The sequence below is a fragment of the Ambystoma mexicanum genome, chromosome 3p (genome assembly GCF_040938575.1).
Source record: "Ambystoma mexicanum isolate Mex_15411 chromosome 3p, UKY_AmexF1_1, whole genome shotgun sequence".
NCBI classification, from domain to species: Eukaryota; Metazoa; Chordata; class Amphibia; order Caudata; family Ambystomatidae; genus Ambystoma; species Ambystoma mexicanum.
The window spans coordinates 223,023,585-224,177,017 of record NC_090925.1 but is presented as its reverse complement, the minus strand read 5'-3'; the positions used below and the strand labels follow the sequence as shown (position 1 = coordinate 224,177,017).

At 45.7% G+C, this 1,153,433-nt stretch overlaps 1 protein-coding gene and 1 long non-coding RNA gene across 2 annotated transcripts; one reads left to right on the top strand and one right to left on the bottom strand.

Moving 5' to 3' along the window:
* Positions 1–261,876: 261,876 nt before the first annotated feature.
* Positions 261,877–813,524, bottom strand: CDH26 (cadherin 26). Its single transcript, XM_069650706.1, has 19 exons — positions 812,918–813,524; positions 581,571–581,693; positions 556,958–557,116; positions 540,264–540,411; positions 515,038–515,201; positions 513,506–513,634; positions 498,655–498,840; positions 432,768–433,039; positions 412,511–412,653; positions 398,229–398,462; positions 370,687–370,908; positions 369,281–369,408; positions 353,483–353,551; positions 351,848–351,907; positions 346,964–347,032; positions 328,852–328,896; positions 326,069–326,122; positions 308,738–308,821; positions 261,877–263,859 (listed from the first exon to the last, which is right to left on the bottom strand). The coding sequence occupies exons 1-19, from the start codon at positions 812,954–812,956 to the stop codon at positions 263,671–263,673; spliced, it is 2,517 nt and encodes an 838-aa protein (XP_069506807.1). The 5' UTR covers positions 812,957–813,524; the 3' UTR covers positions 261,877–263,670.
* Positions 813,525–959,525: 146,001 nt separating this feature from the next.
* Positions 959,526–960,711, top strand: LOC138579524 (uncharacterized). Its single transcript, XR_011304037.1, has 3 exons — positions 959,526–959,612; positions 959,897–960,011; positions 960,364–960,711. It is a non-coding gene; the product is annotated as an uncharacterized lncRNA (long non-coding RNA).
* The last annotated feature ends 192,722 nt before the right edge of the window (positions 960,712–1,153,433 follow it).

Genomic DNA, 1,153,433 nt, shown 5'->3' with positions numbered 1-1,153,433 from the left:
TAAACAGCGAGCTGTTGGCCAAACTCTTTCCTCAGCAGGCTCCCTCCTATGGAACAGTCTCCCCCTTCCTCAGTGTCTTGAGCCCGATCTCCTCAAATTCCAGGAGCTCCTCAAGACTTTCCTTTTCAGATCCTTCTTCCTTTCATTCCTCCTCTGCTAAACCCCACAATTGCTGAGATTAGTGCCAGGGACCTTATGTGTCCTCCTGGGCCCTGGCCTCCCACACCCAATCGCCTTCAGCCTCCGCCCGCTCCCCGCACTTGCCTCAGCACCCACTGGCTTATGCCACCACAGGATTGCACATATTTACTGTCAGCTGAGTACTCATCTAGGCACTTACAGCGCTCACTCCCTAGCACTTCCCTCCTGGTACAACTTGCACATAACCCCCGACCCTCATCCCTTCTCTCTCTCTCTGCAGATGCACATTCTGAATACTCACAAGGCCTAGTAGGTCCGCCACTAACTTTCATTATTTTATTTGACTTTCATTCCCATGTACCCTTCCTGCTGCACTGTGGGCGCTTTGAAACACAATTTACCTGTTGTGTAAGTGCCTTACAAATGCAAAAGAAATATACATTGGTCAGTATTAGGCATCAGCACAGGATGCCCATTCTTCAACTTTGAACAGTGACCCTGAACTTCAGAGTTGAATGAATTATTTTGTTTTTGCATCTGTAACATGTGGGGTGAAATAGCCCCGGAGGCCATAAATAAAAGGACAGTTGGTGGGGGACATGCCCCTAAGTAAAAGACCTCCAATGAAATAATGTGGAAAATGAAGCTAGGAAATCAAAGCAAGGAGTGAAATTAGGCCTCAAAACTTAAAGACATTTAAGGATGCCAACTGCCTGGCATAAGGGAAAGACATGTGGCAAGGTTTGCCAAATTATTGGAGAGCTGAAGTAACTTTCTCAGAAACAGCAGTGCCTAGAAAATTAAATGAAAATGCTGGGATTGGTTTCAAGCCTTCGCAGCAAAATGAAACATTTTTACTGTGAATGAAACAAATGCATGAATATTTGTTTTCCCTTGAACTAAAGTAATGCTCATCAAAGTGTCTTATGAACTTGGTTTCCGTCATACTCAGATGCTGAACTGGGTTCAAACTGCTGCAGTAAAATGAAGGCCTTTCCTGGCTGAATCAACCAAAATGACATTTCGGTTTGCCTCCAAAGTGACAAGCTGCAAAGCCAGATGTGCACCAAAGCCTTGAACAATGTAATTATGTTGCCCTCATGAAACCCCTGCATGCAAGGAACAACTTTGTAGTGACACTTCTACATGCTAAAATTGTGTACTTTTCAAGAGTTCATTTTAAAGTGGAAATGGAAGTTAAAGGGGAATTTTGGCTAAGTGGGGGAAAGCCATGGGGTTTCTTTGCTTGTGATGTCTTCAAATGGGAAACATAATTATTTCCCTGGGTGTCCTGGAAACATAGACAGGCCTGTAACTTAAATATACAAAGAATAGGTGCTCTTGGTATGTGCAAGCTAATCTCAGCACAGGACCCCTCTTGATGTCACAGCCAGGAACAAGGGATTTGCAAGGGTGGGTGCCCAGACCATGGACTGGTTTTGGCTGTCCATTGTGTAAAATGGGATAAATGGCTTTCATTGTGTAAAATCAATCATATTTACCCCCACACTAGCTTTTGTGGGATTTCTGGAAGGGTATCCACTCACCCCTTCTAGGCATCCCAAAATTGTTTTTGTGGGACCTACACATCTCAGGTTATTTAGGAAAACATAATGTGGCCCTCCTTGCAAATGTGCGAGAGATGCAAAGTTGACTAGAACATGCAAAATATGATTCAGATGCCGACCACTTAGGGCCATAATTTTCACTTATATAATTCTGCAGTAAAAGAGGAAAAACTCTAGCTCCGCACCGGAATAACCTACTAACACCTGATGAGGCTTGTGGGAGTCAGAGCAAAATATAAGTTTAAAAAATGCATTCATATTTGTGAAAATGTGGGGATAAAGGATATTTGCATGGTAGTGAGATTTTTAAGTGCACAAACTTAACCAAGCCACCCGTCAAAGTGAGATGATGAAGTGGTCTCCTCCTCTGGTGTCCCAAAGCACTTTCACATTTTCTGGACCTATCAGCACACAGGTGGGAGTGGGGTTCAGGAGCAGTGAGTGACCAATCCCTTCCCCAGGAAGTATGACGCATCGGTAATGTCATTTTCCCTATAAATATGTCACCCCACCTCAAATCAGGACACTTGCCACTAACTCATGAGGTGAGCTGCTACTGAAATCTGGAGAAACATCCCAGCACTAGCAGTGAGGCTTAATCTTGTATAGGAGCCCGGAGACGTTGTAGCTGACTGGGGAAACCTTGGAGGAGAGAGGAAATCCTTTACTGACCCTATTGGCTGTCACAGCAGTGGTGCTCTGAAGATCCCTCATGTCCAGACCTATTCTGTAAGTAGAAATATCCCAAGCCATAGATTGCATAAGCCCTATATTATTGTAGCATTGCATTGCCGGTGGCATTGGCTTCCCACACATAGCTCCTAAGCACTGGAATGCCCTCCCTAACTCACTCAGAACAGAACCTTCTCTGTATTCCTTTCGCAAATCTCTCAAAACCACTCTATTCAACTAACTCCATCCTTCCTTCACCCACACCAGCTCGCATACGTCTGATACGAAATGTGTCTGATACGAAATGTGTCTTGTAATGAAAATTGCTTTGTAACCATCTTCCTTCCACGGTAACCAGATTATGTATGTCTTCATGTAACAGCGCCACGATGCCCCCGGGCTGACGGGCGCTTTAAATAAATCCGAATAAATAAATAAATAAATAAATTAGCTAATTCCCCCTTTAAAAATTCCCATTTGCCTGCATTTCAGTCATTGCCCCATTGAAGAATCCCCATTTGCCTGTGTAAATCCTTAGTGTATTTTTCTAAGCAAATCAATTAATTTCCCCATTTATTTCACAGGATTTGCATTGTTGGAATTGAAAACCAACTATCTTTTCCCAGTGTATTGTGAACTGATATAGTGATAAAGTGTTGCCCAAAAGAATGAATCCCATTGTGATCTGAGAAACTAGTTTATCCTTGTGTTGCAATGATGCCCTGCTAAATGAAGTTCCATCTGCAGCTGTATTTTCCCATTGCATCTGTCATCCTAACCAAAACTGGTTTTCCGCATGTGAGCCCCCCTTTCCCAGAGTTTGCCTGTCATTTAAGCAGCAGTAAAAACAAATACCCAAATAAGGCACGCACTCCAGTTCCCAGCCAATATACTACCTGAAACAAAAACTACTGGGTTAAATCCCAAAAGTGTCCAGTACATTCACAGGGTTAAATGCCAACTGCTGCCTCCCTGAAGAGTGTTGGAACACGAAAGCGCTAGGAGGAGGTGAACAGCAGTACAAATGCAGCAGAAGGGATCCAACCCTGTGAAAATATTTGCAACACATGGGATCTAACCCAGTGAATTGGACACTTTGGGATTTAACCCAGTTATTCTTTTTCTTTCTTCAGGTAGTATATTGTCCAGGATTTGGAATGCGCGTCGCACCCACCTTTTGTTTTTACACGTAAAATGTAGAATTATATTGCATTTCTCTAAGGTGCAACTGGTGATTACATCATTGTTTAACAATTCAAGACAGAACTGACCACTGAGCAGATAAAAAAAGAAAATTAAAAATAAATTCAGATACATTAATTTGTCTCGTCAATAAAGGAAACAGGTTTTCTCTACATTATTCTACTGAACTGATTACACTGTTCATTCTATTAATAGCTCAGCATTTATTCATCAGTTTGATTGAAATAGTAGAAGTCATGGGCCTAGGGGCTAAACTGAGCAAGATCACACAGACAATTCTCTCTTTGAGCAACCAGTAAAGGATATTAAAGAGTAGACATGGGAGAGTGTGATTCGGGTATTACATTTTCTTTCCCATTGAAATCGTGCCCACACCCTAAAAAACAATTTTTCCCTTCTGTTCCACTTTTCCCATTTTGAGGTAAAAACACATTTCCATTTGCCTTTTCTTCCTCATTGCCCATGTGTTGAATATGCTAAAACTGATTTCCCCCTTGTGTGCTGACTAATATTCTCTAAAAGCCCTGCCTATCTATTATTTCCCATAAGCAGATGTGATAAATAATTAAAAACCCATTACTCCATTGTGCTCTAAAAACAAATCCTCCCATTATTTGCTTGCTATCCAAATTGTTTCTGTGAAGTATATCCCAAATCCAATGTTTCCCTTGTGTTTCCACTCCTTGCCACTGCCTTCCATCTAAAACTAACAAGCCTAGCAGATGTTTCGGGGAAGAGGGTGAGGGTTACTGGGACTCAAGCATCAGTTTGTGCGCATGCTCTTTCCTGTTTGTTTGCATTAGTTTTCTTGGTGGGTTTTGAACTGTTCTTTGATTGTAGATGTGAACGACGTAAAAGGAAATCCTTGTCACTGTATATTTTGAGTTATCTCAGTGTACTGCTTCATAAAAAGGGATATTTTGTTTTTATGTTGCCACAACATTGGTGGTTAATGGAAGCTGTTTATTCTCATTTGATATAAAATAATACATTAATGAAGATCTGATTGATACACACCGGCCTGGTTCCTAGTCCATTGTGACACGGGGTGTTTGTGGAGGTTGGGTCCAAGACGGGTTGGAGGCCTTCTCAAAAGAATCTGACGTATAAAAATCAAAGCGTTTGTATTGTGCGCCACATTGTAGGGGAAGGAGATCCCTGGCTTGCATGTGCCATGTAATAAACCACGACAAATATGTCCCATACATACTGAAAGGGCTTCAATATGTATTGAGTTTTGTGAAAATTTAATAATAAAGAGTTAAATTGGAAACAAAATGTAGAATTACATGAAAATCAAGAGGGGGTGAGGCACGCACTCCAGTTCCCAGCCAAAATACTACCTGAAACAAACATTACTGGGTTAAATCCCAAAGGTGTCCAGTGCATTCAATACCTTCAGCTGCATTTGTAATGCTGTTCTCCATGTTCACAGGGTTGAATCGCTTCAGCTATATTTGCACTGCTGTTCTCATCATAGCGCTTTCGTGTCTCCAACACTCATCAGGGAGGCTGTGTTGCCTATCTTTCCAGGTGATTATAATATAATTGCTATTGCAGTCTCTAAGGATTATGGTAGCTGTAGTGAAACCATTTTACCAATTCAGGTGACCAGGAAATGACTCCCCTCCACAAGCGCACATCTTACCCTTAATAGGGGGTTGGGGGAAAACCATAATTATGGCTCTCCAATGTGGGGCATAATAACCCCGGTGCTGCAGCCTCTGGAGTGCTTATCTCCACAAAAATGCATGAAAAACAAGAGGGGGCGAGGCACGCACTCCAGTTCCCAGCCAATATACTACCTGAAACAAAAACTACTGGGTTAAATCCCAAAAGTGTCCAGTACATTCACAGGGTTAAATGCCAACTGCTGCCTCCCTGAAGAGTGTTGGAACACGAAAGCGCTAGGAGGAGGTGAACAGCAGTACAAATGCAGCAGAAGGGATCAAACCCTGTGAAAATATGTGCAACACATGGGATCTAACCCAGTGAATTGGACACTTTGGGATTTAACCCAGTTATTCTTTTTCTTTCTTCAGGTAGTATATTGGCCAGGATTTGGAATGCGCGTCGCACCCACCTTTTGTTTTTACATGTAAAATGTAGAATTATATTGCATTTCTCTAAGGTGCAACTGGTGATTACATCATTGTTTAACAATTCAAGATGGAACTGACCACTGAGCAGATAAAAAAGAACATTAAAAATAAATTCAGATACATTAATTTGTCTCGTCAATAAATGAAACAGGTTTTCTCTACATTATTCTACTGAACTGATTACATTGGTCATTCTATTAATAGCTCAGCATTTATTCATCAGTTTGATTGAAATAGTAGAAGTCATGGGCCTAGGGGCTAAACTGAGCAAGATCACACAGACAATTCTCTCTTTGAGCAACCAGTAAAGGATATTAAAGAGTAGACATGGGAGAGTGCGATTCGGGTATTTTTGCAGGTTTTGGAAAATATTTTACACAGCCGAATATACTAGAACCTCCTTTAAGAGTCATACATCTTCAAGAAAGTTTGCCATTTTGGGCAAGTTCGAGCTGATATCTGGAGAAAAAATCGTACACAAAATAATGGGGAGAGGAAGTGTAGCTCAGAGGCAATGAGTTTGTCTTAGGTGCAAGACAACGTGGCGCAACACAGGTTCAAACTCGTTCCCATGCTTAGAAACCACTCGCTGGTATTAAACGCGCTATAAATGAACAATCAAATACATCAAATAATGTCAAAGGCTGCATGAAGGGAGAGGAAGGTGTTACAATCATGGATCTTCCAGACATCAGGTGTGTTGGTACAAGTTCCTTTAGTAAGATGTTACAAGTGTAGGAGCTTAGAAAAGGGGAAGGGCCCCAGAGGGGACTCACTGGCATCCACCACCCAGGCTTACAATCTCCAACTGCCAGGATTTGAACCAGTAGAACCAGCTTCACAAGTATACATTCTTCCCATACACTCAACATTCTCTCAGTGCCCTCATTCACTCATACATACAGAGAAAGAGGATTTAACAGAAGGTTAGGAGAAATTAAGGGATGGGTGTGCGGGGCTAGCCAGAAAACCCATCCCTGTGCATCTATGAATTCTACCCAGAGGGCATTTAACTCCGCCATAAGCTAGTTTAATAGGTACAGGCGCCGTGTTGCAGAGATGTAAGTGTAACCTGCTAGTGCCAATTGAATCTGGGTATGAACAACCCAGCCTTTTATACTTCTAAATGTGTTTAAATTAGAAAAGCTGAAGTGGGCAATTGTAAGATTCCATGTCAGCCCAGCACAGCCAGTCACATGACAAACATGCTTGGGCCTTCTATTGATTGTTGGAAGATCAACATACTATTGAGATTATAGTATAACAGTATAGGAAATTTGTAAAACACACGAATATCTGAAAAGCAAACATGGCTGGGGAAGAGTCAAGCATGAATTAGATTTGCATTAAGTTTCATACTGCTGAGTTTGTTTTCATGAGGACCATTGACATTGATCATGTTTTTATTGGTAGATATCATGGCTGCAAGTCAATAAACAAGGAATGCCGATTAGGCTTAAGCAGTGTTAGTCACATTCTTTCATCCCTCTGACATTGATTAAAAGAAAACCATTTATTTTGGTAGTATTGCAATGCTATGTACCTATGGAAATGTTTATAACATATCTGTACAGTAGGTGATATTTAAAGATTGTTTTTCATCAGCTGAAAACAAAGAGTTACTTTTGTTTTAAAAGCCAGGTGCAAACTATTAATCAATTGGACACTTTGTTTTCTTTGGGAATGCCTATTAGGAAAGGTTCTGACATTTTCCATTACATTTGTACTTTGTTTTCCATTGAACATGTGCTGGCGGGAAAGGGTTCTGACCTCCTGAACCCCACTGGCCACCTCAAAATTTCATATCAGCACAATGAACTTTATAAGAATATGTCACACAGATCTCTTAAAATTCAGTGATCCGTTTAAATCCTGAATACAGAGAAAATGCGGGTCACTTGAGTCCTACTGGATTGATTCACTCAATCGTATTGATGAACATCCCTTTGAGGTAGTTGGGGCATATGGATCATATGTTCTGGGAATGTTGCAAGGTTAGAGACTTTTGGAGAGGGATTAAAGGCTTGATGAACAGAGTGATGAAGGAATAGTTGGATTATGCTTTTGAGACATTAATTCTAGGACAAGACAGATTATTGGAGGATTTAAGTCATCATCAAGTGACCTGGATTTTAAAAGGAGCTTTAGCAGCTAAAAATGAATCCTGTTGAATTGGAAGTCGACAGGTTTTTCAACATGGAACACTTGGGTGAGAAAATGTATTTGATTTGTAATATTTAGAATTTTATCCCTGCTCGACACTATGAGTGAGATAGTTTCTGCGATCGTACTTCACCACTTGCAGAGTTGGATTGATGCTAATAACATTCTGCATCCATTTCAGTCCGGGTTCCGTGCCGGGTCTATTACCAAATATAACATCAGAATATTGGATACACTCGTGACTAGGGCTAAACAACACAGTAGTCCATCAGTGCATGTCACCTCTGTCAATTTTAGATCTGCGTTTGACAGGGTCAACTGCAATATTTTGTGGGAGACCATGACCCGTTACGGATATCCATCATGGTTAATTGAAATTCTTATCAAGTTCCACATTAACAACACAGCCCGTTTTTGATAATAATGGTAGACTCACCGGTTTCATCAAAATAAACAAGGGTGTTAAACAGGGCTGCATATTGGCAACCCTATTATTTAATTTGTATATCGCTGACTCAATGCGGCGCCTTGAAAAGCAAGCCCTTTTCCCCATTAGATTTAAAACCACTAAGTTCTCGGCATTATTATACGCTGATGATCTGGTGAGAATAGATCATATGATCATGGGCATGAAAGCAATACTTGAAGAACTTGGCCGGTTTATCTCTGAACATGATATGACCATCAACCTCAGTAAGGCAAAAGCTATGTTTGTATCAGATAGAAAATTCAATAGACCGGAAATGAGAATGAGTTGGGGTGTTATTGATTATAGGGTTTGTTATAAATATCTTGGGGTTGAGATGGACAGTAAACCAGGATATACAACTCTAAAAGAGAGGAAAATCCAGCGTGCTAGACATATTACTAATTTAGTTTGTAAGTTTGTCTCGCAATATGCTAGGCATACCTATAAGGGCATCATGCTGCTCTACAGGCAATGGTTCATACCAGTGCTTGTGTGTGGCCTTGAAGCCCTTACTCTTAACAATTTATCCTGGCTAGATAAAGTCGAAGACCACTTCTGGCAGTCGATACTTAACCTTCCTTTGTCATGCCCCATTCAGTACATCAGAGTGGAATGCGGATTAACATCCATCAAAGCAATTTTACAGTATCAAGAGACTTGCTCCCTTTGAAAGCTAGCTGTCACAAGTCTAGTGATATGCTAAGGATCAAGGGAAAAGGAATCTTTGATTTTGAACATGGTAAGACCCTGGAAAAATATGACCAGCTTTGTATGGAGTCATACTCAATCCTGAATTGGTCACTAGAGTGTTCCAAATGCGGGAAATATGGTGGCATCAAAAGAGCTTTTATACATAAGGCTTGGTTGAAAGACTGGACCGACAATTTCGAACGTATGGGTAAATTGCATAATTAACTTTACTTGGAAGGTATTACCTATATGTATTGCTGCCCTCAACAATATCTGATAAGTTGCCCGTCTCCAGCTGTACTAAGATTCAGGTCTTTTATGCAACTTAATCAATTGTCAGTGAGAGCCACGCATGGCACTCAATGGCAATCGGCTCCAACTCAAAGGAACTGTAGCATATTCAATATTGACAGTGAACTCAAAACCACTAGACATATATTAACTGCGTGCCCTAACCTCATAATTCTGTATAGATGTAGGTATGGCCGTTATGTGCATAATTATGAGCACATCACGTCCATGCACTTTTGGCATCTATGTCTAAACAACTCATCTGAAATTCTGGTTATAGCTCTGTATCGTGTATGGAAAACAGCTATGCATTTCATTAATTTCGACTTAGGTGTCTAAGATTTGTTCATTATACATATTGCATGACTGATACAAACTATTTTAATGTTAGCACATTCACCTACTAACATGAATTTTATTTGTAATAGCTAGATATGTAGAGAGGGTTGTTGAATATTGCTGCTGGTGTTATAAAAAAGACATGTGATGTTTTGTTCTCTGTGAGAACTAGTAATGACAATAAGAAGTATTGTAGAAATGAATGAACGTATTTTCCCTCCATACAATGGACTTATTTATTGCTTTTGTTATAACTAATGTTTTGTATAATGTAAATATTATATTGAATTGCTAAATGTTGTTGTTGATAAAGTATGTGACTATCTATATGTGAATGTATGAATTTTTGTAAAAGTTCTTTATGAACTATAAACAACAAAAATAAATAAATAAATATGTACATAAATAAATAAATATTGAGAAGTTGGTTTTTAAAATGCAGAAAAAAGAAGCCCTGTTTCAGAACATTTGGGGGGGCTTTTCTGAGCTTGGCTATGGACTGAGATTTTTCCCCAAGATGACACTGACAGATAAGTACATTTCTGTTTTCTATTTAATTGTTGAAATGTATATGCATGTATATTTATTATTGTACTATTGAAGATTGATATGTTGCTTGTATGAATATACCTTTTTTTCTCTCTTCTTTGTCCTCCCTCTCAGCCTTTTTACTCAAGTTTGTAGGACTGGACTTTGAATTTTGATTTGATGGTTGGAAAGGAGGGAGGGGGTTAGGGTTCTTATAATATGCAAATTTTAAGATTCTTCCAGTTACATATTTAGAAATTATAGTTATTATTGTTGTTATTGTTTGAAATTTGAGTAAAATAGTTTTTGTAAAAAAGAGGTAGTGGGCCAAGAACTCTCTGCAAAGAGGGTCCACCTCTCATGGAAGTGTGTCAGTCTAGATGGATGTGACATGCATAACCAGCTGGACAGTGCTGTATATATTATTTACCTGTTTACATATTTTAGTCAGACACTCATGGCAGCTTGTGCTTTAAGCAAGCGTTAAACCATACTGAAATGTGTTCCTCTCCTCAAAGACAGTGGCTTCAGAGTGGGGGCCGGGACACTCCTCTGAAATCCTGGAACCCCTTGTGCCCATTTACCGCAGCTGGGCTATTTTCTCTGCACTGTCAGCAGTGATGTGTCCGTCAGCACAGCACACACACAGGGTTGCAATGATTGCTGCCACACAACAATGAAGAGTTGTAAAGTTCCCCTTGCAGCCAAAAGCAGCCCCTCCAATCAGAATGTAGCACACGAAACCGCTAATGGTGGGTCATTAGTGACTTAAGGGTTTAGTGCCTTCATTCTGATGGGAGGGGAGGTGCAGAGTGGTGTGATATTGGTATGCACCAAAGATTCTCTTCAGGAGTACTTATGACATCACACATTGCCCTTTTACAGGCGGCCCCCTACATTTTTCTGTGGCCCCCTCTGTGCCCCTGCTAAATTTGATTCCTGATGACATCACTGCTCACAGACACAATTCTACAGAGAGTTGAAGCTTAAACGAAAGGTTCATTTTTACGACATTGATGAGGGAATTGTTGCCTGAATTTTGTGCTTCAATACAGGTGGTTGTCCGGGTGAACAGGGGTTCACCGTTGGTGCTCAGAGTTCTGTGCCTGGGGTTTCAAGCTTTACCTCTGTGATGAGAATGAAGCATCTTTCAATGTCCTTATGTTCAGATTTCGACAGGGTTGCCAGGGAGGGCACACAGTGGCTGACACAAGGGTAGTTTTCAGTAATAGAAGGATCTTTTCATCACCACAACAACAAAGTAGTGCTAAAAAAATGTCTTTGTCATCAATTATATAGATAGTCTCTTACAGCAATTCCAGAAAAGGGATCCACATACCTCTGCCTGAGAGTCTGATTCATCAGCCTGGTTTTGGCTCCAGGTTGCAGGTTTGAGGGTTTCCTGAATCTTCCTTGGTTGAATATGAAGGTAGGCCTTACAGAGCTAGTCCACTACAGAATTTCACAGGTCAGCCGGGCTCCTCCATCAGAACCAAAAAAGGAGGTAGAACTGCTACTACCAAAGTTCACACCAATTTTTGTCAATAAATGAAACAAAACATGTAGATTAAATTGGGGAACCTTGTATGCTTGTACTAATGGATTGAATCCCTAAGTTCATAGCCCGTGCAATTGTCCAGAAGGGAACAAGAAACTCACAACCATCAGGGGCTGTAGATATACATGTTTTGTATTAAGACAAAACAACAAAAAACAATTGTCAAAACTTACATATAGCAGAATTCAATATTATAAAAAAAGACAAATGGTGAAGTCAAAATTTAAAATAGTCTTCAGTGCATAATTAACTTGAAGTACAAAACATAACCCATGAGGGAAACATGTGAAGATCATGAGCGTCAGCAACTCGGCGCTCTTGTGGACCTGTAACCATCTCGGTCCTGAACCAAGTGTACAGATAAATAAAGTATCTTATATGTGAAAAGCATCTATTCTTTCGGGTGCCTAAAACAGATATACAGAATAGTGGATTATCTGGTGTATTGATTGATTGATTGATTTATTTATAGAGCGCTTTGCACCCAAGCGCTGATGGAAAGCATCTAATCTTTCAGGTGCCAACGTGGCAGGGGGAACGTGGCTAGGGTAAATTATTGAATTTTAGCCAGCAAAAGTTGTTGAAATTATATAGACAATATATAATAACAGAACCCTAGAGGAATGTGTTTACACATCCCCTTGCATTTAATACACGTTGCGGCAGCAAAGTCATCCATCTTGAGAATGCATCAGAGGGATATGTATTTTTATACGAAAACCGCCTTCATCAGGGCGAATAGGAGGCCCCTGTAACAAAAAACCAGGAGAAAGAGAAGAGAAAAGGAAAGATAAGTATAGAATTCTTCTTGGTCAAAAACTTTTTCCTTTCTGGACATATCTGGGATAATTAGTAACGACAAACATATTGTTCAAAAGATACAATGTTATCGGGGCGTCTAAAATAGACCAATTTGATAGAGGGCTGGAGGAAAGCAAAGTGTGGAAATTATTGCTGCTATAAGTTTAAAGTGGTGGTGGTAAAAAATGCCTTACTCACCACATGGCCTTGTAATGAATCTCACTGTGGGGCAGGCTCCCCGGTCGGGCCTAATCAGTCAAGCTGGACTGTTGTTCCAGAAGAAGGGAATGTACGGCCGTGCCGAACCCCCAAGTGGGCGGCACGGGAATAAAGTGCTCTGGAAATAAGCCAAAAAATCAACATGGTGAGAATGCGTGCTGCAATAATGAAGAAGTAGTGCATGTCAAACGCAGGGGCCATTTTGGACTTGCTTGAGAGCATGCACACTCCATAGCTGTGTGAGGAGCTAAGGGTGTGTGCCAATGCATGATGTACACATTGGGCATGCTAAAGAAAAGGGCGAGGAGGGAGAAAAGGGTTTTAATGAGACACATAAAATGTGCAGAGGCAGCGAGGTACCTGGATTTAGCTTGAGTAGCTCCCTGAGTCTTGAAGCTGGTGACAAGCTTGGAGGTCTGAGCGTGCCTCGGCTGGTATCATCACAATGAATGAAATGAACCTCTGAAGTGTAGAGGACTGGTGTCTGGATGCTCCTATAAGTATGGGAGAGGGTAAAGGAGACGTGTCCATCGCTGAAGGACATGAAAAAGTCTAAGGTGAGAATGTCGCAATTAGAGGACTAGTTGCATTACCTGTGGGGTAGTTGGGTGGCACGTACAAGATCGTGCCGTCCAAAAGTTGGGTCAGAGAGGACATCACGCTGCTCGTGTTTAGTCGTAGACGAGCGTTTGTTCGTCTGGGCCAGGGGAAATTAATCGGGGCTCTGACATGAGTCCCAGACAGACGCGCTGCTGCAGGCTGAGGGCGTGTGCAGTGCTGGCGTCTGCAATAAGGAGGTTGTGTGTGTATCTGGGCCTATGGGGATGCAGAGAGCATTGTGGCCTGATTGGTTCTCGCATCGGGAATGCGCAACCAACTCAGTGCAACGAGGGGAGACTGTGGGGGCGGAGTCAGCGCTCCGAACGACGCTAGTCAGAGAGAGTAAGTTGTGTGAATTGGTCACGGGACGGAAAGGTCTGAATTTGATGTGCCATAGGGAAGGCGACCTAAGTAATGAATAAGCTCCGGAAAAGGAGACTGTGTTATCGGGCATCAACCCAGTATCGAGGCTGAAAAATGAGTGTGTGATGGCTGTCCAATCAGGGCAGAACAGGAGCTGTGCCCTGATTGGAGGCCGTACAACAGACCCGGAAAAAAGTGCTATGTCTGTCGGCACTGTGTTAGTTGGTTGCAGGCAGGAATGCCTTAGGTAAAGTGCACATGAATGTGCTGGTCCTGAGTAGTGGATCGCCCATGTATACTCGTTTAGCAGCTTGTGGCTGGAGGGCTGGTCAAAGGGAATTGGCCAAGCTGGATAAATATGTTTGGGCTCCACACTCGTAAAAAATGTACGTGTCTATTGAAATCCTGGCTCAAAAATGTCTCCTGAATGAAGGTACCTCACTCCAGGGCTGTAACAAGTTCAGAGCAGGATGTGAACGCACTGACTAACTAATGTCTGTGAGGTCAGATACAATGAGTAAAACATGCCTGTGCCTGCCAGGAAACTGGAAAGAGATATATTTTCTTCATGAGAAAAAAAAGAAAAAATATATATTATTATCCCCCCTGGCGCGGCCGTTAGGGAAAGGGTGTCGGCAAAGGCTCTCAGATAGGTTTGGCTGAGTACCCAAAAGTTCGTCCGGGTGGTCCCAGGTTTACCGGAACGGACCCACTAATGTGGGAAGATTTGTTGTTCGTTGAGTCCCTGTTCTATTGAGTCCAATCTGTGTATCCACCTGCATTCAAGGTCCAAAAGTCGACCTTGAATGTTGGGACCGTTGCGGACTCTTTCAATAATCCACCATCTGATACCTTGTGTGGTGTGTTTTTTCTCCATGTAATGTTGTACAAGGGCGGTTGTGAGATTTTTGCACCTGATCCGTGATCGGTGTTCAGAGATCCGTGTCCCAATGTTGCGCATAGTTTGCCCAACATATCATAAATTGCAAGGGCACTCTATGCAGTAGACCACTTGGTTGGTTTTGCAATTGGAAATGTCTTTCAGTATCCAAGTTTTTTGTCCAAATTGGAATTGCTGTATTTTGCTGGTAAATTGGCAGACCGAGCAGGACCCACACGGGTAATGTCCTTTCAGCGGTCGTAAATTCCAAAGGTTGCTTTGCGGGGATTTTTTGAAATACATAGAATGCACTAAGGGTTCTCTAATATTGTGTGCCCTTTTGTATGCAAACCTAGGTTTTTGTTGGTCCGGGAGGCAAAGTCTGACAATAGGCCAGTACTTATGGACAATTTGTTTGATTTGGAAGGCATGTTGGCCATGAGTGATCACACATGTGATTTGATCTTGGGGTCCCTCTCGGGTTTTGGGAGTAAGGAGTGAGTCACGACATGTGAATCATGCCCTTTTCAAAGATCTGGACACCAATTTCTTCGGGTAACCTCTTTCATGCAATCTATTGCTTAGTAGGCTGGCGTCATGGCAGAAGTCATCTAGAGAGGTGCAATTTCTGCATACCCGCAGAAATTGCCCATACGGTAAATTCTCTTTGATGTGTTTCGGGTGATCATTCTGGAAATGTAATAGGGTATTCCGGTTGGTAGGTTTGCGGAACATATTGCAAACTAATTTGCCCTGATTATGTCCAATTGTCAAATCCAAAAAATGTATAGTGGTATTACTGTGTTCCATTGTGAATTGTATATCTGTACTGCAAGTGTTCAGCCAGCCAAAAAAGTTTTGCAATATGTCTTCTGATCCTTCCCATAGGCATATGATGTCATCGATGTACCGACACCATTGTTTGATGTTGTCCTTCCACATATTAATTTGATTGAATATGAGCTTCTGATCAAATTTGGCCATAAATAGAATTGCCAAGCTCGGGGCAAATGTAGCCCCCTTAGCAGTTCCCTTAATCTGCAGATAAAACTGTTTATTGAATTTGAAAAAATTCTTGCAAAGGGCTAGTGTCATTACTTCAATGATAAATTCAGGTGGAGCTTTGGTCCTTGTGTTGGTTGCAATACGGTATTCATATACACAGTCAATAGCGGCTTGTTGAGGAATACTAGATTATAGTGACTTGATGTCTAAAGTCACTAATAAATGTTTTTGTGGATCAAAGTCGACGTTTTCAAACACCTGAATTGTATGCATCGTATCCCTGATGTATGATTCCGTAGTAATGCTGATGGGCTTAAGAAAATAGTCCACAAACTTGCATATAGGTTCCAATATGGAACCGCACCCTGAAACAATGGGTCTTCCGGGGGGATTGGTGGAGTTTTTGTGGATCTTGGGTAGAGCGTATAGGCAGGGAGTTATGCCTCCTGTGGTGACGAGAAATTCAGATTCTTTCTCTGTAATCCAGTCTCTTTCCAGGGCGAAGGAGACCATGGCAGCAATTTCAATAGTAAGGTCTTTGGTTGGATCTTTTTTTAGTGGTTTGTAACTATCTGCATCATTAAGAAGTTCCATGACCATGCGAAAATAGTGTTCTGAGCTCATTATGACAATTCTGCCACCTTTGTCGGCGGGTTTTATAACTAACTTAGATTTCTTCGCTAGTTCCGAAAGGGCTTCCCTTTCTGCTCGTGTGATGTTTTGTTGTCTATTAGTGCCATTTCTCTTACTCAAATTTCTGAGATCTCGCAGGACACATCTTTCAAAAGTCAAAAGATACCAGGGACTTGGTTATCAGAGGGTAAAAAAGTAGATTTTGGATGTAGTCCTGTGTCATTGGGATCGTCAATGGCTTTGTGTTCATTGAAAAAAGTACGTAGTCTGACGGTCCGTATGAACCGTCGTATTTCCATCTCGGTACTGTACCTATCGGTATTTCCAGATGATACAAATGATAAACCCTTCGCTAGAACTGAAATTTGTTTGGCTGGAGTTATCCAGACCGAGTGTGGCAGCGTTAGGCCTGAGGGGAATGCCAAGCTGGGGATGTGAAGCCAGCAATGTTTACTTAGAGTGATGGGGAGTGAGCGGCAGATGTTGATATGAGAACAGTTATGCCAAATGGTGTCATAGTATCTCTGTGTTCTAGTTGAGTGGTGGTGTAAGGAGAGAGTAAGCATGGGGTGTGATATGAAGTAAAAATTCCCTGCATTCTAAGGCATATTATGTACGACACGCAATTCTGAGCGGTCAGGTCAGTTCTATGCATTTTTGTTCATTTCAGGCGTTCAAGATTGCACTACACACTCACGCACTCTGGTTGACCTTGCGTGCTCTAGTCTATCCTTCATTCTCTAGTGAGCCCCATGCATGCTCTCAAGTATACCATATGCATGCACTCCTGTCCTCCTCGCGCATGCACTTCAGTTGACCCCGCGCATGTGCTCCTGACTGCCTACACACTCATCTGCTCTGTATACCCTCTGTCTCGTCTGCTCTGTATGCAAATCCATCCTGTACGCCCATCCGCTCAGCATGCTCATCTGATCTACACATTCATTCGGTCTGCACACTCATCTGGTCTACATACTTATCCGCTTTATGTACTATTCATCCGCTCTATGTAATTATTTGTTCAGCATGCTCGTCCGGCATACTCGTCCGTTCTATGTACTCAGTCGGTTCTACGTACTCAACCGCTCTCCACACTCAGATGCTCTCCACACTCAGCCGCTCACCACACTCAGCCACTCTCCACACTCAGCTGCTCTCCACACTCAGCCGCTCTCTATAATCAGCCGCTCTCTGCACTCAGCCGCTCTCCACACTCAACCGCTCTCCACACTCAACCGGCTCTCCACATTCAACCGGCTCTCCACACTCTACCGCTCTCCATACTCTACCGGCTCTCCACACTCAACCGCTCTCCACACTCAACCGCTCTCCACACTCAACCGCTCTCCACACTCAGCCACTCTCCACACTCAGCCGCTCTCCACACTCAGCTGCTCCCCCACGCTCCTCTGCTCTCCACGCTCTTCCGCTCTCCACGCTCCTCTGCATTCAACCACTCTCCGCACTTAACCGCTCTCCACATTCAACTGCTCTCCACACTCATCCGTCCCCCGCCCTCATCCCTCCTCCACACTCATCAACACTCATTCGCTCTCCATACTCATCCGCTCTCTATACTCATCCGCTCTCCACAATCATCCGCCCTCCACACTCATCCATCAACGGCATTCATCCTCCACACTCATCCACAATTGCCCTTCGCTCTCCAGACTCATCCGATCATCCGTTCTCCACCCTCATCCGCTCTCCACGCTCATCCGCTCCTTACACTCATCCTCTCTACATGCTCGTTCGCTCTCCACACTCATCCGCTCTGCACACTCATCCGATCTCCACATTCATGTGCTCTCTAGACTCATCAGGTCTACAGACTCATCCGCTCTCCAGACTCATGCGCTCTCCAGACTCATCCGCTTATCCGTTCTCCACCCTCATCCGCTCTCCACGCTCATCCGCTCCACACACTCATCCTCTCTACATGCTCGTTCGTTATTACATGTTCATCTAGCCAAACGTTCATCCAGTGCATACGTGTTCGTTCATCCTCTCTCCACACTCATCCACCCTCCATACTCACCCGCTCTCCACACTCTTCCGCTCTCCACACTCATCCGCTCTCCGCATTTATCCGCTCTCCACACTTATCCGCTCATTCGCTCTTCACGCTCTTCAGCTCCCCACGCTCATCTTCATTACATACTCGTTCGCTCTTACGCGTTCGTCTGGCCAGGCGCTCATCCAGTCTTTATGTTCGTCCATTTAGTCTCGACGACGGTTCTACGCCCTCTTGCATTCTGTTCACTTCTCAGTTTTCGCGTACTCGTCAACTCTACACGTACTCATCGTGCTCTACATACACTAACCATTCTGCACACTCATTGGTTTTAGTATGTTCATCTATTTCGTCCGATCTCTATACACAATTCATCTTTCCAGACGTCTGTTCTTCCACTTATGCACCTTTCGACTTAGTGTATTCACCCGTTCTATACGCTTCATCCAATCTAGTTATTTCATCTATGTCATTCACTGCGTTCCCTCCTGATTCATTATGTGCATTTCGTCGGTTCAGATCTCCTATTTTCCCAATGATTTATTCCTATTATCCACTTCACTGTTTCGATCTACATTACTCAGTTTTTTGTTTGACTTTCTAGTTTACATTTGAGTTTATTTAGCTGTCAATTTCTTGTTCTAGGTAGTTTGCTGGGTCGGTGTTATTGTGATGATGCTAATTTGGAACCGGTTGGATTTAGGGGAAGAGCCAGGTTTTCAGTAGTTTAGTTAAGTCCTCAGTTAGGCGGATGTGGGGTGGGAGCGAGTTCCACAGGGTTGGGGCCAGGGCTGAGAATGATGATCCGCCTAACCTGACTGAGTTTGTCTTTGGAATTACTAGGAGGCCGGCTGAGCTTGATCTTAGGGTGCGAGTGGGATGATATAGACAATATATAATAACAGAACCCTAGAGGAATGGGTTTACACATCCCCTTGCATTTAATACACGTTTCGGCAGCAAAGTCATCCATCTTGAGAATGCATCAGAGGGATATGTATTTTTATATGAAAACCGCCTTCATCAGGGTGAATAGGAGGCCCCTGTAACAAAAAACCAGGAGAAAGAGAAGAGAAAAGGAAAGATAAGTATAAAATTCTTCTTGGTCAAAACCTTTTTCCTTTCTGGACATATCTGGGATAATTAGTAACGACAAACATATTGTTCAAAAGATACAATGTTATCGGGGCGTCTAAAAAAGACCAATTTGGTGAGGGCTGGAGGAAAGAAAAGTGGCTGCTCTCCATCAGAACAAGCCACTGGGTGAGATGTTGCAGTATGCATGCCAACAGCCAAGCTCTTGGGGAGGGGCCTGAGACACGTTATCAGTTAAACACCTCACTGCGCTAGCTCCTGGTCCCGGAAAACACCTCTTACTGACCCACCTAGGATAAGCTCCCTGCCCACTGGTGAGGTGACACCATCTTGGATGTCCTCCCACATCTTCTAATTTCTTCCATGGACCAACCTATTGCAGCGGAACCCTCCCTGCACTCTTTCGTTCAGAGAACAAAGATGGCTGCTCTTCTTCCACCTTTGCAGGTGTAGCAGTGGTATCGCCTGCTTTATGTGTTTAGAGCTTCCAACTACTCCCCCCTCCCAGACTGATGGTGTGCCTCCTCCAACCTCCAACATTATCTCTCTCTCTCTCTCTGTCTCTCTGTCTCTCTGTCTCTCTCTCTCTCTCTCTCTCTCTCTTTTCTCTCTTTCTCTCTCTCTTTCTTGGTGCATCACAGCCCATTATGGCAACCGCCTATCGGGACTTTTGCGGCAGATGGGGATGGCGACAGGGGAGACAGGCATAGCCCAGAGCCATTTCCATAACTTGTTGTTTGGAAGTTCCGAGAGCTGCAGAGACATTGCAACCATGTGAGTTGCAGCATCCCTTCATACTTCCGACTGGCAGTGGGACAAGCAAAAACAGCACCGGAACTGACTAATACACCATGACTCCCCTGAAAGAAACACATGCGCCATTATTCCCCATACTTGCCTTTGCTGTTAGAAAACCCAACTGAAGCAGAGCGCCGGCCGGTGCCTCCCAATCCTGCGTGCCTTGATGCCACCTTAAGCCAGGATCCAGGAATTCACTCCTGTATTAGACCCCATAGAAAAGAGATACAAGTCCCCTACACCTCCTGGCACTTCACAACATAAATAATTGGTATGATGCAGACTTGGCACTTATGAAAAGAAATAAAGTGGGCACTGGATCCCATTTGGTAGAACACCCATCTCCAAGAACACAAGCCAGACTGTCTGAGGCCTGCCAAAGTCTACTTGTGCACAATTTACATTGAAGAAGAATATTTACCTACACAATTGAATCATGCAGAAGCCAAAGTGCTTCTCCATTGCACTCTCCGCCAGAGTCTGCCTAACAATCTATCTTCCTTCTTCCATGAGCAAGTACTGGCGATCCAATCTAATGGCGCCTGCCACTCTCACCTGACCTGCAACTCGGCAGCTCCTGGCTTGGCTATCTTAGTCACTCCGCTTTGGCTACTTTGCTCAGGACTCTACAGACTGCATTACTTATTTCCTGAAGGAGCCATCCGATGGCGCAGATACTCTATGCTTTCCCCCTGTTTGCCATTTGCCAGCACTACCTTTCTGTCAAATACCGTACCGAAAATGGCTACCCAATAGCTGTCGTGCTACAGTGAGGCTATCATTTATTGCATGGCTATCAAGCATGTAGGAAATATGCTTTACTGTTCATGGGGGAAGAGCTGCTGCACTCCCAGAACCATGGCACCCCCGCGTCATCCCCAACCTGGCCGCAGCTTTTGATATTGTGAGCCATACACCCATATTGAAATGACTGAGGAACGTTCTACTCATCAGAGGTTGGGCTCTTCATGTTATTGAAATGACTGAAGAACTTTCTACTCATCAGAGGTTGGGCTCTTCATTTTATTGAAATGACTGAGGAACTTTCTACTCATCAGAGGTTGGGCTCTTCATGTTTTTTGTCAAGGCTCGACCGTTGCAAGAGATGTTGCAACAATTTCTTTGTAGCCCAATTGTCTTGACTTTCCTGGTTACACCGAGGCTCTGTCCTTTCAATGTGTCAGCCGCCATTTTGTTTTCAAATTGAACCATCTCTCTCAATGTGCCTGTTTACTGGTTCCATGGGATTTTAACAAAAAAGTATTAACTAAAATGTTTTTAAATTAACTTAAAATACAATTTATTGTATTTTTAAATATGGTGGTGTCCCCCAAACCCTTCGTTTTTCCAGGTTCAAAATCCCACCCAACCTCCAACCCTAACCATTATAATACTTTACCCCACCCCCAAACATATTTTTACCAAAAAAGTGTTTTTCGATAGTGTGGATTCATTAAAAATGCTATTCGTTATTACTTTTTCATTAACATCACTGGGTACACTGCTTGCTTAGTATCAATGACTGTATAGATGACAAGTGATTGTGCCGGAACCCCTCGAAATCACAGATGATCAACATTGCCACTCACATCTCTCCTGCCTTGGCTTGTACTTGGACCATCAACATGGGCTCTACTCTCTCCATTGGTTGTCAGCCAAAAGCCTGGATATTACCTTTGAAGGCTTGCTCAACTGTGCCTTTCTGACACATGATAGCGTAGGAAATCACACTATCGTCTCCATATACTGAAAGACATCCTACTATATTTAAATGTCACTGGAAGTGGAGGTGTAAAATGCTACTGTCTTCTCTCACACAACCTACTTCAACAGTTTGTATTTGGGGCTCCCTCGAGTCCTTGATTAAAATCAAGGCTACTGGGCTGCTCCTGGGCCTGACACCCAGAGATGATATTACAGCAGTTCTCCAGTCTCTGCACTGGTTTCCTGTGGCGAGGCAGATTCACATTAAAACTCTGTACAACATCCATCGAGCCTACAGTGGAACACGACCAGGTTGGCTTCATCAGACGTTCCTCAGGCACTTGGGTCTTGCTAACTGCTTTACCCTCTCACAGGACTGTTCTGAGGAAAACTAATATTTGCACAGGTTGTTGAACCCCCCCAGAACTATAGTTGGAATAACCTCACAGCCACCTTGAGATTGATGAACCAGCATTTCCGGTTCAGGAAACAGCTGAAGAAATTCCTTGTTAAGCTCTCCTTTGACTCATGATGTTGATATTGACCAAAGATCTTTGTAAGCTGAAGACTCTAATTACTCTGATGGTCTTGCACTCTCTCCACTAAGATGTAAACCCCTCCTTCCCTTCTTTTTTTCCCCATTCTTCCACTGGAAGTGTTAGGAAGTGACTGCATTCACAGCTGGTAGCCAATAAAACAAGTATACATTAAATAAACAAATAAATAAATAAATAAATAAATACATAAATACAGGTGAAACTTACAGTCACTACCCAGGGGGTAGCATACACAACTGTGTCAATTTAATTTGAGATGTGGTAGGTCATGTCAGTAGAAATGACCCCAGGCTTTCCCTTGTCTCTGTGACCCTGGGAATTATGAGGTGTCGTGCGGCCCTGGTTACTGGTACAGGAGGACGTGTTCAACACAAGCAGTTCCAGAGTGGCCTATAGTGAAACAGGTCAGTTCCCAAATGTCAGCCCCACACGCCAGCATGAGTCCGTTTTCTGTGTCAATGTGTTGATGCGTCTGGCTTCGTGCACTGAGCAGCTACTTCAAAATTGGCAATTCCATTTACATTTTCACAATAAATATGCTTCCGGGTGTTACTTGAGCATTTTCTTGTGAAAAGTCCCAAACAGCGATTGACTCAGAATACAGCCTTTTTAATATTATTTTTTTTTTTGGGTGCTTGGGTCTGTATTTAGTCCCACTCCGACCTTGATCATAAGGGGTTAACACACATTGGTTCTCCGATGTGAGGTGTGGCCAGGTGTGTATCCAGAGGCAAAAAACCGAGAGTAAGCCGCTACTTCCCGCCACTCTTCGGCCTCGCCCCTCCATCAACCATGTGTTAGGTCAATGCATTGCCTTTAGACACTGCAGTCCAGGCTCCCTACCGCCTTTCAGGGCGAGGAAGGGCTACAAGAGAAACAGCGAGGGCCACTATTACGACTCAGGCGGTAAGGGTTTTACGGCGGCGTAAACAGCGCCGACCCTTACCGCCTGAGTACGAGGTCCCTTAGCGCCATGGCGGACTTAACACCTGCTTTTAGCAGGTGTTAAAATCCATGGCACTAAGGGACCATGGAGTTAATTACGCCACCGTAATTTACGGTGGCGTAATTAACGCCTTCCCCACTCCCATTATGCCCTATGGGGCAAAAATGGGAATGGGGAAGGGTAAATGGGGATTGGGGACTTACCGCCCCGCCAAGGTCGGAATGGGGCGGTAAGTCCGCCAACCACCATGGCGTAAACGTAGTTTACGCCATGGTGGTAAAGTCACGGCCCAGGCGGTAACTTACCGCCTGGGTCGTAATGAGGCCCAGCGTGTACACCCTCATAGGCTCTGAGGGAGGCCCTCATGGGAAAAAAGACTGTGTCAGCTATCGAATATGTCCAACGAATTGTAGGGCAGAAGTATTGCAATACCAATCTGATTACTACAGATTACATCTGAGACGTTCTTCTTTTTAAAAACACGAACAACATAGGTTTCAGTCCTTAGCAGTGCTTTAAGTGGGCCGGGGCCAGCCGGGCTTGGCCCCGTTAGTCTCCAAAAAGTGAATCTGAGCCGGAGCCCTGCGGGGGCCCTCCGGTCCCACCACAACATTGGCGGGACACATTATCCCACCTTGACGGGAGATGCACCCGCCACTAAGTCAGGCAATCTGACAGAAGTGCCAGACGGCCACAGCAACACTGTGACTGGCTAGCACTTCTGTCAGTCACAGTAAATTCCTCTGGTGACCCCTCATGCGAGGGGTCACCAGAGGAAGTTATTGTCCATGTGTTTCCCCAGGTCGCTGAGGCATCTTTAACCCTCAGCAAACCTGGGGATTCCTTGACATATTTCGAGGTTTATAAAAGATGGCTTGAAAAGTACACAATTCAAGCCATCCTTTATAAAGCTTTGCCGACGGACAAAGTCACCTCAGGCTTTTGTCCGTCATCAGGGATGTCATTTAGGCATCACCAGGGGTTACACTTCCGACCCCTGAGGTCTCTCTTGCTACCCCTGTGGTCTCCCTTCCTACCCCTAAAAAAAAAAATATTTTTTTTTTCGCAAGATGCAGTTATATTATGTTTTTTTTTGCCAATACATATGGTGATAAATTCTTACAGCTACAGTAATATTCTAACGATAGTTTTCATAGTGTACTTAGAAACAATGCTATGTGATGTCACATTCTGTTTAGTCAAGGGGTAAACAGTCGTGTTCCACTGCTTCCTGTGCAGTCACTTCGGGTAGGGGTCAAATTACATCACTTCCTGTGATGTCATTAGAGCTCAAGGGTCATGTGATGTCACTTATGTTACCCTGGCATTCTGGTGAAATGATGTACCTGTCCGTCGTCAAAGCTTTATAAAAGATGATTGATTTGTGTACTTTTCAAGCCATCTTTTATAAACCTCGAAATATTGAAAAGTATGCAAACCATAAGGTATGAACACAAATATATAAATGTTATATATTTGTGTGCGTACCTTACTATGGTTTGTGTACTTTTCAAGCCATCTTTTATAAACATAGAAATATATTTCTCTGGTTATAAAAGATGACTTGAATACTACACAAACCATAGTAAGGTACGCACACAAATATATAAATGCTTACATACATTTATTTATTTGTTTACGTACCTTACTATGGTTTGTGCACGTTTTTAGGCCACGCCCACCCCACAAGCCACAGCCCCAAATGCAGGCCCCTCACACACCTCCCAGCCTTAAGTTCTTACTCCACTTAAAGCCTTGGTCCTTAGTCAAGTTTTATTTACACATCAAAAGAAGACATGGACTTTCCTTTATTACGCTAATGCATTCTGGGATTTGTAGTCGTGGTTAACTTGCATTTAACAAGTCTGGTTTAATAACTTGATACTAGTGATTTGTCAAAATTAACCCCAAGATGGAGACCTCGTTTTCTGGGGTCTAATAAACAAAACATGTTCCCCTGCACCAACAGCACATTGGGCCGTTCATCCAGCAGGGGATTGGTATTACCAGAGCTGGTTGAAAATGTTTCAGGGTTTGTGGTGTCCCATTTCAAAATGATGTTTGCCCCCCCCTCTCCCCTTGTCTACAGCTGGAAGCTGGATCAGCCTGAGCCACTGGGGGTATGGGGGAGGCATTCATTGCAATGGAGAGACAAAGGAAGGTAGGGCGGGGGAATGATAACCACAGTTTATCACTAGCAGGCAGCCAGCGGACAGATGAAACAGTAAATGTCCACTGAAAAGCTATTAAGCTCTTTGGCGGCAAGATGCTAAAGTAGTAAAAACCAGAGTAAAGAGGCAATGAGGTGATAAGCATTCTGCTGGATACTGCAAGAGGCCTGTAGTCTGTGCACTGCAAAGCACTCATTTAATGTACTAAATTAAAGTAATACATTTGTGATAAGACTGTCAACATGAGGTCAGCTTCTCGGGAACCCCTGAGGCTGAAAGCCTAGTTCAACTGAAAAAGATAAAAATAACTGCTGCCCTCCCTGGAGATTCCAGAAGGGGCATACCTGAACTGATGGAATGCCAAATGAGCACCCTCTATTTTCATGGGTGTGCATAATAATCCCTCAATTCAAATGAGGCAATATAATTGCCCATGTACATGCTCTTTTTGATCAAAGTATGTGCACCGGCAATCAGGACGTGTCCATGCACTCTGCAGGAAAAATGGCACACATTCACTCGAAGAGTGCTGATTTGAATGGAGACCTTGAAACAAGCGCTCCCTTCTTGACCTTTGCTAAAGGTGTCAGCATGGCGACATGTAGACAGCCTAAATGAGGGTATAATTAGAGCAGCACAGTTGACATGCTGCTCAGGGGTTGCTTGTTTCTTTGAGCAATGGGCTCGAAACCCTGGACTGCTCCATGCATAACGTGTGCTGTGCTTGATTAATCTGGTATTAGTTGACACGCACTCATTTACTAAAGCGAGAATGAGCAGTCAGCCAATTCATGAATCTATAATTTTTGTATCATTGTAAAGGAGCAGATTGAGTAGGGAATGGTGTGGAAAAGGTACTCTCTTTGTCAAGTCCAAATGTTCTGGGGAGACATCTATTTGTTTTTGTGAAAGCAGTTTCCTGCTCAGAGTCTGAATTTTAACTTTAGAGCTGACACTAGTGTGATATCAAATTTTTGTGGTTGTATATTTGTGTGATCTTAGTACTCACCATGTCACAACCAGGCATGGCTTATAGTTAGAGTTGTATGTGTCTCCGGAATAAGGCATACAATTATTATAACTAAGATCAGAGGATAGACGAAAAAGCCACCTCTGTCTGCTAGAACCTTGGGTTCCCGCAGCAGTCATGAATGCTCATGGGATGTTTGAATCTGCCCTGAGCCACTTCAGGGCTGGTGGTGAGGGTGCCAGGAGGCTGTATCCACCAAGGCACATGTGTGAACTCTAATTTCTACATGACACATTCATGAAAGGGAGGTCTGATTAGCAGACCTCCCTTTCAGAAACAGATTTACCTGCATAATTGAATGTAATACAAATCAAACAAGCTATGGCATTTACACACTTGCAGATGGCAAGCCATCATAATGAGCATGACGCAAGGGCAGCAATCTCCATGAATCGATCATTAGAGCAGAGAGCCTCTGAAAGACAATTACAGGTTATGACATTAATAGTTTGGCATGTTGTGGCTTGGCATGCTCAAACCGAAGATAAATTGACCATCAGAATGATGGACATTTTGGGGGGGTTGTTGACCCACTATGTGGCATACCCAGGAGTTTTACCAAGAGTCAAATCTCACCTCGGCTCTTAAGGAGGGTGTTGACTCCCAGCGTCCTATCCTAAGGCTTGAGATTCGAGAGGGAGTACGACCAGACAGCCAAAGGTCTTGAATCATTCTAAAACAGTTTCCCGGGCCTTTATAATGCCCAGCTTGCTCATATACGCAGCTTGCTCCTTCTGCCCTTTGTCGGTTTTGACAACATAGACAATCAGAGTTTTTTTGGGGGGGTCTAGTGGATTGCGCAAAAGTGCAATATTAAAGGTAATCAAGGCATTATTAAAGTGTAATATTGATATTTAGCCAATGTTTGAATATAGCCACGAACATTGCAGGAGCTAATTTACGCTCCAGATTATGTTCCCAACTTTACCCATCCTGACGATGGCCTTCCAGATATTAAATAAGGCTATGCGCATGGTTTGGTGCCCAGAACCTAAGCAATAAAGCTAGAAGGAATCCATTTTTATGTTGTTACTATCGGACACAAAAGTACCAAGCATCTTTATGTATAGAACTCCATGCTCTCTACATTCGGTCAGAATGTGTTGTGATGTCTCGACTTTATCCATAAAACAACAGGATCAGCAGATTCTCTTTTCTTTCTGAAAACCTAGTTCTGTTCTGGTCTATCATATTATATCTATTTTCATGTTTAGGTCGCTCTGTAATCTTCCCTTTTGACCCTGAGTCCATTACAAATTAAAAAATTGTAACAAACATAAAGGGGTCGATTCATGGAACAAACGTGCGCCGAAAATCCCAGCGCAAGCAGGCGCAAGGAGGCACAAGTGTGAGAAAGCAAGCACACGTGCACGCGTGTGATTCAAAGAAGGCGCTGCGCAACTTTCCCACTGGTTGTGCGCCAAATCCGTACATGGCGCACGCAGGCACATACGTCATCAAACGGCGTGCGCTTCGCACATAGCAAAAGTGCACATAGCGCAGCGCACACAACAAAAGTGGCGGAACAGTGGGCGTAACACGTGGAATGGGGAACAACGCGTGAAAAAGAAGGCGTAACTGGGGAAGTACTGCAGAGAACTACACGGAACGCCCACACGCACGCGAACAACCCGTATTCATGGATTCGAATACGGGAAACCCGTGCATGGCAAAAGACGCACACAGGCGTCAACGCGTCCGCCACACGAAGGCAGGTGGAAGCGTCCCCGCGCACAGCATAAAAGTGCGCACAAAAAACAAACACGTATATACAGCTATGATGAATGCCCCATTTATCGCAGCACTGATCCTGATAGTGGGACACAGCAGGAGGAAGAGAATAGCCAGGGGACACATTTTCTCACCACGGACAAGCCTTTTTGGGATGCCTGACGACCTGGTCTATGGCAGCTATAGGTTTCCACCCCATATCATCCTAGACCTGGTCAGGGAGTGGGAAGATGACCTAACATCCCCCACCCTCTGCTGCCAAGAATTGAGCCCCTTGGAGAAGGTGCTCAATGTCCTGCATTTTTTGGCCACTTGGTCTTTTCAGCGGACTACTGCCCACAGGCCACGCAGTCACGCTGCCTACACCAGGTATTGGCAATCATGACAGCGCGCCCCTCAGTCCGCAGGCACATATACATGCCCAGAACACCCGCAGAAAGGCAGGCCGTTGTCCAGGACTTTTACAGGGTGGCACACTTCCCCAACGTGCTCGGTGCCATAGATTGCACCCATGTGGACCTACATCCACCTAGGGCCACTGAGCACCTCTACCGAAACCGCAAGCACTGGCATTCCATCAACGTACAGGTGGTATGCAATGCAAAGGGAATCATCACCTCTGTCTATGCAAACTACCCTGGCTTGACCCATGACAGTTTCATATACAGAATGTCCGCGGAGCCGGGCCCTGGAAGCTGGGCAACATGGCGACACATGGCTCCTAGGTGAATACACATGCCCGTGCACATGCATGTCACACACACACACAAATACACAAACCTCAATAATCACAACCATTATCACCTCTCCAGGGGACAGTGCCTACCCTCTGAGCAACCACATGATGACGCCAATCCGGAACCCCACCTCACCACCCCAGGTAAAATACAACGCGGCCCATATTGCAACCAGGGCCATAGTGGAGCGCACATTCGGAGTGCTCAAGTCACGCTTCTGCTCCCTTGACTGCTCTGGCGGGCAGCTACTCTATGCACCCCCAGTAGTGTGCAGGATAATTGTGGCAGCATGTGTCCTGCACAATGTTGCAACACGGCAGGGCGTACCGGTGGACATGGTGGTGCCCCGACATCCCCAACCACAGGCACAGGCGCTGCCCATGGGAGGGGATAGGGCACATGGCGAGGAATCCTGGTCCCAGCTTGTGGCCAGATTTTTCACCTAAACTCCCAACCCTGCGGAGTGCACACAGGCCTGGCACATACCAGGTGACAATCGATGATGAAAAAGAGACAGTCAACTGTCACAACCTTACCACCCAGAGATTGTTGGCGTGGAATTGCCACATTGTGTGCATCCCTAGCTACTTAAACACAAGCAATCCTGTGTGACCAAAAGGCACACAAGCAAGGTGTGCCTTGCCTGAAACAGACCTGAAAAACAGGCCATGACTATCACTGGTATGTCACTCAAACCTTCCCAAACCACAACATGACATGGCAAGCAATAGCCATACACCAACACAGTACCAATACGGTGCACATTGCCATGTGAAAAATGTAAATGGGCATCAGACAATGATGCCTGACATGGAATCAGATGAAATGACTGACAAACAACCTCCCACCCAAAATAAGTCATACCCAAATGCATTCCAAAAGTCATATTTGAAACATAACAATGAAAGCCTGTCCACATGCACAATGTACATTGCATAATCAACACTGCAGCTACTGTGTGCCATGTCCACCTCCTACAACAAACTGCTCAGCGCACAGCACAGTGAACAGCCATTGTGTGTGATGCACACCCTAAGTATCACATCTAAGCAACAAACTACATAAAATAATAAAATTAGGCATGTACAGGATCCACAAATGGTCATAGAACATTCGCTGCAGGGACACAGTGGGCACCAGAAGGCAAATAGAGTGTACACGTGGACATGTAAGGGTGATTGTACATGCATTGGATCATAGTGCAAGTGTGTGGGTCAGTAGGGACATGCACTCAACATATGCATGTGAAATCAAGTGACCATCACTGTACTCTACAAATCACATGTGAACATACACCATGTGTACACCCCAGCATGTCAAACCACAACTATCCCCTCACACCTGAAAGGTAAACACAACACATGAACAGGCAATGATCAGCAGAACACATCATGTACATAGGATACCACAATTACAATGTCAGGGTGCCCATCACACTGCAGGGCAAGGCAACTATCACCAACAAAGCACCCCTCCTCCCTCACAAATCACCATGACCCACTGAACATCTGCACCGGGGTTATGGAGCCTTCATCCTTGAATTTCACCTGGCCACAGGATCACCCTTCCCCTTTGTCACCATCTCCCACCTTGTGTGTAAAAGGTTGGCTGCACCCTCAGAGTCCACCTTGATTTGCAAAAACACTACATCCAAGAAAACTCAAAGCAGGCCAACACAGCAGCCAAGCAAAAAGCCTGCAGGCAGAAAAACTAACCAGAACAGCCTCCAGTAGATGACTTCAAGTAGCAGTACACCACAAAGGCCAAGTACTACCACAATGATGTTAACAAACAAGGTAGCACAGTAAAACAATGTCACAACAGGATCTGAACAATGTGTGGTACATAACATAGAATGATGCAACACGAACGGATGTCTACTGTCACAGCTCCCGTGTACAGGCGCAGGAGTGGCACAAAACAACCACCCCCACCGTGGTTTGGATGTCTGCAAGGTCTAACTCACACAAGCCTCAGAGACCCTGGTGGGGAAAGAGGGTCAGGGATATGCAGTCGGCAAAGGCATTGGCATGCTGGATAACCGGAATGAGGGGCAGGAGAGGGGAGTATGATTGACACGGGAAAGTAGGGAATGCACCAAAATGTAGTACACACATTAACACATACACAAATAGACCAAACTTGTTCACATGCACATAGCAGCAAATTACTCAAATGGAAGTCAAAGAGAAACTTATCTCTGGGGTGAGTGCTGGCCTCCTGCCTGTGCACTCTCCGGTCCGGTAACAGGAGCAGTTCAATGCTGCAAAGAGAGCCACAGTTAATAATCTGTGTATGCCCAAAACACACAAACACACCACCAAATATGCCCCAAAGTAACAAAATACTCTACAATCAGATAATCTTGTGTGGATGCTTCATACCCATACGTAATATTACCCCTGTGATGGTTCTTACACAGTCAATGCATTAAGTCAGGCACCGGTGGGTGCGTGGCAAATGGAACACCAATGTGTCACGATTCACACAACATGCAATGTTCCCTGGGTAAGCAGACAAACGCATATAGCAAGGTCTGACTTCAGAACAAGTCCTGTACCACCATGATCAAAATAAAGTTGCCAGTGCATGTATCAAATTCTACTTGGAAATGAAATGCACTGCACCCAAGTCTGTCCCTTGCTGTCTGTCCCTGTGAGCTGCTTCATTCCATGTCTTGCAACGCTACATGGCTAATACAAGTGCCTCAATGGACCATGGTGGAACAGAGGGTATGTGCCACTGCCCATGCAGGTGCCCCAGACAACTTTCTCATCAACTAGCCATCAGTCCACCAACACATCTGAGCTGTATTCTGCGCTTCAACACCAATATTTGTCCAAGCTCACCTTCAGTGCTGCTACTAAGCATGCATGTTCAACTGGCCAGGTCGAAGGTTTGCTGTGTTGTGACCCCCCTGTGCTGCTCACCTTGCCTGGAGTCCCTTGAAACACGTCATCGTTTATTGGAAGTATGATCGCAATCCCTGTGCCTCTGCTTGCGCACACATGCTCATGTCGGCACCACCAAACGTGTCCAGATTCCAGACGTCCAATGGCCCATGTCTGCTGGCAAAGGTGGTCTTGAGGCTCATCCCCCTGCAGAAAGTCCATGAAACACATGATTAATGCTTAATATTCTTCTGTGTGTGTCTCTTCAGGCATTACATGAGTGGACCATGTCAGAGACGTACTTTAGAAATCACACCATCAGTCCATCTTTCACAGCAACAGTGTGGAACACACTATCTACGGCATGATTTTCAACAAGCACATGTTCATTAAATATAAGAAACATACTACACAATGCATAGCAAAGAATGTACACATGAATCATTAAACACCCCATTTAGCAAAAGAAGAACAGTGGTCAATTACACCCCAATCATCCCCTCTAGGGGTGTAAACACAAGTTCCACAGCAGCAGACATGCCACAGATATGACAGTCCATTGCCCTTGTGTAATAGGCTGTTACACTGAACCATCCTTGTGAGCCCATAGATAAGGGAAGCAGGAGTGGCATATGTGAGTCAAGGACCCCAAGCAGCAAACACATACACAAGAAAAGCTTGAAGGGCCCAGCTGGAACAGACTGTGGATGCTTTCAAAAGCCACAAAGCACCACACCTCACATGAAAGCACAATAGACTAGCATTTTTAAACTATATTAACTAATTACACTAACTATGAAAAACCTACTTTACCTATTTAAACTAACTATCAAACAGAAACTTAACTAACTAAACTAAAAGAAAAATCAAAAATGGCCACATACGACCCAGGGAGGGGAGGCACCCAGGAGGGGGGAGGTACAGGGTGCTGCTCAACACCCACATGCGATGATGCTGAGGAAAAAAAAAACTCCATGGGCTCAACGCCTGCACAGCCCGACCTATGTTTGAGATAGATTGTTGTCCGAGTCTGGCTCTTCCTGGAAAGGAGGACGTAGCACAGGACCATGACCACGCCTAGCCGCAGCTTGCCCCTCGTCGGCAGCAGGTCTTCCGGACGGGTGAGCCTGGTTCTGTGTGGCGATGACATGTAGGTCTTCATGCAGAACCTCCCGTGATACACGTGCTTCCTCTTGCAAGGTAGCACGTGTAACACAGAGTTTCTCCTGCAAGGCCTGGCTGGAAAACTGCTGCACCTCCCGGCAAGCATGTAGCTCAGCCGAGATGGTACGCTCAAGCTGTGAAAACCTCTCCTCTGCCCGCTCCCTCTGGGACATCAGAAGGACACCCAGAGTGGATCTGAGGGAAGCATGCTCCTCCCTTAGGGCCTTCATGTGTGCCTCTGCGTGAGCAGCAATTGCTTGATGCAGAGATGACATTTCAGCCTGGCGTGCCCTGTCTGAGACTGCCATGCCCAGCCTGAGCGAGCGGGCCGTGGAACGTGCCGCCTGCTGCTGGAGAAGCACCTACCTAGCAGGGGGGAGCACAGATTGGGCTACACGCTCCATGTTCTCAGCGATGTTCTCCATTGCTGCCCCCTGCCTTTCAGAATTGGCAGTCATGTCTTGCTCCCACTCAGTATACTGTGGTTGCGCGCGGCGACCACATTGCTGGGCTTGACCCCTGCGGGACCCAAGGACCGTGTGTCCTCGTTGTGTTGGCACCACCCGTGTTTGTACGACTACATGCCCCTGTCGACGTGATGTCCCAGGCACATCAGTGACTGGTGCGGAGGGAGACCCTGTGTCCCAATCCACCACGGGCAGAGGTTCCAAGACTGTCTGACCCCTCAGTGCAGGTGTCGTGGACAGAGGAGTGTCCACATCAGAATCACTCACCCCTGACATATGGACCTGATGCTCATCCAACTCGACATGGTTGTCAGAGTGTTCTTCAGGGCTGGACTCATAGGCAGCCAGAGTCAAGATGGACTGTAGCACTTGGGGGGTTTTGTGGCCTACCACCCCACTACCCCAACTTGTGCTGGGTTGATGTAGTGATAACAACCCCGTGCCTGGCATGACAACACCATCCTCCGGCTCCATTGCATCATCATCTGAAAAATATAGAGAAAAAAGGTCACTACACATGTTCGAAGCACACACCACACACCGACAACACACACATCAGGCAGACATGTGACACACAAAAGAGAACCTGGCATGCATGCTTGGTCAACTTGGAATTGCTTCTGTGATCAGACCTGTTGAAAGGTCGCAGTCTGCATTGAAGTGGGTCTATGCAGTGCAGCAAATATGTATGTTACTCACTACCTACATGTACAAGGACTCCCTGGTGTGTGTCAGAAAATGGGAAGGAAGTGCAAGGTCAACTTCAGGCTTCACGTGCAATGTGCATGCAATGTGTAGTATATGTACAAGCAAAGCACCCCTCCACCCAAGTGCAAAAGCAGGGATGCCTAGCATGGTATCAAAAGGCTGACCATAGACCTGTGTTTTGACAGACAGTGTTGACTAGACTACACCAGTTGGACAGAGTCATTGGCCATTAAACAGGCTGAGGACTGTGACCCTCACAGATTGTCAGACCCTAAACATGTGTGCAACGCAGTACTGAGCCACAGTTGACACGGGAAGGCAGATGAAATGCCATGCAATTTGGGTCATCATGGACTTGTGTAACAGTGATCATCCAGTCATGGACACATATGGGCATGCGTGGAATGCACATGGAGCATGAATGGGCGCTCATGTCCCTGCGGGGCATCTGACCTCTGCACAGTCCAAGTGAGACACCCTGCATCAAGTACTAAGGATGTACCACAATGTATATGTCTGGCAGATTGGCTGCTGGATGTTAGAATGTACACAGGAGGCAAGACCAGGGAAGTAACCAACGGCAATATTGTAGCAGACCAGTGCTAAAATGGAATTGGGGTGCAGAGCAGGGGGTGGAGGGGCAAGGGAGCATGCCTACATTGGCTACCCCCTTGCAGGCAGAGGACACATTCACGTCAGTCATGCTCTGCATAGTTCCTGGGCTGAGAGGAATCTCACCCCACGCTACATGCAGAAGTGTCAGTAAGCTGGAACATGGACTGGAGGGACATTCTGGTAACCAGCATGTGACTACGGTGCAAAAGTAGTGATGTGGACAGTCCCTGTCTGCTCCACATGTCCACCATCCAGCAGAGTAGACATGCATCAGGGAAGCATTGCATTACTCACACATCATAACCATGTACACCTGACATGTAGTGGCAGTCATGCACAACACATCACACAAGTAAAACACACACGTCCTCGACAAACACGCATCAACACTCACCGGACTGGGCATAAAAGTCCGGCATCTCTCCCACTCCTTCGACCAATTCAGATGGTATGAACTCTGCAACGAGTGACTCATGCCGAGTGAGGTCTTCCTCCTCCGGTGCAGGCCCACCACCAGTCACCAGAGTCAAGTTGTAATTTGAGGCACGCTTAGCGCTGCATTTGAGGTCATTTTAACGCTTTTTGCACTCTTGCGGCGTGCGCACCTCATGGCCGAATGCACTTCCATGTTCCGCAACTTGCTTCCAGCCCACACCACAGGGGACTACCCTGCACCCCTGGTCATGTCCCGCAGGCAGCCCATCCACCATGGGAATGCCTCCCAGCCAAGCCACATGTCAGCTTGCACTACTGATCACCAACTCATGTCCCCCTGCAACCCACCCCCCAGCAGTGCGGGGCACCTGCAAGCAGGCCCCCACTCATGTCCCCCTGCACCTCCACCCCTAGCAGTGCAGGGCACCTGCCAGCAGGCCCCCACTCATGTCCCACACATGTCCCCCTGTACCCCCACCCCCCAGCAGTGCGGGTCACCTGCCAGCAGGCCCCCACTCATGTCCCCCTGCACCCCCACCACCCAGCATTGCGGGGCACCTGCCAGAAGGCCCCCACTCATGTCCCACTCAAGTCCCCCTGCACCCCCACCCCCCAGCAGTGCGGGGCACCTGCCAGCAGGCCCCCACTCATGTCCCACACATGTCCCCCTGCACCCCCACCCCCCAGCAGTGCGGGGCACCAACCAGCAGGCCCGCACTCATGTCCCACACATTTCCCCCTGCACCCCACCCCCCAGCAGTGCGGGGCTCCTGCCAGCAGGCCCCCACTCATGTCCCCCTGCACCCCCAACCCCAGCAGTGCGGGGTACCTGCCGGCAGGCCCCCACTCATGTCCCACTCATGTCCCCCTGCACCCCCACCCCCCAGCAGTGCGGGGCACCTGCCAGCAGGCCCCCACTCATGTCCCCCTGCACCCCCACCCACCAGCAGTGAGGGGCACCTGCCAGCAGGCCCCCACTCATGTCCCACTCATGTCCCCCTGCACCCCCACCCCTCAGCTGTGCGAGGAACCTGCCAGCAGGCCCCTACTCATGTCCCACACATGTCCCCCTGCAGCCCCACCACCCAGCAGTGCGGGGCACCTGCCAGAAGGCCCTCACTCATGACCCACACATGTCCCCCTGCACCCCCACCACTCAGCAGTGCGGGGCACCTGCCAGCAGGCCCCCACTCATGTCCCACTCATGTCCCCCTGCACCCCCCACCGCCAAGCAGTGCGGGGCACCTGCCAGCAGGCCCCCACTCAAGTCCCACTCATGTCCCCCTGCACACCCACCCCCCAGCAGTGCGGGGCACCTGCCAGCAGGCCCCCACTCATGTCCCACACATATCCCCCTGCACCCCCACCCCCCAGCAGTGCGGGGCACCAACCAGCAGGCCCCCACTCATGCCCCACACATGTCCCCCTGCACCCCACCCCCCAGCAGTGCGGGGCAACTGCCAGCAGGCCCCCACTCATGTCCCCCTGCACCCCCAACCCCAGCAGTGCGGGGTACCTGCCAGCAGGCCCCCACTCATGTCCCACTCATGTCTCCCTGCACCCCCACCCCCCAGCAGTGCGGGGCACCTGCCAGCATGCCCCCACTCATGTCCCACTCATGTCCCCCTGCAGCCCCACCCCCCAGCAGTGCGAGGCACCTGCTAGCAGGCCCCCACTCATGTCCCACACATGTCCCCCTGCACCCACACCCCTCATCAGTGCGGGGCACCTGCCAGCAGGCCCCCACTCATGTCCCCCTGAACCCCCACCACCCAGCAGTGCGGGGCACCTGCCAGCAGGCCCCCACTCATGTCCCACACATGTCCTGCTGCACCCCCACCCCCCAGCAGTGTGGAGCACCTGCCAGCAGTCCCCCACTCATGTCCCACTCATGTCGCCCTGCACCCCCCACCCCCCAGCAGTGCGGGGCACCTGCCAGCAGGCCCCCACTCATGTCCCACTCATGTCCCCCTGCACCCCCCATCAGTGCGGGGCACCTGCCAGCAGGCCCCCACTCATGTCCCACACATGTCCCCCTGCACCCCCACCCCCCAGCAGTGCGGGGCACCTGCCAGCAGGCCCCCACTCATGTCCCACACATGTCCCCCTGCACCCCCAGCAGTGCGGGGCACCTGCCAACAGGCCCCCACTCATGTCCCCCTGCACTCCCACCCCCCAGCAGTGTGGGGCACCTGCCAGCAGGCCCCAACTCATGTCCCACTCATGTCCCCCTGCACCCCCACCCCCCAGTAGTGCGGGGCACCTGCCAGCAGGCCCCCACTCATGTCCCCCTGCACCCCCACCCCCCAGAAGTGCGGGGCACCTGCCTGCAGGCCCCCACTCATGTGCCCCTGCACCCCCACCCCTCAGCAGTGTGGGGCACCTACCAGCAGGCCCCCACTCATGTCCCACACATGTCCCCTGGCACCCACACCCCCCAGCAGTGCGGGGCACCTGCCAGCAGGCCCCCACTCATGTCCCACACATGTCCCCATGCACCGCACCCCCCAGCAGTGTGGGGCACCTGCCAGCAGGCCCCCACTCATGTCCCCCCTGCACCCCCAGCCCCCAGCAGTGCGGGGCACCTGCCAGCAGGCCCCCATTCATATCCCACACATGTCCCTTGCACCCCCACCCCCCAGCAGTGCGGGGCACCTGCCATAAGGCCCCCACTCATGTCCCACTCATGTGCCCCTGCACCCCCACCCCCCAGCAGTGCGGGGCACCTGCCAGCAGTCCCCCACTCATGTCCCACACATGTCCCCCTGCACGCCAACCCCCCAGCAGTGCGGGGCACCTGCCAGCAGGCACCCACTCATGTCCCCCTGCACCCCCACCCCCCAGCAGTGTGGGGCACCTGCCAGCAGGCCCCCACTCATGTCCCACACATGTCCGCCTGCACCCCCACCCCCCAGCAGTGCGGGGCACCTGCCAGCAGGCCCCCACTCATGTCCCCCTGCACCCCCACCCCCCAGCAGTGCAGGGCACCTGCCAGCAGGCCCCCACTCATGTCCCCCTGCACCCCCACCCCCCAGCAGTGCGGGGCACCTGCCAGTAGGCCCCCACTCATGTCCCACTGATGTCCCCCTGCCCCCACGTCATGACGATCCACAATCATGGCCCTTATGGCCAGCCTCCCCAGCCCAAAGACCCAACCAAGTATTGCATCCACCCACATAGAAAAGGCATTTACATGATACAACCCCAAAGGCAAGTATTTAAATGAGCAGATGTCTGTCACTCACAAACACAATGGGTGCAAGTGAATGTGAAAACCCATATCATGACATGCATGAAACCAATGAGATAATACCACACATCGAAGTATAAAGAAAAAAATGTATTAAACACAACATAAATGTAATTAAAAAAACACACACAACAATGGGAATAATTAAAGAAATGCTGCATGTCCTTAAAAGAATAAAACACAAGAAATCATAATCCAAAGAAATCCAAAAGAAATTGTGTCCAAAATCACAGTCCAACAAAGCAAATCCAAAAAGAAAGTGAAATCCATTGCTCCATGGTGAAAATAAAAAAAAATGTGAAAAATCCAATGGTGAACTATGTACAAATGAACAATCCAGAGTCCATGAGCCCAACTGATTAACAAAAACGTGGTGCATTGTCCAAGCGCAAACAAAATAAAAAAAGAAAAGGAAAGGAAACCTAACACTGTCTAACTATATACAATGGCGGCTGGCAAGTCCTGCGCCTCACTCTGTGGTGTCCCGGGCCAGGGCATCATTGAACTCCATGTCAATGTCCCGGAGGTGGGAATCTGCCCTGGCCCCGAGGTCCGCAGGCAGGCACTCATGGCCTGTTCCAACTCCCTGCGAGTTGCCTCGAGGCACTCTGCCCGCCTCAACGCCCGACGCATGGAGAACTCCTCCCTGACCATGGTGAGCCGCTCCTCTTCCGCCCGCCACTACTCCGCATCTATAGCATGGCCTAACCACTGCCACACGGAAGACCCCCAGCCCCCTCCTGCTCTCTGGCCGATGCCTGCCCCTCCGATGTTGAAGGCCCGAGCCATCATGGCTCCTACCTTGTTGCTGCTGCTGCTGTGCCTCTGCCTGTGCCCTGGCTGTTGCTGCCTGCACATCCTCCTCCGGCTGGGGTGCAGTTGTTGATGTGGCCACCCCTGCTGGACATCCGGTTCCCGACTGTGGCAGGGATGTGTCCTCCACCAGCCTGGCCGCAGGGTCAGAGGCAGCTCCACAGGGTACCCAGGTGATACATGGGTGGGAAGATGGCATGGAGGACGACTGGCGCATAGGGGGTTCAGGTGAGGAGGGGGTCGGAACAAGGTCCAGCAAACGGAGGAATCCGGCCCTGGTGAGCTGTCCCAGTAGGTCTACACGGTCAACGAGGCATTCGAGATGACGTGCAGTGTCCTCACGAAAACACTGCAGGTCACCTCGCATGCCCCGTTAAAGCAACGCCATCCCACTCAGGACAGGCTCAACCCGGTCCCGGATAGCCACGTCCGCAGGGAGAGGAAGGCCAGTTGTTGCAAGTGGATCCCCTCCCTGAAAACGGGTCTGGACTTAGGCATCCCTGCTGGTGCAGGATGATGCAGTCACAGGATCGGGGACAGGATTACACACAGGCACCTCCGCGGTGGCCTGTGCTGCCTCCTGTCCCTGCCCCTGCACTGCACTGCACCACTATCACCAGTGGAATCCCCACCTCCAGACCCTGTGTTTGTCCCTTGCACGGCCTCCTCCTCCACCAAACCCCCCACCAATCTGGATGACTCTGTGCCATCTTCCTCCGTCGGACCCTGTGGGGTCTCAGCTGCCCCTTCTGCTGCCGAGGAGTCCAACTCCGGCCTCTTCCTCTTGGACCTACTCTCGGCAACTGCGGCCTGGGATGCGGCAACGGACTCCTCACTCCCTGACGAGATGACAACCTGGGAGAGGAGCCGGGCCTTGCGTCTCCACTGGCTGTGCAATCCCTGCCGCTGTGCTCCACAGCACCCTCTCCGACCTCTTCATCAGTTGACGCTGCAGACAGGGAGAGATAGGACACAGGCATCAGGGCATTGTACAATGGACTGAAACACACATGACAGTTGCACATGAGTGGCAGTGTCAAACTTCAGACATGGCATCACAATCCCCAACACACATGTCATTTCAACTCACACACATGAGCAATTCCACAGCCATATCACAACAGCCAGCACCATCCATACACATACAACAGCATGAGCATCCAAAGGTGAACCAGACATCACATGAAACACAGGGAGTGCAGTAGACATGAACACATGCCACCACACTTACATGCATGTCTACATCTCCTCCAACTGTTGCAGTGATGAGATCGCCATACATGTCAGATCTGCCATTCATCCTTGTACATATCAGTGTCACATGCAACCATGTTGCATCACAGTTGCACACTTGTCAAGTACACACACATACACATGTACACAGTGCAGATACATGCATTAGGAACCACCATCCATGCCACAACCATGCCAATGTACATACACAGAAATTCAAACATGTGTGCTCCTACACCTGCATTTGTCCTGCATGCTTACCAACACATACACCATTAATGTGTCTCACACATGAGAGGACACACATGTGGCAGCCTCATGCCCATGTTCATACACATCCCTACATGGCCCTACAAAAACATATGTGCAATCTGCACACTACTGGCACACCACGACACGCACAGCGTCCAATCACTCTGCATGTACACTTACCGCTCAACTCCAGACGGGTCTGCCTCTCAAGGATCTGGATGTAGAGCGCTGGGCATATGCGTTCCAGGACCCTCAATTGGTGGTCAGACAGCTGGCGCCGGCGCCCCTCGGCATCTGCTGCCTTTGCGAGGCACCGGGCCTTGTTGAGGGTCCTGGACCTGAAGTCCTCTCAGGGCTTCTTGACATGTTGTAAGTCATGGACTGCCACCCCCTCCGTGTTGATGGGAGTCACGATGTCCATCCAGATCCTGGTCCATCCTTCATTGTCAGCGCGCGAACTTCCAAACAGGGCATCATACTGCCTCAGGACTTGCTCCACCAGGACACCAACTTCCCTGGCACTGAAGCTGGTGGCCCTCTGCCTCTCTGGCTGGGGGTTGCCAGTGCTGCCCGATGGTGTTCTGCTGGACATGGCAACCCCAGAGGCAGGAGTGGGTGGGCAACTGGGTCCTGGGGCTGTGCTGTGGAGCGATGGAATCCCAGTCGGGAGTCTTCAGTTCCAGCAGGGGTGGTCACAGCAACTGCACCCCTGGCTGATGTGCAGGCAGCAAATGGCAGGGCACGTGGGCAGCAGGCAGTCAGGCATCAGCAGATTTCAGGTGGGAGCGTGCTCAGGGTTCTGGGGGGCAGTAATTCGGCCTTCTGGGCAGGAGCGTGGTCTTCCGTGTGTTTTCACGTGGCCAGCTTGATACGGAGTGATTTGGTACGTGAAAAAATGGCACGTCAGTGTGTAATTGGAGGAAAGGCATTTAGCGCGTAAGCGCGTCAGCACACGTACGCGTTTTCATTGGACCAAAGGCCCTTAGCGCATAAGCGCGTACACGCGCGGCCGTTTCCCTCGTGACGTGGGCATAGTGGTTCAGCGCGCGTGAAAAAACTGCACGTCCGCGTGTGAATGCGTGTAATCCGAGGAAAGGGCCTACGCGCGTAAGTGATATGACGTGCGCGGGCGTTTCTCTCAGCACAGGTTAAAGGTGTACGTGCCTTTCGTGGAGACCGACGTGTGTAGCTGCTTCATGTTGTTTCGCGCACCATCGCATCTTCACAGCGATCGAGGACGTATCTCTTCTTTTGGTGGGGGTATTGGCTACGCGTGTTTATCTGCATCGCGCTAGTCAGACGGTGAGTCGCGCATGCTATTTTTCCCACTGCAAGTGCTTCTGTGTATTGCACCCGTTTTCGAGGTCATAGTTGCCTGCGTGTCCCATGCGTGTATGTTTTTCGTGTTACTGGGTACCACCGCGTACTGTGGGAGGTTGATTCCACGCACGTAGGCTGCAGGGTTGCGTGCACGGTTTTACTGCATTTTTGGGGTGCCTGAGCGTAGCGTGACCCGTCACTAAATCACTGGGGTCACATACAGCCTTGCAGGTGCAGGGGGGCTGTTAACATCTTGCATCCCACCCCCTTCGCCCCAATTGCCCAGGTCAATCGTGGTGTACACCTCCCATTGGCACTACTCCATCTGTGCCGGCACTACTCCATCTGTGCCATGGTTGGGAGTCCACCAAATGTAAGGGGCGCCTCAGCTGGGCATACTCCTCGTGGCGGGTGTGGTCAGGGACGTGGCTGGGGTGACCAGGGAGTAGGGGGACACCAGGGTGTCAAGGGTGGCCGCAGAGGGGGAAGAGGCAGGGGTGCGCCACTTGAGCACGATGTTGTGCCATGTGTCGGTGCAGTCATGCCACCACCCCCTGTGGTTCTGGGAGATGCAGCTTCTGCATCTGGCACTGGCGCCCATGTGAGCCGGCAGTCCGTTTCATCGACTGCCACGGGCCCAGGGGTAGTGGTAGCTGCAGGTGCAGCTGTGGACACCACCACCCAGGTTCAGGGTCTGCCAGCACAGGCTGCGTTGGCAATTGAAGAGCCCTTGGAAGATTTCCAACAGACCAAGACACATGTCCCTGGGACACTAATGTCATCTGCTGCCCCGAACAGCCGGGTGTTGGCAAGTGCAGGGGCAGATGCACCTAACAACACCCCGGTTGTGAGTCTGCCAACCAGGACAGTTGCTGTCAATGACCCTGCTACAGCGGATGTTGCTACGCAGGGTCCATTAGCGGGCACCCAGCTGCCACTGACGCAAGTCAGGCCTTTGGTCGTCTCTACACCTGCCACTCCCTTGGCTCAATCCACTGGTCCCACTGGCCATGCTGATCAGGGCAGCATAAGCCAGCCAGGGTCTGCGCCACAATCCAAGAGGAGGAAGATTGCACCTGCAGCACAGGCTGGGACCCCACACACAGCCACAACCTCCTGCACGTCGAGGAAGAAGCCTTTCTGCAACCAGGAACTGGACTACCTTGTCTACTATATGAGGGACCACAGCCGTGACATGCTAGTGGGTGCCAATTGTCAGACTACGGCTGCCCACCATGATACCCACTGGAAGCAAGTTTCGGAACATGTGAGTGCATTCGGCCATGAGGTGCCCACGGCGCAAGAGTGCAAAAAGCGTTGGCATGACCTCAAACGCAGCACCAAGGCTAAGCGTGCCTCAAATTACAACTTGACTCTGGTGACTGGCGGTGGGCCTGCACCGGAGGAGGAAGACCTCACTCCGCATGAGTTACTCGTTGCAGAGTTCATACCATCAGAATCGGTCGAAGGAGTGGGAGGGATGCCGGACTTTGATGCACAGTCTGGTGAGTGTTTATGCGTGTTTGTGGAGGACGTGTGCGTTTTACTTGTGTGATGTGATGTGCATGACTGCCACTACATGTCACGTGTACATGGTTATGATGTGTGAGTAATGCAATGCTTCCCTGATGCATGTCTACTCTGCTGGATGGTGGACATGTGGAGCAGACGGGGACTGTCCACATCACCACTTTTGCATCCTACGCACATGCTGGTTAGCAGTTTGCCCCTCCGGTCCATGGTCCAGCTCACTGGCACTTCTGCATGTAGCGTGGGGTGAGCTTCCTATCAGCCCAGGAACTATGCATAGCATGACTGCCGTGCATGTGTACTCTGCCTGCAATGGGGTACCCAATGTGGGCATGCTCCCTTGCCCGTCAACCCCCCTGCTCTGCACCCCAATTCCACCTTAGCACTGGTCTGCTACAATATTGCCGTTGGGTACTTCCCTGTTCATGCCTCCTGTGTACATGCTAACATCCAGCGGCCAATCTGCCAGACATATCCATTGTGGTACAACATACTTGATGCAGGGTGTCTCACTTGGACTGTGCAGAGGTCAGATGCCCCGCAGGGACATGAGTGCCCATTTGTGCTCCATGTGCATTCCACGCATGCCCATATGTGTCCATGACTGGATGATGACTGTAATACAAGTGCAGGATGACCTAAATTGCATGGCATTTCATCTGCCTTCCCATGTCAACGGTGGCTCAGTACTGTGTTGCACACATGTTTAGGGTCTGACAATCTGTGAGAGTCACAGGCCTCAGCCTGTTTAAAGGCCAATGACTCTGTCCATCTGGTGTAGTGTCTTCTTCACACATGTGTGGACTCCAGAGATTTTATCATGTGTCCTGCTTACTGTCCCATTATCATTTGCAGTGTTGTCACTTGACTCACATGAAGCTGTTGATGCTAGTCAACACTGTCTGTCAATACACAGGTCTATGCTCAGCCTTTTGAGACCATGCTAGGCATCCCTGCTTTTGCACTTGGGTGGATGGGTCCTTTGCTTGTAGATATGCTACCCATTGAATGCACATTGCATGTGATGCCTGAAGTTGACCTTGCACTGCCTTCTCATTTTCTGACACACACCATGGAGTCCGTGTACATGTAGGTAGTGAGTAACATACATATTCGCTGCACTGCATAAACCCACTTCAGTGCAAGCTGCCACCTTTCAACAGGTCTAATCACAGAAGCAAATTCAAGTTGACCCAGCATGCATGCCAGGTTCTATTTTGTGTGACACATGGCTGCCTGATGTGTGTTTGTTGTCGGTGTGTGTGTGTGTGTTGTGTGCTTCTAACATGTGTAGTGATCTTTTTTCTCTCTATTTTTCAGATGATGACGCAATGGAGCCGGAGGATGGCGTTGTCATGCCAGGCACAGGGTTGTTCTCGCTACAACATCCCGGCACAAGTGGGGGTCGTGGGGTGGTAGGCCACGAAAACCCCTAAGTGCTACAGTCCATCTTCTCTCTGGCTGCCTATGAGTCCAGCCCTGAAGAACACTCTGACGACCATGTCGAGTTGGATGAGCATCAGGTCCATATGTCAGGGGTGAGTGATTCTGATGTGGACACTCCTCTGTCCACGACACCTGCACTGAGGGGTAAGACAGTCTTGGTACCTCCGCCCGTGGTGGATTGAGACACAGGGTCACCCTCCACACCAGTCACTGATGTGCCTGGGACATCACGTCGATGGGGGCATGTAGTCGTGCAGCCGCGGGCGGTGCCAACACAACAAGGACACGTGGTCCTTGGGTCCCGCAGGGGTCAAGCCCAGCAATGTGTTCGCCGCGCGCAACCACAGTATACTGAGTGGGAGCAAGACATGACTGCCAATTCTGAAAGGCAGGAGGCAGCAATGGAGAACATCGCTGAGAACATGGAGCGTGTGGCCCAATCTGTGCTCCCCCCTGCTAGGTAGGTGCTTCTCCAGCAGCAGGCGGCACGTTCCACGGCCCGCTCGCTCAGGCTGGGCATGGCAGTCTCAGACAGGGCACGCCAGGCTGAAATGTCATCTCTCCATCAAGCAATTGCTGCTCACGCAGAGGCACACATGAAGGCCCTAAGGGAGGAGCATGCTTCCCTCAGACCCACTCTGGGTGTCCTTCTGATGTCCCAGAGGGAGCGGGCAGAGGAGAGGTTTGCACAGCTTGAGCGTACCATCTCGGCTGAGCTACATGCTTGCCGGGAGGTGCAGCAGTTTTCCAGCCAGGCCTTGCAGGAGAAACTCTGTGTTACACGTGCTACCTTGCAAGAGGAAGCACGTGTATCACGGGAGGTTCTGCATGCAGACCTACATGTCATCGCCACACAGAACCAGGCTCACCCGTCCGGAAGACCTGCTGCCGACGAGGGGCAAGCTGCGGCTAGGCATGGTCATGGTCCTGTGCTACGTCCTCCTTTTCAGGAAGAGCCAGACTCGGACAACAATCTATCTCAAACATAGGTCGGAGGTCGGGCTGTGCAGGCGTTGAGCCCATGGAGTTTTTTTTTTCCTCAGCATCATCGCATGTGGGTGTTGAGCAGCACCCTGTACCTCCCCCCTCCTGGGTGCCTCCCCCCCTGGGTCGTATGTGGCCATTTTTGATTTTTCTTTTAGTTTTATTAGTTAAGTTTCTGTTTGATAGTTAGTTTAAATAGGTAAAGTAGGTTTTTCATAGTTAATGTAATTAGTTAATATACTTTAAAATTGCTAGTCTATTGTGCTTTCATGTGACGGTGTGGTGCTTTGTGGCTTTTGAAAGCATCCACTGTCTGTTCCAGCTGGGTCCTTCAAGCTTGTCTTGTGTATGTGTTTGCTGCTTGGGATCCTTGACTCACATATGCCACTCCTGCTTCCCTTATCCATGGGCTCGCAAGGATGGTTCAGTGTAACAGCCTATTACACAAGGGCAATGGACTGTCATATCTATGGCATGTCTGCTGCTGTTGAACTTGTGTTAACACCCCTAGTGGGGATGATTGGAGTGTAATTGTCCACTGTTCTTCTTTTGCTAGATGGGGTGTTTAATGATTCATGTGTAAATTCATTGCTATGCATTGTGTAATATGTTTCTTATCTTTAATGAACAACTGCTTCTTGACAATCATGCCATAGATATTGTGTTCCACACTGTTGCTGTGAAAGACGGACTGATGGTGTGATTTCTGATGTACGTCTCTGACATGGTCCAGTCATGTAATGCTTGAAGAGACACACACAGATAAATATTAAGCATTAATCATGTGTTTCATGCACTTTCTGCAGGGGGATGAGCCTCAAGAACACCTTTACCAGCAGACATGGGCCATTGGATGTCTGGAATCAGGCCACATTTGGTGCTGTCGACATGCGCATGTGTGTGCAGGCAGAGGCATAGGGAATGCGATCATACATCCGAAAATCGATGACGTGTATCAAGAGACTCCAGGCAAGGTGAGCAGCACAGGGGGGTCACAACACAGCAAACCTTCCACCTGGCCAGTTGAACATGCATACTTAGTAGCAGCGCTGACGGTGAACTTGGACAAATATTGGTGTAGAAGCGCACAATACAGCTCAGATGTGTTAATGGACTGATGGCTAGTTGATGTGAAAGTTGTTTGGGGCACCTGCAGGGGCAGTGGCACATACCCTCCGGTCAACTATGGTCCATTGAGGCACTTGTATTAGTCATGTAGCATTCCGAGACATGGAATGAAGCAGCTCACAGGGACAGACAGCAAGGGACAGACTCGGGTGCAGTGCATTTCATTTCCAAGTAGAAATTGATACATGCACTGGCTACTTTATTTTGCTCATGGTGGTACAGGACTTGTTCTGAAGTAAGACCTTGCTATATGCGTCTGTCTGCTTACACAGGGAACATTGCATGTTGTGTGAATTGTGACACATTGGTGTTCCATTTGCCACAAACCCAACGGTGCCTGACTTACTGCATTGACTGTGTATGAACCATCAGAGGGGTAATGTTACGTATGGGTATGAAGCATCCACACAAGTTTGTCTGTTTGTGTCAATCTTACTCCCCACTCCTGCCCCTCATTTCCGTTATCCAGTATGCCAATGCCTGTGCCGACTGCATATCCCTGACCCTCCTTCCCCTCCAGGGTCTCAGAGGCCTGTATGAGTTAGATCTTGCAGGCACCCAGACCACGGTCGGGGTGGTTGTTTTGTGCCACTCCTGCACCTGTACAAGTGAGCTGTAACAGTAGACATCCGTTCGTGTTGCATCATTCTATGTTATGTACCACACATGGTTCAGATCCTGTAATGACATTATTTTACTGTGCTATCTTGGTTGTTGACATCATTGTGGTCGTACTTGACCTTTGTGGTGTACTGCTACTTGAGGTCATCTACTGGAGGCTGTTCTGGTTTATTTTACTGCCCGCAGGGTATTTGCTTGGCTTCTGTGTTGTCCTGCTTTGAGTTCTCTTGGATTTTGTGCTTTTGCAAATCTAGGTGGACTCTGAGGGTGCTGGCAACTTTTTACACATAAGGTGGGTGATGGTAACAAAGGGGAAGGGTGATCCTGTGGCCAGGTCGAATTCAAGGATGTACGATGAATGACCCAGATGCAGTTGTTCAGTGGGCCGTGGTGATTTGTGAGGGAGGGGGGTGTTTTGTTGTTGATAGTTGCCTTGCCCTGCAGTGTGATGGGCACCCTGAAATTGTAATTGTGCTTTCCTATGTACATGATGTATTCTGCTGATCAATGCCTGTTCTTGTGTTGTCTTTACCTTTTAGGTGTGAGGGGATAGTTGTGGTTTGACATGCTGGGGTGTACACATGGTGAATGTTCACATGTGATGTGTGGAGGACAGTGATGGTCACTTCATTTCACATGCATATGTTGAGTGCATGTCCCTACTGACCCACACACTCGCACTATGATCCACTACATGTGCAACCACCCTTCCATGTCCACGTGTACACTCTGTTTGCCTTCTGGTGCCCACTGTGGTGTCCCTGCAGCACATGTTCTCTGACCATTTGTGGATCCTGTACATGCCTAATTTGGTTTTTTATGTAGTTTGTCACTTAGATGTCATGCTCAGGGTGTGCATCACACACAATGGTTGTTCACTGTGCAGTGCGCTGAGCAGTGTGTTGCAGGAGGTGGGCACGGCACACAGTAGCTGCAGTGTTGATTTTGCAATGCACATTGTGCATGTAGACAGGCATTCATTGTTATGTGTCAACTACAACTTTTGGAATGCATTTGGGTATGACTTATTTTGGGTGGGAGGTTGTTGGTCAGTCATTTCATATGATTCCATGTCAGGCATCATTGTCTGATGCCAATTTACATTTTTCACATGGCAATGTGTACCTTATTGTTACTGTGTTGGTGTATGGCTATTGCTTGCCATGTCATGTTGTGGTTTTGGAGGGTTTGAGTGACATACCAGTGATAGTCATGGCCTGTTTGACAGGTCTGTGTGATTCACACCTTGCATGTGTGCCTTTTGGTCACACAGGATTGCTTGTGTTTAAGTAGCTAGGGATGCACACAATGGGGGTCATTCCAAGGTTGGAGGTAAGGAATTACCGGCACCGGTAATGGTGCCGATGCCGGTAATCCCTTACCTCCGTATTCCAAGGTCCCTTTGCGGATCCTTCCTTACCTCCTGCTTTTAGCAGGAGTAAAGTACGGGACCCGCAAAGGTACTTTCGAGGTATTACGGTACCGTAATTTACGGTGCCGTAATTACCTCCTTCCCCATTCCCATTGAGCCTTATGGGGGAGAAATGGGAATGGGGAAGGGCAAAAGGTGAATGGGGAATTACCAGCCCCTCCAACCCTGGAATGGACCGGTAATTACTCCATTCACCATGCCGGATTTGGGACGGTTTCGGAGGCAACCATGGAGCTAATTACTCCATGATTAGCTCCAAACCCGGAATGAGGCCCAATGTGGCAATTCAATTGCAACAATCTCAGGGTGGTAAGGTTGTGACATTTGTCATTATTGATTGTCACCTGGTATGTGCCAGGCCTGTGTGGACTCCGCAGGGTGGGGAGTTTGCTGAAAAATCTGTCCACAAGCTGGGTCCGTGCTTCCTCGCCACGTGCCCTATCCCCTCCCATGGGCAGTGCCTGTGCCTGTGGTTGGGGATGTGGGGGCACCACCATGTCCACCGGGACGCCCTGCCGTGTTGCAACATTGTGCAGGACACATGCTGCCACAATGATCCTGCACACTACTGGGGGTGCATAGAGTAGCTGTCCACCAGAGCGGTCAAGGGAGTGGAAGCGTGACTTGAACACTCCGAATGTGCGCTCCACTATGGCCCTGGTTGCAATATGGGCCGCGTTGTATCTTACCTGGGGTGGTGTGGTGGGGTTCCGGATTGGCGTCATCATGTGGTTGCTCAGAGGGTAGGCACTGTCCACTGTAGAGTTGATAAAGGTTTTGATTATTGGGGTTTGTATTTGTGTGTGTGTGTGTGACATGCATGCATGTGCACGGGCATTTGTACTCACCTAGGAGCCATGAGTCGCCATGCTGGCCAGCTTCCAGGGCCCGGCTCAGGGCGGACATTCTGTATATGAAACTGTCATGGGTGGAGCCAGGGTAGTTTGCATAGACAGAGGTGATGATTCCCTTTGCATCGCATACCACTAGTACATTGATGGAATGCCAGTGCTTGCGGTTTCGGTAGATGTGCTCAGTGGCCCTAGGTGGACGTAGGGACGCATAGGTGCAATCCATGGCACCGAGCACTATGGGGAAGTGTGCCACCCTATAAAAGTCCTGGACAATGGCCTGCCTTTCTGCGGGTGTTCTGGGCATGTATATGTGTCTGCGGACTGAGGGGCGTGCAGTCATGATTGCCAAGACCAGGTGTAGGCAGCGTGACTGCGTGGCCTGTGAGACTCCCCCCACTATGGCAGTAGTCTGCTGAAAAGACCCAGTGGCCAAAAAATGCAGGACATTGAGCACCTTCTCCATGGGGCTCAATGCTTGGGAGCAGAGGGTGGGGGATGTTAGGTCATCTTCCCACTCCCTGACCAGGTCTAGGATGATATGGGGTGGAAACCTATACCTGCCATAGACCTGGTCATCAGGCATCCCAAAAAGGCTTGTCCGTGGTGAATAAATGCGTTCCGTGGCTATTCTCCTCCTCCTGCGGTGTCCCACGATCAGTGCTGCGACAAATGGGGCATTCATCGTAGCTGTATATATGTGTTTGTTGTTTGCGCGCACTTTTATACTGTGCGCGGGGACGCTTCCGCCTGCCTTCGTGTGGCGGACGCGTTGACGCCCGTGCGCGTCTTTTCCTTTGCGCGAATTCCCGTATTCGAATCCATGAATACGGGTTGTTCACGTGCGTGTGGGCGTTCTGTGTAGTTCCCTGCAGTACTTCCCCAGTTACGCCTTCTTTTTCACGCGTTATTCCCCATTCCGCGTGTTACGCCCTCTGTTCCGCCTACTTTTGTTGTGTGCGTCGCGCTATGTGCGCTTTCGCTGTGCGCTTAGCGCACGCTGTTTGGAGACATGTGCGCCAGCGTGCGCCATGCACGGATTTGGCGCACAATCAGTGGGAAAGTAGCGTAGCGCCTTCCTGGAATCGCACGCGTGCGCGTGCGCTTGCTTTCTTACGCTTGCGCCTCCTTGCGTCTGCTGGCACTGGGATTTTTGGCGCACGTTTGTTCCATGAATCGGCCCCTAAGTATCATGCCGCAAAATATAGAATCAGCCTTATAGACACAAAATGGAATACCATCTGGTCCTGCTGCACGAGAATTTGATAATTTATTAATAGCTCACATGATATCAGAAACGGTCCAACCAAATTGCTTTGACAAAGGATACTGTACTTCAAAGAATTGTATTTGAGCAAAACGTATGGGTAGTGCATATTTATTCTTAATATAAGCTATCCATATTTCTGCCCTAATCATATTCTTAGATTGTTGTCAAGTGGTTTGCCCTTCTTAATTGCAGACCAGATAGCACGAGTATTATAACTGCAGATTGATTTGATCATTTCACAGTTTTGTATGTTATATTGCTCAATGTGTACGCCTTTTATTTTATACTTATATGATTGAATAATTCATTTTTTTGGGTACATATATTGAGCAATATTTAGATGCTCTAAGGCAAGCTTTCTTATGTCCCTATTGTTTTGATATATTTGATTTTAGAATCAAATACAGGCTTATAATCAGTAATCATTGTTTTTTGCTTAAACTGGAAATAATCAAGAGCATCGGTAGTTAGAACAGGAACAATCTGATCAAGATAGTATACCGAATATAGTTCTAGGGTACTAAAGTCAATGCTACGTTTAAGATTTGCAGATACTCGTTCAGCTAGCCGCTTGCAAAGCACCGGGTTCCATCTCAAGGATATATTACCCCTTTTATTCTCAATTTCATACAAACGATGGTCTGTATTCAATGTGGTTAGATCGATAAACATCGAAATATGGATCGGTGCATGATCGCTATACATTATTTCCCCAATTTTAGCAATCTCAATGATCGGTAGCAATGAATTGGAAATACAAAAAAAAGTCAATCCTAGATCTAGCATTACCTCTTTTCCAAGTATGAGTTGGGGATAGGTCGCAAAATTTTACAAAAGACATCTCCCAATCATTAAAATAAGCATGCAGTTCACCACCCTTCTTGATACTAGTCATTCTGGCGTTCTTAGAGAGGTTAGGGTAAGCATAACTTTCCAGGCATTGTGAATTAAAATCCCCACCCACTATGACTTCAGAGTTGGGATTAACAATAAAAGCACGGTCCAAGCATAAATCGATGTCATCAAATAACTCAGAAGTTTTGTATTTCAAGGGATTCCAGTACAAGCTAATCACTAAAATAGGTTTCACACCTCTCGTATTCATAGTCACAAGAACAGCCAACACATGAACAGACGAGTGTACCAGCATAAGATTACGATCCAGAGCATTTTTAGTAGAAATTGCAAGCCCTCCATATGGCCTTCCCTCAGCACGTTCAGTAGCAAATGAGCAATAGGTACAATAGTCAGGAATAATCAGTGGATCTAATTTCATAGTTTCCTGGAAGAGAATAATGGATGGAAGATCATTCTCATCAAAAGTTGTTAACCATATTGGAATATTAAAAAAAACACATGAATTCCATGAGTATATGGTAAGTACAGACTTCACATTGATTTATGAGGTGGATAAATTAGGGTTTGCCGCAAAAATTGTTTTCAGTAATGGTTCAATCCGTGCCATTTCATTATTATTACGTGCAATTGACAATTATTGGGAAATACAGAATTTTTCATTCTTTGCATAAGCAGTCACATCGTCCTTGTTGACATTCCTTGGGAACTGAGTACTCTGATTAGAATATAGAAACTCCTCAGCTATATTTACATCATTAAAGGTAAATAATGAAAATCCTATGTCAGCTAGTTCCTTTCTATAAGACCATATAAGCTTCAATACTTGTTCAGAAATTAAGTGACATGTCATACAATAATTATTCGTTGGAGCAAGTGAAATCTTGTCAAAGTCATTAGAAGACAGAATTCTTAAGGGAGGAATTGCATACAGGAGATCAAGTAAGTACCTGCAATTTTTTCTCGAGTTTGCTAAAATGTTCCTTTGGCCCTCCAAGCCCATCATATTAATACCTTTCTTATGAGTTTTATTTACCTGATTGTATGGACGCTAGCAATATTATTAGATTCCTCCATTCTTCTGGTGCCTTCAGAATGCATTGCCTAATTATTAACACTAGTAGTTGTCTCATCCAGTTTTAAAACATTCTTCAGATTGGCTAACGCCTCGTTGTGGCATTCAACTAGAGGTTGAGCAGCTCTTTGCTGGTCAGATATCACAGTCCCTATTGTTACGGGGTTTAATAGTTGGTTAACAATTTCCAGCTATAGAGTACCATCTTCTAGAGCCTTCTCTAGAGACTCTTGGTCATAACTCTTTGATTGTGTCACATTATGTTCCATATTTGGGACTGGTATCTCAGTCCTATGCTATATTTGTTAAACTTTTTGTAACATAATTTGAGTTCTGCATTCCCAATTTCCCTGAGATTTGAGCAGATGGAACCAGACAATTAGCCTCCAAGCATAGGAGGGGAATATGAGTTACATTTGGCATCTCATGAGCAAGTGTTTACATTTCCCACCTCCTGTCAGCACAATAGTATTGTTAGCAATGTTCTCGTGTATTTTTGTGGATCAGTTCTTATTGGGAGACTTCAAGTTTCAAAATATAGCAATAGTAAGCCCTTTTTGGTGTTAATTAAAACAGAGCAAGGAGCACCTAACTTGATTGTATCAGCCATTAGATTAGAAGACAGTAAGGACCTGTTAGAGGTACATTTCAACCCATCACTCTGGAAATAATTTGGTAGGATTTTGGGGATTTTCGCTACATCCACTTTCAATTCATTCAGAGTAATGGGAGCCCTTTTAGGTCCGCACTTAGCTTGTGTGTTGCTACACTCTACGTGTATTTCTGCCATAGCTACATTATCGTCACTGCGATTTATTAGCTTTAATTTACCATCATTTGACGCTGTCCTCCCATTGCCTTTTGTTCCAAGATGCACCTGACTTTCCATAGAGAGTTGGGCAACGTCAATCACATCCTCCACACCACTGTCAGAAGCTGTTGAAATCTCTTTTATTGATTTTTTCTTTTTTTCATTGGCAGATCTCCTTTTTTTTCTGCACGTTTTATAGCACGTTGTTGTTTTTTTCAATATCGTTTTGAGATGTATCCTGAATAGTTCATGAAATAATCCTCAGACAGTTCCCCATTCATTTATTGTTCGATAATGTTAGTTAGTACTGCAGGGCTATCTGCAAGAACCTCCCTCTTTGGGGTCAACTCATTTACGGTGGAATATCATAGGTCTTTCCTAAGATCGGCTACAGTAGAGTTGATCGTCCCAATCTTATTAAGCAAAGTATCCATCACTTTGCATGGTATAGTCCCTTGTTCACACAGATTGGTGATACATACCTCATTCGATTGGGTAGCTTGCTCATGAGTAAATTTTGATTTTACAACTTCTGCAATATTTAACCCATACTGTGCCCCTTCACGTGTAATTATAAAGCCTTCTAATCTATTTAGCTTAAACGTAATATCAGTCATGGTATGTTTTATGTCACGTAATTCAAGATGGGTAATATCATGTCCTTTATCGAGTAAATCCAAAATCCTAACTATTACAGGAATGGTATATGGTTCCTGATCTTTCGGCATAGATGGCGATAATACATTCCTGCTATTGACCTGTAGAGAAAGGAATCCTACCTCTAGCTCATGTGAAAAGCAATCAACAGGTTCAGTGCTCTTCATTGTTTTATTTACATCATAATCGGGCTGAGTTGCATTGGGCCGGTTAAAAAAAACATTCCCATAATCAGATTCACTAGTGTCACTTACCTTAGGTATCAGTGGGGTTAGTAAGCCAATAGATAGTCTAATACGAGAATCAAGGTCAGCCATAGCATTAATATCGAAATCAACAACTGAAGAAGTAGATTCATTTGATATAGGCGGGACAGATTTATTTAATCCAAATCCATACCTACGTTTGGTATGGTACCAATCATATCCTGATAAATTGCTGGGCCACTACTGGTCTGGAGAATTTGAACAACAGACTTTTCATCTGTTATGCGATTGTCTACCTTTCGTCCGCAAATCTTCAGAATCACAAATACGGCTACCAGTAACATTGTCTGGCACACTCTGGGAGGTCGCCATACTAGTGCACTTCCCGCTTCTTAGGCCACTTGCCATAGCAACAGGGTAAATTCATACACTGTTTCTTCCTCTCCAGTAAAACAGTGTTGTTAGAACCACAAAGAGGTAATCACCTACAGCAATCACACACACCGTTAGTCGGCACTGAGATTACAGTAAATTTTGGGAAGGCAGTAGTCGGAATAGAATGTCGCGATATATCAAGGTCAAAAGAGAAAAGATGAGGGTGTTGTTAACAGTCAATGTTTATCTAGATATTCTAAGAGGCTGCCTACTATTCATTAAAAAACCAACCTAGTACATTAAGGCTTTGTTATAGCATATAACTATCAAGTCGATAAACCACTATAGAGGCAACCCACTAAATCAACGGCTAGATGGATAGGGTAAATAATGAGCTATATTAGTACAAGGTTACTGTTCTTACCGTCGTATTGTGTACCTATTTCCCAGTAATCTTACAGTAGAAATAGTAATTTAAGCCAGGGACCTTTGCATGTGTTCACCCGCACTGCCGCCCTCCAACACTAACAGCCAAACAGCCACTTGCTGACACTTCCTGAGTGCGTGCGCGGGTGCGTGAACCTTGGGCGTTTCAAACAAACACAGCAGTTCGTCAATCGTAAGGAGGGGGAGTGGCTTAGAGATCAGATTTGTAGATTACAAAAGTAACTCCCAAAGAGTTACGCTGTGTGACGGACAGCAAGCTCTTCTTCTTGCCAACACAACATTCTCAAAGTCCAGGCATCCAACAGAGCCCACAGCACAGCCAGCCAAATACCCACTTGCTGGCACTTCCTGGGTGCACGAAATTGGGAAAGTACATTATCATTTGGTACCCCAGCAGGGAGAGGTAGCCAAAGGAAAGTGGAGGGATGATTATCAGAGGCGAGAGCAGCAATTGGTGCTGGAGCTGCAAGAGACTGATCCACACCAACAGGAGAAGTGAAGCTGGTGCATCACAATGTAACTCAGGAGGAAACTGGGGCCACGGCACAATTTTCTGCCAATGCAAACGGAGCAGGACAGACTGAGGATAACCTTAAGAGGCTGAATACATCTCCATCATTGCCATAACACCCCATCATGGGTATGTGAATGTTTTAGCTAACCGGTGGGTGTGACTGTCAGGCAGGAGTGGACTGGCCAGTAGGAAACTCTGGAGATTTCCTGGTAGGCCTCTGCATCCTGGGCCTCGTTTGTGTGGTATCCCCAAATGTTCCAATTGGAAAAAGGTTTGGATTGCTGAAAATGTGTAATATGGAGCCACTTTGAACATTATTTTCAGGGCCTATTTTGGTTCTTAGTCCACCCCTGCTGTCAGGGGAGAGGCAGGCAGTGTAATATGCAATCTCTTCAAGAAGACAGTACATCATGATAACTTAATCACCTCCTCAATGATCAAGCACAGCTACCTCTGGCACAAGGATGTCTATGAGAAGTGTGCATTATGTGACACAGGTGGGGCTACCCCAGAACTCTCCTCCATCTGTGATTGTGAAGATAAGGTGGGTGCTGGATTGCACACCAGTTCATCACTGGTTAAGCTCCAGCAAGCAACCCCCAATCCCCTAACTTTGGCCCAGCTTGACTCCGAGTGTCTAGCTCAACAAAGTATTACCCACTGGCACCAACACTTGGAATGGCTTCTTTGCCGCACCAAGCAGTACATCCTCCTGATGGTGGTGGTAGATTTCAGGGTGTGGAGACATTGGTGCAGGAAAAGGAGAGAGAGAGAGAGAGAGAGAGAGAGAGAGAGAAAGAGAGAGAGAGAGAGAGAGAGAGAGAGAGAGAGAGAGAGAGAGAGAGAGAGAGAGAGAGAGAGAGAGAAAGAAAGAAAGAAAGAAAGAAATGCAGGCATATACTACCTGCATTGCCATGTTCGGTCAGTCAGTGGGTGCTGGCTGGATCCCAGGGCAGTGATGGCTGCCATGGAAAAGCACATGTCACAACTCTACCCTTTTTTATGTGACTGGGCAAGAGGGTATTAAAAGGGGATTGCTCAGTTAAAATGCTGTAATAGGTCTTCTGGTAGGTAGAGCTAAATACATTGAAGCAGAACCTGCAGTGTTTGAACATTGGTACTAGGACTTTAACAGTGGCTTCGCTGGTTGGCAAACAGAACTTTGTTTATACTCGAATAGGAATTAGGCATTGATCAAGAATCAGCATACACAATTTATCCCTACCCACTGCTGTGTATGTACCATGCGTACTTTGATTCAATCTGTATGCTACTTCTGGTAGAGCCAAATACATTGGAGCAGACCATGCTAGGATATGGACAGTGACCTACTGGTTGGTGGAGCCAAATAGTTTGGGAGTCTGGTAATAGAACTAAGAAAGTGACTCCATAAGTTGATAGTACCAAAACCACACCTTACAAGCTGATAAAACATTGTCCTAATATGAGAACAGTGATCATCATACTGTCCAGAGTTGCTTTGTAGTATATGTCACATGTCTAAATGTAAATGTTTTAATCGTTTGGTAGTGTCAAATACATTAAAGAGGAACTTCCACTTTCTGAGGCACAGTACTAGGCCTTAGACAGTGGCTCTGTTGATTGGTATTTTGTGGCACCCAACAGAATGGGGAATGAATGGAAAACGAACAAACTACTGGTACAATAGACGTGAGTGCCTCAGAGTATTTGGCAATGCTGAGTGTTGCATGATCATGGACATTTACATTTCAGCCCCTAAAGTCAGAGTAGAAGTCACCACCACCTTTTTTGATACACCCTGCACATGCGATTGTAAATAGCTTTCACACAAAGCATCTTCATTTCAAGAATTCTCCAAGTGATGGGTCTGCTGTTGCTTCCTGCTGTAGCCTTCAGCGATTTGATGCACAATCCATCTTCATGAAAGTAAGAACACTCATGTGTATCATTAAGGCCATGCCTGTGTTTTCATAAAAGAGGCACACCCACAGCTAATACTTGTTCACACTGCATGCTAGCCGGGGAAGCAGCTTAAGCTTTACGCAGCTAATATAACAAGTACAGATGGCCACATTGGCCACTGGCCAGGACATGGATTGACATCACTACCCATTGTGCATGTTTGAAGAACATCAACATCAGCCAATTGTCTGGAGAGGCGCCTCTTTTTTCTAATGGTAACCCCAATCCATACACCAAGCCAGACTGGAGGATGAATCTGTCCCACAGCCTTTTATGCCTTTCCATTATACAAAAGCTCATTGGGCTATCCCCTGAACTAGTGTCAGAAGTTGAGGAAAACAAGCCAACATTATCCCATCACCTTCTTTTCATCAGTCGAGTCATGCAGTGAGTTGATGATCTTTGAACTTTGGCTATCTCGTTTTGCTTCATCCTGGCTCTTATACAGCTCTTTAGTTCCTCCTTACATATGGATAGCATGATTTATTGTTAATGAAAACACCCAATGTTTTCCTCATCCTCCTCTCGAACACTGTTTTTGAAAATTGCCACATTGACTTCAAACTGCAAGTCAAGAAAAGATGCCAAACATGCATGGATATTTCCTGAAGGTCGAGAGCCGTTTCACCACCATTTTCTCAGCTTCTGCATCACGAGACATGTTCATGCATTATGTGACGTGGTTCTAATTCCAACAGCTACTCCAGTGGCAGTACTTTGCCATGTGACGTTCTGCATAAGCTAACCTGCGGGGAGGCCTCTTTGTATTTGAATTTTGTATTTATTTGGGACTTATATAGTGCCTTAATCCAAATTGCTAAACATAGCAACATATAATAAACGGTAGAATAGTAAACGATGAGAGCTTGACAAATGGAGCCTGAGATCAAACCTGCTGTATGATGACATAACAACGATTTGTGGAAATAAGGAATAGGTAGTGATAGAGCATAGAGAAATCGGAAGAGCATTCTAATGCATAGGGGCAAGGTGAGCAAATGTGCAAAAGCGTGACTGGGCAAAGGTGGGGCTGGTACAACAAGATGAAACTGAAAGCTAGAGTGAAGAGCGCGAGGGGGAGCATAGAATAAGACCAGTGAGGAGAGGTAATCCGGGGTTAGACCATAAAGAGATTTAAAGACAAGGGATAGAAAGTTGAATTTGAGTTGTGCATGGAAGAGAACCTAACCAAGAGTGAAAAGAGCAGAGGATATAGAGACACGTAAGGTCAAACAGAAGAGTGCACAAATAGAGGCATTGAAAACAGATTTTAAGGGAGCAAGTCGAGAGTTTGGGAGACCGAAAAGTGTACTGGAACAATAGAATAGACGTGAAACAATTAGTGAAGATATAAGTAGCTTAGATGCATCAAGAGTTAAGAAAGAGCAAACGTTGGAAATATTGAATAGATGATAGCGGCAGGCACGAGAACAGGTAGAAATTTGATATTTAAATGATAGGGCAGAGTCAAAGTAGAGTCCTAGATTTCGGGCAGTAGATACGATGGTAAGTTGAGAAGGGGGAAATGAAATAAATGAAGGAGGGATAGGGGAGGGAATGGTAGTACAAGGGAATAAAAGTACTTCAGCTTTTGCAGTGTTAAGTGTGAGGTAGCGGGAGAACATTCATAATTTTATGGTCGATAAGTATCAAGACAGTTATGTATGAATGTCAGGTGAGAATGAAGAGAAAGAAACGACAAGCTGGGTTTCATCAGCATTGAAATGGTGGGATAGACTAAAAGAAGAAATTACTTTAGAAAGAGGAGAAGTATAGAGAGAAAGGGAAAAGGTCTCAAAACCGATCCTTGTGGGACACCATGAGCAAAGAGATGGGGGTCCGAAGTTGTCCCACCCCAAGAAATGGAGAATGTCCGTTGGGACAACAAAGATTTGCACCAGGAAAGAACAGAACCGGAAAAAACAAAGGATGAAAGGGAAGCTAGAAAGATTGAGTGATCAATAGTGTCAAAGGCAGCAGAAAGGTATAATAGAATAAGAATGGAGGAGTGGTTAGAGTGACGTTTCATGAGGAACGAGTTTAGGATTGAGAGAAGAGTGATTTCCGTTGAGTGCATAGGACAGAAACCAAATTGAAAGCGAGGGAGAATTGAGTTATTAGACACAAATGAGGAAACATATAGGTAGACAAGATGTTCAAGTAGTTTAGAGAGATAGAGAAGAAGAGAAAAAGGACAAAAGTTAGAAACAAGAGAGAGCAGAAGGTTTCTTTAGAATAGGAATGGTGGAAGCATGTTTGAAGTAGGAGGGGAAAGTTGAGGTTAAGAAGCAAATATTGAAGAAGGAGGTGAGATAAGATTGAAGAGAGGGATAGACCTTAGAGATGAGAACAGATGGAATGGGATCAGTAGGTGCAGCAGTGGGATGAGCACGAGTCATCAGACGAGTGATGTCTTCATTTGTGATGGTAGAGAAATGAGAAATAGAGGTAGTCAGAGGCAAAGCAGGAGGAGAAGGTGATGTTGGTGTGGGAGAGGAAGAGGGGTCAATAGCAAGGCGAAGAGAGTCTACCTTGGAGGAGAAAAAAGAAGCTATGTCAGAGGCAGTTAGGGAAAAGTTAAGCGAGTGATCCAAATTTGGAGGTGAGAGAAGAGAAAGGGTTTGAAAAAGGCATTGTGGGTGAGATGACAGAGCATGAAGGATATCAGAGAAATACGATTGTTTAGCAGCAAGAAGACAATCATCATATAATATCTGATATGATGAGTATGAATTGAAGTCACCCACAAATTTGGAATGAAGCCATTGCCTTTGCAGTTGGTGTAGAACACGTCACATCGACTGGAGGTGGGCAGAAAGCCAAGGTTGAGAGGGTTTATGAGATGCATGGAAAAGAGAAGCAGGACAAAGAGTGTTGAGAGATGAATAAAGTGAAGAGAAAAGAATGGGAGCTGCATTGTCAGCTGACAAGGCAGAGAAAGTAGAGTGCAATGGTAAGGCAGAGATACATGTGGAGACAAATAATGGGGTATTGAAGCTGTGCAAATTTGTGCCAGAAGAATGAGTGGGGGGGAGGAGAGACAGTTTATGTAGGGTGTATGGGAAAAATAGAGGCAAGAAGAAGATTATGATCAGAAAGATAAACAGGGAGAGACGATGCATCAGAAACAGACAGGGAGGAGGAAAAAGAAAATCAGATCAAGATGGGAAGGATGAATGGGAAGGAAAGTAAGTTATAGTCCAAAATGGCAAGAAGTGGAAGTGAGGAGTGAGTAGAAGCAAGATGAAGATTACAATCTCCTAGGAGTACAAGAGGACTAGTCATTGGAGAAATAGTGGAAGGCAGATAGTCAATGTCATCTCAGATTAAGTTGATAGCTGCCGGACGGCTGTAGATAAGCTGGAATGAAATAGGAGAAGGTTTAGAAAAGGTAGTGAGAGAATGTTCAAAGGAGGAACATGTAGGAAGTCGAGTTGAAGAGGGTGAAACAATTACATTTTTGCATGGTATACTATTCCAGTTCCTCCGCCACAACCAGAGGTACATAGAGTATGACAAAAGGAGGTATCAGCAGTGGTTAAAGAAGCAGTTACTGTGGGTGAAGGGAGGGATCCATGTCTCAGTGACACAGCGGAAGTGTAGGTTGAGTCTCAGAAATAGTTCCAGTACAGATGAGGATTTATTACAAAGTGATCTAGCATTCCATAAACCAAAGTCAATTAGAAGAGGATTAGCAGTGCAAGGGGGGTGTAAATTATATTTGAGCAGTTTCGGGGAGTAGCAGATCGTGAGGCATCCAGGCAGACTGTTGGTGGCATCAAAATTATTGGCAATGAACATGTAAATGTTACCAGCATAAGACAGGGGCAGCCAAAGGATCCAGAAAAATAAGCTGTCCGTTATGGTGAAGTAAAAGCAGGAAGGACTGTCATGAACTGCATTGGGAAGAAGGAATTGTGGGAGGATGTCTCAGTCAAGGTAGATGGAATTGCATGTCTTGCCATGGACAATCGCAGACAGTGAGGTCCAACTCTTCCCAACTTCGCCCGGCTTCACCTGAAGTGGATGATTTAAGGCTGGTGAGCGGGATGAGAGCGAGGCAAGGGGGCATGTCCTTCAATGTTTTCTAACATTCCTAAGCAATGGAACGCTGATCTTTCCTTTCCTGAGGATCTGGCAGGCACTGCAGGTGGTAGCTGTACTCGTGTACAGCAGATGATCCGAGCGCTGCCGTGTGTTCCCTCACAACCGGACTGATGTTGAAGCCTACAATCTTTGGTGCTACGGACTCTGCCGACAGCGAGGTCCAACTTATCCCGACTTCGCCAGGCTTCATCTGAAGCGGATGTTTGAAAGACTTTAGTAAAGAATAGCCAACATCTGCCACTGTGCATGCTATAGGGCACCATTCAGTTGTTGGATCTGGCTATTCAATTATTTGGTTACTGCATTGTACTGTTCTCATAACGATCCAACATACATCTAGCCCATGACCCAAATAGGGCTTGACGAGTAAGGGCTATCTGCTTGCCACATAAGGGATAACCTAGAAATAAAGGTGCATGCACCAGGGGTCATACAAATACTTTAATGTGTATGTCTATGTGTGGGTTTGTTTTAATTTGGAATAGTCCTTCCAGCCCACCACAGGGCCGGATGGAATGCTGAAGAAAGAAAAGAAAGGAGAACAAGGAAACAGAACTCCCCTGGCCAAGAATAGGCTGGACAGGGAAGCATAACATCCAAATGAGATTTTGAAAGAAGAGTGACAGTTGAATTGGACAGTTAGAAAAAGTAGAAAGAAAGAAGAAGCCACAGGAGAAAGGGAGGGTACAAAAGAACAGAGGAGGAGAAATCAAAAAGAAAATTCCCTGAGGAGACACTGCCACAAGTGGCCCCCAGCATGCAAAGACATTGAGGAGCCCGTCCACAAGTTTGGGAGCCCCCCACAGAGTGATCCGTGGGGCCGAGCTGCTTGGCATGATCAGCTAGACCAGCCATGGGGCCGTGGTGGTAGTTGGCCTGGACAGCAAAGGGCTTGGGCAGCATGTGTGGGGCTGCCTGGGCCGATAGCCCAGGAGGTGGAGTTTGGTAAATTCCAGGGTGGAGCGGTGAATGGAAGTCCCTGGGCTGCCTTTCAAGGCATGCTGACAATCTATTACACTCGCATAGCATAGTTCAGGGAATATTATATGGTTTCGCAGTACTTCCTGAGTCTAAAATCACCTGGCTGGAAAGGTTTGAGGGAAAGCTCTTGCGCTCTATATTAGGCACCTCGCACCATTCCAGTTGAGGCTTTGAGGTGCGAACTTGGTCTCTCCTTGATTTGTTCCTACTGGTTAGCGCAGCACTGTAAACTGTATCTCACCCTCTCTGCCTCCCTGGTAACCCCGAAAACTCTCATGGTCCTCTGAGCTAGTCAATATGAGCAAGCATGTCTGAATCCATTGTTAGTTTAACTAGGTAATACAGCTGTTAACATTTTTGCATGAATAGATAGATACCTCGGTAGCACTTTGATTGAAACTCCAAACACTTTAATATTAAAAAATAAAGCTCGGGACAATGACATAATTTCTAACATAGCTAAACTCTCCCTGAAAAAGATGTACCAGAGATATTTTACCCAGAGTTTCCGTGTGATGACTCTGGTTGTATGTTCCTTGCAAGTTCAAAGATGTATTACTTATTGAACTTTAATATTCTACCCACAGAACACACAGTAGATGGACCGAGTTGCTCCATGGGGACAGGCTATGTCGACTCTGGAAATTCACAGTAGAAACAACACAACTTATTTTAACTTGTGCCCGAAATTCAGAACACAGTATTTAAAACGCCATCTCCATCCTACAACTAATGCTGAGTTCATTGGGCCTCATTACGACACAGGCGGTAATCTGCCGTCATTACCGCCATGGCGTAATGAGCGTTAACGCCGTGGGCCGATTGCGTAAAGAGCGCCACATTACGACCCATCGCGCACGAGCATTACGCCATGGCGGTAATGCAATTAATGCCATGGCGGAAAAGGCCCCTACCGGCATCGTAAGTCGAGCAAGGTGCACTTCCGCCACCGTAAGTAGCGGCCACCGTAATTAGCGGCCACCGTAATTAGCGGTGGCCGCAATTAGCGGTGACCGTAAAAAGCAGAACCGGAAATAGCATCATCGCGGCGGAACGGGAAACAGCACGTCGGCCATCTTTAAAAACACAATCCATTGCCATCGTACCGAACAACACCAGATCCAACCCAGACACCTGTCCCAAACAATCACCCACCCATCCAACTACCCAAAAATGCCTAAAGTTGTTAAGAAGGCATGTGACCGCCAGCGCCAGGAAAGATTTAGCCGGGAGGAACTCTGCATGCTTGCGGAGACCCTGCAAGACAACGCAGCTGTCGTTTTCTCCCCAGAAATGACCAGGACAGCGATAGCGAAAAAGAAGGCCATCTGGGCCCTGGTGGCCGAGCGCGTCAGCGCGGTGGGGACCATACCCCGCACCCCACAGCAGTGCAGGAAGCGCTGGGATGACCTTCGCATACGGGTCAGAGCCGTCATCTCTGCGAACCGCAACCTTGCCCTGGGTACCGGTGGAGGTTCGGAATCCCCACTAAAACTCCAACCGTGGGAGGAGACTTGTGCAACCACGATTGGCATGGAAGGCATTGAAGGTGTCGGAGGGATGGAAAGGGGAGCTCCGACATCAGGCGATGAAGGTAGGTGCCTCAAACAATACATGCCATAGTCACTGCAGTCCATTCATGTGTAGCACAAGGTTGCCCTAGAGTGTAAATGCAACACATTAGCTCCACACTGCCCATAGCCACATGCGAGCACCACCCTGTATACACTGCTGGCACCCACATACCTGCATCCACATTCCACACAAAAAGGAGACAACCTGCATGGCCCTGCCTGAAATCTGCCTCATCTACTGACCAGAATCATGTCAATCATTGTCATTCCAAAGTCCGCAGACCCATCAATAACGCACTCCCTCCTTTGCTCCACCACAGGCACAGATTCGCACCCCGAGGACCAGGACACCCCTGCGACAAAGAGAGCCAAGAAGGCCAATAATACCATCCCCGCACCCTCAACCTCAGCTGCAGTGAGGCAGACCCCACAACAAGCAGAATCCACTGCAAGCAAACCGGACGGGCCACCGGCAAGCACCCCTGTAGGCAGCAGGCCAGCAGCAGCAGCTCCACCTGTACCAACATTGCCTGCCACAGAAGGCACCGGGTCTGCGGCCAGCAGCAACATGGGAGAAACAGCTGCAATTGCTGCATGTTCAGACTCTGACATTGAGGAGCACGAAGTCAGAAGCCCCACTGACCTACTACATTCCCCCTGTTTGTCAGACGCCAGCCCTCATGAGGATCACACACGGGCACACAGAGGTAGAGGAGTGGCCTTCTACCCCATGCCCAGTCCTCAGTCCACAGGAGGGGAACAGCCCCTCCATCACACCACCAGCACTGGGCATGGCCCAGCAGGGGCAGCAGTCCCTCGAGGACATCATAGAACGGCAGCAACAACTGTCCGCGATGCTGACTGAGCATGCCGCGGAATGTGTGGGGGCTAGGGCAACCATTGAACAGGCCACGGAGACCCTAAGGGCCGAAGTAGCGCAGAGCACTGCCACCCTGAGGGATGCCATGCAGCCCATGTCCAGGGCCATCTGTGGTGAACTTGCCGGCTTGCGTCGTGCTCTCACTGAGCTCACCCACACCCTACAGGACGTGCATGCACGGGGGCAGGCAGGGACATCCTCCGCTGCCAGTTCTGCACAGAGCAGCCCCGTCCGACGTTCCGGACGTAACCTGCGCTCCACAGCCAGGGGTGCCCCGGGGGCCGGGAGAGGGGGCTTGTAACAGCCTGTGGCCACTGTCACAAGCATCTGTTGACACCTACATGGGGTGTGTTGGGGTGTGCAGGTGGTAGGTGGGAGGGGGTGTGTTGGGGTGTGCAGGGGGGAGGGGGGAGGGGGTGTGTTGGGGTGTGCAGGGGGGAGGGGGGAGGGGGTCTGTTGGGGGGTGTGCAGGGGGAGGGGGTGTGTTGGGGTGTGCAGGGGGGAGGGGGTGGGGGTGTGTTGGGGTGTGCAGGGGGGAGGGGGGAGGGGGAGTGGTTGTGTCACGATGTTTTATGATTGAAATACACTTTTTGCTTTCCCGAAATGAAATGTGTGGACATTTTCATTGCATATGTGTGCTTTATTGGTGTACAGTCCACAGTGTGCATGTCCCAGAGACACACAGTGCCCCAAGTGCAGTCTCCATGTGATACACACCAGCCGTGTGTGCTAGAAGCAGTGGTTGATGATACTTTGGCGCATTGCACGCCCCTCCTGTGCATCGCCTCCTCCATGGGGTGCCGCCCCATCTGCACCCTTCTCATCCTCATCGTCAGGTGGTTGCAGTTCTGCGTCAGGGGGCAGGGGCACATTCCGTCTGACGCACATATTGTGTAGCATGACACATGCCATGACGATCTTTGCCACCTTCTCATGGCGGTACAGGAGTGCCCCACCAGACCTGCTGAGGCTTCGGAACCGTGCCTTCAATAGGCCGAATGTCTGCTCTATGACCACACGAGTACGTGTATGTGCACGGTTGAAGTCCTCCTCGTGCTGGTTCTGCGAGTTCCGGACTGGTGTAAGGAGCCACCTCTTCAGGGGATAGCCTGCATCACCTGTATGTAGGCGAGAATGTATGTGTCAGTCATGTCGTCTGATCAAGAACATGATGTGCCACCATGGCTTGCATCCAACTGTTACTTTGGCTCACTTCTACATGCACTAATTGATTCACGCAATGCAACCAGTATATGCTCATGGCTCCCATGGCCTGTTTTGCATGCCATCACCCAATGTATGCAGAGGGGTTGAGTGCATTGTGAGTGCCCATCCACTGTGTCCATTCATGCCATTTGGTTAGTTGGCCTGGCACATGTCCTGTGATGGCAATGCGCACATCATTGCAACATTGCTGTGGGCCTCATCATGACCCCAGTGAGCAATGCTGATGTAGACAGGGACATTGTGGGGGCCCTGCTGTCTGTGTAATGGTGTGTTGATGTTTCTGTCCGTCATGTGCCTCCTTCGTGGGCAGTTATGGGGGACAGGCCTATCGGTTGATGGTGTTTGGTGACGTGCATGTAGGTGCTTTTCATTGTTGACAATGTGGTCTGATTTGGTAGAATGCACTTGCAGATGGTTGTGTCATGGTTGGGACACAACCTCATTCACATGGTAGGGCTGCATGCATTGGCTATTGGCTTTACTGGTGTTGGGTGGAGTATGGGTTGCTTCAGGGTATCCTCTGTCTCCGTTCTCTCTGCTACTCACAGCCAGGTGGAGTATGCATCACCCCCCCCTTTCAGCCAGGTGGAGTATGCATCATTCCCCCCTCCCTTTCAGCCAGGTGGAGTATGCATCATTCCCCCCCTTTCAGCCAGGTGGAGAATGCATCACCCCCCCCCCTTCAGCCAGGTGGAGTATGCATCATTCCCCCCCCCTTTCAGCCAGGTGGAGTATGCATCATTCCCCCCCCCCATTTCAGCCAGGTGGAGTATGCATCATTCCCCCCCCTTTCAGCCAGGTGGAGTATGCATCATTCCCCCCCCCTCAGCCAGGTGGAGTATGCATTGGTACGTCATTCACCTGCCCACTTCCATGACATTGGACTCACCGAGTAGCCAGGATCTTGGGCCTGCATGTCGCTCCATGTAGCGTGGTATTATGGAGTTCCTCAGGACCATGGAATCATGGGTTGATCCGGGGAATCGGGCACAACAATGTGTGATGATCTTGTTGGAGTCACAGACCATTTGCACGTTGATTGAGTGGAACTGTTTCCGGTTGCGGTACGGTACCTCCATGGCACGTGCAACCACCAATTCCACATGGGTGCAGTCGATGGCACCGATGCAACCGGGTATTCCGGCTAGTGCATGGAAACCCACTTTGGTGTTTGCAATCTCCTGGGCAGTCCGTGGTAATGAGATGTGGTCGTCTGTGTGCTTGAGGAGGGCATCGAGCACTTGGATGAGTGTTCATGAGAATAATGGTTGTGAAATGCCATGCAAGTGCCCCACTGTGTGCTGGTAGGTGCCTGTGGCCAGGAAGTGTAGTACAGACACTACCTTCAGTAGGGATGGGATGGCGGTTGGAGTTTCTATCATGCTGACGATGTCGTTGTGAGTCATGTCTATGATGGCGGTGATGGTGTCCCGGTCCAAACGGTACAGGGTGTGGATCTGCTCAGCAGTGAGGTTGAATGGATTGGCTCTGATGCGTGGGATTGGGGGCTGCCTGCGTGGTGGCACTGGCTGTGCTGGTGGGGCTTGCTGGGCCTGCCTTGCCCTCCTTCTCCTCCTGCGTCTCCTCTGTGCTGCCTGTTGTTGTTGTTGCTGTTGTAGCACTTGCATTGCTATCAGGTCCTCCAGCCCCAACATTGCTAGTCGTATTGGTATCATTGTGGAGTGTGACTGGGTGTGGGAAGGGGTGGGGTGTGCTCTTTTTGTACTTCCTGAGTCTGTATTGCCTTCACCTGTGCTGTTTCTGTGCACCTGTGGCAGCTGCATTCACTTTACATGGCCCTTTACAGTTGGTTCGCGATGGCGTAATTAGCACCATGGCGGTAAGGTACTTAACGGGCTGGGTGATGGCGTTAGGTGCATGTCCGCTTGGGTCGGCATTCGTGTACCTTTCCGCCATGGCGCTAAGTACGGTGTGGGAGGTCGCGTGCGCGCGCCCTTGGCGCAGCTAGCGGCAGCGTTAACTGCGATGCCGCTAATGGCATCGTAGTTAACGGTCACGGGTCATGATCGGACCTGGCGGAAAACGATGGCGGTAACCATTTACCGCCATCGTTTTTCACTTAGCGCCAGGGTCGTAATGAGGCCCATTGAGTCTAACCAATTTTGGAATAACCTCTATAGCATTGAGTCACTTGTGGCCACTGCTGCCACCTTCCATGTTTGGAAGGAGGTGCTGTCTCTTTTTCTTGGAGCATGCAACCCTGCTGCAGAAGATTAGGCATGTAGGTAAATTGTATCGCTCATATATACTATTTATCCTGAGTTCTCTTTTATTTATTGGTATTATTAACAGGCTAGGGAACGATATGAATGGCTAATTGTATATTACGTGCATGACACTTTGAAATCTTTAGCTGCTATTCTGGCTTAATTTTTAGGCTACGGCATATTTCAGATTGTATTTAGTGGATATTTTGTTTTGTATTGTTTTAACAAACTAAAAAAATTACTTGTATTTTATTGATGGATTTCTATATATTTGTAATATTGTGTATGGTGCTACTTTAATTTGATCGTCTTGCAATGATATGTTGTTCAAATGTATACTAAATGTGTAATTATTGAGTAAATCTATGTTTGACTGTATTATTAAATTATGTGCTTAAGGTTTGTTAAATAACCAAACCCAAAATAAAAAAAGAACACAATTACACATGTATCCTATCCCCTTTTTGTTATATAATAAGACGCATTATATGTTGTTTCTCACAATGAAAATTGGAGCAAGCTACTGATAAGAAATGTATACAAATACTTTTTTTTTTACATACGAATGCACTGTATCTTTGGTAATTTTACCACAAGCTGGAAAAGTTTATTCTTGAACTACGCTCCCCTATTGTTGTATACAAAGAAGTACCAGGTCAACATGTCACAACAGGGATCAACCAGGCCTAGGAGCCATCTCAAGTCCTGTAACGGTTTCATGACACGGCACACTCCAGCCAGTGACCTCTTCCACTGACAATGAATGTAGCGCACAATAAAAACACTTTTTATTTTTGTATGATCCCTGGGTTCTATATTGAGAAGGCTCCAATCTATCTCACACCCACCTTGACAAATATCCCGTGTCGCAATGGACCATGAACAAGGCTGGTGTGTAACAATGAAATATTAATTTATTTTTAGAATTCAATGAAAAATCAGAGCACAATCAAATAATAGGGGTGTATCCACCACTATTTTGGCAATACAAATGCACAATCATATAACACAGTTAATTCATCTTCCTAACATAATCTACATAAACCTTTCATGGAAAACAGAAGCAAAATCGTTTTTCAGAATGACAGATGACACACAAGTTAAGCACTCCCCCTACAACGATTCTCCCAACCACCTGCCAATTAAATTCTTTGGAGATGGAAAGCAGCGACAAGGAGTCAAATAGAAGAGGGAAAAATCAGATTGTAAATTCAGCCCTCCACCCCAAGATGGGAGGCCAGAAACGAAACTTAAAACCTTCAAACGGAGCAACATGGCATACTCGGATTTTACTTGTTACTTTTATATTAGTTTACAATTGCAGTGGAAGAGGTTGGACAGCAATTTGTGTGGCTGCACTTAAATGTTAAGGAAGCTTACAGACTACCAAACAGGGCACCAAGGCAATGTGAACACAGGTAAGAAAATCAATTTTACAAAGAAAACAATGCCAAAAAAAAACACACAGCAGAATTGCAATTTATTTTTCACACAGGCTTTAAAGTGACAAGCAGCTAAGGAAAGGGGCTTAGCTGTTAAAATCGGGAATCGTTTTTTAGGATCAGAAATGCAGGCACAGAACAAATAGGATTCTGAGGGGAAGGGATCACTCTTAATGGGATTATGTATGGGTTTTTCTATGGGAATGCACATTGGAATTGGTAGAAAAGAGCAATACACGGGTAATATTGGTTTTGTTAGCACAATGACTAGTTCTACTGAGGCAACATTTTAATGGCTTTATTGTTAAAGAAAGACATTGCGCGCAAGGGGGTTAATTTTGAATTTTAACCAGCTCACACCGTGAAAATCCTTAAAGGGAAATTAATTAATTAACTTCAAACGGTACTAAGGACTTACACAGACAACTGGAGAAATTATAAAAGGACTATGCTAACAGGTTTAGGCTAACACAGACTCTTCTATGGAAAAGTTAAACAGAGGATACTGTCAATTTGAGATTTGACTGGGATTTTAATGAGATACAAATAGGATGCAAGGATCAAAAGAGCAGGATATGCAGTTTTTGGGGACTGGGTGATTTGATACTTACAAGGTAAGCTTGAGTTTGGTAATATGGACAGCCAGCAAGGACTCTGGACAGCGGATGCAAGGAATCTGCTCACTGGGACAGTGGGCCAAGAGATCTGGTCACTGGGACAGCTGGGCTCTCCTGAATGGGATCAGCTGTGCACGGTCTGGTCACTGTGGACAGCTAGATGGGTCAGCTGGGCAAGTTCTGGTCACTGGGTTCTCCCTAATGGGTTCTGCTGCCTCTCCTCCTTTCTCCATGGATTCTTGGGTATGCCTGTATCTGGATGGGTGGCTCTGCCTGGATGGATGGATGGTTCTGCTTTTCTGTATCTTGAGGTCTGGATTTCAGTGGCGTTTCCCCTGTGTTTCTCTGTCTCCTGCTTATATAGCCAAAGTGACATCATAGAATTTTACAATCTGGGGAAGTACCCTGAAGTTACCCCTCTGCTGGGATAGGGCAGTCTCTCAGTGCCCCTTCCTTTCCCTGGGCTGATTGGTTCAGGGAAAATGACATCATTTATATGTGTGCATTTATGACTTCCTTTGTCTCACAAAGCCTCTTTATTGACAAAAATCGGTTATGGAGCAAAACTTCAAATCTGTACTAATCACCATCATAAAAAGCAGATATGCAGATTCCATATTTCAAAATGAATTGTACAGTCCGATCGCCAACTCTGTGTGATGTTGCATTGCCCTTTGGCACAATTTCATCATTTTCAAACAAGCATAATATTTAAAATTTTGCAAATAGCTACACACATGCCCACTAGTATTTGGCATTTTTTCACCAAGTTTCATGCCTGTGCCATTTATAATTCACCCCAAAATGCATTTTTCCTGCCATTCCAGTTCACCAAGTGCCAGAAACATGCACTGGGTCTCTTTATGCCTGTCCAAAAATCCCATGAAATACTGGAATAATATCAAATTATTGCTTATTTAGGGTGCTGGGCAAAATGTCTTAATGTACAGCAGTTTTTAAAATCAATGGCCTGGATGAGTCATTGTTTGGGCAGTCCGCAAACCCCCACAGCCAAATTGTCTCTGCCAGGGTTGGGCAGCAACAAAGAACTTTATGGGAGAGCAGTGCTGAAGGAAATTGCACCTCTTTGTCAACAATGGGCTTCACTCCCTTCCTTTGTCTTTTTGGGCAGTCCGTCCTGCTAGTGTAGCAGAACCAGCAATTATCACACTTGAGTCCCTGCACATGTTCTCACAGTATCGATTCACTGGTAGGTGCAAAAGTGGGAGGCAAGACTTCCTGCCAAACAGGTTTGACTGGAATTCCTGGGCCTCAGTCAGGCTGATTGAAATCTTTTTGGGGGAAATAGCATAATGTAAATGGCTTTGCAGCCTCTCCACCCACATATGCAATCATGTTTCTGTGCATGCACAGGATGTATTTTAATATTTCGTTTTCAAATGGCATCATGCCGACCTACACAAAAGCACATCTACATGTGTATTTATTTCCTTTTCATGTCAAGTTCACAAATGCGGTTTCTGCCGCACACAGTTTCTTTTTATTTAACCTTCTGGAGGGCTTTTACAGATACAGTCTTTTTCTTGACACAGAGAAATGCTGCCAAGAATTTCTTTGATCCTGACAGGGAAAACAAAACTCCATGTCATTTCTTTTGCTTCATGCAATTCGAGCGCGATGGTTCACCGCAAAAGAAAACAAAAAGCTGTGTTGAATTAAAACACTGAATTCTTCGCTCTTGAAGCATTTTATCTGCAACATGACACAGTTCTGGCGATGTATTGTCTGACTTCTAGGCATTCAGATGAAATACACGAGGAGGGCTATGTTTCAATGAAGCGCATAACTTTGTATTGTTTAAAATGAAAGAAAGAGCAAATTGTAATGTCATCTTGACTGCTGGGCACAACTTTAGCCTTCACATGGCAGAACAGCAAATGTAGCAGTTCTGAATGCAGGTCACTTTTCTTATGGTTTAAATGAAATGAAACAAATACAGCCATTCATTGGGTGGCAGTGTTTGAATATTGCCACCCATGTGCTAAGCAGAAAAAAGGCAGAGCCGTCGTTGTGGTCTGTTTTTGGTGAAGGGAATTTCTGTTAGGCCTTAAAGTATACCCCACAGATCCCCCCCCCGCTCTGCCTTGACTTTTTGTTGAGGGAAAGTAGGGCAGAGTGGGGTGATTTTGGCAGAATCCTCCTTCATCAGGGAGCGGCACTCCAGGATTTCCTTCCCTCTTTTGGTTGGTATGTATGGAGTGGCACCCTCTTTCCTTCCTTCCCTTTCAAGATCCCGGGGGAGGTCCTTACGAGGCTAGGAGGTAATGGAGCTAATGATCTAATAGAAGATAGATAAAAACAAGTTTTAGGATTTTTCATTGACAGCATTCCCGGAATATTTTACAACAGCGGAACAATGATTGCAGTTACAAATTTCTGTTATCTCTTCCTCACATTTTGACAATCACATCAAGCAAATGACTCAACCGAACAAGGACACCACTTAACTTTCAAACATTTATTTTTTGGGGTTTCCATTTTTATTTTACAGTAACACAAAATTAAAATACTCCCTTTTATATCAAGGTACCTATACATCTAAATACTTCCTTCTGCTTTTTCTTTTCCGTTCTTCTCATTCTTCAGATGGTTCATCTGTTTGATTTTCATTTGGCTCATCAATCAGCTGCAAAGTGTGTTTGGGGAGACACTTTTTTAACTGATTGTTGTGGACCCATTTCTTTTCTGCCAGCTCTCCTTTGGAGATTCAGATCTTGTAAGCAGCAGGTGAAATTTTGTCTACAATTTCAAAGGGACCGCGCCAGGAGGGGAGGACTTTCCTCTCCTTAGTCTGGTTTCCCTGAAAATTGTACAAGTACCCTGTCTCCTACTTGGTATTCCTTTTTAGTTGTTTTTAATTCGTAGTGGGTTTTCATCCCCTCTGCCGATTTCTCCAGATTCCACTGAGCGTAAGCAAAAGCATGCTGAAGATGTTTTCATAGATACTGAACATATTTATATGTTGTGGAGGCGTTAATCAGTGTCTGTTCTTGCGTTCTAAAGAGCAGATGTTGGGGTAGCACCATTCTTCGTCCTGTCATTAGCTCAAATGGAGACATTTTGGTTGCAGAAGATGGTGTGGATCTGATGGCCATTAGGACAAACGGTAATCAGATGTCCCAACTAGGCCCAGAGTCTGCCACAAACTTCTTAAGAATGCTCTGAATGGTTTTATTTTATTGTACCTCTCAACTCCCCCACTAGAGAATTGGCGGTATTCAAAATGGAGTTTTCTCTTCACCCCAAGTATCTCCCACATCTTTGTCATCACTTCGGTGGTGAAGTGACTTTCTCGGTCTGACTCAATCCTTTGGGGAAGGCCAAAATGCAAGAAGATCTGGTTGATCATCAGGGCAACGGCTGTTTCTGCCTTGCAATTTGGGGCCAGGAGACATTCCACCCATTTGATAAAGAAGCATGTTACTGTTAACATGTACTTGTTCCCCTTAGAGGAGTGAATCACAGGCCAGATGAAATCTAGCTGTAAATCTGAACAAGGCTGTGTCAACCCCCTCTTTGGAGGGGAGCTCGGTGTGTGAGTAAACTTGCATGAAATAAGGCACACACAGGACACCCCTTCAAATATTGGTCGAAGTCCTGCCCCATATGTGGCCAGTATACAACCTCCTGCAAGATTTCTAAAGTAGTGTGAAACCCCTGCTGACCGGCTGTGGCTGTGTCATGGGCGTGACTTAGCATCAGGCTTCGGAATGAGGTAGTTACCACCCACTGGTCACATCCGGATATGGATCTCCTTACCAAAAAACCGTCTTGGATTCAGAACATATTGGGAAACTTCATCAATACACAGATCCTCTTTCCCAATGTAATCGGTTTCTGTCAGAGGAAAGTTCACAGGGTCCTCAACGTGTTGGTAGAATTTCCCAATAATTGGATCCCCCTTTTGTGCCCTCATGAAATCAGCATCTGGGTTGTCCTTACTCAGCTGGGCAATTGAAAGTTCTTTGTAGGCAAGTGTCTGGGACCTGGTGACAGCAGTGACCTGGATTTCCCCCCAACAGGGATGCAATCCAAAGGAGATCCCCCTGGATGGCTCTGTTTTGGCCAACTGATCAGCCAGGTCGTTTGCAGTTTTGTCTGGTCCCTCTTTTCTGGAATGACCCTTAATATTTTTCCAATAGATGGTCATTTCATTAGAGGTGACCAGATCATCAATGTTTCGTATTAGTCTGCCATGCTTGAGTGGTTTATTATTTGTACACAGCATGCATGCCTCCAGTTTTCCAATTAATCAGGTGCTCCATAAACCCGTTCCGGACATCAGTGATTATGACCAGTTTTTGGAGTCGTTGTTGCACTGCACTGAGGATAGCCTGGTGAAATGCCATCAACTCCGCCACCTGACTACTGTGGGGACAATCTTGTTCTCAGCAAAGGGTTACGGGGTATCACCCACCCAGGCATTCCCAACGCCAGCCACCAGTTCATTTTCCCCGTTGTTGTCAACATGGTAGGAGCACCCGACAACATAAACTGTGGGCATCCCCTGGCACGTGTCTTCTTCATAAACTTTGTGCAGGGAATTCAGGTGCTCCTCCATGTTGTCTTGGGATTTGAGACTTTCATGCTCAAGACCGTTTTGTCGGGCACAATCATGCAAGTCAGCCAAACCTTGCGCGAGGGACCTCTTCCACAGGAAAGCCTTGCATGGACAGAATCCAGGAAGTAATTCTGGAATTACTTACATTTCCTGTCTGGATTCTGTCTCTTGGGAGGTATTGCAAAGGCTGGTGCAGAGCCTCCACGATGATGTGCTACCTCTGGATGAACGTGTGGTAATTTTTCAATGTCCACTCTGTTGGCAGGAATGCCTTCTCACAATCGTTGAATTTTACCTCTACCGAGAATAAAATCTTACTTGCATAGGAGATGACTTTATTGACCGTGTCATGCTTTTGATATAATACTGCTGTTCAGCATGTGTTCGAGAACCCTGTCTCGAAGAAGAATTCCTTGTTTTTGATGGGGTAAGCTAGACAAGGTGCTTGTGAGAGGCTTCTTTTGAGTTGTTTCACTGCCTCAGCTTTTTCTGGACCCCACTCCTATGTTAGTTCAGAAACGACCCCATAGTATGTATAGTACGTATATTATGTTGGCCTGAAACCAATCGCATCATGCACGATACATTGCCAGCACGGAATCGTCAACGTATTGAGAATAACTAGAGGGCATCCATTTTGTGAAATATCCGCCATTTGCTTTTTCTTTCCTGTAAAACCGCTTTGCAAAATGTATTCTATACTTCGAGCTCATGCACGGTGCGAGGCCAGAGCCTGAATGTTGAAAGATTAACACAGACAGGAATGTCAGACGATACAGAAATACATTGTTTTCCTCCCTCACAACGTCCTTGGAGGCAATCAGAAAACTGCATTTAATCAGCGGCCCAGGTGCCGGCCTGTCTCACAAACTCCGTAGCAATGGGCAATGAAAGCATGAATTATATTCTTTCTAGTGGTACTCCTTCGCGGAGAATGGTATTTTCTCCCTCAGAACTGTCTGACCCTTGGTACATGAATAGAAATGCACAGATAATGTGCTAAAGAATGTCACTCTCCTACGAACACGATATCCTTGCTGTACTAAGAGCTCTATGTTCTCCATAACAAAGAACTGTCTCTGCTACTGTTGCTAGAATAAGTATATTTAGACTGAATAAGAACTTGTCATAACGTGTCATAATTGTCATGATTGTCAATCATCGAACCCTAGCCTAAAAGATACATTATGGGCAGTTTGTATTGCCTTCTAAAGATTGCATGTCATGTATACATATTGCTGATCGAGCGTTGCTCGCTCTCTTGCGTCTCACAAGGTCTGGGTACACACATTACGAGACGTTAGACCCCAGTCCTCTGATTGACAATACTTTGAAATAAACCAGACTTGTTTGGAAAAGCGAACCTTGTGTCTGTCGTGTCACTAGCATATGGTGATTGTGCCTTGGTTTCCATATGAGGGGTCTTTATGGCCTAGTACCCACTTGACTCACCCCTTTAACAAATGGACTAGGGGTCTTGTGACCTCTTCGTAATCCACAATGAACTTCTTACTGTAATTATTCAATCCAAGAAGATTCCTTAGTTCACACAGATTTGTCTTCTTTGTTTAGTTTTAGTATTGCTTCCACTTTCCTCTCCTGGGGACAGAGACCCTCAGGGGTTATTTCAAGTTCCAAGAAGTTTACACAGGTCCTACACCACTTTGCCTTCTGTGCCTTCTGAAAGGGCAGTTTTGCTCCAGCAACCTTCAACTGGGTCAGAACATAGCAGATTTTCCTCTATGTATTCTTCCACAGTTGAGCTTTCAATCAGGACATCATCCACAAAGGGCAGGTTACCCCTTTCACCCAAGTCGGGCTTGGCCTTATCTAGAAAGATGTTGAATTAATGCCAGAGTTTATGTATCCGAAGGGAATCTGGGACCATGTGTACTGCTGCCCCCCGAAGGTGAAGGCCAGCTTGTACAAGTCTGTCCTACTGACAGCTACTGTCCAGTCTCCATTGGTCAGGTCAATGGCGGTGTACACCTTTGACCCCTGGATCTGGGCCAGTCCCTGGTCAATGTAGGGAAGAAGCCATCGGGACATGTGGACCCATTTGTTCAGCTCCCTAAGGTCTGTGGAAAGTCTCCATTGGCTATTTGTTTTTAAAATCTGCAGTACCAGATTATTAAAGGTACTGTGGACTGGAAAACTTATCCCATGGGACTCTAGGTTTTTTATGATTTTGGTAAGGGACTCCATAGATGCGAGAGGCAAGCAATATAGCTTCACAAATATGTGAGACATCCCAGGGTCCATGGGAATTGAGGTAGAATGTATCTCAGTGCGACCACAGTCACACGCGTCCACAGCAAGGATATCCTGAAATTCTAAAAACACCTGTTTCAACTTTTTTTTTTGTTCCTCTGTCTCAAAGGCATCAGCGAGGTTTACCCATTCTTCAGCCATCTTTCTGAAGCCTGGAAACATCTAGGGTTTTGCAATCTCAGCAGTCTCCTCCAGCTCTGTGGAGAGATCTCTGGTGAGGGTGTTGACCTGGACAGAGGGTTTCAGGTAGGAGAGGCAGTCTCCAGTGGACCTGGAATATCACCTCATCCTTCCTGATGTCACAGGTCACCTCTGCCCCCCTGTAAGGGCAGGAAGAGTACACCAGGAAATTCCCCCCTTGTCAGGTGAAGATCTTTTCTGGCGGGATGCCATCGTCACAGTCATAGCAGTCATTGGGGATTGGTCCTATGATTTCATTCCCTAAGTCCATGGAAAAATGTTGGTCATCAACTGCCATTCCAATAAAGGTGCCTGCACCCAGAGTGATACTCCTAGGGTTGCTGATATCCATCAATATTGGAATGGTGTTGTGTCGGATTCAACCCCAACCCCTGCTTTTGGAGATGGGAACTGAGGTGAAAATAAGCATCTGGATTTAGGAGTTTCTGTCATCTCTTCATTTTTAAGTAAAATCGGAATTGTTAGGTCAGTCCTGGGATGGTGACCTCCTCTCCAATTTGAATTTCAACTACATACGGTAGCAATTGAGCTGACCAAAAGGCATTTTCAGAATCCTCAAAGTCCATAGGGTTGCCACCCAGTTGGGACCAAGCCTTGTAACTTATGAGGTCCAACTGAATTGCGAACCTATTGATAATGTCACTGCCTACATAGAATGCAGAGGGCACATCTTGCACGACCCAACAATTATGCTCTATACTTTTATTATCTATGGACATTTTTATCATGCGCCTGCTAGGCAGGAGATGTTTGGAATTTGGAGTTTCCATGCCCATTTCCCACTCATCAAACAATTTAAATGTGGGAATGGTCGGATCTTTTGGGAATTTCCTGAATAACGCTTCGCTGATAAAGCTTTTTCATTATTCACGCATACTCTGTCGAGAACAGGCTCCCTCTCCTCATTTAACTGAATAGGGAGGAACAGCTGTTCACCCATTTTCTGAATATCACCCAGGCTTGGAGCTGGTTTTTCATCACTTTATACTACAGGACTTGGATTTTCAAATTGAGGATCAGTATAAAATTTCAAGGTATTTCCTTCCAATGTGGAATGCCACTTGAAACTGGAAGGGAGGTTGATTTTCAGGAATGGAGAGGAGTTCCAATCACCAGTTTGTTGTTCTACAGCATTTTAGTAATGTCAGGTACTTGATTGTTCTGAAAATTGAACTCAATTTGGTCAGATTGTCATTCAACCATGTGGCATGTGCCATTTAAACTGACATAGTTGATGCTTTGTTTTAATTTTATTGGCCGGTTAGCCTGAGTCCAGAGTACCTTGTACACACAGTCTATAACGGGTGACAACCTCCAAAGGAGGTAATTCCCTAATAGACAAGGGGTCCCCTCTGGAGTCACAACTATAACCGGGTGTTTAACCTTGTGTTGTGGCTGTTGCCCAATTGTAATCTCCAGATCCGCAATCCCCTCAATGGGAATTTCATTCCTATCGAAGTTTTGGAGTTGTCCAGAAGGAGGGGTGAGAGGAATTTGGTGTCTGTCCCCCCTTCCTAAGCTCAATGGCCTTTTTGGACAGAAGAGTGGCTTGGGAGCCGGTGTACACCAGTGACAAAAATGCACATTGCCCCTGCACTCAGACGAGGCCTATAACCTACCTTCTTTCTCCTCCAAGGGGCGAAGGAAATTGGCATTTTGGGCAAGCTGGGTGGTTAGTTTCTTTATTTTGGACTCCGACACTGTGGGGTTTTGGACAGTTTTTTGTGTTGGAGTTTGGAATCTGTAAACAAAATGTGGCATCCTGAAATAGGTGGGATTTCAGAATCCCCTTTTTCCCTTATCTCTGTGCTGACCCCCTTTACCTGGAGACAGTCACTAGAACCGGTTTGTGGGGAGGAACGCTCAGTGGTCCGTATGTTGTCTGGATGACATTTCTGGGGTTCAGGGATGGGCAATTCTGAATCAGTTTCCACCTCTACCTAGTCTGGGTTATGGTGTTTTGGGACCCTTTTTTCTTTGGGAAGAATTCCCCCATCCTTGAAGTAGAAGGCTTTCTTCCCAGAATCCTCCAAGGATTCTTCCCCTTCAAACTGGAGGACACTAACCTCCTCCACAAAATGGGTCTTCTTGGTCTGTTTGTTTCTCCTACCCACACTTGGTTCCCTGGCAGGAGATTTAAGTTCCGGTTCTGGGGTGTCTAGGGGCTTTTCACAGGTGAGGAAGGAATCTTGCTCTAGGGCTTTGCATCCCCCTTCCTCCCGTGCCTCCATCTCTGGAACTGGTTGGTTGTCGGGGTTCTCTCCTTATCATTGTTCCCGGGGCACCAGACCCTTTGAGTTATTTGGGGCCACCATGTTCATCTGAGGGTTCTGCTGCACCCTCAACATGCGACTCAGATTTTGAGTTAGGTACTGACCTGGCGCTCCAGTGTAGACACCCTCTATGGCTGAAACGGGGGTCTTGAATCAACTCTGTGTTGCTCTCAGGAAGGGTAACTATCCCTTCTCCCGGAGTAACATGGATACTGGGGGTTTTCCTGATAGCCCTCCACCCTTGGCCTCTCCTGTCCCAGATTTAATGGTCTGGACTCCTGAAAACAGGGAGAGTAAGAAGGGTTGTCCTGGATGTTAGGATTTTGAGGGTACCTGGGAAAGAAACTTAAACCAGAATTTGGGAGATTACTGCCCTCCTGAAGGAAGTTTGGAGGGAGGTTTCCTTGGGCCGTACTCACCTGATTGTATCACCCCCGGGCCAGGGGAGTCCACACGTACCCCAAGATGGGTCTGTTGCCCTTGTACCTAGGGCTGATGTAATTGGCAGAGTTAGGGGCACATTTGTGGGGTACCCTACCTGAATCCTACCTGTTTGTGATTGGTCAGAGGGTCTTCTCTTCCTCTGATTTGGTTGGTTTTGGGAAGGTCTATTTTTAGGACCCTGCATTTCTAGGTCCAACATGGGCAACCTTCACCTCCGCTACCTTGGCAGCAGCAGAGGTGTTGGTTAGTTTGGGGTTTTTGGTTGGATTTTTGTTTTCTACAGGCTTTTGGACCTCGTAGATCCAGGTAGCTTGCTCTATTACTCAGTCCAGAGTCCTGTCATCATGGAAATCCCTTACCAACTGGGTCATGATCTACTTTGGGAGTGCATGAAAATAGGTGATTTATAAATTCCCTACTATTCGTGCGCACCCGCCTAGTGAAAATTCTCTTGAGGCCTGATCCTCTCCACACTGCAGATTGTAGGCCACCTTGCAGGCCTCATGGGGGTTTCTGAGCGTGGAGCAGTGCTTCAAGATGGCCGCCTTAAAGGTGGACCACCTTGAATGGTTCTGATCTTCCAGCCCAGCAAAGAAGCTGGAGTACTCTGGAGAGAACGTCCATTCGCCCTCAGACTCAGAGCTGCTGCTATTTGAGGTCCCATTCCTATCCTCTAGGCTCTCCCTAATTCTTTGAGCTTGGGAGTTTCTCCCGGAATGATGGGTCCTAGTCTCTTCTTCCTGGTTGTGCCTTGGGCTCTCTGGGTCACTCCACTTGGACTCTTCTTTTGCACAGGAAAGTAGCCTTCTGACACCTCCTGCTTCCAGGGTTGGTGGAGAACTCCCCTCACTTCCCCAATTGGGTGGAGGTTTTCAAAATACTCTTTTGGGGCCTCGACTCAGACACCTTTTTCACTGCAAAGCAAACCATGTGCCTCCTTTGTATCTGATGCTTCTGCAAGTCTAGCTCCCTGATTTTCTCGTCATAGGAGCTTTCCTGGCCAGATCCATCAGCCATGACATTTTTTAACCTGAACAGGGACGCATGCCCAACAGTTGCTGATGGACGCTGACCTGTCAGCTCAATTATGCTAGGCCTATTTAAGTCGGGCTACCACATGGTTTCTGACTCATGTGAACCTGTGGAAGTGAAGTCAGCAGTGCCTTGTGCATATGTTACCCTGCCACTTTCTACTTGTTCGGGGTGCCTCCAGTCTTGATTCAACATAGCACACTCTTTTTCTAACTTCCCAAGTTTTTCCTTCTCAGCCCCTACCTCTTTATAATAGGCAAAGGCCTGGGCCTTTTGTTCTGCTATCAGGGCTTGACTGACCTCTGTTACCTTCTCTTGTGCTGCTACCTGGCTCTGGAGTCCGCTGTTCTCATCACAGAGGGCCTCATTTCTTCTCTGGGCCTCTTCTTTTAGCTGGGGATACTCAGACCATTTTTGTTGCAGGAGATACATCTCCTCATTCTGAACATCTTCGGCCTCTATGGCCTGCTCTAGATCAAGTTCCATTTGTCTGCAATGTCCCATTAATGTTTTGTACTCTGCTTTTAGGTCAGTCGGTTCCTGAAGATCTGACTTCCTTCTCTCGAGGTCTGTCTTTAACTTGCACACTTCCTGGCCTACGACATCTCTTTCCTGATACAGACTGCCCATCTGTTCAGTCAGGTCATTCCATAGCACCTAACCTCTGGTGTTCTTGGTCAAGTTCTGAATTGACTCCTTTAATGATTGACTCATTATTCTCCTTGTCCAACTATTTCAATCTGTTTTTGTAGAGCGTCCATGTCCTCTAAGCAGATTCTGTTGTAGGTTTAATTTTTGTTGAGTCTCTTTCAGCCTTTTCCTGACACTCCTCTTTTAATGTAGCTAATTGGGCCTCCTGTTCTGAATTAGTTAGTTGCTGTACTGCCAACTCCTCTTTTAACTGTTGAATGAGATTTCTCAACTGTGACTCAGAATTTTGTCTCTCTTGCATTGTTTTCTTCTACCTGCTTTAATGCACTCTGTGTTTGATTTAAGAGGCCTGACTGGTTTTGTGCAAAGCTTCCTTGGTATTTTTCTTCCATAACCACCATGTGGAGGTATATGTAGGCAGTGAGTTTTTCCATTTTAAGCTGCTCCTCTTTAATATTCTGAATCATGTAAAACTCACTCAAGGCTTGATGTAACAGACCACTGTCCTGCCACACATCCATTTTCTTGGAGGTGACTGGTTGCATCATGCTGGATAGCCAGGCTCCCTGCTCTGCCCATTCCCATCTAATTAATAATTTGGACAGAAGTTGCTGCCTATCAATTTTAATCTCAACAGTGATCATTATGAAAAGTGTTCTCCCTTTATTTAATGATTTATGCAGGGACACATCTGTACCGTGCTCTTGCATAGTTTAGGGTTAACTTTACTTTATTTTTACACACATTCCTGATACCTAGGGTATTATTTTTGGGATGGCACGTTTACAGTGTAACACAGTTTCCTAACCACCAAAAGTATCACTGCTTTAACTTAATTAGCCTGCTGTGTTAAGCTGTTAAGGGTGGAAACACTGAGCTCAATCACGGCACGAGCCCCCACTGTGTAATGATTTTATGACACAGCACACTCCAGCCAGGGACGTTCTACAGTGACAATCAATGTGGTGCACAATAAAAATGCTTTTTATTTTTATTTGAACCCTGCGTTCTTTATTGAGAAGGCCCCGACCCGTCTCACACCCACTTTGACAAATATCCTGTGTCGCAATGGACCATGAACCAGGTCGGTGTGGAACAATGACATATTTATTTATTTTTAGAATTCAATGAAATATCATAGCACAATCAAATAACAGGACAGCAGCCGCCACAGTTGTGGCAGAATCCTATAACACAGTTAATTCAATGTCCTAACATAATCTACATAAACCTTTAATGGAAAACAGAAGCAAAATCGTTTTTCAGAATGACAGATGGCACACAAGTTAAGCACTCCCTCTGCAACACTTCCCCCAACCACCTGCCTACAAAATTCTTTGTGGATGGGAAGCTGTGGCAAAGAGTCAGAAAGATGAGGGAAAAATCAGATTGTAAATTCAGCCTCTGCACCTCCTGAAGGGAGTCCAAAAATGAAATTGAAACCCTTCAAATGGAGCAAAATGGCATACTCTGATTTTACTTCTTACTTGAATATCAGTTTACAATTGCAGTAGAAGAGCTAGGACATAAATTCATGTGGCTGCACTTAAATGATAAGGAAGCTGTCATGCACCAGCCCTGGAGATTGGTTTACCATTGGAAGTACTACTAACATGGCTTCCGGTTTCCCAACTTAACAGTCTAGCTTATTTCAAGATGGCCGACGGAACCTATAACTGGCAAATCAGACCAGCGCACTGCGCGTTGTATCATTCCTTGTTACTTGCGCTGCCAGTCTCTCATAGCGACTAGCCTAACTCCTCTTTCCTGTGTTTTCCCTTTTGTTCAAGACTTACCTGACCTTCTTATACTGCCACTCGCTGTGTTTCTAAACTTTCAGGTAAGGTGACTGGGTTCTATCTAACTGTGCTTGCAGTCATGACGCGTACTTCCAATCACTACGCGTATTCCGTGTGTGTGTCTCTTTCGGCGACTTTTCTTAGCCTCTGCAATAAGTTTCCGCTTTCGCGGGTTGTTCATCTCTCTTTCTCTATTTACCTGTCTGGTTCTGTCAGCTCCGTTTCCTTTTCCGTGCAACTTTGTATCCTGTTCGGAACGCCTCTTCTACGTTCCGTCAGTCAGGAGTTCTTCCCGGAAGACTGTGTGACCGCACTTACTCTACCGTCTCACTACCCACCGGTTTACCTCAATCTGAGCGAGTGTATTCAGTTACTTGGTTCCTCCTAAATCATCGGAGTTCGGTATCCGGAAGGTTGGCTGACCAGATCCTCTACAAGCAGCAAGACTTCTTGTTAGTTATTGCCAACTCTTTGAATACAGACCGGATTCCGACTGGGGTTTTTTCTGCCAATCGGCTTTTTCCCCGTTTTAGGGCGTGCTCCTCGGGTCACCTCCGGATCTGTAGCATATTCAGACCACGGAGGCTGCCGAGGGAGCGTGACCCTACCTACGACAAAAAAAAGAGAAAAAGCCTGGTAAAGAGGCAAGGATTAAGACGAAGAAGAAGAGTACAGTCAGCATGGAGGAGATTCCAGAAGAGACAGGTGAGGAGGAGTCAGGGGAGGAGGAGGTCCAGCCTGACAGAAGCTTACAGACTACTGAACAGGGCACCAAGGCAATGTGAACACAGGTAAGAAAATTGATTTTGGGAAGAAAGCAATGCAGAAAAAAACACACGCACCAGAATTCCAATTTGTTATTCACACAGACTTTAAAGTGACAAACAGCTAAGGAAAGAGGCTTAGCTGTGAAAATCGGAAATCGGTTTATAGCATCAGAAATGCAGGCACAGAACATAGGATTATATGGGGAAGGGATTGCTTCTAATGGGATTATGTATGGGTTTTTGTATAGGAAATGCAAATCGGAATAAGTCAAAAAGTGCAATACATGGGTCATTTTGGTTTTGTTAGCACAATGATTAGTTCTACTGAGGCTATATTTTAATGGCTATATTATTAAAGAAAGACACTGCATCAAAGGAGGTTAAATTCAAATTTGAACCAGTGTGCACTGTGAACTTCCTTAAAGGGGAATTAATTAATTTACTTCAAAACGGTACTAAGGATCTACACAGACAACTGGAGAAATTATAAAAGGAATATACTAACAGATATAGGCTAACACATACTCTTCTATTGAAAAGGTCAACAGAGGATACTGGCAATTTGGGATTTGACTGGGATTTTAATGGGATATGAAAAAGATGCAAGGGTCAAATGAGCATGATATGCAGTTTTGGGGACTGGCTGATGTGATACTTACAAGGTAAGCTTGAGTTTGGTAATTTGGACAGCCAGCAAGGTCTCTGGATAGCGGGGCCAAGGAATCTGGTCACTGGAACAGCGGGCAAAGAGATCTGGTCACTGGGACAGCTGGGCTCTCCTGAATGAGATCAGCTGGGCATGGTCTTGTCACTGGGCTCTCCTAAATGGGTTCTGCTGCCTTTCCTCCTTTCTCCCTCGATTCTTGGGTATACCTGGACCTGGATGGATGGTTCTGCCTGGATGGATGGTTCTGCTTTCGTGGCTCTTGAGGTCTGGATTTCAGTGGCTTGTCGCCTGTCTTTCTCTGTCATCCGCTTATATATCCACAGTGACATCATGGAATATTACAATCTGGGGGAAGTACTCTGGAGTTACCCCTCTGCTGGGATAGGGCAGTCTCCCAGCGTCCATTCCTTTCCCTGGGCTGATTGGTTCAGGGGAAATGACATCATTTTATGTGTGTGCATTTATGACTTCCTTTGTCTCACATAGCCTATTTCTTGACAAAAATGAGTTATGGAGCAACACTTCAAATCTGTACTAGTCACCATCAGATATGCAGATTCCATATGTCACAAGAAATTGGGCAGTCCGATTGCCAACTCTGTGTGATGTTGCATCGCCCTTTGGCACAATTTCATCATTTTCAAGAAAAGCATAATATTCAAAATTCTGCAAATAGCTACACAGATGCCCACTAGTTTTTGGTATCTTTTCACCAGGTTTCATATCTGTGCCATCTATAATTAACCCCGAAATGCATTTGTCCTGACATTCCAGTTCACCAAGTGCCAGAAACATGCACTGGGTCTCTTTATGCTTGTCCAAACATCCCATGAAATACTGGCATAAATCAAATTATTGCTTATTAAGGGTGCTGGGCAACATGTCTTAACGTACAACAGTTTTTTAAAATGAATGGGCTGGATGAGTCACTGTGTGGGCGGTCCAGCAAACTCCCACAGCCAGGCTTGGGTTGCAACAAAGAGATTCCTGGTAGAGGGGGACTGAAGGAAATCGCTTCTCTGGGTCAACACTGGTCTTCACTCCCTTCCTTTGTGTTTTTTGGGAAGTCCTGCCTGTTAGTCTACCAGAACAAGCAATTATCACACTTTCATTCCCAGCACATGTCCTTGCAGCATGAGTACACTTGTAGGTGGGAAAGTGGGAGGCAAGTCTTCCTGGCAAACTGGTTTGGCTGGAATTCCTGGGCCTCAGCCAGGCTGATTGAATTCTTTTTTGGGGAAAGAGCATAATGTACATGGCTTTGCAGCCCCTACACCCATTTACAATCATGTCTCTGTGCACACACAGGGTATCATTTAACATTTAGTTTTCAAACAGCATCTTCCTGACCTGCACAAAAGCAGATCTACCCATGTATTTATTTCCTTTTCATGTCAAGTTCACAAATGCGTTTTCTACTGCACACTTTCTTTTTAATTAACCTTCTGGAGGGCTTTTACAGATACGGTCAGTTTCTGAACACAGATAGATGCTGGCAAGACTTTCGTTGATCCTGACGGGGAAAACAAAACTCCATGTCATTTCTTTTGCTTCATGCAATTCGAGCGCAATGGTTCACCGCAAAAGAAAACAAAAAGCTGTGTTGAATGAAAACACATAATTCTTCGCTGTTCAAGTTGTTTATCAGTAACATAACGCTGTTCTGGAGATGAATTGCCTGACTTGTAGGCAATCAGATAAAATACACGAGGTGGGCTATGTTTCAATGGAGCACATAACTTTGGAGTGTTAAAATGAAAGAACGAAAGAAAGTACAAATTGTAATGCTGTCTTGCCTGCTGGGCACAGCTTTTAGTCTTCACATGGCAGAACAGCAAATGAAGCCATTCTGAGTACAGGTCACTTTTCATAAGGTTTCAAATGAAATAAAACACATGCTGCCATTGTTTGGGTGGCAGTGTTTGAATCGTGCCACCCATGTACCAAGCAGACAAAAAGCATAGCCGTCATTGTGGCTTTGTTTGATTTGGTTTTTGGCGAAGGGAATTTCTGTTAGACCTTAGAATGTACCCCACAGTCATGGTTTTCAAAAAAGGAGTAGGGCAGTACGTTTAAAGCCAAGATGACACAAAGATTGTGATGCAAATTTGCTCATTACCATCTGTTGAGGGATGGGCACATGACCTGTCACCTTTTCCTTCTAATAAGCATGTTGAATATGTCATTTCATTTGGGACCACTGGGAAGTGGTGCCAAACAAGTTGCTTCCCAAATTCCCAAGCAAGACATTGTTTTTGCATACATTACACATGGCAATATGCGTTTGTTGCTTTTATATTGTAGAATGGCTCCAAATTACTGCTTTATTGTTGATAGCTGCGACAGACCATAAATATGCCTCCTTGTTGGGGTCTGATTGGTGTACATTGCATGCTTTGCTGTATGAGTGTAGTAGAATAAGAAGCCAGCGGTGTTGATGTCACTGACTGCAAAGTTGCATTTTCAATAGCAAGTGTTTGTAATCCTACATTCACTACCAAAGTAGTGCATTCTCAATGCTAATCCTCCCCAATGCACCACATTCACAATGTCCCTGTTATATACAGAGTGAGAGATCTGCAGCTACTGAATGATTAATGAGGTTGGTGAACAGACCTACATACTGTCTGGCCTTCTCTAATAGGAACAGCTGCCTCTGTAGTATGTGAAAAATGCCCAACAAATATGTTCCTCCCCAGCCAATACCCTGCCCCCTAACACATTTGGATATTGCAACCGACCCAGGCATGTTTGTATTAGTCAATGGCACACTCAAATAAGTAGCCCGCCCAACCAAGTTGTTGTGTATCCATCCATCTACAGAATTTACATCCCCCCAAGACTGCTCTGGTGCCCTCCCACATCTAAAAAATGTATGTTGATTCTCCCTCATTTGGTGTACTTCCCCTTCACCCACAAAACATGTGCCCCCAAACTCTCTACAACTTTTGATTCTGATGCCCAAACTCTACCTATGACCTATGATTGATTTAGTACTACTCCAACCTACAATATAACTAATCCTAACTACCCCTAACTAAATTCCCTCCCCTATCAAGTGCTCCAGAGTTTTGCTCTTGCTTCTTCAAACACCAACCATTACCGTTTACCACATGTCTACACACCCTGCTTTATATGATATGATAGTTTATTTTTATAGCGCCTATACACAATGTGTTTAAAAGCGCTTCAAGGCAAGGGAGGGAACAAGGGAAAATAAAATTTCATTCTTACAGGCCATGAACAGTAAGGATGTGAAATTAACTATCGTACTCGGCCTGATGACATTTCAGATAGTGCAAGAGCTAAGACATATATAAGGAAGGGAGGGGGAGAGTGGGAAGGAAATGGAAACAGACAGGCGACTACCGTACTAGGCCCGACAACATTTCTGGTAGACCCAGAGAAAACAGAAGTTGAGGGAGATGGGTGCAGAAAGGTAGAGGAGGAACAAAACAAGCGACTATTGTACTAGGCCTGACGACATTTCAGAGAGTGCTGGGGGGTAGAGAAGTAAGGGGAGTGGGTAGGAGACAGACAAGGTTGCTATCATACTAGGTCCAGGGACAATTCTGATAGAGTAAGTGCATAGAAGAAAGTAAGGGGAGGAGGGGAGGAGATAGAGAAAGGGAGAGGAGGACAGAACAAACAGTAAGCAGTCTGAAAAAGTGCAGAAGCAAGAGGGGAGAGCGAATACAATTTCAAAAGTCAGTAGCAACACATAATGTTGCAAGCCTGGATACAAGATGAAGATGGGAACAGCATGATTCAGGGCCACCATGAGAAAGGGTGACGCACCGTGAATCAATGAAGTCCATAAAAGTCAAATCCAGCACTGGCCACAAGACAGTGATGGTGAAACCAGAATGTATCAGGACAGACTCCTGCAGAAGTAGGCTCGAGGTGGGGGGGCAGGGTAGGAGAATCAAGCAAATCAGGCAACACCTGTGTGGGAGAATGGGGGTGCACAAGGGAACATAACAGGGGAACCAGAAGGACCACAGAGCCATGAGATCAAACCCAGCCGAACCTCTTATTTCAAATCTTGGGGAAAAGCTCTATCTAGTTAAACCTGGGGGGATTCTAAAGGTTTAAAATTTTTGCAGAAACCGTCCGCCCATGCTTAGTTGTTGCAACACTGCTCTTACAATCACCTCTAGCAAAGAGGGGGGATGATTTCATTCGCCACCAAAGTCAGCCCGTCTTGCGGGACTCCAATGACCCAAACCTGACCTATGGCCCTCCCAAGCCCTAACCTAAGGGCTAGGAGTTTGAGTGTGGGGCTAGTGAAAAACTGCTGGACAAGTGGGCGAATCTGTGTTTAATATGTGTATCAAACAAACAGGAGTATTCGAAGCCTATACCTAAATTCCTTTCACTTAGGAAGGGAAAGTTTAAACTAGAGCCTTGTTACTCAAGCATCGACACAGCAATGTGGTTCAACTGGACGGAGGAAGCTTTACAAAAACATTCAGACGATTTGTGGCAATTATGTTAGGTACATATACCCCAAGAGCTTGTAAATTATGCAATGGGATGATTGTTTTTGACAGGTTGATTTTGCCGCATGTATATGCAGGGGGAGACCTCGCAGCCACCCCTCTAGCCCCTTGACAATAATTAGCTCCCTAAACCCACCCCCACATATATATGCAGCAACAGTTGTCAAACAAACTGCAACACATTCTCCTTCGATTAAATGTGCTGTGCAGTAATCTGCCAATCCCATGTAATCATTGGGCATGAGTGTCAAGCAGTCCAGCGATATCGCATTCACAGTCAATGTTATGCCCAAATCACATAGCTGTGCAACAGTGTAGTGCACTGTTGCACCGGCATTCGCAACAAGCCAAATATGAAACTGTTCAAAAAACTATTGCTGCACAGCATCATTTCACCAGGCAATATGGTTTCCTCAATGCAAATGCTGTTGCAAAATTGCACTCCATCCGTGAAACGCTGATGTAATCCATCCCAGTGGGTGTATTTGCAATGAAAAAGGACGTGGACGCTGAACACAAGGGAGACATCATGGCATAGGATAATAATATTATCGGTCTTGAGGTATATACGTTACCTGCGCGCTTTCTAGAAAACCAATACTTTTAGGCTCAGAAGAGTATCGCTTTGAGAGGTTACCCTGAGTGTAGATATGCAAAGGTTTAGGCGGCTCCTGCATAGCAACCACAGGCAACTTAGTATATCCATTAGGAGTGACGGAAATGCCAACACATAGGCGATAGTGGGGCACCACCAAAATGTGGTTATAATACAATGCATACTCTGAGAAAACATCGACAATCCCACTTGTGAAAACTGACACCATTTAGGAAGAAACAAAGTGTGCTCACACTTATGACTTCCTTCCATTCATTGGAGGGAATGGAACTGTGGCAATGGAAACTGGCATCATCCATATCGGTGGACTCAGAAATCGTGACAAAACATTGCACGTTTGCCAGATAAAGGACAGTTCCCCACCATGATGTAATATGATAGGTTATTTATAACGTGCTTAATACCCAGAGATTTCTAAGCACAGACTCGGGGATCGAAACTGTGGTGCTCCGTGTCGTCTTGCTTTCAAGCTACCCTCCCGATACCATGGGGCCTCACCACGAATCTGGCGGTAACCCTTAAATGCGGCAGTAGCGCTATTGCCGCTGCATTTAAGGGTCCGCCATGACTTTGGTGGATTTCCCCCCCCAGCTCTGAGCAAATCTACCGCAAATCTGATGATTTTTCACACTATTACTGCCGGCGGGAAATCCGCCAGCGGTAATAGCGCAAAAATTACCCATTGGGCCGAATGGGGAATGAGGGATTCCCGAATGGGCCCAATGGGGAAAGGGAAATAACCGCTCCGCCAAACCTGTGATCCGGCGTTAATAGCGCCGGGGGTTTGGCGGTAGCGCTAATAGCCCCGGTGCTAACAGCGCAGGGGCTACGACCCAACTCGTGATGAGGCCCACGTCTGCATAATCCTCCACCTGAGCCTAACCTACTGACTGTCTTCAGGCACTGACACTCAGCCAGCATCTGATCCCACATCCAACATGGAAGTAAGAACTGAGGATCAAGGGACACACCATCAGCATATATGCCAGCCATGAAAGATGGAAGTTGAGAAGGATGAGGCGGGAATCTATAGTGGTGATCCTCATGGTCGAGGCTAGTGGAAGATGTGTACTGATTGCACGACTGGAAGCAAGACCACAACATCTTCTCTATCTTCTCTTTCCTCTCAGTTAAATTCCTGATCCTCAGGTGCTTCGAGTTATATTAACTGTTAGGCTGTTCGCTTGTCAGGGTGGGTGTTAAAAGGTATGGACAAGAAAGTATGCCCTGCCACCTCAAGGTCAGCTTTTTACTTATTGAAACCATGTGTATGCATGCTGTTGGTTGAAAGACATGCAGCTGAACAAGCGCAGGTGATGTTTTCAGTTTGGCTGAGCCAGTTGTGCGCCAGTGTGTGCATACTGGAATGGTAGGTCTCTTTGTCACTTGGTGTATGATCGTACTTCTTGTCGCTCATCCAGCCTCCCACCTCCCAGACCTTGCCTGGTTTATCATGACATGACGTTATTTCAATACCAGTGCCTCGGCCATACTGATGCAAAATAAGATGTGTTTTACAGGAGAGACAGGGAGGCAGGGCAAGTCAGGCGACAGGCGGATTGTTATTGCATTTTCTCTGCATATTGGTAAAGTCTTGCTTTCTGGTGATATGCTTTGTGTAATTCTTTGGTTTGTAATTTGCCAATTTCCAGAAATCTGTTTTACTGTTGGACCACCTGAGATGCTACGTTTGTCAGTGAGGTAATGAGAGGTATTTATGATTAATGCATTGCATGTAATGTGGGTTGTCTTGAAGGTGATGCTGGCTTGGAAGGGCGGCCAGTGTAGTCCCCTTAAAGCGGGGGTGGCCTGGTTGTACTTCTTCAGTTCTCTCATGAGGCAGACTTCTGCATGCAGTATTCTCTTCGGGAAGGCTAGGGTCGTGCCGTTGACATCACCGTGGAGGGCTACCATTGGATAGAGAGTTGCACAGTCTTTCAAAGATGGTGGTCCTGAGGAGGGAGAGCTGGTGCCATGATTATTACTCTTAGGATGGCGTGAATCTTGAAGTAGAGGCTGCAGTCAACGTACAATTACAGTGAGCTTGCTTGATGGTTGGTGAAACGTTTGAGTTTCATGTCATTGATTTAGGTCTGGATCTATAATTATTTCATTGTGTTGCTGAGGAAGATGTTTTTTTGTCTTTGTTGTGTTGATTTTCAAATATAGTGTACACGTCTAATCTCGGACGAGGGCAAGGCATTGTCTGTTAGTGTGTCATTGCACCTGATGAGATCATCATATTCAGTTGGGTGTTGTCAGTGCATGGATGCATCTTGACATGCTGGTTGGGTGTTGTCAGTGCATGGATGCATCTTGACATGCTGGTTGGGTGTTGTCAGTGCATGGATGCATCTTGACATGCTGGTTGGGTGATGTCAGTGCATGGATGCATCTTGACATGCTGGTTGGGTGTTGTCAGTGCATGGATGCATCTTGACATGCTGGTTGGGTGTTGTAAGTGCATGGATGCATCTTGACATGCTGGTTGGGTGTTGTCAGTGCATGGATGCATCTTGACATGCTGGTTGGGTGTTGTCAGTGCATGGATGCATCTTGACATGCTGGTTGGGTGATGTCAGTGCATGGATGCATCTTGACATGCTGGTTGGGTGTTGTCAGTGCATGGATGCATCTTGACATGCTGGTTGGGTGTTGTCAGTGCATGGATGCATCTTGACATGCTGGTTGGGTGTTGTCAGTGCATGGATGCATCTTGACATGCTGGTTGGTGAGGAGTTCTTCCAGGTTTTGTGCAGAGATTGATGATGACTGGTGAGAGGGTGGATGTCTAGGTGACTCGACATATCACTGGATATTCTGGGTTCTCTATGTGCTCATCTGGACCAGCCAAACAGTGAGGTATGATGTTAGCCAATTCAGATTGTTATGGTAAACACATGCATGATTGTAGGATGTTGATCATAATGTGTGCTCCACTGTGTCAAATGCTACAGAGTGGTTGAGCAGGATAGGCAGGCAGGGGACCTCCCCTTTTCAAGCTGATGAGGGCATCAGCAATTGTTGGTCACTGTCTTGGTGCTGCAACACTCTGCAAAGCTGGATTGATGGTCATGTAGAATTATTTGCCAAGTAAGGAGGTGTCTCTGGATAATCAATTGTCCAGTTGCCACTGCGCCATGGAGATTTTGAGAAAGAAAATGTCATGAACTGACACTGGATTCCAAATCCCTACATTGGTGAAAAGTTAGTTGGCATCAGATATATAGTCGGTCAAGTGGCACAGCGAGTTGAGCGCTCGCTTTGGTTCGAATCCCGGCGGGGCCAAACTCAGCCTTTCATCCTTCCGAGCTCGATAAATAAGCACCACACACCGTGGGTAATAATAAGCAGCGCTCAGATACCTGAGGGTTCGTAGCGCTATATAAATGCCAAACTATTATTATTATTATTATATGTGTGTGCATTGTGTGGTTCTGAAAGTGGATGGTGATGGTGGGGTGGGGTCATAGTAGGTGTGTGAGCCAAATGTAAATTCTGCTAGCAAAATTGGCAACATTTCAAATCTATTTCTTCGTGAAACTGCACAATTTTGAATATATGTGAATATATATATTATTCTGAAAACAGTTTAAAAAAAGGGATTCAAATGTGTAGAGAAATAGAACATATTCAAATATTTTAAGATCTGTTTTAGAAACTGTCACAGAGCTACCTGGAACTTAGAAACACCAATGCCATAGATTCATATCACATTTTTATCAAGGGCAATAGTTAGAAAAAGAAAGGTCAATTTAAATAGAAACAAGATTTTGACAAACCCATCATTTAAGGATAATTCTTCTTCTGGGCTTAACTGGGCCTCTCCACTATGCCAGGCTCTTAGACCATCCCAGACTTGGGAATATTCTTCCTACTCTTTATAGTTCGTAAAGGGGTTCCAGCACCCCCTTCCCAATTTCCTGGCATTTTCAGGTCTTTGGGGTTCTCAAAGCCTTTTCCAGTAGATGTAGTTGTTATGGGATTTCTGGCGTCCCATACTCCGAGATTTGCTTTAGAAAATAGTCCGGCCGGTAGATCAGTTTGCAGGTAGAGCTGGAGTGGTATTGTTTTAGATCTTCCCTAACTGGGATACTTCCTGCTTCTTCCTTTTTGATCTTTCTGATCCTATGATTTCCTGTCTGGGCCCCTCTCGTTTTACCTCATACATTCTAGTCCTGGCTAGGGTCAACTTGACCCTGAGAACCTTCCTATTCTGGATGGGTAAATGAATTCTTTCTTGCTTCTCTTGGCTGTCATTATCTCTATAGATTATCTCCTTCTTTTGTTCATCAGCTTCTCCTAATATCACTTGTATTTATTATTTTGTATTTATTTATTGATTATGTGTGCAGTGCCTATACAACAAAATAGTGTTTCCAAGCCCCACAAGACAAAAGTGGGGAGGGAAGAAGATGAGTAAATAAACCATATCAAAAACAGAGAACAAACATTTGTGCTTCTACTAGGCCTTGTGACATTCGGACGTGCAAGTGCAGTGAAGGGAAGTGCACTCGAGAGGGAGGGAAGGAGGGAACAAGGTAAGGCAAGTGCTAATGGGGGCCCAGGCAGGGAAATGCTGCAGGTTTGCTAGGGGAAGAGGCCACTGGCTAAGAGGTACGGTGAAGGTGTTGCAAGGGGGGATTCACAGCTGCCTGGCTGGGGGTCCAGAGAGCAGTGCTGAGGGGGTGGGAGCTGGTGTCAACTGGGCAGAGGTCCTGGAAACCTTTAAGACTCAAGAGGACCAGGACGCCAGTCTCAGCGGCAGTGGTGAAAATAGTAGGGGAGGGAGGGAAAGAGGTAAAGAAGAGTTATGAGAAGTTTCTAGAATTTAAGAAGGTCCGCCTCAAGTCTGAGAGGGGCAGGGAGTCTGTTCTAAAGGGAGGCACCAGCCGAAGCTGAGACCTACCCCGACTCTCTGCTTGGAGAAGCGTTTAATCAGCTAGAGTTAGAAGATCGAAGGGCTCTAGCAGGGAGGCATTTAGGGAGAGAAAGTTGCAGATAACGTGTTCCCGGGCCCCGGAAAGCCTTGTTGATGATGTAGAGGCTAAAGGCTATGTGGCTACAGGGTACGATTCAGATGGTATTAGTCAATCCACACATTACAAATAATCTTTCTTCATGGGCTACCAATGTGTGCCCTCTGTTGATGCTCTGCCCCAGATGTCTGGTGGCAGATAACAGGACAGCCTGGTTGAGATATTTCACATTTGTCATCTGTGACCTGCAAACACCCAGAGGCCATTGAACGGTGGGTGGTAGTGAAATGTACAAGTGGTGATATGCCCCCCTCGCTCCTGTGGGACTGTGAGCCATGTGTTAGGGAGAATTCTCTGTTTAGGCTGAATTTCCTAACCTAGTGAGTCCCCCAGCAGCTTTGCTGGATTTCTGGAGTTTGTTTTTTCCATCCTGCCAAGAGTGAGACTCTTTTTCTTCCACTCTTGGACATGATTTGTGGTATTTCTTTGAATGTTAATGTGTTCTATGGGCTATGGGGTCTTTTACTCCGTAAGGTCTCATGTGTTTTGCTATGTGTGTTACACAGCACCTTCGTGCCGTAACACTGGTGTGTCCTAGGTGGCCCCCACCATAGACTCCATACCCTGGGACTGACTACTGTCTCCCAGGGCATGTAAAGTTACCATTGGCTTTACTAGACCTAAATTTACTAACAGAACCAGTACAAACCATCCTATTGTGGACGTACTGGTAGGGGCAATTTGATTACCCCTGGGTCTGTTGTTCGAGGGGGCACTGTCCCGTCCCCCCTCGTCGAGTTTTGGCTGGTGGCAGTGGATACTACTTTTTATATTCGACCGCGAATATATTCCTATGGGATTTTCCCATTGTTCGAGGCTAATACTTTTTCTATGTAGCCTGGGTCATACCGCCGGTTTATTAAATTAAAATGAATTCACCGGTTGGTATTTTCTGCCAGAACTCGATTTTTAAAATGGCGTATGTGTTCGCCTCTGTAACTCCAAACCAAAGGTTGAGCCCTTTGTTCCACTTTTGGCGGGCTTCTGCACAGAAGCCCTCCAGAGTGGTGCCATTCTGTCTGGGTACCACAGGGGGTGCGGGAGGGGGTTTAGGCACCCTGGACTGAGTTGCCTTGCCAACTCAAGTCGCACTCTGGTGTGATTGGCCCAAGTGGTGAGCCGCCCCGCTCACCACTTAGCATGTTTGATTGACAGCTAGGCTGAATGAATGGGGGTTTTCTGCATAAAAGCAGGGCTTTGGGGACTGGAATTTGAGAAGTCACCACAGGACCTAAGAATCCGACGAGGGAGAAGCTGAGCTGACCTGCAACGACGACACCACCGGTGGAGCCCTGCTGAACCGACTCACCACTTCCCAATGACAGAGGAGATCTCCCTATGGAGAGTCTTCTTCCCTTTGACTGGTGGGAACAACCAGTCCCTTGCTTTTTCTTCGCTTCCAGGACGTCTAGTGGTCGAATTGCCCGTGCTGAGCACCCCAGCAACCGGATAGCCACTAACCACTGTACCGCGATCAAAAGGTGGTGCCTTGTGACTGAGCACTCCGCGGCTTGTCTCTTCCCTGGTGGTGCAACGATCTTCAACTTTCCCCTACGACAAGATCATCTCTTCTTCTGGCAAAGCCCCGACTTGCATCCACCACCAGGAACAACTGCCCCCGCCGGAGCTGTCTCTTCACTTTCAAGGTACTGTGTCCGCCTGGCTTCCCTTGTGACGGTTAGCGTGAGGTGTCTTAAATCCTTACCTTTCCACTGGGTCGCCTACAGACCTTCTTAACTTTTGTTCTAAAACTGGTCCAACCTTTCTGTGACATTTTGCTACAAAGACTTGAAGTGCATTTCCACTGTGGTAGTTTTGGGACATACCGCCTTGCCTCTCTCCGAGTGGGCCTGGCCTCTGAACTTTGTGATATACAGTAGACCCTGCCTTGCTTGCCTTGCATTTGCTTCGTAAGAGTGTTGGTACTGAGTTGGTTTCATACCCTGCCTTTTTCTCTCCCTCTCTAACGAATACTAGAGTGCCATCTAGGTTAAGCACTCACCTCTGTCTGCAAATAAGTGGTGTCTTTGAACCTAGACTTGTCGAAATGTTGTTATGGGATTGATATATACTTATAGTAACTGTGATTGAAGTTGTTTGCCATATTAGTGCCAGTGTGTTTTTCATAGATGTGTTTTTAAATAAATAATTATATATCTTTATACCCAAGCTCTGATCCATGTCTGCTTGTTCTACTGTGTAAATTGCCCTATCTTGTATACTCCACATACTGCCTAACTCGTCTTGCGAGAAGTCTGACTGCTCAGCCACAGCTACCAGGTAAATCTGGGTGGCGCAGACTGCTAGCAATTGGGTTTACTGCTAACTCCTGTAGTCTTAAACTTTTTGCAGTGGTCCCAGAGGGAACTGCACAGGTTTCTGCCTAACACCATGTACTCCTGGATTTCGTCTAATGTACCCCATTGCACAACCCATTCAGGTATTTAACCCTCACCCATTGGATCCTATGTGGGATACCCCTCTTGGAGTCATGCACCCTGGTCCTCCACACTACAAACTATGTGTCTGACATTCCTTGAGTGTTTGGCATTAAAACATAATGTACAAAGCAAGTATCAGCAATGCCGTTGATTAGACATATATTTAGGAGCAGGCCACTGCTGCTCTTAATTCAGCCTCAATTACCACTGATTGCATGGGGAAGATTTGCTTAGTTGGAGAGACTGGCAGTACTTCATTTACCACAAATGACACTGACTACTCGAACAGTGGCGATCAGTCCGAGCAGTCATTTCTGCCACTGATTTACTATTGGATATTGGCAGTAAGGTGCCCTTCTCTAAAGATGGGAGAGCACTGAAGCAAGACGTATTAGTCCTCACATATGAACAACTCCCAGGCCAGCCAACATAAATTACAAAAGGTAAGAGATTAATTGAATGTGATCTGGAGCGTGCTGCCACAGTTCAGTGGCAGCCCCACGATGGGAGCACAGCCCTGGCCCCCCACTCAGCACACCATCAGACTTAACCCACATAGGTTTTTTTTTTACATCAAGAGCTGTTTTCATGGCGGGAAATGCAACATTAGTACATGCACATGCTGTACAGTCCCCTCCATGCAATTGTCTTCATAAGCAAAACATAATGCAATGGCAAAGAATAACAAGCATTGGCAATCCCAATAGTTTGGGCTTTTGCGTAAGGCACTTGCCAGGCACTGCTGTAGTGGTATTAACTGCCCATTGATGGTAGAAGGTGCAAAATGGTGTGAGCACCTGGGAATTTAATGGGGTGCCCGCCAAATGACTAATACTTATAAATTAGCCAAAACGGTTGGCTTTGCCAGTGTTTGTTTTTAACAAGACTTCATTGAAGAACATGCATACTTTTTAATCCAGTGGCTCAAGGAAGACCTGGTTAAGACATTTGTATTACACCAGTGGCCGGTTTACAGCTCCAATTAAGTAATTAACTCTCAGAAGAGTGCTTTAAAAAACACTTGTAGGCACTTTGATGCAATAGTTTTGTCATTGAGGTGGTGAAAGCGCCACCTACTAGCCCAAACTAATAATAGGGCAAAACACATTTAGTTCTTGATTTTACTCCTAATTATGGTTATTAGGCAGAAATTACAATGAATTCCTAAATAATCTGTGTCCGTTCAGAAGGTTCTAAATGCAGGGAGATGAGGGAGGAATCAATTTATTTTACACCTGCATGAAAATCCGCTGCAGGCATGAAATGAATGGCACTTTGAAGATGGAGAAGTAAAGCACAGCGGAAACATTAATTCAGCTTTGTGCTCCCCATTACACCTTCAAAGGGACAGCACACGCCCAGGAGCAGACGATCAAGGCATCACAATGTACGCCCTGCTTTTACCCTTGTTTCACTACTCTAGGGCTTGCAAAATGAGACAGAAAGGACCCCATCTTCCATTGCACGTACCCATCCGTGGTTTAGCCCCAGAATGCGCAGAAGGGCCCAACCTGGGCATCCGTGTTTCTACCTCTAAGGCATCAAACGTCTCTGCACACTAGCGCCTGCAAAGGGTCCAGCTTCTGCTGTACAACACCACGCACGGTGCACAGCCCATGCCTCGATACGCTAGGGTCTACAAAGCTAAAACAAACTCCACCAGCAAACACCACACATGGTGCACAGCTCCTGCCTCCATACACCAAATATATCTGCACACTAGCAACTGCAAAAGATCCAGATTCTCTGTACAACACCACACACGGTGTACAGCTCATGCCTCCATACACTAAACGTCTCTCCACTCTAGCGCCTGCAAATGTTCCAGCTTCTTCTCTACAACACCACACACGGTGCACAGTTCATGCCTTCAAACACCAAACGTCTCTGCAAACTAGCATCTGCAAATGTTCCAGCTTCTTCTGTACAACACCACACACGGTACACAGTGCATGCCTTCATTCACCAAACGTCTCTCCACACTAGCACCTGAAAAGGTTCCAGCTTGTGTACAACAACACACGTGGTGCACAGCTCATGCCTCCATACACCAAATGGCTCTGCACACTAGCACCTGCAAAGGATCCAGCTTCTTCCATACAACACAAAACACGGTGCACAGCTCATGCCTCGATACACCAAATAGCTCTGCACACTAGCACCTGCAAAGGATCCAGCTTCTTCCATACAACACAACACACGGTGCACAGCTCATGCCTCCATACACCAAATATATCTGCACACTAGCAACTGCAAAAGATCCAGATTCTTCTGTACAACACCACACACGGTGAACAGCTCATGCCTCCATACACTAAACGTCTCTCCACTCTAGCGCCTGCAAATGTTCCAGCTTCTTCTGTACAACACCACACACGGTGCACAGTTTATGACTTTAAACACCAAACGTCTCTGCAAACTAGCATCTGCAAATGTTCCAGCTTCTTCTGTACAACACCACACACGGTACACAGTGCATGCCTTCATACACCAAACGTCTCTCTACACTAGCACCTGAAAAGGTTCCAGCTTCTTCTGTACAACACCACACACGGTACACAGTGCATGCCTTCATACACCAAACGTCTCTCCACACTAGCACCTGAAAAGGTTCCAGCTTGTGTACAACAACACACGTGGTGCACAGCTCATGCCTCCATACACCAAATGGCTCTGCACACTAGCACCTGCAAATGATCCAGCTTCTTCCATACAACACAACACACAGTACACAACTCAAGCCTCGATACACCAAACATCTCTGCTCACTAGCACCTGCAAAGGGCCCAGCTTCTTCTGTACAACACCACGCACAATGCACAGCTCATGCCTCCATACACCAAACGTCTCTGCACACTAGCGCCTGCAAAGGATCCAGCTTCTTCCATACAACACACCACACGGTGCACAGCTCATGCCTCGATACACCAAACGTCTCTGCACACTAGCACCTGCAAAGGGCCCAGCTTCTTTTGTACAACAGTGCATTCCTCCATACACCAAACGTATCTGCACACACCACACATGGTGCACAGCTCATTCCTCCATACACCAAATGTCTCTACTCACTAGCTCCTGCAAAGGTTCCAGCTTCATCTGTAGAACACCACACATGGTGCTCATCTCATGCCTCCATACACTAGGGTCTACACAGCTAAGACAAATTCTATCAGCAAACAACACACACGGTCCACAGCTCTAGGGTCTAAACAGCTAAAACAAACTCCATTAGCAAATGCCACGCACGGTGCACAGCTCATGCCACCATACACCAAACGTCTCTGCACACCAGCGCCTGCAAATAATCCAGCTTCTTCTGTACAACGCCACACACGGTGCACAGCTCATGCCCCCATACACCAAACGTCTCTGCACTCTACCACCTGCAAAGGTTCCAGCTTCTGTACAACACCACACGCGGTGCACAGCTCATGCCCCCATACACCAAACGTCTCTGCACTAAGCTGAGCATTTCTCCGAACACCTGCCACTAGGCACACATATGAACAATGCTAACATTAATGGATGAGGGGAGCACATAGAAGAAGAAAAAAACACGAGTTACACACCCATGGAAAGAGCAGGACCGTTTCCTGTACCCCCAAATTATGCTACTGATGAGGCAGCTGCAACAACAGCATCCAGCCATGCAGTTTGCATGCCATCACTCCCCAAGGCAGCTCACTAGCCTCTACCCCTTAAGCAGCTCATCTGCATGTGCTCCATGACTCCTGCAGGCAGCACAACAGCCTGAGCCCTAACCCCCATTGGGAAGCTCATCAGACTGTGCTTCACTACCACCCAGTCAGCTGCACCGAGGCAGCCCTTTAGACAGCTCATCAGCCTGTGCCACAGCCCCCATCAGGAAGTTCATCAGCCTGTGCTCCAGCTTCCCCCTGGCAGCTCATCAGTCTGTGCCACCGCTCACATCAGGCAGTTCATCGGCTTGTGCCCCAGCCTCCCCGTGGCAGTTCATCAGCCTGTGCCACAGCCCCCATCAGGCAGTTCATCGGCCGTGCCACAGCACCCATCAGGCAGCTCATCAGGCTGTGCCACTGCCTCCCCCTGGCAGCTCATCAGCCTGCACCCAAGGTCTCTCTTCATACAGCTCATCAGCCTGTGCCACAGACCCCATCAGGCAGCTCATCAGACTTTGCCACAGCCTGCCCCAGCAGCTCATCACCCTGCACCCAAGGCCTCCCTTCAGACAGCTCATCAGCCTGTGCCACAGCCCACAACAGGCAATTCAGCCTGTGCTCCAGCCTCCCCCTGGCAGCTCATCGGCCTGTGCCACAACCCCCATCAGGCAGCTCATCAGGCTGTGCCACTGCCTCCCCCTGGCAGCTCATCAGCCTGCACCCAAGGCCTCTCTTCATATAGCTCATCAGCCTGTGCCACAGACCCCATCAGGCAGCTCATCAGACTTTGCCACAGCCTGCCCCAGCAGCTCATCACCCTGCACCCAAGGCCTCCCTTCAGACAGCTCATCAGCCTGTGCCACAGCCCACAACAGGCAATTCAGCCTGTGCTCCAGCCTCCCCCTGGCAGCTCATCAGCCTGTGCCACAGCCCCCATCAGGCAGCTCATCAGGCTGTGCCACTGCCTCCCCCTGGCAGCTCATCAGCCTGCAGCCAAGGCCTCTCTTCATACAGCTCATCAGCCTGTGCCACAGACCCCATCAGGCAGCTCATCAGACTTTGCCACAGCCTGCCCCAGCAGCTCATCACCCTGCACCCAAGGCCTCCCTTCAGACAGCTCATCAGCCTGTGCCAAAGCCCACAACAGGCAATTCAGCCTGTGCTCCAGCCTCCCCCTGGCAGCTCATCGGCCTGTGCCACAGCCCCCATCAGGCAGTTCATCAGCCTGTGCTCCAGCCTCTCCCTGGGAGCCCATCAGTCTGTGCCACAGCCTCCATCAGACAGCTCATCAGCCTGTGCTCCAGCCTCCCCCTGGCAGTTCATCAGCTTGTGCTGCAGCTAAACAGCCTGCCCCTGAGGCCTCCCTTCAGACAGCTCATCAACCTGTGAAACAGACCCCATCAGGCAGCTCCTCAGCCTGTGCCACATCCCCCATCAGGCAGTTAATCAGCCTGTGCTCTATTCGCCCCATGGCAGCTCATCAGCCTGTGCCACAGCCTCCCCCTGGCATCGCATCAGCCTGCACCCTAGGCCTCCTTTCCGACAGCTCATAAACCTGTGCTACAGCCCCCATCAGGCAGCTCATCAGCCTATGCCACAGCCTCCCCCTGCAGCTCATCAGCCTGCACCCGAAGCCTCCCTTCAGACAACTCCTCAGGATGTGCAACAAACCCCATCAGACAGCTCATCAGCCTGTTCTCCAACCTCCCTTTCGCAGCTCTTCAGCCTGTGCCAAAGCGCCCATCAGGCAGCTCATCAGCCTGTGCTCCAGCCTCCCCCTGGCAGCTCATCAGCCTGCACCCAGGGCATCCCTTCAGGCAGCTCATCAGCTTGCACCTGCGGCATCACTTCAGACAGCTCATCAGTCTGTGCCACAGCCCCCATCAGGCAGCTCATCAGCCTGTGGTCCAGCCCCCCCCCACAGCTCATCGGCCTGTGCCGCAGCCTCCCCCTGGCAGTTCATCACCCTTTACCCAAGGCCTGCCTTCAGACAGCTTATCAGCCTGTGCCACAGGCCCCATCAGGCAGCTCATCATCCTGTGCCACTGCCTCCCCCTGGCAGCTCATCAGCCTGTACCCAAGGCCTCTCTTCAGACAGCTCCTCAGACTGTGCAACAGACCCCATCAGGCAGCTCATCAGTCTGTTTTCCAGCCTCCCCCTGGCAGCTCATCAGCCCGTGCCACCGTCCCCATCAGGCAAGCTCATCAGCCTGTGTTCCAGCTCCCCCCCCAGAAGCTCATCAGCATGTGCCACAGCCTACCCCTGGCAAGTCACCAGCCTGTGCCACTGCCTCCTACTGGCAGCTCATCAGCCTGCACCCAAGGCCTCCCTTTAAACAGCTCATCAGCCTGTGCCACAGCCCCATCAGGCAGTTCACCCACATGTGCTCCACCCTGCCCCTGGCAGCTCATCAGGCAGTTCATCAGCCTATGCTTTTGCCCATACTTACATAGCTTATCAGCCGGTGTGCCCTGGTAGGTCATCTGCATGCAGGCCTACGCTGCCTTAGGTAGCTCCACAGCCTTTGCACCAGCCTCCCTGAGGCAGCTCATCAGAAAGTGCTCTACCACCACTCATAAAGCCCATCATCCTGTGGCCTAGCCCCACTCAGCCAACCCATCATCCAATGCCCAGTCCCCACCCCAGCAGTGCCAGTCCAGGAGTAGCATAGGAGTGCCTGAAGGCCCAACGCACCAAGGATGCACACGGCTAGGCTGTCCTACCATGACCTCACAGATCAGCATGTCCTCACCAACTACTACCTGAACATGCCCACCATATGCAGCATCCTGGCAGAAATTGAGTGCAATGTCTAACCCCATGTTGAAGCTCCTAACAGTGCACCATTTCTGTGCCACGGCCATATGCCAACACATTGAAACCCTGCCACATGGCATTACCTAGCCATGCTTCTCCCACATCCTCTCACAGTTCTGAATGCTATGATGAGATGGCTGCAACAACACATATCTTTCCACATTGACCCAGCCCCTTAATCAACATAAGAGAAGTCCTGTGCCAGGGCAGGTTTCCCCAATGAAGAAGGGCCCTCAGACTGAGCACCTGCGGCCCTATACCACCCAGTGCAAGAGAGCAGGTTTTCAGAAACATATGCCTTTCTTTCAGGATATGAAATGTGCGCTTTCCAGCGTGCACATTGCAATCTGCATATGGTAGAGACCTTCAGGGCGTCACCACCCTCAGGCCTTTCAGTGGTGGTTTAGTGTTTCAGCTGCCTGCTGGCTGGCCGTCTCGTGATAATTGGTGGCAATTAACTCCCTGGCTGTATTTCTTCGTCTCTATTATAATGTATGCACCACACCGGTACCTAGACTGTTGTTCTCCACTTGAAGCGAGAGGTCCCCCAATCACTATGTTGAAATCAGCCTACGAAACAACCAACATCATTCAGCCTGTCCTTCGGGCATTGCATAGCCCTGGTGCCCTATTGCATTGCAAACCTGGCTTTGCATTTTCGAAGCTCATACCTACACTCAGATGTGTTGCTGAGCATTGGATGTGTGTGTGATAACTCAAAGGAACTCATTTATGAAAGGCCGATGTGTAAGTAGACTCCATGCAAGATTCCTCCTGCTTCTAAGCTCTGTAATAATTGTGCCACGCCTGTACTGTGCCCATGATAACCCTAATAGCGTTCCATGAAGAGCATCTCTGTGTGCGGCTGCACAGAATGCTTCCAGGGCACGCAGAAACAGCATACCGGTGGGTTAGGGTGAGGCAATGAAAGTACGATGCTTCCTGAAGAAGGAGACGAGCAGGAAGATGCGAGCAAGGTGACCCCAAAAAATACCATCCAAAGAATGATGGAGACAGAGACGTTTTTATGGGAGGGCAAAATGGGCACTTTCCCTGGACCCCCAACTTGGTGGAGTAACCCAAAAGGCTGCCTGATCTAAAGAAGTAAGATTCCATTTGTCACCAGACTTCAGCACTGGTCAGGATATTTGATGGCGTGCTGCTGAGGTTTTACACCTTAGTCCTGTCAGTTGTTCAGCCTTGATCAATTCATCATGTAATGCTTTTTGTGTTCACTGCGAGGTCTGTGTGCTCACTACTGCACAACTCCTGTAGCATTATTTTCTTCCTGTGGGAATGATGTTGATCATGTGCAATAGCCAAAGCTGAAATGCATATTGATGGTTCAGAGATTAGCTCAGTCTGTCAAGCACTCATTGCAGAGGCATCTGTTTATATGCAAGATTAGAATAGCACCTTCCAGCAAGGCTTGCTGAGCCTTCCCTATGACTGCCGTTCATACACCTGCCTGCATATGGTCTTGGTTTTGAAGCACAAAAGGTTCTATCATCAGCAATGTAGCTGTGCCAGATGGGTGTTGCTGAACAAAATAACATGTCATCCATATAGTGAAGGTCTAGAAATTGGCTTGTTCAGAAGGGGTATTGTAAAACCTAGGCAATCACCTCTAACGATGTAGATAAACCCTTAGTCCAAGAGGTGAATAAGTATTCAAATTCTAGACTGTGGAACCAAAGCGTTCATGTTTGTATCATGGATTTGCCAGCAGACGGTACAGTGTTCCTGGTCAAATTATCTGATATGTCTTACATACTGTGCTGTCTTTGGTGAGGTTTGCCTTCTCGCCTGGTGGTGGCATTGTTTAGCCCATTACTTGATCTTTTTTCTTATATAGGTCATTTGAGTGGAAGGAGAGGTAGACAGAAGAGAGCGGACCAGATGTTGTAGTCCTCGGGCAAGCAAGTTTTAAGGTCTGCTCATTTGACACAAAAAACTGTTAGCTTTTTTGTAAAAGTCACGCATTTTTCTGGAAGTTTATAAATGGGAATTTCACAAGCCAGTCTTTTGTTATGTTATTTTGCATTTATATGGCTCCTTATATACCATTGGTATGGTCTGAAGGCGCTGGTAGGTTGAACGCCCTTGGGAACCGAAGTTCATGTCAGTAGAGCGAGTCAAAGTTGCGTGTGAGCACCGGATATGTGTGCAGCTGGTGTGATATTCGTGTAATAGCTGCTTCTTAGCGGTAGGTGTGGTGGTTGAGAGATCAAGAGTATGTGTTCGTTCTGGCAGGATTTATCCAGATCGATTGTGGCTGCGTTAGGCATGAGGAGAACGCTTGGCTGGGGGGGTGTAACCAGCAGTGTGTAGTTAGAGTGATGGGGAGTATGAGGCAGATGTTGGTATGAGAACAGTTATACCAAATGGTGTCATAGTATCTCTGTGTTCCAGTTGAATGGTGGTGTAAAGAAGAGAGTAAGAGTGGTGATGTGATATGGTGGGTTACATGCTCTTCAAACGTTCCATGCATCCCAAATCATTTCATGTAAGTCACTCAGTTCTATGCGCTCCAGTCCGCTCCATGCACTCCAGTCCGCTCCACGCACTACGATCCGTCCACACATTGCAATCCGTTCGATGTACTCCGATCCGTTCAGTGTATTTCTATGTTGTTTTATGCACTTGATCCACGTATTTCATCCGTACCTTCTACATACTTCCGGTACCTTTCACATATTACACTAGTACCTTCTACTTACTTAATCCGTTCCATCCACATATGTCCCTTTCCATCCATATATTTCATCCGTTTCATCCGCATACCTCACTCGTTCCATCAACATATGTCATCCGTTCCATCCACATACGTCATCCATTCCATCCACATACATCCTCCGTTCCGTCAACCTATGTCACCCGTTCCATCCACCTACATCACTCGTTCTATCGACATATGTCACCCATTCCATCCATAAACTTCATCCGTTCCATCCGCTCTAGGCACTCAACGGCACTATGTAGTCATCCGCTCAACGCACTAATCCACTCTACCCATTCATCCGCTCTAAGCACTCATCCGTTCTAAGCACTCATGTGCTCTAGGCACTCATCCGCTCTAGGCACTCATCCGCTCTGCATGCTCTACGGACTCATCTGCTCTATGCACTCGTCGGCTCTACGCACTCATCTGCTCTATGCACTCATCCGCCTTACGCAGTCATCCATCCTGCGCACTCGTCTGCTCATTGCACACGTCCGCTCACGGCACTCGTCCGCTTTATGCTCTCTCGTGCTCTACGCATTCACCCGCACTACGCACTCACCCGCTCTATGCACTCACCCGCTCTACACACTCACCCGCTCTAAGCACTCACCCGGTCTACGCACTCACATGCTCTCATGCACCCTTCTGCTCTCACGCACCCCTCCGCACACACGCACTCATTCGCTCTTATGCAGTCGTCTGTTCCATACACTCGTTTGTTCTACCCACTAGTCTGTTCTATGCATTTATTAACTGTACTCACTCCACCGTTCATACACACTCCTCTGTTCTATACACACCTCCACTCTGCGCACTCTTCTGCTCTGCGCACTCTTCTGCTCTGCGCATCTTCTGCTCTGCACACTCTTCCGCTCTGCACACTCTTCCGCTCTGCGCACCTATCACGCTCTGCACACCTATCATGCTCTGCGCACCTGTCACATTCTGCGCATTCATCCGTTCACAACACTCATTCGCTTTATGCACTCATTCTTTTCACGCATTCATCTGCTATTTGCACTCATCTGGTCTACAATGTCGTTCACTCATACGCACTCATCTGCTCTATACATACATCCACTCAAAACACTTGTCTGCTCTATACATTCATCTGCTCTATACACTCATCCGCTTATACGCACTGATCCGCTCTATACACACATCCGCTCAAAACACTTATCCGCCCTATACATTCATCTGCTCTATACACTCATCCGCTCTATACACTCATCCACTCATACACTCATCTGCTCATACACTCCTCCGCTCAACATTCATCCGGTCATACACTCATCCCCTCAATATACTCATCCCCTCAATACACTCATCTGCTCAATACACTCATCTGCTCAATACACTCATTCGCTCTGCACATTCATCTGTTCTGTGCAAACCTGCGTTCTACACACTCCTCCGCATTCACGCTCTCATCTGCCCTATACACTCGTCCGCGCTACACACTCATCCGCTCTACACTCGTCCCCTCTGCACATTCATCTGCTCTATGCACTCCTGCGTTCTACACACTCTTGTGCACTTACTCACCCATCCGCTCTACGCACTCGCCTGCTCTACAGATTCATCCGTTCTACACCCCATCCAATTAACACACTCATCCTCACAACATACTCATGCGTTCTACATACTCATCCGGTCAACACACTCAATTGCTCAACGCATTTATCTGCTGAGCACACTCATATCTTCCATGTGCTTCATTCATTCTAACGATTTGGTCCGCTCCATTCACTTTGTTCATTCATCGTGCATTATCGATTTCAGGTCATGTCACTCGTCATACACACTGGATCGGTTCCGTGCTCTCTATCTGTTTCAAGTACTACACTCGTCTCATGTTCTTGAATCGTCTATTCTGTATTTACCATTTATGCCATGCACTCATTCTACGCGCTTCATTCATTCTAACGATTTCGTCCGCTCCATTCACTTCGTTCATTCATCGTGCATTATCGATTTCAGGCCATGTCGCTCGTCATACTCACTGGATCCGTTCCGTGCTCTCTATCTGTTTCATGTACTACATCCGTCTCATGTGCTTGAATCGTCTATTCTGTATTTTCCATTTATGCCATGCACTCATACAGTCGGTGTCATCTGTCTGTGTATTCATTAGTCTCTTGTATTCATCTTTCCGTCCTCTTCTCTTCATTCCTTTCACCCATTTAGTTCATTTTATTCATTGCACTCTCTTGTATTCGTCTTTTCATCCTCTTCTCTTTATTCATTTCGTCCATTCTGTTCATTTTGTCTGTTGCACTCATTACATCCATTTCATTAATTTAAACCTCATTACTGTTTTCGTACGATTTATTCTTTTTATCTACTTCACTTCTTCGATCTACTTCACTCGTTCTATTCTGTTTGTCATTTTAGTGTACATTAGCGGTTCTTAGTTGTCGCTTTCCTGTATGGATCTTGATGTAGTATTGTTATTTGTCTTATTGTTATTCAAGATCTAGTGGTTTGTTGGGTTGGTGTCATTGCTATGCTGTTATTCAGTTTGAGTTAGTTTGCGCACGGGTTGGTTTTAGGGGAAGAGGCAAGTTTTCAGTAGTTTGCGGAAAGACATTAACTCTTTAGTTAGGCGGATGTGGGTTGGAGTGCGTTCCACAGCGTGGGGGCCAAGGCTGAGAATGATGATCCGCCTAACTTGACTGAGTTTGTTTTAGGTATGACTAGGAGGCCGGCTGAGCTTAATCTTAGAGTACGTGGTGGATGATAGGGTTTTAGTTTGTCTTGAAGATATTGAGGTCCGGTTTTATGCACTGCTCGATGAGAAATGCATAAGGTTTTGAAAGTCACCCTTCGGGCCACTGGAAGCCAGTGCAGCATTTTAAGGGCTGGGGAGATGTGGTCTCTCGGGCCGAGCGCTAGTAGCAGTTTGGCTGCAGAGTTTTTTGCTCTTTGAAGTTTACTCAGTTGGTAAGCGTGGACTCCGAGGTAGAGGGGGTTAGCGTAGTCCAGTCTTGATATAACAATTGATTGCACTGCTGAGAGTCTGTTGGGAAAGGAGAGATATGGAAAGATGCGCCTAAGAGTTTTAAGGTGGAAGTGTCAGGTCTTTGAGACGTTGTTGACTTGACGTGAGAGTGTTAGGTCAGAGTCAAGAGTGCATCCAAGGTTTTTTACTGAGTGAGAGGGAGTCGGTGAGTTGCCCATGGCAGATGGCCAGGGTAGTGGGTGTGGAAGAAGTTCGGAGTTGCCACATACCATGATTTCGGTTTTGGAGAGGTTTAACAAGAGGTGGCTTTGGGTCATCCAGAGCTCTATGTCGAGGAGGCAGGAAGCGAGGTCAGGTCGGCGGTTGGGTTTTGAGTTCAAGAGTTTTAGAATTAGTTGAGTGTCATCAGCATAGTTGGAACATAGGATGTTGTGTAAATTAATTATTGGTGGGAGGGTGATCAAGTAAAGATTGAACAGGAGGGCAGATAGGCATGCCCCTTGTAGAACTCCGTGTCGACTGGTCTGGCTGAGAGGAATAGGTGGAGAGTATCGTTATTTGGTGCCTGTCTTTGAGAAATGAGACTATCCATTTGAGAGCGGTTGATGAATTCCGAGGGAGTGGAGGCGGTCGAGGAGGATTGAGTGATTGATTGTGTCGAAGGCGGCGGATAGGTCGACAAGGATTAATGCAGCGCATCCCGCGGAGTCTGCCGTGATTTTAAGGTCATCCCAGATTGAGGTTAGGGTGGTTTCAGTTCCGTGCCGGGCTCTGAAACCTGATTGTGCGGGGTCAAGGAGATTGTTGGCTTCGACAAAGGCATTTAGTTGGGTGTAGGCAGTTCGGTCAATGAAGAACCTGGTGTTTGAGATGGAGCAGTAGTTTTTGGGCTCGAGAGGGTCGAGGGAAGGTTTTTTTATTAGATGTTTGACATGAACCGTTTTGTATACATCGGGAAAAATACCTGAGGAAAGGGAGTCATTTATGATGGCTCTTGCGTGTTCTCCTGTGCAGGTAGAAGCAAATATTTCTTTGAGGGTTGTGGCCGGGCAAGGGTCTAGCGGAGAGCCGGATGGTTTGCGGGCAGAGAGAAGTTTGCGAAATTGGTCAGGTGTTATTGGACTAAAGGAGTCGGACGTTGGTTGCGCAGTGGTCGCAGGCGGTGGGTTGGCCGGTATGGCGGGAGGGTTGCCTGGTAGATTTAAGAGAGCCAGTTTGGTGGTTAGCGTATTTGTTCTTTCGAGAGCTGTGCAATAAAAGTGGAGAGAGAGTGAGTCGCACAGAGATTGTGAGGGGGTCGGGACGGTGGTAGTGCATGCCGGTTTGGTCAACTCGTTGATGATTTTGTGGAGTTCTTTGCTGGGGTTTTTGCAGTATGGATTCGGGAGTTGTAGTGGGATTTTTTTGTTTTCCGGATTTCGGCCTTGTACTGATGAAGGTGTCGGGCCAAGGTGGCACTACTCTCTTAGGATTTGTCTTTCTTCCATTTTCGTTGTAGGTATTTATGTAGTTGTTTAGTGTTCTTCAAATCAGGTGTGAACCATCTAGGGAAGAGGCCATGGCGGGCTGATGGTTTGCAGGAGGGTCTGAGCCGCATGAGTGAGGCATTGAGCCATGAGTTGATGGCGTCAGGGGTTAGTTTATTGAGTTGGCAGATAGGTGGGGGAGACTGGAGGAGTGCGTCGGCTAGGTCAGGGACGATTATTAGTTTTTTCCAGCATTTGCGTAGATTCAGAGGTTCAGGTTTGAGTACAGGAAGTGGGTCGGGTGAGCGAATGGCAAAAGAAACAATGAAGTGATCAGACCAGATGATAGGGGTGGGGGGTTTAGATGTATCAGTTTGTGGGAGCTAAAAATGGCATCGGGAGTATGTCCTTTATAGTGAGTCGGGCCATTTATGTGGGGTTGGAAGTTAATAGCGTCTAGACCGTCAACCAGAGAGTGAGTCATAGGGTTGCTGGGGATGTCGAACCATATGTTGAAGTCTCCAAGAAGGTTGAGGTTGGGATGGTTTAGTTGTAGGGTGGCAATAGAGTCACAGATGTTGTTTGAGCATTGTCTATCGTAGCCAGGGGGTCTGTAGATTATTAGGAAACTGTGTGAGAACAACAGGGAGAGGGATAGTTTAACGAGGAGTGATTCGCAGGAAGGAATGGAAGGTTGATTGTCGATGATTGAGGCGTGGAAGTGAGACTTGAAGACGAATGCTATTCTTCCTCCTCTAGATGGTCGGTTCAGTGGGATGAGGGAGTAGTCAGGGGGAAAGGCTTCATTGGCGATTGGGTCGAAGTCGTCAGCGAGCCAAGTTTTGGTGATGAAAACCAGGTCTGGTTTGTCAGAGGCGAGGAGGTCAAAGATGCTGTTTCCGTATTCTGCTACGGATCGGGCATTGAATAGGATGCAAGTGACTTCGGTAGGTGCAGTTGGTGTCGGAGCTGCAGCAGTGGGGGGTTTGGGGGAGATGGTGGAAACTGGAGAGGGGTGGGGTGGTTGATGATTGGTGGGAAAAGTGGGCAAGCAGAAAGGTTGGCAGGTTTCGGGAGGGAGTGGATGGATGCGTGTGTTAGGGTGATTGGGTTTGGCATGGGGGATTTGTAGGTGGGGTGTGGGCGGTTAGGAATTTCAGTTGCGGTCGGTGAGAAGATGAGGGAGAGGGGTTTCAGGAAGGGTGAAGGTGGGGATGGTGGTGATTGGGGGAGTGAGGTGGTGGATCGAGACAGGGGCGTTGATGAGTGCTGAGAGATTGAGGGGGACCAGGTACGTTTCCTCTTTAGTGTCTTTGTTGTGATTGGTGTGTGCAAGAGGGTAGAGGGGTCGGCGGGGGAGAGGGATGAGGCTTCTGTTCTTGCTAGGCCTAGGCGTGCGGTTTTCAGGGAGGGGAAGGGGTGTGGTTGGGGGGATGATGGTGGGGTTTGGTGGGAAAAGCGGGAGGTTTTTGATTGCAGGGCAGGGAGCGCCCGGTATGAAAGTGAGGGGAGCGGACATGATCAACATAGGTTGGTCGTTGGTGGAGTTCGGGGGAGCAGTGGTCTTAGGGTGGTTGGCTCGCCATCATGCCCCTCTGGCTTGGTGTTTGGAAAGGGGATGGGTAGGGGATGTGAAGGAGGGTTGGATGATTTGGGAAGGGGGGACAAGCGACAAGGCTGACCGGAGAGTGGACACGGTCCACGGTTTCCGGCCAACCTTGGTGGATTGGTTCCATTCATGGTTAGTACGTGCTATTAGGTTTAGTTTCAGGTGTAACTTACGCTTTATGTTGGACTTTATAAATTTGGCTATATCACTGGGTGTGATTGGTCATGGTTTCTGGGTTCCACAGAGCAGGGTGATATTATTCACTTATTCTAGGTTTTAGTGTACTAATTGTGACTAGGATGCAGTAATTGTGACTAGGGGCCTATTTAGTTGCAGCTACAGCACAGTTACGCTGTTGGGTAGGCTTTGTTCTAGCAAGCTGGAATACAGGTAAGCTATTAGGGAGAGATTGAATGTAGCGAAGGAATGTTTTTAGGAGGACCTTTAAGTGCAGTTTAGGAGGACTTTCTAATTGTAGTTCTAAATCCAATCAGGGCACGCTATTAGGCACACTTCAAGATTCAAGCAAGGGGCGCTATTGGTCCCACTTCTAAATTTGAGTTTTGTACAGATAGGATATTAGGGATGCTTCTATATTCAACTAATAACTCAACGCTAATGGGCCCACTTTTGCACAGAGAGGGATATTGTGTACACAGAGAGGCTAATAGGTACACTTCCAAGTTCAATTTGCACAGAGAGGGTATTAGGGACACTTCTGAATTCAACTAGGGCACGTTATTAGGCACACTTCTAAGTTTCTGCAAGGTGCGCTATTAGGTCTATTTTCTAGATTTTAGCTTTGCGCAGTGAGGATATTAGGGACACTTCTAAATTCAACTTTGGACAGAGGGGATATTTAGGCACAATTCTAAATTATTTTTTTTCCAGAGAGGGGCTATTAGGCAATTAGGCACACTTTTAAATTCTACATTACGCAGAGATGATATTAGGCACACTTCTAAATTCAACCCGGGTACGCTTTTAAGCACAACTCAAAATTAAACTATGTATAGAGAGACTGTTAGGGACACTTTGTCAGTTCAATTAGGTCACGTTATTATGCACACTTCTAAATTTAACTTTACACAGAGAGGAAATCAGGCACACTTCTAAATTCAACTTTGCACAGTGAGGCTATCAGGGACACTTCTAAATTAAACTTTGCGTGAAGCCCTGGTTCTCTCGAAGCTGGACTACTGTAACAGCCTCTATCTAAATCTTTCTGCCTCTACTCTCTCTCCGCCCTTTCCAACTCATCCAGAACAGGACTGCGAGACTTGTCCTTGGCCTCAAGCCCAGGGACCGTATCTCTCCAGGACTGAAATCACTACACTGGCTCCCAGTGGCTGCGAGGATTAAGTTCAAAACCCTCTGCATTGTCCACAAGGCCTTCTGGGGCCTTGGGCCAAAATACCTTCAATTCTCTCTTCCTAAATATCTTCCTCCTTGAGCTCTTCACTCATCCACCTCCAACTACCTCAGGGTCAGCCACTTCTCCAAGCAACGTGCTGGGGGTAGATCTCTCTCTGCAGCAGGGGCCTCCCTCTGGAACAGCCTTCCTGCCTCCCTGAAACTTGAGGAGAACCATCCCTGGTTCCAGAAGCACCTCAAAACCTTCCTCTTTGCCTCTGCTTTCTCTCCCTCTCTCCCCTGCTAAAATCACTGAACCTGCACTGAATCTGCAACTGGGCCACTCACCGATCTTGGTACTTGGCCCAGCCACTCTTCCCTGCACTGCCTACCTGCGCTACGGAACTGTCTCTGTATCCTACAGCCCCTTCTCCCGGCACTTACCTGCACTTGCCACGAGCTGGCCCTATTATTTATCTTGTATTCTACTAACCATGTACTGCACTCTCCTTGCACTTGCCACCAGCTGGCCCTATTATTTATCTTGTATTCTACTAACCATGTATTGCACTTTCCCCTCTCCCCTTCCCCTTGTACTTTTCCCAGTCCCCCTACCCTTGCACTTGCGTGATCTGAATTATAACTGGCCTACTAGGATCGTTGTCTGTCTCCCTTTATTCCCCCCCTTGCCTCGTCGCGCCTTGAAACACGTCTATATGCCATATCATATCATATCATATAAAGAGGATACTTGGCACACTTCTAAATTCAACCCGGGCACGCTATTAGGTACACCTCTAAATTAAACTATGTATAGAGAAACTATTAGGGACACTTTGTCAGTTTAACTAGGGCGCGTTTTTAGGCACACTTCTAAATTAGACTATGCACAGAGAAACTATTTAAGGACACTTTGTCAGTTCAACTAAGGCACGCTATTAGGCACACTTCTAAATTCAACTTTACACAGACGGGATATCAGGCACACTTCTAAAATCAACTTTGCACAGAGGGACTATTAGGGACACTTTGTCAGTTTAACTAGGGCGCGCTATTAGGCACACTTCTAAATTAGACTATGCACAGAGAGACTATTTAGGGACACTTTGTCAGTTCAACTAGGGCACGCTATTAGGCACACTTCTAAATGAGACTATGCACAGAGAGAATATTTAGGGACACGTTGTCAGTTCAACTAGGGCACACTATTAGGCACACTTCTAAATTCAACTTTACACAGACGGGATATCAGACACACTTCTAAATTCGACTTTGCACAGAGAGGCTATCAGGGACACTTCTAAATTCAACTAGGACACGCTATTAGGCACACTTCTAATTTCAACTTTGCACAGAGATGATAGTTGGCACACTTCTAGATTCAACTTTGCACAGGGTGGCTATTAGGCATACTTCTAAATTCAAGTAGGGCACGCTATCAGGCACACTTCTAAATTAAAACTGGGAACAGAGAGACTATTAGGGATACTAGTCAGTTCAACAAGGGCACCCTATTAGGCACACTTCTAAATTCAACTTTACACAGAGGCGATATCAGGGACACTTCTAAATTCAACTTTGCACAGAGAGGCTATCACGGACACCTCTAAATTCAACTTTGCACAGAGAGGCTATCAGGGACATTTCTAAATTCAACTAGGACACGCTATTAGGCACAATTTTAAATTCAACCAGGGCACGCTATTAGGCGCACTTCGAATTAAAACTATGCACAGAGAGACTATTATGGACACTTTGTCAGTTCAACTAGGGCACACTATTAGGCACACTTCTAAATGCAACATTACACAGAGGGGATATCAGGGACACTTCTAAATTCAACTTTGCGTGGAGAGGATACTTGACACACTTCTTAATTCAACTTTAAGTAGAGAGGCTATCAGGCACACTTCTAAATTCAACTTTACACAGAGAGTCTATCAGGGACACTTCTAAATTCAACTTTGCATGGAGAGGATACCTGGCACACTTCTAAATTCAACTTTACACAGAGAGGCTATCAGGGACACTTCTAAATTCAACTTTCCATGTGGAGAGGATACTTTGGCACACTTCTTAATTCAACTTTACGTAGAGAGGCTATCAGGCACACTTCTAAATTCAACTTTACACAGAGAGTCTATCAGGGACACTTCTAAATTCAACTTTGCCTGGAGAGGATACCTGGCACACTTCTAAATTCAACTTTACACTGTGAGGCTATCAGGCACACTTCCAAATTCAACTTTACACAGAGAGGCTATCAGGGACACTTCTAAATTCAACTTTGCCTGGAGAGGATACCTGGCACACTTCTAAATTCAACTTTACACTGTGAGGCTATCAGGCACACTTCCAAATTCAACTTTACACAGAGAGGCTATCAGGGACACTTCTAAATTCAACTTTCCATGTGGAGAGGATACTTTGGCACACTTCTTAATTCAACTTTACGTAGAGAGGCTATCAGGCACACTTCTAAATTCAACTTTACACAGAGAGTCTATCAGGGACACTTCTAAATTCAACTTTGCCTGGAGAGGATACCTGGCACACTTCCAAATTCAACTTTACACAGAGAGGCTATCAGGGACACTTCTAAATTCAACTTTGCGTGGAGAGGATACTTGACACACTTCTAAATTCAACTTTGCGTAGAGAGGCTATCTGGCACACTTCTAAATTCAACTTTACACAGAGAGGCTATCAGGGACACTTCTAAATTCAACTTTCCATGTGGAGAGGATACTTTGGCACACTTCTTAATTCAACTTTGCGTGGTGAGGCTATCAGGCACACTTCCAAATTCAACTTTACACAGAGAGTCTATCAGGGACACTTCTAAATCCAACTTTGCGTGGAGAGGATACCTGGCACACTTCTAAATTCAACTTTACACAGAAAGGCTATCAGGGACACTTCTAAGTTCAACTTTCCATGTGGAGAGGATACTTTGGCACACTACTAAATTCAACTTTGCATGGAGAGGCTATCAGGCACACTTCCAAATACAACTTTACACAAAGAGGCTATTAGGGACACTTCTAAATTCAACTTTACACAGAGAGGCTATCAGGGACACTTCTAAATTCAACTTTACACAGAGAGGCTATCAGGGACACTTCTAAATTCAACTTTGCGTGGAGAGGATACTTGACACACTTCTAAATTCAACTTTGCGTAGAGAGGCTATCTGGCACACTTCTAAATTCAACTTTACACAGAGAGGCTATCAGGGACACTTCTAAATTCAACTTTCCATGTGGAGAGGATACTTTGGCACACTTCTTAATTCAACTTTGCGTGGTGAGGCTATCAGGCACACTTCCAAATTCAACTTTACACAGAGAGTCTATCAGGGACACTTCTAAATCCAACTTTGCGTGGAGAGGATACCTGGCACACTTCTAAATTCAACTTTACACAGAGAGGCTATCAGGGACACTTCTAAATTCAACTTTCCATGTGGAGAGGATACTTTGGCACACTACTAAATTCAACTTTGCATGGAGAGGCTATCAGGCACACTTCCAAATTCAACTTTACACAAAGAGGCTATTAGGGACACTTCTAAATTCAACTTTACACAGAGAGGCTATCAGGGACACTTCTAAATTCAACTTTACACAGAGAGGCTATCAGGGACACTTCTAAATTCAACTTTGCATGTGGAGAGGATACTTTGGCACACTTCTAAATTCAACTTTGCGTGGAGAGGCTATCAGGCACACTTCCAAATTCAACTTTGCGTGGAGAGGATACTTGGCACACTTCTAAATTCAACTTTACACAGAGGGGATATCAGGGACATTTCTAAATTCAACAGAGAATTCATACTTCATAAATGCAACTATGCCACAGACATGCTGTAATGCGTAATTCTAAATGCTAGGCTACAATAGTATGGAGATTTTTACAATGGTTTAGGTTCTAAGGTTGAATGGTAGGGTAGTATGGCGTGAAGTAGTTGCTTCAGTACCTGCCCTTGCCACACTTACTTATTGCTGTCTTCTTGCTTCTCCTGTGGATACCTGCAGGTACAACCTGGCGCCGTCTCAGTGGGAGCCATCCTTTGCCTCAGGTGCTTAGCCGATGGGATGCCGGGCAGAGGACTGCTCTGGGAGGTCTGGAAATGAAAGGGGGATCCTCCTGCCAGGACCAATCAGGGGCGGTGGGCGGACAGGCAGAGGGGAGGGCAGGAGGGAATCAGGAGAATGGCGAGGGGATGCAGGCTAAGGGAGCACAGGGAGGATTTAACACGGTCCTGGCCAAATTTAAAATGAGAGAGCAGCTTAGGGGCACTCACTGAAATGGGGCCTCACAACTGCAGCGAGACGTTGCCTACAACACACACAGCCTATGGGCCAATCAGGGCACGGTGGGCGAGTCGGGAGGCGGGAAGTGGAGGACCAGGAAGCAGGGATGGAGCGTGGGATGCGGGGGGAATCGGGGCTCAAAACACCGAGTCGGGTATTGAAATAGAGTAAAGGCAGCTGATTTTTAACAACAACACGCCAGCTAGATTATGGATTACTCACCACGAGGGGCTTTTGGAAGAATTTAAAGCTTTAAAATACAAAAAACAATTCCAGATTAAATATTTTAAAGCACATCAATTGGTATGCTGCTACTTATATACTTCCCTTGTTGACGGAGCGAACAAAGCTGGAATCATTCCCATTTTGCATAACACCCTTCTATAACATTTTGTTTTAAAAAGGGTCATGTTTCGAAATGAGATTTGTGTACTTTCCAAGCCAGTTTTATAAAATGAGATTATTTTAGTTTATGGCAAGAACTGGAAAAGAAATTGTTTAAATGCAAAAATGTCAGAGTTGGCACAAATCCCAGATGCACCACATAACCAGGGTGTGATCCTGGGCATCTCATTTAATCTTGTATTACCAAACCTCTGAAAATTGCCATTCTGTAAACCTTTCAAAACTGTCAGTCCATCAGAGTGATATCCTTCTCAGGGTATGATCTTCAAAAAAGCCTCACTCCTGGTTTCACTGGCTACTGTGTTTCTTTCACTATAATATTGAGCATTGATATATTGCACACCACAGGCACATGTTCCTTTGATCTCTAATGGCAGCACTATTTGAAAACCATGTCCCACTTCTAATCTCAGCCTGTCTGAATACAGACACATTCCTGGTAGCTTCTAGTCTGCATCGAATATCCATGCTATGGTATGTGTAGCATTCTCCTTCCTTCCAATTGGTCTCCTCTATCCATGCTGGAGCACTTTTGCATTCTGTGCGGCAGCTAATGTGAGGGTGCTCTCGGTTCTGGGTTGCATGTACCTTTGACACACATTCCTGCATTAATAGTACAGGTTGAATACCTCCCTGGATGCTATTGCTAAAAAGTGCCCTGTATATATACTAGAACAGAAGTAACCGTTTTGTAGACTGGAAATGTTGGCCTTCAAATGCTACATGTTTATCATTCTGATTAGAGCAAGAATGAAGAGGGAGAGAGGACTTAAAGGGAGTAAACATGCTTACTTATTCTTGCTGTGAGGCAGTATATCAACCTGTAGGTTGTGATCACAACAGGGGTGGTGGGGGCAAAGGGTGCTACCAGATATGCTTGATCACTTAATTCCTTTGGTGTGGTGGAGGGGGGCCCCAAAGATGTCCGTGTCCAAGGCCCCAAAAGTGCTTAAAATGGCCCTGGATGGAGAGCCATTGGAATACAGAAGAGTGAGACATTATATGGGTCAGGATCAGAGTGTCTTGACTTGCAGGAGGGATGCATTATAGGAAGGATGTCGAGGCGGTGTTCTGGCCAACAGTAAAGGGGAGAGCAAGGTTTTTGCACTAAACTCTAATAATACTAAGTTTAATTATATTCATTTTTGCGCCTTCGAAAGGATGAAAGTTTGAGTCTTCCTTGCTGGGTTTTGAACTTGCCAAGTGCTGGCTTGCACATGGCAGGGATGAGCGTTTCACCCATGAGCTTTCCACCCACCATGTAGAGTAATGTAAACTGTTTTTCAAATGGCTCAATAGTTCCAAATTTTTCAAGTGCAAGGAAGTGTTGACTGGGGACGAATACAATGATTCAAAACGTAACTTTGAAACAACCGTAATGCAAAATAATGTTGAGTCATGCTCAGCGTTTCAGACTTTTGGGTGCTGACAGAAACTTCAGATGTAAATGGGATTCAATCAAACCCTGAAATTGAGGCAGACGAAATGTGGAGCAGTGCTGCCATCTAGTAGTCTTAGATAGAACTACACTGGTCTATATTCTTTGGGAACATTGTAGCAGAAAGACAATAGTGAACAGCAGCCCCAAGCAAGAACCGATCAGTTGTTAAAGTGTAACACGCTGTTATGGGTCTATACACAGAAATACGGGCGTGCCGGGTTGTAAATGATGCTTAAGACCTATTTTTTCGCTGAAACAAAAGGCTCAGGAGCCACTAAAGCCATGTAGCAAAGTTCAAATTAAGTTAGAAATAAGTATGTAATCATCGTATACCGCTGTATGGGTTAGGATGTAAAGGGGGTTAGGGAGTTGAGGGATGGGGTGGTAGTGGCGGGAACGAGGGGCGTGGGAGACCCCCACTATTCAAAAAGTGTTCAAAGAAATTTGAAGTAAAGTTTCATTATTACTCCACAATGCAGTATTGTTTTAAAACCACTATAATGGGATTAACAACAAGCGTATTGTGTGTCTCTGTTGGCCTAAGGACCAAATCTCTGCCTCAGAATGAAATCTTTTTTGAAAAACGTTTACAGCAGTAAACAGCAAAAATACATTGTGTTGCCATTTAGCTGTGATTTGCTGATGGAAGAGCCTGTCTTTTTCCCTATTGGAAGAAAGACATATTTACAAGGGGGACGGACATTCATTCAAACCTTACAGACCTAGCAGTTCACTGTGCATCCCAGTGTAAAGCACCGGTTGCAAAGTGTCATTGGGGCTCATTACGAGGTTGGTGGTAACCCATTGGTGCGACCAGCGGGTTGCCGCTGAAACCGTAACACTGGATCTGCCGCCTGGCTTCCAGGTGCCACCGAGACATTACAAGTCCCGGCGGATCAGGAAGTCAGGCGGCAGATCTTGTAAGTCCCAATTCCCATGGAGTCCTATAGGAATGGGGACTCAGAATGGGGACTCGGAATGGAGACTCAGAAACACTGGCACCATCGCTGATGGTGCCAGTGCTTCCGTGGCAACTCTGCCTTCCGGGGCTGCTGCATTTTTCCATCTCAGGATATTATTGAAGTTAGTCCAACAAAAGGTATGGCAATTGGAACTTTTGTGATGACTCAATCGATACATATTGATCGCAAACATACAAATGACGTTCTTGTTCATGTGTTTTGTATATTTGTGCTGTACGTTTTCATATGGAAAATGTGAAAATTGAGTTTGCTAATGAGAAGACTTGCAAAGTGCCTTGAGGCCCTTGCAAGCTGAAACAATTGGGATCCATCCTACCCCACAGTTCCTCTTGGGGATATACAGGGTGAGCATTTCCTGATGCCACTATGGCACATTTGAAACATAGGAGATCAATTGCTTCCATGGGCAGGACGCCGAACTTGAAAAATAACTCACCAGGCAGGGAAAAATCAACTGCAACCCAAAAGATTCCAACAGTTCACATGTAATGGACTGAACCAGTGATTTCCAGGCACGAAGCTACAGCACATGAATAATATATGTCAGAGATACATGAAGAGTTGCATGCTGGTTTTCTTCCCTTCCGCCGGCCTTAAACAAAGCTTTAAAACCACCTGACAAGAAGGAAATATGCCAAAGCCGTGATGGCACGGGAAAACTCTGAGCGAGCCATCTACCCACAACCAATGCAAGGGCTATAAAGCAACAGGCATCTTGGAATGTTCCACCCACCTTTAACATATCCCAAGCGTAATTGTGCACACCAGGTAACATCAAACCCAGAAAAGCACAAGACAAATTCACAGATGCACAGATGCAAACTGAAAAAAAGAAGGTTGCAAATTCACCAACATGCTCTGCCATCCTGCCACTGAAACAAAGATGATATGGAAGCACAGTCATGAGAAAGAGCGCCCAGCAGGAAATGTATGCTGGCCAAGTTACAGGCATAGTTTAAAAAGGCACAAGTCTTCAACAGCCAAGTCCCAACCGTACACTCAAAAGGAAGCCATCCATTCAAGAAATACATCTGACACACTGATTTGATTGTGCATGCACAAGACTTCACACAAACGAATACATGTTCAAAAGCATTTTTTTGTTTTAAAACATCAACAAAAATGTAAAACTTAGAACATTCAACAATAAACATGTCTTGATGAAAGCAAACATTAAAGACATTTGGAACGTGTTTTTGGAATGCCAAGTTGTGTTTATGTTTCTAAGTACATATGCTTGCTTTTCATAACAGTGGCAAATGGGGATTCAATCGAGTTGTAATGAGCATAACATTATTTGTCCATCCTCGAAGTGCACTGGGATTATCAAGAAAATATTACTGAAAACAGCATACTAACATCTGTGTGGTAAACAGGATGATTGATTTTAAAGGGGGTATAGCATGCTGGTCCCATGTTAATGAAAAATTGAAAGCAAGATAGAGAGTGGCAGACTCAGAGCTCGGAATGGTGCTTTGCTGTGTTTATATTTGGTGTATATTTTCTCCAATTATGAACAGAAAGTATGGTACTGTTCTGCATTAATAATGGAGAGGAGGGTTGCACCAGGTTTGGCCATGCCTCCACCCATTCCTGAGTATGTACAAAGAAACAAGCTGAGAACTGTTCCATAAACATTTAGTAAAATACTAAGGGTCGTGTAGCCACCACTAAGAGTAGAATAAGTTCTGCGACACAATTACAGTGACAGGTAGTTGCATTTATATAAGTAGGAGGCTCCTACATACACAGGTATCCACGAAGAACACTTGTAGTAGAGCCAAAGAACACCAACATGAAAGACACGAAGAAAACAGCATGGCGGAGAATGAACAGAAGTACCGCCATTACTCACACCAAACTCTTCTAGGCCTCAATGCTGAAATGTTGCAGCTTGACATAAAATACAATTTTCCAGGCCTCACGATGCTTAGATGAGTCCCAGACACCAGGGTCACTGTGCCAAAGAGAGGTCTGCTTAGCAAGCTGAAACCACACCAGATAAAATGTCCCAGAGCATGAAGCATACAATTAATAAAGTTAATTAGTTTTGCTTGGTAGCAATGAGAAATACACATATCTGACAAAAATACACAAGAGACTGACACAATATGGAACCTGGCTACTTAAGTGCATTAAAGCCAGACAAATCTTCGGAAATGGAAGATCTTTTTCAACACCGGCACCTGAAGCTTTGAACATGTTACCACTGGCCCTTAGGCAGTAAACTCGTCTTTTATGTTTCTGTAAATAATTAATGACACTATTGCTTATATAGATATCACTAGCCTAGTCTACCACGTATTTCCAATCCTGTTCTTTGCTTCATGTTTTGTCTTCTGTCTCCATTTGCACCCTGATACCTGTGGGCTGCGGTGCGGTATAAATAAATAAATAAATAAAATCCTAGAATGCCAGGTGCGAATGGCTACTGTGCCAACTAATCCTATAATGAATGACTATACAGCGCCCTGAGTGGCTGCTGACGGAAAGCAAAAACATGTTAGGGTAACAGAAAATCCAATGAATACATGGAATTGAGCTTTGAACAGGGGTCTTCTACCAAGTGATCCATACACTTGTCATTTAATCCAGGCCAAATTAGATAATGCAACTACTATTTTCTTAGTACATCCACACATAGAGACGACATGTCAAGGCCATGAACATACTGGCAGATAAGACCTCATGCCTGAGAACAGAAGGTAGGAGATTCTTTAAACTTGATCATAACAGTTTGGACATCTCTCAATCCTCACCATGTAATTTTGCACTGCATAAAAGTGTGCATGGTTGGCTGAGCAAACGACTGACCAATCAAAGTCTGTTCTCTTATCGACAAATATAGTAGAATGCCAAACAATATCACATTAGATTGAAATGGATTATCTGTAGAAGGTTGACCCTGAGAGGGGTTATTAGTTTGAGAAGTACCAATTATAAATGTTCTCACTTGGAGACTTATATGTTCTATACTATACCAACAAATCAAGTAGGAGAATAGACATGTGTTGTGATTGTAGTAACAATGATGTCAGCAATGACAATTTCTTCCTTTGAAAAGTTGTTGTTTCTGATGCCATTTTGAGATTGTCCTTTGTAAGCTCTGCCAGCGCTGTCTGTATCAGAATAAAGTTGGGTGTTTTCATGCACTTGGAGTTACTCTGTTTATTGGTATATTTGGGCCTATATTCACATTTGGAGGCACTTCTAAGATATCCTGTGTCTAGCGGATGGTAGAAAACTCCTTGGCATGGCTCCCTTGGACAGTGCAGTCCACCTGCAGGCAGCGGTTTGAGTGCTCCCCTGAGAAGAGGTTGGCAGGAGATAGAGTAACAGATACTTCCGAGATTATTTGGGGGACTGCTGTGTAGCATGGCTTAAAGCCCAGTCTCCCTCGGGGGGCAGTAAGAAACAAGAGAACAAATACTACGTATAAAGGGAAGACAGCTGTGTAGAATAGATTTTATTTGATGTTAATTGTTGTTGATGTTGTTTTGGTATACAATAGGACAGTAGAGTGTGTTTTATATGTTGGTAGAGAAGGTAGCTATGATTATTTGGAGTTAATTATGAAATAGATGGAGATTGTGTATTGTTGGTGTGAGGTAGGAGGGATATTGTGTTGATATTCTGGGGTATTGTGAGGGAGGAGGGTGAGAAAGGAGAAGAGACGGCAGGAGTGTTTTGAAATGGTGATTGACGAGTATAGTTGGTAAATTGAGCTTTATATCATTATAATGGCGGACACCCTATTGTTAATTTGTGCAAGTCCTTCCCCAATAAAGATGAAAGATTCTTAAGTACCACATACAATGGGTCATAGACACGGCTGGCAAAATGGTCCAGCCAAGGCGTCAAAATGGGAAACACATGAAGCATCTATTGTAACATATTCACACATATGTACATGCCACACATAAGGGAAGGAAATTACGGCGTGGACTAAGCATATTCGACTTATGGAAGATATGTGAGGCAGAGGAGCAGGTAAAAAAAAGAAAGTACAAGTAGGGCCAGTGCACGTAAGAAAGTTACAAAACCCAATGGTGTGTTTCAGAAATAAGGGCATGATGCAGATAGGAAACAACATGGGATGTAAACAGACCACTATTATGCCTGTGGACCACTATTAAGCCTATGTTTCATGCGCTTATATGCAGCTCCCATCAAATTGGGTGGCATCTGCTCACTAGCAGTATCACACGCACCAGCACTGGTGGTGCCACAGGGTGACGTGGTACAAATAGTAGATTAACCCATGATAAAAAGGGCTTGAAAGGAGAAAGGATACAAAAGTTCACAATGCACCAAAAGAGACAATTATCTGTCAATGGCATCCAACGATGCATTGGACAATACCTGATCTGAGCACAGGCTGTTTAGCAAAGCATTGATGTTTAATACGTCTCTCCTCGCTCCTAGCATACAAATGGCAGCAACTATCAAATGGTTGCAGATAACAAGATGGGAGTTACTGCAAGTAATAAATGCCACTGAAAAGGGGTTCAACGCCATTAGGGAAGAGCTGAGAGCCATCAGATTGATGGCTCTCCAAAACAGGTATGATCTCCACATCCTCGCTGCCATGGAGGGAGGCGTGTGCACAAACATTGTCTCAAACTACTGCACATTTTACCTGCTGCACATGATGTGCAGAATGCGAGATTGGCAGAAGCAAAAGGTTTATTTTAAAAAAAAAAAATGTCACCCCAAAATGGTCCAGGAACTATTGAAGCAGGAAATGAGTACTGGCTTACGGCTCTGTACACATGGGTGCCTACCTGGCTAGGTAATACATTCAAATTATTAATAGCAATACCTGTGTTGGTACTAACAGATATTTGCATCCTGCTAACAAATCTAGCACAATGTAGCATAACTGGGAAGAAGGTTGTAGAGCAGCACTTGATGATGGTGATATTGGGTAAAGTGAATATGTATAGACATCTACACCTGGAGAGATGAACCACATTAAATGCATGTCATTGAAAGACTGATAGGACCCCAGGGTACTTTGTTTGAGCCCCCTCTTGACTATGATGACTATACTGAGCAGTGGGTCTATTGTGAAGGTGATGGGGAGTGTTGCTTAATGACATGGGGGCCAGAAGAGTATGTAGATCAAGGAGGCAGCCTGGTGGGGGGTGCGGAGTGTAAAATATGGATAGCCAAAGATGGGTGTAACTGGATGAAGGAAAATATATGTGTGGTCAATAAATTTACCAGAAGGGAGAGTGTAATAAAGGAGATGTTGGTTGCACAAGGTCTGGTGATGCCTCCCCCCGATCCTGAGTATGCATGAAGATAAAATCCGAGAACTGGCGTATAAAGGGTTTGTAAAACACTGAGAGTTATGTAGCAACCACTAATTGTAGAAAAGATTGTGCAACACAAATAAGGTGACATGTAGTAGAATTCACATAAGTAGGATGCTGCTGCACACATAGGTAGGGAATAATTAAATGGCAACATGCAGTAGACATGAAGAACACTTGTGGTAGACATAAAGAACACTTGAAGTAGAAACAAAGAATACTAACATGCAAGATACAAAGGAAACAACATGGCAGATAATAAACAGAAGTACCGCCATTACTCAGACCAAGCCCTGCTAGGCCTCAATTCAGAAACGCTGCAGCCTGACATAAGATTGCTTAAAACAAGTTTCCAGGTCTCACAATGCTCAAATGAGCCCGAGACACCAAGGTCAGTGTGGCAAGGGGAGTTGCGCTTATCAAGCTGAAACTGCACCAAATAATGTTTCCCTGGGCATACTGCATACAATTATTAAAGTTAATTCTTGTTAGTTGGTAGCAGTGGGAAAAACACATATCCTTTAATGCCAGGTGCAAGTAGCTACCGTCCCACTGATCCTATAATGAATGAATATACTGTGCCTGAGTGGCTGCCGAAGCAAAGCACACACACGTTAGTATAAGAGAAAATCCAATAAATAAATGGAATTGAACTCTGAACAGTGGTCCTCTACCACGTGATCCACACAAAGGTAATTTATTACAGGCCAAATTAGATAGTGCACCTGCTATTATCTTAGTACATCCAGACATAGAGACAACACACCAAAGCCATGAGTGGACTGGCAGATAACACCTCATGCCCGGGAACAGAGTAGCTTTATTTAACTAGATCATAGTGGTTTGCCCATCCCTCCTTCCTCACCACTTAAATTGGCACTGCATGAAGTTGTTTGAGGTCCGATGAGCAAACGACCGACCAATCAAACTCTGTTCTTCTTATCGACTAATGTAGTAGAATGCCACCAAATACCACATTCAATTGAAATGTAGAAGAATGACTTGGGGAGGAGTTATTAGTTATAGAAGTACCAATTATAAAGGGGTTCACATACAGAGAACTATATGTTCTATACTCTATAAATGAATCAGGTATGAGAATAGAAGCTTGATGTGATTGTACTAACAATGACTTCAGCGATGATGATTTCTTCCTTTAAAAGGTTTGTGTCTAATGCCATTTTGAGATTGTCTTTTTTACGCTCCTCCAGTGACTGTCTATATTAGCATAAATCTGGGATTTCTCGTGCACTTTGAGCTACTCCATTTATTTTTTTTTTCTCTTATAGATATATTTTTCTGCCTATCCTAACAAAGCTTTACAAACAGGAAATATGAAGCCTGTGAAATGCAGAGCAACGCTCTAGAGGCAAATTATAATAACATTCTGTACACATAGTTTGGAGAAAGCCAAATGTTCAGCAAATGTTTCTACATCACCTGGAAAATGCAGCTAAGTATATAAAGAGAGCCTACATTGTATCATAGTAATGTCTAGCATTCTACAGCCTCTGTATTCATGTGTGATTTCATAAACCAACGTGGCATGTGTTTTCAAATGGAGCACAGCTTCAGATGTACATGAAGAAAATGGCTCCTCCTCTGAATATAATGTGTGCTACAAAGATCAGAATTCACCATTTTGTTTTTAATTCCGCAATGTATTTCAATTAAAGCATGTGCAATCATGTTGAATGTAAAAAGGGCTTCTTTTAAAAAAACAATGAGATTTGCACCATGTCAAGAATATATGTCAAAAGAATCATTGTGATCCAACTATAAATGGGGAGAAGCATGTTTTAAATGTATCACATTTTCATAAAAACATGTTGGACTGTTATAACATATTCATGGAATACATTACTGTTTAATGATTGATCATGGCCATGTAGCAGCATGTGTTCTTTAGTGAGTCTGATACAAGCTTAACTTCAGTTCAGGCTACATGAGAACCCATTTCATATGTGGGAGGACAAGGGGCCACAGGGGATTAGCTTTTCCATTTCGAGACAAAATATCCATTTATTGTTCCGAAAAGATATGCTTTGGGTCCTGCATTAGAAAGAAATCCCATGTTCAGTGACTCTTATTGAAAGGCTGCATCCAGCCACATGGGCTCATTGTAAGATGCCTGCTCCTACAAATACATTCCAGTAATGCCAGGAAGTGGTCATCCAAGCTTATAAAGATTTGAGTTGGTCACACGATGACCAGAATTGCTTTCACACCTCAGGCTTCAAGGAAAATGATTGCACTTAACATTTGAACTCTGTCTCTCCATAAAATTCATCATCCGGGGTTAATGGAAAATCAAACAAAGGGAGCTGTCAGCCACTCATATTGATTATTAGCTTCTTAAAGGGCACCTGAAAGCTTCTCACATGATTTATTATTTTAGCATAGGTTTTCATGGGCACAGTTCAACAGAAATAGAATTGACAATTTAAGACAGAATTATGTGGTGCATTAAAATGATTGTGACTATATCTGTACAAGGCATTGAACCTTTTTTCAAAAAAGGACAACTGTTCTGACATTGTAAGAGTTACCTCTACAATATGTGACTGCTCATGATATATCAATAACATTGATTAATTCAAGAAGCATTAACAATCTGATCAAATGCCATCGCACAAATTCATGCCACATATGTATGAATATGACTTGATCATGCAAATATAAAAATCCATATTTCTTTGATGGGAACAATTCCTACCTGAAGATATGGAAGACAGATCAAATTGTCCAGCTCTTCCCCTGCCATGTGTACAGAATATGACGAACCTAGGACATTAAGGGGAGTATACTGGGAGTGTCAGTCTCTCAAGACAGCCAATGACAAGATCTGACCAATCAGAAATTGTGAGGTTTATATGATATGATGGAGGAATAATAGAGCCTATTCAAGTTAAAACCCATATGAAGTAGAGAGAGAGAGGTCTGGAAGTGTTAATGCTGCAGAAAGGGGAACCTCTGTGCAACTGGATGAGTGCTGAGGTGGGATGAAATCTTGAGGGATGAGAGAGATATTGGGCCTTGTTCAGGAGGAAGCATGGAAATGATGTGACCTGGACAGACCTGATTTCCAGTAGTGGATTGCATAGAGAACAGAGGGGTCTGGCTGAGTGGTGAGATTTCCTGGAAGCTGTGAGGGTCCATGCTAGCCCTGTGCTTTAAAAGAATAATTCCAAATGAGTATATATAACGCTCCTTGACCTCTAGAATATGTTCTGTGCCAAGTCACTGGAGTGAGTGGAACCTGGGCGGAAAGGCACTAGAGAGAACTGATTCCAAGTAGATTGTGCTTGCATTTTAGTGTGAAATGCACCTTGCCTTCTCACTATATTCAAACCCATATGAGATTTGATTAAGTGTAGAACAAATAGCATTTTCGCCTGTGAATAGTGCACCGTGTCTAATAAACTATAACCAATTGAATGTAAGTGGAAAGTTGTAGCATGTTAATGTGAAATGTATCCTGCTTCCTGAGCATATTTAAAGCCAAGGGAAGATGCATTTAAACTGGAACTCAATAGCATTTATGCATAGGGTGTCATGTCCCTTGCAACCAAACCCAAGTCAAATGAACCTGAGTGTTTTCAGAGGTATAGTCACTAACTGCAGCTATGGAATAGTGGCTAACACTCCGTACGCAACCAGAGAATTTATAAATCAAAACCTGTGAATGACTAGTCATTTAAAAAGAGATATTGGTATGAAAGTGAGCTTAGCTAAAGCATTTCCATTCCCATAGAGATTGATGGAATTTTAAATGAACAGTAAAATCTGGTAAATGACTTTGGGCCTCATTACGACCCAGGCGGTAAGTTACCGCCTGGGCCGTGACTTTACCACCATGGCGTAAACTACGTTTACGCCATGGTGGTTGGCGGACTTACCGCCCCATTCTGACCTAGGCGGGGCGGTAAGTCCCCAATCCCCATTTACCCTTCCCCATTCCCATTTTTGCCCCATAGGGCATAATGGGAGTGGGGAAGGCGTTAATTACGCCACCGTAAATTACGGTGGCGTAATTAACTCCATGGTCCCTTAGCGCCATGGATTTTAACACCTGCTAAAAGCAGGTGTTAAAAGCACCATGGCGCTAGGGGACCTCGTAATCAGGCGGTAAGGGTCGGCGCTGTTAACGCTGCCGTAAACCCCTTACCGCCTGAGTTGTAATGAGGCCCTTTGTGTTGAATGAGAGGACACTAAAGTAGATACACCCAAATCATCCAAGTGAATTATGGGCAGAGGTGTCGTCCTTCCACAAGATCATACCTTTAGGTCTAGGCATGGTAAAGAGAAATACATATTCTGTGCATTCTAAGTGACAGCACAGCTTCACTAAACTCCAAACTGCAGATTGCTTTCAACCCACCAGTATTTGTATTTCTTTCACATGTATATGCCAAAAATAAACACTCCACATTGCACATGGGAAAACAGTGTTAAGGGGAATTATATATGAAATGCAAGATATGTCGATGAATTTTACAGTGCAACATGTCTCTGATATCAATGCTTGTTACTGATATTAGAGAAAATAAAGACTTGTTCGAGATAGATAATTACCAGTGTATGAACATATCAGCAAGCTCCTGCCACTGCAATGAAAGCTTGGCACATTAGCCAACACTATCCTCTGGGTCTTCTGCTGCTCCAGTAAACTCTTTGTACCTGGTTTCCAATGCATTGTCTCATCAACAGGCTTCATATGAAAACTGAAATCATAATGACTACTCAAGCACTCCACTTAATACACAGAGGAGAAAAGGAGTTGTAATAAAGTGAATTGAGAAAATCTACTTAAATCTACCTGCAAGGTCAATGTTGACCCCAGAGGTCAATGATTGTTGTGTTGAGGGTGTGCACCCCAAACCAGTGATAGTTAAACAGTTTTAGTCAGGGGAGTTGCTAGGTCTGGAAAAGACCTGGGGATACGCTGATGTCGGAACTGTTGGGACTGGGGGCTAGCTAGTCTTTTGGCTGTAGCTCCTGAGATTCTATCCGGGGCTACAACCAAAAGATCCGGGGCTATAGCCCCGTAGCCCCCCCCCAGCAACGCCCCTGGTTTTAGGCACACATGGTTTTGTCAGGAGAAGACAAGCTCAATGCAGTGAGAACCCCATGCACATTGTGTAGGTAGGAGAGAACACCAATGAATGTGACAGCCATGCCGATCCACCAGTAGCAACATAACTCATCCTTTGCAAAGAACACGTGCATCTTTCTCAAGTGAATCGGGTGCACTGTAATTCATTGTAAGTGTGTATGCACTACTGCTGCACTTGGCACAGGCAATAGAGAATGAAGTTGTGAAGGAGAAGAGGAGGAATTTGAGTTCACACAAACTGATGCATAACAGATAGAAGAGGTTACATCACCTCAGCAACAAAGACAGCATTCCAAAGATAATGAACACGTGCTGTTTCCTGAAACGTATCCATCTATCATGTTTCTTTCTCGAAATTGACAACAATAAAGAAGATGGCAAATGTTGACCCCTGATTCAAGGTTGAGGCCCATGCACCTATTCATTGCATGGGCACGATTTTAGTGGAGGCAAGGGTGTTTGTCCACCCCAACTGTTGTGGCACACCGTTTGGTCCCACTCATTTGGCAGGGGCCCCTTTCATTTAGATGACTTGTCCCCTTCAGAATGGTGAGAAAAGTTACTCCACTGCTTCTTTGACATTTCCACTGATAGTGATGGAGGCGACGAGACAAAACAAGAGGCTGCAGGCACTGTTGAAAGCATGCAATTGTAAAGGGAACATCTATGCATGGGCCACAAGCTTCAGATGCTGTTGGAGTGGCAGCATACAGTCTATTCTAAAACAATTAAAACAAAGACATGCCTGTTGCATTACAGCATTGCAGTCAGTCACATCACCACAGCCACACCCATACAGCATCCTGTAGTAATATGTATAGTGCTTTATAAGAATATATAGCGCTTTACTAAATGTGATGGCATTTTTATGTTGTTGCCAGCAGTAATGTGGCACACACATATAGTTATGTTTTGTTTTGCCAATATAACAGGTGAATATGTTGCTGGTCGCATGCAAGGTACAGAATTCATAACACAGCAAAAGCCCAATGTGAAACTGCAGAGAATAAAGTGCACCATTTTTTTTCTTGAATACCTCATACATAGAAGACTACATTATTTATATAACTGACTAACTTTAATTAACATTTACTAAACACTAACTCTAACTTCCTTAACATTATAATGTAGTCTCATGTGCAAAATGAGGTGAAAATACATATTTTAGAATTCGTTTTTTAAATGTGCACTGGCATTTTTTTTTCTTCTCTCTTTCTGTGTTGGGTTGCAGAAAGCAGAAAGTATGTACGGAAGGAAATAAAATTGTAACAGTTGCCCTGTGAGCAAGGATCCCATTGTGTAGAAGTGAAGGGTGGTTCTGAAAACATGCTTTCAACCTGATTGGAGGAAAGTGTCTGCAGACCTATCACGTAGACAAGATAGGGAGGTCCCGAGTTCATGTTGACTGGGCTCTGAAGACAGAAGTTCATGGTGTCACTGAGCGCTGGCTTGAGAGTTTCTCGCCGTGCTTCCCAGACACCCAAGATTACAGGAGCAGGTTGTGCGGACTGGGCATGTCTTTCTGAGACGAGCGAAGCAAGGTCGTGTGGGGGAACTTCAAACAAACACTTTTGGTAAGGAGATAAATTAAGTGAGGTCACTGTGTGCGGTCGCATGGATGACTGAATTATAACACCGTTTAGGCAGGATAGGAAATCCCGTGCATTGTTACTTCGTCATGTTCAGAGTGTTAAAAATTAACTCATGTTTTAAAAGGCTTGCTTGCTCTGTTTTTTTTTTTTTTTGTATTTCAGATGATGGTGCAATGTTTATGGTAAGAACTGATAATTGTGAATTGTATTTGTATATAATATAATGAGAATATAAAAACAATTGGTTTAGTGTTCATTTTGCAACTATGAATTTATATGAGTACACAGGGGAGATTCATGCTCTTTAGTAGCGCATTTGTCAATTTGCCCATGCAGATAGAATAATACTCCAGAATAAGCTGATCATATTCAGTGATAAATCAGGTTTGTGTGTGTATGTGCACCTTCCTTGCATGTTGTTTCGAAGGAATCTGATATAATATATAGATCGCTGGGTGTAGATAAACCAGTGATGCCCAAGGGCGCATAGATCGCTGGATGTAGATAAGCTAGTGATACCAGCCACAACCTATAGGTGGCACTCTATATAAAATTGTTGGGTTTCCATCACTTGCATAGGTCCAGGGCTCTCTATAGATCACTGGGAAGTACTCTAATAGAAAGAAAGGTTTTGTTCACATTGGGGTTATAATATAGGGAAGAAAAATATGTTCACCACTAAATACTGCAAACAATATATCACCACTAAATACCACAAGTAATATATCACTAAATTCCCCAATATAATATAACAAGGTATGGTCACTAGAATGATATGAGGCCAAACCCAATCTAAATGCAAGGACAATTTACCTCCAAACTACTGCTCATAGTTTGACGGTAAGAAAATACAGCCAAACCCAAAATTTACACACAATATCCTACAATCCACTGTAAAGTAAAACAGAGCAGACCCCATGATGATGGAGGGGCTAAGGCCCATCTCAGCCATCAATACAAATCAGAAAATCAACAAGCACATCTTGCCCCCTTCTACATATGAAAAAAGGTATCCTGTTAAGCCAGGAACCAACTTGGCCACCACCTCTCTGTGGGCCCACGTGGTACAGCATCGTTCACATGCTTGGCAAAATGTACAAGATGTCAGGTCATCCTACCACCCATCCACTAGTCCTTGGGCACGTTTGCTTCATCTTTCTCCACTATTCTTCACCATTACACCAGACAATCCTGCTGATTCACAGCGTTTATGAAGCCCTGTCAGGGCTCCAGCTTTACATGTAGACAATGTGTTTCCCCGCTCCATGTGTTAGCCATGTGTTAGCCACCAGCCCACCCCCATTGTATATGTTTTTGAGTGTGAAGCAAAACATTACAGCAGACACAAAAGCCATTGGCTTATCAATTAAAATCTTAGTGTAACATTGGTAAAAAGGTTTACTGCCTTTTTCCTTGGTTGAAAAACATTGCTTTACAACACTCCTTGCCCTTGAAGATCCCTACTGGAAAATTCAGAGTTAGCACTATGTCACAGTAACTACAGTAACACACCTCTGGTTGCGGAAGCAGTGGTAATGTCACTGAGCCACTGTGAGGGCCTGTACACATTTACGAGTGCTCAAGGCAAGGATGTCTACCCTGACGATAGTCCAAACCATTCACATGCCTCTCTTTGCCAACGTCCTCCATCTTGTTGTAACCCACTTCATAAGCAAGTATACTCCACATGATAATATGTACTTGTGGTTCTGAAGACCTGCTCCTCTTTACTCTCTGCTAGAGTGCCCAAGATATGCTAGGAAATCTCCAAGTACAGCATCAACTTTTTCACAGCCAGCTCCAAAACCGCAATACCAACTCAGTGGAATTCAAACACCAATATTCGGAACTATCTGCAATGCACTTACTTGAGTGGTACTAACAAAGAAGTATTATGGTCCTTCTTCTTCCACTTGCTTGAGTGGTACCATCATAGAAGTATTAAGGTCCTTCTTCTTACACTTGCTTGAGTGGTAGTAAAATAGAAGTGGTATGGTCCATCTTCTTCCACTTGCTTGAGTGGTACTAACAAAGAAGTATTATAGTCCTTCTTCTTCCACTTGCTTGAGTGGTACTAACATAGAAGTGTTATGGTCCATCTTCTTCCACTTGCTTGAGTGGTACTAACATAGAAGTATTATGTTCCTTCTTCTTCCACTTACTTTTAGTGGTACTAACATATAAGTATCATGGGCCTTCTTCTTCCACTTGGTTGAGTGGTACTAACATAGAAGTATGATTGTCCTCTTCCACTTACTTTGAGTGGTACTAACATAGAAGTATCATGGGCCTTCTTCTTCCACTTGGTTGAGTGGTACTAACATAGAAGTATGATTGTCCTCTTCCACTTGCTTGTGTGAGTGTGGTACTAACATAGAAGTATCATGGGCCTTCTTCTTCCACTTGGTTGAGTGGCACTAACATAAAAATATGATTGTCCTTATTCCACTTGCGTGTGTGGTACTAACATAGAAGTATTATGGGCCTTCTTCTTCCACTTGCTCGCGTGGTACTAATATAGAAGTATTCTTTTTGTTTTGTATTTGGTTTGGGGGCATTTAAACCTTTACATAAATGTTCTTCATTAAGTTCCTTTCTATATAAAAACAAAAACTGAAAAAATGAAAGCAAAAATAAGATAGAAAATTAAAACAGAATAGACAGAATAACATTTCCATGTACCACGATTCTGAACAGCTGTCTTCTGTCAGGTCACAGTCTCATGAAATTTTCTCACATTTTAGCTTCTGGATTACATTTGTGAGGTCTCCCTTCTTCATTATCAACAAATCACTTTAAGAGATTGAGAGCTCTCATTACTTCTACTACTGCCGATGTGAGAAGGATTTCCTGGCCTGATATCATCCTACTCCATAAATGCTCAGACGTGAATCTGTCCATCTCCCTAGTGAATCTTCCAAGTTTGTTTCTCCTCAGGGCCAGAGTCCCTTCACATTCCATTAGGATATGGTGAAGGGTCTGTTCCGTTGGGATGACACAGGTTTGACAGAAAGCAACCAGTTTGATGGACTGGTGTCGAATTGTGAGTATCTCACCTGTGGGCAATAGATTCAGCCTGATACTTAGGAAGCTGTTCCTAACTTTGTGGTTGGGCTATGTCATCAAGTATCTCAGCAGGTGACCTAGTTTTTTATCAACTACCAAGAAGGAGTTTCTTGGAACCGTGTTCTGGAGTTTTGATGTTGTTTCTATCCAGTCTAGTAGTTCCAACTCTCTCTTCGCCTTTAAAGGGTTGGTGACAAGAATATCTCAATCTAATATTGTTCTTGCCATAATGGATTCTTTTTCTTTTAGTCTTCTCAAGTGTCTGGATTTTGATTTGTCAAGCATATCCTGTAGATCCTTGTATAGAGTCTTTTTTCTTGGGGTTTATGATTTCTCTGTATAGTGAGGCTAACTTCCATTCTGCCAAACATTCTAATGATTTGAGCCCTAGTTCAAAATGCAGATTCCACTCTGGGGTGATTGATGGTAGATTCAAGGTCTCTTTCCATAATATCCCTTCAATTTTGGACCAGTTTTGATCCCAGAGGTGAGGTTTGACTTCTAGGTCATAAGGTAGAATGGGGACCACTTTCATTGTATAATATTTGATCAATAGCAAAATGGAAAATTTACAGTATTTGTTATTGATTTTTTTTCATTTGTGGAACAGATTTCTGCATTTTATTTAGGATATCCAGCTCCAGTTTGGTAGCCGTCGGGTTAGCAAAGATATTATACCCCAAAAACGTTAGGTCCTCTACTTGGGGGATGCTCTGCCCATTCAGTTGCCAGTTCTTAAATTAGCTTTTCTTTAATGGGTGTTTGAAGGTCAAGATTTTAGATTTCCAAGGATGTATTACCAACCCGTTCAAAGTGGCATACTTTCCTAGTTTTGACAGCAGTCTTTGCAGACCTATGGGCGCCTTATCCAGTACGACAATATCACCTGCATAGGCCAGCCAGAATATTTTCCTCCCGTTTATGAGTGGACTGGCCAAAGCTGATGCACCCAGAAAGTCTCCCACGTCTGAAAGAAATAGATTGAAAATTAGTGGTGCTCTTAGGCACCCCTGCCTTACACCCCTTCTGACCTATATTGAATCTGAGAATGACCCTGTTCATCTAGGTGAACCCTTACGGTAGTACCATTGTGTAGATCCATCAACATTGATAGAAAGTTTTCTGGTATTCCCTTTATTCTGAGTTTGGCCCAGAGTTTCGCTCTATCGATTGGATCGAAGACCTTGGAGAAATCTATCCATGCGCCATAAACTGGTGCTCCCCTTTTTCTGCAGCTGTTTCACTTGCCAGGCTCATGACTAGACCATTTAAAGATGTTGAAAGGCCTCTCCTGAAGCCTGTTTGGAACCATGACAAGACCGCCTCATGATCCACCCAGGTGTTTAGCTCAGTTAGCAGCAGCTTCATAAACATTTTGCTCTCACTATCCAAGAGGGTGATAGGTCGATAGTTCTCTGGCTTTGTCCTATCACCCATTAAAGAGTGGAATAAGGAGAGCTGTTTTCCATGATCTCCTCGTACAAATCTTTTAGGAGTTTAGACCACAACACTACTTCATTTCTGAAGACTTGATATGTAAGGCCTTTCGTGCCGGCAGCTTTGGAAGATGATGAGTTAGAGATTATTTCTGCAAAGTGATCTTCTTCAATCAACAACTTCCAGTCCCCAATTCATGATTGTGGCGCTTCTGTGCCTTGTGGTTTCTGGAACGTTTCTGAGAGATAATGTAGCCAGATCTCCTCCGGAACCAGATTACACAAAGTGCTATGTGACTGTGAGTCTAAATCTCCCATTACTGACCAAAAGTTTCTTCTGTTGGTTTCTGCTAGGAGTTTTAGCATTAGTTCCCCATCATTCTGAAGTCGTATCATTTTATGGTTTGTTGACCAATGCTTATGATTGTTTTTTACTTTTTGAACATCTTTTATGTATGTTTCATCGTTTTCATTTGCTGCCTTTATCCTGGGTATATGTCTTCTTAGCTCCCACATTTTTGATCTATGTACTTTCATCATAATCATGAATGTGTTTATGTTTAGTATATGTTTTCAGTGTTTTTGGTGGGCCCATGAACCAAACAAAGTTGACAAATTTCTCTAGGTGGCAACACTCCTGGAACCCAAAAGGTGTGATTTCTTTTAGTTTTTTGTTTAGGTCCGTTCCTCCATGTCCATATTTTACTAGTTTGATTCGTCCCCTTTGTCCTTTGTCTTTCTGATTGTGCAGCATCTTAGGCGCAACTGTAAGATTTGGGAATAACAATTCCAGACGAGAATGATCGCTTCCTTGATATTGTCTGACCAGAAAATTAGAGGCGAGCTGGAGAAGGCCCCGGCTAACAAATGCATAGTCTATGGTTGAGGAGGAATTGCCTCTATGCCATGTCTTGCTAGGGCCCTCATTACCACTTTTGTTTTCAGTTAACATTTTTAGGTCCCAATCATCCATGAATTCTAGCCAATGCTGTTCTTTTTTGGAGATCTTCTATACCGTTGCCGGTCATGACCCATGGTTTGATTGAGTACAGTCGGCGTTAAAACCTCCAGCCATTACAATGTAGGCTGCACCCAGAGCGGGTCCAGCGAGGGGTACTCATAATATTGCAGAATGGGTTTAACGGCGCTGCCACCATTAGCAGCGTCCGTTAACCCAATCCGCAATAGCCGTAATGAGGCCCAATATCTCAGCTATCACTTTTTCATGAGTGGTACCTTCTCTCTCTTTTTTGTTTTCTTCATTTCATTGACTAGTGGGTCCTCTTCCATTTCTCTCCATGCGAACCCCTCCATCATCCAGAGTTGTTCCTTGGGTATTTCAAATGGGTCCTTTGCTACTTTAAGACCTTGATGTTCTATATTTTTCATGGCCATTAGAATGGCTGAATAGGCATTCGTTGAACTTAATCCTATCTCCGCCGTGAACCGATCTTTAGGATTTGGGAATTTTACATATTCTATGTCTATGGTGCAGAATAGAAAAAGACTTTTAATTTATTTGAACATAGATAGAATCACTTTTCTACTTAGTGATGACTGGTTTATGTTTTTTTTTTTAAATATATTTTAAACAAAGTCTTGGTATTTCAAAACCAGTAGTAGCATCTTCTTTGGGGCGATCTATCTCTGTCAGCTCTTCTGCAAAATGCTGCAGCCCTGTCCATGCGCAACCGCTTTTGATTTCCCTACTCTGTTTTCTTCGCCTGGGAGAGTTTCACATTTCCCTGCCCTCAGCTTCATGGAGATCTCACTATATGCTATTAGCTGCTCCTCTTCTACAGTTGTCTTTCCCAAACTGTTCTTCTTCAAAAATATTGGTGCTATTTTTATATGTGAATTGAGAGATCTAGGGCCTCATTATGAGATGGGCGGTAAGGGATTACCGGCACCAGTAAGGGCACCGGTGCCGGTAATCCCTTACCGCCCTACTATGAGTTCCCTTTGCAGGTCCTTCCTTAACGCCTGGTTTTTTCAGGCGTTAAGGACGGGACCCGCAAGGGGACTCTAGAGCTAATAACGGCACCGCAATTTGCAGTACCGTTATTAGCGCCTTCCCCATTCCCATTGAGCCCTACGGGGGCTCAATGGGAATGGGGAATGGCCCTGGTGAATGGGGAATTACCGGTCCCGCCAACCTTGGAATGGAACGGTAATTGCTCCATTCACCAGGGCAGAGTCGTAACGAGTTTGGAGGCAGCCATGGCGCTACTAGCGCCATGGCTGCCTCCAAACTCGTAATGAGGCCCCTAGTGTCGGCTTCTGTGCCTTCAACATTAGGTTTATTTTGTACTTGTTTGATTTTCCTGAATTTTGGTGCCAGTTGTAAGGTTTGTCCATGGGGGACACTGAGTGATCCAGGTGTAGTGAGAAAAGGAATACTAAGGGCTACGGGCAGTTGTTTTACTGCTCTGGATACTACCTTTCCTCTCGGAGTTGCATGGTCTCTGGGCATGTTCTCTTGTGATTCTGTCTGGAGACCAACGCTCACTCTCACAATCTCCGAATTGTCATCAATTACTTTTGTGTGTTTTGGTTTTGTTTTACTATGTTCCTGCCTGACATTATTTAATTTGGTCTCTTTTAGACTTTTGTTCTGGTTCTTATGTTTCCTTTCGTTTTGCTTATCTAGAGCAGGTATTGCAATATTGTCCTGGAACTTATGTGCCCCAGTATTTCTCTGTTTACTGACTTTCCGATTTTTCAGTTTTTTCTCTTTCTTTGCAGCTGTCTGCCGGGGAATGCTTCCTGGTTTCTTATTCTCTTCTGTTTTCCTTTTTTTTTAGTTTTTCTTCTTCTTTTATGGTTTTGATTACTTGCTGCATTCCAGCTTTGATCCTCTTTTTCCCTGGCCGTTGCTTGCTCTTCTGGAGACACCGCCACCCATTCCAACTCCAGTTGTTCTTCACATGGGCTAGTCTCCTGAACTCTTCCAGACAGATTCTGAGAGTGGCTTGTCATAAAAGGATTGTGATCCTTCATTGGTCTCTTGCACGAGGAGCTCTTGACGCAGTAAGAGTATCTCAACATCCCTCAATATATCCTGCAACTGTTGTCTAGTTTTTTCCTTCTCCATTTTATTGTCCCTAAGTGGCTGAGGATCGCTGAGATGGCAAGGCCCTGTTTTGTCACTTCCAATCTATGTCATTTAATGTTGCAATGATTGTAGTGTTAATTATATTATTCAAGGCCACCAATGATGAATCGTTTCTGGCCATTTCATTTGATACTCAAGGAGGATGCTTGTGATTGCACTTCACCTTTTAGCATTTCAAAAACCAGGACGAAGTTCAGTGCCTTCAAGGTGGTGTCATTTGGTTGGTGATTTTGGGTGGTCTGGCAACCCAATGGTGGTGTGTTTTTTTCCGGTTGTGGCTCTTGTAATGTTTCTGAACCCCTCAGTGGAGTCATCACATTCAGCTGATCTTTGTCTTTTGTGTTCTGTCCATTTAGGAAGGTAGCCTGCAGTAGCTCTTCCCTTGGGTGGAAGTGGCATTCTTCCTCCCTTGGTGATCTTTGCAAGCAGCATGTTGGTTCTAATTTGCTGCTTACGTCATTCAGGCTTTTATTCTTTTTCTTCCAAAGTGCTCATTGATTTTTTTATGGATGTTTTTCGTGGTAACTGTGTATTCCAAACCTTGTCTCCACTGATTTACCACTTCATTACGAATGTCACTTCCTTCTTGATCCTCTAAGTCCTGGGTACTAGTTCTATGAACTTGTGCCATGGTAATCTGAGGAGTTACATTTGGTACAGTTCCACTCTCGGTGTTCCAGTTACGGTTGATTGTGGTAGGGGTTCCAGATATGATCCATCCCATGCTGATGCTTTTCCTGTATCCGTGTGCGCTGTACTGTGTAGTTTCATTTTGGATACAATGTTCAGGACACTGGCTATGTGAAATTTGAATATAGTTGGTAGTAAAATCTTAAATAATAACGTTTCTTATTTTGAAATGGATGCCAAACCAGCACACTGCTTGGCGGATGTGGGCTTATTGTGATGATTCTGAGTCCCTCGGGAGGTAAATGGGGTGTGCTTTCTTTATTCCCTCCAGATATATTTATTATTTGTTATTTTTGTCCTTTTTTTATTTTTGTGTTAAATTATTTATTTTATTAAGCACATTATGCTTAGGGCAATTTCGGATTTATAGCTCTTGACCAAAAGGGTCCCCTGATTGTCTACAATGCTCGAGATGAAAGTTCTGAATTTGTGCATCACTTATGTTTGCTTTCCATCCACTGATAGAAAAGGATCAGCCTAATCTCACTTTTTGTGCCAGAACGGCCAGCAGCAAACAATCTACAATCCCTGTGTAAACTTGAGCAAATAGACAATAGATATATGGGCATTTCAGGAGTTAGTCCATGGCCCTTTTTACTGGGGTTCTGCCTTCACAGGGTGCTTTTACAAAGTACGAAGCCCGCCGCACTCTGGCGTCCATTTTCAGCTTTGCTCTTACCTTCAGCTTGAAGCCATATGGCGTTTTGGCTCAGCTCGCGGTTTGTAGCACAGTCAGCTGCTCGGTAGACCCAGTGATGTAATTTGCGTTGTGGGTAATTTCAGTTCTGCATCCCCAATCCTCTGACTCAGGGACCAATGTTGGCAGTATGTATGTTCCCGGCTTGCAGATGCCCTCCAGCCAAACAGCAAAACAGTATTACAGCCCTTTGCTCCACAGGGTTTAGCGCCGCAAGGGCGGATTTGTGTCAAATATATACAAGCACGTTGACGTGCTCTTTCCAGGCAGTCTGGAAAGCCTTAAAGAGACCGCTTGCAGGTCGCTGTTTCTCTCCTGGTGCTGCCAAGATTTTTCCTTCACTTTCACAGCAAAACAGTGGCGTGCTGGCAATCGGCCTGCACTTTGTTCAATAGGGTGGGTTGTAGTGAATTGCATGTGTGGGTCTGTGAGCTCCGGTCTGGAATTGCAGCTACTGGAATGTGGTAGCAGGTGGTCTTGGTAGCCCCGCATCCTGCGCCCCACCTAGTGTAATTGCTAGGTCATGGGGAGCCTAATGACCTATCAACTTACATCTGCTTAAATAATGGGCTCCTCGTCACCAGCAAGGTTGTTGTGCTCTAGCCACATGTTGGCCGGGGTCTCTAAGAATATCACCTTCCCTTTGTAGAGCACCTTGAGACGTGATAGATAGAACAACATGTACTTGAGATTGAGTTTCCAGAGCCTTGCCTTCACTGGTACAAAAGAGTTCCTTGCATGCTGCACTGTAGGGGTGTAGTCCGGACACATGACGATCCTGGAGTCGTTTTGTTTGATCTCTTCTCCTTCCCTTGAGAATTTAAGTATTGTTTCCCTGTCGCGGTTGTTTAACATCTTTGCGATCATCGGGCGTGGATATGATCCTGGTAGCAGCCATTTTTGCAGAGATCTGTGGTGCACGCTCCACCGAGAACCCTTGTGAGAGTTTACCAGCCCCAATTTCTTGCTGTAGCATGGTCTCCAGGAATTTGCTCTGATTCGATCCCTCCATGTCCTCAAGAATTCCTAGTATGCTTTTATTGTTGCGGTGGGCACGTCCCTCCGCATCCTCTGATCGTGCCTCGAGTCATGCCACCTTCATTTCTATTTCTTGAACCCTCGCTTTCAGATCTGAGGTAGTCTCGACGGTGTTTTGTAGGCCTGCTTCCACCGTGGTCACCCTCTCAGTCAAGTTGCAGGTGTCTATGCGCATTAACTGCATGTCCGATTTGACCTCATCTATTTTGGTGTCAATAAATGATCTGAGTGCTGCAATAGCCTGCAGTACCTGTGTGTCCTTGAGATTGTCATCGGAGGTGGATGGTTCCTTATCTATGACTGCCTCGTGTTGTGGTTGCTGTTTAGGTCTGACTGGTACAGTGTAGCCGCTGTGTGTTTTGTGTGAAGCTGTGTAATGGGCTCCTGATTCATCTGGCCTCAAATATGGGTAAGCGAGAGAACCACACTGTTTCAATCGGGGTGCAAGTCTGATGGGCCTGTACCTTCTTGTCATCTGGTCTTGGTATCAAACTAGGTGTGCAGTGTGCGGCGCAGATTTGTTGTTCCAGATTGGGCAGTAGGAGTATGTAAGGGTGTCAACCCCAGTCAGCGACACTCTAGTGATTGATGGGATGGGTGGATTCCGTGAGAATACGTGGTCTTCCAACTCAACTCTGGTTATGTTGGCAGTGTGTCACAGTGCTATGGAAGAATTGTGGTTGGAGTGTCTGGGCACCCACAAGGTGGAGATTAACTGTCGTAGATGTGGTTGGGTCAAGCAGGTGGTCCAATGCCGTGGATTTGGGTGGTTTCCAGGCACGCCTCGGTGTCCAGAGTAGCTCACTCCTGCAGGGGGGAGTGGACCAATGCACCAGCAGCATCCCAGCTGCAGGCGGGCACTACCAGAAGCTGCGTCCCCCCGGGGTCCCCTACCTCACCCCCTGTGGCTCTATCAAGAGCTCCTAGACCCAGGGCAGTGGCACGCAGGTCGTTGGTAATGGATGGCCACACCTGGTGGCTTCTATTAAGTTCGGCACAGTGTCAGGGAGGAGAGGTGCTCACCAGAGCGCCGGCAGGCTCAGGGGGTCGGATGTCCCAGTGCCACTGGGGCTCAGTGAAAGAGGGGCAAGACCGCCGAGCGATTGGAGTCCATCCTCCAAAGTCCAGAAGTTGCGGCTCACCAGGGTAAACAGGACAAGCAACCGTGCTGGGTGGCAGCACGGCATGTCAGGACATGTAATCAGGGCCCCACGTACCTCAACGTGGACCCTGGCTTCCAGCACTCTGCTGCTCAATGCCTCAGTTGATGTTGAGTGCCCTGTAGAAAGCCGGGCCTCCGCTGACTATCCCGGGCACACGGGCTTGTGGGTTGATGCCCGATTTGATTATCTGCCTGTTGCAGGTTCCGATGGAGTACAGTTCACCAAGCGGCGACCATCTCTCAAGGTAAGATGGTCGCGGGTGGGTTCTGGCGTCCCATAGCAGTGCGGGCACCGATGGAGGTAAATTGTCGGAACTTGCAATCTGATTCAGGGAGCCTCGGGGGTCAGAGTATGGGACAACGTTCAAGCAGTTCTCCAGTGCGAGCGTGTGTGGGGAACGCCGCACAACTCCCCGACTTCAAAAATTCGGCCAGCTCCAACAGGACAGCTCGTCCTTTAGTGTTCGCAGGGCTCCGGCGACGCCATTTTGTGGAACGCAGGGGGGTTCCGCAGAGCGTCCGTTTCGGCGGAGCTCCGTGTCCGATTCGCCACCAAGAGCACTCTGGGTGGTGGGGAAGGGGTTCTCCCACCAAATGCCGCGTTCAGATGTCTATATTTCTCACTTCCACCGCTGAAATAGGATCATACGAAATTCTCAGATGAAAGCTCAGCGGAACAAAGTCCTCAAGCCATGCGCGCTAGCCACGCCCCCATATTGGGTTTTTATTATTTCTCACAACTGCTAGGGGACATAATAGAAGAACATTCATGCTGTTTACACTTTGGAGACTGGCATAGTTTGAGAGAATAGTAATGAGCACACCAGGGAAAATAGAAATAGAGTCAGAAAATCATTTTTTGGGAGATAGCAAATGCAAAGGGAAATTACAGTGGCAAATGGAAATGTGTTTACACTGAGACTTATGACAGGTAGACCCTGGGAAAGGGGTTTAGCTCACAAAACTAAAATCGGATTTGGTTCAAGCTGACAGATGCAAAGAGAAATGACACTGGCAAATGAAAATTCGCTTAGCAGGGCATAATTTAAACACAGGGACAAATTATTTTTAAATTCACCAGGGGATTGATTATTTTGGGAAACACTTTAATGAATATAACAATTTTTAAAAAAACACTGGGAAAAAAGATTATTGGTTTGAAACTACACCAACCCCAATCCTGTGAAATTCAATGGGGAATTCATTGATTTAATTACAAAAATATCAAGGATTTACACTGAAAAATGAGGGGTTTGTCAATGGGAATATGCTAACTTACAGAGGCAAACAAGAGATTCTTCTATGGGGAGATGAATGAACTACACTGGCAATTGGGGTTTTCAATGGGGAAATATTGGATACACTGCTACAAAAATGAAGAGCTTATGCCATTTAGGGCTGGGGTTATTGCTACTTACATAGCAAGCCTTTGTTTAAGTTTCAGGAAAGCCAGCTGCATCTCAGGGCACTCTGAAAAGATGGGCAGGGGGCCTGATCACTACACACTCAAAGATGGTAAGATTCAGGAGCCTTCTCTCTGTCCTCCTTTTTCTGTCTTCCCCGGTTGTTGTTTCCTGTCCTGAGTCCTTGTACAGTCCCCCTTATAGCAGAAATGACATCACTAATTTTACAATCTAGAGGAAGTACCCTGCAATAATCCTTGCTGCTAGGATTGGACAGTTACCCTCTCTCTAACTCCAGCCCCAGTCAGGTTTCGTTTTGGGGTTTGGAGCACCATCTGTCTTTTTTGCATTTGTCACTCTCCTTTGTTCTTTTCATTTTTTGGCAAAAACGAGTTATGTATCATAGCTTCAAAATTGTAGTAGCAACTGCCATACAACACATATATTCTGTTTTAGTTGAGTATGGGGAGTTAGATAAGCCGGCCGCCAAATCCATATGATGTAGCATGGCCATGTGTCACATTTTTGTCGTTTTCATAAAATGTACAACAGTTGTGAATATGTAAGTTATCAAGCATATTCCTAATTTCACTTTCCACCTTTTCACCCATTCTCACATTTGTAACGTGTTCAGATCAGCCAGAAACCTAGTCTAACTGGCCATTACAGTTCCCAGAGTCACAGGTAGATGCATTTTATACCCCCAAATCTGCCTGGAAATTACATGAAAAATGGCATACAAATGAAATGAATCCTGTGCAAAATGCCTATGAATGAAAGAGACTTTTATATTAATGATGAGTGTTTCTGTCAGAACATGGGATGGCTGCTTCATCCCCCCACAGCCATCTGTTCCCCTGGGTCAGCCTTTGACCAGAGATTTTTATGAGTCTCTTTCAAGTTAGTGTGGGCTCTTTGAATTGGGTGCAGCAAGGACTCACACATTTTAGACATGCTTCAGCCAAGGATGGCCTTCTCTTGAAGTCCCTGGTTTCCTGCCAGCAAGTCTGCAAAATAGGGAATTTTGACACCTTCCGCAGCATCCAATTTTATTGTGGGACTATTAAATGGGAGCTGTGACATCCAGCTGGAGTGGGGCTTTTCATTGTGAAGTTTTGCACCCAGCCTGAACAGGTTTTTCCTGAAGTAAGTGTCTCTTCAACTATCACTGGAGTTTTGTGGGGGAACCATAATATACATTGCTTTGGTCAACCCACACATCCTGGTCTGCTTTCCTGACATTTTTTTGTGAGTAGTGATATCTTTTTGCATTGTGGCTTTTTAAAGCCGTTTTTATTTGCAAATATATGTGCAGGCTATTTTTTCTTCCCATGTTTAAAAATCCTGTTTTCCATGTCACATGATTCTGTAATTCCTTCTTGTTTTGTAAATTAAACTGCTGCTTGTCTATTGATAATGCTAGGTAAGCCCCTTTCCCCGTGGTTTTTTAATTTGACATGCATAACAAAAGAAAAAGCCAGGCCATTTTTGTTGCAGTGTTTAAATTCCTGCCATTCTGTTTGTGTCTTTAAATGCACCCCACATGACACTCCCTGTTCGTCCATAACTCTTTGTTGGGGAAGAGCAGGGCAGAGTAGGGTTTCCTTCTGCGTAATTTTCCTTCATCAGGGAGTGGGCACTTGAGTATCCTTTTTCGTAGCTGGGTTGGTGGGTATGGCATGGCACCCCCTTTTCTTTCTTGTTTTGGGAGTCGGCACTCCAGCCTCCCCTTCCATCTTTGGGTTGGAGGGTGTGGCACTGCACCCACTTTCTTCCTTCCCTTCCAGGTCCCTGGGGTTCTCATTAGGGTTCTCATCGGGCTCATCGGGCTCCGCTCTCATTTCCAGGCTCGAACAAGTTTCAGTACTTTCTACACACATTTTTCCCACAAGATTTACAAGAATTTACAACAAGCTAGTTAGAATACATTTCTTGTTTCAGAAACAATTTTTATTTTTTACTTTCTTCATTTGTACACTAACTTCAAATAAATTACTCCCTGTTATATATATTTCCATCTGATTTTTCATCCTTCCTTTTCATCCTTCAGAGGGTTCCTCTGCTTGACCTTCATTTGGCTTATCAATCAGTCGTAAAGCATGTCTGGGATGACCGCTTTTCAACTGATTGATGTGGCCCCACATTTCTTCTGTCAGTTCTTCTTTAGGGGTGCAGATCTTATAGGCGACAGGTGAGATTTTATCTACAATTTCAAAGGGGCCGCTCCAGGAGGGAAGGAATGTTCGCTCCTTGGTCTGGTTCCTTTCAAAATTGTACAAGTAGACCCAGTCTCCGACTTGGTATTCTTTTTTAGTGGTCTTTAAATCGTAGCGGGTTTTCATCCCCTCTGTTGATTTTTCCAGATTCCGTTGAGCATACACAAAAGCATGCTGAAGGTGTTTTCTCAGATTCTCAATATATTTATGTGTCGAGGACGAGTTGATCAGGGTCTGCTCTTGCGTTTGGTAGAGCAGATGCTGCAGTAGCATAATTTTTTGTCCAGTCATTAGCTCGAATGGAGACATTTTTGCCACAGAAGATGGTTTAGACCTGATGGCCATCAGAACAAGCGGTAGGCGGATGTCACAACTAGGCCTAGAGTCCGCCACAAACTTCTTTAGAATGCCCACAATCATTATATTGTACTTCTCAACTCCCCCACTAGAGGCTATGCAGTAGGCAATATGGGGTTTCTCTTTAACCCAAGAAACTCACACATCTTTGTCATCACCTCCCTGGTGAAGTGACTTCCTCGGTCTGACTCAATCCTTTGGGGAGGCAGAAACGCAAGAAGATATAGTTTATCATCAGAGCAGCTGATGTTTCTGACTTGCAATTTGGGGCTGGGAGACATTCCACCCATTTGGTAAACAAGCATGTTACTGTTAATTTGTACTTGTTTCCTCAAGATTAGCGAATCACGGGCCAATAAAATCTACTTGTAAATCTGACCAAGGCAGCACATCCCACTTTCCTGTAGGGGAGCTCGGTATATTAGAGAGATTGGCTGAAATTGCGCACACACAAGATACCCCTTCAAGTATTGGTGAAGGTCATGTCCCATGTTTGGCCAGTATGCAGCATCTCGCAAGATTTCCTAAGTAGTATGAAATCCCAGATGACCGGCTGTGGCCAAGTCATGGGTCGTGACTTAACATCAGGCTTCAGAATGAGGTAGGTACCACCAACTGTGCACATTCAGAGATGGATCTCCGTGCCAGCAAACTGTTTTGGATTCTGAACATTTTGGAAAACTTCATCAACACCCGGAGATTCTCTTTCCCAATGTAATTGGTTTCAGTTAGAGGAATTTTCATGGGATCTTCAATGTGTTGATACAATGTCCCAATTATCGGTTCCCCTGTTTGTGCCGTGATCAAATCAGTATATGGGGTCTCCTTACTCCACTGGGCAGTTGAGAGTTCATGTTGGGCAATGGTGTGGGACCTGATGACAGCAGTGACCTGAGTTTCCCCCAAAAGCAACACAATCTCCAGGAGATGCCCATGGATGGCTCTGGTTTTAGCCAACTGGTCAGCCAGATCATTTCTGGTTTTGTCTGGTCCCTCTATTCTGGAATGACCCTTGATCTTCTTCCAGTAGATGGTCATCTCATTAAAGTTGACCAGATTGTCAATGGATTGCATTAGTTTACCATGCTTGAGTGGTTTATTGTTTGCACACACCATACTTCTGGTTTTCCAATTGATCAGGTGCTCCACAAACTCATTCCTGACATAATCTGAATCCGCGATTATGACCATTTTGTGGATTTGGTGTTGCACAGCAGTGAGGATGGTCTGGATGAACCGTCATCAGCTCTGGGGCATCATCCACCCAAACATTCCCAACGCCAGCGACCAATTCCTTTTCCCAATTGTTATCAACATGGTAGGAGCACCCATCCACTTAAATTGTGGGCATCCCCTGGAATGTGTCTTCCTCATAGACTTTCTGCGGGGAAGTAAGGTACGCCTCCATGTTGTCTTGTGTTTTTAGACTGTCGCCCTCAAGACAGTTTTACCGAGCACAATCATGCAAGTCAGCCAAAACCTTGCGCGAGGGGACACTTCTTATTTTGGTCATATCTGACATCCACAGGTAAGCCTTGCATGGACAGAATCCAGGAAGTAATTCTGGAATTACTCACATTCCCCGCCCAGATTCTGTCAATTTGGGTGTATTGCAAAGGCTGGTGAGGAGTCTCGACGATGATGTGCTGCCCCTGGATGAACAGGCAGTCATTTTTCAATGCCCACACCATTGCTAGGAGTGCCTTCTCACAAATATTGAATTTTTCCTCCATAGAGCACAAAGTCTTCATCACATAGGAGATGACTTTGTTGAACTTATCATGCTTTTGGTATAATACTGCGGTCAAGCATGTATTTGAGAACCCAGTCTCCAAGAAGAACTCCTTGTGTTTGATGGGGTAGGCTAAACAAGATGCTTGTGGGAGGCTTCTCTTCAGTTGTTTCACTGCCTCAGCTTGCTCTCGACCCCACTCCCACTTGACCCCGGCCTTTAGTAAATGGACCAGTGGTCTTGTCACCTCTGCGTAGTCTTCTATGAACTTTCTACTATAATTTGTAATTACAAGAAGGCTTCTTAGTTCATGCAGAGTTGTGGGGTCTTTCAATTTTAGTAAGGCTTCCACATTTTTCACCTGAGGACAGAGACCCTCAGGGGTGATTTCATGCCCTAGGAAGTTCATGTAGGTGTTACACCACTGCACCTTCTAGAAGGCAAGTTTCACTCCGGTGTCCTTCAACTGGGTCAGAACATAGTGAATTTCCACTATATGTTCCACCACAGTTGAGCTTTTAATTAGAACATCATCCACATAGACCAGGTTTCCCTTTTCACCCAAGTCTGGCATGGTCTTGTGCATAAAAAAGTTAAATTCATTGCCAGAGTTTATATATCCAAAGGGGGTTTGGATCCACGTGTACTACTGCTGCCCGAAGGTAAAGGCCAGCTTGTACTGGTCTTCCTTACTCACGGGTACTGTCCAGTATCCATTGGTCAGGTCGATGGTGGTATACACTTTTGACCCTTGGATCTGGGCCAGTCCCTGATCAATGTAGGGAAGATGCTATCTGACATGAGGACCCATTTATTTAACTCCCTAATGTCTAAGCACAGTCTCCATTGGCCAATGGGTTTTTAGTATCACCAGTACCGGATTATTAAAGTTACTGTGGACTGGACAAATTATCCCATGTGACTCTAAGTTCTTGATGATCTCTGTAAGTGACTCCATAGACGTGAGAGGCAACAGGTATTTCTTCACAAATACGGAAGCCATCCCAGGGTCCGTGGGTATTGATGTAGAATGTATCTCGGTGCGACCACAGTCGTACAAGTTCATGGCAAAGATTTCTTGAAAATCCAGAAACACCTGTTTCAGCTTCTGCTTTTGCTCTTCAGTCTCACGCGCATCAGCGAGGTTTATTTGTTCCTCAAACATCTGCCTGAAGCCTGAAAATACCTCTGGTTTTGCAATCTCTACGACATCCTCCAGTTGTGTGGAGAGCTCTCTGGTTATGTTGTTGGCCTGGACAGGAGATTTTCAGGTAGGAGAGGCAGTCACTGTTGACCTGAAATACCACCTCACCCTTCCTGATGTTGCAGGCAACCCCCATCCCCTGCAAGGGCAGGAAGAGTACATCAGGAAATTCCCACCTTGCCGGGTAAAAATCTATTCTGGGGGTAAGCCCTCATCACAGTCGTAGTAGACATTGGGGATCTGTACCATGATTTAATTCCCTAAATCAACGGAGAAATGTTGGGCATCAACCGGCATCCTAGAGTGACACTGCTAGGGTTGCTGTTATCCACCAATATTTGAATGGTGTTGTGTTCTAAGTCAACTAGTGGGGACGGGTTCAAATACAACCACTGCTGTTGGAGATGATGATTTAAATTTACATAAGCGTCTGGGTTTTGGAGTTCTTGTCCTCTCTGAATTTTTTGGGGATGACGAATTGGGTACGACATCCTTTCATCATGGGATTTTTTTTGCAGGGTTTTTTACTGCGATTTGTTTGCCAAAACTACTTGTCACATTTTTTGGGGGGGGTTGCAAATATATATATATTGGGAGTGGGTGTTTGGAGATATATAAAAAAATAAAGGGGTTGGGGGGTTTGGGAGAGACCCCCCAAAAATAAAAAAATAAAAAAGTTTGATGAGTTTGTTTGTAAAAAAATCTGCAGTAAAAAAACCTGCGAAAAAACATCTCACGATGAAATGACATGAAACCATAAATTGTTGGGCCGGTCCTGTGATGGTGACCGCTTCTCCAGTTTGAACTTCAACTGCATACAGTAGCAATTGAGCTGACCAAAGTGTTTTTCAGGATTGTCAAATCCCATGGGGTTACCCCCCAGTCGGGACCAGACTTTGTAATTATTTAGGTCCAAATTAATTGTGAAATGATTGAGGATGTCACTGCCTAAGTAGAAGGCAGAGGGGACATCTTGCACAACCCAACAAATATGATCTATGCTTTTTTCACCAATGCAGATTTTTAGCATGCACCTGCTAGGCAGGAGATGTTTGGAATTGAGAGTTTCCAGGTGCATTTCCCACTTATCAATCAACTTAAATGTGGGAATGGTCTGATCTTATGGGAGACTCCTGAATAACGCTTCGCTGATAAAGCTTTTCCCATTATCCAGGCATACTCTGGTGAGAACAGGCCTCCCACCCTCATTTACCTGAATGGGGAGGAACAGCTGTACACACTCTTTCTGAATATCAGCCAAGCTTTGAGCTGGTTTTCATCATCTTTTTTTTTTAAAAAAATTTTTTAAAAATATTTTTTATTTTCAAAATAAAACAATACAAACCAAACTTGCAGGATTATACAATACAGCCGTAAGCATCAATTAATCCCATGTTACTGCACTTCAAACCCCCCCCCAAGAGCTTATCAACCTTACAGTTCTGTGTACACTTGGTGTGGCCGGGCGTCGCCTCCCTCAGAAGCAGCAGGGTCCATTTCCGTGCCAAACAGTCCCGTGATTAATTCCAAGCCGCTAGGTTGCCCACATCTTCTTCCCCACAATTGCCACACGCTTCCTGCCATACCACTGTTTCAGCCTCCGCCCACTTCTGCAGGTCCCGCCACCATATCTCTATTCTTGGCCCATGGCGTTGCTTCCAACTCATGGCTATCCTTCTCTTAGCAAGTACATACGCCAGGTCTCTCAGTTTCCCGAGATGTTTGGTGTTCCGTGGTCTGGGGAACCCTCCCAGGAGGCAGGCCCAGGCCGTGTCAATGTGTAGCAGGACCCCCTTATCTGCTAATTTCTGTGCCACTTCCCCCCAAAAGCCTTCAATCACTGGGCAGGACCAGAACATATGTGTCATGTCTGCGTCTTCTTCATCGCATTTCGGGCATGCTTGTCTACCTGCGTTTGCAAACTTGGCTATTTTCTTCGGGGTCATATATGCTCTGTGCGTGACGTATAGCTGTATTTGCTGCAATCTAGCATTCCTGGACACTTTCTTATGGTATCCCATGGCCCGTTCCCACATCCCATCAGTCATCTGTGCCCCCACTTCCGCTTCCCAATCCAGCCTCAAATCCATCAAATCCTTCCCCACCCGGGTCATCACCACCTCATATAATCTAGAGATCTCATGCCCGCCCTCTGATATATCATATATCGTTCTGATCAGTGCGTCCGGATCTTCCGCTAGCACCGTCTCCGGCCAAGTCTTACGGATGATCTGTACCAACCTTAGGTACGTAACATATTGGCCCCCGTGCAGCCCTGTTTCTTCTCCCAGGTCTATGAATTCCTTAATGGCCCCATCCTGCCATATGTCTCCCAATGTGGCCAGCCCAACGGATTCCCAGTATGTCCTGATAATTTTCCTAAGCTGGCTGTCCCCCATAGTTAAGGCGACCAGTGGCACCTGTGGGGAACACGGGCACGGGCTCTCAATCAACTGGCACGCTCTGCGCCAAATTCTCCACCCAAGCAGCAACATACTTGGGCGTCCATGCAAGTCCGATCTAGGGACCCAGACGAACTCTTTTAGATAAAACGGGGCGCAGTCCCGCCCAACCAGCCTAGACTCAGGAGTTTCCTCATCAGAGAGCCATTTAGTCACGTATTGCAACTGGCTGGCCACATAATAGGCCTCAAAGTTCGGCAGCTTGATGCCTCCCCTATCGTGGAAATTTTGCAGTTTCCACAGGGCCACCCTGTTGCGGATGCCGTGCCACAGGAAGTCCCTGCATACACTATCAAGTTTGACAAAGAACTTCCTGGGTATCAGGTATGGTATGTTACTGAAAAAGTGCAAAAGCCTGGGCAGGACCACCATTTTAAGCATCGCCCCCCGGCCCACCATTGCCAGCGGCAGCTTCTCCCAAAACCGCATACTCTCGCAGATTTTCTTCACAGCCGCCTCGGTATTGTGCAAGTGTTCTTCCTTCACAGTATGGTATACATCAATTCCGAGGTAGCGGAAAGACTCAGTTGCCCAGGGCACGGGCAACACCGGCAATCGTTCCAGAGGGACTCCAGCGAAGCTCCCCAGCGGGAACATGCTCGATTTACCGGGATTAACCGCTATGCCGGACAGCTCCGCATACTTTTCCATGACCTCTAAAATGTACTGGAGGTTTTCCTCCGGATACTTCAGGTACAATAACAGATCATCAGCATATAGGGATATCAAATGGTTCTCTCCTCCCACCTCGATGCCAACCAAGTTATACTGTTGTCTGAGGTACACCGCTAGGGGCTCTAGAGCCAATATGTACAACATCGGAGACCAGGGGCATCCCTGTCTGGTGCCTCTACTAAGTCGCCACCTTTTGGATATCACTGATCCCGTGCGCACCCTGGCCAGTGGCTCGCTGTACAGCAGTTTCGCCCACCCCACGTAGCCAGGCCCAAACCCATACCCCTCCAAGGCCGCCAGCAACCACGGCCACCTCACTGAATCAAATGCCTTAACTGCATCTAGGGACACCACCACCATCTCTTCATCACTTCTGTTCCCCTCTTCAATCACCCGGTGGAGTCGCCTGTGATTATGAGTTATGTTTCTATTGGGGACATAGCCTGTCTGATCCGGGTGTATCAGTTTACTGATGACCCTTCGTAGCCTATTGGCCAGGACCGCCGTCAGGATCTTGCTGTCCTGGTTCAACATCGACAGCGGCCTATACGATCCACAGCTTTGTCTCGGTTTATTAGGCTTGGGGAGTGGCACTATCAGCGCTTCTCTGAGCGTTTCCGGTAACCGACCCTTCTCGAAAGATTCATTGAACATCTCTAGCATCGGGGGGAGTATCTCTGCCCTATACACTTTATAAAACTCACTCGGGAGTCCGTCTGTGCCCGGGGTCTTACAGGTGGGCAATCTTTTCACTACCTCCTCCAGTTCCTCCAGTGTAATAGGTGTGTCCAGCTCCTCCCTTTCTTCATCACTAATCCTGGGCAGCTCTATGTCTTCCAATGTGTTTCTGATCTCTGCCTGATTTTCTCCCCCTTTGTCCTCATACAGTGCTCTATAATAATCAAGAAAGGCTGCATTAGCTCCTTCTTGGGTGTCTACCTCCTCCCCGTCCTCTCTAACTATCATCCTGATCGGGGGCCTAGGGGTTTCTCTCTTATATAGCCATGCCAGTAGGCGGCCAGTTTTGTCTCCACCCGCATGCTGCCTCTCAACATATTTTCTATAGTTAAGGTTACAGAGCCTCTCCCAAAGCTCTGAACACCACTGCTGCAGCTCAAGTACTAAATCTGCGTCCCCTCCTGCCTTGCTGCATTCGCACTCCAGTTGTCTCTCCGCCTTCTCTAGCTCTATCAGAACCCCACCCTGCAGGCCCCTTGACTTGGAAATGGCGTCCCCTCGCAACACAACCTTGAATGCCTCCCAAAGTGTACCAGCCGAATCTACACTGCCCGTGTTAACCTCAAAGTACCGCTGGATCGCTTCCCTGATGTCCTCCCTGAAGACCGAGTCCCTAAGCGCCTCCGCACGGAGGCGCCATGTAGGTATCCGCGCACGAGGGCGGCCATACTGCCAGGTCAACACCAAGGGCGAGTGGTCCGACAGGACCCTCGCTCTATATTCAATTTGAGTGGTCGCCATCACCACCTCTGACGTGGCAAAGAAGTAATCCAATCTCGTGTGTAGGTGCTGTGGGGCAGAGTAGTGAGAATACTGCGAGGTATCAGGGTATTTCAGTCTCCAAACATCCACCAGCCCAAAGTCGCCCAGCAATGTCTGTAATACTCTGGCCGCCGGGGTGGGCCGATCAATCCTATCGTCGGACCTATCCGCCCTTGGGTCGAGAACACAGTTAAAGTCCCCTCCCCAAATGATCGCTCCCCCCACACATGTGCCCAGACGGGTACATAGGGTCCTGAAGTATGCAGCAGCATTCTGGTTGGGAGCGTATGTGTTAATAATGCAAACCTCTCTGTCCTCTACCAGGGCTCTGAGCATGACCAGCCTGCCCTCCATGTCCACCTCCTCCCACGTGACTCTGAGCGGAACGTGCGGTGCTACCCAGATTAGCACTCCCCTGGCATAGGCAGAGTACGGGGAGCCCACCACCGTGCCACTCCACTTTTTCCCAACCAGTTCCAGCTTGTGCCGGGTCAGGTGTGTTTCTTGCAGTAGTGCAATGTCAATCCTCTGTCTTTTGAGGTACAACATGACTTTGTTCCTTTTTAAATAACTATTAAGTCCCCTGACATTCCAGGTGACAATCTTAAGGTCTCCCCTGACAAGTACGTTTCTCTCTGCCTCCCATGTAGCGATTCCCAACTGCCCACGTGACACAGATAGCGTCTCGGTCCAGTAACTCCTCATATAAGCTCAAACTCCCTTTAACTATACGCACAACAAAACCCCAACTTCCCTCCCCTCCCCCCACCCGTGCCTTCCCCAACATCACACACCCCAACTGCTGCCCAGCTCCAGCCTCAGAGCTCAGGCACCCCCACATCTAGCTCCGCAAGCACCGGTCGGTGCACGGAGCCCAGTAGGGTGAGGTCACCCTAATGGCCACCCAACTAAAACTATTGTGGGGTAAAGAGTATCGCCCTGTAAGGCTCCCGGTCAAATAAACATTAATCACAGTGTCTTGACAAATAGTGCAATCATCTGACCTTCTTTACCGAAGGTGTCACACCGACTATATTCAAGTCCCACGAACCACGCCATCTTGCGATGCCATTTTACGCTTCCCGTATCTCTTCCGAGCCCTTTCTGGGCCGAACTTCTGATTCCTGGGGGCATCCTTGCGCATCGAGCCATCCCATAGCATCCTCCGGGTTCTCAAAAAACAAAGTTTTATGTGCATGAATGACCTTCAATTTTGCAGGATAAAGTAACATGTATTTGTGGCCCGCTTCTCTCAGCCTCCGCTTTACAGACCCAAAATTCATGCGACTACGCTGTACAGTCAAAGTATAATCTGGATAAGCCGTGATGTTTGCCGCTCCTCTCGTGATCGTCCCTCCTTTACGGAAGTATTCCAGTATCCTCTCCCGGTCGCGGTAGTTGAGGATTTTGGCGATCATAGGCCTAGGCGGGTTCCCCGGAGGCGGCCTCCTCGTTAGGGCTCTGTGTGCTCTTTCTACTGCAAATCCTTGAGATAGGGCCCCTCCAGGTATCTCTTGTAAGAACATGGATTCGATGAAATCCGTAGGGTCACGGCCCTCCATCCCCTCCGGTAGGCCCACAATGCGGATGTTGTTGCGACGGGCTCGTCCCTCTGCCTCCTCCGCTCTGCTCTCCAGGTTGCCCACCCTTTGTGTCAGGGCGTGCAAATCGGCCTTATGGGTGGCGCAATCTGCTGTATTCGGGCCAACTTCTTTTTCGAGGGACTCCGTGCGCTCCGCCAGGGCCCTGACATCCTGTCGTAGCAGATTAACGTCCTCTTGGACCTCTCCAACCTTGCGGTCCAGCGCAGTTTTAAGTTCAGTGACGGCCTGGTTTTCATCATCTTTTATCATGGGGTTTGGGTTTTCTTCAAATTGTGAATCAGTATAAAATGTTAGGGTATTTCCTTCCAGTGTGGAATGCCACTTAAAACTGAGAGTAGGATTGATTTTCAAGAATGGAGAAGGGTCCCCATCACCAGTTTGTTCTCCTATAGCAATTACAGTTATTTTGGGGACTTGATTGTTCCTAAAATGGAACTAAATTTTGTCAGACCATTGCTCAACCATATGGCACGTGCCATTTAAGCTTACCTAGTTTGTGCTCTGTTTTAATTTTATTGGCCGATAAGTCTATGTCCAGAGGACCTTGTTCACACAGTCTATTAGGGGTGAAAACCTCCAAAGGAGTTAATTCCCTAGGAGACAGGGTGTGCCCTCTGGAGTGATGACTAGGACCAGATGTTTCACCTTGTGTCACCCAATTTTGACATTTCCATCGAAGTTCTGGAGTTGGCCAGGAAGAGGTGTGAGGGGAATTAGGTGACTCTCCCCCCTTCCTAAATTGATTTGATCAAATGTCTTTTTTGTATACGAGGGTGGCTTGGGATCCTGTGTCCACCAGCGCTGAAAATGCACATTGGACTTGTACCTTGGCGGGTGCATAAAACCTGCCTTCTTTCTCCTCAACGGGTGCAAAGGAAATGTGCATTTTGGGCCAGCTGGGCAGTTAATTTCTTTATTTTGAACTCTGACACTGTTGGATCTTGGGCAGTTGTCTGTGTCAGAGTTCGGGAATCTGTAAACAAAATTTGTCATCCTGAAGTTTGGGGGATTTGGGAATCCCCTTTTTCCCCTGATTCCGTGCTGTTCCCCTTTACCTGGAGACAGTCTGTTGAACTGGTTTGGTGGGAAGATCTCGCATGGATTTCAGAGTCCTCTGGGATTTGTGGTTCTGGGTCAGTCCCCATACTTACTCAGTATAAGTTAGGGTCTTCTGGGACCCATTTTTATTTGGGAGGATTCCCCCTATCCTTGAAAAAGAAGATTTTCACCCCCAAATCCTCCAGGGATTCTTCCCCATCAAACTGGAGGATGCCAACTTCCTCCACCAAATGGGTTTTCTTTGTCCCTTGCTTTTTCCTACTTAAACTCTGTTTCCTAGGTTGCAGTTTTTCTGGGGTAGGAGATTCATGTTCAGGTTCAGAGGTTTCTAGTGGCTTTTCACGGGAGCAGAAGGAAGTTTCCTTTCCTCTAGGGCTTTACATCGCCCTTCCTCCTGAGCCTCCTCCTCTTCAACCTGTTGGTTGTGTCAGGGTGATTTCCCAGGGGCCGGCAGAGCTGTCCGCGGACCTCCAGGGCTGGGGAGGCCCCAACTCCTCCCGTGTCCCAAAAGGAGTATGAGGCACACAAAAGAGCAAAGTAATTACTGCTGTTTATTAGAATAACGACAGGGATTGTTCTCAGCCCGTATGCATCCGGGGAGACGCTCTCATCGTTAGTGGGGCTCGAAGGCCCTTTTTACCGTAGTATGACGCGCTACTCGCGTCACCTGTAAAAATCGTCACAAAACCTCCACTTCGGGTTGGCTCCCCGAGTGGTAGGGTTAGTATCGCTACCTATATGAAGGAATATTGGTGGATAAGGACGGGTCAGGTGGTACACTTGTGTTGTCCCTAAAAAGTTGCTACAACAAATTGGTTACAAGGGAACACTTGGTGATTGGCTAGCTGAAATGGCGTCAGTGAGTTGCCCCTTGCACTCTGATCGGTTCTCTCGCGAGCCCCCAAGCCTGGGACCATCGCCGTTCCCAGCTCGCCATGTACCTGATGCTGGCAACAATGTGCAACTATGTGTTAATGGTGGAAAATGGACAGGTCTTGCTAGTGGCTGATGATCACGCCTTTCCCCTCGGTGTAGGTGTCCAACTTGTCACTTCGTTGTTGCAACCTGTATCCCAGACGTGGGACCCTGACGACTTTCTGTCTCATGAGCTTGGCATTTTGTCAGTTCAGCTTGGTCACGTGTGGAGAGACTGTAGCTGGAGCAGAATTATGAGCATTTGGTTTGTATTTCGGCTCAGAGGGGCGCTTGGTGGTGTCAGGTGTAACCTTGGCACTGAGAGCGCGGCATGTGGGTTGCAGCATTGAAGCCTTGGCGATGAGCTCTCGCTAGGGCTCGTTCTGCATGGTCAGCGCTTTGCTTTTCGTCTTGGAAGGATTTTCGTCTGAGAGGCTCCTGCCTGGGGACTCTTGCTTGCAGCCTACTCGGGCCTAGCTTCTGGGTAGTGGTACATAATCCATAAAGTGGGTGTCGCAGGGTGACAGAGTGTCACATGCAGCAGTAGGCATATATGATGGCATCTCTATGGGAATGGGGTGGCAAAGCATCTGTAAGCGTATACACAAGCTCTTCAGGCATCTTGCGTTTCTGCAGTGCGGTAGGAGGCCTATGTGAAAAATAACAATGATGCATGTCCGTGGGTGTGCCAGTCCGCTACGTCATAGCACTGAGTATGTTCTTCGTGTAGATTGGTGTGTGAGTGACCAGTGTGCATGGTGGCACGTGTGTTCTTGTCAGTTGGCTATGCCGTCATGGTATCTCTAATGATGTTGGGTTTCGTGGTTGTTGCGTTAGTCGAGCTGGTCCATGCTGCAGACATCGGCTTGACCAGGGCATGCTATTGGGCATGCTCCTCATTTGTGGGGACCGTGGACACATGGTACCTTGTCATCAGGTGAAGAAGTGAATGGGTCAAACTCCTCTCGTGGGGGGTGCTTGGGCTGTGATCCTCTAGGCCAGGGTCTGGATGAAAATGGGGGAGGGTGTTTTCCCATTTTCCCACTCCAGTCCCCCCTCTAGTCGACTTGTTGACCACAAAATGATCTCCTCTCTCGTCTCCGTGTGGTCTCCAAACCTTTGTTATTCCAGCTAGGTGTCCATACTGGTTCACATGGTCTTCAAATGACCAGTACATATACACATCCTCCACAAGGTTTGAAGTAGACCCACTTCCCAACATAATTCTTCGGGTTTCTCGGGTTTTCCACCTTCACTGATGGCGGCTGCAAGTCTGCTTCCAATATTTGCTTGCGCAATCTCTCTCTTTCTTTTATGATGATATCTGTGTTTTTGTCGTCTTCCATGGGGATCAGGGCGTGCATGCCGATCATTTGCATCATTTCATCAGTTGTACGTGCTGTCCTTGCTTTCCACAACCTCAGACCTAATAGGGCGGTCATGCCCAATATTATGCATCCAGCTATTATCTTAAGCCCATCTGACAGCCAAGATGGCATCCAGGACCACAGGTAGGAGAACCAGCTACTATCTCTCTTCACACCCTTTGCTTCCTCTTCCATATTTGCGTGCATCTTGGCCAATTGTGATACCGCCTCAGACAGCGTATCATTGTCTGCGTTGTTTGCAGGGTTAAATGTTCAACACATTCTTCCAATTTTTGCACAAACTCCTCCTTCCATTGCTGTAAGGAGATCCAGCACATACCTATTATGCAGTGCTACTATTCGTACTGCTCTCAATTCTTCTTTTATCGCATTGAACCCATTGACGGTTGAGTTTATTGTCATCATTATCTCCCATCTTTTTATCTGGAGCCACATCACATTTGCATACGCCTGCAGTCATGGATGTATTATCGATGAAAAGAACATTGCTTCCCTGTTAAATAGTCTGTGCCCCGGTGGAATGTCACTAAGTGCAGTTTCCAATCTTCCCCACAGGTAGTTCCCCGTCAGTAGTTCTCCTTGTCTTTTTACTCTTGACAATATTGTCGTGTTGTTTTTCCCCTGTCCTCCTCCAATCTTCACTGATCTTTTCTTCCTCTTATGCCCTTCGTCCATTTTAGGGAAGGCCCCCAGGTTGACATGTTTCTATGGCACTACTAGGGATTGTACATTTATGTGTACCATGGTGCATATTCCATCCCATGATGGCGGCAAGCTGTGGTATGCCTTTTCTCTGCAGGCCCAATAGTGGTCCATTGATACTGCTGTACCGGCACCCACCTCATTTATCATTACTATTCTTTTGCAGTTGCTGTTCCTTCCAACATGAACGTCTCTGTTATGTTGATAACAAAGTGTAGGTGCAGTTAGTGGGAGTATGGTTACTGGATCCTCGTCCTTCTCTAGCCATGTTACCAGTCTTGTGCTCTTAATCCATCCATCGTAACACTTGTTGTTTACTTCATCCATCTTTGCCACCGTTGCCTTTGTAAATGTAACCATATTACTCCCCACAACCCCATCTGTCCATCCTTTCTTTGTGTACACCTTTCCATATATTGCTAGCAGTGGTCTCTCCGCTGTCCAGTCATTTGGTCGAAAGACATTTGGTCGAAAGCCAAATGGTCAAATTTTTTTTAAAATTTATATATATATATTTTTTAGGTTTTCGTTTAGGGAAAAAAAGGGTTTTTTAGAAAAGAGGGGGTTGGGGGTGGGACTCCCCCAAAAAAAACAAAAAAAAAGTGAAAATGCAAAAAAAAAGAAAATTCGACCATTTGACTTTTGACCAAATGGTGTCGACCATTTGTCCTGTCGACCTTTTTTTTTTACCAAATGACTGGTAACCGGTCTCTCCCAGCACCCTAGTACTACAGGAACTTCTTTTGCAAGCCATTCACATGGTAGGTAATTCAATGTTACTTCCTTTGTTTCCCCCTTTTCTTGTCCATCCGTCACACACTGGAGCCCTTGCGTTAGTTGCCAATAGTGATTGTACATAGGGAGTGTCTTGATGAAGTTATTTTCATACGGGTATGTGCCCCTCGTCTTCCACTGTTTTATTGCCATTCTGCCTTGAAATCGTCCTATTGTTTGGAATAGGGCCAGGTATATCAGGCACTCTACTGATGTTGCAGGTACTTCAGTAGCCACAAATGTACTGGATGCGCTCATGGCGTATGGGATCAGTGAGCACACATAGCAGTTGTCCTTAGTTGTCCCTCTACCAATGATGGACATGTGCTGGTACCACATGTTGTTTGAGATGTGTGCAGACTCTGTAAGATATGTGTCAACTCCATTATTGTCAATAGATGTACTACGTTTAACACTCTTCCTGGTTACTCTTGTGTTACTTGTACCACCTGACACCGTACCTGTTGCAGCCGTGGTGGGGGTTTCATTAGTGGGAGATGCAGCCATGACATCGGAAGCAAAGTGTGCCTGCCAGACAGTGGCAGCAAGTAGACCAGTGATAAACAACAGACCTATAATTTTTATTACAATAGCTAATATCACCGGCATTTTCCTCTTACCTTCGCTGCGGTCCTGCAGCTTGTTACTTTTGATAATATAGACGCCCAACGGGAAGTTTCTAAAAATAAGTATTAATCTTGTTAGTTTTGTTTATTTAAGCCCTCCCTATCATGTAATCGTTTAATGCCCAGGTGAAAAGCTGTTCCCACGCGTACCTTAGCGTTCTATCTCTCAGGGCTGGTAAGTGCTCGTGGAGATGTGGGAATGATTGCTCTATGGCCAAAATGAACGTGTTGTAATACACACATATTTTTCTTTTCTTTAGATATTTTGGTCTTTTTATAGCGTATACAAATTGATGTGACAGGGCTTCAGGGGTATCGTCATCTGTGGGCAGCATTTACCCTTGGGCAAAATGTAAGCGTTTAATTATTGCACTTTTCTTTATGCATGAACAGTACTTTGCGATACCTGTATGTGCGAGACAAAAGGAAAAAGAGAACATGCACGTGTTTACAAGTGTGGTGTAATTTGGCAGTTTGTTAGGCAATGTCCTTTATATGGGTGGCGGCAGGGGCGGGGCTTGTTTGAACGGGGCTTATTGGGGCAGTGTTCTTCTTACTTTGGGATCTCGTCACCATGGAGAGGGCTATGGGCAATAGTTCACTTGAGTCCTTGGAGGTGTTTGGTGTTTGGGCGGGGTCAGGGGTTGTGTTGCCATTGTCGCTTGTTGCTGTTGCTGCTGCGTTCTGTCGTTGACGCAAGGGCGGGTCTGATCTTTGTAGGGGTTGATGTCGTGCAAATGCGTCCACACGCTTTTTTCTCGTAGTTTGAGTGCTCTAGGAGCTGTCCTTTCCACCAGGTGGGGCCCAGTAAACCTGGGCTGTTCACTGGCGGTTGTAATTTCGCAGGAGCACTCTGTCCCCTTTACTCACTGTGCACTGTGTTGCTTGTTCCTGTTCTGCATTTGTTCCTTCTTCTTGCTGGGTGTTCTTCGACCCACCCAGCATCCGCTCGAGCTGTTAAGAGATAAAGATGACACTAGTAATCAAGGAAGAGACGTATTTGTACATTTCATCACCAAAAACAGTTTGAGACGAATGACAATCTGTTATAGCCCTTGATGGAGGTGTCAGTGGGAGGTGCATTTGGCGTCCGATCACCACCTCATGGGGTGTTATGTGGTGATCCGACCCTGGATTGTTTCTTAACTCAAATAGGGCCAAGGGGAGGCAGTAGAGCCAACTTTTCTTTGTTGATTGCTGAATTTGTGCTATTTCTTCTTTTAGGAGGCCATTGAGGCGTTCACAAACGCCATTCGCTTGTGGGTGTTATGCACATGCAAACTTGTGCTTTATACTAAGGAGAGCAGTGATGTGTTGGAACATTTCATTGGCAAAGTGTGGGCCATTGTCAGACCGCAACACTTCGCATACCCCTATGTTGGGAAAACCTCCCTCACTAGGAACTTCGCAGCTCTGAAGGCATCAGCATGGGAGCATGGACCAGCCTCGATCCACCTTGAAAATGGGCATACTACCACAATCATGTACCTGTACCCTTGACATACATTGATCATGTCAACGTAGTCAATGTGGAGGTGTAGGAAGGGACCTTCCGGCCAGGGTATAACACGTTTTATCACTTGCAGCGTGTGACCGGCTGTAAATTGTTGACACATGAGACAATTGCTAATGAAGTTTGCAACATGTGAATTTAGCTCGGGACAGAACCACCCCTCCTTTATTCTTGCTGCAATCACCTCTTTTCCTGTGTGTGCGGGATGATGTAATTGGGCCAGGGCTGTTTTCAATTGGGCCAAGGGCATCACTATTTTGTCTGGATTGTTTTGTCGCCATAATGCATCTGTGGGGGACATTGTGCATCCTCTTTTCCCCCATAGCTCCTTCTCTGCCATTGGAGCTGCTGCCTGCAATTCCATTATCTCATTTTCAGGGATATGGGTGTACCCATCCTTCAACAACATCTGTCTTGCCCCCGCCCTCCCCTTATCTTTTTCTTTCTCTGGAGTGGTCCAAATCTCACTGAAATACGCAGCATGTTTAGCATGTGTGTCTGCTGTTTTGTTACCTTTGGAAATAGGGTCATCCCCGTTTGTATGGGCCTGACACTTCACCAAGGCTACTTCTTCGGGATCTTCAATTACTTCATTTAATTCAGCAAGTAGTAGGGCATGTTGTACTGGTGTGCTGTCTGCTCTTCTGAACCCTCTTCGCTGCCACTTAATTAATTCAGAATGTACAGTTTATGTGACCTACGCGCTATCGGAATATATGGCTACTCTTTTGTTAATGCTTTCTTTTAGTGCTAAAATTAGGGCCACTAATTCTGCTGCTTGGGCAGAGTAGTGTTGTGGCAACTGAACGCATTTCACTGGGACATATGTTAAATCCTCTGTCAGTCTCACCACTGCCGCTCCAGTTCTGCGTATCCCATCACCCTGGTCAATTGTGGAGGACCCGTGAATGTACAGTATCTCTCCCCCCTCTATGGCGTTTTCCTCAACCTTTCTTGTGCTGGAGTAAGTGTCAATGGCCTGTGTGCAATCATGAGCGTATTTGTCATCTTCCACTACCTCTGCTATGAACCTTGCTGGGTTCACGTTATTGCATCTTACAATTGTTAATTCTGGCCTGGACAAAATTACTTCATGCCCTGATGCCCTCTGAGTAGTCAAGGTTGATTTTGGTGTGTTCAGTATTGCAAAGAGGGCATGCTCCACGTACAGTGTGGTTGGACAGCCCATTGTTATTGATGATGATTTTTCTACCGCAAAGGCGGTAGCAGCCAGGCTCTGTTCACACGGGAAGTGGCCTAACATTACGGGGTCCAAGTGTCCGCTGTAGAATGCCACTCGTTTGTGTCCCATGCTAGTTTTCTGTGTCAGCACTGCCCTCATTACTGCTGAGCTACAATGTGAAAAGATGAAAAATTGTGCTTCGTAATTTGGGGTGGCCAGTACTGGTGCTGTGGATATGGCATGTTTTAGTTCCTGAAATGCCTCTGTCATTTGTGTTGTCCACTTCAACTTCTTCTCCCCCCTCTGCATTTCTTTGAGGGCCTCAAGCAGTGGTCCTGTGTACGAGCTGTAGTCAAAAACCCAAGCCCTGCAGTAGTTGCATAGGCCCAAGAACTGCTGCAGTTCTCTCATTGTCTGTGGCTGTGGTGTGTTGGTTATGGCCTGTGCCCTTTGTGGTGCAATGTTCCTTCCATTTTGCAAAATGAGCTGGCCTATGTACAGCACTTGTTCTTGGCAGTACTGCAGCTCCTCCTTGTCTACCTTGCACCCATTTTCTGCTAACACTGTGAGCATTTTGATGGAGTCCCTCCTGCACTTCTCTTCTGTGGTGCTGCAGATTATTATGTCATCTACATATTGCAGCACCGTGCTTTCCATCTCAATGTTACCCAAGTCTATTTGTATCACCTTGTTGAAGATAGATGGTGACTCGCAGTACCCTTGGGGCAACCTGGTGTGTTTCCATTTTGTGTTGCGGTATGTGAAACTTGTCAAGTCTTGTGAATCAGGGTGCAAAGGTATTGAGAAGAATGCGTTTTTGAGGTCAATCATGGTAAACCGTGACGCCTCTGCTGGTATCCCACATAGTATGGTGGCCGGGTTAGCCGCTATGGGGTATTCTGCTTCCACAATGTGGTTTAGAGGTCTTAAATCTTGGATGAAACGCCAGGACCCTCCCTTAGCCTTGCGCACAGGGTACACAGCAGTGTTGCATGGAGACTCTGATGGTACTAATATACCTCTGTTTATTAGTGCTGTTATTGTTTCATATATCCCCTCATCTGCCTCTTTTGATAGGGGGTATTGCTTTACTCTTGGCATTATAGCTCCTCTCTTCAACTTTATTTTCACCCCTCCAATGCTCTTGATGCAGCCCACGTCATATGGACTAGTGGTCCATAGAGATGCAGGTACTGCTGCCAAATCCTCTTCCAGAAATGGTACAGAGGTAGTAGCTGGTGCCTCTAGCACCAGTGCCATCTTCTGGACTATGTCTCTGTATGTCACTGTCACCCATATGTGGACGCTCATCTCAAACACCATCTCCCCCTCACCATTATCGTCCGAGAAGAGCTCCTCATCAGATACCTGCGTTAGTCGGCATCCCTCTGCTAGTGCTATTACTGCTCTCCATGCTCTCCCTTCCCTGTCTTGTGCGTGTACTGCAATGTAGTCTTGTGTTGCTGCAATGCCCTCAATGCTCAGTGATATCCTTGTCCCTTCCTTTTCGCTTGCTGGTGTCTCGGGTCTAAAAAGGTAGGCAGCTGGCCTCCTCCAAGTTTTCCCTTCAATTCCTGGTAGCCACGCTATTGCCATGTCTGTCCCATATTGGAAGCATGTTTATGCCTAGTGTGAAGCATATTATCTCCTTGTCAGTAAAGGAGATAGTCATATTCAATCGGCTCATGATGTCCCTACCCAGTTTGTTTACTGGTGACTGCTTTGAGTATAGTAACGGGAGGGACATATCGTGATCACCTACAGATAAGGCGGTGTTATCAGTGAAGGGAACCAACCCTCAAGCCCCAGAGAATCCTTGAGTGTTCATAGCTTCGCCTGACAGTTGAAACTTTCCCTCCCTTATGCATGACCTAGTGGCCTCCGTGTCAAATAAGAAGGAAAATTGTTGTCACCTATCGTCACCTGTATGTGTGGTTCCTCCACAGGTTTAGGTGTTACTGGTAGGATGGGACACATCAAAGACATCTGTGGGCTGTCCTATTGCGGGTACAGTGACTGTCCATTTCCTGTGCATGGGTTGTGACCCAGTATTATCACCTTCGCTAGCTGTGTCTGTACTACAGGTGTGTCGGTGGATGTTCTTGCATTGTCCTGTATTTCTGTGAGCTGCTGCACTGTTTGGACCTGCTGTTGCTGTTTTGCAGTGGGCTGCTGTTTGCGTTTGCGTGTATGTTTGTATGTGTGGTTTTTGTTGCTGTTGTGATTGCAGTGCCTGTTGTTGTTGTTGTTGTTGTTGCATCTGTGCTTGTTGTGGTGGTAATTGTTGCTGTGTCCCCTGTGTTTGGTAAACTTGCTGTTCCCCCATGGGCCCTTGCTGTCCTTGCTCCCCCCAAACTGTCTGTGTCGGTCTCATTCTGCATGTGCATGACATGTGTCCCACCAACCCACATATCCAGCATGTCGGTGGTTCCCGTGCTTGCCATTGAAGTCCCCCCATATTGGCCTGGTACCCCTGTTGTCCTGGTTGACTGTAACCCCGGAACCCTCCCCCTTGTTGTTGTGTGGGTGGGCCATACCCTCTCCCTCTCATCTGTCCGCCCCTCCCTCTGTAGTTATTCGAGTACCCATTTCCCATTTGCATATAGCCCCCTCCTGTGTATGGTGTGGGTGGAGGCATTTGTTGTGTCATTACTTGTGCGTGCTGCATTGGTGATACCTGTGTTAGTGCTGTGTTTTGCATCACTGTGGCCTGTGTGGGGGCAGGTGCTGTTATCAGTGCTCCCTCCATGGCATATTTTGACAACTTCTTTTGCACCAATTTCACTTCTTCTACCTTCCTATCTTCCTCCTTCTGTTTCATCTTTTCCTGCTACATCCTGCAGTAGTGCACTATGGTCAGTTGTATTTCTGGCCATGCTTTAGCTTCCATCCTCACCAACTTCTTCAACTGTCTTTGTACCTGCTCCGGGTGCCCTTGTACTAGTATGTGATAGAAAATTGCTAATGTTTTATCCCACGGTTCCCACGTTTCCAAGCGCCACTTCTCCTGAATCTCCTGGATGTAATCAACAGGATCTTCATTCTCACGCATCTTGCGTGATGTTATTGCTCCTATGTCTGATTTGTCTGGATATTGAACACTCAATGCCTGCCAGAGTGCATGTCTGCAGTTGGCAAATGGAGCCCGTCATGTGCCGTGTCGTGTATTGTCACCCCTGGGAATCCCGCCCTTTTCCAAATGTCATCCGCAGCATACCCTAGTATGGAGATTAGGAGGCCCTTCACGTCTCCCACCGCTAACGTTTACCCCGCAGTTTGCTTTTCCATCTCATACATCCACTTACCTATATCCACTTACCAGCTCCAGCACTCAGAGGCGGAAGCCTGCATTTTATATTTCCCTTATCGGCATGTTTCCAGGGGATATATTGTGGTCTGGATCCTCCCCTCTCTAATAGTGGCATTAAATTGTACTCCCTCTCTTCTCCCCTCAACCGCCTATGTGTGGTTATGTTAGTATATTCATCATCTTCCTCCATATCTGGTAATTCTTGAATACTGTCAATGTTACAGGAGCTTATCCTTTCGCCTCCTATATCCTTTCTTCCCCTCTTATTACCTTCTTGTCCTGTCATTGGTGTGTTTGCTCGTTCTTCCTGCCTACGTCCTGGGAGGTCCCTTAGTCTGCCGACATATGGTGTGTGTACAGGGGTTGGTGTCAGCAGACGTGGTGTTGGTGCAGGTGTGGCTGTTAATGGGCACAGCGTTTTCTTTGTTTCCTCCCCCATCTTTGTTTCTCCTGCTTTTTGTTGTCCCCGCTTCTCACATGACCATGGTAACTCGCAGTTAGTGCGCGTTATGTACAGTTTGTCTAAACTTTCCCTATTGCCATCTCTTCCACTGGTGCTCGAACCGTCCTCTTCCTCGCTGCAAAATCCATCTGGAAATGTCAATCCCCATTCTGTGCTCTTCCCTCCTACGGTCACTGTTCGTAAATCTATCAAATCCACATCTGTGTATTCACCTTCTTCAACCTCAGCCCCCTGCGTTGATGTAGATGCCACCTCCTTGTCCTGGTGCACGTACTTCCTGCTCCATCCTATCTCCTCTCTCCTCTTTCTTCTTCTCCACTACTTTGCCACCTATTTCCACTTGTTTCCTGTGGAGCGCTTCCAATACCTCCGCATTCACCTTTGCTATTATTCGTTCCTCGTCTTCCTTTCTCCCCATGTTCTCCCTTTGCTTTTTAATATGCTTTCTATGACCTTACCTTCTTCATACTTTCGTGCGCTTTCACATATAATCTTCTTTTTCCACAGTCCCATTTCCCTATCATTCTCTTCCCTCTCCTCCTCCTTCCTTCTCATTTCCCCGTTCTCTGCGCGTGCCATTCTCTCTGCTATTGCTCTTATGCGCTCTTCTTCCTTCTTCCTTTCCTCCGCCTGTTCCTTCGTTCTCGCCACCTCTTGCTTATGTGTCATCTTTTCCTACTGTCTCTTCCGTGCTTCCTTCTCGAACTGTCTGATCAGTGCGCTTCGTACGTTCCTCAATTCCGCCAACCTGTCCTCCAATATCTCTTCCTCCTCCTGTGAAAGTCGCCCTTCTCCCACTTTACTTACCTCGTTCCCTGTTTGTGTGTCATCCCTCCCTTCCTTATTTACCTTTCTCACTTTACCCTCCTCTTCCCTTGTTAGTGTTCCCCGGAGCTTCAGAAGTACCTGTGCCGCTACCCACTCATCGTGTCCTACATTTGCAAACTTCCCCAGGGCGCTCTTGTCGCCCCAGTTCTTACTGGTATCGTGGTGGAATATACCCTACCTGCGTCCTTTTTTGACAATCGTCTGGGGGTGCGTATGGTGGGGGGCTGTACGCAGGGTTGGAGTATCCCTCAGCAGCCGTTAGTTGTTGCCGCGCTGCTTCTCGAAGTTCTGTTATTGGGTACAACCCCCCCTTCCTCCTTCTTCACTACCTTAGCCATTGGCATGTCCTCTGCTCTTTCTTTTTTAAGTTTTACCTCTGCTACCGCAAATGATCTTTCTGTCTCCTCCTCACTTTCTTCAGCAATGGGTGTGTTCTTTGCTTCCTTACCCCATCCCCTGCTTTCACCTTCTCTTCTTTTACCATTTTTTCCTCCCTTATCCCCTTCTCCTCCTTTACCCCCTGTACTGTGAACATACCCGGGTCTCCTGGTCTAGTTCATCTTCCAAAGGTTAAAAACTTCTAAGTGGTTTGCCAATTTCTTCCCCTTGTATGTATTGTGAAGATATGTTAGCAGATAGCGTTGGGTAAATGTATCGAAGCTGCCGTTGGGCGGCCACGGTACCCCTACTTTGTTGTCCGTTCCTTGTGTCCATTCTATACTGTACTTTATCATTTCCTCTTGTGTGGTGACAATGTCGCGCAAATGTGCTGGAGTGGTGTAGTTAAAGCGTTTGCTCTGAACCCCAAACCTGATCCTGCCCCGACCCATAATACGTTGCCATGTTACACTTTTATTTTTCTCAACGTTAACCTTTTACCTGGCCCCGTAAGGTGGGGACTTCCGACTGTCCGCTGAAAAGGGAAAACACTTCTAAAGTTACACTAGTATGGTTTTGTTATTCCTATCTTTTCAGACATTACACTATGGCCCCCTGCGGCCGTGGCGCACAAAGCCCCCTGCGGCTCTGTGCCCTGTGTGGCATGCCTCTAGGCTGCCCCACCTTTCTGTGTCTCCTGTACTCGACACCCCTTCAACTTAGCTCCTCCTTCTCCCATCCCTGCTGTCTGCTCATGCCACTCCCCCTTCTTGTGCAACCCCTTGTCGAGCGCGGCCAGCGTTCTCTATGCACGGCCGCCTCTCCCACTTTGACCTTCCTCCTTCGGATGCGGCCGGCGTTCTCTGTGCACGGCCGCCTTTCCCCCTTCTTTTTCCCTTACCCCTTTTATGTCCCTTATCCTCAACCACCCCGGTAATGGATGCAAGACAGTCGCGGTGTCCTAAACAAGCCTTATGGGCGATGTCACCAACCTCTACAAGATCCTGTGAGTACGTACAATTTCCAAACCTTACAATGCGTGCTATTTCTCACACTTTCATCCCCCACTAACCCCACAGCTGTCTTCCCGCCTCAACTGGAGCAAGGTAATCAACAATAAACGTTTATATCGGACTGCGCACACTGCATCACCTCCTTTGTGATACGCCCACTCTCCAGAGGAGCTTAACCAGCCAATTATCTTCCACACTCGGTAAACAACCTAGCTACCCCGTGTGGGAAAACGTCATCTACTTAACGAGCTTCAACAATCAATTACTAGGGATCATCAACTATTCTTTGATCTACAACGTCAACTCATAGGAAAGCCACACCCCTCCCCCTTACACAGGTGTCCGCGATCTCAAACCAATCCACGCCCTCCAACAGTCATACGTGGGTGCCTAGGCCCCACCCAACTCCCTTTGTGACACTGTAGGGGACGGCCCTCATGCCTGTCCCGCTATGCCTCACACCTCAGTCGCCGCTTATTAGTCAAAATCAATTTCCACACACTGCTACAACCACCCGCTTCCCTCTATACAATTCCTCCCCCTCCCGCTCAATATTACCTTGCTAGTTGGGTGTGCCATACTCACCAAGTCCTCGTGAGTCGGGGCTGCTTGACCGCAGGCACCCCTCCAAAGTGGCTCTCCACCTCCCCTCGTCTGGACCACATCTAGACTCTCGCCAACCGTGAGATACTTCTCAAGTCGGCTCCTGAGGGCCAATGTCCGGATTGCACTTTCCGGTCTTCTTGCAGTTCTGCGATGGTCCTGTAGTCCTCAAAAAGGGGCAACGGCAGAGGGGGCAGCGCTGCTGGTTGCCTCGCTGCAAGTGGCCTGGTAGTTATGATATGATGATGATGATGATATGGCATTTGTAACAAGCCTATACACAAGTGTTTCAAGGCGTTCAAGTGATACCCTTAGGTTAGGTAGACCTCAAATAGATCTTAGCAGTGCCTCCAACTTGTCGGGGTGATTTCCCAGAGGCCGGCAGAGCCGTCCGTGGACCTCCGGGGCTGGGGAGGCCCCCACTCCTCCCATGTCCCAAAAGGAGTATGAGGCACACACAAGAGCAAAGTAATTACTGCTGTTTATTAGAATAAAGGCAGGGATTCTTCTCAGCCCATATGCATCCGGGGAGACGCTCTCATCGTTAGTCGGGCTCGCAGGCCTTTTTTAACGTAGTATGACGTGCTACTCGCGTCACCTGGGAAAATCGTCACAAAACCTATCACCACTTCGGGTTGGCTCCGCGAGTGGTAGGGTTAGTATAGCTACCTATATAAAGAAATATTAGTGGATAAGGACGGGTCAGATGGTACACTTGCGGTGTCCCTAAAAAGTTGCTACAACAAATTGGTTACAAGGGTGATTGGCTAGCTGAAATGGCGTCAGTGAGGTGCCCCTTGTACTCTGATTGGTTCTCTCGCGAGCCCCCAAGCCTGGGACCATCGCCATTCCCAGCTCGCAATGTACCTGATGCTAGCAACAATGTGAAACTATGTGTTAATGGTGGACAATGGACAGGTCTTGCTAGTGGCTGATGATCGCTCCTTTCCCATCGGTGTAGGTGTCCAATTTGTTGCTTCGTTGTTGCAACCTGGCGACTTTCTGCCTCATCAGCTTTGCATTTTGTCAGTTTGGCTTGGTCACGTGTGGAGAGACTGTAGCTGGAGCAGAATTATGAGCATTTGATTTGTATTTCGGCTCAGAGGGGCGCTTGGCGGTGACAGGTGTAACCTTGGAACTGAGAGCGCGGCATGTGGGTTGCAACATTTCGGCCTTGGCAGTGAGCACTCGTTAGGGCTCGTTCTGCTTGGTCAGCGCTTTGCTTTTTCGTCTTGGAAGGATTTTCGTCTGAGAGGCTCCTGCCTGGGGACTCTTGCTTGCAGCCTACTCGGGCCTAGCTTCTGGGTAGTGGTACATAATCCATAAAGTGGGTGTCGCAGGGTGACAGAGTGTCACATGCAGCAGTAGGCATATATGATGGCGTCTCTGTGGGAATGGGGTGGCAAAGCATCTGTAAGCGTATACACAAGCTCTTCAGGCATCTTGCGTTTCTGCAGTGCGGTAGGAGGCCTATGTAAAAAATAACAATGATGCATGTCCATGTGTGTGCCAGTCCGCTACGTCATAGCACTGAGTATGTTCTTCATGTAGGTTGGTGTGTGAGTGACCAGTATGCATGGTGGCACGTGTGTTCTTGTCAGTTGGCTATGTCGTCATGGCATCTCTAACAATGTTGGGTTTCGTGGTTGTTGCGTTAGTCGAGCTGGTCCATGCCGCTGACGTCGGCTTGACCAGGGCATGCTCCTCGTTTGTGGGGACCGTGGACACATGGTACCTTGGCATCAGGTGAAGAAGTGAATGGGTCAAACTCCTCTTGCGGGGGTGCTTGGGCCGTGATCCTCTAGGCCAGGGTCTGGATGAGTATGGGGGGAGGGTGTTTTCCCATTTTCCCAATTCAGTTGTCTGGGTTTTCTCCCCGTCATTGTTCCGGGGTGCCAGACAGTGGGTTTGAGCTGTTATGGGCAGCCATGTTCATTTGAGTCCTCTGCTGAGCCCCCAACATGTGACTCAGGTCTTTGGTCAAGCTCTGGACCTGGTGCTCAAGTTGTGATACCCTATCTAGTTGATATCGGGGTCTAGGATCAAGTCTTTGTGGCTCCTGGGAAGTTTAACTGTCCCTTCTCCCAGAGAAGCTTGGGTATTGAGTGTTTCCCTGTTAGCCCTCCATTCTTGGTCTCCCTTCTCCCTTATTTGGTGGTACAGAATCCTTAAAGTTATGAGAGAGAGGGGGATTATTCTGGAAGTTGGGATTTGGAGGGTACCTAGGGAACACACTTAAACACACTTTGTGGCTCCTGGGAAGTTTAACTGTCCCTTCTCCCAGAGAAGCTTGGGTATTGAGTGTTTCCCTGTTAGCCCTCCATTCTTGGTCTCCCTTCTCCCTTATTTGGTGGTACAGAATGCTTAAAGTTATGAGAGAGAGGGGGATTATTCTGGAAGTTGGGATTTGGAGGGTACCTAGGGAACACACTTAAATTAGAGGGTGTAATATTAGTGCCCTCCTGAGGGAAGTTTTGTGAGAAATTTGGAAGGAAGTTGGGTGGAAAATTTCCTGGGGCCGTACTTACCTGGTTGGATCCCCCCCCTTGAGCCGCGGAGTCCACACATACCCCAAGATGGGTTGTTCCTCTTGTACCTCGGGTTAATGTAGTTGGCAGTGTCAGAGGAGCTGGGGTGTTGGATGGTTTTTGATTTTTGGGGGAATTTGTATTTTCCACAGGGTTTTGGACCTCATAAATCTGGGTAGCTTGCTCCATTACCCAGCCCAGGGTCCTTCTATCGTGGAAGTCCCTAACCAGTTCTGTCAATATGTACTTAGGGAGGGCATGAAAATAGGTATTAATGAACTCTCTACTGTTTGTGTGCACCCGTCCAGAGGTTTTGGCAAATGCCTGTTTCAATTATTGCACAAACTCTCTTGGTGCCTGATCCTCTTTTCGCTGCACGATATAGGCTGCCTTGCTAGCCTCCTGGGGGTTCTGGTGCACGGAGAAGTGCTTCAAGATGTCCACCTTGTAGGTAGACCACCTTGAATGATTCTGATCCTCCAGCTCAGCAAAGAAGCTGGAGTATTCTGGGGAGAATGTCCATGGTCAGGTTTTATGCAAAATGATGTAATCATCTGGTCATACAGCTCCAGATGCTCCCAGACTGAGTATTTTGCATTTTTATGGTAAAGGGTCATGAAACTTCTAATTACTTTTATTTGTCGAATGGGGTCTCTTACCAGAGTTATCTTTTGTTTGGCAGTCTTCTTTTTCCGCTGCACCTGAGTCCATTCGCCCTCAGAGCTGCTACTATTTGTGGTCCTGTCCCTCTCCTCTAGGCGCTTCCTGATTCTTTGAGACTGGGAACCTCTCCCAGAATGACAGGGCCTAATCTCATCTCCCCTGCCGTATTGTGGGCTCTCTGTTACTTCCCTTTGACTCCCTTTTACACACAGGGGAGTACTTATCTGACTGCTCCCTTCTTCCGGGGTTGGTGGAGAACTCCCCCACCTCCCTGAAATGGTGAAGGTTTTAAGGATGCTCTTTTGGGGCCTAAAATCGGACTCATCTTTATCTGCAAAGTGGACCAGATGGACTTTGTGTTACCTATGTCACTGCCTGTCTAGCTCCCTGATCTTCCCTTCATAGGAGTCCTACTGGTCAGATGTGTGTTCCAAAATATTTTTGAACCTAAGCAATGATGCACGTCCATCAATCTCTGATGGGGGCTGGCCTTCCAGCTCATTCATGCTACGCCTATGTAAGTCCAACTGCTTCATATTCCCTTGTGCTTGTGAACCCATAGGCATGAAGTTATCAGCACCTTGCACATGCCAGGTGGTGAGTGGCTTGAGGCCCCTAGGACAGAGGACGTCACACCGTGATCAGAGATTGTCCTTCCATCCCCTAACAGTTTGGGAGTCCTCAATGCCTGATTAAACCTAGGCCGCTCTTTTTCTAATCTCTTTAATTTCTCTTTCTCAGCCCTTATTTCTGTGTAGTATGCGGAGGTCAGAGCGTTGTACTCTGCTACTAGGGCTGGCTTCTATGACCTTACCTTGTGTTACTACTTGGGCCCGGAGTCCAGGGTTTTCCTCACAAAGGGCCTAATTTTCTTTCTGTGCATCTTGTATTGTCTGGGAATACTCAGTCAATTTCTGTTGCAGAAGACTAATCTCCTCACTCTGTGCATTTTTGGTCTGTATTGTCTGTTCTAGGTCACATTCTATCTGTCTCATATGTCCCATTAATTTTCATTCTCTACTTTTAGGTCAATCAGTTCCTGAAAACATGACTCACCTTTCTCCAGGTCTACCTTCAGCTGTCATATTTCCTGGCATAGGGCATCGTTTTCTTGGGAATAGACCTCTTTGTTAATTAACTGGTTATTTTCCTCTTTCAATTGCTTAATCTGATTTTTCAAAACGCACATGTTCTCTAAGCAGATTCTATTGTACGCCACTTGTTGACTCCATTTTAGCTGACTCTCTTTGAGGTTGTAAACCCCTTCTTGGAATTCCTCTTTCAGTGCAGAAAATTGGGACTTTTGCTCTGTATTCATGTGTTGCTGTGCTGCCAACTCATCCATTAGCTGTTGAATGATGTCACTTAATTCTAACTCAATATTGTGGCTCTGTAGCTCTTTCTCCTCTACCTGTCTTAACTCATTCTGTGTATGATCTAAAAGCTCAAATTGATTTTGCACAGAGGCTACACTCAACTGGTACCTTTCTTCCATAACTATCATGTGGAAATACATACATGCAGTGAGCTGGACCATTTCAATTTGCTCATTTATGTTCTTCTGCGTCATATAGAACACTGTCAGGGCTTGATGTAACAGGCCGCTGTCCAGCCACACATCCATATTTATAGAGGTCACCTCTTGCATCATTCTAGATTGCCAGGCTTCACGTTTTTGTTCTGCTCATTCACCTTTAATGAACAATTTTGATAGCAGGTGTTGCCTAGACATTTTAATTTACAGGGTGCTCATTATGAAGAGTGTTCTGTACCTGCTGGGTTATCTATGCACGGGCTAAATCTCCACCCTGCTCCTGCCTAGTTTATGCGTACAATAATTTATTTTGCGACACAGCCCTTACACCTAGGATACACATTTTTAAATGGCACCTTTACAATGCAACCCAGCTTTCTATTGACTAAAAGTAACAATACCTTCAATGGGTTAGCCTGCTGTGTTGCATTGTCATGGGTGAAAACTCTTCCACAATCCCGGGCGAGCCCCCACTTTGTCACGGTTTATTACACGGCACAAGCCAGCCATGGGACTCCTTCCCCTACAACGATTGTGGCGCACAATAAAACACGTTTTATTTTTAGTTTACTATGGATTCTTTTTGAGTAGGCCTCCAACACGTCTCGCACCCAAACTCCACCAGCACCCTGTGGCGCAATGGACTAGGAACCTGGCCGGTGTGTATTAATAATATATTTTATTAATTTATTATTCAATGTAAATGAGGATAATCAAAATACAACAGCTACCAAAATGGTGGCAACACAAATGCAACATCCTATCTAGAGCTACCAAGTTGAAATAGGCTGTTACACTCAATTTTGTTTTAATGACAAAACAGGAAAATAACAATTCAACACAAAGTGATAGCACCTACAGTTAAGCACTCCCCCCTGCAACACTCACCCCAAACATCAATTGGACTTGATTCCTTTGAATGAAAGGCAGTGGCAAGGAGTAGGAATATTGGGGGAAATGGGTTTTGGGGTGAAGCCCACCCCCACAATATGGGAAGCTAGCAAAGAAAGGGAAAATCTGTTTTGGGAGCAAAATGGAAGAAATGGGTTTATATTATTTCTCACAACTGCTAGGAGACAGAATAGAAGCAAATGTGTACTGTTTACACTTAGGAGACCGGCAGAGTTTTAGAGAATACTAATCAGCACACCAGGGAAAATAGAAATAAAGCAGTAAAATTGGTTTTTGGGAGATAGCAAATGCAAAGGGAAAAAAGCTTTGGCAAATCGAAATTTGTTTTACACTGAGACATATTATGACAGGTAGGTTCTGGGAAAGGGGTTTAGCTCACAAAACTAAAATAGGTTTTACTTCAGGCTGACAGATGCAAAGAGGAATGACACTGGCAAATGAAAATTCGCTTAGCAGGGCATAATTTCCACACAGGGACATTTTTCAGCTCTCCAGGGGAATGATTTTTTTGGGCAACACTTTAATGACTACAACAATTAACACAAAGACTGGGGAAAGAGATTGTTGTTTTCAAACTCCATCAATCACGATCCTGTGAAATTCAACGGGGGAATTAATTGATTTACTTACAAAAATACTAAGGATGTACACAGACAAATGAGCGGATTCTCAATGGGGATATGCTAACATAAACAAGCAAAGAACAGGAGAAGACTGAACTCCACTGGCAATTGGGGTTTTCAATGTAGAAATATTGGATCTACTGCTACAAAAATGATGGGCTTATACAATTTAGGGCTGGGGTTATTGCTACTTACATAGCAAGCCTTTGTTTAAGTTTCAGGGAAGCCAGCTGCATCTCAGGAAAGACAGGGCAGGGGTTGTGGCCACTATACTCTCATAGGTGGTAAGATTCTGCAGCCTTCTCTCCACCCTCCTTTTTTAGTCTTCCCCAGTTGTTGTGTCCTGTTCTGAGTCCTAGTACAGTCACCCTTATAGCAGAAATGACATCACTAATTTTACAATCTAGAGGAAATATCCTGCAATAATCCCTGCTGCTAGGATTGTAGTTACCCTCTCTCTCTCCGCCCCCAGTCAGGATTCGTTTTGGGGTTGGGAGAACCATCTGTCTTTTTCCATTTGTCACTCTCCTTTTTTCTTTTCATTTTTTGGCAAACACTAGTTATGTGTTATAGCTTCAAAATTGTAGTAGCAGCTGCCATACAAAACATATATTCTGTTTAAGCTGATTATGGGGAATTAGATAAGCCGACTGCCAAATCCATATGATGTAGCATGGCCATGTGTAACATTTTTGTCGTTTTCATAAAATGTACAACAGTTATGAATATGTAAATTATCAAGCAAGCATATTCCTAATTTCACTTTCGCCAGAAACCTAGTCTAACTGGACATTACAGTTCCCAGAGTCACAGGTAGATGCATTTTATGCCCCCAAATCTGCCTGGAAATTCCATAAAAAATGGCATACAAATGAAATTAATCCTCAGTCTGATTGCGGAACAAAATGTCTATACATGATTGTCTTTTATATTAATGATGAGTGTTTCTGTCAGAAAATGGGATGGCTGCTTCATCCCTCACAGCCATCTGTTCCCCTGGGTCAGCCTGTGACCAGAGATTTTTATGAGTCTATTTCAAGTTAGTGTGGGCTCTTTGAAGTGGGTGCAACAAGGACTCACACCTTTTAGTCATGCTTCAGCCAAAGATGGCCTTCCCTGCTTTCCTGCCAGCAAGTCTGCAAAGTATGGACTTTTGACGCCTTCAGCAGCATCACATGTTATTGTGTGGTTATTCGATAGGAGCTGTGACATCCAGCTGGAGTGGGGGTTTTCATTGTGAAGTTTTGCACCCAGAAAGAAGAGGTTTTTCCTGAAGTAAGTGTCTTTTCAACTGTCACTGGATTTTTGTGGGGGAACCATAATATACATTGCTTTGGTAAACCTACCCATACTGTTCTGCTTTCCTGAAATTTTTCTGTGAGCAGTGATATCTTTTTCCATTGTGGCTTTTTAAAGCTGTTTTTATTTGCAAACACTTGGGCAGTCTGTGTTTGCTTCTAATGTTTAAAAAGCCTTCTTTACATGTCACAGGATTCTTTGATTCCTCCTTCTTTTTAAACTGCTGCTTGTCCATTGATAATGCTAGGTAGGCCTCTTTCCCCAAGCTTTGTTAACTTGACATGACCAACAAAAGAAAAAGCTAGGCCGTTTGTGTTGCAATGTTTAAATTCCTGCCATTCATGTGACAGGGAAAGCAAAAGCCAGGCAGTTTTCGGTTGCAGTGTTTAAATGGCTGCTATTCATGTAAAAGGGACTTCTGTTTGGGGCCATCAAATGCACCCCACAATCTTTTCTCTCTCCAACTGTACAAGCCTTCTTGAAATCTCTGCTCTGTCTCCTCGACTACCTTTGTGACTCCCTGCCCTCCCTGTGCTTCCTCTCACTTCTGCTCTTTCTCTCTTCTTGTTGAACTTGCATGGAATTCCCTTCCCCCTGACATCCGAGAAACAGTACACTCTGATTTGGTCAAAACCAAATAAAAGCCCACATCCTCACCTCTGAGTTGCCCTCTTAACCTACCTTTCATCTGCCTTATAGCTAACATTTTTCCCTCCGCTCTACCCTGCCTATGTCCCTGACTTCCTACTGCCTCCAATCTACCACTGCACCCATCATGGTCACATCCCTAACATTACTGGTCGTACTGCCCACCGGCACTTAAAAATGTCTAATGTTGGATGTCTTTAATCTGTGTATATCTACCCATGCATTGTCCCAGGTGACTATTCCATTTACTCACCCGCATCACCTGGTCAAAATGTCACTCTAACTCTTTCCATTGTAAGAAGCTCACTGCTTCCTTTCAAATCTGATTTCTTATTTACTGTACGTTCTTTTATGAACTAAAGCGCATTGCTCCTCCCTGCATAAAAAAATAAATAAATACATAGTGGTGCACCACCTATTAGTTTATAATACGGAACCCATTGGGAGCAAAGCAGATGATGTAGACTCTAACATTAAGAGGCCAGTGGGGCGTAGAAAGTCTGGCTCTGATGCTCTCATTTGTGGGCGTGCGTTCGTCATGCAGACTCCAGGAGATGAAGACTGGCGTCAGAGGTGAGCCGAGGGTATGAGAAGATAAGTGTCAGAACACTTTTTATTATGTGCACATTTATGTATACACACATGTGGCTGTCTGCGAGTGTGCATATGTGAATCTTGTATAAGTGTGTACACATGTACTGTATGAGTGGGTGACTTGCGATGAAAGGAGGGCCTGTATTGCTGCGTGGGTGGGATAGATGAGACAACAGCATGAGTGTGTAAACTTAGCAGCCAACAGGGATCTGTATTTTTATTGTGGTTGCATTTTACAGGCAAAACCAACCTGATTGAGTGCACCTTAGATGGGACACCTGGCACATAGTTACACAGCCATCCTGGACATGTTTGTTAAACTGGCATTATTGCTGAATTATAAGCAAATATGGGCATTTGTTCTTAATGGGCATAAAGCCAAAACAAATCTGCCACTGTCTAACATAAGCAGCACATCAGCCGAAGCCTCAGCTCCATGAATACTCCCTCTCCCAATGTGTATGTATGTCTTGTGATTTCCAGAGATGTTTTTCTCTAAGGGTGATTCTTATGACTAATGAAATGAGCAAAGCCCAGTTTGCATTACTTGCTCAGAAGAGCTTCATGCTTGAATCACTATCACAGACATGTTTAAAATATATAATCCTTTGGCCATTCTTATGTTCCTAATTTTCTAATGCAACTGGCCGGTACTCTTTTTGTATTCTACAGGTGCTCCCGAACTGCACTTCATATGATTGGGCGTTCAACCTGAGCTCGGGCGCTGCCTCCCAGCCCCGCCCACATCACTCTCACCCTCCGCCCAAAGAAGGGGGTGGTGGTCCCATGGTACACTTTGTCCACTCCCAGGACTGCAGAAAAAACGAGATACGGCTGCTTGCAGCTATAAATGATGTTATTCCGTACCTGTTTCTAGAAACAGTTTTAGATTCTACCACATTAAGCCGTGCACACAAAGTGTAGCGAATTGCTTTTCCTGAAAAGTTGTCGGTCCGTATCTACATGTAACCAGCCTCTAATGGCCACTGAGATAATGTCATGCGTCATCTGTGTGATAGCATAATGCACTGTACCATTAGGAGTCTATGACGGAGCAGAGGGCCAAGTCTGCCTGATGGCTCTAGGCAAATGTTGGGTTTTACCTATTCTGGCTATGAGGCTGTTTCGTGTATGTGTGTGTATGAGCCTGGAATGTTGGTCTGGAATGTTGGCTGACTAGAATGTGATGAGGTAGGTGCTGTGTTCCAGAAAAGTCAGTTGGGAACTTATGCTTGGCACAGGGGGACCGGTGGATGTTTCTCTCCCTTAGACTTGTCTTATGTTTTACCTTACTTATCCCTGTGCACTTACCTGTAACCCAAAGAACCTAGTAAAGACCACCTATACTATATATGACTCTTGAGTATCTGTACAACCCCAACTTCTTAAATTTAACACTGGCGACGAGGATTTGTGGAGTCAGAAGGTACCAGGAAAGGTGCTGAGCAAAGGGAAGAAAGCTGTTGCAAGAAAGGACCTGACTGCCAGGAAGACAAAGGTACCAAGGAAGCCCACCAGTAAGCAGCCAGGGATCAGAAACATCCACCACCTCCTCCCCCCCGGCCCCAAGGTGAGCGCACCCCTGTCCTGTATGGCTGTTTGAGCAGGGACACCTGGAGATTTGGGGAGTTGCACTGCACACTTGGTTCTGTCACCAAGCCATTAATTAATCTCCTTTCGCCATGTATAGTGCCTGAAGGAGCTGCAGGAGTGTTGGAGCTGTGTCCCAGTAGACACTTCGCGCTAGAGAAGGGAGTGGTGGTTTATTTTGGCAGTGGATGGGGCCGGGGGAAAAAGTGAGTGATTTTGTGGTTGCATCCTGGTAGAGCGACTGACACGAGATGCAGCTGATTGTCAGTACACTGGAGTAATCAACCTACCTTGGTCTTGTGAAGCAGGGGTTACGGTTGGTGCCCGGAGCTCTGAGCATGTCAGCGTTCAGTTCAGCAGTGATGATGTCATCGGTCATTGTGGGGTATCGGCGGGGCCCGCTGAGGGAGAACGTTGGTACAAAAGTTCCCAAAGCCTGTATTTAGAGGAATAAAGGCAGAGCGTTGTGTCTTACCATCGGGTCTTCAATATCGAATGAAGAGTTGCGGAGCGTGCTGAATGAGATATATATTTTTTTTCTTGTGCCACTCTCCACGGATTCTACAACGGTTCCATGGATGCAGGAGTAGTGCTGAGTTCATCACAGAGAGCAATGTTGTTCATTTTTGGGAACAATGAGAGGCACGCATTGCTGTGTCGTAAGGACGGTGCCGTGGCAAAAGGAGCTTCAACAGCAGGTTTGGAGTATGGTGAAATGGAGCATGCCACATCTTCAGAGAGTATTGACAATGTGATCTCAAGTACTGGAAACATTTTTTTTTATGTCGCTGTGTGCAGTGGATACTGAACTGAAATGTGTAGGCATAATGTGGTATCTGCATTATTAACACAATGTTGCTGTGGGGATCACTGTTGTCTTGTCTGCTGTTTTCAGGTATTGATACTGAGTTCTACAGTGGTTACTGTGTTGTTTGGCACAACTGGTTTTACTGGTAATTGCTGTTTTGAGGTACTCCTGATCTTGTTGGTGTGGCGTTGTCACAGTGATGGTGCTGTGTGAGCAAAAACACAGTTTTGGGAAGTTAATATGCAGGTTTTGCTATTGGTTGTGGGAAGTGGTTCCCGGTTTAGGTAGTGCTTTATTATTTGGCATGTGATGGCTCTATGGTGGGCAGTTCTTGGGTTGGAGCCATATGGGGATATGGTGCCGAGTTAAGTGGCATTTTTTTAGTGCCAATTTGTTTTTGGTGTTTCATGGTGGCAATTTGTTTTTGGCAAGTGTTTGAGAATTGTTTGGACCTAATGCAACTAGAAGAAATGTCCAGTAATGAAAGGTTCAGTAATGTTTCAATTTGTACTAACCTGACCATTTTTCCACAGATACTTTCCAAAATGGACTCTGCAAGCATAGAATTTGTGGGACTTTTGTGTGGCACAACCTAAATTCCATTTACCATATTTTTTGTTGCTGAATTCGTCTAGTTGGCTTGGGTGGAGAATGTATATGGGTGATGATGTGAGGGTGAGAACCTTGGTAATTTTGGTAATATTCTTGTGTTTTTGGACCTACTGCATTTCGAGGACATTTCCAGTCATGCTATGCTTTGCATTAACCTAACAATTCCCCCACAGGCACGTTCCAAGTTGGACTCTGCAAGCATTACATTTTTGGGACTCTTCTTGGTGTAACTCAAATTCTATTTTCCAAGTTTTAATGTTAAAGGCGGTAGCAGCCAGGCTCTGTTCACACGGGATGTGGCCTAACATTACGGGGTCCAAGTGTCCGCTGTAGAATGCCACTCGTTTGTGTCCCATGCTAGTGTTCTGTGTCAGCACTGCCCTCATTACTGCTGAGCTACAATGTGAAAAGATGAAAAATTGTGCTTCGTAATTTGGGGTGGCCAGTACTGGTGCTGTGGATATGGCATGTTTTAGTTCCTGAAATGCCTCTGTCATTTGTGTTGTCCACTTCAACTTCTTCTCCCCCCTCTGCGTTTCTTTGAGGGCCTCAAGCAGTGGTCCTGTGTACGAGCTGTAGTCAAAAACCCAAGCCCTGCAGTAGTTGCATAGGCCCAAGAACTACTGCAGTTCTCTCATTGTCTGTGGCTGTGGTGTGTTGGTTATGGCCTGTGCCCTTTGTGGTGCAATGTTCCTTCCATTTTGCAAAATGAGCTGGCCTATGTACAGCACTTGTTCTTGGCAGTACTGCAGCTTCTCCTTGTCTATCTTGTACCCTTTTTCTGCTAACACTGTGAGCATTTTGATGGAGTCCCTCATGCACTTCTTTTCTGTGGTGCTGCAGATTATTATGTCATCTATATATTGCAGCACCGTGCTTTCCATCTCAATGTTACCCAAGTCTATTTGTATCACCTTGTTGAAGATAGATGGTGACTCGCAGTACCCTTGGGGCAACCTGGTGTGTTTCCATTTTGTGTTGCGGTATGTGAAACTTGTCAAGTCTTGTGAATCAGGGTGCAAAGGTATTGAGAAGAATGCTTTTTTGAGGTCAATCATGGTAAACCGTGACGCCTCTGCTGGTATCCCACATAGTATGGTGGCCGGGTTAGCCGCTATGGGGTATTCTGCTTCCACAATGTGGTTTAGAGGTCTTAAATCTTGGATGAAACGCCAGGACCCTCCCTTAGCCTTGCGCACAGGGTACACAGCAGTGTTGCATGGAGACTCTGATGGTACTAATATACCTCTTTTTATTAGTGCTGTTATTGTTTCATATATCCCCTCATCTGCCTCTTTTGATAGGGGGTATTGCTTTACTCTTGGCATTATAGCTCCTTTCTTCAACTTTATCTTCACCCCTCCAATGCTCTTGATGCAGCCCACGTCATATGGACTAGTGGTCCATAGAGATGCAGGTACTGCTGCCAAATCCTCTTCCAGAAATGGTACAGAGGTAGTAGCTGGTGCCTCTAGCACCAGTGCCATCTTCTGCACTACGTCTCTGTATGTCACTGTCACCCATATGTGGACGCTCATCTCAAACACCATCTCCCCCTCACCATTATCGTCCGAGAAGAGCTCCTCATCAGATACCTGCGTTAGTCGGCATCCCTCTGCTAGTGCTATTACTGCTCTCCATGCTCTCCCTTCCCTGTCTTGTGCGTGTACTGCAATGTAGTCTTGTGTTGCTGCAATGCCCTCAATGCTCAGTGATATCCTTGTCCCTTCCTTTTCGCTTGCTGGTGTCTCGGGTCTAAAAAGGTAGGCAGCTGGCCTCCTCCAAGTTTTCCCTTCAATTCCTGGTAGCCATGCTATTGCCATGTCTGTCCCATATTGGAAGCATGTTTATGCCTGGTGTGAAGCATGTTATCTCCTTGTCAGTAAAGGAGATAGTCATATTCAATCGGCTCATGATGTCCCTACCCAGTATGTTTACTGGTGACTGCTTTGAGTATAGTAACGGGAGGGACATATCGTGATCACCTACAGATAAGGCGATGTTATCAGTGAAGGGAACCAACCCTCGAGCCCCAGAGAATCCTTGAGTGTTCATAGCTTCGCCTGACAGTTGAAACTTTCCCTTCCTTATGCATGACCTAGTGGCCTCCGTGTCAACTAAGAAGGAAAATTGTTGTCACCTATCGTCACCTGTATGCGTGGTTCCTTCACAGGTTTAGGTGTTACTGGTAGGATGGGACACATCAAAGACATCTGTGGGCTGTCCTATTGCGGGTACAGTGACTGTCCATTTCCTGTGCATGAGTTGTGACCCAGTATTATCACCTTCGCTAGCTGTGTCTGTACTACAGGTGTGTCGGTGGATGTTCTTGCATTGTCCTGTATTTCTGTGAGCTGCTGCACTGTTTGGAACTGCTGTTGCTGTTTTGCAGTGGGCTGCTGTTTGCATTTGCGTGTATGTTTGTATGTGTGGTTTTTGTTGCTGTTGTGATTGCAGTGCCTGTTGTTGTTGTTGTTGTTGCATCTGTGCTTGTTGTAGTGGTAATTGTTGCTGTGTCCCCTGTGTTTGGTAAACTTGCTGTTCCCCCATGGGCCCTTGCTGTCCTTGCTCCCCCCAAACTGTCTGTGTCGGTCTCATTCTGCATGTGCATGACATGTCCCACCAACCCACATATCCAGCATGTCAGTGGTTCCCGTGCTTGCCATTGAAGTCCCCCCATATTGGCCTGGTACCCCTGTTGTCCTGGTTGACTGTAACCCCGGAACCCTCCCCCTTGTTGTTGTGTGGGTGGGCCATACCCTCTCCCTCTAATCTGTCCGCCCCTCCCTCTGTAGTTATTCGAGTACCCATTTCCCATTTGCATATAGCCCCCTCCTGTGTATGGTGTGGGTGGAGGCATTTGTTGTGTCATTACTTGTGCATGCTGCATTGGTGATACCTGTGTTAGTGTTGTGTTTTGCATCACTGTGGCCTGTGTGGGGGCAGGTGCTGTTATCAGTGCTCCCTCCATGGCATATTTTGACAACTTCTTTTGCACCAATTTCACTTCTTCTGCCTTCCTATCTTCCTCCTTCTGTTTCATCTTTTCCTGCCACATCCTGCAGTAGTGCACTATGGTCAGTTGTATTTCTGGCCATGCTTTAGCTTCCATCCTCACCAACTTCTTCAACTGTCTTTGTACCTGCTCCGGGTGCCCTTGTACTAGTATGTGATAGAAAATTGCTAATGTTTTATCCCACGGTTCCCACGTTTCCAAGCGCCACTTCTCCTGAATCTCCTGGATGTAATCAACAGGATCTTCATTCTCACGCATCTTGCGTGATGTTATTGCTCCTATGTCTGATTTGTCTGGATATTGAACACTCAATGCCTGCCAGAGTGCATGTCTGCAGTTGGCAAATGGAGCCCGTCATGTGTCGTGTCGTGTATTGTCACCCCTGGGAATCCCGCCCTTTTCCAAATGTCATCCGCAGCATACCCTAGTATGGAGATTAGGAGGCCCTTCACGTCTCCCACCGCTAACGTTTACCCCACAGTTTGCTTTTCCATCTCATGTATCCACTTACCTATATCCACTTACCAGCTCCAGCACTCAGAGGCGGAAGCCTGTATTTTATATTTCCCTTATCGGCATGTTTCCAGGGGATATATTGTGGTCTGGATCCTCCCCTCTCTAATAGTGGCATTAAATTGTACTCCCTCTCTTCTCCCCTCAACCGCCTATGTGTGGTTGTGTTAGTATATTCATCATCTTCCTCCATATCTGGTAATTCTTGAATACTGTCAATGTTACAGGAGCTTATCCTTTCGCCTCCTACATCCTTTCTTCCCCTCTTATTACCTTCTTGTCCTGTCATTGGTGTGTTTGCTCGTTCTTCCTGCCTACGTCCTGGGAGGTCCCTTAGTCTGCCGACATATGGTGTGTGTACAGGGGTTGGTGTCAGCAGACGTGGTGTTGGTGCAGGTGTGGCTGTTAATGGGCGCAGCGTTTTCTTTGTTTCCTCCCCCATCTTTGTTTCTCCTGCTTTTTGTTGTCCCCGCCTCTCACATGCCCATGGTGACTCGCAGTTAGTGCGCGTTATGTACAGTTTGTCTAAACTTTCCCTATTGCCATCTCTTCCACTGGTGCTCGAACCGTCCTCTTCCTCGCTGCAAAATCCATCTGGAAATGTCAATCCCCATTCTGTGCTCTTCCCTCCTACGGTCACTGTTCGTAAATCTATCAAATCCACATCTGTGTATTCACCTTCTTCAACCTCAGCCCCCTGCGTTGATGTAGATGCCACCTCCTTGTCCTGGTGCACGTACTTCCTTGCTCCATCCTATCTCCTCTCTCCTCTTTCTTCTTCTCCACTACTTTGCCACCTATTTCCACTTGTTTCCTGTGGAACGCTTCCAATACCTCCGCATTCACCTTTGCTATTATTCGTTCCTCGTCTTCCTTTCTCCCCATGTTCTCCTTCCCTTTTTAATATGCTTTCTATGACCTTACCTTCTTCCTACTTTTGTGCGCTTTCACATATAATCTTCTTTTTCCACAGTCCCATTTCCCTATCATTCTCTTCCCTCTCCTCCTCCTTCCTTCTCATTTCTCCGTTCTCTGCGCGTGCCATTCTCTCTGCTATTGCTCTTATGCGCTCTTCTTCCTTCTTCCTTTCCTCCGCCTGTTCCTTCGTTCTCGCCACCTCTTGCTTATGTGTCATCTTTTCCTACTGTCTCTTCCGTGTTTCCTTCTCGAACTGTCTGATCAGTGCGCTTCGTACGTTCCTCAATTCCGCCAACCTGTCCTCCAATATCTCTTCCTCCTCCTGTGAAAGTCGCCCTTCTCCCACTTTACTTACCTCGTTCCTTGTTTGTGTGTCATCCCTCTCTACCTTATTTACCTTTCTCACTTTATCCTCCTCTTCCCTTGTTAGTGTTAGAGCTTCAGAAGTACCTGTGCCGCTGCCCACTCATCTTGTCCTACATTGCAAACTTCCCCAGGGCGCTCTTGTCGCACCAGTTCTTACTGGTATCATGGTGGAATCTACCGTACCTGCCGCCCCGTCCTTTTTTGACAATCGTCTGGGGGTGCGTATGGTGGGGGGCTGTACGCAGGGTTGGAGTATCCCTCAGCAGCCGTTAGTTGTTGCCGCGCTGCTTCTCTAAGTTCTGTTATTGGGTACAACCCCCCCTTCCTCCTTCTTCACTACCTTAGCCATTGGCATGTCCTCTGCTCTTTCTTTTTTAAGTTTTACCTCTGCTACCGCAAATGATCTTTCTGTCTCCTCCTCACTTTCTTCAGCAATGGGTGTGTTCTTTGCTTCCTTACCCCATCCCCTGCTTTCACCTTCTCTTCTTTTACCATTTTTTCCTCCCTTATCCCCTTCTCCTCCTTTACCCCCTGTACTGTGAACATACCCGGGTCTCCTGGTCTAGTTCATCTTCCAAAGGTTAAAAACTTCTAAGTGGTTTGCCAATTTCTTCCCCTTGTATGTATTGTGAAGATATGTTAGCAGATAGCGTTGGGTAAATGTATCGAAGCTGCCGTTGGGCGGCCATGGTACCCCTACTTTGTTGTCCGTTCCTTGTGTCCATTCTATACTGTACTTTATCATTTCCTCTTGTGTGGTGACAATGTCGCGCAAATGTCCGGGAGAGGTGTAGTTAAAGCGTTTGCTCTGAACCCCAAACCTGATCCTGCCCCGACCCATAATACGTTGCCATGTTACACTTTTATTTTTCTCAACGTTAACCTTTTACCTGGCCCCGTAAGGTGGGGACTTCCGACTGTCCGCTGAAAAGGGAAAACACTTCTAAAGTTACACTAGTATGGTTTTGTTATTCCTATCTTTTCAGACATTACACTATGGCCCCCTGCGGCCGTGGCGCACAAAGCCCCCTGCGGCTCTGTGCCCTGTGCGGCATGCCTCTAGGCGGCCCCACCTTTCTGTGTCTCCTGTACTCGACACCCCTTCAACTTAGCTCCTCCTTCTCCCATCCCTGCTGTCTGCTCATGCCACTCCCCCTTCTTGTGCAACCCCTTGTCGAGCGCGGCCAGCGTTCTCTGTGCACGGCCGCCTCTCCCCCTTTGACCTTCCTCCTTCGGATGCAGCTGGCGTTCTCTGTGCACGGCCGCCTTTCCCCCTTCTTTTTCCCTTACCCCTTTTATGTCCCTTATCCTCAACCACCCCCGTAATGGATGCAAGACAGTCGCGGTGTCCTAAACAAGCCTTATGGGCGATGTCACCAACCTCTGCAAGATCCTGTGAGTACGTACAATTTCCAAACCTTACAATGGGTGCTATTTCTCAAACTTTCATCCCCCACTAACCCCACAGCTGTCTTCCTGCCTCAACTGGAGCAAGGTAATCAACAATAAACATTTATAATCGGACTGCGCACACTGCATCGCCTCCTGTGTGATACGCCCACTCTCCAGCCAAATATCTTCCACACTCGGTAAACAACCTAGCTACCCCGTGTGGGAAAACGTCATCTACTTAACGAGCTTCAACAATCAATTACTAGGGATCATCAACTATTCTTTGATCTACAACGTCAACTCATAGGAAAGCCACACCCCTCCCCCTTACACAGGTGTCCGCGATCTCAAACCAATCCACGCCCTCCAACAGTCATACGTGGGTGCCTAGGCCCCACCCAACTCCCTTTGTGACACTGTAGGGGACGGCCCTCATGCCTGTCCCGCTATGCCTCACACCTCAGACGCCGCTTATTAGTCAAAATCAATTTCCACACACTGCTACAACCACCCGCTTCCCTCTTTACAATTCCTCCCCCCTCCCGCTCAATATTACCTTGCTAGTTGGGTGTGCCATACTCACCAAGTCCTCGTGAGTCGGAGCTGCTCGACCGCGGGCACCCCTCCAAAGTGGCTCCCCACCTCCCCTCGTCTGGACCACATCTGGACTCTCGCCAACCGTGAGATACTTCTCAAGTCAGCTCCTGAGGGCCAATGTCCGGATTGCACTTTCCGGTCTTCTTGCAGTTCTGCGATGGTCCTGTAGTCCTCAAAAAGGGGCAACGGCAGAGGGGGCCGCGCTGCTGGTTGCCTCGCTGCAAGTGGCCTGGTAGTTATGATATGATGATGATGATATGGCATTTGTAACAAGCCTATACACAAGTGTTTCAAGGCGTTCAAGTGATACCCTTAGGTTAGGTAGACCTCAAACAGATCTTAGCAGTGCCTCCAACTTGTCAAGGTGATTTCCCAGGGGCCGGCAGAGCCGTCCGTGGACCTCTGGGGCTGGGGAGGCCCCCACTCCTCCCGTGTCCCAAAAGGAGTATGAGGCACACACAAGAGCAAAGTAATTACTGCTGTTTATTAGAATAAAGGCAGGGATTGTTCTCAGCCCGTATGCATCCGGGGAGACGCTCTCATCGTTAGTCGGGCTCGCAGGCCTTTTTTACCGTAGTATGACGTGCTACTCGCGTCACCTGGGAAAATCGTCACAAAACCTATCACCACTTCGGGTTGGCTCCGCGAGTGGTAGGGTTAGTATAGCTACCTATATGAAGAAATATTAGTGGATAAGGACGGGTCAGATGGTACACTTGCGGTGTCCCTAAAAAGTTGCTACAACAAATTGGTTACAAGGGTGATTGGCTAGCTGAAATGGCGTCAGTGAGGTGCCCCTTGTACTCTGATTGGTTCTCTCGCGAGCCCCCAAGCCTGGGACCATCGCCATTCCCAGCTCGCAATGTACCTGATGCTGGCAACAATGTGAAACTATGTGTTAATGGTGGACAATGGACAGGTCTTGCTAGTGGCTGATGATCGCGCCTTTCCCATCGGTGTAGGTGTCCAATTTGTTGCTTCGTTGTTGCAAGCTGGTGACTTTCTGCCTCATCAGCTTGGCATTTTGTCAGTTTGGCTTGGTCATGTGTGGAGAGACTGTAGCTGGAGCAGAATTATGAGCATTTGATTTGTATTTCGGCTCAGAGGGGGGCTTGGCGGTGACAGGTGTAACCTTGGCACTGAGAGCGCGGCATGTGGGTTGCAACATTTCGGCCTTGGCGGTGAGCACTCGTTAGGGCTCGTTCTGCGTGGTCAGCGCTTTGCTTTTCGTCTTGGAAGGATTTTCGTCTGAGAGGCTCCTGCCTGGGGACTCTTGCTTGTGGCCTACTTGGGCCTAGCTTCTGGGTAGTGGTATATAATCCATAATGTGGGTGTCGCAGGGTGTCACAAGCAGCAATAGGCATATATGATGGTGTCTCTATGGGAATGGGGTGGCAAAGCATCTGCAAGCGTATACACAAGCTTTTCAGGCATCTTGCATTTCTGTGGTGCAGTAGGAGGCCTATGTAAAAAATAACAATGATGCATGTCCATGTGTGTGCCAGTCCGCTACGTCATAGCACTGAGTATGTTCTTCGTGTAGGTTGGTGTGTGAGTGACCAATGTGCATGGTGGCACGTGTGTTCTTGTCAGTTGGCTATGTCGTCATGGCATCTCTAACGATGTTGGGTTTCGTGGTTGTTGCGTTAGTCGAGCTGGTCCATGCCGCTGACGTCGGCTTGACCAGGGCATGCTATTGGGCATGCTCCTCGTTTGTGGGGACCGTGGACACATGGTACCTTGGCATCAGGTGAAGAAGTGAATGGGTCAAACTCCTCTCGCGGGGGGTGCTTGGGCCATGATCCTCTAGGCTAGGGTCTCGATGAGAATGGGGGGAGGGTGTTTTCCCATTTTCCCACTTCAGTTGTCTGGGTTTTCTCCCCGTCATTGTTCCGGGGTGCCAGACAGTGGGTTTGAGCTGTTATGGGCAGCCATGTTCATTTGAGTCCTCTGCTGAGCCCCCAACATGTGACTCAGGTCTTGGGTCAAGCTCTGGACCTGGTGCTCAAGTTGTGATACCCTATCTAGTTGATATCGGGGTCTAGGATCAAGTCTTTGTGGCTCCTGGGAAGTTTAACTGTCCCTTCTCCCAGAGAAGCTTGGGTATTGAGTGTTTCCCTGTTAGCCCTCCATTCTTGGTCTCCCTTCTCCCTTATTTGGTGGTATAGAATCCTTAAAGTTATGAGAGAGAGGGGGATTATTCTGGAAGTTGGGATTTGGAGGGTACCTAGGGAACACACTTAAATTAGAGGGTGTAATATTAGTGCCCTCCTGAGGGAAGTTTTGTGAGAAATTTGGAAGGAAGTTGGGTGGAAAATTTCCTGGGGCCGTACTTACCTGGTTGGATCCCCCCCCTTGAGCCGCGGAGTCCACACATACCCCAAGATGGGTTGTTTCTCTTGTACCTCGGGTTAATGTAGTTGGCAGTGTCAGAGGAGCTGGGGTGTTGGATGGTTTTTGATTTTTGGGGGAATTTGTATTTTCCACAGGGTTTTGGACCTCATAAATCTGGGTAGCTTTCTCCATTACCCAGCCAGGGTCCTTCTATCGTGGAAGTCCCTAACCAGTTCTGTCAATATTTACTTAGGGAGGGCATGAAAATAGGTATTAATGAACTCTCTACTGTTTGTGTGCACCCGTCCAGAGGTTTTGGCAAATGCCTGTTTCAATTATTGCACAAACTCTCTTGGTGCCTGATCCTCTTTTCGCTGCACGTTATAGGCCGCCTTGCTAGCCTCCTGGGGGTTCTGGTGCACGGAGAAGTGCTTCAAGATGTCCACCTTGTAGGTAGACCACCTTGAATGATTCTGATCCTCCAGCTCAGCAAAGAAGCTGGAGTATTCTGGGGAGAATGTCCATGGTCAGGTTTTATGCAAAATGATGTAATCATCTGGTCATACAGCTCCAGATGCTCCCAGACTGAGTATTTTGCATTTTTATGGTAAAGGGTCATGAAACTTCTAATTACTTTTATTTGTCGGATGGGGTCTCTTACCAGAGTTATCTTTTGTTTGGCAGTCTTCTTTTTCCGCTGCACCTGAGTCCATTCGCCCTCAGAACTGCTACTATTTGTGGTCCTGTCCCTCTCCTCTAGGCGCTTCCTGATTCTTTGAGACTGGGAACCTCTCCCAGAATGACAGGGCCTAATCTCATCTCCCCTGCCGTATTGTGGGCTCTCTGTTACTTCCCTTTGACTCCCTTTTACACACAGGGGAGTACTTATCTGACTGCTCCCTTCTTCCGGGGTTGGTGGAGAACTCCCCCACCTCCCTGAAATGGTGAAGGTTTTAAGGATGCTCTTTTGGGGCCTAAAATCGGACTCATCTTTATCTGCAAAGTGGACCAGATGGACTTTGTGTTACCTATGTCACTGCCTGTCTAGCTCCCTGATCTTCCCTTCATAGGAGTCCTACTGGTCAGATGTGTGTTCCAAAATATTTTTGAACCTAAGCAATGATGCACGTCCATCAATCTCTGATGGGGGCTGGCCTTCCAGCTCATTCATGCTATGCCTATGTAAGTCCAACTGCTTCATATTCCCTTGTGCTTGTGAACCTATAGGCATGAAGTTATCAGCGCCTTGCACATGCCAGGTGGTGAGTTGGCTTGAGGCCCCTAGGACAGAGGACGTCACACCGTGATCAGAGATTGCCCTTCCAACCCCTAACAGTTTGGGAGTCCTCAATGCCTGATTAAACCTAGGCCGCTCTTTTTCTAATCTCTTTAATTTCTCTTTCTCAGCCCTTATTTCTGTGTAGTATGCGGAGGTCAGAGCTTTGTACTCTGCTACTATGGCGTGGCTGGCTTCTATGACCTTACCTTGTGTTACTACTTGGGCCCGGAGTCCAGGGTTTTCCTCACAAAGGGCCTAATTTTCTTTCTGTGCATCTTGTATTGTCTGGGAATACTCAGTCCATTTCTGTTGCAGAAGACTAATCTCCTCACTCTGTGCATTTTTGGTCTGTATTGTCTGTTCTAGGTCACATTCTATCTGTCTCATATGTCCCATTAATTTTCATTCTCTACTTTTAGGTCAATCAGTTCCTGAAAACATGACTCACCTTTCTCCAGGTCTACCTTCAGCTGTCAAATTTCCTGGCATATGGCATCTTTTTCTTGGGAATAGACCTCTTTGTTAATTAACTGGTTATTTTCCTCTTTCAATTGCTTAATCTGATTTTTCAAAACGCACATGTTCTCTAAGCAGATTCTATTGTACGCCACTTGTTGACTCCATTTTAGCTGACTCTCTTTGAGGTTGTAAACCCCTTCTTGGAATTCCTCTTTCAGTGCAGAAAATTGGGACTTTCGCTCTGTATTCATGTGTTGCTGTGCTGCCAACTCATCCTTTAGCTGTTGAATGATGTCACTTAATTCTAACTCAATATTGTGGCTCTGTAGCTCTTTCTCCTCTACCTGCCTTAACTCATTCTGTGTATGATTTAAAAGCTCAAATTGATTTTGCATAGAGGCTACACTCTCCTGGTACCTTTCTTCCATAACTATCATGTGGAAATACATACATGCAGTGAGCTGGACCATTTTAATTTGCTCATTTATGTTCTTCTGCGTCATATAGAACTCTGTCAGGGCTTGATGTAACAGGCCGCTGTCCAGCCACACATCCATATTTATAGAGGTCACCTCTTGCATCATTCTAGATTGCCAGGCTTCATGTTTTTGTTCTGCTCATTCACCTTTAATGAACAATTTTGATAGGAGGTGTTGCCTAGACATTTTAATTTACAGGGTGCTCATTATGAAGAGTGTTCTGTACCTGCTGGGTTATCTATGCAAGGGCACAATCTCCACCCTGCTCCTGCCTAGTTTATGCGTACAATAATTTATTTTGCGACACAGCCCTTACACCTAGGATACACATTTTTAGATGGCACCTTTACAATGCAACCCAGCTTTCTATTGACTAAAAGTAACAATACCTTCAATGGGTTAGCCTGCTGTGTTGCATTGTCATGGGTGAAAACTCTTCCACAATCCCGGACGAGCCCCCACTTTGTCACGGTTTATTACACGGCACAAGCCAGCCATGGGACACCTTCCCCTACAATGATTGTGGCGCACAATAAAACACTTTTTATTTTTAGTTTACTATGGATTCTTTTTGAGTAGGCCTCCAACACGTCTCGCACCCAAACTCCACCAGCACCCTGTGTCGCAATGGACTAGGAACCTGGCCGGTGTGTATTAATAATATATTTTATTAATTTATTATTCAATGTAAATAAGGATAATCAAAATACAACAGCTACCAAAATGGTGGCAACACAAATGCAACATCCTATCTAGAGCTACCAAGTTGAAATAGGCTGTTACACTCAATTTTGTTTTAATGACAAAACAGGAAAATAACAATTCAACACAAAGTGATAGCAACTACAGTTAAGCACTCCCCCTGCAACACTCACCCCAAACATCAATTGGACTTGATTCCTTTGAATGAAAGGCAGTGGCAAGGAGTAGGAATATTGGGGGAAATGGGTTTTGGGGTGAAGCCCACCCCCACAATATGGGAAGCCAGCAAAGAAAGGGAAAATCTGTTTTGGGAGCAAAATGGAAGAAATGGGTTTATATTATTTCTCACAACTGCTAGGAGACAGAATAGAAGAAAATGTGTACTGTTTACACTTAGGAGACCGGCAGAGTTTTAGAGAATACTAATCAGCACACCAGGGAAAATACAAATAAAGCAGTAAAATTGTTTTTTGGGAGATAGCAAATGCAAAGGGAAAAAAGCTTTGGCAAATCGAAATTTGTTTTACACTGAGACATATTATGACAGGTAGGTTCTGGGAAAGGGGTTTAGCTCACAAAACTAAAATAGGTTTTACTTCAGGCTGACAGATGCAAAGAGGAATGACACTGGCAAATGAAAATTTGCTTAGCAGGACATAATTTCCACACAGGGATATTTTTCAGCTCTCCAGGGGATTGATTTTTTTGGGCAACACTTTAATGACTGCAACAATTAACACAAAGACTGGGGAAAGAGATTGTTGTTTTCAAACTCCATCAATCACGATCCTGTGAAATTCAACGGGGGAATTAATTGATTTACTTACAAAAATACTAAGGATGTACACAGACAAATGAGCGGATTCTCAATGGGGATATGCTAACATAAATAGGCAAACAACAGGAGATGACTGAACTCCACTGGCAATTGGGGTTTTCAATGGGGAAATATTGGATCTACTGCTACAAAAATGATGGGCTTATACAATTTAGGGCTGGGGTTATTGCTACTTACATAGCAAGCCTTTGTTTAAGTTTCAGGAAAGCCAGCTGCATCTCAGGAAAGACAGGGCAGGGGTTGTGGCCACTATACTCTCATAGGTGGTAAGATTCTGCAGCCTTCTCTCCACCCTCCTTTTTTAGTCTTCCCCAGTTGTTGTGTCCTGTTCTGAGTCCTAGTACAGTCACCCTTATAGCAGAAATGACATCACTAATTTTACAATCTAGAGGAAATATCCTGCAATAATCCCTGCTGCTAGGATTGTACAGTTACCCTCTCTCTCTCCGCCCCCAGTCAGGATTCGTTTTGGGGTTGGGAGAACCATCTGTCTTTTTCCATTTGTCACTCTCCTTTTTTCTTTTCATTTTTTGGCAAACACTAGTTATGTATTATAGCTTCAAAATTGTAGTAGCAGCTGTCATACAAAACATATATTCTGTTTAAGCTGATTATGGGGAATTAGATAAGACGACTGCCAAATCCATATGATGTAGCATGGCCATGTGTAACATTTTTGTCGTTTTCATAAAATGTACAACAGTTATGAATATGTAAGTTATCAAGCAAGCATATTCCTAATTTCACTTTCACCTTTTCACCCATTCTCACATTTGTAACGTCTTCAGATCAGCCAGAAACCTAGTCTAACTGGCCATTACAGTTCCCAGAGTCACAGGTAGATGCATTTTATGCCCCCAAATCTGCCTGGAAATTCCATAAAACATGGCATACAAATGAAATTAATCCTCAGTGTGATTGCTGAACAAAATGTCTATACATGATTGTCTTTTATATTAATGATGAGTGTTTCTGTCAGAAAATGGGATGGCTGCTTCATCCCTCACAGCCATCTGTTCCCCTGGGTCAGCCTGTGACCAGAGATTTTTATGAGTCTCTTTCAAGTTAGTGTGGGCTCTTTGAAGTGGGTGCAACAAGGACTCACACCTTTTAGTCATGCTTCAGCCAAAGATGGCCTTCCCTGCTTTCCTGCCAGCAAGTCTGCAGAGTATGGACTTTTGACACCTTCAGCAGCATCACATGTTATTGTGTGGTTATTAGATAGGAGCTGTGACATCCAGCTGGAGTGGGGGTTTTCATTGTGAAGTTTTGCACCCAGAAAGAACAGGTTTTTCCTGAAGTAAGTGTCTCTTCAACTGTCACTGGATTTTTGTGGGGGAACCATAATATACATTGCTTTGGTCAACCTACCCATACTGTTCTGCTTTCCTGAAATTTTTCTGTGAGCAGTGATATCTTTTTCCATTGTGGCTTTTTAAAGCTGTTTTTATTTGCAAACACTTGGGCAGGCTGTGTTTGCTTCTAATGTTTAAAAAGCCTTCTATACATGTCACAGGATTCTTTGATTCCTCCTTCTTTTTAAACTGCTGCTTGTCCATTGATAATGCTAGGTAGGCCTCTTTCCCCAAGCTTCGTTAACTTGACATGACCAACAAAAGAAAAAGCCAGGCCGTTTGTGTTGCAATGTTTAAATTCCTGCCATTCATGTGACAGGGAAAGCAAAAGCCAGGCAGTTTTCGGTTGCAGTGTTTAAATGGCTGCTATTCATGTAAAAGGGACTTCTGTTTGGGGCCATCAAATGCACCCCACAATCTTTTCTCTCTCCAACTGTACAAGCCTTCTTGCAATCTCTGCTCTGTCTCCTCGACTACCTTTGTGACTCCCTGCCCTCCCTGTGCTTCCTCTCACTTCTGCTCTTTCTCTCTTCTTGTTGAACTTGCATGGAATTCCCTTCCCCCTGACATCCGAGAAACAGTACACTCTGATTTGGTCAAAACCAAATAAAAGCCCACATCCTCACCTCTGAGTTGCCCTCTTAACCTACCTTTCATCTGCCTTATAGCTAACATTTTTCCCTCCGCTCTACCCTGCCTATGTCCCTGACTTCCTACTGCCTCCAATCTACCACTGCACCCATCATGGTCACATCCCTAACATTACTGGTCGTACTGCCCACCGGCACTTAAAAATGTCTATGTCTAATGTTGGATGTCTTTAATCTGTGAATATCCACCCATGCATTGTCCCAGGTGACTATTCCATTTACTCACCCGCATCACCTGGTCAAAATGTCACTCTAACTCTTTCCATTGTAAGAAGCTCACTGCTTCCTTTCAAATCTGATTTCTTATTTACTGTACGTTCTTTTATGAACTAAAGCGCATTGCTCCTCCCTGCATAAAAAAATAAATAAATACATAGTGGTGCACCACCTATTAGTTTATAATACGGAACCCATTGGGCGCAAAGCAGATGATGTAGACTCTAACATTAAGAGGCCAGTGGGGCGTAGAAAGTCTGGCTCTGATGCTCTCATTTGTGGGCGTGCGTTCGTCATGCAGACTCCAGGAGATGAAGACTGGCGTCAGAGGTGAGCCGAGGGTATGAGAAGGTAAGTGTCGGAACACTTTTTATTATGTGCACATTTATGTATACACACATATGGCTGTCTGCGAGTGTGCATATGTGAATCTTGTATAAGTGTGTACACATGTACTGTATGAGTGGGTGACTTGCGATGAAAGGAGGGCCTGCATTGCTGCGTGGGTGGGATAGATGAGACAACAGCATGAGTGTGTAAACTTAGCAGCCAACAGGGATTTGTATTCTTATTGTGATTGCATTTTACAGGCAAAACCAACCTGATTGAGTGCACCTTAGATGGGACACCTGGCACATAGTTACACAGCCATCCTGGACATGTTTGTTAAACTGGCATTATTGCTGAATTATAATCAAATATGGGCATTTGTTCTTAATGGGCATAAAGCCAAGACAAATCTGCCACTGTCTAACATAAGCAGCACATCAGCCGAAGCCTCAGCTCCATGAATACTCCCTCTCCCAATGTGTATGTATGTCTTGTGATTTCCAGAGATGTTTTTCTCTAAGGGTGACTCTTATGACTAATGAAATGAGCAAAGCCCAGTTTGCATTACTTGCTCAGAAGAGCTTCATGCTTGAATCACTATCACAGACATGTTTAAAATATACAATCCTTTGGCCATTCTTATGTTCCTAATTTTCTAATGCAACTGGCCGGTACTCTTTTTGTATTCTACAGGTGCTCCCGAACTGCACTTCATATGATTGGGCGTTCAACCTGAGCTCGGGTGCTGCCTCCCAACCCCGCCCACATCACTCTCACCCTTCGCCCAAAGAAGGGGGTGGGGGTCCCATGGTACATTTTGTCCACTCCCAGGACTGCAGAAAAAACGAGATACGGCTGCTTGCAGCTATAAATCATGTTATTCAGTACCTGTTTCTAGAAACAGTTTTAGATTCTACCACATTAAGCCGTGCACACAAAGTGTAGCGAATTGCTTTTCCTGAAAAGTTGTCGGTCCGTATCTACATGTAACCAGCCTCTAATGGCCACTGAGCTAATGTCATGCGTCATCTGTGTGATAGCATAATGCACTGTACCATTAGGAGTCTATGACGGAGCAGAGGGCCAAGTCTGCCTGATGGCTCTAGGCAAATGTTGGGTTTTACCTATTCTGGCTATGAGGCTGTTTCCTGTATGTGTGAGTGTATGAGCCTGGAATGTTGGTATGGAATGTTGGCTGACTAGAATGTGATGAGGTAGATGTTGTGTTCCAGAAAAGTCAGTTGGGAACTTATGCTTGGCACAGGGGGACCGGTGGATGTTTCTCTCCCTTAGACTTGTCTTATGTTTTACCTTACTTATCCCTGTGCACTTACCTGTAACCCAAAGAACCTAGTAAAGACCACCTATACTATATATGACTCTTGAGTATCTGTACAACCCCAACTTCTTAAATTTAACACTGGCGACGAGGATTTGTGGAGTCAGAAGGTACCAGTAAAGGTGCTGAGCAAAGGGAAGAAAGCTGTTGCAAGAAAGGACCTGACTGCCAGGAAGACAAAGGTACCAAGGAAGCCCACCAGTAAGCAGCCAGGGATCAGAAACATCCACCACCTCCTCCCCCCCCCCTTCCCCAAGGTGAGCGCACCCCTGTCCTGTATGGCTGTTTGAGCAGGGACACCTGGAGATTTGGGGAGTTGCACTGCACACTTGGTTCTGTCACCAAGCCATTAATTAATCTCCTTTCGCCATGTATAGTGCCTGAAGGAGCTGCAGGAGTGTTGGAGCTGTGTCCCAGTAGACACTTGGCGCTAGAGAAGGGAGTGGTGGTTTATTTTGGCAGTGGATGGGGCCGGGGGAACAAGTGAGTGATTTTGTGGTTGCATCCTGCTAGAGCGACTGACACGAGATGCAGCTGATTGTCAGTACACTGGAGTAATCAACCTACCTTGGTCTTGTGAAGCAGGGGTTACAGTTGGTGCCCGGAGCTCTGAGCATGTCAGCGTTCAGTTCAGCAGTGATGATGTCATCGGTCATTGTGGGGTATCGGCGGGGCCCGCTGAGGGAGAACGTTGGTACAAAAGTTCCCAAAGCCTGTATTTAGAGGAATAAAGGCAGAGCCTTGTGTCTTACCATCGGGTCTTCAATATCGAATGAAGAGTTGCGGAGTGTGCTGAATGAGATATATATTTTTTTTCTTGTGCCACTCTCCACGGATTCTACAACGGTTCCATGGATGCAGGAGTAGTGCTGAGTTCATCACAGAGACCAATGTTGTTCATTTTTGGGAACAATGAGAGGCACGCATTGCTGTGTCGTAAGGACGGTGCCGTGGCAAAAGGAGCTTCAACAGCAGGTTTGGAGTATGGTGAAATGGAGCATGCCACATCTTCAGAGAGTATTGACAATGTGATCTCAAGTACTGGAAACATTTTTTTTTATGTCGCTGGGTGCAGTGGATACTGAACTGAAACGTGTAGGCATAATGTGGTATCTGCATTATTAACACAATGTTGCTGTGGGGATCACTGTTGTCTTGTCTGCTGTTTTCAGGTATTGATACTGAGTTCTACAGTGGTTACTGTGTTGTTTGGCACAACTGGTTTTACTGGTAATTGCTGTTTTGAGGTACTGCTGATCTTGTTGGTGTGGCGTTGTCACAGTGATGGTGCTGTGTGAGCAAAAACACAGTTTTGGGAAGTTAATATGCATGTTTTGCTATTGGTTGTGGGAAGTGGTTCCCGGTTTAGGTAGTGCTTTATTATTTGGCATGTGATGGCTCTATGGTGGGCAGTTCTTGGGTTGGAGCCATATGGGGATATGGTGCCGAGTTAAGTGGCATTTTTTTAGTGCCAATTTGTTTTTGGTGTTTCATGGTGGCAATGTGTTTTTGGCAAGTGTTTGAGAATTGTTTGGACCTAATGCAACGAGAAGAAATGTCCAGTAATGAAAGGTTCAGTAATGTTTCAATTTGTACTAACCTGACCATTTTTCCACAGATACTTTCCAAAATGGACTCTGCAAGCATAGAATGTGTGGGACTTTTGTGTGGCACAACCTAAATTCCATTTACCATATTTTTTGTTGCTGAATTCGTCTAGTTGGCTTGGGTGGAGAATGTATATGGGTGATGATGTGAGGGTGAGAACCTTGGTAATTTTGGTAATATTCTTGTGTTTTTGGACCTACTGCATTTCGAGGACATTTCCAGTCATGCTATGCTTTGCATTAACCTAACAATTCCCCCACAGGCACGTTCCAAGTTGGACTCTGCAAGCATTACATTTTTGGGACTCTTCATGGTGTAACTCAAATTCTATTTTCCAAGTTTTAATGCTGAATTTGTTCATTTGGTTTGGTTAGGGGAATGTGTGTGGGTGATGATGTAAGGTCAGTTGTGAGCATTTGGTCGCTCAGGTTTGGTGCCTTGAGTGGACTAGAATGTGATGAGGTAGGTGCTGTGTTCCAGAGAATCAGTTGGGAACTTATGCTTGGCACAGGGGGACCAGTGGATGTTTCTCTCCCATAGACTTGTCTTATGTTTTACCTTACTTATCCCTGTGCGCTTACCTGTAACCCAAAGAACCTAGTAAAGACCACCTATACTATATATGACTTTTCAGTATCTGTACAACCCCAACTTCTTAAATTTAACAGCAAACAGTGTTTTCCCTTCTCCCACACCCTCAGGCCATGAAAGTGACTTCATTCCCCATTCAAAACCGGTCCAGACTGAATCTTAAGGAGGAAAGGATACACATATAAGAGTAAATGTCTCTTCGTCAAGTCAACTCGTTTAGTAACATAGTAGTTAAGGAGCTACAGGTGAGGGCTACTGGGAAAGTAGGCAGGGAAACATGAAACTGAGGAGTAATGTTATGCATAATAACCCTTAGGAGACTCGCTGTACCTGCGAGGAAAGGTAACGAGGAATAGAAATGGCTTGCTGCTACACCTCTTTTCTCAAATACAATTGCAAAACTGTAGTGCAATAAAGCAAACTATTACAATTCATTGCCACTCTACCTTTGGCTCTCCAAATGTTTTGGACTACAACTGCCATCGGCCCTAGCCAGCATATTCAATGGTGATAGATAGTGGGAGTTGTAGTCCAAAACATCTGGCGAACCGAAGGTTGCAATCCTCTTCTATTGGGATTGCCCTCTTTTGCTCTTTGCTGGTCTTGGGGAGCTGCCTACAGCGCCTTGGTCATATTTGAAGGAATGGGTGTCCAAAACACCCCCTGGAACTTTGTGTCACTTTCTCCCAAAAAACTCCAAACGGCCTATAACGGAAGGAACTGAATAGAGCGGCGCAATAGAATTTGATAGCAGCACCTAAGCATCTAAAGCAGTACCTAGACTTGGACATGGAAGTACTTGGAAATATGACTGTTCCTGGGAATTTGAGGCAACACTGGCACATCATAGGCATACCTAGGCACATCGGGCTGTGCGAGGCATAAAGGTGAAGCTTGACATTAGAGATCAATATCTGGGCATATGATGGCGACACCTGAGTATGCGAGTCTGGCCATAGTTATGTGTAGCTCTGCTTGGCTCGGAAAGGGTGTACCTAGGCATAGTTGGCTGTCTCAGAGCACGTGAGGCTGTTTCTGTGAATAATGGGCCATACCTAGGCATACGATGAGTTGACGTTCCTCCACTGAAACAGCTCTGTTAGCTATCTTTGATCGGCTATCCTATGCAATGTTTGATGTGTAAACACAACTATATGCGCATTACTTGCCCAGCATTCTAGAGTGAGAATAGTATCGTACCTTGCACAAAAGACAACTGAGACAAACCTCTTCATCAATATGAATAACAGTAGCTGCACCCAGCAAATCATATGCTGATCAAGCACTCTCCCGCTCACCCTCTCTCCCTCTCTCTCTCTCTCTCTCTCTCACCCTCTCTATCACTCTCTCTCTCTGTATCTCTCTCTCTCTCTTTATGTCTCTCTCTCTTTCTCACTCTCTCTATATTTCTCTCTCTCTCTCTCTCTGTGTCTCTCTCTCCCCCTCTCTCTCTCTCTCTCTCTCTCACCCTCTCTCTCTCTGTATCTCTCTCTCTCTTTATGTCTCTCTCTCTTTCTCACTCTCTCTATATTCTCTCTCTCTCTCTCTCTCTCTCTCTCTCCCCCTCTCTCTCTCTATCTCTTTTCTCTCTTTCTTACTCTCTATCTTTCTCTCTCTCTCTCTCTCTCTCTCTGTATATTTCACTCTCTCTCTCTCTTCTGTCTCTCTCTTTACCCCATCTCTCTCTCTCTCTCTCTCTCTCTCTCTCTCTCTCTCTCTCTCTCTCTCTCTCTATCTTTCTGTATCTCTGTCTATGTCTCTCTCTCTCTCTCTCTCTCTCTCTCTCTCTCTCTCTCTCCCCCCTACGCCCCTTGGGAACCAGAGTTGCATTGTTAGGCGAGTGATTGCGAGAGCCACCAACCCATTGCTGACTGCAGCCGAATAGAGAAAAAAACACAAATATCTTGAAGAGGATGTTGTTGTGTTTTATTTTATGGTTAAATGTACAATAAAAGCTGCACCAATCAGGTGATGGTAGACATACATTCTCCTCATGTGTGTCAAGCTGGAATATTGTCATCACACTGAGGGTGCCTTGTCTTTATGGCGGAAAATGAGAGGGTGGTGATAGGCTCTGCAGGGGTTCTGAAGGATCTTGTAAGGGATCTGAGGTCCAGGTGCAGGGACTACAACTGTGTTTGTAATGTTCTATTTTTGTTAATTATTAATGTCTGTCTATAATGTCAAGAAATGCTTGACACTGCAAACCAATCTGTAGCCAGTTCACAACATTAAACATTTTCCTGGTGTTCAGAGAAGAAACAGATCATTGATGTAACCCTTTCCAAGAAGAAAGGACATACTGGCAGATGCAATGGTGTGCATTAGCAGCCAAGGAAGCTATTAGAAAAGGACATTGTTTCATTTTACTAACTTTGTGAACTGGCTCCTATTAGATTATTAGAAAGCTCATTTCTAATGATCGCTTCCAATACATAGAGATGGCCATAATGAGAACTTCACTTGTCTTACTAAACAAAACACATTATGATATGATATGGCATTTGATATGGCATTTGTAACCTCAAAACCTAGAACAACCATAGCCATTAATCACTGTTGTGCATTTTAGAAATACCCTTAAGAGAAAAGGTAATGGGGACAAACAGCCCCAATGAAGGTTCCTGGCAGAAGAATGGCCACAGATCTTAAAATGTGATAAATATGTAGATGATTTATCTACATGTCTGGGGCCAGGGACCATGCTATCTGCCACTTTCTCTTACTAAATACTCTCCCTCTAGACCTCTGCGGTCCTCTGGCACCAACTCTCTATGTGTAAAGCGTTTCGCTAAACAGAGGGTCGGAGGCTGATTACTTTCTTCAGCTGTCTCCCTCTTATGGAACAGCCTCCACGTCCCTCTTCGTCCCGCCTCACAATTCCAGAAACTCCTCAAGACTTTCCTCTTCACCTCCTCCTCTGCTAATCTCACAGTCGCTGTGATTGGTGGCCAAGGCCTTTATGTTTCCCTCGGGGACCTGGCCTCCCATACCAATCGCCCCAACCTACCTCTCAACACTTGCCTCGGCACCGACCGGCCTGATTTCTGTAGGCTTGCACTTTCTACCCAATAGCACTTACCATACTATGCACTTCATCTGCTGCTCAACCACGGGCATTCTAGCACTTACCCCACTCCCCATTTCCTCTCTTCTTGCTGCATTTGAATGTTCTGATTATTCACAAGTCATAATAAGTGCGTCTTTTTCTTCCACTGTAGCCATTGTTTTTTTTTCAATCCCATGTTCCCTCCCTGCTGCCTTTGGGCACTTTGAAACAGCATTGACTTACTGTATAAACACCTAACAAATGCACAATCAAAAAAATGATAAAAGAGTTGTGGTTATTCTTGAACCACTAAGTATGTAATGCTCACTGGGCTAGAAATGTTATTTAATGTGTTAAAACATTCACACTAAAGTGTCACCATGAACCATACCTACACCTTTGTATAACCTCAGCATTTGGGTGTGAGAATAAAATGGCTGTGAAATCTGTCACTTCATGGGAGTGTGAAGGTTTTCCTCTCTCATATGAGAAATGCTTTACTGGATTCAGGAGGCTTGCAGAATTTTGGAAGAGGAAAGGCGGGATCTGAGGGTAAAAATGACTGTGCTTAAACATACATATCTTCATAGAATTATATATTCAGGGCTGACGCCAGCTAATTGTAAACAAAGCAAACATTAATACATAGAGACATTTGAAAGGGATAGATATGCTGTAGTCTAAAACTGAAATCGACACAATGATTCCACTGAGACGGAAAAGAATAAAAAACGTCACAATTCAGATACTTATTTATCTTTTTGTATGCTGATGCTGCCCTCTTGAGGCTAACGGCCAAAACTCCAGCAGTCAAACAGAATAGAGAGCTCAGTTGGTAGCACAAAGGTCCATCCCTCTTCGACGTCATCACTCTGGGTCTTTCATGCAACATTCGATCAATTTATATTAAGTTCTGTGGGGCACAACGATAGCGCTACGCAAGAGATGGGTATATTAAAGACAAACAGGAAATGCCTAAGAGATGAAGGGATTTCCAAAGGCAGGGACACATTTCAAGTTTCCATGAAATGTAGGGATGGCCTCATTATGAGTATGCCAGTGTGGAATTACTGTGCAAATAATTTCGTTTACCAGCACGTTTCCGTTATGGCATGCTCCGAGTTTGCCGGTGGGGGGCCTGATCTACCTACAGCGAAGAGCTGGAGGTAAGTTTGTGCATCCCACTAGCAAAAAACAGCTGGTAATGCCAGCAATCCCCCTATGGGATGCCATGGAATGGGGATTAACCAGCCTTGCCGGCCCTTGTGATCTGCCTCTAATTCCAGCAGACCCAGTGCCAGTAATAGTAATTCTGCTTGGTTGTATTGCGCCAGATTTACCAATGCAAAACCACAAGCATGTTTTGAGGCCATTATTCACATGGCATAGCACAACATTATGTTCACTTGTGTCCGCCTAAGCGGTATATATATATATTAATTTCTCATTGTTGCCACTATCATCACTGCTTTTGGATGCTGGTTTTACAGTCATAAATATGTCTATTGTTCTTGAGCCTCGCCCCACCCTTTTCATATCATAATGTGTAACTCAAAACCACCTCCAGCAATGCTTGTTTACTGCAACAAAAGCACGGGTCCTTTCAGACCCCTCCTCCTCTTTTTCTACACTTATTAACTGTGTAGCTGTATGTCTTCCATTCTACTAATCAATCCAACCATATACCATTATGGTGGTCATTCTATGTGTTGCCTCTAAATGGTGATGTTTGGGAAGGGGGAGCAGCCAAAGTGTAGGCTGAATGATTTTGCAGGTTTCTATAGGGGCAATAACTCAAATCGGGTATCAAAGCGCTATCCCAGGAGGATAGCTCAGCAGCAACGTGCTTGCCTTGGAAACAAGAGGAAACGAAGCAACACAGGTTCGATCCCCGGGTCCGCCCTTAGAAACCTCTGGGTTTTAAGCGCAGTTATAAATATGCAACTAAGTCATATTCCTGTAACAGCGCCTCGATGCCCTGGGCTGTGTGAGTGCTTTAGAAAATGCAAAAAAAATAAAAATCCCAAAAGATTTTATCTGCGCTGCAAAGGGAAGAAGTGAAACTTGACTCCGTCTGAAAAGAACTGTTTTCAAGCGTGTCAGAACATAAGTAGATTCTACACAGTTCCTCATAATGTGCATTCCAAAAAACACCCACTTGAAATTGAAATATTCATCCTATGGCTCTATATGGAGATACGAGAGTCCTGTTTGGCAAATACCAACCCCCCCTCCTTCCCCTTATCTTTCAGGTAAGATGGTCCAGATCCACATAGAGCCTTGGGTGCCAAAATTAGGTCTTTGAAGATTAGACACCCTCTTAATAGAAGCCAATTAATTATTTTCAAGATGGCCGCAATATGGTCACGATGACCCATGTTTTCGCCTATTCTTGCAGCCATGTTTTGAGGGATCTGTGGAGGATAGACTGATTTTCTGCAAGAAGCAACCCGTTGGCATAGTCCATTTCCGTTCTGTCGATTGCTTTGGCTATCACTGCACGAGGTGCTTCTGATAGAAACAAACACGTGTGGAGCATGAACATTAAGTGATAGCTCGAGGAGCAGATGATGGAGATAGCTCTTGGAAGTCCTGTAGCCATGGTTCAAGAGGAAACACAAATGATCCTTAAAGATTTGACCTTTTCCTGAACTTTTATGTTGAAGTGAGAGAGGAGAAGCTCTGGGTACTATTTACGCAGATTAGTTCTGGAGTTCTGGCTGGCCAGTAGAAGCAGTGCCATCTTTGAGTTATGGACGAATAATGCCTGCTGCAGGCACTATTTACGCTTCCGTCAGAGAACTAACTAAGGGCGATAGTGGGGAAAGTTATGAAGTCCCGGAGGGAGTTTGTGAGCCTGCATTTAGCAACACTTTTGTTTGCACAAGGACAAGGACTGAGAAGGAGAGGGTTACTGCTCAGTAGTATTAACCGACTTGTGGATGCCTGGAATCCCAGGGAAGATGAGAAAGAGAGGGACGGGCTAGGTCCCACAAAATAAACCAATAAAAATAATTGAACTGTCCTTGAGGCTTGAAGTGGTTTATATGCTCACTGTGACAAAGGGAAGGACAATATTCCATCCATAAAGAAGGACTGACCTAACCGCACCTCAAAATGGCCAATCGTGACCTCCATTAGTTGTGCAGGAACCAGCATTTCTTGTAACAATCGATTTCTTTGTTTCATGTTCGTATACCTGAGGGACTGAAAGGTGTGGCAGCTATGGGGGCGGGCCTGGCAGGTTGGGCTTTCTTTTTTCCCTCTTCATTCTCATCAGGTCACTGCGGACTACCGTCTCCTCAGGTACAGTCAGGGCTTTAAGTGGGGTAAGAAATCGAGAAGGGGCCCTCATTTGGGGGCGTGGCTTCTGGGAGGGGCGTGGCCTAAAAAGCACGCAAATCGTAAGGTTTGCACACAAATATATATACATGTTATATATCTGTGTGCGTACCTTACTATGGTTTGTGTACTTTGCAGGCCATCTTTTCTAAACATAGAAATATGTAACATATGTTACATATTTCTATGTTTAGAAAAGATGGCCTGTAAAGTACACAAACCATAGGAAGGTACGCACACAGATATATAACATGTATATATATTTGTGTGCAAACCTTACGGTTTGCCTAGTTTTCAGGTTTATAAAAGATGGCTTTGAAAGTACACAATTCAAGCCATCTTTTATAAAGCTTTGACTACGGACAAAATTGTCCGTCTGCAAAGCTTTATAAAAGATGGCTTGAAATGTGTACTTTCAAAGCCATCTTTTATAAACCTCGAAATATGTCGAGGAATCCTCAGGTTCGCCGAGGGTTAAAGACGCCTCGGCGACCTGGGGAAACAAAGGAACAGTAACTGCCTCTGGTGACCTCTCGCGCGAGGGGTCACCAGATGCAGTTACTATGACTGACAGAAGTGGCAGCCAGTCACAGCGTCGCTGTGGTTGGCTGCCACTTCTGTCAGATCGCCTGACTTCATGGCAGGCGCATGCATTATCCCGTCGCGGCTGCGGCCGCGACGGGATAATGCCTCCTGCCAATGTTGCGGGCGGTGGGACGGGGCCCCCGCGGGGCCCCGGCTCAGCCGCACTTTTTGGAGGCTGCCGGGGCCCGGCCCCGGTAGGCCCCGGCCCACTTAAAGCACTGGGTACAGTTCCAGCACCAGTGCAGACTGTGTCTGCTGCAGTGATTTCCCTGCATTGCTGGAAATTGCCAGCTGTGGCTGCTTCTGATTTGAAAAAAGGAAACAGGTCTACTGTAGTTTAGTATAGTTTAAAATAAAGTAGAACATGGTGTAGTTTACAATTTGGAGGTTGTATAATACAATTTATAATTTAGAATGTAGCATTTTAGAAAGTGAGGTAAAAGAAAATAATGCCGAGATTTCACAATTCACTTGTTTGCATATACCGCCACCTGCTGCTTCCATTGCAGGCCTGCAATATTGTTAGGGAGATGTTCCTTGAGCCTGTGGTCAGGGAATGTAGGTGTTGCTTCCAGGCGTATTTCTTGCTATTGATTCCCACAAGCTCAACTGTCTCTCTAAGTGGTAGTCATGACAGAGCAGCCCAGGTCTAACTCTCAGGAAGTGGAGTAGATAGTTCACAGGTGCACTACACACGTTTCAATATGAATAAGTAAGAGAATAACCACACACTACACTGCATTTTTTTCAATATAATGATTCTATTATATAAACAAAGAGGAAAAGCCTTACACACAGAGGTATGTTTATTTGTAAAACATAAGGGGGCTGATTCATGGCATTATTTGTGCCAGAAAACCGTTTTTCGGCGCAAATAATTCCATGAATCAGCCCCAAGATGTCATAATATATCTATTCAGATTTAAATAAGAATATTTTGGAGCCAATTGAGAGTCCCACCAGAAAGAAAAAGCCAGAAATAGGTATCCAAAGACTTTTGTATCTAAGATGGCAAGTTCAAGTAGAAACTAAGGGATACCAGTAGTGTGAATAGAAGCAGTATTTGTGTATTTGGTGGGAAAGAGTTATTTTTGGGCAAACATGCTCTAAAGATCAATTCCTGGACTTCCATCCGAGGGAAGAACTCACAAGTCCCTTGAAGATGAAGAAGAGGCTCAGGGATAAAGTTATGAAGAAATGTGCCAAGAAGAGACTCACCAACAGCGCTGGAGAGTCAGGGCAATAACCGGGGACCAAGAAAACACTTCTGCAGGATGTGATTGCAAATTTCTAGTGGCGGTTGCTGCGCACATTGTTCAGTGACCACCACAGACTTTCGCAATGCAGTGGTGCAAGATAGATCCAAGACTCTTTGAAAGTGCACAATTAATTCTCCAATTAGTATTTCCAAGTCAGTGCAAGAGCAGTGGAAAGGCGAGCCAGCTGCGGTCAGCAGTTGCCAGTGATGCAGGGTTTTCATATTGTCCTCAAACACAGGATTTGGCTTCTGAGTATGGAGATTTATTTCAGAAAGACTGTGAACAAGAACAGATGTTGAGGGAGATTTGAAGAGGTTGCACTGAACAGGAGCTAGCCAAAGGAAAAAGATTGGGAAGGTGAGTTAGTCAGTATGGTTTCAGAAACAAAGGCAGCACAGTTATGTGCATCTTTCCTGGTTAGAGAGGTGGAACCAGAATGCTTGCCTGATTTCCTGGGATGAAAAGGACATGGTTGGGATGGCATGGAACGTCTTTGAAGTCCGGTCAGAGGAAGGCACCTGCTTTTGGTTCCGGCGATGCAGCCGCAGTCTGGAGCTGCAACGAAACAAGACATTTGAGCCGGAGTTCGGACCCAGTTCACGGGAAAGGAGCACAGCTGTTGGTTCCTTCTGATCATTCTGCAGAGGCAGATCTTTGCCAATCAGATTCTTCAGCACGTCACTGGATGCTGGTGCACAGCATCAGACCTTCTTCGAGCAGTAGACCTTCCAGAGTGCAGGTTCAGACATCCAGCTTCTGTCTAGGTGAGGGGGAAGGGATTCTGCTTTAGATCCCCCTTGAAAGGCAATGAGTGTGAGTGAACACAGGGCCAGTCACACATCAAGCATCATTTAAACAGAGTAGTGGTTAGCAATGTCCAAGGTCATCCTTTAAAGCACACCCATGCAAACAGTAAGGGCTTTACACACAGGAGGGGATATATACTACTCAGGTCAGGCATCACCATATTCTAGTCAGAAGTGTTTTCAGACTGACTGCAGCCCCCAGTCCTGGGGCTGACACATCCAGTGGCCAAAGATGGCCACATATTCCCTCATACACAAAGAGGGACATGGCTGGTGAAATGACCACTCAGGTCTTTGAAACAAAGACAACCTCCATTTTGGTTAACGGAGGAGGGGGCAAAAAGGATACAGACAGATGCATTGTATTTCACCATGAGGAACCAGGCGATTAAGCCACCACCAGCCTATGCACATGACTAACAGAGAGAGGGTCATCTCTCTGGGAGAGTAAGGGGCACCTTTGTGGTGCCCCTGCCTGAAGAGTTGTATTGACTCTTAAGGCAGAACACATCAAAAACAGAGCCACACTTTCAGTCAGGTTCAGTAAGGCTTTGATGTACAGCTGGCTGGGAGAAAGCCAAAATGAGGTAGAACATGGAATGTCCCCTAAAATATAGAAGCAGGGTTTCACAGCCTCCTGTACCTGCATGCCAGGTTCACAAGCAGGTCTTGCCTATGGTACATCACATCATTCCGACGCATCTGTTTTGGGGATTGTTGTATGCCAGTCATTAACCCCATTTCTCTGACCACCTCCCACATGGTCTTTCTTACGAGGTGAGGGCACTCCCTTCAACCCCACCCCACTCCAGCATTCTAGGCATGTATCAGATACCACATAAGGCAAGCCGCGGCCACCTTACTGAACATACTGTCCCTAGAGGACATTTCACAAAAAGAAAATCAAAACCACAATGGCCAGTCATTAAGAGAATGTTGCAAAGCACTTCACGCAATGCATGTACATGTGAGCAAGGATTTGTAGCTGCACAGATACTGGTGGGAAATGCTAACCAGTAAATGGATACTGTAGGCAAACATGCTGCTGTTGGAAGTAGACAAGAAAAGCGCACCTTCACATTGCTGGGAAGTCCAGAACTTCACAAAAGCATGCCAACAGCAACACACCATCACTTACTCCTATCACACACCCCGACAGGTAGCCAAATGTGTGTGCCTTAGTTGTATGTTCTTCCTTGTTTGCTTGTGTTAACCTCTAGCCAATCATGTCATGTCTTCAGGACCCTCTCCCTTATGTCCCTCTTGTGTGCTACCCTCTCTTCATCTGTGAACAACTGGTTCCTTCTCCAGTCTCTTGGCGGCTACTGGGAATGCCAATGATCTGTAACACGCCCATGTTGTTCAGTCGGTTCTTGACAGGTGGGCATGCAGCGGACACGGATGTTACACTAGGAGAAAGATAAAGCAGTATACACTGGACTACCTACTGGAGTGGCATGCCAATGTGTTGAGTGTTAGAGAAAGTATTAAAGGTTCCCAAACCAATGCCGAACCATTCATTATTATTATTATTTTTTTATTACTTGAATTTAATCAAAAAGATGTTTTTGATTTTTACAAGGGTCTTTTACTCTGAGGATCAGTTCAACCCTGTGTGACTTATTACAATTCATGTTATCTAGTCTTTTGTTCACTGGCTCGCTCTTCAAGTGGCATATTGGTGTCAGAGTTTGGTCCGTTCTAGGATCTGCCTTTGAATGTGTCAGTCTCCCCCCTTTGGGGTTTTTGTTAGTTCCGCCACATCTGTCGGTAAGTGGGTAATCATTTTAAAGGCTAATTCTATTAACTTCACCATTGCTAGTGTCCACCTTGTTGTCTCTCCTGAAATTAGCCTGTTTCACACTGCCTCATCATCTAGTGTTACTGCCCCTTGCAAGCAGGATTATTATTATAGAATCCTATGATAGAATGAGTGATGTTTTCCACCCTTTTGTTACAAAACATTACAGCCATGGACTTGATGGCTCTTAATAAAACATGTAGGTGGTATGATGCAGAGTGCATTGGAGCTAAAAAGGCCTCATAAAATATGTCACAAAATAGAGATAGTCTAGACAGTGGCCACGTTCTCATTGAAAGGAGTTCATATAAAGAGTTGACAGAAAGAAAGAAGCAGGCATATATAGACGAGAAATTGGAGGCCATCTAAAGAGTTGACAGGAAGAAGCAGGCATACGCAGATGAGAAATTGGAGGACATATAAAAAATTGACAGTAAGAGCAGGCATACAGAGATGAGCAATTGGAGGATATCTAAAGAGTTGACAGGAAGAAGCAGGTATACGCAGATGAGAAATTGGAAGCTCTCATAAAAACAATAAAAAGTAAGCCTACCATGGATTTCTGGAAAGTAGTGGAATGTAAAGTGGTTTGAATGTAGGCTGCATCAATGAGGAAGCATAGTTTAATCCCTTTAAAGGAATATATGTGGATGGCAGGGCCTTCTTCTGCTTAATCTTGGATTGTAGTGCCATGACTTGGGGGCAAAAGGTTGAACTTAACCTAATCCAATTCAGGCTGGAAAAGTGACATTAGCCATGGAACACCAGAAGTCAGGGAAGGCCCAGATAACATCACAATTGTCCTTTTAGATAAGACACCTTATGTCTTTGTCTATTTAATGTGATTTTAGTCCTGTGTGAGCTGCCTTCTTTATGGACTGAAACTGAAATTGTTCCGCTCTAAAAGAAAGGAGGAGACAGAGAAAATGCAGTCCATTGCAGGCCTAATTTCCTGAGGAATGGATATGGGAGATTATATGGACTGGTAATGCAGGCTCACCTGGAGGACTGGAAAGAAGAAGGCAATATCATCCTCCATTTTCAGGTTGACACCTGAAGGGTGGTCACCAGTGAGGACCAGGGCAGTAGAGTCAACTTGTAAATGCTAAATCAGGTTTTGCTAATCAGAGAATGCTTCTACACTGTTTTCATAAAGTAACCAACTGCATTTGATACGGCCCCTGGAATAGAGTGGTGGCAATCCCTTGCAACCTTGGGTATTTTGTTCCTGAGCACCATCCGAAATTTGTATACCATTAACTCGGAAACAGTAATGGGGGCTTGGGATTAGAAATAACAGAAGCATTCAATGTCCACGATTTTGACAGGCAGCGTTGCATCCTGATCCCTTCTCTGTTCTGCCTCCATGCAATAATTTGAATGATCAGATTACACTTATACCAGCCCATAACCCTAGTTTGGTGATGATAAAATCGGCTTGTTCCGTTTCACAGATCATGCTGTGCTTGTGTTAAAGGCAAATAGTGTTGTGAGGAAGACATTGTGTATGTTTAATGAATTTCGTCACAACAAAGGGATTGAAATAAATGGTGACAATCCAAAACGTATGATTTATTGGTTTCGGCCAAAATGACTGAATATAAAATGCTGAATGCGTGATTTGGCCGAATTTCAGCCGTTCGAAAAAACCGACGGCCGAGAAGTTCGAACAAATCACGCATTTGGTGCTGGTGGTTGCAGGGTTGTCCCCTGCACCCTTGCTCACTATATTGTGAGTGAGGGTTGCCGGGATGTCCCCCACAGCCATGCCAAAGAAAAAGGATCCGGGGGTGTCCCACGTGACCCCTGCTCATTATACTGTGAGTGGGGGTTGCGGGGAAAACCTCTGCAGCTGACCCAATCAAAACAAAAGAAAGAAAAAAGGAAAGGACCCTGCAGCGCCGGTTCCCAATCACAGAAGTGAAAGGGCACAGGGGTTGCAGGGACAGAGCGAGATGGAATGCAATGTAAGTAGGGAGTGAGGGTGGCGGTGTGGATAGGGGTGTGTTCGGGCTGTGGGTAGGGGTTTGGGTAACTCGGTAATGTTCAGGAGAGAAAGGACTGAAGATTATTTCGAAAAAATAATCTTTGCTCTTTTCTTCCTTCGAACATTTCCGCTTCGGTAAATCAACCCCAAATTGATTTATTGCCCAGCAAGAAGGCAGAACATAAAAAAGTCACACTTATTGATTGAAGAGTGTGGCAGAGAAGAAGTGGATCTGTATGACGATTCAGAATTCAGGTTCACAATAAGCAAGTAAAGACGCGTTTGTTAGATTTGACACAATATCATTTTGACATTCTTGGGTCCTAAGTACAGTTTATGTCAGTACTTACTATCTTACTAACAAAGATGGTTTGCAGCACACACCAATTTAAAAATATTGTACTTATGGTTTTAGTCAAATATAATATGTAATCTTTACTGGTTATGTATGAAACTTAAGGTGCACTGGATAATAACTGGTTCTGGCACATGGACTGTATAAATATGCAATACAAAACAAAGTTTCCATGGTGTGGGATCTCCCGTCCTCTGCACGCTTTATATATAATGGTGGCCAACTTGTTTTACCATGAGTTACTCAGAGGCTGTCAATCACGAGCGAACTACATCTAAGCAGGTAAGAGACATTGGATTCTCCCTTTGGGACATCTTGCAAGCTGCTGTAGGGTGCTATTTTCTAAAACAAAAGACATGACCATTAACCCAATGGCTAAACTCATCTATAACCCTTAGGTCGTAAATATGGGACCGCTCCAAGCACATAACAGCAACACCTCCTTTCACTGCTTTTTGACCACTGCAAGATATCCAGGTGAGAGTTTTTTTCTGCCTGTAGCAATTACAGAATGATAATTTCTGGTGATTCAACATTGCTTTATCGACATATCCGCGAACAATACTATGTATCTTTACCGTTAGACGTATTCCTTGTGGAATTAAAGGATCACTACACATTTATGGATTGAGAAGAGTTGCCAATTATCGGATAAACCAGAGATGGTCTCCACACATCAGTACAAGATCATAAGGGTAAGATAGATTACGTTTAGTGATTCTTTATTTCCATCTTTGAATCTAAGATTCTAAATAGATTTTCTTCTTACGACTTAAAGGATACTGTTTTTCCTTCCAGAACTTTACCCAACAGGAATGAAGCGTTGTGAAAGATAGAGTCGCCCAGCCCTCCTATCATGGACACTACTGGTATAGTGGTAAGATATATACAATTTACTCATCTTTACTTTCCAATTCCTCCGACAGATAGGCTTCTTGTTTTCACTGGGACCTGTTTGTTTGATTGAAATAGAGGTCTAAATAGACTTTACCTTGGTGTCTTCGAGATAATTGTCGACAACAGATGGAATCGATTTGGACATAGTCCATGTATTATGTACACGACCAGAGAAATTCTGGAGTTTTTTACCCAAAAGATGATTAATCAAGCTTATGGTGATCTTGACTTAATCAAAAATGTGTATGCTAAGAGTACCGTGTTCAAAAATATACATTTATGTTTTCTTTCTGATAAATTGCAGCAAACTTCAAAGTAGAGTACCCCTGATGAGAGTATTGAAGCTCGAAACATGTTGGGTTTCCCAGTAAAGCGACAACTTTGAAGAAAAAAGGACACAATTTGAAATTCATTTACTTGTGTCATGGTTTTTGAACACTCGTATTGTATAAACAACTTGGGAGTTGTTTCATTATACACACTTAATACCAAATCTAGCAATTGTTTGGCTGATTTTTGGCCCTTGAGAGTGTACAGGGAACGGGACTTACCACACCCTGGGAACTTCGTTTTGTAGTGTTTATCATCATGCATACCAGTGACATGTGCTGCTACTGGGAGAGGGGCAGACGTGGTCCCACTTAACATTGCAGCCTTTTTACACAAACTGGATCCTTCTCCTATTCCCTCCTGCTCCACCTAACGTGCTTGGCCCTGCCATTACCATCATTGGCCCAGCTGACGTCTGGGCCACGTTTCGGATCACATAACCCCAGAACCTTTTCAAATTCCTTCGGTTCGGCATAGGCTGACTTTGTGTCAGTGCTTACCATCTTACCTGCCAGTGACAACGCTGCTGCTGGGAAGGGGCAGATGTTCTCCCACTTACCATTGCGGTCTTGCACTGCAAACTGGTTCCTTTTGCTACTCTCTCCCACTAAGCCTGACCTGCCTGGTCCTGCCATCACCATCATTGACCCAGCTGAATTCCGGATGACGTGAAGGATCACTTGCCTTGACATATATCTCCACCAGTCTAGGGCATCCTAAGCACTTAGGCATCCCATTTTAGAGGGCAGCCTTCTAAGGGCTTTGAATACTCCTGTTTTCCCTGGTTCCTGCCTGATTGTGCGCCGACCTGCTATCCATCTGATCTTCTATCTATTTTTTATATTTTCTGTTGTTTCTATGCCTTGTCCCATTCCAACTAGGATAACCCACCATACTTTTCCCCAGTTATCTTCTGCTCGCACTGACGATCACACTAATCTTCTCTGTCCTCTAATTACTTCTGATATTTTGCCAATGTTTAACTTTGGCCTCCCAATGCACGATCAGTTTGTAGCAAATCCCACTCAATCTTTGATTTATTATTTAATTGTAACCTACACTCTCTCTTTTTAACCGAAACCTGGATTACTGCTGATAATTCTTTTACACCAGCCTCATTTCATTCTGCCTCTGCTTCGTTTTCCCACAGTTCTCACCCTTCTAGGCATGGTAGGGGAACAGGGGTTCTTTAAACCTCTTCCTGGTTTGTTTTATCTCCCCCTTCTGGTCTCCCAACCTTTCCCTCCTTTGAATACCATTTGTATTCCTTTTCTAAACCCTTTCCCGTCTTGCTTCTTGTTATCTATTGCCCTCCTGGTCTAGCTACTGATTTTCTTGACATCTTGATCTTCTTTTATCTTCTCTTCTTCCGTCTTCTTCACGTCTTTTTATTCTTGGTGACTTTAATCTCCCCTTCTCTAATTTCTATTAGCCCTTGTTGCTTTCACTCACTGATTCCTATGATCTGCATTTCCTTCCATTTCCCCCCTCCCATCAGTCTGTTTCCTGTCTTGATCTACTTTTCTCATCACTTATGTCTTCTTTTCCTGTGTCTTTCTGACCCATTCATACTTCTGATCATTTTCTACTTTCCTTTATTTTCCCATCCTGCTCTGTTTACTTCTTTCTCTTCTTCAACTATCTTATCTCATTTTAAACTTTCTTCCTTTGACTCTGTATATTTTCTTTCTTCTTTGCATTTTTCTCTTCCATCAATTTCCATTTTCTCTTCTATTTCTGCTTACACGGCTAAAGGTACTCTGCGCTCTACTTTTCTATCAGTACTCGACTCAGTCTCTACTCTGTGCACCCTTTCTCCTACTCATAAATCTCCTCAGCCGTGGCTCTCTTCTGACCTTAATACTCTCTTACGCTGTCTACATAAAGCTGAACGGCATTGGAAACATTCTCGTTCTGCTTCTGATCTTGCTGTACTTTCAAATTTACATTCTTCTTTTGACTCTGCTTTACTTCCTGCAAAGAAATTGTACTTTTGGGTCCTCACACTTTCCCTCTTCCATCACCCGTGTCGTCTTTATCAACTTCTCTGCCATATCTTGTCTTCTAAACATCCGGATCCAACTGCTTTCTCGTCTCTTTCTTCATCTGATTTTGCCAACTACTTTTCATATTCGCTCAGCCAACACTCTTCTCCCTTCTTGTTCTGCTAGTCTATCTTCACACTCTTTTTCCACATTTTCTCCTCTTGCTGATTCTGCTACTTCCGTTCTTCTTGCCCGTGCTCTTCCTAGTGCTTCTTATTCTGATCCTCTTCCCTCATCTCCTTCCTTATCTTAATTCTCATATTAATTCTTCCTTTGCAAATCCCATTTTCCTGAGGTTTTTGAGCATGAACGTATTGTTCATATTCTGAAAACACCTACTCTTGACTCATATATTCGTGCTAATTTTTAGCTTCTTCCATTCTTTTCTAAAATCAATAAGCAGGCAACTAACGCTCAGGTAAGTCATTATTTAAACCTTCATTCTCTTTCTCCACTTTTTCAATTCGGCTTTCATCCATCTCACTCCACATAGACTGCTCTCCTACATGTCTCTAACCCTCTTCTGTCTGCTCGTCATTCTAAGCTTTATTCTATTCTCATTGTTCTTGATCTTTCTGCGGCATTCGATACTGTTGCTCACTCTCTTCTTGTATCTTCTCTTTCTACCTTGAGTATTTCTGGGTCTGTTCTTGAATGGTTCTGCTACTATCTTTCAAAGGCAGTCCCACTCTGTAACTTGGGCTGGACACTGCTCTTCTTCATTTCCTCTTCTCTATGTTGTCCCTCAAGGCTCTGTACATGGGCCTCTCCTCTTTTCTTTCTATAATGCCCCTCTCTCTGCTCTTATTTCTTCATTCAATATTTCTTTTCATCTGTACACAGATACTACTCAGATATTTTCTTCTGTTGATTCTGCTTTGCACTCCGCTGTATCAAAATGTCTTTCCGCTGTTCAAAACGTGATGTCTTCTTATTTTCTTCACCTCAACCCTTCTAAGACTGAGGTTCTATTTTTCCCTGCTTCAACTATTACTTTAAATGTGTCTCCTTTGTCTCTCTCCTTTCCTCCATCTTCTCTACCTTTTTCTTCATTTGTGTTTTGCTTGGGCATTATTTTTTATCCTTCGCACTCTTTTCACTGCACGTCGCTTCTATTGCTCTTTCCTGTTGTTATGCACTCTTCAATATCCGTTGTGCTTACCCCTATATTTCCTTTCATGTTAATAAACGTATGCTCTTCTCTCTGGATTTCTCTCCCATTGATTACTGTTCATCATATTGCTTGGTCTCGCTGCCTCATATCTTCTGCCCCTTCGTTCTGTTGATAACTCTTTGATTTGTCTTCTTTTTGCTTTACCATATCGTTCTTCTATTACATCTTCCTTACCCTCCATTTCATTGCTTCCCTTGAAAGGGGCCCCTGAAGGACCCTCGGATGTGGAAACAAGACACAGTCACCACACTCGAATAGATATGGCAGACACGAGGTTCCGTCCCAAAATCTAGGGTTTATTGCAATACAAAGAACTCCCAGTCGGCCAAATGGTCCCATGCCCTGCGACGTGTGTCTAACAGACCTCGGGGGACGCAAGAGAGAATGAAACGTACATCAGTTACATATATACAAACCAAGCACCTTACAATCAGCAATGACACAGTATGACACATTTGATGCTGCCCTCAATTCATTTCTCTTTGAATTAGAGGCGATGATTGACCAGTATGACAAATATGACACCTTAGACCACCATATTTAGTAACGGTTTGCAATCTTCAATTTTACAGACACCATTCTTTATTTGCGAGAACACAGCGTTTCTGTTTTTCATGGGCAAGCTGTGCGTAGGAGACGGCACATACCAGACCTCACTATCTCTTAGTTTCAATTCTCACTCTAGAGGTCAGCCCGCTCTCCGGGGCCTCACTGGGCTCAGAAAGGGGGGCCGTAAAGAAAATCATAATTCAAGTCTTTAAATGCTAGTTTCGTACATTGCTATTCTTTCAGGAGACTCGCTGGCATTCGTGTACTGATTAAATACCTTGCTCCCTGTCTTCAAGGATATGTGAGGGAGGGAATCAGGCATTTCTCTCTGGCTCGCCAGTGTCATGTTTCAACATGTTTCTTAGCCTTGGACCATTGAAGCGAAATAATATCTACAGCAAAGCAGTTTTACATGAGGCAAAGTGGCAACGTCAGGGAGAGCAGAGAGAGAAAACAGAATGGCGATTCTGGTCATCTTAAAATTGCCTCACTCTAGTTGAACTAGTTGAACTAATAGCTACGTAATAACTAATGAATATATATTCTTAACACTGTAAATGAGGCGGTTGGTCTTTGGCCAACCAATTATCATTAATTTCCGGGCCCTCAAGGGGTGTTTGGTTTTTCTGGACTGACAAACCCTCCTCTTGGCCGTATGCCAAATGTCTCATCCATACATTGCATCCTCCTCCGACCAAGTATTTGGATTAGATTCAGAATATGATTCAAATTTGGACTCATGTACACTTGTTGTCTCCTCGTTATTATTATCAATATCAATTGCCATGAATTCTTTAACGGTTTCAGATTCGTTACTATGGCGAGTGCTTGATTTAGTAATGTTTTTTCGTTTCATCATTTGTACACACTCTTTGCTGATTTCAGTACATATTATGGGGAGACAATGTATGCAACAAAAACATGTCACAAATATTCCTAGGATTGCTACTAGGATTGCAAATAGCTTCCATCCCCAGGATCACAACACTTCCCAGAACCAGGAGCTTATGTTCAATTCCCAGCCACCTTCAGGGGGGTGTTTATCAGAGCTTAACACATGCAATTTTCTTATCACCTCAAAAATCGTGGGGGAGGAGTCACTTACAAATACGCAACACGCTGATCCCACGATTTTGCAAACACCGCAGTTTTCCTCGAGAGTCATATTATATAATATATCAGTGGTTCCATTTATTGTTTCTTCCAATATCCTAGACAGTCATCTTATGTTATAAGAGTTTATCGCCTGGCCCAAAATGGTACGAATGATTTTGCTATGTCCCCTACAATCAACCCATCTTCAATATTACGGCGAGGTTGTGACCTGGTCAATTTGGTTATGTCTGATGTTCTTAAAAGAAACACCCCAGGAAACAGAAATCCCAAATAACATGTACCTCCCCAGTTCCTAGGTAACCAAGGATATGCTTTTTCTCCACATATGAAATACACAGGCTCTCCCACATATATTGGTTCCACTTCTTTATCAAGGAATGCTATATTCCTGCATCTGGTAAATTTTCTTACCTGGAAAGAACCCTTTGTCTTCAAACAGAATGGGACAGAATGAGGGTTATAATTCACTGTATATGAAGGGGGTTCCGCATCCTTATTCCCCTGTGGGTTCATGTGGAACGTGATCACAGAAGTTTTATAAGGTACAGACAATCTATCCTGTGGCATTATTGCTGGTGTAATTAATCGTCTTTTGTGGAACATGGAGCAACCCACCGGTTTCATAATCACTTCCTCGAATTCATTCATATTTGTTTTATCTAGTTGACCAGTTTCACTTTCGTTCCATTTCCCATAATATAGGGCACTCAGAGAAGCATAACATGCAGAAGTTAAGGGCAGGGGCTGTACATACCATACTATTCCCTGACCACCATGCTGCGGCAGGTGGGCACAAACCCAACAATTGTTTTTTCTTAGGATTGAGTGTTTCATATTCATTATTAACAGCAATGTGTTGTTCCCATATCCTTCCCTATGTTTCTCTTCCATTGGGGACAAGGTATAGGAAGTCACATGGACTGGGCTTTCCGTTGTGGAAATGTTCATAATAAGCAAAAGTACTTCAAGAGGGTGTGTTTCTTCTAGGTACCATAATACTGATATGGTCAATATTGGGGCTAATATACTCATTATACACATTATTATGGTTAGACCCAACATACAATTCTTTCGCCCATGTCCTTTTTATTTTACCATACTACGTACTGCCTTTAATTCTCTATCAGCATTGGTGCAAGAGGGGGCATTTGCTGGTTCTGACATTTCTTCTCTTCCCTCTTCTTCTGCTGTGCTCGTCGTGACTATCTCTTGTTCATGTGTTTCCCAGGATGTTGACAGAGTTCAATCAATGTCTACAATCTTTTTGCCAGTTTGAAATCTGCTGCATTGTTTTTTCATTTGGCAAGGCCTTTGTGCATTTTCACATTGCCCTATAGTTTCAGAGCAGCTGCCTTTGTACCACGTGCGCCCCGCTTGTTCACTCGGGTTCCTGACACATGGATTTAGCACCGAGGAGTTGCGTTTCGTGAGCTGTCTTACTTGCACAACTCTTACGCCACCCTCCTCTAGGCGTCCGGTTCCCACTTCATCCGAAAATAGGAAACAGAGGCAAGAAATTCACCAAGAGATGAAAATGTGATCACTCCTTCTTTCTGCTGCGCAGGTTGTACCAATTTGCCGCTGGTACCGTGTGATCAACAAATAGTGCAGGTGCACTTCCGGTCTCGAGCTTGGAGTCAGCCTGGGGCACAATGGCAGATGATGATGGTTGCCCAGGTGACAATGCAGGCTGTAGCGCAACAGAAGATGGTGGGTGCCACAGAGGTATGCGCTTGATGTTGGCCAGCAGAGATGCAGAATCTGCTGGACAATGTTGAGGCACTCCTTGCTCTTCCGTTTTTATGGCAATCTCATTAGGCTTTGTTTCAGGATCAGGCAGTTTCTGTGGCAAGGGACTGGCAATGGCATTTTTCGTTTCTGGAACCGCTGCTATCTCTTTCTGGTCTTTGTCCCAATCAGTTGACGTGTCAAATGGCAATGGGACTTTCTTGGCATGTGTGGCATTAATCCACGCCTTGCGTCCATCCACGCGTATCGCTGTCTGCGTGGTCAGGCGTATTTGATACGGCCCACGCCACCTGGTTGCCAGTGATGTTTTCCGTTCGTAATTTTGGATTAATACCCAGTTGCCTGGCTCCAATGCATGTCCTGGGCCAGTATACCTCACTGGTAATGCCTCCTGCACCTGCTGATGAATCAAACGCAGTTTTTTTACTAACAAATTACAATAAATGCTGAGTACAGTGTATTCTACCTCTCTCATTCTCCTAGGCTGGGGTGCACACCACACATTCGCCCCATTATGATTTCATAGGGGGAGAGCCCAGTTCTGGCCTGCACTGACGTTTGCATACACAGTAACGCTATTGGTAATGCATCTACCCAACTTAGTTTGCTGCCTGCACAGATCTTACTGATTTTGGACTTCAAGATTCCGTTATGCCGTTCAATAAGACCGGCCGAACTCAGATGTCTCGAACAATGGAATCTTTTATCGATTTGCAATCCTGCACAAATCTGCAGTATCACTGCACCTACAAAGTGCGGACCATTGTCCGACCATATGACACGGGCCGACCAAAGTGAGAGAAATACTCTTTTAGCATTACTTTCGCCGTGCTCATAGCTGTGCAATCTTTGAAGGGATATGCTTCCACCCATTTGCTGAATGCACATATGATCACCAAAACATACTTCAGATTTTGGCATCTCTCCATTTCTATGAAGTCAAAGTGAATCACTTCGAATGGCATAGAGGGAGGTCCAAAACTTCCTGTTGGAGTCACTGTTTCCTTTTCCACATTTTGCTGTAGGCATGTAATGCAGTTTGTACCAGCCTTTCAGCATTCTTTTTTATAAGTGGATTTTCCCAGACTGTGGCTAAATGTTGGACTATTTTCTTCGCACAGATGTGTGTGGGACTGTGAGCCATTGTAACCATTGTGTTTACATACGCATTTGGCAACATTCAATTCCCGCTTTTCTTGTCCACCCAACAACCCTCCAAATCCAGTTCTGCAGATCGCTTGGCCCATCCCTGTATTTCGTCTGCTGTAGCTTCCACATGCATTTCTTTAACAGTCACAATTCCATTTTCTATCATGCAGGGCACTTCCTCCGATTGTACTGTCAACATTTTTGTATTGAAATCAGTGGCAGTCTGTATCGCAATCTTGTCTGCAAATGTTTTTCCTTCTCCCACTTTACATGTCACTTTTATATGCGCCTCGCATTTCACTATTGCCAGGTGCTTTGGACACGTAAGTGCAGACAGCAATCGCACAATCAGAGGGCCATGTTGAATTCTAGCCCCATGGGATGTTAAGAAACCTCTCTCTGCCCATAATTGGCCAAAATTATGAACTACGCCAAAGGCGTACTGGCTATCAGTATAGATATTTACGCTCAAGTTCTCCGAAATTTCACAAGCTCTTGCTAAGGCAATTATCTCTGCTGCCTGGGCAGAGGTATAAGGATTTCTTTTACTTTTTAATGTCGTAACAGCATATGCGGCAGTTGATGTGCCGTCAGGTAGTTTGAAACAGGAGCCGTCACAAAACAGTTCCCCTTCTGGTTCTTTTAGTGGTGTGTCACTCAAATCGATCTCCCTTTTGTTTCTTCCTCAGTAACCATTAGGCAATCATGGGGAGGCAATTCAGTGCCACCACTATTTTCCCCGGGCATTGGCATTAATTCTGCTGGATTCAAAGTGCTACACCTCATAATTTGGATGTGGGGCGCGAACAATACAATTTTATATCTAGTCAATCTAGCAGAGGTGAGGTGTTGCGTCTGCGCTCTATTGAGTAGAACGTCTATGGCATGTGGCACCATCAAAATTAAGGTGTGCCCCAAAACCATCTCTTCTGTTTGTTTCACTGACGCAGCAGCCGCTGCAACAGCTCGCAAACATTGTGGTAGTGCGCACGTTACAGGGTCCAGCGCAGAAGAAAAATAGCTGCACGGCCTATTTCTTCCACCTTGTTCTTGTGTTAAGACAGACAACGCGCATCCTTCGTTCTCATGCACAAATAGCCTAAAAACCTTTTCATAATTCGGTGTGCCCAAAACTGGAGCAGAACTCAAAATGGTTTTTAGCGAATCAAATGCTTTCTGACATTCTTTATTCCACTGCAAAGGCATCACAGCATCCTTTTTTGTTAATTCCACCATTGGTTTCACAATTAAAGCAAAGTTTATAATGCATTGATGGCAATAAGAAGCCATCCCTATTATCGCTCTCACACCTTTCTGTGTTGTTGGAATAGGCATACCAGAATTACTCTTTATCCTCTCTGGCGTTAATCTTCTCCCTTCCTTTGAAAGTAGGTAACCCAAATAAGCTACTTCTTTCTGACAGTACTGGAATTTCTTTAAGCTCGCTTTATGGCCATGCGTAGCTAGATGAGTCAATAATAGAACACCTTCTTTACATATCTCCTCCGTGTCAGCAGCGATTAGTAAATCGTCAATGTATTGTAGCAACACACAGTCTGCTGGTAATTCTAACATTTCTAGCTGTTCTTTCAATGCTCTACTGTGTATACTTGGACTTTCAGTATAGCCCTGTGGAATGCATGTAAATGTGAATGATCGTCCTCCTAGAGTGAGAGCAAATAAATACCTGCTTTCTTTGTGTACTGGAATGCTGAAGAAAGCATTTTTTAAATCAATCACACTAAAGTATTCTGCTGACGCAGGAATCATTGTCAAAATCGTTGTGACATCTGCCACTAACAGGAATTGGGGGTCTACCACTTTGTTCAGAGCACGGAGATCAATTATGAAATGGTACGGTACTTCATTACCCCCTTTCTTGTACACAGGAAGAATGGGACTGTTAAATACACTACCTGTAATTTCTTCAATCACTCCCAATTTCACCAAATTAGAAACAATGCTTTTCAATCCTTTCTCTCCTTCTGCTGAAATTTTATACTGCGGAATACGTGGTAGCGTTATTCCTTCTTTTAATGTAATTTTCACTGGCTCTATTTTCAAACATCCCACATCATTGTCATTCACGGCCCAAATGCAAGCTGGTACCTTACTCAATTCCTCTGATAACGGTTCTGTCACAAATTCAGAAGTCGGCATAGTCTGGGGAGAAATAGTCAAAAATACCCCATCTGGTGTACAACGAATAACTGCGCTTAGTTTTTTTCATAGATTCAATCCTAAAAGATTTTCCCCACAATGCTCTGTTAATAGAAATGGGCAATGTTCAGTAAAAGGCCCTATTGTCACAGCTACTGATTTGGACTCGGGGTTTATTACTGGGGTACCTGCAAACCGTACTGAAATATTCTGTCACCCTGACAGAGGTATGTCTGGAACCAAGTGATGATCTATCGAGCACTTTTGTGCCCCCGTGTCTACGAGGAATCTATGCTCTTCATTCCCAATTTTCATCTCTACGTAGGGTCCTTTCTGATTCACGGGAATTGACACTGGCTCCGACGCGTGTCCTGGGCTGTCCTATTGGGGTAAGAACACATCATCCGGTGTGTAGTCTCCACTGTTATTATAATATGCACCTGTCTGGTTATCAAAAATGTTCCCCCCTCTCCCTCTACTTCCCGTTTGTACACCCTACTGATTTTGACTTTGAGTAGTTTGATTCGGAGCCTGGCCGTGATTCTGTGCACCATTCCCATAATTATTTTGGTGCTGCTGCATATGATTTCTGTTGTGACCATTTGTTCCCATGTGCCCTTTGTGAGGCCTTCTCTGACTATATCCGCCTCTATTTTGCAAATGCGGACATTGTGCCCGCCTGTGTCCTTCCTCTCTGCAGTATGCACATTGGTTTAATCCCAAAGGCCCTCCATGCATATTCAAATGTCCCCTACTCTGTGCATTTCCCCTTCCCCTGTTGTGTCCTGCTACCTGCTGGAGTAACACTCGTGTTTTCAAGTTTGTTCTATCCTTTGCTTCTCTTTCCTTCTCGGTATTTACCCGGTTCTCATTATATTGGGCCATGTGTAATACTTCTACTAGCGTTTTTGCTTGCCATGCACTTTCTGAAGTCATTATCAAATTTTGAATCGGAAGTATTAATACCCTCACATATTTATCCACAAATAAACTTTTCCCTGCTTCCGTACTCACATCCTGTCCACTGAAATCTGTAAATACTTCTTCGAATCTGTTGAAATAATCTGTGGACAACTCATCTTTACCTTGAACACACGCCGTCATCTTGTCCCATTGGATTCTTTTCTCTGGGACCAATTCTTTTAACTTCTGTACTATTTGAGTCGGTAATGCTAACATATTTGGCCCTGGCTGTGCACCCACTGCATTATTCCTATCTTCCAGTATTAAATTTGCCCACGTGGCACCATAAGCCGTCTCGTCATCTACCTTTCTTATTCGTTTCCATATGTCCGCTGGCAAAATTACGGGGAATATTAGATCTATGTCACCCATAGTGAACACCGAGGATTGTAATAAAGACTCCACTTCTTTATAAAAAAAACGATAGATTTTTCCGTATGTCAGGGATTGTTTGTTTTATATTATTCACTTCCTGTCTAGAGAAGGGAACATGCACATATTGGGCTGTGTAATGTGCTGGGATCACCACAGGTGGCGTATTGCCTACTGCGGGAGTCTCTACCTTCAGTACAAAAGTAGGGGGCACTTCTCTCATGGGGAAAGCCACACTCAATATTCCTCCCTCTTCCCTCATATGCAAAAATATTCCCAGGTCGAGGGATAAGGCTGTCTCTCCCGTTCCCCGTTCCATTGCTCTCTTATATACTGCCAACAATTCAGGAGGGCTCACCTTTTCCTTGCGCATATCTTTGTTTATCAAATATTCAACCATCATTTGTAATGCTCTCCTTTTCATTGATAAAGTGTATTCATCAAATAGTCCATGTATTTCCATTGTGGGAATACTGGGATCTGAAATCCATTTTAGTGCCTCCCGCAAACATACTTTTCATCTCTGCACTAATTTGCGCTGCTCGTGACAAAAATCGCTGATGTCTACCCCAGTCAATATTCTTTCTCTTATTTCCAGGTATGGCGAATACTTCAGAATACTCTTCATCCAATTCATTCTTTATTTCAAACAATCGCTTCACATGCTCTTTTATTTCCTCATCTCTCCCTCTACAATGGGCTAATGCATTCAAATCCAACAATCGTTGCGGTGGTAACTTCCCAATTAACTTTTTCCATTGACCCGAAAAATATTCCCCCGTGCATTCCAACAATACCTGTCTTTCGTTGTTCCTTCTGAAGTCATATAGGGACGCTAGCGTGGATACCCCATCATTATCGTCTATATACATTTCCGCCTGTTCTTGCAGCTCATACTTTCTCTCCTTACTAATCGCGCTGCGAGTTACTCTCGTACATTCATTCTGCTCAATACCACTCATGGGAGGGGCGGTCGGAACAGTGGCACCCTCTTGATCGGGAGGTGCGGAGGGGGCAGTGAGAGTGGGATCCGTCTGCTGGGGCTGTGGTAATTGTGAGACACTCAGGGCTGGCTGGCTAGTGGGCAGTGCAGTGTCTGATGCAGCCTGTGGCTGTGCTGGCGTTGGGAGGGGCTGAGCAATGGGAGGAGGTTGAGCAGCAGCTACTGATGTAGTCTTTTTAGTTTCACTCCTCGGGCCCTATTTTGTTTCAGTTAAGATTCTGTTTATTAATTCGTCCGATGAGTGTAGTGGATATATTTTTTCTATGCTTAATTCATTGCGCTGTCTTGTCTTTCTCAAGCTATTACTCCACTCCTCCTCCTCCTTCTCTTCAGCTTTCTCCGCCTTTGACTTATGCCTGTGCGCATGTTTCTCTCTACTTATAAATCGGAGAATTCCTTCCCTCCTCCAGTCCCTAAGGATATCAAGTGCCCCAGGGCGTGCTCTCTTACTTATCAACACCTTTTCCAGATTATCTATATGTTCCATCTCAAAACTCCCATCCCTCGGCCACTGAAGATTTTCCTGTTTTCTGGTTTGCTTATGCCAAGTTTCATAAAACATTACCGCTCCCATACCATGCTTTATGTACATATCATAAGACGGCGTTCCTCCCGGTGGTGCTTTCTGGACAGTTTCCAAAGGTTGTTCGCCGCAGCGGAAAAATCCCGCTAAGGTGGATAATACCACATGCATGTTTTAACCTTACCCTTGGCTAATCAAACTTACTCTGGGTGTTTGATTTTGCAAAATCAACTCTCAACCAATATCAGGATCACTTACGAATCGGGGCACGACTCACCTGATTAGTCAATTTGCCTTTTCAAGACACAATTCGTCCATATAATGACGCAACCAATGATGTTGTGTCTGCGTATCTCGGCTCTGCCTCGTTTTGGGACCCTTGCCTCCTTGTTCGCTGGCCAGGGACGTCGATCAGGGATCAGCGGTGTGCAGATCTGCAATGGAATCTCCCATCGCTTTCGCAGGGGCGCCCCGAACACCTCTTGATCCCGGCTTGATCGCTCCCGTCCTCGCCGTTCTTACCGCCTTCCTTATTCTGCAACGTACATGATGGAACAAGTGGGGGAGGGTCCCTATTCGGGCGCCATCTTGAAAGGGGCCCCTGAGGGACCCTCGGACGTGGAAACAAGGCACAGTCACCACACTCTAATAGATACGCCAGACACGAGGTTCCGTTCCCAAAATCTAGGGTTTATTGCAATACAAAGAAGTCCCAGTTGGCCAAATGGTCCCATGCCCCGCGACGTGTGTCTAACAGACCTCGGGGGATGCAAGAGAGAATGACACGTACATCAGTTACATATATACAAACCGAGCACCTTACAATCAGCAATGACACAGTATGACACATTTGATGCCACCCTCAATTCATTTCCCTTTGAAATAGAGGCGATGATTGACCAGTATGACAAATATGACACCTTAGACCACCATATTTAGTAACGGTTTGCAATCTTCAATTTTACAGACACCATTCTTTCTTTGCGAGAACACAGCGTTTCTGTTTTTCATGGGCAAGCTGCGCGTAGGAGACTGGCACATACCAGACCTCACTATCTCTTAGTTTCGATTCTCGCTCTAGAGGTTAGCCCGCTCTCCGGGGCCTCACTGGGCTCAGAAAGGGGGAGCCATAAAGAAGATCATAATTCAACTCTTTAAATGCTAGTTTCATACATTGCTATTCTTTCAGGAGACTCGCTGGCATTCGTGTACTGATTAAATGCCTTGCTCCCTGTCTTCAAGGATATGTGAGGGAGGGAATCGGGCATTTCTTTCTGGCTTTCCAGTGTAATGTTTCAACATGTTTCTTAGCCTTGGACCATTGAAGCTAAATAATATCTACAGCAAAGCAGTTTTACATGAGGCAAAGTGGCAACGTTAGAGAGAGCAGAGAGAGAAAACAGAATGGCGATTCTGGTCATCTTAAAATGGCCTCACTGTAGTTGAACTAGTTGAACTAATAGCTACGTAATAACTAATGAATATATATTTTTACCACTGTAAATGAGGCGGTTGGTCTTCGGCCAACCAATTATCATTCATTTCCGAGCCCTCAAGGGGTGTTTGGTTTTTCTGGACTGACACCCTTTGAATCACATCTCCTTTTTAATTTCCTTTGAATTGGCTTAAAATGTAACTAGTGTCTGGCTCTTCCTTATTGTTCTTCGTAAGTCTCATTCTATGTTTCGTCTCGCTCTCTTAGATCACAGAACCTATTCCTTCACACTGTTCCTAAATCCATCTGTAACTCTTCCTGTGTCTGTTCCTTTGCCCTGTTAATTCCCAAACACTGGAATTCTCTTTCTCTTTCTCTTCGCTCCGCTACATCTCTTTGTATTTTTCAATCAAATCTAAAAGCTCATCTTCTATCTTCCCTTGCTACTTAATCCTGTCTGCTTTTTCCCTCTTCTGTGAGAACTCATGTTGCATTATCATGTGATTGTAATGCTTTTTGATAAAAAAATATGTCAGCGCTTCTGGCAAAAAGTGCTTTATAGATTTAATAAAAAGAAATTAATTAATAGCCATGTCTACAAACTAAAGCTTGACATATCAAAATGTCTTGGGACCTCCAACAGTGCTTCAACAAAAATATTGCTCATGTAGTTTGAGTTGGAAGGCGCTGATTCTATGAGTGCTTTAAAAGCTGTTCTATATTGGGTTAATATTTGTTTGAATTCTAGTTAACTAAATACAAATAATTGCTCAATGATGAGCTAAATCAGAATGGAAGAAGGTTACTCTGCTGGTTTAAGTACATTCAAGAAACAATTGTCTTTAAAATTTCCGGTTCCAGATGCATGCGGCTTCAATACCAGGATGCAGGCACCAGCAAGCCTACTCTGAGACCACCGGAGCCGAGATACAGGAGGTCAGCCCTGCTGGGTTTCCACACCTCAATATGGAGCATCTGTTCCATTTACAAATGGCCGCCGGAATTCCGACGACCAAACTGGGCTTGCCCTGCCCATCGTCCTGCCTCCCACAGCCAATGAGTGGCACTGCAGGCCTTCTCATGGTGGTTCCGGAGAGAGCCAGCAGACAAAGCCGGCCCCCCTCCAAGGGCACCCTTTAAGCATAGTGTACCCTGCCGGCAATGGCTGCTTGGCCTGCCCCACAGTTATTCACTGTTCCTTTGATGGTGGCACTAGAAAAAATAGCCTCCATCCACATGCAACAAAGACAACGTTGCCAACCCTATCAATGCCTATGAAGGTAAAAAGAAAATGGTCTCTTCCTGTTTTCATTTCAGTGTTACTAACATTACCCTGGCTAACCCTGTACCAGCTATCCTCCCAACCCCAACTGAAACTACCCTGACTAAATTCCCTCTGACCCTGATGTGGCCCCAGCCACCTTGGCATGGCCTTTCCTGGGTATGGCACTATTACCGATGTTTATTTTGCCTTTCACCTTTTGTAAGACGTGGTTTGTTATCACTGCCGAACTTTGTTGCTTTTATCTCTGCTACCATATGTTTACCTCGCATATTGCTATCACTTGCTGCATGTGTCTACTGTATCCTGCCACTACACCGTGCCGGGCCCAGTATGTTAGGTTGTGCTCATTTTCTTTTTACCCAGAACAACTAACTTGCAAACATCACACACTGTCCATTTTACCCGGTGCCAGGTGCCCATTAAGTAAAGTACCTTTTCCACTTCATTACTTGTACCTCGTTTTGAACTTCATTTGTTCCGCAGTCTTGTGCTGTATATGTACTTGAATCTGCCTACTACTTTACCGATTTGACCTACAGCCTTGCACTGGATTATTTAACATAACCTGGAACATTCTGGATTTTTCCTACAGACTTGCACTGCTCAAGTATTCTGAATTTGCATCTAACATACCTGACTTGCCGTGCAGCATCGTGCTGGAGACTTAATTTAGCCTACCGGTGATATACTGGTTTTGACTTTCAGCCCTGTACCTGTAACATACCTGCAATGACTATGCCACACTTCCGTGTTTGCTTACACACCTGATGTAGCCCCCCACACCTTGAGGGGAGGCTTTGCCATATTGTGTGCTCACCCCTATTTTTGTTCATTCTTGTGGGATATTATGAGAAACTAAAGAGTTTCTCACTGACTAGTCCCTTGGGATCTGTTGTCCAGGTGACCGGGCATGACCATCACCATTGGATTCAGACCCCGGGGTGGACCAGTGCGGGAGGATCACCTGGATGGGGGGGCCCCTAAGGAGTGGGAGTGGCACAAAGAAGAGAGATGGGGTATCCCTACACCCATTTCCCTGTAGAACACCCTCATTCTTTCTACTATCTAGGAACCTTATCCCCCATCCCTTTCCTACACACAATCTGCTACATGGACAAAGCGCTTCAGAGTAAGACAGACTCACACACAACCGGTCCGTTTGTCATGTTCCAATATAAGGGTCAGGCAGAGTCAGGCACTACATCTTGATGACTTGCACCTGAATCCTGTGTCCTCTCCCCACTGGGATAAATGGCGGAGCATGAGAGCACCTGTGACGCAAGATGAGACAGGTGAGCCGAACCAGCAAAGCGGCAGGAAAACAGATCCTGTGAAATTGGAGCAACTATAAAAGCAGGGCAGAAGGGGTCAATACGCGAGAGAAGGACTGTGGTCTGGTCAGCTGCAGATTGAAGGTTGCACAGACTTTTCAGAGGCAATCTCCCTGCTAATGCACAAGGTAAAGGCAGGCCCTCCTTCTGGTGAAACACAAAGTTTGGAGGAGGAAAGTCGTGCTGTGCCGATAGCCTTAGCTTCAAGGAAACGCTGGAGGAATGGTATTGAGCTCTATCGGTGAGTTAACTATGAGATGGGCTGGCATTATAAAGTGAAAGATACCAAAGCATTTGAAGTGGCTCGCAAGGTTTGGTGAAACCACGAGCGAAAGTACATTGTAACCAGAATGATGAATGCAGAAGCTGTGCATGTCATAGGCAACCATAAGGGAAGCCTGCAACATTGCAAATGTGTTTAAGACTGAAGTATGCTAAGAATAACGGAGTGGTCCGGTAATAGAATATTATCTTCTCGAAAGGGTTCTGCACCCGGAGTGAAACTGTTAGTTTGAAAGTAAGATAATTGTTAAGACTGCGAATAACAGAAGGCTTTAGGAGAGGACAGTCAAAGTAGTCATTTGAAGGTGCAAGCAAAATCGAAAGTCTTTGACAAGTGGGAAATGAAGCGAACAATTGTAAAGTAAAGCTAAATTAACTATGTTATAAAGGCAAGTGTGAACTCGATGGAGGGATGCCAAGAAAGCTATTGGGAGTGAATCCTGCATTGTGATCAAGTTGCAAAGGCAAGAATGAACCTTATGGAGGGATGACAAGAAAGCTAAGGGGAGCAAATCCCGCATTGTGAGAAAGTTGCAAAGGCAAGTGTGAATCCAATGGAGGGATGATAAGAAAGCTAAGGGGGGTGAATCCTGCTTTGTGATCAAGTTGCGAAGGCAAGTGTGAACCTGATGGAGGGATGCCAAGAGAAAGCTAAGCGGAGCAAACCCCACATTGTGATGAAGCTGTAAAGGCAATTGTGAATCTGACGGAGGTATGCCAAACCAAATAACTTTTTAAAAATACATTAAGGGGGTCATTCATAGAATATTGCGCACAAGTGGCACACGTGGCTGGCACACAGTGTGCACGTGCATATCACAGTGTATTAATGGAGTTTAGCTACCAAAACCAGCCGTGGCGCACAGTGGCACAGCAGCCCTGCAGCAGCACCAGTTACGCCCCCAAGAACGCCCCTAGCGCAAGGAAAAGCCATCAAAATCCCCAATCCAGCGCAAAGGGCTGCGCTAACCCTGGGCCACTTTACAGGGCTGCCAAACAGCAAACGCCAAGCGGGGAACGTGTATTACTGGGGTTCACGTGAAGTTTCACACGCGATAGGCCCTGTGCGAGCGGGGTACGTGTATTACTGGGGTTCGCGTGAAGTCTGACACGCGATTGCATCTGTGTACATGTACTTCGGGGGTGCGCGGGAAGTTTCACACGCGATTGGCCCAGTGCGAGAGGGGTACGTGTATAACTGGGGTTCGCGTGAAGTCTCACACGAGATTGGATCCGTGTACGTGTATTTTGGGGGTGCGCAGGAACTTCCACACGCGATTGGCCCTGTGCGAGTGGGGTACGTGTATAACTGGGGTGCGCTGGAAGTCTCACATGCGATTTGAGCATGGTACGTGTATTTCGGGGGTGCGTGGGAAGTTTCACACGCCAATGGCCCTGTGCGAGTGGGTTACGTGTATAACTGGGTTTTGCGGGAAGTTTCACACGCGATTGTCCCTGTGCGAGTGGGGTATGTATATAACTGGGGTTTGCGGGAAGTTTCACGTGTGATTGGCCCTGTGCGAGTGGGGTATGTGTATAACTGGGGTTCGCGTGAAGTCTCACACGCGATTTGAGCATGGTATGTGTATTTCGGGGGTGCACGGGAAGTTTCACATGCGAATGGCCCTGTGCGAGCGGGATACGTGTATAACTGGGGTTTGTGTGAAGTCTCACACGCGATTTGAGCAGGGTACGTGTATTTCTGGGGTGCGCGGGAAGTTTCACACGTGAATGGCCCTGTGCGAGTGGGGTACGTGTATAACTGGGGTTCGCGTGAAATCTCACATGCAATTTGAGCAGGGTACGTGTATTTCTGGGGTGCGCGGGGAGTCCTACACGTGAATTGGCAGTGTGGGTCCTCCCAGGTGTTCCCTCTACACCCTCCACGGCCCCTGCAGGCAGCCCACACCACAGGTGACTACCCTGCACCCCTGGTCATGTTCTGCAGTCAGCCCATCCACCATGGGCATGCCCCCCAGCCAAGCCTCATGTCAGGTTGCACTACTGATCGCCAACTCATATCCCCCTGCACTCCCACCCCCCAGCAGTGCGGGGCACCTGCCAGCAGGCCCCCACTCATGTCCCCCTGCACCCCCACCCCCCCAGCAGTGTGGGGCACCTGCCAGCAGGCCCCCACTCATGTCCCCCTGCACCCCCACCCCCCAGAAGTGCGGTGCACCTGGCAGCAGGCCCCCAATCATGTCCCCCTGCACCCCCACCCCCCAGCAGTATGGGGCATCTGCCAGCAGGCCCCCACTCATGTCCCCCTGCAACCCACCCCCCAGCAGTGCGGGGCACCTGCCAGCAGGCCCCCACTCATGTCCCCCTGCACCCCCACCCCCCAGCAGTGCAGGGAGCCTGCCAGCAGGCCCCCACTCATGTCCCACTCATGTCCCCCAGCACCCCCACCCCCCAGCAGTGCGGGGCACCTGCCAGCAGGCCCCCACTCATGTCCCACTCATGTCCCCCTGCACCCCCACCCCCCAGCAGTGCGGGGCACCTGCCAGCAGGCCCCCAGTCATGTCCCACTCATGTCCCCCAGCACCCCCACCCCCCAGCAGTCCGGGGCACCTGCCAGCAGGCCCCCACTCATAGTCCACATATGTCCCCCTGCACCCCCACCCCCCAGCAGTGCGGGGCACCTGCCAGCAGGCCCCCACTCATGTCTCACTCATGTCCCCCAGCACCCCACCCCCCAGCAGTCCGGTGCACCTGCCAGCAAGCCCCCACTCATGTCCCTCTGCACCCCCACCCCCCAGCAGGGCGGGACACCTGCCAGCAGGCCCCCACTCATGTCCCCCAGCACCCCCATCCCCCAGCAGTCCGGGGCACCTGCCAGCAGGCCCCCACTCATGTCCCATTCATGTCCCCCCCTACATGAAATAAAGATGCACAATCATGGCCCACATCTACACCAAAAAACCATATGCCGCCACCCCATTCTTGAGACGCAATGATTTCCCAATCCACCCCACACTGACATGCCCATCTGAAGACACAAACCAAAACTCAACTATGTACATCAACACATGTCCATCACACACATACACTGGTTGGCATTGCTTGTGTAAACCTACATGTTCACATGCATCAACCCAATGAGTGAATCCCACACATGGAACTAACATATGAAAATGTATTATGTACATAAATAAATAAATGAAATGAAAGCATACCAAAATGTCAAACATGAAATGAAAAGCATGTGAAAAAGATGAGTGAATGAAAATGATAACCAATCCAAAAAAAATTGAAAGAAAAACAGTCCTAACTCTCCCTCCACCAACGCAAATCAAAGGAAAGGTAAAAAAATGATATCCATTGTTTCATGTTCAAAATGAAAACTAAAAAAGATAAATCAATCCATAGTCCAACCATTTACAATACATTGTCCGGAAAAAAAAATCCATTTCTCCATGTCCATAATGAAAAAAAAAATCCAAATGAATCCATGATCAAACTATATACAATCCATTGTCCAAAATAAAAATCCATTAACCCATGTGCAAAATTCCAAAAAAGATATCAAATGAATCCAGTGTACAACGATGTAAAGGGTCCATGAGCCCAACCAAACAATTGAAACCTACCTAAGAAACTACCTAAAAATAAAACTATATATAAATGTGTGTGGCATTGTCCATTGACCACAAATAAAAGGAAAATGAAAAGGAAACCTAACTCTAAAAACTATTTACAATGGCAGCGGGCTAGTCCGACGGCTCACTTTTGGATGTCCCGGGCCAGGGCATCATCGAACTCCCGCTCAATGTCCTGGAGGTGGTCCTCTTCCATGGCCCGAGGGTTCGCAGGGACGACGACATGTTCTCCACCAACTCCCTGCGAATTGCCTCAATGCACTCGGCCCACCTCAGGGCCCTCCGCACGGAGTTCTCCGCCCTGACCATTGTGAGCTGTGCCTCTTCCGCCCACTGCCGCTCTGCATCTATGGTGTGGCCCAACCACTGTCACATGGAAGACACTTGAAATCCAGCATCCTCCTGCCCTATGGCCGATGCCTGCCCCTCCGATGTTGAAGGCCCCGAGCCCTCATGGCTCCCACCTTGTTGCTGCTGCTGTGCCTCTGCCTGTGCCCTGGCTCTTGCTGCCTGCACATCCTCCTCCGGCTTGGGTGCAGTTGTTGAGGTGGCCACCCCTGCTGGACGTCCGACTCCCGACTGTGGCAGGGATGTGTCCTCCACCAGCCTGGCCGCAGGGTCAGAGGCAGCTCCACAGGGTACCCAGGTGATACATGGGTGGGAAGATGGCATGGCGGATGACTGGCGCATAGGGGGTTCAGGTGAGGAGGGGGTTGGAACAAGGTCCAGCAAACGGAGGAATCCGGCCCTGGTGAGCTGTCCTAGTAGGTCATCGCGGTCCACGAGCCATTCGAGATGACATGCAGTGTCCACATGAAAAGACTGCAGGTCACCTCGCATGGCCCGTTGACGCAACGCCACCCCACCCAGGACAGGCTCAACCCGGTCCCGGATAGCCACGTCTGCAGGGAGAGGAAGGCCAGTTGTTGTGCGCTCATCCCCTCCCTGAAAACGGGTCTGGACGTAGGCATCCCTGCTGGAGCCAGATGATTCAGTGACAGGATCAGGGACAGGATTGCACACAGGCACCTCCGGGGTGGCCTGTGCTGCCTCCTGTCCCTGGTCCTTCACTGCACCACTAGCACCAGTGGAATCCCCACCTCCAGACCCTGTGTGTGTCCCTTCCATGGCCTCCTCCTCCACCAAACCCCCCACCAACCTGGATGACTCCATGCCATCTTCCTCCGTCGGACCCTGTGGGGTCTCAGCTACCCCTTCTGCTGCCGAGGAGTCCACCTCCAACCTCCGCCTCTTGGACCTACCCTCGGCAGCTACAGCCTGGGACGTGGCATCAGACTCCTCACTCCCCGATGAGATGACAATCTGGGAGGGGAGCCAGGCCTTGCTTCTCCGGCTGGTGGTGCGATCCCTGCCGCTGTGCTCCACAGCACCCTCTCCGCCCTCTTCATCAGTCGATGCTGCAGACAGGGAGAGATAAAACATAGGCATCAGGACACAGTACATTGGACTGATACACACATGACAGTTGTGCATGAGTGGCATAGTCAAAATTCAGACACGGCATCACACTCCACGACACACATGTCATTTTAACTCACACACATGAGCATTTCCACAGCAATATTGCACCAGGCAGCAGCATCCATACACATTCAACAGTATGTACAGCCAAAGGTGAGCCGGACATCACATGAAACAATGGGAGTGCACTAGCCATGCACACACGCGACCACACATACATGCATGTGTACATATCCAACTGTCACAGTGATGAGATCGCCATACATGTCACATCTGACATTCAGCCTTCTACATATCAGTGTCACGTGCATCCATGTTGCATCACAGTTGCACACTTGTCAAATACACATACATGCACATGTACACAGTGCAGATACATGCATAATGAACCAACATCCATGCCACAACCATGCCAATGTACATACACAGAAATTCAAACATGTGTGGTCCCACACCTGCATTTGCCCAGCATGCTTACCAACACATACACCATCGATGTGTCTCACACCTGAGAGGACTCACATGTGGCAGCCTCACGCCCATGTTCATACACATCCCTACATGGCCCTACAAAAACACATGTGCAACCTGCACACTACAGGCGCACCACGACACGCACATCGTCCAATCACCATGCATGTACACTTACCGCTCAACTCCAGATGGGTCTGCCTCTCAAGGATCTGGACGTAGAGCGCTGGGCATATGCGTTCCAGGACCCTCATTTGGTGGTCCGACAGTTGGACCCGGCGCCCCTTGGCATCCGCTGCCTTAGCGAGGCGCCGGGCCTTGTTGAGGGTCCTGGACCTGAAGTCCTCCCAGCGCTTCTTGACATGATGCAATTCGCGGACTGCCACCCCCTCCGCGTTGATGGCAGTCACGATGTCCATCCAGATCCTTGTCCGTCCTTCCTTGTTGGCGCGCGAACTTCCAAAGAGGGCATCATACTGCCCCAGGACTTGCTCCACCAGGACACCAACTTCCCTGGCACTGAAGCTGGTGGCCCTCTGCCTCTCTGGATGGGGGTTTCCAGTGGTGCCAGATGGTGTTGTGGCCGACATGGCAACCCCAGAGGCAGGAGTGGGTGGGCAACTGGGTCCTAGGGCTGGGCTGTGGAGCGATGGTATCCCAGTCGGGAGTCTTCGGTCCAGCAGGAGTGGTCACAGCAACTGCACCCCTGGCTGACGTGCAGGCAGCAAATAGCAGGGCACGTGGGCAGCAGGCAGTCAGGCAGCAGCAGATGGCAGGTGGGAGCTTGCTCGGGGCTCTGGGGGCAGAAATTCGGCCTTCTGGGCAGGAGCATGGTCATCCGTGTGTTGTTGCGTGGCCAGCTTGATACGGAGTGATTTGGCACGTGAAAATTGACGTGCAAGATTTTCACGTGCCAAATCACTCCGTGTAATTCGAGGAAAGGCCCTTCGCGCGTAAGCGCGTCAGCTCACATATGCGGTTTCATTGGACCAAAGGCCCTTAGCGCGTAAGAGCTTCTGTGACGTGACCCACACGGGTGTTTCCCTTGTGACGTGGCATCGCGCATGGAAAAACTGCACGTCCACATGTGGATGCGTGTATTCTGAGGAAAGGGCCTACGCGCATAAGTGACGTGACGCACACGGGCGTTTCCATCAACACGGGTGCATGTTCATCGGACACGTCCAAAAAATGCACGTCCCAGTGTCAGCTCATGTAATTGGAGGAAAGGGCCTTTGCGTGTACACGCGTATGTGAGGTGTACATGTGGGCTGGTTTAAAAGCTATGTGTCGGATGCCATTTCCTTGTACGTGCTTTTCGTGGAGAGCGAGTGGGTGAATTCTGTACTTCTTGTCGGTTCAAATGCAATTACTTCACAGCGTTTCAAGTTCGTACTCCCTGTTACCTCTGACAGCTTTTTTCTGATTTTTTGTTGGGCCTGTTTCCTCAAAAAGCGTTCACTTCTTCTTTTGTCCTGTCTCCTCAGACAGCGTACAATTCTTCTTTTGGCGGGGGTGCAGCCAACGCGCACACGTGCGTATTTTTCACGTTCTTTTTCCAGGCAGACAGTGAGTCGCACACGTATTTACCAACTGTGCTTGCCCCGTGTGTCGCGTACCCCTTCAGAGGTCATTGTAGGCTGTGTGTATTACACGTATGCTTATTTTTGTGTTTCTGGGTGCCACAGCGTAGTGCGGGTACATTTTTTCACGCACGTGGTCTACGAGCGGTTGGTGCACGTTATTTTTTGATTTTGGGCTGCCTGTGCATTGCGTGACCCGTCATCTTCCCCCTGGGGTCACAGACAGCCTTGTTAGAGCACTAGGGTACGAATTCCATCTAGTAACTTACCCCTTTGACCCCCAATTGCCCAGGACAATTGTTTACTGCAACTCCCATACGCACAACAACATCAGTGCCATGGTTTGGAGGCGACCAAGCGGTAAGGGAGGCAAAGGTGGCCGACCTACAAAAGGTTGTCGTGGTGGGCACGGAAGGGGACGTTGCCAGGATTTGCTGGGTGCCCCTATACCCCCATGTATGGAGGACCAATCAGAGACACCCATGCCCCCCCCATGGTTGAGGGAAACATGGCTGACCCCATCCCAGCTCAGTCCTTGTTGGACCAGCCCATTGTGGCACCTGACCTGGCAAAGAATGACTCCCAGGCTGACTTCCAGGTCAGCAAGTCTAGGCCACGTGTGACGGTGCAAGTTGTTGTCACCAAGCCACTTGGATCTGGGGCAGCTATGTCATCTGCTGCCCCGAGTAGGCAGGGTGGGGAGGCTGCAGGGGCAGCTGCAGCTCCATCCGCCCCAGCTCTGACTCTCCCAGCCAGGACAGTGTCGGTCCAGGTCCATCAAACTGACGTTCCCCCTGCCAACATTACCCTGCAACCAATGCCTGCAACAAGACCTATGGTCATTGTGCATTCCCACACTCCTACTAACCAGTCCACCGGTGCTTCTGCACCTACTGACCAGAGCGGCTTAAGCCACTCTGGCTCTGCTCCACCTTTAAAGAAAAGGAAGAAGGGTGCTCTGGCACGACAGGCTGAGACCCCAGACATGGCTACACACTCCGGCACTTCAAGGAAGCCTTGCTTTAATGACGCAGAACTTGATGCACTTGTGTCCTATGTGTCGGCACATAGCCACGAAATGCTGGTGACTGCAGGGTCCAAGACCACAATTGGTCAACGTAAGGCACACTGGCAGATCATCGCCAACCGCATAAGTGCCCTTGGATTTGTGGGGCGCACAGCTGATGATTGCTACAAGCGGTGGAATGACCTGAAATGCAGAGCAAAGAACAAGCTAGCCTCAAATCATGCCGCTACTCTGGTGACTGGCGGTGGGTCTCCACCAGAGGACAACAAACTCACTGAACATGAGTCTGTTGCTGGGGCCTTCGTCACAGAGGAACAGATCCCAGGCGTGGGAGAACTACCTGATTACGATGCATTGTCCTGTTGAGTGCCCATGCATGTGTGTGTAATCCATGTGTATGTTGTTTGGGTGACGGGTTCAGATTGAGTGCCAGGTGAGGGTGTGTGCACCTGAGTGGTATGGGTCACCCATGTGCTTCCTCCCATACATTCACGTGCCTTGGATTTGGGTATGACTGTATCCCTTCTGGCCACAGTTCCCAATTAAGCCCACATTTGTGCACTTTACCTTTAACTGTTGTCTTGCAACTACATTGGTGTGATTTAGTAAGTTTTCATTCATGCTGATTGTTTACACTCTCCCCTTTTTGCTAGACAATTTTATGCCCTATTGCGACATATGTGATATGCTTCGGTCATTGTTTACAGGCCACACTGGGGCACTATTATTACCTGGTTGTGTTAATGATTACACCATTCAGGCTGATGGAGTATTGGCCTGCATAAACATTATTATAAGGGGCTGTTTCCATGTGGAACATGACAGATGTTTCCTGTGATGTCAAAGTGACCAACCTTTGATCAGCCCACAATGGCAGTATTTTTGGACACTGGATGTGTTTCAGTGTGTGGCACACGCATATTTTGAAACACTATTCAGCATTCATCTTCTCATCATGTTGATGTCACATGGATGTGTGACAGTACTCAATCACTGACATATTGCTGTAGTTTTGTACTTTACCGTGGATATGCTACATGACATCTGTGTGGTGGCATGTGTCATGTATGTGAATTGGACATGCCACTCACAGCCTGATGTGTAATGCCTGTGCTACCCAACATGCTACAAATGTGTTGCTTTTCCATCTTGCTCTCCCCAGTGTCTGCCTTTTTGACTCCACTTCCAACTCTTTGACAGTGCATGCGTGGCAGGGTTATAGTCATGTGGGACATGTGTTGATCATGTACTGGATCTGTGGCTTGTCACGGCCTATGTGTGTGCTATGGTGCTCATGCCTGTTTCCATTTGTTGTCTTTCATGTTTTTGCAGGTGATGACGCACTTGATGCTGTTGAGGTTCAGGAGATGGTGCAGACCCAGGAGGAATCTCTGGCACGACCGGGCACCAGTGGGGGACGTGGTGTGGTGGTGGGTGAGAACCCAATGTTACTGCAGGCCATACTCTCCAGGGGTGTCTCTGGGTGCACCTCGCCAGACCTCTAATCGGGTGCTGAATCGGATGATGAGACTTATGTGCTGTCGCAGGTAAGTGTTTCTGGCAGGGATTCTGTTCTGTCCAACCCACCTGCACCAGGGGGAGAACCCTCTATGGGGATGTCAGTGTTGGTAGGTCCCCCTTTGGCGGTTATGGATGCAGGGTCACACTCCACAGCATCTGATCCTGTTCCTGGGCCAGCAGATCAGAGGGGGGATGCAGTCCTGCAGCCTCAGGCAGTGCCAGCACAGCAAGGTGCAGATTGCTTTGCCCCAAACAGGTGTGGTGCCCGTCGACGCGGTGGCCGTGCGCCACCAGACAATACTGTATGGGAAAACTCCATGTACAGTATTGCAACCCAACAGGCAGCATCAGTAGAAAGGATGGCTCAGGCAATGGAGAGGGTGGCCACTTCCATTATCCCCCCTGAAAGGCAGATGCAGCAACAACAGCAGGCAACAGACTCCATTTGCCAATCACACAGGGAAGACATGTTGGCGTCCAACAGGGACCGACGGGCGGCACTGGAGACTCTGCGCCAATCAATATCAATAGAGTCCCAGGCCCACAGGGAAGCCCTGAGGGAAGAACTACATACCCTCAGGCAGACTCTGGTTGACCATGGGGCTTCCACTAATCTTAGGGCAGAACAGCAGCTGGAGCAGCTCACACGTTCGCTCTCAGCTGAGATGCAGGCAACACGTGAGGAGATCCGGGCATCACGCGAGGCCATGCATGCAGAAATGCAGGCAACCCGTGAGGTGCTGCATGGGGATCTCCGCACATTAATCCTCCAGAATCAGACCTTCCAGACCTGCATGCTTGCTGCCATGGAGGACCATACCTGAGCTTTGTGTGAGCTGCCTCCCATAGTGCCACCACCTTCTGATGCAGCAGCAGAGGGTGATGAGAGCGACAGCAGTTCTCCCACAATGGCATAGCCGTGCAGGCCATGAGCCCAAGGAGGTATTTTTTTTTCACAACATCCACGCAGGTGGGTGTTGGTGTGCACCCTGTCCTCAAACCTCCTCGTTGGCCTCCCCCACCCCCGTTGGCCCCCACATGGCCATTTTTTTTTTACAGTGTGTTGCCTTGAGTGGCTCCCGTGGGCATCCACTGTGTGTATTCCGGCTGGGCACATGCAGGCTTGTCCTGAGTTTGGGTTAGATGCTTGGGTTCGTGAGACACACACCCCTCCTGCTTCCCGTTGCCATGGGCTTGCAAAGGTTGTGACCAAGTGACAGTGAATTACACAGTGACGTTGGGCTCCCATGAGCTGTGTGGGCAGTCTGTAGTCAATCCTGTGTAGACATTCCTAGTGGATATTGTTGTTGTTTTCTACACTGCATGGTGTATTGATATGTGCTTGTGCATCCTTGTCTTCCTCCTAATTTGCAGGTTCCTTCCTCATGTCTTCACAAGGCCGTCTACTTTGCAGATGGAGTTCATGTTGTATGCAGTACACTGAGACATTTGTGTGGCAGTAACACTGTACAGATGGAAGGGGTCAATGTGCTGGCGTATTCAGGTTGTAAGACTTGCACTACTTTGAATTTTTACTGTCATATGTTGCCACTGTTTCATCCTGTGTTTCTGTATTGTGTTGCTGTTAAGTATTTGTTCATGTGTGCTGTTTCTTATTGATTACTGGGAGCATATTGTCTGTAGCCTTTTTCCATTTCGGACAGTGCACTTTGTGACACTTGTGTCATGTGTTGTGCATTCATTTGGTTGCTTTCACATTGCATGGCATTCCATGGTGTGTTAGCTAAGATGGGGAGGGGTTGGGTGACATGGCACTATTTTCATGTTGTATTTTGCAAGGGGGTAGTCATTCATGCAGCATGAATGTGTGTCTTTTTATCACACATCATTGGTGTGTTTAAGTAGGTAGGGATGTAGCACTTCCAGGTGACCAATCTCAGGCTGGTATGGTAGTGACAGTTGACTGTCTCTTATGTCATCATCATTGATTGTCAGCTGGTATGTGCCAGGGCTGTGTGCACTCCACAGGGGTGTTATTTTAGGTGAAGTAATTGGCAACCAGCTGTGTACGGGCTGCCTCACCACATGCCCTTTCCCCTCCCATGCGCAGTGGGCGTGCATGTGGTTGGGGATGTGGGGCCCCACCATGTCCACCGGCAGGCACCGGCGTGTTGCAACGTTGTGCAGGACACATACTGTCACTATGATCCTGCACACTACTGGGGGAGCGTATAGTAGCTGCCCAACAGAGCGGTCAAGGGAGCGAAAGCGTGACTTGAGCACTCCGAATGTGCGCTCCACTATGCCCCGGGTTGCAATATGGGCTGTATTGTATCTTACCTCGGGTGGCGTGGTGGGTTTTGGAATTGGCATCATCATGTGGGTGCTCAGAGGGTAGGCACTGTCCCCTGGGGAGGTGATGATGGGTATCATTAGTGGGGTTGTGACATTACTCAGTATCTGACATGCATGCATGTGTAGAGGCATTTATACTCACCGAGCAGCCATGTATCACCATGCCGCCCAGCTTCTAGGTTCCGGTTTAGGGTTGACATTCTGTAAATGAAACTGTCGTGGGTGGACCCTGGATAGTGTGCATATACTGAGGTGATGATTCCCTTGGCATGCCAATGCTTGTGGTTTCTGTAGATGTGCTCTGATGCCCTAGGGGGACGTAGAGCCACATGGGTGCAATCAATGGCACCTAGCACTTTTGGGAATTGTGCCACCCCATAAAAATCCTGGACGGCAGCCTACCTTTCTGCAGGTGTTCTGGGCAGATATATGTGCCTGCGGACTGATGGGCGTGCAGTCATGATGACCAACACCTGGTGTAGGCAGCGTCACTGCGTGGCCTGTGATACACCCCACTATAGCAGTTGTCCGCTGAAATGATCCAGTGGCCAAGAAGTGCAGTACATTGAGGACCTTCTCCAGGGGGCTGAGTGCTTGGGAGCACAGGGTGGGTGATGTGAGGTCATCCTCCCACTCACTGACCAGGCCGAGTATTATGTGAGGTGGAAACCTGTACCTCCCATACACCTGGTCATCAGGCATCCCAAAAAGGCTGGTTCTGGGTGTAAAATTTCTCAGCCTGACTATCCTCCTCCTCCTCTTACGGTATCCCATGACCACTGCTGCTAGGAACGGTATATTCATCCTGGCGTCTGAGCTTGTTTGTTTACGCGCACTTTTATGCTTCCAGATTAGCGCGTCTTTTTTGGTGCATGCGTTAGCCCTGTTCGATTCCATGAATACGTGTTTTGAACGTGCGTGTGGGCGTTCCGCGCATTTGCCTCCTGTCCTTCCCCCGTGATGTCCACATTTTCATGCGTTGTTCCCCATTCCGCGTGTCACGCCCCCTGTTCCGCCTACTTTTGTTGTGTGCGCCGCGCTATGTGCAATTTCGCTGTGCACGTAGCGCACGCTGTTTGGAGACGTGTGCGCCAGCGTGCGCCAAGCAGAATTTTGGCGCACATCCTGGGATTTACACGCGCACGGACTTCCATGAATCGCTGTGTGCGGGTTTCGCTGTGATTTTCGCACTTGCACTGCGATTCGCACGCTTTCGCATGCTTTCGCACGCTTTTGCACACTTGCGCCGAAGATTTCAGCGCACATTAATTTCATGAATCGGCCTGTAAAACTTCTGAAGTGTTCTAAGCTAGCAGAACTTATGAAGTTAACAAACTGTGATTCGAAGGCAATTATGAACCCAACAGAGGGAGGTCAAATGAAAGCAAGGGAAAGTGAATCCTGTGTTTTCTTAAATTGACTGAACAGTGGTGAACAGTGGTGAAAAAACAAAGGTAAACCCAACGAAGGGGGGCATAAGAGGAAGCCAAGGAAGAGTAGAATCCCGCATGGTGAAAGCTTGAGAAGTTTTGTGACACGAAGAAAATTACATTTGATTCGCATGATCTTGCTTTTTCTGAAGAAACTGCTTCTTGATGCCTATAGACACAAGAGGTGCTCACAGTCATGCCACTGTTCCACTTTGTCCCCCGATATAACGTGGGGAAGGGAGTACACTAGTTCCGCAGTCCTAAACTATCAAAGCCCTTTTGGACATTTTAGTTTGTACTACACTCTTTTGTTATATATATCATTGTCGCACACCCTTGTGTTATATAGAGGAGGATTGTTGTAGCTTGCTGGCATCTTAGATTAAGGTTTAGATTAGGCATTTTTACTTCTTGTGTCTGTCATGCTTCTGATAACCATGCCTTCCTTACATGCCTTCCTGATGTAGCCCGCCACATCATGTGGTGAGGCTATGCCAGATTGTGTGCTCCCACTATTCTTGTTTGCTCACACACCTGATGTAGCCCCTACACCATGAGGCGAGGCTTTGCCAGATTATGTGTACATCCCTATTTTCTCATTCTTGTTTGCTTAGACACCTGATGTAACCCCCACACCATGAGGCGAGGCTTTGCCAGATTGTGCATTCACCCCTATTTTTTCCATTCTTGTTTGCTTACACACCTGATGTAGCCCCCCACACCCACACACCATGAGGTTTGGCTTTGGCATATTCTGCTCCCACCCTATGTGTGCGTTCCTGTTTGCGTACACACCTGATGTAGCCCACCCGTACCATGAGGTTAGGCTTTGCCAGATTGTGCACTTCCACCTAGGTTACCCTTCTTGTTTGCTTACATACCTGAATCAGACCTCATACCAAGATACAGGACTTCACTGGAGTGTGTTCTCTAGATAAACCCTATATGTCTAAGACTTTGCTTGGTCTTGCACCTGTGGACTATTATTTTTCATTAACTCAATGTATGTATTCATTGCTATCTAATGTTTTGTTACAGCTAAATCTCAATTCCTGTACAAGCACAGTGATACCTCTGTGTCTGGGTGCTATACAAACAAATAAATGATTGGGAGAATCCAGGAAAAAGGTACGCAACCATCACATTAAGGGTTAAATGTGCATATTCGTCCATGGTAATGGAAAATATCATGGCAATATTTAATGTGATCAAATTAGCCCAAGAGTATTGTATAACACAATAAGAGTTGGGCTATGAGATTTACCTCGACCTTGTGTAACCTCCTGTCGTGATTTATTGGGTGGTCACTCTCAACTCAGGGAGTCCGCCCCCTCAAGCCAGGTGACACACAACAAAGCATTTTGCAGATTTAACTTTAGTGAGGCCTCCAACCTATATAGAACCATTCAGCAATAAGCTAAAAAGCAGGCCGGTGTATAGTAAGAATATATGTATTTACATTTTTACAAAGAATAATAGAACAGTCATGAAAACATCAGCCACCAATGCTGTGGCACTACACAATATGACAATTCAAAATACTTGCACTCATATTTCTAATGGACTTCCGATACTACAACAGACAGGTAACATTTAGGGATGGGCAGTCATCACTCTACATCAGATTTCTTGCAATTGAACCCATAGAAAAATATAACACGCACCACACAGAGTGATTGCTTAGTTTGTTACCATGGTCTTTTCTCTCAGCAACCCACATCCCCCTTTCAGGCATCAAGTAGATATGACCACTTTGGTGTGAAGGCAAGGTACAGGTAGGGGTGGTGCAATGGGAAAATTGTTCTTGCTTTTATTCAAAAAGGTATGGTTTGGGAATGCACTTTCTGAGAACAATCATTTTACAGCACAACATAAAGTGAAAACAAGGCTTTGAGGATTCTGATTCGAGAATAAATGGGAATAAATGGGGAATTTCTTAGTGCACCACTCATACAAGGGAAATGCAATGCTTTGGAATTCTTGTTTAAAAGGAATGGGCACATTCATTTTACACACTTTACATTCACTTGAAAGGCAGACTCTTAGGGTTACTTTGTTTGGGATTAAGGGCACCCTCTTCTGTACAGAAGTCAGGGATTTCAGCAAAATAGTCACCCAAGTACTTATTGTCTATAACGGCTCTAACACACTGGGCATGCACTTTGTTGGTTTCAAACGCTAACAACACTCATCCAATGTTTTTCTATATGGGAATTAATTGATTTAACCTTACTTAAATGTGCCACGGGTCTACACAGTTTCAACCCGTTCCCCCACAATTTAACGGAAAGGATTAAAGCAGGCAGTTCACAAAACAATTCAGTTTAAATGGATATGGTGGATTTCTATGGGAGAATTAATTTGTGTTATATTTAATAAAAGGTGCCAAGAGTCTCCCCAGTTCCACCCCCTCTACCCAGTATGTGAGATGGTGATTAAGGCTGGCAGATCCCCTCCACACTGTTTTGGGCATTTGAATTAATCTACTTAAATTAGAGGCATTAATTATGGGGCATACAGGGGAACAGCGGGGCTCCTCCGACGATAGCACAGATCTGGTCAAAGGCTTTGGTCAAGGATAGCCCCAGTACCCAGTCGTCCTCTGGCATCTCAAATAATAGGCCGAGCTAGCTTCTAGATTTCCCAGTCTTTGTCTCCCAGTGCAAGGTTTAAGGCCTTTCCAGGTAAACCACTTTTCTCCTGGCAATGTTTACCCTGATGGCCTTGGTAGCTCTCCTTGCCTCTCTACTAGTAGTTCCTCACAAGAGCCTAGAAGTAGACTACCTGCAGGAATAGAGTGGAGAAGTCAAAACTCCAAAATGTCCCCTGTCAGATTGAAAAGTGATCTCTTATAGCGCTGATGAAACTCACATAGTATGATAATTCCCACAAGACTGATTGGTTAGCTCTATCCCTCCCCCACCCACCACATATGCCCACTGCCTGCTGGTAGGACAAGGAGTTGGGAGGTGTGGATGATGGAGGCTGAGGGAGGATAAAGATTCATCATCCCAAAACGACAGGTGGGTTTCCCTTTTCAGTGTCTTTAAAATCTAACCACATGGAAGCTACCTTAATGTTTTAGATAACTGTAGGCACATATATATTTTTGAGTTTTATATTTAATGTCGAGTCGGAAAATAATAATCTGATTTTGGCACTCCTTTCCTGGGAGGAGCTATAATTCTTTTCCGATTTGCTCCTGAGCCGAAGTAGTTAAAAATCAGACACTTCAAGATTCAAACATTCATTTCACAATGTGTCACCACAACAACTTTCCGTTTCCTCTGAATTATGAGAAGGCCAGAATCATCATTTTCTTCATAACTCAAATTGTATACATCACACATAATTTGTATGTACATGGTACTGACAGGCTTCTTATACCCTTTGATATGAGTCTGGGATGAGATCACTGGAACAAAGAAAAGGTGGCCCAATGTTAATATATGGCAGGGCATCACCTGGGAGTTCATAGTTTTATATGTAGCCCCCACCTTTTTCTAAGTTTCATTTCTCTTCTTTGACCTGACACGAACATCTGTTTATCAGCAGGGTCTGTTCCTACACAGTGTTTGAAGATCCATTAGTGGCTATGAAGGCCATTACTTGAGGTTGAGTAAGCCCTAAAAAGTAATTTCTGTTGGCCACTAATGCACAGTTAATGGGGAGTCCTGACCGTAAAGGTCATTTCTGCTGACCGGCTTATCTGAACTCTCCACAATTCCAATCTAATGTTGGCATTTCTTTTACATTTAACTGAAACTCAGGCCTGTTTTTTCCTAGAGTGCCCCAGCCAAAGGCCTTTAGGTCGCAGTTTCATTTCAGTGGAAAGGCACAAGCTGCATCCCTACTTCTGAAAGTACAGCTTTTAAAATGACAAGATGTGTTCACATGTAATATTTATTGCATCTGGGCATGTTGTTTATAATTCAATCTTTCTTTACATACTGTATGAACAGATATAAGTTAACTTTTTGTATTATTCACACATAGGCCACAGTTAGCTAGAAACCAGTGTTAGCTTTTACACAAAAAACAAAATAGTAATTTCCCTTTAAATGTTGTCATTTTATATGATGAAAAAAAGTATTTTTTTATTATGAACAAATGCAAAATGCTTGGCATCACTTGGGGTTTCTGGATCAACGTCTTGTGCTGTATAGAAAATAATGTCACATGCTGTTATCTGTTGCTTTAAGTTAAAATTGTAACTTTTCATATCTTAGGAAAAAACAGTATTTCCAGCCACACATGTCTCTTTCCATCCTTTCGGCATATCCAGCAGTTTTAAGCTCTCAGGTAGATTCCCTTTCACTTGACTGCTTCACCATTTTAGTAGAGTTGAAATATGCCCATTTCTTTTCATTTCACTAGTCCCTAGGTCAGAAATCACTGTTTTGTACTGGCTTTTATATTCCAATGGGACTCTACATTAGCCAGCTTCACTCTCACAATTGGGGCTTAGCATGGCCTCTCAATCTCTGTCGCTCTTTGCTGTATTTTCACCCCACACTCCTTCCAATCTGACTTTTTTTGTCAAATTAAAGTAAGACATACTTCCACTGGCCACAATCCTGAGAAACTGGAAACAAGCCCTATCAAGGATTTTCCCATGGTGTAAAGACGAACCATTGCAGCATTTTCTGTTTAGATGCCCCTTGTATGATGATTTAAGAAGACTGCAACTTGTAGTTATTTTTAATCTTGTTTGGGATTCTGAACGTTGCTAAACATCCATGTAAATCCACTAAATATCCTGTGTCCAGCATTGTGGTGGCTAAATAAGTGCATAAAGCATGGTTCCATAGTGATAAATGTATTACTAATATGACGCTTTGGCCCCTTGACATGTATGTTGGTCCTGTAATTTTAATTCTGACTGTTCTTATTAATTTGAACTTTTATATTGCATTTCAATGGTATTTTTACATTAACTTTAGTTTATTAAATATGTTCTTATAGTTCTTAATAAACGTGGTTTTTATTGTACTGCACTATCCTACAAGCACCTTAGCACTCAGACCGTAGCTGTGACACTTTATTGTCATGCCTGCTCAAAGCTATCCTGACTAGCAGATCAAAGAGGTGCATGGTCATTGCCTCCTGGACCAAGGAAAACACCATTTTCAAGCTTAATTAGCTGTTACCCAGAGACCTTCAGATGGTCTCCTTGCTTTAAGAACTGAAACAAATCTACCTTCTTCAGGAAGTCCCAGTCTGATGCTGGTTTCAACTGCTTATCTAACAGGACACCCCAAAACCTTCTAGAGCCTTTGTTCGATCGACCCACTCTCTGATTTAGTTTTTATTGAAGGGTAGGATACATTTCCAACCTAGATCCCTTATCTGAATTCTAAAGGGGGGGAGGGATTAATTAGTCCCCTCTGCTCTTGCATTACCCATTTGTGCAATGAAAGTTGAGTTCAGAATATACACAGTAATAATAGTTGAACAATGAAGGACCCCATTACAACTTTGGAGGGATCAGCTGTGCAAATTACTCCATAGCGGGATTTCAGTTATTACCAATGGTAATTGTGGTGTCGCTTAATAATTATAAATTGGTGTTAGTCCCTATTCTGAAATTCCATTTCTTTGGAGATATCAGCACCCCGCCGGGACAGGCAGTTTTACCTTTGTATGCATTAAATACCTCATACTCAAGCAGGCTGTCAGGCACAGGCAGTACAATACCATTATCTCCTGTTTTTTTTCTGTGACTGCCAAACTCTTAACAACACCCCAACGTGTGCTCAATATGTCATGCATGCCGTGTGGCCACTAGGCAGGGCAGCTCTCTGGAAAGCCCCCTTCTCCTTGTAGTGAGCTGTTATTCTGTATCAGTGGAGAAAAGGTAAGACTGCAATTGCACCAAAAGAACGATGCACCTGTCAACAACAAACTAAATAGCACATCCGACCTGAGTGACAATTCCTTGTCACTGAGATTTTTATACATGACATTAATTAATATCAAAATCAATAACACTCCTATACTTAATATGGTGTGTTTGTATTGATTCTGGAGTTGAGCAGCACTTCCTCCTGCCCTGCAGTAGACTCAGAGTTCTTTACAGGGCGTGAGCCGAAGGGAATCATACAATTTGAGCGGAAAAAGAAGTTTGCATTTATTTATTTATTTATTGCATTTATGTGACGCCTAGACCCAGGGGTATCACTGGATTTGTACAGTAGACATGAGTGTGAAAAGGGAACCGAGAAACATTACCTTAACAATGACTCATCTTTGTTAAACAGCTAGGTTTTCACAAGTTTTCTAAACGTCAGGTACGAATGCACATTTCTGATATTGAGTTTTAGGGAGTTCCAAAGGGAGGGTGCGGTGACGCGGAAAGACAGCCAAACTAGGTAAGACTGTTATTACAATCGGTATTCCCTTAAGATATAAATACATATTTCAAACAATAAAACATCTATATTTCAATTACAATGATATAAGTGCTCCTACCCCTCTATCCCAATGACACATACATATTTTCTTTCGTTTTAGGTACTCACTGTACACTTTAACATACTATAGCCCATGAACAAAATCCCAGCAAACATAGGAGGGATTGAAACATGTCGAGCAGCTTTATAAGAATCTCGATCATACTTACCAGTGCTGGAACAATACAACACAGATCTTGAAAAAAAATTAAGAATTAAGATTTATGTGTACAGGAATGTTGTATTTTTGATTTTTTGGTTCTAGGTTTACACAGGTTTTTCATGTGTGTAATTTTTTCAAATTTTGATAATTTATTGTTGACTCTCCATTTATGACTTGTTGCTGTGTGCATATAACAAGTAACTATTTGTCAGATGTTACATATTTACATGTATGCATTAAAGTAATGTTTCAAATAAGTAATATTGGGTAGCTTTCCAATACTTATAGTCCTAAGGTATATTTGTTTTTTTCCCCAGGACATTTCTGAAAAGTAAGGGTAACCAAAAGCAGGAGCACTGCGATTACTTGGGGCATTCCTTCATGTTTAAGCCCATCCTTCTGGTGTGTATCGCACATATGAAGTACATGGAAGGAGCCAATGGAGAATCCAACAGTAGTGGGGAAGTGTGGCACGCACTCGGGTACCTGCTGGTAGGAACATGCCCAATATGTGAAGTACTCAGTATGCCGAGTACCACCAGAACCCATGCATCCGGTCAGGCAAATGTAATGTAGATATGAGTCAGCTGATCGCAGGCGTCTGGGTGGTTGACAGTATGGGAACATAAGAAGGGGCATGACCTTTGACCAATGTTGTGGGCCAAGCAAAGTCATAAAGTGAGCCTAATCAGGAGCCGGTGTAGAGTTAACAGTGCTAGCATGTATGAGGTGCTCATTGCTTGCAGTGAGAACAACAAACAGATCAACAGCGTCGTTTACTGGACCAAAATTGGACGAATTTGAATTCCGACCCCACCAATATAAGGTTTGTAGTGAAAGGCAAGTTACGTTTGGGGAAACAGGGAAAAACAGGGGAAAAAAGGATTAGGGTGAAGGGAAGCATACAAAGGGATACTGTGGACGGAATGCTTTACCCCCATTAAGGATAATCATAACACCTCAAACAATTGTCAAACAAATTCTGAACATTGTGCTCATTTCCAGGCAGTTGTGAAGGAGAACATTGTGTACTTCTGATGTACCAGCATTCGAATTCGCAAGTGAAGAAAAACAACTTGGGGAGCACACTGCATCAGAATTTTTTACAAATTATTTTGAAATTCAATTACATGTTGTTTCCAAAAGTCAAATAAATAAAATGACATGTAATTTCATAATAATTAAAACAGTTTGCTCTGCAAAATGCTGTCCTGTTTCTATTACCACGAAACTGACCGGTTGCAGTTATTGAGAACGAACACACAACTCTTCAACTCAATAGGAGCAAGCTATAAGGGAAGCACTTCAGAATCGGGATAATAAATAACGGCATCTATGTATACAATTTGCAGTCGAATATGAGGTAATCTACTATTTTATTGTTTTATGGAAATGCAGTATAAATGCTATTCCAGTAGTTGGTCAGCATCGTTACACTGCAAGAACTAGTATGCTCCTGTGCAGGAGGTGCACATACGGACTAACCGTATTCCCTTGAAAGTCAGATGGGAGGTCACTGTTGAACAACGCACCCGGGTTGCAGAACTTCCGGGTCGGCGTCCCCCGTCACATCATATGCCTTCAAATATCATAAACTCAACACAAATACAATGATACGACACCTCTGAGCAGCCCTATTTTAGAACAAAACATATTTATTTAAACAAAGTTAACACACAGAGAGCAAAGCAGGAACAAAATACAATGTATGACTATAATATACAAACATGTTCTTTGTGTGAAACCTGCAGTAACCACCATCAGGACCATCAATGCTTAATTTCAAATCAAAAAGCAGTCCCCCGTGGAACGAAATGACAGACTTCCTGAAGTCTAGCAATGACCATGTATGTGTTCCAGCATGCATCCCATCAGGGCCTGATTCAGAGGTCCATGTTAAAATAGAAATGTGTTGTTCCAAGGCGGGAGAACACCTTTCTTTCAGGAACCATATTCTGACAGGGAAAGGGATACAGGGACATGAAAGCCTCGGCTTCTGCATGAGCCCGATTTACAGCTTGACAACAGCCCTACCAACCACGAGGAATGCAGGCAGCCACACGGGGGGGGGGGGGTCGGGGGGATTCTCCTCCCAGCAGCACTGCTTTAGCAGGACAAAAAAAGGAGTACAAATATGGTATCTTTGAGGTGCTGTTAAACTGCACTGCACACGTTTTCCCTTTGCATTTCGTAGCTGTAGGACCACTTTTCTAGTTTAAGGAAAGTCTAAGAAAGTGTCTTAAACTAGAAAAGTGGCAGTCTATCAAGAAATTCTCGCAATGTCCCTGGAGCACATGTTTCCCCCACAACGTGTGATTTTAGCAGCTTTTGCTGCTGGAAAGCAGCACATCTCCCCTCCAATATTTCCACAGAATAATGGTGCTGGAAATGGAGGGGAGAATGTCGTATTTCCACCTCAGAATGATGGTGCTGGAAACTGGAGGGGAGAATGTCGTATTTCCACCTCAGAATGATGGTGCTGGAAACTGGAGGGGAGAATGTCGTATTTCCACCTCAGAATGATGGTGCTGGAAACTGGAGGGGAGAATGTCGTATTTCCACCTCAGAATGATGGTGCTGGAAACTGGAGGGGAGAATGTCGTATTTCCACCTCAGAAATATGGGGCTGGAAACTGGAGGGGAGAATGTCGTATTTCCACCTCAGAATGATGGTGCTGGAAACTGGAGGGGAGAATGTTGTAGGTCCACACACTTTTTATCATGAGCTCAGAATAAGCCCCACAGTTAACAAAAGAGGTTACCATGGTAATTACGAACCCAGTGTGAGCACGAGGAAGAAAGAGGAATTTCACCAGGGCGGTTACTCTTTATTTTCGTTTAACTGTCACTCGCTTTTTCTCTTTTACTAAAAATCCCTTGCATCTACTCTGTGGCATGGCTTGGTGTCCTGGTAAGCTAGATGAAAGGGTCCGGCACATGAGGGGACTGCACCCTGTGGTCTGTGCAAGGGCGTCAGCGTGTCAGTGGGGCGCCCGTGATGTTGCTGTGTGCTGCAATTCGCCGTTTCCTGCAAAGCTGACGTCATTTCACCTTCCTGCTGGTTAAGATGCCTTTTCTGCCAGATGCATGACAGTCTTCTCGCCAGCTGTCGCCCAACGAGATGGTCCAGCCTGTTATCTTTTTTTTTTTTTAATTGAAGTAAACTGTTCTTCTCTTGTCATGTAAGGCCCATCTGTGCTGTCCATCGGTCTATTCGGATTGGTTCATTTTGCCGATGCCCACTACAGTGCCCTAACAAGGGATGCCAAGAACGTGAGTGAACTCACATACTGATAACTCCTTTCCCCAACATGTGTTGTATTCCATTGAGCTGTTGCAGACATGCCACGGTGTCATGCCTGTTTCTTTACCCAGTCATACGTGAATGTGCTGAGCGCTGAAATGGGGAGCAATTGCACCCTCGGGATGTGATTATAAGCTATACATCGATCTGTGCATTGAGATCAGTCACGTGTACATGATGCAGAAGGTAGCTGAGCCACACCGCCCCCTGCGGGCTTTCTCTAGGACCCTGGAAGAGGCCACGTCCATGTACTGGACTCTGAAAAGCAGGTCTTTCCTCATCATTACTGGACGCGCCATTATATTATTGCGTGACGACATACGCAAGCTTGGCCTCTTGACTCTGGTATTGGCTGAGATGGGTTTAGCTTGCGATGAGCACGAGTGTGGGTGCCCAGTTACCACCCCGCATCTGTGGCGTGGTGGCAGAGCGGGCAGCAGCAGAAACTGAACCTGTCGGACACTCGTGCGCCGCCACTTTCTGTCTGTCTGCGTATCTGCTGCTGTATCGCTACAGCCCTTCATATCTGCCACCCTTGCACTCCTATACACGCTGAGCTGTGCAGCTCCACTCCGCTCTCCCTGACCCGAGCTGCACACCCATTTCTCTGCACCTGATTCTCGAAATCTCTAGGCAACTGTCTCGGTTTCTTGTGGCTGCCTTCCATGTCACTGCACGCCACCTACTCCAATTCTGCCCCTGCTTATCCGAAGACGGCTTGATCTCTCGCTCTCTCCCTCACTCCATCGAGCCACCATCTCTCATATTGCCTCATTCTCTTCCTGTCTCTCCATTTCTCCCAAACGCCCCTCACTCAGCCTATGTCTGTTTCCCTCGCTCTTTAACTCTTTTCTCGTTCGCTTTCCTTCATCTATATACTCTCTCTCTCCTGTTCTCTATCTCTCTCTGCCTCACTCTCTCTCGCTCTCTCTCCCCCCTCTCTCTCTCTCCTGTTCTCTCTCTCTCTCCCCCCCTCTCTCTCATGTTCTCTCTCTCTCCTGTTCTCTCTCTCTCGCTCTCTCTCTCTCTCTCCTGTTCTCTATCTCTCTCTGCCTCTCTCTTGCTCTGTACCTCATTGTTTCTCTTGCTCCCTACCTCTCTATTTTTCACTGTTGCTCTCTTTTTGATCTCTCGCCCTTTCTTCTCCTACCTCTATCAGTGCGTGGCTCCATACATTCTCGCCCCCCTATCTCTTCCTGTTTTTTGCTCTCCTATCGCCTCTCTTCCTTCTATCTACATGCTTGCTCTGCACTGCCTTACTTCTCACACTATCTCCGCCAGGCTAATGCTCAGCTACCCCCTATCCACATTGTCCTCCATGCATCCCAGCCTTCAGCTCTCGTTTTTCTCCGTCTATCTGTTTTCCGCTGTTTCTCCGATTCTCAATGGATGAATAGATGGATGGATGGATGGATGGATGGATAATGCATGGATAGATGGAAGATGGATGATGGAGGATGGACGGATGGATAATGCATGGATGGATGGATGATGGATGGATGTTGGATGAATGGATGTTGACCTGCTGCTGGTGTTCCGAGGGGATGGCTAAAGTGACTTGACTAAGAGGTTACTTTTTAACCCTTCACTTAAGTTAAGGTTTCCGAATTCTTGACAAAGGGCGTATCAGAAGGGCCGGTTTACTGTGAAGAGAGGGCATTTCTACCCCTAGTCTCAATCCTGCCATCTCGCTAGCAATACATCACCATGTCACGTGAGTTGGGAGATGCAGGTTCACTGCAGCTGCATTATCAGCAGTCTTCGAGAGCCAGGTGGTATGCCCCTCCTCATTGCACAAATACAAAGGAAAATGGCACTTCCAGGAGGAATAGAAACCCATGTGGCAGCTGCTCCCTCGTATAAGTGGCAGCAAGAACATGGATACCACCAAACCTTCTAAATTGCATTAAATGGTCAGTAGCCAATCAGAATGCAGCATTCTAAGAAGGCACTATGAGCTGGTTTATTGTTAAATCAAAAAATATTGGCAGCCTATTTATAAAAAAAAATCTTATTTACAAAATAGTCTTTATGGTGCTTGAATATACGAGCATTGATAGCAAGAAAACTGCTTGAAGATCTTTTCTCTAATTGTTACCCCAGATTGTGGGCAGAAACCCCCAACATCCACCCACTGCCCACCAATATGGCCTGACCCCAACCCACCATCTCCATATTGGTGGTAAAATTAGAGGACAAAAAAAAGTTTGTGGTTGCGCAATAGACCCACTGTGGTTACTTTTGAGGCTGTTATCTTGTGTTTCAAAGTGTGAATGTCTTACACTGATGTGTGATGCACACCCATTTAAAGCAGCTGGCGGTGCACTTACATTTGCAAATAATGTGATAGGTTGTAGGACGAGCTTTAAGTAGATCAACGTTTTCATATATTATTTGACTAGCAGTGTTTATCTGCTTATTTTCGCTGGTAGACAGTGAGACATCAGTGACTTTTTGCCGGTGCAACTGATAACTATAACAACAATTTCTTTTACATTGAAATTCTAACTTCACAAAAAGACAAGATATATCACATGCACCTCGTTTTAACACGCTTCGGAGCCCCGATGAAGGTACTCTTGTCCCGAAACACACGTTGATTCTTTAATGCACAGAATACATTCATTCTGCCTATGTCTAGATTGGATAATTCTATTGAAATAGATTCACAGATTTGAAGCAAATACAACATACAGTGTTACAAAGTGTTTTTGTTTAATCCCTGAGACGGCTGAGTGGCTGCGGTAGCCAACACACAAAATGATCACCATACAATGAATGCAAAACTTTAGCTACTCGGAGCCTATGGCTGGGTGTTACTGCTAAATCTACTGTGATATACATTACGTCAGTGCAGGTGTTGCATATGTTATGTAGCACCTTAATGTTGCGTGTTACAAATATATTTAAACAAGCATACATCTTATTTGCATTTTAACAAAGCTACCCTCTGAACTGATCAAGCCTACTGTTTCCTGCTGAAAAGACACAAAGGGTCCACCTTTGGAGACTTTGGCTACTAATGCAAAACATTATCCCAAATTCAAAAGGGAGGATCCATGCATTATGCCAGCATGTATCTATGTTTGCACTTTTCGCCACAATTTCAATTAAAGAACTGTACAGAGCAGGGACATACCACAATGGCACATTAATTGATTGCAAATGTAAGGTTTCAGAGAAACCATGAGAAGAAAGGTTTCAAGGCGTTGATCAAATTCTTTAAGGGAACTTGGACGTGTGGTCGAAGTGGGCAGGAGTGGTTGGGAGAAGTGTGCCTCTACTTTTTTTGCCATTAAGTTTTACTATTCCTATACTTTTATTTGAAAAAGAAAGCATTCTGGAATGGCTTAGTTTCAAATTAAAGTTCAGAAAGAGGTTGAAACTTGCACTTCAGTGCACTGCACTATCCCTTGAACAGCAGGCGCATATGTTTTGGGGTTTGGATTGCACGTGGTAGGGGTGTGGCAACGCGGATTTTGGGGAGCGGGGGCAGGAGCATAGTTCGGCTACTTCTTTTCATACACTCCGACCACTAACTTGGACCATGGACAGAAGGGAGAGGACGCTAATGTAATGCAGGGGCAACAGGGAAATGAATCAGGATCGAAGAGAAGGAGGAGACCGACAAAGGGAGATTGGGAAGGCAAGCAGAAAGGGGCACAAATATAGCAATTCCTACACACAATGAACACAACAAAAGATGGAAGAGACAGAGAGTGGGGTTAGAATGCTACAGGAAAGAAGCAGCACAAGAGGCAGAGTGTAACCTGCATGAACCAGCTGATCACCAGACCCTACCATATCGGGTCTGGGTGACATCACTTGTAACAGACTCGTGGGGGGGGGCACATTTCCTCTTTGTTTCTAATAGTCACCAGAGCAGTGTTTCTGCCTCATGTCAACGTGGGTGAACGGACTGTAAATTGAATGAGCGGCATTGAACATGAATGACATTTGGAGAACTGTAAGATCAGCCACACAGCTTATTGTGACTGGTGCTCGCACCGGAGTAGAAGAAGCAACAAAAAAACATTGTGCAGTATTCCCTGGCTCCAAAATGGGGCGAAAGTGACCAAAACAAAGATGTCCAATTCGCTGGTGGGATTAGATGCGTTTGGCAGATGTCAGCTTTGATCAAAGGTGGACTGAATGCAACATATATACTGTTTAACTAAATTAGAAGATTGAAGATCCAGCCCTGAGGAATTATAGCCAGCTGCACCATTAGAAAAAAATTACCTGTTTCGCTTATCTCCTGGAAACCCCACCCCCTACACCATATTTACAGACAATGTGAGCTTGGATAGCTCTGTGCCCCTAAGCCAATTTCTGCTCTATTGTGTAACAAACACCCAGACTAAATGTGTAATCTTCACAACAATTATTGCTGTTGCCTACGGTGTCCTCTCCCATTCTGTTGTTTTGTTGTGCGCACATTACAATTACAAACTGGAGCAGAGTAGTCCTAAGAGGGAATCCTGGTCACTTCTGAATGAGTTCTCCAAGAGTGGCAAACTTTGGCCCTAAAGAATCCAAGAAGTCTTGTTCCGGCTCATCGAGAAAGGTGAAGGAGTCGACCGAATCGATTCTTTCCAGTTCCCCCTCGTAGGCATAAATGCGAGGCTTGTAGCTGGCCAGGCCGTCTTCGAGTTCTCGTAACCCGTGCAGCCTCTGGAGAGAAAGAAAGCAACAAGGGACATTACTCACATGCAAGCCTTTCAAGACTGCCCACCTGCAACAGCGTTGCACACAATAACCCACGCAGACACACCATCTGTGGGTTTGTACCTAGGGCGACTTGTGTCACTTTCCAAAAGCCTTCAGGAAAAGCTCTAAAATGCTGACCACCATCTGAATGGAGAGTTCTCTGAGATGATACCATGAAGGCCTCGCTCAAGATAGAGCCAAGCCTGAGGGACACATTGAGGTTCCGGATTAGGTAAAATAATAACTAACAGTCAGTCTATGGGTTATAAAGGAGCTCATTTTTGAGTCTGCTGTAATTTGGCTGCAGGAACCTGTCACGTGTGCACATTCACATACCAGAGTCCCCGCCACGGAATCTTCATCATTTGTACGCCACATTTTGCCCTCCCCTTTTGCACTCCGCCGTGCAAATTGAGTAAATGCTGCCGTTTATGTATGCATGGCCGGCAGCGTTTACAATGGATTCCTAGGGAGTTTGCCTGGTGCAAAGAGCAGGCGGACTCCATAGGAATCCACAGCATTTGCGCGGGCATGACATTTTCAAGGAAAGCGCCAGAAATGATATACGTAAAACCCTTAGTGCTCAAAGTCAGTTCCATAGGGTTTTTGGAGGGAAACAAAGCAGGTCTTTCATTCTTCCCATTGGAATAATAGTTCTTTGAGAGATAGCTGCTGCCAGAATAGGAATCCTACAAGTAACAAAATGTAGCAGGAGTTTGGATGGAGGGTGGGACTGGAGGTGATTTAACATTATCCTACAGGATCATTCAAATCTTGGAAAGAACAGGTGTATCTAAAAGGTGTGAGTGCCTGGGGAGAATTCAAATTGAAAGAATTGTTAAAACCCTCTAAGGAAGGCATGTAATAGGGTAATTTGCATTTGCTTTTTTCTCTCTGGTACAAGTACAGCTGTCCAGAAGAAGCACTCCAATTGACCTCCTTTTAGTTTCTACACAGGGGGCTGCATTACAACTATGGCAGTAGCCGTGCCAGTAAAACCGGCACGCTGCTGCCGGGATTGCCATTTTTTTCAGCGCCTGACTTCACGGAATCAATAGGGCATTACAGTCCCGGCAGTCCGTGAAGTCAGGCGCCGGAAAATGTTACTCCCCATTCCCTTTGAGTCCCATAGGACTCAAAGGGAATGGGGAGGACGGAAGCACCGGCACCGTGTGCAACAGTGCCGGTGCTTCCGTCAACGTCTGGGGGCGGATCCATTCGATATGGTGGGCGGGATGGCAGCCGCCCACAGAACTCGGAGTATGCCGGTCCGGTAACAATGGTGCTGGTACGCTTATCGGCACCATTGTTACCGGACCGTCACACTTGTAATGAGGCCCACTCAGGGCTCCATCTTGTCACCCACGATTCTGTACTTGGAGCTTATGAAGATAGGCTGTCCTTATGCACCAGAGAGTGATGTCCGCCGCCTGGGGAGCTGCCTCCCTGTGCTGAGGCGTGGAGGGCCGCTGTCTGTGTTCTTAAATATAATAGGACAGATTTCTTTTACTTTTGTTGGGGGGAGGGGCATATAAATGATCCCATCTGATGCAGTAGTGGCTGTGTGTGCACTTTGACTGTAAATGGCGTAACACTTACCTTGGCTCGGTCAGATGTACAGTACACGCACTTATACGGGCGCAGGTTGAAAGGAGGACTGCATTATTGGCTGGAGTTTCACAAGCACCCCTCAGGCCTGTGCCATCAGCCTTCCACGCTGCATCGACGCTCGCGCTAGATGCCAGATAATGCAACCACGGAACCCCTCCCCCCTCCCCGGTTGCCTTGCATTGCACCCCTGTGAGGCAGCACACCTGTTTAAGTGTGGGAGCCTGACTGACAACGCAGTTCATCTTCCACAGCCTCCGTGCGTTGCCCCCAGGCTACAGCCTGTGGGGGGCAGCATGGCACCTCCTATCGAATCGAGCTCACTGTTTAAGAAGGGGTTAGAGCTCGGGATATCAGCACTCTAGCAGATAGACAGCTCAGGATATCAGCACCGTACTCTAAATTCAATTACATTCTACAAGCAACAATGCTGCCCCTTTGAGATGTCCTTGCCGGGCTCTGCGACCACATCAGGCATGATTCAAGCTCAGGCTCTGCTTACACTACTATGGGCCATGTGGACAATTAGTTATTTGCCAATTGGATAACACCAGGCAGATAATTAATTCTCAGGTAAATTAATCGGATAGAACCATGCAGACAATGCTTTGCCGCTCGGGTAACATAGTCCGTTTTTTAAACACTTTTGGCAGACATTCTCATCCCTCATTCGGCAACAGCAGACACTCCCATCCATAAAGTCCCTCACAGATGATCTGGGAGCCAGAAATATAATAATAATTATAATTGGTTATTTATAACACACTTAATACTCAGAGGTTTCAAAGCACGAACCCGAGGATCTAACCTGTGCTGCTCTGCATCGTCTTGCTTCCAAGGCGAGCATGTTGCCCCTGAGCTATCCTTCTGGACTATGACCCTTCTAGTCATTGATTCAGACACGGTGAGAAGGGCACTACAGCTCCTATAGCTGATGATAGGAGGCATGCCATAAGGGACCCACACATACCCCCGTACCTCCCTAGAGTAGCAGAACAGGTATGTACTGCTGTGTCCCCCATGAACCCTCTGCCAGGAGGTGTGCAGAGCAGGTGGCTCATTCACAATCTCTTGGCACATGCCTGCAGCAGGATCCAGCACTGTAATTAACCGGGGCGTGCTGTCTTGTGTCTGTCTGTCAAAGACTGGTTTGGATCAGGTCCAAAACCACAAATCTCCTTATCCACTCACCAGTGTAATTTGTTAGTGCATTCATAAAACCGCCCGAATGTCATAGGTATCACTGCATGGCCACGCGAGTGCCATAACTTGCACACGCTGTACTTGGAAATTAAGGTCCTGTTACTCGCTGCCGGCAGGGTTGCTGCTAGGTGTGGAAAAGATCCGGGGCTACGCCAATGTCGGGAGTGTCGGGACTCGGGCTAGCTAGTCTTTTGGTTGTAGACCCTGAGTTTCTATCTGGGGCTACAACCAAAAGAACTGGGGCTATAGCCATCTCAACCCCACCCCCCACAACGCCTCTGGTTGCAAGTCATTTATACTCTATATATTTGGTTTGTTTTATTGTGTTTTTAATACTACAGATTTACCCCATTCATCCCCTGTTACGTTACGTAATGCACACATTTACTTCATGCAGTCACCATTTACTTTGCTTTAGGTCTCCAGCTGTAATCCTTCATGCTGTTCGTCCCTCCATACATTGGGCCTCATTACGACCCTGGCGCTAATGGGTTAACGGCGCTGTAAAAGGCTGCGGCGCCGTTAACCCATTAGCACCTAATTTCAAGGTCCCTTTGCGGGACCCGACCTTAACGGCTGGTCTAGACCAGCCTTTAAAGTAGGGACCCGCAAAGGGACCTTCGCGGTAAGTATGGTACCGCAATTTGCGGTACCGTACTTAGCGCCTTCGCCATTCCCATTATGCCCTATGGGGCAAAAATGGGAATGGAGAAGGGCCATGTGGAAATACCGCCCCGCCAACCTTGTAATGGGGCGGTATTTCCCCATTTCACCATGGCGGACACGTTACGATACCGGCACCAACCATGGTGCTAATAGCGCCATGGTTTAGCGCCAGTATCGTAATGAGGGCCATTATTTTAGCTTTCTGCTGTCCAAATCTACTCTAGTCATTCACCATGTGCACCTTACTTTAGGTTTTTGTCTTTACTTGTTTGCAACATTCATCCCTGAGTGCATTATATCAGCTCTCCTGAGGTACCCATTTCCTCTTTTCATTCCCTCGGGGTATTTGCTCTAGGTCACTATCTGTACTCCTTCTCTGCATTCATCCCTTTGTGCATTATATCAGCTCCCCTGTTTTATCCATTTTCTCTAGTTATTCACCCATCATTTTACTTTAGGGCTCTATCTGTATTCCTTCACGTCATTCATCCCTTTATGCATTATATCAGCTCTCCTGTTTTATCTATGTCCTCTAGTCATTCACCCATTTTACTTTAGGGCTCTATCTGTACTCCTTCACTGCATTCATCCCTTTGTGCATTATATCAGCTCTCCTGTTTTATCCATGTCCTCTAATCATTCCCCCATTGTACTTTAGGGCCCTATCTGTACTCCTTCACTGCATTCATCCCTTTGTGCATTATATCAGCTCTCCTGTTTTATCCATGTCCTCTAATCATTCCCCCATTGTACTTTAGGGCCCTATCTGTACTCCTTCACTGCATTCATCCCTTTGTGCATTATATCAGCTCTCCTGTTTTATCCATGTCCTCTAGTCATTCACCCATTTTACTTTAGGGCTCTATCTGTACTCCTTCACTGCATTCATCCCTTTGTGCATTATATCAGCTCTCCTGTTTTATCCATGTCCTCTAGTCATTCCCCCATTGTACTTTAGGGCCCTATCTGTACTCCTTCACTGCATTCATCCCTTTGTGCATTATATCAGCTCTCCTGTTTTATCCATGTCCTCTAGTCATTCCCCCATTGTACTTTAGGGCCCTATCTGGACTCCTTCACTGCATTCATTCCTGTGTGCATTATAATAGCTCTCCTTTTCTTACATATTAAATCTATTCTTTCAGCCAGTGAACTTTACATTAGGTCCCTCGCTATGCGCCCTTAATCTATTCATCCCTCTGTGAGTTACATTAGTTTTCCTGCTGTGCACATTTAATCTAGTAATTCACCTCATGACCTTTAGCTCTTTAGCTGTGCACCCTTAATCCATACATCTTCATGTACATTTTGTTAACTCTCATGCTGCACATATTTACTCTAGTGTACCGCTGGTGTACTTTACTTTGGGTGAGTTTCTGTCCCTGCATTCATCCCACCCCCTTAATATGATCTCTCCTGTTGTATACATGTAATCTATTTACTCACCCTCTGTACATTACATTTGGTTTTAAGCTGTACTCCTGTACTCCATTCACCCCAAAGTACATTATATTAGCTCTCCTGACATACACATTCGCTCAAATAATTATCCACGCAAAAGTTACGTTATATCCGTAGCTGTAAATCCTTCATCCCACCCACATTACATCATCTCTTCGGTGTTGCAAATTTACGTTATACGTAGATCTTTCTATACATGATACTGTATATTTATCCGAACGTTTTCTCAATCCATCCTCTCATACCTTATCTAGTTGTGCAGATGTACTCCATTCATCACTCATACATTATATTGTGTTCCTAGACGTACACAGCTATCCCATCCATCTGTACTTTACATGAGGTCTTTAGCTGTACACATTAGTCCTTTTTGAATTTGGAAAACGTTTTCATTATGAATAACAATCTGTGAAACACAATGGCGTTTGCCATTATAAAATGCTCTGTGAATTAGGCCCTAAGTGCTGAAAATGTTGAACATTTTTATTGTTTATTATTTACTTTGCTTCTCCTTGTATTGTTCCCGGACTGCCTTTGTCCTTCTTTTGTACTCAAAGTGATATGTTTTCTGTATGGACTGTCTCTCTTTTTCCTTCTTATTTTATCATCTAGCCATTATTTAATTTGATGAGATACTGCTTCCCTTTCGAAGCCAATACACATGTAACACCTCATCCTGTACAATTTACTTGCATCTAATTGAGTCTGTTGTTTTTCTCCAGTTTTGAGATTGTGATTTTCTTTTTTCCTTTGAATTTTTACAATGTTTTTGTGCTTTCTTGTGAAATCCCTGTACATTAAATTAGTGCTTCATCTCTAGACACTACCTGGGCACATCTCCCACTTACTATACTTTGGAGTATGTATCCATGCCCCTGAAAACATGGAAAAAACTATTTATTTTACTGTAAAGTATGGAGTTGTCTCTCTGCGATTTCCTAATCACAGTTAACTTTTTTTGTTTGCTCCACGGTGGCCCTGATCAATGGCTTTGATAGAATTAAATAAAGGTAGTGTCCGAGAAGGACTATATGAGCTGCAGGTCCTTTTTCCCCCAATTCTCTTTATTTATTTTTTTAAACAGCACATTTGACATTTCTTTCATTAACAGGTGGCAGCAGTGTGAAATGGAGTGGGAGGGGGATGGCCAGTTTCTTCAATTGGATGATCCCATTAGCATTTCTAAAGTGTCTATATCTGTTCCTACTGCTAAATAAATACCTTCACGACATAAACCTCTTTTTTAAACTTAACAATGCTGACTAGTTTGTGATATGTCTGCTTCGCTGCGATGAAAACAATGGACCTGATTTACAAAAAGCATTTTGTAATGGCGCAATCCCATTGAAACCATCTTTGTAAATCAGGCCCAATGTGTCCACCATGTTTGTTGGCTTGCACATTTCATACACATCATGCATAACGACAAGAGGCACGCCCAGGGACTTAATTTCAACAAAATGCCAGGGGTAGCGGAAATGACATCATAATATCAAGCCCCCAAGAATTAAATCACAGGAAGAGATGTCATTTGGCCACGCCCCCATGTGACATCACATGTGTGATGTCATTTGTCCACGCCTCCGCGTGATATCACAGGAAGTGGCATCATACAGCATTATCCCTCAGTACACTAAGAAAAATATGCTTACGATATCACAGTATTGTGACATTTCATACAAGAATGGATCATCATATGTAGCAGTGTGTCAAGGTCCATGTTGCCATGGGAAGTGTATGAACCCAAATCCCCTCTTTATGTGGATCTGCCCTGTTATTTCAACAGGACTACAGAGCAAAATCACATTCTGGGGGCACAGGGCCGATTTGTTTTAGATGTGTGGTCCATTATTCTTTTACCATTATTTATGAGCATAAAACATTGCAGTCCTGGTCTTTTATGCAATTATGTTTCCGCGTGATGCTGACCCCTTCCTCGTCTGCCCGCAAATGACACACCTCGAGGTAGAAGCATTTTATCTCCAGGAAACAATTAGATAAAAGCATGCTATTCATTATCCAGCAACGTTCCAGTTATACTATTAGGGCCCAATTCATGTAATGATTTTTGCACGGTTCAAGGTGACTTTGCACTGGCGGCACAAACCCTGATTTAAGGAGCTGTGCAAAGTGTATTTTTACAGTTCAAAGTCTGTGCAAAGTCATTTTTTACTGCAAAAAATGACTATTCACTGACTTTGCATAGCACAAATACACTTTGTACAGTTCCATGAATCAGGGTTTGTGTCGGCAGTGCAAAGTCACTTTTCAGCAGTGCAAAGTCACTTTGAACCATGCAAAACATTCCATGAATCGGGCCCCTTTGTTGAAATGATGAGATAATATATCTATAGCAGGTGATAGAGGCAACTTTTATTAAATCAGTCCTATGTACAGTGGTAAAGGAAATGGCAAAATGACCATGCAGCAGTGACTCAGATGCTGTTACTAGATGAGGATTTGCAGAACATTCAAACGCCTGCTTGAAATGGGGCTTAATCTTGTGGGATGTATTGACCCACCCACGCTATGCTATGCGGCATCACCCTGCCAGTTATGGGGAAAGAAACAGCAACAATGGCGGCAAAAACCCTTGTGCGCGCAAAAAACCTACAAAAAATGAAAAAACGGTGTGCTTCGGCACACAAAAAGAGGGATTCACAACCTGCCACCCATGGTGCATGTGCGGTGGAATACAGCACACCCTGCAGAAATGTGCCAGTGTCTGCATAACCAGCAAACAGAGTGCAGAGAGAAAAGCAGCACTTTGCAAGGGAAACCCAACAATGTGCCTACAAATGACATTTGCTTTGTTGCTTAAAAACTCCAAAAACACAACACTTTTCAACATTCACAATCTTGTCTGGTGCTAAAATCAATGTATCAAATGAAACATGGTGAAACATACAAAGTCTGAAAACTGACAGCCTCTAAGCCAAATCCAGGTGCAGTACCTGGGGCGACCTGAATGACAGCTGTCAGAGGAATACTAAGTCAGCTTTAAAATGACCTAAAACTCAAAAGTCTGCTGAATTAGCACATATAAACAGGATTGTTGCCAAAAAGGAATACAGATTTTAGTTGTGTTTTGATTCCACAAATTTTAAGGCCAAGAAACAAATGTATTTGCATGTGATGCAACAAATATGGGTTTTGTTAGGTTTAAGAAGTAATTAGCTTGGCTGAAGTTGAAAAAAACTGGGAAAGCAGGTTTTTGACCCAGAAGGATGGCCTTCCCCTCAGCAAAAACTCACAGGGAGGTGTTAATTGCAGGGTAGGAGAGAATCTGGTCTACAGAGAGCAAAGGAACAATGACATGGCTGCAATCCAGGAAGCGGAGGTGTGAAGGTAGTCGTAAACCCTCCTGGAAGGAGCTTCCCCCAAGGAGGGGGATGCACTGGACTGCAGGGAGACAAAATAGGCGAAGCCAAGCAACCATCTGTTGCTAAACATGAACAAAGAACACATTTTAAAAGACTCATAACTTGCTATTCAAAATTTCTGGCTGCACGGGTGAAGAGGCGGCAGAACTGTGTGACATGTTCTGGACAGGAATGGCAAGATATGTGATTTTATGCAAAATGGATTACTGTTAGAATTGTGAAAATCTACACGCATATCCCTATGTTAAACACGCACACTTGTGGAAATTTGCAGAAAAATTGGAAAGTGGGTTCATAGTGAAAAGGGCAAAATTCTGTAGAAAGCGGAGACAAGATTCCACAGCTTTGGGGTTTTGAGGAATAGCTGTAATGTAAAATATGCAATCTGTGTATGCAATTTCTATAGAGGTTGCACATGTGTAAATAATAATTTTGCCAAAATTAGACTTTGTGTTCCAGTGGCTAGGGGTGGATTCTCAGGATCATAAAATCGTACCATAAAAATGGCACTCGGTTTCTCTCCTCCTATCAAAGCACAGGGTCTACTCTGACCCAATCACCTTTCACAGGGGCAAGCTTACCTAAGCCTGCCCATACACCCCTTTGTGATGTCATCTTTAAGGCATAAATAGAGACAGCTGACAGCACATGCACACTCACTGATCCAGCCACCTTCCGGATTCCGGCGAAGCACTCTGATCCAGCTTTAAATATTCTTCCAGAGCCAGATGCCAAATCTCTTGCCATCCATAGAGACTATTGATTTCCAGCAAGGCCCCAATCCTCAAATTTATTCTCCCCACTCAGCAAATCACTTTGTGGTGTGAGAAGGCCTTTTGAACCAGTATCCAGAAATTCTCTGGCTTGCCACCACTAGGCTTGGCTGAGGAATTCGCCATCCAGCTGATCCAAATACCCACAGACTAGGAGAGCAGATCCCGTGCCGTCTTGTGCCGTGCTGTGACCAGAGCGCCTTGCTGACACTGTCCAGTCCGATGTGCCCAGCTGTCCATTCCTGATAGATCTGATTCAATGGTCCAGAATTCTGACGGTCCAAAATCTTAAATCCATTGTTTTGTAAGTATTAACAGGAAGCTAGAAACTGTTGATTTCCGTGCATTATCTTGTCCCCTCCTAACCTCTGAACTATCTTTACTTCCATAAACAGTAATATTGTTTAAATCCGTAGTGAAATCTTGTTCTGTCTATCTGTAAAACCATCCTTTTCCAAGTCATTTGTGAACTTTGATCTATTAACTTCATTTGAGTGACCAGCCTAGCACTCCAAGATGGACAGCGAGGAACCAGGATTGAGTCGCAAATCACTCCTGACTCTTACGTTGTGCTGTCCTGGTGGCTTAGCTTGGATGCTTTAGTCCTAGTCAATATTTTTCTGATTTTAAAACTGAAGCCTCTTTCCATTCTCGCGCCTATCTCGCAAAAACAACATTTACTAAAACCTCTATAATTCCCTATGTTTTGGTGATAGAAACAGAATGTCAACTCCTATTTGTACCCAACATCCATAGCTATCCATATATCCTCCCGTAATGTTTGCTGCCAATTTTCATTTGAGAAATATTTGCATGTGTAAAATAGCTCTAAACAGCTTCCGACTTGGACCTTAAGATTTCCATTGTTTTCTGCTGACCAAATCATTGCTTGTGCTTGTGTGCAACTGTTCGAAGCGGCTCCCATAAGAATGTATAACCATTTCAGTATTTTTGACTATATTTGCTGTTTTTGCCCAGTCCATTCTAAAGACAATCTTAAAAGCCACTCTGACAGCTGGACAGTCAATTCCGTTTTCTTTTGTGTTTGAAAGAGGGAAAGTGGGACTGATATTCTGGTTGATTTGTGCCATTCCTGAATACCTGCTCTCTCCTCCTTTCTCTTTACATTGCCTATTGGGGGGCTGAGGGGTGGTGCAGGGGGAACTGATAACCACAGTGCTATCTGATCTGAACCAACACGAATGTATTATTTTCTGTGCTGCATTTGTTTAGCTTATTACCTATTCCTAGTGTACTAAAGATATCATTCAGTGTTCTGTCACCCCATTGGTTATTGTTGTGTACCTATTAAAACATATTGTGATTACATTTTAAATACATAAATAAATATTTACCTTTGCAAACCAGCCTGATTTCTGGTTCAGTGTGACCGGGGGAGGGGCGGTATTCCAGGAGAAGGTGTGATATGAGTGGTATATCGTTCAGAATATTGAACTTTTAGACAAAAATAAATAAGGATTTCAGTTGTGCGCTACATGCTGAGCTTTGACTTGGGTGTTTGCCGGATTGAAATCACTTACAATCTCCATGTAGCATTGTGTGTTTCGCTGCCCTTTGCGCATGATTTGGAAAGACTCTAGTCTTCTTCAGGAGGCATGAGCCTTCTCCAAAGTCATCACCACGAAGGACAACCTGCCATATAATGCAGAGCAAGTTGTGACTTGTCGCAGAAAAGAGCTGTAACCTACCTATCTACACTCTACATATTGTGCTCCACGTGCACATTACACTGCATCTGATTTACAACCTATATGCACATACTGCTCCTGCTGTGCAATGCGTGTGCTGTGCTACAGCACTCCATATACATACAGAAATGCACCCCATCTCTGCACCATACACAATGTTTTCTGCACATTGCAGTGTATACATTGCACCCACTGTAAACGTTTCATGCAGTTTCCATAACCACAGCATTGTCAACCCTACTATCGCTGCACACTTGGTAAATACTGCACGCGTTTCAGTGCATATGTAACCAAGCCTGTTAAAAACGGTTCATGTTTTACTGCACGCTTATCCCAATGTATGAATCCACTGCACAGACTAAACACACTGCACACTGTACGCCATCGAGGCATCCCAAACTGCTTCTACTGTGTATGCTGCACCAATACACAGATTGCACCATATTAAATATACACAGTAGGCTGTATACAGGGCACCCTTGCACACTGTATAATGTGCGTGATATATGCATACGTGGGTGCAGGACGTACAATGAACTCAATGTTTACACTGTACCTAGTTTCCACAGTACACAACACTTTATATACTGCACTCCATCCTCGACATAGCACACAAAATACTTGTTTTTCAATGCACTAATATACACTACGCTCACTCTCTTTAACTCAATGTACTGCACTTCCAAAACGTGCTATAGTGTTGTGGCTGCCGAGAGGTCATGGAGGGCTCCCTCATTGTCCAGATATACTGAGACAGTGTTCTAGTTCATCAGCAATGTTTGGAGAATGGTGTCATGGCTACTCTAATATTCCGGAGACGCTCAGACCAACCAGAGCACCACCAGATATCTGGAAACCCAGAGTCTGGGCAGAGTTCTATGGCTGCCCATGTATGCTGACAGGCTTCACCGTGAATTGAGCAAACCCCTTTAGAATGAATGCATGGGCAAAGAGGGCACGACCACGGCACGGCACGTCCGAGTGCGCACAGGCACTGTGGCACAGTTGGAATGGGTGGGGTCGGGGTAGAGTTCAGAAGGGGAGGTGTGCAGTAGTCAGCCCAGCCGCAGGCGAGTTCAACTCGCCTGCGGCTGCGGCAGGCTCAGGCTGAGCTGTGTACTTAAACTGAACTCGCTCAGTTGAAGCGGCTGACTTTGTGACTGGCTTGGAACTGTCAGCGGTGGGCCAGGCCTGCAGGCCCAGGGTCTGCGGTAGTAACCTACTGTGGCGGCCGCAGGCGAATTCCATGGGTCAAGTAACTAAGCACAGATACACACACACCCGCACCCGACCTGTCCTCAGCCTGGCCTTGAGGCTGCGGCAGCGTCGCGGCCACTGGCAAGGACACCTAGCACCACGGCCACAGCATCCGACCAGACACACGCCAGAGGCCCGCAGCAGCAATTTACCCACCCAGTAGCACAAGCGGTACACAGCTGCCCGGCCCTCCACCTGAGTCAGACACAGTCCCCGGCAACCCTAGATCACTACTAGTACTCACATGTTTTAGAAGCTGGCGTTCTGGACACAGGGGAGCGTGGACGTCTTCTTCTTCTTGCAAAACCACATGGACCAAAAGCATGCAGCACGGCATGAGCATAGATGTGGCTACGCCCCCTCCTCTGATTGGACAAATGCCAGAGGTCGCAAGAGATTGACAGAGGCCACTGGCCAATCGGCAGCGGTCGCTCTTGCGACCCCTGGCTACACCTAAATGACGTCCCCTGGCACGCCTGTGTCAAATAACCAATATGCGACTCCTCTTGTGTGCTTTTACATTTTGAAAGCAGAGGACAAGTTGTCTCTTGTGAGGAATGAAATAATCAGCCAGTCCTGGCTTTTACGCTCACATCATATTCTACATTTATTATGTGAACACACTACAAATTATATACAGGAATGCAAAATGGCATCCACTAAAGATATGACTTACAAAACAGGTGTTAAGAGCTTTGTGTCTGTTTTTCAGAACTGAGAGTGTGACTGAAATACTGTTAAGTGGCTTTGCTGCATTATTGGCATAAGTGGGCTTTAGAAAGTTTGAAAAGGCGGATGGAGGAGCCCTTTTTGCACCTTGTATCAAAACGATTTCTCATTTTTTCATCGTCATTAGACCTGTCACCAATCTACTCTCTCCCACTGCTTTTTCTTTTTGCAAGGGCCAGGGGCCACGCTGCTAAATCCACCGGCAATGATGAGGGACAAGCCCAAAAGAAAAACAGACCCGCTCATTCACGTGCGATTCTGTGCATCGACCACACAGCAAGGAGCAGACTGACCAGCAACATGCTATGACCTTCATCCCACTGTGTTGTGCCTGAGGCTGCGGGTGTCAGGACAGTGAAGAGCTGGGAAGTCAGACAGATAGGTTCCTTTCCATGCATAGGAATCAAAGAAAGGAAACATGGATGCCAAAGAACAAACGTTTCAAAAGAAAGGAGAAGGATCCTTGGAGACAGAGGGTTGGCAATTTGTATGTTCGAGCTTCTAGGAGGTGTTATGGACATTAATTTATTTATTTATTTATTTATTGTGTTTCAGCATAATACTTTACACAGAAAGATTGCAAATCGATTACAATATATCAATATATATCAAAATATATCACATATCATATATGTTTCATAAAATCTGATACAATTATCAACAAGGCATACATAAAATCACTGTAAAATCACTACACCTTATGGACTATATGTTTATGGACTTTAACGACTCCTTTGTTTTAATTACAAGGGTGTGGTGTAAAATGAGTGTTTGAAAAAAGGAAGGGGTGCGCTTTAAAAACATTAGGATATGCTTTTTTTTACCAAGTTAGAGAGTGCTTGTGTGACGAAAAAATGACTTCTCCGCACAGGCATGAGGGTGAGTAGTGTGTAGCCGCCTCGCTCAGCCTCACACTACTACAAATCAAATGATATCCCAATCATAAAGGTAAAACAGATGCAGTTAAGAGATATTATGTATCTGCTTTTTGTGGTAACATGGGCCCAGGGAAGGTTATACTGTCAAGAGGGTTGTGGATGTGATTCATTAGCACTCAAACAGCAACGTATAGCAGCTCAACATAGAGGAAATGTCCAATCAAGGTTTTATAACAAAGTATGCAAAACACAGCATCTGCAAAGTAACTGAATAGAAAAACACTGTCCAAAATCCACCAATGTGGAAAGAAATGAGAAGTTGCAGAGAAAGAAAGATGCAGCACTCTGGTTAAGAATACCGGGGTGAAAGGCGATTTAACAACTACAATGTTCTTTGAAAAAGATATCTCGAGTGGGGGGGTGCTAAAGAGTGGTGCGAGGATTGGAGTTGCACTCTGTTGGTGGTCCATTTGAATTTTAATATTATCCTGATTGAACCCTACTTTTCAGCTGTTTTGCAACCTCTGCGACTGCATGCTTTCACCCATCTAACGACCCTGCATGGTAGAATGCCTAAAATTTGAGGGTCGTCCCACGGTGAGTTCCTGGCATCGTGCGGCCCTTGAGTGACAGTGACTTGGGAGGCCCTTAGGCAAATGGCAGAGGCCTAGTGGCGAGTGGAGGGGGGTTTAAAATGTCCTGCTGTGGTAGCTACATTGCGTGACTGCAGGCATGCCCTGGTGCTGCGCACAGCCCCGCACGCCTCTAGCCCTCTTTTTCAATGAACGGAGGGGGCAGGCGGTGGGCGGTGGAAGACTGGTGGAAGGTGTAGTGGGCCGCAACGTCCTGCAATGGCAGCAGCGGGCATGGCTGAGACTCACCTACCGTGGCGGATGGTGGGCCAGGCTACTCCAGAGCCATCATGTTGAGAGTGGCAACGTGGCTGGGGGATAACTGCAATGGATTTGGAATGGAGTGCCATGACTTGCAGCTGTCTCCCAGTCGCTGATGGACTGGTTCCTTTTGGCTCCTCCCTGACCTGCTTCTTCTGTTGGCCCACCTGCAGTCTCTAAGGGATTTTAAGAGTGGACGTACATTAAAGCCATCTCCCCACCCTTTCTTTCTTTTTTTTTTTAAACCTGTTTACTCATAAGGTAGAAGCAGATTAATCATTAAGGGTGGGCAAGTGAAGAGTCTGCCTGCTGCTTTTGTATCCTCATCAAAGTGCTGCATGTCTGATTCGTGCCTGTTTGGACTTGTGTCACAGTGGAGGGTCATTTGACATCGGCTGGTCTTTTGGTCACCCTTCCACCTTCTATAATGTCTAAATATAAGTCCAAAAAACATGGCCAAGAGAGCAAGATTGGTACGTTTGCTATTGCATTGGCTCCACTTCCCACTGACATAATATCTGAGCAGGGGTGAGGCAAGCCCACTGTCCAGACCGACTGCATCCAACTGCTGAACGTAATGGCTGCGATCAAACACTCGCGAGAGGCGCTGGAACTCCAAATTGACGCAATTGGTATTGATGTGAACATTCTGCATCAAGACAGGCATAAGAGATCTTCAGGGTGGGCAAGGCGGAAAAAAGAATCGCTACGACAGAGGACACTGTTTCCCAATGGCAAGAACATGCCTCTGACCTCTGAGGAAAGACCAAATTACTTGAATCTTGTGCGGAGGATACAGAGGGGAGATCACCATGAAACAAAAGGCTGAAGGACAATGTATTGACGTCTACCCGGAGAAGGGGTTTCAAACTATTATGGGATCATCTGGTCTATCCAGCTTCATTTTGAATGAACAAGCATATAGCATTACGGCCCGATACCCCCAACGCTCCTCCGGGAGCCCCAACACATATAATTGTGGTCCAGCTTCTAGATTTTAGGGGCTGTGATGCTATCCTGCAAGGAGCCCGTAGGAGGAGCACCTTGGAGTGGTGGGCTCCAAGGTGGCAATTTTCTGAGACGTTGCAAAGGCAGTTCAGAAGTCAAGGATCGCAGGGCTTCAATGTTGAGAGATATCTCTTCAAGATGGGTGTTTCTGTTATCTGACATGTGTGTTTTAGAGATATCCATGGATCATGTATCCTTTTTTACATCATATACATGTGGTCATGATCATATATGCAGTGAGTATGAGTCAGCTGATGGGTTGTCTGTTACAGTGAATTCTTGGATCTCCTTAACATAGGACTAGCGATATACCCCAAGGCCTGTTGCCACCACAGTTACTAGTTCATTTAGGTATGTTTGGAAGCAGATACACCAAGTTGCATCGATGCATGCAGAGGGGGAGGTTTTTGGGATGTTGTTGAATCTTGTTTTCAGCATGATGACCTCATTCTGTGCCCTCGTTGCAAATTGCAGCTTGTACTTCATTGTATTTCATTGCCCTGTGTACACATACCGGACTGGACCCCATGAGTGCAAATGTTGACCCCCCATCTCACCTGTCTCTCGTGCAATGTCAATCGACTCTGTTATACAATTAAAAAGGGGTTGGTACTACAGCTCCTTAATAGACACAAACCGTCTATTGTCTTCTTGCAAGAGATGCATCTTGCGGGTGATGTTTGCAATTGTTTTCACAGGTATAACTATGCATTGGTGTTCCATGAGGGATTTGCAATGGGCTCCAGCTGGTCATGATATTGCATGATATAGTAATATGCTATTACGCACGCCTTTTATATTGAATACTGTGACCACTGATAAGGGGGGAAGATATGTACTACTCACTGGTTATCTGAAGGGTAAACTGGTGGGTTTACTAAGGTTTACGCTTCCCCACCCTCAGGCTCTGCCTTATTTATATGTTTATTTATGTATGTATTTATTTATTTATTTATTGATTGATTTTGCCACTTGTATAGCACACCAAGCCCTTGGGCATCAAGGCGCTGTTAGATAAACCAGTTACACATAGGGAAGAACCAGAGCATATAAATCACAAGATAATTCTGAATACTTCAAACAGGCTGCATGTTTGGTTGACATTCATTGTTTGTAACCCAGCCTCGGAGGGGGGAGCAATGGGAGATAACATTAGGTGAATAGCATCGTTTCTAGTGCTTTCCTGAAGGTCCAGTAGAACTATTCGGCCTGGAGGGTGGGCGGGAGTGAGTTCCACTGTTTGGTGGCAAATGTTGGGAAGCTAAATCCCCCTGCTTTCTGCTGCTTGAATATCATTTGGGTGATGCAGTTGTGTAGGCTGCTCTTACTGGTCTGGCCCAGGTTGCTTTGGTGATTTTTTGGAATAGGTATGGCAGGGGGTGGGGAACTTTGGACAGGCATCTTTGCATGATGGGAAAGGTCATGAAGATGATCCATTCATAAATCGAGAGCCAGTGGGCAAGTTTTCTTGAGGCAGTGATGTGGTCAGCTTTGGGCATGTTGAGTGCAGCTCAAAGAGCGTTATTTTGCATGACGTGAATCTTATAAATATTGGCATCCGTGGTACCTGCAAACAGGGCATTGCAGTAGTCAAGTATGGATCCTATGGTGGAGCGAGCTATGGTCAGGCAAATATCGGTGGAGAGGAAAGGTCTAGCTGCATTGATTAGTTTGGGTGTGTAGGCAGCGCTGGAGGCGATGGCATTCACTTGTTGTGTTAGCGAAACCTTTCACTACCGGGGAGACCGGGATTGTTACTTTATCCATGTTGAATGATGAGTATTGGGGGCATATTCTTTTTTATCACTGAGGGGGAGTCTGATATGAGAATATCTGTCTTCTCATCATTAAGGCATAGTTGGTGTGGGGCCATCCAGGATTGGATTGTCAGGTATACTCAGATGAGAGAGGCAGAATCTTCTTGGTAGTTTCCAGAAATGGAGAGTAAGATCTGCGTGTCATCTGCATAATTTGTGTAGGATATGCAACTGGTATTGAGGAGATTCCTTGTTGCTGGAATTACAGGATCTACTGGTTACTCATATGGTTGATTGTTGGGGATGGGAGGGGATTTCAATGATTTTATGGACTGAACACAGGACCGATGTACACCCTAGGTTGGGGGGGGACACAGTCCCCTATCAACCTTTACAATTTTGCAAGTGCTACAGGCCTTGTAGATGCATGGCATGCACTTCACCCTAAAGGTCAGGGTTATTCCTCCCTTTCAAAGCCTGCACTCTTCTCTCTCACAAATGTACAATTTCTTTATGCATAACGTTCATATGGGTCAGGTCTCGGATGCATATTATCTCCCACGTGGCATATCTAACCAGTCTCTGCTTCTCTTGACCCTGAGCCATTACGTTTATCTGCTCGGACACCGTGGCATCTGAATGCATATTATTTGGGGTTTCCTGTTTTTATGGATCATCTAATGTCTACAATTTTTGTGTACTTTGAGAGTAATCGGCCATCAATAAATGATCCCGTCAAACTATGGGAATGGTACAAACAGGTGAAATATGGGGAGACCATCTCTGCCCTAGCGACACAGAAAAGAGACAGATTGCAACACCTGGTGGATTTTGAGCTTGAGGTGACAAGTTCGGAATCTTACTGTATTGCTGATAAGTCTTTTGAGACACAGATATTGCTTCTCCAGGCTAGTGATTTATATCACAAGTGTGCAACAGATATGGCTCGACAGTCTCATGTGGCATCCCAAGATCGAGTATACCAAACTGGGGAGAGGGCAGGGAGCTTGGTGCTTGGTTGGAGGGACAGGATTCCTCCATGAGTATTGTACAGTCCATCAAGGTTGATGGGTAAGATGGGATATTTGGAGATAAAGAAACCTACAATGCCTTTGCAGACTATTATAGTGTACTTTATGCTGCGTCTGCCTAATCATTGGGACCAGAACATATGGACATTTTGGAAGAGATTCCATTGATGACAATCTCAGCCCTTCAAAGGGATGCTCTTGATACAGACACTACTTGTGAGGAATTGCTGGGTGCTCTCGTATCCCTTCAATCCAGTAAATGCCCCGGCCCTTACATCTTTCCAGCTGAGATGTGGAAACAAATGTGTGAGGAAGTTGCTGCACCCATGCTCTCGATACCCACCGATCTACCGCAAGATACTATAATAGTTATCCTTAAGAAAGATAAACCACTGGATTGTTGTGCATCTCATTGGCCAATCACCTTGATTAAGGTTGAGGTGAAGGTGTTGGCAAAGATTCTACCAGCCCAGCTTCTGCTAGTCTAACCCTCATTTGTGCATCCAGATCAGTGTGTTTTACTGCCGGATAGAGCCATCCATATGAATATTTGTAGATTACATCTTGCTCTAAATAAGGCTGACTTCATCGGAAACCCGCTCTCTGTTGTGGCACTTGATTTTGAGAAGGTGTTTGACTCAGTTGGCTGCCACTTCTTTAAATCGGTGTTGGTGAGGATGGAGTTTGGGGAATCCTTTGCACCGTGGATTAGGCTGCTGTATAGTGGTCCTCAGGCATCAGTTACAGTAAATGGGCTTCTTTCCCACTAATTCCCTATAGAGCGAGGGACGCGTCAGGGTTGTTCCCTCTTTCCGTTACTGTTCCTTCCTGTTATTGAGCTGCTGGTAATATAGTTAAGGGGGGACCCCTTGCAGAAGGGTGTTCTCTGGCCATCAGGCTGGGAGGATCGGGTGTCGCTATATGCGGATGACCTCCTTTTTTTGGGGAAACCACATAATTCCTATCTCAGAGTTTTGGAAGTATTGTGGATAGTCAAACAACAATGCGGTCTCTGTGTTAATTGGGATAAGTCTATCCCATTCACAGTTGAGGGTGGCCCAAAGCAATCCCACCAGACTGCACTTTGTAAGTGGCCTCTGACTCCTTCCTTTATCTTGGTACTTACATATATTGTGCACCTGGATCCTTGCTGTGCGTCAACCTGACTCAGAATATTGCTGCAGATGTCAAGTTCTGGGAGGCTCTTCCCCAGGTGCTGCTGGGTTTGTCAGCCTTGTTTAAGATGATGATCGCTCACAAATATTTATATGTTCTCCAGAATACCCCAATTTAGCCAATGCCAAATGTTTGAAGATTGTACCACTCCTGATACAGTTACTGTGGAAAGGATTGCAGCCCAGAATTGCACTCAATACCCTGTATTGGTCAGTTTGGGAAAGCGGGATTGTCCTCCCAAATGTACATTTTTAGTATTGGGCTTCCAAATTAACTATCGCCAATGAATGACTACATCAGGATGACTCCCTCCCTCACATAGGTCATGAAAGCTCGTGGTTTATTGATGGAAATCTACCTCAAATGTTATACTGCTTTGGCCTGATTACCCACCTGCAACTTGTCTGCTCTCAATGTGCAGCCGCCGGGGTTCTGGAATGGCGACGAGTGGTAACTTTGAGTGCCCCCATATGGGGCAATCAAGAATTCATAAGCAGAGCTTTTCCAGGACACTCAAACACATTTGTTTGCTGAACAATGTCCTTTTTGAGAAAGGCTTAATGTCCTTTGAACTGCTCCAACAACAGTCTTCACTCTCAACATATGATTGGTTCTCGTGTACACAGTCCAAACATGCTCGGGTAGTGAAATTCCGGGGTGGGTTTGATCTCCCTGCACAGTCCCTGATAGAAGCCAACAGCAACAATGAGCTGATCCCTAAGAGGGCTATCTCATCACTCTGTCTGGTTATCCTCACCTTCAGCCTCATTCTGTCTTACAAATTAAGCAGAAATGGGAAGAATATGTGGGTCCACTGGAACTGGAAGATTGGCAGGAAGCCTGGATGTTCCCTTGTGAGATAGCAATCCCAGCTCAGGTGGCTGGGACATAAAGCCAGGCTGGTTACGCTGTCGAGCCTCCACGGCTGTTTTTACCATTTATTTTGGCAGTGGCCAGTGCCTGTTATCTCCTCTTTTGGCATTTCTGACCACTTCTACGCAGATGACATCCAACTCTTTCTCTCCTTCTCCTCATTCACTCCTGATCTCCATCACTCCTTATCTTCCTGCCTTATGGCTATTAAAAACTGGATGTCATCTCACTTTCTCTCCCTCAATACTGACAAGACGGAAGTTCTTTTCTTTCCTTCTAACACACTTTCCCCTCCCCCCTCATTCAATCCACTTTCCCCCCTTCTAATCTTCCCATCTCTGCCCATGCTCGCAATCTTGGTCTCCACTTCGACTCCTCCCTTTCCTTCTCCCAGCACATTTCTCTCACCTCTCGTGCATGCCGTCACATCTCTACAACATTGGTAAAATCCGATCCTCCCTCACCTTCTACGCTTCTAAACTCTTAATCTCCTCCCTCATCTTCTCCAGTCTCTTCTACTGCTCTTCTCTCCTCTTTGGACTCCCTGTCTCTTATCTGACCCCCCTCAAATCCATCTACCACTCCTCTATCCTTACTCTCTGTCTCCTCTGTCCTCGCGACTCTATTTCCTCCTTGCTTTCCCACCTTGGCTGGCTTCCTGTCCTCTCCCAACTTAAGTTTCCATTACTCTGTCTGGCTTTCAAATCTCTCCATGACCTTGCTCCCCCCTACCTCTCCTCTCTCCTCTCATTCTACACTCACTGCCGCTCTCTCCGCTTTGCTGATCTCTTCTTACTCACTGTACCCCCTTCACCATGTTCCTCTTCACGCTTCCGTTCCTTTCAGCTCTTGGCCCCCCGACATTGGAACTCCTTCCTCACCGCCTTGAAAGCCCTCCTTCTTCACTCCCCCCTTGACTATCCTTCTTTCTCCCCTGTCCCCCCTAACCCCTTCATACCTCCCTCTCCCCCCCTTTTTCACACCCTCTGGAATTTAAATCAGACAACTAAATTTTTGTTCCCCCTCCCCGGCTATCCCCCTCCCTTACTCCTCACCCTTTCCTCGCCTCCTCCATCTAAGGAAACTGTTCTACGTATTGTTACACTGGTTTGTATCATGTTTGTATATATGCTTCTCCCATTATTGTACTTGTTGTTAGATTGTAAAGAGCTTTGGATTAAAGCGCTATATAAACCTAATAAACATAAACATAAACATGAACATAATCCAAAACCTCTGGTGTTTTTAATAATTTATCAATGATATTCGGGCAGGAACTGCCCATTGATCAAAACATTTCTCTTTCGGGTATGTGGGGAGTCTCTGAGCAATATTGTTATGACAAGTTACTCCTGTCTACTGAACTAACCCTAACAAAGCACAATATCGCAATGTCATGAGGAGCACGTGCACCCACCAATATGTGGAAATAGGTGAGACATATGGATAAATGTATGTTAATAGAGGAGCAGGTTTATAGATCATGGGGTTGTCCCCAGAAATTTGGGGAAATGTGGGACAAGTGGGTTGCTAACGGATGAATTGTGGAAGCATCTAGATTGGGTCCTGTCACAGTTTTTTTTTTTTAGGAACAAGGCACAATTTTGTTTAGGATGTTACTTTGGGACTATTCTGGATGTTTTGTCTTACCTATGTTATTATTGTTGTTACTTTGTTTTGTATTCAAAATTAAAAAAAAAAAATGTAAAAAAAAGGATATGTTTCTGAGGAAAAAGGTGCACAAGTGACCTAGCCAGTCTCCGAGGGCCTAGATGGACCTGAGGGCAGTTATTGATCAATAGTACCTTCTTGATGGTTTGACAGTGTCCAGCCAGGCTTCAAGCTGTTGTGTGAGTGGATCAAACCCAGTTCAGTTGCAGCAAGCCATTTTAGCACAAGCAACAGTTTGTGGGTGGTGTTCGGTGATGCAGGTCTAAGTGCTCACCAGGATCAGTTCGGCATCAAGCCAGTTTGAGATCTGTGGTAACCGCTGGGCAGGGTGATGCATGACACTCCAGCATTTTGAGTTGAAGGTCATCAATTGTTCAAAGCAGTGATCCTGATATTCCTGTAAACAGATCGACAAAGCATTGAACTGGGGTTGAGCCAGGTCTAGTCATTCGGTAACTGCTGGTTTGAGTCGATGGCTGACCCTCATGTGGTTCGAGTTTGTTCCAGTGAAGAGCAGTTGATTCAAGCTGAGCAGGTGACAGAATCTGGGAGGACACCGTGCAGCATCAAGCACATAGGCTTAACGGTTCAGTTGAGTGCACAATGCAGGTCCTGATGTTTGGAATGTGGTGATCCCCATTCAAAGAAAGTTCGATCAGTTTGAGAAGATGAAAAATAGGGATCCTGGCTGACTTGATTCTAAGGTTGCTACGAGTCCCTTCCTGCAGTCTCAGGCACAAGTTAATTCCTTATTCCTGGCCTCCCTAGCAAGGGAGTCTGGCCCACACATTCAGGAGTCCTTCACCATGATAAGGTCCTGTGCAGCAATGTGGCTAGCAGAAATTCAGAGCATGTTCCAGCAGCAGCTCACACGCAATGTTGCCTGGGGACAGTTAGAGAAGATATCTTGCCTCTGCTATAGACACACAGTCTTCTCCTCACTGGTGAAGGGATTGGGAAAGTCCACTCTCCCGGCAAAGGTCCAATAAATACTTTCTCAGGTGTTTGCTCCAAAGTGAAGTGGTGACATAATTAGAGACCACTACTTTTAAAGGCAAAAATATCCAGGTGATTGGACTAAAGCAAAGCACCTTTAGGGGCTCAATCCCTGCCCTTGGAACAAGTGGACTTTGCCTTCTGACGTCATGCCCAAAGACCTTTGTGTTAAAGGAAGTGAAGGGAACGGGAAGAGAGATAAAGAGAAAACACAAGAATATTCCACTAGCTGGTCAGCGCTCCCCCTTTCTACACTAACTCCACCCCGCTCCCTGGTCAATAGCATCAAAAGGCCCTTTTCGTATGCAGCACCCTGATGTGAGGCTAGTCCTTCTGGGATGTGTGTGCCCTTCGATTCCTCTTTCCAAGGCCAGCTCCTGCTGGAAGGCTGTGCACTGGGTAGAGGTGTTACCCAACCTCACATAAGAAGAATAGGAGAGGCATAGCCATCCAGCTGTCTGCCCTGTCACTTGGCAGGGCCAGGCTGTCTCACCTGAGCAAACATAATCCTCCCACATTTGAGCTGGGCTCACAGTGCTGACAAAGATTTGATAATTAATTAGTGTGGCTCTGCAAAGCATGAGAAATGCTTTCGACCATTCTCTATCTCAGGAATAGCTCATAATTAAAGTTTACAACTACCACCAGGATAGAAACTCTTGTAGTTATGTGGTTTTGGGAACAGGGGTGCATAGCTTAAATGGAGCCCATGCGGCGCGATGGATTGGCTGCTAGTACAGTGGTTAGAGGGCACCTGTGCTCACCAAACCTGCTCTGTGCCATAGGGGAGCAGACACTGCAGATCAGGGTACAGGTGTACACTATGCTTTTGGGATGGAGTTTGTGAAGTGGGGTGCCTCTTCAGCACACCACAGTCTCTGAGGTACAATTGCATACATCATTGTATATGTAATCAAAATCAAAGAAGCCAGGGCTTCTACACCCTTGGCAGATGGCAATCCTTGACAGGATGCCACCACCTTGGCACACCTACAATAGTTATTTATCATTCTGCTTAATATAGTATGTCTCTTGTTGTACCTACTATGAGGAGTGCAAGCCTGAGTGCAGTTTGTCCAGGGTACAAGCCTACATATGCTCATCGATTACACACTATTCATCAAACTTGTCAACCTCAGAAAGTGTGTCTGGTTACATGCATGATCACTTTGAAGGGCCAGCTGTCACTTCTAAAAGAAGGAATCTCATTGGTTGGCAAAGGCCTTTGATACACTGTACATGTGCATTACTCAGCTCCAACAAATTCACCTTATGTGTGAAATTGTTGGATGTTCACAATACCCTACTGCATGTGCCTCATTCATAACCTTGTTCCAGATTCTGCAGCATAATATCATCACGGTGTTATATTGTGTTCCATGCCACATTTCTATGGTTTCTAAACGCTGTATAAGTGGGTGCTATCATTACCCACTTGCTGTCAATTAATGTGAATGATCATTGGCAGGATGAAGGGCTCTGTTAACCTATTTGGAATCAAACGTGTGTCTTGCATGCTGATCACATGGGTCCGAGACTGGAACTTGACTATCTTATAAGGCGCTTCTTCTTTGATCGCTTCGGTTTTCAAATATTGCTTTCCTGCGTGATGTTACATCAATGATAATTGTGTCAAGAGTAAGGTCCTATGGTTTGCACCCTTTCAAACGTGCTCTGTTCTACCTCTCCAGCAACTAAATGCCAGATGTTCGACCTCACCGTGCCACAGGTCAGCTCTTGCAGTCTGCAGCACAGGATCACAGGCAGAAATGGCCATTTACCCAATATCGGAATCAAGTGCAGGTAAACTGAGCTCTGTGCACTAACGGGGTATGTGGACTGGTAGGTTGTGTTATGTTAACAGACCAGTGTATAGCTCCTTTCAACACTGGTATGGTCTCAACGTGCTGTAGGTTGAACACCCTGGGGAACGGAGTGCAGGTCAGTGGACATGGTGCAGATAGAGCAGTAAATAGCGTGTGTGTGCACTCTGTATGTGTGCAGCTACACACATATTTGTTAGTTGTGTTTCTGGGCGTATGTATCGCATTGTGAAATTCAGTGAATGCATAGCTCTCAACAATTTGTGTTGCAAAGGTGGGTGAAATCACCCAATTTTGTTTTTGGCGGGTGAGACGCCCATTGCAATGAATGGGTGTGCAGGAGGCTTGGCGGGTGAGTCAGCCCTTTACAAGGCGGGTGACACCCGCCAAAAGCGTTTGTGTTGAGAGCTATGGTGAATACATGGATGGAGTCCTGCAAGGGACAGCCGGTTTCTATCTCTGAATTTGCGTTTGCAATATGACCACTAAAATAGGCACAGGTTTCAGTGCAAAACATGTGGCTTGAAATTGAAACTGTGGAGGAACAGGCAGCAGTAACGGAGAACGATTCGTGCACATCCAAGTCCGGTGTCAGGCCATACACAATGTGGCAGCAATCTACCATCGACCGCTTCCAATTTCAGAAGGCACTGGGAAGAGGGTAGCCAGCTCTTGAGAGTAACGGAAGCAGGAGCCCGAGTTCTGTCGCTTCCTCTAGCGACTCAGGGACTGATTCTGAACTCCATCTAAAAAAAGAAAAGTGTCATGCCGTGATGGAGAGACACTTTTCTTATTTGCTCTACATCTTGTACCTATTACATGGCCACGGTAGTTGCCATGTAGTTATGGTTAAGTTGCTGTTTCCATAGGAAGAGCACTTTTTGGGTGGCTTATAACTTCGCTCTCCCTGGACGGATCCTCACCAAACATTGCAAAAAAAGTATTTGGGTCACTCTGAATTTTTTTTGAAAAGTTTGGTGAGGATTCGTCCAGGGGCTGGCAAAGGTATAGGGGGGGTCCCAAAACTATTTTTTTCCCGTAGACTGAATGGGAAAAAAATTTTGCTCGCGCCTACAGCCCAAACCGCTGGACAGATTTCCACCAAATTTGGACCAGGAGCAGTGGCTTTGTCCCGAAAGCGTGCTTTTGCAAATTTGGTGAAAATCCGTCCAGTAGTTCTTTTTAAAATGACCAAAAAGTAGGTAAAAAAAATTAGTGATATCTGTGTTCGGTTCGCGGACACACTTCCCTGTTCGCTCCGCGGACAGTGTCCTGATTGGCCAATCGTCTTGCATGATGTTCGCGGACATGCAACGTGTTCGCTGATTGGACGGCGTGGAGCGTGAAGTGCGTCAGATTTTTCGGTAGCGGCCGCCATCTTGGATTCGCGGACGTCCGCGGACAGCGGGGTGAAACTTTGTTCAAAATGTGTATTTTGTAGAGTGTGTTGGTGTGTAGGAGTGTTTGGGGATGGTGGGAGTGTATGAAATAGGATGAAAGTTGTGTTTTTTATGTGTTAGACATTCTTTTTGTGTTCGATTTGTTTGCGGACATCACGGGTGTTCTGAAATGTTCTAAATAAACTGACTAGGGGGTGTTCTAAGGACTCAATATGTGTCCGTTTTGTTCGCAAGCAAAGTGAAACTGTTCTAAGAACACTCGCGGTGTCCGGGGAGTGTTTGTAGGGGGTGTCCTGAGGACGCTGTCCGTATTGTTCTCTGTCAAGTTGAATGTGTTCTAAGAACACCCGCGGTGTCCTGAAATGTTCGCAAATAAACAAAATGGGGGTGTTCTGAAGACGTTTTTGAGAACACTCCCGGTGTCCTGAAATATTCGTAGGGGGTGTCCTGAGGACCCTGTCTGTATTGTTCTCTGTCAAGTTGAATGTGTTCTAAGAACACCTGCGGTGCCCTGAAATGTTCGCAAATAAACAAAATGGGGATGTTCTGAAGACGCTTCTAAGAACACTCGCGGTGTCTGGGAAGTGTTTTTAGGGTGTGTCCTGAGGACGCTGTCCGTATTGTTCTCTGTCAAGTTGAATGTGTCCTAAGAACACTCGCGGTGTCCTGAAATGTTCGCAAATAAACAAAATGGGGGTGTTTTGAAGACGCTTCTAAGAACACTCGCGGTGCCCGGGGAGTGTTCGTAGGGGGTGTCCTGAGGACGCTGTCCGTATTGTTCTCTGTCAAGTTGAATGTGTCCTAAGAACACTCGCGGTGTCCTGAAATGTTCGCAAATAAACAAGATGGTGGTGTTCTGAAGCCGCTTCTAAGAACACTCCCGGTGTCCTGGAATGTTCGTAGGGGGTGTCCTGAGGACGCTGTCCGTATTGTTCTCTGTCAAGTTGAATGTGTTCTAAGAACACCCGTGGTGTCCTGAAATGTTCGCAAATAAACAAAATGGGGTGTTCTGAAGACGCTTCTAAGTACACTCGCGGTGTCCGGGAGTGTTCGTAGGGGGTGTCCTGAGGACGCTGTCCGTATTGTTCTCTGTCAAGTTGAATGTGTCCTAAGAACCCTTGCGGTGTCCTGAAATGTTCGCAAATAAACAAGATGGTGGTGTTCTGAAGACACTTCTAAGAACACTCGCGGTGTCCGGGGAGTGTTCGTAGGGGGTGTCCTGAGGACGCTGTCCGTATTGTTCTCTGTCAAGTTGAATGTGTCCTAAGAACACTCGCACTGTCCTGAAATGTTCGCAAATAAACAAGATGCTGGTGTTCTGAAGAAGCTTCTAAGAACACTCCCGGTGTCCTGGAATGTTCGAAGGGGGTGTCCTGAGGACGCTGTCCGTATTGTTCTCTGTCAAGTTGAATGTGTCCTAAGAACACTCACGGTGTCCTGAAATGTTCGCAAATAAACAAGATGGTGGTGTTCTGAAGACGCTTCTAAGAACATTCGGGGTGTCTGGGGAGTGTTTGTAGGGGGTGTCCTTAGGACGCTGTCCGTATTGTTCTCTGTCAAGTTGAATGTGTCCTAAGAACACTCGCGGTGTCCTCAAATGTTCGCAAATAAACAAGATGGTGGTGTTCTGAAGAAGCTTCTAAGAACACTCCCGGTGTCCTGGAATGTTCGTAGGGGGTGTCCTGAGGACGCTGTCCGTATTGTTCTCTGTCAAGTTGAATGTGTCCTAAGAACACTCGCGGTGTCTTGAAATGTTCGCAAATAAACAAGATGGTGGTGTTCTGAAGACGCTTCTAAGAACACTCACGGTGTCCGGGGAGTGTTCGTAGGGGGTGTCCTGAGGACGCTGGCCGTATTGTTCTCTGTCAAGTTGAATGTGTTCTAAGAACACCCGCGGTGTCCTGAAATGTTCGCAAATAAACAAAATGGGGGTGTTCTGAAGACATTTTTGAGAACACTCCCGGTGTCCTGGAATGTTCGTAGAGGGTGTCCTTAGGACGCTGTCCGTATTGTTCGTTGTTAAGTTGAAAGTGTTCTAAGAACTATCGCGTTGTTCTGAAATGTTCGTAGGGGGTGTCCTGAAAACGGTGTCCGTATTGTTCGATGGCAAGTTCAAAGTGTTCTAAGAACACTCACATTGTTCGCGGACATTAAAAGTTTCCCATAGATCATAGTTGAAATGTTTGACTCTATGGATGTGATATGCTGCGGTGGTTGTTGCCAGGGCATAGACTCTTGGGTGCATGGCCATTTGGCCATGCACCCAAGAGTCTATGCCCTGGCAACAACCACCGCAGCATATCACATTCATATTTGCTTATAACTTTGGGTGAAAAACAAATGTATAAGGAACAAAGGTATTAGATACTATGGATGTGATATGCTGCTATGGTTGTCCTTATTATTGTATACTTACTGTTTGGTCTAGTAATGGGAGTCCATGTTTTTCTTCTTCATTTCTGTGATAAAAGAAAATAGCATGTTAGTATTAGTATTTTGTAATGACTTATTACATTGTATAAGCAATATACTTTTATTTTTTTTCGACCCTCATATTTAGTAGAGTACAAATCAGAGTACTGTGCAATTTGCTCAGTTTCTGTATTTGTTGCTAAAATCATTGGGTCTGTGGGAGAAAAAAAAATCCATGTTGGATTAAAAAAAATAACTTTTTCTGTTATGCTACAGTTTATTTGTTTGTTTGTTTTCAGTGTTCACTTGTTGTTTCTGGCTAATGCTTTATACTTTGCTTTGTTGTATTTTTTTTGGAGCAGTAACAAATTCTTCATTTGTTTTGATATTATAAAATTTTGGAGCATTTAGATACCAATTGGCGTATTCTAACTGTCTATTTTTTTAATATATTTTAGTGGTTTTGATTTATCTATTTGGATATTGCTAAATTTTGGGACAGTTAGATACCAATTGGCGTATTCTAACTGTGTATTTTTTGGCCTAATTTAGTGGTATTCATTTATCTGATTAGTTGTTGTAGAATCTTTGAGCTGTTAGATAGCTTTTGGAGTATTCTAACAGTTTATATTATTTTAACACAAATTTATAATTTTGGGACAGTTAGATACCAATTGGCGTATTCTAACTGTGTATTTTTTAGTCTAATTTAGTGGCATTCATTTATCTGATTAGTTGTTGTAGAATCTTTGAGCAGTTAGATAGCTTTTGGAGTATTCTAACAGTTTATATTTTTTAACACAAATTTACTTAAAGGTTTAAATACAGTTTATTTATCAAATTTTGGTTTTAAGAACATCAAATAAGCGTTTGTAAGATTTGCTGGCAATCTCTGCTTTAGAGTAATGGTACTATCATTACATTCAAACCATCCACATTTCTTTTTTTATATATGCAGTGTAGTGCCCTGAATTGGTTGTGGCTCCTGCGTGGTAGATTATACCTATTGTTGTGAAGGTTTTCTTACCAAGTGATATTTGACCATGTGTGAATCCAGTCAGCTTGCAGTTGTTTTTGGTACCATCTGCATTGTAACGTAGAAGCATTAGTATTACGTATTTATTATGTGTTTGTATTAATAACGTGAATTGCAGGTAGAGCATAATCTACCATGGTTTGCATTTTGTACAAGTTGCTGAAATGGAATGGATTCACAATTTGGTATTGATATATATATATGAAGCGTTCATTGGGGATTTCTTCTTGTGTCACATTGTTGCAGAGAGTGCATGTATGTTTCCACATGTATGAAATCTGAAAGATTTCATTTATAGGTATGTTTTTGTTTTCCAGTACTGTAGTAAGTACATTAGAAATTCTTGTGGATCTTCCTGTGAGTTTATAGTGAATTTCACCATTCCAGCACAGTAGTCCAATTGTTGTCTTACTCCAAAAACACTATATGTGTTGTCAGGATTGTTTGCTGCATTTCTGTGAAGTACTAACATTTGCAAACACAATGGGTCTGTACTGTGTAAGTAAATGTTGTCAACAATAGGTGGTAATTGAAATAGAATATTCATTGCTACATTTGCATAGCAACTTACACCAACTATATTTGAGAATTTAAATGGTCCAGGTAGTTCTGTATCTAACTGCTTTTTTTGGAGTTCGTCTTCCTTCTTTAAAGAAGTACCTGGTTTACTTTCTCTAATTGATTATTTTTTGTTTGTGGTACTTGATGAAGTATTAGTTTCTTTTACTCTCTTTGGAGGATTTGCAGTGACGTCCTGTTGCATTTTTGTTTGATTTAGTTTTCTTTTACAACGTTTTAGTTTTTGTGGAACAGAATATGTGTTTAGATGGGGAGTGTATAGTGAGCAAAGTCTATTATATTCTAAAATGCAAGGAATATCAGCGTTTACTTTACTTGCATCAAAGTTGATTAGAAATAGACCGTCAAGTGCTACGTAGCTCATGCCTTCTTTAAAGACTGTGTTACCAATATCTATCATTGCTTTGTCTAGGGTAAGACCTTGTGATTTATGAATCGTGACTGCGTATGCCAGAGAAAATTGTTCTCTGCGTACATACATATGTTTGAAGAGAAGGAATCTAGCTGTTGAGCGTCCTATCCGTTTTACTTCTGAAAGTATGTCAAAGAGTATATTGACAAACTGAATTTTGTTGTCACTTGGGTATGTTTGAAAGACAACAACTGTACCCAGTGCTCCATTAACTAGTCCTTGGTCCACGTCAAGGTTACGTGTAAGCATTACTCTGCAATTTAAGGATAATTTTAACATCTTTTCTAAGCCTGCTGTGTTTGAGATTGATTTTTCTAAATTATTTAGTCTTGTTGTGGCTTGGTCACACATGGGTAGTGTCATACCATGTACATCTAGTTTGTCTGTGGCGCTAATTTCCATTATTGGTTGCATTTCTTTACTTAACATTATTTCATTGAATTTGAGACAGCTTGCAAGAGTTGGCATTAAGGCCATACAATTGACATTTTTGAGGGCTAATTGTTCCATAACATCTGTAGCACATGCATTATCGCCATAAGGTGCATTAATGTGCCGGGTTTTCAATGTTGCTTCTGCTTCTTTAGAAAGTATACCAACTCTCAAACTTTTTAAAATGTTGGCATAAGTTAGATCTGCAGATTGGCGCATGTTTTCTGTTAATTCTCTGTATTGGAAATGTTGCCAAAGGTTGACATTTCCAATGCTGCCAACAGTTTTACGGCAGAGTTTGTGCCCTAATGTTTTAAAAATAGGTTCACCTTTTACTGGTGTTAATTGAAGCAGATCTCCAAAAACAATAATGTGTTTTCCTGCAAAGAGCTCTTTATAGTCTGTTTTGAGTACTTCTTGTAATCTGAGGTGAATCAAAGCTAACATCAGTTTGGAGACCATGCTCACTTCATCTATTAGTAGCATTTTCATTTGTTTCACTACTCTGCGTAATTCCATTGCAGCTTCTGCAGAACGTTTGTAATAGTCTAATTTGTTCTGGTGTTCTACTGATAATAGTAGTAATCGGTGTAATGTAACACCACCTATGTTGTAGGCAGCTAAACCTGTGGGGGCAGTGACAACAGCTGACAGTTTGTTGTTTGTCAATTGTTGAAGGAACTTACTAATGATTTTGATTAGGAATGTTTTGCCAGAACCAGCTTCACCACTGACGTACAGTAGTATAGGTTTATAATTATGGCAGGAACATTATTTATTTTCATGTTTTACACCATGTGCAATTTGTTTTGTTACTTCTTGAAAAATGCTACTTTGCTCATTGTTTAGTTTTGATTGTAGTATAGTTAAGTCTTCCTTATCTTCATACTGACACATGGTGTTTTCTACTTCTATCATAGCTAATTCTGCCTCATTTGTTATTAGTGGTTCTCCCAGTGGTTCTTGGCTTCCTGTTACAGAAGGTTGACTACTGCCAGGAGTATCCTTATCTAGTTGGGCTTGGAGTTCTTCTTCATGTTGCTGTTCATTGTGCAACATTGTTTTGTACTGTGTAAAGTTTACATCAGTTATAGTGCTTTCATTTGCTTTGAAAGCATCCTCATATGAGTCATAGTTATCTAGTAATTGTTCTTCTTTACTCCATGGTTTGAAGAGTTGTAGCAGGGACATGTAATATACTTCTTTATGTTGAGGAGTCTTCAATGACAATTTGATATGATTAATTAAATGTGGTTTAGTGAGTTTAACTAAGCTGCCTTCACAGTCTGTCACTCTATATTTACCTTTTTTCATCAGGTTTCATATTATTTTTGTATGTGTAGTTTTGGGCTATTTGGTATAGACACATGTTTTCCAAAATATTACTTCTGTTTGGGTAGTATGTGTCCAATACATTTTTTTTAAATGTTTTGGCTGTTGGGATCATGTTTGGCTATTGTTTCTATATCTTCATATGATTTGAGAACTCTTTTTCTAGATTTAGCTGGACCAAGACTTAGCCATACTATATTTTCAGATTTACCATACAATGAAATACCAGTTAAACGATCAACTGCTTCATAAGATCCACATTCTCTATGGGTGAGCATTTTTATGCCCAAGCTGTATAATTTCTGAGATACTGTTTTATGTGATGACAGGTCATTCCATAGGTCTTGGAGCTCTGTCTTTTCTGCTTTAGTTAAGTATGCTGTGACATATCGTGCAACTGCAGTAGAATTGTCTGCAATGTACTGCACATCTATGTTTGCATTCCATAAGTGGGCAATGATTGCATTATAGTCATTGATATATTTTTCTTCTTCTTTTCTTTTTATGTAATATGTATTTTTAGGTGACTTACCTTTAACACTATGTCTAACTGAAGACATGAGGTTGTTTACTTTACCTGTATTTGTAACTGGTCTAGGGAAACCAAATCAGCATTTGGTGTAGTATTTGCCTTTGTTTTTGTATTTGCGACGACAATATTTTCCACATTTGTGTCTTTGAAATTGTAAAATTTGTGCACGAAGATCACTATTTGTGGCTTCTGATGGAATTTCACAAGTGACATATTTTTCAATAAACTGTAAAACAGTGGCATCTCTGTCTTGGCCAAATTTAGGAGCATCTTTAATCCATAAAAGCATGCGGATATGTGGTGCTCCTCTGGCTTGGTATTCTTTTCTCCAAAAGAAGTGTTGCACTTCTCCAAGGGGAGGAACAGTTTTATTACAAATAAAATGTAGCATAGCAATGAAGCGATGGTGAAAATATCTTGAAAAATTAACAGGATCCAAAGAACAAAGTTCTCCAGGTGTTAGAATATCTATGTTTGTTTTGTTTTTATTTGATATGCGTAGGAAATCATGTAAATCTTCCCATGCATATTCTGCACAACTTAATGTAACAAACCAAGTGGGTGGGCCAAGGTTTCTGATCATACAACGTACATCTCCATGACGTCGAAACCAGTACTCTTTAGTACCACGCATATTTGCTAATAGATTTGTAATATTTGATTGTAAAACCTCATCCTTTTGTTGCACTTTCTCTAATAATTGTCATATTTTGAAAGTGTGATCCTGATTTTAATATGTGTGCAACTCCGTAACATAAAGTTGCTAGTTCACTTTCAAAGAGTAGGTGGAATATGTATTCCACATTTTGTCTAAATCTGGGATCTTCAGAATACATCCGTAATGAGCGGTATTCTGAAGCTGATATTTGAATAGGTCTATCATCATACCTTCCTCCTTTGCCAGTAAGAAAGAGTAGAGGAAAAGCACGTGCTTCTATACTTTTTTTCCCATATACTGATTGGCGATCCTTTTGTTTGACGCATTTGGTAAGTTTCCAGTACATCTTGTACGGTGTCATTACAGTGCAAAGGATGAATTGTATAATGGTCTAAAGTATTTGATATTGTAGCAGAATCTAGTAGCTCAAATTGACAAGCTTCTTGTGTTTCTTGAATTATTTCAGTTGTATCTTTCAAGTTTTCTTCAATATTAATTTCTTTGTAATATTCATGATTCTCTTTAAGATATTGGAAGGCTTGTCTAACTTTATATAAATCTACCAGCTGTTGCCATATTTTTTTGCCTTTTGTAGGTACTCCATTTACTAATATAATTAAATATTGCTGCATTGGACGTTGCACTCCTAGAGTATGCACATTTTCTTTTAGATTTAATGGTAAATAAACTACTTTTCCACGAATGCCTTTTACCAATTCAGAGGGAGGTGATTTTGCTGTTTTTGGTTGAAGGCGTATTATTGCTTGAAATGGGTGTACTGTTTGAATTATGATGCTCTCATATAAATTAAGTTGTTGTAGAGGTTTTGGTACTGGGTATAATTCCAAATTATTTGTGATAGAACGTGAAGGAGTTTGGTTGATATCAAGTTTTGTAGTGCAATAACTGCAAAGTATTAAGGGCTCAGTTATTTCATATTTGTTTTCTGCTACAAGGTAGAGAGCTAATTCAAACCATTTATAATCTTCATTGTCTTCTATTTTGTATGATAGGTCCACAGTTTTTGTGTTACTTTTATAAAAAATTCTACGGCAACATACACATACATGGTTTGGTACTTCAGCTGATGTACTTTTAAATTTTAGTATTTCTTTTTTATATGTGTTTAGCAAAAGGTTGCCATGTGTAGAATTGTTGCTTAATTGGTTTAAAGCTATTTCATTCTGTAAATGGCTTTCACTTCCAAAATATTTTTTCTGGATATAGTGAATTTCTTCAAGTAGGTCTTTTGCTGTACCATGTAGAAGGATGTTATTTAACTTTGCTAGTGCTAAAGCAGGACTTTTAGCATAGTACCGTTTATAGACTAGATTTCTTATAGTTGAATGATGTGTTGATATTCTTTTGATATCATGGAAAGTGGTTTTACAAGTACGTCCTGTAATGCAGGCCAATGAATGTCCTTGTAGTCCTGTGTACTTGCGCACTGGACAGGTATCTATATTTTGCAGTAATTTAATTTTGATTTTGTCTTTGCTTTTTACATATTTATTGAGGAATTGGTGTAAAGATTTGAAACATTGTTTGGGAATGTTACACGTTGACGTGCATGGCCATTTGTACACTAGACGTTCTGATTCAGTTGAATGGAGGAGTAATTCTAAGTTTCCAGGGCATATTTTTGTAAGAAGTACTTCTTGTTCCATTATGGTATTATTCACTTTTTCATAACCTTGGCCACTGCTATGTATGCCAATTGTATTAGTTTGCTTTTGTTTGTATGCTTCTTCATTAAAATATGGTTCTGTGCTTGTAGTGTGATTCCTATCACCTCTGCTGATACTTAATAAGTTCTTTCTGTTGATATTTCGCTTATTGAGAAGTCTTTTTTGTAATTTAGTTATTAGTTTTGTTAGTGGTTTCATTTTGTTTAACAGTAAAATAAATAAATTTCTTTTCAGAAGAATTGCACTGTCCATCAATGCTTCTAAGATTAATTTCCTACGATAGGTTTTAAGCTTTGAACCTGATTTCTCTCCTGTTTTTATAAGATTTTGAAGGACTTTGTGACAGTATATTTTGGCTAAAATACTTTTCATGGTATGCTTACTTTGCACTATATTAAAGTTTGAAGAAGTAGTTTATCTGTACTGATAGCTGATTTTCTGTTAATTGTTTTTTGGTTTGTTTTACATTTTGATAGAGGAAGCGAAGTTGTTGTACTTGAAACTTCTTGTGTTTCACTAAATGATTGTATTAGCTGTTTTGTTTCAACTTTTTTACAAATTCCGCTAGAGATGGATGCTTATGTTGGACACCTTTATTTTCATGTGCTCTACTTTTGTGTTGCTTTCTACGGACTTGACTTTTGGTAGGCATTCTTTAGGGTCTGTTGAAAAAAATAAAGAAGATATGGGTTGGGGTGTTCTGGAATGTATGTGTGCTGTGTGCATGAGTGTTTGAGTAAGATGATAAAGATGTATGTAATTGTGTGTGATTGTGCATTGGGAACTAAAACTAATAAGGATAGGTATTCTTGAGTGTATGTGTTACTAAACTGGGGTTCAGATGACAAAAAAAAGAAAGCTAGTGGTATGGAAAAGTACAAATAGTAAATCTAATGTATACAATTAAAACAGTTGTTTGTTCTATAATATGAAAATTGTAGTGGTTCAGTTGGGTAATTTGTGTGTCCAAAAATAGAAATTTGTGGGCCATTCTGGCTGTAAATCGCTGTTTAAAACATGGACATTTTTGGACAAAATCTCTATTTTTAGAAACCGAAATAGCTCGTATTAATGTTATAGTATATTTGATTAATAATACAAATATTATGGTGATATTTTACTTCTTAGTTTTTCTTTCTTCTTCGAGTTCGGCTGCTTCTTTTCAGAAATCTGGTCTTCACTGCAATTTTAAAAGCTTCAAATTAGTAACTTTGTTTGTATATAGCACTGTTTTTAATTCAGATATTGTTTTTTTAATTGAAATCCTCAGTGCCTTCTGTAAAACCATTAAACTAATTTATTTACATAAGATACATTGCATCAGTTCAGTACATATGATATGTTCTTAATGAACAAATTGTATTGAATGACTAACTGTAGCAAAAAACAAACATCTTTACTATGTCTTGTGAAATTTACAATATATTAGTGAATACCACTATTTCTGTAAGTAAACTGTTCTAGGTAATAGCGCCTCAATGTCATGTCTAATTTAAAGTAATTAAGTAAATAAATAAATAAAAACAAAAAATATGAAATTGTATAAGTATTTTTATAAAGGTTTAAACATAGATTGTGTTTGCATGCAATTTTGTTTGAATATATGTAGGCTATATATTTCATTTCAAAAATGTTAGTTTAACATGATTTGAGTGTGTGTGAATAAAGAAAGTAAAAAGTATAAAGGTTTATAAGTGATAGTTGATTTTAGGAAATTGAAAAAAGTACAGTAAATTCATTTTACAGATTTTACAAGGTAAAAGTCTGTTTGAAAATGTGTTCATCTTCTATACAGAAAATATGCATACCTGAAGTTTGTGTTCATGCATATGGATATGCATGGAGCTGCAAGTAGAAATCTTGAAGACTTGTACAGTATTTCTGGTAGATGCTGCTTGCCAATGATATGACACTTGTACTCAGAGAGATTCAGAGTACATTTGCAGTGCTGATCTATGATGATGCAGTTAGATGTAGAGGTCTTGAATGTGATTGGTGCATGGTCATGTGATTTTTGAGGTACATCCAATGAGGGAATGGCAGAGAGAGTGTAGTGGAAATGGTAGAAGGGCTGTTCATGTTACGATATGTCCACGGACATGGCGGTAGTTCGCGGACATCGGGAGTTACATCCGGGGATTTCTGGGTTCAGAAGTCATGCAAATGAGAATAAGCACTGAAAGGGATTGGTCAGGAAAGTTTGGTGGGTGTGTTGTGCCAGGAGAGATTTTCTCAGATACTCTTTTTGCTGAGAGAACAAAAGATAGCTATGGCTGTGTGTTTCAGAAAACAGATTGTTTGGATTTTAGGAGATTCGTGGATACATTGGTTGAAGGTGCATGCAGAAAGCTGTGGAGTAGCTGTAGATCTTGGATTCCTACATGTGGAAGTACACTGGCATGGAGTACGTGGAATGAAGTGGTTGGACTTGCTACCTCTCTGTGCTACTTTGGAGACAGAGCAACATCCAGACATAATTGTAATTCATTGTGGAGGGAACAGTTTAGGACATGTGACCGGAATTTTATTTGCAATTTGCTATGAAAGAAGGACTTAGGAAGGTTATGAACATGTTTCCTAATTCTCAAGTGATATTTTCACAGATTGCGCAGAGACAAATGTGGCTTTGTTCTTCTTCATTTGGTCCACAAATGGAAAAAGCAAGGCGCAATGTTAATAAGGCTATTTGTGGCTTTCTAAGAGATTTTGGCATGTCTTCTTTTCACAATGAAAATATTATGTTTTGTAGTACATACATTTTTCGCAGAGATGGAGTCCATCTTACTTATGCTGGCAATCAGATTTTTCTGAGAAATGTACAAAATGCATTGCAACCTTTTTTGGAATTACAACAACGATTTTGAAGTAGATGTTAAGCATTTACAATTTTTGACTTACAAACACCACCCAAAGGCTCTTTTCAGAGCCACCACTTTGTTCCAGAGAAAAGTACAATGTTTGTGATGGAGTAGCAACCCAATTTTTTTAATGTTCGCGAACTGTCCGCGAACTTCTAAAAAATACAAAGAGCCCTGCCTCATTTATTTTCACTTCTATTTTTTAACTGGGAAAGGCGGCTCTGAATAGAGCCATATTTTTTTATGATTTTTGTAATTTTGTATTTTTTTTGGTTTTTCACACACGAAACACTAGGAGAGGAGGGTAAAGGAGAGTAAAGGCGGGGACACCAACCACAGGGATAAGAAAGGGCGAGCTGAGGGAGGAAGATGTAGAGTGGGTTTTATTTGGGTAGTGAGCAGGTCTTCTCGTGCTCTGAGACGATAGTCTCAAAAGCACTCCGAAGTCACTCCCCCCTGCAGAGTACTGTGTCACAGTACATACATACAACTGTGACCCTCGAAAGGTAAGGGTCATCAGCATTCTGTATGGCCTGTGAGGCAGCTTGAGAAAGACGCTGTCCCACAGAGGTGGTCCTTGTGGTGACAGGATCAGAAACAGAGGATGAAGTAGAGGAAATCAACCTGCTACGTTCTTCGCAAGGTACAACCCTGCGAATAGCCCCAGAGTGAAATGACCTCAGGTGTCGCTTCATAGTAGTGGTCCCAAAGCTGTACTTACCATGCTTCCCGCGACTGAGTATCATTTTGCACTCATTGCAGCTAACACGGTTCGCACAAGCCTTAGGACCATTCCCATGAATGGTAAATAACCGCCACACCCAAGACTCACGCCTAGTGCGGGTAGTAGGGATTTCCTCTACCTCATTTTCATCATCCTCTTCTTCCTCTTCCGCATCCTCACTCCTGTTCCCCTCTTCAGGCCCTTGGGGAGGTGGTGGAGGTGGAGGGGGTAGGGGTGGTGCTGAAGCAGGTGCAGCACCAAGTGGCAGTTCAGCAGCCAAGGATGCCATCTCGATGATGGTGTAGTCTGCAGGTGGCAGCAAAAATCACTGTGTTCTGAAGAATAGCCAGAAACACAATGGGAATAAGCTCTTGGGCGTGGTCTTTTATAGGGGTGCTTGTGCGCTGTCCGCGGACATGACCACTGTCCACGGACAGATCGAACACAAAAAAAGGATCGGAAAGTTTCAAAAGGTATATAGAAACTCAAGATTGCTATGTGGGACTTGTGCCATTGTGAGATTTTATTGAAAAATATTATGGATTAACTGAAAATGTACTTTTAAATTGTTCGGGGACACGAACAGCGTCCGCATTTCAGGACACACGATGAGCGTGGGCGCGGTCATATGATCCGTTTGCGAACTAGTCTGCGAAGGAAGCGCCTGCCCGCAGGACACTAAGTGCACGGAGATTGGTTAGCGCATACGCATTGATGTCCTACGGACACTGTTCGGGTTCTGAAGTAATTAAAAGTGCGTCACATGTGAAACGAACATTTCAGGACACCGCGTGTGTTCTTAGAACAGTTTAAACTTGGTAGCGAACAGTAAGGACAGATATAGTGTTCTTCAGGACATGTGTTATTTCGTTTATGTACGAACATTTCAGGACACCAATTGTGTTCTTAGAACAGTTTCAATTGGGTAGCGAACACTACGAATAGGTATAGTGTTCTTCAGGACACCTCCATTTTCGTTTACGTACAAACATTTCAGGACACCAATAGCGTTCTTAGAACAGTTTGAACTTGCTAGCGAACAGTACCGGACAGGTATAGTGTTCTTTAGGACACTTTAATTTGTGTTTGTTTACGAACAATTCAGGACACCGCGTGTGTTCTTAGTACAGTTTCATGTTGCTAGCGAACACTACGCACAGTTGTACTGTTGTTCAGGACACATCATTTTCGTTTATTTACGAACATTTCAGGACACCAATTGTGTTCTTAGGACAGTTTTAAGTTGATAGCGAACATTACGGACAGATATAGTGTTCTTTAGAACACTTTAATTTTTGTTTCTTTACGAACATTTCAGGACACCACGTGTGTTCTTAGAACAGTTTCAACTTGCTAGCGAACAGTACGAACAGGTGCGGTGTTCTTCAGGACACCTCCATTTTCGTTTATGTACGAACTTTTCAGAACAGTCGCACTGTCCGCGGACACTTTTATTGTTTTTAAAAAAAAAAACAGAAACTATTCACAATACAATATAAAAATTAAACTTTATTTAACATATATTAATAATTTATGACAGAGAAGGTGAGGCAGAACCAGAAACAAAAACAGGAGAATTTGGGGTTTCACCATGATTGGTATTAGGTGAAGAAGGGATGGAAATCTCATCAAAACGTTTTGGATTATGGAGAGGGTTTGGGGATAATTGACTGGGATATGGTGAGGAAGGACAAGTACATGTGGGGCAATGGTACAAGGTTTTTGGTTTGAAATGATTTTCTACAAAAGTTTTTAAATTATTAAAATTAGCCAACAATACATCCATTTTTTCTTCTATATTGTGAAGACTGTTATCCATAACAGGGTTTTCTGACGTTTTTTCTATTCTGGTATGCTCTGTACAAAAAAATAATATATATGTTAAATGTATATAAAAAAAATAATAAATAAATGGTTTATATTATAAAGTGTTTACCATTAGTTTCCCTATCTGTGACATTTCTTCATGTGGGAAATTGTCCTCTAGCCATTCCAGAGTACTAGACATTTCTGTGAGAAAAAAAAAAGATAATATATTTTTTAATCTAATACAGAAAGTTTATAAATATATGAGTAAAATGAAGTACACTTACTATTTCTGGTAAGATAAGTCCTATGTATTCAGTGGGTCTGGTCTTGTTCTCAGTTCTGTTGTGTCTGTGAGGTAATTATGTTGGAAGCCAATTTATCTTCTTGTGGTATATTCCATTTCAGAACATTTTGTATTTAAATGAATGGTTAGTGTGTTACATATATGGGTTACATTTCTTATGTATTACTATGTATAATGTGTCTGTGTGCTGCTTTTTGAATTTGTTAATTGTTCCTATATTATGATATAACAATCAAACATACCCCACCAGCCCCTGCCCACAGTTTTTAGGTAGTGGTACTGTTCTCCGAACATGTCCGCGAACATTAAATAAGTTCGCGGACATCAAATTCATAAGAAGAGATCTAGTCAGTTCCATATGACATGTATATAAAGTCAAAGTCATTATTGTTAAGTTGTGCTACTAAAAAACTATGAAATTCAGTGAAAAAACTTTGTTAAAGGGACGTTATGGTTAAGTTGTGCTACTAAAAACCTATGAAATTCAGTGAAAAAACTTTGTTAAAGGGACGTTATGGTTCCAAGTAAAACCGAAAAACCCTTGAAATTCGCCAGTTATGGTAAGCTAAGCAACCATAACTCGCGCCACCACCGTGCACTGCTAAGACTAACACCGAGGACATCAAAGATGACATCACAAATGTCATTGATGACATCACTGAAGACATCACATGTGCATGTACTTCTCATGAAATATGTGTAGAAGGGATTCTTATTATGTTGCGAAAAAAGTGTCAAGAATCACTGCATGAAATATACCCTAATAAGTGCATTGAACGATGCATTGACATAAATAGCATTCTATTATGGGGTTCTATCTAGTATACTAAGCTACTCATACAGAAACATAACATTGGGTGCAGCGTACAAGATGAAGGTATGATATTCGTAATGTTAATATGTTGAATAATGAAATGATAATTGTTTTCTTAATAGATTTTTGTGTACTGTGAAATATGTAATAAGTAGCTAATAAACCCGACGTATTACATAATTGCATTACTATAGACAAAACACGAAGACACAAGAACACATACCAATATGGGTATACACAGGGAAAGTGAAGTTAGCAAAAAAGCACAAGTAGTAGCAGAAACAATTCATAACTTAACTGATTAGATTCATGCAAATAAATGATTGATCTGTTTCAAAGCTGCTATTTACCCTATGTATATGTATCACTTGATGTGATTGGACCCTAAGGAAAGTAGTGTGAGTACAATGTATACAAATATGACCATATACAGGGAAAGTACAGCCATAAAAAAAAACAACAGAACTATCAGAAAGTGCTCATAAGTCTAGTGATTATCTTTATGCACAAAAAGGATTGCTGTCTTTCAAGCTTGTGTTTTCCCATATGTATATGTTTCATATGATGTGACTGTACTCTAAGGGAATTACTGTAAGAACTTACTAGAAGGATATGTCTACAAATAAAATAAAATTCTTAGTTTCTGACTGTTACTGAAGAAAACCATGTGGCCTAGATATGTCAGCAAAAGAAAAAATAGTGGGCCAGACATGTGATGTCATCAGTGATGTCATCAATGACATTTGTGATGTCATCTTTGATGTCCTGGGTGTTAGTCTTAGCAGTGCACGGTGGTGGCACGAGTTATGGTTGCTTAGCTTACCACAACTGGCGAATTTCAAGGGTTTTTCGGTTTTACTTGGAACCATAACGTCCCTTTAACAAAGTGTTTTCACTGAATTTCATAGGTTTTTAGTAGCGCAACTTAACCATAACGTCCCTTTAACAAAGTTTCTTTCACTGATATAAATATAGGCACATCAGCAAATGCACGTTTCTTTTTTTACATCGATCTGAAGGTCAGGCCCTCAAAAGCGGTTGCAATGCAGACATTACAATTTTCAATGTTAAGTGCACATTTCAGCACCACTTTAGTTCATTGAAAAAGTTGCCTTTCCGTTCGTAAAGTCAGCGTTGTGCTATATAGCCTTTGATCTCAAAGAGAGGTGCTTCTTTCAAAAAAAAATTCACAGTAATCGCCCCCCTTCTCACCATCACCTAGGGCAGTGGTATTCAAACTGTGGGTCACGACCCCCCAGGGGTCCGCGGGTGCATCCCTGGGGGGCCCTGTGAGCTCAGCAAGAAATATATATATATTTTTTTTTTTTTAAGATTGGAAGAAATGGGCAGTGGTGGCTCACATGGTCAGGCTGAAGTATGAAACTGTCTCAGGCAACAATGACAAAGTGGCCCGCAGTTGTAAATGGATATTCATTCCTTTAGTCACAGACTGGGCCTCATTACAACTATGACGGTACGGTAACAATGGTGCTGGTAAGCTACCGGCACCGTTGCTACCGTACCGCCCTAGTACAAGTTGTGCTCTCAGGTGCCTGACAGCCCGCCAGGTCTGACCTGGCAGGCCGTGCGGCACCCGCGAGCACAGCTCATCGGATGCACCGGCACCATTATTAACGGCGCTGGTGCATCCGAGCTCCACATTCCTATGGGGCTCAGATGGGAATGGGGATCTACCGGTACCGGCACCCGCGAAAGGGCAATTATCAGGTCTGCCTAACTCAGCATGACCCAGTAATTGCACATTCACAGGTGGCGGACCCGGATACAACTCGGCGGCAGCCGTGCCTGTTTTACTGGCACAGCTACCACCAGGGTTGTAGCTGTGCCACTGTTTCAATAGTACCCAAGGGGGTGCTTTGTGTTAAAATGTAAGTACATTGTGATATATTCAGCAACAATGGTCAAAATTACTAATTGCATAGTTAAGTAACTCATTAACATGGTCCACATTGGCCAAAATGGTGGCCCATTTTGACTGGCCCACACTAGCATTTTACATGTCCAGTAAAAAATGTCATGCCTGCCCCCTGTGACCCACAGCACCAATTGCAAACTGTTTGGCTATTTACCCATTTTTTTGTTAAAAGTATGCGCTACAATGCAACATTTCAACCCATTATTTAACAAAAATTCACAGGGAGAAACCCCCCCCCGAACCCCTCTTTATTGGTTCGGGCTCCCTCACTATGCTCGGTCGCTATGGCATTTTTGGGGGAAATAGATATGCCCCTCCACTTAAAAAAATCACCAACTGCCACTGGCCCTCAGACTGTGTTGGGAACGGGATGGGGGGGAACCCAGGGACTATGGTGGGAGCACAATGGGCGGGAACCATGGGATAGTGGTGGGAGCAGAGTGGGGAGAGCCCAGGATGTGTGATGGGGTGAGGAGAGACCAGGGACTGGGTAGGAGTGGGATGAGGGAGCCCAGCGACTGTGATGGGAGCAGGTGACGGCGCACAATACATATTGTCCATTTGGCATTTCTGGGGGGTCCCGACCTGCCCAAATTTTGCTCAGGGGGGCCTTGGCCAAAAAAGTTTAAAGACCACTGACGTAGGGGGACCAGATTTAAAAAAAAAAAAATGGGACAGGCCACTGACATAGAAGTAGGACTACAGCTTCAGATATGAAACTAGTCCTACTTCTATGTGGGTGGCCTGTCCCATGTCATGTTGATTGAGTGAGGAGAGTGCCTGGGGTCCTGAGACTAATACGTTTTAAAAACCCATCTGGGATTTGCAAATACCCGGACAGTCCCGGCAAAACTGGGAAGTCTGATCACCCCACCATCACCATGCTGCATTCTTTTAAGTGTATCCCCGTTCCCCTTGAAAGACCATCATTAACGTGCAAAGCCTCCGTGTCAAAGCATGGTAAAAAAAACAAATGTATAAGCACAGGAGCCACACCCACAATACAGCAGTAAAAACTTACTTTCGCCACCATTTCTCCCACTTGCTCGGTGAATGCATCTGGAGGGGGATTCTGGTGGTGGGTCTTTCGCACAAATGTTCCATTCTAAGTGAGGAAAAAATGTGTACAAATCGGTTAAGATCTGATGCACAAGCTGTACGCCTATCAGTATATTCAATGCACGCAGCATATCATTTTCAAGAGTTTTCAAAGGTCATGCTCTTTAAAAATATATGGAGGCATTGCATGATGGGTATCTCTTTTTCAGCTCCCTAGGACACACCTAATTCTCGAGACGGGTTTAATAGGTGGGTGTTGTTTCTCTTGGGAGCTGTCTCATGTTATCCAGCTGGAATTAGCATGCAAGGGATTCTGGGCGTGCATGGGATGCCCATGGGACCCAGAGGTGGGATTTCCCGCTCATGCATTGCATTCCACTCTGACCTAAGCATGAACTGCTGCTACCTATTGGTTCACTTCTCACAGCGCAACGTTGACGCCAATGAGGGGATGAAGCCATGTGACCTTCTGCACATATCTCAGTCGTGCACATGATCACTTTATGCTCAGCACCCTTGTCCATCGCACTTTGCGACATTTACAGGCGTGCTCTTATAGTTACCCTTTGCTGGGGGCCATTTTAAATGAAAAGGTAATTACGTGCAGGCAGCGCTGGTGATTAGGCTGGCTCTCGCTGGATCCGAGATCCGGCACCAGATGAGAAACAGGTTCTCCAGATCCAGCCAGAGTCAGCCACCCCAAACACCAAACCCATGCTCAGCGCTGGGTTGTTTTGAGCACGGAGTAGGGGGGCGGAGCAGCTCATTGCCGCCATGAGCGCTGAGCACTCTTCTGGCTCCGCCCCCTACGTGCACACAGCAGAACAACAGGACAGCAGGCCTTCTTATGGATGGCTGGCCGGCACTCAGCCAACGACATCTTGAGAAGCCGGAGCCGCCACGTCGCCATCAGCCAGCTGTGGAGCTGCCATCGTCTGGATTCTGGAGCCGCCGACCTCGCTGACGCTGTCACTACTGGTAAGTGGTAAGCACTCTTCTATGATGCCTCATGCCTGCATCGCACCGACACAGACTAAACTACCGAGCCCACGAAGGTGGGGGTTCGGCTGCTCAGTGATCTAATCTGCCATGTGCAAGCGCATCACACACAGAGAAGATTACTCGTTGTGCACAGTGCTCGCACAGGGCAGAGAGGTGTACTTCCTCTTAACAATGCAATAGAATAAAACCTACTGCTTAACTTTCTGGAAAACAAGTATGGGAATTGCTGGCTAATTTACTTCGATTATATAGTGCAACTGAGAAATTGCTCTCATCCAGCGCATTCATAAGTTAAATGCAAAAAAAGGCCTTTGGTAAGTATGATAGGTGGATGTTTATGCTGCAATACATCTTACTTTGCTAAAGCTGCCCTCAGTTATTCTTTCTTTTGGAGAGGGCACACTAGGGCAAGGGTGCACCTAGGCCAATTCGCCAGTGGTCGTTGCAATGTGAGTACAATAACGTTGTTCTAAAACATGCTGGATGCATCAGTTAAGCATTGCTGGCAGTGGTCGAAGTGGTCGGGAGCAGTGCTCCTCTACTTCATTTAATTCTGTTTTACTGTTCCTATGCTTTTATTTTAAAGAAGAAACCACTCTGGAATGGTTTCCTTTTAAAATAAAAGTGTAGGAAGAAGTTGAAACTTGCACTTTCAGTGCACTGCACGTTTATTAAACAGCAGGCACATGTCTTTTGGAGTTTGTATTGTGTGCGGGAGGATGGGGGGGTGACGATGGGGTTTGTGGTAGCAGTGCAGGCCAGTAGGGAACATAATTCCACTACTTCTTTTCGTACACTTTGGCCACTGATTGCTGGATGTTTTATGTTCGACAATACAAATAATGTTAGCCAAGCAGTCCGACTGGATGGAATAAAAGGAGCACTATTGAGTAGTTTGGTTTATTAACTTCTGCAAAACTTTCAGTAAACAATTTTGGTAAAACATCTTCTGCATATAGAAAGTGTTTTCTGTCTTCCCAGGTATTGTCATCAAATGCCCAGGTGCTCACAGCACACGAGATGTGCACAGTGTATGCTATGCTAAGTACTCAAATCATAATCCCCACCCCACTCTGCCACACACACAAAACCACAATCTCTCTGGTGGATCAGGAACAGAATTTTGCCTTTGGTTCCACCTGGAGTTGTGGTGTGGCCCGACTCCGGAGGGCACAGGCATGAATGCCCCCTTTCATGTATTACACCCATGCACACATTATGGCAAACAAGACCAATTTTTAGAGGCTGTGTACACACCTCCTGATGAGAGACTAGGTATGTAAAGAATGTAAATGAAAGTACACATTAGTGCTGTGCAAACACTTAAAGAAATTCTCAGTGTGGCTCCTTCTTTAATCCTGACTGCACGCCTTACCGCAGCACTTGCTGCTTGCCTTCACACCTCATCACGTGGTGGGACTCCAAAGCAGTTTTAAAGTAGTAACGATACCGTATTGTGTGTGTACCAGTGCCATGGAAGTGGTTTAAAGTGGAAATGATATATAGTTTGAAGAAGAAGCAGCATGAAAGAAATTGTGCTGTTTTAAACAATTATTTTTGACATTTCCTTTGATCAGAGATCAACTGCCAGCTGCTCCCCCTCTAAACACAACCTCCTCGGACACCCCCCAAACTCCACCCCCACCCCAGCCCTTGTGGGATCCCCCACGATTTTTATTTTCCATTTCCACCACTGCGTGCAGGGGATCATCAACGCTTGCACTTACGTGTTGCTGGTCCCTTGCATGCAATGCTAAACACACCCAAAGCTGAGTGTAAAAGCAAAGTGTTGTCAAAGATGAAATCGCCTTTACTCTCCAGTTTTCTCTCTCCTCATTGGGAGAAATGAAACACCACACAAATGCGCTTTGCCGTGTTGGAACTCTTTGGTTTTACGCCTCCAAGAAAATGTCATGCAGGCATAAAACCAAATGCACCCCCGAGACAGAGGAGGAAAGCAAAGAGAGAATGCTTTCTCTGATTTGCTGACTTTTTACGCCTCAGGACAGATGTAAAATGAAGTGGAGCATAAAAGGAAAGCGTAAACGGCCTTCATGATTGCCGTTTACGCACCATTTCAATAGAAAATGACCCCCACCGTGTGGTACCCGCGGCCATGTTGGTGCAGGGACATGATGCCATGTGCGTCTCAGGCACAACTCACATGCTTGCAGCTGCATTTCTCAGCAGTGCCCGCTCCTGTTTTTATTGATATTTTGCAGGAAGTAACATAGCATCGTTAGTACCCACTCCTATGAGAATGGGTGCGCGTGCCAGTCAGTCAATCAGTGTAATACTTACATAGACCTCACATAGCAATGAACTACGCACTTCTCACAGTAGAACCCACTTCTACAGGAGTGAATGAGTATTTGAGTGTGTGAGTGAGCTTCACCATTCACACACTCAGCTTATAAACGTGGACATTATGCAATGTGCCTTTCACAACCCAACCAACTCCTATGTCAGTAGGTGAGTGCGTGATTGCGATGTGCTTCTTGCATAGAGTTCACATTTTTGCTGGCATCATAAGATGTTCTTTTCACAGCAGAACCTTTCAATGTCCTCGGCTGCCAGCTAGTCTTAGAATGTGAGGGTTTGTGGAAGGTGGAGTGTGTGTGTGTGTCATCTGTGAGGTGGATAGGTTCCAGAATAAGTGGTAGGCGGTATGTGCTAAAAAAAAACTGGACGACTGGAGGCTGCATCAGACTAACCCTCAGTCAATAAGTAATATGAGGGCCATACGCCACTGGTGTGAGGCATCTTCATTTCACTGGCGACGATCTTCAACCATTGCTGCAGCCCCCAGCAGCTGCCGGCGTGCATCCGTGCAGTGTGGTACGTCCAGAAGACCGGGCGTGAGTGCAAGTGTGTCTTGGCACAGTGAGCCAGTCTCGTTTGCTTGGGCCCTGTGAATTTGGAGATATAGCTTGCGACCATGTGCCGGAGACACTACTGGCTGTTGCTGAGCAACGAGAGCCGTGTTGATGTGGCTGGAGATCACGTCTCTGTGACAAGGAAGGCGGCTTGCCACAGAGAAGGCTCGGTTTCCCAGACAACAAGACGCGCATCTTTTGCCGAGCGGCTGGTGATCGTCTATATGAGGGCTACCATTTGTGCGTCAGAGTGAACCGTTCATCTTCGGTAAGGTACTGCATTCAGTAATGGCATTGCATGAGTGAGAGGTTCATTCATTGTCAATTCCATGTGTTGCTGACTGCACTTAAAGTGAAGCAATTACATTCTGAATGCATTGTTCAGATAGCGTGGTGGCGTGCATGATGGCCATGCAAAGTGTACCTGACCAAGCTATTATTATGGCGTCGCCTGGCCCTACAAAATTCAAGTGGTATCAATGGAAAAAGAGATTTTTACAACATTGTTATGGCAATATGTGGGCGTGGATTTGATGTCGACAGGAACGTTTTGCTGTTGATGCACTTTCTTGGATATGAGGGCCAGCAAACCTTTGAGGCATTACCAGATTTAGGCGATAGTGTGGGTACAGACAACATAAACGAGCAGGAGATTTGCATTTTTGAAATTGGATGCTCACTTCAATCCCTAAACTAGTACAATTTTTGGGGTACGTTCTCATGAAAATGGCTAAAGCGTGGAAGAATATATCACAGTGCTTCATCATTTGACCTTTGACTTGCAATTTTGGAAATCCTTTGGATGTACACACCCGTGATCATTTTATGATCCATGGCCGCAATAACAGAATTTGTGAAGAATTGTGGCTGAAAGGCGATCCCAAAACACCTTTTTTTACCTATACTAAAGCAACAACAAAAAAAAAACATTTTATAAAGAAATTCGACCTTTTTGTTTTCGGTCAAATTGACTCGACCCTTTGATCATTCAATCATTTTGGTGTTGAACATTTGACCGGACGCCGCGGCAGTGCTCAAGTCGGTTCTGATGAGTGTTAGGTATGATTTCTATTCATGTGATAAATCGTCCTCACCTGCGTCACCCCCAAACGTTTTGCTGGACTTGGTGATTATGTTTCCTTGTTCCTGGGTGAGTGGGAATCTTTTTCGCCTCTCACACTTTCTTTTACTCTTTTTATGGGTGACCTTTTTATATCCCTCCACAGTGTATGGTTGCATGTATATTTCCCTAGAACTTGTGGGCTGTATGCATTTCCCTATGGCAGCACACAGCACCTTATGGGCATTGTTGCTGGGTTGCCCTTGAGCTTCCCTTTATTATTTTCTATTAATGTACTTTGGGTGAAACTGTTGCCAAGGGTAGAGACGGATTCCATCGCCATTACATTTTATATGTGAGACCAGCAAACCCCACCTTATGTGGAGTGCTGGGGAGATACATGGTATCCTCTTTCTCACTGATCTGGTAAACCTTGTATTACTAGGACAAGATAACATGTATGGCTGGTGGCAGTGAATCTACTTTAATTACTTTTTAATTAATATTACACGCAGGCTCTAATGCACAGAAAGGTCACCATTCTGATAATATGGTGGCTTCTATCTTTTTTTATCCATTTGTAGAGTGCTTGTTGTTTCTTTGGTCTTCCTCTGCTTTTTAGGTGAGGGAGATCCTGTTGAAGTTTTGTCTTCGAAGAGAACCCTTTGTGTTTTCCGCCAATGCGTCAGTGTGTCTGTGAAGGAAGGAATCGAGGGAGTCTGAAACTCTGCAGCCCTTTGTCTTCTGGTGTACCTGAAAGGAACCAGTTCCTAATGGGAAGCTGGTTGTCCTGTTTGGACTGCAACCCACTCCTTTCTGTAAACGTTATGGAGAGTTTGCAGAAGTTGTGCGTGGATCCCTGGATAAAAGTCAGATCTGGAAGCTGAAGGCCAGACGACCATTGCAGCTGAATCTGAAGAGGAAGATCAAGAAAAGACAGCTGTAACTGATTCCAGTAACAGGAGACGCCTCCTGAGGATCCAGAGCCTGTTCTGACCCTTTCTTCCATCCAACCTAGGAGTCCCAAGACAATGTTTCCAGCATTTGGGCTAGTGTGACTCAATAAACTTGAGAAGACCTGCAAAATGAGCCATCCCTCGATATGCTGCGACCTTGCTGGGCTACAAACCACCAATACTATGGGACCTCAAGCCACATTGTGGTGCATAGTCTTCTGAAGTCAGATTTTCACTGCAACTGTGGTGGACTCCTGCTGTACCTCAAGAGACATGATTGGAATACCAGATGTCCCCTCACCAAAGTGCTGGACCGAGAGAGTGAAGAGAATCCGACTGTCAATATTCGTTCTTCATCTGGTTCTTTAAAAGGGTGGCAAATCCACAGAACCATGAAAAGCATTGAAGATTCCTTTGTTGGTAGCCTCTTCTGTCAACTGCTGCTGCAGGTTCCCATCTAGTCTGCGTTTCTTTCGTCACCAGACCAAGAATCCAGAAACCAGGTTCTGTGCTGCTGCTTCGTCAAGCATCCATCCAGAACATCTTCTTCTTTGCTGACATACTGTGTTGGCTTGGGTAATACTTACATTAAGTATGTTTTCCATCCTGTGTGGCTGAGTGAGTGATATGTATGTTTGGGAGTTCGCCCATACTGTTTGCCCAGTTCTAACGCTGGAACGCATCTAGGGAGCCTTCCACAAAGTCCCTGAACACTTTTTTCTAACTTTGAAGTCTGTATTTTTATTTTACTTTATTTTTATTTTGCATTTATGCATTTATGTAGCACCCAAGCCTAACAGTGATGCCTGCTATATGGTGGCCATCTTATGCTGTCCTGTATAGTGTTTGATCGAGCAATAGTAGCGAAATGTAATTATAGTACATTGCTATTCAATGCAATACAATGCAGATGCTATATGCTGTGCAAATATATGAAGTGAGAATATGCTCAGAAAAACACACCTATTATGTCGATAGCGGGCAACTTTTTACAACCAGTCAGCCGCAAATTATAGGTTTATTAAAGTGCAAAGTGCTGTGCAGATATATGCTTTGCAAAGAAATACAATGCACATTTACTGGACACCTATCTGTTATTAACAACCTATGCAGCATGAATCACAGATTTAAAAAGGTGTAGAGTGCTGTGCAAATCTACACTGAGTAAAGAGATGCTTTGTGTGTATACCTGCCATTTGTCAGACCTATAAAAGATAACACACACTTGTGAACAAATGCATAAAGTGATTCATAGGCAAAGTCTCTAAAGGAGATATAGCTGATAGTGATAAAGTGCATAGTGCTAGGCATCAAGTCATATAATATGACTGAAATGGGTATGTAAACTAGTATTGTTGGTACTGTGCAAATAATGCTGCACACCTAGATCTGCCAGCTGTACTCCAAGTGTTGGATGTACCGTATATTGCAATGTGCAGATGCAAAGTTAAATGGAGTCATTATATTGCTCAAACTAATGTATAGTGATATAAGGTCAATACCTAATGTAGAATCTGGCAGATAATTGCAAGGTGCAGTGTACCTGGAGCCTGGCTGGAAATTATGTTCAGGCTAGTATGTAGGAGTGGGTGCCCCATGCCTAGAGAAAATACTGTAGGACTCAGAGTAGAGTGTGTCTAAGGCCATGGTAAGGGGAAGTAAGGAGTGTAACCAACCAATAGTCAAAGATTAGATGACAAGAAAAATGGTAAGGGCAGGTTATGGGAGTAGCGCATTCAGGTCTGGGATAAGACATGTAAGTAAAGGGCAGCATGGCCTGTGTCTATAGTTAAAGGCACATCATTCTCTGAAACTGAATGTACTGTAGGACTAGTGCATACAAACAGACAATCATGAAATGAGATAAATGGAGATTAAGAAATGAACAAAGAGACACCAGGCTGTGCTAATAACCAGAGGAGTGGCAACATATGAGATTACAAATGAGAAGATAGATGGTTAGGGAGATAGAAATAATGAGTAGGATATCTCCAAACATGTACCTGTTAACATACTCAGTAGGAGTCATGCTAAAATTGTGTGGGAATATTAAAGGAGTATGTTTCATTATCTGAACTAAATTGAATTAGAAATAGGTGAAAGGAAAGGACAAAGAAAAATGAATATAAAAATAAAAATGGAGGAGAGATTAGTCTTGTGCAAAATACAAGCTTAGGATACATTTAAAAAAATGTTAATTCATCTAAATAGCTATCCATACGCCCAAAAAGTCTAAAGCTCTTGGTCTATATCATGTCCCATGGGATCTTTGGTTTCAAAATCGATGATGTATCTTGTCTCTTGTTGGCAGAACAGCCGTTCCCTGTCGCCTCCTCTGGGTCCATTGATGACCCTATGTATCCCAAAGAAATGTTTTGCCATTGGGTATGCTGCATCATGATTCTTGATGGCTCTGACATGTTGTAAAATGTGTACCTTTAATTTGCATTTGGTATTGCGAATGTACCACTTATTGCAAGCACACCTAATGCATAGACCATGTAATCTGAATCACAGCTGATCTTGCTATTGATTCTGATGATGTTATTGAGTATAGGATGTTGATATGTTTCAAAATTATAGGCAAACATGCAAACTTTACATCTGGTGCATTTATGAAAGCCTTTAGTAGCTTCGCCAAGCCATGTACCACCTATCTTCTTCTTTTCGTTCTCCATAAAACTGTTGAGTGTCTCTGAAGGATGTGCATTTACAAAAAGTAATGCCAGGATGTGTTTGTAGTGCATAGATCAAATCAGTATCCGCCATCAGAATCTTCCAATGTCTCTTTAGAATATTGCGAACAGGGGAAGCATGTGTTCCATAGGATAGAAGAAAACATGTCACCTCTTTCTTCTTGTCAATACTCTTAGCATGCTGATTGTTTGACAGAAGCATGGCACAGCCACAAAGGAGTGCCTTTTTATAAGCACGTTCAATAACTCTTTTGGTATAGGCCTGTTGTTGGAAACCCCATGCACTAATTTTGCGTTCTCTATCGTAGGCCTTGATGTCTGAACAGTTCCTCCGGAGTCTGATAAACCCTCCATAGGGGATGCTCCAGATCAGATTACTAGGGTGACCACTTGTGCCATGTACAGGAGTATTGGCACTTGTTGGTTTGCAGTACAATTCGCTTTTGAGGCGATCACCTTCTACTATGATCGTAACATCTAAAAAGATGATCTATTTCTGGCTGTGTGTTTCTGTAAGCTTGAGTTTATGATTATTTTGATTGAGTGTTTGACAAAGTCCATCCACTCGTCCTGGTTCCCTCTCCATATGATGAATAGGTCATCAATATAGCAGAGCCATATTACAATTTTGTCCGCAAGGGTTTTGTTTGCTTCATGCCAGACCTCAAACTTCTCCCAGTTGCCCATTGTCAGATTGGCGTAGTAGTGGGGAAAATGTCGTGCACATAGCTGTGCCTTGGATTTGTCTAAAGTATTAATTATTGAACAAGAATACATTGTTCGTTAGGCATAGCATAATCATTGCCAAAATCATTTCTGAATGAAGGAACCGGGTATTGAGGAAATATTCACAGACTTTGACCCTGAATTGGTGTTGTATAAATGTGTACAAATATACAACATCCATCGTGGATGTATTCGGGTTCCCAGGGTAAATCATCTATTTTAGACAGAAAGTCCTTTGTGACGGTAGGGAAGAGATAAAAGGAAACAATACCTCGTTGATATACTTAGACATATTCTTTAATAGTGACCCCCATCAGGGTCACGATAGGTCTGCCTGGAGGCTTATTCATGTTTTTGTGTAGTTTTATATATGGAGTTGTCCTGGCAGCCTTGCAAATGTCTGTCTTCGGTTGATTAAGCTATGTATACAGTAGCAATGCCCTCTTAGACAGCCGTCAGAAAAGAAAAGCAGCACCGTAGTCCATGAGATAAAGTATTGAAATATTCACTCTTTATACAAATAAACAAATGTAAAAAAATCCTGTTCAGCTCCAAACAATGAAAGGAGGCAATAGCAAAAGCTGACGAGTTTCGCGACACCTAGTCACTTGATCACATGATTTAGCCTTAGTGTGCCCACCTATGTACTTGTCATTACATAAATATTTGAAAGAGAAGTAGGTCTTTCCTTTCCGACAGTACAAGCATAGTCCCATCTTGATGTCCATTAGTGCCATGTAAACCGCTGACCGTAATTGTGTCCATATGAAGGCATACATTGTGTGATTGATCTTGCGGGTCAGTGAACTCTGCCCATCTCCTTAGAAATATACCAAGCAATTGCTATAATATTCAATGTACCATACATCACACTTCATCAGTGTGTGTATCCCCCAATTATACACGCACAGTAAATATACTGGGGGGATTATTCTATTGGACGAGTCATATCATTTAATGCGCATAGGGTAACATCTGATGTAACCACACATTTAAGCATTTTCATGAAAAAAGCCCTTCACATATTGGCATGAGAACACTCTTTTACCGGTAACATAATAGTGTCATCTGCAAGGTTAGGAAGCAAGTGCATATGGAAGAATGAAGCATTACAAAAGCATGCTATCCATTAACATTGTACCTCATATGCTCAAGTCTATTCTGCGATACTCTTGAAATTCAGTATTTTGGGCCTGAAAATGTTTACATCCTTTATTTTGGTATGAGATTCTGATAAGAGTGTGCAGGCTATTGCCTAACCTTTGATCAAGGTGAAGGTGCCAAAAGGTGTATGGGATGAGTTAGCAATGGATGTGTTAGGTTCAGCAAATCTTGGAGGCGGTCATGGGTAGTTTATTGTGGTGGTTTTATTGTCAAGGTGCATTGAGTTTAAAAATTGTGTGGAAAGCATGTGCATCAAAGGTGATTGAGGTTTTTGGAGAGATTTTTTGAAAGGGAAGGATACCTGGGGAGCCTCCTCACTGATAATGTGAGCCAATTTATGGGAAGTGTTTTGACAGAGTATTTGAAATAGTGTGGAATTGTGCACAATAGGATGGCTCTATATGATCCATAAAGTATTGGAGCTGTTGAAAGGGTAAACAGGTGTGTACTGGGTGCAATAAGATTGGCTGGTGTTTGTGGCATTAGTAGGAAGGAGGTGGTGAAGGAAGAAAGGTGTGCTCTCAGGATGTCGCCTAATGCAATGAGAGGAGTGAGTCCATTTGAGATGATGATGAGGTGCAAGGAAGATCCATGAATCTGTCCCCCGTGGCTAGAAACGTCAAAAGCATCTGAGGTTGATGTTGAAGATGTGAGGAGGAGAGTGGACCAGAGGAAAGAGGAGTTACTGAGGAGTACCAATAAAAAGAAAGGGTGCAATGTTACCAGTACAAGTGTTGATGATTTGGTATGGATAAAGAAAGGGGTTGTGATGAGGAAAGGTGATCCTTTTTATTGTCAGCCTCTACAAGTAGACAAAAGTAATGGGAGGTACTGTGAGAATCAGGGGTGCTTAAGTTTTAAACTTAGGAAGGCTGGAGAAGGTGAGAGGTCACAGATGATGAGTGGTGAGGAGTGAGGAAGGGTGTTGCGTAATATCTTGGACTGCCAGCAAGTGTAAAACTCTATGGGTGAGTGGAATGTGGAGTGTGTCTATGTAATTTACACACTCAGCTCTATGTATGTAGACATTAAACAATGTGATTTTCACAACTAAACCCACTCCTATTTCAGTATGTGAGTATGTGATTGAGATGTGCAACTTGCACAGAGCTCACATCTTTGCTGGCATTATATCATATGCTTGTAGAGGAGTAAGTGGATGCATTCTCCCTAGTCAACATCCTCCCATTCCCACCCTATTGGAATGCCCGACGAGGAGCCACAATTGGGAACCCATGGACAGGTTTATACGACATGTGCCATACCATGTCGACTATATGAAAAGCGATGTGCACTAAGGCAGCCATTTAGAAGATCCCCTAACGTTGAAACAGTGGAGGAAACCTATCAAGAAGGATGTCCCTTGCCGAGCTGTCAGAAAGCAACCATGAATAAAATGTTGCGCGACATGGATGTACGTTAAGAAAAGTCTAATAATAGCAAAATAATGTCCCAATGAAGATATATGACTCTTTGCTGAAACAATATGAAAATAATTAAGAATGACGATGTAACTGAAGCATTCAGCGAAACATGTACTCCATGATGCAGTATTTACGAATACAAAGAAGAATGAAATGTTCATGGGCCAATAACTGTAAATACCCTGAAATGCAAGGTAGAAAGAATACATAGAACCTTGCTTATGAGAGGTAAATATTCAACGTTTAGGACTATCATCAGAACAAGATGGATGACGGCTCATGTCAATCAACCCAACTACCTCAAAAGTGAGCCCAGAGTGTTAATATGGCAATATGATAAAGAAGCTATTTTCCTTGTAAAATAGCGGAGTACATTATCTTCAAATCAAGCATGCTATTTTGAGATATGAAGGAAGAGCACAAAGGGAGTCTACGAGTAGAACATTTGCAAGGACATATTTTCCAAAGATAAGGAGGAACAAGAATATTTACTGATGCCAAATATTGAATGATGAAAAGGCATAGAGTGAATATGGGATGGAGTGAGCAAGTCTCTAAAGGTTAAAAAGAGAACCGCACCCAGCAAAATTTGAACCAAATAAGGTTAAATACACCATTGATATGGATTTTTTGACGGTTTTGTAACACGTGATGAAGAGCTCGCAAACAAAGGCTATTCATTAGGTCTGGAGCTAAGATAGCGGTGTACCTGCACTCCCTCGAATGTCCAAAGACAGTGCACACTGGCAAGGTCAGTCTTGAAACAGAAGACAATAGCATGAGGTCTACTCATGAGAGAGGGTGGCCTAATTGGCGAAAAAAGTACAGCTGACTTATATCCAACCACCTAGGTTTCGTTTCTATGTACATGCTGCTAACAAGCGAATGTACATGGTTGGATTTGGATTGCCAACCAATTAGAATAGCCTGCCATGCACTTTTACATACAATGTTGCAGAATATTATTCCACTGCCACTCTATGATATGACAAATACCTTAAACCATGTGATTTGAAGTAGCTCAGGGTGTGTCTTACAGAACAGAGACCACCAATTAGGGACTAATGCGTGTATTTCCTATATGTAGACATGATCCCCTAATCCAATCCCTCCTCAATAATTTTTGAAGTTTACCACATAGGATGACATCATAGATGACGCATCTAAAATTGTATAAGCTACACATAAATGATAAGACAGTGTGATCTTTCATGAGTTGAATTGATGAGTGTTTATTCACACTGCTTTAGTTCTTGAGATTAAAGCACTATTTTACCATCTCCTTTGAGTCGGTCCGGTTATTGAGTCCAAAGTATTTGTATTGGTAATTCCATCTAACACAACACATGCTTCAAGGTGCTAGGTCACATGATTCTTACATCAGAACCTTGTAGCATCCTTGGCTGCCAGCTAGTGTAGGAATATGAGGTGGAAGGTGGAGTGTGTGTATGGCATCTGCGAGGTGGGTGGATTCCAGGAGAAGTGGTTGGTGGCATGCACTGACGGATACTGGATGTCTTGGGGTTGCATCAGACTAACCTCTAATCAATAAATAATAAGATTACCACATACCGCTGGTGTGAGGGGTCTTCATTTGAAACCCACTCCTGTGAGAGTGAGTCATGAGAGCGAGAGAAAGAGAGAGTGAGTGCTTGAGCTTGTGATTCTCACACAGCAGCCATATGTATTATTAGGGAGAATTCTCAGTGCTAATTCCCTTCTACCTTAGAGACCCCCAGCACTTTCGCAGAACTTTAGGACTTTACATTTTTATCCTGGAGAGAGTGAGAGATTTTTCCCACCCTGTCAGTCCAGAAAAACCAAACACCCCTTGAGGGTGCGGAAATGAATGATAATTGGTTGACCGAAGACCAACCGCCTCATTTACAGTGTTAAGAATATATATTCATTAGTTATTACGTAGCTATTAGTTCAACTAGAGTGAGGCCATTTTAAGATGACCAGAATCGCCATTTTGTTTTCTCTCTCTGCTCTCTCTGATGTTGCCACTTTGCCTCATGTAAAACTGCTTTGCTGTAGATATTATTTTGCTTCAATGGTCCATGGTTAAGAAACATGTTGAAACATTACACTGGAGAGCCAGACAGAAATGTCCGATTCCCTCCCTCACATATCCTTGAAGAGAGGGAGCAAGGCATTTAATCAGTACACGAATGCCAGCGAGTCTCCTGAAAGAATAGCAATGTACGAAACTAGCATTTAAAGAGTTGAATTATGCTCTTCTTTACTGCCCCCCTTTCTGAGCCCAGTGAGGCCCCGGAGAGCGGGCTGACATCTAGAGCAAGAATCAAAACTAAGAGATAGTGAGGTCTGGTATGTGCCAGTCTCCTACGCGCAGCTTGCCCATGAAAAACAGAAACACTTTGTTCTCGCAAATAAAGAATGGTGGCTGTAAAATTGAAGATTGCAAACCGTTACTAAATATGGTGGTCTAAGGTGTCATATTTGTCACACTGGTCAATCATCGCCTCTAATTCAAAGGGAAATGAATTGGGGGCGGCGTCAAATGTGTCATACTGTGTCATTGCTGATTGTAAGGTGCTCGGTTTGTATATATGTAACTGATATACATTTCATTCTCTCTTGCGCCCCCTGAGGTCTGTTAGACACACATTGCGGGGCGTGGGACCATTTGGCGAACTGGGACTTCTTTGTATTGCAATAAACCCTAGATTTTGGGAACGGAACCTCGTGTCTGGCGTATCTATTAGAGTGTGGTGACTGTGCCTTGTTTTCACATCCGAGGGTCCCTCAGGGGCCCCTTCAACCCTCTCATGTATTTTTATTTGATTTGAACCCTGCATATCTTTTGGTTTTGGATTCTGACAAACTCCATAGGCATCATTGTTTTACATTGGGACACACAGCACCCTCAGTGCAGTGTCACAAAGAAATCATTTGGATTTCTGCCAAGGTTTAAATACCTTCTCTTGGATAAACTACTGTTTCCAAGAGTAGTAAAGTGAAATTGACTTTACTTACCCTTTGTAGACCCAGCATACACTATCTTACATAGAGTGCTGCAGGGGTTACTTAGTATGCCCTTTGACTACCTTCTCATGTAACATTTTTATGTTACCCTTTCTACAATTAATGGCTGGTGGCAGTGGTTTACTTTTTCCTACCATTGTGCGTTTTTACCGCAGGTTGAATCCTCAGCTCCTGTATTGCACCCATGGGTGCCCATTCTGTCGAAATGGACATGGTCTTCTTTTGCCATTTCGTGTTGGAATTGTCCTTCTTGTGATTTGCTCTGCATGCCAAACCAGGTTTGGTCCCTTTGTTCGCTTTGTCTTTGGCAGGTTTCACTGCTGAAGCCCGCCTCTGGCTCCAGCGTATCTGGCAGGGCAGGAAGTGAGGGAGGTTCCCGAAACTCCCTGTGCTTAGTCTCCTTGGTTACAAAAATGCACCCAAAGGTGATTGGCTGGTGGGTTGTCCTTTGAGGACAGCCACCCTGCTGTGTGAATGACAGTAGACTGTGATGAATGGGAGAAACTTGTATAAAAGGCAAGGGGCCTCATTACGAGGAATGTGGTAGGTGGTTAACGGCGCCGGTAGAGCTGCCGGCGCCGTTAACCCCCTACCGCCCCATAAGGAGGTCTGCTCACGGGTCCCTCCAAGGTCAGAATGGCCCGGTATTTCCCCATTCCAGGAACCCGGTACCCGGTACGGGGGTAGCCATGGCGCTAAAAGCGGCATGGCTACCTACATACTCGTAATGAGGCCCAAGGTTTTTTGCAAGGAAGGCAGAGTCAACCACTGGACGAAGGAACTGAAGAAGAAACTGAAGAAGACGCTTGCTGTAACCTCCTGCACCGTTTGTTTGCCCGGTGAAGCCCACTGAGCTATTTTAACGGCTATAGCTATCTTACCGCTATAATAAAATGGGCAATTACATGTCTGAATGTTCTCAAAGTCAGAAAGCAAATTGCACTCTGTAGTGGATACCATTAAACTGAGATTTAACAGCAGGCCAGTTCATCTGCAGGTCTGGTGCAAAGTTGACCACATGTCAAGCCAGCATGGATCAACTTTTCAGGCTTCAGAGTTTGGCAAATTACATACCATTGGAAGGGTTCATAACTGCACATTAAAGCATTTAGAGTAGCGCAGGAAAATCAGTGCACTCACACTAGATACCGTACTCTGGGCACTCATTACCTCATACGTGCAAACACCCTGAACAGCATGCCAGGGATATAGGAAAGATAGAAAACATTGCAAGAAAGCATTAATTGTGGCACAATGAAATCAAGGGCCACGTTATGTGCTATGGCCAAACATTTCTACACTGTACACAAGCTTTTAGGCACAAGGATTTTGTCAAGTGACCGACGACACCGAGATGGAATGTCTTGTTATGATCGTAACAGAGACAACGGCAGAAGAAAACATGCTATGACTGCAACCTGCGAAAAGCAAAATACATAGTCCGAAATGGATGTTTATTCTACTCTAAATGCTTTTTGGATGTTTTTGTCTGCATTGTGATTTTAGGTGTTTAAGGACAGACTACTGACTCACCCCCTGAAGTGTGCCTTAAATAAACCTTTAATGAGTCTAGCAATCATTGTATAGAATTTCAGAAAGACAAATTATGTGTTATTCCTATTCGTTCTTATTCACGGTCACTGCTAAAGTGTTACACTAGTGGAACCCCCCTTTTTTAGGGATAGCAAGGGAGACCATAGGGGTAGCAAGGGAGACCATTTGCACTGCAACACAACCTGAGGATATGCACTAGACAATTTTGTGGATAGGGCAACCAGCACATTTAAAAAAATCAGGCATCTCAATAAAGTGCACCCTCTTCTCTATTTGAAGAACTCTGATATTTTGAGAAACATGCTCATGGTTTCTGTCTTGTAAGATAAGAATCAGCTGTTCTGCAGCATCTTGGACTAAAGAGAGGCAGTGAATAAGGCAAGCCAAAACATCCTATAATAGGGCAGTCAACAATGTAAGGAAGGCCATCGTTGTTTCATTGTATATAGATGGCTGCAAGGCGTTATTCCCTACTGCACTTACATGAGAGGCAAACAGTGCCTCTGCGTCCATGTTGTCACCCAGGTTCCTCATATGATGTATACACAAACAACCATTGACATCTGCCTGCAGAATGACACACATGACAAGATATGATATGATAGGTTATTTATAACGTGCTTAATACCCAGAGGTTTCTAATCGCGGACCCAGGGATCGGACCTGCGGTGCTCCGTGTCGTCTTGCTTCCAAGGCGAGCAGGTTGCCCCTGAGCTATCCTCCCGAGACGATGCAAATCATCTAAGATTCTGTGCCCCTCACTGGGATTTCACCTCTATATGCACATACTATGCGCCCCTCCGAACTGAGAGATTGCACTTACTTCATATAGTTTCTCCTTTTGCGATTGTCTTGGTGATGACAATCCTGTTGATCTCTGTAAAAACATAAAATTGTTAGAATTATTTTTAAATAATTATTAAATAAGAGATCCATTAAAAAAGCACCGGGGAGGTGTGCACTGTGCAAAAAGGAGACTAGTCTATCTGTGATGTGTGGCACCTTAGAGCATTTTCTTCAGGGGAGGGCATGTGGACTAGGGAAAAGATATGATGTAAGCAAAGAGGAAATAAGATGGGGAGGCCAATGCACCGGTCAGTTGGTGTAGCTTAAGTTAGATGTGGTATATAGGGGACGGCAAGCTTTGAGTGCAGGAATGGCTCCTCTGAACAGTTGTAGTGTGGGTAGGGGGTATGTCACCAGTAGGCAGATGCCATGCCTTACGGTGGATATGTGGTCAAGGGAGGAGGTTGGAACATGTTCAGCAGCATGGTCTGTGCAGGAATTGTGGACTAGAGTGTTGATGAGGAATGGAGGTAAGTTCTTTGTCAAAGTTGTGGCATGAGTGAAATATAGTCTGGGGGTGATGGTGCAGTCCATATTTAAGTTGTGGGCTAGGGGGGCAATGTGAGGTAGGGAGAAGACTGGCACCTGGTGGGATAGGGAACCTATGGAGATGAGATGTTGCATAGAGTTGAAGTAATGTATAGAGAGGAGGGATGGCATTTGGCTGTGTGCTATTTATGCGCTCCACGCCTGAGGTGTGATACAGGAATTACGCATGGATTTGAGAGGCGGGATGACACCAGGGACAAGTTGTATTCTGCAGAGGAGGATTTTGAGAGGTGGAGGTGTGGACCAGAGAAGATGCATGGCACAAGGTGAGATGTGTGGCCTGTTTTTTTTGGAGGTCTGGTCTAAGAAGAAATGATGGTTTAAAACTAGGTGCAGCTGTGGGTCTAGCTATATGCCCTAAGGAGCAGGCACGCCCTGAACAGCAAGTGTTATCTAATGAGAATAGTTGCGCATGGGGCTGAGACAACTGGACATATGGTTCAAATATTTACTTTTTGATGCACATTGCGATGCGTCTTGCGATGCGCCTTGCTTTCTGAGTGTGCTGTATTAAATCATATCTCATCATTTAACGTTGCCTTGACAATGAACATGACCAGCTTATAAAATAACCTAAACACAAAAAGTTCTGCACCGAGTTGGACATATACATACTACTTCAATCTGCACCACAAAACATTCATGTTTTAAAATATCAATTACTCCAGATCAAAGCCATTTATTTTGATTTTGTTCAAAATGAACAGAAACATGGGGCCTCATTACGACCCGTGTGGTTTCGGAATGAAGGGGGCCGGTACGGGACCGGCCCCCTTCATTCCGACAGGGCTGATTCCAAGCTTCCCATCGCTGGACCCGGATCGCACGCCTGGTAAATCCAGGCGTGGTTTCCGGGTCCCGCGTGGGGAAGAAGGAGGTAACAACGGGGCACTCATAATGTACCGTTGTTATCTTCATCTCCATCCCCATTCCCATTGAGCCCCATGGGGGCTCAATGGGAATGGTGAATGGTTCCTGCAAGCAGGAATGACCGGGTCCTCCACCTGGTAAAGGAGCCCGGTTTGGCGGCAGCCATGGAGCTAATAGCTCCATGGCTGCCGCCAAACTCGTAATGAGGCCCATGATCTCCAAAACCATAGAACAAAGAACCTGTGCAATGTCTCTGGGCACAGCCCTGGAAGCTTTCTGCTGGATGGTTGAACTCTTTCACTGGCAATCATTCAAATTGCTATCGAAATCCAAAAACTAAAACAATATTATACCTATGGTGCAATTTTATTTTCTTTATAAAGGTCCATAAAAATTCCACAGGGCTGAGAACTTTCTGGCCCGCACCAATACCGGTACCGCCACCGACGTGGTGGTATGGGGACTTACCGGTCCATTCCGCCCTTTGTGGGACCGGTAAGTCCCCATTTGAAATGCCATTCCCTATTCCCATTTGAGCCCCCATAGGGCGGCAATAACGGTACTGCAAATTGCGGTATCGTTATTGACCCCGGTGTCCCTTTGTGGGTCCCGTCCTTAACGCCTGTTAAAACCCCGAAAAGGGACTCGGAATAGGACGCAAAGGGATCATCCCTTTGCGCCCAGGTCGTAATGAACACCTCTATGTATTTAAACTGTTTCAATTTCTGCCTGGTAATCAGGAAAGGTCTGAAACATAGTCATGTGCCCCGGAATGTTGACTGCCTTCTGGACTCAGTAATTGATAAAAGCTGCTAGGGGTCTCTGGAGAACTCACTCTTTCTTATTCGATTTCACTCACTTGGGTTGCAGTGGTCATCGCCATCAAGCCTGACGCTAGATTCCATCGACGCTGCCCAGAGCCAAGTTAATCGCTACACAACGTCTGTGAGGCTTTTCACAGGCAAGTTGGGTATGGCGTAGCACTGTACTATCGTAGTGAGTGACCCAGTACTATTGTCAGGGGAAACCCTGTGCTGTTGCTTTCATTATGAATTGAGACTCTTTTGTGACTAACATTTTGCTCATTATCTCTGTGCGCATCTTCTGATGAAGCGGTCTATAGCTTTGAATGCTAATGCCTTGTGCCACGTCAGCATACTGTTTACAGTTAGACTAGTAAAAGGTATCTAAACTTAAATTGTGTGTAATTTATTGCTAAAAGAAAGAGTGCTGCCAAGGTCTGATAAAATGTCAGTGCCCCACATCCTGCCATTACACAATGGTGCCTGGCGCCTCTTGCTTGACGAGGATTGTACTACTACAACTATAGACAAAACATACCCATTTCTCGCTCTTTGTGTTCCGTGTGATCCAACCTGGTGATGCCTAAAAAAAGGAAGGAAATAGTGATATGAATGAATTTTCATTAACGTGATGAAAATATACAATAACAAACAGTATAACAGGAATCAAGGCAGGTAGATGCAATGTAGGAAAAGGCTGTGGTTCGCTTTATATTGTGAACCTGCCACACGAAGGCTTCCAGCTCAACATTTATTCAATGTTTATTGCCAATAATGCAAGTCTTTGGATCGAAAATGATTCCCGCCAACAGCCCTCCTTGCTCTGCAATATTTTTCAAGTTTTCCTTACTTTTTGCCTAAAATGGTATATGCACCACTTCCAGAGCAAAAGACAAGAGGTACAAAATCCCCCTCTTTCCTATGGCAAAATATCTCATATATACTGAAACGTGCTGTCTTGTATGTTATTCATGTATATTCCACTGATATTTAAACGTTAAGTGTTGATTTTAGATTTTCAATAGCATACAATGAAGAATGTAAAGTTTGTGATATCATATGCATATAGCTTATTGATTTGATTTCCGAAGCTTACAGCATTTTGTCAAAAATCCTGAGCCACGCTTCAAAACCAAAATTCCTTTTGTCTTCAAATGAGTTTTATATCTTCAAAATAAGCATGTATCGCCAGTCACTCTTAAACACATTGCCACAACAATATTGTTACTAATTGAAGTTAAATTCATTCTTAACATTCAATCTATTTAATCAGATGTCAAACACCTACATGTTTACAATAAAAAGTCTGCGTCCCGGCCAATATTGTTACTAATTGCGTTCATCAGTATTTGCAACATCCAATCCTTTTATGCAGAAGACAAACACCTCAGCTTTAGCAAGAAGAAATATTTAGCCTAGCCAACATGTGTTTCGACCAAAAAGGTCTTTTCAATGCTAATTTTCACTAAATTGATTACAATGTGTATATTATGTGTGCATTAGATGCCTCAAAGGCTGCGTTCATAGAACCTACTGTGAGCATCATTATATTAAGTCATAATTCTACATTAATCATATAGTAAGAAGAATCCAAAAGTGGGACAAAGAAAGAAGGATGGGAAAGTAAAAGGAGAAAATAATGTTGGTACTGATTCATTTTCTAACTTTCTATAATTATTCTCAAATTGTAAGAAGTACATTGCATCTTTCCCAATTGTTGAAAAAAGGCGAATCAACATTGGTAAGGCCTGTAAAGTATCCCTAATCATGAATAAAGGCTCACTTTAGGAATTATAACCCCACAAGTTGACAACTCCAAATGTAAAACCATCAAGCGTCACAAGGAATACAGGGAAGATAAAATCAAATGAAAATACATAAGACAATGGGCCTCATTACAAGTTTGGTGGTATCTCAGCTGTAAATCCACAGAGACACCACCAAATGGAATTACTGTTACCACCACTTGGTTTGGTGGTTTTACCGCCAGATTACAAGTGGTGGTGGCGGTGTTAGGCCCAATGCATAATCCAGTGATTAATGCTTTGGATGATATAAAATAGTATTTGCAGACCTGGAAGGAATTTATGATGAGGAGGTTTCTCCATTTACAAAACAATTGTTTTACAAATCGTTTTACCGAATTCCTCTTTGATGGAGTTGATCAGGTAGAATTGTGTAATCATGACTTTCTATCCAGCCTAAAATTACATTTTAGGTTCCCTTCAATTAATAAGATGGATCTTGCTGAGACCAAATCATTGACAGCAATGGGTTATGACATGTAGTACCCATGTAAACAGTTACTATCTCATATTGAGTACATGTCTACCACTAAGAGAGCCTGCACATCCATTTTGAAAGTCAAAAATGTTAGCACAGTCCATAGTTTAATGACAGCCAATGATATTATTGTTAATCCAGATTGTGTGTGCTGGTAAAGGTAGCGTAGAAAGGACTGTCAGATTTGATAATCCTAGTCATATAGATCATGTCAGGAACAGATATTCGACTTGGTTACTTCAAAACCTTCTCCCGACTCATATTTTTCGCATAAATAGATGGATACAAATGTTTTCTTTTTTTTTAAATCACAAAGGGGAAGAGAGGATGTCTTACAGAGACCTCCTTTACATTATAAAGGATACATTGCCCCAGACTCTGGCGGGGCTGCAATAGCATAATAAAAATGTTTTGACAATTTCATTAAATTTGCATCTACCTAGCAACACTGAAGCACGGTTATTATTCAACATTTACAAAATAAGGTCAGGCTTTTTCAGCATTTGTTGCACCTTTCTGACATCTTAAGGTCATTTTATATTAATAAAATTGTAAATAATGTTTTTTATCACAGGAGAATTCATTGAGCTCGCCGTGATCTGTGTGGCATCGGAGAAGAAGCATGTCTCTTGATCAAGCAGCAAGAATGGGTAAAACTAAGCCTACAGAGCAAGGTCTGCTGATGGTGACATGTGGTCTGGTCATGCTAGGGGTAGCATTCCTGGCAAACATCATTGGTTGGTATGCAAGGTTAGGTAAGTCCACTCAGGCCTATATCTTTGATTTGAACAACTTATTTAGTACATTCATTAGCTTGAATGTTTGTTAGACAATGGCTATTGATCATGCTTATTTAATTGCCACTCTGTTAAAGGATGTTCAAAGATCAGAATCAGTTGTAAAGCCAACAATGGCGAAATAGATGTCATTTGCCTGCCAGCAATGGTGTGGTTATGACACACTGCTTCAAGTCCAAATTGACATAGTTTAGCATCAATTCACCAATCATTTAGCATTGGTTATCCACCATATGTTGACAGAGCTTACATTGCTCTGGCCAAATGCAAGTGTATCAACCCACAGATCTCTAAATATTGAACCTTCTAAGTCCTGTTCATCAATTTTAGATTAGGAGATATCCAAGTGCACACATCAGCTTTCTCATGATTTTAGATAGCTTTGACTGGATAAAGTGTTTCCCTGGGAAAAATATAACACATTGAAACACAAATTAAGGAAACATTGCAAGCATTGGTTAACTGCACATTCAAATTAGGAAAACAGGGAGATGGCACCAAATATTCTTAACCTTAAAATAATGATGGATCTAAATTGTGGGCTTTGCTGCCTGGTAATACTCAATCTCAAGCTCTCTTGCAAGCTATCCCTAGTCTACATTATCCCTATTTAAAAAAAAGCGGTCCTGGTGGGATCCTTTATATTATCACTATTTAGCCTTAATAGATGCGGCTAGTAAGGCCTGCAGCCCTTTGCTTCTTAAAGAATTGGAAACATGAATATGGGAGAAAAACATTCTGCTCATCTGGTTTCTCAAAGAACGCTAACATTACAGTGAATGCCCTTCTACCAAATACTATCAAACATGAGCCCCTGAAGGGCATGAATAACTCTACATGTGTTGCCTTTTTGTATTATACTGCCACTCTTGACAGTGTAACAAGAAGTTGACATTTACTTTGGGGCAAATGTTGATCTCAGTATTGCTACAGGCAGCATATTACAGCCTACTCACACTCATTCGGATTTAAGCAGTGGTGTGTTGACCCCCTGTCTTATTAATTTATATCTTTGTCTCCTAAACCAGTCATTGCAGAAACGTAAAAATTAGCGAAGTTAGAGAAATATATATATATATATTTTCTTGATAAAACACAGAATGGTATATAATGAAATCAAGACCAAATTTGGAAACATTTGATGGGAAATGGTCTAACGGTAAATATGTCTACAGCTCACATTATGCAATTTCGAAGAAGTAGAATTGGTAGTTGGAGTGAAATGTTAGTTGTTATTTAACTGGACAGGAGCAGACGGAGAAGGAGAAAATCGTCGATGTAGATTTTAACATTATAAATTCCATTTTAGATTTTAGAAATTGGTTATTATGAAGATACATCCAACACAATTACTCCAATGGTTGCCAAGTAAAAATTAAGTTCCACTTTCAATATCGACATTTCTCTTTTCATTCCCTTTATGTTATTTAAATATTTAAATTATTGAACATTTCTATGGTGCCTATACATCAAAAAGTGTTTCCAGGCACCACAAGACAAAGGGTGGTTTGGGGGAGCACAGGAGAAAATAACACTAACGGTCTTACTAGGCCTTGTGACATTTGCATCGTGCAAGTGCAATAACAGAAAGAGCTGGGACGAGGGGGAAGTGCAGAGTGGGAGGAGCCAAGGGGATGGGCAAGTGTTAAGGGGGGCACAGGAGGGAAAGTGCCCAGGGAAAAAAAGATAGGTTTTAACTAGTCCTAGGGAGGAGGGAGGAACCGACTCAGTAGGCTAGTCTTGGAATGGTGCCCAAGGGCATGTGCTGGTAAAGGGAGACTGGTTGAAGGAGGGACTGGCCCCAGTAAGTATCATGAGGTTTACAGGCAACTAGACATAGAGGCAGGTTGAACTAGCAGGGGAGGGGGAAGGAGGAGGAGAAAGGGAAGGTTGTGAGAAGCTTCTGGAATTTAAGGAGATCCGGCACAAGATGTAGAGGGGAAGGAAGGCCATTCCAGAGGGAGGCTCCTGCCAAAGAAAGAGATCTAAACCCACTCTCTGCTTGGAGAAGAATGTGACTTACATAGAGTTAGACCTAGAGGACTGAAGAACTCTATCAGGGAAGTATTCAAGGAGAGAGAGTTGATGTGGTGAGGTTGCAGGCCCAAGAAAGCCTTGTGGATTATTCTGAGGGTCTTGCATTGGATCCTTTCAGCCACAGGGAACATATGGAGAGAATCTGGGGCAGGAGAGATGCAGAACCTTGGCTTGAGGCCAAGGGATAAGTCTTGCAGCCTTATTCGGGATTAGTTGAAAAGGGCAAAGGGAGGAAAGAAGCAGATTAGGGAGAAGGCTCTCACAGTAGTCAAGCCTGGAGAGAGCCAGAGCGCTGGAGACATTGAGTTTCTAGGAGAAGGTGAGGAAAGGAAGATTGCCTCTGAGGAGGTGAAGTAGATGTGAGATTTCTTGACAAGGTCAGCAATGTGAGGTGAGAGGAGAGAGAGGAGTCGAAGCTGACACCCTGTTTTTTTGCCTCACAAGAGGATGACGGGAGGTGGCCCAAGGAGGGAGTAGGAGGGAAGAGGGGGCAGGAGTCCCGATGAGAATGATCTTGGACTTACTGGCATTAAGGCAGATATCATTAGAAGCACACCATGCCAGAATAACAGTCAGCCAGTCGTGAATCAGAGAGGAAGGAGAGGAGGCAGAGGAGGGAAGCTTAAACGACAATGAGAAGAGAAGGTAGAGATCAGGTGGACGAAAAGGGTAAGGTAAATGTTGAAGAGTCACAGCGAGAGGATGGAGCCTTGCAGGATGCCGCAGGTGGAGAGTGAGATAGAGGAGAGAAATGGGGCCAGTTGCACTTGGGAGGGACGATTCAAGAGGAAGGAGTTCAGCCTATCCAGTGCCTGGTCAGTGATGCCTAGAGTATCAAGCAGCTGATTTATGAGGGTGGAATCCTTGACCGTATCAATGGTGGAGGACAGATTGAGGAGGATGAGAACAGAATGAGAGTTGGAATCAAGGATTGAGAGCAGGTTGTCACGGGTGTTTGGGCGAGCAGTTTCCATGCCTTTGGCTGCTCTGAAGCCAGACTGGTGGTCGTGAAGACAGCCAACAGATTCAGTGTGATGGATTAGTTGGGAGATGACCAACTTCTCCAAGAGTTTGCCCAAAAAGCGGGTAGTTGAGATATGGTGGTAGTCATCCGGGCAGGAAGGGTTTACAGATGGCTTTTTTGGGAAACGGCGTATCAGAGAGTGCTTGAGGGGTGATGGAAAGGAGCCAGGGGTGGTAGAAGACAGAGAGGACAGGATGTCCTGAGATTTGGTAGTGAAGTGGATGAACAAGGCCGTGCAGAGGACCTGGAAAGGAAAAGGAGATGTAGAGACAGAAGTAGGGTTGTCATGTTCCTTGCAGACTATGAAAAGTTCAGCTGTTTTGTTTGTGGCCCTGAGATGTGGGCTTGGATGCGGGCCTGTTTATTGGAGTGGATGGAGAGTCTGTATTACCTTCTGTGATGCTAGCAATGCATGGAGGGACATGTTCTCCATGTCCTTGTACTGTACTCCTTTTATCATGTGTGTTCTGTGTTGTTTTCTTCTGCACAGGAGTTCATGTGGAACTCCTGGCAGTGCAGCTCTTCCTCTTTTTAGTTGTGGTGAACAGAGACCCTTGAGATACCCTTATGGCACCCATGGGTCGGGGTACAACCCTGCTCCCTAGTGTATTTTTATGGTCACCTGTTTGTGACCCACAGAACAGGGTATGGGCTGGTGGCAGCTCCATGCTGAATTTGACAGGTGCTCTGAGTATCCTCCATTTTGGGATACCCAGGTGCTGCCATTGTTATCAGTTGATTCCTGGTAGGAGACAAGATGGCCCCTTTGGCCTCTTGCTTTCTATTGCCTGTTATCTCATTTTCCCAAAGTTCTGGGAAGCCCTGACTGTGTCCCTTAACCTGACTCACTGTAGGGTGGAAGTTCATTGTATTGTATTGTGGGGAAGTACAGACCAGTCTGGCTGGAGTTTTCCCAATGACTGTACGTTGTGGATAAAAGATGTAAAGTGGGATTCTCACCCCCTTTACATTGATTTTAGTGAGCCAGCACATCCCACCTTATGTGGAGTGCTGGGGGATACAAGGTATTCCCTTTCTTACTTAACATTGTTCTTACAATTGCAAGTTTACTTGAATAGATGGTGGCAGTGATAGTACCTTAATTAGTTGTAATCATTATTACTTGAAGGCTCTCAAATCAGCCTCAGTAATCCACAAGAATGGTAGAACACTAGAATGGTGACCTCCTTCTATTTTCATCATTTCTCATTTGCTTGTTGTTTCTGCCATTCTAAGTGAGAAAGACCCTGGTTGAGGTTTAGTCTTTGGCAAGAAACCTTTGTATTATCTGCAGAGGCTCTAGAGTCTCTGAGAAGGCAGGAAGTGAGGGAGGAGTCCAAAACCCTGCATCCCTTTGTCTTTCACCTTGCCTGAAAAGAAACAGTTCCCACTAGTGGGCTGGCTCTCCTGATTGGACAGCCAGACCGCCTCTTTCTGTAAACTGCAGGGAGAATTTACAGAATGTGGCTGTACTTCCTGATAAAAAGTCCAATTCGAGAAGCTGCTGACAAGTGTACCACTGGAGCTGAATCTGAAGAGGAAATGAAGAAAAGACATCTGTAGCATTTTCCAGTGACCAAAGAGCCTGCTGTGTAACCAGAGCCTGATGTCACCCTTCCTTCCAATTGACCTGGGGGTTCCAAAAGCAAGACTCCTACCCAAAAGCTGGTGAGAACCACTAGAGGCAAGAGGACCTACACAACAAGCCATCCCTTAATGTGCTGTGACCTTCCTGGGCTGCAAACCACCAATACCAGGGGACCTCAGGCCTCAGTGCAGTGCATGGTATTACAAAGTCCAAATCTCACTGAAACTTTGGTGGATTCCTGCTGGACCTTCAGAGAAATTAGACCAATGCCTGAAGACCCCTCATCAGAGTGCAGGACTGAGAGAGCGAAGAGAATCCGACTGGCAATATACATCCATCATCAGGTTCCTGTAAAAAGGTGCCAAATCCACAAAGCTGTGAGATACTGGGAAGCATCCTTTGCTGGAAGCCTCCTCTGGTAACTGCTGCTACAAGTTCCCACCCAGTGTCCATTTCTTCAGTCTCCAGACCAAGAATCTGAGGATTGGGTCTGGTCCTGCTGCATCCTGAAGGCATCTCTTAAGGTACTGTGCTGGCTTGGGAAATACTTACCTTAAGCCTTGTGTGAATCCTGTGAGGCTGAGTGATTGATTCATTTGGTTGGGAGTTTGCTCATACCATTCAACCAGGCCTGATACTGGAACGCATATAGGGAGCCTTCTGTGAAGTCCCTGAATGCTTTTAATACATTCTAAAGTGAATACTTACTTGTTGAAAATGGTATCCACTGGAACTCTAACTTCCCTGTATCTGAACCATATGCTGACCTGCCTACAGCTGGCTCCTAGACCACCAGGGTCTCTCTTCTGCCTCTGAGAAAACTCATGCTATAGACTAGGGAAGGACTAAGCAAGATAAGGCTTCTGTCTTGAAAACTGTAAGAAGATTAAACATACTTACCTGTAAATGAGTTAGTGTTGTAACATTATCTCTGAAATAGAATATGTTACAAAGTGTTACAGAAGTTATTACTTACCTTTAATTTGCTGGTTGTTACTTTAACAAGTATATAAGTTGTTTCCTTACTTTGAATAGTGTCCCACTCTTCTTAACTGAATGAATGTAAAAGCTTACCAATAGGTTTACCTACCTTAAATGACAGATTGTCATTCTTAAACTGTACCATTGTTTATTGCTTTCCCTGATCTGCTTAGTGCATTTATAAAACAGTCTTGAAGTTAATACTTGTCTTGGAGTTGCTTATAGCCTCTCTGAAAAGTGTAAATGCCCTTACCTACCTTGAACTGCTGATTGCCTTTCTTAAAAGTCTGCTAGCGTTCTTATTTAACTTAGAATTGTATAAATACACTTCTGAAAAGTAGCATTGTCCAACTATCTATTCCTGGATTAGTAATAGTGTAAAGGTTATGCAGCAATAGGTTATACCGACATTGAATAGCTGTTGCTCCTCTAAACTTGTAACACTGCATTGTGCCTTCCCTGAATTGTTCCAGGGCACTGCTAAAATAGTTTTACTGTGTGTATATCTAGCCCTGAGCAGCTGTGGGCCTCTAGGTAATATACAAGTTAAGTTACTCCCTCTAAACTGTGTTCTAAAAAGTAGCATTGGTGTGTAACTGTATCCATTCTTGAAAGAACCAAGTTATACATGTTGCAAGATAGACTTGTCACAGTGTTGGTCTAATTAAGTGATCATTTAACTGAGTAATACTTTATATTCTGACCAATAGGGTATGCTGCCCTTGAGTTACTAATGGCATTATAAATGTCTTACTATTGTGGTTTTACAACCCAAGAGTAGCTTAATGCCATTCTGAATTTGTTTTAGGTGTGACTCACCTTGATTGCTTATGGTAATATAAATAATGTCATACTTCAGTTTGTATACCATAAGTATTGAGTTTTTTATATATATATATATATATATATATATATATATATATATATATATATATATATATATATATATATATATATGTGTTTATATAATATGTTACAGTACTTACTTGCCTAAGAATTATGTTGGCTAACTTGTATTTTAAATAAACCATTCATTTTTACAATACATAGTTTTGCATTGCTTCTTTGGACCATAGGTATGCTACAATGTCTTTGTACCAAGCTACAGCCCTCTCTCCCTCCTTTTTTTTTAATAACTTTATTTATTCAACTTGACAACACACAGAACAACAGATGAGCGAGAGGCACAACAAAGCATCAATCTACAGATGTGCCAAGAGACATCACAATAGCATACAGGATTATAGTACAGGATACCAGGCTTCGATGGTTCACGATGCTGTGTGAGCAAAGCTAGAGTGAGGGGTCAACACCGAGGAGGGGCTATCGAGGGGATTGGGAGGGGGGAGAGGTCTCAGAGCCTGAATTAGAGGACAGGGAAGACAAGTAGCTGCGAAAGGGGCCCCACATGTCCCTGGGCCTTGAATGTGAATGTTGTAAGGCTCCCCAGCTTTCCTCAGTGTCATTTGCCCATGTGACCGCCCTGAGCCGCTGTACGGCCGTGGGGGTATTGGGGCGAAGCCAGCACAGTAGTATACAGCGTACTGCCAGTACCAAACATAGACCTGCCAATTTCCTAGTGTCCCGATTCAGCCCAGGCAGATCATGGAAGAGGCAGCGCATGGGGGAGGGGTCAAAGGCATGGTCCAGTATTTCAGAAATTGTGGAGCATATTTCGCGCCAGTATTGCGTCAGGCTTGAGCAGTGCCAGACCATGTGGATATAGGTAGCTTGGTCAGCGCCACATCAGGGGCAATTAGGCAAGTTTTCATAGAACATGTGATGTAATTTAGTGGGTGTGTGGTGGAATCTATGCAGAACCTTAAATTGCAGTAACTTAAACCTAGAATTGTAGGACACCTCCTGGATGCGGGCATACATTCGGGACCTGCACTCGTTAGTGATCTTGATTCCAAGATCCACCTCCCATTTAAGTCTAAGTTTAGCTATTGCAAAAATTAGCGGTGAGAATGGGCATCCATGGCGTGTCCCCCTAGCTATCTGAAATATGGCAGAGCATCTGTCCTCGGTGCCGACCCTGGATACTGGGTTGGTGTAGAGGAGCCTGATCCAAGCGAGGAAGTTGGGGCCAAATTTACATCTTTCAAGGACTCTCCACAAATATTCCCAAGACACTGAGTCAAATGCCTTCTGCATGTCTAAGGTGGCTGCCACCGCCTGCGTACCGGGATTTATCCTACTCATTACATTAAAAAGTCTTCAAAGGTTTAGAGATGTGGACCTACCAGGGACAAAACCTGCCTGATCAGGGTGGATGATATTCGGCATAAGTCGAGCTAGACAATTAGCCAGTAGTTTAGCATATATTTTAACATCACAGTTTATTAATGAGAGGGGGCGGTAGGAGCCACACTAGGTGGGGGGTTTACCTGGTTTTAGGAGGACTGTTACCACAGCTTCACGAAGGGATGGGGGAAGTATACCCGTGTTGCATGCCTCCTCCCAGAGAGCCAACAATTGTGGAGCCAGGATAGATTTGTAGCATTTATAGAAGTCCATGGGGAGGCCATCAAGGCTAGGAGCCTTCCCAGACGCAAGTGAATCGATGGCCTCTTTAAGCTCCTCAATGGTGAAGGGGCTCTCTAGAGAAGCGGACGCGTCAGCAGACAGAACCGAGAGGGGAAGAGCATCCAGATAAGAATCGATCTCTGAAACCGGGGGGCCAATGGCTTTAGAGTATAGGGAGGTATAAAAAGCTAGGAACTCTGCGTTGATATCCTGAGATGAGGTAGCAAATGTGCCGTCAGTTCTTTCTATTGCTGGGATATTGGGGGCACCACACTCATGACCTATCACCCTGGCCAGCATTCGACCCGGTCGCTCACCCTCCCCATATCGTCTAGCGGCTTGAGGGCTATCTAGGAATTTTACTTCTCATTCCGCAAGACTGCAGAATTTATCAAGCTCTGAGCTCAATGAAGCAAGTATGTCGGGGGACTGGCCGTGGGCATATTGGGATTCCAAGGTAGCGAGGGACGACTCACATTCTGCAATATCCCTCCGAATGTTTTTCAAGATGCCACACCCCTTAGCCATAGCCATATCCCTAGTGAAGTCCTTAAATGACTCCCAGAGAGTAGCACGTGAGGGTACCGAGCCTGTATTGAGCTCAAAGAACTCCTCAATGGAGGCTTCAAGTTCGGAAGCGAAGACATAGTCAAGGAGGGAATGGGGGTTCATTCTCCACTGTCTCATTTCTTCAAGGTCGGGTCCCCAATTCAGAGATACGACCACCGGGGAGTGATCCGAAAGTGTTCTGGGGAGGATGGCTAAATGGGATAGGCACCTGATCAGAACGTCTGATAGGAGCTATCTGTCTATCCTTGAATGCAAGTCATGGACAGAGAAGTAGAAGGAACACGTGCGTGAATCTGGGTACATTAAGCGCCAGGCGTCCACCACTGCCAGTTGAGGGAGAGTTCTAAGAATCGTGTAAGCTGCTTTTGAGAGCTGGCGAGGCCTGGAGCCAGATCTGTCTAGGTCAACATCAAAGATTGTGTTAAAATCGCCTCCCCATATGATCGGGATCTGGGGGTAACTCTCTAGGACCGAGGCCAAATGAAGGTAGAATTCGGGGTCGTCAATATTAGGGCCATAAATATTCATGATAGCTACCTCTTGGTTCTGCAGTTTACCAATGACAAGTATATATCTCCCGAGGGGGTCTATTTGTGAATGGGAACAGCAGAACTTAAGGCTCCTGTGAATCAGGGTGAGTGTACCCTGACTTTGGGTGGAGTAATTTGTGTAGTACCTCTGGGGTCCCCATTGTGTGGCAAATCTCTCACAATGCTCAGAGCGGGCATGGGTTTCCTGGAGGCACAAGACCTGGACGCCATGGAGTTGTATCTGGCGCATTTTTCTGTAGTGACCCAGACACCTCACATTCCAGCTCATGAAGGTTACACCGCTATCCGCCATTGGCGTGGAGGGAAAGTTTGCGTGTTATCGTATGTGTGCGAGTTGACCCATGCTCTTTCAGGCAGGGTACGTTAGTGCTCTTGTTGCAAATTCTGTGTTGTGTCAGTGTGTCATGTGCGGTCTCTCTGGTGGTTGTCAAGTCTCTTTTAACATTATCGCCCACCTCCCCCACCCCCACCCACGTCCCTCCCCCAACTTGAGGAATGAAACCCAAACCTAACAAAAGTAACCACAAACTTTTTGGCATCTGCGCCTGGGGGACTGTTAGCTGCCTAGCAGAGGCGCAGCGGATCGGAGGGCATATAAAACAATCAACACCGCAGCTGGACTGCTCAATGTGTATATCATAGGTACGCCTCAAGGATTGGTGGGTGAGTCAAAAAAAAAACAGTTGAACCAACCGGGGAATGCATTCCTGTAAGGGCTAGAGGGGATCCTGAATGGATGAGGTTCCGGCCAGGGCCCCGGTATCACGTCCAGGATCTGATGAGACAATACCATGTGCACAAAGAGCTAGGGCAGCATTGAGGTGGCAGAATTTGTCAAGCACAATAGAAACATTAACATAGGAGGACCAGTAAGTAGAAGAATAGGTCAACAATGAGCAACAAACTGCAAAGAACCAAAGTCGCTCTAGACGGCACCGTCAGTATTGCGATCAAGGCTAATTTTGGTCCATCGCCTGCACAGACCGACCCAATATATATTAGCAACAAACGGAACTTCCAGCGTGGTATCAAGAAATCAGCCAGGGAAATGTTCATCGAGAAACTTGGAGGCCTCATCAGGGATCGTGAAAAAGAAAGTTTTGTTAGAGTGTTCGATCCTTAACTTCGCGGGGAATGGCATGGAGTATTGGACTCCCAAGTCTCGGCGCCTCTTCTTCACGGCTAAGAAACTCTGCCGCTCACGTTGTACCGCTACAGAGTAGTCAGGGTAGAGGTGGATCCTCACCGACCCCAGAAGGAGATCTCCCTTGATTCTAGCCGTGCGTAGCAGGGCATCACGGTCCCGGAAGTTTAGAATCCTGGCTATAATGGGCCATGGCGGGGCACCCGGCCTGGGTTTTGCAGACAAGGAACGATGTGCTCTTTCTATTGCAAATTGTGGAGAGAGTTTAGGATTATCCAAGAGTAGCATGAGGATGCGCTCCACGTAGTTCTCCATGGGCTCTGTAATATTGTCCTCGGATACTCCGACTATGCGTAGGTTGTTTCATCTCGAACGGGATTCGAGATCATCATTCTTCTTCTCGACCGCAGACACCCTGTTGGTAAGTGTGGAGACCGCAGCACGGAGAGAGCCCAGGTCATCCTCGGTGGCACCCACTCTGGTTTCAATTTCGGCGACTCGACCATCAGTTTTCTCGATGTGGGCTTTTATAGAAGAGATAGTCCCATTCATATCGCCCAATTTGGAGTGTAGTGAACCCATCTCGGATGTACTCCAGCATCTTCTGTGAGTCGTCCGAGGGTGAGGGGGCCGAAGTGGAGGCCGTCTCCTCAGGGGCATCAGGTGCCGATCTGGACGGCGTTTTAGTAAACATATTTATAGAACTTTGCTTTTTCCCAGAGCCGGATCCTTTAGTCAGGGTGAGGAGTGGTGCGGGGTCCCCGGAAGTAGGGAGAGAGCGAGTGATCAGCGGTGGAGCAATGGCAGTAGGGCCAGGGATATCAGGGCCAGAGGCTGCGCAGGCCCTCGGGTTGTTAAGTCTTTTTCCCACTCAAGTCACACTGACAGGACTCACTCAACCGGTATGCACGTGGCGCAGTAGTAGGTCTTCACAGGTGCGGCGCAGGAGGGGGTAATTCACCAGTGGACCTGCACATCAGTCACAACTGCCGAGGCGATATATCCCTTGGGGCAAGACTGTGGTAGCAGACAGTAATCAGGGTGGGAGGCACTTCCTCAGCGGTGCACATAGAGCTCCCAGTCATGCGTCATCAGGAGCACACCTACCCAGACAAGAGGGTGCAAAGCGGTGCTGAATGTGTTCACTCTCCAGCACCTGGGCATTGCTCCCACCAACAACAGTCAAAGCACCTCAGTGGTGAGCTCCAGGTATAGTAGGCCACCCGTGATCAGCGGCTATGGTCCAGCGGGGTCCAGTAACCAGTCGCTACAGCAGTAGAAATGTGCGAGGGGGGTCCGCCTCCCCGGGCGCTACAAAGTTAATATGCACCCACAAGTCCGGGTCCACCGGACGGTGGGTGGCAGATGGAGGTGTGCTCAACTGGTGCCTCTTCTGTGGTCCGGAGCGGCCACAGGGAACGTAGCAGGGAGGGGCTGCAGCACTCAGGCCTGGGAGAACAGCGGCTCCAGCACTGCGGCACCAAGGCGCCCGCCGCAGCTCCCAACAGGCGGTGGGGAGCAGGTCTTCATTGATGCCCATCAGGGGAGGGAACAGGAGCGGGTGGTGCAGTGCAAGCCGCAGCCTACACGCAGAACGCCGGAGCAACGAAGGTCAGCAGCGGTGGGCACCAGGATCAATGAGAAAAAAAAAAGGGCCCCCGTTCAGGTGGGGCAGCTCGGATCAGGCCACGGGGGCAGCGTTCAAGTGGCTTGTGTCCTCAGGGGAGGGGAAGCGCAGATGTGCACAGGCGCTCGCACAGTCAAGATGCCCCTCCCCCACCAGGCCGTCCGCGCCGGGGAGCCAAGTAGCAAGGAGCCGCCGCACTCGCCAGTGCCGCGGCAGGGGGCGGGTCAGGAGTCCACTGCCTATGCTTCTGGCGGCCACAGCGGGGCTCCCAGGGGGTCCCCCAGTTTGGGAGTCGGCACACACGTCGCGGGTAGGCTCAGTCAACCGCCACAGCTCTGTGCAGACAATCTGCTGCATATGCAAGGTTTTAGGAAAGGATTTGCACCCTCGGGGTCCGGAGCCCTACACACAGGTGGCCATCTTGCTTCAGCGCAACAGCGTCCCCCCGTTGCCCTCTCTCCCTCATAAGAGGAGCCTGGATGTGTTGTCTACACTACCAAATGTTCTCATGTGGTACAGCCTTATACTAAGAGTGGAGTCGTTGTACCACCTCAGATATGCTTTTATGAAGCCCTTAGTTGGACTTTGGAAAAACTGTCCTAACAAGGGCTGAATTGTTTTTAGACTTACTGAATGATCTTCCTATATGTGCTATCCATGTGAAATTGGGTTTAACCCCTCTCTATGCTACAGCTATGTTAAGACAATTGTAACAGGTTAGCTTAGGATGAAATCTTGCTTGACCAAATTAAGGTCCTAGGTCTAGAAATTACGTTTTATGTACTATGTTATTTCATGAGTGAATGTGAGCATTTTATTAATCAAATAGATGTAATTCTTGAGGAAAACTTAGATTTTAATTTTATAAAATTAAAGCATAATGCTCAATTATGGGATTGCGGATCCAATTACTCACTTTTGGACAATAACAATGATATGGCTGAATGCATCAAGCATTTGTTTAAGTCCTTTACCATCCAGCCCTAAGTTTTACCCTACGCAAGCAATGCTTTTTTATTTTCAATTGATTACAAACCTATGAAATCATGGGTGCCTAATAAGGAATTGCTACACGCCAAGCTACATGCCATCTGTGCCATGGTTTGATAAGATTAACTTAGATTAACACATCTATGTTTGCCTGTCCTAGGCTAACTGTGATGAATCTGATGATGTCATCACTCCTTTCCAGGCAGTCATCTCTCACCATGTGGACAGGGGACGGCAGCCACTACCTGTTCCTGACCCTGGGGCAGCTATGTGAGGGAGGATCACAAGGATACAACCTCTGGGAGAATATCAGGGCACCTTTGGTTGAGACATGGTATTACCCTTCTTCTTTTGAGGATACCCCATCCTTGCCTAATGTCTTAATGGCATACTGTAACACCTCCCCTGTATGTAAGTCGTCACAATTTGACTTACCCTCTAAAATTAATGAAAATACCTTCTCATCTATAACTGGCTTACTTTTAAAGAACAATTACCCAGAATTTCCAGACTTTACCTTTAGAAATTCAAGAATGGCCTTCCATTCCCATAACTGCCAAAGAACTACAATGAGGAAGATGAACAGAGGAATGCAGATCAAGAAAGGCCAGGAACACAGGCTATGCTCCAGTCATTGCAGGTGCATACCTGTGCCCATGAGATTTAAACCAGTGGCAAAGCTGACAGGAGCGGGCTGCTGGAGAGGGAAAGCTGCTTCTCTCAGAATGAGCAGAGAGACTGTGAGGCTGTAGAGTGGGCTGTGGAACTGAGCAGCTTGAAAACAGAAAACAGGGAAGCTGAATGCATGAAGAAACATACTGCAGGAGCACCATAAGCTAACAGATAGCTTGCCAGCATTTGCAGGTGTTTTGAGGCAGCCTTCGCCTTATTGGAGCCTCAAGACACAAAGCAGAAGGGCCCAGTAGGGAATGCAGGACATAGAGAAGCCAAAACAGATATGACAACTGTAGAGGAGACGCCGAACAAACTCTGCCGGCTTACCGCAGAAGAAGGAGAATATGCCAGCCAAAGACGGGTAGTCCACCCAGGGGAATCGGAGATGCTGTGGTGTATTTGCAGCCATCCCAAATCCAAGTAACCAATACTGAAGCACATGAGAGACAGAGAGAGAGAGAGAAAGAGAGGAATAGAAAGAGAGAGATAGAGAGAGAGAGAGAGAGAGAGAGAGAGAGAGGAAGAGAAAGAGAGAGAAAGAGAGAGAGAGAGAGAGAGAGAGAGAGAGAGAGAGAGAGAGAGAGAGAGAGAGAGAAAGAGTATCTCTTTGAACTTTCAAGTTTGTGAGTGTATGAGACACATGTAAACGTAAAGCCCTGGTAGGATAACATATCAGGCAAATCATTTTGAAAAAGCAGAAACAAGAGACTATCTACTTTGGTTTGTAGAGGTGCAGAGGGCCCACCTGAGAGTTAATAATGTAAAAAGGATATATCAGAAAGCCATGGCAGGAGAGTATACCAGGCAGTGCAAGTGTGTGCCTCCAAGAAAGCCCTAGCGGGAGAGAATACCAGGCAGTTTCAAATGAGTGTATAAAAGGAAGCCCTAGTAAGAAAAGTACATCAAGCAAGAACAAGTTGAACATTGCATAGGGAAAACATTAATCAAAGAAGTCCTGAGAAAATTATATCAGGAATATGCAATATTCCTCAAGAACCTACTTGCACTTACAGAGAAACACAGGTTCATTGACTTTGCCTTGATGACGACCTTGGGTTTAAATACGTGTCGGCTGCAAGCAATCACTAATGCCCAGATTAGAATAAACTATGTATATAACAAATTGTGAAAATATTGGATGATTTCTGAATATTTTCTGACGAGCAGTAGATACTTTGCTGGCCAAGATCGATCCACCAACCTAATCTGATAACCTCATGACACAATAGATAAATAAATAAATACATAAATAAATAAACAAATAAGCAGCAATGCTTTTTTTTTTTTAACCAACTTTATTCAAAATTCATCATGTACAGATACTGACCCTCATTACGAGGTTGGAGGCAACCATGCCACAATTAGCGGCATGGTTACCTCCTTACCGCATACCGGGTCTGGGTTCCTCAAATGAGGATTTACTGGGCCATCCCAACCTTGGAGGACCTGGTAATTTCTCGTTCGAGGAACCCGGACCCAGTACATCCACATTCCCATTCAAGCCCCCATAGGGCTCAATGGGAATGGGGAAGGAGCAAACAACGGCCCGTTAATAATGGGCCCGTTGTTAGCTCCCTGGTTTCCTCGCGGGACCCGGTAAGGATGCCTGGTTTTACCAGGCACCCTATGCGGGTCCCGCGAGGAGACCTCGTAATAGGGTGGAATGGGTTTATCGGCACCATTACCGGTGCCGGTAAACCCATTTCGCCAACCTCATAATGAGGCCCACTGTATTGGCCCAAGATTCAAGTAATTTTAACACATATCATTTGATACGGCCACATGTTACCTTTGGTTTTACAAAAGCAGTGAGGCTTTTTACAAACAATTCATTTATATAATCTGAAATCGTACCTGTGTGATAAACCCAGCATTCTTCTCTTGACCTTTTATAGCCACGAAGGGCATTGTTCCAACAATATTCTTCAATTAAAACACAGAAGGAAAATGGTGAGAGCATTGTCATAATTACAACCCTACAGAACCACAGATACTTGAAAGATTTGTTAAGGAGGAGGGAGCCCAGCTAGTTATGAGTTGGAATGTCAATATCAAATTGTCTGATGATCTATATTTGTCCAAATGTCATGTGTCCCTGGGTCAATTTTTGGGGGGAGGACAAAAAGGAATAGTGTCTTTCTTGCAGTTGTGCAACAAACGGTAATTCAAGATCAGACCAAAAAATGACATAAATAACTGCCCTGCACTAGCCGTGCAGGACAGGGCAGGACAGGGATGAAACCCAGAATGCTCAAATATATGAACATGCAAGGCTGCAAATTAACACTCTGAAAGGGAGTCACTAAGAAATTCCTGAAAATCTGAGTACATGGTCCTAAAATCTGCCAACTTTGCCCAATGTATGCTAGGAGAAAGTAGAAAGTGAGAACCCACAACAAAAGAGCTGGCCAACATTCGTCCTCTAAACTGCAAGGCATTATACAAGAAAATTGCTTGTATTACCGTAATCTATATTTATAAAAGTGAAAAGTGGGTTTGTGGCTTGGTGAAGCATGTTCCTTATACAATTCCACACCGTTTCACCCACCTGCACCAAATGTTGCATAGTTACCTGTTAGGACCCTTTTGACAATAATGGCTACATGACATTTTTACACCCCACCACTTTCCCTGGATTTCAGCACAAGTCAAAATGTGTGTTTATGGCTTGACGAAGCGTTGTTCCTTATACAATTCCACACCGTTTCACCCACCTGCACCAAATGTTGCATAGTTACCTGTTAGGACCCTACAGGCATTACTGGTTACATGATATTTGGACACCCCACCACTTTCCCTGGATTTCAGCAAAAGTCAACATTTGTTTGTGGGTTTGTGGCTTGACGAAGCGTTGTTCCTTATACAATTCCACACTGTTTCACCCACCTGCACCAAATGTTGCATAGTTACCTGGGAGCAACCTATGGACATTACTGACTACATGGCATGTGATCAACTCACCCCTTTACCCTGTTTATAGCACCTTCACACATGAGATGGTTCCCTGAAATCGGCGAAACATCAAATGGTCATAGAAGGACCGGGCCTCAACCCCAGAATTCACGGTTTCTATTACATTTTCACCACAATGCACCTCAAAGAATTGCACCTTGCCAGGGTGACGCAACAGGTGGGGAGGGAGCACAGTAGGTCCCGGGAGGATAGGCCAGCGGCAGCGTGCGCGTCTTGGAAACAAGACGACACAAAGCAACAACAGGTTCGATCCCCGGGTCCGCGCTTAGAAACCTCTGGGTGTTAAAGCGCGTTATAAATACGTAACTAAAACAAAAAAAAAACACAATTACGCAACTAAGAAAAACAAACAATTCCTGTAACAGCGCCTCGATGCCTGTGGGCTGTGTGAGCGCTTTATAAATGTAAATAAATAAAAATAAATAAATAAACATGCAGCAGCACACTAACTCTCGCCTGCCCCCAACATCTGCTCCGGAGTATGTCAGCCAGCCACACACACCCATTCTCAGTGCAGTTCACTTCAGAGTACAAAGCACATCAAGCGATAAGCGAATCGGAACAGCGACCTACATGATCATTGATGTTCAACAATTGATGAGAGTTTTGTCATGTCTGTCCAAGGAACCCGTTCAGAGACTGGATACTTATTGCTAGTGTGATATACAAACCTACCAAGGACAACCTTGACCTCCTCATCCTTACTGAAACATGGCTCAATGAGAGCTCAGACCCAGCATTTTTGTTGGCTATTCCATCTGGATACTCCATCCTCAGGAAAGACCGAACCTCCCACAGAGGTGGAGGAGTCGCCCTTATCTCTAGGGAAACTCTTGCCATCAGAGTAATTGATGGACTACTTGACGACAACAGCAACTACCACCCACTAAAAATCAACGCCTCCCCCAACTGCACTATAACTATGCACATCATGTATAGACCCCGAGGCCCATGTCTCAACTTCCACGACACCCTCATGCCTGCACTCTCCAACAACATCAAAAAGACATCACAGGTTATACTTTTAGGAGATCTCAACCTAGGACTCAATGACCCTAAGGACTCCCCTGTCAAATCCCTCAAGAAGGCACTATCTAATCTCGGCTTCACACAATCTATATCTGACCCCACACATATCAAAGGTCGCACCCTTGACTGGATCAGCCACCACAAATGCTCCCTTCTCATCACCGCAAACATCCCCATCCCTTGGTCTGACCACCACTACATCCAATTCAACCTTGGAACAAAAAAGGTTGCCCTCTCACCGCCCCCACCCGTGCCCGGCCATCTACACAAGGAGCTCACGTCTACTCACAGCAGAGAATCTAGCACCCTACCTTCTTCACTCTGCCCTACAGGCCCCATCCTCCAATAACCCTGAAACTTTAGCCAACACTTTCAGGGAAGTCATCACGTCAGCCGTGGACTCCATCGCCCCTTTGACCCTCAAAAAAGCCAAAAAGGCCAAACATGCCAGTGCTTAGTTCACCAAAGAACTCCTTGACCAAAGTACCCTAAAGAGGACTGCCCTCTCCGCATGGAAAGCCAACCCCTCTGAAGCCACCAAAAAAAAGTTCAAAGCCATCTCTAAATCCTATAAAACAAACATTACCACAGCCAAAGCTGCCTCCTTTAACGCCAGGATCACCGATGCCAATTCGGGATCCAAAGAACTTTTCACCATCTTTAGGAAATTGGAAAAACCACCTGCTCCCCCTTCCTCAGTCCTCAAGGACGCCAAGTGGTGTAATAGCATCCATTCTGCCATGTTAGAGAAGCTCAACACTCTCCAAATCAAAATTCGTGGACACCAAAAAGCCCTCTCCAACCTTATAGCGAATCTGGGTGCCAAACCACCCAACAAGACTACCCCCTCCCCACTATTTGACTTCAAAGATGACTCGGAGTTAGAGGTCATTGCCCTGCTCAACTCCATTAAACCTTCCAATTGTAAGGGTGATGCCTGCCCAGCTAGTCTCATCAAAGATTCGGCACGCATCCTGGCCCCATTTCTCAATGCATTTATTAACTCCTCCTTCAAGTCAGGACATGTCCCGTCTGACTTAAGGAAGCCTGGGTACGCCCACTCCTTAAAAAACCCTCACTCGACCCAACGGTCCCTGGGAACTACAGGCCCATCACCATTGTTCCGTTCCTGCTCAAAATACTGGACAAAGCAGCCTACCTGCAAGTCCAAAAATTCCTGGAAGACAACCGTGTCCTCAGCCTGTGGCAATCTGGGTTCCGCCCACGCCATGGCACCGAGACGGCCCTCCTTGATCTAAAGAACCAAATTTGAGATCTCAGAGACAAAGGCAAACCTGCTCTCCTATTGCTCCTGGATCTTTCCTCCGCCTTTGATTTGGTGGACCACAAATCCCTGTGCCACCATCTAGCCATCCAAGCCAATTTCTCCACCAAAGCATGTCAATGGATCACCTCCTTTCTCCAAGAAAGAGTCATGAAGGTCTTCTCTGACTCAGCAGCCGCCTCTCCCAGCCTCATCACCTGCGGTGTCCCTAAGGGCTCCTGTATCGCGCCCACACTTTACAACCTCTTCACAAGGCCCTTGTTCAACATCCACGACTCCCTTGGCATCTCATATACCAACTACGCGGATGACACACAGGTCCTTATCCCACTTACAGAAGATTACTTAGCTTACACCAAAACCCTCACCTCCATCTACTCCACCATCCAATCCTGGGTGGCAGAGAATTGGCTCTGCCTTAACAGCGATAAACACTGAACTCCTCCTCATAGGCTCCCCACTGACGCTGGGCAACCTTGGAGATCAATACACCTCCTTCACCATCGATAACATCCCCATTAAGGTCTCCAACTACGTGAAGACCTTGGAGTCTACTTGGATTCCAACCTATCCATGGACAGACAGGTGAATGCTATCGCCGCCTCCTCAACGTACTATTCTAAAGTCCTCAATGCCGCCAGGCCCTTCTTGTCCCCCCATAACTGCCTCACCATTGCTAGGGCAATTATCGGGTCAAGGCTAGATTATTGTATCAGCGCTTTGGCGTAAGGCGCTTTATAAATCAATAAAATATATATATAAAATATAATTCCGTCCTCGTTGGGACCTCCAACAAAAACATTGCCAAATTGCAGCTAGTCCAGAACAACGCTCTGAGAGCAGCCACAGGTACCGCCAGAAGAGACCATATCTCTGAAATCAGGAGGCAGGCTCACTGGCTCCCAGTCAAACAGAGAATTGTCTTTAAGACCCTCGCTATCACCCACAAATGCCTGCATGAACTTGCACCCCTACCTAACACACAGAATCACCAAGCACAGGGCCACAAGACCCTTAAGGTCACACTATGTCAACACAATTGTCACGCCCACCACGTGAAAAGTGCACGCTGGTGGCTCCAGCTTCCCTACACAAGCTGCCACGCACTGGAACGCACTGCCACCTCATCTCAGACTGATTGAGTCACACCTAGATTTTCGTAAGGCTATCAAAACCAGGCTCTTTGTCTAAAAGGCCTCCCAATGTGATTCTCCTCATGCACTTTTCCTGCCTCTCCATACCACGGTATATCTATGCTTATATCACTATATACCACTCTATATCTATGTGTATATCACTGTATATCTATGTGTAACTATGAGACCTATGGTCATCCACTCTGCTAATCACAAGTTCCTCTCACATTCTGTAACAGCGCCTCGATGCCTTTTGGCTGCAAGTCCGCTTAACAAATGCAAATAAATAAATAAATACATAAATAAAATAAATACCTGTGTCATATACCCATCATTCTTATCTTGACCTTTAATGGGTGATGCTCCAGCCGTATTCTTTAAAAGAAACACAGAAGGAAAAAGGTGAGAGCGATGTCAGAATTACAACCGAATGCAATTATAAGGAGAAGAGAGCACCTATAGTTATGAGGTGGGGTGTTAATATGAGGAGAGCAAATAGTTTAGGGCTATGTTGTTGCACATGTAAAGTTTATTTCAGGACATGGGATATTAATGTTCGATTGGAGTTCTGTTCCAAATCAAATTGGTCAGAAAGCAGGCTTCATCTGCTTGTGAAAGCCCACAGTGTGGACAATCTGACAACTGTTCCTTCCACACCATGCAATCCCCGTCGACTTAACATCCAGCATCAAGTATATGTATACTCTTCTGTTCCATCCCCTCCCCTTTGTACCTGAGCCTCATATGTACAGAGAGCGGGTTCTTTCAGCTGTGCAGGTCTCTCTTTTTTTTTGTTGCTCATATTTTAAAATTTTTGGGAAAAATGTCACCTTCTTTTCTAAGAGCGTTTTGCTTTCAGAGCAAATTAGTTTTCCAGAAATGTGGAACTCATTCGCCATCAAGCTCCTGGGAGTTTTGGCCCAAGGTGCATATAGCAATAAACATTAGGTAAGAACGCCATACAGGCTTGCAATGGCAGCATAGCCATGGTGCCTCCAGCCAGTGACCCACTTCCGGCCGGAACAGCTGTCAGCCTGCTGTTTATGGCTTGCTAAAAGCTAACACCTGCAGTCCAAAAAATGAAATTCATATTGTGACATAACTATAACAGAATCTATGCAGAGTGGATGTGTTGATGTCTGGCTTGCACACATCAATGTAAGCTTGCACTGATGAGCCAGTACACATCAAAGGCACTGTACTTGGAATGTGCTTGAAACCAGGAGTGCTCCAGCCCCCTACTGATGGTCTGCCACAGCCTCGAGAATGAAAACCTGTAGCCACTTTTTCTGAGCTTGGGCCAAACGTGGTCACCTTTGCATCAGAATGCTGCTTAAGTCAACTTTGAGCCTCTGTCTGGACAGTCGGAGCACAATTGTGATGTATGTCCCAAATTCAATGATCTCATTGGCTGGAGAGGGATATTTGAGGTGTGAAATATTGGGCCTCATAACGGGTCCAGCGGTAACTGTGCCGATGCTACCGGAAGGTTGCCGCCAGACCTGTAATGATTTACCTGCACCTGACTTCCTGGTAACACCAGGGGATTACTACCCTAGCTGTCCAGGAAGTCAGGCACTTGCACATTCTATCCCCCATTCCCATAGAGTTCAAATGGACTCTATGGGAATGGGGACCACGGAAGCACCGGCACCGTTAATAACGGTGCTGGTGCTTCCTTGAAAACTCTGCGGGCGGGTGCTGTTCTGCCCAGCAGGTCTGTCCTGCCAGGAGGGACGGCACCCGCCCGCAGAGTTGTAATATGCCAGTCCGGAAAAAACAGTGACTTACTGCCACTGTTGTTTCCGGACCGGCATAGTTGTAATGAGGCCCACTGTCCAGAGCCTGATCGTCCTAGTAGAGATGTGTATATTTCACAGTGTTCCCACATACGGACACTATTGGCAGCAAATGTTAATTGGGAAAAGCAGCAATAAGAATGAGACCTACCCGATTTCTGTAGTATATATCCGGTTCATTTCCCACCTTCGGTGCAGAATCAAGCACACTCGGAGAAGCCTAAATCAAAGAAAAGATATATCACTAGACAAATACAGATTGACAACTGTGCTGGGCAGATGGCAAGACTAAGGTTCAAGAGATCTGACACAGCTTAAAAGGGTAGCATTTTATATCACATTTTAAAATCAGATACTACAGTGCTCAGCAGATCTACCTGCAATAAAACTAGATGGAGCATGTGACTGAGGTGCTGCAGTAAATGCAAGGTACAAGTCCAAATTGCGGGTAGCGGTGCTATCATTGCCCACAGTCGATCATGATCACAAAATAAATCCTTTCTAGATCGGACAAAGAGTGAAATGAATAGTTGGTGATTCCGACAGCTTCAAACACAATTATGACACGATTCCAATGATCGAGATACTCCTAGATACCGAGGATCTGACCACATCAACCATTTTGCACAGTGTTTTTCTTATTTGGATGGTGGTAAATAGAAAGGGATTTAAAGTGGGCAATGTCTCACACAACATGTTTGTTTCACTGCTCTGGCTGTCTTTCTCCACCCACTCCCCCATTCACTCAGACGGACCTAGGCTTTATGCTTTCCCCTTTATTCAATTGGCGCTCATGAATATCTTTGCCATGTACCAACCTTGGACTAACCACTCCCTCCTCACCATGCATATTGCCCAACCTATGAGGGTAATCCTCTTTGAGATACTGAGATAGAATTCCTCTACCTTCGGCTGATGAAGAGGAAATAGCTAGGGGAGATCCTGCCCATTCCTCAATTCAGCTTGTTTCTCCTTAGATTTACCTACCCGCGGGAAGATTTCTTCCATCTTGAAGACATTGCTGCTTTTTTCGGACCAGATCTGACCATAGTGGATGTTCCCTCACCCGGTTTGCCTCTTTTCTGGGAGGCTGGGATACCTATGCTGGAAATGTTTTGGGGCCATTTTCCCTCTGCTTCTCAGAATTACTGCCTTGGTCATGTACTTTGGTTAGGAAAATGCCATTGTACAGGTGGGTGGTTGCTTCTGCTGTTCATCTGTGCCATCCGGAGTCTCCTCCCAAAATTCACTTGGCTGACTGCCCCATCTTGCATCTCAGAGCCTCCCGGAAGTCCTTGGTCAGGGGTCCAGCGCCATATGGGTCCCATTTCCCTCATTGTATTTGCTACTGGCTGGCAGGACACACTCCAGTGAAGGCTGTTTGTTCCTCCCTGGGTGCCTGGAGTTTATCCCAAAGAGCTAGAACTGTAGCTGATACACCTGATTTACTAGGAAATTAATTGTCAATCAATACATTACCTTCCTGCCTATGGCGATTTAAACTGAGATACCACCATGGTTATCCTGTAGTGACGCCACTGAGGACCGCAAGTCACAAATAGACTGTGTGATTCACCTTGGTGCAAGGAAATGGTTTGTTTTACATAGGCTCATTGAAGTGAGAATAATGGATGGTGAGGTCATTGAAGGCTTGCAATGTGAGTTTGAAACTATGCGTGAAAAAATTGTTACAGTTGGAAGCAAGTTCAGAAAAGGGAGATCTTAGTGCATAATTGCAAGCCAAATGTGACACTTTAAATTTGGAAATTGCGCAAAAACACCCTTTTTGGGAAGATAGGGATTTTACTTTGTCGGAGATGCAGTCACTGTATGAACATAATAAGCAGTCCTCTGGAGATATACAATCACTAGAAGTCGAAGTGTTTAATTTGTTGTCTGAACATAATAGGAAGATGGACGTGATCAGTGACTACAAAATACAGATTGCAAACATTAATAAATGAATAGTTACGCTTAGGAAAGAAAGCACTGCATTCTATGAAGAACCACAAGAATTACATACACAACTGAGAGAAATGAAAGAACAAAAGTTGGATTTTAGAAATTCTGAACTGTCCTCAATATCTCGTGGACAGCACGGCATGACTTTCACTCAGGCTGTGCCAAGCCACTGTCTAGGAAATTTGCCAGCTGATGTGCACTTAGAGAGAGCTGGCTAGGACTCAAAACGAAGTACTGTTTAATGCACTTAAAATCATTAAAAATATTAAGAGCTTAATTAAACCATTTAGGAAAAAGTCTGGTGTTCATATTGAGGAACATTTGGAATCGGTCATCAAACTATTTAGTATTTTGGGCATTCCGAAAACCCAGTATGTCAGATGTTTCCATCTCACAATGGAACAGAGTGCTGCTAGCTTTATACAGAGTTTAAAGGAGCAGGGCGATTTGCAATGGGATGATATTGAGAAGGATATTAGAAAGCACTTCTCTCCATTTCGGTTCATTGAGGATGGAAAAAAGGCAACATATACTATGACAGCTCAACCAGATGAATCTGCACATTTCTTGTAAAATCTAAAATGAGCTTTCTCCCAATTTGACATCAGCTCTGATGTAAACTCAGTAGAATTCAAAACCATGATCTATTAGGGCTGCAGTGTGTGCTGGTCTCTGAGCTAGCCCGTGTAATTCACTAGAGACAGAAGTTTGCAGTGGGTTCTTAAATAATCTAAAATGTATGAGGTAATCTCACATAAAGAGAGTGGAATGTAAGGAATCAAAGCAGCAGAAGGCAAAGGAGACTGCCCCTGCAGTGTTAGAAGTTATATCAGGGAGATTCCATTGGAAACTGCGCAAAGAAATAATGACACACCACATAAAGAGAAGGCTGTGGGCATGCAGGGAAACGCAGCACCACCCCGGGCTACTGCATTTCAATATGCAGCTCCCAGCCAGAGAGACACGTACATTAGACCCAGGTAGCTTGGCAACTCACCAAAGTGGGGGTTTCCCCTTGATATGGTAGGGCCTCGTAACACACAAAGTCAAATGCCTAATGCACCCTACCAGGCACTGGGGACACAGAGTAGGTTTAACCCTCCTACAATGATGTATTGAAATCAAACATGGGCTAGATATGTGGATAGGTTCATGGACAATAAAAATCAGCAAAGGGAACAGTATCAATCAAATGAGAGACAACATGTAACCTTTGTCCTCGCCCATATGATCAGGCCTCCCCAAAGGGAGACACCAGGCAGAGGATGGTCACCCCACATTCCCCACCTCCTCATTCTGGGAGTTCAGGGGAAACACTAACAGGAATCAGTCTCCTGATAGAAACCAAAATAGGCCTGACCAATATGAATCCAACCAGTACCGGCCTAGAGCACGGTGGGATGAATATAGGGATCTGGTAGATTCCAGTGCTTAAAGGCACAAGTGAAAATGTTAGCTTAGAATATAGCAAAACTGTGTGCAGGGCAGAAACAGCAGCTGGGTGATAATGCAGAGTGTCACATGAGTGACATTGCACAAGGTGGTAGCAAATGACTAAATAGTCAGGCTTCCCACACTGAAAGCACAAATGACACACCATTGACTGAACAAACTGAATTGCTCAGTGATTTAAAATTAACAATCGAATGATGATAACATAGGAACTAACAATACACACAAGAGAGGAGTGTGGTTTAATTTAGAAGTAAATCGAACCATTCAGGTGTGTGACAATGAGAAAGGAGAAAAGAGAAATGCACAGGAGCAACCCAAAGATCAAATGGTTAAAAAGCAATCTAAGAGGAACATGCAGGATGAAAATGATGAGGCACATACTTTGGAACAAATGATACCCAGTAATTAGATAGACCATCACAGGATTAATGGTGCACTGAATGCCTCAGCAATTCAGCAATAGAGGAAACACAAATGAATGACATGATAGGTGAAAACAGAAAAACAAATTATAGGGTTTCATTGCCAGATAATTCTAATAGTGCTCATATCTCCACATAAATGAGAACTTCACAATGGACATGTGCAGGTGAGTCCCCTGGGGAGAATCTCAAGCCACAGATATCCCAAGAGGCAGAGCTGAAGGGTATGGTACAAGAGCCAGGTAAGTTTCAGACACAAAATGCTGATGTTCTGCCATGTGATGCTAATGAAAACACAAAACAGTTGTGTGCAAGAGTGGAGGTAGGGGAAGGAAATCAAAATAATGTGGAAAAAGTAGAAAAGGAATGGGGTGAGAACACAGGTGGCTCCGCTATATAAGTGGGGCAATCAGTGGCAAATCTCCAAATGAATTCTCAGGACAGAAAAATAAACAGACAAATTGAAAATTAGATGGACAGAAAGTGGGCGTAAAATGTCATTTCATATGCTCCTTTGCTTAGCACAAAGCCAGGCAGGCCTAAAGAAAATGAGCCCTGAGATTAGCAACAATTCACATTTCATTTGCATACTTGAAGAATGTGAAGACAAGTACTATACACCTGTTATAATTGAAGAGCAGTACAGTGTATTTGCAATAGTGGATACTGGTGCACAGGCAATTGTAATGTCAAGGAATTTATTGGACAGCATAAACCAAAGTCGACTCCCACAAGACATGTTGAAGTTGAGACAGATTGAAGGCCCCATGCCCAATTTCAGTGGGTGCGAAACACCGGTGAAACGTGACACTGAAGTTCACAGTAAGGTAGGCAAACATAGAATGAGGCAAGAAGTGGTGGGCACGTCCATTGAGGAGACCCCATTCCTATTAGGGACACATTGTCTGAAGACCCTGTCACCCCTCATTGATGGGGAAATGGGTTACTGTTGCTAAAAAGTCCTGAAACCTACAAAAGTGATGAGTCAAATTAGCAATGCAAAAGAATGCCACACCATTGCCAGATCAGAGAGAGCAGTGGAGGTGTATCTTCAGAATGGCTATGTACCTAGTGTCACTGTCATTCTCATGTGCCAGGCTGAAATGCAAGAAGAAAAATAAAAGCAGTCATTAGAGATTAACTTGGATCCCAATGAAAACTGGCAGACACAGATAGATGAACACACATTGCTATGTTATCTAAGTGATGAGGACTGTGAACAAAGTGAGGCCTCAGAGTCAGATCAGGTAAGGCATATTTCAACAAGTTCAGAAACACACATGGAGGGGGTCAGGCCTGCATGCCTTTGAATGTGAATGGGCAATCAGAAATGATTGAGGCGTCGGCCCTGGAACAGGAAAATAGTTTCATTAATGAGAAAGTGTTCAAACAAATGCTTGACAGGGAAGAGCCATCGAGTTTTAAAATGCCAAATCAGCAAATATTTGGTTTAGATTGTCTTGAATTGGGACCAAGAATTGTAGGAAGATGCATGTTGCAAATCACAGTAAGGTCCAGAAACATTCATCACAATATACGGATTGTAATTGGAACCAAAGCCTCATTCTATTTGGGAAATTGAATCATGCACAAATGTAGGTCCAAACTGGGTGGGGCAGCACCTGCATTTGAGGATAGAAGGTAAGCATACCATTGTGCCCAAATAATGCCATATGCAGTTGAGCTTCAAGTAAAGATGGATTTTACCATTCCTGCATTCACAAGGCAATTCACAGTGGCATTGAAGTAGAGGAAGGTACGACAATTGAAGGAGCCCGATGCATATGTGTTTCTTAATGAATCCATGAGACAGCAGGGGCTAGAATGTGAATACACACCTTTAGTAGAAGTTGGGGATGGTCCCAATTCGAATACTGGTGAATAACAAAGGATGTCAGGACATTTACCTGGAAGAAGGTACACCATTAGAGATGACAACGGAAGATTCACACTACATAGCAGATTTAAACAACCCAGTCATTGGGAATATTCCTGAAAGTTATGTGTCTTTAGATTCTAAATCAAAAGGGATTTTCAGGATTCTAACAGTGTACCATTATGAACCAAAGGATGTGATTTATTGTCATGAGAATGATCACATCCTATTTCAGGTGGATGAACTTGAGGAGGAAAAACGGCAAATTGAGGTAGAGGCTGAAATGCCAAGATAATTGAGGGTGGCGACTCCCCAAAGAGATACTGCCATGCAATTAGAAGAAAGTACAGATGTTCCTCAGTTGGAGGAATTTCAAGAATTTTCTAAAATGGTAGAGAAGAAAATTTAAGCAGCAAATCCATGCACCAATGAGGAAGAGAAAGACCAATTGAGAAAAATATTAATTGAATTCAAGGAGGTATTTGCCAAAGACACCTATGATTGTGGGCATACTGATGTGCATGTTGCTACACTGCCAGAGGGCTATACTAGGGAATCTGTATTTGTGTGACAATATAGGCTAATCTTTACCTGTTTAGAGTCCTTGACAGATATAATAACAATGTAGTGTCCAGAGGAATCATTAGACCCATTCACAGTACTTCAAACGTGCCTATATTAGGTGTGCTGAAGCCCAATGGTCAGTGGCGTTTGTGTGCAGATTTGAGAGAACTAAATGAGAGGGTGACTGTGTCAAGGTGGCCTCTTCCATTTATTTACCAGGGCCTTGCACAGATCCAAGGGTTGAAGGTCTTTTCCACCATCGATCTTAAAGCAGAATATTGGTGCGTGCCCCTAGCTAAAGAAATACAAATCTATTTGACTTTTCGTTTAATGGACAACAAATGCATGAAATCCTACCCCGTTTGGCTTTATCAATAGTGAAATTGAGTTTAGGAACTTCCTGAACAAAGCACTCCCAGATGCAGCCGTAAGAAAACTGTGATCTATGTGGATGATGTCCTGATAAGAATGAAGACATAAAAAGCTAAACATGTGTTCATCCAGTTTCAAAAGGTTGGGACAAAAGTGTCATTACATAAGGTGCAGTGGTGTAGTGAAGCGGTAAATCTCTTGGGAGATGACGTGACAGAGCAAGGGTGAAACCCACAAAAGAGAAATGTTAAAACCATCCAATAGCTAAAAGACCCCAAAAATCTGATGGGCTTGAAGAGTTTGTTAGGGATGACAAGTTACCACGGGAAATTCATTGAAAAATATGCAGAAATCACACAACCATTCTATAAATTTCTGAAGCAGGGAGTGCCATGGGACTGGGGAAAGGAATAATATGAAGCAGTAGCCAAATTGAAAGATTGTCTGATAAAGGCCCCATGTTTAGCTTATCCAAAGAAGAACCAAGATTACTTTCTGGAGACAAAGTCCCCAGATCGGTGTATGTCAGCAGTTTTATATCAAAAACATGATTCAGATAACAAAACCATTGTGTATGCTAGCAAAGTATTGTCACAGATGGACACAAAATGGAATACATGTGAAAAGGCACTGTTAACTACTGTGTAGGCATTACAACATTTCAACCACATTATTCTGTGGGAGCGGGTGATTGTTGAAACTAAGTAAAAGATCAGATCAGGGAACTTAGTCCAGTCAAATATCACATCAGGGACATTGTGATTGCAGCGATCCCCAATGGAAGTGACATATGGGCAGAATAAAAAGTGTCCAGTAGCTCAGGGGCTGACATTCTTACATGACTGTGCAGCTGTGGGTGCTACAAATGGTATAGAATTTGAAAGAAGTTTCACTGAATTCAAACAATCACCACACAAAGCCTTTGATAAGGGAAGCATACAGGGATCTCCCAGCTGTTTATGTAGATGCAGATGCATACCATGTAGGGGTGATCCTGATAAAGATTTAGTAGCAGGATTTGGGAATGTGTGGGTCAGATGTGATGGTATCCCAAGAGTGAGCATGAGGATAGGTCCCAAAAGTAGTCATGTGGCAGAGTTGGCTGCGATTTACAAAGTGATATCCACAGCAGTGGAAAATAAATTAAAAGAAATAGTTTTGGTTATTTATTCTGATTATGCTCGGAATAGTTTTGCAGAGGAATGGTCACATGTAACAAAAAAACACTCAAACATGGAAAACTGGTTCAGGCCATTGACAATATTGTTTCAGTGAAAGACACGGGAAGAAGATTTGAGATTACTCCAGAATACCAGGGGAAGACAAGGAAGGAAATGACAAAACTGATCAATTGGCCACAGTGGGAGCGATAATGGGCGAATAATTTCCCATTGAGCATGTGATCAGCGAGATCCAAGTGGATGTGGTGACACGTTCCAAATCTCAGGGAGCAAGTGATCAGCGTGTTGTGCAATGGGCCTTTGATACGCCTGACCAGTATTTGATCAAGGCACAGAAAGAAGAACCAATTATATGTCTTTTATATAATCATTTGGCAGATGAAGAGCAAAATCATTTAACACAGAAGGACTGCAAAGGAAGAGAAGAATTGAGAGTGTTATGAAATGTTAAAAAGGGATTTCAACTACACGAAGGACTGCTGGTCCAAGAATCCATTTCAGGTGAGATCCAATGGGTCATCCCCTTGTCATTTCAGGGGTTGATGCTAGCTCATGCCCATGGTGTGGTAACAGTGGGACACAGAGGTTTGCAGAAAACATTGCAAATATTGAAAGAATATGTTTATTGCCCACATATGTCCCAAGATGTAGAGGTGTATAGCCAGGGGTCTTTGGTGTGTGCCCAGGTTCATCCTGCCTCCCCAACACATGGAGCGCCATTAATGAAAAGAGGTCTGACATTAGCCTGTTTGGATTTGCAAATAGATTTCATTGGCCCAGTCCAAAGATCCTCACGAGGGAACAAGTACATGTTACCAGTTACCTGTTTTATGTCTAAATGTTTAGAGTATATACCAGCACCTGACTGTAGCGCACATACAGCGACTACTCTGCTGGTGAATCCCATATTTTCTAGGTTTGGTTTACCTCAAAGAATAGAATCAGACAGTGGAAATCATTTTACTAGGACATTGATAACTAAAATGTGGCAGGTTCTGGGAGTAAAGAGGATGTTTTATATTGCCTACCAGCCATCTTCTAGTGGTGGTATGGAATGGTGCAACTGATCAATAATTGATATTTTTAAAACATTTGTGGCTGAAGTAGGGTCTAGTTGGGATTTGCTTTGGTATTAATGGCCATTAGGGCAACTCCATAAAACTCTAAAAAAAATGGCTTGCAACCTTGATTGTCGTCACATTACATGTCCCTGCTTTGTACCTTAAACACTTGCAAACAGTGATGTCTCATCCTCCAACACAGGAGATTTAGAGAATGCAAATGTTAAAATTAAATCTTCAAGTATTGTTTATATGATTTTATATACCCATGTACTATATCATGTACACGTTTAAAGTTGAATTTCCTATGACCTAATTTGTATATGTACCACTACATTCACTGCAGACTAATTAAATAGCAATAGCAGTGTCTAAATTAACAAATAGTGTCAGTCCAGATTCTGTTTTTTCTGTCAGAAGTAGCAAGTTTGAGTCACTAGTTTGACCACCATGACCTTGCTCAATTGTGTTATTATATAGTATATATACCTGGGTAGAGCAAGACATTAACCAGGCGCCCCTTATAAACCTGAATATGTGTATTAACATCCACATGTGCTACACCAGTAAAAAGTCAAGTTCTGGTAGAATCAGGGCCAGCATCAGGAATTGTAGTGGAAGAGGTCCCAGGTTTTATTTAAGGGAACAGGAGACTGTTACATCATAAAATGTATACCAGTGTGAATCCAGATCTGATCCTGGAGAGGTGTTTTAATGTCACAGAAGTTACATCTACCCAGGTGAAAGTGTGTGTGCAAATGCATAGGGAAGAGACTCAAAGAGCAGTTAGAGAGATACTGTTGCAGTTGGAAAAGACTTTTATAAACTCATCACGTTCTAAAAAGAAGAGGGGGTGAAGAATTGCCACTTTTGTGATTGCAGCAATTATCATTGCTATAATTGTAGCTATTGTTGAGACAACTGTTTGCACTGATAATCTACTTTCAGTGAACACGTTAGATGGCAAAACCCTACAATTAGGGCAAGATTTGAAAATAATTCAACAAAAGCAGGATGAACTTTTAACAAAAAGAGATGGTTCAGTATATAAATAAAACCATTCTGACCCTTAATGAGCAATCGACAATACTTGCTCGTAGCATCAATGTCAGGGTTAAACATGACAGGGTATTAGAAGACATTTTGAATGTGGTGAATCCAGTGGAAAATCTTTTGAACCCAGTTTTTGTGGGAAGTTCAAAGCGGGGTGTCTAGGCTGGTACAGGGTCACATTTGTTTGTATTTTGTGTCATCTGATATCATCAGTCATTTAGTGGCATGGATCACACAAAGAGATGTGGAAACAATTCAAGAGAAAATTGCATTTAAAATGGGGAGTGCAATTCCCCTGTATATAGATGTGGATTGGTGGAGATAGGTTTTCTGTTTAGTACGCCGTATATTACTCCAGAGTTAATCTAAGCAACAAGTCGGTGGTAGATCTTTTTCTTCAGCTCGGGCCTCCCTCTGGAACAGCCTCTCTGCCTCCCTTAAACTTGAGGAGAACCATCACCGGTTCCGGAAGCACCTCACAACCTTCCTCTTTGCTTCTGCTTTTTCTCCTCCTCTCCCCTGTTGACCTCCGACTGTAACCGGAACCGTACTGGTTACCTGGACACCCCCTGATCTCAGTCCCAGGTCCCTCCCCCGCCAGTCAGACACACCTGTACTGCCTGCCTGCCAACCCCCGCAATTGGGGACTGTTTCTGTATCCCTACAGTCCCACTACCAGCACTTGACACCTGATGTCTGCACTTACCTTTGCACTTGTCACTTGCTGGCCGTTACTTTTACTAATTGTTATTATTCTATTCCCATGTACTGCACTGTCCCTTCCCCCATCCCATGCACTTGTGCGATCTGAATGACACCTGGCATAGTAGGATCGTTGTCTGTCCTCCCTTTGTTCCCCCTCCCTTGCCTTGTCGCGCCTTGAAACACTTGTGTATAGGTGCGTTATAAAAGCCATATCATATATCATATCAGACTAAGTTGGTGCACAATGTGGGTTTCTGGCAGTGGGACCAATATATCAAAATTGTAACTACTGTGAGCCTGATTTGCATCTAGTCCCACAATTAGATACCTGTGTAAAACTCAATGAGCATAACTACATATGCCCTGGGAAGCCATTTGTACCTGATCCAAGAAGTGCAATTTGTGGGTTGCGGGTTGAAAGGTGTGCAGCTATAAGAAACCCAAAACCTGAACAGTTAGCGTATGCCAAATTAATTAAACTCACCTGGCTGATCAGTACTTGTGCCACGAATTTCACGGTCTCCCATCTTAATCATGTTCATTTGGTGTCAAGCCATTACAATACACTGTTTTTAATATATCTGTTACCAAAGATACGGGGGTGACAGTAGAGGATTCACATTGTTTCATATTGATGGGGACTTGTGGGAAGGTAAAGTAGAAAATATCAAAATGTTCCAAAGGAATAGGTTTCCCATAGATCCTGATATTGAGTATGTATTGAATCACAAAAACTGGCATGCAATCAAACTGAATATACATCAAAACAATATCACTATGAGTGACTTGGGCTTGACAGATGGAGGCGTTTACACATGAGGAACTTGGACGGAAAAGGGTTTGGCGATCATAAGCATGTCCATAGTATCCTTCCTTGTGTGGTTGGTAGTGCTAACGATCAGGTTACACATCATGATGTTTGCCTTGTTGGCTGTTGAAAGAGGGTAAATTCAATTGAGTGGAGCACATGTCTTACCTGCTTCCATGGCACTTCCCCTCTAACCTCCCGCTTAACTCCTTAATTCCCCTTCCCTGTGTTCACCTGCCTCTTGATTGCATGTGCCCTTCGGCCTCGCCGTAATTAGTGCACTTCACCCCTTCGCCTTCCAGTTACATCCATAGCACTTCATTGGTCACTGACCTACACTTCCCCACTCCCTTTTTCCCTTTCTCTTCTTGTTCTGCACTTGTAATGCCACAAGGCCTAGTAGGACTGTTATTGTACCTTTCTCCCTTGCCTCTCCCCCTTTTTTGTCTTGTGGGACCTTGAAACACCACTTGTTGTATAGGTGCCTTACTAATGTCCAATACATAAATAAATAAACAAATAAATAAATAAACTATGTTCTCCTTGGTAAAATTCCCTGTGTTTCTATCTGCACCCATCACCGTCTGTGAAGTGCACTAGAGACAATTTGTGTCTCTATAACTTTGTTTTGAGTGAATTTGTGGCTACTTGCATGACGTGTCAAGGATTGGCTGGTGGCAGCCGTTGCTTTTGGAGTGTTTTGTAGTGTTTTCTTTTTTGTAGGCATGTGCACATTTGCATTTTACCACTTATTTCCTTGGAGTACCATTAACTCTAAAATGGCCAAGGCACAAGATTTTGACATGTCTTTTGGCCATCTTGTAGTTAAACCTTCTTACTGCGCTATGGGGGCTGGAATTTCCATATATAGTACACCCTTTAGCGGGAAAAGCTCCTGCTTTCATAGGCAAAGTGGTGTTTGTGTGTGTGAGTGGATGTCATGGCTGGGTCTGTCTGGACCCAGTCAACATTCATGCCAAATTGTGTATGTTGCTGGGAAGATGCATTGGCCAGAGGATATCCATGATTGAACAGCCTCTGCCAAGTTTGAATGGTGTGGATCATTCCCATTGGTGTTTGTCGGACAACTACAGTTCAGATTCTGGATAAAAGACGTACTCCTCCAGCTATTCTTCAGATCCTTGTTGGAGCCAAGACCTCTAATAGGGAAAGCAGCCCACTGAAAACATCGACCTCATTGTTGGTAGCTTGCCAGCAGCACTTTCTTCATTTTCCTGGTGAAACCCTGTCTTTCTGTAGATTTCTTGAAGACCTTCATCGGTGTTTCGAACCCTGGACCAGTGGGAACTACCAGTCCCGACCTCCGGCCAAATATCCAGCCATTGGAAGTGCTCAGAAGGGATTCATGTAATAATGTCCTCTCAAAAATAAAGCCATGCAAAGAAATCGCTGAAAAATTGCAGTTTTTTGTGGGGACATTATTTGATGGAACATGCGGGGGATACCCCTGCAGCCCCCAACACCCTTTTTTTTCAAAGGGAGGTGGGGACACCCCCACAACCCCTGCTCCCCCTGTTTCTAAAAATATAGTGTAACCTATATAATGTCGCCACAACCTTTGCCCGGCGACATTATATATGGTGACCATACATATATATAAGGATATTATTACCCAATACCCTCAGAAGAGACCGGAAGTTTCCTTTGGGCTAGCCAAACATCTTCCTGGGCTACTTTGATGCATCAACAACCATCCTGAGTTCAACCTTCGGACTTCACAGATCCACAGCTTTTGGAATAACAAGCATTAATTACCCTGACGCTGTAGCTCCCCACTACAAAAAAGGGCTTTTCAGGAAAACATTTTTTTGTTTCCACCACAAGAGTTGCCTTATGCCATTTTCTTCAATTGGCCATCACTGTTTGCCACCTCCATCATTGCCTGGTGTACCCTGAGGTCATCGACAGAGTGGTGGACCAGGAGACACTGAGTTCTGAAAGTGCAGCTCTCCAGTGTCCAGTACATGTGCAACGGAGCCTGAAACAGGTAAACCAGCCAGACCCACAAACCTGACACCTGAGGTGGCTCCTGTCGCTGAGGACTTCCTCCAAAGAAAGCAAGGCATGAATCAAAAAAGCCCCAGCAATTTCAAAAACTCCTACCGTGGTGCCTGAGTGAATCCGAGTACAGGGTGTTTTGCCCCTCTGGTCTCCAAAGGCTTATATGGCCGTGTAGTCCTGGCCCTACCTTTCCCTTGACTAGGCTTAAATGGTAGGGATCTTGTCAGGTATCCTCCCCTAGGTCTCCACTAATGTGGTTGGATTGGGAGAGGATCTTTTAAAGATTCTCCTCTTGTTTTATTGACCTTTGAAACACTTACAAGCTACCTATTCCCTCATGCCAAAACTTGTTCAACTTCCTACAAAGACTCCTAGCCTCCTGAAAATACATGCTTTGTGACCTTTTATTACAAGGGCACTAGGCCCATGCCTTTTTAGCTAGGGAAACACGACTTAAGGATAGTACCTAAGGTTTGTATGATATTTGCTAATTTTCAGCCCATTAGCCTTGGTATTGCTTAACAGGTTCTATGTCTTTCTTCACTTGCTTTACTACAGTTACAGTTGTATTTATAAGTCAGGTGTTAGTGCACCAAGGTGAATGTGTATATATTAGTAGTGAATTATTTAGTGAGTTACTTGTGGTTTTCCATCGAAAAGAGTTTGTCTAAGCCCTAAATAAATAACTGCATGTTTATACATCCTGCATAACTTTTATTATTCAAAGGTTCACTATGTGTTTAGCTGAACACTATACCCTCCTAGGTCTAAGCCTTCCTGCTCATCCACACTACCCAGATAGAGTCTGGCTAGTCAATAGTGTTTGCCTCTGTTCATCGGAACGGGGGGGGGCTCTCAGAATCTATCTATCAACAGGGCTCATTCTGAAAATCCAATTTAACAAATTAAATGTACAGTAGTACATTTTAACACTGCCCAAACCAGTGAGTGCATACATTTAAAAACAGCGCACTGGTGGAGTGGTTTCGAATCCAAAACACAAGGGTGATCTTTTTTGGGCATCTGATCCTCTACTCTACCAATGCGCTGGTTACTTTGTGCACGCAGGCATTTATAAGCGTAGGTAGAGCACAGTGAGTCACTATTCTCTGTTTGGTCAATGCACTTTCTTTATTTTGTGCAAATCAGCCAATCAGTTAAAAAACAGCACAGAACATATAAGAAACCACTGGCAGCTGGTGTGGTTGGAAAAAGGGATGCCTGCTCCTATTTTCAAGTTGAATGCTTAAACCTCTTCACTGCCAGTGCCCTGGATAGGAAGCATGTGCAAATATTGGCAAGGTTAAGAACAGAACAATGTCAACATGTGCTGGGTGCCACCTTGGGGTGGCATTCATTGTATGTACTGTATTACAGTACTTATACTAAGAAAGACTAATGACTACCCCTCTCATCGTCCAGGCAGGTTGGGTAAAGTGATATATCTGTTAGTCACATTTGTTTATAATGCAAATCTCCTATTGCTAAACCAGCGTACATAACCGTCTTACTTATACACTTTCACAAAATACAAAACATTACAAATCAATAGTCATAAATGTGTCTACATCAATTTATTGTCAAAGGCACATTTAGAAAATTAAAAAGAGAAAAGAACGATATATAGATATCAATCAATAAGTGCATAATCAGCTGAGTCTAATCTTAAAAACATGATAGGGGTTAGAAAATACAATGAGAACTGGCTGGTATTGGTGCAGCCGTATTCTAGATATTAGACTTTAGGAATTAATAAGTCTTGTCTTGTGTCGACATGTTTCGGCCTTGTTGGAGATTGAGACACTATCTCTAGTGTCTTAACACCTGTGGTTTTTCGGCCTTCTTCAGGACAGACAATTTCTTTTATTCAAAATGGAAATCTCTTTCATATACCCCGGTCAATTTGAATAGTATCCTGAATGGACGTGAGAAAAACGGCTACAAATAGCTGTGATAGTGTAGAACTTCTTATCACCGGGGGTGCATAGATCGCCTGTTCGTTTATTCACCCGACCCGACAATTAATGGGACCTCACTGGGGGAACATAGTTCTGCGAGCATTACAATCTACTATGCGTTGGGACATTCAGGCGGTTCTGCCTATTTTCTTATCCAGTGTCTGGAGCAGCTTACTACGTGGGTCAAACCGAAAAGTATCCTCCCGAAAGTATCCTCCCGTGAATGGTGGGAGGATACTTTCGGTTTGACCCACGTAGTAAGCTGCTCCAGACAAACAACTGTTCGAGTTGCTTTGAAGATTCTTTGTAAACTTTGACACTGGTCATCTGCTCTGTCAAAGCTTGACCTGAATGCAGAGAGAGTGCGCATGCGCACACACGCGCTCCCACACCCATACACACATACCTTTTTTTACAGGCATATAAAAACACTCCTACTCACCTACCCCATAATAGTTGTCAACTTACTGTGAACAGCACCAGCCACCAATCACTCGTTCGCTTCCTCACCTGTGACAAGGAGCTTCCACCTTCCTCGTTGTATTTAATTAAAGTTTGGTTCCCATCATCAAACGGTGGTAGTCCGCCATGTTTCTTTGATGATCCACAGACAAGGCATGTCAGGAGAAGCAGTGCCACTATGATGGGAGGGAAGAGAAGGTGGACAAACATGAGGGTTTGATATTCTCCATATCTATTCTCGGCTTCTAGAAATATTCAGCCCAATTTTGGAAACACTGCGCAGACATCCACAATGACGAATATGCAGACAGTATCCAATAAAGTGCCCTGCCCGTTTACCCTTTCATCACTTCTAGACCATAACTAGCACAAGTACGCAGGTGCCAGCAATAGCAGGAAGGACATACACTAGGGGATGCATTGCCCAAAACCAGCATTCATCCCTCAGGCACCCCACCACGCCTCTCCTTAATGAATTAACCTGTTGACTGATATTTCTGTGAGGAGATCAGGATGACTCCATGGTCCTCATTACGAGTTTGCTGTTACAGTAACAACGGTATCGTTAAGCTTGCCAGTACCGTTGGTACTGTGCCGGCAAACTACGAGTTCTGCTCGTGGGTGCCTTTGCACCCACCAGGTCTGACCGGGTGGGCGAACCGGCACCGATACCGCTATTAACGGTACCGGTGCTATCACCTTTCCCATGGGGATGGGGAAGATTTTTTTCTGCCGCCCCGAAAAGGACAATTTCCGGGTCCGGCAAGGCCGTAATGACCTGGTAATTGCCCTTTTCTGGGCTCCGGAAAAAAGTGAATACCGGCGGCAGCCGGTTACCGCCAGCCTCGTGATGAGGCCCATGTCTTTTCAAACAGTGCAGGTATCCCTGCTGGCTTTCCTCTTTTGTTGCATCACCCTGGCAGCACAGTATCTCCACATTCCAGTAGTACTAATATACAGCCTCTCTGAAAGTTACAAAATATGCCTGAGAGGTTTGATCAGAAAACATGTCAGTGGATGTGTTCATTAAATACATTAATGCTAAGTTCATATCTGGTGTGCTCCACTTTCTAAAAGAGGGTTTTGCCGATAAGTCACTATCCAATTGCTCTGTGCACAGCATTTGCTAGGGGTCTCCTTTCTGGTGTCATCCTCATTAGGGTGTGGCGAGCACTCCTGCTATTCAATGTCTAATGCTGGGTGCCATCTTTGTTGGAGAAAGCTGTGAATTTCTGCTTGTTTAGGCCTGATCCCTGGTGCCATGGGTTCTAGGAACCAAGTTCTTTGCTGTTTTGTTGCAATTGAATTATCAACACAAAAGCTGGTCCAGACAGGTTTTTGTGGCTGATAAGTAAATTGTCCTCTGGATTAGAGGTGATAACAACGAATGTATGAATGATTTACTTTCAGAATTAGTCAACTGAGAATCCATTGTCATGTCAATATCCACTTACACAGAAACAGGAGTAGAGCAGCGAGCATCACTGCAATGCTGCCGCCTCCCAGGAAGTGTGCTGCTGGTTCCAGCTTCTCACAGATTCGGCCGTCAGGGCAGGAGCAGATGCGGACAACCAGGTTCTCGGTCCCTGAATGTCCTTGTCGGTCATAGATGTTCAACGCCACAGAGTGGTTACCTTTGGGCATGTTTTCCCGTAGCAGAAGTTCCGCTGAATCTTCTGTAGGTGGAAAATAAACACTCTGTTATGATATGATGTGATATGATGTGTTATGATATGGCATTTACAACGCGCCTGTACGCAAATGTTTCTATGTGCGACAAGACAAGGAGGGGGAAACCGAGGGAGGAAAAAACAACGATCGTACCAGGCCTTGTGTCATTCAGATCGCGCAAGTGCAGAGAAGGGAAGGGGAGAGGTGCAAAGAGGGGTGGTAGGGCAGTAGAGGCCAAGAACTGGCCAATGGCATATTTGCATCACGCAGAAATGCTTCTTTCTTGGGCATTGCTCCAGATGAACCAGAGCAAACGGAGAGGCTATGTTACCTTACTGGGCCTCAAACCTTGCTCGGCAGCCATTTGCATGGTGCTTGGTGCTCTGCCGGAGCTGAAACAGAGAGAGAGGATGCATATGGCTAGTGGGGAAAGAGGGACCCTCCAAGTACGCTTTGCTGTCGTGTTGATGCATGCACCAGGTTTAGGTTGCTTATATATTTATGATGGCCAGAGGGACTTTTTTCTGACACCCCTGGCATTACAAACTTTGTGACCTAATAAGCTTTGATGTGGCTCTATATTCTTTCAGTATATCAGTGCGGTCTATTTTCTAGAGATATATTTGTGGACCAATTGCACCTTTAGTACTGACCTACAACTCGGACCTAAAAGTCAAACCAGGCTCTTGCACTCTGGCAACATTACACATCTTAAAGCGAGGTGTGGCATTTCTTCAATGCTGCCTGTCTGAGCACCCATGAAGGTCAGTGGTGACAGCTCGGAATGTGGTACAAAAGCTGCCCTAACACATAGCAAGGCAAACCATAGCACTACACAGCATACACGTTACAGCAAATCAGTAAACGTCACAGCAAGGCATGAACATGCCAGGCAGATCAAAATAGCCCGGTCTCCTCCCTGCACTCCGACGCTGGGGCATTGCAGATAGCACCTAGTTCACTTCCTCACTTGTTCAATATCAAACTCTAACTCTCGCTCTCTTTTCTTCTCTCCCTCGGTCGCTCGTTCTTACTCCCTTTCTCCCTCTCTTTCTGTCTCACACACACACACACTGTCTATCTCCTTTACGCTTTCTCAGTTAGATACATTGTGCATTGTGTGTAACAAGGATATGGGAAGTGGGCCCACTTGATTCATAAATTCGTCCCTGGCCACTGCTTGCCTTTGCTTCCACCTGGTGATATATTATAAACACATGTACTAAACAAAATAAATAAACAGCACATGCAGTTCTAACTTGATATATTCTTAGAATGAAAATTAAGTCTTCATCTCAAATACACTAATTGTGTTGAGTGCAAAAAATGAAAGAATGCAAATTTAGAGTCATTTTAATACAAATCATAAATTCTGTTCATCGTACATTTTAGAACACAACAAATATACGCATATCTGACATATCATTGGGTAGCAGAGAATAAATATAATAGATTATATACGCACAAAAAACAAAGAACTACAAAAATTCATCAACATTTTACTACCTCGAAGGAAAACGAATTATGGGGACATGAAGGTCCATTGACGGACATAGATTTCAGCTGAAATGTTTCAGAACACCTGCTCTTTGCACCGCCGGAGACCGGTCACGGGTCATACTAGCGTCCCCCTGGTTGTGCCATAATGAAGTGACGGAAGACTGCACAAACACCTGCTGGTGTTAGTCACATTTGGAACTGAACAAGTGTCCAGAAATGTTTTTTATTGTGTACCACTATTTACTAAATGTGTAGCATATCTTACACTATTATTTTCCACTGGCAAAAGTGCATGTGTGAGACATTTTTCAAATGGCACTAGTCCATGAGCAAGTACCCAGCTCAGCACTTTAACCTGGGGCGTTTCTTTCTGTTTACAGGCATTTAGTTGCACAAATTGCACATTGAACAAATTGACCATTATGCACAGTCAGAGCTTCTTGATTTGCAAAGTGCATGGATTGTTAGCATGCCCATAGGCACTCCCCCTGCTTGCTGGTCCTGTAAAGAATCATTGACCCTTTTTCTGGCCCCACCCCCCTGTTTATGAATAGCAGTTTTTTTTTGCTTCTTCCATTTCCCTTTCCCTGCTACCTTTCACATGAGGGTTCACTCCATACTCCATTGCCCAACCACCTCTGTGCCCTTTAAACCTCATCCCCCACGCACCTGTACTAGCTTCCCTATCCTAGCTTCAAAACTCTGGAACTCACTGCCTACCTCCATCAGAACTGAGCCTTTGTTCCTAACTTTCAAGAATATTACCAAATTCTGGCTGTTCACGCAGAATCTATGAAGCTCCTTTCACTTAAGAGTTGCTATGGACTGGTAATATTTCTAGTGTATATTTCGATTGGGAAGAGGTGAGCGGCAGTCCCTTTGGCGAACCTCCTGGGCCACGCTCCACCTGTTTTAAAGGCCTCCATGTGCCCCAGTGCCCATGTGCAGCCCATCTCACAGCCCCCTCGCCTGCCTCCATTTCCCCGTTCGTCTGCTTCTTCCCGCCTCCCCAACCCTCCCCCCTCCCCTGATTGGACCATCTGAGGACCAGTCCCTGGGAGATACACAGCGAGAGCACTGTGCTGGTGCCCATTTCCATTGGGAAGAGGTGAGCTGCAGTCCCTTTAGCGACCCTCCTGGGCCACGCTGCACCTGTTTTAAAGGCCTCCATGTGCCCCAGTGCCCGTCTCTCCCCTGCCTCCATTTCCCTGTTTGTGTGCTTCTTCCCACCTCCCCAACCCTCCACCCTCCCCTGATTGGAACATCTGGCTGTCATAAGCGACCCTTCCAGGGCAGGCCTCTGTCCGGCAGCCCCCGCGGCTAAGGGCCCAAGGCAAAGGGCGGCAGCGACAGAGGCGGATCCAAGAAGTGTCTGCAGGTGTCGGCAGGGGAAGCCAGTGAAGCCAGCGGTCAACAGACACCAACAAAAACTGTAAGTGTGGCAGGGGTGGGGTCTAGAGCAATTACTCTACTCCAGAAAGCCCCCGCCACTCTACCTTACCTCCATAACATAATCTGCCATAGACTTAAACCATGCATACTTAGAAAGATTTGTGAACATCAGCTTTAATCTGTTAAGGACAGAATTGTAAATGTTGCCTTGCATTGCATACTAACATACTTGTCAATGTCAACAAGTGCCACACCTAGAGAGAACTGTGAACATTGGCCTGCGCCGCATCTAGATAGGTCTCTGAATTTTAGCATGTGCCACCTTAAATGGAAATTCTGAACTCTAGCCTGTGCCATATATAGATAGGATTGCGAATGCTAGCATGTGCCAAACTTAGATGAAACTGAAATGTTAGCATCTGCCACACTTAGATAAAACTGAAATGTTAGCATCTGCCACACTTACATGGAACTGAAATGTTAGCATGTGCCACACTTAGATAAAACTGAAATGTTAGCATGTGCCACACTTAGATGAAACTGAAATGTTAGCATCTGCCACACTTAGAATTGAGAACATTGGCCTGCGCCGCATCTAGATAGGTCTCTGAATTTTAGCATGTGCCACCTTAAATGGGAATTTTGAACTCTAACCTGTGCCGCATCTAGATAGGATTGTGAATGTGAGCATGTGCCACACTTAGATGGAACTGAAATGTTAGCATCTGCCACACTTAGATGGAACTGAAATGTTAGCATGTGCCACACTTAGAATTGAGAACATTAGCCTGCGCCGTATCTAGATAGAATTGTGAGTGTTAGCATCTGCCACCTAGAATTGAGAACATTGGTCTGCGCCGCATCTAGACAGAATTGTGAATGTTAGCATCTGCCACACTTAGATGGAACTGAAATGTTAGCATCTGCCACACTTAGATGGAACTGAAATGTTAGCATGTGCAACACTTAGATGGAACTGAAATGTTAGCATCTGCAACACTTAGATGGAACCTGAAAGTTAGCATGTGCCACACTTAGAATTCAGAACATTGGCCTGTGCCGTATTTAGATAGAATTGTGAGTGTTAACATCTGCCACCTATAATTGAGAACATTAGCCTGCGCCGTATCTAGAGAGAATTGTGAACTCACAAATGTTAGCATGTGCCACATTTAGACGGAACTATGTAGGTCAGCATGTTAAATGTCATATAACCCACTAACCAATATAAGCTCAAACTCTCTGCATACTTATATCACTGAAGAACTCACACAACCATCTCTCGCACAACAAGCCGCACGCACTTCACAACACTGCAACAACACATAAGCCGCACCAACAGCATACGCGGACTGACACCAATCCAATACTTGCACCAAAGCTCAGCACCCGGTGTCCACCGAGTTGAAGCTGCCAACAGTATACCATCCCTCTCTCTATCCTACTCCCTCTTCACCTTAATAACTCATCCCACCTTCCCTTTTGCAGATCCACCGGAGCGCCTGGGGACCAATTAGTTGGTGACGGTATGCTATATAAATACCGTTAACATAACATATATACACTTTAATGTACTTGTATTATAATCTGTAAATTGCAATTTGCTTTATTGTATGTATGTAATTTGTTTATATTGTATATATCGTAACCTGTATCTAAGAATATGCGCCCGGTTACCCAGGGGCCTGGCTGCGCTTTACAAATAAACTAAACTTCAAACTTCAAATTATGTGGCTGGTGGTAATCAGAATTCGGTAAGGTCAAACTCTTTTTTGGATGCTTTAAAAACATTTTCTGCAAAACCTTCTAGCATATGCACAGCTGTGTACCTACTCTTGCTTGAAATGTGAATGGGCAGCATGTGTTCTGATTTAACACTGTAAACAGGCCACCAAGCTGAAAAAACCCAAATCAACCCTTCTCCTTCAGTGCACACATACTATGAAACAACATCCCCACACACACATCAGCACGGCTCCCTCTCTGTGGTGGGAAAGGTTTCATCCTCGAAAGAACACATCAGCCACTGATCATGGGACCCCGTAGCACTCTTCTATCACTAAATCTACCAATTCCCTACTTTCTATGTTTCCTCCGGCACTAGAACATATCACTGAAGATTCACAGCTAGATGTGTGCCCTACAGACCCTTATGCATACATAAAAGTACAATTTCCCTCGTGGAGACTGCTTGAATGCAACTGTGGCACACCCGGGCGTGCTGCACACAGGGGTGGCCTTTAGCCATCTGACTATTCTGCTATTCAAATGTAAACACATATAGACATTAAACGACTTGGTAAAAAGGCATTTAGTGCCATGAACAGTATGGGCTTTACTAATGACTGATAACATTGGCAATGCTTGGGAGAAGGTTAGCATAGTTTAGAAAAGCATTTTCCTAAACTAATGACTGAAAAAGTCAGAACTTTGTGCTGCTTAAGAAACCCACACAGTGAGATGCGTGCTCATGGAAAACCATAAAGGGTTAACCGCAGAAATAACTAATAAGCCATACAACGGTGCAGGGTTTGAACTGTCTGCAGAAGAAGGGACGTTTGATATTGTGAGGATGTAGCACATTGATGCAACATGCAGCGATACATGTTGCAGCTGAAAACAGAACGGTTAGCAAAGGAGATTATTTGAGGTGTGTGCTATTCTTTGGACTGACTAGGAAAAATGTATGTTTTGCAAAGGCCTACTGTAAGAGAATGGAACATGGTCTCACACTACGTAATGTGATCAGTGACCCCTGGAGGCAGGTGGTCTAGATGTCATGTGAGCAAGGAATGTTCATCATGTTTCAGCAGCAAATCTCTGATTGGATGAAGGCCTATAGAATCCATAGAAGGGTATGTACATTGTGTGTGTACATTATGATATGAAAATGAGTTTGCGAGGGAAGCACGTGTTCTGATTCTTGATGCTGGGCTTTCTCATCCCCTTGTTGGAAAAACAGACGCTTGCATTCCTTCTGGAATGATCTGGCTCCCGAGGCCCTCCCCGTGCACTTTGCACATTAGACTGGAGTTGCCAATTGTTGTCCCTCATACAGGGAAGAGCATTTGACAGAATCTCATCCTTACTTGGTTTCCGCACAGGTGGTGTCAGTTCTGATTGCCGGTCAGAATTACAAAAATGATACTTGAGTGCCAGTGGGCACCATTGTTCGAAATAGAAAAAAGGTCAGAGCTAGAAAATGCACCATATGACTGAAAAGTGCCCTGTTGCTTCCCTGAGCTAGCTCCACACTCAATAAATACCTAATAATAATAATAATAATAATAATAATAATAATAATAATACATACATTTTCTATTTTTTCGCATGAGAAGACTCTGGACAAATGGAGAATAATGTATTTCTAGTGGAAGCATCCCACATGCGTTAAAAAGTCTAGCAGATTTCTTGTTGGAATATCTCACAATCACACCCCCTGAAGAGTAAGCTATGCCCCCGAGTACATTTCTAAACATTTCTACATGTCCTGTTAACACTGTTTGAATGTGCAGATAGGAGAGGCGCAGCTAACAGCAAGATGATGCCTTGTTTTAGATAGATTCATTGGGGACAGAGAGCAGCCACAAGATAAAGTAACCCGGTTGCAGGCTGAGCTGATTCTATATTGCAATGGCAGGTCTAATGAGGCAGACACAGATACTGCAAATAGCATTTCAGTAGCCCAGAAGACACACAGCAAAAGTGAAGGGATAACAGGAGATTCACAAAATGAGGCACAGATCACCTCAAAATGAAAAGCTCTTAAGCATGACCACGTGGAATGCGTTCCCCAACAAGGGAAAATCCAAAGAGCAGCAGACAAACAAGAAACAGAAACAGAGGCATACATAGACCGGATTATTGAAATAATGCACAAAACAATCAATGCATTGTAAATTAAGAAGAACTAGTTACAAACAGAAAAAGACATTTGGCGGAAAGATTGCCAACAGTTACTGGAGAAGAAGGAAAAGATTGATAACAAGTGCACAGAACCATCCATTGAGGCTCAACAAAACCAAAGATATATAGATCAATTAAATTCCAATATCAAGACGATTAAGAGAGACAATGATCATTTTACCAAAGAGATTAATATGCTGTAGAATGCATATGACTCGCTTCGGGCACATTACTCAGAGGTCCAATATACAATTAAACCTACTTGCATAACAGACTAAACTGCAACGAATTCCAGTATGTTTAAAAGCAGGATGAAAGGGGTTCCATTTCATTTAGTGAACAGGACAAGGATAATGTCGGCACCCCAGTACAGTGAATGGGACATAGTCCAGCGTTACCAATTGACATATTTTCTTCTGAGGATGAACATGTATCACTAGAAGTTTAGAATGTGGCATCACAAGAGTTATTTGAGAAAATAAAATGTCATTTCAACACAGAAAAAAAGGTGGTGCACATGATGTCCAATTTGCAGGTACACTCTTCCCCCTAGTGAAAAGAAGTGGTACTGCACCCTCCACTAGTTTCAAAAAATTCATCAATACTTACCTATGTCAAAACAAAGTGATTATTATGGCAACATACACACGAACTCAATGCGTTGAGATGGCTATGTCAAAGTCAATAGGCCTGCCCCTGAATTAGTGGCAGAATATAATAAGCACCATTTTACTAGTAGCCCTAACATGAACAAATGTAGTCAGGATAGCGCCAGTAGAGATCATGATGTAATCAAAAGGCGCAATAATAAAAAGAAGGCTCGACATTATCCTGAATCAGAAGAGGAAGTTGATGATGAGGAATAATGACTAAGAGTAGGAAGTAAGCACTCAAATAAAATAGAACAAAAAAAAACGAGCATTGTCCCAAAAAAGATAATTAAATCTTTGGAAAGTTTGATGAAGATCTTTTCAAAATGTGGAAAAGGCGCAAGTATTGAAAAACCTATTCATTTTCAAATAGGACACTAGACACCATTACAGACAAAAAGTATTAAAGGCCTGATTCACAGAATTGTTTTATAATGGCACAATCCCATTGAAAAAATCTGTGAAACAGGCCCTAAGTATGTTAGCTGCACTGTCGAAGATCATGAAGCATTTTTCTCAAGTCTGTCAGAGAAAAACACAAAAACATGGAATTATTTTAAAAATGATTCACATAGGCATTTTAATCTAGACCGTGCAGTCAGGAATGTGAATCGCAATGAATATGCCATGCTTTGTGAGTGAAATGAGTACCCTTGTGTGTTCCTGCAGTGACTCTGTGCTGCAATTGTATGAATTAATTCCAAATCTGGAAAAAAGATTCACTCAACTTTCCTAATTCAGACTTCTATTCTCTTCGAGAGGAGGTAATAGCACAGGTAACAGGTGACCACCATGACAACCATCCTATCAGGTGGATCACTGAATAGGTGACACACATTTGAGGAGTGATTGTGAAACCTCAAATAAACCTAGTCCCTTCTACCTTTCCATGGCAGTCATTAAAAAGTGATTGACAAAAATGAAAACACAGGGAATGGCCACAAGGGAGCAGGGAGAATGCACTACACGTAGTTCTTCTCCCTTTCCATGATGGCCAGTTGCAGAAAACAAGAGCAGGTAAGATTGACCCTCGCCAGGTACTAATTGCATATAAGCATATGGCAGTAGCAGAATCTGTAAATCCAATTTGTGCCTCTGCTCTGCAATTAAATGGATACAAAAAGAAGTGGTTCATTAAAAAAAAAATGCTTAAAAGTGCAACACTTTTTACATGTGTTTATTATTAACCGCTTTGAGGAAAATGGGCCCCCACCATGTTCTAACCTAATTCTGTATCTTGCATAGATGGAAATGGAGCCTGAGCACAGGATTAAACCCACATCTGATCTAGGCAGAATTTCCTGTCTCTAGCTCTTCATTTGCAATTTAACACTGCGCACAGATGTGGCACATCGTATTAAGTGCTGTTTCTCACATGTGGCCTTCTTATATAAGGCAACGCACTGCAAGCCATTGCAGAAAGACACCACTGCAAAAATATATGCAAATAAAGCCCAGTATTTACTGTGAACATTTCCTGCTCAGACTCCAGCAGGAGACCTTAACTGGGCACCAACTGATAGGGTTTTTAATAACATTAGTTCTGGCTTTTTACAAACGTTATGCCATTATGCATATTAACAAGATACTTGCATGTCCCAAACATGACCCACAAACAGGCAACTGTCACACGGACTTGTCTGCGTGGTGTACATTATCAGAGATCTCTAATTTGTGCCAATTCAGGTTTGAAGTAATCAATCAGTCAGGGACCTCATTTCACCAAAATGCCTGAGGTAGTAAAAGTGACATCACACAAACCCTTGACCTCAGATGACAGCAAAGGAAATGATGCCATTTGACCCCACCCCGAAGTGACATCACAGGAAGCGATGGAACACAACCTTTCAACCCTTGATAAAACAGGAAGTGGCATTACATAGCATTTTTTCTAAGTACACTACCAAAAATATGGTTACGATATCACTGTAAAGTGATATATATTTCATACAAGAATGGATCACCATATGTATTGTTATTATCAGCACGTATAGGCTTTTTTGTACCAAATTACTGTGAAGGCAAGCAGAAGGCCAAGGCCAAACGATAATGATGTGTTATTATATAGCACTAAGCGCTTCATGTAGAACAGATATACATAGAATATCAACCAACCTGTATTGGTATTCATTTATCAAACTCAGCAGGATGAAAGGCTGAGTTTACCTTGCCGGGAGCCAAAACTGCAACCTGCAGATCACACGCACATTGCAGCAGTGAGCGCTGAACCCACTGAGCTATCTTGATGGCTATAGCTATCAGCAAACCAGCCACTCCAGAAACAAAGAGCCACATGTTGCTGGCCCAAAGGGCCATATGCTGCTGGCCACAGCCCAGAAGCCTCAATAAAAAAAATATATATATATATATATATATATAGCAAGGGAGACCACGAGGGTCGCAGTTGCGACCCCGGGCGACCCCTAAATGACATCCCTGCAACCAGTCCTGGCTTCTATGCCCTCTGGTGTATGTAGTACTGCATATATAATATGTACAGGAATGTAAATGCCACAATTTATAGACCACGGTTTGAGAGCTCTTCTTCAGCATAGTTTAAAGAAAGTGTGTATGAAGAAATTATGTTATGGGAGAAAAGTGGCAATCGTCTTTTTCTGCATTACAACATGCAATCTGAATAGCATTAATTGGGTAATATTAGCATATATTATTTCAAATGCTGTAAATCTACAGGTCGTCGGAGTGATGGAACGATGTTTACTTCTATGCACGGGACAGTTCCTCCTAGTAAGTGTGAATGTCAGTGACTTGAACTGCAGGGGGTGCATTGAGACTCGTAGAGACAAGGAAACACACTTTTATAGAAAGTAGGACTCCTTTCATTTTCAAACTGCTTAGTTTCTTTGCATTCGGTCTGCGTGTGAGGCATGCAAAAACAATTTTCGTTTTTGTATCACTTCACGCATTTTGCCATACTACACACAACCTGCATGCTCTTGTCTAGCAATGATTAGACACAAACATGTACTTATCACAAAGTTAATCTGGTGTGTCTCCTGAAAGTGCAGTAGAAAAACTGTTTTTTTTTTTTAGCTGACATAACTGTGATCTGAGTGAATGCAAGGGGTAGGTTGGTTGAATCGTATATTTTAGCTATTTAGTTAACAGCATTCAGTAGCCTATACAAGATATAATGTTGGCATTACCCACATGAGCAAACTTAACAAAGCTCTTAAATGAAATTAATATATCTTCTCTATATATATCTTCTTTCAACCACATGTCTACTGTATACACACAGCACACTGTGCAGGCCCACCATATCTGGAAATCCTGGCGGCACCACTGACCAACCACATATGCGTTTCACCCACGCTGGGGAGCATCAGTGTAGATTAGTTGCCATCCATGTGATTGAAGCACTGGGACAGTATACTAAACACTGTCAATATTGTTGTGGGTTTAAAGAAATCGCAAGAAAAAAATGATCATGAAATATGAAACTAAACTACTTAATGCCATTAAACTTTCAAAGCATATCACAGAAACACCAAATAGATGTCCTTGGGTGATCCCCTCTTGGTAAGATTCAATGAGCAAGGCTGTATGGATATGGGCCATTAAATGAAATGCTTGGATTTATTCAGCGTATGAGATTAACGTTATTGTCTTATAGGACAGTCGTTGTTTATATTATGTTGTCTTTCAATTGTATAGCACCTCCTGCCATAGTTTATGGCATTGTAGCGCTTTGCATGTCAGAGAGGGAAAGGATGAGTATGATAGAACATTCAGTAGTGGTAGGGAAAAGCAAAGTCGGGTAGATCGGTGGGATGAGCCTGAGGGATTGATGCACAGGAAGGCCTGAGAAGGAAAAGGTGGAGAGCTATGTCTGCAATTGGGGCACATTTAAGATGTCACTCAACTGTATTCTATGGGGCACAGCACGGAAAAGAGAGATAACTGGAGAAGATGTTTTCGCTGCACTATGTGGGCATGTCTGAAATCTATTATCTGCATGGAGAGTCTGGGCATGTTGACGCCATGCCCAAGAAAACACAGATGACAAAGCCCTTGTGCTTACTTCCTTAGGCCCCCAACGACATTTGTGAGGGGTTGGATGCCAGAATCCGAATTTGCCAAGTTTGTAAATGTTCCCATAAAAGCGATCAAGAAACCCCATCTTTATTGGTCTCCTCATTTATGTAATGGTTACCAAATCCCTAGACTTGTATGTAAAGTGCCTAAGGACACAATGGCTGTCTATTGCCAGACCCTTGGGCCTTCCACAGGTTCATGACAAGCTAAAGCAGGTAGAAACTATGCCCAATAAAACACAGTATGCAAAGCCCCTCCACTTGCTCCCCTATGCCCTTAACGGCCATGAAAGGCCAGGCTCATTAGATGGCAAAGCCGGAAGATAACATGGTAAGATTTAACTGAGGGTGTGATGGTATCACCAGTATAAAGTGTTTATATCAAATCCGTTGTATAGAATGCCTATATATCGAATATTTTATACCAAAAATGTTTATAGTGAATGCATTTAGGGGTCAGGTAAAGGGTTAAATATTTTTGGAAACGGTCAGGGTGGGTTTTTAGGGGTGGGAAACAGGGGATTGGGGCACCCTGCATCCCCCATAAAAGTGCATTCTCTATTTAGTTTTTCATTATAAAATATTCAATATATGGTCTTTCAATATAACAGGTTTCAGAATAAAGACATATGATTTAGACCAGGGCTTGCTTGGGGCATAAACCCCAGTCAGGCCTTCCTGGAGGTTCCCTGAGTCATGCTCAGGACTTTCATGTAATTGTTATATTGGTGTATGAGGCAGGAATACTCGAAGGCGGTATCCCGTTGTTTTGCCAAAAGGAATTCTGCCGAAGTATATACTTTGCAAAAATTCCACTGACAAAACTCAATGAAAAATAAAGGGGGCTGGGAGTAAGGGGTTAAAAAGGATGGGGGGAGTTTTAGGGAAGATGAACTAGCCTAGGGAAAGGTGGTGGGCGTTGGGGAGGAATACCCTAAATTAAATTAAATTAATACAATTATAAAAAATCGAGATTTTTCTGCCGAATTCGGCAAAGGAAAATACTTTGTTAGAAAACTGTCGAAAAAACAACATAGAACCCTCTTAGACTCAGGCTGGGCACTTATGGGAGTCAATTTACACAATCCAGCCTTTGACTAGTCTTTTCACCCTGGGCTGCATAGCTTTAACTGCCCAAGTCCGACAGTTCTCAAGGGCAAAACAACCACACACCCTGTATATCCTTTTGGTGATCATTAGTGCGTTGTAGTTGACATCGCTGGAATTCGAGCAAGTGGTCATGTTTGGCAAATGCCATTGATTGTCTTAGAGGGAATCACTATTTTATACACACATTTATCAGCCCACGATCGACAACTCTCAAGGGTGAATAAACAACATATGCCTCTGTTAGGCAAGATTGTATGCAGTACCCTTTACGTGCACCACAGCAACTCTGACCTCCTGGCAATAGGAACCCAACCGTGGGTATAAGTCTGTACTACACAGGTTGGTAGTGTGGACGAGTAGCCCAGCTTATCTCAAGAGGGGTCAATGTGAGCTGTAGGGGAGTTACACAGAGATTGACAGTGACAAGTATTCAAATAAACTCTTACACACAGGGTTTCTTGAGTAAAAAATGATTCATTTATTTACCAGTCAGTTATAGTAAGCCTTCTTCAGAAGAGAGCAATGTGAATAAGCAAAACACAAATACACTTCAAAAATAATACACACTCTTAGTTTTCTGAATCAGCAGATACCCATTGAGGATGGCTCACAGACACTACCTACACATCAATTGCTAGGGTGTTGTGGACATTTTTATATATCACTGTTTGCATTCAGACTTTTTTAGGAGAGTTTCAAAGAAAAGGGGGATCAGAATGAAACAAGGATTCACACAAGGATTCTTACGCAGGTAAGTACTTTCAATAACCCCCCAATGCAAAGTCAGTTAAAGAAGGTAAAAAAACTTAAACATAGGAGAGAAGAGTCTTTCAGGGAGCCAGGCCAGCCAATGTTTAATTTAGTAAAAATCAAGGAGAACTGAAGCACTTCTTGCATGTAAGTAGAAAGTCTTTCACAATGTTTTAAAAGTCTTGGTAGAATAGAAGAAATCGAAGTAGGACCACAAGCTGATTAGACTTGTGAGGTAAAGAAGCTGATAGCAACTCTACACATGCAACCAAGCAAATTTCCAACGAGGACAAGTTCTCTTAGACTTTACAGTGTCTTTAGGTTGAAGAAAAAGTGCAGCAGATGACTTCTGTTCCTGTACAGCTCTGCAGATCTCGCTGTTCCTGGGCCTCAGTCATGGGGACAAGAGGGGGGATGTCTGGGGACTTCTGCACTGCCATGGGACTGTCACTGCTCGCAACCGGCAAACTTCAAACAAGTGGTACTTCGGTGTTTCAGCTCCTCGCGTCTACCGCAAATAGCAACACCACAGTTCCTGGCTGTCGAGATAGGCTTTCCTTGCATCTGTGGTCCTGCACTCTGTTGAGGGGGCTCAGGCTCGGTCAGTCCTGCTTCCTGGGAGTCCGGAGGATCTTCCTGGAGCTCTGGGCCCTTTTTAAACACAATGCACAAAAACTGTTGTTCCATTTCCTGGCTATCCGGTTCCAGCAGCGACTGCAGTGGAAACTCGACCAGCTTCGAGAGGATGTCCAGATGGCTTACTTTGGGGTTGATTGGTCCCACCAATTCAAAGGGAGAAGTCGTCCTTGCAGGGGCTTGTCTGTTGATACGAATTTGGTGTTTCAGCACAGCAGCAGGGCTTCACCGGGCAAACCAACAGTCCAGGAGTTGCATCAGGCATCCACTTCGAGTTCTTCTTCGGATTCCTTCATCCAGTGGTCGACTCTGCCTTCCAAGCAAAAAGCCTCGCCTTTTATGCAGCTTGATCCCATTCATTCTATCCTAGCTGTCACTCAACCAGCAGGGTGGCTGTCCTTTCCAGACAGACAGCTGGCTAATCACCTAAGAGTGCCTCCTCCCTCCCTTCCTTCCCCCACCAGACACCTTGGAGCCAGAGGTGGGCTTCACTTGTAAATTCCGCCAAAGGCAAAATGAACAAAGGGACCAAACCTGGTTTGGCGTGCAGAGTAAATCTCACGAAGGACCTTTCCACAAAGAAATGGTGAAAAAAGACCAGGGACATTTTGACAAAAATGGCACCCATGGGTGGTTTACCGTGGCTGCAATGCTGTAAAATCCCATAATGGTAGTAAAAAGTAAACCACTGCCACCAGCAATTCAGTGTGGAAAGGGTAACATAAACATGTTACATGAGAAGCTAGACAAAGGGGATACTAAGTAACCCCTGCAGCACCCTATTGCAAGATAGTGTGTGCTGGGTCTAGAAAGTTACAAATGTAAGTGAAGTCAATTTCACTCCACTGTTCTGGGAAACAGTGGTTTATCCCAGAGAAGGTATTTAAACCTTTGGGAAATCTGAAAGACTTCCCTGTGTCACTGCACTGAAGGTGCTGTGTGACACAATGTAAAAGCTCATGCCTATGGAGTTTGTCAGACTCTACAACCAAAAAGAAACACAGTGTGCAAAATCACATTTAAATGCATGAGAGAGTGGAAAAAAGGGTCTCACTCTCTCCAGGTTAAAACAACCAGGTCCTCAAAATCCCGCAAAGTTGCTGGGGGTCTCTAAGGGAATTAGCCCATTTCAGAGAATTCTCCCTAACAGCCTTTGAACCTCATTGGGGATCGTGTGATTGAAGCATTGGAGCATGTTTGCCAAACGCAATTAATATTATAGTGGGTTTAATAAATGCGAAGAAACACCTTCTTTCATGAATTATGAAAGTCAAATATGTAATTTCAGTCGTTTTCTTCCTTTAGATCATTGCAATGTTGTGTTCCTTTGCTTTTTTGTTTTAATGTATTGTTAAATTCCTTTTTGAGATTCTTTTCTAGGTCGGTTTTGGAATTGTGTGTATTATTTAGCCTTTTGATGATTTGTCCCCCTTTGTATTCATGTACACTGTCCTGCTGTGGTAAATGCTTGTGCATACTGTAAATGCTTTCACACTTGATTGAAATTAAATTGAAATTAATGAATTCAATATGTTAACGAATATGTGGTCCCAGATTCAGTTTTTTCTCCATGTAATTCCTTGTGTCCCCAGTCTGGACTTTGGGACTCCTGTTCTCCACACATCTATTTCAGTAAACAAGTCGCACATGACACAGTACCGCCTAATACCCATCCTGGAAAGTTATCCTCCTGACCTCTAAAGCACTATGTATGTGTGTGCAGTCACTAGATTAAATGCTTGCATCTTAGCACCATATGAGGTCAATGTCACTGTCCATAGGGAATTATGCTGTGCACATATGATATAGCACGAGCCCTATGTCTCTTTATTTTCACTGTTTCCTATGCATTGGATTTAATGCCATACTGCCATCTGAGATTCCCTAACTTCTTACAGGCTAGTTATGAACAGGGTTGGACTGCGGCATAAAATTGGCTTGGGCACCAACGAAGAAATGGCCCATAGTTATAAATGGGAATTCATTCCTTTTGTGACACTGTTTGAATAGTACCCAAGGGGAAGGTTTTTGATAAAAATGTGATGCAAATTGTACATTTTAAAGAAAGTTTATTCAGCATCATTGGTGAAAACTATTAGCCGCATAGTAAAGTAACTCATCAAACTGGCCCACATTGGCCACATTGGTCAAAGAAGTGGCCCACTTTGACCCAACAAACTGCTCCATGCAAGCTTTTTTGGTTTGGCCATGGGCTTATTGCCTTATAGGCCAGTCCGAGCCTGGTTAGGAAGTCTGAGAAGCAACAGTGTTCTGTTTACTCATGGCTCATCAGATTCCAGCTGCTGCCAAAATATAAGCGCAGGAGCTATGAGTACTAAACTATGTATCCCAGTAGGTAAAGGGACTGGGAGTAGTGGTAGTATTCATAGGCTGTCAGAAGGATGGAGTGGAGGGGGGGTGCTAAGCTAAAATCAAACAGCTTGAAACGCTGATCTAAATTCATTCTGGCCAAAATGTGAGCTTAAATGAACTACCAGTGTGAAGTGACAACATCACAGTTAAAACCCAGAGCACACAACAAACCTAGAAACCAAGTGAAGACAAACTAAAATGCCTTCAAAACAGAGCAAAAACAAACTTAGCTGCTTGCAGATGCAGACCATTAATGAACACTGTTATATGTAGACAGAAACCCACACCTAAGCACTTCCAGAAACAGTCACCCAACACATCTAAATGGCTAGAAAAAAGATAACACTAGCTTGCCTGCAGAAAAAGTTTAAACAAGCATAATTCTGAGTTCAGGTGCAATGGCATGAAAACAGCTCCCTTCACAATTCTGAAATTCTGTTTTGGACTAGCATCGTCATGTTGTCTTAATGTAGCTATGTTCTTTTAATTACTGTAGTTTATGGTCTGCACTGATATGCATTGTGATACCGTGTATGGCCTTGATAAACAAAATCAATAATCTCACTATATAATAAAAGGCCATATGTATGTTTGGCCGATGCCATCATGCACTGTAGAGACTGTCCGAGTGCACAGAATGCTCCGCTAGAGGGAGCTGTTGTTTTTTACGATTGACTGATGCAGTCATGCACAGTAGGGACTGTCTGAATGCACAGAATTCTCTTCCAGAGGGAGCTGTTGCCTTAGGATTGACCGATGAAGTCATACGCAGTAGAGACTGCATGAACAAATAGAATGCTAGAGGCAGCTGTTGCCATAGGATATTCAGTGTTCCAATTTGCATAGTTTCGCCTGTTGTCACCGCTAGAGGGAGCTGTAGGCTTAGGATCTTTAGTAGTCCTAAAGTGCTAATAAAAAGCTACACTGTACACTAGTTAATTAATAATTACCTTTACAAGCAGCCCACAAAAAAAAACATAACTCTTTTACAAAATGGACAGGGCCAAAACAAACTAAATCGTTTGCAGAAGAAATAGACTTGAAATCATTCCAACTGCCTGCATTAGCAGGCCAAGATATACACAAGCAGGAACAAGACAAAAACAAACATTATAGCCAAACTACCTCCAGTCACTGCCTTAAAAGGGGCAACGCAATCTAAAGAAAAGGACCAAAGCGCACCAGATGCAGGATTTGTCACCCATTGATATAGATGACAACACCAGGTGTTTGGAGTAATAGTTAGAAAAATGTCTACCAAATTCCTTAAGAAACAGAAAGCAATGAAAAGTGAATTTATATATTTATAACTCAATACACAATAAAATATTTAAAAAAAGGACCTTGTGGCCACAGCAGGTTTTGGTAGGCATATAAAACAACTCAATTTAGCAAATTAGCTATAGCTATTTTTTAGTTTTTTGGATTGGAAGGTGTAGTGTAATATGTATTTTTTATGTTTTTACAGAAATCTAAAATGCTTGGGTTATAACTGGATCTTAATAGTTCCCATCAAATATACAGTGCGCACATGCCGACATGAGCAAGATTCACAAATAGTGTACACCCATGCCCATCAAGTCACGTGTATGCCACTTCAAGGACGTGCATATGTGGCACAGTCACATATGGGGCAAAGTTTCCCCCGCATTTTTCCCCTTCCCCCTTCCCATGCACTTGCGTGATCTGAATGACACCTGGCCTAGTAAGATCGTTGTTTCTGTCTCCCTCTGTTCCCCCTCCCTTGCCTCGTCGCGCCTTGAAACACTTGTGTATAGGCGCGTTATAAATGCCATATCATATCATATCATATCACCCCTTGCAATGGCATAAGATTTGCTATTTGTAGGCAGCTCCGGCAGTTCCCTGTGTTTGATGTGCACTAGGTAACTGCTTAAAAAAAGAGTGTTGGTACCACGTCTGTTGGCTTGTGTCCATTGAGGAGTTGTTAATATGTCCTCGTTTAGTTATTTGAATGAGGAGTGATGGGTGAGGTCGTCTGGTTCAGAACACCTCCTGAATTTGGCAGGTTGCCTTTGATAAATGATATGGTACATACGTCATTGGTTGTGTGACCTGTTATTTTGATTTGTGGAATTGTATTTGCCTGTATAATACACAATCTACAATGTATGCAACACTTTCACATTAATTAAAGTGATAAAAGGAGTTTTGGATTCCAAGATGGCCGCCGACACCAGGTAGATGTGTGTCGACGGCGCTCCTGTCCCTTCAATCTATCGAAGCGGTTCCACCACCCCTTCCTTGTTGAAGAGCGGAGAGCTTTGACGGTCTGCATATTCCCACGCCTGGGTGCAGCAGTGGAGGAGACAGCGGCTGGCAAAAGAAGAGGTAGTTAACGCGGCGAACATTGGAGGCCTGCGGGCTTGAGGGGGCCTGTGGATAAAGTTGGGACAGGATCAGAGTCCCCGCTCCCATTCCCCCGAGGCAGAGAGGAAGGAGCTGAGCGGTACCGGGAGGGTGGTCAGAGCCTCTGCTGTATTGAGAGCCACCTCGCCGACCAACGGAGCTGCGGCGGTTGGACCCGACCGGGAGGAGGAGGAGAACCGGCGGCTGGCCCCGGTGCGGGGGGTGGCCCTTGGGAGTGATTTGGCGAGACTGGCGCCCCGGTCTGCGGGGCCTCGAATCTTGGCGTCGCCCAGCAGCAGAGCATAGGGCGGGCGCCGACCTCGGATCGGGCCGGGAGAGGCCCCCCCAGCACCCTCGCTGAGGCTGTGGAGCAGCCTGATTCAGCGGCAGCTGGGGGCACAGAGGTGGGAGCCCGCAGCGAGAAGGCAGCCCGGCAGCAGAAAGGCCCAGCAGCGGAAAGGCAGCACCAGCAAAGGACAGTAAGCGGTGGGGGAGCGGAGCCCGGATTGCATTGGCCCCGTGGGGGGTCTGGAGAGGGGACTCCTCGGGTCCGTTGGAGCTGTGGAGGGACCCCTTCACTGGGCGCAGGGGGCCCCACCCCCGCTGCATTGTTTGGGTGCCGGGGTGTCCGGGACTGACGCCTGCTCCCCCCTCGATGTGGTGCGGAGCCCGGCCATACGCTGAGGCACCGGTGTGCCCAGGTTTGACGCCTGCTCCCCCAAGTGTTGTACGGAGCCTGGCTCTGCGCTGAGGCGCTGGAGCGTCCAGGACTGACACCTGCTCCCCCCCAGTGTAATACGGACCCCGTCCACACGCAGAGGCACCGGCGTGCACAGTTCTAATGCCTGCTTCCCCCAGCATATTACAGAGCCCAGCTACGCGCCGAGGCGCTGGAGTGTTCAGGACTGATACCTGCTCCCCCCAGCATAATAAGGAGCCCGGCCACACACGTCGGGCGAGCACAGCACAGACTCACGCACTCCCGCTGACTGGGAGGACGCACCTCCATTACACCCAAAAGGAGTACCAAGAACTGCAGTAATAGGGGGCTGTGACCCAGCCTGGTCAGTAACAGCTTCTTGGGGCGGCCCAAACCAGGCCCTTGTCCCGCAACTATGGCGACCAAATATAAAAGCAAGGGGAACAAAAGCGGACAGTCCCAGGTGGAGGCCCCCGGCCCCATCATAGCCCTGTGGGCAAACAAAGATGCATCTGAGGAACGCAGGGCCGCACAGGGGAGAAGCATGGAGCAGGAGCATACTGAGACCTCAGAAGCGTCTGGACCAATCTGAGGTCAGGATCTGCGTGGGGAGCTGCTCTCACTTCAAGCGTCTTTGGGGAAAACCTTCCAAGAACAATTTCAACTAATGCGGTCGGACATCAATCAGGCAATGGCGGAAATCAAACAGAAAGTGAGTCAGCTGGGGGAGAGAACGGATATAGTGGAATAAAGCCTGCAGGAGGTAGGCAGGGAGGCTATGGAGAACAGCGAAGTTTTTGAGAGGCTTGACACAGCAACGCAGAACTTGGAAATTAGAATGGAAGACATGGAAAACAGGTCTCGAAGGATCAACATCAGGCTGAATTTTCTGCAGAGACGATACAAGACAGGGACCTGAAGGAGACAGTTCATGGGATATATGCAGAGCTGCTGGGGGAGCCCTCAACTGATCGGATCAAGTTGGACAGGGTCCACAGGGTGGGATTCCTCAACAAGAACCCTAAGTCCAGGCCGCGGGACATATTAGCCGCATTCACAAGATATGCTCAAAAAGAAGCAGTTCTCAGGGCCGCTAGACAAAAAGAGCTGATTACCTTTAACGACCAACGTATTGAGTTATACCAGGACCTGGCCAGCAGCACCCTGCTCAAAAGACGACAATGGGGCCCACTCACCTCGAAACTTAAGGAAAAGGGGATCCGATATAAATGGACCTTCCCTTTTGGGCTCGTCTTCGGGTGGGCCGGCTCTCAGAAGCGGATAGCCACGATGCAGGAGGGGGCGGACATACTCCAAATTGACTGGATCGGGACTTGCACGAGGGCCGGAGTGCGGCGGGCCCGAGTGGCTCGCCTGAGGTGGGAGGTAGAGTGCGATCCAGGCCATGGGAATGGTCGGTGGTAGGCGGGAGGAGACCCGCACGGTGGAGGCCCCCCAGCAAGGGGGGGAAATGGAGCCAGCAGAGGAGGAGAGTCTCAGGGGCAAGGAGAACTGACTTGATGTCTGATTAGTTTTAGGGGGTGGTGGCCAAAAAGGCTGTTTTGGATCACGAGGAGCAGAGAAGGAGCTACGAGCAAACATCATGTGATCACTAAGAGCGAGGAAGCCTAGAGGGGGAGGGAGGGAGGCGGGAAGACCTAGTGTTAAGGTCCTCAGGGGGTGGGAGGGCGATGGGGGGAAGGTGGTTGGGTGGTCATTCTCAGCTGCTGCCCGAGGGACAAATTAAAAGTGGTTCATGTACCCGGGTAACTGGATGGGTGCAAATGGGTGGAGGTGAGGATTGGATGAAGAGACATGATAGGCGGGAGCAGGAGTTTACTCATAATTCAAATGGGTAACGCATAACGTCAGGGGCCTCAACACTCCGCTGAAAAGGAAAAAGCTGGAGCAATTCATGAAGCGGGGAAAACCAGACTTTCTAGGGCTGCAAGAAACAGATCTGTTCCGTAAGGATCGGTGCCACTTGAGGTTGAGATGGTTCAACCAGGTATTTCAGGCGTCTGGTCCCACGAAAGCGGGGGGGCGGTGGCGCTGGCCATCAGAGGCACTGTGAATTTCCGCATGGAGGATACCCTAAAAGATAAAGAGGGTAGGTTTTTGCTGGTGAGAGGCAAAATCGCAGAAGAGATGTTCACAATAGGGGTTATTTACATGCCTAACACGGGGCAATACTCCTTCCTCTGCGACCTTGTGGGGAGAATAGGTGACTGGGCAAGGGGCCAGATAATTGTAATGGGTGACCTAAATATTGCATGGGACAAGGCTAAGGATAGATCAGGGGCATCTAGGAATCGGGGTGGAGGTGTGGTGGTCTCGGCGGAACTAAAGGATAAAGTCGTGAGCATGGGGTTGAGGGATGTCTGGAGGGAACTGAAAGGGGACGCAGAGGGTTACACCTTTCTTTCCGAAGTCCACGGGACACAATCTAGAATTGACTATATCTGGGTCTTGGCTAACCTGGTGGGTAGAGTTAAGGAGATAGAGGTCGGGCCCGTGGGAATAGCTGATCACAAAATACTGTCAATGCAGTTGGAACTGGGAGACAGGAGAAAGGGATTGTTGGGCTGGAAATATCCGGAATATTTGCTGAGAGATCCTTTGGTAAGGGAGGAGATAGAGGGCAAGATGGGAGAGTTCTTTGATAACAACAAGAGAAGGGACACGGGAGAAGATATAAGATGGCACGCATTTAAGGCTATGATGAGGGGAGAAATCATAGCAGCCAAAGCACAAAGACAGAAACAGCTACAGGCCCTTGAGTCCCGGCTGGAGGCAGAGGTCGAGGTGGCGAGAGGCAGGGTGGCAGCGAATCTCAGTAGGTCTAATCAGAAGGACTATAGGAGGGCGGTGGGACAACTGGGGGTCCTTTCGTACTAAAAAAGCGGAGGGGGCTCTGCTCTTCGTGCGGCAAAAATTCTATTTTAAGGGGACAAGGTGGATGCCCTGCTGGCCCGCCTCCTTCGGAGAGCTGTCTCGAAGAACACAATCACGGCGCTGAACTCAGATATGGGGGATAGGGTTACTCGAACAGAAGACGTTCGAGAAGCCATGGCTGAATTTTACGAGACCTTATATTCATCACAACACCCCAGTGACCAGGCGCAGGAGAAATTCCTGGAAGGCGTTAACTTGTGCAAACTTGAGGGGGAGGCCCAGATTAGTCTTCAGCAAGACATAACAGAGGAGGAAGTGAGGGGGTTATCCGGAAGCTACCCACAGGTAAGGCCCCGGGCCCTGATGGGTACTCAGCGTCTTTCTACAAGACCTTTGCCGGGGTGCTGGTACCACAGCTGACCTACCTCTTCAACTCCTTTAAAAGGTAGTGGGCAAACAACTTCATCTATGAAAGAAGCTAAGATTTCCCTGATTCTAAAGGCAGGCAAGGACCCTCTCGAGAGAACCTCCTATAGGCCAATAGCGCTTATTAATGTAGACGCAAAAATATACACTAAAATCCTAGAGAATAGGCTTGAGGGGCTTCTCCTGGATCTGATCCATCAGGACCTGGTGGGATTTGTGAAGGGGAGGCAGACTGCGGATAATATCAGAAGGGTGGCCCACCTACTGGAAAAGGCGGAAAAGACTAGTACCCCGGCAACACTTCTATTCTTAGACACTGAAAAAGCGTTTGACCGGGTGGAATGGTCCTTCCTCTTCAAGGTCATGGCAAAAATGGGGCTGGGAGGTACTTATCTACAGACGGTCAAGGCGAACTATGAGGACCCTCGAGCGAGGGTGGTGGTAAATGGAACCTTATCTAGATCGTTCCAACTCCAACGGGGTACAAAGCTTATCGCCCCTGCTTTATGCAATCTACTTAGAGCCCCTCCTGCAGGCAATTCAGGAATCGGAAGGGATACAGGGGATACCGTTTGGGTGGTGACAGCACAAAGTGGCGGCCTTCGCGGACGATATGTTACTCGCCCTGACCAACCCCATAGAGTAGAGTAGGCAATGCAGGCTATTATTAGAAGACTTTGGTGAAGCATCTGGTCTGCGCATTAATATGCATAAGTCTGAATTCATGGATCTGACGCTGGCAAGGAAGGAAAGGGAGGAATTAGGAGAGTCAACGCCCTTTGCCTGGCGCCCGGGGGGAATCACGTACCTGGGGGTGAGAATCACTCCGGCCCTTAAAGGGTGGTATGTGGCAAACTACCCCACTCTTTTGCAAAGAATCAAAAATGATCTCCTTAAGTGGTGGAATCTCTGGATTTCCTGCTGGGGAGGCTGGAGGCAATAAAAATGTTCACCCTCCTGAGGTTGCTCTACCTCTTCCAGGCTATCCCGCAGGCAGTCCCGGCCAGCTTTTTTAGGGAGCTCCAGGCGATAACAAATGAGTTTATGTGAGAGGGGAAAAGAGCAAGGGTCAGCAGACAGTTTATTATGGCTCCGAGGAGGGGCGGCGGACTAGCACTTTCCAACTTGGCTTCGGGAGGGGGAGGGAAAGCACTTGGTTATGATGGACAGAGCGGTCACGCAGCATGCATTGGGGGAGGTCCTGTGGCTACCCAGACACCATCAGCCAGGCCATATGTATCTGAGCTCTATCACCAAGTTGTTCGCGGACAACTGGGACAGACTGGTCCAATGCAAGGAAATCACAACCTATCCATCCCCATTCACCCCTATCTTCAATAATAAAGACTTTACCCCCAAGCTGGAGGGAGGGGCATTCAGGAACTGGCGGGAGGGAGGCTGCCGGTGGATGCGAGACATGTTTATAGGAGGGGAGATCAGCACTTTTGTAGAGTGTAAAAGGGACTTTGCATTGGGCGAGGGCGAAAGGCTGAGATACTCTCAACTGTGGCATTGGCTCCTACATCCCACGAACAGGGAAGCGGCCACCAGACCGCCAACCCCTTTTGAGAAATTCTTGATGACCAATGATGGTTCGAAGGGCCTCATTTCGCAGCTTTATAAGATCCTGGATGACGCTTCCCCGAGGCCACAATGGGCATATATGGGAAGGTGGGAAAGCATTTTGGGCAGGGAAATAGAGAAGACGGAATGGGAAAGGCTATGGAGGAAAATCCCCAAACTGGCAAGAGCCTCGCAAACCTGGGAAGCTTGGTATAAGATACTGTATGGGTGGCACTATACTCCAGCTCGTCTGCATAGGATTTACCCAGGGTCATCGGGAACTTGCTGGATGGGATGTGGTCAGGAGGGCACTGCGGAGCATATCTGGTGGGGATGCCCGAAAATAGCCTCATTCTGGGAAGACATTAAACAGGCGATGGAACAAGCGTTTGGGTCAGAGGGAGGCATATCCCCGGAAGGGTCCTTATTAGGTCTGAGGCCAGCAATAGCGACAGGCAATGACAATCATCGCTCAAAGATGGAAAGGCACAAACGTACCGATGTTCCAGGACTGGTTGCGTAAAGTTTGGGAGATAGTAGCGATGGAATGGGCCTCCTATGCCATGAACAATGCAATACAGTACTTTGCAAGTGAGTGGGGGGAGGTCCTCACCTTCCTCAGGGATGACTTCAGGATTGGCTGGCGCCCACAGCGTTTGAAACTCCTGGATCTGGAATGATCCCGAATGAACACTTAGAAGGGACGATAAGCCACGCAAACCTTGCAGCAGCACCCAGGGGGAAAGGGAAGGATAGGGAGGTGGGAGTTTTCGGGTTTTGTTGCATTTGTTGAAAAATTTAATAAAGAGAATTTAAAAAAACAAAAAAGTGATAAAAGGAGTTTTGGAGAGCCTGCCTTGTTCCTCACGCTGATCACCCTCATGCCTCCTGCACACACACACACACACACGCACCTCTGCAGCTTGCTTGCTTGAACTCTAGAGACAACCAAAGAGAGATGCGAGTTGTCAACCCAATAATCAGAAGACAGAGGACCCGATTAATGGAATGTTTTCCTGGTTCAATGTTAATTTGCACTTCTGAAAAGTGACTTTGCACTGCCGCCGCAAACCCTGATTCATGGAACCGAGGAAAGTGTATTTATGCAGTGCAAAGCCTGGGCAAAGTCAGTGCATAGTCATTTTTGCAGTTCAAAATGAATTTGCCCGGACTTTGCACAACAAAAATACACTGTGCACAGTTCCATGAATCAGGATTTTTGCCGGCAATGCAAAGTCACTTTTCAGCAGTGCAAAGTCACTTTGAACCAGGCAAATATTCCATGAATCGGGTCCTTTGTCTTTCCAGCCGCGACTGCAATTGACAATGCTTTAGTTGACCCAAATGCATTTCTCCATTGGTTCTCGACGAAATAACATATTGCTTTAAGACGCCCTTCTTGACCCAGAAAGCCATCTATGCTCTGACACTTCACTTCCCATCCACAGTGTTTGCACCCTTAGCAGAAGACCAACCACCAAAGGGTGCTTTCTAACAGCTTGCTGGATTCCACACTGTGGCGCTAGAGCACTTCAACAGCAAGTTACTTTCATGGGAAATTCACTACAACAGCATCTGCACCTCAAATCCAGCCGTCCACAATTCAGACGAACAACCAGGCGCCACTTCTGGATTACAGCAGACAGTTCTTAACCTCTTCATCTCCTATCGCCCACTCTCCCGCTTCTCCACTCATCCTCTGATCTTTCCTGTGGCACTTAACACCACAAGCACATCATGTAATGCGGCTGAGGGCTACAAAAGACCACAAATAAAATTCATAATAGTGGTCTGATGCATTGGGCTGGGCAGGTGAGTAATTAAAACCTAGACGAAAGGGCTTCTTTTGCTCTGCTTAAGGCCACTTTGGGGATTAGAATTATGATTGTTTTTTTATAGCACGTTTAAAACCGAAGAGGTTTTTAAGCGTGGACCCGGGATTTGAACCTTTGTTGCTCTGTCGGCTTCCTAAGACGAGCACTTTGCCACTGAGCTATACTACCCATGCAATGTTGTAGGCATGTTGTAAGCACTAAAGTGTGCTTATGGACCAGCCCTTGTCTATGTGCTGACTAAAGAGGAGAAGAGAAACAAAAGGGCGCATGGAAAAACATGTGACTAGCACCAGCAATGGCTCATTGTAATAACGGGTAATATATGCTTGAACCCCGTTTTCACTGTGTCTAAATTGCATGTGGCTATGCTGTTTGCCGATTTTCTTTCTTAACACATACATGTGCTGTATTTTGGGTGGTGGGTGGACGTCAGGATGAGGTGGCTGGAGTGGATTAGAAAAGGGGCCTGGGGGAGACCCTCTCATTTAAGCACACCCTTCCACTTCGCCTTGTGCCGGATCAACTCAAATTCCAGAAGCTCCTCAAGACTTTCCTTTTCACCTCTTCCTTCCTTCATCCCTCCTCTGGTAAAGCCCCCAGTTGCTGAGAGCGGTGGCCAGGACCCCTATGCGTCCGCCTGGGCCTTGGCCTCCCAATCGCCTTCAGCCTCCGCCAGCTCCCAGCACTTGCCTTGTTGCCCACTGACCTATGCCACCTAAGGCTTGCACTTATTTATTTATAGGCAGCTTCCCACTCACCCTGGCCCTTACAGCTGCTCACTCCCTAGCATTTCCCTCCTGGTACACCTTGCACTTATCCCCCAACCCATCATCCCTTCCCTGCCTCTCTGCACTTGCACGTTCGGAATGCTAATAAGTCCTAGTAGGTCTGTCTCTGTCCCATTGTTATATTTGTTTGTTTTTTTCATTCCCATAGTCCGTCCCTGTTGGCCTGTGGGCCCGTTGAAACACAATTTACTTGCTATATAAGCGCCTTACAAATGCACAATAAATAAACAAACATGTCCACGTGTGAAACAACCGCAGAGAAAACACATGAAACCAAAAGATGAATGGTAACTTATTGTTTTATGGCATCTCAATGTGAGTGACAGCGGCTCAGTGCTGCCTCGGTACGAATGTAGCTGCTACTCAAACTTACCAGTGATTTTTCCAAATTTCCAAGTCTCTTTCACCTTTTTGCTTTCATCGGCCATTTCAAAAGAAAATGGCCCCGCGAAAGGCTCAATGTCCCTGTCGGCAGCCTGGACGGTCACCGATGGCTTCCGCACCTGATCGCACACTTCCATGTACCGTGAAAGCAGGTATGGCATGTTGTCATTGATGTCCGACACGTAGAGCACAACCGTTCCTGTCCCCGTCTGTGGAGGTTCTCCTGAGAGGGCAAAAGAGGACAGTGATCATCAGCTTGTGTGACATCTACATGACGTCACTAGCAAAAGGTAATGCAATGGAGAGAGTCAATGACAGAGAGAGATAGACGGGGGTGGTTTGATTGACAGTTTGATGATATTACCAAGCACTTACCCCCTGTGTCCTATGCCTTGCTGCACTTGCACGTTATGAATACTCACAAGGCATAGTAGATTTGTCCTTTCTTCCCTTTCCCCCCCACTGCTCTTATTGCATTTTGTGTTTGTAATATATTTCTCTCCCTTGTTCCCTACCCTCACCCTGTGGTTTACTTGCTGTATAAGCGCCTAACAAGCATGCAATAAATACATAAATTATTATGAATTGATCACCTCTTGCAGGACTTTGATCAAAACCCCACCCCACCGTAAAATATGTGCATGTTAACAACTTAGAAACTACAGAATGCAAATGAAAGATGAAATAACCGAGAGAAAGAGATGGATAGTGAAGAGGTAGGTTGAGAACTGCCATCTGGGAATATATCAGCGGCTGTATATTGCACTAGAATGTGCAACCCATTCACTGTTAGGGTGACATCATCTAATATAATCAGATCTTCCAGCATGAGCTGTCATACTACACCAGGAACCTCATTGTAGAATCTTTGCCCCAGTATCACTGCAATTATGCATGCTACTAGGTCTAAGGCAAAACAGTGCCCTACTGGAAAGCAGAAAGCATGCACCTTTTCAATTTTAATATTCTGATTGTCAGTGAATAAAACCCCCTGGTCTAGATTTGTCAGTGAACCAAAATAAGTGAGCCAGATATGTGATGCAATCAGTGATGTCATCAATGACATTTGTGATGTCATCTTTGATGTCCTTGGTGTTAGTCTTAGCAGTGCACAGTGGTGGCGCGAGTTATGGTTGCTTAGCTAACCATAACTGGTGAATTTCTGAGGTTTTTCGGATTTATCTATAACAATAATGTCCCTGTAACAATGTTTTTCCATTGAATTTCATAGGTTTTTATTAGTGCGACTTAACCATAACGTCCCCTTAACTACATTTTTTCATTGAATTCCATAGGTTTTTATTAATGCAACTTAACCATAACGTCCCTTTCACAAAGTTTTTTCATTGAATTTTATAGTTTTTTTATTAGTGCAACTTAACCATAATGTCCCCTTAACTATGTTTTTTAATTGAATTACAGAGGTTTTTATTAATGCAACTTAACCATAACGTCCCTTTAACAAAGTTTTTTCATTGAATTTCATGGGTTTTTACCAGTGCATGCTAGTTTCCTACAACTTACTAATATCATACTTAGCCAATAAGCAATATTGTTGTCCAATTTACAAAGTTCACCTTAAAACTCTGCCATTTCCCACCTTGTAGCATAATTTTTAACATGTCTATACACTTTTTGCAACTTTTTGAAATAATTATGCATCCGTAGATGTCCGGGACCGTCTGACTTAATCGCAGACCTTCTTGACAGTGCCACGTGACCATACGCTTAAGCGTGGCATGGAGACGTGTTTGTGAAGTCGTCTGCCCTTCGTGATCGGATATGTGCTTCGAAGACAGTTCGGAACTGCATTTTCTACTGATCTAGGAACTTTCAACTTCAAAGTTTCCCTTGCACACCTCCTACACCTTTTCGTACTCATTATCCATTACCAATCTCGTACACAGTACAAACTTGGAAGAATTTTATCAAAACTGCTATTTATCTGAAAAATGGCATCAGTTATTGCCATCCCTTCTCCCCAAGAGCCACCACCACCACCAGCTGGAGGAATCTTCACAACAAAAAAAGTGCAGTATTTTCAAAGACAATGAAGAGGACCAAGAAGATGGGGTAGAGGAAGTGCCTACTTCTCGCGCCAAGATCGTATCATGGGTGTGCCAGTTATTTGATACTGTTGGGAGTGTACCAAAGGCTAAAGCTACCAAAGTGAAATGTTGGTAGTACTGGACAGTACTCCTGCGGGACCACCGCCATGCACCGCCACACCAAATCCAATGACCGCAATGCTCTCAGAAAGGATGTTCCTTTCTCAGCAAGTAGTCCTCAACAAATACTGTAACCGCACAGCCTGATGTCTGCGGGCTTTGGTGTGTTATAAATAAATAAATGAATACATGAATAATTAAATAAGGAGGGCTATGGATCATTATCGTCCATTGCAGCCCCTGAAATGGGGGATAAAGGCCATTAGCACCCCTGGTTCCCAAAACGGGGACCCATGGTGCTAAAACATAGATTTGTCTTCCTATAGCGGGACGCCTGCTGCGTCCCACTGTAAGAAGGAAGGATTATCCTTCCTACAGAGGGACGCCTTTGGCGTCCCGCTGTAAGAAGGAAACTCCTTTTCCAAGACAGCCAACATGGAAAGAGAAAGTGGCGCTCCGTACACAGCCCCTCTTCCATTGCCATGGCAGCCTATGAACATATTACCACAAGCACTTTTTTTCCCTTTCAAACCTATCCAACCTTCGAATAACTTTACCACATAGCCGGTCCCAGGTAGACATAGCCACTTTAACACCATTTTACGTCCCTAGCTGTCATGACCAGTAGCCAAATTGTCTGCGTTATGACCTTATGCCATGACCCACACAATCTGGCAACTGCCCACGGCCAGAAGCTATACTGCAGTCACCAAAGGTATATGACTATTTTTTGTACCTACATTATGAAATTTGTCAAAAATAAAACATGGGCACATTTGCAAAAACATGCTTTAATTGCCTTACCAGGGCTCCTCATGAGTTTGCTTGAAATCCACCCATGAGTTTTTTTTAAAGTATCAAAATGTATGTACATACAATAGTCACATAACTGATCCCCCACTTGACAAAATCCATTCAGTCTTTAAACAAGCATTGAAGGTTGGGTCTATAATCTTTCTCAAAACTTGTGTCCACATTCGTCAAATAGCAACAAAGTTATAAGCCATCTAAAAATGTGGAGACCCCCCTCTAATTTCGCCATCTCTTGAGAAAATCCCATCAAACTTTAGAAAACCATTTATATCTAGATCCAAAATCGTGTGGTCAAACGTTGTGCAAATTCGTCAAATGACACCACATTTATATGCCTTTACAATATTTTGGGACCCCCCCTCTAATTTTGCCCCCGCTTGACAGAATCCCACAAAACTTTGCAAAACCATACAGGTATTAGTTGTAGAATCAAATTGCAAAATTACATGCAGTTTCATTGAGTGGTGCAAAGGTTATAAGCCATCCAAAAACTTCTTTTCCCCAACCATGTAATGCAGAAATAGGTACAGATGTCCTAGGACATCTGAAGTGTCCGCGAACACCTCAGGACTGCCCCAGGAAATCTGGAGTGTTTGCGGACTTTGGGGGGTGAAACAACCCGTTTTTTGCCTTCTTATGGCCATATCCAGTCCAATCCTCATCCGCCCCCACATCCTCAGAGATTGTTGAGTTTGACAAGTGCAATGCTGCTTCTTTTAATGTTTTCAATGCTGTCCACGGACCCCAAAAATGTCTGCGAATCCAAGATGGCAAGCATTTCACGAAAACCAACGCTTTTCACGTTTTCTCACCACCCAATCAGCGGCTGTGTCCCGATGTCTGCGGACCACGCAAAAGTCTGCAAATTTTTCTGCCCATTTGGAGGCCAGTCTGCGGTCCGAACAGGGAAGTGCGTCTACGGAGCAGACATAGATATCACTAATTGTTTTGCCCTATGATTTGGTCATTTAAAAAAAACCTACTGGACGGATTTACAGCAAATTAACAAAACCACGCTTTCGGGACCAAGCCGCCTCACCTGCCGCATATTTGGTGAAAATCCATCCAGCGGTTTGGGAAATGTTTTCCCATTATGTCTATGGGAATAAAATACATTTTGGGACCCCCCCTATAAGTTTACCCCCACTTGACCAAACCTCCCCAAACTTTGCAAGGTAATTCAGAGTGGGCCATATACTTTTTTTGCAAAGTTTGGTGTGGATTCGTCAAGGGGGAGCAAAGTTATAAGCCACCCAAAAAGTGCTCTTCCTATGGGTTTAACAGCTTAACCATAACGACATGGCCGCTACTGCAGGCCATATAATATATATACCTTCTTAATGAATGACACATTGTCCACCCAAAGAATCCACATGCATCCACACTATTACAAGCACTTTCTCTTGCTGCATTCCCCTCCTATTGTCCATCGTTGTTCACCCTTTTTCACCATGCACTAATCTTGCCCAGTTCTTCCTTTTCCTTCCACAGACTATGGTCTGGATAACATAGAGTAAATATTCCCATATTTACCCCACATAGGCCAGGTGCTGTGAGACTGGTATGATGGTGTTTTGGAGCAACAGGCACACTCTTTAACCAGCCCTACAGATAAGGGGTGTAGCCGCCACCTTTACTCTCTAAAAATGGGCAAATACTCGCCAAAAATAAAAATAGGGAGCACAAATACTCCAAATAAAATAATAGACATGCAAGAACTTGGGGCCTGCTTTCACCCAAACACTCCATAGATATGTTTGGACAAATAGTGCATGTAGGGCCACAGGAAGACACTGCTATTATGACTGCCTGCTCGAAAGAAGTAAACATGTATCTTTTCAATGAATAGATGCAATGAAATCATTATTACAAAAATATTTCAATTTTTCAGTAAGAATATATTACTCGCTTATAAAAAGACTCGCAATGGATCTTATCTGGAGCACTGCCTTTGAGATAACATAACATAACATTAGATAACATGACATATGGGAATGATTTACCTGGATGAATGGTGCCCCAAGCAATGTGACATGTTAGCATCTGCCCTACTAATAATTAGGCCACATTTCACAATTTTAGGGTGAAATGGCTCCCCCAGTGCCTCCCAGGGAAGCTGCTTGCAATTGTTTTATTGTAGTACTCGGCTTGCACTGCGGGTGATCTATGATCTGGTGGATTTTCTATATTGATTTGTATGAACGGTGCACATTAAGTTGTTTGACTTTTGGCGAAGGCTTAGCAATAAAGAAGTACTAACACTAAAATGACATATGGTGATAACAGCTACCTCAGAACACAGACACTGGCTGTACAGTTGTGATGCTGGAAATGCATCGGAGGGACAGGGCCTCCGTATCCTTGTCCTTTACTGCCTTTTTATCATGTGTTCTGTCATGTTTTCTGTACAGGAGTTCATGTGGGACTCCTGGCGGTGCAGCTCTCTCTCTTTTGGTTTGGTGAACAGACCCATGGGATACCCTTACGGCACCCATGGGTGGGGGTACAACCCTGTGCCCCGAGTGTATATTTTTGGGCACCTGTGGGTGGCATGCAGAGCAGGGTATGGACTGGTGGCAGATCCATGCTGAATTGATGGGTTCTCCCAGTATCCTCCATTTTGGGATACCCACGCCCTGCCATTGGAATCAGTTGATTCCTGGGAGGAAACAAGATGGCCCCTGTGGCCTCTTGCTTTCTATTGCCTGTTACCTTGTTTTCCCAAAGTCCTGGGAAGCCCTGACTTTGTTCTTTCCCCCTATAATGGAAGTTCCGTATATGGTGTTGTCGTGAAGTCCAGTCCAGACTGGCTGGAGCCTTCCCAGTGACTGTATGTTGTGGATACACCCTGTGGGTGGGACGTGGGTGAATGGAGTGTGTGACCAATATGCACTTCTTGTTGTGGCTGTCTGGTTTCTGGTATGAGAGACAAAGACTGAGACAGCCCTGCCCGAAACTGGCTTGAATGCAGTGTGTAGCGTTGAATGGCTGGGTACTTGTCCCAATCCACATTCCTTGTTGTGAGTGTCTGAGAGGGAGGAGGATGGCCTGGATGCAGTGTGTGCCTGATTGGCTGATTGACTGCTTGAATGCCCTTCTGTATGATTGGCTGCTGAGAGTGACCCAGCAGTGTGGATGAGAGACAGAATAGTATATCTGGGGACCTCTCACCACTGGAAATTGTTCAGAAGCTGTGTCTACACTTGAAGAGTAACTGGAACTGCTGATCCTCGATGCCCAGCTGGAAGAAGAAGACTTGCTGTTGCATTTGCTTCAACCCAATCTGAAAGCTGCTGAATTTGTCGAAGACTGATCCGAGAGAGGACCTGGTAAGGCACCCTCTTCCCATGCTCCTAGGGACCATCGAGCACCACTAACCTTCGCTGAAGCTCCCTGGAAGTCAGACCCTCGAAAGGCTGCCGACCCGAGACGGGACCGCTGAGGAGAACAAAGTGAAGCACCAGGTCTCCGCCACTGTCGAGGTCCATTGCCGTCGACCAGGGTTTGCAGGTTTGTGTAACCGCTGGAGGCCTGTCGAAGTTGTGTTGCCCCAGAAGAGGGGACCGCTTCACGCTGTGCCGCCGACAACCGGAGCCGTCCGCTCCTTTGCCTAAGTACATTTGAATCGAAGGACTCCCTTTGTCGCAACGCCAACCGCTTTGTCCCGCCGGAGAAAGTCAAGGCCGCCGACGCGCCGAGGAGAATCCGCTGGTGGGTTTCCTGCCACCCAGAGACCACAAAGACTTCGATGACTCAACGTCCTTGCCGGGCCACAGTTCTTCTGAAACTCTTTGCGGTCCTGAACAATCAATCGCCAAGGTGCCCCATACACCTCATCCTTGCAGGACGTTGCCGACGAGTACCGCCTGGATCGACGCCATGGTCTCGGCACCCTTGAACTTCCCATCGACGTCGTCGACGCCAAGTTCACCTTCATCGCCGCCTCTCAACGATCCTTGACTCCTGCTTTAAAAGGAGTCGCTCAAGAAGGATCCGTCAACGCTTCTTTGAAGAACTCTACTCCACCAGGTACATTGGGGGGGTAAAAACATTATAGGAGAGAACAAGACTATTGAGCAATATATGGACTGGGCTTGTGCTATATCTTTATTTTACAGGTTGCCCAGGTGGGGGGGATCTTCACACAGAACTGTGTCTAGGTAGCTGGGCAAGTACTCTGCCTATTGTTTCAACCATCTTGCTTTCCCTTCTATCTCTATTGCTGGTTTCCTTGTTATTGATCTGTGTGACAGTCTAACCGTATAGTTGATGCACTTTAATGAGATCTGATAATATTGGTGGTACCACTTTAGAACTGTATATATTTGCCATTGTTGATTTCCGAGTACAACGTGCGTTATTGTGATAGTGTACATACCTTTGAATATTAATTATATAAAGACTGTGTTTTCAGTAATACAGTGTGTGGACATTCCTTTGTTGGGGTTCAGGGACTACACTGTACTTAAGAACCAGCCTGCATGACCTCATGAGAAGCTAGGCCTTGATTGCTCGTCCATTGCTACCTTATATAGAATCCTCTACCATATAGAGAGCAGAAGTACAGACACCCCCACCGGTATCTTTACAACAGTGCACCCATCTCTGATGGTATCATTTCCATTATTCACACCTATCTCTTACTTGAACCAACCATGGGGGAACAAGGGCTGTTGCATGAAGAATGGCAAAAGAGGATATTAAAATGAGTTCATCTTTCAGTGATCTACTTCCCGCTGAAATAATGGTGTTATATTTGTGCAAATCTGCCACGTTTTCAATACACTATTATTGATTTTTGGCTATTAGGTGGCTCTCAGGTGATGCCTATAAACTGAAATAATTGCATTGGAGTATAGATAGGAGGGAGATGGGAAGTGATGAAGCATAAATACCTTATGGCCGTTGTTTGGTTATTGACACACCCATTGATAGCTGGAGGCAATGTTATTATGTATTGCCATTCCCAACCCTGCCTGCCCCTCTCTGCCTAAAATACATGTAAAAATGCATTTATTCAGATTAACCTTAATCTCCTGTTTAGAGCTGAAAGGAATATGTTTGTGCACAAGAGCTGAGCTAGATAGAAATGTTGTTGCAAAGAAATGATCTCATTGTTTATACAGCCTTGGATCTTGCACAGGTCGGGCCAAGCGCGACAAAGATATTCTCGTCTGCAGCTGTTAATTGCTTGGGTCTCACAAATGAATGTACTCATAATAAGAATAGTTTATGACACAGGAAATGTTCTGTTCTGTGTGTGCCAGTATATGATATGATATGATATGATATATGATATGGCATTTATAACGCACCTATACTACTAGGCCAGGTAACATTGAGATCGAGCAAGTGCTGGAAAGGTTATCCTGAAGAAACTGTAAAACATGCCACTGCACAGTAACCCTCAATCATGAAAACAAAAAGTAATGTTGGTAGGAATGTCTCCTTTCAGTGAGAACAGTCTGTTGTCTTGTAAGGTCAGATAGCTAGAATGTACAAGCATGAAATCACTGACGAATGTAGGTTTTTCACAGAAAACTCTATGCGTAGAAGGGAGCTGTAAACTATCTATGACATCTATGACATCGCACTCACAGCAGAACTCATGTAAACTGGGGTGCATATAAGGATGTGATTTTTTTTCTGTAAATTGCTTACTTCTGCACAGCTATTGTGTAAGAACATGGGTCCACTTGAAGGGAATAAACTCGTGTTTATACTCATCTCTGTGTCTGTTGGTCTTATCTTGTTTGCAGTACAGTTACCAGATGTTGGTTTTACTCACACCCTCCTGGGATTTCTTTCAGCTAGCTATATCACTCAGTAACATAACGTTTTGTGCTGTAACGGTCCTGCCTGTTTTATTTCTAAGCAGTCGTCTGAGAGTAATTGGCTTAATTGCAGCTGTAAATATGCCACCTGTACAATAAAAATGTTTTTACCAAGTGTGCTTTTATCACTTGATTTAGAAGGAGTATGTGTGCCCAAAATCACAAAACTGTAAAAGGAAGTAGTTGAGAAGAGGGAAGTTGAACAGAAACATTGTACTGCATTATTTTGAACAGGGTCATGTCACCACCTAATCCTGATGTTGCCCTCCACCTTCACCCTCTGCCCTCCTCCTACTGGCTCCTTCTCCCACTCTCACTTCCAATACCCTGTGGGGTTATTGTGATAGTTACAGCGTGGGTAAGTGTTCTGTCTTTCCTAATTTACTTGTACAGTTGGGTAACCTGCAGTGGGATATTGTGTTTCCGCAATATGAGATTCTTAGCCAGGCAATAGCAGACTGCTTTCCTGCCAGTTTCACCACGTTCAAGACGTCTCTGGCTTGATACATCGTATCCACAGAAGAGAAACAGTTTTGCAGGTCTGGCAGAACTTCAAAACATACATCCTCTGATGGGCAGGGTGAACTGATAGCAGTAGCAATTTACACGCTACCTTTGTCATTTACACAAGAATGGTTTATCTTAAAGGGAAAGCCTTCCATTTCAGTCTGCAGATGTGGATTTGGCTAAGGTGAGCTGTATACTTCCTTAATTGGGGCAGAGGGGAGTTCATCACCTGGCATATTATTACCAGGCTTCAGATCAGGGATTAAGCCACTTAGTTTGGTCTTGTGGTTGTGTGTCGAAGGATAACACCATTCAGACTGGCATGTGTTGTGGCAATGGGACCGTCCCCTGCCATGTGACTGTGCAGCGCCCACAGTGCAGGTGGCACCGCCACATCATGTCCTGGGATGGGCCTGACAATCTTCAGAAGAACATTTCTTTTCTTTCTGGAGTCAGAGTGCATGCACTATGACCTCAGAATGAAATTACGTATTTCTGAAGTCAAATAATTTCCTTGCGAAGTCGGAGTGCAAATGTTCTGACTTCAGAAATAAATCATTTAATTTCTTTGTGAAGTTGGGGTGCACACACTCCCACTTCAGAAGGAAATTAAATGGTTTCTTTGTGAACTTGAAAAACAATGCACTCTGACTTTAAAAAAGTTCCAGTTGCGGCGACCTGCGTTCCGATCACACTGGACATGACTGGAACCAGTAGCCTCTCTCTGCTTCCTGGTCTGGTTCCTGTCTGAATGGTGGACGCTGGAGTGTGGAAACTGGCTGCACCAGCAGAGTGGAGGCCTTTCTCAGGAAAGAAAGATTAGGGGTGGGTTTGGAGCAGGTAAGAAAACAATATGTTTTAAGTGGGTGTGTGCATGCATGCTGCATGTTTGATGTATGTATGTGTGTATGTATGTGTGAGTACATGCAAGGGTTTGGTATGTATCATGTAATGTGTAATGAGAATGTCATGTATGATTGGCTGGGTTCAGGCAGAAAGGAGTATGTGAATGGTGTGAATGGTGTGAATGGGTGCATATGTGTGTGCTTGGTGCAGATGAGCTGACTTTGATGGGTAGGGCAAAGGGTGAGGTGCACTACTACAACAGTTTTAAGGGCCATTGTAAGGAATCAGGAGTAAGACTTGGACACAAGGGGTGTCATTACAAGTAGGGCGCAAAGGGATACCGGGCACCGGTAATGACACCGGTGCCGGTAATCCCTTTGTACCCTACTACGAGTTCCCTTTGCAGGTCCTTCCGTAATGCCTGCTTTTAGCAGGCGTTAAGGACAGGGCCCGCAAAGGGACACCGGGGTCAATAATGGTACCGTAATTTACGGTACCGTTATTGCCGCCTTCCCCCTTCCCATTGAGCCCTATGGGGGCTGAAATGGGAATGGGGAATGGCCCTGGTGAATAGGGAATTACCAGTCCCTCCGACCTCGGAATGGACCGGTAATTACTCCATTCACCAGGCCGGAGCCGGAACAATTTTGGAGGCAGCCATGCCGCAAATAGCGGCGTGGTTACCTCCAAAGTCGGAATGAGGGCCAAGGTCAATGTGTTGATTGTTATAAACCTTTATTAACAGAAAAGAGGGTTGGAGAAATACCTAACTCGCCCTATCACTATGAGGGGTTTCTCTGCCTCAACAAAACTAAAGGAAGTCAATGTCAGAATGTCCAAAATCAAAACAGTTCTACGTCCTCTGTCTGAAATCCTAACCTGACCCTTACATTCTAAACCTAAGATAATGTGAAAAAGGGGTAAAGTCTCTGAATTGGTTGAAGGTGGTTCCTTTCACAGTTCCAACAGAAAGATCCAAAATGATGCAAAAAGAAACATAATAATCACAGTTTCACAAGTCTCGGGAAGGGGGCTCTGTGCCCCTGAGTTTCACAGCCTTTGAAATATATAGTTCTACAATCTCCGGGGGGTATGGCTCACTTCCCCTAGATTCCACAAACACAAAGGATTCTCTGTCACTCCTTGATTAAACTATTTACTCATGTTTCTTGCTCATGTGGTATGCTTCCCTTCTCCTTGAGTTTCCACAACCTAAAAAGGTCACTCTCCCTCTTCCCAACTCTTACATTACATTCAGATTGCCTGGTGTACTCTCCTGTCAGGCTTTCACAACTTTCACTTTGTACTTTTCACTTTTCTCCTATGCCTGGTATACTCTCCTGTCAGGGTGTCTTTGTATATCTGAACCAAAGGGAACTTAGTCTTCCCATGTGTTCTCACACTTCTCCCGTGCCTGACATACTCTTACCAGGGCTTTCACAGTAGGTTGCACCAAAGGGGCATGAGTCTTCCCTTATGCCTTTGCAATGTTCACTTTGTATGTGGGTGCCGGTCCCAGACTCGCAATCTTATTGCCTGGTGTACTCTCCTGCCAGGGCTTTTACAACATACACTTGTGGGTGAGAGTTGCAGACTCACCACACGTTGCCTGATATACTCACCTGCCAGGCCTTCTTCAACATATGTCCATTTCACTTAATTATCTTTGGGGTCAAACCCACTGAACTGGTTTCCCTTCTTAATACGTTCAGCGTTCCCAGACCCTTGCACGGGATCACTTTCACACCGCTTTTGTGTGCTGTGCAGTCTATACTATGAAGCGCCCTGGTGTCTCACTTCCCTTGCTTAGGGTCACTGGTCTCTTGTGGCGGCTTTTCCTTCCTCTGTGGTGCTTGCTTCCTATGCCGTTGAGCCTCGTCTTGCTGATGGCATCCTGTAAGCTCTTCGTAACCAGCTTCGCTGTGCCCTCCTTCTCGCAGCATCTCATGCTTCAGGCTCTTGGATGGCGTACCATCCTTCCAACCTCTTACCAGCGCGTTGACAGCCTCTGGCCTACTCCCTTCTCCAGCTATCATCTGCTTCGTTCCGTGATCCGCATCAGGTAAAGTGGTTCTTCTTCTCCTTGATCTCCATCTTATTTATGGTGCGGGGCTTTAGAATGTCCCAGCACCTATTGGATACTTCCAACAACTAGAGCGCTTCTCTAGGTCAGTGCTCTGCATTACTCCTGCAATGTTCTCATCTCAGTCTTTGCATAAGGAGAATGGAAGAAAGCCTCATAGTCAGTACTCAGTAGAGTACGGGTTCTATGTCACAATATGCAATACAGGTTGGGGGATTCAAAGAGTGAATGTCATAGTCTGAGGGGAAAGAGGGATACAAGGTTCCTGTCAGTGAGTCTCCTTCCCTCCCATGAGGGTAGATTGAAAAAAACAGGAATCTCTAAAGAAATGTAATTACAGAGATGTGTCAAGGTGCTCCCCAAAATGCGGAAGCTAGGTCACTCTAACATGTTAATCTTTAAAGTACTGCAGTTAGGGGCAGAAAATAGACAGTTGAAGAAAGAGATCCATTAAAGTATTGTGGGAACATTGCAATATTTCAGTAATCTCGAAAATATTATATATAGAGATATGCAGGCAGTCCATCTTTAAAGTACTCACACCTAGCTTAATTGCTATATCAAGGGAATCTCTAATGTACTGTAATTAAAGAGCTGAGCTACATGAAGGGACCTTAAAATGCCCACTGGATAGATTATGGCCCTCATTACAGCCATGGCGGTCTGGAGAAAAAGGCCATTAACAACTGTTACTGGCACCTTTTCCGGACCGACATACTCTGAGCCTGCTGATAGGGGCAGTGAACTACCGGCAGGCCTGACCTGTCAGTAATTCAGGTCTCTTATGGCAAAGAATTCACTGAAGCACTGGCACTGGTGCTTCCGTGTTTCCATTCCTGCAGAGTCCATGGGATGGGAACGTACCCTTCCGCTGCCGCCCGTAATATCCCGGTATTAGCAGGACATCGAATGGTGGAAATGGTAAACTGAGGTTGCCGGTAGATCGCTGGTACAACCGGTGGCCTACCGGCAACCTTGTAATGAGGCCCTATGTCTTGTCCAGTATCCAGATTTGTGTACAGGTATATTTCACTTTTGTTTACTTTGCAAAAACTTTGTACACTATTTCATGATTTTGAATGTCCAGGAGAATGTTGCATTGTGGATGCGCCCATTAACCTGCTAATGTTCTAATAGAGAGGTCTTCGGACCTGGTCCTTGAGAGACCCCACCACATCAGTTGTCAGGATGTTCTGTGTGAATAGCACCTATATGAATTCACTGTATTCAAATGGATTGTGTGTGGATATCCTGAAAATATACATTGGATCTTGCTCTTCAAGATACAATGTGGATATGTGTGGTCTAATACATGACATGGATCCATAGGTGCCTGTATGGAGACTGGGATTCCTTAATGATACAGCGAACAGTGCAATGTGCATAGTACTGTCAATTGGTCTCTTACATCTGTTTGACTCAGTGTGAGTCATATTCTGTGGCACTGCTGGCGCTGTCCATTTTCTGAAGCAGGTATGTTCATTCAAAGTGAGTCAGCAATGTAATAGTTCTTTCTCTTTTTTGTGCTTGTGCAATGATTTATTTTGGGCACTCTTGGTTTTTCAGATTCAAATGCTTCTTGTTTCTATTGCCCAAGGTTCTATTTGTTTATTACCTTTTCAGTATGTTATTTATGTCTATTGACTGTTGCACTATGGGGAAGATATCGCATGCATGTTTACATCACATGTCCAGGACAAAGCCGATGCTGCATGAAACATGTTGACTGAGAATTATTGACCATTAAACAAACACGTCTTCTTTTTTTGCAGTTTGCAACGTTATACTTTTTGTGTTTTGTTCTGACCCTGCTTTGTTAAGCATTGGAGTGCCTGTACCAGCAATACCCTCCCCTACCCGTCACCAGTCCCAGCAGCAACTCCACCTTAGCCTGAGGTTTCTCTTCCCCCATCTGGTTTTCTTACCAGCTCCAAACCATGATCCTCGTGCACACATGAACCAGTGTGCTTCTAGCCTCGAAGAAGAGGCGCGTGCGTGTGTGCATCACGTCACTACTCACCATCATCGACAGCATGGATAATTATGTTGTAGATGGAGTTGTTCACGTAGGGCGACTCGCGATCAAGTTCTTTGACAGTCGTGACAACACCCGTGTTTTCATCAACAGTGACCCAGCCCTCGGGATCGTAGGCCAATTTGTACCTTATAAGACACAAAAATAAAGATGCTGTTATATCGTTCTCTGACGCAAACAAGGACATGAAAGGTTAACAAAGTTTGTGGAAATAAATTAAGACTCGATAAGAGCACCCAATCCTATACAAATAGCAGTAGCTGAGGCAGCTTTTGGTGATGGGGGGATGGGAAGGAGCTGATAGGGTACCAGTGGGAGGCTGGGGGGGCGCACTTGGCACCAGAGACGATCCAGGAGTGGCAGCTGGCCCCCTGCCCCTTCCCTATCTCCACCACTGTCAAAGAGGGGGTCAAAGCTGTTAAGCTATACAAGACATGTGTGGGTTTTATAATTAATGTAATATGTCATAACAGTGGGCCTTTGACTCACCAACATGGCACACAGCCTAGTCATCATTTCATGATCAAACAGCAAGGGTCAGGTCAGGCTTACGGTGGTGACCGGCTTGGAAGCTCTTAACAATGTGTGGCTTAGCCACAAAGGAAAGGCTGCAGCGTTTGTTTACCAGCCCAGAAAGGGAATCTGTAGCCTGAGTGGCCATCATTTCTTCCCCGAGCCTTAACATTCAAGGACGCAGTCTCAACTGCACAGGAGAGATACATGGACTCCTCTGTAGCCAACGTTGCCACATTAACCCTAAGCCACACAAACTTGTTTTAAAATACCCACAACATGTAGCCATTCCTGAGTCATACAGAAACATCTAAATACACATCTATTACAACAATCAATGGTTATAATTGAATGCTAAAATCAAAACTCCCCAAGCACCAAGAACCTTACAGTTACTGGTAAACTGTAAGTAGCCAAAAGAAAGTAAGACACCAATGAGCCTTATGCAAAAAATAATATATGGGTGTTCTGTGATTTGTAAGTGACTGGAAGGGGGAGGACAGGGAATACTGCATGAATCACCAAGCCCCCCCCCCCAATAATCAAACTCCACTCCGTGTTTGTTGAGGATACCCATACAACATACATTTGAATAGTTGATTTAAATGGGAGTTATTTGCATGTCATAGTCAAAGGTTACTCTGAATACTCGCTGTGGTCCAGATCCAAACTCGGAGACAGGATGATAGGTGGGATTCAATTGTTTTAGATAATGAAGGAGGCTGCAGGGGGGACATTCCGATGACAAAGAGTTGCTTGGCAAAGAGAGAAGGTTTGGTGGCAAACAAGAACGTTTGAAGAGATGGAAGCTTGTACCAAGGCATGGAAGTAATGGCACGTCTGACCGAGGCGCCAAACCTTCTTAAATATTGTCTTTCTGAGACAAGTAGGAGAAACTCCAAAAACAGGAGTAAGAAACTGGGAACGTCACTGTGCATCTCAGGTAATCAATTCCTCAGGGTGATGGAAACGGATAAAGAGACATTTTATTTTGCTTTCATAATAAATAGCATTCTTAATGTGCGTCGTGCCAATTGACTTCAAGGTGTGAGGGAGTCGGAGGGAGAGCAGAGATGGATGGAGGGAGTAGGATGCACTATCCCGAGGGAGCCACAAAGATGAAGGAAAGTGGGTGTTGCCGCTTTCTTGATCAAGGGAAGACCAATGTCTACATTGCTGAGATTGGTTGCAAAAAAGCTAATTTGATATTTGGAGACAGGGCGAGTTAGACCGTGAGGATAGCAGAGTTCCGTCGATCGTGTGGATTACTCGGAGAAGACGGTGTCTTCCAGGAGTTTCCGGGGGTTTCTCCTTGGGTTGTTTCTGGAATTTGTCTGGGTCGTCAACTTTCCTACTGTCCCTCAGGTATTCACATATCTGGTTATGCAGGTATTTAGATGTGCAGCTGCTCTAAGAGACTGATAAATGGTCCTTTTACGGTGCTGCAGTTGTTCCCTTCTGCAAGCAGCCAAAAACAAAAGAACTAGTGAGCTAACGTACACAAATCACATCAAGGAAGTGGGTGCAGAGAAATACTCCCTTAAAACAACACTATTTATGTAATTATCTCTTGCAAATCAATTACTTCCAGGTAACAGAAAGGATTATAGAGACGAGCAGAGAGCAGGATACACATGAAACTACTTCCACCTCTGGTTGGTCTCTCGTGGCTGCCCGGAGAGTTAAATTTGACTATATCCTTGTGACTGGAAGAATGTGGATGCATCCTGATTTCTGCTCTGTGATCTCTAAATGTCTTCCTACTAAGACAGAGGTAACAACTATTTAAAGTTATTAGAAGTAATTACTTAGTTTTTGTGAACCCTGTTATCATTTTGTTAGGGGAGTGATGCAATTATGCAAATGACACTCAAATGTTGTGCATGTGTTGTTTTTGTCTTTAGTAAATGCACTGCAGCAGTAATAAACATCAGCAAATGCTGTGTTTTGTATATCGTTTTCACTAAATGTACGTTAGCATGTAACCGACATCACAAGTGTGGTTATGCATCTCAGAACAACAGTAGTTCTGTGAACGTCATGCACATGTGTTAGGAGGGTTTTTCAAGTCTTACTTCTTACAACTCCAGTTGAGCAAAGTTACTCATTGTAGTAGCATGAACATGCAGCAATGGTGAACTAGGCAGGAAGGAGGCACTATTGGGTAGTACAATGAACACTTATCAGACCAAGTAAGTAAAAGACCCACACATGTAAGTTATCAAATAACCCTTGTGTATTATATTATTACACCAAGGTCCACTTTCAATATCATAGGTAGGTAAAAATATGTTAGTACATATATGCAACAGTTGGTCACCCATATGGGTTACACACTGATATTAAAGTACTTTAGCATAGAACATAGACAGTGAATGCAAACTTTCAAAGTTGGGAGCAAGTGATGTTATCTCACAGGTAGGCCCAGTAGCATATCATAAACATTAGAAGTCCAGCCCTAGTCTGCCCCAAGTCTCTGAAGATGTTTTACTTGTCCCAAAAGGTTCTGGAGGATGGCAGTGAGTAGTCAGGGACACACACACAGTTCGGGCAGGTACAGTACAATATTTAGTCAAGGCATGTCATAGAAATTAGAAATAGGGACTTAAGGAACATAAAGACCAGTTCTGATTTGAAGAGGAGCAATTACCATCCCTGGGAGTCTTGAGGAGGACCTACAGAAGTAGTGACCCAGACACCACCTCCCTGGGTCAGCCACGGATCGCACTAAGGCAAGCAGGACTTTGTGCCCAATGCCAATAGACAATTGCAGGGAGAAGCAAGGCTCACAGTTGGAAGTAGTCAGGCAGGGTCATTTGGTCACTGGTTCGAGGTTGGTAAAGCCCTTGGTTGTCTTTAGAAGCCTCAATGGCCTCAGAAGGTCGGCCGGATACATGTAATCAGTTCCATGACAAAGAGGGACCTATGTAGAGATATTCACTGGTGCACTCCTTACATTGACACCGGACACGGTCAGGGGCAAATCAGCGGTCGAACTCTGGTTGTCATACAGGCACTTCTCCGGGTGCAGGGTCCCAGCAGAGACTTGAATGTCCATGTCGAGTTCCAGCTGTTTGGGCAGCCGGAGGTTCATGCAACAGAAGCTGGATAATTTCCGGCCTTGCAGTTCTAGTGCAGCGGTGCACACACCATTGGTGGAAAACTGGTGTTCAACCTCATGTAGGACAGGTGACTAGTTTGTCCCACCAGTCATAGGGAGGAAAGCACCTCACAAAGGTCTTCCCTGTCAATCAGAAGGTTGAGCTGTGTGATACAGTTGTTTCTACTTGTCCAGTCTTCCGGTGTCACCCAGTCATCTTCTTCAGGTCTCTTCTGGTCCAGTGGTGGACATGTGCTCCTGAGTCCAGACCATCTCCTTATATGCAAAACAGGGGTTGTAGGTGACCCCAGCCCTCCAATAGGAGCACAGGGAACATTCAAACTTAAAGGTGCCTGTCCAATTGGGGACAGCCAGCCTTCTAGAATCTTCCACAGCAACAGACAGTCTCCTGGAGGAATGTGTATTGGGGTCTGGGCGATCGATCCCCACCTCCTGCCAGCACACACACAAAGTGGAACCATTGCAGGCTTTTGGCAAGAAAAACCTGCAAAGGTGCATAAAAGGAAAGGGCGGTCACCACCTGGGAAGGAAGAAAGACAAAACGACAGAACACATTTAACAGGACTTAAAATGCCAAGGGGAACCATTTTGAGTGCATGGTGCCATATAGGGCATTATCACGGCTGCAGCAACAGCCTTGATCAATGCATTCACAAAAAAAGAAAAAAGTAACAACTGCTACCAGCCTGTCAGGGGATGCCTGGGAAATGGCTCGTTTTGCAAAGGGTAAAGAATACCAGTCACAAAATGGAGGTGACTACTCCTGCACTGGGGATCCTGGGGCACCCCATTGAACCCCAAAACAAACATTGTAATAGGTACCATAGGGTTCACTGGCAGCATAAGATCAATGATGGGGGTGCTGCTAAAGAAAGGCACAAGGCTCAACAAGACTAGGGGTGTCAACTTCCCCTCACTGGGTACCTTTAAGAGGGGTCCAGTGACCCAAAACCAAAGTACATATAATAGGTGGGTGAGACACAAACGTCTCACTGACCTCTGGAGTCAGAAAAGGTCACATGTTTGCATAGTGTTGTTTGCACACCGCCAGTCACCAGTAACAACAAAAGTGAGAGAGCGATGACAGGCAGAAATAAATCAAGCAGAGACTGATGACCATAGTGAACCACAGAATGACATTCATCAATGTAATGTAATGTAAACTGTTCATGTACAGTGCAACTTCTGCAATTTTGGTGGCTACTTGGCACAATCACCAATGATGGTTACAAAATTGCCCACTAAACCTGAGAGGTTTGCAAGCAGTACAGCTTGTCCAGAAAACAACAAAGCATGGGAGGCCTAGGATCCACCAGAAGTAAGGACGTGTGCAGACTTGAACTCCACTGGTGCAAGAAGGAAAGAACCAGAAGACAGAAGACAGACCTTCTCCGCCTACATACTAAGACTCTGGAACCCCCTCCCAGTCAACATCAGACACTCCCCGTCGCTGCGGCAGTTCAGGAAGAAGCGGAAGATCTTCTTCTTCAAGGAACAGCTCCTCCCAAACGCAACGCTTCACACATACTCTACTCCTAAACTCTATCTGAGACTGGGAGATCTGCTGCCCACTGTGTCCTCGACTGATTGCTTGCGCCACATTATCCCTCCCGCTCCCTGTTGTTAGCTCTACATTGTCTTGTTTATCTGCTTCTCTCACCGGGTTCTTCCCCCTAGGATTGCAAAGCGTCCTGTTGCTTGCCGCTCGGTTCATGCTAGATAAATAACCTAATAATAATAATAATATAATAATAACATGCCTGTTCCATTCAGCTACTTCTAAATACAGCCAATAATAAACTGTGTATGTATTGCTTTTATTTGGGGTCTTGTGTACAGTTTGCAGCACTGTGGTGGAAGGAATGATGGAGGTGTCACTTATTGAGCTAGCCCCCCATGATGGCACATGGAATCCTGATGCGGTGGACAGAAGAAATACCTGTGTCAGAAAGTGAGAAATAAACCAAAATGACTGTAACTCACAAACTACACATCCAAATTAGCCAAACTACCACAGCAACCTAAATCACACAACTATTTGCACACAAGAAACGACCACTGCACCAATGTCCACTCAGCCACATCTAAAGATAAAACCACCACAGTCCCTCAAGCACTCAACCATGTATACAGACAAAATGACTTAGGCACTCAAACATGCAGCCCCTTTAAAAACTGCAAACTCTCATCTGAGTAAAAGAGTCCTTCTACAGCATTACAACCATGCACCCACAGCCAGAGAGCCATTGATAAAGCACAAAGCACCAGAGTGCAGCTGCAGACAATGTCAATTGGGTTCTATGAAATCAATTCAACTTCACAAAGCAGGTATAATCTTGTAAAAACTGGTAAAACACAGTTAAATCAAGTATAATAAAAAAAGAAATGAATTTAAAAAAAACAGGTATGATATGATATGATATGGCATTTATAACGCGCCTAAACACAAGTGTTTCAAGGCACGACAAGGCAAGGGAGGGGGAACAGAGGGAAGACAGACAGCGATCATACTAGGCCAGGTGTCATTCAGATCGCACAAGTGCATGGGAAGGGGGAAGGGGGAAGGGGAAAAGTATGAGGGGGAAGGGTGAGGGGAAAGTGCAGTACATGGGATAATAGAATAAATAAGATAATGGATGGATGGCATTGCATGCAACTGCTTAATAACTATATAACAGAACCCTGCAAAGAAAAATATGTTCGTTTTACAAGTTATAAAGTCTAGACCTTTAAAACCTACTAACAAAAATATAGGGCGACCATCACAATCATTATGCAGAATTATAATTTAACTAAATTAAAGTGCAGCAAGAAGAAAACCGCAACTATGTTCTATGCTTCTATGCTTTTGTATTGTGCCAAATCACCAAATGACTAGTATCAATGTGTCTAGGCTTGTGCAGGGACTGGCATACTAATCACACCAAATTAGCTGGCTTTATTGAACTGTACTTCATTTATATTGAATCTTTCAACATTTTGTTAAATAATTCATTAGTTTACTCCCATTTTCAAAGTAGTTCAACAGTGTTTGCATTTATTTTACTTTCTTTTTAAATACAGTGAAGTCAGGAGAAATATATGTTTTGCCCGTAATATCTTGGGTACTGGACCATGTGGTGCCCACTGCTGACTGCAGGAACACTAACAATAATGCTGACAAACATGCATATTGTATTGTATTGTATTGTATTGTTTATTTATATTGTATTGCTTATTTGCATAGTGCACCACACCCTCGAAGAATCTGGGTGGATTATTCAAGTTGCATTTGTACAAGATATAGTTATAGGTTACATGTTACTTATATAAAAACATTGAGATACTATTTACAACATTGGCATTTACATGAGCAGGAAATAATACAGGACATTCTGTACAAGCAGGAGGAAAATGACAAGCAGAGCTCTTATAGGTTAGTTGCTTTCAAGGGTGGCAAGCCATTTTTTAGTGCTTGTCCTTAATTGGGAGAGAGCAGGTACAGTTCTTATGGCTCCAGGTATAGAGTTCCAAAGTTTGGACGATAATACGGGGAAGCTGATGCCTCCAGATTTCTGACGGTTATACTTCGGGACTTTGTGGCAGTGCAGTTGGGCTGATCTAATGGGTCTGGACGACTGGTTTTGGTGAATTTACAGACCAGGTAATTGGGTGCTGAGTTTGTTAGGCACTAATGAGTAAGGGTAAGTGTTTTCAGAGAGATTCTGTTATTGATGGAAAGCCAGATTCTGTTATTGATAGGACAGGGATGAAATTTCAACAAAATGTAGCGGAAGTGACATCACACGACCCTTGACCGCCCTGATAAAACAGGAAGTGATGTTATTTGACCCTGCCCCAAGTGACATCACAGGAAGTGATGACATACAACCTTTCACTCCTTGACATCACAGGAAGTGGCATCACATAGTATTGTCCTTCAGTATACTAAGAAAAATATGGTTTTGAAATCACTGTAATATGATGTGCACTTCATACAAGGATGGGTCATCAAATGTAGTATTATTATCAGTGTGGCAAGGCCCATATTACCACGGGAAGTGTATGAACCCACATTTCCTCTTTACACCAAATGTGTACTGAGTTATTTGCATGTGACAGTATTTGACACGAGCTCATTGGTAGAGGGCTCAGCAAGCAATAACAAAGAATGGGCAATTTAAGGGGTTTGATGCAAGTCTGTAGTGAGACGTCTGATGCAATATTCCCTTTTTAGTTTGGGCTACTAGGTGTCACTTGGAACATCTATAGGCCGAAACTAAACACCTATAGGCCGAAACTATTGCATTAGAGTACAGATAGGGAGAAATGGGATATGCGGAGGGACACACAGCTTGTAGGTCTTGATTGGTCATTTGTTCACCCTTTAACTGCCCATGGCCATTCAAATTCCTCTGGCCATTTCCACCTAGTTCCTATCCCTCTCCACCCAAAACAACTCCTCCGCTGAACTCTTTGAGATCCCTTTCATCAAGCCTTACCATCAAACATTGCACTCAAGTTTCTGCCAGTGTTCTTTCAAAGCAGTCTTAGAGTTAATGACTTACCCACTCCTGGGGTAATACAAATGTCAACAAGGCATCTCTTCTGCCACTGGATTTATGAGCCTTACGCCTGTCGTTCATTGAAGTCATGTTAAAAACAAGCATTGGCAAAGCCAGTCGTTTGGCTTCTGTATAGGTATTAGGCATTTGCCAGGCACTGATATTAGATGCCCAGGTACCCATACCATTTTGCACCTGCTACCACCAATGGCCAGGTAATGCCAATATGGCTTTGCCTGGCAAGTGCCTTCCCAAGTCTACACAAAAGCCCAAACTGTTGGCATTGCCAATGCTTGTTACATATCTGGTATGGTGCATCTGTAGCATCATTTGACCTGCATGGGGTTATAACTTGACTTGTCAGGCTTATACTGTTGCTGTCACAACACAGAACATTTGACTATATCAATCAGTATGCCTCAGGCAGCCAGCAGCCTCCTAACTGACGCGCAGCAGCACTGACCCCTGCAGACTGCACAATTTGCCCTACCCCAGGCACAAAGCTCTCCCCCAACCAATCTTCCATGTTCATCGACGTTAATAAATAGCAATGTTTCTAGGCACCATTTATAGCTTTCCTGAACCTAATGCTTCCTTTCTTCTCAAGGAGAAAAAAATGAAAGCTGAATTTATGCTTTTCATAACATTACAAAGATCCCAGCAGCAAGTGCCTAACGGACTGAGCTTTCTTTGGCATGGCGATGCGACTAGAATCTCCCAACTGCACTCCATGAAACAGGTTAGGGGTAATTTTTTCTCAACTATACACTGAGTTATATAATTCATAATGGTTCCCCAGTAGCGAAAAAAAGTATAAACACTGCACAGGGTAAACAAGGGCATTAGAGCAATACCAGTGGCGCAACGACCATTGGGCAGATTGGGTTTTAGCCCCACCCAACCTTTGGGTTATGTTGATTTAACTTGGCTGACCTACAGAGCCATTGCAGGACAGGACAGAACACAGACATTAAACAGTGCCTGCGGCTGCACAGTTAATGAAGTCCCGGCAATTACTAAACGTATTAATGTAAAGCATTGCAAAGTTATCAACTGCATTCGTATGCATAACTTTTATGTAATTGAAATCATGATGGGGTGTAATTACTTGCATGACAGAGGAGTGATTGGAAGGGTCACGTACCAGTGTGTGAAACAGATCAGGAGAGAGCTGAAGACCAGTTGTACTTAATACACGGCTAGCAAGCGTGCAGGGCTGATTAATAAACCACAGAACCTTTCCCACATCTGTCACGCTAATGCATTGACGTGTGTCCATCCGGCAATCAGAATATAGTGTTCACGTGTGTCTGCTTTAATTGCAGGCTGTCCAGCAGTAGAGGCACCAACCATGATTACAGGATTGTACCCAGGGATTAATGGTGGTCTAGCACTATGTCATCTCATTGTTTCTCATGCCATCACTACAAGGCCCTGGCTCAGTTTGCACCACCATCAGACTGAGCGCCTCAAATGGTGGGCGGCAACACCTTTGGAAGCTTAGTGATTTACATTGTGGGGGCTCTTGCCAAACTATACTGACAGAAAGACATCTATTCTATTTTAAGTTAATAAAAAAAATGTTTATGTCACACAAACAACTAAAATGGCTTTGAGTAGTAACATTATATTGTACTCTCGTCCCAATTTGTTCCACGAAACAGACACCTCCTCTGCCAGCGCTTCTGCGCACTCACACAAGGGCAGATTTACTTGCACACCTGCCTTCCCCCTCCCGAGCCTGCATGCCTGACACAGACCCCATCCTCACATTCTCTTGCTTATAGCCATCTACACAGTCACCACCCCTCTCCCAGAACCCTTACACTACCTCATACACACACCCTCTCCCTCACACATCTGCCTATCGCTCATAGGGCCTTACGCGCATGGGCAAGCCACACTCAAACCCCTCGCACTCTCCCAGAGATCCTCTCCCTCACACAAACACGCTTTCCCCTCACACAACAACCGAGTCTCACACACAGCCCCTTCCTAACACAGGCACTCCCTCTTTCCTAGAACCCCTCGCATTCCCTCAAAAACAAACCCTCTCCCTCACAAACCTTACAAACCTTATTTTTTGTACATAGCTCCTTTCTGAGACAGACACAGCCCCACTCGTATCCCTCGCACCCTGACATGGAGATCCTCTCCCTCACACACAAACTGTCCCTCACACAGCAGATGAGGCTCGCACATGGCCCCTTCGCCTGGTTGACAGACTGAAGATGGGCATTCCGGGGCAGCTGTGTCGACAGGGGGTGGGGAGGCTTTGCCTCTGGCACTGGCCTGTGCTGATATTTACTGAGGTAGGATGCAAATCCGAAGACTGCCAGTCTGCCACACAAACACTCCCAGCTAGTGGCCAGCAGGTCTCAGGCCAGAATAGAAGCGCTGTGTTAAGGGGGCTTAAGGGGCCACATCACATCCCCTTGGTCATGACTCCAGTAGAGCAGCAACCTCGCTGCCAGTTGCCTAGTGTTGTAACGCGGCACCAACCCACTAGGTCAGCCCAGGCCTGATACAGGGCCAGGGTGTAAGTGCTGCCCAGCCTCAATGATGTGACACACCTCTTTTACAGGAGACCCACCCATGGCCAAACTAGCACAACACCGACCTGACCCAGCAGGGACCCTCCCTCTCAAAACTTTAAACATAGATGATTTGCTGGACAGCGCGTCCCACTCACGCCGAGTCTCTTCTTCACATGTGGTGCTCCGGGCCCTGCTAGGATAGAATGGAGATGAGACAGTCGCTCCATGCCGCGTGCCAGACAGCAGCATTCTTATTGGAGGATGGAATGGCCAGGGGTCGCAACTGACTGGCTAGGGGGTCACAAAATAATGGGCAGAGGTCGCAGCTGTGACCCCTAGCAACACCCGAATGATGTCCCTGGCGTAGGAACTGCCAAGAGGTTGATTAAACCGCACAAGAATACAATGAACCTATCACAAGATTTCTAAATAGGAAAATGGCTACAAAGCAGCACACACACTTTCACAAGGGTGCACTAGAAAACCTGCAATTCCCCTGTTCAATTTCTCTTCCAAAATCAAATGTGCGCCTAAAATGGTGGGCGCAGGGCCGGACTGGGAACCAAAAGTGGCCCTGGAAAATGTTTTTCAAAGTGGCTCATATTTCGTTGAACGAGCGACCACAGGGCATGAGCCCAACCCTTCCATGAGGGAATTCGGAGTAACCCCAAGAAAATGTTTAAGTCAAAATGAGTGCATTTAAAGCATGCTTTAAACATATAAGGATTAAAAAGTGATATTTGCAATAAGTTCATGCTCTCTCAAAGTAGAGCTTTAATGATAGAGGGTCCTGGGACATTACACATTTTGCAGATGAGAAAAACGAGTACATCCGGTATTAAAGGTGCCAGGCAACATGCATCCCTAATCCATTTCATCCTATTCTTGTGCTGAGAAGAGCATGCAGATAAAAGGCATTCTTAAACAATCATTGGCAATGCCAACAGTTTTGTCTTTTGTGTAGGCATGGGAAAGGCATTTCCCAGGCATGGACGTAGTGGTATTAACTGGAATGTAGCAGCTGGAAAGTGGTGAGAGTAGCTGGGCATATAATCGCAGGGCTTTTCAATGCCTAATATTGATACACAAGCTTAAACTTTTGGCTTTGCAAATGCTTGATTGTAACATGATTTTGTTGAAGGACGGGCATACGGCTTATAAATGGAGTGGCTGAAAGCAGACGTGGTTGACATTTTTATTACACCAGTAGCGCTTTTACCGTTCCAATCAAGTCATTAACTCTCAGAAGACTGATTTGGGAAAACACTGACAGGCACTTTGAACACAAAGTTTGATGGGAAGGCTTGATAAAGTTAGCTCAAATAGATCCCAAGAAGACGTGTTTTGGATGCAGAGGGGCAAAACACAGGTGGAAATGGCAATAGGGATTAGCATGGCCATGGGCAGTCAATGGGTCAGTAAATAACCAATACAAGCTTTGTTTCCCACCTTATATTTAAAAACCATATATTTTTCCCTAGCTGCACTCTAATGCAAGATTTTCATCTTATAGGTGGCACTTTAGCCACAACTAACAAAAACGTTGACTTGGTATAAGATCAGTGAGTCATGCCAACGTAGTGCTAGCAGTGTCCCGACAATGTGGCACAGCACCTGTGCGTTCAACCATAGTGGAACGCTTATCAGTGGATCCCCTTCGCCAATGACAACGTGTTTGCAGGTTGCACTTTTTGTTAAGGTGAAATCCATATTGAGAGTTTGAGGCCTTCTTCAGAAGCATACATCCAAAATGTCAAAACATCAGGTGGGTGTGTAGTCACAGTACATGATGACATTGTTGTTGGGGCATTAAGTAATACATGCTTTCTTCTAAAATACGAAACACATTTTTAAACTGTCAATAAGCACAAATGTATAGTGTGGATGTTAATTATGACTTGTGCAAGGACTGCTGACTGATGGCGAGAGTGGGTGAGGATGAGCACAGGAATTCAGTGAGGAAAGTCATGGTGACATATTGGAAGTGTGTGCATGTGGATGAGAGGCCCTTCTGGATATGCAAGCGGTGGGCTGTTACAAAACACTCTATAACTGTCTCGGAGTGCATGAGCCGAACGAGTGACAAAACAGTGAATGAGTGAAAATGGGTCACTGAGCGTGTGTAAGTGGCAAGGGGCAGGGGTAGTGATATATGCATGCATGAGGAGGGCAGCAACCGTCACTGTGGGTTGGATAGGGGAACAGTTATCATTGTGTGGAGCGATTGTCCTGAGTGACGTGGTAACAGCCTCAATGAGGGCACGAGCGTGGATGAGTGAGTGGATTTAGTAAAGGTGCACCAAGCGTAGCTGAATGATAGCTTTTGGCAACAGAGCATGGCTGAGGGAGCGTATTCAGTATATGTGTAGAGCTGGAGGTGAAGAAGTTAGGGGTGCGTGCCCCAAATGTGAAGGCCAAGTAGTGGCGAGAGGCAGAGCGTAGCTTTAAAAAGTAACCTTTGTTATGGGCCAGCGCCAACACTAAGAAAAGTCCAAGTGCAGAACCACAACCTTATTTCCTAAGTCTCTTCACTCACCAATCCCAAGAGAAAGTAGCCTTGTAGTTTAAACCTATGCGTGTGGCCTGCAACTGTAAATCCAGATGCACAAGACCACAGTGCTTAATACAAGACAGCAGGATCTTTCCTAAAGAAGACACATCACATTGTAGAATAATTACTAAAATGTTGCACCTGTGCAAGTGCAATTAGCACAAGGCCAAAAATTGGCCTAGTGCCTAGAAGTTCTACCATACATCACCCTAGCACTCCAGGCAAAATAATATTTTCAGAAAACAGATTCTGCCGGCGGTAATAACGCCAAAAAAACCCATATAGTCCTGTGGACTCATAACAAATGGGAAGTAACAGCGCCACCGCAACTAGGGATCCGGCGCAGCACCGGAACGAGTCGAGGTAACGCTAATATGGTCTCGGAAGGATAGATCATAATATACATTTATAGCCACACAAAACAGCCAACAGCTGCTGTTTATAATGTGTATAATATATTAAGCACAAACATTCCTCGATAATAAGCATCTTGGTGCTACTGAGTGCTTCACCTAGGAACATATTCTTTCAAGGTATGTTTTGCACCAGGGTAACGTTTGCCCTAGTCGCAGTCATTTGCCCTCGGGCAAAAAAGCCTTGAAAGAATATTTCTCCCCACCAGCCCAAGGCTAATTTTGACTGAGTGCTCAGTATATTGAGCATGTGTTTGTTTGTTATGTTTTTTAGTAAAGAGAGTTTTGCGAATGATTAATTTTACTCTGACTATTCTCCCGTTTGTTTCCTGAAGTGATAACTCTGGCTGCACCGTCACCACTGCACCTATTGGAAGGCGCCTGCCTCAAAGACTTGCTAAAAGAAGGCCTGACTACGAAGATAAGTCCAGGATATTGTGTGGCCACATGTTTAAGGACGAGCAAATGGCCTGTAATAAGGTGCCATTATTGCAGTGAGGTTTTTTCCCCATCACTTTCTCCTGTTTGCTAAAATGAGAGGCTGTACAAGGCGCACTCTATGGCTCATACATTTCAGCTGCAGCACCCGTGGCAAAGTCAAATTATTGCGGTCTGAGTCGAACTCGGAAGGAGCTTCTCAGTAATTACGCACGAGCCTGCAAAGTCACGGCACTGCTGTCTGATGCCTTATTCCTAAGGCAGTCACTCACACAACATTGCACAGTGCAATATGTCCATACCTAAAGTTACTGCTTACCTTTCTGTGTAAGGAAACCTGCGGTCTGCAGTCAGTGCCATGGGCAGAATCATGCAGGCAGAGATTAGCGAACCACACCCAGGGGAGTTCAGGCTGGCATGGGTGGATCATGTCATGACATGATTATGTATCCTTCCACCAAGAAAAGAGGCCCTATGTCCCGAGGCCTACCGGGGAAAGTCCCGGTGGGCCAGTCCAGGCCTGGGTGGGCGGCAATACCTTTGGAAGCTTAGAGATTTACATTGTGGGGGCTCTTGCCAAACTATTCTAACAGAAAGACATCTATTTTAAGTTAATAGAAATGTGTATGGTCACACAAACATCTAAAACGGCTTCAGTAGTAACATTATACTGTACTCGTCCCATTTGCTCCACGAAACAGACACCTCCTCTCCCACACACTTCTGCACACTCACACAATAGCACATTTACTTGCACACCTGTTTGAAGTCCTCAAGTGATGGCATTAGAAAGAATGAGGTGACAATTATCCTGTTATAACAGAGTATTCTAGGACAATACATTTGTTGAGCTCCCGTGCCTTTTGTTTGTATTGTACTTTTTGTGATTTCTAATGTGTAAAACGTTCACATTCAACACCATGTTATATTTATATTTTGTATTTATTTGAAAAACATGCATGTCAATTTCGAAAAACAAATGATTTACAATAAAACATTAACAGATGGCAAAGGCATTCCCTGGAAGCCTGACTTTAGAATCTTTAGAATAGCACATGAGAACAAGTGTGGAGCCAGTTTTGAGGTTGTGAAAAAAAGTGGGAAATACAACAGGGACAACACCAAACAAAAAAATAAGAAACAGATGATTTACAAAAATAAGATTAACTTAAAGAGAAAAATGCTTCATACTAAAGAGGACTACTGTACAGACATACAGAATGACAGTATTATGCAGCACTTAAGAGCCTGGTTGGGACAGGTGGGGAGGGTGGGGGAGAAGATAGGAGAGAACCCTCTTTGGCAAGTAAGTGAAGTTTAAGCAGAGGTTTAAAGAGATCCACTTTCAGGATGGCTTTGATTGGCAGCAGGTTCCATGCCGTGGGAGTATGGAGAAAGAGTGGAAGTGTGAAGAGTTATTATGGGAGAGTGAGCGTGAGTACAGAGGATAAGGAGAGGGAACAAGATGATTAGTAGACAGAGATATAGTCAGACAGGTACTGAGGTAAAAGTCCATTGATAACTTCAGAGTTTGAGAAGAAACTTGAAAGGGAGTGTTTATGCATGGAGATCCAACCAGCATAGTGTCAGAAGGTAGAAGTGGGAGACTATGAAGGATGCTCTCTGGCATCTCATTTGCTAGAGTGCGCACCTCGATGAATGAAACTATTAGTGTATATAATGTCATGTGAATCTGCTTATATACTGTGATAAATCACCACTGCCGTAGTTTCAGAGTACCTAGGCTCATCCATGTATGGTTTTGTGATATTTCTTGGAGTTGAGTGCTGTGAATCCATTTCATTCCATGTGCGTTTCATGCAGTCCCTGAGCTCCCTCTCTGAACTTTTTTTTTGGGACCAGCAGAGACATGTTGTGGTATTGGCAAAGGGGACATACCGGCCACTCGTTGACCCATTGAGAACTGCCAGCAGCCTCTGTCAACATTTTCATTTAACTGAATAGCAACCTCTCTTAAGGGAAAAAAGGTTTAATATCATGTGCCAAGTTCTTTTCCATCGGTAACTATCTCTGAGGGAGAGATGGTGTTGCATTTATTTTACCATGTTCATCTGATTATGTAAATAATCTATGACTGCAACTATTGTCTGACTAACATTGCACCCAAAATGACGCCTTGGTAGCATTTCCTGTGCAATGAGTTGACAATTAACAAACATGATTAATATTTAGTACCTCATTCTCAAAGGCTGTGTATGTGGATTTGCATGTCAGATGCATAAATGTCTATTTTCTCAAAAGCCAGAGAGCGCAATCTGTAGTTTGCAAAGTTGTGTGCTGTACACTATTCCCAAAACAAGCTCTGTGTAAATATAAACGTTTCAACCTTTCAATGAGAATTTGTATGCATTGAAAAGCTTGATCAGCTTGAATTTGAAAAGCCTTGGGAAGGAGCATTATTTTTGAAGGTGACTGTAGAAAAGGGGTATATTTTACGTCTGGCTGGTGCATGGCTTGCTCACTGCTAGGGCTAATAAAGACCTTTAAAGGAGGCAACATGCTTCACGTTGCTACCCTCAATTCTCACTCTGCTGTCAAACACTCTTCTGACATCTGTCACCTCCTTGAAGACTTTGAACTTGATGTCCCTGCTCTCACCGAGACGTGGTTCAATGCCAGCTCTGTCACTTCTTTTGACACTCTCCATCCAGAGAGCTACAATATCCTCTCCAAACCCACTTCCAACCGGTCTGGAGGTGGAGTGGCCCTTGTCTTCCCTAAAGGGGTCCCTGCTTCTGTCATATCCACTCAATCCTAATCCTCCTTTGAATGTCTTGTTTGTAAGCTCTGCACCTCTCCTTTCCCCTACGTCACTCTCAACACCATATACAGGACTCCTTGCCCGATCTCCCTCTTCCGCTCAGAGTTTGCCGACCTTGCCTCTTCTAACCTCTACCTCTAAGCTTCTACTTCTTGGACACGTTAATATTCACTTAAACTCCTCTGATGCAGTCACTCTTTCCTTCTACAATCTTTGTTACTCTCTTTCCCTCAACACTCTTCCATCTGGTCCAACCCACTCAGCCAGGCATACCCTGGATGCGCTCATCACTGCTGCTATCTCCCTGTCTAATCCTCTCACTACCCCTCTCTCCTGGTCTGGCCATACTCTACACTCCCCACATTTGGAGCTCCCTGACTCCCTGGCTAAGCCTCTGCCTTCACTGCAAGCATCCTTCGCCTTCATTCGACCAATGAAGCAAGTGTCAGTAGCTGCTTTTGCCTCCTCCTTCATTCCTCCCCCACTCCTGCTATGGACTGCCACACTGACTCTTCCCTTGCTAACCTTCAGCTCATTATCTCCAACTCTCTTGATATCCTTGCTCCTGCCACAAGGATCCACATGAAGCCTGCCTCCAAGTGCAACAGTTGGTACGATTCTGACCTAGCCCGCTTAAATGAAAGTACAAAGTCAAAAATGGTTGGCTTGGTTCCATGTGTTAATAGCCCCGCAAAAGTATCGCCATACAAAAATATTGTCATATTTTTGCGGCAATATTAAGGCATGGAACCAACTGACCTGTCACCTCCTCCAAAGTCAATACCAACTCTCCATTCACTCGAGGAAATAAGCCAACATCCAAGCCTGCATCTCTGGGGCCATAAACAATACAGCCAAACTGCAAGGAACTTGCCAGTCCTACTTCTGTCTCCACTTCTCCTCTTCCTTCCCAGGCTCTCTGCACAGACTTGGCCACATATTTCCCTACCAAAACTCAGGACATCCTGTCCATTCTCTCTTCTACCCCCTCACTCCTCCCCCTGTGCCTATGCACCCCTTTCCCCCCTCTCTCCTTCCCCTCTACTCTCCTTCATCGTCCCCATCGCACCGGGTGAGGTCGCCAAGACAGTCTGCTCTAAGGAAAGTCTCATCCAAACAGGTGCTCCCCTGCTCCTATAGAACTATCAAGGGCAATATTGCCTCTCCCACTCCATCCTTGGTTAAGGTATGTAACAACTCTTTTGCCACTGGCTACTTCCCTTCTCCCCTCAAGCACTCCCTTGTGCATCCCCTCCTAAAAAAGCCATCTGCAGACCCTTCCTGCCCGGCTAACTACCCCCTTATCTACACTGCCCTCTTCTTGGGCAAACACTTGGAGAAGTTTGTCATCTCCCAATTAATCCACCACACAGAATCTGTTGGTTGTCTCCACGACCACCAGTCTATCTTTAGAGCAGCCACAGGCACAGAAACTGCTCTCCTGAACACCTGTGATGACTTGCTCTCAAACCTCGATTTCAACTATCCTTCCATTCTCATCATCCTCAATCTGTCCTCTGCCTTTGACACAGTCAATCATTCCATCCTTATAAATTGCTTTGTGATACCCTGGGCATCACGGACTGGGCACTGGATTGGCTGACCTTCTTCCTTTCGAATAGGCCCTCTGAAGTGCAACTGGGCTCATTTCTCTCCTCTATCTCATTCTCCACCTGCTGTGTCCCTCAGGGCTCTAGCCTCTCACCATGGCTCTTCAACATTTACCTTGCCCCTCTCACCCACATGATCTTCACTTTCTCTCCTTATTTTCAGTGCTATGCTGACGACACACAACTCTCATATAAGCTTCTGTCATCCTCCTACTCTCCCTCCTCAGTCATTCCCGACTGTCTGACCGCTATTCAGGCATGATGTTCTTTTAATGATCTCTGCCTTAATGCCAGTAAGACCAAGATGCTTCTCATTGGGACACCTGCCCCCTCATTCCCTCCTACTGTCTGGATGTCCTACTTGGGCCCCATCCCCTCACCCTCATGTGAGGAAAAAAACATGGGTGTAATCTTCGACTCCTCACTCTCCTTCTCACCCCATATCGCAGACAAGAAATCTCACTTTCAGCTTCACCTTCTCAGAGGCGTACTCCCTTTTCCTCAGCTTCCCCCAGAAACTCAATGTCTCCAGAGCTCTGGTTCTCTCCAGGCTGGACTACTGTAACACCCTCCTCCTCAACCTGCCTCTTTTCTCCCTCTCCCCTCCCCCCTCTTTAACGAATCCAGAATAGGGCAGCAAGACTTATCCTTGGCCTCAAGCCCAGGGACTGCATCTCTCCAGCCTAAAATCTCTCCCCTGGCCCCCTGTGGTTGCACGGATCAAATTAAAGACCATCTGCATCATCCTCAAGGCTTGCGGAGGCCTGGGTCCTCATTACATCTTTTTTTCTATCCCAAAATAGCCTCCTGCTAGAGTTGTTCAGTCTTCTAGCTCTAACTCTCCGAAGGTCAGACACTTAGATGTCTTTCTTCAGCAGGAGCCTCCCTCTGTAATGGCCTCCCTGCCTCTTAAGACAGATCTCCTTAAATCCCGGAAGCTTCTCAAGACCTTCATTTTCTCCTCCTCCTTCCCCCTCCACCTCCCCTGCTAATTCCACCTGCCTCTATGTCTGGTTGTCTGGATCCCTCAGGAGCCTGACCGGGGCCAGGCCCTCCTTCACCCACTCCCCCCTTACCCCTTTCCCAGCACTTGCCCCCGGGCACCCTTCCCCGACTAGCCTACTGAGCTTGGTTACAACCCCCTCCCTTGCACTAGTTGACCCTCTTCCCTTCTTCCATGAGCACATGCCCTCTTGGGCATCCCTTAGCACTTGCCCAGCCCCTTGCGCCTTCCCTTCTGCACTTCTCCCTCCTCCCTTCTCCTGCACTTTTTCTTATTGCACTTGAACAATCTGAATGTCACAAGGCCTAGTAGGACTGGGCTTTCTAAACTAAAGGGCTTATCATGGGGTTATCATTGTAGTGTCTCCAAACATCCCTGCCGCAGTGTAGGCCCATGATTATTTTAGAGCAGGTTTTGGACACACTCAGATTGTTGGCCTAAAACCAGAGTTACACAAATGAGGAGTGATATTTGTGGGAAATCAGCAGATAAATCTTGGTTTCTCTCTACATTTACTGATAGAAATGGAATGCAGAATTGGCTAAGGTTCTTTTGGTTATTACTTCAATCTTCTACCATAAGAGAGCAAATCTCAAAGGGTTATTGCCTCTTGTTCAATAATTGATATCCCTATGATCCCAAATAACTTACCAAACTAAGGGGGCAGATCAGCGCAGTATGAAGGACATGTAAAATCAGCAGATCCTGATTGCCCTGTCGAGGAACCTACCTTATTTTATTGGGGATCAAGTCAGTATCAGTGGCATTGCATCTGGCCAGGACGGTGCCTGGCTTAAGGCCCTCTTTTTCTCGGACGATCAGTTTGGCTGGGGTGAAGTATGGTGCGTCATTTATGTCCACAACGTTGACCTTCATTCCTACGGTGATGGGCGAACTTTTGTCCTGCATCGTCATCTTGCCCTTCTCGCAGATAAAGAAAGGTTCTTCATTTTCCACAGAAATGACGAGGTTCCTCTCTGGACCTCCCTCGAAGTCTAATGGCTGCAAAACATAACCAGCGTTCATTAAAGGGGCCGCTCTTCTGCCTCACCAACACCAACACCTGACGCCCCACATCCCAATTATACAGCCGTTTAGCAGGCAGCAATGGCCAAACAGTGGGTTAGAAGGAAAAGCAGATGGAGCGAGAGGGATGGGCATGCTCATCATGTCAGGGAGCAAATGTGTGTGCATGTGTGTGCTCTGGTCACAAAACCTTAATGTTCCTAATATTTCATTCACACAACATCCAGTATCTTTCACTCTGTGAGGGCCATACCACTCGTCTCTTCTGAACTAGCCCAACAGTGACCATCATATGTTGGCTGGGCCACTTAGTAAAACTGGTGTGGCCCAAAAATATCAACTTAAATCTCTCGTCTCACACCAATTACCTGCTGTGGGATTTGAGAACCTGCCCACCTACCTCCACCATGATTCTTCTTTTTATTAAGGATAGGTCTGGTGGGAGGGTTTAAACAAAGGAGGATAGCTGTGCATACTTCTGCGCCCAGATGGGGCAGCCTGGGGATGCGATCATGGTGGAGGGTCTCCCACATGCCCCTAAATAATAAACCAAAATGTGTTCACAATTGTTCCTAATTGACCAGAGGTTAAGATGAGTGTAAGTTAAAGCCGACGGCGTTATCAAATAACAGAGATGTTTATTTAAGTAAGAAACAACGCAAGCAGCAGACGCACCTCCAGCATTTCATGCCAGAGTCAACTGCTGCCTGTTTTCAAAACTCCACAACTATGTACACATTCTGAAGGGATTGTGCTGTTCGGGGATTCTCAGAATGTGTACGCATCATTGCAACAATGTTATACATAACGTCATAAACAATAAAACTAACAACCTAACAAACCTCCCTCCTTCCACATGAGCAAGCATTATGCTAAATTACTCAAGATAATAGTCTTTAAAACGATCAGGCAATCTCTTTGCCCTTTTGCAGTGCACTCCACTCTCGGGTTCACCATCTTCTTGATTATCACTGCGAAATTGTGATTGTGATGTTTTTCCTTCTGCCCCCTGTTCTTCTTGATTTTCGTCATTGAACTTGTCTCCCAATGTGTTTTCACTATTCACATTTGGTGTATACTTGACTAGTCTGGACTTCGACCAGCACTCGCCTCCTTCGAGAATGACCACACTACCTCTTATAGTTTCCACGCTCTTTGGGCCTATAAATTTGCTTTCTGTACACTTAGCACCAAAACGTGGATTCTTAATCAACACTGAATCCCCTACAGACAACATTACATCTTTAACTTTGAAATTTGAATTGGACCTTTGTTTGTACACATCCTGAGCATCATGAATCAAGTTCATTATATTTTGTCTATTTACTTCTACACAGCCAGATGCTCCCAGCCATCCTGGGCACAGTCTGGAAGCTGGTTGCCTACCTTTTAAAGAAAGACATGTTGACACTTTAGTTATAGAATGAGGAGTGATTCGATAATTCCATACCATTTCATTCAGGATCTCTGACCAATCAAGACCTGAATTGAGTGCCAGTTGAATACCTCCCTTGATAAATATATAAGCCCTCTCCACTAATCCATTCGCTCTGGGATGGTACAAAGCAGTTCTCAAGTGTTTGATCCCGTATCGGACCAGAAATCCATTCATTTTTTGTGAGCAAAACTGCATCCCATTGTCTGCTATGCTCTCTGTGGGAAATCCTTCTCTATGGAACACTTCCTCAAAAAAACATGATCATTTCATTTGTGGTGGCCTCTCTTAGAGCGTTCCACTCTCACCATTTTGTGTGATATTCTATTAATACAACCATAAACCTAAAACCATCACCCAAACCTTGTATAGGTCCGATTATATCAACGGCTAGTTTTTTCCAGGGTTCACATGGAACCTGAACCGGACTGAGAGGTACTTCTCTAACAGCTTTCCCTTTGTCCCCTCTTTCACATTCATTGCACCCACGCACCTTCTTCTCCACCATGCTGTCCATGCCTGGCCAGCAATATGGACCCCCTTCTGAGTTTCATTCCGTCTTCAGATAAACGTAATTCTTGCTTGACCTCATACATACGTTCAAAGTTTCTATCCAATGCATCCCTACTAGGCCAGCCATTAATTGTCCACTCTTTCACCCTGGTAAGTGAGGTGTCACATGCATCCGCCTCAAGCCATTCTTCCTTTCCGCCAGCAACTGCAGTCATATCTGAAATAGTCATATCTTCTTCCATGACTAATCCTGATTTGTCCTCAGCATGTTCAATTGGCATTCTAGACAGGCAATCAGCCACCACATTCTCCTTGCCTGGAATGTGAATGATCTAGAAATTATAACCTTGCAACCCCACCATCCATCTGGCTATCCTGGGAGAGACTTTCGTCCAGTCACAGCTACTCAAAAGCTGTACTGGCGGTTTATGATCAGACTTTATCATAAACTCTTGCCCCAAATAAAAAACTTGAAATGTATAATGGCCCAATATATCCCGCCAATGCTTCCCTATCTATGACAGAGTAATTGCGTTCAGCTCCTCTTAGGGGCCTGGAAGCAAAAGCAATCACATGAGATTCCTTCCCTGAGTCCACTTGATACAGTGAGGCTCCTAGACCAATCAAACTGGCATCTACGGCAAGAACTGTTTTTCTACCACCCACAAAACCACCCAGTGATGGTGCCTCTGAGACACCTTCTTTTATCGCAGAAAATGCTTTCTGGCACTCGGGAGACCATTTGAAGCGTACCCCCTTTTTTAACAAATTTCTAAGAGGCGCTGAGATTGTGGCAAACTTTTTAACAAACTCATGGTAGAACTCCGCCATACCCATAAACGATCTAAGTTGGTCTTTATCGGTAGGCGATGGTACTCCACAAATATTTTTCACCAGATTGGTTTTAGGTGATATCCCATGACCTGACACCTTGTGTCCTAAGTACTCGACTTCTCTAAGGCCAATGCAACACTTTACTCTTTGCACTGGAAGCCCTGACAACTTCAGCCTATGTGATACATTTCTCAATACTACATCATGTTCACAATCCGAACTTGCAAAAATCAAAATATCATCCTGGAACACTGTGACATTTTTGAGACCATTGATACTTCTTCCATGATACGCTGAAAGACTGAGGCAGCTGATGCCAATCCAAAAGGCATGTGCAAATACTTAAAGGTGCCTTCTGGTGTGACAAAAGCAGTTACATGTTGCCACTTGTTCGATAGTGGCACTTGGGTGGTAAGCTGCAAAGTGGTCTATTACAGAGAACCAACTGGGTTCCCCCAGGGTAGTTAGAGTCTCAGAGATATTGGGTAGTGGGTGCCTTTCGATGAAAATGTTCTTATTGAGGTCCCTAAGGTCAACACAAAATCTCAAATTTCCATTGCTCTTTGTGACCAGAACAACAGGGGAGAACCATTCAGTACCATCAATCCGCTCAATTACTCCTTTTTGAATAAGATTTTCAAGTTCTTCACAAAGTTGTTCTCGAAGCTTGAGTGGAACGGGTCTCACTTTGTGCACAACCAGTTGTGTATTGGGCTTCAGTTTTATGTTGTGCTCAAAGCCCTTCAACCTCCCCAGATTGGAAGTGAAAACCTCAGGAAACTCCTTGGACCACTTATCCTCAATATCCGCAATAGTTACAGGTTCTGCTGCACTGGCTTGAATACGGACCCTAATTCTCTTTTTTCCTCCCACCCTAGGAGTGACGCTCCTTTCTTTGCAACCAGTATTTTTGCAGAGCACTCTCTTCCTTTGTATGACACTGTGCCATGGAATTCACCAGTCAAAGCAATGTCCGAGTCACCATAGCCACAGGGTTGTACTCCAGCGGGAGTCAGAAGATCAGAAGTCTTTCCCAGGACGTTTCTAAAGGTGTCCTCTGATATAATAGTCCAAGGCGAACACGAATCCACCTTCATCTTGATATCTTGATATGACACCCGTCAATCAGGAAATGATCAATCGGCCCTCTGGATTCACCGGACACAGCATCGATTTGAAAAACATGTCTCACATTCTTCTCCTGAACAGGTGGCTCATTTGGCATTCTTTGTAACAGCTGCATGTTAACTTGGTATTCAGTGTCTCTCTGTTCCAAAGAATTCACGGACAAATCCTTACACACATTTGCAAAATGGCCTTTGTGTTTGCATCTGTAGCATTCTGTGACTCTTGCGGGGCAGGTGGGAAAGTTTGCCGAGTGTCTGGAGCTCCCACATCTTGAGCACTTCTGATTCCACCACTCCTGACTGGATGTCATCCTCCTCTTTGGCACGACTGTACACACACCCTGTGCTGCACTGTGCGATGATTGTTTATCAATCTTCATTGCTTTCATGTACTGAGAGGATTGCTCAATACTGCGAGTCAATTCCACCGCCTCCTCCAAAGATACATCATTGGCCAGTAACTTCTCCTGCACCCTGGGACTGTTGGTGCAACACACTAACTGATCCCTAATAAGAGAATCAGTGAGATTTCCAAAGTCACATGTGTGGCTCAGTGTTCTCAGAGATGCCACATACGATTCCACAGACTCTGCGCAGTCTTGTGCTCATTGAAAGAACAAGTGCCTCTCGAATGTTACATTCTTCCTGGGTTCAAAGTGATCCTCAATCTTTCTCAAAGCCAATACATATTGATCCGCGTCTCCAGACCCCTCCTCCTCACCATGGGAGAGACCGTCGAAGACTATGCGCCCTTGAGGCCCCAAATTGTGTAACAGCAGCGCCTTTTTCCTGGCAGAACTGTACCTGTCCCCCCAATGGCGACAATGTAGTTTTCAAACATTTTGACCCATCTGTCCCATCTCACAGGAGGCCTGTCTGGCTCCGAAAGGAATGGCGAGGGTGGGGGAATTGCTGCTGCCATGATGTCAAAGTCAGAGAGGAATTCTTGGCTATGCAGTTTCCACAAGGTTATGGCGACAATGGGTGGGTTGGGGAGCTCAATAATGTTCCATCTGTACAATGCAAGAGACTTAGAAACTTTCTTGGCATCACAAAGTTCAAGTACTATGACATCACAATGAGGTGTCAGAATTGAAGGGAGCTCCTTTGCAGATTATGAATAGAGTACGTCACAAATATGCTCTCTATTACATCACAATGGCCTGTAAATGAAGCCGGTGACATGCCTTGAGGAGCCAACAGAGAGGGTTGCTAGGCGACTGATTGTGTTCTTTGAAACTCAGCTACACGTTCCAAGAGCAATGGGCGGGGCCTGCCCTTGACAGCGTTATGAAATTTAGTCCAGAACTTCCCAAAAACAATTGGATATCTGATCCTGTGTGCGCTTATTGCGCATGCGCGGGTTGTGGCTTCCACCCACCCAATTACAGTCCCCAGCTCTGACCTGATAAATGAGCACGGTGCCTGCTGCCTGCAATGCCCACGGGCTGGCTGTGGCCGCCGGAAGCACACCGCTCTGAACTCCCAGGCAGGGAGGAGCGGCGCTTGTGACGCGCATAGAAAATCCTCTTGGATAGCTGACAGGGCCGCCGTTGGATCCTGACAGGCACGGATGTCCTGATCGGCGAGTGGTCACGGCACGTAGAGTGGCTTGACAGGCGCGGCTCGTCTCGTCGCCAATGTTAAGTTAAAGCCGACGCCGTTATCAAGTAACAGAGATGTTTATTTAAGTAAGAAACAACGCAAGCAGCAGACGCACCTCCAGCATTTGATGCCCGAGATAACTGCTGTCTGTTTTCAAAACTCCACAACTACGTACACATTCTGAAGGAATCTTGCTGTTCGGGGATTCTCAGAATGTGTACGCATCATTGCAACATTGTAATACATAACTTCATAAACAATAAAACTAACAACCTAACAATGAGGCACCTCAATGACTGTGGGGCAATCATCTACTCTGTGGCCTACACAAAAACGTTTTCATGTAAAGAATGTTTAAAAACGCCATGGACAAACATATTTCTTTTGAACCACCAGAAGAAAAACCAGAATCATTCGAAACCTCTAGAGCATCGAAAGCAATCTCATCTCCTTCCCATCCAAATCCGTTCTTCCTTCCACACCAGCCTCCAAATTGGGAAATCTTGTCTGGAATAGACCCCATCTTGTCTCATCACCTTGATCCCCTTGATCCCCTTCTTGGTTGACTACCCCCTCCCCAAGATATGGAACATCTGTGAACATTTCACATTCCACTTAAAAAGACATTCTGAGTGACTTGCAAGCCACAACAAGCAAAGTGCCTGCAGCAGCATCCTACAAGGCCAAACCTGCTTCTCACACACCTACTTGAAAAGCTACTACATGTTGCCAATTTCACAATGATCATCCCTCTAGGAAGCACCTCCACACCCACATGCAAGCGGCTGGCATACTGGTGCAGTGTACAGGAGGTCCTTTTGCAAGCTCTATGTTCATGGGTTAAATCAGTTCATGGCCGTGCATGCCCTTATCTGACAATGGCCACCTGCCTCTGCACCCTAGCCAACCACCCATCTCACACAGTTGACTCGGCCTAAGCACTTCGTCTCCACAAGCTGCCGTACATTTCCCGCCTGACTCCTCTCTTCTTGTATGCTCTTCCTCTTGACCAAAGATCAACCACCTCCATGAACACCTTCAATACAGATCTTGAGCACCCCCCCCACCCCCTGCAAATAGATGGGTGCTGCTTCTCCACCTCAGGCATGTGCACAGAACACACCGTGATTACCAACTGGACCACAAGATAGAAGGCTCACTGCTGATGCAATTCTTGTTTTATCACTCATTCAGGCCCACCTCTCTCATCCACTTAAAAAAAATAATCTAAACTGTATTTAATTACTTGTTTTAAAATCCATAACAAGTATGAGAGAAGCCCTTCCAATATAGATGCAAAGTTACTGCAAGGGAAAAATCCCAGCACAATGCATAGCTCAGTCAATCTGTCTGCCTATGCTAAAAACAGTGGCACTCATTAATAGTACAGCAGTGCCACCAAAAATGGTGGTAAAGTGGTCCACATTACCTCACCACCACACTACGAGTGTTGGCTATGCATTGGGTGGCATGCCTTTAGCAAAAAGCTGGAGTTATGTCATTGACTTTAGAGCCAAAAATCATCACATTCCTGCAGTTGAAATAACAATAATGGCAATTGGAGAAAAAATCCCCTATGCGGTTCTGTAGACTCCAAAAAATTGAGACTCCTGGACATATATGATGGCATTTTCAATGTACCATCTATTGTTGTTATAATAATATTTTATTTATTTATTTTATTTTTTGGATTTGTAGCGCGCACTACAGCCCACAGGCATCGAGGTGCTTTAAGGAAACTTAAGGATGCTTGCTTGAGGGTTACAATAAGCGACCCAGGAAAGAATGCTTAGATACAGTTTGTTAGGTTACAGTTGTTCACAGTTTGATACATTGCAGTTGTTCACAGGATTCTTATACATAGCGACATATGCAGTACAGAGCTCATGGTGATATGCTCTTTAGATAAAGAGTCTGGTTTTTAGGGCCTTGCGGAAGGCTGTGTGAGAGTCGATGGATCTGATCTGTGCTGGGAGGTTGTTCCACAGGGATGCTGCCATTGTAGGGAAACTAGTGCCTTCTGCACGCACTCTGCGCGTGTGAGGAACCGTGATGCGGTTGGCATAGGCTGACCTTGAAGGTCTGTATGCTGTTTGTTTGGTGATCCTTTGTGCTAGATACAAAGGTGCCTGCACATGAAGACATTTATGTGTTAGGGCCAGGGTTTTGAAGACCACCCTTTCCTTGATGGGAAGCCAGTGTACCTGCCTTCTGACCCCAGAGATGTGTTCCCTATGTGAGATGCCTGTTGCGGCCCTTAAGGCATTGTTTTGGGCAATCTGGAGTTTGGCCAGGTTTTTTTGAGATGTTCCAATGAAGAGGGCATTGCAGTAGTCCAATCTGGATCCAATGATGGCTCTGGCTATGGTGATGCAGTTCTGTTGGGAAAAGAAAGGCCTAACGGCATTGATCAGTTTGGAGTGGTATGCTGCAGAGGAGGCGATGGCATTGACCTGCCTGTCCATGGTGAGGTTGGGTCTGAGGTACACGCCCAGTGTCTTGATCGTTTGAGAAACTGTGATGGGGATGTTGTCAACGGTGAAGGAGTGGAACATTTTGCCAAGTTTGCCCAGTGTGGAGGAAGACCCGACCAGTACACGTTTTTTTTTTCTCACTATTTAGGCAGAGCCAATTGTCTGCCATCCATGAATCAATGGTGGAGTAAATGAAGTTCAGGGTGTTCAAGTCAGTAGGATAGTCACCCGAGAGAGGGATGAGTACCTGGATATCATCTGCATAATTGGTATATGAGATGCCCAGTGAGTCAAGTATCCTGAACAGAGGTCTTGTGAAGAGGTTATATAATGTAGGGGCTATCCAAGAGCCCTGTGGGATGCTTTTCTGGAGAAATTGGCTGAGGCGGAGAGATGGTGGCATAGTGTTTTATGCTCTACCAAATCAAAGGCCACAGAGAGGTCTAGGAGTACGAGGAGTGCCGGTTTTCCTATGTCTCTTTGGTCATCTATTTGATTTTTTAGGTCAAGTAGTGCTGTCTCAGTGCCATGACGAGGGCGAAAACCGGCCTGGCATAGTCCAAGAAGGTGGTTATCCTCAATAAATTTTTGAACCTGAAGGTAAGCTGTCTTGTCCAAAATCTTTAGCAGGAAAGGGACCGTTGTGATGGGTCTGTAGTTCCCAGGGATTGAAGGGTCGAGAGAGGTTTTTTTAGGAGTGGTCGGACCCATGCTTCTTTTAGGGAAGTTGGTACATGAGACGATTGGAAGGACGAGTTGATGAAGGCATTGATGATGGGGAGCAGGGCTGGTGCGCAGTCTTTGATGATGTGGGCATAATAATTTATATTATTGGTATTGTTGATATTATTCATATTATCATTACTTTGAAGTAACTGTGTTCACTTCCCTTTAGCAATAAAAGGTGTTTTGATATGAAAATAATGATAATAATATCGATAATGATAGAGTAATAATACTAATAATAACAATAACAATCATACTAATGTAAAGTATTATTATGATCTAGTACCTGAATTTAGAAAATTATAATCATAATGATAATAATAATAGAGTGATAATAATAACAATAATAACAACAGACATAATATACATAATACTAATTATTATTATAATCAATATTATTTTCAAAATTCAGAATTGGCAGCACACCAAGCTATTATTTTTAATATTATTAGAACTATTATTAGACAAGGGGGCGTGGGTGATGTGCGCCCGCAGGGAAGTTCTTGGGCCATATTTCCTATTTGGACCCCACTCACCTGGCCACGCCCCCTTGGAGTTAAATATCGCCAGCACTTCCCTCAGGGTGAACCCTCAGGGACAAGGGCGCCGGGGTGTTGTGCGCCCGCGAGGTGTACAGTGGCTTCGGGAAAAGAGTATATACTGCAACTCATCACTTACTGGAAGAAGCCTGGTGCTGCACCTGAACCTGCCTCTTCATCTGTCTGAGAAGGTGAGGAGCCGTGACAAGGGAGGGGGGTTCATCATTTGAATTACACCCGAACTGTGAGCCTTCCCCGGTTGACCCTTGCCCTATTTTACTTGCACTAGTGGCGGCCACAACTAAAGACATGGAGGACATGGAGGTTGCTGGCCCTTCTTCTTCATTATCAGAAAGCCCCCTCATGCTGGCTAACCCGAAGAGGAAAATCCTAACTCTCAAATGGAAACTGGGGGAATTGCCTGCATTGGTCCGAACCAAGGCATGACCAAGGTACAAACTCAAAGCCCTATTAAGATCACAGGCAACGCTTATAATTTAGTGAAGGAGATCAACCATTATTTTGGAAGCTCCTTGGACATCAGGGGCAGTAAAAGTATTTGCTGTACTATTGAGGGCAATTCACTTTCCAGCAGTCTACCTCCCAGCGATATTGAAAGTGGGGATCGTGGAGTATTGGCATATACCGCAGGGAATGTTAGGTTGGTTTGCACCACCGCCAGTTTGGTTACCTATGGAGCCATCACTACAGACCTGTCTTGCAGAGGAGGGGTTAATTTAGGTAAAGTCAATGAAGGGGCTCATGACCTAATTGCCCCCCTATTTGCATTTCCAGCTGTCTCCCTCTCTACCCCTCCTACTCCTAAATTCAAATCCATGTAGAATTTTTGAGAAAACATGCTCCCAGTTCTGAAGATCCTGACATTGATATAGATCCAGAGCTTGTGAGACCTAATCTGATGGGTATTAAAGATGTCGGTCTCCTGATTGTTGTGCCCACTCACCCAATGAAGGGCTGCATGGATTGATCCTTTATCCCCCAGGACCAGCTGTGCATTATGTGTGCATTAACTGCTCCAGCACCATAGCCCCTCCAGGATTTCTCCCTATATCCGCCCTTTCCAAAGTTGAAGAGACATTTCCATCGGGATGTAAATGGACTGCTGTTCTGACTGAACTGATGGCCCTGAAAAAAATGCTAATGATTGTGTTGCAAGATCATAGAAGCCCAGGTTGAGGTGCTGGGGGGGAAAACATGCCGAGGGTGGAGGCCAATATCGAGGACATTTACCCAGCTGCCAACAAACAAGACACTACCCCAATGGTGTTTGCAACTCAGCCTGACATAACTGCTATTAGCACCAACTAAACTGGTTATGCCGACGAGATATTAAAAAAGGGGACTCGGAAGCAAGCTGTTCTTGATATTTGTCCTGTTAACAACGGTTCCATGTCATTTCATCGCGGGATGTTTTTTCGCAGGGTTTTTTATCGCGATTTTTTTTGCGAAAAAACCCATCAAATTATTTTTACATTATTTTTGGGGGTGGGGGTTGCCCCCCGCAAAGCCTCCATTTTCTAAAAAAATCGATAAGTTCGCGGTAAAAAACCCCACGAAATAAAACATCCCACGATAAAAGAACGTTGTACCGTTAACAACACCCCACAGCAAAGATCTGCATATATGCCATGGTGGGTTGACGGTGGCAGGTTCAGGATCATGCCCCAGGATGGAAGGCTGGGTGACGGGGCTAAAAACGGAAACATAGACTGGCCTCAGATGCCGGTAGCTATAAAGCTTCTAGAATCCAAAAAGAGCTAGGTCCTGTCATAGAGGAAAAGGACCCGTGGGGGCGGGGAGGTGGTATTCTTGAGGAGTGTCCCGAAAAGCACTGGTGACCAGCCTGAAACTAGGAAATCCTTAACAAACAAGTGTATCCACTGGTTTCTAATGCTCTATGGGTGATGTTCCCTAATCAGAGGGGACATCACATGTTGCAGAAGAACCTGTCATGGGTCAGCGACATTTAAGACTCCATTCGAATAGAACTGAGGGAACAAAGAATGGCCATTGGCATTCTAGTGATTGGAATAAGATGCTGACAATTCTCTAGTAGCGCTATCAAAATTACTTCATCCCCTTACCACACTAATACCCCCTCATAGGAACCAAGTCCCAGCGTCCTCCGCTCTCTGGAGCCAATGCAGTCCCATTGGGGGAAAGACTAGAGGGAGTCGCTGAGGGGGTGGGATGGCTGCACATTAGGCCACTCTAGTAGCACCAAATTGATCACCAATTTCATATCGTGTTTAGAGCTGCAATTATGGTATGCGTTACTGTATGGCTTAGGGGTCTGGTGGGTAGTGTGAGCCAAAGCTGTTGTATATAAGAAATGTCTTATGTTTATGATGTATTTGTGTACTTTGGTGGCCTCTGGGTTGAATAAAGTTATGATGATTATCCGATTATTTTCATTATCATCAATGTTATATCAAAAACCATTTTATTGGAAAAGGGATGTGAGAACAGTTGTTCCAAGAGAGCATAGACGGAGAGGGGGTGCTTGTTCTGAGACCCTAAGCGAGCGGCGACTCTGCTGGGCATTGCATTGGTGGGTAAATCAGAGGGGGAATAAGACACAAGAGTGGCATGTTGGTGTTTTAGTGTCTTTCTCCCGTTCAATTATAGTATTTTGAACGATAAGCTTCCACAGCGAACTTGTGTTAGAAGCTCTGTACTGCATTCCTGTTGGATATGGTAAGCAAATAGCCACTTACAACAATACATGCACAATATACATACCAAAGCTAAATTTGAGTAGGCCGTAACGTAATTGCTAAAACTGACAGGCTTTGCCTGGCATTAAAGACTTTTAGGAATTGCTGTGTGTTTGCCAAGGGCTATTTATATCTGCTTCTGATGAATGTGAAATAGCAAACGGATGCCCCATGTTTGCCTCTTATTGAGAACTCAAGTGCTATCTCTGGAAAGTAGCCACAATCTGAAGCTGCCAGAAATAGTAAGGCAATCGTGGGTATCTCATTATGCTATGATAATTGTTTTCCATATCCAAATTCTTTCTTGACTTGTTAATTTTAGTGTTCAGTATGTTATGTTATTGGGCATTTGTATAGTGCCTTTTGTGCCATGGTATGATCTCGAAGCACTGTGAATTGAATGTCCTTAGGGACCGTAGTACAGGTCAGTGGAGAGAGTAGGGTAGTGAGTAGTGCGTGTGTGCATTCGGTATGTGTGCAGCCAGGCTGACTTCTCTTGGTGGGTAGCTGCCTTCTAATGCTAGGTGTGATGTTGAAGTTGTGTGAGATAAGTAGTATGTGTGCAGCAAGGCTGATTTGAATGGGGGTAGCTGCATTCTAGCGGAGGTAGTGCTTCTATATGTGATTATGTGTGCAGCTAGTCCGAATTTCGTGGGGGATAGCTGTGCTCTAAAGATTGTTGAGGTGTACATGGTGGGGTATAGTTATGTGTGCAGCAAGGCGGAATTAATCAAGGGCTATAGCTGCATCCAATGGTTTGTTGGTGCAGAAGAGAGAATCAGCATATTGGTATGTGTATTTGTTCAATTGGAGGAGATCTCTTGTTCCTGTTTACCTTCCAGTGCCTGCCGCTTTAATTATTTTTCCCTATTTTAGAGGTTCGGTGCTGTAGTACTCCTGGAAACATTCTCGGTCTAGTGTGGAGTTAGTTCTGTTTATCAAGCTTGGCCGAATCTTTCCAGGTTTAGCAGTATCATTGGGGTTGAGAAGCTGATTCCCCACCTTTGCTGGGCCAAGCAATTGCAGCTCTGTGGTAATCCTTGTGTCTTATTGAATCTGTAATTGCTTATTGGTTAACACTTTCTCGATGTGCTGTTACTTCCAATTATGTTCTATCAGAAATACGAGTACATCCACGAGGACTGGTAAAAATATCCAGCGAGACCTCAATGGCAGAAAGGCCCAATGGAGAATGCTCCAATACAGAACAGCAGAGATTCTGGTGAACCAGGGGAAGAGGCAGATCAAGAGATGACCAGCAAGTGAAGACCGAGAGTGAGGTCTTGGAAAAGCGAAGAGGACATCTGCGAAAGACCAGTCTGAGTAGCTGCTCCAAAAGTCTGCCATGAAGAGTAGTTTATTTTATTAGATATTGGTTGATCCTATAAAGTATAGGTTTGTGAACTGCCTCGCTTGGCCTAGCATCGGATCTTATCTGTCTTGGAGAATAGAGTAGCCACGCGGGTAAGGACTGATTAAGGGCAGGTTTTGCACTTTAAATTGGTCATCCTTTCCAGAGAAACACTTGTGTACAGGCACTTTATAAATGCCATATCAGCTCAAATCCAGACAGAGCATATCAGCAACTCCAGAAGGGAGCTTCACTGGCTGCAAATTGAAGATAGGGTGCACTTTAAGACCTTAACCATTGTGCATAGATGCATTCACGGAAAGGCACCAACGTACCTAAAAATGAGGATCAAACCATACGTCCCAAATAGAACACTGAGATCGTCGCAATTCGGCAAAATTGCCATAGCCCTGCACAAACTTAAAAGCGGCCTAGGCAGAGCCTTTCCGACCCTAGCTGCCAGTCTCTGGAACAACCTCCCGGCCCACCTAAGACTGGAACCCAACTACACTCGCTTTCGCAAAATGGTAAAAACCCACATATTCAAATAATCTGCCACCCTTCTAACTCCCATGTTAGAGTAATTTCTTGTGTTCGTCCTGTCCTATCCGTCCCATTACCTGTTTGTTCTGTCTTTTCGTGTTCTTGTTTCGGCGCCCCAAGGCTCGCGAGCTACCGGCGCGATATAAATATTAAAATAAATAAATAAATAAAATCATATCAAAGATGTTCTATTGTAGAATAAGGCACCTCAGGAAGAGACAGGCGCATAAAAATAAGGCTTAATTCATATTCCTTGAAAAGGAAACTGTGCTCGGCGCCTGTAAGAACACCACATTGTATTGTTCCAAGTTATTCAGCACTTGGAATAAAGATCACTCAGATTGAAACCACCCATCTGTATCTGGGGTATCACTGCTCGTTCTACCACACCAAGCTGCATTGCATGAGCCGAAGTCAATGATTGCTCGCCTCAAAGGCTTGGGAGTGAACTGTGTCGAGTACACATCATCTGCGCAAAGAGAATATAAACCCCGCTAGGCATAGAGACAAGGAGGGAAATAGACGAAAAGGAAATAGTAATCAGAGACTATTAGAGAATATTCCGCATCCTGGGATACATTGGTTCTGCTGACATCACAAACGGGATTCTTACACAATAATGCGGAGGACTGAAATAAAACCCATTCCAAACAACCAACTAGAGTTTGTAGGCCCAATTGGACCAATTGCCACTATACAGCGCGATGTATTAAGATGGTATGGCTTGGCGATATGTGTAAAATTGTACTGCACCTGAAAATGTCATATTCCAGCAAGATCCAGATTACTGTGACAATAACCGGAATTTTTAGGAGATGTCATTCCACCAGCAGTTTAACAAATGTGCTACACACTGGGTTCATGTGTTAGATGGTCCCGAATATTGGTCAATCTGGGAGGCCGTACTATAGTTATAGCTACTCCTGTGATGACATTTCTTTTTTTATTGATTTTGAAAATATCATGCAATACTGAATCAATTTGCCTCATTACGAGGTTGGTGGAATGGGTTTAACGGCGCTGGTAATGGTGCAGGTAAACCCATTCTGCCCTATTACGAGGTTCCCTTGCGGACCCGCTCAGAACGTTTGGTCAGACCAGACGTCCTTTGCGGGTCCCGCAAGGGGACCAGCGAGCTAATAACGGGCCCGTTATTAACAGGACCGTTATTAGCTCCCTCCCCATTCCCATTGAGCCCTATTGGGGCTGAAATGGGAATGGGGATGGGTTCCTTCAATGAGGAATTATCAGGTCCTCCAAGGTTGGAATGGCTCAGTAATTTCTCATTGAAGTAACCCGGACCTGGGTCCCCGGTATGTAGGCAGCCATGCCCTGATTGAGGGCATGGCTGCCTCCATACTCGTAATGAGGCCCAATGACTTGTTTGTAAGCTTATTTATAATTGAACGAGTTCAAAAGTGTCCCATTACACAGCAAGATCGCACACAACTCCTAATTCATAAAAACATGAACATAGAGTTGGCAAGTCTACTGTATAATGACCCCCAATTGATATGATGCTGAAAGCGTTAGGCAGCACAACAATAAACACAGTAGTCAAGAATAGAGACAAAACATCAAGCAGCAGAGGGCAAACTCCAGCTACTCTTTGCTAACAACACTTCTCTTTAAAGGTGGGCCGCGCTTCCTCAAACGCTGGTGTCCCTTCCTCCAGTGGAGTAACTTTGATGAAAATGTTGGGGGAGGGACATGACATCTAAAAGAAAGGGACCCCTGCCAAATGAGTGGGACAAAATGGTGTGCTACTGAAAATTGGGGGAGAAACACCCTTGCCCCCCTAAAATTGATCTCAACTACGCCCACACTAGTCAAAAATTAGACAACAGCATTCCTGTCTGCTACCTTGTCCAGTGCACGGAGGGTGATATTTTAGGGGGCAAGTGGGGGGGGTGGTTGTAAAAAGCCCCTCCCACCCTGTTGCACCAGATCCACTCTTTCCGATACTTTGTGCAATATTCTTTTAACCCTGATGAAGACCCAGGTCATATGTGGGAGAGGCAACCTCAGGCTCCAGTTCCAGCACTCATCACTTCCCCAAAGCCCGTTCTATATCTGGTCGGATATAGTCCAGAAATATTTGCTGTTGACTGGTTGTCCAAGAGAGAACAATCTTATTCACTTGGCCAGGTTTATACATTATTGTCCAATCCTCTTTTAAGAGGTTTGACCAGAGTTTGCTTGACCAATCTGCTTTGGTCTTGTTTAGCTCTTCTCGTTTCCCATGGTTTATATGCTTGTATATTAAAGGAGGTGAGAGGCCTGCAATACGTTGTAGGGTTTAGGCTCATCTTGATGTCTGTTTGCCTCTCTAAATCCAAATCTCTTGATGTCTTCCCTGTTTGGGGATATTACATTTAGAAACATGTGCTCAAATAGGACACTAGAATTTTATTCTTGCAATTCTGGGTCTTGTAGTCCTGCATCGATAAAGGTAAAAGCATAGCTAAATGTCCCACAATGCAGAGTCTAGATGAACTACAACCTGAATCAATGGCAACATGAGAGCTGAGCTACCATGATGGGAAACGTCCACACAAAGAGGTATTTAATGTGGCCCTCCCTCACCCTACCCCATCCCATGAAAATCCATGCATTTCCCTCTCTACTTAGCTCCTGCCTGTCTATTTTCACATGGACCACTGCGAACCAGGGGCTAAGCGAGCCAGGGTGGGCAAGAGGGAGCAATCAACTCACAATTTCCTGCTACACCTCTCCTGCTGCCCACTGGGCTGCCTCTTTCTATAATTATATGGCATCTGCGGCGATGTGAGGATCACCCATCATCAAAGGAGGCATCTGTGCATTGGTTGCCTGGCAATCAAGCTCTGGGCCATGTTCCTGGATGACATTACATCACCGCCTGTCTAGATTTGGGGTGCCCGAGTCTTCCTGATAAAACCCATGGATCTTCAGACAACCAAGAAGAGAGTGAGGTACCTCTAAAAGTGCACGCAGGCATGGATGTTTTTCAATATTGGCCAGAATGCATTCACACGCGCGTGAGTGTGCGTGCGTGCGTGTGTGTGTGTGTGTGCGCGTGCGCATGCATAAGAGGTTTTTAATGAGTGTACACACATGTAAGTAAATGTTAGAGTGTGTGAGTTTGTCCATGTATCTATAAGTGAGTGACTGAGTGTGTGTGGTTAGGGGTCGGGGGTGCGTGTATGTGTTTGTTTGGGTAGGGTGGCATGATGAATGTGTCTTTCAGTGCCAGGCTAGCTTATATTTGGTCGCATTGTATATGAATGAGACAATACTTCCCATTAGTCCCTGGTGAGAGACAATCAGAATGCAACAAGCATTCTGATTGGCTCTCGCCGGGTCATTACCCGGCCGAGAATCCTTCGATTCTCGTCCGGGATTCCAGCCGCCTTGTCCTCGGCAGGGGCGTGGCAGCCCCTCAGCCAATGAGGAGGCTCGAAGCGGGGCCATCCCTGCTCCGTGCCTCCCCACGACTGAGAAGCTGCCTTCGCCGCCTGCCGGGGACTCGGGTAAGCTTTTTCTTTTTCCTTCCTTCCCTCCCTCCCTCCTCCCTACCCCACTTACCTTTTTGCTCCTGCGTCCCCGCTGGGCAACGATACCAGGCTCCAGCAGTGTGGAGACTCGGAGCGGGCCATCCCCGCTCCGCGCCTCCACACGGCTGGAGGCTTCCATCGTCCCCCAGCGGGAACGCAGGTATGTTTTTTTTTTCTTCTCCTCCCTCCCTTCGACCCTCCCAATCCCACTTACCTTCTCCTTCTTTTTTTTTTCGGGAGCGGACACACTGGGAACACTTGTGTTCCCAGCGCGTCCGCTCCCGATGGCCGCCATGGAAAGGGAGAACAGACTCCGTTTTCCCTTTCCCGGCGGCCATTTTTTTCATTATTATTTTTTTTTTTGTTTTTCTGTTTCGAAACGCGGCGAAACAGAAAAAAAATGCCATTAGCACCCCAATCCAACGGGCCGGGGTGCTAATGGCAATAAAACCCTCCGTGGCGGGCCAATACCGTCCCAGGTAATGCCCGGGGGCTTCGTTAACTACTAAAACTACGGCCCATGCATTACCTGGGGCGGTATTGGCCTGCCGCCACGGGTCTTATTGCCACATTATGTTGAGTGCTAGGGCATATGCAACTGAGGACCGGTTTAATTGTAGCAAAGGAATAAACCTCTGCATGTCCTGTTGTCTGTCTGGTGGCAAGCTGTTCATTTAGAGTGACATTTTTCACAGTGAGATTGGATATTTTAATTACTACTATTCCGCTGAAACCCTGACAGAAGGCTCCATAATTGGTGGCCTTGACGATGTGCAGTGTTGAATATTTGTTGAATGTAATCTGCTGACACTTAATAAAAATGCATTCTTTTGTCAATACCAAAAAGGTATTCAACAAATCTTTGATTTGAATGGATGTGGATAGGTGACTGGGAAGCTTGGCATTAGTGTTAGTCCTAAAATCAATAAAGTTCATTAATGTTTTCTGCAGCTAAATATGTGTGTGTGTCAAACACAGCAAGATCACACAAGTTCGGACAACAACAAAAAAACAACAGCAAACATGAGCAAGTGTTGACACATGCTGTGACAAACGCATCATAAAAGTTCTTCCCATCGGTATGCTGGCATATCTGGGCACGGTCAGCAAGAGCAAGTGCTTTTCAGGGATATCTTGAACATTTTCTTTACAGTGGCATGTTGCACATATAGGCACAGCCAGCATTAGCAAGTGATTTTCAGCCCATGCTGCCATATTTGTTTGCACAGAGGTATCGTTAACTTGTACATTTAAACGGCATGCTGACATATAATGTGGGCCCCACCATGAAAGTATTTTACAGTGACAATGTTGGCATATATCTTGAGTAGAGGCATCATGAAAATGTTGTACAGTGCTTTTGGCATTCGCCCATTGGGTTTTGTTTGTCATGTGTTACTCCATACAACAAAATGTAAACAACATTGCTCTGCAAAATACATAATTTCCACACATTATTTAAAATAATTTCACAGGGGAACCCCTGGAATGTAGACTGGGTAGATACTTAGTACATGGGCAAGTCCCACCCAAAATCTGTAGATGCCCACTCCGCAGCTCTGATTTAACATTTACGGACAAGTGGGTGACTGCTAGCAGCTGAGCATCATGGGCTGATCTTCCGGTCTGCCACGCATGCCAGGGACAGGAAGCACTCCCTGCTTACTGGTTCCTGTCTGCATGGAGCGGGGGAGCCAGAGGCCCGGAGAGCAGCTGTGGATGCAGCTAGTGAAGGCTAGATAGTGAAGCCAGCAGACCAAGGGTTGGATCATCCCCAAGTGCCTCTCTCCCTTTCAGAGGTTTCAAAGTGCCAAACGATGCAAAGCAGAACTAACGGAGCAGTGGCTGTGATGCGAGGTCAGAGTAAATGCCTACCACGAATGGCAAGCCAAGAGAGCATGCTGCACCAATCCTGGCCTTGCTAAGGCTGCGATGGCTAGGACGGATGCACACGGGGAGGGCCTCCACTGACTGGTGAATAGATTCGTTTCTGTGACTAATTCATGCAGGTGTGGGCACTTAGTGCATGCCATTTTGCGGGACAGAAGATGCCAGGGAAGTGTGTCCAGGTGCCCTCTGTGCCAGTCCTTTTTGTCAGCTACATTTGAAGCCCATCCGCCATTGCCTCCTACTGCAGCCGCTGCTGATAGTATGTGTTGCCCAGCTTCAGCGTTGCCCTGCTGTCTACAGCTTGATAAATGGTTGCACCAGGGACAGTAAGGCGCAGATTCCCATTGCTCCCCTGTAGGTTTAACAGGCCCTGAGTTGATATCCAAGGCCTTCCTCGAGAGACAGTAGCACCACAAAGGGGGACAGGTGGAAGTGCAGACATCTGATCAGCTAAGAAACGAATGCCCAAGGGGTTGATCCTGTTGGTTATGGGTTGGTCACAGTATGTCCTCTGTAGAGATGGATCAGAGATTGTTTTATTAAAGTTTGAAAATGAGACTAGGTTTCCACTAAGCAGCCACCTGAGCCTTGAGGAATGCCCTGTGTGTGAGATGTGCATGCTAGCCTACAAGCCCCTGGCATACATTGGTGAACCCTAAACCTATCTAGGTTATCTTGCTCCTTTGACCAAAGCCCCGCCAGGACACAAGTCTTGTGACTTCTGCTATCGACAAGATAATTATGGAACCATGCCAGCTGTCCTCTAGCTACTTGATGATGGGAGACGCTGGGCCCCAAGGCTCTTTGCATTATCTCACACCAGAAGGAGTGGCACAAAAAGCAGATGTCATGCATAAAGGCCAACTCTCCTGATTATTGCAGGGCAGTCACAATTCAAATTCTTCAGCCCAAAATGGAACTCCTTCCACTGACCCTGTACATTGTTTGAACCACCACAGGTGGCAATGAGCCCCACAAATGAACACGCTGTGGCATTGCCTGAAAGTGGGAGGATTAAGGTACCATTTACTGGTGTTCCTCAGGTGTGCAATGATGTACATAGATGTGAATTTGCTGAGACCTTCATCCTCTTTAAGGGGCACCTAGTACATATCTTTCGCTGTTAGTATTCCTGTTGCACGTGCTGATGTTTTGCAGTACATTCAGTGTTTTACCGCTGGTTTGTGTGAGAGGATCCGGTGTGTTGTAACTTCCAGATCCTGTCCTGTTGTACCAGCCTTGTGCATCTTCTCAGGACCTCTGGATTCCCAGGTGATGCACGGGACATTTGCCTACATGATTACACACCATGGAATTTAGGCCGTTCGGCGTGATTCACGTTACAAGAACAAATTAAATAAATACATTCATAAAAATAAATGGTGGAACCGCGGCACCATCTCCTCCAGTGATAACCTCCTCCCCCCCTCCTTTCCCTTACATGCTACATCTCTCAGGATGCTTAGCCCTCTCTGGGTCCACCCTCCCCAACCCCCCCACGTCCCTTCACAAAATGAGGCAAGAAACTGAAAAAGTTACTCTTTCTCCTGAGTTTATTGTTAATGCAGGGATTCCTTCAGTCTGGAATAAAAATTGGAGATTTGGTTATCTTGAGATAGGATCCGTCTCAGTAAGGAAACAGATCCCACGAACCTCTGCTAGATTGTGTGGGCCAAGAATGGGTTGTGATCTCAAGTGGAGCCAAACACATTTCACACCCATGTTGGCAGAGATTTATGTCTATTTGTTTTTTAGCTTATATAGCGCGACCCTGTCTAGGGAACAATGAAGAACTGTACATTAATTGCTTTAGAATTGCAACACAAATGTAAGCAGGACCCAGAGCTTCAATAAGGATCTACCGTGAGTAAAAGAAGAGCTTGGCTGTTGTAAGGCTTGGGATAAGTCAAAGACACCCAGAAATTACAAGGAATACTGGTGTATGATGACTTGCAAAGGTGGAGGTCAGTTGTAGAAGGTCACGGGTGTTTCATAAAACTATGAGGGCTTTGCAGGTGATGATTACTCCACATTTCAAAAATGGCATCTGTTATTTTTTTCTTTAACCAGAGTTTGAGTCACATACCTCTGGTACAAAATGCATACTTTCAAACATGCATCTATTTTTGTGTCGAAAGAGCGACTACATACATGAGCTAACAAGACAATTGGCATAATTTATGAAAACATGTTGATATGTCACGTTTTGCCTTGTTCGTGGAAGTATACCAGATTTTATTGACGAGTACTTCTGATGGACTAGCTGTCGCTTCTTTTCTTAAAAGCCTTAATTTATACACAGATGTTGGTCATGAAATTAGATTTGTTCTTTACTTGTTTTCTAATGTTTTCTAATGTTGGTCGAGATGTGTGAGCTAGGGTTTTATTGTCTTCAAAGGTGTTGATTTTAGCTATTTTAAATTGAGGCTCAGTTGTGGACTCCACCTTGTATAAAAATCAATTCATGGTTTTAATATTTTGGTAACACTTGTAATGTATTTTGAAATGAATTTTTGTAAAGGTTTGTAATAAACCATACCCAAATAATTTTTATATATATTTTTTTTAAAGCCAGATTTAACAAAAACCTAGTCTGGTCACACCTGCACACAACTGCTACATTTGTGTTAAAAAGGAAAGTGTTTGAAAATGTGTCATTATCCATGGGATTTTCCATAGGCCTCCACAAAAGCACTCTCAAATTCGAATTTTGAGATTGTTGGCATACAACTAGGCTTTACCTGGAAAGTATGTATGCTGAAACGATTCTAAAAAAAATAATCAAGCAAACTCAAAGTAATCACTTTTTAAGATGTTCAACATGTATCTATATATTTTGGGTAAATGTATGGTATACACAAATAAACATAAGTACCTGCAGATAGGAATAAGTAGACTGTCAGAACATTCATCTTCAGTACATGTGGATAGGAGTAACAGAGCAAATGAAACAGAAGAAGGACAGAAAACACACACAGCCATAGCCAGCTGAATCGTATCCACATGTGTTACTGTGGAGAGGCGGAAAGCTGAGGAGGAGTGAGAGGTGATGGGTCTCCAGACCCTGACCATGACTTATCAGAGAAGATGGACAAAAAGCTGGTGCTATTGAAAGATCAACAGGGATGAGACAGAGTCAGTCACATGCCAAGGAACTCTTTAAAATCTGCAAGGAGCTGGCCAATCCTTCTGCAGTTTCCACCTCTCCTGCTCCCTCACAGGTCCTCTGTATTGCTCTGGCTTCTCACTTCAGCGCTAAAATGCAGGACATCCTGTCCTCTCCCTCCTCTTCCACTCTCTCTACCTCTCTCAGCCCCCTTCTGGCAGCCTCTCACTCTCCTCCTTCCTTCTCCTCTTTCTCTGTGATTACACCTGATGAGGTTTCTAGACATGTCTGATCTATGAAAGTGTCATCCAAACAGGTGCTCTCCTGCTCCTCCAGAACCATCAAGGACCATATTGACACCCTTCCTCCAGCCTTGACCGATTTCTGCAGTCACCCTTTTGCCACTGGCACTCTCTCATTCCTGACTGTCTATCTTCGATTCAGGATTGGTGCACATCTAACGATCTCTGTCTCAATGCCAGTAAGACTGAGATCCTTCTCATTGGGACCCCCGCTCCCGCTTTCCCTCTTGCACTGTCTGCCGCTCTCCTTGGGTCCACTTCCTTTGCCTTCCTGTGAGGCAAAAAAACTTGGTGTCATCTTCGACTCCACTCTCTCCTGCTCTCCTCACATCACAGACCTTGCCAAGAAGGCCCACTACCAGCTGCACCTCCTCAGAGATATTCTTCTTTTTATCACTTTCACCCAGAAACTCACTGTCTCCAGAGCCCCGGTTCTCTCTAGGCTGGACTTCTGAAACAACCTCTTTCACAATATGCCTTCCTCTACTCTATGCCCTCTGCAACTAATCCAGAACAGGAATGCATGACTTATCCTTGGCTTAAAGCCCAAGGACTGTATCTCCCCAGCCCTGAAATCCCTCCACTGGCTCCCGGTGGTTGCAAGGATCAAGTTCAAGACCCTCTGCATCGTCCACAAGGCTTTCTGGGGCTGGGGCCTGCACTACATCCAACTCTTTCTTCCTAATTACCTTCCTTCTCTGGCCCTTCGCTCAGCCACCTCTAACTCTAATGCAGAGAGTGGGCAGTAGATATCTCTCCTCGGCAGGTGCCTCCCTCTGGAATGGCCTCCCTGCTCTTCTCAAAGTTTAGCCAGACCACTTGAAGTTCCGGAAGCAGCTCAAGACCCTCCTTTCACCTCTGCTTTCTCTGTCTCTCTCCCCTGCTGTCCTAACCTGTCTGCTGTGCTGACTGGTGGCCTGGCTGCCCTTAGAGTCTCACTGGGTACCAGGCTCCTCCACGACCAGTCGCCCCTGCACTGCCTCTGGGCCTACCGCACACTGTAACCCTACAGTCCCCTGCCTCCTGGCACTTACCCAGAGCCGTGCTGCCCTGGCTGTGCCGATACAGAGCATTTCTGCCCCGATTGCACTTCCCCTTTCCTTCTCCCTGGCACTACCCCATTTCCTCTCCCCCCTGCACTTTGCGTTTTCGCACTTGCACGATTTGAATGACACAAGGCCTAGTAAGATTGTTGTTTTTGTCCTCCCTCTGTCTCCCCTCCCTTGTCTTGTCACGCCTAGAAACATTTCTGTACAAGCGCGTTATAAATGGCTTCTCATATCATATCATGTGACTGAGCCTGTCCCAGACCCTCATGCATTTCAAAAGCACTGGGGGTTGTCAGACATTATAATATGTTTTATAGCCCACAAACAGTGAACATAAAATGTGTAAAATGCAGCAGAAGAATAAGAGACAAGTTAAAAGACACACAAAGACCTACCATATATTTTCCAAAATATGTACAGATACACATACACAACATATGCACAGACACAAACACATGTCGAGGTCCAGGCACTCTGATTTAATTGTAACCCATAAGGCTCAACAGTGAACTTCACTGAATTTCATTTTTTTGGTTTTCTTGACCTTAAAGTCCAGGCACTCTAACTGGATTGGAACCCTAAAGTCTCTTCAGTGAACAAAACTGAATTGTATGTAGGATGTCATCTTTAGAATTGTGCTCTAAATGGTTTTGGTCCCTAACAGTGTCTACCAATCTTAAATGCAATGTAACTCAAATGTGCACATTTTAATGAACCCTGCCAGGCTGCAGAGAGGGTGACCTCCTGCAGCCCGGGATATTGAATTGCCGCCCCAGGGCCAGACCCAGGGGGCATGCCGCTTTCGACTCCTGGGTCTGGCTGAGGGAAGGCGAGCTGGACGCAGGGGGCCAGAGGGGTGGCCTGCTATGCCAGCTGTCCCTCTAGCGCCCCCTGCAAAGCCTGGAACATCCGCTCAGCACCTGTTTTGCATTATTAAAAAATTTACCTAGACAAGACAAAAATGTGGGTCTCAGGGGATGTTAAACATAAATATAGAAGGAATTTTATATGGAAGCTCAGCAATATCCCTATACAACGAGTTGATGAATATTCTTATTTAGGTTTACACATGAATAATTCTCATTCGGATTTTCAATATCACCTGGAACTGAAAAGATTAATAAACAATACATACAGCAATCTCCCAGGCTAAATTGATCCATAAAAAGTATGGCAAATTCACATATAATCCACTTATCACCTACTACAGGCAGAAAGTGGTCCCCATGGTAACATATGGAACTGAATCTGGGCCTTACTTGGGAATAAACCTCTGGTGTAGACTCAAGGGTTTGTTTTGGAAGAATGTACTATCTCTTCCCTGGAGTCAACCGATGGGAATTATTAGACATGAGTCGGGTCTACTATCTCTGTATATTTTGCTACTGTGGAAATTGATATCATTGTACAGGAAATGTTTGATAAAGCCTCTCTCCCAGAATGTGTTGTCTTTCCTGACTAAACGTATGACTCCGTCTTTGGATAACTTAATAAGACCTTGGATGACAGCCCCGCTTCAAGTTATGGAAGAGGCTGGAATAACGAAAGATGTTGACTGTGAACCCCACTCGAGCCAAATATAAATGATGGTGTTACCACTGGCAAGAGACAAGACACATATGCAAGCAATATCAAAGGTTTAGTGAAAATAATTTTGCTTTAAAGTCTCTAAACCAAACTTAACAATATTTGATCAAATTTCCAGCCCTAAACATAAAAATATGTTTTTAAAGACTAATTTGAATCAACATCATACGAAAGATTTACTCGGAATAAGAGCAAAGGCTCCTTTTGTGTATTGGACTTGAAGACATTGTAATGACCTTACAAGTTTGGAATCAATAAAACACATTATGGTAGCGGCAATTACATTTTTAGAATTACCTGTTTTGTGCTTAATTTTAGATTGAAAACTGTCTAAGACAAATCTCATTTGTTTTTACTCTTTATATCAGTTACGTGCGTTCACTAACTAATGAGTTTTTTAACTTGTAATATATAAATGCATTTTGTATACGTTGAACGTTTGAATTCTATACAACCGTATCAATAAAAAAAATATGTTAAACTGTGGCACTTCGTGTGATGCAGTTAATCAACAAAAGAGGCAGCTTCCTTCTGAAGAGTTAACTTCTGTGCTGGGTCCTATGTGGCAATGGTGAAATCTAGAAGGAGGGTGAACAAAAGTATGGAGAGGTTTATGCACAGGGAAGGACTGGGTTTCATCAGGCACAGGATGTTGTGTGAGAAGGACCAAGTAAATTCTCCTAGCTACGGGCTTCACCTGTCGGATAAGGGGCACTATGTTTTCCTCTTGGATGTTTTTGCAGCGCTAAAAAGGGCACGATGTGCGTAAGGAGCTGAAGTGGGAAAATGGAACACAAGGCTCCCACCAATCCCCTCACCCCCCTGGCCTAGAGGATCACGGCCCAGGCACCCGCCACGAGAGGAGTTTGCCCATCTACCAGATGATCAAATACCCTGGTACAAGAACATACGGATGTGCCTACCAGCCTGTCCTGCCCATGCCAACACCTGCAGCATGGATGAACTCGACTGAACCATGCAGCAGTAAATGAACACATCGTTAGAGATGCCATGACGACTTAGCCACAGGTCAGCACACCCGTGCAAACATGCACACTGGACACTCCCACACCAATCCACACGAAGAACATATTCAGTGCTACGACGTAGATGACGGACACACTCACTGACGCGCACCTTTATTATTTTTCACATAGTCTTTTCAAAATGCTGAAACGCAAGACGCATAATGAACTCATCTATAACGCTTGCTCGCGCTTCTCCTAAACCCATGCATTGCAATAAGAAATATCACGAAGTCACGATACTGGGGATAAAACTATATGATACCATAACCTAAAGCGCGGTGTATCAAACGTTTCCACTATTGCACCAGGCCCAAGTAGGCCGCAAGCAAGAGCTTCCATCAAGCAAGAGCTTCCATGAACATTGAATGAGCAAGAGCACAGTTGCTGACCCTGCAGAATGAGCCCGGCAATGACTGACAGTCAAGGGCGCAATGTTGCAATCTCGTATGCCGTAAGCCGACGCCAAGGTCACACCTGCAATTAAAACCAGGCACATAGTGGAAAATACAATATTAATTGTGCAGAATTCTGCCTCAACCACGGTCCCACCTCACGTGACCAAGCCAAATCTGACAGGATGCCAGGCCCAGGAGGAGGGAGGCACCGAAACCCCCCGTTTCAAGACACCGGCAGATACAATGAAATGATCCAATGGACATCTGCGGCGGTGGGAGTAGTCGGCCTTCAGGCATACCAATAAATCTTCACGTTGTCTGCACATAATCATAGTGAAACATTGTTGCAAATGACAGGTGCACCGCGAGCTGGGAACAACGATGGTCCCAGACTGGGGGGCTCGTGCGTGGACCAATCAGAACATGAGGCTCTTATCACTGACGCCATTAGCATTGACCAATCCCCAGGGATTCCCATGTAACAATTTTCGTGTATCAATTTGAAGGGACAACCCAATTATACCACCTGACTAACCCTTAACCACTAACAATGCTCTCTATATGTATGCTATACTAACCCTACCACTCGAGGAGCCAATCCAGAGTAGCGATAGGTTTTTTGCTAACTTTCCCAGGTGATGCAAGTAGCGTGTCATACTGAGGTAAAAAGGGCCTGCGAGCCACACGAATTTCGAGAGTGTCAGGACGGACGCGTACGCTCCTTGACCCATCCCTGCCGTTTTGTCTAATAAACAGCAGAATCACCTTGCTTCTTGCGTGTGTCTCATACTCAATTTTTGGGATATACGGGAGGAGTTGGGGCCTCCCTGCCCGGAGGTCCACGGACGGCCCAGCCGACCCCGGCAGAATTTCCCCCCGACAAGTTGGAGGCACTGCTGAGATCTGTTTGAGGTCTGCTTTTATTTTATTTTTCCGAGTACTCCCGTTGCGAGGAGGCCCGGCGGCGGGGCCCCCTCTGCCGCTGCCCCCTTTTGAGGACTACAGGACCATCGCGGAACTGCGAGAAGACCGGACAGCGCAATCCGGATATTGGCCTTCGGGAGCCGGTTGAGAAGTATCCCGCCCGCGGTTGGCGAGTGTCCGGACGTGGTCCAGACGAGGGGAGGTGGCGAGCCGCTTGGAGGGGTGCACGCAGTCGAGCGGCCCCGCATCAAGAGAACTTGGTGAGTATACCACGCACAACAAGCAATGTGAAATTGTGAGGGAGGGGGGAGGAATTGAATACGGGAGGCAGGAGGTGTTACACAGGTGCGCGGCGAAGGTTTTGATAACTTAGTGTTGTCGGTGCAATGAATGGTAATTGGACATGTGCGAGAGCAGTCCACTACGTTACGGAAGAGAAGGGGGCAGAGCACGAAAACATCACGTGCGGCTGCTCGTAGACACTGATTGGCCTAGGTCGCGACCGTGTGTAAGGGTGTGTGTGAGTGCGGTTTCCTACGATTTGGTGATTATTGATCAATGAGTAGATGAGGATCCCTATTGGTCGAGCAGGAAACTCGATAGATAGATGACGTTTCCCTGTAGGAGGTAGCTAGCTGGTTGCCTAATACGGAAGATAATTGGCTGGTTAAGCCCTCCTGTCGAGGGGCGTATCACACGTGAGGCGACGCAGTGTGCGCAGTCCGATTATATTGTTGATTACCTTGTTCCAGGCGTGACAGGAAGACAGCTGTGGGGTTAACGGGGGTAGATTGCAAGCATACTTTAAACTTTTAAAAACATATGAGGAACTTACCGGTAGTTTGAAGAGATCAGTGACGTCACCAGTAGGGCTTTTTTTATATATAGGTATATTTTATGAGAGTGGTGGGGAAGAGAATTATGGTAAAGGTGTGGAAACGGAGGTAAATGGTAACGAGTTGATCGAGGGGAAGGTGAAAAAGGGGGCGTGGCTACGCACGGAGAACGCCGGCATGGCAAGCGAAGAAAGGGGAGGAGGAGTAAGAGAAAGCGGGACGGCTGTATAAGAACGTCACAAAAGGGCACGGAGCCGCAGGGGGCTATGTGCGCTTCGGCCGTAGGGTGTTCGGTAAAGAAAAAAAAAAAAAAAGAAAGAAAAGAATATACAAATGCCAATGTTATATTTTACTAATTTTTCTTAGCGGACTATCGCAAGTCCCCAAACTTACAGGGCCAGGTAAAGATCTAAGGCTGTATAGTGTAAAGTGTTAGTAAGACAACCACTACCAAATAAGGGAAGGACAACAAGTAAAGCACTACTATGTCATACGGGGCAGGATCGGGAGGGTGGGGGAACACCCTCACTACCCCGCTACAGTACATATGTAGAACACTGTTACCCCATAGAGAGAAACTGATCAAGTATAGCATAGAATGGACACAGGGGACGGACAACAAAATGACGACACCATGGCCGCCTAATGGCAGTTTCGATCCATATAACCAACATTCACTATTAAACCATCTGCATAACACATACAAGGGGAAGAAGTTAATGCACCACGTGGAGGTGTTTAACTTATGGAGGATGTTCCAAGGGTCCCGACCAGGACCAAACGGAATGTTTATTATGGGGGAACCAACGGAAGAAGAGAAGATTAAGGAGGAAAGAGAGAATGGGGAAAAAGAGAGTGAAAGCACACGGAACACGGGGAACGGAGAAGAGGGAGGAGAAAAGAGTAACAACAAACAAAAAGGAAGTAAAAAGGGAACAGAGCGACGATATACCTCTAGCAAAGGTAGTGAAAAAGGAGGGAGGGGGGTTATATCCTCTAACAGAACTTCGAGACATGGTCCAACTTAAGGCGGCTGAGGGGTACTCGAACCCGGCATACAGCCCACCACCATATACAGTAACAGGTAGCCACACCGTAAGGGAGCAGAGTAGCACGACGGGACCAGCTCGCACAAAAATGCCCGCAGGGGAAGGGGGCATTGGCGAAGAACAGATCGCAGGGATAGGACGGGATGAGTGGGTAGCTGCGAAGGTATTATTAAAATTACGAGGTTCATTAACAGAAGAAGAAGAGAAGGTAGTAATGAAAATGGACGAGGAATGGAAAGGGGAAGAGGGGCAAAGGAAGGAGGAGTTGTTAAGACAGAAGGAAGAGATTTTGGAAGAACGATTAGCAGAATTAAGGGATGAGCAGAATACACTGATCAGGCAGCTTGAGAGAGAGGAAAGGGAGAGAGCACGGGAAAAGAAAGAAAGCAAGAATGAATTGGACAAAATGAGGGAACAAAGTGAGGAGAAAAGGAGAGAAGCAGACAGGGTGAAGGCAGTTGCAGAAAGGGAATCGAGAGCAGCACTGCGTGAGAAGAAGAGGGAGGAAGAAGAGAAAGAAAAGGAAATAGAAATATGTAGAAGGAGATTATTATTAGAAAACAAAAGGAAATATGAAGAAGGGAGGATGATAGAGGGTATATTAGAGAAGGAAAGAGCGAGATGGGAAAGGGAGAAAGAAGAAGAAAGGTTAATGAAAAGAATGAGTATTGAAGTAATGGAGGAATCGAAAAAGAAAAGAGAAGAAATTGATAGAGAAATAGCGGAGGAAAATGAAGGGAAAAGAGAAGAAAGGAGAGGGGGGATTGAAGGAAGGAGATATATATACGGAGACACAGGAGTAACAACAACTTCAACACAAAGGGGGGCAATTGGAAAGAATGACAGGGGAGGAACGGACCTAATAGACTTGGAATCAGTAACGATTATGGGAAAAAAGACAGACTGGGGGCTGGAATTAATGGAGGATTTTTGCAGTGAAGAAGGAGAAGGAATAGAGAAGGAAGGGAGAGAGAGTGAAAGGGAAAGCCTAGATAAATTATACATCACCCGGACAAATAGAGGATCACCATGGATCTGCAGGAGAAAGGAAGAACTAGAGGGAAGTGAGGAGGAGGAGCAAGGAATAGCGGAAAGGCACACACGTACAGCCACACCGTCACCATCCCTTCCCACATGCTCCAATACCTTGCACTCATTACGTGCAACATGCCCATCTAAACCCGCGCTCTTCCCACATGAACTGACACCCTACGCAGGTAGGCTTAGAGACCTCCCTGGAAGCAGGCAGGGAGAACGAATGCACACGCCCACAGTAAATGATAAAAGAAAGGGAAGAGATGGAGGAGAAACAGTTACGGGCAGAAAAAATATGGACCCCATTGACGTTGAGGAAGACAGGTCGATGAGGAGGGGTGTACGGATTCGATTGTGTGGGACCCAAAGGGCCTACCGAAACACAACCTAATGCCACTTCTGGAGAGGGGAGGGGTTAGACCACAATACGTCCCCTGGAAGCACGCAGACAAGGAAAATATAAAGTGCAGGCTCCCATCATTAAGCGGAGGTGCTGGGAAATGGATATATGAAATGGAAAAACACACTGCAGGGCAGAAATTGGCAGTGGGGGATGTAAAGGGCCTTTTAATATCAATACTAGGGGATGCAGCAGATGACATTTGGAAGAGAGCAGGCTTCCCCGGGGTCACAATAACAAACACCTCGCACGATGGCGCACCATTCGCAAACTGCAGATATGCATTATGGCAGGCACTGAGGGTACAGTACCCGGACACGTCAGACATAGGAGCAATTACCTCACGCAAGATGCATGAGAACAAAGATCCTGTTGATTATATCCAGGAAATTCAAGAGAAGTGGCGCATGGAAACTAGAGAACAATGGGACAAGACACCAGCAATATTCTATCATATACTAGTACAAGGGCTCCCAGAAGCAGTTCAGAAACAATTGAAGAAAGTGGTGGGGATGGAAGCAAAAGCCTGGCCAGAGATACAACTGACACTAGTACATCATTGTAGGACATGGCAAGAGAAAATGAAACAGAAGGAAGAGGATAGAAAAACGGAAGAGGCTAAATTAGTACAGAAAAAACTTACTAAATACACGATGGAAGGTGCACTTATAACGACACCTGCAACATTGACTCAAAGCCCCACGCAAGTAGTGGCTGCGCAAGATCCCTCACAAATACAACCATCACAGACTGTAACACAACAGCTTCCGCCGCCCCAACCATACACGGCCAACATGGGAGGAGGATACTCAACGCCAGAGGCGGGGTATTATAATTATAACAGGGTAAGGGGAGGAATGATGAGGGGGAGAGGGTACGGATATAACTCTCAACAGCAGGGGGGAGGACTTAGAAATTTCTACCCCACGGGACAACCAGCATACCAGGACAACCCAGGAAGCTTTCCATGGCAGAACAGGGAACCACCGGTGTGTTGGATTTGTGGATTGGTAGGGCACATGTCACGCACGTGTAGAGTAAGACCAGGCACACCGTCATGGAATGAACAGGGACAACAAGGGCCCGCACAGGACCAGCAGAACACTTGGCAACAACAGAACTTGCAACAAGGAAATGGGCAGCAACGACTAGTAACACAACAACCCCAAGTACAGCAAGAACAGCAACCTGCCCAAACCCAAGACCATAACATAACCTCTACCAATACACAACTACAGCAAACACAACTGGGAAGGGTGACGGTCCTGGGACACAACCCTTACACAGGAAGTGGTCAATCATTGTACCCTCAATAGGACAGCCCACAGACGGCCTTGGTGTGTCCCATCCTGTCGGTAACACCTAATAGTGCGGAGGAACCACGCATAGAGGTAACGATAGGTGACAAAAAATTATCATTTCTTGTTGACACCGGGGCGACCCGGTCCTGCATAAAGGAAGGTAAATTTAAAATGTCAGGTGAAGCCATGAACACCCAAGGATTCTCTGGGGCTAGGGGGTTGGTTCCCTTTACTGATAACGTTCCCTTATCAATAGGAGATTATGACATGTCAGTGCCACTTTTGTATCATAGGGCCTCACCAGTGAATATACTGGGGAGAGACATAATGAGTAGGTTGAATATGACGATCTCCTTTACGGAGGACGGCATAGTTTGCTCCACTCCAGGAATTAACATGCTCACTGCACGACAAATTATGCAAGCATACTGCGGACAGACTGTGATCAGGGCTGAGCCAGTAGATGGTGAACTGTTCCAGTACGGGACAGACATGGCATTTGCATGGATGCCTGGAATAGAAGGAAAGATCTGGAGAAGGCCAGCAGCCTATTTTTTTAGACCAGAAACACCAGCCAATGAACCAGAAGGAAAGGTGATTTCAGTGGACATAGATAGCATTATAGCAACTGCTGATTACATTGCAGTACATGCCCAAGACAGAGAAGGAAGAGCATGGAGGGCAGTGATAGCACTAGCAGAGGGATGTAGACTCACCCAGGTGTCAGACGAGGAGCTCTTCTCCGAAGGAAAGGAAGAAGGTGAAATGGTGTTTATGATGAGTGTAGAAATATGGCTAAGAGTGTCATACAAACAAGTGGCACAGAAAATTGCAATGGCACTTGAAACACCCACATCCACCCCAGTTCCCTTCTTTGAGGAGGATATGGCAAAGGTACCAACATCATTATGGACTACTAGTCCCTATGACGTGGGGTGCATAAAAAGTATAGGGGGAGTAAGAATAAAATTGAAAAAAGGTGCAATACTCCCCAGAGTGAAGCAGTACCCACTATCAAAAGAGGCAGATGAAGGCATATATGAAACAATAACGGCCCTTATAAATAATGGCATACTGGTACCATCAGAATCACCATGTAACACAGCCGTATACCCAGTGCGCAAGGCTAGAGGGGGGTCTTGGCGCTTCATACAGGACCTCAGGCCCTTGAACAATATAGTAGAAGCAGAACATCCAATAGCAGCAAACCCGGCAACAAAATTGTGCGGTATTCCAGCAGAAGCATCACGATTTACAGTGATAGACCTCAAAAATGCCTTTTTCTCAATACCCCTGCACCCAGACTCACAAGATTTGACAAGCTTCACATACAGAAACACAAAGTGGAAACACACCAGATTGCCACAAGGGTACTGCGAGTCACCCTCAATATTCAACAGAGTAATACAGATGGACTTGGGCAACATTGAAGTGGAAAGCACAGTTTTGCAGTATGTTGATGACATAATAATTTGCAGCACAAACGAACTAAGATGCAGAGAGGACTCATTGAAGATGTTGACAGTATTGGCTGAAAAGGGTTACAAGGTAGACAAGGAAAGGTTACAGTACTGTCAGGAACAGGTACTTTACATTGGTCAGCTCATATCCCAACACGGAAGAAAGATCGCACCACAACGAGCACAGGCCATTTCAAAAACGCCACTGCCCCAAACAGTGCGGGAACTACAACAGTTCCTGGGACTGTGCAACTACTGTAGAGCCTGGGTGTTTGATTACAGCTCGTACATAGGTCCCCTACTTGAAGGGTTAAAAGAAGCTAACAAAGGGGAGAAAAAGTTGGGGTGGACAATGGAAATGAAAGAGGCTTTTGATGAACTGAAAGATGCCATATCAACTGCTCCAGTACTGGCCACCCCAGATTATGAACGGCAATTTTTTATATTTTCACATTGCGACTCAGCAGTAATGAAAGCAGTGTTGGCTCAAAAAACAAGCATGGGCTACAAACCAGTAGCGTTCTACAGCGGCCACCTGGACCCTGTGATGTTAGGACATTTCCCTTGCGAACAAGGTCTCGCCGCAGCTGCCTTTGCGGTAGAGAAAGCATCAGCAATAACCATGGGGTGCCCAACCACACTATTTGTAGAACATGCACTATTTGCAATATTGAACAAGCCTAAGTCCACACTGACCACACAGAGGGCGTCAGGTTATGAGATCATCTTATCTAGGCCAGAACTATCAATTGTTAGATGCAGCATGGTTAACCCTGCAAGGTTCATGGCAGAAGTAATTGAGGAAGGGGACTATGCACACGATTGTACGCAGACTACTGAAATGTACGCATGTACTAGAAAAGTTGAAGAGAACGCACTAGATGGAGGCGAGATCTTGTTCATTGATGGGTCATCAACAATTGACCAAAGTGATGGGATAAGGAGAACTGGGGCAGCAGTGGTAAAAATGACATAGGTACCGGTGTGTGTGGCGATGAAATGTGTACAATTACCACAGCATTACTCTGCTCAAGCAGCTGAACTAGCTGCACTGATCTTGGCGTTACAGGAAAGCTTTGACAAACGAGTGACCATATATTCTGACAGCGCATATGTCACGTCTACTGTCCACTCAGGATTGTCCAAATGGAGGAGGAGAGGGTTTAGGAGAGCTGACGGCACCCCAGTGCAACATGCTCTCTTGTTGGCTGAACTAATTGAAGTCATAAATAACCCCCAAGAATTAGCATTGGTCAAATGCACCGCACACACTAATGGAGAAGATCATATCTCAAAAGGAAACGCAGCAGCAGACGCACATGCGAAGTATGCTGCATATTTTGATGAGACATGGAACCCCCCAGAGTCAGAGAGAGGGAGAGGGAGGGGAATAGCTAAAGAGATGTTGATAAGAGAAGGGTACACCCATCTCCCAGCCACACAGATAATGGAGCTACAAGCAGCTGCACCAATGGCAGAGAAAGAAATATGGGTTAAAAGAGGATGTACAATGTCACCAACTGACGCACTATGGCACCAGGGTAACACTGGAAAGATGGTAATGCCATTGGCACTATTGAACACCGCCCTGAGCCAATTACACCACCCAGCCCATACAGGCAAGGAGGTCATTGCAGCACGAATTAGGGAAGACTGGTTCTGCCCCGAGTTAAATTCCCATGTGACAAATTTTATAAGCAACTGCCTCACATGTCAACAATTCACGGCCGGTCACACGCTGAAGGTGATAAAAGGTACTATACCCCGGCCAGAGGGACCCTTCCTACATATCCATATTGACTATGTTGATATGATCAACGTATGTCAAGGAAATAGGTATATGATTGTAGTAGTATGCCCATTCTCCAGGTGGATTGAAGCAGGACCCTGCTCACACCCAGATGCATTCAGAGCAGCTAAATTTCTAGTGAGGGAGGTCTTCCCCAGGTGGGGAGTGTGCAAGGTACTGCGGTCAGACAATGGCCCACACTTTGCCAATGAAATGTTCCAGCACATCACATCCTTACTGAGCATCAAACATAAATTTGCATGTGCATATCACCCACAGGCCAATGGTATTTGCGAACGCCTGAATGGCCTACTAAAGGAGGCAATTGCAAAAATACAGCAAACAACAAAGAAGAGTTGGTTGTATTGCCTCCCGCTAGCCCTATTTGAGTTGAGGAATAGGCCAGGCTCCGACCACCACCTCACTCCTCACGAGGTAGTGACCGGCCGTCAAATGCGCCTCCCCCTAACGCCAACATCAAGAGCATTCACTGACCACGAAAATACTGCAACTGTTCTCGGTGATGAAATGTACCAATATGTGTCTTCTTTGATTACTAGTGTAGTGTTTGTGTCTCAACAGCTCGAGCACATGCGGGGCGGGTCTAAGAGTGAGCAACAAGAAGACACGGATAAAGAATTTGGAAAAGAAAAACTGTGCAAAATTGCTAAAGGGGACCATGTGCTACTCCGCAATTTCAACAGAAAGTGGAACAGCCCACGTTTCTCTGGCCCCCATCTGGTAGAGGAAGTATCAACGAGAGCAGTAAAGCTACAGGACAAACGCGCTTGGAACCACCTACACGACGTAAAGATCTGCAAACTCCAGACCCGCCCTAGCGTCACCGACAGGGCCATTGGGAGAACAGCGACGGCATTTCCAACGGAGAAAGAGACTTCTACCACAGCAAATGACCTAAGTGTCCCCTACCATACCAGCCCCCAGACTCCTCAGAGACAACTACTGAAATAGAGAAAGACAACCCCATACCGCCCACCCCATGGTCACACGATCAAAGAGTAAAATGACCTCCACCAGTTGAGCCCTAAATACTCTGCCTATCGATGTCCTACCTACTGCAGTAACTATCGGACTGAAGGACACTATCTTGCACATTTACACATGGTGTAAACACTTGAATGTTCTCTTTTTCTTTCCCGCACATGTAGGTATCGCATATTATTGTACTGTTTAGAAAAGAGATTACTAACGAAGTTCACTGCCCAGGAGTAGATGCTACCCTCAGACGATAACCACCCTGAAGAGCTATCACACCAATTTGTCTATCACATAAAAAGGCCAAAATACCCTAAAAGAAGAAGGGTACGTGTCTACTACACAGCATTTCTCCTGGCCATAGAACAATCCATGCCCCACCTCCACCCATACTTGCCTGTCCTAAGAGATAGATCGCTTAGATTGGCGTGGGAACAGCTCTTCGCCTGGGCACTGAACGACTACTTGATAGGGAGAGCTTGAAACCAATAACTAACACTAATAACAAGCATATTGAGTATTTTCAGGCGGGCAACTTTAACGTCGCAAGAATTAGCTGCTGGACTGCAGCAAGGTAAGAGCAAAATGCCGGTGAGACTAGCATCTGTAATACAAATGATAGGGATTATGATGATCACCGGGTTCTTGGCTGCCTCTATATGGCAGAACAGTTATGCTATCAATATTTTGGCTGTTCCCAAACCTAATATACCCCCACCCCCGGCTGCAACAGGTGTAACGTCAGGTGGTACTAGCAAAATTCCACACAAGGGAAATAGAGTTAAACGCAGCACATACTCAGATAATAAAGGTATCGACAACTACATACAAGATTCAGCACACGTCTCGAACAACATGTGGTACAAACACATGACTCAAATAGGCAAGCAGACAACTGAAGATAGCTACTGCGTCTGCTCATTGATCCCATACGCCATGAGCGCCTCCCGAACTTTCGTTGCCACAGAAATAGATGAAAAGACAACACGATGTATAATATACTTGCCACTGTTCCAAACGAAAGGGAGATTTCAAGGGAGCACGGTGCACCTGGTATGGAAGACGCGATACACATATCCATACGAAAACAACTTCCTCAAGATTTATTTGAGTTACCACAAGACCAGTTTACATGCTGAAGCATTCAGATACATAACAAGCGGCCTTGAAAAAGGAGAGACAAAGAAAGTAACACTACAATACCTACCATGTGATTGGTATGCCACTGAAGTTCCTGGTTAACAAGGATGTTGGGAAAGGCCACTGATAACAATAATAGGGAAGGTGTACCTGGACAACAAATGGGACCTAGGAGTGGTTGGCAGCAACATGTTAACGAGAGAGGATACTACAACTATTGCTGAACACAACAACAGATGCTGGACAATTTGGATCAAGTACGCACCCATGCTAACATGGATAGAGAAAGATGAAGACCCAATAACAATACTGCCGCTATCTGCACCTAAGGTATGCTATCAACATAAAGGAGAAATGAAGGTGGGGTACAACACCAACTGAGCAAGCGTGACGGAGTTACCTGAGGGGGGAGTGGGAACAGCGGTATTAATGGACCATTACTGGGCCTGCGGAGACAAGGCATACCACACACTGCCCCCTCTGTGGAATGGTAAATGCACGATGGTACACGTTAATGTACCATCACTAGTGGTACCCCAGAAACATGTGAACATGGCAAGCTTACCTAAAATGGATGAAGGAAACAAGAGGGATAAGAGATCCGTGCAATCCCAGAAGGGGCCAGAGGACCAAAACAACAGCGACGACACTGTCCTGAATAGAAAGAAAAGACAAGGAGAACCTCTGACAGGAAATTACCTATGGGGAAGGTCAGAAACAGCACTCACTTCAATTCCACCAGAACACAGACTATTCAGCAGAGCAGCAATGTTTTTCTCCTCCATAATACATCCAGGACTACAGGCCTACGCAAACGCAAAATGGCTCCAGATAACTCGATGGGAATTGATGATGACAATTAATTCCACAGTAAATGGATTCAACGCAATAAAAGAGGAACTGCGAGCAGTGAGGATGGTAGCACTACAGAACAGATATGTACTGGACCTCCTCACAGCAATGGTAGAGGAGTTTGCGCAAGGATAGGACAATCATGCTGCACATTCATTCCTGCTAACGATGCTGACAATGGTACACTGACAGAAGCAGTATCACAATTGGCCCAGATGCACTCCAACATGATGAATGAAAGTAAAGGTGTGAAGAAGGATGACAGCTGGTTTTCGCTACTATGGTCATGGATGCCATTGTGGCTGTCGGACGGACTGAAGATTATAGTGGGATGTACTATTTTGGCTGGAGCTGCACTGATCATAATAAGATTTTGGAAGGCCCGGAAGGCACGCACCACAGACGAAATGATCGAAATGGTTGGTATGCACCCCTTGATGCCAGCAGATGACGGCCAACACACAGGCACAATAATAAAAGAGAGAGAGAAACTGCGCAACCAGATCATCACCAACCACCTGGACCCGCCGTCTGTGAAACTCGAAAACCCAAGAAACCCAAGGAGCTACGTAGGGAAATGGGTATACTGCACACCTGGAGGAACATGTGCATACATGTATTGGTCATTTGAAGACCATGTCAACCACTATGGACATTTGGGAGGAGTAACTAAAATATGGAGAGTGAGAGGAGATAAGGAAAAGGATATGTTTGTGGTCGACAAGTCGACCAGAGGGGGGACTGAAGTGGGAAAATGGAACAGAAGGCTCCCACCAATCCCCTCACGCCCCTGGCCTAGAGGATCACGGCCCAGGCACCCGCCACGAGAGGAGTTTGCCCATCTACCAGACGATCAAATAGCCTGGTACAAGAACATACGGATGTGCCCACCAGCCTGTCCTGCCCATGCCAACACCTGCGGCATGGATGAACTCGACTGAACCATGCAGCAGTAAATGAACACATCGTTAGAGATGCCATGACGACTTAGCCACAGGTCAGCACACCCGTGCAAGCATGCTCACTGGACACTCCCACACCAATCCACACGAAGAACATATTCAGTGCTACGACGTAGATGACGGACACACTCACTGACGCGCACCTTTATTATTTTTCACATAGGCTTTTCAAAATGCTGAAACGCAAGACGCATAATGAACTCATCTATAACGCTTGCTCGCGCTTCTCCTAAACCCATGCATTGCAATAAGAAATATAACGAAGACGCGATACTGGGGATAAAACTATATGATACCATAACCTAAAGCGCGGTGTATCAAACGTTTCCACCTATGCACCAGGCCCAAGTAGGCCGCAAGCAAGAGCTTCCATCAAGCAAGAGCTTCCATGAACATTGAATGAGCAAGAGCACAGTTGCTGACCCTGCAGAATGAGCCCGGCAATGACTGACAGTCAAGGGCGCAATGTTGCAATCTCGTACGCCGTAAGCCGACGCCAAGGTCACACCTGCAATTAAAACCAGGCACATAGTGGAAAATACAATATTAATTGTGCAGAATTCTGCCTCAACCACGGTCCCACCTCACGTGACCAAGCCAAATCTGACAGGATGCCAGGCCCAGGAGGAGGGAGGCACCGAAACCCCCCGTTTCAAGACACCGGCAGATACAATGAAATGATCCAATGGACATCTGCGGCAGTGGGAGTAGTCGGCCTTCAGGCATACCAATAAATCTTCACGTTGTCTGCACATAATCATAGTGAAACATTGTTGCAAATGACAGGTGCACCGTGAGCTGGGAACAACGATGGTCCCAGACTGGGGGGCTCGTGCGTGGACCAATCAGAACATGAGGCTCTTATCACTGACGCCATTAGCATTGACCAATCCCCAGGGATCCCCATGTAACAATTTTCGTGTATCAATTTGAAGGGACAACCCAATTATACCACCTGACTAACCCTTAACCACTAACAATGCTCTCTATACGTATGCTATACTAACCCTACCATTCGAGGAGCCAATCCAGAGTAGCGATAGGTTTTTTGCTAACTTTCCCAGGTGACGCAAGTAGCGCGTCATACTGAGGTAAAAAGGGCCTGCGAGCCACACGAATTTCGAGAGAGTGTCAGGACGGACGCGTACGCTCCTTGACCCATCCCTGCCGTTTTGTCTAATAAAAAGCAGAATCACCTTGCTTCTTGCGTGTGTCTCATACTCAATTTTTGGGATATACGGGAGGAGTTGGGGCCTCCCTGCCCGGAGGTCCGCGGATGGCCCAGCCGACCCCGGCAGAATTTCCCCCCGACAGAGCTATGGTGGTTATATGTGCATGAGTATATGGGTGGAAGTAGATGGAGGCATTGTGGCTCACGTAGGTTGACTCTAATGAAGTGATCATGTTTCTTCCAATCTAAGAATTGTTGTCTGTATACATTATTTGGGTTGTAAAACATATAATGAACGTCAAGGATTTTGAGGACTTCAGTAGGGGATAGCCCTTCTAAGCGGATGTCCCAGCTCACGTAGGGGGACCTAGATGGACAGCCAGCATAGCAGGCAGCCCCCCTGGCCATGTGCGTCTGGCCTGTCTCCCCTATCATGAGGGGGGTCGAAGGTGCGTGCTCCCAGGGATGGCTGGAACCAGCAGGCCGTGGGGAGACACTTAAATATCCCAGGCTGCAGGAGGTCTCCCTCTTTGCAGTCTGGGAGCATTAGCCACCTTCCCTCCGTGCTGAGTGTTGGTGCAAGAGGGCTTGCGGGTTGTGGGGGTAGCGCGGTTTTTGGGCCCAGATGGATTGGGGGGCATGGTTTTACAGGTAAAGACGGTTGAGCAGGAGTGTTGCATGAATTAACACATTTATATTTCAAATAGGCGATGTTTGCTGTGTTTCTGATGTGTTTATTTCTGTCACAGGAGGAGTTATAGGGGCGGTCCTAGCAGAAAAAGAGTCAAACTGCAGATGCTGCCACAAACATTACACACTTGCTGCTCGAGCCAGGACGGGGTTTGACTGGCACTGACCCCATTAGGGACAGTTGTGACTCCTCAGCAACTGATTGCAGTGGCCCGGGGTTATTTGCTCCATACAAGGACATGGGAGTGGATCTGCCTGGCAGTCTTTCAACCAGAGGCAGACATACTCGCTAAAACTGAGACCGGACGTGACTGTGTCACCCAGAAATATGCCAAACCAAAGTGAAGGCTCACCAGTTTATGAAACCCGGGGAATGGCAAGGGGCCACCCGGGGAAGTGTTTGTATGCCAGGTACACTTGGGGCCTGGGTAAGGCTAGGACCACCCGTTAGGTTGCCTCTAGTGAAGTAATCATGTTTCTTCCAATCTAACAATTGTTGTCTGTGTACATTATTTGGTGGTAAAACATGTGATGAATGTCAAGGGTGTTGGGGGCTTCAGTAGGGGTTAGTCCTGCTGTGCCTTGAGAAACAACTTGCACTAAAGGCTCTGCTGCAGTCACTAGGACCATTGCCACGCCATAAGGGGAGGGCTCTGTTCAGTAAATAGAAGTTGTGGATCAGACTGCCCTTTTCGGTTTGCTGCAGAATATGGTGATGTTCAGAAAAGTGTTGTTCTTTCACAGAAGGACCCTTTTCTAAATCTGCACCATCTTTAGAATCGTGTTCTAATTGGCTTTGGTCACGTACAGTGTTTACCAATGTTCTCTGTGTGTTCTTTCACAGAATGACACTTTTCTAAATCTGCACCATCTTTAGAACCGTGTTCTAATTGACTTTGGTCACTTACAGTGTTTACCAATGTTCTCAATGCAATGGAACTAAATTGTGCACATATCTTTGCCCCAAACCAGCTCAAGGAGCGCTCTCACTGTCTGCTCACTGACATGTTCTTCTCGATTCCAATTGATTAGACTCTGATTTGAGAGAGTTATCATTAGTACAACACATATTAATTGCATGCACAATTTCTTTCCTGTTTGTGTCAAGTGACCCTTATATTACCTTTAATCAGTGAGTTATCACTGATGATCTTCGAGGGCAAATTCCAAAATAGATATTTAAGATTTCCATAATTAATATTCATGAGCTAAGTGTAAATTCACTTGCTCTGGTAGGCGGTAATTGGCATATTCAACAGATATACTGAAAACCCGACACGGTGCAGGCCTGGAGGACGATCAGTGAAATCTCAGTGATCTAATTCTAGCAGTCACCATTGCACAAATGGCTCTCTCAGTTGGTGCAGTGTTCCCATTGTTTTAACATCTTCTACAAATGGAGTAATTCTCCACTGGCTTAAGATGTTAAGTTTAACTTGCCTTTTATATGCATAATATTTAAATATTTCTCATGCAAATTTCAGCTGGCTCTTTTATCAGAATGGTGAATACACAGACGAGATGGACTCTTTCACTGAGCAGAGCTGGCCTAAGCTGTTGGCCATTTAAAGGGTAGCAGCAAAGAAAGAGGACTGGTGCGATTCTTATGGGAATGGATTTTTGGCGGGGAAGAACAAACCGGTTTGAGCTAGGGGTGTGAAAGTTGCAGGTCTTTACTTTTGCACGCTTCATGCGATCACGTTGATCTTTGGGACAGTAGTTTGATGTAGGGAAGTAGGCAGGTGTGCAACGCCATTGAGCAAGATGGGCTTCAGACCGCCGACCCCCATAAGGGGGGCAGAGGGGCAGGGCTTTTTGCTAGTCAGAGAGGTGAGAGAAGTTTTTACTGTAACCGGCAGCTTTAAAGCGTTAATGTGTTTGTGCACAACAATGTATTTGCACAAACGCACCAAAGCGTTAACAAAAATCAAATGCACAAACCATCCTCCACCCCATGGATGCTAGCAAACATATAACAACGTTATGAGTTATTTCGCATTAGAGGGAAAGGGACTTTTCTGAAACCAGCAGTGTTAATGGTGTTGCATCTAAGCTCATTATGTGTGCATGCATGTGTGCAAGGGGTGTGTATGTAATGTATGTGTGAAGGAGTGAGTGTGAGTGTGATTGAGTGTATGATGTATGGGGGCTGGGTGCGCATGTACATGAGAGAGTGTATGGTGAATGGGATGTTTAAATGATGAGTGGAGGTGCAATTGTGTGTGTGCATAGGTGCAATGCTGAGCCGCTACCAGTTGAGTTGATACTTGGGCCTCATGCCAGACAACCCTGGGGGTAGAACAGAGGAGGGGTGGAGCCCCCACACTTGCCACGCCAACTTTCTAAAGTGGCACCTCCAATCACCAGTTACACCCCCCCCCCACAAATGTATTTTTCGTTGCTCCCCTGGAAGTAGGCATGTGGGATCAGAGGTTTCATCCTCCACAAAACTATATTCAGGCAGGAAGCGTCTGCCAACCGGACACCGCGTGCGTCATTCTCTGCACATAAAAACAAATACGCAAATCAACCTTCAGTGAAGCCGAGCATGCAAGTTGAGAAAACGTGATCTGGTAAACGTATGCGATGGCGGGTGCCAAGTTTATACCTGGCCCTGGGCCCACATGGATGAATGGCTAGGGCCTCTGTTTACAGAAGTTCTGCTCTGGGCGTGGGTGACTCCTTTCTCCTGGAAGGAGAGCGCGGGGGCATGGCTGATTGCTAGGGGTGTCATTATGTCTCATTTACACTTTATGTGATTATAATTGAGATATCACTCTGCTCAGAGGGTTTGGCTGGGCGGAGAGAGAAGACATATAAAGGAGAGAGAGATGTCATTACTGTGAAGCTTCAGACTTTACAGTGACAGATTCTCTGAGCAGCTGCACAAGTCCCCCGGGGCAGAATGTACTTATGCAAACTTAACTTGCTTAGCCCTACCCGAGGAATGGAAGAGTAAACAATTAAATGCACAACAATATCTTCGGTACATGTGAAAAGTGTGTGACGGTAAGAAAATGCACTTGACTGAGTCACTGCTGGGGATCAAATGAAGACAAATATTGGAAAGGTTGAAAAGATGCTCCATTAAGTGCAGACCTGTGCGAGCCAAGGTTATCCCTGCTCAGGGCTGAGTGTCTCTTCCAGGGCTGCTTTTACACCTCCCATTCTTTTAGCCTCCTCCCCTATCCTAGCTTCCTGTAACTCTGATACGACTGTCTGTCTGCTATCCAGGAGTGGTGTAGCGTCAATGATCTCTGCCTTAATGTCAATAAGACTTAGATTCTCCTCATCGGCACACCTGCTCCCTCCTTTCCTGTCTCTCTCTGGCCGGCCTCTGTTTGCCCTCTTCCTGCTTCCACCTGTGAGGCTAAAATCCTCGGGGTTATCCACACTCTCTTTCTCTCCTCAAATCTCTGATGTCTCTAAGAAGTTGCACTACCAGCTGCACCTCCTCAGAGGTATTCTTCCGTTCCTCTCCTTCCCCCAGAAGTTCACTGTCTCCAGAGGTCTGGTTCTCTCTAGGCTGGACTACTGCAACAGCCTCTTTCTAAATCTGCCTGCCTCTACTCTCCGCCCTCTGCTACTCATCCAAAACAGGACTGCGAGACTTGTCCTTGGCCTCAAGCCCAGGGATCGTATCTCTCCAGGACTGAAATCGAAATCTCTGCACTGGCTTCCAGTGGCTGGGAGGATTAAGTTCAAAACCATCTGCAGTGTCCACAAGGCCTTCTGGGGGCAGAGGCTTGAATACCTTCAACTCTCCCTTCCTAAATATATTCCTTCTCAAGCTCTTCGCTCATCCGCCTCCAACTCCCTCAAGGTCAGTCGCTTCTCCAAGCAACGAGTTGGTGGTAGATCTCTTTCTTCGGCTGGGGCCTCCCTCTGGAACAGCCTCCCTGCCTCTCTGAAAAATTAGGAGAACCATCTCCGGTTTTGGAAGGACCTCAAGACCTTCCTCTTTGCCTCTGCTTTCTCTTTTCCTCTCCCCTGCTGAACTCCTGGCTTAAACTCTACTGGTCACCTGGCTACCCTCTGATCTCGGGCCCAGATCCCCTCCCCACCAGTTGCACTCCTGAACTGCCCCCCTGGCAACCCTACACTTTGGGGCTGTTTCTGTGTCCCTACAGCCCCTTACAAGCACCTGATGCCTGAACTTACCCTTGCACCTGCCACCAGCTGACCGCACTTATTTATTGTCCCTATTTATTGTTGTTATTTATTTACTGTTATCCTATGTACTGCACTTCCCCTCACACTTTTCCCCTTTATCGCTCCCTTGCACTTGCGCGATATCAATGTCATCTGGACTACTAAGATCGTTGTCTCTGTCTTCCCTCTGTTCCCTCCCTTGCCTTGTCACGCTTTGAACCACTTGTGTATAGGCACGTTATAAATGCCATATCATATCATATCATATGCAGATGACATCCACAAAAATGCACACCCTTGACCTATCCAGGAAAAAGCTATTTCATTGAGGATGAAGTTACCAGAAGTAACTCTGACTTACAACATACTTCCTTTTCTCTTTCTGGGAATAAGTCTGGAGTACACATATGGGCCTCATTACGACCCAGGCGGTAAGTTACCGCCTGGGTCGTACCCTTACCACCATGGTGTAAACTACGTTTACACCATGGTGGATGGCGGATTTACCGCCCCAATCCAAGGTGAGTGGGGCGGTAAATCCCCATTTCCCATTTACCCTTCCCCATTCTCATTTTTGCCCCATCGGGCATAATGGGAGTGGGGAAGGCGCTAATTACGCCACCGTAAATTACGGTGGCGTAATTAGCACCATGGTTCCTTAGCGCCATGGATTTTAACGCCTGCAAAAAGCAGGCGTTAAACTCACCATGGCGCAAAGGGACCTCGGAATCAGGCGTTAAGGGTCGGCGCCGTTTACGGCACCATTAACCCCTTAACGCCTGACTCGTAATGAGGCCATTTCTTTATGAACGAGCCAGCGGATTTACTTCGCTCCAAGCTCACTCTTCTCTCATGTCAAGAGGCACAGGTGCAACTAACTGCTGGATGCACTAGGCTGAGTCATTCATAGGTCGGCCAAAATCAAGTGTGCAAACTTTCTCTTGTCCCCTCCACCTATTTGTATCCCGGCCTCTCCCTCATTTGCTCCGGATACCACCCCCCCCATCTTCCCCACTGACTGAATCACTGATGTCATATGTCTCTGCTTCCTCATCTCATCCCTCCACTCCTATCCACAAACATGTGTTCAATTTAAAGAAAATCTGAACACTACTTTTAATCCACACTGAAAAAAATGTCTGCCCTGCTCTCTGGCAAAATGAACAAAAGCAATAGTCTCACACTCACGCTCTATCATTCCACATGCATCCCCCCGACAGGCTCATACCGGATATTGGAGAACCACTCAAAATCTTTTTCCAGTCCCTGTTTTATTGGGATTGGGAACGATGCACCCCTCCCAAACATTAGTAACCAAAATGATCTCACTCTCTGCTCCCAGCTGCACCCTCCTCTATGTATCCCAGATCTGCTTACTCCCAGTCATCTTCTTCACTTTTTCTCTATTTTGGCTATGATGCTCTGCTCCTCAAATTCCCTTCTCGCGTTCAAAATGGCACAGCCAGCCACCTGTGCACACCATGCCTTCACCCACACCAATGGTGAAGCCCCTCTGGACTGGCACAAACTACTGCCATCTTATATCTATGGTCTGCCTCAAGTATAATATGATACTACCTGTGTTCAATTGTAGCACCTCCCTCCATCCTATTTCTGCCCACTGTGGTTTAGGAAATCGGTCACTTAAGACAGGAGGTGGCGATCAAAGGGACCAGAGTGTGTAGCAAGCAGAGGAAAGTTACCTTGTCTTTTTCCCGGGGTTAGCATGGTTCCCAAACAGTTCTGGAGATACTCAGTACACGTAAACCTAATCCCAGGTCAGTTACCCCAGGATGGAATGGGGAATTACTAAGTACAGGAGCTTGGTTATTTAATCGTCTGTGCATTTAAGGACTTCTGCTTGGATTTGTGCCACCACAGAAGTTAATTCTCCACTCACCCATCCTTGGGTGGGTTCTTAGACATTGTTGGGTTGAGGAAAAAAGCACAAATCTTATTCTTTCACCTGCAAATGTTGGCCACGTAGTGTCAAGGGTTTTGACCCATGTTGAATCCTTAGACTGGGTAGATGTGGGGATGAGCTGTCGCCGCCCATTATTCTATCCCAGAACAAACTAAATGAATAGACTGGGTGGATGTGGGGATGAGCTATCGCCGCCCACATTCACGCCAGAATCCAGGAGAACTGCGCAGTTGGCACAAGACCACTCCAAAGACACAACCTTCTTGTGGGGGGTTCCACATCACCACTCTACTGTAAGGATGCCATCAAAACAATGTTAAGTAAGGGTCCAATACTATCAAGCAAAAGACCACTCTATTGAAATGCAGTAATTCAAGACAGATCCCAAAAATGGATGCAATACCGGTACTCACCACTATCAGAAAACCGGCGTTTTAAAACCACCAGACTTTTGTGTACAACTGAACAGAGGAACCCAAACCAGGCCAAGGAAAGACTTGCTAAGAGGTGGACACCTCTATATTCTGAAATGACTTGAAGGAAGTAATTATTTAATGTATATGTAAAAATTGTAAGTTTGATTTAAACTGGGAACTAAAGTGACATTTAGCTGAATTCGGCCTGACAACTACCCCCGACAGGAGAAACCTGCTCTGCCACTCTTCCCAGGCTTAGCTGCATCCTGCTTCCCCACCAAAAAGAGTTGACACCTCTCTGATTAGATTAGGGGAGGGGCACCTGCAGGAGGTTGAACAAAGCCTTGCCCTGAACTCAGGCAAATGTTATATTGGGGGGGCCGTAAAGTGGCTTCCTCTTGGGAGAAGTGGGAGGAGAAGTGCCTCTGGGAGCCACTCGAGCTGGAGGCGGGGGCAGAAGCTTCCCCCATGTGCTTTGGAACCTAAACCACACCCATCTGGGCCAGAGCATAATTTTAAAAAAGATGGATAATTCATAGTACGGACTTGTCAGAATTATATAAGTAATATCATTATTCTTGTGATTTGCAACATCATTATTCTTGTGATTTGCAACAATTTGTGCACGTTTTAAGAGGTGTTAGGACCCTGTGGTGCATGCTCGGGGGTTGCTAGCGGAAAATAGAGTCTTACTCCTAATGTCTGCATGTTAAAAATCTGACACTTCATCAATTAATGTCCATACTCCTTGCGCACATGTGTGTAATTTTTGGTAAATGTCCGATACTGGTAAACCAGTCAAAAAGCGCAAAATGTTGTCATTTTTGAATGCAAGCCCCCAGGAAGATCAGAGGCGGACAAGCATGGACCATAAGGAAAATATAATGTGTACATGTAATTTCAACAAATTGTGTATCTGGGAAATATGTATTTGAATCAAATATAGATTTGTGGGCAAATTGACCAGGGGAGGATCCTCTGACCCATAAACAGACCTCATCATGATGACAATCCATTTCCTTCCCCCAATCATGGGAGAGGGGAGAATTAGGCCAATGACAAGTAGAGAGGGGCAGGCTCAGTTATGCCACGCACACACCCACTTCCAAAACACATAAAAAGAGACTGCTGGGACAGGTAAAGACATTCAATTCCATTTGCTGCGGAGCATGCTGACCGACGACTTCACATTCAGAGATCCAACACTTAGACTTCCAAGCTAAAAAGAGACTACAGAACTTTGAACCAAGAAGGCCCACTGCCAGCAAAAGTATTTGTCAGCAGGCCTCAAAATCTTTTGCAAACTATTCAACAGCCGGGCGAGCTGTTTGAATTCTTTGCCAAGAACTTTTGCCGGAACCGCAGACCAGACCCAGACCGTTGTGAGCAGAACCAGAGATCCGGATCGCTGTGAGCAGAACCGGTGTCTGATTGACCCGCCGAGCAGAGAGAACCGCCGCTGGACGTGTTGACCAGATCCGTGACGAGGCCCATTAATTTCAAAATTAGGAGTGAGTATCCGCCAGAACTGTGCAGAACCCAATCTCTTAGTTAAAATAATCTAATCCAAACTATTTTAACCTAATTAGAACCGCCTCCTAGAAATCGTGTCATCTGTCATTTTTAAAGCTGCACAAGTGTCACCTGTCGATTCTGCAGCTGCAAGCTGTCACCTGTCATTTTGAGTTTTACTTTAAATCCGAAAATCTACCTTTATTAAATCGTCCGTGTCCCTGGAACCGTTTGTCCTAGTAACAAGATTTAACTTTCCTCTGAAAGCTTAGAATCTAAGCTTTCCATTACGTCCTTTGTTAAAATCTGTTTGCAACCTGGTAATAACTCATAGAGCATTGCTAAAGTGAGCCTGAACTAATACCAACAAGCATCTCTCACTCACCCTGAATCTCTGAGGGAATTAAAATCAGTTAGCACATTTTCCCATCCATTGCCATCACATTTAAAAGCATTTTGGGCCTGTGTTTCAAACTTCTACCTGTTTCCTCTAAGCTTGCTGGGGGGGAACTGAATTCCGTATTGTATTTGATTGTATTCCTGAAGACTGTGTGTGTTACTTCCATCTCCTTGCATTGCATATAGGGGGGGGGTGAATTGCCACCAGGGGAAAAGTGAACATATTATCTCTTGTTAAACCATATCAGTTTATTTTCTGTACTGCATTTATTCCACCTTGCATTTCCTTGAAACCATAAAGCATTTCAGCTACCTCATCCTCTATACTACTTCTAAGTAAACAAATCAGTTTACCAGTAGAACATTATCCATTGTTGATCACTGTCATACTTTAAGTGTGATATCCAATATTAATTTATTATAAAAGTGTGATAGATATATATTGTTATATTTCTCAAATAAACCATTTAAATTTGCAAAACAGACCTACTTCTTGGCTCAGTGGGGTCAGGGGGATTCTAAGAAAGGGGTGTTATATAAGGGTTGTCATCCAGAGTACATGAACTGGACCTAAAAATATATCAATAAGGGTTTCCCTCAGCATCCCAGACTAGGCATTGACTTAGCTGTAGTGTTGAAGTGAAGCCGCTTAACAGTAGAGCAATCATGTGTTGCGTTGGTTGTAGATTTCCTGTGTCAGCACATGGGTTTGTCCAGTTTGGAGGCTAGAGCTGGGCCCTAGCTTTGCAATCTCTATCCCAGAGTTGAGGGCCTTGTGCTTCCTCAAATAAGGTTGACTGTCATTGCCAGTAGTAAGGACTATGGATTATGCAAATGTTTTGTGGTGGTCCTAGTGTGCTCCAGTTTCTTGGCATGGCTGCCAAAAATATTGCTCTTATTTAGTTATTGTTTTAGTTTTACTCTGTGAATGAAATGCAGCCCAAAATATCTAATCTTATGTGAGACTGGGTTTATTTGATCTTTAAGTTATGCTATATCTCTGTGTCCTCCTGATATTTAATTATTAAATTTGGACATACCCCTAAAATAGTGATCCAGAAATTATTACGGTTCACATCTTGGTGAGGTGAAAATATTTGTAGGTCACCCTTGATGGATCACATAGAACCCAACGCAGCTCTGTTAGCCCTCTCACCTTCTGACCCATGGCGTTACTTTTTCTAAAGCGATGAAAACATTCACTGGAAAAGGATTACTTTATTTAATCAAAATATCGCTAATGACATATGCTCTATGTAAAACAGAAATGAAAAAAAGTAGCGCTAATGCTTGGAGATTAATGACAAATTGCACAAAGAATTCTGACAGTTGGACACGTTATCAGGATAAGGATAGGATGACTTATAGAGGGGAATAAGGACAAGGCAAGTTATACTATAGATTTATATGGGTTAATGAAAAACACACAATCCACTTTCAGTTTTGGCTTTTTGGACAGTCAACCGGGTCTGGTCACTACACAGCCGGGCACTTGGCAAACAGCTGTGCAGTTCTGGTCGCCAGCTGGCAAGGACGGGACAGGCAATTCGGGTCACTGGATACTAAAGGTCATCAGGGTAGCAGGATGGCAGCAGCATGCAGTGAGTTGCAGCAAGCCAGGCTGGATTAGGAAACCAAAATGTATCACAGCTTTCCCCTTGTTAATGGGAGATTTAGTGGTTTTTTTTACATTTGAGGCCTTGCTGGGAATGGGACCAGCACTCTTGGGTTTTGCAGTGGACCCTGGAGCAGGATTAGCAATGCTTTGGCCTTGTAGTTGGAGTCTGGATCTGGAAGATGACGGCAACAGGAACGCAGCGCAGGAAATCAGGAAGAGTGTGTGTCTAGGGTCTTGTCAGGGATAGTGCATAATGACAACATCAAATAATAGGCTGGGCAGGGTTATCTAAGCACACCTCTAAACTACTTGGATTGGACAGGGGTACTATTCTCCACCTCGCTCTCAACTGGTTGGATTTCCAAGGGAATTATGTCAGATTTATGATGGGAGTTTTACAATGTCCAAAAACTCCCAGATTAACTTTACTTAAGATCTGATTTTGCCAAAAACATACATTTATACCATTGCAATCTCTTAGCATATTATATAGGAAGGTTACATATTTTGTGCAGCACATATCAGTCAATCCTCCAGTCTGGGGGGCCTTGTTCCGCCCTTCTGTTACATTTTGGTAATTTTGAGCATGAAAGATTTGGCCTAACATCCCATAACTTTATACACAGATGCGAATTACCCCAAGGGATGTATGTACAAAAATATATGTTTGCAACATTGATACTTATCATTTTATCCTCAATACTTTGCTCTTTTTGTCCCCAAGGTGTCAGTGACTTCTATCACGTCTAAAAAAAAAAAACACAAATATCACTTTTAAACTGCAGAATTTTTACAATTTTCAAAGTCTTGCTCCAGAGATGGAAGTCTTTAAAGTTTATTCCTAAAATAGTCTTTGGGAACAGATGGCAGTCCCTTTGTTCTTGGGTCATTATTTCTTTTCTTTCCTTCAACTGCTGCCAACTGCTATTTCCTTCAGTGCATGGTGGGGGTTTCTTCCTTGATTGAAGTTATATTGCCCCATCACACTTCAGACTTCCTTCCCTGGGAACTTCATTGTCGGGGTCCCAGCAAAGACGAAAGTCTGTTCAACCCCGTAATTATCAGGGGGCTGTTAGTATCTGCTGAGACAGAGCCCTCCTTTTGGTGCCACCCCTCCAAACAGAAAACCTGTTTTTGAACTTGCAGCTCCAGCCACCATAGTTTTCACCTTTATTTTCTGATCTTAGATCCAGAATAAAAACAGGCCGGTTGCACAAAACAACCCATGTTATATGGTCTCACCAGCAACAAACCTCTTCATATTGCTAAAGACTGGCAGGCTTTTCATTCACCAGTGGACTGTTCCAAAACACTGGAATTTGTTTTTCTTTACTTTGCGAAGGCCCTTTTTTTTACATGTGGTGCAGCTGGCCTTCCTTCTTAAATTCAACTTTCCATCTCCAGCAAATTCACACATTATCTTGCAGCTATAGTTATTCTCTCGAAATGCTGGAGTTGGTCTTAAGCATGGGTACATTGAAACAGGGATCGCTCAGCTAGTTAGAGTCTCTCTCTGAACAGCTGAGTTTTGAATGCTTTTTCAAGGAAAATTAATGCATTTCCCGTGTCAGTAAAAGTAAAGTTCCTGGTTGATTTTTTTTTGTTCTTTAGAGTTGGTTTGACAGGGCTTGTCAATTCAGAATCATGCCTGGTTTTGCTAAGGCACAGTACGACACACAGGGCTTGGTAGGGCTTATTAATCACAGTGGCTTCAAGGAACAGAGCAAATCAGCGTCACAGCAGCACTTTCTTTCTTTTGTTTACGTCGGAACCCACTGCAATTTCCTTCAATGGGCCCCCTTGTTCCATCCTGCCCGATGTGTGGTTTGACAGGACAGTACAGCCATTTTTGGTTGTTGTTGCAAAATGCAGGTTGGAGTCATGGTGCACACAGGAGCCAGCACAGCCATTTGGCTGTTTCTGTGCAAATGCAGCTTGGTGATGTGAAAAAAAGCTGTTGAATGGGTCAATATATCCCACAGTGCCGTGCTGTGTCTAACCGTGTAAGAATATTGGAGATGTTCTCTTGGTCTCTACCTTGACTCTAATCTTACTTTTAGTCACCATATCTCTCACACTTCTCGCACCTACCATTTTTATCTTTACAAGTCCGGCCTTTCCTTACATTTCAAGCCACCAAACTACTAATTTCTTCACTCATTTTCTCACGTCTCTTCTACTGTTCTACTACTCTCTTTGGTCTTCCGTCTTCCCTTCTGTTAGGAAAAATTTCATAATTGTATGTAAATTTCCCTCCATGTTTCAAACCCCCAAACTTATTGCTGCTGTTTAGCCACCATTGACTGACTTTGCCAGAGAAGCACAGCCTTCAGCTGCACTCATCTGGGCTTTCCCTCACTTTCTATGGGGAAACTGACATGCCCTTAAGACAGTCAGTACTGGGAGACTTTGTTTTCCTTAGTCCTTTCCTCATATTGCAACTTTTGTGCAACATGTAACAAGTGTGCAATGTATCTTACAATACAGCACACTTGGGTCTATAGTCATTTCCAAATGCCCTAGATACGCTCACTGGACTTTTTATGAACTGTGCAGAGGTGTCATGGATAGGACTGTGGCAGCTATCTTTTTGCATTATTTTTAACCCTTACCTGCCATGTTAACCGCGTTAACTGCGTTCGGCACAAATAGGTGGCCTGGCTCCAAAATTTCCATGCCACGAGGTTCTATGTCCTGCCCTTTGGCCATCTTGCCCCTTCAGTTTCCCCAGGTCAAGTCGACCTGGGTCAGTCCTTATTTGGTCATGTACTTTCCCGCGAATCGCAATGCTTTCGCGGGATTCTGCATGCCTTGTGTGTGCGCCTCAAGGATGTGGGCCGGAACGTCTCGTTCCAATACACATCCTGGGTGCCAGAGAGTCTGGAGTGCCATGATTGACTGGGACCACTGTGGTCCATGATTGGTCCATGTATGGAGTGTGTGTTTGTGAGCAGATCTCCCATTGGGTCCTTTCTGTTTTGGCGCAAAGGGAACTTTGGATAAGAGGAGGCTGAAAACACCACTACCTTGTTGATCTCCTGAGTTCACACCGAACAAAGGATAGGATTCAAGTATCCTGCAAGACGAAGCTGAGTCGAGAAACCGCTGGTGACCCACTGGAAGGTTTGGCACCCTCAGCCCGCTGTTGTCCCATGGGATCCCTCTGCATCTCGTCATCCTAGAAGGTCTGCACCTTCATCAAACCCTGCAAGTAAGCTTTCTCGGAAGTGTCCCTAGGCCATCCAGTGGACTGACCAGCTTACCCGATTGCTTTACTCTGTCACCGCCGCCGTTTTGAAGAGGCCCTCAAAACTTGGTATGCTGCTAGCTCTGTGTGCCCGGCACCCCCACACCAAATTTCATACACTTGGCGTTCCCAGGTCTGAAGTGAGACGAGTGCGCCAGGACTGGAGTAAACGCGGTTACCGTGTTACCCTGCCGCGGCAACATACTTTGCAAGTTTGCTGCATTTGTGACCCTCTTGCCACTGAAGCCTGCTGCAGTGAAACTGGGTCGATTCATCCACCCGGAGCAGAGGAATCGCTGCTGTCCTGTTTGGGAATCATCGCTGTATCTCAGGAACTGAAAGGTGCTGAGATGTCCTTTTTGCCACATTCGAACCTGCCAGCGAAGTGGACTAAACTTGTGAAGTTTGGGTATGCTTGCGTCAGGGACTGGTGAGTACTCCATACCCCAACTAGTGGCCCCTAGCGTAAGAGCCCATTTTTACACACAAGTGGCCCCTGAGGGTCCCTCTCCTTTCCACAGGTATTGCGAAATAGCGACTCCATCCGCACTCTCGAACTGCCTCTGCCCTCAAGTGGTGGTCCTTCTTGAATAGTGGGAACTTGTTCTACATCGCCTCATCCACCTTCCCGAGCTGCTAGAGGCCCTTGAAGAGATCCTATTCTGCCCATTGGCACAAGCGTGTGCACCTGCATTGCATGTACTTTTGAGCACAAGGCTCCTCTCTTCGTAGGGCTTGGACTGCCTCTTAGTTAGGTGTATTGTCGATGTTGAACTGGGCCTAAAGACTATCTGCACTGCCTGTTTCCTTACCCTCTAGTTTGTCGACATATTTCATGCATTTAACCCTTTAGACCCCAATGGTCTTGTATATATATTGTAATGATTGTGATGTGTTGGTTTAATCTGGTGTTAGTGTGATTCTTTTGCTGTGGTCGATGTTACAAAGGCCTTGTAATAAATGTGTCTATATGTTTGATATAACACCTGTCTGGAGTAATTTGTGTCCTTGCTATGTGTGCTCATTGAGGTCTTACAGTCACCCTCACCTCTCCTGAGACTTAGTCTTGACCATCTGCCAAAGCTACCTTGATTGGTCTGGCTTGTCCAGAGGTTACCCTGTTCCAAGAAACTAGGCTGGCCTTCTGAACCTCTGCCCACCAGGTCAGAGTTTAGAAATCCTTCTTAAGACAGTCTTGCTCCCTTGAAATCTTCTATGTCTTCTCTCCTTTAGAGACTGAATTTCTTCCTCCCTGGTTTCACTTGGCTGGCATCCCTTTCACTCTCAACTTAAATTTCATGTTCTCTGTCTTGTCTTTAAATCCCTCTATCATCTGGCACCTGCCTATCTTGCTGTACTTCTATCTTTTTATCTTTTTATTCTCCTGCTCGTTCTTTCCATTCTTCTTCTCTTTTTAGGCTAGATGTTCCTTGTCCCCCATGTGCTCAGGCCGGTTTTGATCTTTTCAGCTTCCCGCCACTCTTCATTGGAATCTTCTCTCAGTCTCTATCCGTTCTATTACTGACGATTCTCTTTTACATTCTTCCTTAAAAACCCATCTTCTTCAAAGTCTCTGATTGCCTGCTACCAGTAAGATTATGTTTCAATGTTCTGACTATTTTTCATTATTTTTGTACCGTGTTCTGTAACTTTGTGACACGCTTTGGTTAAAAGCGCCATATAAAATACAAATACAAATGCTCATTAAGGAATCACATAAGCACATTTGTAGTCCATGTTTTAGAATAGTAAAGATCAAAACTACATAGATGTCATGGGACAACTCCAGGTGGCTGAGATTTGAATCAATGAATGACCCACAGTTATCTGCATGAACTCTGAGTGTCACAGACAAGTATACTGAAAACACATGAAAGAATGAAGCACCTTTAGCCAAATAAGTAATGTTTAGCCAATTTCTCAGGATGCCAGTGTCTTCCTGGATAAAAGAGCAGACAAACTACTTTCTACAAATTGTCTGGGTTGTGTAAATTCAGTGGACAATACACACTCTATCAATGCATGCAGCAACCTATTCTAAACACTTATGTGAGTGCTGACATAAGTAAAATCACCCAACCAGCAAATCTCTCATCAAAGTAATGTTTTAATCTCGAGAATTATGTTAGGAAATGGTGAATGTTTGAATTAGAGAAAGGATTTATGGAAAAGCACAATAATCACCTAATTAAAATGCACTTCTGGTTGAAAGGTCAGACTTAAGCATAGCTAGAATGCTTTACAAAAGGAAAACATTACATACACCCATTGTAGATGTGAAACATGCACATCAGCAAACTTCACACAAATCACAACCAAAATAAGTAGACCAAATTGCATAAGCCTTTCTGAAGTAACCCTACCTGGTTGCATCACAAGTATATCATCAATACTCAGAGAATTAATAGGCCTTATTACAGGTTTTGCAGGAAATGCACAATTTATGTTATTCAGTTACCACCAAACTCAACATTACTGCCAGTCTGTCTGGTGGAATTGTGCAAGATTACGAGCGGTGGTTAAGCAGACTTAATCCCCATTTCTGGAGTCCATAGGGTTCATGGGGATTTGATCGCACTTAACACGGGTAGTAATTCTGCTGCGGCAAATCTGTCAATATTTAAGTGAAGCTTTTACCTCGAGCACTTAAATGGAGGCCAATCCTCCACCGCAGCGCCAGTCTCAGAATTCGGCTCTGTAGTAAAATGATCAATAATTCTGCCGATGCCAACAAAATGGCAGTTACAGAATTACTGCCAAATATTCAATGCACTCCAAAAGTGCAACAAGAGACTTTTCCAGGAGTATGTTTGACTAACTCCTAGATAGGTAGTAACTTACCCGTGAATAATTTACTACAAATGCATAAACTAGCTCATGGATTATTCAAAGAGGGATTTATGGTGTTTCTATTGGCATGCCCTTTGGTGTTAGTTACACACAGTTGCATGTGTAAATGTACTCCAGAATCAGCAGATGAGGGCACTCACAGAGGGTCCTTTTGTGAATTGGGTGCATTTTAGTTGTGTATAAATTACCCGTCTAAAATATATAAGTCTCTGGGCCTCATTACACGGATGGCGGAGAACCATGGCGCTATTAGCGCCATTGTTCATGCCGGTAAAATACCGGCACCGGCTTGGCGGAAAGGGGAATTACCGCCCCATTCCAAGGTTGGCGGGGCGGCCCTCTGTATCCATCAATCGGATGCCATATCACAGAAAATGGGCATGCCCATTCATGGGTTTTGACCATAAAGGAGATATGTGTGTAGTGCATTGAAATTAAGAAAATGAAATACATACAATGATACTGGCATGTGTCTTCATTCTGCAGAACAATGCGGAGAGTATGATGCCAAATGCTTTAATAAACAGCAAAATAATGGAAATAAAAAGTGTGCCTTTAAAGAAACTGAAAACTCTCTTGCTAATTTGTTGACAACATAAAGGGAAGGCGATCAAATGGAACTGGGAATCTGAACATGTATTATAAATCACATCAGAAGTAAGTTTATTTGTTCATATACTCACATATTGTCATATTACTGTTATAAGTAAAAACAATTAAAATTGCACATTGTTCAGTTGCATGGGACAGAATATTCCTATCATAATGCATTGACATACTGTGAGCTCGAATTCATTTGAAATAATGAGTACATGCAGAAATAATAATTAGGTAAGTTCTGTTTTCAAGAATCTCCATATGCCATTAACATACCACTTGCATCAATGCATCTATATAAGGAAATCAGCTGTGTTCATCAAAAACAAAAGAACCTATTTTTTTAAGCATCAAAATTAACATTGGATGCAAGCTTGATATTGGAATTTTAGGCCAAACCACGGTCTTGTTTTGTAGCCGATCTGTAAGACCACTGTGCCATTGATTGATGGATGCCTGGGCAACCATTCAGAGCATTCACATACACAGATGCCTTGGAGAGGTCCAATAACCCATGACCTTGAAATGCATTAACCATACAGTAATGGGAAATAGCCTAGTAAAATGGTCCTTTGTTCAACAGAATGTCTTTCCCAAAAAGACAGATGGCTGTCATGGATAGTAAACAGACCACACATACAAAATGTAACCACATATGTTTTTATATATAACAAAAACCTGTTTAAAGTGTGCACAGCACGCATGACAATTGGAAATCCATTATCAGTTGTAATTTCTCAAATTATTTGCTCCCTAAAACACCAAAAAAACACATCTGAATTCAGGTTTAATTTTAAAATGCATATTTTATGCACAATTTGATTATTTTAATAATTCTCACATGCTTCAGTGGCAGAACTATACAGGATATATCGGGAGGATGGATTTAGTATAGTCTTACCAATAATTATATGTTATTTTCCCAATAACACACCACTGTGCAAAGAAGTATTCAAAACATGAATATGTCTGTTTAATATTGGTTTCATGCCAAAGGAGTGTATTAGACTGGACATTTCACCTTACGACACACCACAATTCAATGGAAAAATTAAAACAAAGAGGAAGGCTATATGGGTGTGAAAAGGCGAATGGAACCTACCACAGGGTCTGTCAAATCCAAAACACTGTGGCAAATGAGGTTGCATGAGAGGAGTATGCTGTGTATTTAAGTTCACACACATAAGAACAAATGATAGTTTTTGGGGAAAATAGGAGCAAGAGAGCCCATCCTCCAGGAGTGAAACAGATTTGAATTCCATACGCATGAAGCAGATGGGGGTCATCTCTTTAAAGTAGACTTATCCAGATTGGGCACGGAGGGCTTTCTCAAAAGTAGGACCAGGTTACCACACAGGGATTTTGGAAGCAGGTGGACAGACGGGAGGGAACCTTTACCTGATGGTTCTGCCTGAGGTCAGTCAGTGTTCCTAGCTAATACCAGATATTATTGTAAGTATTTTTGGAAAACCTGTTAAAAGTTATAACACTAAAAAGTGAATACAGTGCCAGGGGTAGTGGCTTTGTGACTTGTGATTACAATTTAAATCATATGTGCAATAATCATTATAGGTCTTTAACCTCCAATTTGAGCTATCTGGGAGCTTTAGGCATCTCATATTGAAATGTGAAATAACAAGTAATGTGATTGGTGTCTGCCATAGTCAATAAGATAATGAACATTAAATATATTCATACATGAACTGCAATATTGTATTGTAGGGGTTAGGCATTGAAACGTAATAGAAATCTTGATTGATAAACACAAGCCTTTACAATTATCTGCAACAACTCCAACATCAAAAAATACAAAAACAAGTAGTGACTATGCTAAGCTAAGAACCAATAGATTTTCATGGACAGTGTCCAACAATTTAGATGTAAATCAGTGCAATAATTGGGGTGAATATGCTCAAGTTCTCGTAGTTCTCTGATGCCAATCATTGTTAATGGTTTCGGAGAAAAGCAAGTATATTGCTTAGTTTTTTGGGTTTTTTTTAGGATATAGGGTGAGATGTGTTTAAGGTACAAATGATGATCTACTGTACAGTGTGTACTTTGGTTTGTGTTTAACCATCAGTATCAATATGTGTGTATAATCATGGTAAAGTAACAGACCAATCTGTCCAGAATAGTCATTCTTATTTGTTTTTTCTGTGTGTGGATGTTTCACAAACTTCCAAAGTAGACTCAATGTTTTATGTTAAATGAAAATGTTAGTAAGAAAAAAGTAGGTAAATTGCAGAGTAGTCAATGTAATTGCAGTCAGAAGTTATTTGTAGTGTTTCGAAGTGCCCGGTGCAGAACCGGAAGTTAGAACACCACCTGTATGGTCTCGATTTGCTATTCAAATAAACAAAATATTATGATTAAAAACAGGCTGTTTCTTGTTGCATATTGTGGGGTGGGAATATTGCAGTGTTGGTGTATTAGATCGGGATATTGCTCCATTCAAAAAGTGATTATACATTCCATAAACAGACGTCTTTACAAACAAGATCAGGAGAGTTCAGGCATCATGGAGAGAGCGTACGAATCGTTTGCCCTATGGCTCTACATTGTTGTGTTAGCAGAACATTGTGTATTGCCTAAAATCAGTTTCATTTGGAGGGGGAGGACATCACATGCAGATGAATCCAAAATAACACATTCTTAATACATCCTGCAAAACTCTTGTCACTTGACTATCCTTACACACACAAACGCACGCACACACGCACACACACACACACTCATGCACAGAAAAGCTCTGTCATTTGTATGATAGGTTTAGCAAGACAGGCAATGGCATGGCAGGGTGAGTCCTGACACCACTCTCAGCCTGCCTTGTGTAATCACTAGGAAAAAGAAACAGTGGCATGTTCTTTCATATCCCTGGAGGCATAGCTCTCAATCTGAAGGTTTCATGACTACCAGAACCCAAACCAAGTTGAAAAAAGGAGTGTAATTCCTGTGCAGTCCCCCCCCCTGCCTGCCACCCGCCCCAGGTAGAGAGCGAGGAGAGAGACATGGGGACAGGGGAGAAAGAGCGAAAGAGAGAGAGAGGGAGAGTGGAAAAAGAGGGAAAGAGGGTATCAGGTAATATTACCCCCATCAAAAATATCGCAGTATATATGGTCATCGGGAACGGCCATAAGTGATATTTTTTTTGTGGGGATAATATTGGGGTTGTTTGGGAGAGGGGTTTGTGGGGGTGCCCCTCAATCCTTTTAAAATAATACGGGAGTTGCAGGGGTGTCCCCCGCAGGTTCGAGGCCTTAATATTGCCGCAAAAATATGGCAATATTTTTGTATGGCGATATATTTGTGGGGATATTAACACATGGAACTGGAAAGAGAGAGTGAGGCAGATTAACAGAGAGACAAAGGAATAGAAAACTGGAAGACTCAGAGAAACTGAACATGACAGCTGTCAGATGAGGCTATTCGGAAGACGAGTGGGGAGCGAGAGCAGAGGGAGTTGACGTGAGGTATCTAAAGAGGGAAGAAGAGCAAGGGATCTCAGTCATCCTGCTCCCCTCCATATGGTTCTGATGCAGCAATTGAGCCAATACGAATAACATACTCTCGGGATTCCATGCTACCACCGGCCATGTTCCTCTGTACTAGCACCCTGCAAAGACTATTTATTTCTGTCACCTGTCTTCCGACTCACAATGATGTACACTTAAAAAAATAGAAAGTTTCCACTCACACCCATTATCCTAAACTTCATTCCAGACACTGACTAACACGCCTCCTGCGTCATACCAAATACTTCACTTGTGCCGAACAGATGCTCAGGATGCCATCCGACTAGAAGCAACTTGACAATCTGTAAATATCACCCCCATAAACACCCATCACCACATGTTTCCTAATTAATAAATTGTTAACATCACCAGAAAGTAGTTCATCTAATTTCACTCGTACCGCCATTCTAGCGTTGTTCTTCTCCTACTACCCTACTAGCCACCATACCCACACCGTTTGCAGGTCCCAAAGCACCAAGAGGCCATATAAAAGGAATAAGGCCCTCTATCTACATACATTACATGCCCTTCTGTGAATCAGCTCCGCTGCTCTCTTGCCAACATGCGTCATGTGTTGAAATACCCTTGTCCAAAGTAGATCAAGATTCCATGGGTTTCTCATGAGGGATACGCCCTGTGTTTATGCCCAGCTCATCCACCATTACAGAGAGTAAAGTAGATGCTATCATCTTGGCCCAGAGGTGAAATAAGAGCGCCTGGAGACCATGGCAATGGCAGTGGAGTGCTGTATAAATCACAATAACATTACAGAACCATTCCCCTCCCTGACCAGGTGCCTCAAACCCTTAAGCCCCCGGTCACCAGCTTACTCTGTCCCCGCTGACACACGGCAGCACACTGCTTTCAGGAGCTGGATCTCCTTATACATGGCACTAACTCACAACAACGCACACACAGCATGAAATGGAAGGGGATGGGGAGGAGTTTCTTTCAACATAAAATAAGAAAAATCACAAAAGAAATAGTACAGGACAGTAGAGAGTTGGACATACCAGCACTCCAATACAGCTGCAGTCTTAGTAAAATATAGTTTAACAGCTTGGTTGAACACATCAATAAAATAGCCCGAAGATGGATAAAAACATGTAAAAATGTTTTAAACAAAATCTATAATAACGACTTCGTTTCACTTAAGCTGGTAAATCTGGCTGAGTGGTCATGAACTACCCGGGTAGGGATCCGTGCTAAGAAACCCCTTTCTTACTATGTGCATATAAAAAACAATTATAATATTTATATTTAGTTCAAACAAGATCAACCCTTTAATAAGTAACTAAGGAAATTAATACATTTTCCATATCCCATCCTTGATAAAATGATCTCCCGGAATAAAGTGAAAAATGAATTACATAACCATTTCACATGCATTTTATGAGACAAGAAAGATATGAGATGTGTGGATACATAGTAAGGATACTCTACGTTAAAAGATATTAGAACATTTACAATCGCAATTCTGATGGATGTCTGTTGGCAATTAAATAGTCTGAAATTTAGCCGGAATCTCAAAATCAAATTTGAACCATAAATGTACCATACCTGCAACCACTTCAGCAGTCTACTCATTTGAATATTCCTTATTTTCTGCCCGGAAATGCACTGCAATCACCCCAGTATGTTTGTGTGTGCATGCAGCGACAAAATGTAATGCCAGCTGCCTACATAGGGATTCCTATGGACTCTACCAACTTTGTTCTGATGTAAAATGCTGGGAGGAGTCCAAAGTGATCCTGGACTCTGCACTGGGTTGTGGGCGTAGATGCAGAGGAAGCGGAGAAACGCACAGAGCAGAGTTCCTTGTATGTGGTTCCACCGACCGCTATTGCAAAGTAGACGTCTCCTGCATCCCTCTTTTTGTGTTGCCCATTTCTTAGACCCCCGCCCCTCCCATTGCATGCACGCTGCTCCCAGTTGCTGTGTTTGCAATGCAGTTATCCTCGGTAGCCTCTGGCCCCTGGTCCCCCGTGCATGCCATAATATGCTGTGCCCCCTTCCAGGCTCCTTTGTCCCACTCCCATGCCATTCAGGGATACCAGCCTAGCCGCCTTGCTGTGGGCGGAGATTCTGGGGTAGATATCACACTGAGTAGATTACCCACTCATGCCAATACTATGTGGTTTCAATGACCACAATTGTCACGTAGACCTTTCCTTCATCCTCATTTCTGCACTTTCTGCGTGCTTGCTACTCCCAGTTGCCATCTTTGCACAGATGGTTCCCCCATGCTCCTTTCCTCGTGTGTAATGAGTTGTGACCTCTCCCAGCCACCCACCTCCACACTGGCTACTCATCCCACCTTCACCACCATCCACTATCTTCCCACCTATCCACTCCACCAGTCCCAGGAGCACTCCTGCATGGACCTGGCAAACTGCTGGCCATTAACAAAAACAACGGACTAAAAGTGGGCGGCAGATCCAGTGAGCACAAAAAGGCCTCGAAGTGATCATGGTCAGGGAATTCACGCACTAACTCCATGTCCCACTCGGCCAGTGGAATTTGCATAAAATGGCACGAGGCAGTAAACATGTGGAGAGCTTGTATTCATGTGTTGCACGTACAAAATGCCCTGGAGTCTAAAGAAAATGAGGACATAAGTGGCATTCCTCACATATGGCTGTTTTGTTGTTCGGAGTGGCAGGATAATCTCTTAACACGCAGGCATAGTTTGTGAGCCATTAAAATGGGGTTGGGCTCAAGTTATTTACTAGCGTTATCGTCTATGCAGGTATTCTGTATTTTGTTAAAAGAAATCCTAAACCTGTTTCTTCTAGATCGGCCTACTTAAGAACCTGGGATTACCGGCTCAAGAGCTGGAGCTAAGTACACCAGAGAGCAGATCCCTGGTCCTGCATGCCCCAGTTGTCTTTGCCATAAGCTTGGCATTTGCTGTACGGAGCAACTCAACGAGTGCAGAAGCACTCTTGAGTGCTTGCCAGTCTGGCTCTATAGACTGTTAATGCCCTGAGCGGCAAGCGCTTATTTGTAATAGGCAGGGCTCTTTCAAGGTAAAGTGCTAATTGCATTTCAGCAATAATGTCGGGGAGGGTGATCAGACAGAAAAACCGGATACAGCTACTGGAAATGCCTTTATTATGTAAGAGACCGAGGCAGGAGTGCCCCCTGTTTAAAAATAAATCGCCAAGGCTTGAGGTTTGATACGAACTTAGTCTATACTGAGATGGAGCAATGCATCAGCTGTAAACATGAGGGGAAGGAAACAGTGATAACGAGTTTTACATCCAGGATTGCCAGCCTGTGATTTTTTATGTAAGAGAAAATGGATGTCTTTGCACATTGCAGTCAGACTAATATGATATGATATGATATGATATGATATGATATGATAATACCACTTCAAAAGACTGTCGATACCACCATAAACTGCTGCATAGAGTGAACTTGTTCCATCAAGCATAAGGGTGGAGCATTACGACATTGACCATATTATTACCCATGTTAGTTGGGGCAATCGCCTTTATCTGTGCTATGCTGTGCATGTATGCCATGCCTTTGGCACACTCTTAGCACTGCACCATGCCCTCTAGTTTGACCCAAAAAGGATGCAAAGCTTCACTCGCCTGTAAAATGTCTATTGGAGCCCTGTGGTAGGTGTCTTCAAGTTTGCAGCACATTGCCATGTAGAACAGGGCCTGGCACTGAACCGAGTTATATGCCATCAGATATTCTTGTTTCAAAATGTAATCTGCTTGCTCCATCTGAGCCTTCCTCTTCTGCTCCACTTATGGTGCCCATGCCAGCTGCCCTGCCCCTCCGCCTTTGCCCATTGATCCTCGGTCACCCTCTCAGAATCACCCACTCCTTTATTACCGCCTGCTCACGTTTGCATTACGAATCAACCACTTTTCAAATAAGTACCAGCAATCACAGTAATAGTTATATTTTCCCTCTAAAACCTGGAGTAATCCAACATTACAAACACCTGCATGGACATGTTACCTTGATGATGCTCAGAAGGCCTTCATTGGTTTCGGGGTCGGTTGTGATGTTATAGTTGCCCTTCTCGTTGCCTGACAATATTTTGAACTTTGCCCGCCAGGCTGGTGTCTTCCGGATATCTTTGTCCCCCACGCGTATCCTTGATACGTTTGTGCTGGTTTGACCTTCAAGGATTTTACCTTCATACTGCAAGAGAAGGAATGCCGTCAGCAGCCTGTGTGCCAGAATCAGGAATGTAACTTACGGAGAAAGGAACCCAAGACATTAGTCAGGGTTTGAAACCACGCTGTGAAGATTTCAACCAATGCTTACTTGTATTCTCTCATTATTAAAGAGCAAAGATGTATACAACTAGAATCTTAGTTTTGGACCTCTCAGGAGATACAGTGATCTTGGAAATGTGCTCCCTTCTAATTCTTACTGAAGCCTCCGGTCTGCTATGTTGAAGCCTTAGAGCCCGCACCAGAGGGCTCTCTTGTGTGAGAGATGGTTACAGGCAGTAAAAGTGAGGACCTCTACCAAGTCTGAAGGTCTCCTAGCACACAATAATGGACACAGTAATGGCCTTAATGCCATTTGAGCATGTATAAGGGGGATACACCTTGTCCATGCATCCTTGACCAGTCCCAGTGTGTACACATCACAACGGCAAGCACTGAATGCAACCTTTATGGGCCTAGTACCACGTGTTGGCACCTAGAAATACTTGTGTACAGCTGGGTTATAAATGACTTTTCATATCAATTAGAGCCTCCGTTCCAAGATCGCTGATTGGCTTGAAGTTTTGAGCAGACCAACGGAAAAGCATAGAATGCCAGCTTCTAGGGTGGTTAGAACCTGCTTTCCAAACGTTCTGATTATGTAGCATTCTTTAATAAAGTCGTACAGCCGGCTGCTCTGGGTTAGTTCTCACAAATACGAGTTAAACAGACCAAGCACAGTGAGTTTCCTTTACAAGGAGAAAATATGTTTACAAGTTAGTGGAGCCCACATTTGCCGTCTGTAAGACTACCAGTAACCAGGCCAACTGCTGCGTGCCATGTTCAGAAACCACACAAAATGTTACCACAGCAATCCCAATAAATTCCATGCACAAAGGTCTTTCCGGGTCTGGGAACAAACACAGAGAAAAGAAAGGAGATGCCACCACAACCTCAAGCCCTGCACAATGTTTACATGACTGCATGGGGAAAGGCTGCCACATTACAACAGACTTCCATTGACTTCAATGTTGTTTTTCAAAAGTGCATTTCAGGACAGTTTCCTGCTTTCTGTTTAAGATAAACAAAGACGTCCCAATTAGGAAAAACAGAAAAGAGACAAGTAGAAAATGGCACAGTTCATGAAATGATGCAAAGAACACCACAGGTAATGGTGACTGGAAGCCAACGTGAGAGGCTGCAGATCAAAGCGGACAAAGAGCCATTGTAACAATGATGGTGTATGTGAGCGAGAGCAGAAGGAAGCAGATCAGGCCAGTAAGGAGGAAAGGAGAGGAACAAACCAAGTCTGAGGAAGAGGCGTAGCCAAGATTGTCTAACAAGTGGGGCTTGAAGCTAATGTAGTTGGTCCCACCGCATTGACATTGACATCTGTGAATGCCCACATAGCGCTGCAGCCCAATCTAGCCACATTACAACACTTATCAAGCTTACCTGCCAAGTGATGTTACATGGCTAGACTGCACTGCATTGCTGCAGCCGTCTGGATATATTTTTTGCCTCTGGCATGGTATTTTGTGCTGGGGATTTATGATCAAGCAAGCATGGTACAGCCAGTCTAGCCATTTTTACTGTGGCACAGAATTGTGCATCAATGAAAAGATGAGCATGATAAGTGTTATTATGTGGCTATACTGGCATGTAGGTCCAGCCAGTCTGGCGATTTCTTACTGTCTCATGGCATTTTTTGCCTGGTGTCTATGATAAAGCAAACACAAGTATTATTACGTGTTGGGGATGTTGTTTTTATTGCATCATGGCAGTTTTAACGGCAAAGCCAACTGCAGTATGTTCTTATGTGCCGGTACTGGCATATAATGGCAGAACCAGTTTGGACATGTTTTTTTATATTATCATTAATGGCATTATGCACAAGGCAAATATAAGCATGTTCTTGTAGGTGGACACTGGCAGGTATAGATGCAGCATGCAAGGAAATGTATGCAAACAGACACCATAAACATGTTTTGTTAATTTTTTTTATACTGGCATATATTGGGGGGAAATGCATCATGAAAATGCCTTCTGAAATGCCCCTGTGCAATGTTGGTGACCTGCAGCTACTGGATTCCTTCATGTATTACCTTATGAAACCGATTGAAAACTGTCTGCCTTTTTACCCAACTTCTCACAGAAAGTGTACTGTATAATGGACGATTTAAACAAATTATTCCAAAAACCTTCTTGGGGAGAAATCCACCGCTGAATTGCCCATGGTTAGTTTGGGCACATGAGCGTATGTGTCCCTAATATTTACGCCCCTCCAATTAAAAATTCATCATCCAACACTGCATCCTTGCCACTGAGCATGCTGAGACAAACATCTGAACTCCCCAACCATGAAGGGAGAAGTTATTAAATCAAGCCATGTATAAAGGCCAGCTCCCAGGATATCAAAGACAGGGTGATTTGGAGTGCAGCACTGGCAATTCATGTAAGCGAGTTGGGGAATTATGAAAGAAAGTGGCGAGAAAGAGAAAACCCAGAAAGTTTAGGAAGCTGTTGAGAAGAGAAAACCTGTAAAATGGAGGAAGGGAGAAGCAGATACAAGATTGAGAGGGGAATAATGTGGATAGAATGTGAAAGCACAAAGAGTGATGGAAGGCAGAGAGAAAAATACAAATTGGAGAGTAAGCAAAGATGGACGGAAAGAGAAAATGGGGAGAGATGGAGGAAGTTAGAAGAGGAGAGCACCAAAGAGGAGAATGGTGTGAGAGAGACAATGGGCCTCATTACAAGTGAAGCGGTAAGGGGTTAACGGCGCTGGTAAAGGTGCCGGCACGGTTAACCCTGTACCGCCTCATTAAGAGGTTCCCTCGCGGTACCCGCTCTGGATGTCTGGTCACACCAGACATCCTTTGCAGGTCCCGCGAGGGGACCAGCATGTTAACAATGGGCCCGTCATTAACGGGCCAGTTGTTAGCATGCGCCCCATTCCCATTGAGCCATATGGGGGCTCAAATGGGAATGGGGATGGTCCGGGTTCCCTGAATGGGGAAATTCCGGACCCTCCAAAGTCAGAATGGCCCGGTATTTCCCCATTCAGGGACCACAGACCCGGACCCGAGTTTGGAGGCACCAAGCCCTTATTAAGGCCATGGCTGCTTCCAAACGCGTAATGAGACCCAATATACCCTTAAACAAGAAGGTGAGTAAAAGAGATCAGTGGGCCAGCTTCCCCAAAAAGGAAAGAGAGGCTGGCATGTGAACAGCCATGGTCAGTGAACAAGAAGAGTTTGTGGCTCATGAAAAGGCAGCAGAAGTGGAAGCCAGAGGTTCTGAGTGAGGTGAAAGTGGAGAGAGAACAGGCTGAAGCTCTGTCCCAAATGAGAGAAGCAAGAAGAGGCTGAGATCCTTGCCACAGAGGAAGTGGAGAGAGAAACGGCCAAGGAGGCTGCCATGGGAAAGGCACACAGAGAAAAAGCTCATGCTTTGGCCAAGTAAAAGGAGGAGAAAGTAAAAGTTAAGGTATTATGGCAGAGAAAGAGATGGTAGAAGGACAGGCCAGGGAAAGGAAGAGAACGAAAGGTGTGAGGCTTCGGTCAAGGAAAAGGGAGAAGGGATACCAATCACGAACACCCTAATGAGGCGATATGCCCAGAGGTGGCGGGCCCACCCTGTAGGCAACGACCCGCCACCCAAGTTAAAGGCCTGAGCGCAGCAAGAGTCCCTTAACGAGGTTGGTGGTTCATTATCTACAGGGTGGGCCCAGTCACTGATGGGCATATCACCATTAGCACCCGAATAGGGATCACTATACAGGTGCTGTATGGGTCCGACGCAGCACAGTACTTTCAGCCAGAAAGTCCGTCTTCAATGTTGATGATTGATGTCATCAACACTGAAGAGGGGACAGTCTGGCTGAAGGCACTGTGTGGTGCCGTGCAGCGAGATAAAGTTATGTTTTCTTTTTTTAACAAAATTTAAAAAATCACACCATTAGGACCCGTGTAGTGATCTACACGAGTGCTAATGCGAAGGGGGAGCGGAAGCAGGGAAGGGAAGCGCCCGACGCTAATGGAAGTGCTTGGAACGCCAGCTTTCCATTGTGAATACAGCACGCAGTCCGTGCATTGGGCACCTCGCAGGGTGCTAATACACGGTCTCGCTCAGCACTATCTCGGGGAAACGATAAGTAAGAAGAGTGACTGGGGATATAACCCCGAATTGGCTATTTGATGGCCTGGAGACACTCCAAAACACCAGAGAAACTAAGAACCATCTTGACAGAGCAAGTACAACACCTCAAAGCAGAATTATTTGTATGTGTACTTTCTAATGAATTGTCACAGTATACATCTATGAACAGCAGACAAAACCATACACATCTGCTAATTCAACCATGAGCAAGACACAGGCAGTTGAGGGAGATTGTATATTAAATATTGATTCTAAAATCAGTCGATCACAACATTGACTAGATGTTGTCATAACGTGATTCATTTTTAGCAGCCTTCTGGCAAAACTGTTTGATGACCACCGGAAGTGCTTTGTGTCCGGTGGTCAGACATTTGTCCATTCTACTTTATTGTGCAAAGTATTTTTCAAGTTAGCTACATTAATTAAAGAGATTGTTAGACGGCCAATGAAACCACTGACTTCTTGAGTCTCCTTCTTCTCTTTCTGAGCTCAGAATTATTCAGCTCGAAGCACTGGTAATATGCCACAGAGAAGGGACCAGGCGTACATGTCATTACTGGCTAAGCCTTAAGAACCTACAAGGCATCAGTCACTGTGCCATGCACTGCATGATCTGGAATGCTTTATGTCATTGCCTGCAAGCTCTACATAATCTAATCATTTATTTTCTTAAACACCAGTTCTCAACAAGCGGTTCTTTATGTAAATGTAAATAATATAGTTAGTTGGACATGCACGCTGTGGTGTGCTTCCTCTTGAAGCTGCATGTGAGGCAGATGGACATGCCCTGCAGGGCCCATCCTGAAGACAGTGCCCCTGCGAGGCAACGCTGTCCACCTGCAATAGAAGAGCCCCTGCAGGGCAACTCTGCATGTGTGTGCCAGTGATGCAGTGTTGGCAAGGGTGCCCCTAGGCCATGATGCCACTGTGTGCTCAGAGTCCCACAGGGTGATTGATCCCTGCTAGGAAGACTGTCGGCTGGGTGCCCCTAGCTACTGCATGGGTCCATGCACAACACACACTACATGTTATTTTCACCAACCTACGGACAATACTTTGACATGTGTGTTTGTAAAACTGTTTTTAAATAATTATATTACTACTCGTTTTACCTCATGACCTCCTGGGCTGCATACTGGATCCTAGCCAGTCCTCTTAAGTGCTAATCTCGGCCAAATGCACACATGCTTCTAAAGGCTACTCATGCAACGTTTCCCATACCTGGACTTCGATCCCCGAGGGCGTTCCCACCACAAAGTGCTTTGAGGACATACACATGGGGAAAGGCGCTATGTATATGACGGCTTCAATACAATACAATAAAATGCTCCACTGAAAAGTAGGATATTTAAGTGAAAAGTCTGCAGCGCTCAGTTACATGTAATGCACCGAGTGGCAGAGGCGTTACTAGGGGGGGCTAAGGGGGCTATAGCCCCTGGTCTATTGGTTGTAGCCCCAGATAGAATCTCAAGAGCTACAGCCAAAAGGCTAGCTAGCCCCCAGCCCCCACAGTTCCAACATCAGCATAGCCCCGGGTCTTTTCCAGACTTAGCAACACCCCTGCCAAGTCGGTAAATCGACATGTGCCCAGGGGAGATTATGGAAAGGGCTGCATCTCGGTGAAGCTTCCCAGTCAAGTTCTCTCTCTATGCCAAGAGCAAGGCATTCCTCACACCTGGTCAGTGCAGGTCGGAAGGAGCACGTGCTTAAGGATCTCTGACCAGATCCAACCCCTCTGTTCCACCCGGGAAGCAGCCGTTCCCACCTTCCCCATCATGTGAGTCTAGCCTGTGTGTACTAGGGATATGGGTACAATGCTTAATGTGTCTGTAGCTTTCCCTTGGCCCATTTTCTCACCTCCAGCAGGATGAAGTCTGGATACCACTGGCGAGGGAACAGTACACGAGTACACAGAAAGGCTAGGTGCCCGGAAACTACTGCAATGGTGATTCAGGGTTTTATAAAAGCAGACTCACGTGACAAGGTGGGACTGCATGGCGATCAGGCATGTCAGGGACAGCTGTTGCAAAGCCAGTGGAATGCAGCTGCAATAACTTATCCCTTGTGGCAAGGGCCCTGGGATGGAAGAGATGGTCCTCTGGCCATCCTGAACATCTAAAAACCCTGAACAATTGCAGAGGCGCATGGCAGTATTATTGCACTTGCCTGAAGGAACTAGCATCCATAATTGCGCACCAAGGACCCAAATCCGACTGTGCAGAAGTGTCTATGTCACCCGAAATGACTGGATGAGAACCCATTATCGTTCTACCGGTCACGTGGCCTACCTTGTTCTAAATGAGTAATCTGTGAGACCTCAGCCATTCCAAACCTGTGAGATGGTGACACTCCGAAGGTTCATCTGGTATACTTGAAGCAAGGACTCTATGGGCTCAGAAATGGTGCGGTTCCGACAATTACCAATGTCAAGTGTTAGCTAAACACTCAACCAAATCCCAAGAGGACAACCAGGCTTAATTGCTGCACCCAATCCACTAAGGACTTCGTTCTCCTGCTTCTTATTCGCCCATTCACTAGCACTGGGTGACCGTGTCAGGAAATCCATGATGGCTTTGAACGAAATGGTCAACCAGAGGTCTTAGAAGCTTTCAGTGACTTATTTGACCTTCAGTGAGTTTGGCTTCTATGAACATCTTGTTTCAAAGTCGGGACAGGCAAGTGACCCTGTATGTACATGTCGTACTAAGTACCAAGATCACCTGCTCAATGACAAAAGCCACCAGGGACAGAGAGTCCTGACAGTAAAAATGAAATAGAGTAATAAGCGCCAGACGATACTCTTCGAGGCCCAGCACGTAGACAGTGATGAAGAGCAGAAGCGGTCATGCCTAGAACAGAGCTTGCAGCCATAACCTTAGCATATCAAAGTCTTGAGGTGGCATCATTTCTCTCATGAATTAGCACCTGTGTGGCACCTAGGTACTGATCACCTGCAGCCAGCCTCTACTCTGGAAAAAGTATGCAAAACAAATTGGAGTGCCACTGTCCTCTAAGATCTGATGGGTGAGTAGTAGTAGTGGAGGAGGAGGAGAGGGGCCAGATGCAGGGGGGGAGAGATAACAAGTGAAAGTATGAAACAAGAACTACAAAGCGAAAAAAGAGACGGTTGAACGTTGAGAGAAACAGTGGTTAACGAGAATTATAGGAGCAGAAAGGAGGCGGTAGCAACAAAACAGAAAAGAACACGAGTGGGTGAAAGAAAAAGAATGAGATTGCAAGAAAAGAATCAAAGAAAAATGAATAAGAAACAATACGAACGGAACATACACCAAGGAGAAAAACAATGTTAGAAAAAACATGATACATTTCTGCATTGATAAGAACAACGGAAGTGAAAGATTAAAAAGAAACATCAGAAGGTAGAGGGGAGAAAGAAAAAGAAACACAGAAAAACGAAATGTAGTAAAGGAATATACATACAAAACAAAGCTATACAAAAGACAGAAAGACAAGAACCACAAAAGCAGATTGGGAAAGAGCAGAGAGATGATAAAGAACGAAAGAGACAGATAATGGAGGGAAGAAGATATTGAAAACCAAGGCAAGGGGGTGTAAGGGTAGACTGAGACCGAAGAAGGACAGAAGGGATGTGAATAAGAGATGTGATGCAATCTGAAGAAGGAAATGCAGGAAGATAAGAAAAGCTACAGGGATTGTGCGAGTTGTAAAACGCATACAAAGAAGTTGCGAGTTAAAAGAAAATACTCACGATAGCTAAGAGACAAACGGAGATACATGAGTGTGGGCGCAAATCAAGAATAATGGAGGCACATTGGTAACGGGGGACCAATGTGAGTGAATAAGAAATGAGTGGAAAATAGGAATACATGTGAACACAGGTTGGAAGTGGAGGTGAGAATTTCCTGAGAAAGTTCTTAACCACCATGCAAGACTCGATGAAGCACAAAAACCTATCCCAAAATGGGGTCATATAGCTTCTTCTTTGGAAAAGACCTCTGTAAAAGTCTCCTATTCTCTGGACCATGTACCCGGGGCCCCCAACCACACCTCCCTGAGAAGCAATCAAGGAACCCAGGGAAGATCTTTGAATCCAGTCTCACCCTCAACCCTCAGATCAATGACGTCAGCCAGAAGTAGCATTCCCAGCATCACTTCCTCAGGTGCATATTAACTAACGAGGTAGACTTGGGGGGAGCAGTCATGCGAGCTGCCCTGGCCTCTTCCTGGAGCTACTAAAGAAATAGATTCCACAGATCCATCTTATATGGAACAGGAAACAAGAACCAGGATATCAAGGGCTGAGTTTCGGTTGATCCCCAACTTGACTATTTTGGTTTCGATTTTGTTTTATCATTTTTTACCACTAAAAGGTGGATAGTGTTTTGGGTCAGGCAATAATGTGCTGCATGTGTGGGGAGTGCAATCGAGTCTCCCCGGGTATGGAAAAGAAAACCAATAAAAAGCAAAACATGACAGGTTAAATTTGCTGAATAAACATAGACCCTGAGGGCTAGAAAGAGGTTTCAGATCCCTATAAAACAGATTCTGTGCCATGGTGGAAATATCAGTGTGGCCCAGAACTCCGGAAGCGCTTTCCCAGTAATTTCAGAAAGATGGGAAAACAACAATACATTCAGTAGACTACGCAAGAGCAAACTATTCAAATGTTCATTCAATGTTAAATCCAGCAGCAATAATGTGATCGATAGGATGCATTTACCTGTCACTTTTTGTCTAAATTATACCAGGGCTCCACACCACCTTTCCCCCTCCCCCATTGCATGTCTTCCCTTGAACTCTGAAACCACGCGTTCTGCTTTAAGTGGCTAACACATCGCAAATAAGTAAATCCATAAATTGGGGCAGATGTGAGAGTGTGGCAATGGTATATTTCAGAACATCTGGGGATGGTCATAGTTAAAGACTGGTAAGAGTAAGAGTCAGTTTGGGCAAACATAAGGTGAGATAAGGACAGATGAGAAGGTGAGAGGGTCATTGGGAGGAAAGGGGCCAAATGGTGCTAGAGAATGAGAGTTTGAGGGAAGTGCAAGCTAGCATAGACACGGGGCATTGTGAACAGAGGAAGAAAGGCCAACAGTGCACTTTAAATGAGGGTATGTGAGGGTATGTGTGTGCAATCTAGGTGAGAGAAATGCTGTGTGTGCAAGTATCTGAGAAGCATCTGCGATGTTTACGCAAAGTAAAGTAAAGCAGAAATGTGCATGTTAGGAGAAGAAACAGAGAGGAGGACAGAAAGAGAGACAGAGAGAGAGGGAGAGAGAGAGAGAGAAAAAGAGAGAACGAGAGGGAGAGAGAGGGAGAGAATATACTGGTTGTTGAGAATTAAGTATCCACTGAACAGAGCTTGGTGAGACTATCAATTACTGCTAATGCCTTGGTCATTTTCTCTACCAGTATCCTCAGTTTCTAGATGCATTTCACAGACCTATTGATCAGGCACTGCCTCTACATTGGGTGTACAATGACGTGCTTATAACTGAGGCAGGTTCTCTGGTTCCATTAAAAAGCCAGTACCATTTACCTGGTAATGAGAAGGAAACGGTTAAGTAGTATTTACCGGAGAACTTCAGAAATGGATTTATTGTGTCATCATAACCCCATCTGTGCATTCACTATCTTATGTGCCCATGAAGACACTAGAGTTGCACCCCAGGGTGGCTTTTAGGTTTTTTTTTGTTTTAGTTACGTATTTATAACGCGCTTAAACACCCAGAGGTTTTTAAGCGCGGACCCGGGGATCGAACCTGTTGTTGCTTCGTGTCGTCTTGCTTCCAAGACGCGCACGCTGCCACTGAGCTATCCACCCGGGACAAGTCTCTTCTCAGAGACTTCTGGGAACCTGGGCTTCAGTTCCCTCTGTGCAATCTTAAACTGTACTGTCTCTTTGCATAGAGTTCTAGGACTACTGACATCAGTTCCATGTAGGCAGTCATAACAGTGCTAGACTATTTTCCAAAGAATACTCAGATGTTGACATTTATTTTCCAGTGTTCAGTCTTGAAGGGTGCCATCTCCCTGGCAAATAATTGGGAGATCCTTAACTTCAATTCCCACTGTACAGTCTACAGGGGTTATGTCTCGTTCTTAGATAGTTCTGGTAGTATGGACCTCCGAAACCCAGCAGTCAATGTTTCCCCATTTGAATGACTCGCCATCAAACCTCTCCCTCAGAGGTACTGGAAAGATGGACTTTTCCCACAATGCAATATTTTTCTGTTTACTTTCTCTGTTTACTTACTTAATGCTGCATACCATCTCTCCATATTTACTTAAATATTGATTTCAGTACACACAATGAAATATTGATACACTTGAAATATTTCACAAATCGACTTTTTTCTACAAGTGACTAAATAAATAAATAGTGACTAATATTCGTGCAATGCAATATCGTATCTCTTGATTGTTTCTACAATCAGCCGTAAGGTCAATGGTAGTGGGATTGTGGACTTGAATTCACACAGTGCAATCGGAATTCATTTGAATGGTTGGGCCTTACAATCCTCTCAATGGACTCACTATTGTGGTCACTGTTCCTTTCTCTCTGGTTTAATTCTCCAGCCCTTCTCTCCCAGCACGACTCACTCCTTCTACTCCTGTTTGCTGGGCCTGGTCTTTTGGGTGATTTAACACGTCCTCAGTACATGAGCATGGGGTCTTTGGCCTTGTTCTCTCATCTATGGAAGATCAAGTCACCATGGCATTACATTGCTTCAGCACCCGTTTCACCTCTGAGGTCATGAGGATCAGTGTGGTGCTTGGGTTGAGGGGTTCCTTCAAACTACTTGGGGGTATCAGAACTAGTTTGGAGGTGCTGCATTACAGCACCTATGTTACAAGGTAAGTCTCACATTTCACACTACTGTGCAATTAAAGAGAACGTGTTGCAGGTTTCATTGCGTTTCCTTACATTTGAAACAATGTTAAGATGGCGAGGCAAATGAGCTCCTGTTACATTACCTGCTCTAGTGTGTATGTGATATTGTGAACCCCTGCCTCTTTTTAAAATGTCACCATTTTTATTTCTACTGATCACTTCTGGCATATATTAATCATACTAAGAATGTTGCACTTGTCTTACTAAGCAAAGCACATTATCACTATGGTGAATAATCATGTACATTATATTCTGATTGAAAGCAATATGGTGTAACCTAACGCCGATTCCTATTTTAACACACATGCCAAAGAAACGCAGGTGTATTATTGCAACCCTTTGGGGGAAAGCCAGCTCCTCTATTGTTTTTGGAATTGTTCCCAGAAATTGGCAGATTCTGATGCTCCCTAAGCTTGCTACCATGGCAACCTCTGTTATGGATGGCAGGACTAGACGGGGCATTAGGCTGGGTGCCCAGTGGGGCACTGAGGTAGTCTTCAAGGTGTATTCAGCTGCGACTGTCATGGTGCAGGGAATCACCTATGATTCCCCTATGAGACTGGGAAAGATGTAGGGAGGGTTCCGGCCTATTTTCCATTAAATCAAAGAACATTTTGGGAACATAAAAATCACGGTAGATCCTTATATTTGATGAATATGTGTATTAGAAAATGGCTGTTGGTCTGAATATATAATAAACACAGGCCTTGGTGCTCATTTAATTTTTCAAAACACTCAGACTAAAAATGAAAATGTTTGTAACAGTGTATCATGTCTAGTGATTTGGACGGTTTATAGTTATAGTTTCGAATCAAAAGTTTCAAAAACAAAAGTTTTGACACAAAAGTTTCGAAAACAAAAGCTATGACATGCTATATTTAAGATGCAAATTGCATTTCTTTCAAAACCAATTCGTCGATAATAGTTGTGGATTGGTTTCAATTGAAATGCACTTTTACATGTTAAAAGTAGCATTTCAAAGGTTTTTTTTTTGTGACATTGAAACGTTAGATGGAGCTGTCCAGTGCTGTAATTTCAGCATTGGACAGTTCCATGTAACGTTTCAAAATTTTTGGGCCTCATTACAAACCAGGCGTTCCGGAAATAACGGTGGCGGTAAACCTGTCGCTACCGTTTTTGCCGGACCGCCTTATCCCGACTCCCACAGGCGGGAGGTGATGTTCCCGCCAGGTTTGACCTGGCGGGTTTAACACCGCCCACCTGCAGGCGGACGAGGAAACACCGGCAGCATTACAAGATGCTGCCAGTGTTTTCCATGATCCCCATTCCCATTGAGTCCGATAGGACTCAATGGGAATGGGGATTAACACCATTCCGCCTCCGTGATTCCTGGACAACCGGGGTTGTAATGCCCCAGTAATTCCGGGAATCACGGAGGCGGAATGGTAATACGAGTCTGGCGGTAACCAGGCGGTTTAACCGCCTTGGTTACCGCCGGACTCGTAATGAGGCCCTTTGTGTATATTAGCATTTAAATGCCCTTTTTCGAAGTTTGAAACTTTACATGGAGCTGTCCAGTGCTGTAATTTCAGCACTGGACAGCTCCATGTAAGGTTTCAAGGTGTTAGTGTATATTGGGGGGGATCCCCCCTGCCCTCCAACCCCCATGCCACCCTCCCACCCCCACCCATAACCCAAGCCCCAACCCTAACCCATGTCAACGGCACTTTCACATTTTTTCAAAGAGATTGTCATTCGAAAGAATAGCATTTCGAAGAAGAAAAAATTGAAAGTTTGCCTTTCTAAACTTTTACATTCGATAAAATGACAGGACACTATTCGGACAGCATCAAGGGTTGGTTGTGAGGATAGAATTGGCTGCATGATTAGCCAGACCATAGTGGTTAAATAGTCATGATGGTTGTGCATATGCTGGGTTCCCAATGAGCCAGCTGTAAATATGGTACAATATGTTTGGCTTCCGCCAGCTGACCATGGCACTTGGCCTGTAGTGTTTGCTAGATGTATTTCTGATACTTGTGTTAGTCCTTGATTTATGTCGCATTATCCCCGCCTCTCGCCAAACAGTTATTCAAATTCAGATCTAAGCACCCTGTTGAGCAGCTGCCTCTGCTTCCTGTTTTGCTATTTCTGCTCGAGATGACACTCATTAAATAGAGATAGAAAACGGACGCCCTTGGAGAGTTATATAGAAAGGATGGATCTGCAGGCCACGGATGCATTACGCAACCCAAATTGAGCCCAGGTGGTGGCTAGGAAACTGCATAAAAGGCCAGTGTGACAGCAGACAATAGTTACATGAGTAACGCTGCTGAGAAGACCATTTGAAACGGCTTGCTACTGAAGCATACATTTCCCAATAACAGCGCTACATATGGTTACCAAATTATGATACTTTTCTTAATAAAACATTCTGAAATTATGTAAATGTCTGCACACTGTCAAACTCTTTTTTTTTATTCCATGCATTTGTTCAGCAACATTTTTTGCCTATTGTGTTTTGCTTTTTTAACGATTAAGAAGAATACATGCTAGTTTGGCTGATCGTGTGTTATATGTGCTTATGTTTTTTTGTTGTTGTTGCCAGTTGCATAATTTGCATGCAATAAACTAGCATGCTGCTGTGTCTTATAGAAAAATAGACAACATAAGCCTTACAAGAATGGACAGATTCCCACAAGGAAAAGAATGCAGGTACATTCTGTGATGGAAGTGGGCGGGAACGGTCGGAGCGGTGTTCCACTACTTTTATTTTTGTCTGTTTACCATTCCTCTACTTTTTGCGACCATATTCACCATTCAATATAGAGGATTTGTTCATTCATGTCCCTGTGCAAGTGTAAAGTTGCAATAGGAGCCTTAGTTACTAGTCGCTTAGACTGTTGCAATGCTCCGGCCGCAACACCTTGCCACATGTTGCACTATGCTTCCCCCTGCCGAGAACACAGTTCCACTACTTTTTTCAGTACACTTCGACCACTGGCCGTAAATCCGCAGCCGCTGCCATACAGAGATAGAAAGAGGAGTATGAGGGCGATCCAAGAGCAAGAAAGAGAGGGGCAGCGTCGCACTTAGATGAAGGATGCAACTGTAATGTACAGCGAGGGTCAAGAAGTGGGAAACGCAGAATGAAAGCAACTTCGGAAAAACACGTTTCAAGTCATTGGCTTTGGTGCATTGTATTCACATTTCACAAAAAATGTTTACACACGAGAATGTAAAGTGACATTAATTTTCGTGCAGAAATTAGGCGCCATGTTCTGTTGCGGTTTCACGAGGACAGTACACAGCGTGTCTTACTGTCCATGAAGCAAGGACAGTGCAGACAATGTTGCAGCTTGTACACGAGAGATTACCGTGAAAGAATAACTGTTGGCAACAGGCAAAGTGGGGGAGACAATGGTGAGCTTTCTCCGGCACCTTAAGTTCCTGTGGGGTCCGCTGCGGAAGTTGTTATGTGCGCGAGGACAGTGTGATCATGGGAACAAGGGGGCTAAGTACAAACCTATCAGACGCACGCTGAGCCTCGGATCAGTGTTCGCTACATTCAGCTGAAAACACACATTGGAGCCATGAAGGTGTACGCTTCCTGTTAACATTGGTCCAGAATACCATTAGAACGCCTTACTTGTTTGCCAATGATGACTGGAGAATGGGTGTTCCCAGATTCCACGATGACGTTGACAGTCGCTGTGGATGACATAGGCGGGGATCCGTCATCTCTTGCCCTGACGATTATACGCACCATTTTAACTGTCTACGATTGAGAAGAGCACAGATTCATTTTAAAGGCAATCTTTCATATTTGACAGGATAAGCAAAAAAATAGTATCTTCTGCTGTACACTTACACTTTTTCTTTAGTACTTTTCTATTAGTACATTTCTTTAAATGTTCATTACGGTTAATTATTTGGCATTTTCAAAACAGATTAGGGCCCTTGCAAGCCACATATATGCTGGCCTGCTCCACAGTACAGAATTCAGACAAAACCTCCTAAGAGGGGTCCATGTCATTCCGATGGGTGTTTGCCGCAGGAGTTTTGCCGAAAAAAAGTTCATCGAATTTAATGTTTTTATTATTTTGGGCGGGGGGTTACCCCCTCAATCCCCCCTTCGTTTATTTATTTTAATTTTTATTTCACTTCATCCCCAACCATTTATTTACCCCCCCCCCCAAAAATGTAGAGAGACATTTTCGGCCAAACTCCCGCAGCAAAACACCCGTTGAAAAAACAGGTGTCGGCAAAAGGACGCAATACCCCTAAGAGTTGAGGGAGAACGGCAATGTAGTTGACTCCTGCAAAATCAACCCCCTGTGCAGTTTGCAACACTAACTGATCGTCGTGCAGCTAGACTGCACCAACACGGCACAATTAATGGCGAGTACTGTTGGGTGGGCAGAAATATTGGCACAAAGAGTCTTTACCAGCCTAATGACCCCTAATCCTCTGATCCAGCCATTATGTAGCTGGTAGCCATGATGTTATGCAGTGCAGATTACGTGCAGCACGCAGGTGGGAACGCGATGGCCAGCGACTCACCTCTGGAATATGTAACTTAGGAAGCAGACTTGTGCCCTTCCAAAAGTCTCTGGTAACTGGCAAACTGAACTCAGTGGAGCTATTCCCCATGCCCTCAATGCAGTATTCACTGTTAAGCCCTTGGCCTTAGCCATTGATTGCAAAACATTGTGTCTCACAAGCTTAAAAGGGGACTAAGTGAGGTACTCTAAGTGATCAACTGATACAAGACACACGCCCATCAAGTTCAGTTTTAAGCTAGTGGGAAGAGAGGGGCAGAAGGATAACTAGCTGAAGTAGCTATGAGAAATGAAAGTGGATGTCTTTAAGATGGTCATGTAGTGTGAGAAGGACCGACCTCCAATGAGATGCTGCAATACATGATAAGACGACTTAGTGTTAAGAGCCGTAACCTTGTGATGCCGCTGTGTAGGCCATTGGTCAAATATCATATATTGTACTATGATGTCTAGTTCAATACACCTGCATGTTCGGACGGAGGTGAACAATGCCTGATTAGTGCTTATGAAAAAATTATATGGGTACCCACCCCCACCTTTTGACATCCTACACAAAGTACAAAGCTATCTAATAACTCGGAGACACCTCTCAATGAGCCATCCAGACTAATGCACCAACCTCGTAATTCAGGCATCCTTTGCCCCGTATCAGTCCATTTTTGGCATCAATGGTGAATGTGACAGGGGAATCTGGAGTTTGCGAAACAAGAGAATATATGACCACTGAATTCAACGTGTCCTCTTTATCCTTGTCCTGGGCTATCATCTGTAAAACTGGATTCTCTGTGGAAAACAAATGGTTATTTTCACTGCCATTCACCAGACAAGCCTATTTCTTATTTACATAGACAGATGCGATGGGAAAACTGGTAATCTTAAGAATATAACACAGCAGTATGGCTCAGTTACTACCATGCATTACTGGAGTGTGACAAATCAACTTCCGGGGTACCGGTGGTCCAGGGATGAATATCGGTTTCTAAACCATCAATCAGCCCTTCACCTCTAATGTACCAGAAGGGATCCAAACAGATTGGAATAACAAGCACATTATAAACCTCCTGGTTCAATTTTGGCAACGTGGACAGAACAGCAGGCTTATCTCCAAAAGGTCCCGGATTGTTGGTTAGTGGAAACAAAGTGAAAATACAATTATTACCCAATGATAAAAGGGACTGTCCAGTCAATATTTTATCAAAAAATATCTACTTAATTTATATCACAACAGTCTAACAGCACTACGAAATACACCCCACCCTGTAAGGGAAAGCAGTGGAAAGACAGTCTGAAAGAAGGAAATGGGATGCACTATGGATACTGACAGGAGGATAGTCGGTCTTGTTAGGTAAGATTTTCATTTACATGATAAATCTTCCTGACCTGCGTCAACACCAGAACGGTTTGCTTTGACTATGTAACTATTTGACCTTGTTCTTAGGTGAAAGGGAATATTTTACCCCTCTCACCTAGTCCTATACTCTTTTATGTATGACCTTTTATGTCTCTCCAGAGTGTATGGTTGAAGTTATAGTTTCCGACAACGTTTGGATTTAGGTTGGATTGCCCCTAGGGGCTCCCCTGTTAATTTCTCTTTGATGTACTTGGGTGAACTACAGTTCCCAAATAGTAATGGGGCTTTTTCATCCCCCTTTACACTTTATATAGTGAGACACCACAGCCCACCTCATGTTGAGTGATGAGGGGATACAATGTATCCCCTTTCTTACTTACCTCGTAACATTTTGTTACAATTGTGAGTTTGCATGAATGGCTGGTGGCAGTGGTTTTACCTTTATGACTTTTAGTCTTTATTACTCAGAGGATGTTAATTTGTCTTGGTAATGCACACTGTGTGTTGCCTTTATTAATTATTTATTGTTATTTATCCGTTTCCCCACTAATTCGCACTTTCCACTTCTCCCTCCTTCCGTGCACTTTTCCCCTTTCCCTCTCCCACGCACTTGCGCATTCTCTATGTCACTGGGCCTAGAAAGATCGCTGTTTTGTTCTCCCCTGTTCCCCTCCCTTGCCTTGTCGCACTCTGAAACACTTGTGTACGAGCGCGATAGAAATAAAATATCAATCAATCAATCAATCAATCAATCAGATGGGTCACACTTTTTCCAAAATGGTGGGCTCCTTCATTATTTGCCATTTCTTGTATGCATACTGTTTCTGAGGTCTCCCCCTGCCATTCTGGGTGGGAACAACCTCAGTGACTGTTTTGTCTTTGGCGGGAAAACTGTGGATTCCCCGCCCAGGCTCCAAAGTGGCTGGAAAAGCAACAAGTGAGGGAGGAGTCTAAAACTCTTCAGCCCTTTGTCTTCCATCCCGCCTGAAAGGGAATAACTCCCAGGGGTTTGGGGGGGGGACTGGCTGTCCTGATTGGACAGCCAGGACACCCAGGTTTGTGAAATACGGGGAGAGAATGCAGAGATTGTGCTGTAGTTCCTGATAAGAACTCTGAACCTGGAAGCTGCTGACAAGTCGACCACTGGAGCTGATACCAAAGAGGATGATGAAGAAATGAAGGCCATGGCGATTTCCAGGGACCAGAGAGTCTGCTGTGTAACCGGAGCCTGCTGTTACCCTTCTTTCCAATCAACCTGGGGATCCCAAATCGGATGACCCTAACCCACAGCCCAGTGAGACCCACTAAACACCAGAATGCCTGCATTTTGAGCCATCCCACATCATGCTGTGACCTTGCAGGGATACAATATCCCAATCACCTGGGACCTCAAGCCATTGTTCGGTGCACAGTCTTCCGAATTCCAAATCTTGCTGAAACTTTGTGGGCATCCTGCTGTACCTCCACATATGGGAATCAAGTCCAAAAGGTTCCATCATCAGAGTACTGGACCTTGCAAATTATGAGAAACCGATGGACAATATTCTGCTGTCTTCTGTTCTCCTGAAAAAGGCGCCAAATCCACAGAGCCACATCCAGCTGTGAGGAAAATATTGCCTGGAGCCTTTTCCTGTGATACCTGCTGCAAAAGCCCCTTTTAAAGTCCTGTCTTCCAGACAAAGAAATTAATCGACCAGGTTTTTGGCTGCAGATCCTGAAGTCGTCCTGCTGCAACACTTCTTCTGTGCTGAGGCACTGTGTTGGCTGGAGTATGTACTTACCTTCATTCTCTTGTTATTCATGTGTATCCTTGGGTTGCTACTGTGATTGGGAGGTATCGTGTCCAGTTCACACAGGCCCACTATTGGAATCCTCCTATGGTGTCTTCTCTCAAGTCCCTGGACCCTCAACTAACTCTAAAGTAAAATACGTACTTGTTTGAACAGTCTTCCTCTGGAACTCTGACATTTCCTGCAGTGGAACCCTATCTCACCCTGCCTACTACTGGCTCCTAGACTTCGAGGGTCCCACTTCTGCCTCTGAGAGAACTCATGTACTAGAATTGGGAAGGGCTAGATAATGTAAATGGTCTGCCTTGAACAGTAGAACAAGTTTTGAAAAGTGTACTTGCTTGTAAAATAGTTAGCTGGTAACTTTAAACTCTCAGAGTGAATAGTTACATGAAGTTATTACCTACCTTAGATATGTTCTGCCATTATGAAAAGTAAATATATGATTTACTTACCATGAATAAGCTAAGTGACTTTTTAAATAGGTATTCTCAAAGTCTTACTTTCACAGGAAACTGCCTTGCCATTCTAACATAAAGTAGATTGAAGGTTAACGTATTCACCTGTGAATTAGGCCCCCCTCTTCCCAAAAATAATGCTGCTGGTTTCCCTTTATGATTCCTGTTAGGATAATTGTATATGAGTGTCCCCAATTGGGTCTTGCTTCCCCTGACGTGCTGTTAGCCTGTCCAGAATAAGTCTGCCTTGGTCATACTTACCTTTTAGGTTGCTGTTAGCTCCTTACAAAAGTATGTCGAGGTTTTACTTACCTTGCCTAGCTGTGTGCCATCCAAAATAAGTTACAAGTTCTTGCTTCCCTTAGTCTGCGAACTGAAAGGTAACTGTAATTGAATATTACACCTCAAGGTCCAACTCCCCTAGAATAACTGTGTTATCCTGAATCAGAGCTATAGGTTTATACTGTTCCTGAAATAAGTGTTCCACTATTCTGAAAAGTATATTGTCCACTTACCTTACTATGTGAATTCTTGCTGAGCATTACAGTACAACTGTCAGGGTATACTACCCTTGCATTACTGTAAAGTAATCTGAAAGTAAAGTATGGTTTTACTCCCAAAGAATAGGTGTGCCCTATATTTGTATACAAAGGGTGACTTACCTTGAAATATTGTTTGATTTCTAAATAAGGTCTATGTTTTGGTCTGTTAACCTTAATGCATAGTGCTGTGTGTTTATATGATCTGTGATAGTACCTATTTACCCAACATGTACCTAGGTCTTCTTGGATTTAAATACACCCTTTATTTTTACAATCCATAGTGTGTCAGTGTTTCTTTGCACCACTTTTGTATTACAATTTCTTTGACTGATTCTACAGTCCTCTCTCCCTCCTAATATAAGCCTGGCTGCTCTGTCTATGCTACCCTCAACTCTGGTGGTAGAGTCGTATAGTAAGAGTGGAGTCTTGTACTGCCTCAGTTGAATGGTTTTACTAAGCCCTTAGTTGGACTTCAGAAAAAAACTGTCCTAACAGGTATGGGTGTTAACCACAACAGTTTAACTTGGCTTCAGCACAAAGGGAACAATAGGTCTTAATTTGTCTCTAGCGGCCTTCTGGGAAGGACCGCAGGGACAGAACCATAATGTACTTTGTGCTGTAGGTACTCCTGGTGCTCAACAGTGTTGGGAGTCAGATGTGGGTATCAAGCAGCAAGACGGTTCACCAAGCAAAGCTGGACAAACGACTGCAGGCTGGCCTACACAGCAGCTCTGGGTCAGGAATCATTGTCTCAGTGCTGTTCGGTGGTTCTGAAGCACTGGCCGAGATGTCTCAGATGTCTTTAAGCGACTGCAGCTTGACAGCAGCCAGCGCTGCAGTAGGTTGCAGCTTGATGAACACGACTGGCTCGAAAATGTCCTTTAAGGCGGGCATAGGTACATGCTTGTGGAGGCACTTCTCCCAGCTTCTTAAATGGGCTTGTGCTGTCCATTAAAGTGGGTGGCCCACTACTGAGGAGTGTGTTGCAGGCAGCCTTGTTCCTGGTTGTATGGGCAGAGACCTTGTGGCACTCCCTCTCCAGCAAGCTTGCTGCAGAGCCTAGCAGGGAATGCTGTGTGCTGGCTGGGTATCGGTACTGGAGCGGATGGAGGGTCCTCTAAGTTTTGTTTCTCCCTCTATTACCTGGCAGAAGTTTGGGTGAATCTTGCATCCCTCTTTGGATATCCTGGCCTTCCTTCACTGGCTGAAGATGTAAGGCAGACTGTACCTTCAGTAAGGGTCCAAGGTTGAGTTCTTCTTTGTTACTTCAAGTGAAGTCTTCAGATGATTTTCCAAAAGAGGGGCTGCAGCCCTCTTTTAAAGCCAAGTGGGCCACAGTGATTGGTGTAGGCTAAGCCTACCATAATGATCCATTCCTGGGGTCTCTACCAACAATCTCCTGTATGCATGAGGTTATAACCAGAGTGCTTTTCAACAGGAAGGGTAATGGGGTAAAAACAGGAACAAGGTGTGTCCCTGTCTGTTGTTGATCAAAGACTCTCTCTGGTTAATGGTGATATCTATGTGGTCCCTGTTAAAGCGGTAGGTCTCCCTTGAAGCTGCAGCGAGATCAGAATCTTTGGGTACTGCAAACCCCATTCTCGTACCCTATGAATGGGTCCCCCTGGGAAGGTGGCTTACTTTTATAGAGCAGTCCCAAACATGGGTTATAGGTTAAATGTTCGAAAAACAAAAGGCTCGAATGCCTTTTTTTTCGACAGTAAAAAGACTGAAAAAAAGCATCGATTTCTTTTTTTTCATTATTTTTTCTAAATGGTGGGCTTCACCCCAGCCCCCTGTTTCCGTTTTATAACTTGTTTTTATACATGCTAAACTAAACAATATATATAAATAAATACATTTTAAAAAATCGATCCTTTTTTTCGGTCATTTTACTGTCGATCAAAAAGTCATCCGATCCTTCTGATTCGAACATTTGACTGGACACCCCATACATGACAGCTAACTGTCCTTGATACTGAGAGTGGGAGCTGGCATCCGGTTGACAGAGGTACATATGAAAGGTTGTTGGGTTTCCTGTCTCCTTTGTTAAGCTCTGCAGCCAGGCCCCATGTTGCTACTTTGAAGTACCACTATTTGTATGGTAATTGCTGCCATCAGCTGCAGGGCCTAACCAAAGAGCAGGGGGGTCCATAGGGCCTTTGTTAGTTAATCAGGCTGGCAGTGGCAGGGGAAAGCTTGGTCCTCCCCCTTCATGGAGATGACATAGCTGTCACATTCTAACTAAATATGACATGCCTGTAGGCTATGTCCACCTAGAGTACACATGTATATGCATTTGTCGTGGTGTGAGTATAGAAACATGTGTGGATTAGTCCCACACATTTTTCTGAGGTCGGTCTACCATCATTGCTCTTAATTAAAAATGTGAAAAAGCCCAGGTGAGCAACCTACCACCATGTGGATGGTCGAATTCCTCACGTGGAGAGTCTGCAGAACTGGCAAAGTGCTATGTCTGACATAGGACAACATGTGGGCTTCGTTTTGTAAGCACATATCCAGCAGGGTATTCACTGCATGATGAAAGACTTGATGGGCATTCAATCAAGCTCAGCTTCAGGTCTAATCCACATGGGAAAAGTACATTCACACATTTTCCAAATATGAAGAACAACATATTTGAAAGCAACACCTCCAAATCTGAGTTATTCACATAATGGTTTTGCTGAAAAACTGCTGTGGTTGGGCCTCCCGAGGATCAGACTCAGATACCCTAGATCTAAATCGCACAACAAAGTTGTATCTGCTGGCAAGACATGATCCACGTCATTTTCTATAAAAGACCTATCCAGCAGACGGGGAGATTACTGGCAATGCAAATCAAGCAGGTCAATGAACCTGAACAGGCTAAGGCAGAGCATTCTACCAATGGTGCCTGCTATCACATAGTTACACCTCAAACATGTCACAACAAAGTGTCAGAATTCTTTCAACTCCTGTCAAAGAAATGCTAGAAACACTTTGTTGGGGACAAACTCCCAGCGTTTGTTCGAGGCCTCTAGGAGTGTGTGGACTCTCGCAAGGCCCAACACCTTCCCCCTAAAGGAACCTAGACCCAGCCAGGCAGCAATTTCAACTGCAGTTTATTATATCCAAAACCAACAGGGATCAGTACAAAGATAGAAGAAATCCAATGACAAGTCAACGTTCCCTGGCTCACAGACAAGTTTTGTACCCAAATTATGTCGGAGTGACACTACAACCTGGGCCCCTCTCCAGAAAACCTATTGTACTACTGCATTGGGTATTCAGTAAAAGTCCACCTATAGTGGACAGTATACATGTTAGTCTACTGGCTTTCGTTTGTCAGGTGGCTTGCCTGGCCCATCCCCGAATTACCAACTCTAAATAATATTGCAGTTTGAGTGTCTTACCACTGGTTCTTGCCCGTTGCTACCTACCCCTAGGAGACTACTGTGATTGGCTAGAGCTGACCTCCCCAGGTCTGGGATCCGCAAAGGTTCTCAGCTTGACGTGTACCTTCTCAAGATAATAAGAATGACTATGGGCCTCATTACAGGTCAGGCGGTCTGGAATTAAAAGTGGCGATAAACCCGCCGCCACTGTTAATTCCGGACCGTCCGATCCGAGTCCTGCAGGCGGACGTGGAAACACTGGCACCATCACGAGATGGTGCCGGTGTTTCCACTTCCCCATTCCCATTGAGTCCTATAGTCCTATAGGACTCAATGGGAATGGGGATTAACACATTTCTGACTCTCGGGACACCGGGGCTGTAATGCCCTGGTAATTCCGGGAGTCGTGGAGGCGGAATGGTAATACGAGTCCGGCGGTAACCAGGTGGTTTTACCGCCGCTGTTACCACCGGACTCGTAATGAGGCCCTATGTGTCTGCATTGTAACTTGTTGTACCACCTTAGACTATGAGAGTGCTCGTTCATCTCGTGCAACACTCATCTTACAGTGTAACATCTTTGTTGCAGCTTCTGTCTGGCACCATGAGATCGCCTCCCTTTCCCAGCTCTGGTTTCGATTCATCATCTGGGTCGGCCAGGTCACATGTTCAGAGACAGTGATTTGGGGCTCCAGCAGCTCTGAATTATGAGGAATTATTTGCATTTATTGCAGCTGGTGTTACTGCTGTTCAGGGAGTAGAATGTCATTCATATCGAGTGGCCCTGGCAGTGGGCCCTGTCTCACATGTTTGCTCTTGTCCAGTCTGTATTTACCGCAGCTGCGCTCTTGCTGAGAAGCTTGTGGCCTGCTGTAATTCTCCTGAGCCATAACATGGCTTCTACATGTTCGTGCTATACTTTCCATATGTTAGTCACACATGGCTCTGTCAGGTCCCATAGGTGCTCCTGCAGTTTCATAAGGTTAATTGCATATAAGCATCTGCAAGCTTTATCAGGATCTCTTGCTTCTTGTGGTTTCTGCGTTACTGCATTAACCGAATGACAAAATAATAAAAGCAATGACAGTGTGTATATGTATCTGTCCTCTAACTTATAGAATTGTACGCTTGTGTTCTTTGTGTATTCGAGTGTGTGTTTGTGTCCTAATGTGTGGATGGCATGTGCGCTTCATGTCTAACACTGCTATGTCGCGGTTTCTCTAACAGCGTCAGTAACGTGGCTTCTCAGCGCTTCAGTTGACACTGTCAATTGCAGTCTCTTTAGTTGCAGCCTGAGGTTCTTCATCCACTCTGGGTAAGGTTTGTACCCCACCGGGTCTGTAGGGCTGGCTGAGTGGGTACCTCTCGACATAATTATCAATCGTTGGAGCACTAGGAATTGGTCCAATATAGTATGGGTGTTCACGGTATCTCCAGGACTTCTTCCCTTTCATAACTCATCAGGAAATTGGGGGAAAGAAAGGTAGCTTTCGGTGGTCACTTAATTGATCCACAAACTCAACAATGCAATCATGGGTTTGAGTACTGGGTTGAGTTTGCGATTCCGAGAATTTACATTGTGCAACAGCCTTCTGAGTCCCACCCTTCTGCCTTCAGCAAGGGCATGTTTGATTGGATCTGACTGGTGAAGCTGGAGTGGTAAGGAATTGGCTAATGTCCAAATACATTTCGCCAGTGGGACATCCAAATGCAAACATTGATGGCAGCTGTCATTTTGTATTTCAGCAGATCACTGTGACCAACTACGCTGAACCCATAAACCAGAATTGTTTTCTGAAATGTTAGCATCACCACAGAATTTGGATCTTCTATACAATTTCAGAGATGGACAGATGCATAGTGCTCATCGTGGGTGATACATTTGTGCAAGATCTGCACAAGTATGCCGTGGAAAGGGGGCGTGGCTTGGACAGCCATGGAATAGGCTGTGAGCCCTGTGTGCTCCATGATCCGACATCCTGATCCGTTCAACAAACGCATATATTCCACTTGAATCGGGAAGCAAAACACACATAATCGTGTGGGAAGGTGCTGGGAAAAGCATGAGCATGTAAGCAGCTCACGGGAGACTGGAGAACTGCCGAACTGACACATTGTATCCTGGGGAGCGGCCGCGGATGAAAATACCAAAATGGCGGCGCCCCCAGAGAACAAAGGGATCTAGCAGGACGTGGCGGCGAAACGAAACTGCCGGCCCCCTGATGCAGTTACTGTATCGGGTGACGGCCATGGATTAAAGTAAAGATATTTGCAGCCGCGCCCAGCTGCTGACAGCGAGCCCCTTCGCGGACAACGCTGCATCGGAGGAGTTTGCCGGGTGCGTGTGCCCGACCTTGTGTTCCAAAATAGAAGGGCAGCGCCCGCTGTGCGCAGGGCCCGAGGTGGACAGTAGAAGCGGCGACTGCCTCAGCACGGCAATGGGAAGCCGCTGCTTTAAGAATCCCTGAAGAGCACCGGAGGGTGGCCCTGGATGGATCACGCGCCAAAGTGCAACGAAGCATCCTATACATATGCACAGGGCCATGGCATAGTGTTGTGTGCTGTGCAAGGAGCTGGTAGGCCCCGTGCCACATTACATTTGGGCACCACGACCCAGGGAGGTCCTGCACTGGGAAAGTACTACGACGCATCCCCATACGAGTGATCCTGTTGGTTGATGGGGATTGGAGCAACGCTGTACCTCTCGAAGAGAAAAAATGAGGGCAATGTGCATGAACTTGTGGCTGAGACATGTGAGTGTGTAACACACTATTACCAGGACATACCCCAGTCTGGCAAAACCTACATGTGACTACGCCATTGCAAAGGAGATGAGAAGCTGTTGTGTTCTGTGCGGCGCCTCGAAGCACGTTGATGGCGCATGGATAATTGTGTGCAGCGGGAATACATGGGAGAAGACAGCCCATTTGAATACTTTGCCGTGCTCCATAGCACAACGCAACCCGCCGTAACTAGCGCCCTAGCGTTTGGAGGCCCTGAGCACGACACAACGGCATCGCAGTGTGGGGACCAGATACGAAAGGGAATCATGAGATGTCTGTGAAGGGACTGAGAGCCAAATCCAAACAATCCACAATGGAGGTCTTTGCGAAAACGCAGCGGACCCCCACAACAGCGTCACAAAGCACGGGTGCGGCCTCCGCAGATGGTGCCACAGAAGGAGATAACCGTCAGGTCCAGGCGGCCATAACGGATATGAGCACCAAATGGGGCACAGCGATGGCAGACTTGCGGACGGCTTGGAGAAAAAAATTGACGCTGTGGGAATCGAAGTTACCCTGCTGCGTCAAGATGTCTGTGCATTGGCGGAGAAAACAAGTGGCCTGGAAAGCGCAGTGAAAGTTAACACGGAGGTCAGCACGAGCAATGCAAAGGAGGTCCACGTGCTAAAACAGCAGGTCGCCAACCTTGAAAATCGAGTGGAGGAGGCAGAGGGAGGAGCGAGGAGGAAAAACATATGTGTGGTTGGCCTGCCCGAGGGGGAGGAAGGCCATGACCCCACGGACTATGTAGAGAACATGATCCTCCAGGGGATAGGAGCAGAAAAACTCTCACAGGGGTTTACTGTTGAGCGTGCACATCAGGCCTTGATGAGGAAGCCACCACCTGGAGCTCCGCCAAGGCCAATAATCGCAAGGATCCTGAATTACAAAGACAGGGAGAAGATCCTGGAGTATTTCCGTAAGGGCGGGATAATTGAGAGAGCATCCACCAATATCACGGCGTACCCGGATTATACAATGCTGGTGCAGAGGCAAAGGTATAATTACGTGGCCGTCAAGAGGAGGCTACGTGCAGCGGGCATATGTGCTTCTGTACCCGGCGAGACTAAAGGTGCTGCATAAGAGCAAGGTGCTTTTTTTTGACACTCTGGAGGAGGCGGCGGCGTGGCTGGACCTGCAGGGCTGCCCGGAACAGGAGGCTAACCGAGATCGCCTCGAGCGTGACAAGTGAGGAGTTGGTGTCATGGACATTAAGGGGATAAGTGGGAAGGTGGACTTGTTTCGGGAACATGGGAGATTTGAGTGAATTTGTGCAGCCTTTGGACCTTGTGCTCTGGCTGGACTTGAATATAGAGTATCAACTGCATGCTGGAGCTGAATAGCATTAACATCATGCGTGATAGTATGGGTAATAGGAGCAATGGGATGGTAGCAACCTACCCCCGAGAATTGGTAGTTAAGTAGCCATTAGGGCGACTTTACCCTGCTGAGCCCTGAGTATAGACTTGCTAGGCAGGGCTAGATGTGGGGGTGCCTGAGATCCAGGGATGGAGCTGGGCAACGGTTGGGGAGGGTGTTGTTGGGTGTGGGTGGGGAGGTGAGTGGGGGTAGGAGGGGAAGTTTGTGGTGTACATAGTTTTGGGGGGTTTTAGTTTTAGTTTGTGTATGAGCCTACATGGAAATGTCGAACAAATCAATGGCATTGGGCAATGTCAGAATTGTGACCTGGAATGTGCAGGGCCTTAATAGCTATCTAAAACGTAACAAGGTGATGATGTACCTAAAGAGGATGCGGATTGACATAGCTCTGCTACAGGAAACCCACCTCACCAAGGAGAAGTTGGAGGTGATTAGGAGAAAATGGAGGGGTAATGTCATAGGGGCCACATACTCGGCATATGCAAGAGGGGTGATTACATGGGTGGCACCGCATGTGCCATTTCAGCTGCTTAGCTCGACAGTAGACCCAGATGGCAGAATGGTGGTGGTGGCGGGACTCCTGGAGAACAGAGAAGTGAATATCATAAATGTGTATGCCCCTAACCATGATACAGTGGTATATATTAGGTCTTTATATAGTAAAATTAGACCCCTGTCGGGTGGCGCAATGGTGTGGGGAGGGGACTTTAATTGCACTCTGAACCCCAGGATAGATAGGTCAGATGACAAATCAGAAAAGCTGGGGCCAGCAGCTAAAGCGCTGAGGACACTGTTGATGGACCTCGGCCTAGAGGATGTGTGGAGAAGGCTACACACAATAGATAGGCAATACTCGCATTATGCAGCGCCACATGACCTGCACACAAGGCTGGATTACGTGTTTGCATCTGCCGGGATAGTGGGAGAAATGTTGAGGGCGGAATACAAGGCCGGGGTACTCTCTGACCTTTCGCATTTGGTCATAGAGTGGCGACATCAACCCCCCAGAATGTGGATCCCGACGTGGAGGCTCAGAACTGAGGCTCTACAGGATGCAGGCTTTCGAGAGGATCTGAGGGAGGCCATCGAGGAATACTTTGAAATTAATACGGGCAGTGTACGTTCTGTGGGGACAGTATGGGAGGCATTCAAGTTGGTGGTGCGGGGAGTAGCAATATCTAAATCCAAAGGGCTACAAGGGGGTATTGAGCGGGAACTGCAAGAGACAGAAAGAGAACTAGAAGGCCTGATACGAAAAGACGGGACCACCTGTGCGAACAGGGTTAAAATAAAGGACTTACAGTTAGCTTGTAGTGAACTTTGGGACAGATTATGCAAACTAAACTATAAGAAATACACGGAGAGGCTGCATGCAGGGGGGGATAAGCCGGGTAGGTTATTGGCTTGGTTATACAAGAATGAGACCCCCCTTTCGGTGATCAGAGAGGTCAGGGACGCGGAAGGTCAAATCCATAATACCCAGGAAAGGGTAAATGAGGAGTTCCTCAAGTATTACAAACGATTATATGAGGACACAGGAGAGGACATGAGTCAAGAAATACTAGATACGATAGAGGATATAGGGCTGCCCACCTTAGATGACCTAGAACGAGCAGACCTAGACGCCCATGTTATACATCCTGGCATTAGAGCCGCTGGCAATATGCCTGCGGCAACAATACGAGGAGGTGGGGATCCGCATGACAGGGGGCACACACCTGATATCATTGTATGCAGATGATGTGCTCCTCTACTTGCGCTACCTGGAGGAGAACCTGCAATATGTGTGGAGGTGATGGGTCATTATGCCACCCTCTCGGGCATATCGGTGAACCCCGGGAAGTCTAGTTTGTTCACCATGGGAAGGTATAAGAGTACCCCATTGGAGAGGCTGCCTGTCTTGCAGATACCCTGGCAGACCGTGACATTCAGGTATCTGCGCGTAAATGTTCACCACAAAATAGAGACAGAGCACAAACATAACACAGAGAAAGCGATAGAGGGAGTTAAGAATAGCATGGTGTTCTGGTCTAGATTACCCCTAGCCATGATGGGGAGAGCAGCTCTACTCAAAATGGTGGTCTTGCCCAGACTCTTGCACTTTTTTGTGAATGTCCCATACTTGATCCCCAGACGCTTTTTTGTGAAACTTCATGGCATGTGCAGGGGCTCCATATGGGGTAACTCCAGGAATAGGGTGGCCCTGTGGAAACTACAGAACACATGTGATAAGGGGGGGCATAAACCTACCAAATTTTGAGCTGTATTACATGGCGGGACAGTTGTTGTATGTGGCTAGGTGGTTGTCTGCAGAAGACTCGGCAGAAATTAGGCTTTTGCAGGGTGATTCAGCTCCATACATTTTGAGGGAGACAGTGTGGCTGCATAAGACTAAAATGGCGAGGATGGAGAGACTATTGAAGCTGGGCTGGGAAGTCTGGCGCAGGACATGGAGAACGGTGGGTGACCCAGATCCGCTTTCCCAGCAGGCTCCACTGGCGGTGCTATGCGGGGACGACTCCCAATTGTTTGAAGCGGTCCGTTGATACTGGGAACCTGCGGGATTGGCCACCCTTGGAGACATATGGCAGGAAGGGGAGGCGTTGGGATTCCAGAGGCTGCAGGAGACAGGGGTGCATAGAGGCCAATTTATTACTTATACCAGGCTCATGAAACGGGTGAGAGAGAGGTGGCCCGAGACAGTGCTAGTGGAAGAACCCGATGCCTCCCTAGAAACGATGTGTGATGTCTCGGAGGGTGGGCACAAAATATCTAGGATATATGAGCTCCTGAGGGTGAAGGCAGGGAAGGAGCTGCTCCAATTGAGGCATGACTGCGAGGAGGAGGTGGGGGAACCCATGACAGAGGGACAGTGGGATAGAGCCCAAAAGTACCATAAAAGGTGTCCCGGACTCCAGCAGATTCAGTTGTATGTCACCCATAGAGCTTACCTGACTCCCAGTAGGATAGCTAGGTTTGGAGGCTCGGCTGTACAAAAATGCCCCAGGTGCGGGGAGGAGGAGGCGGGACTACTGAACATGTTCTGGGCCTGCCCTGAGGTGCACAGATTCTGGGAGGAAATAAAGATGAAAATGGCTGATGGGGGAGTGGTACTGGACGTAGGGTCTGCTTGGGCTTGCATGCTTGGGAATTTTCCCAGGCCACGTCATTCAAAGCATATCAGTAAAATGAAGGACCTGCCCTATATTTTGGCTAAACGCAGAATCGTAATGTGTTGGAAAGCGGCCCACAGGCCCAGAGTGGAGATATGGTGGGCGGATCTCTTGAGATGGGCCGAAGCAGAAACTATGGTATGGTTTGAAGCTGTCACCAAGGGGGTAGAGGAGGAAGTGGCCCCCTGATAGCTGGAGGCAGCTGGTGACCTCAATGGCAAGCCCCACCAGGTCAATCATGATACAGAAGACTCAGATGAGTCAACAAACACAGAGATTCCCGAAAATGCTCATGTAGATGATGTGGCTGAGATGGCTCGAGTTTGTGGGGAGGGAGCGGGGAGGATGGAAAACGACACTGTATAATGTAATGTTTTGATATTGATTATGTATGTCCTAAAAAGTTACCATGGTTGATGTGTTTGTTGTAAAATAATAAAAATTGTTTAAAAAAAAAGGATGCCGTGTAAAGAGGCTTTGGTACTACCTTTCAGTAGGAAGGAGTGGAGGCTTTTTGGGGCACAGTGTATGAGTGGGCTTTCGGTGCCATGGTTCTCCTTTGTAGATGTGTGGCCTCTGTCAGCAGTGTGGATGTTGTGGTCATGCATTATGGAGCACTACATTTGGGGTACAAGTTCTGCTCACGTTTGCTCCGTCACCTCAACAAGTTGATGACAGCAGTGGTGCAGATTTATCCCAATGCCAAGGTGATTTTCTCCTCCATAACACCAATACCACCAAGAGGTGCATGGTACCAAGCCGGTGTAATTTTCCCACAGCCAGAGGTTTGGAGATGTTTCATAAACAGAAGCATGTGTGACTTTATGTGCAGTGATGGGATGTTCCGCATCAACTATGACGGCATTAAGGAGCAAGATTTGCAGTGGTTCCAAGGAAATGGCATTTATTTGACGTCCATTGGCAATGCTGTTTTTTTTGCCACTCTGCACACAGTGTTACAGACAATCCTGTAGAACTGTAAGAGAAGTGCTGACATTCGGTCCATACAAATGTGAGGAGGAGAAGCAAACAGAAACTCATCAAAAGAGATAAAAAAATATTGTATGCAATCACATACATAACAAAAATAGGACTAAAAAAATTAAATAAAATAAAAACCTTTTGTTTTCTGAGACAGTACTGCAGACCCAAACCCCGACCCTGTTTTACATTTACCCCCCAATGCCCTCATGGCCCTTCCTCCCTAGCACGAAACCTCTGCGATTACACTGTACTTTCACGCTTCCGCGTTCCACATCCAGCCATTTTCTGGATGGGAGCCAAGTAAAGGAAATTGTGGAGCGAAAGACGCTGCTCTAGAAGGTTGGTGGGTCTGGTGTGTAAACAACACTATGCCAGAAGGTTTCTTTGCACAAACAAGTGCAGAAGGATATGGTGGAAGTGTGCAAGGTAAGGGACAGGCATCCTGGGTGTATGCATGAACTGTATGTATTTATTTGCAGTAGCATGGAAGCTGTGCTGCATGTGTGCAATCTTTTTTGAAAAGTGTGCAGTAAGTTGGGTACTGCAGAAAAAAAGAACCAACTTTGCAGTGTACACAGTAAGTTTCAGGCTTCCTACTTTTGTGCATTCATTGTGTGTATGATATCATATGATGTGCAATTGTATGGTATGGCATTCGTAATGCGCATACAAACACGTCTAGCAAAGCGCAACAGTGAGAGGGAGGGGAAACAGAGGGTAGACACAGACAATGACCCTACTAGGCCAGGTGTGACTTAGATCGCCCAAGTGCATAAGTGGAGGGAGAGTAAGGTACAGTACATGGGAAGAACAAATGACAATAAGTAAAAAATAAGGGCCAATTGTGCCAAGTGCACGGATAAGTTCACACAACAGGTGGTGGATGCACTGTTAGGCATACAGAAAACAGTCCTCAAGTGCAGAGTTTGCTACAAAGCCAGTGCAGGGGTTCACCTGGCAGGGGGAGGTGACATGGGACCAACATCACAGAGTCGCCAGGTAAGTAGTGCAGAATCAGATTACGTCAGGCAGTTAGCCGGCAGAGGAGCTGAAACAACAGACGCTAAGAGCAAGGCTTTGAGGTGCTTCCGGAACCGGCGATGGTTCCCGTCAAGTGTCAGAGAGCAAGAGAGGATGTTGCAGAGAAAGGCACCAGGCAAGAAAGCACAACTACCACCAACTGTTTTTTTGCAGAAGCGCCTGACCCTGAGGGAGTCAGAGGTGGATGAGGGAAGAGCTTGCGCAAGCAAATATATAGCGAGTTACAGTTGAATGTATTGAGGTCCCAGGGGACAGAAGGCCTTCTGCATAATGCAGAGTCTTCTCACTTTATTCCTCGCAGCCACTGGGAGCTATTGGTGGCATTTCAGTGCAGGAGAGATACCATCCAAAGTTGCGCACTCCTCTTCTGGATGCGTTCCAGAGGGTGGAGAGTAGAAGGGGGCAGATTTAAAAAGAGCCTGTTGCAATAGTGCAGCCTAGACAGAAGTACAGCTGTGCATACAGTGATCTTTTGAAACATTCCTTTTGCTTGGTACAACAGATACAATGATGCTATTGGTAGATTTTTTTTACGATTTATGTAGGAGGTGTGTTAGTGTGGAAAACATTTTGTAGCATTGTCGGAAGGAAAGCAGACAGTTCCTGTTTAGATATTACACTGTATGATATGGGTAAATGAGAACATTGCAAGCATATATCACTCAAGTGCCACTTCATGGTAGGCGATGGTAAAAAAAACATTATGCTTTTAAAGAACGTAATGGCCGCTCAGTGGCAGATACCATGCACAGAGGCATTTATAACACAGTCATACACATAGTGCAGAAAACATTTCCGTACCTCCATTTTGTGGTGATGGGTGCGCAAGTGGATGAATGTGGATGCACAAATCTTGCAATCTTTTACTGAACTTTCAACTGGGCATGCTGCCCAGTGACAATACACTAGCAGACTGAATTTGTAATGGGAACTATGAAGTGTTGTGCAGAACTGACAGTGTTAGATAGTAATATCTTGGATGACATTGGTGGACTCGTGTGTGCCCATTTACCCGTACCCAATGAGGTCTTGTTGGACAAAAGGTAGTGGAAAAGGAAGAAGGACTGCTCCTGCTTTACTGGGAGTGCAGCCCTCGCGGTACTTTGAGCACCGCACAAGCCACAATCTGTGCTTCTTACCTTGCTGGCCAATGGACATGGGACTTTTGGGATTATCCAATCAGGTACTGTGGGTGTGGTTCACAGGAAGGGGCGGTCAAACTGCTGTATATTACACTCTGCGTAGTGAGGCTGCTGACATGGTGAAATGCATTGTGTTGCCTATAGGTGGTGCTTTTCTACTAGATCTGCACAACTACGCCCTGGAAAGAAACTTTGAGGAGAATTTTGGGTTGGAAGGAGTGGTTGCATTGTGGAACCGTGTCTACGAGTCCAGTTTTGCCAGCATGCATGCACTTTGCAAAGACCTAGCTACTTTTGCTAGAGCCGATGTTACCATCATCCACTATGGCGGCATGCATATGGGTTACATGTCTTGTTTAGGCTTGTTCTGATGACGGAAGTGGTTGCTAAATCTAGTGAAGATGCTTTTGTCTCACTGCCAAGATGGTTTTCTCATTCATAACTCCACAAAGAGTATGGGACATTGCTCCTGGAAGTTGTTCTGAGCAAGAGGCAGGAAGGTATCTCATCAAAAGAAGCATGAATACTTTTTTGTCCGCTGCAGCGATGTTCTTCTGTAACAATGACCTCATTAGTTGTGGAAATGTGGAATTTATCGACACAAGTGGCATTTCTTTGTCGCCCATTGGTAATGCTGTTTTGTTTGCCCGTCTATACGATGCGGTGAAGAGTTTACTATAACAATGTCCGCACAAGAAAACACAAAATCAAATAATTAGTGAAAAAAGGTGTTTCTCTAGAAGCATCTAAAAGAAAAAAAAAGAAAAAAAACTCTTTGCAGAGTCGCCCCTTACAATGAACTCCCCCTACCTCAGTTGCAAGCTATTCCAATACGCTTGCATGCAGCACGAAAGCCACGTCCAGAGATTTTCAGGTAGTGGCCATAGAAATGGGACTGTGGAGCCAAAGGGATTGCGCAACAACATTTCTGGGCATGGTGTGTACGCAGAGGACTGTTGTACAGAACTGATACTGTTACATGGAGAGCTCTTCAATGTCATTGGTGGAAGCGTGTGGAACTTTGTAACAGTACGCAAAGACGGTGTGCTGCAAAGAAGAAACTGGAAAGGGAAGAAGGAATGTTTCTGCTTCATTGGGATACGGCCCTAGTGTTACTTGCGGAAACACACGTGCGCGTACTCCACTTTGCTGCTAGCTACCCATGTGATTGGGACAATGATGACTATCGCAGCTTCGAGTGTGGGTGACAGCAAGGCCTGTTCATAATTTTCTCCATTACTGTGCGTGCTCAGCCAGACTGACATGGTTGCTATTAGTTGCAGACGCACTGTAGCACAGCAGATTTGGTGCACCATTACTTAGAGGGCAAACCTATGTGGCCTGCTACTCTGTTCTGAAAAACTGCAAACAGATTGCACATCACCTGTGGGGTGTGCGCTTTTGTAGGGTTGCTGTGGACAACGTTATCCGGGAATCAGGCCTACATTGTTCCAAAACATACATATATGTGCAACGGCACATTGTGGTGTGTTTGTAAGCGTGTACTTTCCGAAAAACACTCCGTACATTGCTCAACCCTGCACTTTGCTGTTGTTCGAGGGCACGGCTCCTGTCCCCGAAATAAGGGCCCACACACAGCATGGGTGCAGTCGCATGGTGACGGCCCCACTGTTCTCCTTTGGGATGGCTGTTCGCTGGATGCGTTTTGGGAAGAATGCGTTGTGTGCACGTCCATGAGTGTCCTATGCACACTGTTGCCTCTTCTCTACTGACTAAAAGTGTGCCACACATGTGCCAACCATTTTGGGAGATGCTGGCTATTTATAGAGTATAGCAGGTGGGATGTTCATGTGTATAGCTACCTGTAGGACGTGGGTGGACGCCCCAACCTAATTAACGTGCCTTTGCATATGCTGCACAGTGGTGATGTTACCAGGACAAAGAGGAACAGATACACACGCGTGTACTTGCACTACGCACAAATGCCTGCCCCCACATGCATTTCTTGCGGTCATTGCAATGAGGACTGTGTGCCGTTGAGTCTGAACCCATTTCAGGTAAAAAAGGATACCACACACGCACTCAGCAACATTCTCATTATTACCGTTTACTTGTACACATGCATAAACCCCATTTGGAAAGGGAAGGGGTAGCATAAGTGGATACTTTTTGTGGGGAAATGGGGATTTGCACAACTTGGTTGTGAGGGGAGGAAGAAATTAATGTATTACCATAACATCTCCCATGAAATGGTTTTTGAGGGAATGGCGGGCTCTGAGATGGGGAAGAAGTACACAGGCAGGTGCGCCGGTGCTGATTCATTTTGTCCAACATATATCCTTGTACGCAACCTTTAAAGTGGCACAATTGTTCAACAATTTCTCCACTTTGACTTCCACGCTGTCCATTTCCCTATGCACAGAGTTTCTTTCTTTTCCTAAGCCCATATGCTGCTGTGGAAGGGTGGCCGCTTGTACTTCCTCGCTTTCCTTTCCAATATGTTCTCTTACTGAAAAGAGAATGTGTTTGGTGTACATGCAGCAATACATATTAATTAATTTACGGTTCACAGCACTGTGCGTACCAATGGGGTTACTATAGAAAGTATTAGCGTCATGAGGGAAATGTTCATCCTGCCACTCTGTGGTGCTTGCCATTGCTGTGTTATAAAAAGGCACGTTATGCTTCTGTACAATTGCATACTGCAGCACCTGTGCAATTATTAGACAAACTTTAGGATCTTTATTACATTGTAGTGACATTCAGGTTTTAGCACTTTCCAGTCATTACTCTGCCTGTTCGTTCTTTGTTCCCCTTTACAGTAGCAGTGCTGTAAGATTAGGCAGACGTCACTTCTGTTGTTAATGCATTCCGTTATGGTGCACTCCCTAATACTTTGTCCTGTTTGCTTCATAAGTACACCATTTGCAAACCTACTCTATTTTCGTTGTCACTTCTTGCACATGGTGCTGTTTGTCTATAGTCTTTGAGTTTGGTGATTGGTACCACTATGTAAGAGAGCACCTGCCTTCCTCAGCAGGTTGGATGCCACATGATCTCCGCAAACAGACGCATAATCCGCGACTGCTGTCCGCATTAACAAGATTGCAGAAGTTGCACTATGTTGCACATTTCTTCTTTACAAACTAAGGTTATCTTGCTAAAAATCAATGAAATTCACTGACAAAAACCTATGCAATTCAATGGCCAAACGTTGTTTTCAGGGACGTTATGGTTACAGGTAAAACCAAAAAACCCCAGAAATTTGCCAGTTATGGTAAGCTAAGCAACCATAACTTGCGCTACCCCTGAGCACTGCAAGAACTAACACCCATGACATGACATGTCATGACATGACTGATGACATTAAATGTGTATATAGTTTTTTTTTCACAAACACCCTCCACAAGGGATTGTCATTGTAATGTCGGCAGAAAACTATTAGAAATCATTGGTAGAGTTCTTTAAGGAATGCATTGCTATAAAATATACATTTCATGGCTCTGTTTCGCCGATGACATTGTGTTATTTGATCGAACCCCATATGGGCTCCAAAACAAGTTGAATCAATTCTATGAATATGCTCTAGTGCAAAACCTTGTACCAAACTCAGTTAAATCGCTAACTTTTTCGAAATAACGAAAGAATTAAATCCTACAGTTGGCACTTGGCAGGAATCAAAATTGAGTGTGCAAAGTCAATCTGTTATCTTGGTTATCCTTTAGCGGAGCATTACTCAAAGAAATCATGGGAATTATACCTGAAAAACAAAGCGTGTACATTGGCATCAATAATGAAGGTGATATTTGACAAGTATTGTCACTTTTCAATTTTACCACTTATCGACTTTTATTTACTAAAAGTTGAACCAATCTTACTATTTGGCTTGGACATGTGTCTATTTGACATGGATGAGATGTTGAATAGAATACAGGGCAACCTATGGAAAAGTACTCTGGGTTTGTCCTCATTGGTGCCGAATTCCATTGTACGGCACGAAATGGGGCTGTCATCTTTAGTAGCTAAATGGGCATGGTGAAAGTTATCCAGATATGCAAGCCTTATGTCTCCACATCACAACTCACTCTTTTTTGATCTAAACATGCTACTCATTAATGGAAGCCTTAAATCCTTGGCAAAATTTGAAAACCAAAATGAAGATTCTCTTAGATAACATTGATTCTTCTACTGAAGATCTTATCTTAGGTTTACCAAAGATAAAGCACAACCTATATGACCGAGATTGGTCTGCAACTCTAGATCGCAAAAAACATTATAAAACATATTATGAATACGCACAACAACCAAGGAGGAGAGAGTTGAGGTCCGTCTATTTAACTAAATGTCCATCCAGTAAAGTACGAAATGTATACTTGCGTTTCAAACTGAATCAGTTTCACACATTAGAATGCATTCAATGTTGGCACTTGCCCATTATGGTCAATCACAATTTAAGTTGTCACTTCTGTGATTATAGATGACAGCCTGAAACCTTGAAACACCTTGTGGTCGACTGTACATAATTTGAAGAGGATAGAAAGAACCTAATGGGGATATATGCACCCCAAGATACTGATTTATCAAGGTCCTCTTTTTGGGAGAGATGTATGTGCGGGAGCAGTACGTGTTTTCTTTTGGCACTAGCATGCATTTTATGGAAAATTGATCTAGAAATATTAAAGAAAAATTAACATATGTTTGCACAAATGGGTAGTGCTGAGCAGGATAAATCTGTTAACTAGTGCAATCTTGGAAACGGTATAATTGAATTGATTTAGTAGTTTGAGCAATCAAATGAACTTAATATTGGATACGTTCCGAAAACTCAAAAGAGGAATATTGAATAATCAAAAAACTATAATGTGATTGATTCAAATGTATTGCAACAACTTCCATTGATTTTTCTTTTCTCTCTTAAGTGATGTTGTAAAAGTTTAAAATGTATGATTAAACTGTAAACAAATTTTAATTAAAAAAAAAAAAGTGCAGTGATTTCTAATGCCAGTATTGTTTTCACTAATGGGGCCCAATTTGTAAAAAGAGCAAACTAAAGTAAAATCGTGGTTTTCTCATTTCACAAAATTTTTAAATGCACGACTTGTTTTTGTACTTTTACATCGATTGCAGAGTAAAAGACTCCCATTTTAGACCAGGTACACAAACCTCACATAATTTTGCAAAAGTACCCATTCAAAATGATGTCTAAAGTTGCGTGAACTCCAAAAGAAGTGATAAGAGGAGGTACAATTGAATACATAGATTATTGTGAAATATAAAAACTAAAAACACAAGTGCTTATAGCAGTAAGGTCATTTTGCAATTGAGATGCAACAAGAACAGTGATGGACAACCTACAGCACACCAGATATGTTGGCCTACTACTGCCATGAGCCCTACAAAGCACAGCCAAAGGTGAGGTTTCATGGGAATTGTAGGCCCTAACATCTGAATAGCCACAGGTTGCCCACCAATGAGGTAGGCAAAGGGAACTAAGGCAGGCAGGAGGGAGAGGTAAATATTACAGTCATAGAGCGAGAGAGGTAGCATTATTGGAGAAAGAGGAGAGAAAGCAAATGTAGACGATGGTCTGGAGGGGGACTGGAATGGGTGGTGTGTGGAAAGATGGATACATTGGGTTTCCACTCAGTGTCCGGGAGGAAGGGAAGAGTACAGCTGATGGGATGTTAACAACATTAAAAAGCATAGTAGTAAAGTAAGGGATGAGAAACAATGAATAGCAATTTCCAATTGGACAAAGAAAATGTTGCGTTTAAAGGAGTTAACATTAAGGATTTATGAATACATTTTAGCAGTCTCAAATAAGACAGTGGGCCTCATTACGACCCTGGCGGTAAGGGGTTAACGCCAGCGTTAGCTGCGCCGACCCCTTACCGCCAATTACGAGGTCCCTTAGCGCCATGGCGCTTTTAACACCTGCTTTTAGCAGGTGTTAAAATCCATGGCGCTAAGGGACCATGGAGTTAATTACGCCACCGTAATTTACGGTGGCGTAATTAACGCCTTCCCCACTCCCATCATGCCCTATGGGGCAAAAATGGGAATGGGGAAGGGTAAATGGGGATTGGGGACTTACCGCCCCGCCTAGGTCGGAATGGGGTGGTAAGTCCGCCTACCACCATGGCGTAAACGGAGTTTACGCCATGGTGGTAAAGTCACGGCCCAGGCGGTAACTTACCGCCTGGGTCGTAATGAGGCCCAGTATCAAATATGGGGGATGAAATGTGGATATGAAACAATGCATCGCCCATCTGTTTATGGCAGCATGTGGCAACCGAAGGACCTAGATAATCTCTGCAGCCGGGCCCTCCTAACCCCCACGCAGTGGATGCGGAGAAAGGTGGAAGAGAGAGAGAAAAAGAGAGCGATAGAGAAGAAAGAGAGGACATGTTTGATAAGTCTCTTGAATGCACAGGTGGCATGTCTGTCTTGCCCTACATGCCAGCCCTTCCACCTAACCCAGATGTGTGTTCTGAAAGGTCAGGGTGCACAGCTGAGAAGTGGTGTGCCACCCACAGAAAACAGGGTACACCACCACTTGAACCTTTTTTTGGAGGTATGAAGGCTGAATCCTTGCAGTTTTCTGAGCCACTTGCTGCATTCTGTTTTCCGTTTAGGTACTTTTAGTAGTGGTGTTATTTTGTAACCAAAGTCTGAGTTTGGATCAATTTCCAACTTTTCCCTTAGAGCAACCTTTCCTGATTTGGCCAAGTATTCATTTTTAGAACCAAAATGGTCAGGAACTTGAATGGCTCTAAAAACAAATTGCTCCTCTGGAAAAAATGAGTTTTGTGTTTATGTGCTGTGTTCCTTCTAACTCAATCTAACACTAGACTTGCCCACTCACTGAGTAGTCAAATCGCTTCAAGAATTCAGTATCTGTATGAGAACAATGCACACATATACATGCAAGGAATGTCAATGGAAAAGAGATTACTTTTTAGTATTCATCAGGCTAACAACCTCAGCCCCGCTATCAAATTTTCCCAGTGAGTGATGGTGTTTGTTCTCATATTGGAAGAGTGAATTTCTCAAATTTAGACCGGTCCATTCTTCCTGCCCTGTAGGAATGGTAGTGAGCAAACAATGAATCTTCCTAACTAGGTAAGATGAACTGCACAAGACCTGGTACAAATCCATGACATGAGCATCACCAAGTTAGAGTGTTGAGATATAGGGAAAATATTACAGAATCCATGAGTGTCATACTTCGGAAAGCACATGGGAAGCAGAGGTGAAGTTCTGAGAGCTGTCTGAACTACACAGTTTCAAAAGTATTTTCTAAACTACATGGGAACCTTGAGTAGAGATCTGAAATCATTGCTTTTGTGATCCAGTTTTACTTTCCATCACAAGGAACCATATTTCCTATATTTCTCTGTTCAGACAACTTCAGGGATAACTAAATAGCACTTCAACCATCTAGGCAGTGGAGGATTTCTTGGGTATGCTTTAGCTCCTTTAGAAAGGTGTGTTGACCTGTGTATGGTTAGAGAAGGTACAATATGTTTTCGAATGCTAAAGACAGCATCAATTCAAACCTGAATAGATCAAGAAAGGTTTGGTGGGAGGCACAAGTACCACCCCTATTTTGAGAAAAGTGAGTACTGTATCTGTTCCTTTTTGAATGTCATATTATTGATGAAATATTGACCAAGTCAACTGAATTTGCACACAGTTCGGTTCCGATCGCAATAGCTGGCCTTGCGCTTGCTGACCCCCTCCAATCCTCACAAGCAAAACATATTTAGGTTTATTTAAGTACACTCAATGAATATTACATATATAAAGGTTGTAGTGTTGTCAATCTTCTGCTGAATAATGATCGGGGCAGGACCTCACTCACCTAAAGCAGAGGTCTCTTTGATGGTGACATTGTATTCATTTTGCAAGAAGATGGGTGCGTTGTCATTTTTGTCCTTCACCTCCACGTTGAAGATTAAGGACTTGTCCACTATCCTCCCTGATGCCCTGTCCGCAACATCAAAGCACACCTGTAAAAAGCAGACATCGTGATTTACCATATGGCTAGTTGTCAAGACTCCAGTTTTCAGTTGTCTGCAATCACGATATCTAGAGGTTTGAGACCAGTTTTAATATCTCAGCATTACTCCTGTTAGAGCTATCAGATTTTCATGATATCCATGACAAATACATATGAGGAAAAATGTAAGTTTAAGGAATTTCAGTGCAGATTGTTTGCATCATGTTTTTGGTAAAATAATATTTGTTCATGACATTTGTGATTGTATAATACGAAAATAACATACAGATGTTGATAGAGATATGACAAATACACAATATCAACTGATTGGAAGCATTCTTCAATTTAATTAGATTGTTGTTCAAGTACAAAAGAACATCTAACAAGCAAATTATATAACACAGCAGAACAATTAGTTAAAACATATTTGCCTAAACTCGAGGGTCTTCTTTTCAGATACACAGAATAGTAGTGATTTCAGTGCTATCAAAATAAATCATGAACTGTCCTCACTCTTTAAACCCTATTGTAAACATAGTTGGTGTACAAATTATCTTCTTTTGTTCTTTTTTCGAATATACTAATGCACAGATCCCTTGAAAGTTGTTTGTTCACATCTGTTGTTTCAATAAACTATCTAATAACTGTCCTAGGGAAGCACGACTTATTATGTTATGTTATCAGGTTTGAGCAGAAGTTTGGAAGGTTTTTGGTGGATCTACGCTTGTTTCTATATAAATATAGAATATGTCCATCAGGTGGTACACCAATGTTTGCAACATTCTTCAATCATTGAAGTGATTAGATATTGTAGTTTGAAGTCTGAAATTCCCCCATATTTCTAGGAATGTGGCCTTTTCATCGTGAAATCTAGATCAATCTTTCATATGACAGCTATTTCTGATAGCACTGCCAGTCATGTTTGAGGTCTGATAGTGTTGTTCTACCTCATAGTATTGGGATGCATATCTTTACTACTATAAATGTTTGCTGCCCATCTGGTCCAGTGTTCCGAAAAGGTTTCTAGATCTGTGAAGTCATGTATCAAAATCATCAACATTGTGTTGGGAAGTGAGAAGCCCAATGTTCTTTTAATGATTAGCCAAACCTTAGAATGTTAAGAGTGTAAATGACATTTCCATAGTATATTACTATGGATTTCCTTGCATCTAATGGCATGGCTAGCAGGGTAACCATCTAGTTATGCTTCCAAGGTATAGGCAGTACCTCCATTAGATTAAAGCTATGAGTTTTGCCTGGAATATAGCCTACCTCGGAGGAATGAACTAAGGGTGGGAAGAATTGTTATAGAGTCATGGATAACACGTTTCCTAGTATTTTGATATCCACAGTGATCAATAAATTAGCTCTAAAATTACAACATTTGGTAGTGTCTCTGCTTCGATTGGGCAGAACAGATATTTACCTTGTATTTATTTCAGTAAGAAGTTATCCTGTAAAAGTATCTTCATTGTACATACATGTTAAGCGAAGTATTAAGATTCACAGATTTTATAACATTTCAGGGGGAAGCCATCATCCCCAGGTGATCTGCCCAGGGATAGGTTCTTTATAGCAGTTCTCACTTCCGGTTTGTATATGGATGCTCCTAAGAAGCTTTTGTTAGAGTAATTGGGAGTTGGGAATGTTACAGTATTCATGGAATTATTTCTTTACAGATATCTGAAGCTCCATCTAGCTTATATAATATGTCACATAAAGTCACAAATGCATTGGAAATGTCTGTTAATTCGTAAATAACTGAACCACTGTGCATGGCAAGAAAGGGATTTGCACAGTTGTATGTCTAAAAGTCTGCCTGCATTTACATGTGCATAATACTTCTGTTTAATTTGAACAGTGCAAATTCTGCTTCTCTAGTGATGTGAATGTTAAGGTTATATTTCACTTTAGTTTACAATGTGAAATATCAGAAGTTGGTGTTGCGTATACAAAATAGGTGTTTCACTTCAGTGCTTAAATGTAAAGAACCTTTCCTTCATAAGTGATAAGCATCACTATTCGCTTTATAATACATGGCAGGCTGCAATCACTGTCTTGTCCAAGATGGGCTACATAATTGTCTAATTACAGGCTAGTTGTGCCATCACCATTGACCCATAATAGCAAAATTACATCACTACCACTCTGTAATCAGTTATTACGCTTCAGTTGTGGTGTCAAAATGCTGGTTGCTTACGTCAGCACAGAGCAGAATTCCATCTGTCATTGCAGCACTTAATCAACAAGCTTTCCAAATTCCTTCCTTGTGAAATAGATTTATGTGCCACTTTACAAGCGTCAGCTGACAAGGAACTGTTTAGGTCAATATCTTTATTGTGTGCACTGCTGGAGCTTAACACATGAGAGCAAGAAACTGCAGCTTTTTGCTTAAAAGAACAAAATGAAAACATGCATTGTATTAAACTTCGTAAATAATTTTCTGCAACACATTAGAAGCTGCGTGTAACTTTACAGCCTTCTTGCCAGGGCTATATGTTTCTTGTACAAATGCTGTAGCCACCCTTTTCATTTTTGTTAAGTTGTAATGTCGTTTTCCTTTTGACAAAGCTAGCATGGCCATTAATGCTCATAGATATATGATACTATGACTAATCTGTTACTTGTGGGAAAGATGGTCCTGCTTGCATCTGTACTGTGATAGGAGGTGTCTTCTACAGGAATAGCATGGTGCAGTTCTCAATAAAGCTACTAATTTAATCTCCTGGAATTCGCTTGCCATTATGATCCTATGCACGCCCATTAATGCTTTCAAAAGTTTCAAACAATTAAAAGTTCATTAATGAATCCATATTGCATATGTAATGAAATGAAAAATGTTGTAAGTAAATTGGATCTGGTTGTTCCTACAGAATGAATTCAAATAGGCAAACACGACAACAAATGGCCCTGATGTTAAAAGTCCCATGTGTGCTATGCTCCTGATCAGAGGTAAGTAAGCTCTTCAGTAGCTGGAAATTATGCATTTATCGGCTTCTCTGCATATATATTTATATTTATAGTTAAAATGTATAAAGCACTACTAAGGCCCAGCAGGGGCTCTAGGCGTATATTTAGGGCAATCGTGTCAATGTCACTTCACTTCAATATATAGAGTGACTTTTTATCAATCTATTCCAATGGTCTTGATACATCAGCAGATCAGTCTTTTCTGCTGTGGCCTGCGCCAAATGCACTCTGAACGAGGTTCATTCTCTGGGGCTGGTGTTATTTTCGTTGAGATATTTTTTTACTTAAAAGGGCCATAACATCCATTGCATCATGGTTTAGTGTTTCCAGGAAAGCTTTAAGTTGTTCAGGAGCAGAAAACTCTGTTATTTTGCCATCTCTAGTAACAATAATTTTCGTCGATTCAAGAAGACCAGATTTTTAAGTCCCATTTCCTTAGTGTGTACCTAAAGTCCGGAAGCTCTTTTTCTTGGCCATTGTAGATTCGTGCTGGTAGGAAGCTGTTGTTACCCTGAAAACTAAAGGCAGTGTTCTGCCCCACATGTTGCAGTAGCTGATGTGTCTGTGCATGCTGCAGCAAGCAGATTATGAAGGTTCATGGCATGTCAGGTTTCTGCCCGCCAGTTTTTCAAGGATCCCAATGATGCACACATTATTACGTCAGCTACGTTCCTTCATCTATGTGATATCAGCCGCATGCTATACTATCGAGTACTTCAATGGCTCTAGGCTTTCAATCCTTTCTTCTGACCTCAATAATCAGGTCGGAAGGATAGATCAGGGCAACGTGTTTGTCTTGGAAACGAGACAAACGCAGAAGAACAAAGGTTTAAATCCCTGTGCCCGGTATTAAGCGGGTTCTAAAAGATTAATTCATTATGCATTTCAGTTATTCTTCTTTATTGCACTCTCAGGTCCTCTTGTCATTGTATGAGGTGTAGCACGTGTTGTTTTGCCATTATCAATTGCTTCCACTGTCATCCTAAGGGCTTTGCTTTAACAGTTGCTCTAAAACAGGAAGTCATGTGTACCTTGCAAATTTAGGTACATCTTTCAATTTTTCAGACCCATTTTTATTTTAGTTTGCATAGTGGTTATTGGATCCATGATGTGTTATTAGGAGTGAAGATACATTCTTTACTGGATCACACGCAGTGGAAGTTGAGTTTGAAGCAATTTGCAAAGTAGAAAGAATCAACCCAAGCTCTGTTTTTACTTCTCCAATGTAGCTAATGACCACTTGCTACAATTATATTTTCCTAATCATTTCAGTAAGTCCACTCATGAACCCCCTTGTTACAGTTAAACAATAGAAGAAATTGCCTTATAAACAATATTGAATTAAATGTTTTGACTTCAAAATGCAACACTACTTGGCAATTGTTTTAATGTTCATACATTGTCATTACAGCTTCCAGTATTATATTTTGCAGAAAGCAGGTAGATTATATAACATTAGGAACGCAGGCTTGTATTGCGGGTAAAAACCCACGTTCCATCCCACCTGACGGCCGGCTTCCCCGCTGTAATCTTCCCCACCCTCTGTTCTGTTATTTTGTTATCCCTTCCCACCCCCCACTTACCTTATGTCTGTGGTGGTTGCACTCCCCATAGCAGCCGGTCCTTCCCCTCTCCTCCTGTAGGCCGCCATGGAAAGAGTAGAGGGGCTCTGTATGAAACCCTGCTTCCCTTTCCATGGAGGCCATCTTGGATAAGTATTTTCCTTTGTACAATGGGATGCAGTGGGCGCCCCGCTGTATAAGGAAAATACTTTTTTTTTTAGCACCCGGTTTACCGCTTTGGTAATCCGTTGTGCAAATGGCCCTTAGCCCCCATTCCAAGGGCTGGAACGTCTTTAACGGCCCAGAACCCTTGTTTTCTGCCCTCACTTCACTCTGGCCGATAACCTGGGCAGCTGGGTCATTAACCACCCATTCCAGTCCGTGGAACGTTGGCTTAACGCTACAGAACATGATAAAAAGAAACCTTTCCAACATGGCCGCCATGAGGCAGTCCCCCATATATATTACTTATTTATTCTCCATCACTTGTGAAATGTATACGTTTATTAAGGTCTTGAGCTTATGAATTCGGGCAGACGCACAATGTGTTCCAATCCTTCTCTGGATTGAGAGCTCTGCAACTTCAGTCCTACACGTCTCCCCAGTCACAACATCTAACCAGAAGCACTGATTTACTGCTGCCACCTCTCATCTTCCACATGATGTGCACCAAGTCTCCATCTGTGGTCTTCCTCTTCACCCGCAAGCCATCACCATCGGTCCTCTTCTTACCAATGTGACCTTTCCTTCCTCAGATAAGCATACTGCTCTGCTCCAGATTGTATTAGGTATAAATTGCCATTGAAATGCATGTATGCTGTCCACTAGGTGACTTATAATGTAGCCTTTTAAGGGGAAGTGAGAGGAGGAGTTCAGGAACTAGGCAAACTTTTTTAACAGGCATTTGCCATGTCCCCTTCCAACTGGATTTTAACAATCAATGCTCCAAGAAGCCCACTCCCTGTTTTTGTGGATGCTTTAAGAGTTCTAGACATAAGGAAGCAGACCAGATAACACAAGCCTCTCCTAAGCATAGTGGAAGATCTGCTTATTCAACACAAAAACCGGTTTGCATTTTTGTAAAATTCAATTGTTTTTCTGCACGTTTATAAATATTTCACAAGCCTGTGTTTTGAGCATAGTTAAGCATTAAAATGCAAAAGAGAATCCCAGGTGGAACACTTTAAGAGCCCTAGAATTAGCACACTGGTACTTATATACTTCCCTTGATGCTGGATACAGTGAAGCTAGAATCATTCCCATTTTAGATAATACACTTACAACATGTTATACTTACACATTGTCATGTTAGGTTCTGTGATTTGTGTATTTTCTAAGGCAGTTCTAGCCAGTTCTAGTTAGTTAGTTTATGGACAGAAGGGAAAAAGAAAGTGGTAAAGTGCATGCATTGGAGAGTTAGAAGAACTACTTATTCGAAATGTGATCCTGGGCATCTCATTTAATCTTTTATTGCCTAACCTGTCAAAATTGCAGGCCCCCAATTGGACTACACGTCCCATCAACCCTAACCATTATAGGCAATAGTGAACAATCATGGGAGTCCAGGTCAAAACATTTGGAGAGCCACAGGTTGCAGACCCCTTCCGTAAACCTTACAAAATTGTCACAGCTTCAGAGCAGTTTCGTTGGGGTGGACGAGGTGAAGGATCTGAAGACGAAGGGGTCATCAACATGTGAGTGGTGGGAAAAACCGAAGGAGCTAGTGAGTGTCTGTAGGTGACATTTGCAGATCAGTAGGTGGGGTCCAGGAGTGTTTCTAGATCTGGAAAAGATCTGGGGCTATGCTTATTTCGGGACTGTCATGACTGGGGGCTAGCTAGCCTTTTCGGTTGTAACCCCTAATATTGTATCCAGGACTACAACCAAAAGACCTGGGGCTATAGCCACATCAGCCCCCACACCCTAGTAACACCCCTGGTGGGGTCAAGCAAGTGCAGAGCCCTGAGGGACGCCAACCGTGGGGGTTAGTCACGGAGCGAATATACGGTCCAAAAGGCAGCATGTGACCGGTTGCAACATGTTATGCAACACATGAAAGAACATACCAAAGACACCTAGCTCAGAAATTGAGTTAAGCAGGATCGGACTGGACAGTGGAACGATTACTAGTGGTCGATGGCTCCCTTACTCCCGAGTGGTTTTACGTTTTTCCTGGGACAGTAGTGTCCATCTAATGTATCCCCTCCTCCTGCATGAAAAGTGGAGATACCCGGGATTATCAATCCATGAACTGTACCATCCAATCAGGGTCTCCCCAGTGAATATGTGCGAGTAACATTTACCAAAAATGTGTGGAAAGTATTTGCACAGTTCATGATCTTTTATGAACCACCCCTGGCAATAAGTGGATGAGCGAATAAGGATGCTCCCTGCGACAATGTACTGCCATATGTGTTCTCACTGTATGGACAATAATGGAATTCAATTGTAAATGCCTTTCTCCAGCTGAAGTCATAGGTTCCTAATCAAAGTCTGTTAATGGTAAAGTCACATTATGCTGAACCCAGTCCAGGCCTCCTCATGACTAGGGACCTTTTACTTATGTTGTAATGCTTACATGTGTAAGGCTGCTGGAGTGGGAGTAGGCAATGGGAAAACATATGGAAATACCCTAAATAGAACGTTTTGGATGCCCCTAGATGGAAGCTTTGAGCTTGTGGCAGACTCAGTTAGACGTGCACAAGGCTTTGCCCACTGGACTCCCGTATCTGTAGCCCTTGAATAATCTGGGGCATAGTCTCCAAACTGTGTCTCCAGTACTCCACATACCACTATCATCCAAGAGGGCCACCACTATCATCAAAGAGGTCCACCACTATCATCCAAGAGGGCCACCACTATCATCAGAGAGGGCCATCACTATCATCAAAGAGGGCCATCACTATCATCCAAGAGGACCACCACTATCATCCAAGAGGGCCAATGCTATCATCAAAGAGGGCCACCACTATCATCCAAGAGGGCCACTACTATCATCAAAGAGGGCCACCACTATCATCGAAGAGGACCACCACTATCATCCAAGAGGGTTACCACTATCATCCAAGAAGGCCACCACTATCATCAAAGAGGGCCACCACTATCACCCGACAGGGCCACCACTATCATTAAAGAGGGCCACCACTATCATCAAAGAGTGCCATCACTATCATCCAAGAGGGCCACCATTATCATCAAAGAAGGCCACCACTATCATCCAAGAGGGCCACCACTATCATCAAAGAGGGCCATCTCTATCATCAAAGAGGGCCACCACTATCATCCAAGAGGACCACCATTATCATCTGACAGGGCCACCACTATCATCAAAGAGGGCCAGCACTATCATCGAAGAGTGCCACAGCATCTCTCATGAACTTTAAATGGCAATAAGTGGATGAGCGAGTAAGGATGCTCCCTGTGACAATGTACTGCCATAGGTGTTCTCACTGTATGGACAATAATGGAATTCAATTGTAAATGCCTTTCTCCAGCTGGAGTCATAGGTTCCTAATCAAAGTCTGTTAATGGTAAAGTCACATTATGCTGAACCCAATCCAGGCCTCCTCATGACTAGGGACCTTTTACTTATGTTGTAATGCTTACATGTGTAAAGCTGCTGGAGTGGGAGTAGGCAATGGGAAAATATATGGAAATACCCTAAATAGAAGGTTTTGGATGCCCCTAGATGGAAGCTTTGAGCTTGTGGCACACTCAGTTAGAGGTGCACAAGGCTTTGCCCACTGGACTCCCGTATCTGTAGCCCTTGAATAATCTGGGGCATAGTCTCCAAACTGTGTCTCCAGTACTCCACATACCACTATCATCCAAGAGGGCCACCACTATCATCAAAGAGGTCCACCACTATCATCCAAGAGGGCCACCACTATCATCAGATAGGGCCATCACTATCATCAAAGAGGGCCATCACTATCATCCAAGAGGACCACCACTATCATCAAAGAGGGCCATCACTATCATCAAAGAGGGCCACCACTATCATCCAAGAGGGCCACTGCTATCATCAAAGAGGGCCACCACTATCATCCAAGAGGGCCACTACTATCATCAAAGAGGGCCACCACTATCATCGAAGAGGACCACCACTATCATCCAAGCGGGTTACCACTATCATCCAAGAAGGCCACCACTATCATCAAAGAGGGCCACCACTATCATCCGACAGGGCCACCACTATCATTAAAGAGGGCCACCACTATCATCAAAGAGTGCCATCACTATCATCCAAGAGGGCCACCATTATCATCAAAGAAGGCCACCACTATCATCCAAGAGGGCCACCACTATCATCAAAGACGGCCATCTCTATCATCAAAGAGGGCCACCACAATCATCCAAGAGGGCCACCACAATCATCCAAGAGGGCCACCACTATCATCAAAGAGGACCACCACTATCATCCAAGAGGGCTACCACTATCATCCAAGAAGGCCACCACTATCATCAAAGAGGGCTACCACTATCATCAAAGAGGACCACCACTATCATCTGACAGGGCCACCACTATCATCAAAGAGGGCCATCACTATCATCAAAGAGGGTATGATATGATATGATATGATATGATATGGTATTTGTAACGCGCCTATACACAGGTGTTTCAAGGCGCGATGAGGCAGGGAGGGGAGGAACAAGGGGAGACAGACAACGATCCTACTAGGCCAGGTGTCATTCAGATCGCGCAAGTGCAGGGGTGGGGGAGGGGGAAAAGTGCAAGGGGAAGGGGAGGGGGGGAAGTGCAGTACAAGGTAAGTGGCGTAAAGTAATAATTAAATAGGGCCAGCTGGTGGCAAGTGCAAGGTAAGTGCAGAACAAGTGCTGGGGAAGGGGGGGGCTGTAGGGATACAGAGACAGTCCCGCAGTGCAGAGGGGTTCCAGGGCATCAGTGCAAGTGGAGAGTGGCTGGGCCCAGGGCCGAGGCCGTTTAGAGAGGTCCAGTTGCAGGATCAGTGCAGTTTTAGTGAAGAATATTAGCTGTTCAGCAGGGGAGAGGGAGAGAGAAAGCAGAAGCAAAAAGGAAGGTTTTGAGGTGCTTCCGGAACCGGAGATGGTTCTCCTCGAGTTTCAGGGAGGCAGGAAGGCTGTTCCAGAGGGAGGCCCCTGCCGCGGGGAGAGATCTACCCCCAGCTCGTTGCTTCGAGAAGCGGCTGACCCTGAGGGAGTTGGAGGCGGATGAGCGAAGGGCTCGGGAAGGAAGATATTTGGGAAGAGATAGTTGAAGGTATTTAGGACCCAGGCCCCAGAAGGCCTTGTGGACAATGCAGAGGGTTTTGAACTTTATCCTCGCAGCCACTGGGAGCCAGTGTAGAGATTTCAGTCCTGGAGAGATACGATCCCTGGGCTTGAGGCCAAGGACAAGTCTCGCAGTTCTGTTCTGGATGAGTTGCAGAGGGCGGAGAGTTGAGGCAGGCAGATTAAGAAAGAGGCTGTTACAGTAATCCAGCTTCGAGAGAACCAGGGCTCGGGAGACAGTGAGCTTCTGGGGGAAGGAGAGGAAGGGAAGAATACCTCTGAGGAGGTGCAGCTGGTAGTGTGACCTCTTGGCGACGTCAGAAATATGAGGAGAGAAGGAGAGTGTGGAGTCGAAGATGACCCCAAGGTTTTTTGCCTTGCAGGTAGGAGCAGGTAGGGGGCCAAGGGAGGCAGGCCAGAGAGCTGCAGGGAAGGAGGGAGTGGGAGTACCGATGAGTAGAATCTCAGTCTTACTGGCATTAAGGCAGAGGTCATTGGCGGCACACCATTCTTGGATAGCAGACAGACAGTCAGTGATGAGGGAAGGAGAGGGGGAGGCTGAGGGTAGCCTGAAAATGAGCTGGGTATCGTCCTCATAGCACTGGAAATTAGGGCAGAGAGTGGCGATGCGGTGGGCAAGGAGTGCCAGATACTGGTTGAACAGCCAGGGAGAGAGATTAGATCCCTGGGGGACACCACAGGTGGAGAAAAAGATGTCGGAGAGGAGGGACCCCAGTTGGACCTGGGAGGGTCGATTTGAAAGGAAAGAGGTCAGCCACGCCAGAGCCTGACCAGTGATACCCAGGTATTCCCGGAGACGGTTGAGCAGGATGGCATGGTTGACAGTGTCAAAGGCAGAGGAGAGATCGAGCAGAATGAGAACACACGGAGTGTTGGAGTCGAGGTTCAAGAGCAGGTCTTCACGGATGTTCAGGAGAGCAGTTTCCGTGCCTCTGGCAGCTCTGAAGCCAGATTGATGGTCATGAAGACTACCAACAGATTCAGCATGGAGGTTAAGCTGGGAGATGGCCAGTTTCTCCAGGAGCTTGCCCAGGAAGGGAGTGATGGAGATAGGGCGATAGTTAGCAGGGCAGGAGGGGTCAGAAGAGGGTTTCTTGAGAAGAGGGTGCACAAGGGAGTGCTTGAGGGGGGAAGGGAAGACTCCAGAGGCGAAGGAGTGGTTGCAAAAGTCAGCCAGGGAGGGAGCCAGGGAGTCGATGTGGTCCTTGATAGTTTTGGAGGAACAGGGGTGAACCTGTTTAGAAGAGACTTTCATTGATCGGACTTGTCTGGAAACCTCGTCAGCAGAGAAAGGTGGAAAGGCAGAGAAAGAGGGAGGAGGGGTGACTGCAGAAGGGCCAGAGGAAGAGCCGGGAAGGGAGGGAGGGAGGTGAAAGGAGGAGAGCGAGGACAGGATGTCCTGAGTTTTTGAGATGAAGTGAGAGGCCAGTGCAGTGCAGAGGGCCTGGGAGGGGGCAGGAGAGGTAGAGACTGCAACAGGGTTGGCCAGCTCCTTGCAGATTTTAAAGAGTTCGGCGGAGTTGTTTGATACCGCAGAGATGCGGGCTTGGATAAGGGCTCTCTTCTTGGTGAGAACGGAGAGCCGGTACTGCCTTTGGAGCAGGCGGCAGGCCAGTTTGTCAGAGGATGAACATGATGCACGCCATTTCCTCTCGGCAACCCTGCACTTGCGTTTTAGGGTGACGAGATCCGAGTCATACCAGGAGTTACATTTGGCTTTGGGCTTCAGGCGGATTCTCATGACGGGGGCAAGGATATCAAGAGTAACAGATATAGCAAGTGGAGCATGGAGAGGGCTGTGTCAGGGTGGGAGTCAGCCGAAGGGGCAGGGGGGGCGAGAAGGTAGCAGCGAAAGCCTCAACTGACACACGCTTCATGGGTCGGATGACCGAGAAGGTGGGTGGCAGTGCCTGTGGGGTAGGGAGGGTGAGGTGGGAGGATAGGAGAAAGTGATCACTCCAGGAGAGAGGAGTGGAGAGAGGGACGGAGAGGGGAAGGTCAGAAGAGATCAGAGCATCAAGAGTGTGCCCAGCAGAGTGAGTAGGCCCAGACGGGAGAATAGAGAGTGAGAGAGAGTCGCAGAGGTCACGAAAGAGACCAGTGGGGGGACTGGAGGCATCAAGGTGGATGTTGAAGTCGCCAAGAAAGAGGAGTTTAGTGGTTGAGGACAGGAGTGAGGAGAGGTCAGCCCACTCAGAGAGGAAGGAGGAAATCTGACCAGGTGGCCGATAGATAGTAGCCACGGTAAGGGAATGGCTAGGAGAGAGAGAGAGTCGGCAGACAAGACATTCAAAAGAGGAGTAGGTCTGCGTAGGAGTGACAGTGGCAGGAATCCACTCAGGGAAGATAAGGGCAACACCACCCCCTGCACGGTTAGGCCTGGGCATGGAGAGGATCTTGTAACCGTCAGGTAGGAGTGTGTCAAAGCTGGTGGCAGAGCTGGCTGTGAACCATGTCTCAGTGAGACAAAGGACGTCGAGGTCCAGTTCCTCAAGAAGGTGACAGATATCGGAGGAGTGCTTGATGGCAGAGCGAGTGTTTAGAGTGGCAATGTGGAGAAGGCTGCCATCCTTGAAGAACTTCCGGGGAGGGGTACAGATCAGAGGTACACCCTGCGGAGATATTGAAGAAGGAGGTGAAGAAGGAGCACGAGAGGCGGCAGGGAGGGAGGGTAGAGGCAAGGTAGCCAAGGATAGAGGAGGGGGGACAGCAGGAGAGGAGAGGAAGTTGATGAGGTGTGGGAAGCGTCTATCGAAGAGGTGAAGGTTGGCCTGAGGGCCTTGGACCAAGACGGTCCCATTAGCGTAGACATTAATGATGGCCTTAGAGGAGCGGAAGGGGGCCAAGAGGACATCCCAACGGGTGCCACCATTAATGGGAGAGGAGGAGAAAGGAGAGAGCACAGAGACCATATGAAGGGTCCATAGGTCAGGCGAAGGCACGAAAAAGAGGATGTCAGTGAGAGTTTCCTTAGAGCAGGCATTAGTGTAGGTGTCAGCGATAGGGAGGCCTGGGTTGGAGACCAGGATGTCCTTTTTAAACTTTTTCCTACCAGATTTAGTGAGGAGAGCAGGATAGTCAATGGAGAAGCAGTTAGAGAAGATAGGCGAGACAGAGAGCACCATGGGGTAGAAGGGAGGGGAGGGGGGGGAGACAGACGAAACGAGAGCACGCAGACAGGAAGTGAGCGGCAAGCACAAGTTACCACAATTAGAGCAAACAAACAGTAAAGCGTATTAGGTACCGGGCCACCTAAGTTTGAGAATCCTGCGAGGGGAGAAAAGCACCCTAGTTTACCACAGTTCAGAGCAAACAGTAAAGCGTATTAGGAACCGGGCCACCTAAGTTTGAGAATCCTGCGAGGGGAGAAAAGCACCCTAGTTTACCACAGTTCAGAGCAAACAGTAAAGCGTATTAGGTACCGGGCCACCTAAGTTTGAGAATCCTGCGAGGGGAGAAAAACACCCTAGTTTACCTCAACTGTGAATACAGTGAGGCAAGGCCCCATGTAACCAGGCGTAGGACGGGTGGGCCAGGGAACGGAGAACAGGTGGAACTGGCGCCTGGCGTCCCCTGCGGACACCTGCAGACACACAGGGAGCCGCACTGTAGGAGTCGCCCTTGGCCTGGGGCCCTTAGCCGCGGGGGCTGCCGGGCAGAGGGCTGCCCAGGAGGGGGAGGTTATAGGCAGAGGGAGAGGAAGGGGGGTGTGGGCGGGCAGGGAGGCGGGGAGGGAGAGGAAGACCAGGAGGTGGGAGGGGGGAGCAGGAGCAGGCCAAACACTGCGCTAGGAGCGCGAAGAAACAAACTTTTTTTATACAATAAAAATAAACACTCACGGAGGCCCAGGCAGGGCTTCCCAGGCCTGCTGTTCCCCTCAGGCCACCGGCGACCGCTCTCCACGCTCAGCTGGAGAAAGAAGCGAGCGGGGGGAACGGCCGTCGAGTAGGCCAGAGGGGAGGCAGGCACACAGCCAATCAGAGGGGAGGATGGGCGGGCAGGGAGGCGGGGAGGGAGAGGAAGACCAGGAAGTGGGAGGGGGGAGCAGGAGCAGGCCAAACACTGCGCTAGGAGCGCGAAGAAACAAACTTTTTTTATACAATAAAAATAAACACTCACGGAGGCCCAGGCAGGGCTTCCCAGGCCTGCTGTTCCCCTCAGGCCACCGGCGACCGCTCTCCACGCTCAGCTGGAGAAAGAAGCGAGCGGGGGGGAACGGCCGTCGAGTAGGCCAGAGGGGAGGCAGGCACACAGCCAATCAGAGGGGGGGGTGGGCGGGCAGGGAGGCGGGGAGGGAGAGGAAGACCAGGAAGTGGGAGGGGGGAGCAGGAGCAGGCCAAACACCGCGCTAGGAGCGAGAAGAAACAAACTTTTTTTATACAATAAAAATAAACACTCACGGAGGCCCAGGCAGGGCTTCCCAGGCCTGCTGTTCCCCTCAGGCCACCGGCGACCGCTCTCCACGCTCAGCTGGAGAAAGAAGCGAGCGGGGGGAACGGCCGTCGAGTAGGCCAGAGGGGAGGCAGGCACACAGCCAATCAGAGGGGGGGAGGGCGGGCAGGGAGGCGGGGAGGGAGAGGAAGACCAGGAAGTGGGAGGGGGGAGCAGGAGCAGGCCAAACACCGTGCTAGGAGCGCGAAGAAACAAACTTTTTTTATACAATAAAAATAAACACTCACGGAGGCCCAGGCAGGGCTTCCCAGGCCTGCTGTTCCCCTCAGGCCACCGGCGACCGCTCTCCACGCTCAGCTGGTTAAAGAAGCGAGCGGGGGGAACGGCCGTCGAGTAGGCCAGAGGGGAGGCAGGCACACAGCCAATCAGAGGGGGGGGGTGGGCGGGCAGGGAGGCGGGGAGGGAGAGGAAGACCAGGAAGTGGGAGGGGGGAGCAGGAGCAGGCCAAACACCGCGCTAGGAGCGCGAAGAAACAAACTTTTTTTATACAATAAAAATAAACACTCACGGAGGCCCAGGCACGGCTTCCCAGGCCTGCTGTTCCCCTCAGGCCACCGGCGACCGCTCTCCACGCTCAGCTGGAGAAAGAAGCGAGCGGGGGGAACGGCCGTCGAGTAGGCCAGAGGGGAGGCAGGCACACAGCCAATCAGAGGGGGGGGTGGGCGGGCAGGGAGGCGGGGAGGGAGAGGAAGACCAGGAAGTGGGAGGGGGGAGCAGGAGCAGGCCAAACACTGCGCTAGGAGCGCGAAGAAACAAACTTTTTTTATAAAATAAAAATAAACACTCACAGAGGCCCAGGCAGGGCTTCACAGGCCTGCTGTTCCCCTCAGGCCACCGGCGACCGCTCTCCACGCTCAGCTGTAGAAAGAAGCGAGCGGGGGGAACGGCCGTCAAGTAGGCCAGAGGGGAGGCAGGCACACAGCCAATCAGAGGGGGGGTGGGCGGGCAGAGAGGCGGGGAGGGAGAGGAAGACCAGGAAGTGGGAGGGGGGAGCAGGAGCAGGCCAAACACTGTGCTAGGAGCGCGAAGAAACAAACTTTTTTTATACAATAAAAATAAACACTCACGGAGGCCCAGGCAGGGCTTTCCAGGCCTGCTGTTCCCCTCAGGCCACCGGCGACCACTCTCCACGCTCAGCCACGCTCCACTATCATCCAAGAGGGCCACCACTATCATCAAAGAGGGCCACCACTATCATCGAAGAGGACCACCACCATCATCCAAGAGGGCTACCACTATCATCCAAGAAGGCCACCACTATCATCGAAGAGGGCTACCACTATCATCAAAGAGGACCACCACTATCATCTGACAGGGCCACCACTATCATCAAAGAGGGCCACCACTATCATCGAAGAGTGCCAGAGCATCTCTCATGAACTTTAAATGTGCGCACAAGGAAAGCCATTGATTTCTACCTGTATCTGCAGCAGTTATGATGGGGAATTGGAGCTAAGGCACACATGCATTTGAAAGCAGCACACCAATTCATAATTATAATCTTTCAAGATATTATTTAAAATATCGTCCAATTTTATTGTTTTTGGAATGCAATTAATCATTTTTATACAACTGACACTCTCTTGCATTCAAAAATCCAGCAGTCACATGTGTTCGCCAAAGGTATTGAGGAAGGGATGAAAAAGTCATGGTCGCCATAGTAATGTTATACCAGTGGCGTCTTGCAAAGGCAACCTGTCACTTGGTCTAGTAAGATCGTTGTTTCGGTCCACCCTCTGTTCCCCCTCCCTTGCCTTGTTGCGCCTTAAATCACTTGTATATAGGCGCGTTATAAATGCCATATCATATTATCATATCATATCAAAGAAACTGGATATCAGTGACCAACTCAAAAGAAGGATGCAGTCCTCCAATAATGTCGGGCAAAGCATCTTGGGAAGATCCCCTGTACGTAGATATAGGGGTACTGTTCTTCAATCGTTGGGAGCTTAGTTAGGATTTACAGAGTAACATGTGAATGATGTAGTACGCTTGTTAGCATTACACAGGAGCTCGTCCAAGAATGCTAACTGTTTCAAATTCCGATCATAAAGTTGCATGATGAAGCTTCATGTTCAAGTATGAGCTCCCAATATGGAGGGTCCGGGCACCCTGTTTATTAGAGGTGGGGCAGCCTATACAATTATTTAGTAGATATGAGTCATAGTCCAACAAAGGGATCTGAATTGGACCTAAAAGCCAAACAAGAGTAATCATACAATGCACTGAAAGTGTCATGTTTCATGTGAATATCTCAGTGAGAGGTGGGTACACAATCTTCGACATTTTCAGACTTACCGTGAACATCGGTGTCACCTCGCGGTCGATGGTGCGATGGACGTAGACTACGCCGGTGGCGTCATCGACAGAGAACAATCCAGGTTCAGGAAACTCATCCACACCAGGCCCGCTGATCAGATATTTTATGGTCATGTTAATTGCCCGGTCGTTGAAGAGCTGAAAGTGTGACAGCAACTTGGTTAGGGCAGGTTCTTCAATGACATAGAGCACTGATTGCACATCCATGTCTCAAGAAACCAAAGTGAACTCAACTTTTTTAAATTGTCTTACGAGAACTAGAAATGCATAGTTAAAGGGCTGTGAAGACAACTTAGTTGGAGCAACAACGTTTGCATGCAACATTGAGGCAGAGTTTGAATAAGAATGACTAGTATCTGAAAAAGTATGTTCATTTTGTTGTGGTGTTTAAGCATTCTGTGGTCCCAAAATGAGTTCAGCTGAAATAATGAGCAGAACATATGCCCGACACTAAACAACAGATGCAACTCCGACATGGGTTGGTTCAGTTGCCAGTCATACAACCAAGAGTTATTCTCACCTCTAAGAGACTGAAAAAGGACTACACTGTCTGCACAAATGATGCATTTCTGGAGCAGAGCTGGTTATGTGCCACAAGGGTTTATAGTGAAAATGTCGACTGCAAAAATGTCGGGAAAAAAAATGTAGAAAAAGACATTTCGAATGTGTTTTTTTTTTTTAAATGTAGTTTCCCTCCTAACCCCCTGTTTATTTTTACCAACTAGACCCCACAAAAACATACAAATAAAAAAAACACATTTGCATTTGTTTAAACATTTTTCTTTTCCACATTTTTGCATTCGACTTTTTGCAGTCAACATTATAACTGGACACCGCCACAAGTTATCAGGATGGCATTAGCAGTGACAGCATCTTGCTGGAAGGACTGTGGCCAGTTGCTGGCAGTTTGGGAGCTTATATTCACCCGTGACAGGCTCCAAACCTCTTACAGCATCACACTCAAACTGCCAATTGCCCAGGAGACGATTTTATTCTAAGTGTTATTGAAGTTGCCGAATAGCTTGTTTTTAGCTTCTTTCAGAGAAAATGTTTGAGTTGAGAACACATTTTTTAGGAGTTCAGGGAAAATATTGGGGGACAATGTTTGCAATGAATAATACAACCATTCAATTTGGGGGGTTAGGTGATTGTAACGTGCATCCCTTTGCTATAACATAGAGTTTACGTAACAGGTCAGTGGTTTTTCCTGTTGAAATAATGTGCATTCAAGTTTGATAGCTCTGAGCTCAGGGTCGCTGGTTTCTTGGGGCGGTGCGCCATGGGCAAGCTGGCTTGTGTGTTTGGATGTGGCAGTCCCCATGGTTCTCCTGGTAGTGTGTTTCATGCAACAGGCATTTCTATTTGTGTTTCGGTGTAATTCTATTTTTACTGATAATGAATGTATGTATTCATGTATTTTCAATTCATAAGGAGCACCCGGTGCAAACTTTGGATTCTAACACCTTCAAGGGGACATGGGGACAAGGAGGCTCTTAACAAGGCGGAAGGGGGTAAACAAGGTCTGATCAGCTGCAGTCCTTGGTGCTTTCCAGAGCAGTACATTGTAATGGGGAGGGCAAAAGTTTATTTGCAAAGAGTACACATAAATATTGAGGCAACTGCAAAAGAGTACTAAACCATCCAGTCACCGGAGACATTCATCTGGCAACAGGTAAGTGCAAACTCAGCTGCCTTGACCCAAAGGTCCCTAGTGTCATATCATGACGGATTCAGACCTGAATAAGAGTTGAACAGCTTGAAATGTGGGCCAGTACATGAACATACTAGAGGAATCAAGCTTGAGGTTGTTTGTTTTCATTCTAGGTGGGAAGAGGGGCTAATCCGACCTATGTATGCCTAATAGTGACACATTATCTTCCGGGGCACCAGTAGTCCACGGATGAATATCAGATTCTAAACCATCAATCAGCCCCACACCAGAAGGCATCCAAAAAGATTGGAAACACAAGCAAATTATAAACCTCCTTGTCCAATTTTGGTGACGTGGATGGAACGTCAGGCTTATCTCCAAAAGGTCGTGGATTGTTGGAACACAGCGAAAATACAATTATTACCCAATGATAAAAGGGACTGTCTAGGTGAGGTTGTGTAAAAATATCTACTTTATTATTATCACAACAGACAGTTCAAGCACACTATGAAATACAAGACATCCTGCAAAGGAATGCAGAGGACAGACAGTTTCAAAGAAGGAAAAGGGATGCACTCTGGATACTGACAGGAGAGTAGTCGGTATAGTAAATAATGAAAACAGTTCAAGGATACAGGCATTTTTGCAAGCAAAGCTGGATGGACAGCTGCAGGCTAGCGTACACAGTGGCTCAGAGTCAGTAATAGTTGTCTCAGTGCTGGTTGGCATTTCTGAAGCACTGGTTGAGGCCTCGCAGATGGCTTTAGCGACTGCGGCGTAACAACAGTTTCATCTCGAGGGTCTCGACTGGCTCGGAAAAGTAATTTAAGGCGAACGTCGGTAGATGTTTGTTGAGGCACTTCTAGCTTATTCACTGGGCATGTGTCGTCCTTTAAGGTGGACGGCCCAATGCTGAGGAGAGTGTTTCGGGCATCTGCCTTGTCTTTGGTTTGGTTCAGAGACTCTCTAGCACTACCTCGTTAGGAAGCTTGCTGCAGAGCCTAGCATGCCACACTGTGTGCATACTGGGTACTGGGTCTGGAGCTGCTGGAGAGTCCTCTAAATTTGGTATCTCCCTCTGTTCCCTGGGAGATGTGTAGGGGAGGGATCTTGCTTCCCTCTTGGAGGTTCTGGCCTTCCTTCACTGCCGGAAGATGTAAGGCAGACTGTACCTTCAGTCAGGGTACAATGATGAGCTCTTCTTTCTGCTTCTGGTGAAGCCATCAGATCATCTTCCAAACGAAGGGCTCAGCCCTCGTTTAAAGCCAAATGGGCCACATGAATTTGTGTAGACTAACACTACCTTAATGAACCAATCATGGGTCCTGTAAGGAACTCATGGTGGCAACAGTAACGACTGACACAAATGTTCACAGTTCAAGGGTTTCTAATGAACTTTATAGTGGGTGATAAAATGCCTATTCTAAACCTAAATCTAAGATGGGAGCAAGCTACGACCATCAAATAATAATAAGGCAGTCTAGTGGCTATTGTCAAATAAAAAGGGCCTATTCTAAAATAACCCCTATTGCCAATCCTTCTAAATTACAAGCAAGAGTGTGGGATAAAGTTCACCAGAAAAGAAAGGAGTGTTCATAAAATGATTAGTCAGGATGGTAGGGCTGGGTCTCCCTTCCCCATGTTTTAAGCACGGGACATGGTGGGACTTCTGAGCACAGCACACTCCTGGGCCTCGTCAGGCGGAGGTTCACAGTTCCAGTGCATCGATATCAAAAACTTTCTGAGGCTAAGTCTCTTTCCTGCAAACGTCTCTTGCCTTAGAAGGAGTGCTGATTCAAAGTAATAAACAAACCAGCAAAAGTCCTCTCTGTGATCTTGCACCTCAGGCGATTGTTCTTCGCCGCTAGGATCTCCCTCTACCACCTCGAATCCTCCTTGCAACTCAGGCTTCCCTCCGTCGGGTTCACTAAGGCCTTTCAAGTGCATTATACAGTTTTTTAGAGTCTCAATATCCTTTTGAACCCTCGGCCCGGTTCACTTGTGTCAGATACACAGTTCAACTTGCTTTATTACGGTGCAGGATTCACTTTCGTTTGGTACCACTCCTTTGGGGTCATATAGACGCTGTCACACACTGTTCAGAGTTCACTCTGTTTTATCACAATTCTCTCATCTTGGACCTCCCTTCGTCGGGTTCACTACAGCCTTTCTTTAACACAGTTCATGGAATTTTAAACACAGTTCATGTCTTGGACGTTTTCATCAGAAAGCAGGGTTTTCCATCTCCCAGCTTTCTTTCGGCATCCCTCTGTTGGATACACACTTGTCTTATTCTGCAGTTCACAATCTTATTGGAAAGCAGGGTTCCCTTCCACTGGATTACTTCTGGCAACAGGTCCGAGACTTTTGTTTGTGCTAAGAATTTGGCGTGACCCTTGTAGGACCACTCTGATGTTTCACGCCACCCTTTCCTAGGGCCTTGTGGTTGTTGTAGTTTCAAAACAGGTCCCGTTCAGAGTCTTTTTGAATGAGCACCCACATGGTGCCGTACCCCTCTGCACCTGGACCTTAAACTTGGCTTTCTTTAAAGTTTAAACACCAACTACAATGTCTGTCTCTTGCAAATTCTTTGCGTTCAAAAAGTTGCTACTTGCAACCTTGGGCTCAACACAGTTCGGATTGATATCAGGTTCCTCTGAATCAATGGCTGTGCTGAACCAGTTGGCTTCTTTGATTTCTGGAGTCAAGGATAGTACCACAGTAGTCAGCGTGCCTGTCTGCCTGTGTTATCAATGCAGGAGGCCTCTGTGTACGATTGTCATCTGTTTCTTCTCACACCAGCTGCAACTCCCAGTCTTACGATTTCCTTTTCAGAGTATTCACAGGCGTGAGTTGAAAAAGGCAAGGGTAACTCCCCATTTGTCGTTCTTTAAGGCCTCACTGCCTTTCTTCTCCTTTTGAACTGCTGGTTTGGTGTAGCTGTCTCCTCGTATGGTTTGGCCCTTGCTCAAATTGTGCTTTCATGCTCTGCCTTTTATCCATGCGGGGAAGGTAAAGGGCTGTCAGGTGTGTGTGCTTATTGTTAATTTGCCTGACTTTGCCTGATCCATGTGTTGGGACAGATCAGGTAAACGGCTTTGGTTTTAGTCCGCTGTCTTTCACGGTGTGAGAAAGTGTTTGTATTAAAAGAGGGGTGGTAGACTTTCCGGATATCCTAAGGGGTAGGATTTGTGGAAAAAGCAGGAATGACCGGGATTATTATCTTGAAATGAACAAGATGGATTGTGGGAACAGTGATGTTTGGTTAAAACAGACTGGGAGTTCGGGAAATAATAATCAGAAGGACGGTGAGGAGAATGACTGGGAGTGCTCAAGTAGACAACATGACAGCTGGGATTCTGGGAGATGAAGTTTCCCATGGGCGTAAGGTGTGGATACCTAATAGGTTTACCAGATGTGGAGGGGTTGTTGGATACAGGGAAGGGAGATTCATTGCATGGAAGGGGGGTTGATCTAGAGTTACCTATAAAAACATCAGAGACTTGGTCCTCCTCATATTCTTCCCCTATGTCATACCACACCTCACGTGGGGTGTTTTCCCGAGCATGACCCCAGTTTCCCCTACCCAAGTGATCCTCCCCCATTGGTCCACCCAAGGGAACTGGATCCAAAAGCGATGGCTGTGTCCTGGCCACCTGGATAAGGAATTCCTGGCTCCTACTCAGGAGAGCACCCTTATGTTTCTCACAGTCCGCACCAACAATCTCCTGTATGCGTAAGGTCATAACCAGAGTGCTTTGCAATAGAAAAGATAAAGGGGTGAAAACATGTACTACTAAGTCCCATCCATCGTCCTGCCTGTTGTGAATCAAAGAGTCTCTGTGGTTAATGGAGCTCTCTGTAGTTCCTGATTAAAGTGCCCGGTCTCCCTTAAAGGTGCAGTGAGATCAGCCTCTCTGGCTCCACCAAACTACACTCTCGTACCTTCTGAATGGTGTCACCCAGCAGGGATGACTACGGTAAACACGCAGTCCCAGATATTACATTTCACTGTCAATCAATACTGAGTGCAGGAGCTGGTTTCAGGTTGACACAGTGTATATGAAAAGGTGTTGGGGTTTCCTGTCTCATATGTATCCCTATTTGAATGAAACTCTGATTAGTATGTGAGTGTTGCCACCAGCTACAGGGATCAACAATAGGACAGAGTGGATCATGGAGCCTTTTATTAGTTAATTAGGCTGGCCCTGATAGGGGGAATGTTTAGCCCTCCCCTTTCTGGAGATGCATTGTCTACTCCACCTGTCAGATCCCAACTAAATATGATAGGGTGTCTGCGCCTGTAGGCTGTGTCCACTCAGAGTACACAGGTCAACGTGTATGTCATGCAGTGAGCATAGGAAAATGTGTACGGATTAGCCCCACGCATTTTCCAGAGGTTGATCATCCATCATTCAATTTCATTTAAAAGTTCTGAAGAAGCCCAGGTGTGTGCACCCCCACCGTGCGGATGGAAGAATTCCTCACATGCCCCCCAGCCTCAACATGTGAACCATCACCCTACTGAAGGTCTGGTTTATCATCAGCACCATGATGCCTTAGGGCAACCGTGCACTTTACAAGATATGGTAACATAACATAACATAACATAACATCAACGCAAAGGTACCGGCTGAGGCATCTGTATTTCTATTCCTGGAGCCTGGCTTGTGCTGGATGTCCATATCTAATCCATGTAGGGAAATGGCCCAACGCAAAAGCTTAGGGTGCTCCCCTTGCATGGCCATTAACCATCAAAGAAGTCAGTGGTCTGTCTAGATCATTAAGTCTGACCCAAAGATGTAGGGTTTCTGCTTCGTTATGGCCCATATGACCGTGAAAGCCTCTTTTTCAGTGATGGCCCAGTTCCTTTGCCTTTTCATCAATCGCCTGCTAATGTAGTTGACAGGCTGCTGTACCCCGCTAACACTGCCCCAATCCCAAAATCAGAGGTATCATTCTGGATAATGAACTCCTGACCATAGTTTGTTACTTTCAGAACTGGGGCCCTGCACAATCCATTCTTCAAATCCGGATAGGAGGTTTGACAGGCGAGGATCCAAGTTACCTTCTTTGCCATTTCTCTGAAGATACATCATTCAGGGGCATGGCAATTGTACCATGCCCCTTGATGAACGACTGTAGTACCCAGTGAGCGCTCTCCTGTGTCTGTGTGGTGGGGATGTCCCAAGACTTCACAGCCTGTACATTCACTTAGAGAGGTTGTTTCTTACCTCCACCAACCAGATGGCCTATGTAAGTCACTGTCCCCTGCACTAGTTTCTGGCCTTGATAGTGAGACCCAATGTGGTCTAAATAGGAAACACTAAAGTTCACTCGAAATCACTCATAGTGACAGCATCTTGGAAACGACCTTCGTGATGGTGTCCCTGACCTCATCGGACATCCAGTGAATCCTACTGTTCACCGGCTTACTGTCTCCAGTGTTCACATCATGGGTGCACCAATCTGCGTGACCTGGAGTCCGTGAAAACAGACTGGCAAACGTTCCCAGTAAACGGCAACAGCCTTTCAATTGCAGTTCTGACAGGTCTGTTGCAAGGTTCACACCTTCAACTGACCCCTCTGTGGCTTCAGTTGCCAGAGGTCTGGGAAGGGATCGGTCTCCTGCTCAGTCTCTCCATCCGTCACTAATACCATGACCTTGTACAGGGTGTCCAAACAGAAGCTCAAAGAGGCTAAACACTACTCCATTCTGTGGCTCCTCCCTGTCGGCGAAGAGAAGGCAAGGCAGGAGAATATCCCATTTACTACCCATGTGCTCTTCAAAGCCATCCATCATGCCTTTCAGGGTCTTCTTTAACCACTCAACTAGCCCATTTGTTTGTGGATGGAAGCCTTTAGAGAACCGTCAGGTGACTCCACACTCTTCCCACATAACCTTCATATACACTGATATGAAGTTTGATCCTGTCAGAAACGACTTCCCTGGGGAATCCAAAAAGGCAGAATATCCCAATCACAGCTTTCACAACCACGCAGGCTTTGATGCTCCTCAGAGGGACAGCCTCAGGTTATCTTGTGGTGTGGTCCACCGCCAACAAGATGTTTCTGTTTCATGAGCTGATTTGAGGATCTAAAGGACCCACAATATCCATGCTTTTTCTCTCAAATGGCTGCCCACCCATGAGTAGTAGAATTAAGGGGGCCTTTGTGGCACCACCTCACTTGATAGAAGTCTGACAAGTTGTGCCGTACCAGAAAAATTCCTTAACTTTTACGCCGAACTGCGGCCAGTAAATGTTTGCTGACAACCGGTCCAATGTCTTAGTGACTCCCAAGTGACCCGCTAAAGGAATTTGTTTAGCCAAATCCAAAAGGAACTTTCTGTGGTATTGGGGAATCACCAACCTTCTTTCTGGTGCCCTCATCCTCAGAGTCTTTTAGCTCACTGTAAAGGAGTTCATCCTCCCAGTCCACGGGCCTCGCTCTTAGCCTGCTCCTCTGCCTACTTCCACAGACCTGTCAGAGTGGGACAATCTTTCTGGGCTTTGAAGAAGTCAGTCTGATCTGGGCCCCCAGCTGATGCAAACTCATCCAGCTTGGGCAGACCCTTCAAATCTGCACTCACCTGGTCCTCCACCTCAGGTTCCTGGGCAGCGCCAGGCAACTCTGAAGTCAGTGAATCCCTAGAACCTAAAGTAGGATCCGAGCTCTCTGAAGCTCTTGAGATATTGGTCAGGGGTTTTAGAAGAACTTCCTAAAGAGAGCCGCTTTCATGCTCCCATAAACACTTTCATGCTCCCATAAACGGGCCTTTCCTCTGAGATTTACTGAAGAATTGCATAAGTCATTGGTGTCGTTAAGCAACTAATTAGGACTGCACCCCACAGTACCTCTTCCAACTCCTGCAGCTGAAAAGCAAACCTGAGCAGTTCAAACCAGTCCAAAATATTCTTCCCCACCTCGTAAACCTGCACTAAGCCTTTGGGGATGTGGCACCAAGGTTTATCCCAGGCACCCTGGCTTGAGCCACTACCGCTGCTTTTGCTAGACGTGGATCTGTTGGCCTGCTTCTTCTCATTGAGTGCCAGTCTGCACTGCTCTACGGTGATCCTATCCCACTCCATTACAACCTAGTTAGTTAATTAGGCTGACCCTGGCAGAGGGAAGGTTTGGCCCGCCCTTTCTGGAGAGAAGAAATCCTGATAAATATGACAGGGGTGTAGGCTTTTTCAACCCAGAGTACACGGGTCTATGTGTATGTAGTGAGGTGGCATAGGAAAATGTGTGCAGATTAGCCCCACAGATTTTCCAGAGGATTATCTACCAACATTCAATTTCATTTAAAATTTCAAAAAAAGCCCATGTGTCACGACCTTATCTCCACCAAGGGCTCACAGGGACCTAAGGACCTTATTCGGATCCCCTTGGATGCCTTGGAGCCAGTCCTGGCGCTGTTGCCATAGGAGATGCTTGCTGGGACGGGGTTTCTATGAACAAAGGACAAGCATGGCCGCCCCCATGCGGAATACTGGAGAACTGCATTCTGCGTTTTAGCCTTCAGGGTGGGGCCTGCCCCAAAGATACCTGGGATACTGCCTTGCTATTTAAACCACACCCGATCAAGGGCACGCGCTTCGCGTTGTTCTGCCGAGCAGCGTGACGCTCATCTGATCCTGCCCTTACCTGCTCTGCAGCATCCATTGGTGTCGAACTCTTCCAAGGCAAGAACCATTGCCATCCTTACCTGTTCTGCAGCTTCCATCGGTTCTGAACTTATCCAAGGCAAGAACCATCGGCATCCTTACCTGCTCTGCAGCATCCATCGGTTTCGAACTTATCCAAGGCAAGAACCATCGCCATCCTTACCTGCTCTGCAGCATCCATCGGTTTCAAACTCTTCCAAGGCAGAACCATCGCCATCCTTACCTGCTTAGCAGCACTCATCGGGTTCAACATCATCCGAGGCAAGATTCATCGCCATCCTTACCAGCTCCACTGGTCGCCCGGAAGGCCAACATCTTCAAGACATCTTCATCTCATTGGACTCTTGGGAAACATCCTCCTCCAGGTCCTCGCGACCTACAGAACAAAACCAAAATCACAGGTTAGCCACTTGCTAGGACGCTCCTAGCACCGCTTGGCGTTCTTCTTACCTGTCTTAACCGGGCTTCGACTTCTACCGCAGCGCTTGCCACCTGCAACAAGAAGCGAGAAGACAATATTGCAAATTCAACTAAGTACTTCCTTGCATCTAAAAGACATTGCTTCGCCAGAAACACTTACCTGAAAGAAGGAGTTGCAACCGGTCTGAACTCTGGCCCTCGCCAGTGAAGAAACTCGGTGGAACGGTTCCACCTTTCGACGCGCCCCTGCTCAGCGTGGCAGGGCAGACAGCGCACCTTTATAGAGAACCAGGTAAGAGACATTCCCTGGGGAACTGCAAGGGGATCCGGGGAGGTGGGTTGCAAGGAAAGGACCGAAGCTTATCTCCCCCTCCTGTCTTCCAGAGTTGTCCCTCGATTATCCAGGTCCCAGGATAGGCAAAGGGTTCCCGAGAGCATTCCAGCTATTCGACAGGCGCCCCCGTGGACCAACAAGGTGAGCGTTACAGAACGTGAAGCCCTAACTAAATCATCCACCTGGGCGTCTACCATGGAAACTTCGGAAACAGACCAGTTAGCCCAGTTATTGGGGCAGTTGCGCGCGGAGGTTCATTCTGCGCGGCATGAAACCAATGCGTTATGAAGGGAGTTGATTGTTGCCAAGGAGAGGACGGAGGATCTCGGGAGGCAACTTCTTCAGTCACAAGCAGGACAAGCCCTGTTGCCTGGAGTTGGCCAGTCCACCCCGGCTACCGCAAGCAATCCGGTTCAGATTAACCTCCCAGGGGCTGTGCCACTGGCCCCTCCGGAACGGTTTGCGGGAGATCCCCGGTGATACGCCACCTTCATGAACCAATGTCACCTCCACTTTCTGTGCAGGCCTGGGGCCTTCCCTACGGATCAGGCACGTGTGGCTTTTGTGTTATCCTACCTTAGCGGGAGTGCAGCTGACTGGTCAGTCCTATTCATTAGCCGGAATGACCCTCTGCTTCAAGACTTTGATGGATTTCAGCGGGAGCTGGAAAAACTTTATGCCTGACGCCACCATGGGCAGGCCCTAGATAACAAACTCTTGTCTCTTCGTCAAGGGAACCAGGACCTGCTGACCTACATAGCGACGTTAAATCGACTGGTGGTTGAGGCAGATTGGCCTGAGGATAAACAGACTACGTTATTCCACCGGGGTCTTCGTGGGGAGTCAAAGGATATCTTAGCCCAAGTGGTGGACCCACCCCGGGATTGTGCCGAGTTCATTAGTGTGGTAGTCCAGTTGGATCGTCGACTAAAAGATAGGAAGAGCGAACGGGGAAAATCAGACTTGTGCCCCCTATTCGTACGCCTCAAGGATCACGCTCCACGGGGCTCCGACAGAACCAGTGAACCCATGCAGATAGGAGGGGTCAGACCCCCGTTAACCAAAGCCGAACGGGACAAAAGGAGGGAGATGCAATTGTGCTTGTATTGTGGGAAAGCAGGCCATTTCTTAAAGGAATGCCCGGTCAAGCCCACCAGACGAACCGTCGGTGCCACGGACAAGGAAAACCCCGAAGAGGAATCAGGAAATGGCCGAGCCCGGCAATTGTAGGGGTCCAATTGTCGAGCGAAGAAATCCAGCTTCAGAGCTCCCATTTTGCGCTACCAGTGATTTTCCACACCAACAGTTGTCGAATATACATTCGTTGGGAGCCTACCTCGACAGCGGAGCGGTGGGGAACTATATCGATCGAGACCTTTCAGCAAAGATGGGCCTTGTCCTGTGCTCCAAGCCAACCGCAGAAACCGTAACCACAGTTGATGGTACCGAAATTGCTTCGGGTCCTGTGTCAGAGTGCACCACTGAATTTACCCTCCTGTGCGAAGATGGGCATTACGAAACTATAGTGTTTGACCTGATCAAAGATCCCCAGTTCCGGCTGATTCTGGGAATGCCATGGCTGGTTGCCCATAACCCTCGAATCAACTGGCGAACGCGCAAACTGGTTTTTGCCCAAAGCTGTACGCATACTTGTTAGGCGAAAGGGCGGAAAACAAAGCTTGCAAGTTCCCCGGTGCGGGAGGGATTGGCCCATGCCCTCAGAGGGGTAGCAACCCTGCCAGTTTACTACCAAGATTTCCAAGACGTTTTCCAGAAGGAGCAGGCAAACATGTTGCCTCCCCACAGACCTTACGACTGTCAAATCGACCTGCTACCTGTAGCCCAGATTCCATGTGGGCGCATTTACGCGCTCACAGAGCCCGAAAATCAGCACCTGAAGGCGTACCTGAAGCAGTACCTGGCCAATGGGTACATCCCTCCGTCCAAGTCATCGGCCGTAGTTCCGTTATTCTTCGTTCCGAAAAAAGAAGGTGATTTAAGAACGTGCATAGTCTATCGTGCTTTAAACCAGGTGACCATTAAAAACCGCTATCCACTACCCTTGATTCAGGAGTTACTGGACCAGGTCAAGGAGGCCAAAATCTACACCAAACTGGACCTGAGAGGGGCGTTCCACCTGGTGCGCATTAAAGAAGGGGACGAGTGGAAGACGGCCTTCCGTACCAAATACGGCCCGTTTGAGTATCAAGTAATGCCATTCGGCCTATGCAACGCCCCTGCTGCGTTCCAGTACTTTATGAACAACGTCCTCCGAGAACTTATCGACACCTGTGCTCTTGTGTACATCGACGACATTCTGGTGTACTCTACGTATAAACAAGAACACATTAAGCATGTGCGGGCGGTCCTGGCTAAACCTCACGAACACCATCTGTACTCGAAACTCGAGAAATGCTCGTTCCATGTTACTGAGGTGGAATTCCTGGGTTTTGTTCTTTCCCCCCAAGACATACGAATGGACGCTCACAAGGTGGACGCAGTCCTCAATTGGCCAGCCCCCACTTCGGTTAAGGGAGTCCAAAGCATGTTGGGGTTTGTGAATTTCTACCACCGTTCATCCCGGGCTTCTCCCAAATTGTGCACCCAATTACTTTGTTGCTCAGAAAATGCAACAAGACCTTTAACTGGACCGAAGAAGCAGAAAAAGCCTTTCAAGAACTCAAGACCAGGTTCACCTCGGCCCCAATTTTGCAACATCCGCGTCCAGAACTTCCCTACATTGTGGAAACCGATGCATCCAGCCTGGCCATTGGAGCGGTTTTGTCCCAAAAAGACCCTTTCACAGGCCAATTGCACCCGGTGGCCTTTTGGCCTCGGAAGTTCACGCCTGCGGAGCTCAACTACGCCATCACCGATAAGGAGTTATTGGCCATTAAGGCAGCCTTTAAAGCCTGGCGACACTAACTGCTGGGGGCCTGGCACACCGTCACTGTAATAACTGACCACAGGAGGCTCCAGTACCTGAAAGGAGCGAAGGCTCAATCATCTCGGCAGCTACGCTGGGCCCTTTTCTTCGCAGAATATAACTTTGTGATCATGTACTGACCCGGGGCCAAAAACGGCAAGGCTGACGCTCTTTCCCGCATGGGTACAGATGACATGGCACACATGCCACCATACCGGAGAATAGAGTACAAGGTATTACTACCAACGTGACCCAGAGTGAACTATTATACGAAATTCAACAGGTCTTCACCCAGGAGCAGCTACAAGAGTGGGCCTCTACGGGAGAGCACTATAGTGTCAGGAATCAACTGCCGTACTACTGAAATCGGCTATTCGTTCCCGTGAAGGAACTACAAGGACAGGTCATCTCCAAGCACCATGACTCCCTAATGGAGGGCTATCCAGGAATCGCCAAAACCTTAGCAAAGATACAACGGAACTACAGGGGGCCAACTTGGCGCAAGGATGTAACCGAGTTTGTGTCTTCATGTGGTGTCTGTGTCCAAAACAAGTCTAGCAAGCAGAGCCCTGTCGGGCTTCTCCAGCCGTTGGACATTCCCCCAGCCCCATGGCACACTTTCTCACTCGATTTCACCACCGACCTCCCTCCATATCAGGGCTTCAATACCATCCTGGGGATTGTGGACTTATTTTCTAAAATGGCCCATTTCTTCCCCTTCAAGGGTCTTCTGACTGCTTCTGTCCTCGCCAAAGTCTTCCTGGAACACATAATACACCTACACAAATTCCTGTCAGCCCTAATATCAGATCGGGGGTCCCAGTTCGTGTCTAGCTTCTGGAGGAAATGCTGCTCTTTGGCCCAGATAGACATCCGGCTGTCCACTAGCCATCACCCACAGACTGACGCCCAAACAGAGAGAACGAATCAAACTCTCGAACAATACTTAAGCTGCATGCTGCACCAGGGTGAAGGGGACTGGAAGGAACTTCTATGGTTCACAGAGTACGCGTATACTAATTCTCTACATAGCAGCACAGGGCAAACACCATTCTTCACGATCTATGGACAACATCTGCGCACTTCCGAACTCCACATCCCTACAACCCTGGAAATGCCTGCAATCGAGACTCCACACACCACCATCACTCAAGCCTTTGCCAAAGCTCAGGAGCACCTACGACATGCTAAGGCACGCCAGAAAAGATGCGCGGATCAGCATCGCTCTGAAGCCCCTAGTTATCAGGTGGGAGATTTAGTGTGGCTTGCTTCCAAGCATGTACCAATCAAAGGAACACGAACATTTAATCCCCGGTTCTTGGGACCATACCCGGTTGAGGCCATCATTAATCCAGCAGCCGCGAAACTGACTCTACCAGACCATATGAGGATACACACAGTGTTCCATGTATCTCTCCTGAAACCAGTTAGGGCGGGGACCCGTGTAACTGCTCCCCCCGAACCAGTTGTCATTCAGGGGGAACCGGAGTAAGAGGTGAAGGACATTCTGGACTCCAAGTGGGTGAGATCAAGACTCTACTATCTAGTAGATTGGAAAGGATATGGACCTCAGGAAAGGACGTGGGAACCTAGTGAGTATGTTCATGCCCTGTGCTTGCTCCAGCGTTTCCATCGGACGTTTCCCTCCAAGCCAGGACCTGGCCAGAGAACCACCTTGAGGGGGGCCTTAGGGGGGAGTACTGTCATGACCTTATCCCCACCAAGGGCTCACGGGGCCCTAAGGACCTTATTTCGGATCCCCTCGGATGCCTTAGAGCCAGTCCTTGCGCTGTTGTCATAGGAGACGCTTGCTGGGACGGGTTTCTCTGAACAAAATACAAGCCTGGCCGCCCCCATGCGGAATACTGGAGAACTGCACTCTGCAGTCTAGCCTTTAGGGTGGGGCCCGCCCCAAAGACACCTGGGATACTGCCTTGCTATTTAAACCACGCCCGATCAAGGGCACGCGCTTCACGTTATTCTGCCTAGCAGCGTGACGCTCATCTGATCCTGCCCTTACCTGCTCTGCAGCATCCATCGGTGTTGAACTCTTCCAAGGCAAGAACCATCACCATCCTTACCTACTTAGCAGCACTCATCGGTTTCAACATCATACGAGGCAAGATTCATCGCCATCCTTACCAGCTCCACTGGTCGCCCGGAAGGCCAACATCTTCAAGACATCTTCTTCTCGTTGGACTCTTGGGAAACATCCTCCTCCAGGTCCTCGCGACCTACAGAACAAAACCAAAATCACAGGTTAGCCATTTGCTAGGACACTCCCAGCGCCGCTTGGTGTTCTTCTTACCTGTCTTAACCAGGCTTCGACTTCTACCGCAGCGCTTGCCACCTGCAACAAGAAGCGAGAAGACAATATTGCAAATTCAACTAAGGACTTGCTTGCATCTAACAGACATTGCTTTCGCCAGAAAGACTTACCTGAAAGAAGGAGTTGCAGCCGGTCTGAACTCTGGCCCTCACCAGTGAAGAAACTCGGCGGAACGGTGCCATTTTTTGACGCGCCCCTGCCCAGCATGGCAGGACGGAGAGCGCACCTTTATAGAGAACCAGGTGAGAGACATTCCCTGGGGAACTGCGAGGGGATCCCGGGAGGTGGGTTGCAAGGAAAGGACCGAAGCTTATCTCCCCCCCCCCCCTGTCTTCCAGAGTCATCCCTCGATTATCCAGGTCCCAGGACAGGCAAAGGGTTCCCGAGAGCATTCCAGCTATTCGAGAGGCACCCCCGTGGACCAACAAGGTGAGCGTTACACCAGGTGAGCGTGCACCCACTGTGAGGATGGTCAAACACCTCACATTAGGTTTGGCAGTAGCAAGAGGAGATCAAGGGCAAGAGATAGAGAGGAGGAGGGTAAAAAGACAACCAGGAATAAAAGCTCTTCAGAAAAGGGATGTTTTAATTGCTTCCTGTATCTCAAAAAGGTGCCCTCAGCTCTGAGGGTAACTGGCAGGGTATTCCAGAGGGTGACAACAGCAGCTTGATTAACCTACCACCTTAAATCTTCATATTTTTGTTGTTGTTCCTGAAGCAGTACTGAGTATATTTGAACTGGGGGATCTGAGGAATTTAGAAAAATTAAGAAGGTTTCATGTTGCATTTTCTGTTGGTTGTTAAGAGTGTGTTAATGGTTATAGAGTAGGTTTTCCAACCATTAACATCTGGGGAGCAGGTGCAAGTGGATTTAGGTCACCTAGCCTAAGCCCCACCCACCTGGTGCGTTCCTGGTTGCCGCTTTTTTCCCCACTTAGCAAGCCCCGCCCAACGGGTGCCTTCCTGGTTGCCACTATTTTTCCCTACTTAAGGAGCCCTCCAGCCTCTTTTTCTTTGCAGCTCGGGAGCAGGTGCAAGTGGATCTAGGTCATCTGGCCTAAGCCCCACCCACCTTCTTAGCCCTGCCTCTTCCTTCCTGCTCTTAACTCTAAGATCAAGGGCATTTCTTACTGTTGTCCGAAGTGAAGGGCAGACAAAGAAAAGGGCAATTCTTGTTTGAACCTGTTTGGACTAGGAGGATCCAGGGCCTGAACCCCTCCCCACACAGCAGGCAATCATGCACCAACATGTTTTTATTCCATCTGTCCCCACAGGCTATCCCCACCATCATCAGGCAACACCAACTTCTCCGATGCTGGGGTGTGGATAGGTGCTCCGTGGCACAGTAAATTGTGCAAGTTGTCTAACGCAGCCTGGCTCGCGTAATTTGCTTCCCCCCTGCTCGGTACATGGGATGCTTGTATGATTAAATCCTTCATCTTGCTGCCCCCCAAGTCAGCCCTCTCCTGCTAACCCCCCCTGCATCAACAATACCTCCCTACCCATTGTGGGAGTTTGTATTGACACATTATGGTGACACCATCACGGCCTTGTTGCTGATGCTTTGATTTGACCTTTAGACTCACATGACTCATGTTGGTTCACCCATCTCGAATCTCATTGTTCTCTTGCTGGACTTCCGTAAGCATCACGTAATCATAGTGTCCATGAGTCATGTTGTGCCCATCTATGACTTGAATCCTGGCTTGCACTTGCAACATTATGTATTCAGTGTTGACCTCTGCAACTTGATGTGCTCTCTCCACTTGCTTATGTGCTCTATAGCACTATATTTCGCTGGCTATTCTTCTTCCTCTCTTTCACCACACTCACTGCTTCTCAGTCTTCTCTTCCTCTCCCTGTATTTTCCCTCCCCTCACTATATTCAATGCACTTACCCTATCAGAATTGTCGCCAGACCTAGTATGACAATGGCTTGTTTGTTGCTCCTGCCCCTCTCCTTCATCTTTTGTCAATCTCCAGCACTACCAGAATTTTCATCAGGCCTAGTACGATAGTCGCTTGTTTGTCCCCCCCACCTTTTGTCAATCTCCAGCACTACTACAAATGTCGTCAGGCCTAGTACGATAGTCGCTTGTTTGTTCCTCTCCCCGCCTCTCCCTCACCTTTTGTCAATCTCCTGCACTACCAGAAATGTCATCAGGCCTAGTACGATAGTCGCAAGTTTGTTCCTCTCCCACCAACTCCCTCACCTTTTGTAAATCTCCTGCACTACCAGAATTTTCATCAGGCCTAGTACGATAGTCGCTTGTTTGTCCCCCCCACCTTTTGTCAATCTCCAGCACTACTACAAATGTCGTCAGGCCTAGTACGATAGTCGCTTGTTTGTTCCTCTCCCCGCCTCTCCCTCACCTTTTGTCAATCTCCAGCACTACCAGAAATGTCATCAGGCCTAGTACAATAGTCGCTTCTTTTGTTCCTCTCCTCCCCCCCTCCACCTTTTGTTAATCTCCAGCACTACCAGAAATGTTGTCAGACTTAGTACAATAGTCCCTAGTTTTGTTCCTCTCCTTCCTTCCACCCTCCCTTCCCTCACCTTTTGTCATTCCCTTGCACTACCTAGTATGATAGTCGTCGTCTGTCTCATCTCCTACTTCCCCCTCCGTCCTTCCCCTCCTTATCATTGTCAAAGCTCTTGCACTATCTGAAATGTCATCAGGCCTAGTACGATAGTTAATTTCACATTCTTAATGTCTCAAGGCCTTTTAAGAATGTCATTGTATTTTCACTTGCTCCCTCTCTTGCCTTGAAGCGCTTTGAAACACATGCGTGTATAGGCGCTATACAAATAAACTATCAATAGCAATATCAATATCAATATATAATTGTCTTTAGCAACAATAGTGTGAATTTCAGACATTATGACTGTCTCGTGTTTACAGGGCAGTTGGAGACTATTGTGTTCTTGTTATTTATATTCCTCCACCACTCCACCACTCTTAGGCTTGATGCGTTTGTAGATGGAATATATTCTAATAAAAGAAGGAGATAAAGGGATAAAGAGCACTCGCATACCCTCAGCATCAAGGGATTAACCCTTCACAAAATGTGACAACACAGCTAGTGCTACTGGTAGCTGCTCACTCTAGGTGGTTCCTATTCCTGTCTCATAACCACTGTTCGGCACATGAGTAAGAACTACTTCGGTACAAGTTTATGTATAAAAATAAACATATTTTATTATTAAATTGTACAAGCAATTTTTTAAGAACACCAATGGTGTAAACTCACTGTCCTTTTATCAAACATTACTTACAGTGAATCTCTAAGAAACAAATCACAAGATTGGATGCACCAGCTTCAGTCTTTCATGTGGTAAGCTACGTGATTTAAATTCCTAAGCTTTTAAAGTGTACTGTGCTGTGTTGTTTCTTACACACGGACATACCTCACTTCGCACAATTCACTTATCCTCATTTCATTCATCCTCAAATACAAGCATTTTTACCATTTTCGTTCAACACACACACACCAGTTGCCCAACATGTTTCTTTCCATATAGTATGTAACTGTCATGAGTGTTAGGAAATTCTTCAGGGGCTTTCTTGAAGGATTGAAGTGACATGCAAATTCAATCTCGCAACAATATAATATCCCACAATAGAATCAATGGCTAAAAACAACAATCTTCAAACAACATTTCAAATTGTAGTTCAAGTTATCTCTTCTCGTTAAGGGTTTGTAGTCCCCTTACCGTGCGTCTATCAGGAAAAAGGGCTCACCACCTATCGAGGAGCAACAAAACAAACAAAGAAAGAACAGGCATATTAGTGGCCCATTCCGCTACTGCGCTCAAATAACTGCCATTGTTAAATCATAGCAGTCATTAGTCAAAATAAAGCTATGGTTAGGGGGGCAAGGATGCACATTTGTAGGGGGTTCAGCTGTTATTACGGCACGATTTCGATTGTAACCATCTATCTGTAACTAGTCCTATGATTACAAAAAAGAGAGAGGGGCAAAGGGGTGTAAGGGTGGGGAGAAACATCATTCAATCCCTATCTACCCTTGTTTGCACAAGAATTGAACGCTCACCCTTATTTTTAACGGGAGTCTGTCCACTAATATATAGGCTGCGAATGCAACTACAGGATCCTCTGGTTTCTGGAGGTCGAGTGGTCACAAAGAACTAGAGTGAGTTATAGTGAGAAAAAAGGGGGGAGGGGAGAGAGAGTGTCCCATTACAAACTGTGGAGAAGCCAGTCCGTGGATAAAGGCTTAACAGATCTTGCCTTATAATTACCCATTGGGAGAAAGCTACGTGTTCGCTCTGTGTTTCAAGTTCCACAGGTACCACTCCGTAAAGTCACGGTTTTATCATCCCTGACGTCTTCGACTTAGTTCCGCACTGGCCGATTCAAAATTTCTAAGCGTAAAAAACAGAAAGAATTCCATATGAGTCACCCACTAGTTAAACCTTTGTAATTTGGGTCATTTGTTCTCGCAGTGAAGAATGTGCCCAACCATGTTGTGTGTTCTCGCTCATTGTAATCTGTAAAAGCGTTGTCCAAACAACTTCCAGCTGTCAAGCCGTTCTTACATGTTAAACGATATGCACATTAGGCAGTATGTAACCGGTCTATCAAGTAAACGAAGCTGCGCCTACCCGAGTCATTCAAACCCCTCCTAGAGTCGTGTTTACAGTCAATCTTACCTTTCGCTTTTATATTGAATCCCGCGTCCATTCGTTTTCACTCTGACCGCGTCTTCACATTGATTGAGTCTTTCCGGGGTTATTGGCCAGGTCCCGCGTACGTTCGTCGTGGGTTCAACCACGTCCTGTCAAGCGTCACGTACTTCCGGGGTGGTTTCCGGTCATTGACGGCAATCCCGTGTTTCTTATAGTGCAGTGTTCCTGGCACACGCATGTGCAGCGGAGTAGTTACGTTCCAGCTCGTAAGTGTTTGGACGGGCTGTAACTCGCTCTATGGCCCAGTCTGCAAAGGATCCGAGCGATTTCCATGGTTGAGGCAAATTCCATAGTTAAAGCGCGGGCATCAGTAGTTCCCAAGGGGAAGTGAGGAAGCACTGTCTTGCCCGTTGAGTAAACGATGTCAGTAATGTGCAACACCGGTAAGTTTCGCATGCGCTCATTCATGTCAAGCGGGCTAGAACCCGCTCAAAACCCTGGTTAGATGGAATATAAACAGAGGTGTAGCCAGGATTGTTTAACAAGTGGGGCCTGAAGCTAATGTCATTGGGCCTACAGCATTAACATTAACATCTGTAAATGCCATATTTTGGGTAGGACTTGCCCGCTCAGTCCCCACCCTGTCTATGCCTCTGGATATACATATTAAAACATCAGAGAGAGCGGAGGCCAGAGGTCAGAGTAACAAAACTGAAGAAAATCAACCTTTTGCTTAATCCTTACCATGCTCTTATCCTGTTGTGATGCTAGGAAGATGATAGTGTTGTCTACATCCTTTTTCCAAACCACTAATATATATTTCATATTTTAATTCCCAGAAATATCTGTCTCTGGCAAAGATGATAAAGAGAAAATCTTTGGGAAGAGGGAAAAATAGGATTCGCGGTACTATCCAATTTGCATAAACAGAGTGTTCTCTTAACACCTCTTTCTAGTTTCACCCTGCTATCTGCCAGCCACTAGTTCAGGTAGGGCATTGTCTAACATGATTAACCAGATGGCTATTTTACGGGCATGGCACATGAACCCCAGCTTGGGCTGCAAACTATCGCTTGCAAGAGGCAATTGGCAAGGCCTTGGACTTTAGAAGGTTACATCAGTTTTTTGTGGGGTTTTTTAACCAAATAAATTACTTCTCAAATGTTTATTTCTGCCTTTAGTTGTAATAGTGCATGTCCTACTGCCCTAAACACCCTTTGGTAAAGTTCTGCATACACAAGTACGACCGTCCTCTGCCACCTCTGGATCACAGATCTTTGTGATTCAATTGAAAAGCCTGTTTAATCAACATACGGTTCACATACAGGGAGTTAACCTCTTTGTTGGATAATAGATGGGTGTGTGACTCGTCATGTAGTAATTTAACTCATAAACTGGTTGAAGTTTATAGGTAAATTGCCTGTACATTTGTATATGTATTACCAGTCAATCTGTGTGAAAAAGAGAACCGTGGATCATTAATATTTTAATGTCAAGCTACTCTTTGATCCTACAGTTTTCTCATTTTTAAAGCACAGATCATGGAGTTTTTTGTGCTGTTCTGAAATGCCCCGGTTTCTTTATCGGAAGTTTTGAAATGTACACATTGGCCCTCATTACGAGTTCGGCCGGTAGCCATGCCTCTATTGGCGGCATGGCTGCTGCCGAAATCGCATCTGTGTCTGGGTCCTCGGAATGAGGACTTACCGGGCCATTCCGAGTTAGGATGGCCCGGTAATTCCTCCCTCAAGGACCCGGACACGGTCCTTCCCCATTCCCATTTCAGCCCCCATACGGCTGAATGGGAATGGGAGAGGGAGCAAACAACGGGCCATAACGAGATGGCCCGTTGTTTGCTCCCTCTTCCCCTCGCGGGACCCGGTAAGCACGCCTGGTTTTCCCAGGCATGCTTAACGTGTCCCGCGAGGGGACCTTGTAATGTGGCGGAACGGGATCAACGGCGCCGTCACCTTTTACGGCGCCATTTAACCCGTTCGGCCAGGGTCGTAATGAGGCCCATTGTCATTCGAACAGACTTCAGGCGCAATTCTCCAACAGATTAGAAAACAGTGCTTCTTATACTTTACCCATGAGCAAACATTTCAATTTTCTGAATATATTTGTAAAATACTTACTTTTTGCTTCTTACCTTTGATTTTCTGTAGTAAACTACCTACCTTAAAGTGACAACCAGTTAGTTGACTACTTTTAACTTATATTTTATACTTTTAAATGCTCCCAAATCTTCATAAACAGTTCATTTAAGTATGGGGTAATTAACATAGGATAATTGCCACCCAGTATCCCAGGTGATAATGACCCCTACAGAGATCTATAGGGCTATTAATACATAGTGGTAGTAGCAATACAAGTTTGGGAATGTTGGTGGTGAAGGTAATGTTTACCTTAGTAGTGAGTAAACTAAATAGACAAACTGAGTTAATAAATTAACAGTGGTTTTATTTTGTAGGTTTTAAATAACATGGTTGTCTTCATAGGTTAAGCATTTTAATTGCCAACTTGGTTGAATTTAAACAGGTTTAACATGAGCATGCATCAGGTGTCAAGTAAAAGTAAACAGTGAACGTGAAAGCCTTCCCCCTATTTGAGCTTTCTATTTCGTGTATTAAATAGAATATTCTAACAAAAGAAAGATTTCCTCCCAGAGAGGAACTTTCTTGCTGAAATAAATTGTGCCTGGAAATCACATTGCTGTTTCCCTGTCTGCTTTGAAGTCTGAATGTTCCGAATGAAGGCAGCGCCAGTAGTTATTGACTGCTCTATGAACATTCTGATTGGCTGATAAGAGGTCAATAACTATCTCCTTGTGCTAATATTAAATATGTTGTTGAGAAAGCTCTGAAAGTGAAAACAAAAAGTCTGTACTGTTCATATTGCTCATCTTGCCATAAACATATGTAAAGAGAAAACATATCTTTTGTTATCTCTCAAAGCAAGTGGCAAATTGTACAAGTAGTCTAAACTTTGTATTGAGCACCCACAAATGCTCAGGGTCTGGCAATGTTATATCCTTTTCTAAATCATTTATTTTTTCACGAGGAAGCTGTTTGGGTCTTAGAAATTTGAATGTCTTCTTGTTGTAAAATATTCCGTACCGTTCGGTTTCTGAGATTTTGAAATTTTCTTCCTCTGATGCATAAGTTAAATATCTTAGTGAGAAGATATAAGAGCAACAGAAGCAAGACACCATTAACGAGCAGGGTCTGAGCAGTCAAAAATCAACACTTTGCAGGTGTAACATGGATGTATTGTATGAACGTTTGCATGAGCATAGACATTAAAGTTGCTCCGAAGCAAAGGAATAATCAAATCCTAGAAAGTAAGGAATTGAGGAAAGGAAGCCCAGCTCTTCCACAATTGCAAACACTTGTTTCAATAATCATGCTATCACTTTGTTTTTATATGTGGCTCTTTAATAAAAAAACAGTATTGTTAAATGTATGTACCTTATCAGAAATAGATACGTTTGAATGTATCTATATGTTTCATTTTCTATAAATGATCAATACAAACATTAATAGGAGCATATCTTTGTTTTGTAAAATTGTTAGATGTCTCTTCATCAGTACAAATTATTTGTTTTGCTTTAATGAAATACTTAAAAAGTAAATATAAAAAAACAGCAAATGACAAAGAATATTTCTAGCCGCACACACTGTAACATTATGTTACGTGGATTAGTTCATCAAACATGGAATGTAGTCCCATCGAAGCAAATTGGGGTTGTGTTCACGCTTTCCATAAGGCCACTGAAAGTGTGGAGAGGCTGCACTGTGTCTGTCTTTGCTACACTGATCCACCATGTGCCTCCAGAACACAATGTGTTTGTGCTATAAGGATACAACCCTCTGTCCTATTATTATTTGGCAAGACAGGTACGTGCTTAATGGACCTGCTGCAGACAGCTGTGTGCAACTGATTGGTAAACAATTCTTGAATGCAGCCAGGAAGTATTCAGCCTTCCATGCTCCTGAGGTCGATCCAATAAATATCACTGAATAGGGAAATATTTCCTAATATTGTACCAACAAACAGTTCCATTTGCGGTTTGTGCAGAATGGAAACGGGCCTGTTTCTTTTTGCACCAACGGTAGTTATTTCCCAATTCACTGATACTCAGTTCATCAACTTCAGAAGAGCTCCAGGCTGAGCCTCCCTGCCCAGTGACAACCCTGCAATGGATCTATTGCACAGGGATGACTGCGGCAGGTCTGTTGACTGACTGAGTTATCTTTATGGGCAATTTGGCCCTGTACAGTACCCCAAACATCCCTTTGTGATATGCTTGATTCTTATTGTGTCTCTCTGGTTGCCTTGAACTTGCCTTAAATGTGTAGAATGCAAGAAGATTCATGGTGAGTCAAGGGTGATCACAAAAAAACACCAAAGAGCTCAAACCTCTTTTATGTTAATTAGAGGGGACTGTGGTCTTCTTTACATGAAGTTCTTCCTTGCTTAGTATGTATTGAAGCCAGAATCCTTCTTGGGGACATGTAATACTACAAAATGTATAATGACTGAAATGTCATTGACTCTGCCCATGTCTAGTACTTAAAACTATCAATGCACCATCATGACAAAGAATCTTACCTCTCCAGCAATCTTTGGGAATGGCCCTGTGTCTCCCTCTTCAAGTACAATGGTTGTGAGAACCCATCTCCTTTTCGAGCGTCGCAGTGGCTTCAAGCTTTCCGACTGAACCAGCAACACGCCCTGCACAACACAAAGACATCTGTTATTCCGAAGCACTGCACTGATCAGTGGTTTTCTTTGATCTATATTGAGATGTCATACATAGTTTGTCTTTTAAATGTCTTCCATTTACACATTACGATGCATTTTTGCGAGGGTGAGCAGATTTTCAACCAAAAACGGCATGGCGAACAACAGGGGAGTTGCTAGGTCTGGAAAAGACCCGGGGCTATGCTGATGTCAGAACTGTTGGGGTTGGGGGCTAGCTAGTCTTTTGGCTGTAGCTCCTGAGATTCTATCGGGGGCTACAACCAAAAGATCAGGGGCTATAGCCCCTTTAGCCCCCCCCCTAGCAACGCCCCTGGCGAAATACATAAAGGAAGGACTAACCCACTCCCACTCTTCCCAATTTACCCGACCGTCGCAACCCCTCAAACCCCCCCCCACCGTTCCACAGTACCTGCATAGAAAGTTTGCGGTTTTGACTTCTGATAAAAGCATGGAAATAACAAGCATGATACATTTTAATTAATAGTGATTGTATGATGTATTTTAATGTTATATGAATCGAATTTACTTGATTGTTATTAGAATTTACTTTGAAAAGTTCAGCAGCTCAACTATAACGCACTTTAATTTTTGTTTTAAGCCACTTAAATAACAAAGGAGCTGTTGCTCTGTTTGACATGACATGCCTTGCTATTTATTCTCAGCCTGCCTCTGTGGCACAAGACGTTAATGCATAGAGCTGCTTCTTGGATGCCAACATTCTGAAAATCTAGTAATGTTAATTTAAAAACGGGGACTATTACCCTCCGTTTCCCCAAAAGCATGATGGGGTGTTTAATTTAAAAATACTCCTGGGACAGAGGGGCCAATTCCAGGATCGTCGGCAAAACAGGAACATCTGGTCACCCTACACTTAGCAGACAGGTCACCTTGCAAACATACACTGCTTGCAATCACCTTAACAGTGGAATGTGTCTCAGCAGCCATGTTGGAGAAACCACACTGCCAAGGCTCGGACTGGCCTATAAGGTAACAGGGCAGTGACTGAATTCCAACGTGCTCATGTGGGCCAGTTTAATGAGTTACTTCAGTTTGAAACTATAGTTTTGATCAGTGTTACGGACACAGGAAGCATCTTCTTTAAAATGCACAAATTGCAGCTCACTTGACTAAATAACACCCCGTAGGTACTAGAATAGTCTGTCACAGAAGGAAATAATTACTGTGCCTAACTGTGGGCCCGATTTTCATTTGTTCCAGGGTAAATTTTACGCCCCAGTCTGACCCTGACACTGCATACCGAGGACCAGAGGAAGAGAAGATGGAAGGTTCAAGTACAACATTTGTTACATTATATTACTTCCTTACAAGTCCACCCTGTCCTTTCATATCGAGGCAAACTGAGCTGGTAAGGTGTTGAGCTGGCGTTGTCAAATGACTAAAGCATAAAAAACACTCCGTTTTTTTTATATAAACCAATGAAGAAAGGTATGGACACTATCTCCACTGAAATTCACTGTGTGTATATTTCACCTTACATAGTTCCAGGTAATTATTATGTTTTTCCAAGCCTCATGTGCCGTTGTCTGGGGGCTGACTGGAACCCTAGAATCAAAAATAATTCAGATGCCAATGTGGCTTCAGACACAAACGTATATCTTATCTGAAGTAATCAATTTGCAAGTGATTTGTACAGAACTACATGAACCAGAATTCCTCGGTGTAACCTAGCCAATCTCTGTCCACGATCCCATACAGCAGATGGGTGCAGAACTGCATATATCATAATCCTATTAAGGGCCTGATTCATAGAATGTTTTGCATGGTTCCAAGTGACTTTGCACTGCCGACACAAACCCTGATTCATGGAATTGTGCAAAGTGTGTTTTTGCAGTGCAGTCTTGTTGTACGGCAAAAAATACTTTGTACTGACATTGCACTGCAAAAATACACTCTGCAGAATTCCATGAATCAGGGTTTGTGTCAGCAGTGCTAAGAATTCCCACTGAGTACCCATTCCCTGCGCTATCCCAAATCTAGGCCACGTTCTTATTGACCACACCTGAAGTTGAAGAGTGTTGGCACCCATTAATTACGGTCTCATTATTCCTACCCAAACCTCAGCTCCAGCTTTCTGTGCTCCCTTGGGAACTGGTTCCTGAGAGTTTTAGAGCTGCCCTGTGGCTAACAATGTCTCAGCTCCTTTGCCAGCCTGTCTGTGCCTTTTCTTTTGCCTTCAGCGCCTCTGCCTGATTCAATCTGCTCATCGTGCCATGAGGAAGGATATTGACTTGTTCTGCCTGTTCTCTGTGATGTATGGCTTCTGCGACTGCTGCTGCCCTCTCCCGGTGTCATCAGAACACGGCCAGTTATTGCCTGCTTACGCTGTATCGTAAGGACACTGCCTGTTTCTGTCTATTCTCTATATTGTGCCATTGAGGTACAGGGATGTCATTTCACCAAAATGCCAGGTGTAGCAGAAGTGACATCACGTGACCCTTGACTCCTGATGACATCACAGGAAATTATATCATTTGACCTCACCCCAAAGTGATATCGTGGGTAGCGATGGAACACAACCTTTCACCGGTTGTAGGTCATTTGGTAGAAAACCAAATGATCGAATGCCATTTGATCGACAGTCAAATGGTCGAAAAAATGGTCACATTTTTTTAAAAAAAAATGTATGGGGATTTCCCCCCCGAACCCCCTGTTTTCTTTATTAAAAACATTTTTTTACCAACCTAAACTAAATATATATATATATATAAATAAATAAAAAAAAATCAACCTTTTTATTTCGACCATTTGACTTTCGATCAAATGGTCATTCGATCCTTTGTTTTCGACCATTTGACTAGACAGCCCTTTCACCTATTGATAAAACAGGAATTGGCATCACATAGCATTGTACACTACGAAAAATATGGTTACGATATCACTATAATGTGATGAACATTTCATACAAGAATGGATCGCTATATGTATCGTTAAGATCAGTGTGTATAGGCCCATATTACCAAATAACTGTGAATGCAAGCAGATGCCCATGACCAAATGATAATGACGTGTTATTATATAGCACTTATGCTGAAGCACTTTATATAGAAAAACTATACACCCAATATCACCCAACTTGTGTTGGTACTCAATTATTGACCTTAGAAGGATGAAAGGCTGAGTTGAGGCATTTAAGAACAGACTAAATCAGTGACTCACCCCTGAAGTGTGCCTGAAATAAAACTTTAAAGAGTCTAGCAATTATTGTATAGAATTCACATTATTTGGTATTCCCATTCTTTCTTATTTAGGGTCAGTGCTGAAAGTGTTAGACTCGTGGCCCTCCTGTTCTTGTTGTTCTTATTTTTTTTAAGGGGCCTAAACAAGAAAGCCAGCCACTCCAAAAGTTAAGAGCCACATGGTGCTGGCCACAGCCCAGGAGCTTGAAATACTAAATAAAAAAAAAATATATATATTTTTTTTTTATAGAGGTCGCAAGGGAGACCACAGAGGTCGCATGGGAGACCACAGAGGTCGCAGTTGCGACTGGCGACCCCTAAATGACGTCCCTGTTAAGGTACTGGCAGTTTCTCTCTGTTTCATTTGCCAAAAGGGATCAGCCTGCGTCTGAGTGTTTCGACTTAATCCTCCCTGGCTTCAGCGTGTTCCCTCCAGCATTGTCCTTCATTCTCCTTTAAACCAACCTTGCCCCCAATCAGTGCTTCTTTTCACCTGCTGTTCACTTAACTTGACTCATTGTGCTTCCTCTAAATCAGCTATGCGATTTCACCAAAATGCCAGGGGTATCAGAAGTGGCATCACACGACCCTTGACCTCTGATGACATCACAAGAAGTTATGTCATTTGACCACAGCACCGACTGACATCACGGGAAGGGAGGGCACACAACCTTTCACCCCGTGACAAAACTGGAAGTGGCATCACATAGCATTGTTCCTCAGTACACTAAGAAATATATGGTTACGAGATCACGTAATATGACACACATTTCATTCAGGAATGGATCACCATATGTAGCGTTAATATCAGTGTGTATAGGCCCATTTCACCAAAATAATTATGAATGTAAGCAGGTGTCCAAGGCCAAAAGATGCCATGCAATGGAAAGAAAAAACATATGACGGTGGCATGAAATGAATTCAACCCTTAGAAACTGAGCCAGAACAGAATGGTGATCTCAATCAAGGATTGCATGCAGTCCTTAATTTGTAAACAAAATAAGTGGCAGGACCTAAATACTTTCAAGCATCCCAGTGACCCATCAGGCGGGCATCTCGTCACCACTGTTGCCATCAAACGTGGCCGCAGCCCACAGTTTCAACATATTTGGGATGAAAGCTGCAACTTGCACTGGCTCATTGGGGATGATAGATACCTGACTATAGCAGATATGTGATTTACAAATACCAATCAACATAACATAAAACAAAATAACATACTGGTTTTGTCCTGCAACAAAACACGTTTAAGTACTACTTTAAACACATAGGGCCTCATTACAACTCCGGCGGTAGCCGTGCCGGTAAAACCGGCAGGCTGCCGCCAGAGATGTCATTTTTTCTGGCGCCTGACTTCACAGAATCACTGGGGCATTATAGCCCTGGAGGTCCGTGAAGTCAGGCGCTGGAAAATGTTACTCCCCATTCCCATTTGAGTCCCATAGGACTCAATGGGAATGGGGAGGACGGAAGCACCGGCACCATGTGCAACAGTGCCGGTGCTTCCGTCAAAGTCTGGCGGCGGCTGCCATCCCGCCCCCAGGTCTGACCTGGCGTGCAGGATGGCAGCCGCTCACAGAACTCGGAGTGTGCCGGTCCGGTAACAACAGTGCCAGTACGCTTACCGGCACCATTGTTACCGGACCGGCACACTCGTAATGAGGCCCATAATCATTGTTTATTTTATTTTATTTTATTGAGCATTAGTAAGGCGCTTTACTGGAGAACTGTGTTTCAAAGCACCATCATTAACATTTTGCAATGATTCTATAAATATTCCTTTTTTTTAACAATATTTATTAATTTTATTCAAACCAAACAACAATACAAACCAAACACGCAGTGCAATTTACAACAGTTCCATTATTCACTAATTAGTCTTGATCACTGCTCCCCCAATCCCACCCCCCTTTATGAGCCTACTTTTTCCTCACATTCAGTATCCGCTACACGTGGCAGGGTCTCGCCACCCTCGGATTCTGTTGGGTCCGATACTGCTCCAAACAGTTCCGCTATTAATAGTTTCCAAGCCATCAGGGTATTCTATAAATATTACTTATAGAAATCCACTTAAAATAAGGCAAACATGATATCCTCCTATGGTAAATTCATAGCTAAATCTTTAAACTGGTAAACTTTCCTAGCAAGCATTGCAGCACAATTCTCTTATATGGATTGGCACTCAGAACAGGCCCTCCTTGGCAATGGGCACATCCCTAGGATTATCCCTGTGTTGGTGCTGCGGTGCCTGTTGTTGTCAATGCACCCTGCTCTGGAACTGCTGACAGTTATGACACTATTGGCGCGTCAGCAATGTCATGAAGACTGACTGCAGCAGTGTGCTGACATGACCAGCATGAGCAACCAGCATTGTCACCTTCCACCCTATTGGTATTCTTTAACATGGATAACTAGTACTGCCTAGCCACAGGGGGTCACTGGCTTCAGGAATGACAGTGAGCTGGCCCAGGAAGCAGAGATTGTGAACAGTGCACACTCTTGCCTGTTAATGACTATTACAGACTGACAGTTAAAAAAATAAAGTTGCCAAAACTCCACATCAAAATCAAAATAAGGCATAGGCAATAAGTGCTGGGGCTCAACAATAATTGCCCTGGCAAACACCCCCACAAATCAAGCACTGACGCATGAAAGAATTTGAAAGCTCCTTGGATTTGAGAATGATTCACAGAACGGAGAAACTCATTGCAAAGAGTACACAGTGTTTGCCGTTTTCGAGCCATATTGGTACCGCCTGTAGGGCGGGAGAGAAGTACATTAGCTTTTAAGACCATAGAGGTCCTAAGAACCAGCCTATATGGTCTGAATGGATTGCAAAGATGCTTAGTACAGTAGTTTTCAGCACACTGTATAAAACTGATATGCATGTTGCAAAGAAGCACAAAGTCACTACTTAAATCAGCAATCAAAGCTTACATCCATATAGGTCCGGTATGTAAGATGCAAATATTACAAACAAACTTATGACAGTGGATTTCAGATTCATGCAAAGTAAATGTGCTTCACTCTGCATCAGAGCTCAGTAATTCAGGCACATCCCTTCAACACAGCAATAAAAAGCTATACCTTTGCTACAATATATTGACTTTCAGGGCCCCATATATCACAACTATATGACAGGAAAGATGTGAATAAGCGAGGGAGGGGAAATAATTGTCTAGCGCCCTCTGAGGCGTTAGCGACTTGGAGGAGCTGCACATGAACAAGGGTGCTATAGTGCATATGCTTTTTTACAGCAATATTACGCCTAGAAATGTCCATTTGTTTCAGATGGGTCTAACACCCGTGTTTCCGCGCTCTCATTTCAGACAGATATAGCAACCGAGGCACAGAGGAAGGCGTGATGTGTCCACAATCACACATTTGGGGAAAGCAAACATTAGAAATGCTCTCATGGCCCCATGTCCCACACCTTAACGACTGGTGTTGGTCTGTCTTTCTCGCCGCATTGTACCCTCTTTTCAGCCGAACTGCCCATGTGGCGAAAAGCATTTAGTGTGCAAATGTCATATTTCCCATTTCAGAAAATAAGTCACATGGTCCATTAAAGATTCTAACTTCAGCCTGGCTTGGGTGAAAGGGCACCCAAATTGAGTTTAAATGCAACTTCCTATTAAACCCACTCCCACCCATCCTCCCTGTCCGCAGCAGCCTCATGCAAAGACGGCCAGGTGAAATGAACCCCAAACAGGGGGCAGGGGGTGACAGAGCCATTCAGAGTCTCGCCTTGATGCTTCCAGCTGCCTCTCTGCACTCTTAGGCTGGGATAAACTTCCTTGCAAGAATCTTGATGCCCCTCTGCCAGCTGCTACGCGTCCTGCACAGGGAAGGGACGGCTGTGCCTGGAGTCTGAAGGCTGCAGGCCTTCTGGGGGGGTGAGTGATAGGAGAAGAAGTATGGGATCCAGCATAATGCAGTGCTCTGGCCATCCTGCTCCCAGGTCCAGGCCCTAGAACGAGTCAGGCTAGTTCTAAGCATGAACTCGTTCTTTCATGAGTTATGTAACTTTTTGTGGTTGCTAAGCAACCCATTGAAAAGTTACAACATGCGACTCAGTGGTGCCTGCAACCCTGGGAGCCATAAAGCTTCCATTTTGTATGTTTTACTTTTATTTTATACTTTTAGGCAGACACTGGCTTTGTAAAACATTCATACAACAGTGCCTCAGAATTCTCAAATCCAAACATCATATTCAATAATAGTAAATGTTTAAAAAATGAAAGATTAAATTAAATGTATTTCAATGGGGTCATAATGGCCATGCTAGGGGTCACAGGGGAGACAGCGGGATAGCAGCTGTGACCGCTAAAACTCTTCAAATGATGTCCCTGCTCTAAATGGATTCCTTTTGTTTGTAGAGGTCAGAAATCCGGTGTTTCAGTCAGTGAGTTTCTAGTGGGTCCAGTGGGTTTCCTGTGTTCCATACCAGCAGGCAGTTATAGCATGCACTGCTGTTTCCCCCAGGGAGACTTTTGTGTTTGCCATTGTCCCTTTTCATCTGTGCCCAAATGTAGCACTGAAGGGCTCCAGGTTCTTTTCTTTCTGAGAGTGTTTACTTTACCTTCCATTGTAGTTGTGTGAGCCCCTCACTGTACATCTCTAGTGTTATCTCAGAATCTGTCACATGGTCAGTTCCATGTCCTCAATTGCACCTCTGACCTCCTGCAACTGTCCACATCCCATCTTTGTTTTTCCCTCCATCGCTTCGAGCTACACAAACCTTGCTCCTAGTCCTACATCTTTCCAGCAAACGGTTTGTTTGGCTTTGCTATCGAATTGAAGCACCAGGTGCAATTCTCTTTCCTTGAATTAAAGTCGGGCAGGCCCCTGAACGATTGCAAGATCCCATTTGCCTCCTGAGTAGAATGTCTGCTAGACAAACTGCTAGGACTAAACACCTGAAAATAAGTTTGCATCACTTAAAATAAACAGAGAGCATAGGAACAATATACTTAAAATGTGTACTATAATACTAGCATTCCACTACTGAAGAAAACACCTAAAACAAGCCCAATAAGTTATCCACAAATTATATCTAAAAGCGCGCCACTGGTGCAACCGCAGTGAAAACGTAAAACTCATTTGCAAATTAAGGTCACTCACCTGTAGGCACCATTAGTGCCTGTCTATTTTTCTTACACGGAATAGCGAAGAACGTGTGCATAAGAAAAATAGTCAAGTAAACCAGTCACTGCCCATAGAATTCCCTGTTACACCTGAGAAAGGCTTGAGTCAGCAGCATGTTCCCTTTGTTCTCTTTTGTAAGCCAGTCACTAGAGCAGCACTTTGTGATACATAGCTGGTCAAGTGGCACAGGGAGTAGAGCGCTCGCTTTGACATCTGTGCAGAGCCTGCTAACGCAGGTTCGAATCCCGGCGGGGCCACACTCAGCCTTTCATTCTTCCCAGATCGATAAATGAGCACCACACACCGTGGGTAATAATAAGAAGCACTCAGATACCAGGAGGGTTCGTAGCGCTATATAAATGCCAAATTATTATTATTATTTATACTTATCCAGCTGTTCCAGCATCTGAAGCACATGCATTTGGGTTTCCAAGAAACCATACCCATCAGCCAATCCTCCCTGTCCCAAGCAAGCCTCCCAGGGATATTCAGGTGCACTAATAGTTCAGGCTAATGGGAATGGTAGAGTTTGTATTACCATGGCAGGAATCAGACCTAGGGCCTCATTACACGGTAGGCGGTGAGCCATGGCGCTATTAGCGCCATGGCTCATGCCGGTAAAATACCGGCACCGCCTTGGCGGAAAGGGGATTTACCGCCCCATCCCAAGGTTGGAGGGGCGGTAAATCCCCCTTCCGCCATTGCCCTTCCCCATTCCCATTTCTGCCCCATAGGGCTCTATGGGAATGGGGAAGGCGCTAATTACGGCACCGCAATTTTGCGGTGCCGTAATTAGCTCCGAGGTCCCTTAGCGGGTTGGTTTTTAACGCCTGCAAAAAGCAGGCGTTAAAGCTCCAACCCGCTAAGAGACCTCGTAGTAAGGCGGCAGGGATTTACCGGTACCGGTATTTTACCGGTACCGGTAAATCCCTACCGTGTAATGAGGCCCCTAGACAGTTTCTCTCCTCATTCCTTCTGGCTGAGATCACTAACCTGCTGGGGGACGCCATTCCAGGCAATAGCCCTATTAATGATTGCTTGGTGATTGTTTTGCTCCTGACATCAGCATGACATATTAGGCCCAGACTCAAGCTAAGGGTTATATTGACACTGATTTGTCAATTACATGAGTGAGACTACTTCTCCCAGTTTGATCAAGTACCCTATACCCTTCCGATTCCATCCATGGAAATCCTAGTTCTGCACATCAAATTGGTGTCGGTAAGCCTGTGGCAACAGCCACTAACATCTCATGCACTGAGTCTAAAGACAGGACATGTTTTGATCCTCAGCTTTCTCGAAGACATATCAAGTGAAAGGTCCTGCAAATCCTTCTTTATCAATAGACGTGCCCTTAGTGGCAAAACACAGACATGGGTTATATTTCAACATCCTGTGACCAGTTTTGTCCTGTTCCTACTATCGTATTAAAGTGATTATTAAACATGAAAGTCTGTACCTTAGTTAAAAGCAGAAACTGAAACATTCACAAAGCAGTTAACCTTAACAAGAACAAACCTCAGCAGATCAGATAAATGTGCCCCAGTTGCCCCAAAAACTGGTTTTGCCAACCGAGATATGGTCAGCTAAAATGTGCACCAGTGCTAAAATTGAGCAAATGCATTAAGCACTGTTTTTGTTGCTGAGGTGGTACAGCATGGGGCACACAGGTTTTGTCCCAATCATATTATCTAAACATGTTTGCACAAAGGCATCTTTTGTACTATGTTTGTAGACTAGCATAACAAGGACTGAAGTGGTAATGTTGCTGTTTTTGCCCCAAATTCTACTTTAATTGTTGCCTCTGAATGTATCAATTCATGGTGAAAACCCACTGTCAACACATGTTCCAGAACTAGAACCAATGAAGACTCAGAATAAAGCTACTGAAATTCACCAAATGCCCATTAATGAAATCTAATAGTTGCTGCTTGAAGCCTTTTTTATTTTGTGCAATATGTTTAATCATATTGATATGTTGTGGGGTAAATTCAGCCCCAAGATAAAAGGAAACGGTGTCTGGCTGACTCAAGCCTTAAAGTGCAGAACATTGAAGGCGCACTGCCGGCTGACAGACAAAAAGGGAGCATTTCACTCACAACTGCCAAACATCAAAATGCTGTTTTCAGAGAAAGAAAAATAAAAACACTAAAATGAGCCTTGTATTCAAGTGACTAGGCCAAAGGCCTGAAACTAATTTCCATTACATGGGACTGATGCCTAAAGTGCAGCTTTGCTAACACAAAGAGCTACCATTGAAATGTGTGCATTCTGCAACTTGGAAGCAAAGAACATTTTAAATAGGACCATTGACAGGAGTAATTTGAGAGCCGACTTTAATGAACGTGGTGACTTTTTAACCTATGGAAAAATACTGACATGTGCAGCACAAAGAAAAATGTAGAGATGTTTTGTATTTTCTGCAAGCTGTAAAGTAGATTTAATGTATGCAAATGCAAAATGTAAAAGCATCATTATTTTGCTGTTCCTAGGAATTTATATAAAAGTTGGAATTGGCACAAAGATCTTTACCCATGAGATTCAAACGCCACAAATTATTGCCCTTCCTCTTACATTTACCAAGCTCTGCCTGCCCTATCTGGAAAATCTCTTTGAAGCTTCTGCCAGCCAGGAAATGGATGGACCTTGTGCCTGGCCAATGTTTATCAGGGGGATGGAATAACATAACTGAATAAACAATGATCCAGCTAGTAGATGGGAACTCTGAATAATCCCCCCCCCTCCGAATTCAAGTATATTAAGGTTCCCTCCCTGGACTGATTGACAGATGACATGCAACAGAAGTCCACCACATGATGACAGGGGGGTGGAATTATCCTCTCTGCTCTCAAAGGTAAGGCAACAGATGTCCCATTAGTCCAGGGAGAAAGAATGTAAATTACTTTATAGCAGGCAGGGTAAACAAAGAAACAGATGCCTGGACCTACATCTAAGTGGACAAAAGGAATTGTATGTTTCATTGAAGTCTCAATTATGCATATGACTTGAAATTATAATAGGTGCTATGAGGAAATAATAATTGTTGATTATTGTCGGAACCATACTTCTTACCAAAATAATTTACATATTTCCAAATAGTTTATGAAACGACCTTTACAATGACATTGGGACCCAGAGTTCGAAGCTAAACTATGATTCTAGTATAAACAAAAAAAAACAAAAATACATAAATTAGTGCACTCCTAATCTGTTTGATTATTTACGAGGATAATCAAGAACAAATGTCAATTGAATTTTAGGTGCGGGGGAGGAACTAAGGTCCTGGCACAAGACCTCAATGTATAACAAAACAAAAGAAGGAGAAGGCTCAAACGTAGAACCCTCCCATCCCCTGCACACTGTGATGTGTTGGAAAAACCAACTACTGAGAACTCGAGACAGTTAATTCAATTTGTAGATAACAATAATAGACCAAAAACAAATTTTGTAGAACACAAGAATGTGTATATTTTGTTTGAGGTTACCAAACAACAGAAGTTTTTTTTTCCAAAAGAAAACACAACATGTGAAAACAATCACAATCTTCTTGCAAACAAACAACAATATGAAGAAATGTTGTTAGTAGTCTGTTTTTCAGTTGGCGACGCGTTTCGAGGATAAGAACCTCTTCTTCTGAGGCCTAAACAGACTTTAAAAAAAATGTGTATAAATAGACATGTAAACAAATAGTATGTAAACACATTATATTTGCACATTCATGCTAAAGGATTGAAAACTTGCAGGTTTTAAGAAACTAGTTCGATTGTGACACTATTTCCAGACCATAGATACTTAATCATGCAAAAGTATTTACATTCACTTAGAATGGTATTGCATACATTCCCAATGACCACGGTACAACTTGAAATGGTAGATTTCCTCAATATCATAAATAACCAATGGTGGCTCCCAGGATGGGCTCAAGTACTGTGTGGATGGAGGTCCCAAAATCGCCACCAATCATAAAACCCCAATGGTAGGATGTAAGTGAGGAAAAAAGTAGAGATGGAAATCTGGTTTACCTGATAGTTTACAGGGAGTGATGAAGAAAGTACAATGCCGACCAATCCAAAATGAAGGGGCTGCGGGTGCGTAAATCGAGATGCGAGAGACTGCTATACATTAGTCATGGTGTCGATTGACCAAGTCAATAGTTCATGATAGCTCAATCTGAAACAATTGCAAATATAGTATAAAGCGGCTGAAAGGCCATAGTGGCGTACACCCTATTAGTCGCGTATCGATAGATATATTCTAATTTTCCTTTTTCTTTATTTTATTTATATCTTTATAAAATCTGGTTTCTATGTCTTTCCTTTAAGTTACTGTGGAAATTCGTTTTTTTTAACAGGCATTATGGCCACTCTTTTAAGCTCCATGTGGAGTGACAATTGAAAATTAGAATATATCTATCGATACGCGACTAATAGGGTGTACGCCACTATGGCCTTTCAGTCCGGTGGCTAGCAGATTCCATTCCAAAACCCTTTTGCCAGATCCTGACGGGCCTATTCCAAAGCCATAGTTGTGAGTATTTATCATAGAATTGTCCATAGCCAATCTCTTATCTTTAAGTAATCCCATCCAACCCATTCTATCATATCCAGAACTGCATTACAGAATCTCGTTTGCCTATCCTGAATCCTTCTCTCATCCATATAATCCTGTGGTAATTGTAGTGATAAATCATCTTTGCACTAATATATTTCTGCTGAAGAAGGCAAGTGTCTCAGCGGACTGGTGGCTGTACCGTTGGTATCTCGCATCTTCATAGCCCCTTAGTGTAAGGCCAATCCTTGTTTGTCATCTTCAAAAGCGCATCTTTCATTTGAAATCTTGACTCTTTTTGAGAAAAATCGACCTTTACTAAAACCTTCATAACTTCTGAACCGTGCATGCTAGGAACGAAATTTAAGTGTCAAATTGAAGCTAATATCCTCAGTTTTCAAACGAATCCAAAGCATTTCAACTTCCTTATAGTTTTTCCGCAATTGCGCTTCACGCGCGCAGAAAAGTTTGCCGCGATTCTGCATTTGGCTCAATTTCACCACATGTAAAATAGCTATTTCTTTGCATTCAACCTCTGAATTCAGTTTCCTATCTGCTAGTTATTCAACCATCATGGCTAGTGTTTATTGAAGCTATCCAAAGCGGCTCCCACTAGTTCTGAATCCAATTTAGAGAATTAAAATCATTTTTAGTGTTTTTCCCATTCATTAAAAGCCACATTCAAAAGCATCTGACCTGTTTAAAACCAGTCCTGTTTCTCTCTAAGCTTGCTGGGGGTAATTGGGATTGAAACTGCATTTGTAGAGTGTTTATTCCTGAAACCTGCTTTCTCTCCATCCATCTCTATATTGCATAGTAGGGGGGATTGTGTAGTATCAGGGGGAAAGAGTGATTACATTGCATTTGATTGAACACACAAATGTATTATTTCTGTGCTGCATTAATTTCCTATCCTTGCATTTCATTGAACCCACACAAAGTTTTATTCTATGCTACATTATTCTTCTCGTCCATGCTCCTATTGATTAAAGAGATTGTTGATTATTGTAATATCACCCAAAAATGATCATTGTATAAATATTAATAGTGTGATATCTAGATATTGTTCAAATTCATAAAAGTGTGATATGTATTGTTCAATTCATAAAATAAAACTTTTAACTTTGCAAAACAACCTACTTCTTGGTTCAGTGAGACCGGGGGGGATTCAAAGAGAGGGGCGTGATATAAGGGTACATCATAAAAATATACAATTAAGGGTTCCAGCTGGGCATCACACGCTAGGCATTGACTTGGGTGGTGTGCTGGGTTGAAACCACTTACAGGTGATGGCAGTAGTAGTCCTAAAAGTCTCGAGAGCCAAATGTTGTGCACCTGCCTGCAGAAATGCTTGCACAATTGTACAGCTGTCATAGCGTCATAGCGTCAGCCACACAACCTTCACAAGAATGTCTGCAATCCACACTAAATATTCACTGACACCACAACTAGAGCATTATAGCATAACTGGCCAGCTCCAACATCACACATTGAGAAATGTAATATAACGAGCCAGCTGGGATGAATGGGATAGGATCCTAAATAAGGATACACCACTTCACTTACCATTCTCATAGTGAGAAACAATGACTAATGCTGAGTTCCTTCACACATAGTCACCAAGTAGCCTCATCTCTAGAGAGTAGCCTGAGCCAGTACTGTTTTTCCCGTTGCCTGATGGGAGCTAGTTTATTTTTTTCCCATCATAGTTATGGACATAAAAATCCCAGTATGCAAAGTGAATAGCCAGGGCTGGCTCATGGTGTCAGCCATGAGTGGGGCCGCTTGGCAGCTATGTTCATCCGTTCATAGAACTCTGCATTGACTTGCAAGATTCTTCTTACATATTTTGGGCAGGCATTTTGCCCGTAGCGTTCTGAAAGCAGATGTCCATTAATGTTTTTTTTATATAGCGCTTGCTTCAGCAGGTAGTCGCTTTGTGCCACAGTACCTACATAAGAATGTGAACAGTCATCACATCTCCAGGGAGTGAAACTGTACTGAGCCAGCACTGCTAGAGTTTCAACTGGTGACCCACACGGTACACTTACACGCTAGCACTGCGTGATTAACATGCAGGGCTGTCTGGACAGTGAAGAGAAGTCAGAGAAAGCTTTGAAGCTTTGCTTTGCACTCTACACAAGGTAAAACGTTGCCCAAGCTGCTTTTGCCAGGAACAAGTACTTTGTATACCCTCAAAGCTTGGTACTGCACTGTCTATATAATTGTACTCTTAGAGAGTAAGTGATGATCAATGTTCTCTGCACTATTATGTTGGAGCTGCATGGGCCATCTGCAATGACAGCGGATGTGAGGTGCCACTTAAACCACATTTCATCTGTGCATGAGTAGCCATTGCGTCACTTCCACCTGTAATAAATTATTGCAGGCAAGTACTGATATCATTTTCTTACTATAAGCGAGTTCTAACCTCAGAACTTGCTTGCAATTTACGAGATAAAGTAGTCCCAACTCTATGTTATAAAGTGCTTACAAGTCACCAAAGACTTCTGTGACCATGTGGTGGAACTAGGTCGCAGACTGAGTTGCTATATAAGGTGCAGAATTAAGAGGTTACTTGCAAAATCCATTGTGCATGCAGTCAATGATATTTTATTAATTATAATACATGGATATCACACTTCCTGCTCCCAACTCCTGTTATGATGTTATTGGCCCCATCACATTAACATTTCATAACACCCATTTCTTCAAGCATGTCATATTTTTGTGATTTCTTTCTTTTACATTTTAGCTCATTCCATCTCACTTTCTCTCCATGTGCCAAAACGGAAATGAGACTCTTGTGGGAATACGTGAGCTTCTGCTGGGTCTGTGGCCAACAAGCATACTTGCACCTCCCACCATCATGCAGGTGCTGTTGATCGCTGACCACGCTGCACTCAGCACTAGTAGTAATCCCAGAAGAACACCTAAAGGGGGAGCACTGCCTGTCAAGAAGCCAACTAGTCCTCCTGTATTCAAAGAAGAAGAGAAAAACCTTTTGTCCACACAGGAGGTCCACATCCTGCCAGGGAAAGGACAGTTCCAACAATCAAAGAGGGCAAAAAGATTGAATTACATTTCCAAAGACTCCTTTGCATTGCTCACTGAAATACCAGAGGAATACAGGCTCTTCAGCTCAGCAGAATCCTTTTTTGTATCTCTACTGTTGCCGTGAGTGCAGGCCGCAGTAAGTGCCAAATGGTTGCAGATCGTGTGCTGAGAGCTGGTTCAGCTCGCGAACGATACAGAGAACATGTCCAACATGATCAAGGTTGGGTTGCGTGCATTGAGACTTATGAGGTTGCAAAACCGATATGTGTTGGACATGTTAACAGCAATGGAAGGCAGGGTTTCCTAAAGGTTTGGCGATTCCTGTTGCACGTTTGTGCCTTCAGAGGATGCAGAGAATGCGTTGTTATCCCACATCATTACAGGAGAGTGGCAAGTTCACCATGGCATTTGACGGGCCCTGTTTGCTTGTTTGTTTATTTGTTTATTTATTTGTATGGCGCACCTTACCCAGGGGCAACAGGGCGCAGGCAAAAGATAATTCGAAGCTTACAATGTTGCAAAAATATGGCTCAGAGCGATCATGAGATGTTGATGCCCATCATCGTGTTCATCCTTGTTATTTTCTGCACCTGTCAACTGGACCTTAGGTGTTGTGCCAATGTGGCACCCAGTAGAGCAAGAATGATGGTATCAATTGGGGTTTCAAATGCACCTCGCGAGACAAAAGATATTGATGTCAAGACTGATCTCTCACAATGTGGCCCTAAGTATGAAATGCCCCCCATCCCGTATGGAAATGAAGTTGATCACGTATACCATACTATCATTACTCATTATGGGGGATGCATATATATGACTTGTTCACCTAAGGAATATGTGCATAGTTTAGTTTAGTTTAGTTAGTTTATTCATAGAGCGCGACCGAACCCTCGGGTAGCTGGGCGCATAATCATATGGACAACATAGTTACATATCGTTGCGCACAGCAGGAAAAGTACATACATTCAATGGTGCAGACAAATGGTGAAGTAAAAAATAAGCAAAGAATACAATACAAAATAGCGGATCGGGTTACATGGTGATCTGTTTCACGGTATAGTTAAGACCTAGGGTGCGTGAGTAAGTACCACCGTGTTTAGGCAGAGAGCCATGATTTCACCATGGCTCTGAATGGCCAAAAGGAGGCTTCCGATCTGATTGCAAGAGGGAGGGTGTTCCAACATTGAGCTGCAAAAACCGGGAAACTGGAACCTCCTGCTGTTTTTAGGTTGAATTTAGGGACCCTGAGTTGGTGCAAGTAGGGAGTTCTGGTGGGTCTAGAAGTACTGTGTCTAGCGAATTTGTCGGATAGGTATTGCAGGGCAGTCAGGGAGAGGCACTTGTGTGTAATGACAAGAGTTCGTAGCTTGATTCTGTCTCGTATTGGGAGCCAGTGGACATCTTTGCTAGCCTTGGAGATGTGTGCCTTGCGCGGGAGGTTAAGAACACATCTTAGAGGGGAGAGTCTGCGGTCAGTATGCAGGGCATGGGTACCAATTAAGGGGACACAGCCATATGTGGAAGCAGAAAAGAGACAGCGGGAGCGGAGGGGTATTAAAGAATGTGTTACTGCAGAAGTATCAAAAAGGGGAATGACCACTCCCACCAGCCTAATAGCTTTAGAGTGAGGCGAGCAGCATTCAAAACACTATGATGGGCTAAAGGGAATGGGGGACAGTGGTAGGACCCCACCATAATATAATCAACCCACATAGTGTAGCCCAAGGTGCTAGCAAGACTGCCAATTTTTATAAATGCTATTGCATTCTCTGTAGATGTTAGTAACCATAGTGTGAAGACAAGGCCTGTGCAGCGAATGCAGCATTTCTTGCATTAGGCCCTAATTGCAAGACGAGGGAAATCTCCAGCCATGCCCAAACTCCCAAGAGGACAACCCACACCCCTGACCTTTATGAAGCTCATTCACTGTTCTAACAGTGTTGCAAAAATGTTTCCCTATCTGCAAGGAATGTGCCCTACAAGGCTGTGATCATAGACCCGGCACCTGGTGTGCATGTTATCTCACACTGGCCAAAGCATGACCCGGCTCATCTCCAGGCAACCACGAGTTATAGCCCATATAACTAACTAAACCTCAAGATCTGTAAATTCCATGGCACTAGGTGCCTTTTGACCACCAAGCCCAAAGTAACAAGCCCTGAAATGTTCAAAGAGAATAAAGAGTGCAAGACTTTGAGCAAACATTGTATGATTTGTATTGTGAGGTGCTGGCAGTGATACATTATAGTTCAAAATGAGGGTGGAGACCATGGAGCTGGATGGCACGAAAGGGAGGGAGTGGAATGTGTGTGTGAAAGTTAAAGTACCCCAGAACCTCCTGTGTGCCAGTCTTAATGCCTGCCAGTTGCACTGTACAATGACAAAGTATCATTGTGTACGGAGTATAGGTAATTTGTTCTTTAGCCTTCGTCAGTGAGAACAAGATGATCTCTGCAGCACCCACTTATGGAAGACTGACAGACCAAAGACCTGGCATCCCTTATGGGCAGGCCGATCCTGTATAGGGGCACACCAACCAGCCGCTCAGGCTTTTACTGTATATGTTTACGTAAATGACGATGATGTGTTTCTTTATAACATTCTGTTTGTACCCGCTCATCAGAAAGCTCTTAGAAGCAGAGTTCTTTGCTGTTGCCCTCATCTGAGTGTGAGATTAAACCTTGTTATTCTTACAATATTGACTTGGGCCTTTCTTGCCTAGTGGGTTGTATTCTCTCTGGTGTGAGCTTTCAGGGACTTGCCTTCACTACCTATGTTCCACCTTTATTCCTCTATTGTGCTCAGCCGTGATTTCTTCGAAGATGTTTGTGTGGTGCAGGCTCATGCAGATTATAAAAAAGGGCTTATCTGCATCATCATGCACCAAGCTCGCATCCTGTGGCAGGAAGGAGTTCAACCGTGGGGCCCTTCTTGGCTCCGTAGTCAACTTCCACGCCGGCAGATCCGAGGAGTAATGAGTCGCCACAGCAACAGGTGGGTCCTATGGTACTAGGGTGGGAGTCTTGTCTTGTGCTGGGATTTTGAAATCTAAAATCTATCCCCACTATATTATTTCATTCCTATGCCAAACTGTGTGCTCTTTGAACAGGGAAGCCACAATTTATATGCCTCTCTTCCCACTGCAGCGCTGTGTGGATATTTACAGATGTTAATGTCAATGCGGAGGACTCAACTACATCAGCTTCAAGCCCCACTTGTTAGATAATCCTGGCTCTGCTTCTGCTTCTTGGTGGGTCAGGAGAATGTGTACCTTCTCCTGATATCTGGTTTCAGATAGCCTAGAGGAATGATTCCCTTCGCCAGGCCCTTTTAGAACCATACTGTTGGTCCGGGTTACCAGGTGAATGACTCTTCTCCTGGCATCTTGCTCTCAGTTCATTATTTTCCATAAGCTTCACACCTTCAACACCCAATTCTAGTTTGAACTCTTCTTTGAACTGGCCCACTTGGTTCACTTCCCTGCGAAGTATTGGCACGAGGGAGATGACTTGTGTCGCTTTCTGCCTTTGGGTTCCAGAGCCCTTTCTGGTGGTTAATGAGTTTCTTCACTATTACTGTGCTGAGGAAGATTCCTTCTGATGCTTCTCCCTTTAGGCTCTGGGTCCATGACCCTTCTCTGGTGGTTTCTTTGTGACCACTGTGCCGAGGAAGATCCTCTCTAATCCTTCCCCGTTTATGCTGTGGGTCTCCGACCCTTCTCCGGTGTCTAGTGGTTTTTACATGAGCACTGTACCGGGGAACACTCCCTGTGATGAATTCCCCCATCTGTTGTGGGTCCAAAGCCCTATTGGGTCTTTAGCCCATGCAGTGTTTTGAAGGTGTGAAGGAGAGCTTGGTGTGTCCCACTATCCCTGCCGTCCCACCCGTACTTCCCTTTGCGCTCAGGGACATTCTTGCATGGTGATGGCTCTTCCCGGGACTCGGGCCTGCCTGATATATTCAGTCGGCAATCACCTGCCTCTTCTGCTTCACTTCAGTGACTCTGCAGATGCTGGTGCTCTGCAGTATCGGCACGGCTTAAGGACCGCACGGTCCATTTCCTCTTGAAGGTCTTGCTCCTATCTTGCCACGGTCTGCCTGGGCTCACCAGTCGTGGAGCAGCAGGGTTCGCCTCCAGCTTCTTGCTTGCTTCTCCGGTCACTTGGTTTCCACTTCTTCTAATATCCTGCATCTGACAGCTTCCTCGATTGCTGCTCGGGGGCTGGTTCGACCAATCTCTTGGTCCCTTCTCTTTTTTTATATGTACATCTTTCACTGGAGTCTCAAGAAAGTACTTTGTTGGCTTCTACGAAGCGCTCTTCATGCTTCCACGCATCTTACACGTGGCAGTACTAAGGTCAGGCATGATCTTCTTGTACTACAACCAAGAAAGTGATGGGTGGAAGGTTTTGAATAAATCTGAACCATGGGCACTGCTCTGGGCAACCTTCCACACCACTGTTGTTTAGCCAGTCTACACCATTGCAAAAGGGGTCCAGCCATAAGCAAATCAGTCAGATACTGCCACCAATGGTAGCAACGCAGCCCGAACTGCTAGGCCAGGTCCCCTTTGCACGGAAACACAAGCAACCATAGCAGCGGTGTTGTTAGGTCTGGAAAAGATCTGGGACTACGCTAATGTCTCACATAGGGAGACAAATTAGAACCTCTTTCACCACATAATCTTCTTCATCTCGGTATTTCCCAGTACACTAAAATCTTCTGTCTGACAACAATAGATGGACCTACGGTCTACAAAGAGGTCAGCAGAAGAAAGAGTGTCCAGAGCGTGTGGGGGTGTGATGTGTTTAATTCTACCCAGGTGTTCGTCCTTCGTATCAGTGGGGGGAGTCCCTCCCCATGAGACCCTCCCACATTATACCACTGCCAGGGGGACTATGGGTTAGCAGCCGCACCTCCCTGGCCTCATGGAAAGGGGATACCCCATAGGACACCAACCAGAGGATCATCACATCATGATCAGTCGAACCCTAGAAGAACTCCATCCACAGATGGGGTTAATTTATTCCCCCTTCACCCAGATCTGCTTCCTAAAATGCATCAAAAATATGTTTTCCCAAAGAGAGTGATGGCACCCCATCCTGATGGAAATAAGTGGATGGTTAAAACAGGATTCCGCACACCCTAGCCAACCGATCCACATCACTTTCCTCCGAGGTGATGCCCTTCTAAGTCCCATCGACTGCCACCAGGTACATTGTTCCCCTACAATCATTTAAGGCAAGGCATGAAATCCACCATATGCCCATATTTAGCTTGTTCATCAGCTGCATTGGATCCAGACTCTTTACTTGCATCAAGCCTGTTCACACTTGGCTGAAAATGTAGCTGTTCTGCATATTAGCCAACATGCCTCATCGTCCCAACCTCCATATCCTCACTGCTTCATACAGGTACCTCAATCCCCTCCAATGTCCTCCTTCCTACCGATTATCTAAACAATTAATTATTGAGTTACTGCATATCCAAACCAAGTTTTCCACAACGTTTTGTCACTGGTTCCAGGTGAACCCCACTGACCCCTGCCACGTCCTGGAAAACCTGCCACCCACACTCCCAGAAGAATCTCTTTCCAATTAAAAAAAGAAATTGCCCCGACATAAGCTGCCTGGACCACTTTCAAAGGGTCACATAAAGAATTTGCATCATGTAGAGCGCCTCTCCAATGTCCGCCCATGCTTGCTATGTATTCCCTACTGGGCCCACCTAGACACCTCTGGGACCTACACATGAATACTCTGCAGCATCTAAGCCACTCATTGACACAAAGCTTAGCCCCCCGCGCAGAGCCTGCACGCCAGTCCTGAGTCAGCCAGTGGGGGAGTGAGAGGCCTGTGGTGTACTGTTCTGTTCTCTGCCTCACCCACCACAGTGACTCTGCAGGAAGGAGAAGGCTAGCTCCCAGCTAACACGCCCCCTTCACACACATTGAAAGCATTCGAGGCACACAGCCATGCTTACGAGGGTGTGACCTTAACTGTGTGTGGAATTTCAACAAAACAACAAACTGTTTCATTGTTGTTCAGAAACATTTACTAGTGAGTCACACCCAAAACGCACAGATTTGTTTTTAAAGAACCTTCTTGAATTTCGAGTAACAGAAAAATGCATTGGAAGTTAAGAGCTGTTTCTCTAGTTCCGTCCCCCGCCCTCCCACCGGAGATCTTGCAGGTAGTGTCACTTAGCAGAGGATGGGAAGAGAGTATATTGTGGGTGTGTATAAGGAGAGATGCATTCAACAGGGAAAGGGAAGTTATGCTTCCAAAGCAGACATGAACAGTGAGAAGACCTCGTGTGCATAATTGTGTCCAGCTCTGTAGGCCGCGACTCCATAAGGATATACGGAGATTCCATTTCAGAGGTGGCTGGCCAAAAGCCACACACATACATCCAATGAATAAATGTAGTAACATAATTTTATTTCTCCGACATTTCCCCATATTTCACACCTAGCTATGAGGATTGCCTTAGTTGACAAAAGTGCTACATCAAATATATAATTAAATATATAAATGATACTCATCTTGCCATGATCGTTTATGACCTTCATTTTGTCATGATAGAGTTTATGTCCCACATCCTGTCTCCTTCAGTAATGATAGTTCACATGACCATCATTATGTCATGACAGAGGTTATTCCACACAGGGACGTCATTTCACCAAAATGCCAGGTTCAGCAGAAGTGACATCACACGACCCGTGTCCACTGATGACATCACAGGAAGTGATGTAATTTGACCCCACCTGACCCCATCTCCAAGTGAAATTACCAGAAGCGATGGCACACAACCGTTCACCTCTTGACAAAACAGAAAGCAACACCTTCATGTTTACACAGTGTCACACTCCAGCAACTTAAGTCTCCAGCATTCTCCAACACCATCAACCTCAAGCAAACTATCAACTTAAGCCTCCAGTACCCTCCTTCAACAATGCAACAGTGTGAATCTGAATTGCCCGCCTCAAATATCTTATATCTGCATTCAATGCATTTCAACTCTCTTACAACACAAAATGTCTCAAACACTGTCTCCCAAAATCTGTAAGTCACTAGTTTAACATTGTAAGTCTCCATCACCAGCCTCCATAACATTAAATAGAGGGGATGGATGTGTTGCCGGTCATAGTAATTGCAGGTTTTAAAAAAAAAAATTAAAATATAAACAGCAGTAGCAGCTCCATGACATCACCCCTAGAAAAGGCCCTTTTATAATTTGTGTTGGACCTTTATATCTTGTTTACTGCCAGCCTCCTCCAGCTTCTAAGCACTGGAACATGAACTAAACCCATGTTGCACTGCATCCTCTTGTTCCCAAAGCAAGTGTGTTGTCCCTGAGCTATCCTTCCAAATATATATATCATTTTGCTTGAGTTAACAACAGATGGTTTACTTCAAACGCAGAGGGCAACTTTGTGTAAATTAATGATCTCACCTTGTGTCTATCTTAAGTGTGCATGAGGTGCAGGTCTGGCAATCTGAGTCATGTCACATGGTGCCCAGGGAGGATTGGCGGCAGGAGCCACTGGGGCACACCCCTCTCATCACAGGCCAGTGGCTCACTGGATGTGCAAAGCAGACAAAAAACACTGATGGAAGTTGTGTTCATGCTGTGCTATCACTGAGTACTGCAGGCTGTTCTTACCCATTCCTAGCTAGCTCGACCTAGCCCCTATACCCGCCCTGTTGCTACAGTATTGGGTATGATCTGCACAGACAGCCATGCCTCTGACCCCAACCATTCAGGCATTCATCACTAATGAACTGCCAACCTCTTAGTCATAGTGGTTTTGTGGTTTTTCCAGGATCCCTGTTATTTATCCAGTTTACAAAAAAGCTGTTGCATATTTAGCAGCATTTACAACTCCTTTTCAGGTGCAGCAAAGATATCTACTCTTGGCACTGCCTCTTTGTCCAATGGCCCAGGGGACGCAAGGACAGGACAGGTCTAGGGGTAGCAGAGTGGGAGCTAGGGGTAGCAGCTGCTGCCCCTGGCAACCTCCAAATGATGTCCCTGTGCCCACGTCCTCTTTCATCCATTCAAGTTTATGACTTTCACCTTGTGGTAGAGGTTATGGCCTTCCTTTATAGATGTTTTCTCTCTCCTACCACCCCATTTAGTTGTGCTAGAGGTTATGACCCGTATTCAGTCATGATGGAGTCTATGGACTCCATTCCGTCACAAGATAGCGTATGACCTCATACGTCATCACTGACTCAATGTGTCTCATTCACAAGGGTAGAAATTCTGATGCAAATCCTGTCATTGCCTTATCTAAACATAGTTTTTTTTAGATTGGTAGCCTTTATGTTAAATATTCATGACCTGCATTATGTCATGGTAGTTCTCACAGCATAGTAATATCATGATAAGAGTCACTGAGTAATGTTTTCCAATTCAGGGAGATGGTCACATGTTTAATGTAGCAGGAATATCTGAAACATATGTTGCTGCACATAGAGAAGTATGGAGTCAAGTTAAGAGCATACAATCAGTGGCGGCTGGTCCTTAATGGGCAAGGGGGCGTTGACCTGCCGGGTCTTGGCCCCTTTCGCCCATTATGGAGGAGCTGAAGAGCCAGCCCATTGAAACACTGAAAGCTCCCTCAGTTGATTTTTCCAGCTGAGGGAGCACTCCTGGCTGAACTATCAATGGGAAACATTGCTTCTCTTTGACAAAGTAGTTCTCCAGCCGCACACACTCAATGCACCATGCAATGATGGGGGCGTTTTGCTTCCCCAGCCTTGCATAGCTCATTGGAAATGCTAGCTAGGGAACTGCATGTCTGTATGTAGGGGTGGTGCTCCTGCGCCTCCTTGCACATACAGACTGAGCAGGCTGGAGTGGGGCATCTTTTCACCCATGCTCAGTCCCCTGCATGCATGTGCAGGAACCAGGAAGCTTCCTGATTCCTGTTCATGCTAGCAAGGGTTGGACCTCTGGCGAGGAAACTTCAGGACCAGCGGCAGAAGGCACGTTTGTGTTCATGTATTTATAATTTATATATGCTTATGGATGTGTGCATACTTGTGTTCTTATGAGTGACTGTATGAGGATGGATGCTGGTGTGAATGAGAGAGTGCTTGCTGTGTGCATGTTGTGTAAATGTGTGTGTTTGAATGGTCATCATTTATTTATTATTTAAATGTATAAGAAAGCGTGTATGCTTGTGTTATGAGTGAGTACATGATGACGGGTGCTTGTGTGAATATGAGGGTGCTTCCTGGATGAAAGCTTTGTGAATGTGTGTGTGTTTGTGCTGGTGCATGGAGCTGATTTTGGCGAGAGGGGTGAGGAGGGTTGTACAACAACTGGATTTTAAAAATGCTGTTGTCGCACCATCCCCTTCCCCACCAACCAAAATCATCTCTCCCTCTGAGGCGCTTTGGGGCCCAGGGGACAGGGAAGATATTTTTACTGGACATCAACGATAGATGTCCAGTAAATAATACCATGCCCAACCACACCTGAAAACCCACTGCCTGGCATAGACACATAATGACATGAGTGTGTATGTGTGTGTGTGTTTCTGAGGAGCTGGGACCCAGGGTACAGGCATGTCATGTTTTTACTAGTCATCTATGAGAGATGTCCAGTAAAACATACGTGACCCCTTTGCCCCCAGTGCCTCGCATGCACATTATCACATTCAGTGTGTGTGTGTGTGTTTGTGTGTGTGTGGCACTAGCTATGCTCAGTAAAGAATGCCAGCCCAGTCCACTGGGATTCCTAGCACCTCAAATGAAATGTCATGCCTGGACCCTAAACCCCACAGCACCTCACATGAACACATAATTGATTGTCTCTGCATGTGAGGCGGTGGAGGGCCCAGGAGAAGGCATGTCATTTGTTAATGCGCATCTATGACAGATGCCAAGTAAAAAATGACATGCCTGGGCAGCCCAGCACCTCACATGCACACAATTGATGTGTGCATATGAGAGGCTCTGGACCACAGGGGGTGGATATGGCAGTTTTTACTGGGCATCTTTGCCCAATAAAAAATGCCATGGCTGTAGCCTGGGACCCCAGCGCCTGATATGCATCTGCCGCCTGGGTCCCCCTGTGCCTCACACTCACACATAATCACATTCATAATTAATATGATCATGTCCGAGTGCAAGGTGCTGGTGCACCACACGGCAGACGTGACCTTTTTTACTGGGCATGGTTGATACAGCAAGCATGATTAGTGTTATTATTTTAATGCAACGGTACAGTCATTTTGTATTATTGTATGCCATTTTATATTGGGCAGATTCGATAAAGCAAGCACAATGAGTGTTATTACGAAGCAAGACTGGCATTTATATGCAACCAGTCGAGCTATTTCACACCGTGGCATGACATTTTGTATTGGGCATCTTTGATAACGCAATCATGTTCAGTGTTATTCTTTTTTCTGTGGCATGACATTTTGTATTGGGCATCATTGATAAAAACAAGCATGATAAGTGTTACTATGTAGATAGACTGGCATTTCAATACAGCCAGCCTAGTCATTTCTTATAGTGGTATGACATTTTGTTTTGGGCATCTTTGGTAAAGCAAGCATGATATGTGCTATTACACAGCATGATTGGCATTTTTATGCAACCAATCTAGCCATTTATGTTTGTGTTATGCCATTATGTATTGGGCATCTTTGATAAAGCACTCATGATAAGTGTTGTTATGTAGCTTGAAAAATTAAAAGGGGATCCTGTGGCGTCGGATCCGACCAAGGTTAGAGAGACAGAACTGACGCTGCAGGGTCGGGAGAGGTGGAGGACAGACAAAAGGTAAGTAGGGCAGTGTACTGGGGAATTGGTGGGACATGGGTTTGGTGTGTTTGAGCGCAGTAAAATCGAATTCACTGTAAAATTGACAACGGTCAATTCCACCGCCAACAATTCTACCACGGTCAAACAACCCAAATTCCTTTTAGTAACTTGGCTACAAAATCAAGAAAGTTATATGTAACAGCTGGAAGAAACTGCTCCACAAATCCCTGCCCTTATCCATGACGGCCTTTAAAAAAAAGTACAAACATCAGCAACATCATAATGAGAAATTATATTACAGGACAAGTGACAGGTTTGAAACAGGGTACTCTATGGGGCCTGCCGCCTGTGGTAGGTCATCATCCTTGCAGTACTTGTATTATGTGCCCTTTGGATCTGGATCTTTGGATCTGGATCTGTAAACATTGTGTTACCTAGAGAATGGGAAATGAAGGAACACACAAACCGTAACTCAGTGAATGTCGTATAGCTCATCACTTGTCCATGTAAACAGAATTATATTGGAAATACTAACAGGAAGTGAAAACGAAACTAATAGAGCATAGAAGTTGTATTAAAAATAGAATTGAACAGGCTCCCCTCGTTAAGCATTATGTAGAATTTAGCCATTCGTTCACAGATGTGCAATGGGTGATCCGGAATATGGTCAGAGGAGGCTCACAGGATGCCATCAATATCATAACTCCTCAATTTGGAACAAAATAGATTTTCTTGACTGAAAGTCATCCACATAGTCAATGATTACGTGGAGTGGCACAATGTGACTTAAGTGATGAGCCACACCAAGCAGGTTTCCATTCTCCTTAGTATCATCCCCTCTGTAAGAGCAATGAAGTAAGATATTATTAATTAGAAGATGGGATCCTTTCTGCGTGCAATTTGCTACACAACTACGAACCTTTAGCTATTGATAATAGCCTGGTGTTGTCAGCATGATTACCATTGTAACAATAATTATGGTGGGCTCTTTTCTGTCTTCATGTATGTGAAATGGGTATAGCATTTGAATAATTATGGAGAAGGTAGAACTATATGGAAAAGAGCATGTACCATTATCAGATAATACACATCGTAGGGTTTTGCCTTATAGGTATATTCACCCCCCCCCTTTACTCAATATTGGATGTGGGCCTTTAAGCCAAGTTATTTGCATGGGCCAGTCTAACAAGCCATTGCGGTGCTGCGCAGTCACGCAATGACGCAGTACCGTCATCACATCCTGCGATGTGTATGTTAATGGCGGCAGCCATTTTTGTTTGGTGCACGCGAACGGGAGACGAGATGGCAATTACTGAGACTCGTTGTTGATGTTTGTTTAGTATGTGGATGTCCTTGCAGGCACCCTTTATTTTATGGAAAACAGTATTGTTGTGGATTAAGGGGTTAAAAAGGGATCTGAGAAATAGTTCTTTTTCGCCCCCCTTTTTTTGTAGAAACTCTTTGAGAAACTCTTTGAGTTGTTTTTAATAGAAGGACACACCCCACTACTTTCAAGCAGCCTTGGGTGAAAATGTCCTAGCTCTGGGACCGTTTGGTAGACGTAGGCCCTGGTGAACACTATCAAAACGGGATGACTAAGATTAAGCAGATCATGAACATTTGAGTAACTAAGATTGAGGTTGTCTTTTGTTTTTTGCAGGATGGCCAGTGGGTGTATGAATTTGACGCACCAAAAATAATGGTGGTAGCGTGATCAGCATTGAAGTTGAAGGTGGTCTTAAGGATTGGTCTAAGGCACACTGGTAAGATATAGAGTAATGATTTCCCATATTCAAACACTAGGGGGATCTTTGAGTGTTTAAGAATAAAGTCAATCACAGACCTTTTTAATGAAGTTCATACGGTTTATGCATGTAAGATTATGATGCACTTATCAGTCAAATATATTACTATGTTTATCAGCCCCTCATGAATGTCCAGAGCCATCAAGCCTTGAGGACAGAAACCTCGACAAGTTGGACTAGTGGTGGAGCACGGAATTGCACATTGTCTGTACATTGCTCCAAACAGTTCAGAACAAAGCAGTGCAAAGTTGCACTCTCTTGGTTTTAATGCATGTGTAATGTTTAGAGATTAACTATGTTTCTATTGTATGTTTGTATCTATATTTTTTCGCTGCGTTTATGATTGTGTGTACATATATGTTTAATCAAATCTATTTATGATATTGCATATGCGGTTCTAAAATGTAATGATGGAGTAATATTGTTCAGATCCCTTTATGTGATTTAATTGTTTATCTTTCTTTTTCTTAACAGTAAATTGCATACCCCATAAGGTAGGAAGGCTTAATGTCCCTAGTTGGGGCAGCTGTAATTTCTTTTGTTCATACTGTGGCATGCATTTTTAATTGTAAAGCCAACTGGAGTATGTTCTTATGTGGGGATACTGCCATACATTGGCAGAACAAACATGGACATGTTTTCTTATAGTATCATTACTGGCATTAAGCACAAAGCCAACATGAGTATGTTCTTATATGGGAATCCTAGTTTATAATGATGCAGTCAGCATGGAATTCTATGGGCATGGCCAATGTCAACATGTTTTATACTGGCACATATATGTGGGTAAAGGCATCAGGAAAATGCGCTGGAGAAATGCTTGTGTGCACAGTTGGTGACTTGCATATATTGATTTTTCTCATGAGTTTCCCTACGAAACCAATTGCAAACTGTTTGGCTTTTTACCCAGTTTTTCCAAAAAGTGTGCTGTAAAATGCCCCATTTTAACCCATTATTATTTTGTTTTTAAACCACACCCTGAAACCCTCCTTGATTAGTTTGGGCTCCAGTGCTATGCTCTGTCGATATGTCATATCTGGGTGGAATATTTACGCCCCTCCAGTAAAATAATTCACCAGCCGCCACTGCATACAATTCAATTGAGGATGCGATGGTGAGGGGTAAAGTGGGAGAGACGTCACTAGACATGGTCCTCACACTACACATAGTTACATTTTGAGGCACTGGGAGATAAAGTGATTTACTTAGAACCCCATGATGTTTTGGTCAAGTGCCATAGCAGAGATTAGAGACCAGTCTCAATGTTCCAATGACAGCCATTTACGTGTCCCCTGAAGAATGGATTCATAACAGTGTGACTAAGCAGCTTTTGCCGAGGCCCATCAATCTTCGCTTCATGAGCATCTACTTTCCAGGGTGCACCCTGAATCCAGAGGGTGCAGTGACGGGTCTGGAAGAGGGCGACACCTGGGGCTTCCCACCTGCCCTGTTCCCCCTCAGTCCCTGTCAGGAGGGGTGGGTGTGGTGACACCTGCTTTCAGGTTCTTTATATCGCGGTGTCTCTGTTTTCAGTTTTATGAGAGTAATAATTTGGAAAGCAAGGAAAAAAAAAAGATGTACTACTTCAGAGAGATTTTTCAAGGGTGAATCACAATAATATTCGCAGGTGCGTCTCCCCGTGAATACTCCAGGCGCATCTCCCAGCACTGGTGATTCAGAGGAAAGGAGTGTGGGCGGGGGGGGGGGGGGGCGCTGTAAAGATATTCAGCCATAACGTTGACCTTAAACTTCTAGTTCCCCAGGCTCGCGCTGAGTCAGCTCCAAAAAATCACCTCTCGCGGTTCTTCCGAAATGCAAGAGGTCAGCATTTTACAACATTGATCAGAAGCATTGCTCGTCACAGCTGCACCATCATTCCCCAGGAAATCTTGTGCTATATATGGTGATTACTCCGTCCAACTTCTGCTTTTTAGTGAGAGTGAAATTGGGGTCGCGATGTGTGAATATATAGGGCGCAAAAGGGGTTTGGCTTTATGAGTGAACAGTCCTGTATGTGGTCCTTGCCGACAAATTATAGATTTGCTAGTCTTATATTTATATGAATCAGGCCAGTCCATTGGGTGGCCTTTGGCGAGGGCCGAAGGGCTTGTCTTGGTCAAATTAGCCGCTCGGCCATCAGAAGATTCATGTGTTTCTGGCCAGTGACAACAATCCTGCCACCCTCAAAGTCAGCAAACTGTGAGATGTGTGCCCCTAACCCCAAAAGTTGCCGACTGGCTATTTGCACAGGGCAAGCCCAGTGAGCCATTGGGTGGCTGATGAGGCCTACGCCAGGTCTGAACTGCCTGGGTTGGCTTGGTGGTGCCTGGACCATAGCAGACGGCCATGCTACAGAAAAGTGCCCATTGAGCCCAATGTGCTCTGATGGCATGATGCATTATATTATAAAATAAAAAAAAACGGGACAAAATTACATGTTTTTTCTGGAAGTTCATTGTTCAGTTTCCCTTAAAAAAAACATAAACATTCAGTGAAGAAACGTTCTTTGTAGGGTGTTATTGCTGCAATGCAAAACAACAAAGGAACAATAACTATGCCGCTGCCATTGTAAAACAACCATAACTCGGCCACTGCCATGCACTGTTCATGACTCGACATGTGGCAACACAAACAACATGCACAGAAATCCCCTTCCAGCAGGATTTGAACAATGAACCACAAACACGTGAGGTACTCCACAAACATCACTCATCGGCATAGACATGCGTGGAGAGACGAAAGCAACCCAAAAAAAGAAAAACTCCTATGCCACAATAAGGTGAATTCACTTTCGTGTCAATAAAGACCATCCCATACTTAATTACAAATATGTTTATTTATTCATTATCATGGTTAGTTAGTCAAAAAGGACACACTTTACGGCATATTATCAAAAATGGCCACCATGTCTAAATTCATAAAGCTTAGAATTGCATATCATCATTCAAAAATGCATAATCTCTCAATCACACTCATCCAGTCAATCAATCTGTCAGACAATCAAACTACATCACTTGCAAGAACAACAACCGTAAGGCCAAGGAAGGAGCATGAACGGCTGTGTGTAGCAAGGCAATGCAACGCACATGTAAATAATTCTAGAGCAACAATAAAAACAAGTGTACTGCAAACAATGGTTATAGGGTGCTGCAATCAGATGGCAGCATGTAATCAATCTGCCATAGGAAAGTGCAAGGAATGCCTATTAAACTTCAGAAGCTGGATCATTCTGGCTGGATATGGATAATGGATAGTCTTGTGTAAACTACCAATTGGTAAATGGCCAACTAGAGTTTTGGCTGAAATGGCTCTGTCTTTGTCAACGAGCCCAGCCTTCTCAGGGCAGGAAAAGACTGTTTGTAGTAGAAGTGATGCAAACAGCCTGGTTAAACTTGCAGAAGTCCCAAGGGTGGTCACATCCATGGGAAAGGCCTCAAAGTGCCTGAGGTGGGCCAGAGACCAACAGGAAGGAGAGCAGGTGCAGGAAAATGCCTATCGGCAAGGGGTGATAAGAAACAACATTGCATATTATATATATATTTATATATATATAATATGCAATGTTGTTTCTATATATATATATATATTCACTAAAATAAACTTTGTTAAGGGGACGTTATGGTTAAGTTGCCCCACTGAAAACCTGTGAAATTCACTAAACACACTTTACAAACGTGCCACAATACAAATGTGCCATTATGGTTCAAAGTAAAACCGAAAAACCCCTGAAATTAGCCAGTTATGGTAAGCTAAGCAACCATAACTCACGCCACCACCGTGCACTGCTAAGACTAACACCCAGAACATCAAAGATGACATCACAAATATCATTGATGACTTCACTGATGACATCACATGTGCATTTACTTTTCATACAAGGGGTTGTGAATGTAATGTTGGCAAAAAAGTATCAGGGATTATCGGGAGATGAGTAATAAACTACATACTTCATCACGCAATGTAGTGTTTTAAAGAACATTCCACTGCAATGTTCTTTCTATTACAGGAAACTACTCATATAGAAATGTAGGTATTGTCTACAGCATACACCACAGAGGTGCTATATTTGTAATTTTCCAAAGTTATATAATAAAACGGTGAATGCTTCTGTATCAGACTTTTCTGTACTCTGAAACATGTACCAAGTAGCTAATAATGCATCACTTAGTACATATTTCTACTAATACACACAAAACATAAATAGACTACAATGCATACACATATGGGGCTTATATGGAGAGTAAAGGAAGCAAAAAAGAGGCAGTGTCATTAACAACTATGTATAATCTACATGATTGTATTCACATACAAAAATGATAGCTGTGTTTCAGGCCTGCTTCTGCCCCTATATATGTACATCGTAAGATGTGATTAAATTCTAAGGAAAGTAGTGTAAGAACATGATAGAATTGCAATATCTACAAATATAATACCTTTTGAAAATAAATGTTCTGACTGTCAGTAAATAAACCCACCTCGCCTAGATATGGCAGTGAACAAAAAAGAAGGGGCTAGACATGTGATGCCATCAGTGATGTCATCAATGATATTTGTGATGTCATCTTTGATGTTCTGGGTGTTAGTCTTAACAGTGCCCAGTGGTGGCGTGATTTTATAATCATGTAGTAACATCCACCTTCAACATTTACCGTACACAACGCCAACATGTATTGGTATGCAGCGATTAGCAATGCACTACACATTATATATCGGTAGCAAAAGTTGTAGTTATCTGAAAAACACATCAGCTAAAGGCATCTTTCCTCCCTAAGAAACAGCAGCAGTGGTGTAATGTGAAAGCATAAGAAACAGTGGAGCTACCTTGCACATAACAAACTGGAAAATGTTGTCGTCGTACATCTACCGACCCATATTACCGTTTGTTGCCTTTTTGCTAATTGCCGTTCACAAATTGCCTTATTGCTTGCCATGTCAAAAAATGAAGGCACCCGTAAACAAAACAAATAATAGTAATGGTCTAAATTAAGAAAGGAAAGCAGTAACGTGAGCTACTGAAAAGTACGATAACTTTTTGTGATCCGGGGCGGCTTTGGCAGTTTGGATTACAAAACAAAATCCTCTTTCAAGATAGCCGCCATAGAAAGGGAAGGCAGTTATTGCATACATAGCCCCTCTTCCCTTTCCATGGTAGGCTGCTCAAAGCACAAGTACGTGACGTGACACAAAACTTGTAAATAAACATACAGCGACGTACAATCTAATAACTTACATTTGGAAGTAATATAGTGGAAGGTGAAAGAAAACATGAACAGTATAGAGTTTGCAAAGTAGGTTTATTTAACAACAAACTGGCAGAGTCCATTGGAGAAAGCCCATTTTCAATACGATAATAACAATGCTTGTAAGGGCGGCATAAGAAATTGTGAAGATGAGGAGCACGTCGTTTTTTTGGCATACAAACATTTTTGAGTCTTCGTTGAAGCAGTTGCTTTTTTCCACAGTGATTTCCCAGAAGTCGTCATGACCTAGAGTCTACAGCACCATAAATGATGTAACGTTGCTCCGAATAGCGAGTTCAGCGTACGGACAAATCGGGTTTACGGTCTCATTCCACATAACTATTATGGACAGGCAACCGCTCACCAGCAGTTGCATTTGCCATCCAAAGAAGCCCTCAATCGGTATTTGAAATCCATGGCAGGCACAGTATGGCATGATATACCTAAGAGGGAAAAGTTACAGAAAGTACGTGTGAATAACCAACCTCTACCAAAAAATTTCAAAAAAAGACACAAAAAATGTGCAACGTACAACACAAATGTACGTGTTCAAACATGACATGTTAGTAAAATGTTAGTAATGTCCATGAGAACATATAGTAGCAGGGTACAAACGGCGAAATTTTGCATGTGCCGTAAGAGTAAAAAAAATACCAACTACACAGGAAGAGGATAAATCGTTTATGAAATTAAATATAAAGGACAATTAAAAAAAAATTATGTCTCCTGATTTCAAAGAATACCAAAAAAACATGCAAAGTTATTCCCAAAGCTATGTGGACAAAGGTACCGTTTCAAATTATAAATGGTAATACTAAAAAAGAATGAGTGCACTCATATGCTACAAACGTACTACCTGTACACTCTGCAATCTTACCGGAAAAATGTAACAGTGCATAAAGATAATACGGCAATTATATTAGCACAAGTAGATGTGCGGTAATGCAACAATAAAGCGTGGGTCACTGTACAGTGGGCAAAATTAACTTGCAAAATATTTACTGCCTCCATTCTGTTTGTGCAAGTCAGACACCAATGTATTCGCAGTGAAGAGTCATCGTATACTGATATTGAATGTCTCTTACAAACTAAAACATAACCTTATCAATTGCTATTTTTTTCCGACCCTTTCATTCCGTGAATTGCTAGTAACTTTCCCTTTCGGTCAAGATCAAAAAACAATTGCCCCTTACACATTCACTCAGATGCGTGGCCGTATTGAGCGGTCAACTGAAAAAACAACTCATGTGGCCTTCACTGAGAAACCAAATACAATCTTTCTTTGCAGCAACATATTGCAATCCAATTATGAGAACTGCTACTCCCATACACCTCCAGAAGCACTGTTTCCAGCAAACACTGCAGATGGTTGCCTTAGTTGTCAAAACTTACGACGCCAGTCTGACCGCAATTTAATTTCAAAAACATTGTAACTCACACGCCGTAATTGGTACAGTGAGAAGAAACTTCCATTTAAACCTATCACGTTGGTGACAAGAAAAGTCCACTTGTTCAGTTTTACTTCCACATCCCATTCCACCCCCCTCAAAGGTCACCTTCTTAAATACTATTACATTAGTGTGACAAGTCCAATGCTGTCTTGTTTTGGATGTGTTTCTGGCGATATGCGCGTACACTGAAACATAAATTAAAGATAGGGGGGCCACAGAAAAAAGCTGACGTACTTCACGCTGTTCTACAACCAATCAGGGAAAGAGGAACATGTTTGTGGTCACAAACATTTCCCCCATTCAATCTAAGGGGAAAAGAGACGTTTTGAGAAGAAAGTCAGAGTGTCAGATTTTTTTTTTTTTGTGCAAACTTTGGTAACGAACCGTCCAACGGTACCACAGCTATAAGGCTGCCAAAAAGTGTTCTTCCTATGGAAACAGCAACTACACCATAACAATACAGCCACTAACGTGCCTGTCTAATATGCTGCAGTGATTGTGGGCTGGACCTAGAGATTTGGGTATGTGCGCACAAACATTTGAATGTATACATGTGCATTGCCTTATAACGCCACTGCTTATAAGGTCGTTTCTAGGTGCATGGCCTGTGACCATGCATCCAACATTGTACACCCTCCCCAGAACCATCTAACTTGCTAACCTACACTATGGGTGTATGCATTTTTGTAATATGATGTGGTGGTTCTGGACAGGGCCAAGGGTTTTTACAAGTATTGTGTATGGGCTACAGCCTGTAGCCATGCAGCCAAAACTCTATATCCTGCCCACAACCACATCAGTGAAGTGCACTGGTACGGGTGCATTGATAGGAGTTGGATGCTTCACTTTATCTCGCCAGAGACTGCATGCCTAGCTGTATGTCCATAGATATTACAATGTGTTGGTGTGCAGTAGCTTATACCTCCAGCCCTTATAACTTTGTGTTTGGGTGCATGGCATTCACCTACGGCCCATGGCCATCGATCCAAGACTCTAGGGCCTGGCCACAACCACCGCAGCATGTCACAACCATGGTGGCGTACTAATCAATAAGAGACCCATAGGAAAATGTAATGTAATAACGACATGTACTCAATTTCAATGGTTACTAACACCACATGTGTCCGTCGATCATTTTCAAGGTGCCTGGACACAGCACGTACTGAAATACTACCCTTATTACACCCCTCATTTTCTACACGTACAAATATCCTGAACAAGGCGGCAATGAAGAATACATCATTAACAGTTGCCGCCCAAACAAGCACAGTATTTCGTCCATCTCTTACTCTCTGAACCTCCCCAATCACTATAGGAGATCAAAATAATTTCCCAAACACCATTTCGCATGGCAAATACATCATTAACACCTACCGCCCAAACAAGTACAGTATTTTACCCATCTCTGACTCTGAAATCCTCCCCACACACTGTAGCAGAGCAAAACAGTTTCTGAAACAGCATTTCACCTCTGGCAGCGACCGTGCTGTCTTCGGATCCAAGATGTCAGGCGCATCCACACATTCACATCACGGCCCGCTGTAGCCAATCGTTGCGTGCCCGCGGTCATGACGCCACCCCCCTGGCCAAACGGTATCTTGTCCGCGGAGCGAACAGGGAAGTGTGACTGCGGAGCGGACATAGATATCACTAATTTTTTTAGACCTACTTTTTGGTCGTTTTAAAGGAAACTACTGGATGGATTGGCACCAAAATTACAACATCAAACTTTCGGGAACAAGCCCCTGCTGCAAATTTGGTGAAAATTCGTCCAACGGTTTCACCTGTAGGCGTGCACAAAGTTTTTCCCCCATTCAGTCTATGGGACTAAAGACATTTTGGGACCCCCTCTATAACTTTTCCCCCCCTGGACCAAACATCACCAAACTTTGCAAAGAATATCAGAGTGGCCCGTATACTTTATTTTGCAAAGTTTGGTGAAGATTCGTCCAGGGGGAGTGGAGTTAATAACCTTTGATTTGAGTAACGGATTTGGCCGTAATTACGAATATGATTAATAGTCAGCGCCCCCTCCCCCCAGACTGCAAAGTTTCGTAAAGATTTGTTAAGAAATCAAAAAGTTATAAAGCGTCAAAAACATTTTTTCCCCAAAAAAAGTGTAGCATACTTCCGATTAATTTTCCCATTCACAAAAAAGGTCAATGTTTGCCAAAGTGCATAGCCCAAACCGATTTGGATCAGGTCCAAAGGAACTTGCGCATGACGTTTTGACTCACACGCCATGTGTGCTTTGGGGTTTTTCCGTGCTGTGGTTATGTTAAATTTGACGGAGAAGGTGGTGCCCCTTTCTCCAAAAATGATAATTACATCACCCATGGTGCATTGCAGGATCATGGTTTTCAGAAATGAAATGACCGCCATCTTGTTTTTCTCTCGATTCAAGAGATATTCGAGGATATAGCCGAGGTTATGGGAAAATGAAACACAGTAATACGCTATTTTCAGGTCAAAAACATACAAATGCCATCAGGGTAGAGGTGGGGGGATAGCTAGAAAGCGCTGAGTGAAAAGTGGTAGTTGGAGGAGGTCCAGGGACTGAGTTTGCAACACAAAGCTTTCTATAGCCTCAGCTATAGCTGACATCTAAAAGCAAACTGCTTCACAGAAGCAGCATGTGCTCTGGGGTGAAAGGCAGAGGGCAGGGAAGATGAGGAAGCCGTCTTGGGAGTAGGTGGTGTGGGCACTTGGTGATGACCTGCGGAGCAGGCAAAGCATTTTATTTTGGGCTGTGATATTTGCAGCTATATCCAAGGTTACAAACAACCATGGGTATGTGAAGTTTGGTAACCTCAATTACATTTTAAACATTTTGAAAAACGTCAGGGGTGAAAAATCCCTGGCTATGGCTGAAGTGACTCAATTGCCATTTGGGTCTCCCATTCATGCAGTCACCAGGACAGACTCTGCTTAGCTTCAAAGTGAGGTAGGTGCCAGCCTCCTCAGGCCATGCTGCCGGATAATGAGTCAAACTTACAAGTCCAATTAGAGGAATCGGCCATTCCTTTTTTCGTGATTTGAAGCTAAGCAGGGTCAGCCACGCTTTGAAGTTAAGCAGGGTCAGTCCCGGTTACTGCATGGATGGGAGACCAAATTGGCATCTGAATTCTACATTTATTTGAAACCGTGCACCTGTCAGTCCTTGAAGGTTTTGCACTCAGAGACAATGTTTTGCCTTTTGCTGAATTGCATTCTGGTATTTGTAGTCTCCCAGTCAATAATAAAAACTAAAAAACAGGTATTTATACAGCAACAGTGGGTTTCCCATCCCTACAGTAACTGGGACAAACCCTGTTTAACTTCTAAGTAAGGAAGGGGTCAACCCACTAAGGCTTTGAAACTAAGCAGGGTCGTTCCCAGTTACTGCATGGATGGCAGACAGTCCATGGTCCTGAATGCTGTGTGTTTTCTTAGTTTTTAAATATCTCATAACACATGGCATCTGTATTTTTATAAAACAGAAAAAATGAAATGAACAAATCACATTTACGCTGCTATCAGTGAACCCTGGCATTAATGAGTTCGATACACAGCACTTAACCATTATGCTACAATGATGTTATTGTTTGAAGTTTCATACCTAGACTTTTATCATTGAACATATTAAATGATAGCCTAAGTGTGAAATGTATGCCCCTGAAGCACCAAGCAAATGCTGGGCCTCGAGCTCTGGCAGACTTGAAGGTTTTGCACTCAGAGACAATTATATTGCTTTTTGCTGAATTGCATTCTGGTATTTGTAGTCTCAAAGACAAGATGGGGGGATGCCACAATTGTACACTTTTTGCCAAACATCGTTCTATAAGGATTTATATATTTGAGGCAAGAGAGTTTACAAGAGAGTTTGCAATCCTGGACACTGGTGTAGTTATTCTCCCCTGATTGTAGCTGCTTTTCAGGGCACAATTAAAGGACACATGTGGGTGAAGAGCGTAACTTTTTTTTCAGAGGGCGGACGCATTTTTTTTTTAGTTTGGCAAGCTTGCTCAAGTATTTGGCTACCAGGATTTTATTCAGGTTGTCATGTTCCCAGTGCAGACACTCACTCACAAGACCACAAGCAATTGTTTGGCATTGGGATTTCGTTTTCCAGGGAATATTTCGTGACAGATCGCTGGGTTTTAAAGGTGAGCACCTTTTATACTTTGTCACCATATTTTTTTTCTCTCAGTTTATTTGTATGGTGTTCATTACTTTTTTCATCTAAGGAGTAGGTCTGTATTAGTAATGTTAATTATGAATGGAATAACAAAAACTTTAGTTGCAGGGATATTAAGGTGAGCAAAACATTGTAACAACACCTTTGAAATTCAAGGAAACATCTTTAGTTGCAGGGATGTTAAGGTGAGAACTTAATGCAACAAAACCCCTGAAATTCAGCTAAAGCCACCTCAAATTTGCGCCCCCTGTTGTGCAGCCTATGATGACATCACAGATCACATCACTGATGACATTACAAATTACATGGTGTATGAGAACACTGAAGGGACTCCATATATGGAAGGATATCATCAAAAGTGCGTGTTGGTGGAAATGTTGCAGTTGTTTTACGACAGTGGTCATGCAGTTATTCTTCCTTTAGAAACACTCACTGGAAAATTATTGGGGTTATATTGTTTTGTTGTGCAACTATAATGCCACTTTGGGAATGCTTTTTCAAGGAATGGTAGGTAACTCACATCCATACTATAGTTAAAGTGAGGAAAGGTTAAGGTCTACCAACAGTGGGAATAATATAGTTAAGGTACAAACACTCACTCCATACCACTACAAATCCAATCTTAAACCACACATCAACTATGGCATTACCTGCCTTGTACTTCAAGTGAGTGTTAAGGTTGGATTTGCAGTAGCATGGCATGTGTGTTTATACTTCCGAGTTGTATAGCTGAATTTGTAATTTTACTTTCATTATGTTATTCTGGCTCTTTCTAGAGTTTTTGTGAGACTATTCTTAACTTTTGATAACATGTTCCATATATATTTAATTTCAGTGTTTTTTGTGGGCAGTACAGCATATAGGGTATGAGTGTACGTTGTATAAATAGAAGTAGTGTTAGCGTATAAGTCACATGATTTACATGTTATACATGTATACAATTTACATATTGTATACACCTTCTGAACATATGAAAATTAACATGAAAGTTAAACCTGACTTTGATGTACGATTTATGGGTACAGTAAGATACAGGTATGTAATGTACATGTCACACACATTCATGGTGAGCTTGTGTAGAACATATGCACTAATTTTCTGCTTGCTTTCAGCCCTTCTATACAGAGGTGACTAGGTGGCATAGGATTGTGTTGTAAGTACATATGTCATTACAGCTTGTGTCTTAAGCATGTATGGTGTTACGTGTATAGGTGTTGGGTGTCTACGTATCTGGCATACAACAGTTTTAAAGTTCGTACATGTACACAAAAATTCCAATATGTTACATTTGCATATGAAAATTTGTGTTGAGTGCTTGTTTCATAAGTGTGTGTCATAATACCATGTGTTATACGTGTCTGCATAGTAAGTGTGTGTCTGTGGAAAGAGTGTTTGTTGTAAGAGTGTGTGTGTTGTAAAAACATGTGCCATAGGAGACTGTGTCATAAGAGTGTGTGTTGTAAGAACATGTGGCATATGTTTGGGTGTCACAAGTGTGAGTGTAGTAAGTGCTTCTGTCATCGGAAAGTGGGATGTAAAGTGTATGATTGATTAGTGTGTAAGTGTCTTGCATGTGAGTGGATGGCATCTAAGTAGCATATTTGTGTTTTGGTATAAAGTCATGAACTTCACATGTCCTATATACCTGTTCTACATAGGAAAACGCTAATTTATATCTGGTTTGAATTAGATGTGGGTTTCTATATATTCAGGAGTATAAGAGTTGTCTAATTTGTACATGTACCAATTTGTATCTCCTAAAAATGCTGACATTTTTATCTCCTAAAACGCTGACTTTGATGTGAGTTTTCAGACATTTATTTGTATCGATGTACAAAATGTACATATCCCACACATACGTGTGCAGTTCATATATAAAATGTACATGAATTCTGTTGTTGTATATGCCTCCTTTGTGTATAACAGCTCATATTAAAGAGAGCTCTAATTTTATTGTGAATTTCAGTACGTTTCTTTTACGTTGTTCACACAAACGCAATTTATATCTCCTATGCAACTAATATACATATGGAAAATGACATCAATGTCAGTCCTTACTTTAATGTGAGGTTTCATACATGTAATAGCATAACGTACAAAATGTACATCTGCTACGTGTAAAATTTGTATAACAGATGCACAGTCATTCTGCGCAGGCGTCTTGTATAGATAAATATTAAAAAGTGAATATATTGCTATTGGATAGCTCGATTTTCAAAATGTGTTCTCAGTGCACAAACTACTTATAATATGTAGGTTCTTCCCCAAATTTGCGATGTTTTTTTCTGAGATTCGTTTTTTACTCCATAATAAAACTCCATGTAAAAAGCTGCTCTCAACGCAATCAAAACAACATATTTAAAAAATATGAATACATCCATGAAACATTCTGGAATTGTGCACTCATTGGTTGCACAATGAGTGTCTCAGAGGTAAGGTTACCCAGCTTCCAACCATTACTGAATTTCAAGGGTGTTGTTGATTTATACCATCACCTTAACATCAATTCAACTAAAACATTGTTATGCTGTCTCTCACATCACGTGTACCCAGGTGTGTTTCCTTAATTTCATCACAGATGTCATATTCATTATAATCATCATGTTTCGAAGCTACAGTCCATGAGATGGTCTGTGAACCAGTGGTTATGGCCAGATGTGATGGTCTATGGCCATCATTGCAGTAATGAGGGACTGGGGTAAGAATGGATGGAATATTTGGTATGTGATAGCATACCTTGTGGGATCCCACCCTTGTTCTCTCATGAGATTTTCTCTTGAAAATGTGACAAGGCCAATAAACTGGCCTTGTCACTGTGGGGCAGGAATCTCTCTCAGGCTGGGATAGGAGGCCTACCAGGGAGGAATCCAAAGATGGCCTACCCCCGAGATGGACGGTGGCAGCAGAGAGGGACCACATTCATGTCCACCCATCCCTTTTGCCCGTGTGTTTTTGGAGATCCTTATTTCCAGCCTTGCCTCTTAGTACAGATTCTGCCCAGTGTTGTTTCTTGTTTTCCAAAACATATAAACTACAGAAAGGAGAGAACGAAGAAAAACCATCAAGGAAAGCCGTCTGTGCACCACAAATACCGAAAGACCAGAAAGGAGCACAGCAAACAGCCGCAGATACTTGAGCAGCACCCCGCTGTTCACAAGCGAGAGAGAGAGAGGTCCGACATGAATCCTACAGAGTTCAGAGTCAGACTGGAACAAGAAATAGACCCAGGCACACCAAAAGGAAGTAGCCCCCATTTGCCAATCGTGCCAATTGACGACTTTACAGAATAGTTACTTTTGGAGATTGTGGAGAGTTAATGGTGTGAATTGCAGGTAATGCTTGTAAAAACATTTGGGAAAACCAGAGCTAACAGTCCTTTTGTTCTTTGAAACAAAGCCAATAACATGGTATGGTATGGTAATGTTTGCTTATATAGCGCTTATACAAAAGCAAGTGTTTCAAAGCGCTCAAGGAGGGAAGGAACACGGGGGAAAAAACAACAGTCGCTCAGAGCCCTTGAATTTCTGAGACAATGAACGGTCTGCACAGACAGATTAAGTGAATATTATACAGTTAACAGTTTATATACAGCAAATAATCCTGCCGGCGATTCTGTGGTTTTTTCAAGTACACATTAAGGGGTGAACACAAGGGAGAACATACAGAACGATCTTCAGGCAGGGCTGTTAACATCATCACAAAACCCGTTACATACTTTTCCAACAAAGTCTTAAAGCAGGTCGACTAGTTGCTACTGTTAGACAAACCTCACTTTCTTCAATTTGACTAGTCTAGTGACTCCAGGCACCCTCTAACTAAACTACAATCAGGGCTGGCCCATGGCTTGGCCAGTCTGTGCCTGTGCCCAGACCTTTGTGCTCATGTGGGCCTCACAGGCAGAGATGCCACTGCCAGCCTACCACGTGAATACCAGTACACAGAAACAAGTAATTTGAGAAGCAATGCAATGTTTCTGGCATGGGGATCCTTCTGCTGTCATGGACGAGGTCGTGCTGTAATAAACAACCTCCCCAATAGATCACCCCATTGGCAATGCACACACAGCAGTCCTCAAATGAAGCCTGCAAATACTAGTACTTAACACTATGTTATGGCATTAAACGTGGCGGAGCATTTACATAGGAAACTGCATCGTAAGTGATGCTTCTTGTATCAGCAGACACAAAGCATTATCTACCCAAATGTATGCTTTCCTTCAAAACAAGTTAAATATGTCACACAAAAACAACATTGTAAAATACTGCCTTGTTTTCCTATATGCTTATTAGACACGAACAAGCATTGCATTTTTTAGAACATCACATGTTATTCCTCACATCATGTGAAGCGGGAGGCCTATGTCGAGTAATGAAAACCAACCAGGTTAGCATGTGTTGAGAGTCTTGAAAGTATATTGACATGCTGGTTTTTGTAGCCTTCCATTGGGATGGGGAACATCACAGTCATTATTTAACATATTTCTGGAAGGATTTATATCAGTGGCCTATGTATGAAAGCCAAGCCTGGTGGGTCACAGATAACAGGAAGCAGAATTAAATAGAGAGAGAGAAAGAGGGAGAGCAAGAGAGAGAATCAATAGGAGATAGAATGGAAAGGCCAATGCGTTGGAGAGATGAAGAGTTAAAGAAGGAGAGTTGACATAAAGGAGGGGGGGTACTAGGGACTGGGCAGAAACAGGGGTTGGACTTGAGACAAGGGGAGTGATGGAACTGGAACTGAAGCAAAGGAGAGTGAGCTGAGCCCTCCCCCACCCCCATTGCAGGGAGCCGGCTGGCCGTAAAAGATGATGAAGGTGTCCAGACCACGCATTAATAAGGCACCCTTTGGACATGGTGGATGCAGTAGAACTAGACATGTTGGGCCATTGTAGCTATGAGAAGAATGTGCGGTTTGTCCTGCACTTTGTGTGCCTTTCCTGCTGCCACACGAAGATGCTGTGGTGCTGGTGAGGGAAGGTTGTCAAATTAGCCCTTGGACGGAATGTTCCTATGACTTGAAATGCCTCTCTCTGCAAAGCAATTACCGAGAGTCAGTTCATTATCTCACTCCTCAACCAAAAGGCGTTTGCCCTGAGGAAGGCTGGCTTTATTGAAAAAGAGCAAGCCCCAGAGCCGAAACTCGGGTAGGTATGTGGAAAGCGAACATCAGACCAAATGTACCTTTTTACTATGGCTGTGTAATCATTATCAGTAGCTGTTAAATTAACTTTAGTGGCACGTTCTGTATACTAATGCACATGGTTACTTTAGATGTATGGTGCCAGGTGGAATTAGGTACCAGTTGTTTTTCCGAATTATATAAACCATCTGTCTAGCCAAAGGTTTTTGTATACAAAAAAGCAACTTTGCACATGTATCGATGTTGACTCTGTGAGTACATCTGCGTTATTATGTGAGTGAGTATGGATGCTATTTTGCACATGCATTATTGATACTTGTTTTCACATTGCACTTTACAGGGTTCTGATTGATTCTGTTTGTGAAACTAATAAATTGCATTTATCTTTTTTGTGCAAATTCTTTTTGGAATTTTGATGGTCAGAGTGTGGCATAAGCACTTCTACTTGTGTGGACAAAGGAGAATGAGGCCAGGGCAGAAGTAGGGAAAGAGTAGAAGCCATGAGGTGAATTGAGAGGAAGATCAAAGGGTGGGTGTGGGACAAGTGAGGGGTGGTACTCCAGAAAAAAGGCACTGTAGAGAGAGCAGAGGGAAGAAGAGGATTAGAAAGAGGGAAGAGGGAATGGGAAAGAATATGTGAGGAACCGTACAGGGTAGGAGGAAAAGAAAAAGTAAGCAGACAAAGAGTTGTGAGAGAGAAGTTTGAATAAAGGGGCGATCGGAAAATGGGAAACCAAGGTAGCGGCCGGAGGCGAGGTATAACAAGCAACGAGCCGAGCATCACTGACTGTCTCCGCATGGCTGACTCAAGTGTCATTATGCTTTTTGCAATGCAGGTGGTTTTCGGTTTAGATTTCCCTTACTGTCATGTCAGGCAGGGCTCACTGACTGTACTGGGCTCAGGAAGCAGCATGGCATGGGCTCGCCATCGGCAGCGGTGGACTGCACAGAGAGCAGCATTGGAAGTGCGTGCCTACCTGCTCTACTGCTGCACTCCCTCGCCTCGCCACCTCTCTAACTGACCCATTTCTGAAATCTGCTGCCAGTGCCCTCCAGCAGCATGCATATGCATGTACTTGAGCAGTCACTCAGGTGGGAGGCAGCCATGCTCTCGTCTGAACAGTTATCGTGCTCTGAAACACTTGTGTATGTGCGCGATAGAAATAAAATTCGAATTCAATTCAATTCCAGGCATAGAGCTAGGTGGGATACGTCCGGCTGATGATCCGATCACGGCACAATAGTGGCGGGCCTTTTAAATGTAATGCATTGAAATTGTCGAAGTCACAGAGCAAGAGTAGCAGTGCAATGGCTGAAATGAACAGCTGCAGCAGGCAGGTGTGGATGTTAATCAAAGTATGAAATAAAATTGACCCAATCAATGTGAATTCATTGCAGCCCAGGGCGAAAGCCTGATGGCCCAGTCCAACGCTGGCAGAGTCCCATGGGAGGGAGTGGTTGGTGGCTTGTAGAGAAGAGTTGTTGAGCAGGTTCGACATTGGAGTAGGAGTGATAGTGGTTCTGCAGTGTGAGCGAGTGTCTGTGAGACACGTGTTTAGGGAAGATTGTGCAAGGTCTGAATGTGAGAAGCCTGGCACATGGTAAAAGAAGGGTGACTCAGCAGTAGTGTGGGAGTCAAAGGAGTAGTAGTGTGGGAGGAGTAGTAGTTTGGGAGGAGGAGGAATAGCAGTGTGGGTGGAGGAGGAGTTAGCCCGAGAGAAGGTTGCATAGTAATGTTGAGGAAGAGGGCATAGTTGCAGTTTGAGAGAGAGGGGGTAGTGGTACAGAGGAGAGAGCAGCAGTGTGGAGGAATGAGCAGCAGTGTGGAGGAGGGAGTAGTAGTGAGACAGAGGAGGAGATAAACATCAAAGGGTGGAGGGAAGAGAGAGGAGGAGTCAAACATCTGAGGGGCACAGGATTGGTGGGAGGAGTCAGGGGAGAAGAGATAGATGGAGTAAAAGTGAAAGGTGACTGTGGGTGTGACTGAAATCAGCTGGTTTCCACAGGGCAAGTGCAAGGCACCATCCCAATTCTAATTAGAACTCTAACATGTGGTGAGAGTAGCGACAGATAGGGAGTCCCTTGGGGATTCAGTGAGCCTGCATTTTAGGGAATCCTCAGCAGTCTTAGGCAATCCTTACTATGCGTCAACAATCGGTAGCACTATCTGGGGCTCCAGATGCCTGGGTTAGGGAGGAACGTAAAGGCAAGACGAGAGAGAGCAGGACGTCCATGGGCCCCACACAGATCGCAATAAAAACCCTTGAGACCGGGAGTGTTTTCTGTGCCATCTGTGACAGAATGCAATATATATTTTCCTGATTATTGTGACAATACCTCTCAGTAGAAATAACGTGTGAAAACACCTCACGCCCCTCATGAACAAGAGTCTCATGAATACTTCATAGATACTGGTGAGAGAAAGATTTATTAAAACATATTATCCCAATTCAGAAAGGTCAACAGATCATAGGTTTCTCCTTAACTATACATGTACACCATATGACATCACTTACCCAGGAACAGTCTATCTGGTGCTTGTAACTGTTAAGAATTACATGTTTTTATATGCTTCCATCTAGTGGTTAACCCAGAGTATAACCAAGTGCTTTTCCTCGAAAGTAAAGGAAGGCATTGACAAGGGCTTTCTTTTTTATACTATCCCTATACTATGTGTGCCGGCTTCCCCATTGCCACTTGGTGCCTATACCCTCAGATTTATTGTTCTCCCAACTTGTATTGAATCGAGAGCAGGTTGTGTCATTGAAAAAATGTGTGTGGAAAATATCAGCCCTAAATCATGTAAAAACATTAGATACATGCCCACATCTCAAGGAGGGCAATCTTCAGGATTGACCGGTTTTCCACACAAAATAACGAATATGTTCCAATATGTTCCAATATGCTTGGGTATTAGGGGTGCATGCCTCCCATAGAATTGTCATTGATATTTGGGGTAGGTTTCAGTGGACACATTCTATGACCTCAGTGGCCAAGCTGCTAAGTTTAATGTGTGTAGATTTCGATGAATATTGTGTGTTGCTCCTCAGCATGATGTCTGTTTGTGGATTGAGCTGCCATATATAGTGGATGCAGATACCCCACCTGCCTCGCTCACATTGGTGCAATTAGTATCAGAGGCATGCTCACCGGTTCTAGACTTTCTACTTTACAGCAAATTAGGGGAGTTGGATGAAAAGCATAAACAAATACTCCTAACCAAGGGATCCACAGGGCAATGCCTAAGGACATGTTTTATGGGTACCTGGAGGCCAAGTTGCGGCATTGTTGTTTGCATTTGCTACAAATAGATCTATAGTTCGAGTTCCCCACTTTGCAGACATGTATGTGGTCCTTGTATGATGAGCTCCCATGCATGTACCTGCAGAAGGTTTCTGTCCACTACAGGGGCAGCTGGGCTCGGATTGAATTATCCTTGGGTGTGCCTCGTTTCCAAATCTGCGGTGCTCATTTGGAACATATTTCTGAATGTGTGCCCCCTTGCTCTGCTTAAATAAAACATCACTGTTCTGTTCTCCATTCTTATGTGGAGCCTTTTGTGTTGAATTTGAGTCTGGAAGCAAAGCAAAGCTTTATGTACTTACTGCCTTTAGTTCTAAGATGTTGATGTGCAACTGTGTCTCCCTCCAAGTTCCCCCATTCCCTTTTGCAGAGACATCTGCAGAAATGGTGAGCTGCATGGGAGAGCTCACAAATAGTCCACCTTTTAAAATGATGTGTGTATTCCATCATTGCAGAGCCCTTACAAACCTTGTGTTATCATCAATACATAATCGTGGTCCCTGATTTCTGAGACCATTGTGTGTTGAGCTATTCATGAAATGGTCGTATGTGTAGCCTTCAGTGATGAAGTAAGTAAATGCATGAAGCCAGTATGCCCAGCTTCACCATGTTCTTGCAGTAAGGCACAATGATTAAGAAATACTACTAGAGCAGGGGGAGAATTATGGGGCAAAATAATGCCCCGGGCCAGGTAGAAGCCTGAGCGAAGCAAGAGCTTTACAGATAGCCTGAGGCATTACCAGGCCCAGAAATGTCCCCCCTGCAAGGGTAATATTGCTATTAGTATCCAGGCCCGTTGTACCGGGAAACAAATAGTGTTTATCTTTAGTTGAGAAAGGACGTGTAATCTGTTTCTCAACTTAATACAAATACAAAAAAATATGGCCGCCATGAATCGGGGAGAAGGGACTAAACGTGGTCCCTTCTCCCATTCCATGGTGGCAAGTCACAAGTCGGGATGCGCCGGGAACACTACTCTTCCCAGCGCCGACGAGGAACATGAAAGCAGAAGGTAAGTGTGCTGGGTATGGGAAGGGGCGAAATGTGTGGAAAAGGGAGCAGCGGGGAGATTGGATCACGGGGCACGGTGGAGCACTTACACCATTATCCAGCAAGAAAAGATGGCGGCCTCCAGCTCTGAGGAGGCTCAGAGCTGGAGCTTTACCGTGTCATAAAGCCCTATTTCTAAGCATCCTCATTGGCTTGGAGGCCAAGACCACACCCCCGCCAGGTACTAATAGTGGAAGAAGAGGATAAAGTGTAAAGTTTGCTTAAAATGCTTGTACTCTTTGTTAAGATGGGACAGCTATATCCTTCTCGGTGTATAGCTGTGCTGGGTGTATGCTTGATTTTGTTTTGTTTAGAGGGAAACACAATTGATGAAGCAGAGCAATCACTTCCTGTGTGTTTTTGAAATGTTGCTGTGCACTGTTTCCCGTTATTAGCCAATCTAGACAAGGGTAAACAGGTATGTCCTGTCTTCACAAAGGTCTGGCTGCCACCACTAAAACCATGGGAATACATAAGGAGCTGATATTGTGCAAAAAGGAAGAAACCTGAACTAATAATGCTTTTGGCCTTCCTTGAGTGGATGGAACTTTAGATGACCCTGGAACATGACATCTTGTACTATGTATCTTTCATGTCCAGGGTGCCCAGGTAATTGTCCTTCTTTACTCGGGGTATAACTTCCTGTAGTCTTGTCATTTTGAAATATTGAGGCTTTTAAAGAATTTGCTTGCAGCCCACAAGTCTAAGAAAGGTCTTATCTGACCATCCTTCTTAAAGTAAGTGACGCATATTCCCTGACTTCCCTCTCGAAGAGGAACCACCCCTATGAACCTTTAACAGAAATGCTATTTCTTCTATTAAAACCTTTTGATGATCTGGTCTTTTGCAGTCATTTCTTAGTGCTATGCTGCAACTTCTACATTGTATCCTCATATTTCTGTATGTGTCGCCCATGTCTACCATGCGTGGAAAAGGCCAGAGTTATTTCGAAAAAAACATCTTGACATTTTTTTGTTTGTATTTGTTTTGAATATTTTTACTGAAATGTTAATACAGAAGGTGAGAGGAGACCCCCTGAACACTCCCACTGCCCCACAGGAAACCCCCACCAAAACTGTCTGACACCCAAACATGGTGTTGATAGAATTTGAGCAAAATAACAAGAGCAAAGAGAATTTGAGCAATTTTTACTCACACAATAGAGACAATAATGTGAAGTCTTAAATATATTTGCCTTCTGGAGTGGAATGGGAGTGTATATGATATCAGTTGTCACTGTTTGTGGACCATCATATGTACCAACATTAGACTTGCACTTACCCTCATGCAATTTAGAAAGGCGCATCAGACCCTCCTCTTCATGCAGTACCTTCTTCACACATCATAACATCCCCTAACCCATGCTCAGCTGACCCCACCTCACCTCACTCCTAATGACTGCCCCTGCCTAACAGTGATATAACACAGCTCTGTTGCAACTCTGTCCCCTAATGTGGCATCCTTTTAACCTTTGATGTACAACACTTCTTTTCACAAAGCTGGGTGTGTGTTTAATAAACACCCAAACTATGTAGGAGTACTTCCCCTTCTGGGGGCAGAAGGCTTTCTGCCACATCATCTATGATTGATGTGTATTATATTTGATATGTTATTTGACAATTGGCTTGGTGTGTGCTCAAGGCGAAGTTGGGACCGCCCACCTTGATTTGTGGTTTGATCCTCTGTGAGATGAACAATGACCTGAGAAATGTCCCAGGACTTTGTGTTCTGACCCCTGCATGCTTTCTCTATGCTATCATCTACTTCCTTTTCAAGTTTGCTCTCAAGTGGGTTGTGTCCAAGAACTGCTTGTGCTTCTGGCTTGAATCCTGCAACTCTTAGCCAGGAGTAACCTTTCAAGACCGAGGCATGAGCCCTCTGATGCCAGTGTTCCTCCACCACGTCCAGAATTCTCTCGATGACAGCACGGGCAACCATCTGCCATTCCTTGACTAATGTCCTATGGATATTCCATAGAAGCCTTGAACTGCTTCTTATCTGGAAGAATGATCGATATGTGCTGTGAGATTGGCTTGGAGCAATCGAGTGTATCTTTAATTGCTGCTGCATGCCTATTTTGAAATAAGCTGCCACACTTTTAAGTAGGGTACTACATGTTATTTGATCCTCGGTAGAAGTGGGGAGTCGCTATGTCCTCAGGAGAATCGATGGCGTAATGTCCTCGGCATCCTGTGTTAATCCCTGGGGGGAATTGTGGGTGTCAGAGGCAGTATCATCAATGTGCTCCATCTTAGCCACAGAGTGTTCACATATTCTTGTCCTGGATGGTAGCGCGCCCTCTTCCACGTGCAAGCCCTGTTTCCTTCTTCTGGATTCTCTCTTCTGCATCAGCAGATTAATGTTGGCAAAGACCTCAAGCCTGTTCTTTCCAAGATGGCACATCGGCTTCAGAATGCGATGTGTTGAAACTGTCTTGACTTTGTTTGTCTTCCTTGCCCTCTTCCTCCATATCAACCTCGTCTTCCTCCCACGCCTCCTGTTAAGAAGTGTCTCTTGGACAGAGTGTGCTGATTAGCATACCCCTTGCAGAGGTATTGGTAATATCCTGTGTGCTCCATAGTGAGGCTTTCAGAGAATTCAAGAACGGGTTTTTAACCAGCTCTTCTTATGTTGTTGCAATGTAATCGTCTCCTGAACTGGCTCTTGGGGTATTTCCCCAATCATTGGACAACTGCACACTTTTCAGTGTTCATACTCTCGTTGTTGGTGCAGACATTTGGTGTTTTCACATTTCCCTTAGACGCTTATGTATGAAGAGTCTTTTGGGCACCCTAAATGTTGGTGCCTACTTTGAGGTCTTGGCACCCCCCCCCTTTCAGTGCCTCCTTCCACCATGGATGAATCCCCTTCTTGTTGCTGCCTAGGCCCTACAGCCGGCCTTGGGATAAGCATTCCCCATTATTCGTTCCCACATGAGCTGACTACCACCTCACCAAATGACTCCTGATAACTTCCTCCTAGCAGTTCCTGATGTCCTCCCCCTGCCACCACCTGATGTCAACCTACTACCACCTTGTAATGTCTTTCTCCAATCACTTTGTGATATCCCCATCCTGTCACATCCTAATGTCTTCCACCTAAGACCTTCTAAATTCTTCCTTCTACCACCTTGTGATGTCTTCCTCCAACCATTTCTTGATGTCTTCTTCCTTGCATCATCTGATGCAATGGACTCATACAGCCTGATTTGACAGGAGGGTTGAGCCTAAACGTAACCTTAATTTGCTGAGGTCAGATGCAGAATTTCACACTAATGGTGAGAACAAACATTTACCTTAAAAGACCAAGCCACATCCAAATGGACTTAATGTTTCCTTTACTGCTTAACTGCAGCTGAAATCACTGGAGAAATGTGGTCCCACAATTATGAAGAGTTCTACAAGGACGTGTACTTCAGCATCTTTCAAAATACATGGGTTTTGTTGAGGGCATGGCTTTCCAAGTTCTCCTCAGATAGGACATTAACGCAGTCAAGTTTGTCTTTGGTCAAATATTTCCTTACAATACACCAATCTTCAAAGTCCAACTGTTCCTCTAATCCAGTGGTCTACAGCCTTTGGCTTTTCGATGTTTTGTTCTACATTTCACATCAGCCCTAGCCAGGATAGTCAGAAGTGAGGGTTTCAGGGAGTCCAATTCCAAAACATCTCGAGAGATGCACGTTGGAAAAAACTGCTCTAATCAAATGCAGGTCTGCTTTCCAATTGCCCACATGATTTGGTGCCCATCTGACAATGTCTACCATTTGTTTTGTATGATGTATTCTTCAACAGTGTCAATCGTTTCTAGATTTTAAAGGTATTACTATAAACCATCCGTCTGATGGTCACTACGTTATGAGATATGGCAACGGTTTAAACCGTGCCCCATCCTGGTGCCTATTTAAAGGGAGAGGATTCATCATTCTTGATTAAGTTTAGAATCATGAGGTCATGGAATGGACCAGCTGTTGATCATTGGTACAAATCCCTAAAGGTTTTGGATTTCTGGAGGGAATAATTTACTAGTTATGCCATCCATTATCTGGTCTAAATGCAACCCGTCAGTACGTGTTAACGTTATTTCACCGGGGAATCTTGTGACGCTGTTTGAGTAGCCTGCTGCTGCTTCCAAACTCTTTCCACAGGAGGTCCATTATCCCCGTTTGTCGAAGCAGCAGCACTCTAAAATCTGAATTCTTTATTTACAATGATTGTTCCATTAAACAATGTGTTCAAATTGAATTTTCTATTTTTGGATACATTTATATAGAGTAATACATTTGGTTTGAAGTAAATGTAATTCTTAGAATGAACAAGTAGGTATTTTCCAACCCAGTTTTCTTTTCCTTCTTATGTTGATCGGACGTGTCTGTGTTTCTGCTCCCGATCACTCTACATTACCACTCCCTTCATTTCTGTGTATTTTCAGAACCTATTTCTATGAATGTTCACTGCCTGTCTCCATGCATTGACATCCTCCTCTAATCAAGTAATTACTACTCCTCTCTTCCCTATGCATGTTTTAATCATAGTCTCTCTGCATTCTTCCCTTCTTCAGTGTATATTAACAATGTCTATTTCAATGCAATACCACTCTGTTCTCATCTGTGCATTTTTATGCACAGTCCCTATGGATTATCAGTCTCTTCCCTCGATGTATTATAACTTCTATACTGTCTCTATGCATTACCCTCATCTGTTCTTCATGCATTATCACTCCTGCTCTCTCTGCATTATCACTCCTGGTCTCTCTGCATTATCACTCCTGGTCTCTCTGCATTTTCACTCCCTCCTTTTTACTTCCACATTATTAGCCTTCACTTGAACATCTCTGCTAAAAATGTTGTTTGTTCTCTGTAAAGCACTCTATTGTCTTATAATAATAGCAATAATAATAACAATAATAATAATAATAATGAAACTAATAATAATAATTTCAATAATAATAATAATAATAATAATAATAATAATGGCACTAATAATAATAATTCCAATAATAATAATAATAATAATAATAATAATAATAATAATAATAATAATAATAAAAAGTGTACCACTAAGGTGGAACAAAAGACCATTTGGTATTTACAATAAAACAAACTGGCAAATGAACTCAGCTAGCAAGTGCTTTCTAAAAAAAAAAGAAGGGTATTGATATGCATCCTTATTACTCATAAATATTCATAGCAATACAAACACTAACACTACAATTAGTTGTATTTGTAGTAGTAATATTAAGAATATTACCACTACTACTATAAATCATGATGATGTTAATATTAGTAATGGGAAGAATTACATTGTCTTATGATTTGGAATATCTTATTACAGTTAGACATATTTGCACAGACCATGCATTATTTGTGTGGCACGGATGGAACCCGGAAATGCAAGTCTATGTTTTATAATAGAATAGTGTGTGGAAAGGGGGAAGCAGCACACCCTCCCTACTGTCCTGTTTTTACAGAATGAGGTAACAGCAGCACAGGTCGAGAAGGCAAGCGAAGGCCGGATTATACAAATGGAGAAGGCAAGCGAAGGCCGGATTATGCAAATGGAGAAGGCAAGCGAAGGCCGGATTATGCAAATGGAGAAGGCAAGCGAAGGCCGGATTATACAAATGGAGAAGGCAAGCGAAGGCCGGATTATGCAAATGGAGAAGGCAAGCGAAGGCCGGATTATACAAATGGAGAAGGCAAGCGAAGGCCGGATTATGCAAATGTTATGCCAGAAGAGCCCAGCCTCAGCTCAAGAGGAATCCAGCCTCTCATGCTACGTTACCATCCCTATGAAGTATCCAGAACTCCCAGGCAGCCCAGTACTGGGCACAGTTCAAAGGCAACGCTCATTTGACAGTACTCGTAGCTCCTCCCAGCTTTTCTATCTATAGATCCGGAATGTTCTGTGGTTTGGCCTTAAGTAGAAGGTCTTTTGTTCACCCACTACCGCACTCATGCTAAGAATGGCCCCCAGGCATTGCAGATGGCTACAAAGCCTAACGACCTCTGAGCCAAGGAAACACTCATGTCATTAGAACATTTCACACAAAAGGGTGCCTTTTGTCATACAGAAGGACAGATATCTGGCAAATCCCTGACTACTTACCGTGTGTCTCCATCCACATTTGCATTTCACACGCTCTGTTGTTGACTTGAAATTACTATTCTGGAGTTTATCTTTTGGCAGAAGCTAAACGTACTCCCGGGCTACAAAAGACGAAATGTGACGAAATGTGTTAAGGGTCCACTTGAGCAGCGTTTTCACACAGCCACACACCAGTTGTAGGACCCCCTTATTTTCTGAAACTGTCCCCACAGAAATATTAACTTCTCCTCCGACACCTTAGAATGTACCCCTTAATTTCTATGATCCTGATCTATGGTATAACTTATCTGGATCGTAGCTACCACAAGCAGTATCCTGCATCTTTAACCTGGCCTACCTCTGTTTAACCCCCCCCCCCCCACGGCTGTTTTATCTGTACCCTCCTTCATTCACCAATCACCCCCCTTCCCTCGTTCACACCTGGGGACCACTATTCCAATATGCTGATGGTCTGAGACTACTACAGACGTGAATTGCACAATATAAGCCTTTCTAACAAAATGACATCCCATGTCACTTATAGCATACAAAAAGAGCAGCTAGGTGCAGTGATGGCTTGAGCTAGCCCTGCATTACAATTAGACTACTAGAGCCATATGCTTGGTATTAGGCCCAACTTCTCAATAGGTCAATAGGTCAAAAGTCAACAATTTCTACTTCAATGCATAAGTCAAACTTCGATCACCCAAAAAGTGCATGCAGGAATTTTACAAACCTAGGCTGTACTTAAGTCTAAGCAGATTTCGCCATTCAGTTGGCAGGCAGATGCCAAACATTTAAGCTACTGAGCTGGCCATAAAAGGTGGCTTTCTAATGTGATGAATTGATCTTTGTTTACATATTCTATTGGTGGTATTTATAGTAAAACACTGAGTTCAGGGTACATTTGCTGAGCTGGATAATGAAGTGGGTGCCTTTCAATGTAGTGTCATCTTCTCCTTTGCAACGTTAGTGGCATCATCTAGGCGCTCCGCTGGGCAGTGCCAGGACAGTCACTGAATCAGAACAGCAAGAGGTCATTGCAAGTTCCAAGGCAAAGGTAAGATGGCAGGTTGTCTATTTGTACAGTCCATCATTTAGACGTGCTTAAGAGAGCATTTGCATTTTTATGTATTCAAAGCCAGGATGTCGTTTCAAATAGAAATGGTTTAAAGAGTGTACATCATCCAGGGTGGAGGAAGTCCCTGGGTGAAGGCAGTTCCATGGTGGAGGAAGTCCCTGGGTGGAGGAAGTCCCGGGGTGGAGGAGGTCCCTGGGTGGAGGAATTCCCTGGGTGGAGACAGTCCCTGCATAGAAGAAGTCCCTGGGTGGAGGAAGTCAATGGGTGGAGGAAGTCCCTGGGTCAAGGAATTCCCTGGGTGGAGGAAGTCCCTGGGTGGAGGAAGTACTGGGTGGAGGAAGTCCCTGGGTTGAGGCAGTCCCTGGGTGGAGGCAGTTCTTTGGTGGAGGAAGTCTCTGGTTGGAGGACGGTTCTTTGGTGGATGAAGTCCCTGTGTGGAGGCAGTCCCTGTGTGGAGGCAGTCCCTGGGTGGAGGAAGTTCCTGGGTGGAGGAAGTGCCTGGGTGGAGGCAGTCCATGGCTAGAGGACGTCCGTTGGTAGAGGAAGTCCCTGCGTGGAGGCAGTACCTGAATGGAGGCAGTCCCTGGGTGGAGGCAGTCCCTTCATTGAGGCAGTCCTTGGGTGGAGGCAGTCCCTGGGTGGAGGCAGTCGCTGGGTGGAGGCACTCCCTGGGTGGAGGCAGTCCCAGCATTGAAGAAGTCCTTGGGTGGAGGAAGTACTTTGGTGGAGGAAGTCACTTGGTGGAGGCATTTCCTGGGTGGAGGCAGTCCCTGGGAGGAGGACGTCCCTGGGTGGAGGAAGTTATTTTGTGGAGGCAGTCCCTGGGTGGAGGCAGTCCCTATGTGGAGGCAGTCCCTGGGTGGAGGAAGTTCCTGGGTGGAGGAAGTCCCTGCATGGAGGCAGTCCTTGGGTAGAAACTGTCCCCACAGAAATATTAACTTCTCCTCCGACACCTTAGAATGTACCCCTTAATTTTTATGATCCTGATCTATGCTATAACTTATCTGGATCGTAGCTACCAGAAGCAATATCCTGCATCTTGGTCCGTGGGCGAAGGCAGTTCCATGGTGGAGAAAGTCCCGTGGTGGAGGAGGTCCCTGGGTGGAGGAATTCCCTGTGTGGAGACAGTCCCTGCATAGAAGAAGTCCCTGGGTGGAGGAAGTCCCTGGGTCAAGGAATTCCCTGGGTGAAGGAAGTCCCTGGGTGGAGGAAGTACTGGGTGGAGGAAGTCCCTGGGTTGAGGCAGTCCCTGGGTGGAAGCAGTTTTTTGGTGGAGGAAGTCTCTGGTTGGAGGACGGTTCTTTGGTGGATGAAGTCCCTGGGTGGAGGCAGTCCCTGTGGGGAGGCAGTCCCTGGGTGGAGGAAGTTCCTGGGTGGAGGAAGTGCCTGGGTGGAGGCACTCCTTGGCTAGAGGAAGTCCCTGGGTAGAGGAAGTCCCTGCGTGGAGGCAGTCCCTGAATGGAGGCAGTCCCTGAATGGAGGCAGTCCCTGGGTGGAGGCAGTCCCTTGATTGAGGCAGTCCTTGGGTGGAGGCAGTCCCTGGGTGGAGGCAGTCCTAGCATTGAAGAAGTCCTTGGGTGGAGGAATTACTTTGGTGGAGGAAGTCACTTGGTGGAGGCATTTCCTGGGTGGAGGCAGTCCCTGGCAGGAGGACATCCCTGGGTGGAGGCAGTTCTTTTGTGGAGGAAGTCCCTGGGTGGAGGCAGTCCCTATGTGGAGGCAGTCCCTGGGTGGAGAAAGTTCCTGGGTGGAGGAAGTTCCTGGGTGGAGGCAGTCCTTGGGTAGAGGAAGTCCCTGCGTGGAGGCAGTCCCAGGGTAGAGGAAGTAACTGGGATGAGGCAGTCCCTTGGTTGAGGCAGTCCTTGGGTGGAGGAAGTCCCTGGGTGGAGGAAGTCCCTGGGTGGAGGCAGTCCCAGCATGGAGGAAGTCCTTGGGTGGAGGAAGTCACTCGGTGGAGGCATTTCCGGGGGTGGAGGCAGTCCCTGGGCAGAGGACGTCCCTTGGTGGAGGCAGTTCTTTTGTGGAGGAAGTCCCTGGGTGGAGGCAGTCCCTGGGTGGAGGCAGTCCCAGGGTAGAGGAAGTCCCTGGGTGGAGGCAGTCCCTGGGTGGAGGCAGTCCCAGGGTAGAGGAAGTAACTGGGTGGAGGCAGTCCCTGGGTGGAGGCAATCCCTGGGTAGGTAAAATCCCTGGGTGGAGGAAGTCTCTATATAGGATGTCTTTACAATTTGTATTAGTTGAATGGATGAAGCAGACAGGGTAAACAATGGGACACGGATGCCAACAGAGACTAGGGATCAATACATACATAATAGGCCCTGATTTATATAGGTACTATTGATATTTACTCTTACCTGTGAGATAACCAAGAAAGAGGGGGGTAGCATGGAGGTTGGGGGTGCCCCTTCAGTCTCTAGGAACTGGAGCCTGAGCATGGTCTTGGATCATTCTTCTGATGGAGTGGCTTTGATGGCTGGGAGATGCGCTTTCCAGTGAAGTGGAACACGTAAAGAGAAGGAGCGAAACAGGAGGAGGCGCAGGGGAGGCGAGGACAGGGAAAGGATAGGTTGGTGAGAGCAGGGGAGTTCAGAGCTCCAGAGAGGGAGAGTACATTGAGATGATGTTGGCAAGGTAATGGCGGGTAGGAGCGAGTACGATTTGAAAGAGGGAGTGATTTTTGAGCATCACTGCTGCCAACATGTACACAATCAAACATATGCACAGACACTGCAGGAGTCATCATTCCTTGTATTTCCTAACAATGTTCCCTAAGTATTATATGAAGAGCATGGAGGCTACCACCGCTCGGGGGTCTCAGAATCACTCTCCCCAAGTGTTCCAAAATGTACAAAATGTACAGGACCCATTATTATTATTATTATTATTATTATTATTATTATTATTATTATTACTAACAGTAGTTAAATAACAGTGATAGAATAAGTAATAGTACCAATACTACAATAGTAACAATGATTATGAGTATCTGGCAAATTCTTTGGATTAGTATGTTTTTTATAAAGCAACTCAAGCTGGATTTCTCCCACTTCTAACTGCTGTAATACTAGGTGTTATTACCCAATTGAAAGGAACTCAAATTATCAACCTGAGAAAGACGACCTAGTGAATGGGCTCATCCAGATTTGACAGACAGGCCCGCCCCATGTGTGAGGTCAGCGTTTATCGCATGACCTAGCTACTCTAAATAGTTTTAAGGCAATAACTCTCTACCTGTTAATTTTGTGCTCGATTTGCTCTATGAAGGAACATCTGTAAACTCTATTAACACATGGGGACCGTTATTGACCTCCATTCAGTCAATCAAAATGTTTAGAGGGCTGTCAACAACTAGTGGTATTGACTGCGCTCTGAACATTCTGTCTTCAAAAAACAGACAGGGAAACATTAATGCAATTTTCATTAAATATGTCTTTCAATGAGACCCTTTATCTCTGGGAGGACATTTTTGCAGCAACATCCAATTTAAATCAAGAAAGCTAAATCTAAAACAGGGTAGAATGCTTTTTGTTTCTTATAGAGAAACCGATTCCTTTTACATGACATCAAATGAACGCTCATGTTAAACCTGTTTCGGTTCAACCAAGTTTACAGTTAAAATGCTTAATTTAAGAGGAAAACTATATTATTTCAATATTACAAATATTACAAAATAAATCCACCACACTCAGCATACTGTCTACCAACAGTTATGCCCACAGTCACATTTCACTCACAGTCAAATTTAACCTGGAACTAGTCACGCAAGCCCCAACTGTTCTGCAATATGAGATTACCTTTCTTTTTTTGGAAATGACTGCCTTTGTTGACTCATTTGGGCCAAAACACATCAATTTCGTAGTCAAAATCTTGACTTTATGTCAAGCAAAACAATAACATGTCAAGCAGTGAGATTGCACACCTCACTGTCATGAAAAGGTGCATTTGTCCTGGTAGGATTAAGGGATTTAGAGGTTCGGGTGACATTTGTGTTATAGGAAAGATTCCACTGAGGGTTCGGGGCTTAAATGAGTCACCATCTCGTCTCTAGTTGCAATCCCTCTCTTTTGTCTTCATGTGTACTTGCCAGTTCTTGTCCCTCTCTACTTCCCTCACAGCTCTGAAAATCTCTTCTGTTACCATGTTATCTTTTTCACAGAAAATCCTCAGAGTTGCATTGATGTATTTATTTATTTACATAGCGCACCAAGCCCTGGGGCATTCAGATTCTTCAAAATGCCACAGTGGACCTTCAGGCATACCCCCTGGCATTAAATAGCACTAAAACTCAACCTGGCGTGGTAATGGCCTGGGGCTCTTAATGTTGGAATCCATATTTGTTTTTTTGTTATTAGCACCGCGCGTTTTCAATCCGACAACCCAAGGTGCTGACAGCAATGTAATTTGGATAGAATGAACAGGATGTACTTACTAAAGATGGCTACCATGGAGAGGGAAGGCGGGACTCCAATGCAGAAGAGTGGATACAAGAAGGTTGGGTGGGAGAGCAGCCTTCATATTGCTCAGAATGATGGCTTTTATTTAGATTGAGTGATTCAGGCCACAATCTGAGCAACATCATTGACTGGGCTCCCCTATCCCAGGTGCTAATTTGTTAAATGCCATTTTATGTCATGCTCATTTCTCCAGCATGCCACACCATCCTGGAATATACCTGGAAATATGTATTCCACTAGGACTAAAGGGATGGATGAAACGTCACATGTCTTGCCTGCACATCCTGGAATATACCAGTAAATATTTCTGCTACTAGGAGTACAGCCGTGAATGTGAATGGACACTCAACTGGCGCTGTGGACCAACCTGGAATATACCTGTTATTATTTATTCTACTAGGAGAACAGGGATGAATGGAATCTCACCTGGCATTCCAGACCATCCTGAAATATATCTGTAAATAATTCTTCTACCGGGAGTAGTGGGATGAATAAAAACTCACCTGTTATGCCAGATCATCTTGGAATGTACTAGTAAATACTTATATTACTAGAAGTAGAGAGATGATTGGAAACTCACCTGTTATGCCAGACCGTCCTTGAATGTACTAGCAAATACTTCTACTACTAGAAGTAGAGAAATGACTGGAAACTAACCTGTTCTTCCAGACCGGCCATGAATGTAATGTAAAATACTTCTACTACTAGAAGTAGTTAGATGAATGGAAAATCACATGTTATGCTGGACCATCCTTGAATGAACTGGTAAATACTTCTACTACTTGAAGCAGAGAGATGATTGGAAACTCACCTGTTATGCCAGACCGTCCTTGAATGTACTAGCAAATACTTCTACTACTAGAAGTAGAGAGATGACTGGAAACTAACCTGTTCTTCCAGTCCGGCCATGAATGTAATTTAAAATACGTCTACTACTAGAAGTAGATAGATGAATTGAAAATCACCTGTTATGCTGGTCCATCCTTGAATGTACTAGTAAATACTTCTACTACTAGAAGTAAAGAGAGGAATGGAAACTCACCTGTTCTGCCAGACCATCCTTGAATGTACTAGTAAATACTTCTACTACTAGAAGTTGAGAGATTAATGGAAACCCACCCGTCCTGGGATATACCTGTAAATAGTTATTCTGCTAGGGTTACAGTGATGAACTGGAACCTGCCTTGCAAGCCAGATGCTTCTGGCCATTACCCATGCATTTTTCTACTGCTAGGGTTCCATGGCTGAACAGAAACTGGCACAAAACATCAATGCATGTCAGCGGCAGAGGTACCCTAAGCGTTGAAATCATATCACATTTTCTAATGACTCACTTGGAGCATTATAGCTGAAAGAAGATGATTCGAGAGATATTCCAAAAACACAATGCTGCATCATGGATCCATCCCCGGTCAACGCATATGACCACCATCGTCCATAACTAGTGTGAGCAGAGGATTTGCAAGCTCCAATGGTACCTTCTTACCAGTGCCAAATTTAGTGATGTAGCGCCCTGCTCACCACTTGGCAATCTCAGTCCCAGGGATAGAGAGCCATGTTCGCTTCTTCATGATTGTACAGCAGAAAGTATGCCCCACCGGCCCCTGTTGCTTGGGATTATTTTAAGGCCTAGATATTCTCACCTTCTAGCCACGGCGTACCCTCCTGACTGACAGGCCCTTTAAAAGGGCTCCTGCCAGCAAGCATTACTTCAACTTTTCTTAGGCCTTTTGTTAGACTGTTCTATTACCACCCTCTAGTCAGGGGGTGCACTCCAGAGTCTGTTGTATCCTTCAGAATTTCCGTAACCATATTGTCTGACCTTCTGGCATATTCAACCACCTGGGTTAGTTGGGAAGTTGCCACTTGATAGGCTTCCAGGGCTTGGTGGAGCCTTGCTGGAGCCAATGGCATGAGTGACCAATTACAATGACGGTTGGTCTGGTCTAGGCTATCAGTTCAGCAACTCTCTCAGCCAGTGTCTCCACTTCCTGTTTCCCAGCTTGTACTCCTTCTTTTCCCAGTGATTACGGCAGTCTTTGCCAGAGTCTGTGCCTCTCCCTGCACAGCACAGATCTCTTTTATAGTTCTCTTGATTAACTTGAGTTCTGATTGTTTATTTCCTAGTCCCGCTTGTCTCTCAGAACATTATGGGTTATTGCCTTTTCCGTTTGGCTGCCCTTTGCGTGTTTTGCCTGTTCTTCGAAGGCTTATCAACACAGTCGTTCGATGTAACAGTTAAATACCTCATGTCTTTGAAATAAATAACACTGGTCTGAAGAGCTTCTTAAATTGTGTTTGCGGAGCATCCAATTAAGAAGATTGCCAGCTCATTTTGTATTCTTGCCATCTTCTCCTAAACAAGGCACAAGTGACGTGCATTCTTTGCTGTCTTATTAGAAAAAGAAAAAGAAAAAGGAACAGGGGCTCTAGGACATAAAATGAAAATCAGAAAGGTGGTGCTGACCAGCATCTTTTATCTTGAGATGTTTATGCTTAAGAGTGGACAGGATTTGGTCCTTTGCCTTTGCGTCCATCAGCAGTCCTTCATCAAGGGACTCTGCTTCATAACACAGTTCACAGGCTCAACTTCTGAAGATCAATGATGGGCCACGGATCTTCCAACATTCATTCTCCCAGATCTGGACTGATGTGTCCACTCGGCTATCTGAGGTGGACACTCCAAAAGCATCTCCTACGATCTAGCAAATGCCAGAAAAGTAAAGCCCATCTCACATTCTTGAAACTGAGTCAGGCTCCATGTGATGCTGAAACAACATTTCCAGAGAGGACATCGACTTTAAGGCAGAGCCTACACGTGCCGCAAAGTCATCAGAATGAACAGCCATCTATTTTGAACTCGGGAGGATAGTTCAGGGTCAACGTGCTCGCCTTGGAAACAAGACAACGGTCACTGGGTCCTCGCATAAAAACCTCTGGGTATTAAGCGGGTCATGAATAACCAATTACGATAATAATAGTATAAAAATAATTATAATATAAGAGGCTTTGAGAGGGCTTCAAAAGTCGAAAAGAATTTCAGTTGTGTAAGATTTTCAATTTCAGGATCATTGCTCACCCAGTAATAGAAAGATGGTGCAACGGGCAAAACCTTATGATTTTTTTCACTATTTAATAAAGAACTGTATAGTGGCCATTGCTTCGGTCACGTATAATCTGTACCACATGTTTTAGCTGAGCCACTTACAGTTAATATGTCCCTGTAGATTTCACACCATCGCCATAGTCTTTTCTGGGTTCCAAGAGTAGTTCGAAACCATAAGTTAGACATCAACTTTAAGGCAGACCCTACACCTGCGACGTCATCAGACGTAACAGACATCTATTTCGTAATACCACCACAGTCAAGATGAGGAATACTAAGGACATCTGTCATCATACAGGACAGCAGCTCAACTAATAAATCAAATAGTGCAACCATGATTAGTTCATCTCAGCACCAATATCTCCCTGGTAAAGAAAACCCTGTTCATTCTTATAGCATCTTTCTTTTTAACTGTACAAAGCATTCATAGCAACCAGGCCCCTATGGCCACTCCCTATGTAATCTGTCATACAAACTCCCAATCAACCCTATAGGACAAGTTGTCTGCATCAGTCCCTAGTATACTGCTTGTTTGTGACTTTAATTGTGCAAAGAACAAAACTTATAACAGAAATGGAGGATGCTGAGGGGTTGTGTTTAACACCTACATGAATTTAGCGTCCTGCTGGAATTCTGCTAGTAAGCAACGTAAGCCTTTCCTCTGGGATTCTACAAGAATGCAAGGTAAGCCTTTCCTCTGGGATCCTACAAGAATGCAAGGTAAGCCTTTCCTCTGGGATCCTACAAGAATGCAAGGTAAGCCTTTCCTCTGGGATCCTACAAGAATGCAAGGTAAGCCTTTCCTCTGGGATCCTACAAGAATGCAAGGTAAGCCTTTCCTCTGGGATCCTACAAGAATGCAAGGTAAGCCTTTCCTCTGGGATCCTACAAGAATGCAAGGTAAGCCTTTCCTCTGGGATCCTAAAAGAATGCAAGGTAAGCCTTTCCTCTGGGATCCTACAAGAATGCAAGGTAAGCCTTTCCTCTGGGATTCTACAAGAATGCAAGGTAAGCCTTTCCTCTTGGATCCTACAAGAATGCAAGGTAAGCCTTTCCTCTGGGATTCTACAAGAATGCAAGGTAAGCCTTTCATCTGGGATCCTACAAGAATGCAACGTAAGCCTTTCCTCTGGGATTCTACAAGAATGCAAGGTAAGCCTTTCCTCTGGGAACCTACAAGAATGCAAGGTAAGCCTTTCCTCTGGGATCCTACAAGAATGCAACGTAAGCCTTTCCTCTGGGATTCTACAAGAATGCAAGGTAAGCCTTTCATCTGGGATCCTACAAGAATGCAAGGTAAGCCTTTCCTCTGGGATCCTAAAAGAATGCAAGGTAAGCCTTTCCTCTGGGATTCTACAAGAATGCAAGGTAAGCCTTTCCTCTGGGATCCTACAAGAATGCGAGGTAAGCCTTTCCTCTGGGATTCTACAAGAATGCAAGGTAAGCCTTTCCTCTGGGATCCTACAAGAATGCAAGGTAAGCCTTTCCTCTGGGATTCTGTAAGAATGCAAGGTAAGCCTTTCCTCTGGGTAAGCCTTTCCTCGGGAATTCTACAAGAATGCAAGGTAAGCCTTTCCTCTGGGATCCTACAAAAATTCAAGGTAAGCCTTTCCTCTGGGATTCTACAAGAATGCAAGGTAAGCCTTTCCTCTGGGATTCTACAAGAATGCAAGGTAAGCCTTTCCTCTGGGATTCTGTAAGAATGCAAGGTAAGCCTTTCCTCTGGGATTCTGTAAGAATGCAAGGTAAGCCTTTCCTCTGGGTAAGCCTTTCCTCGGGAATTCTACAAGAATGCAAGGTAAGCCTTTCCTCTGGGATTCTACAAGAATGCAAGGTAAGCCTTTCCTCTCTCTGGGATTCTACAAGAATGCAAGGTAAGCTTTTCCTCTGGGATTCTACACGAATGTAAGGTAAGCCTTTCCTCTGGGATCCTACAAGAATGCAAGGTAAGCCTTTCCTCTGGGATTCTACAAGAATGCAAGGTAAGCCTTTCCTCTGGGATTCTACAAGAATGTAAGGTAAGCCTTTCCTCTGGGATTCTGCAAGAATGCAAGTTAAGCCTTTCCTCTGGGTAAGCCTTTCCTCTGGAATTCTAAAAGAATGCAAGGTAAGCCTTTCCTCTGGGATTCTGCAAGAATGCAAGGTAAGCCTTTCCTCTCTCTGGGATTCTACAAGAATGCAAGGTAAGCCTTTCCTCTGGGATTCTACACGAATGTAAGGTAAGCCTTTCCTCTGGGATCCTACAAGAATGCAAGGTAAGCCTTTCCTCCGGGATTCTACAAGAATGCAAGGTAAGCCTTTCCTCTGGGATTCTACAAGAATGTAAGGTAAGCCTTTCCTCTGGGATTCTGCAAGAATGCAAGTTAAGCCTTTCCTCTGGGTAAGCCTTTCCTCTGGAATTCTAAAAGAATGCAAGGTAAGCCTTTCCTCTGGGATTCTGCAAGAATGCAAGGTAGGCCTTTCCTCTGGGATTCTGCAAGTCCTAGAGAGGTCAGACTGTGCACTCAGTGTGACATGGAAGAGGTCTAGGGAGGGCAGACTCTACAAGTCCAGGCTCTCTGTCACCCATTTTGACAGAGAATAGTCCCAGAATGATAAGAATGGTATCCCACCGTGACAACGAGATACAGAGAGAGGCCAGACACTGCACCCACTGTGACAGGAATTAGTTCATGTGAGACTAAACTCTGCACTCAGTGAAAGAGAGAAGCCTAGAGATGCCAGCCTCTGCAGGCAGTGTGCCAGTTGTAAACGGGGGGGGGAGGGGGGCGGTTGTCTCAGAACAGCCAGGGTATGTGCCCAGTGTGTCAGGTAAGGGCCCGAGGTAGGACAGAGTCTTAACCCAGTGAATGCGGATACCCTGAAATACCAGGTTCTGCACCACATGTGACAGAGACACTACAGATGTTGGGATCTGTGCCCATTGTGACAGGGGAGAGTCCCAATGTTGACTGGAGTGTGCACCCAGTGTAGCACAGAAATCAAGTAGAAAGGCCAGGTGTATACAAAGTGTAACAGGGGAGTCAAAGGCCAGACCGCATGTGGTGTGACAAGGAGAAACCTAGGAAGACATGTCTTTGTGCTCAGAGTGTCAGGGGAGAGCGCAGGAGGGCATTGTTACAGGTACAAGGCTCACAAAGGTCAGTCTCTGCATTCAATGTGACAGAGGACAGTCCTCGAGAGACCGTGCTCTGCACGCAGCATGACAGAGAAAGACCTACAGAGGTCCAGATCTGCACATATGCAGTGTGACAGACAAGAGCCTCTGAGAGGTCAAACTCTTCATCAAGTGTGACACCGAGAATGTCAGTCACGGTGACACTGTGTTCAAGAGACTCTGCAAACAGCATACAGGGAGAAAACTAGGGAGGCCAGGCTCTGCACGCAGTGTGACAGAGGATAATCCTAGAGAGACCAGACTCTGCATACAGTGTGACAAGGAATGAAGTAGTGAGGCCAGGCTCTGAACACAATGTGATAAGGGAGAGTCCCAGATAGTTCAGGTTTTTCAGCCATTGTTACAGAAGGGCATCAAAGAGAGGTCAAGCCCTACACCCAGTGTGCTAGATAAGATGCCTAGAGAAATGAGGCTCTACAAACAATGTGATGAGAAGAGTCCAATCCAGGGGCAAGACTCTGCCCTCAGTGTGACAGGCACACAAGTACAGAGGCCAGGTTCTGCACCCAATGAAGCAGGAGACTCTAGAGAGGCCAAGCTCTCCATGATGGGGAAAGTCCACGACAGGGCCAACTCCACACTGTGTAACGGAGGATAATCCTAGGCGCCAGACTCTGCATACAGTGTAACGGAGGATAATCCTAGAGGGCCAGACTCTGCACGCAGTGTAACGGAGGATAATCCTAGAAGGCCAGACTCTGCACGCAGTGTAACGGTGGATAATCCTAGAGGGCCAGACTCTGCACGCAGTGTAACGGAGGATAATCCTAGAGGGCCAGACTCTGCGCACAGTGTAACAGAGGATAATCCTAGAGGGCCAGACTCTGCACACAGTGTAACAGAGGATCATCCTAGAGGGCCAGACTCTGCACACAGTGTAACGGAGGATAATCCTAGAGGGCCAGACTCTGCGTGCAGTGTAACGGAGGGTAATCCTAGAGGGCCAGACTCTGCACGCAGTGTAATGGAGGATATTCCTAGAGGGCCAGACTCTGCACACAGTGTAATGGAGGGTAATCCTAGAGGGCCAGACTCTGCACACAGTGTAACAGAGGATAATCCTAGAGGGCCAGACTCTGCGAACAGTGTAACAGAGGATAATCCTAGAGGGCCAGACTCTGCGCACAGTGTAACGGAGGATAATCCTAGAGGGCCAGACTCTGCACACAGTGTAATGGGGGATAACCTAGAGGGGCCAGACTCTGCACACAGTGTAACGAAGGATAATCATATAGGGTCCACACTCTGCATGCAGTGCAACAGAGGATAATCCTAGAGGGGCCAGACTCTGAATGCTTTGTAATGTTGGCTAATCCTACTGGGACCAGACTCTGCACACAGTGTAACAGAGGATAATCCTATAGGGGCCAGTCTCTGCATGCAGTGTAACAGAGGATAATCCTATAGGGTCAAGACTCTGAATGCATTGTAACGGAAGATAATCCTACTGGGACCAGACTCTGCACGCAGTGCAATGGAGGATAATCTTATAGAGCCAGACTCTGCACACAGTGTAATGGAGGATAATCCTAGAAGGCCAGACGCTGCATGCAGTGTGACAAGAGGATAATCCTAGAAGGCCAGGCTCTGCACACAGTGTGACGGAGGATAATCCTAAAAGGCCAGACGCTGCACGCAGTGTGACAAGAGGATAATCCTAGAGGGGCCAGCCTCTGCACAAAGTGTAACGGAGGATATTCCTAGAGGGCCAAACTCTGCACACAGTGTGACAAGAGGATAATCCTAGAAGGCCAGACACTGCACACAGTGTAACAGTGAATAATCTCATAGGGGCCAGACTCTGCACACAGTGTAATAGAGGATAATGCTATAGGATAATCCAGGATCTGCCTGCAGTGTAAGAGATGATAATTCTATAGGGCCAGACTCTGCATACAGTGTAATGGAGTACAATCCTAGAAGGCCAGACTCTGCACACAGTGTGACAGAGGATAATCCTAGAAGGCTAGACACTGCACACAGTGTAACAGAGAATAATCCAATAGGGGCCAGACTCTGCACACAGTGTAATAGAGGATAATCCTATAGGATAATCCAAGATCTGCCTGCAGTGTAAGAGAGGATCATTCTAAAGGGCCAGACTCTGCATACAGTGTAATGGAGGATAATCCTAGAAGGCCAGACTCTGCACACAGTGTGACAGGGAAGTGTCCCGGATAGGCCATGCTTTGCAGGCATTTTGACTGGGCCACCCCCTGACAAGCAGACTCTAGAGATGCCAAGCTCTCCATACAGTGTGATGGGGAGAGGGCAAGAGAGGTAGAACTCTGCGGCTAGTTTGCAAGGCTGGTGGGAGTGCCCTTCCCTAAACTAGCTATAGAGATGTGAGTGGCTAGCTTGAGCTCTTGGGAAAGAGAAAGTGGCATCAGCCATGACAAGCAACGCTAAAGGGAGAACCAATGAGCGAAGCTGATGTCTGCTGATTGTTCGCAATAATTAAATACATTATTTCCTACAATCAAAACAAAAAGTTGGGCAATACAAAAGGAACATTGTCTACCTGGGAAAAGAGAAGAAACACCAGAAAATGAGAAGAAACACGAGAAAATGCATTCCAAGCAAGTGAGATAACCCTGCGGAGTTCTCTGGGAAGACGAAGAGTGTGGCCCTCCGAAGCAGTAGGCATTGCTACCATATACATTTCACCCTGGCCCCGGACTAGGCATGACATGTATGCTACCCTACTGTACTTACAAGGATTTATATGTATGTCCCTTTGTGTCACATTTGGGAAGCAAGAGGCGAAGTGGGGAGTGTCCACATGTCTTCCTGCTGCTGTAACATTGTGTAAAGTAACTTTGGCAATCCTGGCAAAATTGGCCGGCCAATAAAGTGGACTCCCCCTTGAATCCAAAATGTCTGTGGAAAAGTGGGTGGACTCAGAGCAAGGCTTTGAATGGGCACCTTGTTTAGAATGTCTCTGTAGCCCCCAAACTCAGATCTCCCAAAACATCCTACTGTGCCAAAATATGATGAAGGCTCTCTTCATCACTAACCTATACTACTGCAGCAGCTGTCACTTGGGGCTCACACACATCTGCTTCGTGCCCCTTGATTAGGTCCTAACTTTAGAAACCTTCCTCCTCTTCAACGTTCGAACATATCCCTCCTTTAAGGCATCAGCCAATCTGATCTTTATACGTGTTCCTCATTCTGACCTTCAAAGCTGCCGTGGCTTGGCGTCTCACACTCTTCTCAACCCTACCTCCACCAGGACGCCATGTTCCTCTGCACCCCAGCCCAGGCCCCTTCAACTACAATCCTAACATTTGAACATTGTCAAAAATGTGACTGGCTGCTTTGTCCTACGGTTCCACGCTCTGTTGTCTATTTATTTATTTATTTATTTATTTATTTATTCATTCATACATATTTTTAAAGTGCACAACAGCACGTGGGCATTGCGGTGCTGTTATAAATGAAACATTATGCTGGTTACCAAGGAAATCTATCTATGGTTTAATTTGGCTACTAAGTACTTACCAGGGTTTGTATGGAAGCAACCAATGATTCACAAAATTATTGTTATGTTATTAGTGTACATAACTCGTGCAAGCATGCTTATGTTCACTAATCAGTTTATTTGCATTCATCATAAAAGTAAACATGACTCTACAATACATATGGAAAACTTATTTGTATCAAAATATATACCGTGTGCATTTATTAGAGCTACATAATCTTCTATCAGTCTAAACATGTATTTTAAGTAAACGGCCGTCTACCATCCAACACAAGATTTGAGACTTCCTTGGCTCTTGTTCAAGGTTTACTTCTATTTATGGGTATGTGAACATGGCCTAAGTAACCCGTTCCACGGGCTACACCGGGGGGTAATGGCCGGGCAGCCCGAGTTAAAGGCCAGAGCGAAGGTACTAAAGCAATTAGCGGGGTCTTTTCTGTGAATGGACAGGACACTGTGACAGTTCCAAGATGGCCACCACAGAGATGGAAGGCGGTGCTCCTTGCGAAGCCCTTTATCCATTTCTGTTGCGGCCAGCAAAGTGAGATGTAGAGAAGAAGTGGCAGTAATCAATTAAGCCGGGCTGGGGACGGGGTTGGGAATAGAAAGGAAAAAGGGAAAGGAGGGTGGGGGAGAAGATGGCGGTCCGGGGCAGGGGAGGCACTCTGCGGGTTCCGTGGAACGTGGCCCGAGATCAGCGGTTTCAGCTTGTTCCTGACTGGCTGCTCCCCCATCCCGGTTGCTAATTATGTTTGAGGATCTTTTATCTCGGCAAGCCATCTGGCATAAGGGTGTAAGTCTGATCTACTATTTGGCAACCGAGCTATAAAACTGTCATTAGTAACTCACTATACATACCAAATATACCAACTATACAAATGGAACAGAAATTGCGAACCGCGTGCAAAGCTTGCTCCTCTCGTAAAGGGGTGTAACAGAAACTTGATGGGTGTTGGAACTTTAAAACAGTACAGGACAATTCAGCTAAAAGATTTTCACGAATAAATCACAGGGGCTCATTAGGCCTTGGGAGCATATTTTGCCGGTAATACTGCCAGCGGTAAATATCACCTCAGCTGCCAGTATTCCCTGAAAACCACATATTTCAGAGTTAACACTAATGCTAGTTGCAATCGTATGGTATTACTTGAATGACACCAGTGAATTTGAAGTTATAACCATTTCGGCACATTTTGTGTCCCTTTATCATTGAAATTGGAAATGGATAATGTACAGAAATGTGCAAACCACTACGTATCATTTATTTAATACAGAAAATAGTAATTTCTGTCCCCGGGGGGCATTATATGGGTAAAGTGGTGGGAGGGGGAATCGTAAATACACACCTTTTCACCCTCTGCAATGGCCCCATATAAACATGTTTCAAGGGAAGAAGATGTGCTTCCCTTCTGTCCAGTGCAAAAGTGTAATAACAAATTTGGGGACCTTTCACAAAAAATGTTAACACCACCTCTGGAGCCAAGGTAAATAGTTGCACACCAAATATCCAATTTGTATTACCTCCAGTGGTATTCTATTTGAATACCAATGGAGTATTTCAGACAGCAGATTGGGAGGCAAATGTTACAATGTTTAAAGTGGTCTCCCAAATCGCACGAAGGCCCGTAACATTGCTTTCATAAATATTCGAATGTGCATTGCACATTTCGCTTTTCAGTGTTTCGAAAAGTCCAGCTCTTTCACTGGCAAGTTGGGGCTGAAGCTAATTGTGTTATCCAAAAAGGACAATTGAGACGTGTTGAGTCCAAATCCAGGTTTTTTGACACCACTGTCCCTTTTATCGATCCCTCCTGAAATGGCGGAACCTCATCTGAATTGCATTATGTTAGCATTGAGTGGAAATGGCCGCCAGTCGGGAAATGTCAAACACTGGATGGCTCATGGCAAGCTGAGGTTTACTAGAGGAAAAGAAACAAACTACACTTGTGAAGGTCTGTTATGATATGATATGATAGTTTATTTATATAGCGCCTATACACAATGTGTTTCAAAGCGCTTCAAGGCAAGGGAGGGAACAAGGGAAAATACAATGGCATTCTTACAGGCCATGAACAGTAAGGATGTGAAATTAACTATCCTACTCGGCCTGACGACATTTCAGATAGTGCAAGAGCTAAGACATAGATAAGGAAGGGAGGGGGAGAGTGGGAAGGAAATGGAAACAGACAGGCGACTACCGTACTAGGCCTGACGACATATCTGGTAGAGCCAGAGAAAAACAAGAGGTGAAGAAGAGGGGTGCAGAAAGGTAGGGGAGGAACAAAACAAGCAACTATCATACTAGGCCTGACGACATTTCAGATAGTGCTGGGAGGTGGGGGATAACAGTACGGTGAGGGGGGAGGAGACAGACAGGGTTGCTATCATACTAGGTCCAGGGAAAATTCTGATAGAGTAAGTGCATATAAGAACGTAAGGGGAGGAGATAGGAAAAGGGAGAAGGGAAAGGAGGAGAGAAGGAGGAGGAGAGTGAGCAGTCAGAAAGAGTGGCGAAGCAAGAGTGGAGAGTGAATACAATTGCAGAAGTCAGTAGTAACACATAAGGTTGCAATCCTGGATACAAGATGAAGATGGGAACAGCATGATTCAGTGCCACCATGAGAAAGGGTGATGCACAGTGAAAGAATGAAGTCCATAAAAGTCAAATCCAGCATTGGCCACAAGAAGGTGATGGTGAAACCAGAATGTATCAGGACAGACTCCGGCAGAAGTAGGCTGGAGGGGGTAGGGGGAGCAGGGTAGAAGAATCAAGCAAAACAGGCAACAACTGTGTGCGAGAAGGGGGGGCACAAGGGAACATCACAGGGGGACCAGAGGAGGTGGGGATGGCCTGTGGGGACAGAGGGGGTAACACATGTTGGTGCATGCTTACCTGCTGTTTGAGCAGGGGGTCGAGCCCTGGGTCCTCCTGTTCCGAACAGGTCCAAACAGGAATCGCCCTTTTCTTTGTCTGCCCTTCAATGCAGACGCCCGGGCGAGAGACACCCTTGATCTAATAGTTAAGAGCAGGAAGGAAGAGGCAGGGCTAAGAAGGTGGGTGGTGCTTAGACCAGGTGCCCTAGATCCACTTGCACCTGCTCCCCATCTGCAAAGGAAAAGAGGCTGGAGGGCTCCTTAAGTAGGGAAACAGAGCAGCAAGCAGGAAGGCACCAGGTGGGCGGGGCTTGCTAAGTGTTGAAAAAGAGCGGCAAGCAGGAAGGCACCAGGTGGGAGGGGCTTGCTAAGTGGTGAAAAAGAGCGGCAGGCAGGAAGGCACCAGGTGGGCTGGGCTTAGGCCAGGTGACCTAGATCCAATTGCACCTGCTCCCCATGTTGACCTTTCACTTACCTAAGTACATGTATATATGTTTGAATTTGCATAGGAAAGCATTGAAGTCCCAGCAGTGAAAGGGTTACCCAAAACTTCAGCAAAGGGTCCCACTGCAGGGTGCCATCAACGCTTGGTCGTCTGTGTGGCACACCTGGACACAGGCAGGGAAATAGAGTGGCTGTATTGCTCCTCAGTAGTAAAATATGTGAGTGTCAGAAAACATAATTTCCTGATTTTCAAGCAACTAGACACCCGTGTTGGTGAAAGATGCCATCTATGTTAAAAAGTGCCACCAGCCTCGGTACATCTAAATCTGAGGGGCACGTGTAGAGCGCCAGCGGCATAGATGCTCCCTCCATCATTGCCAGCGTTCTGTCCACATGGCGACAGCAGGTAATAGCGTTTCTTTTTTTACACTGAGCTGATGGGATTTTGGGAGGTAATTTCAAACATTGCTTGGTGGCATTACCTTCGATGATAGAGATTGCCAGGGGTAAAATACGTATTGCTTTGTGGCTGTAATGAACGTACTGCCGCGTTCGTTTTTACCACCAGCTGCACCTGAATATAGGGCCTGATTCATGGAATTGTTTGCACGTTGCAAAGTGACTTTTCAGTGGTGCAAATTAGTGACTTTGCGCTGCCAACAAATACAGTGCCAAGTGTCTGGTCTTTGTTGGCACTGCAAAAATACACTTTGCACACCCTGATTCATGGAGCAGTGCAACGTGTATTGTTGCAGTGTAAAATGACTTTGCATGGCAAAAAGACACTGTGCACTGTTCCGTGAACCAGGGTGATTGTTAGCAGTGCAAAGCCACTTTGCACCGTAAAAAAAAAAATCTGTGAATCAGGCCCATTGTGTATTTTACCCCTGCGTGTTATTTTCACTTTTACCCACAGCAGATGGCAAATGGCAGCTAGTGCCACAGTATTTATATTGCTCTTTCTGCAACAAAGGATCGGGGCCATGTTACTGAAACTTTGCATCTGTGCAAGTGCAGTTGCCACGGCGCAAAAATTGCCTAGTGCAAAATATATATCCTTTCTATATGTTTTTACGCCAGGGAAAAGGACTGGCAGTGGGGCAAACATTGCTTTGGTGCCTACGTGCTTTGAAAGGTTGTGCGTTTTTGCAATAGGGTGATTACTGGATTAGTGCTAATTGCACTAGTACTGGTGAAACGATTCTGTAATGCAGCCCGTATGCTTTCAATGCATTTTGGACCAGGACAAAGAGACACTAGTCCAGTCCTGATCTTAACATTGCATTGTCTGAGATTCTAGAATGGCTGGCAGCGGAGTAGCAGCTTAACTCAACTGCTCTGGACCTCTCCCTGAAGAAATTTATATGAGAAATTATAATGAGTTCCAAGAAGAAGATTGATGTAGCTGAAAACCCTGCCTCAAAGAAACCCAAGCAGGTCCCTGAAATGGAGGATACCCCAAGCCTCTCAGATGTCTACAAGACTATTCTTCAGGTGGCTCAAGATGTTTCTGATATCAAGCTGACTATGGCTGAGCTCAATTTGAAAACTGGACTGTTGGATGGCAGGGTCACGGATTTGGAAAAATCTTCACTGACTATGAGCTCTGAGATTGCTGGCAGCTTCCAGGCTTACAATAACCTGAGGTCTGACTTAAAGAAAGAGAAGGAACAGCGCTTGGATTTGGAAATGAAAATCAGGGCTAGAAACATCAGATTGGTTGGTGTGGAGGATTCTGCTGGGAATGAAGATTTGCCTTCACTGGTTTTTCAAGTTTTCAAGGACAGTTTTCATTGTACCACTATCAAGTTGGAAGATATTGATAACATCTTTCGGATTGGTAGACACTTGAGTGATAAAGCAAGGCATATCTTGGTATCCTTTTTGAATCTCAGGTCTAAGGAAAGCTTGATGAAGGCTGCCAGGCAGGTGGGGAATGCTACATTCAAAGGTAAAGCTGTCTTTATTTATCCTGACTTTCCTAAAGAAATTCTAATTCTGAGGCGGTCTTTTAAGGGGGCTAAAGAATTGGCCAGACAGCTTACACTGAAGGCTTTTCTCAGCAGAAATAATATTTTGACCATTGCCTTTCCGGATGGGGAGAAAAGCACATCTGATTCTGCCCTTGCTCTTGAGTGGCTGGAGACTTATAAGAGGAGCCTTTCTGGGCCAGCCCTCGATATGGAGTGAAGTGGGACCTGCATTCACATCCCCCCCTTCCCCCTTTGGATTTTTGGACACTTTTTTGGTTTTCATGGTCACTTTAACAATGTTCTCTTTGTGTTTTGGACATTAAAATGGCGCCGTGGGCATGTGGCAGTTATCGTTTAAAAAAGGCGCTTGGAACTCATCTTGCCTTTTGTTCGCTGTCCGAGTGCGTGGGGCTCGGATCCTGTCTCGCAGCCGTGGTCCGCGCTGCCAGCTGCATTCGGACTTGTCGGAGTAAAGGACCTGTCATCTCTTCCGTGTCATGTGATGTGGCCACGTTCGCGCGTCCTAGTCAGCTGCTCGGCCGGCGTTTGTTCACTGGGCCTGCCGCTCAGCATGGGCGCCTGCCCGTGGTTCCAGAAGGCAATTGGATTTATTTCCTGATTCGATCAGGTGGCGGTGGCGGAGCAATCATAGGATCATGCTTCCGATTGTAGAGGTATGTGGCTGTTTTTCGTGGTGTGGCCTCTGCCCCTTGGATGTGTTTAGTCGGAGCTATGGGCCTCCGTTCCGGCATGTGGTTACTGAAGCTTGACTGCACAAAATATGCAGTACGGCTGAATACAGCCAGTTTTTCGACCCTACCAAACCGGAAGGAAAACAAATGCTAGTCACGGTGACCTTGTGAACTGGGTGACAAGCCTGGGGGTTGTGGCTGGCATCCATCGGCGAGTAGTATGGGCCTGCTTCAAAGGGACAAATTTGAATTACTCTTCTTCCATGTCCCGCTCCTCGAGCCTGGACCGCAGGTGCGTCCTTTCAAGGGAAGCCTGGACCTGATAAAGCTGGATCATCTTGACACCATGAGACAGAGGAGTGGAAGGGATGCATGGGCTGGTGTTTGGTGCACCCCATGGGCTTGTTTACTCCGTTGCTTCGTGTTGCATGTTTAGTCCACGGTCCATGTTTGGGAAGCATGCCTTTATATCCCCTGCTTTTTCCTTTCATCTCCTGAACTCGTACTGCGACTGATCTCCTAAATATCAGATCCACTTCCACCTTTTGTTGTGTTTTGGTCAAGAAGAAATGTTTAGCTGTCATTTTTTTGGAATTGTTGTGCTATAATGACAGGCCTTCGCTTGGTGGAGTCTCTAGAGTGACATGTCCCTCTGGCCACCACATGGACAGGTGCAAGTAGTGGCGTGGTCAATCTCAGCATCATGGTGGGAACTAGAATGTTACTGAAGGTTTGTGGATGTAAAAGGGATCAGAATGCGGGCAGTTTTCGTTTTCAGGAGCAGGGGTTGCTTGGGTGTTGTGCGTCCAATGTTCCTATGCTTAAATATCTTTCCATTACTCTGTGGGTTCAGTTTGATGCCGGTTTCTGCTTTAAAGGTTCCTATTGTTTGTTGGTCAAGGGGGGGGGGGGTGGAGGGTTTGGGTGTGAGTGCAATCTTCGTAATGGGTTTTTGATACGGTTTTTAGAAAATTATTACTTGTGTTATACAATTGTTGGACTCTGGGTTCCTTTGGGAGAGGTCCTGGGGAGGGTTTGGAATGTTGTTCAAATTGTTTTTTGGGCTGAATAGACTTTGCAGTCTTAACTATTCTTTTTGTTTTATACTTTTTGTTTTTTCTCTATGTTTGAGTGTAGGGCCTTTTTCAGGCTTTTTCTGTACTGTTTTTGCATATGATGTTTTAGTCATACAGGGTGTGAAGATGGCTTTGTGTGCGGGCGGGGCGGGCAATGATCTCTGCATGGTCTCTTGGAATGTGAATGGGATCAATAACTTGCTTAAGAAGAAGAAAGTCTTTCACATGTTGCAGGATATGCATGCTGATATCTGTTTTTTGCAAGAAACTCATATTTTGGCGGACGAAATCTCTAAGCTAGAAAAGGAATGGGTTGGTTCAGCTTTTGGTTCTTCATTTTCGTCAAGGTCCAGGGGAGTTGCCATTCTGTTTCGGAAGAAACTGCCCATTAAAGTTTTAAGGGAGTGTGCAGACAGGGATGGTAGGATGATTGCCTTGTTGGTGGAAATTCAGGGGGAACTGTTGACGCTCTGCAATGTGTATGCTCCGACAGTGGACGATGGCTCTTTTTTTAGAATGGTGGCGCAGACCCTATTAGAATTGAATAATCCTAATATTCTACTCGGGGGTGACTTTAATACTGTGGTTGATCCTATACTTGATAGAAGTCAGGTCAGGCGAGTGCTACGTTGTGATCATCATCATCGGGCGCTTAGATCACTCTTGGAGGAACATAATTTGAAAGATTCTTGGCGCCTGAGGAACTTGGACAGACGTCAATATAGTTTCTATTCTAATGCACATAGTGTGTTTTCTAGGCTAGACATGTTTTTTGCGGGTGGTAATGTTTCGGAAAATATTGTCTCTAGTGATATTGGTAATATTTTGTTGAGTGATCATGCCCCTGTGGTGATACATATGAAATTTAAATTTCGGAGTGTACGGACTTTCTCTTGGAAACTGAATACCTCAATCTTATTGGATGATGATATATTGGAGCGGATTGTTTCGGAAGCTAACTATTTTGTTATGGAGAATCGCTCAGAAGAGGTCAGTGTGGCGAACACATGGGAAGCATTTAAATGTTGTATGCGTGGTGTCTGTTTAGGGCTGTCTAGTGGTAAACGTAAGAGGGAGGAGAGAAAGAGACAGGATCTTGACCTGCGTATTGGGGAGATCTCTAGGGATCTGATGCTAGATGCGACTGATTCAGTGAAATTGGCCTCTTTGAAAAAACTTAAAAAAGAAATGGAAGAATTTTTGTCGCTGAGGGCAGAACGTGGCTTGTTCTACTCCAAGTGTGCATACTTTGAAAAGGGTGAACGTTGTGACAGATGGCTGGCATACCGGTTGAAGAAAAAGATTTCGGAGTCAGCAATTGCTTCTATGCTAGACCAGGAGGGTAGGATTACATTCGATCCCATCAAGATTAACTCAATCTTTCGAGACTACTATGAGAATCTATATAGCAGTGAGGTGGGTGTTACTGGTAGGGGGGATGACTTTTTTGGTAGTTTAAACTTGCCTAAGATTCAGAATGCTGAACGTGATCTTCTTGGTGATATGATAACGGTTGATGAGATCAAAAGTGCTATTTCAGAACTGAATGTGGGTAAATCGCCGGGCCCTGATGGCCTCCCTTGTGAGTTTTATCGGATCCTCCCGAACTCGGCCTTAGAGCTCTTGAGAGATATGTTTGTTTCCAGCAAATTGACTGGGACGTTGCCCAAAAGTACTAACCATGCGTCAATTTCGGTCTTTTTGAAAAAAGGCAAGGACTGTAATCATCCGGCTAATTATCGTCCAATCAGCCTTATTAATACCGACAATAAGATTCTTGACGAGGTTCTTGCTATGCGCCTGGGGCAGTTTCTGCCAGTTTTAATTGGTGGGGAGCAGTCGGGATTCATGAAACATCGGAATACGTCAAGTAATATCAGGAAATTGCTGATTACCATGGAAATGGCGGACAGGATGGACTGTGAAGCCGCTGTCCTTTCCCTTGATGCGGAGAAGGCCTTCGACAGGGTTAGTTGGGATTTCTTGTTTTCAGTACTGAGGAGAATGAATCTGGGTGAGGATTTTGTTTCTTGGGTTGCTCTCTTATATGCCAATCCAACGGCTGCTGTTAAGACTAATGGGGTGGTGTCGGAACCTTTTTGTTTGCACCGAGGCACGCGTCAGGGTTGTCCTTTTTCTCCTTTATTATTCATTTTGGCGGTTGAGCCTCTTGCAGTTTGCATCAAAAATGAACCGGCGTTACATGGTGTTAAATGTTGGGGTGTTGTACAGAAGGCTTGGCTTTATGCGGATGATCTCTTGTTGGTGTTGCAGAATTTGGGAGAATCCCTGCCCTGTCTGATGAGGATTTTGTCGGATTATCACGATTGCTCAGGATACAAGATTAACCGCTTGAAGTCCGAAGTGTTGCCCCTGTCCAACCGGTGTGATAAAACTCTGGTTACGGGACTAGGTTTCACCTGGTGTGATGTGAGGTTGCGCTATTTGGGGGTGTGGTTAACGTACCCGATCTCCCGTATGGTAGATGAAAACATGAGTACTGTTATCCGGGATTGTAAAACGGATTTGGAAAGATGGTCACTTCTTAATCTTTCCCTATGGGGTAAGGTAAATGCCCTGAAAATGAATTTGACACCTAGAATTAACTTTGTATCTAGCATGCTTCCGTTGAAAATTAATAACTGTTACTGGAGTGATCTGGATCGTCTAGTTCAGGAATTTTTATGGGACCGAAAACCTCCGAGACTTCGTCTGTGGAAGTTGCAGCTTCCAGTCCATTTGGGTGGTTTAGGTGTTCCGAATTTTAGGGCCTACCATTTGGCCTTTTCCGCTCGTTCTTTTGTACCGTTTTTGTCGGATGATTTGGACAGCTGGGCGGTGGCGGAGTCGAGTGCCTACGGGCCGTTGGGCCCGGAAGCCTTGATGACAACTAATACAAAGATTCCTGGTGGAAGTCTGTTGACAACGTCATTCTTGCGCAAGTCATGGATTGAAGTCTGGTCATTGTTAGGTCGTGATGCATTCAAGTGCAGGAGTGCCTCTATCTGGTTGAATCCGAGGATTAGGCATAATTCTAGGACAATTTTCTGGCCTGAATGGTTTTTGATGAATATTAAAATGATTTCTGATTTAGGGAATCATGAACGATGGTTGACAGCTGCTGAGCTGAAAGAGCGATGGCATTTTGATGGTATTTCTGACTCGGCTTATAGACGCCTGAAGAAGGCAGTAGGTGAGGTGGACTGGTCAGACTCTTGGGATGTGAAGGCTTTCCTGACTGAATCAGATGTGAAGGGAGGTGGTTTGGCCAGTAGACTGTACAAGTTAATTGTTTCGCATTATCGGAGTAATGACAATTTACGGGGAATTTGGAGTGAAAGGATTGGGTCTGACATTGACTTAGATGCCTGGCGGAATATGTGTGGTAATGTCTCTATGTGTTCACTGAATCTGGGTGAACGGTCTCGGCAAATCAAGATCCTGAATCGTGTATACTGGTGTCCAGAAACACTTCATAAGAGAGGCATGTCAGACAGTGCTGGATGTTGGGGTTGCGTTCAGGCAGTGGGGTCATTGGAACACATGTTGTGGAGCTGTGTGCGGGTCAGAGATTTCTGGTGTGAGGTGTGTGATGTGTGTGTCAGGATTGTTGGAGGGGGGCCTGTCCTGGATTTTAGGACGGTGATTCTGGGTGATGATTCTGGGTTGGATGATGTCAGCTCAGCACACAAAAAGTGGATTTTTAGTGCATTTATTGTGGCCAAGAGGCTGATTCTACGTGGGTGGAAAGGCCGGGTCCCTCCTTCCTTCGAGGAGTGGATTCAGGAGATGCATTGCCTGTCAAGGACAGAAAAGTTGATATACAAACTGAAAGGTAAATTGTGTTCATATGAGAAGATCTGGAATGTGTTTAATGATTTCTTTTAGTTGTGTTACTTTCACGCATTCTTTCTACAGTTTTGATTTTGATCGGTTATATATTTATGTATATTATATGTATTTTGTATATATTGTAAATAAATGAATAAAAAAAAAAAAAAACATTGCATTGTCTCCAGAATGGAATGGATAACGTTGCCATGTGTGTTAGGTGCACTTGGATTGGTGCAACCTTCCTGTAATGCCGCCGTGTTTCAATGGAAATCGAATCTGCTGTGAAGAGCCGACTTCTGATGTGCTGTAGTAGATGAACTGCATGGCAACCGGTGTTTACTTTTACTACAGTACCCTGGGCACTAATGTATACCATTAATCCTCACAATGCGCTTTGAGGGGGAGGCGAGGTGGCAGCGACTCCTCGGCCTGTGGGAAGGGTGGGACTGGGTGAATATTCACCAGTGAGGCCCCAGAAGAGGTGAGACCCGCGGGCGTTTCCGGGGGGAAAAAACGCACATGTTACGAACAGAACAGGTCTAGTCTTCATTTGGACGATCATTCTGCAGGTGCGGTGAAAAGCTTCTTTTTTCCAGATAATTATTAAGGAGACCGACGATTTGCTGTAGGGAAGATAATCCGAGTACAAAATGAAACATGTCCCGCGATTTCTCACAAACCGTGGACGCCCCTCAGTGTGGGGGGCGGGGAGGAGGTGCCGCACACTCCAAGAAGGAAGCAGGAGGGCCTGGAATGTGCAGGATATTGACAGAGGAATGCCAGGCCTGCCCACCCCCCCCCCATTTATCTCTGTCATGTTGAAGGACGCCCATGTCTCTGCTTGGGGAAGGGCCCGCCCATGGGAAAGGAGATGGCCTGTTAACTGATAACAACTGTTAGTGCCCGCACAGCGCCCTGGGCTCTCTTTCTGCACTTTTTTTTTTTTTTTTAAATAGGTGTTTTCTGTGATGTTCTTGAGCACGTATAGGGAAGACAGCACCTTCCAGACAACTTGTCGTTGTACCTGCTCTCGTACCTGCTTTAAGGGAATAAAGACTGCCCTCGTTTTGCTGAAAATGGTGAGGGGGTTTGTGTCATGCCACTCCTGCCAAATGTTGTTGGGCCCCTAGGGAAGTAAGTAGAAGCGCTTTGTCACCTGTGTTTTCTTGGGCATGACTTCAACATGCAGCGAGTACATTTCAGACATCACCCTTGGCACAGCAAAGACCTCCTCTCCAGCTGTCTCTCCTTTGGCGGCACTTCATAGAATACCGTTGAGTCCCACGAAAAATCCGGTCCAATTGTACACATAGCTCCTCCACCTTTGCCTTCTCATGCCTTCCTATCTATCCCTCATCCCAACTATCTACCCGACTCTGCTCCTCCCTACCGCTACTGATCTATCATACCTCCCCTTTTCCTCTCTGACAGGCAAAAGCACTTTGACGCCATGAACTATGGCAGGAAGCACTATAAAAATGCAAGACAACATAACATCTGAAGGGAAGAGGGGCGGATGGAGAGCAGAGTGAAGGAAGAGGTAGTGCAAAGGACCTATGCTGCAATACATTTTGGAATAAAGTGCAGCCATTGTTTAAGAGGGCACTTCAAGACTGTCACATGCAACATTAAAGCATGTTGGACTAACTGCAGTATAAAGCTGCCTTCAAGATAGTTAGCAGACACTCGTTCAGTTCAGGAAAGATCTGAACTCTTTTCTTTTTTTTAAAAATTTCAGTAATCATTTAACTGACAACTCAAAGGGATACAGTAACAAAGTAACTATTGAGTGACTTTTTTTAATCTTTACTTTAATATTGACAGTTCCAACTGCGCTTCTATACGGTTAAGTCTGTTGTGGGCGCGTTACAAATACCAAAAATCAACCAAAAAATCAAAAAGTCCCATAGGACTCCATGCAATGGGTTTGCAGCAAACACTGGCAACGGTATTACCGGTGCCTGTTATTGGGGCAATTCTTTGTCGGTAGTGGCCTGAACTCCCGGCAGGTCAGATCTGCCAGTAGTTCACTGTCCCTACCGGCAAACTCGGAGTGTGCCTGTCTGGCAAAAATGCCAGATCCGGTATTACCGGCATTTTTTCTGGCATTTTAACCGGAGCGGCACACTCATAATGAGGCCCTATGTGTCTGATTACAAGTTTGGCGGTAGTGGCAGAATAAGCTGCCAGTGCCGTAACAGTGTTTTTGACCACTACACCAAATTGCACGTTTCATTTGGCCATCTGGTTTGTGTGTCAGATTTTACTGCCACACATAACCGGTATTACATGCAGTAATTACTGGATGTGGTATTACCAGACCCACATTGAGTCATACGGGACACCAAAATGTGTAATAATGGAATGGCTGACATGTCTTGTAATCATGTGGGCCTACCAGGCCAGCTAGTAGTTACCATACAGAGTAACGGTAAATAAGTATGGAGGTGTTACAGTCTAAACTCGTAATCAGGCCCACTGTTTTAGGAGGACATTCCAGGTTCTGTGCAATTTTTATGGTGTTTCCTTACGGATTTGATTGGAAAAGTGGCCGACTTTGACCTTTTAAAAAATTATCTTGGGTGTAGAACCCCTCAACCCACACAGGGTCCCTGCAGGGAAAGAATTTACATCCTACCACTTCACAAAATTCACCAGCTGCCACTGGCAACGCAATCAAAGCACACTGAGGCTAGTCTGACGTAGCATTATTGTAAGGGCGCCCAAACCCAGCCCTCCACACGTTTTACAGCAAAATGATATTTTGTCTGTACTACAGGGTGGGCTCGAGCTGCTGCCCTGGGAAATGCACCAAAATGACTCCCGAAATTCGGACTTTTTTTTACCCCCCCTTACACCACATATATATCTGGGGGTTATGGGATATAATAGTAGTATTGGGGTTGCTGTGTGGGGTCTCCAGCCGCATATGTGAGTGTTCTAAAGGGGGTTGAATAAATGAAAACAAAAAAAAGGTGGAATTTTCGTCCGTCGGAATTCTGGGGGTCGTAGTCATCACATAGATCCCTGCTCCGTGGGTCACTAAATTGTACTCCCCTCTCACCCCAGAGGCGAAACATTTCTAGGTGTCCCCTTTTTCTCCCCTAAACATTTTGCATACAAGATCCTTACCCTGATGATATCAAGGAGAATTAAGAAAATAATATTATGGGCATCAGGATGTAAGCACGTGTGAGCAAAGTTAATTACCTGATCCTTCTAACAAATGCATGTGCAAACACATCTGTGAAACATTGACAAAAACCGCCTCTTGCCCGGTTTCATCATGAAACACTGTGACTTGCTGTGTTGCTGTTGCACAACGTTCCATGATAAGTGCACCCCCTGTTGAGCACCCAAGCGGGCCGAATGTGGCAGTGATTTGTGAGCATCTTTAAGGTCAGCATGACTGTCCATCATGACATTCTTCTGATCTTTCCCTTGGATTCAACATAGATAAGAAGTGGGTACAAATGGGGAGGTGTGCAGATATTATGTGCTGGGTGCATCTTTTCTAGCAGGGCTGCCAGTGAACCTCTTGCTGTAGTTTGGGCTCTCTTTGTAAGGAGTGGTGGGGTGGTAATTCGGCAACGGGAGGAGAGCAATGCTGCTGTTAAAGTGTGGGAAAGAGGCAGATCAGAGAAACATGTTATGATATGACATACGATATGATTGGTTATTTATACCGCGCATAAGCGCAGGCCCGGGGATCGAACCTGTGTTGCTCTGTGTCGTCTTGCTTCGAAGCCGAGCACATTGCCCCTGAGCCAAGTCTCCAGAGACTTGTTCTGTAAATGAGTAGATATCTCCCTGCAGTGTTTAATTTCTTTTGCAGGCTTGTGGCATAAGAAAGTTCAGTGGATTGGCTTCCTCCCACAAAAATATGTGTGTAATTAATGTGAAAACTGTATGGGGTGACCATTACCTGCAGTGCACATGTAGTGGGCACTAGCTAAAACGAGTAAGCATGGCTTGGGTCAAGAACCAGCATGGGTCCTAGGGCAAACCACCTCACAGGCCTTATTAGGCCATTCACCCCCTCCACACCTGCATACGAACACAGGTAAATGAGTTCCTTATTTTTATTTATTTATTGTTTGCTTATTAGGCGCTTAAACAGAAAGTAAAATACTGTTTCAAAGCGCCCACGGGGTGAAAGCAGGGAACAAGGGAGTGAAACACATTACAAAACACAATATTTAAAGTACTGAAGGGAAAAAAAAAACCTCTTCCTTGCTGCACTTGCCCATTCTGAATACTCACAAGGAAAAACAATGCCTTGTGAGTATTCAGAATGGGCAAGTGCAGCAAGGAAGAGGGCAGAGGAGGTAAGTGGTGGGGAGTCTGAGCTCATTGGTGAGCCACAGATAAAGGGGGTAATTCATAGAATTTCGTGCACAAGTGGCGCACGCGGCTTGCGCACAATGTGCGTGTGCGAATGTCTGCGCCAGCTGCGTGTGCTAAAATCGATTTCCGCGCACAGCGTATTCACGGATTTTAGCCTCCAAAACCAGCCGTCGCGCAGAGTGGCGCAGCGATCCTGCAGCAGCGCCAGTTACGCCCCCAAGAACGCCCTCGCACAAGGATAAGCCATCAAAATCCCCAATCCAGCGCAAAGGGCTGCGCTAACCCTGGACCAGTTTACAGGGCTGCCAAACAGCAAACGGCAAGCGGGGAACGTGTATTACTGGGGTTCGCGTGAAGATTCACACGCGAAAGGGCCTGTGCAAGTGGGGTACGTGTATAACTGGGGTTTGCGGGAAGTTTCACACGCGATTGGAGCAGGGTACATGTATTACGGGGGTTTGCGGGAAGTCTCACATGCGATTGGAGCAGGGTACGTGTATTACGGGGGTTCGCGGGAAGTCTCACACGCGATTGGATCCGGGTACGTGTATTTCAGGGGTGCGCGGGAAGTTTCACACGCAAAAGGGCCTGTGCGAGTGGGGTATGTGTATAACTGGGGTTCGTGGGAAGTTTCACAAGCGATAGGCCCTGTGCGAGCGGAGTACGTGTTTTACTGGGGTTCGCGGGAAGTCTCACATGCGATTGTAGCAGGGTACGTGTATTACGGGGTTCGCAGGAAGTTTCACACGCGAAAGGGCCTGTGCGAGTGGGGTACGTGTATAACTGGGGTTCACGGGAAGTCTCACACGCGATTTCAGCAGGGTATGTGTATTACAGGGTGCGCAGGAAGTTCCACACGCGAAAGGGCCTGTGTGAGTGGGGTAGGTGTATTCCTGGGGTTCACCTGAAGTTTTACATGCGAAAGGGCAACGCCCGTGCACGATACGTCACAGACGCACTTACGCGCGAAGGGCCTTTGGTCCAATGAAATCGCGTACATGTGCTGACCCGCTTACACGCTAAGGGCCTTTCCTCGAATTACACGCTGATGTGCAATTTTTTCACGTGCCAAATCACTCCGTATCAAGCTGGCCACGCATACACACACGGAAGACCACGCTCCTGCCCTGAAGGGCATTTTCCTGCCCCCCAGAACCTCGAGCACGCTCCCACCTGCCATCTGCTGCTGCCTGACTGTCTGCTGCCCACGTGCCCTGCTATTTGGTGCCTGCACATCAGCCATCTGCAGGGGTCCAGTTGCTGTGTCCACCCCTGCTGGAACAGAAGACTCCCGACTGGGATACCATCGCTCCACAGCCCAGCCCCAGGACCCAGTTGCCCACCCACTCCTGCCTCTGGGGTTGCCATGTCGGGCACATCTCCATCTGGTACCACTGGCAACCAGGAAGGTGGTGAAGGAAATAGAACAGTAGGTGGCAGGACAGGTAGGGTCTGCTGAAGGTATTTTCTGGATGGGGTACACAAGGGAGTGTGTAAGTGAGGAGGGGAAGATCCAGTGGTAAAATAATGATTTCAGAAATCAGCGAATGTAGTGGCAAGAGAGACAATGTAATCCTTGATAGTCCTTGATGAGCAAGGAGAAACCTGTTTAGAAGAGACCTTCATGGAGCAGACAACTCTGGTAACTTCTTCAGGTGTTACTTGGGAGAAGGAGGCAGGAGTGGAGTGAGGGGCCAAGGGAGGCACAGGGGTGTGGAATGTGTTGGGAGGGTGGTCAACAAGGGTGTTCAGGATGTCCTTAGTTTTGGTGGCAAAGTGAGTGGCCAGTGCGTTGCAGAGGGCCTGGGAATGAGAAGGGGAGGAGGAGACTGCGGAATGGTTGGCTAGTTTTCTGCAGATCTTGACAAGTTCATCCGTGTTGTTGGATGCACTGGAAACCCGTTCCTGTATTTGGGCTCTTTTCTGGGCACGGGTGGAGAGTCTGAATTGCCTTTGGAGCGGGCGTGAGGCCAGTTTGTCAGAGGATGAGCCTGATGTTTATCCCTTCCATTCCGCTGCTTTGCACTTTCATTTCAGGGCCGCAAGTTTGGAGTCGTACCAGGTGTTATGCTTAGAGGCAGGTTTCGAAGATCCGCATGACTGTTGCAAGAATGTCAAGAGTATTGGTAATGGACAAGTGGAGGTTGCTTAGAGCAGAGTCAGAGGTAGAAACTGACATAGGGGGATGAAGGTAGAAGCAAAGGCAACAGCTGACACTCGTTTCATTGGATGAATGTTAGTGAACAAGGTTGGCGGGGCTTTTGAGGGTGCGGTCAGTGGGACCCAGGTGGAAGAAGAGGAGAGAATGGTCTGACCAGGAGAGAATGGTGACTAGTCGGGGCGGGGGAGAGAAAGGTCAGAGTGTATGAGGGCACCACAGTGTGTCCAGCCAAGTGGGTTGGACCAGAAGGAAGAATGGAGAGGGAAAGAGAGGGAAAGAGGTCAATGAAGATAGTGGATGCTGGGCCTGTGGAGTCCAGTAGGATGTTGAAATCACCCAGGAGGAGGCAGTTGGAGGTGGATGAGATTAAAGAAGAAATCGGCCCATTCAGAGAGGAACAGGGTGCTGGCACCAGGAGGCTGGTAAATGGTAGCAATGGTCAGGGTGGAGATGGGAGATGGGAGTGATGACCAACTTGCAAACCAGGCTCTCAAAGGAAGAGTAGAGCTGAGTGGACAAGATGGAAGCAGGAAACCACTCAGGGAAGATTAAGGCACCCCCCCTGCCAGTGCGGTGAGGTTGAGGCTTGGAGATGATCTTGAAGTCGTCAGGGAGGAGGGAGTCAAAAGCAATGACTGAGCTGGCATTGAACCATGTCTGAGTAAGAGCAAACATGTTCAAAGGAAGTGACCTCATCTTAGGTATGTGCATGTTATGACTCCCCTTTGTCCCTTTGTCTCATAAGCCTCATTTTTCACAAAAGAAGTTATGGAATACAACTTCATATTTAGACTAGTCACCATCAAGAAAGATGTACAGATTCCATATCTCACAGGGAATTGGCCAGTCCGCACGCCAATTCTGTGTGATGTTGCTTCGTCCTTTGGCACCATTTTACCATTTTCAGGAGAAACATATTAACTACAATTCAGCAAATGGCTACACATATGCATCATAGCATTTGGAATAGTTTCCCCAAATTTAATATCTGTGCCATTTATGTTTCCCCCAGAATTACATTTTTTCTGCCATTTCAGTTCACCACATTCCAGAGAGATGCACATAGTCTTATTGTGCTTGTCCAAAAATCACATTAAAACTGCCATATTATGACATTACTGCTTATTCAGATTGTGGAGAAAAATGTCTTAAAGTATAAATGTCCTGCATTGTCAATGAGATGGATTTGCCAAAGATGTGGGTGGTTCTGCCACCCCCACAATCCAAAATGTCTCCCATGGGTCAGCTTACACAAGGGTTTCCATGACTCCTCTTTGAAGCCCTCCAGTTTGAAGGTAGAGGAAATCACACCTCTGAGGCAATACACAGGGCTCACCCCCCATTCTTTGTCCTTGGAAGCAGTTCTGCCTGGCAGTCTGGGAGACCCTATAATTATCACACATTCAGGCCCATGAGAACAGAGGACAGGCCCTTGCAGCCTTCATCACTGGTAGGTGTGAAATCAGCTTTAACTGGTTTAACAGAAATCCTGCGCCTTTTGGGGGGAAAAAACAGAGCACAATGTACATCTGTGCAGCCCCTCTTCCCCACATGTACAATTATATGTCTGTGCAAGCTACAGTATTAGTTCACATTTAGTTTTCCTAATGTCATTTTCTGATTTGCAAAAGCAGATTTACACGTGTTCATTTTTTTCTCCTTTTCATCCCACAAAATGCGAGTTTTCCTGCACACAGCTTCCTTGGCATTGACTTTCTGAAAGGCTTTTTATACATTTGGTCAGTGTTTGGACACAGAGATATGCTTGAAAATGGTTTCTTGGTAATTGAAACAGTCAAGAGAGAGCATCTGTTCTTTGAAGTACTTTGCGTGTGTTGATTTATTTCAAAATAAAGATTTATTTCAAGAAAGAGGTAGATGTCAGGGGAGTGTTTGTAGGTTGAACAGGCTTTTAGTGTCGCCAAGTGGAGGAGGTCTCTGCCTTTGAAGGTTTTCTGAGGTGGGTTAAAGGGTATGGTACACCACTCAGAGAAGGGATAGAGAGAGTAATAGGGGGAGATGCAGGAGAAGGAAAGAAGTTAGTGCGAGATGGCAGGATCCAGTCAAAGAGAATAAGGTTGGGCTAAGGACCCTGAACCAGGATAGTGCCTCTGCGATAGACATAATGAAGTGACGTGAAGATGAGAAGCCGGCCAAGAGGACTTCCCACTTAGTGCCACCGTTAATGGGAGAGGATATGGAAGGAGAGAGTGTAGAGATGAGATGGGTTCCATAGATCTGGAGAGGGGACAGAGAAGAGGATATCAGTGAAGACCTCTCTGAAGGAAGCCCTGTATAGGTGTTGTTCGATGGGAAGGCCAGGGTTTGCACTCAAGATGTCTTTTTTGTGCTTTTTCTGCCAAGACTTTGTGAGAGTGGGGCGATAGGTCATAGTGTAGCAGTTAGAGAAGATGGGTGAGATGGAGAGAGCCATAGAGGTGGCAGAGGTTAGTCGAGTGACAGCAGCAGTCCTTCTCCCACCTGGACCCATGGTTCCCCTGCATCGATCAGTCCTTGGACCGTCTCACATCTACAGCTTGCTGCTTCTTCTTACACTAGAGCTTCATACAGGAAGAGTGCACCATGAAGATATGGGGCATGTAGGGAGAAATAGCCAGACTCATCCCGTCTACCATTTTTATTATACCTCGGGACCTTAACTATGCATCTTCATACTGTGCCTTTCATTCAATATGCCCATTTACGTCTAGATGCAAGAAAAAGGACAGACATTACACAATGCACAATAATGGCCGCTACACACTTTCACAGTTAGCCTCTTTATATATTCAATCTCATCAGCAAGAACAGACTATTCATCTAGGTCACTTGTTTGACATGCTTACATTTGTAATAAGCAGTGTCCGTCTATCTCTCCCCAGTGAAAACACTTCTCTGCAGCTTACTCACAGAGTTTCTCCACCTCTCTATGCCAGCCCATGATGTTCCACTATCTCTTCCCGCTGTTATGATGCCACTTCCTGGCAGCTGTATTTCTACTGGCTCGGGTCCCAGATTCTCATCTGGCATAGGCCCAGTAATTGACATATGTTGCAGTTCACAATGCAGTGAATTCAAAATGTATCTTATTAAATCTGTGTTTAGTTTTTTTAACACCCTCATCTGCACATTCAACATTTTAATTTTGGATTTGTTCTTTTTTTAGCCTTACGTTCAAAGCATGCCTTTCTGAGACTTGCCCCTTATAGTCAGTGATTATTTTCAGACATCTTTCGTGCCCTTTTACATTAAATGAGCAACTTCATTGTCTAAGCACTGAGCATCTCAAGACCACTGTCTATTCTCTCTACATAATGACCCCATTTCTACTATGGCATCATCCCTATCCACTTGAATCCCAGCAAATTCCCCTCATAACTGGTTAATCTGTTATGAGTCGGTTTTCTTTTCACTACCAATGCATTTTGTAATGTTTCATAACGCTGTGTGCTCGCCCGTAAATGAGACAATTCATCTATCAATTCATTACAGCTAGTCTGCAATTGTGAAAATGATAGCTGCCATTCATCTGGTGCACCTTGTAGCTGAATCACCCTTTCATGTAATTCTGTCATATCGATCTGACGCTTCATCATTGTTTGTTGATCATGACTCCTGATTTTCAGCACCCTCTGTACCATGAGCCAAAGGTTTGAAACCAACCATATTATGCTGTCTTTATGTGACTTCTTATCATTGCATTCAAAAAGCTAGACCAAACATGAGTGTACCACAGTGCCCTCTTCAAACAATTTTTCAGGTACCTCCCTTTCTATCGCTCAAATTAGGTGCTCTCACCAGACATTCATAGTATCTGACATTGACGTGGCTAGCGCAAAGAAACTGGATTCTGCACAATCATGCAGATTTGCCACACTAACCTTGGATAAGATACACACTGTCCATGCAAATCACAAAATCTCAATTTAGAATTCACACTAAAGCATACCACACTACTAACAAATACAATAGTGCCACGTCTGACTGATACACTAACTAAATGTTCCCGGCCAAAGCACCACATATGCAGGAAGGAATAGCCTGACTCTTCCTTTCTACCACTTTTATTATACCTTGAGACCTTAGATATGCATCCTTAGGCTTTGTACTGTGCCTTTCATTCATAATGCCCATTCACCTCTAGATGCAAGAAAAAGGACAGGCTCTAGACACAATAATGACCAATATACACTTTCATAGTTTGATACTTTGTATATATACTCAATATCATCAGCAAGAACAGACGGACTATTCAACTAGGTCACTTGTTAGACCGACTACATTTGTAATGTACAGAAACATGCTCTAATTCAGCATGGCATTTCAAACATATGCGTTTTTTTTCTAACCCCAGAGCCCCTAACCGGCAATCATATGTTATAAAAGCAATACAATAGGAATATGGTTTCAGCTCTCGATTATTCTCCTTCCCAGGCTTATCATTGGATGGGTTGTGAGATTATGACCCCTTCTGTACTAAAGGGACACACGTGCCTTCATAGTTTTGAATCCGGCTACTCCATTAATCTTTCGGTACCTAAAAGATTAAGGAAGTTATGCCTTTTGTGTCCAATCTGACACCTTGACAATTAGCCTGTAGGAGGGGTCCTAATTAATTGTTGACCTATTTATACTCACCCCCACCCCCAAATGACTTCTGTACTCCCTGCCTTTCAGAAGGGCTGCCTCGCCCTTGGCTTTGGTGACCTTTGGATAGTATCATTTTTAGCACGATATCTTGCGGCCCCGGGAATATGCTGCACTTCTGTCTATCGTTCCTTTCTTCCCTCCTGTCTTGCATGAACAACACATGTTGTATTTTGAAGGACCATCTCGCTTCTGATACATTGTGTGCTCTGAATCTTTCCTTGCGAAGAGCTGCCATTCAGTTTTCAATTTTGCATTATTTCTGATCCTGGCAATGTCCGTGTTCATGCACCTGCCAACACCAGCATTTTCATGGCCCAAGAATAACAAAATTCGAACCCACTCTATTTCCCCCAATGTTAAGTGTTAATTTCAAATGTTAAACTAAACACTGAAAATACAGCACACATCTTCAGCTCCTTAATATTCCAACAGGTGGGATACCTGTCCACTCCATGAACATACTGGAGCAAAGTCCCGTCAGCCCTTCGATACTCCCCCCAAATCTATCACACTCTCTGGAGAACTCCTCTGCCTTCAGCACTTCATTGAACACACAGTGAATCCCCCTGGGACATGAACTGTTTTAGAAGGGCAAAGGACCTTGTAATGGCCCTTCAAAACTGATGCTAAAACGTGTCCAGGTTTGTGATCACTCAACAAATGATGATACACTTTTCAATTCTTCATCTTTCTCTGATATTCTACAACATCACATGCATATAACGGGCATATGTGTGTGGGTTGTGTAAATGCATAGCTATGCATACATATACCAATATCCCTTAACATGCACACCCGTAGGCATAAATATACATGAGCACATGTATATATGCTTATACGCACATGGAGTAGTGTGCATTTTGAGAAGAAAGCCATGACAGGATGGTGCATTTCTCACGCCTATTTCATTAGCATGGTAAAATAACCGCTGAGTGTTGCTAAACGCGGTCTGCTTTTAGAGATCCGTTTATCTTGCTTTCTGTAGAAAGGCCAAACATTTGTTTTGAAAAGGATAAGAAAAGCTCTATAGAAAAATGAATATTCACGGACGGACGAACAAATGTTCCAGCTCAGACAGGTAATCATTTTAATTATCCCTGCCCATAAGCATTATAAAAGGGTCTACATTGAGAGGGGTGCAGGCTACTATTGTGTACAGCTGTGTTCTCTGTCCAGGAAAACACAACCAGTGAACACTCCACAAGCAGCTGAATGGGTGGGTTCTACGTTATTTCGCCGCAGTATTTTTCATCGCAGGTTTTTTCATCGCCGTTTTTTTTTGTTACCCCCCAAGCGCCCTTTTTTTTTTTTTATTCCCTTACACCCACAACCATATATTTAATCTTTTAACCCCCCCCCCAAAAAAAAACAATGAGTTTTTTTTCAAAATAAAAATGGCAATGAAAAAACACGCGATGAAAAATACTGCGGTGAAATGCGTGTATACCAATGGGTGTGGGTGTCGACCTAGGGGATGGTGCTGGCAATTCATTGTCCCATTGTGAAGGGAGGAGGGTTGGGCAGGAGCTCAGGAAGCCTGTGCTGTGGCAGCACTAAAAAGCTAAGGGCCTGATTCATGGAACATTTTCCTATGGGATTGCACCATTATAAAACACTTCCAGGAATCAGGCTCTAAATGTGGAAAGCACAATACCATGTGCAGCTTTCAAATTATATCGTGCTGCTTTTGAAATGGTGGAAATGAGATAATGAGGAGGGAGAATTTGTTGTGCCACCAGAGTTGAGGCGGATAAACGCCCTTGTCTCCTTCTCAAATTACTCCCCTGGGTGCGCAAACACACATGCCTGTGGGTGGGAATGATTAAAGGTATATAGGAGGGCTTGGGGCACGCATAAAGGGTAAATCAACGGGGAGAGAAAGTCATGTTAAAATGTATCCTTGTTTGTAAAGAATTGGTCAGTGGCGGGAGGAGGGTCTGGCACATAGAACCAATGGGAGGGATCCCTCGCTCCTCACCGTCATCCAATTTTTCGCCATCTCTTCCCGCAGGCCTATGGGCTCGAAGCTCCAAAATCATTCATCTACATTTGTGATCATTCTGATTTTCTGTAGGGTGATATCTGTAGCCTTAGAATTTTAATGCTTGAACTCTAGCTTTCCTTAGCCAGTCCCCCCAGAGGTTCAGAGAGATTGTCTTGGCAGACATCGAGTTGGGGGCATGCTTCCCATTGACTAAACTTGTGATACTGAAGTGCAAACTTCTAAACTGCAGAGGCATCAAACATTGCTTTAGGCAAACAAGACTTCTTCTTTTTATAGACACAGTTATCCACATAGTAACCAAGGAGCCTTCGCTCCTGTCTAGGCATTACGCCCTCTGTGTGCTAAGGACAACAAACAGAGCCTTCACTCCTGTCTAGGCATTACGCCCTCTGTGTGCTAAGGACAACACAATGCACGCTCTACATTGAATTGCAGGGATTGGCTACTGTTCACATGCCCAAATGTCAGTCACTATGACAATAAGAGGATGAAATGCATTGAGATTTAAGCCCTCCCCCTGCAGACATAGAGTGTTTGTCTAGCGCTGCCTGCAAACTTCAGCTCATACTTAGTCAGCGAAACTCGGTGCTCGGACAAGCCTAGAGTTTCTCTGTAAGGCAAAGGATTGGTACTTTGAAGGGGCTTTTTGCATTTGAGGGCACTCTGCTGCACTCTCAGACCAGAAAAAATACAGGCCGCTCAGGAAAAAGGCCCAAGACACGCTTGCAAGGATAACAAGTATTTATTTCTACAAAATATAAATGCTACTGCCTTGATTGGAGCTGCTTGTGAAGATTCCCACTCACGAGAATCTGGTCAACAATGACCTCTCCTGGTTCCGGCCACATGCACACTGCAGATCAACTGAACACCAGCAAAGCCCAGAAAGACCCTTTAATGTCTCAATCCATCAAGCTTTGTTGAAATAGTCCATCAGGTATGGACCCCGGCCCAACCACGCTGCAGTCCCAGACCACAGGCAACACTTGTGGTCAATCCAATATTATTGAAGAAGAAAAACACCTGGAACCCACTCAGAAAACAGAGGGTTTCTCCACCCTCCTGCAAACCTGAAACGCAAGGGACGACATTTGGACATAGTGCGACTCCGCATCTGCAACAGGATGCAGAGCAAGATGCACAAGTGGTTACCATGGAGCTAAGAATATGGTTCCATGGACCACACCTAAAAATCACTCAATCCAAACATAGGGTCACTTCTAATACATTGCGAGCAAAGGTGAAACACAAATCAAGAAAAACAGCTCCTTGGGTCAATTCTGCAGGTACCTTGTGAACCTCAGCGGCTAATATTCTGTGCCAACACTTTCCACCCCATTCATCCTTCCACAGTAACTGCAACCAACATGTCCTTTGCACCAATTAACTCAAGGAACCCATGCCGAATGAGAGAAACGTCTGCTAGGATTAAGACATCCAATCCTTGGCTCAAGGAATTCCTCCCTTCATGATGCTCGTGCTATCCCGAAAGCATCCCTGCGCCACGATTCGGTACAGCAGAGCTCTAGATGAGATTTTGAAGTTGGAGCATTTTACTCCCAATTTTATATATTTGGGAGTAAAATTATTTTTTAGAGAGTAAATAAGTAAATCATATTCCCAATGTGAGTATTTCCTAAGCAAGTTAACTAGCTTTTTATCTCTAAAATAGAACTGCATTTCTAATAAATATTTTTTAGCATCCAATTATTCATGCACCAAAAAATATATATCTTGTAAATCTTTAGTTCAGGCAGTAACAATGGCATAACTTCCTTTTGAGGCTCTGTGGGTGAAAGCGCAGGGCAGGCTCTTATATACACGTTTTTATGTTTTTTTGAATCTTTGTACTCCTTATTTGTATGTATAGATAGTATTTTCCTATTTGAAGCTAGCAATAGTGGCTGATACGCCCCTAATGTGTGGGGTTGGGTACCGAGGCACCTCAAACATGCTATTTTAGCCCTCTCTTAAAGAAATCGACAGGTGACCCTTCCTTTTTGGTACTCTTGTTCAGAGAGGAATTGCCATAGCATTTTGGTGCTGGACTGCCCATGTGGGCGGGACAAAGACTGATATGCAAATATATATTTCCCATCTGTGAAAGGTACAGTGAGCAAAAAGTGTGTGCTGCAAACTCTCATCTCAGAACAGGTTATCATGCCATGTTCTTTCAGGAGAGAGGCGCCTGCTACCTTCTTTGAAATGTTTGCAAGGAACTTGGGGTTGGTCACCCTGAGTTACCTGGGGGCAACCAGACGTGGACTCCCTGCTCACTGTGCTCAGAGAGACAACGCGTCACCTCACTGATGAGGCCCAACAAGACTGAAACACGTGTATGGGGTTGCTTTTGGTACTCTTGTTCAGAGAGGAATTGCCATAGCATTTTGGTGCTGGATTGCCCATGTGGGCGGGACAAAGACTGATATGCAAATGGATTTTTCCCATCTCTGAAAGGTACAGTGAGCAAAAAGCGTGTCCTGCAAACTCTCATCTCAGAACAGGTTATCATGCCATGTTCTTTCGGGAGAGGAGCGCCTGCTACCTTCTTTGAAATGTTTGCAAGGAACTTGGGGTTGATCACCCTGAGTTACCTGGGGGCAACCAGACATGGACTCCCTGCTCACTGTGCTCAGAGAGACAAAGCTTCACCTCAATGGTGAGGCACAACAAGGCTGAAACACGTGTATGGGGTTGCTTTTGGTACTCTTGTTCAGAGAGGAATTGCCATAGCATTTTGGTGCTGGACTGCCCATGTGGGCGGAACAAAGACTGATATGCAAATGGATATTTCCCATCTGTGAAAGGTACAGTGAGCAAAAAGCGTGTGCTGCAAACTCTCATCTCAGAACAGGTTATCATGCCATGTTCTTTCAGGAGAGGAGCGCCTGCTACCTTCTTTGCGACCCTTCCAACTACCGGGATACACCCCCTGCGTAAGACACTGAAGATACCACGCAAAGGAGTTTCTGAAAGAGAAGGGCCCATTGCATGATCAGCAGCCAGGATCCATGTCCTACAGAGGACCCTGGTCAGCCCTAACTGGCATTCAAGAGGACCTGCTCTATTTCCTCCATTACATCCAGCTGGTGGCGGCCCCAATCTGCTTGAACCAGTCAGATGCCTATAACACAGAGGACCATCAGATGCTTCTCTTCTGCCTACACCTGTGGAAATGGATAACTGGCACCGTACCGAGATGATGAAACAATTGCTCGAAGAAAACCCCCCCTCGTCTTCAATTGAGAAACATCTGGACCCTAGTACTACATAAAATGGCTTCCTTTAATGCCATCTCTGCAGATACACCCAACAATCAGATGTTGGAATTACAAAGAGGAATAAAGTGGGCAGCCACATTGCTTCTTCAATCCAAAGAAACAGAATCATTCAGTCTCCACCCAAAAGTTTTCCATTGGCTCCCAGTGAAGGAAACAGTGGAGTTCAAGATTCTCTGCATATCGACGAAGTCCTTTGGAAATCCAGGACTCTGTCACCTTCTGCCATAGTCCCCCGAATACTTTCCCACTAGGAACCTAACTTCCAGCCACCCCTCAAACCCTCCTCTCCAAAAGCAGTCTCTTCTAATAAATGACCCATCCCAACATTTACTGACCACTAAACATCAAAAGGAAGGTTTAGCACTGATGCCCAGAATGTTAGAACTTTAAAACTAACATATAGTCATCATAAACATAACGGATATGGCCTAACCTAGGGGTCTGCAACCTGCGGCTCTCCAGATGTTTTCAACAACAGCCTCTATGAACTATCACCATTGACTTTGCTGACAAGGGCTGATGGAAGTTGCAGTCCAAAATAACTGGTGACTGAAAGGTTGCGGACCTCTGGCACTGGCAATTGCTATTGTCACAGTCTTGTAGAAGAGCACAAGAATGCCACCTGAAAGTACCCAGAATGCAAGCGACCCTGGGATAATCCGTGGTACTTGTCAGGGGAAACCACGACCATCATCACTGACAATGGAGAAGCCGTACCTTGCCAATGATCATAAAAACAAGGCGTAAGTGCCACTGCTAGTGAGATGAAAGAGCAGCTCTTACCAACCTCATGGGGATTTGTGTACCTTGGTCTCTTGTTTGGCTTGTTATGATTTGTCCCTGCCGCAGCTGTCGACTACACTTCATGGGGATTGCGTGCAAAGCCGGCATGCACTCGATGTACTGAGCTGCACTTTGAACTCCTTTCCGAATATCCAAAAAAAACACAAGTCTTGAGCAGGCCTGGACACGCCGTCTCATTTCCACTGAAGGGATTGAATCCAATATTCCTTTGTATCACATAACGTGACTGCATTCTGTTGTGTTGCAACTAAACACAATGTTTCCCATCACATTTGTCTACTCCTGAAACAGGGCAGCCCCCAGCCCCTTGATGCCCAAATGAAGAAAATGCATATCCACATGGACCACCTTGTGGGTCAATGGGTATTGGTGTCTGCTGCTCACTTTGAACCTGGGTACCAAGAATGTAATGGAATGTAATGGAATGTACGTTGCAAATTAGCCAGCTGGAATATTTTCCTGCCAGCTGTTCAGACGCAGATTCTAGTACCTTACGTGGGTATATTACTATTGCTGTGTTGTACCCATCCCCAGTGTTTCTGATTTATAGAATTGCATGTGGCGGCTGACGGAGAGGAGCCTAAGAATTCCCTGCCCTATCAGTGATGACGTGTTTTCTCATTGGCCTGTCACCCTATGCCACTTCAGGCTCACGTTAGGATGGCTAGATCTAACACCATTCTGATGGATAAACAATCTAGTGCCCTGTGCTTATTCCATATATCAATGTGATTTTCTCTAGCATACCCCTCCCCTGCAGCGTATACATGTTTCATACTGCAACCATCTCCATCTCCTCATATAGTACCACCTGTGGCTTAAACCAGTCCTTAATCCAGGAGCATGATTCTGGACTCCGTCCAGCCTGTTCATTTCCTTCTGCAGATGTTTTCCAGGTCTGCGCACAACGTTCCAGTGGAAACTGTACCAGTGAGTTGTACGACAGTAACACATCAATTTCCTGCTCTCTGTACCTATCCTTATGTTAGGGCCACACATGTAGGCCATGAATGATCATTCCTCCCAGATTCCTCTCCTATTTAGTGATTTCTGAATCTTACCTGGCATCAGGCACTTTCCTTAGAGTGCCGGCATGCCTTTGTCCGCAGCCATTTTGAACCATGGTGGCCAGATCCTAGATCAAGTCCCCCAATAGTTTCAAATGCTGCTTGTATGTTTAGGGATCAATTTAAAGAGATTTGAGTTTTATTATCAATTGGCATCTGTCCCCATTCTGCTTCTCTACTATGCCACGCATGGATCAAACGATGAGCACTGCCCAAGGAACTTCCAGGCCTGCTGACTAATACAGGTCTCTCATTTCTTAGGAGTAGACTACAGTTCCCAGCTCTCCTGGCTGTGGATTCACACGCAAGGCCTTGTTGAGTATTTTTCTGTTGTTTGGCTAGTGGTTCACTCAGACGTGACACGCCAATCTAATACCCCAATGTATCCAATCCCACCTCACAATTCAGGGAAAAGAACAGACATTGAGGTAGTCAAAAAATCAAAATGTATTTGAACAACAAGCTCAGTTTCAGACAACATGGTCTCCAGACTTAGCCTAAGGACCACTGCAAGAGGGTTCATATCAAAAACAAATACAAAATGAAATATTACCTGCCTATATGAATCTCACTGTTATAAGTCCACAAAAGCATCCACTTTCAATCCCAATGTCTTCCACTAAATGTTAGTATTAGGCATTCATCAAGCACTTAAACCGCCTGTGAAATGCCGCAATGCTCCTTGTACAATAATGGAACCCAGGAAATAGTCATTGTTGTTTGTAAAGCTTATCCCTTTCCCCCTTCTGCACCCTCGCAACTTAGTGGAAGGCACGGCTTCATTTTACATACCCTGCATACACATACAACACAAACACGAATGCACATCACCTCTGCCATAAGAATGAAGCTACTTTTAATGACAACATTTCGAACTGTGGCTTCCCGCATAACTCTCTATGGCCTTAAACACAATCCCCCCTTTAGTCCATAGTATTTCTCTGTTGCGCCCATACATCATCCATTTAGATATGGGTTACTGCCAGGGCCTTGGCCACCCTCGCATAACTTTAATGGCTGAAATGCACACACGCATAATAGCACCTCCCAAACGCTCCCACATTTTTTGACTCCGGTCCCTCCGAGGGCGTTCAACCAAAAGCGCGCTGGGATCATAATTATGATGAAAAGCACTATAATAAATGAGAAAATGAATGAATGAATGAATGAATACTCTAAAAGACACTAGGCATTCTAACATTCTACTTAGCATTGATTTGTTCACAACACAGAACTATGTCAGATAATGCAAGTATGATTAAACATTTGATTTTCTCCAGCATCAATACAAGGATGGTACCAAAGAAAGTTAATGGGAACATAATAATCACGATACGTTTATGCTCCACCAGCCCCTCTGCAGATGTGAGACAGTGAAAATATTAACAATGTAGAGGCTACTTGACATGTAAGCAATGACCGGCTACCATAGGACTATGAGTTAAGCTATGTACATTCAGACGATGACTTCTTTGTATTGGCTCATGTAAGTTTGAATTCACTGGTAATGTTCTCGAGAATCTATGTGTTCGATTGTGAATCCACATGCATACTTCATTCTCTAAATATGTGGGTGCAGCACACTATCGCAGGTGCATCACATCCAGTACAGAGTGTCACCATTTAGCCATGTACTCTTCACCAACCTGAGAAGCCGACACCATTTGATGACCTCATTGACTGGTGGTGCAAAGAAGGCAGCTAACTCCGGCTATGATATGCCTTTCTGAATATCAGCCATCACTTTTAAAAACCTATGGTCCTGATTCATAGTCAGGGCTTTAAGTGGGCCGGGGCCTGCCGGGGCCGGGCCCCGGCAGTCTCCAAAAAGGGGGACTGAGCCGGGGCCCTGCCGGGGCCCCCGTCCCACCACACGCAACATTGGCGGGACGCAATATCCCGTCGCGGCGGCAGCCGCGACGGGAGATGCGCCTGTTTTGAAGTCAGGCGATCTGACAGAAGTGGCAGCCAACCACAGCGATGCTGTGCCTGGCTGCCACTTCTGTAAGTCATAGTAACTGCCTCTGGTGACCTCTCGCGCGAGGGGTCACCAGAGGCAGTTACTGTCCCTTTGTTTCCCCAGGTCGCCGAGGCGTCTTTAACCCTCGGCGAACCTGGGGATTCCTTGACATTTTTCGAGGTTTATGAAAGATGGCTTGAAAAGTACACAATTCAAGCCATCTTTTATAAAGCTTTGCCGACGGACAATTTTGTCCGTAGTCAAAGCTTTATAAAATATGGCTTGAATTGTGTACTTTCAAAGCCATCTTTTATAAAACCGAAATGTTTAAAAAAAAAATGGCCTGAAAAGTAGGCAAACCGTAAGGTATGCACACACACACACATATATGCATGTTATATATCTGTGTGCGTACCTTACTATGGTTTGTGTACTTTGCAAGCCATCTTTTCTAAACATAGAAATACATATAGAAATACATATTTCTATGTTTAGAAAAGATGGCTTGCAAAGTACACAAACCATAGTAAGGTACGCACACAGATATATAACATGCATATATATGTATGTGCATACCTTACGATTTGCGTACGTTTTAGGCCACGCCCCCACACGCCACGCCCCCAAATGAGGGCCCCCCCTCGATTTCTTACCCCACTTAAAGCCCTGTTCATAGTAGATTTGAATGCTGTCAGTTCCATTGCAGACAATAACGTGGCAGAGCGAAATAATGTCTGGCATGTGAGTTCTTGTTAACATCTCAATGTCGATCCATTGCTGCTGCCCGTTTTAAGCAAATTATTCTAGTCTCAAAGTGGGAATGTTCTAATAGCATTAGAGCCCTTGTAACAAAGCCAAATACCCAAGATAACTATTCACGTGGATTGGGTATAAACAAAAGGGTATGATTTAATGTGTCATCATACTATGAATAAACGGAGAGCTTTACACAGAAAGGCATTTACAAAGAACAGCCGAAACATGTTTCGACCTTGGTTCTTTTTCAAGGCTGTGACAATAGTACATCAGTTAACAAATCTAACAAGCTAACAATCACCTGAAAAGTGAGTCCTTGAAGGACATAAAAGTACCCGTGATTAAGATGAGAGAATCAATTGCAATAAGACATGATCCGCATGCAGCAAAAAAAACACACTTTGCGTATGAGAATGAATGCATACGAAATTAATCAGCGTCAGGTACGCGGGGGGAGGAGAAGAGCAAGGACAAACGATGAGTTACTTTCCGCAATACATCTCAAATACATGAAGTAAATGTGTTCATTTTGGGGCTTTTGTCTGTGCTCCCAGTACTATGCAGGCATTCGAGCCTTATACGCTATCTTCATTGCATTGCAAATAACACATTTTATTGCTGCTCAACTAAATGGCACTACTATTTTCGACGGCACAAGAATGAAAGAGAGAAATAGCTGTGCCAGAATTCAAACATGTGCACACAGGTGCCACAAAGATCGCTGGAAATCTCAATATATGTGTTCCTGGCCCCATTTAGTTGGCAGAGGTACATGTTCTCTCTTCTGCAGCACAACAGTAATCTGCTTGCAAGGAATTCACTGAATAGGAAAAGTACAAAGCTAGTAACGATGGGCCTCATTACGAGTCCGGCGGTAACCAAGGCGGTAAAACCACCTGGTTACCGCCGGACTCGTATTACCATTCCGCCTCCGTGATTCTCGGAATTACCGGGGCATTACAACCCCGGCTTCCCGGGAATCACGGAGGTGGAATGGTGTTAATCCCCATTCCCATTGAGTCCTATGGGACTCAATGGGAATGGGGATCATGGAAACACCAGCAGCATCTCGTGATGCTGGGGGTGTTTCCTCGTCCGCCTGCAGGCGGGCGGTGTTAAACCCGCCAGGTCAGACCTGGCGGGAACATCACCTCCCGCCTGCAGGGGTTGTGATCGCCCGGCATGGAAACAACGGTGGCGGTGGGTTTACCGCCACCGTTGTTTCCATACCGGGCGATTTGTAATGAGGCCCGATGACAAACCACTGTTCACTTTCATTTCCTAACGACTTAATTTACATGAATTTCAATTTGTTACAAAAGAGTTTACACATCATATTCTGTAAGTCCTGTCATTGTTAGAGTGTGTCATATCGTATTCCTGTCCTGACTATAAACGTAGGGCTGCAAGTAACAGAATGCAATGTGATGTGAGCCCTAAAGTCAATATTGCTTTATTATCTCAAGCCTGGCACAGGACAAATTGAAATCCTGGCTTTTCGGGACTGGAACACCATCCAGAAACGCATAATTTAACACAGGCTTGCAACTTACTCTTATGCCTAACACACATGTACATTGTATAGCCATACAACAGATGAACAAATATTGTGCACAGCGAACAGACCGGTTCTCTTATTAGCTGTCCTGAGCAAGTCTGAACACACCTGAGCTGTGACCAGAATGACAGTTTGGGCCCTGGGCAATGAGAGTCGTCCTCGCCTCTTAGACCCCACCTTATGTACGCCACTGCCACCAAAAGAAGGAAGTAATGCTTAAAAAGATATCATTGACAATCATTTAAACCATCTGTATCTGTGATGGTTCGACATGCCTGATCCTGCCTGCATTTAACATATTTTGCGCTCCCACCGCTCTAACTCCACAGTCTGCATTCTCATACTTGCTCTGTACTTTCATCTGTGTCAGTGTTTTCTGGGCAGGTAATAATTATACGTTCTTTTCTGACAGCCACGCATTTGTTGTATCTATCGATTCCTGCAAGGGTCGCTAATGAGTACATGGTCCTGGATTTGTTTTCGATCTGAGCATTAGAGTTTTCTTGCTTAAGGGGTTGCGGATGGGGGATCTTCGTCCGCATTATGGAATCCACTTTTATTCGAGCCAAATGGATATCCACAGATCTTTTTGAAGGGTTCGTAATAATGGGAAAATGTCCAGATTGGGCTACATTTCGTGTGTTCCAACTACCCCTCACAACACTCAGCCATTGACAGGGTTTGCTCATTCCGCAAGCTGAACCAATTTGGAAGTCCCTCCATCAAAGAATACCTGCCCACCAAGCTACCAGTCCCACGGCCAATTACACTGCTTAACCAGATTCTTAAGCTGTTGTATCTCAACCTCCGTCAGTCACTGCTGATATTGCTGTCAGCTAGCCACGTGACATAACCACGTTTATGTTATATATAACTCCTCTATGCAGGACCAACATCCATATCACTTAACCTCTACTTAAAGGTTGAACCAGTCTACTTATATGCATAGCGCTCTCTTGCCTATTGCTCAACGTTGGACTAGCCTACTTGCATACATAGTGATCACCTGCCTATCTGCTTAAATATGGACTAGCCTACCTGTGTTCACAGTGTTCAATAGCCTATTGCCAAAATCTGATCTAATCGTTGGCCCCCCGCCACAAACTTACTGCTTGAAAGAGTTTTTGCTCTGATTCCTATTACATGCCTCGCTCACTTATACATGCAATGTATATACATATATAGACAATCTTGATTATGTGCATTACCTATGTAGCCTAATAACTATACTCACACAGAACCAACCTAACCCTGGTCCATATATTATATTGGAGCCATGCTCATCCAGTAATGCGTTGACCACCGTACCTCACTGTATTACAACCTACAGTATAATACATATTAGATTCTATTCAGGCGCTCACGTGACTCCACTGTTGTATTGCCTAGCCCATTGCTTAAATTGGACTAGCCTATTGTGAGACATACAGGCCTAGTTGCAGCCATTGATAGCCCAAGGTTTGCTTTATTGTTGGAATAGCCTATACACCCTGTTGTTAGGCCTGCTGCTTTAATACTGGAATAGCCTGTGCACCCTGTTGCTCGGCCTGCTGTATTAACTTTGGAATAGCCTACGCACCTTGATTAGGCCTGCCTTATTGCTGGAGCTGCTGCTTTATTGCCGGAATAGCCCATGTACCTTGTTGCTAGGCCTGCTGCCGTAATCTTGGAATAGCCATGCATATGGTTGCTAAATCTATTGTCTCACCCTAGACCTCTAACCTAACCTACGCCCAACCACAATATTCCTCACTGAACTTAGTGTTAAGACTGATTTCCTATACTCTGGCCTGATGGACAGATGTATAGAAGGCCAACCTATATTGTGACAGCGACAACTCTGGGAAGCTGTAGCCAAACCAGTTTAAGGTAGCAGTGACAGGCGGGCTAGGCTAAGATCTTCAGAGGGGTGAGAGTGTAAAAGGTCCACAATGAGGTCACACAATGGGAGTCACAAATGACACTTAGACAGGATGTATAAAAATACAGTTATTCAATTATGGCCAAACACACTATAAGAAAAATGAACACAAGCAAGTAGACCTATCAACCAATATCATCAAACTAAAATACATACATACAGTCACAGGTTCAAGTACATAATACCAATCAAAATTACTCCTGCAAGGGAATGAATAGGTGAGTATCACATACAAAAAGGTCCACAGAGAGGTTCCCTAACTAGGACTGCCCAACCCTAACGTGCCTGGGGCCTTGTGCCCTAGAGTTCAGGATACAAAGACACAGCAATCAGGAGGCAGGAGAAAATGTAGATAGGGTCTCTGGGGTCCAGTGATGGATTCTTAGAGCTAGAGTTCAAGATAGACAGTGTCCAAAATTCCCTGCAACAGTTAGAAATCTTGCCAAGGCAAGTATTGGCAAAGCCAATAGGTTTTAGATAAAGAATTTTATAAGACCATTGACTTACAATGGGAGTGTAGGGGTATGTTAAAAGCTCAGTAACTTACCCCCCTCACTCCAAATCTTCCCAAGACTTTCCAGAACAAAGGAAGGGTGTCCTGGCTTGCTTTTCCCGCCGAGTTCCGCGGTCTTTGATTTCCACGGGTTGCGGTTTCGAGTGATTCTCCGGTTAGGATCTCTTGCCAGTGTAAGGACTCTTGATGAAGAAATGCAGAAAAAAACAATGCAGCACCCTTCTCGGGACTGGAGGTGGGTCAGAAAAGGAGGTTTCGGACCGTGCACACCGCGCACAGCAATGCAGCCGGAACAGCAATGAAGCTAACCGGGTATCCCAAAAACGATTCCCTGGTGCTTCCAAAGGCGTTTTTTGTGCTGGACACTGAGTAGGCTTCAGGAATGGATGGTCCCTCCATTCCTGGGGTTGTAGCACCTTTGCAGGCCTACTGAAGATCACGAGACAGACAGGGCTCCTCCAGGACTGCAACAGAAGTTGGTTGCCAAGCCTCCTTCAGACAGGTTACAGGTTTCTTTGCGGGTCTTCTCAGCTGGACGGATTCTTGGCTCCTTCAGGTTGTTCCAGGATCTCTCAGAATTGCATGCAGGGGCCCTCCTCTTATCCTAAAAGCCAGGTAGGAGTCGAAACTCCCACTAGCCAACGGCAGAACTAGCCCACACACACTCCCCACAGTGGTCCAATCAGGACCACAGGCAGGAACACTCATGCATAATACGCAGACACACAGAAACCAGGATGTGTATTAGGGTCAGACTGACCCAGCCCACATCCTGCCTGCAAACACACAGAGCCCTCCAGTAGCCCGCCAAAAGCTGTGGCTTTCCTGGGCACTGGAAATCCTTATACGGATATTTCTGGCCTCTAAGGCCAGGAAGAAGGCTAAACAACAAGATGCAAAAAGAATGGATGAAAAACCTTGTGGCACGGCCATGTTTGGCCAGCAGCCACTGTAAGTTGCCAAATGCAATAAACGCGGTTAAGCTAACACGAAATTCCCCAAAAAGAGGGGAAAAGTCACTGCTGCCACCAGCCAATCCTTTAAGCACCTCAGAACAACCAAAAAATCCTTTGAGTGTTAGTCTAGGGCAAAGCAAAAATGAACCCCATTGCACTGCAGTGTAAGCTGCTGTGTGCAATGATAAAAAGTTACCAAAGGTGATACAAAAGTAACCACAAGTAGTAACACAGTCACAAGACTAAGGGAGGCACTGTTTCCCAGTACTGATAGCCTTAAGGACATATCAGTTTCCCCATAACATGTGAGCAAAGGCCGGTACAGTGAAGCTTAAGGCTTCACTGTACTGCAAAAAGTACAGGTCAGATTGAAAAATAAAAGCAAAACGTTTAGGGGTTCCATAAAGATGGAAGGAAAGGTGCAGCAAAGAGAATCCTTCCTAACACTTAGCCATCCTTAAATATCATGCACGCTGTTTTTCTATCACTGGTAAGCGTACTTACCAAGCTAACCCAGCTGCTCAGCATCATACAAAGTGCTCATTCCATGTTCCACCTTAGTCTAACAATGTACTGCGTTCTGAAAGAAAGTAAAGCAACACCATTCTTACCTGCCCTTAAACAGAATGCTTTGGACTCAACTATCAAGCCCACCCACTTCCTACCGAAATTAATCTTAAACTTCAACTATCAAAAATGGAATCCCTTCAGTAGGGAGTTTCAACCTTCAACATCGCCTATGAAGCATGTAAACAGATCCCAGAGCAAGTTAAGCCTCCTAAGTCTTCCTTGCCTGACGCCAATTAGAAACCTCAGACTTGGTGACAGACTCCAATCTTTATATCATGACAAGGGAACTTATACCAATGCTGAAGCCTCCAGCGATCCTTGCCCGACTCCAGACAGAAGTAAGAGACTCGGAGCCAGACTCCCAACCTCGTCAAACACACCCAATGCTAGCCTGTCATCGGTTATCCCCACAAAAGGTACCATTGTACATAGGAAAGTCTCATAAGTCACCAAAACAACATAAACAAAGCATCATCCCAACCCAAGTCGGCACACAGACCATTAAGGGTGGACTAATCAATGCCAGATCGCTGGTAGCACATGCGACAGACATTTCTGATCTAATCACTGCAGATAACCTAGACTTCCTGGCCATCACAGAATCCTGGCTGCATGCTGCAGCAGGACCGTCAATCTCACTCGCTGTGCCAGACAATTACACAATTGTAAGAGAGGACAGAGTAGATGCCAGAGGTGGCGGAATCGCCATCATAGCGAAATCATACCTAGACCTTAGACTAGCCACCTCGCATAAACGCTCATCTTCGAACTATTGACTGCCAAAATACCAACTGACAACTCCCACACCATAACAATCCAGCTAGCATATAGACCCCCCGGGCCTATAGGCACTTTTCAGGACAATCTGTTGCTACTAATGACAGACAATGTCAAAACATCATCCCAAATCCTAGTATTGGGCGATTTTAATCTGGGACTGAGCGACCTCAATGATCCCCAAGCACTAATAATTGCCAACACAATGACAGAACAACCTAAAAAACACCCAACCTATCCACAACAAAGGCAGGACCCTTGACTGGGTAGCCAACCTTAATTGCTACATCTTAATCACAGCCACCACTCCCCAATCCTGGACAGATCACTATCTTCTGTCATTTACCCGCCCAATAAACTCTCAAAAAACTAAACTAAACCTAACAGCACCTCCATGCCAGACAAGGAACCAATGCAACATCACGGTGTAGGCTATCATGCCACTAGTGATCCTTACGCAAAATGCATCAGAGGATATCACTGACTCTAACAAACTAGCAGAGATATGCAGCTCCTCTATGACCAAAGATCTAGATATCATTGCCCCCTCAACTTGTGCAAAGGTAAACCAAGAGCGCACTTGAACTCTTGGTTCACCCCTTAATTAAAAAACCCTGCGAATGGAAAAAAGAAAGTTAGAATCTACCTGGAAGCTCAGCCCATCAGAGGAGAACAAAACGAATCTAAGGAATGTATCTGCTAAATACAATGAAGAAATATTGAGCACTAAACAGGAATCATGCAATAATAGAATTAATCAGGCCAGCTCTAGCACCAAAGAGCTATTTGTGATCCTTAAAGAGTTGGAGACGCCTATCACCCCAGTGGATACATGCGTAAAGGACCAATTTTGGATTACGAACAATCAGAATGCTCTCACCGACCAAGTAGCCACCTTGCAATCTAAAATCGCTGAAAAATGAAAAAAAAAGCATACACAATATAGGCAATATCCACCACGACACAAAACCGAATACCAATCCACCCCAAGAATTAAAATGTTCTAAAATCGCCACCTTGGAGGTACAAAATATCATTGCCTCCCTCAAACCCACATGTTGCCAAGGCGACAGCTGCCTGGCGCATATAATTAAAGATGCTGCTAGAGATCTAGCACCTTTCATATCCAAACTAATCAACGCCTCATTTACATTGGGTAAAGTATCTAGTAATCTAAAGGAATTCTACCCTTACTTAAAAAAACAATTTCTGGACCCGGCCATCCCTACAAACTATAGGCCAATTATGACAGTCCCTTTCTTATTAAAATTTCTAGACAGAGTAGTTTATCTACAGATCCAAGAATATCTAGAGATACTGCTGTCTATTACATGTGCAATCTTCTGTAACCTATGCTGCTTTATAAGATTAATGTGCCCAGTTACCCCAGGGTTTGGCTGCGCTAAACAAAAAAACAAACTAAACTAAACCACCTCCTGAGAACTCGCCAATCAGGATTTAGACCTCAACATTGGACCGAAACGGAGCTCATTGACCTTAAAGCACAGATTGATTAACTGAAGGACAATGGAAAAATTGCCATACTACTATTATTGGACCTATCGGCAGCGTTCCATCTGGTTGACCACAAGGTACTATGCAACCGCCACGCTTCTGTAGCCCACTTTTCCCAGAATGCCATTACCTGGATACAATCTTTCCTAAATAACAGAACCATGCGAGTCTTCTCCCCCTCAGCTGCAGCCAACCCTATTCCCATCACATGTGGAGTCTCCCAAGGCTCCTGTGTATCACCTACTATGGACAACATCTTCACTAAGCCCTTGTTCGATAAACTGGATCGGCTGGGTGTCACCTATACCACCTACGCAGATGACACCCAGATTCTCCTCCAGTTGTCGGGTACATATGAAGATGATGTAGCATTAGTGAACAAAATGTACCTCATCATTCAGGCATGGATGGCTACACATGGCCTCTGCCTGAATGATGACAAAACAGAATTGCTGATTGTAGGCTCCACAGCTAACGTAAAAAAACTCAAACTACACCTCCTTCAACATCAATGGAAATAAGATTGCAGTGGCCAAAGAGGTAAAAACTCTAGGCTTTTATCTCAACACCACCCTAAATCTACATAAACAGGTGAACGCTACGGCCTCAGCCACAGCATATACTGGGAAACTAATCAGGGCCTGCAAACCCCTGCTCTCCAAAAAAAGTTACATTACACTTGCCAGAGCATTAATACTGTCCAAGTTGAATTAAAGATGAATCTCCTCCCAAGTAATGTAAGAAAACTAAATGAACTTCAGCCCTACATTAAGAAATTCCCAAGCAGGCAGGGTCGTGATTTTCTGCTTCGGGCCTGGTTAAACTTGCTACCAACCAATAAAATCTTGGCAGTTAGAGGCCTTTCATCCACCAGCCTCTTCCGATTCTGTAATTCAACGTTTGGAAAAGAAACAATCCGAAATGTACTGCTTCAGTGTCCCAGTAACCAACGGATAAGAGCCAATTACTTGAAACATACTTTCTCGAACTTCACATTGATTGACGAGTCAACGTGTTTGGCCAGGCTGATCACTGGAGACAAAACAAAATGGTTATTAGCTACTTATAAAATCCTCCATCATGTCAACCTTCCTACTAACCAACCAGGCCTTTGAGAACTTACATAGACTTTATTTCCAAGACAATCTTTGCGAAACAATGATTCTACTTCAGTTTGAAATATCCGCAGACGATTGAAATTTCCTTTTTCGTTTTTGTAAAAATCTTATTGATTAAATACCAATAATAACAAATAAAAAAAATACTGTCCAAGTTGAATTATTGCAATGGACTCTACTTGGGAGCCAGCAAATATGTGCTCAATAAACTCCAAACCTTGCAAAACAATGCTCTCAGATAAGATATGAGCATTTCAAAAAGAGCCCACATATCTGAAACAAGTAGGCAATATAAATGGATGTCAATCAAGGACAAGATTCAACTCAAAACTATGTCCCTCACCTATAAAGCACTTAGTCATGTGGCCCCCCTGTACTTAACAGAAAGGTTTAAGTTAAACTCAGCTACCCGAACCACCAGGTCAACCAATACACTCAGTTTAATAATCCAAAAGTATAAATTACAAAACTCTGGTGGGATTAGCTTCCCAGTCATGGCTGCCCAGCTGTGGAATTTGCTCTCTCTACCCTTAAAAAGATCTAAGTCATTTGTTACCGTCAGAAGTAACTCCATCAAATGCCTAACAGAGCAGCATTAACTTTAATATCCTCACTACAACTCCACCTCTGAAACTCCAATCCGAAACTATGACTGCTAAACTTGAATAACGTAGTATCATTAGTATCCCTTTGCTGTAACTCTGTAATTATGCAATTGTGATTTCTATTTCTGTAAATCCGTTTTATATATCATCTGTATAATAACATAATAACGTAGTATTGTTAGTATTGCTTTGCTATAACTCTGTAATTATGCAATTGTGATTTTTATTTCTGTGAATCTGTTTTATATATCATCTGTGTATCTGTAACTTCTGCAACCGTTTGAATGCACCCAGATACCCCCGGGTTAAGGTGCGCTATGGAAATAAAACAAACAAACATCCAGCTCTCCCTGCGATGTCGAATCAGGCAAAATCCCTCCATCCAACTCCCAGGCACTGTCCAGGATCTGGTCCTTTCTCAAAAAGAGCGAAGAAACACACTATCTCCCGTCCTCCCTGGCCCCCATCCAGGCAGGCAGTGTATGATGCAGAGCACTCTCCACCAAAGGTCAACACATGTTTGATTGAATAACCCTAGCATGATACTATTCCCAACACTCATTCCTCATTTTATCTTCCCCTCTCCTGGTCATGTTTGTTGTCGGCTCTTTCTCTGCTTTTCTCCCGCGGCTCCCAATTCCCACTCACCTTTATCCTCATTTCCTTCATACCCCTGAGGCCGCGGTCAGCTTTGCACCCTGGGTGGGGGGTCACAGTTCACCCATCCGGACAAGGTTTAAGCGTTCTTAGACCACTACAGTGCTGATGTGCGCAGTATAAAAGCTGATTCACATAACATAATATATCACACCAATTGCGCTTCTATAATAATCAATTCCTGCTGCAGCACTTCTAAAGCCTAAATGTCAAAGTCACCATCATATCTATTCAATAACCCACTATCTGAAGTGGTAGCTACATCATCGGAAGCTCACTGCATCTATGGAACTGCGCAAATAGTTTAACGGAATCCCCATCCAAATGCCACCTTCCCCAATGCTTCACCATTTCAGGAAAACGCTCTGAATTATTCTGTTCAAATAATTAATTAATCAGCTTGCCTAATAACACATTCCCATGCCTGAATGTTCTCCTCTCTACTTCTATTAACACCTGACCCCCTCACAAGACCAGCAGCGCTCCCTCACCGCAGACTCTGAGAAACATCCTACCCTTTTCTTGCAAACAACCAACAAACAAACGGCCTCTAGATCCCATTTCCCAGATTGCTGTAGTACTTTCCCCTCTGCATTCTAAGTACAGTACTCTGCTGCTTATCAAAGTAAGGGCCCGGCCCTACAAACACACCAACAATAAAATGAATGCAAATATCTTATGTTGCCTTGAACACTGGAAGACTCTGGAAAGCTCGGGGGTGCCCAGGTGGGAGCACCAGATAGAAACATAGTCACCATTTACAAGCGAGGGCTTCCAAACATATACAAACTATAAACCTGACTAATACTCGTCAGATTGAAATTATCGCCTATATTTCAAGCTCAAATTAGACCCTAGGGATGAAAAAGATCAAAAATCAACTGACTGTAGCCCATAAATAAAACCGTGCAATATATCTGGAAACATGCCCTTAAATGGTAAATTCAATTGCATTTGTCTGTCCTTCGTGCCGGTGTTAATGTTCCTTTTTGCACGAATGGAAAATATTTCAGTATCGTCAGCCAAGTTGGAGCTGTTAAAATTCCGAGACAACAGTGTGATACAGACTGGAAGACGTTTAGGACCTGGTAGAAAGCTATTTCCAGCCGAGGCCTGGAGCTAGAGATGAAAGCCATCAGCCAATCCATGACAGCTGTCAGGCAATGACAAAAGATGCCTAACCAGGTAATGGATTGATCGGGATTTAAAAATGCAAGCCCATAAACCTACACATCTGAAAGTAAATGCTGCTAAGTACAGTGTGTGAAGAGAATGGCGACAGCAGAGAATGCTGGTTTGCAATGAAACCTTACAATTGCTTCTCTGTCTGTTAAACACAGCAGGCCTTTCCAAAAGGACAGCAATGGAAAGTGTGTACATTGAGATGTCTCCAAACCCTGACCTGACCTTGTGCACCCTCAGAAGTAGTACAGCCCATCGGAACGCGATGGGGAATGAACTACATCCTACTTATCACACATCACCCAGTTGCAGGTTGTGATGCCATGGGATATTTACGGCACGTCCACATAGGAAATACTGCCCCCAGTGACAGCATGCACTAGTTCCAATGTTCCACATGCTGCACATGTTACATGTGATCCAAACGTGATACGTGATTTATAAAATGGCGCCAGTTATATCACTGCCACCGTAACTAATGAGGCCCCAAGTCTGGACTCTGGACAGCTCTTTCGAATGGCTGAAAATGCACAGGATTTAAATGCGGAGTATCTAAGTTTAGCAAATCAGTTTTCACAAGTATTTCCGGCATGCGTCATCAAAATGTATTTGTTAACCTATTGTATATATCATGGCTGCATTGTTTTTTGATTATATTTTCCTGCCTCCATTTTCTTTCATTTTGTAGTCAGCTTCTTATCTGCATCTCACTTGACCCCCATCCTGCCCCCTGCTAGCGCCCACTCTTCTGTCTGTCTGGGGCCTGGGTTTGAGAAATTGTTCTCGAGAGCACACCAGGATACTGGAGTTGTTTCACCTAAATGTTAGGGATGGAGGAAGTGACATGACGTCTACTTAATCCGCCTATGTATAACATTACACGAACATCTGTAAAAAAAAATACCCTAGGTTACTTCAGAGGAAAGATATGATAGGTTATTTATAACGCACTTCCAAGCCGAGCACGTTGCTGTTGAGCTATCCTCCCGAGCTAAAGGACGAGTATACAAATAAACCCGACAATCGTGTAAAGCAAATACATTGGTAGAGCGACTTGCAGATACAAGGAGGGGGCATAGGGGCTGCATTTACATTCCCCGATGGCCCCTAAATCAAAGTCCTCCAATCTTGTGTGGTGTATGTGGGATGCCTGCGATGTCTCCAGAGGATCATATTGGAGTTTCACAAGAGTTTTTAGAGTTAGGGCCTCATCACGAGTTGGGCGGTAACGCCGGCGCTAATAGCCCTACCGCCAAACCCCCCGGCGCTATTAGCGCCTGATCACGGGTTTGGCGGAAGGGTTATTGCCCATTCCCCATTGGGCCCATTCGGGAATTCCTCATTCCCCATTGGGCCCAATGAGGAAAATTCGCGCTATTACCGCCGGCTCATAGCTGGGGGGAATTCCGCCAAAGCCATGATCTGGCGGAGCCTTAAATGCGTCAGAAATAACTCTACCGCCGCATTTAAGGGTTACCGCCAGACTCTTGATGGGGCCCTTAATGAGGAACCATGCAGTCAATGTTGCCAATGCCAAAATAAGATCCACTCTCGTAATTAGGGTAAGGGTAGCCAGCTATCAAGGCCCAGTCTCAACTTTTCAGATGAAAATCTCTATGAAGGCCTTGTGTTCCCAATACTAAAATCAATCATTGGATTCCATCAAACACATTAATACATTGACAATAATGGCCCATTTCTGTTTTCTTTTTCATTTTTATTTTTTTGCTTTTTACTATCAAGGAGTTGTGAAAAAAATCGAAAATCAACCCCAAAGGCGTCTAATTGTAAGGAATATTTGTACTTGACATTCTCAAGATACTGTACATTAAGCTAGAAACAGGTGGCAGAAGCAGGGGACGTTTCCCATAACACCCCGATGCTCAGTGCTGAAGCTGCACTCAGAAGGATTTCCTTCTTAGGAAACACGCCTCAAACCAAGGCTAGCTTTCTGGGGATGCTGGGTAAATACGGCAAATGCCCACCTACAGGGGTGGACTGGCCTATAGGGAACTCTGGGGAATCCCCGGTAGGCCTCTGCACCCAGGGCCTCTTTTATGTGTTATTTCCAAATGTTCTCATAGGAAAAGAGTTGGGCTTGCTGAAAATATGTAATATGGGGCCACTTGGAGAATGATTTCCAGTGCCTCTTTTGGTTCCCAGTCCACCCCTGCCCACCTATATGTAATGATGTGTGCTTACTGTGAGAGTAAGGCGCTCAGGTCAGACATGCTTTGGAGGTCATATGCGTCTGTATTACTCTTCGCGATTACAGAACAGAGCATTAGGTGCCGTCAGGTAGGATCTCTCATCAACTCCCTCACCAGGAACTCCAGTCCCCCTGCGTTCCTTGCACGCGCCCCCGTCACTCAACAATCTGCATCCATGCCGGGTCATATGTCACCCGTCACTCTCCTATACCATGTGACACTTAAAGAGTGGAGGAAAACATAAGAAACCAGCATGGCAAAGCCACACCCATCACTGAAACAAACCACACTTGTGACATCAACTTAGAAGCGTATCGTACACAAGGCCATATTCCACCATAACTAGTATAACGATTGTGACCTGTACCCACTGGTATCATTTACTTACAATGGGACCTAGACCAACTGGCAACATGTACTCACAGTACCAACTGACAATATGCACTCACAGTACCAACTGACAATATGTACTCACAGTACCAACTAACAATATGCACTGACAGTACCAGCTGGCAATATGTACTCACAGTACCAACTAACAATATGCACTGACAGTACCAACTGGCAATATGTACTCACAGTACCAACTAACAATGTGTACTCAGATGTGAAACCAACTCACCGACATAATTTACTTACAATGGGACCTCACCCAACTGACAGCATGTACTCACAGTACCAAGTGACAGCATGTACTCACAGTACCAACTGACAATATGCACTGACAGTACCAACTGCAACATGTACTCACAGTACCAACTGACAATATGCACTCACAGTACCAACTGGCAACATGTACTCACAGTACCAACTGACAATATGCACTCACAGTACCAACTAACAATATGTACTCACAGTGTGAAACCAACTCGCCAACATACTTTACTTACAATGGGACCTCAACCAACTGAAAGCATGTACTCACAGTACCAACTGGCAATATGTACTCACAGTGTGAACCCAACTCGCCAACATCAGTAACTGACAATGGGACCTCAACCAACTAACATTTGCTCACAGGTTGAAACCAACTGGCTGGCATCCTTAACTTGCAATGAGACTTCAGTCGACAGAAAACATGCACCCACAGTATGAAACCAGCTCGCTGACATAATTTACTTACAATGGGACCTCAACCAACTGAGAACATTTACTCACTGTACCAATTAACAACAAGTACTCAACATGTGAAACCAACTCACTGACATTTACTTACAATGGGACATCAAGCAGCTGACAACTTGCACCCACAGTGTGAAAACAAGTCGCTGACATAATTTACTGCAATGGGACCTCAACCGCCTCACAGCATGCACTCAGAGGACCAACTGACAACATATACTCACAGTGTGACACCAACACGCCGACAGCATTTACTTACAATGGAAACTCAACCAAATGACAAAATGTACTCATATTGTGAAGCCAACTCGATGGCATCATTTACTTACAATTTAACCTCAATCAATTGACATGTACTCAGAGTACCAACTGACAACATGTACTCAGAGTGTGAAACCAACTCGCTGACTTCGTTTTCTGACCATGGGACTTAAAATCAATAGCCAGTGTCATGGTGGTGAAATGATAGCGTGGGTCTTAATTTACTGGCAGAGATCGGGTGTGAGGTTCAGTAATATCTTACACGAGCTTGTGGGTGGATTATACAGTTTGCCCCCTATCTCTGCAACCAATCCAAAAGCATCTTCACCCACATTACATGATCACATGAGTAGAGAAGTTGGGAGCCCTCTGTAAAATCAGTTGACATAATGCACCCTGTCAAAAATGTAATGAAAACAATGTTTACTGGACCTAGAGTATTGAATGCTGGTCTAGAAGGCGCTAACTTCTCCCTCGCTCGCCTCCTCTCTCTCCATTTATCTTACTGCACTCTCTCTCTCTCTCTCTCTCACACACTATTTCCATCACTGCATTCTTACCTCTCTTTTTCACTCTCTCTCTTGCTTCTCTCTGTCTCCTTTTCCCTCTGCCTCTATCTCGTTCTCCCTTTCTCTATGACGGTATACCTCTGTCTCTCTCCCTGTGGATGAGAGTCACTTTGTCGGGTGCATGCGTCACGCCAGCCATTGTCACTAGCAGCACAACCAGAAATGTAAGATATCTTGAAGGGGTTAGGGAAGGGGTACTGTGTTTTTTTATGCTTACGAGTAGAATGAGAGCAGCACTGATAGAGGCAAACTCGAGATGGGAATCACCCTGGTATTTGGAGGCGTACTTTGCCAACGATTGTGTCCTAAAGGTATGTCACCATCACATTCAGGATGCATTGTCCATACCGGTGTAGATATGGGGGCTGAAAAGGGGTCCGCTGGTGATACTTTGGTTCTGACAGACTTTGGAAGGTCCCCGAGAAACAGGGTCCAAAATTGCGTTTACTATTTTCCATGTATTATTATTGTTTTTGAGCATACTGTAATACATGTGTCTGTTCAGCATCACTACTGCCCAATCAGTGGGTAACATGCAAAAACAAAGATTGCCTTGGTGCTCACAGAAGAAACAGATCATTCAATTTAATCAAAGTGAACCTCTTTCCAAGAAGAAAGAGAATGTTGAGACACAAACAAGTATGTATTCTCTTCAAAAAAGTTCTGAAAAAAGAACAATATTTAATTGCACTAACTTTGTAAACTGGTTCTTTTTAAAATGTTGCAATGTGTTCATTACTAAAGATCACTTACAGTATGTATTGTCATAATAAGCATGTTACACGTTTCTTGCTGAGCATAGCACATTTTTAAAAAATAGGATAACCATATCAAATATTTTCTGTTAGAAGATTGTTATTCTAAGGTGGACCATCTTGTAAACACATTGCTCTTGTTCAAAGTACATCTAGTAGAAAGGGGAAGGCATTGCCTGAAATCAAAGATTTCTCAGAACAAATGAATGACCCAGATTTTAAATTAACAAATATGGCTGTGATAAAAGAGTTGTAAACTCGAATCACTACACACTTGGCATGGTGTGCATTTAATTTGTCACAACGCCCACCCTAACGTTCATGTGTTTATAACCATGAACCGTACATCCTCATTTGGACAGAGTCAGGAATTCAATGGGAGAATACAATGGATATGTCACCTGTCACCCATTGGGGTCTGAGGCCTGCATGCTTCTTGGTTTTGGAGGTCATGTTTCCTCTACATGTGAGGTGTGTCAGGCTGGGTTTAGGAGATTTGCAGAATTTTACAAAAGGAGGGGTTGGGTTTCAGAGCATGATGCCTTTATGTATTTGGGTGTATCCATGCCCTGCCCCTAATGCACAGACATCCTTAGTGAATTATATATATTTATGCTAACGTATGCAAACTAAGAACATTCTGGTCTGACACTGTAATACCACATTAAACAGGGTATAATTAAATATTTAATCTATTGATTTTGAATTTGATTGCTATGTTTATGTAGTGTGGAAAGTTTATATCACAGTAAAGTAAATAAAATAAATAAATACATATTGCATCTTTTATAACTCGCTTCAAAACAGTGACCAGTCTCCAAGCGCGGGACCATTATTTAAACCTGTTCTGCTCTGTGTTGTCTTGCTCCCAAGACAAACATGTTGTCCCTGAGCTATCCTCCCAGCCCTAACATCTGAAGCATTACTTTACCACTTCATTTAAATACGTGTGAGGTTCCCCACACCTAACAGTACAGACTATAATTAAAACAAAAAACCTGCTCTACAAACCAATTTAGACATTCTGTACTGTTCAGAAAAATGTGTTTTAACAAAGCTTGCTGGAAAAATACCGTGTATTACACTGCATGGTTCATTAACTTCCCTCCAGCATTCCCAGTCTGCATTTAATCTCCAGCATTCCCAGTCTGCATTTAACCTCCAGCATTCCCAGTCTGCACTTAACCTCCTGCAGGTTCAGTCTGCATTTAACCTCCAGCATTCCCAGTCTGCATTTAACCTCCAGCATTCCCAGTCTGCACTTAACCTCCAGCATGTTCAGTCTGCATTTAACCTCCAGCATTCCCAGTCTGCATTTAACCTCCAGCATTCCCAGTCTGCATTTAACCTCCAGCATTCCTAGTCTGCATTTAACCTCCAGCATTCCCAGTCTACATTTAACCTCCAGCATTCCCAGTCTGCATTTAATATCCAGCATTCCCAGTCTGCATTTAACCTCCAGCATTCCCAGTCTGCATTTAACCTCCAGCATTCCCAGTCTGCATTTAACCTCCAGCATTGTCAGTCTGCATTTAACCTCCAGCATTCCCAGTCTGCACTTAACCTCCAGCATGTTCAGTCTGCATTTAACCTCCAGCATTCCTAGTCTGCATTTAACCTCCAGCATGGTCAGTCTGCATTTAACCTCCAGCATTCCCAGTCTGCATTTAATCTCCAGCATTCCCAGTCTGCATTTAATCTCCAGCATTCCCAGTCTGCACTTAACCTCCTGCAGGTTCAGTCTGCATTTAACCTCCAGCATTCCCAGTCTGCATTTAACCTCCAGCATTCCCAGTCTGCACTTAACCTCCAGCATGTTCAGTCTGCATTTAACCTCCAGCATTCCCAGTCTGCATTTAACCTCCAGCATTCCCAGTCTGCATTTAACCTCCAGCATTCCTAGTCTGCATTTAACCTCCAGCATTCCCAGTCTACATTTAACCTCCAGCATTCCAGCATTGTCAGTCTGCATTTAACCTCCAGCATTCCCAGTCTGCACTTAACCTCCAGCATGTTCAGTCTGCATTTAACCTCCAGCATTCCTAGTCTGCATTTAACCTCCAGCATGGTCAGTCTGCATTTAACCTCCAGCATTCCCAGTCTGCATTTAATATCCAGCATTCCCAGTCTGCATTTAACCTCCAGCATTCCCAGTCTGCATTTAACCTCCAGCATTCCCAGTCTGCACTTAACCTCCTGCATGTTCAGTCTGCATTTAACCTCCAGCATTCCCAGTCTGCATTTAACCTCCAGCATTCCCAGTCTGCACTTAACCTCCAGCATGTTCAGTCTGCATTTAACCTCCAGCATTCCCAGTCTGCATTTAACCTCCAGCATTCCCAGTCTGCATTTAACCTCCAGCATTCCTAGTCTGCATTTAACCTCCAGCATTCCCAGTCTGCATTTAACCTCCAGCATTCCCAGTCTGCATTTAATATCCAGCATTCCCAGTCTGCATTTAACCTCCAGCATTCCCAGTCTGCATTTAACCTCCAGCATTCCCAGTCTGCATTTAACCTCCAGCATTGTCAGTCTGCATTTAACCTCCAGCATTCCCGGTCTGCACTTAACCTCCAGCATGTTCAGTCTGCATTTAACCTCCAGCATTCCTGGTCTGCATTTAACCTCCAGCATGGTCAGTCTGCATTTAACCTCCAGCATTCCCAGTCTGCATTTAATATCCAGCATTCCCAGTCTGCATTTAACCTCCAGCATTCCCAGTCTGCATTTAACCTCCAGCATTCCCAGTCTGCATTTAACCTCCAGCATTGTCAGTCTGCATTTAACCTCCAGCATTCCCAGTCTGCACTTAACCTCCAGCATGTTCAGTCTGCATTTAACCTCCAGCATTCCCAGTCTGCACTTAACCTCCAGCATGTTCAGTCTGCAATTAACCTCCAGCATTCCCAGTCTGCATTTAACCTCCAGCATTCCCAGTCTGCATTTTACCTCCAGCATTCCCAGTCTGCATTTAGCCTCCAGCATGTTCAGTCTGCATTTAACCTCCAGCATTCCCAGTCTGCACTTAACCTTCAGCATTCCCAGTCTGCACTTAACCTCCAGCATGTTCAGTCTGCATTTAACCTCCAGCATTCCCAGTCTGCACTTAACCTCCAGCATGTTCCGTCTGCATTTAACCTCCAGCATTCCCAGTCTGCATTTCACCTCCAGCATTCCCAGTCTGCACTTAACCTTCAGCATGTTCAGTCTGCATTTAGGGCCTCATTCATGGAACTTTTAGCGTGGTGCAAAGTGACCAATGCCAACAAACACCCTGATTCACAGAGCGGTGCAGCGAGTATTTTTGCGGAGCAAAGTCACTTTGCACTGCAAAAGTACTTTTTGCACCTCCGATATACCTTTAACAGCACCAATATGAGATCAACCATTCATTTGTGAACACAGTCTTTATGCCACATATCACTAAATGGTATAGGTATATAGACGATATGTTGATGGTATGGCAAGGCAATTCGCAACAGCTCACAGGCTTTGTGAATGACCTGAATACGAATACTTTTGGTATACTTCTTAACTGCACATCCAGCACTGCTCACATTGACTTCCTGGCCATCAGAATTCATGCCACGCACGTGGCCTCGAGACTGAAACATAGAAACCCTACATAGGTCAATTTGGTACTGCACGCCACCAGCTGCCATAGGAAATCTGCTGTCAACAACGTCCCTAAGGGAGATTACATGAAGACACGTCGCAATTGCTCAGAAGTATCCGTTTCAAACAAGTGTGTCACCTACCACATGATAGATTTCAGTACCGAGGATTCCCCCTTAGCTCTCTCCGGCAGGTGGAACAACTCACCTCGCAGACTTCCAGGAGTTCATTACGTATACCCAAAACACAGGCAGCCAACCAGGATGACCAAAGATTGAGATTTATAACCAGTACAGCACTGACAGCTATAAGATACATTGGATCCTTAAGAAACACTGTCACCAGATCCAAATATTAGCAGGTTGGTCAGCACCCAGTGTTTCCCCATCACCAAGCTCCTTCACTCAGGAACCTGTTAAGCCCTTCCTTCATGTCAGATAATGCAAAAGACAATTCTAATTGGTTAATGTCAAAACCAAGCTACAGGCTTTCACAAATACGGGTCTCGCTCCATGTGCCGACATGCTCTCACCACATCTACAGTCGATGTTGACCAAGCAGGCACATACCGCATTTGTCAATTTATTTATTGTCGAACAACTGATGTTGTATATTGTATAATATGTGTTGGAGACCTGAAATATATTGGAAGTACAATCAGGGAGCTTCGTACCCGAATACAAGAACACCTAGGCATGCCTGGTCCTCAGGACTCCAAATATCGACTTTCAATGCACTGGCAGGAAAAGCATCACATGGATAATTAATAAGGAAGACATCAGATTTGCAGGACACATGTCCGTCTCATGTGGAATGAGAGGAAGATGCCGTGAACTTCAATTACGCCAGCAGAAGGAAGTTTGATCTGCAAATACAGAACTGTATCTCACAGCCTCAATTTGGATCACACATTTTGTGTTTTCCTACAGGTACTTGAACTTTGCCTGACCTCGTCTACTTGGTCCACCATTCAGATCGGTACTATACTAGGAATTTATTTGCTGTGAATCCAAATGCATTTTGTAGGTCATCATCCCATTGTAATCCGGGAGTTCCGGCCTTGACCACGTTGTCCAGGTACATGAAGGGAAGAGCCAATTGGATAGGCCTTGCCCATGTATTGTAGTTACAGTCAATATTCAATTACCAAGTAGCCACATATACCTTGTGTTTGACACTATAGTCCAGTGTTTATCAACCTATGAACTAAGCGTGTTCACCTGAAACTATCAGTCAATTGTGGCGATTGGGGGCACATTCGATATTTAAGCCTAAACATGACACCAACTTGATACCCCCACCCCAATTTTTGCTGTGCAGACTATGTTGGCTTATATGTTCTGTCCTGTAACTGATACTCTGATTTGCACATGTAATGTGCTTGCCCTATGCCTAACATAAGCATGGCGTTTATTCATGCTGGATTTTATTGTGTCATCTTTCTTGACCACTCCAATGTCAGCATGACTCAGTACTCACTATATGTTGGGTTCTTGTGATCACTAGAGCAGATGTGCAATGATATGGTTTGAATTATCATCCCATATTCTAGCTCTTTGTTTCCAAATATTTTTACTACAAGATGTGTTAACGTTTATTCTTATGCTCTGTTAATACAGCATGTCTTGTTCTCTGTTCCCATACATCACCGTTACACCATATTCAAACACTTCAGAGAACAGTAGAAAGCCATTTGTACCTAGCCCGGTATGTTATAATTATTTTTCCAATATGGCCGCCATTTTACTACAGTTAACCCAACAGTCCTGATAGCATGCTACGCGCTGATCTTCCGATGTCGCACATGACATGGATCATGTTGCGCTGCTGCTTATCCCATTGTAACTATATCCAGCCCAGCGTTCTACTTTAAGTTTGACACGCAGAATCTGCACCAGATGAAAGTCCTTCTCTGTATGCACTATTTGTGGCCATGCTCCACTAAGCCCTGCATCACCCGAATACCCGCCCCTGTGTCCCCTCATTCTTTTTTCTGATGCACATTATGTGGGAGACATGTTTTTTACAGGTGCCTATTTCCCCTTGCTTTCTTTTTAGAAAATGTGGTTGTTGAATCTCGCAAAAGACTGAAAGGTCGAATTGCTATATTTTCTCTGCATTATCGATTGGTCAATTGCACCAATCCCGTGGTAATGTGTCTGAGATGAGTTTTTCTTTATATAATTCTTTTTCAAACAATCTTCATCAGAAGTAATGCATGCCGACTTGTTCTTTTATACACAACACAAATTGCCTTACAAAATACCGCCAGGTTCAGAAGCCGATATCCAATGACTTACTGCTGCGTAGCTGTACGTTATTAGACCTGGTACGATGCCCTGTTAAATTGCTCTACAGGATGTGCTAACATTCCTTTCCTGCACTTCATCAAGCATCACAATTGCTTTTGTGCTCTTCTTCGTTCAAGCCCGAATCCGGGATCCATCGCTAGGTGGACCCCACCGGCCACCTGCACCGGTAAGACAAGGCAAAGTCCCTCTTGCCCTAATTTCTTGCTCCTTCTAGTCTTCACAATTTAATCTGGGATATGTATTCACCTACTGGATTGATGCCATCGTGTTCCACCACTTCCGTTCTCAGACAACATCATGCTGGGGGCATATTCACCTCTTTCAGCATGGCCTCTTCCCATTACACTCTGGCATTTAAGCCTCAACATAGGTATTGGCAATGTACATTTGGTTAAAGATTCTTTGCCTGCATGGAATCTAGTCCTTAAAGGCACAAGCACGGCGCAAGAGCTAGATCAAAGGTGGATCCACAAGGTGTGCACGCCGTACCATTGCCTTGTATCAGAATTGTCCTGCTAACCGCTCTTAATGGCTTGTCTCCCATCGTCTTTTCTCCTTTCCCGCATTGAAACTAGATGCTCATTGCTATTGCATGAATTGCTTAAAAAACAACCATGTGTTTTGCACTCTTTTATGTAGTATATCAGATTATACTTTTTCACTGCATATCCACTGGTACTCCAACATTTCCTTTTGGGACTCACTCTGTGGGTGTTGTTCATTTTTTTGATTTTGAAACATTTGTCTATTGATGTACCTGCACTACAACTTCGAGGAAGACCTTTTTTTAGTGGTAGAAACACATGTTGTCTGTCCTTTTAGAAAGATTTAGGGGCCGATTCATGGAACAAACGTGCGCCGAAAATCTACGCGCAAGCAGGCGCAAGCGGAAAAAAAGAGGCGCACGCGCACGCGTGCGATTCATGGAAGTCCCTGCGCGTGTCTTCCTCGGGATGTGCGCCAAACCCGTGCATGGCGCACACGTCACTGCAACATCCCGAAAGACGTGCGCGACGCGCACAGTGAAAGCGCACAACCTCTGCGCATACACTAGAAAGTGGGCGGAACACGGGGCGTAACGCCCGGAATGGGGAACAACTCGCGAAAACAAGGGCAGAACTGGGGATGTACTGCAGGGAAGCAGACGGAACGCCCACACGCACCCGAACCACACGTATTCATGGAATCGAATAGGGCAAAGCCACGCACAGCGAAAGACACGCACAAGCCCAAACACGTCCGCCACACGAAGGCAGGCGGTAGCGTCCCTGCGCATTACAAAAGTGGCAACATACAGCAATAGTGCCTGTGCGAGCGGGGCACGTGTATTTCGGGGTTGCGCGGGAAGTTACACACGCGATCGGGCCTGGGGGAGCGGGCTACGTGTATTTCAGGGGTTCACGTGAAGTTTCTCACGCGATCGGGCCTGGGGGAGCAGGCTACGTGTATTTCAGGGGTTCGCGTGAAGTTTCTCACGCGTTCGGGCCTGGGGGAGTGGGCTACGTGTATTTCAGGGGTTCGCGTGAAGTTTCTCACGCGATCGAGCCTGGGGGAGCGGGCTACGTGTATTTCAGGGGTTCGCGTGAACTTTTCCACGCGATCGGGCCTGGGGGAGCGGGCTACGTGTATTTGAGGGGTTCGCGTGAAGTTTCTCACGCGATCGGGCCTGGGGGAGTGGGCTACGTGTATTTCAGGGGTTCACGTGAACTTTTCCACGCGATCGGGCCTGGGGGAGCGGGCTACGTGTATTTGAGGGGTTCGCGTGAAGTTTGTCACGCGATCGGGCCTGGGGGAGCGGGCTACGTGTATTTCAGGGGTTCGCGTGAACTTTTCCACGCGATCGGGCCTGGGGGAGCATGCTACGTGTATTTCAGGGGTTCGCATGAACTTTTCCACGCGATCGGGCCTGGGGGAGCGGGCTACGTGTATTACAGGGGTTCGCGTGAAGTTTCTCACGCGATCGGGCCTGGGGGAGCGGGGTACCACTCACCGTCTGCCTTGCGTGTAGAAGAACGCGTAGCCAACACCCGCTGTGAAGTAATAGCGTGTGAACCCCAACGGATGGAAAACACACGCACCGCACGAAAAGCACGTACAGAACATAAAGGCACGCGGGATCTCCAAGCCCTGCCAGGGCAACGCCCGTGCGCAAAACGTCACAGACGCGCTTACTCTGTAAGGGCCTTTGGTCCAATGAAATCGCGTACGCGTGCTGACGCGCTTACGCGCTAAGGGCCTTTCCTCGATTTTCACGCTGACGTGCAGGATTTTCACGTGCCAAATCACTCCGAATCAAGCTGGCCACGCGAAAACACACGAAAGACCACGCTCCTGCCCAGAAGGCCAAATTACTGCCCCCCAGTGCCCCGAGCAGCCTCCCACGTGCCATCTGCTGCTGCCTGCCTGCCTGCTGCCACCGTGCCCTGCCATTTGGTGCCTGCACATCAGCCATCTGCAGGGGTCCAGTTGCTGTGTCCACCCCTGCTGGTACAGAAGACTCCCGACTCGAATAACATCGCTCCACAGCCAAGCCCCAGGACCCAGTTGCCCACCCACTCCTGCCCCTGGGGTTGCCATGTCGGGCACATCCACATCTGACCCCAGTGGCAACCCCCGGCCAGAGGGGCAGAGGGGCACCAGCTTCACTGCCACCGAAGTTGGTGTCCTGGTGGAGCAAGTCCTGGGGCAGTATGATGCCCTCTTCGGATCGTCCCGCGCCAACAGGGAAGGACGGGATAGGATCTGGGCCGACTGTGTGGTTGCCATCAACGCGGAGGGGGTGGCAACCCGCACCATCCAGAAGGTCAAGAAGCGCTGGGAGGATTTGAGGTCCATGACCCTCATGAAGGCCCGGCGCCTCGTGGAGGGGGGCCGGGGCCGCATGAGTTACATCCAGTTGAGGGTCCTGGAACGCGCACACCCAGCGCTCCACGCCCAGGTCCTTGAGAGGGAGACCCGTCTGGAGTTGAGCAGTAAGTGGCCAAGCATTGCTGTGTGAGACAGGGCATGTTGCAGTGTGCTGGTTGTCTGATACTTGCCTGCATGTGTGACATAGGCCATGTACGCATGTATGTGTGCAGGGACATCATGGGAATGCATGTGCGACCTGTAATGTGTGAACCGCACGGTTGTTGCATGTGTTTGAATGCGACATGGGGAGCCCTGTGCAGATTTCACACATGAGAGCATAGCAGTCTCTGCTCCTGGACATGGGTGGGGGCGAGGGATGGGTGCTGATGCCAGATACATATGTGGTATCCATGTCTGTGTGCCTGACCTGCGTGTCTGTGACTTGTGAGTGCCATGGATGCATGACACATGTCTGTGACAATGTACAGATTCACTGATGCAGCCTAGTCATCCTTGTATGCACTGTGATTGGGGTGTACGGGGCCAGATGGATGTGACTGAGGTGAAGTGTGTGCATGTGATAGGCATGACCCATGATGCATGTGAGTCCCATTACATTGTATGATTTGAGAGTCCATTGGACATGCATTGAAATGTCCATGGCACGCACCATGACTGTCACTGTGTGTGTTTTGCCTGGACTGACACATGTGTTGTGGTGTGACATGATGGAAGTGTACTTTGACAGTGGCACTCATCTGCTATTGCTTCCTGTCTAGGGGACCATTGTACAGTACCCTGATGCTTGTGTTCTATGTCTCCCTCTACGCAGCGGCTAGTGAAGGAGAGGGCGGAGACGGCGCTGTGGAGCAAGGCGGCGGGGATGCCCCCACGGCTGCAGCGGAAGGGGTGGGTGAGCCCCCACAGGGGCCTGCTACGGCGGTAGACGGCGAGGAGCCATCCAGGTTGGTGGTTTCCACAGAGGAGGAGGAGGCCGCCACTGAGGCGCACATGGGGCCTGGTGGGGGCATCCCTGCTGGTGCAAGTGGTGCAGTCCAGGGGCAGGGGCAGGAGACAGCACAGGTCACCGTGGAGGGGCCTGTGCATGTCGCTGTCCCTGAACCTGTGGGTGCACCACCTTGCACCAGCAGGGATGCCCCGTCCCAGGCCCGTCCGCAGGTAGAGGGGATGTCCATGTCATCTGACTCCCCTCTACCTGCGGACGAGGGGACCCCTGGCCGTGTGGAGAAGGTCCTGATTGGGGTCGCGATGCACACGGCTGTGATTCGTGATGCCGTGCGTGCTTTCCAGGAGGAGCACGCACGTCATCACGAAGAGCACCGTTCCGACGTGGCCCAATTGGGATCGGCCATGTTCGGGGGTTTCCTGCATGTGTCGGCCAATCTGGCGGCCCTCTCCTCCTCTGTGGAGACTATACGCCAGTCGTTCTCCTTGCCGTCTTCCGGCCCAGATGCTACCAGGGCCCCCTGTGGACCTGCCCTGACCAATGCAGCCAGCTCGGTGGGGATCCCATCCCTGCCACAGTCGGGAGTCAGAGGTCCAGCAGGGGTGGACAACACAGCAACTGGACCCCAGCAGATGGAGGATGTGACGGCATCATCGGGCAGGGCACGTGCACGACGGCGTCGGTGGTTTCTATCATCCTGGATGCCGTCGTGCTGGCAGAGGCAGTGGCGTCGGAGGCAGCAGCAGGCTCGACGTGGGAGGCATCATGGCTCGGGGCCATCAAGATCAGAGGGGCAGGCATCGGCCGGAGGGCAGGAGAACCCTGGGATGGTAGTGTCTTCCATGTGGGAGCAGTTGGTCCAGCGGATAGGTGCGAAGCGGCAGCGGGCGGAAGAGGAGCGGCTCACCATGGTCAGGTCGGAGTTCTCCATGCGTCGGGCGTTGAGGCGGGCTGAGTGCCTCGAGGAAGCTAGCAGGGAGTTTGAGGTGAACATGGGGTTATCCCTGCGAGACCTCGGGGCCAGAACAGAGTCCCGCCTCCAGGACATCGACATGGAGTTTGATGATGCCCTGGCCGGCAACATCACAGAGTGAGCCGCAGGACTTGCCCGCTGCCATTGTATATAGTTATATAGTTAGTGGTAGGTTTCCTTTGAATTTTTTTTTTTTTTTATTTGGTTGCGATTGGACAATGCGCCACTTTTTTGTATATAGTTCAGTTTTTAGTTAGTTGACATAGTTAGGTTTCATTTGGTTGGGCTCATGGACCCGGGATTGTCTTGTATATAGTTCTTCAATGGATTTTTGGATTTTTTGGATTTTTTTCATGGACATTCAACTTCTTTTTGTTGTTTTGCTATGTGGTTTTTCTTATTTCATTTCCATTCTTGTTGATTTTCAATACATTTTTATTTTCATCCTTCAATGTGTCGTATCATCTCATTACTTTCATGCATGTCATGTTGGGTGTTTTAACATTCACTTGCAGCCATTGTGTGTGACAGACGTGTTCATTTGCATTATTTACATTGGGTGTGTAACATGTAATTGCCTTTGATATGTGGGCGGATGTGATAGTTGGTTGGGCCTTTTGGCAGGGGAGGATGGCCATTACGGACATGATTGGGGATTGCTGGGACCCAGGTGCAGGGGGGCATGGATGGGACATGGGTGGGGGCCTGCTGGCAGGTGCCCCACAGTGCTGGGGGGTGGGGGTGGTGGGGGCATGGATGGGACATGGGTGGGGGCCTGCTGGCAGGTGCCCCACAGTGCTGGGGGGTGGGGGTGGTGGGAGACATGAGTTGGACATGGGTGGGGGCCTGCTGGCAGGTGCCCCACAGTGCTGGGGGGTGGGGGTGCTGGGAGACATGGGTGGGGGCCTGGTGGAGGCTGCCCCTGGTGACTGGGGGGTGGGGGTGCTGGGAGGCATGGGTGGGGGCCTGGTGGAGGCTGCCCCTGGTGACTGGGGGGGTGGGGGTGCTGGGAGACATGGGTGGGGGCCTGGTGGAGGCTGCCCCTGGTGACTGGGGGGGGTGGGGGTGCTGGGAGACATGGGTGGGGGCCTGGTGGAGGCTGTCCCTGGTGACTTGGGGGGTGGGGGTGCTGGGAGACATGGGTGGGGGCCTGGTGGAGGCTGCCCCTGGTGACTGGGGGGTGGGGGTGCTGGGAGACATGGGTGGGGGCCTGGTGGAGGCTGCCCCTGGTGACTGGGGGGGGTGGGGGTGCTGGGAGACATGGGTGGGGGCCTGGTGGTGGGTGCCCCTGCACTGCTGGGGGGGTGGGGGTGATGGGGGACATGGGTGGGGGCCTGGTGGAGGCTGCCCCTGGTGACTGGGGGGGTGGTGGTGCTGGGAGACATGGGTGGGGGCCTGCTGGCAGGTGCCCCGCAATGCTGGGTGTGGGGGTTCAAGGGGACATGAGTTGGTGATCATTGGTGCAAGGAGACATGTGCCTTTGCTGGGGGGCATGCCCATGTTGGGTGGGCTGCCTGCGGGACATGACCAGGGATGCAGGGTAGTCCCCTGTGGTGTGGGCTGCCTGCAGGGGCTGTGGAGGGTGTACAGGGAACACCTGGGAGGACCCACACTGGCAAATCACATGTAGGACTCCCCGGCACCCCTGAAATACACGTACCCTGCTGAAATCGAGTGTAAAACTTTGTGCGCACCCCTGTAATACCCGCACGCAGCCCAATCGCGTGTGAAACTTTGCGCGCACCCCTAATACCCGCACGCAGCCCAATCGCGTGTGGAACTTCCCGCGCACCCCTGAAATACACGCGCCCAGGACAATCGCGTGTGGAACTTCCCACGCAACCCTGAAATACACGCGGCCAGGACAATCGCGTGTGGAACTTCCCACACACCCCTGAAATACACGCGGCCAGGACAATCGCGTGTGGAACTTCCCGCGCACCCCTGAAATACGCGCGGCCAGGACAATCGCGTGTGGAACTTCCCACGCACCCCTGAAATACACGCGGCCAGGACAATCGCGTGTGGAACTTCCCGCGCACCCCTGAAATACACGCGCCCAGGACAATCGCGTGTGGAACTTCCCACGCAACCCTGAAATACACGCGGCCAGGCCAATCGCGTGTGGTACTTCTCACGCACCCCTGAAATACACGTAGCACGCTCCCCCAGGCCCAATCGCTTGAGAAACTTCGCGCCCAATCGCTTGAGAAACTTCACGCGAACCCCTGAAATACACGTAGCCCGCTCCCCCAGGCCCGATCGCGTGAGAAACTTCACGCGAACCCCTGAAATACACGTAGCACGCTCCCCCAGGCCCGATCGCGTGATAAAGTTCACGCGAACCCCTGAAATACGCGTAGCCTGCTCCCCCAGGCCCGATCGCGTGAAAAAGTTCACGCGAACCCCTGAAATACACGTAGCACGCTCCCCCAGGCCCGATCGCATGAGAAAGTTCACGCGAACCCCTGAAATACACGTAGCACGCTCCCCCAGGCCCGATCGCGTGATAAAGTTCACGCGAACCCCTGAAATACACGTAGCCCGCTCCCCCAGGCCCGATCGCGTGAAAAAGTTCACGCGAACCCCTGAAATACACGTAGCACGCTCCCCCAGGCCCGATCGCGTGAGAAAGTTCACGCGAACCCCTGAAATACACGTAGCACGCTCCCCCAGGCCCGATCGCGTGAGAAAGTTCACGCGAACCCCTGAAATACACGTAGCACGCTACCCAGGCCCGATCGCGTGAATAAGTTCACGCGAACCCCTGGAATACACGTAGCACGCTCCCCCAGGCCCGATCGCGTGAGAAAGTTCACGCGAACCGCTGAAATACACGTAGCACGCTCCCCCAGGCCCGATCGCGTGAGAAACTTCACGCGAACCCCTGAAATACACGTAGCCCGCTCCCCCAGGCCCGATCGCGTGAAAAAGTTCACGCGAACCCCTGAAATACACGTAGCACGCTCCCCCAGGCCCGATTGCGTGATAAAGTTTACGCGAACCCCTGAAATACACGTAGCACGCTCCCCCAGGTCCGATCGCGTGAGAAAGTTCACGCGAACCCCTGAAATACACGTAGCACGCTACCCAGGCCCGATCGCGTGAAAAAGTTCACGCGAACCCCTGAAATACACGTAGCACGCTCCCCCAGGCCCGATCGCGTGAGAAACTTCACGTGAACCCCTGAAATACACGTAGCCCGCTTGCCTGCTGGTACAGGGTTAGCGCAGCCCTTTGCGCTGGATTGGGGATTTTGATGGCTTTTCCCTGCGCGGAAGGCGTTTTTGGGGGCGTAACTGGCGCTGCTGCAAGGTCGCTGCGCCACTGTGCGCCACGGCTGGTTTTGGTGGCTGGAATCCATGAATACGCTGTGGCGGGAAATGGGTTTTGGCGCACGCGGCTGGTGCAGGGATTCGCACGCGCACACTGTGCGCCAGCCGCGTGCGCCACTTGTGCGCTTAATTCTATGAATTACCCCCTTAATGTGTACATTTTGTGATAATGCCCCAATTCACATGAGCAGGCTACCTTCGCTCTGATTGTTTTCAAAATGTGCAAGACTACAGTCTTATGGCTTAGTACATTAATTGTGTTGCCTAACATACACAACCTTTCCACGTGCACAGTTGCCTTTGGTATTTGAATACAGTTAATATCTGTAGCCTGAGTTGCACATGAGGGAGGGGTTATACATTAATATGCAGTGACTTTGACGGGCATGGGATGGCATTTTTGGGGCATTAGATGCTGAACTTCGTATTTGGTAGCTAAAACCCAGTGCAAAACTCGTTTCCCCTTCTGTTCCTAACCCTATCCGGAGGCCCCCTCCGCTAGAGAAATGGCAATAGCCTTCTACACCGCGTGTGGCAATTTGAGAAAGCAAACTGAACGAGAGAGTGTTGATGTGAGCATGGAGTTACCGCTACTTTACTTTAATTAATTTATAATGCTCAACCAAGGACCCGTAGGCTTAAGGGTGCACATTAATCAAACATGAACTAACAAACAGAAAGAGTATTGTACAAACAAAAAAAACCTAATAAAAGCAGTCCAGGTTAAAAAGATATTTAGGAGAAAAACAGAGTTTTAATTTTTTTCTAAAAACCTCATTAAACATTAGTTCTCGGAGGTCAGGCGGAAGGGCATTCCCAGCCCTCAGTGCTGCGTTCACAAAAGCTCCTTTCATGGCTTTAGTAGTGTTACATCTAGGAGACACCAGCTGATTGGAATTATTCAATCTGAGGAGTCTTGTGTTAGCTTTCTCAATGAGAAGATCCTGAAGGTACGACAGCATCCTTCCCATACGACATTTGTGTGTGATCAACAATAAGCGATGCACTAGTCAACTTCCACTGGGAGCCAGTGCAAACTCTGTCTGGCCTCAGAGACGTGGTCGCTCCAGGCAGATCATCCAAAGACTTTGAAAGGAGTAAGAAGAAGGACTCATTTGGACCCTGGCTGAAGGTACAGTCTGCCTTACATTTTCCGCCAGTGAAACTGTGTGTCCTCTGTGTTCCTTTTCAGGGTGAGTTGTATTTTGTAGTCTACTGGAACTGTCTGTTGGAATAATAATAAAGTCAATATTTTTATAGAACCTTAACTGGACAGCCCCTTTTATCATTGGGTAATAATTGTATTTTCGCTGTGTTGCAACTATCCATTGATCGACGACCTTGCAGACATAAGCATGTTGCTCCATCCACGTTACCAAAATTTGACAAGCAGTTCTTATATTTCACTTGTATTCCAATCTGTTTGGATCCTTTATGGTGTACTAGAGTTGTGGGGTTGATTGATGGTTTAGAAACCGATATTCGTCCCATGACAACTAGTGCCCTGGAAGTTGGTTTGTCACAAGATGGCACTACCATGCAATGAAGAACATGTTGAAAGAGTTGGGGGAGGCAAGTGGCTGCAATAACAAGATATGACGGGGCTTTGGATTTTCAACTCTGGTTCAAGAAAAGAACAACTCACACATGACCATCTTCCTGCGCTGTGGTTTTCACCCAGACTCTGACTCAGGGTCAGATTACTAACGAGTGGTAACTTGGTGTACTGCTGGCTTCTTACTGCCCTGTACTTGAGAGGCAAGTGGTTTGATGTGGTAGATCACGGATAGGAAGGAGAAACAGCAGCTCAGATAGAGGTCTACTTAACACTCCTGGATTGCCAAATGCACTTTCCCTCTCAGACTTTGCGGGTCAGGCAGCACAGGAAAGAAGCCCTGAATTAGCTTGTCAGCATAGGTCCAAAGTAAATGGAAAAAGAAGGTTGACTAAAGAGAAACCACAGATATCAGAACACAAACAAAACAGAGCTTGTTACAGACAATGCCAGAGGCCCATTCTTAATACATCACATTGGCATGTATTGGCACCAAAGGTACTGCTGACGTCCAGGTCTATGTTGGTGCCATGTAAAGTCTATGAATGTTTCCTTCACACCCCGATTCTGTTCAATAGATACATGAATCCTCTGCCACCACTGGGTAGAAGCCTGGGCATCACAATACACCAGGTGTCACGGAATTCCCCCTTTCTCACCTGGGAGCGAGCCTTGCAGGATTTCTTGGGCGGTGTCTTCTTACGCACAGACCTGGTCTTGTATAAGCCCGCGCGAGCCTCTTCTGGCTCCAGCGTGCATTCAGAGCTCCAGGATTCAGACACTCCGGGATCCAGGAACGAAGGGGGTAAACACACAGCACACAAGTCCAGGAAACAAGGAGGAAGGAAGAGGGTAATGGGAATGGTATTAGGAGGTCCAGGAACAAGGGCAACAGTGTAGCGAACTACGGAGCACACGTCTAGTCGCTGCTTGCAATAGCATTGAGACGCACGGTCCCGCGGGGGTGCAGCCTATTTGTAAATACACTACGTCTGACGTAAGGACAAGGAAGATGTTGCACATTAGACGGCCATGTTGGGAGTATCAAGGAGTGCAAGCCCCGTTGTTACAAGGACCATGAGTTCCAAAAGGGGCGTGTTCTGTGGATCATGACAGCATGCCCCCTCCGAAGACTGGTTCCACCGGGTTTGCCCGGGTGTATGAGATGGTATCTTCTGAGCAATCGAGGGTATTCAGGTTAGAAGCTGTTTCCCAGGTTCTTTCACTTGGAGGATATACTTTCCATTCAACGAGGTATTGAAGCTGACCCCGTTTATACCTGGAATCGCATATTCAGGACACTTCATATTCCACTTGGTCGTCCACCACCACCGGAGGGAGTCTGCAAGATTTCCGGGAAGATCGGATGTCGGGTTTTAATAAAGAAGTGTGAAAAACTGGGTGAATCTCTTCCAGGAGTCGGTAGCTTGAGTCGGTATGAGACAGAATTTATGATTTCCTTGATGGGAAATGGACCATAGTACCGGGGGGGGCAGTTTGTTTGGCCGTAAGTGTCGGGGTAGTAGCTTCGAGGACAACCAGACTTGATCACCAACTGCATGTGAAGGCACTGGTCTTCTTTTAGAATCAGCATTTTGTTTAGTTCGTACTCTGGCCTTCCATAAGTGTTCCTTGGCTTCCTTGTGTACATTGATGAGTGTTTCCATCCAGAAGTCAACGGTAGGAACAGGTGTGGGATGTGGAAGAACAGAGGGTAACACTGATGGATGGAATCCTTGACTGCAATAAAAGGGTCCTCGGTCTGATATTATCTTGGAAGGAAGTCCATGTAGGCGTAAAATGTGTTCCAGGAAGATTCCAGCTAGCTCTGATGAGGATGGTAGTTTATGCAGGGGTGTAATGTGAGCCATGTGAGTGAACAAGTCAATGGTAACCATGATAGTCATGTATCCCCTGGAAGGTGGCAATTCCACAATGAAGTCTGTAGCAATGAATTCCCATGGTCTTGTTGGTAGAGTAGGTTGTGATAGGAGACCTGCTTGTCTCTTGTTATCGTGTTTGTTCTGACTACAAATAGAACAGGCTTGGATGTACAGTTGTACGTCTGTCTTCATTCTAGGCCACCAAAATTGTCTTTGTATAAGACGAAGGGTGTTGGTAATGCCCCGATGTCCAGAATGAAGGGTATTGTGGCAGAGGTTTATTATCCTTTGTTATAATTTCTGTGTGGGGATGACTACAGCATTATCCTTGAATAAGTATCCATCCTTGACTCTTAGATTCTATTGATTCTTCCTTGAAATATCATTCCAGAGTTCAGAGCATTGGGTTTGTATCCGAATTTCTTCGAGGAGACTGACTGCTTGAGCTACAAAAATCGTGTGGGGAAACATCTTGGGATAGGTCCGGTCTTCAATTGTTTCGTAGTCAGGATGTCGGGATAAGGCATTAGCAATTATGTTGTGTGATCCGGGGACATGATGGATGTGGAACTGGTACTGGGCAAAGAAGAAGTCCAAGGATTGTAGAACTTGAAGATTCCGATGGTCCGTGCGAACCTGGAATGGATGTCTCGCTCCCAGGAGTAGGTGTCGCCATTCGGTGAAGGCTTGACAGATGGCTAACAGTTCCTTTTCCAGGACAGAGTAATGTGTCTCACTGGGAGTCAGAGTTCTTGAAAGATAAGCAATGGGGTGTTCCATCTTGTCCTCGAATTCTTGCTTCAGCACTGCTCTTATGGCGTAGTTAGAGGCATCCGTCTCCACTATGAATGGTCGATTTATTTATGTCGGGTTGGGCTAGGATAAGGGCTTGCGTAAACTCTGTCTTTAAACGTTGGAATGCCTTGTCTTGAGGTATAGACCAGAGAAAGGGAGTGTCTTTCTTCAAGAGTGCAATGATTGGCTGAACAATCTCAGAAAAGGTGGGTATGAACTTCCGGTAGAAATGGGCTAGCCCCAGGAAGGATTGAACTTTTTTCACAGAAGTGGGAGCCCGCCAGGATAATATGGCTTTTACCTTTGACTGATCCATAAAAATTCCTTCGGGACAAAGGACAAATCCTAGGTAATGAACAGAGGTCACATTAAACAGGCATTTCTCGGGTTTGGCTAGGAGTCTATGTTCACGTAGTCGTTGTAAAACAGCCTTAACATGTTCTTCATGCCTTAGAAGGTCCTTGGAATAGATCAGGATATCGTCCAGGTAGACGATGACGAAGATGAACAGCATATCGGAGAACATCCTATCCATGAAACGTTGAAAGACGGCAGGGGCATTAGCAAGTCCAAAGGGCATTACCAGATATTCGAAGTGTCCAAAGGGTGTTCGAAAGGCTGTTTTCCAAGGTCTCCTTCCTTGATACGGATCAGATGATAGGCACCCCTGAGATCCATTTTCGTGAAGATTACAGCTCCTCTCACCGCTTCCAGGATATATGAGATCAAGGGTAAAGGGTAGCGGTCCTTGAGGGTGCATTGATTTAATCCACGATAATCGAGGCAAGGTCTAAGTTCCTTTGTGTCCTTCTTGGGAACAAAAAACAGTGAGGTTCCAGCTGGGGATTTCGATGGTCTTATGGTGCCATTTTCAAGGTTGGTATCCAAGTATTCTCGTAGGGCTCTCTTTTCAGGTTCGGATAGGATGAACATCCTCCCAAAGGGAATCACTGCTGAGGGTTCTGTGTCTATGGCGCAGTCTTCAGGTCTGTGAGGGGGTAGAGCCTGGACTATGGCAGTTGAGAACACATCAGCATAACTCTGATAGGCCTTTGGAACCAATACAATATTGGAAACCATGAGTGGAACTTGCTGATCTATTGATGGTTCTTTGGAAGGTGTCACGGTTGATTCCAGGAATAGACAGTGAGACATACAAAACTCAGATCCAAGAAATAAGTATCCTGCTGCCCAGTTGATATAAGGATTATGCTTCTGTAACCAGGTCATACCCAGGACCATGGGATAATGAGCAGACTTAATGATGTCAAATCTGATCAGCTCTTGGTGATGGTTTATTGAAAGTTGGATCTCTTTAGTCTGCAGGCTTATAGGCCCTGAAGTGAGGGGTCTTCCATTGATCGCTTCCACCAGTTGCATGGTACTTCGTGTCTCGTATGGAATGTGGTGACACGTAACCCAATCTTGATCAATGAATACTCCCATAGCTCCGCAGTCAACCAAAGCCAAAATGGAGTAGGTCTTATTCTTGGATGGCGATAGAAGGGCCTGTACAATCACTAGGCTGTTTTGTCCAGGAGAGTTCAAGGATGGAATAGACGTGGAGCAAATATCTCTCTCCTGAAGTCTTGCTCCATCTAGGATCGGAAGCTGGCATTTCCTGAACGCCGAGGAGGGGCTAGAGGGCATTCTCTAACCAGGTGTTTATCCAAGGCACAGTACATGCATAGCCCTGTATGAATCCTTCTCATCCTTTCTTGCAGGGATATGGGTGCACGGAAGGCTCCTATCTGCATAGGTTCTGGTTCAGCAGCTGACCCTGGATTTGTGTCAGCCTTGGAGGTAATCTCGAAGGATGCCTTCGGAAGGGGGTTTACTTAGGATTTCCTTTTTTCTGCCTTTCTTTCCTGGATATGAAAATCTATTTGCATGGCAAGGTCCAAAAGAGCCTGGAACAAGCTTGGGCGAGCCACTCTGGCCAACTCATCTTTGATTTCCTCATTCAGTCCCCTTCTGAAAAGTGTAAAACTTGCTTCAGGAGACCAGTCAGCTTCCTTGGTCAATAGCTTGAATCGGGTTAGATACGTAAGCATATCCTGGGATCCTTGATGAAAGTCTAGCAGGCGCTCCTGGGCACTATAGACCTGTTCAGGGCAGTCAAACATGTTTTTAAGGGCTTGTATGAAACCGTCGTAGTCATCCAGGAGGGCATCACCAGAATTGACTAAGGGCGTAGCCCAAGTTAGAGCATTTCCGAAAAGGTGTGAAATTATGAAGCCAACCTTAGCCCTAGGGGTTGAAAAGTAGTAGGGCTTAAAAGTAAAGTGAACCAAACAAGAATCAAGGAATCCACGAAGGGTTTTTGCCGACCCATCGTATTTGTCAACAATACCGCCCAGCAATACGCTTTCCTTTGTGGCAGAATCATAATTGTTTGAGAGCGGCGTTTTCCACCTTTAAATTTTATACCTCGGTCGTTAGTTCTTGCATGCCACGCATGAGATCCTGAACAGCCGCTTCCATGTCGGCTTCGTCTTCGGTCGTTTGGCGTCTCAAACTGTCACAGAATTCCCCCTTTCTCACCTGGGAGCGATCCTAGCAGGATTTCTTGGGCGGTGTCTTCTTACGCACGGACCTGGTCTTGTATAAGCCCATGCGAGCCTCTTCTGGCTCCAGGATTCAGACACTCCGGGATCCAGGAACGAAGAGGGTAAACACACAGCACACGAGTCCAGGAAACAAGGAGGAAGGAAGAGGGTAATGGGAATAGAATTAGGAGGTCCAGGAAAGAGGGCAACAGTATAGCGAACTACGGAGCACATGTCTAGTCACTGTTTGCAGTGGCATTGAGATGTGCGGGCCCGCGGGGGCGCGGCCTATTTGTAAATACACTACGTCTGACGTAAGGACAAGGAAGATGTTGCACGTTAGACGGCCATGTTGGGAGTATCAAGGAGTGCAAGCCCCGTTGTGACAAGGACCATGAGGTCCAAAAGGGGCGTGTTCTGCGGATCATGACACCAGGACATTCAGGACTCTAAACTACACCTCAAAGTAAAGAAGGACATTGTTTGCCTTTACTAGTGCTTCATCAAAAGAAGAAGCCGTTTTACTGGTTGTGTAAGCATGGGCATGGCATGTTCTCGGCACAGCCACAATGATAACACATAACCAAAGGTTAGCAACAGCTGGCAAATAATGTTAGTACCTGGGAAAATGAAGTCAGTGCCAGGAAAATGCTCACATAATGCCTTCAGAAGAGCTGCAACTACCAATGCTTTGTTTTACCGTAGGTTTAGTGTGTGGAGCAGATGTAAGGACACACATCTTGCTTATAAAGCAAGTGTATGAAGGCATTCTTGGTTAAGACATTTCTATTGCGCTAGGAGAACATCTACACTTGTAATCAAGCCTTTACCTGTAGGAAGACTCCTTATAAATAACATTGGCACCCCCTTAAAATCAGTGGCAGCTGAAAGTGATCCAAGGGTGGGTGGTGTTTTTGGTGGGAAGGGGCAGGCAATGGGTGGGAATGGCCATACGAATTAGCATGGCCATGGCCAATCAGTAGGTGGATAAAAAAACAAATGACACCCAAACGCTGGGTGTCCCTCCTCCCTTCCCATATAGCTCCTACCTTCACCTCCCATGCCAATGATTGTGGCTGACAGGCAGCACCAACATTGCCCCCAAAGAGCCCAAACTAGAAAGGACTGGGCATCTCACCCACATATAAATGAGTTCCGCATACTCACAGCATACCCCATCTGACTTTGCATAAAGAACTGTCTATAGCTGAGGATTTCCTGAACTATAGAAGGTAGTGACAAATGCTTGGGTTACCGTGAAACAGTAATGGCCACATCCATGAGTGGACTTCTTTAATGTGGTTCAAGCTCTAGCTCTTTCTGGCTAGACTTCAGTATCAAGATATTCTTCTAAGATGCCTCCTAAAATGTCAGATGCATCTAAAACCTCTGGTTAGCCACCGCCGCAAGATTGGTCTCGTGCACACTCCATTGTTACCTCGGCAACCCAGTCTTAATCCCCCTTTATTGGCTCCTCATAGAAGCCTTTTGTATTTTCTGTGCAGCTTTGCCCCATTTAACTTTCTAATAGATTACTATAACATTTTGCCAGAGCGCTCCACAAGCCTCGATTAACCGGGCAATTCAAGAGCAGACATCTTACATTTCTTACATCGCTGGACAGAGAGCAAAGCGGTATTATCTAACGATAAGGAGAGCATCTTTAGGAAGTTACCAAATATAATAAAGGTGGCTGCAGAGTACCCCAGGAGAGGGACAGACGTTTGGGAGCAAAAAGAGAAAAAGGCAGATAAAATGGAACCAGGAGTGCGTTCAAGGAAAGCATGGAGTGATTACCAACCAGAGAGGTGGAATGCAGATAAGTGGAGGAGTAGAGAAATGCTGGGAAGGCCGACTATCGCTCGATTGATAGGCTAGACATAGCCATTGGAATTGAAGAGAAGCAGTGGAAGACACCCAATGCAATGGGGCAGTGCTTTCAAAGAAGAGGGATGCTAAGGTTAAATATGTATTGAAAAGAAGACAGAACTTGTGAGGGAAGACAAAGATAATGGGGGTAATTCATGGATTATTTGCGCCGAAAAAAACAGGATTTGTGGGCCATTCTGCCAGCAAATCCCCGTTTAACAAATGGGGATTTGCGGGCAGAATGGCGCCCAAATCCCGTATTTTCGGTGCAAATAATCCCTGAATTACCCCCAATGGGTAGAACAATGTATGTGAAAAAACAAAATTAGTAGTTAGTGTTTTGGTGGCAGAACAAGACAGTATTTCATAGAGTTGCCATAAATGATAAATTATTTATAACGTGCTTAATACCCAGAGGTTTCTAAGCACGGACCCAGGGATCGAACCTGTGGTGCTCAGAGTCGTCGCGCTTTCAAGGTGAGCACGTTGCTCCCGAGCTATCCTCCCGAGACAAAGTTCATCGAGCAAAAAATCTTTTGGAGATGGTGTTTTAAAACTGGTCAGATGAAAAGAAGCAAAGCGCAGATACCTTGGAATCATCCTCATAGAAGTGAGAAGAGACGACAAACAATGTGTGAGAAAACATGTGTGCTGAGAATGGAGAAGCAGAGATGGCTGAGCACTGAATCCTTGGGAAGTCTGGACTGAGTCAACGAGGAAGAAATGGGGACGCACAAGGTAAAAAGAAGGAATGGTAAAACAAATGTAAAGAGGACCAAGACAAAGCAAACCTGGAGTTCCAGGAGGGAATAAAGGGAGGGACAGGGTATAGTGGCACAGTATCAAACGCAGCTGATGTGCAAGAAGGGATGAGGAGGGTTAAAGTGCTCAGGAGCAAGCAGAGGAAAGAGCGGAAGCAGCTGAAATGTGAGTAGTTTCTGACTGCAGACCGAGTAGAGCAAACCTCAGAATAAAGCAGGGGGAGAGAGAATTACAATCCTGATAAAAAAGAGAGTTGGGTGCAAGGTAACAATCAACGAGTTTGAAAAGAAAAGGCCGACGAGCAGTAGACTTAAAATTAGCAGGAGAAAAGGGGTCACTGCAGCTTTACCCAAGGTTAGGTAAGGTTGTAGAATGTCTGTTGTAGAAAGAAAACATACCCATAAAATTGATGGGCAAAAATGAGATCGTGAATTAAAAGAAAAAAGAATAAGTCAAAGGAAATAGCGAAGAAGTCTATAAAGCTGTATGAGCGGCAAAGAAATTGCCCTTGCCAGAGACAAAGCTTGAGATGAAAGACAGGGTGGGATGAAGAAAAGCAAGTCTAGACAGAAGGAAGGGGGATATGGGTAAAGGAGGGAGCAATAAACAGAATTATGGTCGTCAATTTTAGTAGGAATTACATAATTTTTAAGAGATGTCTAAGGTGAGTAATGCAAGGGATGGAAGGTTAATTAAGGAAAGAAAGGAGGATTTGGGGTGAGGAGACCATAGCAATACTCCATTGATAGTAGAGAAGCTTAGTGTGAAATGTCTCTAGATCATGCAAAGACAGAAACAATGTCAAAATCATAAGGGTGCAGAAAATAAACATAACACAAAATAATTTGTTTCCACTTCCTTTCAGACTGATGCATGAGAATAAAAAATAATTCCCCTAAACTTCCCATACCACATGGTGGCCTGAGAGCTCAATCCCTGCAGATGATCTCCCACTCTGCGTAACACAGAGGACTTACATCTGGAGTTCCAACATTGCAAGTAAATTCTTAGGTTACGCCTGTGGAAGAACGAATGCACTCACCCCCAGACCTCAGCAAGAGCCCAAACCATTCTCTACAGAGGGACCTCCAAACCCTGTTCAAAAAATACTTTCTTGCAAGAGACACACTTCTCGCCACCCTTGCTAGGTGCAAGAGATGATAGCTCAGGGGCTACAAGTTTGTCTTGGAAACAAGACAACACATAGCTACACAGGTTCAAATCCCAATCTTGCACTTCAAAACTGGTCTTCGTTATTAAGCAACTTAGAAAAGAACAAGCATTTTTTTTTAAAGAGAAATTATAATAGCCGACTTCCTCACTGATTATATTTTTAGATTTTTTGTTGCTGTCCATAGGTACTTCATTAGGGTTATATGTCATTTCATATTCAGGCATTTTTTTTTTTGGGGGGGGGGTTCCCTCACCTCAATCCCCCCTCCTGCACCTATGTTTACCTATACCCAATACCCCCCAACCACCTACCTGCCCTTTCCCTACCCCCCTAAAACATTTGATGAACTGTCAAACACGTTTAAACTGCAGGCTTTGTAATTTCTGACGATGAAAGAGCGTCGTACCCTTCATTAGATCTCCTAGTTCTGCAAATTTACGTGATGCCTCCTTTGCTTCTCTTACCCAAGGCAGATCCTTCAATAGTGTCTCAAAAATAAGCCTAGGCCTGGGAGAGCAAATGTGTCTGAAATGTTAATATACCCTTCCAGGCCGCCGCACCTGTGGGTGGTACGTGCTGTTTAAGTCAAAGTTAAGCAGCCCAGGTGTTGCAATGGTCATTACCCGGGGTTCAGGGTGCAACCACACTCATACAACCACACTTTCGGCTTTGAGGCTTTCAGTTTCATCATGTCTTTTTCCCCAGTGCGTAAACATTTTCTCAGACTGAACGCAAAGAATTTAGCAAGAAAATATGTTACCAGGCAAAAAAAGTAGAAAAGATGGCCACGCACAATCGATTGCTAGAGAGATGCACGCGCGTAAACGGCGAGCCATGGAGCTGGTGGGAGTGGCAGAGCGAGGATGCAGACAAGAGGGAAGCCAGGATCCATGTGAACATCACGAAGAACAAAACCCCAGGCTGAAAACACGGAATTCTTATTAATCAAATTCCGAATTGTGTTTTTTTATTCTGCACATTTATTTGAATTGTAATGCACGGGGAGACCCCGAACCTCCCCCCGCCCACATCCCCCACCTTAATGTAGTCCCTAACCCAACTTGCTGTCTATTTATTTCAAAAACAATGTGTACAACTATCTAAAAATGCAACAGAAAATGTGGTGTTTTCCCCTCGTTATTTTGTCATTGGTGTTTTTTTTCAGTCGAAACCGTAAATCAAGTACATCCGGTCCCACTACCACCAGTTAATGCCCACGTTCTAAGCAACTTATCTGGTAGCGGCGCGCCTCCATGGTGCCATTACCTGCCTTTCAAAAAAGTGCCCAATATCCGAGCAAAGTGATGCTCTTCAGTACTTTATACAAGAAACCTGCCTACACACATGCTTACATACACTAGCATGAACATGTTTATGTATGGTTATATGAATTGCTACCAATGACTTGTTTTTATAACTTTCTACCTCATTGTACACATCAGTAGATGAGGCCTTCTACCTCCCGTTGAGCTTTGTTTGTATTGAACGACACTTCATAAATAAACACTGCAATAAAATAGGCCTGTTCCCATATTTGCCACCCGAAATAAAGAGAAGAAAAATCTAAAGTTTATATCGAAAAAATGACAGGCGGCAAAAATCTAGTAAGAACTGTTACAGTCTGGAAAGCTCAGAATGTCGGGGAAGCAGCACGAATAGCTGTTACTCAGAAGCCAAGCGGGTAGAATATCTCCTGGTGTTGCTTTCAGTCTTTCCAGAGGGTTCTGTGAAGAACATTCCAGAAGGTACCAATGGAGAACCCCCCACCCAGCCCGAGCCCCTTTTAACAGGACAGTGTTTAATCCCTCATAGATATGTCTATGCATATTGCACGTGCCGCTTCCTGCTGTGGCATTGCCATTTTCTAGATCAGAGTTTTGATTTAAAAAATACAATTTGATAAAACTGACTGGAAGCCCATGCATAGCATCCAAGGCTTCCAAAAACACACCCTGCTCCGTGTCCTCTTCCAATCCGGAATGACGTGCGTCACGAGTCTATTCGCCGGTGTCATGTTTTGCTCTTATACAGTGCCAAATCACCACTCTAGTAGCTTCAGAGCACTTAGGCTTGTCCATGGAGTGCAGTACTCTTCCCCCGCCCGGGGGTATCCTGACCTTAGTCTGCTGGAGGGAGGAGCTGTTTTAGCCACTGCCCTAATGAACTCAAGACTAGATTACTGTAATAGCTTGCTGGCTGGCACTTCATCTAAACAGATTACAGGACCTCCAAAATGGCGCAGTGTGAGCTGTTTTTAGCCTATACTTAAGAGATCATGAAACCACTAAGCGGCGCTTACTCCACTGGGTACCGGTACAGCATCGAATTGAACATAAAGTACTCACATTAACACACAATTGGGTCATTGGCTCGGCCCCAAATATTTGAAAGATCGTCTTAATAAAAAATAATTTAATAGAATTTTCATCAAATTGCAGTACCCTCATTGATCAGCCTCCCTTCAAATTGAATAAAATTGGGGCTACATGTTTTGATGTCTGGAATGGTCTACCAATTTCTCAGCGGGACCTGTCTTGCCCTTTAAGATTAAAAAAATATCTTAAAACTATTCTCTTTGATAAAATAGTAGATTAAGCGTTCACCTCTTCTTGCTTTCTCTCTATCTCTCTCTGTTTTATAACTCTCTGAGGCCCCTGGGTTAGTGGCGCTTTATAAAAATTAATTTAAAAACATAAATAAATAAACATGAGTGAGTTGAAGATAAGAGGATGGGGAAGCAGGAAGTAGATGCTACAAAGACAGGCAGGGAGAGACGCCGAGAGGGTAGAAAGGTCGGTGATAGCATTGGGGCAGCGTGGAAGAAGGGGGTATGGGGAGCTTGCCCCATAGAATGCTGCAAAGGGTGTGGTGAAAGGTCCCATTCTGGGGTATGATGTATGTGGTGACTCTGTGATCCGTCTCCTTCCCGTGCAGAGATGAATGAGAATCATGGTGGAATAGCCGGACTGCGGGATGCGTGTTTCACCCTCATTGAGCGGAGTAATCAGAATGAGGCCAGGAGACAAGGGTTTCCTAGCATGTTTATGCTGAGCGCGCTTGAGTACAAATGGTGTCGCGGCGGCCACACTAGTGCTAGGACTGCTGCAGTTTTCTATTAAAAGCAGTCACCCACCGCTCTTTTAAAAAGGTCTTGCGCCCACTCGCGCATCCCCTGGGCCCAGCACCACACGTTCAAGATCACTGCCTCAAGGGATATGTGAACATGGTATCTCCCCGGCCCATCAACGCCTGCCTTCATCCTTTTGTGATATTAGTGGAACTCTGTGGCAGACACAGTGCTTCTTTCTTTCCATTGAAAGTCACTTATCTAGGAAAGCCAGCCGAACCAGGGTCGGACTGGGGCATACAATTGTCTCGAGCGCCAATGAAAAAGTGGCCCACATTTGCAAATGGCAATACATTCCTTTTGCGACAGACTATTTGAATAGTACTCAAGGGGGAGTTTTTTTTAAATAAAATGTGTGCATTTTAAATAATATTTATTCAGCAACACTGGTCAAAACTCCATGCGGCATAGTGACGTAACTCAAACTGTCCAACACTGGCCAATAAAGTGGACCAGTTTGACCCAAAAAACTGACCGACACAAGCATTTTGGGTTTGGGCATTGCACTATTGCCCAATATGCCAGAACGAGCCTGAGCCGAACCAACAAATCATGGTCAGCCTCATCCCATCCATGAACAAAAGCATTAAAACCAACAGATTCCTTTAAAAAAAAGAAAACACAATCCGAGACTATCGAAGGTGTGCAACTGAAGGTTCTAAGAGCTGGAAAGAGCTGCACATGAGCAGAAGTGCTGCTTTCCTGAAGATAATATAAAGGAATCCAATGGAAAAACTTGGAAGGATCTTGGAGACCATCCACAGAACACCTTATAAAGTGAGGTCAGCGATTTGCTGCTCATTTCCTCAGCAGGTATATCAGAGAAACCTGTCTCTTGTTCAGCGTTCTAAATATCGAAATATGCTTCGCTTCTCGTTGTTTGCTAGCAGTTTGCTTGTGTTGCAGTTTGGATAGAATGCTTGGTGTCGGGATTCTATCGCAACTCGGCTCCTTGAGACTCATCGTACTTTGGAAAACTAACGGGAGTGCAGTAAATGGTGAGAGACCGCCGAACGGGAAATTATATTGTGCCTCCTATACAGTATGAATATATGTATATTGGCCTACACCAAGCTGCTTATAAGCCACTTGCGAGGAAATCCGCGTTGCAAGGTCTTGACCTTAGATCAGTGTAAGCCGCCATTGTAGATCTATCCGCCATTTTACATTCTCCCTCTAAAGTCACCCTGTGTTTTAATATGGTGGACAATGTCATTCTGAATGCAACATGGCTGTCTTGACCTCTGTGTATAAACTAATGTATAACTTACCTGCAGGCTACATGTTGGGGTCATGAACTGAGACCTTGTCCTTCGCTGACCTGTGTGTAGAGGATTGCTTGAGCCAACGAAGCTAATCCATGAGCATATGTTAAACACAATGTATTCAAATACTGAAATGTTAACACTTGCTTGACTACATTGTATAAAACTGTTTTAGAAGGCTTAACATGAAATCCTAAAATATACTGTTGCCAGTAAGGCTTGTTAGTGAATACATTAAAGGTAAGACCTAAGTGCACAGATGTACGAACCCTAGATCCGTAATGCATTAACTAATATTAACTGGGAAATGGGTTGAACATCATGTTTTCGAAGGTATTTAAAGTGCGACTATTCTAATGTACAGTCGCACTCACTGACCACACCGAACCACGCTGGAGTTTGCTGTGTTGTACTGAGGGCTGATAGCTATCTGTTGCTTTGTCCTTTGAAACGGTTCAGTATAAAATAAAGATCTTTGTATGTTCCTTTGTAACCCGTGTTCGGTGTATTTCCTTTTGGGGTACTCAGCCTCGATATCTTATTTTTGTTTTCACAGTTGGGGCCCGAATAGGGACCCTCAAGATTGATGCCGGATTGTCGAAGGTTGACACACGCTATCGGACCGGGATCGGACAGTGTAAACGGGGCTCCCTTTTTTGAAAGAGATGCGACACCTCAACAGCACTGCACAATCCGATCCCTGGACTATGAGCTTGTGGTCGGAGATGGCATCTTGACGAGGGTCCACTTATCGAGGCGGGCAGATTTGCCAAAATCACCAAACACGAGGCAAGATTAGTTAGAAAAGAATCTTTGTAATCCGATCGGACCTCCTTAGGATTCATCAGGTGAGTCGTGACTCGATTCTTAAGTATCCTGATCATTTGTTTTGGCGCATTGTATCTGCAAATACAATTATTGACCAGGTAACACCAATATTTTGATATGCCTGGGAAATTGTCTACCTGCTTCAGGGAGTTATTCCACAGTGATAGGCAATCTTTGGAATTTAACCATCCGGCACCGCAGGAGGGGTCGCTGGCTTCTACTATGTATTGTAAGCATGGCATTGGTAGTATAGTGTTTAATGATATTTGGCACAGACAAACCAGACATGCTTCCGAACTTCAGTGGCCAATCAATGGTAGTTTTGAAATACCTCGCATTGAATATTTAGAATCCATTTTATTAAAGAAAAAGGCTAGACCTGCAGCATTCGATGTTTTACAGAATTGGAAGAAAGAAGCTTTGTCACAGCTTAAGAGTAGAGAAAAATATGCGCGCCGTCATAAGACGAATGCCGAAAAAGCGTTGTTATATGACCAAGATAAACAGTCTGAATTGACTAAGAATATGGATAGGGCTTTCTCACTTGGCATTCAGAAAATATATCCTTCTAAAGACTTTCATGTTTCTGATGAATTTATTGACAAATTGTTAAATGAACGAAGGTCTGGTGCCTCTGCGCCACCTCCGTATGTCCCTCTTCCTGCTGCTTTGCCTCTTCCTGCTGTTATTACTGCTTTCCCTGCTGTTGTTCCTGTTGTTCCTGCTCCTCCTAATGTTCCTCTTCCTCCAGTCGTTGTTCCTCCACCTGTTCCTCCGCCTCTTCCTATTGCACCAGTGGTAGTACCTCCGCTGAACTTGCCTACCCTTCCTCTTCCAAGTGGTCCTGCACCGCTTGTAGTCGATCAGGGTGCGGGGTCAAGGGTTGTCACTCGCAATACTGTACCTCCAGAGAAGAAACGTGATTTGATTGCATGGGCTAAGCATTGGATGGAGAGAGATGATCGAGCTAATGTTTTTGCCACACTTTCTAATATGGACAATTTTCCTGAGAAAAATGTTTTTATTGAAGGATTAGGGATTCACTTATGTGTAATGTGGGACAGACTAAACAATACAGATCTCCCACAAGGGTTGAGGGATCTGAACACCTTAGCGCTTTCTAGAGGCACTGTGGAGAAAGTACAAGAGCATGTTGAGAGGATATTTGAGTATAGAAAGGAGTTGGAAAGGTTTCAGAATGAGGATGTCGATGAGGATAGCATGTATGTACAGAAACGGTCCTTCCTTGTTGCAAATCGATATCCGAAGAAACACAAATTTGTACGAAAGATGCGATTAGATGGATTTCAGACATATCGATAACTCCAGTTGAAGTATATGATACGTATAGTTAGTATACGCTAGAAATGCAGAGGAAAGTGATAAAGGTAATGGTAGAGTACCTGCAGGATGTATGTGTGAAAAGAAAGATTTGTTGTCCCACAGAATTATTGAGTATTAATAAGAGAGCTTTTTCACTTGACACTTCTTCGACTGCTTTAGCGGTCGACTTGGCTCTGTTGCTTAGTAAGCATACCGAGCTGCCTACTTCTCAGTTGCCTATGTTCCTCCAACATATTTCCCGAAAACTGAGATTGCGGCTGATGCTGTAGCAGGTATACCTGCCCAAGAAATCCCTGCACAGTATGTGTCTCAGTTTATTCATGTCCCGTTCTCAAGATAGGAAGTGAACAACGTTAGACAATCTATTCCTGACATTAGGAAAAATCCGACAGGATTCTATAAAGAAATGGAGTCTGTCTTGGAATCCTCGGTATTCACTTTGGGTGATATTGATCTGTTATTTCCTGTACTCCTGTCCGTAGATTTGTGGAAACAAGTTAGGACTATAGACGACGTAACAGGGTTGGGAGATACATGGGCTAACATAATTAGACTCGATGGAGAAATGCCAGATGGTGAGAGACCGCCCCAGGTGATACTAACTTTATATGATAGAATCATTGCAAAATTGAAAACCATAATTCCCGAAAAGAGAATTATTTGGGACACGTTTACGGCCTGTGTCCAAGGGAAGTCTGAGGGTGCTACTGAGTTCTTTAATCTGTTCGAACAGGTATTCTCGGATTTCAGTGGACAAGACTTAGGCACAGTGTCTGGGAAAAGATTATTTGTAGACAAATTTGTGCGTGGATTGTTGCCTGACATCCAGTCGCAAATTATGTCTTCTGAGAGCGCTTGGCAAGCAAATTCTCAATCAGAAGTACTGCACATGGCTCAGTACTATGAGAATCGTGTCAATAATGAAAAGGAAAGAGTCGAGAAGAGAAAAGGTGATTTAAAGACTAAAGTATTATTACAGCAAATTGTTAGGGGCCCTAGAGGGGGTAGTTCGCAGATTAGAGGTCAGTATGTTCCACAAGGAAGTATGCCCTTGGGTCCTGTAAACATTAACCAGTGTGCCTATTGTAGGCAAGAAGGTCATTGGCGTGCACAATGCCCAATCCTTCGACAAAGGTCAAATAATGCATTTGGAAACATGGGTAGACAATCCAGAGGTCGCCTGGGTGTAGGGGGCCCTGGTAGAAGCCAGTTTACACAGGATCCACAGCAACCTTTTTCACAGGATAATCAGGTACCAAGTGCGGATACTAGAAACATATTTGACCATCCTTCTACTGCTTACCTCTCTGAAGAACTTCCTTTTGATGACATTCTGTTTTGTTAGGATTGCCCGAAGCAGGGTTTGGAACCGACGCCTATTCCCATTAATCAGAAAGGTCCCTACATTGAAATGATAGTGGGAAATAGGAAGCATCTATTCTTGATAGATACAGGAGCACAGAAATGTTCCATTGATCATTCTCAGGTTCCAAACATTCCACTGTCAGGGCAAACCAATGTTTCTGTAGGGTTTTCTGGCACACCAGACGTTTGCCCAGTTTCTTCACCGGTACCTATTTCTTTGAGTCCCTTTATGGACCAGTGTCCATTCCTTTTGACTTCGAATTGTGGAGAGAATTTGCTGGGGTTGAATCTTTTGAAAGAATTAAATGCTGTAATTCATTATTCTTCTGACGGAGTGCGTTTGACGATTTCGCCACAGCAACTTTCTGTCTCTCAATTCTTGACTAGACCTTTGCCGCCAGAATTTAGTGATGTACCAGAGAGTTTATGGGCAATTGACGACAATGATGTTGGTGTTTTACAGATCAAGCCTGTTAAAATAGTCTTGAAACATGGAGTAAAGCTGCCACGTATTCCACAATATAAGATTTCAGTTGAGGGCGAACATGCTTTGAAATGCATCGTTTCCGATTTTGTGCTTCGAGGGGTGATTGAGGAAATTACATGTAGTTTGTGCAATAGTCCAATTTTGCCCGTGTACAAAAAAGGCGATAATACAATTCCATTTTGTTACATAATTGATCTACGTGCCATCAATAAGGTCGTCGTCGCTCCACAATTTCCAATTGTGCCTGATGTGACAACAATATTAACTATGATTCCGGCTTCAGCTACTTACTTTAGTGTTGTGGATCTGAAGAATGCTTTCTTTAGTATTCCTATGCACAAGGACAGTAGATATTTGTTCGCGTTCACCTTAGGGGGATGCTCGTTCACCTTTACCCGTGCACCGCAAGGTTGCACGGAAAGTCCTAGCATCTACAGTAGGGCTTTGAAAGAACAGCTTGATATTCTTGAGTTGCCCTGTACTTGTACACTGCTTCAGTATGTTGATGACTTGCTTTTAGCTGCAGACTCTGAGAGTGCTTGTAAGGAGGGCACTGTCTTATTGCTTATTCATCTGGCTAAACATGGACACAAAGCTTTGCTTAAAAGATTCCAATATTGTTGTCAGGAGGTCGCCTAATTATGCTACCTCCTGTCAAAGGAGGGAAGAAGATTGACACCTGAAAGAATAAAACACATTTCTGGCATCTCTGTCCCAATACGCAGAAAGGTGTTAGAGCATTGATAGGAATGGCTTCTTACTGTAGGTTGTGGATCCCAAACTCCTCACTAGTGATTAAGCAGATGTTGGCTTTGGCGAAGAAGGGCATTTCTCCGCCATTGCCGTGTAACACGGAACACCAGCAATCATTTGATCTGCTCAAGACTGCATTGTGCTCGGCACCGGTTTGGGGCACACCAAACTATGAAAAGGACTTTGTGTTGTTTGTGCATGAATGTGATGGATGTGCTTTGGCTGTATTAACGCAAGAACATGGAGGGAAGAATAGGCCATGCGTTTACTTTTCTTCCGCCCTTGATCCTGTAGCATGCGCTTTGGCAAGATTTTTGCGAGCTGTCTCTGCTGCTGCTGCGTCTGTAAAACAGAGTGAGGGAATGGTCCTAGGCCATGATCTAACCCTGATGGTGCCTCACTCTGTAGATGTTCTATTGAACAGAACTCAAACGCAACACCACACTTCCGCACGGTTGACGAGATATGAATTGATCTTGTTTGCTCCCCACATACAAATCAGGAGGTGTTGTGTTCTTAATCCGGCTGAACTCTTACCTTTCCCGCAAGGTACTGCTTGCAGTGACGAAGAGTCACATGACTGTCTGTACTCTACCGAACAAGAGACAAAGGGTAGAATCGACTTAAAGGACACTCCTTTGAATAATCCACAAGGGGAGTTGTTTTGCAATGGCTCCTGCTTCAAACTTCCATGTGGTACATCCACAGCTGCTTATGCAATCACCACATTAAGCACAGTCGTGGAAACCAAGAGAATCACGCATAACTCCGCGCAGGCCGCAGAGAATATAGCATTGACCCGAGCTTGTGAACTTTCCGAAGGGCTTACAGTAAACATATATACTGATAGTCAGTATGCCTTTGGGGTGGTTCACAACTTTGGTAGACTTTGGGCAGAAAGAGGGTTCTTAACCTCACATGGTACAAAGATTCAGCATGGCTCCCTAATAGTACAACTGCTCTCAGCGCTTGCACTCCCTACTCAGTTAGCTGTCATGAAATGTGCAGCACATCGAAAGATTATAGATGATATAGGAAAAGGGAATGCTTTCGCTGATCAGATAGCTAAGCAGACTGCCACCAATTCTTCTGCAGAAATGTATGTTTCAAGGGAGACTGTAAATGCCTATGCAATGGATGAGGGTGTTGATTCCGTAAGGGATATCCAAGCTGATGCCACATTAGAAGAGTCCAAGAAATGGACAGAAGGCTTGGGGAAACTTGATGATGATGGGTGTTGGTGGATGTAGTTGAAGGAAAATGGCTACTTCCTGGCGCATACGTGATGATGATAGTCGTCATGGCTCATGGCCCTACACATATATGTGCCAGGAAGGTTACAAAAATGTTGGAGAAAGTTTGGGCGAATGACAAAATCTCTAAAATAGCTCAGCGCTATGTTCAAGACTGCATGATCTGCTTACAGCATAATGTGGGAAAGGGAAGATCAACTCCAAGGGGAAGCTTTGGACCACCTTCTGTCCACTTTGAGGTTATCCGCTTTGATTTTACTGAAATGGAACAATGTAATAATTTGAAATATGTGTTAGTTGTCATCTGTGCTTTCAGCAAATGGGTTGAAGCTTTCCCTGTCAAAGACGCTACAGCCATGACTACTGCAAAAACTATGTTAAAAGAATATTTTCCCAGGTTCGGGCTACCAAGAGTCATCTGATCAGACAATGGTCCACATTTTGTCGCTGCTGTAAACCTGCAGATATGTGCGGCATTGCAGATCGACAAACGGTTCCATTCAGCCAGACATGCTCAGAGTGCCGGACTAGTAGAAAGACACAACAGTATTATCAAGAACAAGCTCACTAAAACGTGTGCCGGCACCAAACTAAAATGGCCGGACGCCTTACCGATCGTGTTGCTAGCCTTAATACTGGGCTCTCTCCATTTGAGGTGGTAATGGGGAGACCTGCGAATATCTGGAACTTCCAAAATGTCGATCTTTAAAGAATGTTGAAAATGTACTTCTTTCAGATTACTGCAGCCAGTTGACTAAAAACCTGTATTTGATTTATCACCAGGTGCTAGAGGCTTTACCTGTACGATACGAGGGCCTAGGTCATAGCATCCGGCATGGATATTGGGTGTTAACCAAGGCCTTTGAGCGTTCTTCTTGCCTTGCACCTCGGTGGCGGGCCCGTTCCAGGTCCTGCTGGTCACACAGACTGCGGTGCATGTCGCAAGCAGAAAACATTGGATCCACGCGACGCATGTCAAGAAACTTCCTCACCCAGTGCCATACGATACAGAAGAAACAGAACCCCTCTCTAACGCTGCAACCAACAATCCTGAAGCAGTAAATAGCGTTGAGAGTGCATTGGAGATTCTCTCTGAGACCGTGAGGCCTGGGGAACCAGCTATCTTGTCTCCACACTCTCCAAAAGTGGCGTTTCTGGAAACTGTTGTTCCGGATCTTGCATCTTCACTTGCTCTTGATATGCTGCTTCCAACGGGAAGTGACGACACATTGTTCTCGGATCAATCAGTACCGGGGACAACAAGGTACAATTTGCGTCCAAGAAAATAGACTTACGGCACGGTTCGGCAGTGCATTCGAAGAAGAAATGAAAATCATCAGGGGCTTGCTTTTTGCCGAAATAATTGTTTGAAAAAGTGGATTCTGTTGGCTAGGGTTGTGGAAGGACTAAGAAGTCGCTCGGCCCAGGGGGTCGCCAGCAAATAACATTGGGGTTTTTCCGTTTGAAGACTGCAATGCCCGCTACCGCTCATACAGGACTGATAAATGATCGTGTGACCAGCAGTGAGAATGGTCTAATTGTTTGGGCCCGAAAACATACTGCTCTCTTTTTATAATGTCAATTGGTCTTATAATAGTAACTGTGCAAAATCTTTGGTACCTGGAAGAAGTGCATCCATTCGAAACCTTGTTACCGACTGTAAATATACCCACTGTCCCTACTCCTTTTGTGCATTTGCATACTCTGTCTCCTAGAGACTCCGAGCATAGACAAAGATATTACAACAATACCTTGTTACTTATCATGAATGCTACACATGCAATTTTTAATAAATCCAACTGCTGGGTCTGCTTGCAATTACCGCAACACGGGGATAAAGGGCTAGGTTGGTATATTCATCCTTTACCTTTGACACCTGCTTGTTATGCTTCTCGTAGAGCACTATTCTTTGGCCGTTGGAACGATAGCATCTCGGGGAACTTTGATGGTACTAATTTGAATAATTTTGAGAAGCGTGTTCTTAAGCCTTTAGGATGCTCGCTTTTCGCAAACAGAAGCAAGCTCAACGTTGCTTCTATTAAGCCTTCTGATAGACTGTCTCATCCTTTTCAATCTTTGATTTCTTTTAAGATGGCTTGTGGGATGTTTTTACCCATGCATCCAAGCCCTACCATAAAACTGTGCAGTACTGGCATGGAAAACATCATGCTGGCCAGAACTCCCCAGAGAGTGCACAGGGAAAACATGAAGAATAGGCTACCACCCATTTTTGCCTATGTTGTGAGCACAGGAGGGCACTGCCTAAAACCACCATTGGGCTACACACACAGTAGCCTGAAACCATTGGGAATGGCAATGCTGATTGCCAAAAAGCAACTCAGAACTGTGGGGAATTAATTTTGTTAATCCCAAAAATGGTTGCAATACCGGTACTCACCACTATCAGAAAGCCAGTGTTTTAAAACCACCAGACTTTTGTGTAAAACTGAACAAATGAAACAAAACCAGGCCAAGGAAAGACTTGCTAAGAGGTGGATACAATGTAAAACTATATTCTGAAATGACTTGAAGGAAGTAATTATTTAATGTATGTGTAAAAATTGTAAGTTTGATTTAAACTGGGAACAAAAAGTGAGATTTAGCTGAAACCTGGCTTAATGAAAGTGGATTCTGCCTGACAACTACCCCCGACAGGAGAAACCTGCTCAGCCACTCTCTCCAGGCCTGGCTGCATCCTGCTGCCCCTGCCAAAAGGGGCTCACACCTCCCTGATTGAATTAAGGGAGGGGACCTGCAGACTGCAGGAGGTTGAACAAAGCCTTGTCCTGGACTCAGGCAAATGTTATATTGGGGGGGCCGTAAAGGGGAGAATTCTGTCATCAGTGGACACGACATCGTACAAAGACAGGGATCGGATGGTTTGGTGCTACAGAAAATATGTTAACTGGACCTGTAATATGAGAAAAATGGTACATAGATAAATATGTATTTGGATCAGAAATAGATTTGTGTGCAATTTGACAAGGGGAGGTTCCTCTGACCATAAAACCTACAGCATCACTCTGACACTCCATTTCTTCCCCCCAATCAAGGGAGAGAGGAAAGCTTGGCCAATGATAAGTGAGAGGGGCAGGCTTAGCTAGGCCCAGGCACACACCCATTTTCAAAACACATAAAAAGGGCCACAGAAACCCAGGTAGGGGACATTCAATTCCATTTGCTGCAGAGCATGCTGACCGACGACTTCACATCCAGAGATCCAACACTTAGACTTCCAAGCTAAACATAGACTACAGAACTTTGAACCTAGAAGGCCCACTGCAAGCAAAAGTATTCTCAGCAGGCCTTCAGAATCCAGCAAACCTAACCAAACTATTCAACAGCCGGGTGGGCTGTTTGAATTCTGTGCCAAGAACTTTTGCCAGTACACAGAAAGCAGTGTTACATCCAGAATCCACTTGATCCAGACCGGAAGCAGACCAGAGATCCAGAGAACCACAGGCCGCTGTATCCAGATAGCTGACCCAGATCGCTGTGAAGTGCCGAGACCATAACCAGAGTCCAGTCCAAAACCTGACCAGATCCGTGGCGAGGCCCATTCATGCCCAAAATATATTGTGAGTACCGCCAGAACTGTGCAGAACCCAATCTCTTAGTTAAAATAATCTAATCCAAACTATTTTAACCTAATTAGAACAGCCTCCTAGAAATCGTGTCATCTGTCATTTGTAAAGCTGCACAACTGTCACCTGTCAATTCTGCAGCTGCAAGCTGTCACCTGTCATTTTGAGTTTTACTTTAAATCCGAAAATCTACCTTTATTCAATCATCCGTATCCCCGGAACCATTTGTGCTAGGAACGAGATTTAACTTTCATCTGAAAGCTTAGAATCTAGGCTTTCCAACGAACCTAGAACCCTATGCTTTTTCCGTAATCGCGAGACACGCACTCACGAAATTTAACACGATTTGCGATTTGGCCCGATTTCTTCATCTGTAGAAATCAGCAGCTTTTTGCTTCTCTTTGCTAAAATTCGTTTGCAATCTGCTAATCATTCATAGAGTATTGTTAAAGTGAGCCTGAACTAATATAAAGTAGCCATCACTCACCCTGAACCTCTAGAGGGAATTAAAAGCAATTTTAGCACCTTTTCACTTCCTTGCAAACCACATTAAAGTAATTCGCCTGTGTTTAAAACTCATCCCTGTTTTCTCTAAGCTTGCTGGGGGAACTGGAACTGTGTATTGCATTCTAAAGTGTGATTTGTTGGGATTCTTGAAGACTGTGTGCTCTCCTTCCATTTCTTGTATTGCATAACGGGGGAGTGAATTGTCAAAAGAAAAAGTGATCATATTACCTTTTGCTAAAATCATAACAGGTTATTTCTGTACTGCATTTTATTCCACCTTGCATTTGCTTGAAACCATCAAGCATTTTCAGCTACCTCATCCTCTACACTACTCCTAAGTAACCAAATCAGTGTACCCCTGTAACATTATCCATTGTTGATCACGGTCATATTCTGAAGTGTGATATCAGTTATCAATTTATTTATAAAGTGTGATAGATATATATTGTTGAATTGTCCAAATAAACCTTTTAATTTGCAAAACAAACCTACTTCTTGGCTCAGTGTGGTCAGGGGGATTCTAAGAGGGGGGTGTTATACAAGGGTTGTCATCCAGAGTACTGAAATGGATATAAAAATACATCAATAAGGGTTTTCCTCAGCATCCCAGACTAGGCATTGACTTAGCTGTAGTGTTGATTGAATATCGCTTACAGAAGTGGGGGCTCGGAGCCGGGATATTCTGGGTTAGATTTACCACTTGTGCACATTAATACAGTGTGCCAACTGACCAGATACACATATCCGGTTAGATCACCACGCTGTTTTACACTGTGAAAGCATCCCTCAAAGGAACGCTCTAAGGAAACGGTCTGTTTTTCAAAATTTTCCTACACAAGGCCATGCCCGACCTGGGTGCGAGGGGTAACCTGGCTTATGTAGATGATGTCCTCATCAAAAGTTCATCTGTGGAAGAACACATAGCGGAGATCCGTTATGTTCTGACACAGTTGAGGGCCGCCGGAGCAAAACTTTCCTTTCAGAAACCACAGTGGTGTAGAACCCGTGTTAATTTCTTGGGGCATGAGATTACTCCTCAGGGTCTCTGTCCCCAGGAAAAGAAAGTGGAAGCACTTCAGAAACTGAAAGAGCCCACAACTCTGCGGGAACTAAGGAGCCTCCTTGGACTGACTAATTACAGCAGAAAGTTCATTGAAGGCTACGCAGAGATCACTAGACCCCTGATTCATCTCCTGAAGGGGGGGGGTCAAGTGGGAATGGGGTCCAGAACAATCCGAGGCAGTAAGACAACTCAAGAGAAGCCTCTCACAAGCGCCTTGCCTAGCTTACCCTGTCAAAAACAAGGAGTTCTTCCTGGAGACAGGGTTCTCTAGTACGTGCTTGACGGCAGTATTATACCAAAAGCATGACAAGGTCAATAAAGTAATCTCCTATGCGAGCAAAACTTTATCCTCTGTGGAGGAAAAATTCAACGATTGTGAGAAGGCACTCCTGGCAACGGTGTGGGCATTGAAGTGAAGTGGGAGAATGGAAGACCAGGCTCCCGTCCTTCGCCTCTCGCGCATGGCCTAGAGGGTCACGACCCAAACACCCGCCACGAGAAGAGTTTGTCCATTTGCCAGACGACCAGATACCCTGGTACAGGAACATACGGATGTGTCCATCTGCCTGCCCAGCAGCCCGCACTGGCCATGCCGACACCTGCGGCACGGATCAACTAGACTAAAATCTACACGTCGTTAGAGATGCCATGACGACCTAGACAACGGGAAGCACATCTGTACAAATGTACACACTGGACATTCCCACACCAACCTACACGAAGAATATACTCAGTGCTATGACGTAGGCGACAGGCATATTCACGGACGTGCATCTTTATTATTTTTACATAGGCTTTCAGAATGCAGAAACACAAGACGCGTCATGAACTCATCTATAAAGCTTGCTCACGCTTCTCTTGAAACCAGTTACCGCCATGAGAAGTATAATGAAGACAATACTGGTCATGAAATGATATGCTCCTATAACCTAAAGCACCTGTACACCAAACGGACAACTTATGCACCAGGCCCAAGGAGGCCTCAAACAAGAGCTCCCGTGGACATTAACAAGGCAAGAGTCAGTTGCTGATCCTGCAGAATGAGCTTGGCGAAGCAACCAGCCAAGGTCGCAATGTTGCAAACCTACGTTCCAAGAGCAAATCATCAAAGGCACGATGTTGCAACCTCGTACTCCACGCACCAACGTTAAAGTCACCCCGACAAATTAAACCAGACGCGCAGTAGAAAAACAATATTAATTGTGCAGAATTCTGCCTCTTCCACGGTCCCTCCCCACGTGACCAAGCCGAACCTGACGAGATGCCAAACCCAGGAGAACAGAGGCGTCTGGATCCCTCGCTACGAGACACTGGCAGATACACTTGAAAGGCTCAATGGACATCTGCAACAGTGGGAGCGGTCCCCCGTCCAGCTATGAATAAGTCCTCACATTGTCTGCATGTACCCATAGTGAAACATTGTTACAACTTACAGGTACACCGAGAGCTGGGAACGACGGTGGTCCCAGGCTGGGAAGCTCACGGGCGCACCAATCAGAACATGGGGCTCTTATCACTGACGCCAGCAAATTTAGCCAATCCCCAGGAGTCTTCATGTAACAATTCTCATGTATCTAATTGTAAGGACAACCCAGATATACCACCTGACTACACCTTGTCCACTAATATCATTTTCTATATGTGTGCTATACTAACCCTACCACTCGAACACCCAATTAAGAGTGGCGATAGGTTTTTTGTTAACTTTCTGAAGTGACGCAAGTAGCGCGTCATAATACCGTAAAAAGGGCCTGCGAGCCCCACGATTGTGTGTGTGTCAGGACGAACGCGTACGCTCCTTGACCCATCCCTGCCGTTTTGTCTAATAAACAGCAGAGTCACCTTGCTCCTTGTGTGCGTCTCATACTCTATCTCACCTCATCTGGGATATACACGGGAGGAGTTGGGGCCTCCCTGCCTGGAGGTCCGCGGACGGCCCGGCCGACCCCGGCAGAATTTCCCCCCGACAAGTTGGAGGCACTGCTGAGATCTGTTTAAGATCGACTTTTTATTTTTACTTTTTCCAGGCACTCACATTGCGAGGAGGCCCGGCGGCGCGGCCCCCTCTGCCGTTGCCCCCTTCTGAGGACTACAGGACCATCGCGGAGCTGCGAGAAGACCGGACAGCGCAATCCGGATATTGGCCCTCGGGAGCCGGTTGAGAAGTATCCCGCCCGCGGTTGGCGAGTGTCCAGACGTGGTCCAGACGAGGGGAGGTGGCGAGCCGCTTGGAGGGGTGCACGCAGTCGAGCGGCCCTGCATCGAGAGAACTTGGTGAGCATGACACGCACAACGAGCAATGCGAAATTGTGAGGGAGGGGGAGGGAGTAAATAAGGGAGGAGGGAGGTATTGTACAGAGGTGCGGCGAAGGTTTAACTGAGTGTTGCTAATGGAATGAGTAAGGTGACGAGACGAGTGCGAGAGCAGTCGGCTACGTCACGCAAAAAGAGGGGGGCGGAGCACGAAAACATCACGTGTGACCGCTCGTAGACACTGATTGGCCTAAATCGCGACTAACGTGTAGGGGTGGGTGTGTGTGGTTTCCTACGATTTGACATATATTGATCAATGAGTAGATGAGGTTCCCTATTGTTCGAGCAAGAAACTCGATAGGTAGATGACGAGGATCCCTATTGTTCGAGCACGAAACTCGATAGGTAGATGACGAGGTTCCCTATTGTTCGAGCAAGAAACTCGATAGGTAGATGACGTTTCCCTGTAGGCGGTAGCTAGTTACATAGTTGCTCAATACGGAAGATAATTGGCTGGTTAAGCCCTCCTGTTGAGGGGCGTATCACACGCGAGGTGACGCAGCGTGCGCAGTCCGGTTATATTATTGATGAGATTACCTTGTTCCAGGAGAGACAGGAAGACAGCTGTAGGGTTAGCGGGGTAGATTGCAAGTGTATTTTGAACTTAAAGAACATAATAAGAATGTACCAGTAGCTCGAAGAAATCGGTGACGTCACCAGTAGGAATTTAATAGGATATCGCGAGCACAAGGAACTTTGGGTTTGAGAGTGGTGGGGAAGAGAAACATGATAAAGGAGCGGATACGGAGATAAACGATAAACGAGTGGATCGAAAGAGGAGAAGGGGAAAGGGGCGTGGCTGCGCACGGAGAACGCCGGCCACGGCAAGTGTAAAAGGGGGAGGAGAACGGGGAAACAGGACGACTGTATAAGATCGTCGTAAGGGGTACGCAGCCGCGGGGGGCTGCGTGCGCTTCGGCCGCAGGGGGGCGTAGGGGAAGGAATATAATATAACATCATACATATATACATATATATTTGTTTTTATTATTATTTTTTTTTTATATATTATTATTGCATAATTTGTCAAAGGATTGTCGTAAGTCCCCACACTTGCGGGGCAAGGTAAGCAATACAAGGTTGTATATTGTAACTGCTAGTAAAGGGAAGGGTAACAAGGGGAGTGCCACTATGTCATACGGGAGAGGATCGGGAGGGTGGGGGAACACCCTCACTACCCCACTACAACACATATGCACCACACTGCCACCACATAGGGAGAAATTAATTAAGTACAGCATAGAGTGGACCCAGGGGACGGACAACAAAATGTTAACACCATGGCCGCCTAATGGTAGTTTCGATCCATATGCCCAACATTCACTGCTAAACCATCTGCACAATACATACAAGGGGAAGAAGTTGGCAAACCATGTGGAGGTGTTTAACTTATGGAGGATGTTCCAGGGGTCCCGACCAGGACAAAATGGAATGTTCACTGTGGGGGAAACACCGGAAGAAAAGGAGATTAAGAAAGAAGGAACGGATGGGGAAAAGGGGTGTGAAAGGACAAAGAATACGGGGAATGAAGGAGAGGGAGGAGAAAAGATTGATAAATTAGACAACATAAAAAAGGAACCGAGCAACGAGATACCCATAACACCGGGAGTGAAAATAGGGGGAGAAGGGTTATACCCTCTAAGAGAATTAGGAGAAATAGAAGGACAGTTAAGGGCGGCTGAAGGATACTCGAACCCGGCATACAGCCCTCCACCATATGTGGTTCATAGGAAGATGACAGTGGGGGAGGGGAGGATTGGAGAAGAGCAGATTGTAGAGATAGGACATGATGAGTGGGTAGCTGCACAGATATTATTAAAATTACGGGGCTCACTAACGGGAGAAGAGAGGGAGGCAGTAAAGAGAACAGACGAGGATAGTACAAGGGAGAGTGAGATGAAGGGGGAGGAGCTATTACGACAAAGAGAAGAGATTTTGGAGGAAAAACTGGCAAAGCTAAGGGATGAGCAGAACGAATTAATAAAACAGCTTGAGAAGGAGGAAAAGGAGAGAGTGAGGAGAAAGAAAGAGGGTAAAGACGAATTGGACAAATTAAGGGAATGAAATGAGGAGCAAAGGATGGAAGCTGAAAGGGTAAAAGCAGCAGCAGACAGGGTGTCAAGAGTAGTGTTGAGAGAAAAAAAGAAGGAAGAAGAAGATAAAGAAAGGGAAATGGAAATATGGAGGAGGAGGGTAGTATCAGAGGCAGCTAAGAAATATGAAGAGGGGAAAGCATTAGAAAGAGAAAGGGTGAAATGGGAAAGGAAGAAAGAGGATGAAAGAATATTGGAACAGATGAGCAACGAAGTAATGGAGGAACTAAAAAGGAAAAGAGAGGAAAATAGTAGGGAGATGGAGGAGAGGAGTGAAGGGGAAAGAGAAGGGAGTAATAGGGAGAGTGAAAAATGGGGGGATGTATATAGAAGTAGAGAAGTAGCAACAACATCGACACCAGGGGGAGCAGTTGGTAACAAAGGAAGAGGAGAAATGGAGCTAATAGACTTAGAAACAGTAACAGTAAAAGGGAAAAAGGCAGAGTGGGGGATACCATTTATGACTGATTTTTGCAGTGAGGAGGAAGAAGGAGTAGAGAGGGGAGGAAGAAAGAATGAAAGGGAAAGCTTAGATAAGCTGTACCTCACTAGAACAAACATAGACTCGCCATGGATCAGTAAGAGAAGGGAGGAGCTAGAACGAAGTGAGGAGAGAGTGAACGAACTAGTGGAAAAACAAACCCATGAAGCCACACTATCACCATCTCCATCACGCCCTCCCCCATCGCACCCTACATGCTCACGCTCGCTGCGCACAATAAAGCTTGCGCCCTTCATGGACGAATTGACTCCCTATGCATGTCGGCTTAGAGACCTCCCTAGCCGCAGGCAAGACAGACAAATAAACATACCCATATTAAACACAGGAAATGACGAAAAAAGGGGAAAGGAAGAAGAGGGAGGTAGGAGCAGGGGTAGTAAGGAAGAATTTGAAGTGGTAAAGGAAACGGGGGAAGAGGAGGGGTGTGAAGACTCAATATTATGGAGTGTAAAGGGTAACACAAGACACAACTTAATGCCACTGTTGGAGAGAGGAGGGGTTAGACCGCAGTATGTACCTTGGAAGCATACGGATAAAGAGGGTACCCAATGCAAGGAGCTGGGTATTATAGTTATAACAGAGGGAGAGGAGGATTTATGAGAGGAAGAGGATACGGATATAATACCCAACAGCAGGTGGGGGGACGAAATCCCTACCCCACAGGGCAACCGGTATACCAGGACAACACAGGGAGCTTCCCATGGCAGAGTAGGGAACCACCCGTGTGTTGGAGTTGTGGATTATTAGGACACATGTCACGTACGTGTAGGGTCAGGCCAGGAACACCAGCATGGAATGAACAGGCACAACCTAGGCCATCACAAGAACAGCAGGGCATACAACAACAACAAATAACGCAACAACAGCCACAAACATATTCACTGCCACAACAACAAGTAGCGCTAACACAGCAACCCCAAACTGAACAAACGCAATTGGGTAGGGTGACGGTCTTGGGACACAACCCTTACACAGGGAATGGCCAATCATTGTACCCCCAATAGGACAGCCCACAGACGACCTTGGTGTGTCCCATCCTGTCAGTAACACCTAATAGTGCGGAGGAGCCACGCATAGAGGTAACGATAGGTGACAAAAAGTTATCATTCCTTGTTGACACCGGGGCAACCCGGTCTTGCATAAGGGAAGGTAAATTTAAGATGTCAGGCGAAGCCATGAACACCCAAGGATTTTCTGGGGCTAAAGGGTTGGTTCCTTTTACTGATAACATTCCTTTATCTATCGGAGATTATGATCTGTCAGTTCCACTTTTGTATTATAGTGCCTCACCAGTAAATATACTGGGGAGGGACATAATGAATAGGTTAAATATGACAATCTCCTTTACAGAGGATGGTATAATTTGCTCTACTCCAGGGATTAACATGCTAGCAGCACGACAGATTATGCAAGCATACTGCGGACAGACAGCGATTAGGGCGGAACCAGTAGATGGCGAGCTATTCCAGTATGGAACAGACATGGCATTTGCATGGATGCCAGGGATAGAAGGGAAAATATGGAGGAGGCCAGCAGCCTATCTATTCCGACCAGAAACACCTGTTAATGAACAAGAAGGAAAGGTGTTTGTAATGGACATTGAGAGCATTATTGCTACAGCTGAGTATATTGCTGTGCACGCCCAAGACAAAGAAGGAAGAGCATGGAGGGCAGTGATAGCACTAGCAGAAGGATGTAGGTTGACCCAGGTGTCAGATGAGGAGCTGTTTTCAGAAGAAAAGGAGGAGGGGGAAATGGTGTTCATGATGAGTGTAGAAATATGGCTAAGAGTGGCTCACAAACAAATAGCACAGAAAATTGCGATGGCACTTGAGGCACCTGCATGCACCCCAGTCCCTTTCTTTAAGGAGGATATGTCAAAGGTGCCCAAATCATTATGGACCATTAGCCCTTATGACGTAGGATGCATAAAAAGCATAGGGGGTGTACGGATAAAATTGAAAAAAGGTGCCATACTACCAAGAGTAAAGCAGTATCCACTGTCAAAAGAGGCAGATGAGGGCATATATGAAACTATAACGGCACTTATAAACAATGGCATATTGGTCCCCTCAGAATCACCATGTAACACGGCTGTGTACCCAGTGCGCAAGGCTAAAGGAGGGTCTTGGCGCTTCATACAGGACCTCAGGCCCTTGAACAACATAGTAGAAGCAGAATATCCAGTAACAGCAAACCCGGCCACAATATTGTGTGGCATCCCAGCAGAAGCATCACGATTTACAGTAATAGACCTTAAAAATGCATTTTTCTCAATACCTTTACACCCCGACTCACAAGATTTGACAAGTTTCACTTACCGAAATACAAAATGGAAACATACCAGGTTACCACAGGGGTATTGTGAATCACCCTCAATTTTCAATAGAGTAATACAGATGGATTTGGGTAACGTTGAGGTGGAAAGCACAGTGTTACAGTATGTGGATGACATAATAATTTGCAGTATAAATGAAAGTAAATGTAGAGAGGACTCCTTAAAAATGTTGACTATATTGGCTGAAAAGGGGTACAAGGTAGACATGGAAAAAATACAATACTGTCAGGAACAGGTACTTTACATTGGCCAACTGATATCCCAACATGGAAGAAAGATTGCACCACAAAGAGCACAGGCCATCTCAAGCACTCCCATGCCACAGACTGTGAGACAACTGCAGCAATTCCTGGGGCTGTGCAACTACTGTAGAGCATGGGTATTTGATTACAGTTCATACATAGGACCCCTGCTTGAGGGTTTGAAGGAAGCAAATAAAGGGGAGAAAAAGTTGGGGTGGACTATGGAAAGGAGGGAGGCATTTGACGAACTGAAGGACGCGATATCAACAGCTCCAGTACTGGCATCCCCAGACTATGAGCGACGCTTTTTTATATTTTCACATTGCGACTCAGCAGTAATGAAAGCAGTATTGGCCCAAAAAACAAGCATGGGCTATAAACCAGTAGCCTTTTACAGCGGTCACTTAGACCCCGTGATGTTAGGCCACTTCCCTTGCGAACAAGGTCTCGCTGCAGCTGCTTTTGCAGTAGAAAAAGCATCAGCGATAACGATGGGGTGTCCAACTACACTGTTTGTGGAACATGCACTATTTGCAATATTGAATAAACCCAAGTCCACACTAACTACACAAAGGGCATCAGGTTATGAGATCATTTTGTCTAGGGCTGAACTAGCAATTGTTAGATGTAGCACTGTTAACCCTGCAAGGTTCCTAGCAGAAATAATTGAGGAGGGAGATTACGCCCACGACTGCACCGAACTAAATGAAATATATTCATGTACTAGAAAAGTTGAAGAAAATGAACTAGAGGGAGGTGAGCTTTTGTTTATTGATGGGTCATCAACTATTGATCAAGGAGATGGGATACGGAGGACTGGGGCAGCAGTGGTAAAAATGATGGAGGCGCCGGTGTGTGTGGCTATGAAGTGTGTACAGTTACCACAGCATTACTCTGCTCAAGCCGCAGAACTAGTTGCACTAATATTAGCATTAAAGGAAAGTTTTAACAAACGTGTAACAATATATTCAGACAGTGCATATGTTACATCCACTGTTCACTCAGGGCTATCAAAATGGAGAAGAAGAGGGTTTAGGAGAGCTGATGGCACTCCAGTGCAACATGCCCTCTTGTTGGCTGAATTATTTGAAGTAATAAACGACCCCCAAGAGCTAGCCCTAGTAAAATGCACCGCACACACCAATGGTGAAGACCACGTCTCAAAAGGGAATGCAGCAGCAGACGCACATGCGAAATATTCTGCATACTTTGGTGAGATATGGAACCCCACAGACTCACAGAGAGGGAGAGGGAGGGGAATGGCTAGGGAGATGTTAATAAAAGAAGGGTACACCCATCTCCCAGCCACACAGATTATGGAACTACAAGCGGCTGCACCAATGGCCGAAAAGGAAATATGGGTAAAAAGAGGATGTACAATGTCACCAACCGACGCACTATGGCGCCAGGGTGGTACTGGGAAAGTTGTAATACCATTGGCACTTTTAAATACCGCCCTGAGCCAATTACATCACCCAGCCCATACAGGCAAGGAAATAATTGCAGCACGAATTAGAGAAGATTGGTTTTGTCCCGAGTTGAATTCTCATGTGTCAAATTTTATCAGCAATTGTCTCACATGTCAACAGTTTACGGCCGGTCATACCCTAAAAGTGATAAGAGGTACCATACCCCGGCCAGAAGGACCTTTTCGGCACCTTCACATTGACTATGTTGATATGATCAACATATGTCAAGGTAATAGGTATATGATTGTAGTAGTATGCCCATTTTCTAGGTGGATTGAAGCAGGGCCCTGTTCACACCCAGATGCATTTAGAGCAGCCAAATTCCTAGTAAGGGAGGTCTTCCCCAGGTGGGGAGTGTGCGAGGTGTTAAGATCAGACAACGGCCCGCATTTCGCAAACGAAATGTTCCAACATATCACAGCCCTGCTGAGCATAAAGCACAAATTTGCATGTGCATATCACCCACAGGCTAACGGGGTATGTGAACGCCTGAATGGCTTATTGAAGGAGGCAGTTGCAAAAATACAACAAACAACAAAGAAAAGTTGGTTGTATTGCCTTCCGTTAGCATTATTCGAACTAAGGAACAGGCCAGGGTCCGACCACCACCTCACCCCACACGAGGTGGTTACTGGACGTCAAATGCGCCTTCCCCTAACGCCAACGTCAAGGGCATTCACTGACCACGAAAGTTCAGCGAGTGTACTAGGTGATGAAATATATCAATATGTGTCGTCTTTGATTACTAGTGTTGTGTTTGTGTCTCAACAGCTCGAGCGCACGCGGGGCGGGTCCACCAGAAATCAAGAAGAAGGCGCCAGTACAGAATTAGAAAAAGAGAACTTGTGCAAACTTGCCAAAGGTGACCACGTGCTACTTCGCAATTTCAATAGGAAGTGGAGCGACAAAAGGTTCACCGGCCCACATCTGGTAGAAGACGTATCACCAAGAGCAGTAAAACTAAAGGACAAGCGTGCCTGGAACCACCTACATGATGTAAAGATATATAAACTGCAGACCCGCCCCAGCGCCAACGACAGGTCCATTGGAAGAACAGCAACAACATCCCCGACGGCGGAAGGAAGTTCTACCACAGACAACGATCCAATTCACTACCCAGCTACCCCAGAGACAACAACTGACGAAGAAAGGGGTGATCCCTACACTGCCCACCCCATGGTCACACGTTCAAAGAGTAAAAATACTTCCGCCATCTGAGCGCAAAAAACCCCCCCCCGCCCATTGACTCCCAAGGACAGTTGTAACTTAAACTGAAAGCCACTGGCCGCACAAACACACATGTAAACACATGAATGTTCTCTTTTTTCTCTCGCACATACAGGAACTGCGTATTATTGTATAATTGCAATTAAACTGAATGTTCTCTCGCACAAATACACATGTAAACACATGAATGTTCTCTTTTTTCTCTCGCACATACAGGAACTGCGTATTATTGTATTGTTAAGTAGAGAGCTAATTAACAAGTCCACTGTCCAGGCGTAGATGGTACTCCCAGATGATAATTACCCAGAAGAATTGTCACACCAATTTGTATACGAAATAAAAAGGCCAACATACCTAAAAAGAAGAAGGGTATGTGTCTACTACACAGCCTTTCTCCTGGCCATAGAATATTACATGCCCCACCTCCGCCCATACTTGCCGGTCCTAAGAGACCGATCACTTAGAGTAGCGTGGGAACAGCTCTTCGCCTGGGCACTGAATGACTATTTGATAGGGAGAGCTTAAATAACACAAAACTAACATCTAAAAACGAGCATTTCTGAGAATTTTTAGGCGGGCAACTTTAACGTCGCAAGAATAAGCTGCCAGGACTGCAGCAAGGTAAGAGCAAAATGCCGGTGAAATTAGCAGTTGTAATAAAAATAATAGGGATTTTGATGATCACCGGATTTTTGGCTGCCTCTGTCTGGCAGTACAGCTGTGCTATCAATTTTATTGCTGCACCCAAACCTAATATACCCCCGTTCCTTGCTGCAACAGGTGTTACGTCAGGTGGTAGTAGTAACATTGCACCCAAGCAAAATAGAGTTAAACGCAGCACATACTCAGACAATAAAGGTATTGATAATTATGTACAAGATTCAGCACACGTCACAAACAACATATGGTACCAGCACATGACCCGCATTGGTAAGCAGACAACTGAGGATAGCTGCTACGTCTGCTCATTAATACCATACGCCATGAGTGCTTCACGAACATTTGTTGCCACAGAAATAAATGAGAAGATAGCGCAGTGCATAATATACTTGGCACTGTTCCAGACGAAAGGAAGATTTCAAGGAACTGTAGTGCACATGACATGGAAAACACGAGACTCATACCCATATGAAAACAACTTCCTCAAGACCTACTTGAGTTATCACAAGACCAGTTTACATGCTGAAGCATTCAAATATATAACAAGTGGCCCTGCAAAAGGAGAAACACAGAAAGTAACACTGCAGTACTTACCATGTGATTGGTACGCCACTGAAGTTCCGGGTAAACAAGGATGCTGGGAGAGGCCGCTACTGACGATAACAGGAAAGGTGTATCTGGACAACAGCTGGGAGATAGGAGTGATTGGCAGCAACATGGTAACAAAAGAAACTATCTCAACCATCGAGGCACACAATCACCGATGTTGGACGACGTGGATCAAGTATGTACCAAGGCTCACGTGGGTAGAAGAAGATGAAGACCCAATAACGATACTACCGTTGACTGCGCCCAAGGTATGCTACCAGCATAAAGGAGAGGTGGACGTAGGATATAACACCAATTGTGCAAGTGTGACGGAGTTACCTGAGGGGGGAGCGGGAACAGCAGTAATAATGGACCATTATTGGGCCTGTGGAGAAAAGGCATACCATACGCTGCCTCCCCTGTGGAATGGTGTGTGCACAATGGTACACGTCAATGTGCCATCACTAGTGGTACCTAAGAAGCATGTCAATGTGGCGAAATTTCCTAGAATGACTGAAGGGGATAAGAGAAGAAAGAGATCTGCACCACTTCGGGAGGAGCAAGGGAACAGGACCAACAGCAATGACACTGTCCTAAATAGAAGAAAAAGACAAGGAGAGCCGCTGACAGGAAATTACCTGTGGGGAAGGTCGGAAACGGCACTAACATCAATACCGCCAGAACACAGACTATTTAGCAGAGCAGCAATGTTCTTCTCCTCAATAATACACCCGGGACTACAGGCTTACGCAAACGCAAAATGGCTCCAAATAACTAGATGGGAACTAATGATGACCATCAATTCTACAGTAAATGGGTTCAACGCAATAAAAGAGGAGCTGCGAGCTGTAAGGATGGTAGCACTACAGAACAGATATGTATTGGACCTTCTCACAGCAATGGAAGGAGGAGTTTGTGCAAAGATAGGACAATCATGCTGCACGTTCATACCTGCCAATGATGCTGACAATGGTACACTGACAGAAGCAGTTTCGCAATTGGCCCAGATGCACTCCAAAATGATGGATGAAAGCAACGGTGTGAACAAGGATAAGAGCTGGTTTTCACTGTTATGGTCATGGATGCCATCTTGGCTGTCAGATGGACTGAAAATAATAGTGGGCTGTACTATATTGGCTGGAGCTACCCTGATCATAATTAGATTTTGGAAGGCACGGAAGGCACGCACTACTGACGAGTTGCTGGAAATGGTGGGAATGCACCCCTTGATGCCAACAGATGACGGCCAGCATACAGGTGTAATAATACAGGAGAGGGAGAAGCTGCGCACCCAAATTATCACCAACCATCTAGACCCACCATCCGTGAAGATCGAGAACCCAAGAAACCCCAGGAGCTACATAGGAAGATGGGTATACTGTACTCCTGGAGGTACCTGTGAATATATGTATTGGTCCTTTGAAGATCATGTAAACCACTATGGACATCTCGGAGGAATAACTAAGATATGGCGAGTAAGAGGAGATAACGAGAAGGATATGTTTGTGGTCGACAAGTCGACCAGAGGGGGGACTGAAGTGGGAGAATGGAAGACCAGGCTCCCGTCCTTCGCCTCTCGCGCATGGCCTAGAGGGTCACGACCCAAACACCCGCCACGAGAAGAGTTTGTCCATTTGCCAGACGACCAGATACCCTGGTACAGGAACATACGGATGTGTCCATCTGCCTGCCCAGCAGCCCGCACTGGCCATGCCGACACCTGCGGCACGGATCAACTAGACTAAAATCTACACGTCGTTAGAGATGCCATGATGACCTAGACAACGGGAAGCACATCTGTACAAATGTACACACTGGACATTCCCACACCAACCTACACGAAGAATATACTCAGTGCTATGACGTAGGCGACAGGCATATTCACGGACGTGCATCTTTATTATTTTTACATAGGCTTTCAGAATGCAGAAACACAAGACGCGTCATGAACTCATCTATAAAGCTTGCTCACGCTTCTCTTGAAACCAGTTACCGCCATGAGAAGTATAATGAAGACAATACTGGTCATGAAATTATATGCTCCTATAACCTAAAGCACCTGTACACCAAACGGACAACTTATGCACCAGGCCCAAGGAGGCCTCAAACAAGAGCTCCCGTGGACATTAACAAGGCAAGAGTCAGTTGCTGATCCTGCAGAATGAGCTTGGCGAAGCAACCAGCCAAGGTCGCAATGTTGCAAACCTACGTTCCAAGAGCAAATCATCAAAGGCACGATGTTGCAACCTCGTACTCCACGCACCAACGTTAAAGTCACCCCGACAAATTAAACCAGACGCGCAGTAGAAAAACAATATTAATTGTGCAGAATTCTGCCTCTTTCACGGTCCCTCCCCACGTGACCAAGCCGAACCTGACGAGATGCCAAACCCAGGAGAACAGAGGCGTCTGGATCCCTCGCTACGAGACACTGGCAGATACACTTGAAAGGCTCAATGGACATCTGCAACAGTGGGAGCGGTCCCCCGTCCAGCTATGAATAAGTCCTCACATTGTCTGCATGTACCCATAGTGAAACATTGTTACAACTTACAGGTACACCGAGAGCTGGGAACGACGGTGGTCCCAGGCTGGGAAGCTCACGGGCGCACCAATCAGAACATGGGGCTCTTATCACTGACGCCAGCAAATTTAGCCAATCCCCAGGAGTCTTCATGTAACAATTCTCATGTATCTAATTGTAAGGACAACCCAGATATACCACCTGACTACACCTTGTCCACTAATATCATTTTCTATATGTGTGCTATACTAACCCTACCACTCGAACACCCAATTAAGAGTGGCGATAGGTTTTTTGTTAACTTTCTGAAGTGACGCAAGTAGCGCGTCATAATACCGTAAAAAGGGCCTGCGAGCCCCACGATTGTGTGTGTGTCAGGACGAACGCGTACGCTCCTTGACCCATCCCTGCCGTTTTGTCTAATAAACAGCAGAGTCACCTTGCTCCTTGTGTGCGTCTCATACTCTATCTCACCTCATCTGGGATATACACGGGAGGAGTTGGGGCCTCCCTGCCTGGAGGTCCGCGGACGGCCCGGCCGACCCCGGCAGAATTTCCCCCCGACAGAAGAATTACCGCCCGTTTATCCAGGGGGAACACATCATAGTGGAGACTCCACACCAGCCTCTGCAATATCTCCAAAGTGACAGAATCCGGGCCGGAAATGTGAGTAATTCCCGAATTACTTCCTGGATTCTGTCAATGCAAGGCTTTCCTGTGGAGGTAAGATATGGCCAAAACAAGAAGAGTCCCCTCGCGCAAGGTCTGGCTGACTTGTATGATTGTGCCAGAGAAAACTGTCTCGAGGACGAAAGTCTAAAAATCAAGGACAACATGGAGGCATACCTTAATTCCCCACACAAAGTCTTTGAAGAAGACAAGTGTGAGGGAATGCCAACTGTCTATGTGGATGGATGCTCTTACCATGTTGACAACAACGGGGAGAAAGAACTGGTGGCCGGCGTAGGGAATGCATGGGTGAAGGAGTTTCCAGAACCCTCCGCTGGATACAAAATTGGTCCCCGAAGTAGTCAGGTGGCAGAATTGATGGCTGTGCATCAGGCCATCCTCACTGCTGTCCAGCATCAACTCCACGAACTGGTCATAATCACAGATTCGGATTATGTACAGAACGGGTTCGTGGAGCACCTGGTCAACTGGAAAACCAGAGGCATGTTATGTGCTAATAACAAACCCCTGAAACAATGGAAGTTAATCCAAAATAATGATGATCTGGTCACATCGAATGGGATGACCATCTACTGGAAAAAGATCAAGGGTCATTCCAAAGTAGAAGGACCAGACAAAACTGGAAATGACTTAGCTAATCAGCTGGCCAAAACCGGTGCCATCCACGGGGATCTAATAGAAATAGAGTCCCTGTTGGGGGAAATCCAGGTCACTGCTATCACTAGGTCCCAGACAAATGCTCACAATGATCTTTCAACTGCCCAATGGAGTAAGGAGACCCCTGATGCTGATTTGATTACAGCTCAGAAGGGGGATCCAATAATTGGTAAGTTTTACCAACACATTGAGGACCCTGAGAACTTTCCCCTGACGGATACCGATTACATTGGGAAAGAGGACCTAAGAGTGTTGATGAAATGTCCAAAAAGGTTCCGAATCCAAGACGGTTTGTTGGTAAGGAAATCCCAAGCTGGCCATGATCAGTGGGTGGTCCCTACCTCATTCCGAAGCCTGATGTTAAGTAACGCCCATGATGCGGCCACCGCCGGTCATAGGGGGTTTCACACGACACTGGAAATCTTAAGAGAGGTTGCATACTGGCCACATATGGGGCAGGACCTCGACCAATACTTGAAGGGGTGTCTTGTTTGTGCACAATTTGAGCCATCATCCCTCACACACAGTGCGCCTCTCCAAAAGAGGGGGATGACACTGCCATGGTCAGATTTGCAAATCGACTTTGTAGGCCCTGTAATCTGCTCGTCTAGAGGAAACAAGTACATGTTGACCGTTACATGCTTGTTTACCAAGTGGGTGGAATGTCTCCCAGCCCCAAATTGCAAGGCAGAAACAGCAGCTGCCCTGATGATTAACCACATCTTTTCCCGTTTTGGTCTACCTCAAAGGATTGAGTCAGACAGAGGTAGCCACTTCACCAGTGAAGTAATGACAAAGATGTGGGAGATACTGGGGGTTAAAAGGAAGCTACACATTGCTTACAGGCCAGGTTCTTCTGGAGCAGTGGAGAGATACAACCGAACCATTGTGAGCATATTAAAAAAGTTTGTGGCAGATTCTGGGCCAAGTTGGGATATCCGATTACCTCTGGTCCTAATGGCCATCAGATCTACCCCTTCATCTGCAACTAAAATGTCACCATTTGAGTTGATGACTGGACCCAAGATGGTGCTTCCCCAGCATTTGCTCTACAGGACCCAAGAGCAGACACTGATAAATGCCACCACAACTCATGAGTATGTGGAGAAATTAAGGAAACACCTTCAACATGCTTTTGCCTATGCTCAGCGGAATCTAGAAAGATCAGCCGAGAGCATGAAGACCCACTATGATTTGAAAACTACCCGAAAGGAATATAAGGTGGGTGATCGGGTCTATCTATACAATTTCCAAAGGAACTAGGCCAAACAGTGAAAGTTCTTGCCTACATGGAAGGGACCGTTTGAAATTATAGACAAGATCTCCCCTGTTGCATTTAAGATTCGCATCCCCAAAGGCAGTTTGGCAGAGGCGGAAGACAAGTGGGTACATATAAATCAGCTAAAGTGTTGCCATCCCAGGCACATGCTGCAGCAACTGGAGGAGTCCTCTGCAATACCAGAGGGGGCCGCTCCAGAGTAAGTCAGTTCAAACTCTAAAATATTCCACATATCAAAAATAGAGTAACGTAATGCAAATGTTCCCTGTTATATATTGTTTTTTAAAATTAGACTGCAAAATGCATTCGGATGTATAAAATGTACATGTTCGCCACACCATTAATAGTGGTGGAAAAATGTCTAGGAATGTGTATTGCCGCTTTGCTTTATCATCCTAGGAGAGATGATACCATGGAGACTGACCAAGGAGAACGACCGGGGACCGGGAGCAGAGACCCGAGGGGCCCGGGGTACCGCCCAATCCTCCCATCAGGACCAGCAAGGGGAACTGATTGATCGACTGGAGGGAGGAAAAGATGCTGAACTCTGCCATCTATGGAATTGGAAGAAGAGGAGGTGAACATCCCAGATCTTGCGAGTTCCATCAGTGAAAGGACAGAATGGCCATCGCAAGAGGGGGGGCTTGTGGGATGTTTTTACCCATGCATCCAAGCCCTACCATAAAACTGTGCAGTACTGGCATGGAAAACATCATGCTGGCCAGAACTCCCCAGAGAGTGCACAGGGAAAACATGAAGAATAGGCTGCCACCCATTTTTGCCTATGTTGTGAGCACAGGAGGGCACTGCCTAAAACCACCATCGGGCTACACACACAGTAGCCTGAAACCATTGGGAATGGCAATGCTGATTGCCAAAAAGCAACTCAGAACTGTGGGGAATTAATTTTGTTAATCCCAAAAATGGTTGCAATACCGGTACTCACCACTATCAGAAAGCCGGTGTTTTAAAACCACCAGACTTTTGTGTAAAACTGAACAAATGAAACAAAACCAGGCCAAGGAAAGACTTGCTAAGAGGTGGATACAATGTAAAACTATATTCTGAAATGGCTTGAAGGAAGTAATTATTTAATGTATACGTAAAAATTGTAAGTTTGATTTAAACTGGGAACAAAAAGTGACATTTAGCTGAAACCTGGCTTAATGAAAGTGGATTCTGCCTGACAACTACCCCCGACAGGAGAAACCTGCTCAGCCACTCTTCCCAGTTATGGCTGCATCCTGCTGCCCCTGCCAAAAGGAGCTCACACCTCCCTGATTGAATTAAGGGAGGGGACCTGCAGACTGCGGGAGGTTGAACAAAGCCTTGTTCTGGACTCAGGCAAATGTTATATTGGGGGGGCGTAAAGTGGCTTCCTCTTGGGAAAACTGGGAGGGGCAGTGCCTCTGCTAGCAGCTGAGCTTGGGGGAAGTGGATAAACCAGTTATTCCACCCTGTGATGTTGGAAGCCACACCCCTTTTTTCACCAGGGCATAAGTTAAAAAGATAGATAACTCATAGTGCGGACTGGTCAAAATTATATAAGTAATATCATTATTCTTGTGATTTTTCTGTGCATGTTTTAAGAGGCGTTAGGACCCTGTGGTGTATTCTGGGGGGTTGCTAGCGGAAAATAGGGTCTCACTCCAAATGTGTGCATGTTAAAAATCTGACACTTTATCATCTGAAACCCATATCCCTGTTGCACATTTGTGTAAAATCTGGAAAGGTTTAGAGGTTGTTATCTGCATGAAAAGGGGAGAATTCTGTCATCAGTGGACACAACATCATACAAAGACAGGGATCGGATGGTTTGGTGCTACAGAAAATATGTTAACTGGACCTATAATATGAGAAAAATGGTACATAGATAAATATGTATTTGGATCAGAAATAGATTTGTGTGCAATTTGACAAGGGGAGGTTCCTCTGACCATAAAACCTACAGCATCACTCTGACACTCCATTTCTTCCCCCCAATCAAGGGAGAGAGGAAAGCTTGGCCAATGATAAGTGAGAGGGGCAGGCTTAGCTAGGCCCAGGCACACACCCATTTTCAAAACACATAAAAAGGGCCACAGAAACCCAGGTAGGGGACATTCAATTCCATTTGCTGCGGAGCATGCTGACCTACGACTTCACATCCAGAGATCCAACAGTTAGACTTCCAAGCTAAACATAGACTACAGAACTTTGAACCTAGAAGGCCCACTGCAAGCAAAAGTATTCTCAGCAGGCCTTCAGAATCCAGCAAACCTAACCAAACTATTCAACAGCCGGGCGGGCTGTTTGAATTCTGTGCCAAGAACTTTTGCCAGTACCCAGAAAGCAGTGTTACATCCAGAATCCACTTGATCCAGACTGGAAGCAGACCAGAGATCCAGAGAACCACAGGCCGCTGTATCCAGAGAGCTGACCCAGATCGCTGTGAAGTGCTGACACCAGAACCGGAGTCCAGTCCAAAACCTGACCAGATCCATGGCGAGGCCCATTCATGCCCAAAATATATTGTGAGTACCGCCAGAACTGTGCAGAACCCTATCTCTTAGTTAAAGTAATCTAATCCAAACTATTTTAACCTAATTAGAACAGCCTCCTAGAAATCGTGTCATCTGTCATTTGTAAAGCTGCACAACTGTCACCTGTCAATTCTGCAGCTGCAAGCTGCCACCTGTCATTTTGAGTTTTACTTTAAATCCGAAAATCTACCTTTATTCATCATCCGTATCTCCGGAACCATTTGTGCTAGGAACGAGATTTAACTTTCATCTGAAAGCTTAGAATCTATGCTTTCCAACGAACCTAGAACTGACCTCCTACTCCCTATACTTTTTCTGTAATCACAAAATTTACCGCGATTTGCGATTTGGCCCGATTTCTTCATCTGTAGAAATCAGCAGCTTTTTGCTTCTCTTTGCTAAAATTCGTTTGCAATCTGCTAATCATTCATAGAGTATTGTTAAAGTGAGCCTGAACTAATATAAAGTAGCCATCACTCACCCTGAACCTCTAGAGGGAATTAAAAGCAATTTTAGCACCTTTTCACTTCCTTGCAAACCACATTAAAGTAATTCGCCTGTGTTTAATACTCATCCCTGTTTTCTCTAAGCTTGCTGGGGGAACTGGAACTGTGTATTGCATTCTGAAGTGTGATTTGTTGGGATTCTTGAAGACTGTGTGCTCTCCTTCCATTTCTTGTATTGCATAGGGGGGGAGTGAATTGTCAAAAGAAAAAGTGATCATATTACCTTTTGCTAAAATCATAACAAGTTATTTCTGTACTGCATTTTATTCCACCTTGCATTTCCTTGAAACCATCAAGCATTTTCAGCTACCTCATCCTCTACACTACTCCTAAGTAACCAAATCAGTGTACCCCTGTAACATTATCCATTGTTGATCACGGTCATATTCTGAAGTGTGATATCAGTTATCAATTTATTTATAAAGTGTGATAGATATATATTGTTGAATTGTCCAAATAAACCTTTTAATTTGCAAAACAAACCTACTTCTTGGCTTAGTGGGGTCAGGGGGATTCTAAGAGGGGGGTGTTATACAAGGGCTGTCATCCAGAGTACTGAACTGGATATAAAAATACATCAATAAGGGTTTTCCTCAGCATCCCAGACTAGGCATTGACTTAGCTGTAGTGTTGAATGAATATCGCTTACAGAAGTGGGGGCTCGGAGCTGGGATATTCTGGGTTAGATTTACCACTTGTGCAGATTAATACAGTGTGCCAACTGACCAGATACACATATCCGGTTAGATCACCACGCTGTTTTACACTGTGAAAGCATCCCTCAAAGGAACGCTCTAAGGAAACGGTCTGTTTTTCAAAATAAAATACAAACTTCTCTAAGTCAGGAAGGAACTCAAATTCCACAATGACGACATTGGTAGATATGAAAATAGCCAGAGAACACTTCTTACATAAGCTATTTGTGAGAGGTGAGTGGACTCATCAGGACCAAACGGTCTGGTTGCAGGCAATCGCGCAACAGGTCACTGAAACAGGGTCAGATACATGGAGAGATCAGGGTCCATTACATGTGGCCCTGAGTGAATTATATATGGCTTCTAAGGCCAAAGATGAACACAATAAGATTGCTAGGATAGCGGCATATTTGTATCTATATATGGGAGCCCTGCAGGACAAATGTGCTGACGGCCAAGATCTGGCAAATAGGCAACAGATGGCGTTAAAAAAGGCCCAATCTGACCTGGTCTCTTCTGAGCAGAGGCTGCAGAGGAGCCAGGAGTCAGAAAATGATAGTAGGCAGTATATCATTAAAATAAAAGAGGACATGGATATACTGCAACAGGAAAAGACAGACCAGGATACCAGAATTCTGGCTTTGCAGAAGGAGCACCAAGACAGTTTGGACTCCTTACTGCAGAGCCAGACAAAGCTGGAGCAACAGATCAATTTCAACAGAGCAGGTAGCCACCCTGCAAATCCAACTAGACAGAGAGAAAGAGGAAAGCAATACATTGATTTTGAAAGACCTGGATACCCAGGCAGAGTTTGATGAAGAACACCAGAAAGCTGGTGCCTTCCAAAGGCAAAGGGACGACCTGGCGGCACTGATGCAGGCTCTTAGTCAGGAAAGGGATACCTTAGGTCAGGAAGTCTGCCACTTAAAAAGGAAAATGGAAGAAAATCACCTGGCCCTCCAGGGACTGGGTGACCTCCAAAAAGAACACCAGAACTTGTTAGAGCACACCAGGAGGGTGGAGGATGCTCTGGCAAGAAAGGAGCAGGCCAATAGGGACACAGCTCAGGAGGTAACCCTCCTGCAGCAAAGACTGGCCCAGTACTCCAGGACCAATCAGGAGGCACAGAGAGAGAATAAGGCTCTCTGCCAGCACAATGATAGGCTCCAGCAACAGGTAGCGATGCAGGAGAGACGGATAGAGTCTAGTAAGGCCTTCACTGAGGAACTGAAAGCGCAGGCTCTTGCTTTGCAACAGGAAGCAGGGGCGGATAGAGATGAGGTTCGCTGGGAAAGAGAAACTCCTGAGCATAACCTCAGGAGCCCTAGTACCAGAGGCCTTCATCTCTCCCAGTCCCTAGACTCTGCCACCCCCATGTCCCCTCGCACACATGAGCCCAGGGCCACGGGGATGGCAGATTACTATCCAGCCAAAGGTATGGGGCTCATAGGCCAGTACCACCCAGGAATGGAGGGGCGGGCATCCGGGTATGGGCACCCAAGTACAGTGCAATTTAGTGGGGAACCCCAGGAGAGTAGGCCCATTAAGGGCATCCTGAAAACCTCTGCCCAGTTAGGTCAGTGGGGGGGATACCCATCAAATCCTGGCAGCAAGGAGGGATCTGAAGACTCCTCTGAGCGTTACAGGACACAGGAGACCAGGTCCCCACATTCTGCCAGCCATTCCCAGGCTCGCAGAATCCGGGAAAACCTGGAAGATCAGACGGGCACCTCTGGGAGCAGTGCTTCGGAGTCAGAGGATGAATGGACCAGGGTGACCCGAACCAAAAAGGCCAATAAGGCAAAAAGGGCCTTGCTTAAGGACCCATTGAAACAAATAAAGGCAATAAGGAGTGTCATCACGCCTTATCATAAGAATGCCAAGTATTCCGTTTGGGAACACTTGGAGCTCTATGAGCAAATGATGGAGACTTTCCATTTGAAGGACAGCAGTAGCTGCATCCAGTACGTCAAATGGACATTCTCCCCAGAATACTCCAGTTTCTTTGCGGGGCTGGAGGACCAAAATCATTTAAGATGGTCCACCTACAAGATGGCCATCTTGAAACATTTTTCTGTTCATAGAAATCCTCAAGAGGCTCGCAAGGCAGCCTACAATTTGCAATGTGGGGAGGATCAGGCCCCACAAGAATTTGTGCAAGAATTAAAGCGTGCTTTTGCGCAGACCACCAGAAGGGTGCGCACGGATAGCAGAGAATTTATCAATACGTTTTTCCATGCCTTACCCAAATACATAATGACCCAGCTCATAAGAGATTTTCATGAGAAAAGATCTTTAGACTGGGTCATTGAACAGGCTACCCGGATCTATGAGGTGCAGAAGCCCATCGAAAATAAAAATAATGCGCAGAAAAACCCCAAAACCAACAGCACCCCTGCTGCTGCCAAGGTGGCAGAGGTAAAGGTTGCCCCCATTTTAGATTTGGAGATGGGGGGCCTAAAAACCTGCCTGCACCAAATAATTCACAGCCCAGAAGGCCCTCGGGCCAGTCACAGACAGGGAGTCGAGGAGGTAGTCCCACAAATGGGGTCCCCCGCTCCCCTGACTATGTAAGTCCCCGCTACAAGGGAAACCGACCCATCCTGGGTTATGTGTGGACTCCTCCAGCCCAAGGGGGGGGATCCAGCCAAGCACCTAACTCAGGGAACTTCCCTCCCAACTTCCCACAGGAGGGCAGAAATTCTCCAAATCCTGGGCAGAACTTTTTCCCCAGGTATCCACCCAATTTCCAGCACCAAAATCATCCATTCTTCTTTCCCCAATTCCCTGAGCCCAGACAACCTAATCCGGGAGAGGGGAGGCCAAGGGTGGAGGGGTACCAAAATCTTCCCAACCAGGGGTACTACCAGAAAAGGGATAGCTACCCTTCCCGGGATCAGCCCAGGGGAGAAAATAGAGCCCCGTATCAGCCTGAGCGGGTTTCACAACTTGAGCGCCAGGTCCAAAATATGGCACGAGATCTGGGTCACATACTGAGGGCTCAACAGAACCCTCAGATGAGCATGCCACCACAGAATGCCCCAAACTCTGGACCTGGGGCTCCAGAACAATGACGGGGGCAGCACCCCGATAACCCACCGGTTCCCAGGGAGGAGGCACAAGGGGAAGGGGGATGTAAAGCCTTGGAGGAAGCTTCCTTCCCAACTTGTAAATAGCCCCTGGAAAACCAGGAACCGGAAACAAAATCTCCTGCCCCTGAAAGCCTGCCTCCCAAGGAGCAGAGGGGGGGTAGGAGAAACAAAGGACCCAAACAGACCCACTTTGTGGAAGAGGTACAGGTCTTCCAATTTGAGTGAGAGGGATCCTCAGAAGATCCTGGGGAAAGGATCTTCTCCTTTAGAGATGGGAGAACTCCTCCCAAAGATAAATGTGTCCCAAGGGATTCCAATGCAGACTGGGGAGATGTGGAGACTGAGCTACCGCCGCCCATCATCTCATCCCAGAACCAACAATACCAAAATCCCATGGGGCAAGCCCATCCTGATGGCTGCCTCTAAAAAGGGGGGGGGCGGGGGCGGCCCAGAACCCGAAACCATTTCCAGTTGCCAACTTTTTCTTTCAGATTCCCCAGGCTCTCCACAGAATTCTGCCCAAATCTCTTCGCTAGCAATGTCCAAAACCAGAAAGTTAGCCCACCAGTTGTCCAAAAATGTGCATTATCTGTGCCCCCTTGAGGAGAAGGAGGGAAGATATTATGCCCCGGTACAAGTACAGGGGCAGGGTACAATTTTGGCACTGGTGGACACAGGATCCCAAGCTACCCTTCTGTCCAAAAGGGCCTTTGATGAACTAAATGCAGGAAGGGGGGATGATTACCGTATTCCTCTCACCTCTCTTCCTGGACAACTGCAGAACTTTGACGGGAAGGAAATTCCTGTCGAGGGGACTGCAGATTTGGACATCAAAATTGAGCGACACAAGGTGAAACACCCGGTCATAGTAGTGACTCCAGAGGGCACCCCTTGTTTACTAGGGAATGACCTCCTGAGAAGGTTGTCACCCCTAATAGATTGCGTAAACAAGGTCCTCTGGACCCAGACTAGCCGACCAATAAAATTAAAACAGAGTGTCAACCATGTTAATTTAAACGGCACCTGCCACATGGTCGAACAAAAATCTGACCAAGTAGAATTTCACTTCCAGAACAACCAAATTCCAGACGTGACAGTAATAGCAGTAGGACAACAGACTGGTGATGGGGGGTCCTCTCTATTTCTGAAAATCAACCTTCCTTCCAGTTTAAGGTGGTATTCCACACTGGAAGGAAACACTCTGAAATTCTTCACCAATCCACAATCAGACACTCCCACTCCTATAGTCCAGAAAGATGTGAAATCAGCTCAGAGCCTGGCTGATATTCAGCAAATTGGAGAGCAGTTGTTCATCCCTGTTCAGTTAAATGATGGGAAGGACTCTGTTCTCGCTCGAGTGGGTGTAAACAACGGTAAGAGCTTCATTAGCGAAGCCATGTTCCGCCAACTCCCAAAAGATCCAGCCATTCCCACATTCAAACTGATAGACAAATGAGAAATGGACCTGGAAGCACCTAATTCCAAACATCTCCTGCCAAGCAGGTGTATGCTCAAAATCTCCATTGGCAACAAGAGCATAGTCCATAATTGTTGGGTCGTGCGAGACGTCACTGCCGCCTTTTACTTAGGCAGTGACATCCTCAATCGCTTTGCCATTAGTTTGGACCTAATAAACTTCAACGCTTGGTCCCGACTAGCGGATAATCCCATGGGCTTTGATGATTCAGAAAAAGCATTTAGGTCAGCTCAATTGCTACCTTATGCAGTTGAAATTCAGATTAAAGAGGAAGTCACCATCCCAGAAAGGACCCGACAATTCTCCCTGGAAGGGAAAGTTAAAAGAGGACAAAAATTGAAAAAACCCTGATGCTTATATTCATCTAAATGCTTCTCGCCAACAACAAGGGTTAGGGGTAAACCCAACACCATTAGTCAACATAGAACATGACACCATTCCAATAGAGGTGGATAACAGCGACTTAAAGAGTATTACTCTAGCCGCAGGCACCATTATTGGAATGGCGGTTGATGACAGACATTTTTCCATTGATCTAGGAAATGAACTGTTAGGACCAATCCCCAAGGACTGTTTTGACAGTGACAGTGATGACAACACAACACAAGACAGGATTTTCACCCAGCATGGGGGGGAACTTCCTGGTGTACACTTCTTGCCCTTATGGTAAGGAAGATGTGACTTGTGACTTCAGGAGGGATGAGGTGATTTTCCAGGTCCATGAGGGCTGCCTTTCCCACCTGAAGCCTCCAGTCCAAATCAGCACTCTGACCAGGGACTTCTCCACCCAGCTGGAGGAGGCCGCTGAGATAGCCAAACCAGAAGTCTTTCCAGGCTTCAGGCAGATGGTGGAAGAGAGAGTCAACCTAGCTGATGCCTGTGTGACTCTGGAACAGAAGCAAAAGTTGAAACAAGTTTTCTTGGATTTTCAAGATCTCTTTGCGGTAGACTCATATGACTGTGGTCGCACCGACATCCACACCACAACAATTACCAAGGACCCTGGAATTACTCCAGTGTTTGTGAAGCAATATTGTTTGCCTCTCGCATCCAGGGAGTCCCTTACTGAAATAATTAAGAACCTTGAGTCCCGGGGAATAATCCGTCCAGTACACAGCACATTCAATAATCCAGTGTTGGGAATATTGAAGCCAAACGGCCAGTGGAGACTCTGTGCAAACCTTAGGGAGCTCAACAAACGGGTCCATACTTCCCGATGGCCTCTGCCCTACATTGACCAAGGGCTGGCCCAGATCCAGGGGTCACAGGTATTCACAGCAATAGACCTGACCAATGGATACTGGATCGTGCCTGTCAGTAGGGAGGACCAATACAAACTGGCTTTTACCTTTGGGGGCCAGCAGTACACATGGACCCGGACTCCATTCGGATACCTCAACTCCGGCAATGAATTCAACATTTTACTACACAAGGCCATGCCCGACCTGGGTGCGAGGGGTAACCTGGCTTATGTAGATGATGTCCTCATCAAAAGTTCATCTGTGGAAGAACACATAGCGGAGATCGTTATGTTCTGACACAGTTCAGGGCCGCCGGAGCAAAACTTTCCTTTCAGAAAGCACAGTGGTGTAGAACCCGTGTTAATTTCTTGGGGCATGAGATTACTCCTTAGGGTCTCTGTCCCCAGGAAAAGAAAGTGGAAGCACTTCAGAAACTGAAAGAGCCCACAACTCTGCGGGAACTTAGGAGCCTCTTTGGACTGACTAATTACAGCAGAAAGTTCATTGAAGGCTACGCAGAGATCACTAGACCCCTAATTCATCTTCTGAAGGGGGGGGGTCAAGTGGGAATGGGGTCCAGAACAATCCGAGGCAGTAAGACAACTCAAGAGAATCCTCTCACAAGCGCCTTGCCTAGCTTACCCTGTCAAAAACAAGGAGTTCTTCCTGGAGACAGGGTTCTCTAGTACGTGCTTGATGGCAGTATTATATCAAAAGCATGACAAGGTCAGTAAAGTAATCTCCTATGTGAGCAAAACTTTATCCTCTGTGGAGGAAAAATTCAACGATTGTGAGAAGGCACTCCTGGCAACGGTGTGGGCATTGAAGAATTACCGCCCGTTTACCCAGGGGGAACACATCATAGTGGAGACTCCACACCAGCCTCTGCAAAATCTCCAAAGTGACAGAATCCGGGCCGGAAATGTGAGTAATTCCCGAATTACTTCTTGGATTCTGTCAATGCAAGGCTTTCCTGTGGAGGTCAGATATGGCCAAAACAAGAAGAGTCCCCTCGCGCAAGGTCTGGCTGACTTGCATGATTGTGCCAGAGAACACTGTCTCGAGGACGAAAGTCTAAAAATCAAGGACAACATGGAGGCATACCTTAATTCCCCACACAAAGTCTTTGAAGAAGACAAGTGTGAGGGAATGCCAACTGTCTATGTGGATGGATGCTCTTACCATGTTGACAACAACAGGGAGAAAGAACTGGTGGCCGGCGTAGGGAATGCATGGGTGAAGGAGTTTCCAGAACCCTCCGCTGGATACAAAATTGGTCCCCGAAGTAGTCAGGTGGCAGAATTGATGGCTGTGCATCAGGCCATCCTCACTGCTGTCCAGCATCAACTCCACAAACTGGTCATAATCACAGATTCGGATTATGTACAGAACGGGTTCGTGGAGCACCTGGTCAACTGGAAAACCAGAGGCATGTTATGTGCTAATAACAAACCCCTGAAACATGGGAAGTTAATCTAAAATATCGAATGGGATGACCATCTACTGGAAAAAGATCAAGGGTCATTCCAAAGTAGAGGGACCAGACAAAACTGGAAATGACTTAGCTGATCAGCTGGCCAAAACCGGTGGCATCCACAGGGATCTAATAGAAATAGAGTCCCTGTTGGGGGAAATCCAGGTCACTGCTATCACTAGGTCCCAGACAAATGCTCACAATGATCTTTCAACTGCCCAATGGAGTAAGGAGACCCCTGATGCTGATTTGATTACAGCTCAGAAGGGGGATCCAATAATTGGTAAGTTTTACCAACACATTGAGGACCCTGAGAACTTTCCCCTGACGGATACCGATTACATTGGGAAAGAGGACCTAAGAGTGTTGATGAAATGTCCAAAAAGGTTCTGAATCCAAGACAGTTTGTTGGTAAGGAAATCCCAAGCTGGCCATGATCAGTGGGTGGTCCCTACCTCATTTTGAAGCCTGATGTTAAGTAACGCCCATGATGCGGCCACCGCTGGTCATAGGGGGTTTCACACGACACTGGAAATCTTAAGAGAGGTTGCATACTGGCCACACATGGGGCAGGACCTCGACCAATACTTGAAGGGGTGTCTTGTGTGTGCACAATTTCAGCCATCATCCCTCACACCGTGCGCATCTCCAAAAGAGGGGGATGACACTGCCATGGTCAGATTTGCAAATCGACTTTGTAGGCCCGGTAATCCGCTCGTCTAGAGGAAACAAGTACATGTTGACCGTTACATGCTTGTTTACCAAGTGCGTGGAATGTCTCCCAGCCCCAAATTGCAAGGCAGAAACAGCAGCTGCCCTGATGATTAACCACATCTTTTCCCGTTTTGGTCTACCTCAAAGGATTGAGTCAGACAGAGGTAGCGACTTCACCAGTGAAGTAATGACAAAGATGTGGGAGATACTGGGGGTTAAAAGGAAGCTACGCATTGCTTACAGGCCAGGTTCTTCTGGAGCAGTGGAGAGATACAACCGAACCATTGTGAGCATATTATAAAAGTTTGTGGCAGATTCTGGGCCAAGTTGGGATATCCGATTACCTCTGGTCCTAATGGCCATCAGATCTACCCCTTCATCTGCAACTAAAATGTCACCATTTGAGTTGATGACTGGACGCAAGATGGTGCTTCCCCAGCATTTGCTCTACAGGACCCAAGAGCAGACACTGATAAATGCCTCCACAACTCATGAGTATGTGGAGAATTTAAGGAAAGACCTTCAACATGCTTTTGCCTATGCTCAGCGGAATCTAGAAAGATCAGCCGAGAGCATGAAGACCCACTATAATTTGAAAACTACCCGAAAGGAATATAAGGTGGGTGATCGGGTCTATCTATACAATTTCCAAAGGAACCAGGCCAAACAGCGAAAATTCTTGCCTACATGGAAGGGACCGTTTGAAATTATAGACAAGATCTCCCCTGTTGCATTCAAGATTCGCATCCCCAAAGGCAGTTCGGCAGAGGGGGAAGACAAGTGGGTACATATAAATCAGCTAAAGTGTTGCCATCCCAGGCACACGCTGCAGCAACTGGAGGAGTCCTCTGCAATACCAGAGGGGGCCGCTCCAGAGTAAGTCAGTTCAAACTCTAAAATATTCCACATATCAAAAATAGAGTAACGTAATGCAAATATTCCCTGTTATATATTGTTTTTAAAATCAGACTGCAAAATGCATTCGGATGTATAAAATGTACATGTTCGCCACACCATTAATAGTGGTGGAAAAATGTCTAGGAATGTGTATTGCCGCTTTGCTTTATCATCCTAGGAGAGATGAAACCATGGAGACTGACCAAGGAGGACGACCGGGGACCAGGAGCAGAGACCCGAGGGGCCCGGGGTACCGCCCAATCGTCCCATCAGGACCAGCAAGGAGAACTGATTGATCGACTGGAGGGAGGAAAAGATGCTTAACTGTGCCATCTATGGAATTGGAAGAAGAGGAGGCGAACATCCCAGATCTTGCGAGTTCCATCAGTGAAAGGACAGAATGGCCATCGCAAGAGGGGGGGCTTGTGGGATGTTTTTACCCATGCATCCAAGCCCTACCATAAAACTGTGCAGTACTGGCATGGAAAACATCATGCTGGCCAGAACTCCCCAGAGAGTGCACAGGGAAAACATGAAGAATAGGCTGCCACCCATTTTTGCCTATGTTGTGAGCACAGGAGGGCACTGCCTAAAACCACCATTGGGCTACACACACAGTAGCCTGAAACCATTGGGAATGGCAATGCTGATTGCCAAAAAGCAACTCAGAACTGTGGGGAATTAATTTTCTTAATCCCAAAAATCGTTGCAATACCGGTACTCACCACTATCAGAAAGCCAGCGTTTTAAAACCACCAGACATTTGTGTCAAACTGAACAAATGAAACAAAACCAGGCCAAGGAAAGACTTGCTAAGAGGTGGATACAATGTAAAACTATATTCTGAAATGACTTGAAGGAAGTAATTATTTAATGTATGTGTAAAAATTGTAAGTTTGATTTAAACTGGGAACAAAAAGTGACATTTAGCTGAAACCTGGCTTAATGAAACTGGATTCTGCCTGACAACTACCCCCGACAGGAGAAACCTGCTCAGCCACTCTTCCCAGGCCTGGCTGCATCCTGCTGCCCCTGCCAAAAGGAGCTCACACCTCCCTGATTGAATTAAGTGAGGGGACCTGCAGACTGCAGGAGGTTGAACAAAGCCTTGTCCTGGACTCAGGCAAATGTTATATTGGGGGGGCCGTAAAGTGGCCGTAAAGCCACACCCCTTTTTTGACCAGGGCATAAGTTAAAAAGATAGATAACTCATAGTGCGGACTGGTCAAAATTATATAAGTAATATCATTATTCTTGTGATTTTTCTGTGCACGTTTTAAGAGGCGTTAGGACCCTGTGGTGTATTCTGGGGGGTTGCTAGCGGAAAATAGGGTCTCACTCCAAATGTATGCATGTTAAAAATCTGACACTTTATCATCTGAAACCCATATCCCTGGTGCACATTTGTGTAAAATCTGGAAAGGTTTAGAGGTCGTTATCTGGATGAAAAGGGGAGAATTCTGTCATCAGTGGACACAACATCGTACAAAGACAGGGATCGGATGGTTTGGTGCTACAGAAAATATGTTAACTGGACCTATAATGTGAGAAAAATGGTACATAGATAAATATGTATTTGGATCAGAAATAGATTTGTGTGCAATTTGACAAGGGGAGGTTCCTCTGACCATAAAACCTACAGCATCACTCTGACACTCCATTTCTTCCCCCCAATCAAGGGAGAGAGGAAAGCTTGGCCAATGATAAGTGAGAGGGGCAGGCTTAGCTAGGCCCAGGCACAGGCACACACCCATTTTCAAAACACATAAAACGGGCCATAGAAACCCAGGTAGGGGACATTCAAATTCATTTGCTGCGGAGCATGCTGACCGACGACTTCACATCCAGAGATCCAACACTTAGACTTCCAAGCTAAACATAGACTACAGAACTTTGAACCTAGAAGGCCCACTGCAAGCAAAAGTATTCTCAGCAGGCCTTCAGAATCCAGCAAACCTAACCAAACTATTCAACAGCCGGGCGGGCTGTTTGAATTCTGTGCCAAGAACTTTTGCCAGTACCCAGAAAGCAGTGTTACATCCAGAATCCACTTGATCCGGACCGGAAGCAGACCGGAGATCCAGAGAACCACAGGCCGCTGTATCCAGAGAGCTGACCCAGATCGCTGTGAAGTGCCGAGACCAGAACCGGAGTCCAGTCCAAAACCTGACCAGATCTGTGGTGAGGCCCATTCATGCCCAAAATATATTGTGAGTACCGCCATAACTGTGCAGAACCCAATATCTTAGTTAAAGTAATCTAATCCAAACTATTTTAACCTAATTAGAACAGCCTCCTAGAAATCATGTCATCTGTCATTTGTAAAGCTGCACAACTGTCACCTGTCAATTCTGCAGCTGCAAGCTGTCACCTGTCATTTTGAGTTTTACTTTAAATCCGAAAATCTACCTTTATTCAATCATCCGTATCTCCGGAACCATTTGTGCTAGGAACGAGATTTAACTTTCATCTAAAAGCTTAGAATCTAGGCTTTCCAATGAACCTAGAACCGACTTCCCTATACTTTTTCCGTAATCGCGAGACACACACTCACGAAATTTACAGCGATTTGCGATTTGGCCCGATTTCTTCATCTGTAGAAATCAGCAGCTTTTTGCTTCTCTTTGCTAAAATTCGTTTGCAATCTGCTAATCATTCATAGAGTATTGTTAAAGTGAGCCTGAACTAATATAAAGTAGCCATCACTCACCCTGAACCTCTAGAGGGAATTAAAAGCAATTTTAGCACCTTTTCACTTCCTTGCAAACCACATTAAAGTAATTTGCCTGTGTTTAATACTCATCCCTGTTTTCTCTAAGCTTGCTGGGGGAACTGGAACTGTGTATTGCATTCTGAAGTGTGATTTGTTGGGATTCTTGAAGACTGTGTGCTCTCCTTCCATTTCTTGTATTGCATAGGCGGGGAGTGAATTGTCAAAAGAAAAAGTGATCATATTACCTTTTGCTAAAATCATAACAAGTTATTTCTGTACTGCATTTTATTCCACCTTGCATTTCCTTGAAACCATCAAGCATTTTCAGCTACCTCATCCTCTACACTACTCCTAAGTAACCAAATCAGTGTACCCCTGTAACATTATCCATTGTTGATCACGGTCATATTCTGAAGTGTGATATCAGTTATCAATTTATTTATAAAGTGTGATAGATATATATTGTTGAATTGTCCAAATAAACCTTTTAATTTGCAAAACAAACCTACTTCTTGGCTCAGTAGGGTCAGGGGGATTCTAAGAGGGGGGTGTTATACAAGGGTTGTCATCCAGAGTACTGAACTGGATATGAAAATACATCAATAGGGTTTTCCTCAGCATCCCAGACTAGGCATTGACTTAGCTGTAGTGTTGATTGAATATCGCTTACAGGCTCCTATAGGCAATAAGGATGCCATGCCTCCATCGTACACTGTTAACCATAGCCCTGAGTCTGTTTCTTTCTGCATACAGAGGAATGGTACCCAGTCAATGGGAGATTTTAAAGGTTGTGCCAACATTGCGAATTTGACTGGGGAAGACAGACCTTTGTATGTAGGCGAACCGGTCTACTTTGCTTGCGGTAATGTAGCATTTCCATGGCTACCCAGGGATTGGCAGGGAACTTGTTATTTAGGGATCTTGTTACCCGGGGAGATTTTAAAGGTTGTGCCAACACTGCGAATTTGACTGGGGAAGACAGACCTTTGTATGTAGGCGAACCGGTCTACTTTGTTTGCGGTAATGTAGCATTTCCATGGCTACCCAGGGATTGGCAGGGAACTTGTTATTTAGGGATCTTGTTACCCGGGGTATTCAAAGCCAGTACTGTAGAGATTTCAAAGGCTCATCCACGACGGGATGAGAATGGTGACACTCCAGCACAGGTTCTAGGAGACATAGCAAAATCCCTTGTGCCATTTTGGGAACTGATAACGAATTCCGAAGACATCAGGAGACTAGCGAGAGTACTGGAGAGAACCATCAACCGGACCACGGACATACTCTACAATATGACATTAGAACAGAAAGCAATAAGATTAGTAGCACTTCAGAACCGGATGGCATTAGATGTCATTCTGGCTGAACGTGGTGGAGTGTGTAAATTAGTGGGGTTCGCTTGCTGTGTTTTCGTGCCAGATTCCTCCCCAACTATCTTCAAGGCAACACAGAATCTGCACGTCCTTAGTTCAGAAGTGCATGTTCCCGAGGGAAACTGGGATCTTAGCGCTTGGTTCTGGAACTTCTTGCGATCTTGGGGTTGGAAGGTACTTTCGGTCTTAGTGATCATTTTGGGAATTCTGTTGTTCCTTTGTTGTTGTATCCAGTGTTTACCTAGTATATGTTCGATGCTAGGAGGATGTTGTGCACAGGCGATAGGTACAATAGGACATAAAGTGTATGCCCCAGATAAAACCTCCAAGGAATATGTGTTAAAAGAAATTTTAGCGAATGATCTGATGGCAATCAATATTTCTGACAGCGATTCAGGGTGCATGGACGATGATGCATGGAGTTGTTTGCAAGGCGATCAGAAGTAGTTTAGCACTTGGCATAGGCCAAAATGAGGGTTTGTCAAACAGGAAATTATATTGTGCCTCCTATACTGTATGAATATATGAATATTGGCCTGCGCCAAGCTGCTTATAAGCCACTTGCGAGGAAATCCACGTTGCAAGGTCTTGACCTTATATCAGTGTAAGCTGCCATTTTAGATCTATCCGCCATTTTAGAATCTCCCTCTAAAGTCACCCTGTGTTTTATGATGGTGGACAATCTCATTCTGAATGCAACTTGGTCGTCTTGGCCTCTGTGTATAAACTAATGTATAACTTGCCTGCAGGCTACATGTTGGGGTCATGAACTGAGACCTTGTCCTTCGCTGACCTGTGTGTAGAGGATTGCTTGAGCCAACAAAGCTAATCCAGCATATGTTAAACACAATGTATTCAAATACTGAAATGTGAACACTTGCTTGACTACATTGTATAAAACTGTTTTAGAAGGCTTAACATGAAATCCTAAGATATACTGTTGCCAGTAAGGCTTGTTAGTGAATACATTAAAGGTAAACCCTAAGTGCACAGATGTACGAACTCGGCGCGAACCCTAGATCCGTAATGCATTAACTAATATTAACTGGGAAATGGGTTGAACATCATGTTTTCAAAGGTATATAAAGTGTGACTATTCTAATGTACAGTCGCACTCACTGAGCACACCGAACAACGCTGGAGTTCGCTGTGTTGTACTGAGGGCCGATAGCTATCTGTTGCTTTGTCCTTTGAAACTGTTCAGTATAAAATAAAGATCTTTGCATGTTCCTTTGTAACCCGTGTTCGGTGTATTTCCTTCTGGGGTACTCAGCCTCGATATCTTCTTTTTGTTTACACAAGACGTTCATTATTACAGCAACTACGTTTCTTATTGCCCATGACACGTTTTATTTAGTAGCGCGTGTCTTTGTATTACAGGAAAGCCCACTGAATAGATCAATGACGCAGCGGTTTACGTGATGAACGCTAGACTTCTTTCAACGTACCACTGTATTTCTGAAGGACCATTGAGCAAATGTGTAAGAATAAGTCATTCTCTGCACTGTAGTGGTGTCCCCCGTTGCGGGTGTTCGGCTCATGGCTGTGTGTCCCACTGTATGTTTGGCGTAAGGGTTACTTCACTTATGTTTTATAAGTTCCCTCCCTGTTGTGTTTACCAAATTGCGTATCACAACAGATTGTGTTCAAAACAGTGGTCGAAGTGAGCGGGACCGGTTGGGAGCGGTGCTCCTCAACTTTTTGAAATTAAGTTTTACCGTTCTTATACTTTTATTTTAAAAAGAAAACGTTCCAGAATAGTTTCCTTTTAAAATAAAAGTGTAGGTAGAAGTTGAAACTTGCACTTTTGCAATACACTGAACGTTCCATTTAACAGCAGGTGCATGTGTTTGGGAGTCTGTATTGTGTGTGTGGGGGTGTGGAGATGGGGTTTGTGGGGAGTGGGTGCAGGCCAGCAGGGAAAAAACTTCCACTACTTCTTTTCGTACACTTCGACCACTGGTTCAATACCGAAGGTGTAGGATTCATGACTATGCAGGAGCAAATTTAGACTAATTGCTTGTTTTGTATGTTTTCAGAATTTGGGAATACTGAAACGCAAAGGAATATTTTGTTGGTGATTACTGACTGTTTGAAATCTTTTTGGGATGTCACATCGCAATTTGAGTATTCATTTGAAGCTCAAGTCCCACTTAAACGATCCGCAATAATACATTAAGTGTAAAATTGTATCATTCAAGAACTAGAATTGTACACTTTAGTTTCACGTGGAATACTTGTATGACAATACCAAACATTTAGAATCTGATTAACAGACACATTTTATAATTGTGCAATCCCATAGGAAAATGCTTTGTGTGTAGGTTCCTAGCATTTTGTAGCTTAGGAAGAAATGGCAGAAAGTCCTTCTAGACGTGGGGTCTGCACAATGTAGCTCTCCAGATGTTTTGGGCTACTACTCCCATGTATCCTCACCATTGACTATGCTGATTAAGACTGATGGAACTTGTAGTCCAAGACATCTGGAGAGACAAAGCTTCCTGTTCTAGACGGTTATGAGTCTATACCACTTCAACAAGTGAATGTATGGTTTTATTTGGACCCATACCACCTCAATCGTTAGCCCATTTGTTGACAAAGGCATTGATCCATGCATTCTGACAGCAACCATCATGAGGCCAATGCTGCAAAAGCACACTCAAGACTCAAGTCTTTGCAGACTGCCAGAAAACCTGCAAAGTTACAATCATCTCAAAGTGGACACAGTGCACTTTCAATCCCATTCCAGGCAGTGTGCTCTCATCCACGCGGGTCTCAGACTTATGAATGGGATATAATTGCCCCACATGTGTGCACTGCACAATGTTGCTGTGCAAGTGCTTATTTATCTACACCAAATCACACTACACTTTGAGTACCCAAGGGCAACTGCTTGGCAGGGATCCGACGGACTGGCTACCCGGTAAGGCAACCAACGTCTGTGAACTGTGGCTATCTTAAAGGCTATCCATGGCCTTTTATCATATTAAATAGTAATGGCACAAGCCCCACAGTGTTGGCCTGCTTTCCTATACCCACGATATATCGAGCTTACAAAATTAACATTTTCAAAAAGGCTGCCGACTTTCTTGAAAATGTTCGGCTTTTCAAAATATATCGGCGAGGGTCGCTCACATGGTAAATGCTCTCCTCCGGCTGGACCTGAACATCACAAAATGGAATCCCGGAAGAGCTAACTCAATCCTTCAGTACTGGGAGGTCAATAAATCAAGTACAACTGGATTGGGTATTAATAACAGCAACTAGTGGGAGGAATCCTGCATTAGGCGCTATATAAATGATTATTTATGCACTGAGCGTTATGCCCAGTCGGGCTGTCCTTACCCACACTATGTATCTGATGGCCATGGAACCCATTTGCATAACTCCACCATCTGACACTAACAAATCATTGACCTGGAATGCAGGAAGCTGGGGAATTATTGTAGCATCTGATCTGGACGCAAAGTGGCAGATTCTTAAAGCGCTTTTGCAGCAAGTGTTAGGATGTGCTAGTGCAAGCCACCATGTTGAGCTTGAAAAAATGTAAGACCATCCTGTAATATGACAGAACTATCGCAAGCCATATGACAGGGGACCACGGGTGTTGCTAGGTCTGGAAAAGATCCGGGGCTATGCTAATCTCGGGACTGGCGGGACTGGGGCTAGCTATAGCCTTTTGGTTTTAGTCTGAGCTTCTATCCGGGTCTACAACCAAAAGACCCGGGGCTATATCGCCCTCAGTTCCCCCATCCCACCACAAGCAACGCCTCTGCAGGGGACAATGGGGACAAAATGCGAAAAGAGGCAAGGGTGAAACTGACACAGCCAATAGGATTCTATGGAATTAAAGGGAAGCCCCTTTACAATAAGGGCTCCACTGGAGGGCTCTAAGAAGTACAGGATGGCTGCATTTCAGTCAGTTGGCCATCTTCTGAAGCAGGTGCAGGAAGCATCAATATGATATACAGAGCAGCTTATGGAAACAACCATTGACTACAACAGAGGCAGACTGATGCTGGAAACTCATGGATGCTAAAAACTGCCATAACACCTAGAGCCTGAGAACGGTGCTGAGATGTTTGAAAGAGGAGTGTTGAGAAGTTTTAGTAAGTACCTAGTGCCTGAGATGAGCACTGAGACATTCCAAAAAGAGCCTATTGCCTTGTGTAGTGCTGAGAAGTCTGAAAACTGCATCGAAGCTAAAAGGGTACTGAGAGGTTTTGGAAAGCACCGGAAGCCTCTGAGAGATCCTGGGATGTCTCCAATAAGCCTGGGACCTGAGTGAGGCATTGATGTTTCAGAAAGGCCATAAGGCCTGAAAGTGATGCTGAAAAACTTAAAAGCAGGTAAACATGAGAAGAACTGAGAATTGTGAAAGCCTTGAGAATTCAATGAGAAACCAAAGAGTGAAAGGAGTCAGGGCAGGACTGGCCCATAGGGAACTCTGAGCCTGTTTTGTGTTGCATTTCCAAATGTTTTCATAGGAAAATGTAATGGCTTGCTGAAAATGTGTCATATGGGACTAATTTGAAAATGATTTCCCGGGCCTCTTTTTTTTCGGAGTACACCCCTGAAAGGAGTACAGAGGTGAATGATGAGACTGTGAGGGGGGCGAGAGCAAGGAAAAAACAAGCTATATGTGAGAAAGCTGATCTCATAAAATAATAAAGAACAGCACTTTGAGACAATGGGCCTCATTACATGTTCAGCGGTAGCCGTGCCGGTAAAACCGTCAGGCTGCCGCCGAACTTGCAAATTTTACCGGCACCGGGGAATGGGCAATTACTGGGTCATTACGGCCCCGCCAGACCCGATATTTGCCCATTCGCGAGCACCGGTAAAAAATGCTCCCCATTCCCATTTGAGCCCCATAGGGCTCAATGAGAATGGGGAGGCCGGATGCACCGGCCCCATTCAGAATGGTGCCCGTGCATCTGACATGCTCTACTCGCGGGTGCCGGTCCACCCGCCAGGTCCGACCTTACCAGTACTGTAGTTACCGGACCTGCAAACTTGTAATGAGGCCCAACGTTACTAAGTCCTTGAATTATTTATCCTGCTTTGCCACCGACACCTTCCAGTTATCATTGGCGACCTCTCCTACTTCTGTACTATCCACACATATCAATCTGTTAAGTGGTATGCAGTGCCTGACAAAACATCAACCTACAAACCACGAACGGACCCTTTATAGAAACATGTACAAGCTCGGCCCAGGTCCTGCACCGTAACCATCTAGAGAGCGTGATATCCCTGCGCATTTCTTGTTGCCCATCCCCATCGGAATGTATGGTCTTTCAGGTTTTCCAATGACCCAAATCATTCCGTTTGATGAGCCTGAGGTTGGAGCAGTGGCATTGCAAGCAAAACATTCCACTTGCAGAGACAGCAGTTTCACTAAAGCATCTGGATTACCCCAACAATAGCTGTCTTGCACGCAGCTTGAACCTCAGACGGCTCTGACGTACACAATGCGGCGTGTGTGTACTTTTGCCATAGAAAGAGGGTGGGGCAGGACAGACACCACTGCACAGCACTGATTGAAGAGTGGGTCATGTGTTGGGGTGTGGGCCCTTTTCTTAAATCTTGAAGAGTAAGGAGTGTAACTCGCATGCTTCTCGCGGACTGCTCTGTGGAGTTCTGTTCTCTTTCCAAGATCCCTGGATTGATTCCTATGAGAGTACAAGGGGGGTCCTGGGAGTCTCTCTGCCAGACATTAGTCAAGTATAGTATGTATGAGCTCATGGCTTGATATTCACCACGTGCCACTCACTGTTACAATCCATTTATGAAATATGCAGTCAGGATATCCAATGAGCAAGACTGAGCTATGTCTGGATCAGGGCCAGCCAGATGGGCAAAACCTCCACTTTGCCTTTGGAAGCAAATTTGACACAGTGCCATGATGAACATGAAGCTTTGTAATGAATGCGCTTCCTTGATGCGATATCCTGAGGGCCGCAGGGGTGCAGCGTCATTTACACACAGACAATACCTCTCGCGCCGGAGCCCTTTAGGGAAAATTAGATCACGCTACAAACACACTAGTCCCTTTATATTGATCTGCTCCCTCTTATTTAATATCTTTCCATTTATTTGTAGGAATGATGCAGTCAACCTCCAAGACACGAAGCTCAACTAGTCTCAGGAGGATAGCTCAGGGGCAACGTGCTCACCTTGCAAACAAGATGAGGCAGAGCAACACAGTTTTGATCCCTGGGTCTGCACTAAGAAACCTATAGGTATAAAGCGTGTTGTAAATAACCAATTACAATTACAACTTTGCCAAAATACTTCTGAGAACTTGCAAAAATATAATTCTTGAGGCGTAACAACATTTTTAGGTGAAATTTGATATGTCTGATCATTTTGTGTGCATCAGTTAGATAATTTTGATTCACAGTGACTTTACTCATGATCAGTTCAGGATTTTACCAAAGTTCTCAGAGAACTGCAGAACAATCAGTTGCCAGAAGTCAATGTCAGGCAGATATGCGGGAGCAGATGGAATCTCCGGCCGCCATTCTTGAAAGGCTCGGCATCGGCTTGAAGGCACTTCCTTGTTATCGGCTTGAGTCTTGGTGTCATGACAACAGATAGTAAGTATTGACCAATTCTAAACATAGCTGAATTTGAATGGCTAACGTGGCTATGTGTTTGCATCAGTATCTTTTACTGACGCTCCTAGCGGGCCCGCGGTGATGAGGCTAGATTCCTGCGAGCGTGATGGCCGTGGAGGGGATGTGGTGACGGAGGTCGCAGCAACATGTAATAATATGATACTCTTTCTGATCTGAAATGGGAGGTCTCTTTCGCAAAATGAGCATATGCAGGTGGGGGAGATTCAATGAATGCTACAGCCTCCGCATCTGTGGTGGGGTCACTCTCCTCTTCTACCTCGGCATCCACCTCAGCATCACTGCTTTCCAATAGCACTGCTTGGTCCCACCTGGACTCTGATGGAGCATAATCTTTGCCTACATTATCATCGTTCATCTCCTTATAGCTGCACAACGCGGTGGAATGGGGCAGTTGAGATATAGACCTGACATGTTCCGCCTGCTCTCACTGTTCAAGTACTCCACCTGTTACTCCTCTTGGATCTTCATTAGAGCATATCTCGATCCTCCCTTCTCTGCCACAGAAATGCAGGGAGGAACCGAAAGTGCACCCTCCTCTGCCAGTCTGGATGGATTCTCATTGCCATGGTGCAATACCTTTGCACTGTCTTGTACGGGCACATGTATCTCTCAGGGCACGATTCTGAGCTTGTGATAAAGGTTATCTGGAAAGCAAACATTCTTCCCTCCTGTTTCCCGCACCACCATTCTGAGGTGAGTGGAGGGATGTTGTGATTTCCTGCAGCAGAAGCTGCTAAAACCTCTTGTTGTGAGAGACAAATGTGCACCAGTGACACTATGAGAAATTCTCTAAAGAGCGCCACTGTTCTAATTTGCAAAAGTCTCATAACGTTTTGAGAAAGTGGAGCTACAGCTTAGGAAATGTAACTACTTTTTTTTTTTAAACATGAAATGCAGTGCTCCACCTGGAGAATCCCCTTCCAGACCTTGACTTGCATTCCTGATGATTACTAGAACTGTTGTCAAGCTGTATATCAGTCGCATGCAAAAGATGCAGCTTTCATGTTCCTGCACCACATTCTTTCTTTGTTAGAAGATGGTGCTTTTAAGGAATGTGTTCTTCCTTCATGGAAGAACACTTTCATGTTTTTGCATGCACCCCAGAATCGGGCCCTGAGTGGCTTGTGATGGGAAGTGGATCTTGAGTTGGCCGATTCCCACAATTGATCACACGCAATTCGGGCCTACCCAGTTCACACAGTAAGTGCTGTTCCAGCAGTGAAAAGATTAAAAACAGCACATCTCCCCCTGCTTCTCACTCGGTCCCACCTTTGGGTGCAGACGTGGTGTTCCAAATGTGTCCAAGTGTGCTCATCCACCTCCCTGAATCTTCGTTGCTCCCTAGCGGGTAAATTACAAAAGCGATAATCTGCCTTCAGGAATTCTCAGCTCCTCTTATTCCTCCTCCTTACCATTTGGCACGTGTCTCATGCAGCCACGTCACGAGCAGGACACTGTGTATCAGCCACCTTCCTCAATCTTTTCTGCTCCCTCTCAGGTAAATCAGGTGAGCAGGACTCACCCTCAAGCATCCTTCAAGAATTCCCAGCTTCTCCTACTCCTCTTCCTAGGTGTCACCCAATGGCAGATATCTCGCCCGCTCACATCAAGAGGCAGACACTTGCCCATATGTCACCAGGCACCCTGAGTCTCCGCTGCTCGCTCCAGGTGAATCATGTGAGTGTTACTCTCCCACAAGCTGCTCTCAGGACTTCCCTGCTCCTCCTGCTCCCGCTCCAGCTGGCACCGATGGCACATTCTCGTCCGCTTGCGTTAAGAGATGAACTGTGACCGCTCTGACGCCTGCCTTCCCAAATTTCTAGAGATGCCAATGGAGTGTCCTCCCACCCAATTCTGCTTAAGCCAAAGCAACCCTAAATCTCAGTCACTGACTGGGACCCAGTCACTCACTACCTGTCCCTATGGTTCCTCCTACACATGCTCTAAATATCTCCACATTTGCCTACACAGCCTTATCCTGCCTCCAACAACAACACCCTGCCTCTCTGAAAGCTAGCTGATAAGAAATGGGAGCTTGACAAATGTGTCCACCTTTAGGTATCATATGAACGAATTTCAGAAGAGTGTTTTCAAAGGTTTGTCTACAGTCCGGAATTATAATACCACAAAAGTCTATGGGCAAGAAAATCTGCCTGATGCCCTGTATACTTTTAACACAAAACAGACAGACAATATTCGAGTTATTTATTTGTAGCTTCTACATCTAGAAGGCCCTACTTCTTCCTAAATCTCCCTGCAAAGAGACTAACTACCCCACATTTGGATACGCTCTCCCTAGTGTGCGCTAGTGTGTCGCCTGTCTAGGTTAGGGGATAGATAGAGAGACTCACCCTACCCTCTCTCACTACTTTTGCTAACTTCTAAAAACTGTGGAGGTGCACACTTGTGGAAGTAGACATCTCATATTTTAATTGCTTCCTCATAGTGTGTTTATCAACTAGAATAACTGTGTTTTTTTTTTTTAGGGTGAGTCTCTCTTGCCAATGGGGGACGTTCTCTGTTTAGAAGGTGAAACAGTAAGTGTCATGTACAAGTATGCTAGTAGGATAGCTCAGCGAGTTAAAAACTTGCTTCAGAGATCCCTAGTCACACGTTTGAATACAGGAAGGACAGACTACACCCTTCACCATTGCCAGAAAGATCAATCGGGTACCAGTAAGGGCGGCTTAGATGCCTGTGACCTCAGGCAAGAGCCTCGTAGTGTCTCCTAAGTGTATGGCGCTCAATCACTTTTTGGTTCCGGGGGAGGAGTGATGTGGTAGGAAGACTACACCGAGAGCATGCAGGAAGCAAGATTTCACTGCAGAGGTGGAAATACGAACTGGGGACCAAATGCTTCTTCAGCAATTTACTCTATGTTGTGATATTAAGGCAAACCCTTCATCTCCCCAGTCCTACTTCCATATGCCTCTGTGCTCCACAGACCATGCATTCGTTCATATTGTGAAACAGGCAGCCTTTAGACCAATGCAGGGCGTGTTGAGGTGCAGACAGGCACGCAGCGCTGAAAGGCTCAGTTTTCTCATCCGCTCTAAAGATGAGATCAACTGTGAGTTCCAGTTTAAAAGGATCGGCTTTCAAGGTTTCCTCCACAGGTGTTTGCTCCGGTCTTTCCGGTTTGGGTCAAAGGTCATAGATCTGGATCTATGGTGTCCTCTTTGACAGGGGTGATTTCATAATCCACAGCCTCCCTAACAAAAACACCATTAGCCTTGGATGTTGCTCCACCCATACATGTCCTGGAATACCGGTAGCCTGGACCGGAGGATTCAAGTATCACAAATACCTCCTGCCACCAGTTTCCAAAACTCTTGGGGGTCCTTCATTGAGATTGCTTTATTGAGACTCACGCATCTGCCTGTGTGCTGGAGCATTGCCTGGAGCCTGTCTATTAGAGTGCCGCTTCGTAGCTGCTTCAATACCTCAATGCCGCGCTCAGGATCGCCAGCAGCGAAGACCTTGTGCCTCTGCAAGCCTGGTCATATTATATACATTGATCTCTGTCAGGTAGACTCCTGTGCAAGGATGAGAACATGTTTTGAATGTGTTGCAGCGTGTGACCAAAAGATCCCAATAGATCACTGCTCTTCACTTTCCAGCACAGTCTTGTAAAAGGGCCACCCTGCACCTGGACCACTGCAAGGCACAATAAGACTTGTTCCAATGAACTGCTTGTCTGCTGTAAAAGGCACCACCCACAAGGTTTCTAATCACTGGTTCTCCAGTCCTAAAAAGGGTATAGCCTTCTTTCATACCCAGCCCGTAAAACCTGACCCCAAAATTAAGAAAATACGACTAAGAAATTCTCCAGGTAAAATTCAAGAATCATTTGGTTCCAAGATCAATTCCAATCTATCCTCCCCTCCCTCACCCCCTTCAAACTATTGTAGAAACTCATTGTCTCATTCTCTAATTTCCAATCTCCAAAACCAAGAGTGAAGTAAGATGAAGGTATTCTTGGTCATCCTCTGACTCATCCGGCTATGGCCCATGCAATTATGGCACGCCAAAAGCTGTGAGACGTCCAAAGGAGCACCCGACGGGCCGAAGGGCCTTCAGTGAAGCCCATAAGACTGGACTTGAGTTTCGGGTAATAGCAGCGAGGCACATCTCCAAAGCTGTAGAGAAAACCGGTGGGATGCCCGAGAGGCAAATTGCGAGTCAGTTGGGAACCAGAGAGATGGTGCAACGATCTTTAGGGGGTGGACAGTCAGCTCCGACAACATTGCCGAGACCACCTACCATAGCCTACACCAGAGACATGTAGGCAAATACGTGGAGAGTGCAAGAGACTGTGGTGGTGCCATGACCTGTCATAGGAGGACCGACAACTAGGCCGAGACTGACATCAGTAGCTGGCCATGGAGAGAAGAAGGCCATTAAAAAAAAAAAGCATGAAGAAAGAAGGGGAAGTAGAATAAGTGGACCCCTGACCCCTGGCGAAACCGGTAAAGAGGTCCCCGGGAGAAGGTAACAGGATAAGGAAATCACAAGTATTGCTGAGAACAGTGAAAGATATTGGGGTTCCAGATAGGAGAAGGGAGTCATTCTATAAGCCCCAAAAGAATCCTCTAAAACTGTTTTGTTTGCTTTTCAGAAGCCTGGAACTTTTATAGAACTTTTGTTTTGAACAACTTGAAAATCCTTGAGACACTTTACAACCAGGAGAAGGGAGTCATTCTCCTGGCTTAAGAGCACGAGCAGAACCTGAAATGATTTATTAAAGTGACATGGATAGAGTAAGAGCCGTTTTGACTGGGCGGGTGTCTTTTGATTTGGACTTACAAGACTTTGTGACGAGCACCTGAGTTTCTTTAATTTAGGTAGGGATACCTCATTAGAGTTAAGGACAGATAGGTTTCATTTTTATGTTAAACTAGCAAAAAGGACCCATTCTCCGAACGGTTCTGTGGACATTCATGACAACAATCTCATCAATTGTTGAAAATCAATGATCATGTAGGTCGCTGTTCCAATTTGCTTATCACATGAAGTGTCTTGCAGTTTGAAGAAAACTGCACTGAGAACGGGTGTGTATGGCTGGCTGACCAACACCGAAGCAGACATTGGGGGAAGGCAGGAGTTGGTGTGCTGCTGCATACTGGGACCGACTGTGCTCTCCCCCCACCTGTTGCCTCACCCTGGCATGGTGCAGTTCATTGCAGTGCATTGCGGTGCCTTTGTCCCACAAACCGTGCAATCTAGGGTTGAGGACCGTTCCTTCTATGACCACATTTTTGTTTTACCGATTTCAGGCGTCCGTCTCATGTGTGAAGGTGCTGAAATCCAGGGAAAGGGTGTGGGTGTCCAAATATTATGTAGACAGTGATGTCCGGAGGGTCCTAACAGGTATCTAGGTATCTATAGTGAAACAGTGTGGAATTGTAGAAGGAATGATGCTTTGACAAGCCTCTAACCCACAAACTAATTTTAGCATTTGTAGAAATCCATGGAACGGAATGGGGTGTCCAAATGGCATGTAGCCTGTAATGTCGGGAAGGTCCGAACAGACAACTATGCAAAATTTGGTGTAGATGGAATTCTACGGTGGGTGGTCATAATTTCGAAAAAAAAATGTCGACAGACAAAAATGTCGACAAATAAATGTTGAAAAAAAAAATGTCGACTTTCGTTTTTTTTAATTATATATTTATTTTAGGGGTTCGGGAGTTAAAAAAAAGGGAAAAATTAAAAAAAAATTAAAAAAGGGGGCTTGGGGGGGAACCCCCCCCATTTTAAAAAAAAAATGCATTGAAAAAAAAGTCGACATTTTTTTTTTCGACATTTTTTTTTCGATATTTTGACGTTCGACATTTTTGTTGTCGAAATTATGACTATAAACCGAATTCTACAAGGAGCAATTCCTCGCCTGCCACAAACAAACCCACACATTTTCACTATTATAAATATACATAAAACCCTATAGCAACCATCATGGCACCACTTGGTTTGTCTCGTCATTTCTTGTCACCACAATACGCAGAGAAAACTCAAGTTGTCCCTTGAAGTTTGTGACTAGCTCTGCCAGTTCTGGTCTAGTTTGGGAAAGCAACAGTTTCAACACCAGTCTAAAGAGAGCATAACAATAGCAGATAAGCTACTTAACAGCTGACATGGTACCGAGAACAATGCCTTTATATTTTATTGAACAATAAGGCTGTTATTTCAATCACAAATTACTTTACACAGGCTATGGTTAAAGTTGACACAGACAATCCCTGGGTGGAGTAAGTTTACAATAGTCAATGTATGGTCTGAGAATACACCAGATGATAAGGCAGGTAATACAAAGGGGCATAGACCAGGGACAGTGACAGGGGAACACAAAACAATACTATATACAACCAAGGCCTTGCGCAATTAAACACAGTGTTAATAAGTGGCGGTTGAGAGGAGTTAGGGAGGTTGTAAAGGGAGTGAGTAGTAAAACTGGGAATGCTTCCATGGGTTAGAATGAGTTGATGGGAAGGTCAAAGAGTAGTCAAGTTTGCTGTACATGAGGGTAGAGATTGGGGCATTACTGGGATTGTGGATGAAGTGACAATGTATCACCCTAAGTTTGAGACCGAGGACAGTGGTTGCAGTTATAATAAACGCTTGGAATCTGAGGTTGCGGTCAAAGAGAACCCCAAGGTTGTGAGCTTTGGAAGATGGGATGAAGAGGGCAGGAGAGAAGGAGACAGGAGAAGGAAGATTGGAGATTAGCACTGGAAGCATAGAGGAATAGGACTTTCACCTTGAAGGAGTTTCACTTTAGGCAGCGGCATAAAATCCAGTTCCAGATTGTTGTTAGTCATTTAGTGATGCAATCAGAGATAGCAATGGTGAACGAGCGAAAGGAGAAGATCTGAGTGTCGTTTGCAAAGAGGTGGTATTGAAAGCCAAATGTTATTACCTAGGAAGGAGTTATTGAAAGTGGGCCAAGGACTGATCCATGATGGACTCCCACAGGAAGGAGAGTGGTGGAGGAGGCGTTACAGTTCCATGAGATGGAGAGGCTGCATTCCAAAAAGTAGGAAGCCACCCAGTTCAGAGTTGTGTCTTTGAAGCCAAGGAAAGAGAGGGTTTGGAAGGGATAAGGATGGTTCATAGTGTCAAAGGCTGCTAAGAGGTTAAATAGAATAAGGAGAGAGGATAGGTGCGAGTGCTGAGAGTTGGTCAGAATGTTGGTGGCATGAGTGAGCGAAGTTTCAGTGGAGTGTTTACTCCAGAGAGAATGTTAGGATCAGAAGTGAGTTTCTGTAATATGGGAATCCCTGTGGCTGTTTTGTAGCATGTGGGAAGGATTCCTGTAGAGGGGTATTATTTGAAGCAAGAGGACAGGAGACAGTGGAGAAGTGGGAGGAGGTAACGGGCAAAGGCTCCTCAATGGAGCGTTGAAGGCTTGATTGGGGAACAGGATGGGTTGGCTATGTGGAGGCGGAAGAGTTCAATGGTGCAGGTGGGAGATAAGTGGAGTAGGGTGGACATGCTCAGATGATTGGGGTTCTGGAGAAAGAGGAGAGGGTGAGAGAGAGAGAGAAAGAAAGGTGTGCCTAGTGTCACTTATCTTAGTGATCTTTATGGAGTAGTAAGGGACGACGTCATCAGAAGATAGAGGAATATTTCTTTAGGGGGAATGCATGGCCTGGAGTGTCCTCGGTAGTTTGAGGAGGTATGATTGGTGAGACGATATAGAGTTAAAACAGTAGAAGGATTTGGCAGGATCAAGCGCAATAGTGAGGGCAATGAGAGAGCCTTTGAAGGTGGCAAGAAGAACCAGAGAATGTATTTTATACAATCCTTCCCGACGGTCCATCACAACACCCATTTTCTCCACCGAGTTCTTTGGGCCGATAGTTCCCCACTCACATCGGGCTGGAAAAGAAATGCAAACAAGCATTTTATAATATTGAGACCGAGCCACTTGCGACCTTTCACCTACTGGCTAAAATGCACACATGCATTTTAGAACACTACCTCTCCATCTCACATCTCAGACCACGGTAGTCAGAGGGTGTTCACCCCCACAGCGCTTCGAGCCCATAGCAATGGCAGCAGGCACTAGACATATGTCATATAGCATATAACATAACAATCGGCGAGGAAGGGGGTTCATGGTTGTCCTCAGATGTTGAATAACTGGGAAGACCCATGATCTAGGACGGGAGGGTGTTGAGTTAAAGGAGTGATTGTGTTAGTGACAGTCAAAGTAGGCAGTCTGTGTCATTGTTGTCAAAGCAAGATTATTAGAGTGGGTGAATCAGGAGAGAGAGCTTGATTGGAGGACATACCTTGCTCCAGATAGGGGATCACAGTGTTAGGTTTACATTTATTGTGTTGATTGAATGAGGAAAGAGAATCGAGTAGGGCAATAAAGATGCTAAAGTGGATACATGATTGGTCAGAGAGAGAGGGTATGACAGAGAGCATAGTAATAAGGAGTAGAGGATAGGAAGATAAGGTTGTGGGAATTCCCTTGGTAGCGTGAAGGTCATGTGCATTGGTCAGGGAGTGATCTGGAAGATTGGAGATGATCTGCACCTGATGACCCTTTCTCGTGTTGGAGACATCGGCACATCAGCACAGACTGTTTCAAGTGACGAATCCGGATACGAGAAGAAGAGGTTGAGGATTGGCAACAAACAGGCACAAGTAAAATAGAGTTAAAAAGCTGGTAGTAACCAACAGTAGAATTAGTAGGCTGGTAGCAGTGCTTAAAGTGGGCCTGGGCCTGCCGGGGCCGGGCCCCGGCAGTCTCCAAAAAGTGGGACTGAGCCGGGGCCCTGCCGGGGCCCCCGTCCAACCGCAACATTGGCGGAATGCATTTTGCCATGAAGTCAGGCGAGCCGACAGAAGTGGCAGCCAGCCACAGCGATGCTGTGCCTGACTGCCACTTCTGTCAGTCATAGTAACTGCCTTTGGTGACCCCTCGCGCAAGAGGTCACCAGAGGCAGTTACTGTCCCTTTGTTTCCCCAGGTCGCCGAGGCGTCTTTAACCCTCGGCGAACCTGGGGATTCCTCGGCGTTTATAAAAGATGGCTTTGAAAGTACACATTTCAAGCCATCTTTTATAAAGCTTTGTCGACGGACAATTTTGTCCGTAGTCAAAGCTTTATAAAAGATGGCTTGAATTGTGTACTTTCAAAGCCATCTTTTATAAACCCGAAATCTTTAAAAAAAAAAAGATGGCCTGAAAACTAGGCAAACCGTAGGGTATACACACAAATATATTTTAATGTTATATATTTGTGTGCGTACCTTACTATGGTTTGTGTACTTTGCAAGCCATCTTTTATAAACGTAGAAATATGTTACATATCTCTATGTTTATAAAAGATGGCTTGCATAGTACACAAACCATAGTAAGGTACGCACACAAATATATAACATTTATATATATTTGTGTGTATACCCTACGATTTGCGTACTTTTTAGGCCACGCCCCTATCACAAGCCACGCCCCCAAATGAGGGCCCCCCCCTCGATTTCTTACCCCACTTAAAGCCCTGGCTGGTAGTGACCAACAAACAAGATGAATAGGCCAGCATTGTCCGATAGTAGAATTAATACACGTGTAGCAACCAATAAACAAGATTAATATGCCAGCAGCGACCGAAAGTAGAAGTAATAGGCTCATAGCGACCAACAAATAGGATTAATAGGCCAGTGACCAAGCATGTAAAGGGGTGTTAAAGATAGCATATAACGTGTATTGCATTGTGAAAGCAGTAGTAATACTCATGGCTACCATCTTGACATGGATAGGATGTTCATGTGGCGTAGAGGGTGATGTTCACTCACCAGGTGGTTGGATGGCTGAAGGTCCTAATGGTCTGACAGGTGGGTGTAGGGGAAATAGCCCTAAGCCTACCCGGCCCTATCAGTCCTTAACAGATATCACCCTTAAGCTAGTCGTCCTTTAGCAGGGGTGGCAAATGCTAGCATGCCTTGAGGGGTGTATTTAAAGTATCACAATTAAGCAATTGTCCTATTAGTGCCTTGCCTGGCCCTATGGTGGGCAGTGAAGGGACAGGGGCAGGAGGATGTCTGGGTCTGCGCCATCAAGCTCCATGAGTTAGTGAGCACTCACTGCCTGTCTGGGTCACTCTGTGGGACTAAGCCTATTATGGGCATTAATGGGTAGCATAGGTGTATGGGTAGCATGGGTATGTTGTCTATTTTACCCCAGATTTCCTGTGGGTATCACGCTGGTGCAATCGCCTTACCAGGGGCTTGCCTGGTCCTATGGTGTGTGGTGGAGTTCTTACACCCTCCACCACAGATAATGTGTCCATGCTATACAACTCCCCAAAACAGTTTAGAGTAAGTTCAAAGTAAGGCATGGGTGCACAGAGTGAGCCTGATTCTCAAAAAGCCACGCATGTCAGAAAAGCCCCATGGATGTGCTTTTTCTGGTTTGTGCGATTTTGAGAAGAGTGCATGTTTCCATATTTACAATGGTGACCTGCACATTTCTAGGAGACTATAAAGCAATTCAAATGATGCACAAGCCAGCCCACTTGTATATGTCAGTAGCCGGCACCCTCTCCCAACATCCGTGCTTAATTTGTGGGGGTGTTCTGTGGGATGTTTTTACCCATGCATCCAAGCCCTACCACAAAACTGTGCATTACTGGCATTGCAAACATCATGATGGTCAAAACTCCCCAGAAAGTGCACGGTGAAAATATGAAAAATAGGTTGCCATCCATTTTGCCTCTGTTAATGTTAATACAAGGGACCATGGCCAGGCCCTATCCTTGGCTACACACAGAGCAAAAACCAGTGCAAAGAAATATGGTGCTGTTCAAAATCCGAAATGTATTAATTCAAGACAGCTCCCAAAAATGGGTGCAGTACCATTTCAAGCCACTGACCGGCGCTGGTGCTCTATAAATCCTGACAGGAGAGCTGTCTTGCAGAACTGTGCAGTGAACAGAAGTGGGTCTTATGTAATTAAAAGTTCAAAAGACTTGCTTTTCCTGAGAACCATTAACAGCTCAGAGACACACACAACAGCCCAGGATATCGCATGGCATTGTTGATTGAGAGGGAGGAGTTTCCCCTGCAGCCTGCAGGACACAACATAATAGACCCTTTCAATTGAATGGGGTATGCTGATTTTGGGTGTGGACTGTAAACAGACTTCTGGAGGAAGGAGAGGCCTGTGATCTCTGACTCACCAAGCGTCTGGGGGCGGGCCAGACTGGATTGTGGATTCATATTGCAGCAAATATATGTTTAAGTTAAATGCTTCTGAAATATTGTATTAAGCTTACAAAAATGTACAATTTGGAGATCCTTAATCTGAGAAATGTACCCACAATTTGGGACCAGACTCAACTCTGTACCATGTTCTGAGGCAAAACCCCATGAATTATGGAGATTGCAGACACGAGGTTTATGCTAGAAATATGAAAATTTACTGGAATATTTGCGGAGAGGCGGTGTACATCTGTGTAATTTTTGGTAAAAATCCAATATTGGTAAACCAACCATAAAATGAAAAATGTTGGCATTTTTTAACCCTAGCTCTTAGGAAGATCAGGGTTAGGCAAGAACATACCTTGAGCAATCCGTCATGCAATTTAGGTAATATTAACAAGTGGGGTATATTGTAAATGTGGGTTTTATGAAAAAGAAGATATGTTGCACGGACACAAAGGGGCGTTTCTTCAATAGATTGTAAAATGATGACTCACTCTGACTCACTCTGACACACTATCCCTTCTCAAATCAGGTCACAGAGAATCCTTGACCTATCAAATCATGAGAGGGTTGGGCATGCAGAATGAGCTGACCCACCCTTTTTCAAAAGACATAAAAAGAGCAACTGAAAGACAGACAGGGAAATTAACTTCCCACTTCAAGCTGATTTCTTGCGGAGCAGTTTGCCAGAAGACACCAGATCCAGCACTTAAACTTCAAGTCCAGACAGAGACCAGAACTTAGAACTCAGACTCCAGAACTTAAAGCAAAGCCCTAACCCACAAGTTCTCTTCAGCAGGCCTCAAAATCCTTTGCAAACTATTCAACCGCCGGGCTGCGCGGTTTGCTGCTTGCTAAGAACCCTGTGTATCCAGAACCGTCAGATCCAATTCAAGAGACCCAGACTAGACCGCAGTGCCGCTAGCAGACCCAGATCAGATCGCTGTGAGTAGAACCAGTACCAGAAACCGCCCGGAGTCCAGTCCAAACCTGACCAGACCTTGACGGCCTATTTCAAATTTATAGTGTGAGTACTCAGCTAGAACTGTGCCAGAACCAATCTCTTAGTCTAAAATAATCTGATTCAAACCATTTTAACCTGTCCAGAACTGCATCATAGAATCGTGTGTCCCTTCTCTGATTTTAAACCTGTAAAAGTGTCATTTTGCCATTTTGAATCATTATTTAATTTCTGAAAAACTCCCTTCACAAAATCGTTCGCATCTTTTGAATCGCATTTGCTAGGAACAAGCTTTAACTTTCATTTTAAAGCTAAGATTCTATGTTTTCCAGCAAGCTCTAAACCGACTTGCTACTCCTTATAGTTTCTCCGTAATCGCGATCGACGCACATGAAATAAGTGCTGCGAATTGACATTTTGCTTCACTTCAACCACGTATAAAAATATCTGTCTTTTTCTTCCGTTATTGAATTCCATTTTCAACCGGATAACCATCCCTGAATCATTGATAGTGCTGACCTGAACTAATTCAAAGTAGCCATCACCTACCCTGAACCTCCTATAGGGAATTAAAAGCATTTTTAGCATATTTTTACTTCATTGCCACCACATTTAAAAGGATTTGCCTGCTTTAAAATCATACCCGTTTTCCTCTAAGCTCGCTGGGGGGAACTGGAACTTTGTATTGCATTTTGTTTGTATTCCTGATAATTGTGGGCTCTCCTTCCATCTCTTTCTATTGCATAGGGGGGAGTGAATTGCCACAAGGGGAAAAGTGAACATATTATCTCTTGTGAAACCCTATCAGTTTACTTCTGTACTGCATTTATTCATCATTGCATTTCCTTGAAACCCTAAAACCATTCTCAGTTACCTTTTCCTTCCTATACCAACTCCTAAGTAATTAAATAAGCGTACAATTGTAATATTACCCATTGTTGATCACTGTCATAATCTTAAGTGTGATGTCAAATATTAATTTATTATAAAAGTGTGATATATATATATTGTTTAATTTTTCCAATAAATCTTTTAAATTGCAAAACAAACCTACTTCTTGGCTCAGTGAGGTCAGGGGTATTCAAAGAGAGGGGCGTTATATAAGCTTTTATCATCCAGAGTATAACTTGTCATAAAAATATATAAATAAAGCTTCCCTTGGGCGTCCCAGACGAGGCACTGACTTAGTGGGATTGCTGAATTGAAGTCACTTAATAGTTCACCAGGGCATCCATCAATCCACAATGAGCACATGTGAGCTCTAGTGTAACCCCAAATATGTTGTCACTGTGGGGAGCAACTATGGGTGGTGGTAGCAGTGGCGGGGAACTGCCCACCCACAGTGACACAGCAGTTCTTGTAAATATATGGGCGCTGGTACTTATTTTGTTTACAAATTAAGCAATGCCCAACATTATTATATTTGCGTACTTTTCACATTGATGGGCCATCATGTTTACAATTTTAGAGAAAAACAAAGTTGTCCCTCTTTGACGGATAGGAATCTCAGCCGCACAGCAATACCTCACCCGCACTGCTGTCCTCGTTTAAAAAGAATGTAGAAAACAGAAATAAACCTTCTGTGCATTACACATCCCCCTGTATCTGTTTCAAAAATGTAAGCGGCTGCTTTTATTTTTCACTCCTGCAATAACGGGCCTGATTGTAGCATCAACGGGTTTGACGGAAAGCGCTCGTTCCCCAGGGCGATAGTAGAGTTCAGCTGACGAGGTGCAACGACCCAGTGCTGTGTAGTGGTGAAAGACTCCATCCTTGCCCCTTGTCTGTTGGGTAATGATCTTCCTGACCCCAAATAAGTCGCAGCAGCTACCAGATAAAGGGCATAGTTCACCAGCTTCTGAAAAGCATGGAATTCCCCACCCTCCTTCCACTCTTAGCTTCATCAATTGCACACAGTGGCGGAATTAGGTGGGTTTTCTCATATATAATGGGCATCAGTGAACCAGGCATATCATTGTTTGAGTTCAAGTGATGGGATTTACTAGCGTATCTTTTTATCTGAATAATTAAAACAGTTGTCAATAAGACCCTGTGTGATTAGTTGACAGGACTTGCAGAGGAGTACTTGTAATTGAATTATTCAAGACTCCTGAGAGCCCCGCCGACCAAGCCACCTGCATGGCTATGGAGATGTTATGTTAGGCAGCATTTGTGAAGTGCAACGTTTGCAATTTCCATGGCCTCTTGGTGTCTGGCGCAGTGGCAGCATGGCTGACTTCTGGTTACCCGATGAGAGATGCCCAATACCCTATTTGGTGGTAGAAATTCCTTTGCGGTATCCCTACAGGTAAGGTCTTGCAATGGGCCTAACAATCAGCGGATGAGGGGTCAGGAAGGGGCCTCACGCTTGCTCATGAAGCTGGGTTTCTTGTACCATGGGGGGGGACACTATTAAAATATAGTTCATTGAAATGAATGTGTCTGGAATTCACGTCACTGATGAACTCAGTCAAAGCACATTTGACCAAAAACACACTTATGCGAACCCATTGACCTTTCACCTTTCAGAAAACTACTCAGCTCAATAAAGAATTCATATGAAAGGAAATGAGGAAAACAAAAATACATAACAAGGATGGAAATGAGATTTTAAAAAAAGGTAGAACGGGCCTCATCACGAGTTGGGCGGTATCCCGGCTGTTCAAACTGCCCAACTGTAATAGCGTTAGCGCCAACCAGTACTACCACCGGATCACAGGTTGGGCATTAACGGTAAATCCCCATTTCCCATTGGGTCCGGAGCCAATGGGGAAGTTTCCCTACAAATACTGTGCGCTAATACAGCCGGCGGTAATTAAGCCGAAAACAGGGCGCTAAATGGGATTTGCACCTCCAGAAAAAAGCTGGACATAAAACAGCCCATTTAGCGCCCAACTCATGATACGGCCAGACCTTAAATGTGGAGGTAATACCGTTAACGCTGCATTGCAGGGCTATCACCCAACACGTGATGAGGCCCAAAGATGGAACGCAACAGCACATTAAAGGGGTGATGTGAAGAAGGTGGAAGCAGTTAAGTTGTAGAAAAAAACAGGGGCAGGGACGCTATCCCTTCCTCGTTAAACATAAGTGAAGGGAGTAGATTTGCTTAAAAAGACATGTGTGCCAAAAATAATTTTTATGGAAATATTTTGAGGTGAAAAAACATTTAAATTGAAAATTATTTCGGTGAAACAAATGCATTCAGTTGCATTTCAGTGAGTTGCCTTGAGGTGAACTTGCATAAATCCTATACAGAATAGGGATGTGGTGTCAACTGGGATGCTTGCATTATTTATTTCATTGAACACGTTTATCTGACTCGTAGAACAAAGTCTGGCTCCACCAAAGGACTGGAAGGTTTATGCAGATTGCATGGCTGCCCTGTCTTTGTAGTTTATCTTTTGGCAAACATTGGCGTGTTCACTCCCCTGTCCACTGATAACTAGGCCATTAAACATGAGAGACCTTGAATATGGAAGAAACCCCTTTCAATGATATTTAAGGTGCAACACAGGGTCAGCTAAGTCTTCTTGGCATAGATGCGATGCCAAGTGTGTCTTGTTTATACTCATCAGTCACCAAGGTAAGTTTCTAAGAGCACTCAGGCTTGTCTGGAAAGTGGCATATTGTGCCTCCTTAGGGGTACCCAGAACTTAAACAGAAAATGGCATCAGAGGAGAGGAGAGATGAAGAGGAACTGGGTTAAATAAACATGAAAGATGTGTACAGGTAAGCGAGGGAATGGAAGGTAGAGATGGAGATTGTGATCGCATCAGTGGAGAGCTCTACAAGCATCCCAATGATCCGGACAAGTGTATAACCAGAGAGAGAGGTTTCAAGTGCTTTAAAATAGTTTTAAATGAGGTCACTAAGAAGCTGCATTAAGTGCTTGAGTCAGTGTACCCTTGAAGTATGGAGACGTGCTTGTTAGTTGTTACCGTAACCTGCCAGAATCCACACGGAAACGTCTAGGATTGCTCAGCCTGCTGTAAACAATAATGGAGACCAGAGGGAACTCTGTGCAAGGTGAATCTGGTGGAACGCAAACAGGAAGCAGAATATTTGTAAGTTATTTCTTTTTATAAAGCACCAATTTTATTTTATGTATTTTCACATTTGTAGAGCGCACAAAACCCACAGGCATCAAGCCGCTGGTTGCAAGGGTGGAGAAGGTGAGGGATGGGGACAGGGGAGAGCAACCAGAGGGCTGGTAGTTCATTACAGGTAATTACCAATGGAATAAGCTGGCTTTTAGTTGTTTCCTGAATGGCCAGTGTGATGGTTCAGAGAGCAGGCATGTTGTTCCACAAGTGGGCATGACTGGGAAGCTAAACCCCCAACCAACTTCCAATAATGAGATTTCAAAGCACCAGGAGCAGGGAAGTACAATGAAGCAATCTCTGTATAATACATTCCTATTTGACATCATCCTGTAAACATCTTAAGATATCTGGACACTGGTCTTGACCACGTTCATCCTTCTTCTTCTTCTTAATTATCGGATGCTTGGGCGGACCCACGCAGGCGCTTCCCCATCCTAAAGGATGATGTGCACCAAACCCACCAATCAATACTTAGCTCACATAAACTCACAACTCCTCCCACCGCCCCGTCTACCTCACAAAATCCAACAGCACACTGCTCCTCCTCTTGCCTCTCACCCTGTCACCTCCCAGCAAAGCCTTCCCACTCAGCTCAGCCACACCCAGCGCAGACAACCGAACCCTCATCAATTCTCTCTCCTCAACATGTCTCTCACACCTAAGCAGAAAATGCCCCACAGTCTCAGGCACTCCAAACACCACACAGTCCCTCGACTCACGCTTCCCCACTCGAAACAGACAGTCATTCAGCCCCACATGCCCTATCCTCAACCGATTCAGCATCACCTCCTCCCCCTCCTCCATTCCAGACTCCCTGCATCCACCTTCACCGACACTTTCCCACGAACACTAAACATCCACCTCCCCTTAACCCCGCTCACCCACCTCTCCTGCCACTCATCCTTGGCCTAAACCCCAGCCCCTCCACTTCCAAAAACCTGGGAGGCTCCCAAACTAGGGAAACAGGATGGACGTGTTCAGCCCTTTTTAGCCACACATCCAAATGCTGAGGCTGCCTGAATGAGTATTTATGATTCATAGATATAAACACTTCAATGTTAGGATGAGTGTTGTAAAATTGTAAAATAATTAAATTAGCACCAAGCATAGGGCCCATTATGTAGTTAGTTATTCAAGAATACAGCTCGTTAATCATAGACAGATTTAGCAAATATACAAATCTAGAGTCATTCTTATGTTGGCAAAATGCTCTTTGCTTTTAAGGAAGCCCTTTCCTGATTCTCATAATGGCGTTCCAAAGGAGACCAATAGGAAGGAACCAGACTCTCAAGCTTGGAATGATAACCTTCTGCCAATAATAATGTCCTTCGTTAGTCTAGATTTTGGTATTCCATTAGTGATTACAATACATAACGGAAGTGATCATCAGAAATGAACACTGTAACCGTTTTAAAAGAGGCAATTTTACTATGTCATGAAACTTAAATTACTTCCTTTTTAAATATCTACTTTTGCAGATAATACACATGGTTTTGCCTATCAAAATGTCCTTCCTTCTTGGAAAGAATTGTGCTCCGGTTAAAACCTAGTATATGATCTGTTTCTTCTCTAAGCACCAAGGCAATGTTAAGTTATGACCACACCCTCATTTGTGACTAAGCCAGACATAGAAAATGACACATGCTTCTTGCAGCCCCTGCAGCCTGGTCCTTTGGTCCCTTACAAGGGCTCTCGGGTCCCCAGCACACTGCACAGAGCCTATCCACATTTCATTCACCTCTCCCTGCCCTTGTACAGACAATGCTCCCACGGTGTGATGACAGCATTCCTGCAGGCACTGATGAAAGAATCACCTCGAAAATTGAAAGCAAGGACAATGCATGTTTCTCGGGAGAGGCCTCTGTCACAGCTGCTCTCATTCTAATATTACCCATACAATAACACTGTATCCACCACCCCCCCCCCAATAAAGATATATGTGGTTTATCTCGGGTCATGCCATTGTCAAATAGAGACAGAGGCATGGAGTGATACAAAGAGAAGACAAGGGCGACAGGGAGCGACTGAGAGAGAAACACAGAGCAGAGAGGGAGAAAGAGAGAATACAAGAGAGATGGAGAGAGAGAGCTAGCTCAGCATGTAATACGATTGATATATCTAGTATAATATGACAACATTAAACATCAAAGCAACACTAGAACAGAGTTGGTGGATCTCAGGGAGAGTTTGCAATGAGTGGCTCATTGAGGTTCCCAATTGTACTTCTCCCGGTTATACCTGGAAAAGTCTTATGTGGACTAAGGTTATTACAGATATGGGTCCTTTAGGTGATAATACGGACACATGTGCCAACATTATCCATTCCATTCAGGAGATGCTACTCCAGTCCTAGTTCTAACTTTGCATTCTGGAACTACTAGTCCTGGATTTCCAAAATTATAAATCCAGGAGTACAAGCAACAGAATACATAGTAAAAACCAGGACTGGATTAAATGGAATGGATAATGTTGGCATGTATGTACCAGGCCTGTACCTTGTGTTGGGCCTCCGCCCAGATACTGTACATATCTGTATTCTGTTGAAATGTCTTATTTAAAATAAAAAAAGAAATATGGCTGAAGAAACCTTTGCAGGAAATCCACTCAAGACATAGCCTGTATTGTTATTACTCAGAAAGGGTGTTTGGCAAGGACCCACTCTCCCAGGGTTAATTGAGGCTGCAAATAAATGATTTTGGAAGTCAATGAGCATCCACCCTGCTACTTGCAGTAACCACTACAGCTTCTGCCTCCTGATGTGTCTCTGCTTTCCAAGCCAAATAAAAGTAGTCCCTTAAGATTGGCAAGAGAACTCGATATACAACTGCACCAAACTATGCCAAACAATCCAGGAAAACCAGTATATAAGTACCCTGATCATCTGGCACCCTGATCATCTAGCACCTTTGTCATCTGGCACCCTGATCATCTAGCACCTTTGTCATCTGGCACCCTTCTTTTCCAGCTGTTGCATCCTCGAGCACCCTCATCATCTGGCACATTCATCCTCTGGCACGCTCATCATACAGCTCTCGCATTCTCCAGCACCCTCATCAAGTGGTACCCTCATCTGGCCACCAAATGTTCTGGCGCTGTCAATGAGGACGTTTTTACGCTGCTGCTTCAGCAAAAGGCAAGCGGGTGTGCTTTCAACAACTCACTATCTCCTACCACTTTCAACAACGGGTGTGCAACAGAAGCATCTGCAAACTTGCTCTTGAAAGGGGACTATTCAGAGAGCAGTAATTGAAAGCGGGGCTGGGTCACGGGGAGATTATTCTGGAGGTGCCATGGTTTGCCGCATAACATTTGATTTGATTTGATTTCACGTTTGTTTCTAAACGATGAAAGGCAGAGCCAGGAAATCAGTCATTGTTCAATATAGCTCAAACATGAAGGTGATAAAGGGCAGCCTTTCGTCAAGGGGAAAGTCAGAGGCGCACCCTATTAATGTTGTGATCTTATTCATGGGTAGGGACATTGTTCTATGTACATTACCAAGTATGTGAAGGGTGCCAGCTTCACTCTCCCCCCCAGTGAAAGGAATCAAGACTTTCTAGAGACGTTTGGAAGTATATTGCCCAGTATTCTACAGGAATGAAAATGGCATGTGTCATAAACGCCAGTGCTTCCACAACAGGATTTCGGAGCTCTGAGACAGGATATTTTTAAAAACAAGAGAAGGATGAAGAAGTAATTGGACCAGAGTTTTCTAAGCACGGACCGGGGATCGAACCTGCGTTGCTCCGTGTCATTTTGTTTGTAAGGCCAGCACGGTGCCCCTGAGCTATACTCCCGGAAAGTGACATTTGGTGTAAAAAGCTAAAAGTGGCTTGTTTGCATGAAAAGCTTTAGCCGGCTTTAGGACTTTCAGATTAAGTCATTAAAATCATGTATATTTCTCAGGTGTAGAAGAGGAAAGAAACCTCCCATTTCTGCCTATTAAAAGGGTTCATCTCATGGATGCCATGTTCATATAAATGATGTCCCAGAGATGTCTGTGCTATCGAAGAGCCCTTCCAGCCTGTCATCCTTATTGAGTCAGTAAAAGGAGTACCATTTAGTTTGCTCAATAGTGACACCTGCTATTTACCAGGCTGCTGTAAGTCTCCTGGACCTCAGTTTGACACAGTGACGTTCACTCCTCGTGCAGGATGGGATAGCGGTGTTGTCGAAGTGGGTCATGCCAGTTCAAAGAAATTAGCTTGTTAGGCTCTTTCTTGCTTTTAACCCACATGTGAAGGAGACCCTGGTCCCCCCAAAAATTGCAATGCTGGATAATCCTGACATTCATTCTAAACGGTGCACAGAGTACTTGCCTTTATAAATTGGATGCTGCCAACGCTGGGGTACAGTCAAACATTGGGCAATTTCAAACAAACACTGGCAATGCCAACAGGTTGGGTTTTCTGTGGAAGCATGGGATAGGCCTTTGCGGGGCACTGCCGTAGTGGTAATAACTACCCATTGATGATAACAGGTGCAAAATTGTGTGAGTACATAGTCATTTAATAGCAGTGTCTGATATAATATGATATTATAAGTCATTTTTAACGCGCCTCAACTCATGTGTTTCTGGCAAATACCTAATATTTATGCAAACTTAAACCAACGCCAAAACTGTTGGCATTGCGAATGCTTGTTTTTAACATGACTTCAGTGAAGAACATTCATAGCGCTTATAAATTGAGTGGCTGACGACAGGCCTGCTTAAAGCATTTTTATTACACCAGTAGCAGGTTTACAGCTCCAATTAAGCCTTTCAATCTCAGAAGACTGCTTTGAAAAATACTCTGGTAGGCAGTTGGAGGGAAAAGTTTGATGGTAAGGTTTCATTAAAGCGGGCTCAAAGAGTTCCCATAAGGAGGTGTTTTGCACCGGGAGGGACAGGAACTTGGTGAGAATGGCAACAGGGATTAGCATAGGCAGTCAATGGGTGTGTAAATAGCCAAAAAACACCAATAAGCTGTGTGTATACCTCCTCATATGCCATCTGTACGGTAATGCAAGAGATTCGATTTGCAGGTGGTTCAAGTGCCACCTAATAGCTCAAACTAAAAAGCATGGTTTGTTCCCTAAAGGACTCTCACCCACTGCAGATGTTCAATTTACACACAAGCACAATTAAGTCGACTCACAAAAATAAAAGCGCGAGTACATTTCCCTCAACCTTTGTTAATCGGATCGCCGGTGACATGTTCACTTACATTTTTTCCAGGTGCATTTTGCTCATGGGTAACATGGAAACTGGGTAGGGCTTTGTTTGTGTGTAGGCTTTGCTTGTATCAACTGCCCTTGTTATTCGCCATCCATTCCCACTCTGTGTATCTGCTCTGTGAAGAGGCATACAATGCAGCGCGAGAATGGGAGGGTCAATAAAACCATGGACAACACTGTCAGATACCCTGTGACCCGACCTTGTGATCCCACCCAAAGGAGAAACCATTTCTGATTCATTTTCTAGTATATGTGGCGTCTGTGCTAATTTTAAATTGGAACTTTGGAATGTTGGCAATTTCATTGCAGAGAATGCATTTGCAGAGGGCAATAATGGCTGGTACAAGCCTTCTCTCCCAACATGCCCATGTTTCTCCTTGTTATTTCCTTGTTTCAGACAGAACATCCTATGCTTCATAGGTGGAATGTTCTAATAGTAATGATGTCGCCATCCTCAGCCCATGACAAAGTGGTTCCTTGGCCACTATTAAAGCCTAAGGATTTGGTTGGGCCTACTAACTTGGGTCAAGGGCCATTACCACCCAGTAATGCCCTGGAAATTCAGCATTAATTGCTTTATTGTGGCCAAAAGATGTGTATTAAAATTAAAACAAAGGTCAACGTGTATTTGATCTTTAAACACGGAATCTACTTTACTTTTAGAATATATTATTTGTAGATTGTTAAATGGTCATGTTGTCATGCACTATTAGTGCACGATCCAGTGCTATGCGGATGACACTCAGCGCATTTTCAGGTTACCTTCAGCCACCTCTTCTCCCTCTCTCTTCTCTGACTGCCTGTTCGCCATCCAGGAGTGGTGCACCGCAAATGATCTCTGCCTTAATGCCAGTAAAACTGAGATTCTCCTCATCGTCACACCCATTCCCTCCTTTCCTGTCACTCTCTGGCCGGCCTCTCTTGGCCCTCTTCCTGCTCCTGCTCCCACTTATGAGGCTAAAAACCTTGGGGTCACCTTCGACTCCACACTTCTTTCTCTCCTCACAGCTCTGGTTCTCTCTAGGCTTGACTATTGCAACAGCCTCTTTCTAAATCTCCCTGCTTCCACTCTCCGCCCTCTGCAACTCATCCAGAACAGAATTGCGAGGCTTGTCATTGGCTTCAAGCCCAGGGATCGTATCTCTCCAGGACTGAAATCTCTGCACTGGCTCCCAGTGGCTGTGAGGATTACATTCAAAACCCTGTGCATTGTCCTCAAGGCCTTCTGGGGCTTCAATACCTTCAACTCTCTCTTCCTAAATATCTTCCTTCTCAAGTTCTTCACTCATCCGCCTCCAACTCCCTCAGGGTCAGTCGCTTGTCCAAGCAACGAGTTGGTGGTAAATCTCTTTCTTTGGCTGGGGCCCTACTCTGGAACAGCCTCCCTGCTTCCCTGAAACTTGAGGCGAATCATCTCCGGTTCCAGAAGCACCTCAAAACCTTTCTCTTTGCTTCGGCTTTCTATCCTCATCTCCCCTGCTGAATTCCTTGCTGAAATTGAAACTGCACTGGTTACCTGGCCACCCTCTGATCTCGAGCCCAGGTCCCCTCCCCTGCCAGTTGCACACCTGCACTGCCTTCTGGGCAAACCCTGCACTTGGGAACTGTCTTCTGTATCCCTTCAGTCCCACTACCAGCACCTGACACCCGTTGTCTACACTTACCCTTGCGCTTGCCACCAGCTAGCCGTACTTTTACTTATTGTTATTTATTCTAATATCCCATGTACTGCACTGTCACCTCCCCTATCCCCCGCACTTTCCCCTTCCCATGCACTTGCACAATCAGAATGACACCTGCCCTAGTAGGATCGCTGTCTTTGTCTTTCCTCTTTTCCCCCTCCCTTGCCTCGTCGCGCCTTGAAACACTTGTGTATAGGCGTGTTATAAATGCCATATCATATCATGCTTGTATTCATTTTATTTTAATGTATCTAGTTCAGCTTTTAACATTCAAATCAGTCAATAAAACATCATGCATCAAGTAAAATAGATATACATCAACTATTCTTAAAATATCTAATATTTGATCAAAAAAAGACTTGGATAAAAAGCATTTGCAAAGTGTCATACATATTTCTAAGAATTTACACAGTATTTGAATTTAACAATCTAAAAACCTGTACCCACACACGATGATGGAATGTCCAGAAAGTAGGCAATACTTCCAAAACACTTGATCATTGACAAAAGAACCCACATTGCACATATGTAGGCTACGCAGAATGCTGCATTCAGTAAGAACGTGTACTGTTTCAGGTGCATGTTTTCATTTACAGATGCAGCAGTATGTGTTATTCACTGGAAGCTTCAGCCTGGGGCCAGTTACAGACAAGACAAGGAGTTGATTAATGCACAGCATTAAAATCAATTTCCTAACAGCTGTAGCAGATATGGCTATGTGCCCTTATATTTATGAACCACCTGGGAGACAGCTTGATATGTCTTCAATTTAGATAGATGGGAATATTTCAGGGTCCTATCCCATATGTCTACTTTTTTATCGAAGAGAGCTTTAAGCCAATAATAGTCATCGCCACTGTCAGCATCTGGCTTCAACCCAATTTGCCCAACAACCATGTATTCAATTTCTCAAAATGAATAGACATATTAATGGCCTCAGTACCAAAGCATTCTGTTATCTTAGTCAATAGATGGCACTTGGGAGAGTGTATTGCCTTTAAATACAATTCACCTCTCCTTCTTATTGCCAGTGCCCAAAGGGATATCAGTCACAGTTCAACTCTGAAAAATTCCATCAGAACCGTCTGAGGGAAACTCAGGATTTTTCTCGAGAATGTTCCTTTCAGGATATTTAACCAACTCAGATCCCTCAGGGGCAGAGCTTCCAAACCGTAAGGATTGTGGGACAAACACATTGTTTGTAATGTACCAGCAGTCTGTTGTAGCGGGTGCCTAGTCAAGAATGACGTCCTCATAGCACGTCAATGTTGCGACATTTTAAGAAGGTTGCCGGGTTCTTTGCTCAGTTCTACCTCCTCCATCGATCTGACGAGCGAACTTTCCTGCAGTGATGTCTTCACTTCACCTTAAAGATCGCCATCTCTCCAGTTATTATCCTCGATGTCATCAGTGTAGGTGAGACACTGATGAAAACAGAGCTCTCCGGCCAAACAGTCCCCGCAATCAGAGCCGTCCTCCCGCTGCACTGCGCTCGCCCCTTGAAAACTGCTTCCGTCTCCCAGAGCACCGACTCGCAATGCAGCTCCTCTCGATCCACAGGTCTTCCTTTACTTTATCAGCAGCAGGCCTTATTCAACCCTGTCTCTCACTCTACTACTGGTAATAAAGTAAAGCTTAAAACGACTCCTCTGCGCACTTTGTACCACCACTACAGCGTAAGTTGGCACCTCCTCTCTTCACATAGCACCATACTGATCATGAGACCCAGAGCAACAGGCACCGGCTCTACCTCTCAATACTGCAGACCCGACTAACTGCATTTCAGTTGCCCATCACTACTGCCCAGTCAGTCACTTTCTCCCTGTAGCAGACACAGCTTTCAAAGTTTCACCAGCGGTAACTTCTGTCTGTAGGCTTATGTGACTCCAGCCCTGGTGCAGCAGCTACACCAATGCTTTATCTCTCCTTTGCTAAATCATTGGGCCTCAGGCCCGTCCTATGCTCCATAAAGGGCTTCTAGCCCCACAATAGCTTCCTCTCTGCTCCTTGGGATCTCACTGGCCCTTGGCAAACTTGCTGGCGCTTGGCCCTGGCAATTTCTCTGTCTGCCCACTGGCAGACTCGCTATCCCTTGGCCCTGGCACTGCCCCTTTACATCCAGTGCTGGGCTTCTCTGGCCCCATTGGCCCAGAGCACTCCTATCTGAGAGAGGTTCTTATTGATTTTGGTTTGGGGGGCGGTGGATGTCCCTTTCGTGGTGCTGCCCACCCCCCCCACCACAGCCAGCATCCTCGTCGACAATGTTGTAGGCGCTCCCTGGCCAAAAATGACTTTGTCATCATTGTAGGAACAGATAAAATCCTTACTGTGTTCATGCTCCAGGTACAAGGTACATCATGTAAGTACATAGGGACAGAAACATCCACGGCATCCTCTCTCAGTCACCCCATCTTCTCAACTGACATTCACAGAACCACGCATAACAAAAAATTCTCTCACTTAGCATTCCACGTCAATGACTCACAACATTCTGTACATACAAAACATGGTCCAAGGAAAGCTAAAGCACAACACAGTCCCTTAAAGCTATAGCTGGCAGTTTGTTTTGCCAAATTATTAAACAGCGCGCCAAGCTGTGCCACATTCCTGCATTTTATCTGTACCCTTTCAGTATAGTCCAGAGACTTTACAATCTCCATGCCCAGATAAGTGTAGCTATCCACATAGTCGATGATACCGTCCTCCGGTCGACAATACCGGCTTCTTCGCTGGTCTATTAGCTAACTGCATAACCTTTGTTTTATCATAATTGATCACAAGATCATATTCCACTGCATATTAGCACAATTCTCTAAAAGCCCTTCACAAAACCATATATGTGTGGTCAAAAACTTAATGTGCCTACAACAGATATACCATGTGCTCCTTTCCAATTCTGGGGGGCATGCAGTGTAGATGGGAGGTCCACCATAATAGTATGGCCAGCAGCCATCCTTGTTTTACCCCACTATTTGTTGTAACCCGTTCTGTAAAAAGACCCTCACTGCTCAGCCTTACTTGAACCTTGGTGTCAACATGCAGCAGCTCCGTGATCTCCAGTAAGTCCGCCGGACAGCCCTTCTTCTAAAGTTCGGACCAAGGTAGCATTCTATTAACCTTGGCAAAGCAGCCCAAAGTCATCAAAGGTGGCATATGAGACAGGGCTGCCTTGGACTTTGCTTTAACAATTAACATTTCGATCATTCTCAAGTTATGGGCAGTGGCCGAGCCAGATCTGAAAGCTGTTTCAGATGTATCAAGAATGTGGTTCATATCCACCCAGGACTGCAGTTTTTTTCTAATACAATTGAATACAATATTTTCCCCATCACATCTAGCATTGAGAGTCGTCTATTATTTGCTGGTGATGTGCAGGAACCTTCCATGTAAATGTGGACCAACTGTGCTTGTCGCCAAGAGTCCAGAATAGTTCAATTTCGGCAAACCCTGCGGAAAAGAATTTCCAATGACTTGACCCAAACACCCAGGACGTTTTTAAGGACTACGCTAGCCAGGCCATTAGGACCTGGTGTCATTGACCTTTTTAGGTTATTAATAGTTATCCGGATTCTTTCTTGTTCTATATATTTCTTGTTCTATATCCAGTACCCGAGCATCTTTGACGAATAAAGTACCTTGAGTGGGAAGCCCCAGTTCTTTTATATTCATGTTTTTAAAAATATAATTCTTCCCGCCGTCTTAATTGATAGGATTAGTGACTAAGCTACCTGTCGGTCGATTGTCAAATGGACAGCGCATTACCACTTTTTTTTCATAACAACATTTTATTGATTTTTGCAAAATAGTATATTCGTTACAACAAAGCAATAATTATCAGATAGAACATAAATATGAGTCTCTAGAAGCGTTTGTAGGTTGGGGCGGGAGAGATGCCGAGTTCCTGGCTGTTGCAGATGGGTCATCTTGGTCCTGGATGGTTGTCCGACTTGATTCCGGCGTGTTTGGGGGCCACTCGGGGCTCAGTAAAGGGGGCTACATTGAAGCCACCTTGTGAGTGGGGGGTCTCCTGGTGACCACTTTTTAAGATAAATTGTAAACATCCGCTGCACCTGGGCATTATTACATGAATGCTTCCACCACTTTACCCAGATTTGATATTTATTTTCGATTCTTCTAATCCTTTCTGCAATGCTTACCATCTCGTCTCTTAAGGCGTTCCTAATTTCTCTTCGCATTAGGCGTTTTGCGTCCCTTATATTCTTATGGAAGACTTTGCGCTGTGCTTTGGTATTTGAGACATTATAATGACCTGTGCAAATCCCAAATTTGGTCATCAAACTTTTAAGCCAATCTTCAATTTCATTTACCGTCATTTCACACAATTTAGGTAGGTGATTATTTTTAGCGTGCAAATTGTATTTATTATAAATGGGGAGTTTATTAAATATATTCGCAGCAACGTTTTAATCGACCTCATATTAAGGAGTGACTGGATCTATTCAGTGTCTGCTGGACCCTGGCAAAAAATAGACATGCTATGGGGTACAAAAAAAACTTTAAAAAGGTTGATGACCCAGTTTAATAACTAATTGCATATCTAAATGCCATGATGATGTCAGTATACACTTATGCCTTTGTTGAAATGCTTAATAAAATGTATTGTTGAAAAAAAAAGGTTCATCATTACAGGTTTTGCAAATGCCAATTGTGCGATGGAAGCACTGTTCGTGTTTTAAGGGGACATTTTCACTAGTTAAGTATTATGCCTATTGCATCTAAGTGTTTATTTTGTTTGCTCTGCTAGTGGGTTTATGGCAACCTACGGTCACCTCAGGGCACTGTTTGAGATGGGTGGCAAAACACCCTCCTGTGGTTGCGTCCTTGCATTAGGGGAGTCCATGTTTGTGAGACCCAAGGAGGCAGGTGGCTCAGGGGACACAAATAACGCAACATGACATCTGAAGGACGACCTGTCTGCTCTCCAAAGCAAATATACATCAGCACCTTTAAACGTGTTTATGAGTGAAACAGTCAACATGGCGCCCGCATGAAGCATTGACGAGGCCTAGGAGAGGCAAGGATCGGAGAACAGATGTGCTCTTCTGTCAGTGTGTTTTGTTGTAGGCCTGCATGAAATGTAATGCTTATGGAATTCACCTGCGTTTTGCACCTAGTCAAGACCAGGTGGACTTCATAGGAATCCATTAGCAAACGCCACCTGCGGAGCATACTTGCACCCCATTTACTTTTTCTTGAGGAAAAATAAAAGAGTAAAAAGCAAGGTTGCGTTACTCGTTTCTTTCCCCCTCTACCTTGTGAAGCTTTAATATTGCACGCAGGAGCCCCAACAGGACGTGATTGCTAACGCCAGTTCCCTAGAAACAATTACTATTTATTACAAAAAGCAGTGAAAATATCCCCACCGCCCACTTTACACTAGATTGGTGCACCACTGCCAGGAGGCGTGTGCACACTTATCCATCGATGGGAAAGACTGCAGCATTCTCTTCTGATAAAATGAAGCACCAGCAATAGTGACTTCCCTGCTCTAGACTGTACTTGGGAGCAGTGGACCGTCCGCCATGGCAGGCTTGGCAGGAGAAAATGCACCCAAGGTTATTTTGGGGTTTGGGGACAGTGGATCTGAGAGGATAGTTTTGCATTACTGATAGTTAAGGGGGGCACAAAATAAAATCAAAATCGTTTCAATACAAACAATTAACAATAACACATAATATAGCCCAACGGAGTGAGGGGGTGGGCTGGGGCCTTACCAAACCAACACTACCTCCCTTGCCTTCCCTACTGGGCAGCGAATACTTACCAAATGTCACACGTATACTTATACTCACGTTGTTTGTAAAAGTTTAACCAAACAAAACACCAACATATGCATAGTGACAAACCCTAAATGTTGATTTTTCGACTATTCTTTACATTAGAAACTCACCCTCACACAATATCATGGCGCCACCTAGAGATTCCATGCCACTGAGATGCTAGTATGAAAGATCTGAGAAGGAAGTTGACACTCCTGGGTCTCATGGCGCCACCTAGAGATTCCAGGCCACAGTGATGCTAGAATTAAACTTCTGTGAAGGAAATGGACACTCCTGGGTATCATGGCGCCACCTAGAGATTCCATGCCACTGAGATGCTAGTATGAAATATCTGAGAAGGAAGTGGACACTCCTGGGGCTCATGGCGCCACCTAGAGATTCCAGGCCACAGTGATGCTAGAATTAAACTTCTGTGAAGGAAATGGACACTCCTGGGTATCATGGCGCCACCTAGAGATTCCATGCCACTGAGATGCTAGTATGAAAGATCTGAGAAGGAAGTGGACACTCCTGGGGCTCATGGCGCCACCTAGAGATTACAGGCCACTGTGATGCTAGAATGAAACTTCTGTGAAGGAAATGGACACTCCTGGGTATCATGGCACTACCTAGAGATTCTATGTCACTGTGATGCCAGAATTCTGAGAAGGAAGTGGACACTCCTGGGTATCATGGCGCCACCTAGAGATTCCAGGCCACAGTGATGCCAGAATGAAACTTCTGTGAAGGAAATTGACACTCCTGGGTATCATGGCACTACCTAGAGATTTTACGTCACTGTGATGCCAGAATTCTGAGAAGGAAATGGACACTCTTGGGTCTCATGGCGCCACCTAGAGATTCCCAGCCACTGCGATGCCATCATGACACTTCTGAGAAGAAAATGCACCCTCAGGGGTATCATGGCACTACCTAGAGATTCCCAGCCACAGTGATGCCATCATGACACTTCTGAGAAGAAAATGCACCCTCAGGGGTATCATGGCACTATCGAGAGATTCCCAGCCACAGTGATGCCATCATGAAACTTCTCAGAAGGAAATGCACGCTCAGGGGTATCATGGCACTATCTAGACACTCCAGGCCACTGTGATGCCAGTATGAAACTTCTGAGAATGGAATGAACACACTGCGGTATCATGGTGCTACCTAGAGATTCCCAGCCACAAGGATGCCAGTATAAAAGTTGTGAAAAGAGGCAGTATATGTCTCGGGAGGATAGCTCATGGGCAACGTGCTCGCCTTGGAAGCAAAACAATACGGAGCAACACAGGTTCAATCCCTCTGCACTGAGAAACCTCTGGGTATTAAGCGCTTCTAAATAACCTATCATATATTTTATTTTAAAACGTTGTTTGTGCCCTATTGTCTCTCCACGTGCCTCATTTCGGAAGCATCACAGTGTGCAGGTTAAAGGCATGCATCGTATTATGCAACATAATAACAAACCATTTCTAATCATTACAAAACTGCAAAGCAACACATCTACACATCTGCACGTTCTGTAATAATACATTGAAATACATAGAGGTAAACGCTTCAGAATAAGGAACATGTTCACAGCATCTGCAGCCAGAGAGCTCTGCCTGAGCCATTCCAGGTCTGAATGGCTCACTCATTCCCGGTTTTAGTAAATGGCTAGTGAAAAACCCGGAATGGATTACCTACGTTTCCCTAACATGGACGATAAGTTCAATTTCTTTTCAACATGTGTTGAGCATTGGGCCAAAAGACACGGGCGTTACATGGTTGTCCAACTCCAGGCCTCTCAAGGGCCAGAATCCGGATAGGTTTTCACAATATCCCACATTAATATTCCTGAGAAGAAATGTGCATACATTTACAATCATTGTATGCAAATATATCTCATGAATATTAATGAGGGGTATCCTGAAAATCCAACAAGTTTCCGGCCTTTGAGGCCTGGAGTTGGACAACCCTGGATCATACAAAACGACCTTTGTACCAATTAAATGGCCATTTGGTCCACACTTTACTGCAGTGGTCTGCAACCTTTGGCACTTCGGTGGTTTCTGACAACTCCCTCAACCCCAGCCACAATAGCCAATGACGAAGGATCATGGGAGTTGTAGTCCAAAACATTTGTAGAGCCACAAGTTGCAGAACTCTGCAGTTTAGAGCAAAGTGCTGCAATGTAGTACACAAAGCGGCCTCTGCCGGTATAGGTTAGAAATAGAATGATGCCCATGCCAGGCCCATTGTAGTGTTTCACGGGCATTGTGTGCGGGCAGCAGCCATGACCGATCAATCCAGTAAGATTGCTCAGTGGGTTAAGCACTGGCTGGCGACATCTGTCTGCAAACTGTGGTCATGGGGCACCATTACATTGGTAACTAAACACTTAGGCACTGATTCACAGAGCGTTTTCCTATGGGATTGCGCCATTATGAAACACTTCTGAGAACCAGGCCTAGGGGGGAAATTGCCATGACTTGCTAAGTAAAAAAGGGGCTAAGATGGCTCAGCAGGTTAAGGTTCGATCTGCAGGTCACGGGTTCAAATCCCAACAAGGTTGATTAATCCTTCCGAGGTCGATAAAGTGAGTACCAATGTCGATTGGGTGATAATAGTAATGTATGTAAATATGTGCTCTGTAAAGCGCTTTGCATCAAAGCACTATATAAATATTACATCATTAGTATTATATTAATGCCGCATGCCTTGTGTGATGCATGAAGACAGTGCTCGGTGTGTAGGCCCATGCTTATACTGAGGGAAAGCAACACGTCAACGAAAGCATGCTGTTACCTGACAAGAAGTCCTTTGCACTATGAGTTCAATGCACGTGAGTAAACCAATCCCATTGTATTACTGGGGGAATCGCTCACGAAGTGCTATATAACACGCGTGATGTCAATATCACTGTCGAGCCGTGCCACCTGTGATACATTCTGCCAATGTCTTGTGTTATCACCCGTGTTTGGCATGCTAGCACTTGCAGGCCCATGTTCATAATAAGACCACATTATGGTTCTTAGTAAATTGGCTCGGGGTGTATGGCTTCAAGGCGCTTGCTCACAGTTCGGGGTTAACAGAACATGTTTATCACACATTGGGGCTTCCTCCTGCGTGCCACATTTTCTGCATATCTGGTCAAGTGCAAGTCATAACATCGGAGGGTAACGTTATTTAAACACATCGCCACGAGCGGCAGCGCCTGCACCTGGACACGGGGGAGCATGATGCATTAATTCGCGTTTATTTAGCGAGTTACCCTCGCGACCTTCTCGCTTCTGGACAAGCACCACTAGGGCTACAGCGCAACAATTGCTTAATGTCCCCCTGACTCCCCTCTGATCTAATTAAGTTAGATTAAAACGTGAGCCGAATCCACCCCTCTCCCCCAGAACCCGCATAGCGCCTCGAGACTATGCAAGCACCAACATGCGCTGTATATATCAGATAACATACATTCCAACCTCTTAATGAACCTGCTACATGTATTTATTTGCCTGCTTTTGGGAGAATAACACTGCATTTTATGGTTGAGACATAACGTTCTGCAGGGCCCATTACTGGGTGGATTTTAGGAGGGAAAACTGTGTACTCACGGCGAGAATCAGGGCCAGCAGCAGGGTCAGGGCACCCATTGCAGGGCCGGAGAGGGAATACAGCCGGTAGAGAGAGGACTGTTACTCCAGAGCACACGCACTGGGTACTGCAGCCAACTCTCCGGCAGAGCTGGCAGCTGCCCTCAGGAAGCGAGACTGGCGACGCGGTGGTTCTCCTCCTAGGCTGGAAGGGCGCCTTAAAAAGCAGCGACTCTGTCCCGGTGCCCTTGGCAGAGCTGGCGAATGTCCTGATGGCCTTGGTCGTGCTCGTCCCGACGGATCCTTGGAGTGTATGGCAGCGCCAGTGCCTGGCAAGGGGGTGCCCCGTGGAGCTGGTGGCTGTCCTTGCTGTGCCTGGTTTCGAGGTGTCTGTCAGTGGTGGTTGCGGCTGCCGCTGGAGCTGGTGGCTGCCCTGGGATCTGAGGACTGTCTAGGAGTTGCCTGCCAGAGATGGCGACTTTCAGTGCTGATGACTGTGTTTAGGTTGCCCGACGGCGCTGCACTCTGCCCTGGGTGTTTCTGGTGACTGTTTGCAGTTCCCTTGTGGTTTTGCTGCGTCTCTGCACCAGGCCTGCCTGCACACAGCTGTTGTTTGTGAGGCGCTGGAACTCTTGGTTGGAGGCTGAATTGAACTCTCACGGCATACCCAGAACGCCCCAGGCAGCGATGGTAAACCGGTCCGACCAGAGTGCACACCGTTCCCAGGCCCCACCCTGCATACCCCTCCCCCACTCCAATCCCCCCCCCCTATCTTCCAGTGAAACACCCCCTCAGCCCCAAGGACACTGCAAGAAACACACAAAAAACTGCTTCTCCTCTTTCCGCGGGCAGCGCCCACACCCACCGCTAACCTGAGAAGACAAGCCGTGTGCATTGTTCCCTCTGCGTGTTTCAAACGGTCTGTCCCCTGGTCACGGGAACACACACGCCCCCTATCCCAGGAGCTACAACCCACAACATAGCTTCATTAAATGTGTGAGTCTCGGCGTGTGGTTGTATTTGTGCAACTGCGTGCGCAAAAGGGGCACTTGGCCAGGGCCCCCGCCTTGGAGGGGGCCCCACAAAGCTGCCTGATCTAAAGAAGTAAGACTCCTTTGTTCACCAGTCTTAAATATCACACATCATGATATTTGATGGCATGGTGCTGAGGCTCGAAACCTATTGCCTGTCTGTTTTGGCAAGTACATTCTGCCTCGATCAATTCATCATGTAATGCTTCCTGTGTTCACTGTGGTATATATAGTTTGTGTGTTCCTTGTTGCACAACTCCTGTAGCATTCGTTCCTTCCTTTAAGAATTATGTTGAACACATAGCCACATTTGAAATGCATATTGGTAAATCAAGTGCCACAATGGGTCAGAAGTTAGCTCAGTTTGTTAAGCACTCATTGCAGAGATATGTGTTCCTATGCAAGATTAGAATAGCATATTCCTCTAAGGCTGTTTGCGCCTTTCCTATGTATGAAGTTTATAAACTTGCCTGCATTTGTACTTGGTCTTGCAGCACAACAGGTGCTATTATCAGCAATGTACATGCACCAGAAAGGAGTTACAATAAAAACAAACATGTCATCCTTATGGTGAAGGTCTAGAAATTGAGTTGTTCACATTGCGTGTTGTAAAACCTAGGAGATCACCTCCAATGATGAGCATAAACTGTTAGTCCAAGAGATGAATAAATATCCAAATTTGGAACCAAAGCATTCATGCTTGTATCCTGGCTTTGCAAGCAGACAATACAGTGATCCTGGTCAAATCATCTAATATCTCGTACATTACTGTGCTGGCTTCTGTGAGGTTTGCCTTCTCACATGCTGGTGGCATTGTTTAGCCCATTACTTGATCTTTCTTCTTATGTAGGCCATTTGAGTGGATGGGGTGGTAGACACGAGGGAGTGGATGTAGGCCATTTGAGTGGAAGGGGTGGTAGACAGAAGGGAGTGGATGTAGGCCATTTGAGTGGAAGGGGTGGTAGACAGAAGGGAGTGGATGTAGGCCATTTGAGTGGAAGGGGTGGTAGACAGAAGGGAGCGAACCAGATGGTGCAGTACTCGGGCAAGCATATTTTAAAGTCTGCTCGTTTGACACAAAAAAACACTTTGCAATTTTGTAAAAGTCAAAGGTTTTTCTGCACGTTTATAAATGACAATATTCACAAGCCAGTGTTTTGGAAGTATGCAATGCTCTAAAATACAAAAGACCAACCCAGATTAAATCTGTTAAATCACACAAATTGGTATGCTGTTACTTATATACTTCTCCTTATGATGGAGAGAATGAAGCTAGAATCATTCTGTGTTACACCCTTCTATAATGTTTTGTTTTTAAAAATTGTCATGTTTGGTAATGTGATTGGTGTACTTTTCAAGTCAGTTTTATAAAATGAAATAATTTTAGTTCATGGTAAGAACTGGTAATGAAAGTGTTCAAATCCAGAAATTGCAGAGTTGGCATAAATCCCAACTTCACCCCTTAACCAGTGTGTATGTAATGCTGGGCATCTAATTTAATTGTGTATAGCCTAGTCTCTTGAAATTGCCAGTCCCTAAACCTTTCAAAATTGTCAGCCTTTCAGAGTGATTTTCTTCTCAGGGTATAATCTTCAAAACAACCTCACTGATGGTTTCACTTGCTATAGTGTTGCTTCCACTATAATAGTGAGCATTGATATATATTTTTTTAATGTTTATTTGTGAATGGTTTATCAAAAACCTTTACAAAATAGTCACAAAAGAATAGAAACAGAATGATAAGAAGGCATTAAGATTTTCACAATCGCAATATACACATTTCTTTAAAATACATAAAAAGAACGAGTACAAACAGTAAAACAAAATTCAGGAGTCAAGACATGTCTAACTTAAATCACATGCTGTTTTTAAAAAGGAAATAACACGGATGATCAAAATCGATGTGTATCCATTTCTCATTTTGTACCATATGTAGTTGGGATCATTACTAAAACTATTGTCAAATTACTCTGCAAAGTATTCAGTTCTTTGTTTTTACAAATCAGGACATCTCAGCATAATGTGTTCTAGAGTCTCATCTGTTTCAAACTCATTGCAGAATCGACACCATTTCTTTTCCTCCAAAGGATTTCTTATATTTAATATCCAATAAGTGTGCATAACATTAAGTCTAAATCTCATATAAGAGTTTCTAAACCTCTTTGAAGGATATTTTATCAAGTAATTCTCCATAACCGGCAAACATTTTGAAAAAGAATGAACCTGATTATACAATTTGGAAGCTAACACTTTACTCTTTGTCAGAGACCAATCCATGCCTCTTATGATTTGTGTGCATTTATTGGGTTTGTTCATAACAGTACATTTAGCAATACCAGTTACTTCTATCATCGACTCAATTTCATTATTTAGAGCACACATGAATGGACAAGAAAAATCCGCACCTGCTTCCACATAGAAATTGGTAACCCCAGATAGTTTGCCTTTTCTCCATAACATAAGCCTTTTTGTTGCAACCAACAAATGGAGGGCTTGCAAACCCAATTCGTATCTCAATACTTCAATGGGAATACAATTTGGCAAAAAGAACAACAGCCCCCTCCAGACAATTCCTTCCAGTGTTTTCAAAAAATCAACGATATCAATAGGAAAGATTTCTATGCCATAGGTAATCCGTGGGACCACTTTCCTTAGGTAAAATTCCCTCATGGATTTCATCGTAAAACCTCCAAATTTTCTTTCCAACAATCTCATCTGTCTTAAAGCCACTTCTGCTTTGGCCTTAAGTAGATTTTTAAACAAGGTGAACGATTCAGTCCCGGTAAAGCAGTATCCAAGATATTTAAACGCTTTTTCAGGCTTAATCAGTTTACCCTCACAAAACCATGAGAAAGATTCCCGCTTCTTATTGGTCCGTCCCATTCGGATTATAATAGTTTTGGACGGGTTAATTTTTAAGTATAGGTTACTAATAAACCGTTCAAAAGTCTTGATTAAGCGCTGCAAACCCACTTTGGTGTTATCCATGAGGAGAAAATCGTCGGCATAAGCCAACCAAGAAATACCCCTTCCATTCAGTTTGGGTGACACCAGACCCCCAGTCGCAAAGGCATATTGAGCTCCACTAACATAAATATTGAAAATAGTAGGGGCCAGCATACATCCTTGTCGTAAACCGTTGTTTGTTACAATCTGGGAAGAGAGTTCCCCGACAGTGTTCATTCGTACGACTAGCCTTGTATCAGTATAGAGCTCAATAATTATATTCAGCAAATTATTTGGCATTTTTAAAGATTTTAATTTGTGCCATAGCATAGGCCTATCGACAAGGTCGAACACCTTGCTAAGGTCCATTGATGCAACGAAAGTTTGTCTCTTCCCCTTGACCCAAGTTTTGCTTTGCAAACATCGCAAGACTAAGCCACCACAGTCTGTACCACAGTTTTTTCTAAATCCCACTTGGTTCATGCTAAGTATATGATTTTCATCCATCTACCTCTGAACATCTATCAATACCAAAGATGCGAATATTTTGGAATCTGAATCCGCAATGGCTATAGGTCTGTAGTTGCTAAGCAGCAATCTGCAGCCCTTTATGAACACCGGAATAACAACCGACACCCTCCAGGATTGCGGGATGGTTTCTGCTACACACACGTCTTTGAAAAGGATACATAGAATTCTTGTCCATAGAAAAGGATCAGATTTTAATACCTTATTACTAAGATTGTTTAAACCAGGTGCCCAGTGTTTTTAGATTTTCTTATAAGACTCATTATTGTATCTACATCACATCTTAGTGTGCAAAGGTAGAACTCACTCCATGAGGTGAGTAACATTGATAATTAGTCTTATACAGCTTAGCAAAATGACCTGGGCAGATAGCTTCAGGGATTGGGTTTACCATTGTTAATGCTTGAGTCGAATCCACATTGTTCATCAATTGCCAGAAATTTGAGGAAGTCACCCCTCTCATTGCTCCTAACATACGTTCACCTTGACGTTGTGCAATAATACATCTATGGCTCCTCAACCAGTTTTTGTATGGTTGTTTTAAACGTTTCATGGAGACCCAATAGCTCGGAACAGTTATACTCAGTTTCCGTTATTTGCGGAGTTCACTATTAGTTTTCTTTTTTTTTCGTAAACCTATGTGTCCATTGCATGTTTATGATGTGTTATCTGGACAGATCTACAGGGCATATGTTCAAAAAAGTCCTTAATTTTGGATCTAATGGTGCTGTCAAATTCTTTTACCGAGAACATATGCAAACGTTGTTCCAAATTAGTGTTTTCATATTCAGCAATCAGAGTTGAGGTAAATTTGTTAGTCGAATTAAAGGAAGATTTAATCCTATTGTTTGCGGTGTTAAGCAAAAGATCCTTATTATAACACTGTTTAGCCCTCTCACAGATTGTAAATTCAAACTCCATCATCAACATGCAATGGTCATTTGTCAAGACAGTCTTCACTTCAAAACTTGACACAGAGAAACTCAATTTAGCAGTTAAGAAAATATAATCAATAGTAGATACACAACCCCTCGCATTCCAAGTGTGATGGTCATTGGATATCCTCTTTAGTCCCCACAATTCAGTATATTTTAGCCATAGGAATCCTCTAAGTTTCTGACTCCCAGTTCCACTGGTCGACATCTTAAGATACAAAAATCCTCCCATCAAGCTGTCCACGTCACAATCTGCATTTAGGTTGCCCGCTATTATTATTTGAACACTTATATTATCCATAGACCACAGGTCTATTTGCTTGCCTAGGTCAAGTAGTTCAATTTCCAGCTGTTGATCGGATAATTCATTGGCATTCCAGTAAACATTAATAACCAGTCGGGAGAAACAATTCAAACCCTCTCCAACCGAGTAATTGGCTAAGAGAAACGATTGACCTAGTTTCCAAGTATTCTTATTTAGCAACCCAGGGGACTCTTTAGAGGCCGTAAGCAAGCCACCCTTAGGTCTGCCGCTAGAACCTTTTATAGCACATAAATCCTCCACTACAAAATCTTCCCAGCCCACATGAGAGGTCAACCAAGTTTCTTGCAGCAAAATTAAATCAATACCATGTAAGTCAATCATAAGTGACTCGTTGTTGAAAAGATTGAAATTGCCGCGAGAATTCCAGCTAAGCAATTTCAACTTATGATTTCTAGCTATGCAGGTTTACCCAATTCTTTTAGATTGGAGATTGCGTCACGCAAAGATAGAGCCAACCATCTCCAATCTTGTTTTTCTGAGACATCATCAGTTCTTTGATTAGTAGGGTAATTCATCCGATCATAGCTTTCCTGCAGTATTGGCCCACCTCTGTCGGGGGCTTGCGCTGAAGTGTACTGATCTTTAAATGGGAAGAGATCGAAACCCATGCGTTGTAGGGCTTCTGCCTCCTTCAGTATCATTGATCGAACCAAGGGAGATGGAATAATCAGTCTTACAAAATCCCATCTTTCCTTATCTATGAAATCAACCAAATGGATATCTGCAGAAGTAATAAGTTTGAGTTCAGATATCCCCGAAAATAGAGAGAGGATTTAAGATCTATTTAGCAGTTGATTTCTCTCATCTTTAAATAAGGAGCATAATATCAGACCTGGCATATTTGGAAATGCCAAAGGTCTGAGCTCCTGCACATATTTAGTATCATGAGATGCTTTTTCGTTGTACCACCTATCATCCCCCCTTACATAGGAGCGGTAATCACGTTAATTTCTCTCTTCATCCTATAAACCATCATCTTTTTTTTGGCAATTCAACAGAATATCTTTATTTCTAAGCCTCTTGTTTTCTTCCACAATATCATGCACGTTTTTTAAGCGTTCACCAATTTGATCCTGTTCTTTTACCTTCAAATTTATACTTGTATCAGTGGATTAATTCTGTATGATAGCATTATCTGTTCGCACCACATTAGTCATCTCGGTATGTAGTAGAAATTCCTTCCCATCTGTACTCCCACTCTTATTTGAGTGGACCGTTACTTTATCTTTTTCTTTCAGTCTTTTATTTTCATTCATCAAATCCTCCACATTTCTAAGTATATCCTCCACATTTGTTTGGGTATCGGTTGGAGCAGGGTGAAGATTGTGGGGTCCATCTTTAACACCCTGCAACAATGACCTCTCATCAACTTTTCTACCAGAGTCTACCACTGTTTTATTTGTAAAAGGCAATGTATTAACATTAGTAGTATCTTTGTGGTATAAACCCAAATTTACTGATTGTACAATCGGTCTCGTTCGGGGCTTAGCTACATCCCCAGAATCATTATGTATGTAATTGTTTTTGGCCTGTTCTATACCAATATTATTACTAACAGGTCTAAATGGCTCCTTAGTATCTAGGGAGTCAACATCCTTAACCGAGGTACTCATTGAGCCCTTGAAGATTTTGAAAATGTCACTCAAACCGTTTTCCAGTCTGTTCGTATTATCCACAAGTGTATCTCTTTTTTTTTCATAGCCTCATACATTCCATCCACTCCTTGTTCATATTCACTCTGAGTTGCCTGATCAGCAGATGTTTTCTCAGTTTCGGATGCCTTCATCTGAGCGCCGCCACAGTGAGACGCCACATAGACAACTGCATCCGAAGCATCCTCCTCAATCATGTGATTCATGTCAAGATCTCTCATGAATTTTCTAGAGGATTTGTTTTTTAAATCAGCTTTTTTTGCTTTGTTGTTATTTTTCTTCGCTTGTTTTTTTGATACTCTTGAATGCATGATATCCATCCCTGAACCTTCAATTATATCATTGCCCTCAGGTGAAATTTTAGATGTAACAGTACCCTGTTTCGCAGAGTTGGCCACAATTTAAGAAAATGTAGGGATTACCTTGTTCTTTTTTGGTATTACGTCTTTTGGCTGAGAGGGTAAATCCAGCTGACAACTTCCTGTTCCAATCCCCTCTGAATTGCATACAGACTTCAATTCAGCACTCCATGTACCATTGTCTCCTTAACTAAGGGCACTAATATGTCTGATAAACCCATAGGCAGTACCTCTACACATTTAACAATGGGTATGAGTGAAACGGATAGAGCTTTCGGGATGTTGTCGATAGCTGTTACCATTGATACCAACAAATCATTGTGTTTTCTGAGTTCAACCAGAATAGCTTGGTTGAAGATACCTAGCATCGGTGTCATGTCATCGGCTGGTGGAAATTCATTTATGCCCACCGAGAGGATATCATATATGAGATCCGACAGAGTGTCGTCTGGAATAAAAATAGCCGGAGTGTCTGGATCAAGAGCATCAGTTTCAACAGCCTTGTCCCCCTGGTTCAAATCATTTTGTACCCCTTCCATCTTGTAATCCCCAAACATTGGTTAGGAGGGATCCATATTTTCCTCTAAATTCCTGATTTCTACAGAACAATCCTGTGCGCATTGAAGCAATTCCTCTTCATCTACACACGGGGCAGGCAAAGGAAGCGCCGCCGCACGTGCCAGGCTGGCCCTTCGAGTACTGACTGCAGTGAAGAAATCAGCCCTGTGGTCTTTACGAATCGCGGCCAGTTTAGCTTTATCCATACTATCCGCTATTTAGATCACACTCCACCACAGGGTATATGTACCACAATACAGAGATATTAATACACACAGCACACAAATTCAAATTCCTGTTAAGAAAACGTGTTACAGTTAGCGGTTGACTTGCTATAAGTTTGCGGCGTACCTACGCACATGAAACTCCAGATCAGGGCCCCCGCATGCACACCAAGACTTATTGGGTTAATAGAAAATCCCCCGAGCACACGCACCACGAAACACGAACCGCGAACAGCAAACAGCGTGCTTTCGAGTGCTTCCGTGTGCGCGCGTGGGTGCGCTACACACACTGCTTATGAAATAGGAGTGGGCGGGGTCAAAAGTGGGCTATGCCAAAACGGGCCCAATGAGGTAGCAGTTTCCGCCCAGATTGGTCAGGCAACTTCCTGTGTGCCTGCAAAGGACGTCCGCTCCACTGTGGACTCACCGAGCGGCAAGACAAATCAGTCCTGACTTGAGGAAAGAAAGGGTCCGTATCCGTCTCAGCATACAATTTCACAAAGGGTCTCCCACAGCAAACAGCGTGCTTTCGAGTGCTTCCGTGTGAGCATTGATATACTGCACACCACAGGCACTTATTCTTTTGATCACTAATGGCAACACTATTTGAAAACTATGTCTCACTTATAATCTCTGTCTGTCTGGATACAGACACCTTACGGGTAGCTTTGAATCTGCGTCCAGTATCCATGCAAAGGTATGTGTAGCTTTCTCCTTCCTTCAATTGGTCTCCTCTATCCATGTTTGAGCACGTTTCCATTCTAGGATGCAGCAATTGTGAGTTATCTGTCTATTCTGGGTTACATGTACATTTTACATACAGTCCTGCATTAATACTACAGGCTGCATACCTTCCTGCATGCTATTAATAAAAAGTCTTCTGTATCTATGCTAGAACAGAAGTAACCTCTTCGTAGACTGATAATGTAGGCCTTCAAATGTTATTTGTTTATCTTCCTGATTAATTGTTCAACCACCACACCTACCACTAAGAAGCAGCTATCACATGAATGCCCCACCAGCTGCACACATATCTGGTGCGCACACGCACCTTATGACTCTCTCTATTCTCTCTACTGACTTGAACTTCGGTTCCCGAGGGCGTTCAACCTACCAGCGCCTTGAGACCATAGCAATGGTACATAAGGCGCTATATAAATGCAAAGTAACAAAACATAACATAACATTAGAGCAAGAATGAAGAGGGTAAGGCAATTTAAAGGGAGTAAACATGCTTATTTTTTATGCTGCGAGGTAGCATATCAACCTATGGGTTGTGATTGCGGCGGGGGGACTGGGCAGGTATTCTTGATCACTTAATTCCTTTGGTTTGGTAGAGGGGGCCCCCAAAGATGTCCGTGCCCAGGGCCCCAAAAGTGCTTAAGATGGCTCTGCGTATGCCTGTCTATGTGTGACTTCTTATATTTGTGTGTCCATCGTGTGTGTGTGTCGGTTGGTATGTTTGTATCTACCTGAGTACATGGGTGCGTCTGACTCCATCTATAATATGAATGTGCAGCTTTCTTTACATGTATACATTTCTTTTCGTTGCTTACCCACTCTGGTGCCCAGTTCATTCGTCCATAACCTGGGCAGTTGTCCATTAATATGCCAACATTCATCACCCTAGCTCATTCCTCTTGCCCCCTTCCTTTTCCCACCAGTAAGGTGCAGAATGAGACATGTCTTCTTTTTGGCATAAAAAGGCCGCAGATTTATTTTCACACATAAAAGAAAACACAGCAAACAATTGTGAAAATAGTTCCGAAGGTGTGGTGACGGCTCCATGTCCAAAACCTGCTTCCCCCTTTTCCCAACAAAGTCCATCATAGGCACAACTCCCCCAACCCTTCGTGCCTGTGAACAGTCTGCCCCTGCAGGTGTTCCTGGGCCGAGAGAGCACTGTTTCTTCGGGGGAAGCTGTGCCCTCATTGCTACCACCAGACACCTCTGCCGCTTAGGCTCCCAAGAGGCGCTGGTCCCAAGAAAGGCAAAGACCCTTCTGGCTTTCCCATGGCTCATTCGGAGTCTGTCTCTTGTCACTGGTCGCCAAAACACTGCCTCGCCGTCCCGCAACATCAACGGCCAGGCTCCGCCGTAGTTGTCTCTAACGCATTAAACGAAAATCCTTCTTGGCGTCGGGAGGTGTCCTTCTGCAGCAGGCTGTAAGTCCTGTGCAGCCAGCGCCCGCCGCTTATATGGGGCTTGGCCCGCCCCTTTCTTTTGTTGTCCTTTCGCAGGCTTTCCAAGCCCTTTGGCTTGATTGGACTTATCCCACCCCTAACCCAGGAAGGAGGGAGGAGGAGGACCCTGCCCGGTTATCGGGGTGCCTCCTCCATCTTGTTTTGTCTTTCAGTCGTCACCTTCATAACCTGGGCATTTGTCCATTATTATGCCAATATACATTAGTCTTGCTCATTCCTCTCAGCCACTTTCTTCTCCCCATTAGTAAGGTGCAGAATGAGACATGTCTTCTTTTTGGCATAAAAAGGCAGTAGATTTATTTTCAGACATAATAGAAAACACAGCAAACAATTGTGGAAATAGATCTGAAGGTGCAGCGACTGCTCTGTGTCCAAATCCTGCTTCCCCCTTTTCCAAACAAAGTCCACAGTAGGCACAACTCCCCCAATGCTTCATATCTGAGACCAGCCTACCCCTGCAGGTGTTCCTGGGCTGAGGGAGTGCCGTTTCTTCGGGGGAAGCTGAGCGCTCATTGCTACCACCAGACGCCCCCGCCGCTTAGGCTCCCAAGAGGCGCTGGTCCGAGAAGAGCGAAGACCCTTCCGGCTTTGCAATGGCTTATTCGAAGTCTGTCTCTTGTCACTGGTCGCCAAAACACTGCCACGCCAAAGGTTGATTACCGTCCACTGCGGCTACCCCCTTTCCTCTTTCATAGTTGCAGGATCTTAGTGCACTTCGTGCACAATTCTTTGCAACACCTTCATGCCGCATGCTGGCCAGTGCATTACCTATTTTGAATATTCAACCAGGGACCTCAACTTTGAACAGGTTTTGCCCGGTCTGGGGAACGCTTCTGCCCCTTCCACATTTCTTTCTTGCTTTGGCCTGCTCTCAGACCACCGGCTCCTGGTTTACCCCAGCTGTGAGTTCAACTCGTATGTCATACTTCGCCCACTGCATGTTCCTCTCCCTATTGTATTAGGCTAAAGCTGCCCAACCAACCTATCCTTATTCAGCCTGCCCTTGCAGGAGTTACCATGCTGGGAGAGCACCGTTCATGATGGGTGAAGTTTGAGCTTTATTCCTTTGCTAGAATTTCCCAAACCAACTTTGCCTTCCTTCCCCCTTCTCTCAGTCCTATCCATTTTATGTGAGGCTAAACTTGACCCCCCTCAATGATCCTTGGGCTGACAGCCCTTGTTGGAGAACTTGTGCTGGCAGAGCGCCGTTTCTGACGGGGGAAGCTGACCTTCTAACTCCTTTAATAAAGCCCCCCTCGCTGTTGGATTTTCAAAGGGAGGTTCCTCACTTCCATTTTATTTGTCATGTAGGCCCAATCTCCCCCACCCTAATCCTCGGCGGATTGCCTGCCCTTGCAGGAGTTTTACCGGGCTGGAGGAGTGCCGCTCCTGACCAGGAGAAGCTGAGCCATTCTCTTGTTAAATCGACCGCCTCCCACTCATCTATTCCTGCAGTAGGCCAAAGCTACCCCGCAATAGTCCCAGCAGACTGCCTACCCGCAGACGATCCCAGGCTGGGAGAGGGCCGTTCACGACCCAGACAATCCGAGCTTGTCCTTTTTTCCTTTAGGCCACCCTTGGTGATCTTTCTGCTGTCATTTACGTAGAGTCTTACTAACACTTATACTGCTACCTATCAGATGCACCACCACCACTGTTACTTGTTTATCGACCCAGAAAAGATGAAAGGCTGAGTTGGCTTTGCTGACCTGTTAATCTAAACCCACTCTTAATGCCAACACTGTACCACAATGCATTGCTTAAAACCTTATTTTAGAGAATTAACCTTTCTTAATTCCCCTTGCAGCTTGGTAACACCTGACACATGTTCCCCGGTCATACCTTCAGAAATCTGGCCACCCCCGCAGTCAACCGCCACGTTAAAAGAATCCTGTTTGTCTTTAGTAGCAAGTCGGAATATCTCCTTGTTATCATAATCTTCTACTGATGCCGCTACCTAAACCACCAAATCCTGATGACATAATTTCCACTCCTGTTCCTGAGCTCAAACGTAACCCCCATCGAACGAAACCCCAGCGCACAATCAATAGTATGTTGAGTTGTGTATTTGAATCCTTCACTTTATGCCTCTGAAGCTCAATGGGTAGTCAGGGCCTCTCCCCCACTTCGGTTCAATTGCAACTACAAAACCATGCAGTGACATGGTGCACCACCTATGTCCCAAACCTGGACAACCTGCCTCGTAGGGTATACCCTCTTGTGCATCCACTTCGGCGGCTCAGCACTGACCTGAGTACCTCATGAACCTTCACCCCCTACCTGAATCCGATATACCCCATACCATGAACATGTGTTATCTGCACAGATACGGCAGCCTTCAAGGGTATCCATCTACCTTTGAGCCCTTATTGCATCCCCGGGTGCGGGGGCAGGGGAGGGTCCCTGAAAGCAGACGCACCGCCGTAACAAAAGAAATTCCATTGGTATCTGCTATGATGGGTTATTTATAACGGCTTAATAACCAGAGGTTTCTATGAGCGGACCCAGGGCACGAACCTGTGCTGCTCTCTGTCGTCTTGCTCTCCAGGCGAGAACATTGTCGCTGAGCCATCCTCCAGGGAAATATGGAAAATTATCAACCTCCCCTTCACCACCTGAATGCACTCACTATTCGTGATCGTGAACCACTGTGTGAATTTTCACAGTAAACCACTTGCTTGCCACGCTGGCCTTGATCCACCTGTCCCAGTATTATGCACCCTTTTCACTGTGGCAATTACCATATAAAAGACGACCTTTAAATCAAGGTGCCCCTGAGACCATGCCTTTGTCAAACACTTGCAACCCTTGCGAATTGGGTGGCCAAGAACAGTAGATGAAAGGTGGCCAGCTAACACCCTGACCAGCATACTGACGGCCATGTGTCATATCTCTCGCAAATCATTTCTATCACGCCACCTATGGCTCCCCGTGGCTCCCCATGGCTCCACGGCTAAGCAATGGGAGGATCTACCTCCATTCCAGATGGTAAGAAATTACGAGTATTGGTGCCCTGATTGTCCAAACACGAGTGAGGTATATGGGAGCGGAGCTTGTAGTGCACCCACTAATGCACCCCGCAATGGTGTGACGAATGCTCGTGCCCCGAGGGTAGTCGCACATAAACCGTTGTGTTTCCTGCCTTACCAAGGGTTACACTAGGAGGAACCTAAAGGCTCACCAGGCCTCAGTCTGGGATTTGCGATGGGGGTGGCTGAGGACCGTGTGTGCCATCCGATCCAGTGTACTTGTGAAGAAAGTAACATCTTCCTCCATTAAGACCTGACTGTTTATTAACCCCCTTCGACTTAATCAGTGCGCACATAAGCAGCCTCCCCCCCACTACCTAGCTCGGTCATTTGATGACCACAGTGACCCAATTAAACCTTTAGCTACAAAGCCAGATGTTCCACCGGCAACGAAGGCCCATCACCACGCCGAGCCTCCTTAACCACACGTGGACCCACCATATTCGCCACCGGCCGACCATCACCAGGCCATGCAAACTTTTAGCCCCGCTGTGGGTCCAAACCTGAGCTCTGCTCTTCACCTATCCTTTGTTTACCACCAACTATGGCTAGCAACGGAAGCTGCATCATACGCCTGCATTCATGAATAGTTTGCAGTCCCATGTACCTATTATACCAAACATGCCCGTTGGTTTTACTTACCCTGGGCCTATCTCGTCCAGAGGGGATGATATGCAAGCCCCGTTAACTGCTTGTTCCCTTTGACCTCTTTCGCTACCCATTCCTTTCCATGGCCTTTCGGACAGAGTTGCGCACGACTGCGTGTATTAAGGACCAGCCTAGCGAGCCTGCAGCTAAACCCAATACCGGGCAGCCATAATTTCTAACCCATCTACCAACTCCTGCCCCTATTTCCCATACATTTCCCATGACCACACAGCAAACAACGGCGCAATAACCTGTACCAATCAACTTAGTTTAACAAAATTCTTTACCAAGTCCTGTTAACTGCTTTCCGCTTTGAGTGGTACCCCAATTTGTCAAAGAGCCCATACGGGGGCACTACACATGAATAATAATACTCAAACGGCAACTATTACTTCCTGATAAACCCATGCCGCCGCTGACTGTAAGCAAGACCCAATTATATCTACACCTACTAAATCCTTGTGGGTACAGCAACCCTCCAAAGGCACTGAAACTGTCGAGCATTAATCAGCAGACTTATCCCTTTACAAGCCACCCCATGGCATGGAGACCCACCAGGGAATAAATTACCTGCATGCTATAATGCAGATGCATATCACCATACACATGCCCCACGCGGTATGGCGACCTACAAAGGCACCTAACCTTTATTTAAACAAGAGAAACCTTCCCGCAGTGCAACATCCAAACCAAACCGATGAGTCGGGTTCATGCTCCCGTCCACTTTACTTTATGCGGCTTGTCGAATCATCCCAAGCCAGGTGCATCAATGCGCTACTTGACAACACAGATGTACAGTACATACTTTCTAAAATTAGCTGCCAACCATGCAATTAGTGACTGTCCCTGATGTGTCAGAGCAACGTAAAGCACGTACCACATTCCCCTTTAAAACCACAAACTTGGTTACCCCAAAAAATAAACGCATCTGGGAAGCTACATAACATCCCGTTGTAGCCCAGCATAACTGAGGCCAGACCAACTACTCATATTTGTGACATAACAAGGCTGCAGTTTTATAATCCCACATTTCACACTGTCACTGTAAACCATGCAACATATCCAATACATTATTACAATCCACGATGATCGGCAGTACCGTTTTGTTCACACATTCTTTTGCACCCCCTTTCACCTTTCTCTGTTCCTTTATTCCCAGCCAGCTCTCTTTTACTTGTCCATTCTGTTCCAGCATACTTAGGTGACCACTACCCGGCAGGGTGCATTTAAAGGCCCTAGACAGAAGCCCCCCTCACCTGTACAGCAGAATTTCTACACAGCAACCAAAAACAGCTCTATTTTGCTATTATTTCATCTGAATGACACAAATTTCTACATTGCAACCAAAAACAGCCCTGTTTTACTGGTATTTCATCTGAATGACAAGAAGTTATACACTGCAACCCAAAAACGACTCTGTTTTGCTCTTATTTCATCTGAATGATAGGTTCTACACTCCAACCAAAAAACGGCCTTGCTGTGTTTTTATTTCATCTGAACGACAAGAATTTTAACACTACAACCAAAAATGGCTTTTGCTTTCCCTTGCACATGAACAGCAGCCCTTCAAACACGGCAGATGAAAAATGGCTTGGATTTTTCTTTGTGTTCGTGTCAAATTAAAGAACCATCTGAAAGGGGGCCTACCCATCATTGTCAATGGACCAACAGCAAATGTAAATTCACCCAAGAAGGATAACTTAGAATCCTGTGACCTACAAGACAGGGTTTTAAACATCATAAGCAAAGAGCCTGCACACATATGAAAAGAAAAACTGCTTTAAAAAGCCAAAGTGGAAAAGATAGCACTGCTCGCACAGGGAAATGTCAGGAGAATATGATGGGGGGGGGGTGACCAAAGCAAATTCAGATTATGTTCCAACCCACAAAACTCCTGGCACCTTTGAATAGACCCTTTGCTACCGGACAAAATGGTTCTGGAATGAAGGCAGGGACTCATGATGACAAAGCCCCACTTCTCACTGGAAATCACACATATCCTGTAACCATCTCGTAATAAAATGCGATGCTGCGCAGGGCGTTATCATTCCCTGCTCTGCCAGACATGAAGTCAGGAGTCCAGAGATTTCAAAGAAGGCAAAGTGTGGCTAAAGCTTGACCAGGAGGTGTGAGCCCTTCCTGCTCTCACTACAAAGAGCAAACTGTAACTTCAAAGGGAGTCATAAAAATCTCTGGTCATCGGCTGAGTCCAGAGAAAGACAGATGGTTGTGGGGGGAGAAGTGGCAACACCCCAGGTGGAACAAGACACTCCAAAGTTACATTAAAAGACTGATTTAATTTTAGGCATTTTCACAGCAATCTGTTACGCTCACCTGGCTCCCACAGAGGCGTCGATCGGAACTGGACAGCTGCGGTCTCCACCAATGTGATGCGTAGGGCCGAGATTACGGACTGGACTGGCCCACCTAGCTTCGTTTGCTTGGCCCGTAGGAATATTCTTCTGCAAATGGAGAAAGGGAATTAACCACCTGTGGAGTTGAGCGTAAATCCCCCCACCCCCGCTGTTCTCCCCACAGATCACCTTTTATGTCCCCTCTTATAGTCTCACCTGATTGTTTGAAAAGATGAGCTCTCCATCCTGCATTGAGCGCAGGGGCGCGTTGATAACCAGTTGCTTCACTGGCTCGAAGGAATTGGTGAGTTCCAGAACAATATTGACTCCGAGATTCCCGGCAAGACGCCGTAAGTATAAAGTTTGTAAGAGTTCAAATGCCTGACTTTCACTCTTGTCCGATTCCTTGCAGGTTGCAGCTTGACCCTAGTAAAGAGTTCCTTGTGGCAACCGGTAGTATTCTGGTAAGGATTTGTATTTTCCAACACAGTTCGATAAAATAATGTCAATATGTAACCTGTTGCTTTCTCCCTTATTCAGGCGCTGAGAGAAAGTATGAAGTCTCGGGGAATAATACCTCCGGCGGTAAAATCAGGTAACTCTATTGTGGTGAGGAGGGTTCCCCTTGTTAGTCCCTTTGTTTCACCTTGCTGTCCTTTTGTTTCCCCTTAGGGGCCGGGGTTCGGCAAAGATGCAGTGGAAGCTGCGCCGACCCGTGAAGAGGAATAGTAGCCCCAGTGGTAAAATCAGGTAAGTCTATGGGGGGTAACTATTATTCCTCTGTGTATTCCCTTGGCTCACCTTGCTGTCTTGTCTTCTCCTTAGGTGCCGGAGTGTGGCGGGAACATGCAGGAGGATGCGGTGGAATGTGAAGATGCTGTGAAGGCCGGTGAGTTCAGTGCGACGCTGCAGCAGGCGAGGCGACGCGCATAAAATAACTTCTTTCTTCCAGCTCGAAGGTGCGATGGATCAGGAATTCAGGTAAGGATCAAAGGTATTGCTCTTGTTCTAACCTTTTCTCCTTCTTTCTCCCTTTTTCTAGGAGCTCCAAACTCGAGGCGGGCGTGGCAGAAGGCTGGATGCAGACTTGCAGGCACGGTGAGCGTTACGCTGCTGGATGCAGAATAACACAAAGCGTGTGCTGCTCTTCAGGCGTGGTTTAAATAGCCCCCAAAGTAGTCCCAGGTAAGTATTCCTCCCCAGCCCCGCCCGAGTAAAAAAATAGTCCCTAAGTAAAGTAGTCCCTTCCAAGCCTCTTTGGCTTGGAGCTCTTGCAGCATGGTCTGCATCAGGTAAGTTTGCAGCATGGTCTGCATCAGGTAAGTTTTAATCTATGAGCCTGGTGCCTATGGCGCCAGGACTGGACCCAAATAGCCCCTAGCAGGGATTGTTGGGCTTGCTTAGGATAACTTGATGCCTGCTTCCGGGGTTGCTTGACTTGGTCTGGGTCCCCGGGGGTAGGCATCATGACACAATCAGAATAAGAATTTCATTTTATGATATTTTTTCATGTAATTCCCAGGCGGTTTTAAAGAGACTAATTGTATTTCCCTAGGACTTTGGGGATTGAAATGGCCGGTTAAGACTAGTTTCTGGTGGATCTGAACAGGTGACAAATATGACAGTTGATGAAAAGATGGAAGATGAAATTAGGAATATGCTGGATCATTTGCAGAGTCATAACAGTTATACATTTTATAAAAAGGACTCAAATGTGCCAAAGGGCCATGCTACCTCGTACGTAGTTGGCAATTGGCTTACCTAATTCCCTATGACCCACTAAAACCGTATATCTATTGCATGTGGCCAGGGCTAGCAGAATTATGGAGTTAATAGACATAATTCATTTTTGCCAAAAAGTAGTCATGAGAAAAAACAATTGTAATAAATGCAAAAAGACAGATGGTGCTCTCTTCCCTTGAACCAATCATGCCCGGGGGTGGAGAGAGGAATGGTAAACTTTCCTGTCCGAGCAGCAGGGATAATTCCATTGTACTCCCTCTAGATTGCAAAGTTAGTGATGTCATTTGTGTTATATAAAGGGGACTGTACGAGGACTGGGGAAAGACAAAAATCTGCGGAGACAAGAGAAGGAGGACAGAGTGTAACGCTCACCTTGTATCCACAGGGTTGTCACTCAGCCTGTTCTGACCTCTTACGACCTCGATCCCTTCCCTGGAGGCTATTCGACTGGAGACTGGGCCTGAAACACAGGATTGGTAGAGTTTAACTCCCTATTATCTCTGTGTGCTTGAACCCCTTCTTCCCCGGGGTCCAACCCTTCCCTTTGATCCACAGCTCACCTTGTTTTCTTGGATAGTGTGCTCTCCATCCTGCTTTCGGCGCAGGGGCGCGTTGATTGGTGCAGGCTCGTTGCTGCCTAGTTACTTCACTGGCAAGAGTCCGACAGGTAAGTATAATTAGTATTTTGAACAGTTCTCTAACTTTGTTCCTTTCCTTCCTTAGATGATGGCTGGCGTCTGAGGATGGCGGCGTGCTGCTGGGATGAGTAGCTTGAAGGTGAGTGAGAGCGCGATGCGCGATGCACCACTTTCGTATTTGTATTGAACTGAGTTATTTTTCGGTGTCTTTTAGGTGCCGCAACGTTTTCAGCGTGGATGCCGTTATGAAGAACAAATGCGGTGAGTAAGCACGGTATGCGGCGCCTCTAGATGTTTCCACGCTAACCTGGAGTGTCTTTTCCCTCTTGCAGATGGATGAGAAGTTCCGGAGACAGAGTTCCCCCAGAGCTGCTGGGATTCAGGTAAGCGTTTGAAGCTCGTACAGTATTTAAAAATAAGCGAAGATTTGCAGAATGCTTACTAATGCCTTTTTCTGTTCTTTTCCCTTTTCCTTAGGAAGCAGCGTGCCGGGATGGGAATTACACCGCCGAAGATGCCCGCAGAACAGAAGGAGCGATTAATGATGGACAGAAGCGCCGCAAGGTAAGTCTGTTCCTAACAGTGTTCTTGTTCTTGCAGGAACTGAGCGCAGAAGAAAGATGCAGGCCTACTGGAGACCGATCCGAACACGGTGAGTGTCACGCTGCAGGTGCAGAAAATGCAAAGCATGTTTCTCAGCCTGGGCGTGGCTTAAATAGTCTCTGGGTATCCCAGGTGTCTCTGGGCTGAACCGCACCTAAAAGACTAGACTGCACATGCAGTTCTGGGAACCGAAATATGTGGGGGCATCCATCTTGTCCCCATGAATGCACTACAAGTCCAATCCCCAATATTATCCTATGGGAGTGAGTGAGTCTGGTGCCAAAAGCTCCAAGTCTGACTCCAAGTGGGTCTTTGGAGGGATGGAGAGGCCCTTGAGGGCCATGTAGGTGATCGTGGCCTGGCTCCAGCCTGACATCTTGGAGGGCTGGGGACATGAGAGCTAGGAATCATGACACAGAGAGAAGGTGGCTGAATGTTACCATCTTTGAGAGTGAAGTGACCAGACCCTGTGCCCTAGCTGTTGGGAGTGTCCTGAGATCCATCTGGCTGTTCAGAACCTTAAAGCAAGGTTTGCTTTGTAAGTAGCATATACCCTAGTCCTAAATTGCATAAACCCTTTATATTTGTAGCATTGCATCCAATAAAACCCCATAGAAAACCCCATTGAAAACCCCAAATTGCAGTGTAATTCAGTCATCTTCCCATATTTTTTAAATAAATCAATTAATTTCCCCATTGAAATTCATGGTACAAGGTTGTTGCAATTAAAAATCAACCATCTTTTCCCTTGTGTTGTATTTCATTATTATAGTCATTAAAGTGTTGCATCATAAGATTTAGGGCCTCATTACAACACCGGCGCTAAACCATGGCGCTATTAGCACCATGGTTGGTGCCGGTGTTGTAACGGGTCCGCCATGGTTCAATGGGGAATTACCACCCCATTCCAAGGTTGGCAGGGCGGTAATTCTCCATTGAACCATGGCCCTTCCCCATTCCCATGATCGCCCCATAGGGCTCTATGGGAATGGGGAAGGCGCTAAGCACGGTATCGCAAATTGCCGTACCAGACTTAGCACCAAGGTCCCTTTGCGGGTGCCTACTTTAACGGCTGGTGTAGACCAGCCATTAAGGTCGGGTCCCGCGAAGGGACCTCGTAGTAAGGCGCTAAGTGTTTAACGGCGCCGCAGCCTTTTACGGCACCGTTAAACACTTAGCGCCAGGGTCGTAATGAGGCCCTTAGTCTCCTTGTAACTGAACACCGAATTCGTCCATGTACTGTGTGCGTTACCCAACGAATTTCTAGTTGTATCCGTCCTATTAAAACCCAGACCGTTATTCCATTGTGAGCAATCCCTTTTGCCTAGAAGTCTACCTGTTATGTGTCTCTGTCCTTGTCATTCAAAACCAATGTTCCTATTGTGAGCTGAACCCATTCCCTGAGCTGCCTGTCATTGTAAACCCAATGTAAAGGAATTTCCATTTCCCACTGTATTTTCTCTTTGCATTTGATTTCTCCCAAAACCGATTTTCCCATTTCATTTCTATTTTGGCCCTGGTGTGCTGATTAGTATTCTCTAAACTGTCCCTATCTCCAAAATGTAAGCAATCCAAATTACCTTCTATTATGTCCCCAAGAAATTGTGATTAAGAATCAAAATACCATTTTGCCATTTTGCCTCAAAAGCGGGTTTTCACTTTGTTTGCTTGCTTCCCATCTGGTGGTGGTGGGCTTTACCCCAAATCCGATTTTCTCTCTCTATTCCTACTCCTTGCCACTGCCTTTCATTCAAAGGAATCAGGTTTAAGTGATGTTTGGGGGTGAGTGTTGTAGGGGGGAGTGCTAAAACTGTGGCACTACCACTTTCCACTGGATTGCATTTTCCTGTTTTGTCATTAAAACAATACCGAGTGTAACAGTCTATTTCAACCTGATTGTATTTTCCTGTTTTTCATTATAACAAAAGTGAGTGTAACAGCCCATTTCCACTTGGTCGCTCCAGATAGGATATTTGCAGTTGTGTTGCCACAATTGTGGTGGTTGATGTGAAATTTGTTTGATTTTCCTTTTCCATTAAATAATATGTTAATAAATATCTTTTTGATACAGACTGGCCTGGTTCCTAGTCCATTGTGCCACAAGGTATTTGTGGAGGTTGAGTGTGAGACAGGGTGGTGGCCTACTCAAAGGAACCCATAGTATATTCAATATAAAAAATGTTTTATTATGCTCCACATCCATTGTAGGGGAAGGAGTTCCCTAGTTGGCGTGTGCCGTGCAATATACTGTGACAAATTGGGGGCTTGTGCCATGATTGAGAAAAGAGTTTACACCCGTAACAGTGCAACACAGCAGACTAACCCATGGAAGGTAGTGTTACTTTTAGTGGCTAGAAAGCTGGGCTGCATTGTAAAGGCACCATCCAAAAACATGTACCATAGGTATCAGGGCAGTGTCTAATAACAAAATATTGTAACCATCAACTAGGCAGAAGCAGGGTAGAGATTGCGCCCTTGCCTAGATAACTCACCGGCAGTAGAACACACTTCACAATGAGCACAATGACAGCACCTCCCATCCAAATTGTTCATCAGAGGGGAATGGGCAGAACAAAAACATGAAGCCTGGCTATCTAGCATTATGCAACAGGTGACCTCTATAAATATGGATGAGTGGCAGGACAGTGGCCTGTTCAAGCCCTGACTGAGTTCTATATGACGCAGAACATCAAAGTTGAGCACATTAAGATGGTCCAACTCACTGCATACATGTACCTCCACATGATAATCATGGAAGAAAGGTACCAGGAGAGTGTACATTCTGGGCAGAATCAATCAGAGTTATTGGAGCAAGTAAAAGGGGAGTTAAGGCAGGTAGAAGAGAAAGTGCGAGAGAGCCAAAATTCTGAGTTAGAATTAGGAAACATCATTCAGCCGCTCAAGGAGGGGTTGGCAGTTCAGCAACAAACTAATTCAGAACAGGAGGCCCAATTGTCTGCATGGAAAGAGGAGTGCCCGGAAAGGGTTGACTCTCTAGAAGAGAGTCAGCTCAAATTGAACCAACAAGTGACATGCAATAGAGTGTGCTTAGAGGACATGTGTGCATATCAAATGCAGACTAAGAAATTGGAAGAGGAGATTAATCAAGGGGTTATGAAAGATGTCCATTCCCAAGCAGATATTGAACAAGAGCGCTAGGAGTTGGGCACAATAAACCAACAGAGACATCCCCTCAGTGAACAGAATAGCAGGCTGTGTCAGGAAAAAGAAGTCCTGTGCCAGGCACTGTGCCAGTTGAAGGCACACATGGAGAAAAAAGAGAGTCAGGTCCTCAGGAACTGACTGACCTAAAAGCAGAGTATGAAAAATTGATGGGACATATGAGGCGAATATAATTTGATCTAGAGCAGACAATACAGGCCAAAAATGTGCAAAGTGAGGAGATGGGTCTACTGCAACAGAAATGGTCTGCGCATTCCCAGACAATACAAGAAGCACAGAAACAAAATAAGGCACTTTGTGATGAGAACAGGGGACTCCATAGCCAAGTAGTAGCACAAGGGAAGGTCATGGAAGTCAGTCAAGCCCGGATAGCAGAGTAGAAGGTCCAGGCCTTTGCATACTATCAACAAATAGGGGCTGAGAAAGAGAAATTTGAGAGGTTAGAAAAAGAATGTGCTAGGTTTAATGAGGACTTGAGGAACCCCGAACAGTTAGAGAGTGACAGGGCAGCCCCTAATCATGGTGTAGGGCCCTCTGTACCAGGGGCCTCAAGCCAATTTACCACCTTGTTTACACAAGGCACTGCTAAATTCATGTCTACCAGTTCACAAGAACCGGAAACCATGAGGCATCAGGCTCAATTAGACCTAGCATGATTGAGCCTGCAGGCCAGCGTCCATCAGAGATTGATGGAAATGCATCACTGTTTAGGTTCAAATATATTTTGGTCAATGTATCTGCCAAATGGACATTCTCCCCAGAATACTCCAGCTTTTTTGCTGGGCTGGAGGATCAGAACCATTCAAGGTGGTCTAACTATAAGGCCGCCATCTTGAAGTACTTTTGCACCGAAACCCCCAGTGTCTTGCAAGGTGGCCTAAAACATGCAGTGCAGAGAGGATCAGGCCCGAGAGAGTTTGTCCAAAAATTGAAGCAGGCATTTGCACAAACCACTAGGCGGGTGCACACGAACAGTAGGGAGTTCACCAATACCTATTTACATGCACTCCCTTAGTACATTATCACGCAGTTGGTTAGGGACTTCCATGATGAAAGGAACCTGGACTGGATAAAAGACAAACTACCCGGGTCTGGAGGTCCAAAAGCTGGAAGAAAATAAGAATTCCCCCAAAAATCCCAAACCAACCAACACCCCCGCTGCTGCCCAGGTGGCAGAGGTAAAGATTAACCCCATTTTGGTCCTAGAAATGGGGGGGCCTAAAAATACCCCTGCCTCTAACCAACCAAACCAGAGGCAGAGAAGACCCTCTGACCAGTCCCAAAAAGGCACTAGCCAGGCAGGGTATCCCACAAATGGGTCACCTGACTCTGCCATCTACATCAGCCCGAGGTACAAGGGGAATAGACCCATCTTGGGGTACGTATGGACTCCCCCGGCTCAGGGTGGGGGGATCCAATCAGGTCAGTACGACCCAGCGAACTTCTCTACAAACCTTCCTCCAAACTTCCCTCAGGAGGGCAGTAATATTCCACCCTCTAGTTTAGGTTTCTTCCCCATATTTCCTCAAAACCCAAGCATTCAGTACAACCCTTTTTTCTCTCCCAGCTTTCAGGAGTCTAGGCCACCCAAACAGGGAGAAGGGTGACCAAGGATGGAGGGCTACCAGGGAAACCCTCAATTCACAAGCTACTCTGGGAGAAGGGACAGTTACCCTTCCCGAGAGCAGCAAAGATTTGACCATAGGCCCCCATATCAGCCAGAGAGGGTGTCACAACTGGAGCGCCAGGTCAAGAGCTTGACCCAAGACCTGAGTCGCATGTTGATGGCACAGCAGGGCCATCAAATGAATATGGCTGCCCAGAACAGCTCAAACCCAGCGTCTGGCACCCCGGAACAATGACAAGGAGAAAACCCCGGCAACCAACAGGTTCCAGAGGAGGAGGCTCGGGAGGAAGTGGGATGCAAAGCCCTAGAGGAAGCTTCCTTCCTATCCCATGAAAAGCCCCTAGAAACCTCTGAACCTGAACCCCCGAAAAGCTGCAACCTAGGGAACAGAGGGTAAGTAGGAGAAACCAAGGGACAAAAAAAAACATTTTTTGGAGGAAGTCAGTGTCCTCCAGTTTGAAGGGTAGGAATCCCTCGAGGATTCTGGGAAGAATGTCTTCTCTTTCACAGATGGGTGATTCCTCCTAAAGAAAAATGGGTCCCAAAAGACCATAACTCATACTGGGTAGGTATGGGGACTGACCTAGAACCGCCTATCCCTCAACCCCAGAAATGTCATCCTGAGAACTCAGAAATGACAGAGGGATCTTCCCCCAAACAGGCTCAAGTGATTGTCTCCAGGAAAAGGGGGACAGCACAGAATCAGAGGAAGAAGGGGATTCCCAAATCCCCCAAACCAATTCAAGTGACTGTCTCCAGGAAAAGGGGGACAGCACAGAATCAGGGAAAAAAAGGGATTCCAAAACTCCCCAAATCTCAGAATACCAAATTATGTATATAGATTCCCGAACGCCGACACAGAAAACTGCCCAAGATATCATGGTGTCGGAGTCCAAAAGAAAGAAATTAACTGTCCACCTGGCCCAAATTGCCCATTTAATTTGCACCCTGGAGGAGAAAGAAAGTAGGTTTCATGCCTCTGTCTGGGTGCAAGGGCAGTGTGCAATTTCAACGCTGGTGGATACCGGATCCCAAGCCACCCTCCTGTCCAAAAGGGTGTTTTAGAAAATCAATTCAGGAAGGGGTGATAGTCACCAAATTCACCTCAAACCTCTTCCTGGACAACTCCAGAACTTCGACTGGAATGACATTCCTGTCGAGGGGACTGTGGATCTGGAGATCAAATTTCAGCGACACAAGGTAAAACACCCGGTTATAGTCGTTACTCCAGAGGGAACACCCTGTCTCTAAAGGAATGACCTCTTCCGGAGGTTGTCACCAACAATAGACTGCATGAACAAGGTCCTCTGGACACAAGCTAACCTGCCAATAAAATTAAAACAAAGCACTTACTATGTAAGTCTATACGGCACATGCCACATGGTTGCGCAGTGATCTGACAATATTGAGTTCCATTTTTGGAACAATCAAGTCGCCAACATAACTGTAATTGCTGTCCGAGAACAAACTGGTGATGGGTACTCTTTTCCATTCTTGAAAATCAACCTTCCTCACCGTTTTAAGTGGCATTCCACTCTGGAAGGAAATACCCTGAAATTGTATACTGAGCCACAATTTGAAGAGAACCCAAACCCCAGGATAAAAAGTGATGAAAAGCCAGCTCAAAGCTTGGCTGATATTCAGAAAATGGGAGCACAGCTGTTTCTCCCCATTCAGATAAATGATGGAGGGGAGCCCGTTCTCGCCAGAGTCTGCCTGAATAATGGAAAAAGCTTCATCAGTGAAGCGTTATTCAGGAAACTCCCAGAAGATTAGACCATTCCCACATTTAAATTGATTGATAAGTGGGAAATGGGACTGGAAACTCCCAGTTCCAAACATCTCCTGCCTAGCAGGTGCATGCTCAAAATGTCTATTAGTGATAAAAACATAGAGCATAATTGTGGGGTTGTGCGAGATATCCCCTCTGCCTTCTACTTAGGCCGTGACATTGTCAATCGATTCGCAATTAATTTGGACCTCATTAATGACAAAGTCTGGTCCCGTCTGGGGAGTAACCCCATGTGCTTTGACAATTTTGAAAAGGCATTTCGGTCAGCTCAAATGCTACCGTATGCAGCTGTCATGATGCCTACCTCCAAGGGGCCAGATAGGGCCCGGCACCCTCAGAGGCAGGCAACATGTATACAAGGGAAGTCCCAGCCACCCTAGATAGGGGCTCTTTGGACTCAGTCCTGGCGCCGTTGGCGTCAGGCTCATAAGGGATAACAGTCCTGGCACCATCGGCGCCAGGCTCATACAAGATATGGAAGGAATAGTGTTTGGTGCAAACTTACCTGGCAGACCATGCTGCAATTTCCTTACCTGGCAGATCATTCTACAACTTCCAGATGAAAAAGGAACTACTTAACCACATGGGAGTGGCTGGTGGCACGATACATACCTTCAGTGGAAGGATACATACCTGGGACTACTTGAAAGGCTATTTAAGCCACGCCCAGACAGCAAACCACGCTTCGCGTTGTTCTGCTCATAGCAGCTGGACGCTCACCGTGCCTGCTCCTGCTCCAGTCCTCGACCACGCCTGCCAGCATCCTGGAAACACCTAAGGATAGAAAAGGGAAGAAGAAACGGGTGAAAACAAACCTTACCTGTTAAAGCTGCATTCCGGATTCAGCGCGCCAACGTTCCTGCAAAAAGACATCATTTTAAATACTCACCGCGCCGCATACATCTCGGCGCACTTCTCTTACCTGCATGTGGCGCCTTCGGCTCTGCAACGCCCATCCGGATCTCCTGCAGCATTCCAGCACCTACGGGGAGACGAAGAGAAGAAAGCAAGGTGAGAAGGGGAAAATAACCAAGAAGCACTTACCCGCCAAGCTAATTCTTCTTACCTTCGGGTCGATGCCATTCCTTGGGCATTTCAGCACCCCGGCCCCTATGGGGAAAAAGCAAACATCACATTAGTGAATGCAAGAACCGTAGCAAACAAACTATTTTAAACTCACCAGCTTACAGGTCGGACTCAGCTTCTGCTTCGTACAGGCTCCATTTCATCGGCATTCTCGAACTCCGGCCCCTAAGGAAAAAGAGACAGGAAAAGACAGTAGTGGGCCTACACCAAAACTCACCTGAAATCAGGTTTTCGACAGAAACCGCCCTCAGCCCGGAGTCTTCCATTACCTACAAAAGAGAAGAGGAACAGTTTAGACTCAAGCTTGCCATAAACATTTACGGTACTTACCGGAACAGACAAGCGAACTCGAACTTACTATCCAGTGACGTAACTGGATCCCAACGCGGCCCTGCATCAGAAGCAGGATGGAGAGCTCGCCTTTTCAATCCCTAAGGTGAGTCTCCACAGGGAATTACAGAAGGGTTGCAAGGAGGGTGAGAAGGGGAACGGGAGATCAACACAAAACCCGCAGAGTATTAACCCTTCCTTTTCGCTCACAGAAGGGTATTCATCCGAGCCAGACAAGCCGGATTTGGGAACCCAGCCCACTCCATCTTCAGGGTGCTGAACATCTCCATCGAAGAGGCCACTGCCGTCCAGACCACGCCCGCGCCTCCGTGGGAACCAGGTGAGCGTTACACCTAAGTCAAGGAGCAAGTAGGAATTGTGATTATAGAATAGTGAGGAAAACAAAAGGCATTCACACAGGGACTAGTTACAACAGCACCCCACACCTAAATAATCAAATGGGAAATAAATGCAGAAGTGCAATGGAAAACATGGAATGGATCACAATAGAAAGTAAGGATCAGGAGCAGGGAAAATGATATCACAAAAGGAAACCTTTCCCACCCATCCAAGGAGAAAAGGCAGGAAGCTAAATCTAAAAAGGGAAAGACTAATGCATCAAGTTTTTCAGTAGCAAAGGACAGCATCAAAGAAACAGAGAACACAGGCAAATTGGGCTGCATCAAAGGGTAAAGCACAGAGAAAGGCTGCCTGCAGACAGAGGAAAACAGAAAGGGAAATCCAGAAAGCAGAAATCAATTAAGCACATGAATCCGAAATCCAGGGCGGAGGAACAAGAAACAGGAACTAGGAACTAGGCACAAAAGCTAGGAACAAGGAACAAGGGACCAGTCACAACAGGAACACTGCAACAATGACCAGTGCTGGACTGAAGCAAACTGAGGCTTTTAAAGCTGCTTAACGAGCACACCCCTCAGGTGTGCCGCCTGCTGCACTTGCAGCCACAGGTGTTGCCTATCCTCCACCCAACCTTGTCCTGCAAGGGAGGAGGTGAAGCAGTGAGCCAGGCATTCTGGGAAGCATAGTCATTTGATTAAAGTAGCATGCTGGCTGCCAAAAACCTGGAATGGATCCGGAAAGGAAGTAACTTGGAAAATAAGGTTTTAGCGCTCCCAATTCATCACAGCACTGTAGTGTTAGGTTCAGAGGAAATGTCCAGTAGGGAATAAACCCCAAAACATGCCCCCAAGTGGCGGGAGCGAAGGGAGCGAGTCGTGAGGCCCCTCCCAAGGATGTACTGTCCAGAGGCTTTGGTTTGTGTGGAAACTTACGATGAGGTGCATGTATTAGACGAGGTGCATGTATATGATCGCTTGGTTCCCAAGATCTCTCCTGAGGTCCATATCCTTTCCAATCAATTAGGTAAAAAACCTTTGACTTGGACATCTCAGAATCTAATATGTCTTTAACTTTGAATTCCAGTTCCCCATCTACTGGGATTGGTTCTGGTGGCTTGAGTAGCCTGGTTCCGGGTTGTACAGGTTTCAACAGTGATAAGTGGAAAACCGGATGGATTCGCATGTTGGGGGGCAGATCGAGTTTGAAGGCTACCGGGTTGATTACAGCCTTGACTGGATAAGGCCCTATATATCTTGGGTTAAATGTTTGCGGGCCTTTAAGTGGTAGTCTAGTCACCAGCCACACTTGATCTCCAACTTGGTAAGGAGGTACTTCGCCACGATGTAAGTCAGCATTTTCCTTATATTTGTCCTTGGCCTGCTGTAAATGAGTCTTGGCTTCTTTGAAGGCTCGGGTTATGGTGGCATGTAAGTTATCCACGGCGGGCATTTCAAGGCCTTGAGGTGGTTCAAGATCCGAAGTTCTGGAATGGTGGCCAAATAAGGTATAAAAAGGAGTCTGGCCAATTCCTGAATGCACAGAATTGTTGTACGCCTATTCAGCAATCCATAAAATGTCTTTCCAATTATATTCTGATTGATGCAACATGCACCGTAAGTACTGTTCCAATGTCTGGTTTGTTCTCTCGGTTTGGCCGTCGGTCTGAGGATGTTGGCTGGTAGATAAACGCACATCAACTTGTGCCATTTGGCAGCATCTCTTCCAGAACCGAGAAATAAACTGGCTTCCCCGATCGCAGATTAATATGGATGGAAAACCATGTAGACGAACGACATTCTCAAGAAATTCCTTGGCTAGGGTGGAGGCTGAAGGCAGCCCTTTCAAGGGAATAAAATTGGCCATCTTGGAGAAGAGGTCTACAATTACCAGTATAGTATTAAATCCATGACAAGGAGGTAGGTCAGTTATAAAATCCAGCGATAAAGTGTGCCAAGGTGCCGGAGGGATGTCCAGAGGTCGTAACGGACCGGCTGGTTTTTGCTTTTGACTTTTATTTTGGGCGCACACTGCGCATGTCATCATGAAAGATTTTATATCCTTTCGCCAGGAGGGCCACCAGAAATGCCTTTTAATTTTTTCTTCAGTCTTAGCGATGCCCGGCTGTCCTTCCATTAGTGTCTCATGATGATGGGCAATAACGAGATCTTGCAAATCCTTTTGAGGCAAGAACAGTCGCCCCTGGAAATAAGGTAAATATTTATTAATTGAAAATCTGGGATCTTTCAGGCTCCATTCTTGCAAGGCTGCAGCGTCGAAAAGCAATTTAACTCTAGTTTGAATATCCTCTAGAGTTTGTGAGGAGATCACCCCCATAATTCTCTGTTCGGGAATAATCGGAACTGGATCTAGAGTTGGGGTAGAATCGCCCATTCCTATTCGAGATAGTGCGTCCGCCTTGCCATTCTTGCAGCCGGGGCGATTGGTGATCACAAAGTCAAATTCTGCAAAGAACAGGGCCCAACGGAGTTGGCGTGAGGATTGAGCTTTGGCCGTTTTTAAGTATTGCAAATTCCTGTGGTCTGTAATTACGGTAACGGTATGTCTTGCGCCGAGAAGGTAATGACGCCAAGCCTTGAAAGCTGACTTGATAGCTAATAGTTCTTTATCTGTGATTGCGTAGTTAACTTCTGGAGCTGAGAATTTTCTGGACCAAAAGGCCACAGGATGCAGTTGGTTCGAGACTGGGTCCCTTTGAGATAGAACCGCTCCCATGGCTAAACTAGATGCGTTAGTTTCCACAACGTAAGGGAGATCTGGACAGGGATGTTTTAACACAGGTGCGGAGGTGAATTTAGTTTTTAGTTCCTGAAATGCTTGTTCTGCTTCCGTAGTCCATTCAAAACGTTTGTTTTTCCGTAAGAGGGCTGTGATGGGTTGAACCACTCAAGAAAACTCCGGGAAAAACCTTCGATAGAAATTGGCAAAACCAAGCATGCTCTGAACCCCTTTCACAGAACTAGGGGATGGCCATTTGAGGATCGCGTCCACTTTCCGTGAGTCCATTCGAACTCCCTTTGGCGTTAGGACGAAACCAAGAAACTCAACCTCCGTGACGTGAAAAATGCACTTTTCGAGCTTTGCAAATAGTTTGTGCTGGCGTAGTTTCTCCAGGACGGCCGTAACATGTTTTCGGTGATCAGATTCCGAGGAAGAGTACACTAGGATGTCATCAATATAGATGATGACAAACATCTATGAGTTCTCGAAAGACGTCATTCATAAAATACTGGAAGGCAGCAGGTGTGTTGCACAACCCGAAGGGCATCACTTGGTATTCAAAGAGTCCGTATTTGGTGCGGAAGGCCGTTTTCCATTCATCGCCTTCTCTGATGCGCACCAGATGGTAAGCCCCTCTTAAATCCAGCTTGGTAAAGATGCAGGCATCTTTCACCTGGTCGAGGAGTTCAGGGATCAGAGGCAGGGGGTAACGATTCTTAACCGTTATCTGATTTAAGGCGCGATAGTCAATACATGTTCTAAGGTCGCCTTCCTTTTTCGGCACGAAGAACAAAGCTGAAGAAGCCGGTGAGTTTGACGGGCGAATAAACCCATTGGCAAGATACTGATCCAAATACTGGCATAAATGAAGATTCTCTGGTTCGGTAAGGGCATAAATCCTACTACAAGGCGGTTGAGCATTGGGTACCAGATCAATTTGACAATCGTATGGCCGGTGAGGTGGTAAGATGTTGGCCTGTTCTATTTGAAAAACGTCCTGAAAGTCCTGATACTCAAGTGGTAGTTGTGCTGACACAGAGGTTACTGAGGCTAGACCCACTTGTGGATTTCCAGAATAACAAGTTTGTCTGCAGTTAGGAAAGGTGATACTCTTTGCTCGCCAGTCAATTCGAGGATTATGTGCTTCTAACAAAGGGATCCCCAATATTACCTGAAATTGTGGAGCCTTGATTACGTCGAACACTATGGTTTCCCTATGACCATCTTGGTCAACCGGTGTCATTTCTGTGGTAGAATGTGTTACCGGCCCAGAGGCAATTTCGGTCCCATCAACCGTGGTAATTACATCTTTGGTGATTTTTGGTCGGAGAGGGAGACCAATCCTGGAAGCCAATTCAAGATCAACATAGTTCCCAATAGCCCCACTGTCGAGATAGGCCTTTATGCCATGTAATCGTTGAGGCTGCTTTGGATCCACGAGGGTCATTGGCATGATGAAATGCGAGGTCAAAGAGTTTGTCTTCACGCTCGGCAAGCGGACCTCTACGCTTGTCGGGCTTGATCGTTTCCCGAATCAGATTTTGGAAGGTTTTGGTCTGTGGCTCCAACCACCTTCTTGGGTGGTTTTACCGGGCAATTTCGTAGAAAGTGTCCAGACTCTCTGCAATAGAGACATAACTGGTTTTGCCGTCTTCTTTCTCGTTCTTTCTGCGTTAGGGGTCCTTTTACTCCCCCAATTTGCATTGGCTCCAAAGTGTCGGTACTCTTGGGGTTTGCGTGGGTTTTTACCAAAGCACGAGTTTCAAATCTAGTCCGATCAGACTTTCTATTCTGGAGTCTATGATCAAGTTGGATCACTAAAGCAATGTATTCCTCACAGAGTTGGGGTGGATTCACAATTTGAGCCAGAATGTCTTTTAGCTCTCCACGAAGTCCTCGATGAAACAAGGTGATTCTTTTATTCTCAGGCCACCCAGTTTCCACGATCAGTCTGTTAAATGTGGCAATATAAGATAGGAGGTCTTGGTTCCCTTGACGCAAAGACAGAAGTTCTTTATCCAAGGCCTCACCCTGGGCGTGCCGGGCAAATAATCTCTCCATACTAGCCTGGAAGCGTTGAAAGTCACGAAGGATAGGATACGATAAAACAAAAGCCACCCTAGTTTGGTCATTAGGGAAGGCCCCATGTCTACATAAAAAGTGTAAACGACATTGGTTCATGAAAACAGCATATTTCTTGGGGTCCCCCGCAAAACGTTCAGGTGGGGCCAAAGGCATGTTTCCCGGCAGGTTAATTTGCACCGGGTTAGTGGAAGCCATAGGAGTGGACTCTCTCCCGGAAGCAGGTAATGGTGTTTGTCCAGCCTGATTCTGCAAAAGCTGTTTAGCCAGGTCATCGGTTCGTTCTTTGGACAAGATCAGTTCTCTTCGAAGAACGTTGGTTTCTTGGCGGGCGGCGTGAACTTCCGCCCGTAATTCCCCCAATAGTTGGGCCAGTTAGTCTGTTTCGGAAGTCTCCATGGCGCCTGGGTGGGTAATTGTGGGTAGGCTTTGCGTTCTGTAACGCTCACCTGGTTCCCACGGAGGAGCGGGCGTGGTCTGGACGGCAGTGGCCTCTTCGAAGGAGATGTTCAGCACCCTGAAGATGGAGTGGGCTGGGTTCCCAAATCTGGCTTGTCTGGCTCAGATGAATACCCTTCTGTGAGCGAAAAGGAAGGGTTAATACTCTGCGGGTTTTGTGTTGATCTCCCGTTCCCCTTCTCACCCTCCTTGCAACCCTTCTGTAATTCCCTGTGGAGACTCACCTTAGGGATTGAAAAGGCGCGCTCTCCATCCTGCTTCTGATGCAGGGGCGCGTTGGGATCCAGTTACGTCACTGGATAGTAAGTTCGAGTTCGCTTGTCTGTTCCGGTAAGTACCGTAAATGTTTATGGCAAGCTTGAGTCTAAACTGTTCCTCTTCTCTTTTACAGGTAATGGAAGACTCCGGGCTGAGGGCGGTTTCCGTCGAAAACCTGATTTCAGGTGAGTTTTGGTGTAGGCCCACTACTGTCTTTTCCTGTCTCTTTTTCCTTAGGAGCCGGAGTTCGAGAATGCCGAAGAAATGGAGCCGGCATGAAGCAGAAGCTGAATCTGACCTGTAAGCAGGTAAGTTTTAAATAGTTTGTTTGCTACGGTTCTTGCATTCACTAATGTGATGTTTGCTTTTTCCCCATAGGGGCCAGGGTGCTGAAATGCCCAAGGAATGGCATCGACCCGAAGGTAAGAAGAATTAGCTTGGCAGGTAAGTGCTTCTTGGTTATTTTCCCCTTCTCACCTTGCTTTCTTCTCTTCGTCTCCCCGTAGGTGCTGGAATGCTGCAGGAGATCCGGATGGGCGTCGCTGAGCCGAAGGCGCCACGTGCAGGTAAGAGAAGTGCGCCGAGATGTATGCGACACGGTGGGTATTTAAAATTATGTCTTTTTGCAGGAACGTTGGCGCGCTGAATCCGGAATGCAGCTTTAACAGGTAAGGTTTGTTTTCACCTTTTTCTTTTTCCCTTTTCTATCCTTAGGTGTTTCCAGGATGCTGGCAGGCATGGTCAAGGACTGGAGCAGGAGCAGGCACGGTGAGCTTCCAGCTGCTATGAGCAGAACAACGCGAAGCGTGGTTTGCTGTCTGGGCGTGGCTTAAATAGCCTTTCAAGTATTCCCAGGTATGTATCCTTCCACTGAAGGTATGTATCCTGCCACCAGCCACACCCGTGTGGTGAAGTAGTTCCTTTTTCATCTGGAAGTTGTAGAATGATCTGCCAGGTAAGGAAATTGCGGCATGGTCTGCCAGGTAAGTTTGCACCAAACACTATTCCTTCCATATCTTGTATGAGCCTGGCACCGATGGTGCCAGGACTGTTATCCCTTATGAGCCTGACGCCAACGGCGCCAGGACTGAGTCCAAAGAGCCCCTATCTGGGGTGGCTGGGACTTCCCTAGTATTCATGTTGCCTGCCTCTGAGGGTGCCGGGCCCTGTCTGGCTCCTTGGAGGTAGGCATCATGACAGTAGGTCTTATGTATTTAGTTATCCTCCACCCATTGCTGTTATAGCCTTCTGGGTCCCTGTTTGATCAACTGGGTTCGTGGGTTTACTGACATTCAAGTGGTCTTTCCGGTTCTCGTGAATACGGTTTCTAAGTTCCTTATTCAGTATTATCCAGAGTGTCAGCACACAGATCCTGTCCTTGCTTGCTCTCTACGTGAGCTTAGCGCTGTCAGTATCTGTAATAGCATAGTGGGTAAGGAGTTTGCCGACTTTCCTTTCAGTCATAAGGAGGTTCTAAGTGCTTACCCCACATCCCTTTTCATATATTGTTATTTTTGTTTCACTCTATCTGCACTCCTGGGTTTTAGTATACATGAGTCCTGGTTCTTGTGTGCACGTTGTTTGATTCAAGGTTATTCACTGTGCGATTTTGTGCACATTTCCCTTGCCATATTCGCTGCCTTTGTACTCACCTGATTAATCCTGACATATATATATATATATATATATATATATATATATATATATATATATTACATGGCCACAGTAGTGGCCATGCAGTTATGGTTATGTTGCTGTTTCCATAGGAAGAGCACTTTTTGGGCGGCTTATAACTTCGCTCCCCCTGGACGAATCCTCTGGACGAATCCTCACCAAACTTTGCAAAAAAAAGTATATGGCCCACTCTGAATTTTTTTGCAAAGTTTGGTGAGGTTTGGTCCGGGGGGGGCAAAGTTATAGGGGGGGTCCCAAAACTTTTTTTTTTCCCATAGACATAATGGGAAAAAACTTTGCTCACGCCTACAGCCCAAACTGCTGAACGGATTTACACCGAATTTGCAGCAGGAGCGGAGGCTTGGTCCCGAAAGCGTGCTTTTTTTTATTTGGTGTAAATCCGTCCGGTAGTTTGTAAGTGAAAAAATGTAAGTGAAAAAAATTAGTGATATCTGTGTCCGCTTCGCGGATACACTTCCCTGTTCGCTCCGCGGACAGGAAGGGGATTGGTCAAGCGACTTGCGTGATGTCCGCGGACATCTGAAGTGCTCTCCCATTGGCTGTAGTAAAGCGTGCAGTGCGTCTTATTTTCAGAGACGCCCGCCATCTTAGTTTATTGTTCGTATATTGGCATCTGTGGCAAGCTCTGCTGTGACTTCAGACTTCACAAGTGATTATCAAAACGTAACAAGCAAACATTCCGATGTGATAAGATCAGAGGACAGCAGGGCCTCCAATGGGGCTGTGTGAGGCTCATGTGGATTACACTTCCTGAACGTCCCAGGCTGCTGCAGACTTGCAGGACACATGCCATCGTTACATGGTGGCCTGCAGAGGACCGGATATCCCGTTCGCCCCACCCACGCTCATTACCTGTGTCTCCCTCCTGTATTCCTCCCCCCCCACTCATGCCTGTGTCTCCCTCGTGTTCCCCACACCCCTCGCTCATTACCCGTGTCTCTCTCTTGTTTCCCCCACCCGCTCTCATGCCCCATGTCTCCTCTGTTCCCCCCACCCCCACTCATTACCCGTGTCTCTCTCTTGTTTACCCCTACCCCCGCTCATTACTGTGTGTGCCTCTTGTACCCCCCCACCCCCTGCTCATGCCCAATGTCTCCCCTGTTCCCCCCTGCTCATGCCCCGAGTCTCCCTCCTGTTCCCCCCACCCCCTGCTCATGCCCCGTGTCTCCATCCTGTTCCCCCCAACCCTGCTCATGCCCCGTGTCTCCCTGCTGTTGCCCTCCACCCCGGTCATGCCCAGTGTCTCCCTGCTGTTGCCACCCACCCCCTGCTCATGCCCTGTGTCTCTCTCCTGTTACCCCCCACCCCCCTCTCATGCCCCGTGTCTCCCTCGTGTTCCCCCCACCCCCGCTCATGCCCCGTGTCTCGCTGCTGTTGCCCCCCACCCCCTGCTCATGCCCCGTGTCTCCCTCCTGTTGCCCCCTGCTCATGCCCCGTGTCTCTCTCCTGTTACCCCCCACCCCCGCTCCTGCCCCGTGTCTCCCTCGTGTTCCCCCACCCCGCTCCTGCCCCATGTCTCCCTCCTGTTGCCCCCGACACCCCGCTCATGCCCCGTGTCTCTCTCATGTTACCCCCGCTCATGCCCCGTGTCTCCCTGCTGTTGCCCCCCACCCCCTGCTCATGCCCCATGTCTCTCTCCTGTTACCCCAAACCCCCACTCATTCCTTGTGTCTCTCTCCTGTTACCCCCCAACCCCTTCTCATGCCCTGTGTCTCCCTCCTGTTGCCCCCAACCCCGGTCATGCCCTGTGTCTCCCTGCTGTTGCCCCCAACCTCCCGCTCATGTCCCGTGTCTCTCTCCTGTTACCCCCACCCTCTCAGGCCCTGTGTTTCTCTCCTGTTACCCGTCACCCCTCTCTCATGCCCTGTGTCGCTCCTGTTGCCCGCTATCCCGCGGTCATGCCACGTGTCTGCCTTCTGTTGCCCCCCACCCCCGGTCATGCCCTGTGTCTCCCTGCTGTTACCCCCCACCCCCCGCTCATGCCCCGTGTCTCTCTCCTGTTACCCCCCACCCACCTTTCATGCCCTGTGCCTCCCTCGTGTTCCCCCCAGCCCCCGCTCATGCCCTGTGTCTCCCTGCTGTTGCCCCCACCCTCCGCTCATGCCCCGTGTCTCCCTGCTGTTGCCCCCACCCCCCGCTCATGCCCGTGTCTCTCTCTTGTTACCCCCCCGCTCATGCCCCGTGTCTCCCTCGTGTTCCCCCGCCCCCGCTCATCCCCCGTGTCTCTCTGCTGTTGTCCCCCACCCCCCGCTCATGCCGTGTCTCCCTCCTGTTGCCCCCCACCCCCGCTCATGCCCCGTGTCTCTCTCCTGTTACCCCCGCTCATGCCCCGTGTCTCCCTGCTGTTGCCCCCCACCACCCGCTCATGACCCGAGTCTCCCTGCTGTTGCCCGCCACCCCCCGCTCATGCCCCGTGTCTCTCTCCTGTTACCCCCCACCCCCCGCTCATTCCCCGTGTCTCTCTCCTGTTAACCCCACACCATCTCATGCACCGTGTCTCTCTCCTGTTGCCCCCCACCCCCGGTCATGCCCTGTGTCTCCCTGCTGTTGCCCCCCACCCCCACTCATGCCCAGTGTCTCTCTCCTGTTACCCCTCACCCCCTCTCATGCCCCGTGTCTCTCTCCTGTAACCCCCAAACCCCCCTCTCATGTCCCATGTCTCTCCTGTTACCCCCACCCCGCGCTCATGCCCCGTGTCTCTCTCCTGTTACCCCCCACACCCCTCTCATGCCCCATGTCTCCCTGCTGTTGCCCGCCACCTCCCGCTCATGCCCCGTGTCTCTCTCCTGTTACCCCCCACCCCCCGCTCATTCCCCGTGTCTCTCTCCTGATAACCCCACACCATCTCATGCACCGTGTCTCTCTCCTGTTGCCCCCCACCCCCGGTCATGCCCTGTGTCTCCCTGCTGTTGCCCCCCACCCCCACTCATGCCCAGTGTCTCTCTCCTGTTACCCCTCACCCCCTCTCATGCCCCGTGTCTCTCTCCTGTGACCCCCAAACCCCCCTCTCATGTCCCATGTCTCTCCTGTTACCCCCACCCCGCGCTCATGCCCCGTGTCTCTCTCCTGTTACCCCCCACACCCCTCTCATGCCCCATGTCTCCCTGCTGTTGCCCCCCACCCCCTCCTCATGCCCTGTGTCTCTCTCCTGTTACCCCCCACCCCCCTCTCATGCCCCGTGTCTCTCTCCTGTTACCCCCCGCCCCCTCTCATATCCCGTGTCTCTCTCCTGTTGCCCCCACCCCCGATCATGCCGCGTATCTCCCTGCTGTTGCCTCCCACCCCCTGTGCTCATGCCCTGTGTCTCTCTCCTGTTACCCCCGCTCATGCCCCGTGTCTCCCTGCTGTTGCCCCCCACCCCCCGCTCATGCCCCGTGTCTCCCTCCTGTTCCCCCACCCCCGCTTATGCCTCGTGTCTCTCCTGTTACCCCCCCACGCCCGGTCATGCCCCGTGTCTCTCTTCTTATACCCCCACCCCCTCTCATGCCCCGTGTCTCCCTGCTGTTGCCCCCACCCCCGCTCATGCCCCGTGTCCCCCTGCTGTTGCGCCCCCACCCCCACTCATGCCCTGTGTTTTGATGCTGTTGCCCCCGCTCATGCCCAGTGTCTCTCTCCTGTTACCCCCTGCTCATGCCCTTTGTCTCCCTGCTGTGGCCCCCGACCCCCCGCTCATGCCCTGTGTCTCCCTCCTGTTCCCCCCACCCCCCGCTTATGACTCGTGTCTCTCCTGTTACCCCCCAACCCCCGCTCATGCCCCGTGTCTTTATCCTGTTGCCCCCCGCTCATGCCCCGTGTCTCCCTGCTGTTGCCCCTCACCCCCCCGCTCATGCCCCGTGTCTCTCTCATGTTACCCTCCACACCCCTCTCATGCCCCGTTTCGCTCTCCTGTTGCCCCCATGCCCATGCTCATGCCCCGTGTCTCCCTGCTGTTGCCCCCCACCCCGATCATGCCCCGTGTCTCTCTCATGTTGCCCCCCACCGCCTGCTTATGCCTCGTGTCTCTCCTGTTACCCCCACCCCCGGTCATGCCCCGTGTCTCTCTCCTGTTGCCCCCCACCCCCCGGTCATGCCCTGTGTCTCCCTCCTGTTGCCCAACATCCCCGCTCATGCCTGTGTTGCTCTTCTGTTACCTCCCACCCCCCTCTCATGCCCCGTGTCTCCCTGCTGTTGCCCTCCACCCCCGCTCATGCCCTGTGTCTCCCTGCTGTTGCCCGCCACCCCCGCTCATGCCCCGAGTCTCCCTGCTGTTGCGCCCCACCCCCTGCTCATGCCCCGTGTCTCTTTCCTGTTACCCCCTGCTCATGCCCTGTGTCTCCTGCTGTGGCCCCCCACCCCCTGCTCATGCCCGTGTCTCCCTCCTGTTCCCCCACCCCCCACTTATGCCTCGTGTCTCTCCTGTTACCCCCCACCCCCGCTCATGCCCCGTGTCTTTCTCCCGTTACCCTCACCCGCTCATGCCCCGTGTCTCCCTGCTGTTGCCCCTCACCACCCGCTCATGTCCCGTGTCTCTCTCCTCTTACCCCCCACACCCCTCTCATGCCTCGTGTCTCCCTGGTGTTCCCCCCACCCCCCGCTCATGCCCCATGTCTCCCTGCGGTTGCCCCCCACCCCCCGGTCATGCCCTGTGTCTCCCTCCTGTTGCCCCCCACCCCCCAATCATGCCCGTGTCTCTCTTCTGTTACCCCCATCCCCCTCTCATGCCCCGTGTCTCCCTGCTGTTGCCCCCCACACCCGCTCATGCCCCGTGTCTCCCTGCTGTTGCCCCCCACCCCCGCTCATGCCCCGTGTCTCCCTGCTGTTGCCCCCCACCCCCGCTCATGTCCCGTGTCTCTCTCCTGTTACCCCCTGCTCATGCCCTGTGTCTCCCTGCTGTGGCCCCCCACCGCCCGCTCATGCCCTGTGTCTCCCTCCTGTTCCCCCCACCCCCTGCTTATGCCTCGTGTCTCTCCTGTTACCCGCCACCCCCGCTCATGCCCGTGTCTTCCTCCTGTTGCCCCCCCACTCATGCCCCGTGTCTCCCTGCTGTTGCCCCTCACCCCCTGCTCATGCCCCGTGTCTCTCTCCTGTTACCCCAGACCCCTCTCATGCCCCATGTCTCCCTCGTGTTCCCCCCACCCCCTGCTCATGCCCCGTGTCACCCTGCTGTTGCCCCCACTCCCCGCTCATGCCAAGTGTCTCTCTCATGTTGCCCCCACCCCCTGCTCATGCCCCGTGTCTCTTTCCTGTTATCCCCCATCCCCCTCTCATGCCCCGTGTCTCTCTCCTGTTGCCCCCCACTCCCGGTCATGCCCCGTGTCTCCCTGTTGCCCCCCACCCCCCGGTCATGCCCCGTGTCTCCATCCTGTTGCCCTCCACACCCCGCTCATTTCCCGTGTCTCTCTCCTGTTACCCCCCACCACCCTCTCATGCCCCATTTCTCTCTCCTGTTGCCCCCCACCCCGCTCATGCCCCGTGTCTCCCTGCTGTTGCCCTCCACCCCGCTCATGCCCCGTGTATCTCTCATGTTGCCCCCAACCCCGCTCATGCCCAGTGTCTCTCTCCTGTTTCCCTCCACCCCCTCTCATGCCCCGTGTCTCTCTCCTATTGCCCCCCACCCACCGGTCATGCCTCGTGTCTCTCTCCTGTTGCCCCCAGACCCCAGTCATGCCCGTGTCTCCCTCCTGTTGCCCCCCAACCCCCACTCATGCCCCATGTCTCTCTTCTGTTACCCCCAGCCCCCTCTCATGCCCGTGTCTCCCTGCTGTTGCCCCCATCCCCGCTGTTGCCCCACACCCCCACTCATGCCCTGTGTCTCCCTGCTGTTGCCCTCCACCGCCGCTCATGCCCCGTGTCTCTCTCCTGTTACCCCCTGCTCATGCCCTGTGTCTCCCTGCTGTGGTCCCCCACCCCCCGCTCATGCCCAGTGTCTCCCTCCTGTTCCCCCCACCCCCGCTTATGCCTCGTGTCTCTCCTGTTACCCCCTCTCATACCCCATGTCTTTCTCCTGTTGCCCCCAGCTCATGCCCCGTGTCTCCCTACTGTTGCCCCTCACCCCCCCGCTCATGCCCCGTGTCTCTCTCCTGTTACCCCCACACATCTCACATGCCCTGTGTCTCCCACGTGTTCCCCCCACCCCCTGCCCCGTGTCTCCCTGCTGTATCCCCCCACCCCCGCTCATGCCCTGTGTCTCCCTGCTGTTGCCCCCACCCCCTCCTCATGCCCCGTGTCTCTCTCCTGTTGCCCCCCACCCCCGATCATGCCCCGTGTCTCCCTGCTGTTGCCCCCCACCCCCCGCTCATGCCCCTTGTCTCTCTCGTGTTACCCCCGCTCATGCCCCGTGTCTCCCTGATGTTGCTCCCCACCCCCGCTCATGCCGGTGTCTCCCTCCTGTTCCCCCCACCCCCCGCTTATGCCTCGTGTCTCTCCTGTTACCCCCCAGCCCCTGGTCATGCCCCGTGTCTCTCTCCTGTTGCCCCCCAAACACCCGGTCATGCCCCGTGTCTCCCTCCTGTTGCCCCCCAACCCGCTCATGCCCTGTGTCTCTCTTCTGTTACCCCTCACCCCCTCTCATGCCCCGTGTCTCCCTGCTGTTGCCCCCCACCCCCGCTCATGCCGTGTCTCTCTCATGTTGCCCCCCACCCCCCGCTCATGCCCAGTGTCTCTCTCCTGTTATCCCCCACCCCCCTCTCATGACACGTGTCTCTCTCCTGTTGCCCCCCACACCCCGGTCATGCCCCGTGTCTCTCTCAGGTTGGCCCCCACCCCCGGTCATGCCCCGTGTCTCCCTCCTGTTGCCCCCCACCCCCCGCTCCTGCCACGTGTCTCTTTTCTGTTACGCCCCACCCCTTCTCATGCCCCGTGTCTCCCTGCTGTTGCCCCCCACACCTGCTCATGCCCCGTCTCTCCCTGCTGTTGCCCCCCACCCCAGCTCATGCCCCGTGTCTCCCTGCTGTGGCCCCCCACCGCCCGCTCATGCCCTGTGTCTCCCTCCTGTTCCCCCCACCCCCTGCTTATGCCTCGTGTCTCTCCTGTTACCCGCCACCCCCGCTCATGCCCGTGTCTTCCTCCTGTTGCCCCCCCACTCATGCCCCGTGTCTCCCTGCTGTTGCCCCTCACCCCCTGCTCATGCCCCGTGTCTCTCTCCTGTTACCCCAGACCCCTCTCATGCCCCATGTCTCCCTCGTGTTCCCCCCACCCCCCGCTCATGCCCCGTATCTCCCTGCTGTTGCCCCCACTCCCCGCTCATGCCAAGTGTCTCTCTCATGTTGCCCCCACCCCCCGCTCATGCCCCGTGTCTCTCTCCTGTTATCCCCCATCCCCCTCTCATGCCCCGTGTCTCTCTCCTGTTGCCCCCCACCCCCGGTCATGCCCCATGTCTCCCTGTTGCCCCCCACCCCCCGGTCATGCCCCGTGTCTCCATCCTGTTGCCTCCACACCCCGCTCATTTCCCGTGTCTCTCTCCTGTTACCCCCCACCACCCTCTCATGCCCCGTTTCTCTCTCCTGTAGCCCCCCACCCCCGCTCATGCCCCGTGTCTCCCTGCTGTTGCCCTCCACCCCCGCTCATGCCCCGTGTATCTCTCATGTTGCCCCCACCCCCGCTCATGCCCAGTGTCTCTCTCCTGTTTCCCTCCACCCCCCTCTCATGCCCCGTGTCTCTCTCCTGTTGCCCCCCACCCACCGGTCATGCCTCGTGTCTCTCTCCTGTTGCCCCCAGACCCCAGTCATGCCCGTGTCTCCCTCATGTTGCCCCCCAACCCCCACTCATGCCCCGTGTCTCTCTTCTGTTACCCCCAGCCCCCTCTCATGCCCGTGTCTCCCTGCTGTTGCCCTCCACCGCCGCTCGTGCCCCGTGTCTCTCTCCTGTTACCCCCTGCTCATGCCCTGTGTCTCCCTGCTGTGGTCCCCCACCCCCCGCTCATGCCCAGTGTCTCCCTCCTGTTCCCCCAACCCCCGCTTATGCCTCGTGTCTCTCCTGTTACCCCCTCTCATACCCCTTGTCTTTCTCCTGTTGCCCCCAGCTCATGCCCCGTGTCTCCCTACTGTTGCCCCTCACCCCCCGCTCATGCCCCGTGTCTCTCTCCTGTTACCCCCACACATCTCACATGCCCTGTGTCTCCCACGTGTTCCCCCCACCCCCTGCCCCGTGTCTCCCTGCTGTATCCCCCCACCCCCGCTCATGCCCTGTGTCTCCCTGCTGTTGCCCCCACCCCCTCCTCATGCCCCGTGTCTCTCTCCTGTTGCCCCCCACCCCGATCATGCCCCGTGTCTCCCTGCTGTTGCCCCCCACCCCCCGCTCATGCCCCTTGTCTCTCTCGTGTTACCCCCGCTCATGCCCCGTGTCTCCCTGATGTTGCTCCCCACCCCCGCTCATGCCGGTGTCTCCCTCCTGTTCCCCCCACCCCCCGCTTATGCCTCGTGTCTCTCCTGTTACCCCCCAGCCCCTGGTCATGCCCCGTGTCTCTCTCCTGTGGCCCCCCAAACACCCGGTCATGCCCCGTGTCTCCCTCCTGTTGCCCCCCAACCCGCTCATGCCCTGTGTCTCTCTTCTGTTACCCCTCACCCCCTCTCATGCCCCGTGTCTCCCTGCTGTTGCTCCCCACCCCCGCTCATGCCGTGTCTCTCTCATGTTGCCTCCCACCCCCCGCTCATGCCCAGTGTCTCTCTCCTGTTACCCCCCACCCCCCTCTCATGACACGTGTCTCTCTCCTGTTGCCCCCCACCCCCGGTCATGCCCCGTGTCTCCCTCCTGTTGCCCCTCACCCCCCGCTCCTGCCCCGTGTCTCTTTTCTGTTACTCCCCACCCCTTCTCATGCCCCGTGTCTCCCTGCTGTTACCCCCCACACCTGCTCATGCCCCGTCTCTCCCTGCTGTTGCCCCCCACCCCAGCTCATGCCCCGTGTCTCCCTGCTGTTGCCCCCCACCCCCCGCCCATGCCCCGTGTCTCTCTCCTGTTAACCCCTGCTCATGCCCTGTGTCACCCTGCTGTGGCCCCCCATCCCCCGCTCATGTCCCGTGTCTCCCTCCTGTTCCCCCACCCCCTGCTTATGCCTCGTGTCTCTCCTGTTACCCCCACACCCCCCGCTCATTCCCCGTGTCTTTCTCCTGTTGCCACCACGCTCATGCCCGTGTCTCCCTGCTGTTGCCCCTCACCCCCCGCTCATGCCCTGTGTCTCCCTCATGTTCCCCCATCCCCCTCCTCATGCCCCGTGTCTCTCTCCTGTTACCCCCCACCCCCTCTCATGCCCCGTGTCTCTCCTGTTACCCCCACCCCCTTTCATGCCCCGTGTCTCTCTCCTGTTGCCCCCCACCCCCGATCATGCCTCGTGTCTCCCTGCTGTTGCCCCCCACCCCCGCTCATGCCCTGTATCTCTCTCCTGTTACCACCGCTCATGCGCCGTGTCTCCCTGCTGTTGCCCCCCACCCCCCGCTCATGCCCTGTGTCTCCCTCCTGTTGCCCCCACCCCCCGCTTATGCCTCGTGTCTCTCCTGTTACCCCCCACCCCCGGTCATGCCCCATGTCTCTCTCCTGTTGCCCCCCACCCCCGGCCATGCCCTGTGTCTCTCTGCTGTTGCCCCCACCCCTCGCTCATGCCCTGTGTCTCTCTCCTGTTACCCCCCACCTCCCTCTCATGCACCGTGTCTCCCTCGTTTTCCCCCCGCTCATGCCCCGTGTCTCCCTGAGTTGCCCCCCACCCCCGCTCATGCCCCGTGTCTCCCTGCTGTTGCCCCCCACCCCCACTCATGCCCCGTGTATCTCTCCTGTTACCCCCTGCTCATGCCCTGTGTCTCCCTGCTGTGCCCCTCCACCCCCCGCTCATGCCCCGTGTCAACCTCCTGTTCCCCCCGCTTTTGCCTTGTGTCTCTCCTGTTACCCCCTACCACCTGCTCATGCCCCGTTTCTTTCTCCTGTTGCCCCCCACCCCCACTCATGCCCCGTGTATCTCTCCTGTTACCCCCTGCTCATGCCCTGTATCTCCCTGCTGTTGCCCCTCACCCCCCGCTCATGCCCCGTGTCTCTCTCCTGTTATCGCCCACACCCTTCTCATGCCCCGTGTCTCCCTGCTGTTGCTCCCCACCCCCGCTCATGCCCCTGTCTCCCTGCTGTTGCCCCCACCCCCTCCTCATGCCCCGTGTCTCTGTCCTGTTACGCCCACCCCCCTCTCATGCCCCATGTCTCTCTCTTGTTACCCCCCACCCCCTCTCATGCCCGTGTCTCTCTCCAGTTGCCCCCCACCCCCGATCATTCCCCGTGTCTCCCTGCTGTTGCCCCCCACCCCCCGCTCATGCCCCGTGTCTCTCTCCTGTTACCCCAGCTCATGCCCCATGTCTCCCTGCTGTTGCCCCCCACCCCCCGCTCATGCCATGCCCCGTGTCTCCCTCCTGTTCCCCCCACCCCCTACTTATGCCTCGGGTCTCTCCTGGTACCCCCCGTCCCCAGCTCATGTTTTTCTCCTGTTGCCCCCCCACTCATGCCCCGTGTCTCCCTGCTGTTGCCCTTCACCCCCGCTCATATCCGTGTCACTCTCCTGTTACCCCCCACACCCCTCTCATGCCCCGTGTCACCCTTGTGTTCCTCCAACCCCCGCTCATGCCCCGTGTCTCCCTGCTGTTCCCCCCACCCCCTGCTCACGCCCCGTGTCTCTCTCCTGTTACCCCCCAACCCCTCTCATGCCCCGTGTCTCCCTTCTGTTGCCCCCCACCCCAGTCATGCCCCGTGTCTCTATGCTGTTACCCCCACCCCCCGCTCATGCTGTGTCTCTCTCTGCTTACCCCGCACCCCCTCTCATGACCCATGTCTCCCTCGTGTTCCCCCCACCCCCTGCTCATGCCCCGTGTCTCCCTGCTGTTGCCCCCCACCACCGGTCATGCCCCATGTCTCCCTGCTGTTGCCCCCGACCCCCCGCTCATGCCCCGTGTCTCCCTCCTGTTCACCCCACCCCCCGCTTATGCCTCGTGTCTCTCCTGTTACCCCCCCACCCCCAGCTCATGACCCGTGATTTCTCGTTTTGCCCCCCGCTCATGCCCCGTGTCTCCCTGCTGTTGCCCCTCACCCCCGCTCATGCCCCGTGTCTCCCTGCTGTTGCCCCCCACCCCCTGCTCACACCCCGTTTCTCTCTCCAGTTACCCCCACGCCCCTCTCATGCCCCGTGTCTCTCTCCTGTTGCCCCCCACCCCCTGATCATACCCGTGTCTCCCTGCTGTTTCCCCCACCCCCGCTCATGCCCCGTGTCTCTTTTCTGTCACGCCCCACCCCCTCTCATGCCCCGTCTCTCCCTGCTGTTGCCCCCCACCCCCGCTCATGCCCCGTGCCTCTCTCATGTTGCCCACCACCCCCCGGTCATGCCCCGTGTCTCCCTCCTGTTGCCCCCCACACCCTGCTCTTGCCCCGTGTCTCTTTTCTGTTACGCCCCACCCCCTCTCATGCCCCGTCTCTCCCTGCTGTTGCCCCCCACCCCCACTCATTCCCCGTGTCTCCCTGCTGGTGCCCCCGACCCCCGCTCATGCCCTGTGTCTCTCTCCTGTTACCCCCCACCCCCTCTCATGCCCCGTGTCTCTCTCCTGTTACCCCCACCCCCTCTCATGCCCCGTGTCTCTCTCCTGTTGCCCCCCACCCCCGATCATGCCTCGTGTCTCCCTGCTGTTGCCCCCCACCCCCCGCTCATGCCCCGTGTCTCTCTCCTGTTACCACCGCTCATGCCCTGTGTCTCCCTGCTGTTGGCCTCCAACCCCCGCTCATGCCCTGTGTCTCCCTCCTGTTGCCCACACCCCCCGCTTATGCCTCGTGTCTCTCCTGTTACCCCCCACCCCCGGTCATGCCCCGTGTCTCTCTCCTGTTGCCCCCCACCCCCGGTCATGCCCTGTGTCACTCTGCTGTTGCCCCTCGCTCATGCCCTGTGTCTCTCTCCTGTTACCCCCACACCCCCCTCTCATGCCCCGTGTCTCCCTCGATTTTCCCCTGCTCATGCCCCTTGTGTCCCTGCTGTTGCCCCCCGCCTCCGCTCATGCCCCGTGTCTCCCTGCTGTTGCCCCCCACCCCCACTCATGCCCCGTGTCTCTCTCCTGTTACCCCCTGCTCATGCCCTGTGTCTCCCTGCTGTGCCCCGCCACCCCCCGCTCATGCCCCGTGTCTCCCTCCTGTTCCCCCCACCCCCGCTTTTGCCTCGTGTCTCTCCTGTTACCCCCTACCCCCGCTCATGCCCCGTTTCTTTCTCCTGTTGCCCCCCACCGGCTCAAGCCCCATGTCTCCCTGCTGTTGCCCCTCACCCCCGCTCATGCCCCGTGTCTCTCTCCTGTTATCCCCCACACCCGTCTCATGCCCCGTGTCTCCCTCGTGTTCCCCCCACCCCCCGCTCATGCCCCGTGTCTCCCTGCTGTTGCCCCCCACCCCCGTTCATGCCCCGTGTCTCCCTGCTGTTGCCCCCCACCCCCTCCTCATGCCCTGTTACGCCCACCCCCCTCTCATGCCCCATGTCTCTCTCTTGTTACCCCCCACCCCCTCTCATGCCCGTGTCTCTCTCCTGTTGCCCCCCACCCCCGATCATGCCCCGTGTCTCTCTCCTGTTACCCCCGCTCATGCCCCATGTCTCCTTACTGTTGCCCCCCACCCCCCGCTCATGCCCCGTGTCTCCCTCCTGTTCCCCCCACCCCCCGCTTATGACTTGTGTCTCTCCTGTTACCCCCCACCCCCAGCTCATGCACCGTGTCTTTCTCCTGTTGCCCCCCACTCATGCCCCGTGTCTCCCTGCTGTTGCCCCTCACCCCCGCTCATATCCGTGTCGCTCTCATGTTACCCCCCACACCCCTCTCATGCCCCGTGTCTCCTTGTGTTCCCCCCACCCCCGCTCATGGCCCGTGTCTCCCTGCTGTTGCCCCCAGCCCCCGCTCATGCCCTGTCTCCCTGCTGTTGCCCCCACCCCCTGCTCACGCCCTGTGTCTCTCTCCTGTTACTCCCACCCCCTCTCATGCCCCGTGTCTCCCTTCTGTTGCCCCCCACCCCCGGTCATGACCCGTGTCTCTCTGCTGTTGCCCCCACCCCCCGCTCATGCCCCAATGTCTTTCTATGCTAAACCCCAACCCCCGTCTCATGCCCCATGTCTCCCTCGTGTTCCCCCACCCCCCGCTCATGCCCCATGTCTCCCTCGTGTTCCCCCACCACCCGCTCATGCCCCGTGTCTCCCTGCTGTTGCCCCCCACCACCGGTCATGCCCCATGTCTCCCTGCTGTTGCCCCCCACCCCTGCTCATGCCCCGTGTCTCCCTCCTGTTCACCCCACCCCCTTCTTATGCCTCGTGTCTCTCCTGTTACCCCCATCCCCAGCTCATGCACGTGTCTTTCTCCTCTTGCCCCGCCGCTCATGCCCCATGTCTCCCTGCTGTTGCCCCCCACCCCCCGCTCATGCCCCGTGTCTCCCTGCTGCTGCCCCCCACCCCCTGCTCACACCCCGTTTCTCTCTCCAGTTATCCCCCACCCCCTCTCATGCCCTGTGTCTCTCTCCTGTTACCCCCCCACCCCCTCTCATGCCCCGTGTCTCTCTCCTGTTGCCCCGCACCCCTGATCATGCCCGTGTCTCCCTGCTGTTTCCCCCCAACCCCTGCTCATGCCCCGTGTCTCTCTCCTCTTACCCCCCACCCCCCTCTCATGCCCCGTGTCTCTCTCCTGTTGCCCCCACCCCCCGCTCATGCCCCATGTCTCCCTCGTGTTCCCCCACCACCCGCTCATGCCCCGTGTCTCCCTGCTGTTGCCCCCCACCACCGGTCATGCCCCATGTCTCCCTGCTGTTGCCCCCCACCCCTGCTCATGCCCCGTGTCTCCCTCCTGTTCACCCCACCCCCTTCTTATGCCTCGTGTCTCTCCTGTTACCCCCATCCCCAGCTCATGCACGTGTCTTTCTCCTCTTGCCCCGCCGCTCATGCCCCATGTCTCCCTGCTGTTGCCCCCCACCCCCCGCTCATGCCCCGTGTCTCCCTGCTGTTGCCCCCCACCCCCTGCTCACACCCCGTTTCTCTCTCCAGTTACCCCCCACCCCCTCTCATGCCCTGTGTCTCTCTCCTGTTACCCCCCCACCCCCTCTCATGCCCCGTGTCTCTCTCCTGTTGCCCCGCACCCCTGATCATGCCCGTGTCTCCCTGCTGTTTCCCCCCAACCCCTGCTCATGCCCCGTGTCTCTCTCCTCTTACCCCCCACCCCCCTCTCACGCCCCGTGTCTCTCTCCTGTTGCCCCCACCCCCCGGTCATGCCCCGTGTCTCTCTCTTGTTGCCCCCCGGTCATGCCCCGTGTCTCCCTCCTATTGCCCCCACCGCCTGCTCATGCCCCGTGTCTCTATTCTGTTACCCCCACCCCCCTCTCATGCCCCGTGTCTCTCTCCTGTTGCCCCCCACGCCCCAGTCATGCCCAGTGTCTCTCTCCTGTTGCCCCCTCAACCCCGGTCATGCCCCGTGTCTCCCCCCTGTTGCCCCCCACCCCCTGCTCATGCCCCGTGTCTCTCTTCTGTTACCCCCCACCCCCCTCTCATGCCCTGTGTCTCCCTGCTGTTGCCCCCCACCCCCGCTGTTGCCCCACACTCCCGCTCATGCCCCGTGTCTCCCTGCTGTTGCCCCCCACCCCTGCTCATGCCCCGCGTCTCTCTCCTGTTACCCCCTGCTCATGCCCCTTATCTCCCTCCTGTTCCCCCCCTGCTTATGCCTCGTGTCTCTCCTGTTAACACCCACCCCCCACTCATGCCCCGTGTCTTTCTCCTGTTGCCCCCTGCTCATGCCCTGTGTCTCTCTCCTGTTACCCCCACCCCCCTCTTGTGCCCTGTTTCTCTCTCCTGTTGCCCCCACCCCTCGCTCATGCCTCATGTCTCCCTGCTGTTGCCCCCCACCCCCTCCTCATGCCCCGTGTCTCCCTTCTGTTGCCCCCCACCCCCATGTCATGCCCTGTGTCTCCCTGCTGTTGCCCCCCACCCCCGCTCATGCCCCGTGTCTCTCTCATGTTACCCCAACCCCCTCTTATGCCCCCTGTCTCCTTTGTGTTCCCCCACCCCCGCTCATGCCCCGTGTCTCCCTGCTGTTGCCTCCCACCCCCGCTCATGCCCCGTGTCTCTCTCATGTTGCCCCCCACCCCCTGCTCATGCCCTGTGTCTCTCTCCTGTTACCCCCAACCCCCTCTCATGCCCCGTGTCTCTCTCCTGTTGCCCCCCACCCCCTGCTCATGCCCTGTGTCTCTCTCCTGTTGCCCCCCACCCCCCGGTCATGCCCCGTGTCTCCCTCCTGTTGACCCCCGCCCCTCTCTCATGCCCTGTGTCTCCCTGCTGTTGCCCCCCACCCCCGCTCATGCCCCGTGTCTCCCTGCTGTTGCCCCCCACCCCCGCCCATGCCCCGTGTCTCCCTGCTGTTGCCCCCACCCCCCGCTCATGCCCCGTGTCTCTCTCCTGTTACCCCCGCTCATGCCCCATGTCTCCCTGCTGTTGCCCCCCACCCCCGCTCATGCCCCATGTCTCCTTGCTGTTGCCCCCTACCCCGCTCATGCCCTGTGTCTCCCTGCTGTTGCCCTCCACCCCCTGCTCATGCCCCATGTCTCTCTCCTGTTACCCCCCACTCATGCCCCGTGTCTCCATGCTGTTGCCCCCCCACCCCCCGCTCATGCCCTGTGTCTCCTTCTGTTACCCCCCACCCTCCGCTCTTACCCCCTGTCTCTCTCCTGTTACCCCCACCCCCCTCTCATGCCCCGTGTCTCCCTCCTGGTCCCCCCTACCCATGCCCTGTTGTGTTCTCTTTATACACCCCGCCTGTCCTTTCCATGGTGTCCATCTTGGTAAAAGATTTTCCTTCCTACACCGGGACGGCCCGTGTCTCTCTGCTGTTGCCCCCACCCCCCGCTCTTGCCCCGTGTCTCTCTCCGGTTACCCCCCAACCCCCTCTCATGCCCCATGTCTCCCTCATGTTCCCCCACCCCCCGCTCATGCCCCGTGTCTCCCTGCTGTTGCCCCCCACCCCCCGCTCATGCCCCGTGTCTCTCTCATGTTGCCCCCCACCCCCTGCTCATGCCCCGTGTCTCTCTCCTGTTACCCCCATCCCCCTCTCATGCCCCGTGTCTTTCTCCTGTTGCCCCCCACCCCCTGGTCATGCCCCGTGTCTCCCTGCTGTTGCCCCCCACCCTCTGCTCATGCCCCGTGTCTCCCTCCTGTTCCCCCTAACCCACTTATGCCTCGTGTCTCTCCTGTTACCCCCCCAGCGTCCACTCATGCCCCGTGTCTTTCTCCTGTTTCCCCCCGCTCATGCCCCGTGTCTCCCTGCTGTTGCCCCTCAACCCCCGCTCATGCCCCGTGTCTCTCTCCTGTTACCCCCCACACCCCTCTCATGCCCCGTGTCTCCCTCATGTTCCGCCCACCCCCTGCTCATCCCCCGTGTCTCCCTGATGTTGCCCCCCACCCCCCGCTCATGCCCCGTGTCTCCCTGCTGTTGCCCCCCACCCCCTGCTCATGCCCCATGTCTCTCTTCCGTTACCCCCCCAAACCCCCTCATGCCCCGTGACTCTCTCCTGTTACCCCCCACCCCCCTCTCATGCTCCATGTCTCTCTCCTGTTGCCCCCACCCCCTGATCATGCCCGGTGTCTCCCTGCTGTTTCCCCCCACCGCCCGCTCATGCCCGTGTCTCTCTCTTGTTACCCCCACCCCCCTCTCATGCCCTGTGTCTCTCCCCTGTTACCCCCCACCCCCCTATCATGCCCCGTGTCTCCCTCATTTTCCCCCGCTCATGCCCGGTGTCTCTTTCCTGTTACCCCCCACCCCATCTCATGCCCCGTTTCTCTCTCCTGTTACCCCCACCCCCCTCTCATGCCCTGTGTCTCTCTCCTGTTACCCCCCACCCCCCTTTCATGCCCCGTGTCTTTCTCCTGTTGCCCCCACCCACCGTCCATGCCCCATGTCTCCCTTCTGTTGCTCCCATCCCCAGTCATGACTTGTGTCTCTCTGCTGTTGCCCTCCACCCCCGCTCATGCCCGTGTCTCTCTCCTGTTACCCCCCCACCCCCCTCTCATGCCCCGTGTCTCCCTCATTTTCCCCCCGCTCATGCCCAGTGTCTCCCTGCTGTTGCCCCCCACCCCCGCTCATGCCACGTGTCTGTCTCCTATTACCCCCCACCCCCCTCTCATGCTCCATGTCTCTCTCCTGTTGCCCCCACCCCCTGATCATGCCCGGTGTCTTCCTGCTGTTTCCCCCCACCGCCCGCTCATGCCTGTGTCTCTCTCTTGTTACCCCCACCCCCCTTCCATGCCCTGTGTCTCTCCCCTGTTACCCCCCACCCCCCTCTCATGCCCCGTGTCTCCCTCATTTTCCCCCGCTCATGCCCGGTGTCTCTTTCCTGTTACCCCCCACCCCATCTCAAGCCCCGTTTCTCTCTCCTGTTACCCCCACCCCCCTCTCATGCCCTGTGTCTCTCTCCTGTTACCCCCCACCCCCCTCTCATGCCCCGTGTCTTTCTCCTGTTGCCCCCACCCACCGTCCATGCCCCATGTCTCCCTTCTGTTGCCCCCCATCCCCGGTCATGACTTGTGTCTCTCTGCTGTTGCCCCCCACCCCCCGCTCATGCCCGTGTCTCTCTCCTGTTACACCCCCCACCCCCCTCTCATGCCCCGTGTCTCCCTCATTTTCCCCCCGCTCATGGCCAGTGTCTCCCTGCTGTTGCCCCCCACCCCCGCTCATGCCACGTGTCTGTCTCCTATTACCCCCCACCCCCCGCTCATGCCCCGTGTCTATCTCCTGTTACCCCCCACCCCCTCTCATGCCCCATTTCTCTCTCCTGTTGTCCCCCTACCCCCCGCTCATGCCCTGTGTCTCCCTTCTGTTGCCCCCCACCCCCCTGTCATGCCCTGTGTCTCCCTGCTGTTGCCCCCCACCCCCTCTCATGACCCGTGTCTCTCTCTTGTTGCCCCCCACCACCCGGTCATGCCCTGTGTCTCCCTTCTGTTGCCCCCCCACCCCCCTATCATGCCCTGTGTCTCCCTGCTGTTGCCCCCCACCCCCGCTCATGCCTCGTGTCTCTCTCCTGTTACCCCCCACCCCCTCTCATGCCCCATGTCTCCTTCGTGTTCCCCCACCCCCGCTCATACCCCGTGTCTCCCTGCTGTTGCCTCCCACCCCCCGCTCATACCCCGTGTCTCCCTCATGTTGCCCCCCACCCCCCGCTCATGCCATGTGTCTCTCTCCTGTTACCCCCAACCCCCTCTCATGCCCCGTGTCTCTCTCCTGTTGCCACCCACCCCCCGGTCATGCCCTGTGTCTCTCTCCTGTTGCCCCCCACCCCCCGGTCATGCCCCGTGTCTCCCTGCTGTTGCCCCCCACCCCCGCTCATGCCCCGTGTCTCTCTCCTGTTACCCCCCGCTCATGCCCCATGTCTCCCTGCTGTTGCCCCCCATCCCCACTCATGCCCCGTGTCTCCTTGCTGTTGCCCCTCACCCCCCGCTCATGCCCCATGTCTCTCTCCTGTTACCCCCCACTCATGCCCCGTGTCTCCCTGCTGTTGCCCGCCCACCCCCGCTCATGCCCTGTGTCTCCCTCCTGTTACCCCCCACCCTCCGCTCATGGCCCGTGTCTCTCTCCGGTTACCCCCACCCCCCTCTCATGCCCCGTGTCTCCCTCCTGGTCCCCCCTACCCATGCCCTGTTGCGTTCTCTTTATACACCCCGCCTTTCCTTTCCATGGTGTCCATCTTGGTAAAAGATTTTCCTTCCTACACCGGGACGGCGCAGGCGTTCCGGTTTGGGAAGAAAAATCATTTTTTTACCACCCCGGGGTCCTATTTTGAGAACCTAGGATGCTAGTGGTCTTCATCTATTGAAAAGTACGTTATGGTTAAGTTGCACTAATAAAAAACTATGAAATTCAATGAAAAAACGTTGTTAAAGGGACGATATGGTAAAGTTGCACTAATAGAAACCAATGAAATTCAGTGAAAAAACACTGTTAAAGGGACGTTATGGTAGCTGTGCTATTAAAAACCTATGAAATTCAGTGAAAAAACGTTGGTAAAGGGACATTATGGTTAAGTTGCGATACTAAAAACCTATGAAATTCAGTGAAAAAACTTTGTTAAAGGGACATTATGGTTCCAAGTAAAACCGAAAAACCCTTGAAATTCGCCAGTTATGGTAAGCTAAGCAACCATAACTCGCGCCACCACCGTGCACTGCTAAGCCTAACACCCAGGACATCAAATATGACATCACATATACCTTTTTTGAAATATTTACAAAGAACTTGGGTTTGGTGTCACGACCCTCGCCCAAAACCCCCTCTGGCAAACCCATTGGCCAGGTGGAGTCAGGACTCGGGCCTCTAGAGCCTGGCATCCTCTTCAAAAGCCCTCATGGGGCCAGTCCTGGTGCCTATGGCGCCAGGCTCATACACCATGAACAACAATGTGCTTGGGAACTACTTTTTTGTATAGTCAGCCAACATGGATGCATCCACATAAAGAACCATGCTATGCGGTCTAGTGTTTTGGGTGTGGCAGGCATGGAACTACTTTCCCTGGTACTACTTTGCCTGGGCTATATAAACCACACCCTGACTGCAGAACATGCTTCGTGTTACTTTGCAGCTTGCAACGTGACGCTCACCGTGTCCAGCTATTCCCTCGAACCTCGGAGAAAAAGAACCTGCAAGGTGACGATGGTTCATCATTAGCAGCAGTATCTTACCTGAAGTCTTCATCTTTAAACACTCGCAGCTACTGAGAACAGCTTCCTCGAATCTGCACGCCACCCGGACAGAACGACCTGAAAGAGGAAGATAGAGGCAACATTAAAGAAAGCTGTAGAGACATTTACAAATTACAAACTGCTCAAAAGGCTTACCTGGCTGGTTGCCTCTCGGCTGGCACCACTCCGGACATTCCACTCGCTCTGAAGAACACCGCGACCTACAAGGAAGGAAAACACAGGTTAGCAAAGGCAAGACTTTGCAGCGCTGCGCATAATGCTTACTTACTGCATCATAGCGCTCTTAATGCGCCATCATTTACCAGCGGGGCTCAACCAAGCCAGTTCACCGCGCTGAAGCTCCGCATACCTAAGGGAGAAAAAAGAGACATTTTAAACAAAGAAATGGCATGCAGGATAGCAACAAAACTAGAGAACAGCAATAAGACCGACCTGAACAATATCAAACGGGCCGGCGTCAGTGAAGTAACTGGACTGCACTCGCCCATGAAAGACAACGCGCCCCTGCAAAGAAGGCAGGACCGAGAGCACGCCTAATTCTACCACAAGGCAGAACCTTCCCCTCAGACCACATCAGGGCAAAGCTGAGAAGCATACCAGCGAGTAACCCGGCTGGGTGGCATCCCTCTGGATACCAGGTGAGCGTAACAGAACACGAAGCCTACCCTAACAAATCCACCTGGGCTCCATGGAGACATCAAAAATGGACCAATTGGCCCAATTACTAGGAGAGCTTCGTGCTGAGGTTCATTCTGCCCGACAAGAGACTAATGCCCTCTGAGAGACCTAATAGTGACCAAAGAATGCACTGAAGAGATTAGCAGGCAATACTTGCAATCACAGGCAGGACAGACGCCTCTACCTGGAAGCAATCCAACAATGCAAAACCCCGCCATACCACCCACTCCGGTACAGATCACGTTACCTTGAACAGTGCCCCTGGCACCACCAGAAAGGTTCTCAGGCGACCCACGGAAGTATGCAGCATTCATCAATCAGTGCCGCCTTCACTTTCTTTGTAGGCCTTGGGCATTTCCAAACGACCAAGCTCAGGTAGCTTTTGTCTTATCATACCCGAGTGGTAGTGCAGCAGATTGGTCGTTGCCGATCCTCTATTACATGACTTTGGGGGGTTCCACAGAGAAATGGAAAAACATTTTGCTCGCCATGCCCAGGAACAAACAGTAGACAATGAACTCTTGTCCCTCCGACAGGGGAATTAGGACTTGTTAACGTACATTGCTACTTTCAACAGACTGGTTGCCGAAGCTAGGTGGCCAGAAAACAAAAGAACCATATTATTCCATCGAGGCTTACCAGCCGAATTAAAGGACGTCTTAGGCCAGGTGGTTGATCCACCCAGAGACTGTGCAGAATTCATAAATCTGGTCGTGCAGCTAGACCACCGGTTGCAGGACCGAAAGGCAGACCGGTCTAAGACGGACCCTCGGACTGTGTATGTTTGACCAAGGGAAACACACCCTGTGTACCTGAAAAAGCTGTGGAACCCATGTAGATTGGAAGGATACGGCCTCCATTAACAAAACAAGAGCAGGACAAAAGAAGACAACAACAGCTTTGTTTGTATTGTGGGAAACCAGAACATTTCCTGAAGGACTGTCCAGTAAAACCCCCAAGAAGAACAGTTGGGGCCACAGAGAAGGATGAAGTTAAGGAATCGGGAAACTACCAAGCTCGACAAATGTAGAGGTCAGTTTGTCAAGTGAGAAGAAAGAGTTGCTGACCTCGCACTTTGCAATACCGGTGATCTTAATTAATCACCAACAGTCACCAAGAATGCATGCCGTTGAAGCATACATCGATAGCGGAGCAGTTGGAAATTATATTGATCAAGAACTGGCAGCAGAGATGGGGCTTCCTTTGTGTTCTAAGCCAACTATGGACAAGGTAACCTCTGTGGATGGGGCAGAAATCGCTTCCAGACCAGTAACCCAGTGCACAGCCAGGGTAACCTTGCTGTGCCAGGACGGACATCGGGAGTCTATTTCATTCGATCTCATCAAGCCACCTCAGTTCATGCTAATAGTATGGATGCCATGGTTGGTTGCTCACAACCCTTTGATAGACTGGCGGGCACGAAAATTAACCTTCCCCGGTGACTGCTCCCCTGCCTGCTATTACCAAGAGGAGAAACCCGACAGTATCAACCCTAGGAGCAACTAATACCTTGACAAGTGAATACCATGATTTCCAGGATGTTTTCCGAAAGGACCAAGCCAATACATTGCCGCCGCACAGGCCCTATGACTGTCAGTTCGACCTTGTTCCTGGTGCACAAATCCCTTGCGGCAGGATCTACGCTCTCACAGAACCAGAAAACTTCATTTGAAATCCTATTTAGACCAGTACCTTGCAAATGGATTTATCCGTCCTTCGAATTCCCCCGCAGCCAGTCCTTTGTTCTTCATAATGAAAAAGGAAGGATACTTGAGAACCTGTATTGACTACCGCGCATTGAACCAGATCACTGTGAAGAACCTCTATCCCTTGCCACTTATCCCTGAGATGCTGGACCAAGTTAAAGATGCCCAGATTTATACCATATTGGACCTTCGAGGAGTGTACCACCTGGTCCGAGTCAGAAAAGGAGATGAATGGAAAACCACCTTCCGTACTAAGTACGGCTTGTTTGAATATCAAGTCATGCCCTTCGGGTTATGCAACGCTCCTGCGGCATTCCAATATTTAATGAATTACGTGTTAAGGGAGATAATTGATGTGTGCGCCTTAGTGTACATAAACAACATCTTAGTATACTCAGCCTCGGATAATGATCATGTCAGGCACGTTTGTTCAGTCCTCACCAAGCTCTGTCAACATTGCTTGTTTGCAAAGCTTGAAAAATGCTTTTTCACGTTACCGAAATAGAATTTCTTGGTTTTATCCTTACTCCAGGAGGCATTAGAATGGACGTGCACAAGGTAGATGTCATTCTGAAATGGACTTCACCGACATCTCTGAAAGGGGTACAAAGCAGGCTGGACTTTGCGAAATTCTACCGCTGGTTCATCCAAGACTTCTCTCAGGTTGTGCACCAAATCACAGTACTATTACGAAAAAAACAATAAAAATTTTGCTTGGACCGAAGAAGCAGAAGAACCCTTTCAGGAACTTAAACAAAGGTTTACCTCCGCTCCAATCCTGCGACATCCTCGTCCAGACCTCCCTTATGTCATTGAAACTGATGCGTCCAGTCTCGCAATGGGGGCTGTCCTTTCACAGAGAGACCCGGAAACCGGCCAGCTACATCCTTTGGCCTTCTGGTCGAAAAAAGTTCTCACCTCCAGAGATTAATTATGCCATCACGGACAAGGAACTCCTGGCTATCAAATCCGCCTTTAAAGCCTGGAGGCACTACCTTCTGGGGGCCAGACACACCATTTTTTTTTATTTTAAAACATTTTTTTTATTTCAACCAACAAACAATACAGACCAAATATACAATACAATATACCTTAATACAGTTTGGATGTGTACAGTATGCAATTTGATCTCCAATCCCCAAACCCACCCCCCCTACGAGCCCATCAAGTCTGTTTACTCTGTGTTTGCGCTGCGCGGTGTGGTACATTCTCCATTGGAATCCGCCAAATTTGGCTTCGTTCCAAACAATTCCGATATCAATGATTTCCAAGCCAACAGGGTTCCCACCTCTTCTCCCCTTCCCATCATATTGGATTCCTGCCATACCACGGTCTCTGCTTCCGCCCACTTTTGCAATTCCTTCCACCATATCTCCACCTGCGGTTTATGACAAGCCTTCCACCCCATGGCAATCCTCCTCTTAGCCAGCACGTACGCCAAGTCCTTCAGTTTGTTAACGTGCTTCAGTTTTTGCGATCTAGGGAACCCCCCCAATAAGCAGGCCCATGCTGACTCTACCACCAGTGTAACTCCTTTGTCTGCCATTTTCGCCGCTATCTCGCCCCAGAAGCGCCCAACCACAGGGCAGGACCAAAACATGTGTATCATGTCTGCCTGCTCTTCATTGCACTTGGGACATGCTTGTCTGCCTGCATTTTTAAACCTTGATATCCTCAGGGGCGTCATGTATGCCCTATGCGTAATATATAATTGTATTTGTTTCAACCTGGCATTTCTCGACACCTTCTGATGATACCACAAAGCCCGCTCCCACATCCTATCTTCCATCGGGCCCCCACCTCAGTTTCCCAATCTGATCGAAGTTGTACTGGTTCTTTACCAATCTTAAGCATCAACATTTCGTACAATCTTGAAATCTTGTGCCCTCCCTCTGTTATATCATATATAGTGTCCACGGTACCATCCGGCTCTGCTTCGAGTGTAGTTTCGGGCCAAGTCCTCTTAATTTCCCACACTAATCTACGATATGTAATATATTGACCTACGTGTAGACCTGTTTCCTCGCCCAACTGTTCCCAACTTATGATGGCTCCCTCCCGCCAAACATCTCCCATCGTTGCCAATCCCACTGATTCCCAGTGGGTTCTAATCCCCCTCTGCAGTTGCTCATCTCTTTTCGCCAGCGCCACCAGCGGTATCTGCGGGGAGCACGGAGCCGGGATTTCCATCATCCTGCACGCGCAGCGCCAGATCCTCCACCCAAGCAACATCATTTTGGGGCGCCCCTTCATGTCTGTTTCGGATAACCAGATCATTTCCTTTAAGTAAAATGGGGCACAGTCTGCACTAAACAATCTGGATTTGGGGGTACTTTCATCCGTTAGCCATTTAGCCACGTACTGCAGTTGGCTCGCTATATAATAGGCCTCATAGTTGGGGAGCCGTATCCCCCCTTTTTCATAAACGTTTTGCAATTTCCACAATGCCATCCTGCGCCTGGTTCCTTGCCATAAAAAGTCCCTGCATATACTATTGAGCTTGGCAAAAAACTTCCCAGGTATGAGGTGTGGAATATTTCCAAAAAAATGCAGGAGCCTAGGCAAGACCACCATCTTAAGCATTGCACTACGCCCCATCATGGCCAGCGGTAGCTTCCCCCAAAATTGCATACTTTTCTCAATTTTCCCCACAGCTATCTCCGTGTTCTGTCTATGTTCTTGTTCAGTCGTATGATACACATCTATCCCAAGGTACCGAAAGGTAGCAACAGTCCAAGGAACTTGCAACACCGGCAGCTGGTCTACGGGAAGTCCCCTATAGTTACCCAACGGGAAAATTACAGACTTCTGAGGATTCACAGCTATCCCAGACAACCCCGCATACCGATCCATGACCTCCAGGATATGCTGGAGATTCTCCTCCGGATACTTCAGATACAACAACATATCGTCTGCATATACAGAGATCAAGTGTCGCTCCCCGCCCACCTCGATGCCTATGGTGTCATACTGCTGTCTAAGGTATATGGCCAAAGGTTCCAATGCCAATATGTATAACATAGGGGACCATGGGCATCCCTGTCTGGTGCCTCTGCCCAGCCTCCATCTCTCTGAAATAATTGATCCCGTCTTAACTCTGGCGAGCGGCTCACTATATAACATCCTTGCCCATCTTACATATCCGGGCCCCACCCCATATTCCGTCAAAGCCGACAGTAGCCATGGCCACTTGACGGAATCAAAGGCCTTTACGGCATCCAGGGACACTACTGCCATGTCACCCTCCTTATCCCCCGCCCATTCAACGACTCGATGTAATCGCCTGTGATTGTGAGTTATGTTCCTGTTGGGAACATAACCCGTCTGATCCGGGTGTATGAGTTTGTCTATGACTCTTCGCAGTCTACCCGCCAAAACAGCCGTTAGTATCTTGCTGTCTTGATTCAGCATTGATAGCAGTCTATAGGAGCCACAGCTGTTCCCAGGCTTATTCGGTTTAGGGAGCGGCATTATGACTGCTTCCCTTAGCGACTCTGGCAGCTGTCCCACCTCAAACGCTTCGTTTAGCATATTCAGCATCGGAGGGAGCACCTCCGCCATGTATGCTTTATAAAACTCGCTCGGAAACCCATCCGCCCCTGGGGTTTTACTAGTTGGCAATTGTCTCACCACCGCTTCTAGTTCCTCCAAAGTGATTGGAGCATCCAGCTCTTCCCTCTCTTCAGCACTTATCTTGGGCAGACCTATGTCTTCCAGCGTTTCCTTTATTCTCTCTTGAATATCCTCCTCAACATCCCCATACAGTTTCCCGTAATACGTGGCAAATTCCTGATTGACTCCCTCCTGGGTATCCGCTACACTCCCGTCCTCCCTCGTTATTGCCCTGATGGTGGGTCTGGGGGTTTCGCTCTTATACAGCCATGCCAGGAGCCGTCCTGTTTTATCCCCACCCGCGTGCTGCCGGTCTATGTATTTCTTATAGTTCAGTTTACACAACCTATCCCAATGCTCTCCACACGTCTGCTGAAGTTGAAGTACCCGCTCCGCATTCGAACCAGTATCACCACCCTCCTTTTGCGCTTTCTCCAAATCCCTCTCAACCTCTTGTAAATCAGCCAGGACACCTCCCTGCAGGCTTCGGGACTTCGCTATGGCCACGCCTCTCAACACCACTTTAAAGGCCTCCCACAACGTGCACGCCGAATCTACACTGCCCGTGTTCTCCTCAAAGTAATTTATGATCTCCTCCCTCACCTCTTCTTTAAACACAGGATCTTTGAGCGCCTCCGCTCGGAGCCGCCACGTCGGGATCCTTGCCCTTGGAGGGCGATATTGCCAGCTAACAACCAAGGGCGAGTGGTCCGACAAGACTCTCACTTTATATTCCACCCACACCATCTCCGTTATTAAGCCTGACGTAGCAAAGACATAATCTAGTCTAGTGGACAGCTGTTGCAGGGCCGAATAGTGAGAATACTGTCGTTCTCGGGGGTGCTTCATTCTCCATACATCAGTCAAGTCAAAATCATTGAGCAACGCTTGTAAGACCCATGCCGCCGGGGCAGGTTTTTCCCATTTCTGATCTGATCTATCCACCCTTGGATCTAACACACAATTAAAGCCCCCCCCCAAAGTACTGCACTTCCCATGCACATACCAAGGTGAACACTCAGGGTTCTGAAATACATTGCCGTACTCTGATTGGGCGCGTATGTATTAATTACACTTATCTCTCTGTTCTCTACCATGCCCCTGAGTATGACCATTCTCCCGTCCGCCTCAGCAGTTTCCTGTAGCACATGAAAGGGGACATGCGGGGCCACCCAGATAAGAACCCCTCTAGCATAAGCCGAGTATGTTGAACCCACCACCACTCCTTTCCATTTCCTCTTAATCATTCCCAGTCTCTCTTTCGTCAAATGGGTCTCTTGCAACAGTGCAATATCTATCTTTTGTCTCCGCAAGTATAACATGACCTTATTTCTCTTCAAATAACTGTTTAGACCCCTAACATTCCACGTAATTATTTTAAGGTCCCCCATGGCTTGTTATGCTTCCCGCCCCCATCCCACCCGCGCAATCCACTACTCGTATCCGGTCTCGTATATTTAGGCTCGTATCCCCATTCAAACTTCCCTTAACTACACACACCCCAAACACCCCTCCCTTCCCTTTATCCCACCCAACCACACCCAACTCCCCACACCACCCTCCCCCCATTCTCCCACCTAACCCCCTTACCCCTTTCCTTAACTGTTGCCCAGCTCCATCCCTGGATCTCAGGCTCCCCCGCATCTAGCACCTTTCTGGCAGATGCCTGTACTCGTTGCTCCGCGGGGTGAGGCCGCCCTACTGGCTAGCCTACTAGTACTAATACTAATATGGGGGGTAGAGTGCCCGCATCCTGTCGCTCCTGATTGCTATAAACTCTGACCCTTAACTGTACAATTGACACTTATATATGCACTTTACTATATTCAAGTCCTTGCGTGCGCCCAAGTCCATGGGATCTGCTCCCAGTGCCACACGTACCCAGTACTACCCCTTAGCCATAGCCATCCCCCACAGTTTTACTGGACACCCATTGCACATCCTGTCACACTACATGAAATGTCCCCAGCCACTTATCGTGTCACTCTCGCGCTTGGTCCGCCTCCTGCTCCGGACAACCCTGCAGGTCCAGCCAGGTCGTCGCTTCTTCGGGCGTGTGGAAAAAAAACGTCTTGCTCTTATGTATCACTTCCAGTTTCGCAGGATATAGCAGCATATATTTGATCCCCGCCGCACGCAGCCTTCTTTTGATCGCCACATAGCTGAATCGCTGCCTTTGGACCAGCATTGTGTAGTCTGGATATGCCGTGATGGGGCACGACGCCCTATCAATGGTTGCTCCTTTGCGGAAGTATTCCAAAATCTTCTCACGATCCTTATAATTCAGTATTTTCGCTATTATAGGCCGGGGGGGAGCCCTCGGTTGTGGCTTCCTCATGAGGGCTCTGTGCGCACGTTCTACTGCAAACCCCTGCAAGAGTTCTGCAGCCCCTATTTCTTGTAAGAGCAGATTCTCGATGTAGTCCGTCGGGTCCCGTCCTTCCTCTCCTTCCGGCAGACCCACCACACGAATGTTGTTCCTCCTCGCTCTCCCTTCAGCCTCCTCCGCCCGAGTCTCCAGATTGGCTACCTGTTGTTTGAGCATGTGGATCTCTTGTACATTGCTAGTGCTAGTGTCCGTGTTGATTTTCACGGCACTCTCCAGGCTGCTTGTTCTCTCCGCCAGCCCCCTGACGTCTTGCCTCAGCAGGGTAACCTCTATGCCCACTGCATCTATTTTGGCCTCCAGGGAAGTGCGCAGGTCCGACATCGCTGTCCCCCATGAGTCTCGCAGCTCCGTTATAGCCGCTAATATCTGATGTTTGTCAGTAGCTGCAGCGCTCTCCCCTGGTGCCTCTGCTTCTTTAGACGCTATGACCGCCGGAGATTGCTGTATTTTGGAGAATGCTTCCATTGTGGATTGCTTAATCTTGGTCTTACTCCCAGCCCCTCGCCCCGACATCTTGCAGCTTTCGTTATGCACCCGGGTTAACTGGCCTCCAGCGCGTAACCTCACTTTCACATGTAAGCTCGCCCCCGGTGCACCTCCCCTGGCATAAGCAGCCTCCGTATGCTGAGCTCCAAGTTCTGAGTGGGCTGTGTCCTCCCCCGTATCCGACGCGCCACTGCGTCCAAGAGACCGCACACCATTCACAGCTATTATGCCCAGCTTAGGTTCAATGCTCCCGTGTCTTTTCTCTGGACACCACTGTCACTGTTGCAATGGCTTATCTTCCGGGGCCAGCGAACACTCACAGCATCCCCTACAACAGTAGCTTCGCACCTGGTGCTAGGATGCCAGGCCGCACAAATGCCTATATCCTCACACTGCAGGCCCTAGACCCCTCCGGAGCCTACTGCATCTCCTCAGTTCACCGTGGTATGTACTTCCGTGCTTGGCGTATGCTCATCCAAACCCCCAAGTTTCCCTTGGCGCTCCACACCAGCAGTGTCCCAGTGGTGCTGCCTACCAGCCCATGTTTGACTGAGCAGGGGGAAGCTGCTACTGTGTATTGTACGTCCGCCTGCTTACTACCAACTTTAAAGATCACAAAGTATCCACTGCTTCCCGGCAGCCCGTTATGCCGTGCACTCCAGGCATTCACACACTGCTTGGCCACGCCCCCTCTTCATACAGCGTTGCTCAGTAAGTTAGATGCACTCACACCAGTGCACTGGATCTGCTCTGCGTTGGTCGGTCCAGTAACTGACTGCGGTCCGTATGCTACCGGCTTTGCTCTTGTGTTTTGCCAGGTTCCACTCTGCTGCGCGACTCAATGTAGCGCTGGATCCTTTGTTCTCAGTATGTTACCGGCGCCATCTTGCATCCAATGCGCATCTTCGATCGGCTATCTTCTGACCCCCGCACAATGCCGTGGCAGCCTGTCCATTCCTTTGTAGCCGCGGCAGATATATCTTGTGCCTTACGAGCCCCGCTCATGTCACTGCCCGAGCTCTCGTCAACATGTTCCTCCGCTAACATCCGCTAGCCGCTCGATACAGTAGCCGCGTGTCACTGTTCACAGCGGCTCACTGTTACAATGTTGCAAGCCGCCTCGGTGTGGGCGGCCACAGTCGTACGCTCTTAGGCGTGTGGAATCCCGTGCTGCAGTCTTTCATCAGGTCCGATCGCCGTCTTTTGTTGCCTCCGTTACCGCAGCAGCGCCATTTTCGCTGTGCGGATGTGCTGACTTGTCCGGTTCCGAACTCTTTACACTTTTGCCTGGGGGCCCGTGTCTCTTCACGCACTGCTCGTTCCATGCCGTAAATCTTCTCGCACCGGCAGCTCCAAGGCAAAGTAGTTTTTTTTAATTTCGCGCCAGTTTCTGTCCAGGATCGATGTCGGATCACAGGAGCTTAAGTGTCCTGCGACCTACTCCATGGCTCTGCTAGCCACGCCCCCCGGGGCCAGACACACCATTACAGTCATCACAGACCACAGAAACCTGCAATATCTCAAAACAGCCAAGGCACAGTCCTCGCGCCAATTACAGTGGGCCCTTTTAATCGCCGAATATGATTATGTATTATAGCATTTCGGTGCTGGACTGCCCATGTGGGCGGGACAAAGACTGTTATGCAAATGGATATTTCCCATCTGTGAAAGGTACAGTGAGCAAAAAGCGTGTGCTGCAAACTCTCATCTCAGAACAGGTTATCATGCCATGTTCTTTCGGGAGAGGAGCGCCTGCTACCTTTTTTGAAACACTTCACAATGAGAACCATGGAAATTAACATGGCTAGACAGCATCTCCTATCCAAATTGTTTATCAGAGGGGAATGGGCAGAACAAAAACATGCAGCCTGGCCATTTAGCATTATGCAACAGGTGACCTCTATAAATATGGATGTGTGGAAGGACAGTGTGGCCTGTTACATCAAGCCCTGCGTTCTATATGACGCAGAACATCAAAAATGAGCAAATCAAGATGGTCCAACTCATTGCATACATGTACTTCCACATGATAATCATGGAAGAAAGGTACCAGGAGAGTGTAACTTCTGGGCAGAATCAATAAGATTTATTGCATCAAGAAAAAGGGGAGTTAAGGCAGGTAGAGGAGAAAGTGCGAGAGAGCCAAAATTCAGAGTTAAAATTAGGAAACATCATTCAGCGGCTCAAGGAGGAGTTGGCAGTTCAGCAACAAACTAATTCAGAACAGGAGGCCCAATTGTCTGCACTGAAAGAGGAGTGCCAGGAAAGGGTTGACTCTCTGGAAGAGAGTCACCTCAAATTGAACCAACAAGTGACATACAATAGAGTGTGCTTAGAGGACATGTGTGCATATCAAAATCAGATTAAGAAATTGGAAGAGGAGATTAATCAGGGGTTATAAAAGAGGTCCATTAAAGAGGTCCATTCCCAAGCAGATTTTGAGTAAGAGCACCAGAGGTTGGGGGCTATGAAGAAACAGAGAAATCATCTCAATGAACAGAATAGCAGGCTGTGTCAGTAAAAAGATGTCCTGTGCCAGGAAGTGTACTAGTTGAAGGCAGACCTGGAGAAAGGAGAGTCAGTCCTCAGGAACTGACTAACCTAAAAGCAGAGTAGGAAAAATTGATGGAACATATGAGGCGAATCAAATTTGATCAAGAGCAGACAATACAAGCCAAAAATGTGCAAAGTGAGGAGATGGGTCTGTAGAGGAGGTCCCAAATAAAGCCTGCATTCCAATCGTCCATTGTTAAGTACCAGGAATGTTCACACCGAGATATGTGACTTATGATGAGCAAATAAACCAGCAGAGAGCCGCAGTAGGGCTTTGAACAGCACCTATTGAAGTACCAATACCAAGAAAACCATGGGCAGTAAGGTATCCAATGAGTAAACCCTACCAACAAATGAGACAAAATAAAGATTGCCTAAGTACAGTCCCGGAAGAAACCAAAAAGGTTTTAATGGAAGACGAATGGTGACGTCACGAGAACCCGGACAGACTCACAGATAGAAGAAATGACCACCAGAGAATGACACAAAGAGACGAAAAGCCATCAATAAGGATATCGTGAACCTAAAGTGAAAAAACGATGTCGAAATGCAAAGAAGTTTAAGCTGTAAGCAAGATGAAGACATCTGACCAGTTTACACCTGTAAATATGCTTGGAACCGCAAGAAAGCTAAGAAAACAGTGCAGCTTGCTATGCTTAGTAGAAGAATAGTGCGGAAAGCGCCATTATACATAATCTACCTCAAAATAAAGCACAGTATTATAAGTGTTTTTCTACTTTGCACAAGAAGCAGAATCAACCCAGGTTACTAAAGGCTAAATAAGAAAAGATTCATATTTAGCAAAACGAAAATAGATGGCTGAATCAAAACTCGCCAGAGGCAACTCGTGCCAGGAAAGCCAAGGTCATACTAATAAAAGAAGTGAACAGTAGCTACATCTACTTGAAACTAAGAACAGAATATCCTGCCTCTGAAAGGTCGAGATAAGAAGACGTAGGCAGATGGCGGGCTAAATGAGAATCAAATACACAAATTAAGAGAAAAGAGACAAATTCACAGTGTAGGACTCACGTGACCAACTGAGCAAGAAGAAGCAAGACCATGCAGAGATATCAGAACTTTTCCAGACAGAAGATGCAGTCTTGAGGCCAACCACAGTGAACTAATTGACACATGGACACTAAAGTGATGATTGATTGTAAGCATAATCGGAGGAAGGCTGGGTAACTAAGGGGCACCCCACACCTGGCCGACCATTCTGCATGCTGCTAAGCGAAGTGGAAAAGTATGCATGGGGTTGGTGCCAACTCAATCACAGTGGAACAAATAATCTAGGGTCGACGTCGTACTTTTAGTGACGTCTACAGTAGTCATTTTGAGGGAAGGGCTTAGATGCCCTCCTGACAGAGTTTACCCAATCCCCTCACTCCGTTACCATATACAGATATATGATCTATAGTAAAGTTACCTTTTCTTAACCTATAGAATTGCATGTTAACCCTTGAGTGTTACACGTCACTGATAATGATTTTTGAGTATAAATGTTACAACTTGTATGAAGTTCATTGGAGTTTGAAGCGAGAAGGACGATCGCATCACTGCTAACATCCATGACTCCCCATTTTCTGTACTTGTCATTAAACGGACTCCCTTTGCCAAACCATTGAGTTGTCCTTATTGATTGGTGTTGGAGTAATGAATCAGAACCGCCATCCATCTCAAGGGTGCAGCCATCTCGTCTTAAAGTACTTCTGAGCAAGCCTCGGCTCTATGGGCCGGCAAGTGGTCTTGGAGTACACTTCGTAGTAGAGATTGATGGTTATCGATTATCAATTAGAATAAGACACCTATTGACCGTCGACATAAGGTAACTCAAGGTCTTTGGCAATATCACAAGTCCTTTGCCATTCGCTGAGTAGACCATAAAGCTCTCCGTAGACAGTGGTAGTGTAACAAATAAACCTGCAGGACAAGGTCTGAAGGGACCTGTTTCCCCACGTAACCCCTTCCCATTCCTACGGGCAGCTGAGAGGGAGGAAAGCTGAGAAGGTGGTAACAAAGGCGGTGATCCCGAGGGTTCAGAGAGGACCCATGCGAACAGTGAGTGAAAAAGACTAAGTGTTTTGGCAAAAGTGCATGCTTTAGAACAAGTAAAGGGGAAAGGTAACGGAGGGAGGCGGAGAAAAACAAAATATAGCTAGAAGTAGAGAAGAATGCATATATCTAAGGGGAAGGGAATAATGACTCAAGAGTAACTGAGAAGTAACTAGAGAAAAGATGCCTGGGAGGACACCAGAGAAGAGACAAGGTATCCAGAGTCCCAGATCAAAGGGGAACGAATAGGCTACCATGGAGATTAAAGACGCCGCGAAAGGGATACGTTTAAACTGCATGTCAGGATAAAATTTAGAGGCAGTGATACATGTAACCAGCTGGTGTTCGTCTAGTCTGTTAAACGCAGTGGTCGAAGTGGGGGAAAAATAGTAGTGGAGCTATGGATTTTGTAGAAAAATTGGTGTTGTTTCCAGTGATGGCTGAAATCCCATATCTAAATTATACACGTAAATTACTTTTGACTGCGCACGTCCCCAATAAAGTAACAAGAAGGTTGAGATAAAAGAGGGTGACCAATAGCTTCCAGATGGGGATAGCTCTTCGGTAATGGGCTGCCCTGCAGCAATGGGGACCATGCAGTGTATTCCGCATGCACGTTCATCAGACTCACATCAGCACATCACAACATGCATCCATTTTCAATTATGTGTTCTTTCATTATTTAGGCAAGTACTCCATTCTGTAAGCTGCTGTCCTTTTAGAACGGGTTGTGTGAGAATGCTATAGGGGTGCACCTAGACTAAAATTTCAGGACAGGGCGAATCCTTCAAATATTGGAGGAGGCATTAACTTCAGAGACGGTGGAGGAGGGGCAAACTTACTTCTGTAGGGGCTTCTAACTTCATGACTCATTTTAATGAGACTATTCTAGTGCAGCTTCAATGTTACAGTTAGCTCTATCCTTTTAGTCTGAAAACACCCACTTCTTGCAGATCCTGAAGGTCTTAGAAAGTGTGAGAATGGCAGTTGATGGTGTGCAATGAAAGACTCAATACAATAGCATAGCAGGTCATAGCAGAGTGGGGGCAGTACTGTGGACGAACCAAGCAAGTTCAGTGGCTGTGAGCAACAGGGGAGGAAATGTAATGTTGGTTCAACCACAGTTAGTCCGCTATACTAGAATCTCTAGTGCGCTGATTGACTGGTGAGACTATGTCTGCCAGTCAAATCAAGTCCTATTCTAAGGGTGTAAATATAATCACTTATACACACTCACATTGTTGCAGTTGAAGCCAGGGTGAGATTACATTATATGCCCAGGATCACACACTTAAGCTAACCAGTGAACAGGGATTTTAACCCACTGTGCTATTTGGGCACGGCCATCTTCTTCCACGTTGGACTTGGAAAATATATTGAAGTTTTGGGTGTCAATCAAGACCTACAATAATACTGTCCTCTAGAGTTTACTTGCAAAATACACAAATTGCACAGTAAAGCATCATGCCAACATGTAAATTCGTATACCAGCATGTAGGGCCAAAATAATATCAGTGTACCTTTTATTTTCCACATCCTAAATGGAAAACAATAAGATGCAAAAGGTAAAATATCTATTTACCCAGGTTATTTTCAGCGATTTAAGACACACTCGCAATAAAATAAGTTGTGTCATAAACTGACTTAGGTTTGGAGATTCGTCACAAACCTCCAGCATGACATGTTGTTATGTATGATTTTAAGATTCAACTAAGGACATCAAAGCAAACTTTAGTTTTTAGCATCAAACTATTAGACATTATGGGTGGCCTGGCTGGCCCCTGACTTCCTGCCCCCACCCTGCCAGGACGAGGCTGTTCATCCCAGGAGACGATGTTGGCGCTTTGACTTGGGGGCCTTGGATCAGTGTCCTCTGGGGCAACACAAGCAAAATATCTCAGCAACCCCCCCCGCCCCCTAAAAATGATTCTCATTCTACCACCTGCATGGGACCGGATTAAGGTAAGAATCACTTTCCATTTACAGAGGACTTTGAACATGTTTAATAAACATTTACTTAGAGCTGTACTGCATTTCCCATTATATTGTAAAAAAGGTGGTGCAGGGGTTGCTTGTGTTACCCAGTGCAATGCAGTTTAATTATTCACCTGTGTGTTTGTTCTATTTTTGAAGCATTTTTATAGTGCCAGGTTGCTGGATAGCTTCTAGGCGCCTGGCTATGCCCGCATAGGTAAGAAAAGCAATGGATGCCCTCAGTCTGCGAATAATCTGGGTTCATGTGGTGTCCACCTTCACCCATCCGCTCTCAATTGTATTCATTTTCCCCCAACGTCGGACTGGTCCATAACATTGTCTTGGGCACCAATGAAAAAAGTGTCCAACAGTTGCAAATGGCAATTCATTCCTTTTGTGACAATGTTTACCCAAGGGGGAGGTATTTATTTTAAATGGGACAAAAATTGAGCATTTCAATGAATATTTATTCAGCAACACTGGTCAAAACTACCATCCACAAAGTTGAGTAACTCATAAAACTGGCCCATATTGGCCCAAAAAGTCTCTCACTGCCTCAGACGTGGAAACACGCAGCTTCTGGGCGCTATCCTCTGAACTGAGACTACTGCAGTACAATATGCTCGGGTGGGGAGAGAGGGACAGCACTGACCCTTCCTTCTCTCCCGACCCAGCACCTGGCCTGGCCCTGTGACCTCCCGCCCACACCAAAACCAAATATAAAAATGCTCAGGGCGGGAGAGAGGGATGGCACTGAACCGTCCCACTCTCCCGACCCACTAGGCATCTGGCCTGGCTGGCCCCTGAGCTCCTGCCCACATACTGCACCGCAGACATATTGTACTGCACTGCAGACTACTGCAGTGCAGTACAATATGCTCAGGTCGGGAGAGAGGGACGGCACTGAACCATCCCTCTCTCCCGACCCCCTAGTCATCTGGTCTGGCTGGCCCTTGACCCCTCGCCCGCCCATGCTCTGCACTACTGCAGTGCAGTACAATATGCTGCTCGGGTCGGGAGAGAGGGACAGCACTGAACCGTCATTCTCTCTCGACCCAGCATCTAGCCTGGCCCTGTGACCTCCCTCCTGCCCGCACCAAAAAGAAATGCAAAATGTTCAGGTCGGGAGAGAGGGACGGCACTGAACCGTCCCTCTCTTTCGACCCACTAGTCATCTGGCCTGCCTGGCCCCTGAGCTCCTGCCCCCACACTGCACTGCAGACATATTGCACTGCACTGCAGGTTACTGCAGTGCAGTACAATATGCTCAGGTCGGGAGAGAGGGACGGCACTGAACCATCCCTCTCTCCCGACTCCCTAGTCATCTGGCCTGGCTGGCCCTTGACCACCAGCCCACCCATCCCTCCCTCCCACCCGCACCAAAAAGAAATACAAAATGTTCAGGTCGGGAGAGGGACAGCACTGAACCGCACTGAACAGCACTGAATCTCTTCCGACCCACTAATCATCTGGCCTGCCTGGCCCCTGAGTTCCTGCCCGCACACTGCAATGCAGACTACTGCAGTGCACTACAATATGCTCAGGTCGGGAGAGAGGGACGGCACTGAACCATCCCTCTCTCCTGACCCACTGCACTGGCCTCCGTCTGTGTCCCCCCTTTATCTGCCTGTCTGGCAGCACAGCCTGCAGGAGGTAAATTCTAGGCTTAGCGCAGTCCAACTCCGACAGAGGCTGCTGGTCACTGGCCCACGCTTGCGCATAGTGAGGGGCACGTGTAGAAATGAGCGGCATTGCACCACAATGTGCAGGCGTGGCTCAAGGCTTTACCATCTGTCTACTGTCTGCAGGATAGAGCACGTCAGCAGCCCATTGTCATTGAGTAAGCGGGTGCATTCAGTGACAATGAGGCGCCTGCCACACCTTCTGCAACCAGGCCAGCTTAGGGGATCCCTTGAAAGACTCCCCCGAGCTGACGTGGTGGGGGGCTAATGGTGCCTTTTGTCAAAGGCACCCGCGGCGGAGGGGCGCATTTAGCCCACCGGTGTGGGTGCCTTTGACATCAAAAGCCTGTATGCCGCACCTTCTCCCACTACGCCAGCTCGGGGGAGCCCTTGTAAGATTCCCCCAAGCTGGCGTGGGCGAAAAAAAAAGTTATAAAAAAGAAATTCTGTTTTTTTTTCTTTTTTAAAAAATCAGTATTTGTTGCCAATAAATCGGTAGGCGGTAGGACTGCTTAAAAAACGGTATCCGGCCGCCTAAATCGGTAGGGTTGGCAAGTATGCAGGCAGTGCTGTGACTGTTCCTGTACTTTTACTTTAAAAAGGAGCACTCCGGAGCAGTTTCTTTTTAAAATAAAAGTATAGGAATGGTAATGGGGAAAAAAAAGTAGAGGGAGCACTGCTCCCATCCGCTCCCCCTCACTTCGATCACTGGTTAAACGTCTGTCTTAAATGTTGTTTGTTGTGACGTCATAAATTTAATATTTTCTTTAGAAGAACTGATTTAAATTTTGTGCGATTGAATAACTGAGATATTATAGTCTATGAATTGATGTTTTTTGAGGAAAATAGAAGATATAAAATTTTGGGACAAAATCTGGATTGGAGCTTGCGGTGAATGGTGCTCGCTCATATTGTGGGAATTGTTTAAAGTCACGTGAAGCTTTGACAAGTGTTATATAAGGATAAAGGGAACAGATTTAAGCATGGAAGACATAACTCCATTGGCACACCTATGCAAACAATTGCCGAAACATGCACATAAACTGAAGAAATACAGTACAGAGTGAGTTAAGGGGAGCTCCCACAAAATGTTTATGCCATGGCCACAGGGCGGGTCCTTATCTAAAGCTGTTTTGCAACACATGACGACATACTTACATGCCACATACGTGGGCAAAAAATAGACAAATGCCTAACTGTTCTAGAACTTTGGAAGATGTATGAACAAGAGAAGGGAGAGGAACCGCCAATAGATTCAATACTTAATGTATGTTCAGAGGGGGGTGAGACGCCTACCGCGCCACCCGCCCCAGCCGATATGAAGATTGAAGAAAATCAAGATGAGGGGTTATACCCGCTGAGAGAACTTAAAGCAGCTACAGGGTATAGCAACCCTGCATATGAGTAACCTATGCAAAGTAGTGACGGAAATCAACGAAAAGAAAAGGATAAGGATATCACCTCCACAGTCCCAAGGGACAGGGAGAGACGTGATGATGAAAGAAGGGACCAGACACAGACAAGTGCAAGTCTCAATAAGGAGAGAGAAGGGAAAAGACGGAGAGGAAATGAAGATAGAACTGATGAGATAGCATTTGCAAAAAATGAATGAATGGGAGGGCAAATTCTATTGAAATTTGATGGCAAAGGCATTGGTGATGCAAAGCAAAGAGAGAGGTTAGATGATGTACAGAAAAAAGAGAAAGAGGAAGAAGTAAGAGACAAAAGAATAAGAAAGAAAGATAGACAAAGGAGAACAGCTATATCATGAAGAGCAAGAAAGACAGCTTGATCGCAAACAGAGAGCAGCCAATGATCAAGACAAGCAGCAGCAGCAAAGGTCAGAGGAAGAGCAAAGAATATGAGAGAAGAGAAGAAAGACGAAGGGATGAGGAAATCCGAAGGGCAGATGAATGTAGAAATGAAAAGAAAAAGGAAGAAGATAGGGTCAGAGAAGTGGCAAGGAAGCGCAGAGAATTTGACGACGATGTAGAATGAAAGCAAAGACAGAGAGCATGCGATCTTGAATATCTGGGGAGAGAGGTTAAAAAACCTGATCCAGTGGTGGATTGGGAAGACATCGAAGAATTATTTCCTGAATACGATTTAGTAACAATCACGTCTAGGGAAAATATTGAAGATGACTTCGACACCAGAAGCATCAGAGAAACGATCGATAGAATATATGACGAAATGGGGCTAGAATAAATATCCCAAGGGGAGGGGGAAGACGAGCACCTAGAGAGCACTCAACTTTACGACACTGAGGATGTTTCCTGAAGTAGTGGGAATAGAGAACTATCCCTGGATAGACTAGAAATAAGTAGGAACAAAGAAGACACAAGAAGTGGTATGAGCTGGGCACAGACAATGTCCGACTCAGAAAGAGAGGAGCATAAGGAAAAGGAGGGAGAGAGGAGGAACGAAAGAAAGGGATACGATGGTCGGACACTAGCTAGTCTGCACCGAGGATATCGGATGCAGCCACACAGTCAGACCGACTCAAAGGAGTATCTTACTGTTCAGACGGCGGTGTCTCCTCCACCCTATTTGAGCAGGCTTAGGACATTGCCAGGCAGGCGGCGATGCAGGAATATTACCCCTGCAATAGATAGGAGAACAATGAGAGAAGAAAGAGAGAGCTTTTCATCCCAATTTCCGCTACTCAAGAAAGGGGCGGTGTAAAGCAACTGGAGGGGGGGTCTATTCAGTAGAGGAGAGGCACAGAGGACCCCAGCCAAGATTCTCTATTATTGGAATGTGGTCGAGCAATCATGGCCTAGCTTCTTAGGAGGTGATGCAGGCTGGTTCTTAAGTACAGTCTAGTCCCGAAATCCACTGCAAAGGAATGTCCACACACTGTATTAGTTGAAACACAGTCTTTATATAATTAATATTCAAGGTTATGTACAATATCACGATAACTCACGTTGTACTCATTTTATCTATAATGGCAAATATACAGTTCTACGTGTTACCACAATTATTATTAGATCTCTTTAAAGTGCATCAACTGTATGGTTAAATGTCACACAAATCAGTTTGTAAAGGAAACCAACAATAGACATAAGAGGAAAGCAGTTGGTTAGAACAATTGGCAGAATACTGGCCCTGCTACCGAGACACAGTTCTGTGAGGAGATCCCCTCACCTGGGCAACCTGTAGAAGAAAGATATATCACAAGCCCAGTCCATATATTGTTCAGCAGAATCTTCCCAATAGTTCAGCAACCCCAAAGTACCTGGAGTTGCAGCGTTCCTCGTCGGGAAATTGACGGCCCTTCTTGAGTGCCCTCCCTTTAAGGCAGGAGTCACGGGTCGTCGAACGTCCGGCAAAAAATAGGGTGATCTACGATGGTGAAGTGGCAGCTTCTTTCCTAGCGGTGCTCGTCGACAGGGAAGCTTAAACGTCCTGCAAGGATGAGGTGTGCGGGGCACCTCGGTGTCGATAGTTCTGGACCTCAAAGAGTTTGAAGAACTGTGGCCCAGCTAGGGCATCGAGTCGTCGGTGTCTCTGTGGACTTTGGGTGGTGGGAAACCCACAGGCGGATACTCCTCGGCGCGTCGACGGCCTGGCCATCTCCGGCGGGATAAGGCGGGCGGCGGTGCAGACGAGCGTGTCCGTGAATCGAAAGTTCTTAGGCAACGGGAGCAGGGCAGCTCCTGTCGGTGACGGTGGTCGTCGACAGTGGTGGACAACAGTCTGGGCACTTCTCTTTGGGATTCCACAGCAGTCCCCGTCTCCGGTCGGCAGCCTGTCGTAGGTCTGTCTACCAGGGAGCTTTGGCAAAGATCAGCTGGTGCCGATGGTCCCTCGTAGCTCGGGAAGAGGGCGCCTTACCAGATCCGCTCTGGGTCAGTCCTTGGAGACACAGCAGCTGTCAGATTGGTGAAGAAGAGCAATGGCAATTCTTCTCATCCAGCAGGGCTTCAAGGGCAAGCTTCAGTTTCACTCCAGTTACTCTTCGTAGTATGGACTTCAGCTGAACACTTCTGAATAAGATTCCTAGCAGTGAGAGATCCCCAGATATACTGTTGATCTCCCATTCATTCTGCAGGGTCACACTTCCGCAGCCAATCACTACAAAGGGCATTCAGCAGTCAGTCAGCCAATCAGGCACACAGTGCATTCAGGCCATTCTTCTCCATCCAGACACTCACCACACAAAATGTGGATTCGGACAAGTACCACGCCATTCAACACTACACAATGCATTCATACCACTTTCGGGCAGGGCTGTCTCAGTCATTGTGTCAACCACCAGATACCAATCATCCACAACAAGAAGTGTATATTCCTCACACACTCAATTCACCCAGGTCCCACCCACAGGTGTACCCACAACATATGGTCGTTGGGAAGGCTCCAGCCTATCTGGTCGGCACTTCCCCACACTACCATATATGGAACTTCCACCCAAAAGCCAGTCAGGGGGAAGGGACAGAGTCAGTGCTTCCCAGACTTCAGGAAGACCAAGGTAACAGGCACTGGAAGGCAAGAGGCCATGGGGGCCATATTGTCTCCATCAGGAATCTACCGATTCCGCGGACAAAGCCTGGGCATCCCAAAATGGAGGACGCTCAGAGCACCTGTCAATTCAGTACGGAGCTGCCACCAGCCCGTACCCTGCTCTGTGGGCCACAGACAGGTGCCCAAAAACATACACTGGGGGCACAGGGTTGTACCCCCACCCATGGGTGCCATAAGGGTATCCCATGGGTCTGTCTGTACACCAAACCAAAAAGAGAGCTGCACCGCCAAGAGTCCCACATGAACTCCTGCAGGGAAAACACAACAGAACACACGATAAAAAGCAGTAAAGGTCAAGGATACAGAGGCCCTGTCCCCCCGATGCATTTCCAGCATCACAGTTGCCCCCCCTCAGACTGAGGTTAGGGTGCCTAATCTCCCACAAGATAGACACCCTCATCCAGACGGTCAACATACCTTCTGGAAAGGCCATCTGCATTATCGTGACTCTTCCCTAGTCTATACTCTATGGTGAACTCTAGCCCTTGCAGGCTAATGGACCACCTGAGCAGTTTCGGGTTTTTACCCTTCATCTGCATAAGCCACTTCAGGGACTTATGATCTGTTTGGACCTTGAAGGTAGACCCCGTAAGCTAAGATCTAAAACGCCTAAGGCTCCAAACTATACTAAAAAATTCCTTTTCAACAATAGCCTACCTAAGTTCTCTACCCTTGAGTTGCCTACTGATGAATATGATTGAATGTTCTCTTCCTTTGTCATCTAACTGGGACAAGACAGCTCCAATTCCGGTGTCACAGGCATCAGTTTGAACGATAAAGGGCTTGCTGTAATCAGGCGCACACAACACAGGTGCCCTACACAGACTTTCTTTCAAGCCATCAAAGGCCCTCTGACAGTCTTCAGACCAATTAACCTTCCTAGGCTGTTTGGGTGATGTCAGAGCCGTCAGTGGTGAAGCTATGGTTCCATAGTCTGCCATGAAATTGCGATAATACCCAGTGAGGCCCAAAAAGGCTCTCACCTGGGTTTGAGTAGTGGGAGTCTCCCAGTCATGTACATCCTGTACTTTACTGGGGAGAGGTTGGATTTGACCCCTCCTACCTCATGACCAAGATATGTGACTTTCCCCTGAGCTATCTGGCACTTGGTGGCCTTGATAGTGAGGTTAGCCCTTTTCAAGGCCTGCAACACCCTATCCAGATGTGTCAAATGCTCATCCCAGGTGGAACTGCAGACGGCAATGTTGTCTAGGTAGGCCATACAAAAGGCCTCCAGCCCACTGAGGGCATGATTGACCAATCTCTGGAAGGTGGCAGGGGCATTCTTCGACCCAAAAGGCATGACCTTAAACTGGTAGAGTCCCTCTGGTGTTGAGAATGCCGTCTTTTCCTTGGCATGGTCCGTCAGAGCTATTTGCCAATAGCCTGAGTTAAGGTCAAAGGTGCTCAAAATGTTGGCAGCACCTATGGGGTCCACAAGCTCATCAGCCCTGGGCAATGGGTGCGCGTCAGTTTTGGTGACAGCATTGACCCCTCGGTAGTCCACAGAGAACCTCCAATCCTTGGTACCTGCCTGGGAACTTGCCTTGGGGACAAGGACCACGGGACTGGACCAGGGGCTGGTTGAGGGTTCAATAACGCCCAGATGCAACATCTTGGCAACCTCAGCCTGGATGTGGTTCTTAACGGTATCTGACATACGATAGCACCTGCTTTTGACAGGCACACTGTCACCAGTGTCAATTTCGTGCCTAAACCACAGTGTAAGACCTGGAGTCAGTTAAAACAGAGAGGCATACTGCTGGAGTAAAGCCCTGCAGGCCCTCTGCTGCTCTGTCGTCAGATCGGGTGAGAGATGTACTCCCTCCACTAAGCCGTCCTGAGGGTTGCTGTGCAGCAAATCAGGAAGGGGCTCACTCTCATCCTCTTCTTGATCTGAAGCTAGCAAGAGACATGAGACTTCTGCTCGACTGTGGAAAGGGTTGAGCCTGTTAACATGGAATACCTGAGGGGCTACCCCAGAGACGTCAACCAGATAATTGACCTTGCCCATCTTGGAGATTTTCCTGAAGGGTCCAGTCCATTTATCTGCCAAAGCACGAGGCTTGGTAAGCTCCATCACGAGGACCTCCTGTCCCGGAGTCCAATCCACTTGTGATGATTTAAGGTCATGCCAGTACTTATTCAATTCCTGGCTGGCCTTGAGATTCGCTGTCGCCTGACCCATCATCTGTGTCATCCTTCGTCTGAGGCCTAACACATAGTCCCCCACTTGCTTGGCGGGACCTGGAGGGGTGGCCTCCAAACCTTCTCTGATCAAGGCAAGGGGCCCCCTCAAGGGATGTCCAAAGAGTAACTCAAAGGGGCTGAATCCAACACCCTCTGGAGGTACCTCTCTGTAGGCGAACAGCAGGCATGGCAGGAGAAGATCCCACTTCTTCCTTAGGGGCTCTTCCAAAGCACCTAGCATGCCCTTGAGAGTTTTATTAAATCTCCCAACCAGACCGTTGGTCTGGAGATGGTAAGAGGTGGAGAACTTGTAGGTTACCCCGCACTCTTTCCACATGGTTTTCATGTAACTAGACATGACGTTGGATCCTCTGTCTGAGACAACCTCCTTAGGGAATCCAACATGGGTGAAAAGGCCCAGGAGAGCACTGGCAACCACCTTGGCAGTTACAGTCTGAAGGGGTATAGCCTCAGGGTACCTGGTGGCATGATCAACCAAGACCAGGATGAACCGATGTCCACCTGAAGTGGGAGGGTCAAGGGGACCGACAATGTCGATGCCCACCCTCTCAAATGGTATGCCAACCACTGGCAACGGCTGCAGTGGGGCAAATATACTGCCTCCAGTCTTGCCAGACAACTGACAAGTTGGGCAGGTCATACAGTGGGACTCCACTTCTACTCCCATCCGAGGCCAGTGGAAATGGGCAGAGAGCCTTTGCTTCGTGTTCTTGGTACCGAGATGACCAGCTAAGGGCACCTCATGTGCCAACTGCAGCAGGAAGGGCCTGTAAACCTAGGGTACCACCAACCTCTTGCGGGTACCAGGTTCAGGCTTAGTGGGCTAACAAACAAGGAGCTCACCCTCCCAATAGATCTGAAATGTCCTAGCCACTTTCCTTGTGCCTGGGACAGGGCCAGTTTCCTCAGACCCTCGAGAGTGTGGCACTCTCTCTGTCCCTTACAGATGTCCACCCGGGAGGGTCCACCTTCAGCTAACAAGTATTGAAAGTCGGGGTGGTCCTCTGGGTTGAGTACCTCTCTGTAAAGGACCGGTGGGGGGTGTCTGTACTTCTGCTCTCTATATGGTAGAAGAGAGGCACAGAAGACCCCAGCCAAGATTCTCTAGTACGGTAGCAATGGTCGAGCAATCAAGGCCTAGCTTCTCAGGAGGTGATGCAGGCTGGTTCTTAAGTACAGTGTAGTCCCCAAGCCCCCACAAAGGAATGTCCACATACTGTATTGGTTAGAACACAGTCTTTATATAACCAATATTCAAGGTTATGTACACTTATCACAATAACTCACTTTGTACCTAGGGAAATCAACAATGGCAAATATATACAATTCTAAAGTGGTACCACCCTTTGTATTAGATCTCATTAAAGTGCATCAACAATACTGTAACAATGTCACACAGATCAATAGAGTGAAACCAGCAATAGAGAGAGGAGAGAAAATAAGATGGTTGAGCAATAGGCAGAAAACTGGCCCCTACCACTAGAGAAAGTTCTGTGTGGAGATCCCCCCACCTGGGCAACCTGTAAAATAAAGATATAGCACAAGCCCAGTCCATATATTGTTCTGCAAGTCTTATTCCCTCCTATAAGGTTTTTACCCCCCCAATGTACCTGGTGGAGTCGAGTTCTTCGAAGAGGCGTCTACAGATCCTTCTTGAGCGACCCCCCTTCAAGCGGGAGTCACGGATCGTCGAGAGGCGTCGAGAAGCGTCGAGGAACTGGGCGTTCGGCGGCGGGGAATTGACGGCCCTTCTTGAATGCCTTCCCTTTCAAACGGGAGACACGGGGCGTCGAACGTCCGTCGACAAACAGAGTAGAACGGCGTCGATGAGGCGGCAGCTTCGTCCGAGCGGTGCTCGTCGGCGTCGGGGTGTTGGCATCCTGCAAGGCAGAGGCGTGCGGGGCACCTCGTTGACAATAGTTCTGGACCGCAAAGATTGTGGAGACGGAGGCCCAGCAAGGGCGTCGAGTCGTTTGAGTCTTTGTGGTCTTCGGGTGGCGGGAAACCCACTGGCAGGTTTCTCCTCGGCGCGTTGGTCGTCCTCGACTTTCTCCGGCAGGATAAAGCGGTCGACGGTGCGGACGAGGGAGTCCTTCTATTCGAATGTTCTTAGGCAAAGGAGCGGGCAGCTCCGGTCGTCGGCGGCACGGCGTCAAGTGGTTCCCACGGCTGGGCAACCCTACTTCGACGGGCCTCCAGCGGTTACACAAACCTGCGAACCTTGGTCGACGGCAATGGACTTCGACGGCGTTGATGTCCGGGTGCTTCACTTCGATCTCCTCGGCGGTCCCGTCTCGGGTCGGCAGCCTTTCGAGGGTCTGTCTTCCAGGGCGCTTCGGCGAAGATGGAGCGGTGCTCGATGGTCCCTCGGAGCACGGGAAGAGGGCGCCTTACCAGGTCCTCTCTCGGGTCAGTCTTCGACGATTTCGGCAGCCTTCGGATCGGTCGAAGCAAATGCAACAGCAAGTCTTCTTCTTCCAGCTGGACGTCGAGGATCAGCAGTTCCAGTTACTCTTAGAGTGGAGACTCAGCTCCAGAACGCTTCTGAACGTTCCCTGAACAATTGCCAGTGGTGAGAGGTCCCCAGATATACTATTCTGTCTCTCATCCATACTGCTGGCACACACTCAGCAGCCAATCATACAGAAGGGCATTCATGCAGTCAGTCAGCCAATCAGGCACACAGTGCATTCAGGCCACACTCCTCCCTTTCAGACACTCACAACAAGGAATGTGGATTGGGACAAGTACCCAGCCATTCAACACTACACACTGCATTCAGGCCAGTTTCGGGCAGGGCTGTCTCAGTCTTTGTCTCTCATGCCAGAAACCAGACAACCACAACAAGGAGTGCATATTGGTCACACACTCCATTCACCCAGGTCCCACCCACAGGAGGTACCCACAACATACAGTCACTGGGAAGGCTCCAGTCAGTCTAGCTGGGCCTTCACAACAACACCATATATGGCACTTCCACCCAACAGCCAGTCAGGGGGAAGGGACAGAGTCAGGGCTTCCCAGGACTTTGGGAAAACAAGGTAACAGGCAATAGAAAGCAAGAGGCCACAGGGGCCATCTTGTTTCCTATCAGGAATCAACTGATCCCAATGGCAGGGCCTGGGTATCCCAAAATGGAGGACACCCAGAGCACCTGTCAAATTCAGCATGGAGCTGCCACCAGCCCATACCCTGCTCTGTGGGCCACCCACAGGTCCCCAAAAACATACACTAGGGGCACAGGGTTGTACCCCTATATCCCATGGGTCTGTTCACCAAACCAAAAGAGAGAGCTGCACTGCCAGGAGTCCCACATGGACTCCTGGGCAGAAAACATCACAGAACACACGATAAAAAGCAGTAAAGGACAAGGATTCAGAGGCCCTGTCCCTCTGATGCATTTCCAGCATCACACTCTCCCACAGGAAAGTCTTCTGGCTCTTCTCCCACAGGAGTTGAGACAGGGTTTACCACTGGACCCAGCCCGTCCGGAGCATGGATCCCAATGGGTGTTGTCAGAATAGCGGGAAGAGCAGAAGATCTCTCCACAGAGGTGGCTTTCTTACTCTTCTGTTTCCTTTGCGCCTTGGGTTTCCCCATTGGCGAGGGTACCGGGCTCACAACCGGACCCTGTGTGACCTGCGATCTGGTGACTGCCACAGCAGTCATGGGTAGACCATCCATGAACATCCCTAACTCGACCAAATTGTTACCTAACAATATGTTCACAGGCACGTTGTCCTGAACCAGGACCGGAAGCTTCGCTGTCTTGTCTCGAATCATAATGTTGACTAAGGCTACAGGCGATAATTTGGGAGGCCCACCAGCTAACCTGGTAGTTCTCAGAGGAGCACCTACATAGTCCTCTGGCTTGAGCAGGGTCTTGTCCACCATTGTCATGCTTGCCCCAGTGTCTCTCAAACCAGTAGAAGGCTGGCTGTTCAAGAGGACACTTCTCAAAAACCTACGGGTGTTCTGTAGGATAGTTGCCAGTACTTCTGTGTACTGGTCCCAAGCCCCAAGGGACACTAAGGAAATCTCTACGGGGGCTCCAAATGTGATCCCGGTAGAGGAGGGGAGGACAGTGGCCTCCACCTCAGGTACGGAGTAGGGGTAGGTCAGGGTGACAGCCTGGACTCCAAGTGCCTTACCCTTACACTTGGGATCACCCCTTCTGTGATCCAGAGCCCCACAATCCCAACAAGTGCCAGGAGAGCGGGGTACGGTACTGGAACCACTGGTACCCTGCTTTGCAGCAGGCAGATCACTACTCTTACTCTCACCCAGAACAGACTTATCCCCACTAGGTTTTTGGGTCTGAGGAGAGGAAGGTTATGGTTTACCCGACAGTGATTGCTTCTGGGACTCTCGGCTTTCTGAGAGGTCCCCTTTTCTTTGTTCTTGTCCTTCCCACTAGAGTCCTTATTGGACACCCGGTGGGAGACCCACTTGTCAGCCAACCTAGACAGCTTAAAGGGGTCCAAAATGTTCTGGTCAGCAACATACTGACTCAGCTCTGGTGAACAGACTTCTGACAAATGCTCAAAAAACAAAAGTTGGGACAACTCAACAAACGTTTTCACTTTGTAACCATCAATCCACCCCATCATGTTCATGTGTGCCGCACTCACCCAGTCAACCCACGACACATTCTCTCTCTTCTTAAAATCCCTGAACCTTTTAAGGTATTGGGTAGGTGTCTTGCCAAACTTGGCAATCAAAGCAGACTTCATGCACTCATACTGACCCCTTTCTTCCACACTCAGTTTCAGAATACAGTGATATCCAGTCTGAGGCACTCTTGCTTAACAAACACTTAGCCCAATCTCTCTTATCAACATCGTGAATTGCACAAGCCATTACAAACGCTTCAATCCACTGGAGGATATCAGAAACCTCCACAAACACACCAACCAAATATTTCATAAACTTGGTTGCTGGGGACCTGACACTCTCAACTGGTTTAGCTGAAGTCTCCACTCGAGCTTTCTCTAACTGGATTCGCTGACATTCAGTGTCCCGGTTCTTGAGTTCAAGGTCCTTATCTTTGAGTTCAAGATCCCTATTCTTGAGCTCCACTTGTTGTGCCAACTCCTCTTTCTTAAGGTCAGCTTCTATTTCCAACTTGTGGTATTCAAAGGCCAATTTCATCCTTCGTAACTCAAGTTTCACGGAATTGCTGGGGTTTGGAACAGAGGCAGCAGGAATGGTGGCATTCCCAGAAACAGATTCAGTGACAACCCCTGGGGCAGAGTCCTCATGGGTTGCATTCCCCCCCTCAAGAGTTTTACCATCATTCTGGTAGTCCCCCAGGGCAGATATCAGCTCAGCATTAGACTTATCCACAAAGTCTAACTCACTGGCTTCACAAGCATCCTGGAGAGCCTCTAAGCTCATCCGAGTCAATTTACCATTCGCAATAGATTCCATTGCCTGTAATGCAGTTATTTTGTACACAACTAAACCTTAATTTAACAAAGTGTAGATATCGTTGTAAGTAGCATGGTTATACACTGATTCTTAAAACCATAAGCATCCCACCACTGCCACCAGTGTAAAGCAACTGGAGGGGGGGTCTGTACTTCTGCTCTTTATTGGGTAGAGGAGAGGCACAGAGGACCCCAGCCAAGATTCTCTATTATTGGTATGTGGTCGAGCAATCAAGGCCTAGCTTCTCAGGATCTGATGCGGGCTGGTTCTTAGTCCCCAAGCCCCCCACAAAGGAATGTCCACACACTAAATTAATTCAAACACAGTCTTTATATAATTAATATTCAAGGTTATGTACAATATCACGATAACTCACTTTGTACTCAGTTATATATAATGGCAAATATACAGTTCTACGTGGTACCACAATTACTATTAGATCTCTTTAAAGTGCATCAATTGTACCGTTAAATGTCACACAAATCAGTTCGTAAAGGAAACCGACAGTAGATATAAGATGAAAGCAGTTGGTTAGAACAATTGGCAGAATACTGGTCCTGCTCCCGAGACACAGTCCTGTGAGAAGATCCCCACGTGGGCAACCTGTAGAAGCCCAGTCCATATATAGTTCACCAGAATCTTCTCAATAGTTCAGCAACCCCAAAGTACCTGGCATTGTAGCGTTCATCGTCGGGGAATCGACGGCCCTTCTTGAGTGCCCTCCCTTTAAGGCAGGAGTCACGGGTCGTCGAACATCCGGAAAAGAACAGGGCGAACTACGACGGTGAAGTGGCAGCTTCTTTCCTAGCAGTGCTCTTCGACGGGGAAGCGTAAACGTACTGCAAGGACGAGATGTGCGGGGCACCTCAGTGTCGATAGTTCTGGACGGCAAAGAGTTTGAAGAACTGTGGCCCAGAAAGGGCGTCGAGTTGTCGGTGTCTCTGTGGTCTTTGGGTGGTGGGAAACCCACCGGCGGATACCCCTCGGCTCGTTGACAGCCTGGCCTTCTCCGGCGGGATAAGGCGGGCGGCGGTGCAGACAAGCGTGTCCGTGAATCAAAAGTTCTTAGGCAAAGGGAGCACGGAGGCTTCGGTCGGTGATGGCGGTCGTCGACGGTGGTGGCCAACCGTCCAGGTGCTTCTCTTTGGGATTCCACAGCAGTCCCCGTCTCCGGTCGGCAGCCTGTCGTAGGTCTGTCTACCAGGGGGCTTTGGCAAAGATCAGCTGGTGCACGATGGTCCCTCGTAGCTCGGGAAGAGGGCGCCTTACCAGGTCCTCTCTGGGTCAGTCCTTGGAGACACAGCAGCTGGCAGATTTGTGAAGAGCAGCAGCAATTCTTCTCTTCCAGAAGGGCTACAAGGGCAAGCTTCAGTTTCACTCCAGTTACTCTTCATAGTTTGGACTTCAGCTGATTCTGAACGCGATTCCTAGCAGTGAGAGGTCCCCAGATATACTGTTGATCTCCCATTCATTATGCAGGGTCACATTTCAGCAGCCAATCACTACGAAGGGCATTCAGCAGTCAGTCAGCCAATAAGGAACACAGTGCATTCAGGCCATTCTTCTCCATCCAGGCACTCACAATACAGAATGTGGATTCGGACAATTACCACGCCATTCAACACTACACACTGCATTCATACCAGTTTCGGGCAGGGCTTTCTAAGTCATTGTGTCATCCACCAGATACCAGACATCCACAACATGAAGTGCATATTTGTCACACACTCCATTCACCCAGGTCCCACCTACAGGCATACCCACAACATACGGTGTTGGGAAGGCTCCAGCCAGTCTGGTCGGCACTTCCCCACACTACCATATATGGAACTTCCATCCAACAGCCAGTCAGGGGGAAGGGACAGAGTCAGGGCTTCCCTGGACTTTGGGAAGATCAAGGTAACAGGCGATGGAAGGCAAGAGGCCATGGGCGCCATCTTGTCTCCATCAGGAATCTACTTATTCCACTGACAAGGCCTGGGCATGCCAAAATGGAGTATGCTCAGAGCTCCTCTCAATTCAGCAGAGAGATGCCACGAGCCGTACCCTGCTCTGTGGGCCACACACAGGTGCCCAAAAACATACACTAGGGGCAAAGAGTTGTACTCCCACCCATGGGTGCCTTAAGGGTATCCCATGGGTCTGTACACCAACCAAAAGAGAGGGATGCACCGCCAGGAGTCCCACATGAACTCCTGCGCGGAAAACACGACAGAACACATGATAAAAAAAGTAAAGGACAAGGATACGGAGGCCCTGTCCCTCCGATGCATTTCCAGCATCACAGTGGGCGAGACCACAATATATTCCATGGCCACACATGGATCGGGAAAATTTGAAAAAAAAGGTTCCAATGCTGACATTGGGAGCTGGAAAATGGATATACGAGTTAGAAAAAATGACAGGAGGAAACATGTTAGCTATAGGGATATCAAGGGTCTCCTAATCGCCATACTTGGTGAGAGAGCAGACGATGTGTGGACACGACGGGTTACCCTGGTGTGACCACAATCAATACCGCGCATGACAGAGTTCCATTGAGCCGCATTATGGAAGGCACTGTGAGTGCTTTACCCAGACACTTCTAATATGGAAGCTATAATGACACGTAAAATGAAGGAGTATGAGGATCCGTTAATTTACATACAGAATTTTCAAGACGCGTGGGTACTCGAGACTCATGAATCTTGGACAAAATCTATACCTGTGTTCTACCATATATTGTGCCAAGGGCTGCCCGAGCCAGTACAGAAGCAGCTCAAGAAATTGGTAGGAATCGAGGCTAAACCTTGGTCAGAAATACAGCTGACCATTGCACACTATTGCAGGCTACTGCAAGAGAAGAATCGCAAAAAGGAAGCTACATGGAAGGGTGAGGAAGCGAAATTGGTGCAGAAGAAATTGTCAAAATATGCTCTTGAGGGAGCCAGGATAACTAGCGGCGCAGCTGAATCAAGCATGCTGCAAGTCAATAATCCACAACAGAATAATCAGGGCAATACAGGGTTTTACCCCAGAGGAAGAGGATTTAGAGGAAGAGGATGGCAGAGCAATCAGGGAGGTTTCCAAAATAATCAAGGAGGTTTTCAAAATACGCAACATGGTAATCAAGATATGTGAAATGGGCAAATGATCCGACCACCACCAGTATTTTGGTTGTGTGGGATGAAAGGGCATTTAGCGTGCACATGCAGAATGACCAAGGGACAGGAGCAGGCATGGTGAATCCACCTGTGCCTTTACAACGCGGAGTTGCACAGAATCACACGGTGCAACAACAAACGCCTGGAGCGCAACACGGTTTGCAACCTCAAAATATAGTGAGTTTTCCACAAGGGCAGTCCTAACAGTCACCACTGCAATTGTCACAAACGATGAGCTCAGGGCAGACCATGAACCCTGGAATGAGAAATAATGGGGGAAATCCATCAGCACTCAGTGGGCCCAAGCTATATATGGATTAGGACAGCTCACTGGGAACCCTGATGTGTCCTATCCTATCAGTGACACCAGACCCTCACTGGGAACCTAGGGTGGATGTCGTTATAGGGGTTGCCACAGGTGCAACACGCACGTGTATACGTGAAGGCAAGTTTTCCTTGTCTGGCGAGGCCATAAATACTCAGAGTTTCACAGGATCTACAAGTCGTCTTCCCTTCACAAATCCACTTCCAGTCTCTATAGGAGAATGCGAAATGAATGTGCCTTTATTATATTCACTACAGACCTCAGTAAACATTTTGGGTCGAGATTTAATGACAAAGTTAAACATGACAATCTCTTTCACAGAGGAGGGCATAGTATGTTCAACTCCAGGAACGCACTATTCAAACGTATGCGAAATGATTAGAGCAAATGCAGGGCACACAGCCATGAGGGCTATACCATTAGAGACCGGATATATTTGCGTACGGAATGCGCGTGCTAATGGCAGGGCTGCCAGGACTTGCAGACAAAATCATGAGAACCCCAGATGAGTTTCTATTTAGACCAAGAATACCGATGCACGAGGAAAAGGGACAAGTATTTCCCCTCATGCTACACAGCTGCAGTACAAGGAAGAATGGCCTTGATAGATGGTCATGACGATGAAGGCCGACAATGGTGCGCAGTAATTGCCATTGAAGAAGGATATTGATTGACTGACGTCACTGATGACGATCTGTTTGAAGAGCAAGCAGATAGGGGAGAGACAATGGTGGAAATGAGTATCACCTTTTGGGTGAGAATGGTCAAAAGAGAAGTGCCTCAGAGAATGATGATGGCACAAAACCGTTCTGAATATTTTGATTACGACATGGCCCAGGTGCCTGTCTCATTGTGGACCACAGGACCCTATGACATAGGCCTATTGAAAGGAGTTGGAGAAGTGAAAATCAAATTGAAACCAGGAGCCATTCTACCAAAAACACAACAATATCCCATGTCCAGAGAGGCAGATGGAGGAATTTTTAAGACAATTTTGGCTATGGTAGAATGGGGCATCTTAGTGACGTCAGAGTCGTCATGTAATCCGTCAGTTTACCCTGTGAAAAAAAGTAAGGGAGGGTCTTGGAGGCTAATCCAGGATTTATGCCCAATAAATGATATTGTTGAGGCTGAGTTCCCTTTAGTCCTGAACCCGGCTACAATTCTATGTAATATACCTGTTGAGGCAAAATATTTCAGGGTGGTTGACTTGAAAAATGCATTTTTCTCAATCCCATTGCACTGTGACTCACAAGGTCTGACGTCATTCACATTCAGACAGATGAGTCTGAAAAGCACGAGGCTACCCCAAGGGTACTGTGAGTCTCCTTCTATTTTTAACTGAATCCTGCAGATGGACCTAAGCAATATTGCATTAGAAAGCATTGTCCTGCAATATGTGGATGACATCCTAATTTGCAGTATGACAGAGGAGCAATGCAGACACAATTCTGTTCAGCGATTGACTATACTGGCTGAAAAAGGATATAAGGTTGACAAGGAAAAGCTACAATATTGTCAACAAGAAGTGCTGTACATAGGCCAGTTGATCTCACATGAGGGAAAAAGAGTGACCCCAGAAAGGGCTGAAGCCATACTGAACATGGCTAAGCCACATACTATAAAACAGATGCAGAGCTTTTTAGGCCTGTGCAACTATGTCAGGGCATGGGTCTTCCACTATAGCTCTTACACTAAGCCTTTACTTCAGGCCCTAAAGAAGGCCCAAGTGATGAAAGAAAAGATTGAATGGTCTGAGACCATGTAGGAAGGATTTGCTGAACGTAAAAAAGCCATTTGCACAGCACCAGTTTTAGGGATTCCCAATTATGCAGAGGAATTTTACCTGTTTTCACACACGAATGGCAGCGTTATGACGGCAGTGCTCACACAGAGAACCACATTGGGGTACAAGCCCCTGGCATATTACAGTGGGAATTTGGACCCGGAGATGAAAGGCCATTTTCCGTGTGAACAAAGTTTAGCTGCCGCAGCGTTCACCATAGAGAAGGCTACAACCATTATAATGGGATGCTCAATGACGTTGTACGTCGAACACTCACTATTTGCCATCCTAGAGAAACCTAAGGGTACATTGACATCTCAGAGAGCTTCTGCTTATGAAGTGATCATATTGAATGCATCGATTAAAGTAGTCCGATGTAAGATAGTGAACCCAGCTATGTTTATAGCAGAGCCAGTCACTGAAGGGGAACCGATCCATGACTGTGCAAACTATGAAGAATTCTATGCTGAGATCCCCAGAATGAAAGAAAATGCTTTGGCAGAAGGAGAAAGTGTCTTTATTGATGGTTCTTCAAGAATCGATCAAAATGATGGGCAAAGATATACAGGCGTCGTGTTAATGAAACGCACTGCAAATGGAGAATTTGGAGTACTCCTTAGTGCACGAATACCATCTCACTATTCACCACAGGCTGCAGAATTATTGGCGTTCATACTCGCCATTGAGAATCACGCAGACCAGGAAGTAACGGTGTACAGTGACTCCGCCTATGTGACGTCAACAGTGCAAGCAGGCTTAGCACGCTGGAAAAGGAGGGTCTACCTCCGAGCAGACGCCACGCCACTGCAGCATGCAGCCTTATTGGACAGGCACTACAGCTCCCATTGGGCATAGCGGTCATGAAATGTGCCGCCCACACGAAAGGGACAGATTTTATCTCACGTGGAAATCAGGCAGCAGACACGGAAGCCAAATGTATGGCATCCGAATGTAAGATGATCATGGAAGTGGAAGTCACCCATACCAATGAGAGAATGATGGTCGCACGAACTACATCTGAAAACTATAAAAATCTAGTTGATGGAACTCCAAGGGGAGGCACCACAGGAAGAGAAAAATCTGTGGAAATTACGAGGGTGTTCTTTAAACCCCTCTGACAGTTTGTGGCGACAAGACAGCACTGGTAAATCGGTGATGCCTATAGCCCTTTTAAAATTGGCGCTAGAGCAGCTACATTACCCAGCACACAAGACAGAAGAGAAGCTTGCTGTAACGCTCACAGAAGACTGGTTCATACCGAATTTAACCGGGCATGTTGCATTTTTTATAGTGAACTGTATAATCTGCCAACAATTCACAGCTGTGCACACATTAAAAGTAATGAGAGGAGTCATCCCCTAGCAAATGGGCCTTTTCAGCACTTGCACGTTAATAACATCAACATGATTCATGTATGTAACGGGTACAGATACTTAATTGTTGTGGTGTGTCCATTTTCTATATGGATAGAGGCAGGTCCATATACACACCCAGCTTCTACCCGCGTGGCCAAATGTTTAGTGAGAGAAGTGTTCCCAAGGTGGGGGGTGTGTAAAGTCATGAGATCAGATTATGTACCTCACTTTGCAAATGAGACATTCTAGCAGATTAGCTTGCAGTTTGGTATAAAGCACAAGGTCTTGTCGGCGTATCATCCACAAGGTAACAGGGTATGTGAGATGCTCAATGGCTTATTAAAGGAAAGGATAGCCAAGTTGAAGCTTACTCTAAGAAAGGGATGGTTGCACTGCCTTCCTTTGACACTGTATGCACTCAGGAACCAACCCGGTTCTGACCATCATTTTACGCCACACCAGATAGCCACAGGAAGAAGAATACGCACTCCCCTGACACCCGAAATAGAGCTAGATGTGATGCCCAGTCCACAGGAGAAATCTTAGGGTCTGAAATGCAAAATTACCTGAATTGCATGATATATTGCCTTACTGTAATTTCAGACCAGCTGCAGCGATGACAAAAAGGGTGCAGGGCAGCACAGAACACAGAAGGAGATACTGCTGCAGACACAGCTGAAGGACTTTGTGTACCATCCGTTTTCCCTGGAGATACCCTCCTTGTAAGGAACCATACGAGGAAAAAGTGGGACGAGCCAAGATTTAACGGTCCCTTTACAGTAGAGGACTGCACTCCTTCCGCAGTGAAACTACAAGGCAGCAGAGCTTGGATTTTTCTGGGTGATATCAAACCCTACATCGGAGAAGGCCCCTTGGCTGCACACCAGCGCGAGGAGACTACGAGCAAAGGGGAAGAACCACAGCACGTGCAGACGAGATCCATGACGAAGAAAAAGGATGTATGACCAGCCAGATAAGGACAAAGAACGTTTTGCAAATTGTGGCTTAAAATTGGACACTTCCGCTGAGCAAAATAGGGGATAAGGACATAAATGAAGGACACTCTTTGCATCCTAGTTGCAGGGTGAAGAGCATTGCACGTATAAGCCACAACATAGTCTGTTGAACTGAACTTTGAATCAAGACACATTAAAACTGTGACGAGTAAATAACATGCCAAATTTTTATCGAGGACACACAAATTGGAAGAAAATACAGTAGCCAGACTCATTTCACACCGAGACCATATTCAGACTCGCTGATGGTGTCCCACAGTAGTGACATCACTAAAGATGTGGGGACATATTTTAATCTAGTGCTAAGATCATACCTGTCATTGGTGGGGAGAATCACCAGTGTCACTGACTTTCTTCAAGATCCCGAAAACGAAAAGACAATAAGAAGATTGCTTACTGTAATTGCCGAACAATTTCTCCTACTTCCTGAGTACAGCGAGGAGAAGCCAAATGTCCCAAGCAGAGAAGGAAGTAATCTTGTCACATTCATGCTTTGCCGACCCTGTCTCCGGCTTTCCTTTTTGTTTGTTAACACAAGTGTGTGCGTGTCATTACTAATCACATCCATTTCAAGTTTATTCATTCCACCATCAGATCTTCTAGGGATGGGAATGACTATGTGAAGTCTGGATGCCTTTATAGGCTTTATGCGTGCATCATTAGGTGGGTGCACTGGAATTGGAACGCTTTGTGCACCAATGAAAAATGCAGTTATGATTGTTAATGACAGTAAAACAATGATGAATATAATACACAAATACATTATACCCCTGTATGTCAGGCGGCAGCATTTACTTCCAGTGGAATAGGGACAGACACCTACACGCATGCAAACACAGAATGCAAATGCAACAGGCCCAACATGGCCTTAGTTACTTTCACTAGGTTTCAAAGTTTCGAAGAGAAAATTGCAGGTTGGCTGTGGCCTGAATTGTTGTTGATAGATCCTGTTCAAGTTATGAGAGACAAAAGTTTTCTTGTAGATAGCTTGAGATTCCAATTTAGTGGTTGCAAGTACAGTTAACTCTTTGGTTAGAGTGATTTAAGGCAGTAGTCCCGTGGTGGAATTGAACAGTGAAAGTAAAAGTAACTAAGGCCATTCAAATCTGCAATTTATTTTAGAAATTTTGATCCCAATACCAATACCTAGTGAAATAAACTAAGGACACCACAATTCCACATCTATTGAACTCTTTCACAGACTTAGTGAAAATAACTAAAGACTAAGTGAAAGCAACAAAGTACTTGACAATTTCGCATTGTTTGGATTCTATCATAGACCTAGTGAAAATAACTAAGGACACCATATTTTTGTTATATGAATCCACTCTGATAAAAAAGATTATTTTCCATATGTGCTTTAATTTCTATGCCTCCAATTAACCAGTCTATTGACCTACATGTGTTTATACCCACAATTCAAAATTAAAATTGTCTATTATTTTTTAAAACTTATTACTTGTGTCAACATCTAATTTTGAGAAGCGCTACAGCAGGGCCTTTTTCCCTTTAACTTGCCACGCCCATGTCAGTCTCTGTGGCATCCCTCAGTTGCAGCATCTCTACTCTCATTATTCTATACTCTCTAAATATCCTCCACTAAGGGCGCCATCACTGTTTCTAAGGCTGATCCTCCTCTTTTCTTACCATGGACCGGGATACCTGAGGATCCTCCAAGAAGAAAGAACCATACAGATGCATTCAGGGATGTAGTAATTGCAAACTACATGAAAACCTTAAGAATCAAGAGGAGTATGCACGGAGATGACAACAAACTAAACGATTACCTGGACAGCACAGCACATTTGAGAAACAACTTTTGGTACCAGCACATGAAAGAAGTTGGTAGACGAAATTTAGAAGGGGAATGCTTTGTTTGTGCACTCCTACCATACAGCATGGGGAAGTCCAAGATCTTCGTAGCTGTAGAAATTGATGTCCAGACAGCACACTGTCCTTCACACATAGTCATGTGCAAAACAAGAGGCCAGTTCATGGGCAGTGATGCCTCCCTAATATGGGCAACGGAAACAACAGCCTATCCCGATGAAGATGATTATGTTCAAGACATAAAGACAAGAAACAGAGCTCATACTAGGAACCATGTAATTCGGTACGAGAAGCTTGGAGTTAAAGGAGCAGAAATCAGATGGGAAGTGAACCCAAAGCTAAACGTCCAAGGAAAAACTCCAGAAGATGCTCAAAGTTGGAAGAACAGAGGCCAAATGCAGATTTGGGGAACAGTGCTTTCACCAGACGGATGGGAGAAAGGAGTAGTAATATGTAGAGCCTGGATGGTCACTGGTCATTACCAAGACACAATCAACATCGTACAGAATGGATGCAAGCCATTATGGCCAAAGCTATAAACACAAGAAGGGGAGGGAGGTTCACGCGAATGAAACCATAGAATCAATCAAACATAGTACAAAAGTACACAATAAAAGCAGCATAAAAACACACAATCAATATTACACATATCCATTTAAAGTGCATATAGGTTTAGTAGACGTAAAATCATATATATATATGTATATATATATATATATATATATATATATGTATATATATATATATATATATATATATATATATATATATATATGACGGGCACCATCCCATACAGGTCAAGACATCAAGACGATCAATGTTTCCTGTATAATAAATAGACAGTGTATACCAAAAAAATGCAAGACTTGTCTCCTATCTGACCATAGTAGTCCATTTTATGATTTGACAGCTTTCACCCTAAAGCACTCAGAGAAAGTATACCCTATGGGCAATTTTTGAGAGCAAGACGTAACTGTACCAAGGTCAGTGATTACTCGGCCCAGGCTGGCACCATTACTACCAGACTAACAGCGAGAGGATATCCTCCCTATCACTTAGACAGGCACGGAAAAGAGCCAGACATCAACACCGAGACATACTGCTTACCAAACAGAATAGACCGGATGCCACCAGTCAACGCATTGTGTGTGTAACTACCTTCAATTCCTATCATAAGGAGATCAAAAAAATGATTTACAAACATTGGCACCTTCTTCAACTCAATAATCCGGATTTGGAACTACCATTATTTGCTTTCAAAAAAGGAAAAAACCTAAAAAACTGTTTGTCGCAAGCTCATCGAGCTAAACCTGTTCCTCGACAACCCACATTACCTTCACAGTGGGGCTTTCAACCTATTGTGGGACACTTCCCATGTGGGTTCTGTAGTGCCTGCAAATTTACTACAGCATGCTCTTCCATATTCATCAATGGCAGAGTCTGGTCCCTTAAGCAACACACCACGTGCAACTCTTCTAATGTGATCTACGTTATTGTCTGTCCCTGTAACAAATCTTATATAGGTAAGACAGCGAGACCCATCAAGACCAGAATCTCAGAACACAAATTGAGAATTCGGACGAACACTCAGAATGCTCCGTTAGTGGCACATTTTTTGGAGCTAGGTCATAATTGTGATGAACTTAAATGGTGGGTATTGGAACGAGTCTTAGGGACAGATCGTCTTAATACAGCCACCAGACTAGCACAAAGGGAGCAGTGGTGGATGTAGCATACTGATAGTTACCACACGGGATTAAACCATCAGGAAGAATGGCTTCAATGTGTTACCTGATATCAGGCCTATGGGCCGTCACCATTTCTCCCGCTGCCTGTTCATTCATTTTCAGAGAATGGTCTATCATCGACCATATTATTATGATGTTTGCATCATATTTTGATGCCAGACTAGACTTAGTAACGTCTATCTTCCGTGTTTAATTCTTTTTCTTTCCTCCCCTTGCTGGGATTCCGATACTCATCATCTTTTAGTGTCTGGATAGTCAATGCCTTTTGGCTTTCCATGCATTTAATTGCGTAGGCAAGTAATGGACCTTTAAGAACTTGATTAGTTCATCGACGTCAGGTGACTAACTGGTGTTGGTCACGTGCGACGATAACACAGTGTTCCAGGAAGTGTAAGTGCTTCGTACCTTTGACTTCCGTTTTCACTTCCGGAGTTGCTTGAGGAACGGACGTACTCAGCAGCCCCCTTTGCTTGCGAAGCTGCTTGTGCTGCGGCCGCAGCCGTTCAGTCGGCGAGGAACACGCCTAGCGTTTGTACGCAGGTAAAAGCGGGCGATGTTTTCCTTTGCTATTATCTCATTTCGTTTGAAATCCGAATGCAGTGTTTTAACAGCTCATGATCCGCAGGGCATGCAATAGCATTTCTATGCTCTTTCTGTCTCTATAATGGCTCTATTACATCTAACTATGCCGTGAACTAGAGACATGGCTGCTTGGTAGGATATTCGCCTATGCTTTTTCATTCTGTAATGGGATCATTTTTTCGTTCTCTACCTTTTTAGGAGACGATTCACATAAGGACATTAGCTGATGGATCCACATTGCACCCCTATTAGATTCTGAGGTTGCACTACTAAGAGAAGTTCCTCATCCTTGGATTGTCTTCCTTTGGACACATTCTAGAGGAGTGTCCGTTTTTAATCTGAAGGAAGGGTCGATATATTTTTCTGATGAACTGTACTGTTAGGAGCGGTTTCCACTTTGCATTTTAGTCACGTAACCACTGGGATGGTAGTGAACGCCAAGATTGATTTAGGCTTTCCTCTCCCCTTTTTTGCCTTGTTGGATTAACTTAACTGTATATTCACGGCATAGATGCAGGGGCGATATGTCCCTTGACATTATCCTATAAACTATTTTAGGACTTCTCACCTCTGACTATCTCCGAGAGTAGATGGTGGGGCTACTTGCCGATCATTACTATTGGGATCATATTCATTAATTGCTTGCACAGAGTGTTGTATGGGGTTTTTAGATCAGGTCAAGCGATGTTTTTAATCCTGTAGTTTTTTACTTCCATTGATGTATCGTATTTAAAAAAAGAAAAAAAAAAAGACTACTATGGTCAGATTGGAGACAAGTCTTGCATTTTTCTGGTATACACTGATGCAATTCTGTATGTCTTTGTATAATACAATTGATTTGTTGTTTGGGGACAATCTATTTATTATACAGGAAACATTGATTGTCTTGACCTGTATGGGATGGTGCCCATCATTACATGGCCGCGGTAGCGGCCATGTAGTTATGGTTAAGTTGGTGTTTCCATAGGAAGAGCACTTTTTGGGCGGCTTATAACTTCGCTCCCCCTAGACGAATCCTCACCAAACAAAATTATATGGACCACTCTGAATTTTTTTGCAAAGTTTGGTGAGGATTCCTCCAGGGGGGAAAAGTTATAGGGGGGGTCCCAAAACTTTTTTTTTTCCCATAGACTGAATGGGAAAAAAACTTTGCGCACGGCTACAGCCCGAACCGCTGGACGGATTTACACCAAATTTGCGGCAGTAGCGGTGGCCTAGTCCCGAAAGCGTGCTTGTGCAAATTTGGTGTAAATCCGTCCAGTAGTTTTTTTTAAAAAATGACCAAAATGTAAGGCAAAAACATGAGTGATATCTGTGTTCGCTTCGCGGACGGACTTCCCTGTTTGCTCCGCGGACAGCACCCCGATTGGCCCATGGCCTTTGGTCATGCCCGCGGACATGTGACGTGTTCGCTGATTGGACGGCGAGGGGCGTGGAGCACATCAGATTTTCTGTGGCGCCCGCCATCTTGTATTCGCCGTCGACCGCGTACAGCGCGGTGAAACGTGGATAAAAAAATGTATTTAGTGCCCTGTGTTGGTATGTAAGAGTGTTTGAGGAGGGTGGGGGAGTATGAGATAGGTTCAATGTTTTGTTTTTTTATGTGCTAGACGTTTTTGTTGCATTCGATTTGTCCGCGGAGAACACGGCTGTTCTGACAATGGTGGGGTGTTTAGAGGACGGAGTATGTGTCATTTTTGTTCGCAAGGAAGGTAAAAATGAGCTATGAACACTTGCGGTGTACTTAATTGTTCGTAAATACACAAACTGGGGGTGTCCTCAGGACGCTGTCCGTATTGTAATCTGTCTAGTTGAATGTGTTCTAAGAACACTTGCGGTGTCCCGAAATGGTTGCAAATACACAAAATGGGGGTGTTCTGAGAACGTTGTTTGTATTGTTCGTTTGTGACATTTGTGATTTCATCTTTGATGTCCTGGGTGTTAGTGTTAGCAGTGCACGGTGGCGGCGCGAGTTATGGTTGCTTATCTTACCATAACTGCCGAATTTCAGGGGTTTTTCGGTTTTACTTTGAACCATAACGTCCCTTTAACAAAGTTTTTTTCACTGAATTTCATAGGTTTTTAGTAGCGCAGCTTAACCATAACGTCCCTTTAACAAAGTTTTTTTTACTGAATTTCATAGGTTGTTAGTAGCGCAACTTAACCATAACGTCCCTTTAACAAAGTATTTTCACTGAATATATATATATACGTCTTGCTCTCAAAAATTGCCCATAGGGTATACTTTCTCTGAGTGCTTTAGGGTGAAAGCTGTCAAATCGTAAAATGGACTACTATGGTCAGATAGGAGACAAGTCTAGCATTTTTGTTGGTATACACTGATGCAATTCTGTATGTCTTTGTATAATATAATACAATTGGTTTGTTTTTTGGAGACAATCTATTTATTATACAGGAAACATTGATTGTCTTGACCTGTATGGGACGGTGCCCGTCATATATATATATATATATATATGATTTTACATCTACTAAACCTATATCCACTTTAATTGGATATGTGTGATATTGATTGTGTGTTTTTATGCTGCTTTTATCGTGATTTTTGTACTATGTGTAATAGAATTGAATATGTGTTTATTAAAGATTAATTGACAAATCATTTTATTCGCCTTGACCTGGTCTATCTACCCATCCAGCGCCTACTCAATGAGCATTTCATTCGGTTGATTGATTCTATGGTTTGATTCACGTGAACCTCCCTCCCCTTCTTGTGTTCATTGTTCTGTGCTTCCCCTGGGTTCACGTTGTTGGGGACGCCTATCCTGGATTACATTATGGCCAAAGCTTGCAAAACTACTGACATGGGTCGAGGACAGAGGAGGACCCCTGCAGATAGTGCTTCTAGAAAACCCAAAATTCTGCTTCAGAAATAATGGCACAAGAAAAATGGGAGAGAACCAGAACTGTGGACGAGTTTTTGATGCTCCAGGAATGGTGCCCGGAAAGGTAGTAATTATGGATCATTATTGGGCATGTGGATCAAGAGCCCACATCATACTGCCAAAAAACTGGGGAGGTTTATGCACAATAGTGAACGTCCACGTTCCAGCATTGATGATCCCAAAACGTGACCTGAACATTGACAGTTTCCCAAAAGCAGATGCTCACCTGAGGAAAAGGAGATCTGTGGAACTGCTAACTCGGATGAAGACAGACAATTACTTCTCTGCCAAATCAGAAGAAGCCTTTCATGCAATCCCATATGAACACAGGCTGTTCAGCCTCACCTCATCAGTGTTCACAACTATTTTCATGCCAATAATTCAGGTTGGAGAAAATACTAAATGGTTGCAGATAATCAGATGGGAGTTACTGCAGACCATCAACACGACAATAAAAGGATTCAATGCGATTAAGGAAGAGTTAAGAGCCATCCGACTGATGACTCTCCAGAACAGATATGTGCTTGACATAATCACAGCTATGGATGGAGGAGTTTGTGCAAAAATCGGAGAATCATGTTACACATTTACACCTTCTCACGATGAGGAAAATGGAACGTTAACAGAAGCCATAGGGATGCTGACAAAACTGCAGAACCAGATGATTGATGAAACTGACGAAGTGGATGATGACAGCTGGTTTGGATCAAAATACTTGTGGGTCCCACAATGGATTTCAGATGCATTCAAGTTCCTGGGAGCGCTGCTAGTGATGGTATTACTGGGTTTTTGTGTTATCAAAATATTAATCTCTGAATGCCAGAAGACTGCAAAAAAAGCCATAGGAATGAAGATCATGATTGCTCTCAAGCCAGGATGGAAGTTTAAAGACCTGAATGATGAAGAAAAAAAAACTTTGTGAAGGCCAGCATTTACGCACCAGAGGGAACAAAGTTTCTCTACCTCAGGAAGCATCGAAACTATGTGGGAAGATGGGTTTACTGTATCCCAAATGGACAATGTCAACTATTGACATGGAATAAAGACGAACATGTAAGGACGGCAGGAAGCCTGAAAGGAGTAATAAAGATATGGACTCCAAAGCGACACTTCTTCAAACATCATGTATAGATCCAGTAGATGAAGAAGGAATGAACCCAGGCGATGGAGTGAAGATGAATACAGAAGAACCGAGTAAGATGAATCCAAAGACGGAAGTGAAAGTGGTCGATGAATCGCCCAGTGGGGGGAGTTTAGAGGAGGTCCCAAATAAAGCCTGCACTCCAATTGTCCATTTTGAAGTACCAGGAATGTTCACACCGAGATATGTGATGTATAATGAGCAAATAAACCGGCAGAGAGCCACAGTAGGGCTCTGCCCAGTGCCTATCAGAAGAATAGCACCTATTGAAGTACCAATACGAAGAAACTATGGACAGTAAGGTATCCATTGAGGAAACCATACCAACAAATGAGACGAAATAAAGAATGCCTAGGTACAGTCCCGGAAGAAAGCAAAAAGGTCTTAATGGAAGACAAATGGTGATGTCACAAGAACCCGGACTGACTCACAGATAGAAGAAATGACGATCAGAGAATGACACAAAGACGAAATGCCATGAATAAGGATATCGTGAACCTAAAGGGAAAGGACGATGTAGAAATGCAAAGAAGTTTAAGCTGTAAGCAAGATGAAGATAGTGACCAGTTTACACCTGTAAATATGCTTGGAACCGCAAGAAAGCTAAGAAAACAGTGCGGCTTGCTATGCTTAGTAGAAGAATAGTGCAGCAAGCGCCGTTATACATAATCTACCTCAAAATAAAGCACAGTATTATAAGTGTATTTTTACTTTCCACAAGAAGCAGAATCAACCCAGGTTACTAAAGGCCAAATGAGAAAAGATTCATATTTAGCAAAACGAGAAGAGATGGCTGAATTGAAACTCGGCAGAGGCAACTCGTGCCAGGAAAGCCAAGGTCATACTAATAAAAGAAGTGAACAGTAGCTACATCTAATTGAAAATAAGAACAGAATATCCTGCCTCTGAAAGGTCGAGATAAGAAGACGTAGGTAGGTGGCGGGCTACATGAGAATGAAATACACAAATTAAGAGAAAAGAGACAAATTCACGGTGTAGGAATCACGTGACCAACTGAGCAAGAAGAAGCGAGGGTTCACACCTACGCTTTGCACCTGACCAGGCGGAGATATCAGAACTTTTCCAGACACAAGATGCAGTCTTGAGGCGAACCACAGTGAACTAATTGACACATGGACACTAAAGTGAAGATTGATTGTTACCATAATTGGAGGAAGGCCCGGTAACTAAGGGGCACCACACACCTGCCCGACCATTCTGCGTGCTGCTAAGCGAAGTGAAAAAGTATGCATTGGGTTGGTGCCAACCCAATCAGAGTGGACCAAATAATCTATAGTCCTATAGTTAGTAGAACCAATGAGACGTTGTACTTTTTGTGAAGTCTACATTAGTCATTTTGAAGGAAGGGCTTAGATGCCCACCTGACAATCCCCTCACTCCGTTACCATATACATATACAGTACCTATAGTAAAGTTACCTTTTCCTAACAAATAGAATTGCATGTTAACTTTTGAGTGTTACACGTCAGTGATGATGATTTTTGAGTATAAATGTTACAACTTGTATGAAGTTTGTTGGAGTTTGAAGCGTGAAGGACGATCACATCACTGCTGACATCCATGTCTCCCCATTTTCTGTACTTGTCATTAAACTGACTTCCTTTGCCAAACCATTGAGTTGTCCTTATTGATTGGTGTTGGAGTAATGAATCTGCACCCCCATCCATCTCAAGGGTTCAGCTATCTCGTCTTAAAGTACTTCTGAGCAAGCCTCGGCTCAATGGGCCAGCCGGGGGTCTCGAAGTACAGGTCTACTGCAACAGAAATGTTCTGAGTATTCGCAGACAATACAAGAAGCACAGAAAGAAAATCGGACACTTTGTGATGAGAACAGGGACTCCAGAGCCAAGTAGTAGCACAAGGTAAGGTCATAGAAGTCAGTCAAGCCCTGATAGCAGAGCACAAAGCTCAGACCTTTGCAAACTATCAAGAAATAGGGGCAGAGAAAGACAAATTTGAGAGGTTAGAAAAAGAGTGTGCTACATTTCATAAGGACTTGAGGAACCCCAAACAGTTAGAGAGTGACAGGGCAATCCCTAATCATGGTGTAGGGCCCTCTGTACCAGAGGCCTCAAGCCAATTTACCACCTTGTATGCACAAGGCACTGCTACATTGATGTCTACCAGTTCACAAGGACCTGGAACCAGGAGGCAGCTGGGCTCAAATAGGCCTAGCATGATTGAGCCTTTAGGCCAGCGTCCATTAGAGATTGATGGATGTGCATCACTGTTTAGGTTCAAAAATATTCTGGACAATGTATCTGACCAGGAGGACTCCTATGAAGAGAAGATAAGGGAGTTAGACTGGCAGAAACATCAGCTACATAGGAGCCCCCTGGTCCACTTCACAGATAAAAAGGAGTCTGAGTTTAGGCCCCAAAAGTGTATCCTGAAAATCTCCACCCAATCAGGGAGGTGGGGGGAGTTCTCCACCAACCACGGAAGAAGGGAGGAGTCAGAAGTGTGTTCCCCTGTGCGAAAGAGGGAGTCCAAGGCAAGTGACCCAGAGAGCCCACTATACAACAGGGGCGAAGAGACTAGGCCCCGTCATTCTGGGGGAGACTCTTAGTCTCCAAGAACCAGGGAGTGCCTAGAGGAGAGGGATGGGACCTCAAATAGCAGCAGCTCTGAGTCTGAGGACAAATGGACTCAAATGCAGTGGAAAAGAAGGATGCCAAACAAAAGAGAACTCTGGTAAAAGATCCATTAGACAAACTAAAGTCATTAGAAACTGCATGCCCCTTTACCATAAAAATGGCAAGTACTCAGTCTGGGAGCATCTGCAGCTGTATGACCGGATGATGACATAATTTTACATCAAAAATGACCATAATTCTATGGAGTTTGCCAAATGGACATTCTCCCCAGAATACTCCAGCTTCTTTGCTGGGCTGGTGGATCAGAACCATTCAAGGTGGTCTACCTACAAGGCGGCCATCCTGAAGCACTTTTCTGTGCACCAAAACCGCCAGGAGTCTTGCAAGGCGGCCTACAAACTGCAGTGCGGAGAGGATCAGGCCCTGAGACCGTTTGTCCAAGTATTGAAGCAAGCATTTGCACAAACCACTAGGCGGGGTGCGCACGAATAGTAGGGAGTTTATCAATGCCTATTTCCATGCACTGTCTAAGTACATTGTGACACAGTTGGTTAGGGACTTCCACAATAAAAGGACCCCGGACTGGGCAATAGAACAAGCTACCCGGGTCTATGAGGTTCAAAAGCCGGAAGAAAATAATAATTCCCCCAAAAATCCGAAGCCAACCAATACCCTGCTGCTGCCAAGTTGGCAGAGGTGAAGATTACCCCCATTTTGGACCTAGAAATGGGGGCCTAATAATACACCTCCCGCTAACCAACCAAACCAGTGTCAGAGAAAACCCACTGACCAGTCCCAAACAGGCACTAGCCAGCCAGGGTACTCCACAAATGGGTCACCTGACTCAGCCACCTACATCAGCCCGTGGTAAAAGGGGAATATAACCATCTTGGGGTACTTATAGACTCCCACGGCTCAGGGGGGGTCCAATCAGGTGAATACAGCCCCAGGGAACCTCCCTCTAACCTCCCTTCAAACTTCCCTCAGGAGGGCAGTAATCTTCCACCCTCTAGTTTAAGTTTCTTCCCCAGATACCCTCAAAACCCCAACGTTCAGAACAACCCTTCTTTCTCACCCCATTTTCAGGTGTCTAGGCCACCAAATCAGGGAGAAACGAGACCAAGGATGGAGGGCTACCTGGAAAAACCTCAATTCACAAGCTACTATGGGAGAAGGGACAGTTACCCTTCCTGAGAGCAGCAAAGATTTGATAATAGACCCCCATATCAGCAAAAGAGGGTGTCACAACTGGAGCGCCAGGTCCAGAGCTTGACCTAAGACCTGAGTCGCATGTTGAATGCCCAGCAGGGCCCTCAAATGAACATGGCTACCCAGAACAGCTCAAACCCAGGGTCTGGCATCTCAAAACAATGACGGGGAGAAAACCCTGACAATCAACAGGTTCCAGAGGAGAAGGCTTGGGAGGAAGAGGGATGCAAAGCCCTAGAGGAAGCTTCCTTCCTCACCCATGAAAGTCCCATAGATCCAGAACCCAAATCTCCTACCCCCGAAAAGCTGCAACCTAGGGAACAGAGCGTAAGTAGGAGAAACCACGGGACAAAGAAGACCCATTTTCTGGAGGATGTCAGCATCCTCCAGTTTGAAGTGGAAGAATCCCTGGAGGATTCTGGGAAGAAGGTCTTCTCTTTAAAAGATGGGGGGATTCCTCCCAAAGAGAAATGGGTTCCAAAACACCATAACTCAGGCTGGGTAGGTATGGGGACTGACATAGAAACACCTATCCCTGACCCACAGAAATGTCATCATGAGAACTCAGAAATGAAAGAGGGATCCTCCCCCCAAACCAGTTCAAGTGACTGTCTCCAGGAAAAGGGGGACAGCACAGAATCAGGGGAAGAAGGAGATTCCCAAATCTTCCAAAATGGTTCAAGTGACTGTCTCCAGGAAAAGGGGGACAGCACAGAATCGGGGGGAAAGGGGGGATTCCAAAACTCCCCAAATCTCAGAATGCCAAATTTTGTTTACAGATTCCCAAACTCCGACACAGAAAACTGCCCAAGATCCCAGAGTGTCAGAGTCCAAAATAAAGAAATTAACTCGCCAGCTGGACAAAAATGCCCATTTCCTCTTCCCTCTGGAGGAGAAAGAAGGTAGGTTTTATGCTCCCGTCCGGGTGCAAGGGCAGTGTGCAATTTCAGCGCTGGTGGATACTGGATCCCAAGTCACCCTCCTCTCCAAAAGGGCGTTTGAGCAAATCAATTCAGGAAGGGGGAGAAACACCAAATTCACATCACACCTCTTCCTAGGCAACTCCAGAACTTCGACGGGAATAACATTCCCGTCGAGGGAACTGCAGATCTGGAGATAAAAATTGGGCGACACAAGGTGAAACACCTGGTTATAGTCACTAATCTAGAGGGAACACCATGTCTCTTAGGGAATGAACTCTTCCGGAGGTTGTCACCACTAAAAGACTGTGTGAACAAGTTCCTCTGGCCCAGGCTAACCAGCCAATAAAATTAAACTAAAGCACCGACTATGTAAGTCTAAACGGCACATTCCACATGGTGGAGCAGTGATCTGACAAAATTGAGATCCATTTTCAGAACAATCAAGTCACAGATATAACTGTAATTGCTGTAGAAGAACAAACTGGTGATGTGAACCCTTCTCCATTCTTGAAAATCAACCTTCCTCCCAGTTTTAAATGGCATTCCACACTTGAAAGAAATACCCTGAAATGTTATAATGATCCGGAAATAGAAAAGGATTCAACCTAGGAATCCTCCCATCCCCTGCACACTTTTGGGTGTTTGGATCAAGTTCAATACTGTTATTTTTATAGATCAATAGAATGTTTAAGGAGTAATACTTCATAAAAAGAAATGTCAATAGACAAAATTATACAAAAACATTTTTTATATATCACAAATAATGTGGTTCAATTCTTTCTACATGAAATTTACAACATAAAGAGGCACAAATGGTATCAAAAGATCACATCAAGTTTGGAGAGAATTCTTTTTTTTTTGAAAAGCGAAAAAGGATTTTTTCTGAAGAAAGAGATGTATACATATGGAGTCCAATTCACTTGGCGACGCGTTTCGAGGATACTCTCCTCTTCTTCATATGGCCCAAATTGGATTCTTAACACAAAAAGAAAACATTCATTCAGTTGCTTGTAAAAAACAAAAAAGTATTATTCAATTTCAGTGAATTATACATTTACATAGTGCACATATGTAATATTCCATGTCTTTTGATAATACTGAATCTCCTCGTTAACCGAAATTCAAAATTACATAACTTATTCTTATATAGTGATTAGGTTAGTATAATGTTGTTCATGAAAACATGAACATTGGCTCGGTACTCATCATTCTGTGGGACTGGCAACAGAGTCATTCAATTGCTGTTTTCAGAGTCACCGGTTTTAAGTAACCGTGGGTTGTGATAGAAGCATGAATATTGAATAGAGTAAGGAATGGTAAAAAAGAAAAATAAAGAGGAAATATATAATTAACTGTGTATATTACTGGTTCCAATCTCAAGCAAACAAAGTGTTAAGAGGGGATGACTATTGTCGATATTCAGAAAGCGCTATGTCTGAAAATGAAAAACTAATGAGCAAATATATTAACCTGAAACTAAATGAATAGACGTACCAAAAAATGAAACGTGATGGAATAAAGATGAGCAGTGAAAGGGTCACGGTATAACTCAATATGATGCCAGCGGATGGTGGCAGCATTCAGAAGTCCAACCTATGTATATGTGTTTAGGAAATGGATCAAGAGGTCAGTAAAAGAAACTGGCACAGACAGTTCTGGTAAATAAATAAGTAGTTGCTATAACAAGTACCTCAATGGTGCGTCTAGCTCAGTAGACAGGTGGAGGAATATCAATTCAGCAGTATTGCTGTAGAGACGGCAAGTCCAGGTCACAGTGAGCGCTGCAACAAGCGTGCAAGGGTGCCTGCAGAGTAAGGGAATGTGGTTTAGGAAGTGAAATATCCTAGAGACGGCTACGTGTCTAACATAAGTGAAAATGTGGAGACACTTACCTAGAGTGCAGGAAAGAACGATCTGCGGGATCTATTTTCAGAGCTGAATCGGATTCACGGTTCCGTGTCCTTCCATAGCAGCCATGGAAACGCCATGCGCCATGGAGGATCATGGGTAGTGTCAGAAAAGAGAGGACTAGGATAACTGTAAAAGTCAGTAGAGAAAGGACTAAAATTACTCGATAAAAGTATGGCCATTTTAAAGTGGTCAAAGAAGAATGGAGCTATACTCACTGAAGAGTGGCAAAGATAAATTACTGTATAGACCAAATGGTCATAAAAGGAAGTCAAAAAATGAAAGAAGAAATGGTCATCCAAAATGTTAAACAAAGTAAAAAATGATGAAAATATGTCCTCTCCCGTAAGTAGAGGCGGTGGGGGAAATAGGAAAGTGATAGATCCAATAGTGTTGTCAAGCCGCCAGAACGGTGAGTAGTCAAGCCAATCATGAATCAAAATTGTGGCTGATTCAAAGTTCAATTTAGATAAGTTAGAGCACAATTCATCATACTATGTACCTAATTTCCGGTACATAGTGTTCTATGTGCTCTATGTACCTAATTTCCGGTACATAGAGCACAATTCATCATACTATGTACCTAATTTCCGGTACATAGTATGATGAATTGTGCTCTAACTTAATTAAATTGAACTTTGAATCAGCCACAATCTTGATTCATGATTGGCTTGACTACTCACCGTTCTGACGGCTTGACAACACTATTAGATCTATCACTTTCCTATTTCCCCCACCGCCTCTACATACGGGAGGGGACATATTTTCATCATTTTTTACTTTGTTTAACATTTTGGATGACCATTTCTTCTTTCATTTTTTTACTTCCTTTTATGACCATTTGGTCTATACAGTAATTTATCTTTGCCACTCTTCAGTAAGTATAGTTCCATTCTTGTTTGACCACTTTAAAATGGCCGTACTTTTATCTAGTAATTTTAGTCCTTTCTCTACTGACTTTACAGTTATCCCAGTCCTCTCTTTTCTGACGCTACCCATGATCCTCCATGGCGCATGGCGTTTCCATGGCTGATATGGAAGGACACGGAACCGTGAATCCGATTCAGCTCTGAAAATAGATCCCGCAGATCGTTCTTTCCTGCACTCTAGGTAAGTGTCTCCACATTTTCACTTATGTTAGACACGTAGCCGTCTCTAGGATATTTCACTTGCTAAACCACATTCCTTTACTCTGCAGGCGCCCTTGCACGCTTGTTGCAGCGCTCACTGTGACCTGGACTTGCCGTCTCTACAGCAATACTGCTGAATTGATATTCCTCCACCTACTGTCTACTGAGCTAGACGCACCATTGAGGTACTTGTTATAGCAACTACTTATTTATTTACCAGAACTGTCTGTGCCAGTTTCTTTTACTGACCTCTTGACCCATTTCCTAAACCCATATACATAGGTTGGACTTCTGAATGCTGCCACCATCCGCTGGCATCATATTGAGTTATACCGTGACCCTTTCACCGCTCATCTTTATTCCATCCCGTTTCATTTTCTGGTACGTCTATTCATTTAGATTCAGGTTAATATATTTGCTCATTAGTTTTTCATTTTCAGACATAGCGCTTTCTGAATATCGACAATAGTCATCCCCTCTTAACACTTTGTTTGCTTGAGATTGGAACCAGTAATATACACAGTTAGTTATATATTTCCTCTTTATTTTTCTTTTTTACCATTCCTTACTCTAATCAATATTCATGCTTCTATCACAACCCACGGTTACTTAAAACCGGTGACTCTGAAAACAGCAATTGAATGACTCTGTTGCCAGTCCCACAGAATGATGAGTACCGAGCCCATGTTCATGTTTTCATGAACAACATTATACTAACCTAATCACTATATAAGAATAAGTTATGTAATTTTGAAGTTCGGTTAACGAGGAGATTCAGTATTATCAAAAGTCATGGAATATTACATATGTGCACTATGTAACTGTATAATTCACTGAAATTGAATAATATTTTTTTGTTTTTTACAAGCAACTGAATGAATGTTTTCTTTTTGTGTTAAGAAGCCAATTTGGGCCATATGAAGAAGAGGAGAGTATCCTCGTAACGCGTCGCCAAGTGAATTGGACTCCATATGTATACATCTCTTTCTTCAGAAAAAATCCTTTTTCGCTTTTCAAAAAATAATTTATCTCTCCAAACTTGATGTGATCTTTTGATACCATTTCTGCTTCTTTATGTTGTAAATTTCATGTAGAAAGAATTGAACCACATTATTTGTGATATATAAAAAATGTTTTTGTATAATTTTGTCTATTGACATTTCTTTTTATGAAGTATTACTCCTTAAACATTCTGTTGATGTATACAAATAACAGTATTGGACTTGATCCAAACACCCAAAAGTGTGCAGGGGACGGGAGGATTCCTAGGTTGAATCCTTTTCTTTTTCCATTTTATGTGTCACGCTTTTGTGCCATGACTCCAGTTCCTCCCCTGCACCTAAAATTATCTGAATACAACTTCAAACTACCTAACAATCTTTATTGAACCAGAGGTGTGCACCAATGCTCAACCTTTCTCTATGTTATACTAATCCACAATTTGAAGATAACTTAAACCCCAGGATAAAAAGTGATGAAAAGCCACCTCAAAGCTTGGCTGATATTCAGAAAAAGGGAGAACAGCTGTTTCTCCCCATTCAGGTAAATGATGGAGGGGAGCCTGTTCTCACCTGAGTATGCCTGAATAATGGAAAAGAGCTTCATCAGTGTAGCGTTATTCAGAAAACTCCCAAAAGATCAGACCATTCCCACATTTAAATTGATTGATAAGTGGGAAATGGGACTGGAAACTCCCAGTTCCAAACATCTCCTGCCTAGCAGGTGCATGCTCAAAATGTCCATTAGTGATAAAAGCATAGAGCATAATTGTTTGGTTGTGCGAGATATCCCCTCTGCCTCCTGCCTAGGCAGTGACATTCTCAATCGATTTGCGATTAATTTGGACCTCATTAATTACAAAGTCTGGTCCCGTCTGGGGGGTATCCCCATGGGCTTTCACAATTCTGAAAAGGCATTTCGGTCAGCTCAATTGCTACCATATGCAGTTGAAATTCAAACCGGAGAAGAGGTCACCATCCCAGGACTGAACCGACAATTCCTAATCCCCCTAAAAATTAAGAGAGGACAGAAACTCCAAAACCCTGATGCTTATGCACATTTAAATCATCATCTCCAACAAATGGGGGTGGGTTTGAACCCAACCCCATTAGTTGATTTAGAACACAACACCATTCCAATATTGGTGGATAACAGCTTATCCTAGGAGTATCACTCTGGGCGCAGACACCTTTATTGGAATGGCAGTTGATGCCCAACATTTCTCCACTGACGTAGGGAATGAAATCATGGGACAGATCCCCAATGACTTCTACGACTGTGAGGTTGAATTACTGCCAGAAAAGATCTTCACCCGGCAAGGGGGGGATTTCTTGGTGTGCTCTTCCTGTCCTTGCAGGGGGGAAGAGGTGACTTGTGACATCAGAAAGGATGAGGTGATATTCTGGGTCCACAGTGACTGCCTCTCCTACCTGAAACTTCCAGTCCAGGCCAACACCATAACCAATTATAGGGGGCTGTGTAATTAAGGCTCCTATAGTTTGTGTAGCCAATAGGATAGCCAATAGGACGTCATGTATTTATTGACGGTCATAGTGACCTGTTTGAGGGGAAGGCTTAGTAGTCCCACCTGATGTTGAAGAGCCTATCACTTTCTTAGACTAGTATGTCATGTATACTTAGATGTTCAATTAGACTCAATGACAGTGACCACTAGGTATTTGTAGTTAGCCACGCAGGATCACGTTAGCAAATACGTAGGTTAACGTCAGTTATGATGAGTTTTTGTTATAAAAATAATGTTTTTTATGAAAAGCATTGAGACCATGCTGTGAGACGTCCGTTGATGTCCGTTATACTCCCTGTTTTAGATAATTGACATTAAAACAGTCAACCTTTTGCCAACTTTCTGAGTCATTTTGATTATTGATGTTTGAGTAACTTCTGCATCCCCATTCATCTCATAGTACTGCTACCCCGTCTTAAAGGGCTGGGTCGGCTGTCGAGGTTCAGTACGAATATGATGAGGGTCGAATTCCGGTAACAGCCCACGTTAAAGTGGACAGACAGCTTCATATAAAAGTGAAATTATTTTGGCAATAGGTTAACACACAAGATATTCAAGCCTTAATTGATACCAGGGTGCAGGCCTCTTTGATACATGGGAATCCTTCAAGATTTAATGGAAGACATTTTATGATTACGGGATTAGGGGATAAGGAGACCCCTGCAGTCCAAATGAAAATTGATATGGAAATTGGCAATTTAAACAGAGACACGTACTAAGTGTTAATTGTTCCCCTTGCTGAATATATTATTGGAATTGATATTTTAGAAGGGTTAACTCTTGGATTGGGAGGTAAACTTGATAAGTTTGGAGTGAGTGCTTTCACTTGTACACCCATTATTGTTGGACAATTGAAAATGCCCCCGGTACAGGTTCCGATAGCAACTAAAACAGTGTCTATGAAACAATATTGAATTCCCAGGGGTGAAAAGGAAATTTCCCAAACTATCAAAGAATTTGTGGAAGCCGGTGTGTTGCATCTAATAACCACGGCTTGGAGCAATCCGATCTGGCCCGTCAAGAAATCATACGGTAGCTACAGAATGACAGTTGATTTTCACGAGTTGAATAAACACACTCCTCCGCTAGTACAAGCGGTACCGGATGCGGTAACTTTGATAGAAAATGTACCAAAATTTGAAGGCACTTGGTATGCAGTGTTTGATTTATCTAATGCTTTCTTCATCGTGCCGATTGCTGACGAATGTCTGGAACAGTTTGCATGTTCTTGGAATGTGAGGCAGTATACGTTCAAATGCTTACGAATGGGTTATATGCATAGTCCGACAATCTGTCACCGGCTGGTGTCAGAAGACTCAGACAAAATTCCATGCAAACCAAATGTACAAATTGTGCATTATATTGATTACATTTTGATTCAAGGTAAAGATGAGAATAGTGTGTGAGTACACCTAGATCTTACCATAGAGGGTTTGGAGAAAGAAGGATGGGAAATTAATGAGGCAAAAACGCAAGGTCCGGCAGAGACATTGATTTTTCTGGGAATACAGTGGCATAATGGGCATCGCTAAATGGTGCCAAAAGACACGCAAAAGATTCTCAAGTTTGTAACTCTGAGAACTAAAAAACAGGCTCAACAGTTTATTGGACTGTTTGGATTCTGGAGGCAACATATCCCACATTTGGGACAGATTTTTGCAGCCAAAGTAACACGCAAAAACTTTGAATGGGGTGTGAACAGCAAAGAGTGTTCCAACTGGCCAAAGACACCATTCAAAAAGTACTTGATTTATGGACTTTGAGGGATGGAGAGATAGAGTTAAATATATCCGTACAGGACGTTTATGCCAATTGGAGTTTATGGCAAAAACAGGATACAAAACCGGTGCCCCTAGGATTTTGGAGTCAGAAGTTGCTCAATGCTGGTGGAAAATACACTCCCTTTGAGAAACAACTGATAGCATGTTATTGGGCACTCATAGATACGGAACAGATGATGGTGGGTCATGATGTATTTATCCGACCTGAAATACCAATAATACAATTGGTACTAAACTCCCCAAAAACACATCGAATTGGTCATGCACAAGAGGCTAGTATCATCAAATGGAAATGGTACATTCAAGATTGTGCCAAAACCGGGAGGGGTGGCATGGCGAAATTGCATGAGCAAGTAGCAGGAGTCCCGCTACTAGATCTGAAGCCAGAGGGAGAGTTGACTATGGACGAGTCTCTAGTTAAATGGTGGATCCCATATGGAGAATTAACAAATGAAGAAGTTGAACATGCATGGTTTACGGATGGTTCAGCTAAATATGTAAGAATTGAGCGACACTGGAAAGTGGTAACTTACAATCCTAAATTGAAAAAGGTACTAACCAATTCCAGTAAAGTGAACAGTAGCCAGTTCGCGGAGCTATATGCCGTGTATCAAGCTTTGAGGCAAGAGACGCCTGGGAGCTGTCATATTTAAACGGATTCATGGTCCATTGCAAATGGGTTGGTGGTGTAGCTGCGACTTTGCAGAAGAATGGTTGGAGAATTCATGCTAAGGTAGTATGGGGAAAAGAACTATGGCAAGACATTGCTGAGATGTTAATGCATACTGCAGTAACTGTATATCATTTAGATGCACGGTGTGCAACAGACTCATTAGAATGGTGGTTCAATTCTGTTGCAGACGAACATGCAGAAATTGCAATCATGGACACGAGTGCTGAGGAGGATGATTTGGAAGGGATTGCAAAATGGGCCCACCAGAAAAGTGGACATCTCAGAGAGAAGGCCACTATCGGGTGGGCACAAGACAGGGGTATCTGCATTCCGTTGGAAAATGTGAACACGATTATCCTACAATGTCCCATTTGTCAAAATCAAAACCAGAGAGCTATTCCACACATAATTCACAGCACCCTGAAGAGAGGTAAATTGCCTGGACAGATATGGCAGATCGATTACATTGGTTCCGTGTCCCTTAGCAAAGGATGTCAATAAGCATGTACCATTGTAGATGCCTATTCTGGTAACTTAATGGTATTGCCATGTAAAAGAGCTACCCAATTAAACACAATTAAATTATTGGACCAAGTGGTGGTATATTATAGTATCCCCCTACAAATCCAAAGCGACAATGGGTCCCACTTTAAGGGGAAGGTGGTGCTGGATTATTGTCAGTAAACAGGAGTCAAATGGATTTTTCATGTGCCCTACCACCCTGAGTCTTTGGGATTGATTGAGAGAATGAATGGATTGTTGAAAGCACAGTTACGCAAAACCAGTGGTCGAAGTGTACAAAAAAATTAGTGGAACTATGTTCCGTGCTGGCACGCTCCACACAACCCCCATCCCCAAACCCCCTCCCACACCCAATGCAAACCCCACACCTGGGTCCCGCCTTTTCTCAATTCTATCCCCACCACTGTGTAAAGGCGGAAAGAAACACAGCCAAAGAAAATGCAAAAATAATTTTAACTAACCCCATTAACTTCATTTGTTGCCCCCACGGCATGCAGCTTTACGCACCATCCACTTTCTAATCACCCCCTATTTGCACCTCTGAAGGGGCATGCTGAAGATTAAGGCCACCCCTCCCACCTACCCCTGATGCAGTGCACTGAAGTGCAATTTTTAACAACTTCTTACACTTTTATTTGAAAATGAAACCGTTCCGGAACTATTTCTTTTTCAAATAAAAGTATAGGAGCAGAGAAGCTTATTTATTAGTAGCACCGCTCCCAACCGCTCCCGCCCACTTCGACCACTGCGCAAAACAGGTGTTGGTACGTTCAAGGGATGGCGAGAACGTGTTCTAGAAGCTGTACAGATCCTGAATAACCATCCCACTGCGAGCTGTGAAACTCCACTGATGCGCATGTTAATGCCAGCCTTACAAATCAGACCAAATAGGGCTATGGAAACCCTGTTGTACTTGGAAATTTCTCCTGGTGTGTTAGCTCTTTATCGTGTCACTCCTGAGTCTGCTGGGGTGGATTTGCAAGCAAGGGAAGACATTCATCTCGAACCAAGAGGCATTGCTGTGATTGATAGGGGAATTGGAGTATAAATTCCATCTGAACATATCAGATTAATTGCCCCCAGATCTGGACTAGCCTTAAAAGGCATGCAACAATTAGCACAGATTGTGGATGCAGATTATCAGGGCGTGATTAAAGTCATTCTCATCAACAGTGGGGAGACTATGTTGCCTATCCACAAGGGAGATCGAGTGGCCCAATTGATATTAGTACCTGTAAAGGTTTTGTCTCGTCAGATGTAATGATTCTGGGTGCCAAAGTATGGCTTGAAAAACCCAATGGGCCACCTGTTCTGGCCGACATGATCGCAGACGGGTAGGATCAAGTGGTTCTGATTCACTGATATTGTGTTTCTGAATTTTGATGTTTTAGAACCTGAGTATGCTGGGTGCTTGTGTGAGGCACAGTGGAGTGTATTCGGGTGAGTCCAGGGACATGTAGGAGGATGTGGCAGATGTCTCTATTCTCCAGCTAGATTTGGGGATATGGTTGAAGACTGATGTACCTGCTACTAGCTTTGCGCCGAATGATGCGTCTGTTGCAGCTTATCGTGGCACATTGAGGAAATGATGAGGGCAGCGACGCAGTGCCCTGCTTTAGCTCCCTTCTGGGATTTCTACATCCTTTTACACATCAGGGCTATTCAGCCCTGGCCAGGCAACCGAAAAACGTATGGGTCTATCTGGCCCAACAGGTCTTGAAATGCTCACATTTCTGTTTGGCGGACGTGCACAGTTCCGCAGATTTAATATCGGCATGCCTTGTGGCTATTCCAATGCCTGTCCCAATTTTGAAGAATTTATTCAGGGTCTTACATAACTATTCCTTGGTTAAAACATCTGATTTTAGAAGTTCTTTTTCTGTTTATGAATATTGCAAGTTGTGTGCGTACACCACCCACAAATGGCGAAACATGACCCGCATCATCACCCATGACATTGCTCCTCCGGATGTCTGTTATCAAATGACTTGCGATCCATACCATATTGGAAAAGGTCAGCAGTTGAGTTTAAACATGGAGGGAAAGAGAACTGATTTTGAGCAGCGCTTATGTACAACACCCATAAGTGTGTGTGTGTGTGTGTGTGTGTGTGTGTGATATTTCAAATAATATGCTATGTAACTACACTGTTTCAACTGCTAGTCGCCTGAACCATGTAAAACTTCCCCCAGGTTGGTTATTCTCCTGTGGGAACTTTACTTATTCATATATCCATCGAATATTTCTAGCGGTCCCTGTGCTTTGACACGTCTTGGTTTAATGATATTCCCTTTGCAACCTGCAATGAGGCGATCGACGAGTGCTGCTTCCTATACTGCATTGCCCCCATAAAGAGAGGAGGTTTTTCCTCAGTGAAGACAGTTAGAATCTGGAGTCCTGGGTGATGCAGCTCTGCTGAGAGGGAGGACGCTCTGCTCCAGACCCCGTTATTATACGTGATCTTTGCCTATCTGCTCTGGGAAGCAGTGCTGTACGGGCCAAGATGAAGGTGTCTTCTGCTACTTTAATAAAAGTGATGAACTTTTTGTATTCATAAATTCACTCTGAGGTTTACCCAGTGTTTTATCAACTGCCTTTACCTGGAGTTCCTGCTTCATGCGGTTTTTGAACCTTCCATGCTACCTTGCTTTTGGTTACTAAATCCTACCTGCTATAGCTGCTTTCCAGTTTCTGTTACTTTTTCTGAAAGTATTTGTGCTACCTTTTTGTCTTTCCTCAAACCTTATTTTGCTGGGAGCAGACACCCTTGCTCACAGACTCACCTTGTTTCTGGCAAAGCTGCCCCTTCCCTGTGTCGCTTTGAAAACTAGGTTTCATGCTTTACTTGCTAAGACCCTTGTCCATAGTTTAAGTACCTGCTTTTTAGTGTACTTAGTTTTCTGAACCATGTGTTTGCAGCAACGTCTTGTCTGTTACTAGTGCACTGAGTTTCATGAACCATGTATTCGCTGAGTTGGCAACAGAACCTTATCTTATTCTCTTGTCTATGACTATTTCACTAAGTTTCTTGAACCATGTATTCACTGAGTTGGCAGTGACAGTCTGCCTTTCCTCTGACTAAAGCTTTATGTTTCATGATATTCCTAGAATGCTAGATTTCCTTGCCTAAGTCCCTGACACCTGGACTGATTCTTGGTCCAAGATTTTCTCGATGGCAGCATTCATGTGTGCCTTCTAAGTAGTGCTTCCACAGCTTCATCCTACAGCCGCTGTCTATGGTTTCTGCTCTTTGCTTCTTTTCTCAGCCTATCCTGTACTTGGTTATTTCTACCCACGCTTTTCCACCTTGATTACAAATTGGTCCACTGTTGCGTCTCAGCTCTGCATCCATATACAGTGGGACCGCTGGGTTGGTCTCCGTTAAAATCAGACAAGGAAAAGACGTTGATTGCCTTAGTCTAGTTCATTTGTGTCTTACCTGTCTCAGTATATGGTTGCCAGCTTTGCTCTAAGACTGAGTCCAATCATCTCATCAGCACGTCTTACCCATGACGTTGCTGCATGATTGTTATTATGAGTAATCTGCTGGTACTGATCCCAAGGACTTTACCTAATCTCATGGAGACCCCTTATCATATTCCAATACACCCTTTATTCTGATCATTCCATGTTACCCCTCTGTGTCACTTTGATTTCATCCCGCTCCTCCCTCTACAGTTTCCGTGACAACCTGTCTCCACAAAGTTCAGCCTGGTATGTACCCTCTTTCTGTTATATGCTAAGTGTTACCTTCTGAGTCACCTCAAAACTGCAGTGTGTACTCGTCATATATCTATTGCCCTGTGCCCCCCTGACACTGGTACAGAGATCAGCCAAAAATCATTTGTGCAAATTTACCATGCCTTTTAACTTCTTCAGTCGTGTCGCCCTCTGTCTTGGTTATCCAGAGCTAAAGAAACCAAACAGAAGGGTTCCATGTCATTTCATAGTGGAATGTTTTTTCGCTGTTTTCTTTTACTGTGGAATCTTATCAAAAAAACACATTTTTATTTTTTTATTTGGGGGTCACCCCCAAACCTCCATCCCCTTTAATTTTTTACATATTCCTGAACACCCACACCCCAAATATATATTTTTCTAACCCCCTAAAAATGTCAATGAGTTTTTTTGTTAAAAAATCAGCTGTAAAAAACCCACCGAAAAAACATCTCACCTCCCTCTCCAGCCTTGCACTTTCTCTGTGGTACGCTGTGAAGCCTGTCTTCAAACCAATGCCGACTACTTCAGTATGCATGCCCTTGAATACACAGGGTGGCTGACAGAAGAATGGTAGATATGGGATGAGGTTCCCTGCCTGGCTCTGCCGATGTTAGAGGGCGTCAAACTCACCACAAACACCGAACACAAAGAACACTCCTCACCACACTCTGTGATGCTGCGTGTCCAGCTATGGCTTTTGAGGAAATGTTTTGCCATGCACAGCGTAGTAGAAATAGAAAGCACACTGCAGCAGATTTTCCAGCAAGGAACACTCCTCGCCACACTTTACCAGCTACTCCAATCCTTCCCTCCAACCAGCCTCATGGGCCCTCCCTGCACCACTCTGTCTAACTTTAGCCTTCCGAGTGTCTCCTCCAACCTCCTGCCTCCATCTCTCCCGAGGCTTCAGGGGCTCTGCTTCAGTCTCACAGTTTCACCTCTTTCCCAAGATCTGTCTTGTCCTCTCTCAAGCCAGCACCAAAGAAGCTCTTCCTCCTACTGCTACCACTTACTGAATGAGTAATTGAGGTTTGATAAGTCTTTGGCCCCTCTTTTCAGTCCACTTCTGATGAAATGGGGATCAGGTGTGGTGGTTTTGAATAGAGGACTTGAAGGTTGTAGTTCTCTGGGTCTGGATGGGTCAGAACCACAGCTTTAAGAACCACGTTATCCGTATTGGAGTTCCCAACTCTTGTGCTTTAAGCTGCTGGCTGACTATCTTGGGGAGATCTTGGTTTAGCACTGGTCACCCTCTTGGTTTAAATGGATTCTGGAGCTGCATAAGGGTATCTGTAAGGGATTCCAATCGGGCCTCACTCACAGGACCAGGACCTTCGCCCTTAGCCTTAGATGTAGCGTGCGATTAGAATGCTTTTACTTTATTTTCTACGAATTTGAATTGAGTCGATACCCAACTCGTCTCACACCCCCTTTCACAAACACCCCGGGTCACAATGGACCATGAACCAGGCCGGTGGGTGGTAACACAATATTTATTTATTTTAAATTCACAGAAAATCACACTATTTTTGCATTGGGCAGCAATCACCAATGGGGTGATAATTACAATGAAAACCACTGAAATACACTTGGGGAGCCTTCTACAAGAACATATCCAAAGCACAAATGAATAGGAGCACTTTTTCAGTTAGGATAAATAGCACCCAAGTTAAGGTTTCCCCGTGCAATGTTCCCTCAAACCACAATTAATCACAGCAGGAGTCAGGAATATGAGGCAGCAAACAGAGTCAAAATCTGAACTTCCCTCAAAATAAGAGGCAAAAACAGATTTCAAAACCCTTTGCAATTGCTTAAAATATCACTAGCAACTATAAAGCAATGTATCACAAAAGACACACAGTTCAAAAGCAATTTGAAAGTGAGAACCCCAGTGCAGTCAAAATCACACGGGTAAAAGTTGCATTTTCACCTTTTTTCAGTTTTAAATGTCAAATTGTATTATTTTTTTAAACGGTTGAAATACACAAAATCGGAATGCGGTTTTTAGGTTGGGGAATAGATGCACATCACCAGGATGATATAGAAGTGAAAGAGTGACTATAACTGGGTAATTGGTTGAGATTTACAAGGTGAAAAAAAATTGTTTTTTGGTAAAATAAAGAGAAAATCGGTTTGGAAAGAAAGTTTTACTTAAACTAGATTATCAAGAATATATTGTTAAAGAAAGAACTTAACCTTTTCACCCCGCGTTCAACTCTATGCGGGAATTAATTTAAATTATTCAAAATATCACTAAGGATCTATGTAAGACAGAACTGAATACAAAAGTGGCGCTAACGATGGGAATTCAAGGACGGATGCATAGGGAATTCTAACAGTCTTAAACAAGTTACCAGGGTATGAATAGGATTACTTAAAGAGTAAGACAAAGACAAAGGGTCAAGATGTGGTAGGCTATGTGTTGCTGTGTTGCTATGGGATGGGGAAATACTCAAAATCCGCAATTAAGTTTGGGATCTGGGACAGCCAACCGGGTTTCTGTGCTAAAGGCTCTGGTCACCGCACAGCGGACTCTCCTGGCTGAAGACAGCTGGGCAAGTCTGGTCACTGGATGGCAAGGGTACAGCGGGCATGCAGCTAGTGGGCAAACAGCCAGTCTGGTCACAGGATGCTCCCAAAAGGGTACCAGAGATTTTCCCCCTTGCTATTGGGATTTTTGTGGGGTTTCTGGATCAATGGCCTTGCTGGGATAGGGTCAGCAATGCTTTGGCCTGGAAGTAGGGCCTGGAATCTTTCAAAGGTGGATCTGGAATGTCTGGATACGGAGGCACAGGGGATTCAGGAGAGAGTGTCTAGAGTGTGTGTCAGCCTCTCTTATTCATAAGACGAGTGACATCACAGAATTTTATTGTTGGGCAGAACTAAGCTAGACCTACCCCCAAGAACCAGATAGGCCCGCCTGTGTTGGTTGCCTCCTCAAGGAGGGGACTCAGTTTAGGGGGTTGTGTTTTATGAGTCGCAAAGCCATCCCACAGTCCTTTTGCCAGAAATAAATCTTAACATAAATCGCACATTTGTGCAGTTGTGGCACTTTTGCCAATTACATAGGCAGATTACATATTTCACACAGAGCATTGCAGTCCAACTTCCAAGTTTGTAGGACTTTGTTTCGTCCATCTAATAGTTTTTCGTCATGTTCAGTGAGAACGGTTATAGCAAAAATTCTATAACTTTATACATGTTTATATAACATCATAAGTCATGTTAATATTGAATTTCAAAGTGGCACCATATACACTTTCCTCAGAATATCCTATTCTCTGTCATTTCTTCCCTTATATGCCAGTGAAGGCTACCACGTCTTAATTTAAAGCCACCCAAGTTGCATCTAGACTGTGAAACTTTTGCATTTCTGCGTTGTCCAATTGCAGAGATAAAAGTCTCAACGTTTTATTAATAAACTAGTCTTTTGAGCCAAAATGGGGTGGCCCTTGTCCTCCAACTGGGACAAATTTTTTTCTTCAGGCTACCACCAAATGTCATTTTAGCCCAGGGCTGCCCTGGAGCTTCTCCAGTTTCAGTGACTGGTAGTTGTCCCTTCCAAAAGCTGCACGCAGGTGTCCCAGATCTATTATCTCAAGCTGAAGCCCAGACAAAAGTCTGACGAGCATGTGATATTTCTTTCTCTTGGTCCAATCAAAGTTTTCAAGGCAGCAATTAACATGTATGTGTCCCAGAACTCCCTGTGGCTCCTGTTGGGGGATGCCCCCAGCCCCCAACTGTCCCTTGAGCCATAGTAGAACCCCATTTGGCTAATTTTCCAGTATAGCCAATACCTTAATTAATTTATTTTATTTTATTTTATTTTGTTCTGGATCAGCAACAAGCCTGTTGAAATAAACATCCCATATATGTTTTCCAGCAAGAACATTGCTAAGCCAAGAAAGGGCATTCTTTCAACGTTACACTTTTAAAACAGGCATTTTTCCTTATATGCAAAAGCGCATTTGAACACATGGTGAAGTCCCTTTCAAAAGGTTTTCTCTTCCAATTGACTTCCCAATATTGTTTTGCAGCTCTGGTCAGTTTCACTTACACAGCAATAGGTTTAATACACAGGTCCACTAAAATTGACATATGCCCTTAGAGCTAGGCTTTCTTTTGAACCAGTGATTTTTGACATTTTGTAGCCCAAAATTCAAGCATTTTCCCATGTGGCTGAAAGTAAAGCTTCTGTTGATTTCCTGGATCTGGTCTGACACAGCCTGTTATTTCAGGGATAATGCTCTCTTCTGCTGAAGCACAATCTGAATATGGATGGGCATGGCAGGTCCTCACTGATAAAAACAGAGTAATGTAGAACAGATGAAAAGAGCATCAGAGCATCATCATTTTAAATGTAAAATATTTCCCTTTTTCAATGGGAAGCTTTGAGCTTTGAGCTAGCAAAGCAGCGCTGCCTTTTCACTCTGCTTCTATAGTACACATCAGAACACACCCTGGCAGCCTTTCTCGGGGTGCTCCCTGTTCCAACTTGCCCAATGGTGCTTGGCAAAACAGTGCAGCCATCCTTTTGTAGCTTTAAAACGCAGCTTTGATGTGAGGCAGTGGTGTTCAAAGGAGCCAGTGCAGCCATTTTGCTGTCAACTGCAGCTTGGTTTTGGATGGGAATTCTGCTGAGTGAGTCATTGTATCCCACAAACCCCCACCAACTCTTCTGAAACTTCTTGTTGAGGGAGAGTAGGGCAAAGTGGGATTCATCACTAGGGCAAAGTGGGGTTCATCAGGTGGAGTCCTTCTTCCATCAGCGAGCGGTATGCCACGATCCTCCCGTTGTATCTCGTTGGACTGTGGAACGACACTCACAGCTTTCCCTTAGGTCTTTCTTTGTGGTGTGGAGCGACACCCGCAGATTTTCTTTGATCTTTCCTTTCCAGGTCCCTGGGGAGGTCTTCCTTGTTCTATGAATGGGTGGAACCAGTATGAATCTAGTGAATAAATAAGAACCGGTTACTACATTTTCCCACTGACTGCCATCCCGGAAGGCTGACAACAATGGGACACACATGCATAGCGATCATTACAATACTTAGATGATGAAGACAATTAATCACTCACAAAACACAGATAACTATTGGTTTTACTAGAGTTTTTAAGGATCCTTTTCGTACTGAAAAATACCCCCTGTTAAATAATTATACCTATACCTACTTGCTCCTTTCTGGTTCTTTTTTTTCATGTTCTTATTCTCCAGATTTCTCCCCTCTTTGACTTTCTCTTGGCTCCTAAATCCACCGCAAAGTATGTCTGGGCTGACAACTCTTTAACTGATTAATATGGACCCATTTCTCTTCTGCCAACTCTCCTTTTGGGATGCAATTCTATAGGCGACAGGTGAAATGTTATCTACAATTTTAGAAGGACCGCACCAGCTGGGGAGAAATATCCACGTCTTGGTCTGTTTCCTTTGGAAATTGTACAAGTAGACCCTGTTTCCTACTTGGTTTTCCATTTTAGTTATTTTTAAATCATATTGAGTCTTCATCCCCTCTGCAGATTTTTCCAGATTCTGCTGAGCGTACACAAAAGCATGTTGAAGGTGTTTCTTAGATTCTCAACATACTCATGAGTTGTGGAGGCGTTTATCAGTGTCTGCTCTTGTGTTCTGTAGAGCAGATGCTGAGGTAGCACCATCCTTCACCCAGTGATTAGCTCAAATGGAGACATCTTGGTCGCAGAAGAAGGTGTAGATCTGATGGCCATAAGGACAAGCGGTAATCGGATGTTCCAACTTGGCCCAGAATCTGCCACAAACTTCTTTAGAATGCTCACAATCGTTTTATTGTACCTCTCAACTCCACCACTAGAGGACAACAGTATGCAATGTGAAGTTTCCTTTTTACCCGAAGTATCTCCCACATCTTTGTCATCACTAAGCTGGGGAGAAATTACCTCGGTCTGACTCAATCCTTTGGGGTATGCCAAAACGCGAAAAGATGTGGTTGATCATCAGGACAGCTGCTGTCTCTGCCTTGCAATTTGGGAACGGGAGACATTCCACCCTTTGGTAATGAAGCATGTTACTGTTAACATGTACTTGTTCCCCCTAGAGGAGCAAATCACGGGCCCGATGAAATCTACTTGTAAATCTGACCAAAGCAGTGTCATCCCCCTCTTCTGGAGGGGAGCTCGGTGTGTGCGTGAAGTTGGCTGAAATTGTACATAAACAAGACACCCCTTCAAATATTGGTTGAGGTCCTGCCCCATGTGTGGCCAGTATGCAACCTCCCACAAGTTTTTTAAAGTAGTGTGAAACCGCTGATGACTGGCTGTGGCCGCGTCATGGGCGTGACGTAGCATCTGGCTCTGGAATGAGGTAGGTACCACCCACTGGTCACAGCCAGAGATGGATCTCCTTACCAACAAACCGTCTTGGTTTCGGAACATTTTGGGATACTTCATCAACACACTGAGGTCCTCTTTCCCAATTGAATCGGTATCCATCAGAGGAAAGGTCTCAGGGTCTTCAATGTGTTGATAACATTTCCCAATAATCGGATCCCCTTTTTGTCCATGATTAAATCAGCATCTGGGGTCTCCTTACTCCACTGGGCAGTTGAGAGTTCATTGTGAGCATTTCCCCCAACAGGGACTCGATCTCGAGGAGATCCCCTTGGATGGCTCCGGTTTTGGTCAACTGGGTCATTTCCAGTTTTGTCTGGCCCCTCTATTCAGGAATGACCCTTGATCTTCTTCCAATAGATGGTCATCCCATTAGAGGTGACCAGATCATCAATATTTTGTATTAGCTTGCCATGTTTGAGAGGTTTGTTATTAGCACATAGCATGCCTCTGGTTTTCCAATTTACCAGGTGCTTCACTAACCCGTTCCGGACATAATGCTGTGCGGAGAAGGCCTGAGGATAGGGCCTTCCCCCCTCTCTCTGCAGCTCCGCAGTGATCTACTGATCAGCTGCTACCTGGAACAGCTGTTGAGGATGTGGAAGTGACGGCGGAGGACTCCAGTGTGCCCCCAGCATCCAACCAGCCCATGGCTGTACACATGGACTCACACGCGATAAAAATGGTGGACCGCGTTGCCATGGAAACCCACAACAAAGCGACCTGCCCCAGAAACCTCACTGCTTCTGGCCCTTGTCCTGATTGGGTGGCCACCTTGCCAGCGCCTCCCTTCCTGCCTTAAAGGGAGTGGGAGAGCACTGGCAGGAAAAGCTGTGCGCAGAAGGCCTGAGGATAAGGCCTTCCCCTCTCTCTGCAGCTCTCTGCTGCTCAACGCTGTCAACCGGAACTCCTATGCTGCATCCAGGACTTCTACAACCTTCAGAGCCCAGGTTCCTCACTGCCCGCTTACCTCCATCTGTGAAGCCTAGCTGAGTCAACAAGGTAGAAGTCCTGCCCCCCTCCTTGCCCTATGACTAAGGAGGCTTCGCTCGCACATGCTTGTAGTGCAGCCCCCATCACAGCCTCAGCCCACGAGTGCACGGAACACACGCCTATTAACTAGATGTCAGGGCACTGTCCATACAACAAGTGTGCATCCTCCCATACCCCTCAGTCACAAATCCCTCGCATTAAACAGTATGCAATGCACCATGAACTTCATGGAGCCGCACCAAAAAGCTGTGACGCCGGACCACCTCTACCTAATACACGAACTACACCAAACAAAGACTTCCAGTCCCATTTTACTGATCACCAAACCTGTGGCCATTGAGCCCACCCCCAGAACCTCACTCGAGACTACCCCCATTGTAAACTACAATGCTATGAGTGCCCCAATACTAATACTGCAATGTCACCATCCTCTACCCCTATTATGAACTGCAATGCCATGAATGCCTCTTTATCTGTGTCTGCCACTCCCGAAAATTGGTGCTCCAATGCTAATACTGTGATGCCACATTCTTCTACCGATATTAAGAACTGCAATACCATGAATGCCTCTGTATCTGTGTCTGCCACTCCTGAAAATGGGTGCCCCAATGCTAATACTGTTATGCCACATTCTTCAATTCTTCAACCCCTATTATGAACTGCAATACCATGAATGCCTCTGTATCTGTGTCTGCCACTCCTGAAAATGGGTGCCCCAATGCTAACACTGTGATGCCACATTCTTCTGTCCCCATTATGAACCACAATATCAATGCCCTGAATGCCACAGCTCCTGTATCTCCACCAAGCACACATGGGACCACCATCACCCCGATAGCCACGATCACTAATGTTCCCGCCACCCCACTCCACACCTCCACCCCAACCACTCCACCTCACCCAGTCAGCCCTGAACCACATCTCAAGTGCGCCATGATCAATGCACGATCCATTAACGCACATGCCCTGGACATACACAACCTTATCACCACTCACAACTTAGACCTCCTCATGGTCACTGAATCATGGTTGCACGAAGCCTCAGGCCCTGTGCTCTCTCTTGCCCTTCAGACAGGCTACTCTATCACCAGGCAAGATCGCCTATCCAAAGGTGGTGACATAGCACTTATTGCCAAAGACTGCCTAACCGTCAGAAAAATTGAGATATCCATGTACAATACAGCGACTACCTCCAAGTTAAACCTATTCTCTCTCATCACTGCACCATTGCCATACACCTTATCTACGCCCACCAGTCCCCCTAAGTGACTTCCAGGCTTCCCTCACTCACCTTCTGACAGATAACCCCAAGAAGTTTTCCAAAGTCATCCTACTCGGTGACTTTAACCTAGGTCTTAATGACACCAATGACCCAGCAGCCAAGTCGCTTAACTCTGCACTTGAGACCATAGGGTTCAGGAACTCTATTTCCAACCCCATCCACAGCCTAGGCAGAACTCTAGACTGGGTTTCCCAGCATAACTGCTCACTCATCATCACAGGCAATACCCCCACACCATGGCCCGACCAACACATCATCACATTCAGCATCCCCACCGCCCTCTCCTCCCCCGCCAGCCCCTTCCACCAGCCCTAGCAAGAAGTTCACGCCAACTCACTAAGGAAAGGCTTCTACCCTTCCTCCAGGGACCAGCCTTTACACCACCATTCTCCACCGACCCAGAGGCTCTCTCATTATCCTACGGTGCCACTATCAAATCAGCCATCAACAACGCAAAACCAAATCCACTAGCCACTCCAACTCCTGGTTCACCCCTGACCTCCTCACACTCCGCAAGGAAAAATGGGCTGCCCTTGTACGATAGCAAATGTCCCACTCTGACAAAGACAAGCTTGACTTCAACGTCTGCTCCAAAGAGTACAAGAAGGCAATTAATCATGGTAAAGCTAAATCCTTTGAATCAAGGATCTTAGAAGCCAAATCTACTATTAAAGAAATTGTCTCCATCCTCAGAGAATTAGAGACCCCGGCCTCTGCCCCTCAGAAACTCACTAAAGATAAAACATGGTGTGACGAAATCCAAACAGCTATGCTTAACAAGCTGAGCTCGCTCCAAACTAAAATACAAGCCACTAAACACTCACTCCCCAACACTCCTACCCCCACGTCCCTCTCCCCGGGCTCCTCCCCGCTATTCTCATTAAAATCCATACAGGAGATATAATCAACATCATGCGATCCATAAAGCCATTTAACTGCAAGGCTGACTCCTGCCCTGCCACAATCATCAAGGACTGTGCTGAGACTATCTCTCCATTCCTAACAGCCTTCGTCAATGCCTCGTCAATGCCTCCTTTTCCACATGGAAAGTCCCTTCCTGCCTAAAGGAAGCCTGGGTCCGCCCCCTCCTAAAAAAAAAAACACGTTGGACCCCACCTCTCCAAACAACTACAGGCCCATCACCACGGTCCCATTCCTACTCAAGATACTGGACAAATAAGCCTACCTGCAGGTGCAACACTTCATTGAGGAAAACAAGCTCCTAGGACTACGACAATCTGGCTTTCACCCTAGGCACGGAACTGAAACTGCCCTACTGGATCTAAACAAATAGATGGATGATGCCAGAGACCTAGGTAAACCAGCCCTACTCCTACTACTTGACCTCTGCGCGGCATTTGACCTCGTAGACCACAATGTCCTGTGCCACCACCTCTCCTCCACGGCTAATTCTCCCCTGATGCCACAGCATGGATCCCCTCCTTCCTGCAAAGCATGACCATGAAAGTATTCTCTGACACGGCCACTGCTCACCCACCATCATCCTATGTGGAGTACTCCAAGGATCCTGCCTCTTCCCCACGCTTTACAACATCTTTACTCGCCCTCTTTTCCTCATCCTTGACGCACTGGGTATCTCTTACACCAACTACACAGACGAAACCCAGATCCTCCTCACCCTCACAGGTAACTATGACACAGACTCCTCCACCCTCAACAACATCTATAACACTATTCAGGCATGGATGGCAGCCAACGGCCTATGCCTCAACTCTGACAAGACTGAACTCCTGCTAGTGGGATCCCCTGACACACTAAAAAACCTCGACACCCAGTTTACCCACTTCACTATTGACTCTATTAAAATCCCATTATCTGATGCAGTCTATCTGGACTCCAACTTATCCATGAATAGACAAGTCAACACAATTGCCTCCTCAGCTGCGTACCATGCTAAACTCATTAACGCAGTCAGACCATTTCTGTCCAAAAAGAACTGCACCAACATAGCCAGAGCCATTACTGGCTCGAGGCTAGACTATTGCAATGTACTGTTCTTAGGGACATCCACAAAAAATCTGGAAAAACTTCAAGTTATCCAGAACAATGCGCTCAGCGCAGCCTAAGGCATCCCCTAAAGGGGCGCACATTACCGCTGCCAGAAAATCAGCCCATTGGCTTCCAATAAACAAGAGAATTATATTCAAGGCATTGCCACTGTCCCACAAGTGCATCCACCTCGCTCACCTGACTACCTATCTCAAAGAATCCACCTCTCTACTTCCACAAGGCCAACAGGAACACCCTCCGCTAACATGCTCTGCGTACCCATGATAAAGAGAGCAAGAGCAGGTAGCTTCCCCTACCTCGCTCCCACACACTGGAATGCCCTGCCCCCTTCCATTCGGAATGAGGCATCCCTCATGGCTTTCAGAAAATCCATGAAAACAGTTCTCTTCGCCTGATACACACCATAATCACCTGCTCAGCTGGACAAGGTCAAATGTACTTATAAATCGATTATGTACCCTAATGTATCACTGTATAAACGTATGTATAAATGCATTTTCCAGCTGTACCTACCCTGTAATGAAGATCCCCGCAAATAACAGTGCCTTGCTGCCCATGGGCTGCTGTGCACTATACAAATGTAATAAATAAATAAATAAATAAATAAATAATCTGAATCAGTGATTATGACCAGTTCGTGGAGTTGGTGTTGGATGGCAGTGAGGATGGCCTGATGAACTGCCATCAATTCCGCCAACTGACAACTACGGGGACCGATTTTGTACCCAGTGGATGGTTAGTGGCATCATTCACCAAGGCATTCCCCACGCCGGCCACCAATTCCTTTTCCCCGTTGTTGTCAACATGGTAGGAGCACCCGTCCACATAAACTGTGGGCATTCCTTCGCACTTGTCTTCTTCATAGACTTTGTGCAAGGAATTCAGGTATGCCTCCATGTTGTCCTGGATTTTAAGACTTTCGTCCTCGAGACAGTTTTCTCTGGCACAATCATGCAAGTCAGCCAGAACTTGCGCGAGGGGACTCTTCTTGTTTTGGCCATATCTGACCTCCACAGGAAAGCCTTGCATTGACAGAATCCAGGAAGTAATTCTGGAATCACTCACATTTCTGGGCCGGATTCTGTCACTTTGGAGGTATTGCAAAGGCTGGTGTGGAGTCTCCTCTATGATGTGTTCCCCCTCGATGAACACGCAGTAATTCTTCATTGCCCACACCGTTGCCAGGAGTGCCTTCTCACAATCGTTGAATTTTTCCTCCACAGAGACGTTATTGACCTTGTCATGATTTTGATATAATACTGCTGCCAGGCATGTATTCGAGAACCCTGTCTCCAAGAAGAACTCCTTGTTTTTGACAGGGTAAGCTAGACAAGGTGCTGCGAGAGACTTCTTTTGAGTTGTTCTACTGCCTCAGCTTGTTCTGGGCCCCACTCCCACTTGACCCACCCTTCAACAGATGGATCAGGGGTCTTGTGACGTCTGCGTAATCCTCAATGAACTTCCTACTGTAATTAGTCAGTCCAAGGAGGCTCCTTAGCTCACACAGAGTTGTGGGGTCTTTTAGTTTTCGGAGTGCTTCCACTTGCTTCTCCTGGGGACAGAGACCCTCAGGAGTAATTTCATGTCCCAAAAAGTTGACACGGGTCCTGCACCACTGTGTCTTTTGGAAGGACAGTTTTGCTTCGGCAACCATCAACTGGGTCAGAACATAACGGATTTCCGCTACGTGTTCCTCCACAGTTGATCATTTCATCAGGACATCATCAGCATAGGCCATGTTACCCCTTTTAACCAAGTCTGGCATGGCCTTATGTAGGAAGATGTTGAATTTGTTGCCGGAGTTTATGTATCCGAAGGGAGTCCGGGTCCACGTGTACTGCTGCCACCCGAAGGTAAAGGCCAGCTTGTATTGGTCCTCGCTACTGACAGGCACGGTTCAGTACCCATTTGTCAAGTCAATGGCAGTGTATACCTTTGACCTCTGGATCTGGGCCAGCCCCTGGTCAATGTAGGGGAGAGGCCAGCAGGACATGTGGACCCCTTTATTTAGCTCCCGAAGGTCTGCAAAGGGACTCCATTAGCCATTTGGTTTTAAAATCCCCAGCACCGGATTATTAAAGGTGCTGTGGACTGGACGAAGTATCCCACGGGACTGCAGGTTTTTGATGATTTCTGTCAGGGACTCCATGGATGCCAAAGACAAGCGATATTGCTTCACAAACACAGGAGTCATTCCAGGATCCATGGGAATTGTTGTAGTATGGATCTCGGTGCAACCACAGTCGTACGAGTCCACAGCAAAGAGATCTTGAAAATCTAAGAACATCTGTCTCACAGGTGTCTCGCAGGCATCAGCTAGGTTGACCTGCTCTTCAACCATTTGCCTGAAGTCTGGAAAGACTTTGGGTTTTGCTATCTCAGCAGCCTCCACCAGCTGGGTCTCTGGTGAGTATTGGCCTGGACAGAGGGTTTCAGGTAGGAGAGGCAGTCATTGTGGACCTGGAATATTACCTCATCCTGCCTGATTTCACAGGTCACCTCCTCCTTCCCGTAAGGGCAGGAAGAGTACATCAGGAAATTCACCCTTAGCTGAGTGAAGATCGTGGCTGGTGGTCATTGTCACTGTCATTGTCAAAGCAGTCATCGGGGATTGGTCCTATCAGTTCATATCCTAGATCCATGGAAAAATGTCAGTCATCAACCGCCATTCCAATAATGGTGCCTGCACCCAGAGTTATACTCCTAGGGTCGCTGTTATCCATCAATATTGGAATGGTGTTGTGTTCTACATTGAATAATGGAGTTGGGTTTCACCCCAATCCCTGCTGTTGGAGATGGGCATTGAGGTGTACATATGCGTCAGGATTTTGCAGTTTCTGTCCTCTTTTAAATTTTACTTCAAGTGGGAATAGTTATGTCCATCCTGGGATGGTGACCTCCTCTCCAATTTGAACTTCAACCGCATACAGCAGCAATTGAGCTGACCGAAATGCTTTTTCTGAATCATCAAAGTCCTTGGGATTGCCCCCTAGTCGAAACAAGGCTTTGTAATTTATCAGGTCCAAATCAATTGCAAACCGATTGAGAATGTCACTGCCTAAAAAGAATGCCCCAGGGACATCTCGCACGACCCAACAATTATGTTTTTGTTACCTATAGAAATTTTGAGCATACACCTGCTAGGCAGGAGATGTTTGGAATTGGGAGTTTCCAGGCCCATTTCCCACTTATCGATCAATTTAAATGTGGGAATGGCTAATCTTTTGGGAGCTTCCTGAACATGGTTTTGCTGATGAATCTCTTTCTGTTGTTCACGCACACTCAGGGGCAAGAACTGACTCCTTCCCCTCATTTAACTGAATATGGAGGAACAGCTGTTCTCTCATTATTTAATGTCAGCTAAACTTTAAGCTGGTTTCGCATCACTTTTGACTATAGAATTGGGATTTTCAGAATGTGAATCAGTATAAAATGTCAAAGTATTTTCTTCCAGTGTGGAATGCCCCTTGAAACTGGAAGGAAGGTTAATTTTCAGGAATGGAGAGGAGTTCCCATTACCAGTTTGTTGTCCTACAGCAATTACTGTAACGTCAGGTATTAGATTGCTTTGGAAATGAAACTCGATATGATCCGATTTTTGTTCAACCATGTGGCATGTGCCATTTAAACTAACATGGTTGACACTCTGTGAATTTTATTGGCCTGTTAGTCTGAGTCCAGAGGACCTTATTCACAGGGTCTATTAGGGGGGACAACCTGCACAGGAAGTCATTCCCTAGTAGACAGGGTGTTCCCACTGGAATCACGACTATGACCGGGTGTTTCACCTTGTGTCGCCCAATTTTTATTTCCAAATCCGCAGCCCCCTTGGCAGGAATTTCATTCCCGTCGAAGTTCTGGAATTGTCCAGGCTGGAAGGGGTGAGAGGGATCTGGTGTCTCTCCCCCTTCCTGAATTTAGCTGTTCAAAAGCCCTTTTTGACAGAAGAGTGGGTTGGGATCCAGTGTCCACCAGTGCTGAAATTGTACATTGCCCTTGCACTTGAACGGGGCATAAAATCTCCCCTCCTACTCCTCAAGTGGGCAAAGGTAATGGGCATTTTGGGCGAGCTGGCTCATCAACTTCTTTATTTTGGACTCCGACACAGTGATATTTTGGACTATTTTCTGTGTCTGAGTCTGGGAATCTATAATAAAAATTTGACATCCTGAAATAGGTGGGATTTCGGAATCCCATGTTTCCTCTAGCTCTGCGCTGTCCCCTTTTACCTGGAGGCAGTCACTAGGACAAGTTTGTGGGGAGGACCCCTCATTTACTATTTTTTTTTCTCAGAATGGCAATTCTGAGGTTCAGGGATGGGTAGCTCTGAATCAGTCCCCACACCCACCCAGTCTTCATACAGATCTCTTGGGACCCATTTTTCATTGGGAGGAGTTCCCCAATCCCTGATGGAGAAGATTTCTTTCCCAGAATCCTCTAAGGATTCTTCCCCTTCAAACTGGAGGACACTAACCTCCTCCCCAAAATGGGCCTTTTTGAGGTCTTTATTTCTTCTACCCACCCTCTGTTCCCTGGGTTACAGATTTTTCAGGTGCAAGAGATTTTAGTTTCGGTTTTGGTGTGTCCAGGGGCTTTTCATGGGTGAGGAAGGAAGCTTCCTCTAGGGCTTTACACCTCCCTTCCCCCTGTACCTCCTCCTCGGTAACCAGTGAATTATCAGGGTTCTCTCCCCATCATTTTTCTGGGGTGCCAGACACTGTTTTTGCGCTGTTCTTCTGAGGGTTCTGCTGAGCTCTCAACATGCGACCCAGGGCCTGTGTGAGGTTCTGGACCTGGCATTCCAGTTGGTAAACTCGATCCGGCTGGTACGGGGTCTTTGTTCATACCTAGGGGTTTCACAGGAAGGGTAACTATCCCTTCTTCCAGAGTACCCTGGGTAATGGGGATTTTGGTAACCCTCCACCCTTGGCCTCCCCTCTGCCAGATTGTGTTGTCTGGGCTCCTGAAACTGGGGAAAGAACCGAGGGTTGTCCTGCAGGTTGGGGTTTTGTGGATACTGGGGAAAGAAACTTAGGCCAGGATTAGGGGTTTACTGCCCTCCTGAGGGAAGTTAGGAGGGAAGTTTCCTGGGGCGGTACTTACCTGGTTGGATCCCCTCTTGGGCTGGGGGAGTCCATATATACCCCAAGATTGGTCGGTTGCCCTTGTATCTGGGACTTACATAATCAGGAGAGTTATGGGTCTCATTGGTGGGATTACCTCCCTGACTTCCACCTGTTGCTGATTGGCCAGAAAGCCTTCTTGGCCTCTGATTTTGCTGGTTTTGGGTAGGTACATTTTTAGGCCCCCTCATTTCTAGGTCCAAAATGGGGGCAACCTTCACCTCCGCCACCTTACCAGCAGCTGCGGAGTTGGCTGGTTTGGGGTTTTTCATCTGGTTTTAATTTTCTGCAGGTTTTTGGAACTCATAGATTCGGGTAGCCTGCTCTATTACCCAGTCCAGAGGTCTTTTATCATGGAAATCCCTCACCAGCCTGGTCATGATATATTTTGGGAGCGCATGAATGTAGGTAGTAATAAACTCTCTGCTATCCATGCGCACCCTTCTAGTGGTTTGTGCAAAGGCGCGTTTTAACTCCTGCACAAATTCTCGTGGGGCCTAATCTTCTCCGCATTGCAGATTATAAGCCGTTTTGCGAACCTCTTGGGGGTTTCTGTGGGCGGAAAAGTGTTTCAAGATGGCCGCCCTGTAGGTGGACCATCTTCAATGCTTTTGGTCTTCCAGTCCAGCAAAGACGCTGGAGTAATCCGGAGAGAACGTCCATTTGGCATACTCTATGCCGTTCTGGCTGTCTTTAAGGTAAAAAGTGTCCATCATTTGTTCATAGAGTTCCAAATGTTCCCAGACAGAATACTTTGCGTTTTTGTAGTACAGGGTTATGAAATTCCTAATGGCCTTAATCTGCCTAGTGGGGTCTTTTGCCATAACTCTCTTTAGTTTATTTGCCTTCTTTGGCCACGTGACCTGAGTCCACTCACCCTCAGACTCAGAGGCGCTACTGCTGGAGGACCCCACATGATCTTCTAGGCGCTCCCTGATTCTGTGAGCTTGGGAGTGCGTCGCAGACTGGTGAGGCTTAGTTTCTTCTCCCCTGTGGCGCACAGGAGAGTAGTCTTCTGAATCCTCCCTGCTTCCAGGGTTGGCAGAGGACCCCCCCAATGCCCTGATTGGGTGGAGGTATTCAGAATGCTCTTTTTGGGCTTTATTTCATTCTGTCTATCTACAAATTGAACCAACTGGTCCCTTTGAAGGTAGTATTTTTGCAGATCTAATTCCCTCACTTTCCCCTCATAGGAGGCTTCCTTGCCAGAGACATTAGCCTTAATATTTTTGTATCTATACAGGGACACCCGTCCATCAATTTCTGGGGGCCGCTGACCTGTCAGATCCATAATACTACACCTATTTAATTCTGCCGGGCTCATGGTTTCGGGCTCATGTGAACCAGTAGACATGAAGTCAGCAGTGTTCAAAGTATTAAATGGGTTTGGGTCCCTTAGTACAGAGGTCATCAGACTATGATCAGGGGTTACCCTGTCCTTCTCTACCTGTTCGGGGTCCCTCCAGTTTGGATTAAATCTAGCAATCTCTTTCTCCAACCTCACTAATTTCTCCTTCTCAGCCACTACCTCTTGATAATAGGCAAAGATCTGAGCCTTTTACTCAGCCACCAGGGCTTTACTGGCCTCTATGACCCACTTTTGAGCTGCCACCTGCTGGTGGAGCCCATCTTTGAACTCACAGAGGGCATCATTATCTTTTTGTGCTGCCTGTATAGTTTGGGAACAATGAGACAATTTCTGTTGCAGGAGGTAAACCTCCTTTTTCTTCACATTTAGAGCCTCTATGACCTGCTCTAACTCGAGTTCCATTTGTCTCCTATGTCCCATAATTTATCACATTCTTCTTTTATGCCAGTCAGTAACAGAAGGTCTGACTTCCTTCTCTCCAGGTTCGTTTTTAAACTGCACATTTCCTGGTATAGGGCCTCATTCTCCTGATACAGAGCGCCCCTTTGTTCAGCCAGGTCCTCCCTTTGTTGGTTTATGGTGCCTAATTTTTGGCGCTCTTTATCAAATTCTGATTGAGAGTGGAGGTCTCTCATAATTAATGTATTATTTTCCTCTTCCAACTCTTTGATCTGATTTTGTAGAGTAACTATCTGCTCTGTGCAGACTCTATTATATTTTATTTGTTGATTTAGCTTCTGTTGACTCTCTTCTAGAGAGTCAACTTTTTCCCTACACTCCTTTTTCAATGCATCTAATTGGGCATCTTGATCTGCATTATGTTGCTGTTGTAGAGCCAAGTCCTCTTTTAACTGTTTGATGTAGTTTCCAGATTCTGCTTCAGAATCTTGGCTCTTTTACAATTTTTGTTCTGCTAATTTTAATTCAGTCTGGATTTTAGTTACCAGTTCAGATTGATTTTGCGCAAAAGTTGTATTTTCTTCATGCTTTTCCCGCATCACTCCCATATGGACATACATGAAGGCCATGATTCTGACCATTTTAATCTGCTCCTCTTTAATTTTTGAAGTCATGTACAACTCGCTCAAAGCTTGATGTAATAGGCCACCGTCCTTCCACATGTCCATGTCCATGGCGGTGACCTGTTGCATCATTTCTTCAAGCCAGACTTTTTCATCTTGCTCTGCCCATTCCCCTCTGACAAATAACTTGTGCAAAAGGTGCTCCTTATCCATATTGATCCCAACTGTGTCCTTTTTAGAAAGTGTTCTTCCTTTATTAATATATTTTTGTAAGGCTAATCTGTATTCTGTTGCTTTTTGTCTATATTGGGGTTGATTTAGCTTCAATTTTATGCACGGACCTGGTACTTAGGATTTTTGTTTTGGGAGACGCTTCTACAGCGTAACCCAGTGTTCCAACCGCACAAAGTATCACTGACTTGAAGGTTAGCCTGCTGTGTTAAGCTGTCACGGGTGGATACACAATCCCAATCCCCGGCACGAACCTCCAAACTGTGAAGGATTCCAATCGGGCGTCACACACCAGACCAGGACCTTTGCCCTTAGCCTTAGATGTAGCTCACGATTAGAATGCTTTTTCTTTATGTTCTACAAATTCGAATTGAGCCGATACCCAACCCGTCTCACACCCCCTTTTACAAGTACCCCGGATCACAATGGACCATGAACCAGGCCGATGGGTGGTAACTTAATATTTATTTTAAATTTAAAGAAAATCACACCATTTTTATATTGGGCAGCAATCACCAATGGGGTGATAATTACAATGAAAACCACAGAAATACACGTGGGTAAACTTCTACAAGAACATATCCAAAGCACAAATGAATTGGAGCACTTTTTCAGTTAGGATAGATAGCAACCAAGTTAAGGTTTCCCTGTGCAATGTTCCCTCAAGCCACAATTAATCGAATTATGAGTGGATAGAAAGAAGCAGCAAGGAGTGAGGAATATGAGGCAGACATCAGAAACAAAATCCGACCTTCCCTCACAAAATAAGGATTTCAAAACCCTTTGGAATTGCCTAAAATGACACTTGGATTTTGACAAATAATTAATTAAATGTGTGGTTAAATAATGAGGTACATGTGTTTTATCACAGTATCAAGGATGTAAAATCACTAGTAACTATAAAGCAATGTATTACAAAAGGCATACAGTTCAAAAGCAATTTGACAGTGAGAACCCCAGTGCAGTCAAAATCACACGTGTTAAAGTTGCATTTTCACCTTTTTTCAGTTTTAAATGTCAAATCGTTTTTTTTTTAAACGGGTGAAATACACAAATTTGGAATGTGATTATTAGGCTGGGGAATAGATGCACATCATTAGGATAATACAGAAGTGAATGAGTGATTATAGCTGGGTAATTGGTTGAGATTTTCAAGTTGAAAGAAATTTGGTTTTTGGTAAAATAAAGCAGTTACAAAGAGAAAATCGGTTTGGAAAGAAAGGCAAGTTTTACTTAAACTAGATTATCAAGACTATATTGTTAAAGAAAGACACAATACACTCCAAGGTTAATTTGCAACTTAACCTTTTCACCCCACGTTCAACTCGTATGTGGGAATTCATTTGAAATATTTAAAATACCACTAAGGAGCTATGCAAGACAGAAATTAATAGAAAAGTGGTGCTAACACTGGGAATTCAAGGACAGATGTAAAGAGAATTCTAACAGTCTTAAACAAGTTACCAGGGTACGAATAGGATTAGTTGAAGAGTAGGACAAAGACAAAGGGTCAAGATGGGGTAGGCTATGTGTTGCTATGGGATGGAGAAATACTCACAATCCACACTTAAGTTTGGGATCTGGGACAGCCAACCCGGTTTCTGGGATCAAGGCTCTGGTCACCGCACGGTGGACTCTCCTGGCAAAAGATAGCTTGGCAAGTCAGGTCACAGGATGGCAAGGGTACAGCGGGCATGCAGGCAGTGGGCAAAAAGCCGGTCTGGTCATGGGATGCTCCCAAAAGGGTACCACAGCTTTTCCAATTTGTTATTGGGATTTTTGTGAGGTTTCTGGAACAATGGCCTTGCTGGGATAGGGTCAGCAATGCTTTAGCCTGGCAGTAGCATCTGGAATCTTGCAAAGGTGGATCTGGAATGTCTGGATACACAGGCACTGGATATTCAGGAGAGAGTGTCTAGAGTGTGTGTCAGACTCTCTTATTTATAAGGCGGGTGACATCACAGAATGTTATTTTTGGGCAGAACTAAGCTAGATTTACCCCCAAAAACAGGATAGGCCCGTCTGTGTTGGTCACCTCCTCAAGGAAGGGACTCAATTTAGGGGGTTGTTTTATGAGGTGCAAAGCCATCCCACAGTCCTTTTTGCCAGAAATCAATCTTAACATAAATCGCACATGTGTACAGTTGTGGCACTTTTACCAATTACATATGCAGAATACATATTTCACATAGAGCATGGCAGTCGAACTTCCTAGTTTGTAGGACTTTGTTTCGTCCTCTAATAGTTTTTTGTCATTTTCAGTGAGAAAGGTTATACCTAAAATTCTATAACTTTATACATGTGTACATATTATCATAAGGCATGTTAATATTGAATTTCAAAATGGCACCATATACACTTTCCTCAGAATATCCAATTCTGTGCCATTTATGTCCCTTATATGCCAGTGAAGGCTACCAAGTCTTGATTTAAAGCCACCAAAATTGCATCTAGACCGTGAAACTTTTGCATTTCTGCGTTGTCCAATTGCAGTGATAAAAGTCTCAAAGTTTTATTAATATACTAGTTATTTGAGCCAAAATGAGGTGGCATTTGTCCTCCAACTGGGGCAATTTTTTTCTTCAGGCTACCACCAAATGTCAGTTTAGCCCAGGGCTGCCCCAGAGCTTCCCCAGTTTGAGTGACTTGTAGTTGTCACTTCCAAAAGTCGCACGTAGGTGTCCCAGTTCTATTGTCTCAAGCTGAAGCCCAGACAGAAGTCTGACAATCATGTGATATTTCTTTCTCTTGGTCCATTCAAAGTTTTCAAGGCAGCAATTAACATGTATGTGTCCCAGAACTCTCTTGTGGCTCCTGTTGGGGGAAGCCCCCAGCCCCCAACTGTCCCTTGAGCCATAATAGAACCCTGTTTGGCTTATTTCCCAATATAGCCAAAACCTTTATTTCTTTATTTTATTTTATTCTGTATCAGCAGCAAGCCTGTTGAAATAAACATCCCATATATGTTTCCCAGCAAAACCACCTTTACATTACTAGGCCAAGACAGGGCCTTCTTTCAACATTACACTTTTAAAACAGGCATTTTTCCTTATTTGTAAAAGTGCATTATAACACATGGCGAAGTCTGCTGGGCTGTCTCTTTCAAAAGGTTTTCTCTTCCATCTGACTTCCCAACATTGTTTTGCAGCTCTGGTCAGTTTCACTTATACAGCAATCTGTTTAAGACACAGGTCCACTGAAATTGACATATGCCCTTAGAGCTAGGGTTTCTTTTGAAGCAGTGATTTTTGACATTTTGTAGCCCAAAAGTCAAGCGTTTTCCCGTGCCGCTGAAAGTAAAGCTTTTGTTGATTTCCTGGATCTGGTCTGACACAGCCTGTTATTCAGGGATAATGCTCTCTTCTGCTGGAGCACAATCTGAATACGGATGGGCATGGCAGGGCCTCACTGATAAATGTAGTATGTAGAACAGATGAAAAGAGCATCAGAGCATCATCATTTTAAATTTAAAATATTTCAACGGGAAGCTTTTGGCTAGCAGCAAAGCAGCGCTGCCTTTTCAATCTGCTTCTATACAACATAACACACACTGGCAGCCTTTCATGGGGTGCTCCCTGTTCCAACTTGCCCTATGGTGCTTGTCAAAAAAAGTGCAGCCATCCTTTTGTAGCTGCAAAACGCAGTTTCGATGCGAGGCAGTGGTTCTCAAAGGAGCCAGCACAGCCATTTTGCTGTCAACTGCTGAAGTGCCGCTGGTTATGGATGGGAATTCTGCTGAGTGGGTTATTGTATCCCACAGAACCATACCAGTGCTGCTGGCTCCGCAGGAAGGCTACTCCTTGATTTTCTTAAAGGAGCAAAAGTATCTACCATTATACTGTGGTGCAGTGCCCCTTTGGTGACCCCACCATCCACCAAATCTGTCATCTAGAGCACTTTATAACTACAGAAACAGCATATACCCAGGTACACCAAACAACCTCACTGAGACAATAAAATGTATCCAAAACATGGCAGCAAGACTTCTACAAAGACTGAAAAGATCACCATTGCCATGAGAAGCCTCCACTGGCTACCGGTGAAGAAAAGGATGAATTTTAAAGCAATCTGCATCACATACAAAACATTGCATGGTCACAGACCAGAAATACTTAAATGAAAATTGACCCCAATCATTCGATCTAGCCATGACATACTTACTAAATTCAGGTAGCAGGAAAATAAATCAAATACAGAGGTGCCGCTTTCTCCACCCTTATAGCAAAACCATGGAAATCTATCCCTAAAGAAATCCAGATTACAGAATACCACATAAGGTTTAGAAATCTGATGACAACCTGGATTTTACATCACAGTACAAAACAGCGCATAACCCATTGACAGATGAATGCACTATAATACACCACCACAAAATCACCACCATCGTTCAGTCTGGCACCCAACGAAGCATGGTTGCTCCAGAATGAACATAACAACCAAATGCTCAATAGGAAACGCACAACAAAAAGCAATATCACAGCAACAGAATCACATCGGCTAGCATGCCACAAAGGCACAGCCTTCTTACACCACCACTACCAGATGACACGCCAATTACACATAGATCTAATGAACAACAAGAAACAAATCTAAAGGAAACCACAAATGGCAACCACTCAACAGCTTTGGTCTTGCATATCTCATAGAGATCAGGATGTAGCACAAGTCAGAACCAATCAAAAAACAAAACAGTTACAGCAGACAGCCATAATGCATCACCACGGGCACAGCAAAGGTGTTACCAGAATGAACAGACATAACAAACCACAAGGAATTAATCTGTAAAAAAGCAAATGCAAATGCATTAACTCTACTCATCTTGGATCCACATACAATACATGTGGAACCCATCTAGCATCATCCCCAGCAGAAAACCTAGCACATACCAAATAGAGGAATATCATGCGGAAGAACACAAGGAACAAACTAGCAACTAGGAACAAACCTGCGGGAATATTCAAATAGATTTTACCCAAAACACATTGGGACCAGCAATCCACTAAGACCATTAACATTACACTGATCAACCAACACTCTTTGAAGCATGTCTCCAAACCAGAGCAAAGGTTAGATGAACATAACCCACTACCAACCTCATTTTCCAACCTCCATGACTCACCACACACCCATCAAACTCACCAGCACAAACTGTGCAGCAAAACCTTCAACCCACGGCAAAAAAGCTACAACTGTACACCTCTCAAATGAACTTGCAAACTTGTCCACTGGCCAAAACACCCAGACCCTCCCCAGACAGTTGCAGCCTCTCATCTGGAAACTAAAACCTGAAGGTGTACAAATCACGATACACCAGGGAAAGACGCTGACGCACACGCCATTTGTTCCTGGTTCTAAATGCACCAACAGTTAAGCGCTGCGCATTGTGTCCACTAACCACCTCCGCCTTCTTTTATCATTTCCGATCCAGAGGAGTCCCTGCAGACAACGAAAATGGCAGTGGTGTGTGGTACAAATCCTCAAAACAATAAAACATTTCAAATCACTTCAAGGCATCACAAAGCACTGCAGTGTGCGCAAATCCCACTCTAAATCTAACTCTCTGGCTGGTCTATGGTCCTTTACTGCCTCTTCCTACACTTCTCCCTACTCAGCTTCTCTAACCACAGTTCAATCCTTTAACCCTTCCCTATGTCGTCGCAAATACCACCCATATGTTTAGTACATCAGTTGTTCAAACACCCAGCCAAGCCCAAGACAGAAAAGTACCATGCCTACAACATACATGCAGAAACAAATAAGGGCCGCTCCGGCTGTCACCTCCCACCCGGTTATGTATCATACCCTTTCTCTCACGTATACCCCTTACACGCGCCACTTCATCTGCACTCAAAGGCAACCACCTCCTATCCCTCTAAAAGCTGCCTGAGGCTGAATAGTCGAACCACGTGTCTGTCTACAAGCCACGTGGTCAGATGTTAGACCTGGTTGAATCACTTGAAATGTAGCAGATTTAAGGTTTGTGCTGGAATGTTACTTGAGGCCGAGTGGAAAGGAATGAGAGAGTAATGTAGTGCAGTAGTAGGAACAATTAGAATATGCTGGCCGCAAGAAAGGGAGAAGAGAAAGAAGGATGGTCATAACATCAGAGGAGGTGATGCATTTAAAGGAGGAGGAGATGGTAGTAACATCATAGGAAATGGTATCCAAGGCAGAAGAACTGGTAATACTATCAGAGAAGGTGGTGGTAATAAAATCAGAGGAGCCAGTAATAGTGTCAGAGGAGGTGGTGGTAACATCACAGGAGGTGGTGGTAACATCATAGGAGGTTGTGGTACTATCATAGGAGGTGGTAGTTGCCAAGGCAGAGGAACTGGTGGTAACATCAGAGGAGGTGGTCATCTCAGAGATGGAGGTGGTGGTAGTAACAACAGAGGAGGAGTTACTATCAGAGCAGGAGGAGGAGATTTCAAGAGTTGAGTGTTCGAAGGAGGACAACCATTTAGAACCAATGAGCATCAATAGAGGAGGAGGCCACGTCAGCTAATAAAAGGTTGAGGGGGTGTGAGGAGGCATGACGTCCAAACAAGGAGGACATAAGGGACAGGTCAGGATGGTGGGGAGGAGCCTGGAGATAGGAAGAAGCAGGGAGCCCGAAGAGGGTAAAGGGTAAAGTGTCTGCAGCGGATAGTGATGGACCTGCACTGACAGCTGTTTCAAGATCGTGGACAGGCCCGGCTCCAGCAGAGGGGTCAAGGGGGCCAGGCCCCCCAGAGCCAGCCTCTGGCCCCCCCTAGAAAGGAGGCCATATCAGTGGTGTTATACACCACTGGTAACCAAGGGGGTGGGGGGTGGATGTCACTCTTAACATTCAGTAGCAACCTCAGAGACATCATTCTGAGAGGCTGAATTGCAGGAGGCCTGGCCAGGATTTGTTTTCTTGCCCTAGACAATGATGTATGCCCCACGCCATGAAAGAACAAATGACCAGGGATATGGGGGCCATTCACACCTCTAAGTGAGGTAGCACACTTATTCAAGAAGACTGCCTACAACTATTTTCTCAAACCTAAAATCACAATTTTGGTTTCTGTTTTTCAAGTATGTTTATTTTTTGTGGTAATATACTGGTGTTTCACATCATGCTTAATAAAATGGTTAACTATATCAAACAATAAATGACAGGTAAAGTTGCTTGAAGACAGATTTCTGCAGAAGGTGCGTCAACTGACTGGGGGCCCTTACAAATGACATTCAAAGTATATATTCTGCTGCATTAACTACTTGAGTATAAGTGAAAAGATAAGGTTGGTAGTAAAAAAAATGTAATTCTGGAGGGGAGTGAGTACAATCAAAAAGTGATACATGCAAGGCTTTGAATTAAACATTATCACTACCATTGCTCTGCGCAACATTCCATGCCATAATTCTGTAGTATGTCAGTACAATTAGAGAAGGGGACAAGCCATTAGCAAATGACTTTTGGTGCTGCCACCAAAAGGAGCAGTTCCATCTCAATTGCTAGGCCGTGTTCCATCTGCAATGGAACACAAGCAACCATATGAATGTTTAGGCCCTGTGGTCTAGCAGTTTGGGAAGGGCTTCTGACATTAGTGACAGAGTCATGGCTGATAAGCAAATGGTATGGAAGGCTGGCCAGAGCAATGATGGTGGTTCTAATTGATTCAGAGCACTTTTTACCTATTAGGTACAACCAGAACACATGCTGTGGAACACAGATAGGATGGCAATAAAATGTGAGGAGAAACACACATCCTATGGGTGTGTCTGGTCATTTACCCACCTAACGACTAGCCGTGGCTATGTCAATGCCTCACCACCAAAAACAAACCTTTCTAGAACTCTTTGAGCAAGCTCCATCACAAAGTAACACCAAATGTCTTGCTGTATAGGGCCTGCCACTGTTATATCTAAGCATTCTTTTGAGTGTTTAATTATCTCTGTAAATGAGCTCCTGGTGTAATAACATTCTCTTAATATGTGTCTTCAGCCAGTTGATTTTATAAGCAATATATTTGTCAATGACTCTGTGACTTGCACTGAAGTCCTGTCTTAAACAAGCAATCATGAAGCCAGCAGTTTTGGCTTGCGTATAGGTATTAGCAGACATTTGCCAGGCAATGCCATCATATGCCCAGTTACCGGCACCATTTTCCAGCTGTTCCCATTTTATGGCCAGGTGGTACCCTTATGGCAGTGCCTGGCAAATGCCTCTCCATCCCTAATCAAAAGCCCAAGACGTTGGCTTTGCCAATGCATTTTGGCTTCCGTTTGTCTCCATAAGTGAATGTGTATATGCCCAGATGTGGGTATCTTGCTTGCTACTCCTAGGGAATCAAGCTGCACCTCACTGAGCTGGTCCAACAAGGCCCTACCTGAAAATGATGAGGCTAGGTTGGCAAGTATTGGCCAGTTTCAGATCTTCTCATGTATATTTACCAGTGGGCTCCGACCTAAATAGAATGTATCTTTGTTTGGAAGGCTAGTCTACTATGACAGAACGTTTCATTATTCAAACTGATAAGTACTGCCTTGATAACCTCATTCTGTTTGATTAACTTTACAGAGTTTGCATGCAAACAGAATATGTCATGTGTGTTATGGGATTTGTTTGGAAAGTATGATGGAAATCCTGGGTGCTGGGTGTTTAGGCAGTGCCAGAAATCAAACATGAACACCCGTAAAATAACAAAAGAGAAGAGTGTTTTCTATAATGTTGTGGTCATAGTATAACATTTATACATCTTTTATAACTAAAAAGCAGTATTTAAATATTTTCTAAAGAGTGCAATCGGAGGTGGATTTAACATTTGGACAAGGGACAAATGCCAATGCCGCCACCCCCGCTCTACTCTCTCCCTTCAGATACAAACAGCCAGGGCTGATCAGGCCCTACCAGTGAGATCCTATCTTTTTAACGTGTCTCAGAGGAAGATTAGTGATTAGAGATAAGAAAAGGTAAAAAGGCAGTGACCATTGCTGTGCCACTTTAAGTGATATAGGATTTTAAGAAGCTATTTAAGTGTGATTGTTGGGTGATTTGTAAGTAAGGGGATACAGAACACGTCTGTGAAACAATAACCTTGTCATGCATTTCATTTCACTTTGTGTCTGTATGAGATTTTATGTAAGTGCTCATTAATTGCTATGCTGGTGCTTGTAGGATTCCATTCAGGATGGGGAAAACAAAGCTACAGTCATAGAGGATCATGTTCTAGGTCAAGCGGAGTGGAAGAAGTGGTGCTAAATGCATGTAGCTTCACTTTTTATGAGCTGCAGGATTTTGTATGATTTCACAGGTGAAGTTGGAGAGCAGATCGGACTTAACAAGGTCCCCCTGCCAAATCCAATTGGTATTCCACCAGCATGTATTTTTACGTTGGCGGAAAACCAATAGGTTCCTGTGGGACCTGCCTGACCTTTACACCTGAAAAAAGTGGGCAGAGTCCAAAGGAATCCATTTTGGATGGCTCACCCAATCGTTAATTGTGCAAGTAATTTACACTTTTCCAGACACGTAGTGGTAAAGTAAATAGCAAAGGCGATTTTCGCCTGTGTTTTACTCTTTACTTTTCCAGTACTTGCTGGAAACGATTAAAATTAATGAATGGCCCCTTCTGCAAAAATAGGCAGGCAGGAGAATTCTGATCTGTGCAATTTAGGATTCAAAACAAAATGCCCCCCTTAATCTTTTCATCAACATGTTTCTACAATGATTAATAGATTGTCATTTATCATGTGACTTGTGCATTTTGAAAGTAATTGTATACAATTTAGTATTATTTTAGTTAGTCAAAGCCAAACATCAACACATATTTGTACCAACTTGAGCTTGGAAAATGTGTGTTCACATATCTAAATTTCAGGCTCTGCTCAAATTATGGCTTTGCCACTTCACCAAAGTGTGTGATCCTGGGCATATTTTTTAATTTTCGCTATGCCTTAACTGTTAAAATTAGGTGCCCCTAGAAGTGATTCAGTTTGCATTGTAAGCTATTCCAAAAAGCCTAACTTGTGGTTTAATAGATGGGTAGCACAAGCATTAGGACACACACACATCTAACTTTGAAAATATCCGGGCCACATTTATTGAACGTAATTGTGTCAGTCAATAGCAAATCAAAGTAAACACATCAAACAAAGAATCATCATGGACAATTCCATATTGTAACCAGTATGTTCCATCAGCTAAACTGAGCTACGTTATCCTCTTTTTAGGGGCCGTGTGGGTGAGGACTAAACTATATCAAAAAAATACTCGGTATGCAGTCTTACATCTAATACAAAAGAAATCGACTTGAAAGGTAGGAAGTGGACATTAAAGCACTTTTCCAATTGCAATACCAAATGGGCCATTTATGTCATAAATTGTCGATGCGGTTTGCTGTATATTGGAAAGACTAAGAGACCTATACGACAAAGGATCTGTGAACACGGATCCTGTGTCAAGAATAGGGTGCCTGATGAACCATTAGTGGCACACTTCATTTCAGCAAAACACACCCATGAAAACATCCATTGGACCATTATACAGACAATTGGCCCCCACCCAAGAGGGGGGGAAAGAGATTTAAAACTGAGAAAAATCGAACAGAAATTGATTTTTGACCTTAATATGGTTAAGGATGGTCAGAACATTGCAATAGAATGGGGCTTGTTTATACATTAATATTGCACCCCTTTAGGTTCACCACCTGGGTACTTGTACCTTGTGTTGGGCCAGGTTTGGTTTAACATCTGCCATAAATGATGCATTTTTCAAAACAGAATACAGTTTATAGTTGTATCGACTGTGACATCATCCCTTTTTGAGTTCCCATTACGACCACCATCACCTATTATATGATATGCAGCAATAGAAGCGATAAAAAATAACGTTTTCATCGTTTATGGCCGTGGATACTTGTGGAGACTACAAGACCCATGAACACCTGGGCTTTGAGTAGTCTCAGCTGCGCCCCGCGGTTGCAAGACGAGTACGTAGTGACGTCATCACGTACATACGCTTTTGATTATGTGTTTAACAGAGAGACGCGACCATTCGCGTTAGCAGAGGTACCCGTGCGGAAGGTAACGAATTGGAAGCACGTTGCTTGTATATCAAGGTAACTGCAGGTGTCTTGAAGAATAGGAATATGGGGAAACGATAGGGATAAAGAGAGCGATACTTACGCGACATTTGTGATTGTTATCAGGGGTTTTCATGACGTGCAGTTTCGAAAGCAACAAACAGAAAAACATATGGTGTATGTAGCATTGAAATAAGGAGGAACATGCCTTTTATTCTATAGTCTTTGGTAAGCATTAGAAAAGGTGGGAAAAACATAATGACACGGGTGCAAATTCTGGATGGTAATTGGAGGTCCTTTGTGTTGTTATTGATTTACAGATATATTACGGCAAACCAGTGGCACTAGAGTGTTTTTTCGAGTCAAGGTGTTTGACGAGAGCCATTAAGAAATGGACACAAAGAGAATTTAAACAGTACTCGTGTACATTCTTGGGTGAGTAAATAAGTAAACGATAATTGGTACCGAAGAATTGTGCATTACGTTTTGTAAATGTTTTGAATCTAGGACAACGTGTTTGCACCTGCACTAGACACCGATGTGTACACGGTTATATGGCAAACACACTTTAAATAAGTAAGAAAATATTTGAATTTAGATATGAAGCACACAAGTTCTTGGTGTTTCGATGGTCCAGATCCAGGTGTGATCAGGGCTTGAGTAAAAATAATCCCATGGGCTAAAAAGCAATAGTGGAATATGTATGTAGCAATACTGCCTCGTCACATATTACACGAAATCACACATGATATTGATATCTATGTCTGTCTTGTTTAAACTTTTTTAGATCTGTGTCGGGAGCCTGATTGTGCCCCTAGTATGCAACACGTTTCATAAGACTGCGTGAGAAAAAAGAAAAAGTGTCCTGAAGACAGAATCTATGAAGAAATACAAAGGAAATGAATTTGATTGTATTAGAAAATGATACATAGATTCCAGAAACACATGTTTAGTGTTGGCACATTTGTTTTTCCCTAAGAAGAGGAGAATGTTGAAGTAAGAACACACAACTAAGTGTGTCCACATGTTATGGTTAATTTCACAGGCATAACGGAGGGTGTTTTGATGCATACTTAATGATATGGTGGAAAGATGTATTAATGTGTGAACCATTAGGGTTCTTTTATATGTATTGTTGTGTTTATAATCATGTTTTATGAATTTGATAGACATTAAAATGTGTTATTTTTGGAAAGACCGTGTGTGCCTACCTAAATATTGAATGGGTAGCGTGTATGTGTAGTTGGCAGGTACTATAGACAGACTCGCAGCCTAAAAGGGAGGAAGCTGTTTTTGTGGGAACCAGTTTGTACCAGATAATGATGTAGAGGGGCGCGCCCCACCAGGAGCAATACCTGGAGGACGCAAACCCCTCAACCAGCACTGTATGCCTCCTGATGCAGCCCTTACAGCCCTAGCACTCCCTTGCACTCGCAACTCAATTAAAATGTGCTGCACAAATGCAACAAAAAAATAACATTTTGTGTTTCAAATGTAATTTTGGACATGAACCATTGATAGGAGACATTCAGAATGGGACTACTGTATGGGTTCAGTTGGAAAGAAGGGGGGAATGAGTTTGTGGAATGGGTGCATGAAGAGAGGTTTGTATACATGTGTATGTTATTGGAAGAGATGTTGTTGTGCTCAAAATATTATTAAGATCAACAAGACTACCTGTATTGAATGGACATGGTATATTCTGTTCTTGAAATTTAAAGAAGATTGAATTTTTTTAAATTTTTGTAGGAAAAAAAATCTCCTAGTCCTTGTTTCAGTATTCTGGGCGGGGGTCTATCTTTCACAACGAGTCACAGTGGTATTTTGGGTAATGAGTTGGTGAATTTGGCGGTGGGTGCGGGTATGAGGAGAGGAGGGGTTGATGTGAAGATACCTTTGAGTGTGGATGAGGTGAAGGCTGTGGTGGTGAAGCGAGTTATGGATGAGTGGCAGGAGAGGTGGGAGAGTGGGGTGAAGGGCAGGTGGATGGTTAGTGTTCGTGAGAAAGTGTCTCTGAAGGTGGATGCAGGGAAACCGGAATGGAGGAGGAGGGAGGAGGTGATGCTGAACCGGTTGAGGATAGGGCATGTGGGGCTGAATGACAGTCTGTTTCGAGTGGGGAAGCGTGAGTCGAGGGACTGTGCAGTGTGTGGGGTGCCTGAGACTGTGGGACATTTTTTGCTTGCGTGTGAGAGGCATGTTGAGGAGAGAGAGTTGATGAGGGTTTGGTTGTCTGCGCTGGGAGTGGCTGATCTGAGTGGGAAGGCTTTGCTGGGAGGAGTCGGGGTGAGAGGCAAGGAGAGGAGCAGTGTGCTGCTAGATTTTGTGGGGCAGACGGGATGGTGGGAGGAGTTATGAGAATGTGAGGGCTGTGTGTAAGATTGGTGGGATAGGTGCACATCATCCTTTTGGAAGGGGAAGCGCCTGTGTGGGTCCACCCACGCATTCGATAATGAGAAAGAAAGAAAGAGAGAGAGAAAGAAAGAAAGAAAGAAAGAGAGAGAGAGAAAGTGAGAAAGAAAGAAAGAAAGAAAGAAAGAAAGAAAGAAAGAAAGAAAGAAAGAAAGAAAGAAAGAAAGAAAGAAAGAAAGAAAGAAAGAAAGAAAGAAAGAAGGAAAGAAGGAAAGAAGGAAAGAAAGAAAGAAAGAAAGAAAGAAAGAAAGAAAGAAAGAAAGGAGGGACCACAAGCATCTCCTACGGGGCCTGCTGGGAGTAGCCACAGTGCTCAGGAAGGTACTGTTGAGCGGACACCATCTAAGATGGTAAAAGGACTGGGGGCCTCACTGCTCAGCCCTCTCCGAGGAGGAGGAGGCGGCGGCATCACCCTCAATTCTCCCAAGCCAGTCCAGGAAAGACATGCTAGGTGCTGGTGTGAATATGTGGGAGGCGAGGTAGATGAAAACTGTGGTTAGGGCAGCTGAAGGAAGGTGACTGGACGGTGAAAGGTGAAGGAGGATCAGATATAACAGAAAGGGGAGAGCAGATGGGAAGGGAAGATAGGTAGATTGATGTTGTAACACTATTTTCCTTGCTTCTCTTTTGAAATGAAAAGTTTTTTATAGAGGGATGCAAATGTATTTTTGCAGATCTGGGAAGAGATTTTTTGCTGGATCACGGATCTGTGAAATCAGAATCAACACCAGCCCTTTGTTGAGGGTACTCCTAGACCCACACCCAATGGAATATGGGCCTCCCTTATCAAAACCCTGGCCCACCCACATAAAATTTCCTGGAGCCGGGCCTGATCGTGGAACTGACAGAGAGGCTGCTCAATCTTGAGGAAATAGATCACAACACAATGTTTAGGAATCCCTGGGATCCTGCACATGTGCTGGGGGAGGTGAGGTGATATCACACCAGCGCTGGTCATTTGGCCGGCTCTTGCCGATCCGAGATGCAGCACCAGATGTGTAGCCAGATCACAGGATCTGGCCAGAGTCAGCCCCCAAACCCATGCTCTGTGCTGGGTTACTTAAAAAAAAAGAGAGCGCCCGCGACGGCGCGGTGCGGAGCAACTCCTTGCCGAGCCTGCAATGTAATCTTCCATGTACTCTTTGTGCACAGTGCTCTGCTCGCACAGGGCAGATTAGATCTCTGAGCCCCCACCTTGTTGGGTTCGAAGTCTAATCTGCCCCACGGTGCAAGTGGGCTGTGCACACTGCACAGAGCATTTTTATTTTGTACTCTCCCCTCGGGTGCTTTAATTTTCATTGAGCACCCGTTTCCTTTGTCTCGCTGGTGTTTATTCTTAATTGGTTATACTTATTTGCATAACCAACTAAGAACAAACACCAGAGAAACACACGAAGCCAACACACAATCAAATCTGACCTCTATAAAATGTAGCATATCAGATATGTTATATATTATGTGATTTGCTGCATTTTTTAAAAGCCAGATTTTAATATGTGGTGATTCCGGTGACCCTGTATAATTTGTCTTGTTTAGGTTCGTGCACGCAGTAAAAGTGTGGTTTGTGAGTGATGCTGTGGGCTAATGTTATGCGTCTGCATACTGGCTGCCAGGGTTGGACTGGGGCATAATATTGTCTCGGCTCCGATGCAAAAGTGGCCCACAGTTGCACATGGCCATTCATTCCTTTTGTGCCAGAATGTTTGATTGTGCTGTTTTAAACTATTATTTTGGACATGTCCTTTGATCGGAGGTCAACTACCAGCTCTGCTCTGTCAAAGCCCCACCTTCTCAGACCGCCCCGCCCCAAACTCCACCCCCACCCCGGCCCTCGTGGGATCCCCCACCAACATTTTTCCATTTTCTCCACTGTATCACATCCAGTGTGAGAGACATAATTCCTGGTTTATGTGTATCTCGTTCTATTGGCACATACTAGCAAAAGAGTGAGGTCGAATTGGGCGGGAGCGGTCGGGAGCAGTGCTCCTATACTTTTTATTTTTCAGTTTCACTGTTCCTATACTTTTATTTTAAAAAGAAAATGTTCCAGAACGGTTTTGTTTTAAAATAAAACTGTAGGAAGAAGTTGAAGCTTGCACTTCAGTGCACTGCACTGAACATTCCCTTAAATATAGGTGTGTTTGTTTGGGGGTTTGGACTGTGTGTGGGAGGGGTGCAGCGATGGGGTTTGTGGAGAGAGGGGCAGACTGGCAGGGAACATAGTTCCACTACTTCTTTTTGTACACTTCAACCCTTGTGTGAATAATGTCTCTTGTGTTCCATCTGCTGTGTATCCTGCACAGGCCTCCTAACAACACCAAAACAAACTAAACACGCAGTTTGCGAATGAGCATGAGCTGTGAAAAACACATCTGCAGGAAGCACAAATAAATCACCTACATTTCGTACATCACCCCTGCGTAAGAAGAAACACACATTTATCATTTAAATGCTTCTGTGAACATGTATACACTTGTTCAGATTCCTATCTCTTTTCTTTAAGTCAGGCATGCTAGCAATATATACTTTTCAATTTAAAATCTAAGTTTCATTTCACAGGGATGGGAAGCAAAATGATATCTCCCGCGCCAGCTTTTCCACCGTCACAGACTCCTCGGGCAACGAACCCACCGTGCTCGGCCATTTGTGTCACCAATGCCCCACTCTCAGGCAACGCCTCCACCTCCTTTACCACGTTTGCCATAAAAGCCACCTCTTCTGGCAAGATGCTCATCTACTCTGCCACCAGAAAATAAGGAGAGCTGGGGGTCGTTAATGAGACAGTGCGCTGATTAATACCACAGTAATGAGGGAATGTGGCCTGCTGCAGTAATATACTTCCAGTGGAGTTCCCAAGTAAACACCAGTACATATGAAAATGAGATTGATGATGGAAGTATGGGTACAATGCGCAGGTCCCCAAAGTTCTTGAAAAAAGTCCATAAAACAAGTGAATCTGGCTTCAAATCCTAGATTTAATGGTTGCTAGACAGCCGACACGTGTTTCGACCTTTGGGGTCGTTCTCAAGGCTGTACATTAGTCCGAAAATAATAAAATCAAATGTACAATGCAAACATTCCAATTGCAACAAGATCATGAAAAAGGAAAAGAAAAACGACATACCCGTATAAGTTGTATGATTGAAGCCAATAGCAAGAAAAGAAATGGAAAAGCAACAAATTATAACAAGTCCTACAAAAAGATAATCTAAATTAGTGTGGACTAAGCATTAATGCTGTAAGGTGTCAGAATTGACATTATTGTCACGCGTGAGCATGTGGGAAGTTGGTACATACCGTAATTCAAAGTATGCGGTGAACAGTTTGGTAATTTTCACAATCAAATGATGCCTGTAATAGTAATGAAAAAGCCTGTTTGGGTAAGTGAACTGTTGCATGCAAAATGATGTGGAGGTGGGTTTGATGCAGATCAATGATGGTATAAATTAGAGGTTAAATTAACTCACCCTCCAATGGGTTTATATCCGTAGGAAAGGTTGGTAATCTACAGGACAGAATAGTGTGTCACAAACATGAATGCTGCTGTATATTAGAAAAAAGTAGTTGCAGAAAGTATATAGTTAGGGTAAAAATACTATACCTGTCACTATAATAGCTGGTATAAATTAAGGGGTCAAATCCCCATAAATGTTCGTGAGCAAATCGTCCACACTAGCGCCGTTGGGCAAAAGCTGTGTAAATGGCGAAAAAGCGCATAACGTGCCTGCGCGCGTGACGTCACACGCACGTTTTTGCGAGTGAAGTCACGCGTGCACGGCCCGTACATGACGTTGGTGCGCCACCAGACCTGCAAATGTCATCCTAGGTGCTCAGTACAGCAGTCGTTCAAACACCCAGACTCATGACATTCCCCCGCCACGCTAACAGCATACAGAAACAACGAAGGACCTGATTATGAATACAGGGGGCCTGATTCTGAGCTCGTGATAAGCAGTGTGTGGAAATAAGACCTCCCCTCCAGTTTCCAGAACCACCACTCTGAGGTGGGTGGACGTTTTGGAGGGGAGATGTCTGTCGTACTGTCCAGCAGCAAAAGCTGATAGAATCACACTTCGTGTAGGAAGCATGTGTTCCAGTCACATTGCAAACATTTCTTGATAGCCTGACATTTTTCTAGTTTAAGATAGTTTTCTTAAAACTTTCATTAAACTAGAAAAGGGGTGCTGCAGTCTAAGAAATGCATTCTATGCAAAGGGAAAAAGTTTACATTGTAGTTTAACGGCACCTCAAAGGTACCGCATTTGTACTAGACTGGTGCTGCTGGGAGGAGAATCCCCTCCTGTGGCTGCCCTGCATTCTTCGTGGTTGCTAGGGCGGTTGTCAAGCCGTAAATCGGGATCATGCAAAAGCCAAGGCTTTCATGTCCCTGCAAGACGTTCTTTCCCTGTCAGAATATGGTCATGTAAGAAAGGTGTTCTCCCGCCTTGGAACAACACATTTCTATGTTTACATAGACCTCTGAATCAGGCCCAGGGTGGCTGGTGGGTAGAAAACAGACAATTCCCCAGCAAATCCTTTCATCTCAATTGTGAGATTGAGTGGGCGACTGAGGAATAGCAGAGACGAGTCATGGCAGCTGCCCAGTAAACTGATGTAAAGTGGGAGCAGACACTCTGCATCCTCTGACAAATTGATTCAGTCTTCACATGCCTGCAGGGGGACGTTAATTAACACCTCTTTACGCTGGTGCAGAAAGGGTGCTCTAAGCTTCAGAATACAGTCCTTGCCAGACATTTAAACGTGAGGTGGTTGGCAGGCCTGTTGCTATGCCGTAAATCACAGCTTTGCAGGAGTGGCAGACTTGATCAGTGTAGTAACTTTGCTAAAAATGTTGGAGGGGATATGACATCTGAAGAAAAGGTGCCCCAGCTAAATGAATGGGGACAAAATGGTATGCCATGAAAGTTGAGGGGTACAAATACACCTGCCTCCCCCTTAAAATTACGCCCATGGATGTGAATGTATTGACGCCACTCTCAGATTACATCAGAAACCATTTCTTCATGGAAAGCATTGTTCTACTTTCCCCTTTTAACACGCACCTCTGAATCAGGCTCTAGGGCCTCATTACGAGGTGGGTGGTAAGTGATTACAAGCACCGATAAGGGCACCGGTGCTGGTAATCCCTTACCGCCCTACTACGAGTTCCCTTTGCGGGTCCTCTGGTAAAGCCTGGTTTTTCCAGGCGTTAAGGACAGGACCCGCAAAGGGACTTTAGAGCTAATAACAGTACTGCAATTTGTGGTACCGTTATTAGTGCCTTCCCCATTCCCATTGAGCCCTATGGGGGCTCAAATGGGAATGGGGAAGGGCCCTGGTGAATGGGGAATTACCTGTCCCGCCAACCTTGGAATGGACCGGTAATTGCACCATTCACCAGGGCGGAGTCGGTAAGGTTTTGGAGGCAGTCATGGCGCTAATAGCGCCATGGTTACCTCCAACCTCGTAATGAGACCCTATGTATGAAAGATATTACACTAAATAACCACAAGATGGCAGACTGCGCACATAGTAAGCAGACAGTCTAAATTCTAGGACAGTACACCCCGTTTTGGTGTTGCCCGTTTGGCGCCTGCCGTTTTGGCGTGGCACTTTGGCTGCAGTGCCTCTTTTGGGACAGCTAAAGTAGCACAAAGGCACATTCGGCACAAGCCTTTTGGCACGAGGCTCGTTTCAACGCGGCTATCATTGCAGTCTATGTGCAAACGGCCCTTATGCCAAATGCAACACTGCACTTTATGACGACAACAGACTGCCCTGTATTTGATATGTAGTTACCAAGACGAATGTATGTTGAATGAATTTATGTTAGTCAAGTGTAGCAAAAACAGAAGTGTCCCAACTGGGGAGTGTACCAAAAGCGATGCTTTTTAACAAAAATAATGCAATTTCAAATCTGATGAACATACGTTGCAAAAGCAATGAATGCACCCCATGGGTTCAAGCTGTTTGCTATATTAACCCAGGTACACATATCATATGACAGGTATTTTCATCATGTAAAAGGTACTTGTATCATTACCAGGCATCGCTACCATGTACCCATGTACACATATCGTATGGAAGGTAGTGTTATCATATTCCCAAGGACTTGTGTCATTGTCAGGCATTGCTATTGTATGCCCAGGAGAACATCTATGGAAGGTATCATTATCATATACCCCAGTACTTGCATTGTTGGCAGGCATTGCTACAATATACCCATGTAGACATATCATATGGAAGATAGTGTTATCATATGCCCTGGTACTTGTGTCATTGGCAGTCATTGCTATCATATGTCCGGGTACACATATCATATGGAAGGTATTGTTATCATATACTCAGGTGAAAATTGTAAGTAAGTCAAACTTAATAACTTTATTCATTATTTTTTTTCCGTAAGGTACAAAGTGTACCGTATCAATAAAATTGGCTCCAAATGCAGCACTACAAGTCCCAGAATGCAAAGAGAAAGTAACAAAAAAAACTTCCTTTCTGAGAGTCCTGGAGGACATGTGTTTTGGGTAGAATGTTGAGAATAAAACATCTTCAACTAAGAAAGCTCTTGTAGAGTTTGTGCAATGTAGTGCCAAGTCAAATGACAATCGGTACTACAACTTAAAAATACCTCATTAGTAGGGTCAGCATCTGTAAAGACTGGGAGGGAGGTTCTGATAACGTGGAAGGGAAGAAAACACGGTTGTACCCATCATTGGCAAGAAAAGGTAAGTGTGCCACACATGCCATCCTGCCTCAGTGCTACACCTTAGTGCTCTAACCTTCCTTCTGTCCTCATTCTCCTCAATCTTTCTTCTGCCTTTGATACAGTCGACCATGCCGTCCTGCTCAATCGTCTCCGTGATAACCTGGGTATCACTGATCATGCCCTGGCATGGCTGACCTCCTTTCTCATTGACCGATCATCCCAAGTCCAACTGGGGTCTTTCCTCTCTTATAACTCTCTCTCCACTTGTGGTGTTCCCCAGGGGTCTAACCTCTCTCATTGACTGTTCAACCAATACCTGGACCTCTTGCCCACTGCATCACTTCCTTCTGCTCCAACTTTCAGTGTTATGCGGGTGAGACCCAGCTTTCCTTTAGGCTCCCCTGAGCCGCCCCTTCTCCTTCTCTCATCCCAGACTGTCTGACCACAATTCAGGAATGGTGTGCCGCCAATTATCTCTGCCAGTAAAACTGAGATCCTCCTCTTCAGACCACTAGCTCCCTCTCTCTCTCTCTCTGGCCACCCACTCTGGGCCCTTGTCCTTCTCATACGTGTGAGTCTAAGAACCTTGGAGTCATCATCGACTCCAGCCTCTCCTTCTATACTCACAACTCTGACATCTTTAAGAAGTCAAACTGTCAACTGCACCTCCTCAGAGGTATTCTTCCTTTCCTCACTTTCCCCCAGAAGCTCACTGTTTCCAGAGCTGTGGCTCTCTCTAGGCTGGACTACTGCAACAGCCTCTTTCTAAATCTCCCTGCCTCTACTCTCTGACCTCCTCAACTTATCCAGAACAGGACTGCAAGACTTGTCCTTGGCCGCATGCCCAGGGATCGTATCTCTCCAACTCTGAAATCTCTTCATCGGCTCCCAGTGGCGACAAAGATCAAGTTCAACACCCTCTGCATCGGTCACAAGGGATTCTGGGGCCTGGGACCCCACTACCTACAACTCTCTCTTCCTAAACATCGCCCCTCTCAAGCTCTCCGCTCATCCATTTTCAACTCTTTGAGTGTCAGTTGCTTTTTCAAGCAGAGAGTTGGGGGCAGATCTCTACCGTCGGCTGGGGCCTCCCTCTGGAACAGCCTCCCTGCCTCTCTCAAATTTGAGCAGAACCATCTTCGGTTCCGGAAGCAACTCAAGACCCTACTGTTCGCTTCTGCTTTCTCTCTTCCTCTCCCCTGCTGGTTCCCGACTGCTCCATGCGCTGGCCACCTGGCTACCCTCTGAACTTGGGCCCAGGCTCCTGAATGTCCATTTGCACTGTGCACTGCCTCCGAGCTCCCCTAGCACTTGTAGTCTGTATCTGCAACATTACAGTCCCTTCTCTCTGCACTTATGTGCGACACGCGGGCTGCAGTTTTGAGTTACCTGTACTTACCCCCCTCTGCACTTCTCCCTTTCCTCTCCCTGCTCTTGCGTGATCTGAATGACACATGTCCTAATAAGATCATTGTTTTGTCCTCCCTTGTTTCCCCCTCCTTGTCTTGTCGCACCCAGAAACAGTTGTGTACAGGTACGTTATAAATGCAATATCATATCATATCTCTCAAACATGGAGGTCCATTTTTTTTATTTTCGTCACAGGGCAAAAATCGAAACGACACATTTTACAGCACATTTTCAGGAGAAAATGGAAGAAACGGATTTGCGGGCAGGTCTAAACCTGTAACATCTCAGCAACAGTTGGTAAACGTGCTGAGGTACCTTCTCAGCCTTCTTACTTTAGGGGTTCCTTGCTCCGTTGCCTGAAACTGCTCAAATCACTGTCACGTGCATGATATGATAGGTTATTAATAACACGCTCAATTCCCAGAGGTTTCTAAGCGCGACCCGGGGAGCGAACCTGTGTTTCTGCATGTTGTTTTGCTACCTAGGCGAGCATGTTACCGCTGAGCTATCCGCCCAAGACCCCAGCTTATCATTCCCAGCAGCCTTGACACACTGCAGAGTCTCATTTAGGGTGAGCAGCCATACCCTGAAAACTGTGGACATCCTAATGGGACCAGCATGGTTTCTGCCCCAATGCTAAGGAAGAAAGGGGGCAATTGCCCCTGCTGCACCCCTGTTCTTGGCGCCACTGCAATCAAAAGTACCCCCTGGGGAGCTGCACCTAGCTCCCCAAATATTCTAGGCCTGCTGCTGGAATTGTAAATGATGCCCTTTGTAATATTCATGGGAGCTGGACTAAGAAGTTTCCAACTTTTTTCGTTTACTCTTTTCTCTTCTGGTTTAGATACATTTTAAAATTTTGTGACTGGAAACCCTGGGGATACTGAGTCCCCCAAGGGCACTCGTGAGAGAACACTGGGCCGTTCCATTCTTGAGATGATTTCCTAGTCCTGGTTTTTCCCCATCATTTGGCGATTTGTAGTTCTGCATTAATAAATTGAGAAGCATCGTTACGAGTATGTACATGGACCTTATGTTGCACACCTATGCAAGGTCAGCTGATGGGAGGATACCCCAGGGGCAACTGTTTTAGAGACAAGACACATCAGAGCGCACAGGTTTGAATCTCGGTCGCGTGTTATAAATGATTCACTATTTATAGTTTTTATTCCAGCGCTTATAAATTGGTGGAAAACTGTATGAAGCAGTTTTTAAAAAGACTGTTGCTATCTCACAAACACTTAGGCTGCCGACGCTGTGGGCTCTGTTTGAGTCACTTTAGGTCCATGGAGAGGCAGACAGATGGACCCCCCCACCTCCACCCTCTCCATCTACCCACAGCACCTCTCCTGGATACCTACATGAGAGGAGAGACAGAGACCTCATTATAAGTTTGGCGTACCGGAAACAAGGGTGCCGATAAGCTCACCAGCACCCTTGTGTCCAGACTGGCAAACTATGTGTCTGTGTGGCCATGGTAGGCAGACCGTTCACAGAAGTGTTGGGGCTTCCATGTCCCAACTCCCATAGAGTTTTATAGGACTCTATGGGAATGGGCACTTACATTTTACTGGCACCTGACTTCCCGGTCTGCCGGACTCGGAATCTCCCGGTGGCACCGGGAACTCAGGTGCCACTAAAATATTACGAGTCCCGCTGCAACCCACCAGTAGCACTGCCAGGGTTACCGTCGGACTAGTAATGAGGTCCAGAGACCCAGGAGAGGCAGAAGAGGGGACTGCAGGCAAAGTCAGCCGGCATTGCTTGTGCAATGCAAGCCCACTAGGTAAGTGCTGTGACTGGGGGGCATGGTGGGGGGAACGTTGATCAGGGCAGACAATAATAGCATTCCATGACGTTGCAGTCCAATTCCTGCCCTTCCTGCAGTATAAGATTCAGCTGACTTTGATGTGGTCTGGTGCCTTCCTAGCTAACCTTGGAACCTTGAACCTTAAGTTCTAATGGCTGCTTCAGCACTTGGCCAAAAATACTGTGATTCTTGACGAATTACTTTATCTTCGCGTCTCTTACTATGATAAAAAATAAATAAACTGCCCAGTCTGCTCTCCGCCCACCTCCGTGTCCCTTTCCTAGTTTCCAGACCAGACCAGACCTGATCCTCCTCAAAAGCCCACGACCCGGGCGGGTGTTCGAGATGCAATTCTGGACATCCGTGCAGTGTTTTCCATGTCTGGATCGGAAAACGGACGTTTTGCCCTCAGTCTCAAAACGTGTAAACTGCAGCATGTGTCTGTGATTGTTGAACGTATTTGAGAGGTGGAGGCCTGCTGCTGAAAAAGTCACGTGCTCAGACCTGCTGTGACATTATTCATTGTTCTAAGGTTTCACTTGAAGTGGGCGTTGCTCAGTGAGAAGGGGATTACTCGAGCCTTCACCTGTGCCCTTGCCCAGCAGTGAAGTCTAAGGAGGGGACGGGCACGGTGTGGGTGAGGAGCGTCACGAGGAATGCACAGTTTCTAGAGCACGTTACACTGGACTCTGCCCTCCATTTTCTTTTCGTGCATTATTACTGAGATGCTCGAAATCAATATGAAAGAAACTGTACTCGATCAATACATTTTTGTCACATTTGGAACTATAGCCCAGTGGGTACATGCACCTGCTGCAGAGCTGTACCCTGCAGTCTGATTTCAATGTGACGTTTTGTATGATGTAAGCTAATGTGTCTGTTGCAGAGCTCTGTGCCTGTGCAATCTAGCCATATTCTTCAATTGCCCACGATGTAGGGCATCTCAGTGGATTCATGTGCTTGCTGCAGAGAGGTGTGAGCGTAACCTGAACATATTAATGGAATGCCCATTATGCAAGTGCTGTACATTAATATGGCTGCTTTAGAGATGTCATTTTGATCTCGGATTAATGTTGCGATGTCTAACCGGCAACACAGCACAGTGGTGGGGTTTATGTTTGTTATGTTTATGTGCTTGCTTATTTCGCGCCAGTAGCCCGCAGGCATCAGGGCGCGGGAGCCAAGGAAATCAAAGACGCGTCTTTCTCCTCATTAAGTTGAATTGAAATCCTAGAAAAAGGGACTCTATAACTCACTGAAACAATGAGGTTTTAAGCAGTTTCATAAATCTCTGGTAGTTTGCTTCTAGCCGTAATGCCATCGGCAGCTTGTTCCAGAGGTCTACAGCTTTCACCGGGAAGGATTTACCTTGCCTAAAAGCACACTTGGCCCCAGGAATATTCAAGGTGCCCCTGTCGGCTGATCTTAGACATCTTCCAGGTGAGTAGAAGGAGAAATGTTTTTTTAAATAGCTGGGGGCATCTCCATATAGGCATCTATGGATTATTGTCATGGCCTTGAACTTGAATCTATCCTCCACTCTTAACCAATGTAGTGCTCTTATCCCTGTTGACACATGTTCTCTGTTTTTTATATTCTTGACTATGCGAACTGCGTCGTTTTGTATGACTTGGAACTTTTGAATTTCCCTTTTTGTGGCTCCTAGCAAAAGAGCGTTGCCATAGTCAAGCCGCGATAGTATGATAGCTCTGGCATTTGTTGCAGCATTGACTTTATGAATGGTCTTATTGCTACTCAGAAGATAGTAGGCGTTATTTTTCTGCAGGTAGCTTACCTGTACCTCCGAGCCCACCGAAGCTTCCACCATCATCCCAAGAGTTTTAACATGCGGCATCACCGGGATGATGGCGTCTTTAATGGTAAATGACTTATATTTGTTCCCCAACTTGCATCTAGCCTGTCGCGTGCCGAAGATCAGCAGTTCCGTTTTGGTATTATTTAAACACATCCAAGGATGTTGCATCCAGTGGTCTATGATGTGCTAAACCTCTGAAACTTCGCACTGTCAGTGGTATAATCACCCGTAAGTTCAAAAATGAGCTGCGTATCATCGGCGTAATTCGGGAAGGAATACGCTGATGTGTTCCAGGAGTTCGCAGAGGCTTCTTAGATATACATTAAACAAAAGAGGTGACAGGCTAGCTCCCTGAGGGACTCCGTAAAAAATGGGAGCGGCCTTAGAGAAATTGTCACCCTAGTGTACTCTGGCACTCCGGTCTTTGAGAAAGGATTACAACCAAGCCAACGCCTTTGGAGAACAACCTGCAATGTTGGCCAGTGTCTCCTGAAGGAGCTGGTGATCCACCAAGTCAAAGGCTGCACTTAAGTCGAGCAGCATGAGAATGCCTGCTTTACCTTTATCTCTCAGGCCCAACATATATGACTGAAGGTCCAACATAGCAGATGTGGTGCTATGGGAGGCCCGGAAACCTGATTGTTGATTATGCAGCAACTTCAGGTCCTCCACATGTTTTTGCAGTTGATTTGTGGCAATTTTATCTAACACCTTCAGAACAAAGTTCGAATTAGTGATGGTACGTAAGTTGCCGGGATCTTTAGGGTCCAACCTTGCTTTTTTGACTAGTGGGGTAATATTTACCTCCTTGATGTCCTTAGGCACCACACCATCATTGAAAGATGCATTAACTATCTTCGTCAAAACCGGTGAGAAGAGTTCTTTATGCTCCAAAATGATTTTGGTAGGCAGAGTATTCTCTGCACACGATGTCGATTTCATCTTGGCTAGGACCTTACATAAATCGTCTTCCGAAATAGGTAGGAACTTAAAACTCCCTCTTACTTCCACGTTTGTGGTTGCAACATGGGTAACAGGTCTGTCACCTTCAATTATGACTGTGATGATGTTGTTTCTGGCCATTTGAATCTTGTTTGCAAAAGCACCTTGCACCGTAACAGAGTCTTCACTGGTAGGTGTATGTGGCGGTGTTGACAACCAGGGTTTTTCCATTCCCTTAAGAATGTCAAAAATGTTACTATTTGTGTTAGATGCTGCCTCAATTTTATTATTATAGTAATTTGTTTAGCCACCTTAATCCCCTTCCTACAGCTCTGATCAACCCTTTTCCAGTTTTCTTTATTTGTTTGGTTGGGGTTCTGCCTCCAAATCCTTTCTTTGGCTCGTTTCCCCTGTTTAAGTTTATTAAGATCTCCACTATACCATATGCGGTGGTTGTTGTTTTCCCTCACCAATTTCTGTTTCAGTGAGGCATATTCCTCCACCAAAGCTTGCATATGTATATTATGTTTCTTAAGCATGCTCTCACAGTCCTCCTCTTCAAGAAAGGACTCTGCTATCTTCTGTAGACATGGTTTTAGTATTTCAGGGCCTATGTTTTTAAAATTTCTGCTCCATACTTTAATGTGGGGATTTTTTGTTTGTGCGGATGGTGTGTTCAGTTCTATTTCAAAGGTGACCAAATGATGATCCGACCATATACATGGTTCAGTAACAACATTGTAACACTTCAAGTTGTTGGTAAAGATCCAATCTAACTGATTCCCCTGGGGAGTCATTGGTTCTTTATTTAATACCAGGAAACCCAGATTCTTCATAGACTTCTCCAACAGTATTTCTTCTTTATCCTCGGTATTCCCGCTCCATCCATTCATATCTCCTACCAACAACGTAGAAGTGTTGGTCGAGATAAGCTTAGTTGCTTGAAAGGTGATTTAGTTTTCAAAATCAGAGATTAAGGAGGGTGGTCTATAGAGAGTGATGATATTAAGACTATCATTAGGTGAATATGTATGTTTTAGTTGGATTGCCTCATAACCCGAGCATACAAATTCAGCCTTATATAGCTTCAAGGTATCTCTGGCTATGATGGCAACTCCTCCACCTATACCCTTTTCTCTGTTTTTATTACATATTATATACCCCTCTGGTACCGCATTTTTGCACACTGGACCGATGGGATCTTTCAGCCAGTCCAGTGTTGCGCAACACAGTGTGCCCATAACCGAACACTGATCTTTAGGGGCCTGCTCTGTACATTTCTCACTGGGTCTATGTTAAATCCCCGCTTTGAACAATCTTATCTTGCTAGCACCCCTATGTTATGCACAGGGGTGCTTTCAAGATATAATGTCATGTTCTTATTTGCAGCAAAACATACTGCCACCAAAAGATCCCTGCGCCTAACTGGCTGCTCAAAACAGGGCGTGCCAAAACGGGTCATACGACCAAATGTCTGCGCCAAACCATCCCGCACCAAACTGGCCACGCCGATATGTCCTTCTCCGATGCTAAGACTGTCTGAAATATGTTTGCTTTTCAAACTGTGAGCACCACATATTCTGCATTACGGAAAGTGCTGCCAAGATTCTTCAAGATTGATTGATTGATTGATATTTTATTTCTATCACGCTTGTACACAAGTGTTTCAGAGCGCGACTAGGCAAGGGAGGGGAACAGGGGAGAACAAAACAGCGATCTTACTAGGCCCAGTGACATTGAGAACGCGCAAGTGCATGGGAGAGGGGGAGGGGAAAAGTGCATGGAAGGGGGAGAAGTGGAAAGTGCGAAGCAGAGGAGAAACAGATAAATAACAATAAATAAATAATAAAGGCAACAAACAGTGGTAATGCAGCCAGCAATTTGCAAGTGCTAGGTTTAAGGCAGCAGACAAGGTAGGTTAGGTAAGTGCAGGAAGAAAAAGGGGGGTTCTGTATGGGTACAGATACAGACCCCAGTGCAAGGGGTGGCCCGGAGGCAGTGCAGGAGGCTGGCAGGATGAGAAGGTACCTGGGTCAGAAGGACAGAGGGTGGCCAGGTGCACGGTGCCAAGAAAGAACAGATCAGCAGGGGAGTGGGGGAGCGAAGGCAGAAGAAAAGAGGAAGGTCTTGAGGTGCTTCCGGAACCGGAGATGGTTCTCCTCAGGTTTTAGAGTGGCAGGGAGGCTGTTGCAGAGGGAGGACCCAGCCGAAGACAGATATCTACCCCCAGCTCGTTTCTTAGAAAAACGACTGACGCTGAAGGAGTTGAAGGTAGAGGAGCGAAGAGCATGAGAGGGGAGGTATTTGCGGAGGCATAGCTGAAGGTATTTTGGACCCAGGCCCCAGAAAGCCTTGTGGACAATGCAGAGGGTTTTGAATTTAATCCTTGCATTCACTGGGAGCCAGTGGAGAGATTTCAGAGCTGGAGAGATACGATCCCAGGGCTTGAGGCCAAGGACAAGTCTTGCAGTCCTGCTCTGGATTGAGTAGAGGTAGGTAGATTTAGAAAGAGGCTGTTACAATAGTCCAAGCTAGAGAGAACCAGAGCTTGGGATACCTTGAGCTTCTGTTCAAGGAGAGGAAAGGCAAAGTACCTCTGAGGAGGTGCAGATGGAAATTTGACTTTTTAGAGACCTCAGAGATGTGGGCAGAGAAGGAAAGGGTGGAGCCAAAGATGACCCCGAGGTTCTTAGTCTCACAGGTGGGGGTAGGAGGAGGGCCAAGGTAGGCCGGCCACAGAGTGAGGGGAAAGGATGGTGAAGGTGTGCCGATGAGGAGGATCTCCGTCTTGCTGGCATTCAGACAAAGATCACTGGCGGCACACCAATCTTGAATGGCAGTTAGGCAATCAGAGATGAGAGAGGGAGAGGAGGTGGCAGAGGGCAGCCTGAAAATGGGTTGAGTGTTGTCAGAGTAGCACTGGAAATTTGATCAGAAAATGGCAATGCAGTGGGCGAGAGTTGCCAGGTATTGGTTGAAAATCCAGGGCAAGAGGTTAGACCCCTGGGGAACACCACAGGTAGAGAGGAAGATAGATGAAAGGAAGGACCCAAGTTGGACCTGAACACTTTCTGTACTGTCGAAATATGTCTTTTCTTTTTGCATTTTGTCCAGAGGTGCTCTGTGCACGGTAACCCTGCGGTGCTTCCTCTTCACATATGTTACATGTCTTTTCTTGCCTGCTGCACGACATCTCTTCTCCAATCTTCCCATCACCCTCCGAATTCAGGTGGGAGGATTTGGAGGAGGAAATGTCGTATTACTAAATGGCATTTAGCATGAGCTCAGAATCGGGCCCTCAGACACATTTCTATGTTATCAAAAGTGTTGCCGAGTCTGCAGATCCTCTGTAGCAATTTCTGTAAAATAAAATTGAGGCACCCTGCTAAGGATGGCATGGCCATGCTGCACTTCCGGTCAAGAATAAAAATGGTTTTTAAATGTGCTTTATTTTATTTTTGCACTAGAGCGACATCTTGTGGCCTACATATGAAGTCATGTTGATGGGACTGCATGGCAAACTCATTTGTCAAACAGAACAGAAAGGAGGGTTGCTTTATTTCTTACTAAAGGACACCTCACGGGTGCCGTACATAAGCACATATTTTTTTAATGCAAATGTGGTGCTAAACGAGCAGAATAAGCTTGCAGTGGCGGCTCAGCAGTGGGTGCAATCACTAGCAGTCCCAGCTTCAGCAGGGGGAATAACGGGGACAGGCCCCCCCAATGCCCTCCCTGTATCCCCCTCTAGAAAGGAGGCTGTGCCAGTGGTGTTAAGCATCATTGAGACCCAAAGGAGTAGGAGTGTGGTGGGTGGATTTCACTCTAAACATGCAGCACCAACCAGTCAGAGACATCATTCTGAAAGGCTGAACTGCAGGCAGGGCCAGCCTTAGTGGCAGCAGCACCCTGGGCGAATTGGGGCTGCGCACCCTGGTCAACAGGGGTTGGTGCGGGGGTGGGTAGGGCGTTCAGGCATGCCACTTTTTTCTTTTATCTCTCCCCGCTCCGGCGCCTGGCAGTTAATCACCAGAGTAGGGTGCTCATGAAACCCCATTCAAATGAAAACCACCTCGCTCCTGCGTCAGAGTGGGGAGGTATTCATCTCAAGAGGGTGCTGATGCAAGCATCAGCACCCTATTGTTATTAAATGCGCCCCGTTGCTGCGGGCGCATTTAATAACAAAAGGGCGTCTGCCGTGCTTTTTCCCACTACACCAGCTCGAAGGAGCCCTTGAAAGACTCCTCAGAGCTGGTGTGGTGGGAGGGGCTAATTGCGCCCTGGCGGGGCATGGAGCCCCAGGCGATCGCCCGGCCCTAAGGCCGGCCCTGACTGCAGAAGGCACAGACAGGATTCGTTTGTTTGCCCCAAACAATGAATTATGCCCCACTGCCATGGTGTTGCAGTGGTTGCTGTGCTTCCTGGTATATTGCTGGAGGAGTTGCAGGCATCTACTTGGACATACCTGATTTTTTAAAGAAAAAAAAACAATTTAAACTGGCCCCTGCATGCTAATGAGTGTGCGCTCACAGCAAGTAAGCGTAAGTGAGCGGTTTTGCGGTGCGGTGTGTAGTCGTGGGCCGGAAAGATGTGTTGGGGCTCTAGTTGGTCCAGCTCCTGCTCTAAGATCTTTTGTGTTTACCTTTGAGCCCTCATTGTTATAAGTGGTGATCGTACAATTCTATGTGAGCCCTGTGACTACGAGTGGTGTCCCTTATAGAGACTCATAGACTCATGAACATTTCACAGATATCTAGCGACCATCATTGCTTCTCCTTTGGGTGATAATTGGATTGGGCTCATATTCAGTGGAGGGTGCCGTGGAAAGCAGTGGCATCGTGGAGCTAGGGTGATTAGTTGCATACAGTCACCTAATCTTGACTGCTGCCAACACAAAACGGAACAAATGCCGGCCTGCCCAGATGTCTAGCTGAAGGAATATCGGATCATTTGGTCCCAATACTAGGCACGCCAGCCTCAGTGCTGGAGCACTGGGGGGCAAAGACTATGGGAGGGAACTTGGGTCCTGAACCTGAGACAACATTGATGGATCCCCTCCGTGAAAAAATTGACTCTCCAGTCCTCTTGATTGATCCAACTGGAGAGTGTTCTAAAAAAACGATTGGACCAATATTATCTGTTCATTACGTTTTGAGTAGTAGGAATCGTACTTTTAGCACCAAAAGGCGCAGCACAAAACCTTGAAACATTGCAGAAAGTCCCATTTTACCCTCCGGCTGGCACAATAGAAACAAACTTAAAAAATATGGGCCAAACCAAAGCCCAAGTGCATTTTCAGTCCAAATACCAACTCATTTTTTATGTGCCCCGAGTATTGTGAAATTAATCACAGAAAAAATGAAAGATTTATTCTTAAATCTTGAAACAACATCAGCAACCGAGAAGAAACATGAGAAATGTTTGAAAAGGGGTAAGATGGAGTTTGTTTTAGGGGTTTCGGATAGAAGCCTTTTGGAAGTAGTACCCAACGTGAAGAGATAACTGGACATTCTAGAAGTGCATATTGCAAATGTGACCGATATCAGTGAGATTAAGGGCCCAATTCATAGAATCCTGCGCAGAAGCAGTACAAGCGCCCGCGCAGAGAGGGAGCATGCGTTACACGTGCGCCAGTCATGGTGCAAAACAGCAATTGTGCGCAACCCGTATTCATGGATTTCCTGCGCCATAACTAGCAGTGGCGCATCGAACATCCAGCAGCGCAAGTTACGCCCTCAACACCGCCCCGTGCGCTGGAAAACGTCAGTGAAATGTCCAAAACGACGCAAGGCCCCGTGCCATCTGTGGCCCAACACACAGCCCCCCTCCATTGTAATCCTGTGAAAAATCAGAGCGTACCCCGCTTGCGCCTGCCAAATCGCATGAAAAGGCCCTCACATAAACCCGCAAAAGGCCCTCGCGTACACCCACAAAATCCCGTACCCCGCTCGCACCAGCTAAATCGCGTGAAAAGGGCCTCGTGTACACCCGCAAAATCCTGTACCCCGCTCGCGCCAGCCAAATCGTGTGAAAAGGGCCTTGCGTACCCCCACGAAATTGAGTACCCCGCTCGTGCCAGCTAAATCGTGTGAAAAGGGCCTTGTGTACCCCCGCAAAATTGCGTACCCTGCTTGTGCCAGCCAAATCGCGTGAAAAGGGCCTTGCGTACCCCCACGAAATTGAGTACCCCGCTCGTGCCAGCTAAATTGCGTCAAAAAAGGGCCCTTCGCACATACGTAAAATCGCGTACCCCACTCGCACCAGCCAAATCGCATGAAAAGTGGCTCACGTGTCCCCTGAAATCGCGTACCCTGCTTGGCCAGCCATACCGCGTGAAAAGGGCCCTTCGCACACCCGCAAAAACGCGTATCCCCCCTCGCGCCAGCCAAATAGCATGAAAAGTGGCTCGCGTACCTCCCAAAATCGCGTACCCGCTCGCACCAGCGAAACTGCGTGAAAAGGGCCTTGAAATAGTGTACCCCACTTGCGCCAGCCAAATCGCGTGAAAAGTGGCTCACGTACCCCGCTCGTGCCAGCCAAATCGCGTGAAAAGGGCCATGCATGCTGCCATCAGCCGCAAACACAACCCACAGGCAGATCACACCACCAGGGACCCCCCCAACACCCATGACCATACCCTGCAGGCAGCGCACACCACAACGGACCCCCCAACAGCCATGACCATACCCTGCAGGCAGCCCACACCACATGGGATACCCCCAACACCCGTGACCATACCCTGCAGGCAGCCCACCCATGACAATATCCCGCAGGCAGTCCACACCACAAGGTACGCCCCCAACACCCTTGACCATACCCCACAGGCAGCCCACACCACCAGGAATCCCCCCAACACCTGTGACCATACCCTGCAAGCAACCCACACCACATGGGACCCCCAACATCCATGACCATACCGCGCAGGCAGCCCACACACAAGGGACCCCCCCCAACACCCGTGACCATACCCTGCAGACAGCCCACCCGTGACAATACCCCGCAGGCAGCCCACACCACAAGGGACCACCCAGCACCCTTGACCATACCCTGCAGGCAGCCCACCTGTGACCATACCCCACAGGCAGCCCAAACCACATGGGACCCCCCCCAACACCTGTGACCATACCCGCAGGCAGCCCACATGGTACCATACACCGCAAGCAGGCCCCGACCCATGTCCCGCCACCAGTGACGGCAACCTGCAGGCAGGCCCCGATTCATGTTCCCCCAACCCCACCAGTGATGGCAACCTGCAGACAGGCCCTGACTCATGTCCTCCATCCCCCACCAGTGACGGCCACCTCCAGGCAGGCCCTGACTCATGTCCCCCCACCCCAACAGTGACAGCAACCTACAGACAGGCCCCGACTCATGTCCCCCCACCCCCACCAATGACGGCAACCTGCAGGCAGGCCCTGACTCATGTCATCCCACCCCCACCAGTGACAGTAACCTGCAGGCATGCCCCGACTCATGTCTCCCCCACCAAACACATTGTCCCAACATGAAATCATGTACAAAATGTCCACTAAAATGCCATCACACGCTGCCCCCCTCCCCAGTGCAACTCAACACCCATCCATTGGTCCTACTCCCCAGTACATGCCCCATGGCATGGGAATCACTAATTCTCACATGCATGTTTGCAAACACATGACCATCATTGATCAACAGCAGGAAAACGTAACAGAGCCAATGAAGAGTGACACATGCACCAAACCATTCAGAGCAGACACCACTTATTATTAATAATACAAATGTATTAAATACAAAAATCCACACAAACTGAAAAATGACCATGAAAAATGAAAAAAGAATGTAATGCAAATGAATTAATTTTCACACAAAAATAAATCTGACGATAAAAAAAGGTAAAACTCCTAAAAGTGGTCCATGTCCAAAGAATGTCCTCCAATTGCAACCATAAATAAGAAAAAAACATTACTCCATGGTGAAAAAAATCTAAACAAAGAGCAAATGTGTCAAACTATGTACAGTGTTCGAGGAACCATGATCCCAAAAAAGATATGTACACCGTAAAAAACCCTATAAAACAAATTAACTATTTACAAAATGTGGAGCAAAGTCTATGAACTCCAAATCATAAAAAAAGGAAACCTACCACTAAATAACTATTTACATAGGCAGCGGGTTAGTCCTACGATTCACCAGTTTTAGCCAGGGCATCATCGAACTCTGGGTCAATTTCCCAGAGGCGGGCTCTACCCTCCAGGACTTGCAGGGACTTCATCATGCTCCTCTCAAACTCCCTGCAAATCTCCTCGAGGAACTGTGGCTCCCTCTCTGCCTGACGCAGGGTGTTCTCCGCCTTGGCCTCGGTGAGTCATGCCCCCCGTGCCCGCTGCCGCTCTGCTCCCATCTGCCGGCCCATTCGCTACCACATGGAAGACATCCGTGTGCCAAGGTCCACGTTTTCCTCCTGCCCGATGGCCGATACCTACCAATGTGATGTTGAGTGCCCTGAGTTTGGTTGCCTCCTTCGTAGAGCCTGCTGCTGCCTATAAGCCCTGGGCTGAATACAACCCCTGGGGAAGTCGTGCACGTGCCCTGCTGCAAGGGGCCTGCACCACCTCCATTGTAACTAGTGCTGATGCTGGGATGACCACCTCTGCTGATCCTCTGACTCCCGACTGTGGCAGGGATGTGGTCTCCACCAGACTGGCCGCCGTGGTTGTGACAGGTCCACAGGGGGCCTTGGTGTCATCTGGGCTGGAAGACGGCAGGGAGGACGACTGGCGCACAGTAGAGGAAGAGGGGGAGGGGGTTGCATGAGTGGCCAGCAGATGTAGCAAACTTGCGACAATGAGCCAGTTCATGAGGCTACAGACCTCTTTGTGATGACGTGCAAGCCCCCAATTGGAAGCCTGCACGTCAACCCGAATGGCGCCTATCCGCCTCACGATCCCGGTTAGCATGGACTCCACCCTGTCATGAATTGCCTCGTCCGCAGGTATAAGAAGATCAGTTGACGTGGATACATCCGCTACCTGCGTACGGGTCTGGCCTGTGGCATGCCCGCAGGTGCATACTGATGCCGGCACTGTTTCAAGGACAGGATTAGGCCCAGGCCCCTCCATGGTGACCTGAACTGCCTCCTGCCCCTGACCCTGGACTGCATCAGTTGCACCTACCTTATCACCCCCACCAGGCCCCTTGTGCTGGGCTGATGTGGCCTCCTCCTCGCCCACCACCAACCTGGCTGACTCCCCACCATCTTCCGCATCGGATTGCCCTGTGGCGACTCACCTGTCCCTCCCACTGCCGAGGAGCCCATGACCACCTTCACCTTCTTGGGCCTCCCCACGGCAGCTGCGGCTGTTGCGGACACGGAACCAGTGCCCTCGCTCCCGGAAGATGTTGCTACCTGGGAGGATGACTGGCCCTTGCATCTCCGCATGGTGGAGGCATCCCTGTGCGGTGCTCCACAGCGCTTCTCCGCTCTCTTCCTCCATCAGCGCTGTGGATCGGGAGACATTGAACACAAGCATCAGTGTGCCGAACAAATGTTTGCTTGACACAAAGCAAATGGCAAATGAGTGGCACTGTCATACGTCACAAGCATCATCCCCCTCCACAAACACACAGGTCAGTGCAGGCAACACACCTGCACAAACATGCATGCCATGTGCAACAAACATTCACATCCAGGTACAAGGCACTGCGGGCACATCAGAAGAGGGGGTGTACCTCACATGCATCATGGTACATGCACATCATACGTACACACATCACCTGACAGTCATGCATCAGGCCATGTAGAATTCCCATCACAGTGCACTTGTGGACAACTGGGCCGCATGAGTCAATCACGCATTTAGATGCTCATGTGTCATGCGTCCATGGGATTGGCCAGTCCCGCACTCACTACTCAGACACACGCACATGTACACCATGCATGTCCATGATGGTGACATAAGCACCCATGTGTCACACCTCTCACATGCCCCAGTCCAGACTCAGGTATGCAAACATGTGCACCACGTAACATGCTGGTACGCATCACGCATTACAACACAGACACCATTGATGTGGGTGACACTCGAATGGACTCACATGTAGCACTGTCAGGGACATGCACACAGACATCTGTGCAGGAGGCATGCCAGACATGAGGCCAAGGTGCACACTCCAACCACACGTCAACTTACACATGCACTATGGTGGACAAGAACACATGAACACTTACCAGTCGACTCCAGGCGAGCACCAACTCCAAGTCCTGGGCGTGCAGAGCTAGGTCGATGCATTCCAGGACCGGCATCTCATTGGTGCTCAACTGGCACCAGCGCCTCGCTCCATCATCATCAGCCTTGAAGAGGTGTTAGGCCTTGATGAGGGTCCTGGACCTGAAGTCTTCCCAGGACTTCAGGACATGTTTGTAATCACAGGGTGCCACCCCCTCCGCGTTGATGGCACCCATGATGTCCACCCAGATCTTCCTCCATCCTTCCTTGTCAATGCAGGATGGTCCAGTGAAGAGGGCATCATAATGCCCCAGGACTTGCTCCACCAGGATGTCAACTTCTGTTGCAGAGAAGCTGACAGCCCTCTGCCGCGGGGTTGCCACTTCCCTCAGATGGTGCTTGGCCCGACATGGCAACCCCCGAGGAAGGTGTGGGTGGGCAGGTGGTCCTGGGGCTGGGCTGTGGAGCGATGGAATGGCAGTCGGGAGTCTTCAGGGTCAGCAGAGGTGGCCACAGCAACAGGATCACTGGCAATGGCTTCTGAGCAGGAACCAAATTGCAGGGGACGTAGGCAGCAGGCACACTGAGTGAGCTGGCAGCAGCAGATGGCTAGTAGGTGGCAGCTCAGGGCATTTGAAGCAGGTAAATGGCCTTGTGGGCAGGAGCGAGGGTCTTCCGTGTGCTTTTGCGGGGCCAGCTGGATGCAGAGTGACTCCGCACTTGCGGAAACAGCACGTTAGTGTGGAATCAGAGGAAAGGCCCTTAGCGTGTAAGTTAAGTGACGCGCATGGGACATTGGCCGTTGCCGTTCAGTACGGGTTAAAGGTCTGTGTACGACACCTGTGCGCTGTACGTGCTTTTCGTGGAGACCGTCACGTGAGATTCTTCTTTTTGTGGATTCACACACAATTTATTCACTACTGTGGCAGTGCGAACTTCTGGTTTTGGCGGTGAGTTGCCTATGCGCACACACGTGTGTGTTTTTCTTCATTTGTCCAGGCAGACATTTTTTCCACTGTGGTTGCCCCCATGTGTCATGTACCCCATTATTGAGACCATAATAGCCTACTTGTTCCGCATACACATTTTTTGTGTTCCTGAGTGCCACAGCGTACTGGGGAGGTTTTTTCATCACACGTGGGCTACCGAGGGGTCATGTGCACGTTTGATTTCGTTTTTACGGGTGCCTGAGCATTGCGTGACCCATTATTTTTCACCAGGGGTCACATACAGCCTTGCAGTAGCACAGGGGTACATTTTCCATCAGGTACCCTGCCCCCTTCACCCCAATTGCCCAGGACAATTGTCGTCTGCACCTCAATTGCACTAGTACATCAGTGCCATGACTGGGAGGGCAACAAGTGGTAAGGGAGGCAAAGCTGGGCGACCTCCCAGAGGTGGCCGAGGTGGGGGACGTGGCCAGGGTGACAACGGTGGCCAAGGTGGCCATGGTGGGGGATATGGCCAGGGTGGCCAGCGTGGCCGTGGTGGGTGATATGGCCAGGGTGGTGCACAAGGGCAGGGAGTCCAGGCACATATAGGGACAGCTATGCCCCCCCCACAAGTGGGTCAGGGAGATGCAGCTGTTGCTGCCATCCCCAGCACCCGTCAGACCCGACAAGCAGTACCATCTGCTGTCAAGAGTAGCCAGGGTGTGCAAGATGCAGGGGCAGCTGCAGCTGACACCACCCCGGCTCAGGGTCTGCCAGCCCGGACTGGATTGGTCCCGGAACAGGCACGGGATGACTCACAGGCTGATTTTCATGTCAGGAAGGCCAAGGCACGTGTGGTGAAAGTAGCTGTCACCAGGTCAGGTGGCACTGCTGCCCCGAGAAGCCAGGGTGTGGAAGCTGCAGGGGCAGCTGCAGCTGACACCACCCCGGCTCTGAGTCACCCAGCCAGGTATGTGTTGGTCCAAGACCTTGGCACTGAGGCAGATGTGGCGAAGCGTCCTGTCAACAGCACCCAGCTGCCAATACCGGCAGTCTGACCTTCGGTCGTCATGCCATTGCCTGCTTCCACTGGCCAGTCCACCTGTGCTTCAGCCCCTACTGACCAGAGTGGCACAAGCCACTCAGGGTCCGCACCACCTCCCAAGAGGAAGAAGCGTTCTCCAGCAGAAGAGACTGGGTTGCCCAGACATGGCTCAGACCTCTAACACGGCAAGAAAGTGGAGTTTCTGTCAAGAGGAACCAGACACGTTTGTGGGCTACGGGTTGGAACACGGCTGCAACATGCTGGTAACGCCAGGGATCAAACTTACGCCTCCTCAGCATAGGGTCCACTAGCAGTGCATTGCGGACCATATTAGCACCTTGGGATATGAGAGGCGCACAGCAGATGATTGTCAGAAGCGTTGGAATGACCTCCGACACCAAGCAAAAGGCAAGCTGGCTGCTAAATTCGCCTCTACTCTGGTGTCTGGCAGATGGACACCATCAGAGGACGAAGAGCTAACTTCACATGAGGAGATTGCTGCTGATTTCATCGCAGTGGAGCAGGTCCAAGGTGGGGAGGGCTGCTTGGGTGATTGTTAGGGAGAATTCTCAAAATGTGCTAATTTCCCTTATCTTTTGAGACCGCCAGCAACTTTGCTGGATTTCTAGGATTAGATTTTTTTACCTGGGGAGATGTGATCCTTTTTTCCCACTCTTCCATGTATTTTGATGTGTGTTTTACTTTTGTGTTCTTTGGTTATGGAGTTTTAAAACAACTCAATAGGAATCATATTTTTCTGTGTGTCACACAGCACCTTCAGTGCAGTGGCACAGGGATGTCTTTCAGACTTCCCAAGGTTTAAATACCTTCTCTGGCACTGACTACTGTCTCCCAGAGCATGTAAAGTGAAATTTTCTTTGCTAGTCTCTTTAAATGCATAGACCCAGCACACACTATCTTCATATAGAGTGATGGAGGGTTTGCCTAGCTTCCCCTGAGTCAAAACACTCATCTAACAGTCAAATGTTACCTTTCCCTACTTTAAATGGCTGGTGGCAGTGGTTTAGATCAAACTACCATGATTTTTCCCGATCGCTAACAACGGTAGCTAAAAATCGGGTCAGCCAGGGTGCCCAAAACCGATCTGTAAAAACAGACTCCGGTCCTCTTTTTTTCACCATTTCTTTTAGGAAAAGTCCTTCTTGTGTTTGTCCCTGCACACCAAACCAGGTTTGGTCCCCTTGTTCGTTGGCCTTTGGCGGGCTTCAGTGCTGAAGCCCTCCTCTGGCGCCTGAGTGTCTGGAGTGGACAGGATGTGAGGGAGGTGCCTGCAACTCGCTGTACTTAGTCTCCTAGGAGACCTGAATGCACTCTGGCGTGATTGGACGGGTAGCTGTCCAGCAAGGACAGCCACCCTGCTGTGTGAGTGACAGCCAGGCTGGAATGAATGGGGCAAAACTGTTTACAAGCAGATCTCTGGGACTTGGAAAGCAGAGATACGACCACTGGAATGAAAGAACTGAAGACGAGCTAGAGGACAAATCCTGGACGACCGGTGAAGACCTGCTCCAGGTCCAAATTGCCTGAAACTCCATCGAAAGAGAAGCGCTTCAAGGTTAACTTCTTCCCTTGAGTTTGGTGGGAACCAACTCGCAAGCCACCTGGACACCATCCCCATCTGGTCGAATTTTCTTCAGAGTGCTGTTGAAAACCGGATAGCCAGAGGGAAGGAAACCAGCTTGTGGAATTTAAGGCACTCACACCTTAAAACACTAAATACGCAAGATATGAAATAATGCCAACTCAGCAATAAAAACCTGTGCTTGTTAATGGGCACGTGGAACACACGGGGGTTTAATCACTTGTTCAACAACAGTCCTAGCGAAATAGAAACATTGCAAATAATTTGACTGCAAGAAACGTGGCTACTGTCACAACCTCTAGTCGAAGGCTATGAAGTCGAATGGAATTCCGCTATTAAGCAAGCAAAAGGAAGACCAATGGCATGACTACTGACCCTGGTTAAGATCAAACAAGGGCTGAGGATAATAAAGGCATTAAACTTGACACCATATATACAACATGTAATTATTGAAATTAAGAAGCAAAGCACAGAAATAAATGACAAACTGCTTATAATCAATCTGTACTGGCAGCATAAGGCCTCTGATGTATGGGCATATCTGGACGCTATAGGCGATCTTATCGACACAATAATGATCAATGAATAAAACGCCTACATAATACTCTGTGGCGACCCTAATATGGAATGCTTAAAAATACATAATGTGAAAGCCTCAAATTGTTCAATAACGGACAAAACAAAAAATCTACTAAATACTACATGGGAAGAAGAAATGGAGGCCCGGAAAATGTCTATGCTGAACGGCAATCTCAAAAGCGATATTCCTCCAAAACCTACGTGGAAAAATGGAAATTTGAAATCCATGTTGGATTATTTCTATGTATCAGATAGTCTGTTGGGAAAGATTAATGAATTGACCGTAATCAACATGCCATACAGTGACCAGGAACTTGTGCAAATAAATATACAAGAGCTAAACTTGAATAAAGAAGTTGCATGGAGTCAAAATATTTCAGTCACAGCCGGTCGAAATCGCCTTAAAGTAAGTGAGTGCCAGATTATGAACAATACAAAGTCTTTGGCCGGTGAACCAAGGAAAAAAACATCAGAAATGATAGACTACCCGTCCCTATTAGCCGCTTACACAGAAACAATCCGTGAGCAAAAGAAAAGCAGCTTTAAGAAAAAGCATGTGTTTGACCAGGAGGTCGTAGAAAAAAAAGAAGAAAAGCCATCAGGGCCCTGCAGAAAAATCTGACAAAAGACTATGTTAAAGGAAAAAATATAGCCCAAATAACGTACAAAAATTGGCTAAGATCACATAAAAGCATCATGGCCCAGAACGATGCAGAAAACATGCTAAAAATGTTGTCATCGAAAAATGCTCGCTCGTTCTGGGAAGTCATTAACAACATAAACAGTCATTAACAACATCTTTTCGGCCACCAAGAAAGTTTGTGAAACTTTTCCAACTACGAAAGCTTGTCCTTCCCTAAACATTCATCAAACTTTTCGCCTAGCCAAATTCTTCTACAAACCATGGCAAAGACTTAACCGTTTACTACCAGAAATGTGCTATCCTATACAAAGACTCTGAACCATTGACTTTGGCCGAGGCCTATGAACTGAATTGCTGGTTGTAGTTTATTGAAACCCTTTGCCCTGCCTATGAAAGTATGTGTGCCATTGATTGTTATAACCTTGTCTTTTTACCCCTTTTGAAAATATCTGAAGTGCCATTTTGCTCCCACTTCAGGGGAGCTGAACTTTTTCCGTTACTTACCGGTATTGTATTTGTGGTTTATTAGTGTGTGGTATTGAGCTGCTCTTACTAGTGTAATGTTTTCAAACTGACTGTGTAAATAAATGTATATTCTTTTACCAAGAAACCTTGAATAAGTGTTTGTTTGAACCACTGTATTTGTTGGTCCTTTGTGTAACTTGTTCTACTGCTCACTCAAATCTTGAGATAAGTCTGGCTGCTCAGCCATTGCTACCACTTTACTGTGTAGTCCAGGCTTGTACCCAAGGTGAAATTGTACTTAAACCTGTAGTCTTAATTACATTTAGTGTTCCCAAAGGGTACTGCATGTGATTCTGCCTAACAGTGATGTGTTATGATTGTCTGCCAGTTCAGGCTACATTGAAATGACTGCCATGTGTGACCCATGTGATGTTGGACTTAAACGTGTTTCTTATCATGCAGACTGCATACAAACCATGTCCTGCACACGGAGGCAATCCTCATCACCACACCTGCTCCCTCCTTCCATCCCAAACTCTGTGCAGCCTCTCTTGGCCCTATTTTTGTACCAACATATGGTCGAGGATAGCCTGTGATGTTCTTCCTCTCAACACTAACCTTCTATCGCCACATGACTGACGTCTCTGTGTGGACACCATGCGAGCTGTTCCTCCTCAGAGGCATTCTTCCTTTCCTCTCCATCCCCCAGCAGCTCACTGTCTCCATGGGACTGGAGATTCCGATGGCGGACTACTGCAATGGGCAGTACCCGAATTTCTGTGGATATACACTCTTCCCTCTGCAACTCTGCCAGACTTGGACTGTGTGGAACGTCCTTTGGCCTTGATGCAGGGTATCTCACTTGGACTGCGCAGATGGCCCAAGCTCACAGTGGCTATGAGTGTTCATTCATGGACCCTGTGCATTCCCAGCAAGCCCATATGGGTCGTGGGAAAGTAATTCATTCAACTCCATCTCCAGTATTTGCTTCCTTCTCATGGTATTTCATCATCCCTTTCCTGCTCACTCAAGGTCAGTTGCTCCTCATGGCCATTAGTTTGGAGTACTCGTCTGTGTCGAGAAGAAGCCTCCCTCTGGTACACCCTCCCTGCCTCTATGCAACTGCTGTTGTTGCTTCTCCGGATCTGGGGGCACTTCTGATGCTTCCTTATGTGTTGTTCTCTCTGTCCTCAGAGCAACCATTTTGACACATGCACTGCCTCCAAGCCATCCTCCGCACTTGGGGGTGGGGTTTACTGTGTCCCTACGATCCACTGCCAACACTTCACACAGGATGACTGCACTTGCCATTACACTGCCATCAGTCCACGGTGTTCACTTTACTGCATCCGTGTTCTCAATGATAGTTGAGGCCAGACACGTGTACTGCACTGCACCCACATACTGCTGAACCCTGTTTTGTATTTATTTATTTATTTTTACATGTATATAGCGCACATGCAGCCCAAAGGCATTGCGGCTCTGTTACTTGTGGCAGTCTTAGTTACAGAAGAGTTACATACATGTGATGAAAACATAGCAGAAGTACAGTTTCAGGGTTTAGAGTACATTATACTTGCATTATATGAACATTCAGCTACAGATGTTAACTAAAACATATTGCCGGTGTCTATGAAACTCTTTTTAGTTGTGAAAATGAGTAGAGTTTCTGTCTTGGATGAGTTTTAGTTGAAGAGCATAGTTCACAACGATTTACGGAATGCTAGGTGGGAGGCTTCTGCTTGCAAGGGTGGTGGTAGGGCATTCCATTGCAGCGCTGCTAGGTAAGGGTTCTCCCCTTACACATGCTATTCACTTGCGTGATATCAAAGTGACCTGCCATTGATGAATCCATGTGCCTTCCTTCACTATATTTCAACACCCTAGCACCATTGCAGCCTGTGACACAGGTGTGTTTTATCATTGGGATTTAAATGATATGTCGAATGACATGCATTGTACATGGCTGGTGGACAGTAGTATTGACCTTCCATCTGGGTCTGGTTGACAGTTCGGGCATGGCTATGCTACGTGCCATCTGTGTGCTGGCATCTGTCATGTTTGTGGATGGACTATGCCAGTCACAAGCTTGTGTGTGATGCAGGTGCTATGCACCATGCAGTACATGTTTTATTTTGCCATTTCACATGCATCCATGCCTTCTTTTTGGCTCCCCTTCCATCTCATTGACACTGTGTGCCTGAGTTTGTGTCATGTGTGACATGGCTGCTTCATGTGTTGGCTGTCAACATTGTAATACCTATGTGTGTGGCCTATGCTGTTAACATGTGTGCTCATGTCTTCTTTTGTGCAGGCGATGAGGCACTGGAAGCAGTGGAGGTGGAGAAGAAGGCGGAGGGGGCGGAGTATTCAGAGCCCCAACCAGGCACCAGTGGAGGCCATGGTGTGATAGCCTACGAAAATCCATTGGTGCTACAGACCATCCTGGCCAGTGGTGTCTCTGAGTACACCTCTGAAGAACCCTATGCCTCTGGTATGGAATTGGACATTGAACCATTGTTGATGTCACAGGTGAGTGATTCTGCTGTGGATGCTGTTCTGTCTGACACACCAGCAGTGGGGGTAGACCCCTCAATGGGCCAGTCATTGTTAGTACATCTGTCTGTGGTGGTTACAGATGCAGGGTCACACTCCACACTACTTGCTCCTGTTCCTGGAGCAGCTTAGCGAGGGAGAAATGCAGTCCTGCAGCCACAGGCAGAGACCAGCACAGCAAGGGACAGGTACCTTTGGGCCCAACAGGTGTGGTGTCCGGCAAGGGACATGTACCCTTGGGCCCAACAGGTGTGGTGCCCGGCAATGCGGTGGCCGTGTGCCACCCGGGAATACTGTGTGGGAGAATTCCATGTATGCCATTGCACAGCAACAGGGGGGCATCATGTGAGATGATGACTCAGGGTGTGGAAAGGGTGGCCAATTTAATTCTCCCCCACTGAAAGGCAAATGGATCTCCAGCATCAGGCAGCGTGGTCCACATACCGCTCACACAGGCTGGACATGTTGGCCGCCAACACGGACCGACGGGCTGAAATGGGGGCTCTGCGCACAGTGCAGAGGCAGAGGCCCAACAGGGAAGCCCTGAGGGAAGAGAACACCATCCTCAGAACTACTCTGGCTGCACATGAGGTGGCCAGCAGTAGACGGCAGAACAGCAGATGGAGCAGCGGACACACAACATCTCTGCTGAACTCCATGCAACCCAGGAAGAGATCCGTGCATCACGTGAAGCCTTGCATGTGGAACTCCATGCAACCCGGGAGGAGATCCATGCATCACATGAGACCTTGTAGGCGGAACTCCATGCAACACGTGAGGTGCTACATGGGGACCTCTGTAACATAATCACACAGAATCAGACCTTTCAGGCCTGCATGCTTGCTGCCATTGAGGAGCATACCAGGGCTATGCGTGGTCAGCCTCCCTTCCCATGCACACCTTCTAATGTTACACCAGAGGGTGTTGACAGCAGAGAGAGCTCTCCCACTATAGGCTCGACATCACGCATGCAGATGTTGAGGTGCACCCTGCACCACCTCCCTCCTGGGTGCCCCCCTCGGTCCACCATGGCTTTTTCTTTATTTTTTATTATTTATTTTGTCTATTGTGCATAAATGTAACAGGGACTTGATTTGTGTGGCACCCGTAAGCATCCACTGTGTGTTCCGGCTGGTCCCATAGAGGCTTGTCTGGTGTTTGCGTTTGTGGCTTGGGCATCCAAACACATATGTTACACCTGCTTCACCTTTCCATGGGCTTGCAAGGAGGGCAGCGTGTAACAGTAACTTACACAGAGGCATTGAGCTTCCATCATTTCTGTGGCCAGTTTGAAGTCCTACCTGTGTATACACCCCTTGTGGGGATTCATGATTGTTTGACCAGTGCATGTTTAGCATGCATTTTGCTTTGGATATTGGTAAATGTGTATTTTATTATGTTACATCTTCATGTATTTTCTTGCCTGTCTCCATCATTGATACCCTTCATGCTATATATGTTGCCCTGCCCTCTTTAGCTTGCAGAGACCCACTCAAGATGAAAGGGGTCCAGGTGGTTTTGTCACATTGAGGCACTTGTGATAGTGTGATTGGTCACTGTCTGACATTTTCACTGTTGGGTCCTGTGTTTATGATATGTCATGCTGGTAAATGTATGGTCCTGTGTACGGTTTCATTTTGATGTCAGAGGGAATTGCTTCTGACATATTTCCATTTGTCAAAGTGCACTTTCTGACAGTGGTGTCATGTGTTGTGCATTTACTTTGGACTTTTTACATTGCATGCCATGGTGTGGTGTGTCGGCCGGGTAACATGGGTTTTGGGAGGGTTTAGGTGACATACCAGTATTTGGATGGGCTGTTTTGCTTGGGGTTAGTGGAATACTGCATCTTGAATGTGTGCCTTTTGGTTACACATGATTGTGTTGGTTTAAGTAGCTAGGGATGCACACAATGTAGCATTTCCAAGGACACATTCTGAGGGTGGTAAGGTTGTGACAGTTTATTGTCTCTTTGTCATCATCGATTGTTACCTGGAATGTGCCAGGCCAGTGTGCACTCCACTGGGGTGGGATTTTAGGTGAAAGATTGTGCCACAAGCTGGGTACGGGCAGCCTCACCACATGCCCTTTCCCTCCCATGCGCAGTGGCAGTGCATGTGGTTGGGGATGTGGGGGCACCACCATGTCCACCAGTACGCCCCGCTGTGTTGCAACATTGTTCAGGACACATGCTGCCACAATGATCCTGCACACTACTGGTGGTGTGTATAGTAGCTGGCCACCGGAGCAGTCAAGGGAGCAGAAGCGTGACTTGAGCACGCCGAATGTGTGCTCCACTATGGCCCTGGTTGCAATATGGGCTGCATTGTATCTTGGTGTGGTGGGGTTCCATATTTGAGTCATCATGTAGGTGTTCAGAGGGTAGGCAATGCCCCCTGGGGAGGTGAGAATGGTTGTCATTAGTTGGGTTTGTCTATTTGTCTGTGTGTGACATGCATGCATGTGCACAGGCACTTGTACTCACCAATGAGCCATGTGTTGCCATGCCTCTCAGGTTCCACGTTCAAGGTCCCGGTTTAGGGGTGACATACTGAATATGAAACTATCATGGTGGACCCTGGATAGTTGGCATAGACAAAGGTGATGATTCCCTTGGCCTCACATACAACCTGAACGTTGATGGAATGCCAGTGCTTGCGATTGAGATAGATGTGCTCAGTGGCCCTAGGTGGACGTAGGGCCACATGGGTGCAATCAATGGCATCAAGCACTTTGGGGATGTGTGCCACCAGGTAAAAGTCCTGGACCACGGCCTGCCATTCTGTAGGTGGTCTAGGCATGTATATGTGCCTGCAGACTGAGGGGCATGTAGTCATGATTGCCAACACCTGGTGTAGGCAGCGTGACTGCGTGGGCTGTGAGACAACCCCCAACTATGGCAGTTGTCTGCTGAAATGGCCCAGTGGCCCCAGTGGCCAAAAAATGCAGTACATTGAGCACCTTTTCCAAGAGGCTCAGTGCTTAGGAGCACAGGGTGGGTGATGTGAGGTCATCCTCCTACTCAGTGATCAGGTCTAGGATGATATGAGGTGGAAACCCATACCTGCCATAGACCTGGTCATCAGGCATCCCAAAAAGGCTGGTCATGGGTAAAAAAAAAATGCATGCCTGGCTATCCTCCTCCTCCTCCTGCGGTGTCCCATCAGCACTGCTGCGAGGAATGGTACATTCATCATAGCTGTATACATGCATTTGTTGTTTGCGTGCACTTTTATGCATTGGCTTTGGTGCGCGGGGGCCCTTACGCCTGCTTTCGGCTGGCATATGTGTTTCCAGGTTTGCGCGTCTTTTGCTGTGCGCCCGTGAGCCCTGTTAGATACCATGAATACGTGTTGTTAGTGCGCGTGTGGGCGTTGCAAGGGTTTTACTGCGGTGCTTCCCCTGTTACGCCCACATTTGTGTGTGTTGTTCCCGATGTTCCGTCCCCTTTTTAGGTATGTGCGCTGGATGGTGTGCGCCTTCGATGGGCGTATCGCGCAAGGCTTTGGTGGTGTCACAGTGTCTTGTTGGACCCATGCGGATTCGGCGCCGGTCGCGGGTAAAACACGCGCAATGTGTTCCATGAATACAAAAATGGGTACTTGCGCGTGAAAACGCATGTTTTCAGCAAAGATTTATTCAATGAATTACCCTGTAAACCTTTGGGAGAGGCTGGGACAGATTTGGTGACAGATTTTAATTTGGTTTTAACTGAACACCTAACTTTCAACTTTATTGACATGCCTGATAGTCAAGAGGGTGCAGACTACACGAAACACTAAAAGACATGGATGAATGAGTAAAATTGACGGCACCATAGATACCAACCCTTTTGAGTTCCTTTGTAAATCTTTATGAACACTTTAAAGATACGCTCTCTGCTTATGTTTTACAGTTAAGCGGGGGCAAAGTTGGCAATATAGTTGTTAGAGGACATGATGGGAAGTGCATTAGGAGTATGCAGCACCAAATAAAAACATATAGTTCTCTGGATGACCTGAATCAAAAAGTCGAATTGCTCTCAGAAACATTGGAAACTCAACATCGTCTCATTATGAACCGCTTGATAGCAAGCAAGTGAAACAAGGGCTAAGTTAGGTGACCCAGGTAAAAGAGTGACTGGTGAACCTCTAGGGAAATTATTAGAGAAAACACAAATGACTGAAGGCGTGAGGGCAAAAGGAGATGGAGTTGTAATACCTGAAGTAGTCCATAAATGGAGTAGTGGCTCTGACCTCCCACTAGTGTTGTGGGTAGGTGGATCAAAGAATCTGTCATAGTCATGGTTGTGGTGGCAAGTAAAACTCTGGCAGGTAATTCAATGCAAAATGTAGGGAAGAAGAAAAACAAGAAAAGAAATAACAAATAAGGGAACAAATTCCAAAGGGTCGAGAAAGTACCTGAGATTCGAAGATGTATCTGCAGACATTAGATCAAGTCCCGGATGGTGAAGTTAAAGATTTTGATGATGAAAAACTAAGACAAAGAGGACAATTACGTGACCAGAAAGCCCATAGGAAAAGATCGGAGGAAACTATCAGCGAGGGGGCAGTGGAGTGTGATACTTTTATTTTAACCTCAGCATGGGAGAACAGTGAGGAAGTAAATAATGTTAAATTGGCTGGTAGGGTGAAGATGGGGGCCTAAAACAGAGATTGTGAAAGAGAGTAGTGACAAAAATAGTCAGAAAAATATGTAGTCTAGCACACATGTGCAAACCCAGGTAGACTGGAGGCAGTTAGATCCATAGCTGGATACTCTAGGAAACCCATCACTGAAAACATTGAAGTTACCCCAGGAATGCTGGGCTCAGATTTACTTGATGGGGAAAAACAAACCTAACCCAAGTACTAGGGTAGAAGTCCAGTCTTCAGCAGATCAAGTTTCAATGGTGGTCCAAACACAAACTCGCACTAGTCGGATACCAAATCTACCTGACCCTAAGTCAGTGAGTCTACAACCAGGTCCCCTGGGAAAGAGCTGGATGAACGAACATGAAAATGTAGTGGAGAAGAAACAAGAAGACTTTACAAGTGAGGAGGAATTTGCTAACTACTTTTTTGTAAGCCCACACCTACGGTTATAGGATTTGACAAATTCCGGAGAGCAAACTATCCCAAATAGAGAATCTATCTTGAGGATAGTGAAAGACGTCCCCGAGCAATACCTATTCTCCACTCATGACATAGACTATATACACTTCCCGTATGATAACACAACTAACATAGTGGAAATTGGTCTCCAGTGCCGTTTATGGGTGAACGCCGTATTGTCCGTAGGAGGAGTATTTCTGAAGAAGGGATTTAAAATTTTGACTATTAAACGGAAAGAGAGGAAATATGTGGTCAATAGAGGATTGGATCATAGTCAGAAGGAGATTATCGAGAGACCTAATGGACAGGAAAATGTACAATTGCAGGCTAATGTGAACGGTGAAGTAGGGAACTGTAAGCGTAAAGTATGGTCTCTATTACCAGCCATTCTGACACAGGTATTCCAAAAATGGGATGAAAATAATGTGTTGCTTTAGCAAATAGTGAACTTAATATCCTAAATTGGAATATGAGGGGTTATAGAGGTTTTATTAATAAAAACACTAGTGAAGAAATTGTTGGACATTTTGTTCTAACCCTGTTGCAGGAAACATGGTTGCTTGCAGAAATCAAGCAGGATGGTTTCACCATAATAGGCCAACTAGTGACCAGTAGTAATTGTGGTCGGCCGCCTGGAGGACTTAATACTGCTGTACAAAATTCAAAAATAATGAAATTGGTAAAAGTCTGAAATTTGCATTGTGTATCTTAGCAACTAAACTGGGTTATATTCTCAGCAATCGAATAATGAGCCTGGAAGTGCTGAATCTATACTATAACCCCTTCTGCTCCCACCTGGGATCACTTCCTCTAGTCTATTGTTGTGGGTCTGGGAGAAGCTACAAGCAATTTAATGGTGGAAGACTTAAACTCATACTGGCTAGATCCCCAACTCTCTCAAAATGGAATTGGTCAGGCTGGGTAGTATGGTAAAAAAATGTCTCAAGTTCTTTGATTAATGGGACTTGGTTGTCTGTAATGGGAATGTGTGTGGAGATATGCCACCGGCTTACACATGGAAAAGGAATCAGGCTTAATCAGTCATTGATTATCTAATCCTGTCCAGGGACTTATTTGACTGTTGTACTGGGATGTGGGTAAGATCACAGAGAAAAGCAACCATAACATGTTGGCAGCTATGCTGCTGGAGGGAGGATACCAGGCTTTCAAGAGTCAACAGATAGATCTCGTGTTGCATAAAGGAGGAAATAGATCGGTCAAGTTTGTCAGAAATAGGAAAGAACTGATTAAGAATCTGAAAGAGTCCCTATGCTCTAAATAAACTGAGCAATCAAGATTAGCATGCTACCAGACCAGTTTTGCTGCTTTTTGTGGGATTTGGAAAAATCACAAATGGGAGAATCTAAGACTGTGTCAAATCATAAATATCAGTTGGATCAAGACACTTGGATATGCAAAAAAGAACTGAGAAAAATCCTTAGAGATCTGAAGATGTGTAAGACCGATAAAAGGACAATTTTAAGGGAAAAGAAGCTTACCATAATTGCAATTGGGCTAATATGTACCTAAAATTCCAACATCAGGGGAAGATACTGTTGTAAAATTTGGTTACAAAAAATACTCGCAACTTCTGGTCTCTGGTAAATGGTAGGACATTGTCACAATCCATTTGTCAAAGCAATTGTGTGTCAGATCATCTCTAGTGTTTTCATTTTAGATCAAATTTTTGTGAAACTACTCGGGTAGTAGTGGGTGAATCTGTGGATGCTGCATGGTTCCAGTGTGTCTCTCAGGAAGTTGTGGGAAAATTAATAAAAAAAGTCATCCAGCCCAAGGGCGGCTGGACCAAACCTGCTATCCAGCTCTATTCTACAGGGTGAGCTGGAAGCATGGACCACTTATTCGATATCTCCTTTTTAAGAACATCATTAAGATGATGCAATGCCCGGAAAGTCCGAAAATCCACAGTAATAATACCTATTCATAAGAAGGGTGATCGAGCGGATCATAACAACTACCGCCCCATCGCCCTCCTTGATGCGGATAGCAAGATTTCTGCCGGTGTAGTTTTGCTGGAACTGGAAGGTTGGGCTGAAGGCAAGGGTATACTGGACAAAGCCCACATTGGCTTCAGGAGAGGTATGTCAACAACACTAAACGGAATGGTAGTAAATATGCTAAGGGACAATGCATGGCAGGCTGACAATCCTCCCCTTTATGCGGCCTTAACAGATCTCAGTAAGGCTTTTGACATCGTGAACAGAAACCAGATGTCGGTAAAGTTGAAAGCCTGGGGTATCCTGCAGGGATTATTGGCAATCTGATACATCTGCATCAGAATACCACCATTCAAGTTAGATTGGATGCACTGGGACACCTGACAAAACCAATATGCTCAGAGAGGGGAGTAAAGCAGGGATGCATACTTGCACCCTGCCCTTTTAACCTTCATCTGGCTGATTTAAATGGTGCACTAAGTAAACACACTTTTGCTAGCCCAAGGGTCGGCATGCGTAAGATCAGTTGGGTAGCCTACCCTGATGACGTGTTGCTCTTAGACTTTTCTCCATGAAAAATAAAGCAATTGTTGGGGGTGAATAGCAAGTACACATTTGAGAATTAGCTGGTGTTCAACCCAGGCAATACTAACATAATGAAGTTTGAAACCCTGAAAAAAAGGCATTGTGCCCAAGTGGTTTATGGAGTCTAAACCAATTGAATCAGTGTTGGAAACCATCTAGCCTAGCTTCATACTGGCAGCATATCCTATTATGAGGATGGTGGAGGACAGGATGAAAGCCAAGATAGACCAACTGGCTGCCCAGATGAAGAACATAAAGAGTACTTTTTTGTAGGTTTTCTTTGATCCCTTTTAAAATAAAGTTTTACAAAGGCAAAGTAATCCCTGCATTGATGTATGGTATGGACATTGAATTACAGTCATGGAACCTCGGTTGGGAACGTCTTGAGGGAAGGCTATGGAAGAAGATTTTGGGTCTGCCTCTTTCACTACCAATTGCGTCCTTCCGTTATGAGCTAGGCTTATGCTCACTCAGGGCAAGTTTGTTTGTTTGTTTGTTTATTCATTTGTATTGTGCACCAGGCCCGAAGGTATCAGGGCGCAGAAATTACAAGAAGGTTCAAAGCTTAGTTACATAGGTAATATACAGACACGTATACTGAAATTACAAGAGGGTTCAAGGCTTAGTTGCATAGATAATATACAGACAAGGGTTATTACAATAGTTACAATTAGTGCATAGAGTCATGAACCAAAATGGAATGTCACATGGGCATACTGGAGAGGAGGTGAACGGTCAGGTAGCATACAATGCAGGGTCTTTACTCATCTTGTGATTTAAACCAGTTGTTAAATTTCTGTCTGAACTGCAGATAGGGATGATCCCCCCATATAGTGGGTGGCAGAGAGTTACACAGCTGGGCAGCTTTTACTGGGAAACTGCACCCTCCAACCATGGACAGTTTAGCTCTAGGGACAATAAGGCAGTTGGAATTCACTGATCTAGTAGGTCTAGTGGAGGCTTTCTGCAAAATCCTTTGCTAAGGTAGAGAGGAGCGGCATTATTTAGGCATTTGTAAGTGAGCGAGGCAGTTTTGATATGGAGTTTATCGCTCCTGGTAAGCCATTTGTTATGCCTTCTGATATCCGATATATGCTCTCTTTTAGGGATGCCCAGGGCAGCTCTGAGGGTGTTGTTCTGGAGAGTTTGAATTCTCTCGGTAATATACTTATTGGAGCCAATGTAGAGGGAGTTACAATAGTACAGTTTGGATAATATCAGGGCTCTGGCCAGAGTGATGAAGCTATCATTAGAGAGAAATGCTTTGCCTGCTCTAATAAGTTTGCATGTATATGCGGGAGAAGATGCCATGGAGTTGACTTGTTTAGTAAAAGATAAGGTTGAATCAGGGTAAAAGCTTGAGATTTTACATCTTTGGTGACCATATAGAGATTCCATCAATTAAAAAAAAAGTAAAGTCGGCGTTTAGTTTTTTAAGGTTGGAGGTAGTACCCATGATGATGAGCTCAGTTTTGTCATCATTCAGGCATAGACCATGTAGTGCCATCCATGCCTGGATAATGAGGTAGATTTTGTTCACCAAGGCCAAAACCTTGTATTAATCTCCAGAAAGTGGAAGGGGAATCTGAGTATCATCTGCATAGTTCATGTAGGTGATACAAAGATGGTCCAGATCATTGAAAAGGGGCTTGGTGAAAATGTTGTATAGAGTGGGTGAGAAGCAGGATCCCTGGGGTACTCCACAGGAGATAGGTATAGGGTCAGCTGCAGCAGATTGAGAGAAGACTCGCATAGTCCTATCACTTAAGAAAGATTCTATCCATGTAATTGCTTCCTTGGGGAAGTGGGCGGCTGATTTCAGATGGTTGCAGAGGACCTTATGATCCACAAGGTCGAAAGCAGCCGACAAGTCTAATAGGAGAAGGAGGGATGTTTTTCCTTTGTCCCTAAGTTCATCTATTTGTATCTTGAGGTCGACTAAGGTTGTTTCTGTACCGTGCTGTAGACAGAAGCCAGATTGGCGCTCTCAAAGTAGGTGGGTATGTTCGAGGAATTTTTGGATTTGTAGATAAGCAACCTTATCTATAATTTTAAGAAGAAATGGTACTGTAGTGACAGGTCGGTAGTTAGTGGGGATGGAAGGGTCTAATGTCGGTTTCTCCAGGAGTGGGAGTACCCAAGACTCTTTGAGGTTGCTTGGGATGGTGCCAGAGGTGAAGGAGGCATTGATAAGTTTGGATATAAAGGGTGCCAGATCTCTAGCAGCATCCTTGATAAATTGAGCCGGGCATTGGTCGCCCTGGCAGTTTGAGGGTTTGAGAGATAGGATTACTTTTTCAGTTTCTAGAATGGAGACTTTGGAGAAGGTGAAGCGAGATAGTGAGTTGTGAAGGGGGCAGCAGAGGCATGGGTGGGGACACGGTGGGAGGGAGGCTTTTTTTATAGCAATTTTGTCTTGGAGGGTAGTGATTTTATTAGCTAATGCAGACTGGATATTAGTAAACCAGGTTTTGTCCTTCACACAAGTATCTTGTGCTAGGATTGGGGTTTCTAGTTCTTTAAGGATGACAAATAGTTCCTTCATGGTAGATGTGGCTTGTGAAATTCGGTTATTGTATGATTCACACTTTGCCAGGCAGATTTCTTTTTTGTAGGTAGCAGTGATTTTAGTGAGGTTGTTATTGTTGTCTGTTGAAGGGAGTAATCTCCAGGATGTTTCAAATATAGAGTGGAGACTGTTACAACTATACAGACTATTCAAGATCCCTCAGAAAAATTCCCTGTATATCGAAGAAATATCACAATCAAAACCTTTTATGAAGAGTTTGACTAAAAATGGAACCACTATTCTTGTAAATATACCCAGAAGGGTGAAGGATTTACTTTGAAACCCAATTAAAACCAAGAGAATGCTAAATGAGAGGGATTGGATTAAAAAGATGGATGCAATGCGTCTGTTAAAACTTCATGGTAGCCTCTCAATCCTAGACAAGCCCATACGGGTCCTGCCTAACTATCTAAAAAGGTTTCCAGATAGTAGAGGAAGAAGTGCATTAGTAAGGTTCTGGTTAAATTTATTGTCTACCGCTGAAATTCTGTACAGTAGAGGCAGTGTGGGGCAGGTAAGGGATGTGTGCCCAACGTGCAAAACTGAAACCCGCCACTGTACCACATTCTGATTGAATTCCAAGGCACTAGAGAACTAATGGCATCATTATTTAGCTGATTTGTTTGTGAACAGAGGTGGCTACAGACAATGGACTTTTTGTATCGCCTTTCCTCATGGCATGAAACCTTTCTATCAAATGAACTTGTAAAGTTGTTGAAACTGCTTGATCTGTATAATGAATTTCCCTGAGGGCTGGTTGGAACTGGTGATTAATATTTAATTTGTTGTATATGTGTGATGAACTTGACCATCTGCACAGGGAGTGTGCTTTCGCCTGGGCTTTTTTGAAATGTTGTAAGCAATGGAATGACGGGAGATCAACCTCGGAAAATGTGTGTGGCTAATCCACACATATTTTCCTATGCTCGCCGTACACCAAACACACAGTCAAGTGTACTCTGAAGGGAAACAGCCTACAGGCATAGTCCTCCTGTCACATTTAGTTGGAATGTGACAACCAGGAGAACACAAAAGCATCTCAGGAAGGATGTAGGCAACACCTTCCTCCTGCCATGGCCAGTGTAGGGGAGGAATGGTCCAAAATACCCCCCTTGCCTACACCTCCACCCCAGGTGAGGGCCATGGCTCAGCGGGCGTCCCCTCCTTACCACCAGGGCCCAGGAGGTGGATGGCTCACCTGCTGAAGACATTGCCAGCACGTATTAAATTTAGCTAGGCCTCAGAAACCATTTTTGTCTACTAAAGTTGGTGTGAGCTCAGCGCACTGTAGCGCGGCCCCCACCCTCGGAAAGTTTCAGTTCTCCCTGTCTCCGAAGCACCATGGCAGATCCGCTGCAAGCCCGTTCCCACGAACAAGATGGACATGATCTAGCGTAGTACACTAACATTGTAACAGTTCACCTTCCGCAGTGTATCACTGCTCCCAGAATGACCCGGTCAGCAAGGCCTGGGCGATGGGAAGATCTGTAGAATGGTCATCTGATGAAAGCAGAAAGGTACCCAAATGTGAATGTCGAAAACCACTTTTTCCTTTCCATACAACCACTTTTACTAAAGAAACCTGCAAAATTGTGTAATTATCATACATGATACCAGCCGTGAAGGACCCACACCCCTGCAGGGGTGTGCAAATGATAAAAGCATTCCGGGGGATTATTCTTTATATGTATCATTGAAAGCCGTACACCCCGCGGTCCCGCGCCATAACTGAACTAATGCTGCTAGGGTACACAAGAAAACGAATGTAACCATACAGAGGGCACATGTGAAGAGTGTGCGAGAATGCACTCGTCACGCGTGTATGTCTAAGCCCCTTATGTACCACCACCGTCACGTACAGTGGAGGGTTACTTTCTATGTACTCCACCAACCCTGCTACTACCTCACTTACTGCAAATGTATATGCATATAACTAAATACTGTAGTTGTTAAAACATAGTGTACGAATAAGGTGCCCAGACTGAATATAATCGAGACACATTCAGCAAAGTTGAAATGCATGTTTTAAAGTGATTTGAATAAGTATTATAGAGCGTTCAAATGTTTGTGATGTTTTTACCTAAAGTCGGCAACACACGAGGGAGATACCTTTGTGAATATGTGCAAGGCCATTCCCCCCCACCCTGCCAAGACTGCCAAACATGAGAGCAGAGGCCCGCGCCGCGCTGCTCCACCTCCCCCAACTAGACTGGAGCCACTTCAAAGATGCGTAGCCCCCTCTGCAGCACCCAAGGCCATGGGCCGCCACCTGCATTATTTACAGCACAGCAGTAAACCCCTGCCTGAACCCACGCTTCCAAAGGCGCCCCCTCGTAAACCCCACAACCCACAAAATCATCTTAGACTTATGGCCCTGTGCAATCAGGACACCCAACACTGTGGCAACACACAGCGGCACATTTATAACCACATCTAACAAGACAGGGAGGCATGTACCGTCCGTCCCATGCCCTGAAGCTTAGCCCCTCAACCTATGGCCCCGGTCAACAGGACACTGGTAACCTTGCCCTGACGAATGACCATCAGACCCCTCACAAGGTGCATTCCTCCTGTGTTGCATTAACCTGTAGAATAACCTATTGGAAGATTTACCAAAGAAGATAATATTGCAATGACTGAATGACTGCGGTGTGCATGGCCTAGGGCAAATAAGTCAGGAAAAGACATTCATCTCTGACACTGGCCGCGATGGCACAACAACACCGCCCGGATGAACTCTGCCAACCTGCCAGGCCCAGCCCAACCCATGAGGCTGACCAGTGATGTTCTCCAGCCACGGCCAACCACATCGCAGCAGCACCTACAGTTAGTCGTCGCCACCCAATCCCATTGAACTTGTGCCCCCTATAGTGTGTAGGTTCTTATGACGTTTTTTTGTAAATATATATGCCTGTCTTTGCGATTGTCAGACAGAGCGCTCTCGGAGTTTGCAGAGTTCTTTGCATGCCCTATTCTGGTTGATAAACTCCCATTTAAGCTCACCGCACTCTGTCTTGGCTTTATTCCCAACCTGGGAGAGTCCGTCATTGTCTCTCATTGCGGGGAGGATGGTGCTGGCTGGGGACGCTCGCCTTCAGTGGTGACCCCGAAAGCGTGATCATTACTATTATTTTTTCCCGATCTAACATTACCGTCCCCTTTTGGCACGAGAATCTCCGGTCGAAAAGGGATACGTACGGTGAGCCGGCTACGGGAGGCTGGCCGCCAACGGCGACCGGTACACTAAGAAGTGCGCACTCAAAAGAGAGAGGGTACGGGATCCCAGTTGAAAAATCCCCTTTGAGTACCGTTCGCCGGAGCCGGGGCTGACTGTTGAGCTGACGGCGGCACTGCCTGGACGGACCCAGTTTCGGAGACTATCGGTTCAAGACGGGCACGTGAGTACTGAGTGCGAGCGATTGTAAAGGGAGTGGGGGAAGAAGTGTAGGACAGGGAACGAGAAGGGGGTACGCAGATCTACTAAGGATCATCCTAAAATTTCCTTACTTTTTCTTTGCATATGGCCATTAGGATTAAGAGGTGAATAAGAGATAAAAGTGACGGGAACCTAGCTCCGAAAGGGGGTGGAAGGCGGCGCCGCATATTGCAATCTTGACTAGTACTGGGAATATATGAAGAAGTGGAATATAAGATAAAAGTGTCCAGCAAAAGGGGGCACTGAGAATATATTAGTGACCGCTATTACTTCTTTCTTTTCTTTTCTTTAGGGTCAGGGGGGAAAAATAAAAGTGAGATTAGTACAAAGCTTAGGGAGAAAGTAAGAAAAAGAGAGTCCTACTATAAGAGGGAAGAGCAGACCAATATATCTATATATAAATGCGCATCCATACATCTGAATAAGAAGGACAGGGACAGCCGGCTAGGGAGGAAAGGGAGGACAGTTTGAATTGTGACTAGAGTGTTACCCGGAGGTGTGTGCGCCTCGTATGTGTCAGATGTCAATCTGATGTTGTAAGTGTGTAAAATGGCTATAAATGTATAGAAATCAAAAGGTCATGGTAAGTGTGACCGGATAGAACTTTTTGTAGAAGAAGAGTGACAAGGTGAAGAGAGTGTGTACCTATTTGATTTCCGGGTTAAGGTTGTCGAAATAACTGATGGTTTGCTCTTGTATGTGCCCCCCCCAAAGAAAAAGGGAATAAATACTGTGTACAGCCAGTTTTGTATTGCGCAAATAGAGGGCAGAGCACAAAGGAGCCCATTGTTGAATGTGAAGTAAAAGACGAAACCCATAGTGGTAAGAGGTTTACATTGTAATTGTGAACACACAGAGAGAAACAAGTACTAGGAAAATACACAAGATGGGGGCCGAAACACCCTTATCACATATTTGTAAAAAACTACCAGGCTATGCGGAGCGATTTAAGAAATATCATGACCAATGGATAACCGAGTTGAAGGGAGAGGGGTTACCCCAGATATGGCCCGAGGGAGGGTCATTTGATAAAAGTGTTCTGGATATGGTGGCCACATGCATTTGTTTGAGGTACAAGGGGAAGCAGTTGCAAAATAGGAGAGAAGTATTAGATCTCTGGAGGTTATTTGTAGAGATACCACCACCTAAAACACCAGTATTAAATCCTGATATCCCGTCCACCACAGATAACCCACTGATGATACAGAAAGATGTTAAAGAATTGTCAAGTGTAGCGCCACCAGTGGAGGTAATAAGTTTGTACCCGATATTAAACAAGCCTGTGCCCGCAGAAGGATACAGTGACCCCACATATGTGCCTCCCCCGACAACTGCTACACCCCGCCGGCCCACGGCACCCCCGCCATATGAAAGTACAAGGGAGCGAGCCCAGGCAAGTACACAAAGGGTGGACATAGAGAAACTCACAGATGATTTACAATCAAGACTCTCAATAGCAAAAGATGAGCTCTCGAGGATAAAAGACATGTGTGAACAAACAGCACTTAATGCGGCTAGATCAGGGCGCACGTCTAGAGCGCCAGGTGAGAATAGAAAACCTGAAGAGGGGTGGAAGAAAGGTGAGATACTGTTCAGAATTGAAGAAGAACCGACACGAATAATCGAAATAGTGACACGAGATGGAGATATTGACAATGAAGAAAGGCCTATGGGGGACAGAGAGGAATTACTACGTGATATAAGGGACGAGTTAGAAGAAAGCGACAGGTTGAGCATGGCAATGGGAGGGGGAAGTGAAGGGGGGGATGGTACATGTTCAATGAGAACCCTGGATGATGAGTGGACGGGGCGATTAAGGAACAGGGTGGGGAAAATGGCATCACTGGGAACGTCAGCAGCCAAAGCGGGTGTAGAGGCAATGACAAAAGGAAGGCTACAGCTCCCATTGATACACAGGGGTGGAGGGAGGCCTAACTATATCCCATGGGCTCAGATGGATAAAGCCAATTTATTAAAGCTATTGCCCCCATTATCGGGAGGGGCAAGTAAGTGGATATACGCCTTTGAGAAGCACCCTGCCGGGGTACCCCTAGCAATAGGAGATGTGAAGAGCTTGCTCGTATCAGCAGTGGGGGATCAGGCTGAGAGAGTATGGGTCAAGGCTGGTTTCCCGGGAGTAACATTAGACTGCGACCGCCATGACGGGGCCTCCTTTAACACAGTGCGTGCAAGGGTGTGGGATGCCTTGCGAGAAACGTTTCCAGACACGCCAGACTTACAGTCAGTAATGCAGTGTACAATGAATGACGGGGAGGAGGCTATGGATTACATTTTCCGGGTCCAAGAGATGTGGAGAGCAGAAACGGGCACGCCCTGGTATCAATCGACATCTTTATTCTATTTCATTATAAAAAGAGGGCTCCCCAAAGAAGTGCAAAAGGCGCTCGACAAGATAGCAGGTATTGAAGCAAAGGGATGGCCGGAGATTCAGAGCATAATAGTACACCATTGTAAGCGAATAAAGGAAAGGGAGAAGGAGGTGGCGCAGAAAAGATTGGCAGACGAAGCGAAATTAGTACAGACAAAGTTGGTGAAGGTTGCAGCAGCAGTAGCCGCGCTCCCACACAGCAGGGAGGGAGATGAGGAGGAGGAGGGGCCGATAGCAATACAAGGAAGGGTGGCAACTAATTGGGTTGGAGCAGGACAGCGGCAGTGGAATGAGCAGGAGCAAGGCTGAGGTCCGCAGTGGCAAGAGTGGACCCCTCGAGGGGGACGAGGTGGGTACAGGGGCCGAAGAGGAGGTGGACCGGGATACGGAGGAATGGGAGGAAATGGATGGCAGGGCCCTAGAGGTGCACAAGGGAGTTGCTGGAACTGCGGAAGGTGGGGGCATTACTCTAGGGAGTGCAGAGCTAGACCCAACAATGGGTTCCAAGAGGTAGAACAGTATGGCCATCCCCACGCGGGGAGCCCATATGGTCTTCCAATGGGACAACAACAACTGAGAAACCCAGGCCAAGGTAATGCTGAGCAGCAACCGGGGAACCAGTATAGAACACAGAACCACCCACAAAACAATGACAATATGCAGTATACGCCAGGCAACCCTTTCGCGACAACAGCAAACGGGGCCCCCGCACCAGCCCCTTACAAAGGCATGTCAGTGGTTTCAGGAAGTGTTTTTAATCAGGGGGGGGCGATGAGACACCCCGCATAGGACAGCCCACAGAGAACACTTGCGTGTCCAGTTCTATCTACGACCTACAATGCAGCAGAGGAACCATTGGTAGGGGCGCAGATAGGAGACAAGCAGTTCATATTCATGGTTGATTCGGGAGCGGAGAAATCATGTATCCGAGAGGGCCGGTTCCCGTTATCTAACAGGAAGTGAGAGACGCAGGGGTTCTCTGGGGCTGTAATTGAAGTTCCTTACACAGAAGCTTTGGATGTAACAGTGGGGGGTAAAACTGTAAAGACACCCTTACTGTATTATGAACACTCACCAATAAATTTATTAGGGAGGGATCTCCTGAGTAAACTTAACATGACCATATCATTTACCGAGAGAGGAATAGTGTGTTCTACACCCGGGATATGCCCCTTGCGTGCGATGTTGGTAGTGCAAGCCTACACAACCACACAGGAAATACGAGGGTTGCCGGAAAATGAGGAAATGTTTATTGAAGGGCTAAAGACTTTGGCCCTCATAATTCCAGAGCTAAGAAGAATGGACTGGAGGATTCCAGCGGAGTTCCTCTTCCGCCCCATAGTGTGTCCCGACACAGCACCAGGATCAGTGGTATCATTAGACTTGCACGCTGTACAGGTGTCAGCGAAAAGGATCGTTGCGATTGGAATGAATAGGGAAGGATGTGAGTGGCGTACAGTGCTGTGTACAAATGCCAACATCGCCCTACGAGAATTAACAGATGAGGATCTCTTTTCAGACACAGAAGGGGATGGTGAGATAGTAATTGAAATAGCCATGCCCTGTGATATTTTGATTCAAACCCGGGAAACCCCCGTCCAGTTGATGGCAGTTGTAGGAGCACAGCCGTCATTTTTTGATGACGACATGAGGCTTGTACCAAATAATTTGTGGACAACAGGCCCCCATGACGTAGGGCTGTTGCATGGAATACAACCTGTGGTAATAAAGTTAAAGCAAGGAGCAATTTTACCCAGAGTGAAACAGTATCCATTGTCCCGTGAGGCTGAAGAAGGGATAAGAGAGACCATAAATACATTACTAGCACAAGGGATAATAGTGCCCTCAACCTCCCCATGTAACACATGTATTTATCCAATCAAAAAAGCAAAAGGAGGGTCTTGGAGGATGATACAGGACTTACGCCCCCTAAATGATGTAATTCAGAAGGAGTTCCCTCTGGTCCCGAACCCTGCATCAATACTATGCAGCATCCCGAAAGTGGCATCACATTTCACAGTAGTAGACTTGAAAAACGCATTTTTCTCAATACCCCTGGCTGAAGAGAGTAGGTACCTTACAGCCTTCACACTGGGGGGTAAAAGATATGAACACTGCAGACTACCACAGGGATACTGTGAGAGCCCGAGCATATTCAACCGCATCTTGCATGAAGACTTGGGAAACCTATCAGTTGTGAGTACGATTATTCAGTACGTAGACGATTTATTAGTGTGTGCACAAGACGAAGTAACATGTAGAAAGGATTCAACAACGCTCCTGACTCTACTGGCCAACAAGGGGTACAAGGTAGACAAGGAGAAGTTGCAGTACTGCCTGACAGAGGTCTTATACTTAGGACAGCTGATATCAAAAGATGGAAAAAGGATAATCCCCGACAGGGTAGAAGCGATAAGATCTGTAGGAGAACCCACAACAGTGAGAGACATGCAGAAATTCTTGGGAATGTGCAACTATTGCCGAGCATGGATATTAGACTATGCAGCATACACGAGGCCCCTACTACAAGCACTGAAGGAGGCACAACAGGAAAATAAAAAAATAGAATGGTCAGAAGAAATGAGCGTGTCATTCCAATCATTAAAAGAGTTAATTTCAAGCGCTCCAGTGCTAGCAAACCCTGATTATGGATGCAAATTTTACCTATTCTCACACTGCAAAGGAACCCTCATGACAGCTGTACTGACACAAAAGACGTCCCTAGGACACAAGCCTTTGGCTTACTATAGTGGTACTTTAGATGCTGTGATGCAAGGCCATTTCGCGTGTGAGCAATCACTCGCTGCAGCCGCGTTCGCGATTGAGAAAAGTGCCACAATAGTAATGGGTTGCCCTGTGACATTGTTTGTGGAACATTCATTATTTGCAATACTTGAGAGGTCAAAAAGCACACTGACAACACAGCGGGCAACAGACTACGAGATTATATTGTCTAGCGCCAATATCCATGTGGTGAGATGCAAGACAGTGAACCCCGCCACATTCATTACAGAAGCGTGTACACTAGAGGACATGCAGGACCACGATTGCGCAACCTACACAGGAGAAAGTGGGGAGGACACAGTGGTGTGTGAGAACGCTCTGAGCGAGGGGGAAGTATACTTCGTGGATGGGGCTGCATCGATTGATGTGGACACGGGCGAAAAGCATGTTGGTATGGTGGTGGTGAGATTAGAAGACGGTGAGTATGAAACATTAGTTCAATACCGCCTCCCATCACATTACTCCGCACAAGCAGCAGAACTGATTGCGCTCATAGAAGCACTACATGCAGCAAAGGGTTGTGCCGTGACAATATACACAGACTCAGTTTACATGACGACGACAGTACATGGAGGTCTAGCGAGATGGGGCTGAGGGGATTTCGACGGGCAGACGGAACACCAGTACAGCATGCAGAATTGTTGAAAGAGCTAATTGAGGCCCTACCAAACCCTACCGCAGTAGCAATAGTTAAGTGCCAAGCACATACATCCAACACAGACGTTGTGTCTTTGGGGAACGCGGCAGCGGACGCTGCCGCCAAGGAGGCTTCCTATTTTCAGAAATATGACACAGGTGAGTACATGCTGCAGCATAAGACAAACAAAGAGCCCCCAGAAGGGTACAACATGATGCCCATATCACAAATACTAGAATTACAGGAAGGAGCTAGTGACGACGAAAAATTGATGTGGACAAAACGAGGGTGCAGCAAGTCGGGAACAGACTTGCTGTGGCGGCAAGATAACTCAGGAAAAGTGGTAATGCCAATCCAGTTACTAGAAATTGCGTTCCAACAACTACACTTCCCTGCACATAATACCAAACAGCACATTGCAGCAGAAATACAAGAAGAATGGTTCGTGCCCTGTCTCCAGGAGCACGTATCTCGATTGGCAATGGAATGCACAACATGTCAGATCTACAATTCAGGGATGACATTACGCACACTCCGGGGAACAATTCCTAAACCCATTGGCCCATTCAGAGAACTGCATATTGATTACGCAGACATGGGGGAAAGGTGTAATGGCGCACGGTACATGATCGTGGTTGTGTGCCCATTTTCAAGGTGGGTGGAAGCGGGACCATGTGCACAACCTGATGCCAAAAGCGCCGCCAAGTTCCTAGTGAGGGAAGTATTCCCGCGCTGGGGAATTTGTGACGTGATTCGCTCAGACAACGGCACTCATTTTGTGAATGAACTTTTCAAGGAAGTCACTACATTATTGGGAATAAAACATAAATTGTGTTCGATTTATCATCCGCAAAGTAATGGCGTAGTGGAAAAGATGAACGGACTGTTAAAGGGCAAGTTATCAAAACTATGCTTTTCATTGAAGAAGAATTGGATCTACTGTCTACCCCTTGCGCTATTTGAACTAAGAAACCAGCCAAGTAAAGATCACCATTTGTCCCCGCACGAAATCGTGACTGGGAGACGAATGCACACAGCACACTCCCCACTGCGCGAACACTCAGATGCACACAGGAGCGCCGCGATATTGGGAGAAGAGTTCACGGACTATTTGAAAAAATTAACAAGGGCAGCGCGCGCAATATCAAAGCAGCTCTCCCCACCCTTCACTAGAGAGGAGGGAAACATAACAGGGTTTGTCACAGAGCCTGAGCAACAGCTACAGCTAATGCCGGGCGAACTAATTTATGTCAGGAGTTTTGTGCGTCGATGGAATGCACCACGGTTCCACGGCCCATACAAGGTAGTGTTCTGCACGCCCACAGCTGTAAAAGTGAAGGGCTTGAGGTACTGGGTACACTTGACAGATGTGCGAAGAGCTTATAATAATGTGCAAGAGGAGGCAAATGAGGAGGCACAGACAACAGCAACCGATTCAACTGAACAGAATGTCTGAATATTAACGTCAGCAATGAACGTGAATGGGAAAGTGACTGATGAAGTATTGCTGCATTCTCTTTTTTTTTGGACTTATATGTGAATAATGAAGTGATCAAATTGTGACATGTTTACACCCTTGTCTGTGAATACCCTTCCCTACAACCCTACCCGCTTCGATTACCCGTCAATATATATATTGGCACTAATGGTGCCAACAAAATGTTTACATGCATGCACTTAATGCACTTTTATAACTTAAACAGGAACTACCATGGCATCTAACAGGCAGCCTGCAACGGATAGAATTAGTAGAATGAGAGAATTATTAAATGAGAGATGTAGATATTCGTATGAGTGCGGATTATCTGTGTGCATTACAATGTTTTTTATGCTAATATCTGGCCTGGTTACATATTGGTTTATAGCGTTCATCTCTATCGAGATGAACGAGGGGGGAGGGATTAACAGCACTGGGATCAACAGCACCACTGGGACCAATGTAACTACAAGTGTCAATATGAGGGAAGGTGATTTTCTGGTATGGGATGGAACTAAACTTGTATGAGGTTATCACACCACACCATCCAATGCTGTCATATCAGAGAAGAAAGAGCCACAGGGTGGAATGCAAAACAACACAGTATCTCCACCAGTGATGTATAGGTATAATGCTCGCAGTTTAAATGACCGAAACCCGTCTGCTATATCGTGGTTGTATGATACCCCCACCAGTCAACCTGCCCCCGTCTTAAAAAACAACCTGCAAGATAAACTCAGGGACGAAAAGGAAAAGATGCTAGCAGTACACGAAATCTTATACGATCAATGGGCCAAGGGGGGCGGGAATGAGAAAGGGGGGTCTATTCTTTCCCTCGCCCAGGAGGCTGGGAAGTACATAAGGAACAAGAACAACAGACGGAAAAGGGAAACAGGGAGGAGGAAGTATGATGAGTACTATGGGTTAGGATTAGACAAGATGGAAGACCCACGACACCCCCACCAGACAAATAAGTGGTATGCAGATATGAGTGCCACCGCAAAACAAACAACAAATGAGAGCTGTTATGTCTGCTCCCTCATTCCTCATGCTTCAGGTACACCCAAAGTATTGCTACCCAACGAGTTGCCAATTATAGATGCCCAATGTCTCCTTCATCTCACGTTATGCAGGATTAAGGACACCTTCCAGGCACATGAAGTTACTTTTAAAATGCTGCAGAACGAGAAAACTTGCTACCCAAAAACGGCAGGGGTGGTATGTCTTGAGGAACCATTTTTTGTAATACATGGGACACTTTTTTCAGACAACAAGTGGAAGGATGAAGAAGTAATGTGTAAAGCTGAAGCACTGAGAGGTGTGGCACCAGAGAAACTGCAGTGGATAGAAGAAACATGCATACCAGTATGGAAGGAACACATTTCAAAACTAACTTGGGTAACCGCCATCGAAAAACCCTTCAAACTACAGAGTGAAATAGACTATGAACTATGTTTCAAAGGAGAGGGGAAAACCACCATGGGAACAAACAAGAGCTGCAACAAGACCCTCACCATCCCAGATCTGAGAAAAGGGTCAGCAGCCCTAATGGACACGTAATGGGTATGCGGCAATCAGGCATACCTGCACCTTCCCCCATCATGGAGTGGCAGCTGCTCAATGGCCACTCTACACTCAGCCCTAATGGTAATACCAGAAAGCCACATCGATGGAAGCAAAAGGACACAGGAGCGCACACAAAGGGTGCATCCCAGCCGACTGCAGAGTCACAAATGTATGTCCTGTCCTCCGGAAACAAGGGAGAGGTGCTGACCCGTAACAGAAGAGCATCAAATTACATATCAAAGGCATCATCAGAACTGTTGGCTCAGATCCCAGACAGATATCGATTGTTCAGCTCAGCAGAAACATTCTTCGCCTCACTCATCTCGAGTGTCCAAGCAAGGGCAAACACAAAATGGCTCCAGATAACACGTTGGGAACTGATTCAGCTGGCCAATGACACTGAAGAAGGGTTCAACGTAATAAAAGTGGAACTAAGGGCTCTACGGCTGATGACAATGCAAAACAGGTATGTCCTGGACCTGTTGACGGCGATGGATGGAGGTGTTTGCCGAAAAATCGGAAGTGCTTGTTGCACTTTCGTACCTTCCGAAGATGCAGAAAACGGCTCCCTGTCCCATGTGATCGAAGCAGTGCACAACCTAGGAGAAAAAATGAAAATGGAAGGTGGAGCAGAAGACAGTACGTGGTTCGATAACATTTTCTCCTGGGTCCCCTCGTGGCTTGGAATAACTGTGAAATTTTTGATGCCAGCTGTGGTGTTCCTCCTTTTTGCCTTTTGCCTGTGCCAGGTGGGTCTTCGATGTTGCGCTAACGCAGTACCTAATGGTGCAATGATGGTTGTGACAATGGGCAACACTCGTGGGACAATACAAAACATGCAGGAAGTGCAGGTACAAACAGGAACAGATGACACACCAAGGTATCAGCTAGTGCCTATCTATCACGACAAAGATATCATAGATAAAGCGTGGCACACCACCATTAGAGAGCCCCGTGTACTAGAATGGTACCAGGAGGTGTAGGTAGATTTGGCGGGAGATGGCGGGTGTATATACCTGACTTGTACCCCAGATGAATATGCCAGGAGAGGGGAAAGCTTACGGGGGTGTGCAGAGCATGGATGCCCATAAAAGGCACACCAGCATGGGACGAGGCAGTAATGGACGAAGAAGAATGTAGAAGGCTGGAGGACTTAAAGTATTCGTTACTTAAGTAACGAAAGAGGGGAAATGTAGGGGAGGAATGGTCCAAAAGACCCCCCTTGCCTACACCTCCACCCCAGGTGAGGGCCATGGCTCAGCGGGCGTCCCCTCCTTACCACCAGGCCCCAGGTGGTGGATGGCTCACCTGCTAAAGACATTGCCCGCACGTATTAAATTTAGCTAGGCCTCAGAAACCATTTTTGTCTACTAAAGTTGGTGTGAGCTCAGCGCACTGTAGCGCGGCCCCCACCCTCGGAAAGTTTCAGTTCTCCCAGTCTCCGCAGCACCATGGCAGATCCGCTGCGAGCCCGTTCCCACGAACAAGACGGACATGATCTAGCGCAGTACACTAACATTGTAACAGTTCACCTTCCGCAGTGTATCACTGCTCCCAGAATGACCCGGTCAGCAAGGCCTGGGCGATGGGAAGATCTGTAGAATGGTCATCTGATGAAAGCAGAAAGGTACCCAAATGTGAATGTCGAAAACCACTTTTTCCTTTCCATACAATCACTTTTACTAAGAAACCTGCAAAATTGTGTAATTATCATACATGATACCAGCCGTGAAGGACCCACACCCCTGCAGGGGTGTGCAAATGATAAAAGCATTCCGGGGGATTATTCTTTATATGTATCATTGAAAGCCGTACACCCCGCGGTCCCGCGCCATAACTGAACTAATGCTGCTAGGGTACACAAGAAAACGAATGTAACCATACAGAGGGCACATGTGAAGAGTGTGCGAGAATGCACTCGTCACGCGTGTATGTCTAAGCCCCTTATGTACCACCACCGTCACGTACACTGGCGGGTTACTTTCTATGTACTCCACCAACCCTGCTACTACCTCACTTACTGCAAATGTATATGCATATAACTAAATACTGTAGTTGTTAAAACATAGTGTACGAATAAGGTGCCCAGACTGAATATAATCGAGACACATTCAGCAAAGTTGAAATGCATGTTTTAAAGTGATTTGAATAAGTATTATAGAGCGTTCAAATGTTTGTGATGTTTTTACCTAAAGTCGGCAACACACGAGGGAGATACCTTTGTGAATATGTGCAAGGCCATTCCCCCCCCACCCTGCCAAGACTGCCAAACATGAGAGCAGAGGCCCGCGCCGCGCTGCTCCACCTCCCCCAACTAGACTGGAGCCGCTTCAAAGATGCGTAGCCCCCTCTGCAGCACCCAAGGCCACGGGCCGCCACCTGCATTATTTACAGCACAGCAGTAAACCCCTGCCTGAACCCACGCTTCCAAAGGCGCCCCCTCGTAAACCCCACAACCCACAAAATCATCTTAGACTTATGGCCCTGTGCAATCAGGACACCCAACACTGTGGCAACACACAGCGGCACATTTATAACCACATCTAACAAGACAGGGAGGCATGTACCGTCCGTCCCATGCCCTGAAGCTTAGCCCCTCAACCTATGGCCCCGGTCAACAGAACACTGGTAACCTTGCCCTGACGAATGACCATCAGACCCCTCACAAGGTGCATTCCTCCTGTGTTGCATTAACCTGTAGAATAACCTATTGGAAGATTTACCAAAGAAGATAATATTGCAATGACTGAATGACTGCGGTGTGCATGGCCTAGGGCAAATAAGTCAGGAAAAGACATTCATCTCTGACACTGGCCGCGATGGCACAACAACACCGCCCGGATGAACTCTGCCAACCTGCCAGGCCCAGCCCAACCCACGAGGCTGACCAGTGACGTTCTCCAGCCACGGCCAACCACATCGCAGCAGCACCTACAGTTAGTCGTCGCCACCCAATCCCATTGAACTTGTGCCCCCTATAGTGTGTAGGTTCTTATGACGTTTTTTTGTAAATATATACGCCTGTCTTTGCGATTGTCAGACAAAGCGCTCTCAGAGTTTGCAGAGTTCTTTGCATGCCCTATTCTGGTTGATAAACTCCCATTTAAGCTCACCCGCACTCTGTCTTGGCTTTATTCCCAACCTGGGAGAGTCCGTCATTGTCTCTCATTGCGGGGAGGATCGTGCTGGCTGGGGACGCTCGCCTTCACCAGCCTAATTAAATATCAAAGTCTCCATGGATCCGCCCTGCCCATTGTAGTTCTGTGTGGTGGCAGTGCATACTGATAGGAGATAATTGAAGCAGGCCTGCAAAGAGGCCTGGTCACAATACGAACAAAGGGCAATGAACCCCAACACCTCTTTGATAGGCAATGTGTCAGCTTGAAGCAAGCTCCCAAGCATGAAGATCACTGAATGTCATGTCTGATACGACTGTTTACAGTAGGCAGCCCCTGCAAGGGGACCCCCTTTCAGAGGGAAAAAGTAGGTGATTTGATGGATACCGAAAGTCTGCTCTCGCCACAAACTACAAGAAGGACCTGCGCTTTGACCTGGAGCCACAGAGAGCTCAATTAGTCAGAGAGAGACGTTGATCTACAGGAGACAGGAAGATGGGTGGGACTTAGTAGTACATGTTGTCACCCCTTACCTTTCTTGTTGCAAAGCACTCTGGTTATGACCTTACGCATAACGGAAGATATTTGGTAGGGACCCAGGATTGGTTCATTAAGACAGGCCTAGCCTGTACCAATCACTTAGGCCCATTTTGCATTAAAAGAGGGTTGAGCCCCTCTTTTGGCAGATCATCCGACGACTTCAAAAGGATTAAGAAGAAGGAATCATTTTGACCCTTTATGAAGATACAGTCTGCCTTACAGCTTCCGCCAGTGAAGGAAGGCCCGGACGTCCAAGCGTGAAGCAAGATCCCCCCTCTAAACATCTCCCAGGGAACAGAGGAAGATACCAACCTCAGAGAAGCCATCCAGCAGCTCCAGAACCGGTACCCTTCCAGCACACAGAGTGCCCTGCTAGGTTCTGACAGCAAGCTTCCTAGGTGGGAAGTGCCAGAGAGTCTCTGAAAAAAGGACAAGGCTGTTGCCTGCAAACACTCTCCTCATCTTATGGCCGTCCACCTTAAAGAACGACACAATCCCTGCAAAGAAGCTAGAAGGAGTGCTACGACAAGCATCGACCAGCGTTCATCTTTTAAGGACATTTTCGAGGCAGTCGAGCCCCTCGAGCTGTAACTGGCTGCACCACTGACTGTTGTCATGCTGCAGTCGCTAAAGCTGTCCAAGACACCTCGACCAACATTCCAGATCTGCCAACCAGCAAGTGACAATGATTCTTGACCCCAAGACGCCGTTTAGGTCAGCCTGCAGCCATCCATCCAGCCTTGCTTGCTGAACTGCCTGATGCCTGATACCCACAGCTGTTTCCCATCTCGCTCTCTGTTGCAGGAGCTGGAAAGCATCCTGGAACCGACTCGATCCTGCTGAGCATCAAGACCATCTCAAGCACCAGGTACATTGTGAATCTGTCCCCCTGGTCCTTCTCCAAAGGCCCATAATTACATTCACAGCCCTTTGCTCCCTTGGGGCTGAAAGCAAATAACCTTGAACAGTTAAGACAGATTGCTTTACCGACTACCCTCCTGTCAGTATCCAGAGTAAATCCCTTTACTTCATGAAACTGTCTGTCCTCTGTGTTCCTTTACAGGGTGGGTTGAATTTTTTAGTGCGCTAGAACTTTCTTTTGTAATAATAACAAAGTAGATATGTGTATACAACCTTGACTGGACAGTTCCTTGTATCATTGGGTAATTGTATTTTCACTGTGTTGCAACTAACCAACGGTCCACGACTTTGCAGAGATAAGCCTGCCGTTCCGTCCACGTTACCAAAATTGGACAATGAGGTTTTTAATTTACTTGTGTTTCCAATCTGTTCAGATCTGTTCTGGTGTATTGGAGGTGTGTGGCTGATTGATGGTTTATAAACCGATATTCACCCTGCACCACTGATGCCCCGGAAGTTGATTTGTCACAATGTGTGAAAAGTTTATTTTGCTCAAATTACAATTTGATGTAATTTGTCCTATGTGAAAAGTCAAATGAGTGACGATGACACATTGAGAAAAAAAGAAAAATCACAATTTTGGTTTATGTAATGTAAATTATGCTTATCTTTTTGGGGAATATAGTGGTTTTTCAGATTATGCTTAAAATGGCTAACTATATCAAACATTAAATGACAAGTGATGATGCTTGAACAAAGATTTCTGCAGAAGGTGTATCATCTGACTGGGGGCCCATACACATTTCATTCCAAGTATATATTCTGCTGCATTAATTACTTGAGTATAAGTGAAAAGATAAGGTTGGTAGTAACAACAATCAAAAAGTGATATATGCAAGGCACTGAATTAACATTACCACTACCGTTGCTCTACATAACATTTCATGCCATAATTCTATAGTATATCTGTGCCATTACAGAAGGGGACAAACCATTTTCAAATGAAAGGTGCAGTATAAACTCAATTGCTGAGGCCATGTCCACTCTGCACTGGAACACTAGCAACCACAGGCATTTTTAGGCCTTGCGGACTAGCAGTTTAGGAATGCTACTCACATTTGTTAAATGGACAAGGCTGATTTGCAAACAATGGTATGGAATGCTGGCCAGAGCAATGCCAGTGGTTATAATTGATTCAGAGACTTTTGCCTAGTAGGTGCAAGCCAGACCTCATGCAGTGGAACAGAGATAGGATGGAGATAAAATGTGAGGAGAAATACACATCCTGTGGGTCTGTATGGTCATTTATCCACCCAATGACTAGCCATGGCTATATTAAAACCTATGGCATTAACACCAACTACCTGCCCCTTGCCACCACAACATCTCCTTTCTGGAACTCTCTGAGCAAGCTCTCTCACAAAGTAACAACAAACATGTTGCTGTAAGGCCCTGCCAGTGTTATATGTTTAATTATTTAATTGCCTCTGTAAATGAGCTCCTGGTGTAATATTAATCTTTTAATGTGTGTCAACAGCCAGTTGATTGTATAAGCAATATCCTGGCCAATGCCTCTGGTTCCGTGCACTGAAGTCCTGTGCTAAACAAGCAATTGCAAAGCCAAAGGTTTTAGCTTGTGTATAGATATTAGACAGACATTTGCCAGGCATGCCATCAAATGCCCAGTGCAAGGAAGGCATGGTATCAAACAATGGGAACTGACACAATATTCACAAGTTTGAAAACCTTTATCTACTTTGAAGAGGTCTGAAAAACTCCTATCTTGCCCTAAGACTAAAATGGGAGCACGCTCGACCATCAAAATAAAAGATAAACAGTCTGGTAGGTTTGGTCCAAATCATAATATTTAAACTAGAAAACCTAATGCCCGCCCTCACTCTATCATAATAAATGTGTACAGGGGAATGTATTCTTAAAGGAAAAATCAGTGTGAAACTAAAATGTCTGAATGGCAGAAATATGTTTCACTATGGCTCCTCTTCCCAATGTTATATGGCACGTGGATGTTTAGGTGAACACTTTGCACTGGGACACACTCTGGCTTGTGGGACAACGTGGCAGTCTGCTCTGTCTCCCAGAGCCTTCTTAATTTCTCGAATTTGTCAGTCATAAATAGTGCAGAGTTCAACCTCTCGGGTTTCCCATTTACCCAAGTCCAGGTTATCCCCCTTTGTTTCTGCAGAGTGCAACAAGTATCTTTCAATCTGGTTACAGTTCCATTTAAGCTCCTTTCAAATCAGGCTCAATCTTTTCTTAATTATTTGCGTTCCAGGGTTCACTTCCCCATGCTTTCATCACATCTTTCTTTAAGACTTCCCTCCGGGCTCGAGTCTTTCCCTGCATGTTGAAGCCTTTCGCAACAGACTTTTGCTTTACCCCTACATGACCACTTTGACTTTTTACCATAGGATTATCACAATCATTCCTTTTCCCTTGCAATGCATCTTGGTACGTGTATTTCGAAGAGGTGGATGGGGTGCTGGATTCACATACTCCAACACCAATAAATAGCGACAACTCAAGGATTTAGCAAAGAGACTGTTAAGTTTATCAAGTTTTATTTCATGCTATGCTGACACAGAGCACAACCAGCGTCGTCGTGGTCAAGTACACAGACTCAACCACCCCAGGCTCAAAATGGAGCTCCCTCTTATAGCTCTCAGAGGGAGCATCCTGCCCCCACTCTCCTACACAAGCCTAGGCAAACTCATCATTAAGCATTAGCTCACCGGGCAATTATTTTTTAATTTAACTAAATCTTCAAAAATGAAATACAATCTTCGCACAATCTTACTTTTTCCCCGGTGCTCTGCCCAATTATGGTTGATGCAGCTGAAACCTTCAGATACATTTCCAGACAAGGCCCAATTAGTTTGTCTGGATTCAGCACATTTGTCTAAATTCTGACAACATGGTATCCTTGACTGTTTCAACTTTAAAACTACCTCATTCTACACACTCTGAATCATTTCTTAATTTCTCTAATTTTAGCCACCTTTTCAGTTGCATGCATTTTCAGTAAAAATTGTCAGAGCCCTTTTCTGTCTGTATACGGAAAATCTTATTTGTCCATTCTGTGCCTTGCCACCTTACCACATCATGATAATGACATTTTCGACCTTATAAACACAATGCCCTTTTGACTACTAGTATATACTAACATTATGAATACCATTTTCACATAATTACACCACCAAATTAGTCCATACGAATTTCTCTGCTTAAGATTAAGTGGGGGTGAGGGCTGCACCCTACTGCATTCAGTTGTTGGTACCCTATTTTCATCTGAGCTCCTCCATTACATCCCCCCATCTTAAAAGTTCTTTTTTTGTAAAAACAACAACTATTAACCACATCCATGTCTATTCCCCTTAATACTCATATAAAAACATCTTAACACAATCTTACAATTTGGCACATACTAACATATTGTTATTCTTAAAACAAAACATGCGTGTGTCATCTTCTTCCATTTAAGCCCCACTTCCTGTAATCATTTGCTTTAAACTAACTGTATGCCTTAGATAATGGCACAGCCATTGTGAGACTTGAGAGGTTTGGTCAAGCTTTGAGGTAACCCATTAGCCCATTGTCTCTTCATACAAAAACACCTTGTCTGCAACTCCTACCCCAACAATATACAATCTCTCCTTGATCTTCTTTTCTGCCCATGCAATAAATATTGTTCTTGCTGTGTCTTTCCCTCTTTTCCATACTCTTCCTTCTTCCATATCTTCCACATTACTTGTCTTTAGTTTGGCTTTGGTGGACCGTCTGTGTCCTATCACCTTTGTCCTTTCCTTTGAACTGCTTTCACCGTCAATCTCCCAGGTTTCTTTGATGCTTAGACCTTTGCTTTTTTCTTTTCTTTTTACAAGAAGTTCAATTTTACTAGAGTGCCTCTCTTTCAAAAGGATTCATTGTCCAATGAGTCCAAAAGAGGGGACATTTCAGCATGGGGACACACGGTTGGGGGAGTCTTTTTTCAGACACTATTCAGCGTCAGGCTTTCACTGGGTTTCTCTACGACCTCCCTCTTTCCTCACGCGGTTCGAGGTTAATTTCCTAAGGCATACAGGTCCCTCGACGCATATCTGTAATATAAATCGGAATGAGTTTCTTTTGTAAATTGAACATGTCTGTTCTCTTTTAACACATTTCCTACAAACCCATTTCCTTAACCTCTCTTTTTCACATTGGCTCATATGCCTTATTCCCTAGGAATTGCAAGACACTTCCTCTTATTTTACACCCCTGCCTCCTAGACAAGCTACACATTTTCATTTAAATATTGCTTTAGTGGGTCATTTTCACATTACAACCAAGATATCCCCCATTCCTAGCTCTGTGTCGGCCGGCTACAACCGGAATTTGTTTTCAATAATATATACACGCTGTCCTTCATGGAACACATTTTTCCCCTTCGGGTGCCACATGCGACCTAAGGAGACAAAGCAATTAAAGAAAAGAGGTCTTCTTCTTTTCTGGTCTTCTAGGCACGTCCGTAGTAGATGATGGATACGTCCTTGGGGATCCCCGTCGTCTGTAGAAAGTCAAAATAGAGACAAAAGTCATTCTGGCACTGGCGAGGGGTCAGGTTTTCTTCCCAACTTCAACCTCCCTTTCTGCTATCAAAAACATTCTCTGGATCGTTCTCCCCTATTTGTTGGTGCACATAAACAACTAGTTTCCAACCACCCTGCGGGATACTTAGTTTCAGCTTGGTTCTTTGCTCAGCTTAGCTTCACATTCTTGCTGGTTAGCTGCACATACTTCCTGAGCTCAGCAGTCATTATTCCTATTATTTTCTTGTTGTTAGTTGGACCATGGTCTGTGCTTGTGCTCTGTGTTCGTTCTATGGAGATAAAACAGAGGCGTTTTGCTGCACACCGTCCCTAACTAACTTGATCTAGCCTACCCCTGTCTTCCCAGACTATGGCATCAATTCTTACTATGTGCCTCCATTTTTATCGTTCCCATCAATGTTTGCCTTATCTAATGATTGCATAACCCTATCATAACAATCCTTTTGACATTATGAACATGAAAATGAGTACTCACCTTCAATGTTACTTCTGTTTTCTCTGGTTGTCTGAAATGGCCATGTTGTCACCTATTTTCTACTCTTTCCACACCTGATTGTACCTATCTTGTGAAAAACAGCTAACTTTTGAAGACATTGTGTCTCTTGCTACCTTTTTCCTGTTACTCACCTGGATCCTCTTACCTTTAGTGCTGATCAATTGTGTGTGTCCACACCCTTTTAGTGTGAACTAGTACTTACCTTTTTCTTTTTCTCCCTAATTTTAAGGCCATGTGGACATTTTCTTGTGCTTCCACGTAAAAGGTCCATAGCTTTTATCTGAAAAATAAATCAAAATCGTCACAGGCACTCAAAAAGGTTGTTTTTTACTTACCTCACTATATTTTCTTAACATGGCTTGTGTTATTTTCCTTTGTTTAACTGACCCAATTTTTTGTCAGCCATACTGCTTTTCTTGGTCTTTGTGGTCTCTGATGCCTTTTATTGCCTAATGCTCCTTTTTGCTGTTGGCCATGAAACCTCATAAGTGCTATTTGTTTTCCACCTTTTTTGCTTTTTTGTCCGTTTTATGCTTTTGAGTTTATCCCTTATCCTTTTATTCATTTGCCCAATTGTTCCCTTTCTCAATTTTTCCTTTATTCATCTTTTTATTCAAGATAAACAATCACTTTCATCCTTTCCTGATTTATTTATTTATTTATTCCTGTATCCAATCCTTTTGCACTTCCTCGCCTCTTCTCTGACCCTATCCTCTTCCTTTTTCCACTTATTTCTATGTTCATCTGTCCTTGAACTTCCTCATCCCTTCTTTCATGTACTCTTGCTTTTCTTCTAACCTTTGCTGTTTCTGTCTGTCTTGTTCATAGGCTGCTCTCTGGTTTGCGATCAAGCTGCTTTTCTTGCTCTTCGCGATATAGCTGGTCTCGCCTCAGCCTATCTTTCCTTCTTATCCTTCCGTCCCTTAACTCCTTCTCTGTCTTCTTTCTCTGTGCCTCATCTAACTTCTCTCTCGGTCTCACATCATCACTTCCTTTACCATCGAGTTTCAACAATATCTGTCCTCCCATCCATTCGTCCTTTGCGAATGCTATATCACCAGTTCTGTCTTCACTTCCTTTCCACTTCTTTCCCTCTCTCTCCTTATCGAGAGATGCACTTGTCTGTGCCTGATCCCTTCCTTCATCATTGCATCTCACGTCTCGCCTTGCCCCTTGGGGCTAGGGATGTGAGATTCTTGTCCTTATCCTTCCCTTGATTTTTGTTACTACTGTATGTAGGCGACTCATAAGCAGGGTTGTTATACCCTGTGGCTGCTTTAGCTATCTTAATGGGTAGAGTCCCTCAGTCTTACTTCCCTCGGTTCCTGTATCAGGCGGGGCAGGTGTCGTGGTAGGCGTCTCACATGTCTCACCCCCCCCCCCCCCGGGGCATATATTTAGTATTCAAGCTGCTGGAGGCTCTTCCTCCTTTTCTTGTTCTTATATTTTTCACAATTTGAGAACAGCACAGTGTTTTCTAACTTCTTGCTTGTATATGTGGCATGCAAGTAAGTTACCACGTGTTGTAAGACGGATTTAGATAAAGACCCATTTTTCGGCCACGGCATAAACATCTTGTGGGCGGTGCCTTTAACCCACTTGGTGCTATGTTTCTTAAGCTTGGGTGCGTGTTTCAGTAGTTGCTTACATAAGTGAGCAAGTGGTGTAATATCCTCCGTGCTTGAATTCTATTTCCAACAATATTTTCATGCAATTTCAATACTCCCAACAATATGAGCGAGCACCAAATACTGCACGCTCCAATCCAATCTTTCCTGCCAAAATTGTTTAGCATCAATTTACTCAAGAACATCAATCCATGTGCGATTACCTCTCAATTTCAGAATCGCGTAAAACCCAAACTTTGTTTCAAACAATCAACGATACACAATTCTTAACATGTGACATACAACAGAACACGTGCAATAGACACTTGACAGACTAGACAGATACCAGCTGGACACATATATCTCTGCCTTCTAATCAATACCCCGACATGGGGTTTAAACGAAATCCCTTAACGACGTCTTTAGACGTGGTCGTATCCTAATCACCACCTATTCTGTGGGGTCTGAGTTCACGTTTCTTCTGACGGCTATATTAAAGGGCAGCAACAAGGCGAATCCTCTTACTTTTTTATCTCAGGTGTCCTTCCTGGTATCCCCTGTTTTTCTCTCGGGTGACTATCCCAGTAACTTCTGTTTTTCGCTCGGGTGTTCTATCCCGGTATCCTTTGTTTTTCTCTTGGGTGTTCTATCCCGGTATCCTTTCACTTGAACCACTACTGTCCTTCACGATCCTTATTTAATTCTGCCTGCTTCTTAATCATTTGCCATATTTCTCTATGTTATGGCTGCCTCTAATTTCCTGGAGGACATCTGTCTCCACCTCTTGTTCGCAAATGTTCATAAATATTTGCGGCCTGCGCCCGAATTTCTAGAATATTTCATTATTTCTCCACCAGGTCATACCGCTGGCCATATTTACCATGCTGCAAAATAATAAAATCTTTTACTTCTCACCCAACCAATCTTATTGGCCTTCTGCTGCTTTCATTCCTTCGAAATAGTGCTTGTGTCGAACTAGGGCATGACCTGAATAAACATGCTTTTCTTGGTAACCTAAACACAGTCATCATGCACTCACGCCTTGTCATTCAAATCTTTCTTCATCCATCTAAATCCTATGATACCAGTATCTCAACTGCTCGTCTGAAATCAAAAAAGGGTCAAGGCCTTAACATTTTAAACTACCACCCCTGGTAAAACACCATTCAAACTGTCCTATCACTCACGGTGGAGCTCCTGAAAGAAGGACCTTTTAGTGGCACCCCAAAAACCCCCTTCCCTACATTTGTGCTATCCTCAAAATTCCCCAAAAGCAGGTCACAGATGACCCAGTAACCCCCTTCAGTTTCAGGGGGCATTCTAAGTCGAAATAATAGAAAACTTGAATGGCAATGGACCATTCAGCTACAGGGCAATTCCTGCTCCTGCCCGCACGTTAATTTAAAAACCCCATGTAAAATCACTTGTTCTCATCTCATGAAGTTCATCAATACCTCTTTTAATTCTAGCACTATTTCTGTAGCTGTAAAATAACCCTTGTTCATGGCATGTCAGGTTACATGCTACACTCTGTTTTGTTGCACTTATCGTTTGAGTGCCATTGCAGGGGCATCATTTGGGGGTAGCCAGGGGTTGCAGTTGCAACCCCTGAGGTATCTCTTGTTGCCCCGTGGTCTCCCTTGCTACCCTAAAATAATAAAATGTTAAAAAACGTTTTTTCTACAGTGATGTCATCAGAGGTCAAGGGTCATGTGATGTCACTGCCGCTACCTCTATCATTTTGGTGAAATGACGTTCCAGTGCCATTGCTTCCTTTTCACTACCACATATGCTAATGCCACCGGCCCTTTCCTTTCCCCGCCATACTTACAAAACCTGCTCATTCATTTCCCATGTCATTATCAGTGTTAAATTGTATTACTATACTGCCATCCTTGCAGGCATCTTACAAAATCTTCACAGGCTCTAAAAGTGCAGAGTGCTGCTGTGTGCAACTCTCAGCATTCTTTGAAATAATACACATGACTTCACGCCAGACGAGCTGCTCACTGGCAACCCGTGGAGGAAAGGCTCATTTTAAAATCACAAATGTATGTCTCACACAGCACCAGTATATCTAACTGACGCTGTTACTAGGGTCAGTTCAGCCTGACCCAAACAAAGTCACCTTGTCACTCAACTACAAGTCCCATTAACCTAATGCCACAGGGTTAAGCTCCCCAGTCTTTTTCCCAAACCATGGAATGCTTTCTCTAGCAAATTTAGCGCAGAACCATCCTTCCTCAATTTTTTCAAAACCCTCAACCCTACTTTGGTTACCTACTCCTTACAGTTCCCCTCGCGGTGTCTATACTCATCCCCCTGTTGCTAAGTTAACCTCTATGCTGTGTTTTACTCAATCTCTACTCTATCCTGTGTGAGCTAAGCATGCAACTCATTCATTGTAAATACAATATACATTAATCTGTCCTATAACTACAGGCGAAGCCTGCCATGCAACCCCTAGTGTAGACCATTTTATTGTAATCTTCAAGCCCCTTCTTTGTAATAGCACCACAATGTCTAGGGGCTTCTGTGTGCACCGTGAATTCTAATACACAAATAATTAAAGGGTTTTTTAACACATTCAACCCTTTACTTTTTACTAAGAATTGCTCATTCCTTGCCAGACTACACTAGGCACCTGAGACGTTTCTATGGGAGGGCAAGCGGGGCACCTGCCCAGGGCCCCCACAAGGCTGCCTGATCTAAAGTAGGATCCCATTGTTCACCAGGCTTAAATAGTACATGCCAGGAGATTTTATTTCATGCTGCTGAGGCTCTAAGCCTTTTGCCTGTCTGTTTTGACAAGTACATTCTGCCTTGATTAATTAATCATGTAATGCTTTTTGTTTTCACTGTGGAATGCATAGTTTGGGTAGCACGATCTCTGTAGCATTATTTCCTTCCTGTGGTAATATTGCTGATCACGTGCAATAGCCAAAGTTGAAATCCATATTCATCCATGATGGTTCAGAAGTTAGCTCAGTGCGTTCAGCACTCATTGCAGAGATATGTGTTCATATGAAAGATTAGAAGTGCACATTCCAGCAAGGCTGGCTGAACCATCCCTCTGTCAGAAGTTTATAAACATACCTGCATATTTACTTGGTTTTGCAGCACAAGAGGTGCTATTAACGGCACTGTTCCTGCACCAGATAGGGGTTGAAATTAGTTTGTTCGGATGGGGCATTCTCGAAACCTAAGCAATCCCTTCAAAAAAGGTGTGCATAAACTATTAGTCCAAGAGGTAAATACGCATGCACATTCAAGACTGTGCAGCCAAAGTGTTCCTGCTTGTATCCTGGGTTTGCCAGCAGATGTGACAGTTATCCTGGCCAAATCATATAGGATCCCTAGCATTACTGTGCTGTCTTCTGCGAGGTTTGCCTACTTGCATGCTGGTGGCATCGTTAGCTCATTGCTTGGTATTTCTTCTTGTGTAGGCCATTTCAGTGGCAAAAGCCATTGTTTTGGAACTATTTAAAGCTTAAAAGTGCGAAAGACGTACATAGATTAAATCTGTTACTTCACATCGAATGGTATGCTGGTGCTTCCCTTGATGATGGAGAGAATGAAGCTAGAATCATTCCCACTTTGTGTAGCACCCTTCTGTAATCTTTTCGTTTTAAAATCGTCAGGTTTAGAAATGCAATTTGCGTACTTTGCAAGCCAGTTTTATAAAATTAAATTGTTCTAGTGCATGTTAAGAGCTGGAAGAGAAAGTGTTCAAAGGCAGGAATTGCAATAATGGCACAAATCCCAGCTTCACTTCTTAAACACTGTGTGATCCTGGGCATCTCATTTAATCTTTTACTTGCCTAATATCTCAGAATTGCCAGTCCCTAAACCTTTCAAAACCGTCAGCCCTTCAGGGTGACTTTCTTCTCAGGGTAAGTTCTTCATAAAGCATCGCTCATAGTTTCACTGGCTATAGGGTTGCTTCCACTATGATAGTGAGCATTGATATACTGCACACCACATACACTTGTTCCCTTGATCTCTAATGGCAACACTATTTGAAAACCATGTCCCACTCCTACTCTCAGTCTGTCTGGATAGTGACCCCTTCCTGTCAGCTTCTAATCTGCATTCGCTATCTATGCTATGCTATGTGCAGCTTTCTCCTTCTTTACGGTCTACTTGTAATGAAAGAAGAAGCTTTCAGGCTCTTTAAGATTTCTTCTTGCAAGCTTATTCCATCTTTCTTGTTACAGTTCCACATGAAAGACACATATGACATTAGCTGGGACAACACCGGCTCCCATCATCCAGGCAGGCCAGCTGTAACTGCCACTACGCAGAACACTCACTCGGAACATTCCATCATCCACTCATAAACATCCAACATGACAACACAGGCTACCTCACATCAGACAGGCACAACACAACACAACACACCTCCCTCCTTTACCAAACCATACATGCACAAAACAAACCACCTACCAGCACAACACAACACAACTACCACCTTCCAAAATAAACACACACATGACACTCAACTGGCAGACAAACACTTCCACTGCTAAACCCAACCATCAAAACATCACACCATAACGAACTACATTCCATGAACCAATCACAAAGATACTGTCATCCATCTGCCTGTTCCTGCCACAAACAGGCGACTGGGCTTTCACCCCAGGACCCGGCCAACCCTGAAACTGGGCTACTTCACCTACGTTGCGACACCACCACAGAACTGCTTCACCTCTTACCACCTGCTGCCGCCTCCAACAACGCGGGTTTCCAGGCTGCCACCCTGGAACTCCAGCAGGCCTCTAGACTGCCACTCTAGAGCTCGCTGACACCTCAAAGCATCCAAAAAGACAACCACAGCCTCTCCAACAAGGATTCACAAAGTGGAAACACACAACATCACTGAGATCGCAAACGCCCATGGACTCAACACCAAACACACTCCACCAGACCACGTTGTACAAACCCACCAAAAACATTGGGAGCGGTGGCCACACACTCTCAATGCCATCATCAATAACTGGTAAAACTAAGCGATCTATCGCTAGGATGGCATCCTCACACAAGTCAACTGTTGAGCCCATATCATAAAACAAAATCCACAAACACCACAAATAACATCGAAAACATTTTTCTCATCATCTCAGGACACACCACACCCCATTACCACGGGTCATTACCAGGCATCCCCAGCTACCCCCTTGCCACCAGCAAGGGGGTGCCCCTGTCCCCTGTGTCCCCCTGTCCCCTGTCCCCTGTGATGAGAGGGGTAACAAACCCTAGAGGAGGCGCTACCTTCCCTACAGAACAACCACACTGCTGTTCAACCTTTACCAAAATCACATAACCTCTCTAAACCAGACCAACACCCAAACATGTAATTAAAAAATGCAAACCACCTTGCATTAAAAGAACTGAGGCGCTACCTCATTCTTGTACTACCACATGGATATTCAACTATTACCACATCAGGTAACTACCAAAACCAGACCAAAACCATATAAGGAGAACTATATCCCCCACAGACATTACCCAAACAACACGATCCATGCATTTCACACTACAACACTTATCTATACTGTCTTCACGTCATAGACACTTGTTACCTGACCTATCCAAGAAGACCCACACGCATAATCCATGCTAAATGTGAGTTCACCCACTATCAAGCACTCACTGACTCTCTCCATATTATCAGAGTCAGATTTCTTACATGCATTCCGAAATCATGGAATGCTGCAACCATTTGCTTTGCTGTAAACATTACACAAACAGCAATGAAAACATTTGCGTTGTAAACATTTGAATACAATAACCATGTTGCTGTAATAAAGCACAATCCCCAAAACAACCACTTATATGAACCTAAACGTCCATAGACATATTTTTAGGCTTTAATGACATGTGCTATATAGCTGAAAATCCTCAAAATGATTAAAGCTATCACACCCATACACATACCACCCATCATACACTGATAGCAACTATTTATGCAGATTAGTGTCCATGTGCCATGGTGATTGGCACTCCAAACCTGCAATTCCTCAAGGAATTATACTAAATACCCTACAATACCACATATCACCACACCATATTGTCACTGTTTCACTTATCCATTTACAAAACAGGACAGCGTAGTTTTAGATGCATATATACCTTCTATAATCACAAACCCATTTGCATCCTTGCGGTTCCCACATTCTACAAACTCACAGTGCACGCAGCCACTCACCATCCTGCACATGCAAAATGCCCCGTCAGTTTTAAATGGGAAAATGAAAGTCCTAAACTACCCAACATTTATGGCTGTTACTCTCTGCACAAGCAGCTATACCCCAACATACTGTCGTGACCCAAAAACGTCACCTTATTTGTTGGCCGCTACCCGACGCCTCACTAACTGAGACGGAGCGGCATGCTTGCATCACAATCTGCTGAAAATGTCTCTTTTCCCAAGAAGAGACCAAAGCACTCGCACAATCTGCCGAAAATGTCTCTTTTTCCAAGCAGAGACCACAGCGTTCGGCACCTAGACAAACCATGTCTCTTGGATCCAATTCATACCATATTGTTCTCATGTTCTAAGCATTCCAAAGAAACTTGACATCAATACCCACTGCCACGAAGTCCCTCCTTACTGGAGCACGTTTCTGCATATCACGTTTTTCCAGCTCTGGGATTGGATGCTCAGGATTTTCTGATCACGTGCAGTACGCAAGGTCCCTTACACTAACCGGGACGTTTCTCATCTCGCTCCATCGCTGCGCAGAGCACCCAGACTTCCGTGGAACACTTGCCACGGGATTCACATAATATGCAAGAAGAATGTTAACAATTAAGCGTTCCTATCCTTCGCCATCTCCCCAGACTTCAGTGTGACGTCATTAGTCACAAACAGTACATATCTCCCACTGGCCAATGGTCAGTATGTTGGATGCTGACATGGAAGTCCTCACCACGAGGTCATGCATTACCCAGCGACCCAAAATTGGATTTTCTTGAGTAGCTAATAGCAATGCCAGCAAACCCACTGGTGCCACTGTCCTCCCTCACGAGCTATGGACGCGCTCAAACAAACAGCTTAACAGCTCCAATTCATAGATGGGTTAGCTTCCCCCTCCAGGACCCAGACCCAGCTCTGCTTTCAGTTCATGAGCGCTTCCCATGTGAGCACCCTTAAAATCATTGCCTCCCACAGGTCCTCGCCTCATGGTGGCTTCCTGTTATGGGGGCTTCAGTCTCCTCCTAGGGGAAAACACATAGGTCAGGAGAGTGCAATATTACAAATGTTCATGAGGGCCAAATCCTTGACCAGCCCCTGTGCATCAGCTCTCCATCCTGTTCCTAGTTGCTGATCCCTCTCGTTCTGGAGCTCCTCACCTGTTCCTCCCCCTGCACCCTGGGTGATGGGACTTACTGTCTTTGGGGGCAGTGTTGTCCTTCTGCAGTATGCCCTTCCTGCACCCCCCGCAGCAGGGTCCTTCAGTCCTCCAGCTTGTGGCTCGTACGTTGCCAAAGACCGACTTGTCGCCAATGTAATGAAAGAAGAAGCTTTCAGGCTCTTTAAGATTTCTTTTTGTGAGTTTATTCCATCTTTCTTGTTACAGTTCCACATGAAAGACACATAGGACATTAGCTGGGACAACACCGGCTCCCATCACCCAGGCAGGCCAGCTGTAACTGCCACTACACAGAACACTCACTCGGAACATTCCATCATCAACTCATAAACATTCCACATGACAACACAGGCTACCTCACATCAGACAGGCACAACACAACACTACTCCATCCATGCTTGAGCACTTTTGCATTCTCTGAGGCAGCTAATGTGAGGTCTGTGGCTATTCTGGGTTATATGTACCTTTTTTACATACTGTCCTTCATAAATACTACAGGCTGCATACCTACCCGGATGCTATTTGATTAAAAAGTATCTTGTTTCTATACTAGAAGAGAAGTAACCTCTTCGTAGATTGCTAATGTTGGCCTTCAAATGCTACTTGTTTATCATTCTGATTAGAGCAAGTATGGAGAGGGTAAGGGACCTAAAGGGCGTAAACATGCTTATCTTGAATGCTGCAAGGCAGCATAAGTGTGTATCACAGAGAATAAGGCCTCTAGGCAATACTGATTATTCCCATACAGATGCCTCTCATAAGACAGGAGAGAAGCGCACAGGTCATCAATAGAATAATGCATTTCTTTGTTAAACTCATTGGCAGCACGCAAAGAGATGCCCTTCTGTCACGCCCTTTCATCCTTGTCAGAATGACTCACTCTTGTGAGTCCGTCAGAACCTCCTGGTCAGACCAATATATATGCCTATCTTTTAAAACTCCACAACTGGGGCCCAGCTTTTAGTCATCCGGCTCCTAAAACTGGAGTGCCCGCCCACCAGTACTAAAATGATGAATCTTGCATTGCTTTCCTCAACAGGCTGAAAGCATTAATATGCAATCAAGCCCCTTCCTAATCTCCTCATGATAAATCGCTAGGCTGGTTCCAACAATGCCGTATACATATGTAACGTGTCGATACAAACAATTTTTCTAAACTTAAGTGCCAGTTAACTTTTTTAGGCACATCCGGACAATCTCTGGGGCTGTCCTTACCGTGAAACATATTCATTATCCTGTTTGCAAAATAGTCCTCATTTCTAGATTGACACCTTTTATTCCCAGGTGTCTCTGTGTATTCTGTGTTTGCATATTGCTGAGCTTATATGTACCCCCACTTATTTGCCCGCTGTTCAACAAATTCATTTGCATGTAATGTGCTGTACTGCACACATAAAGCACACACACTTGAGCATTTTCCTGATCACTGAAATAGCCTAACAATGACATCGGTTGTCAGCTTGTCTCCTTGCCACATAGAAATAATGTATGTATTGACAATCACGAGTCATAATGAAAATATAATGACCCAACCATATCTAGCTGCTGCCCTCATTAATAAATATCCCCTTACCGTTGGGTTATTATATGGGTAAGCTGCAACTACACTTGTGAAGTTTTCCAAATTCCATAATTTGCAACAACGCTCAGAATGATTTTTTGCATTCTTGAATCATTTATTTTGCACCTTGTTTCCACATGAACAAAAAACTGTCTTTTACAGTACTTGTTTGGGTGCGATAAATACAACCTTGCAAGACGTGATCATTTTTTTTTTTCAACTTGGTGCGATCGTTAAAGCTTGGTAGAGCTTATCTTACAGAACTGCCAACGCAATTCCATTTGTCATAAATCACTGCATTCCTTCTCGTGGGCCATAATGAAAGCCTGTTTCATTTCTCTTGTCATCACACTTACCATTAGTTTGAGGCTCTGTTTCTTTTGCTTAAAAAAAACCCATTCGAAAGGACACTTTTGCCAAATTGACCTAATCCGAATTGACTGCATTTTTCTGTTGAATTCGGTAGGTCAATTGGCACATTTTAATAAAATAAAATAGATGTGGTGTGGGCTAAGTGAATAGTTTGAGGTGGGGGAAATTGGTGGGTGGGGTTAGGGGGAATCCCCTGGCATTATGGGGATGGCGGGGGTCTCCTCCTGCAGTAGGTTAAAAAACTCAACCCAAAATAATAGGTAAATTTGGCAGTAGGTCATTTTTTTCATTCAAACAACCCATATCCAATCTTTACTACTCCCCGTTGTCTCTTCTTCATGTTATGTTATGTTATGTTATGTTATGTTATGTTATGTTATGTTAGGAGAATTTCTAAAGCACAACATTCACCCGAAGGTATCTTGGTGCTAAGCTAGACAGAAAGGTGCAGCAGCAAATACTAGAACAAATAGGTCTTCAGGTTCCGGCGGAAGATTAGATGGTTTTCGCTGGCACGAAGATCAAGAGGAAGACTGTTCCAGGATGGGGCCGCCATTACAGAGAAGGTGCGACCGCCAATCTGGGACAGCCTAACTAGCGGAACCGCAATCAGTAAAGCCGACTGATGAATGCAAAGATGGGGCTGGCACATAGCGGGAGAATTTTTCCTGTAAGTATTCGGCGCCTTGGTTGTAAAAAGTGCGGTGTACTAGACACAGCTATTTAAAAAGGATACGCTTCTCAATCAGGAGCCAGTGGAGTTGCTTGAGTAGCGGAGTCATGTGAGCATGGGGAGGAGGACGAATCGCCGCCCGAGCCGCAGAGTTTTGAAGCAGTTGAAGGTGCTTAGTGAGATAAATAGGCTGGCCCAGGTACAGAGAGTTACAATAGTCTGTGGTGCTCAAAACCAAAGCAGCCACCACAGGAGCCCGATGTTTGGCTGGAATGAAGGGGAACACTGTATGTAAAATCTGTAAAGTGCCCAGATTTACAGACAGATGCCAAATGAGGTGCCACGGAAAGAGAGGATGAGAACAGAACACCCAGATTTTTTACTGAGGTCGCAGGTGTAGGGCACATGCGTAGTGAGGTAGGCCATAACTCAGAGGTCCAAAAAGAGTGGAGGCTAGAGGTGCCCACCACCAGAACCTCCGGTTTAGAGCCATTGAGCTTCAGCCAATTAGTCACCATCCAGGCACCAAGATCTTCTAGGCAGCTTCATAGCCAGGCCTCAGTGTTGGCCCTGGTGAGGTCAAGCCGAACAAGGATTTGCGCATCATCGGCATAGGAGTAGTATCTAAACCCATGAGGAGCAGGAGAGGGCGAATGTACAGGTTGAAAAGGATAGGGGAGAGTGCAGATCCCTGAGGGACGCCACAGAAAAGCAGTCCAGGGGGCGTGCAAAAAGGAGGCAAAGACACTGACTGGATCCGATTAGTCAGAAAAGCTTGAAACCAGTCGAGGACCTGACCCGAGATGCCTGCGTCAGACATCCTGGCCAGAAGGTGGGGTGGTCTACAGTGTCAAACGCGGTGGATAAATCCAATAATAATACCGCTCCCACCCCACCCTGGTCGACTAACCGGGCAAGATCGTCCATGACAGAGTTAAGTACAGACTCTGTACCCCTGCCAGGGTGAAAGCCAGACTGAAAGGGGTCAAAGAATCTGGAAGATTCCAGGAACAAGGAGAGAAGAGGGGAGACCAAGGACTCGAGCAGCTTCATGTTAAACGGAAGCAAAGAGATAGGTTTAAAGCTTGCCATAAGCTTGGGATCAAGCGTGGGTTTCTTCAACAGAGGAAGCACCAGCACATGTTTAAGTTGACTGGGGATTATACCAGTTTGGAATGAGCTATTTATGGCAGCTGAGATATTAGAAAGTAGCTTGGGCACTGTATCAGAGCAAGAGGGATGGCATCTGCTGGAGAGGCAGATTTAAGGCCATGAATCGCTTTAAGTATCTCCAAATTAGAGAACACAGGAAAGGACGACCATGATGCTGTAGGGGCCGCCAGCAGAGGAGGACTCCGACAGGCAGTAGTAGCAAAAGCCACTTTCACAATATCTGCACGTATGCATTCAATTTTAGAAGAGAAGAAAGTTTTGAGAGAGTTACATAGGACCTGGGACGGAATGATAGCAGAGTCCATTTTATTAGGGGCAGAAAGGGAGTTAACCAATTCAAATAGAGTCATAGGTGTATTTATGGCTGCTTCAATCTTGGCTCCAAAGAAGGTCTTTTTAGCCAGGGCAATCATCTGATGGTAATTAGTCAATAGGTTGCAAATGGTGAGTTTAACTGTAGGGGAGTAGCATAGTCTCCAGTTCCTTTCTGCTTGTCTACAGGCCAGTTTTTTTAATTTGAGTTCATCAGAGAGCCAGGGTTCTGACCTGTGCTTAATTCTTTTGGACAATTTAAGCAGGGCCATAAGATCGGCCACTTCCAAAAAGGCATTTTCAATTGTGATAAGAGTAGGGGAACTAACAGAGGGGAGGTGTTTGTGCAAAGCTGTAACAAGCTCGGATTGAGATGTTTCCTGCCAATCGCGCTTCAGGTTGGTAGGTTTAGGGGCCAAGGACTTGAGGGGAAGGTAGGGAAGAGTAAATTGAATAAGAAAATGGTCTGAGAGAGCCAGGGTTCTGACCTGTGCTTAATGCTTTTGGACAATTTAAGCGGGGCCATAAAATCGGCCACTTCCAAAAAGGCATTTTCAATTGTGATAAGAGTAGGGGAACTAACAGAGGGGAGGTGTTTGTGCAAAGCTGTAACAAGCTCGGATTGAGATGTTTCCTGCCAATCGCGCTTCAGGGTGGTAGGGTTAGGGGCCAAGGACTTGAGGGGAAGGTAGGGAAGAGTAAATTGAATAAGAAAATGGTCTGACCAAGCAAGAGGATAGGACGTGGACATTTTCGACAGAAGAAGCAGTATTATTTCCCAGTATTATGTGAAAAAGGGGAGGGCGAGATGTTGTGCATTTGGAAATGTCCCAAGACCGTAGAGGGAGTGTGTGATTGTGGGTAACTGGAAGAAGGGGGATACTGTGGCTCATCATCAGGTGCCTCTGCCCCACTCCCCTAGGAACTCCTACTCAGGTGATCTGCCCGCACCTGTCCACCCCCAGGGTTTGGATCCAAAGGCGATGGCCGTGCCCCGGCCACCTGATCAAATGATCCCCCGGGCTTGGGCAGTGAAACACCTTCTGGTTTTTCAAACCAGGGACTCACACTATTTTCCAGCTGTTCCCCTCTTATGTGCTGGGCGGTACCCTTATGGAAGTGCCTAGCAAATGCCTACCCATGCCTAATCAAAATCCCAAGATGTTGGATTTGCCAATGCATGTTTGCTTCAGTTTGTCTCCCTAAATGAATGTGTATATGCCTAGATGTGGGTGCCTTGCTTGCTAGGACTAGGGAATCAAGCTGCACCTAACTGGGTTGGTCCAACAAGGGCCCAACTGAAAATGATAAGGCTAGGATGGCAATTATGGACCAGTTTCAGATCTTCTCATGCATACTTACCAGTGGGGATCCAACATAAATAGAATGTATGTTTGCTGTGTGGAAGCCTCGTCCACTCTGCCAGAACGTTTCATGATTCAAACTGATAAGTAGTGACTTAATAACCTCATACTGTTTAAGTAACTTAACAGAGTTTGCATTCACACAGAATACATCACGTGTATTGTGGGTCTTGTTTGTAAAGTATGATGTTATTCCAGGGTGCTGGCTGTTTAGGTAGTGCCGGAAATGAAACAAGAACACCTGTAAAATAAAACGAGAGAAGAGCATTTCCTATAATGTTGAGGGCAAAGTATACAAGGTGTACATCCTTTAAAACTAAAAAGCAGTATTTAAAGATTTCCTAAAGAGTGCAAACAGAGGTGGAAATAACATTTGGACAAGGGACACATGCCCATGACCCCTGACCCCTGCTCTGCCACTTCAATCTCAAATCAAACAGCCAGGGCTGACAGGCCCTCCCAGTGAGGTCTTATCTTTTTGATGTGTCTCAGAGGCATCTCATTTACAACGGGAAGTCATTAGAGATGAGAAAATGTAACATGCAGTGACCATTGCTGTGGCACTATTTTCTTCAAATTATATAGGGTTTTAACAAGCTATTTAAGTGTGATTGTTGGGTGATTAGAAATTAAGGGGATACAGAACGAGCTATGTGAAACAATGACCTTGTCATGCATTTCATTTCACTTTATGTCTGTATGATATTTTTTGTAAATGCTCATAGATGTATGTGCTGGAGCTTGTATGCTTCAATTTAGGATGGGGAAAATAAAGCCACAATCATAGGGGGCCATTTTCCAAGTTAAGCGGAGTGGAAGAAGTGGTGCTAAATGCATTTATCACCACTTTTACAAACTTCAGGATTTTGTATGATTTGGCAGGAGAAGTTGGAGAGAAGATTTGATTTAACAGGATCACCATGCCAAATGTGTTTGGACTTCCACCAGCTTTTATTTTAATGCTGTCAGACAACCAATAGGTTCCTATGGGAGCTGTCTGACTTATCCACCTGGTAAAAGCAAGCAGATTTCAAAGGAATCCATTGTAGATGGCTCTCACAAGCGTTAATTGTGGAAGTGATTTACATGTTTCCAGACACGTAATGGAAAAGTGAAGCGCAAAGGCAATGTATGGCCTGTGCTTTACTCTTTACTTTTATAGTTCTTGGTGGAAACAATTAACATTAATGAATGTGCCCCTTTTGCAAAAAGTACAAACAGAAGTAGTCCCCTCCTGTGCAATTTAGGATGCAAAAGAAAATTCCCCCCTCCCATCTCCATCAACACATCTCTACAATGATGAATATGAATACATGATCAGGTTCATTTATCATGTGACGTGTGCATTTTTTAAAATAATCTGTTTCAAATCAAGTATTATTTTAGGTATTCAAAGCCAACCTTCCACACATATTTGTACCAACTTGAGTTTGGAAGATGCATGGTCAAGCATCTAAATTTCATGTAGGCTCAAATTCTGACCACTTAGCCGAAGTGTGTGATCCTTGACAAATCATTTAATTTCACTAAGTCTTACCTACTAAAATGAGTTGCCCCTAGAAGTCATTCAGTTTGCATTTTAAGCTATTTCAAAAAGCCTCACTCATGGTTTAATAGATGGGCTGCACAGGCATTAGGACCCATAAAGAGCACACACATCTTTCTTTGAACATTTCAGGCCACATTTATTAAGCAAACTTGTGTCATTCAATAACAAATCAAAGTAAGCACATCAAACAAAATGGCACCATGGAGAATTGCATATTATAACCAGTATGTAAACAGTATGTACAAGACAATGATGTGCATGGGCATGGTAGGGGAGCACTGCCCTCTCCTCCCTGCCCCACCTGCCCCACCAGGAGGGATACCAAGAGGCCCGAAAACCCTCAACCTGCACCGTCTGCCTCCTGATGCAGCTCTCCCAGCCCCAGAACTCTCTCCTACATGCTAGCACTCCCTTGCAACCTTCAAATTGTTTAAAATGTCCTGAAAAAATGCAGCAAAAAATAATATGTGTTTAAAATATAATTTTGTAAGAAACACAAACTCCAATTCTTTTGTTCAGTATTCTGGAGGGGGGTCTATCTTTCACAACAAGATGGATGGACCGCACGCATCTCCTCAGGGGTCTGCTGGGAGGAGTCGCAGTATTCAGGAAGGTATTGTTGGGAGAACACCATCTGAGAGGACTAGAGGCCTTATTGCTCAGAAATCTCAGAGCAGGAGAAGGCATCACCCTTGGTTCTCCGCAGCCAGTCCAAAAAGGCATGCTGGGAGCTGGTGGGAGTATGTGGGAGCGGAGGTAAATAAAATGGTGGTTGTGGGAACTGAAGGAAGGTGACTCCGGCGTGAAAGGTGAAGTATGATCCAATATTTTAGAAAGTGAAGAGCAGATGGGAAGGGAAGATAAGTAAATTGTTTTTGCAACATTTTCCTTGCTTCTCCTTTTTCTTTGTACTTTATTTTTTATAGAGAGGCGCTCATTTATTTTCCAGATCTGGGAAGACATTTTCTTCTGAATCACGTATCTGTGAAATGTGGATCAACGTGTCCCACACCCAATGGAATTTGGGCCCCCTGATCACAAACCTGGCCCACCCAGATGAAAATTCCTGGAACCAGGCCTGACTAGGACCATTTGCAAGCTGTAAAGTGAGGACCTGAATTGGTGAACCAAACTGGTGGATTATATTGCGAGCGGCCCCGTTTGGATTCCGAGGGCCCGACTCCCTCCACTTAAATCTCCCATCTGAATTCTGAGGGTGATGGGGAGAGTGGAGGAGAGATGTTGTGCAGCAGGCAAGACATGTAACATATGTGCAGATGAGGGGCTGCAGGGTTACTGTGCGCAGAGCACCTCTGGCCAAAATGCAAAAGGCAAAGACATATTTCTACAGTACAGAAAGTGTCAGCAAGCTTGAAGAGCACGTTCTGTTAAACAGAAAATGTGTCTCTGACAGTTTGAAAAGAAAACATATTTCAGACCGTCCTAGAATTGGGACAGCACGTTTCGGTGCGGCTGTTTTGGCACTGGCCATTTCGGCGCAGACGTTTGTCCACAGGTGCCGTTTCTGCACGCCTTCTTGGCCGCAGCCAGTAGGTCACGGGGACATTAGTTAACGCAGGATGTTGCTGCACTGAACAGCGCATCCCTAGCCTAAATACTGTACATGTCTGTGTGTCATCAGGGAAACAGCAGGGGGCAGACGTAAGTAGTAGCAGTTATAGGACTCGGTTCAATGAAGAATCCATGCATTTCTTTGATATACGAAGCTATGCAGTCAAAGCCGGCTTTCCATGCAGGACACCAGCACCTCCCTCCATCTGACATGTTGCCTGTGTACGGTTCAACGCACAGCCCTGAAAGACTCCGCACCCCCTTAGCACACAGACTCCTTACCTTATTTACCCAACACCCCCACTCACTGGCTCCCATTGACCTCATCTGGAAGTCCCTTGCTGGCCCTCAGTCTCTCCAATAAATATAGAAATGGCACACCCTTTCATGTGCATGACAGACCATCTTTTGTTTTAATACACTTTAGAGTGCAAGAAAGACACAAAGCCGAATTAGCACCCATGCGTGCATGTCCGGTGGGAAGGGGTGATTTTACCAACCAGTAACAGGCCAGGGTCATTTTCAAGGAGTACACTTTGCTCTGGCTGCTAACTCGGGCTCAAGGGCCATTACCGGTCAGTAAAGACTACCAACCTCTGCACAGATTGCATAAATATACAGCAGCTCCATTACAAAGTTAGCAAGGGAGCATGGTAAAACACGACATGCCTTGAAAGGCATTGCACAATGCAACAGTTGTCCTACGCAGGCCTGCCCCATGTTTTATTTAACAAGTGAAGTGTATTCAATCTGTATTCTTGTTTACAGAGCTGTTCTGGGCTTGCTTTACAATGCTTCATATAATTTTATAATAGTATCTGCAGTTAAAAATGGGTAGGTGTTTTACTGACTGATAATACAACTACCGAATGCATCGTTTGTATTTGTTTAATATTTATATCGCGCTCTGAACCCTGAGGTAACTGGGCGCTTGAAACCCTGGGTGTTACATACCTAGAATTAAACAATGACAGTCAGGGAGACCAATGGTTACAGTTAGATCTGATGACAAGCATATACAAATAAGCACAGGCGAGTTAGGCAAACATAGGAAGGAAGTCTAGAGACGGAAGACAAAATCCTCATCAGACAGGCTTATTGCTGAGCCAACTTATTATTTTCCGGATTTGAACATCGGGAAGGATGGTTCTTGTCTGTAGGATAGAGGTATGGAGTTCCAGCGCTTGGCTGCTTGGACTGGGAAGCTAGCTATTCCTGAGGTTTTTAGGTTGAACCTAGGTACTGAGAGGCAATGGGAAAGGGCAGATCTGGTGGGACAAGATAGTTGGTACTTAACTGAATTTATGTGACCAAAATTTGGGGGCAGGGTTTGAGAGGCATTTATGTGCAATTGCCAGGGTGAGAAGAGTAATTCTGTCGCAAACTGACAGCCAGTTGGCCTCCTGTCTGAACAATGAAATGTGGCTGGATCTGGGAAGGTTCAGTGCTGCTCTCAATGGTTTATTTTGTAGAACCTGTAGCCTATTTAGATTCAGTTCAGAGGATCCTAGGAAGAGTGTGTTACAATAGCCAATCTTAGACAATGCTAAGGCAACCGTTAAGCAAGTCCTTGTGGATAGATAGGATTTACAACTGTATATTAGCCTGTTGGTGTAAGCTGTGGCGGACACCACAGAACTGACTTGTTTCTTTAGGGACAGTGTTGAGCCGAGGTAGACCCCTAAGGTTTTTATTTCCTTGGCGACTTTGATCGTATAGCCATAAATATTGAAGGATATGTACCTTTGGTCTAGTTTATTCAGGCGTGCCTGAGTGCCGACAATCAGGACCTCGGTCTTATCATCATTAAGACACAGATTGTTAGTGGCCATCCAGGTCTGAATTTCTAGGTAGATTTCATTAATTAGCTTAGAGTCCTCATTGTAGTGGCCAGTGAGTGGGATGAGGACCTGGGTGTCATCTGCATAATTGGTGTAGATGACACCCAAGTTATTCAAGCGTTCGAAGAGAAGCTTCGTGAAAATATATAGCGTTGGTGACATGCAGGAGCCTTGTGGGACTCCACAGTGTATAGGGCTTGGGTCTGCTGAGGCTAAAGATGAAGAAACGCTGGTGGTTTGATTGGATCAAAAGGATTTGATCCAATTAGAGGAATTGGTGGAGAAGGCTGCTGCTGTGGTAAGATATCAAGTTAGGATTTGGTGGTCGACTAGGTCAAAGACTGCAGACAAGTGTCTAGCAGTAGAAGGATTGCCGGTTGCCTTTGTCCTTCGCCTCGTCCATCTGGATTTTCAAATCCAGGAGAGCTGTCTCTGTTCCATGTCTCCGCCTGAAGCCGGATTGTCTAAGGCCTAATAAGTTGTTTTCATCCAAGTGCTTCAGGATTTGCAAGTATGCAACCCTATCCAAGAATTTTAAGAGGAAAGGGACGGTGGTAATAGGTCTATACTTTGTTGGAATGTTTGGGTCTAGGTTGGGTTTCTTTAAGAGAGGCATGAGCCAGGCCTCCTTAAGATTGGTATGTACTCGACTAGTCTCGAAGGGTGAGTTTATCAGTGTGGCAATCAATGGGGCCAGTTCTTTGGCTCCTTCCTTAATGATGGAGGCTGGGCAGCTGTCTCCTTGACAGTGTGAAGGTTTCAGACTTTTAATGATAACTTCCACTTCATTAGGTGTCACTTGGGCAAACGCAAATGGTGGGCATTGAGGGGGTCTTTGTTCAGGCGCTAATTTAGTGTAGTGGCAATTTGAGAGGCTACGCTTTTTAGATTCTATCTTGTTTTGTAATAGCGTTATTTTGTCAGCTAAGGCTTGTTGGATTTTTTCGTGCACCAGGCTGCATCCTTAATGCAGTCCTCAGTATGGGGTGCTGGTGATTCAAGTGCCTTTAAGATGCTAAAGAGCTCCTTGGTACTGGATTTGGCGTTGTGGATTTTGGTGTTATAGGCGTCTTTTTTGTGGATAAGATGGCAGCTTTGTAGGATGCCGCCGCTGTGGTGAACATGGTTTTGTTGAGACTGGTGGGTGATTTTCGCCAACAGTGTTTTCCGCTGACCTTTTGGTATTCCTTAGGGTTTTTAGCTTGGGCGTAAATCACTTGTTGAGGTGGGAGATTGGTTTGGCTTTTTTTTGTTTGAGAGGTGCCGAGATGTTTAAGGCTGATTCCAGTGTAGCATTGTATAGGTCGACTAATTTGTTCGAGGTCCTTGTAATTAGAAGCGTCCAAGATGTTATTGATAAGCAGCTGGAGATTGGAAATAGTGATGTTTCAACAGTTTCTGGATAAGGTGGGGGGTACGATGGTCATACTTGGGGGTTATCCATTGGATAGAGAACAAAATGAAGTGGTTGTCCGACCAGGCGACTGGTTCATTCTGGAGAATTGTTATGGAACAATTGAGGTTAGACAACCAGTCCAGGATTCGGCCCTTGGTTTGTGTAGGTTCTGTGACTCTGTGTTTGAAGCCAAGTTGGGAGATGGAGTTTCCAAGGCTAGGGCATGTGTGTTGTTAAGGTGCTGTAATCCTAGGTTAATGTCTCCCATGAGGATGGTTTGGGAGCAAAGTTTATTGTTAGCGGAGAGGAAGGTAGTGATGTCTTCATCGGAGGAAGAGATCGGGCCTGGAGGGCGGTAGATGAGACGCATGAGAATGGTTTTAGTGGGCGAGAGTGTGATGTTAACTGATAAGGGTTCTGCAGAAGGAAGGCTGGTATGAGAGGTGGATCTGAGGCCCAGGTGGGTTTTTGTGATGAAGGCTACTCCTCCTCCTTTGCCTGAGTTTCTGTCAGCCCTGATAATAGTGTATCTTATATAGCCGGATCTTTCCTTCCATAGTTCCAGGTAAAGTAGAGAAGAGGTTGAAAAGGACCACATACCGCACAACCTAGGGTTCCACTCCTATTGACATTAGAATGTACACGCATGTACTAAAGCGTATGGTAAGCTCCTTAAGCAAAGTTGTCAAACACTTGTATACAGAGGATGGGTTTCAAAGGATAGTCTTTTTTGTAACAGTTTAGTCTATTAACAGTATGGTCGGATGCATTTACTATCAGACTCCTGAGGTTGCGGTGGGTTTCTGTCTTTTACTTCACCTCGACCTCTTTGTGGTTCTAAATAAATCTTCCTACATGCAGCCCAGTATAGCGCTAATAACTTTTAGTGACTTCAAGGGCCCAGAATAGGCTTTACTGTACACAGCTGGTGTTATAAGAAGCCCACTTTAAAGCTAAAAGGTAGTGTCTGATACCAACGAACGTTACAGTGTGAAGTTGAGTCTTTATTACCACACTGACGTCCGGACTGTGGTACAGTCCCTGGTTATTTCACACCCATGGACAGAGGAAACACACGGCTCCCTGACACCCACCATGCCACCCCCAACTCTCTTCCCACTCCAAGGAGTACAACCCGCAGCAGCAGAACACTCAATCCCATATCCCCCATTCTGAGGTAACTTCAGTGACTAACTGCCCGGGTTAACCTCAGGATGACTGCTATCAAATCCAAGGCAGAGGCAACTCAGCCGCCAGCGTAATCAGTCACTACACTACAGTACGGCAGAGCAATTCCGGAACCCGCAACAGTCTGAGGCTGGAGACAATAGAATGTCAAAGAGAAAAGAATGGGAGACGGGCTTCCTCCTGCTATGCTCCAGCACTCTGGAATACCATCCCAACCCACATTGGCAGGGCACCATCGATCCTGCAGTCCAATAAACAACTAGAGAGCGTGTGATTTGAGAAATTCCTATAGGGCTGAATGCACCATACAGCATCAGTGAGGCAGTGCTGTCCCTGTCCACCTGGCAGACAGCACCGTCCAGAGCACCCCTGTGTTAAACTGAACCATTGTAAAGTGCTGTGTTGCTCCATAGCTGTTTGTGCTATATAAATACATTGCATAGCTTGAACCGGCATAGAGTATTCTGATGAAATGTTGACTTATGCATCCAGCATTAAGCAGTACTTCACAGGAGCAGAGTATAACGACGCACTAGACACACACCATGGTGTGCTTCTACTTCTAGCATGTAATTAAGTGTTGGGACAGAGTGCTAACGGGAACATGTAGTCCTGAGAATGAGGCAGAGAGCATGTTGGGACATGCACAAATGATGGCAACTGTGCTGAGTGTGGCTGAGTGCTTTCTACTGGGTTGCAGTGTGAATCCTCCGACAGCTAGTTCTGTGAGGACATGTAAGCTGAGTAGGGTTTAATGCATTCTGTAACATGTAGTCCTGTTTATACATTTGCTTTGTGTAAATCGGGGTGCATACTGTGGCATGCACTCGTGCTGTATCATAAATACTATTCTGGGAACTATGGTCCCCCTGAGGGCCCCACACTGAGTTAAACAGCGTGCATTGCGGTGCACGTACTGAAATGTTGCTACACAAGCTGGCTGGAGCTGAAGGATTCTGCAACATGATGCCCACTTCGTCCACTGGATGCAGGTAGGATTGCAGGAATGTTTAACACTGTGAGACCGCTGCATAAACTGAGTGTGTGGTACCGTGTGCGGAGGGAGAATTCGGCCACTAGATTGAAAACTCTGGCAAATGATGGGAACAGCCACCGGCATGTGAAACACATAGCATAGAAGGCAAGACAGTAGCTGGCTTTTACATTTTCACCTGTAGATAAGAGATAAGATGTTGATCTGAACTGGATGTAGACTGGCACCCATGCCTCCTTCAGATCTGCCACAGAGCCTGAATACCTGCAAATGGCAGAACCTTTGCATGTGAGACTGACTCTGGGAATATGGCGCATACAGCTGTTCACATGAGTTTACGTGTGGGGTTACTAAAGCCAGATAGATTGGCTTTGCCAATGATAGTTTGAAGCTACTCTGCTTGCCATGTTGTTTCTATGGCAAAGAAAGTTGCAGATTTTAGAATGTGACCTTCCACACGTCCGGCAGTTCAAATGACGGGTTATTATCTGATTTAGGGCAGCCCCAGAGGGCCCATGTGGCACGAGGGTCGTTTGAACATAGGCTGAAATGTCAGCCACGTCCAAACGACCCTCGCGCCAAAAGGCTCGAGCCGAATTGGCTATCGCGCCTCTTTGGACAAAACGGTTGGCAGCGAAATGGCCAGGCTGTAGTCTGTTCTGTCATATAATGTAGCCTGTCTGCTTACTATGGGCGCAGCCTGCCATCTTGTGGTCTTTTAGTGTATTATATTTTTAACATCTTCGCATGAAAACTTCATTTTGTTAAGAAAAGCTAAAACTTTGTAAGGAATGCCGCACTTTCCAACACTAGCAATGTCTCTAGGTTGCCTTTAATGCCTCTTTAGAAAGAGTACTCCATTGAATATATTTATTTATATGCAGGAGTAACAATGCTCTTTTGATCACAAAAGAACGTACAATAGATACAAAATCAGATTTCATGGAAGCAGTGAGCGTCTTACAATGGTGTGAGATGAGGGACATTCTGACCAGGTTGTGGAGGGGAGTAAATGGAGCAGTCACTGGGGACAATACATAAGTGGATATACATAGAGTAAGGCCAACCAACATTGGACATTTTTAAGTGCAGGTAGGCGGTGCAGCCAGCTGTGCTTGGGATGTGACCATGATGGGTGAAGTGCTAGAGTGGAGGCTGAAAAAGTGAGGGATAGAAGCAGGCTAGAGGCAGTGGTCGAAGTGAGCGGTCGGGAGCGGTGCTCCTCTACTTTTTTAAATTACGTTTTACAGCTCCTATACTTTTATTTTAAAAAGAAACCATTCCGGAATAGTTTCGTTTTAAAATGAAAGTATAGGAAGAAGTTGAAACGTGCACTTTCAGTACTCTGCACTGAATGTTCCCTTAAACAGCAGGTGCAAGTGTTTGGGGGTTTGGATTGGGCATGGGAGGGGACGTAGCGATGGGGTTTGTGGGGAGTGGGTGCAGGCCAGCAGGGAACATAGTTCCACTTCTTCTTTTCGTACACTCTGACCAGTGGCTAGAGGCGAGGGAAAAATGATAGGTAGCAGTCAGATGAGAGGTAGGTTAAGAGGGTAACTCAGAGGCTATGAGGTGGTCTTTTAATTTGGCTTTGAACAAATCCGTGTGGACAGTTTCTCGGAGGTTCAGGAGAAGAGAATTCCATGCAAGTGGAGCAAGAAGAGAGGAAGAGCAGAAGCAAGAGGAAGCTCAGGGAGGGCGAGGAGTCACAAGGGTAGTTTAGGAGGCAGAGTGGAGATTACAATAAGGTGTGTAGAGATGGATAGAGGAGTATAGGTACAGTGGTGTCTTATTGTGAATAAATGTGTGACCCAGGAGAAGAAATGTAAATCTGGCCCTGTTTCGCATCGTCTAAGCCATTTTGCCTGGTAACAGTATGAGGAGGTAGGTGTGAAGTGAGGGAATTCAAAGAGAGTCCTGGTAGCAAAGTTAATGATCTTGTCGAGAGGACAGAAGGCATAGTTCGGGAGACCAAAAAGGATATTGACACAGTAGTCCAGTTTAGAGAAGACAAGAGTGGTTAATAGATGCTTGGCAGTGTTGAAAGGAAGGAGGTGCCTCATTTTCCTAATATTTAGGAGATTGACTCGAGCTGCTGTTCCAGTTTTGGAGATCAAAGTACAGAAGGTGTTAGAAGGGTCATAGATGATGTTATGTTATATAAACGTATGGAGCGCACGTTCGTCTGAAGGCATCTTGGCACTGTTCTTGCAGAAGGAGACCCACAATTTAACGTAATCCCTAAAACATCAAAGTTTTAAGGGAGCGACGGAAAGCAAGGTAATCTGAAATAACTCACAGAGAGTATGGCAAAGCATTCCAGGCCTTAGCCACTGCCACTGAAAAGCCTAGACCCCCCCATACGGGATAGTCTGACCTGTGGCACTAAAATAAGTAAGGCTGACTGCGAGCGGAGAGGATGTTACGGAATATACTGAGGGAACTTTGCTTGAAGATATTCTGCAAAAGCATGGTAAACAATGCATACTGATTTAAAAAGGATCTGTTTATCAATTGGCAGCCAGTGAAGTTGTCTAAGTAAATGAGACATATGCGCTCCGAATGGGGGATGAAGAATTTACCTTGCGGCAGCATTTTGAAGCATCTGAAGCCGATTTATAAGATAGCGTGGCTGGCCAAGACAGAGGGAATTGCAGTAGTGAACTGCACTAAGAACTAGGCCTGTGACCAGTGGCACTTGAAATTTAGCAGGGATAAAAGGTAGGACCTTTCGCAAAATGTTTACTTTAAAATGCCCAGTCTTACAAACCGTAGATACTTGCTCCTGCATGGAAAGAGAGGAGTTGATTTTTATCCCCAAATTTTTAACCGGCAAAGACAGCGAGGGAAACGGGCCAAGAGAGCTTGGCTAGAACTCAGCCATCCAAAAAGAAAGAGGGGTGGAGGTTCCCACCACCAGTACCTCCATTTTGTTACCTTTCAATTTTAGCCAGTTCTCTGCCATCCATAACCCCAGGACCTCAAGGCACCTCATACGCCATGCTGCAGTATCTGATCGAGTTAGATCCAATCAGACCGACATCTGCGTGTCATCGGCATAGGAGTAATACCTGAACCCATGGGATAGGATAAGGTGGAGAAGTGGGCTAATATAAATGTTAAACAGAACGGGGGATAGTGCAGAGCCCTGCAGGACTCCACATGATAGAGGTACTGATTTAGAGTGAAAAGGAGTAGAAGAAAGTGACTGGGAACGGTCAGCCAGAAAAGCCACAAACCAGCCCAGAACTTGACCAGACAGACCAGCCGCAGATAGCCGGGAGATCAGGATGGGATGATCAACCATGTCAAATGCTGCAGATAGATCCAACAATAATACCATTCCCACTCTACCCTGATCAACCAGTCGGACTAAGTCATCCATCATGGAGTTCAAAACTGACTCCATCCCCTCCTAGGCCAAAAACCCAACTGAAACAAGTCAAAGAACCCTGAGGACTCCAAAAAAGAGCAGAGTAGGGTTTCTTTAATAATGGGATCACCAGTGCTCGTTTCAAGGAGTTAGGAATGACTCCTTCATGGAACAATGTGTTTACTGCTAACGTAATATGGGAAATCAGGTCATTTGAAATTTCCTTGAGAAGGGTCAAGGGAATGGCATCAGTCAGTGACGCCGATTTTAGTTGTTGAATAGCCCCAAGAATATCCTGCTCAGAGAAAATACGGAACACCGACCAGGTAGAGTTAGATGCGAAAGACAAAAGAAGGTTGGACTGATCCGTCACCGGCAGACCAGCCATATTGCAAATATTTTCCCTATTAGTCTCAATCTTAGTATGGAAAAAAGAAGATAGGGAGTCACAGAACTCCTGGGAGGGTGCCACCAAAGATCCAGCCTTTGTGGGAGAAGAAAGAGATTTTACCAATTCAAATAAAGCCTTATGCTGATTTACAACATTTTCCACCTTCTTTTAGCAGATATAATTGCCTTCTGATAAAGTAACAAGATGCGACAGAAAGCGGCTTTAACCAGATAGTTTATGCGCCACTTCCTCTACACCTTCCTACATACCAATTTACTCTCTCTGAGTTCCTCAGAGAACCAGGGCTCAAAAGGATGATTTTTTTTGTTAAAACAGCCTAAGAGGGGACAGCAAATCAGCAGCTGCCGTAAAGGAAGCCTCCAGAGTCTTCAAAGAGCAGCAGGCATCCTTATCACAATGTACTTGAAGAGAGAACACTAGCTCAGAGTTCGCGACCCTGTGCCAACTACGTTTAAAAATAGCGCGCTTAGCTGCTGATAAAATGGGATGTCGCTGAAAAATAGAGAAGGGTACCAGAAAATGCTCAGACCATACTAATGGACTAGGGGAAGAGAAAATGGTAGACAACATAGGAGCACAGACGAAGTCTAAGATATTTCCCAGACGATGTATGGGCTGCAAAGATAATTGAGGAAGGCCAATATCAGCCATCAAGGCCAGAGCATTTTCTACCTGACACAAGTTGTTTCCATTTGCTAGGAGATTAAAGTCTCCCGCAATCACCAGGTTTGAATATTTTATATGGAGCTCCAGAGCAAAAGCAGGGAAGTCAACGCAAAAGAGACTGTCCGCGCCGATAAACTACTAAAATAGCTAACACTGAGGACGTGGTTAAATAGACACGAGCCAGAAGACCCTCCATCTTCAAAGAGTGCTAGGATGGACCGAGATGCTATACACATGAACCATCTCATAACCAAGGGGTACAGCCTGGACAATGGCAGGGCCAGATGATTCACTCAGCCAAGTCTCGGTCACAACTAACAGGTCAGGCTGAAGATTTGTTACCAAATTGTGACATTCCATTGCAGAGCGTGTCTGTCAATGCAGTTCCCAGGAAGCCAGGCACCTTCCTGCCGCTACGAGCGGGTGTTACAAGGAAAACAATTAGTAAAACAGAGGCTTCTAGCTGAAGAAGAGTAGGGGAGAGTGTCAAATGGAAACTGGATAGGCAGAGGAAAATATGAGAAAGAGCTTTTGGCAAGGAAGAAGAGCACCTCTCTTCTGGTAGAGTTTAACACCAGAGAGTGTAAAGTCGTCCAATATTCAATGGCAGAGAGACAGTTGGACATTTTGATTGAGAGATCAGAGGAGAGTTCAGGAAAAGAGAAGACGATTTGGGTGTCATCTGCAAAGAGCTGGTACGAGAACGCAAAGGAGGAGATTGGTGACCCAAGAGCAGAGGTGTAGAGTGTAAAGAGGAGCAGACCCAAGACAGAGCATTGTGGAAAACCCAACAGTTAGAGGTGCTGTTGCTCCAGGAGACAGAGAACTGGGAAGTGCAAGGTAGGATTCAATCCAGGCAAGGGCTTGATTATGAACCCCCATTAGAAAGATTATTAAGGAGATCAGAGTGATCGACTGTGTCAAAGTCAGTAGATAGGTCAAGGAGAATTAGGATACAGGATAGGTTGGAGTGCGTAGGAGAGGCGATGAAGTTGGACACATTCATGAGAGCAGTTTCCTTGGAGTGACAGGAACAGAAATATGCTTGTTTGGGTTCTCAAAGGTTGTGGATATCTAATAAATGGTAAGACGGTTGAACACAACCCTTTTGAGCACTTTAAAGTAGTGCAGAAGGAGAGACACATGGTAATGAATAGAGGGTCCCGACACCCTCTTTTGGTCTTAGCCCCCCGGATCAGGAAAAGGAGGCTGAAGCATATCAAGACACTCAAGCTGGTTTTTAAGAGACATCTGTTTCTTCTTTTCAGCAGACCAGGACATAGCATAGAGCAAACTGAAGAACAATCTGCAACTCCCAACCTCCCTGGGCTCCCAGCCCCTTATATACAATCTTAGAAAGTGAGGTAATGCAATGATCAATGTACAACCCCTTTGCCCGTCTGTGATTAGTTGGCCTACCTGCCACTCAGAACTAGTTTGAACATGTCTCATCTGACTCATTCTACACCAGTGAACTCTTCATGACCTTCTAGGAAAAAAGTTATCCACTGACCTCATCATGACTAGGAGAAATCCACCATCTTAGAAATTGCATGACCATGCCTGGCTTATCACAAAATGGACGATCAACCTATTCTTAATCAGAACTTGGTACCTGCTCTGATTTTAATCTAGATTTTTAGTATCTTTTGATAAGCATGTACTACTTAGCATACTTTCTATCGCACAAGACATTATGACCCCAAACAATATACGTCACCCTAAAAATGTGTTTTCTTGCCCTTTTAAGCCCTACAGATCTGATTTCTTTCACACTAGGGACTGTTGAAGACCCTGATAAGCTATCTATATATGGTTTGAGGGGGATAGGGTCTATCCTGTATATATTCAGTTTGAGGGGGAGGGGAGGGCTACCTCCTGTACAGTAAAAGTTAGCTGGTAGGTTTCTGTCAGCCCCTTGTTTTTTTAAGAGAGGGATGACTGTGGCTGTTTTGAAAACAGAGGGAAAGCAAGAAGGGACAGGTTGAAGAGTTCACAAGGTGAGAGGTCACTAATGGGGCAATATGTGCTTTACTAGCTGAGGGGGAAGAAGGTCTGATGGGGCCCAAGTGGGATTAGCCTTCATCCGTAGAGATAGGACTTGGTCAGTATTGGTGTGACTAAAGTGGGATATAGAGGCAGAAGAGGATGGTAGAGTAGGAAGAGTGTAACATGTATGAGGAGAGAGAGTGAGGAAGGTCAGGAGAGTCATTTTGGAAATGTTTGCAGCAAAGTATTAATCCAAGTCATTAGCTGTATGAGTGGGGTTCATAGTCATAGACATAAGAGGAGTAAGGAGTGAGTTTAGGGTGACTTGCAGCCAGCAAGGATGGTTGACATGAGAGTCAATGAGGATTAGGTAGAATTCCCTTTTAGCTCTATCAAAAGTGGACATGAGATAGTTCAGGGCAGAGAGGTAGAGTTGCAAGTTCTCATGAGAACGGGTATGCCTCTATTCATGCATCAGCCGATGCATGTCTGTGTGGAGAGGGCATATGAATGGGTTGACCCATGTTTGAGGATGCTGAAACTTACAGGCGAAAGTAAGCAGTGGGATGTGAGAGGAGAATGAGTCAAGGTGGTGTTGGTGGAAGAGGCATCGGGTGTGAAGGAGGACTGTAGGTCAGAGAGAAAGGGGTAATGGCAGAAGGTTTATATTTCCTTTTAGAAATAGGTGAAGCAAGTGGTGAGGAAAGCTCAGAGAGCGGAAATTAGATGGTGGCGGAAATGATTGAGTGATCAGATGCGGATGGTGTGACAATAGTATTAGTGGTTGTGAGAGAGGTGGAGATGAATAAGAGATCCATAGAGTTACCACCTCTGTGGGAAGGTAGGTTATGGATAGAACAGAGAGAGTGGTTACTAAGAAAAACTGTAGTTCAGATTTCTGAGAAGTGGTTGGAGTGGGAAGGTTTAAGTCACCTAAGAGAGTGATGTGTAGTGGAAAAAGAATCAAGGAGCTGAACAGTGGGACCAGGAGTGTGATAGATGGAGATAATGTGAACCGACTAAGGCAGAGCAATAGTAGAGATGGTGAATTCTAAAGAGGTAGGAGAGGATGTGGCATTGGAGATTTGTGAGGCATTGAGGCGGGAAGAGAGTAGGCGTCCGACGCCTCCACCTCTGTCAGTCAGTCGAGGAGAGTGAATGAAAGATAGTTTGGAGTCATGTAGGGCAACCAGAGTTGCAATGCCAGATGGAGAAATTCAGGTTTCAGTGAAAGCAATACGGTCTAGGGGAGGTTAGCTGGAGTGAAAGTAGTCAGTGATAAAGGACATTTCTTTGCATACAGACTGAGCATTCCAGAAGAGTAAGAGAGGTAATGTGGATAGTTGTTAGGGGAGGCATGGTCAGCTCACCTGCTAATTCTTTTTGGAAGGCGGTGGACGAGAGATGAAGTAGTGACAGTTTCAAGTTGTGAGTTTTATAATATGGATAGGAAAGGAGGACATTGCAGCATGATTGGAGAAAGCATAGGAACGGGTGAGTATGAGGAGCAGCAGGAGGAGTAGGGGTGAATGCATTATAGGTGAGTAGCACGGTGTGGAGAGACAATCCAGTTATTAGAACGTTTGGGGTGTTCACATGTGCCTCAGGCAGCAAGGCAAAAGCAAAGAGGCAAAGAGGCTGGTCAACAGCTTGTCTTCATCCTCCACTGTTCTGCCCTTCACTGGGATGCCCCAGGCTGGATGATTCTGGGGAGTTCAGAAGTGTTGATACATGCTCTTGCCACATGGTTGCCTAGTCCACAGGTGGTTGGTCTCTGATTGTGACCCTGATGTTGCTGGGAAGAGGTGATTTCTTCCTGATTGGATGTAATACTGTACCAATTTCTATTTTCAGTAACCTAACATGGTGAACAGCTAGGAACAGCACCTTACATATAATGATATATGCTTTTTAAGAAGTTGAGCTTAACAATGTGCTGCATTCACTTCTTTCGTGCTGGTTAGAAATACTGACAGTAACTTATTCTTTTTATTGCTTGTAGCGTTTAACATCAATATGAGACACACTGACACTTAACCATTTTCATTTAGAATGATGGAGGTGAGCAGCCTGATCTCTTGTTTCTAATCATGAAAAGATTATACATTTTGAATATGAATACAGTACAAGTAGATCACTGGTTGTGTCATCGATGAAGGAAATATAATATTATAGTATTCCATCGTATATCATTTTGGCATCAAAATTAGTGATGTAAGTCTGCAGGCTTGATACAACTGGAAGGGCATTAGGCCAGTATGATATTTGCAACTTGTAAATCATAGATAATGATATGGTGAAGTTGGAAGAATATTGCCAATAACCAAATCGTCACTCCAAATGTAACACTTAGTTCTTGGTCTTAGAGTGTTAATAACTTAATTGCGATCAGAGCAACTGTCCGCTTATCAAGCAGATATAAAGAAGGCACTTAAATTGCTATGTGAAATGTCTTTAGTGCTTGTATATTCTATGAAACTTTCTATGAGCTAATCATTTCATATTTTATTTCTCTTTCCCCACCCCTTCCTCGACAATCCTCTCTTCCTCTCCCTTTTTATGGTGATAATTTGGATTGCTTCATATATTTTGCTATGTGTGTGGTTTAATACTCATTTATGGAAACATGGGATGTAATAGGAATTTTGTCATTTCAGTAGCCCAGCCTTGATAAAGACATAAATACGGTCCAAACATTCAGAAATAAAGTGCACTATGCACTTTATTTCTGAATGGTTACAAATCATTAATTTGTGAACATTGCGCACTCTGTTGGCTTATAGACATTGTTCACCTTATTTCAGAAAGGTTGTAAATCATTGGATGGATATGCATTGTGCATCTTACTTTCAAGTGGTTATAATGTACTTTAAATTTATATCACATAGCAATACATTCTTTTAAGATAACTGTCTTTCCCTTTTTGTAATGGCTTGGTAGGCAAAGAACGAAGGTCTGAAGGATTGCTCAGAGCAATGCCAGAGGTTAAGCTTCATTCTAAACCTTCCAGCCCCGTGTTTTGCTTAATCACCCTGAGTAGGACGGGTATGCCCAGACGTGTGTCCCGAGCCTGATGGGCCTAGAGACCTACCTTACTCCTCACTGATGAGGCCCCATGAGCCCAAAACATGTCTGGGGATGCTTGTGTTATCGTGCAGAAGGGATGTGAGCAAGCAGTTTGGCCTAGACTGCTCCTTTTGGGGTGGAACCAAACCTGATTTGCATACTGTCTTTCCCCTTTTGTAATGGCTTGGCGGGCAATGTACGATGCTCTGAAGGGTTAACCAGAGCAATGCCAGAGGTTAACAGTAATTTTAAACCTTCCAGCCATTACCTCTTATTTTTTTTTAATTGAGGAGGGAGGCAAGGACATGGTGTTGGGGACTAGAGCCTGGTCACCAAGACACGAAGGAGGGGTACATAGCCTGTATACACGCATGGGTGGCCAGCCTCTTGGTAGAAGCTCTACAACATTCTTTGGTATTTCCCAGCCCTAACTTCAGCCTCAGCCTAGGACTAGCATGCAAGTGTGCATGGAGCCTAAAATCCAGGCAAAGCAGTCACGAGTATGTGGCATATTACTCATCAGGCTTTCATTTTGATAGGTGGCCATGCCCCTTTTGTGTCCTTATTCCAACCCTCTTCTGTTAACAGTGTCCTATCCATTTGATATACATTTTATTTCAACTTTCTATCAAAATGATATCATGTGATAAGCCCCCCAAAATGTTTGATATACATTTTATATCAATTTGATAAGCACCCCAATATATTTGATTAGCCCCCGATATATTTTATATCAATTTGATATAAAGGTTGATTTCAATTTGGTATAAAATGTACACCAAAATTGTACAAAATGGCTATCGATGGATATACATTTCTGGAACAGTCCCCGGCCATAGAGCACAGGCACTCTTCCACAAGTGAAGTGAGCTCTGATGACGAGAGCTATCAATCTAGGGTAATGTGGAGTGACCTGGTTATGATGTCAGCAAGTGACTCTGGCCCACTGGCAGGGGCTATAGATATATCATATTTTGTAACGTACATATTAATATTTTTTAACATAAAAATGCAAATACAAATTCATATTTTCTATATAACATTTTTAAAGAATATGCTAAATTAGCAAACATATATTTGATATCGAAAATTTTTGATATTCTTTTGATATAAAATTTATATCAACATTATATGAACTGGTAATAACGTCTATATATAGTATAGATGACGGTATGGCATTCCCGAAGTTCAAAAGAGTCTAAAAATAACCCTAGGGCACCTGTGTGATCTTGTGCCAACACTCCTAACTCCATTCTGTGCTCATGCGTGATCCTGAGCAAATTCCCATGGTACCAGTCAGCTATTTCAGTTTACTGAGAAAGAGAGACTGTGGCTTTGTCCAAACAATACAAACCAGGTAATTGCTGTCAAGCTGGTTACTTTTCAAAGCAACACCTAGAGCCAAGACAGTTAAAATCTTGCACCAAGCATTCAGGCAGCATGTGTCTTTCAACAGCAGAGATGGCGACTGTGAAATTCATGGCCCCCGTCCTTAGGTGTGTTTCTCCCCGTGTTGTTGTAATATGCACTGTATCAGTATTTAAAAATTGCATTGTGAAAACGAAGCCTTTTCTCCCCCATTTAGGATTCTCAAACTTAGGTGTGTTTCTCCCCGTGCTGTTATAATATGCCCTATATCAGTATTTCAAAATTGCATTGTGAAAACTAGGCCTTTTCTCCCCCATTCAAGATTCTCAAACTTAGGGGTGTTTCTCCCCGTGTTGTTATAATATGCACTGTATCAGTATTTAAAAAATTGCAGTGTGAAAACTAAGCGTTTTCTCCTCCATTTAGGATTCTCTGACTTAGGTGGGTCTTCTCACCTGCTAAAATGTGATTTTGTGAGCTCTTTAATCCTGAGTGTTGTCATCTTGTCCTATTGCTCAACTTGCTTGCCACTCGCCGTCTTGTCTGCCTACTCTAGTGACCCTCGCTAGTGTCTCCCCCTCTCCTTCCACTCCCCTCCTCTCCCACCGACTCTATGGTGCTCTCTGTCTCTCCTATCATTTCTGACTTCTTCTCTATTGACTATCCTAATCTCCTCACTAAATCTGGTAGGAAAAAGTTTAAGGTCTTCAACCCAGTCCTCCCTATCGCTGACACCTACACCAGTGCCTCCTCCAAGGAAACTCTCACCGATATCCTCTTTGTCGTGGCTTCACCAGACCTATGGACCCTTCATATGGTCTCTGTGCTCTCTCCTTTCTCCTCTTCTCCCATTAATGGTGGCACCCATTGGGACGCCCTCCTGGCCTCCTTCCATTCCTCTAAGGTCATCATTAATGTTTACTACAATGGGACCGTCTTGGACCAAGGCCCTCAGGCCAACCTTGACCTTTTTGATAGCGCTTCCCGCGCCTCATCAACTTCCTTTATTCTCCTGCTGTCCCCTCTCCCCTTTCCTTGACTACCTCGCCTCCCCCTTCTGCCTCCTCCTTGGCTACCTTGCCTTCCCCCTCCCTCTCTGCCACCTCTCGGGCTCATTCTACACCTCCGCAGGGCGCACCTCTGATCTGTACCCCTCCCCGGAAGTTCTGCAAGGATGGGAACCTCACCATATTGCCACTCTTAATTCTCGCTCTGCTGTCGAACACTCCTCTGATATCTGCCACCTTCTGGAGTAATTTGACCTCAATGTCCTCGGTCTCACCGAGACATGGTTCACGGCCAGCTCTGTCACTAGCTTTGATACGATCCTACCTGACGGCTACAAGATCCTCTCTGCACCCAGGTCCAACCGCTCCATTGGGGGTTTAGCCCTGATTTTCCCCGAGTGGATTCCTGCCTCTGTCACTCCTACGCAGGCCTACTCTTCTTTTGGATGCCTCGTCTGCAGGCTCTCTCTCCCCTAGCCATTCCCTTACTGTGGCTACTATCTATCGCCCATTTGGTCAGATCTCCTCCTTCCTCTCAAAGTGGGTGGACCTCTCCTCCTCACTCCTGGCCTCAACCTCTCAACTCTAACTTCTTGGAGACTTCAACATCCACCTGGATGCCTCCTGTCCTCCCTCTACACTCTTTCGCAACCTCTGTGACACTCTCTCACTCACTATTCTCCCCTCTGGTCCGACTCACTCTGCAGGGCACACTCTGGATGTTCTGATCTGCTCAGTCTCTGTCCCTCTCTTCACTCCTCTCTCCTGGAATGATCACTATCTCCTATCCTCCCACCTCACCCTCCCTACCCCTCAGGCCAAGCCACCTCCATCACTACCACCCACCTTCTCGGTCATCCGACCCATGACGCACATGTCAGCTGACGCTTACGCCGCCACCTTCTCACCGCTCCTCCCTCTTTGGCTGACTCTCAACCTGACAAAGCCCTCTCTACGCTCCACTCTGCTATATCTGATACTCTTAATATCCTTGCCCCCGTCATGAGAATCTACATGAAGCCCAAAGCAAAGTGTAACTCCTGGTACGACTCAGACCTTGTCACCCTAAAATGCAAGTGCAGGGTGGCTGAGAGGAAATGGCATGCTTCATGTACATCCTCTGACAAACTGGCCTGCCACCTGCTGCAAAGGCAATACTGGCTCTCTGTCCTAACAAAGAAGAGTGCTCATATCCAAGCCTGTATCTCTGCGGCATCTAACAACTCGGCTGGACTCTTTAAAATCTGCAAGGAACTGGCCAATCCTGCTACAGTCTCTACCTCACCTGTCCCTTCCCAGGCCCTCTGCACAGCACTGGCTTCCCACTTCATCTCTAAAACTCAGAACATCCGGTCCACACTCTTCTCCTATCCCCTCCCTCCCACTACTCCCTGCTCTTCCTCTGGGCCTTCTGCAGCCACCTCCCCTCCCTCCTTCTTGGCCTTTCCCCTGTTCTCCGCAGACAAGTTTTCTAGACAAGTCTGATCTGTGAAAGTCTCATTGAAACAGGTTCACCCCTCCTCCAAAACACCACATCGACTCCCTGGCTCCTGCCCTAGCTGATTTCTGCAATCATGCCATCGCCACTGGAGCCTTCCCATCCCCCCTGAAGCACTCCCTTGTGCACCCTCTTCTTAAGAAACCCTCTGCCGACCACTCCTGCCTAGCTAACTATCGCCCAATCTCCATCACTCCCTTCCTGGGGAAGCTCCTGGAGAAACTTGCATTCTCCCAGCTTTATCTCCACACTGAATCTGTTGGTTGTCTTCATGACCATCAGTCTGGCTTCAGAGCTGCCAGAAGCACGGAAACTGCTCTCCTGAACATCCATGAAGACGTGCTCTCCAACCTTGACTCTAACACTCCTTGTGTCCTCATCTTACTTGATCTCTCTTCTGCCTTTGACACTGTCAACAATGCCATCCTGCTCAACCGTCTCCGTGATAACGTGTGTATCACTGGTCAGGCTCTGGCGTGGCTGACTTCTTTCCTCTCTGACTGACCCTCCCAGGTCCAACTTGGGTCTTTCCTCTCCACTATCTTTTTATCTACATTTGGTGTCCCCCAGGGGTCTAACCTCTCTCCCTGGCTGTTCAACCGATACCTGGCACTCCTTGCCCACTGCATTGCCGCTCTCTGCCCCAACTTTCAGTGCTATGAGGATGACACCCAGCTCATTTTCAGGCTACCCTCGGCCTCCTCCTCTCCTTCCCTCATCTCTGACTGTCTGTCTGCTATCCAGGAGTGGTGTGCCGCCAATGACCTCTGCCTTAATGCCAGTAAGACTGAGATTATCCTCATCGGCACACCTGCTCCCTCCTTCCCTGTAGCTCTCTGGCCGGCCTCTCTTGGTCCTCTTCCTGCTCCCACCTGCAAGGCTAAAAACCTTGGGGTCATCTTTGACTCCACACTCTCCTTCTCTCCTCACATCTCCGACGTCTCTAAGAAGTCACACTACCAGCTGCACCTCCTCAGAGGTAGTCTCTCTTTCCGCTCCTTCCCTCAGACGCTCACTATCTCCATAGCTCTCGTTCTCTCTAGGCTGGACTATTGCAACAGCCTCCTTCTAATTTTGCCTGCTTCTACTCTCCGCCCTCTGCAACTTATTCAGAACAGGACTGCAAGACTTGTCCTTGGCTTCAAGCCCAGGGATCGCATCTCTTCAGGACTGAAATCTCTGCACTGGCTCCCAGTGGCTGCAAGGGTTAAGTTCAAAACCCTCTGCATCGTCCACAAGGCCTTCTAAGTCCTGGGGCCTCAATACCTTCAACTCTCTCTTCCTAAATATCTTCCTTCTCGAGCTCTTCGCTCATCCGCCTCCAACTCCTTCAGGGTTAGTCGCTTCTCCCAAGCAACGAGTTGGTGGTAGATCACTTACCTCGGCTGATGCCTCCCTCTGGAACAGCCTCCCTGCCTCCTTTAAACTTGAGGAGAACCATCTCCAGTTCCGGAATCACCTCAAAAACCTTCTCTTTGCTTCTGCCTGCTTTTTCTCCTCCTCTCCTCTGCTGACCTCCTGTCTGTAAGTGGAACTGCACTGGCTACTTGGACACCCTCTGATCTCGGGACCAGGTCCCTCCCCCGCCAGCGTCACACACCTGCACTGCCCACGCAGCAAGCCCCGCACTTGGGGACTGTTATGCATCCCTACAGTCCCCTTACCAGCAATTGACACCTGATGTCTGCACTTATCCATGCACTTGCCACATGCTGGCCATTACTTACTTATTGTTTTCATCTTTTGCCATGTACTGCACTGTCCCTGCCCCCTTCCTATGCACTTGCACAATCTGAATGACATCTGTCCTAGTAGGATCGCTGTCCATCCTCCTTCTGTTCCCCTCTCCTGCCTTGTCACACCTTGAAACAGGTGTGTTATAAATGCCATATCATATCATATCTTAACCCTCAACACACAGTTTGCAATTTTTAGGAGCCACATGCTGTGAAAGTGTCAAAATATGCTGCATGGCGTGAAACCAGTCTGTCAGAGTGGCCCGAGATGGGGTGAACAAAAAACAGTTGGAATGTGGAGAGGCGAGGCGGGGGGTGTACATTGTGTGAGAACTTGCTGGTGCATAAATCCTTCAGCGCACAGATGTTGTGTGTTTGAACTGGGGGTGTACCAAATAGTTAATTTACTATTCAGCTGAATATCGAATAGTTCGTCCAGCTATTTGGCAGAAGCCGAATAGGGAGCCAAATCGTTGTTTTTTAGGCAAACATGTTCTAGGACATAATAACCAACATTTCAATGGATAAACTAAGGAGGCATTCTATTGCATAGGTATTAATGTTTATTAATTGGACACATATCTTTGTAAGATTATTAAAAAGACAAAATAAATACAAAACAAATCTGGAAAAATCCCAAGTCTACTTTACTCTTATGTCACTCACTAAAAAGAGTAACTTGTAAGGGGGAAGGTTACTCACCAGGATTTTAGGCACTAAGCAGTGATTTGCATCAGGGTGGAATGGCAAGCCGGTCTCGGAGATGAGCTTCCTTGGTTGGTGCTGTGTCCTTTCTGGGCAGTTGTACGACTAAAAATAAAGGATTATGTTAAGTGTGAGCGGCTGAGAGCAGGGTGCACCAACGCTTACTTACCAACTAATTATTCACACAGAGGGTTCCGCAGCACCCATCCTTATACTCCTATGCCAGACCCCAAGCCCCCAGCATAGCAAGCCCCCAGCACTGACCAGAGGCCAATGCTGTCCCCTGTCACACCACACCCCACCTTGCAAATCACTCCTTCACAAATCCCAATTTCTATCACATCACATTTTATCCAAAAACACCTCTTGGGTACTAGTCAAACAGCGTCAGAAAAAGCTAGAGTGGACCTGTTTTCTGGTGTCATCGTTCGGCACTTTTTGGGGCAATGTGGTGGGCCAGTTTGATGAGTTACTATGCTATGCAGCTAATCGGTTTGAACAGTGTTGCTGAATAAATATTCTTTAAAATGCACGTTTGATGCAAAAACACTCCCTAGGGTACTAGTCAAACTGTCAGAAAAAGAAAGAATAGCCATTTCCAACACTGAGACATTTTTTGGGGTCGGGCAATAAGGCAAATGCCTGAACCAAGACTTTAAATCCCAGAGACAGCAAAGTGCAGAAACCCCTCAAGTCAGCGAAGAGACACAGATGAGTGATAAGAAAGACAGGCAAAATATGCTTTCTGGAATCGGAGGTCCTGCCGAGAGGACTTACCCTTCTGACAGCTCAAACCTGTTCCAATGAAAATTAAATAAAAGAGCAAAGACGGCGCACTTGGAACCGATTATTTGAAGCATTTTATTGAAATTAAATAAAAGTTTAACAGCGCTGAGTGGCATCAAAGTGGAATTTCATGAATATGTCAATAATGCGCCTGTTGCATAGCATCACGCTGGAGAATGCGGGCATTAATCCTGTGTTGGGGGTCTTTAACACATTTTGAGGCCACCGGGGTGGGCAAAGTGTCTGTGGATTGCACGTGTAGCCCGACAGAAATATTGGGCATTTCAGTGAGGCTGCCAGGGTTCAGGACACCCCAGAGGCCTCACCGTGTTGAAGGGAGGGCAAAGGGACTTACCTGGGTAGTGGTCTCTCAGGGTGCTGGTGTCTGCTGGTCCGTCTGCTGGTCCGTCGATGGCATAGGAAGTAAGGGAAGAACTGTTCCCTTCCCTCACTTCCTATTTCAACGCATGCAGAGGCTGCTTCATTTGTTGTCAGGCTGCAGTAACCAGTAAGCGAAGAGCTTATTTGTCTTCTGCAGCCTAGACTCTGCCACACTTTCAATGATTGGCTGTCATATGCCAAAAAGGGACAAGGCAGCTAATCATAGAAAGTGGACTTTGTCTTCGAGTCAGTATGGCAGAAACTATTCTGTCAAAAGCTGAATAGCTGTTTTTCAGCCGAAGTGTGGCCGAATAGTGACTCGAAGCCGAAGTTTGGTACACCCCTAGTTTGAGCGGTTGTTATATTAATGTATAATTGCACTTATTTAAATAAAACGCTGGAGCTGGTGTCATTGATGTTTGTAAAGATGCAAGCATTTCCACAAACAAGTTGGGTTGTTTTGATGGCCCATCTTAAAGCACCAGTGCCTATCCTAGCTGGGGGGGTGGGGGTACCGAAGCACCATGCAGATTGGGACCTCAGTTGTTTTCTATAAAGCCAAACTTCATGTACCAACACATACTGTGAAAAGGAAGGCCACTGTATTAATACAAACATGAAGGTGAATGTTCAATGTGCGTTACACAAGTCCACCTGGTTTACAGGTTGAATACTAAAACGTTGGAAGAATAATGAGATGAAGATGAGGCACACTCAGCTAGCTCTTTGGAGCTGGTGGTCCAAGGCTTCGTACCCGGATTCCAAAATGATTCCAGTTCCTTCCTGCATGACGGCGGATCTACAATGGTGGTCCTCCGCCAACAACCTTTCAGCGGGGACCACCTTCCAGGAGCCCTGCCCACAAGTAAGTCACTACAGACTCCTCCCTTCTGGGATGGGGAGCGACGCTACATCACCTCGAGGTGTCCAATTTGTGGATGCCTCAAGAAAGGCTGTTCCATATCAATTATGTTGCTGTGTTCTTGGCGCACAAGGCTTTTCAACCGACTATCAGCAACAGCGTAGTCCGTGTTTGCACGGACAATTCTGTGGCAATGTTTTATATATCAACAAGCAGGGTGGCACCAAGTCTCCTCTCCTTGTGGATCTGGCTATATGGATTTGGGACTGGGCCATCTAGCACAATGTTTGGCTCCAGGCGGTGCGCATCCCGGGTCACGTCATTGTGGCCGCAGTTTCACTCAGTCGCCAGTCGGCAGCCAGTTACGAGCGGGAAATGAACAGCAAAGTCCTCTGCAACATTTTCCATTAATGGGGCACCCCAGAGCTGGACTTCTTTGCAACTTTTTCAAACAGAAACTACCTCTTTATGCATCCAGGGACGGGCTTGAAGCGTCCTTCCTGGGGGACGCTCTTGAAATTCCATGGGACTACATGAAAGGTTATGCTTTTCCTCCATTTCCTCTGATTCACTGGTCTCTCTGGAGCACTTCGAACTGCACTCTTCTTTATGGCTCCCTGGTTGCCAGCCAGGTTCTGGTTTTCGGAACTACAACATCGGTCGGTACTTCCCCTGATCAGATTGCTGCAGATTCCCAACCTTCTTCACCAGAAAAATCATCATATATGTGGCACCCCACCCCACAATCATTGAGCTTGGTGGTCTGGTTCCTGAGTTCCAATATTTAGCACCGTTCAATCTGTCCAAAGACAATATGCGCATTATCCAAGTGGCCAGGAAGCCTTCCATGAGGGCTCAGTACAGGAGCAAATGGCTATGTTTTTGATATTGGTGTTTAGCTAAACAGTTGGATTCCCAGGCATGCTTCGGTTGACACCGTTCTCTTTTGTATCTCATCTGGCAGGTTCTGGCATTCATGTTCTGTCATGCAGGATTTACCTATTTGCAATTGCGGCCTACCTGTCCACGGACAGCTGTTCGTTCTCATTGACTAATCCAGTCATTAAAAGGCACTTTGCGGGTCTTCATCTGTTCCCTCCGGTGTGCACCCCTCATCCCAAATGGGATTTGAATGTGGTCCTCACCTTATTATGCCATAAGCATCAACAGAGGCGGCTCCAGATCGTGTCTGCAGGTGTCAGCAGGTGAAGCCAATGAAGCCAGCAGTCAACAGACACCAACAAAAACTCTAAGTGTGGCATGGGTGGGGTGTAGAGCAGTTACTCTACTCCAGAAAGCCCCTGCCACTCTACCTCATCTTTCCATAATGTAGACTGCCATATACTTACACCATGCATACTTAGAGAGATGTGTGACCACCAGCCTGAATCTATTCATGGCTGGACTGTAAATGTTGCCTTGCATTACACACTAAATTACTTGCCAATGTTAACTAGTGCCACACCCGGAGAGAACTGTGAAGATAGGCCTGCGTCACCCCTAGATAGGATTGTGAATGTTAGCATGTGCCACACTTAGATGGAATTCTTAACTTAGCCCGCGTCACACCTAGATAGAAAAGTGACTGTTAGCCTGCATCACACCTAGATAGGATTGTAAATGTTAGCATGTGCCACACTTAGATGGAATTCTTAACTTAGCCCGTGTCACACCTAGATAGAAAAGTGACTGTTAGCCTGCATCACACCTAGATAGGATTGTGAATGTTAGCATGTGCCAAACTTAGATGGAATTCTTAACTTTAGCCTGCGTCACACCTAAATAGGATTGTGAATGTTTAGCATGTGCCACACTTAGATGAAATGCTTAACTTATTACGCGTCACACCGAGATAGGATTGTGAATGTTAGCAAGCGCCAAACTTAGATGGAATTCATAACTTTAGTCTGTGTCACACCTAGATAGGATTGTGAATTTTAGCATGAACCACACTTAAATGAAACTGTGAAGGTTACCATGTGCCACACTTAGATGCAATAGTGATCACTAGTCTGCCTCACATCTAGATAGGATATTGAAGATTAGCAGATACCACAATCAGATGGAATAGTGAAGGGTAGCAAGCATCACACCTCGACATAATTGCTAGGACAGCAATGCCAATTAACCAATCCACTAACAATATCACCCATCTGCACACACCTCTCAAACGCTAACCAAACACAACCACAAGAGTACAACACAACAATCCGCACAAACTTCACTACACTGCAACAACAAAACAAACCACACATAGACTTGCACAACAGCACATGACGAGTACCGACTGTAAAACAACCCAAGCCCAGCCAACATACCCACCGGGCTGAGTCTGCCAACAGCACATCACTGCTATCTTGTACTTTTCCAGCTCTTTCCCACTAACTCACCCCATCCCTTTTTTCAGAGCCGCCAGAGCGCCAGGGGACCACTCCGGTGGTGATACTGCGCGGTACAAATATCCTTTAACATTAATATAATAGTTGCTTGCATTATCAGTTACGATCAGATATCTAATTAACAACTACACAAAAAATCTAACCAAGCAAATTGCAATCTAAAATAAGGGAAGCACTAAGCAATAATTTACACACATGCATTGACATCCAAGAGTGTTTGAACATCGTTGGTGTATGCAAACTAAAAGCATTGAGTCACTATTCAGTCCATTGTAAGTTTAATTATGTTTTAGTTTGCAGAAAATTGTAAAATATCTTCGTCCATACCTGATGAAGGGCGTATAATCCCAAAACGGGTAGTGAGAGTGATTAAAGTGACATACCAGGAAAACCACCCACTAGTATCTCTGTAATTAATCTGACAAAAATGGACTGTTTTTACCCCAAATATTCTTGAATTTGAAAGATTCACACTCATCAGTAAAGAGGAGAATTTTGCATTTATGTTTTAAATGTGGCAATCACTAAGAATTATTAGAAATGATGCACTAAATATTTGCCTATGTATTTTGTGAATTGTTATCTGAAAACTAGATTCATGTTTGAGTCATTTTTTTGAATGTGAATTAAAATCATGAAAATCGCAAACCTGTAAGAATTATTTAGCATTGTTTTGATGCCCTAACGTGTGCACAGAGTTTTAGTCACTTTGGTTCAAGGTGACCTTTCTTCCACTGTCTATACACATTGATCCTGTAGCCTAGGATCTGTCTCTGGAGCACCTGAATATCACAAAGAATTTCATTAGTGTCTGTTTAAAGTGAACACTCACAGTTTAACTGTGGTTGTGCCCCTCTACACCATGTGTTCTATCTTAAAAGCACGATGCTCTTCAGGTCAATGACTGCTGTTTCAGGAGTTTCTCTGGGGGCTGGATTGTGCGTCTGAAACCCCCAGGACAGCTACCCAAGCTGACTGAATGCCAGATGGGGGCTAGCAAGACAAATCCTTTAAACTCCCACAGACAAAATGGAATCCTTTCATAAACTTTTGATCACAAGCCGCGAAGGTAAGACAGATTTTAAATTGATTACAATGTGAATCCAATGTTTTGTTCTAGAATGTTGAGTGACTGCTTTGTATTGTTCAGGGTTACAGAGTTCTGTGATTGCGACGTGGGGATGTTAGGCAGAATCCAGTGCAGTTCCCTTAGGGAGCACTACACCAGATTAGGACTACAGGTGAGAGCAATAAATCCCCTTTGGTATCAGTCTATACCACAAAGATTTAGTTGGTAGCTGTGGCTGAGCAGTCAGACTTATCTCAAGAGGGAGATGAGCAGTATTCAGCGTTCACACAATAGGCCCATTAGACTATGGAACAAGGAAACACTGACCGAAGCTTTGTATTTAAAAAGTAGATATATATTTATTTTATACACTTCTAATAAAACACATGTATTACAAGTATCAAGCAAGTTAAGTTGAGTCAAGGAAAAATATACACACTCCCTATATGAATTGTAGACCAAGTGAACCAGAGTGAAAACCAAGCAAAACGGCACAGTGAAAACTACACACAAGGGATCCTCTAACAATCCCTCACAAGGGATGGAAAGCACAAGTTATTCTGAAACATGTTCTTATACACCGTAGCAACCTTTTCCATCAGTTGTGAACTAGTTCAGCAAGTCAGTGCATCAACATAGGCAATACTTAAAATGAAAACTGAGCAAAATGGCATTTCACAATGATTATGCAGTGGGAAGAAAGAGTAGTTATAAGAAAGGGGTGCACCACACCGTTCGAATGGAGAATCAATGTCGAGAAGGCAGATCTAACAAATGTGACCAGAGTCTGTAGGCCTGTGCCAGAGTTAGGGGCATAGGGCAAGGGCCCAGGAGCAAAATGTTCTTGAAGCTGCAGTCAAGTCTTTGGTTAACGATGTTGAAAAGGTGGTTGCAAAGGTTGAAAAGGCAATGTTAAGAGAGAGGGGCGGCCAACTCAACAGGTAGGTGAAGGATTTAAAACACCTTTAGTACTACCGCAAAGAAAGGGCGGCCTGGTGGAACAATGTACCTTAAAATTAAAAAGTGGCTCCTGCGGTGGCGGTTGTTCGTGGTAGTACCTGCAGTTCGGGTGATCGCCAGAGGAAGAGATGCTCTCATCGTGGAGGAAGGTTTGAGTTACTGCACTACCCAGGGATGAAACCAGCGGCGGTGCTGCCCGACGAATAAAAGGTATGCTCCTTTAAATCGCGGTCCGGGTGGACTGGTGCCTGGCTATCCAGCCTCCGTGTACAGGGTACGGGAGATTCGACCAGGGCAGGTCCGGGACGGCGATTGGCAAACTGGTTGGCCCCACCAGCTCAAGGGAAGAAGGCTCTTGCAGGTAAAGATCTTCTCTCATTGTGTGGAGAAGAATTGGTGAGATGCTGCAGCAGGGCTTCACTGGTGGTTCAGTCATTGCAGATGTCTTTGGGTTTTCCCCTCTTCTGCTTCTTAGTTCCAGTGGTGACGTCTTCCCCTTCCAGTCCTCAGGACCCTGCTTTTATGAAAAAAGATCCCCATTCATACAGCCTAGCTGTCACTCACACAGTGGAGTGGTCATCTTGGCGGGAGACCCTCCAGCCTATCAGGATAGAGTGCGTCATGGGTTGCTGAGGCAACCCTGTCTAGGGGTCCTACTCCCCCTCCCACACAATGGACCCACCCCAGACTCAGTGGCGCCGGAAGGAGGGCTTCTGGGCAAAAGCCCGCCAAACGGACGAACAAAGGATCCCCGACCTGGGTTAGGATTGTAGAGAAAGACACGAGAAAGAAGTTATATTAAAGTTCTGGCAAATAAAACCTACCAGAGCAAAGTTAATATTAAAATGCACCGGCGGTATGTTAGAGGCTGTCAGAAAAAGTGGTAGCCTCGAACAATGGGAAAATCCCATAGAGAAATATTCGCGGTTGAATATTTATGGTAGTAACCACTGCCACCAACCAGAAACTTTTGAGAGAGGTACTGTAGGGTACACTCTCGAAAGTGAACATAGGGGAAAAACTATTACCCCCTTCCAGTACCTCCATAGTAAGATGGGTTGTACTAGTTTATTTCAGAGGATTTGACTAGTATAGTCAATGGGGGACTTTACCTGCCCTGGGAGACAGTAGTCAGTCCCAGGGTATGGAGTCTATGTTTGGGGGTCGCTACAACACCCCTGTGTCACTGCACTGAGGGTACTATGAAACACATGTGAATAAAGATGGTTCCTATGGGGTTGAGAAGATCCCATAATCATTAAACACAAAAATAGCCTAGAACACACATAGCAAAAATGCCTAAGAGTGGGAAAAATAGTCTCACTCTTAGCAGGTAAAAAGAAACAAACCCTTCAAATCCAGCAAAGCTGCTGGGGGACTCTTTAGGTAAGGGAAATTAGCCATAAAAATTAGAATTCTCCCTAACACTCGCCCCCCCCCCCCCCGGACTAAGGGACAGGAGGATCTAATCCACTCCTGGATGAGTCTCTTACCTCTAGTCGGTTATAAACATCCTAGAGAGACCATCAGCATTTTGGTGGTGACATCCTGACCTGTGTTCAATGGTAAAATCAAACCCTTGGAGGCAGATTGACCATCTTAGCAATTTGGGGGTTTCCCCTTTCATTTGCATTAACCATCTCAAGGGTTGGTGGTCTGTTTGAATGATGAAACTAGATCCATACAAGTATAGTCTAAACTTCTTCAAGGCCCACACAACGGCAAACCATTCTCTCTCAATAGTTGCCCACCTTGTCTCAGGTTCCTTCAGTTTCCTACTGATGCAAATGGGGTGCTCCCTACCTTTCTCATCCAGTTGACTGAGTACGGCACCTATACCTATATTGGAAGCATCTGTTTGTACAACGAAGGGTTGGTGGTAGTCAGGAGCTCTGAGAACTACTGGAGCTTGACAAAGGGCTTTCTTCAGGCTTTCAAAGGCCTGATTGCACTCCTCATTCCATTTGATCTTTTTAGGAAACCTAGGAGAAGAGATTCCATTCAGTGGAGAAGCTATGGACCAATAGTACTCAATGAAATTCCTGTAATACCCAGTGAGGCCTAGGAAGGCTCTCACCTGAGTTTGAGTAGAAGGGGTTGTCCAATTTTGCACAGCTTCAATCCTGCTGAGCAAAGGCCTTATTTCACCACCTCCTACCTCATGCCCAAGGTAGACCACTTTACTCTGACCAATTTGACATTTGCTTGCCTTTATGGTCAGATGGGCCTGTTTCAGAGCCTGCAAAACATATCCTTGGTGGTCAACATGTTGTTTCCAAGTAGGGCTGAACACTGCAATGTCATCCAAGTATGCCATGCAGAAGTCCTCCATCCCATTCAGAACCCGATTAACCATCCTTTGGAATGTAGCAGGTGCATTCTTTAATCCAAAGGGCATAACCTTAATTGGTATAAGCCAACTGGGGTGGAGAATGCAGTTTTCTCCTGGCATGGTCAGTCAGGGCTATTTGCCAATAGCCTGATGTGAGATCAAATGTGCTGAGGAACTTGGCTGACCCAAGTCGATCCACCAGCTCATCTGTCCTTGACAAAGGATGGGCATAAGTCTTAGTGACTGCATTTAGAGCTCTATAGTCCACACAGAATCTCAACTCCTTGGATCCTGCCTTTGGTACTAACACAACTGGGCTAGACCATGGACTAGTAGAGGGCTCTATTACCCCGAGATCAAGCATCATGTTGACCTCTCCTTTGATGTGGGTTCTTACATTTTCTTACATACTGTAGCCCCTGCTTTTGACAGGTAAACAGTCACCAGTTTGAATATCATGCTGGCCCCAAGGTGTCAAGCCTGGTGCTAGAGAAAACAGGGAAACAAATTGATTCAACAAAACTTTGCACTCATCCTGTTGCTCAGGTGTCAAATTAACTCCTATTTTCTCATTCAAATGTTTGCCTCTGAGGAGGTCAGCTAGAGGTTCACTCTCCTCCTCCTCTTGAGCTGAAGCTAGAAGCAAAGCTCCCAGTTCTGGTCTCGAGACATAAGCTTTTAGATGGTGACTCTAGGAGCCTCCTTAGGATTGCCTAGGTCCACCAGATAGTTCACCCTCTGCCTTGTTGGGACCATAACAAGAACTAGCTGGTCTTGAGCAAACTCAACCATGTTGGCCTTCTGGTCATGCCAATGCTTGACCAGAGCCTGACCTGCTTTCAAGTTATCACTTGCCTCAGCCATCATATGTGACATTCTCCTCCGGAGTCCGATCACATAGTCAGTGACTCTTACTGGCGTGGGAGAAGAAGTACTCTCCAACCCCTCCTTGATCAGGGCCAATGGACCTCTGACCGGATGGCCATAGAGAAGTTCAAAGGGACTGTAACCCACTCCCTCCTGAGGGACTTGTCTATATGCAAAGAGAAGGCATGGCAGTAGAAGATCCCACCTTTTCTTAAGAGGGTCCTCTAAAGCTCCTATCATGCTCTTCATGGTTCTGTTAAAACTTTCTACCAACTCATTTGTCTGAGGGTGGTATGCTGTTGAGTACTTGTAGGTAACTCCACAGTTTTTCCACATGGCCTTCATGTAGTGGGACATACAATTTGACCCCCCGTCGGATATTACCTCCTTAGGAAACCCAACCCTGGTAAAAATACCAAGGAGGGCCTTAGCTACAGCCGGAGCTGTAACAGTCCTCATAGGAATGGCTTCAGGGAACCTAGTGGCATGGTCTACTACAACAAGTATAAACCTGTTGCCTGAAGAAGATGGAGGATCAAGGGGACCAACAATGTCGAGTCCTACCCTCTCAAATGGTACTCTCACTAATGGGAGAGGCACTAGAGGTGCCACATTCTTCGAGCCACTTTTACCAGAGGTTTGGCAAGTGTGGCAACTCTTGCAATACTTGTCTACCTCAGCCCCCATTTTAGGCCAATAAAAGTAGAGAGAGAGCCTTTCCTTGGTCTTCTTGAAGCTCAAGTGACCAGCCAAAGGTATCTCATGGGCTAGTTGCAAGAATTGGAGTCGGTTTGCTTGGGGTACTACAAGTCTTTTGTAGTCCTCAGGTAGTGACTCTGTTGGTTCACTATAGAAGAGGCAATCTTCCCAGTGTAACCTGTACTTCCCAGGCTCTTGCCCTTCAAGCTGAGAAGCTGGCTGGTGGCGAAGACCTTCCAGAGTTGGACATTCCCTTTGTCCCTTACTGAAGTCTGCCCTTTGGGGTCCACCTTCTGCCAGTACAGACTGCAGCTCAGGATGGTGCACAGGGTCAAGATGTCCAATGTGTTCCTGGCTTCCTACTAGATCTGAATCTTTAGGCTCTACTTCAACCACACAGGGTTGTACCTCACTCTCAGCCTCAGCTGGAGGAGGAATCACAGGTGTGATTTTTGACATTTCCTGGTTGGCCGCACTGGAGTGCTTTGTGCTGGTTTCTTCTTTGAAGTCTTGGGTTTCCCCTTTGCTTCTGGTTGCTTTGAAATAGCAGTTAGTAACTCCAGTGGAGTAGGAGTGATTTCTTTTTCTATCATCTCCTCAGGGTCCTCTCCCTGGCAGGTCTGGTAAGCTCCTGTAATCACTTACTAGGAGGTCTGGGAATACTTGACACTACTCCCAGGTCTTTCAGATCATTGCCCAACAGCACCCTTCCTGGTACCTCAGATTGTACACTCACAGGTATCCTGACAGTCATTTCATTGCACTGGATGAGAGCTGGTAATTGAGAATGCATCTCCAGATAACCTGGTGAGGTGTTTGGGTGCCTTAGCAACATCCTCCACCTTGAAAAAAGATTTGTCCACCACAGTTATGCTGGCCCCAGTGTCTCTAATGGCAGGGGTTTCCTGACAATTGACTAGGACACTGTCTTTATAATACTCTTTAGTATTAGGAGGGATAGAATTATACACATCTACATTCTGTTGTTCCCACAACCCTAGAGATACTAAAGATACACTATCTGAGACTCCAATGGGATCATCAGCTAGTAGTTGAACGTTTCCACTGACCATATGTACTTCCTCCTCTGGAGTGAAGGCTAAGGAGACAGTGTGGACCCCTGAAGGTTTACCCTTACATCTGGGATCCCCTTTCACATGATCAGTAGAACCACAAACAAAACATTTCCCAAATGTCTTTATGAATGGTGGCTTGTTCTGACCTCCATCTGCTCTGGGACCAGAGGGTACACTAGCCTGATTAGGTTTCCCTTGTGGCTTACCCTTAGAATTCTGTTTGGAGCCCTCTTTGGAATTGGAATTATTTGAATTCTCTTTGTTGTCTTTCTTTGGCTGCTTTCCCTCATCCTTTTTCTGAGTTACCCCTGAATCCTTGTGAGTGGCCCTGTTGGCAACCCACAAGTCAGCAGCCTTAGCTAGTTTCTTAGAATCTAATTCTTTTGAATCAGCCAAGTGCTGTCTGATCTCAGGAGAGCAGGCATCATAGATAGACTCCATCATGACAAGATTTCTGATTCCTTCATAAGGGTTAACTCTATAACCCTTAACCCATCCCTCTAAGTTCTTCAAACATTCATTCACCCAAGTAGCCCAAGGGGTACTATCATTCTTTCTGAGGATCCTAAACCCCTTAGGTACTGGGAAGGAGTCTTCCCAAATCTAGCTATCAAAGCTATCTTTACACATTCATAATCTATCCTATCCACCTCCCCCAACTCCATTACCACATCAGATGAAACAGGGGGGAGCCTAGAGAATAACCAGGGGATCAACAGATTCCCTGTGATATCCTGGAGCCCATGATTATATTCAAACATAGCAAGCCAATCTAATACATCCAACTTAGCTTCATACATACCCACAATCTCCTTAGGCATCCGGGGTCTTTTTGGACTGGAAGATCTTGAGGATTCAGGGAGAGAAGCATTTTGCAAAGACAATTTCTTCATCTCAAGCTCATGGTTGAGCTCAATTTCTTTGAACCTTAGTTCATGATGTCTCTGTTCAGTTTGGGCACTAATTCTTTTGAATTCAAGTTCAAGTCTCATTTTTTCTAGTGAGATAAATTCAGGACTTAATGTGGGACCTGGTAAGGGTCCAGTAGCCACAGGTTGAGGCCTTTGAGCAGGTAGAGGGCCAAAGGGGGTGACATCGTTATCCTCCTCTTCCTCATCTGTCTCAACAATAACATCTTCAACATTATCCTCATTACTGTTTGCTACATTTGCTGGAGTAGTGGGCATTACAGCACCACTATCCAGACTTTGTTTCTCTAACAGTCTATCAATTATTTCTTGTTTCTTGCCTTTGACAGGAAGACCTTTCTGTCTACACAGATCCATTACATAATCAGCAGTATTAGTAAGGAGGGTCTCCTGGCTGTAACTTTCCATAATTTTGACTTTTGTTTAAAATAAACTTGTTGGGATAGTTAGCCTTGTGGTTATTTGAACCAAAGCACTAGCAGAACTCTACAATGTAAATCCAATACTTTTTTCCTCACCGCTGTACACCAGTGTTAGGCAGAATCCAGTGCAGTTCACTTAGGGAGCACTACACCAGATTAGGACTACAGGTGAGAGCAATAAATCCCCTTTGGTATCAGTCTGTACCACAAAGATTTAGTTGGTAGCTGTGGCGGAGCAGTCAGACTTAGCTCAAGAGGAAGATGAGCAGTATTCAGGGTTTACACAATAGGCCCATTAGACTATGGAACAAGGAAACACTGACCAAAGCTTTGTATTTAAAAAGTAGATATATATTGATTTTATACACTTCTAATAAACCACATGTATCACAAGTATCAAGCACGTTAAGTTGAGTCAAGGAAAAATATACACACTCCCTATCTGAATTGTAGACCAAGTGAACCAGAGTGAAAACTGAGCAAAACGGCACAGTGAAAACTAAACACAAGGGATCCTCTAAAAATTCCTCACAAGGGAGGGAAAGCACAAGTTATTCTGAAATAGGTTCTTATACACTCTAGCAACCTTTTCCATCAGTTGTGAACTAGTTCAGCAAGTCAGTGCATCAACATAAACAATACTTAAAATGAAAACTGAGCAAAATGGCATTTCACAATGATTATGCAGTGGGAAGAAAGAGTAGTTATAAGAAAGGGGTGCACCACACAGTTCGAATGGAGAATCAATCTCGAGAAGGCAGATCTAACAAATGTGACCAGAGTCAGTAGGCCTGTGCCAGAGTTAGTGGCATAGGGCAAGGGCCCAGGAGCAAAATGTTCTTGTAGCTGCAGTCAAGTCTTTGGTTAACGATGTTGAAAAGGTGGTTGCAAAGTTTGAAAAGACAATGTTAAGAGAGAGGGGAGGCCAACCCAACAGGTAGGTAAAGGATTTAAAACACCTTTAGCACTACCGTGAAGAAAGAGCGGCCTGGCGGAACAATGTACCTTAAAATGAAGAAGTGGCTCCTGCAGTGGCGGTTGTTCCTGGTAGTCCCTGCAGTTCGGGTGATCCGGCAGAGGAAGAGATGCTCTCATCGTGGAGGAAGGTTCGAGTTACTGCACTACCCAGAGATGAAACTAGCTGCGGTGCTGCCCGACGAATAAAAGGTACGCTCCTTTAAATCCCGGTCCGGGTGGACTGGTGCCTGGCTATCCGGCCTCCGCGTACAGGGTACAGGAGTTTCGACCAAGGCAGGTCCGGGACAGCAATTGGCAAACTGGTTGGCCCCACCAGCTCAAGGGAAGCAGGCTCTTGCAGGTGAAGATCTTCTCTCGTTGTGTGGAGAAGAAGTGGTGAGATGCTGCAGCAGGGCTTCACCGGTGGTTCAGTCATTGCAGATGTCTTTGGCTTCTCTCCTCTTTGGCTTCTTAGGTCCAGTGGCGACGTCTTGCTCTTGCAGTCCTCAGGACCCTGCGTTTATGCAAAAAGATCCAAAGATCCCCATTCATACAGCCTAGCTGTCACTCACACAGTGGAGTGGTCATCCTGGCGGGAGACCCCCCAGCCTATCAGGATAGAGTGCGACATGGGTTGCCGTGGCAACCCTGTCCAGGGGTCCTACTCCCCCTCCCACACAATGGACCCACCCCAGACTCAGTGGCGCCGGAAGGAGGGCTTCTGGGCAGAAGCCCGCCAAACGGACGAACAAAGGATCCCCGACCTGGGTTAGGATTGTAGAGAAACACACACAAAAGAAGTTATATTAAAGTTCTGGCAAATAAAACCTACCAGAGCAAAGTTAATATTAAAATGCACCGGCGGTATGTTAGAGGCTGTCAGAAAAAGTGGTAGCCTCGAACAATGGGAAAATCCCATAGAGAAATATTAGCGGTCGAATATTAATGGTAGTAACCACTGCAACCAGCCAGAAACTTTTGAGAGAGGTACTGTAGGGTACACTCTCGAAAGTGAACATAGGGGAACAACTATTACCCCCTTCCAGTAACTCCATAGTAAGATGGGGTGTACTGGTTTAGTTCAGAGGATTTGACTAGTAAAGTCAATGGGGAACTGTACCTGCCCTGGGAAAAAGTTGTCAGTCCCAGGGTATGGAGTCTATGTTTGGGGGTCGCTACGACACCCCTGTGTCACTGCACTGAGGGTGCTGTGTAACACATGTGAATAAAGATGGTTCCTATGGGGTTGAGAAGATCCCATAAGCATTAAACACAAAAATAGCCTAGAACACACATAGCAAAAATGCCTAAGAGTGGGAAAAATAGTCTCACTCTTAGCAGGTAAAAAGAAACAAACCCTTCAAATCCAGCAAAGCTGCTCGGGGACTCTTTAGGTAAGGGACATTTGCCATAAAAATGAGAATTCTCCCTAACAGGGTGCATAGATAAGAAATATTGCATTACAACTCTGAATGTGCCCCTTGTTTGTGGAATATAGTGTTTAACTGAATTGCACAGTATCCATCCATTGTAGAGGCTGTCTCAAAAAGGCACGTGTGGTAAACAGCCCTCCTAGCAAGGAGTTGAAGTATTTTAAAAGGAGTCTTTATTTAAGGTTTGTTGACAGAAACCAGGCTGCTCGAAGAGGCGCGCTGAGCCAGAATGAATGACAAGACACACAAGATAAAGAGCTCTGAAGGTGTTTTATGCAGAATGTAACACAGTTGAACAAAAATGAATTTTGCAGTACGTCTTGTCCAGGCTTTCACGGCAAAAACGCATGAAATATTGTTCAGCCTGGCTGACCTGCCCTATTTTGAGTGCTCAGCTTGCGATGTTTGTTTAAACTGATGGAATCTACTGACAAGTGCTCGCAAGGGGCTGCAACACTGTTTATTTGTTTATGGTTTATTGACAGAAAGCAGGCTGCTTCAAAGAAAAAGCAGCTATTAGTCTGGGGGTTACAGCGGGAAATAAAACAAAGGTTTCCTTCTGTTTAACAATTTGCGCACATTGCGAAAATCCTTGAGGATCAATTTGCGTAGTGTGAAAAACCAAAGGGTGCCTCACCCGCGAGTCCTCAGGCACTTGTCATCCAGGTGTCCAGGACACGACCATCAATTTTGGGTCCAGTTCCTGGGATTGGACCAGTGAGGGTGGATCAGCTGGGTGAGGGGTCTTTAGGGAGTGGGGGAGAGAAAGCCGATGGTGAGATGCAGTATTCCCCCTTTTTTTAACTACCCCATCCTGTTTTTTAGGAATTTCAAAAGTCCCAAGCCCACCCCCCCCCCCTTTTTATGCAAACACTGGGCCGAGGAAGAGGGTGACTGAAAGTAACTACCTAACTCTCTCACATCATACTGGACATGTCCCGTTAATCAAGTCAGGCAAAATCCGGTGCTTTACCCTAAGTGCATAAACCTGATGCCAACCAGCCACGTCCTCACATGAATACATGGCAGAAACCAAAGAAACACTCTGAGGAAGGTGGAACATGAGAATGAGCGGAACTTCTGGGACAAAGGCACACCTACTGGAGCAGAGCGACTGACAGAGGTACAAGCGTAGCAGGCCTAAAACCCCAAGACTTTTCTATTGGAGGTTGCTGCCTCCGACAGGCAGCAAAAGATGCATGGAGAATGCCAGAGCCCACAATTGAAGAATGCATTGTGTTAAAGGATGCCAGTGACCCATCCGGGTGAACGGCAGAGTTGGGAATGCGAGGTCAAGCCTGTGATACTAACCTTTACTGGAAAATCAGAAAATGGCAAACAAGAAAGAAGCACACACAGCCAGTGAGTTGGCAACCTGAGAGACCAGTGTGTTAAAGTGAATGAAGTAGCAACATCATATCACAAGTGAAGGCTGCCCACTTGATGAAATGTGAGCAAAGCCAGCCCCGTGAATGAACTTGAAAGTGAAATACAGCTGCAAGATAAGCAATACTCAGTAACAGAGTGGTCCGGTGAAAGGGAGTAGCCATTCAAAAGTCTTTGTGAAAGGTGCATTGTTTGAAGCTAAAGGGAAAACAAGCTGCAAGAGTGAAAGTAAATAGTGACCTTGAATAAAAGTGGTCATGCGGTTGTCTATCAAGAAGGCCAAGCACATTCTAAATATTCAATTCATATTCTAAAGCCCGATTGAGGGAGATCCGATATATATTAAGCTTGGGGAAGGGAGCCCCCTTGCAACTTTGTGTGAACTGTATCATGATAGGTCTGCACCCGGCAGAGGGGGACCTACAAGAGCTGTCAGGTGAAAGGTCTGAGCTCAGCAGTGGGGGACCTTTGTGAGCGTTTTGGATGAAACACTATTTTGAAAGCCAGAGAAAAGAACTTTAAATGTGGAAGGCCAGGTGAGCCTCGATGCATGGTTGTGAATTGTGTACTGTGTTGGAAGCTGAGCCAGAGAGTGTCATCCTGTCTATAAGGATCGCCTTACCTCATGAGGCCTAATGTGGGGAGGAGAGCTGGTTCAACAACATAATCATTTGAACACTGACTTTTCCATCTGCATACATTTTCTCCTTTTTACACCTTTTTGTACAAGAGATAGGGTGGGGATTTTGTTTTTGTTAGTATAGGCCATTTTGATTTGACAAACTCCACCAAGACTGTTTTGTTTAACGTTTGATGGTCGAGACTACTCCCATCTTAGATATAGGGCAGAATAGGAGTTTCTCCAACTCCAACATTATTAATAAAGGTTTTACGAATTGTATTCATTTTGTCAGTGTCAATACTTGTGGCACCATGGCATCCCAACATAGAGTGTTAGTAGTGGCATCTGAATCAATTGATACAAATTGAGAACCCATGCTGCTAATTGTCATCCTAGCAGAAGGGGAGAATAGTGTTATTGAAGTCCTTGATTCTGATTGAATATCCACTATTAAGGAGATTTCATTCTCCCAACTTCAAATCCCAGTTAATCATCAGGATTTGTTTTTTTCAAAACCCAGTTATTATTAGACATCCTTGAGATAGCCCATTATCAAATACCACAGTGGGACCGAAAAATCTTGAAAGTCAGACCCTCCCATATATGTATTAGACTGAGTGCATTAAACCCACCTTTTCCCGAACCTTTTGTTTTTGGTATCAAACGTCCTTCATCAAAGTCAGGTTCGGAAGGGTCACATGACTTCGAAACTTTCTCTGAGGAGGTTGAGACCCTTTTCTTTTCTGAGTCTGAAAGCCCGACAGAGGGAACCCTTACCCCTTGATGTTTCTGAGTGCAGGCCCGGGGATCGAACCTGTGTTGCTCCATGTCGTCTTGCTTCCCTCTGAGCTATCCTCCCATCTGAAAATATGACTGATATTTTAGCAGTCGTAGCTCAACTGGAGGGCCATCAAATTCAGGCAGAGGCTCACCTTCAGGAAAATTTGACGAGATTAGTCGAATTACAAGCAAGACTCCTATTACCTCAAGGGGTACTAGAAGCCTACCAGGACGGTGGAGACTTAGGGATTTTATTTTTAATTTAGAATGATTGGCTGAACAACTGGGATGGGGAGAAAACCTAAAAACATGCTTCTTAGGTCCCCTGCTAAAAGGCGAGTTACAAATGGCCTATCAGTTGCTTAATCAAACCTTGGGAGCTACCTTCATATCCATCAAGGAAGGGCTCCTTAAAAGAGTAGGTCAGATGAGTAATTTCTATCACCAAAAACTAATGTCCATAGAATAGACCCTGGTGAGACCCCTCTGGAAGTAGGAGAACAAATTAAAATCGAGCCACTCTTAACCTGGCTATTGTGACTGCCCAAAATCATTCAGATGTAGTAAGGAAGTTGGCAAAACTTGTCTGCTTTATTTGCAATTGTCTAAAACGGAGAGTTACAATGGACATCAAAGGACGTTTGCTCGATTTCTCTCAAAATATTTTATAAAAAACACAACTTTTATAGTAAAAACTCATCATATGTGACATCACACTACGTGGCAAACTACTAAAATCTACCTGGGGATGTGATAGGTTTACAGGGAACATCTAAGTATACCTTCCATACTAACGGGGGTAGTGATTGGGTCTCTAACATCAGATGGACAACTAAGCCCTCCTCTAGTGCAAGTCATCTTCATCGTCACAAAATATACAACAATTCATTGGTTACACAAACTATGGGGTGCTCTGTTACATAGCCATCTACAATTGGTTGGCACCCTTGTACCCTTCTGGAATATTCCACACGCTAGCAGCATGCAGGATACCACTCCAGGTGCCGGGAAGGTAAGCGTGGTCATGCCTTCCCACCCAATTAGCCCAACATCTATCATCACCCTTGCAGTTTGCCAGTCAATTAAGGTTTTGAACTTGGCCCTGCAGAAGCTCTCTGTGCCTGAGAATAAAAGGGAATATCTTCTTGGTTTCGGTGTAGCTCAACCCAATGTCTATTTTGATCTGACCATGTGACTGGACACCGTGTTTTCAAGCTCTCAGCTGCATTTAATACTAAAAATGATAAACTCTTGACGCCTTCTGAGGTTTTCCATTCGACCTCTTTCTCACATTCATGTAACTACTGGATGGACAACCAGGCTCACAGTGGCCTCGGTTTCTTGGTGCTGGGCCAGCCAAGCCTTTCTTGAATTTCTCCTTCACCATTAGCTGCTTTCCAACTGTGCCACACTGAAAACCCTTTCCAATCACAGAGTTGTCAAGCCTTGCTAAAGTGCATCGTGAAACATACAGATTCTATACTTCCCTATGTATATACGTTGGTGCATTGCAGCAAACTATTCACTATGTAGCCAGTCTTGAGATCACTTTGTCTACTTGTGTTTCTGCATCTGTACAATTATAAACTGATTTTGCATTTTCTTCCGCGTTTCTTTAGCATGAGCATCTTCATCTTGAGCCTGAAATGTTGCTCATCTTCGACACCTCCTCTTTAGATCTTATAGAATGTTTATGTTATTTTGCCTCGTGCATCTTTTTTGTGTGCATCAGTTCTGCTCTGCCTGATGTCAACAGTCTTCTTTTTCACTCATTCTCACACGTCTTCCGGCACCTTGTCCAAAAGACCATCATATCTTCATGAATGCATATAGGGTTTTCTCAATGGATACCTTGTCTCAAGAATTCTTTGCGGTACATGCATCCTCACTGCTACTGCATGTTTCGCAATTTCCGGTTCCCAACATATAGGCAACATGGGGGCGGAGCTTCTGGTGGGGGTACTTGACTTCTCCTCTAAACTTCCATAAAAATGAAGATAGAAATGATCAAAAACCACCCCACAACTCTCAAAACCTGTCGTTAGACCGAGGAGGACTCCTAAACCTGAGTGGACCCACAGGGAAAAGGTAGAAACAAAAACAAAAAATGAAACTAAGATTAAAGACGAATTGAGGAGAGAGGAACCCAAAGGGATTAATCCAACACCGCCCGTCTCTTTCTCATGTAGAGAAATAGGTAATTTAGATCGGTATTGTCACAAAAATCAAAAGGAGGATCCTATGGAAATACGTTGCTTAAGAGGAGAGGAATGGGAAGAACAAGCGGAGTATCTAGAAACCTTTAGCAAATGTTCATGCTGATCCTCAGTAGATTTTACGTATGAAAAAGCTCTGGTGAATGGCAGGATAGTAAAAGCCTTAGTTGACTCTGGCAGTAAACAGCCATAAGAGCTGATTTGGTGTCTTCAGCAGATCTAGAACATGCAAGAGACACCTTTGTACACGGATATAACAAAATCTATCCCCTAGTACCGGTGTACATTAACGTCAGGGAAAAGTCCTGGCTAATATCATCAGCCATTATCCCAGGACTTCCGGAAGAGGTTATTATAGGAAGAGGCTTTCCAGAATTCTCCACTCTTCTTGAAGAACCTCCTTCCTCATCCAGAGAATGTATGCCACAAGATCAACGGCAGTCTGATATCTATTCCCAGACTTCCCCCGGTACGGAAATGGATGGAAACAGAGCCTCATAGAGACATTAGTTATGTCAAATCTCCTCAATCCCAGTTCATGGGCTACTCACAAAGAACTAAGGTTAACATCCAGACCCTACCAGAACAGACAGAAATACATTATGTACATATGCAAGGGTCCCTGGATACAGTTTCCACTTATCCCATCCAGAGTCCTCAGAATGGAAAACTTCGGGGACGGGTATGTGAGAAACCAAAGGGTATCTCACCCACTAGTCCTCAGGGACTTGTCATCCAGGTGGCCAGGACACAACCATCACTTTTGGATTGAGTTCCTGGTGGTGGACCAGTGTGGGCGGATCATCTGGGCGAGGCGTCTTCTGCGTGTGGATGTTAGATAGACAATGGTGGGATGCAGTATTCCTCCCTTTTTTGTTCATCTACCCCATCCTATTTTTTAGGATTTTCTGAAGTCCAACCCCCACCCCCTTTTTACACAAACACTGGGCCGAGGAAGAGGGTGACTGAGAGTAACCAAAATAACTCTCTCACATCGTACTGGACATGTCCCATTAATCGAGTCAGGCAAAGTCGGTATTTTACCCTAACTGCATACACCTGATACCAATCAGCTCTCCTCACATGAATAAAAGGCACAAACAGTGGCGGCCGCTTACATAGGGCGGGGGGGCGCCGCCCCCCACGCCAGGGAAGCACGGCGTGTGCAGGGAACAGATGTTCACGTTCTGTTCTCTAGCTCTGCTATGCATCCTTTTTCAGCAGCGCTGCCTGCCGTGAAATCAAGGCAATAAATAAATAAACAATCGGCTGCTCCCAGGCTCTCTGCCGTCTTCATGGCTGGCTGGGCCTGCTGCAGAGGGGCGCGTCCCCTTTTACGCATTTATTTCCACTGTAGAGTGCCTGGAGCTCGTAGCTCCACGCACTCTACGTAACACCAAAGCAATGTAGATGCTGGCGTGGCGCTCGAGGGGTGGCCCCGCCAGTATTATTCTGTGCGCGCATGCAGAACAGCATATGTAAGGATTAATGTCGGAAGCGGCTGACATTCTGTACGCAGTACTCGTTGGTGCAGATCCTCAGTGCGGCTTGACTGTGACGGTGCGACGGTGTAGCGTGAAGCGTGAAGCGTGTGCGCACGCGAGTGGGTCCTTTCCTCTAGCAGCAGTAGGACCCTCCTGGATTGAGCAGCGCGCGGCGACGGTGGAGATCGAGCTCGGGGAGCTCAGGGGCTTCGACGGATCCTAGACCGTAGATTTTGTGGATCGGGTGCACCTGTGAATTGGTGGATCAAGCGCACCTGTGCAGCTGAGACGAAGGCAGCGGAGGTTTCAGCGGAGGTCTCAGAGACTCAGAGGTGGGTGCCCGCCGCAGATCCGCAGATCAGCAGATCATCAGATCCGCGGTCCGGCGGCGGTCCGGTGACCTGAAGTAGCCTGCAGTAGTCTGCAGTAGCCTGCAATTGTCTTTGGTTACAAGCCCCGCCGAGCCCTGCCTAGCATTCTCTTGTGATACTCACAGTAATAGTAGTAGTAGTATTTATAGTATACAGTATTCACAATCCGCGGGGACCCGCGAGGCGCGGGCCAAGGCATAGAGGTATAGAGACATAGGGGCACAGAGTTACCGAGGAGAGTGCACACGGCCTGAAGTAGCCTGCGGTGGTGACCCCTGCCATATCCGCCATACCCATAGATATCAAGTCCGGTGGGCCACGTATTAGCGCATTAACATTAGTATTGGGCCTGTGCTAGTACATAAACATTGATACCGGTATCGACAAAGGGTGGGCTGTGGTCATTTACTTTTTAGACAGCAGTGATCTCGGGCCGCAAGTCCCTTTTACAAGCTCTTAATAAGTCTCCTTAAACAAGAGCACCAGAGGTTACTCTGAGATAATTTGCAGCTCACTAATAGAAACTTTGGAGCGGTCAGCGGAAAGGAAGTGATTGGGCCGGATCTAGGCTATATAAACTAAAAAGGGGGAGACTGCGGGAGAACTTACTCCTTTGATCCCCCATATTTCTTCGGCCTAATTCTCAGCCAACGAAAGGGTAAGAAATAGCCCGTTACAATCTAAGGAGTGGACAACACGTTGACGATTTAAGAGCTCCAGAATGGGATGGTTCCTATGTTGAAAAGTCCCTGCATGAGGATGTGAACCCCGTAAATTCTCAAACTCCGACTGCCTCGACAAAAAATAACAACATAATAGAGGCACAAATCCATCACGAACTTCAAGCGGATAATTTAACGGAAGGAGACATTTCAAGGGACCCAATTAGGAACACCCCTTTTAGCCAGGTGAAAGACTTTACTCTTACATCAACTAACATAAAAGGGACAATTGATTACTACTTCCAGAAATCTGCACAAGAAAATTTAAATGACCTTATGTCCCATGCCCTAAAACCCTCATATCAAAACACCAACTCACAAACGGAGACCAGTAGATCTGAACCATCCATCCCAGTTATGGAATTCTCAAGGACCCCAAATCATCTGTTGAATTCGGTGCAGAATACTCACCTGTATGAGGAAAGATTAAACTCAACAGTGGCTTCAAGAGGGGACATGGTCGCGGCTGATGGAATTTTACTGAATTTACCAGTGCAAAAACCAAGTACTACACATGGAAACAAGAACCAAGACCTAAACAATGGTGACTCCTCTCTCCCGGCTTTAAATTTTGTTTAAACTCCTTGGTGAAAGTCTTTGACCTTCTAAAAAGAGATGTGCAGACCCATACAGGGATTTTAATGGAAATGACAAAAGATATCGAACAACTCGAATTTTCAGTCGTAGGCCAAAACAATGTAATAAACTGTTCAGTTCTACCCTTGATGATAAAGATGGAAGATGGCTACACAAAGCATAGTGGAGATTTAATGGAAATTAAGCATCAAATGACTTCTATTAGGAGTGAGAATAAGGAGATTAAGGATCTGTTACTGCAAATTAACGAAAGAAATGTACCGATTTCTTCATTAAACCAAAACCAAGCTTTTAAAACAAAAGACTCAGTTCTCGAATTGAACACCTTCGGGGATGATACTCCCTTATCAGAATCAACAATGGAAGAATTCTGTCGACTGGCACAGATTGCTGAGTCAACGATGGAACAGCTGAAGGAAGATCGACGGGAAACAATAGAGAATCAAGAAGACGATGCTGAGAACAACTTTATGTGGAAGAAGAGTTCGCAACAATCTTACAAGAGAAGGAGGAGAGAAAGGCGGAAGAACCAAAAACAAAATAACATAGACTCAAAGTCACGAGGTCGACAAGAAAAGAAAACAAAAAACGTGAAGAATATTAGATCAAAAAAATCAAAGGTAAATAGCTTTGTAAAGGGGATTTCAGATCCCGCTGAAATTAAGGAGAATCAAAACAGCTTGGATAAAGAAGATAGGAGTAAAGGTAACGACTCTCTACAACAAGAAAGAATCATCGGGGTAAACAAACTCAAAAAACAAAGGAAAAGACATCAGACTGATAGAATCCCCGAAGTAGAAGGAGAAGTACACTTGGTAAAGAAATCAATGAGCACTCAAACAGAAGAGAAAACAGTGGACCCGGATAGAAACCGACCTCGAAACGATTTGACGAGATCAGAGATTACAGGGAAGCTGTTAAAAATAGCTCCTATATTTCTTCAAAAACAAAAAAAGGCCTTCAAAGTACCAATGCAGACCCAGATCGGACTAAGAATCGCTCCAATATTTAACCAAACAAAAATAAAGACCGGAGATTTGATAGTCACTCAGGATTCTACGACGGGTCATGCAGAAGAAACAATACGCACTCAAACATCAACATCGAATACGAATGCCAACGACCAAATCAAAGAGGTAAGAAGAGAAGAGACGATCAACATCCCAGTGGGAGTCTCATCCTCAGAAATGGAAACTGAAAGAATAACAAATCCCCAAGAGGATCCGAATCCATATGCAATTCCGAGACTGTGGTTTACAAATGAGGAAAATCGTAAGTCTGGTAAACCATTGAATAGGAGCGCGATTCTATCACTGGTCAAAAAACTCCCAGAACTATATTTATTTTCAACAAAAGATATTGAATATGTTCGTTTTCCGGAATCAGAATGTACCAGTTTAATTGAAGTTGGATTTGTTTCCAAATTGGGGGTAAAAGCCTTTTTAAACCTACAAGAAAGACTAAGGGAGGTGGGTTTGGAAGTATATGACCAATTGCCATCTTATGTAATAGAAACAATTGAAACTGAGGAATACGAGTTAACCAAGGGAAACACTTCCTCATTGCATGAAATCAATCGGGAAAAAATCGAAAATATTATTAATGACGGGTCACAAACATCATCTTGGTCAATGCTACCAGAGATAATCATGCAGGTCTGCCAGAAGTTGGGTGTATCACAAAGGTCTCTTTAATAGTGATAAATTGAGAATCACTAGTTGGAACTCCCGGGGATCCAGTTCATTTAAAAATAACAAAATGAGAGCGTTGCTGTTTGGGGGAAATGATTTGATCTTACTACAGGAAACATGGTTAGTAAACACCCCGGAACTTGAAGGCTTTGCACTGATAGCACAACCTGCTAACTGCAAGACCAAGGGAAGACCGACGGGAGGTTTGCTGATCGCCTGTAGGAAGACCCTGTTTAAAGAAATAACAATGTTACCTTGCAAACAGGAAGGAATACTGATAGTGAGAGTGGTTACTGCCCCCAAAAGTTCCCTAGGTAGGGAGATAATAATTGTTAACTTGTACTGGAACCCTGTGAGGGAAAAACTCTCAGAGTTTCAAGAGTCAATTGCAACAACTCTTTGTGATATCAACATAACGTACTCCGGGGCACATTTACTGGTGGCAGGCGACTTAAATTCGCAATGTATTAAATCTAAAAGCCATACAGGGAAAATGAAAGAAGCTACGAATAATGGGAGAAAATGGTCGAAATTCTTTGAGGACTGGAATTTAAAATTCCTAAATGGCTCCATAGAAGGTGATGTTCCATCAGTCACAACGTGGGAGAGGGGTTCCTCGGAATCGACATTGGATTACATGCTTTTATCAACCGAATGTTTTGATACTTGTATATATTTTTCTGTGGCCGAGGGTGGAACAAGTGATCATAAGCGATTAGTTGCCCATTTAAATTGGTCTAGTGAGGAAAAAATAGATATCTGGGACCAAAGAGTAGAAATTAATGCGCAGAAAAACAGGTTGACAAAATACAAGAGGGAAGGAGAGCGGTTAAATAAAGCCCTGAATGGATTTGCCAATTTAGGAGAACAAAATATTTTGTACCAGCACTGTGACCCATCACGGTTTCATGAATTCTTATGGTTAATTGATCCTCCGTCAAGTACCCAAAAGGGCCGGCAGCGAGTACACAAACACTTTTTTGATGAAGAAGTATGGGTAAAAAAAGCGAGACGCAAAAACAATTAAGACTCGCCAAGAAACAGGCTAAAAGTCCACTAGAACTAGAGATAGTATCAAAAAAAATTAAAAATGATTTGAAGAGTTGGACTAGACAATATAGAGGAAAATTATGGCAGAAAGATGGGGAAGAGATGCTGCGTGCATTACAAAATAACTCCTCGAGAAATTTCTGGTCACTAATAAATGCTCCTCTATCACATCAAACTACTGCTCAGACGAATAATGTGTCAGAAGCTAATTGGATAACTCATTTCAGTATAAAATATCAGGAACCAATGGGAGGACAAAAATATAGCAGTGAAAATGGAAATTGGGGCCTAAATTTTGACAAAGAGGATATTTTAAATTTGATCCTAAAATCCTCGGCGTCGAGATCTGCGGGCCCAAATGGTCTAACTTATCAAGTCCTTAAAGGAAACCGGACTCTGTGGGCTGAAATCCTTTATACCCTGTACAAGAAAGTAATCGCAAATAAAATAATTCCACCTTCTTGGAAGACAGCAATTATAATCCCGATCTTTAAGAAGGGGGATCGAAAAAATCCCATCAGCTACAGGCCGATTACACTGCTTGATGTAGAAAGTAAGTTGTTCACTAGTCTGATATTAAGAGAACTTGAAAATTGGGCAAAACAAAAAAACATAGTCCCTAAACAGCAGACTGGATTTAGAAAAGGCCATTCAACCTCATTGAATGGTATAATATTAGCTTCATTATCAAACCTGAAAGATAGAAACAATAAAGGTAGACTTTATGGAGCATTTATCGATTTGTCAAGTGCTTTTGACATGGTAAATCGAGATAAATTGTGGAGCAAATTGGAACAACAAGGAGCACCCAAAACTCTAATTAACATACTAGTAAAACTTCACGAAAGAAACACAGCTAGAGTAAGACTAAACCTAGATGGTTATTTGTCAGAATACATAAGCATAGATAGGGGGGTTAGACAGGGTTGTATGGTCGCTCCATTTCTTTTTAAGTTTTACTTGAGTGATTTTGAAGATGGCCTAGAATCCTCATCACTAATAAGCCCTAAGGTCGGGTCTTTGGTCGTAAGATGGCTTATGTATGCGGACGACATAGTCCTCCTTGATAGAACTCCCATCGGTCTACAAAGATTGTTGAATGCTCTTGACAAATACATGAAATTAAACGACTTGGTCGTAAATCCAGATAAATCTAAGATCGTAATATTTGAGCAGAAAGGCTGCAAAGAAACAAAATATCGGTGGTCAATTGGCAGTAATCAGATACCGGTTGTGAAAGAAGTAATGTATCTGGGTATCACTGTGCATGCGGCCCCTACAGTTGGGAAACAGTATGGTGAAATCCTGGCTAAAGGGACACAACTCATAGCCCAGATGAAGAAGATCGCCAGCCTATATGGCAAATTTTCAATCATGCCTGTCATAAACTTTTATGTGGCCAAAGTAATCCCAGTACTATTGTATGGAATTGAATCTAAACCTTTGTTGTGGTCAATAGACTGGCAAAAAATAGAAGGATACATTTGGAAACCGGTATTAGGATTGCCTAAAGGATTACACACGATAACTCTCAGATACGAGCTTGGATTAAAATCTTTAAAATATGTAGTTGACTGGAAACTCCTGTCCTTGTACAGGTCAATTATTTCGCCAATGAATAATACATTATATGAAAATCTCCTAGAAAGCATGAATTTAGATTCCTCACTTGTCTTGACAGAACTCAAAAAGATAGCAGAAAATCTGCTGACTTATTGTGAAACTGATAAAATAACTCTGAGTTCAAACCCGCTGAAAGTTAAGAAGCTCTTATCCTTGAGAGATTGGATCTCGACAGGGGACATGGTGAGATCATCCTCCATTCCTGAAGGGTTCTTCAAGTACGGGAAAAAACAGGGTGTAGTACCGAGATACTTGATGATGTTCCCTAATCCAAAAGGAAGACACAACTTTATGAGGGTACGATTAAATTTGATTAAAACTGGGTCAGTCTTAACCAAATGGGGAGTCATTGAAGGGACTCGTAGTTTATGCATGGAATGCTCAGATCCAAGTAAACAAACGCTAGAGCACCTGCTAAGATTCTGTAAAGGCACTTGGAAAACCAGGGTGGAACATTTAGGGGATCTAGTTGGGTCATTGGATAGATTATCTTCTGATGCCTTCTGGGAAAGAATGATTGTGGGTCACGAAACAAAACTAATCTTAAACATCCTAAGGGTCTTGCAAAAGACAGGTTTTATTCCGCCAGAACATTGTTGACTTGTTGCCAAATAAGGGAAAGCAATTAGATATTGATGTGATGAATTTAGTTTTAAAATGCTAATTTTTATAAAATTGTGACAAATTGATTTTAAATGTAATTTAGATATATGTATTGTTTTGAATGTGAAAAAAAACCCAAATGAGGTTATATCACAATAAAAAAAAAAAAAAAAAATTATTCTGTGCGCAAACAGCGCACCTGTCAGGACCTCCTTGGCAATGGGCACAGCAACAGGTTATACTGGAATGCCATTGGCTGCTTGTCAGCCAATGACATTCATCATGGCTGTGTGGCTGGGCGCAAGCGTGTGGTGACGCCATCAAGCTGCCCACCCAGACCAGAGAACAGAAAAGCAGAGCAGGGTCCACGTCAGACGGCCTACCTCTGCCTCCTGTAAGTAAGTGAGCTAACTTAACATGATGCCCACCCGGCCTTCATTCCCCCGGACAGTGCTCCCAGCCCAGGGCCGTCCTAGTCTTCCTCTGGAGCCCTGCCCTGGGGAATGCAGGGGCCGGGCCTAGTTAAAGTTCGAAATGTTTGTGCCCACAGCCCGCCATTCCCCAGGACAGTGCTCCCACTCACAGACCGTCCTGGTCCTGGAGCCGTGCCCTGGGGTATACAGGGCCTTGTTCCCCCTGTCGACGCCATCGACGGTCTGGCACCTTTACTCCCATGCCCAAAGTGTTGTTTTTTAAGTGGGCTGATTGCCGCTCCTGCGTTAAGGCGCACCCCTGCCCTTTGCACGACCTCCAGCCTGATCTGAATGGGAGGGGGTCGGAGTCCCCCTCTCTTTCAGATCAGGCTGGAGGTCATGCAAACGGTGGTGGGTTAGGTTTGTGGGGAGCGGGGGAACATGCTGGATAGGTTTGCGAATGGTGTGTTATCCTTTTGACCACAACAGTGTGCCATTGTGCGCAACTAGACCGAGGCACAGAAACACATCATTCTCGCCTTTACCCGGAGACCTGCCTTGACACATAATACATATCATGGTCTTAAAAAATAAATGTTAAGGTGATTTCTTTCACTGGCATGTATTACAGGAAAACACACATGCAAGAAATCACCTTGACATTTATTTTTTAAGACCATGATATGTATTATGTGTCAAGGCAGGTCAATAAACTGTTATTCCTCAGTCGCATGTAGACCAAAAGGTCAATTAAAATTGCCCTTTTAGCAATAAAAAAGGCAAATTTCCAGTGAAATGCAATAGCCAAATAACTAGTGATTAACATGCGGCCCCTTGATGCACGTACGCATTTAAAATACAAACCTTAAAATCTGCAATGGTTTTATGAATGAATTTTATGATGTGCTTTATCATCTATTTTATGCAGTGAGTTCTAGTTTGTGGTTGCATATTAATTAATCATACAGGCTTCACATTATAATTCCCTCGAAAATGATGTGCATACATAGCATTATATTTAATATGCCCTTTCTGAGGAAGCCAGCTAGGGGAAGGCGTGGCGGTAGAATGGGCCATTTGCGAGTGTTTTAGCAGTTGGAATAGATGTGACTCGATATGACTGGCCCATCCCTTATATATAAAAGAAAAACTTGTGCTAAATGTTGGCAACATGGTGGATTCTGTGAGATTTGGAATGTTGTATGCCATGCTTGGAGTATTGGCTCTGGACAATGCGTGATAACAATAACTGGCCCGTTTGATCTCCAGCAATCCTCAGTCTTTCTAAGAGTAATAATCAGGCAAAAGGGAATTAGCATGATAAGCAAGAACACAAATCAGTCGCAGTCCTTGTAAGGCCGCCTTTGATTCCTTTGAACTGTCAAAAGATGGCAGAATCAAATCAAAAGTGCTTGAGGTTACGGGGTGATTTGTTCAAGAAGACATCACTCGAACAATTGACGCTGCTCGAGACAATAATTGGGTATTCAAAGAGAAAACAGTTCAAGTACCTGGGTGCTCATATTGACTCTTATGTCTCACATCCCTGCGCACCGATCCTTGCTGTTCCTCAACCAGCTGTTGTTTCTTGTATGCGTGTAGTGTCTCGGAGAGCTGCAAACCACCTTAAGGCGCCCTGTTATTGAAATTTGAACACAGTGGAATAATCAACCCATCTGGACTTCACAGTGCACCCACCTCTCCTGGGTTTTCCCTTTCACTAGGTTTTCTTCAGAGCTTCAGCTCAGCTGACAACTTAATATGTAACATCCCATTGTTATATAGCGCTGCGCTCCATGCCAGGTTCTTCACGCTTCTAAGCATTGTAAAATGCCATCGGGCGATTGGAGGGCTGAGTTGGCCCTGCTGAAATGCAATCTTCTGTCTAGGCCGGGTGTTAGGTATTTGAGGCTGTGGATTGCAGGCTTTATGTTTGGGGTGGGTGCTGTAGGCACGTGAGTTTTCTATTTATGCGCTATGCATTGACTTCTTAAGAATTTCTTTTGCTAAATTAGAAAGCCAGTAACAGAGTTACAAAATTATATTTTTCTATCATTACTGGATATGCCTACACCATAGTACCAGCTATTCTCAATACAAGCTGCTGTGAAATACACCATCACACGTGCACACGTAAGAATAATGTACCACCATTAGTATGTAAAACCTAATGCTTTTTATGTCCTTTTTCTGTGGGTTTGAACAGTAAATTGTACATTTTGGAAGCCATTTTTCAAATATTTTCACGGGGTGACCCCCCGCACCACTCCTCATGTGGGTTGGGCTCGCTCGCTCGCTCACTAATTCACCAGGAGAAATTTACGCCCCACCACCTTTCAAAGTCACCAGCCGCCACTGGGCACAAACCAAAGACAAACTCTGAGCAAGACAGGACAAAAGAATGAGCAGAACTTCTGGGACGAAGGCACATCTATTGGAGCAGAGCAACCGACCAAGGGACGAGAGTAGCGAGCCGAAAACACCAAGACTTCCCTATTGGAGGTTGTTGCCTCCAACAGGCTGCGAAAGATGCGTGGAGGAGGCCAGAGCCCACAAGAGAAGATTGCATTGTGTTTCAAGGACACCAGCGACCCTCCCAGGGTAACAGCACAGTTCAAGCCTGTGGTACTAACCTTGACATGAAAATCAGAAAACGCAGAACAAGAAAGAAGCCCACGCAGCCGGTGAGTTGGCAAGCAACCTGACAGACCGGTGTGTGTTAACATGAATAATGTAGCAACATCATATCACAAGTGAAGGCTGCCTGCATGTAGATGAAACACACACGAAGAAAGGCAGACGTGTGAATGAACTTTAATGTGAAATACAGCTGCAAGATAAGCAATACAAAGTAACGGAGTGAGACGGTGAAAGGAAGTAGCTCATTTGAAAGTCTCAGTGAAAGGTGCATTGTTTAAAGCTAAAGGGCAAACAAACAACACAAGTGAAAGTAAATAGAGGGGAACCTTTGTGAACGTTTCGGTTGAAAAATTATTTTGAAAGCCAGAGAAAGGAACTTTAAACGTGGATGGCGAGGTGGGCCTCGATCCACAGTTGTGGGACTCCTGGCAGTGCAGCTCGTCCTCTTTTTGGTGGTGGTGAACAGACCCTTAGGATACCCTTATGGCACCCACTGATGGGGGTACAACCCTGTACCCCTAGTGTATGCGTTTGGACACGTGTGTGGCCCTCAGAGCAGGGTATGGGCTGGTGGCAGGCCCATGCTGAATTTGACAGGTGCTCTGACTATCTTCCATTTTGGGATACCCAGGCTCTGCCATTTGGAATCAGTTGATTCCTGATGTGAGACAAGATGGCCCCCTCTGACCTCTTTCTTCTATAGCCTGTTACCTTGTTATCCCAAAGTCCTGGGATGCCCTGACTCTGTCCCTTCCCCTTACTGGCTGTTGGGTGGAAGTTCCATATAGGATATTGTGGGGAAGCCAAGGACAGGTTTTAGAGTCTTACATCGGTATGGTGGTATGATGAAAATACTTTGCAATGCTTTTTACATAATCCATTAAAACCCGATGTATATGGGGTGTTTTGCGGGAAGTCTGCCAAACTGTCAAACACTATTAGCACATGCCCCTCAACAACAAGGCTATAAAGTGTGTCCTGCCCTGGGCCTGCAGATTGGTGTTCACAACCAGACTAACAGGGTGATTTCTGGGTAGGCGATTGGGCATGTATCACTGGCATACACACTGTGAAATGTTTTCTGAGCTTGTCTATTCCCATGCAAAAATACTTTTATCTGTAAAGTATCCATTAAATATCAAAGAGTACGTTTCTTTATGCGTTGATCTCGAGAACACTGTTGAAAACCTTGAGAACAACATCTAAAACACTCCACCCTAACAACGAGTGTGTAGCCGTTAGGTTTCTTTCAAACTTTATCTCAGTGCGTAGGTTCATGCTCCTCAGGAGGTTGAAATGACCCACTGATGCATTGTATAGCCATGGGTATACTCGTTGCATGTGATTGAAACCAGTGCATCACGCATGTGCTTCCCCATGACAGCCACCAGGCCCATGTATTCCCTGATCATGTTCGGGACTCCAAAATTAGGTGGTATCCTTTGGCATGGATCTGGACATAGATCTAGAGCATAGTTCATGTTACAGTGTTTGAACTCGAAGGGGTTTAGTTGGTAGGTGCCGGTGAGCCCCACTGTTTCAACAATTCCCATATGATTATTTTTGGAAAATGGCCAAGAGCCGGTTGTCTTGACTGGTACTGCGTCTGCCGGTAGGAATGCTGAAGGCTATAAGGGCGACCCTCTCCACCAGGTACTTTACGTTAGATATTTGCAACGCCGCTGCATGTGCCAGTCTAATGGTCAGGGCGATGCTCACATGTTTAACAAATAAACTTGCTGATACGATGACTAGCTGGTATTGTTGGGCATCCCTGCTCATGAGGCAAAAAGCGGCCGTGTTTCTGGATGGTTTCACTTTAAGGTTGACGCAGTTGATCAATAGTTTATCCTGGAAGAAAAGGTCAACGTGTAGACAACCTAGTAAATCGAATACTCTATTGGTCCTGGCATGCAGTACTCTCTTCACAAACCCCTTTTTGTCACCATCCAGATCAGTGTTGACGAACTGTTGCGATAAAAGAGGCCCGCTGCAAGCTGCCTATGCAGGGTATCATGCCCATAATTTAATAGGTTCTCCATATAGGCCTCGTAGGCATATATTGTACAAAAAGACCGTATCTAAATGTTCGCATAACCAAAAAGTTCTAAAAATGCTACCACCAAAGATTCGAACACCAAAAGTTTGAACCTTTAGTGGTAGCATTGCAGGTAAGCAAAAACAAAACAAAAAAAAGACTGCAGGGGTTGTGGGGGTGTCTCCCACAAAACACTCCACTCACTCTACTGTGTGGTATAGCGAGCGGGGTGTTGCGGGGGACACCCCCACAGCACACCCGTGAAAAATAAAAACGGGTGCTGTGGGGATGTCCCCCGCAACACCCTGCTCACTATACTGCGTGTTATAGTGAGCGGGGGTTGTGGGTGAAACCCCTCAAGCCCCCGTAAAACAACAAAAAAAGAAAAGAAAAGGACCCTGCTGTGCCGGTTTCCGATCAGGGAAATGAAAGGGAAGTGGTGCCACTGGGACTCAGCGTGAAGATAAAGGTAAGTGTGATTTGTTTATGTTGGGGGTGTGTTGAGGGTGTGGGTGGGAGATGTGTCATGGGTGTGTTGTGGGTGTGGGAGGGGGTGTGGGTATGTACGTGTGTTTGCATGAGAAAGGTGCAAACTTTTGCTGGTTCGCACCTTTCGCATGCAAACTTTCCGGCCGCAGCAAAATCAGCCGCGGTCAGATCACGTAGATCCCGGTAGGCGTACATATTTTAACTCTGTGTTATCATTCGGTCACCCAACATCACGTCAACCTGGTTAAACAAGCTGGCTATGGGGTAGGTAATCGAGGGCACGCGTGCAGTAGCCGAGATGTTGGTTCCGTCCGCTTTTGTTATTTTACAAGTTAGATGCAACAGCGTATCGTTCAAATTCAGATACATGTCTGTCGACCCCGACACAAAGAATTCGATAGTTGCTAATGGCGATAGAGCCACCAGAACCGAAACCTGCATGAAAAAAAGTATTGATGCTAGTCCGGGTATGGGGTTACTGTGAAGTGATCGAGTTCTGATTTCATACACTCCCCGGAAGCAACAAGTAACACTCTAAATGTACTGTTGATGTTGCATGTCTGCCCCTTTCTACATTGACGGTTGGTATGTCATGTCTGCCACTGTCTGCACTGTACTGCTGGCATGGCGTGTCTGCCATGAGTACATTGCTTCTAACACACCCAGGCATTCAAATGAGTTGCTTCAGAGCACAAGCTGACAAGTGCACCATAACTGATGTGACCAGTTGCATTTTATTGTTAGTTTGGCATGCATTCTCTTTAGAGTATTTTCAAACACAGGGTTGTCACCTATATCCATGTCAGGAGGGGTCACAGTGCCCCAGTCCCTGTCTTTCACTTCTCCATCTATTGCCTCCTGGCAGTTGTAGTCTTCGGTCACTTCAACTGAAGTAAAACGAAGGTAAAAGCAAAGCTCATGAGGTGAGTACGCTGCCTTTCCGGGCACAGAGTCAGTGTGCAACCCTAATTATACTCTTGACAAGAGGATCTCTGGCCCCGGGGATAAAGCTCCCAAAGACAAACCTTTTTTAATCCAAACCTGGATTCCATGTTCCAGCCATTTTTTTCTTTTTAATCCAATCCCTGAAAAGTAGGTTTGCCTGGCACGTTGTGGAGCTTCAGCGCGGCCTGTGAGCATTAGCAAAAAAATAAATGCACAATGAGCAGTCCCATGCAGCAGGAACGTGGGTGAGTTATGTATATACAACAGAGTTGTAGTTCAGTTCTCCAGAAAGTGGGACATAAAAACAAAGAGGGCCTCACGAGTGCTGAGCGCTGAATGATGGCGAAGAGAGTTATGGAGGCACTAGTGAGCTCTGATACCCTATACATTAACTCAGTATTGTGACAGCCCTCATTACGACCTTGGCGGAGAACCATGGTGCTATTAGCACCATGGTCCATGGCGCTAAGTTGCCAACTCCGCCATGGTGGTTGGCGGACTTACCGCCCCATTCCGACCTTGGCGGGGCGGTAAGTCCCCAATCCCCATTTACCCTTCCCCATTCCCATTTTTGCCCCATAGGGCATAATGGGAGTGGGGAAGGCGTTAATTACGCCACCGTAAATTACGGTGGCGTAATTGACAACAAGGTCCCTTAGCGCCATGGATTTTAACACCTGCTAAAAGCAGGTGTTAAATCCGCCATGGCGCTAAGGGAACTCGTACTTAGGCGGTAAGGGTCGGCGATGTTTACGCCGGCGTAAACCCCTTACCGCCTGGGTCGTAATGAGGGCCAGTGTCTCGACTCAACCATATGCCAAAGTTTGCTCGTTGGTCGGAAAAGGTTACCACTATAGGAGAAGAGGGTGCAGTCCTCTATATCGCCACTGCGTGGCAGCAGAGAACAAGGAATAGGTAAAGAGTGCCCTCAGAGAACACAACGGTAAGAAGAATAAAAGAGGCACAAAGTAAATCCAAAGAAGTGCCTAAAATAGTGTCACCAGCTAAAGACAGACCTTTGTAAGAAAGTGCTCTACTTCCATAATAAAACAAAAGAGATGACAAAGTCTATAGGAATGTGGGAAACTCGCACCGTGGGAAACCTCTCCCATTCTCTCTACACCAGTGCTATTACATATTTTTATATTTAGCCCGCCACCCCAAAGTATAAATATTGCTTTTGGCACCCCTACAATCTATAACTGCTTTTATGTTCTATTGAAAGAAGTTGAAAATAGTCTAAAATAAAAACAGAATGCCCTTTTCAGTGATGCTTATTCAAAATCTGGTTCCAGTGTTCAAAGATTATCACAAAATAATCAAGATATTGCCCTGTAGGCGGCGCTGCTGACTCAGAAACGCATACAAGTGATGCTTGGATAACGTGCTTCTGTGCATAAAACTAGTGTAATGATGAAATGACATCTGAACAAATAATGAGATTATGCAGGTATGGAAAAATGGCGGTAAAGGTGCCATTAAATCCGGCACCAGAACTTTTCCTGAACCGGTAAAACATAAGTGTGCAGGTGGGGGTGAATGATTTACCTCCAGCTAAAAGATGCATTTAAACCGGAATTACCAGCACTGTTAACACCGGTGCCAGTAATTCAGGCAATCCCCTCCAGGCAGTCCTATGGGACTTGCCTCTGTTGCTGGCACCTGGAACCTCACGGTAATATTGGGATATCAGGCGCTGATAACGGTAGGGCAGGTTCCCAATATTGGGAAACTTGTAATGAGGGCTATGTAGGTTGGCTGACTTCGTAACACTGTTTCCACCGCCTGATATTCCGGTGCCACGGGGATATTACAAGGCCCGGCGGCATGGGTTATCAGGCGCTGGGAACTGTAAGTCCTCATTCCCGTGGAGTCCCATAAGACTACAGCGGCATGGGTTCATGGAAGCACCAGCACTGTTTCTAACGGTGCCGGTGCTTCTGTGAAAACCATGCATGCAGGGACCGGTGCTCCCAGCAAGTCAGACCTGCCGGGATCACCCACCCCTGCAGGCATTCTCGTAGTCTGGTGGTCCTGAAAGGGTGCCGGTATGTTGCACTGGCAACCTGTTAAGGTGTCGGTGCCCCCCTGAGCATCTTTCGGGCCCCCATAGGGGAGCACAACCCCACTACCTTTCAGACTGGCCAACTTTAATTTGACACCACGGCGAAACATTGCAAAGCAAAATGTGTGCAAAATATTTCATGGCGGGAACCACACTTTCAGGAATGTTCTGTGCAATATCATCCACCTGGCTACATTTACAAGCCTCCCAAAATGACGTCACTCTGTTAAAGGGTGAAATAATTTCCATAACAGGGTCCAGTGATTGGTGAACAGCGAGCCAGCCAATGGTTGCCACTTGTCTTCTCCTCTTCTTGGAAAAGGATGTATTGAATCCCTCTGGCGCCTGGAAGGCCCCGTGGGTGGGGCTGCTCAATGCCCATTTCAAACGCTTTTTTAAGTTGGCACAGGTGTGCCTCGCCCCTTATCATGTTCCTTTATCATCGGTTGCCCACGCCCACTTATCACTAATAATTTCTTTTATTTAAAAAACTGTTCGGAATTGGCAAAGCATGCCTTCGGGACCAGCTGCCAACCCCTTGCGGGTTTTATGCAATTGTGCCCTGTGTTTCGGACTCGAGGACAGCAAACTTCTCTATGGGAAAAAACGTTTTGCGACCTTTCGGCCCATGTCAAAATTTGTATTGGAGCAATTTTTGATTTCCCTCGTGAACACCATATATATTTGGAACAAATGAGGAGAACATGTTGATGGGTTCCTGTCTTCTAGGGGAAAGGGAGAATTTCTTTTTAAGACAGAGCCATCTTTCCTGGGGATTCCCAAGAGTACTCATGTGAAGCCGTGGGGTCAACAACACTGACAGCAAACGTCCCAGAAGGGAATAGATGCTCTCTGGCAATTTGTGGCCCTCCCTTTGCTTTTCTTGTTAAGCCTGAGTTAGAGAAGCGACGGTCCCTACCAAAGGGACAGCCGACATATGACCCCGCAGTAAGGCATGAAAGATACTGATCCACCGTACAATGCACTTGATGTTCCCGGGAGGAAGTCCATCCGCCAGCCAACATGCAGTTTGGAGATGGCCAACTAGGATCTGATGTCAAGAGAAGCAATGCAAGAACATGGTACTGGTCCTTGTTGGCTGGAGAATCTTTACATTTACTGAACGATATGACAACAAGACAGTGTTGACTAGTTGAGAATTTGTGATTTCTGTTGAAATTGCAGTCCGCAAGTCCCTTTTAGGCAAAAGAGAATCCAGTTAAGGGAGTCCACCCAAAGTCACACTGACCCATTTTCATATACATCAAATGATAAATATCCACTTTAAAATATAATAAAACTTATTTATGTTTAACCACATCACAAAATCAAAACCACAACGAAAAGTAAAATATTCTTTCCGTCTGTATACCCACATTACATGTGGGTTTTCTGTGCGCATGGGATATGTGTCACGTTGTTATGGCTGTCATGCTTGTGTACACTCTTGTTTCATTGTACGATCATATGCAAGGTTTTTTTTGGTGCGCAGAGAGGGTTTAGAGCGTTGATGGTAGGCTCCACCAGCAGGGGGTGCGGGGTCGTCTGTGAGGTGATTTCACCTCAGGACTGTTGCAGGCCCCCTGCTGGCAGATACAGTTGGATAGTCCCTGAGGAGGATAAGTGGCCGGAAGGGATCAGTAGGGGCAGGGCAGGGGAGAGGCGAATGAAGACAGGAGCTCAAGTCTGCCACTGAGGGCATCCTGGCCCTCTGGTGTCAAGTGACGGTCCCTCCCATTAGGCCATCCGCCTGGCAGAAGCCAGTCTCTCTCACCCACTGGCATGCCGGGGCCGTTGTTAAGGGCGCACTTAGTGGGTGTTCCAACCGGCAAGCCACTGCTACCAAGAGAGAGAGAGAGAGCGCGGGACGGTGTGTGTGCTCTAAGAATATTGAGTCAGGTAGGAAAGGGAAACACTAAGAACGGGCTCCCGAGCCCTGCGTGAGCTGCCTGCTGGATAACACGTGGGCTGTGGAATGTCCGGACGATGAACATTTTCTCTTCTCCTGTTCCAGAGGGACGCGGAGAGGCATGTAAGTTAACCTACGCTACGAAGAAATGGGTTTTGGCCTACTTTCGGAGATGCTGTGAAGAAGGCTCCAACAGGGCTCAATGGGAATGGGGAAGGAGTCAATAACGGCCCGCTAATAGCGGGTCGTTATTTGCTCCCTGGTCCCTTAACGGGACCCGTAAGGGACGTGTGGTCCGACCACACATCCCTTGCAGTTCCCGCTAAGGGACCTCAGAATTGGGCGGTAAGGGATTACCGGCACCAGTCTCCTTACCGGTGCCCGGTATCCCTTACCGCCCATCTCGGAATGAGGCCCATTGTCACTAGAAAACTGGATAAACAAGGCACTCAACACCTTCACTCCACTAAAATCCACCATCCTCTCAGGAAAGAAAGACAGCAGCAAGATGGTTCAAACCCCACCTAAGAAGCATTAAAAAGAAGACACAGAATAGTAGAAAGGGAGAAACACAAGGAAACAGTATAACTAACAAGACAAGTTCACCTACCAATAACAAACCCAGTACAAAGTGAAAAGCCTAAAAGCAAAGATAATAAAATATTCGGAAGAAATCTTTAATGTACTTCAGCCAAAGAAAGAACTTTACCAAATTATGAATGAGACAAGAAACCCCTCTTCTTGTAGCAAAGTGCCAACGCCAAAACTGTGCAATGATAGGAATACGAGAACTTTGAATCTAAGAACTGTATCATTCTGAATTACTGAGTGACATTTTTCTAAAGGGATACGGGGCTTAGAAGCCCAAAAGGAATGAATGTAGAAGAAGTCCAGGAAAAAGCAATACAATCCTATCCTTGGAATCCTATACTTATGAACACTGTTTATTTCATCACTTTTGGTTGCCCGACAGACTGGGAAATGTTCTGTTTGTTGGAACTACCATGAACACTTTACTTTGGGAAGAATTTATCTTGCACAGTTGGTTTAAATTGTTTGTGTTAGGGATAGAGGAAGGCATTTGAGACAAAACCATGACAGTCTTTATGCTTGTGGACATCCTGATGATTTCATTTGTTTTCTGTGAGGCAGGGGAACCCCTCCTAGCTTTAGGCATAGAGAGGCCTTATTCCAACCCTTTCTGGATTAATAAAGGTCTGTACCCATAAATATGCCACCAGTGTGTCCAAGACTTACTTCTGCACCTCTGCATATAGCACACAACTAGCTAGGTGCTAGCAGAGTGGTTTGCAAGTAATTAACAGAGGTTGGTGGAAGTAGAGGTCAAAGGAAGTAGCTGCAGCATTAGCAGGCAGTTCCCACAGTGTTCAGTGTGTACTACTACATGGTTGTAACATTTCAGTGAACGAGGTGATGGATGGCGGAGACGAGCTGCATGCTTAACAGGGAAGCTGGTCCCAAGAATAGCATTGATGGCAGTGTTAGCGGGCAGCTCCCTAAATTCCATGCAGACCTGTGTTTGGCAGCACAGGCTGCTTGTATACAAGGACCCATCCAGAAGCAATCATCGTGCAACAAGCCAACTTTACATCTCATCAGATGATGGTGGACGATGCACTCTGTTAAACTAGTGCATCTGGGAGGCTACTTGAACTTGTGAACCTGTGAACCTGAACAGGTACCGGAGACCCATTGCAAGCCTACAGCCCTGCCTGTGTTCGAGCCGTGGGGACAAGTTTTCCCATGACCCAGTGTGCGAGCTGGTTGACTTAGGAACAGTGTACTGAAAGACCACAATGAAGGTAATATCTGCCTCTCTAATCCTCACAAAAATCAGCACTTTTAATCTGTACCATAATTTATTGTGTTGCCACTATCACAATGAAAGTCTCCAAAAATGAATACGACTTAATGAGTAAAGAGGGGAAAGTAAAGTTATTAAGACAAAATGTTTCCACCTAATGAAATATGGGATGAAGCGTCTAGATCTGAACCATAATTTATGCAAGGTAACCCCATGTGACAGCCTACTGCTGTTGACTTTGGTGCCTGACTCTCTTTTCTTTCTTATCTGACATTGAGGCTTATGGTCGTGATGCACTATATAAAAGTGTAATGTAATCACCAATACTTTAATCACCAAGAATTAAAAACATGAAGTCACATAGTGCAAGGGGAGTCCCTGTGTACACCAATCTGCTTCTCTAAATGCTTCCTTACTTGACATGTGTCTCAGCTTGAAAACATACATTTTTGCCTTATGTGATGGGTCTTCTAGCTTAAGTGCATCTCTGTGTTTAATTACTTCTGATGAACAAGACAAAAAAAATCAAAACAGTCCTTCAGTGAGTGTGAACCGTGTCTTTGCTATGGAGGAAAGTAGTTACTTAAAAAGAAAGAACTACTGGTCATGCCTTGTGATGCACACAGTAACTTTGGCTTTCCACCTGCCACAGTAGGTCCATCTTTGGGTTCTATTTCCAGGTGGTCACGCCCCCTGCCTCCAGTCTTAGTCCCTCTCCGTTTTGATGTGTTTTGATATAAACTTAAATTTGATATTAAAAGGATATAAAAAATGTTTGATATCGATTTTATATCAAATGGATATTGCCTATAAAATGTTTTCTAATTTATATGTTTTGATTTAAGGTGAATATACATTTTATATAAAATCTGTATATAGATGGTAGCAAATGGGAGCGGCTAGGAGCGGCACCCACCAATGTTGCTCGATCGAGAGCTGAGAGCGAAGTGAGCTCTGAAGACAGGACTGTGAATCTAGGGTTTCTCTGAGTGACACAGTGATGACCTCATATAGGGGTTCTGTCCCGGGGTGATAGGAATACGGATATACATGTTACATCAAATTGATAAGCCCCCCCAAAGTTTTTGATAGCAATTTTATTCAACCACAATCATTGTTATATAAAATGTATAGGAAGCGGAAAATATCAAGCAATTTTGTTACCTTTTTAAAATAAAAATATATATACACATATGAACAATATTTGTGGGTATATACAGTTATATAACAATTAATATTACACATAGGGGGTCATTACGACCCTGGCGTTAAGGGTTTAACGGCGCAGTAAAAGGTGTTGGCGCCGTTAAACCCTCAACGCCTGATTACAAGGTCCCTTTGCGGGACATGACCTTAACGGCTGGTTTTACCAGCAGTTAAAGTAGGGTGCCGCAAAGGGACCTCGGTGCTAATTACGATACCGCAATTTGCGGCACCGTACTTAGTGCCTTCCCCAGTCCCATTGAGCCCCATGGGGCGAAAATGGGAATACGGAAGGGCCATGGTGAAATTGGGAAATACCGCCCCGCCAACCTTGGAATGGGGCGGTATTTCCCCATTCCACCATGGCGGACTTGTTACAACACCAGCACCAACCAGCGCCGGGGTTTTAATGAGGGCCATAATATTTTTGATATGGAATTTTATATATACAATAATATTAAAAATAATATTTTTATATAGAAATGTATATACAAATTAATATTTTTTGAGATAAAACATTAATTTACATATTTTATATAAACTTCCCGCAATTTTGACATAAAACATTATTGATATACATTTTGATATAAAAATGTACACCGATCTTATATATATGAACTGGCTTTGATACAGATTGTAAATAACAAAAAACTGTTTACTTTATAAGTAAAGTGTGCTTCCCAGAGCCTATTCAAAAGTCAAACTATTATTTCTAAAGGGTCTCCAGCATCTCATACGCAGCATACATGTTTCCATATGTGACCCACCAAAGAGCTGTGAATCTAAGCTAAGAAGCTAAAAATGAGGGTCTGTAATGCTTGCCAGCAGAGGTGACATAGGAGGATGGATACATTGTTGTTTGGTTATGTGTCCTCCCATTTAACACCCATTAGTAAGTGAAATCTATGTGTTTTTCCACCGATTGCTACCTATTCTCACCCAAAACCACATTTGGCAGCCATTTTTACTTTCAAAATGTCAGTCGCTATATGTTAATGATGTTCTTAAATCATTATTTTATGTTTTATGCTTGCAAAAACTATATGTTAGTGCTTTTAAGTTATGTAACAAATATGTAACAAATATTTATTTATGTTGTAATAAAAATGACCTACTCAGTATTAAAAAGCAGCATAGATATCTTTGGTTACAAAAATTTCCAAGTACATACTTATGGGTGTAGGTCAAGTGTTTTATTGTGATGTAAGTAGTATTTGATTGGAAGTGCAGTGTGTTAGTGATGTCAGTGTGATTTCATTGGCTCTAGAGTTTGTTTGTGTTTAGCAAGCTAGCCATTTTATTTGACAAAGACTGCTTATGAAGTAATGCTGTGACCTTTGTCCTTGATTTAGTTTGAAACCACTTGCTTCAATCTGGTGGTCCCGTGTGATCCTTTTCTGGCCTTGCTGGTGGCTGCACTGAGTTGTGTATTGCTAGCTCCGGATACAGTGCTTGGGAGTTAATCCTGTAGGGGCAGCTTCATTTCTTCTCAGCACAGAGCGTGCTGTAGTTTTTCCAGTCCCTTCTCCTGTGACAGAACCCACTTATATCTGCTGATTAAACAATTCCAGCCCGATTCCCAGGACTCTGTGAACAGCGAGACTCCAGCGTGGCAGAAGCACAACCCAACCCTGTGATGACTGAGGGGAGATGAGGTTGTCCACAGGCACGGTCCCTCCCAAGAACCCCTCTGAACACTAGGCCAGCTGGATTCAAGAATCTGCTGGTCCAATCAGGCGACATGATATGCAAGCTAATAATGCATGTCTTCTGTATAGCACTGAGGGCCTGTCGCCGCTTAAAGGCGATTGAAGTTGAGGTTTGCACAGCTCAGACACAACCTGCCAATTTACTGGGACAGTGACCAAGTTCTCCACTGCTGAACGTGCAGAAATTATATTTGTTCCAGATTTTTACCCTGCATTCTGGGACTTGTAGTATTGCCTATACAATGTAAAAAAAGAAGCATTTCTAATAGGTGAGGTATTCACACTTTGTATAGGGCAACTTAACAGTTCTGAAAGTGATGACTGTGCGACCATCACAGTTTATTAAGATGCTTCACCTAATAAAAACTTTTTAAAATAAGGGTGTTGACATTTTGGTAGATTAGAGTTATCACGTGTCAAGTGTAAGTAGTCCATCCATACCTGAAAATTGCTTTGGGCTCTGGGAGACATGGCATTAGACTTTCCCTTGCCCGTACAGGACTACAATAGCCAAAACGCAAGAGGCAAACAATCTAGCTAATGTGCTCACAACTGACAAAGCGTAGTTTGCCATATCTCCATTTGCCTCGCGTGTATGCATTTAGCATACCTCTAATGAGCTTGCGGGCACATCCATCCCCGGTGCTATTTTAGTTTTACCAAGGATTCACCCCTCCCACAAAAAAAACAATATGGCACAACCCCCCCAAAATAGCATGCTGAAGTGGCTGTTAAGTGTAATTTTCACTGCTTCACAAAATCCCTTCAATACATTTGATTTCTGTTGTTTCTATTGTGAGAAACCTGGGGGTATCCTCACTCCGACTCTCCCTGGATCCTCTTCTCAGGTGGCCAGGGAAAGGCCTTTTTTTTTTGGATCCTGACACTGGGGGTGGGGAAGCTAGGGAAGATCACCTGGGTGGATGGTCCTTAGGGATTGAGAAAAGGTCACCCACAGGCGAGATATGGTATCCCCATTTCCCTTCTGAGAACCAACAAAACCCTCCCCAGGCCTTTATGGGCACTATAAAACAATTCCTCAATTTTCCTCATTCAACCCGCTACATTACTGGGATGAGGAAGAGGCAACTATGAGTAGTGAACACCCGGAGGTCATTTCACCGCTCAACTTAAGTGGTTGTAGCAGTGTAAGAAGGGAGGAGACCAGTAACACTTGGACGGAGAGGGAGGCCTGTGTGGGACAGACCAGCAGGGAGTCCTGTTTGTGCAGCTGTGGTGGGTCCTGCAGGGAAGCCAGGATGCCGGTAGAGGATCTTGAGGACCTGTGGAGTCCAGGGAAAGTTGAGCCATCAGACTGCCACAGGTGTGAGAGCCTCTGTGGTCTGAAAGGCGCAGCAGGAGTTGTGGGCAAAGGAAAAGCAACAAACTCACCAGCAGCATCTGCGGAAGGGAAGCGGAGCTGCCGGCGAGTGAAGAGAAGCATCCGAAGTGCGAACAGGGCTTGTGGTTGCAGGCAAGCCAGCAGGCGGAGCAGAAGTGGAGCAACGCAGATGCCCAAAAGGAACGCTGAGGACCGGTGAGTGAAGGGCAACATCACTCGCAGCCGGGGAGCCCCTAGGGGCTGCATTAAAGTAAAACGAATGCCGAATTAACCAAATTACATGTGCAGATTGAAACAAACCCAAAGCGACGGGTTGAATGAGAATTAATTGGCAAAGTAAATAGTCACGAATATTGAATACCAAACCCATATATTATTTCAAGATACCCATGTAGTCCTTTCTGCAGGTTAGGGTGATCCACCTGGTTAATTGTATTCTATGGCATTTTGAGGTCAGATGCTTTCTTTCTTTGGGTGGCCTTGTTTCGGGGATCAGGTTTTCAGTGTTTTCATTTTGTTGTATTGGCGGTTTTCCTTCGATGATGTTTATCCTTTAGCTTGGTGAGTTAAAGAGTCATGTTTTTAACATTTTCTGATTTCAGGTGATCTTCGATTGTTCGTATTTCCTTCGGGAGCGAGTTCCAAAGTCTCACCACTATGCAAGAGAACGCTTATTACCCCGAATGTATGATTTGCGTATTATTTCAGCTCGAAACGAATGGCTTTGCTGGACGTTAGTGTTAGTTTTGGTTTGTAGATGGAGATTTTTCACTGTATGAATTTTGCTCCTTCGCCGTGGATTGCTCTCTGTGTTATGCAGAGTATTGTGCAGAAAAACATGTTTTTACCAGTTGTCAATGTAGTGTTCTCAGTGCTTTTGAGATGTGTTCTCTCTTAGTGAGTCTGAGGAGCAGTCTTGCTGCTGTATTCTGTATTTGTTGTTTTTTCATAAGGTATTCTGGTATTTCACAATAGATGCTGTTGGCATAGTCTATTCTTCACAGGATGAGAGAGATGATGGGGAGTTTTCTGTTTGTGAGGGTGAAGAAGCAGAGTACCTCTTGATTTTGTGTAGATAGAAGAAGCATTTCCTAACTACTGTGGTGACATGTAGTTCTATTGTTAGTTTATTGTCCATTAATATTCTGAGATTGTATACCATTTTGGATGGTTCTTGTGGGAGGAATTCCCAGTTTGGTAAGCATGGAATGTGGTGATGGTTCGATGGTGCACTGTGCGCCATCATTTGTTTTGTCTGGGTTCACTTTAAGGCTGGTGATGCTGTCACCCAAATAAACTGCAATTGGCCTTCAGACAGTGTAATCAGCTTGAAACATATGTCAGTAACAACAATCTCATTAAACAATTCAAAATGGAATGCAAACTGAGGCCACACACATTCTCTTGAAATAATTCAAAGTGCAATTAAAATTGCATGACAAGCTATGGATTTATAGTTAATTGGATTTGGGTTACAATATTCTCTTCAATAATTTAAGGTTGATTGAAATTGGCGATCGAATCTTGAATATCTATTGGGCCAAACTCAAAATCCCAAAATGGATATTCACATGAGCAGTATAATGATTTGAAATAAAGGAAGCCTTGCGTACATTGAGAGGCGAACTCAGAGCCTTTAAACAAGAATAACTTCCACAAAAGCAGACCAAGAACCTTAAAATTAAACTGCTCAACACACAGCTTGTCACTTCTAGATAAGTGAACATTTCGAAAATTGGCAGAAACCAATAACTCTGAGAAAAAATAGCCAATTGTTTCTTTGAACAAGTGATTACTTTTCCAAAACATATGGACTAACCCCCCTAAAAAAGGGCACATTACAGGAAAACAATTGTATAAAATCTCTCCTGATAATCCATTCCATAATAAAATCAAATGGTGAAACACGTGCAGAGAGATATTGAGAGACTGAAATAAGTTTATGTTTGAGACAAACTAAAAGAAGACTTGAATACTTTATTTTCTCATTGAATTTGAACTTCAACTAGCAAAGGGGCTAAAAGAACTAAAGTTGGCACAAAAACAATTGATCCTAACCTTGCATGTTCTACTAACCATTGTTGTGTAGCAGCCACAAAGGGATGAATAACGTTTGCTAGACAACAGATCCTTCTTTTCAAATTAACCATTTATTTCTTTGGAGATCGCCAGGTGAAGGATATCATTGACTGCTAACCTGAAGATTATTTGAAATGTGTAAAGGTTTTCAAATTAGACATTCAAGTGCTACAGTTATTGCTTCAACTCCCTTGATAGATCAAAGCATCTCTTTAACAAATGTTCCAGTTCAATGTATCCCTTTTGTGAATGTATGCCATTCTCTTCACAAACGTTCAATATTACAAACACATAACACATTCCGGGCATTGCAATGCAATCCCAGAGCTTTGTAAGTAATAATGTAAAGTAGAGCACATTATATTCTGGGAAAACTGACTAGAAATCAGAAAAGTCTTTAAGAATGTTCAACCCCTTTAAAATGGTATTACATGGAAGACAAGAAATGTCAGACCGTGAATAGGTCTGAGAATTCCAGAGCAGCATCGAAAGCAAAGGAGGAAGAATTTCTGAAGCCAGAATATATCATTCAACGTAAATGAAGCTAGAAAGATGAACACTGTGATACCCTCTAATGACATCTCTCATATAAGGAAAAAGTAAGTTTGTCTAAAAGGTGAAATTATTCAGAGAACCCAAAAAGAAGAGGAATGGAGGGAAGAGGAGTTCCAAAACTGAGAAAGGGATGGAGGCATTACAAAAATGGAATACAATACAATAAATGAATGAAGAGCTAAAAAGAACAATTGTTTGCAAGAATGTGCACGGAGAGTCCAGACCCAAAGCTAGTAAGGTGGACTCAGGGACTTAGTGAAGTAATATGCGCTACTCACTCACATTTGGAGATTAGAGGCGTCTGAGCATTATGCTTGAATATTATGGATCATCGTCTGACTAGTTCCCAAAGGTGTTCTGAGTTTTTGGTTAGCAGAGCAGTGAGTAAACATTTTCAAAAAGAATGATTGAACAAACCCCTCTTATTCCAAGTAATATTTTTAGTCCAATTTTAATGCCTTTTTTTCTATCCCTTAGTGGATTAAATGCAGTGATCAAAATCTATGTTTCAGAATGGAACCTCTCTCTCTTTGCCCAAATTCTCACATATCTGCAGTGTTTGTTATCAGTGTTTAAATGCAAAATGTGGGTGAAAGATCATCTGGTTTGAGGGTATTTCTTTTCTTTCCCCCTTGGACTGAAATGAGTACTACGCTTACGAGTATTTCATTATTATGGAAGACTGGTCGGGTCCCACAAGGATCCTGTGTCTCACCTACGCTCTGCAACATTTTCACAATGTCCCTCTTTGACCACCAGGACTTGCTCGACATAGCCTACACTAACTATATCGACGACACGCAGATTCTTCTCCTGCTCGCACGGTCGCACCATACAGATTCCTCCACCCTCAGCACTACCCACGCCACAATCCAAGCCTGTATGGCAACCCATGGCCTCTGTCCCAATGACGAGAAGACAAACCTCCTCATTGTTGGACCAGCAGCTGCCTTAAAAACCATTGACTCCCAATACTTCACCTTCAATATTGACAGATCCGCGATAGCTGACTCCTCTTCAGTAAAAACTCTAGGAGTCTATCTCGATGCCACTCTCTCCATGTCCCGACAAGTAAATGCCATCTCCTCCACAGCAGCCTACTCAACCAAACTGCTCAATGCAGCCAGGCTGTTCTTATCCAGAGACGATTGCCTAACTATCGCCCGGGCAGTGATCAGCGCCAGGCTCAATTACTGCAATGTACTCTTCGCCGGCACATCTACCCACAACCTAAAAAGACTTCAAACCATCCAGAACAATGCCTTAAGTGCTGCCCTCAATAACCCATGCTCTGAACACATCTCGGCCGCCCGAAGAGGCGCCCACTGGTTAGCCATCAAGGACAGAATGTTATTAAAGACCTCGTAATCATCCACAAGTGCATCTCCAACACAGCCCCTCCTTAACTACCACAGAACACAGGTCCAACATCCCTACCAAAGCCCAACATTCCCACAAACTAATCCAACCCAGGGTCAAACGGACCAAAGCGGGAGGGTCCAGTTCCCCAGTTCTGTCTGCCAAATACTGGAACTCTCTCCCACCTGCAGTCAGAGCGGAAGAAACATTCTGGGTCTTTCCCGAAACCCTCAAAACTTGGTTATTCACATAATTCCACATAATAGTCCTCTATTGTAGCCTGCCGGCACTTATAATATGTATATGCTGTTCTGGCTTATCCTGTGCATCTGACTAAGGCGATCTGTACCTGTGTTACCATACCTGTAACTATATCTCTGTACTTATGCCCTAACCCAATGGCCACATACTGTTCCCCATGACCAAAACGTCTGTAATGCTGTTCTCAGCTCCACAGTGCCCCTGGGCTGTCTGTGCACTGTACAAATGTAAAAAATAAATAAATAAATAAATATGCCTATGCCCAGTCTGGGCCCATGTAACTGGAAAAAGCACCCTGATACTCACGGGTTTGTGTGCGCTCTACAAATGTAAAAATAAAATAAAATAAATTAAATAAATTGGTGTGTTTATTTACAACACCATCAAGAAAAAAAGATATCTTTTAACATGTGACATTGTCCACTAAGACCCTACTTTGTTCCTAAATTAAGAGAGGTTCAAATAATTACCTCTCTCACTGAGCAAGATGGGGAGAATGTATTACAAAATGGAAGAAATACCCCAATGAATGTGAATAACACATTTTAGCGAGAACAATCAAATTCATAACAGGTGAACAGAAGAAAATATGAAGATATGTCTTCAAAGAAGGTAATCATCAGTATATGAGAATTATGAAAATATTTCTTTAATATTACAGTATCGTCAGAGGGAAATTATTTCTTTGAGATCAAAGTAAGAAAGCAAATTAGTCAATATGATCTCATTGACAATCCTGGGTAAACCCCAACTTAGCTAAACTCGTGAGTCCAACCGAATCCCATGGTTGGAATTCATCGGAAATGCGAGTTTGCACGAAATTCACCAGTTCCCCCATCCAAATCACACCACACTCGACTGAACTCTTTTCTTCCTAGTCACAACAAGATTGCACACTCACAGCTGCTAATAGTAATCGCATGCATCAACTGGAGTCTGTCATCGTCTCCTCCCTAGTAATCATTGACAACAAATGTCACGTGCGTCTAGTCATGCAAGGGTGTCACTGGGATTCTTTCCTTCTTCGTAGTCGTCGCAAAAATACAAATTGTGTGCTCAGATACTGTCAACAAATGGTTATTGTCTGCCTCCAAACAAGCCCTGGGGTTCTCATATATAACCACCTTATCCTCGTTTCTATCACTCCCTCAGTAAAATCATATTTCAATAGTATATCTCCCTCTCAAGTGTCAGAGTAGTGTTCTGCCTCAAATAGCAAAAGTGATCACGCACTGCAACTGTCTTATACGACATGCAATGACAGACCTACCAGGACCACCCAGCTGAACCTACAAGTAAGTACTAGAAGGTCTGGCCAGGCCAAAGAAGTGAAAAGTCATGCGATTCTGGGTTTATCTGAATTAGTTTGCCCAGACTCACTCATTATCATTACTGTAAATGGAGTTGTGTTTAGTATGTGCTAAACAAATCAATGAAGAATTAATTCATTTAAATAAATGTAGAGAATCAAAACTTGAGATTGATCAATTGAATGCACAGGAGGCCTGAGCATGTGCCAGGACTTGTTCATTCCCTTTAATAATTACTCTTTAGTACTCAGTGACGTGTTCTTCTCATTGAATGCTTCAACAAGGGAAACACGGGAATGTGTTTATGCTGCAGTTTGTCTGCTTCGGTGTGCAGTCTTTATACCGAAAATGTTATGTAGAATGCACTTATATCGAAAATCTTATAACGATAAACATAACGAAAATGTATGTGGGGGTGGGGTAAAGGGTTCAATCTTGTGGGAAAATGGTTGGGGTGGGTTTTTAGGGGTGGTAAACAGTGTTTTGGCAGACCCCACTCCAAAAAAGAAAAAATAAATAAAAAATAGATTTGCTATGTTTTGTCGTTATAAAATGTTCGTTATATGTGCATTCATTATAAAATGAGTCGTTATAAATACATGTAGCCATCTGCTTCCTCTTTATGGGCATCGGACTGGACAGCTATAAAGAGGATGGGGTTTACAGCGTCTCCCAAAACGATATAATCCAGATAGTATAGAGTTGAATTGAAATTCAAACGTTTAAGCGATAATGTTCATGGCAACAAGTCAAGCCATACCAGTTAGTAGTGGCCCATCGCCCCGAGGTAATGGGCCAAGAAAAGGAAAGACAGTGGGGGTCATTACCGGCACAGCTGCCGCCAGAGTCGCGAAATTGCCGTCACCCGGGAATTATTGCTCCACATTCCCATTTGAGCCCCGTAGGGCACAATGGGAGTGGGGAGGACGGATGCACCGGCACCTTTAATAATGGTGCCGGTGCATCCGTCAGTGCCTGCCGGCGGGTGACGTTCCGGCCGCTAGGTCTGACCTGGCGGGCGGAACGGCACCCACCCGCAGAACCCATAGTTTGTGTTTGCGGAAACAATGGTACCGACAAGATTACCAGTACCGTTGTTATCGGATCGGCAGCCTTGTAATGAGGCCCAGTGAGTTATAAGCTCCATGTAGCCTCCACTGTGTTCGTATTTTTATATTTTATTTTTAGTCATATAGTACCAAACGCATAAGCCCTGTACGGAAAAAAAGAGAAGAATAGAGGAGAGTCTTAAGCCGAGCCTTAAAAAAAGGGAAGGAGGAGAGGGAGCGAAATGAGAGAGAGGGAGAGAATTCCAAAATTGTTTGTTTGTTTATTAATTTGTATGGCGCACCGGACCCGTAGGTAACTGGGTTTAACAGAGTACAGAATACCTGGATACTTCAAGCTTAGTTACAATAATAAAGGAAGGGTACATGAAGGCATCACATTTACATATTTGAATAAAACAGTTGAGGAATATACATATGTACATAAGAAGCTAGGTGGCAAGAGTCAGGAGGGGATTCAGAGGCTAGCTATTGGGAGGATAGTCATGGAGGTCGTTGGAGTGTAGCCATTTGAGAATATTGCGTCTGAAACTGTAATATGATTGATCTATTCTCAGTTCCAATGGGAGTGCGTTCCAATACTGGCCCGCCTTAACCGGGAAACTGCTGCTGCCTGTTTTTTTTAGCTTGAATCTGGGTATCTGTAGGCAGTGGGAGTTGGCATCTCTGGTGGGGCGGGTCAAAGTTCTTCTCACTATTCTCTCCGCAAGGTAGGGACGGACTGCATTGTTAAGGCACTTAAAGGTTAACAAGGCTATTTTAAGTGAGGTCCTGTCGCTGATTTGTAGCCACTGTTGTTCTCATCTCATATTAGATATGTGTTCTCTGGTAGGTAGGGTTAGGGCAGTTCTGAGCGCATTGTTTTGCAATATCTGTTTGTCAATGATGTTTTTGTTATCTCCCAAGTACAAGGCATTGCAGTAGTCGAGTTTAGAGAGTATTAGGGCATTAGCAAGGATAATGCAGCTAGCTTGTGTTAAGAAAGCTTGGCATGCCCTAATAAGCTTGCAGGTGTATGCGGTGGAAAATGCTAGGGTATTTACCTATTTCTTCAATGTCAAGGTGGAGTCAAGGTAAAAGCCTAGCGTTTTCACTACTTTGTCTACTCAGATGATATTACCATCAATGTTGAATGCAGAGTAATTGGGGCTACGTTTTTCTGGGTTGGCAGCAGAGCCGAGGAGCAGGATTTCAGTGTTATCGTCATTCAGGCAGAGGGCATGGGTTGCCATCCATGCCTGAATGAGAAGATATATTTCATTTACCAAGGCTGTATTAGAGACAAAGTTGCCCGAAAGGGGAATGAGGATCTGGGTGTCATCAGCATAATTTGTGTAGGTGACACCCAGTCTGTCCAATTTGTCAAATAGGGGCTTGGTAAAAAATGTTGTACATAGTTGGCGAGACGCAAGAACCTTGGGGAACATTGCATGTTATATTGATAGGGTCCGCTGATACCGATGTGGAGAAAACCCTCATTGTTCTATTGTCCAGAAATGACTGGACCCAGGCTATGGCTTCGCTAGAGAAGTGTACAGCCAATGCTAGGTGTTCGCATAAGACTGTGTGGTCCACCAAGTCAAAGGCTGCCGACAAGTCAAGGAGGAGTAGCATGGCGGTGTTTCCCCTGTCATTGAGCTCATCAATTTGTGTCTTAAGATCAATTAAGGCTGTCTCTGTGCCGTGTTGTGCTCTAAACCCAGATTGGCGGGCACCTAGAAGCTGGTTGGTTTCAAGATAATGCTGGATTTGTAAGTAGGCTACTCTATCTATTATCTTGAGAAGGAAGGGTACCCTGGTAATGGGCCTGTAGTTAGTGGGGATAAGGGGTCTAGAGTTTGTTTCTCGAGGAGAGGTAAAACCCATGACTCTTAAGTTACTTGGGATGGTGTTGGTAGAAAAGTAGGCATTAATCAGTTTGGTTATAAAAGGGGCTAGGTCCCTTTCTGCATCCTTAATTAGTTGGGCTGGGCAGTTGTCACCCTTGCAATTAGAAGGCTTCAGGGATGCAATGATCTTTTCAGTTTCCTTGATGGATATTTCGGCGAATTTGAAAGGAGCTGGGCCTGGTACGTCTATGGTAGGGCTGGTAAGTAGTGTCTCGTTTGGTGACAGGGAGGCTTTGTTTGTTGGCAATTTTAATTGGAAGTGTTGTTATTTTATTAGCTCGGGCATTTTGGATGCTGGTGCACCATTATTTATCTTTGGTTGTATTGTCAGGGGGAGGTGCAGGGGAGTCCAATTCCCTTAGGATAGCAAATAGTTCCTTGGTATTAAAACTTGCGTTGGCGATTCTTTCCTTGGAGAGGCTTTTAGTTGTGAGTAAGATTTATTTTTTGTAGTTATTAGGGAAGAGTTTTAGTTGCACTTTGTTTTCGTCAGAAGGGGTGTGTCGCCATAGAGCTTCTTATTTCCTTTTTTGTAGTCTTAGCTCTTTTAGGTGGGGGGTAAACCATACATTGAGGTGTGCTTGTTGTTTACTTTTGCGTAGCTTCAGGGGTGCAATGGTATCGAAGGCTTTAATCATAGTGTTGTTGTAGCTTTCCACAAGGAGTTCAGGATCCGAATTATTAGGAAGAGCATTGATAGTAGGGAGGAGGAGTGGCAGGAGGTTGTCAGGTGTGATATTTCTTTTCTCTCTGGTAGGGAGGGGAGGTGCCATAACTTTGTCTTTAGTGATATGTTTCTCTAGGGTTAAGGAAAAGTCAACTAGGTGGTGGCCTGTCCATTGTTGAGGGGTAATTTTAGTTATAGTGGTCTCGCAGTTCAATGTAGCAACCTAATCAAGGGTCCTTCCTTTGTCATGTGTTGGAGTAAGGACTAGAGAACAGGATTATTCTGATGTGTTTTCAACCGCCATAGTTCAAGCCCTTCCCCCTCACAGACCTGAAGACTGCGCCATTGATAATGAACCCTCAGCAGTGATTCCTTTTGGAAGGATGTTCATTCTATCAGAACCTGAGAAAAGAGCCCTCCGAGAATACCTGGACACCAACTTGGAAAATTGTACTATACGACCATTCAAATCCCCGGTGGGAGCTTCGTTGTTTTTTGTCCACAAGAAAGATACCAAAGAGCTTAGGCCTTGCCTAGACTATCGTGCTCTTAATCAATGCACCCTCAAAGACCGCTACCCATTCCCCCTAAACTCGGATATCCTGGAAGCGGTAAGAGGAGCTGTAGTGTTCACAAAATTAGATCTCAGAGGTGCCTACCATCTGATCTGTATAAAGGAAGGAGACTAATGGAAAACAGCCTTTAGAACACCATTTGGTCATTTTGAATACTTGGTTATGCCCTTCGGACTTGCTAATCCCCCAGCGGTCTTCCAACGTTTTATGGACCGGGTGTTCTCCGATATGCTGTTCCTCATAGTATACCTGGACGACATACTGATATACTCCAAGGACCATCTGAAGCATGAAGAACATGTTAAAGCAGTTTTACAATGTCTACATGAACATAAGCTCCTGGCCAAACCCGAGAAATGCCTTTTCCATGTCTCTACTGTTCACTATCTCAGATTCGTCCTCAGCCCAGAGGGAATTGGAATGGACCGCTCGATAGTAGACTCCATTCTATCCTGGCCTGTTCCAACTACTGTGAAACAAATTCAATCCTTCCTGGGGCTTGCTAACTTCTACCCGAAATTCATACCTTCTTTTTCGGAGATTGTACATCCGATCATTACATTGTTGAAGAAGGATACACCCTTTCACTGGACAGCAGTCCAAGATGAGCCATTTCAACAGTTAAAGTCGGAAATTTACACAAGCCCCCATCCTAGCCCAACCTGACATTGATCGACCCTTCTTAGTGGAAACTGATGCCTCCAACTACGCCATCGGGGCAGTCCTGAAGCAGGATTTTGACGACAGGCTAGAACACCCCATCGCCTACCTTTCCCGCACCTTGACCCCTAGCGAAACCCATTATTCTGTTTTGGAAAAGGAACTACTAGCCATCCGTCAAGCCTTCACAGACTGGCGTCATCTACTCCTGGGAGCAAAACATCCTGTTCAGGTCCGCACAGACCATCGGAATCTTCAAGTCCTGCAGTCCCTGGAGTGCAGGAACAGTCGTCAAGCCTGTTGGGCCTTCTTCTTTGCCCAGTACCAGTTTCAAATCCATCATGTTCCTGGAACACACAATATAATAGCCAACGCCTTATCCCGACGTCCTGATAACGAAAGTCTTGAAGACCGATCCTTCCCAAAGATGTTTCCCCACACAATATTTGTTGCCCAAGCAATCAGTCTCCTAGAAGACATCCGGATTCAAACCCAGCCCTCTGAAATTTGGAAGGAGTTTAACAGAAAGAATCGATGGAACCTCAAGACGAAGGGCGAATATTTATTCAAGGACAATTGCCTGGTCATCCCCACTCAGAGACTACGACAAAAGATCACAAGCCTATGTCATGATACCCTTCATTCAGGACACCGTGGCATCACCAACATCCTCCGTCTAATACAAAGACAGTTTTGGTGGCCGAAGATGAAGGATGATGTCCAGCTTTACATCCAAACCTGTGCAGTCTGCACTCAAAACAAGCATGACAACAAGAAATCGGCAGGTCTCCTGCTCCAACCAGCGCTGCCAACAAGACCTTGGGAATTCATCGCTGCAGACTTTATTGTGGAACTACCACCTTGCAGGGGATACACAACTATCATGGTTACCATTGATCTATCCACTCACATGGCTAATTTTACACCTTTATATAAATTACCATCCTCCTCTGAACTTGCCGGAATCTTCCTGGAACACATATTCCGACTTCACGGACTACCTTCCAAGATCATATCTGACAGAGGACCCCAGTACATATCTCTGGGAACAATTATGTTGCATACTAGGAATCCAACGTGCCCTGTCCTCAGGTTATCATCTGCAAACCAATGGAGCTACTGAACGCGTGAACCAAACGCTGGAACAATATCTCTGCGGTTTTGCCACCAAGTTCCAGGACGATTGGTCACTCTTGATACCTGTAGTTGAAATCACCTACAACAACTCGGATCAATCGGCTGTCAAAACCAGCCCCTTCTTCTGTAGCCAAGGATTCCACCCTTTGGTTCTCCCATCCATTCTCCCATATCCTACTCCTGTTCCTACAGCTGACTCCTGGATTGAAACCCTCATCAATGTACACAAAGAAGCAAAAGAACGCCTCGAAAAGGCCTGAACAAACACCAAGCACTATGCTGACTCCAAAAGAAGACCAGGGCCTTCATACACAATAGGTGATAAGGTCTGGGTATCCTCAAAACTTCTGCCTCGACACTTAAGACCAAACAAATTGGCTCCCTGGTGCTATGGTCCTTTCTCCATAAAGGAAATCATTAACCCAGTGGCCTTCCGACTCAGCCTACCAGATTTCTTGGAAGAGGATCCACCCAGTTGTTCACACTTCTCTGTTGAAACCATACACCCAGTCCTCCCGAACTGCTCTGAGATCTACTCCTGGGATTGTCAATGATCAGTTAGAATACAAGGTTTCCAGAATATGTGACTACAGGTATAGATGTGCACAGCTACAGTATCTGGTCGAGTGGAAAGGGTACCCTCCCAGTGAACGCACCTGGGAACCAGTCTCAAACATAAATGCCCCCAGACTGCTCCGAAGGTACCACCTTATACACCCGGGCAAACCCAGAGGAACTGGGTTTCGGAGGAGGCATGCTGCCATGAACCACCATACGCGTCCCTTCTGGACTTCGTGGTCCCTGACCCATAGGGGACTGAACACAGCAGTACTCCCAACATGGTCGCTGAACGCGGAACGCTGTTTGCCAGTCTCTGCGTTGTACACTCTACGTACTACAAAGCAGACATGCCCCCGCGGCCCTGCGGATCTCAGCCCTACAGCTTGCAGTAGTCAGACGTGTGTGGCCGGAGTTCGTACAGCAATTACTTCTGATACCTGGTTCCCGGTCCCCTGAATCTCCTCTTCTTTCATCCTTCTCCTTCTCCATCACCTTGCATTTCCTGGATTGTCAGTGCATTCATATATCCGAGTGCGCTCCTTGGCATTTCCTGGACCTTTTCCCGGACATCTGAATGCTTCCTGGAGTCGGGTCAAGAACCGCACGCTGGAACACGAGGATCCACGCACAGGGTTATACAAAACCCGAACAGTGCGAAAGAAGACATCTTTGAAGATCACAAACAAACAATATAGACAGGTGAGAATGGGGGAAACCTGTGACACATGGGCAGGCCTTAGACAAACGTTTGTCCCTCTGTCAAGGAAATCAAGACTTATTGACATATATAGCAACCTTCAACAGACCCGTGGTCGAAGCAGGGTGGCTCGAAGAGAAAAGAACTGTGTTATTCCATCAGGACCTACGAGGGGAGCTAAAAGACGTTCTTGCTCAAGTAGTTGACCCATCAAAAGACTGTGCAGAGTTTATTAATCTTGTTGTTCAGCTAGATCACATGTTGCAAGACTGCAGAGCAGATCGGATCAGACTGGATACCCGCGCTATGTATGTTTGATCAAAGGACAATGCCCCACGTGCAACAGAAAGTTTGGTGGAACCAATGCATATCGGAGGGGTAAGGAGCCCTTTGACCAAGGCTGAAAGAGACAAGAGAAGGCAGCAGCAGTTATGCTTATACTGCGGATAATCAGGCCATTTCCTTAAAGAGTGTCCAGTGAAACCACCCAGGAGAACCTTGTGGCCACTGAGAAAGAAGATGCTAACAAGGAGTCGGAAAACTACCAAGCTCGGCAAGTGTAGGGGTCTGTTTGTCGATCGAAGAAAGTGAACTGCAGACCTCCCATTTTGCATTGCCAGTGATCTTGATCAACCACCAGCAATCGTCTTGTATGCATGCCATAGAAGCATACATAGACAGCGGAGCAGTTGGAAATTATATGGAACAAGATCTCACAGCAAAGAAGGAGCTTCACTTATGCCCTAAGTCAACCACTGAAAAGGTCACCACTGTTGATGGTATAGAAATAGCTTCCAGTCCAGTATCCCAATGCACAGCAGTCTTAACCCTTCTGTGCCAGGATGGACAACAGGAATCTATTGCTTTCGACCTTATCAAGGAGCCTCAGTATAGGTTAATATTAGGGATGCCGTGGTTGGTAGCTCACAATCCTCGAATAGATTGGTGTGCAAAGAAGTTGATCTTTTCCGAAAGTTGTGCTCTCAATTGTTACCACAGAGAAAAGCAGCAAACAGACACAAGTACATCTGCTCATGGAACAGTGGCAGTAGTTCTGGGTGTAACTGGTACCCTACCAAGTGAATACCAGGACTTTCAAGATGTATTTCAGAAAGAACAGCTAATACCGTATTTCAGAAAGAGCTAATACCGCCGCACAGGCCTTATGACTGCCAGATTGACCTGGTACCCGGTGCACAAATCCCTTGTGGTCGAATCTACGCACTCACTGAACCAGAAAACTTGCATTTGAAGTCCTATTTAGATCAATGGTTTTTTCCATCCGGCAAAGTCACCAGCAGCCTCTCCTCTATTCTTTGTGCCAAAGAAGGAAGGAGATTTGAGAACTTGCATCGACTACCGTGCATTAAACCAAATCACTGTAAAGAATCGTTACCCCCTACCACTTATTCTGGAACTGTTAGATCAAGTCAAAGATGCCAAATCTATACTAAATTGGAGCTTAGAGAAATGTACCATCTCGTTCGAGTAAAAAAAGGTGACGAATGGAAGACCACCTTTCGTACCAAATGTGGCCTATATGAATACCAGCTAATGCCCTTTGGGTTTTGCAATGCACCCGCTGCATTCCAGTATTTCATGAACGATGTCTTAAGGGAATTAATTGATGTCTGTGCCCTAGTCTACATTGATGATATTCTGGTATATTCAGATCTAAAAAAGACCACGTCAAGCATGTTCGCTCTGTTCTTGCAAAGCTCCGCCAACATCAGTTATATGCCAAATTCAAAAAATGCTCCTTCCATGTCACCGAAGTGGAGTTCCGCGGTTTCATCCTCACCCCTAAAGGAATCCAAATGGATGAGCACAAGGTGGATGCCATTCTTAATTGGCCATCATCAAATTCATTCATGGGAATCCAGAGCATGTTGGGTTTTGCGATCTTTTACCGCTGATTCATCCCAGGGTTTTCGCAAGAAAGTGCATCCGATCACATCATTATTAAGAAAAAACAATAAGAAATTCCAATGGACTGAAGAAGCAGAGAAGGCCTTCCAAGAACTGAAGGTGAAGTTCACTTCTGCCCCGATTCTACGACATCCTCGTCCGGATCTCCCTTATGTGGTGGAAATGGATGCCTCCAGCATGGCAATGCGAGCTGTTCTCTCGCAAAGGGACCCTGAAACTGGCCAATTGCACCCTGTAGCTTTCTGGTCATGCAAGTTTTCACCACCTGAGCTCAACTACGCTATCATGGATAAAGAACTTCTAGCCATCAAGTCAGCCTTTAAGGCCTGGTGACCTTATCTCTTAGGTGCCAGGCATACACTATCTGTAATAACTGACCATCGGAACCTACAATACCTAAAAACAGCAACAGCTCAATCTTCACGACAACTATGCTGGGCCCTCTTCTTCACGGAATACGATTACATGATCACGTTTTGACCAGGAGTCAGAAACCGAAAGGCCGATGCCCTCTCCCGTATGGCTACTGACGAGAAGATATACACGACCCCCGATCCAGTGGCCATTATTCCAAGCGACAAACTCCTGGGCCTTACAGCAATAATAACTCAGAGCGAGCTACAGGAGAAGATTCAACACTTGAAGAGTCCTAAGCTATTACAAAAGTGGAGTACACAAAGAGAACATCAAACAATTAAAGACCAACTGCCATATTTCAGGAACCGTTTATTCCTGCTAAGTAAAGAATTACAAGCACATGTCATCTCGGGCTATCACGACTCTTTGATGCAGGGTCATCCAGGGATTGCTAAAACGCTAGCCAAGGTAAAATGAAGCTACTGGTGGCCCACTTGGTGCAAGGACATTATTCAATTCATCCTATCCTGTGGCGTGAGTGCACAAAATAAATAATTGAATCAAAAACCAGCTGGACTCCTTCAACCATTGGAAATTCCACCGGCACCCTGGCATACATTATCTCTCGATTTCATCACCGATTTACCACCCAGTCAAGGGTTCAACACCATTCTAGTGGTTGTGAACTTATTTTCGAATGGCACATTTTGTTCCTTTTAAAGGTCTCCCAAATGCATCTAGCCTGGCAAAGGTATTCCTTGAACATATCGTACGGATCCATGGGTTTCCTTCGGTACTGATCTCAGACCGAGGTACTCAATTCGTGTCCAACTACTGGAAGAAGTGCTGCTCTATGGCCCAAATCGATATACGACTATCCACTAGTCACCATCCCCAAATAGATGGCCAAACAGAAAGAACGAATCAAACACTCGAGCAATACTTACGCTATATGCTACATCAAGTGGAAGGAAGTTGGAAGGACTTGTTATGGATAGCAGAATATGCCTATAATACTTCTTTACACACCAGTACTGGGCAAACTCCTTTGTATACCATATACAGTAGACATCCACACACTTCCGAACTAGATAGTCCAACTACCCTGGAAATGGCAGCAATTAAAAATGTACACACGATCATTTCTCAAACCTTTAAGCAGGCAGTCGAACATTTACTCCAAGCTAAGAACTGTAAGTGGTTTCAACCCAGCACTACACCTAAGTCAATGCCTAGTGTGTGATGCGCAGCTGGAACCCTTAATTATATATTTTTATGTCTAAAGTTCTTTTATTTCTGAACGATGTACCCTTATATCACGCCCCTCTCTTTGAATCCCCCCCGGTCTCACTGAACCAAGAAGTAAGTTGTTTTGCAAAGTTAAAATATTTATTTGATGGATTTAAACAATATATAAATCATACTTTTATGAACAATATTGGGATATCACACTATTAATATTTATACATTGATCAGCATTGGGTAATATCACAGTCAACAATCTCTTTAATAAATAGGAGTATGGATGAAAAGAATAATGTAGCATAGAATAAAACTTAGAGTGGGTTCAATGAAATGCATGATATGAGATTAATGCAGCACAGAAATAAAACTTGATATGAATTCAATCAAATGTAATGTAATCACTCTTTTCCCCTGATACTCCTCAACCCACCCTTATTATGCAATATAGAGATGGAAGAAGAGAAAACAGGTTTCAGGAATAAACACACTACAAATGCAGTTTCAATCCCAGTTCCCCCAGCAAGCTTTAGAGAGAAACAGGAATGTTTTTAAACATGTCAAATGCTTTTGAATGTGGTTTTAAATGAATGGGGAAAATACTGAAAAATTATTTTAATTCTCTAAATGGGATTCAGAACTAGCGGGAGCCGCTTTGGATAGGTTCAGGTAAACACTAGCACTGATGATTAAATGACTGATAAATAGGAAACTGAATTCAGAGGTTAAATGCAAAGAAATAGCTGTTTTAAATGTGTTGAAATTTAACCAAATGCAGAATCGCGGGAAACGTAATTGCGGCAAAACTATGCGATTGCACTATGTGAATGTGGTTTTGGGTTTGTTTGAAGGCTGAGGATGTTAGCTTCAATTTGACAATTAGAGTTCGTTTCTAGCATGTACGGTTCAAAAGTTATGAAGGTTTTAGTAAAGGTCGAATTTTCTCAAAAGAGTCAAGATTTCAAATGAGAGTTGCGCTGTTGAAGATTACAAACCAGGATTTCTTAACACTAAGGGAGGCTATGAAGATGTGAGATACCAATGGTACAGCTGTCAGTCTAGAAAAATGGATACCTCTACTGTGTGACCACAAACATATTTTGATGGCCGTGGGCCAACCGTCTCATGCTCGATATGACAGAATATAGGTTTCCGAGTTTGCCAATGAACGGCCATTTTGATGTAACAAGAATCACCATTTTGTTTTCTAACCATTGCTCATTGCTTTCTGTTCTTATTGCTTCGCAGTACATTTTCTGCTTACACTGCTCGACTGTAAAACATTGTTGTCTGCACATAAAAGGACAAGGCCGCAGGGCCGCGAGGATAAGAAGAGTTTGTTGAAACACAACGTAGGCAGCTCCAGGAAGAATGCCCGGCTCCCTCCCGAATGTAGCCTTGAAGCAGAGCTGCAGGGCATTTAATCATTTCACAGCTGCCAGCCAGTCTCGTTATATGGTAGAATATGTTAGAATAAAGCAGCTAAAGGCTTGAGTTATGCTCTTCTTACGGCCCCCCTTTGCTGAGCCCTGTTAGAGCGTGTCGGCTCCCAGGACACAAATAGCACCTCATAGATAGCAAGGTCTGGAATGCAACTCTACCCCCGTATGTAGCTTGCTTCCAGGAACAGAAGCGCTGTGTTCTGTTCAACAACTGAAAGATGCCTCCGCACTCACAAATTGCAAATTGTTACTAGATAGATGTTTGAAGGTGTCATAGTTGTCGAAAGTGTCCTTCATCACACCAAGTTCAAAGAAACCCAATAAAGGGGGGTGTTAAATATGTCATAGCTGATTGTTTGATATGCATTTTGTATATATGTAACTGATGTACGTAATTCACTCTCTTGCATCCCTCAAGGTCTAGAGATACACGTCACAGGGCGTGAGACCGAGTTGGCCAACTGAGACTTTTGCTTTGCAATAAACCCTAGCTTTGGGAATACAACCTCGTGTCTGGCGTATCTATCATGTGTGGTGACTCGCCTTGTTTCCATAGACGTAAGGGACCAATAGGGGCCCCTTTCAAGGTGGCACCCGAATCGGGACCCTCCCCCACTTGTTCCATCGCATATGTTGTAATTAAGTAAGGCGGAGAACGGCGAGGACGGGACGATCGAGCCGGGATCAAGAGGTGTTCGGGGCACCCTGTAGAAGTGATGAGACTCCTTTGCAGATCTGCACACATCTGTTCCCTGATCGACGTGCCTGGCTAGAGAACAAGGAGGCGAGGGTCCCGAAACGAGGCGGAAGCCAAGAAACGCAGACACAACGTCATTTGGTGCGTCAGTATACAGACGACTTGATTTATCAGGTGAGTCATTCCCCGATTCAAAGTAATCCTGATATTGGTTGAGAGTTTACTTTGCAAAATAAAATGCCCTAGGTAAGGTTGATTAAACAGGGGGAAGGTTGAAACATGCCTGGGGTATTGTCCACCCTAGCGTGGTTATTCCGCTGTGGTAGACAATCTTTGGAAGATGGCCAAATTGTACCACATGGGGGAACGCAGGCGTATGAGATGTATGTGAAGTATGGTGTGGGTGCGATAATATTCTGTGAGACTTGGCATAGGCAAACCAGAAAGCAACAAGACCATCAGTGGCCGATTAATGGTAGTTTTGAGATGGCAAGAATAGATAACTTGGAAAGGGTGTTGATAAGAAAGAAAGCGCGTCCTGCAGCATTTGATATCGTTAAAGACTGGAGAAGGGAAGCAATGCTCTGATTTAGAAGTAGAGCGAAGCATGCACGCAGGCATAAATCGAAAGGTGAAGTAGCGGAAGAGAAAGAAGAGGAGGAGTGGACTGAGAGTCTAAGAAGGGCAGGTAGGCGTGACCAGTTGAATATAGAAGAAATATACCCACAACGAGAATTACACATAGCAGATGAATTGATAGAAAACATATTGACCCATACAAAACAAGGCCCAAGATCAGAAGTGAGGCCAGACACGTCAGTAACTATTGCCCAAACCCTGCCCGTAGCCCAAACTCTCCCTCTGGTAGCTCAAGCCCTCCCACAGCCACAGACCGCACACGTAACACTTCCTATTAGCCAACCAGGCCCACAACAGACACTCCCTGTTCCCATTGTCCCATCCGCACCTCCCGCCTCAGACACAGACTTGGTACCGTCCGTTCCTCCCGGGGTTGAAGTTGAAACCACGGGGGTGAGAGGCGGGACTGAACAATGGGGATGCACAAGGGTAACTCGCAGCGCCATCAGCAAAGAAAGGAAGGTGGAATTTCAGCAACAGGCAGAGATGTATATAGACGAGAATGATGGGACGACAACATTGGCTTTGATATATCACTTCCGAAGAAGCAACGAAAGACAGGTAGTGTTGGAATGCATGGGTGAATATTTGGTGGAGAAATGGAAACAGTTAATTGGGAAATTACCACCGCAACGATTGTTAGATTTGAATGCATTAGCACTCTGTAGGGCGAGGGATGAAGAAGTGAGAGAACATGTATATGGACTTTTTGAACTTAAAGATGAATTAGATAATGATTATGCCGAAATGTTTACTACACCTGGGTACAGGAGTAGGGATATCGGGAGACATAGGAAGGAAACTGTAGAGCCGTATATACAACAACGTCATTCAATGTCGTCAGTACAGAGGGGCGACAAGTTGAAAGTATGTATACGAGAAGCGTTTAGATGGATGTCAGATCCCAGTATTCCCACAATGGAGATACATGAGATATTTGATGAATATTCCATGCCCATGAAAAGAAAAGCACTGCAGTTGATGGCTGAACATCTATTAGACAAAGATATAAAAAATGATAAGGCCGGCCCACCCGAAATAATGGCAGTATATAAAAGAGCACTAGAACGAGGGACAGGAGAAACATCCCTATCGCTTGATCTGGGACTATTGTTACACATGAGAGAAGGGGGAGGGACAGTAAGTGGGGCATTTCCTATGAGAGAGGTCCCACCTACCTTTGTGCCCAAAGTAGAGGTTCCCACAGTGGGCAATGTAGCAACGAGGGTAACACCAGCCCATTATACCGCCCAATATGTGCATGTCCCCTGTTCCAGACAGGAGGTGAACAACATAAAGCAGACGATTCCTGATACAAGAAAGAATCCTGCAGGGTTTTACAAGGAAGTAGTGTCCTGCCTGCAATCATCCCTGCTTACCTTGGGTGACATAGACCTAATATTTCCAGTGATCCTGCCAACAGACATATGGAAACAAAGAAGAAAGGTGGATGACACAACGGCCTTTGGCGCCACATGGGCGGACTTGATAATAGAAGACAGGAATAAAGCGGTTGGAGGAACACCGGGACCGAACCTGGTAGCATTACCAGCACACGTAGTACAGAAGTTATAAGAAATTGTCCCAGAGAAAAGAATTGAGTTAGCTACAGATTATTTTAACAGATTTGAAGAAGTATTTACAGACTTCAGTGGGCAGGATGTGAGCTTGAAAGTGGGAAAGAGGTTATTAGTTGACAAATATGTGAGGGGGTTAAAACTTCCAATCCAGGATCTAATAATGACATCAGAGAGTACATAGCAAGCAAAAATGCTGGACAAAGTATTACACATGGCCCAATATTATGAGCACAGAGTGACTGCAGAAAAAGAGAAAGAGGAGAAGGATAGGGTAAATCTGAAAACACGGGTACTACTGCAGCAAGTAGTAGGACACAAAAGAGGGTGAGGGAACGCACAAGGAAGGAGTAATTTGAATATGCATTGGGGAACAGTGGGATCGGATCAGTGTGCGTATTGTAAGGAGGAAGGACACTGGCGAGCGCAATGTCCGCATCTGCAGAATACAAATGGGTCTAGTCAGAGGAGACAGCATAGCGGACACCAAGGAGCGAATGGACCAAATAGGAATAGTATGCAGCAGCACCACAATAATGGAGGTAATCAAAACCAAGCCCAAAACCAAAATGCCCCTAACCAGAGTCAGGGACAGCAAAACCATCAGTATGGAAATCAGAGTGGGGGAAATAGAGGAAAGAGTGGTAACGTTTTCGATACACAGCCAAACACGTATTACAGTAACAGTAATGATTACACATCGGACAATGTGTTATTTCCCCAATAAGACAGCCCAGGACAGGGGTCTGAACTAGTGTCCATTCCTGTGAATCAGAGAGGACCCTACATAGAAATGAGAGTCAGGAATGAGGAGCACCACTTTCTTGTAGATACAGGATATAAAAAAGGAGGCAATGAAGTACCATACCATTTTATAATTGATTTGCGCGCATTAAACAAGGTAGTAGATCCACAATTTCCTTTAGTGCCAGATGTCACTACAATATTGACAATGATACCTGTTTCAGCAGAATATTTTAGTGTAGTTGATCTGAAAAATGCGTTCTTCAGCATTCCAGTGAACAAGGACAGCAGATATTTGTTTGCGTTTACATTAGGAGGACAATCATTTACATTCACGCGGATTCTGCAAGGTTACACGGAAAGTCAGAGTATTTACAGTAGAGCATTAAAAGAGCAGTTAGACATGCTAGACTTACCAGTGGGTTGCATACTCTTGCAATACATAGACAATCTATTGTTAGCTGCTGACACAAAGGAGATTTGTAAAGAAATAACTGTATTACTACTGTCACACCTAGCGGCACATGGCCATATAGCTAGTTTGAAGAAATTTCAATATAATCGAAAGGAGGTGGCCTATTTGGGCTACCTACTTTCGAAAGAAGGGAGAAGGCTAACGCCAGAACGCATAGAAAGTATTTCTTGTTTGCCTATTCCAAAGACACAGAAAGGAGTCAGAGCCATAATAGGCATGGCTTCATATTGCCGACAATGGATCGGTAATTTTGCGTTAATTGTGAATCCGATGGTGAATTTGACTAGAAAGGATGCGGTTATGCCTTTACAGTGGGATGAGGAATGTCAGAAAGCATTTGATCAATTGAAAACTGCATTATGTTCGGCTCCAGTTTTGGGCACGCCGAATTATGAGAAGTTTTTTAGACTGTTTGTGTGTGAAAGTGAAGGATGTGCATTGGCGGTTTTGACACAGGAACAAGGTGGAAGAAATAGGCCATGCGGCTATTTTTCTTCTGCACTGGACCCTGTAGCGCGCGCACTACCATGATGTTTGCGATCTGTCGCGGTGACTGCTGCGTCAGTGAACCAAACGGAAGGGATGGTATTGGGGCATACTTTAATTCTGGTGGTGCCACATGCCATAGACGTTCTATTAAATAGTTTGTGATCTATCATGTAATGGGGATTTCAATTTGGAGTGGATGTAAAGCTTGGTTGGGTGTTTGGACTGGGGTGGCGTGGGGTGGGATTTGGGTGGCCATAAGAGCCAGGGATCTGGATTGTGATGACGTGTTGGCTGGGGGACATGTGTCGGGGCCTGCTGGCAGGTGCCTGTCAATGATGGGGGGTGGGGGGTGGGGGGCTGGGGGTCATGAGTGGGGGCCTGCTGGCAGGTGCCCTGCACTGCTGGAGGGTGGGGGTGCTGGTGGACATGTGTCGGGGCCTGCTGGCAGATGCCCTGCACTGCTGAGGGGTGGGGGTGCAAGGGGACATGTGTGGGACATGAGTGGAGGCCTGCTGGCAGGTGCCCTGCACTGCTGGGGGGTGGGGGGCTGGGTGACATGTGTCGGGGCCTGCTGGCAGGTGCCTGTCAATGATGGAGGGGTGGGGGGGCTGGGGGACATGTGTCGGGGCCTGCTGGCAGGTGCCCTGCACTGCTGGGGGGTGGGGGTGCTGGGAGACATGAGTTGGTGATCATATTGCAACGTGACATGTGGCTTGGCTGGGGGGCATGCCCATGGTGGATGGGCTGCCTGCGGGACATGACCAGGGGTGCAGGGTAGTCCCCTGTGGTGTGGACTACCTGCAGGGGCCATGGAGGGGGTAGAGGGGAAACCTGGGAGGAACCACACTGCCAATTCATGTGTAGGACTACACGCGCACCCCTGAAATACACATACCCAGCCCAATCGCGTGTAAAACTTCCCGCGCACCCCTGAAATTCACGTACCCAGCCCAATCGTGTGTGAAACTTCCCGCACACCCCTGAAATACACATACGCAGCCCAATCGCATGTGAAACTTCCCGCGCACCCCTGACATACACAGGCCAATCGCGTGTGAAACTTCCCGCGCACCCCTGAAATACACGTACCCAGGCCAATCGCGTGTAAAACTTCCCGCGCACCCCTGAAATACACCTACCCAGCCCAATTGCGTGTGAAACTTCCGGCGCACCCCTGAAATACATGTACCCAGGCCAATGGCGTGTAAAACTTCCCGCAAACCCCGTAATACACGTACCCCGCTCGCACAGGGCCAATATTCCTGGGGTTCGTGTGAAATCTCACACATGATTTCAGCAGGGTACGTGTATTTCGGGGGTGCAGGGGAGTCCTACATGTGATTTTGCAGTGTGGGTCCTCCCAGGTGTTCCCTCTACACCCTCCACGGAGCCTGCAGGTAGCCCACACCACAGGGGACTACCCTGCACCCCTGGTCATGTCCCGCAGGCAGCCCATCCACCATGGGCATGCCCCCCAACCAAGCCACATGTCACCTTGCACTACTGATCAACAACTCATGACCCCCTGCACCTCCACCCCCCAGCAGTGCAGGCCACCTGACAGTAGGCCCCCTCTCATGTCCCACTCATGTCCCCTTGCACCCCCACCCCCCAGCAGTCAGGGGCACCTGTCAGCAGGCCCCCACTCATGTCCCCTTGCACCCCCACCCCCCAGCAGTGCAGGGCACCTGCCAGCAGGCCCCCACTCATGTCCCCTTGCACCCCACCCCACAGCAGTGCAGGGCACCTGCCAGCAGGCCCCCACTCATGTCCCACTCATGTCTCCTTGCACCCCCACCCCCCAGCAGTCAGGGGCACCTGCCAGCAGGCGCCCACTCATGTCCCACTCATGTCCCCTTGCGCCCCCACCCCACAGCAGTCAGGGGCACCTGCCAGCAGGCCCCCACTCATTTCCCCTTGCACCCCCACCCCCAGCAGTGCAGGGTACCTGCCAGCAGGCCCCCACTCATGTCCCACTCATGTCCCACTCATGTCACCTTGCACCCCCACCCCCAGTAGTCAGGGGCACCTGCCAGCAGGCCCCCACTCATGTCCCACTCATGTCCCCTTGCACCCCCACCCCCAAGCAGTCAGGGGCACCTGCCAGCAGGCCCCCACTCATGTCCCACTCATGTCCCCTTGCACCCCCACCCCCCATCCACCATGGGCATGCCCCCCAGCCAAGCCACATGTCACCTTGCACTACTGATCAACAACGCATGACCCCCTGCACCCCCACCCCCCAGCAGTACAGGCCACCTGCCAGCAGGCCCCCACTCATGTCCCCTTGCACCCTCACCCGCCAGCAGTGGAGGGCACCTGCCAGCAGGCCCCCACTCATGTCCCACTCATGTCCCCTTGCACCCCCACCCCCCAGCAGTCAGGGGAACCTGCCAGCAGGCCCCCACTCATGTCCCACTTATGACCCCTTACACCCCCACCACCCAGAAGTCAGGGGCACCTGCCAGCAGGCCCCCACTCATGTCCCCTTGCACACCCACACCCCAGCAGTCAGGGGCGCCTGCCAGCAGGCCCCCACTCATGTCCCCTTGCACCCCCACCCCCCAGCTGTCAGGGGCACCTGCCAGCAGGCCCCCACTCATGTCCCACTCATGTCCCCTTGCACCCCCACCCCCCAGCAGTCAGGGACACCTGCCAGCAGGCCCCCACTCATGTCCCACTCATGTCCCCTTGCACCCCCACCCCACAGCAGTCGGGGCACCTGCCAGCAGGCCCCCACTCTTGTCCCCTTGGACCCCCACCCCCCAGCAGTGCAGAGAACCTCTCAGCAAGCCCCCACTAATGTTCCACTCATGTCCCCTTGCACCCCCACCCCCCAGCAGTCAGGGGCACCTGCCAGCAGGCCCCCATTCATGTCCCACTCATGTCCCCTTGCACCCCCACCCCCCAGCAGTCAGGGGCACCTGCCAGCAGGCACCCACACATGTCCCCTTGCACCCCCACCCCCCCAGCAGTGCAGGGCACCTGCCAGCAGGCCCCCCACTCATTTCCCCTTGCACCCCCACCCCCCAGCAGTGCAGGGTACCTGCCAGCAGGCCCCCACTCATGTCCCACTCATGTCCCCTTGCACCCCCACCCCCAGTAGTCAGGGGCACCTGCCAGCAGGCCCCCACTCATGTCCCACTCATGTCCCCTTGCACCCCCACCCCCCAGCAGTCAGGGGCACCTGCCAGCAGGCCCCCACTCATGTCCCCTTGCACCCCCACCCCCCCCAGCAGTGCAGGACACCTGCCAGCAGGCCCCCACTCATGTCCCACTCATGTCCCCTTGCACCCCCACCCCCCAGCAGTGAAATGCTGATCTCATGACACAAACCAAAAGTCAAAACTATGTACATCAACACATGTCCGCCACACACATATACTGGTTGGCATTGCTTGTGTAAACCCACATTTTCACATGCATCAAGCCAATGAGCGAATCCCACACATGGAACTAAAAAATGAAAATGTATTATGTACATGAAATCCAAAATGAAATGAAAGCATACCAAAATATGAAACATGAAATGAAAAGCATGTGAAAATGATGATTGAATGAAAATGACAACCAATCCATATGAATTTGAACGAAAAACAGTCCAAAGTCAGCCTCCAACAACGCAAATCCAAAGGAAATGAAAAAGAAATAAAGAAATCCATTGCTTCATGTTCATAACCAAAAAAAGAGAAAAGTGAATCCATTGTCAAACTATTCGCAATCCATTGTCCAGGGAAAAAAAATCCATTGCTCCATGTCCATAATGCAAAACAAAAAAAAAAGGATACATGATGAAACTATATACAATCCATTGTCCAAGGATGTAAAGGGTCCATGATCCCAACCAAACAATTGAAACCCACCTACCTACCTAAAAATATGACTATATACAAATTTGGGTGGCATTGTCCATTGACCACAAATAAAAGGAAAACATAAAGGAAACCTAACTCTAAAAAGTATTTACAAGGGCAGTGGACTAGTCCGACGGCTCACTTTGGATGTCCCGGGCCAGGGCATCATCGAACTCCTGCTCAATGTCCTGGAGGCGGTCCTCTTCCATGGCCCCGAAGGTTCGCAGGGACGACGACATGTTCTCCTCCAACTCCCTGCGAATTGCCTCAAGGCACTCGGCCCACCTCAGGGCCCTCCGCATGGAGTTCTCCGCCCTGACCATCGTGAGCCGTGCCTCTTCTGCCCGCTGCCGCTCCGCACCTATAGCATGGATTAACGTCTGTCACACGGAAGGCACTTCCAGTCCTGGGTCCTCCTGCCCTCTGGCCGATGCCTGCCCCTCCGATGTTGAAGGCCCTGAGCCATCATTACTCCCACCTAGAGCCTGCTCCTGCTGCTGCTGTCCATGTGCCGTGTCTGATGGTGTCTGCACATCCTCCATCAGCTGGTCTCCAGTTGTGGTGTCCACCCCTGCTGGGCCAGCAACTCGCAACTGTGGCAGGGATGTGAGCTCCACCAAGCTGGCTGTGTTTGTTGGGCCAGGCCCACAGGGGGCCCTCGTGGAATCTGGTCCGGAAGACGGTGTGGAGAACGACTGGCGCATAGTCTCCACAGAGGAGGAGAGGTCCACCAGAGTGCGCAACACATGTAGGGACCCACCAACCAGGTCGGAGACCATACATTCGTGGGACCCCTCGTCCGCAAGTAGTGGAGAGGCAGATGACATGTCACTCACCCTTACCTGCGGACGGGCCTGGGACGGGGCCTCCCTGCTGGTGCATGGTGGTGCAGTCACAGGGTCAGGGACAGCGACATGCACAGGCCCCTCCGTGGTGACCTGTGCTGCCTCCTGCCCCTGGCCCAGGACTGCACCACTTGCACCAGTGGTACTACCCCCACCAGACCCCATGTGCGGCTCAGTAGCGGGCTCCTCCTCCTCTGTGGAGACCACCAACCTGGATGTCTCCACACCGTCTTCTGCCATTGGAAGCCCCTGTGGGGGCTCACCCGGCCCTTCGGCCACAGCCGTTGTGGCAGACGCAGCACCAGCCCCCTCGGTCCCGGATGATGGTAATTCCTGGGAGGGTGGCTGGGCCTTGCGTCGCCGCCCAGTGTAAGCATCCGCGCCTCTTGGCTCCACAGCGCCGTCTCCGCCCTCTTCTTCACTTGACGCTGCATAGAGGGAGACATAGAACACAAGCATCAGGGTACAGTACAAAATACCCTAGACAGGAAGCAATAACACATGAGTGGCACTGTCAAATGTCACTTCCATCCTGTCATTCCACAACCCATGGGTCAATGCACACAACACACATGCAGAAACAGTCTCGGCGCCTGCAATCAACATCCATGTAGAAGGGCCCCTGTAAACCAAGATATTACCTTCAAAGTCACATGCAGCCATGGCGTTTCAAAGTCACACACACACTTCTCTGGCACACACACACACGTGCACCATACAAGTACATGACATCAGCACCCATTCCTCACCCCCCTTCATGTCCAGGAACAGAGACAGCGATGCTTTCATGTGTGCATTCCGCATAGAGCTCCCCATGTTGCATTAAAACACATGCACCAACCATGTGGTTCACACATAACTGGTCTCACATGCATGACCATGATGTCCCTGCACACATACATCCATACATTGCCTATGTCACACATACAGGCAAGCATCAGACTAGCAGCACACTGCAACATGCCCTGTCCCACACAGCAATGCTTGGCCACTTACCGCTCAACTCCAGACAGGTCTGCCTCCGAAGGATCTGGGCGTGGAGCGCTGGGCCTATGCGTTCCAGGACCCTCATCTGGATGTTACTCATGCGTGCCCGCCCCCCCTTCCACGAGGCGCCGGGCCTTGTGGAGGGTCCTGGACCTGAAGTCGCACCAGCGCTTCTTGACATGCTTGATGTTGCGGGTTGCCACCCCCTCCGCGTTGATGGCAACCACTACGTCGTCCCAGATCCTCTCCCGTCCTTCCTTGTTGGCGCGTGATGCTCCGAAGAGGGCATCATAATGCCCCAGGACATGCTCCACCAGGACACCAACTTTGGTGGCAGTGAAGCTGGTGGCCCTCTGCCTCTCTGGCTCGGGGTTGCCAGTGGTGCCAGATGGAGATGTGCCCGACATGGCAACCCCAGAGGCAGGAGTGGTTGGGCAACTGGGTCCTGGGGCTGGGCTGTGGAGCGATGGTATGCCAGTCGGGAGTTTTCTGTTCCAGCAGGGGTGGACACAGCAACTGGACCCCTGCAGATGGCTGATGTGCAGGCACCAAATAGCAGGGCACGTGGGCAGCAGACAGTCAGGCAGCAGCAGACAGTCAGGCAGCAGCAGATGGCAGGTGGGAGCGTGCTCGGGGCTCTGGGGGGGCAGGAAAATGGCCTTCAGGGCAGGAGCGTGGTCTTCCGTGTGTGTATTCATGGCCAGCCTGATACGGAGTGATTTGGCACGTGAAAAATGTGCACGTCAGCGTGTAATTCGAGGAAAGGCCCTTAGCGCGTAAGCGGGTCAGCACACGTACGCGATTTCATTGGACCAAAGGCCCTTTGCGCGTAAGCGTGTCTGTGATGTGTCGCGCACGGGCATTGCCCTTTCACGTGTCAAATTTCACACGAACCCCAGGAATACACGTACACCACTCGCACAGGGCCCTTTCGCGTGTAAAACTTCCTGCGAACCCCAGTTATACACGTACCCTGCTGAAATGGCGTGTGAGACTTCCTGCGAACCCCATAATACACGTACCCCGCTCTACAGGGCCCTTTCGCGTCTCAAGCTTCACGCGAACCCCAGGAATACACGTACCCCACTCGCACAGGCCCTTTCGCGTGTGAAACTTCACGCGCACCCCAGTTATACACGTTCCCCACCTGGCTTTGCTGTTTGGCAGCCCTGTAAACTGGTCAAGGGTTAGCGCAGCCCTTTGCGCTGAATTGGGAATTTTGATGGCTTTTCCTTGCGTGAGGGTGTTCTTGGGTGCGTAACTGGCACTGCTGCAGGGTCGCTGCGCCACTCTGCGTCACGGCTGGTTTTGGAGGCTAAAATCCATGAATACGCGGTGCGCGGAAATCGATTTTAGCGCACGCGGCTGGCGCAGACATTCACACACGCACACTGTGTGCCAGCCGCGTGTCCCACTTTTGTGCGAAATTCTATGAATTACCCTGTAAATTCCCACTCAAAAGCTTTAACTCTTTCTTTGTCAGCAAGAGGCTGGTGTGGAGGAACCAGTGTTAAAAGACAAGGGGATTACAGTTCTGTATACCCCAGAGAAGTGACAGGTGGAAGGGCTCCAGCAAACACAACTTGAAAGGCGAGCACTTCAAAGCGTTCATTTCAAGCCCCAGAATGAAAGTAATATAGAAAGGAATATGGTGTTGTGTTACAAGTCTGCTGACTGGCAACATGGGGCAGTTGCTGCGGGCCCCTCGAGGATCAATGCCATTTTCAACTGAAAAAGCTGAAAGGCTCGGACATCGTCCCTGGCTCTGCCCTTATGTTTTCTTCACCCTTGATGCATGGTTCCGTGCATCAAGGTAAAACAACCCAGCAGTCTCCACCTCTAAATTTAATGACCCCCGGGGCCACTAATTTAGGGGTGGGGACAGACACATGCAACATGAATTCACCCACCAGTCACACAACTCCTTACATTCACGCATATATAAAAACAAACACACCATTGACACCGAAATACTTGTGCACATACATACACATACACCATTTGTTTACTTCACATATATACACATGCGCACGTTTAATTTTAAAACAAAACACTTACCTTAGCTCCACAAAGCAACACAGCAGTCCCCACCCCATCATTTGGTGGCCCCCAGAGCTGCTAAATGTAGGGGGGGTGGGCTGGCACATATAACACTTCACCCACCAGTCACACTACTTGCATGCATTAAAAACACCATTGACAGCAACATACTGGTGCAGATACATACATACACATATACAGAGACAGCTAATTTAAATAAACATTACACAGACTGCGGTAGCAGCTGTGTAGTTATGGTTAAATTGCTCAACCCGTAGGAAGAGCACTTTTTGGGAGGTGTATAACTTCGCCCCCCTAGATGAATCTGCATGAAACTTTGCAAAATAAGTATACAGCCAGGTTCTATTGATCCTGCAAAGCTTTGTGAGATTTTGTGCAAGGGGTGCAAAGGTAAAGTGGTGGTCGCAAAATGTGTTGTTTTTCCCATAGACACAGTAGGAAAAAGATTTTGACCACACCTACAGGCCAAACCGCTGGATGGATTTTTTTCCAAATTTGTGGCACGAGATACGGCTTGGTCCCAAAAGCATGCTTTTTAAATTTGGTGTTCATCCGTCCAGTATTTCTCTGGTAAAATGCCCAAAAAGTATGCAGAGAAATGTTGTGATATATGGGTTCGGTCCGCAAACTGACTTCCTGCTTCGGTCCGCAGATGGGCGCCCGATTGGATTGTGTGGGCATGAGGTTGGCGGACATCGGATACGCCCGCTAATTGGATAGTGAAAAGCGTCACGTGCGGCAGATTTTTGGAAACGCCTGCAATGTTGGATTTGCAGACATTCGCTGGTGTCTGCGAACATCGCAGTACAATTATATTAAGGAACACAAGTTTGCACTCGTCAAACTAATAAAACAATATCTGGGTAGTTGAGGGGTGATGAGGATGGGATGGGATATGGCCTTAAAAAGTGCAAAATCGGGCGTGTTTTTTTCTTCGATGTCCACAAACATTTTGCGTATATCATTTGGATTGCAGGGGTTGGGGGTGAGTTTCATTAGTTCACTGTGTACGATAGTCACTTGGTATTCAGTTAATTGTGTTGTGGTCATTGGCTAGATTCTGGGGGGCATGATCCCAGGGCATGCCCCTTAGCATATGTGCACTGGGCACAATGACTACAGTAGTAGTATGTGTATTGTAGGAAATGTAGTAGGAGTAAGGCTAGAATGATCATAGTAGCAATATGTGTAAAGTAATTGTTTGTATTGTAGTGGGACTATAAACGGTTTGCAATATGAGGTTTTATGAAATTTTGTCATTGCGAAAGAATGGCACCGGATTAAAAAAAACATAAATACAAACATTACAAATAGTTGCAGGTAAGCAGTTGTGAGACAGTTTTGTAAGTGCACTACAAGTTCAAACATATAAGCGTATTGTTACATAATGGCGTGCAATAACACATGCATTGGTGTATGGCAGCCGCGTTACCCTTACATAGCCCCCATGTAGTATAAATGACAGTTTGTAGCTGTGATGGTGTGCTGGAAAGGGGGCAGGGTGGATGGAGATGCTGAAGGTGTAGTACACCATGTGCACCAGAAAGGTATTATAAGCACAACGACTATTGTGGAAATGGACATCGCAGTGCTGGTGTGTGCAGACTCTCTTTTGAAGACCTTGTTTGTGCAATGAACATATGTATGAGTCCATTGAATGTTGTCCCAGGCCTATTGTGCTTACCCTATAAGCGGAGGTGCAGCTTTGGCCCCCTGGGCCTATGGTGTTATTACCCCCCTACTCCCAAGCTTGTTGGGTTGTTTGTCCAATTACTCCGGACACAATGTAGGTAGTTTTGGCAGTAAAAGGCCCTGGATTTTACTACACAATTACATATATGATAATAAAATGTCATTGATAACGTTTTGCATTAAAAAACATGGAAATGTCCTTTTTAACACGAGGGCAATGGGTGTAACCCTTGGCCCATGGCCTTTTGTTTTCCTACGACTGTGAGATAACGTTTGTTGTACTGTCATTCTTTTTTGTGTCTGTGTTATGTTTTTTTATTCCTATTTTTCTGGGTGGGTGGGTTGGATGAAAAAGTGGAAGTGTTCTGCAGTTGAAGAACGTCTCCTTTGCGCTCTGTTTGAAGTGATGTGCGAATTGGAGTCTGTTGCTGGCAGGGCTCCTTCTATTTGCTTTTTGTGGCCTTAGGCCATGGGTTTGGTGGTGGCATTGCTGCATTTGCCATCTGGCTGGCACTGAATATGTTGCATATGCGTGTGTTACCCCCGACCCCTTGTCCTCCTATGCCGCACTTGCTTCCCTTCCTTTGTTGTTCTGTTGAGTGACACCTGGTCCCTTTTGGCACCATGGTGTGAGATTCTAACTTGCCTCTTGCTTCCCCGGTAGTCCTCTTTTTGTATTGTCGCTAACGGAAAGGGGAGGGGAAGAGAAGAAAATGGAACCCTAGGCAGGAAAACGGGGGATAGTAAGCACTATCGGTGTTGTGTACTTATTGTGCTGTACTAATGTTGTCCAGTTTCAGCATCACTGTATTCGCCATATGGGTCCCTTCAGCCCCCGCATATTTTCCTGCGTCTTGTAGATACAAATGGTGGCCTTATTTCACGGCGCTGGTCCTTGTTATAGTTCTCCTCTAACTTTTATATAGAAGCTGAATGTGTGCAGAGCATGGTATTGTGCAGGTGGCCTTGGTGGTTGAGTTAAGTACCTGAAGGGTGGCATTGTTATGTGGCTTTCAAATCAGTGCACTAAGAATTTGTGGGAGTAAATGTGTCGACAGTCTGCAAAGAAATAATAAGATTCACTGAATTATAAGCAGACATTGGAAAGTAAAGTTTTTATTTTAGAAAACTGTGTTGAGAAACGGTTTGTCGTCTACACCATGGGAAAATTGGTTTTCCAAAATGCAAAGTAAGCAACATTTTACATGAAAGCTATTGAAGTGTGGAAGGTAACTGTCTGCCATATGATGAACGCTGTGATGTATAAATGTTTAATTTGGCACAAAGAGTAGACGTAGTACATGTTACAAGAAACTTAAAATTATAGCCAAGATATGAATGTACTTATATATTGAATTGTAAAGTGTTTACTGAAATATGTTTTTGTCCTCCATGTCACATAGCTATATACTTCTGATGTGTGCGTGTCATTGGTTCAGTCTGCCGGCGGACAATTTTTTCAACAGTATTTGGACAATAATTATCAACAACGGATGTGTCATCAACATTGTGTGGAATGATCGCCCGACAACAATTTGTCCTTTTGCCGTTGCAGTCACAGTAAGCAGCATGGTCGCATATAGGTTCTAGAAAAGAGCGGATGTGAAAGTATTGCATTTATTTGAATTGGAAAGCAGTACTTCGTCCTGCGTAATGGAGCGGCATGTGCACAGATTATTTGTCGCTTATGGAAAATAATTTTTATTGGAGAACTCAAAGACTTACATGGATGGATCGATGATTGAATTTAGCAGTAGAAGATTACAGTTGTGCGTTTCAGTGAAAATGTTCATTTTGAGCGCATAGTGCTGTTTACATTAGGGGCGGGCGAATGTAATCAATACTGCATGGCTCTTCGAAGTTCGGCCAATATAATCTTATTGCGTTTGTATACTTTATTGAACATGCAAAGTAGATGAATTCTCTAAGATTACTTTGTTAGTTTTATTTTTTAACTGTGAGAGGTGGTTCCTACGGAACTGTTTTATTTTATCTTGTTTTCTTTTCCCCAAAAGGTGTCAATGGAAGATGGGCGAGAAATGAGGGAATAGGCAAAAGCACTAATACGGTGGGGCAGATGGACAGGGGAAGATCTAGCATGTGCGCTGCATGTAAGGTAGAAGGCAGTGTTTTTCATGCTCTTTGATTACAGCTTGAAAAGCAGTTCGAAATTGCTCCCCCCTGCAGAGTGGTGTGTTGCAGTATATACAGAGGACTGTTGTCTTCGAAAGATATGGATTAACAGCCTCTTTTATTGCTTGCAAGGTAGCTGCTAGAATTTTGTGTCCCACAGAGCTAGGCTGTGTGGTTATAGTACGGGTTGATGAAGATGAGGTGGAAGAAGACAGGCTATTACTTGTTAAGAATGGAAGAGCATTTCTGAGAGCATTGCAGTGGTTGGATTGGGTGTGGCGGCACATGGATGTTGTCCCATACGAGTATTGTCCAGGTAGACAGTAACTGAGAACAACGTTGTACTCCGTGCATTTCACTTTGGTAGCTTTAGCCTTAGGTACTTTCCCAACAGTGGTAAAGAACTGCCACACCCATGATGGTCTCTTGGTGGTAGAGGTAGGTACTTCCTCTACCTCATTTTCTTGGTCCTCTTGTTTATCTTTAGAAGTGCAGAGTTTTTTTTTTTTGTTGTACTCGTCCTGCAGCTGGTAGTGGTGATGGTGGCTTCTGGGGATGAGGGATGGCAAAAGATGATGCCATTTTTAAGATAAATAGGAGTTTTGCTAATATCCTTCCAAGGATGTGCTCTGTGCAAGATTGTTAGTGGATAATGAGTAAGAATGGTTGTAGGAGCTGTGCAAGGGTACATTTTGAGGTTGAAAGTTGCCGGATCAGTAGAAAGTGCAGTTCCGAACTGTTTGTGAAGCACGGACTCGACTGCGACATGCCCATGCATTCGCGGACACGCCATCATGCCATATGGATATTGTTTCAGATGGGGGGTGTACAGTGACCGCAGTCTATTGTATTCCAAGATACAAGGAATATCAGCGGTCACTTTCTTTGCATAAAAGTTGATTAGAAATAGACCTTCAATTGTGCGTAAGCGTGATAGTGCTACGTAGCTCATGCCTTCTTTAAAGACTGTGTTTCCTATATCTATTATGGCTTTGTTGAGGGTAAGACCTTGGGATTTATGAATGGTGAATGCATATGCAAGAGTTAGAGAAAATTGTTCTCTACGTACATACATGTCTTTGAACAGAAGGAATCGAGCAGTTGAGCACCCTATTCTTTTCACTTCTGAAAGTTTGTCAAAGCGAATATTGACAAACTGAATGTTGCTGTCACGCGGGTATGATTGAAAGCCAACAATTGTACCCAGTGCCCCATTAACTAGCCCTTGCTCCACGTCAAGTTTACGTTTCAGCATTACTCTACAATTTAAGGATAATTTTAATATTTTTTCCAACCCAGCTGTGTTGGATATTGAATTTTCTAAACTACTTACAGGGTAATTCATAGAATTTCGCAGAAAAGTGTCGCAAGCGGCTGGCGCAGAGTGTCCGCGTGCGATTGACTGCGCCAGGCACGTGCGCTAAAACCGATTTCCGCGCACAGCGTATTCATGGATTTCATGCTCCCAAACCAGCCGTGGCGCAGAGTATCGCAGCGACCCTGCAGCAGCGCCAGTAACGCCCCCAAGAACGCCCTCGCGCAAGGAAAAGCCAGCAAAATCGCTAAATCATCGCAAAGGGCTGCGCTAACCCTGGACCAGTTTACAGGGCAGCCAAACAAGGAACGCAAAGCGGGTAACGTGCATATCAGGGGTACACGTGAAGTCATACACGCGATTAGCCAGGGTAAGTGTATTACAGGGGTACACGTGAAGTCATACACGCGATTAGCCAGGGTACGTGTATTACAGGGGTACGCGGGAAGTTTAACACGCGATTGGCCAGGGTATGTGTATTACAGGGGTACGCGGGAAGTTTAACACGCGATTGGCCAGGGTACGTGTATTACAGGGGTACGCGGGAAGTTTAACACGCGATTAGCCAGGGTAAGTGTATTACAGGGGTACACGTGAAGTCATACACGCGATTAGCCAGGGTACGTGTATTACAGGGGTACGCGGGAAGTTTAACACGCGATTGGCCAGGGTACGTGTATTACAGGGGTACGCGGGAAGTTTAACACGCGATTGGCCAGGGTACGTGTATCACAGGGGTACGCGGGAAGTTTAACACGCGATTAGCCAGTGTAAGTGTATTACAGGGGTACACGTGAAGTCATACACGCGATTAGCCAGGGTACGTGTATTACAGGGGTACGCGGGAAGTTTAACACGCGATTGGCCAGGGTACGTGTATTACAGGGGTACGCGTGAAGTTATACACGCGATTAGCCAGGGTACGTGTATTACAGGGGTACGCGGGAAGTTTAACACGCGATTGGCCAGGGTACGTGTATTACAGGGGTACGCGGGAAGTTCAACACGCGATTGGCCAGGGTACGTGTATTACAGGGGTACGCGGGAAGTTTCACATGCGATTTGGCCAGGTACGTGTATTACAGGGGTGCGTGGGAATTATCACACGCGATTTGGCTTGGTACGTGTATTACAGGGGTGTGCGGGAATTATCACACGCAATTAGGCTGGGTGGGTCCTCACAGGTGTTCCCTGTACACCCTCCACAGCCCCTGCAGGCAGCCCACAAAACAGGGGACTACCCTGCACACCTGCTCATGTCCCCCTGCACCCCCACCCCCCAGCAGTGCAGGGGCACCCTCCACCAGGCCCCCACTCATGTCTCCCACCACCCCCACCCCCCAGCCACCAGGGTCACCCTCCACCAGGCCCCCACTCATGTCTCCCACCACCCCCACCCCCCAGCAGTGCAGGGGCAGCCTCCACCAGGCCCCCACTCATGTCCCCTATCACCCCCACCCCCCTGCCACCAGGGTCACCCTCCACCAGGCCCCCACTCATGTCTCCCACCACCCCCACCCCCCAGCAGTGCAGGGGCAGCCTCCACCAGACCCCCACTCATGTCTCCCACCACCCCCACCCCCCAGCAGTGCAGGGGCAGCCTCCACCAGGCCCCCACTCATGTCTCCCACCACCCCCACCCCCCAGCAGTGCAGGGGCAGCCTCCACCAGGCCCCCACTCATGTCCCCTATCACCCCCACCCCCCCGCCACCAGGGGCACCCTCCACCAGGCCCCCACTCATGTCCAACTCATGTCTCCCACCACCCCCACCCCCCAGCCACCAGGGTCACCCTCCACCAGGGCCCCACTCATGTCTCCCACCACCCCCACCCCCCAGCACTGTGGGGCACCTGCCAGCAGGCCCCCACCCATGTCCAACTCATGTCTCCCACCACCCCCACCCCCCAGCACTGTGGGGCACCTGCCAGCAGTCCCCCACCCATGTCCAACACATGTCCCCCACCACCCCCACCCCCCAGCACTGTGGGGCACCTGCCAGTAGGCCCACACCCATGTCCAACTCATGTCTCCCACCACCCCCACCCCCCAGCCACCAGGGTCACCCTCCACCAGGGCCCCACTCATGTCTCCCACCACCCCCACCCCCCAGCCACCAGGGTCACCCTCCACCAGGGCCCCACTCATGTCCCCTATCACCCCCACCCCCCGCCACCAGGGGCACCCTCCACCAGGGCCCCACTCATGTCTCCCACCACCCCCACCCCCCAGCAGTGCAGGGGCACCCTCCACCAGGCCCCCACTCATGTCTCCCACCACCCCCACCCCCCAGCCACCAGGGGCACCCTCCACCAGGGCCCCACTCATGTCTCCCACCACCCCCACCCCCCAGCAGTGCAGGGGCAGCCTCCACCAGGCCCCCACTCATGTCTCCCACCACCCCCACCCCCCAGCAGTGCAGGGGCACCCTCCACCAGGCCCCCACTCATGTCTCCCACCACCCCCACCCCCCAGCAGTGCAGGGGCACCCTCCACCAGGCCCCCACTCATGTCTCCCACCACCCCCACCCCCCAGCAGTGCAGGCTTAACCTCCACCAGGCCCCCACTCATGTCCCCCTGCACCCCCACCCCCCTGCCACCATGTGCAGCCCCCACCAGGTCCTCACAATCCCCAATCATGTGCGTAATGGTCATCCTCCACAGCCAAAAAGACCTACCAAGTAACCCATTCACCCACATGGAAATGGAAATCACATGTTACACCCCCAATGTACATGAAGCAAATGAACCCATGTCCGTCACACACATATTTTCAAATAGAATGGGAAAACACACAACATGACATGCATGAAACCAATGAGATGAAACCACACAGTGAACAATGGAAAAAAAATGTATTGAAAAAAATACAAATGCCAAAGAAAGAAAACTAACTACAATGTAAATGTGAAAAAAGAAGCTGCATGTCCGCATAAAAACACAAAACTAGAAAATCAAATCCAAAAAATTATGTCCAAAGTGAAATGTAAAAACTCTCCATGCAACAAAGAACTATGTACAAAAATAACAAGGGTCCATCATCACAACTGAACTAAGGAAACCTCCTAAAAAACCTACCTAAATATCAACTATATACAAAAAGTGGAGCAGTGTCCGTCGACTCCAAATAATAATAAGAACGAAAGGAAACCTAAAACTAAAGAACTATATACAAAGGCGGCGGGCAAGTCCAGCGGCTCACTCTGTGGTGTTCCGGGCCAGGGCATCATCGAACTCCTGTTCGATGTCCCGGAGGCGGTCCAGTTCCATGGCCCCGAGGGTCCGCAGGGACGACGCCGTGTCCTCCTCCAACCCCCTGCGGATTGCCTCGAGGCACTCGGCCCGCCTCAGGGCCCTCCGCATGGAGTTCTCCGCCCTGACCATTGTGAGCCGCGCCTCTTCCGCCCGCCGCCGCTCCGCACCTATGGCGTGGCCCAACCGCTGCCACACGAAAGACACTCTCTGTCCTGGGTCCTCCTGCCCTCCGGCCGATGCCTGCCCCTCCGATGTCGAAGGCCCCGAGCCTTCATGGCTCCCACCATCTTGCTGCTGCTGCTGCTCTGCCTCTGCCCGTGCACTGCCTCCTGCTGCCTGCACATCCTCCGCCGGCTGGGGTGCAGTTGTTGATGTGGCCACCCCTGCTGGACGTCCGACTCCCGACTGTGGCAGGGATGCCTCCTCCACCAGCCTGGCCGCACTGTCAGAGGCAGCTCCACAGGGCACCCAGGTGACTGATGGGTGGGAAGATGGCACAGAGGACGACTGGCGCGTAGGGGGTCCAGTTGAGGAGGGGGTCGGAGCAAGCCCCATCAGACGGAGGAATCCGGTCTGGGTGACCTGTCCCAGCAGGCTGACGTGGTCAACGAGCCATTCGAGATGACGTGCAGTCTCTCCATGAAAAGACTGCAGGTCACCTCGCATGGCCCGTTGACGCAACGCCACGCCAGCCAGGACAGGCTCAACCCGGACCTGGATAGCCACGTCCGCAGGCAGAGGAAGGCCAGTTGACGTCAGCTCAACCCCTGCCTGAAAACGGGTCTGGACGTAGGCATCCCTGCTGGTGCAAGATGATGCAGGGACAGGATCGGGGACAGGATTGCACACAGGCACCTCCGCGGCCGCCTGTGCTGCCTCCTGTCCCTGGTCCTGGACTGCACCACTAGCACCAGTGGGATCCCCACCTCCAGACCCCGTCTCTGGTGCTTGCGCGGCCCCCTCCTCCACCAAACCCCCCACCAACCTGGATGACTCTGTGCCATCTTCCCCTGTTGGGCCCTGTGGGGTCCCAGCTGCCCCTTCTGCTGCCGAGGAGTCCAACTGCAACCTCCGCCTCTTGGACCTCCCCCCGGCAGCTGCGGCCTGGGACGCGGCACCGGACTCCTCACTCCCCGACGAGATGACAACACGGGAGGGGAGCCGGGCCTTGCGTCTCCGGCTGGCGGTCGGATCCCCGCCGCTGTGCTCCACAGCACCTTCTCCGCCCTCTTCATCAGTTGACGCTGCAGACAGGGAGAAACAAAACACAGGCATCAGGGCACTGTACAATGGACACATACACGCATGACAGTTGCACATGAGTGGCATTGTCAAACCTCAGACATGTCATCACAATCCCCAACACACATGTCATTGCAACTGGCACACATGAGCCATACCACAGCCATATCGCAACTGCCACCACCATCCCTACACATACAACAGCATCAGCAGCCAAAGGGGAGCCATACATCACATGCAACACAGGAAGTGCACCACACATGTACACACACCACCACACTTGCATGCATGTCTACACCTCTGCCAAGTGTCGCACTGTTCAGACGGGCATCCATGTCACATCTGCCAATCAGGCTTCCACATACCGCTGTCACATGCATCCATGTAGCATCACTGTTGCACCTTTGACAAATACACACACATGCACATGTACACAGTGCTCATACATGCAGCCGAAAACAACATACATGCCTGACATCACGGACATGTCTACTTACATACACATTCATCCAAACATGTGTGCACGCACAACTGCATTTGCCATGCAAGCCCACACACACAAGCACCATCCATGTCTCACACATTACAGCCCTCGCATGTGTCAGCCCCACGGCCCTGTACACCCCCACCCATACTCCACCCCATACAAACAGATGTGCAACCGGCACAATGGGGAATGATCACCACACGCCCTGCTCACAACCAGGATGCATGTACACTCACCGCTCGACTCCAGACGGCTCTGCTTCTCTAGGACCTGGACGTGGAGCGCTGGGGATATGCGTTCCAGGACCCCCATCTGTTCTTCCGACAAGTGGCCCCGGCGCCCCTTGGCATCCGCTGCCTTCAAGAGGCGCCGGGCCTTGTTCAGGGTCCTGGACCTGAAGTCCTCCCAGCGCTTCCTGACATGTTGTAAGTCCCGGACTGCCACCCCCTCCGCGTTGATGGCAGTCACGATGTCTGTCCAGATCCGAGTCCGTCCTTCCTTGTCGGCGCGGGAACTTCCAAAGAGGGCATCATACTGCCCCAGGACTTGCTCCACCAGGACACCAACTTCGGTGGCACTGAAGCTGGTGCCCCTCTGCCTCTCTGGCCGGGGGTTGTCAGTGGTCACAGATGGTGTTAGCCCCGACATGACAACCCCAGAGGCAGGAGTGGGTGGGCAACTGGGTCCTGGGGCTGGGCTGTGGAGCGATGGAATTCCAGTCGGGAGTCTTCTGTTCCAGCAGGGGTGGTCACAGCAACAGCACCCCTGGCTGATGTGCAGGCAGCAAATGGCAGTGCACGTGGGCAGCAGGCAGTCAGGCAGCAGCAGATAGCAGGTGGGAGCGTGCTCGGGGCTCTGGGGGGCAGTAATTCGGCCTTCTGGGCAGGAGCGTGGTCTCCCGTGTGCTCACGCGTGGCCAGCTTGGTACGGAGTGAATTGGCACGTGAAAATCCTGCACGTCAGCGTGAAAACCGAGGAAAGGCCCTTAGCGCGTAAGCGCGTCAGCACGCATACGCGATTCCATTGGACCAAAGGCCCTCAGCGCGTAAGCGCGTCTGTGACGTGACCCGCACGGGTGTTTCCCACACAGCACGTGATGACAGAGCACACGTGGAAAGACTGCACGTCAGAGTCTCATCGCGTGTAATTGGACAAAAGTGCGTGTACACGCGATTGGCCTATGTACGTGTATATGAGGTGTGCGCGGACACTTACACACGCAAGTACGTCAGCGCACCTGTATCCCGGTGTACGGCCATTTCCACCAATCACACGCAATGAGACTCTGACGTGCAGTCTTTCCACGTGTGCTCTGTCATCACGTGCTGTGTGGGAAACACCCGTGCGGGTCACGTCACAGACGCGCTTACGCGCTGAGGGCCTTTGGTCCAATGGAATCGCGTATGCGTGCTGACGCGCTTACGCGCTAAGGGCCTTTCCTCGGTTTTCACGCTGACGTGCAGGATTTTCACGTGCCAATTCACTCCGTACCAAGCTGGCCACGCGTGAGCACACGGGAGACCACGCTCCTGCCCAGAAGGCCGAATTACTGCCCCCCAGAGCCCCGAGCACGCTCCCACCTGCTATCTGCTGCTGCCTGACTGCCTGCTGCCCACGTGCACTGCCATTTGCTGCCTGCACATCAGCCAGGGGTGCTGTTGCTGTGACCACCCCTGCTGGAACAGAAGACTCCCGACTGGAATTCCATCGCTCCACAGCCCAGCCCCAGGACCCAGTTGCCCACCCACTCCTGCCTCTGGGGTTGTCATGTCGGGGCTAACACCATCTGTGACCACTGACAACCCCCGGCCAGAGAGGCAGAGGGGCACCAGCTTCAGTGCCACCGAAGTTGGTGTCCTGGTGGAGCAAGTCCTGGGGCAGTATGATGCCCTCTTTGGAAGTTCCCGCGCCGACAAGGAAGGACGGACTCGGATCTGGACAGACATCGTGACTGCCATCAACGCGGAGGGGGTGGCAGTCCGGGACTTACAACATGTCAGGAAGCGCTGGGAGGACTTCAGGTCCAGGACCCTGAACAAGGCCCGGCGCCTCTTGAAGACAGCGGATGCCAAGGGGCGCCGGGGCCACTTGTCGGAAGAACAGATGGGGGTCCTGGAACGCATATCCCCAGCGCTCCACGTCCAGGTCCTAGAGAAGCAGAGCCGTCTGGAGTCGAGCGGTGAGTGTACATGCATCCTGGTTGCGAGCAGGGCGTGTGGTGATCATTCCCCATTGTGCCGGTTGCACATCTGTTTGTATGGGGTGGAGTATGGGTGGGGGTGTACAGGGCCGTGGGGCTGACACATGCGAGGGCTGTAATGTGTGAGACATGGATGGTGCTTGTGTGTGTGGGCTTGCATGGCAAATGCAGTTGTGCGTGCACACATGTTTGGATGAATGTGTATGTAAGTAGACATGTCCGTGATGTCAGGCATGTATGTTGTTTTCGGCTGCATGTATGAGCACTGTGTACATGTGCATGTGTGTGTATTTGTCAAAGGTGCAACAGTGATGCTACATGGATGCATGTGACAGCGGTATGTGGAAGCCTGATTGGCAGATGTGACATGGATGCCCGTCTGAACAGTGCGACACTTGGCAGAGGTGTAGACATGCATGCAAGTGTGGTGGTGTGTGTACATGTGTGGTGCACTTCCTGTGTTGCATGTGATGTATGGCTCCCCTTTGGCTGCTGATGCTGTTGTATGTGTAGGGATGGTGGTGGCAGTTGCGATATGGCTGTGGTATGGCTCATGTGTGCCAGTTGCAATGACATGTGTGTTGGGGATTGTGATGACATGTCTGAGGTTTGACAATGCCACTCATGTGCAACTGTCATGCGTGTATGTGTCCATTGTACAGTGCCCTGATGCCTGTGTTTTGTTTCTCCCTGTCTGCAGCGTCAACTGATGAAGAGGGCGGAGAAGGTGCTGTGGAGCACAGCGGCGGGGATCCGACCGCCAGCCGGAGACGCAAGGCCCGGCTCCCCTCCCGTGTTGTCATCTCGTCGGGGAGTGAGGAGTCCGGTGCCGCGTCCCAGGCCGCAGCTGCCGGGGGGAGGTCCAAGAGGCGGAGGTTGCAGTTGGACTCCTCGGCAGCAGAAGGGGCAGCTGGGACCCCACAGGGCCCAACAGGGGAAGATGGCACAGAGTCATCCAGGTTGGTGGGGGGTTTGGTGGAGGAGGGGGCCGCGCAAGCACCAGAGACAGGGTCTGGAGGTGGGGATCCCACTGGTGCTAGTGGTGCAGTCCAGGACCAGGGACAGGAGGCAGCACAGGCGGCCGCGGAGGTGCCTGTGTGCAATCCTGTCCCCGATCCTGTCCCTGCATCATCTTGCACCAGCAGGGATGCCTACGTCCAGACCCGTTTTCAGGCAGGGGATGAGCTGACATCAACTGGCCTTCCTCTGCCTGCGGACGTGGCCATCCAGGACCGGGTTGAGCCTGTCCTGGCTGGCGTGGCGTTGCGTCAACGGGCCATGCGAGGTGACCTGCAGTCTTTTCATGGAGAGACTGCACGTCATCTCGAATGGCTCGTTGACCACGTCAGCCTGCTGGGACAGGTCACCCAGGCCGGATTCCGCTGTCTGATGGGGCTTGCTCCGACCCCCTCCTCAACTGGACCCCCTACGCGCCAGTCGTCCTCTGTGCCATCTTCCCACCCATCAGTCACCTGGGTGCCCTGTGGAGCTGCCTCTGACAGTGCGGCCAGGCTGGTGGAGGAGGCATCCCTGCCACAGTCGGGAGTCGGACGTCCAGCAGGGGTGGCCACATCAACAGGTGCACCCCAGCCGGCGGAGGATGTGCAGGCAGCAGGAGGCAGTGCACGGGCAGAGGCAGAGCAGCAGCAGCAGCAAGATGGTGGGAGCCATGAAGGCTCGGGGCCTTCGACATCGGAGGGGCAGGCATCGGCCGGAGGGCAGGAGGACCCAGGACAGAGAGTGTCTTCCGTGTGGCAGCGGTTGGGCCACGCCATAGGTGCGGAGCGGCGGCGGGCGGAAGAGGCGCGGCTCACAATGGTCAGGGCGGAGAACTCCATGCGGAGGGCCCTGAGGCGGGCCGAGTGCCTCGAGGCAATCCGCAGGGGGTTGGAGGAGGACACGGCGTCGTCCCTGCGGACCCTCGGGGCCATGGAACTGGACCGCCTCTGGGACATCGAACAGGAGTTCGATGATGCCCTGGCCCGGAACACCACAGAGTGAGCCGCTGGACTTGCCCGCCGCCTTTGTATATAGTTCTTTAGTTTTAGGTTTCCTTTCGTTCTTATTATTATTTGGAGTCGACGGACACTGCTCCACTTTTTGTATATAGTTGATATTTAGGTAGGTTTTTTAGGAGGTTTCCTTAGTTCAGTTGTGATGATGGACCCTTGTTATTTTTGTACATAGTTCTTTGTTGCATGGAGAGTTTTTACATTTCACTTTGGACATAATTTTTTGGATTTGATTTTCTAGTTTTGTGTTTTTATGCGGACATGCAGCTTCTTTTTTCACATTTACATTGTAGTTAGTTTTCTTTCTTTGGCATTTGTATTTTTTTCAATACATTTTTTTTTCCATTGTTCACTGTGTGGTTTCATCTCATTGGTTTCATGCATGTCATGTTGTGTGTTTTCCCATTCTATTTGAAAATATGTGTGTGA

Excerpts from the sequence above, each read along its gene's own strand:
- CDH26 (XM_069650706.1), bottom strand. The coding sequence starts at position 812,956 with ATGGGTGCCCTGACCCTGCTGCTGGCCCTGATTCTCGCC. Across the intron at positions 369,409-370,686 it reads TGCTCTACTCCTGTTTCTGT|TGGCACTGCTTCTCCTGACA; the intron begins GTAAGTGGATAT and ends CTCCCATCATAG. Across the intron at positions 308,822-326,068 it reads AAAAGGAGAAACTATATGAA|AATGGAACATTTGTGCGAAA; the intron begins GTAAGTGCAATC and ends TTCCTCACTTAG.